This window comes from Mobula hypostoma, chromosome 5, assembly GCF_963921235.1.
Source record: "Mobula hypostoma chromosome 5, sMobHyp1.1, whole genome shotgun sequence".
Lineage (NCBI taxonomy): Eukaryota > Metazoa > Chordata > Chondrichthyes > Myliobatiformes > Myliobatidae > Mobula > Mobula hypostoma.
Genome location: NC_086101.1, coordinates 153429107 through 154582539, shown reverse-complemented (window position 1 = coordinate 154582539; position 1153433 = coordinate 153429107). Strand labels below are relative to the sequence as shown.

General features: G+C 41.4%; 1 protein-coding gene across 3 annotated transcripts; it reads right to left on the bottom strand.

Annotated features, from left to right (window-relative positions):
- Nucleotides 1-357227: 357227 nt before the first annotated feature.
- adgrl3.1 (adhesion G protein-coupled receptor L3.1) lies at nt 357228-944441 on the bottom strand. 3 transcript variants are annotated; one of them, XM_063049189.1, is made up of 24 exons: nt 943833-944441; nt 810862-810968; nt 731971-732132; nt 668691-668904; nt 593980-594089; nt 556601-557398; nt 491156-491440; nt 489899-490002; nt 486975-487160; nt 476758-476796; nt 472650-472833; nt 466272-466394; nt 463625-463830; nt 461274-461447; nt 448292-448501; nt 444067-444287; nt 440535-440601; nt 439304-439395; nt 421718-421744; nt 417930-418098; nt 412065-412190; nt 407627-407723; nt 363095-363223; nt 357228-359448 (listed from the first exon to the last, which is right to left on the bottom strand). In XM_063049189.1, the coding sequence occupies exons 3-24, from the start codon at nt 732098-732100 to the stop codon at nt 358646-358648; spliced, it is 4494 nt and encodes a 1497-aa protein (XP_062905259.1). In that variant the 5' UTR covers nt 732101-732132; nt 810862-810968; nt 943833-944441; the 3' UTR covers nt 357228-358645. The 3 variants fall into 3 exon arrangements, with proteins under 3 accessions (XP_062905259.1, XP_062905261.1, XP_062905262.1); XM_063049191.1 differs by lacking the exons at nt 421718-421744; nt 476758-476796; XM_063049192.1 differs by lacking the exons at nt 363095-363223; nt 421718-421744; nt 476758-476796.
- Between the last annotated feature and the right edge of the window lie 208992 nt (nt 944442-1153433).

The following is a 1153433-nucleotide window of genomic DNA, read 5'->3' as shown; positions in this document are numbered from 1 at the left end:
TAATGTCTGAAAACCCTCAGCAAATTGGCCAACACTTTCTGATTTTATTTCAGATTTCCAACATCTGCAGGTTTTTATTTTTCTATTTTTGATCTCATGTCACATTAAAAATTATACACTGCCTTGTTGTGATTTCTCAAAGCCTCAAAATCTCAAGTCCAGTTTATTGTCATATGCACAGAAACAATGAAAACTTATTTGCAGCAGAATCACAGGCCCTTGGCAACAAATAGGCGGCATTCAGAAGGAAAGAAAAAATTAAGCAAAAATTGTACATGACTTTTACAGGACAAAACAATTATAACAAAGCATACAAAGTCTATTTTAATGCAAAGTGATCAGAGTGGTCATCTTGGTGCTAAACTGTACCAGAGATCAGGGTGTTTCCAGTTTGTTTAAGAACTGAATGGTTGAAGGGAAGTAGCTTTTCTTGAACTTCATGGTGTGGGAGTTTAGGTTTCCATACTTCTTGCTTAATGATGGCTGTGAGAATGTGAGGATCCTTGTGATGGATGTTGCCCTTTCAGTTGCACCTCATGTAAATACTTCCGATGGTGGGGAGGAGTGTGTTCATGATATATTTTACTCTTCACCATCCTTGATGGGTTGGTCAGCTCCAGTCTATCATTAGCCCTGATACCATGCCTGCAGAGCTCTGGTGTCTTCTAGCAGCTGTTTCAGATATATCTGAATAGTTGTTGTCAGATTCCATTGATGTATTGGCAGAATGTACTATTCTCTGTGACCTATCTCACACTAGTAAGGTAACTCATTACCACCTATGATTTATCCAATAACTGTCATGTCATTGACAAATTTGAAGATAGCATTGAGCTGTGCTTTGGTATTGAAGCTTTTTACCAAAACAGCTGATTCAATATTTTCCCAGATTATACTCTGAGAGGCCATTTGTTGGTTGGGATCAATTGTGAATGTTGCCTCTTAGCTGTCTACACTGTTGGTGCAGCGCCATCAGTCAATACACAAGCCAGAGTGTGAGATATGGGGAGCAAGTTGTGGTCCATGCGGCAGACATCCCCCTCTCCACAGAGCAGATGAATCCAAAGGAACAACAATGACCAACAACATTGCAGGAGTCGCCAATCTGCATTGAAGTCAACATAGGACTGCCTTAGGGACTCCAGCTTTGGACTCCCAAAGCTTTCCCTATGAGTGGGTACAGTAGAGGTCTGAGTTTTCCTTCTCCTAGATAAGCTGCAAATTACAGCTGACAATCCCCATCTGCCAGGAATTACACAACATGCCTTCTCATCTTCACTTAATGAGCCCACAACCCTTTGAAATTTTTCTGCATCCCCTTCACAACACACAACTATAACATAAATAGGTAATTTCACCAAACTTGGGTATATCAGACTTGAAGTGATTGAGGGCATCCAAAGTGTCACAGAAGTAAATCAGAAGGGACCAGGCCAGCGGAGAAAAGAGGAAATAAAGGCAGGGGAAACAAAAACTAACTTGGTGGGTGACAGCAGGCTGAAACAATGCGTCTGCCCAGGGAGTTCTGTCTGTGGTTCTTGGGCAGGAGGTAAAAGCAATTGGGGCACTGCAGGTTGGAAGCTGTGGGAAGAGGGTGGGAGTAAAAGGTGATCTCCCAAGAAAATGAGGGCCATGGGTATGTGGCAGACAATGGGCTGATGTTTGAAGTGGAGCTGTAGTTCAGAGGGTGGTTTTGAGGAAGTGTCAGAGAGCTGACATTTGGCCACTGCGAGACAGGGGTCAGTTTGGCTTAGCACAACAGTACTAACCTTGTTGAAAGGTTTGACAACCATACTAATAAGCAGAGTGGAGGAGGTCCCCAGTGGAAATCTCTTTATATAGGAGTCTTTCCCTGTACATTGGCGTCATGAGTTGGAAGGTGTTGCATAGGGCAGTACTGTGCAACAGGTTTTTAAGCAGGTTCACTGACACCCCGTCCACCTGTCTATTCTGTGGCCCAGGGGAGTCAGTGTATCATGTTTATATGGAGTGTAAGAGGTTGCAGCCCCTCTAAGTATCTGACAGGGCTACTGCTCAGGTTCTGGTTGTACTTCAGCCCGGTGTTCCTCATATATGGGCACCCAGTATGGAAAGGGACAGGTTGTGACGAGGGTCTACTATTGGGCTTGCTCCTGGGCCATTCACAGGTCTAGGCAGCAGAAGGTCAAGGGCTTTGCCAGGGGCAACTGTCTGCCCCTCTTCCAACAATACATTCGTGGCCGGCTGTCCTTAGAGAGGGAGCACAGTGGGTACAGTGGGAGATTTCCGGGAGTAGTGGGAGTGCCCCTCAGGGAATTGACTTTTTTATAGACAGTAGTAATCCTATTTTGACCTGAATTTATTCATTGTTTTGTAAATAATGTTTGTACTTATGTATTTATTGGGTAAATAAACATTTATAGTTCTGGGTAAAAAAAAGTCATGACAGGGCAGGTTGGGATGAATGACAGGAATGGAAAAATCACAACAGAAACTGGCAACCAGCAAGAAATAAGGATAGAGAAGGTTTGAGCCCAGAGTAAGGGGCCGAAATAGAGCATTGAACAGAAAGAACAGTACAGCACGGATACTGGCACATAAGGTCCTGCCAACAAAGATGTTGACTTAAATAAAGATGGTAAGACCATAAGATGTAGGAACAGAATTAGGCCATTCAGACCATCAAGCCTACTCCACCATTTGATTATGGCTGATTTATTTTCATAGATGATGAAGTTATAAAGTGTTTAAATAGAGGTTATTTTGCTGGGTAGACAAAAAAAAGCAAGATTGGTGGAATGTTGTTAATTATTGCTTTACAGATGAATCCTGATATAATGCTTCATGAGATTTACACAGTAAACATACAATTAGGAAGGAAAACAATGCATTGGTTTTTAATATATAAAAAAGAATTGGAGTTCAAGTGAAAGGAAATTCAAATGCAGTTATACAAGACTTAAGTGACAGCAGAATTTTGTTCCCAGTTTTTGAAAATGAATTGCTTAGGAGGTGATGAAGTTTCAATTAATTTGCTTTGAAAGGGCTGTTGTGTAAGACAGGCATAACCCATTGGTGTTCAGAAGAATGACAGGCAATCAGAGTGAAACAACAGTTATGCAAGAAACAGATATGTTAAAAGTTGAAAGGTTATTTATTCCATTTGAAGCAATTAAAAATACAAATCTAATATCAGGGTAAAAGGTTACACTTATAGTACTGAAATGAGAGATTTTTTTTCTATCAGAATGATATGAATCATTGAAATTCCCTGCCCCACACAACTGAAGCAGCTCAGTTGCTGAATATATTTATAGCCAAGAGGAACAGAGATTTGAACGTGAACTAAATTAAGGAATATGGGAATCAGGTGAGATTTCCAGTGGAGGTGTAGTTTCCAGCTTCATGTTTGTATCCCACAGCAACTTAAATTGCACTCCATCCAAAGCAGACTACTTTCAAATCTGAGTATTGCCAGCATTATAAATTCTTCCTGTATTCTATATATTCTCCAATTCTACTCTCTCATCGTTTGTCAGCACATTTGTGAAGGTACAGTGCATATAAAAAGTATTCAACCCCCTTGGAAGTTTTCCTGTTTTGTTATTTTACAACATTGAATCACAGTGGATTTAATTTGGCCTTTTTGACAGTGATCAACAGAAAAGACTCTTTTGTATCAAAGTGAAAATAAGTTTCTACAAATCAGTCTAAATTTATTACAATTATTAAACACAAAATATTTGATTGCATAAATATTCACCCACTTCAAGTGGGTATTTAGTAGATACAACTTTGGCAGCAATTACAGACTTCACTCTGTGTGAATAGGTCTCTATCAGATTTGCACATCTGGACACTCCAATTTTTCCCCGTCTTCTTTACAAAACTGCTCAATTTCTGTCATAGGGATCATGAGTGAACCACCATTTTCAAGTCCAGCCACACGTTCTCAATTGGATTGAGGATTGGACTCTGACTTGGTCCTCCAGGACATTAACTTTGTTGTTTTTAAGCCATCCCTGTGTAGTTTTGGCTTTATGCTTGGGGTCATTGTCTTGCTGGAAAACAAATCTTCTCCTGAGTTGCACTTCTCTTGCAGACTGCATCAGATTTTCCTTCAGGATTTCCCTGTATTTTGCTGCATTCATTTTACATTCTACCTTCACAGACCTTCCAGGGCCTGCTGTAGTGAAGCATTCCCACAGCATGATGCAGCACCACCATGTTTCACAGTAGGGAGTGTGTATTTTTGATGATGTGCAGTGTTTGGCTTACGCCAAGCATAGCATTTAGTCTGATGGCCAAAAAGCTCAATTTTGGTTTCATCAGACCAAAGCTGACTTCAGAGTCTCCCACACGACTTCTGGCAAACTTTAGCTGAGATTTCATTTGAGTTTTTATTTCCAACAGTGACTTTCCCTTTGCCATTCTCCCATAAAGCTGCGACTGGTGAAGCACCCAGACAGCAGTTGTTATATTCCAATCACAAACAAGGGAAAATCTGCAGATGCTGGAAATCCAAGCAACACACACAAAATTCGGGAGGAACTCAGCAAGCCAGGCAGCATCTATGGAAGAGTACAGTCGACATTTCAGGCCAAGATTCTTCAGCATGACTGAAGAAAAAAAGAGATGAGGAGTGTAGTTAAAAGGTGGAGTTACACCCCCCCCCTCACCCTTTAACTCTACTCCTCATCTTATTTTTCTCCAGTCCTGCTAAAGGGTCTCAGCCTGAAACGTCAGCTGTACTCTTCCATAGATGCTGCCTGGCCTGCTAAGTTCCTCCAGCATTTTGTGAATAGTTGTCGTGTGCATAGTCTCTCCCATCTCAGCCACTGAAGCTTGTAACTTCTTCAAGAGTTATCATAGGTCTCTTGGTGACTTCCCTCACTAGTCCCCTTCTTGCATGATCACTCAGTTTTTGAGGACTGTCTGCTCTAGGCAGATTTACATCAGTGCCATTTTCTTCATGGTGCAGTCTTTGCCAGGATACTGTCTCACCAGAGGTCAGACCTTCCAGATACAGGTGTATTTTTACTACAATCAATTGAAACACTTTGACTGCACACGGTGATCTCCATTTAACTAATTATGTGACTTCTTAAACCAACTGGCTGCACCAGTGATGATTTGGCGTGTCATATTAAAGGGGGTGAATACTTATGCAATCAATTATATTGTGTTTTACATTTGTAGTTGATTTAGATCACTTTGTAGAGATCTGCTTTCACTTTAGCGCAGAAGAATCTTTTTTCTGTTGATCAATGTGAGAAAAGCCAACTTAAATCCACTGTGATTCAATATTGTAAAACAATAAAACATGAAAACTTCCAGGGGGGCGGGGTGACTACCTGGAGAGGTAAGGGGATTAGAAAGACAGTGCAGAGTTCCCCTGAAGTCTTTCCCCTCAGCAACGTGGATACTACTGGGGGGGCAGGGGGGAACTGACCCATCGGATCACAGCAGTAGCAGCCAAGCTGGTGGCCCTGTGGGCTCTGTGGCAGGCTCTGAGGCTCGACAGGGAAGGGTAAAGTCAGGCAGTGCGGTAGTTATAGGAGACTCAGTAGTTCAAAGGAAAGAAAAAGATTCTGTGGCCACAAAAGAGACACCAGGATGGTGTGTTACCTCCCGGGAGCTAGGGTCCATGATGTATCAGAGTGGTTGCAGAATATTCTCAAGGAGGAGGGGTGCCCACCAGTGGTGTGATGCATATTGGCACCAATGACATAGGCAGAAAAGGGGAAGAGGTCCTACATAGTGAGTATATAGAGTTAGGAAAGAGTCTGAAGAGAAGGACCTCCCAGGTTGTAATCTTCGGATTGCTAGGGCAGGCAGGAATGTGATGACAGCACAGAAGAATGAGTGGCTGAGCAGATGGCGCAGGGGACAGGGTTTCAAGTTCTTAGATCATTGGAACCTTTTCAGGAGAAGGGGTGACCCATACAAGAGGGACGGGTTGCATCTGAACTGGAGGAGAATTAAAACCCTGGGTGGGAGGTTTGCTGAAACCACCCAAGAGAGTTTAACAAGGGGATGGGAAAGAGAGCCCCAAATTAGTAAGGGAAGGATCAGTCTAGAAGGTGTTGTCAGAGAAGTATTGAAAGGCAAAATCAAAATAACAGGTATGATGGGTCAGATAGTTTGAAGCATATATATTTTAAAGTTAGGAGTTTTATGGATAAGGGTGATGAACTTTGAGCATGGACCAGTGCATGGAACTACGATGTTGGAGCCATTACTGAAGCTTGGTTGAGAGAGGGACAGGAATGAGTGATTAATATACCATGTATTCAAAGTTTTAAGAAAGGTAGAAGAAGAGGTAAAAAGGGAGGGGGGCTCGTTGCACTAATTGGGGGCAATATCACAGCTGCACTCGGGGAGACATAATGGAGGGGCCAGACACTGAGTCCATTTGGACAGAATTCAGGAATAGGAAGGGTGCAATCACACTGATGTGATTGTACTACAGCACCACCACCCCGCCCCAGTATCTATCATGACATTGAGGAACAAATGTGTAATCAAATTAAGGAAATGTGTAAAAATAATAGGGTTGTTATCATGGGGGATTTCAACTTCTTTAATATAAAATGGGACCTTCTTAGTACAAGCAGCTTAGATGGGGCAGCATTTGTTAAGTGTATTCAGACAGGTTTCTTAAATCAATATGTGAATGGTCCAACGAGAGAGGGGCCATACTGGACCCGGTGTTAGGTAATGCGCCTGGCCAGGTGACTGACCTTTCAGTAGGTTAACAGTTAGGGAATAGTGATCACAAATCCTTAACTTCCAGGATAACTATAGATAAAAATAGGTATGGTCCTTGCAGAAGAGTTTTAAATTGAAGTGGGGCAAATTATGAGGGCATTGGGTAGGAATTAAGAAGAGTAACTGGGAACACCTTTTCTCTCACATTAAACAGGTGGAGGATGTTTAAAGATCGATTGCACAGAGTACAGGAAAGGTATATTCTTGTTAGAAAGAGTGATGGGGATGGAAAGATAAGAGAACCTTGAATGACCAGAGAGGCAATGAATTTAGTCAAGAAGAACAAGTAAATGTATGTAAGGTTTCAGATGTTAGGATCAAATGAAGCACATGAGGAGTTTAAAGAAGCCAGAAAAAGAACTAAATAAGGGAATTCGGAAAGGTAGGAAATGCCATGAAAAGTCCTTGGCAAGTAGGATTAAGGTGAATCCCAAGGCATTCTACACATATGTCAAGAGCAAAAGGATTCTAGGGTGAGGGTGGGACCACTCAAGGGTAAAGGAAGGGACATTTGCTTGAATTTGGAGAATGTGATTGAGTACTTTGTTTCAATATTTACCAAGAAAAAGGATATGGAGGACCAGGAGGTCAGTGTTGAGTAATTGATGGGAATTACCTCAGGTTATTGAAGGGGGCAAGACTCGAGATTTCTGGGCCCTTGACCAGTATCTTCATGTCATCTCTAAGCACAGGCAAAGTTCCACAGGACTGGCAAGTAACTAATGTCGTACCCCTATTTAAGAAAAGAACGAAGGAAAATCCTGGGAACTATAGATCCATGAGTCTCACATCAGTTGTAGGGAAATTCACAGAGAAAATTACTAGGGTTAGGATATATGAGCATTTGGAAATCCATGCCTAATTAGAGACAGCCAGCATGGTTTTGTGCATGCCAGGTTGTGACATACAAACTTGATTGAGTTTTTTGATGAGGTGACAAGAAAGATTGATGAGGGTAGAGCAGTGGATGTTACCTACATGGATTTTTTACTGAGACATTTGACAAGATTCCTCATGGGAGGCTAATCCAGAAGATTAAGATGATTGGGGTCCATGGCATGCTGAAGGATATGGACACGGCGTAGATAGGAGGGATTAGTGTTTAGGTGTCTTTGATTTGCTTTTTGGCAGGTTTAGCACAACATTATGGGGTGAATGGACTGTTCCTGTGCTGTATTGTTCTATGCTCTATAAAACAATTATATACAAGACTATAGAAATGTTATATGTTGTCAGGGAGAAAGACCAAAATGCACATGTGGATAGGTGTCATCCAAAGCCTTGGAACACATCAACCTGCTCAGGAAAATCTGTCACATTTCACCATTTGGCAACTCAGAGGGTACTGACTGGATTGTTGGCCTGAGTAATAAAATGCAAAATTTCTCAAGTAATCCTTCTTCTTAGTCATAGTTATAGTTATACTTTATTAATCCTGGGGGAAACTGGTTTTCGTTACATTGCTCCATAAGTAATAAATCGTAATAGAACCATAAATAGTTAAATAGTAATATGTAAATTATGCCAGTAAATTATGAAATAAGTCCAGGACCAGCCTATTGGCTCAGGATGTCTGACCCTCCAAGGGAGGAGTTGTAAAGTTTGATGGCCACAGGCAGGAATGACTTCCTATGACGCTCAGTGCTGCATCTCGGTGGAATGAGTCTCTGGCTGAATGTACTTCTGTGCCCAACCAGTACATTGTGCAGTGGATGGGAAACATTATCCAAGATGGCATGCAACTTAGACAGCATCCTCTTTTCAGACACCACCGTCAGAGAGTCCAGTTCCATCCCCACAACATCACTGGCCTTACGAATGAGTTTGTTGATTCTGTTGGTGTCTGCTACCCTCAGTCCGCTGCCCCAGCACACAACAGCAAACATGATAGCACTGGCCACCACAGACTCATAGAACATCCTCAGAATCATCTGGCAGATGTTAAAGGACCTCAGTGTCCTCAGGAAATAGAGATGGCTCTGACCCTTCTTGTAGACAGCCTCAGTGTTCTTTGACCAGTCCAGTTTATTGTCAATTCGTATCCCCAGGTATTTTTGTATCATCCAGTGGAGCATAGGTTGTTGATGACCTCCGGTCTCCATCATTCAAAGTCAATGGCATGGCTGGAGTTCATCGATGTTTCTATAATCCACTGTATCCACTGTACAGCTGATTGGCCTACACAGCTTGACCAGAGCCCTGTTGACCGGCCTTACCTGTTTCTTCTTCTCATGATGGAAACGTAGGGTTGGACTTTGAGAGGCTATGTAATCCTTAGAGGTGAAAAAAATAACAGAAATATCTACCATAATTAATGCAGATTTATTATTGTGTCAAAAGTATTTATTATTAACTCACAGTTCATTTGAAAGAACTCAGCTGCAGTGATTGCTACAATAAAAATCTAAATCTAACATTGATCTTGAATAAATAAAGAGGCACAAGAATTCCATCACGGTGATCAATTTCACAGACCATGGCACAAGGCATAAACTGTAGATCTGAAGCCAGCATCGGACACCTCAGTGAACTACACCTTCGAATCTATACAAATCTATTCATCCCCATATTGGGCAGTGAGCCAAGGAAAGTGAGGGAGCACGTTGGGGCCAATAACATTAATTCTATTTGTTTTAAAATTGCTTTTGATGAAGATAGGTGTGCTCTACAAATTAAAGTCCGAAATTAGGACAGCCCAATTTTGATGGCATCAGGCAGAAACTTGATTGGGAGAGGCTGTTTACAGGTAAAGGGACTTATGTCAAGTGGAAGGCTTTTAAAAATGGAGTAGGGGATGTTCAGAGCCTGAATATTGCTATTAAAATGCAAGACAAGGCAGGTAGTATTAACAGACCTTGATTCACAAGAGTGATTGGGCAAAAAAAAGGAGGTAACGTTTATGAGTTCAGGCAGCTGATACAAAATAAATCCCTTGAATATGAGGATATAGGACTAAATTTGAGGAAAACGAGTGTAAGGTAAAGGGGAATCCCACAAGAGTTAACAAGTATATTAAGAGTAAAAGAGTTAATGAGGAAAAGGGTAGATCTACTTAAGGATCAATATGGTCATCTATGTGTGGAGCCACAGGAAATATTTCTCGTTTATATTTACTATGCTGAAATTCCATGGAAGATAGAGAATTCAGGGAAGAGGATAGTGATGCACTGAAACATAGTCACATTACAAAAGAGATGCTGGAGATCTTGAAGCATACACAATGTAGATAAATCCCTAGAGACTCACTACATCTCTCCTAGGACATTGTGGGAAGGCAGGAAAGAAATTGCTAGGGTCATGGCAGAGATACTTGCATAACCTTTAGCCACAGGAGAGGTATCAGAAGACCAGAGGATGACTAAATTTGTGGCTTTATTTAAGATGAGATTCAAGACCAAGTCTAGGAAATACAGGCCAATGAACCTAACATGACCAGAAGGGAATTCTGAGAGACAAGATCTACTTACATTTGGAAAAGCAAGGACTGATTAGAGATAGTCAGCATGGCATTGTGTGTGGGAAACAGTGCCTCATAAATTTGATTAAGTGTTTGAGAGCTGACCAAGCAGATTTACAAGGACAGGGCAGGAGCTGTTCTCTATGTGACAAGGTCCAGCATGGTAGGATAGTTTGGAAGTCTAGATCATATGAGATCCAAGCTGAGCCAGCCAATTGGATACAATATTGCGTTATGGAAGGAATCCAGGAACAGTGGTATAGCATTGTTTTTCAGATTGGAGGCTTGTGACTGGTGGTGTGCTACAGGGATCAGCGTTAGTCCACTGCTGTTTGTCATCCATATGGACAATTTGGATGAGAATGCAATAGTGTGATTACAAGTTTCTGGATAACATCAAAACGGGCAGTGCAATTGACAGTGAAGAAGGCTGTCTGGGGTTATATAAGGTTCTTGATCAACTTGGAAGATGGGCAAAGGATGGCAGATGGAACTTATTTCAGACAACTGCAAAGAGATGCATTTTGGAAAGTTAAATCAGGGCTTAAATAGTAACTGGTAGGGCCAAGGGGAGTTCTGTAGAACAGAGGGAACAAGAATTCAAATACACACGGTAGTTCCACAGAAGTGGTTACACAGAGAGACAGGATGATGAAGAAAACATTTGCCATGTTTACCTCAGTCCAGGCATTGAGTACAGAAGTTAGTATGTTATGCTACAACTCTACAAGATGTTGTGAGACCACATTTGGAGTGTTGATCAGTTCTTGTTGACACCTACAGGAAGGATGTCATTAAAGTGGAAATGACAGAGCAAAGATTCACAAGGGTGTTACTGGGAGTGCTTGATTTATAAGAAGCTGAATAGGGTGAGAGTTTTTTTCCCCTGAGGCCTTGAAGGTTGGGGAGGAGGTTGATCTTATCAAGGTATGTAAAATCATGACAGAGTAGATAAAGTGGATGTCACAGTCTTTATCCTAGGGTAGGGGAGTCTAATCTAGGTGTCATCAATTAAAGATAAGAAGAAATTGATTTAAAGTGGATTTGAAGGGCAATGCCTCCACACAGCGATTAATGGATACAATGGACACAATATTTAAAACATTTGTACAGATATATGGATTGGAAAGGTTCAGAGGGAAATGGGCCAAAAGGATGAGATTGATGTGGATTGTATGGACAGGTTGGGCCAAAGGGAATGCTTCTGTACCGTATAACCATTACTCTACATATGGCAACCTGATAAAGAAAACAAATATTGGCAGGAATTACTTGAGTGCATCATTCTCATTCTTAAATATCTTCTCGAACTGAAGCATTTCTATGCACTTTATCCTTCCAATCAGGATGCTCTTTCTTAATTGGCCTCAATTAACTTTAAAGATTTCTTAAAGCAATACAATTTTGCCTTGATTTGTTCCACCACAAAGTGAGTGTTTAAGGCTCTGAAAAACCTATGGTTTGTACATTATCCCTCTCTTGCATGGTACAATTTAATGATTATTCTATAATTAGAGAATGCAGTAAAATGTACGTTCACATGACACTGAAGGTTTCAAATTGATGTCAGACTGTAGTACAGCACATTACAGGTGCACACAAGAAATTAACCTCTCATCTAGCTTCTTTCAACATAGCATACATTAATTATTCTTAATTTGCTTTATCTCTATCTGAGAGATGGACTGCACACTGGGGATTTCCTTTATTAAACACATCATGGCCGTCCCCAATATACAAGTTCTCCAGACCAGTAACTATTTGACCTGTCAATCTTTGGCCTTCCATTAGTTTGTTGCTCTGAAGGTCAAAACAAGTCCAGTAACTTATTATTCCACTCAGTATTTTGCATTGGGCAGGACATAAGGTTGACTTTAATATTCATAGTACTTCCAGGATAAAGAAGGGGAGTCGCCCACAATGTTGAGCCAAGTTAATTAAGTTAGTAATCAAGTGCCCAACTAAACCAATCTCAACTGTCTACACAATATCCATATCCTTCCATTTCCTACACAATCACATGCCTACCTCAGAGTCTGTAGAATCCCACTATTGTATTTGCCTCCCCCACCACCCCTGGCAGCACATTTCTGGCACCCACCCAAACTCTGTGTGAAATATTTACCCTGCACATCTCCTTTAAACTTATCTCCTCTCAACTTAAATGCATGCCTTCTGGTATTGGACATTTCTAACCTGGGTAAAAGATGTTGGCAGTCTACTCATCTATGCCTCTTATAACCCTATAAGTTTCTATTAGATCTCCACTAAGCCCCCACCAATCCAGGTTTGTCCAACCTGCTATGGCACAATCCCACTAATCCAGGCAGCATTTTGATAAACCTTTTCGGTACTATCTCGAAAGCTTCTGTCTTTTCCTATAGTGGGGTGACAGAACTGTATAAAATACTCACTATGCAGCTTTGAGTTTTATAAAGTTGCAACATTTCAGGAAGCTATGGATGTAGTCCATATTAAACTCCATTTGCCATTTCTCCACATATATCTGCAAATGACCAATATCCCTCTGGATCCTTTACCAGTCTTCTAGGATATCCACACACCACCAATCCTTGCACTGTCTGCACACTTACTAACCCACTCACACGTCTCATTTTTACATCACAAACAGCACAGGTCCCAATATGGATCCCTGTGAAACAGCATTAGTCAGAAGCCTCCAGCCAGAATAAATTCCATTGACCAGCACTCTTTGTCTTCTAACGGCAAGCCAATTCACTGTGGATCCAGTATCAGAATCAGGTTTAGTATCACTGTCATATGTTGTGAAGTTTGTTTGTTTTAATTTAATAAATACTGCAAAAGGAGAGCAAACAATGAAAAAATAATAATGAGCTAGTGTGCATGCATTCATCGTCCATTCAGAAATCTGATGGCAGAGGGGAAGAAGCTGTCCCTAAAAATCTGAGTGTGTGTATTCAGTTCCTGTACCTTCTCTTTGTCAGTAGCAATGGGAAGAAGGCATGTGCTAGGTCATGGGGGTCCTTAATGACTTTTTGTGGCATCGTCTTTTGAAGATGTCCTCAATGCTGGGGAGACTACGGCCCATGACAGAGCTGGCTAACTTTGCAACTTTCTGCAGCTTTTTACAATCCTGTGCAAGACTCAATCAGAGACATCCCTAACTCTGGCAGCTCGGAGGTAACATAACATGTGGTGTGTTTGCACAGTCACCATCGCTATTTCATTGCAGATTTATTGAATGGACCCAATTTTCATTGTCTGAACACTTATCCTATGTACTACCAATGCTAACAATCATACCAAGCCAGTTCAGCCATATGGATTATAACATAAGATTTTTAAAAATCTTCTGATAAGAAGTCTGCACACGCGGATGCAGCAGCTACTCCAGGTCCCGGCAAAGGTGTAATTGTTCATCCTTCATGTCCTTTGTAATGATCACAAGACACTGCTGGATATTAAATACATCAGGACTGCAGATTTACCCCATCAGTAAGTTGTTCAATAGCGACTTATTGCGTACTGCTGTTGTGTTGGCGCCCAGACTTGTTGCCTTTGGTGCTGTGCCATGGCAGTATGCAGTGCAAGTGATCATCTTGGCCATTTTTACTGTGATTGCAAGACTCTGTTGGACATTGGCAATGTAGAATACTGCAGGTCCAGTCCACCGATTCAATGGCGAGACCAATACGTTGCCTCAGTTGTGGTAAGGACCAGGTCATCATGCGGCAGGGTCACCTGTTGCAACTGGCCAAGGGAGGAGATGCCTGTGGCAGTGAGAGAGAGAGAGAGAGAGACCTCCACAGGCATCCTAGATCGGTAGTTGGTTGGGGGCCGGTGCCTACTGTGGTTGCTCCAGTGTTTGTCGGTGAAAGAAAAAACTGTTCCATGACAACTTTCCATCCAGCGTCAGGCCATGCTACTGAGAGATTTGGGCTATAGTATTTTGTTTCTTGGTGACTGTATGTTTTTCTGCTGTGGTAACCATATGTGCTATTTGTGCATTGCACTATCTGCAGTGTGTTGTGTGCTGTTGATAATGTGTTTTCTACCTTGGCCCTAGAGGAAGGCAGTTCCATTTGACTATTCTTATGTATAATTGGATGATAATTAAACTTAAACCTGAACTTCAAAAGTGGATTGTCAATCATTTTGGACTTCTATCTCTCAACTCCTCTTTCTCTCTTTATACCTACCACCTCACCCTCCACTCTCAATCCTGATGCAAGGATTTCAACCTGAAATGTTGACAGTTTCTTTTATCCCTTACATGCTGCTTGACCCATAGAATTCCTCCAGCAGATTGTTCGAATAATAGTCTACCATTGAATGGTAATTGATGAATAATAATTTGGGTGGATTGCAACTTGTCTTTGTTTTGATGTCAATAGATGATGTAATTTTATCTACAGCTTTGTGCATGAGGATGAATTATTATTTGCTATGTATAGTAGTTTATCTGTGAGTACAGACAGAAGCAGGCAAACTGGGATTGTAGAATAAAAAAGAAAAAGGACAAAAAAGAAGTAATACTTTACTTGTATTGGCTTAGGGCATTTAAGTTTGAACATCTCTTTTTACAAAGGAGGTTATATAACAGGAGAATGATTTATGGTGGCAGAAGAAGGCTGAATGAAGTCATTTAGAAATGAAGGAATTAGATGAGAATGAGAGAATGAGATGGCATACATGACAGTCTAGAAAGGATGTGGTCTATTTCTACCACCCGCTTCTCACTTCCCTGGGGCAATACAATCTGTGCTCTGAATGAAGACAGAAACAAAAACTGCTGGTGCTTCGGCAACATCTGTTCAGGAAAGAAAACACACTGGTCCATTGACGTTTTCACAGAAGTGGAAGTTATTACAGATGAGCAGCATTTTAAAATTAATACATGGAGACTGAGGAAAGAAAACAACTCTGGCAGATACAGAATGGGACGAGGAAGTAAAGGGCGAATGAGTGTTTACTTTTGGCCAAACTTAACTTAGCAGGCTGGCCAATTCTCATAAACTAAACTAAGCTGTTTTTATACATTTCTAGAGGGAGCAGATTGCCCATTAGTCTGGGAATGAAAAAGAAAGTTGATGTACAGAAGAGATATTTGAAATGGATGCTGGATCCTCAGCCAATGCAAACAAGGGGATTGTGATTGCCGGAGCTCCCACTTCAAAGATTGCTTGCTCTAGGGGGGAATAGTGATAATCCTGCAAACTATATCAGTGGTAAGAATATTACTGAAGATTATTAGGTACAGGATTTATGAACAATAGGAAAACTATGGTCTAATTTAAGACCATCTACATTGATTTTAGGAAGGAATTTCACAAGGTTCCTCTTGGGGGGGCTCATCCAAAACACTAAGATGCATGGGATCTCTAACCAAAACCAAACCAAACCAAAAAGCCGTGGATGAACCAAGAGATATGTAGTCTGCTGAGGGCTAGATCTGTGGCATTGAGCACCAGTGATCCAGAACTATACAAGAAGTCCAGCTATGACATACAAAAGACTATTTTAAGACCAAAGAAACAATTCTGATTGAAGCTGGAGACAGAATCGGGTGCATATCATCTCTGACAGGGTTAGCAGGCCACTACTTCCTACAAAGTGAAACCTAACATTATGAATGTGTGTGATTCATCACTCCCAGATGAGCTAAAAGCCTTTTAGACACACTTCGAAAGGGAGAATAAAATTACAGCTGTACAATCCCTGCAGACTCCATCTCAGAGGCTGATGTCAGAACGTCTTTCAAAGGATGAATCCTTGCAAGGTGTCAGACCCTGAAAACATTTGCCAACCAACTGGCAGGAACGTTCCAGGATATCTTCAATCTGTCACTGCTGAAGGAGGTTCCCACCTGTTTTAAAAGGGCTATCTCAATGACGATCACCCAGTTGGACTCACGCCTGCTGTGATGAAGTGCTTTGAGAAGTTGATCATGACCAGAATGAACTCCTGCCTAAGCCAGTGGTCATAGTCTACATTGGTACTGATGACAGCCAGGACAGGAGTTCAGGGAGTTAGGTAGAAGTTAAAAGTACACGTCTTCCAGGGTGGTGATCTCAGGATTGTTACCCATGACACGTACTAGTGGGACCAGTAATAGAAAAATAATACAGTTTAATACATGGCTAAGGAGATGGTGCAGGTGGGGGTCGTCAGAGTTTTGGATCATTGGGCTCTGTTCTAGGAAAGGGAGGACCCACTCCCATTCAAGTATAAACTCTCCTATTTGTACAGGTCCTCTCTTTCCTAGAAGAGAATCCAATGATCCAAACCTCTGAAGACCCCTCCTGCACTATTTCCTTAGCCTTATTGGGGGACAGGTGGGTGGTGGGTTGCAGAGATGCAGGGGGGTGCAAACCAGAGAAACAATTCAGCAAGTGGAGTGGCTGTGGGGAAAGCAGGTATTAAGCCTACATGCAAAATCATAAACTGAAAGGCTGAGAATGGTGGGATAATCTTCTGAGCTGTGGATATTTAAATACAAGAAGTATTGTAGCTAAGGCAGATGGACTTAGGACATGGATAAGAATGTGGGAATTATGATGTTGTAGCCATTAGTAAGTCTTCATTGCAGGACAGTCAGGACTGGCAGCACAGCTTTTCTAGATTTCTGTTTTAGACATGATAGAGAGGAGATAATAAAGGAGTTTGTGTCATTACTCATCAGGGTAATGACACGGCTGGAGATTCTGCGAAAAATGAGAGAAATGCAAGACAGATTTATTCCAAATAAGAAATTGTCGAATGGAAGAAGGACGCTCCTGTGGCTGACAAGTGAATTCAGAGCCAAAGTAAAAGCAAAAGAGAGGGCATACAAGGAAGCCAAATCTACTGGGAAGATAGAGGATTGGGAAGCTTTTAAAAACTTGCAGAATGAAACTAAGAAGGTCATTAGGAAGGAAAAGATGAATTATGAAAGGAAGCTGGTGACTAATATCAAAGAAGCTACTAAAAGCTTTTTAAGTATATAAAAGTTAAAAGAGAGTTGAGAGTAGATATAGGACCAATAGAAAATGACTGTGGAAACATTGTAATGAGAGTCGCAGAGATGACAGAGGAACTGAATGCGTACTTTGCATCAGTCTTCACAATGGAAGACATCTGCAGTATACCGGACATTCAAGAGTGTCAGGGAAGTGAAGTATGTGTAGTGAAAATTACGACTGAGGAAGCTTAATGGTCTGAGGGTGGATAAATCTCCTGGAACTGATTGAATGCACAATTGGGTTCTGAAGGAAGTAGCTGGAAAGATTATGGAGGCATTAACAATGATCTTTCAAGAATTGATAGATTCTCACATTGTACTGGATGACTGGAAAATTACAAATGTTACTCCGCTATTTAAGAAGGGTGCGAGGCAGCAGAAAGGAAACTATAGACCTGTTAGCCTGAGGTCAGTGGGTGGGAACTTGTTGGAATCGATCGTTAGGGATGAGATTACAAAATACCTGGAGGCACATGACAAGATAGACCAAAACCAGCATGGTTTCCTGAAAGGAAAATCCTGCCTGACTAACCTACTGCAATTTTTGAGGAAATTATAGGCAGGGTAGACAAAGGAGATGCATGGATTTTCAGAAGGCCTTTGACAAGGTGCTACACATGAGGTTGCGTAGCAAGATAAGATCCCATGGAACTACAGGGAAGTTACTAGCATGGGTGGAGCATTGGCTGATCAGCAGAAAACAGTGAGTGGGAATAAAGGGATCCTATTTTGACTGGCTGCCGGTTACCAGTGGAGTTCCACAGGGGACAGTGTTGGGACAACTGCTTTTTACGATGTATGTCAATGATTTGGACTACGGTATTAATGGATTTGTGACTAAATATGCCAATGACGCAAAGATCGGTGGAGGAGCGGGTAGTGTTGAGGAAATAGAGAGCCTGTAGAGAGACTTAGATAGTTTAGGGGAATGGGCAAAGAAGTGGCAAATGAAAAACAATTTTGGAAAGTGTATGGTCATGCACTTTGATGGAAGAAATAAACAGGCAGACTATTATTTAGATAGAGAGAGAATTCAAAACACAGAGATGCAAGGGGACTTGGGAGTCCTTGTGCAGGATACCCTAAAGTTGAGTCGATGGTGAAGAAGGTGAATGCAATGTTGGCATTCATTTCTAGAGGTATAGAATATAAGAGTAGGATGTGATGTTGAGGCTCTATAAGGCAATCGTGAGACCACACTTGGAGTATTGTGTGAAGTTTATGGCCCTTTATTTTAGAAAGGATATACTAACATTGGAGAAGGTTCAGAGAAGATTCAGGAGAATGATTCCAGGAATGAAAGGTTTACCATTTGAGGAACGTCTGGTAGCACTTGCGTTGTATTCCCTGGAGTTCAGGAGAGTGAGGGGGGGATCTCATAGAAACATTCCAAATGTTAAAAGGCCTGAACAGATTAGATATGGCAAAGTTATTTCCCGTGGTAGGGGAGTCTAGGACAGGAGGGCACGAATTCAGGATTGGAGGACATCCATTTAGAACAGAGATGGGAAGAAATTACCTTAGTCAGAGGGTTTTAAATCTGTGGAATTTGTTGCATGAGCGGCTGTGGAAGCCAAGTAATTGGGTGCATTTAAGGCAGAGATAGATAGGTTCTTGATTAGCCAGGACATCAAAGAATACAAGGAGAAGGCAGGGGAGTGAGGATGACTGAAACAATTAGATCAGCCCATGATTGAATGATGGAGCAGACTCAATGGGCTGAATGGCCTACTTCTGCTCCTATACCTTATGGTCTTATGGTCTAAGCCAGAGAGTGCAGTAGAGGGCTGCCTCTCTGACTGGTGGCCAGTGACTAGTGGTGTGTTGCAGGAATCTGCTCTGGGTCCTTTATTCTTTGTCAGCTCGCTGCTTTCGATCTTCCGTGTACTCCCAGAACACATCAAACGGCAGCACTGGCCTTGAATCAGCCTGTCTCCAGAGCCTGTAAATCTGGCACCCTGAAGGCGCACCAGTTTCCTAAGCCGCGTCCTTGGCATAGTGAGGCCCTGAGAGCGGATGATCAGGATGATAATGTAGTTAACTGGATCAGCAAAATTGCAGATGGCACCATTATTGGGGGTGTATCCGCCAAGGAAGGCTAACATGGCTTGCAGAGGGATTTGCATCAGCTGGGAAAATGAGTTGAAAATTAGCACGTGGAACTTAATGCGAGCTTTTGCACTTCAGTAGGACCAACCAAGGTTGATTTTACACAGTGAATGGTAGGGCACTGAGGAGTGTGGTAGAACAAAGGGATCTGGGAACACAGGTACATAATTCATTGAATGTGGTGTCACAGGTAGATAGGGTCATAAAGAAATCTTTTGGCACATTGGAATGTACTGAATACAGAAGATGGGATGTTATGTTGAAGTTGTATAAGACATTGGTGAGGGTTAATTTAGAACATAGAATATAGAATAGTTCAGCACAGTACAGGCCCTTCAGCCCACAATGTTGTGCTGACCCTCAAACCCTGCCACCCATATAACCCCCCACCTTAATTTCCTCCATATACCTGTCTAGTAGTCTCTTAAACTTCACTACTGTATCTGCCTCCACCACTGACTCAGGCAGTGCATTCCACGCACCAACCACTCTCTGAGTAAAAAACCTTCCTCTAATATCCCCCTTGAACTTCCCACACCGTACCTTAAAGCCATGTCCTGTTGTATTGAGCAGTGGTGCCCTGGGGAAGAGGCGCTGGCTATCCACTCTATCTATTCCTCTTAATATCTTGTACACCTCTATCATGTCTCCTCTCATCCTCCTTCTCTCCAAAGAGTAAAGCCCTAGCTCCCTTAATCTCTGATCATAATGCATACTCTCTAAACCAGGCAGCATCCTGGTAAATCTCCTCTGTACCCTTTCCAATGCTTCCACATCCTTCCTATAGTGAGGCGGCCAGAACTGGACAGAGTACTCCAAGTGTGGCCTAACCAGAGTTTTATAGAGCTGCATCATTACATCGCGACGCTTAAACTCTATCCCTCGACTTATGAAAGCTAACACCCCATAAGATTTCTTATCTAACCTATCCACCTGTGAGGTAAATTTCAGGGATCTGTGGACATGTATCCCTAGATCCCTCTGCTCCTCCACACTACCAAGTATCCTGCCATTTACTCTGTACTCCGCCTTGGAGTTTGTCCTTCCAAAGTCTACCACCTCACACTTCTCCAGGTTGAACTCCATCTGCCATTTCTCAGTCCACTTCTGCATCCTATCAATGTCTCTGCAATCTTTGACAATCCTCTACACTATCTACAACACCACCAACCTTTGTATCATCTGCAGACTTGCCAACCCACCCTTCTACCCCAACAATCAGGTCGTTAATAAAAATCACGTAAAGTAGAGGCCCCAGAACAGATCCTTGTAGGACACCACTAGTCACAATCCTCCAATCTGAATGTACTCCCTCCACCACCACCCTCTGCCTTTTGCAGGCAAGCCAATTCTGAATCCACCTGGCCAAACTTCCCTGGATCTCATGCCTTCTGACTTTCTGAATAAGCCTACTGTGTGGAACCTTGTCAAATGCCTTATTAAAATCCATATAGATCACATACACTGCACTACCCTCATCTATATGCCTAGTCACCTCCTCAAAGAACTCTATCAGTCTTGTTAGACATGATGTGCCCTTCACAAAGTCATGCTGACTGTCCCTGATCAGACCATGATTCTCTAAATACCCAGAGATCCTATCTCTAAGAATCTTTTCCAACAGCTTTCCCACCACAGACGTAAGGCTCACTGGTCTATAATTACCCAGACTATCCCTACTATCTTTTTTGAACAAGGGGACAACATTTGCCTCCCTCCAATCCTCGAGTACCATTCCCGTGGACAATGAGGACATAAAGATCCTAGCCAGAGGCTCAGCAATCACTTCCCTCGCCTCGTGGAGCAGCCTGGGGAATATTCTGTCAGGCCCCAGGGACTTATCCGTCCTAATGTATTTTAACAACTCCAACACCTCCTCTCCCTTAATATCAACATGCTCCAGAACATCAACCTCACTCATATTGTCCTCACCATCATCAAGTTCCCTCTCATTGGTGAATAATTTGGAGTATTGTGTGCAGTTTTGGTCACCTACCTACAGGAAAGATGTAAATAAAGTTGAAAAAGTGCAGAGAAAATTTACAAGGACAGATTATAAGGACAGATTGTTATAAGGGTTATAAGTGTTATAAGCACAGATTGAAATAGGTTAGGACTGTATTCCTTAGAACATAGAAGATTCAGAGCAGATATACAAAATTATGTATGATTTTCAGGCTTGGTGTGGAGCTTAGGAGGATAATCACACCTAACGGCAACTCCTTTGCTTGCATCTTCAGAATCAGCTCTATTTCTATCTTTGATATCTCATTTATTCCCTTTCTAGGTTATTTTGAAGACTCTGACTTGGAGTTACACACTGACTTTAGTTCTTTACAAAAATGGTACCTGCTCTCATTTTTCTATATGCCAAGGATGCAGCCTGGAAGACCAGCACGTCTTCAGTGTGCCAGATTTTCGTGGTTATGGAGATGGGCTGATTTAGGACCGGTGCTGCCGCTTGATGTGTCGTGGGAGTACACAGAAGATCGAAAGCAGCAAGCTGGCTGCTGGCTGCGTGCCTGGAGACCCAAGTTCTTTGGGCACAGAGCTTCGGAAAAAGCAAAGCAACAGACTTTTAACATCATAAATCAGTGAGTTGTTTTGTTATGTCTCCCCTCAGCTGGGAAACAGGGACACTGCTTTTTACCTTATTAAGGAGAGAGAGAGCCTGTGGTGTGTCAAATACCGGGTGAGTGAGTAGTCTTTGGAGTACTGCAAGTATGTGTCTTCATTGATGCTTTGCTGCCAGCTTGAGTGCTCAGTGGGGTGGGGGGGGGGGGTGATGCCTTTTTGCTCATGGGGGAGTGGGGGTTGTTGCTTTGCTGCTTTGTGTGGGAGGGGGAGTTGGAAGGGTCTTTGGGATCCTAACATTTAACTGTCACTCATTCTTTTGGGTACTCCTCTGTTTTTGTGGATATTTGTGAAGAAAAAGAATTTCAGGATTTATATTGTATACATTTATCTGACATTAAATGTCCCTTATTGACACATATTGAATTATGAGAGGTATAGATAGGGTAAATGCAAGCAGGCATTTTCCATTGAGATTGGTTGGGACTACAACCAGAAGTTATAGCTTAAGGGTGAAAGGTGATACGTTTAAGGGGAACATGAGGGGAAACTTCTTCATTCAGAGGGTTGTGACAATGTGGAATGAGCTGCCAGCACAAGTGGTCAATGGGAGCTTGATTTCAACAGTTAAGAGAAGTTTAATTAGGTACATGGATTGCAGGGCAATGGTCCCAGTGCAGGTTGATGGGAATAGGCGCTTTACATGGTTTTGGCATGGACTAGATGGGCTGAAAGGCCTGTTTCTATGCTGTACATCTCTATGACTCTGCTCGCAACATAACCTGAATGAAGCATTTCAATATCCATCCCTTGAGATATAGTTATGACCAAGTTTCTGGATCATTAGATTATGAGAATAGATTATATTATAAGGACACGCAGTCCTCTTTTATTGTCATTTAGTAATGCATGCATTAAGAAATGATACAATGTTCCTCCAGAATGATATCACAGAAACACAAGACAAACCAAGACTGAAAAACTGACAAAAACCACATAATTATAACATATAGTTACAACAGTGCAAAGCAATACCGTAATTTGATAAAGAACAGACCATGGGCACAGTTAAAAAAAAGTCTCAAAGTCGCTCGGAAGTCCCATCATCTCACGCAGACGGTAGAAGGAAGAAAAACTCTCCCTGCCATGAACCTCCAGCGCACAAACTTGCAGATGCAGCACCCTGGAAGCAGCTGACCACAGCCGACTCTTGAGTCCATCCGAAAACTTCGAGCCTCCGACCAGCCCTCCAGCACCGAGCACCATCTCTGCCAAGCGCTTTGACCCCAACCCCGGCGACAGGCAATAGGCAAAGCCGAGGATTTGGGGCCTTCCCCTGCGGAGATTCTCAATCGCACAGTAGCAGCAGCAGCGAAGCAGGCATTTCAGAAATTTCTCCAGATGTTCCTCCGTGCTTCTCACGTCTGTCTCCATCAAATCAGGATTGTGCACGGCCCCTACTTACAAATACGGATATCATTTCGGAGCGGCCGCGTACGCTGCATCGCGCCGCCATCTTCTCCTCCCCTCAGGGGACGAGGATCATGGACTATAAAGCTGCCCAATCTTGTATGGAACTGAGAGTACAAGTGTACAGAGAAAATCCACATACCATCATCCTTCTTTCCATTGCAGGAGCATCTTCTATTAGTATTGATAGAAGTTACCACCACAACCCTTGTCCATTTTCACATTAAAGTCACCTTCCATTTTGTGTGAAATTATTACTGTGCTAAAGTGGGACATATTCTGACGAAATTCAGCAAAAATGGAGCATTCAGGAAATGATATGCATCAAAGGCAAAATTGTATTCAAATGCAAGTAGTCGATTTGTGACCCAATGTTGTTTCAACACTTCCATTGTCAAGCCAAAGGATCAAACTTGACTCTGAGTACAGAGGAATGCGCCAGATAACACATACTTGAGTGGTAACAATTTGACTTAAAATCCCCTCTGCCCAATGAAACAGAAAAACACTCTGCAGTCTGGCTTCTCTAGACTGAATTAACTGAGAAGCAATTGTCCAGTCAATGGAGCCCAACACTATTCAATCGGCAAAGCACAAGTGTGAGTAGTAATCTACCACCTCACCTTCTTCCCAAGGGTTTCATCCAACATAGTCACCAATCTTTGGCCAATTTAATTTCCTTCACATAACATTAAAGAACAGGCTGTAGAGAGCTAGAGCTTCAGGTCCAGATAACATTACTTGTAATGTAGATAACATACTGCAGGATTAGGTGGGCCTCAGCCAAATAACTAACCATTATAAGTACACTGACATCCATCCAATAATGTGGGAAACCACTTGAGTATGTTCTGTCCATAAAAATTAGGACAAATCCAATCTGATCAATTACTACCTAATAACTCCACACTTAATCAAAGTGATGGAATGATTTATCATTCAGCCAATCAAATTGTCCCATTTCCCCTCAACAAAGGAAAAGGTCATTTGGCCCATCTCAAAGCAACCTCATCAATGATCTTCTGCCACTTATTTCCCTACAACCTATTCTCTCTTAAATGTTAATTAATGTACTGATTTCCCATACCACAGATCTAGGCTAGGAGTAATTTACAGTGGTCAATTATCCTACCTACCAGGATGCCTTTAGGAATTGGGAGGAAACCCATGTGGTTCCACAGTTGCTTTATGGTGTATTAGATTCTCACGATCCCAGTCATGTACTTTCAAGGCCACAGTCATGCAGACATTCAACAAGCACTAAGGTGAAATCTTCACAATACAGTCCACCGCACCCCTTGAATGCTGCAACCTTGTTACATCCAGCCCGCAGGCTTCAGTACAACCCCCATTGATACACCAACATATTTTATAAGCAAATCAAAAAACTGCTAAGCATAAGAGAAAAAATGGCTATAGTAACACCCCAGTGCACTATGGTAGCCCACCAGCCTCCTAGCATCCCAGATATTCTATTCTATAGGGTCACCACCCTCACTGCTACCATCTCAGCTAAAAGCTGAATCAATACCTGCTTTGTTTTCTCCAAAGCCAGCGAAGTCTCGTTAGCTAATGTTTCCAGGATGACCCCCCTTGATAAAGGCAGTACCATATGGGGGAAAAGCTATTTTGCGGACTCAATCAGCTTCTACAAACATAGAATCATAGAAATATAGAAGAACCTATAGCACAATACAGGCCCTTCAGCCCACAAAGCTGTGCCGAACATGCCCTTACCTTAGAAATTACCTAGGATTACCCATAGCCCTCTATTTTTCTAAGCTCCATGTACCTATCCAGGAGTCTCTTAAAAGACCCTATTATATCTACCTTCACCACCATCGCTGGCAGCCCATTCCATGCACTCACCACTCTGCGTAAAAAACTTACCCCTGACATCTCTTCTGAACCTACTTCCAAGCACCATAAAACTGTGCCCTCTCATGCTCGCCATTTCAGCCCTGAGAAGAAGTCTCTGACTATCTACATGATCAATGCCTCTCATCATCTTATACACTTCTATCAGGTCACCTCTCATCCTCCATCGCTCCAAGGAAAAAAGGTTGAGTTCACTCAACCTTTTCTCAAAAGGCATGCTCCCCAATCCAGGCAACATCCTTGTAAATCTCCTCTGCACCCTTTGTATGGTTTCCACATCCTTCCTATAGTGAGGCGACCAGATCTGAGCACAGTACTCCTGGTGGGGTCTGACCAGCGTCCTATATAGCTGTAACATTACCTCTCAGCTCCTAATCTCAATCCCATGATTGACGAAGGCCAATGCACTGTACAGGCTTCTGTTACCCTTTTTCCGACATTTCTGCTTGTGGGTTAGGTGCTTGGCCATATCATCAACATGATACAAATGCAGTACATCATATTCAGATAGCAACAGCCAGACCTGCTGATGGGGAGCCAGGTGTAGGTCTAGGAGATGTTGACCCAGTACATGCCATTCAATGTGGGAAACAAACCCGCCACAAAACAGTATATTCTCTTCGAAGGGAACTTGAAATTAAAAAAAAAACAACGCATCCACTGACTGTAACATCAAAGTAGGGACTGATGTCTCCCCTGTCACTGTGGAAGATGCGATATCTTTCTCTCCCTTGCTAATGAGAGAGAGAGAGCCTGTCGAAATGTTGAATTGGTTTTAGTTGGACTGTAGACCATGATCTCCCTTTGGGGGCTTTGCTTTTGCTTGCATGGTGGGAGGTGGAATGTTGATGGATTATGCTAGAATAAGTTGTGTGGGGGGGGGGTGGAAGAGGAGGGGTTGATGCTGCCTGCTGCTGTTTGTGCGTGTGGGGGGAGTACAGGATGCTCTGCGGTTCCTATGTCTTTCTGTCATTCATTCTTTGGGGTATTTTACTTCTGTTTTGAGGATGGCGGGGAGAGTAAGGAATTCAGGTTGTATATTGTATACATTCTCTGAAATTAAATGGAACTATTGGAGCTATTATTAGTGCTGCACTGCTCTGTACCATTAAGGTGCATAGAAGCACATGAGCTATTCCCCATCAGAATCTGCCCATCAATGGCAATTATTCCCAAATGACGACATTATATTAAACATTGGTACTTTGGTCAAACTCTGATCATATACCATCCCTCAAATGGACACCCTTCTACTGTCCCATCAACAGTCATAGCTGACAAGTTCATGATAGATTCATTCCATGCCCAATGTTTTGTGTCATTCGGAGGAAAAAGAATCAGTGCACCCATGCCCGAGAGTGTTAGTATCTGGGAGCACACTCAACACTGCAATACGCTCAGACGATAAGCACATTTGTATGACGATCAGAGAAAAGTATTGGTTGATGGTGTATTACAGATCACTGCCACTGTTCTGGTGTGGAGCAGCAGCGATGTCATGACCACCTCTGCCATGTAGGAGTGAATACCATCACTTGATCAGGATGTTCAGACACACCACTCACTTTTCTCCCAGAAGTGCCACCCAGGCCCTGCGCCACAATCTCCCCCACCCCCCAGGTTGGCTCGATTAGTAGTCGTACTCATAGCTTCCCTGACTCCTCCTGTAATTACATTTCCTCTACATCTGGGGGGGGGGGGCGTGGTCAGACACTGCTACACATCGGGCCATCAAGGACCCGACCTGACCTGCAAATCTGCAGTTCATATTGTCCACGTGTGCCAAATACATATCAAGATTCATCCCCAGTGAACCATTGGCCATCCCCTTCGCTTCACCTGCTGGTGTGTTCAAAAAGTTCAAAGTTCAAAGTTAATTTATTATCAAAGTACATATCTGTCACCATATACAGTACAACCCTGAGATTCGTTTTCTTTTGAGCATACTCAATAAATCAAATAACCATAACAGAATCAGTGAAAGATTGCTCCAAACAGGGCAGACAACAAGTGTGCAAAAGACAGCAAGCTGTGCAAATACAAAAGATAGAAAAGAATTGATGGCAATAAATAATTAAGCAATAAATATCAAGAACATGAGATGAAGAGTCCTTGAAAGTGAATACACAGGTTGTGGGAACAGTTCAGTGATGGTGCCAGTGAAGTTATCCCCACTGGTTCAAGAGCCTGATGGTTGAGGGGTAATGACTCTTCCTGAACCTGGAGGTGTAAGTCCTCAGGCTCCTGTACCTTCTTCCTGATAGGAGCAGCAAGAAGAGAGCATTACCTGGATGGTGGGAGTCCCTGATGATGGACCCTACAGCAACACTCTGTGTAGATATGCTTAATGATGTCTGGAGGGCTTTATTCATGATGGATTGGGCCGTATCCACTACTTTTAGACAGGTCTTGGTAACCTGTCCACCCTTGTCAAACTCCATGTTAAATCCCTTAGTGTGATATTTGATTCCACCTTTAAGTTTGACAAGCAAGTTAATGCAGTAGTAAAAGCCAGTTTTTTCCAGCTTCGTACTATTGCCAAAATCAAGCAGTTTCTCTCTTTCAAAAATCTCGAGAAAGTCATCTACGCCTTTATATCCTCCCGCTTGGACTACTCCAATTCCCTGTATAGTGGGTATAGTCAGTCATCCCTGTCCCGCCTGCAACCATGTTAGGAATCTGTAGTAGATACCAGATGACCTTCGGCTTGTATGGGAGAGTGAGGAGATCATCAATCACAGTTACTGGGAAGTAGTCACCCCTAAGTTGCATGAGGTGATATCTGGGTGACTGTTAGAAGAAATGGTTATGTGAATAGACAATTAGCACAGAGCACCCCTGTGGCCATTCCTCTCAATAATAAGTATACTGTTTTGGATACTGTTGTGGGGGATGAACTTCCAGGGGAATGTCATGGAGACCAGTTTACTAGCACTGAGTGTGGGTCTGTGGTGTAGAAGGGAAAGAGGGAGAAGAGGGGAACGTTAGTGATAGGGGACACTCTAATCCGGGGAACAGACAGGAGATTCTGTGAATGTGAACAAGTCACCTGGATAGTATGTTGCCTCCGAGGTGCCAGGGTTGCGGACATCTCGGGTCACGTCCACAGTATTTTGGAGGGGGAGGGAGAGCAGCCATTAGTCTTGGTATATAGTGGCACCAATGACATAGGAAGCAAAAGCAAAGAGATCTTAAAGAGAGGATTTTGAGAGCTAGGCAGAAAGCTGAGAAGCAGGACATCCAGAGTAGTAATTTCTGGATTGCTGCCTGTGCCACATGCCATTGAGGGTAGAAACAGGGTGGTTTGGCATTTAAATGTGTAGTTGAGAAGCTGGTATAGGGGGCAGGGCTTCAGGTTCTTGGATCATTGGGATCTCTTCCGGGGGAGGAATAACCTGTACAAAAGTGATGGTTACATCTGAACCCGAGGAGAACCAATATTCTTGCTGGCAGGTTTGTTAGAGCTGTTAGGGAGAGTTTCAACTAATATGGCAAGGACATGTAAACCAGACTGAAGGGACTCAGGATAGAATGGATAGTGAAAAAGCAAAGATAGTGGGCATTCATACAGTCAGGAAGGGCAGACAGATGATACGACAAAATTACGACAAACAGGGTGAGTATTAGAGCATTAGCAATGCAGAATCAAAAAGGATAATAGGTATAGTACACAAAGTGTTATTAGATTAGATTAGATTATGAGGACATTCAGTCCTCGTTTATTGTCATTTAGAAATGCATGCATTAAAAAATGATACAACGTTCCTCCAGAATGATATCACAAGAAAACACAGGACAAACCAAGATTAAGATTCACAAAACCACATAATTATAACATATAGTTACAACAGTGCAAAGCAATACCATAATTTGATAAAGAGCAGACCATGGGCATGGTAAAAAAAAAAGTCTCAAAGTCCCGATAGACCCATCGTCTCACACAGGAAGCAGAAGGGAGAAACTCTCCCTGCCATGAACCTCCAAGCGCCGCTAACTTGCCGATGCAGCACCATCGGAAGCACGCGACCGCAGCGGACTGAGTCCGTCTGAAAACTTTAAGCCTCTGACCATCCCCTCCGACACAGCCTCTCTGAGCACCATCCTCTGCCGAGTGCTTCGACTTCGCCCCAGCCACCAAGCAACAAGCGAAGCCGAGGACTCGGGGCCTTCTCCTCCGGAGATTCTGGACCACACAGTAGCAGCAGCAGTGAAGCAGGCATTTCAGAAGTTTCACCAGATGATCCTCTGTGCTCTCACATCCATCTCCATTAAATCAGGATTGAGCTACTTGACAAATAACAGCCATCACCACCGGAGTGGCCGCTGTGAGCTGCGTCGTGCCACCATCTTCTCCTCCCGCCGATGTACAAAGTTTAAGAAATAAGGAGGATGATCTTGATGCAGTTTTACAGATTGTTGGGTATGATGTTGTGGCCATCACTGAACCTTAGCTGAAGGATGGTTGTAGTTGGGAGCTGAATATCCAATGTTACGCATTGTATTGGAGGGGTAGGAAGGTAGGCAGAGGGGGTGGTGTGGCTCTGCTGGTAAAGAATGCATCAAATCAGTAGAAAGATGTGACATAGGATCAGAAGATGTTGAATCCTTGGGGGCTGAGTTAAGAAACTGCAAGGGTAAAATGACCCTGATGGCAGTCACTTACAGGCCTCCAAACAGTAGCTTGGATGTGGACTATAGATTACAACAGGAAATAGAAAAGGTGTGTCAAAAGGGCAATGTTATAATAGTCATGCGGGTTTTAATCTGCAGGTAGATTGGGAAAATCAAGTTAGTAATGGATTTCAAGAGAGTAAATTTGCTGAATAGCTAAGAGAACGCTTTTTGGAGCAGTTTTTTGTTGAGTCTACTGGGGATGAGCTATACTGGATTGGGTGTTATGTAATGGACCTGAGGCGATTAGGGAGCTTAAGGTAAAGAAACCCTTAGGAGACAGTGACCACAATATGATGCAGTTCAACTTGAAATCTGATAAGGAGAAAGTAAAGTCTGATGTAGCGGTATTTCAGTGGAATAAAGGAAATTACAGTGGTCTGAAAAAAGAGTTGGAAAAAGTAAATTAGAAGGAGATGCTGGCAGGGATGACAGCAGAGCTGCAATGGTGAGAGTTTCTGGGAAAAGTGAGGAAGGTGCAGGACAGATGAACTCCAAAAACAAAGAAATACTGACAGGGCAAAAAGTACAACTATGGATGCAAAGTTAATGTAAAAGCAAAAAAGAAGGCATACAACAAAGCAAACATTAGTGGGGAGATAGAGGTTTGGGAAGCTTTTTAAAACCTACAGAAACTAACTAAAAGAATCATTAGGAGGGAAAAGATGAAATATGAAAGCAAGCTAGCAAACAATAGCAAGGAGGATAGAAAAAGCTTTTTCAAGTATATAAAAAATTAAAGTGAAAGGAGAGTGGATATAGGACTGCTAGAAAATGAGGTTGCAGAAATAAAAAATGAAGGACAAAGAGGTGGCAGATGAACTAAATGAGTATTTTGCATCGGTCTTCACTGTGGAAGACACCAGCAGCGTGCCAGATGTTGAAGGATGTGAGGGAAGAGAAGTGAGTGCAGTTACTATTTCAAGGGAGAAGGTGCTCAAAAAGCTGAAAGACCTATAGGTACATTAGTAACCCAGACTAGATGAGCTGCACGCTAGGGTTCTGAAAGAGGTAGCGGTAGAAATTATGGAGGCATTAGTAACGATCTTTCAAGGATCACTGGACTCTGGCATGGTTCTAGAGCACTGAAAATTGCAAATGTCATTCCCCTATTTTAGAAAAGAGGGAGGCAGCAGAAAGGAAATTATAGACCAGTTAGTGTGACCTCAGTGGATGAGAAGATGTTGGAGTAAATTGTTAAGAATGAGATTATGGAGTATTTGGTGATACAGAACAAAGTCAGCATGGTTTCCTTAAGGGAAATGTCTTGCCTGACAAACCTGTTGGAATTCTTTGAGGAAATTACAAGTAGGATAGATAAAGGAGATGTAGCGAATGTTATATATTTGGATTTTCACAAGGTCTCTGACAAGGTGCCACACATGAGGCTGCCTGCCAAGTTTAAGAGCCCATGGTATTACAAGAAAGTTACCAACATGGTTAGAACATTGTCTGATTGGTATGAGGCAGTGACTAGTGGTGTTCTGCAGGGGTAGTGTTGGGACCAGTTCCTTTTATGCTGTACATCAATGATTTAGATGTTGGAACACATGGCTTTTTTACAAAGTTTTCTGATGATACAGAGATTGGTGGAGGAGTAGGTAGTGTTGACAAAACTGGAAGGCTGCAGAAGGACTTAGACAAATTAGGAGAATGGGCAAGAAAGTGGCAAATGAAATACAATGTTGGAAAATGCATGCCTATGCACTTTGGTAGAAGAAATAAATGTGCAGACCATTTTTAAATTGGGGAGAAAATCCAAGAATCTAAGATGCAAAGGGACTTGAGAGTCCTTGTGCAGAACACCCTCAAGGTTAACATGCAGGTAGACTCGGTGTTGAGTAAGGCAAATGCAATGTTAGCATTCATTTCAGGAGGTCCTGAATATAAGAGCAGGGATGTGATGCTGAGGCTTTATAAGGCACTGGTGAGGCCTCACCTTGAGTATTACGAACAGTCTGGTCTCCTTATCTAAGAAAAGATGTGCTGGCATTGGAGAGGGTCCAGAGGAGGCTCACAGTGATAATTCCAGGAATGAAAGGGTTATCATATGAGAAAAGTTTGATAGCTCTGGGCCTGTACTCACTGGAAGTTAGAAGGATGAAGGGGAATTTCATTGAAACTTTTAGAATGTTGAAAGGCCTAGACAGAGTAGATGTGGAAAAGATGTTTCCTATGGCGGGGGAGTCTAGAACAAGAGGGTACAGATTCAGATTAGAGGGATGTTCATTTAGAAAGGGATGCAGAGAAATTTCTTCAGCCAGAGAGTGGTAAATTTATGGAATTTGTTACCACAGGCAGCTGTGAGGCCAGGTCTTTGGGTGTATTTAAAGCAGAGATTGATAGATTCTTGATTGGCCATGGCATCAAAGGTTACAGGGAGAAGGGTGGGGAGTGGGGCAGAGGAGGGAAGGATCAGACATGATTAAATGGCAGAACAGACTCAATGGGCCAAATGGCCTAATTCTGCTCCTATATCTTATGGTCTATGGTTTTAAAACGCTGGAGTAGCTCAGCAATTCAGGCAGCATAGAAAGACAGAAAACCTACGGCACAATACAGGCCTTTTGGCCCACAATACTGCGCCGAACATGTACTTACTTTAGAATTTACCCAGGGTTACCCATAGCCCTCTATTTATTCAAACTCCATGAACCTATCCAAGAGTCTTTTGAAAGACCCTATTGTATCCACCTCCACCACAGTCGCCAGCAGTCCATTCCATGCACTCAACACTCTGCGTAAAAAACATCTCCTCTGTACCTACTTCCAAGCACCTTAAAACTGTGCCCTCTCTTTTTAGCAATTTCAGCCTTGGGAAAAAGCCTCTGACTATCCACATGATCAACGCCTCTCAATATCTTATACACCTCAATTAGGTCACCTCTCCTCCTCTATCGCTCCAAGATGAAAAGGTCAGCTTACTCAATCTATTCTCATGAGTAATGCTCACTAATCCAGGCAACATCCTTGTAAATCTCCTCTGCACCCTTCCCATGGTTTACATATTCTTCCTGTAGTGAGGTGACCAGAACTGAGCATAGTACTCCGAGTGGGGTCTCACCAGGGTCCTATATAGCTGTTACATTTCCTCTCAGCTCTTGAACTCAAACCCACAGTTGATGAAGGCTAATACACCGTATGCCTTCTTAACCACAGAGTCAACCTGCGCAGCAGCTTTGAGTGTCCTATGGACTCGGACCCCAAGATCCGTCTGATCCTCCACACTGCCAAGAGGCTTACCATTAATACTATATTCTGCCATCATATTTGACCTACTAAAATAAACCACCACACACTTATGGGTTGAAATCCATCTGCCACTTCTCAGCCCAGTTTTGCATCGTATCGATGCATCTATGGAAAGGAGTAAACAGTCAATGTTTCAAGTCAAGGCCCTTCTTCACGACTCTTGTATGTTGTTGCAATCTCGAGATGGATCTTAGTCCCAAATCCCAAGGGGGCCGGAAGTCCTTTCATTGGCTACCATAGACTCCGTCTATTCACTCAAGAGGTGGCTGAGATCTGGAGTTCAAAAAGTACCCGGTGTTATCTTGGGGCCAAGGGGAGGCTTGACAGTCTCAAAGGTGGCTTGCTGGTTGGTACCCCAAAGTAAATGAGTCTTTTTCTGAGATAATGTACTCAATGTAATGTCAGCGTTGGTGTTGCTAATATCCATGTAGCCCACAAAATGCTGGGTCTCCTCTTTAGATGTGGGTGCCTCTCCCCCTAATATATTTCTTTTGGTCTTTTCTGGTAATTCCCATTGTTGTGAATTCCACTGTATCCCCAGGAACAACAAATTCTGGTTGGGGCCCCTGGATCTTTTTGGGATTAATAAACCATCCCCTCTCCCTTAGGCAGGTGACTACCTGATCTACTGCCTGCAGCACTAACTCTTCCAAGGGCTCCTACAATAGCATATCATCTGTGTAGTAGGTGGTTGAGTCAAGCAAGATCATTTGTCGAGCTACAATGCCAATGCACATGGTGAAGCTTGCACATATCCATGGGGAAAATGACAAAAGTTATACCGTCTGCCTTCCCATATAAAGGCAAAATAGTCTTGGAAGTAGGGCCTCCGGGCAAGGGAAAATAAAGCATTGGCCAAATCCATTCCAGCATACCAATGCTTCTCCTCTCTAACCCCTATGTCCTCTACAATGGCCACTACCTCCAAGACAGCTGATGTGAGCTATCATTATTTGTCATTAGTCTTGTGTTTAAGATTTCCTATTTCCTCCTCTCTCTGAGAGATGGTCTCATGTTGTTGTTTTATGATGTCCACCAGCAGCCAATAAGTCTGTTTTGGCTCCCTCTCTATCAGGGAACCCTAATCCCATCTTTAACCCTCAGGGATTCCCATTTGTGCATCCAATCCACAGGTGCACCATGGTCCACCAGCAAATTGGCCAGGCTGCCAAACTCTGTAGAGATATTTACCCTGGTACTTGGTATTGGGAGGGGAATGGACTTTCTTCTCACTCTTACTCCTAAACATTACTGTATTCTGCCACATCTACCTCATCGTTTGCTGAGTATGCCAAAATGTTACGTGGGCGTAAAATCCATGGAACCACATGGGTTTCCTGCCAATGATAAAGGAATGGATAAATGAACGGAGTAAAGGTCATAAAAGAAGACCACAAACTGAATTCTAGATCACAAGCCAAATCTAAATTATCAAATGTCTTTTTTTCTCACTATCTTACTTTTGATGATATTTTAAGCAATTTCCATTACTTCAAACAGCAGCAGTGCTGAAAGGTCAGCACAAAAGGTTCAGAATCCACCAACTGAGATCCTGTCATTGTTTGAAGAGCATTGGACTTGTGGGTTTGTTACAGCAGAGTCCTGGAGTTTGCTTAGACTGGTCAGGCTGCAACAGGCAAGTGTGATCGTAGGGATAGTGAGGGGGATGAGGGCAAAGGGCAAGTCAGATAGACCACAGAGTAGCAAGAATCAGCAGAGTCTGGCCACATACTGTGGTATGAATGTTGCTGGAGTGTAAAATTTTAAACAAAATTCAAGCGCTAGATGTAGCCTAATTAGCACTTATGATTTTCATTAATAGTTCAGTAACAACTCTGGTCCCATTACTTACAACAGACAAAAATCATATCATTGCTTGGAGAGACATCTATAATGCTACATATGATATTGCTGCTCTGCTGGGAATCGCTACACATGTAGCTGCAAGTTTCGTTTGGAATAGTTATCTCATAAACCTTCAGAAGGATTCCATAATTGAAGTTGGTACAGATTATAATTATTCATTATCTTAGCTGTATTTGACGCCTACAGGAAATCACTGATGAAGTTGGACAGTTTATGTAGAGAATCCCAGAGCTTACAGGCTCAACAGTTGAAAGCGCAATTGTTAATGATGGAGCAATTAAATTCTGCAAAGATCAAGAGGGTAGAATTTGAGGAAAGCAAAGATCTCTGGTATTGGGCTGCAAGAAATGAAGAATATAAGGAGGGTAAATGCTAGGAAACACTTGGAAAACCTGGGTGGAAGTTTAAAAAGGGGGGCATTACCTGGCCTGGAGTCAGTATGAGTCAGCCAGCGTTCAGTGGGAACATAAAACTCCCCAAAGAATGTGGATCAGGAAAGGAAACTATTAAATAAATAGTGGACCACAAGGAAAACTAAAATTATAATATATTTTTTAAAGTTTTTACAATGAACCACCTGAGGCCTAGTTACTACTAATGGGACAATGTGGCAAAGTTTCAGATAACCTTGTGTTTCTAGACCATAGATTAAAAAAAAGAGGCAGGTCAGATGTGTACAATAATTAAGTCTAAAGGTTAAGAAAAGGATGGATTTATGATTCAGCTGCAGATGAGCCAAGACATGTGAAATCAAAGGTTAGAGAGGTGGAAATAGGTTGCTATAAGATGATATGGTATGATGCCTATCCAATTTGATCAAGGAATTTGAATGTGTAACAGTGGTCTCCTGAACATTTGCACAATCCTCATCACTACTTCCATATAGCAAAACTATGACAACTTGGCACCACAATAGAAGTCTTTTTTTGATCTAATTGCGTCCTTTCTTGCATAACATAAACAGACTATACAAAAGTGTGTATCTTCTCATTAATGATGTGAATCTGATGCTAAACGTTGTGTTGCTATTACAAGTTTTTCATTGCATTTGTACTTGTGCATATGACAAATGAACTCGACTTTGACTTTCAAAATATTTTTTTCACCAGAATGGATTCTGGGTGCAACTATTTCCAGACTTAATTCCTTTACTTCAGAAGCATAAATTGAGCCTATTGGGTGAAGTTCAGCCTTGTGATCTATACTATTTACTCATCAGTTGAAGACCAAGTAAGGTAATCCATTATGCAAAGTGTCCTTTGGAGATCTACCATGAAAATTGTTTCATACTTTCCTTGTGGTGTCTCTGAACAGTTCAGTGATGGGACAAATGAACTTGAGTGAAATTAATCCTTCTTGGTCAACAGCCTGATGGCTGAGGGGCAATAACTGTTCCTAAACTTGATGGTGTGGGACCTGAGGCCCCTGTAACATCTTTCTGATGGTCGCAAGGAGAAGAGAGCATGGCCTGGGTGATAGGGTGCTCGATGATGGATACTGCTTTCCTGTGACTGTGCTCTGTGCAGATGTGCTTAATGATAGGGAGGGCTTTACCTGTAAGGACTGGGCCATATTCACTACTTTTTGTACAAATTTCTATTCAAGGGCATTGGTGTTTTCGTACCAGTACATAATGCCACTAATCAACTCCACCACACATCTATAGAAGTTTGTCAAAGTTTTCAATGTCATGCCAAATCTTTGCAAACTTCTAAGGAATTAAAAGGACTGCTGTGCCCTCTTCATAATTTCTCTTAAGTGCTGGGCCCAGGACAGATCATCCGAAATGGTAACACCAAGGAATTTAAAGTTGCTGACCCTCTACAGCTCTGATTCTCTGATGACGACTGGCACATGTATTTCTGGTTTCCTCCTCCTGAAGTCAATAATCAACTGCTTGGTCTTGCTGACACTGAGCAAGAGGTTGTTGTTATGGTACCACACAGCCAGATTTCAAATCTACCTCCTATATTGTGATTTGTCACCAGCTTTAATTTAGCAAATGGCAGTGATTTTGTCAGCAAACTTAAATGTGGCATTGGAGCTGTGCTTAGCCATGCAGTCATAAGTGTAAAGCGAGTAGAACAGAGGGCAGTTGTGATGTACCTGTGCTGATGGAGGAGATGTTGGAACTGAGTGGTGGGGAAATTGAAGATCTAATTGCAAAAGGAGCTATCAAGGCCAAGGACTTGAAGTTTATTGATTAGATTTGAGGGAATGTTAATGTCGAATGCCAAGGTATAGTCAATAAAGAACATCGTAAAGTATGCATCTTAGCTCTCCAGATGCTCCAGGATTGAATGAAGAGCCAACAAAATAGCGTCTGCTGTGGACTTGTGCTGGTAGACAAATTGAAGCAGATCCAAATTGCTTCTCAGGCAGAATATGTTTCATCACCAAACTCTCAAAGCACTTCATCACAGTGAAGGTAACTGGACAATAGTCATTGAGGCAGGCTATCAAGTTCTTCTTAGGCGGTGGCATAGTTGAAGCCTGTTTGAACCAGGTGGGTATCTCAGACCACCAAAGCGAGAGGTTGAAGATATCAGTGAACACTTCAGCCAGCTGATCAGCACAGATTTTTAGTATTTCGTGGCTTCACCCGCCTGAAGGGTACTATCATGATGGCCTAAGGGATTGAAATCACATGGTCATCGGGGGCTTTGGAAGTTTGTGAAGGTCCCTTCATGTTCTGATGGTCAAAGCAAGCATAGAAGGCATTGAGCTTATCTGGGAGTGAAGCCTTATTTTTTACCAACTGTATGTCATTTGGTTTCACTTTATAAGAAGTAATAGCATTAAAGCCCACCACAGCTGTCGAGCATTCCCCATTGACTCAAGTTTGGTCCTGAATTACCACTTCATATGTGAGATGGCTTTCCGGAGGTCGTACCTGGACCTCTTGTATCTTACTTTGTTACCAGACCTGAATGCCAATATTCTGGCCCCAGCAGATTGCGGATCTTATGGTTCATCTCGGGTTTCTGGTTGCGGAAGATTAAATGATTTTGTGGGGACATACCAGTCTATGACCATTTTAATAATGTCTGTGACAACCTTAGTGTATTCATTCAGATCCTCTGATTAGTCCTTGAACACGGCCCAGTCCACCAACTCAAAGCAATCCCATAGCCACTCCTCCACCTCCCAAGACCATGTCTTTGTTGTCCTTATCTCTGGAAACTTGCCATTTAGCCTCTGCATGTATGCAATAGGAGAGTGATAGCCAAGTGACCATATGTGCATTCCTAAATGTAGTATAGCTGTAGCTTATGGGTTGGAACCCCTGGTGCTGCAGGTTTTATGCTGATGATAATTGTGCAGAGATTTCTTCTAACAGGACTGATTGAAATCCCTGACTATGATTTGAAACATGTTGGGTGGGGAGTTTTTTGTTTGTTGATTCAATATCTTTGTGCTTAGTTAATGTCAGCCTTTGGTAGTATGTAAACTGTGGTCAGAATCATGCAAGAGGATTCCTTTGGTAAGTAGGACAGTCAACACTTAATTGTTTGATGTTCCAGGTCAGGGAGAGCGACAAGACCAAGAACACTGCATCTGAGTGCCACAGAGAATATATCATTAAGTACAAATCCCCACATTTTGCCTTCTCTGAATTAGCAGTTCAGTTCACCATGTGTATCAAGATGTCCTTGGGTCGGGTCACTGAATCCAGCATGTTCAGAGTGAGCCATGTCTCCAGGAAACACAGAGCATAGCAACTTCTCAGTTCCCTCTGATACAGCAATCTTGTCATTAGGTCCTCAGTAGCTGTACATCTGCTAACAAAATGCTGAGTGGAGGAATTTTCATTGCTTCGCATTTCAACTTGGCTTGGAGTCCTCCCCTCCAAGTGTACGTTTGTCCACTTAAAGTTACCATAACTGCATTCTTGAGAGTTAATTCTGCTGAGTCCTTCAGAAGATCATGAAATCAACAGCTCATTAAAACAGTTCCAAAGTACGTTACTTAAAGGGAAATTACAGGCTGCAGATTACAGTGAGTGTAATTTAGAAGAGTTTTATTTAGAAGTTTTGGGTTGCATGCTGCTTACATCTCTATGGTTCAGCAGTGTCATCTTGGGAAACAAAAACTTGGGAGAACTGGGGCTGAAATACTTTAATGTTCTGCACCTATCGAACTGACAGAGGTGTTTAAGTTTTTGGGCAATGTTTGGGGGATGCAGTACAATGTATTTACAAAATGCTTCATGTTCTCAACTGCACACCCCTAATGAGAACATTGATGATTTCATCATAAAACTGATTCTAGCAGTGCAGGAACATAAGTACAAAGATATTCCCATGAGCAAATTCGAAGAAGCAATGCTTATACATCATTGATTTTTGGAGCCCAAAATGAGAGGATGTGGGAGAGCTTCCTGTCTGAAAAACAGGATTTGCCCCCGACAAATCACGTTCCACAGCTCACCACCACAAGGTGGTCAAAAGAGGCCTTACACATATTAAGTCATTCCCATCACCACTGATTGAGGCCGTACTGGAGCAAGAACCTCCTCTCAAAATGTCAAAATCTCAAAATATGGATACTGACCCACGGTCTACGGTCTCCATAGAGATCGCGTAAGCCTCCGCAGAGATGTCATCGCTGTGGGGGAAGTCGTGCACAATGGTCTGATTGCAATCATCAAAAAATTCCTGGATTTGTCCGAAGACAGGGTACTTCAAGAAAGTGTCCTTCACTGAGAAACACACCATGAGAAAATGCCAGAACTCAATCATAAACTCCATGCAAGGAGACAGCAGGAGCTAAGAAGTGGACATTATTTTCCAAACCCATACATGGGCCATTAAAACTATCCTCCTACCAGGTTACATGACTGCCAAAATCAGTAATCTGCAACTACACTGGAAAGAGCATGGACATGTTTGGTATCTTTACAGAAAAAGTGGTTCACTTGGCAGGGGGGAATCCATTTCACTTCTCTGTGCATGAGGTTAGAAGAGTCTAATAGCTGAATTTGCTGGACAGAAATTTGATTAAAAAGATGCCATTGATGCTGTTTTACATAAACCATGCTGAGGGGTACCCCACGTTCAATTCTCTATTACAAAAGAACCAGTGGGTTATCCAAGCTGACACTTTAGGTTAATACCATGGTCTAGCGTCCAAGTTCAAGTTTAAGCGGAACTTCCAAATGAAGTTTTATAAGGCCAATATGTAGTGGGTCCAAAGTTAGAAGATCCTCATCGACTACAGAGAGTAGATCCTCTACAGCTGGCCTTCCAGAAACAAATTTGCAGCAAGCAATAGGCCAAGAAATAAAAACATGGTATGCACACCAGGTCATGAATGTCTGGTGCCAGAGACAAAATCTACATGCCGATCTCACAGGAAGAATACTGGCTACCAGCTGTCATCCAGCATTGTTACGGTCAAGTAGTAGAACTTGAGCTGACAGTTGGAAGAATTGTCAAGTGACATTTTGATCATGTATGCCATCAAACTGATAGGGAATTGGGGATGCTCCAGAATGTCCTCTGCTGATAAAGGCAACGTCCCAGCAGATGAACCAGTGGACACTTCATCAAGAGAAGAGGAGAATCACAGTCCACTGCCCTCGACATAACAGAAGCAGGAAGGCAAAGAAAAAGAAACTGCTCCCCACCCTCATGGCAGTCCACAAGGGTACAGTTGTGCACATGAGATTCGTTATTAGAATCAGGTTTAAGATCATCAAATTAGTGTGTATATGTGTATGTATGTATATATACATATATCTTAGGCTCCTAGGTTGCTCTGTTTCATTACAGTCCCTAGGGCCCTACCGTTCATTGTATAAGTCCTGTTTTCACTTTCCAAAATGCAACACCTCACACTTATCTGTATTGAAATCCATTCACTACACTTCAGCCACATCCTCAACTGATCAAGATCGCTGTGTATTCCACAATAACCTTCTTCACTATCAAATCTGGCGCTATCCACTAACTTACCAATCAAACCTTGAAAATCTGCATCCATCTCACTTATGTATATAGCAAGTAGCAAGTGTCCCATCACAAAATCCTGCAACAAATGACCGGTCACTCTTCAAGAGCAAGGATCTTGCAAGTGTCACTTCACTCTTTAAGAAGATAAGGAGCAGGAAAACGAAATTATAACCCAGTTGGAGAGAGGTCTGGAGGGGGATGAGGACCATCACTGGGTTCCGGCAAACTAGCAACAGAGGAGCTGAAGGCAGTGTGGACAGGGCCAATGAACTTAACCTGTTCTTTAACAGATTTGACATTGTGGCCCCTGCCCATCCCCCACATGAGCCATCTGTTGTCGGCACCCAACCAACACATATTCCACTCTCCCCTCCTACCCCTCCTCACAGTCCCCCACCCTGCTCTCATGACTATACCCCTTCCCCACACGAAACCACCACGGTGGGCTTCACAGCTGAACAGGTGAGAAGACAGCTGAAACGTCTCAACCCAAGCAAGGCTGCAGGACCGGATGGTGTCAGTACCAGGGTGCTCAAAGCCTGTGCCCCTCAGCTATGTGGAGTACTTTGCCATGACTTGACTTGAGAAACTCAGTTACAGAGAAAGGTTGAATAGGTTAGGAATTTATTCCCTGGAGCGTAGAAGAATGAGGGGAGATTTGATAGAGGTATATAAAATTATGATGGGTATAGATAGAGTGAATGCAAGCAGACTTTTTCCACTGAGGCAAGGGGAGAAAAAAACCAGAGGACATGGGTTAAGGGTGAGGGGGGAAAAGTTTAAAGGGAACATTAGGGGGGGGCTTCTTCACACAGAGAGTGGTGGGAGTATGGAATGAGCTGCCAGACGAGGTGGTAAATGCGGGTTCTTTTTTAACATTTAAGAATAAATTGGACAGATACATGGATGGGAGGTGTATGGAGGGATATGGTCCGTGTGCAGGTCAGTGGGTCTAGCCAGAAAATGGTTCGGCACAGCCAAGAAGGGCCAAAAGGCCTGTTTCTGTTCTATGGTTCTATGGTTTCTATGTCTACAACCTGAGCCTGAGGCTCCGGAGGGTTCCTGTAATGTGGAAGACGTCCTGCCTCGTCCCTGTGCCGAAGATGCCGCGCCCCAGCGGCCTCAATAACTACAGACCGGTGGCACTGACCTCCCACATCATGAAGACCCTAGAGAGACTTGTTCTGGAGCTGCTCCGGCCTATGGTCAGGCCACACTTAGATCCCCTCCAGTTCGCCTACCAGCCCCAACTAGGAGTTGAGGATGCCATCGTCTACCTGCTGAACCGTGTCTACACCCACCTGGACAAGCCAGCGAGCACTGTGAGGGTCATGTTTTTTGACTTCTCCAGTGCATTCAACACTATCCGCCCTGCTCTGCTGGGGGAGAAGCTGACAGCGATGCAGGTGGATGCTTTCCTGGTGTCATGGATTCTTGATTACCTGACTGGCAGACCACAGACCACAAGTGTGCTTGCAACACTGTGTGTCCGACAGAGTGATCAGCAGCACTGGGGCTCCACAGGGGACTGTCTTGTCTCCCTTTCTCTTTACCATTTACACCTCGGACTTCAACTGCTGCACGGAGTCTTGTCATCTTCAGAAGTTTTCTGAAGACTCTGCCATAGTTGGATGCATCAGCAAGGGAGGTGAGGCTGAGTACAGGGCTACGGTAGGAAACCTTGTCACATGGTGTGAGCAGAATTATCTGCAGCTTAATGTGAAAAAGACTAAGGAGCTGGTGGTAGACCTGAGGAGAGCTAAGGTACCGGTGACCCCTGTTTCCATCCAGAGGGTCAGTGTGGACATGGTGGAGGATTACAAATACCTGGAGATACGAATTGACAATAAACTGGACTGGTCAAAGAACACTGAGGCTGTCTACAAGAAGGGTCAGAGCCATCTCTATTTCCTGAGGAGACTGAGGTCCTTTAACATCTGTCGGACGATGCTGAGGATGTTCTACGAGTCTGTGGTGACCAGTGCTATCATGTTTGCTGTTGTGTGCTGGGGCAGCAGGCTGAGGGTAGCAGACACCAAAAGAATCAACAAACTCATTCATAAGGCCAGTGATGTTGTGAGGATGGAACTGGACTCTCTCACGGTGGTGTCTGAAAAGAGGATGCTGTCTAAGTTGCATGCCATCTTGGTCAATGCCTCCCATCCACTACATAATGTACTGGGTGGGCACAGGAGTACATTCAGCTAGAGACTCATTCCACCGAGATGCAGCACAAAGCGTCATAGGAAGTCATTGCTGCCTGTGGCCATCAAACTTTACAACTCCTCCCTTGGAGGGTCAGACACCTTGAGCTTATAGGCTGGTCCTGGACTTATTTCATAATTTACTGGCATAATTTACGTATTACTATTTAACTATTTATTATTTATGGTGCAACTGTAATGAAAACCAATTTCCCCTGGGATCAATAAAGTATGACTATGACTATGACTTCAGTGGTTGGGGAGATGTTGAGGTCCATTATTAAGGATGAGGTTTCAGGCTACTTAGAACATAAGACATAGGAGCAAAATTAGGCCAGTCAACACATCAAGTCTGCTCCGCCATCCCAACATGGCTAATTTATTATCCCCCTCAACTCTATTTTTCTGCCTTCTCTCCTTAACCTTTAACTCCCCAATTAATCATCAACCTATCAACCTCCACCTTAAATATATCAAATGATTTGTTCTGCATAGCTATCTATGCAATGAATTACACTGATTCACCACCCTTTGGCTACAGAAATGTTTCTCATCACTGTTCTAATATCTGAGGTTGTGCACTCTGGTCCCAGTAGCCCCCACTAGAGGAAGCATCCTCTCCACATGTACTTTTCAATATGTGATAGGTTGCAATGAGATCCTCTGCCACCACAACCCCCCCCCCCCACACCATTCTTCTAAACTCTAGCAAGTACAGGCCCAGAGCTATCAAACACTCCACATTCCTGGGATCATTCTCACTAAAATCCTCTGGACCCTCTCCAAAGCCAACACATATTTTCTCAAATAAGGGGCCTAAAACCACTCACAATACTCCGGATGCTGTCTGACCAATGCCTTATAAAGTCTCAGCAGTACATCCTTGCTTTTATATTCTAGTCCTTTCAAAATGAATGGAAACATTGCATTTCCCTTCCTTACCACCAACTCAACTTACAAGTTAACCTTTAGAGAATCCTACCTGAAAATGACCAAGTCCCTATGTAGGTCTAATTTTTGAATTTTATCCCCATTTAGAAAATAGTCCACGTCTTTATTCCTTCTGCCATACACTCCCCTATACTGTATTCCATCTGCCACTTCTTTGCCCATTCCTCTAAACTATGTATGTGCTCTTGTGGACACCATATTTCCTCAATACTACCTATCCAGTCACCTAACCTCATATCATCCACAAACTTGGCCACAAAGCCATCAATTCCATCATCCGAACTATTTTCATTCAATTTGAAAAGAATCAGTCCCAACACTGACCCTTGCAGCTCATCACTAGTCTCTGGCAGCCAACCAAAAAAGGCCCCATTTATTCCCATGCATTGCCTCCTGACAGTCAGCCAATCTTTCACCTTTCCTGCAATACCATGAGCTCTTATCTTGTTAAGCAGCCTCATGTGTGGCCTTCTGAATATTCAAATTAACAATATCCGCTGACTTTCCTTTGTCTATCCTGCCTGTTATTTCTTTAGAAAGTTCCATTACACTTGTCAGGCAAGATTTTCCCCAAAGGAAACCATGCTGATTTTGGCCTACTTTATCATGTACCTCCAAGCCCCCTGAGCTTCATTAATTAATAATGGACTCCAACATCTTCCCAACCACTGAAGTCAGGCTAACTAGTCTATAATTTCCTACCTACTGCCTCCCTCCCTTCTTAAAGTGTGGAGTGACATTTACAAATTTCCAGTCCTCTAGAATCATTCCAGAATGTACTGGTTCTTGAAAGATCATAACCAATGGCTCTTCAGCTACCTCTTTCAAAGTTCAAAGTACATTTATTATCAAAGTATGTATAAATATACAACCTTGAGACTCATCTGCATACAGGCAGCCACAAAACAAGAAACCCCAAAGATCCCAATTTTAAAAAAGACCAACAGCCAATGCGCAGAGAGAGAAAAAAAAACACAAATCATGCAAACGATTAAAAAGAAGAACAGCATTCAGAATGGAATTGAGTCCATAGACCCGAAGCCAGGAGCAGTGGGGGGTAGGCCCATAGTCTCACCCTCAGTTCATCACACAGTAGATTAAATCGCCATGACACTTACAGGTACAGAGCCTGGAGCAGCCAGAACATTCCAAAGCCTCAGCACTGCAGAGAAGAGGAAACATCAAAAAAGAGAGAGCAGAATCGGTCCAACCCTTGCCTCCAGTCTCAACACCCTGCCTTTTCAGTCTATCTGGGCTGCTGTTTAAATTGTCCAAACACCAGGTCGTCCTTTGCTTTAGGATCCGGGCCCTGTCGCCTCAACATGCTCTGGGCCTGGACCTTGTCTCCATGTTCCAGTCCGTATCCAACCTTTCTAAATCAGTTTGGCGGTTAGATTGATCCAACCTCACTCCCAGTTTAGGCTGACCAGCTCCAAAACTCCTCCACTCCGACTCCTCTCCAACTTGCTCACTCCAGTTCCATCTCTGACTCCAACTCCATCTCATACATTCCTCAACCTCACTCCAAACACTTCTTCTTGAACATAGCACACTCTGATGTTGCATCTTACCCGTACGCTTCGACCTTCGAGTCAGCCTCACCTCTTTGCAGAGATAGGTTATCATAAATTATCACAGAAAAAATGTTATTAATAAAGTATGTAGTTGCATTTCTTGCTTTATGAACCACCAGTAAGCTGTTGCCCAACTTCAGTAGCGCCATTTTAAACGGGAAGCCTGGGTGTAATCAATCCAGTTTGAGTGACATCAATCTTCAGATCTTTCAGCTTCCCAAATACTTTCTCCTCAGTAATAGTAACTACATTCACTTCTGCCTCCTGACTCTTTCAAATTTCTGGCAAACTACTGGAGTTTCCAACAGTGAAGATTGACTCAAAATACATATTAAGTCTCTCTAGAATTTATTTGTCCCCCATTATTACCTCTCCAACATCAATTTCCAGCAGACCAACATCCATTCACACACCTCATTTACTCTATATATCAGAAAAATTTTTGATATTCTCATTTATATTATTGGCTAGCTTCCCTTCTTATTTCATCTCTTCGTTCCTTATGGCTGTTTTTAGTTGCCTTCTATTGGTTTTATACATTTCCCAATCCTCTAACTTCCAATTACTTTTTGATATATTATATGTCCTCCCTTTTGCTTTTAGATTGACTTTGACTTCCCTTGTCAGCCACGGTTGTGTCATCCTGCCATTAGAATACTTCTTTGGGATACTGTCATCTCTGCTCGTATCGCCTTCCAAATCAACATTGGCCAGCTTCTCTCTCATGCTTCTGTAATTCCTTTTACTCCACTGATATATCTGACTTTAACTTCTCCCTCTCAAATTGCAGGGTGAATTCTATTATGTTATGATTCACTGCCTCCTTTATCTTAAGTTCCTTCATCACATCTATTTTATTATACAACACTCAATCTAGAATTACCTTTCCCCTATTGGGTTCAACCACGAGCTGCTCTAAAAACAACATCTCACAGGCAGTCTACAAATTCTCTCTCTTGGGATCCAGCACCAACTTCATTTTACCAATCTATCTGCATATTGAAATCCCATAACTATTGTGATATTGCCCTCATCGCATGCCTTTTCTATCTCCCTTTGTAATTTATATCCCATTTTAAGGTTACTGTTCGGAGGCCTGTATATAACTCTCTTATGGAAACCTTCTTGTAAAAAGGGTAATCAAAAGGCTTCATCCAGTATGGAGCAATATAGCACGGGAACTGGCCCTGGTCAGCAGAAATTCAGTAGTACACAGGGAAGGTTTTGGAGCTCCACTTACACTGCTGAAATCTCCTGGTTTCCTTGGCTGCATAAATCGAGGGATAACACTCTCTTGTCCCGTCAAATTCATGAGACTGAGACAGCTCTCCCGCCTCAAATCTTGGTTTGTGCGGATGCTGTGTAATTTGCTACCCTGTCACAAATTAGTGCCACGAAATAACATACAGTACACTGCATACAATTAAAGGAATTAAATTTATGAATCTTAACTAAAAGGTTAGTAAAGAATAACAAAAAGAAAAGGGCCCATTCTAATTAAGCAGTCAAATGTGCATACATTAGAGCTCAACTTGAACTTCTCTGTCACTAACGCACTGGGCCCTTGGTCAGCATGAAAGCCCACACCATCTTCTGAATGTTGTTCGCAATCTATCTCGAACGAACGGGTCTCCCACCGGTTCGTATCCTATGACCGGTTCTCCCTAGTGTCTTCTCTCTTCATCTCCCCCCAAACAAAACCCAAGACCTCACCAGGGTCCCTCACCAAGAAAATCTCCCCCTAATTGGATGGCACACATTCCACATCATCCCTTATCTTTAACAGTAACCCAAATAGGCTGAACACAGAACAGACTGCTCTTACAGAGCTGCTAAATCTGTTATGTACAGCATAAAAGTAAAGATGTGAACCAGGGCACTAAAATGCAGAGAGATGACAGTATCACCCTTTGGCACCAGGAGATCAACAGAGAGTTTAAAGCAGTGGAGTATTTAGCTACTGCTAGAACAGAATGAAATCCACCATGGATGGCCCCAAGCCCATCTGTGAAAGGAGGAGGGTTAGGCTTGGATCTAGCAACCCAATCCCATAGAAATAGAGAGTTACAGAAACACTAACAGAAGTTCCAAAGACCTCAACCCTGGGAACAGAAAGATCTTGGAAGATGGGCTACACCTAGGACAAATTGAATGACTGGTCCAGGATAGAAGATTCTGGTGAGGTGTTGTCAGTAGCTTATACCCCATTAGGGATGATGGGCTTAAGGAAGTTTATTTATTTTATTTGTTGTTTTATAGCATTGAGTACAAGAGTTGCAAACTCATTTTCGCTGTATTGGTGCACGATGAATTGTACTATGCAATGACAATAAAGATATTTCATTTCATTTCAAGTAGAAACAGGCTGAAAGAAAATGATGCCACTGCTAAAGAGTTGTTTGAAAATTAAACAGTCAGATCTAAAATTAAATTACATCTGACTGTTTTAACATGTGGGTATTCACTTTTATTAATTACATCGTCCAACTGGTGGCTACCACTTCCCTACTGAAGAGTTGGAACATTAAGCTGTGCACTGAAAAAGGGATACATCCTTAAATACCTGTAGCACTCCTGATAGGATTTCAGATCAACCAATGAAAGCCAGCTGAGAAAACTGGCTAATGACCAGGAAAAATATTACTAAACCGGTGACACAAGTGACTACAGATACCAGAAGAACTGTTCAAAGGAGCTGGATGATCTCCACAGGTCAGGCAGCACCCATCCAGAGAAATAGACAGTCAATGTCTGGGTCAAGACACTTCACTGAGACTGGTAAAAAAAGAGAGGAGTTAGGAAATTGGGACTAGCTAAGTGAGCAATATTGTCATCGTGGACTTATTAGGCTGTAGGGCCTACATCCATGTTGTGTTGGTTTATGACTCTATAGCCCATATGGAAAGATGGAGGGTCGAAAAAGGGGTGAGTGATAGGTAATAGTGGTAGGAATTTTGTGGGAACAAGAACATGGAAATTACAGGAGATAGTGAAGAGAATAGGAAGAAAAAAATTGAAGGGGAAGAAGATTGAGATGAATGCTGGAATGGAAAGAAAACAGTTTGAAGGAGAGAAAAACGATGGAAAGTTGGAAGAGAAGGGTAAGACAAGTTAAGTGATAAATTTAAGTAGCTATATCAATACTTTGTTATGAGTTTTAGAATTATTTTTAAAAGTTGCTTAATACCTTAATGAAATTAAGTGAATCAAAACTAAGTCCACAAACACACATCTTGTATTATGAATCAATTCATGATGAGGTGTACAAGATATTTGTTGGTTATGCCTAAACTCTTCCATGGTGTCACAGTCATTCTGCAATCTTGCAGACGTTCAGATCCTAAGAAACCTCATCCTGTTGAAATTTGCATTATAGCAGAATAGGCTGAAGTTGCCTTCAAGGCAGAGATTGAAACAGGTTTTCTTCATTACAATTATACTATAACTAATGCCATCCATCAAAGGCAAATAGTTCTCACTAATTCACAAATTGTATTATAACCAAATTGTGTTGTTAAAACAAGCATTAAAGCAGAACTATCTGTACTAACTGTTTTGCAGTGAACACCAGTTTATAACACTTGAGCAATGGTGTGTCACAACAGAAAGATCACCCATGTACTCACCTGATCATTCAGCTGCCATTAATCAATTAACATTCTGCCATGATGTCATATATTCACTGATTTATGGAAAAATGAAAGGGACAAGAACATTTAAAGGTGCTAATAATGCAGTACTTGAATATCAGTACCAAAGCAATATTTTTGACTACCACTAGATTCGTGCAGTATATTTTTGGTCATTAGATTTAAACAGAACCTGTCTCACCCATTTGTTGCCGTATCTTTTTAACCCATATAACCTCAATAGATAAATATACTGTCTAGTAGCATTATGTGATTTAAGAATATCCAACATAATAATCATGCGATTGAATTTCTAGGGTATTCTATTTAATGTTGTGGAACTGAAACTAGACTCCACACATCCAATCTTCCCAGGTCATTAACATGGGTTACAATAGTTGGAAGTCATTTCTTGCAATGAGTCACAATTGCACACCTGACGTCTCTCAACCTTAGTCATTTATGTATAGGATAATGTTAAGATGTAACACTTTTTGGAGAACTGAGGGGAGCCATCTAGTTATGACCATGATTGGACAATTCCTGACCAACTAGGTCTTCATACTGCAGCAATGAAGAAAACTTTTACATGGCCATCTCTATGTGCTACAGATATTGGTATTAGTTTATTATTGTTACATGTATCAGAGACCAGGATAGATCTTCTGAGATGTTGATCCCCAAGAACTTGCATGCTCTGTACAGATCTTCTACTATAAATGCATTTTCAGGACGTTCATCAATGGCAAGGTAACAGTTTTTGCACACCCTAATTGTCCACGAGAAGGTGAAGGTGCCTTCTTGATTCATACATTAATTCCTGGAGCAGTTGAAGGAAGGAAGTCAGTCTAATCCTTAGACACAACAGTGACGTAATAATGGAGATGTATTTCCAAATAAGAAAACTGTGCTAATTTAAGGGAAAACTACAGACTCTGGTGGCCCGTGGACTTGAAGTTCTTGGTGGTGAAGTGCGTATCTTTTGCAAAGACTGATTGGAGTAGCAGATGAATAATCACAGTGCATTTTAAGCTGGTCCCTACTACAGCCACTATGTGCCTCTGCAATAATTGAGACAGCAAGGTAAGAGTACAAGAACCATGCAGAGGGTCCCAACAGCTTGAGACTTCCCAGCTACAGAAGTTTGATCTGGTCAATGTGCTCCAACACCCGGCACTAAATAAGTTTTGCATCAGTATTTTGAGATTAGCTGGTAACTGTGTTAAGCTCCATTCACTTGGAATCTCATTACTTAAAAATTAAAGTTACTAACTTCATATCCAAGGCTCAGACGTGTGTGGATTTCACTTCCAAAGCTTTAACCACTCACAGCAAGCACATAAGTTCTTGAATCACCATTGCTCATCAGGAACTGAGTACAATAACAATGGCCATTCTTCAGTGCAACAGTACCAGGAAGTACACATTTTGCCATTTGGTCATTAAGTTCAATGTGGCTTTGAAATTCTGAATTAATGTTATATCCTATCTTGCCAGTAAAAAACAACTGGCCAAACTTGTTTGGTCACCAAACGGGTTATTCACCAGGGCCTGAAGGGACATACCTCAGTTTATTGAGAGAGACAGAAGATTTCTGAAGTCTTGACCAAGAAATTCATATCCTCTCTAGACACAGGTGTACTGATGAGTAGTTAATGTTGTTCCATTTTTAGAAGAAGGGAAATAGGGATCATCCTGAAAACTAAAGACTTATGCGTCCAATGTCAGTGGTAAGAAAACTACTGGAGAGAATTCTTAGTGCTCGTCACCATGGCCTTGTACAGGGCAAATCACACCTTACTAACTTGATTGAGCTTTTCAAGGATGTGACTAAGATGCATATAATTAATGGTTTTTTTATTTTTTTCCTATTAATGCTAACTATGTGATGCTATGTACCTATGATATTGCTGCAATTTTTTTTTGTTCAACCTGTCCATACATGTACATTTGACAATAAACCTGACTTTGACCTGGATGAAGGTAGAGCAATGGGTGTGGTCCACATGAATTTAGTAAGGCATGAGTTCAGAGATTCCTCATTGGAGGCTCATCCAGAAGATGAAGATGCATTGACTTGGCTGTTTAGACTTAGAATTGAATCACTGATGGATTCTGGTTGGAGGGTCAGAAATAATGGTGATCCACAGGATCCATACTGGGGCCTCTGCTGTTTGTAATATATTTTTTTATTTATAAATTACCTAAATGAAAATTTTGTTTAATGTGTACTTGATGTTGCACTCCAAGAAGCACACGATACTTCACAAATCAACCAATTGCAATGGCATGGAAACCACAAAGACTGGAGATGATGGATTTGTTGCAGCCAAGTACACGCACAGGCATTTTCGCTCCGTGGGCCACTTCTTCAGAATGAAGACCATCATCCTCGACCTCGAGGGATAGCCACGACGACGAAATGAAAATGTGGATGGTTGGTTAGTAAGTTTACAGGTGCTACAAGGATAGGTGGTATTGTGAATCATGTAGAATATTGCCAAAGGATATAGCAGGATATAAATCAGTTGTGGAGTATACAGTAGATGGAGAAATGGCAGATGAAGTTTAACCTGGACATGTGAGGTGTTTCACTTTACAAGATCAACATTCAAAGTTCAAAGGGAGATCAAATGTAAAGGGACAGTACACTGTAAATGGCAAGACTCTTAACAATGTTGATGAACAGAAGGATTTTGGGGTCGTAGTCCCTAGCTCCCTGAAAGTGTCTGCACAAGTTGAGAGGGTACTAAAGAAGAGATATGGCATGCTTGCTTTAAACAGTCAAGGCACTAGTTTTAGAGCTAGAAAGTCAGATTGCAGCCTTATAAACACTGGTTAGGCCGCAACTTTAGCACTGCATTCAATACTGTATCCCATTAGAGGAAGGATGTGGACGGGGTGAAGAGAATACAGAACTGGTTTACTGAGATGCCGACTAGATAGTAGGGCATATGCTATGAGGAAAGGTTCAACAACCTCGTGCTGCTCTCTCTGGAGCAACAGAGACTAAGGATGATTACAAGATTACGGGAGGCACTGATACTTTACACTGCATTCCTGGCATCTTTTACCTAGGGTCAGCACGTCTAATACGAAAGGGCATACATTTAAAGTGAGAGAGGCAAGTTCAAAGGTAAATGTGTGAGACGAGTTCACACACACACACACACACACACACACACAGTGCCTAGAATGAATTGTCATGGTGGTGGTTGTGGAAACAAATAAATAGGACAATTAAGAGGTTCTTAGATAGGCACATTAATATAAAGTGAATGAAAGGATACAGAGATTGCATAGCAGAAGGGAATAGAACATATAACAGTAAAGCACAGTTAGGGCCCTTCAGCCCATGATTAGCTTAGTTAGGCATTTAATTACTAGCTTATACGTCAAGCACAATATCATGGTCCTGTCCCTTTGTTGTACTGTGCATCTCGGCACTTTGGGCAAAATTAAGATACTATAGTTTCAAATCCAGATTCATATGAAAATACTAACCTTCTTAAACAACTAAACAAATGCTGATAGCTTGCGAATTCTAATCCATTGCCTGATTGCCTGAGCATGCTGTATCAAATTTGGGCTTAACTGAAAGAGTGATGTTTCAAGTGTTGCTGGAACATCAAAATTAACACCTCACCTCATGAAAGGAGCAGCAACAGAGTTTCCAAACTGAACAGTAACAAAAAACACCAGTCTATCAAACCTTGATGCAATGCCGATAGAATTAGCTTGTGAAAGTGTGAACGTTGTTGAAGTAGATAGATTATGGCACTCACTGAAAGCTCAGTAAGTGGTAAAGGTCCAAGCAGTGCTACTATTTCACGTGCTGAATAAGGCTTACATTCAGAGATAAATAAAAAGATTGCATTTAAATGCCCCATGGCTGCAGTGGCATTATCTGTAATCATTGTGGCTGGCCTGCAGTATTCTCAGACAACACTGCTTGTTACTGTTCACATGATGAGCAAGGAAAAAGGAAGCTTCACTTCTTATGACCATCAAAACCAGACTTAGAAACCCCTAACCACATTTTCTCTGTACCAAGTTTCTATATTTAAACATTTTAATAAATGTTACAAAACTAAATGTGATAACCCAAGTAGCAAATTGATTTAAATTAGGAATAAATGATGTCCTATATTTCTGTTACATGGATGAAATAATTAGAATTGCTTCCATTCCTCCCTCAGCAATATTTTCCTAAATTGAATGGTCTCTTGGCCTTACAATCTATCCCTTATGATCTTGCATTTTATCATTTACCTGTACTACACCATCTTTTGATAGCTTTATTCTGCATTGTTATTGTTTTACCTTATTCTAGTTCAATGCACTGTGTAATGCTTTGATCTGTATAAAGTGAATGCAAGACTAGCTTTTCACCATATCTTAGTACATGAGACAATAATAAACCAAAACCAATGCTAATTCCTGAAAAATATTTATCACGAACTTTTATCAATATAGCACATAAAGTAATGAGGCAGTTTGAGGGATCAAACGTTAAAAAAGTACATTGATGTGCAACAAATAATTGCAGAGGCAAACAGAACAATTTGCTTAAACAAATGGCTTTTGAAAGGGGGAGATTGGCAAACTGACCCAATTTTATGCAATGTATCTCCAGAATGGAACAATAGCTGGCACTTCCTGTTACCATCATTAACTCTTCTGGTTTCCTGAGACATTTATTGAAATAGTTTCCTCCAAGCACCACAGGGCTAAGAACATCAAACCCACTTAAAATCAGAACAAAGTATGAGGGAGGAAGGAAAACAGAATTAGCCAGCCATTGGACTGGAAAAAAAAAGAATGTTAATAAAAATATATTCATGGGCATTGTGCTGCTAGTGTTTGCACAGGGCAATGTTTCCACTGTTGAGATCCCAGTGACACCCACTAGGTCAAATTGGATAGGAAATGTTTCTCAGGTGTCCACCACCAGACTACTGAAACAGATGCTCTTTTCTGTGCTCGTGGGAGGAGATTAACGGCAGGCCAGAGTAAAGTCTCCACAGATGTTCTCCAAGCCACTTTGAAAAAATTTAACACCCCAATGACTCCTGTCAATCTAGCCATGATACTTAGAATGGAGGTGTTTGAGGTGATATGGAGAACCATAGGGTTATACATCAGGAGTACTCAGAAGTTCTGTGCAAGTGTCAGAGGGAGCAAATTTCAAACAAATTTATTACCCACATGTTATGCCACCTGCCACATCTGTGGAAGAATTTGCAGTGGCTTCAACCACATCACCCCACAATTGTTTAGAAATATCTATGTCAATAGAAATGTCTCTTTAAGACCTAATATTCTTAAAACAGATTGAATTTTTACTTCATTTAATTTCCACCTGTTACCAGTAACAGGGATTTTGGAGTATTTTGAATGTGAAATTATTTGTAATAGTTGTGCAGCCATCATCAGTGAAACTGTTTTTCACTTCCCCTCTCCCTCCCATCCATGTAGATGTCATTGGCAGGACCAATATTTATAGTCCACCCCGAAGAAGTTTGTTGACCATATTTACAAAGGCCAGCCTACCTCATGGTGACAAATTATCTGCCCTGACAAGTATTAGCAAAGACAGATGCCAAAAATGTTCAATTATTTGAATGGTAATTCTCATCTGATATGGTGAATCTTGAGTAACGGCCTCCATTCAAAACCAGAGCTGCACTACTTGTTTATATTTTCATAGATTTCTTATTGTAATTTATAGTATTTTATGTATTGCACTGTACTACTGCCACAAAACAACATACCTCATGACATGTCAGTGATAATAGGCATGAATCTGATTCCATCTGATTGTAACCAATTTGAATCCTTATCATAGTCTCATTTATCTGTCTTTCCTCCTTGTTATTTGGTGCCTTTAGACCAATACTTCCGTACTGTTTTTGCTTCCTGCAGGTGAGGGGGTTGGGGATTGTTATTATCAATATTCTTTTCTGCAAGTAAGGGGGTTGGGGATTATTAATGTCGCTGTTTTTTCTGCGAGTAAGGGTGTCAGAGATTGTTATTGTCACTTTTTTTTGTTGGGGAGGGAATGGGAAATTTTGGCTCTGCAAGTTTTGTTTCTTTTCTTTTTCATGTTGGGTGGGGGGAGAGTTAATGTCTTTTCGTTCATCACCATCCGTGGTCTTTCTGTATTTCATGGCTATCTGGAGAAGATAAATATAACCAATATTAGAGTTGTATCGTACATGTATACTTTGACAATAAAATAAACTTTTGAGCCTTTTCTTTTAATTTAAGTGGACAAATAGTTCAACCCCTTCAATGGAAATTTACATTAGACCAAGTTCATTCAGCAACAAAAATTGATTCAGATTCTACATGTCTAAACAGATAAATTATTGGAACTGCACAAGTCAACATTTCAATGTCTTGCTACAATGTTTGCTTTCATTCATTTTGAGATTGCACAGTATTTTGTTGGAACATTGTGGATTTCAGTGCACCTTCTCCTGGTGGACCTCCCAATGCACTTGGAGAGAGCATTCCAAGATTAGACCCAAGAATGACGAAGAAACACTGATGTATCTCCAAATAAGGATAGGAAGGAACACACAGGTGGTGACATTTCCATGTGACTACTGCCCTTGTCTTTTATGGGTTGCTGAGTACTTGAGTTTGTAGCTGCAGTCCAAGAAGGCTGAATAACTCATTGGTTACAGAACCCTACAGATGGCTTTAGTTTTCTTGAGGTACAGATATATGTCATGAGATTTTCCAGATTTCCTCAGGATTATAGCCAGAATCAAGATTCTCACTACAAATTCAGAGAAGAAAGAAATAGTTCTGCATCCACAAAATAGAACTCAATGATTGTTCAGAGTTTTATTTTGAAATATAACCCTGCTGACTTTTATTTTGATCATGCTGCCAACTTTAACGTTAAAATACAAATGGTCCACATCAAGAGGGCTGCCATTTTGACTTTAGCAGAGATTCTCAGTCAGACTGAAGTACCTAGATACAAGCCTTTCTTTCATATGTGCCATTGAATTCATCATCTTTTCATTCTTACTTAATTCTATGTGTGAGTGCTGCCTAAGTAAAGCACGTGGAGCGAGGATTCTATATCCTGACTTCCATGTTCAGTTGAGTGGAGATTGGCTGATGGCTGAACCCTGTATTGTGCTTCTTACTTCACATACAAGGACAGCAATACAGTGATCCTCACCTAAACCCTACTGGAAAAGTAGGATCTTGCCCCACACACTGCAGAATTCTGATAATTTTAGGAAATAAAATCAAAACCCGTAAGTTTTGCTTTTATGGCTCAGTGTTACCTTGGGCCATTCAATTAAAATTCAGTATTTGGAGCAGTACACTGCTCATTAAATGGAATAAACATAACAATATTTCCTGTATCATTCATTGATTCCTTTAGTTTATCACAATTACAATGTTCCACCCTTCACTGTGCAGTGATTAGGACTGGGAAAATTACTTCAGCTGCTTATTACCAGATGAAAACATGAATTCATAGATATACAAAATTGAGACTATCATGTCAATTAACATTGATGGAGAAGTCACCAATTATCTGAAGCAATGTGTTTTGTTTTACTTCAGCTGCTGCTTTAATTCAGATGAAGTTGATTTTGGTTTCAAGATGTTAATGTGACTACAGCTTAGGAAATCAGTCAGCAAGTGACTGAAGCGCAGAAAAAATATGCTGGCAAATATGTAGGTGTAATCCATTATCATTATGTGTTAGGTAAGCAACAGAAAGACTTTAGGCCTAAGCTAAATACAGCCAAAGCCTCTAAAGGACCTTCATTCAACCTGCTCCTTTAGTCGTCTTCAGCTGGAGCCCAAAGGCTGAGCCAGAATCTGATTGCATAGAGTTGTCACACCAAGGAGTTAGTTCCTGCAATCCTGCACCAACCAGACCCAGCAAAGGATCAGAATATCGATATATTTTAATAGGAATTTCAGTCCTAGGGAGCAAGACAAGAAGGGAAATTAAATCCATACACATTTTGAACAATGCTATTTTAGTCAATCTCAGAACAATGCAGCATGGTTACAGGATCTTCAGCCCAATGAGTCCATGCCGACAACAGTGTCCACCCAGATAGCATGTATTTCCTCTGTTCAGCCCATACCCCTCTAAGCCCTGCCTCCCCATGTCCCTGTCCAAGTGCTTCTTAAATGGTACTGTAACCCCTGTGTAGTGCTCGTTTTACCTCGTGTGACTGGCTGCCGTGCTCTTTAAAAGAAATCCAAATTCCTTAGTAGCACACTAGGTGCTAGTGGGCCATTGGAAGCTCTAGGTATCAGAAGGAGGCAGTGAATAAAAACATGCACTTCTAGAGGTAAGTTTGTTTATAGAAAAGTAGCAATATATACAAAATACTGTATTTACATGAGTAAGAACAATTCAGAATTCCAACTTTCTGCTTAGGTTCCAAATCTCAGATATCAATGAAAACCAAAATTCTTTTTAGTTAGAATCAATGGGATTGATTAGAATAATCTTTATTAATGGCAAGACTCTTGGCAGTGTGGAGGATCAGAGGGATCTTTGAGTCCATGACCATAGGACACTCAAAGCTGTTGCACAGGTTTACAGTGTTGTTAAGAAGGCGTATGGTGTGTTGGTCTTCATCAATCGTGGGACTGAGTTCAAGGGCCATGAGGTAATGTTACAGCTATACAAGACCTTAGTTATACCCCACTTGGAGTACTGTGTTCAGTTCTGGTCACCTCACTACAAGAAGGATTTGGATACTGTGGAGAGAGTGCAGAGGAGATTTACAAGGATGTTGCCTGAATTAGAGAGTATGGACCTCCTAAAAGTCTGCAGGATTTAGAGGAGAAAATTTGTATAGTGATCACAGACTGCTGCAGGAAACATAAGGTAGTGATAGTAGGCGATTTTAAATTTCCACATATTGACTGGGACTCTCATAAGGTAAAAGGGTTGGATGGGGATAAAGTATGTCAAATATGTTTGGGAATGATTCCTTAATCATTACATAGAATTCTCACCTGGAGAGAATGCAATACTATATCTCCTATTAGGGAATGTGACACAAGATGAGGTACTAAATTGATGAGATAAGACAGCTGTGCAGACCCACCATTGCTCTGAGCAGGAAATTTTTCCGCAGCCTGAAAACTGTGCAGCACTTTAAAAAAAATTACATAAAAGAAAATTCCATCTGTGGAACAACGAAAGTTACATACACAGGAGCATTTCAGTTACTGCGTGGCTATATGCCAGTGCAACTGAGAGGGAACAGTGGTCAAGGGTGAAGTGTGAAATGTTTATGGAGAACATAAGGGGGAAATTCTTCACTCAGTGGGTGGTGAGAGTGTCGAATGGGGTACCAGCAGAGGTGGTGGATGCAGAATCAATTTCAACATTTAAGAGAAATTTGCATTGGTACATGGATGGGAGGGTTATGGAGGGCTGTGGTCTGGGTGCAAGTCGATAGGTCTAGGCAGATTAATGGTTCTGCACAGACTAGACGGGATAAATGGCCAGTTTTTGTGCTACAGTGTTCTATGACGCAATGACTCTAAGCTTTGGCTGCACTGGGAATCCCAAGAATCTCATCTTTAAATACTGCTGTTATGCCTTACCTTACCTAAAAAATCGACACCTCTTACTCACTTGCCTCGACCTCTGTCATGCCTGTAGCATCCATTATCTTTGAATATTCAGCTGTTTGCCCTGCCATTCTCTCTTCAACAGTTCGTCATGCTAAAACATCCTAATCCTCAGAGCCAATCCTTACTCTAGGATCATCTACTTAACCTTTTAAACCTTGAGCGCTGAAATCAATACAGTTTAACTGAGTATTCCTTTCCATGTCCTTATGCGCTGGCTACCCTGATTACAATACTTGTTCACACTGTCTATTGTTCTATTCCATGACTTGCTCCTGCTCAGAATCCCCCCGCCCCCCACCAATCAAGTTAAACCTGCCTATGTAGCACTAACAAATTTCCCTGCAAGGATACTTGTCCTTCTCTCAGTCTAGTGCAACCCATCCCTCTAGTATAGATCACCTCTACTCCAGAGACTGGAATGACACCTGAACCCAATTCCTTGCCCAATGAACTCACCCTTCAGCCACAAATTCATTTGGCCTATCCTATTCCTGACTTTGCTTGCTCATGGCACCGGGAGTAATCCAGCGATTACTGCCCTTGAGATCCTGCTTGTTAACTCCTTACACAACTCCCTATACTCATTCTGCAGACCTTATCACCTGTTCTACTTATGTCATTTGTACCAACATGCATAACAACCTCTGGCTATTCACTCTTCCTCTCAAATTTTCTGCAGCTACTCAAAGCCATCCTCCACTCTAGCACCCAGAAGGCAACACACTATCCTGGCATCTTATCTGCAGCCAGAGTTCCCAGTCTGTCCCCTCTCCTCTCACTACCACATGAATGGCTACACCCTTTCCCTCTGACGCTCAGAGACAGTTGCAATGCCAGAGACCTGTCTACTGTTGCAAGGCTCTTAAAGATTATCCCCCTCAACAGTATCCAAGAGGGTGTACATGTAGATGAGGGAATGGCCACAGTAGAATCCTACGCTGATTGCTCCACCCACTTTTTGCTTCTGGTGGATATCCAGCTATCTGTAGCACACACTTTATAAAAGTCTTATCCCAGGAGATTTTCAGCCTTCCAGATAGTCCTGTGTATATCCAGCATCAGGTCCCATATCTTGACCCAATGTGTGAGGAACTACAGCTGGATGCATTTCCCATGGATATAGTCATCACGGAAAATGAGGATCCCTAACATCCACAACTTGCTGAAGATCAAGGTTGGAGGCTACCTGGATGAAATATAAGGTGTTGCCCCCTCTACCCTGAGAGTGGCCTCATTGTAGCAAAAAAGTGTGCCGTGGACTGAGCTGTCACGGGAATGGGGGTAAGAATTAATATAGTAGGCCATCAGGAAATTCCACTTTTGGTGGATGGAGCAGGGGTACTCGACAATGCAGTGCCCCGATTTATGTCTGGTCTCACCAATGTAAAAGAGGCTGCATCAAGAGCATTGGATATAACAGACAACCCCAACAGATTGGCAGCTGACCTGGTCTGCGGCCTTGAATCGAGGTACGGGAGGAGGTAAATGGACAAGGGTAGCATATCTGTCACTTGCAGGGATATGTGCCAGGAGGGAGATTAGTAGGGAGGGACGAATGAACAAGGGAATCGGGGAGGAAGCAATCCCTGTGGAAAGTGGAGAGTGGGGGACAGGTAAAGATCTGTTTGGTGGTCGGATTCCACTGAAGATCACGGATGTTATGGGGAAAGTTGTGTACCGAAGATGAAAAACAAAAAAAAAATTACCTGCTGCCATTCACCAATTCTCCCATCTCACAATTTATAGCATAAAAGGCCACTTCAGATACGTTTCCTTTCTTTTATTAGAGAAAGTATCCGCCAGTTATCCAATCAGTGAGGTTTGTCATTTTATAGTTTGTGCTTTCACTCTAAGCACCTGGGCCACTTCGTCAGCTCTTTACAATGAAACTTTTATACTTTCACACTGGCCCACTCTCACAGTGTCTACTCCAAAATGGTTGCTACTCATGGAGCAGGGTAAGTTTTTTTTTTAAAAAATCAAACTGCAGGTGCCTGGAACACAGTGTCAGGGAAGAGGGTAGAAACATACATGTCAGCAATGTTTAAGAGGCATTTTGACAAGCACATGAACAGGCAGGAAATGAATGGAAATAGCAGGCAGAGAAGATGGTTTAAGTTGGCATGATTGTCAGCATTGACTTTGTTGTCCAAATGGCCTATCGAGACAAGGCATTCTCCTGTCTGGATTGCAAGTGATCCTATCTCACAGAACTGCACCATATACGAGAACAACTGTCTTAGAGAAATCCACATTAGGATAAAGGCTGAAGACAAAACAGGCGTAGAATTCATTTTTTAATCTGGAAAATGGCAAGTCTTTTTTTCTGATAGATAAGCCTACAATGGACTAGTGCAGAACGATACCTCCACTTAGCCATGGTGACAATCTGAAATCTTAATAAATGGCAGTAGATAAATACATGCACTCATTATAAAATTTGACTATTTGGAACTGGGAACATTTCTGGAAAAAAATAGGATTGATTTAAGAGTTTGGGAGAAGCATTCAATAAATCTTGTCCCTCTTCCAGAAGAGATAAGGCAACCAATTAACTAATGAATTGTACCATTATTTTATTTCACATCTACAAGAACTTTTACACTTCCATTCTGGCAATTAAAAAATAATAAGAGGATTGTGCATTCTTATCTCATCTTGGTCCCTATTGTAATTATTGGCATTATGCCAGAACTGACAGAAACATACCAATTATATCCACTGTAACAGGGTCTGATTATATTTAAGAAGCTATTACTAAAACCAGACATTCCTTTAGTCTTAAATGCAAAATGGTCTGTCTGATCAAAAGTTCATTAGAAATCTAAAAATAACAATACCATTAGCGTTAAATGACTGTGATTGAGCACATTAAGAATTACACCAAATATTTCAGAGATAATCAAATTGCTCTTTGGCAGATCTTTTTATTTTATTCTACTTGCATATTAAGAATTTCAAAATCAGCCTGTAATTGATCAGTAATTGAACATGAAGTTGGTTTTATTGTTTTCCTAATAACTTTATAAGAGTATTAACCATTGCTAATAATAAATCTTGTTGATGAAACAGTACATCGGAACCCCTTTTCTTCAGGTTTCCACAAAATGGTTGGAAGGACTGAGTATTTCTGCTTGCATTAGGAACCATATTCAAATAAGAAGTATATCAATTTAAAAGAAAATCAAATTACTTCGCATCGTTAAGTCTGAACCAGATCAGTGTTCAAGACTCAAGATGATCATTTTGTACAAATTCTGAAATCAGAAAATGTGCAAAGGAAGTTTTAAATTCTCTCCTAATTTATTTATCTTCTACACACGCACTTCTCCCACTCCCAAGTCAAATCTCAAGAGGCAATTTAGCAGCTTACAAAAACAGAAAACAAAACAGTGAAAAGTTTTGCCCGTAAATTGTTCGTGATCATTTTGAAATCTAATGAATAACTTGCTTTCCTGATTTGTCCACATTTTTATGGTGGCATACTTTGACGCAGATGTTTGGAAACTGAAACATACTTTTTAGGGGAATCAGATTTTGCCAGTGGAGCTGAAGCCTCACTGTGCAATGTTGGCAAGCAAATGTGACATTGCAATTTTATAATAGGTCACAACTTTACTTTCTTTTATCTTTTACTATTCTGGGCACAACATAATTTAAAAGGAATCAGGATTACAAAATAAATCAACGACAAGCATTTATATTTTGTACACTCAAAACTGTCTAACAGTTAGTTTTTAATAAATATGCATGTACAGAAAACACCATCTCTCCTAACAACTTCAAATCTCAAGTGCTGGCTTAAATCTCTTTTGAAGGTTGTGACTTTGAAGGTGATAGAAGTTCTCCAGCTCCCACCACAAAAAGCATATCTATAAGTGCAGAGGGCTTGGCTTCTCAAAAAATGCAATTCAATCTGATTTCTTACGAGATAGCATCCATTTAAGTTCTTGAAAAAGAGGTAGCTGAAGAATGTGAAAATATAAATAGGAGCAGATGTAAGCCGCATCGCCTTCAAGAATGCTTCAACATTTAAGAACAACTAATCCGTGACCTCATTCATTTTCATTTTCTGTTTTTCTTTATTATGTCCAAAGTCTATCTATTCCAGCCATGAATCTCATCTACCTTGTGATATTTATGCTCAGCTGCAGGCTTGAAAGACTCACAACTTGAATAAAGTTATTCCTCATCACAGTCTAGTGCTAGTTTAAACATCTTTTGAAGGATATAGCTTTGAAAGTGATACCAGCTTCCATTGCTAAATCATCTCAATATGTGGTGAGGGCTTCTTAGAAATGAAATTCAATGCATTTCCTTACAAGATAACATCCATTTAAGTTCTTGAAATTACAGAGTAGTTGAAGAATGTGAAAATGTAAAGTCACCACAGTCCAGAGGAATGAGAAAGAACTTTTCCTGCGTTCCATTCTTACACTTTATCAGTCACTGTACTTAGCTTCTGTGGCACCACTGCACAGATTGGCCTCCAAGTCTCTCCACCTCCGCTCTCCCCTGAAGTGGTACATTCTGACAATTGAAACAAGGCCAACAATTCAGAAAGATAAGTAATTAAATATGAAAGATTAATATATTTGAAAATAATTAGCATTGTTTAAAAGCCAGCTAGATATGTGCGGAATAGGAGAAGTTTTGAGAGTTACAGGTCAAACACAGGCAGATGGGACTAACTCCCTGGACAATAGTTGGCACGGATGAAGTAGGCAGAGGGTTTGTTTCTGTGCCTTAATGGTCTATTACTCTATGACCATTCAACATTAAAAACAACAAAAAAAAAATCTAATACCTTAAATAGAGAGAAAGTAGAATAAAAATAATGCATTTATATGCACTTACTTCATAATAAGTTTACATATACCAAATGTGCTCCAGCACCTTAAATCAACTTTTCTGATGCATCTATCCCTCGAATTTACAAAGTTTTAAGTTGACCTCATGGTTCCTTACAGAAATATTTGTCAAAGTCAAGTCCTTTTTGATCTGTTGTCTTTTAATTGCACCTTATTTGGCTAGTAAAAAAAGTTATTGACATTTACCTTTTCAGAGAATCATACATTTATCATTGATACCAACTCACATTCTTCTAAGCTCCAGTTATTATAGTTCAAACCCTATACTCGTTTTCCTCTGGAGACTCCCATCTTCATTGCACTAGTTCAATGTCATGCACATTCCTCTGTTGGTAAGGAGATGAAAGTTGTAAACGTTCTTTCACTGGGATCCTGTGCAGGTAGTTTAGAGCAGATTCTTATTCTAAGCACATGCAGTGACAGGAATAGGACTGGAAACTGAGACAGAGAACTGCTGAAATGTATGCATCTTGCTTATTCCCTCTCCAGTTACACATACTTCATACAAACATCATATTTATGAACACTACATTGTTCTGTTCCAAAAGTGACTCACATCTTTAACCTCAGCAGGTTTTCTGATTTTCTGTGATCTTCTCAAAGGAAGTTCTCTCATTGACATTCTGTCCACTTACGAATCAGATCTTGTGTTATTTCTTCCATATATTCCACTGAATCAGCTTCTTAGTGTTTACTCCCAATTACGTAACATAATATTCCTCACATGCCTCTTAGAGGAATTATATTGGTTAAGTATAGACTTCTAACTCTTTTACTCTCCATCCCCGCCACCCCCCCCCCACAAGATAACATTTCAAATTACAGTCAGGAATTAGTTCAACAATATATTTCCAAACAAGACTAAGACATACAACAAAGGAGCAGAATTAGGTTATTCAGCCCATCGAGACTGCTCCACCATTCTATCATGGCTGACTTATTATACCTCAAACCTATTCTCCTGCCTTCTCCTCATAATCTTTGACATCCTGAATAATCAAGAACATATCAACCTCCACTTTAAATATACCAAATTACCTAGAATCGACAGCCATCTGTGGCATTGAATTCCATAGATCCAACACCCTTTGGCTAAAGAAATTCCACCTCATCTCCGTTCTAAATGGACATCTCTATTATGAGTCTCTGCCTTTTGGTCCAAGTAGACACCCCAATATAGAAAACATCCTCTCTACATCCACTCTATCTAGGCCTTTCAATATGCAATAGGTTTCAATGAGGTCCTCCATCATTCTTCTAAACTCCAATGAGTACAGACCCAGAGCCATCAAACACTCTTCATCAGTTAACCCTTTTATTTGCAGAATCATTCTCATAAACCTCCTCTGGATTCTATCCAATGCTAGCATATCAACTGCTCACAATACTATTGTACAGTTTAAACAATGCCTTATAAAGCCTCAGCATTACCTACTTGCTTTCGTATCCAAGTACACAACATCCACTGACTCTCCTTTGTCTATCCTGCCTGTTACTTCCTCAAAAAATTCCAACAGATTTGTCCTGAAGATTTTTCCTAAAGAAAACTATGCTGACTTTGGACTATTTTACATGTGCCTCCAAGTACCCTGAAATTTCATCCTTAAAAATGGACTCCAACATCCTTCCAACCACTGAAGTCAAGTTAACTAGCCTTTAATTTCCTTCTTTTCTGCCTCCCTTCCTTCCTAAAGAGTGCAAATATATTTTCCAGTCCTCCAGAACCATTCTTGAGTTAGTGATTCTTGAAAGATCACTACAAATGCCTTCATGATCTCTTCAGCTACTTCTTTCAGAAACCTGGGTGTAGTCAATCTGGTCCAGGTGATTCAACTACCTTCAGACCTTTCTGCTCCTCAAGCACCTTCTCCTTAGTAACAGCAACTACGCTCTCTTCTGCCCCCATGATACTTTCTATTTCTGCCATACTGCTACTTCATCTACAGTGAGGAATGTCGCACAATACTTATTAAGTTCATCCACCATTTCTTTGTTTCCCATTACTACCTCTTCAGTGTCATTTTCCAGTGGTCTAATGTCCACTCTCACCTACCTTCATCTTTTACTCTATCCTAAAAAATTCTTTTGTATCTTCTTTTATATTATTCACTTGGTTACCTTCATATTTCATCTTTTCTCTCCTTATGACTTTTAGTAGGTTTTTAAAAGCTCCCCAAATGCTCCAACTTTTCATTAATTTTTGCTATATTATATGCCCTCTCTTTTGCTCTATGTTGTCTTTGACTTCCCTTGTCAGACATGAATGCCTCATTCTCTCTTTAAAAGACTTCTTCTTTGGGATGCAATTATGTTATGACTCTCGAGTTGCTCCCAGAAATTCCAGCTTTCACTCTTTAGCCTTTATCCCTGCTAGTGTCTCTTTCCAATCAATTTTGGCCTGCTCCTCTTTCATGTCATTGTAATGTCCTTTACTCCACTACAATAATGATGAATCTGACTTAAGCTTCTCCCTCTCAAAATGCAGGATGAATTCTACCTTATTGTGACCACTGGCTCCTAAGGGTTCCTTTACCTTAAACTTCCTAATCAAATCCATTTCATTACTCAAAATTCCATCCAGAATTGCCTTTTCTCTAGTGGACACAAACTCAAGCTGCTCTAAAAATCCAATTTATAGGCATTCTACAAATTCAGGGCGCAAAACAGTCCTTCCTGTGAGTCTGTTAGTGTCATAGACTGTCTTAGGTGCTCCTGGTGTGGCCTCCTGTATATTCGTGAGACCTGGCATAGACTGGGTGACCACTTAGCTAAGCACCTACTCTCCGTCCACCAGAAAAAGTGGGATCTCCCAGTGGCCACACTTTTAATTTCACTTCTCATTCCCATTCAGATATGGCTATCCATGGCCTCCTCTACTGTTGCGATGAGGCCACACTGAGGTCGGAGGAACAACACCTTATATTCCGTCTGGGTAGCCTCTAACCTGATGACATGAACATCGATTTGTCAAACTTACAGTAATGCCCCTCCCCCTCCTCTGCTTCTCCATAACCCATCCCCTTTTTCCTCTCTCATCTTATCTCCTTACTTGCCCATTGCCTCTCTCTGGTGCTCCTCCCTCCTTTTCTTTCTTCCACGACCTTCAGTCCTGTCTTATTAGATCCCCCTTCTCCAGCCCTGTATCTCTTACTCCAATCAACTTCCCAGCTCTTTACTTCACCCCTCCCACTCCCAGTTTCACCTATCACCTCATGTTGCTCCTTCCCCTCCCCTCCCCGCAACTTTTAACTCTACTGCTCATCTATTCTTTTCTCCAGTTCTACGGAAGGGTCTTGGCCCGAACGTCAATTGTACTCCTTTCTATAGATGCTGCCTGACCTGCTGAGTTCCTCCAGCATTTTGTGTAGGATGTGCATGATGATTGGACTTCCAGCATCTGCAAACTCTCGCTTGTCTACAACTTCCCTCCCTTTGGATCCAGCACCAGTCATATTTTCCCAATATACTTGCATATGGTAATCCCCCATGACAATCATACATGCCTTTTTTACATGCCTTTCCTATCTCCTGTTGTAATTTATACCCCACACCCTGGCTACTGTTTGGAGGCCTGTATACAACTCCCATCAGATTCCTTTTACTCTTGCGGTTTCGTAACTCCATCCACAAGGATTCTACATCATCCGATCCTATGACACCTCCTTCTAAAGATTTGATTTAATTTTTTGCCAACAGAGCCAACCACAGCCTACCTGACTGTCCTTTCGATACAATGTGCATCCTTGGATGTTAAGCTCCCAACTATGATCTTCTTTCAGCCATGACTCACTGATGCTCACAACATCAGACTTGTCAATCTCTAACTGCGCTACAAGATCATATACCGTTGTTCCATATACTGCATGCATTTAAATCTAATGCCTTTCGTCCTTTTTCAATTTTGCCCCTATGTTACACTTCAGCTCTTTGCACTGACTGCAATTATGCCTGTCTGTCTGTCCCACCTCACAGCCTCACTACAAATGTTAGAAAGTTGGTGTTTACACTGGAATCCTTGCTTAAAATGCCTTCTTTGCAACACAACCGTTTTGGTTCAGCTTCCTTTCCACTCTCCTCTCAAGATTTAACTGAATTAAGCTCAATTGTCTTCTGAAGCAGTTATGCATTAGTATCACAGCAGGAGCATAACCCAATGTCAGCAGTGAAGTTGTTCTCTGGTAATTAAAACTTTGTAAGTCAATGTCTCATTGTTAAACTTGAACACTCCTGCAATATTGACTTCTCCACTGCTTTTTTCAGAATTAGTAACATAATTGCTGTGGTTATAGGATCATAAGACGATGGATGTACCATCTGTGTGGTTACATGTGTGCGGAAGGAGTTGAAGGGGGTGGCGAAACAGTACCGGACAACAGCAGTAGTGCATAATGCACTTCCTGGAAGAACCGAGCATGACTCATGACACCAAGGTTCAAAGGAGGAGCCTGAGCACACCAACTCAGGGCACAAATAAAACAGTGAACACACGAGGAAATCCACAGATGCTGGAAATTCAAGCAACACACCCAAAATGCTGGTGAATGCAGCAGACCAAGCAGCATCTCTAGGAAAAGGTACAGTCAACATTTCGGGCCGAGACCCTTCGTCAGGACTAACTGAAAGAAGAGATGGTAAGAGATTTGAAAGTGGGAGGGGGAGGGGGAGATACAAATAATAGGAGAAGACAGGAGAGGGAGGGATGGAGCTAAGAGCTGGAAAGTTGATCGGCAAAAGGGATACAAGGCTGGAGAAGGGAGAGAATAAAATAAAATAAAATAAAACAGTGGTCTATGTTTCAATGCAGCAAGATGATCCTATTGCAGGCAAATTGGTTAAGTGTACAGTAGATGGGCAAAGCAGCCAGCATGGGTGTGGTTGTCCAAAAATCTTACTCTCTGCTGTATGGCTCTAAATTCCATGAGTAAGCAGCAAGTTCTAATCCAACAATATTGCCAACCTCCATCAGGTGAAAGCCTCAACATTACCTTCATTTTTCTCCATTTCCTGTACATACTGTGCCCCTATAGAAGCCTCTTGAATGCTGCTACCACATCCGCTTCCACCACTACCCCTGGCAGTGCATTAAAGGCATCCAGTACCGTGGATAAAAACTTTCCTTGCACATCTCCTTTGAACTTTCCCTTTCACCTTAAATGGAATAAGCAAACATTAAAGCATTTGCAGAATTTACACATAAAGGTATACTGACTAAATATATCCAGGTCTATTCAGTTTAATATTAATAAATTGATTTCGTATCCAAGATAATGCACCAAAGTTATTACTTCTTATTTTCAACTAAAAACATTTAAAACTAGCTGTTTCCTTCCAGACATTAATGCTTCCACTTTCCAGACATAATGAATTATCACAAGGTCATCATTCAGACATGGGCTGATAAATTGTACATATTTTCAACATCAAAGTGCCATGCAGTGACCATATACCCTTGACATTTAATGGCATTATTATTAATGAGATTGCCACATTTAAAATCCTGGGGGTCATTATCCACCAGATTCATGACTATACCGGCACAAATACTGAGGCACAAGTGAAGGACATCTTCCAAAACAGCTTTCCATGATCTGCAAGACACAAGTTAGGTAGGTGATGGAATTGTCTACTTGTCTGTGTCTGCAGTTCCAACAACTGTGGTAGCATCATCTAGAATTAAACAGCCCACTCATAACTGTTCAGAAATTCATTCATTTCACTACCTGCCATACCAGCCATAACTGCTGCAGTGATTTATCTAGACTATTGTGATATCACCTTCAAGTACATAGTATCTACCACCAAGGACAAGGGCAGCAGGTTCATGGGAAACCATTACTATCCTATCTCAAGTTCAACACCATTGTACATTGGAAATTTATCACTTGATTTTTAGATCTGAATCCTTAAACTCCCAAAACACAATGGTAGCAATTTTATCAGAAATACTACAGTGAATCAAGGTGATAGCTATCTAACAGAAACAATATTTGTTACAGTAATGTCCTTGCCCAAAAAAAGAATAAAATAGATTATTCTACTACAACACAGATGTGCTAATCCCGGTTAATAACCAAATTTCTACTGTTATGGACATTACATTTTCAAAGCTGTGACATAGTCCAGCTTTGTAAAATGCATTGTGATTTTATTTCCAAGTTCACGTGGCTACCTATTTTTATCTTTACCCATCAGGGAAATGAGTACCAGCAAGCTTTCATGGCTTGAAACAAAGCTGTAAATGCATTGATAAATAATTTCCATTGCATGTGGGAATTAGGAACTCTTTGCCCAGTTTCCAAGAACCATTAATGAAGGAGTTAAGTTGATGGAGGTCAGCCGATTACTAATGAATCTGTTTGGAGGGAATGTGACAAAAAGAACAGATGGCAAGGATATTAAAACATTCACTTCTAACTCTCAACCTTCTGCTTCGTTGCTCCTTGAAGTTATATCAAATTAATTGTATCATTGATTTATTGTTAATACCGTAAGCCTATTTCAAATGTACAATATTGTGCAAATATCTTAGGCACATATATATAGCTAGGGTTCTTAAGACTTTTGCACAGTATTGTATTTGTCAACAAGGAGTGTAGAGCAAATTTGTAAATCTGGCATGAGCAAAGGATGTTGGGAATGGCAAGGGTGGAACACCACGGGAGGGGTGTAGGACAGGTGACAGAGAAGGATTACCAGGTGCGGGAGGTGGCATGGGTGCAGGCACACCATGACTGAGACACCAGGCAAGGTCATTTGGTTCCAAACAATTGGTTTATTGATCATTACAAAACATCTCTCTGGTGCTTCCCACTCCCTCCGCTGCCCCTTCCCCTTTTCCCAACCATGATTCGCTTCTCCCTGCCCCCTTCCCACACTTAATTCACCTCGAGACCTATAAGAGAATCAGGTTTATCATCACTCACATATGTTATGAAACTTCAAACACATGGAAATCTGCAGATGCTGGAAATTCAAGCAACACCAACAAAAAGCTCGTGGAACTCAGCAGGTCAGACAGCATCCACAGGAAGAAGCACAATCAACGTTGCGGGCAGGATGAAGGGTCTCGGCCCGAAACGTCAACTGTGCTTCTTCCTATGGATGCTGTCGGGCCTGCTGCATTCCACCAGCATTTTGTGTGTGTTGTTATGAAACTTGTTTTTTTTTGTGGCAACAGTACAGTGCAATACATAAAATTACTATAGAACTGTAAATAAAGGCTATGAGAGATAGGAAATGTCAATTCCCAAATATCTTGCATGGCATAGGTGGCAGCTCACTTCAAATTTTTCAGTAATTCTTCATATTATCCTTACCAAATTTCTTTTATTCATACTAATAATTTCAGTCATTCAACATTAATCTACACCTAGAATTCATCTTAATTCTATTTGCAGGCAGCCACCTGGTAGGATTGTGTTATTAAGAACGGTTCGTAAATCAAAATGTTTCTCAGAAATGAATAGAAACAGCCATGATGAGAGAAAGCAGCTGGGAGAATAGTGGCTACCACCCAGCTTCACTGACACAGTCTGCCTGGGGTTCCCAGCTCAGCTTGATCTACACCACAACTTTTGTAGTCCGGGGTGGGGTGGGGGTGGAATATGGTGAGGATAAATTCCATTCTTATCCACCCTGTCAGTCTCCCAGATTTGTATTTGTATGTATGGGATATCCTTAACTTGGGTGCTCATCACCGGGGAAGGATCTGCATCTGAATGATCATCGTTTACATCAGGCCTCAAGTATTGCAGCATCATGATCAAATAAAATTAACTCCAAATAAGTTTTCCATTCCTTTCATTGATAAGTTATTTGGTGTCAATTTTATTCTGACTTTTTATTTTGACTTCAGTTATCTTCTTTTCCAGTCCCAATGATGAGTACTGGCTCAAAAGCTCAACTGTTTATTTTTCTCCATGGATGCTGCCTGACCTGCTAGTTCCTCCAACATTTTGTATGTGTTGCTCCAGTTTTTCCAGTACAGTTCTAATCCTGCTCTAGATGAACAAGCAGCTGCCTAGCCACATTATAACTAAGGGGCAGGGAGTTAAGGCAGTGAAAGTTATATTATTTGTATCAAACAGACTATTTACATGCCACACTGGCCACACTCTCGTACACGGCTTCGATGGAATCCTGCACAAGGACTCCCATGTTCCTTTGCACCTTATATTTTTGATTTTCCTCAACCAATCAGGTTTCTGCTGTCCCACCTTGTTTACAATCAAATTCCAGTTCTTTCTTCGAGTGAGACCTTCATCTTTGTTAAAATTCTTCTTCTCTAGTTTTATTCCAATGGCTTCCTTTACCAGGCGGTCCCAAAAACCATTGGCATGGCAGGTAGTTTTGTGTCGTTGAAGTCAACCCAATGGCCATTACAAACACAATGTTCTGCTACTGCCGATTTCTCCAGGTAACCCAAATGAATACACCTCCTACGCTCATCGATGCGGGTTTCCACTGTGCACCCCATTTGGCCGATATACACTACTCTGCCTTCACAGGGAGTCCTGTAAATGCCAGCCGTCCTGAGTCCCAGGTCATCTCTGACCCATTTTGATCAACCGTGCAAAAAGTATTTTGGACCCAAAGAGTCTCCACAAGGATATAAGACGATTACACACAATGTTCCTACAGCATGGATACAAGCCGACGGAAAAACCAGGAAACCTAACAATGAGGAGGAAACCATCACTACTGCCTGTCTTCCCTATAGCTCCTCAGTTTCTGGAAGGATTGCTGGGATCCTGAAGAAAAACCGGATTAATACCATCCACAAACACATTAGGAAGCTCAAATTCCAGCTTAATGTAGGTCAAATGTGGGACAGTCGATGGGGGTATATATACCACCGGACATCACCCCTGATGAAAATGGCAGAATTTGTCATTTGTCATTTAAAATCGATACCTGCACTCAGCTGATAGCCTGAGAAGATTTTATCTATCATACACACCAGGATCCTTATTCACTGGCCCTCATTTTTAAGTTTTTCGTTTTCATACCTCCTCATCTCAAATATTGTGTCTCAGAGCATTCTGATGTACTGACAAACTATTTTGATTAGTTTTCTTTCCGGTTAGACCTCCATCCCTCTCCCTCCTAGAAAAAAAAATAGCAGATTCCCCATACATCATCTCAGCAATCCACCAGCCTCAAATTCAATGGACCTTTCCCAGTCACTTCTAGCATTACATCAGCACCAAGTATTCCAATGGAACAACCTAGATCACTCCTCAGTTATCAAATGCCCCATCCCTCACCATAGCTTTCCACCCTGGAGATACAATCACCCTTTCCACTTGCTCAATTTTATCCATTACACTAATCCCATTTGCCATCACACGATTCCAAGCGTATTATGCCTTTTCTATCTAAATGCTTGCCTAGATACCAAAAATGAGAGCCTCTGCTTCCACCACCTGCTCAGGCAATGTGCTCCAGATTCCTAAAACTTTGAGTGAAAAAATATTCCCAAATTTCTAACGCTTTTCCCCCTTACCCCACATGTGTGTCCTCTAATTTTAGCCATTTCGATCTGTGGGAGGTTTCTTTCCATCTATTCTATTTATTAGAATCACCCTAAACCCAAGGGTAAACAAACCCAGCCTAGTTAGCCTCCCCTCATAACTGAAACATTCCATCCCAATCAATATGTCACTCCACTCTTCAAGAAGGGAGAGAAGCAGGAGAAAGTGAACTATGGGTTTGTTAGTCTGACCTCAGTTGGAAGATGTTGGAGTTGATTATTAAGGATGAGGTCTCAGAGTATTTGGAGGCACATGATAAAAAAAGGCTGTCATCAGCTTGATTTCCTCAAGGGGAAATCTTGCCTGACAAATCTGTTGCAATTCTTTGAAGAAATAACAAACAGGATAGACAAAGTAGAATTAGTTGATGTTGTGCATTTGAAATACCTGAAGGCATTTGACAAGGTGGCACATAAGGCTGCTTAACAAGCTACAAGCCCAAGGTATTACAGGAAAGATTCTAGCATGGATGAAGCAGCAGCTGCTTGGCAGGAGGCAAAGAGTGGGAATAAAGAGAGACTGGCTACTGGTGACTAGTGGGGTTCCATAGGAGTCTGTGTTGGGACATTATATGTCAATGATTTAGATGATGGAATTGATGGCTTTGTTGCAAAGTTTACAGATGATATGAAGTTAAGTGGAGGGACAGCTAGTTTTGAATCTACAGAAGGACTTAGACAGATTAGGAGAATGGGCAAAGAAATGGCAGATGAAATACAGTATCGGAAGTGTACGGTCGTGCACTTTGGTAGAAGAAATGAAAGGGTTAACTATTTTCTAAATGAGAGAAAATACAAAAAAACTGAGGTGCAAAGGAACTTGCAGGATTTCCTAAAGGTTAATTTGCAGGTTGAGTCTGTGGGGAGGAAGGCAAAGGATATAATGTTGAGACTTTATAAATCACTGATGAGGCCTTACTTGGAGTATTGCGAGCAATTTTGGGCCCCTATTTTAGAAATGATGTGCTGAAACTGTAAAGGGTTCAAAGGAGGTTCACAAGAATGATTCCTGGATTAAATGGCTTATCATATGAAGAGTGTTTGATGGCTCTGGACCTGCATTCATTGGTATTCATAAGAATGAGGGGCAACCTTACTGAAACCTATCAGATGGTGAAAGACCTTGATAGAGTGGATGTGGAGAGGATGTTTCCTATGATGAAAGAGTCTAAGATCAGAGGACACAGCCTCAGAAGGACATCCTTTTAGAATAGAGATGAGGAGGAATTTCTTTAGTCAGAGAGTGGTGAACCTGTTGCATTCTTTGCCACAGGCAGCAATGGAGGCCAAGTATTTATGTATATTTAAGGCAGAAGTTATAGATTCTTGATTGGTCAGGGCATGAAGGGATACAGGGAGAAGGTAAGAATTGAGCTAAGAGGAAAATTGGATCAGCCATGATGAAATAGCAGAGCAGGCTTGATAGGCCAAATGGCCTAATTGGTTTCAATAGGTACATTTAATGTCAGAGAAATGTATACAATATACATCCTGGAATTCTTTTTCTTTGCAAATATTCATGAAAACAGAGGAGCGCCCCAAAGAATGAATGACAGTTAAACGTTGGAACCCCAAAGCCCCTCCAGCTCCCCCTTCCCACACACAAGCAGCCGCAAGGCAGTGAACCCCCGAAACCCCCCCACCCCCCACCAGCAAAAAGCATCAGCACCCTCCACCGAGCACTCAAGCGTGCAGAAAGCATCAATAAAGACACAGACTTGCAGTATCCCAAAGACCACTTGTCCACCCGATAATTCAACATACCACAGATTCTCCCTCTCTCCCTAATAAAGGAAAAAGAGGTGTCCCCATTTCACAGTGAGAGGGGAGACATAATAAACAACTTGCTGATTTACGATATTAAAAGTATGTTGCATCGCTTTTTCCGAGCTCTATACTCAGAGAATCAGCCCCGGAAAAGCTCAGGTCTCTGGGCGCACAGCCAGCAGCTAAACTGCTGCTCCCGATGTTCTGTGTTCTCCCACGATGCCTCAATCAGGGGCACTGGCCTAGAATCAGCACGTCCCCAGAGCCACAAAATTCCAGGACCCTGAAGGTGCACTCATCTTCCAGGCCGCGACCTTGGGATACCAAAATGCAGCCGGTCATGAGGCTTTGAGAGCAGGTCCTCTTCCAGCAAAGAACCAAAGTCAGAGTGTAACTCCAGGTCAGGGTCTTCAAAAGAACCTTGAAAGGGAAAAATAACAGATATCAAAGATAGAAATAGAACTGTTTCTGAAGGTGCAAGCAGAGGAGTCATCGTTTAGCCCCATCTTGACTTTGCTCTGCCCCTCCTAAAAAAATCCAGTGTTTTTTATGCATATCCTCTCCAGTACTGAAATGTTACATTTATCCAGTTATGTTATATGGCTCAGAATGTTGGACAATTTCTAGTAACATGAGGAAACGAATTGAAGCGGCTGAGATATGGTTTTTGAGGAGGATGCAAAGAACGTCATGGACGAAACGAATATCTAACGAGGATGTCATGAACAGAGCAAACACAAAAAGAGAAATAATATATGAGATCATGAAAAGGCAATGTAACTTCATTGGACATGTGATTAGGAAAAAGGAGTTAGAATGCACGGTAATTATGGGAAAGATTGAAGGGAAGAAAGCAAGAGGAAGACAAAGACAAATGATGATGGAGACAGCAGCTAGAGAACTGGAAATGAATACCAATGAATTGATCCACTTGACCCGAAACAGGAGTGTGTGGGCCATGGCAGTCAAGGCTCAAACTGGGCATGGCACCCGATGATGATGACAATGATCCTCTCCACTGCAATCAAGCCAATCATTTAGTGTGGTAACCAGAAATGCACAGTAATTTAGCTGTGACCTAATAGTGTTTTATAGACCTGTACAGCAACCTCTCTAATCCTGCATTCTCTGCTCTGACAAATGAAGACCTGTATCCTATATGCATTCGACACCTTCTATGATCTTTGCGTTTGGACTCTGCAGTTTCTCTTCTGGAATACTCCATGGGGCCCTGCCAGTGGCTTATGATTATTTTATCCCAAATGTATTATCTGATATTTCTCAGGATTAAATTGCCTCTGCCTCAACTCTACCCATTTTATAACCAACCAATTTATTCTGATCATGGGCATTGAAGCTTCAGATCATATATTCAATAACCACCATCTCATTAATCATTTGGATCTTTAAAGAAGTCAAATTATAACCATCCCAGGGAGCCAATTCTGTTGATAGCTGTTAATGGTAATTACTTGAAAGGACCGTGTTTGTGACTGGAACCACTGGAAGGGTAATACATCAAATTCTGCGTATCAGGTACAATTCTATTGACTTCTGTGAAGTTCAATATCAGAAGTGGAATGCAAAGCACATTCAACTGTATTGCATGCTTCGTGCAAGAGTTTGAGGATAAATGTCTCTAAATAAATACCAATACACAATAAAATGAGAAAGAATCATACCTGTCCTGTACAAGTGTACAGATGACGAAACAGACATACTGAACGCTGCAATGTTTTCACTTAGGCCAAGACACTCTCAACTGTCAACAGCCACAAACACATCCATTAATTAGTTTTCTTCCGGTCTTCATTTTCATATTTATCACATATCCAATTCATCGATTGGTCCTCATGACATGACCTTGCCCGAAAACTGTTCAGATTGATTCAAACTTCAATGCAGTCGTTCCATTGGGTATGTAACTTTCTGAAGTTTAAAAGGAAGCTTCCCTCAAGATGGACCAGCTGCCTCAGTTCAATGGCTATGGCTGCCCTTGTGTTCCGCCTTGCAGGAAAATAGCGGTCAAAATGATCATGCACCAGGTTGATCTACCCACATGTGGGAGTGATTTCCTTGTGCATGCATTATACAAGTGTCCATGTCCAAAGAGGCCACAATTTGCAAGTGTTTGACACAAAAACTATCTATGATTTGAGAGTCACCCAGCAAGCTTGCAATATTAACAAAGCAGTTGTGAGCTGGATCACCTGAAAGAGTGGGACATCTTCAGGTGACTGGTACAAGAAATGTCAGAAGGTTCAAAGGAAGCAGGCATCCTACTCCTCCAGTCTGCAATGAGCAATGTGGCAGCAGAAGTGATGGAAATGACTTTCGCAACCAATGCATGTCACTGAGTTAGTTTCCGATTATCTTTTTTTTAAGCAGCTTTATGGAAAGGGTTTTTTTTGCAGAACATAACCTATCTACTTCACCTCCCCATAATATGAATTGTAATACAAGGATTCACTGTTGAAATCAAGTTGCCTCCTTCCAGCAGAACCTGGAGGAAGAACCAAGCAAAGTGAGAATATTCCCTGGGTGAATGGGTGTCAAATCGTTGACTCCTGACCACGGATACAGCTCCCCATCTTAATTTTCAATGTCTTAGTCATCTCACATAAACATACATTGGGAGGTACAGAATCCTGTGCAACAGGTTAAGCATAACATTCATCCTTACCATAGTACAACACAAAATCAGGACAACATTTATACCTGTCATACGTCAACTGCTAAATGAACTGTACAGTTTGTATCAGGCTGATTTATTTTACTGTATACATAATAGTGATGCAAATATTTTAATCTTGCTCTAATAGGATAAAAATTAAATGCTTAGCTATGTCTTGAAGTCCATCTTCAAATTATTGCATCATTTGGACCACCTTAGAGTTTTAAAGTACAAATTAATAGAAAGATTTGATATCTCCAAACATGGCTTGCTGTTGGAGGTCCTTTGTAAAGTAGAACTTGTATATAGAAATTAATTTATTATTGTCATATGTACAGATAGTAAAAGGCTTCTGTTTGCATATCATCCAGGCAGATCATGTCATGCACAAGTACATCAAGGCAGTAAAAAGAAAAAACTGCAGGATATAGTGCAATAGTTACAGAAAAAGTACAGTGCAAGTAGACTAATAAATCGCATGTGCTTTCAGGCTTTCCCATTTTCCATCCAGTTGGAGATGGGGAGAGATGAGAAAATGCATGGGATAGATTGGGAGATCAAGAGTTTATCTTTAACACATCAGTGATCTGTTTAGCAGTTTGATATCAGCAGGATAGAAGCTGTTATAGAGTCCAGTGGTACATGATTTCAAGCACCTATATATTCTGCTCTACAGGAGAGAGAAGAGAGAATGACTGGAATGGAAAGTTTGTATTTATAGTGACTGGAAGTTAATTTTGCAGTTATTCTAGAATAAAGTAAGGACAGAACTCCCAGAATAGAATTATTCAGAGTAAACTTGCACAGTGCTGTTAATCCATACCTGTTCACATTAGTGTGGATCTGATGCAGTATTTAATCAGAATCATGCTGTGATTGTCTGATGAAGTACAGTAACTTTGGAGTCAGGAGCTAATGAGGAAAGATGGCCTTTATCATGGTAGATTCAACAGCTGAAGTCCGACAGCAATATGGACAACCTTGAAATACAATGTCCCCAGTCATGTAGCACTGACAATAGGAATCCCTTGCCCACCTTAGAGGAGCACATGCCCTAAATTCAGGGAAGAATATTTATTGTGAATCTCCTGGAACTCTGGATTCTCGAGGGGAGCAGGGAATGTCACCACTTAACCAATGGAAAGACTACAAAAATTGCAAACCTGCCTTCCTGCCTAACACGTGGCAGGCATGTCTGCTTAACATATCAACCCTTGGATACATTGCACCCTAAAGATCTGGAAACAGGAATATGATTTCCTGTAAACTCAAGTAACCCAAGCAAGCTAGAGTCAATTGAAACACAACTCAGTTTCTGAAGCCCTGTGGGGAACAAAAGGAAATGAAACGTGAGTACTCCTGGTGATCACTGCAGGAGGTCTTCAGTGTTTGGTGAGCAATGACAGCGTATCTGGCAGAAATACAGACAATGAAAACAAACCTCTCCAACTTAGCTTTATCTTCCATTTTATGGTCAGTTGGCTGATTAAAGTCTCCTCCCAATCCAGCTGCAATTAATTTTGAAAGAACAGATTTTTAAAGGCACCTCTTTATTCTTCTGCCATAGTTCATCCATATGGGCAGTAACATCTCTCATCCCGTTATGCTGAGCACTCTCCCCACCCCACCCATCCACGAGACCGTATACTCAACCTGCTGTTGTTCACACTGCTGATGCATGACTGTGTCACAGAATCCAACCCAAACCATGTCAAGTTTGCTGTTGACAAAACGGTGGTCGGCCTTATCAAGAATGATGACAAGATGGAATATAGGGAGGAAGTAGAGGGGCTGGTGGATTGGTGTGAGAAGAACAATCTAAGCCTGAACATGAAGACAACAAAAGAAATCATTGTGGACTTCATAAAGATGCAGATAAACCATCCCCCTCTGAGAATACACAGCTCCTCCATAGAGAGTTAAGTGCACCAATTACCTTGGAATTCACATCACGGATGATCTCACCTGGTCCCTTAATATCACCTCCCTGAACAAAAAGGCTCAGCAGAACCTCCACTTCCTAAGCAGATTGAGGCAAGCAAGGCTCCATCACTCCTCCATCTTAAATATGTTTTACAGGAGCACCATTGAGAGCATCCTGACAGCTACACCTCCATCTGGTATGGGAGCAGTCGAACATCCCATGAGAAATCCCAAAGGACTGTGAGAACAGCTGAGAGGGTCATAGGGGTATCCTTACCAGCCACCAGAGATGTTTATCAGGAGTTTTGCAGATGCAGGGCCCTTAGTATTATTAAGCACCCCACCCATCCACTCAGCATCTTCTTTAACTTCCTACCATCAGGCAGGAGACGACGATGCATAAAAACCAGAACAGTCAGGATGAGAAAGAGTTTCTTCCCCCAAGCCATTAGGCTTCTGAACTCCCGGCCACATCGTATTCAAAGTGTCACTGGTTAACCTGTTCCATGCCTTCCAATGTTTAAAATTAATGCAATTTAGTTTGTTATTTATGTGTGATTCATCTGTAGATTTTATCCGTACCTTCATAAGTTACTGTTTGTTATGTGTACTACTCTGCTTTACATCCTGATTCGAAGAAACATTGTCTCATTTTATATACATTATATGGTTATGTATGTTATATACATGCATATAGTTAAATGACAATACTTGACTTCTTAAAGGAAGGTTTATTAAAGGGCTATGCTTATTAAAAGGCTTGACAGGATAAATACTGGGCCTGATGTTCCCCTAATGGAAAGTCTTGGACCAGAGGGCATTGCCATGGAAAAATGATGTACACATTTAAGACTGAGAAGGAAACATGTCTTCCCTAAAAGGGCTGCAAGTCTTTGGAATTCCTTTTCCCAGAACTCTAAGACATTTCTATCAAAAGGAAAATCATTATTGCGATATTTATTCCATCAATCCCTCTATGAATGATATACAGGCCGTCCTCTAAGTAAGGAACAGTTTCTGTTTTTATTGATGCCTGTAAGTCCAAGGAATTGATTGTGGATTTCTGGAAGGGGAAATCAAGGAAACACACACCAACACTTATCGAAGGATCAGAAGTGGAAAGAGTAAGCAGTTTCAAGCTCCTGTGGGTCAACATCTTTGAGACCTATCCTGGGTCCAATATATTGAAGCGATTACAAAGAAGGTATGAAAGTGGCTATATTTCATTAGGAGTTTGAGGAGAATTGGTATGTCACCAAATTTCTACAGATGTACCATAGAGAGCATTCCAACTGGTTGCATCATTGTCTAGTATGAAGAGGCTGTAAGTTTTTTCAAATAAAATAAAGTGAGGCATTTTATGTGTAATGAAACCCATAACATATTTTATTGAATTCCAAAATGTAAACACAAAAGCGTGCTAAAAAAATTCTTACATCACAAGTTCATCACATCAGACCAGCCTCTTAGAGCAACATCCCAACTCAATGTCAGTGGATGTGAATTATGTACATTTCTCCCAATTACATTACCCTGTTCAGATTCTCCCTCTCCCCCAGAATTCACTAGAACTGTCTGGAGCTTGGGCAGACAGTCGCCCGGCTCTGGTCCTGTGGGTGGAGGAGCCACAGGTGCCTCAGGCTCGGACAGAGGTATCTTGACACCCTCATGGTCATGTTGTGGTATAGCACAAGAATCCTCCAAATATTTGTGGGCTGGTTTAAGGTGATCTACCGAAATACATTCAGGTTTACCCCTCTTATCTATCATAAATGTTTTTCTCCACATTCCAAAATGCGGAGCGGGCCATCATAAAGTTTGCATAAGTGGATGTTGTTGTGCACGATGGCAGACGAAAGTGAACAATGCTGAATGTGGGTCAACAGGAACCTAAGAATGCTGTACATCATGCTGGGAGGTAGGAATAGGTGAAAAGGAATTGACTTTATTGAAGAGGGTGGAACGTTGCTGAAAGGCCGACCAGGCAGTCTTGGCTTCATAATGGCTGTTTGGTATCAACTCAGCTGCAGACGACTGTAGGTCCTCTTTTAGAGCAGATTTGTGTCCCAGCAGGACCCATAGGAAACAATCATGCCAACACTCATCGGTCTGGGAAGCCCTCAGAGCAGCCTTTAAGGAACGGTGAAACTGCTCACATAGGCCATTGGACTGCAGGATGTACATCGTGGTGTGATGTAGGCTAACACCAAGGCCAAAGGTCTGAAATGAATTGGAGACCGCAGGGTGCCAAACCGTGCAACCCAGGTGCCGATGAATGCCCGAATCACATCTCCGGCTATTGTCTATGTGAAAGGGATGACCTCTGGCCACCTGGTTGTACGGTCTACCATAGTAAGGAGATGCATGAAACCGCGGGTTATAGGAAGAGGACCAACAAGGCCCACCTTGACATAGTCAAACAGTCTCTCAGCGACCTCAAAAGGTGCCAATGGTGCCTGAACATAATGGTTAATTTTTGCTCACTGCCACTCCATAGAAGCTACAGTCCAATCGTACACGTGCTTTCTGAAGCCGTGACAAACAAACTTTAGTACAAGCAGTTTCTGTGAGGGCCTCTGGCCTGGTTCTGAGAGGCCAGGCATCGAGTCAAAACCAATCTGTCTCCAGCTTGTGGGCACGATGGGGTGAGGGTGACTGGTTGAGACATCTCACAGGAGAAAAACGCCAGCTTCCCCAAACTTAATGTCAGCCAACTACAGGCCCATGACTTCCATTTGGTAAGCCTGCACCTCTGTCTCAGTTACTTGATCGGCTACCATGCTGGCATAGTCAACTCGTATGTGAACAGCCTGAATGACCGGTCATAACTGGCAATCAGCCATGGTATTATTTCTCCCCTTGATATGTTGTATATCCATTGTGAACTCAGACATGCAGCTAGGTAGTGTTGCTGCCGTGCAGACCAAGGGTCTAATATGTTTGCCATTGCATGCACAGGGGGTTTGTGGCCAACAAGCGCTATGAAATGGTGCCCCTCTAAAAGAAAACAAATAGAGACCGAGAAGCTCACAGTCAAACTTGCTGTACTTCCTTTCAAGGGAGTCGGAGCTGCTGGCTGAAGAAGGCAGGAAGCTGCCACATGCCTCCAACCAGCTGTTCATGCACTACACCCACAGCATAGTCTGAGGCATCAGTAGAAATGGCTGTGGATGCACCAGCAGGGTCACATTATAAAGAGCATGTTTGATGACATCAAATGCCCCAGTCATGTCTGCTGACCAGTAAAGCACTTGATTTGAGGTATTGTCTTTAAGCGCACTATGTGGGGGGAGGATCTCACAGAATGAAGCGATGATAGATATTTACCATATAGAATCATAGAAACATAGAAAATCTAGAGTACAATACAGGCCCTTTGGCCCAAAAGGCTGCCCAACGTGTACTTACTTTAGAAATTACCTAGGATTACCCATAGTTTTCTTAAGCTCCATGTACCTATCCAGGAGCCTCTTGAAAGATCCTATTATATCCACCTCAGCACAGTTGCCAGCAGTCCATTCCACACACTCACAACTCTCTGCATAAAAAACATACCCCTGCTATCTCCTCTGTACCTACTTCCAAGCATCTTAAAACTGTGCCCTCGTATGTTAGCCATTACAGCCCTGGGGAAAAAAGCCTCTGACTATCCACACTAGTACCAGCTCTTCTTTCAGTTAGTCCTGACGAAGGGTCTCGGCCTGAAACGTCGACTGTACCTCTTCCTAGAGATGCTGCCTGGCCTGCTGCGTTCACCGGCAACTTTGATGTGTGCCACCTCACACTTATCTGGGTTGAACTCCATCTGCCACTGCTCAGCCCAGTTTTGCATCTCCAAGGTTCAAAGGTACAATTTAATGTCAGAGAAATGTATACAATATACATCCTGAAATGCTTTTTCTTCACAAACATCCATGAAAACGGAGGAGTGCCCCAAGAGTGAACGGCAGTTAAATGTTAGAACCCCAAAGCCCCCCCCAGCTCCCCTCCCCCCCATGTGTAGGTGATAGCGAGCAACAATCCCCCTCCCCCCATTGACAAAAATAAAACGCACCCGCTACCAGCACTCAGGCGTGAGCAAAGCAATAGCAAAGACACAGACTTCCAGTTATCCCAAAGATCACATTGTTCACCTGATAATTCAACATGCTGCAGGTTCTCTCTCTCTCCTAATAAGGGAGAAAAAGGTGACTCCATTTTCCAGCAAGACATAACAAACAACTCACTGGTTTACGATGTTAAAAGTCCGTTACGTCACTTTTTTCAAGCTCTGTGACTGAAGATCGCAAAGATCCCGGGTCCCCAGGCACACAGCAGATGTTCCGACTCCGCCAATGACACACGAGTATCCTGTGGTGACAACGACCCTTGATCCGCCTGACTCCAGTTCCTCGAGATCCCAGGCTACTGAATCTGTGCCAAAATCTTAGGCCAAGCCTTTAGCGTGCCGAATAGCAGCCGATTGTGCTCAATCGGTGTTCCGCTGTAACCTCTGACAGCCCTCCGCACTATCCATAACACCCCCAACCTTTGTGTCATCAGCAAATTTACTAACCCATCCCTCCTCTTCCTCGTCCAGGTCATTTATAAAAATATCTAAAAACTCCTGTAGCTTTTTAGTAGAGCAGGGCAGTGGGAAATCCATAATAGCAGCTACTTTAGATGGGAGACGTTTTGCATCTTCTGCAGAGATGCAATGGCCAAGAAAGTCAATGGTTGCCAACCCAGACTGGCATTTAGCAGGGTTAATAATCAACCCGTGTTGGCTTAAGTGCTCAAAAAGTGTGTGGAGGATGAGGTACATGTTCAGATTTGGATGCATAGGTGACAAGGAAGTCATCCAGGTAAACAAAAAGAAAATCTAAGTATTTTTCTACAGAGTCCATCAGGTGTTGGAAAGTCTGTGCTGCATTTTTCATCCAAACAGCACGTGCAGAAACCCAAAAAGGCCAAACGGGGTTATCACAGCTGTTCTGGGAACGTCCTCCAAGCACACAGGCACCTGATGGTGGCCCCCAACTAGATCGACTTTCAAAAAGTTAACTCTACAGGATAAATCTTGGATGTGTGGGATCGGGTAATGATCGGGTGTGGTGACCTCTTTAAGGCATTAAGGCATTGATTATAATCACCACATGGGCTGCAGCCACCATCAGACTTAGGGACCATATAGAGTGGTGAAGCCCAGGGGCTATTTGACTAGCATGCAAAACCACGTCTTTCCATGTTGGCAAACTCAACCTTTGCGGTTGCCAGCTTTTCTGAGTCCAGTCTACGCACACGGGCATGGATTGGTGGGTCAGTTGTGGGAATGTGGTGCTCGACCCCATGTTTTGTGACTGTAATGGAGAATATGGGCTTCATGAGGTCTGGAAATTTGCCCAGCAATCAAGTAAAGTCACAAGTGATGAACTGACTGGGGTACAGGGTAATGACCCATAGTCCTTGACTATGTCCTATCTAAGTCCTATCTAAGATAGTGAGCAGTAAAGATGTCAGTATAGACAGGCAGGTGATGGGGCAAATTTGTAGCCATTGGGATGAGTTGAAGTGAAATCAAAGCAAAAAGTATCAAATACTGGTCTTAAGGTGCTGTACTTAAATGCATGCAGCATAAGGAATAAGGTGGATGATCTTGTCATACAGCTACAGATTGACAGGTATGATATTGTGGCCACCACTGAGATGTGGCTAAAGGATACATGTCTCTGGGAGCTGAACGTCCAAGGATACACGGTGTATCGGAAGGATAGGAAGGTAGGCAGAGGGGGAGGCGTGGCTTTATTGGTAAGAAATGATATTAAATCATTAGAGAGAGGTGATATAGGATTGGAAGGTGCAGAATCTTTATGGGTTGAGCTAAGAAATAGCAGGGGTAAAAGGACCCTGATGGCAGTTATTTATAGGCCTCCAAACAGCTGCAGGAATGTGGACTACAAATTACAACTGGAAATAGAAAAGGCTTGTCAGAAAGGCAGTGTTATGATAATTGTGGGGGATTTTAACATGCGAGTGGATTGGGAAAATCAGGTCAGCACTGGATCTCAAGAGAGAGAATTTGTAGAATGTCTGCGAGATGGCTTTTTAGAACAGCTTGTTGTTGAGCCCACTAGGGGATCGGCTGTACTGGATTGGGTATTGTGTAATGAACCAGAGGTGATTAGAGAGATTGAGGTGAAGGAACCCTTAGGAGGCAGTGATCATAACATGAGTGAGTTCACTGTGAAATTTGAAAAAGAGAAACCGAAATCTGATGTGTCAGTATTTCAGTGGAGTAAAGGAAATTACAGTGGCATGAGAGAGGAACTGGCCAAGGTTGACTGGAAAGGGACACTGGCGGGAAAGACAGCAGAGCAGCAGTGGCTGGAGTTTATGCGAGAAATGAGGAAGGTGCAAGACAGGTATATTCCAAAAAAGAAGAAATTTTCGAGTGGAAAAAGGATGCAACAGTGGTTGACAAGAGAAGTCAAAGCCAAAGTTAAAGCAAAGGAGAGGGCATACAAGGAAGCAAAAATTAGTGGGAAGACAGAGGATTGGGAAGTTTTTAAAACCTTACAAAAGGAAACCAAGAAGGTCATTAAGAGGGAAAAGATTAACTATGAAAGGAAACTAGCAAATAATATCAAAGAGGATACTAAAAGCTTTTTCAAGTATATAAAGAGTAAAAGACAGGTGAGAGTAGATATAGGACCGATAGAAAATGATGCTGGAGAAATTGTAATGGGAGATAAGGAGATGGCAGAGGAACTGAACGAGTATTTTGCATCAGTCTTCACTGAGGAAGACATCAGCAGTATACCGGACACTCAAGGGTGGCAGGGAAGAGAAGTGTGCACAGTCACAATTACAACAGAGAAAGTACTCAGGAAGCTGAATAGTCTAAAGGTAGATAAATCTCCTGGACCAGATGGAATGCACCCGCGTGTTCTGAAGGAAGTAGCTGTAGAGATTACGGAGGCATTAGCGATGATCTTTCAAAAGTCTATAGATTCTGGCATGGTTCCGGAGGACTGGAAGATTGCAAATGTCACTCTGTTATTTAAGAAGGGGGCAAGGAAGCAAAAATGAAATTATAGACCTGTTAGTTTGACATCGGTGGTTGGGAAGTTGTTGGAGTTGATTGTCAAGGATGAGGTTACGGAGTACCTGGAGGCATATGACATGATAGGCAGAACTCAGCATGGATTCCTTAAAGGAAAACCCTGCCTGACAAACCTATTACAATTTTTTGAGTAAATTACCAGTAGGCTAGACAAGGGAGATGCAGTGGATGTTGTATATTTGGATTTTCAGAAGGCCTTTGACAAGGTGCCACACATGAGGCTACTCAACAAGATAAGAGCCCATGGAATTACAGGAAAGTTACATACGTGGATAGAGCGTTGGCTGATTGGCAGGAAACAGAGAGTGGGAATAAAGGGATCCTATTCTGCTTGGCTGCTGTTAACAGTGGTGTTCCACAGGGATCCGTGTTGGAGCCGCTTCTTTTTACATTGTACATCAACGATTTGGATTATGGAATAGATGGTTTTGTGGCTAAGTTTGCTGACGATACAAAGATAGGTGGAGAGGCCGGTAGTGCTGAGGAAATGGAGAGTCTGCAGAGAGACTTGGATAGATTGGAAGAATGGGCAGAGAAGTGGCAAATGAAGTACAATGTTGGAAAGTGTGTGGTTCTGCACTTTGGCAGAAAAAATGAACGGGCAGACTATTATTTAAATGGGGAAAGAATTCAAAGTTCTGAGATGCAACGGGACTTGGGAGTACTCGTACAGGATACCCTTAAAGTTAACCTCCAAGTTGAGCCAGTAGTGAAGAAGGTGAATGCAATGTTGGCATTCATTTCTAGAGGAATAGACTATAGGAGCAGGGATGTGATGTTGAGGCTCTATAAGGCACTGATGAGACCTCACTTGGAGTACTGTGGGCAGTTTTGGTCTTCTTATTTAAGAAAGGATGTGCTGACATTGGAGAGGGTATAGAGAAGATTCACTAGAATGATTCCGGGAATGAGAGGGTTAACATATGAGGAACGTTTGTCCACTCTTAGACTGTATTCCTTGGAGTTTAGAAGAATGAGGGGAGACCTCATAGAAACATTTCGAATGTTGAAAGGCATGGACAGAGTGGATGTGGCAAAGTTCTTTCCCATGATGGGGGAGTCTAGTATGAGAGGGCATGACTTAAGGATTGAAGGGCGCCCATTCAGAACAGAAATGCGAAGAATTTTTTTTAGTCAGAGGGTGGTGAATCTATGGAATTTGTTGCCACAGGCAGCAGTGGAGGCCAAGTCATTGGGTGTACTTAAGGCAGAGATTGATAGGTATCTGAGTAGCCAGGGCATCAAAGGTTATGGTGAGAAGGTGGGGGAGTGGGACTAAATGGAAGAATGGATCAACTCATGATAAAATGGCAGCGCAGCCTCGATGGGCCGAATGGCCGGCTTCTGCTCCTTTGTCTTACGGTCTTATGGACATTCACAAACTGGTAGTTCTTAAGACTGACCAGAATCCTCGGGTACACAGGAAATCAGTACCAAGCAGAGGTCTAGCCACTTTAGCCAGGATAAAGTCTTATGTGTAGCGTCACCCACTGAAGCGGAGCATCACCTGTCATGCCCTGTATGTCTGGATCTTGCCGCCATTGGCAGCCACCAGCAGGATTTCATTGCTCTTTGCCTTCACATCAATACACAATTCAGCACTACACTCACTTGAGCACCCATGTCACATAAGAACCGTCCTCCTCAAAGGATGTCTGTAATGAACAGTAGATGTCCCTGGCAGCTGTAACCCATGGTGTTCACAGACCTCTGATGTCCCGATGCGCTGGCACTGTCGAAGCTGCAAGGTGATCAGCACTTCCTCGTGTTTGTACCAGAGCACGTTTAGTAAAAATACAGACCCATCTTCAGCTATTTTGCAGCCATGGCCATCCTCATGTTGAGGACCTTGCTGATCAGGCTTATTGAGGTAGAGAAAGGAGGAGAAATGATGCATTACTGTTTAGCTGAGTGTAGACTTTCAGCCATTTTAGCAGGCTCCTTATAGTCATTCATGAGTGCATTAGCAAAGACTATGCAGACTTGATCAGGCATTCGTTGCATCGAGTTCTTTAAAAATAAAACAAGGATGGTGGGTTCCCACGAGAGACGGCATGTGATCCATTAGCTCCAAAGACCTAGCATCACCAAGACTGGGTAAGGAGAGCAACTGATTGACGTGCTCAGACTCCAAAAGTCTGTAAAAGGAGAGTTTCCAGTCATTGGTATTTATCGTGCTGGGGCAGGTGTTTAAGTAGACTCACCACTCTCGCAGCCTTGGAGTTGCTGAGCAACGCTACACAGTAGTAGAATTTGGTGGTGTCGGCAGTGGTTTCTCGCAGAGCAAACTGGGCCTCAGCTTGCACAAACCAAGTGACGGCACTTTTCTCCCAAAACTCCAGCAGTTTCAAAGCAACTGTACTTGCCAACATGTTCAATAAATCCAGAATTGTCCTATCGCATCGGGGGCATTAATGTAGGTTTTTTCAAATAAAATGAAATGAGGTGTTTTATATTTAATGAAACCCATAACATGCCTTATTGAACTCCAAAGTCTAAACACAAAAGTACACTGAAAGTCCTTACACAACAACATCATCACATCGGACCAGCCTCTTAAAGTGATATCCCAATTCAGTGTTGGTGGGTGTGAATTATGTACATTTCTTCCAATGATGTTACCCAACAGGCCCATTGCACAGGATTGTAAAAAGCTGCAGAAAGTTGTAAATTCATCCAGCTCCAAAATAGACAAAAGCCTCCCCATTATAGTGGATACCTTCATAAGGCAATGCCTCAAAAAGGCACACAGCATCTATCATTAAGGACCCGCATCACCCAGAGCAGGCTCTCACCTTATTGCCACCATTGAGAAGGAGGTGAAAGAGCCAGAAGGTACACACTAAATTTTTCAGGACCAGCTTCTTCCCCTTTGCCATCAGATTTATGAATGGACATTGAACCCATGAACACAACCGTAGCATTTTTTATTTCCTCTCTTTTTGCACTTATTGTAATTTATTGTTTTTATTATTTTATTTCATAATGTATGGCTGCTGCAAAACAACAATGTTTGCAGCAGCAGTGCCAGTGATATTAAACCTGATTCTGAAGTTGATTTTGTCCGCAAGTTGGAAAATACAAAAAAAATCAAAAGGATAACCACATTTCCACTGTTCTGTAGTGAATGGAGCCATAGACACACAAGACTGGTAACAATGAACACAGACATCCCACCCTGCAAAAACTCATTTCAGGGAGGTAGCACCATCAACTTGCGGGAGACTTCCGGGAGAGGTGGGATGACTGCAATAGAGTAGCTCCTTAGCAGCTAGCCAGCTAGTTTAAATAATGTTAGCTATGCTAATGAACGAATGAAACCAGTTAAACTCACCTCAACATGCCTTTTACAGTCTTAACCCACCATGGGCAATAGAAAAGTCACTGTTGCAAACAGAGCAGCGAGCAACACTGTCATTATTTTGACCCCTATTAGGCAGGGGTACACTTTAGTGTAGTCTGGGGTGACGTACATTTTATATGTTTTTCGGAACACTCTGCCACTCTGCCTTTTTTTGGAACTCTCTCACTCTTGCTTTCTCTCTCTATAGCGCGCGCGCGCTCTCTCTCGCTCGTGATCGCTCTCACTCGCACTTGCTTTCTCGCTCTCTCTCTCCCGCTCTCGCGCTTGCTTTCTCGCTTTTTCTCTCTCTCACTCACTCACGCTTGCTTTCTCGCTTTTTCTCTCTCGTGCGCTCTCTCTCGTGGTCGCTCTCACTCGCGCTTGCTTTCTTGCTCTTGCGCTCGCTCTCTCTCTCTCTCTCGCGCGTGCTCTCACGCTCACTCTCAAAAAAATCAATTTCCGGGACATTGTATATAATTTGCGGGCATCAGGGAGCCACTATTAATTTGCGGGAGGCTCCCGGACCTTCCGGGGGAGGTGGGATGTCTGTGAACAATGATGAAAGGCAGAGAGACAGAGAGAGGAAATGTAGGTTTTTGCTGTTTGTATGAAAGAGCCTATGCACATATGCCACTCTTTTGAATTTAATAATTTAATGGAAAATTGTTAATATGTAGGTGATGGATGCTGCCATTTTGAGGCACGGCCTTATGAAGGTATCCCCAATAATGGAGGGACTACTGTCCACGGGGCAGGCCAGTATTGTGATGGTATCAGCACTGGACTTCGGGGCAGATGGATCTCTGTTGTGCAACTTCAGTGTTAGTAATGCTGGAATAGCTTGTATGTTTCCATAAGATCACCTCCAGTTATTTTAAACTCAAATGAGCATAGACCCAATCTATGCCATTTCAAAGTTCAAAGTAAATTTATTATCAAAGTACGTACATGTCACCATATACAACCCTGAGGTCCATTTCCTTGTTGGAATACTCAATAAATTCAACAACCAGAACAGAACACCCTTTCACTTTAGAAATGGAAAGTTATCCACGGGAAAGAGTAATAGGGCCGCTGCCTAGGAATCGACAGGGCATGCCTGGAACTACCATTCGGCATGTCAGTAAGCAAGCGGATAGCGGTGCACTGCTAGTGGGCAGGCACTGGGAAATCTGAAAAAGATACAGCCGGCATTCAAATTAGCCCACCAACACCACGGGCTGTGACTGCTGCAGGGTGTTTCTCAAAAGAGCAGCCCACTTATATCTGAGACCACTCAAGCAGTTAAAAGAAGGAAGACATGCATGAAATTGGCCACTAGAAGGAAGCACATTCACAATGTGTGTATAATATTGAGGAACGGAATTCAAGGCTGAAGTGACAGCATACAGAGATGAACTTCATCAAAAGTTTATAGCACAATACCCATTCATACAAGTAAATGCCCCAAAAATAACAGATTAATGTAGAGTGATAATAAAAATAATTTAATCTTTAGAGACAGGTTAAACCAAATAATACATGAGGTAGTTCATGAACTAGAAATAAACAGCCTGAACACCATGACAATGCTATACAAGAAAATAATGAAGATGCCGTCAATGAAGCGCTGATGGAAATAGAATTACTTCACCAACTGCACCACAATCTGGTAGTAATATCAACAACACAAACATAGAGCCTGCACAGAACGGTCCTGGTGAAGCTGAGCTTGGAGACAAAGTTATCCTAACATTCAACGCCACACTAAGAGAACACATGGGCAGTGACTCAACAAAAAGACCATACATACCAAAGCAAAACATGTCATCAAAATTTGCAAAAATTGTTAATGCTCTCAACAATATTATATTATCACAGTATTTAGGAAAACTTGAAATATTTGAAGAACTACACATAATAACATACTGTGCAGCATTATTCAGCAGTGCAGTGCCATGGCTCCATAATAGATGCACTCAGTAATAGAAACCAAAAACTGAGTAATGAAATGGGAACACCAAAATAACAGAAGGGTTTAAGAAACAAAATTGAAAAATTAAGAGCAGAAATAGCCAACATAATGGAGTAAAAATTGGATAATATGTGCAAGAAACTTAAAGAGAAAAACTAAGGAAATATCTGGACCACACAAGATACAATCAACCTAACAAAAGCATTGTAGAATTTATAGATACACTAAAACAAAAGCTTGATGAATACAAAGCCAGACTAAATGGATAAATGAAATGTGCCAGATAAAGAAAACAAACAATCAATTTGGAAACAACGAAAAAGGTTTATACAAGACATTGAAACGAAGTTCAACACATCAAAGTATCACTAATTCCAGCACAAATTTACCAACGAGCACAGAGATAATGAAATTTTGGACTAACAGGGTGATACAGAAGCAAGCTGGAATAGGGAGAAAAAAGAAAACACTTCCACAGTCAAAGACATGCAAACACCTCTTCACAATGGATATGCTAAAAGTGGTTATAAAATATACCCAGAACTTGAAGATTACTAGCAGTGGTAATCTTTCATAATTATTGGTATAAAAAATTTACTTGCCTTTATCTGTATCGCTTAATACGTAAACAATTTTCTTTAAAATCCTGAAGAAGTGCCTGAATTTTTGACTGGAAGTAAAACATATTTCTCACCTAAAGGAGAAATCACAAATCACCCATCAAAATATCGTCCTATTACTTGTTTACAAAGTATATTTAAAATTGTTACATCATGCATCTCACAACTAATCATCACTCACTTAGACAACTTCAATATATTTCCAGAAGAGCAGAAAGGATATCATAAGCGTATGAAAGGATGTCGAGAACAACTGATAATAGATTCTGTAATTCCAAAACAAACCCAGGGGAAAAGCAGAAAACTTTCATGTGGTTATATTGACTACCAAAAAGCATTTGGTTCTGTCCCACACTCATGGTTAATAACAGTTCTTTTTATATATATAACTACACCAAATACTTGTGAAATTCCTACAACATCTGATGAAGTATTAGCATACTATAATCACGCTACTTATTAGCAACCAAAAAAGAACAACCACCATCATCAAGATAAACTGAAGGTTTTTCCCAAGGTGATTCTCTAAGTCTACTATGGTTTTGGCTAGCTTTAAATCTGTAATATAAACAGGGTATCAAATCAGAGACAATCAAATGAATTATACCTTGAAATTTGGACTAGAAAAGTGCAGAACATTAAACATAAGAAAAGGTTCAACAGAGCTAGTAGAATATAAAACAGAGCAGTAGGAAATAATACAACTGATGGATGAATATGAATCCTATAAGTGTCAAGGATATTAACAAGCAAAGAAAATAGATCATCGTGCAATAAAGAGAAAATATTTCCTAGAATTTACTTCAAGACTTAAGAAAATCTGCCAAACAGAAGTCAATAATAAAAATGTAACAAAGGCAATAAGAACTATCACTGCATCCACAATAACCTATTCTTTTGGCATTATATCTTGGTTTGCCACCAATCTGGAAAATTTACAAAGAAAGGTAAGAATTGGAATAACAAGTTAAGAAAACACTATGTACACTCGAACACACTTAGATTAACATTACCTAGGACAGAAGGAGGAACAGGAATAACAGATATAAGGAATTAAGACAACAGTCAGATAAAACTTGTGAGGATATATTTTTATTGAAAACAAGACTCACCACTCCATGTGAGCATATGCAATTCTAAGAGGAAGTACATATCACTGAACTTAAATGAAGGCACAACATATAAATCAGAAAAAGTTACCACTCAGGAAGGAAAAGTTAACAATGGAAAAGCATGACCCTCCATGGGAGATGTCTCCACCCTCTGAACAGACTAGATGTTGACAAGGAAGTATTGAATGGCTGCATCAGAGTTGGAGAGCTCCTTCCAGATACAGAAGGGTTTCTTGTGGCTACAAGACCAGATGGTTAACACAAAATTATCAAAAACATAATAAAAGTCCAATAAATTCAAGATGAGGAACCTGAAACAATCCACCAAATTATAGGATCTTGTAGCAGTTTAACTCAATTGGATTAGTTACACAGGTACAATTAAGTGGCAAATATCATTCACCAAAATCTTGCTTTAAAATACTAACTCATAAAAGACCCATACCTTCCAATAAATAGAGGCCTGATCTACTTTTAAAATCAGAGACCTACAAATTACATTATGACCAATCCATTATTACAATTAAGACAATCTATAATAAGCAACCAGATATAATATTACAGGATAAACAAGCAAGAATGACTTAACCAATAGATATAACCATTTCAAATATGCAAAACATATAGAAATGAATAAGTGAAATGGAGTATCCAATTGCACAAGGAGGTATTGAGGCCAAGGTCTTGAAGCTTATTGATTAGTCTTGAGAAGGTGATACTGTTGAATGCTGGTCTGTAGTCAATAAAGGGCATCCTAATGCATGCATCTTGGCCGTCTAAATGTTCCAGGGTTGATTGAAGTGTCAAAGAAAGAACATAGCCTATTGACCTGTTGTGCTGGTAGGCAAACTGGAACAGATCCAAGTCGCTTCTCAGGCAGTTGACCTTTCCTCGTAATATAATTTCTCAAGAGACAGTACTATTCTAGTGAGGATAGGGCAGGAAAATGGACTTGAGAAAACTTGATTGATCCTATCAGGACCTTATTGAATGGCAACACAGGTACAAGGGGCCTAATGTTCTATTTCTATTCTTTTTATAGCCAAGGCTAATCAACATAGCAAAGAAGCAGATGGGGAGCTGTAAGTGGCAGCAGCAGGTTCAATTACAGCTCATGTTGTCAGAAACAACAAAATGAACAGCTGGGGTTGTATCAGTTTATATATTCCCATCCATAGCATAATATTGATGATTTAGTCACTGTAGTGTATTGAAATTGATAATTCAGTTCCAAACGAACCAAAATGAGAAGTATATAATTATTGTTGAAGTACCAGTATTACTCTCACATAAGGACACACCATGAAAATTCTTGGATGTCTGTTGTGTTCTTCTGCAAACCATTATTTTTGGCTCTGGGAATTATGATTTACAAGTGGCTTAAACTTGATTTCAATCAGAATTTGTAGGTATTGAATCATATCACACCTACAATCTAACCGCGGTAATCAACCTTAGTGTCTGTGCAAACATCGATCCTATATAAATATGCCTTTGTGCTCATTCTTGAATAATAAGCACATTTCATTGACTCCATTGTTGGGTAATTACTTGTCACTGTGTATTTCTGAAACAAAAGGATTTCATGCAGAAAGATGTTTGCTGACAAAAATCATACAGAATGAATCATCAGAATATATTGTTGTTTACTGGAATTTAAAAAATTAAATTAAATTCAGCATATCGGTTAACAAAATTTGAAGGATTAATTTCCTCCATTTGCTACTATTAGCAAATAATTCAGCGTGACATAAAGCAAGAAAGCCCACTTTATATTGACACTATCTAATTAAGGCAATTCTAATTTATTGTCTATTTCGCGTTGGGGAGTTTGTTGAGACATACATCGGTTCTGATTAAATTGAAATGCATGTTTGAATTAATTTCAGCTAAATATTAAGGTGGCAGTGAGTTTCAAGCTTATTCTACAAGTGTCACCCACCACAACAGAGCAAAATAAGAAATCAGGATTTGCTTCATTAACTGCTTTCATGAAAATCAGTCTAATTACCACGCATCAAGGAAGAGGTAGGAACAAATGATAGGAGCAAACACATTCAAATTAATGTTAACATTTTACTTGTTTTCTTTTGCCTAACTCCAGTGTCAGCCTATTTCATTTCTTCTGAGAGTCTACAGACAGAATGTTAAAATTGTTTCAACATTCAATAAACTGGAACCTATTTCTTTGCTAAATTCCACCTTTTATCATGATTATGGAAAAACAGTCATGAAGGAACATTTGTACAACCTGTACAGTACAATCATATATCTTTCTTATTAGTCCTGGGAGAGTCTATTCATGAGGAGGTACTGTCTAATCTTATTGACCTCTCTACTGTCTCCTTGACCCATGGTAAATATATTAGCCCTTTTAGTGTTTATTAATGAATGGTAGGAATCATTGACCGTTTCTTTTGATTAATCTCAGTCACCGGACACTATCCTTTTATTTGTGTACTGCTACAAAATCAAAAGCATCCTAGTGACAACACTTAAGTCTGTAAACAAAATTGCATAAAATGATTCATAATCACAGCTAAGGAACAAAGCCTTAGGATACAAAATGAGATCCTTCCAGGTCAATGTTAGCTTATCAGATAGATGGTTATGTTTCAACGTAATTTGCAAGTCAAATCTGTTTTCCACAATTGCAGCTGGTTTTATTATATAGTCACTTCTGTAACTTATGTTCTAACATACTAAATCACTCATCCATCACCCATAAGCTTGCTGACCTACATTGGACCTCCCAGTCCAAAAATATCTTTGTTTTAAAATAGTCATCCTCAGTCTCAGCCCTTCCATGGATTTGCATATTCCCCTGTCTGTAATCAGTCCTAGAGCACAAAATACTGGCTCCTGTAGCTCTGGCTGCTATGCAACTCATAGAACAAACAAACAACCATTTTCTGAAGAGCAAACTAAAAATTTAGCAGATTCAATTCAAGTATTTGATAAATAAATCTGTATTTTAACTTCAATTTTCAATTAGAGCTTAACCCAGCAAAAAATCTTCTTTTCAAGATTAAAAAAAGAGATAAATAGAGATAGAAACTACAAATTCTAGTCTTTATTTATTGAACTCACACATTTTTTAACATCCACATGTATCAATCAATATTTGAGTGCAATATCACACTGACTGGAACAACTGTAAATTTATGTACGGTAGTTCAAGAATTCAATCATGGCATACAAGTCAAAAGTCCTTTGCATCAAAAGAATATGGTTTTAAAAAACTACTATTCTTTTTAAACACATTCTGTTGATAGATTGGGCCTTTCTGGTTGCAGCAGATGATGTTGTTGGAGATTGTGCTGAGATAATTTTGAGCCCAGTGGAATGTACAAATAGTCACCACCTCCATGACCGGCAAATCAAAGAGTGAACTCTATTTCTTAAAGCTAGGAAAATCAAGTTATTTAAATAGAGACACAGTATCTATCGATGCTAGAATATGGGGCAATGAACAAGATGCTGGAGGAAATGCGGAGACAGTACCTGTGGAGGGAAATATTCCATCTATGTTTTGTGTCGAGACCCTTCATCTAGACTAAAAGGTGCAGGGAACATAGCCAGTATAAAGAGGTGAAGGTAAGAGGAGGAGCAAGATCTTAGCATGGTGGGTTCAGTTATTAAAATCTTTGCTTCAAAATTTCTTGCCTCAACCACAACCTTTGGAACTAACTGTGTCATTCTTAACTTTTTTACCTCTTTCGTTATGAAGATTGTTAGTAATTATACATAGCTTTGATTTCACCCACAAATGGAAACACTCTCTCTCCACATTTATTGCAAATGACCTGTTCTTAATTTTCCAGAGTTTGAACAGTTTGCTTTCTGTCATCTTTTCCATCTAATCCTGTTCAATCTTTCCAAACAGCTTGGATTACTTTGTTCTCCATTTTCACTAATCTCTTCTTCATTCTTTTTTTAATTGAAAAGTGAAAACTGCTCACAGCAGCTTTAGCCTTGTACAGATTTACTGTGTGAATTGTTTGCAGTGCTTTATTAAAAGAATAGGAATGGAGTCAACTGGATTAGTCTACCAAAATAAAAACAACGTGGCTTCAACAGGCCAAAGGAGTCTCACGGTGCAATGATTCTACTATTTTATAAAAGTTTACAGCCGATAACTTTCATGCATTTGACATCTATACCATAGGAAATAATATCTAGTCAATTGTTAGCATTTTAACTGCTTGCTATTGCATTTACCTATTGATCCATCTTCATCTCTAGATCACTTTCGTAGTCTGAGCCCATCTGCATCTTATCTTCAAAGGTGCATATCAATTTTGGCTTGTCCTATCAAAGTACATCATATTACTCAACCACCTTTGTTTATTTATCACACAACTGCCCAGTCTGTAAGTTGTTTTTTGTGTGCATGTTGATCTTTTCCCCTCAGATATCTGTATCCATTACAGATGATAATGAGTAACTTAAGATGCCACAGTAGCAAAATGGCTAGCGTGATGCTATTACAGCTCAGGACATTGGAGTTGGAGTTGGAGCTCAATTCTGGCCTTCTCTGTAAGAAAGTTTGTATGTTTTACCCATGAGTGTGTGGGTTTCCTCCTGCAGTTCAAAGACGTACCAGTTGGTAGGTTAATTAGTCACTGTAAATTGTCCTGTGATTAGGCTAGGGTTAAATGCTTGGGTTGCTGGGCGGTGTGGCTCATTGGGCCAAAAGGGCCTGTGCCTCTAAATAAATAAATAAATTTCTTTATAAAATATAAAAAATTAAATTATTCCCAATTTCAAATCACTAACATAAATTATAAACAAGAATGTCTTCAGGACTGTCTTCCTCCAAATTAATTAATTGTCCTGCTATTTGTAGCTAACACGTTATCCATTCAGCTGGTTTCTCCAGTGCTAATTTCCTCAACTCTTGTCATCAGCTTCGAAAACACAATAATACCCCTTCCATAATATTATGTATTTACCAAGTAGACATCTAAATTGACCTTTAAATCTGTTCAGAGTTCTTCAGTTCTGGCATGATAACCCAAATCTATTCAGGTGATGTGTGATGTTAGTCCCAAAATTTTCTTTTTTCCATTTCATTAACTCCTATTTAGTGTTCCAAAGATAGTCTGAAGATGCATCCTGGTCAGGCAGGTTGCTCCATGTGACGTCGCCATAGAGGGTGGGTAATCTAGTACCTTACGCTGAACTCCTTTTGTTAATTCTTAAACAATTAATTGCCAAGTGAACTAAGCATGACATTCATTGTACTATCCTTCACAAGATTCATTATGTTGTCATCCCACCACTCCTTGTATCAATTCCAGTAACTTTGTAGTCATTAATGTTAATCATTACTGTATTGAAGAGACCTGAGGTACAATATAGATGAACACCTGACCTCACAACCTAACTTGCAATGGTCTCTGCACCTTATCGTCTACCTGTTTTACATTTTATCTCTATTGCTGCTCCCTGGTATTACCTCAAAATACTTTTTTTTTAAATAATATGTATGGGTGGCATGTACAACTACGTTTTTCTCTCTATCTTGATTCATGTCAAAATAATAAAGCAATACGAATTAATCTGACCAATCTAGCAACAGCAGCTGTCCAACAATTCTTCAGTTTTGTTCCTTTTACAATATCACCTTTATATATTTAAATTAGTACCTCAGTTACCTCTATCTTAAATCTCCCTCATTATTCTGTACTTGCTTCTTGCCCATGTATTTCCACCTTCATTTCCCTTCTATTATTCAGTGGTTCTAGCACATGTCACTACAAGGGTGATGAATCCACTATTTCTTTCTTTAGCCCATTTTATTTCTGTATCTATCATAAGAATCTAATAAAATAGAATCAGGAGTAGGCCACTCAGCCCTTCATGCCTGTACTGTCCTCAAGTGAGATCATGACTGATTAATTCTATCTTCTTTCCCGTGCCGGTTCTGAAAGTCCTCAATTGACTGATCTTTCAAAAGTTTATCTATTTCCTCTTCAGTTACTCCCAGAGGTCCAGCCTCCATGACCCTCTGCCCCACTGCCTAACCTGATCCTTTCTACAGCACTTTTTCCTTGTAAATAGAATTTATTAATTTGACGGCACAATTAATGCAGAGGCATACATACTGACTGTATGGTATTTACGGTGCTTTTATAGAACAGCACATTTTGGGTCCTTCGGCCCATAATGTTGTGCTGATCTGTATAAACATACCCCATGGTCAGTATAACCCTTCCCTCCTACATTGCTCATTACACTCCATTTTCTTACATTTATGTGTCTGTAGTGATTGTCTATCATGTCTGACTATGACCAGAAACCTGTGCGGGAGTGTTTATTATACGGAAAAGACGTTGCACTGGAGAAGTTCCACTCTCTCAACATGGGAAGTTTGGGTCTAGTGTTACGAACAAGCGTCACAAATTAGGGTGTTCCTTGGTTGCAGTAGATGATCATGACATCTTCTGTGCCTTGTCATGCCTTTCACTCTCCATGGAACATTGCAGTACTCCCTCCTTGGCTGTAGGATGTCAATGTAGATCTCATTTGTCCAGTCTGCCAGAGCTGACTTTGCATGCTAGGACTGGCATGTCCCTATCTCACTGAGGTCTGAGGCCACCACCAGCTACACTCACCTGGTTTAGGCCACCTGTCAAAGCCAGTGTACCAGGGTGTGGCCGTTGTCATATGAAAACAACTACTTGGAGCCAAAGGTGAGAGCTGAGTGGGAACCAAAGGTGAGTGAGCTGCCCCAGAGTGAACATGACAAGCCCTTCACCTTCACCAGAGGTGCTAACCCTCCCTGGATACCCCATACACTCCAATCTATGTGTCCAAGAGTCTCTTAACTATCCTCGTTTATCAGTCTCTACCATACTAGCAATAATATGTTCTAGGCGCCTGCAACACTGTGTGTGTAAAAGACCTACCACTGATATCTCCCCCTACATTTTCCTCCATCTACCTTAGAACGATTCCTTTGGTATTGACCTTCGCCACTCTGGGAAAAAATTCACTGCTGTCCGTTCTTTCCAAGCTTCTCATGATCTTATACATGTCTATCATATCACCTGTCATCCTCCTTTGCTCCGAAGAGAAAAAAATCTAGCTTGCTCAATCTTCCCTCATAAGACAAGTTTCTGAAATCCTGACAACATCCTGGTAAATCTCCTCTGCACTCCAATGCTTCCACTTTGTTTCTACATGAGGTGACCAGACCTGAACACAATACTCAAATAGTGGTCTAACCAGAATGTTATAGAGCTTCAACATTACCTCATGGCTCTTGAATTCGGTTCTCTGACTCATGAAGACCAGCACACCATACGTTTTCTTAGCCACCCTATCACAAATTGCACAACAATTTTGAGGGATCTATAGACTTGGACCCTAAGATCCCTTTGTGGATTCACACTGCTATGCATCTCCTCATTAACCTTGTACTCCACCTTGAAGTTTGATCCTCACATTTTCCCAGATTGAACTCCACCTGCCACTTCTCTGCACAGCTTAGCATCTTGTCTGTATCATTTGTCTATACTGAGAGCAGAATGGAGTTGAAGGATTGAGTGATAGCCAAAATTGTGTTCCATTTATTTATGAGGAAAATACTTTTTTTAATAGAAAAAAAAATTAGAACCATTTCCTGTGATTTAAAGTAATTTAATTGAAAGTAATCTGGAAACGATCATAAAGAAATTCAAGCAAAATTTGAAGCTGTTCCAAACTATATGGACCCACATAAAATTAGTTTACATTTAACAGTGATTTGTTAGATTCCTTGTGGTTGCAATAGAATTAATAGCCCTTGTACATAGGCTTTCAGAAGGCATGTGATAAGGGGTCTTACTTATGGTTCAGACAACTCTCTTGTGAATCAGGACAATGTTATGAATTGGATAATGGATAACAGAAACTATAATAAATAGCAGTGATCAGCAACAATATCTCTTAATTGGACACATGTGAACCATAAAATACCCGGGAGGTTTGCTAGCAGCTTGGTTTTTCATGACATTAATAAATTATTTTGATGAATGTATGTAAATGTACTATACTAAAAGTAACACAGGGGGCTAGATTTATCTTTGCCTCACTTTCTTTGATTTAATCTTGTCTGAAGATTACATCTCAATTTAATTTCACACCAAAATCCCTGGCCAACCTTGTCACTTGGGTTCTCCAGCTATAAATTCCTCTCCAGCTTCCAGATGTTGTTTTCACTATTCTTTTTCCTACCAAAATACACAACATTTTCTGAAGTCATACTGTTAAATAATCCATAGGATTTTGGTGAATTGGGCTTTTTTTTAAAATGCCTTTGGTATAATTTTAAGGGTTTATGCTTTAATAGTGTACTGAAATTTATTTTAAATTTGTGCATTTGTTCAGATTAACACAAAGTTACAAAGTCTTGTTTTGAGCAACCTCTCACGATGGCAAAATAAGGAAGCAAGTTTTGCCTTTGAGTTTTCACAAGAGACACAAGTGCAAATAGTTGCAAACTTTTAACGTTACTGAACAAAATAAAATGTAGCCTGGAATGGTTTAGATGTATATTATTGAAAAGTTCTGATCTTCATCTGAATGAATTCACAATGAAAGAACTGTGACCTCTCTTCACCTCATGCATACAATTTTAAAACTCACTTCAGTACAAACTAATCTTTTCAGAAAATGCACCAGACTTTAAAACCACATAATGTTGTTATTTCATCCTCGAGCCATTGTTTCCCTCAGCACCCATAAAATATAATTAAAATAACATTATAAAATGCAACAATGCATATTTAAGGGACAACATATCTAATTTTTGAAAGGATAGCCTATTCCGTGCAACAAGAAGCCTACGGAGTTTTAAATATTAATAATGAGTTAATAGGTTCCCTGGTACAAGTACAAGCATCCACATCTCATATTTACAGATAACTGCTTTAAGTATATATTCAGCACATTAAAGGAATTTTGAGATAGATGCATCAACAGAACAAGAGCTGCTTTGAAGGTTCTGTGACTGATCAGCTCCGCTAAGCCAATGTTGGTGTTTATGTTCCACATGAGCTTTCTACCAAAACCTATCAATATTTTCTTTTTCCCCTCAAGAACCTGTCCAGTTTTCCCTCAATCCACCTGTGCTATTCACTTCAGCTATATTTTATGGCAGCAGGTTCCACATTTTGCCTCTTACTGGGGGAAAAATAAAGTTACTCCTGAAATCTGAAAAAGAATCAGATTTATTATCACTGACTTAGATGATGCTAAATTAATTGTTTTGCACCAGTGTTACAGTGCAAAGATGAAAAGTTACTATAAATTGCAAAAAATAAGTAGTGTAACAAACAGAATAACAAAGGAGAAATCATGGACCATTCGGAAATCTGATGGTGGAGGGAAAGAAGCTGATGCTAAATCATTTAGTTGTGGTCTTCAGACTCCTGTACCTGGTAGGAATGTGAAGATAATGTGTTTATTTTCATCCTCAATATTTAATCATTAATAGATCAAGAAGATTTATTTTGGTTCTATTAATAAACTTCCTATATTTTTGTCCCTTGTTCTTGACTCTCCAGCAAACCCAAACATCTTATTAATTTCCATCTACACAAGAACATGGAGTACTAGATGACACAGATTTAAGGTGGGGGGGTCGACTTTAAAAGGGCCCAAAATGGTATATTTTTCACACAGAGGGTGGTGCTGTATATGGAGAAAATTCCCCAGAGGCTGTAAGGCAAGTAGAATTTCAATTTTTCAAAGGTGCTCAGACAGGTGCACAAATAGAAATATTTTAAGTAGCATGGGCTAAATGCAGGCAAATCAACATTGTGGTCGACACAGACGAGTTGGGCTGAAGGGTCTGTTTTCAGTGCAGTACTCAAAATCTCAAAGTTTTTAAATACTATTAAAGGCTCTTCCAGGTTACACCTTAGTTTTCTATCTTCTAGAGGAAATACACCAGCCCACCCAATTTTTCTTGAGGCCTAAAGCCTTCCAGTTCCAGTCAGGTATGTCAATGATAATGGTATTAGGTATTTTTGACATATCTGAGAGTAATTAACTATTTGCTTTGCCTTTCTGCAGATGATTTCTGAATTGTAAAAAATCTCCTAATCCCAGTAAATTTAGTGTAATATGGAAGTTACAACATTCCCTTATGTAGCATGCTCTATGCCTTCTATGCTCGCTTTGATCATCAAAGCAAGGACAAACCATCACAAGCTTTTGCAGCCTCCAGTGTTCCTGTAATTTCATTTTCCGCAGCCGACATGCAAACATCCTTCAGGAGGCTGAACCAATGAAAGCATCCAGGTAGCTGGTCAAGTACTAAAGACCTGTGCTGAACAACCGGCTGGAGTGTTCACTGAGACCTTCAACCTCTCGCTTCGGCAGTATGAGGTGCCCACCTGATTTAAGCAGACTTTGCTTATACAGAAGCCCAAGAAGAACATGGTATACTGCCTCAATGACTATCGCGCAGTGGTACTTACACCATAGTGATGAGGTGCTTTGAGATGTTGGTGAAGAAACATATCACTTCCTCCCTGAGAAGCATCTCGGATCCCCCACTCCAATTTAACTACAGGAGCAACAGATCCACAGCAGGTGCCATCTTATTGGCTCTTTACTCTGGACAGCAAAGATGCATAATCAAGATGCTCTTTATCAACTATAGCTCGGCATTCAATACCATCATCCCTTCAAACCTAATCAATGAGCTCCAAGACCTTGGCCTCAATACCTCCTTGTGCAATTGGATACGGAATTTCCTTACTTGTAGACCCCGTCCTTTCAGATTGGCAATAACATTTCCCTCCATGATTTCCATAAGCACAGGTGTACCACAGGGCTGAGTGCTTAGCCCCTTGCTCTATTCACTTTACACCTATGACTGTGTGACTAAGCACAGCTCAATGTCATGTTCAAGTTTGCTGATAACACCACCGTCAAAGGTGGTGAGGAATCAACATGTGGGAGGGAGTTTGACAATTTGGCTGAGTGGTGCCACAGCAACAACTTCTTATTCAATGTCAACAAGACCAAGGAGCTGATTATTGGCTTCAGAAGGAAGAAAACAGAGGTCCATAAGCCGGGCCTTATTGGAGGATCAGAAGCAGAGAGAATCAGCAACTTTAAATTCCTTGGAGTTATCATTTCAGAGGACCAGTCCTGGGCCCAGCACATAAGTGCAATTACAAAGAAAACATGGAAGCGCCTCTACTTCCTTAGGAGTTTGTGAAGATTCGGTATGACATCTAAAACTTTGACAAACTTCTATGGATGTGTAATGAAGAGAATACTTACCGGCTGAATCACAGCTTGGCAAGGAAAATCCTGTAAAAAGTAATGGATACAGCCCAGTCCATCATGGGTGAAGCTCTCCCTACCATTGAGCACATCTGCACAAAGTATTGTCGCAGGAAAGCAGCATCCATCATCAGGAACCCCCACCACCCAAGTCATGCTCTCTTCTCACTGTTGCCACCAGGAAGAAGCTACAGCAGCCTCAGGACTCACCCCACCAGGTTCAGGAGCAGTTATTACCCCTCAACCATCACCAAAGGGGATAACTTAATTCAACTTCACTTGCCCCATCATTAAAATGTTCCCACAACTTATAGGCTCACTTTCAAGGACTCTTCATCTCATGTTTTTGATATTAATTGCTTATTTATTTATTAATTATTATTATTTCTCTTTTTTTTGTATTTGCTCAGTTTGTTGCCTTTTGCACACTGGTAAAATGCCCAAGTTGATGTGATCTTTCATTGATTCTTTTAGGTTTTCTTTATGGATTTACTGAGTGGGTGCACAAGAAAATGAATCTCAGGGGTATATGTGGTGACATATATGTACTTTGATAACAAATTTATTTGAACTTTGATAGAAGAAGGTACTTGAACTTTGAACTGTTAGAGAAAATGCCATTGAAGTAAAAGCTGGAGTATCAATTTAAGAAATTTAGTTTAAGAAGAAGTAGAGACAATAATGCTGTCAGTGGCTCGAGGATCAAGGAGAGATCACCGGAGGTCAAGCTATCAAGTAGGGTAAGATCCAGAGATTGTGAGCCTGAGAATACTAATAGTTTCGGGTTATCAAACCTGTCAGTTCTGCCTACACTGTATAGAGATTAACCAGAGTTTGATCAATGAGAAGTCTAATCCATCAAACCAGGAGGAGTAGGAGAATGCTTTTCCAGAAATTTGATACTATGTATGTTTAATATTTTTTATTTGTTAATTAAAAATATAACATTTTAAAATTAATAGTCTTTACTTGCACCTGTATTTCAGAGACCTTTGAAAGCTACTGAAATTGCAGGTTCCAAAGATAGCAGTCTTATTGGTTACCCAACCCTTGGGAAGTCTGCTTTGAACCAGCCAACACTTGGTCATTGCTTGAGACTTATGGCATCAGTAATATTTTTTTACTTGCTAGTTTTTAAATTTTACGCCTACCTCTTCCCCAAGACACGGGTACCCATTGCATTATCTTTGGTAACGCGATAGTATTTTCATTTAGCTATTTAGATTGCATTCCTGTTGTGCTGTAATAACAGCTAATCTGGAAAACATTCAGTTTGTTATTTTCAGTTACTACCAACAGAATTTTAAAACTCTTATTTCTCTATATTGTTTATAATATTGTCCAAAAATACCTATTTTAATATTATTTCCAAGCTTATTGCCAAACCTCATTTTTTTTGTTCTTTTATTTGTTTACATTTTCTTGTTCAATGTATCTTTCAGAATCTCTTGAATCTTATTGATTTTGCTGTTTTGAATGTTTTCTCTTTTATCTTCGTGTTGTCCTTTACCTCATTAACAATTATGGCTTTCTCTATTTTGATATTAAGAGTCACTTGTGAGCATGTTCTGTATCATGTTAAATTCTTCTTTGAACCTCTCACTAATCTCTTGTTATGTTTACACTCAGAGTTTACACTCTGCCCACAATTACACTGCCCACACAGTGCAATTTATTGTGGGCAGTTTCTGTCTCTGTTTCAATGAACTATTTAATCTTGAATCTCAAGTTGTATTTTTGCAATCCTCCCTTTCAAATAGTGAACTCAATTAGGTTATGATTACTATTAAATATATGTATGTCCATGCTAAGCAATTACAGAAAGAGTTTAACATGGCAAAAGAACTAATTACAGAGTATGGCTTGAAGACTCGACTTGAATACAACTCAGCCATCCGACTCAGAGAACTCAATTGCAAACCTGTGATAAATTGCATCAGAATTTCAAAAAAAAATGCCTTTAAAATCTAATCTTTGCCCATCTGAAAAAAATAAATGCATACTGAAAAAAAGACACATAGAGCCTTTTTAATTTTATGAATAATAAGCAAAAGTACCACTAAAAGTACGATTAATTGGTATATAATGGAAAATTACTCTCAGCTTTTGTCTGTTTTCTTTCCTATTTAACCTTTTGGTTCTGTCAAAAGGTAAACTTTGATCCAAATACACTGTTTGAAAGCTGTTACAATCCCACCAGTAAACCAATTTGCATTAAATATGTACTTTTATTTTTTTAATGATGCTTAGATAATTTATATCCAGACTCATAGCACCTTCTCTTCACAGAGAAAGCTAGCCTGTTTGTTACAATTAGAATTATGAATAAATTGAATATGATTGTGAACATCTTTGCCTAGAAGATGTACTGGACCATTTACATTGTTGTATTGAACACTAGAGCCAGATTCAGTTGTCCCCGTAAAACTGCAAAATTGGTTGCAAGGGTCATTGAACATGTTATTACAACTGTGGAATAAGCATTAAGCTCTGAGTTATACATTTCCCAAAGGGAGAGGTAGAGAATGAATTTGAATGTCCTTGCCAACTATGCACAGGGAAGGTCACCAGATTTTAAATGACTCATTCCCTTGGAGTCATACGGATTGAGTGAGAAATGAAGGGAAAATGGGATCTATGTTTTTGTGTTTTCCTCCCGTGATCTACTCACTCTGCCACAAAGTTCAAAGATTAAAGTAAATTTTATTATCAAAGTATATATATGTCACCATATGCAACCTTGAGATCCATTTTCTTGTGGGCATACTCAGTAAATCTATAGAATAGTAAATATAACAGGATCAATGAAAGATCAACCAGAGTGCAGAGGTCAACCAACTGTGCAAATGCAAATATAAATAAATAGCAATAAATAATGAAAACATGAGATAAAGAGTCATTAAAAGTGAGATCATAAATTGTGGGAATATTTCAATGATTGGACAAGTGAGTGCAGTTATCCCCTTTTATTCAAGAGCCTGGTGGTTGAGGGGTAGTAACTGTTTTTGAATCTGGTGGTACAAGTCCTGAGGCACTTGCAATTTCTACCTAATGACAGCAGCAGAAAGAGACCATCACCGGGCTGGTGGGGATCACTGATGATGGATGATGCTTCCTATGACAGTGTTTCATGTAGGTGTGCTCAATAGGTGGGAAGGTATTACCCGTGATGTACTGGGTCGAATCCACCACCTTTTGTAGGAAGTGGTCCCAGATAACAACAATCTACTGGCTGATAATTAAGTTTGATAAAATAAAACACCATTAATGATGGAGCAAGGAAAAGTCAATGGGAAAATATTTTGAACTTTAAAAAAAATTATTTTATCAGATCAATACAGCACAAGAACAGGTCCTACACACACAATGTTTTGACAAATCAATTAAGCTAAAGATGCCTAATTAAACTAATTCCTTCTGTCTGCATGTAGTCTATATCGTTCTACACTCTGCAGGTTCATGTGCCTATCTAAGACTCTCTTCAATGAATCCACCATATTTGTTTAAACGAAAATATTAAGTCAGAATTGAGACAATGTAATTCACACTTCACTGGGGATTTCAACATATCATCCTTGCTTTCCTTTGACACTTTCATATTATAATCACTCTCTTGGAGAGAAAGGTCAAACTTCTGTCAGAAGCTTTCACAGATACCACAACCCATGCAGTCATTTTCAAGGCCTCTACTACTCACTCGCTGTACTATTTACTATCTATTTATTCATTAATTTTCTTATTTGTTGTTTTGTATTTGCACAGTTTGTCTTCTTTTGCATTGATTGTCCATCTCGGTGTAATTTTCCATTGATTCTACTGTATTTCTTCATATATCTTTATTTATTTATTTATTTTTTGAGATATAGCATGGAATGGGTCTTCTTGGCCCTTCGAGCCGCATAGCGAGTAATCCTCCTATATAACACAGACAATATGCAGGAGGAGCTCAGCAGGTCAGGCAACATCAATGGATGGGAATAAACAGTTGACATTTCGGGGCGACACGTTTCATCAGGACTAGAAAGTAATCCTCCAACATAATCCTTGCCTAATCACAGGACAATTTTACAAAGACCAATTAAGCTACTAACCAGTACATCTTTGGAAACCTGAGCACCAGAAGAAATGCACACAGTCACGGGGAGAATGTACAAACTCCTTACGGGCAGTAGCGGGAATTGAACCCAGGTCGCTAATACTGTAAAGCATTGTGCTAACCATGATAACTGTGCCCATCACCAGGTTTGGACATGGCCCAATTGCGGAGTGAGAAACACTGAAGCATGTCGATAGTTCACAGACTTTAAAGTGAACAATATTAAAGGGAAAGTAAAACAATAAATGCTAGGCCAAAGAGGGCCGTTGATTAAAATACTCAAATAGACAATGAAGCCTACACTGCGGCTGAAAAGAACAACTAAGAATAAAACAAATACCACTAGCCTTCAGAGCCAGTTGACTCCACAGTCCAATTTCTCAGTCAATGCAGAAAGCAAAGCATAGCTATATCCAAGTCTTGACAAATACTACGACGGAATAAATGGAGCTAAATACTATCACAACGAAATGATAATTAGCTGACATGGGCATACTCACGAGCACAATTGCCAAAACTGCTGTGCTGCCAAATCCATGATTGCGACAGTGCTGTATCATAAGATCATAAGATATAGGAGCAGAATTAGGCTAGTTGGCATCAAGTCTGGTCTGCCATTGCATCATGGCTGATCCATTTTTCCTCTCTACTCCAATCTCCTAACTTCTGCATATATCCCTTCATGACCTGACCAATTAAGAACCTATCAACCTCTGCCTTAATAAACAAAGGCTTTGCCTCCACAGCAGCCTGTGGCAATGAATTCCGCAGGTTCATCACTCTCTGCCTAAAGAAGTTCTTCTTCATCTCCATTCTTACAGGACATCCCTCTATTTTGAGACTGTGTCTTCTGGTGTTAGACACCCCCACCATAGGAAACATCCTCTTCACATCCATTCTGTCAAGGCTTTCGCCATTCAATAGGTTTCAATGAGGTCACCCCTTACTCTTCTGAATTCCAATGAATCAGGCCCAGATCCATCAAATGCTGTTCAATGACAAGCCATTTAATCCTGGAGTCATTTTCGTGAACATCCTTTGAACCCTCCTCCAGTTTCAGCACATCCTTTCTAAGATAAGGGGCCCAAAACTCCACACAATACTCCAAGTGAGGCCTTACCAGTGCTTTATAAAGTCTCAACATTACATCCTTGCTTTTATAATCTCACCCTCTTGGAATTAATGCTAATATCGCATTTGCCTTCCTCACTACAAATTCAACCTGTAAATTAACCTTTAGGAAATCCTGCACAAGGACTCCCAAGTCCCTTTGTGCCTCAGATTTTTGTATTTTCTCTCCACTTAGAAAATAGTCAAACCTTTCATTTCCTCTACCAAAGTGCATGACCATACTCTTCCCAACACCGTATTCCATCTGCCACTTCTTTGCCCATTCTCCCAATCTGCCTGTCCTTCTGTAGCCTTCCCATTTCCTCAAAACTATCTGCCTATCTTTGTATCAACTGCAAACTTTGCAACAAAGCCATCAATTCCACCATCAAAATAAATGACATATAATGTTAAAAGAATCAGTCCCAACACAAACCCTTGTGGAACACCACTAGTCACAAGCAGTCAAAGACAAAAGGCTCCCTTTATTCTCATTCCTTGCCTCCTGCCAATCAGCCACTGCTGTATCCATGTTAGAATCTTTCCTGTAATACCATGGGCTCGTAGCTTGTTAAGCAGCCTCATGTGTGGCACCGTGTCAAGGGCTTTCTGGCGATACAAGTGCACAACATCAATCAATTCTCTTTTGTCTATTCTGCTTGTTATTTCTTCAAAGTTTTCCAACAGATTTATCAAGCAAGATTTTTCCTTGTGGAAACCATGCTGACTATGGCCTATCTTTTCAAGTGCCTTGAAGTACCCCAACATCTTCCCAGCCACTGAGGTCAGAATAACCAGCCTATAGTTCTCTTTCTTCTGCCTCTCACCCTTCTTGAAGAGCGGAGTGACATTTGCAATTTTCCAGTCTTCTGGAACCATTCCAGAATCTTGGAATTCTTGAAAGATAGAAAGATAGAAAAAACTAGTGCCTCCACAATCTCTTCAATCACCTCAATCAATTCTGGCCAACTCCCCTCTCATACTTCTGTAATTTCTCTAACTCCACTATAATACTGATACAGCTGAATTTAGCTTCTCCTTCTCAGAAGAAGGTGAATTTGATTATATTATGATCATTCTCCCCTAAGGGTTCTTTTACTTTAAGCTCTCGGATAAATTTCCAGTTTATAGCACAACACCCAGAATAGCTGATCCACTAGTGGGCTCAACCACGGGCTGCTCTAAAAACAAACACCTCCATCTCATAGGCATTCTAGAAACTCCTCCTCTTGGAATACCGCACCAACTTGGTTTTCTCAATCTACCTGCATATTGAAATCCCTCCCCCGTAACTATTGTAACATTGCCCTTTTGGCATGCATTTTGTATCTCCCATTGTATCCTATGAATGTCCACAAGAATTGAATCTCAGGGTTCTTACAGAAACCTCTGCATGGTGCTAAGCTAGGGCACATCATCAGTGATGCTACCTGGGGTTGTCGGGTGTTTCGGGTCTTTCAGCATCATACACCCTCGCCCAAGCGACCCGACTGGGGTTGATCAGACTCCGGCCTGTGCCCTAGCAGCAATCCATGGATCTGCCCTCAACATGTATAAACTTAGTGAATAAGTATATTTTGAACTTCGAAGAAGGAAAAGTTGTGGTGTGATGACGTGCTGTCATTCCTGCTCCTCTAACATTGCTAGATGTCAGGTATTGTAGAATTCATTACAGCAGGAAAGACACATCCAATTTTCTAACTGACATGATTTCACCTGGAAATATCAATAGCACAAACTACTCTAGTTAAGACCATTTTGCATACTTAGCACCCAGCAAGCAAGTTCTATTCAAGAGAATTCCACAGAATTGACCACTTTTTACTGTAGTCACATAGGATGGCAGTGCACCTGTGGGGCCGTGTCCAAATCTGGCTTCTCAACCAAACTCTGACACATCAGGAGTGAATGGATAGAGTGTGGGACTCTATTCTCTGAGGGTGCAAGATTTGGGTGGAGACTTCATTGTAATGTAGGAATGTATCAAGAGTTTGGCCGTGTACAGTAGGTGCAGAGAGGATGGTTCATCTGGTGAAGGAATCTCCAGGTCAAGGTCTCAAAATAAAAAGCAGATTATTCTTCATCTTCATCAGGAAGTAAATAAATCTTTGAAGATCTCTACCCAAGAGATGCTGATTATATTCAAGACAGAGGTTAACAGACTTTTGCGTAGAAAAGAATCAAAAGATATGGAGACAGTGCAGGAAAATGATGTTGAGGTAAAAGGTCAGGTACAATCTTATTGAATAGCCAACTGTTGCTCCTATTTCTTATGTTCAATATAAATGGCCATCACCTTATGAAGCCCAGCTGTTTTATTGCCCCCCGGAGTCCAACTAGTTTTTCTCTACCTAAATTGCTGACATATATAATATTCTAAATTTATAAAGTTGATAAAGTTTATAAAGTTTATAAGTTTATAAAGTTCTAAATTTATAAATTTATAAAATAATGTATAATTTATTAAAGTTGTATAATGTCTTATACAACTTCAACACAACATCCCAACTCCTGTACTCAATGCTCTGTTTTATAAAGGCCAACATGCCAAAAGCATTCTTTATGAACCCTCTTGCTTGTGGTGCCACTTTGAAGGAATTATGAATCTGTGTTCCCAGATCCCTTTGTTCTATCGCACACCTCAGTGCGCTATTATTCATTGAATATGTCTTTCCAAAGCATCTCACACCTGACTGCATTAAATTCCATCTGCCAATTTTCATGCTATTTTCCCAGCTGATCCAGATGACTTTCCAAACTTTGCAAGCTTTCCTCGCTGTCTAGTACGCTTCCAATCTTTGTGTCATCCACATTATCATTAAAGTTATTAATACAGATAATAAACAACAATGAACCCAGCACTGATCCCTGCAGCAAACCACTAGTCACAGGTTTCCATTAAAAGAGGCAACCATCTACTACCACTCTCTGTCTCTCTCACAGTGCCAATATTGAATGCAATGGACTACTTAATCCTGAATGCCAAGCGATTTAACTTTCTGGACCAGCCTCCTGTGTGGAACTTTGTCAAAGGCCTTGCTGAAATCCATGTAGAAAACATCCTCCATATTCCCTTCCACAGACATTTTGGTAACCTCTTCAAAATCTCCAAGACTCATTATACATGACCTGCTATGCACAAAGCCATGTTGACCATCTCTAGTCAGGCCTTGTCCATCCAAATACTGTATATCCTGTCCCTTATAATACATTCAAATAATTTATCCACATATAAGATCTAACAACCTCAACAGACTCCAGCCATACCAAGCAGGATTCCCCTGTGGCTAACTATTCTAATTGCATCCCCATTTCCATTCCAACACATCAGTCCATGATGTCCTCCACTGTCACAATGAGGTCAATCTCAGATTGGAGGAGAAATACCACATATTCTGTCGGTGTAGACTCCAACCTGATGAATTAAATATCAATTTCTCTAATATCAATAATTTTTCCCCCTCCCACCTCACTCTTCTTCCATTCCCCACTGGCTGCCCTCTTAGCTCATCTCTTCTCCTGACCTGCCTATACCTTCCCCTGGTGCTCCTCCTCCTTCCCTTTCTCCATTCATCCACTCTCAACTCCTATCAGATTCCTTCTTCAATCTTTACCTTTTCACCATTCACCTTACAGCTTCTCACTTCATACACCTCCATTTCCCCCTCCCCCCCAACTTGGCTTCACCTTTCACCTTCTATCTTGTCCATCTTCTCCTCCCTCCACCTTATGATTTTGGCTCCTTTCCCCTTCCTTTCCAGTTGTGATGAAGGGTCTCGTCTCAAAAGATTGACAGTTTATTTGTTTCCATGGATGTTGAGTTCCTTCACCATTTTATATGTACGCTACCTGATATGCACCTCCTCCTTTTTTCTTTACCAGGGCCTCAATATCCCCAGATAACCAAGTCTATATCAGTTGGCCTTGCTTGTTATTCTAACAGGTACATACAGTTACCACGTTCTCAATATTTCGCATTTTAGGATGTCTCTGAGGTAGGAGTTGATTTATGCCATAACTAATTTCTTGAAGCATTTTATTACAGTTGGCATAAGCACTACCAGATGGCAATCACTGAGGCAGCTTCACAAAGCGCTTTTTGGCACAGGTACAATAGATGCCTATTTGAAGCAGGTGGAAACTTCCGACTGAAGAAGTGAGAGGTTGAATACGTCTGTAAATACTCCAGAAGGCTAATACACATACACCTTTAGCACTCAGGCAGATTCGCTGTATGGAACAGATTCTTTCTAGGGATTCAACCTTGTGAAGGATGCCTGGACATTGGTATCACAGACTGAAACTACGGTGTCATCTGGACATGTGGAAGTTCAAGTGGGTGTGCCTCAGTTCTCCCTATCAAAGCACATATAAAAGGCATTGAACTCATCTGGGAGTGATGCTTCGTTGCCACTTACGCTAACTGATTTCACTTTGTAAGAAGCAATATTATACAAGCCCTGCCGCAGGTGTCGAGAATTCATCTATGATTCCAGTTTAGTCTGAAATTGCCTCTTTGCACGTGCAGTGGTGGCTAGGCGTTCTATTATAGTTATTATTCTATAGATTTGTTGAGAATGCCCACAAGAAAACAAATTTCAGGTTTGTATATGGTGGCCTATGTACTTTTATAAACTTTGAACTTTGAATATTGAGTGATTTTAGTGTATTTTCTGACTTACAGACAAAATTGATTTAAAGGCATCCGTAAAAATTTAACCCATTCATTACCGGGGACAGCATGCATGATGATTTTAATTATGTGAAACATCCCAAGGTGTACCGCAGGACTCTAGAACCATGGCCACATTAAACCCGGCACTGAGCTATCAGAATGGGAGACCAAAAACTTGGCAAAGGGATTGTTTCTAAAAAGTGACTTACACAGGAGAAAGAGGAAGTGATGTGAGGAGATTGAGATTCAAAATTTTTAGACTTTAACAGCTGAAGCCCACCTACTTCTATGATGAGGAAATGGAATTTTGGAATGTACTCGGCCTCTTACTCAAAAGATTTGGGTGCTGAGAGTACAGTGAAAGTCCTAATGCAGGCAAATGAGTGGGTGAGTGAAGAGATTAGCAGAGGTGTAATGGGCAAAAGGACCTGTCTCTGTGCTGTATGACTCTTGAGTGTTTTTGGCCAAGGCAGTTTATCCCCTCATCCCATCAGGAAGATAAAATGGTTTCATTAGGAGGATAAAATGGTTTCAATGCTTGAGGAAGCAACCTGACCGATTTTCATTTTGCTGTCAAATTTATTGAAATTAGTTTTCTTTAAGTTATTTTTTGCTATTTGTGAGCTTATCTGTACAAATTCAATGTTGCATCTCTAGCTTAGAGCAGTGACATTGTTTTTTTTTTGTTCAACACCTTGGTTGTCGAGGTCATGGAAGATACTATCTGGATGAAAGTCCTATCTTTAATTGGAAATTAAATCCATTTGAGCCTCTGCTGCAGCCAAAGCTAGAGCAAATAAAAATATTTCCAGCTCATCTCGAGAGAATTGTGTTCAAATATCGTGAGCTTGAAATAAGATGAAACAATTCTGCAACTTATGAGTAATGGGAGTAATGGGAGTATCTCATCCTTCAGGCTGACTTTTGTCCCCTCTAAAATAAATTTGTTCTTTATTGTTCATGCTGAATAAAAATGTTTTTTCAACATGTCACAGACTATGATTCTTTAAGTACAATGTTGGGTAAACTATTAAAATACTCTGTCAATAACATTGTATGAAATATTAAAGTCACTACAACTGAGACAATACATTCTAGTGTTAACACAGAACATAAAACAGTGCAGCACAGAACAGAAGGGCAAATGGATTTCACTACAGGTGAGTGTAAGGTGTTGCATTTTGGAAAGTCAAAGCAGCATAGGACTTGTACATAAAAGGTAGGGATGAATGGAGTGTCCATGCAAAAGAGTATAAGTGCATAGCTCATCGAAAACAGTGTCACAGATAGTGAAAAACATTTAGCATGCTGGCCTTCATCAGTCAAGGCATTAAGTATAGGAGTTGGGGCATTATATAGTAGCTCTACATGTTGTGAGGGAGGGTGCACCTGGAGTACCATGCACACTTTGGTTGCAATATTGTAGTAAAGACGTGGTTAAACTGGAAAGGGTACAAAGAAGATCTATGAATATGTTGCCAGGACTGGAAGGCCTGAGTTGTAGAGAGTGAGTGACAAGTCTATGTCTTTATCATTTGGAGCAGAGGAGAATGAGTGACGCCTCACAGAAGTGTTTAAAATTATGAAAGGCATAGATAACGTGGATGGTAACAGTCTTTTCTCCAGGGAGAAGAGTCAAAAAGTAGGGGGCATGGATTTAGTATAAGAGGGAAAAGATTTAATAGAGACAGTGATCGAGGCAGGAACAATGGAATAATTTAAGAAGCACTTGGATAAGTAAGTAGAGGAGTAGGGCTTCAAGGGATACATGCCAGACACAGATCTCTGTGTCCACATTTGCTGCAGGCTAGGTCCCAGAGGACTAGAGAGAAGCAAATGTTGTATCTTTATTCAAGGAAGGAGGTAGGAATAATCCAAGTAATTTTAGGTCAATGACACTTGTGTCAGTGGTCAGGATGCTTTTGCAAAGGAAAGGATGGCCTGATTAGGGACCAATGGCTTTGTGTGGGGCAGGTCAATGCATATATAATTGAGATTTCTGAGAATGTGACACAGGAGCCTGATGAAGGTAAGCCAGTGGATGTTACCTACATGGATATTAGTAATATCTTTGGTATTGTTTCTCAGGGTAGGTTGATTCAGAAGATAAAGATGCATAATGAATTCAGGGTGAATTGTAAGATTGGATTCAGAATTGGCTTGGCTATTGAAGGCATAGACAAGGGGTGGAGGATATTATTCTGGCTGGAGGTACACGACCAGTGGTGTTCTGCTAGGATAGATGCTGGAACCTCACTTGTTTGTGATATATATCAATGAATTGGATGAAATATAGATGGATGGCTGAGTAAGTTTGCAGATGACACCAAGGTTGGTGGAGTTATGGGCATGTAAAGAGCTATCAGAAGACTATAGATCTATTACAGATATGGACAGATAAGTGTTAGATGGTGTTCAATCTGGGCTAGTGTGCGGTGTTGCATTTTGGGACTAAAATTAAAACATTTACAATTAATTATAGGCCCCTTAATGGCATTGAGTTTCAGAGGTATCTTGGGGTGCAGATCCATAGCTCACTGAAAGTAGTTACGCAAGTGGGTAAGGTGGTCAAGCAAGCAGACAGCATCCAGGTACGATTATTGTGAGCAATTCTGTTCCCCATTATAGGAAGGATATGGTGACTGTGGCATCAGTGCAGAGGAGCTTTATCAGTATCCTGCCTGGATTAGAGGGAATGAGCTACAAGAAAGGATTGGAAAAGATTGGAATGTTGTCCCTGGAGTATCAGAGGCTGAGGAGTGATCTTGCAGAAGTTTTTTTTTAAATTATAAGCAGCAATAGATAAGGTGAAGAGTGAATCTTTACCCCAGGACAGAAATGTCAAACCATAGAAACCATAGAAAAACTACAGCACAGAAACAGGCCTTTTGGCCCTTCTTGGCTGTGCCGAACTATTTTCTGCCTAATCCCACTGTCCTGCACACGGACCATATCCCTCCATACACTTCCCATCCATGTATCTGTCCAATTTATTCTTAAATGTTAAAAAAGAACCTGCATTTACCATCTCGCCTGGCAGCTCATTCCATACTCCCACCATTCTCTGTGTGAAGAAGCCCCTCCTAATATTCCCTTTAAACTTTTCCCCCCTCACCCTTAACCCACGTCCTCCGGTTTTTTTCTCCCCTTGCCTCAGTGGAAAAAGCCTGCTTGCATTCACTCTATCTATAGCCATCATAATTTGATATACCTCTATCAAATCTCCCCTCATTCTTCTACACTCCAGGGAATAAACTCCTAACCTATTCAACCTTTCTCTGTAACTGAGTTTCTCAAGTCCCAGCAACATCCTTGTAAACCTTCTCTGCACTCTTTCAACCTTATTTATATCCTTCCTGTAATTTGGTGACCAAAACTGAACACAATACTCCAGATTCGGCCTCACCAATGTCTTATATAACCTCATCATAACATTCCAGCTCCTATACTCAATACTTTGATTACTAAAGGCCAATGTACCAAAAGCTCTCTTTACGACCCTATCTATCTGTGATGCCACTTTTAGGGAATTTTGTATCTGTATTCCCAGATCCCTCTGTTCTACTGCACTCCTCAGTGCCTTACCAGTTATCCTGTATGTTCTACCTTGGTTTGTCCTTCCAAAGTGCAATACCTCACACTTGTCTGTATTAAACTCCATCTGCCATTTTTTAGCCCATTTTTCCAGCTGGTCCAAATCCCTCTGCAGGCTCTGAAAACCTTCCTCATTGTCCACTACAATCTTTGTATCATCAGCAAATTTGCTGATCTAATTTACCACATTATCATCCAGATCATTGATATAGATGACAAATAACAATGGACCCAGCACTGATCCCTGTGGCACACCACTAGTCACAGGCCTCCACTCAGAGAAGCAATTCTCTACCACCACTCTTTGGTTTCTTCCATTGAACCAATATCTAATCCAATTTACCACCTCTCCATGTATACCTAGCGACTGAATTTTCCTAACTAACCTCCCATGCGGGACTTTGTCAAAGGCCTTACTGAAGTCCATGTAGACAACATCCACTGCCTTCCCTTCATCCACTTTCCTGGTAACCTCCTCAAAAAACTCCAATAGATTGGTCAAACATGACCTACCATGCACAAAGCCATGTTGACTCTCCCTAATAAGCCCCTGTCTATCCAAATGCTTGTAGATTCTGTCTCTTAGTACTCCCTCCAATAACTTACCCACTACCACTGTCAAACTTGCCGGCCTATAATTTCCCGGATTACTTTTCGATCCTTTTTTAAACAACGGAACAACATAAGCCACTCTCCAATCCTCCGGCACCTCACCCGTAGACACCGACATTTTAAATATATCTGCCAGGGCCCCTGCAATTTCAACACTAGTCTCCTTCAAGGTCCGAGGGAATACCCTGTCAGGTCCTGGGGATTTATCCACTTTCAGAGGATATGCTTTTAGGGTTGTGGGGATGGGGTGACGCAGGGGGAATAATAAGTGCAAATCAGCAAGTACTTCTTTTACACAGAAAGTGATTGTTAAATGGAATGGATTACGAGGGTAATAGTGGATGCAGGCAATTTAGTGGAGTTTAAGAGTTTTTTAGATAGACACATGGATAGGAAGGAAATGGAGGGATATGGATGATACATTGGAGAAGAACGTTTGGTATAAATTGGCATCAAGATCAGCACAATGATTTGGGTCAAATAGCTTGTCCATTGCTGTACTATTCTGCGTTCTGTGTTAATTGGGACTAGCTAGGAGGGACCATGGTCAGCATGGCCTCATTGGTTCCAAGCGCCTGCATCCATTCTGCATTGTTCTAGGACTCTAAGATTGGCCCTTCATCCCACAACGTATGCCAAACTAATTAAACTAGTAACATAATTCCACTCTCTCACACATTGACCATACCCCTTCCTTTTCTGCATATTTGTGTGTGAATCTAAGAAAGTCTTTCATGCTTGTGGGCTATCTGCCTCTATCCACGACTCCTGCCAATTCATTTCAGGCACTCAACCCTGTCTGTAAAATAAAACTTTCCTTGCACATCTACTTTGTACTTTCACCCACCTACGCCCTAAATACACACTCTGTTGTATATGGCACTTCAGTCACGATGAAGGTCTTGATTTGAAATGTTGGTTGTTCATTTCCCTCCATAGATGCTGTGTGACCCATTGAGTTCTTCTAGTTCCCTTATCTGTTGCTAGAAAATGAGATACGGCTGTCTATTCTGTATATGCCTCATATCCTTTTTGATAGAAGTTTATAGAATCCCTTCCAGTCTCTGCTGCTTTATAAAAAACAGTCCCAGCTTGTCCATCCTCTCCTCACATCATTCAAACTGGACAGCATCCTGCTTTGCACCCTCACCAAAGCCTTCACATTCTTTCTCCAATGAGGCAAGCAGAACTGAATGCAATATCTAAATGGAGTCTAACTACAGCTTTATAAAATTGTAACATAGATTCCTGGCTCCTGAATCCAGTGCCTCATCTGGGGTGGCACAGTGGCGTAGCGTTTAAGCATTTGCATTTCAGCACCAGTGATCTTTAATAGGATTCGATGTCTCCCTTTGTCTGTAAGGAGTTTTTAAGCTCACCCTGTGACCTAGGGTTTCTTCCAGGTGCTCCAGTTTCCTTCCAAAGAGGTATTATTAGGTTTAGTAAGTTGTGGGTACAGTATGCTCTGTTGGCGCTGGAAGCCCGGTGACACTTGCAGGCTGATGCAGCGCAGTCTTCAGACTGTGATGATCATTGACACCAAACAATACATATCATAGAATGTTTCAATGTACCTATGTCAAATAAAGCTAATCTTACACCTATTGAAGGCAAATGCACCATATGTCTTCTCTACCACATTATCAACCTGTTATTTTAGCTCTCGAGTTATTCAGTGGAAGCCTAATACAAATTCAAAAGCACAGATGCACAAAGGCAGCATAATGAACACCACAGTTATTATTACTTTTATTTTCATTACAAGGTGCTAACAGAAAATTCTCCTCAGCTGTAATTAACACCTTTTAATGATGTTAAATAAAGCACACTAAACAAAGCACAACTGTTTCAAAAGGTATTGCAACTTTGAGAATGGTTGAAATCTTGTTTTGCTGTGTAGTTCCTTGCAAGGGCACCTTCCCAAAGGACATAGATTTTCTAGATTATTCAGACAGATTGATTTGACTGCCTTATAGTTTTAGATTTACTAAGCCGATGCTTTATGACCTCAGTAAAGAATTAAAAAGAGAATTTGAAATGTTGTGTTCAAACAACTTACATTCTGCCAGTGTCACTGAAGCTGACTGCAGCAGTCACTTCCTGCAGCTTCGGCACCTTAATTTCTATCCCAGGAACCAGTTACAGAGCACAGGAATTTCTTGCATCAAATGTACAGCTAAAGCACACATAGGACACGTCCAAATCCAAATTGTTTCCTCTGGTATCTGTCCAAAATTATGGAACCAGAAGTAGCTTAGGAGCCTGGAATTCACATTTAACTAAACCCACTAGAATACTTACTGGCAATCTGGTTAATGAACAAGTACCACAATGTCTTAGTTCAGTGGTGATTTTAAGTGTGGAGTAGCTTCCCAAAAAGCTATACTAGATCATAAGAATTGCTTGGCTTTTTGCATATGAACAACTTAATTTTTTGTGTAACTGAGAAGGACGGTTGATGGGAGGGTGATGCATTTGATATGATATACTTGGAATTTAGCAAGACTCCAACCAAAGCTGCTCATAACAAATAAATCAAAAAAGTAAAAACCATGGTATCCAAGGAAATGTGGCCGGTTAGTTTAAAACTGAGTTATGTGGCAGAAAGTACAGGAGCACGACTTAGAAGGGGGAATTGTAATACAAAATAAAAACTGAATGCTGGGAAAACTCAACAAGTTAGTCAACTTCTGTGATAAAAGAAACAGTTAACATTTCTAGGCAAAGGCTCATAATCAGAATTGGAAACATAAGGAAACTAATCAGTTTTACATAACAGATCATATGGAGGGGATGGATAGGGCAGAGGAAATATCTCTGAAAAGGTGAGAGCAAAGTTACTGAGGTGATTCTGCATGGTTAATATATTAACGAGAGTGAAAAGAGAGGAAGCTAACAAAGAGCCATGTTAAATCTGCGAAATGCAAGTCAAAAGTTGTTGCAGAGAATCAAAACTGTAAAGGGAGATGTTGGAAAGGTCCTGCAGATCAGGAGATGTCAGTGAAGGGAGAAAAACTGAGTTGATTTTACAGGTGTGTAACTTTACATCAGTACTAGCTAATTCTGATACATAGAGGAAGCAAGTTATGTGCAATTGTTGAATAGATATTGAGTCTCAAAGGTTCTGGTCAAAGTCCACAGCTCCCCGATGAGGATGACTAGTTCCCAGGATGCCTAATTGTACGGTATGTCTCAATGTACATGTGATAAACAATTCTGAATTGGATTCTGAGCATGGATCTTTAGGCCCTCATACTTCATCCCTGAGAACAGAACATGTCCCAAATGGTGAGGGTCCTTCATGATTGACAGGTTCATGGTTAGAAAATGTTCCTCTTCATGACATTTTCTTTTCACAGCCAGTTCAAGGTTCAAGTAGAGAACTCAGGCATCATGCGCTGCAAGTGGTTACTTGCATTGTCAGAAATGTAAACCTTTTCAATTGAATGCCGATTCAAGATTCTGCACTAGATGTGTTTCAGGAAGGTAGGTTTCCCGGTCCACAAGCAAACATTCATACAACATTCACCAGGGTCCAGATATTCTATATAAATGCCAACAGATCCATTCTGAACTGACAACTTTAAACGATATAACTGCAAGAGATCAAGACTCAAGTGTGAAATCAGTGTACATGTGAGCAACTTCCTCTTGGATTAGTTTTCCTAGAGAATCAGAGGCCAAGGGAGACCTAATAGAAGTTAATAAAATTATGAAAGGCAGAGACAGGGTAGACAGTCAAGAGTCTTTTTCCCCAGAGTAGAAATGTCAGATACTACTGGGCATAAATTTAAGGTGAGGCGGTAAAAGATTAAAGGAGACGTGCTCTGAAAGTTTTTGTTTAACACACAGAGCTCGGTGGTGCCTGGAACCTGTTGGCAGGGATTGTGTTGGAAACAAATATGCTGATGATGTTTGAGATAGGCACATGAATATGCAGGAACCATGTGCAGATGGAAAGGATTAGATTAATTTGGCATCATGCTCAGCACAAAGATGTTGGACCAAAGGGCCTGTTCCTGCACTGTCCTATGCTCTTTGTACAAGGCTGATCTGGTGCATTTGTTTGGTGAAAATGGCTGTGATAGTCATTGCTGTTTATTTCATTGAAATAATGTAAATATATTTATTACTATTACTTGTTTTCTACTGTTCTTAAGTTACTTTTAATGTAATATTTATTTTTAATGGTTTTTAATGTCTGATATTCAAAAATGCTGCTAGAAATATTAAAATTATTATGAATTTTAAAATTACTGAAGATCAATAGATAAAAACTATTAAATCTGCTTGTATTGATTCAATTAAAAAAATTAAATGAATTTACACCTGTTGTCAGCTAGTTAAAATCATTCAGTCTCTTCCATAGCTTGACAGCCTAAAGGGTTGTGATTAACAAGCTGAAAATGATATCAAAACTGGATTTGCCTATTGTGACCAACAAGGCCTTGCAACTGCTGTCTGAGTAGCTTTGAGGTGAGTTGCTCAGGGGTTCTGTTCCAAATAAGGCCTTCTTTGAGTGCAAATAATCAGCAGTGTCATCCAGCTCACCAGTAAGTGGGAGATAAAAGCTCACATCATTAATCTCATTGGCCATCATGAGGACCTCCCACGTGCAAATTCCTACCATTGTTTAATTGCAAAACAGCGGTGAATGTTAATAAGGCAGCAACATCAATTGATCTAATCTTTGGTTAACTTCTTCATTATCAAACACAGTTTTCCATTTTTCCTCTCGTATTTAGTTTTTACAAGATATCCCTTTATTTACAGACTTGGATTTAGTTTCAATATTTAATAATTCATTCCCAAATAGAAACAACATTCACTGCAGATGCTCCTTGGTAAATATTAGAGGCTGTTGCATATGTGTACAAAAATTGATAATGAACTTTGAATGATATTTCAATAATGAGAACATGTCCATGCAGCATTTGGTTGGCCTTTTCAGTGTGAGCCAGTTAATGCAAGCACAGCTGGTTTATTATTCTACAGGCGAAAACAGCTCAAGAGTGTATCTCCCATCATGACATTATCTACAGGTTCTATCTGCAGTATGCTTATTTCATCAAAATGCAGAAAATTGGCTCATTCCCTTGAGAAATTAATAGAAGACTATTTTCCCCTTGAACTGTTCTTGGCTGCTTGTGATAAGATAATTCTATCTTTCTTTGTTCCACTACGAGGTTGGTGTTTGTGTTTGATTGAAATAAAGCAGTCATCCTATCCAAAATATGAAGAGCTCGAAATAAAGAGGATAAAATAAGCCAGTTCTTTTGTAACACTTTGTTCACAAATGAAGAACATCACAGAGCAATGAGTATTTGGAACTGATTTGGCAAGTTTATTTTTAAATAATACATAAATGAAGCAGTAGAAATCAACTGGATTTCTGAGATTTGCAAATATCGAGAAATATTTGCAATTAATTCCATCACCACTGACCTTCAAACAAAGTTAGGCCTTAACTTGCACAGATCGTCCAGCAGTGAAAAACTAGTTTCATCAGTTATTGTTTGGGGTCATGATTCAATAGAGAGTGCTATGAGCTTGAAATACATCTTTCACAGCTTAACTGCCACAACAGAACTGACAACAGACTATGCCAGAGAGCTTGGCTGCTAAAGTTATCACAGTCAAAAAGTTTAAAAGTTTCAAAAATATTTAAATGGAGGAACTCAGCAAGCAGGCAGCATCCACAGAAAGGAATAAAGAGTCAATGTGTCAGGCCGAGAGGCTTCATCGGGACTGGAAAGGAAGGGGGAAGAAGCCAAAATGCTTCAAGATGCTGCCTGACCTGCTGAGTTCCTCCAGCATTTTGTTTGTGTCATTCTGGATCTCCAGCGTCTGCAGAATCTCTAGTCTAAAATTATTTCAGTTGTATGAGTTTCTTTTTTGGCAACCTTTGGTAAAGGTTTTGTGAGAATTTGTGAAATAATTTTACTTATTCAAGGAGCTTGGGCAGCAGTAGTAATTCCAGAAAATATTGTCCTTCTCATTTCTTTCCTCTCCCACTATTTCCCTTTTCTGACTGTGCTTTTATTCTCTTTGTCAGTCACTCTCACCTGTCTCTCACCCTGGACTTCCTCTCCACCTACCTCACCACCTCTATATTTCCTTAAAGTTAGCAGAGCTCTAACTTCAGTTCTGGTGAAATGTTCTCAACCTAAAACATTAGCTCAGGGGTTCTCAACTTTTTTTATGAAACAAACCCCTACTATTAACTGAGGGCTCCATGGACCTCAGGTTGTGAACCCCTTCTAGCAGATTCTCTCTTCACAGTTGCATGACCCAATGACTATTTCCAACTTTGTCTGATTTTATTTCAGATTTCCAGGTGTACAATCCTCTTATATTCAAAAATGATTCTACAATAGCCCAAAACAATTTTATTTTTTCTTATCTGGATTTGCTGCTTATGTATAGTGTCCAGTAAACCACAGAAGTTAAGAAATAAAGACAATGGAAGAGTTAAAAGATTTTAATAGTGTGAGGAGCAATTGGTATTCAAATAGCAGATGTGGGGTGTTTGACGGGTTTTCAGATATGAAGCTATGACTATCAATGAGCAGATATGATTATTCCAAATGTATTGACAGAATTATTACCAAACAGCATTGCTAGCTAGATTTATCACCAGCGTTGGTGATAAATATTAAAGTAAGGAGATGGTGGGGCTAGGGGTCAAAGTAAGAGCAATGCACGTCTAAATTGAACACCTACAAATATTGGTTATCTTGCCTCATTCAGAGAAAAAATAAAGTTACTTTTTGTGTGAAACATTTTGAATAGTTTAATAGTTCAAATTAAATCATGCAAAATTATTCTAAGATGGAAATTTTATGGTTCATAAAGATAAAATTATCAGTTGATTTAAATTAAATGACCCTGGGTTAAGACCCGACAATATTAACTTATGAAAAAGACTGCACATTTACACTGAGTCTGACTCTGTGGCTCAGAGGGAAGTGGGGAGAAGCAGAGTGCAGTAGTGATAGGAGATTCCATAGTTAGAGGAACAGACAGGGGATTCTGTGGATGTGAAAAAGACACCTGGATGGTATTATAACTTCTAGATGCTAGTGTGAGGGATGACTCAGATGTGGTCCACAGCATTCTAAAGGTGGAGGGTGAACAGCAAGAAGTTGTGGGACATATTGGTACCAATGACAGACGTAGGAAAAGGGAAGAGAATCTGGAGAGAGTATAGACGGAGTTATAAACATGAGAGATTCTGCAGATGCTGGAAATCCAAAGGTAGAAAGCTGAAAAATAGGATCTTCAGGGTAGCAAACACTGGATTGCTGCTTGTGCAGGTGCCATTGAGAATAAGAATAGGATGATTTGGCAAATGGATGTGTGGCTGAGGAACTGGTGCAGGGGACACAGATGAGACTTCTGGATCATTAGGACCTCTCCTGCCAAAGGCAAAAGCAGGACAGCAGAACAGCAATGGCTGGAGTTTCTGCAGGAAAATTCGGAAGGTGCAGGGTAGACATGTCCAAAAGATGGAGTAGCATTCTAAAGGGAGGATGAGGCAAGTGTGGCTGACAAGGGAAGTAAAAGACAGCATAAAAGCAAAAGAGAGGGCATATAATATAGCAAAATTTAGTGGGAAGGTAAAGGATTGGGAAGCTTATAAAAACCAACTGAAGACAACTAAGAAGAGGCATATGGAGATGATGCTGGCAGGAGGCAAAGAGTGGGAATAAACGGGCATTTTCTGCTTGACTGCTGGTAACAAATGGGGTTCCACAGGAGCCGGTGTTGGGACAGTTTCTTTTCACGTTATATATCAGTGACTTAGATGAAAGAATTAATGGCTTTGTGGCCAAACTTGAGAATGATACGAGGATAGGTGGAGGGGCAGGTAGTGTTGAGGGGTTGAGAGGTATAATAAACAAACTGTGATAGGATTGCAGAAGAGATCCAATGGGCCAAGTTGTCGAATTCTGCTCCTATGTCATATAGTCTTATCTAATCACCATATTGCCATGTCTTCCAGGTTTATAATATCTTCAGTATTTGGTAGGGATCTAGCGTTGTAGGTCCTCAAAGAATTGTGGCACCTATTGATTCCCATGAACTAAATATAATCTGGGCAGGCTCTAGTATGCCTGCAGACTCGCTCTAGAACAAAAATGAGAATTATTGTATTGGAAAGTATCCGAAGTTCTCGCTCTGAAAGTGTGCACATTCCAAGCTTTGGATAGATAGAACAGAAAATACTACAGCCTAGAAGCAGACTCACTATGTCTTCACTGAACATGATACCCAGTTATTCTAATCTCTTCAGCCAGTACATGATCAAGATCCCCCAATTCACTGCATATGCATGCATCTATCTAACAGTCTTTGAATTGTTATTATTATATCTGCTTCCAGAACAACCCCTGCCTGGCAGTGCATTGCAATCACATAACACTCCCTCTGTAAAAAAACTGCCCCATACATCTCATTTAAACTTTCTCCCTCTCACCTTAAATGCATGACCCCAGTATTTGTCAGTTCTACCCTCTGAAAAAAGAATCTGTCTACCCTCTCAATTCCTCCCATATTTTTAAAAACTTCTAAACTTCTGGCAGTTGCAGAATCATCAGTAGATCCTCCAACTGACTCAATATTTCTTTAGAGAGAATTCTGGGCCCCATTTTCTTTATTAGGTGCTCCACTGGAAATGCTGGGACTTTTACCTGGTCTCAGAATCCTATGTTGGATTGAGACTGCAGATGTTGTAGAAAAAAACAAATACTGGAGGAACTTGGCTGTATGAACAACATCTGCAAAGGCAGTGGAATGGTCACTCTTTCAAACTTAGTCCCTGCATCAGATCAGAATCTGAAACAAGTATGACAGTGCAGGCAGCACCAAAACTGTAATTCCAGTACATGTGCTCCACTCATGTTTAACAAAACCAATATGATTTTGACACTGGAAAACAATTGAATGAATTTCAATTTCCCCGCCCCCCCCCCCGACCCGTCCATCCTCTCTTGCCTTCCAGTATCTTCAGCCTAAATATCTGCTTTCAGTAATCTTTTGACATCACCCTTGGAAATAATTATACTGGCTCCTACTCTCATATCCAGTCCTGATTAAGAGTCTCAGTCTGAATTGTCAACTGCTTATTCCTCTTCATAGATGCTGCCTGTCCTGCTATGTTCTTTCAGCATTTTGTGTGTGTTACTCTAGAGATAGTTAATGGCAGGACTCCACAGGCACCTGGGGTATAGATTTCCAAATATTTACAATGGCAGGAAATTCCTTTCTCACTTAATCTGAAATGACACACTTACCCTCTGTAAAGGGCTCAAGTTCTAGATTCTCCAGCTTGAGAAAATGTCTCTTTCCAGCTTCCGTCTCAGAATTTTGTGCACCTTAGCATCATAAGTTGTTATTCTTCCAAACCACAATGAGCATGGGTCAATCATACTCAATTTCTCCTCATATTGATAATAGATCCATTGAGGAAATGCTTTGTGCCTGTTATCCAGGTAAGAACCATTCACGAGCCTGGTATCCAAAGGTATTTACCGCCAGGACCCCAGGACGATACTGGTATTGGTTTGACCTCCACAATTCTAGGACACGAAACGAGATTATTCTTATCTAATTAAACATAAACATTGTACATTTTTATTTAAAGTTAAATGTTCCAAAAATACCAATATGAGCTATGCTATCTCTAAACCACTATTCCTGTTTTTAATTTCAAAATTCCCATGAAGCTGTCAATGTTTGTACTACTCTGTATATATCTAGCCTCACCCAAATCATGAAAGAAACATTTATCACTGCCCCAGCATCATTATAGTCTACACAATCCATATTTTGATAAATGTGTGCATGTTTTCACATTGCATCTTCTTAAACTGATAAATTATTGACATGGATAAGATGATTTATGTCTCTGTGTCATGATTAATGGATTAGGGATGAGACTGATTTCAGGTGCTACCTAATAACGTAAGTTCCTATTATTTGTTGCCCCAGCACACCCAGTGCGCTCTACTGAACAGTTTAGAAGAGAAAATCACTCCCGATTAATCAAATATACGCGGTTGAACAAAGGTTACTGAATTAAGTAAGGCATTCCATTTATGCACACTTTCTGGTTGTGAGCTCCGAAACAGACACAGAAACAAGTCAATGATGCAGCATAAGGGAAGTCAAAACTGAGATGCAAATCTTCTGCAACACTTCATAAACTCCCAGTCTGAAATAACAACTGAGGGATTTTTAACACCTTGCTATGGCTCATTCTGATGAGTAGTTACAGACAGACTACAACTAGAAGATGTAGCTTTGGGAAAATGTGTGGGCTATTTAAGATTAAGATGAAAATGAATGTGTTTATTTGGAATGTAAACCTTTTAAATGTTCTATGTCATGAAACTGGCTGGTCAATCACTGAGTATGACGATGGACAAAGGGAGTATCAGAGCACTTGGAGAATGAAAAGCGCATGATTGGTCATCATCTAAAGCATATGAATGGTGAACCTTCACAGTCCACACCAACCAAGCCTATACTGACCATCAAGCATGTCTTTTTATGCTAATCCATTTAACTCTCCCAGCATTCCTGTCCACTCTCCTCAAATTCTACTACCCATCCAAACACGAGGAACAATTTATACTGGCTAATTAACCTAATAATGAGAAAGCAGAGCATGAAAACTCCACATAGACAGCAATAGGGGTTATGACTGAACTCCAGATTGCTGGAAAGCAGCAGTTCTAATATGGTGTGTTACCAAAGCCTCTAGCAAATTTCTACAGATGTACTGTACAGAGCATTCTGACTGCCTTGTCTGCCTTGTATAGAGGCACCAATGCACAGGATTGCAAGAGACTTCAGAGGATTGTAGAGATGGCCAGTTCCATCACAGGCACAATCCTCCCCACTATTGATGACATCTTCCAAAGGCAGTACTTCAAGAAGGTGGCATCCATCATTAAGAACCTTCACCATCCAGGACATGCCCTCTTCACATCAGGAGGTGGTACAGGTGCCTGAAGTCCCACAGCTAATGTTTTAGAAGCAGCTTCTTCCCCTTTGCCATCAGATTTCTGAATGGTCCATGATCACTACCTCACTGTTCCGCTTTTGCACTGCTGATACATTTATTTTTATTGCAACATAATGATATGATATGCCTGCACTGTTCTACTGCCACAAAAACAACACATTTTATGACTTTATTGATCGACTTTAACGATTTATTGTCACTGACATAAGAATCAGAATCAGATTCCACAATCACCCCATCTTCCCGCCGCCTTAACAAGGAGTTCCTCTTGTCCTTACTATCACCCCATCAGCCTCTGCATCCAACACATCAACCTCCACAACTTCCACCACCTCCAAAGGAAACCTACCACTTAAAATATCTTTATCTCCCCACCCCCACAATTCAACTTTCTGCAGGATTCACACCCTCTGGGATTCCCTCATGAATCACACCCTCTGGGATTCCCTTGTCATTCGTCCCTCCCCACTAATCTCCCTTCCAGCACTTAACCCTACAAGCAGCCTAAGTGCTACACCTGCCCATACACCCTCTCCCTCACCTCTATTCGGGACCCCAAACAGTCCTTCCAGGTGAGGCAAGGCTTTGCCTGTGAATCTGCTGGGGTCTCCTATTGTATTTGGTGATCTCGATGCAGCTTTCTCTCCATCAGTGAGACCCACCTCAAACTTGGGGGGATGAGCTGCTTCATCGAGCACCTCTGTACCATCCTCCACAACCAGTAATTCCTGGTGGCCAAACATTTTAATTCCAATTCCCATTCCCATTCTGAAGTGTTGGTCCATGGCCTCATCTTGTACTAAGATAAGGCCACCCTTAGGGTAGAGGAGCAACACCTTATATCCCACCTGGGCAGCGTCCAACCTGATGGCAGTAATATTGATTTCGCCTTCCAGTAAACAAATTCCCCCTCCCCCCTCTATTCTCTACTCTGACCTTTTACTTCTTCTCACCTGTCTATTATTTCCCCCCGGGACCCCTCCTCCTTCTCTCTCTTCTATAGTCCACTCATCTCTTCTATCAGATTCTTTCTTCTCCAGCACTTGACCTTTCCCAACAACCTGACTTCACCTATCACCTTTCAGCTACCTTCTTTCCCCTCCCCCTGCCTTTTTATTCTGGAATCTTCCCCCTTCTTTCTCAATCCTGAAGAAGGGTCTCAGCCCAAAAAATTGCATGTTTATTCATTTCCATAGATGCTGCCTGACCTACTGATTTCCTCCAGCATTTTGTGTGTGTTGCATTAGAATCAAAAAACTATTTCTGATTCTGATACTATCAACGCCACTCTGCTGTTCTTTATCTTATTGCACTTGCTCCAATATTGGTCACCTGATGTCACAAAGACTGACAGATACATCCTCCATACCATCAGATTCCCTTTTTTGAAGTTCTTGTTGGACTTGCTAAAGTTCTACTTCAGCCAGTACAATACAAGTCTTAAAACTGATTAGAATGTTAAGTGTCTGAAGATTACATTTTAAAAATGTTTGACAAAACTTATATCCTGAATTGCCCTGTTTGGTATACTTGATTCAATTTGGTTTCAATGGTGCAGTTGCCTTATCTTCCTGAGGCTTACTGTCTTTGATTGTTCTGCAGGATAACAATTGAACACATAGGGATTGAGGCTCTGACTTGTCATTGAGTTCATGAAGGATCAATTTTTCAGCAAATCAGTTGAGATTTGGAACAGCATGAATTGAGAACAAATGTGTAATTAGTGGTGTACATTGTCTTCATACTCTGCACCTTGGCTGCACATAGACAACAGTTACTGTTTACCAACACAAGTCAATTGTATTAAGGAGACAAATAACCAATTTAATTATTTCCATCTACCTTGTAAATATGCAACAGAACAATGAAAACTAGTTGAATAGATCTGGCCCCGTATTATCTTCACATAGCTATACAGGAACTCCCAAAATTTGTTTGGCCTTTACGTACAAATGAGTGTTTGGGAGACCAGTGGGGTCTATTACGCAGGCTGCTCCGGACATCTTCTGCTGGGTAGGAACTTGGTTTGTGGCTTTGGAGTGAGGTTGAGATCACAGTGCACATTCATGAAACAAACCAATCCTTGATTCCACACATCAGCCACCAAGAACAATGTGCCATTAAATCAAGGCATTTAACTGAATCATTCAGATCTGTCTGCAATGTCATTATTAAAACTCAGTAATACCTTGGGTTGTCTGGAATAAATTTTGTTTTTTAAGTTGAATGGTGAACCAAAAAGTTTGGTGGAGGCAGAAGTCTTCTGAATGAAGATTTGCATATCCATAATCAGCAAAATGAGAGCCGGGTGATTAACCAAAAAATTCCATGTTTTGACCATTGAACGTAATGGGCAAACTGCCCTTTGCTGTGAGGTAAATGTCTATGATTCCATGATCAGGATACCCTTAAAGTGTACTCAACAGCAATTTCTAGGTTACACTGATTCTGCACATATAATTTAATAGCCAAATGAACATATTAAAATTTGTGGAGACATACGAGGGGTGATTGATAAGTTTGCAGCATAAGGTAGAAGGAGTCAATTTTAGAAAACCTAGCACATTTATTTTTCAACATGGTCCCCTCCTACATTTACACACTTAGTCCAGCAGTCATGGAGCATACGGATCCCTTCTTTGTAGAAGTTGGCATCATGGACCTCCAGAAAGTGGTCAACAGCAGGGGTGATTGATATGTTTGTGGCCTAAGGTAGAAGAAGATGAGTTATACAGTTCTCATTACATGCACGTGCAGTTCAACTCTTTGAGTGATTATGCAGAAAGTTTGAAGTTAATAACCCTTCTCTTTCTACCTTAGACCACAAACTTATCAATCACCCCTGCTGTGGACCACTTTCTGGAGGTCCAAGACACCGACTTCTACAAAGAAGGGATCTGTATGCTCCACGACCGCTGGACTAAGTGTGTAAATGTAGGAGGGGACTATGTTGAAAAATAAGTGTGCTAGTTTTTCTAAAATTCACTCCTTCTACCTTAGGCCACAAACTTATCAATCACCCCTTGTAAGAGATTGCAGATGCTGGAATCTGCGGCGATACCATCTGTCCCTCTCTCTTTCTATCTATCAGTTCTAGATAGTGTAACACCCGGGGAAAGGTTTCACTGCTAACGTAATGGTCTTTCTGTAGAAGCGGTGTTTGGGTTATGGATAGAGGTAACGGGTGCTTTGGAATGTGAGCCATCCAGTGAAGTGAGTTTTTTATGTTGTGTGCCTGACACCGGTGTGAGCTGGGTTTTCTTTGGTTTGCCGGGAGATGAAGGGAGAACATGATTTGACGAAGCCTGGGGAGATCGAAGGAGGATCGATGAAGGTGAAACTGTGATCTCCAACTTGTGCACATTAGACTGTTTCATTAAAATGGGCCCTTTTCTTTTTTTTGCTTTTTTTTCCACTAACCCTTTAGTCAAATTAAGGATTATAAAGCTAAATCGTTTAATTGTATGTGGTGTACTGTCTGTTATTTTGTGGTCCTTATTTGTAACGGTAACAAATAACACACCACCCACACAATCAGGGGGACCTGGGGGGCTTGCACTCCAATCTGCTAGACTTATGCAGCCGGCAGAACTAAAGTGTTTCAATAAAAAGTACGGATAAAAAACCCGAAAATGTCGACTATCTATTTCTCTCCATAGATGCTTCCTGACATTCTGAGTTCCTCCGGCAGTTTATTTTATACAACAAATTTCTTAACTGGTTCTGAAACACCAAGGGGAAGTTGGGAATTGAGTAGGGAAAAGGTATAATGGGCTGCAATAAGCTAATAACTATATTGAGGTTTTCAGGATAAATTTTTCAACTTGAAAGCTCAATACAAAGGAGATCCAAGTGCCAAGTCATCTAGGCAAGAGATCCCAGCCAAATTACTTACTAAGCCTCGCACAGATTTGACCATGAAATTGGTATGTTGGTTAAATTGGTCCTGATAAAGGAATTTCGTCTAAACCATCACCTGTTTATTCCCCTTCATAGCTGCTGCCTGACCTGGTGAGTTCTTTTAGCATTTTGAATGTATTCCTCTGGATTTCCAGCAAATGCAGAATATCGTGTTTATGTTTTTGTTTTATTATTGTAGCATGTACCAAGGTACAGGGAAAATCTTTGTTTTGTAGGCCACCCCCATAGAGATCATTTTATTGCATCAGTGCATTGACATAGTACAAAGGAAAACAGTAACAGAATGCAAAATCACAAACATGGGAAAATCTGCAGTTGCTGGAAATCCAAGCAACACACTCAAAAATGCAGGAGGAACTCCACAGGCCAGACAGCATCTATATCTAAAGTGTAAACAGTCGACGTTTCAGGCTGAGAATGCAGAAGAAAGTGTTACAGTTACAGAGCAAGTGCAGTGCAGGCAGATAATAACAAGATAGATGATGTGGTTAAGGTTTCACCTTATCATACTACAGCACCATTCAATAATCTTATTACTCTGGCATAGAAGCTGTCCTTGAGCCTGATGGTATGTGTTCTCAGCTTTTCTTTAATCTTCTGCCCTTTTAGAGAAAGGAGATGAGTGATTGTCCACGGTGGGTGGGGTCTTTAATTATGTTGGTTGTTTAACCAAGACAAGAAGTGTAGAGTCCATGGAGGGGAGGTTGGTTTCTGAGTTATGCTGAACAGCATCCATATCTCTGTAGTCTCTTTCAGTGAAATATATAAATTCAGACTTCTGTTACTATTTGCAAGACAAGATTTTAATGATCTGCCTCAGGAGAATGAAACAATCTATCAAAAGATGAAATTCTTCTGCTAGGACACTCAGGAAAAGGATGCACAACTGTGAAATATTGTGAGATGCAAAACAATACTTGGAATATTGTGTGCGGTTCTGGTCATCACACTATAGGAAGATGGGTCCAAGCTAAAGGGGATCAGAAAAGAGTCACAAGGATGTTTTGGGGACAAGAGGGCTTGAGTGATGGCAAAATTGATTTCTCTGGAGAACAAAGAAGTCTGCGGGGTGACCTTAAAGAGGATGACAAAACCACGAGAAGCATAGATGGATGGTCGACATCATTTTAGGAAAATAGAGGAACTTAAGCCAGAGAGAGTAGGTTAAAGGTGAAAGAGGAAAAGTTTAAAGGAGATCGGAGGGGTGGGTTTTTCACACAAAAGTTGGGTGAGTATACATGCAACAAGCAGCAAAATGTACTGTTTTTTTTAATGTAGTGATAAGGCAGGTACAATTACAACATTTAAAATCACCTGGACAAGTAGACTGATAGGAAGTGTTTAGAGGGAAGTGGGTCAAATGCAGGCAAATGGGACAACTTCAGGTAGGCATCTTGGTCAGTAACATTGAGTTTGGCCAAAGGGCCTTTTACACGAATAACTCCATGGGACTATCTATTCAAGGCTAATTTTTTTAAGGATATACTGAAGGGATCAAATAGTGGCCATGTTGTGCAGTGAAAACCGCTCATTTTCAATGACAAGGAACTAAAGTATGCACGTGTAAGTGAAAAGCTGGGTTACAATGAACCAGTATCATTGGAAAATTTGGAAGAACCACCCATGAACAGGCATTTGAAAACAAGAAGCAAACTAAAAAATAGAATTATTCATTTTTATTGTTTGCAAACATAAAAGGATCCATGGAACAAGTATGAATCTTAAGGATGATGATCTAAATATAGAGGTAAGATTAACAACAGAGGCTGCAAATATTTTTCAAAAGCTGATTTTACTTTCAGGAGAATAACTGATTCCCCATTACTAACATGGTGAGGGATGTGTCGAAAGCCAGAGAGAGGATGATAGTTAGAAATAAAATGTTCATTAGGAAAATTTAGTGCAAGGAAGGCCATAACTCATTATGTGCAGCTGGTGGAATCAAGCCAAGAATGCCGAAAGCACTGAGGGTGAACTCAGGTGAGTATATTATTCATTGAACACAGCTCATTGAACACAGTGAAATATCAGAAGCTTAGAAGGCTGCTCATATGATTGCAAACATTGAGAGACCCATTACATTGCAAGACAGCAATTACCAAGGTAAAATGAAAGTTAACCATACAGTTAGATTATGACATTTAAATCAAAGATACTGACATCTTATAACATATTGGCAAGACCACCTCTGGAGTAGAGAATCAACTTTAATTTCATCCTGCATACAGACAGTAATGAAAATGTAAAAGGTAAGTTAGTAATGATGGTTAAGAAACTAATCTTGGCCTTGGTAAATTAAAGTGGGTGAATATTTTTGGAGGGTAATTGGTATTTGGCTGCATATTGTCACATGTACCAAGATACATTGAAAAGCTTTTATTTACTTTCAATCCAGACAAATCTTTCTATACATCAGTACTTTGAAGTAGTACAAAAGAAAGAAAGCAATTTCAAAATGCAGAATTACATTATTAGTTTCATAAGTAGACAAATAAGATGCAGGGTCCATGGTGAGGTAAACTGAGATATCAAGAGTTCTTCTTTATCATACAAAAGGTGTATTCGAGAATCTAATGATATGGGAAGGAAGCTGTCCTTGAGCCAGGTGGTATATGTTCTCAAGCATTTGTATTTGTATTCTTCCTATAGAATGCAGAATAAGAGAGAATGTTTTCGATGGTTAGAGTCTTTTATTATGTTGGCTGCTTTCCTGAGGCAAAAGGAAATGTAATGGAATCAGTGGGGTGTATGCGTTGAGTGTGAAGGAAAAGAGAGACAAGGATGAACTCAGAAAGCAGCAAGCTAACTATAACTTAAACATCAGCATTTATTAACCTTATAGTATAGTAACCGTTATAAGTATTTATTATATTCTGCATGGAGGCCAGTGACCAGTGGTGTGCCTCAGAGATCTGTTCTGGGACCCCTACTCTCTGTGATTTTTATAAATGACCTGGATGAGGAAGTGGAGGGTTAGGTTAGTAAATTTGATGATGACACAAAGGTTGGGGGTGTTGTGGATAGTGTGGAGGACTGTCAGAAATTACAACGGGACATTGATAGGATGCAAAACTGGGCTGAGCAGTGGCAGATGGAGTTCTACACAGATAAGTGTAAGGTGCTTCATTTTGGTAGGTCAAATATGATGGCAGAATATAGTATTAATGGTAAGACTCTTGGCAGTGTGGAGGATCAAAGGGGTCTTGGGGTCCGAGTCCATAGGTCACTCAAAGCTACTACGCAGGTTGACTCTGTGGTTAAGAAGGTAGACGGTGCATTGGCCTTCATCAATCGTGGGATGGACTTTAAGAACCGAGAGGTAATGTTGCAGCTGTATAGGACCCTGGTCAGACCTTACTTGGAGTACTGTGCTCGATTCTGGTCACCTCACTATAGGAAGGACGTGGAAACCATAGAAAGGGTGCAGAGGAGATTTACAAGAATGTTCCCTGGATTGGGGAGCATGCCTTATGAGAATAGGTTGAGTGAACTCGGCCTTTTCTCCTTGGAGCGACGGAGGTTTAGAGGTGACTTGATAGAGGTGTACAAGATAATGAGAGGCATTGATTGTGTGCATAGTCAGAAGCTTTTCCCCAGGGCTGAGTTGGCTAGCACGAGAGGGCATAGTTTTAAGGTGCTTGGAAGTAGGTACAGAGGAGATGTCAGGGTAAGCTTTTATGCAGAGAGTGGTGAGTGCATGGAATGGGCTGCCAGCGGCGGTGGTGAAGGCGGAAATGATAGGGTCTTTTAAAAGACTCCTCAATGGCTACATAGAGCTTAGAAAAATAGAGGGCTATGGGTAAAGCCTAGGTAGTTCTAAGGTTGGGACATGTTTGGCACAGCTTTGTGGGCCGAAGGGCCTGTATGGTACTGTATGTTGTCTATGTTTCTATGTAACCAGCAGCTGGATTGAACAGCACCTGAGAATAGGCAATGAATGCTTAATGGCTTTGCTGCAGCCTTTGCCTACCTTGCTGTGATTGCCGAGGGGCCAATATCTCTTACACTTAACTCAACCCAGCAGCCAGGTGAATCCTGGCTGGAGCATGGTCCGGAAATCAGAGTCAAAAATCAGCTTGATCATTACTAACATATGTCGTGAAACTTGTTTCTTTGTGGCAGTGGAAAGACATAATTTGCAGAATGTGAGGTCTAGTGGAATTCATTTTGATTTGGAAAATCCTGCAAAATTACATACAAGAGAGAGTGCGGCTTTTCTTTTAATGACTAGAAGAAGAGAATTGTTCTTATCTGGAAGCAGTCATGAATCAATAAAATTGAGGACACATGTTCTCCCAGTAATAATCGGCCTTATAATTTATATCAATCAAGTTATAATTTCTGTGTTCACTGCATCCTCGCACATGGGACTCAACACACACACCCCGACAGCAGCTGCTCAACCACAAAGTCAATAATATATGAAATAAATATTAGAGATAGAAGCCCTCCTTTGGCTGGGGTCGACCATGAATATTACCGTCTAGTGGTCTACATGATATGCAAGCCCGGGTGGTATGATAGGAAGAGCGGCTGTTGCCCACGTAGCCGGCTCCTCCTCTCCATGCAGCAGATGAATTCAAAAGAACAGCAGAAACCAATAGAGTTTGGCACCAGCATTGTCGCAGGAATTGCCAGTCAGCATTGGACTCAACATAGGACTGCCTTCGTGACTCCAGCTCTTGATTTTTCCCTTAGGATTTACTCCCAAAGCCTACCCTACGCATGGATATATCTGCAGGGCAGCGGAGGTTTAAGATCAGTGCTTCTCTTTTAGATGAGCTGCAAACCATGGCTGATGAGCCCCATCCGCCCAAAGCAACTGGCTTTGAGGTGCCAATAACTTGCCTTTGCTCCTTCTCATGTCAGTAGAAACAGCTCTGCCGTGCTTAGTAGCTAAGCCACAGATGAAGGCCAAGAGCTGGACTTGGTTGTCAGAGGCTATTTGAGATGCACACCTTTGGGAGCTTATCCCCACAGGTATATACAGTGGGTTCCGGTTCATTGGGCCATTAGTTAATTGGAGCAGTTGCTTATTTAGAACAAGTCTTAAAGAACAAAAATTAATTGAGAAAATTGCCTTCATTTATTTATTTCCTTATGCTGCTTAATTGGGCCAGGAGACCGTTGTGAACAGATTCTCACTATTCTGGGAAGTGCACGATTGTGTGACCGTTAGATACTACACAATGCTTAGAATGATCAGTTTTAAATAGCATCAGTTGAATGTGTTTGTGTTTAATAGCAGTGATTTTTGTCAATGACATTTGTTGAGGAATAAGCAGTAAGGCAATTCAGAACTGTTTTGCTCACTGCAGTTTCAAGTATTCAGGCTTGGAGATGATGGAAACAGCTATGAGTGAAAATAAAACGATTTCACTACTTCAAAAAGTTAGAAACTACTAAGAATTTGAAGGTATCAACAATCATCTTGAATGTTACAATTAAAATGAAGATTTGGAGGATAGCCTTGTATGAAGACAGTCCATAATCTACTTTAGGTGTCTGCCTGATTTTGTTCATTGGGTGCACAGGATGAATTCCTCCGTTGAGCAATGAATGAGGAAATGGACACAACAAACCATAATCACTCAGTTAATTACCCACAACCACCAAAGTTTAATATATTTCATCAGTTGAAGATGGTTCATCTGTTAAGCATGTGAATGACCTGCAGTTGTAGAAGAGTACAGCACAGAAATCCTTCAGCTCATGATGTCTGCACTGAACATGATGGTGAATTAAACTAAATCTTCTGCCTGAACATGATCCATATTCCTCCTTTTCCTGCATATCCATGAGTCTGTCTAAAATCTTCTTCTACACCTCTATCTTATCTATTTCACAACTGTCCTTGGTAGCCATGAGGAAAGAAGAGATGAACTGCCAACTCTCTGGATGGTAAACCCTCAAGCTTGTTCCACTGTGGAAAACCCAGGTGAGTTCCCTGATGGTTCAAGTTGAAGGTCAATCTAACTGTTTTGGAATGCAAAGCCCAAGACACTTATGCATGGCCATTTAAAATTAAGCACCCAGAGTTTTCCAACTAAAAGTGATACATTTAGGGCCAATTTACCTCCCTACTTGCAAGTCTTTGAGACGGGGGAGAAAACGGGAGCACTTGATGAAACCCAAGTAGTCTCAGGGAGAACATGCAAAATCCACACGGGAAACACCTGATGTCAAGAATTGAACCTGGGTCTGTGGCTCTTCAACTCTGTTTGGCAGAAGATACAAAAGCTTGAAACACACACACAACAGACTCGACAGACAGCTTCTATCACACTGTTATAAGACATGTACGACAAACATGAATTCTTGCTCTCACAGTCTCCCCAGTCTTGGCCCTTGCACTTTTTGTTTACCAGCATTGCTCTATCTCTGTAATTGTAAAACTAAGTTCTGTATTTTATTATCAATTTTCCTATGTACTTACCTTTTGAAATTATTTGTATGGAAGGCAAGCAAAGTTTCTCACTGTTTCTCAGTGCCCATGACAATAATAATCCAATTACCTCAAAGTATTAAAAACTATTAGAGAATATTAAATTGTTAAAATTTTAACATATAACAAAAACACAATGAAAACAACTACATTTAGTTAATGCAATGTTATAAGAAAGTTACCTTTTTTACCTGGACTTTATTTCCTAAGCTGTTCCTAATTGAAATGAATGGGTCGGCGCATGTGCTCACGTGCAGATCATGTGAGAAATCAGGCAGGAAATCTACAGTAACTCGCTCTCCCTCTCTGGACTAACAGGGAGTCCATTGGCACAAGGTATTGTCAGAAATTTGGGAATTCCGGCATCATTGTTTAAACACAAACCTCTGCCAAATAATGGGGCTGAAAGTCTGCCATCCGTACAGCAGTAAGTTTATTTTAAGTGGGAGATAGGGGTCATTGTTTGTGAAGACATACTTATAAATCTTCACATTTATAAAGCACACTTAACAATTAAATTTCCCGAAGTATTTCAGAGGAATATATTTCAGCAAGCCGTAGAAGACATTAAGAGATGATAAAAAAAAATGCTAGTCAGAAATAGATTTTAAAATGTGCATTAAAATAGGAAAGAGAGCTAACGAGAGGTGAAGAGAGGGTATTGTGGTGCTTTGGTCTGACAATGTGAAAACATGATCTTTGAAGGAGGAGATAATTATGATGGGAATAGGTACTGTAGACAGAAAGAATTCTTTTCCCCACCAGCATAGAAATGTCAACTACTAAAGGACATGGCTTTAAGGTGAGGAGGGAACTTTAAAGGAAATGTGCAGGTCACGTTTTTTTAATGTAGAGAATACAGGTTGCTATGGGTGGTGGTGAAAGCAGATAAGACCATAAGACCACAAGATATAGGAGTAGAATTAGATTATTTGGCCTATCTAGTCTGCTCTGCCAATTCATCATGGCTGATCCAATTTTCCTCTCAGCCCCAATCTCCTGCTTTTGCCCCTTATACCTTCATGCCCTGACCAGTCAAGAATCTATCAACCTCCGTCTTAAATATACATAAAGATGTGGCTTCCACAGCTACCTGAGGCAACAAATTCCACAGATTCATCACTCTCTGGCTAAAGAAAATCCTCCATTCTCCAAAGGACACCCCTCCATTCTGAGGCTGTGTCCTTTGGTCTGAGACTCTCTCACCATGGGAAACACCCTCTCCACATTCATTCTTCAGTGAGGTCACCCCTCATTCTTCTAAATTCAGGTGAAAATGAGCCCAGAGCCATCAAACACTGTCCATATGACAAGCCATTCAATCCTGGAATCATTTTTGTGAACATCCTTTGAACCCTCACCAGTTTCAGCACATCCTTTCTAAGATAAGGGGCCCACACCTCCTCACAATATAAATGACCTCAGCAGTGCATTATAAAGTTTCAACATTACTTCCTTGCTTTTCTATTCTTGTCCTCCTAAAATTAATGCTAACATTGCATTTGCCTTCTTCACCACAGATTCAACCTGTGAATTAAGCTTTAGGGAATCCTACACAAGGACTCCCAAGTTTTCTCTCCATTCAGAAAATAACCAACTCTCTCATTTCTTCTGCTAAAGTGCATGGCCATACAATTCCTGACTCTGTATTCCATCTGCCATTTCTTTGCCCATTCTCCTAATCTCTCTAAGTCCTTCCGTAGCCTGTCCACTTTCTCAAAACTACCTGCGCGTCCGCCTATCTTGATATTGCCTGCAAACTTTGCAACAAATTCATCAATTCCATCAACCAAATCATTGATGTTTAATGTGAAAAGAATTGGTCCCAACACAGACCCCTGTGGAGAACCACTAGTCACCAGCAGCCAGTCAGAAAAGGCTCCCTTTATTCCCACTCATTGCCTTCTGCCAATCATGCACTGCTTTCTCCATGTGAGAATATTTCCTGTCATGCCATGGGCTCATAGCTTGATAAGCAGCGTCATGTGCAGAACCTTGTCAAAAGCCCTCTGAAAATTGAAGGACACAATATCAACTGATTCTTCTTTGTTTATACTGCTTGTTGCTTCTTCAAAGAATTCCAACAGATTTGTCAGGCAAGATTTTCCTTTGAGGAGACCATGCTGACTATGGCTTATTTTATCATGTGCCTCCAAGTACCCTGAAACCACGTCCTTAATAACCGATTCCAACACTTTCCCAACCACTGAAGTCAGACTAACTGGCCTATAGTTTCCTTTCTGCTGCCTCACTCCGTTCCTGAAGAGTGAAATGACATTTGTAATTTTCCAGTCTTTCAGAACCATTCCAGAATCTAGTGATTCTTGAAAGATTATTGTTAATGCCTCCATGATCTCTTCACCACCTCTTTCAGAACTCTGGGGTGCAAACCATCCTGTCCAGGTGACTTATCTTCCTTAAGTCTTTTCAGTTTCCCAAGAACCTTCTCTTTAATTATGGTATCTTCACACACCTCATGCCCCCGACACCTGGAATTTCCACCATACTGTTAGTGTCTTCCACAATGAAGACTAAAGCGAAATACCTATTCAGTTTGACTGGCATTACGATCTCTCCAACATCGTTTTCTAATGGTCCAATATCCACTATCGCCTCTCTTTTACACTTTATGGATCTGAAGAAGCATTTGGTATCCACTTTAATATTATTAGTTAGCTTCTTTTCTTATTCCATCTTTACCTTCTTAATGGCTTTTTAGTTGCCTTCTGTTGGTTTTTAAAAGCTTCCCAGTCTTCTAACTTTCCACTAATTTTTGCTCCACTGTAATACTGATACATCTGACTTTAGTTTCTCTTTCTCAAATTTCAAGGTGGATTTGATCATATTATGATCAATTCTCCTAAGAGTTCTTTTACCTTAAGCTCTCTAAGCAATTCTATTTCTTTGCACAATACCCAATCCAGAATAGCTGATCCTCTAGTGGGCTCAACCTTTTAGATACTCTGGCCATTCTTAGCAAAACAATCCATATGTTTTCTGACCACAAAGCCAAAAACTTTTTACAGGAGACAATTAAGGTGTAATTGTAGAGGTGAACGGATTGCAAACGCTTTGGGTCAAGACCCTCAATCAGGACTTTCAGGCATGTACTTGAGATCTTGAATAATATCAACATTTCTGTAAAAAGGAATCACATCTTCTAATACCTAAATTTAAAACAATAAATAAATAAATAAGCCATCTCATAGGCACTCTAGAAACGTGCCCTTCTGTAATCCAGCATTTACCTGATTTTCCCAAACTACCTGTATATTGAAGTTCCGTATGACTATTGTAACATTGCCCTTTTGGCATACATTTCATTTCCAGTTGTAATTTGTAGGCCATATCCTTACTATTGCTTGGGGAGTCTATGTAAAACTCCCATCAGGGTCCTTTTGCCCGTACAGTAACTTAGCTCTCTCCACAATGATTCAACACACCTTCCAACCATATGTCACCTCTTTCTAATAATTTGATTTAATTTTTTACCAACAGAGCAATGCTGCTCCATCTATCATCCTGCCTGTCCTTTCAATACAATGTATATCCTTGGACATTAAGCTCCAGCTATAATCTTTCTGTGTAATGAGGTCAAGCACAGAGTGCTCTTTGCATCCTTAATTTAGTTTCAAAGTCATGCTTTCTTCCTTTGTACACCTAACCTCCTGTAGGGATGGTTATCTTCTACTGAACCATTGTGGAGCTTCAAAATAAAGAGCAGCTTGAATTTGCACATAAATACCTTTTAGATACTCTGGCCATTCTTAGCAAAACAATCCATATGTTTTCTGACCACAAAGCCAAAGACTTTTTACAGGAGACAATTAAGGTGTAATTGTAGAGGTGAACGGATTGCAAACGCTTTGGGTCAAGACCCTCAATCAGGACTTTCAGGCATGTACTTGAGATCTTGAATAATATCAACATTTCTGTAAAAAGGAATCACATCTTCTAATACCTAAATTTAAAACAATAAATAAAATAAGTAAGACAATGTTGGAAATTCTCAGGAGATCAGGCCACATCTGTGAACAGGTACATTAACAAGATGCTTGCCATATACATGGATAGGAAGGCTTTAGAGTGATATGGGGCAGGCATGGGCAAATGGGACTAGCTTAGAAGAATATCTTAGTCAGAATGGAATAGACTTCGCTGACACTATGACTATTACTAGAAACAGTTAACATTTCACATTGAAGACCCTTTGTCATAACCTTCTGATATCTAAAACTGAAAATAAATTGAAAACTCTCAACCTTCTCAGTAGTGTTGTAAAACTACTTGAAAACCATTTCATTTCAAAACAGTTGTATAATTTAGAAGAAAAATAACATTTCATAGTTGGTGGAAGCTTGCATAGAGTATTGGACATCATACAGTCAGTGCCTGGTAATTAAGTACCAACATTTCTGAGCATTCAACACATTAAATTGCCCTTGCACACTTGATGAACACTTCTACCATAAGCAGTATCCAGCCTTCATTTAAATATTTTTTTTCCTTTCTATTCTTGTACTGTGAACACAATAGATTGGTTTTACTACCTCCTTTATGGCTGAAAAATTGAGATGTTAAAGAAGCTATTCATGATTCCAAAGCTTTTATTGATGCAAATAATATAAAACCAGAAACACATTAGCTAATTGTTGATCTTCAGTTATTTGTTGGAACTGGCTAGACACAGAATAATCAACAGTATAATTCACATTCTGTGTTATGGCTCACGTGGGACTAGATCTAAAATTTAACGGTGAATTAAATTCACTTTCCTCATCTCAGTTAAGTGTCTACAGACGTGGCAGAATTTGCTCAGACAGATAAACTAAATTTCAAACAGCATGGACAAAGCTCTTGATTTGGAATTGGAAAATTCTTCAAGGGTAATCGATAAAAATGTTTTTTCCTTCCAAATTAAGATCTTGAAGGAGCAAAATAGTGACAGCATTTTTTTTTAAGTTGCAAAAACTTAATAGCATCTGATAGCGAATTTCTGCAAAACCCAATCCTGGTGTTCAACTTGAGAGTCAAGCAGCCATTGACTATTCGTACTTGAACAATAACAGTGGTCCAATTACCAATGAAACAAATGTACCATTCCACTCCAGATAGTTTTGATCTGTCACATTCTGTCAGAATACCCTGGAGATATAAGTGATGCAGATGCGGGAAATCTGAAGCAACCAACCAAATAATGGAGGATCCCAATGGGTCAGGTAGCAACAATGGAGGGAAGTGGATAGTTAACAGGATCCAGTGCTTTCTCGGTGTATATGATGAATAAACTCTTCTTGACTGAGAAGAGTTTATTCAGACAGTTAACATTTTGGGTTGAGGCCCTTTTAACAGGACAAGAAAGGATGAAGGTAGATGGGCAGTATAAAAAGGTGGGGAGAATGGGCAAGAGCTGGTGGGTGATAGGTGGATCCAGGTGAGAGGGGCATGATAAGCAGGAGAGGGGCAGGAATGTCGGAATAATGTAAGAAGTTGGGAGATGTTGGTCAGCAACAGTAGGTTAAATGAGATGGGAACTGATAGCAGAGGAAAAGTATACTATGAAGTAAATGGAAGGAGATGAGGAAGGGAAATGGAGCAAGGAATATGTGAGTGATGGTCAGATCAAGAGGCTATGGAAGGGGAAAGAAATTGGGTGACGGAGTCTGTAGGATAAGGGAAAAAGGGATATGGGAGAATTGGCCACTGGATATTAGAGGAATCAATGGTCATACCATCTGGCTGGAGGATACCAAGGTGGAATGTAAGATGCTGTTCCTCTTACCTACATTGAGGCTCAACTTGGCAGTAGGGGTGGCTATAGACAGACATGTCAACGTGCAAATGGGAGGTGGAATTAATGGGGGGTATTTCACCACTGGGAGATCCTGACTATCAGAGCAGGTGCTTGCTAAGTTGTTCCTAGTATGTGCCACTGCAGAGAAGGCTGTAGCAGGTGTTATAAGTGAAACCGATGGATTCACCAGTGAAGGACTGCCTCACATGGAAGGTCTATTGGGGCCTTGAATGGTGGTGAAGAAGGAGGTATAGGGACTGGTGTGGTACAGCACAGTTGCAGGAACAAGTGACTGGAGGGGTATTAGCGGGGAAGAACAATCAGACAAGGAAATCACGACGAGTGCACTTCCTGTGAAGAAGGGAGGGGAAGATGTGCTAGGTAGTGGCATCCTGCTCATAGGATGTTAAATGAGGACAAAGTGAACTCTAATTCTGATATATCAAGGCAGGGGTTGAAAGAGAAAAGGGAAAGCAAGCGAGAAATAGATGAGATGGAGGTGAGGGCTGCATCAATAACACTGTATTCTGAAAAAGAAGACATCTCGGATGCCCTAGAGTGGAAAGCCTCATCATAGGAACAAATGTGGTGCAGATGGAGGAACTGAGAGAAGGGGAAGTGTTGCTTTGCAAGCAACAGGGTGGAAAGAGGAGCAGGTGAGGTAACTGTGGAAGTCAATAGTCTTGTAGAATATGTCAGCAAATAATTTGCCTCCTGAGATGCAGTCAATGATCAAGAAAGGGGAGAGAAGTATTGGCAACGGACGAAGTGAATTTACAGATGGGGTGAAAGTTGACTAAAGCTGATGAAATTAATAAGCTCTGCACAGAATACCCTAGGTTTGGATTGTAAACAAGATCACATATCATTGCCCAATTCTCAACAAAAACTAACAACTACAAACACTTATTCTAATCAATTAGACAAACTTGTGTGAATTCTACTATTTTTATTTAAATACAATTACAGATAACTGCAAAACTTTCTTCAACAACTGTGGCACTCTCAGACCACCATAAACAGACCCCTATGTACTATATTAATTTTGAAAACTCCGCACAGCTATCAGCTAAACTCAGCGTTGAACCTCGGAGCTGAGAGAAGGAGGTGATAACTATTACATCCCCTTGCTGCCTGGAGGGTGGAGGAGTCACCATTTATCAGAAAATTAATTCAGCATTGTAGATATCTTGGTCAGAAGGTTGTTAATATTACGGAGACTTTACACAATGGTGCTATAGGTAATGCAACTGCTAAAGCTCCACTCACTTGGCTTTGATTTGGAGCTCTGTTGCTATCAGTATGGAGTTCGTGAATTCTGCTTTTTGTTCCTTTACATTCCCCTGGGCGCTCTGGTTTTCACTCACATCCCAAAGAACATAATTGTTTAGAGTAAAATTTCCCATGGCTGATCAAAGAATCGAAAGGATGTGGGTGGGTATCTGTGGGAGCATAAATTATAGGGGAATGTATCAGGCTGATTGGATTCTGAGACTGGATAGATGGGCCAAGTGGCCTCCACCGTTGGGATGAAATCTGAAACACAACATCCATCTGCAAGTCAAAGTACCTGAAAGATGGAGTTGTGATGAAAATCAAGAATCTTGTCATACCTTCAGAATAAAGCTTATCAAATGTTACCCTAAACACCCGTACTTTCCACCACTGTTACCCTGATGCAGTATACATTGTCTACAGTTGTTCACAGAATATAAATCATACAGAAATTATACATACTGTAAAATTATTCTATACAGTGTTAAAAGGTGGGCAAAAACAAGACCTTAATGTAAAGAAACACAGTCAGATACAAGTCAGTAATGCAAGAGGTAGTCAATGTTGCTGAGAAAAGGTATGGGCTGTGCAAGTTGGTTTAGGAGCCTGGTAGTTGTAGCTGTTCATGAGCCTGGTGGTATGGGATTTCGCCCTTCTGTCCTTTGCTCAGCAGGAAGAGGGCATGACCTGCGTTAGGATCCTTCATGATAGATATGACTTCTTGAGACAGCACATCCCGTCGAAGCTGTCATGGTGGGGAGGGCTGTGCCCATGATGGATCAGGCTGTGTCCACAACTCCCTGCAGCTTCTTGCATTCCCATGTATTAGAATTGCCGTACTGGCCTGTGATGCAACCAGTCAGGATATTGTATCTGCACTTCAACACTAGACTCCTCGTGATGTCCAGTGGTGGACCACATAGTTGTTGCAGTTCCCCATCAGTTTTTACAAGATACAGTAAGTTGATAATATAAAACTGGTATAACATACAGTGAGGGCTATAGATTCTGATATCAAAGGAAACCTACTAACAATGCAACCATAGTTACAGTGGCCCTTTGTGATTTACTGTTATGAACAACCTTCCAAGCTGGTGAGCCTTACCACTTCTGAAAAGTTTACCTGAACCCTTATTCTTGCCTGATGAAGCTGACATTATGTTGTTTGATGGTTCTTCCCTTCCAGATGGGTCAGTGAAATTCAGCATAATGGATGGCTAGGAGTCGCTCAAGTCTTGGACTGAAGGTTGCAGGCTGGTTGGTGGCTGTGAGAACATGCAAGAGCCTTGCCAATCAACCAACTGTGGGAGATGAGATGCTGATATCCTGAGAGAAAGCACAATTCCATTTACTCCTGGGACCAAACTTACATCTGGTTGTGTATTGAGTAGGATGCAGATTGTTTAGCTGCCATTACTGACCAGTAGAAACAAAGGCAGACACCTCACATGCGGCAGCAGTTTCCTCCCAGGGGCCCAAATGTGCTCCTGGTTTTCGCTTTCTGTTTTTCATTGAGATATACAGAAGAGAAGTTGGCTCTTTGGCACATTGTGTCCACACTAATCATCAAATACTGTACATACAGTAACTATATTAATTGCATTTATCAGCTTTTGGAATGTAGCCTATTATGCATCCCAAAGGTCATCCAGAAGTTTCTTAAATATGATGAGAATTTTCCTCCACTCTTTTCTCAGCAGCATGTTCCTGACTGTAACCATCCTCTGGATGAAAAAAAAATCTCCCTCAGATTCCCTCAAACCCTCTTACACCTCTCCTTAAACCTGGTTTTAGACACCTTTACCAGTGGGAAACTTATCTACCCTAAAAACGCTTCTTATAATTTTGTATATTTCTGTCAAGAGCCCCCTCAGCTCCCCTGCTCCTGGGAAAACAAATCCAACCAATGCAATCTCTCCTCATAACTAAAACACTCCCCTCAGCAACATCATCTCAAAACACAATCACAACTTTCCTATAGTCTAGCTGTATGGATCTGCAAGTGGTAGAAGGTAGAGTTATGATTGGAAGACCAAAGCCTGAAGGCAGGAAGACTTTCAATGAAGCAAAGACTTACTCCAGCTCTCACTGCACCACCTAAGGTGTTGCCCATTTCCACAAGGTCTTAAAAGTTTGAGGTGGCCTCCTTGAACTTGTTGACATTTGTTGGATGTCAGGCACACATGATAACATGACAAGTCAACCTTTCCACGTTGGTTTCCCAAAGGTAATTAAATCCAAGTCCAAAGCCGATGAAGAATTTTCCATCTAAAACTTCAACTTTTTTTTCTCTTCCCATTGATGCAGCCATCACCTGCTGAGTATTTCCAACATTTTTTGATTCTTTTCACTGCATGCAAGTCCTCTGGAAGGTGACCAGCCTGTAACATCTAACAGTAGGAGATGAAGCAAGATGGCACATGCTTGCCTTCATCAGTCTGAACACTGAATAAAGAGCTGGGACATAATGTTATCACACAGTGCACCTGGTGTATTGAGCTCAGTTCTGGTTGTCCTACTACAAGAAGGGTGCAATTAAGCTGGACAAGGTGCAGGGGAAAAAATTATAGGAATGATACCAAGACTGGAGGGCTTGAGTTTAAGGTGAGCTGGATAGGCTGGGGCTATTGTCACTGGGGTAAATAGGTCTGAGGCATGACCTTATAGAGATTTATAAATTCAGTAGGGCCACTCACAAGTTGGATGGTCATGCTCACTTTCCCCAAGGTAAGAAAGTCTAAAACTAGAGAGTACAGGCTTAAGGTGAAAAAGGAAATGATTTAAAGGAGGCCTGAGGTGCTAGTTTTTCTCACTGAGGGTGGTGGGTATATGGAACGAGCTGCCAGAGATGGTGATAAAGACAAACACAATAACAACAGTTCCAAGACATTTGGACAAGTCGATGGATAAGAAGTCTTAGAAGGATATGTGCCAAATGCTGACAAGCGGGAATAGATAAGATAGGCATCTTGGTTAACATGTTCAAGTTGGGTTGAAGCGAATGTGCAGTACAACTTTGACTCTGCACAATAGACTGTAACTCAAAGTCTGAAAGAGAAAGGTAGAAATGTGAAATTCCTAAGTGCTATTATCTGCAATTTAAATCAGCATATATTACATTAAATGCATTATTAGTAGAATTTGCAAGTACTGTATAGGGCATATATTAAGCTTGGAATTCTGATGTCCTCTGGCACTGTGCAGGAGGAATAATGCATACAAATGAAGAAAAAACACACAAGCGTGGCTTTTCTAATTTGTCATTTGTGATTATGCCTTTAGCCAAGATTTCACAAAAAACGTCAAAATCATTAAATATCTGATTTCTGGATAAGTAGATCTGGATTTATTTTTTAATGTGTAACTAATGCAGTTACTGCAAGAATATTACATAAATAACTGCATTTAGCCTCATGAACAGAAACATTTAAAATACATCAAGAGTTGTTTGACATTTTAGAATCCTTGTAACTGGATTTTAGCTGTAACTTCAGGAATCATTTTAGTTATTTCTTTTAACTGTTTGAACTGCTGAGCCTGACATACTCACCTCACTAACAAATACATAAAAATATATTTTTGAAGTTTTCTGTCCGACCTTCATAATGTGTTATTAGATCTTTCTCAGTTCAAACTAACATTTGCCCTTTAAATTGACTGCCCCCTCATCCATTTTGCAGCAGATGGTGACAGTGATGTAGAAAACTCACAGGAATTTAATGTCCCATTATTAATGGGACAGTATGGGGAAGGTATGCCAGAGAATGATTTTCATAGGTGGTATTACACGTTGAAGCCACTTTAGAATTCCAAGTAACGTTAGTTACCGTCGAGGACATCTTCAAGGCGACATCCATCATAAACATCATCATCTGCATCAACTGTCTTCTTGTTACTACCAGCAAGAAGAAGGTACAGGAGACTGAAGGCCCACACACAGTGATTTAGGAACAGCTTCTTCCCCTCCATCATCAGATTTCTGAATGGTCCATGAACATTACCTGTTACTCCTTCTTTTGCATGATTTATTTGTCTAATTTACCATGAATTTTATGTCTTTGCACAGTACTGCTGCCACAAAATAGCAAATTTAATTTCATGTCATATAAGTCAGTGATATTAAATCTGACTTTGATTCTTATTCTACCCAAACAGGTCTGAGGAGGCAGGTTGACAGAAAACCATTTTAATCATATCGTCTTTTTTCTTTATTCCTCAGCTTACTGCCCATTCTTGCCTGATCTTAAACTGAGCCTGATACAGCAAAGCTATCAGCTGCATGCTGTCTATTTCAATCCAACATGTACTCCTGGCCTGAAGCAGCAAGGTAGAAGAAGACAAAATGAATATGTGTGGGAGTGACTGAGAGAGAGAGATTGGGGCAGTAGTGGAATGTATTAACTATTCAAAGTAGGCTTTCTTTGCTCTTGACTGGTCTTACTAAGTAGTACTATCTTAGTTTCTTCTCTCTGGCTTGTAGTGTTCAGAGGAAAGCAACCATCTTCTGGAAGAAATCAGTGGGTCATGCAGCATCTGTGGGAAGAAAGGAACTGTTGATGATTGTAGTCAAAAGGCTAAATCATTCCTCCCACAGATGCAGCTCAGCCCACTGAGGTCCTTTAGCAGAAGCTTCAGATTCCAGCATCTGCAGCCTCTTACGACTCCCCGCAGATATACAACTCAGCTTTGGGTCTTTACCAAGGTTATATTAAAATAATTCCCAAAAGAGTTGCAGGAGAACAACTGCAGATGTGAGTGAATGAGGGCCTCAATCGGTCAGAGTTGATCATGGATATTGTCAAAAACACAAGCCAGTGTAATAGAATATGGAGAGCAAGTTGTTGGATAGATTGGAAGAATGGGCAGAGAAGTGGCAAATGAAGTATAATGTTGGAAAGTGTATGGTTATGCACTTTGGCAGAAAAAGTAAACGGGCAGACTATTATTTAAATGGGGAAAGAATTCAAAGTTCTGAGATGCAACGGGTCTTGGGAGTCCTCGTACAGGATACCCTTAAAGTTAACCTCCAGGTTGAGTCAGTAGTGAAGAAGGCGAATGCAATGTTGGCATTCATTTCTAGAGGAACAGAGAAAAAGAGCAGGGATGTGATATTGAGGCTCTATAAGGCGCTGGTGAGACCTCACTTGGAGTGCCGTGGGCAGTTTTGGTCTCCTTATTTAAGAAAGGATGTACTGACGTTGGAGAGGGTACAGAGAAGATTCACTAGAATGATTCCAGGAATGAGAGGGTTAACATATGAGGAACGTTTGTCCGCTCTTGGACTGTATTCCTTGGAGTTCAGAAGAATGAGGGGAGACCTCATAGAAACATTTCAAATGTTGAAGGTATGGACAGAGTGGATATGGCAAAGTTGTTTCCCATGATGGGGGACTCTAGTACGAGAGGGCATGACTTAAGGACTGAAGGGCGCCCATTCAGAATAGAAATGCGAAGAAATTTTTTTAATCAGAGAGTGGTGAATCTATTGAATTTGTTGCCACGGGCAGCAGTGGAGGCCAAGTCATTGGGTGTATTTAAGGCAGAGGTTGATAGGTATCTGAGTAGCCAGGGCATCAAAGGTTATGGGTGAGAAGGCAGGGGAGTGGGACTAAATGGGAGAATGGATCAGCTCATGATAAAATGGTGGAGCAGACTCGATGGGCTGAATGGCCGACTTCTGCTCCTTTGTCTTTGTCTTGTCTTATGTAGCAAGCTCCCCATCTCCATGCACCTGATGAACCCAAAGGTTTGGCAGAGATTGATACAGTTTGGTACCAGCAGCATTGCAGGAGTAGCCATTCAGCATAGTACTCAATACAGAACTGCCTTAGGGACTCCAACTCTGGATTTTTCCCTCAGGGTTTACTCCCGAAGCCTTCCCCATGAGTGGATATAGCTTCAAGGCAGCAGAGGTTTGAGATCAGAGTTTTCCTTCTCCTAGCTAACCACGGCTTCAGCTAACCACAGCTGATGAGCCCCATTTACCTAAAGTGACTGGTTTTAAGGTGCCAGTAACCCACCTTTGCCTCTTCTCCTGTCAGTAGAAATGGTTCAGCCTGGCTTAGTAGCTAAACCACACATGAAGGCCAGGAGATGGACTTGATTGTCAGAGGTTATTTGAGGCACAAGCCATTGGGAGCATTTAATAGGTAGTGGGAGGTTATCCCTTTTACCACCCCCGGCTATAGCGACATTAAGGAACCTGCAAATGTACACCCATAAATATTCCCTCCTGTTTTGAAGCACCTCCTGTTTTGCATCCAGCATCGATTTTGTTTGATAACACTACTGTCCACAAAGAGGGCAAGTTTCTCATTAAAAATGAGCATTTGGTGACATTTGTCCAAAGTTAACATTTCATTCAGTCATCCTGCTCTTTCTTTCAATACAATTATAAAATCTCTACATCTATTTCCTGCACTTCTTTTTAATTGAAACACCCAGTAGTAGCTATCAGCTCCACTCCATAACATTCTGCAGGAACTAAAAAGCCCTTCTTGTCTTTTAGTATCCATAATTGGAGTCAAAGAATATTACAACATTTAAATAGGATTCTAATTCTGATTCTGTTACAATTGGTCACTGTGCCCAAAAAGCTAATTCTGCTTCACCCTCATTTGGCTCATATCTCTTGAAGTTCATCCTAATCATATACTTATCCAAATGTACTCTGAATGTTAATGTTGTATCTGACTCAACCACTTTCTCTGGTAGTTCATTCCATAAACAGACCACCCTCTGTTTGAAGGAGTTGGCTCTAAAGTCTCTTTTTAATCTTTGCCTCACATCTTAAACCTATGCCATTTAGTTTTTAATTCCCTTTCCACTTAGTACATGTTAGTTTGTGTAGATTATGAAAAAAATTAAATGAATTAAACTAGGTGCAACCTTTTTAAACTAGATTTATACTAGAAATCTAGTTAAACTAGATTTATATATTTTTAATATAATTGAAATTGTTCAATAATGGAAGTCCATTGCTACTACTAGTCAACTAGTAGACACAGAGTCAAAGAGAAAATAAAAAGGCCTTCTGCCGTCTTCTTACCATGTGCAGGCAGAAGGGATTAGTTCAATTAAACATCATTAGCTTAATTCATTCAGCACAACCTCATGGCCAAAGGGCCTGTTCCCAAGCTGTACTGTTCTATGTTGATGCCAGCTATCAAACGCTATCTACACTAATGCCATTTTGCAGCACTTATTCTGCAGTTTTCTCAGCCTTGATCCATATATTCATCTATATATTCAGTGTTCATCTGTATATTTCATAAATGTTGTGAGGATCACTTCCTCCACCATCTCCTCAGACAGTATGTTCCAGATTCTAATCAACTTCTGGGGGAAAACAGTTCCTCCTCAAAACCCTCCAAACCTCTAACCCTGTACCTTAACCCTTTGTCATCTAGTTTTAGACACCTGCTATAGATAAATTTGATCTACTTTTATCTTATCACAGACAAGAGAAAAGAGACGCTGGAAATCCAAGCAACACACACAAAATGCTGGAGGAAGCAACACTCACAACACGCTGGAGGAACTCAGTAGGTCAGGCAGCATCCGTGGAAATGATCAATCAACGTTTCGGGCCAGAAACCTTCGTCAGGACTGAAGAGGGAAGGGGCAGAGGCCCTATAAAGAAGGTGGGGGGAGGGTAGGAAGGAGAAGGCTGGTAGGTTCCAGGTGAAAAACCAGTAAGGGGAAAGATAAAGGGGTGGGGGAGGGGAAGCAGGGAGGTGATAGGCAGGAAAGGTGAAGAAGGAATAGGGGAAAACACAATGGGTAGTAGAAGGAGTCGGAACCATGAGGGAGGTGATAGGCAGCTGGGGGAGGGGGCAGAGTGAAACTGGGATGGGGGAAGGGAGAGGGAGGGAATTACCAGAAGTTGGAGAATTCTATGTTCATACCAAGGGGCTGGAGACTACTCAGACGGTATATGAGGAGGCAGCATCTATGGAAAAGAGCACAGTTGACATTTTGGGCCAAGGCACATCAGCAGGACCAAAGAAAAAAAAATGAGGAGTAGAAATTAAGGTTGGGGGGAGGTCAGGGAGAAGCACAAGGTGATAGGTGAAACCAGTATTGGAAGGGGTGAAGAAAAGAACTGGGAAGTTGATTGTTGAAAGAGATACAGGGCTGGAGAAAGGGAAATCTAATAGGAGAGGGCAGAAGGCCACGGAAGAAAGGAAAGGGGAGGGAACACCAGAGGGTAGGCAAGGGGACAAGGTAAGAGAGGGAAAAAGGGATGGTGGACTGATGAAGGCAGGGGCTATTACCAGAAGTTCAAGAAATTGATGTTTATGCCATCAGGTTGGTGGCTACCAGATGGAATATAAGTTATTGTTCTTCCAACCTGAGTGTGGCCTCATTGCAACAGTAGAGGAGAACATATATAGACATATTAGAATGGGAATGGGAAGTGGAATTAAAATGGGTGGCCACTGGGAGATTCTGTTTTTGTCTGGCAGGTGGAGTGTAGGTACTTGGCAAAGTGGTCTCCCAATCTACGTTGTCTCTCACCATTATACAGGAGGCCACACCGGGAACACCGGACACAGTAAATGACCCCAACAGACTCACAGGTGAAGTGTCGCCTCACCTGGAAGGATTGTTTGGGGCCCTGAATGGTAGTGAGGGAGGAGGTGTAGGGGCAGGTGGAGCACTTGTTCTGCTTGCAAGGGGAAGAGACAAATGTACAAGGGGGTTGCGTAGGGAGCAATCCTTGTGGAAAGCATAAAGTGGGGGGTAAGGCGGGTATAGGGAAAGATGTGCTTGGTGGCGGGATCCCATTGGAGATGGCAGAAGTTGCGAAGAATTATGTGCTGGATGTGGAGGCTGGTGGGGTGGTAGGTGAGGACGAGATGAACCCTATTCTTGGTAAGGTGGCGAGAGGATGGGGTAAGAGCAGATGTGCGTAAAATGGAAGAGATGTGCTTGAGGGCAGTGTCGATGATGGAAGAAGAGAAGCCCCTTTCTTTGAAGGAGGAGGAAATCTCCTTTGTTCTGGAATGAAAAACCTCATCCTGAGAGTAGATGTGGCAGATACAGAGAAATTGAGAGAAGGGGATGGCACTTTTACAAGTAACAGGGTGGGAAGAGATATAGTCCAGGTAGTGGTGACAGTCTGTGAGATTATCATAGACATCAGTGATAATCTGTCTCCACAGAGAAAGAGAGAGAAAGACAGAGTGATCGAGAAAGGGGAGGGAAGCATCTGAAAAAGACCAGGTAAATTTGAGGGTAGTGTGGAAGTTGGAGGCAAAGTGGATGAAGTTGATGAAATCCGCATGGGTGCAGGAAGCAGCAGCAATGAAGTGGTCGACGCACACAGGAAAAGTGGAGGACAGCTGCCATTGTAGGTTTGGAACAAAGAATGTTCCACATGGCCGACAAAAAGGCAGGCATGGCTGGGACCCATATGAGTGCCCATGGCTACATCTTTTGTTTGAAGGAAGTGGGAGGAACCAAAGGAGAAATTATTTAGAGTGAGGACAAGTTCTGCTTTCCCCTTCTCTAGCCCTGTATCTCTTTTACCAATCAACTTCCCAGCTCTTTACTTCACCCCTCCCATTCTCGGTTTCACCTATCACCTTGTGTTTTAACCTCCCCTCCCCCCAACTTTTAACTCTACTCCTCATCTTTTTTCTCCAGTCCTGCTGAAAGGTCTTGGCACAAAATGTCAACTGTCCTCTTTTCCCATAGATGAGTTCCTCCACAATTTTGTGTGCACTTACTTTTATTTATTTACAGGTAACTACCCTATCTAAGCAGCTCTCAAATTTATGCTTCTCCTCAGCAAGCCCCCAGCCTCAACCCTCAGCCTCCTCCTTTCCTCAGGAATCAAACTGTCTACCTGGTCTCTTCCCATTGGTGAAACATTTCATCTGAGGCAACACCCTAATGAACACCACCATAACACCATAACACCCACCACCACTACCCTCCTCCGGTTGGTGGAACTGGTTCTCACACTTAATAACTTCTCTTTTGGTTCTTCCCACTTTCTTCAGACTAAGGGTGTAGCTATCGGATCTCGCATGGGACCCAGCCACGCCTGCCTCTTCGTTGGTTATGTGGAACTGTCTGTGCTCCAAACCTATTCTGGTACTGCTCCCCAACTTTTCCTTCGATACATTGACGACTACATTGGTGCTGATTCCTGCACCCATACTGAGCTCGTCAATTTCACCGACTTTACTTCAAACTTCCACCCAGCCCTCAAATTCACTTGGTCTATCTCTGACACTTCTCTCCCCTTTCTCGATGTCTCGGTCTCCATCTCTGGAGACAGACTGTCCACTGACATCTTCTACAAGCCCACTGACTCTCATAACTACCTCGACTATACCTCTTCCCACCCCGCCACATGCAAAAATGCCATTCCCTATTCCCAGTTCCTCTGTCTCCGCCGCATCTGCTCCCAGGATGAGGCTTTCCATTCCAGTTCATCTCAAATGTCCTCTTTCTTTAAGGATCATGGTTTCTCTTCTGCCGTCATCAATGATGCCCTCACCCACATCGCCTCCATTTCCCACACTTCAGCCCTCACCCCATCTTCCCTCCACCACAACAGGGACAGAGTTCCCCTTGTCCTCACCTACCACCCCACCAGCCTCCGGATCCAGCACATTATCCTCCGCAACTTCTGCCACCTTCAACAGGACCCCACCACTAAGCACATCTTTCCCTCTCCACCCCTCTCCGCTTTCCGCAGGGATTGATCCCTCCGCGACTCACTTATCCGCACATCCATCCCCACAGATCTTCCACCCGGCACTTATCCCTGTAAGCGTAAGTGCTACACCTGTCCCTACACCTCCTCTCTTGCCACCATTCAGGGCCCCAAGCAGTCCTTCCATGTGAGGCAACACTTCATTTGCGAATCTGTTGGGGTCATCTATTGCATCCGGTGCTCCCTGTGTGGCCTCCTCTACATCGGTGAAACCCGACACAGATTAGGGGACCGCTTCGTCGGGCACCTCCACTCCATCCGCCACAACAGACAGGATCTCCCGGTAGCCACCCACTTCAACTCTGCTTCCCATTCCCATTCAGAAATGTCCATACATGGCCTCCTCTACTGCCATGATGAGGCTAAACTCAGGTTGGAGGAGCAACACCTCATTTACCGTCTAGGTAGTCTCCAGCCCCTTGGTATGAACATAGAATTCTCCAACTTCCGGTAATTCCCTCCCCCTCCCTTCCTCTATCCCTATTTTGCATCACCTCCCTCATAGTTCCGCCTCCTTCTACTATTGTTCTCCTGCCAATCACCTCCCTGCTTCCCCTCCCCCAACCCTTTGTCTTTAAATTACTGTTTTTTTCAACTACCGGCATTCTTCAAACCCTCCCCAAAGTTCTTCCTTCAGTCCTGACGAAGGGTTTCGGCCCGAGACGTCGACTAATCTTTTCAACTGATGCTGACTGACCTGCTGGGTTCCTCCAGCGCATTGTGAGTGTTCCTTTGACAACAGCATCTGCAGATTATTTTGTGTTTACCTAAATGAATCTCCTCTGCATCTCCTCCAGTAAAATAATGTTCTTAGTGTGGTGACCATAACTACACACAATACTCCAGCTGTGGCCTAGCCGATTTTTATATGCCCTACTCCCTGCCTGATGAAGGCCTGTATCCTTTGTGCCTTCTTCATCACCTTGTTTAATGGTGCTTCCACTTTCAGGAATGTTTGGAATTGTAAAACAAGCTCCCTCTGTTCCTCAAGACTCCCTCGGGTCTGACCATTTATTGGTACATTGCTCTTTTGTTTAGTCCTGCCAAAGCTCGTTACCTCATGCTAATCAGGATTAAATTCCATCTGCCCATTTTACCAACTGATCAATCTCATCCTCTAGGCTAACACCATCCTGCTCACGATCAACAACACCATATGTCTTTCTGTCGTTTGCAAACTTACTAATCTTACCTCTTATATTTGTATCTTAATAAGCACCAGTCCCTGAAGGATATGACCGGTTACTTGGAGTCATAAATGAACGGAGCACGGAAGAAGGCCCTTTGACACAATCTGCCTATACTGACGAATGTGCCTATCAAAGCTAGTTTCATTTGCCTCCATTTGGCCCATATTCCTCGAAACTTTCCCTATCTATGTACCTTTCCAAGTACCTTATAACCGTTATTATTGCACCTGCTTTAACCATTTCTTCAGGCAGCTCATTCCACATGTGGAATCACGTGAAGAAATTGCCCTTCAGGGCTCCTTTTAAATTTTGCCCCTCTCTCCTTAAACCTGTTGCTCTTGTTTTTGATTCTCTTTGTAGGGGGATAAAAAGCATTGTATGTTTTAATACTAGCAAGCACGCCATGAGGTTGAGATGATAAGAATGTATGAATCATTCAACGCTGTTTACAAGGTATTACTATTCAGTAAAAGATTTGTAATTTTCTTCTGCATGTCGAATTAAGCTAAAACTTACACAGAAGCATAGCATGGCCAATTTGCATGAAATCAAGCTCAAAGGGGGAATGCCATACTAGATCTAGTATTAGGTAACGAACCAGATCAGGTCACAGATCTCTCAGTGGGTGAGCATATGGGGGACAGTGACCACCACTCCCTGGCCTTTAGCATTATCATGGAAAAGGATAGAATTAGAGAGGACAGGAAAATTTTTAACTGGGGAAGGGCAAGTTATGAGGCTATAAGGCTAGAACTTGCGGGTATGAATTGGGATGATGTTCTTGCAGGGAAATGTACTATGGACATGTGGTCGATGTTTAAGGATCTCTTGCAGGATGTTAGGGATAAATTTGTCCTGGTGAGGAAGATAAAGAATGGTAGGGTAAAGGAACCATGGGTGACAAGTGAGGTGGAAAATCTAGTCAGGTGGAAGAAGGCAGCATACATGAGGTTTAGGAAGCAAGGATCAGATGGGTAGCAAGAAAGGAGCTTAAGAAAGGGCTGAGAAGAGCAAGAAGGGGGCATGAGAAGGCCTTGGCGAGTAGGGTAAAGGAAAACTCCAAGGTATTATTCAATTATGTGAAGAACAAACAGATGACAGGAGTGAAGGTAGGACCGATTAGAGATAAACGCAGGAAGATGTGCCTGGAGGCAATGGAAGTGAGCGAGGTCATCAATCAATACTTCTCTTTGGTATTCACCAATGAGAGGAAACTTGATGATGGTGAGGACAATATGAGTGAGGTTGATGTTCTGGAGCATGTTTATATTAAGGGAGAGGAGGTGTTGGAGTTGTTAAAATACATTAGGATGGATAAATCCCCGGGGCCTGATGGAATATTCCCCAGGCTGCTCCATGAGGTGAGGGAAGAAATTGCTGAGCCTCTGGCTAGGATCTTTATGTCCTCAGTGTCCACGGGAATGGTACCGGAGGATTGGAGGGAGGCGAGAGTTGTCCCCTTGTTCAAAAAAGGTAGTAGGGATAGTTTGGGTAATTATAGATCAGTGAGCCTTACGTCTGTGGTGGGAAAGCTATTGGAAAAGATTCTTAGAGATAGGATCTATGGGCATTTAGAGAATCATAGTCTGATCAGGGACAGTCAGCATGGCTTTGTGAAGGGCAGATTGTGTCTAACAAGCCTGATAGACTTCTTTGAGGAGGTGACCAGGCATATAGATGAAGGTAGTGCAGTGTATGTGATCTATATGGATTTTAGGAAGGCATTTGACAAAGTTTGGCCAGGTGGATTCAGAATTGGCTTGCCTGCAGAAGGCAGAGGGTCATGATGGAGGGAGTACATTCGGATTGGAGGGATGTGACTAGTGGTGTCCTATAAGAATCGGTTCTGGGACCTCTACTTTTCGTGATTTTTATTAATGACCTGGATGTTAGGGTAGAGGGGTGGGTTGGCAAGTTTGCAGACGACACAAAGGTTGGTGGTGTTGTAGATAGTGTAGAGGATTGTCGAAGATTGCAGAGAGACTTTGATAGGATGCAGAAGAGGGCTGAGAAGTGGCAGATGAAGTTCAACCCAGAGAAGTGTGAGGAGGTACACTTTGGAAGGACAAACTCCAAGGCAGAGTACAAAGTAAATGGCAAGATACTTGGTAGTGTGGAGGAGCAGAGGGATCTGGGGGTACGTATCCACAGATCCCTGAAAGTTGCCTTCCAGGTAGATAGGATAGTTAAGAAAGCTTATGGGGTGTTAGCTTTCATAAGTCGAGGGATAGAGTTTTAAGAGTCGTGAGGTAATGATGCAGCTCTATGAAACTCTAGTTAGACCACACTTGGAGTATTGTGTCCAGTTCTGGTCGCCTCACTATTGGAAGGATGTGGAAGCATTGGTAAAGGTACAGAGGAGATTTACCAGGATGCTGCCTGGTTTAGAGAGTATGCATTATGATCAGAGATTAAGGGAGCTAAGGCTTTACTCTTTGGAGAGAAGGAGGATGAGAGGAGACATGATAGAGGTATACAAGATATTAAGAGGAATAGATAGAGTGGATAGCCAGCGCCTCTTCCCCAAGGCACCACTGCTCAATACAAGAGGACATGGCTTTAAGGTAAGGGGTGGGAAGTTCAAGGGGGATATTAGAGGAAGGTTTTTTACTCAGAGAGTGATTGGTGCGTGGAATGCATGGCCTGAATCAGTGGTGGAGGCAGATACACTAGTGAAATTTAAGAGACTACTAGACAGATATATGGAGGAATTTAAGGTGGGGTGTTATATGTGAGGCAGGGTTTGAGGGTCTTCACAACATTGTGGGCCGAAGGGCCTGTACTGTGCTGTACTATTCTATGTTCTATATTCTATACCATTGACAAAGTAAAGTGGAATTCCTATCAGGCTTCATGGGAATATAAAGAAAGCTCAGACTTGTCCAGACATGGCCCTACAGAGTGTCTTTAAACATGCAATAAAGACAAATATTTCAGAAGATTCCAAGATCACAAGATTCCAGTTGCAAAAACAAGCCTCAATCATCACATTCTGCCTACTATTAGCAAGCCAGCTTTGGATCCAATTTGTTGAATTGCGTTGGACACCATGGACTTTAACATGCTAGATCAGTATTCTATATGAGACCTTGTTAAATGTCTTACTGAAAACCATGTAGACTACAGGAATCAAGGGTCAAGGACCAATGACCACTTTATTCGCCATATACATTTGCATGCATTATTGTGATTGGTATTCACTGGCCAGAAGGCCTTTTTGCCTACTCAGGTTTCTAAAGATAACAGCTAAGAACTTCTTGAGATCAAAGTCCAAGTTAAACTTTCAAATAAAATCTAAGGCAAAAAAAAATCAAAGACAAAGTTAAACTTCCCTCTTCCTTTCCTTCCCTCCTTCCTTTCCAGTCCTGAAAAGGGGTCTCGACCCAAAACTTTGACTGTTTCTTCATTTCCATATATGCTGCCTGACCTGTTGAGTTGTTCCAGCATTTTGTGTGTGTTGCTTTGGATTCCTAGCATCTGCTGAATTTCTCATGTTTATGATTTGTTCCAACAAATATTCTTTGTTCAGCTTCTTGTCATACCAGAAGCCAGTCTTCAATTCTTAATGTAAATAGCAAGCTTTAATCAGTCTTCAAATATTACTTTGCAAGCAAACAGCTCTGTCTATATTGCACAGGATATTGGCCCAGAGCACAAGGTTGGTTGCAGTGTAAGATAATGGAGTTATGTTAATTCGCCTGAATCAAACTAGCGAACACTGGTTAAGTTACTTTGTTTAAGGAGGCTTGCTGACCATATAGATACTATCATTCAGCACAATGAATAACTGGTATTTAATATTTGGAAGAATTGTGTACTCAGAGAGTCAGCTTCACAGCGTTAATTGTGGGAATCTGGGAACTCTGCTCCCGGAAGCTTTTAGAACACCTGTGTGAAAAGGTATCTGAAGGAATATCACATGTGTGTGAAGATACCCAAGTGGCAAAAATAAACAGCATAAATGTAAGACAGTAGTCAGACTTTTTAGGAAAGGTAAAGAACATCAAGAAGGTGTAAATACATGTTCAGCACAGCATTGTGAACCGAAGGCCTGTATTGTTTTCTATGTTTCTAAGAGTGAAAGAAAGATGAGATGAACCAGAAACCATTCCTCTGCCTTCAGTTTCTGCGAGGAAAGGTGTGTTTGTCTACAACTTGTTTATATGTTTTTTTTTAGCTTATAGGAATTGAACCTATATTTTGAAAACCTTGTGTTTCATAAAAATCATTTGCAATTTGGGAAACTTCAATAAGATGGAAATTCTCTGTGAGTTTTAAATGTATTTTAAGAATTTTGTGTAAACTTAAATGGGTATCTCTAAAAATAAATGAACTACATTTAAACTATTTTGTTAGCTGGAAGCATCTCCTCCTTAGTAGGAAGCTGGGACCACCACTTAAATAGTGGGTATTGGCAGCTAAACTCACCATGGAGAATGAACAGGGAAGTGAAGTAGTGTTTGAAAAGTAGGTATCTATAGTATAGCCTCCCTTTAATGAGGGGTCCCTACAGCTAAAATTATCTATATCAGATAGGGTTTAAGATCTTTGTTTGAACTTAGAACTGCGCAGTCAGCAAACCTGATACCATCACATTAGGATTTTGCTGTGGTGCATTGGTGCAAAATGCAACAAAAAACCAACAAAGCAACAATGATAAGAATAAAGAAATATATGAAAAATAAACTTAGAGGTTAATGTACAGATATGGAATAAAATATGCATAAATACATAAATATCAGTAAATGCCATTGTAGTATATTTACAATGTAAACAGCATTATAAAAATTGATTTAAGCTGCTTACTCTGTGGTGCAGTGAGTAAGTTACATCATGACCTGGTATAAAAGCACAAATGCTCCTGAACTGAAAAGCCTATAAAAAGTACACGCAGTCCATCGTACGTAGAGCCTTCGCCACTTTTGAGCACATCTGCAAGAAACACTGTCACAGGAAAGCAACATCCTTTATCAAGGAACACCACCATCCTGACCATGTTCTTTTCTCATGGCTGCAATTAGGAAGGAAATACAGGAGCCTTAGGTCCCACACCACCAGGTTATTACCCCTCAAATATCAGGCTTCTGAACCCGAGTGGAAAACTTTGCTCACCCAAACACTGAACTTATTCCACAGCCTGTGGACTCACTTTCAGAGACTCTACAACTTATGATTCCAATATATCTTTTGTACATTGGTTGTTTGTCTGCTTTTATTTAAGACCATAAGATATAGGAGCAGTAGGCCATTCGGTCCATCGAGTCTGCTCCGCCATTCAATCACGGCTGATCCAATCCTTCCAGTCATCCCAACTCCCCTGCCTTCTCCCCATACTCTTTGACGCCCTGGCTAATCAAGAACCTATCTATCTTTGCCTTAGATGCACCCAATGATTTGGCCTCCACAGCCACACATGGCAACAAATTCCACAAGATTACCATCCTCTGACTAAAGTAATTTCTCCACATCTCTGTTCTAAATGGGTGTCCTTCAATCCTGAAGTTGTGCCCTCTTGTCCTAGACTCCCCTACCATGGAAAATAACTTTGCCATATCTAATCTGTTCAAGCCTTTTAACATTTGGAATGTTTCTATGAGATTCCCCCCCACCCTCGCTTATTTCCCTGAACTCCAGGGAATACAGTCCAAAAGCTGTCAGACATTTCTCATACAGTAACCCTTTCATTCCTGGAATCATTCTTGTGAATCTTCTCTGAACTCTCTCCAATGTCAGTATCTCCTTTCTAAAATAAGGAGCCCAAAACCGCACACTATACTCTAAATGTGCTCTCACGAGTGCCTTATAGAGCCTCAACATCATATCCCTACTCTTACATCCTATACCTCTAGAAATGAATGACAACATTGCATTCGCCTTTGTTATCACCAGCTCAACCTGGAGGTTAACCTTTAGGGTATCCTGCACGAGGACTCCCAAGTCTCTTTGTATCTCTACATTTTGAATTCTCTCTTCATCTAAAAATAGTCTGCTTGTTTATTTCTTCCACCAAAGTGCATGACCATACACTTTCCTACATTGTATTTCATTCGCCATTTCTTTGCCCATTCCTCTAAACTATCTAAGTCTCTCTGCAGGTTTTCTGTTTCTCATTATTACCCGCTCCTCCACCTATCTTTGTATCATCAATAAATTTAGTCACAAATGCATTAATCCCATAGTCCAAATTATTGATGTACATCGTAAGAAGCAGCGATCCCAAAACCAACCCCTATGGAACTCCACTGGTAACCAGCAGCCAGCCAGAATAGGATCCCTTTATTCCCACTCTCTGCTTTCTGCCGATCAAACAATGCTCCACCCATGCTAGTAACTTCCCTGTAATTCCATGAGCTCTTATCTTGCTAAGCAACCTCATGTGCGGCACCTTTTCAAAGGCCTTCTGAAAATCCAAGTACACCACATCTACTGCATCTCCATTGTCTACCCTGCTTTTAATTTCCTCAAACAATTGCAGTAGGTTTGTCAGGCAGGATTTTTCTTTCAGGAAACCATGCTGGCTTTGGCCTATCTTGTCATGTGTCTCCAGGTATTCCATAACCTCATCCCTAACTATTGATTGCAACAACTTTCCAACCACTGATATCAGGCTAACAGATCTATAGTTTCCTTTCTGCTGCCTCCCACCCTTCTTAAATAGCAGAGTAACATTTACAATTTTCCAGTCATCTGCTACAATGCCAGAATCTATCGATTCTTGAAAGATCATTGTTAATGCCTCCATAATCTCTCCAGCTATTTCCTTCAGAACCCAAGGGTCCATTCAATCAGGTCCAGGAGCTTTACCCACCCTCAGACCATTAAGCTTCCTGAGCACCTTCTCAGTCGTAATTTTCGCTGCAGATACTTCACTTCCCTGACACTCTTGAATGTCTGGTATATTGCAGATGTCTTCCACTGTGAAGACTGATGCAAAATACGCATTCAGTTCCTCTGTCATCTCTGCATCTCTCATTACAATATCTCCAGCATCATTTTCTACTGGTCCTATATTTACCCTCAACTCTATTTTATCCTATATATACTTAGAAAAGTATATATACTTTGATGTTAGTCACCAGCTTCCTTTCATAATCCTTCTTTTCTTTCCTAATGACCTTCTTTGTTCTTTCTGCAAGTTTTTAAAAGCTTCCCAATCCTCTATCTTCCCACTAGCTTTGGCTTCATCGTATGCCCTCTCTTTTGCTTTTTCTTTGGCTCTGACTTCACTTGTCAGCCACAGTATTGTCCTTCTTCCATACAAAAATTTCTTCTTATTCTATCTCCGGCTGTAATTTGTAATCCACATTCTGGCTGCTATTTGGAGTCCTATATACAACTGCCATTAGGGCCTATTACCCTTGCCATTTCTTAACTCAACCCATAGAGATCCTATATCTTCCAATCTTATGTTATCCATTTCTAACAATTTAATATTATTTCTTATACACAGGGCCACACCACCCCTTCTGCCTACTAACCTATCTTTCCAATACGCCGTATATGCTTGGACGTTCAGCTCCCAATGGCAGCCATTCTTTAGACAAGTTTCCATGATGGCCACAAAGTTGTACTTGCCAATCTGTAGCTGAATTTCAAGATCGTCCATTTTATTTCTTATACTACCTGCATATTTGTGCGTAGTTTTTCATTGGTTCTATTGTTCATTCTATCTATAAAGAATGTCTGCAAAAAATAGAATCTTGGGATAATATATGGTGACATACCTGTACTTTGATGATAAGGTTACATTTAACTTTGAGGTAATATATATATAAGAGGGTGGGGTGGCTAACTAGAATGGTTGATCAGGTCAACTGCTTGGGGCAAGAAACTTTAAGATGCAATGAAGTTTTGATTTAATAGCTCCACAACACTTCCTAGAAGGGAACTTTTGGAAAAAGCAGTTTGCAGGATGTGTAGTCTCCGTCAAGATTTTCTTGCTCTCTTCTTTGTCCCGGACACATACTAGTCCTGCAGCTAATTGCCTTTTCAGTTGATGTAACAGTTTGCTGTAGCTTCTGTATATAGTGAGAGGATGCTGCACCAAAAATAAGAACATAAGAAATAGGAGCAGCAGGAGCCCATCTGGCCCATCAAATCTGCTCTGCCATTCAATAAGATCTTGGCTGATCTAGCCATGGACTCATCTCCACCTACCTGCCACTTCTCCTACTATGCAAAAATCTCTCCAACCTTGTCTTAAATATACTTACTGAGGTAGCCTGCACTGCTTCATTGGGCAGTGATTTCCACAGATTCTCCACTTTCTGGGAAAAGCAGTTTCTCCTCATCTCTGTCCTAAATCTACTCTCCCAAATCTTGAGGCTATGTCCCCTAGTTCTGGTCTCACATACCAGTGGAAACAACTTTCCTGCCTCTACCTTATCTATCCCTTTCATAATTTCATTTATTCCTATAAGATCTTCTCTCATTCGTCTGAATTCCAGTGAGTATAGTCCTAGGCAACTCAATCTCTCCTCATAGTCTAACTCCCTCGTCTCTGGAACCAACCTGGTGATTCTCTTCTCTATTGCCTCCGAAGCCGGTATATCCTTCCTCAAATAAAGAGCCCAGAACTGCATGTAGTGCTCCAGGTGCGGCCTCACCGGTACCCTGTACAGTTGTAGCATAATGTCTCTGCTCTTAAATTTAATCCCTCTAGCAAAGAAGGCCAACATCCCATTTGCCTTCGTGATAGCATGCTGTACCTGCAAACCCACCTTCTGTGAGTCATGCACAAGCAGCCCCAAGTCCCTCTGCACAGCAGCTTGCTGCAATATTTTACCATTTAAATAATAATCTGATCTTCCATTTTTCCTATCAAAGTGGATGAACTTGCATTTACCAACATTGTATTCCATCTGCCAGACCCTTGCCCACTCACTTAACCTAATTATATCTCTCAGCATACTCTCTGTATCTTCTGCACAATTTGCTTTTCCACTCAATTTAGTGTCATCAGCAAACTTAGATAGACTACACTCACTCTCCTTTCCCAGATCGTTTATATATATATCGTGAACAGTTGCGGGCCTAGCACTGACCCCTGTGGCACACTGCTCACCACTGATTGCCAGCCAGAGAAACACCCATGCATCCCAACTCTCTGCTTTCTATTAGCTAACCAATCTTCTATCCATGCTAATACATCATCCCCAACCCTATACATCCTTAGCTTATGGATGTCTTTTATGCGGCATCTTATTGAACACCCTCTGGAAATCCAAGTAAATAACATCATTCTGTTCTCCCCCTGTCCACTCTACTCATAATATCCTGAAAGAACTCCAGTAAATTTGTCAAACACTACCTGCCTTTGCTGAATCCATGCTCCATCTGCTTGATGGATCCATTTCTTTCCAGATGCCTCACTATTTCTTCTTTAATAATAGCTTCAAGCATTTCCCAACTACAGATGTTAAGCTAACTAGCCTATAGTTACCTATCTTTAACCTACATCCTTTTTTGAACAGTGGCGTGACAGTCGCCATCTTCCAATCTGGCGGAACCTGCTCAGAGTTGAGAGAATTTTCACCAAAGCCTCTACTATAACTTCTGCCATTTCTTTCAGTACCCTGGGATGCATTCTATCAGAACCAGGGGACTTATCTATCTTTAGACCCACAAACTTGCTTAGCACTACCTTTTTAGTGATAGCTATTGTATCAAGGTCTTCACCTCCCATCGCATTCGTAACATCTCTCTTTGGCATGTTAGACCATGAAGACCAACAGAAGATAGTCATTCAAAGCCTCATTACCATTTCCTCATTAGCCAATATCAAATCCCCTTTCTCACCCTCCAAGAGACCAAATTCAAGAGACCAACTTTAGCCACCCTTTTCTACTTTATATAATTATAAAAACTGTTACTATCTGTTTTTATATTTTGTGCTAATTTATTACATAATCTATCTTCCCTTTCTTTATTGCTCGCTTTTGTTCTTTGTTGCTTTTTTAAAGTTTTCCCGATCTAACAGTTTCCCACTACTCTTGGCGACTCTTTATGCAGGAGCTTTTAGTTTGATGACTTCCTTTATTTCCGTAGTTATCCAAGGCTGGCTCTCCCCATTCTTCCTGTCCTTGCTTTTAACTGGAATATACTTTTGTTGAGCACCGTGAAAAATCTCTTTGAAAGTCTTCCACTGTTCCTCAACTGTCCCACCATATAGCCTGTGTTCCCAGTTTCCACTAGACAAATCCTCCCTCATCCGATTATAGCCTCCATTGTTTAGGCATAATACACTGGTTTCAGATTGAACTATTGCACCCTCCATTTGTATGAGAAACTCAATCATACTGTGATCACGCTTTCCAAGAGGATCCCTAACTACAAGATCACTAATTTTACCTGTCTCATTGGATGGGACCAGATCTAAGATAACATGTTCCCTGGTAGCTTCAGTAACATAGAGAGTAATGGCTGATCTGAGGATGCTCTCTATGATGACAATGTAGAATTACACCAGTATGTTCTGAGGCAGACAGAATTTTACCAACTGCATCAAGAAGTACATCCTCTGTAGAGCTTTTTTCTTAATGGAGATATGGTTCTCCCACATGAGATCCTGTGAGATAATAATACCAGGAATCTGAATGCTAACTCTACTCTAGGGTTGCTGATGATGAGTAGGTAGAGAAGAAACTCATTTCTTCTGAAGTCGATATGAACTACCAGGATTTTGAGGGCATTTAGCTCCAATTTCCTACCAGGACACTAGCCTGTTTACTTCCTGGTAGTATTGGATTTGTGTCTGCTGATTGTCTAGTCTCACATAGTGCCTCCTGTCAGAGAGGATGTTTGTGATCAACCTGCAGATGGAACCTGATACATCAACCTAGGAGAGTTTCTCTTGCAGTAGTTCAGGGATGATGGCATTGAAGACTGGACTGAATTCAACGAAGAGAATCCCAACATATGTGCCAGGGCAGTTGAGATGCTATTGTATGAAGTCCATGTTAACTGCATCTTCATAGATCTGCTGGTTCAAGAGGAGAAAAACTTCAGATCTAGAAAATTTTGTTATGGATCTGAGAAACGACAAAATCAGCTTTTCAAAAGTCTTCATTATGATTGATGTGAGTGCAACTGCCCTGTAAACACATTTATACATCTTGTTATCTCTTTGAAAATTACAAACAAACTTGTCAGAAAAAAAAATCAACCCACCACAAGGCCATGTCGACTCTCTTTGATTAATCCCTCCCTTTCCAAGTGCACATTAACCCCAACCCACAATACTTTTCCCAATAAATTACGTACCATTCAAGATTAAACTTGCAGGCCTATAATTACTTATATTATTCCTGCTGTTCTTCTTGAACAAAGGTACAGTATTTGATGTCTTCCAGTCAACTGACACCTCCCCTGTGTCCTTCAATGAGTTAACACTCTCTGTCAGTAGCGCAGCAACCTATCCCTTTTCCTTCCGCAGTAGTCTGGGATACACTTCATCAGGCAATGGAGATTTATCTATCTTTAAGACCATCTAATACCTCTGTCTTTTTAATAATACATTTCTCTTTCAAAAAAATTGTTGTCTTCCTCCCTGATTTATCTAAACTCTGAATTGCCAGTATATAATCATTTCTTATTTCCTATGCATGAGTCTGCTCCTCGTCTGTATAGTCTGAATGTGATGCTCATTTCGTAACAATATTATTACAATCAGCACCAGAAATAAACTTTAAGCAGTAACATTGACAAAGAATCTGACAACACACGACTCCAACTTCTGTGAAATGATTACACAGTTCTTTACACAAGGTGTTGACATGGTGCCAGGATGCCCCAAAGCACTCCACAATCAATTAATTACTTTCATATCACTGTGCAGGTGAAAAACAATCAGCCAATCTGTTCACTAAAAACACTGATGGCCATTGCCAAGAAGAGGTGAATGTGCTCTCTCATATAAATACCATCATGTTGCCACTTAGCTCCGACTGAAAAAATATAAGATAGAACATACACTTCCTCCATTCCATTGTACTACATATGGTGTTGACAATGTGGCTCTTCTACACTGCGAAACCAAACACAGACTGAGTGGTTACTTTCCTGAGCTTTGCAACTTGTCTGTATGTGGCTTCTTCACTGCGAAGGTGAGTCCTAACATAAACTAAAGAAACAATATCTCATCTTCTGTCCAGGCACTTTTTTTTTCTAATTGTGTTTTTCTTGTACAATTTATGTTGGATTTCTGCTTTTCTTGTAAATATTGTGTCTCTATTGCAATGCACCTGTGATGTTGCTGCAAGCAAGCTTTTCTTTGCACCTGTACATACACGTACTCGTGTGTATGATAATAAACTCAACATTCATTAAGAACCATTGCAACAAGAGCTAAAAGTTGGGATTGGACGCTCAGTGGATCTGGGACAGAATTGGGAGATAGAGTCAAAGGATACAGCCAATAAAGGTAATGCTGAGAGTGTTTGAAAAGATAATTCAAAATCATCTAATATTCAAAAGATAGTCAAAATGAACTCTTGTTGAGTACTCTTGTACCAGGTTGACACCTCAATTTTGTACAACTTGTATACTTCTCATAGAACCTGGTCTGATCCAATGCTTAACTAGAATAAGGAATATGCATGAACATACTTCCCCAAGATTTAATTCCAGGCGTGATAAGTGATTGTGATAAGTGTATTGACTGTGATAAGTGTATTTCTAATGCACAACATTCACTAGACTGTACCACCTCGTGTGGCGGGTTTTCCGTGTGAGGAGAGATTCAGTAGATTCAGCCTACATTCTCTTCAAAGACACGAGAGATGACAGATATCAGAATCTGGAGTAACTCTCGTGTTCTCATGAGTCTTGAGCCTTACACATATTCTCACATGACCTGCTCACCCTACAACACCACGTACTCACACCAGCACCCAAAAAATGATCAAATTCTATATCACAGTCTCTTTACCAACTTTCTATCATTTCCACTGCACCCACCTTCTCAAAGTTATCAAAGATACCTCTAGTGTGGTTAGTACAGCACTTTATGAAAGCTCAAAATTACTTGAGAGGCTTTGCATTTGAATTCCAATTCCAACGTAATATTGGAAATTCAACAACTGAATAGAACATGAAGCATAGGATAGTACAAAGCAGGTGCAGGCCCATCAGCTAACGATGTTGTACCAAACTAATTACACGAGTAATTAAATGCTTACCTTCTGATCAAGATGAGGCTGAGCTCTGGTCTCCATCAAGGCTATGGCTCAGACGTAGTTTTTTTTTTACGTTTGTAGGGTTGGCTTTGGGTCAGAGAAGGGAGTTAGAGGTCAGATTAAGGTTTAGGGACAGGGACGTGGAGGTGTTAGATGTCAGGCTGGAATCCATGACTCCGCTCCACTCATGGAGGTTCACGATGTGATAGACGGGTGACAAAGGACATCCAGAGTCTAGGCGTCTGCTCTACTCATGACTAAGGAAATCCATGGATGTCAAGCTGTCCCAGCTTGGTGGGTCCTGAGATTGGATGTCCTCGAGAGCAGGAGGCACAAAGGCGAGTGAGACACCAAAACCTGAATTCAAGCTTGAAGTTTTGGGTCCTATCATCAGATAGTCTGGGATTGATACAGAAGATCAAAGGCCAAAGGTTGATTGGAAATCTGAAAGTCAAAGGCAATGGGCAAAATTGGAGACTGGAGGCCCAGAATCCTGTAGTGTCCTGAGACTGGAGGACTCTGTGTGTGGGTGGGAGGGTGGGAGGGAAGAAAGGGGCTTAGCGACACGCACAACACACTGGAGGAACTCAGCAGGTCAGGCAACATCCGTGGAAACGAAGAGTCAATATTTTGGGCCAAGACCCTTCATCAGGACTGAAGAGGGAGGGAGCAGGGGCCCTATAAAGAAGGTGGGGGGGGGGGACGGAGAAGGCTGGTAGGTGGCAGAGTATCTTGTGTTTAAGAAAGGGGCTTGTTCTTCTGTTTTGTTTTGTTACTTGTTGTGTTCTATGCTTTTCTGCTGAACATTGTGAGCATGATATCCTGGCGCCACTCTGTGTGGTGGCACATGCGGGCTGCCGCAGCACATCTGAGGTGTGATGGTTGTTAATGCAAAACCCAATTTCACTGTTTGTTTCAATGTGCGCATGATAAATGAAACTGGATCTAATCACTCTCCTTGCACAAGCTCCATTCTCTTCACATTCATCTGCCTACATAAGAGCCCCTTAAATGCTTTGTTTTGTGGACAGCACGTGTTTTTTTTCAAGTAATGTGGGAACTTAGTGGTCAAGTTAGGCATAGGGACAAGGATATGGTGAGAGAGCGAACAGGGCAGTAAATGAATAGTTAGGGGAAGGAGACAGAGACTGGCATGCTGCAAGGTCGGAGGCCAGTGATCCCTGAGGACAAAGATCTTTGTTTCGAGGTCTGTGAGGCCACAGAATGAGGGCCAGTAATCACTGAGGTCAGTAAATCCTGGGGTTGTAAATGCAAAGTTGGTAATGTCTGGGGTTGGAGGCCAAAGGTCGGTTGGCAGGTCCTGACTGGCGTCAAAAGCGAAAGGTTAGCTAGTCTGCTGATTGAAGCCCGGAAGTTAATACTCCAAGGTCAGCAAGTGTGAAGGTCAAAGCCCAAAGTTGGCAAGTCCAGGGACCAAAGCCCAAATATTGAAGCCATTATGTCAGCAAGCCTGGTGTTCAGAGGCTCAACGTCTGTGAGCTCAGGGCTGCGGTATGGAGATTGGAGGACTTGAAGTGGAGGCACATCTGTGTGTGTGTATGGGAGTGGTTGGAAAGCATTTTGTTACTGTTGCTTATTGTAGGTTGGCTACATGTTCTGCTGAACGTTGTGCACATTGTACATTTAGACAGAGACGTAACAGAAAGATTTTTACTCCTCATGTATGTGAAGAATGTGAGAAATAAAGTCAATTCATATAAATTCATATTTTGTATTTGCCTCCACTACCACCACTGACAGTGCATTCCAGCACCCACCATTCTCTGTATAAAATACTTGCCTCACTTATCTTCTTTGAACAAGCCATTTTTTTGTCTTATATGCATGTCAATATTATTAAAGGTTTTGAACTGAGGAATTAGACACAATAAAGTCCATAAACAGACGCTCTTGAAGCTACTTTATTAATAGATACTTTATCAACAAGTGCCAGTAAGGGCACAGGGAGAAGTCTTCACCTCCAGTGAAATATTGCCAAGAGATTTTAAGTCTCATCTGCAAAGAGCTTCTCTATATCTTCACCAGAGAAGCAGCCCTTCGTCAGGGGACACTCATGATTCTATTCTCAATTCAAAAAATATGTTCCCGAGACCATGAGTTATGACAATTCTATCACAGATGCCAACTATTTAATAAAAGCCTCACAAATGAGAGCTTTAACCTTTAAAATCACTGACAACATAACACAAAGAATATAGCCCTGACATTGAGTGGCAAGGCTGTAATTCCATTATTTGGTCTGCTGACATTTGTAAACCCCTCAAATTTCACACTTTCAGCTTATGGCGTTATCAGACCCATTCAATTCAATTACCACCTTGGATCTCACTGCAGCTATGTATTGTGGAAGAAGTATATATAATTTCATTTCAGAGTCCAGTGGTACTAGATAAAAGCAGATCACAAAAGTAAGCTGTGTAGGTTTGGCTGTTTTAGTGCTTCAAGTGAAGCTCTGATTCCAGAGCTGTTACTGAATCATAAGGGAATTTCTTCAGCACAAATTATATTACTTATGTAACTGGATGGCATGTGAGCACTTACTGTACATGGAACAAACCTGAAAGAAGGACGCAGCACTAGCCAGGAGTGGAGCAGGGTGGGGGTTGGGAATTGGGATAATATAGATCAATGCTGACCTGACTTCAACCACGCTGAAATTGAGAGTAGATAATCCAGTACACACCATGTGTTAACCGTGTGCAGAAATCCAGCACATATCGGCAGGAAGAAGACCCATTCCTTGTGATACCAACAGCATGATCAATAACTCTCAGGTTTACCAGTGAATTAACATACAGTCAATGAGAAAATATGACCAATTCCCTCAAGACTACTCTACCATTCAGGCCTGGCCAGCATCTGCTGGTCTCAACTCCTCTTCTGTATTAGATCCACACAGCTCTCAATTTCCCAATCTTTCAGACTGTATAACTGTATCTATGTACTCAGTTTCTCAGTCACCCCTGTCCAACCCATTTCCTCTGCCTCAGTCCCCACATCTTTCTTTTCTGCAACATATCAACCCAGACTACATTTTCCAATTTGGTCTTTATTGAAGCCTGTCATTAGAGTGAACACATGAAAGGCCTTTCCCGCTACAAGTATAGACCATAAGACCATAAGACAGATGAGCAGGATTAGATGATTTGGCACATTGAGTCTGATCTGCCATTTGATCATGACTGATTCATTTCCGTCTCAATTCCATTGTGCTACTTTCTTCTAATGACCTTTCATGCCTTGTCTTATCAATAATCTATTAACCTCTGCCTTAAATACACTTGGGCTCTACAATTGCCTGTGGCAACAAATTCCACAGTTTCATCACACTCTGGCTCCTCATTTCTGTTTGAAATCGAAGTTCCGCTCTTCTGAGGTGGAGACCTCGGGTTCTACACTCCCCCACTCCCCCATCCTCTCCACTGTCACTCTGTGTAGGCTGTTCAATAGGCAATAGCTTTCAATTATAACTAAATGCCACCAAGTACAGGCCCAAAGCCATCAAACACTCCTATGTTAAGCCTTTCATTCCGGGAATCATTTTCATGAACCTCCTTTGAACCCTCTCCAAAGTCAGCCCATCCTTTCTTTGTCAAGGAGCCGAAAGCTGCTCACAAATGAAGCTTCGTCGGTGCCTTATAAAGACTCAGCATTACGTCCTTGTATTTATATTCTAGTACTCTCAAAATGAATGTTAATATTGCATTTGTCTTCCTCACAACTGACTCAACATGTAAGTTAACATTTAGGGAATCCTGCACAAGGAATTTCAAGTCTGTTTGCACCTCAGATTTATTGAATTTTCTCCCCGTTTAGAAGATAGTCTACACTTTTGTTCCTTGTATCAAAGTGCATGACCATATAATTCTCAACAATATATTCCATTTTCCATTTCTTTGCCCATTCTCTTAATCTAAGTCCTTCTGTAGCTTACCTGTTTCCTCAACATTACCTGCCCCTCTACCTATCTTCATATCATCCACAAACATGGCCACAAAGCCATCAATTCTAACATCCAAATCATTGACATAAAATGCAAAAAGGAATTGGTCCCAATATTGACCCCTGCGGATCATTAGTCACCAGTAGCCAATCAGAAAAGACTCCCTTTATTCCCACTCTTTGCCTCCTGCCAATCAGCCAATGCTCTATCCATGCCAGTATCTTTCCTGTAATATCATGTGCTCTTATCTTGCTAAGTAGCCTCATGTGTGACACCTTGTCAAAGGCCTTCTGAAAATCCAAGTCCACGGCATACAATGATTCTCCTTTGTCTGTCGAGCTTGTCATTTCCTCTTGGAATACCAACAGACTTGTCATACAAGATTTTCCCCTCACAAGCGAGAGAAAACCTGCAGGTGCTGGAAATAAAATTAATACTCACAAAATGCTGGAGGAACTCAGCAGGACAGGCAGAATCTATAGAAAAGAGCAAACAGTTGACATTTTGAGCCAAGACCCTTCATCAAATCCTGGCCTGCTGAATTCCTTCAAGATTTTTCCTTCTGTGCTGACTTTGGCCTATGTTACAATATACCTCCAACTACCTTGACACTTAATCGTTAATAATCAACTCCAAATTTTCCCATCCACTGAGGTCAGGTTAATTGGCTTATAATTTTCTTTCTTCTGTCTTCCTCTCTTCTTGAAGAGTGGTATGAGATATGGAACATTCCAGTCCTCCGGAACCATCTATTGACTCTTGAAAGATCATTACTGATGCCTCCACAGTCTCTTCACCTACCTCTTTCAGAACCCTGGTGTAACACCTGTGTAGTGCTGGTCTTATCTCATGTGACTGGTCGCCACACTCCTTATTAAAAAAAAATCAAATTACATAGTACTACACTAGATGCTGGTAGGTTTATCAGAAGCTCTAGGTATTGAAAGGAGGCAGTGAATAGAAAACACTTTCCTCTGGAGGTAAGTTTGGTTATAAAAAACAATATATACAAAATATTTACATGGGTAAGAACAATTCAAAATTCCAACATTCTGCTAGTTTCCAAATCTCAGATACCAACAAAAAACAAATTCCTGTTTAGTTAGAATCAGTGATATTCATCAGAATAACCTTTGTTACTCCAATTTCTCTGAATAATTAGATCTAGTGTTATTCCCTATTTGAAGGTTTACAGATGAGCCTTTCCTTTTTATTTATGCCTAGTTAGTTAGAAACTAATTGAATTCCTATTCATAAGTATTATAGTTAACTTCAGTTTCACCTCCAGTCCATATGTCTACAAAATCAAATTCAAAATTTATATACACACAGCTTAAGTCCTTTCACAACAATTCACCAACATCACAACTTTAAACAAAGTAAATCTCGTTCAGTAACTTATCAAAGTCTTTGCAAAAATAATCAGTTCTTTCAGAAAGTCAAATTCAGATCCATTGAATGAAAATAAACTTATACATCCAATCACATTAAATACTTTACATCATTAACATTTCGTTCTTGCGCTGGTTCTTCGATCTTGGGAAGCTCGCCAACTCGTTTCTTGGTTTGTTAGATGAAATTGTTGATCATCCACAGAAAGTCGATTCACAATACCTACATGAAAAAAATCCCGACTAAATCCCTTGGTGTGATTTAACAGAACTAATTCCTGGTTACACGGTTTAGATCTTGGACAATCACCTCTGCCGATATGGCCTTGTTACAGCTGCTGTTTGTTATAGTCGTAGCTTTAATAGATCTTTTATTGCTATCATCTCTCCTCCAGGCGTTTCACCCTGAGGTTTTCATGTAAGTAGGTTAGAGATACTCACTATTAACTCCACTTTGAACAGTTTCTAATTGTTTGCAGTGTTTCTCTCACTTTCCCATGCCTGCATCAGCCACGCTTTGTTCTTGCATAGCTCTTTTATCCCCCAAGTTCTCTTTTTTAATTCGGTAAATTTCGTTCTCATCCCTCCACAGGTTGAGCTTTCTAACATTACATCTTAGGGTTTCATTAACCTGGGTTACTCCAAGGAGTAGTCCATCTGTTCCAGACCTTTCACCTTTGATCTTCAGACCTTTCAGCTTCCCAAGAACCTTCTCCCCAGTAATAGCAATTGGACTCACTTCTGACCATTGACACTCTCGAACCTCTGACATAATGCAAGTGTTTTCCACAAAGTATTTATTCAGTTTGTCTGCTATTTCTTTGTCCCCTGTTAATACCACCCCAGTGTCATTTTCCAGTGGCCTGATATATACTGTTGCCTTTATTTTACTCCGTATATATCTGGAAAATCTCTGATCTCCTCTTTGATATTATTAGCTAGGTTTCTTCATGTTTACTTTTGTTCCCCTCCTAATGGCCTCTTAGTGGCCTTTTGTTGTTCTTTAAAAGCTTCCCAATCCTCTGCCTTTCCACTGATTTTTATTCTATTATGTTGGCCTTGACTTCCCTTGTCAGCCATAGCTGTGTCAAGATGCCTTTAGAATACTTCTTTGGGAAGCATTTATACTGCATCTTCTAAATTGCTCCTCATGTTCCAGTGTAACCTGTCATTTTTGTACAGGACATAACTTGCCCAGAAGAGATCCCAATGATCCATAAATTTGAAACAATGCCCCCTCCCTGCACCAGTTCCTCAGCCACGCATTCACCTGCCAAATCATCCTATTCTTAACCACACTGGTGCATGGCACAGTCAGCAATCCAGAGATTACTAACCTGGAAGTCCTGCTTTTCAGCTTTCTGCCTAGCTCCCTAACTTCTCTCTTCAGGACCTCCTCCCTTTTTCTACCTATTTCATTTGTGCCAATATGTACCAAGATTTATGGCTACTTGTCCTCCTCCTTTTAAATGCCATGGACCCAATCCAAGTCGTCCCTGATGGAAGCAACTTACCATCTCTATTGAGTCCACTGAATATTATGCCTACTCCTCTATCTATGGAATCCCCTGTCACTGCTGCAGTTCTCTTCTCTTCCCTTCCCTTCTGAGCCACAGTGCCAAACTCTGTGCCAGAGGCCCGGTATCTGTGGCTTCCTCCTGGTAAGTCACCCCCTCCAACAGTATCCAAAGCTGTATACTTATTATTGAGGTGAGTGACCACAGGGGTACACTGCACTGTCTGCCCATTTCCTTTCCCTCTCCTGACAACCACCCAGGTACCTGCCTCCTGCCACCTAGGGGTGACAACCTCCATGTAGCTCCTATCTATCACCTCCTTTGTTGAGCTGAATATCATTGAGGTGCAGCTCCAGTTCCTGCTCATGTTTCTGAGGAGCTGCAGCATGGTGCATCTGGTGCAAATGTGGTTATCAAGGAGACTGGTGGTCTCCCAGATTTCACACATCTCACACAAAAAACAGATCATAGCCCTTGGAGCATCCTCACTGCTCTAACTATATACTAATAGGTGAAGAATGAAGAAGAAAATTACCATATACGTACCTCGCCCAATCCTGTTCTTGCACTGATGAGCCAAAGCCTCCTCACTCTAACACTGGTCCACTCACATAGTGACCACTCCCACAATGGCCACTTTGCTTGGCTCTACCTTATTTTCATTTGTGCTTGTTACTGAATCTCTGTTTGATTGGACTGCCAGAAAAATACCAAAGGCCCGCAAACACTCATTTTTAGACCTGTGAGTAGCCTCCTCTCTTGCACCCAAATCAGTTGGGCTGCCAGAAAAGTTTCTACAGAGAATGACATAAGCATCCTGCATTGTAAAATTTTGAGCGGCGTACACAAAATTCTAGAGAAACTCAACAGATCAGGCAGTATTAACAGAGGGAAATGAACTGTCGATATTTTGGTCAAAAATCCGATTTTGAAGCAGTTCTGTTTATGAGAAGATTTTTTAGACATAACTGCTACTTTGACATAGCTTTCCCATTACCAAAGCACATTGAGTCAAAGTACCCTTTGTCTTGTCAATACAAAGTTGGAGAAGGAAGTGTCTTGGTGGGGCTGTAGGAGGAAGCATTCTGAGGGACATGCATTTAATGAGAACTGATTTGAAGCTGGTCCCCTCCTCTAAACTGTGCAGCTGTTACTGGCTACTAAACAAACTACTGAAGTGACATCTCAGCAGAGTCTGCTAATGCATATCAGTTTAGCAAAACATGACGGAATGTTAAGCTAATTTAATGAGGGAGACTCTGGACTTTTCCACTGACATGTTTGCATGCTAAGGCAACAATGGAGAAGTACCAGATAGATTGCCAAAAGCCATTGCAAACAGGACACAATCTGAGAAATTAGTATTTGTTTTATTATTGTCACTTGTACTGAGATACAATGAAAAGCTCTGTTCTACATGTCTTCCATACAGATCATTTCACTACATCAGTATATTGAGGCAGGTCAAGGAAAAAGCATTAACAGAATGCAGAAAGTAGTGTAGGTAGCCAATAAGACACAAGGGCATGACAAGGTTGATTGCAAAGTCAAGAGTCCTTCTTACAGTACATGTCTGCAAAACTTATCAGAAAACAAGTTATCAAAGAGCAACAATATGACGGCGGAGATTTGGGTGTTCTTGTTGCTGGGAACATTGGGTGATTTGAAAAGCCACTTGGAGAAGTCAATGTCAAAACGCATTGCCAATATGATCATCACAGTTCATGTAAGTGTATTGTTACTTGCTTATAAGTCAACAGAAAGAGAAATTTGAACTAAAACATGATTAAGTGTTAAAGTGAATCACCTATATGGGATCTAGGTTCTGACAGCAAAAGATTGATCTATATTTTTCTATTTTATCCAATTTTCAGATACCATTGTGTGTTGTAGATCAGATGTACAGAGGTATTGAAGTAAAACTGCTGATTTTATGATCCATGTATTAATTTTATCAAGTTTTCACATAGGAATTAGATCATATAGCACCCTTAAAACATTGTTTTTCATAAAAGAATTCCCTTATCAACAATGAGTTAAAAACAAAAACCCTTCATATTATCATTCTAAGGGAGAATCATGTCAAACATTATCAAATTTTCATTTAGCTGTCAAATACTGAATCAAACTCCAATTCTGAACATTAAGAAAATCTGAGCAGCTGATACACCTCCTATTTGCTCCACAAGTCAGCAGTGGAATATATTTTGTTTTGTGATGAACTGGTCTCTGAGCTGCATTAATAATAGTAATTAGGGTTCTGCTGTGAAATTGGGAGGTAACCGCTGTGGATATTTTTTTTTTTGCAATTATTTTGCAGGATATGGATGTCACTGATAATGCCAGCACTTCTGTTTATGGAACTATATCTTTAGTCATTTTATTTGATGAGTTACATGCTAATATTCACTCCACAACCATACTACCCATGATTGCATGTTATTGCACTTAACTGTTAAATCCCTCATATATGCCTTTGCACCCAAAAGCTTCTACTCTGGTGTTAATAATAGTAATTAGGATTCTGCTGTGAAGTTCTGAGGCAACTGCTGTGGCTGAAATGAGTGTTTTCAACATTCATTTTCTGGGATTAATGAGATGTGGATCTCACTGACATTTGTCATTGTGGAAGTGCTTCCTTAGTTATATTTTTCTTGGTGCTTCACGTTTTAATATTCTCTTCACAAATAACTACCAATTACTACTCAACAATACTTCATTTGACTACTATAAACCTCAAGAGGGTGGCATTCTTCACTAAAGACTTCTATCAGCCAGGACATGCCTTCCTCTCATCACTAACATTTGGGGAGAAAGTATAGGACCCTGAAGCCCACTCTCAGTGACTCAGGAACAGCTTTGTCCCATTCACTATCAGATTTATGAATGATTCAATAATACTGCCTTATTATTCCATTTACAATGGATTCAAAGTTCACCTAAAATCAAAGTATGTGTCCAGTGTACAAATCTGATATTTATCTTCCCACAGACAGCCATGAAACAAAGAACCCTGGAAGCCATTCAAAGAAAAGAGATCAAGGCCCCTCCCCTTCCCATGCACAAAAAAATCGCACAAACCACAACAAAAAATGAGAGAAAATCCCAGGATATAAAACAAAATCAAAAGGCATATTTCAGTTCAGCCAGTGAGCATTATCTGCAGGCTGCCCTGATTCAAAATCGCCTAAGCTAGCAACAACAAAAAAAAGAAGCTACTAGAAAAACTGGAAACTCATCATATATAACTTAGAGTCCAATCCACAAGTGCACTATTTAAATATTGCATTATGTCTTTAAACTTCTGTTCTGCCCACAAAAACTGCAACAAGATATTGAATTAAATTCTTTAAGCTCGCCTCTCTCATTTTGCTATTTTTTCACCAATATATATTGACTTAATTTCCCCAATTTTTCCTTCTGCAAACTTGCCATCTCACTTCTCCAATGCCAGACATTCAGTCCAATCTCCTGTTTCTCTTTTGTTTACCTGCCATCTGTTTTCCTGATGACTATAAATGAAGCAAATTCAAAATCAACATTACAAAAAGTACTATTGTTATTCCAGATGTTCTTCCCTCCCTAGAATGGGATATAATTAAACCATCTCATTCTTTAATCATCTGTATACTATTCCATTGCATAATCATACTGTTTATGTTCAAAAGCCATAAATAATTGTTCAGAACAATTAATAAGAAAAGCATTTTGCAATCAAAGACAGTGAGATGCTGCCTTCACTATTTCAATACACTATGTTTAGCTTTATTAATTGTATTTTTTATTTGTTAATTCACTTCCCCTCTTGAGAAGGGCCACTGCTTGGGCTTTAGAACTTATTTCCTTCCTGCTGATTCCGACATCATGATATGTAACACTGTACTGGGGCTCTTAAAATAGTTTGGAGATGTGGTTCAAGTAAAAAGATGTGGTGGCAGAGAGGAATGGGAATCATGCTCATTCATCCATTGGAAGATAAACATAAATTTAGACTTTCAGTTTGAAAGGATCATGACTGGTTGCATGATGGTCTGATACATCAAATTGAATGCACTGGAATGCAAGAAGCTGTAGGGAGTAGAAGATTCTGCCCACTACATCACAGGCATTCCCCTCCCCATCATCAGTAGCTTCTACATGAGGTGCTGCTTCAAGAAGCAATATCTAGGCCATGCCATTTTCTTGCAGCTTCCATTGGACAGGAGACACAGAAGCCTGAGGGCCCACGCCACTGGGTTTCAGAACAGCTTTCGTTCAGTTCTTGAATCAACTTGACAGCTCTAATCACTAGCAACACACAAAATGCTGGAGGAACTCAACAGGCTAGATAGCATCAATGGAAAAGAGTAAACAGTCGATGTATCGGGCCGAAACCCTTGAAATTTGATAGGGAGAAAGTAAAGTCTGATGTAGCAGCATTTCAGTGGAGTAAGGGAAATTAAAGTGGTATGAGAGAGGAGTTGGCCAAAGTAAATTGGAAGGAACTGCTGGCAGGGATGTCAGCAGAGCAGCAATGGTGTGTGTTTCTGGGAAAAATGCGGAAGGTGCAGGGTATGTGTATTCCAAAAATGAAGAAATACTCAAACGGTAAAATAGTACAACCATGGCCAACAAGGGAAGTCAAAGCTATTGTAAAAGCAAAAGAAAGGACATACAACAAAACAAAAAAATTAGTGGGAAGATAGAGGATTGGGAAGCTTTTAAAAACCTACAGAGAGCAACTAAAAAAATAATTAGAAGGGAAAAATGAAATATGAAAGCATGCTGCCAAATAATATCAAAGTGGAGAGTAAAAGTTTCTTCAAGTATGTTAAAAATATAAGAGAAATGAGGGTGGACATAGGACTGTGGGAAAATGAGGCAGGAGAAATAATAATGGGAGGTAAGGAGATGGCTGATGAACTAAGTGAGTATTTTGCATCAGTCTTCACTGTGGAAGTCATTAACAGTACATCTGATGTTGTAGTGTGTGAAGAAAGAGAAGTGGCTATTACAAGAGAGAAGTACCCTCTTGTCCTAGACTGTCCCACCAGGGGAAACATCCTTTCCACATCTATTCTGTCTAGGTCTTTCAAAGTTCGAAAGATTTCAGTGAGATCCACCCGCACCCCCCCCCCACCCATCCTTCTGAATTCCAGCGAGTACAGACCTAGAGCCATCAAACATTCCTCATATGATAACCCTGTTATTCCTGGAATCATCCTTGTGAACCTCCTCTGGACCCTCTCCAATGCCAGCACAACTTTTAGAGAAGTTACTATTACAAGAGAGAAGGTGCTCAAAAAGCTGAAAGTCCTAAAGGTACATAAGTCACCCGGACCAGATGAACTGCACCCTAAGGTTCTGAAAGAGGTAGTGTTAGAGATTGTGGTGGCATTAGAAATATTGTAAATGTCACTCCACTCTTTAAGAAAGGAGGAAGGCAGCAGAAAGGAAATTATAGACCAGTTAGCCTGACCTCAGTGATTGGGAAGATTTTAGAGTCATTTGTTAAGGATGAGGTGATGGAGTACTTGGTGACACAGGACAAGATAGTACAAAGTCAGTATGGTTTCCATCAGGGAAAATCCTGCTTGGCAACCCTATTGGAATTCTTTGAGGAGATTACAAGTAGGATAGATAAAGGGATGCATTGGAAGTTGTATATTTGGACTTTCAGAAGGCCTTTGACAAGGTGCCACACATGAGGCTGCTAAACCAAGTTAAGAGCCCATGGTCTTACAGGAAAGTTACTTACATGGTAGAAACATTGGCTGATTGGTAGGAGGCAGCAAGTAGGAATAACAGGATCCTTTTCTGGTTGGCTGCTAGTAACTAGTGGTGTTCCACAGGGGTCGGTGTTGAGACCACTTCTCTTTATACTGTATATAAATGATTTAGATGATGGAATAGATGGCTTTGTTGCCAATTGGTAGATGATGTGAAGATTGGTGGAGGAGCAGGTCATGTTGAAGAAACAGGGAGGATGCAGTTTAGGAGAATGGGCAAGAATGTGGCAACTGAAATACAATGTTGTCAAATGGATGGTCATGCACTTTGGTGGTAGAAATAAATGTGTGGACTATTTTCTAAACAGGGAGAAAATCCAGGAATCTGAGATGCAGAGGGACTTGGTAGTCCTTATGCAGAATATCCTGAAGGTTAACTTGCAGGTTGTTTCAGTAGTGAGGAAGGCAAATAGCATGTTAGCTTTCATTTAAAGAGGTTTAGAATACAAGAACAGGGTGAGGGTGATGCTGGGGCTTTATAAGGCACTGGTGAGGCCTCACCTTGAATATTGTGAACAGTTTTGGGCCCCTCATCTCAGAAAAGATGTGCTGGCATTGGAGAGGGTCCAGAGGAGGTCCACAAGGATGATTCCAGGAATGAAAGGGTTATCATATGAGGAACGTTTGATGGCTCTGGGTCTGTACTCACTGGAATTCAGAAGGATTGGGGGGGCAGGGAATCTCACTGAAATCTTTTGAATGTTGAAAGGTTTAGACAGAATAGATGTGGAAAGAATGTTTTCCCTGGTGGGAGAGTCTAGGACAAGAAGGCACAGCCTTAGGAAAGAGGAGCACCCTTTCAAAACAGAGATGCGGAAAACTTTCTTAAGCCAGAGTGTGGTGAATTTGTGGAATTTGTTGCCACATTCAGCTGTGGAGGACAGCTCATTGGGTATATTTCAGGCAGAGGTTGAGAGGCTTTTGATTGGACAAGGCATCAAAGGTTACAGGGAGAAGGCCAGGTACTGGGGTTGAGGAGGAGAAAAGAAAAAGGATCAGCTATGATTGAATGGCAGAGCAGACTCGATCGGCCAGATGGCCTAATTCTGCTTCTATGTCTTATGGTCTTATAATTTATGTTTAATCTATATTTTTCTTGTGAATATTGTGTTTCTTATGCTATGTGCCTATGATACTGTTGCAAGTCCAGTTTGACTTTGACTTTTTGCATGACACATCCTGTTCCTATTTTGTGATTAAGTATGTTTAGAGGCAAAGTATACCCTCTACCAGTAGCACTGACAAGACTACCTGCACTCACTGATTGTTAGCCTCATGGTACGTTTGGGTAGACTAGACCCCTGTCATTCCATTCAGATGAGCTGATGATACCACTAAATATATTGTATTAATTGCAGTTTTAAACTCTCACCTCGAACTACATTTAAAGAACAGAATTTTGAAAAAATATTAGGGATAACCTTCCTGCTATCTGAAGGCACTTTCCCATTTCTGATTCAACACTGACAGAGCAGGTGCACACAGGTTGACCTCCATCTCTTTCTGTGCTTCCTTACATCAATGCAGGCACAGAAATCTGCAAGGTATAGATACACAGGCACACTATGGCTAGTCAACATCTCACCATAGGGTCAGCCCATGACAAGTGCAATCCATATAGACATTATATCACAACTAACAGTTACTCTGTACACTCAGTTATGCTAAGATTGCCATAAGGAGGTGGCTGGGAACGGACCCAAGTGCAAGACACAGACACTGAAGTACTAGGGACAAGACTAGGATACAGGGTGAGGGCTAGGACATGGACACAAAAACCGGGAACCCGGAACAGAACTGGACAAGAGAGCTAGGAGCCCGGGCTTGAGGCGAGGCTGGAGACTAGAGACTTGAGACGAGGCTGGAGACCAGAGACGTGAGGCTTGGGGTCTTGAAGCTTGGCTTGGGGTCTTGAAGCTCCTCCTGGGCAGGGCGTGGTACTCCTGGGCAGGGCGCAGATCTCCACCCGACAGAGACAAGGGACAGGAAGGAACAGAACCAACTGTAGGTAACGACAAGACGGCCTGGCTTACCCTACGGAGGCAAGGGACAGACCAACCTCAGGGTAACGGCAAAATGGCCTGACTTACCCAGCGGAGGCAAGGGACAGGAAGGGACAGAGCCAACCATAGTTAACGGCAAGATGGCCTGATTTACCCGACGGAGGCAAGGGACAGAACCAACCTCAGGGTAACGGCAAAATGGCCTGACTTACCCAACGGAGGCAAGGAACAGGAAGGGAGCTAGGTACAGGGTGGCTCCAAGACAAGACTACAGGTGAGGGGAGGCGAGAGTTACCGGCAAGGCAAGGCAGGGCTTCAGGCGAGGAAACAGAAGGCAGGGGAAGGGATATAAGGAGTAAGGACAACAACAATCCAGCAGCCATGTCCTGGTCTCTGGAGGTATTTATGCAGCCAGCCCCAGTGAGAATCAGCTGCCTCAATTAATGCTCAACAGGAACAGAAACAGGATAGACAGGGAAACCTGGAGCAAGGGTCGATGGACTGGACCGTGAACCGGAATGCGGACTACACAGACTGGACCATGACAAAGACAAATTAAGGCACATGACTCATTTCCAATAGATTAGCCATCCTCAAAGTCATATTTTGGTAACTTCTTTTTTCTTTATCTGCATGCAAGTTTGCATAGATCTCACCTCAACCTCCATACAGGAAGTGAATTCCTCAACTGAAAACTCTGCAGTAAATGCTTCCTGCCTGCTATCCAAAAGTACAAGCCGTTTGAGCAAGTGCTATTACTTGGCTCTGTGTCATGTTCATTTACAATTTACATATTATAGCTCAAATTTTTCTTCAGATTTATACATTTGCTTGTTCCAGGCTGTTTATCACTTGAGATTCTTCGCTCTCAGCAAACACTTTAAAATATTTGCTTGCAAGAGAGTATACTGAGCTTTTTGTCTAAACATCTGCCTTACAAGAAGGGTGAAATCAAATCTTATTTCAGATGTGAAAAACGTTTACAAATAATGTCAGCTCAATTAATTTCAGTCAGGCTAGCCCCTTAATCATTGTTTTAATTGGTGTAAAAGACATTAAGTATCCACTGCTTTGTTAATTAATTGGAATGAAAATAGCAAGCCCTGAGAATGAGTTAAAAGCTGTAATTCAATGTCAAGACCCAATGTTCACTGTCTATTTTTAGTTATATCTTATCTTTCATTATGTCATTCCAACCAATGCATAAAATAATTTTAGAAAACTTAACCAATGTATTTTTTTTCTTCAGCAGGTTGAACTATATTTCCTGGAGCAGTTTTGGTTTAGGTCATTTCTAGTCAGGTGTTATTAATGCAGCTTCTTCAAGCTGGTAAAAGCAGTCCAGTAGAGGACCTTTCCTCAGATGATTCTCTATCAACGTCAATCAAATTGGATCTGTGGAGTTGAATGTAGCTAGCAACTGATACTCCCACCTCCATTCAAACTAGTGATCTAAGACATGTTCCTCCCCTACACTCTTTCCCATCAGAATAAGCTTATCATTTATTCACAGCTAATTAAAATATAGGGAGCTGTTTGCATGCTGCTGTTCCTACATGCAGAAGCCTCAGCTGTTACAGAAGTCCCAACACTGAGTTCTGCAGGTGGGACATGAGCGAGGCAAATCATTACATGCCCGAATGAACTGTGTATGTAATTCAGATAAATGGTTAGGCAGTAAAAAAGCAAAAATGGAATTCAAATATTCATCAGGATTTACCCCAAAGCAGCAAAATAAGTATAGGAATATTATTCCTATTTTGCCTTAAAGGCAACTGGGCTCATTGTTCCCTGTCATTTTGACACAGCAATTCTGGATTATATTTTAGCAGCAACAGAAATCAACAGTTCAATAGTTCCATTTAATATCAGAGAATGTATGCAATATTCAACGTGAAATTCTTGTTCTTTGCAGACAATCACAAAAACTGAAGAGCGCCCCAAAGAATGAGTCAGTAAAAACGTAAGAGCCCCAAAGCCCCCTACTTCCCCCTCCCAAGCACAAGCAGCAGCTAAGCATCGACCTTCTCCTCCCCCACTTACTTCAGCAAAAAGCATCAGCACACTCTACCTACCACGCAAGCAGCAGCAAAGCCCCCAAGAAATATCATGATCTGCAGTACAACAAAAACTACTTTTTTACTGAACAATTTGACATTCTACAGGATATCTCTCTCTCTCCCTAATAAAGAGGCAGAGACGGGTCATTCAGCAAGGCGGAAGACATAACAAAACAACTCTCTAATTTAAAAAATGCTGGTGAATGCAGCAGGCCAGGCAGCATCTATGGGAAGAGGTACAGTCGACATTTCAGGCCGAGACCCTTTGTCAGGCCTAACTGAAAGAAGAGATGGAAAGAGATTTGAAAGTGAGAGGGGGAGGGGGAGATCCGAAATGATAGGAGAAGACAGGAAGGGGAGGGATGGAGCTGAGAGCTGGAAAGTTGATTGTTAAAGGGAAATGAGGCTGGAGAAGGGAGCCCTAGGGAGAAAGAAAGGGGGGTGGGGAGCCCAGAGGATGGGCAAAGAGTTATAGTGAGAGGGACAGAGGGAGAAAAAAAGAGAGGGGAAAAAAAAATAATAAATAAATAAATACGGAATTGGGTACGAAGGGGAGGTGGGGCATTAACAGAAGTTAGAGAAGTCAGTGTTCATGCCATCAGGTTGGAGGCTACCCAGACAGAATATAAGGTGTTGTTCCTCCAACCTGAGTGTGGCTTCATCTTGACAGTAGAGGAGGCCATGTACAGACATATCAGAATGGGAATGGGACGTGGAATTAAAATGTGTGGTCACTGGGAGATCCTGCTTTCTCTGGCAAACAGAGCTTAGGTGTTCAGCGAAATGATCTCCCAGCCTGCGTCGGGTCTCGCCAACATATAAAAGGCCTCATTGGGAGCACCGGACACAGTATATCAGCCACACTCAGGTTGGAGGAACAACACCTTATATTCCATCTGGGTAGCCTCCAACCTGATGGCATGAACATTGACTTCTCTAACTTCTGTTAATTCCCCACCTCCCCTTCATACCCCATCCCTTATTTATTTATTTTTTCTCTCTTTTTTTCTCCCTCTGTCCCTCTCACTATAACTCCTTGCCCATCCTCTGCGCTCCCCTCCCTTTTCTTTCTCCCTAGGCCTCCCGTCCCATGATCCTTTCCCTTCTCCAGCCTCATATCCCTTTTACCAATCAACTTTCCAGCTCTTAGCTCCACCCCTCCCCTCCTGTCTTCTCCTATCATTTCGGATCTCCCCCTCCCCCTCCCACTTTCAAATCTCTTACTATCTCTTCTTTCAGTTAGTCCTGACGATGGGTCTCAGCCTGAAACATCGACTGTACCTCTTCCTAAAGATGCTGCCTGGCCTGCTGCGCTCACCGGCATTTTTTATGTGTGGTGATTGAATTTCCAGCATCTGCAGATTTCCTCGTGTTGATGTTCTTAAACTCTCTAATTTACAAACACATCGTCCACTGTCTTTATAAGGAACATAGTTTGTGTGTTGTCTATTTAGGCTGGTAGTAAACAGATGTTAAATAATATTCTGCCATGGTTAACCCACTGTATGTGCATCAAGAAGCATTATATGGATGAGAGGTTGGAGTAGTGGTCAGGTGTTTGAAAGTTAGGTCCCAAACCTGATGGATGGAAATCATTGTCAGTGAGGGATCTTCTTCACGGAGCAGTGAATGAAGCAATTTTGTGGGATTCAAGAAACATTCATCAACAACTCTCACATATTAAGGCCTTTCACACGTTGACCTCAATGCCCAACTCCTTCCATTGCTGTTTAGGAGTCTGCCACTTGCAGTATCACACAAAATGCTGGAGGAACTCAGCAGGCCAGGCAGCACCCATGGGAAAAGGTACAGCCGATTATTTGGGCCGAGACCCTTCAGCAGGACACTTTTTCCATAGATCCTGCCTGGCCCTCTGAGTTCCTCCAGCATTTTGTGTGTGTTGCTCGAATTTGCAACATCTGCAGGTTTTCTCTTGTTTGTGACCTGAAGTATCAGTTCTCTGAGCCAGAGCCCCTGTCTCCCTTCTTCTTCATCCTCCTTCAACAACAGAGCATCACTTTGGCCCTTCTTTTCCTGCTTCCAGTAATGCTGGAGGCTCAGAGAGGGCACATCTAATTGCATCAATAAATGGCAACCTGGACCTCATTCTTCATCTCAACCACTTGGAAAGCTTCCAATTACAGCTTTTAGCCCCATTTAATTCAGTTCCCCACAAACCTACAAGAAATTGATTTTCCTTTTAAAATGCAGAATTTATCGCAATCTCCCACTTGACATTTTTAAATGTTGGGATAGGTGCCATATATGAGCAAAGTAGCTGGTTCTTTCAGCACACATAAAAGTTGCTGGTGAACACAGCAGGCCAGGCAGCATCTCTAGGAAGAGGTACAGTCGACATTTCCGGCCGAGACCCTTCGTCAGGACTAACTGAAAGAAGAGCTCGTAAGAGATTTGAAAGTGGGAGGGGGAGGGGGAGATCCAAAATGATAGGAGAAGACAGGAGGGGGAGGGATGGAGCCAAGAGCTGGACAGTTGATTGGCAAAGGGATATGAGAGGATCATGGGACAGGAGGCCTAGGGAGAAAGAAAAGGAGGAGGGGGGGAGCCCAGAGGATGGTCAAGGGGTGTAGTGAGAGGGTCAGAGGGAGAAAAAAGAGAGAGAAAAAAAGAATGTGTGTATATAAATAAATAAATAATGGATGGGATACGAGGGGAGGTGGGGCATTAACGGAAGTTAGAGAAGTCAATGTTCATGTCATCAGGTTGGAGGCTACCCAGACGGAATATAAGGTTCAGTGAAACCAACACCTTATCAGCAGGACTGTTCCTGCTTGCATTTTTTTCTTGAAGTTCTCACCTTTAAGAATGATATCATCATGCTTTCATCAGAGCTAGCAAAATAACTGGTACTAAATGCTTGCAAAATATGCCACACAGATACGTACAAAGGAAAAGACAGTTTGCAAGATGCAGTTGCCTTCTGTAGTCATGAGAACAAAATGGCAACAGGAAATGTTTATATCTTCAGTACTAAGTCAAACAAGCACAGGGTCATCCCGGAGCACACTATAAGTACCTGATTTACAAAGTTTGCACAAAGAGTTGCTTCTATTAGTAAAATTACTTCCAAAGGCAAATGCTTTTAGCACATCTGTTTGTATTAACAGCCTTTTTCTTTATAGCAAAACTAAATCTGTACACAGAAGTAGGAAATTGCCAATGCTACACATATTCATTAATAGCTCAATTATGTAATTACTCTCTTCAGAAAGCAGGAGAATATTTTGCTCTAATAGATTAAATAACTGTACAATTATATTAATGGGGTCAATTAGAAAGTACAGTCTGCCTCAAAGAAGAGAGGATCTTCAGATTATTATCTTCCCATTGAAGTAAAAAGGATGCTGTAATGTCTTGGTACTTTGTTTCTTGTCCTTTGAATGTGGAGTTAGAACATATTCAAAATTCAAAGTACATCTATTATCAAAGTACGTAAACATTATACAAACTTGAGATTTGTCTCCTTACAGGCAGCCACAAGACAAACCATTAAAAAAAAGACCATCAAACACCCAATGCACAGAGAGAGATAAAAAGAAACAAATCCCGCAAACAATAAAGATAAATACATAGCTCCGGAATTGAAGTTTTATGAAAAACACAAAGCCAGGCATCACTGTAGCTGGAGCAGGCCACAACCTCAGTTCAGCATAAAGTCAAATAAACTTTGCGAGACCACAGACGCAAAGCTAGGCATCACTACCGCTGGAACAGACCACATCCTCAGTTCAGCACGGAGCCAAGTAAACATCACAGGGCAGCGAGCAGAACCAACCTTCACCTCACATCTGGTCCCTGCACCCTGACCTTTTCAATCTGACCCAGTGCTTAAATTATCCAAACAATGGGTTGTTCCTCTCTCTCAGACCGCTCTGGAGCCTGAAACCCACTGCCACGATTGGGCCCGTACCCAACCTTTCCAATTCAGCCTGGCACTAATCGATCAGACATCGGGACTTTCCTCAGTCTCGGGATGCCACAACTCTGCCTTGACTCAGCACCAATCCTGCGTCCACCTTCACTTGCCTCGACCAGGCCTTCCTTGCGCCTCTGCTACCACCACCACTCGCCTCTCCATTGTAAGCATTGATCATTATTAATGTTGTTATTAATAAGGTATTCAGTAGTTTTCTTTGTTTTGCTTTTTGCTGCCAATAAGTAGTCACTGGGTATCACGAGTGCCATCTTAAACCATAAACCCCACTTCTTACACCGGAAATTTTAGTCATGAGGTTCTATAAGGCAGAAAAGAGTCATAGAGACATACTCCATAGAAACAGGCCCTTCAGCTCATCTGGTCCATGCCAACCAGGTGATTCATCCAAGTTAGTCCCATTTATCAACATTTGGCTTGTAACCTTCTAAACCTTTCCTATCTATGAACCTGTCCAATTTAAAAGTTTTTATTATATCTGCCTGTCCCATTTCACCCTGCAGTTCAATCCATATACTGACCACCCTCTGAGTTAAAAAAATGCCCCTTAAGTTCCTTTTAAATCTTTCCCCTCTCATTTAAAAATCAATGCACTCTAGTTCTCCATTCCCCAACCCTGGGAAAAAGACTGAGCGGATTCAGAAGAATGATGAAAAGGCTTTGTATTTATAATAAATCACCTGAAGTAAAATTCCATTCTTCTAACTCAAGAGAGCATTTCAATCTTTCATTCTCCCTCCAAGTTTTACAAGTGCAATTTCCATTTGCCTGAGTTCACCCACTCACTTACCTCCTGTACATTCCTCTGAAGGATTCTTGCAACTTCCTGACAATCTATATTTTCATCCAGGTTGGTATGTTGGTCTGCCCATCCAAATATAGATTGTGGATATCTGCAGCCCCAGCAATGACCACAGCTTTCCAAAGATATGGTTAAGGAGTATACACTGTGCTGGGAATGGAAGAGAGCCTTCTTACTGGTAGTTTGAACATGTGGACTAAATCTCATCACTCTGCTAAAACAGCAACATGGTTGTGTCACAGTTCAGCTTCAAGCAGTTGCTAGGGAGAGGATGAAAATGGTAGTGAAAAATGAACTTTACGAAGGGAACGAACAATTATTTCAGTTTTCCTTTCATTGTTATGTTAAAATTAACTGAACTTTGGAAAGATTACAAGTAATTGCATAGAATTCATCACATCCAAGTTATTCAATTGCCTCGTCCAAACCATGCCTTGCCCTACATCCCTGTGGTTCTCTTCCTTTCATTTTTATTGTCTTACCTAATTTCCTCATGAAAACATTCATACTAAACATCTCAGCCACCTTACTCTGTTGCTCTAGCAACCCTCTACTGCTTAGTGCCAGTTTGCAGGATCTCTTAACGGTCGTCAGCATGATCCGTGAGGAACATAGAACAGTTCAGCACACAAACAGGTCCTTCAGCCATAATGTTGTGTCAAACTATTTCAATTGGATACCTAAACAACAGGAATTCTGCAGATGCTGGAAATTCAAGCAACACACATCAAAGTTGCTGGTGAACGCAGCAGGCCAAGCAGCATCCATAGGAAGAGGCGCAGTCGACGTTTCAGGCCGAGACCCTTCGTCAGGACTAACCAGAGTTTTATAAAGCTGCAACAGAACTCCTTAAGTCTTGAACTCAGTGCTTTGACTAATTGAAACCTTTTCTATCAAGCTATCAACCTGTGTAGCCACCTTTTATAACTATCCATTTATGAAACCCAGAAATAAATCTATGGAGAGTCATAGGGAAATACAGCACCAAGAAACTGCACAAAGGTTTTTTTTTAATTTGGAATGAAACAAATGCCCAGTTAGCTTTGAGATCTTTTTTTTCAATTCTGTTTTAATCAGAACCAGATTGCTTTATTTACTGCATGTTCTGCAAGTGGTTTCAATAAGCTGTTCTTGAATAACCCCATTTTCTTTTCAGTACTGTATCATATACAGAGACACCATTTATTTTATACTCTTCTTTAATCACTCTGCAATGTTCGGTTTATGACTTTCATTTTTTACTTCTTAGCATCTTTTCTAAATCTATCTTGTTTCCTCTGCATAATTTAAACATTTGAACGTACCGACTTGATGTCACAAATCAATCATCAGCTTACTAGTTTTCCAAAGCACATCCTCATCGTCATTCTTCAAAGATCTTGGTAACATTACCTTGACACCAAATATATCAATGAAAAATGATTCATGCTATTCACAGCTCCAGCAAACCAAATTCAATCCTAACCTTGAGTGCTGCCAGTGTAGATTTTGCACAACCACCCGTGACCATGTGAGTTTCCCACGTGTGCTCCGGTTTCCTCCCTCATTCCAACAATATGCAGGTTGGTGAGTTAACCGACTGCTGTAAATTGCTCCCAGTGTTTGTGTGTGTGTGTGGGGGGGGGGGGCAGGACACAGTAGACAGGAATATTGGGAGAATGAAGTAAATTAGTGTAACTGAGTTCTTGTCGGTCCTCAGACTCAATGGGCCAAAGAACCTGTTTTCATGCTATGATTCTATGATTCAATGTGCTCCTATTGTTTCTTAGTCCCAGGCGACTTTGACTGGTCAAACAATTATTTTAACAATGCATTAATCCTATCCATTTAAAATATTTAACTGACAGGGCAAAAACAGTCAAAACTTACGTTTCAGGAACTCCTTTTTCCATTTCGGCCCTATCGTTATCCCATTTCTTTTTGTGCAGTTCAAGTAATCAGCTCTATTCACAGCTTCTCATAACATGTGAGCCCACATCAGAACTGCTTCCCCCCAAGTTTTGAATCCGTATATTCCTGGAGAACATTCCCAGCTGTTTCTTACGGTGATAAATGTTAACTTTCCAAAATATTTTTTAAAATATTCTCATTATCTATCAATAAACAACATTTTTAAAAACTCAATGCAAAATCTCTGCAAAGTAAATTAAAATTATTGCCAAATTTACAATACCTTTCCAGTTTAAAGCATTGAGTCTGACTAGGAACCAAGAAAATATTTGCTGCCTTTTCACATAATATACCCTTACAGCTATCAGTTTATGTTGACTGCTTAAATTAGTCCCAGAAGTGTAATGATAATGTGGTAAGTGTAATCCTATCTTTATGAATACTGTAGAATATATTTGCTGCTTCAAGAGAAAAATGTTTTAATTATGTTAATGAGACACTGCATGCACATCAAAATGTGGTTAGATTTACAAGATAGCTTTCTTCTGTAACAGAAATGTCAGAAATGCTTGCAACACTCATTACAAGGAGTAATTATAAAAATTTCAAGAGAAGTATCTTTGTAAAATTCAATCTTCACTGTTTCATTTCAACATTTCAAGCAGGGCAAAACAAAATTATCATGATACTGAGCCCAACATTAATACACCCAAATCATTAACACATCCAAATGCATCATGTACTGCAATGCATTTACATCAAGATAAATATCCTGACACCCTTGTGCGCAGGGGATTGCAGTTCAGATACTAAAAGTGCAAACTATATAGCAATGATTCGCATACTGCAATAGCAAGCAGTGGACTTTGTTTCACTAGGTATGAATAACTTAGCTTCAAAGATGGATCATGACAAAATCCAGAATTCCCACTGATGTCCCTCAAGGAAGGACTTCTCCCTGCCTTTTGTCTGCCTCAAACATATTACATCATCGATTATACTTCTAATCACCATCTAATCATTACCAGAATAATCACCACCTTGCCAGTGTTACCCAAGTAACGTGAAGTAATCACAAATGAAGTAGTCATGAAAAGATACAAGCAGCCCTCACGTTACAGGGTTTGGAGAGGTGGAAGAAAAGTGCCCCTCCACCGTCTCTCTCTCTCTCTCTCTCTCTCTCATATCTATCTTACAGTAGGTACTTATCATTACAATACTGTGGTTACCATGTTGAGTGATTTTTCTGTACTTTTCCACATGGATGTCTGTAACAACAGAACCCATTCATTACCTGGGGACACTCTAAGTATGGGATCATAACCACTAAAATACCCACTTTTGCACGCAACGCAGGATATGACATGTTTGAAAAATAAGATTCATAAGACAACTTGGTTCAGAGAAATTATATGCAATCATGTAGCCCATACCTAATGCAGCTATTGGCTGGGCAATTGTGCATCAGCCTGATAGACTCAGTAAACATCTACTAGAGGCTGCATTGAAGACAAAAAAATACAGCAAAACATTCAACAGGTCAGGCAACACCTGTGGAAAGATTTCAGGTTGAATTTTGATTTCAAGAAAAGTTTTTTGAAGTGAAACATGAATGTTTCTCTCTCAGCAGATGCCTCCTGATCTGCTGTGTTTTTATTGAGAGGCACATAGGACTTACCAACATCCCTCTGTCCATACCAACATCAGGCACCCATTTACACTAATCCTATTTTGCTTTTCTCATTCCCATTAAATCCACCACCTCCTCCAACTAATTTACTTTCCTGCTACCAACCTACGAGGGGTGATTGATATGTTCGTGGCCTAAGGTAGAAGGAGTCAATTTTAGAAAACCTAGCACATTTATTTTTCTACATAGTCCCTTCCTGCATTTACACACTTAGTGCAGCGGTCGTGGAGCATAGGGATCTTGGACCTCCAGGAAGTGTCCACAGCAGGGGTGATTGATAAGTTAGTGGCCTAAGGAAGAAGGAGATAAGTTATACAGCTCTCTTTACATGCACATGCAGGTCAACTCTTTGAATGATTAAGCAGAAAGTTTGAAGTTAATAACTCATCTCCTTCTACCTTTGGCCACAAACTTATCAATCACCTCTGATAAGTGATTGGATGAGGAGAAAATGGCAGTACAACGCAGCGCACTGCGGCCACTCCAGTGAATGATATCTGTTATCTGTCAAGAAGGGGGCTGTGCACAATCCTGATTTGGTGGAGACAGACGTGAGAGCACAGAGGAACATTTGGAGAAACTTCTGAAATGCCTGCTTTGCTGCTGCTGCTACTGTGTGATCCAGAATCTCCGGAGAAGAAGGCTTCGAGTCCTCGGCTTTGCTTGTTGCTCAGCGGCCGGGGCGAGGTCGAAGCGCGTGGCAGAGGATGGTGCTCGGGAGACTGTATCGGAGGGGCTGATCGGAGGCTCGAAGTTTTCGGACGGACTCAGAGTCGGCTGTGGTCAGGTGCTTCCAATGCATCGGCAGTTGTCGGCGCCTGGAGGTTTATGGCAGGGAGAGTTTCTCCCTTTTGCCGCCTGCTATCGGGACTATCGGGAGTCGATCAGAACTTTGAGACTTTTTTTTTACCGTGCCCATGGTCTGCTCTTTATCAAATTATGGTATTGCTTTACACTGCTGTAACTATATGTTATAATTATGTGGTTTTGTCAGTGTTAGTCTTTAGATTGTCCTTTTTTTGTGGTATCACTCTGGAGGAACATTGTATCATTTCTTAATGCATGCATTTCTAAATGACAATAAACGAGGACTGAGTGTCATCATAATCTAATAGTCTAATAATAAATGTGCCAGGTTTTCTAAAATTGACTCCTTCTACCTTAGGCCACAAACTTATCAATCACCCCTGGTACATAATGGTAACTTACAGTGGAAATTTATCTCATTGACGTACATGTCCTTGGATTTGGGAGGAAAGTGGAGCATCCCGGAGGAACTTACACAGTCATAGGGAGACATGCAAACTGTATGCAGATTGGATGGATTCCAAGCCTCTGAAGTCGTGAAGCAGCAAATTAAATCGCTGTGCTGCCTATTAATACTGTCTCGAACAATGCTGTAAAATGCTTGAGCAACACACACACAGAATGGGAGGAACTCAGCAGGTCAGGCAGAGAGGAAAATGAACAGTCAATGCTTCAGTTCAGGACCCTACATCAGGTCCAGACAAGAAGGAGGCAGAAGCCAGGAATGTAAAATGTTCTCTGTGTGGCAGTTGTGTTCTTCAAGAAAACAAACCTCACAAAAGTTCTTAAGAGGATTAGAATAAACTGTATTCTTCATCATCTGTACTCTTTTAGCAGCTTACATTCTAAATACCCACCAGAAGTGTTGCAGCCAAGCTAACCAGGGTGAAATACAATGTCAGACGTGGGAGTACTTGTTTTAGAAAATCTGCCTATATTATGACATTTCTTCTGAAGAGAAGACAGTTCTGTGATCAACTCTATGGCAATGAGGTTCTGGATGGACTCCTGGCTCCACTAGTATTAAGGTTCTCCATTTTTCTCTACATATATTTCAGAAGGACCTGAAGCTACAGCTTGACCATCAGATAGCACACTCACTCCTTCCCTTCTCTGGCATATTTCAATACCAAAATCCATAGGAAATAGCTCACCCATGCAACTGTATTCAGTGTCCTTTTAAGGGCACAAATCCTTGACATTTAAAATCAAACTCGGAAACAGTCTTTTTATCACTGACGTATGATGTGATATTTATTGTTTTGTAGCAGGAGTGCAGTGCAAAGATTTAAAAAATTACAAAAATGCAAAAGTAATAAATAAAGCAGATACAGGGATAATGAGATGATGTGTCATAAATTCAGGAATTGGCCTGAATACGGGTCTTTAGGCTCCTGTGCCACCTCCCTGATGGTGTTTATGAAAAGTTGGCCATTTTCATTATGACTCACACTAACTGATGCCAGGCAGTGCTGCTTCTTTTTACTCTGAGATTGTAATGAGAGGCAACAGATAAGTTTAGAGTAACATGCACAAGGCTATGTGCAATGAAAAACTTATTTGCAGCAGCATGCATGGCGTCATACAAGTAGCACAAGGCAAACAAAAATTAAACAAAAGTTACACATGTTTTAACACAATCAGATGAGAACAATTCAGAGCTGTATTTGACAAGCAACGGCCTGATCTGCAAAGTCCCTGTTGTCAAGGTGGCCCTGAGCCAAGTGAAGAGCCAGGGGTTATCGCATCTGCAGGCAAAATGAAGTGGATCCAGGTCATCTCTGAGGCAGGAGCTGTTTCACAGTCTGGGGCAGGAGATCATCAAGAAGGTGGACAGGTGTTTTTTTTTCTTTTTGTTTGTGTGACAACACACACAAAATGGTGGAGAAACTCAGTAAGTCAGGTAACAATCATGGAGGAAAATAAACAGTTTTTTTGTGGAATGGTGCACTATGTCATTTATTGAGGGCCTCCATGTGCTCAGGGCTCCCATGAGTCAATGGTGATATTGCATTTCTACAAAAGGGTTTGGAGCACAATTTTTAATTTGCTTCTATACCTATCGGGTGATCTGTTGCAATGACTGTGCGTTAGTTTCTAGAGACCGATACTAGGCGATATCCTTCTAGGCCTGCCCAACACAGCCAAAAGAAAATGGCACAAGTGAGCACACAACCAACGGTGACATCCTGCAGATTTCTCATGAAACTTACTTCTAATTTTTCTTCTTCTTTTAAATATGCTTCTTCTCCTGAACTGTGATCGATTGCAGTCTGTAATTTCCATTTTGATTATGCTTTTTGGGCCGACTGAGCGTTCTGGTGCTTTTGATATATCCTGGGTAAAGCAATGATGTTGGAAGCAGAGTGTGTGGTCATCATTTTTTTTAAATGCAGAATGCAAACCGACGATCAGCTCCATTACTCCTTGCTGATTAAAGCATTGAGCAAGATTGGAATTAACAAGGATGAGAGTGGAAGACAAGTGGGTGGTCAGTGTTGACTGCCTGAGTTTGATCAGTCTCCCTCTTGCTGCAGCTGGTGGAGGGTGCAGGTTTGATTGCCTCAGCAGCGTGGCTTGTGACTGTGGGAGTCTTTTTCAAGGGAGTTTGTGGTCTGATGTTTAAGGTTCTCAGCACTGAATGTGCTCCACAGTTGTGGACTAGCTTTTGGAGGATTCTGCTTTTTATGTTCCATGTGTTTCTGGTTACTCTTTTTTGCTATTTGAATGCAGAACTGGCTCTGTGACTGAGGCCTACAGTCATTGACACAGTGCTAAAACAAACTAACTAGGTGGCTATCATTCCTGGGCTGTTCAGTTTTATATTTAATAGTCTGTGTGATAATTGCTCACTTTTTACTGTTTGTGCGATTTTTTCTTTTTTATGGCATGCTGGGTGTTTGATTTTTTTTCTTTAAATGGATTCCATAATGTTTCTTTGTTTCGTGTCTGCCTGGGGGAGGAGAAATCTCAAGTTTTTATACTGTATACATACCTTCAATAATAAATGTACTTTGAAACTTCGAACAGGGAACTCGAATTGGGAGATTCTGATCTTCTAGAGGACATTAATGTTGGTTCACTTGATTTACGAAGATGTCGCTGTAACTCAAGGGACAAAGTTACGGAGACAGATTGAGCAAATTGGGACTTCATTCATCTGAGCACAGGAAAATGAGGATTGATATTCAAATATGTATAAAATTTTGATGGGTGTGAAAATGGTGAATGCATACAGCATCTTTATTCCAGGATTGGTGAATCAAGAACTAGAGGATAAGCAAAGGCACAAAGACTTCCAGTGCTGGAGTCTAAATAAGGTGAGAAGGTGAGAGGGAGAGATTTAATGGGAACCTGAGGAGTAAATTTTTCACCTAGAATGAGCTGCCAGAGAAAGTGGTTGAGGTGGGTACAATAACAAAACCTAAGAGACAGTTGGACAGTGTTAAGAGTCCTGTTGACACGTCTTAGCCCAAAACATCCACTATTTAACGTGGACGGTCCCTGGCTTGCTGAGTTCCTCCAACCTTTTGTGGTGTGTTTCTCTGGAGTTCCAGCCTCAGCAGAATCTCTGGTGTTTGGGGATTGGAGAAGTTTAGAGAGAGATGGGCCAAGTGCAGGCAAGAGTTAGCTTAGATAGGAATCGTGGTCAGAATGGATCTGTTTCAGTGCTGTATGACTCTGCTGTATGACTCTAACTTGTGAGGTCTTGGAGGAGTTTTCAGAGACTGTGTTGATGGCATCTTTCAATGTACATTGAAAATAAATGTACATCGAATTTACTGGGGGTGGAAGATGATAAGTAAGGAAAGTGATAATAGGAAGCATTAGAGAACAGGTGAAAAGCTTGTGGATCTTGAATAATTCTGTTTCAATATTCTGATAAGAAATCGTTGACCTGAATTTATAACCTTGTTATTCCCCCTTTTAGTTCTGTGTAATACTTTCAACATCTGTTGATTTGAAAATATATTCATTATCTCCAATGGAGTTAAGACAATTTCCTAGTAAAAGAAAAATTACTTCTGTTTATCTCCAGGATATCCTCAAGAGGCAGTGCCACAAGCAGGGGACATCCATAGAGTATTGTGTGCAGTTTTGGTCCCCTAATCTGAGGAAAGACATCCTTGCCATAGAGGGAGTACAAAGAAGGTTCACCAGATTGATTCCTGGGATGGCAGGACTTTCATATGAAGAAAGACTGGATGAACTAGGCTTGTACTCATTGGAATTTAGAAGATTGAGGGGAGATCTGATTGAAACGTGTAAAATCCTAAAGGGATTGGACAGGCTAGATGCAGGAAGATTGTTCCCGATGTTGGGGAAGTCCAGAACGAGGGGTCACAGTTTGAGGATAAGGGGGAAGCCTTTTAGGACTGAGATTAGGAAAAACTTCTTCACACAGAGAGTGGTGAATCTGTGGAATTCTCTGCCACAGGAAACAGTTGAGGCCAGTTCATTGGCTATATTTAAGAGGGAGTTAGATATGGCCCTTGTGGCTACGGGGATCAGGTGGTATGGAAGGCTGGTGCAGGATTCTGAGTTGGATGATCAGCCATGATCATAATAAATGGCGGTGCAGGCTCGAAGGGCCAAATGGCCTACTCCTGCACCTATTTTCTATGTTTCTATCACTTAGGACCCTCACCATCTGGGACTTTCCTTCTCTCATTACCACCATCTGGGAGGAAGTTAAGAGCCTGAAGACCTACAATCAATGTTTCAGAAACATCTTCTTCTTGTCCACCATCAGATTTCTGAATGGTCCATGAACCCATCAATACTGTAAGCATTATTCCATTTTTTGCACTATTTATTTATTTTTAGAGGTTATAGTAATTTTATGTCTTTGCACCAATATGCTGCTACAAAACAAATTTCATGTCAGATAAGCCAGTGAAAATAGATCTGATTCAGATCCCTACATTGGTTTTTCATTTTTCATTCACCTCCACACCAGAAGGCATCTCACCCCTTGCAAAAATGCAACCTTCTGAATACAGTGAACATTGACACAGGAAGCTTTTTGAAATAATCCCTGTCAAGGAAACACAACTAGCAGAGAGCATCTTTCCTGCCATTTGTACTGCCTTCTGTAATAAAATTGATCTGTTACACGGCATACCTGTGGGGAGAACAGTGTGATTATTTCAACTCTGAGAGGCAATGCTACTTCAGCAGTCTCTTTTAGGAGGCTTCTTTGTAACTTCCCATCACATCATTTTTCCGAGCACTCTGTAGAATCCTTTGATTTGACAAATTGTTCAATAAAACCTAAATTTACACAGCTGCTGGGACATTGAACCAAAGAAACAAAACAAGCTGGATGCACTTTCATTCCTCATCAGTTCAGTACCACACAAAGAAAACACAAAAATGCAAATTGTGCTATTTGCATTATGAAGGAGCTTTGATGTTCTAGTTTCCAGGTCAAATAATTTGCGTAGGTACCTTTCTTGTGCTGACTAATCACAGTGAGGTTTGACAAGTTGTAAATCACATTATAATGTTAATTTCTACACAAATATACCAACAGTTCGCCCTGAGGCGCAAACCTGTTCTGTTTTAAAAAGTGCATCAAGATTGACAAATCAAAAGGTTTTCTGCCATAGAAAAAAACAAATGATCGGATAGATATGATATCTGAGGTGATGCAACATGAGGTAACGTTAATTAAAGCTGCTTTGAATCAGGGTATTCTGAAGTACTTGCTCACAATTGCTAACAGTGAAATTACGTTCAATGGTAAATCTTGAAACTCCTAGCCAGAGAGAACACACTCTGTCAGTTCTTCCCCATGAGACAAAAGAAAGGAATGGTAATAAAAATAGCATTTGTCATTTTTCCAAAACAGACTGAATGCATTATAGCCTTTGAAGCAGATTAAATAATGAGGATGCCATCTGTTTTATTGACACTGGCCAGGACACTGACATAACCGTTAACTGACGATTGTCCATCACATCTGACGATGACAGGAAACATGTGCGAGAGTGTTTTTTAAAGTGGAAAAGTCACTGCACTGGGGCACAGCCACTCTCTCGAACTCAGAAGGCCAGGTCTAGTAGTATGAACAAGTGTCACAATCTGGGGTTTTACTTGGTTGCAGTGGATGATCATGATGTCTCCTGTGCCTTGTCATGCTCTTCGCTCTCCGTGGAGTGTTGCAGTGCCACCATCCTGGCCCTTGGATCTCATTGTAGATCATCTGCCCAGTCTGCCGGAGCTAACTTTGCATGTTAGGACAGGCATGTCCCTCGCTCACCAGGTTATGAGGCTACTGGCCACCCTCACATGGGTTAGCCCGCCTGTCAAAGCAGTGTACCGGAGTTTGGCCACTGTCGCGTGCAAACAGCAACTTGGAGTTGTAGGTTAGAGCTGAGTGTCTGATGGGGACCACAGGTGAATGACCAGCTCCGGAATAGACATGACAAGCCCCTTCACCAGAGGGGCTACCCCTCCCTGGATACCCCATATGCCTGGTCTAGTGTAGATAAGTACTTAATAATTCAGACTGCTCGATGTGCTAAAAGGCCTGGTTTCTTGCTGTGTGACTATAGAAATTCAAATGTGCAGGAACATAAGTAGCAACAGAGAACTGTGGACTCCTTCCTCACTATTTAAAGTGTCCACATGAGGCAACACACACAAAGTGCTGGAGGAACTCTGCAGTTCAGGGGACATCTATAGAGAGGAATAAACAGAGTTCTGATGAAGAGTCTCAGCACAAAGTGTTGATTATTTATTCTTCTCCATAGATGCCACCATAACTGCTGAGTTCTTCCAGCATTTTGTGTGTATTACACTAGATTTCCAGCAATTCCAGAATCTCTTGTGATAGTATCTACATGAGATGCTGTCTCAAAATGCAACATCTGCCATCAAAGATTCCTATCATCTGGGTCACACCATTTTCTCACAGCTGCAATCAGGCAAGAGGTACAGAAACCTGAAGTCCAACACCACCAGGTTCAAGATCAGTTGCTGATGCGATCTGCCTGTGATACTGCTGCAAGTAAATTTTTCATTTCACTGTGCATGCATGCACTTGTGCATATAACATTAAACTTGGCTTTAACTTTCATGCATTTGTTCTTCTTCTGAACCATACGATTCAGATCTTTAACATCAACCTAAGCACACCACAGTACTCTTCAGTCATGCCCAAGAGAATTCTTGTAGACTTAATTCTTTCAGATCTCTAAAGTGCCACTCAAGCATTTGGCCTTCATATTTCTGGCATCTACAGTACCAAGTTTGTTAATGAGAATCAAGAGATAAGACTATGAGACCATAAAACATAGGAACAGAAATTGGCCATTTTGGCCCATAGAATCTGCTCCGCCATTCCATCGTGGCTAATTTATTATCCCTCTCAACCTTATTCTTCTGCCTTCTCCCAGTAACCTTTGACACCCTGATTAATCAAGAACTTACCAACCTCTGTCTTAAATATACCCAATAACTTGGCCTGCTGAGCCATGTGTGGCAATGAATTCCACAGACTCATCACCTTCTAGCTAAAGGATATGGGGTTAAAGCAGAGAAGTAGTATTGAGAAAATAATCAGCTATAACTTTATTGATTGGTGGAAGAGGGCTACTTCTGCTTCTATCATCAGTGTCATTTATAAAACTGCCAACATAATAAAGTACCCCTCCCAACTGGTCATTCTCTCTTTAGCTCCTGTCCCATCAGGCAGAAGATACAAAGGCTTGAGAACGTGCACCACAAGGCTCAGGGAGCTTCTATTCCACTGTTACAAGGCTGCTGACCTGACACGTTATAGGATAAAGATGAATGCTTGATCAATTAAGAGTAACACATACAAAATGCTGGAGGAACTGAGCAGTTCAGGCAGCATCAATAGAAAGGAATAAACAGACAATATTTTCAGCTGTGACCCTTCATCAAGACTTGGCCCAAAATGTCGATTGTTTATTCCATTCCATAAATGCTGCCTGACCTGCAGAGTTCTTCCAGCATTTTGTATGTGTTACTCCAGATTTCCAGCATCTGCAAAATCTCGTGATTTGATCTATCAATCTACTTTACCAAGACCTTTAACTGTATTTGACTACCTGCACTGCACTTCCCCTGTAACTGTACCACTAAATTCTACATTTTAATTGTTTTTTTGTTTTACCACCTCGCTGTACTTATGCATGGAATGATCTGCATAGATGGCACGCAAACAAAAGCTTGTCACCACATCTTGGTGCATGTGACAGAAAGAAACCAACTGTCATTAGGTTGATAAAGCTGGTATCTGCTCGGATCAAGGTATCAGATCAATGGGCAAAGTGTTGCTCAGCTTCCATATAAATGTGATTTTTTTTACATTATAAAAATTAAATCATTCAGTTTAAATCACTTAAAATGCACTTTTCATTAGCATTTTAATTAATAAATCAATGGCATATTGCTTAATAGTTGGCTTCTGATGTCTTCACCTCCCCTTCTAGGTGCAAGACTCTGAATGGATCAAGGGGAATCTGATGTGTGTGATGTAGGATTAGGTTGCACTTCCACAAAAATTGTTCGCACTGACAGCAATGCATATGGGCAAACTCTTAAATCAGAATGAAAGGCATCGATTCTGGCATGGGAAACAGATTGAAAAAGTTTGGGTCATTTTCTCTGCAGCGTCAGATGCCATGGGTTGACCGAAAAGAAATATACCAAATCACGAGAGGCATAGGTAGGGTAGATAGTCAGAATCTTTTTCCTTAGTCGAAAATGGCAAATGCTAAAGGGCATAGCTTTAAGGAAAGAGGGAGAAAGTTTAAAGAAAATGTGTGGGGTAAATTTTTTACACATCTGTAAAGTGCCTGGAATGCACTGCCATGGGGAATGGTGCAGGCAGGTAGAATAGCAATGTTTATAAGGAATTTAGACAGATACCTGAATAGGCAGCATGCACAGAATGCTGGAGGAACTTAGCAGGCCAGGCGGTATCTATGGAAAAAAGTACAGTCGACATTTCGGGCCAAAACCCTTCAGTAGGGTAGGTAAGTCCTGCCGAACGTTTCGGCCTGAAACGTTAACTATACTTTTGTCCATAGATTTTGCCTGGCCTGCTGAGTTCCTCCAGCATTTTGTGGGTGTTGCTCAGATTTCCAACATCTGCAGATTTTCTCTTGTTTGTGACATGAACAGGCAAGCCTCTGTGGTTTGCCATAGAGCATTGGGCTTCCAAGTTTCTCAAACACTTGTATTTACTAATTGTTGTCTTAACAAGAACCATTAAGCACTGTGCCTTCTGTTTCATCTGATCAGTTAATTGTGACTGGCACAGGGCCTACATTGTATGATATTTAAAGGGGACTCTTGGTTATCAATGGAGCAGAGTTCCTGTGTTTGTGGAGAATGATTTGTCTTGTGGGGTTGTTTGGTTGTGTGATCGATGTTCTATTGGTATCCCTGTGTGGTACCTCTTGTTCCCGTCTCTGCATGTGTATCTACTGTTCCTCTGCACCTGGACTGAGTTGTTGCCAGTACTCACTGTGACAATATCTGTTGTTCCTCCACACATGGATCTAGTCCTGCCAGTGAACATTGTGACAGGACTCCACCACTCTATGGACCCAGTGGAGGTACATCAGCTTGGATATCAGGTGAGGATCCTTTTTTTTTAAACTCAGTTCATATCCTGAAGTCTATGTTCCAAGTGTGTGCTCTGAGCTTCTCCAGTATAGATTCAAGATTTTTTTTCTGAGGTTCTCTGGGTCAATAAGGTTCAGATGGCCTCCCATGTTATGCAATGTTTGAGTTATCTTCAAAGTTTCTGAGTTGTATGCACAAAGTTTCTGAATTGTATGTGCAATGTGTCTGAGCTGCATGTACAATGCAGTGTTGCTGAGTTGCATGTGCAATGCCCCCAAGTTGTAAGCTCCGTTCTGGATTTTCCAGCCCTGTCTTGAGAGCTTCAGGTCTGTTCTGGTCCCTCTACCATTATGTGCTGGCCTTGGTGAGGGAAGTACTGTTATGAGCACTGTGGGCCTTTGCAGCTTGCCATAGACCCTTGGCTGCTGGGATGTTCAAGCAGCTGCATCCACTAATTTTTGTTGTAATGAGAAACATTAACCCCTTTTGATTTCTGTTTAATCAGGTCCAGTTCATTGTGACTAACACAGGTTTCCTGCCTTCTATGATTATTTAAAGGGGACTCACATTTAGTGCTGGAGTGGAGTCCTTATGTTTGTGAAGAATGATTTTTCTCTTGCAGTGTTGCTTGGCGATATCATCAATGCTCCGTTGGTATTCCTGTGTGTAACCTTTTGTTTCAGTCTCTGCATGGGACTCTACCATTCCTCTGCAACTGGATTGAGTCATTGGATAACATGGTGACTGTCAGGAGAAAGAGGGGAAATGTGCAGAGTACACTTGTGGCTGTTCCCCTCAATACGTACATGACTTTCAATACTATTGTGGTACACAACCTACTGGGGGAGCCACAGCAACTGGGTCTCTGGCACTGAGTCTGGTGCTGTGGCTCAGAAGAGCAGAGAGGTGAAGTAACTGCAGTGTTGATAGAAGATTCCTTGGTCAGAGGAACAGGTGAGGTGCTGTGGGTGTGATAGTGACACCAGGAAAGTAGGTTATCTCTCTGGTGCCAGAATCAGATTTGTCTCGGATTGTGTCTATGGTATTCTCAGTAGTGAGGGTGAGCAAACAGAAGCCTTGGTACATATTGGCACCAGTGATGTAGGTAGACTAGGTGAGGAGTTCCTGAAGAGAGATTTTAGGGAGCTAAGAAGCAGGGTAGAAATCTCTCAATTGCTGCCTGTGCCATGTGCTAGTGAGGGTAAGAACAGGATGATTTAGCAGGTGAATGCATAGCTGAGGGACTGTTGCAGGGAGCAGATGTTCAGATTTATGCATCATTGGGATCTCTTCTGAGGGAGGTATGACCTATGCAAAAGGGATGGGTTACACCTGAACCAGAGGGGGTCCAATATCCTTCTGGGCAGGTTGGTTAGAGTCATTCATGTGGGTTTAAACTAATTTAGCAGTGGGATGGGAACCAGAATGATGGCACTAAAGTTGAGGTAGTTGGTTTATAAACAGAGGCTAGTGTATAGTGAGACTCTTAGCAAAGAGGTGCTGCTGATAGGGTAAAATTGAAGTCAACAGGATGAATTGCAATATAAAAAATAGACAAGATCAAAAAAAGTGACTATAGGACTAAAGGTGTTTGTATTTGAATGTGTGCAGTATATGGAATGAGGTTGATGAACTTGTAGCACACTTACATATTGGCAAGTATGATATTGTAGACATCACTGAATGATGGCTGGAAGAAGATATAGCTGGGAGCTTAATGTCCACAGATAACATTGTATTGAAAGCATAGGCAGGAAGGCAGAGGGGGTGGTGTACCTCTGATTGATTAAATAAATTAAATAATTAAAAAGAGGTGGCATAAGGTCAGAGGTGTTGAATTATTGTGGCTAGAACTAAGGTACTGCAAGGCTGAAAGGGGAGTTGTAGACAGACCCCCCCCCCCAAACAGTAGTAAAGATGTGGTCTACAAGTTACAATGGGAGATAGAAAATGTATGCTCAAAAGTCAATGCTGTATTAATCATGGGGGTTTCAATATGCAGGTGTTGGGCAATGAACTGGTATTGCTTGGAGAGCTTAAGGTAAATGAACCATTAGGGGTAAGTAATCGTAATATGATTGAATTCATCCTGAAATCTGAGAAGGTGAAGCTGAAGTCGGGTGTATCAGTATTACAGTCAAGTAAAGGAAATTACAAAAGCATGAGGGAAGAGTTGTCCAGAATTGATTAAAGCAGCTGAAGAGATTGTGGAGGCAATAGTAATGGTCTTTCAAGAATCACTAGATTCTGGAAATGTTCTAGAAGACTGGATAATTGCGAATGTCCCTTCACTTTTCAAGAAGGGAGAGAGGCCAAAGTCAGGAAGGTTTCTTCAAGGGAATTCTTTGAAGAAATAACAAGCAGGATATATAAAAGAGAATCACATGTTATGTACTTGGATTTTCAGAAGGCCTTTAACAAGGTGCCACACATGAGGCTTCTTAACAAGCTGAGTCCTTGCTACTACAGAAAAGCAGGGGCTGATTGACAGGAGGAAAAGTGTGGGAGTAAAAGGAGCCTTTTCTGGTTACCTACTGGTGTCCAGAGATATTCCACAGGGGTCTGTGGTGGGACAAATTCTTTTATGTCAATGATTTGGATGACAGAATTGATGGCTTTGTTGCAAAGTTTTCAGACAATATAAGGATAGGTGGAGGGGCATGTAGTTTTGAGGAAATGAGGCTACAGAAGGACTTGAATAGATTAGAATGGGTAAAGGAGTGGCAAATGGAATAGTGTCAGGAAGTATCTGGTTGTCTACACTTAGTAGACAAAATGAAGGGGTTGACTATTTTCTAAATGGAAAGAAAACACAAAAATCTGAGGCACAAAAGGATTTGAGAGTCCTAGTGCAGGATATTTCAGTGGGGAAGGTAAATGCGATGTTGGCATTCATTTCAAGAGGACACGAATATAAAAGCAAGGAATCAGAATCGGGTTTATTATCATTGGCATGTGACGTGAAATTTGTTAACTTAGCAGTTCAATAATCTAGCAGAGAGAGGAAAAAATAAAACATTATAAATAAACAAGTAATGTTGAGGCTTTATGAAGTGCAGGTGAGGCTTTACTTGGAGTATTGTGAGCAGTTTTGTACCCCTTGTATAAGAAAGGATAGGCTGAAACTGGAGAAGGTTCAAAGGAGGTTCACAAATGATTCCAGGATTAGACTGCTTGTCATATGAAAAGTACTTGACGGCTCTGGGCCTGAAGTCAGAAGATTATGGGGTAACCTAATTGAAACCTATCAAATGGTGAAAGGCCTTGATAGAGTGAATGAGGAAAGGATGTTTACAATGGTGGAAGTATTTTAAGACCAGAGGACATAGCCTCAAAACAAAAGGGTGTCCTTCCAGTACAGACGAGGATTTTTTTTTTTTTGCAGAGTGGTGAATCTGTAATTCTTTGCCACAGGCAGCTGTGGAGGCCAAGTCTATGCATAGTTAAGGATGATAGATTCTTCATTGGTCAGAGAATGAAGGGATGTGGGGAAGGCAGGAGATTGGGGTTGAGAGGAAAAAGAGATTGGCCATGAAGTGTCAGAGCAAAGGCAATAGGCAAATAGTCTAATTCTGCTCCTATATCTTGTGTTCTTGTGGTCTTATTGCCAGTGCTAACCATGAAAGTCTGCCATTCCTCAGCACCTGGGTCTAGTCCTGCCAACAACCGTCATTACACTGGGAGTGGAGAGATACAGCCCATGTACAGAAAGGGTAGTATTAGTTGGATTGGCATTGAGGTTGTCACAGATATGGCTGAAGATGTTCCTGCACTATGCTGTTGGATGTTCTATCTATCTCTTCCATTTGCCTATCAGCCACCCCAACCTGGTCAAGTGCCAGACCCACCCTTCCCAGCATCAGTCAACTGCAACCTCCTTCAATCCCAGGCCAACATATCTAACCTGTCATCCTTAGACTCTCACTGTGTGTACTGAAATCCTGTAATACTAGGCCAGAGAATAAAACTGCTCTTCTGTCATACACTGTTCTGTCATGTGACTTTCTAGAAAACAAGAAATGCCTTTGTTGCTACATTTGTGTAGCAGTCAGTAACTGGATTAGTAGCCAGAGTTTTAAATAGATGGCTGGTGGTCAGCACAGACTTGGTGGGCCAAAGTGCCTGTTTCTGTGCTGTATCTGGCTTCTAGATTTTGAGTTGGGGAGGGGATGTTTCTGTGCAATATCAATGCTTTCTTAAGAGAAATGACACTCGAGGATAAACATCATTTAAGTTCAGTTTTTTTGGGGGGCCTTATGAATATCCCTGTTGACACCTTTGTAAAATGCAACAATCTCTGAACCAAGAATCCAGTGTTTGTTTCAGAATGCCATACCGATGGGATCGCCATTCTTGCAACACTTCCATTTCCTCTCTTCCCTCCTGTTACTTTTTTCCTCCATGTACATATCCAGCAAAGATTCTGCAGAAGCCTAAAAAAAGATTGGAAGAGGTAGTTTGTCATCAACACACACAAATGCCTCAAGGCACAGAGAAATAGTCAGTGCCTTGTCTTTTGATCATGTTACCAGCTGTTTAATATTGCTGCTGCTGCAGAGAATCTGTGACATTTTTTTGATTACAACTTGGCATGTAGCAATGAATGGAAAGCAAATAAAATAATGAATTTGGCATAATAAATACAGAATGCAAGTTCAGATTTTTGAATTCAGAGATGGATAAGATATAAATCTGGGGTTAGTCTGACTGATCTTTGCAGATGTATTGCATTGCAGGAAATGGGTTAAGTTTCATATGCCTATAAATAAGAAGGAAGCTTTTGATTTGCAGAAAACATGTCTTCATTTCATTGCTTCAAAGGCAGATTGACAACCTTTTAAACTGCACAGGAACAGCTCAGTAATTTAACAACCCTACTGCTAGCAGGAAGCCTGTTCAGAGATAAAGCAGTGGAAGAAGCTTGCCTGCTTCAAACAATGACAGCAAATTTGCCACAAAATCAGTGCTCTGCAGCAAAACAGGCTTACCTGATGAAAGTGTTCAAAAACTACATTATAAAATGCGTAACATGTTTATCATATAACAAGCAGCTCATTCAAGCACAGTATGGTTTTATTGAAGATTGATATTAAGTATAAAAAAATTAATAAGATTTTGGTTCTAGAAAGTACTATAGAAGATACTTGAACACCAGAAGATACAATCACCCTATCCTTCAATCATCAGTACTGGATCATCTGATCACATCACCGGACACTGAAGCAAAAATCTTTCAGCTCTGTTCCCCTTGAGGTGGGATAATTCAGTACAAGGAGACATAAATGTACAGTGAGTACTTAGGAGTGCCATGGGAGATTGTTATCACATGCAAGTTAAAGGAAATCCGGAACTTGTTCATCGCTAAATCTATGTTAATCACTTCTTGCCAAGTAAGTTTGGTAGCAGTGATGGATAACCGTATTAATGAAAGCCTATTGGAAAATGAGGCAACTTGAGTCTTCAGGCTGGGATCTAATCTGGGTTTTAGAAATGGAATCCACACCCCAAATTACGAACGGTCAGGAACAGAAGTCTATATGAGCCTTTAAACTTCAAGAACCATGGTAATCATGCTAAGTTTTTCAAACATACTGAGGAGGCTACATCATTAGTGCAGAAAAGGAACATGTATTTATTTTGTAATTTAATATAGTAATTTTAAGTCTTTGCACTGAAATGCTGCCACAAAAAACGAATAGCACTTCATATAAGACAGTGATAACAAACCTGATTAGAATCAGATTTCAAATTAACGGAAGATATTGAATAACTCTGCAGATGTTCTCTGACTGGACACCACTTGACCGTGCTGACAAATTTGAATCTGGGCAAGTGAGGTGTTGTACACAGGAAGGTCAAATGTAGCAGTAATGCAATCGCTCAAGTCGAGCATGATGTTCTCCTCGGGGGGGGGGGGCGCGGTTATTCCCTTAAGCAAGAATGCCTGTGTGTGACATTGTTTAAAATGGGGAGGCTGATGTACAGGCAGCCACCACTTCTTCCTTTCCAGGTCAGGGTCTGGATGCATGTGGGGTTGGGGGTGTTGGTCCTTCACAGAAGGTGGAGGAAGGCTGTAAGTTTGTCATTGTGATGTGGCATCATTTTCCTCCAGCTCCACTGTTGAGCTTAAGGTTGGATCACTCTTTGTGTGGAATCTTCCCCTGACCTTACTGCCATGGCTGACCTTGGCAGAAGCTAAGCTCCAGACAGCATCATTCTTGGTACCTTGGGAACTCACAGCCCTCTCCACCATGGCTTGGAGAAGTAAGGAGAGCAAATGGCAAGATGCTTAATGGTATTGATGTACAGAGGGACTTTGGAATCAAAGTTCATAACTCACTGAAAGTGGCCATGCAAGTCAATAAGATGGCAAATGGCACCATTTGGCACATTTACCTTTGTAGGGAATCTGAGAATAAGTCAGTCAAGTTGCAACACTTGTTTAGGTTACACTTAGAATATAGTGTGCAGTTCTGATGATCTCATTACAGGAAGGATGTGGAAGATTTACAAAGGGTGCAGAATTGGGGAGTATAGTGGGCAGCAAGGAAGGTGATCAAAGCTTACAAAGTGATCTGGGCCAGGTGGAAAAATGGGCTGAAAGTTGTCAGATGGAATTTAATGCAGATAAGTGTGAGGTGTTGCACTTTGGCAAGACAAATCAGGGCAGAGCACTGCAGTGTGCAGAACAAAGGGATCTGGAAATACTGATTCATAATACCTTGTATTTGGTCTCACAGATAGGATTGTAAAGCAAGCTTCTGGCACAATGGACCTCATAAATCAGAGCACTAAGTATAAGAGTTGGGATGTTAAATTGGAGTTGGACGAGGTGTTGGTGAGGATGTATTTGGAGTACTGGGTGCATTTCTGCTCACCTGTCTAAAGGAAGGATATCAATGGGCATGAAAAAAGCACAGAAAATTTGCAAGGATGTTGCCAGTACCCAAGCTATACTGTAGGAAAAGGGTGGATAGGTATAGGCAGTGTAAATACACGTAGGCTTTTTCCCCTGAGGTTGGGTGGAACTACAATGAGAGGTCATAGGTTTAGGATGAAAGGTGAGACATTTAAGACAAACCTGAGGCTGAACTTCTTCACTCAGAAGGTGGGACGGGTGTTGAATGATCTGAGAGCAGAAGCAGAAGATGCACATTCATTGTAATATTGAAGAGACCTTTGGATAGGGTCTGGCCCCTGCACATGTAGCATGCAGTCCCACCAGCATGTGGACATGCCCTGGTGCTTGTGAACCAGATCTCCAACTAACCCCACTGCCTTGTGAGTAGCCTATAGAGATGAAGGCTATGGGTGTAAACCCAGACAGCAAATCTGGAGTGGAGCCCCTAAGGCGGCTGGACATAATTGAACATCCTTCTGTCAGCCCCTGCAGCCAAGCTGGTGCCAAACATACTGGACTAGAGTGGTGAGGCCAAGAGGGGGATCTTGACAACTGAGCATCTCAAGATCTCTATATCAGTGAAGAATCAAACATCAAGGCAAGCAATATCTTGAGAAATAATCCTATTATGAATACTTCTACAAAGTAATTTTGTTATCAAAGTACATTTGTGTTGCCATAAACAACCCTGAGATTCATTTTCATGTGTGCATATTTAAAGACCTGACCCAACAGGATGGACAAGCAACCAATGTGGAAAAGACAACAATCTGCAAATGGGAAAGAAATAATAATAAATACATAAGCAATAAATATCAATAACATGAGAAGAATCCTTGAATGTGAGTCCATGGCTTGTGGGAACATTCAGTGACAGGGCAAGTCAAGCTGCCACCAATGATTCAAGAGCCAGATTGCTGAGGGATAATAACTCATCCTGAACCTGGAAGTGTGCGTCCTGAGTCTCCTGTACCTTCCTGATGGCAGCAGTAAGAACAGAGCATGACCTCAGTGGGGGTCTTTGAAGATGCTTACTGGCTGCTTTCCTGCCACAGTGCTCCATGTAGATATGCTAAATGGTGTGGAGCACTTTACCCATGATGGATTGGGCTGTATCCACTACATTTTGTAGGATTTTTCCATTCATGGGCATTAGTGTTTCCATTCCAGGCTGTGATGCACCCAGTCAGTATACACGCCACCAAACATCTACAGAAATTTGTCAAAGAGCTAGATGTTATGCTGAATCTTTGTTAACTTCTAAAGAGGAGGTACTGGATGTTTTTTTTTATGTTAAACTGAGCCCAGGACAGATGCTTTGAAATGATAACACTGAGGAATTTAAAGTTGCCCACCCTCTCCACCTCTCTTCCTGCAATGAAGACAGGACCTCCAGATTCCTTCTCCTGAAGTCCAGAACAAGCTCCTTGCTCTTGTTGATGTTGGCCGAGTGCTTGTTGTTGTGGCACTACTCGGCCTGATTTTCAGTCTCCCTCCTGTATGCTGATTCACCACCAACTTGGCTTCCACCAGCAACTTTGGTGCCATCAACAAACTTAAATATAGCATTGGAGCACTGTGTTTAGCCTCAGTCATAAGTGTAAAGCAGATAGAGCAGGGACTAAGGACCTCGCACCTGTACTACACCTGTGCTGGTGGAGATGGTAGGGAACTTATTGCTAATCCAAATTGACTAGGGTCTACAAGTGAGGATTCATTTGCACAATGAGTTATTGAGGCTAAGGTTTTAAAGCTTCTCATTCTTCTTGCCCATTGCATCTGGCCACACACAGTGTGATCACAGGAGTTCCATATTGACATGATAAGAGGTCTTTCCATAACAGTTGACCTGGGTCACACTTGGTGCCTTTCACCTCTGGTATCATAGCACAGAACAACAAGGTTTCAGCAACTATGAGGCAGAAGTTTAATATGTCAGTTCTACAACGTTTGAAGGGCAGTGATTAAGTTTCCACAGTCAGATATTCAGAAGACAAAGGAAGATTTCAAAAACTAGTAGCTCAAAGTTTATCACATACAATGCTGCAGGAACTTAGCAGGCCAGGCAGCATCTATTTTGTGGGGGGAGTGCAGTCAACATTTTGGGCTGAGACCCCTCAGCAGGGCTGGAGGGAAAAGGTGAGGAGCAGATTTAATAGATGGGGAGGGGGTGGAAAAACAAGGTGGTAGGTGACACATGAAGGGGAGGGGTGAAGTAAAGATCTGGAAAGTTGATTGGTGAAAGAGATACAGGACTGGAGAATGGGGAATCTAGTAGAGAACAGAAGGCCATGGAAGACAGGAAAGTGCAGAGGGGCGCCAAAAGGAGGCAATGGGCAGGCAAGGAGATGAGGTGACAGAGGGAAAAGGGGATGGAGAACGGTGAAGAAGAGGGGGAGGCATTACCTGAAATTCGAAGTGGCTGTTCATGCTGTCAGGTAAGAGGCTGTTCAGACAGAATGTAAAGTGTTGTTCCTCCAACTTGAGTGTGGCCTCATCAAACAGTAGAGGAGGTCATGGATTAGCATATTGGAATGGAAGTGGAATTAAAATGGATGGTCACTGGTAGATCCTGCTTTTCTGGCAAACTGAGCATAGGTGCTATGCTCCATCTGCCAGAAGCTGGGTTTAGTAGCCACCCATTTTAATTCTAATTCCCATTTGAATGTCACCTACGCTCTTTTCCATAGATGACGTCTGGCCTTCTGAGTTCCTCCAGCATTTCGTGTGTTGGATTTCCAGCATCTGCAGGTTTTCTCTTGATTGTCAAATTTTATCAGCTCTGATTTATTTGCCCTGCCAATCATCAGCTGAAATAGAAATGGAGATGTCTATTATTAGAAGTATGGTTGCAAGTGAGGGAAGGATTTCAGATTCTTGGGCCATTGGCACCAGTACTATAATAGGAAAATTCTGCTCAGAATGAACAAATTGCTTTTACTAGGAGGGGCACTAGTATTCTCATCATTAAGTACATCTTCAAAAGGCAGTGCTGCAAGAATGCAGCATCCATCATTACGAGCACTCACCATCTGCGACATGCCCTCTTCTCCCTACTATAACGAAGGGAGAGGTATAGGAGCCTGAAGATGCAGAGTTAATGATTTAGGAACAGCATCTTCCCCTCTGCCATCAAACTTCTGAACAGTCCATGAACAGTGCTTTGCTATTACACTATTCGATTGTTTTCTTATTGTAATGTATGTTTTTTAGTTTTTTGATCTCACAGATTGGACACTCAGCTTGTTTCTCATGATGGACAATTCACTAACACCCAGTCGCCCACTTAGACACTTCTTGTAGGTCAGCTCTGCATGAAAGCAGACAGTAACAGCCAAGGGCAGGTGGCAGTCCATCACTTCACCCCTGAGGTGTTTCAGCTGAATTCATTCTCCCTGTCTTGCTGAATCCCAAGATGCAGTACATCAAACACCCACATATATGATAAACTAGCCTGTGCAAAGTCAGATCACAATGCAATTGATGTTGAACAGTTGATGCTCCAGGCTGACTTGCTTTATCAGGACCGGAAAAGAAGGGGGCAGAAGCCAGTATGGGAAGCTGCAGGTTCAATGGTTCAGAGGTTCCATTTAATATCAGAGAATGTATACAACCTGAAATTATTACTCTTCACAGACATCTGGGAAACAGAAGAAAATCCCAAAGAATGAATGACAGAAAGGTATACAAGCTGGCAGGTGATGGGTTAGGGGGAAAACAGGTGGGTAGGGAAGGGAGTGAAGTAAGAAGCTGGGGAAAGTACACGTGGAAAGGTCTGAAGTAGAAATAATCTAATGGCGGAGGACAGTGGACCATGGAATAAAGGGATGGAGGAGGGGAATCAGAGGGAGGTGATGGGAAGATGAGAAGGGAAGGGTGACACCATAACTATAATGGGGAATTTCACCATGAACCCCTTGCTTTAATTCCCCATTCTAGGTACCCTCTCAGCCCTCAGGTCTTCCACCTATCCCTTTCCAGCTTCTTACTTCAACCCCCTCCATTAACTACCCACCTTCCCCCTCGCCAGGTCTCGCCTATCAGTTGCCAGCTTGTACTCCCTGCACTCCCAAACCCCCCCCCCTTATTTTGGCTTCTGTTCTCCCCACCCCTTTCAAGAAGATTCTTGGCCTGAAATGTTGACTGTTTATTCCCCTCCATAGATGCTTCCTGACTAGCTGATCATCCAGCATTTTGTGTGAGTTGCTTATTTAAGTATTCGGGACACCCACCTCTGTGGATGGTGGCATGGAAATCCTTTTGTATAAGTTTAACAAAAATCCACTAGAATTTAATCAGGTACTGCGCAACAAATTTTTTGATGCCTTTATATAATGGATAATCCCATTATATAGCTGCAATATTGTCAGCACTGTATTCAGACCATATCTATGCTCATTTAAGTTTACAGCCCTTGGACTTCGAGCAAGTACTTGCCTCAATTGTAGGAACACCCCCACCCATGAAGAGGCTGCTGAAACTGGCACCACGAGCTTGTGAATGTTCATTGGACGCAGTGCAAGAACTGATTCATGTGCTAGGAGTCAAATATTGTGACCAATATGTGCTTCCATGCAGGGAGAATCACTCCTTTACTATGTTTGCTATTATATGTGTATTTCTTTTCTAGTGAAAGGATTGTGGCAAGATATTTCAGGCTTATAAGTTTCTGAACTCGATTTTTAACCTCCTTTGGGAAATCTAGTGTTCTGATACATTGCCAGTTTTTGAAATAGAATTGTCAATATCCTTGGAGCTAAGAGAAAATGTTGTTCAGTGGTGATCAAGTGTTGAATTGTAAGGTAAATGCAGTATCTTCATGAGGCACTGCGTCAAGACAGCAACAGCTATTTTCAAAATCCCCACTATACACACCATGCCATTTTCTTGCAACTACTGTATTATCAGGAGGCACAGAAGGCACAGGTTCCACAACACCAGCTCAAGAGCAGCTACTTCCTTTCCATCATTCAGTTCTTGAACCCATCTGCACTAACCACTACCCAGTTTAAAAACACTGACTAATTTGATGCACTAAAACTACAATTTTTGTTCTAATGTTCGTTCTTATAAAAGTGTGTATAATTTTTGTTTTGTGAATATTGTGTATCTGCTATGTACCTATTTCTGCTGCAAGTAAGTTTTTCATTGCACCTGTGCATATACTGCATGTACTTGCCATATGACGGTAAACTCAACTTTGACTTTGCAATGCCAATTATAATGCAACTTGAATCGGGTATGTCCATACATGGCATCCTCTACTCCCATGATGAGGCTAAATTCAGGTTGGAGGAGCAACACCTCATATACTGTCTAGGTAGACTTCAGCCCCTTGGTATGAACATAGAATTCTCCCACTTCCGGTAATTCCCTCACCTTCCCTTCCTCTATCCCTATTTCACTCTGTCCCCTCCCCCAGCTGCCTATCACCTCCCTCATGGTTCCGCCTCCTTCTACTACCCATTGTGTTTTCCCCCATTCCTTCTTCACCTTTCCTGCCTATCACCTCCCTGCTTCCCCTCCCCCACCCCTTTATCTTTCCCCTTACTGGTTTTTCACCTGGAACCTACTAGCCTTCTCCTTCCCACCCTCCCCCCACCTTCTTTATAGAGCCTCTGCCCCTTCCCTCTTCAGTCCTGACAAAGGGTTCCGGCCCGAAACGTCCACTCATCATTTCCACGGATGCTGCCTGACCTGCTGAGTTCCTCCAGTGTGTTGTGACTGTTAACTTGAATCTGGCGACAGCTGAGTTGGGTGACTTCTGAGCCTCTGTATACTGTACATCTATGACTTCATGAGTTAACTTATATTGTAGGACAAAATCGGGCAAATAGGAATGGCTTTTAGCCAAGGGCTAGTGAGAGCTGCACATGGCCATCATAGCGTAAGGTAATGTAACAGGTGACAGATGATGCATGTTCACAACAGAAACACCTCTATGTAGTTGATAAATGCCATCACTGAGTTGTTGTGGTCACCTTTAAGAGACAGTGTCTGACGTAATGAGGTCAGTATAAGGTGACTGCTTTCGGTTTTGTTGGCAATGGAAGTCGAGGCTGCAGCTTTTTTTTTCAAGCACATAAAACAACTCGTGTTTTATTCACAAAATGATACACTGGTGACCCCAGTACTTTCAAAAGATTCCAGAATTAATGGCATGTCAACCAACACGGTCGCTTTGAAGCTGCCAGAGTTTTGGGAGCAGCAACCTACCATATTTTACCAAGCTGTAGCATCGCTAAGTACTTCCACTGCAGCCAGAGTGCTTTGTTTACTAGAAGACCTGTTGCACATTGATAAATGTCACTGAAAATTCTCCCATTATAGGCTTTTGGATGGTCTGAGTGCACTAAACAGTTGCTGTCTTTGCCTGGCCTTCAGAAATACAGTAATAGATCACGTGCTGTCTCACCATTTTTGTTTTTATTATAAGCAACATTTTGGGCAACAAATGCCTGATCAAGTTCACTTAGCCCTTCATGGGTGTATTAACGAGGGCCATAGGGAGCTTGCTAAGATGGCCAATAGTCTACACATAGCCAGGCAGAGGTGCATTGTGCCTTTTCCTTTCCCTGTCTCAATAAGCCCTGTCAGCAGAGTCTCTATCAGAATAGCACCTGTGGCTCTGAACCAGACAACACCAGATTTGTTTTTACCATATGCAGCCAGAGAAGTGCTGGCCACCACACAGATTCAACAGTGCCAGTGCTTTGGGACATTGGCGGTTTGTAAACACCACGGTTTCCAGCTGCCATGGTGGTCATCCTTTTTCATTATGGGTGCCCTTTCAAGGCTAAGCTTCCTGTGCATCATGTGCACTCAAGTAAGTGCTGCCGGCCTTGCCCATTGATCATAAGTAGAGAGCGAAGGACTCTCACTGATGGCCACCGACGGCAGCAGGATCCAGACCCGTGGGACACACCACGTGATGCTCTACTTCTGTGGATGATGCTACACATTGCACTTTACCTTGGCTAAAGCTGCTCAACCTCTGCTCAGCACAGATTCCCTGTGCACCAGAGGACTGTCAGTTTGTGGATGCAAAGGACGTTGGGTTGTACCCTGTACCTCCTCATAGGTTCCTCATCATGACTCTGGTGCATACACCAGCACATGTGAATTTATTTGACTGCTGGGCAAATTCCCCAACCTCACCAAGTCCACATTTTCCACTACAGTCAAAGCACCTCACTCCACAACTGGCTCGCCGGTCCACACGCACGCGCATAGACTGGGCTCAGAAGCTGGCCAGCGTGAAGGCTGAGTTTGCTAACGTGGAAATGGTTGGCATTGAATGGAGGGAGGCCAAATCACCCTTGGGCTTCACCCAAGCCCAATGGTGGTTGCTGTCCTTGCAGTGATTACTGCTGCCTAAATGAGGCCAACACCCATGATCGTTACCCAGTCCCACATATTCAAATCTTTTTCAGCACATTTAGCCAGAAAGATAATTTTTCTGAAGTGGACTTGGTCAGTGGCTACCATCAGGTGCCTGTCTGCTCTGAGTGTATTCCCAAAACTCCTATTATAAAACCACATTTAGCCTATTTAAATTTCTGCATGTGTCATTTGGGCTGAAAATGCAGCACAGACTTTCCAGCAACTAATGGACTCAATGTTGATTTTTTAAAAAACCTTAGATTTTCTCACTTATTTAGACAATATACTGTACTTGTTGCCGGCGCATTCAAAACAGAACACTTATCACATCTCGACACACTTTTCAGGCACTTGAGCCAAAATGGGGTGATTATTTAACTGTGCTAAATGCCATTTTGGGCTGTCTACTATTGACTTTCTCAGGCACTGCATCTCTGCAGAAGGTACAACACCCCTACTGACAAGAGTCATCACTATTATGGACTTTCCATGGCCCCACACTACCAAAACACTGCAAGAGTTTATAGATATGGTGAATTTTTATTACTGTTCCTTTTATGAGCTGCTGAACTTATGCTCTCCTTGAATAGTGACATACAACACATCGAAGGGAAAAATAATGCTGTGGCTGGTTGCCTTTCACAGCTCAGCTTCAATGCCATACACACTGGGGTTGACTATGCCAGCATGGCAGCCAACCAAGCTACAGACTCAAAGGTCCAGGCTTGCATGACAGCAGTCATGGCCTGTAGTTGGCTGACGTCAAGTTCAGGAACACAGGGGTTTCTCTCCTGTGTGATGTCTCAACTAGTCGCCCTCACCCCATAGTGCCTGCAAACTGAAGGCATACTGTTTTATAAACTCAATTCACAGGCTCATGCATCTGGGTGAGAAGGCTTCACAGAAACTGGTTGCTTTAAAGTTTGTGTGGTATGGCCTTAGGAAGAAAGTGTAAACTGGAGTGCAGCCAGTATTGTGTGTCAGCAGGTGAAAGTTAACCATAGCACTCAGGCATCGTCAGCACCTTTTTCAAGGTCCTGGAGTGATGGTTTGACAACATCAATGTGAACCTTACTGGTTTGTTTTTTCCCTTTCTCTGCCCCACCCCCACCCACCCACCCACCGCAGTTTCATGCATCTCCTTACCATGGTAGACTGTACCACCAAATGGCCAGAGGTTGTCCTTCTAACATCAACCACAGCAGCAGGTGTGGCTCAGGCGTTCATCAACACCTGGGCTGCTCAGTTTAGCACTCCTTCTGATAATTCTTCTAACTTCTGTCCCCAATTCATGTCAGACCCTGGGCCACAATGGCCCAGAGGCTTGGTGTTAAATTGCATCACACCATGACGTATCACCCGCAGACTAATCGGCTGTGCAAGCGGTTCACCATTCCTTAAACGGCTGAGGGCTTTCCTGACAGATGAGTGTCAGCATGATCATATCCTGAGGGTTGTGCTGGAGCTCGTGACTCCAAAAGAAGACCCGCAGTCCTCTGTAGTGTACACTGTACATGCTGCTATGAGTACCGGGTGATGTTATTCCTGATGCCGTGACTGTCTGGACGGCATCTCAGCAGTGTTCCACCTTCCTCCATAATCTCAGCTCTCTTCCTACCTCTCATTATGGCGTGCAGCACTCCTGGATTCCAGTTGACTGATGTTCTATGCAATTTATCTTTGTCCTCCATGATGAACGCCCCCTTATGATGGCCTGTTCCGCATTTTGGAGCAGGACAAAAAGATGTTTATTGTACTTACAAATGGTAAAGTCTATAAATCACCTTAAACCAACCCATCAAGACCTGGATGGTTCCCCAGCCATACGCCCTGCATCAGGACATGACTGTGAGTGTATTGGCAAACCCCTAGATGAGCTAGAGCCACTGGCTGTTACTCCAATCAGTGCATGTGGGACCTGAGCCAGGTAGTTCATATGAGCTCCAGACAAACTCTCAATACTAGTTTTGATGAATTCTGGGGGTGAAGGAGGCTGGGCTTCCAATCACATGAACTATACACATGTATCTTTATCTCAACAAGTTTAGTTTGGTTTATCTTTATGCGTAATCTTTCTAAGTAATAGCCATCTATTTAGCTTGGTACAGGCTAATGTAATGGGTGCATTAATTGTTCATAATAGAAATTGTTCCACATAACTTGCGAACACCATCATTGAATTGTGCTCTCTTTAAGAGACGGTATCTGATGTGCAATTGGATCCTGGATTTCCTCACTTGTAGACTCAAGTCAGTTTGAATTGCCAAAAACCTCTCCACGATCTCCATCAGCACAGGAGCACCACAGGAGTGTGTACATAACACCCTGTACTACTCACTTTACATCTATGACTGTTTGGCTAATTACAGCTCCAGTACCATATATAAGGTTGTTTTTGTGGGCTGTAGCAAAGGTGATAATGAATCAGCATTCAGGAGGGAAAATGAAAATTTGGCTGAGCGGTGTAATAACCTCTCCCTCTATTTCGATAAGACTGATTGTAGACTTCAGAAGAAGGGAAACTGGAGGTCCTTGAGCCAGTTCTCTTTGGAGGATCAAAGTGGAGAGGGTCAGTAACTTTAAATTCCTAGGTGTCACTATCTCAGAGGACCTGTCCTAGACCCATCATAAATGTAATTGCAAAGAAAGCCCAACTGCACCTCTACCTCCTCAGTCGTCTTTAGTGACTTGGCACGTCATTTAAAAACCTTAGCAAACTTCTATAGATGTGCGGTGGAAAGTGTATTGACTGGCATCATTTATGGGCTTGGTATGGGAACATCAATGTATTTGGGTGGAAAAATCTGACAAAAGACAGTGGGTTCAGCCCAATACATCACAGGTAAAACCCTCCCAACCATTGAACACATCTACATGAAACATTGCCGTGGAAAAGCAGCATCCATCATCAAAGATCCTCACCACCCAAACCATGGTCTTTTCTTGCTGCTGCCATCGGGAAGAAAGTACAGGTGCCTCAGAAATTATACCACCTGGTTCCAGAAAAGTTACTACCCTCAACCATCAGACTCTTGAACAAAAAGGGATTTTGTTACCCAATAGTCAACAAGACTTGGGAGAGCAAATCTGCAGAGAGATAGCAGGCAACTGCAGGAAACATAAAGTTGTGGTAGGGGATTTTAATTTTCCATGTATTGATTGGGAGCCTCCCATACTGTTAGGGGTCTAGACGGTTTAGAGTTTGTAAAATGTGTTCAGGAAAGTTTTCTAAATCAATATATAGAGGGACCAACGAGAGGGGATGCAATATTGGATCTCCTGTTAGGAAACGAGTTAGGACAAGTGACGGAAGTCTGTGTAGGGGAGCACTTTGGTTCCAGTGATCATAACACCATTCATTTCAACTTGATCATGGACAAGGATAGATCTGGTCCGAGGGTTGAGGTTCTGAACTGGAAGAAGGCCAAATTTGAAGAAATGAGGAAGGATCTAAAAAGCGTGGATTGGGACAGGTTGTTCTCTGGCAAAGATGTGATTGGTAGGTGGGAAGCCTTCAAAGGAGAAATTTTGAGAGTGCAGTGTTTGTATGTTCCTGTCAGGATGAAAGGCAAAGTGAATAGGAATAAGGAACCTTGGTTCTCAAGGGATATTGCAACTCTGATAAAGAAGAAGAGGGAGTTGTATGAAATGTTTAGGAAACAGGGAGTAAATCAGGTGCTTGAGGAGTATAAGAAGTGCAAGAAAATACTTAAGAAACAAATCAGAAGGGCTAAAAGAAGACATGAGGTTGCCTTGGCAGTCAAAGTGAAGGATAATCAAAAGAGCTTTTACAGGTATATTAAGAGCAAAAGGATTGTAAGGGATAAAATTGGTCCTCTTGAAGGTCAGAGTGGTCGGCTATGTGCGGAACCAAAGGAAATGGGGGAGATCTTAAATAGGTTTTTTGCGTCTGTATTTACTAAGGAAACTGGCATGAAATCTATGGAATTAAGGGAAACAAGTAGTGAGATCATGGAAACTATACAGATCAAAAAGGAGGAGGTGCTTGCTGTCTTGAGGAAAATTAAAGTGGATAAATCAATGGGACCTGACAGGGTGTTCCCTCGGACCTTGAAGGAGACTAGTGTTGAAATTGCGGGGGCCCTGGCAGAAATATTTAAAATGTCGCTGTCTACGGGTGAGGTGCCGTAGGATTGGAGAGTGGCTCATGTTGTTCCGTTGTTTGAAAAAGGATCAAAAAGTAATCCGGGAAATTATAGGCCAGTGAGTTTAACGTCAGTAGTAGGTAAGTTATTGGAGGGAGTACTAAGAGACAGAATCTACAAGCATTTGGATAGACAGGGACTTATTAGGGAGAGTCAACATGGCTTTGTGCGTGGTAGGTCATGTTTGACCAATCTATTGGAGTTTTTCGAGGAGGTTACCAGGAAAATGGATGAAGGGAAGGCAGTGGATATTGTCTACATGGATTTCAGTAAGGCCTTTGACAAGATCCCGCATGGGAGGTTAGTTAGGAAAATTCAGTTGCTAGGTATACATGGAGAGGTGGTAAATTGGATTAGACATTGGCTCAATGGAAGAAGCCAAAGAGTGGTAGTAGAGAATTGCTTCTCTGAGTGGAGGCCTGTGACTAGTGGTGTGCCACAGGGATCAGTGCTGGGTCCATTGTTATTTGTCATCTATATCAATGATCTGGATGATAATGTGGTAAATTGGATCAGCAAATTTGCTGATGATACAAAGATTGGAGGTGTAGTAGACAGTGAGGAAGGTTTTCAGAGCCTGCAGAGGGACTTGGACCAGCTGGAAAAATGGGCTGAAAAATGGCAGATGGCGTTTAATACAGACAAGTGTGAGGTATTTCACGTTGGAAGGACAAACCAAGGTAGAACATACAGGGTTAATGGTAAGGCACTGAGGAGTGCAGTGGAACAGAGGGATCTGGGAATACAGATACAAAATTCCCTAAAAGTGGCGTCACAGGTAGATAGGGTCGTAAAGAGAGCTTTTGGTACATTGGCCTTTATTAATCAAAGTATTGAGTATAAGAGCTGGAATGTTATGATGAGGTTGTATAAGGCATTGGTGAGGCCAAATCTGGAGTATTGTGTTCAGTTTTGGTCACCAAATTACAGGAAGGATATAAATAAGGTTTAAAGAGTGCAGAGAAGATTTACAAGGATGTTGCCGGGACTTGAGAAACTCAGTTACAGAGAAAGGTTGAATAGATTAGGACTTTATTCTCTGGAGCGTAGAAGAATGAGGGGAGATTTGATAGAGGTATATCAAATTATGATGGGTATAGATAGAGTGAATGCAAGCAGGCTATTTCCACTGAGGCAAGGGGAGAAAAAAACCAGAGGACATGGATTAAGGGTGAGGGGGGGGGGAAGTTTAAAGGAAACATTAGGGAGGGCTTCTTCACACAGAGTGGTGGGAGTATGGAATGAGCTGTTTTTTTTAGGTGGTAAATGCAGGTTCTTTTTTAACATTTAAGAATAAATTGGACAGATACATGGATGGGAGGTGTATGGAGGGATATGGTCCGTGTGCAGGTCGGTGGGACTAGGCAGAAAATGGTTCGGCACAGCCAAGAAGGGCCAAAAGGCCTGTTTCTGTGCTGTAGTTTCTATGGTTCTATGGGATAACTATACTCACTTAAGTACTCTTTTATCTTGTTATTTCATGCTTGTTATTATTATTTATGATCTGCACTGGCAGTTTGTTTACAGAACCTGTTTACAGTTACAGTTCTATAGATATGCTAATTATGCCAGCAGAGAAAGAATCTCAAGGTTGTATGTGGTGACATGTATGTACTCTAATATACTTTACTTTGAACTTTGTACGGAACTTTTCATAATGGAAGTAAAGGGCTGTGGCTTTTGTTAAGCACAATGACTTTTGTTTTATTCACAAAATCCTACAATACTATATCATTTTCAGCACTTACATGTGGCTGAAGGGCCTGTTCCCTTTCTTAGCACTCTGTTACGTCAGTTTAAAAAAAAATCACTTGGGTTCACCAAACACCCATTTAGCTCTATCATACAGCTTCCCGGGTAAGCACAGAAAATGTTCTACACATTCTGCAGGCTAGGTTGTCCCTGTGGAAGGATGAAGAGTCACAAACTGAAAACAATAACTCTTTCTCTTTCCACAGATTTTTGCCCCACCTGCTGGTTCTCTTCCAGCACTTTATTTATTTCATGTTAACAATCTGGACATGGAGTCACCAATTTCCACATAGAGCCAACAGATATAACATCATGGCGGGTAATCTCAAGGCATAGGCGGGAGACATTTTCCTTTCAGAACTGGGGAGTCCTGTACAGAGCTGCAGATAACATCCAGAAACTCTACCAATTACTGCCATGGCCATATGACTCTTTTGTAAGAGTTACTGGTTGTTGTTTCAAATTCATATCCCCACTCACAAAATGGATTCCATGAAGAGGCTTTCAACCAACGACTAGTGAAAGCCACATGTAGCAATCATATGGGTAAGCTTGCAGCACAAAGGTGATGTGCTAGCTCCAAAAGAAAAACTACTGCAAACTAATTATTTTTAATGGTCTCAGAACTTGTGCATTGAGAACATTTTTTTAAAAGATCAAACCCCTCCGAATCGTGTTTATTTCCTTTATGTTGTGAAATTTTTTATTTTGTGGCAGCAGTACAGAAGTTACCATGTTAAAAATAAATAAACAAATGAAGTGCGAAAGATGAATAGCGATTATAGCTCATGGACTTCAGAAATCTGAAGGCAACAGGGAAGAACTTTCCCTAAGACATCAAGTGTAGGCACTCTAGCTCTCATGCCTCCTCCTCCCAGATGGTAGTACTGAGATGAGGAATGTCCCAGATAGTGAGTGTCCTTAATGACGGATGCTACCTTCCTGAGTTACCAACTTTTGAATATGTTCTATACGGGTGGTAGGTTACTTCACTACTTTTGTTCTCTCAGCCCCATCCACAAAAAATATGGAATTTCCCAGTGACCAAGTATTTCAATTCCTATCCGCATTTACGTTCCAACTTGTGGGATCCCGTTGGAGGTGGCGGAAGTTACAGAGAATAATATGTTGGACCCGGAGGCTGGTGGGGTGGTAGGTGAGGACCAGGGGAACCCTATTCCTAGTGGGGTGGCGGGAGGATGGAGTGAGAGCAGATGTACGTGAAATGGGGGAGATGCGTTTAAGAGCAGAGTCGATAGTGGAGGAAGGGAAGCCAATTTCTTTAAAAAAGGAAGACATCTCCCTCGTCCTAGAATGAAAAGCCTCATCCTGAGAGCAGATGCGGCGGAGACGGAGGAATTGTGAGAAGGGGATGGCATTTTTGCAAGAGACAGGGTGAGAAGAGGAATAGTCCAGATAGCTCTGTCCGCCAGAGAAAGCAGGATCTCCCAGTGGCCACACATTTTAATTCCACATCCCATTCCCATTCTGACATTTCTATCCACGGCCTCCTCTACCGTAAAGATGCCACCTCCAATGGGATCCCACCACTAAGCACATCTTTCCCTCCCCCCCTCGCTCCCTACGCAACTCCCTTGTCCATTCGTCCCCCCCATCCCTCCCCACTGATCTCCCTCCTGGCACTTATCCGTGTAAGCGGAACAAGTGCTACACATGCCCTTACACTTCCTCCCTTACCACCATTCAGGGCCCCAAACAGTCCTTCCAGGTGAGGCAACACTTCACCTGTGAGTCGACTGGGGTGATATACTGCGTCCGGTGCTCCCGATGTGGCCTTTTATATATTGGCGAGACCCGACGCAGACTGGGAGACCGCTTTGCTGAACATCTACGCTCTGTCCGCCAGAGAAAGCAGGATCTCCCAGTGGCCACACATTTTAATTCCACATCCCATTCCCATTCTGACATGTCTATCCACGGCCTCCTCTACTGTAAAGATGAAGCCACACTCAGGTTGGAGGAACAACACCTTATATTCCATCTGGGTAGCCTCCAACCTGATGGCATGAACATCGACTTCTCTAACTTCCGCTAAGGCCCCACCTCCCCCTCGTACCCCATCTGTTACTTATTCTTATGCACACATTCTTTCTCTCACTCTCCTTTTTCTCCCTCTGTCCCTCTGAATATACCTCTTGCCCATCCTCTGGGTCCCCCCCCCGCTTGTCTTTCTTCCCGGACCTCCTGTCCCATGATCCTCTCGTATCCCCTTTTGTCAATCACCTGTCCAGCTCTTGGCTCCATCCCTCCCCCTCCTGTCTTCTCCTATCATTTTGGATCTCCCCCTCCCCCTCCAACTTTCAAATCCCTTACTCACTCTTCCTTCAGTTAGTCCTGATGAAGGGTCTCGGCCTGAAACGTCGACTGCACCTCTTCCTACAGATGCTGCCTGGCCTGCTGCGTTCACCAGCAACTTTGATGTGTGTTGCTTGAATTTCCAGCATATGCAGAATTCCTGTTGTTTTGTGTTTTTCTCTTTCAATTAGTTTTGTTTTGAAATTACAAAACAAACACCTGTCATGGAGATGGCTAAGCCAACAATCATCTACAGCAACTTTAAATTCTGTGCATTGGAGCCTCTGTACCAGGCAGTCAGAATGAACCTTAATGCACTTCTAAAATCTTACTACTTTTGCATTTATTATATTTAAACCAGTGTACTCTCATCAAAAGTTATTCATGTCTAAAATCCAATCAAACCTTCCTACTGAAGTAAGCTAAATAGGTTAAATTTTCATAAATCTGACTCCCATTTTTTCAAAAAAAACACGCAGAAAGGAAACACTTATCAAATCAGTTTGTTTTTGCTCAGCATATTTGAAGGAAGATCTTTTGTAAATCCAGTTTGAATCTTGAGCTTGGGTGAAGAGTGAAGGAACATTCATTCTCTGCTGCATTTCACAAACCTGGCATTCAACAAAGAGTTCTTGAGATGCTATATTGAAACTTGACAAGCCAAGGTCCTACAAACGAGATAAGAGACTATATAATCTTCCACAATGGTAATAACAGTGGAATAAATGTTTTGCAGTATATCTTTGTTTTTCATGGCCAAGGATAAATTCCATTCATCTAGAAATAGAAGAAATCCTGGAGTAATATCTCACCTGAAAGAGGAAAATTGCATTCCCTCAGCATTGCATTCAAGTGTCAATCAGTTCATAATCTTTCTCTATCTTTGCTCAGTTTTTGAAGGAATTTTCTTTTGGAAAAGAGTTTGACCAATGGTACTAATTCAAATCACAAAGCTGTACTCGTGACACAATTACTGATAACATAAAATAGTAGAAGAAATTATTTTAATTCTAATTCAAAGGCATCATAATTTTATAATTCCTTTAATTGCAAGCATATTCCTCTGTTAAAGAGGATAATGCTGATGATACAACCATTGTTGGTAGAATCTCAGATGGAGATGAGAGGACATACAGGAGTGAGATATACCACCTAGTGGAGTGGAGTCAAAGCAACAATCCTGCACAAAATGTCAGTGACACCAAAGAGCTGATTGCAGACTTCAGAAGTTGTAGAATGAGAGAACATGAACCAATTCTCATAGAGGGGATCAGAAGTGGAAAGAGTGAGCAATTTCAAGATCCTGTATGTCAAGATCTTTGAGGATCTAACCTGGTCCCAAAATATCAATGCAGTTATAAAGAAAGCAAGATGGTGGTTATATTTCATTAGGAGCTTGAGGAGATTTAGCTTGTCACCTAAAACACTTAAATTTCTACAGTTAAACCATGGAGAGCATTCTAACAACTGGCTACATCACTCTCTGATATAGGGGTGCGGGGACACAGGGCAACTGCACAAGATTTGAAGTAAACTGTAGAGATTTATAAAAACTTCGTCAACTCTATCATGGGTACTAGTATCCAAGAAAGGTGGCATCTATTATTAAGGACACTCATCATCGAGGGCATGCTCTCTTCTTATTATTATCAGGAAGGAGGTTCAGAAGCCTGAAGGTACACACTGAGCAATTCAGGAACAGCTTCTTCCTCTCTGCCATCTGATTCTGACAGACTGCATCACCGTTTTGTGTGTATGTGGGGAGAGCTACTGCACAGGATTGAAAGAAGCTACAGAAGTTGTAAAATTAGTCAGCTCCATCATGGGTGCTAGCCTCTGTAGTTTCCAAGGCATCTGCAAGGAATGGAGCCTCACTAATAAGGACACCCGTCACCCAGACCATGCCCTCTTCTCATTGTTACCATCAGGTAGGAGATACAGAAGCCTGAAAGCACACACCCAGTGATTCAGGAACAGCTTCTTCCCCTCTGCCAATCAATTCCTAAATGGAAACTAAACCCAGGGACACTACCTCAATGTTTTATTATTTTTGTTTTTGCACTATTTTTAATTTAACTATTTAACATACACATATAGCCCCCTCACCAAACTCATAAGCAAACTTGGCACATTAATGGGTTTGCTAACAGCCACGTAACTCTGCAGTGAGAATGCTACCTTTCATAAACAATATGTCTAGGGTCAGTCTGATTTGGGGGTTCAACCAAACAGGAATATTATGATGTTGCAATTAAAGAAGCATAGATTGGTGCAAATGCTGTGTAAATACTGCCTACACAGAATTGTTGGTGAGCAAGAAGTAACATTGTACAAAGTATATTTACAAATTTCAGCTTTATTGAACAGTTAGTAGGAAAAAGAAAACAAAGGGCCCATTACAGTTACACCAGTCAAATGTGCACATAAAGTTGGGGCTCATCCTGGAGTTGCCTGTAACTAGCACACTGGGCCCTTGGCCTGCATGAGAGCACACACCACATTCTGAACTTCACTCGAAATCCATCTCCAATGAACGGGCGCTTTCTCAGGAATATTATCCCTTCCTCCTTGGAGCCCTTCAACTGCACAGAGCACTTTGTGCAATGGATATGCTCCTTCCCACGGCATTCACAGGCATTTTCCCTACTGTCTTCTCCCCAGCTCCTGCCAAAAAGCCCTGAACCCCACCAGTGTCTACCACAAATCTTTCTTCACCCAGCTCTCCCAAGAACCTTCTCCCAACTCCACCATCCTGATAGGCTGAACCAACATTCCTAAGTGGAACAGCAGGTTCTTATCTCTAACCAAAACCAAAACATTCTACCAGCAGGACACACTACTTATGCAGAAGACTGCTGAAATGAAATACCTACAACAGAGCAGTATACCTCATGACCAGGGTATTACATATAGATACTGTAATTGAATTACTTTTTCTTTTCTATATTATCATGTATCGCATTGTACTGCTGCAGCTGTTAACAAATCTCACAACATATGCCAGTGATATTAAACCTGATTCCATAGAGACAAGATTACAAAGGTTAGACCACTTAAATGTGCTATCTGAACCAAGACTCCATGATGAAATGATACATGAGATCATAAGAATGGGTTCAAAGGGTTCACATATGTACAGACACATGAACTACAAGAGGAGAGATGTAACATGGATGGCCCTCAAATAAAGCATCTGGAAAATGCATCACTAACTTATACTACTGAACCAGCTGGACCTAACACATCACCGGTAGAAATGGATCAGTCAATTCATTGTGAAGAGAAAAGGAAAATAGGAAAACCCTAACGTAGGAATGGTAAATACTACCTGTAGACCAGAGAAACAAACATTTTGAAAATGTTTCTAATAATACATTATAAGCACTGAATCACCTTTTCTTGGAACAAATTATGAGAGTTGTTTAGAAGTTCCCAAGTAATAGAAATGATGTAGAAAATGTCATAAATAAAGAACTCGGAAGTACTTGTAGGTGCAATAGGGTTATCTCTGGTCTTTAAATCTATGTATTGACTGAGAAAATCAAATTAGTGCTAACAATTAATTCCTGGAATGTATATGAGATACATTGCTAAATGATTTGGTTATGGAAAAGATGAGGAACAGATTGTGGATACTATACTATGCAATGAGAAGGAGTTATTAATAACTTTAGAAGATCACAAAGCAAGAGTGACTGTAACGTGGTAACATTTTACAGTAAGTTTAAAAGTTTCCAAACTAAACCAATGGGAACTATGACGGTATGACAACTAGTGGCTGTAGTAGATCAGGAAGCTACAGAGAGAGTGTGTTAGTGGATAGGAATGGTGGATAGAATTTACCACAGACAAACATGAAGATATGGGCATTTTAGGAAGTCAGGGTTGGACAGACCAAACACCTGTGAATGACAGAGTCCTGGTGAACATTATTGAACAGAGAGACCCAGGGGTACAAGTACATAGCATACAGAAAGTGGTAAAACAGATAGACAAGCAGGTGAAGAAGACATATGGAATGTTTCCCTTCATTGGTCAGGCATTGTGTACGAGAGTTGCAAGTTGTCATTGGTGAAACCATACCTAAACTATTGTCTCAGCAACACATACAAAATGTTGGAGGAACTCAGCAGGCCAGGCAGCATCTACGGAAAAGAATAAACAGTCTATGTTTCGGGTGAGACCCTTCGTCAGGTTTGGAGAGGAAGGGAAGGTCAGAGTAAGAAGGTGGGTGGGAGGAAGGGGAGGAAGAAATACAAGGTGATAGGTGAAACCAGGAGATGGAGAGGAGTGAAGTAAAGAGCTGGAAAGTCCAATGAAAGAGATAAAAGGCTGGAGAAGAGTGAATCTGATAGGAGAGGACAGAAGGCCATGGAAGGAAGCAAAGAGGGAGGAGCACCAGAGGGAGGTGATAGGCAGGTAAGGAGATGATGTGAGATGGGGAAATGGTGAAGGGAGGGTGACATTACTGTAAGTTTGAGAAATCGATGTTCATGCCATCAGGTTGAATATAAGGTGTTACCCCCTCCAACTTGACTGTGGCCTCATTGCAACAGTAGAGGAGGCCATGGACTGACATGTTGGAACGGGAAGTAGAATTAAAATGGGTGGGCACTGAGAGATCCCGCTTCTGGCAGATGGAGCGTAGGTGCTCTGTGAAGGGGTCTCCCAATCTTCATTGGGTCTCACTGATTATATAGGAGGCCACATCAGCATACCGGATGCAGTAGATGACCCCAACAGACTCATAGGTGAAGTGTCTTCTCACCTGGAAGGACTGTTTGGGGCCTTGAATGGTCTTGAGGGAGGAGGTGTAGGAGCAGGTGTAGCACTTGTTCCATTTGCAAGGGTAAGTACCAGGAGGGAGATCAATACAAAGGGATGAATGGACAAGGGAAGTCGTGTAGGGAGAGATCGCTGCAGAAAGCAGAAAGTAAGGGCAAGAGGGAAAGTTGTGCATGGGATCCTGTTGGAGGTGGAAGAAGTTTCAGAGAATTATGTGCTGAATGCAGAGGCTGGTGGGGTGGTGGGAGGATGGGTTGAGGGCAGACATGCACGAAGTGGAAGAGATGCAGGTGAGGACAGCAATGATGTTGGACGAAGGGAAGCCCCTTTCTTTGAAGGAGGACATCTCCTGGAATGAAATGCCCCATCCTGAAAGCAGAGTGACACCAGTGTAGGCTTGGAACATAGAATGTTCCACATAGCCGACAAAAAGACAGGCATGGCTGGGACCCTTGCAAGTGCCCATGGCTACACCGTTTGTTTGAAGGAAGTGGGAGGAGCTGAAGGAGAAATTATTGAGAGTGGGGACCAGTTCCGCCAGATGGAGGAGAGTGGTGGTGGAAGGGAACTGGTTGGGTCTGGTGTCCAGAAAGAAACAGAGCTTTGTGGCCTTCCTGGTGGGGGATGGAGGTGTATAGTGAAAATAAGATGCTCGGAGCCATGAAACTTATTGAAAAGATCAATTGCATGTGAAGTGTTCAGACGTAGGTAGGAAGGTACTGAACTGGGGGCGGGGGGGGGAATAAAACAGTCTAGGTATGCAGATATAAGTTTGGTGGGGCAGGAACAAGCAGAAACAGTGGGTCTACCTGGACAAGTAGGTTTGTGGATCTTGGGTAGGAATAGAAATGGGAGGTGTGGGGTCAGGGAATAATGAGGTTGGTGGCAGTGGATGAGAGATCACCAGAGTTAATAGGGTCAGTGATGGTGTGGGAGACAATGGCCTGCTGCTCCTCAGTGGGGTACTGTTCAAGGGGTAATTAAGATGTGGTATTTAGCAGTTGTCACCTGGCTTCAGCAAGGTAGAGGTCAGTCCACCAGTCTACTGCAGCAACCCCCCTTATCTGCAGACTTGTTGGTGAGGATAGGACTGGTGTGAAGAGCAATGCATTCAGAACGAGTGAGGTTGGAATTGGTGAGAGGAGTGGTGAAGTCATGACAGTTGGTGTCCCGTTAGCAGATGGCAATGAAAAGATCCAGAGCAGGCAGAGGTCCAGGAAGAGGAGGAGGGTGAAGACAGGAGAAGGAGTCATTGGTGCAGGGTAGACAATCCTTGCCAAAGAAGTAGGCATGGAGACAGCAGCAAAGGAAGAAGAGTTCTGCATCATGGTGGGCGCGGAACTCACTGAGGTGTGGGCATAGGGGCATAAAGGTGAGGGACTTATTGAAGACAAAATGTTCTGCCTCAGAGGGGATGGTGGACTCAACACGGTTGAGGGCTGGGATCAGAGAGGGGAAGGGGGTTGGTAATGTCAGAGGAGAGGTGAGGGGTGGGATGTTCAGGGAAGGTGGGGTGAGAGGAAGATGGACTCTCCAAGGACCCAAATATTGTCTGCATTTCTGGTTGCCACACTATAGGTTGTGTTTGATTTATCTAGAAACAGTACAGAAAATATTCAAAGGATGCTGCCAGTACTGAAACTCTTGAGTAATGAAGATAGATTGGATAGGCTCAGACTGCTTTTTCTGGAGCAAAGGAGTCTGAGAGGTGACTTATAAAGATTTATAAAATCATGAAGTTAGTATAAAACTTGGGAGTATGTTTTAAGGCGAGAGGGGGAAGATTTGAAGAGGAACAGGCTTTTCATACAGTGGTGCATGTACAGTATAGAAGAGTTGCCAGGGGATGTGATTGAGGCAGGTACAATAACAACATTTAGAAGATATTTGATATTAGAAAGGAAAGGTTTAAGGGGACAGGGCCAAATGCAGGCAAATAAGACTAACTGAGGTAAGCACTTTGGGCAGCATGGACTTGTTGGGCCAACGGGTCTGCTTCTGCGCTATTACTCCAGGACAAATATATTCGGTCAGCACAGCTGGAAATGAAACATCGGAAGTGTCACATCTCTGCCAAATATGACAGAAATGCATGGTTTTAACTTGAATTTGTCCTCAGTATTGAATGCAAATATATGCCTCCCACTGTTATAAGTATTTTAGGATTCTTAGCAATGTAGGGTAACAGAAGAATCTTGGGGTCCAAGTCCACAGATCCCTCAAATTTGCCACAGGGCATTAAATGGGAGGTTAAGAAGGCCAAATGCCATGTTGGAAGGATGGGGAAGTTTTAGAAGGGGTGCATCCTGCTTAGGTTAAAGAACATGTCAAAAGAAGAGTGGTTGAGTGAACTAGGGCTTTTCTCCTTGGAGTGAAAGAAAATAAGAGGTGACTTGATAAAGATGTATAAGATAAGAGGAGGCATTAAAAAAAAGAGTTGGACAGCCAGTGTTTTTTTCCCAGGGTAGCAATAGCAATGGCTAATACCAGAGTACATCCTTTTAAGATGATAGATGGAAAATTTAGGGGAGGTATCAGAGGTAGATTTAGACAATAGACAATAGGTGCAGAAGTAGACCATTCGGCCCTTCGAGCCTGCACCGCCATTCTGAGATCATGGCTGACCATCTACTGTCAATACCCGGTTCCTGCCTTGTCCCCATAACCCTTGATTCCCCTATCCATAAGATACCTATCTAGCTCCTTCTTGAAAGCATCCAGAGAATTGACCTCCACTGCCTTCTGAGGCAGCGCATTCCACACCTCCACACCTCCACAAATCTCTGGGAGAAGAAGTTCCTCCTCAACTCTATCTATTTCCTGCCTCTATCTTGTCCAATCCCTTAATAATCTTATATGTCTCAATCAGATCCCCCCTCAATCTCCTTAATTCCAGCATGCACAAGACCAGTCTCTCTAACCTCTCTGCGTAAGACAGTCCAGACATCCCAGGAATTAACCTAGTGAACCTACGCTGCACCTCCTCCACAGCCAGGATGTCCTTCCTTAACCCTGGAAACCAAAACTGCACACAATACTCCAGGTGTGGTCTCACCAGGGCCCTGTACAAATGCAAAAGGATTTCCTTGCTCTTGTACTCAATTACCTTTGTAATAAACACCAACATTCCATTAGCCTTCTTCACTGCCTGCTGCACTTGCTCATTCACCTTCAGAGACTGGTGAACAAGTACTCCTAGATCTCTTTGTATTTCTCCCTTACCTAACTCCACACCGTTCAGATAATAATCTGCCTTCCTGTTCTTGCTCCCAAAGTGAATAACCTCACACTTATTCACATTAAACGCTATCTGCCAAGGTTCTGCCCACTCACCCAGCCTATCCAAGTCACCTTGAATTCTCCTAACATCCTCATCACATGTCACACTGCCACCCAGCTTAGTATCATCAGCAAACTTGCTGATGTTATTCACAATGCCTTCCTGTAAATCATTGATGTAAATCGTAAACAGCTGTGGTCCCAATACCGAGCCCTGTGGCACCCCACTAGTCACCACCTGCCATTCCAAGAAACACCCATTCACTGCTACCCTTTGCTTTCTATCTGCCAACCAGTTTTCTATCCACGTCAATATCCTCCCCACAATGCCATGAGCTCTGATTTTACCCACCAATCTCCTATGTGGTACCTTATCAAATGCCTTCTGAAAGTCAAGGTACACCACATCCACTGGATCTCCCACGTCTATCTTCCTGGTTACATCCTCGAAAAACTCCAATAGATTAGTCAAGCATGATTTGCCCTTGGCAAATCCATGCTGGCTCAGCCCAATCCTATCACTGTTATCAAGATATGCCGCTATTTCATCTTTAATAATGGACTCTAGCATCTTCCCCACTACTGATGTTAGGCTAACAGGGCGATAGTTCTCTGTTTTCTCCCTCCCTCCTTTCTTAAAAAGTGGGATAACATTAGCCACTCGCCAATCCTCAGGAACTGATCCTGCATCTAAGGAACATTGGAAAATGATCACCGATGCATCCGCAATTTCCAGAGCCACCTCCTTTAGTACCCTAGGATGCAGACCATCTGGACCTGGGGATTTGTTAGCCTTCAGTCCCATCAGTCTACTCATCACCGTTTCCTTCCTAATGTCAATCTGTTTCAGTTCCTCTGTTACCCTATGTCCTTGGCCCATCCATACATCTGGGAGATTGCTTGTGTTTTCCCTGGTGAAGCCAGATCCAAATTTCTTAGACAGATCCAGATTTCTTAGACAGAGAATGGTAAGTGTTTGGATGGTAATGGTAGAGGATCATACATTAGTGACATTTAAGAGACTCATAGATAGATACATGGATGGATGAAAAATAGAGGGTTATGTCCTATGTGCAAAGAAAGGGTTAGATTGGTTTTGGAGTAGACTTAAAGGTTGGCACAACGTTATGGTGCTGTACTTTTGTATGTTTTGTGTTTTATTTCCCAATGTTAATTTGGACTGAAGCAGGTGGGAACTGAATGTGTGGATGTGAATCCAGTCAAAAGCCAAATTTTGTGCCCCAGAGAAAGTAATCTTTGACAAAGTTTTCCTCCCAAACGAGTTTAAGGAGGAGAAGTGTTAGGTTGTGATAAGCTGAAGTCATATACTACTGTTCAAAATTTAGATTGGTGAATCGTTATAAAAGTCAAGTTTAGTGTTATATAATAAATACATATATGCACAAGTACAGTGAAAATTATGCAGTCAATTCAGACTATTCGTGAGATTCTCTGGACAGAATTCACAACAGTCAAGAGAAGCAACTGTATGGGATTATTAGGATACACAGCTACCCCACCTCGACTCCTAACCCAACCACTAACCCAACATTCATTAGCAGAACACACTATCCAACAGCACTGAGGGAACACCTTCACTATGAAATCTGTTACTAATGAAGAATGTACTTGTACATTTGAGAAGAGACTTGCTATGTAATTTGGAGGTCCATGACTGCAAGACAATGGACCAAAACCTGAGCCTGATTAGGGCTGAATAGCCTCTTTTGTGTTGCAAGTCTTTCTATACTTGGATGACATTAAGATCCAGTTGTTCAATTCCAGCACAGTCTGCATATGATATATGGAAGGGAGGGATGACAGGAAATCTTGCAGAAGATGTCTCATCTGATAGCTACCAATGCCATTCTGCTGGGTCCCTCGTGTTTAGTACAATCAGAATGTGCCGGCAGGATTAGTTTACCAGACAATGATCATATCAAGAGTTTCAACACATAACTCCATTTTTTTACATTACTTCCAAGCAAAATGGGGGGCAATGGCAGAAGGGAACAATAGTTGTGCTAGAAATAAGTCTAACATCTACAACCACTACTTCTCTGGTGAGAACTATGAAACCAAATACCTCATCAATTACTGCAGTATGAAGCTGTTATTAGAGCACTCCCATGGATAATATAGGTCTGTCAATTACAATTTCACTACTCATACATTTCTTTGCAGAGGGTATTCAAAGTTCACTGCAAGGAAATTAAAGGAGAATATAGATGGAATTAACCAGCCCAGATAGCTGAATTGTGAAAGGTGAATGAATAATTATCATGTCTACAAATAGACCTGATTTCCATGGGGATGAGACAAACAGGAATGGAATATGGAAAGCTACAGGCTTTTTATTGAAGCATATTATCAGCCACGCAATATGTCATCAATCTTAAAGAAGCTTATTTCCCTATCATTGAGCTGACAGAGTTATTAAGGACTACATTGCATTTTCTTGTTAGAAATGCCACTTATCTAAATTGAACACTCCCTGAAGGTTCAAGCAAGTTTGGGGCAAACCAAATTAGCAGAATATGTTCAACATTTAACCATTTCACAAAGTCAAACAGAAGGTTTAAAGGGAAGTCCCAGCAGTGTGTCACCATGCTCAGGGTTCCCATATGGACCCACACAGCTGTGGAAGACTTAAACTTGTGAGTTTTATGCTAGTGGGTGTTATCATTCTGGAGAATCTATCCCGAGCCCAGCACATTAATGCAACAATAAAGAAGGCATGCAACATCTCGACTTTCTTGGGCTCCACTTCATTAGGAGTTTGAGAAAATCTTGTAAGTCAGCAAAGACTCTTGCAAATGTCTTATGATGCATGGTGCCAATTTGCATCTCGTATTGATATGAAGGTTCAAATGGACAAGATCACAAGAGGCTGCGGAGGGTTGTTGCCATAGCCAGCTCTGTTATGGGCAAAACCCTCCCCAGCATTGAGGGAATCATCAAGAGGCTGTGCCCCGAGAAGATGGCATCCATCTTTAAGGACACTCACCATTCAGGACCTACCCTCATCACATTATTTCCACCGAGGAGGAGGTAGAACCACACTTAACAACTCAGGAACAGCTTCTTTCCCTTTGCCCATGAACACGACTTTTTTTTTGGACTATGTATTTGGTTTGTAACTTATAGTGACTTCGTGTCTTTGCATTATACTGCTAGCATGAAACAAATTTCATGTCATGTAACATACTGATAATAAACCTAATTCTGATTCTGAGATTTGACATATCATCAAAAGCTCTGACATTCCTCTGCAGATGTACAGTGGAGAGTACAGTACATTGACAGGTTACATAACCAAGAGATTCTGCAGATGCTGGAAATCCAAAGCACCCACACACAGAATGCTGGAGGAACTCAGCAGATCAGGCTGCGTCTACAGAGGGAAGAAACAGTTGATATTTCAGACTGAAACCCTCCTTCGAAACTCCAGGTGCTGAGCCTGAAACATCAAGGAATCCATCTCATAACCTGCATTCTTTAGAAGGGAGAACAGCTGCAAAAGACCAAAGTAATTACCTGGCAATTTACAATTTTTTGAGTTACATTAATCTTTAATCACTTTTCAGTGTTTTTTTTAAAGTTGGAACTTAAAATCAACCAATTGATACTGGACGAGCCATTGATAGCAGAAGGGTGGTCATTGTAAGTCCATGTACTTTCAACTTCTATGACTCGCTTTGCAATAAAGTAATGTTTTGTCCTGATGAAGGGTCTCAGTCCAATCTGTAAACTCTTCATTCAAGTTCAAGTTGGATTTTATTTCAACAGTATACATGTATACCACCAAACAAAACAATGTTCCTCCAGACCAAAGTCCACAACACAGTACATGTGTAACTCACACAATCCATTATCATAGATCTTTCCAGAGATGCTGTCTGACCTGCCGAGTTCTTCCAGCATTTTGTATGTTACTCTGCTAAAAAGGAATAATGATCTTGAGAGATGGTATTACCTCAATACAGGAATAGTGAATTAGGAGTCACATTGTAATCAAAATAAGTGAATTACCAGGGTTTTGCTGTGGTCCTTTGCAGTGAATTATTGGTTTGGAACAGTTTGTAGACCCTTCACAAGGTCAAGAAGTGCAAGCAAAACAGAATGGCATTTCAAGGAGGAAATGTATTTTCCCTTGTATTCACTTTTAAATTGAGACACTGCAGCAGAACATCAGATGTACTATGATTTTATAAAGCAGTTTCTTTTAGGTATCCTGTTTATTAAATAAATAAATCAATCAATCATTCAATCTCCCCATGACCACCGAAGAAGGAATAATCCGATAAGTCACTCAAGTGATGTCTATAGGATTTTGCTCAACACCATTAGGATTGCTAATGTTGTTAATATGACCACAGAAACTACACTTCAGAAGATCTTTGCAGGTGTAAAGACGCTGGGACGTCCCAAGGATGTGGTAAGGCCACTTGTTCAGATAGTATGCTTCACAGAAGAATATAATAATAATCCACAGCTTTTAGGATTTCATTAACTATTCAGTCCGCACAAAATGTTAAAAGTTAATGAAGCAAAGAATTAGATAAAATTATTTTTTAAGAAAATAGAGTTAATGTGCCGTTATATTCCTTGATGATTTGGTTTCAGTGCAGTTTGTGCCATCTGTATGCTAATAAGCTATGTTATGCAATGCAATTTAAAATGAAGACTTTGTGAATATTCATAAAATGGTCAATAGAATGTGATGTTATATCATCCATGAAAATTCAATACAGTTCTGCTGACCTTTAGAATCATGCACACAACCACCTTTCTTTTGGTTGCCAAATCTAGAGTTAATCATCAGATTTGCTGAGTTAAAATTGTTAAAGGATCACCAGGGAATGCTGTTCCTCCCAAGCCTGAGCTTGGTAGCAAAGTCAGTTAAGTTATTGAAACTTGGAGGGGTGGAGGGACAAGCTCAAATCCCACCTTCGCTCCAGATGTATAAATTCAAATACTTCAGTAAACACACAATTTAATAAAATAATGCTAGCAGTAAAAAAGAGATCATAAAAAATTTACAAAAACCTAAATTGTACAGTAAAGGAAACTTGTGTCCTTGCCCCAAGCAGACTATAGATTCATCTATGTTTTTAATTCTTAACTACTTCCTAGGTTCAGAACAATAAGAGATGAACAATCATTGCCAGCAATGCTCATACTTTGTGAATGAATGAAATATTCTAATACTTTCTATTCTACTTGATCATCAATATGAAATAACCTTCAATCTGATTGAAAGGCCTCCTGCTTTTGTGCTGCATATTACATAATACAGTCTGAAGCATCTCGACCCTAAGCGTCAACTGTCTACCCTTTTATATAGATGCTGCTTGGCCTGCTGAGTTCCTCCAGCATTTTGTGTGTATTATTACATAATACAGTCATGGAGTCAGTACTTACCTTTCCAATTTATCAAATACATCATCCTTGGTGGATCAGACCAATTTCCGCAAATCTTTTCTCTCTTCCTTAGAGACATATTATTCTGTAAACCAACAGGTCCAAATTCTCACATTGATATTGTACCTCCAAATGACACACATGGGGGGTCTGGTACAAACTGGTCATACCTTTCTTCTCCTTCATTGTGTGTAGTGTCCTTAAATAGGAATGTCTTCAATTTGCACCAATATCAAGTTGAGAAAGGTTTACTGTGGTCACAACTGCTGTGGATGGTGCATTCTATATATCATCCAAACAACTATAACATTGCCCTTTTTACAAATGTTTTTCTTTTCAGTAAAATAACTGAAATTTTGTCATTTATGCTAATCATTAAAATACGTGGCAATAGTTATTTATTGCCTTAAAAGTGCATGAACTGTACGATTCATGACAGTGCTTCCATTGCTTTCTGCACTGAATTCACAATCTGACAGTTTCCACTCAGCGCTGATAACAAGGCATTTCTTTTAAAACTATTTCCAAGCATTAGCAGAATCCACTACTTGTGTATATCTTTTACAAGATGCTTGTTAAAAGTGATAACTCAACTACACTCTCTCAATAATTAGTCCCTTCTTGAACACATGCACATCTGTTGGCTGCTAAAATTAATTAAACTGCAGTTCATTATAAATGTTAAACTAGATCTCAGTTTGAGATCCTCTCACTCATAATTTACCGAATGATTCACCAATAACCAAATTTTCTCTTTCATATTCTCTTTGAAGACCAAGCTTCAATTGTTTAGCTGTATATACTGTCTACTTGATATCCACTTATGAGAATGTAGGAAATGCACTTCCTTTTGTGGAAGACAAAAGAAGCTGGAAAGATATCATGTATATTAGTATCCACATATGCCTAACATATTCAATTACTATGCTTCAAACATTATCAAATAGTAGTGTTGCATCTATAAGCTGCTTTTTGAAAAAACATCACATTTGAACTACACAGTCTGTTGAACAAGCCACACATAGTTTGACCAGAAGAATGCCCTGGTTCACTCAGCAGGATTTCTATCCAAAATTCTGCGTGGAGGTTGGTGACCAGTGGTGTTCCACAGGGATCTGTTCTGGGACCCCTCCTCTTTGTGATCTTTATAAATGACCTGGATAAAGAAGTAGAAGGGTGGGTTAGTAAGTTTGCTATTGACACAAAGGTTGGGGGTGTAGTGGATAGTCTGGAGGATAGTCAGAGGCTACAGAGGGACATCGATAGGGTGCAGAACTGGGCTGAGAAGTGGCAGATGAACTTCAACCCAGTTAAGTGTGAAGTGGTTCATTTTGCTAGGGCAAATATGATGGCAGAAGAAAATGTTAAGACTCTTGGCAGTTTGGAGGATCTGAGAAATCTTGGGGTCCGTGTCGATAGGATAATCAAAGCTGCTGCGCAGGTTGACAGTGTTGTTAAGAAGGCGTATGGTGTGTTGGTGTTCATCAACCATGGGATTGAGTTCAAGAGCCATGAGGTAATGTTACAGCTATATGAGACCTTGGTCATACCCCACTTGGAGTACTATGTTCATTTCTGGTCACCTCACTACAGGAAGGATGTGGATGCTATAGAGAGAGTGCAGAGAAGATTTACAAGGATGTGGCCTGAATTGAAGAGCGTACCTTATGAGAATAGGTTGAGTGTTTGGCCTTTGAGCAATGGAGGTGACCTGATAGAGGTGTATAAGATGAAGTGGGGGTATTGATTGTGTGGATAGCCTGAGGCTTTTTCTCCAGGGCTGAAATGGCTAACACGAGGGGGCATAGTTTTAAGATACTTGGAAATAGGTACTAAGGGGATGCCAGGGGTACATTTTTCACACAGGGAGTTGCGGGTGCATGGAATACACTGTCGGTGGCAGTGGTGGAAGCGGATACAATAAGGTCTTTTAAGAACCTTTTAGATATGTACATGGAAATTAGAAAAATAGAGGACTATGCACTGGGGAAAATTCTAGGCAGTCTCTAGAGAAGGTTACATGGTCGGCATAACTTTGTGGGCCGCAGGGCCTGTAATGTGCTATAAATTTCTATGTTCTATGTATATTCTATGAATACCATCTAACATTTTTGCCTTTCCTGATTTTCTTACATTTTTGACCTCCAGCAATAAATTGAGAAATCAGGATACAATATAGTATTGACACTATGTAAATCTAAAAAGCTAACCAAATCATTCTCAACAGCATAAAGAACAACCAAGATTGTGTCATATTAATTTGCCCCAATCTTGTGCTAATTCTTCATCCCTTTAAAGAAGCTGCAGAATATTTACAGGAAATTCTTTCTTTCATTCCATAATGAACTGCGAAGGACTGAAAGACCCGTTTTTAAATGGTTTGAATTTGCAGGACACACATTTGCATTTCTTGATTTGGCAATTGGAATAACACAATACAATGAAGAGGGTAAACACTTAGACAATGGTTTAGACTAAGGGTCGAACACTCAAAATGTCCCAAAATTTGCATAGTAGTGCCAGTGACCCTGTAATAGTTGTGGAGCTGTGTGGCACAGAGAATCTTCCCACATCTCTACTATTCAAGTATATAACTAGCTGCAAAATCAGCAGAATTCTGACGGACCACTCGATCTCCTTGACACTGATGAAAATGAGGAGAATGGATCAGTAGTTTATTGATGGGCAGAATGAGTACTACATTGTCAGTAGCCAAAATAAATAATGTATGATTCAAGTGCTGAAATGAATGTGAAAGCTAATATCCACTAGAATAGTTAATTTGGAAAGGATATTCCAGAAAATTCACTTGCTATTTTGCTTTAGCTTAGTATTATATTTCATTCTGCTAATTAATGTAATGCATCAACACAAGAATGCAAAGCATTTTTAAATTAGGAATGCCATCATTGTCAATACTATTTTATCCATCCGGAGGAACTCTAATTTCTCCTGATGGCAGTAAGTCTTTCCTATTTATAGTTATATATTTTTTTAATCTTTATTCAATTATTTAGAGATACACCATTGTAACAGGCCCTTCTGCCCCGATGAACTTGCACCACTTAATTACAACAATGCGACCAATTAACCCACTAACGTACATCTTTGGAATGTGGGTGGAAACCAGAGCAAATCCACATGGTCACAGAGAGAATATACAAATGCCTTACAGGCAGTAAAGCAACTGAACTGAGGTGGCTGTATAGTGCTGTTCTAACAGCTATACTACCGTGCCACATACTCTCCCTGAACACAATATCTGAATTATAAATCCCAAAATATATTTTCAACTTGTGCCGTATGCTTATAGGTGACATTGCAGAATGGCCATTGTCGGATTTTTTTTTTCATTTCAGAACTGGTATCCTAGAGAAAGATGGACCTGTTGCTTCCATGGTCATTTATAGAACATGGAGCATAGAATAAGACAGCATAGGAGCAGACCCATCAGACCATGATGCTGTGTCTCTCCTGCCTCCACACGATCCACATCCCTCCATTCTACTGTGTCAATCTGTGTATAAAAATCTTGCCCCACACATCTCCTTTGAACTTTCTTCCTAAAACTTTGTGGTCCAAACTTCCAGACACAAGTTTGATCAGCACCATTCTTCTTCAAAGAATTGTCATAGATATCATTTAGGGAAAAAACTCGGATCCCAATCTGAAATGTTTTGAAACTGCCTTCATCATTCAGGATAACATACAGAGATATGTACATTCCCTTTATAGGAAATATAAAATGATGGGATAAGGCATATGAGGCCTCCAAGGTGACCCAGAAAGAATTCATACGTTCTTTCATTTTGTATTCCTCAGAACCATAGTGGAATTAATAACTCTTCCACACTGAGGGATGCCTAAGAACAACAAAGTAAGTAGTTTCAAGATATCTTGACAGTGAGATTTTTGATTGACAGTGAGATATTTTCACCAGCCGCAAAATAACCATAAAATTAACAAGAGATTAGAAAAAAATGTCTTCACATTGAGTTTGATCATAAAGTAGACTTTCTAAATGCCATTGCAGGTTTGACCATAACTACCTATATAGGCTTTCTATTCACCTATGGGTGTAGGCAGTGTGGATTAGGTTGTCTTTAATTGCTCCAAATGAAAGTAGCGTGCATCCTTCCTGATCAACCTTGTGCTGATTCATCTCCCACCTTTGACATCATTGAAGAATTCTGGCTCTGAAATTTGAAGGAACAGCAGTGTGTGTCATCATTATGCAGACATGCACCTTGAACTCTCATGCGTTACTACTCTTATCCTGGTGGAGTTCATGAACCTTGGATAGCAGCTGTTACAGAGTCAGCTGCAACTTGCTCATTAGCTACAATATGCAGGGAATAGTTCAGCCTCGGCACAATGAGAGCTCCCTGCAGCATACCCGACATCACTACTATGATCGCACATCAAAGGTACCTTTGCAGTAAGGTGCCATACAAATGCATTCCTTTCTTTCGCTGATGTCTAGGAATCAAACCATATGAATAGCACTAACTAGCTCCAGTGTTCATCTATTAGCACACATGAAGATTAGTCACAATTACTCCACTGTAGGTAAAGGCTTAGGAAAAGCAGGGCTCTGACATTGTAAAGTGATGCAGCAGTATTTGAATTACAAAGAAAAATCCACTGGACAAGACCTGATGCAAGGTTTCTCCAATGGCCCCCAGTGAAGAAGTTAAATGATTAAACAAATCACTGAGCTTCAACATACAAGAGACTGCAGATGTTGGAAAGCTAGACCAACACACACAAAATGCTGGAGGAACTCAGCGGATCAGGCAGTATTTATTCTTTTTATTTAGAAATACAGCGTGGATGTCTAAATAAAAAGCACTCAGCAACTGCAGTTAAACCCTATAATGACCAATTAACTTACACAGCATGTCTTTACCTGTGGGAGGAAACCAAAGGACACAGTAAAGTCCCACACCTACCACGGGGAGGACGTACGGAGACTCCTTACAGAGGATGCTGGGATTAAACTCCAAACTCTGATGCTCCAAGCTGTAATATCTTCATGCTAACTACTATGCTACTGTGGCACCCTACAGAAGGAAATGCTTTGGGCTGAGACACTTCATCAGGACTTGTTCATAGATGCTGCCTGACCTGCTGAGTTCCTCTAGCACATTGCATGCATTAACATGGAGCTTCAAACCATAGGATCATAAAGCACAGAAACAGGACCTTTGGTCCATCACGGCTATGCCATTAAGTACTCATCTATACTTATCATATTTACCAGCTTCTCCTGAATATGTTCACCAGCCCCAGGGACAGACTAAGTAGATTTGAGAAATGGAAGCTGATTAGAAAGAGCCAATGTGATGCGTTAATATGCCAATTTTTCATTATGTTTAAGAAAACCTGCAGAATCCATATACTGAAATAAATTATTTCTTCTATCTCGATGAACAGAAAAAAGCAACAAAACAAGTTTTTAAATTTGATATGGTAAAATGAGAGTGACTGCAGTAAACATTGGGCTCTTTGAGGAGACTGAATAAATACAAGTGGAAAATAGAGGAATGGTGGAGATTCTGAATAATTAGTTCAGATCACTTTTCATAACAGAAGACACTAAAAGCACACTAAGAATAATCGTTAATCAGGGGACTATTGAAACTTAAACCAATCTCTATTCTGAAAGAAGTAATGACATGAAATGATGGGATTAAGATCCAGCAAATCCCCTGGACCTGACGACCTGATTCCTAGTGTTTCAAATGAAGTGGCTACAGACATCAGTGGAAGCATTGATTGTAACCCATCAGGTTTCTCTGGATTCTGGAGAAATCACAAAGGATTACAGAATCGAAGAAAGGGCAACTAGTACGGAAGAAAGGAATGAAAACTGTGAATATAGACTAGTTAGCCAAATAGCTGTCAATAGGAAAATGTGGAATACATTGTTCAAGTCAAGTCACTTTTTATTGTCATTTCGACCATAACTGCTGGTACAGCACACAGTAAAAATGAGAATGTTTTTCAGGACCATGGTGCTACATGAAGCAATACAAAAACTACACTGAACAAAGTAAAACAACACAGAAACTACACTAGACTACAGACCTACCTAGGACTGCATAAAGAGCACAGAACAGTGCAGGCATTACAATAAATAATAAACAAGACAATAGGCACAGTAGAGGGCAGTAGGTTGGTGTCAGTCCAGGCTCCGGGTATTGAGGAGTCTGATGGCTTGGGAGAGAAACTGTTACATAGTCTGGTCATGAGAGCCCGAATGCTTCGGTACCTTTTGCCAGATGGCAGGAGGGAGAAGAGTTTGTATGAGGGGTGCGTGGGGTCCTTCATAATGCTGTTTGCTTTATGGATGTAGCGTGTGGTGTAAATGTCTGTAATGGCGGGAAGAGAGACCCCGATGATCTTCTCAGCTGACCTTACTACCACTGCAGGGTCTTGCAATCTGAGATGGTGCAATTTCCAAACCAGGTAGTAATGCAGCTGCTCAGGACGCTCTCAATACAACCTCTATAGAATTTGGTGAGGATGGTGGGGTGGGAGATGGACTTTTCTCAGCCTTCACAGAAAGTAGAGATGCTGCTGGGCTTTCTTTGCTATGGAGCTGGTGTTGAGGAACCAGGTGAGATTCTCCGCCAAGTGAACACCAAGAAATTTGGGGCTCTTAATGATCTCTACGGAGGAGTCACCAATGTTCAGCAGAGAGTGGTCACTCCATGTCCCCCTGAAGTTAACAACCATCTCTTTTGTTTTGTTGACATTCAGAGACAGGTTGTTGGCTCTGCACCAGTCCGTTAGCTGCTGCACCTCCTCTCTGTATGCTGACTCATTGTTCTTGTTGATGAGACCCACCACGGTTGTGTCATTGGTGAACTCGATGTGGTTCGAGCTGTGTTGCAGCACAGTTGTGGGTTAGCAGAGTGAACAGCAGTGGACTGAGCACACAGCCCTGGGGGCCCCCGTGCTCAGTGTGATAGTGTTGGAGATGCTGCTCCTGATCTGGACTGACTGGGGTCTCCCAGTAAGGAAGTCTAGGATCCATTTGCAGAGGAAGGTGTTCAGGCCCAGCAGTTTCAGCTTTCCAATCAGGTGCTGAGGAATGACTGTATTGAATGCTGAACTGAAGTCTATGAACATCTTTCGAACGTACGTGGCTTTTTGTCCAGGTGGAGGATGGTGCCGATGGCGTCGTCTGTTGAGCGGTTGGGACGATACGCAAACTGCAGGGGGTCCAGTGAGGGGAGCAGCAGGGTCTTTATGTGCTTCATGACAAGCCTCTCGAAACATTTCATGATGATGGATGTGAGAGCAACGGGACGGTACTTGTTGAGGCAGGGCACTGAAGACTTCTTCGACACGGGGACGATGGTGGCGGCCTTGAAGCACGTAGGAACGACCGCGCTGCTCAGGGAGATGTTGAAGACGTCAGTGAGAATCTCTGCTAGCTGATCTGCACATCCTCTAAACACTCTGCCAGGAATATTGTCTGTTCCAGCAGCTTTCTGTGTGTTGACCCTGCACAGGATTCTCCCCACATCAGCCACGGTAAGACACAGCACCTGGTCATTCGGAGGAGGAGTGGTCTTCCTCGGCGCCACGTCATTTTCTGCCTCAAAATGAGCGTAGAAGTGGTTCAACGCATCTGGGAGGGAGGCATCACCAACACAGGCAGGTGGTGTTGTCTTGTAGTTGGTGATGTCCTGAATGCCCTTCCACATGCACCGCAAGTCGCTGCTGTCCTGGAAGTGGCTGTGGATTTGCTGGGCGTGTGCACGCTTTGCCTCTCTGGCCCGGGACAGTTTGGCCCTCGCTGTTGTTAGGGCTGCCTTGTCGCTTGATCTGAAGGCAGAGTCACGGGTCCTCAGCAGCTCACGCACCTCCGCGGTCGTCCATGGCTTCTGGTTAGCACGAGTAGTACAGTAGGACCTCGAGAAATCATAAGACAATTAAGATCTTTTCCACGGATGCTGCCCGACCTGCTGAGTTCCTCCAGTGTGCTGTGAGTATAACAATTAAGCTGAGTCAATGTGGAATTATGAAGGAGAATTAGCATTTGAGAAATTTACCAGAGTTCTTTGAGGTTATAATAGACATTGTAGATAAAGGGAGAGATAAAGAACTGCATATCAAAGTAGAAAGAGTACAGAAAAATTATCAGGATATTGCCTGAATTTGGGAGCCTGAGTTACAAGGAGAGGGTGTATAAAGAAGGACCTTATTACCTGGAGCATACTGTAGGAGATTGAGGGGAGACCTGATCAAGGAATATAATCATGCAGGACATGGGAAGGGTGAAAGTACATAATTTTTCTCCCGAGGAGGGGGATGCTATAATCAAGAGGCCTAGTTTTAAGATCAGAGGCAAGTGATTTTAAAGGGACATCATGGGCAACTGTGGTATGTTTTAGAAACAAGCTGCCAGAAATAGTAGTTGAGGCAGGCACATCAGCAACATTTAAAAGCCAACTAGATAAGTACATGGCTAGGAGCAGATAAGGGAGCTACAGTCCAAGTGAAGGCAGATGGGATTAGTTAACTGGGCAACACTGCTGGCATGGACAAATTGGGCTGAAGGACATGTTTCCATGCTGTGACTCTATAGGATACTCAACTCTGGAGCAAAGAACAAAACATTGGAAGAACCCAACAGGACAAGCAGTGTCAGTGGATGGTCAATGTTTTAGTTTAAGACCCTGCATAAGAACTGGAAGCTTAGAAGGAAGATTGCCAATATATAGAAGACAGGGAGAGGGGTGAGAACAGATCACCTCTCATTGGTCCTCCTGCTTACTTCTCAACCATTAAATCTCATGAGTTAAAGAGATAAACTATTACCTCCACCATTCACCCACATACCAGATGTTTTAGTTCTGTTGTTACAGCGGGAAACATCTTAATTAACAAGTTATCCTGCCTCTACAAATTTCTGTTGCAAGGACACGGCTGGGGACGAACCCAAGTGCAGGACACAGATGCTGAGGCAGAGTCGTTAGGCGTAGCACCTCCGCGAACGGGGAGCCAATATCCAGGAGACAATGCGAAGCTTAGAACTAACAGTTCTCAGGAATAGGAAACAAGGTTTACTCTCACAAGAGTCGACCAACGAACTGGCGGCTTCTTGCTGTGGTCACAGGGTTTTTATCCTGCCATTTGATGGGAAGCAGGTGCGTGTAGTTAGTGATACCCGGGAATGATTGGAATCTAAATGAGGTGATCGAGGCCCAAATCTTGAGACGAAGGGCAAGGTGGGGGATTGCCAGACGGGACCATGACAATTTCAGGGTTTTTTGTACTTTCAATTTTGCTTAAAATGTGTAATGAGTTTTGTAGACAGTGGGCCATAAAATCATGTTAAAAATAAATTATTTTACAACGTGACAAATAAATCTCATCTTATTTTCAGTTCAAATGCTAGCACTGTATTTGAAAGACCCCCACACCATTATACCAGAAATAATAGACTCTAATCAAAAAATAATTGACCTCAATTGTATTTATTATTTCTTTTAGGTTTTAAAACTATTTTTGACATATTGACATTTAGATATTAGTCTTGGATATCTGATGCTATCCAAATTCTTTGATCTTGCTACTACCTTGAAACACAATTCAAGGAACTTATAATTCTCTGAGAGTGCCATTTCTGTACCTTCTTTTGATTCATAACAGACAGGTTATAAATATTTTATATGCATGCATAAACCATGAGAAATTTACTTCATTTTAAAGGGCTTGTTAAGTGAAAGCCAAGGTGATTTCAGCAAATCTGAAAAAAAAAATGAGCCAGGCACTGCAATCTGTTTTACATTGCCCAGTCCTTGTCAAAGAGCAATAATGTCCTGTGTGCTCTACGGCGTCTCTGAAATGACAGCATCAGTCATTCCTGACACTGATCTGTCTTTCGTCAAAATCTCTTCCATACCTCCAAAACTCACTAACTGACCATTCATCTCGTCACTATTTATCAAACACCAGGAGCATAAAAGATTCACTCCATCAGCTTACCATATATTAAATATTCCTTAAACGTAATTAGAAAAGCAAAGCACAATCACATCCCATATAAATGCAGCTACAAGTATCTTATTTTTATTAATTAATGGAAATATTGAGAGGTCAGTGTAAATTTCCCATATATTTTGCAAGAAGTCCGTGTCCTTGGTGCACAATTCACTGTTCATTAATGTTATTTGTCAGGCGTAGAGTTGAGAATTAAAGGAGCGGGTCACCACCTCCTTTCTATCCATGCTAAGGATATATATATTTTTTGTGAGGCAAGGTAGTTTACTTGACCTTTCTTGAGAACCGAATCTGATTGTAGTGTGAAGGTGTTGTCGCCCCTAGGTCCCAAAACACAAGCTCAATTCACACAAGCCAGAGAGATAGAACCATATTAAATATGATCTACTGCAATTGTTCAGAAAAAAAACAACTAATCCACAAAAATACCCTTAAAACCCCAAAAGATAAAGCTCTTACAGAGCTGAATAAATTTCTCAAGCAGCATCTGTGCAAATCAGAGGTCGGGACAAAAGATCCAGAACCTAAATGTAAATTGCATTCTTGATTAAAATCTACCTCAAATTAATTAAATTAAATCCTGGAAAAATAAAAAAAACCTAGTATCTGTAATGGTGATTATGAAATGTAGCACAAATACTATATATCAGTTTTTATAATGTTCTTAAGGAAGGAAATCTACTGTTTTTGCTTGGATATGCAAGTATGATCGGCTAATACTGCAACAACTATTCTTAGGAGAAAGCCACAGTAACAGATACTGTATATATTGTAGACATTATCAGTTGGACCTTATTAACAGACATTGATCATTCTTTGGCATCCATTGTGATGGCTTGTATGGATTAGCACTGCATAATTACTGTAAATCACCAAAAAATCCGGATAGAATTATATGGCATATAAAGCTTTTATTTTTCAAGAGATCGTACCGGTAGGTTAAACAGAAGTCCAGCAGCAACACGGTCTCAATCTGCATTGCTGTAATTACAGTGGCAATGATTCTCATTCGCTCGGAACATTTCAGGAGCAAACCAACCTAATTTTGAAAGGATGGTACGGAACAAGGTGCAAACAACAGTTAGTGCTTCATAGAGCATGTATTGCAGCCATCACTAGTAGAAGAACAGTATGCAAGATTGCATCTGTAAAAAGATTGCATCAGCAGTGCAATAGATAGACTGTTGCAGTCAAAGGTCAAAGTAAATTTATTATCAAAGTACATATATTGTATATCACTATATTCAAAGGTTTCAAAGATACATTTAATGTCAGAGAAATGTATACAATATACATCCTGAAAAGCTTTTTCTCCACAACCATCCATGAAAACAGAGGAGTGCCCCCACAGAATGAATGACAGTTACATATTAGAACCCCAAAGTCTCCCCCAGCTCGCCCCCTCCCATGCGTAAGCAACAGCAAGCAACGATCCCCCTCCCCCCAATGGCCAAAAAAAAAAGCATCGGCACCCGTCACCAAGCACTCAAGTGTGAGCAAAGCAACAGCAAAGACACAGATTTTCAGTACTCCAAACACTAATTGTTCACCCGGTATTTGACAGACCACAGGATCTCTCTCTCTCTCCCTCATAAGGGAGAAAGAGCTTAGGAGGATTAATGGTCCCTAATGTCAACTCCTTTGCTTGCATCTTTGCAAACAGCCCTGTTTCCATCTTTAATATCTCTATATACCACCCAGAGATTCATTTTCTTGTAGGCATTTGCAGTAGAACAAAGAAACACAATAGGAAACCAGCAACTTTGATGTGTGTTGCTTGATAGGAAACTTTTGTATGTTTTTGCTTGTTATTATCACTTTTGATGCCAATGAGATCTGAAGAAAACAATAAGACAGTAGTAAAAATTCTTTGCTCTGGATAGTGAATTGATTTAACTAAGAGGATAACTTCAATATTACACCTATGCTGAGTTTTTGAAGGGTCCGTGGTAACTTAGAATTGGGAAAAGAGCAGAAAGCTTTGAACAAGGCAATTGAAAAGAAGATAACAATCCACTTAAATGAATTTGACCAGAAATATACAAAATCCTGAACAGTTGATACAGTACTCAGAAAGCAATGGATGTTATTTTTGTTGATGTCCTAGAGAAATGAAATTTGTACTTCACCTGCACCCTTAGACAAAACCAAAAGTAACAAAAGTTTGAAACACAAAATCAAAGTATAGTGACTTCATTATTGATTACCCAGAGACATGGAAAAACCTTTCATGAAATTGCAATATTGATCAAATTCTTAACAGAGCCCAAAGTGATAAGTGGGTTTATAGACCGACTGGTGAAAGGACTCAATAAATAAATTACTCAGCATTCAAAAGCTTACTGTTGAGAAAACTGGTCAGATGGACATAATGATGTTATCTGTAAGAAAGCTTTGTTGATTTTGCTGTACATAGCTTTACTGTGATAGAATAGACTACAATGCCTATCCAGAGCTAGAGAAATAAAGTGAAGCTAGATTATTGGCCTCTTGGAAATACAAAGCAACACTTAGCACAACAATTATGGAAGCCCAATATGCATATCCTGATACTGTAATTTACAGGTATAGGCCAAAGTGAAGGCTATAGGTCTCAATCAATAACAAGGACACTGAGATGACAATTTAAAAAAAGTATATAGATATTGGAAAACTGAACAAAAGAGAAAATGCTGGAAACACTCAGCAGTTCTGGAGGCATCTGAGGAAAGAGAAATGGATGAAAGATATTCAGGGCTGGGAGCCTTCATTATCACAGTGAGACAAAGAGTGACCTTTCCATAGTGGACTGTGGGATTTATGTATCAAAATTTAACAGCGTACTTTGAAGGAAAAGCACAGTCCAATTAAAGATAGGTTTGGGAGAAATCAGAATCAGGTTTAATATCACTGGCATATGTCATGAAATTTGTTGTTTTTGTGGCAGCAGTACAATGCAATACATAATGATAAAAACTGTGCATTACAGTAAGTATATATATGTAATAGTCAAATTAAATAGGTACTACATAAAAGTAGTGAGGTAATGTTCAATGTCTATTTGGAAATCGGATGGCGGGGGAAAGAACCTGTTCCTGAATCACTGAATGCGTGCCTTTAGGCTCCTGTACCGCCTTCCTTATGGTAGCAATGAGAAGAGGGTATGTCCTGGGTGATGGGGACCTTAATAATGGATGCCATCTTTTTTTGGCATCGCTCCTTGAAGATGTCCTGGATGCTATGGTGGCTCATGCCCATGAAGGAACTGACTGAGTTCACAACTTCCTGCAGCTTTTTTCAACCCTGTGCAGTAACCCCTCCCCCCCATACCAGACTGTGATGCAGCCAGTTAGAAGGCTCTCCTTGGTACATCTATAGAAATTTGCAATTCTGCAAATATTAGGATAAGTAAAATATTTGGTGAAATGTAATGACCGCTGTATGCTGCTATGACTGCAGGAGCAAAACTTTGCTATCGACAGACTTGATGAGGAATGACTGATTGCAGCAGCTGAAATTAAACTGGGGTAATGCGCTCAGTGTGGAGATAGCAATGCTATGCCTGGATCCAATAAAAAAGGTAAGAAGACATAATTAATGATTCCTGTGGTGGTATTATATAGGACATAGAACCGTAAAGCACAGGGACAGGTCCGGTGGTCCACAATCCCTGTATCAAACATGATACTAATTTTAAATGATCCCTCCTCTTTGCACATGATCTGGATTCCTCCATCACCTGAATATCCATGTGCCTGTCTAAATGTCTCTTCAATGCCAGTGTCTTATTGGCTTCCACCACTACCTCTGGAAGCTCATTCTAGCACCTATCACTCTCTGTACAAATAACTGGCCCTTCACATCTCCTTTAAATGTTCACCTTTCACCTTAGATACATGTCCTTTAATATTTGATCGTTCTACCCTGAGAATAAATTTTGACTGTCTACTCTATCTATGCCTCTCATAATTTTATAAACTTCTCTAATGTTTTGAAGCGCTTAAAGACCTGAAGATGCAGATGCATCGAACATAGAACATAGAAATCTACAACATATTACAGGCCCTACGGATCACAATGTTGTACCAACTATGTAACCTACTCTAGAAACTGCCTGAGATTTCCCTAGCACATAGCCCTCTATTTTTCTAAGCTCCATGTACCTATCTAAGAGGCTCTTAAAAGACCCTATTGTATTCACTTCCACCACCTCCACTGGCAGTGCATTCACGCACCCACCACTCTCTGTATGAAAAACTTACCCCTGACATCCCCTCGGTATCTATTTCCAAGCACGTTAAAACTATGCCCCCTCATGTTAGCCATTTCAGCCCTTGGAATAAGCCTTTGACTATCCACACGATCAATGCCTCTCATCAACTAATACACCTCTGTCAGGTCACCTCTCATCCTCCTTCGCTCCAAGGAAAAAAGGACAAGTTCACTGAACATATTCTCATAAGTTACACCTTCCAATCCAGGCAACATCCTTGTAAACAACAGGAATTCTGCAGATGCTGGAAATTCAAGCAACACACATAAAAGTTGCTGGTGAACGCAGCAGGCCAGGCAGCATCTCTAGGAAGAGGTGCAGTCAACATTTCAGGCCGAGACCCTTCGTCAGGACTCATCCTTGTAAATCTCCTCTGCACTCTCTCGAGATATCCTCATCCCTCCTGTAGTGAGGTGACCAGAACAGAACACAGTGCTCCAAGTGCGGTCTGACCAAGATCTTATATGGCTGTATAATTACCACAGTGTATGAAACAAGTTCAAGTTTAAGTTCATATTCAAGCTTAATTGTCATTCAACCATACATAAATACAGCCAAATAAAACAATGTTATTCCAAGGCCAAGATGCAAAACACAGTACCAACAGTCACACACAGCACAAGGCACATATAGCACATATGATAGAAGTGAAGCATACTGTACAATCACAAACCCTAAGTGTCATGGCCTGTAGATTAATGGCACATGTGATGTTTTCTGGAACCACATTTCATCCAGAACAAACATGCAGATGTCCTCATCACACACTAGTGCAGCAGCAGACAAATGCAATCCAGCTTATCTTCCACCGAGCGAATGTTGGAGGGCAGTGTAAACGGGAGGAGGCAGCTCTCACTGTAGTACGGATGCCACACTGCTTCCTTCTGGCATCTGCCCGTCTGGGCGGCTGCAACAAGTGACCCTGCAGCAGGTGGGCCTGGTCCGTGCAAAAACTGAGACCAAGCAGTTTCTCCACTGTCAGTCTCAGTGAACCAGACTTGCAATAAATATTCTGCATTACCAATGTCCAACAGGGTCTTGTGATCACAAAAATACGTCCAAACAATCACGTGCACAGTTTGTTGGACCGCGCACTGTCTCTGATGATTTCCTCCTTGTGTGGCTGTAGCAGGAAGCAACACAGCACACAAGTCCAAACCAAGTGTGAAATACTTTTCTTGTGAACTATGACCAGTTCCCCATATATTAAGAGCTCAGGCCAAACAGTGGAACTGTATAAATAGGAGAGGAAATGGTGAACCACAGCTATTGTTCTATATGGATTTCTAACATTTATGAAAGGAAGAAGCAGTTATATTCTATAGTGACTCTAAGGTCACATTCAAATAGCCAGTGACAAATAATATCTGTCATCATCATCATATGAGGAAGAATATCCCATGGACCTAAAACAATAAAAGCAGTAAAAGATGCAGTCAGGTAGCTTTTTTTGTTCATTAAAAAATTGTTCAATTAAGGTTAGATCCAGGTTATAACTAAGGGGCAGTGAAGTACCATGTAAAGGATGATAATCAGAGAAAAAAAGTTCTTTTTCACATCCTACATTCTGGTAAAAAGTGAACAAAACTCTGCAGAAATAGAAAAAAAAAACTTGATAATATATTCAGCGTCAGAGGTTCCATCTGCTACTTCTTGGAAGGCTGTTCACTTTGTCTCCATGCATGATATGCAATTGTGGGCCCAAATCTGCAGTGCCAACAAAGTTACCATCACCATTGTTGGCAAGAGATAACCTTTTAGCTCAGTATGACCAAGGATGGAATAAAAGACTCCAAAATGTTTAGACTGTGTCTTGTAAGATCAAATATTGGATGTGAGAGTACTATTTGTACCTGGCCTAAGTGAATGATAGTCATAGTCATAGTCATACTTTATTGATCCCAGGGGAAATTGGTTTTCGTTACAGTTGCACCATAAATAATTAAATAGTAATAAAACCATAAATAGTTAAATAGTAATATGTAAATTATGCCAGGAAATAAGTCCAGGACCAGCCTATTGTCTCAGGGTGTCTGACCCTTCAAGGGGGGAGTTGTAAAGTTTGATGGCCACAGGCAGGAATGACTTCCTATGACGCTCTGTGTTGCATCTCAGTGGAATGAGTCTCTGGCTGAATGTACTCCTGTGCCCAAGCAATATATTATGTAGTGGATGGGAGACATTGTCCAAGATGGCATGCAACTTGGACAGCATCCTCTTTTCAGACACCACCGTCAGAGAGATGACTTTAATGTGACAACTTTAGAATTTACAAAGCAACTACAGAAAGATCCATGCTATGAGTTATGTTTGGAGATTAGTGTAAATTGGAAAATGGATAGGCAAATTGCTCAGAGCGTTATATTTCTGCTAGAATGAGTTATCAGTGATTGACCATCCTTACAGTGGGGCATGTGTGTGAGAAAAGCTGCTCCACTCATACCAAAGATAGGAACAGTTACATCTGAAATGGATTGTTATGGAAGAAATTATATCAACTGCTCAGTTTTGTCTGCTGGTCAGACTTGGATTGAGATTAATGGAGATGATGAGTCATTATTTTATCAACAGCAAGATAAATATGACCTATGAATTTTATTCCCCTCTGTGTCCCAGATTCTACCACTCACCTTACACACTTGGGTAAATTTACAATGGATGAGTAACCGACCAGCCAGAATGTCTTTAGGATATGACAGGAAAGCAGATCACCAGATTTACATGTTTTCCCTGGTTACAGGAGAAAACATGTAAACTCCACACAGACTGTACCCTAGGTCAGGATTGAACGAGAGTATCTGGTGATGTGGGGGAATGGTTGAACTTAATACGCTGCTGTAAGCACCCATGGTCATAACTCTGTTTGTTTATGAGGAATTGGTTGGAAGAAGAATCTGATTCAGAATCAGGTTATATCACTGACATGTCATGACATTTGTTGTGTTGTGACAGTAGTATAGTGCAGACATAAAATATATTTTAATTTACAATGAGAAATAAAGTAAATAAACAGTGTAAAGGAGGAACAGTGAGGTTATGCTCATGGCTTCATGGACCGTTCAGAAGTCTGATGGTAGAGGGGAAGAAGCTGTTCTTAAAGCATTAAGTGGGTCTCTTTAAGCTCCTGTTCCTCCTCTTTGATTGTAGAAATGAGAACAGGGCATGTCCCAGCAGGTGAGTATCTTCAATAATGAATGTCACTTTTATGAGGCACCACCCTTTGAAGATGTCCTCGATGGTGGGAGGCTTGTGCCCACAATGGAGCTGGCTGAGTCTATGATACTCTGCAAACTCTGTTGATCCTGTGCATTGGAGCCTCCATTCCATACAGAACGCTCTGTAGAAATCTGCTACAGTCTTTGGTGACATACTAAATTTCCTCAAACTCCCAATGAAGTACAGTTACTGGAGTGCCTGCTTGGTGATTGCATCAATATGTTGGCCCAGAATAGATCTTCTGAGACACCCAGGAACTTGAAGATGCTCATCCTTTTCACCACTCACCCTCAAAGGACTGGTGCCTGTCCTCTCAAATTCCTCCTCTCGAAGTCCACAATCAATTCTTTGGTCTTGCTAATGTTGAGTGCAAGATTGCTATTGTGACTTTACTCAACCAGCTGATCTATCTCACTCCTGTACGCTTCCTCACCACCATTGGAGATTCTGCCTACAGTGCTGTCATTGGTGAATTTATAGACACTATTTGCTGCTACACCTAACAACACAGTCATGAATGTAGAAAGAGTAAAAAGAATGGCTAAGCATGCATCCTTGAAGTGAGCCTGTGTTGATTATCAGTGAGGAAGAGTTGTTTTTGTCGATCAAAACTGACTGCAGTGTCCCAATGAGAAAGTCACGGATCCATTTGCAGAGGAAGAATTAGAAGCTAACGTTTTGGCATTTGTTGAATAGTACTGAGGTGATGATGGTGCTGAATGGCCAAATTGTAATCAATAAACAGAGGTTATTGAGAGGTGACAGAGGTTCTGCTATTGTTCAGGTAGTCCAAGGCTGAGTGAAGAGCCAGAGAGATTGCATCCGCTGTAAACCTGCAGGTCCATGCTCAGAATTGAGTTAATTCTTGCCATGAACAACCTCTCAAAGTACCTCAACCCAGTAGATGTGAGTGCACCAGGCAATAGTCGTTGAGGCAGCTCATCCTGCTTTTCCTGGCCACTGATAATGATTGAAGAATTTTTGAAGCAGATGGGAACATCTGACTGCAACAGTCAGAGGTTGAAGATATCCATGAACCAGACATTTGGTTGGCACGGGTATTGAGTTCCCTGCCAGGTACACCATCAGTGTTATACAAAGAAAAACACAGTGAGACCAGGAGAATGTGTATGCTTCATTTTTTTTTTAACTTTCATGAGGTGTGCATGTACTGTATGAAATGGTGGCATGATGACATATACCATTCACATACTCTTACTTATAACCCATAAAGAACTATTTAAACATAGAATGCTGAATCAAACAACATAATTAGAACATTACTCAAATATTAATGAAATATTAAATCCACAACAATCAGAGCCTCATGCCTCTTATAGAATCCTATTAAAGGATGTTCTGACATCAGCCTCCAAGACGGAGATCATAGAGACACCAGATACTGTAGGGATTCATACGTGTATAGCTTCAGTCTCCTTTTCAAAATGTGTATAAAAGCCATTGAGCTTATTGAGGAATGAAACATCACAGCCTTTTATAGTGTTAGGTTTCATCTTACAGGACGTAATAGCATGCAAAACCTGCCACAGCTGTCATGCATCTGATTGTGTTTCTAACTTCACTCAGAACTGCTTTTTTGCTTCTTTGATGGCCCTTCCATAGGTTCTACCTTAGCCCTACTCTTAGTAGGGCTCCTGATCAAAAGTATTGAAAGCCACAGATCTAGCCTTTAGCATACTCCAAATCTCCTGATTCATCTACAGCTTCTGAATTGGATATGTCCGGTATTCTCTTCGGTATTGTCTTGAAGGCACGCTCTCATCCACACAGATCTTAATGAAGTTGGTAACAACCATGACATATTCATTCAGATCCGAAGATGAATCCCTGAATATGTTCCAGTGCAGCAATTCAAAGCAGATCTGTAGCCACTCTTCTGTCCCACCAATCATTCACTGGTTCTGTGGAATACCATTGGAATTTCTATCACCATGTGACATACCTTAGGTGAACAAAGCATCTATTTTACACATTATAATCTACAGGGAGAAGTAGTCTTTGACAATAAACTACTGCTTTAAGCTTTAATAATTCTGTAAAAGAGAATAATATCAAACAAAATTAATAATCACTCCATTATCTGCCATCCAACAAAGTAGCTGAAGAGTCGGTCAGAGTAAACAATTCTGCCCTAAAGAGTAAGTATCAGAAGAATTGCCTGTCTTCATTGTGAAATGTACTTTGACATATTTCTTGTTAAAAGCACTATGGACTAGAAGGAAACTGAACTCATGTAAAGACAAGAAAGAGAACAAACTACAGCTTAGCATTACTGACAGTGACTAACAGAGTGGTAAAGATTGTTGGAACTTGTATCTCAAGGCAAGGTCCAAAGAGAGAACATTTCAGGTTGATGTTCATGACTGTACACTGAATCTAAGAAAGTAAATGCAGGTAAATGGGAAATTGGAACTTTTACTGCAATCTGCTGTTCCAACCAATGTCTGGATCATACTGCTGACAAAATCAGGAGCACACATGTGGATCACATGGTTACAGTAAAGATGTACAATCAAAGTACAGTCAAACTTGAATTACAACAGATTGTTTTGCACTATAGAAATATAGAAAACCTACAGCACAATACAAGCCCTTCAGCCCACAATGCTGTGCTGAACATGTCCTTACATTAGAAATTAAATCCTTACCTAGGGTTACACATAGACCTCTATTTTTCTAAGCTCCACGTATCTATCTAGGAGTCTCTTAAATGACACGATTGTATCTGCCTCCACCACTGTCACTGGCAGCCCATTCCACGCACTCACCACTCTCTGCATCAAAAAAAAATTACCCCTGACATCTGCTCTGTACCTACTTCCAAGTACCTTAAAACTGTGCCCTCACGTGTTAGCCATTTCAGCCCTGGGGAAAAAAAGCTTCTGACTATCCACACAATCAATGCCTCTCATCATCTTATACACCTCTATCAGGTCACCTCTCATCCTCCGCCACTCCAAGGAGAAAAGGCCAAGTTCACTCAATCTGTTCTCATAAGGTATGCTTCCCCCAATCCAGGCAACATCCTTGTAAATCTCCTCTGCACCCTTTCTATAGTTTCCACATCCTTCCTGTAGTGAGGTGAAAAGAACTGAGCACAGTACTCCAAGTGAGCAGGGTCCTATATAGATGTAATATAACCTCTCGGCTCTTGAGCTCAATCCCCCAGTTGATGAAGGCCAATACACCATACGCCTTCTTAACCTCAGAGCACACAGCACAATCCTGAATTGCTACATTCTTCTGGGCATCCGCAACGATCACAGACTAAAAAGGTTTGGGTCGGGTCGATGGGACTAGGCAGATTGGCATGGACTAGATGGGCTGAAGGGCCTGTTCTGTGCTGTAGAGTTCTATGACTCTGAGTGCCCCAGGTTATTTCAGCTCCTACGTTGTCAAAGTGTAAAAGATGCAAAAGTTTTCAAAGGATGACTCTATTCGACATGGTCACTTGGAAGTAAGACTATTTCTTCTGGTGGAATGAAGATTAGATTCATGAGAGTAACTATGTGAGGTTATAAACCTGCAGAAGGGCTGATTCTACAGCCCATTTGTTAACTATCCAACATTTGCATTCTTATTGCTTTCAAGTCATGATCAGCTTATTTGAAACAAATGTTTTCTTATTTGAATAGAAGCAATGTTGAATGTTTCCATATATGAGGTATTGATCTATAAAGAGGTCATGTGAAGCACCTGTTTAGTAACTTGTCAATCTGAAGTGAAAATTTGCAGGAGTACCATGTACATAGTTTAATTGTCAAGTGTTCATCTTGCAAAAAAAAATGTTCTTTAATTCTGCCCTCTGTATTGTGCCAACACCACATAGATTTGACATAACTGTTTCATTCAACAAAATAGGATACAGTCAGATAGCTTTATTTGAATGGCTGGCGGTAATTCTAGATATTGGTGACTCCGGGAAAACAACTAAGTTACCTGACAATTGTTATTCGCAAACAACAGGAACTCTGCAGATGCTGGAAATTCAAGCAACATACATCAAAGTTGCTGGTGAACGCAGCAGGCCAAGCAACATCTATAGGAAGAGGTGCAGTCGAAGTTTCAGGCTGAGACCCTTCGTCAGGACTGCCTGAAACGTCGACTGCACCTCTTCCTATAGATGCTGCTTGGCCTGCTGCGTTCACCAGCAACTTTGATGTATGTTGACAATTGTTATTTCCAACTTTTAACCTGGATCAATGAAAACTGTTCTGATAAAGTGCCCTGGACCTGAAACATGAACCACTTCTTCCCCCACAGGTGCTGCCCGACTTACCGTCAAGACATTCACTACATGTTCTGGTTTTCATTTAATTGATCAGAAAATTAATGGATAACTAGCTAATTTTCCAATCTACTCGCCTGTCTTTATGAGGAAACTCTCCCATCAAAACCTTCACTTTTAATGTTACATACTAATTTATAAAAGGAAATAATGCACTAGCCATTGGTCTTAAAGCTTTTCTCTAATGAATGTTGAATGGTGTGCTGGAGATTTTCCAACTACTACACTCTACATAAGGAAAATGGTTAAATCTTGTCTTGCCAAGAATAACTGTGGGCACTATTCAGATACCAATGCATTTTTAAAGGCAATAAATGAGATTCTATCAAAAATAAAGTGTTCATTTCCACACTATTTCTCTGCCAATAGATACCAGGACTGTCCTAAAACAGCATAGCTTGGAATTTTAATTTTATCCCCTTGGCTGTAATTTCATTGACATTGACATAAAACTTTTATAATTGGTGCCTTACATCTATACAAATGCTAGAGGCAAACACAGGCTGCAGTATAATTTTAAGGAAGAAAGCCAGGTTAGCCAGTGAAATAATTCTACTCTTGTTAATTAAATTAATGACTTCAAGGTGATGACAACAAATCACAATCTATCAATCAACACACATAAAAGTTGCTGGTGAATGCAGCAGGCCAGGCAGCATCTCTAGGAAGAGGTACAGTCGACGTTTCGGGCCGAGACCCTTTGTCAGGACTAACTGAAGGAAGAGCTAGTAAGAGATTTGAAAGTGGGAGGGGGAGGGGGAGGGGGAGATCCAAAATGATAGGAGAAGACAGGAGGGGGAAGGATGGAGCCAAGAGCTGGACAGGTGATTGACAAAAGGGATATGAGAGGATCATGGGACAGGAGGCCTAGGGAGAAAGAAAAGGGGGAGGGGGGAAAAAGCCCAGAAGATGGGCAAGGGGTATAAGTGAGAGGGACAGAGGGAGAAAAAGGAGAGAGAGAAAAAGAATGTGTGTATATAAATAAGTAACAGATGGGGTGCGAGGGGGAGGTAGGGCATTAGCGGAAGTTTGAGAAGTCAATGTTCATGCCATCACCCCTTGCCCATCCTCTGGACTTTCCCCCCCCTCCCCCTTTTCCTTCTCCCTGGGCCTCCTGTCCGATGATCCTCTCATATCCCTTTTGCCAATCACCTGTCCAGCTCTTGGCTCCATCCCTCCCCCTCCTGTCTTCTCCTATCATTTTCGATCTCCCCCTCCCCCTCCCACTTTCAAATCTCTTACTAGCTCTTCCTTCAGTTAGTCCTGACGAAGGGTCTCGGCCCAAAACATCGACTGTACCTCTTCCTAGAGATGCTGCCTGGCCTGCTGCGTTCACCAGCAACTTTTATGTGTGTTGCTTGAAATTCCAACATCTGCAGATTTCCTTGTGTTTGCGACAATCTATCAATCATTATTTGCTCTGTCGAATGATGTATCTGCAATTTTCAGGAAAAAAATAACTCATCTCAAATAGAAATGACAACACAGCCTTGAAGAGGGCAATATTTGAAAGGGTGTGGGGTAGAACTGGCAATGTGTACAAATGCTCACTAAATTGAAAGCAAGGACTGTAGTAATTGGTTAGGAAAGTAATGACAATGTTGAGGATGCAGTTGCCTTATAATGAAGACATTAACAGTGAGCATGTTAGGGGACAGCAGTGGCAACACAATTCAAAGAAACTATTTGGACAAATATAACGTCTTGGCAACCCATATAAATATATTTTTTAAAACAGCTTGTCTAAAACATGAACAGATGTACAAGTCCTGCAACATTCGTAGTCCTTTCTCAGTTGGTACAACCTCCTAGAAGACAAAAAGTCAGCTTATTGTCATACTGCAGGCACTAGTGCATGCCCGCATTGCTGCCATGATGCATCTTACTTGCAGCAGAAGCAGAAGAATTATAAAAACTTAAAAACCAACAGAAGGAAACAAAAAAGCAATAAAGAGAGAAAAGATTAAATAAAAAGGTAAACCTTTTATAGAGGACAACAAAAGCTTTTTTCAGATATATAGAGAGTTAAAGAGAAGCAGGGGTAGACATTGAACCACAATGATGCTGGAAAGGTGGTAAAGGAGGATGAAAAAATGGCAGATGAATTGAATAAGTATTTTGTGCCAGCCTTCATTGTGGAAGACACCATCTGCTGCCAGAAATTCGTTAAGTGTCAAGGGGCAGAAGTGAGTGTAGTCATGATTACTAGGAAAAGGTACTTGGGAAGCTGAAAGATCTGAGTGTATGTTGATACTTTTCCTGGACCACATGGACTATACTCCGGGGTTCTGAAAGAGGTAGCTGAAGAAATTGTGGAGGCATTAGTAGTGACCTTTCAAGAATCACTGGATTTTGGAATGGTTCCAGAGGAATGGAAAATTGCAAAAGGAAGGGATACAAAACAGAGGAAATTATAGGAAAGTTATCCTGACTTCAGTAGTTGGCAAGATTTCAGAGTACTTGGAGGCACACCATAAAATAGGCTGAAGTCAGCATGGCTTCCGAAATGGAAAACCAGTTGGATTCTTTGAGGTAATAACAGGTAGGGTAGTCAAAGGAGAGTCAACAGATGATGTTTATTTGATTTTTCAGAAGGCCTTCATGAGGGTGCTAAACAAGATTAGAGACATGGTATTTCAAGAAAGATATTAGCATGAACAAAAGATTGGCTGACTGGCAGAAGGAAAAGATTGGTACTAAAAACTGCATCAATTGGTTGGCTACCATGACGAACAGTGTTCCACAGAGGTCAATATTGGTCTACTACCTTTTGCATTATATGTTAATGATCTGGATGACAGAATTGATAGCTTTGTGACCAAATTTGCAGATGACTCAAAGATAGTTGGGGGAGGGGCAGGTAGTGTTCAGGAAGCTGGGAGTTTACAGAAAGATTTAGACAGATTAGGAGGATGGCCAAAGAAGTGACAGATGGAATACAGCGTAGGAAAATGTAAAATATTTTAAGACCATAAAACATAGAAGCACAATTAGGCTATTCAGCCCATTGAATCTGCTCTGCCATTCAATCATGGCCGATTTATTTTCCTTCTGAACCCCATTCTCCCTACAACCTCTGATACCTTTACTAATTTTAAGTACCTATCAATCTCCACTTTGAATATACCCAATGACCAAGCCTCCACAGACACACCACCCTCTAACTAAAGAAATTCTTCTTCATCCTGTTCTAAAAAAACATCCTTCAGCACTGAGGCTGTGTCCTCTGGTCCTAGACACTCCCACGATGGAAAACTTTGCAATATTCAGTAGTTTCAATAATGAGATCCCTGCACATTCTTTTAAACTTGAGCAAGTACAGATCCAGAGCCATCAAATGCTCAACATACATTAACACTTTCAGTCCTGGGATTATTTGTCATAAACTTCCTCTTGTCCCTCCCCAAAGCCAACATATTCTCTCTATATGGGCCCAAAGGAGCACATTTTTCCAATGTACTCTGCCCAATATCTTATAAATCATCAGCATTTCATCCTTGCTTTTATATTGTAGTTTCTCTTTAAATGAAGCCTTCATACATTCTACCTCTCCAGTGTAATTTTCCAGTGGTCCTATTTGCACTCTTGCTCATCTATTACGTTTTATATATCTGAAAAAACTTTTCAGTGTGTGGACATGTACTTTGTTAGAAGGAATAAAGGAGTATAGTATGTTCTAAAAAGGCAGCGAATTCAAAAATTGGAGGTGCAAATTGACTTGGGAGTCCTTGTGCAGGATTCCTTAATGGTTATCTTGTGTCAGTAGTAGGATGGTAAATGCAACGTTAGAGTTTATTTCCAAAGGACTAGGAAATAAAAAGCTAGGCTTTTTAAGGTATTGGTCAGACCGCATTTGAAATATTGTGAGCAGTTTGGGGCCCCATATCTAAGAAAAGATATACCAGCAGAGGAGACTTACCAGGAATGAAAGGGTTAACATATGAGGTGTAATTGATTGCTCTGGGCCAGTACTTGCTGCACTTTAGAAGAATGGAGGGGATCTCATTATTGAAACCTATTGAATATTGGATGAGCACAGGAAGTTTCCAATAATGGGAGAGTCTAGGACCAGAGGGAACTGCCTCATTATAGAAGGACATTCCCTTTAGAACAGAGATGAGGGGGAATACCCTTAGCCAGAGGGTGATGAATCTGTGAAGTTCATTACCACAGACAGCTGTGCAGTGAAACTGGATGAAGTGGTTGTTGTGTTGTGAGAGGTGAGGTAGAGATTAGGTTGTGCCATCTTTGAATGGTTGAAGAGAAGTAGCTGCTCTTGAACTTGGTGCCATGGAACCTGAGGCCTCTGTAACTGCTGCCTAAAGGTCCAGATGATTGGGATCATTGAAGATGTTGACTATATGCCATTTATGGCAGTCCCCATGAAACACCATTACTGCATGTAGGATATGGTTATCATCCAGGCCAACATTCATTGTCCTGACCCAATTTTCCCTCAAAATCAGTGACTTGTTAGGCCAATTCGAAGTTCAAAGCTGAAAGTAAATTCATTATCTAAGTACATATATGTCACCATACACCACACTGAGATTCATTTTCTTGTCGACTGCACAGGTAGGGCAGACAATCAACATGCAAAAGACAACAACCTGTGCAAGTAAAAAAATGAAATAATAATAATAAATAAGGGACAAATATCAAGAAAATGAGATGAAAAATCCTTGAAACTGAGTCTCATAGGTTGTGGGAACACTTTGATGATGGGGCAAGTGAAGTTGGGCTAAGTTATCCCCTTTAGTTCAGGAACCTGATGCTTGAGAGGTAATAACTGTTCCTGAACATGGTGGTGTGAATCCTGAGACTCCTGTAATTTCTTCCTACTAGCAGTTGTGAGACAAAAGCATGATGTGGGTATTTGCGGTGCCTGATGATAAATGCTGCTTTCCTGTGACATTTCATGCAGATGTACTAATGGTTGGGAGGGTTTTACCAGTGGTGGACAGGATTGTATCTATTACCTTTTGTAGGATTTTCCATTTAAGGACATTGGTGTTTCCACACCAGGCTGCGATGCAGCCAGTCAGTATACTCTCCACCATACATCTATAGAAATTTATCAGAGTCTTAGACGTCATGCCAAATCTTCGCAATCTCCTAAGGAAGTAGAAGTGCTGCCATACTTTCTTCGTAAATGCACTTATATGCTGGGGGTAGTACAGGTCTTTTGAAATGATACACCGAGGAATTTGAAGTTCAGAATTCTGAAAGAAGGCAAAAAACAGGCACACCGCATCTGGCGTCACTTATATGTCCATAAGACATAGGAGCAGAATTAGGCCATTCAGCTGTGTGAATCTGCTCCCCTATTTTATCACAGTTGATCTATTTCCCTCTCAAACTCATTCTCCTGCCTTCTCCCATAACCTTTCACTCCTTGACGAGTCAAGAACCTATTAACCTCCACCTTAAATATATCTAGTAACCTAGCCTCCAGAGTTGCTCATGGCAAAAAACAAATAAAGCTGGCAAGTTTTCTTCCCAGAGGAAATTAATCTATAAGATATACTTTTGCACTGTCCCAGTGGTTTTGTGGTCATTATCACCAAGACTAAGTTGATCCAAACATATTTGATTTAATATCCCCAACTCTCTTCTTGGTAACTAAATATTCAAATCATGAGCAGCAGTTGTCCCCTCAGTTCCTCAAACCTGCTTTGCCTTTTCAGAATATCACAGCCGATCTGATTACAACTGCATAATTCCATCTACCCATGATAACATTACCCCACTTCATTATCAACTATCTATCTGTCTCTGCCTTAAGCATACTCTGCTTCCATCACCATTTGAGAGAAAGAATTCCAAGGACTCACAATATCATCTCATCTCAGCCTTAAACAGTGTCCTTAGGTCCACAGCTGACGAGACCTATCTGCCCAAAACGATTGGTTTTAAGGTGCCAGTGATCCACCTCTGTCTTATCTCCTGTCGGCAGGAATGGTTTCACCTGGCTTAGTAGCTCATCTAGGAGAAGGAAAACTCTGGTCTCAAACCTCTGCTGCGTTGTGGCTATACCCAATCATGGAGAAGGTTTGGGGAGTAAACACCAAGGAAAAATCCAGAGCTGGAATCCCTAAGGCAATTCTACACTGAGTTCATCGCTGACTGGCAATTGGTGCAAATTGCATCAGTCAAAGCCGTTCCTTTGGATTCATCAGTTGCGTGGAGACAGGGAGACCACTGCATGGGCAATAGCTTTCTCTCCAGATCATAATGCCCCGGCGTGCATATCAACTCAACATGGACAGCTAGGACACAACATCCGTGGTCAGTCCCGGATGGCCTCCTCCTATGTCCTTAGTTCTAGATTCGTTCACAAGAGGAAACATCCTCCCCACATACATCCTTCTGTACCTCTCAGGACTAACAAATTTCAGTCAACTTTCTAAACACAAGAGATTCTGCTGATGCTGATACTAGAAATCCAGAGTAGCACACCCAAAATGCTCAAAGAACTCGAGAAGTGAGGCAGAATCCGTGGAGTTGAATAAACAGTTGATGCTTCAGGTCCACACCCCTCATCAGGAGTTCTCTCTCCTGATGAAAGGTCTCAGGCAGAAACTTTGACTGTTTATTTCTCTCCGTAGATGCTGCCCGACCTGCTGAGTTCCTTCAGCATTTTGTGTGTGCCAGTTTATTTCCTTCTCAATCGACTATAGCAAATAGAAGCCAAGTCGGTCCAACATTCCGTCATAATCCAACCCAACAGTTCCAGGTATTAGTTCAGAAAACCTTCTTTCAACTCCTCTCATGTAGGAACATACTTCCTTAATTAAGGAAACCAATTACAACACACAATGTGTTGTCACTGGCTTTCATAACTGAAACATGACCTCCTCACTTACATATTCTCTTCCCCTAGCAATAAATAATAGCATTCTGTTAGCTTTCCTTATTATTTGCTGTATCTACATGCTAGCATTTAGTGATTCATTTACTAGAGCAACTAGACCATAAAACCATAAGACATAGGAGCAGAATTAGGCCATCTGGCCCATTGAGTCTGCTCCGCCATTCAATCATAGCTGATCATTCTTTTCTCCCCCTCAACCCCAGTTCCCGGCCTTCTCTCTGTTACCTTTGATGCCATATAGTCAAGAACCTATCAATCTCGGCCTTAAATACACCCAACACACCTGACCTGCACAGCTGCATGTGGCAAAAAATTCTACAAATTCACCACCCCCCTGCACTTCAGAGTTTGACACAATCTCTCAGTGATTGGACAATGTGCTTCTTTTTAATTATTCCTCACAAAATAGACAATTTCACATTTCTCATGTTATAATTCAATTGCTAGAACTTTTCCCATTTGCTTACCCTATCCACATCCCTTTGTAGCCTCCTTTGACCTCTTCACAACTTGCTTTCTTATCTTTCTCTATGCCACTAGCAAATTTAACAGACATACCTTTGATCCCTTCATCCAAGTCATTTCAATAATCCATAAACAATTGTGGCCTCCACTCAATTCTTGTTGCAACCAAAAAGAGACTCATTTCTATACCAATTCTTAGCTTCCTTCTTGTCAGCTACCAATAGGGTGTCAACATCAATGTGTAATTCCATAAGATCTTATTTCCCACAGTAACCTTTGATGCAGCACCTTATTAAATGTTTTTCGAAATCTCTATTAATATCCACCAACTCTTCGTTACACAACACATGTTATTTCCTTCAAGAACTCTAATTGGTCAAATACAATTTACCTTTCACAACCCTTTACATGATTACCTTGATTTTTCCCAAGTGCTTTAGTATAATGAGATTCAAACTCTTGTCTCAAGATTATTGGAATATCCTGTGAATAGTAGTACTGTAGCGATGTGCTACACACAGCACTAGAATAACCACATGGAGTCGGTGAGTTAGAGTTGCGATGAAAGAGATTTATTCAAACTTCGCGGCCTGCTTTAAAGCCTTCCCGTTCCCGCCCTCCCTGGGCGGGATTGCTGTGGGGAATGCATATTCCCAGACCCTTTCTGCACGCGGGATTTTCCCCCTGCTGGTGAAGATGGCCTGGCGCCCTTTTTGGGGCCGGCCCTCTGCCTGCACGCGCTGTTGTGAGCCGGTTCGTGTGTGCCAGAAAGTGGGTCGCCACACAACCCCCCCCAGAACCGGCGATACCTCCCCCAATGTCCACAGTCTGGATCAGCCTCTGTTTGGGAGGTCTGCCCTTGCGCCGCGATGCCTGAGCCTGGACCGGTTGCGCCAAGTCCACATGGGCCAGTTTGAGTCGGTCCACCGTGAAAACCTCCTCTCTCCCCCCAATGTCCAGCACGAACGTGGATCCGTTGTTCCTGATCACCTTAAACGGTCCCTCGTAGGGCCGCTGTAGCGGTGCCCGGTGTCCACCCTGTCGTACAAAAAGAAACTTACAGTTCTGCAGGTCTTTGGGTACGCAGGTCGGGCTCTGTCCGTGCTGTGAAGTGGGGATGGGGGCTAGGTTACCGAGCCTCTCACGTAGTCTGTCCAGGACTGCTGTGGGTTCTTCCTCTTGCCCCCTTGGGGCTGGTATGAACTCTCCTGGGACGACCAGGGGCGCGCCGTACACCAACTCGGCCGACGAGGTGTGTAGATCCTCCTTGGGCGCCGTGCGGATTCCGAGCAGGACCCACGGAAGTTCGTCCACTCAGTTAGGCCCCTCCAGGCGGGCCATGAGAGCCGATTTCAGGTGACGGTGGAAGCGCTCCACTAGTCCGTTCGACTGTGGGTGGTAGGCAGTTGTGTGGTGTAGCTGTGTTCCTAAAAGGCTGGCCATAGCCGACCACAGGCTGGAAGTGAACTGGGCGCCCCTGTCGGAGGTAATGTGGGCCAGTACCCCAAAGCGTGCTACCTAGGTTGCGATCAGTGCTCGGGCGCAGGATTCGGAGGTGGTGTCGGTGAGCGGGACTGCCTCTGGCCATCTGGTGAACCGGTCTACCATAGTTAGGAGATACCGCGCTCCTCGCGACACTGGCAGGGGCCCCACAATATCCACATGGATGTGGTCGAACCTCCGGCGGGTGGGTTCGAACTGCTGCGGCGGAGCCTTGGTATGTCGCTGCACCTTGGCCGTTTGGCACTGCATACACGTTTTGGCCCATTCACTGACCTGTTTACGCAGTCCATGCCACACGAACCTGTTGGAGACCAGCCGGATGGTTGTCCTGATGGAGGGGTGCGCTAAGTTGTGCATGGACTCGAAAACCCGCCAGCGCCAGGCTGCTGGGACGACAGGGCGGGGTTGGCCGATAGCTACGTCACATAGTAGGGTCCTCTCACCTGGGCCTACGGGGAGGTCTTGGAGCTGCAAACCGGAGACTGCAGTCCTGTAACTGGGGATCTCAGTATCTGCCTGCTGTGCCTCTGCCAGAGCTGCATAGTCCACCCCCTGGGACAGGGCCTGTATGGTAGGTCTGGAAAGTGCGTCCGCCACGACGTTGTTCTTTCCAGAGACATGCTGGATGTCCGTCGTGTACTCAGAGATGTAGGACAGATGTCGCTGCTGGCAGGACGACCAGGGGTCGGATACCTTAGTGAACGCAAAGGTAAGCGGTTTGTGGCCTGTGAACGCGGTGAAGGGCCTACCTTCTAAGAAGTACCTGAAATGCCGGATTGCCAGGTATAGTGCCAATAGCTCCCAGTCGAAAGCACTGTATTTGAGTTCGGGTGGTCGTAGGTGTTTGCTGAAGAACGCCAGGGGTTGCCAGCGACCCTCGATGAGTTGTTCCAGCACTCCACCGACCGCTGTGTTGGATGCGTCCACTGTGAGGGCAGTAGGAACGTCCGTTCTGGGGTGCACTAGCAACGCAGCATTTGCTAAGGCTTCTTTGGTTTTAACGAAAGCGGTTGCGGCCTCTTCGTCCCAGGTAATGTCCTTGCCCTTAACCGACATCAGGGTGAACAGGGGGCGCATGGTTCGGGCTGCTGAGGGGAGGAAAAGGTGGTAAAAATTCACCATACCCATGAATTCCTGCAAGCCTTTGATTGTGTTGGGTCGGGGGAAGTGGCGGACCGCGTCTACCTTGACGGGCAGCGGGGTTGCCCCGTCTTTAGTAATCCTGTGGCCCAGGAAGTCGATGGTGCCGAGTCCAAACTGGCATTTGGCTGGATTGATTGTAAGGCCGAATTCGCTCAGGCGGGAGTAGAGCTGGCGGAGGTGGGACAGATGCTCCTGATGACTACTGCTGGCTATGAGGATGTCGCCCAAATAGATGAATGCAAAGTCCAGGTCGCGTCCCACCGCGTCCATTAGCCGCTGGAAAGTCTGTGCGGCATTCTTTAGACCAAACGGCATTCGGAGGAATTCGAAAAGTCCGAACGGGGTGATAAGTGCTGTTTTGGGGATGTCGTCCGGATGTACAGGGATTTGATGGTATCCCCGGACGAAGTCTACCTTGGAAAAGATCCTTGTGTCGTGTAGGTTTGCTGCGAAGTCTTGAATGTGCGGCACAGGGTAGCGGTCTGGCGTTGTAGCCTCGTTCAGTCTGCGGTAGTCACCGCATGGTCTCCAGCCCCCCGTTGCCTTGGGCACCATGTGAAGGGGGGAGGCCCATGGGCTGTCGGACCATCGTATGATCCCTAATTCCTCCATCTTCTTGAACTCCTCCTTCGCCAGTCGGAGCTTGTCCGGGGGAAGCCTTCGAGCATGGGCGTGGAGGGGTGGTCCCTGGGTCGCTCTGTGTCTGGGCATGGCTGCCGTGAACTGCGGTGTCAGTACTGATGGGAAATCCACCAGTACCCTGGTGAATTCATCGTCAGACAGCGTGATGGAGTCCAGGTGTGGGGCTGGCAACTGTGCTTCACCCAGGGAGAACGTTTGAAAAGTCTTGGCGTGGACTAATCGCTTCCCTTGCAGGTCGACCAGCAGGCTGTGGGCTCGTAGAAAATCTGCCCCCAGCAGTGGTTGGGCCACGGCGGCCAGTGTGAAGTCCCAGGTGAACCGGCTGGAGCTGAACTGTAGCCGCACCGTGTGGGTGCCGTAGGTTCGTATTGTGCTGCCATTAGCGGCCCTCAGGGTGGGTCCCGGTTCTATGTTGCGGGTGTCATAACTCGTTGGAGGTAAGACGCTGAGATCTCCGCTCCGGTGTTGACCAAAAAGCGGCGTCCCGACTGCTTGTCCCAGACATACAGGAGGCTGTCCTGATGGCCAGCCGCCATAACCATCTGCGGCGGCTGACCCTGGCGTTTCCCGGGAATTTGCAGGGTGGTCTGCAGCGGCGGTCCTCCGTGCCCCACCGCTGGTGGTAGAAACACCATTGTTCGTTGGGCTCCTCACTCCCGTCGCCGGGTTTTGTAGGCTCTGCTGCCAGGCCTGGTCTGGTCTGTCATTGGGCACGCGGCTTGGTGATCTGTGCGACGGATGCCCCTCTCTCTTTCCTGGCATTCCACAGCACATCTGCTCGGGCAATCCCGGGGGTTGCTGAAATCTGCGTCGGACAGCAGCAGGCATATGTCCTCGGGCAGTTGCTCTAGGAGCGCCTGCTCAAACATAAGGCAGGGTTTGTGCCCTTCAGCCAGGGCCAGCATCTCGTTCATTAATGCTGACGGCGGCCTGTCTCCCAAACCATCCAGGTGCATTAAGCAGCGTGCTCGTTCGCGCCGTGAGAGTCCGAAAGTCCTTATGAGCAGGGCTTTGAATGCTGCGTATTTGTCGTTCTCCGGAGGCGACTGTATAAACTCCTCAACTTGTGCAGCAGTCTCCTGGTCGAGGGAGCTCAGCACGTAGTAGTAGCGAGTGGACTCCGAGGTTATCTGCCGAATGTGGAATTGTGCCTCTGCTTGTTCGAACCATAATTTAGGTCACAGCGTCCAGAAGCTTGGCAGTTTTAACGAAACTGCGTGAACAGATTCAGCATCGGTCATCTCTGGTCCAAATATCGTTTGGGCTGTCAGGGTCACCAATTGTAGCGATGTGCTACACACAGTGCTAGAATAACCACACGGAGTTGGTGAGTTAGAGTTGCAATGAAACAGATTTATTCAAACTTCGCGGCCCGCTTTAAAGCCTTCCCGTTCCCGCCCTCCCTGGGTGGGATTGCTGTGGGGAATGCATATTCCCAGACCCTTTCTGCGCGCGGGATTTTCCCCCTGCTGGTGAAGATGGCCTGGCGCCCTTTTTGGGGCCGGCCCTCTGCCTGTGCGCACTGTTGTGAGCTGGTTCGTGTGTGCCAGAAAGTGGGTCGCCACAGTACTATAATTGAAACAGTATCTCCCCAACTTCTCTACACAGAATAGGAAAACTAAAAATCTTGAACTACAATTTTCATCGAAATGCATTTAATAACTGTGGAAAAGAATTGCTGGATGGAAAATATTCCACAGTGAATGAATAGATTGAACAGAAATCACGAGAATGACAGATATAGCTTCATTACAAAGGTTCAGTTACACTTTAAAATATTTATTTGATAGAAGTAATATTTAATGCAGTATATTATAGGTTGAGGTATGTATTAAACATAAGAGGTATAGATTAAACATAAATGTTTCAATTAAACCCACCAAAGAAGATGAAACAGAGGGTATGCACAGAGGGAAAGGCTGAGCTCTGAGCTCTTCATACCTATGGGACTCCTACAGTCAAGGTAGATGAGTGGAATTTATGTCCTGGCATGGTTTAGAATCCAGCTAATTCCAGACCTGAATCACAATTAATGAAGATGTTAGTGCTTCGACCTGGACTGCTTAGAGACTGGTAACATCAAAAAAAACAAAAGAAGAAAACATTCATCGATATTTTTAGAATTGGAAAATAGAACTGCTTCTGAAATGGCAAAATGTGAGCAGACATACAGAGAGAAACTCCTTAAATAAGCAATGGTCAGCTAACTTAAATTTTCATAAGGAAATCCCAGAGGGACAGTACACAGGATCCCACTGGAAACTATTGTATTCTCTGTGTAAGGAGCACAGCACACAAGAAGAAATGCCTGAAACCAATTTGGTTCTCACGCCCAACACTGTGACTACTTCACGTTTTTATCACATTCATAAGAATATAATAAAAAAGAGCTGGGACATGCCAGTTTTCCCACTAGAACCTAATTCACACTTCAATAAAATTCTGACTGAGCCCATCAGGCCCTCATATCACATTCCCATGCTCTCCCCATTTCTCTCAACTCCCCTTTGGTACAAACATCCATCAATCTCTTCATAAAACTGAACACTCTACTTCTCTGAAATATGCAACTCCAAATAGTCTTGACCCTCTATATCCCATCCTCATCTGAAAGGGTAACCCCTTGTTCTGAAAGAATGGCCTCTAGTCTTAAATATCTCCACAAGGGCAAACTCTGAGCAAAAGCTTATATGCTTCAATAAAATCGTCTCACTTTCTTCTGAACTCCAATCAGTATAAGTACAGCTTGCTAAACACTTCTTCATACGTCAGCTCTAAATTGCCATACTAATGGAAGCATGTCACTCAGCTGGAAAGTGTTCCTCCTGTTTTCAAATGTGCATCCTGCTAGACCAACAGACCATTAGTCGTCCTAATGACTTTCTGAATCAGCCTGCTGATCCTTTGTGATTCAAGCACTGGGCCTTTCTCACCTCCCCTCACCACCCACCACCCAACCCTCCCCCTTACCAGCCACCACCCCCGCCGATCCTCTTGTAGTATCATTCCATTCAAATAGCTATTTGTTTTTCATTCTTCCTTCCAAAGTTGATAACATCACACTTTCCCTAAATATACTCCATCTGCCAACTTCTTCCCAACTCACTTGTTATATACATAACTTTCGATTCGGCTAGTGGCTTAATATAGGGGATAATAGCCCCCTGGCCCGGCCAAGAAATCTCGTTTGGGTGGATGCTGCGCAATGTGTCCTGTAACAAATCAATACCACGAAATAACAAACAGTACACAATATGCGATTAAACTATTGAGGTCTATAATTCTTAATTTGACTATGCGGTTAGTAATGTCATGTGAGCGGCAACAATGAGTATAGAATCGAGTCAGGTTTTATAAAAAAACAAACATTTATTAAACTCTGCTCAAAAAAAAGCGAAATGTATTTAAATGACTGACTTAACCGGAAGTTATCTGCTATACGGCAACTCTGGAACAGTTCTTAAAAGGGTAAATGCAAAAGCAGTTCTAAATTTGAACACAGTTCTCAGAATGGTAAATTCGAAAGTCCAAGAGATTTATACAGTCAATTAGGAGAGACTTTCCTGAAGTAAAGAATTCCTCGAAGACGTCACTTTACTGCTGAACCCAGCCGAAACCTGCCTTGTCCGCAGGATTCACAACGACGGAAATAAAATGGTTTAAAGGAACTGACCTTTTCCTCTGGAGAATAGACACTGCTTTAGCAGGGAATATCTCAGTTGCAGGTCACTTTTTCTTGAACGAGGATTCAATAAAGGTTGATCGTCTCCAAAACCGCCAAACGATATCAACTTTACTTGTCTCGGCAAATTCCTGTACTTTAGTAAGGTCTTCGCTCTCCAGTACTACGTACAACACAAAGTAGAACTCCACTTTAAAACAAAACTGCGTCATAAGCAAATACGCAGCAAAATGGAGTATCTAACACAAAACTAAACTGAAAACTAACTGCGTCACATCAGGGGTCTCCTTTGTATACCTGTTGAGAACAGGTCATCATGTGACCTCACTGGTGGGAAAATTACATCATGTGACCTCCGTAAGACCACTACATCATGCTCATAAGACACTCAATTCTACATCATGGACATAAGACAGTCACAAGATATCCATGAGGTACGTAACAGTAAAGAAAACAAAAAAAAAGAAAAAGGGCCCATTCTCATGAAAATATCTAATGTGCAACATTGGAGCTCACTCATAAGGCAGTTTGTCCACCATCAACCTCCTCCAATCGTCGCTGACCTTTGGACCTTCACTCCAAGTCCACTCCATCCAACGGTTTACCAATTCTCTCCATTTGCGTCTTCTCTCCTCATCTCTCCCCAGCAAAAATCTGCGAATTCCCAGCTCCCAGACACACAAGAAAGAACAACATCCCACTCATTGGCTAACATGCCCCGTCATCTCTAGTCATAACCCAAATATTTCTGCTACAGAGAAACCATTACCTTAGCGGTGGAACAATACAGAGAGGCCATGACATTAGCATGTATCATAGAAACCTTACAGTGTTTTACATATACATATTCCTTTGCAAGATCTTTGTGTCAAAAAATTATGTATCAAAACACCAAAGAAACAAGCTCTTCTGTCAGCAAGAGAATGGTGACCATAAAGTCCCTATTACACTAAATCTACGCTAATCCCACTTAATTCCCCAAAATTCCTATCATACCTCCTAGATTTTAGCCCTAACCTACACATCAGGAAAACTTTACAAAGACCAATTAACCAATCAGAATTGGGAGGAAACAGGATAACTCATAAAGCCATAGGAAGCCATGGTGCATGAAACCATGCACACTCCTCACAGACAGCACTACAGCTTGAGACTGAACACAGGTCACCAGAGCAGCTCTCTTAGCTGTGCCACTGAACTTCTCCAAATAATCTTTTAAGCCATTTATCCTTTCACTGTATTATCAACAATTTGATTACAGTACACTCAAAGCGGCGACAGAAAACATTTTTGGCTTCAGACCTGCCAACATTTCACATGCAATTGCATGAGATTCCAAAGCTTCTGAAGAGAAACATACATCGGCAATTTCCCAGCAATGTCATACTGTTTCATAAAAACTATGGAACCAACCCCAAGTAAATCCCTTTCAATTGGTTTTGGGAATCTAGTTAATGAACCTACTCCAATTTGCACCTGGCCAATCTTTAATATCTTCATTACTTTCAATGGAAAGGAATGGCTGCAAGGGAGAGATGAATTTTCAGGTAATCAATTCATACTGTGCCAAAACTTCCTTACTTTAATACTCTATCCCACTGCAAAACAGACCAACATTTCGCTGGACTTCAGGATTACTTGTACAAATGTAATTGTTCTAATTTCATTCATTTTTTTTAAATAGTCATAATAAAAGGAAAACGAAAGTCAAGGTTCTCAAGTTTTGAATAAAAGGAAGATTCAAGTTGTATGACAAATCGTCATGGCTTGACTTGTTATAGCTCTTTTTAATAAAAATCTCTGGAAAAAAAAATAACATATTCAACAGGTCAGGTAGCATCGGTGGAAGAAAATTGACAGTCTAGTTGAAGTGTCTCCACCCAAAATAGTTCCATTCTCAGATGGTGCATGACCTACTGAACCCCTCTAGTAGCTTGTTTAACTTTGCTCCAGATTCCAGCATCTGTAGTCTCTTGAGTTTTCATTCTTTTGCGTGGGACTACTCAGTGCTCCACATTTGTCAATACAAGCCTCCTCTTCCCATGCCTACCAACAATCCTCACTCATTCTCAATCTAGATGATCATACTTCTGATCAGAAGGTATTGTGTTATGCAAAGACTCAACAACCTGTTTGGAGGTGACTTCATGAAGAAAGTTGTCACTTGTCACTCAGAGATCCACTACTGTTAGCATAGGCATGGAGCGTAGGTGAGCACTGAGCAAAGCCAGGAACTTTACTGCCATATCTTTCACTGTTATCAATTAAATAATGTGTTCAGTAATATCTGTCCTGATTGCCTTTATCTTACTATTTGTTTTTCTTTTTTATTATTTATCTTATTATGATTATTGCAAAACTTTACACATGTTTCTTGGCAGAGTTGTTAATAACAGGACATTGGATTCATCTAAGAAATGTGGCCATTTTCATCCAAACTTGTATAACCGTAAATAATTTATCTGTAGTCACCAGATGCTACAGCTACAGAACTTCAAAGCAAGTAAATTACATTTGTGCTTTATACTGGACGGTGGCATTTGGGGATCAGAGAATGAAAGAAAAGGAATCCTGGAATATCATGTTTGCAACAAGTTAATACAAAGAAGTGAAGAAATGGATAACTTTAAAGACAAAGCTGTATCTTCAATGAAAAATGTGAGAATTGGAAAGCGGTGGGCTAGAATTCTGATGACACACCGCACTTACTGAGATAAAACAACTCACATAATTCCACCAATTTCATTCATACTAAACTCCTATTCAACAACATAAATATCTAAATGGTTTAGTGAAACCATCTCCAGGTTTTAACACTAAATGTGTCAGTCTCTTTTGGTCTTCGGCTACAAGATGTTGTTCAACAAACAAAATACAGGAGAAACACACTAGGTTTGGCAGCTTCTCTGGGGGGAAACAGAATTATCATTATTCCAGGCTGAAACCTGTATCAAGGACTAAGAGTGAGAGAGATGATAGCCAGTTTAAAAAGCAGAGGGGGAGGGATAAACTCAGGGGACAGCAGTGATTGGTCAAGGTTGATGGATGATGGGCAGATCAAGCCAGTTAGAGGAAGGGTAGCCGAGGAGTTGGGGGAGACAGGTAACTGGGGTGGTGACAGAGACAGAATTGAAAACAGAACAATGAAGCCAAGAGGATTTTTATTTGACCTCAGCCCATACTTCTCTGGTGTGTACTAAACCAGCTACCACAATTGAATAGCTGGATCCTGATATTTTGAGCTGAATGCATGAATGTGGTGATTCAGCCTTACAAATCACTTCCACAAAGTCAAGGACAGCTCTTCATTTCAAATCCATTTCAGAGACGAGCACTGTGAAACAGGTAGCTCTTGATTATTGACACATTCACTATCAGCCATCAATGTTTTCCCAAAAAAATGCTGTTATTGACTTAACTTTCATTTCCCCTTGAAAAAAGGAACTTTTTCCACATTTATCATTTATTGATTTGCTTGCAAAACAGATACTTATTAGTGAGCTACACTATTTAATTATGATTCCTTGGTAAGTTGTAGTTCACCCATTCTCAGATGATATTCGAGAAAAAAATCCTTCACATGAAGGAGAATTCAGTGACACAATAAGTTTATTTATTTACTATATTCATTGGATTCTGTAAGATTGAATCTTCATATTTCTGTACCTTTGCATTCTTTAGCAAAAGAATTGTGCTGTTTTGTGTCTTCCAATTAAATTACTAGAATTAATTTTAGACAGATCAGAAACAATTTGTTTATTTCTCCAATGCATCCATGTCATCTCCCCACAAATTATGCTGAAATTCAGGTACTCAAAATCCTTGGACAAGTAAAGGACAGTAGTGATAGAGTGCACAAAAGAGCCTAAGCTTCTAAACTTTATAAAAGGATTTCACAAAATACAAAATGAGACCGTTCAGCTCCTAAAGGCTTTGAATGGAACATGGGGGTTAGTTTTCATTTACATTGTTTGAATAATAAACTGTCAAGGTAAATTATATGCTGATTATAGATGAGCCTTACTTTTGTTGTTCTGATACAAAACCATCCAACAGTGAACTTAATGATAAATATATGCTAATGGAGGCTTTGGAGCTCTGCATAGTAGTGGTATCCTGGCCAGATTTCCCACCCTTCTAATCAGCAGGAGCAAATTCGTGTTGATACCTGGCTGATTTATTTCAAATATAACCCCATCTCAACATCAGCGCTGGCTAATTACTTTGGGCTGCACAGCATCAGTTCTATCAACATATCCAATTAAGACAGGATTTGCAAACTGTCCCGCTGTATTTCTCTGTTTAATGTTATGGCTGTAAAGATGAAATACCATATCATTCTCAATCCACCAAAAGGGCAATCTATTGAAGTATGGAAGTTGTCGCTTATTATGCAAAGCTGTAATATATAAGGCAGCATGCATTCAACGACGTTGTTTTATTATAGTCATATAGGACAGAAACAGGCCTTTCAGCCCAACTCCCCCATTCTGACCAAGTTACTCACCAAAGCTAGTCCCATTTGCCTGCAGTTGGCCCATATCCCTCTAAATCTTTCTATCCATGCACTTACCCGAAAACCTTTTATATGTCATTATTGCACCTGTTACGAGAATACACATAAAATTAAGATGTTTGCTGGCCTGGGCTAGCATCAGTGGCATCAGCAGTTGGTCTGCCACCTGCCCTCAGGGGAAGGAGAGATAAGGAACAATGGAGCAGCGTCTGGAGATGTGTAATGAAGGGATGTGGGAGGAAGAGCTGTCTGGAGCGGCTCCCCCCTTTGAACCCTGAACTGTTTGAAGTGATGGACAGGCGATACCCCAGCAGGGGGATAAAAAGGGACAGGTTCGCTAAGACAGACACACACGCCACCCGAGGTAACGAGACCCTGGAAGCGGTGCGCTTCTCACGAGTGGGTGAGAAGTCCCAGACAACGACAAGGGTGGAAAGGTACGATCAGCGGGAACCCGGTGTGTGTCCGCCCTTGCCTGGGTGCCGGGTTCACTGCAGAGGATCGACCGCATCTGGAGGAGGGGTCACAGTCGGTGACCTCAGGTGACATCACCAAGGACCCGCCCAAATGCTGTTTGTGAGCCATCCCGCTGGTCTGTGAGTGAAGCAGTGTTCTGAATGATCAGTTGTTCCTATTCTGTCTCTCTTCCCCCACCTTGTCCATCGCCATGGCAACGATTACTGCGAACTGAACTACAAACTGGACTGAACTTTGAGTCATTTTGAAATTGGTCATTCACCCCTAGACAACGATAGAGCTTGATTGATGCTGTTATCTTAATTCTGTGCACATGTGTGGTTATCATTGTTGAATTGTTGCATTTATTATCCTTTCGATTACTGTGTTGCTTGTTTCTTTAATAAAACTTTCTTAGTTCTAGTACTCCAGACTCCAACTGAGTGATCCATTTCTGCTGGTTTGGCAACCCAGTTACGGGGTACGTAACATACCTGCCTCAAAAACTTTCTCTGGCAGCTTATTCTATATTTGCACCATCCTCTATGTGAAGAAGTTGCCCCTCAGGTCCCATTTTAGTCTTTCGCATTTCACATTGAAACCTATGCCCTCTAGTTCTTGGTCTTACCGTGTGGAAAAAAAAGAGTATGTGCATTCTACTTGTCCATGCCCCTCTTGATTTTATGCAGTTCTATAAGGTCAGGAGAATGAGCAGAATACAGATAAATTTCATTAGTTCCATTTAATAGCAGAGAATGTACACAATATACATTACTACCTGTAATTCTTGTTCTTTGAAGGCATCCATGAAAATAAACGAGAGCCCCAAAGAATGAATGACAGTAAAAATATTTGAACCCCAAAGCCTCCCCATTCCTATGCATAAGTAGCAGCAAAGCAAATCCCCTCCCCTCCCCCATTTACTTCAGCAAAAAAAGCATTCACACCCAACCCCCAACAAGCAAGCAATTGGAAAGCCCCCAAGAGGGATCGTGATCTGCATTACAACAAAGACTAATCATTTTCTTGACAATTCGACATACCACAGAGTCCCACAGAGTCTCTCTCTCTCTCTCTCCCCCCGCCCGACCTCCTCCCTCCCTCCCTCCCTCGCTTTCACAGCTAGAGGGGAGACTAAGTCTACGTCCACACTAGACCAGATAATTTTGAAAACGCCGGTTTCAAGTAAAAATGATAGGCGTCCACACCAGGCGTTTTTGAAAATACCTCTGTCCGCAATAAAACGGGTATTTGGGCGAATCTCCTCCTACTGGGCATGCGCAGGACACACAGAAAACAAGCGAAGAGGATACGGTACACGGTACACATTTGTCCAGAAACATTTCCTACAGCCATAGTCTCTCCACCAATGAAAGGAACGACAGCTACAACTAAATGCAATAAGGCTTCTTACTGGGCAAAAGTGAAATTTGCTGTTACCTCATTTGTTTGCCTTTACTTTTGCCATGTCTTTGCGTATTATTTTGCTGTATTTAACATATGCAATAAAACGAGTTACTGGGCAAAAGTGACAACTGCATCTATCATAAAAGTTGCTGGTGAACGCAGCAGGCCAGGCAGCATCTCTAGGAAGAGGTACAGTCGACGTTTTGGGCCGAGACCCTTCGTCAGGACTAACTGAAAGAAGAGCTAGTAAGAGATTTGAAAGTGGGAGTGGGAGGGCGAGATCCGAAATAATAGGAGAAGACGGGAGGGGGAGGGATGGAGCCAAGAGCTGGACAGTTGATTGGCAAAAGGGATATGAGAGGATCATGGGACAAGAGGCCTAGGGAGAAAGAAAAGGTGGGGGGGGAAGCCCAGAGGATGGGCAAGGGGTATAGTGAGAGGGACAGAGGGAGAAAAAGGAGAGTGAGTGAAAGAATGTGTGTATAAAAATAAATAACAGATGGGGTATGAGGGAGAGGTGGGGTATTAGCACAAGTTTGAGAAGTCAGTGTTCATGCCATCAGGTTGGAGGCTACCCAGATGGAATATAAGGTATTGTTCCTTGAACCTGAGTGTAGCTTCCTCTTTACAATAGAGGAGGCCGTGGATAGACATATCAGAATAGGAATGGGTGTGGAATTAAAATGTGTAGCCACATTTTAAAATGCCTGGCCTGCTGCGTTCACCAGCAACTTTTATGTGTGTTGCTTGAAATTCCAGCATCTGCAGATTTCCTCGTAATTGCATCAATTGAATGTTTGCATAAGCAATACATAAATAAATCACCTTGTTAAATGTATAAAACATGTCTGCATCAGTGTTATCTTGTATTTCCATACAACATTACATGAGGCTGTTACACATCTATTTTCAGATATTGTTGTTGTGGTGTTGGAGGTTGCGTTCAAGAAAACAACGAAATGCTGCGCTGCCACCACCATTTGCTCTGGCACGTCATGACAGCGGTTTTAAAATTAGCCAGTTACCCCGTACACACTACAACGGCCAACCAGCATTTTCAGATTTAAACACTCTGGACAGTGTTCAGAAAAGCTCCATTTCAGGGGAGGAAAACACCATTTCAGTGTGGACGGAGGATCAAAACGAAGAGAAAAAGCTTCAGTTAGGGATTTATCTGGTCTAGTGTGGATGTAGCCTAACACAAGACAAACAACTTGCTGATTATGATGTAAAACTCTGCTGTGTCGTTTTTTTTCATAAGTTCTCTGACTCAAGAATGGGTAACAAACTCTCCTCCACCAACAAGAGAGAGAAAGAGAGAGCGCGATTTGCTGAGTACAGAGCCCCTGACAGCCAATTTGCTGTTCCCATTGTTCCGTTTTCTCCTGCGACACTTCAGTCAGTGACACCTGCATAGAATCGGCTTGTCCCCAGAGCTGCAAGACCTTGGAACCCTGAAGGTCCGCTCATTTTCTAGGCCATGTCCTTGGGATATCAAATAACGGCCAATCATGAGCCCCCGGGAGCAGGTCCAAACGCTGCTAAGGACCAAAGCTTGACTGTAGGTCAGGGTCTTCGACAGAACTCCGTCCACTTTGAAATGGAAAAAGAGAGACATTAAAGGTAGAAATTAAGCTGTTTCCTCCATATGAGATCAAAGGAGTCTCCGTCGATTACCATCATAGCTGAAATATGTAAATGTTCCCATCTATAAATATGAAGAATCAAAATGTGCGTGTGTTCAACTGTAGATGATCCAAACGATAGGATCAAGCTCGGTTTTGAATACAGGTCACCTAAGCTTAAACCTTAATGGGAAATAGGAATCAACTGATGAGAATGTTTCAACTGTGGCCCAATTATCAAGCTGACCTCATGAGAGATAAATATTTGGTTAAAGCTATACTATAATTACTCTCAGCAAAGTATAATCACAGAGCAACTACAAAGTGTAGAAGAGACTCCACTGAATTGAAGCACTGACTCTTATACCTCTGATCTATTTCTTATGAGCGTGATGCATTTAAACATTTGACAATGAAGACAAGTAGTCTTTCTAACATGTTCTGCTCACCTCCCCGGGACCCATAATGTACCTGACCTCTTTGCAAATTTGTGAGTGGCCTACCTGATAGTGAACAAGATACTGAATGTGATTCAAAGATTCGAAGTATGTATGCAATACACAAACCTGAGATCCATCTTCCCCACAGACAGCCACGAAACAAAGAAATCCATGGAACCTGTTCCATGCTGAATGTGGATGTGCCCCTGTTACCATTATCGTTTGTATATCAACACCTTGGGATGCCTGCCTATGAGTAGCATTCTGCTCAACAAAATGTAAGTACCTGTTACGGTTTCACGTCAAACATGTAGAGATTCAATTAAAACATAAATTTGACAAATAACTTGTAAACAAATCAGGATCAACTTGTGAATGAAGCAGTACATGAACACTTGTTTTTGAAGAGATTCCTCATTATATGAAGTACTTCCTTGAATTTTGTTTATTTTTAAACACAGAATTTGTTTTTAAACACAAGACCTTTTGTTTGCTTTTATCAAGAGCAGCTAATTTCCAATTTTTAGGGCAAGGCAGTTTCTTCTTATAGATTTGCTACAAAATAAGACACTAAATTTTGTTACCAGAAACAGTTATGAGAAATTTAAAACTGCTACATTACCCTTTTTTTTAATTTAGAGATACAAGCTCTTCCAGCCCAACAAACCCATGACACCCAATTACACCCATATAATCAATTAACTACTGATCCCTACACTTTTGGACTGTGGGAGAAAACCAGAGCATCAGGATGAAACCAGCGCAGTCACGGGCAGAAAGTACAAACTGCTTACAGCCAGCAGTGAGAACTGACCCCTGGTCGCCGGGGCAGTAAAGTGTTCTGCTAGAGACACACAAGATTTCAGATGCTAGAATCTGAAGCAACAAACCAGCTTCTGGAGGAACTTGGTGAAAAGAGCAGCTCTGAGGGGACTGGTGGGGGAAGAAGGAACTGTCCCCGTATTGGAATCAACCTGATTCAGTTTCAACGCAAAACGCCAATTGTTCCCTTTCCTACAGATGCTGCTTAGCCCACTGAGTTCCTGCAGAAGATGGTTTATTACTAGTATTTTCAATCCATGCATCTTTATCCTGTCAGATTATTGCAATTTACAATACAAGGGGTGATTGATAAGTTTGTGGCCTAAGGTAGAAAGAGTCAATTTTAGAAACCCTAGCACATTTATTTTTCCTACATTTACACAACTAGTCCAGCGGTTGTGGAACATACGGATCCCTTCTTTGTAGAAGTTGGCGTCTTGGACCTCCAGAAAGTGGGCCACAGCAGGGGTGATTGATAAGCTAGTGGCCTAAGATAGAAGGAGATGAGTTATTAACTTCAAACTTTCTGCATTTTCACTCAAAGAGTTGAACTGCACATACATGTAACAAGAGCTGTATAACTCATCTCCTTCTACTTAAGGCCACAAACCTATCAATCACCCCTGCTGTGGACCACCTGGAGGTCCAAGACACTCTCGTTACATGCACGTGCAGTTCAACTCTTTGAGTGATAATGCAGAAAGTTTGAAGTTAATAACTCATCTCCTTCTACCTTAGACCACAAACTTATCAATCACCCCTGCTGTGGACCACCTCTACAAAGAAGGGATCCATATGCTCCATGACCACTGGACTCAGTGTGTACGTGTAGGAGGGGACTATGTTGAAACATAAATGTGCTAGGTTTTCTAAAATGAACGCCTACCTTAGGCCACGAACTTATCAATCACCCCTTGTGAAAACAAAACTGCAGAAGCATTCGAATTAATGCAGGCAATGAATTGTTTGAAGTTCAAAGTTCGAAGGAAGTTTATTATTAAAGTGCATATATGTCCCCACATACAATCCTGAGATTTATTTTGTGCAGGCATTTGGAGTAAATACAAGAAACACCCCAGAATCAATGTAAGACCACACCCAACAGGATACACAAACAACCAATGTGCAAAAGACAAGAAAGTGAGCAAATATAAAATAAAAAAATAATAAATATATAAGCAATAGATATCAAAAACGTGAGATGAAGGGACCTTGAAAGTGAGTCCTTAGGTCGAGGGAAAAGTTCAGTGATTCGACAAGTGAAAATGATTTGAAGTTATACACTCTAGTTCAAGAGGCTCATGACTGTGGTGTAATAGCTGTTTCTGAACCTTGCAGTGTTTGTCCTGAGGCTCCTGTACTTTCTTTCTGATGGCAGCAGCGAGAGAGAGCATAGTTCAGATGCTGTGGGTCCTTGATGATGAATGCTGCTTTCCTGTGACAGTGCTCTGTGTAGATTTGCTTAATGGTGGGGAGTGCTTTGCCCGTGAAGGACTGGGTCATATCCACCACTTTTCATATGATTTTTCGTTCAAGGGCATTGGTGTTTCCATACCAGACCATGATACAACCCATCAATATACTCTCCACCGCACATCCATAGAAGTTTGTCACAACTTTAGGTGACATCAGTGAATCTTCACGATTTCCAGAAGAACGGAGACTCTGCCGTGCTTGCTTCATAATGGTAATTATATACTGGACCCAAGACAGATCCTCTGAAATGATAGCACTGAGGAATTCAAAATTGCTGAACCTCTCCACCTCTTATCCCCTGGTGAGGACGGGCTCAAGGACTTCCAATTTCCTCCTCTTGAAGTCAATAATCAGCTCCTTGGTCTTGTTGAGTGAGGGCTTGCTGTTGTGGCACCACATGTGGATAACATTGGTTCTACCTCAGAAAGACTCAGGAATAGGTGGTTGCAGAGGAAAGACATCATATTGTGACAAGCTCTACCTCAATGCGTCTTGAGGTAACTTCTTAGGTGAAAGGGTCAAATGGGCAAATAAAGAGATAATATGAATGGAATGCCATGCAAAATTTTTAAATGTAGAATTCCCAATGAATGGAAAGATAAAACAACAACAGAAAGTGGGAAAACTGGCACAAAAAAACTAACAAAAGAGATTATAAAAGGAAACTTTATTCAGACTAAAATTCAGAAGCCTATACGCCTTGTTTTGTACTGAACTATTCTGTTTTGCTCATCAATATCTTGTACAGCTGAAAGCTAACATCTCAACTTCCATACTCAGTGCCCTGGCTGATGAAGACCAGCATGCTAAAAAAAGAACCTCTTCACCACCCTGTCTAACTGTGAATCCATAACAGGCATTTTTTGAAACTGAAATTTGTCGCAAGCCTGCCTTGAACAACTTTTGTATCATAATTAAACTAAGAATTATGAACAGTGCAGGGACTTAACTAGACATCACTCTTCACACCTAACATTGTCGGGAAAAATGTGTCAAAGTTGCTGTGATTTTTTTTTAAAAAATGGAAAACAGCAGTACAGAATTGTTTATTTATTTATTTATTTGGTGATATACTGTGGTTTATTTATTTAGAGATTCAGAGCAGAATAGGCCCTTTCAGCCAAGCAAGCCACACCGCACAGTAACCCACCTCTTTAACCCTAGCTTAGACATAGGATCATTTATAATGTCCAATCAACCTGCTAATCAGTATATCTTTGGACTGTGAGAGGAAAGCTAGGCACTCACGTAAAGGAGTCCAAATTGTACTCCAAACTCCAACTGCCCGAGCTGTAGCACAGCTGTGTTTTCCTGTCTTCCCCTTGATGAAGTGCACTATCAATTCCTTACCCTAATGTAATAATAAGAATAAATATGATTTATGACATATCTAAACAACACTGTTCTTCTAAGTACCTATTACATTGTTCTGTGACAAATACCTCTTTCAAGAACACAGGGTTGGGAGTACAATCAAATCAGAATCAGATTTATTTCCACTGACATATGTCATAAAATTTGTTTTAGAGCAGCAGTACAGTGTAATATATTATTAAATATTAAAAGTTACAACAAGAAATATAAAAATGTAAATAAATTGTTCAAACAGAGAGCAAAATAGTGATATAATGTTCATGGACAATTCAGAAACCTGATGGCTGAGTAGACAAATCTATTCCAAAAACACTGAGTTTACACCTTCAGGTTCTTGTTTCTCCTCCATGATAGCCGTCACAAGAAGCAGGAATGTTCTAGATGGTGAGGTTCCTTAATGAGGGAAGCCAGCATCTTGAGCCACCACCTTTTCATGTGTCACGATGGTGAAGAAGTTAGTTCCCATGATGGAACTGGTTGAGTTTACAATACTCTGCTCCTTTATTTGATCCTATTGCTGGAGCTTCCATACCAAGCAATAATGCAACCAGTCAGCATGCCCTCCTCAGAACATCTGTAGAAATTTGTTAGCGTCTTTGATGACATAACAAATCTCCTCAAATTCCAAGTGTATTGTAGCTGGCATGCCTTCTTTGTGATTGCATCAGTATGTTGGACTTAGGATAGCTCTGAGGCAAAATCTAAGATGTTGATAGCTAGGATCCTTTCCACTGCTTACCCCTCAATGAGGATTGGCATTTGTTTCATGACTTCCCCTTCCTGGAATGCACTATCAATTCCTTAGTCTTAAAGATGTTGAGTGCAAGGTCAGTAAGACCCCACTCCACAGTCTGATCTGTCTCCTTTCTGTATACTTCCTCGTCACCACCTGAGATTCTGCCCACAACAGTTTTTTCATCTGTGAATTTACAGACGGTGTTTATGCTCTGCCTTCCCACATAGTAATGAGTGTAGAGACATAGAACAGTGGGAAAAGCACACTTCCTTGAAATACACCTCTGTTGATTGTTAGTGAAGAAGGACATTATTGAATTGACTTTATGACTTATATCCTTCATATACATGAGCAGTAAAAATCTTTACATTACATTTCCATCTAAATGTTCAATGTGCAACTTATAGTAATTTATAATAAATAGTATTTTCAACAGGACAGTCAATATAACATAGAAATACAATTGTATCAGCATGGATTAATCGGTCTGATGGCCTGGTGGAAAAAGTTGTCCCAGAGCCTGTTGGGCCTGGCTTTTATGCTGTGGTATCATTTCCTGGATGGCAGCAGCTGGAACAGTTTGTGGTTGGGGTGACTTGGGTCTCCAATGATCCTTCAGGCCCTTTTTACTCACCTGTCGCTGTAAGTGTCCTGAATAGTGGGAAGTTCACATCTACGGATGTGCTGGGCTGTCCGAACGATTCTCTGCAGAGTCTTATGATAGAGGGAAGTACAGTTCCCATACCAGGCAGTGATGCAGCCAGTCAGGATGCTCTCAATTGTGCCCCTTAGAAAGTTCTTAGGATTTGAGGGCCCATACCATACTTCTTTCACTGTCTGAGGTGAAGGAGGCACTGTTGTTCTTTTTTCACCACACAGTCGTTATGTACAGACCTCGTGAGATCCTCGGTCATGTTTATACCGAGGAACTTAAGGTTGTTCACGCTCTCAATTCCAGATCTATTGATGTCAATAGGGGTTAGCCTGTCTCCATTCCTCCTGTAGTCCACAAGCAACTCCTTTGTTTTTGTGACATTGAGGGAGAGCTTGTTCTCTTGACACCACTGTGTTAGCGTGATGCCTTCTCCTCTGTAGGCTGCCTTGTTATTATTTGAGATTAGGCCAAACAATGTAGTATCATCAGCAAATTTAATTAGCAGATTAGAGCTGTGGGTGTAGCTATACAGATGGTGGTCTCCCAATGAGAAAGTCAAAGATCCATTTGTAGACGGGGTACAGAGGCCTCGGTCTTGAAGTTTGTTGATTAGTACTGCATGTAATATGCTGAGCTGCATCGATAAAAAGTAACGTGAATTACGTATTGCTGTGGTCCAGGTGGTCCAAGGCCAAGTGGAGAGCCAGTGAGATTGGATCCACAATAAACCTACTGTGGCGGAAGGCAAACTGCCATTGTCCAGGTCTTTGCTCAGGAAGGAGTTAATTCTAGCCATGATAAACCTCTCAAGTCACTTTATCAAAGTAGACATGCGTGCTAGCAGGCAATAGTTGTTCAGGCAGCTGATCCTGCTCTTACTGGGCACTGCCAGGATCAATGCCCTTTTGAAGCGGGTGGGGACCTCTGACTGTAGCAGTGAAAGGTTGAAGATGTCCTTGAACCCTCCAACCAGATGGTTTTCAGTGTTCTGCCAGGTGTACCTCTGTGGCCTGACACCTGGGTTGATACATAAATTACAACTTGACAGCTGAACCTTAAGTGACACGTAAGTTGCAATTGACATCTTTTCCTACATAAAATAATATAATTTGAACTGTATTTGCTCAAAATGTAATTGAATATTTTTGGTTGTTATCTCCTCATAGGCAGCAGTTCCTGCAATCTATTTTTTTTTACCTGCAAGGTGGAAAAAGTGAACCGTGCATAATGACAAAAAAAAGGTATTCTGGCAAAAGCAATAACTTCTTAGTGAGAAATTAATCAGAAACAATCAACATGCAACATTGACAGCAATGTTTTATCAGTGACCCTGTTCGATAGTGTAGATTAATTGATGAGATTAGAATCATTGGACACTTGTTTGTACCTTGTCGTTGACAAGATGTAGAATAATCGACGGCACAAAATTAATAAAATGATAAATTTTCAGAAATTGAGGAACAAAGCCCTGATTAGTTGTCAATCAAATACTATTCCTTCTCCCAAGGTAGGAATGGCACACGATCTCTTACTACTAAAACGTCATTACCCTAGGGATGTATTCAGAAGAAGTTTAAATATATGTTGAATCAACATTCTAGAGCTACGGTGACTCACGCGAAGTTCAATCATTAGTCTGAGATGAGTTAACTCAGGTCATTAGGGGCTGTATTGTTCATCTCCTATGCAAATTGAAAGGAAATGAAAGCTAACTCATCAGTAACATTATTAGGAGATGAATTTTACTGCATTAACAACTGACTTACATATTAATGTTCATCTTGCCTGTGAGTCAGTATTTGGTAAATTCAGACTCTGCAGCTGGGCTTTGTTATATAATCGAGGCTGCTACAATGCCAGAGAGCATTACATCAAGCATTAGACCAAGCCTCTTCACCAGTTCACAACAGGGGGTTTACAGTATTGGAAAAAAGTGCAAATGATTCACAGCTCCTTTAACCTCCACTCTATTCTTCCAGCGACATCAGCGGAAAAAAAAATTAACAGGATAATTACAAGAAAACAATTACTTTTGCTTCATTTCCAAGAAGATGACCAGACTAGAATTATTTCAGTGAATGGTGTTGCAACTCAAAGTTGAAGAAGGGCTCTACAGATGCAAGTACACTCATTCACCCCATTCATCTCTGCATGGGTCAGTGAACAAACCTATTTCCTCTGTCATATTTTAGTAACATTCTGCCACCCTGACAGGTGTGTGCAATTGCTGAAATAAAAGAAAACACGTGGCTGACATATTTCCAAGAATTTGCAATCAATGCTGTGCATGAAGTGAAGAAAAACAGAAAAAAATCAATTCCACTGAATGACAAGAATTAAATAATTTACAAATAATGAAACTGTGATGCAAGGTCATCACTTTAGCAAACAAGATACTCAGCTATTTTTATATGACCAATAAGATTGAGCGTTATGAAATAATGATTAAATCTTTACATATTCATATGTATTGTAACTTATCAGTGATACATCACAATTATATTATGTTTATTGTGTCTTTCTAGAAGTGACTGATACCATTTTCAAGATCAAATTGATGACTGTCACCTTGAACGTCCCCTGCTCAAGATCACTGCAAAACCTAATGCATAGCAATCTAAATTTCTGCATCTTTGATATGTGAATTTTACTCATACACCACTATTATTTATAAGAAGTTTTTTTAATATTTTGTAATAAGGAAGTTACTGATAATGTTACATATTTATCAATTCTTTCCCAAATCTACATAGACAAAAAATATCTCTTTAAGTACAGATTTTAGCCTTAATTATTCTGACAGCATTGTCCTAGATTATGTTACTCATTGCTAATCAACATATGCTTATTGATAACCACCTTTAATCTCCCTTGACATGTTCTCTGCTCACTCTATATGAAAACAATTGTACAAAATAGGTCAATTTCATAGTTACTTCATTGCAACTTCATACACTGTGAATTTAATATAAATTACACATTTGATTCAGTTAATAAGCATCAAGTGAATCTGGTCGAGTGCCAAATTCATGTTGGACTGTGATTCTACTCTGAGTGTTATGTTGGAAAACAGAAAGCAGATGTAGCACACTTTCAGCCTTGGTGTTTACTGAAGCAGACTGCAAAGAAGGAATGTTAACAAAATAAATATTTCTGTCTTTTGATTGAATTATTTCATCATTTTATCACAGGCCAAATTGTACCAATCATTTGCAAGTTCCTATCGTGCATCTAAAGCAACTTTCCATTCTGATATCATATGCCCAGCTTCTCACAGAATGCTACACGGCTACAACTGTAAGACATGAATAACAGATCTGCTGCAGGATTTGTTTCTCAATGGTCTTGCTACATCCATGCCAAAGCAGAACATAATCAAAACATTCTGGATGCTGGAAAAAAACAGGAAATTCTGAAATGCTCAGTGGGTGAGGCAACATCTGTGTGGGGAAAGGAAGAGAGTTGATGGTTCACATCAATGACTGGGAGTAGGTAAGAATAAAACAAGACTATGATTCAGTGGAAGATTAGAAGGCAGGAGGAAAAAAAAACTGAAGGGAGAAATATGCAAGCAATGGTGTTGAGGAACGGGTCTCTGGAGTAGGACTAGATGCCGGATAATCATCTGAAGTTCCCAAAGGAATGCAGAGCATTAGAAGTCTGATCATATAAAGTTGGTGATCATTTGAGAAGGCTCCAATGTGCATCACCATTCGATGCTCTGTTACTCCAGGTCAGTGAGCTTCATTGGAACAATGGCAGGCAAGTGAAAAATATCTCTAATTTATTGCCGAGATCCGCCACTACTGGAAATATCTTAGTAAGTAATTTTGTACGCTATCTTCACATTATTTCTAAAGTTTGGAGAGCAGAGTTGAACACAGTGCTCTAGTCATGAAGTCCTATAGCATGGAAACAGAACCCTTTGGCTCAACCAATCCATACCGATGAAAATTACTAACTAATCCTATTTGTCCATGTTTGGCCCATATCCCAGCCTGTATCTGTGAACTGCCTTTAAAAGTTGTTAATGTATTAGTAAACATCATTAATGTATTGCCACAACTACTTCTTCAGCCAATACATTCCATAAAATGATCACCTTCTGCATGAAGTAGTTATCCCTGGTTCCTATTAAATCTCTCCTCTCTCGCCTGAAACCGATCATACCCTCTAGTTCTCGAGTCCCCAACCCTAGAGAAAAGACTAAGGTCCTCATTTTATACACATCTATATGGTCAACACTTGTTCTCCTATGCTTCATTGAAAAAAAAGTCCCCAGCCAGCTCAACCTATCTCCATAACATAGTCCCTCAAGTGTGGACAACATCCTTGTAGATCTTCACTACACTCGTTCCAACTTAATGGCATCTTTCTTGTACCCGTGTGACCAAAGCTGAACACAATATTCCAAATGCAGCCTCATCTATGTCTTGTACAACTGTGTGATTTTTAGATTAAGAAGCTCTACTAACTCTTAAGAGATAAACCTGACTAGATATCCCATCCAGTAAACACTATTATATGTTCATTCAAACTGAGAGGTGCTTTAATGTATGTCAGAACATTCACCCTGCTCAAGCCTGGCTTCAATAAAAGATGAAACAATTTCACCATACATAGTGTATTATTTTTTATTATATGTATGATTGGGTGTATGGAGAGTCCAAGGAGGGATAATGTCTCTAGTGAAGGGCTTGTCATGTCCATTCCAGGGCACCTTACCCACCTTTGGACCCACCAGACACAGCTCTGACCGGTGGCTCCAAGTAGCTGTTTGCACATGGCAGTCGCTACACCCTGGTGCACCGCTTCAACTGGCAGACTAAACCATTTGAGGGTAGCCGGCAGCCTCACACACTGGTGAGCTAGGGACATGCCTGTGTAGCGTATGAAGTCAGCTCTGGCCCACTTTGTGCAGGAGATTGACAGAGGGATCTAATGGCCGAAAAGGAGGGACTGCAACACTGTGAAGTACAACCAGCATGACAAGGCACAGAAGATGTCTGGTCAACCATTGTGACCAAGGAAGATCCCAATTTGTGACTATCATTCATACCTCTGGGCCCAGACTTCTGAGATCGAAACAGTGCAACTGCCCCAGTGCAGACGACTTTTCCACTTTAAAAACTCTCCCGCACAGGTTTCCTGTCATCTTCAGACATGATGGACAACCACCATATGCATGATGCTGAGCATTTTTAAGTTTCACTTCAGATTTGTGCACTTCTCAGCAGCAATGCCACTTGAAAAAGGTAGAGCATACTTGATACAATACTCACTATATCAAATTACTCTGTTTCGTTAACTGGCCTGTGTGTTCACTTCTGCACAGGAAACAAGATCTCCCATTTTATCAAGCATTTTAGTGGAACTATTGACAGCATTGATTATTGTCCTTCTCCTAATCTGATTTGTTTTATCCTGAGCGAACCCTGAGTAATTTCACTCTGAAACCAACAACACTATCACCTATTGTATATTAATGTTAAAATAGTTCAGTAGACTAGGGAGACAGATTTATTTTAACATAATTCTTAATGTTATGTTCATCTGCTTAAAAACAAACAGGATCACACAAAAGGACTGTCACCATTACTGTTGCAGTTAAGGGCTTGTGATCTGAATACCAAGTAAAACGACTTGTGCAGTTTCTTTCCAAATATCTACCAGTGCTGGAACAGACGGATCCCAAATGTGTAATTAGATAGACCAAGAATCAGATCAGCTAATGTATGCAGTGTTGGTTTTCCACAGGTAAACAATGCACAGCCTGCTAAATACCTTTATTGTGACAATTTTGGCAGAAACAGGGATGTTCTTTCAGTGCATTGAAACAGGCTACACACTCAAACAATTATTGGCTAACGAATACGTCCTGGAGGACAAAAATGTGGCTCTGTAGACCTTAGGCTCTTAAAATAAATCTTATCAGATCTGCAAAAGTAAGTCAATACCCACCACTCTTCCAAATCCAATGAACTGACAACTGAGAAACTCATCATGAAACTGTATACAGAACTTATTCTCAGTTGGATTTCAATCTGTCACCACAGAGATATGAAAAGAGCAGTAACAACAAATACGGCTTGTATTTACACTTAAAGCTGCAAATGTTCTTCCTCAACAAATTCTTGCTAGCAGTGCTGATAATAGATGCATTTTCCTGAAGAAATAATGTTTTCTTGAGAAATCTGTAAACATAATTTAAATTTCTAAAATATCAAACCAAAGATAACTTCGAGACTCCTTATTATTCAGTTTAATGTTAAGATGCAAATATTAATAGTGACATTTTTGATAGCATTTGGATTATTGTTGCTATAGATTTACAGCATAAAAATTAACAACTTCCCAATTTTTCTAAGGAAGTGGAAACTTTGCAATATCAAATGTGTATGTCCTGGTGGGTAAATACTTGGGTCAATGGGTGATCATTACACAGTTTAGTGGGGTCCATAGTGCACAGATCAGTATCTGAGACATGATATCGCAGATGCTATTAACACATTTTACACACTATTGTTTGAAGGTATTGCAATCTGCAGTAAGAAGCCAAATGTCCAGCAAATAGGCCAGCTCCAGGCAATAAAGTGGAGGGAGAGTCAGCAGTCTTAAGTCTAAATGGGAGCTGAAGTGAGTGTAGTGATGGTTGGTCAGAGATTGATGGCAAGATTGGGACCACAATCAATGAATTAATTGGATAGGAAGTTGAAGGCTACAGGGTATTGGTGAAGGCAGGCTGATCAGGACATTTAGGGAAAGGGAGGCAGTCGCTAGGGCTTAGTGTCCATCAGGTGTGATCAGGGGTGGAGAAGGGATAATCAGAAATGGAGGAGTGCAACTGAGAAGCCAGGGTCTGGTGCTGATTGGTTTGGAGGAGGAGGTGGCTCAGGACTGATTAGTAAGTTAGTTATTTTAGCAGTAAAGGCTTTGGTAGAGCAAGGGGCAGGTCTGACCCAGGAGTGAGTTCAGTGCATGTAGAAGTTTTAAATCATTGTTAGAGGAGTGCCCAAATGAAAGCACGGGGACTTAATTGACTGAACAGCACCTGATAATGTCATGAATATCTGATTAGCTTGGGAGCATCCAAAAACAAGCACTCCTAGAGCAATGTTCTCTTTTCCTAAACCTGAAATTAATCATGGTCATGGTCCCTTCTGGCAATCCCTCACCTTGCCATTTGCCCCAAGATTTGGGCCTCGATCACTGCATTTAGATTCCAATCATTCCCAGGTACCACTAACTACATGCACCTGCTTCCCATCAAACGGCAGGATAAAAACCCTGTGACCACAGCAAGAAGCCGCCAGTTCGTTGGTCGACTCTTGTGAGAGTAAACCTTGTTTCCTATTCCTGAGAACGGTTAGTTCTAAGCTTTGCATCGTCTCCTGGATATCGGCTCCCCGTTCACGGAGGTGCTATGCCTAACGACTCTGCCTCAGCATGTGTCCTGCACTTGGGTTCGTCCCCAGCCAGGTCCTTGCAACAGAACAAACTGGCCAACATGAACCCAGCGGACACGAATCCTCTGCAACAAGCCCTCGCCAGCCAGGGCTCCCTGTTGGGCTTGCACGATCAGCTGCTCCGGGAAGTCATGGAAAACCTCCATTGCCTGTCAGTGAACAGGTCGACCGAGTATCCACCCGTCTTACCCCGTCGACTCCGGGAACTCCGTCTGACCAGCCCAGACAGTCTGTGGTGGCGACGCCCGAGGTGTCAACAACACATCCACTAAGGGAGCCGCGCATCCCTGAACCAGAACCCTACGCCGGAGATCTGGGGAAGTGCCGGGCTTTTCTGCTACAACGCTCCCTGGTGTTAGAGCAGCAGCCATCCACATATGCCACAGACAGATCTAAAATAGCTTACATTATGGGGTTGTAGTGAGGAAATGCCTTAGCATGGGCCACCGCGATTTGGGATAGTCAGCCAGAGACCTGCTCTTCCTTCCCCACCTTCATCTCAGAAATAAGGAAGATTATTGACCATCCCGTCTGCGGTAAAGATGCCGCTAAGCGGCTACTCACCCTCCATCAAGGCTCACGTAGTGTTGCCGAATACTCCGTGGAGTTCCGGACGCAAGCAGCCGACTCGGGCTGGAATGATGAGGCACTCCAGGAGGTATTCCGGCAAGGCCTCTGTGACAAGGTAAAGGACGAGTTGGCGGCTAGGGATGACACTAACAGCCTGGATCTTTGATCTCCCTAGCCACCAGGCTGGACAACCGACTCTGAGAACGACAGAGGGAGAGAAGCGATCGTCCTTTGGCCACCCCACAGCATGCTTTACCATCTACTCCTAGCCCTAACCTCTCTCCTCCTCCCACTCCTAGAATATCATTTCCACCATCCCGGGAGAGGAACCAATGCAGCTGGGACGGAGCCGTCTTTCTCCCTCCAAGCGGCTCCAGAGATTAAGAGCAGGGGATTGTTTCTACTGCAGTTAGTCTGGCCATTTTTGTGACACCTGTTCCCTTCGGCCAAAACAGGAGGGCTTACCAGTAGAAAGGGAGACCCTGGTGAGTCAGACCACATTCCTCTCTGTCCCCAATCCCGGATGCAAGTCCAAGCCACTGTAAGCTACAACCAACAGTCCCTGTCCTTGTCTGCCTTGATAGACTCCAGTGCTGAGGGGCATCTGTTGGATGAAGATATAGCAACCCAGGCCGGAATTCCTCGAGAGCCGTTGACTACCCCTCTGGAAGCCCAGGCACTGGACGGAAGACTTCTGGCCTGAATCACTCACTGTACCCCACCACCGTCTTTGATTCTCTCGGGGAACCATCAGGAACAGGTACAATTTAACTTGATCTCCTCCCCTCAAGCCCCAATAGTCCTTGGGTACCTATGGTTGAGCCGCCACAACCCTTGCATTGATTGGTCCCCGGGAGGATAGCCAGCTGGAGTCCGTTTTGTCACGCCACCTGTCTGCAGTCGGCCCCTTCCCTGTGAAAACCACCTCCACCTCACCTGCAGTTGAACCCCCGACCTGTCCAGGGTTCCAGCGGAGTACCACGACCTGGGACATGTGTTTAGTAAACAACGCGCCCTTTCCCTGCCTCCACACCGACCATACGATTGTGCTATCGACTTTCTCCCTGGAGCTCCTCTGCCCACCAGTCAGCTGTATAACTTGTCCCGGCCAGAGACGGAAGCAATGGAGGGTTACATCAGTGAATCTCTGGCGGCGGGCATCATCCGACCCTCATCCTCCCGGGTGGGTGCAGGGTTCTTCTTCGTGGGGAAGAAGGATGGTTCCCTACGTCCCTGCATCGACTACCGAGGCCTAAGTCATATAACCACAAAGAACAAGTACGCACTGCCTCTGATAAGTTCCGCGTTCCAACCACTTCACGGAGCCACCATTTTCTCGAAGCTGGACCTAAGAAGCGCCGACCATCTGGTCCGAATAAGGGAGGGGGACGAGTGGAAGATGGCATTCAATACCCCTTTAGGCCGCTTCGAGTACTTGGTCATGCCTTTTGGCCTCACCAATGCCCCTGTAGTCTTTCAAGCCTTGATTAACGATGTACTAAGACTTTATTAACCGCTTTGTGTTTGTCTATCTGGATGACATCCAGCAGTCCCCAGCAACACGTTCTTCATGTCCGTCAAGTCCTGCAGAGGCTGGGGGAGAATAAGTTATTCATAAAGGCGGAGAAGTGCGAATTCCACGTCCCCTCGGTCAGCTTCCTAGGTTATATCATCGAGAGCAGACAGGTGAGAGCTGATCCCGAAGATCGGGGCGGTGACGGAGTGACCCAAACCCACGGACCGCAAGCAACTCCAACGGTTCCTGGAGTTTGCAAACTTCTATCGCTAGTTCATCAGAAACTACAGTCAGGTGGCGGCTCCTCTGACCCGACTTATCTCACCTGCTACACCTTTCCTTTGGAACTCCGAGGCGAACTCAGCATTCGCAGAACTAAAGAGGCGCTTCACGTCTGCTCCCGTTCTGATTCAACCAGAACCCCTCCTGTCAACTCATTGTGGAGGTTGATGCCTCCGACTCCGGGGTGGGAGCGGTACTGTCCCAACGTTCGGGCCCGGATCAGAAACTACATCCCTGTGCCTTCTTCTCTCGCCAACTGTCTCCCGCTGAATGGAATTACCACGTGGGGAACCGGGAGCTACTGGCGGTCAGACTGGCATTGGAAGAATGGAGACACTGGTTGGAGGGGGCGGAACACCCGTTCATCGTCTGGACAGACCATAAGAACCTTGAATATATCCAGACCGCCAAACGCCTGAATTCTCGCCAAGCCCGTTGGGCATTATTCGTTGGCCGGTTCAGGTTTACCCTCACATACCGTCCAGGATCCAAGAACGGGAAGCCGGACGCGCTGTCCCGCCAGCATGACTCCAAGGATGACAACTCCAGTCCCGAGACTCCTCCCACCTTCCTGCGTGGTTGCCACCCTCACTTGGGAGATCGAGGCTAAGGTAAGGGAAGCCCAGCGGGACAACCCCGACCCAGGCAATGGACCCGGCGATCGCCTGTACGTGCCCGCCTCCGTCAGGTCCCAGGTTCTCCAATGGGGCACACATCCCGGTTCGCCTGCCACCCCGGGAGTGATCGGACCCTGGCTCTCCTGAGGAAGCACTTTTGGTGGTCGTCCATGGAGGGGGACACCCGTTCTTATGTCTCAGCGTGTTCCATCTGTGCCCGGGGAGAAGTCTCTCATCGACCACCTGCGGGGCTACTTTGTCCTCTACCTGTCCCTGGTCACACATCACCTTAGACTTCGTCACCGGTCTACCCCCTTCCCGCGGAAACACCACAGTCCTCACCGTGGTAGACCGATTCTCTAAGGCGGTGCATTTTGTGGCCCTTCCTGAACCTCCTTCCTCTCAGGAAACCGCAGATCTTCTTGTCCGCCATGTCTTCCGCCTCCACGGAATCCCCGCGGACATCTCCGATCGAGCTCCCCAGTTTGTCTCGCAAGTATGGAAGGCCTTCTGCCAAGCCTTGGGCACATCGGTCAGCCTGTCATCCGGCTTCCACCCCCAGACAAACGGGCAGACGGAACGGGCAAACCAAGACCTGGAGGCGACGCTTCGTTGCGTAACGGCAAACAACTCATCGACCTGGAGCGACCACCTCCCGTGGGTTGAGTACGCCCACAACCCTCTGGTGAGCTCTGCCATTGGGAGGTCTCCGTTCGAGTACTCCCTTGGGCAACCCCCGCTGTTTCCCGCGCAAGAAGAAGAGATTGCAGTACCGTCGGTTCAGGACCATATTCATCGGTGCCTTAAGATTTGGGAGGAGATGCGCACAGCCCTACTCAAATCAACAAATCGAAATAAGAAGCAACACACATCAAAGTTGCTGGTGAACGCAGCAGGCCAGGCAGCATCTATAGGAAGAGGCGCAGTCGACGTTTCAGGCCGAGTCCTGACGAAGGGTCTCGGCCTGAAACGTCGACTGCGCCTCTTCCTGTAGATGCTGCTTGGCCTGCTGCGTTCACCAGCAACTTTGATGTGTGTTGCTTGAATTTCCAGCATCTGCAGAATTCCTGTTGAATCGAAATAAGAAGACAGCCGACCGACACCGCATCCCGGCGCCAGAGTACCAACCTGGGCAGATGGTGTGGCTGGCCTCCAAGGACATCCCGCTCAAGAACGAACATAGAAAACTCGCCCCTCGCTTCCTGGGACCATTCAAGGTTGAAAGGGTAATCAATCCCACAGTGGTCTGCCTAAAGCTGCCTAGATCCATGCGCATCCACCCAACCTTTCATGTGTCTCAGTTAAAGGCAGTTTCCATCAGCCCGCTGTGTCCCCCTGCCGAGACTCCCGCACCTGCCCGTATCATCGACAACCATCCGGCATACACCGTCCGACGACTACTAGATGTGCGCCGTCGGGACGGGGGTCTCCAATATCTGCTGGACTGGGAAGGGTACGGTCCAGAAGAGCGTTCCTGGGTCCCCCGCTCCTTCATCCTAGACCCTTCCCTCATCCAGGATTTTCATCGGGACCATCCAGACAGGCCAGGAGGATTGCCTGGAGGCTCCCATTGAGGGGGATGGTACTGTCATGCTCCCATCTGGCAATTCCCCACCTTGCCATTTGCTTCAAGATTTGGGCCTCGATCACCTCATTTAGATTCCAATCATTCCCAGGTACCACTAACTACACGCACCTGCTTCCCATCAAACAGCAGGATAAAAACCCTGTGACCACAGCAAGAAGCCACCAGTTCGTTGGTCGACTCTTGTGAGAGTAAAGCTTGTTTCCTATTCCCAAGATCTGTTAGTTCTAAGCTTTGCATCGTCTCCTGGATATCAGCTCCCCATTCGCGGAGGTGCTATGCCTAACGACTCTGCCTCAGCATCTGTGTCCTGCACTTGGGTTCGTCCCCAGCCACGTCCTTGCAACACCTTATCCTCACATCATCAAATTTTCATTGTCAATCTCATGTAAGTTTCTCATGATTTTGTACATCGTCAGCAAACCTGCTCTCATCCTCTTTTAATCTAAAGAAAGCAATCTTCTAATTAAAATTGCGCATCTTGGAAACACTTCAGCCAATCTCCTCTGCAGCCTTACAAAGAACTTTACATGCTTCCTAAAGTGTGATAACCAGAATTGAATGCAATGCTCCAGGAAGGAATAACGAAGGTTTTGGAAGTTTCAGCAGAATTTCCCATCATCCTCTCCTTACAAAGCTCAAGATCCCATGTGGTTTGTAACACCGCTAGCCTGTCACTATAGGGACATGAACCTGCAGTCCACTCTGGTTTTTCCACATGATTCAGTCCTGCACACACGTGAAGAATGCTGAGTGAAAGTCAAATCAAACACATTTATTGGTGGGCTCACAGCAGACAGAGGCACTATAAGTGGTACACCCCTAACCCAACAAAACACGTCCAGCTACTACCTATCCACTCACAAGGCTTCACATCCTCTGTGACTAGGAAAGGTATATCCAGCACCTAATGCTGTCTTTGCCCAGCCATATAGACACTGTGATCAAGAAAGTGCACCAGCACTTCTATTTCTTCACGAGACTAAAGAAATTTGGCATGTCCCCTTTGAATCTCACCACAGAAAGCATCATATCTTGTCATGGCAATGGCTGTGCTTGGGATTGAAAGAAATTGCAGGGAGTTCCATCTTTAATATCTTTATTTTTCCCTTTCAGGGTTCTTTTGAAGACCCTGACCTGGAGTTACACGCTGACTTCGGTTCTTCGCAGGAATGGGACCAGTTCTCAGGGTTTCAGGACTGGACATTGTTCGGCACACCAAGGGTTCTGCCTGAGAGTACGGCTCGGATTTGGAAGCCTAATATCTCGGGGCTCTGGAGATGGGTGGATCAAGGGTTGGTATCACGGCAGGAGATCAGTGTGTCATCGAGGGAGTCAGAAAATCTACTGCTGTGTGCCCAAAGACCCGGGATCTTTGAGATCATTGGGCACAGAGCTCAGAAAAAGTGATGTAACGGACTTTTAACATCGTAAACCAGCGAGTTGTTTGTTATGTCTTCCCGCTCGCTGGGAAAATGGAAAAACCTCCTTCTCCCTTATTAGGGAGAGAGAGAGAGCCTGTGGTATGTCGAATGCCAGTGAAATGCGAAGGCTTTGGGGTAACCAAGTCTGTGTCTTTGCTATTGCTTTCCTCATGCTTGAGTGCTTGGTGGTGGGTGCTGATGCTTTTTTTTTGCTGGTGGGTGGAGGGGGGAGTTGTTGCTGCTGCTTATGTGTGGGAGGGAGGGGAGCTGGGGGGGGGTACTTTGGGGCTCTTGCGTTTAACTGTCGTTCATTCTTTGGGGCAGTCCTCTGTTTTCATGGATGTTTGCAAAGAAAAAACATTTCAGGATATATATTGTATACATCTCTCTGACATTAAATTGGACCTTTGAGTTGAGAACACAGCTCAGCACATCACGGATACCAACCCCTACACCTCCCCCCCTCCCTCAAGGATGACGGGAATAGGCAGTATTACAGATTGGCACATTTTTGAAGGGCCTAAGGACCTGTTATATGCTGCAAAGCTCTATGACTCTGTAAATCAGTCATAATAATCAAATTATTATTATCGTGCTGGACATTCTCTCTTCCTCCCCCCACCCCACCCTTCATCAGGCAGAAGGTACAAAAGCCTGAAAGCACATACCACCAGGATCAAGGACAGTTTCTATCCCACTATTTTAAGACTATTGAATGGTCCCTAGTACAATAAGATGGACTCTTGACCTCACTGTCTGTCTCATTATACACATACATTTTATTGTCTAGCTGCACCATGTAACTATAACTCAATATTCCTCGTTCTGTTATTGCTTTCACTTGTACTATCTCAATGCACTGTTGTGATGAAATTATCCGTATGCTTGGTATGCAAAACAAAGTTTTTCTCTGTACCTCAATACACGTGACAATGATAAACCAATTTACCAATTTGAGAGAGCAGTAAATTCATTACAGAAGAGTGAACCTATTGGATTTCATTGTTTAAAACCTTTATGTCAAAGGGAGGAGAAGAGTCTACACTCAGTGAGGATAATGGATATGCATTCATCTGGTTGCAACTGTTCAGGATAAACCATGTGTTGAATGAGCAATGCCCAGCCAAATAGATTCCTTCAGAGACTTGTATAATAAGACCTGAGCTAAAGTCGATTCAATTCATTTAATTCCCTGAAGAAAAACTCATTATGTTCCTCCCTGCTCCCCAATTGTAAATTCATAGAAGCAGCAGGTTAACCACCGATCCTTACACACTTCATTATTCATCGCAGCGCAGTTACATTACTGAATGGAAAATCATTCAAAGATGAAAATTTCTGACATATTTTGACTTGCCAGCAGCACTAAAGTCAAAGGTTTGCCTCATCGTCCTTCCTTTTCTTCTTACTTTTACATGCGTTGTTTCTCAGGACCCAGACATCACAGGTAGGCTGCAAAAAAGATGCTGGAGGACTTCAACATTTCATGCTGCATCTGCAGCAAGTAATGGACAGTCAACATTTTGAGTTCAGGCACTTCATCTGGACAGAAATATTTAGAGGGGAGAAAGCCAGCATAAAGAGGTAGAGGTACTGGGGTAAGCAAGAGTTGGCAAGTGGTAGGTGGATCCAAGTGAAGAGGATGGAGGGCAATAGGCAAATGAAGGAAGATATCTATCGCAGATGGGGTGCCCACCCGCACCTGCCTCTAATCAGACATCAGTCATCTTCCACGGAAGCACAAGACTGCATATGCTATAATCTGGAGAAGGAAACAATCTGCTGGAAGGCTCAACGGGTCCAGGAGCATCTGATGGACAAAAAGAATTCTTGATGTTTCATGATACAGGACTGTTTATGGTCACTCTTCAGCACACGGGTGCAAAAGAAAATGAAATGATTGTTACTTCAAATCTAGATTTCTGGATTTGAGGTTGAAACCCTGCAATATATCATGTTTCCCAGCATCTGGAATCTCTTGTGCCTCCTTTTAACGATGCAAGGTTTCGACCTGAAATATTGACAATTCATTCCCCGTCCACGCCCCCCCCCCCCACAACAACTGCTTGACTCTCAGAATTCTTTCAGCAAATAATTTGTTGCATCAGTCACCTACCACATTGGCATGGAATTTAGAAGCGTCGGTGTCCATGTGCTGCATCAAAATTCTGCATTATAGGTTGGATCTTGTGCTTATTGCTGGGTCCATCTTTGAATATCAGTTACCTTGGAGCTGGAGGAAGTGGAGGACTGAGAGAAGGAGAGACAATGTACACCACAGAGCCTTTATCTGCTAGGAGATCAGCTCATCGAGGAAGTTAAAATCAGCCTCCCATCTCTGTTTTAGTAACTATTATATCTTTTCACATTCTTCTCCATGCTCATTTGGAGATTTCCTCCCTTCATCAAAAGATCGTGAGTCTTCCTCCCTTCAATAAAAGGTAAATAATCTCCCTCCCTTTATAACATAGACAAGTTCCAACATCAAATCCATTAAAAAAAAATCATTTATCAGACAAATCAGCATTGCTGCAATTCCTGTTGGGAAGTGCTTTTGTGTTTTGTGGTTATCTTCCTAACCTAGATCTGCTACACAGTGCTTTCCTAGCAGCTGAGATATGGGAAAATATCCACTTTCTCTTGATAAATAAAGCCTTCCAATGCAGGCAACGTCCTTGTAAATCTTCTCTGCACACACTCCAGTACAAACACATCCTTCCCACGGTGGCCAGAACTGCACACAATATTCAAAGAGTGGCTTAACCAATGATTCATACAACTGTAGTATATAGTCCCAACAATTAAACTCAATGCTTTGGGCAAAGAAAGCAAGAATGTTGTGTGCCTTCCTCACCATCCTGTCTGCTTGTGTTTCCATTTTGTTTAAAGATCAGCTTTACTTGTTACATGTTTATCAAAATATACAGTAAAATTCATCATTTGGGCATAGACCAGCAGGTTCTGAGAATGTGCTAGGGTCAGCCCTCGTGTCACTGTGCTTCCAGTGCCAACATAACATGCCCACAACCGCAGTACGTGTTTTGAATGCATGTTGGAGGAAACCAGAGCATCCAGAGGTAACTCATGTGGTCACAGGGAGAACGTACAGACTCCTTACCGACAGTAGTGGACATTGAATTCTGATCTCTAGCACTGTAAAGAATTTTGCTAATAGCTAATCCACCATGCCACCGTAATAATGATGTGCCAATATGCCAATGAGTTCATTCTTTCTGAAACTCCAATACTGATAGGTATTTCACACTATTCTGTGGTCAGCAGTGTAAATGCATGACAAGCTTTACATCTATCTGATGTGAGTTCAGCCCCACACTGTAGACAAATTTATGTAGCTCCATTTGGGATTGAAAAGAAAAATTGGCTCTGAACTGCAGGAGGACAAGACTCTCATCAAACATTACCTACTTTGTTCAGTTGTGTCATCCAGCTGTGACTCTAGAACAGAATCACAGAACTTTCTCCATTGATGAAACCATTCAATGTCATTTTGAAGGAGACATTAGGTTGATCTTATTTGCCAGCTCATTGTCCATTTGAAATTCAAAGTTCAAAGTAAAATTTATTATCAGAGGATATACGTGTCACAACATGCAACCCTGAGATCCTTTTTCTGCGGGCATACTTACCAAACCTATAGAATAGTAACTGCAAACAACAGGAATTCTGCAGATGCTGGAAATTCAAGCAACACACATCAAAGTTGCTGGTGAACGCAGCAGGCCAGGCAGCATCTCTAGGAAGAGGTACAGTCGACGTTTCAGGCCGAGACCCTTCGTCAGGACTAACTGAAGAAAGAGTTAGTAAGAGATTAGATAATGGGAGGGGGAGGGGGAGATCCAAAATGATAGGAGAAGACAGGAAGGGGAGGGATGGAGCCAAGAGCTGGACAGGTGATTGGCAAAGGGGATATGAGAGGATCATGGGACAGGAGGCCTGGGGAGAAAGACAGTGGGGGGAACCCAGAGGATGGGCAAGGGGTATAGTCAGAGGGACAGAGGGAGAAAAAGGAGAGAGAGAGAGAAAAAATGTGTGTATAAAAATATGTAACGGATGGGGTACGAGGGGGAGGTGGGGCTTTAGTGGAAGTTAGAGAAGTCATTGTTCATGCCATCAGGTTGGAGGTTACCCAGACAGAATATAAGGTGTTGTTCCTCCAACCTGAGTGTGGCTTCATCTTTACAGTAGAGGAGGCCACGGATAGACATGTCAGAATGGGAATGGGATGTGGAATTAAAATGTGTGGCCACTGGGAGATCCTGCTTTCTCTGGCGGACAGAGCGTAAATGTTCAGTAAAGTGGTCTCCCAGTCTGCGTCGGGTCTCGCCAATATATAGAAGGCCACATCGGGAGCATCGGACACAGTATATCACCCCAGCCGACTCACAGGTGAAGTGTCGCCTCACCTGGAAGAACTGTCTGGGGCCCTGAATGGTGGTAAGGGAGGAAGTGTAAGGGCATGTGTAGCACTTGTTTCGCTTACAAGGATAAGTGCCAGGAGGGAGATCAGTGGGGAGGGATGGGGGGTACGAATGGACAAGGGAGTCGCGTAGGGAGCGAACCCTGTGGAAAGCAGAGGCGGGGGGAGGGAAAGATGTTCTTAGTGTTAGAATCCCGTTGGAGGTGGTGAAATATACGGAGAATAATATTTTGGACGCAGAGGCTGGTGGGGTGGTAGGTGAGGACCAGGGGAACCCTATTCCTAGTGGGGTGGCGGGAGGATTGAGTGAGAGCAGATGTGCATGAAATGGGGGAGATGCGTTTGAGAGCAGAGTTGATGGTGGAGGAAGGGAAGCCCCTTTCTTTAAAAAAGGAGGACATCTCCCTCGTCCTGGAATGAAAAGCGCCATCCTGAGAGCAGATGCGGTGGAGATGGAGGAATTGCGAGAAGGAGATGGCATTTTTGCAAGAGACAGGGTGAGAAGAGGAATAGTCCAGATAGCTGTGAGAGTCAGTAGGCTTATAGTAGACATCAGTGGATAAGCTATCTCCAGAGATAGAGGCAGAAAGATCTAGAAAGGGGAGGGAGGTGTCGGAAATGGACCAGGTAAACTTGAGGGCAGGGTGAAAGTTGGAGGCAAAGTTAATAAAGTCAACGAGCTCAGCATGCGTGCAGGAAGCAGCGCCAATGCAGTCGTCGATGTAGCAAAGGAAAAGTGGGGGACAGATACCAGAATAGGTACGGAACATAGATTGTTCCACAAAGCCAACAAAAAGGCAGGCATAGCTAGGACCTATACGGGTGCCCATAGCTACACCTTTAGTTTGGAGGAAGTGGGAGGAGCCAAAGGAGAAATTATTAAGAGTCAGGACTAATTCCGCTAGACGGAGCAGAGTGGTGGTAGAGGGGAACTGATTAGGTCTGGAATCCAAAAAGAAGTGGAGAGCTTTGAGACCTTCCTGATGGGGGATGGACGTATATAGGGACTGGACATCCATGGTGAAAATAAAGCGGTGGGGGCCAGGGAACTTAAAATCATCGAAAAGTTTCAGAGTGTGAGAAGTGTCACAAACATAGGTAGGAAGGGATTGAACAAGGGGGGATAAAACCGTGTCGAGGTATGGAGAAACGAGTTCGGTGGGGCAGGAGCAAGCTGAGACAATAGGTCTGCCAGGAAAGGCTGATTTGTGGATCTTGGGTAGGAGGTAGAAACGGGAAGTGCGGGGTGTGGGAACTATAAGGTTGGTAGCAGTGGATGGGAGATCCCCTGAGCAGATAAAGTCGGTGATGGTGTGGGAGACAATGGCCTGGTGCTCCTTAGTGGGGTCACAATCGAGGGGTAAATAAGAGGAGGTATCCGCGAGTTGTCGCTGTACCTCGGCAAGGTAGAGGTCAGTACACCAGACTACAACAGCACCCCCCTTATCGGCGGGTTTAATAACAAGGTTAGGATTAGTGTGGAGGGGGTGGAGAGCAGAGCATTCCGAAGGAGTGAGGTTGGAATGGGAACAAGGTGCGGTGAAGTCGAGACGGTTGATGTCCCGTCAGCAGTTAGCGATAAAGAGATCCAGAGCAGGCAGTAGACCAGAGCGGGGTGTCCATGAAGAAGAGGAGGGTTGAAGACAGGTGAAGGGGTCATCGGTGGGGGTGGAAGAGTCCTTGCCGAGGAAGTAGGCTCGGAGACGGAGACGGCGGCAGGAGCGAGTGCCATTGCTATTATAAGGAAAAAGTGCAGGCAAACTGAAAGTCCTTAAGATGGATAAGTCACCTGGACCAAATGGACTACATCCCAGAATACCGAAAGAGGTTGCCAAAGAGATAATGGATAAAGTTACTTTGGTCATAATCTTTCAAGAAACACTGAATTCTGGCATGGTCCCGGAGGACTGGAAAATTGCAAATGTGACTCTACTCTTTAAGAAGGGAAATAGTAACTGTAAACAGGATCAATGACAACAGACTGGGCAAATACAAATATAATTAAATAGCAATAAGTAACAAGCATATAATAAGACAAGAGTCCTTAAAGTGAGATCATTGATTGTGGGAATACCAGAGATAGAATGAGTGTAGGTTATCCCCTTTTATTCAAGAGCCTGATGGGGTGAACCTGGTGGTATGAGACAGGACATGTAATAAAGGTAATGTCACAATTGGAATGGGGTCTTCAATATGCAAGGAGATTGGGAAAATCAGGTTGGCATCGGATCGCAAGAGAGGGAATTTGTCGAATGCCTACGAGATGGCTTTTCAGAGCAGCTTGGGCTCGAGCTTACACAGGGAAAGGCAATCTTAGATTGGGTGTTGTGTAATACCCCAGATTTTATCAGACAGCATTACATAAAGGAACCCTTAGGAGGAAGTGATCATAAAATGATTGAATCCGTGCTGTAGTTTGAGAGGGAGAAGCATAAATCATGTGTATCAGTATTGTAATGGAATAAAGTGAATTACAGAGGCATGAGAGAGGAACTTGCCCAAGTGGACTGGAGGGAGATATTTGTGGGGATGACGGCAGATCAGTGGCGGTTGAAGTTTCTGGGAATAGTTCACAAGGTGCAGAATAGGTAAATCTCACAGAAGAAGTAGTTCTCAAATGGCAGGGCTAGGAGACTGGGGCTAACAAGGGAAGTTAAGAACTGCATAAAAGCTAAGGGAAAGGCATATAAGGTAGCAAAAGTGAGGAGGAAGTTGGATGATTGGGAAGCTTTTAAAATCCAACAAAAGGCAACTAAAAAAGCTATAAGAAGTGAAAAGATGAAATCTAAGGGCAAATTAGCCAATAATATAAAGCAGGATACTACAAGTTTTTTCAGTTATATAAGGAATAAAAGGGAAATGTGAGTTGATATTGGACAAAGAAATGGCAGATGAACTTAGTAAGTACTTTGCTTCAGTCTGGGGAAGACACTAGCTGTCTGCCAGTGGTCATGAATGTCAGGGAGCAGGAGCGAGTGCCATTGCTATTAAAAGGAAAAAGTGCTTGGCAAACTGAAAGGTCTTAAGATGGATAAGTCACCTGGACCAAATGGACTACATCCCAGAATACTGAAAGAGGTTGCCAAAGAGATAATGGATAAAGTTACTTTGGTCATAATCTTTCAAGAAACACTTAATTCTGGCATGGTCCCGGAGGACTGGAAAATTGCAAATGTGACTCTACTCTTTAAGAAGGGAAAAAGACAAAGGAGAGGAAATTATAGGCCAGTTAGCCTAACCTCAGTGATTGGGAAAGTGTTGGAGATCATTATTAAGGACAAGGTTTCAGGGTACTTGGTGCCTCACATGAGGCTGCTGAACAAGATAAAATCCTATGGTGTTAGAGGAAAGATACTGGCGTGGATAGCGGATTGGCTGATAGGCAGGAGGCAGCGAGTGGGAATAAAAGGGGCCTTTTCTGGTTGGCAGCCAGTGACTAGTGGGGTTCCTCAGGGGTCAGACTTCTCACGTTGTTTGTCAATAATTTAGATAATGAAATTGATGGCTTTGTTGCAAAGTTTGCAGATGAGACAAAGATAGGTGGAGGGGTAGGTAGTGCTGAGGAAACAATGTGATTGCAGCAGGATAGACAAATTAGAAGAACGGGCAAAATATTGGCAGATGGAATACAGTGTTGGGAAATGAATGATAATGAATTATGGTAAAGGATTAGTAGTGCAGACTATTATCTAAATGGGGAGAAAGTTCAAACATCAGGGATGCAAAGAGACTTAGGAGTCCTCGTGTGAGACTCCCAAAGGGTTAATTCACAGATTGAGTCTGTGGTAAGGAAGGCAAATATAACGTTGGCATTTATTTCAAGGGGAATAGAATATAAAAACAAGTAGATAATGCTGAGGCTTTATAAGAGACTAGTCAGGCTGCGTTTGCAGTATTGTCAACAATTCTGGGCCCCTTATCTCAGTAAGGATTTATTGTCACTGGAGAGAGGCAAGAGGAAGATCATGAGGGTGATTCTGGGAATGAAGTGGTTAACATATGAGGAGCGTCTGGCAGCTTTGGGTCTCTAGTCATTGGAATTTAGAAGAATGCAGGGGGGTCTCATTGAAACCTACCGAATATTGAAAGAACTAGATAAGGTGGATGTGGAAAGGATGCTTCCTCTGGTGGGGGTATCCAGAACTACAGAGCACAACCTCAACATTGAAGGGCGACTTTTTGGAACAGAAGTAATGAGGAATTTTTTTTTAGCCAAAGAGTAGTGAGTCTGTGGAATGCTCTGCCACAGACTGCGGTGGAGGCCAAGTCCATGGAAGCAGAAGTTGATAGATTCTCGATTGGTCAAGGCATCAAGGGATATTGTGAGAGGTCAAGTGTAAGGGATTGAATGAGATCTGTGATCAGACATGAAGAAGTTGTGGAACAGACTTGATAGAATGAATGGCTTAATTCTGCTCCTATTTCTTATGGTCTTATGGCCTATGAGTCTGCTCTGGGATTCCATCATGGGTTACCCTTACTAATGAAGAACCTAACATCTGATACCCTTACTAATGAAGAACCTATCAACCTGTGCCTTAAATATATCCAATGACTTGGCAGTCTGTAGCAATGAATTCAACAGATTCACCACCCTCTGGCTAAGATACGCCTCCTTGTCTCTGTTCTAAAGGGACACCCTTCTATTCTGAGGCTGTGCCGTCTGGTCTCAGACTCCCCCACCATAGGAAACATCCTCTCCACAACCACTCTGTTGCAGTGTTTCAATGAGATCCCCTTTTATTCTTCCAAACCAGTGAATACAGGCCCAGAGCCATCAAAAGCTTCTCATACGTTAACCCCGTTATTCCCGGGATCAGTCTTGTGAATCTCTTCCAGCCCCGCTCAAGTGACAGCACACCCCTTCTTAGATAAGGGGCCCAAAACTGCTCATAGTCCTCCAAGTCCAGTCTGTGCAATGCCTCATTACAGGTCACCTCGTTAGAGGAAGGATATGGATGCTATAGAGAGGAGAGGAAATTTACAAGGAAGTTGCTTGGATTGGAGGGCATGCCTTATGGGAATAGGTTGAGTGAACTTGGCCTCGTATCCTTGCAGTGACAGAGGATGAGAGGTGATCGGATAGAGGTGTATAACCTGCTGAGAGGCATTGATCATGTGGATAGCCAGAGGTTTTTTCCCAGAGCTGAAATGGCTAACATGAGGGGGCATAGTTTTAAGGTGCTTGGAAGTAGGTACAAGGGGGATGTCAGAGGCAAGTTTTTCCACACAGAGTGGTGAGTGCGTGGAATGCACTGCCAACAAAGGTGATGGAGACAAATACCATAGTGTCTTTTAAGAGATTCTTAGATAGGTACATGGAGCTCAGGAAAATAGAGAGCTATGCAGTAGGGAAATTCTAGGCAGCTTCTAGAGTAGGTTACATGTGGGCTGAAGGGCCTGTAATGTGCTGCAGATTTTTTATGTGCTATGTTCTATGTTCTTATAAAGCCTTAACATGACATCCTTGCTTTTACATTCTAGTACTTTTAAAATGAATACTGGCATTACATTTGCCTTCCTTACCAACAACTCAACCTGCGAGTTAACCAAAAGGACTACCATGTCCCTTTGCACCTTGAATTTCTGAGTTTTCTTTCCATTTATCAAATAGTCTATGCCTTTATTCATTCTCCTAAAGTGCATGAACATACATTTCCCTGCACTGTATTCCATCTGCCACTTTTTTACCAATTTTTGTAGTTTTTGCGCAGGTTTTGAATAATCTTCCTGTTCTTGAGTTCCAAACCGAGCAAACATCAAGTATCCTTTCTGCCTTGTCGTATTCATCTGTTTGGTTGGGTTCCCAGATACAAGGACATCAAACTGTAGTTCCATCTGTTCCTCCACATTTAATATCCTGATATTTATTGCACATCTTCAAGTATAGTATCTTACTTTTCCCAGACTGAATTCAGGGCCCCAGACAGTCATTCCAGGTGAAGCGACACTTCACCTGTGAGTTGGCTGGGGTGATATACTGCGTCCGGTGCTCCTGATGTGGCCTTCTATATATTGGCGAGACCCGACGCAGACTGGGAGATCGTTTTGCTGAACACCTACTCTCTGTCCGCCAGAGAAAGCAGGATCTCCCAGTGGCCACACATTTTAATTCCACATCCCATTCCCATTCTGATATGTCTATCCACGGCCTCCTCTACTGTAAAGGTGAAGCCACACTCAGGTTGGAGGAACAACACCTTATATTCCGTCTGGGTAGCCTCCAACCTGGTGGCATGAACATTGACTTCTCTAACTTCCGCTAATGCCCCAAATTCCCCTTGTACCCCATCCGTTATTTATTTATATACACACATTCTTTCTCTCTCTCTCCTTTTTCTCCCTCGGTCCCTCTCACTATACCCGTTGCCCATCCTCTGGGTTTTCCCCCCTCCCACCTTTCTTTCTCCCTAGGCCTCCTGTCCCATGATCCTCACATATCCCTTTTGTCAATCACCTGTCCAGTTCTTGGCTCCATCCCTCCCCCTCCTGTCTTCTCCTACCATTTCGAATCTCCCCCTCCCCCTCCCACTTTCAAATCTTTTACTAGCTCTTCCTTCAGTTAGTCCTGACGAAGGGTCTCGGCCCGAAACATCGACTGTACCTCTTCCTAGAGATGCTGCCTGGCCTGCTGCGTTCACCAGCAACTTTGATGTGTGTTGCTTGAATTTCATTTGCCTCTTTTGTGCTCAATGAACCAGCTAGAAAGTCATTCGGCATGGATATTATACTGTTTTACATAAACATGCGCCTCGCACTTTATATCAACCTGTCTATCTTCAGGCCATGGTACTTTGGGACCTGTGCTAAAATTGTGTGACTCTATACGCAGGATTGTAACTTATATGCTGTGTGTGATTATATGTTTTCTGTTTTGCACCTTTGCCAAGTGGATCAATGTTTTGTTTAGCTGTATACATCTGTACAGTCAAATGACAATAAACTTGAATCAGGCCATTCATTCTTTTGAGCTCTTGCTGACCATCAACCACCCAATAATACTAATCCTACTTCATTCTTTCACATTGCCTTCAACTCTTCCCAGATTCTATCACTTAGTCACACACCAGTTAATTTAACAACATGCTCATTTTGAGATTAATATCAATATTTTTCTGCAGCCCAGCACTTTTACACAAAATATCCACAGCACTGATATTTTGAAATCATCAGTCAGAATGTGATTTAGTTCCTGTCAGGTGTCTTTTAATATCCCAACACACTGTTAAAGATGGTGGACCTCTTAATGCCTTTCCTTTTTGCATGATCATTTCCAATACTTCAGATTCTTTCTTATTATAGCCATTTCATCTATCTTCTCTTCTGCTTCTTGTTTGAAGACAGTTGCAATGTATTTAATCAGAACATTATGCACACCTTCTTTCCCTGCGTGCAGAATATACTATTTTTGGTCTCTAATGTGATGGTATTGGGTTTACTGACCACAAGGTTCTAAACTCAGGTGAAGACCTTAAGCCCTATCAGATATACATAGCCATGGGTACTCTCACTAAAGGGAGATTATACTGTAAATACCCAATCCTCAAATGCTAATTTACTGCACTGTTTATTTTGCAAGGTGAGTTTTAGCTGCCAATACCCACTATTTGAGTTCCCCCCTCCCTACCAATGAGATACTTTGAGCTAACAAAGTAGTTTAAACAGTTCAACTGTTTTCACTGATTCACATTTAAATTCAAACAACGTTCGTGAAACACATTTAAGATCACAGAGGATTTCTATTTTATAAAAAATTTCCAAATTATAAACCATTTCTAAAACACAGGTACAATTCTTATAAATGAAAAAAATGAACAGATCAACAACAGGAATTCTGCAGATGCTGGAAATTCAAGCAACATACATCAAAGTTGCTGGTGAACGCAACTGACGAAGGGTCTCGGCCTGAAACGTCGACTGCGCCTCTTCCTATAGATGCTGCTTGGCCTGCTGCGTTCACCAGCAACTTTGATGTATGTTGCTAAAATGAACAGATCATCCACTGCAGAAAACAAAGATAGAGGAATAGATTCTCGTCACTCCATTTTACTGTCATTTTTCTAGATGTTCTTCAACCACAGCTGATAATCCTGAACTGCTTTAGCTCTCTACAGTTATACCTTTTTTCTAGCATGGGTGATTTCACATGTACATGACATTTCCTCAGAAATCTTTTTAACACAAACAGTCTAAAAGCATCTGGGAGACATAGATCTCAGATTAATGTTCACAGTTCACAAATAACACTGTTAAACAAACTTCCTTGAGTACATAAATGTTCCAACTATAAACATGTCAGTTATTTGATATGCCAAATGATATTATCCTTCTGGTTCCACAAGCTTCCTTGAACTAAGGAACTTAGCTTGCCTGTTTGAAATAAGACAAATTAAACAACCCATTGTCTTACACCGCATCTTGAGCAACAGTAAACCAGGTGTAGTGAGCTAAATCTTACTTTTCACAGACAGAGCTTCTATTCTCTATGGAGCTTGTTTGCAAGGCTGTCTATAGACAGAACTTGTTTTAACTTCAAGCTGATTACTGCTTGATATTGACATTTTAACAAATGAAGGCTGACTCCCATTTACAACCAGCAGTCAAACAACTGTTAGTTGGAAGTTTACTTACAATTGTTCATGATCTTACAAATGGCATCTGCTGTGTTTCAGAAAGCAAGATTAGCAAACTTCTGGCCAGGAGTGAATATCAATCACACTAACAGGACCAATACTTCCCTTCATTAACTTCTGGAAATTAGGGATACTCTTGAACTTAATATCGGTATTTTCTCACTAATCCTCTTGGTCTTCCAAATTTCCTTTCTAATTTCACTCTTGCATGTGCCAGGATCTCCCACCTGAATGCATCCTGTCTTCCTGCATTTGACACATCTCCTTCTCTTCTTGCTGCTACCATTGGGCAGCAGTCTTGGGTCCCTTGCCACCAGGTTTCAAGCACTTGTTGCCCTGCGGCCATCCAGCTCCTGGACCGGATTCACTTCCCTCAGCACTGAACTGACTCTGCAGCCTGAGGACTCACTTTCAGGGACTCTGTAGCTCATGTGCTCAGTATTATTAATTCTTTTTTTTTAAATTATTTGCACAATTTGTTCTCTTTTGTACATTGGATGTTTGTCATTCTTTGGTTTTTCGTAGATTCTACTGTTTTCCATGTTTTCCTGTGGGTGCCAGCAAGAAAGTGAATCTCGAGGTTGAACATTGTATACATATTTTGATAATAAGTTTATCTTCAACTTTCATACCCCTCAGAGTTTTGCACTCAGTATGTGCCTTTTGCATTGTTTTCTCTTGCTTTACCTTTCTTTACGTGTTTGTTGACAGACATGGGGATCGAGGTTTGGGTGCTCTCTTTTCTTTAGTAGAAGCAGAGATTAGTTTGATCAGGACAATAGTTTAATCAGTTCACCACAGCACTGTAGGCTGAAGGACCTGTTCCTGTGCTGTACTGTTCTGTGTTTTATGTTCTGTTTGTTCTGTCCTATCCAGGATACCGCTAGCTTTTCGTGGTGGAGAGTCTTGTGAGATCCTGAGAGCCTGAGAGTGATGCCATCTCTCCTGGTAGAGTCGCCCATGGCAGTAGGGTCAAGGAGGGAGTATCCAGATGAAGGATGCTCCAACCAAGACTTCAAGGACGGAACAGGCGGAAGATGATAGTAAATTAGAGATGCTGGAATCTCAGAACTATATAACATATAACCATATAACAATTACAGCGCGGAAACAGGCCATCTCGGCCCTTCTAGTCTGTGCCAAGTGCTTACTCTCACCTAGTCCCATCTACCTGCACTCAGCCCATAACCCTCCATTCCTTTCCTGTCCATATACCTATCCATTTTTTTTAAATGACAAAATCGAACCTGCCTCTACCACTCATTCCACACAGCTACCACTCTCTGAGTAAAGAAGTTCCCCATCGTGTTACCCCTAAACTTTTGCCCCTTAACTCTCAACTCATGTCCTCTTGTTTGAATCTCCCCCACTCTCAATGGAAAAAGCCTATCCACGTCAACTCTATCTATCCCCCTCATAATTTTAAATACTTCTATCAAGTCCCCCCTCAACCTTCTACGCTCCTAAGAATAAAGACCTAACTTGTTCAACGTAAACTATGAGGACCACCACAATGGCTGCAAAGGCAGAGGAATGTTGCACAGAAGAGAGGTCCCAATCGTCTTGGTCTTCATGCCTTTGGATTCTGGCCCTTTCTCTGTCAAGGACCATGTGGTGGCTGCTTGTGCATTAGTCTCTCCATGTTAAAAGACCTCACATACAGGCATTTCTCCTGGTTTGGTAATCTGATCAACCAACTTGGACAAAGCCCTGTGGTGACAGGAGCAGGACAGTGATGTCTGGGAGCTCCCAGACACAGCCTGGCACACAGGTGGTGGAGGTTAGATACAGTCGTCATGCTCATGGAATAATGCAGACAGAGCTTTCCAGCAGCTGCACCCATGACTGAGCAGCCCTGTTCAGGACCTGCTCTGCTCACCTCACAGGGTGAAGTGGCTAGAAAAGGTGTCTTAAAAATAGCCTGCCTCCTCACTCCTGACTGAATTACCGCATCCAGTGGGATCACCAAACTGCAGTCTGAAACAAAAATATATGAATTTTGGAGCCTGGAATGTGAGGACACCTATGGGCAGCAAAATCAGCGATCGTCCTGAAAGACATACTGACGTCATCTCAAAGGAGCTGAGAAGATTCTAAATAGACCTTGCCACCCTCTCTGAAATGCATTTGGCTGAGGAAGGAGGAGTAGGGTGGATGTGTCTTTTTCTGGAAGGAGAAATTTGTCGATGAATCCAGAATCCACGGAGTTGGATTTGCCATAAAGAACAGCATCATCAGTCACCTCTCTGAATTGCCAGTTGGCATCACTAAATGCCTCATGACCATGCACCTCTATGCATGCTCACTAACAACCAAATGGCTACAGCTGTGAGTGCCTACTCTCCAAACCAAGACTCACCAGCAAATGGTAAGGAGACCTTCTACACTTACCTAGACCACACACTATCAGATACTCCCAAAGAAGATAAGGTTTTTCTTCTTGAAGACTTCAATACTAGAACTGGCAGGAACAGAAACTCTTGGAAAGGCGCAACTGGGAAGGAAAGCGTTAGCAACGTCAATTCCAGTGGAGTGCTCTTACTCTCCAAGTGTGCTGAACATGACCTGACCATCAACAACACCCTGTTCTGCATGTGTAGTAAGGTTAAAACTTCGTGGATGCATCCCCGTTCAAAGACTTGGCATCCTATAGATTATGTCATTGTTCGGAGGAGGTATCACAGAGATGTGAAGAATACAAGAGACCGTCGACTTATTCACTTACAAATGACCATCAAAATTACACAGAAGAGTAGAATGCAAAAGAAGCTTAGCCATCCCTCGTTCAACATCGAGAACCTAAAAGACTCAGTAAAGGTACAACATCACCAGGCTGCCCTTTCTGAAAGGCTCGCAAAGCAGTAGCCAGAGGACACTGAAGCTCACTGGACAACACTGAAGACCCACGATCCTGGATACTTGATACTTGTAGCACAGTTAAGGGGCTTTTTAACCTTAACAGGTTCAAGGCAAAGAGCAAGGTGTCAACAACTTCCATCATGGAGCTCGAATATGCAGATAATTCACCATCATAGCCCACTCTGAGGAGGATCTACAGTGCATAACGGATGATGTTGCCAGAGCATACAGCTCCTGGGACTTGATCTAAACATCAAAAAGACCCCTATTCCGCACCAACCTGCTCCAGATCAAACTCCTAAACCTCCAGACATCCAAGGTGACAACATCCCTCTGGAGAACACTGATCATTTCCCATATCTTGGCAGCCTTCTTCCTTTAAGAGCTAACATTGACCCTGAAATTGATCGCACAATTGACAGAGCAAGTGGAGCATTTGCCAGGCTGAGAAGAGGGTTTTTGAAGATCAGGAGATCAAGATCAACACTAAGCTTCTGGTCTATGAAGCTATAGTTCTCCCCTCCTTGCTATATGGAGTGGAGTCATGGACAACATACAGCAGGCATATAAAATCCCTTGAAACTTACCATCAAAGATGCCTCCAAAAAATTCTGAGAGTTAGCTGGAAGAACAGGTATACTAACTCCACCAAACTAGAGGAAGTTAACATTAATTCCATAGCCACAATTATGACGCAACATCAATTGCTATGTGTCAGCCACATCATCCTGCTTGACTCCTGCCTCCCTTAACAACTCCCGTTTGACCAACTCAAGAATGCAATATCAAGACCCACCTGAGGATGTGGCACTGAATCTGAATGGATGGGAGAAATTACCACAGGATAGGGAAAGCTGGAGAAGGACTGTCTATGAGGGGACTGCACAGCTCAAGGAATACCTCCTCTGTGCCACTGAGACTAAGCAGCTTCAACGTAAGGAGAGATGAGGAAAGGCCCAACCAGTTCCATCCACTACCATTTCAATGACCTACACCTGCCAACACTGCAATAGGAGTTGTGGATCACGGTTCAGCCTCTTCAATCATCTCAAGACCCACATTAATATGGAAGTAGTAAAATGGATTTAGCAGTGGCTAGATGGGCGACACCAGAGAGTAGTGGTAGATAACTGTGTGTCAGATTGGAGGACGGTGTGTAGCGGTGTGCCTCAAGGATCTGTACTGGGTCCAATGTTGTTTGTAATATATATTAATGATCTAGATGATGGGGTGGTAAATTGGATTAGTAAGTATACAGACGATACTAAGATAGGCAGTGTTGTGGATGATGAGGTAGGTTTTCAAAACTTGCAGAGAGATTTAGGACAGTTAGAAGAGTGGGCTGAAAGATGGCAGATAGAGTTTAATGCTGAAAATGTGAGGTGCTACATTTTGGTAGAACTAATCAAAATAGGACATACATGGTAAATGGTAGGGCATTAAAGAATCCTTTAGAACAGAGGGATCTAGGAATAATGGTGCATAGTTCCCTGAAGATGGAATCTCATGTGGATAGGGTGGTGAAGAAAGCTTTTGGTTTGCTGGCCTTTATTAATCAGAGCATTGGGTATAGGACTTGGGATGTAATGTTGAATTTGTATAAGGCATTGGTAAGGCCATATCTGGAGTATTGTGTACAGTTCTGGTCACCGAATTATAGGAAGGATGTCAATAAAATTGAGAGAGTACAGAGGAGGTTTACTGAAATGTTGCCTGGGTTTCATCTCCTAAGTTACAGAGAAAGGTTGAACAAGTTAGGTCTTTATTCTTTGGAGTGTAGAAGGTTGAGGGGAGACTTGATAGAGGTGTTTAAAATTATGAGGGGGATTGATAAAGTTGACGCGGTTAGATTTTTTCCATTGAGAGTGGGGAAGATTCAAACAAGAGGGCATGGGTTGAGAATTAGAGGACAAAAGTTTAGGGGTAACATGAGGGGGAACTTCTTTACTCAGTGAGTGGTAGCTGTGTGGAATGAGCTTCCAGCAGAAGTGGTTGAGGCAGATTCGATGTTGTCGTTTAAAGTTAAATTGGATAGATATATGGACAGGAAAGGAATGGAGGGTTATGGGCTGAATGCAGGTCGGTGGGGGTAGGATAGGGTAAGAGTTCGGCACAGACCAAAAGGCCCGAGATGGCCTGTTTCTGTGCTGTAATTGTTATATGGTTATATGTGTAACGTTCAGTTATATTGGCCCGTGTATGTCTAGGGGAAATCCCGCCCAGCATCCGCCTCAACACTCCCCACAGGGTCGGTTGCCGCCCGAATCAATCACAAACATCAATCATCAGCCAGCACACCCAGTAAATTTTAACAAATACACTTTATAGATATTACTAATTCTATGACATTAATATACATTTGATACAGAGAGGAAAGTACTGAAAAAAAAAGGTGCCAACACTTATCAAAGTCCAAGTTCTTTGCACGCTACGTTGGAGCTCAATTCGACTTCAGACGACCACCCGAATTCCGTCGACTCACGGCTCGGGACCACCCTGAGTGATCAACCGGAGCCTCTCCACACGTCTGCGGTCTTCCTCGTCTCTCTTCTGACTCCCTGCCAAAACTCAGTCCACAGTCATATCATACAGCATGGCATCCGAAAACAAAACGATACATAACCACCCATTGGCTAATAGAACCCTGTTATCTCATTTTAAAGTAAACAAACTGCTAGCGCAAACTCTCTTCAGCGTTAAAGCACAACAAAGCCGCATTCCCCAGATTAACATAACAAAGTCGCCATTTTAAATGTAACAAAAGAAAGACCCCCTACATATGGTTATAAGGGCCCAGATCAACCACCAGAAGAAGAATCATACTCGACTATGAGTGATCACTGATGATGATGATGATTATAATTTGGTCTATGTTTTCTGATCTATGATCTATTTCACCTGAACTCAAACCATTTCTTTTTGAAATAACACCCAACATTTTACTTTGAAGCAGATATTTGACCAATCTCACCCCACTGTTTTTTTTAAACTCTGGTCTATTTTTGACTTTTTACATAACTGTTCTAAATCTAACTAAACAGTAATTAATACCCCCAGCTTCCTCTCCAACTATCACCTGTTTTCCAAGATGCATTAATTGAGAGTGCACCCAGTTAAAATAAAATCATAAATGCATTTTGAGAATCCTTTCCCTTTATCTAGTCACCATCCTAGTTTGTAGAGCCACAGAGTTGGAAGGAACACAAAGATAGGTCCTTCAGCCTATTGTATCTGTACCAGCCATTAAGTTCCCATACTCATCCCATTTTCCAGCCCTCGGCCCATGGCGTTCATTGCCGTGGTTTTCAGATGTTCACCTAAATGTTTCTTACGTGTTGTGAGATACCTACATCCACCAGCACCTTCATTCCAGATTTTAACTTCCATCCAACTGAAAAAATCTTCCTCCAACCTCTGTAATCTCCTATCTCATATTTTAAACTTCTTCCTTCTGGTCTGCTAAGGAGATAAATTACTTACAATCTACCTTATGTTTGTCCTTCATAATTCTGTATACTTCTATCAGGTCTCCTCTCAGCCTTCTCCACTCTGAGGAAAACAAACGTCCTATCCATTCATTCTTGTGCTGGGATATTGTTCCCCTCTTTCATTACTACCTCAGTACCTTGGAAATTCTAAGAAATTGTCCTCTGAATTTTCCTTTCATATCCCTTTCACTGTTACAGGTTCTTTACTACACTCTCAGCAACATGTCCCCCACCACTTTTGTTTGTCAGTTCAACCTATATTGCTCCAGTTGTTTATCTCTCCTTACAGCTGTGATTGGTTCCCCATCTAATATTGTTGCCCATCCTCCCAATTCACACCCCTTATTCTCCATCCATCTCAACTCATACTTTAATCAATGCTCCCCTGAGCTGCCTTCTTGAGGAACTCGAGCTTTCAACATATAATCAGAACAAAAGTGCAGGGCAACTCACTGGAGGATGTTAAATAGCTATTTCATTATTAATTACATGAGGTTGTTTTACTCCCTTTGAAGGATTGTGTGTCCCTTTTACTGTGAAAGAAATTGGCCTACTGTTATTAACCCATTTCAACCAAAGCTAAAAGCTGAAAATAGTCAAGCAGGTGTTTGGCCGGGTATAATTTTGAAGATTGATTTTTTACAATTTTAAATCACTGACATTTAGTGCCCGTTGCCAATTATCCAGGAATGAATGAAGAGCTGAGTTTGATAAGAGAAATCTCTTCAGTAAAATGGCAATAATAAACCATTAACGCAACACACAGAAAATGCTGGTGGAATGCAGCAGGCCAGGCAGCATCTATAGGAAGAAGTACAGTCAATGTTTCGGGCCCAGACATCGACTGTACATCTTCCTATAGATGCTGCCTGGCCTACTGCGTTCCACCAGCATTTTGTGTGTGTTGCTTGAATTTCTAGCATCTGCACATTTCCTCATGTTTGCGATAATAAACGATTAACCAAGTAATGTGGGGAAATGGGATGAGTGTAGACAGCAAGAATAGACAGCATGGATATGGTGGGCTGAAAGAGCTGTTTGTGTGTTGGGTGGCATGGTAGTGTAGGGTTAGCACAACGCTTAACAGTACTAGGAACCCGGGTTCAATTCTCGCCACTGTCTGTAAGGAGTTTGTACATTCTTCCTGTGACCACATGGGTTTCTTCCTGGTGCTCCAGTTTCCACCCACAGTCCAAAGACATACCGGTTGGTAGGTTACTTGATCATTGTAATTGTCCCGTGATTAGACTAGGATTAAATCGGGGGATTGTTGGGCAGTGTGGCTCGAAAGTCGGGAAGGACATTTTCCACACTGTACCTCAATAAATAAATAAACTGATTAAGCTCCTAAGCCAGGGAGTTTCTATTAACAGAGACCAGAGGGTGAAGCCCTTTTCAGAGTGTATTAGACTATAGATATGCCCAATGTAATATTCCATTTGCTCTTCTAATTCAACATACACTGCCTCTCAGAAACTCATTCTCTCTACTGTTGCAGGTTTTTCTTATGTACTCCCATGACTTCACCTTCCATCCCACTCTCATCAACAGCGAAATAATTGCTGGCAGAAGTATCATGCTTGGTTACCTCACCCTCTAGATTGCTAACATTATTAAAATGCTTAAAAGAGCTTCACAGTCTGGTCTCTGTTAATTGGAAACTCCCTTAATTTAAGGACTCAATCAGTGGTTAAATCTTCTGTGCAGAACATGGACTATCATGTTAAATGAAAACTGAATACAGTATATTCCAAATCATCTCAACAGCTGGGCTGCAATTTCACACAAAGTGATAAGTGGGTATAAAAATTTATAGGCCAAAATTAGCGTATTATTCTTCTAGTGAAATAGTAGGGAGGGAATTTTCAAGCCGGACAATTTTATTGCCTGCTTAACCGCCATCAAAAAAAAAACCATTAGTGGTAATCCTCAACTTTTGATTTGGGTTTTCAGTAAAAGTAATTGAAGGCAAGCTGGTACTTATTCAGTCTTGCATGGCAGAAGATAATTAGCTGATATTTTCCAATATTTTAAAGTCTTGTGGTACCTCTGCTCAAAATAGAAATCCAATCAGATTTTATTGCTCATCATATATACAAAAAGTTACATATTACCTGGGTATTATACAACTATTTTATAGTACTTGGGTACTATATAACTATTTCATGGTACTTACTACTTAGAACTAATAAAGCAGAAGATTGGACTAAAGATCTGGAAACCCCATTCAAAATCCCACAACTCCTAAGAAATTTATATACCGTGGAATTAAATGGACAGCCCTCATAAAGCCGACCACAAAACTATAAAACTGTTGTAAAAAAAAGTTTTTTAATATTTTTGGAAGGAAAATAATTCTCTATCTTTGCCCAGTCTAGCCTGAACTTGATCCCTTACTAATAGCAACAGGGTAGATTCTTAACTACACCCACTGTACTGAAACAATGTCATAGAATATTAAAATAAAACCAGAATTGACATCTGAGATTGAGCTGGATACTTGATTAAGATATAGCAAAGAACCAAGCTAGTTTCCGTGCAATGGTCCTTTCATAAACCTCCGGGACACACCCAAATGTGGGGGAAATGAACCTTAGATAATTAATGCAACAGATTAACTTCCCCAAATTAAGAAGGAATGATATGATCAAATGTGTTCACTGCGTACACCTGGGAAGAAATGGTTATTACCACAGAGTGAGAGAAAATATTCATAGAGGAACAGGGTGATGAGGGTGTGTGTGCAGAAATGCTACATGCAGATTTAAAAGGGAATTCTAAATTCATTTCTATCCCACGCGACCTTAAGAGAATTCATGCAGATTTGTTTCACCTACAGTAGATGAGAAAATGTGTTCAGAGAAAGGCACACGTTCAAATTTTGAGAAGTGGACTTCTAAGAGAACCCTCACTTATTAATTGTAGTTTTTAAGCTGAAAGGAAATTTGTCACATATGGAAATCCCCATCATAATACTGGACTTCTGTTTACAACAGACAACATTGTGAGGTTCCAGTTTGACAGGCAATGTAATCAACAGGTAGCATCACCTCACTTTCTACCAAGTGAGGAAGGGAGAGGAAACTATGAAGGAGCCCACAAAACTGCTGAACAAGGCTAAGTCTTATAATCTGGCCCTGACTTGGTTATCCTGGCCATTTGTGATATCCCAGTCTAAGATTTATCCTGTCCAGAAACCTGTGAGGATGAATTAGAAATGTACTCCCAGCAAAGAAGGATCATAAACCAAAAAACATGTAGGATGACCACAAAATATGGCAACATGAAGTCGAGTACTCTATTTCCGATGAGATACCATAGACTTGTTACCAGTAAGATTTGGAGGTACTGTGAGGTTAAAATGCACAACAGATGTGGCAGAAGGCATGGTGATTCAAAACAGGGACACTCATATCATGGAAGGCTATGATGTAGGATGATATCCCATAGTGGAAAGATAGATGTCGTCTCTGCAAAACCAAGAAAAATACCAGTTTGACTGAAGCAGATGTATAAGTACTGATCAGTGTACCAGTGCTCAGCAATAATTCTCAGGAGAACTACAACCAGATTAGAAGGAAACGTCTGTCAACACAAATGTCTTGAAGATCTTGTGCCAAAGTAAAGCATGTAGAATCTGAACAGTTATTTGTCTATCTTTTGTCTTGTCTTGGCTCTCTTTATTGAAAGGAACAATGTAACATATGCATTATATGTAACATTGGCCCAACAACAAAAATTTAGGGATGCTTTTCATGTGATGTTGGAAGTGCTCAACTCTCTTCAATTTTCTCAGGAATCTGAATTATTTAGGATTGGTGAATGTGAGATTGTTGATGGTAGAGCTCCTTATGTTGCGGGTTCAGTAATGAAAACATGCAACAGTTATCTAAAATGCTGACAGCATCAAAGCATTTGAGTTCAATGATGAAAGTTGGGTGGTTTGTGCTTAGAATAAGATAACTTAAATAACTTATTCACGAGGAATTCTGCAGATGCTGGAAATTCAAGCAACCCACATCAAAGTTGCTGGTGAATGCAGCAGGCCAGGCAGCATCTCTAGGAAGAGGTATAGTCGACGTTTCGGGCCGAGACCCTTCGCCAGGACTTATTGCCCATTTGGCAGTTTAATTCTACTCCATCTGAGAGTGCAGTGGTCAAATATAACAATGCACCGAGCAATGCTAAGGATAGCCTAGGAGCAATGATGCAAATTTAGTTGATTTCTCTCAATCCCATTGGGTTTGGGATTCATCTATTAACTGAAAACTATGACTAACATTTAGAGTCAGAGAGTCACAAAGTCAAAGATTACCACAGCATGAAAAAAATTCCTTCAGGCCATCTAGTCCATGCCAAACTATTGATCTGCCTAGTCTAATCAACCTGCACCTGGGCCAAAGCCCTTCATACCCGTCCCATCCATGTACCTATCCAAATTTCTCTTCAAAGTTCAAATCGAACCTGCATCCACCATTTCTGCTGACACCTCATTCCACAATCTCACCACCCCTTGAGTGAAGTAGTTCTTCCTCATGTTCTCCTGAAATATTAATTTGAAGTCTAAAAATGAATTTTGGAGATCATCCATGATTCAGAGCGGTTTTCCTTCATTTCCTGTGATCAAAGAAACCTATGTAGACAGTGATGAAGATTATGTCGTAGTAGTCAATAAAGACTTAAACTTGTACAGAAATTTTAGGTTTAGTTTTCAGAAGAAAAGATAATTTTCCTTATATAGGATCTATATTAAATTGGTTTAATTCATACAACAGAAGCTTTGCCAATTAAGCTTAGGTCTGTAGTTTACCTGTCATAATGTGATTAGGTTAAAGGTTATTGATGTGAAAGAGAAGCGAGCCGCAAATAAACAGTGAGGAAACCTTAATTCAGAATTCATTACTAATCAATTTAATTAGCTAAACAAATACTTTTAGCATAAATCCTACTCGTATGTTCTTGAGGCACATCCAGAAGAATTATCATTGAAAAATGAACCGTTTAAAATGAAAAGACTTAGGAAACATAAGTGTGCCCATTAACAGGGTCCTCACACTGTATATAGCAGCCTTAACTCAACAGACTTTTAATTTATAGTTACAGCACAAAGCCAAAAGCTGGTGGGTAACCTGTCCTCATTGAGTCTCAACAGCTCTCTCTGATACTGGACTTTGGACTTCTAGACAGAAAGACCACAGTCAAACCATGTTGGCAGCAGCATTTCTAACTTCATCATGCTGAGCACTAGAGCCCCCTAGGGCTGCCTGTTCAGCCTGCTGTTGTTCATGCTGCTGACGCATGACTGTACTCCCAGATCCAGTTCAAACTGAGTCATCAGGCTCGCTGGTGACACAAACAGTGGTTGGCCTCGTCAACAACGATGATGAGACGGCATACAGAGAGAAGGTAGAGTGGCTGCTAGAATGGTGCAAGCACAACAACTTGAGCCTCAATATGGACAAGACCAAAGAGATGATTGTGGACCTTAGGAAGGTGCAGGCTGACCACTCCTCATTGCACATACACAGCTCCTCATAGAGAGAGTTAGAAGCACCAAGTTTCTGGGAGTGCAAATAATGGATGACCTCACCTGGTCCCTTAGCACCACCTCTTTGTTTAAGAAAGCACAGCAACGTGTCCACTTCCTGAGGAAATTGAAGGAAGTAATGCCTCCCCCCACCACCACACTTCAACCGATTTCTATAGGAGCACCATTAAGAGGGCTCTGACCAACTACATCAATGTCTGGTAGAGGAATTGCAAGGCATATGGCTGCAATACCTTACAGAGGATAGCAAGGACTGCTGAGAGGATCATCGGGATCTCTCTTCCATCTATCCAAGATATTTATCATGAGCACTATGTTCACAGGACCCTTAGTGTAGTCAATGATCTCCCCATCTGTCCAACAATTTCTTTGATCCCTTACCGTCAAGCAGGAGGTACTGTAGCATTAGGACAAGGACTGTTAGGGATGGGAAACAGTTTCTTTCTCCCAGGCCATGAAACTACTGAACTCTCTGCTATCAAAGGTTCAAAGGTTTATTTATTCTCAAAGCATTTATCCATCTACAACTCTGAAATTTCTCTTCTCTAAATAGCCACCAAACAAAGAAAAAACATGAACATTGTTCAGAAAGAGACATCAAACCCACCCCTGCACCAAAAAACGGCACCCCGATCATCAACCCTCAAAACCCCCCTCCCCCATACAAAGCGGAACAAGGATATCGACCCCAAAGAAACAACCCTTCCCCCCCCCACAAAAAAGGGGCATCCCAATCACCAACCCTCAAAAACCACCCCCTGCCCCCATACAAAGCTGGAACAAGAACATCAACACCAAAAAACAACCAATCCCCTGCACAAAAATAATAACAGAACATCAACCCCCAAGCACGCTCCCCTTACACAACAAAATGGAAAGGGAACAGATGATAAAAAACACAGAATACAAGTCTGAAAGAGTCCACAGTCCAACACAATTGTCCAATCCATAAACGCAGCACCACAATACCATCGTCTGATATCACTGACATTCATTGAAAGGGAGGAACACATCATGAGAGGCCTACCCGTCTGACGCAATGAGCCACACAGCAGTAAAAGGTTCACAGACTCCTTCTCAGCAGTGTTCAAACGGAAGGCAGTCAATGCTGAACACTCGACCACCTTCTGTATTTGCCTCTATGTCTCAATCTTCCTCAATACTTTAATTGGCAAAATGAAGTTGAATATCAGCTCATGACCCATCTCAAGGTTTCTTTGCAGCAAGGTCATCCTGGAATCTTCATGAAGATGGCAAACCACTGGATCAGTCAATCTTCACAATGTAAATCAGAAACTCTGACAGGGCCAGAAACACATTTAAGGAGGAAAACACATAAAATAAGTCAAAACAACATTTTCCTGAGCTATCTGGAAGATAGTTGGCACCATCTTGACTGGATCTCCAGGTCTCATTATGCATGAAATGCTAGTAGTGTATACTGTTTAATTTTTGACTTGTGCACCTTATCATGTGTTAATTTATTTGCAGTAATATTACCTTTGTGTTGTGTGTGAGTTATATGTACTGTGTTGTGCACCTTGGTTTGGAGGAATGTTGATTGATTTGTTTGGCGGTATACATATATTGTGTTGAATGACATAAACTTGAACTTGAACTTGTGTTTTAAGAATCAGGAAGATATGTTGAAATTTTATAAATCTATGGTTAAGCCACATCTGGAGTATTGCATTCAATTCTGTTTGCCCCTTGATGTAGAGGGTACGGAAGAGGTTTACCATGATACGCTACAGATTGGAGAAAGTGCTATTAAAGGAGGTTGGACAAATCAGGGGTACTTCCATAAGACCATAAGATATAGGGGCAGAATTAGGCCATTTGGCCCATCGAATCTTCTCCAGAATGACTGATCCAATTTTTCTCTCTGCCCCAATCTCCTGCCTTCCCCCGTGTGCTTCCATGCCCTGATCAATCAAGAACCTTTCAGCTTCTGCCTCAAATATACATGAAGACTCGGCCTCCACAGCTGCCTTTAGCAAGAATTCTACGGTTTCACCACTCTGACTAAAGAGATTTCTTATCTCTGTTCAAAAAAGGATGCCTCACTATTCTGAGGCTGTGTCCTCTGGTCTTAGATCCTCCCACGTTGGAAACATCCTCTCCACATCCACTCTATCAAGGCCTTTCACCATTCTATAGATTTCAATGAGGTCACCCCTCATTCTTCCGAATTCATCATTGGCTTCTCTGGGGGTCGATACCAAAGGTTGAAGTCCGAAGGTCAGTCAGAAGTCTGGAAGCCGAAGCCTGGTGACTGGAGGCATGAAGGCCTGTCCTCGAGTTGAAGGATTATACATGCATGAGGGTGGGTGGGGAGAAAGAAAAGGGGCTTGCTTTGCACTGTTTTGTGTTCTGTGTTGATCTGCTGAGCCTAGAGAGCATGTTGTTGCCAAAATGTGTTATGACACTTGTGGACTGCCTTCAGCACATCCTTAGGTGTGCTGGTTTTCAACACAAATGATACATTTCACTGTTTGTTTCAATGTACATGTGATAAATAAATCTGAATAAAGACCTAACCTCCCTATAATTCTGGCCCCCTAGTCTTGACAACATCTTGCAAATCTTTTCCACCCTCTTTCCAGTTTAACCACTTCTTTCCTATAACAGGGTGACCAAAACCATACATGGCACTCTAAGTGCAGACTCACCTATGACATTCACAACTGCAACATAATGTTCCATCTCCTGCACTCAAATCCTTGACTGATAAAAGCCAGTTTGCTAAATGCCATTTTCACCAACCTGTCTACCTTTGATGCTGCATTCAACAAACTATGCACTTGCATTCCTCAATCCCTTTGTTAAATTAAACTCCCTCGTGCCCTACCATCCATAATATTAGTTCTACACTGGTTTGACTTTACAAAATGCATCACCTCTCGTTTATCCGTATTGAAATCTACCTTTGTAGTTGCCATTCCTTGGCCCACTTCCCTAAATAATTAAGATCCCCCTGTAATCTACAATAACTTTCCTTGCTAGCAACCACACCTCCTAATTTTATGTCTTCTTCATACTCACTGATCAAGCATTGTACATTCCCATCCAAATCATTGAAGTAAATATCAAATAATGAAGGTGCCAACACTGACCTCATTGGCACACCGCTGTTACCAGCCTCCATTCCAAGAAACAGCCTTTAACTACTATCATGTTTCCTAACTCTGTACCAAGGGTATCAACATCACTGTGCATCAATCACATGTCCATCCATTACGTTATTCTGTCTAACTCATCCAGAGACCTGCTTCAATCTCAATTCATATCTAGTATAATTCCAAGCTCTCAAACACTAAAATTATTCCCAGTTGAAGCTCAGGTTACCTTGATGTGGCAAAGAAAAGCTACCAAGCTAAATTGTATTCCTGGAAAAATTCTTCAATCCAAATGTTCAATTACCAATAATAACTGCTTTGTCACTAATTCATCTTAATGACCAAGGGCATTTAATAACATATGCTTAGATTTTCAGAGTCAACAAGATGAAGAAACCCTTCAGCCCTCTAAATCCACAACCAACATCAGCCCTTATTTACTTTGATCCTACATTAGTCCCAGTTTTCACTTTCTCATCAACTCCTTCCAGATTTTCTACCATTTATGTACTTGGTAGGGACTATTTACAATGGAGAATTGATCTGCATGTCTTTTGGCTGTGGGAATAAACCCACGTGTTTCCAGAGGAGACAGACAAAGTCGACATAGGCAGCACCCGAAGTCAGGAATGAACCCAGATCTCAGCTACTGAGAGGGAACAACCTTACTTGCTGTCCAACTGTGCTGCTAGCTATGTGTGGCTTACTTTTATTAATATCTAATGATACATGATGCATTGATCAAGGCATAAAGTTCTTAAATCATCAAAAAAGCATGAAACATTGTCTAATTTAGGCAATCCCAGGTCTATTACCCATTAGATTTACATTATGAGAACACTCAGTCCTCATTTATTGTCATTTAGAAATGCATACATGCATTAAGAAATGATATAATGTTTGTCCGGAGTGATATCGCAGAAAACAGGACAAACCAGAGACTGACATTGACAGAACCACATAATTATAACATATAGTTACAGCAGTGCAAAGCAATACCATAATTTGATGAAGAACAGACCATGCGCACAGTAAAAAAAAGTCTCAAAGTCCCGAGTCCCTGATAGCAGGCGGCAAAAGGGAGAAACTCCCTGCCATAAACCTCCAGGCACCATTAACTTGCCGCTACCTTGGAAGCAGCCAGCCATAGCCGACACTGCGTCCATCCGTCCGAAAACTTCGAGCCTCTGTCCAGCCCCTTTGATACAGCATCCCGAGCGCCATCCTCTGCCAAGCGCCTTCGACCTCGCCCCAGCTGCTGAAACACGCAAAGCCGAGGATTTTGGGGCCTTCAGCTCCGGAGATTCCGGTTAACCGCGACAGCGGCGGGCATTTCAGAAGTTTTCCAGATGTTCCTCCATGCTCTCAAGTCTGTCTCCATCAAATCAGAATTGTGCACAGTCCCCTACTTGACAGATAACAGATATCATCGCCGAAGTGGCCACGCGCGCTGCCATTGCATCGCCATCTTCTCCCCCCTCATATTTTCAAAAGTTTTTCATAAAAGTTAACAATTTAAATCAATTTTGACAGAAATGGCGCATTAAACTGTAAGGAAATGAAGGAAATAAAAGTTAAGGGTTAGCCTAAACCTCAAAAACAATTCTTTGCTGTAAAGAATGCTATTTCTGATCTACTTCTGTCGATTCTCAGGTAGCCAAAGAGATCTATTTCAGATTATTTTCATAGGATGATAGCCCTTTTTTGAATATACCATGATGGGTAACTATAATGCTGTTTGTTGCTATACAACAGGGGAAGGATGCTATGTAGCAGACAGACATTGCTGACCAACTTAGTATTTTCTCAGCTTGAAGCAAATTCTTATCTTTGCTGCATATCTGCAATTAAAACTGAAGATGGTGGAAATGCACAGCAGGTCAAGGAGCATCTAAGGGAAGAGAGAAACAGAAATGCTTAAATTTCAAATTAATGAGCTTGCAGCAGAATTGTGACTTCAAAAACACATCTTTCTCAAGTTTTGTAGTTTATTGCCATGACCCGGAAGATAATGTACCTTCAGCTTCCAACACATAGAAAAAAGAGCACAATTGGTATTCCAAGTCTTTACCAGTTACTGTGGAAACCAGATTTATCTATCTAAATAAGAAGATTAGGAAAATTATTTACTTTGTTGAACCAATCAAACAAACTTAATGTGTTGGAGTAACTTCCTTATAAATTTGTTTCCAAAGCTTTCCGCAGTGATTTTCACCCCATCCACATCATTACATCTTTCCAATCATGTAATCACCCATATGTTATATATAATTCCCTGAGAAAGTATTAAGCATATAACTTGGAGAATACATTATTTATATGTGCCGTAATCGCAAATTTTTTTACATTAACTCTGTTTACCCTTTAGGGTAATCAGAAGTAAGATCTAAATAAGGTTGATTACATTTCCAACTATGAGTTTTATTAATATTATTTGCTCTGTGTTCCATCTTTCATTGCTTGTTTGACAGTTTTTTCCAAATCAAAGCACAGAATGCAAAGCAATAATTTTACCCAAGAATAGAAAAAAATTAAGTGAATTTTACATGTAGATGTTGCAATAATTATTAATCTTACTCTCACTTCTTTCTACACTCATTTGCAGTAGATGAAAACTTGAAACAGGTGTTCACTCCTTGTACTATGAACTATTAGATTAAATGAAACTGGCTTGATGTTTATTCTTTGCTGTCAATAGATTGCTCTATACAGCAGTGTGCTGGACACATGTACCCCTGTAATTTGAACAAGCTGGCTGTAAAAGGTCTTAAGGGAATAAAATGAATGATTCATTCTGCCCATCTTTGTCTTAGACAGTGCCGTCTGTCAAAGCTATTGCAGAAAAATGTTGTTCCAAGGGAGTTCAAAACTATCACAGAGTACAGTATATTAAAATCTAAGGAAAATAATAAAACCTGTGGTTGCTTGAAATCTGAAAAGAAAACCACAAAACGTTCCTAAAACTCAATAGGTTAGAGAGCATGTGTGGAAAAACAACAACAGAAAAACTGCTTTCACCTGCTGAATTTTTCCAGCATTTTTGGTTTTTGTTTCATTAAAATGGATACTTCACAATAAAGCACAATATTCATTTTTTTCTGTTAAAGACAAATAAATAATTGCCATTGAACTTAATGTTTTTTCAAGGCAGTCCCTTAAGAATGAAGATGATTTGCTTCTATATGGTTCTTTAGGCACTGAGATAATCCATGAGGTCATTGTGGTATCTATAGACACCGTCACAAAAAGGGGTAGGTGGTACCTACCAATTAGTAATTGATTTATTATTGTCACATCTCCAGAGATAAGTGAAAAGCTTTTGTTTTACACATCATCCAGTCAGATCATTCTATACATAATGTCATTGAATAGAAACAGAATGCAGGATATAGTGTTACGGTACCAGTGAAATTGCAGTGCAGGGAGACATAGCAAGTACAAGGGTCATGACGAGGCAAGTTAGAATAAGAGTTCATCTTTACCATATTGGGGGCTCATTCAATAGTCTAAAAACAGTTCGGTTGAAGCTCTTCTGAGCTCTACTTGTATATGTTCTCAAACTTTTATAAATTCTGCCCAATAGGAGAAGGGAGGAAATGAATGACCAGGGTGGTTGGGATCTTTTAATATTTTTGGTTGCTCTCTAGAGGCAGAGAGAAGTGTAGACAGAGTCAAGGGAAGAGAGGCTGATTTGTGTGGTGGACTAGGCTACGTTTACAACTGTGCAATTTTGGGCAAAATGGTTGCTTTATGCATGATAGGATGGTGCATCTGTAAAAGGTGGTGAGAGTTAACGGAAACATCTCGAATCTCCTTAGCTTTCTGAGGATGTAGAAGCATCAGTGTTCTTTCTTGGCCAGTGTCCACATGGTAGAATGAGGCTGATTTGTTGGAAATATCTACATCTAAGAACTTAAAGTTCTCAATCATCACTTCAGCATATACAGAAGCATTCATTCAACCCACCTCTTGAAGTTAATGGCCATTTCCTTTGTTTTGCTAACAATCATGACAAGGTTGTTGTCATGACACCATGCCTCCAACTCTCTGTCTCTTTACTGTACTTTTCATTGTTTGAGATCTGGCTCACTACAGTGGTGTCATCTTCAAAGATGGGCAGATGTTAATCTGTCAGGTGATGCATTCATTTTCAAGGATACTGGGTATATCTTTGAATCTTCTAAACTTGGTGAAAACTTTAAACAACAAAGTAAAGGACAGAGTAATATTGTATTTTAACTAAAGGCAAGTGTTGGTTAGAACAGAAAGAATTTTCTGAACACAAGAAATTCTGATGGAAATTCAAAGCAACACACAAAATGTTGGAGGAACTCAGCAGAGCAGGCAGCATCTATGGTTATGAATAAACAGTCAATGTTTCAGGCCGAGACCCTTCTTCAGGACTGGAAAGGAAGGGGCAAACAGCCAGAATAAAAAGGTGGTGGGAGGGGAAGGGGGATAGCTAGAAGGAGATAAGTGAATCGAGGTGGCTAGGCAAGGTAATATGCTGGAAAAGAAGGAATCTGATAGGAGAGGAGAGTGTACCATGGGAGAAAGGGAAGGAGGAGAGGTACTGGGCAGGTGATAGGCAGGTGAGAGTAGGTAAGAGGCCAGAGTGGGAAATAGAAGAAGAGGGAAGAGGGAGGGATTTTTTTTTGCCAGAAGGAGAAATGGATGTTCATGCCATCAGGTTGGAGGCTATCCAGGTGGAATCAGAGGAATTGCTTCTCTGCTCTGAGAGTGGCCTCATCGTGGCACAAGAGAAGGCTGTGAACAGAACAGAAATGGGAGGAAATTCTGCATTTGGCAGATGGAGCTGGCATGTTCAACAAAGCAGTCCCCAAACAATGAGTCTCATTAGTGCATCAGAGGCCACATTGGGAGTGGCGGATACAATAAACAATCCCAACAGATTTGCAGGTGACATGTTGCCTCACCTGGAAGGACTGTTTGGGGGGATGAATTGAAGCAAGGGGGGAGTGAATGTGTAAATATAGCACTTCCGCCGCTTGCAGGGATAATTGTGGGGGGGATGATTAGAGGGATGGACGAATGGACAAGGGAGTCACAGAGGGAGCAATCCCTGTGAAAAGCGGAGAGTGGAGGTTAGCTGGTCAGATCTCTCTGGAGATTGCAGAAGATGTGGAGAATGATGTGTTGGATGTGGAGGCTCATGGGGCGGTAGGTTGAGACAAGAGGAATTCTATCCCTGTTCAGGTGGTGGGAAAATGGGATGAACCGGAAAATGGAGGCAAGGACAGCATCAATGCTGGAGGGAGGAGAAGAAGATACCTGGAAAAGAAAGCACATCCTTGGAACAGATGCGGTGGAGACAAAAGAACTGAAAAAAGGGAATAGCGTTTTTACAGAGACAGGCAAGGAAGATGTATGGTCAAGATAGCTATGGGAATCAGTGGGTTTTACAAGATGTTGGTAGACAGTTTTCCTCCATAAATGGAGACAGAGAGTTTGAGAAAGAGGAGAGTGGTGTCAGAAATGAACCAAGTGAATTTAAGGACAAGAATTTAAGTGAAGATGGAGGCAAAGTTGTTAAAATTGATGAGCTCACCATGGATGCATAAAGCACCAATGTATAAAGCATCATTGTAGTGCAAGAAGAGATGGGGAGCATTACCAGAAAAGGCTTGGAACATGAACTGTTCTATGTAGTCATTGAGAAAGCAGGCAAACTGGGATACATGCAAGTGCCCATGGCTAACCTTTGGGATTGGAGAAAGCGGTAGGAGCCAAAAGAGATGTTGCTGAGAACCAGTTCTGCAAGATAGAAGAGGGCAGTGGTGGGAGGGGAACTGGTTAAGTCCTTCGCTGATAAAGATGCGGGGAGCTTTTGCTGGCCATTGGTATAGTGGCATCTGCAGGGAACTTTGAGGTGAGTGGTCCCAGCTTTGAATTGGCTGGCTCCTGGCACGCTTTCTATCTGTGCTGGGTTGAGTGTCAAGCTATCAACTCGATCTCACAAAAAAAAAGACAGATGCTGAAGAAATGGCAAGAAAGGTTGCTGCCCGATGTGCCACAAGGCGTGGAAAGAAACAACACGTCAAGAGCTTTAAGGTCTTCTTGATGGGCAATAAAAGTGTATAGGGACTGGATATCCATGGTGAAAATGAGGCTGTCAGGGAATTCAGTGTTTTTGAGGAGATCAAGAGCATGTGAATTGTTGTGGGTGTTGGTGGGAAGGGAATGAAAGAAGTGGGGTAGAATGAAGTTGAGATAAGCAGACTCGAGTTCAGTGGGGCAGGAGAAACCAGAGACAATGGGCCTACTCAGATAGTTAGGTTTGTGGTTCTTGGGTAGCAGGTGGAAACAGGCAGTGCGGGTTAAGAGAACAATAAGTCTGCTGACAGTGAATGGGGGTTCTTCAGAGTTAATGAGATTACTGATGGTGTCAGAGACAAGTTTCCAGAGTAGGTTACTTTTTAAGGGATAAATAAGGGGAGATATCTGACTGAGAGTTGGTACTTTTAAAAAGCACAATGACATTTCTTGAATGGACTAGAGAGTTGCCTAGAGTTTAGCTATCAGATTGAGCTCAACGCCAATACATCAAACACACTTCCACTCTATTAAAAAGTGGAACGTAAAATACTGAAAAGCAATATCAAAGTGTGCTGCACAAGTTGATAGGGTGGATGGCATGTTTGCTTTTATTAGTCAAGGCACTGAGTTCAATAGGCAGCTTTATAAAACTCTAGATAGGCCACATTTCGAGTACTGTGTTCAATTTTTGTTCGTCCTATTATAGGATGAATGTGAAGGCTTTGCAGAGAGTTTATCAAAATGCTGCCTAGATTAAAAGGGATGTACTATAAAGAGACAATGGACAAACTAGGGCTATTTTCTCTGGAGTGGAAAATGCTGAGGGGAGACCTGATAGAGGTTCATAAAATTATGAAAGGCATTGATAGAGAACTGGTATCTTTTCACAGAGTCAAAATATCTAGTACTAGAGGGGATGTATTTAATGTGAGCTGGAAAACTTCAAAGGAGTTGTGAAGTAGTTTTTTTTACACAGACTGAGAGTGTTGAGTGCCTGGAATATGCTGCTAGGGGTGCCAGCGAAGGAGATACAATATAATCATTTAAGAGGCTCTGAGATAGGCAAATGGATTATGGAGTGATATGAAATTTAAGAGACAGGTAGAAGAACATAACAACACAAGATCTTAAACTTCCCCAGTTCCCATAAATTTGAATGGCAGCACAGACACCATACGAAATAAACTCTTTCACTAGTATGGATTAACTCTGCCTTGCTTTGAAATTTGGATATTAAATGATGCAAGTTAACTGTCTTTCCGCTGGTGGAGGACAGCTAGGAATTCTCCCTGTTCTATGTATACAGCGTCCAATGATAAAAACATTTGGCACATTTCAAAGACTGATTCAAATTAATCAAAAGAGAATTTTAGGATAATCCGAGGCCAATTGTAGACAGAACTTCCGATCATACTAGCATACTATAAATGAAGGAAATAGAAATAATCAAAGAAACTACTGGAAACGGTCAGCCATTTGGATAATATCTGCAGAAAAGGAAAGTAAAAGCTGCCAAGTCAATGCATGCTGACATAAAAACAGATGCCTGTACACTGTCTGAGGTTGGGATCGTATTACTGAAGCTGTTTTAGTCTGACTCTGCAGTGAGTATATAGCATCTAGATGCAACAAAAGCATTCAAGTTCCCAACAGCAAGGAAAAGCTTCCGTGACAGAGGCCCAAACTGTGGCTAATCTTTTTTTAACCTTACACGGGGAATTCTGCAGATGCTGGAAATTCAAGCAACACACATCAAAGTTGCTGGTGAACGCAGCAGGCCAGGCAGCATCTCTAGGAAGAGGTAGAGTCGACGTTTCGGGCCGAGACCCTTCGTCAGGACTAACTGAAGGAAGAGCTAGTAAGAGATTTGAAAGTGGGAGGGGGAGGGGGAGATCCAAAATGATGGGAGAAGACAGGAGGGGGAAGGATGGAGCCAAGAGCTGGACAGGTGATTGGCAAAAGGGATATGAGAGGATCATGGGACAGGAGGCCTAGGGAGAAGGAAAAGGGGGAGGGGGGAAAAACCCAGAGGATGGTCAAGGGGTATAGTCAGAGGGACAGAGGGAGAAAAGGGAGAGAGAGGGAAAAAAATGTGTGTATATAAATAAATAACAGATGGGGTATGAGGGGGAGGTGGGGCACCTTGCTATACCTCCTAAGTTTCATAGGAGATATAAAAATTTTGCATGGAATAGACAAAGGTGCATCTTAAGTTTATTTCAAATTCTAACACAAAAGTAGATAGTAATTAAAAATACGTTTGTACCATATCAAAGTGCAAAATCCAGGGATACAGATGTGTGGTGGAGAGTGCAGCTGCTTGGTATGGAAACATCAACTCCCTTGAATGGAAAATCCTACACAAAGTAAAGGTGGGGAGGTAACCCCACCCACCATTGAGCACACCCACACAAAGCATCGTCACAGGAAAGCAGTATCCATTATCATTATCATGCTCCCTTCTCGCTGAAGGTACAGGAGTCTCAGGACTCAGACCACCAAGTTCAGGAACAGTTATTACCCCTCAACCATCAGGCTCTTGAACAAGAGGGAATAACTTCACACAACTTCACTTGCCCCATCACTGAACTATTCCCACAAACTATGGACTCACTTTCAAGGACTCTCCATCTCATGTTCTTGATACTTATTTCTTATTTATTTATTTTTCTTTTTCTTTGTACTTGCAGAGTTTGTCATCTTTTGCACACTGGTTGTTCACCCTGTTGGTGCAGTCTTTCATTGATTTTATTATGGTTGTTGGATTTATTGGGTATGCCCAGAAGAAAATGAATCTCAGATTCTTATATGGTGTGATATACATACTTCAAGAATAAATTTGCTTTAAACTTGGAATATGAATATTCAGTCATGAGCAAGTCCTGCCGAAAGCTTTCAGCCTGAAACATCAGCTATACTTTTTTCCATAGATGCTGCCTGGCCTTCTGAGTTCCTCCAGCATTTTGTGTGTGTTGATATCAATATTCAGTGTTGTCTTCCTGAGAGATTAAGGACAGCAAAAACTAGGATTGCACATGAGGTTAATCTACTTCATTCTAAATTGAGCATTCTAAATTGAGCAAGTTAAAAAGCTGACCTTAACCGCTGATAACATTGATGTCTAACTCAATTATCATCAAACCTAAACTAAACATAATATAAATGTTTAAATCTGGGATGACACGGTAGCATAGTGGTTAGCACAAAGCTTTACCGTACAGGGGACCTGAGTTCAATTCCTGCCACTGCCTATTAGGAGTTTGTACATTCTACCCATGGCCACGTGGGTTTCCATGGGGTGCTCCATTTTCTTCCTACATTTCAAAGATGTACCGGTTGGTAGGTTAATTGGCCATTGTAAACTGTCCTGCAATTAGGCTCAGATTAAATCAACGGATTTCCAGGCAGTGTGACTCAAAGGGCCAGAAAGGCCTACTACTACTACTACGTCGACTCAGGCCTAGGGGGCTGGCGTCGGGCACAATGACGGACTCTCCACTTCTCCCCTTCCCTCATCAGTGTGTTCAGTTAATCTACATTAGCCGCGCCACTGTCTTCTAGGAGCATGTTGACCATAGTCTTGGGAGGGCGCCCAGGGTTCATCCTCCCATGCTTGGGCTCCAATATGACAACCAGGCTGGCAGGTAGCTTGGGGTGGTGTCAACAGTGTCCTGCTAGTTGCAGTCTTCTCGCCTCAATTTAGGGGTGAACATCGGTAGGTCGTCATAAAGCTCAACGTTCGTCATGTGCTGTTGCCAACTCACGTCAAGAGCCATCTGGATCATTTGTGTATAGCAACCATCTAGAGACTTTCACATAGTCTTGGTGAGTGTCCACGTCTCGCATCCATACGTAAGAATGGACTCTATGACTGCTATGAAGATCCTCTTTTTAAGCCCTCTGGTCAGGTTCGACTTCCAGATTTCCTTCATGTCGTTCATAGCCCTCCACGCCAGCGCCTTCCGTATCTTTATGTCCTTCTCCGAACTCATCACTCTTGACCCAAGGTACTTGTAGTCAAAGACTTTCTTAATGGTATCATTCTTAACGGTCTTGAGAGTACCTTTGTTGCAGTTAAACGCCATGTACTCTATCTTTTTAGCGTTTAGGTGAAGTCCAACTTTATTGCACTCAATTTCCACCTCTGTCAGTAGCTGCTGTGCTTCCTCCATCTGGTCAGAGAGCAAGACTATGCCATCTACAAAAACGAGATCTGTGAGCGTAACTGGTCTGACCCTTTTGGTTTGTCCTGGTTTTATGGTAAAACCAAGCTTGTCGTGATCTTTGGTAGGTTGACGTAGAGCGTAATCAAGGACGATTATAAAGATGTAGGGTGCCAGAGTGTCTCCTTGCAGCACAACAGCTAGGAGCTGGAACACTCGAACAGAAAGGCCTATTCCACACTATATCTTAATAAATAGATGGACAGATGAATGAATAAACAAGCAAATCATGAATAAAGATTTATCCTGATAGTTCCCAGATTTTAAAAAGTAATGAACTGAATTAAGTTATAAAGCAGTTATATTTGTCTTTTAAATGATTAGACCATAATGAAAACATGTTGTTTGTATTTAGCCGATTCTATTTCAGTTCTTGATGCAGTCAGTTTGAATAATTGTACCTTATGTCATCCATCAGACTGCAAGATACTAAGATGGAACATTTAGCTCTGCATTAAGTAGTATCTAAAGAGGCACCCAGAGATCAAAATTATTCAGTTGCTGGTGCAATTTTCAAATGTGCAGAAATTTCCCTGTAATTGATGCAGCACATTAATGAATAACACACACAAAATACTGGAGGAACTCAGCAGGTCAGACAGCATCTATGGAAAGGAAGAATGAATATTAATGAATATTTTGCATTTTCTACTAATCAGGGTTCTCCAGCCTGACTAAAATCTCTGAATTTAAATGATTAGTTACATGTTTGGAATTTTCCAACATAGCCCACCCTTCCCCACCTCTCAGTGATGACAATGGTAGTCTGGCTGCTCTTTCAATTTTAACAACCCATTTATTATTTGTTGAATGGGTGTTTGGATGGACAATTAATGAGCAGTAAATAGTAATGAGGCGGCGGGAATAAAAAGCAATACAAACTCTTTTTCAGGTCAATCAGCATCTGAGAAACAATAAGTAGTTAATGCAGGTCCGGGAGTCAGTCTCAGAACTGGGAAAGAGAGAAAGCAAGTTAGTGTTAGGTATTAGAGGGGAAGGGTATAACAAAAGGACTATCTCTGATAAAGCAAAACTGGATGAGTTAATCTGGCATTTGAGCTGCAGCGAAAATCAGATTAAATTTCCTTGTCTGTGCAAAGTGTTGCTAATGGTAACATGCCGAGCAGGTTAGACGATAGAAATAAAGGAAAAACAAATACAAAACAAAATGACAGGCAAAAATAGCCAGTTCAGATACAGAAAGAGTGAGCTGCTTAAATTTGGAGAATTCTAAAAGTTTAAATGTTTTCAAATAAAAACAATCCAATGAAAATGTGATAAATCCTGCCAGTAATCTGGAGTGTCAAGATGCTATTTATTAACTCAGCATTCCTACAGTCCTGATTGAAAAGCTACAGAATCTAGGCCTCTGTACCTCCCTCTACAACTGGATCCTCAACTTCCTAACTGGTAGAGCACAATCGGTGCGGATTGGAAGTAACATCTCCACCTCACTGACAACTGACACTGGCACACCACGGGGATGTGTGCTTAGCCCACTGCTCTACTCTCTCTACACCCATGATTGTGTGGCTAGCTCAAATGCATTCTATAAATTTGCTGATGATATGACCATAGTTGGCAGAGTTTCAGATGGTGATGGAAGTTACCAGTTAGTTGAGTGGTGTTGCAGTAATAACCTAGCACTCAGCATCAGCAAGACCAAAGAGCTGATTGTGAACATCAGAAAGGGTAAGATGAGGAAGCATAAACCAATCCTCAAAGAGGGATCAGAAGTGGAGAGAGTGAGCAATTTCCAGTTCCTGGGTGTCAAGATCAACGAGGACCTAAGCTGATTGCCCATATTTTTGCAGCTACTAGGAAGGCAAGACAGCAGTTATATTTCATAAGGAGTCTGAGGAGATTTAGATTGTCAAATAAAACACTCGAAAACTTCTACAAATATACCATAGAGAACATTCTGACTGGCTGCATCACTATCAGGTATGGGGGGAGGCTACTATACAAAATCGAAGTAAGTTGCAGAAACCTGTGTATAAGTACAAAAGAAATAGAAGCAGAAGTAAGCCATTTGGCCCACTGAGCCTACTCCACTCTTCAATAAGATCATGGCAAAATTATCATCGTGAAGATCATTGTAAAATTAGTCAGGTCTATCATGGGTATTAGCCTCCATGGTATCCAAGGCATCTTCAAGGAACGGTGACATAAGGAGGCAGCTTCCATCATTAAAGACCCCCATTACCCAGAACATGCCCTCCTCCCATTGTTACCATTGGGAAGGAGGTATAGAAGCCAAAAGCTACACACACAGCAATTAAGGAACAGATTTTTCCCCTCTGCCATCCAATTTCTAAATGGACATTGAACCTGTGACACTACCTCAATACTTTTTTTATTTGTTTTTTTTCACAGTACAGTACTTAGTTTAACATAACTATTAATAGACAGATATATACCTACTGTAATTCAGTTTTTTCCTCTCTATATTTATTCATCATATATTTCATTGTAATGCTGCTGCAAATTCAAGCCACATGCTGGTGATATTTATCCTGATTCTGATTCTGAATGAGTTGGCAATGTTGCAATTTGGTGAATAGAAATTGAGGAACAGGTTAATATGGGCAGTTTACTTTTCCTCAGCCATCATCAGATGATTTTCTTTTCATTTGCAGTATCATGATGAATTTAAATCTTCCATTTTATATTCCTTCCAACACTCCAAATCTATAGACTATTGACTCAGATAAACAAAGAAACTATTCACTATAGTCTTTAGTATGGTACAAGACTCTAAAAGTTTAGCTTTACATTTCATTTGGTTAATTTTGTCTGCATTTCTCAGCTCAATACCTTAAATCATCCTATGAACAATACATGTTTTTCAAATATTCCTCTCGGTTTTTTAATCAGTTTTAAATTTGGTTTCATTGAATAAATATGTAACTTATTGGAATAAAATTCATTCAGTCAGACATTTGGGAAAACAAGGCAGTTGTGGGAATTGATAAAGCAGATAGGAATTGTACATAAGATCGTTGAGCAACAGAGATGGAATACAAGGTTATTTTAGGACAAAAATCAAAATGAATTTAAGACAAAATTGTTGTTGTGGAAGACATAGTTTGAGCTGCTGAATGTGTCCCAACTGCATCAATAAATGAGGATGAACTTAACATCACAGTGCTGGAAACAGGATAAAAATGGAAAGAGAGTGTTAAATGGCTTGACATCTCTCATAGATGACAAGTGGCTAAGTTCAGATAAGATGCACCTCAGGTTGATGAAGGAAACAAGAATTAGAAATAGAAGCCCAGGCAATGACATAATACTCCTCGTTGGTAAAGAGATCTGAACAGGGGAATGCAGGATTACAAATCGTTCGAAAAAGGCAGGAGTAAAACTGCAACAAGGCTGCCTGATGTAATTGATGGGAAAACAGTAACAAGGACAAAAGTAATTTCTTACTTCATTCTGCACGAGTTAAAAATGGAAAGCCAGCACTGGCCAAAATAATCAAGACAATGTGGCAGATGTATACACGAACTTCCAAAAGGCATTCAGGTATAATGCATAACGGAATTCGCTAGGAAAAAGAGGCATTTGCATTAAACTCTGGCAAGCTGGAGAAGCTGTGAGGATATTTTACTAGGATAATAACTGGAATGAGGAATTAGCATTATAAATATAGTCATAAAGCTGGATTGTCCTCTTAAAGATGGTGAAGAGAAGACTGAAGAGCATACTCCAAAATTCTATGATATCTTGAGAGTGCAATTCGGGAAAACTGTTTCCTCTGTCAGAGGTCACTCATATAAAAAAATTGGCAGAAAAGTTAGAAGGAAAATTAAGAATATTTACCAACCACCACCATCATACACATAGGTTTAGAGATCTGGAATAACCTACGAAATCTGAATTCCGAAGAAATTTCCAAAAGGATAATTCCAATCATGTGGCAAAATAGAAAGACACTTACAGATTTAGAAAAAGCTGAGTCTATCCCAAAGTAAATAACACCCTTTGTTGCCTCAAGAAAACTCTTTTAAAAAAATCATTCATGGGTTGTGAGTTTTGGGGGCAAGGTTAGCTAAGAACATCAATGAATACAGTCTTGAATTGTGGAGTCTGAGGGGAGAAAGTGCTCTTTCTTTGCTGTTAGTAGTGACTTTGATGCAGCAACAATCAAGATAAGTTGAAGAAAAATAGAAATTTAAGGATTTTCCAAGCCATGATCGTGTATGATATGAAGGGTACATGAGAAGTGGCTGGTATTTCTCTGAAGAACTGCCGTTGTCTGATTGCAGGTAGGAAGTAGAATGAAAATAGAGCATAGAACAGTATAGCACAGGAACAGGCCCTTCAGCCCAGAACTATTTAAATTAACAATCAAATTCTCTACTAATCACTTCTGTCTACACAATGTGCATATCTTTCTATTCCTGGTATATTCATCTGCCTTTCTAAGAGCCTCTTGAACTCCCCTATCATATTTTCCTCCACCAGGCAGCCACCAATCTGTGTAAAAACTTGTCCCAAATGTCTTTGAACCTTATCCACCTCCCCTCCAATCCCACCTTAAATGCATGCCCTTAGGTTTCAGACATTCCAATCCTGCAACAAGTATGCTGTCTGTCTACTCTATTTATGCCACGTAATCTTATAAAACTTGATCAGGTCTTCTCTCAGCCTCCTCCACGCTAGAGAAAACAACCCTATTTTGTTCATTTTCTCCTTGTAGCACATACTAAACAGTTCAATCAGCATCCCTGTAAACCTCTTCTACACCCTCTCCAAAGCCTCACCATCCTTCTTTCAATGGGGCAACCAGAACTGAATACAATACCTCAGATGCGGCCTAACCAGAATTTAATAAATCTGCAATATCTTACTGCAATAAAATTTGTTCTCATTTTGTTGACTAATGAAGGCAAGCACACCATATGCCTTCTTTACTACCTTATCAACCTGTGTAGCGACTTTCTTGAAGCTGGGAACTTGGTCCCCAAGATTCCTCTGTACATCAACAATGTTAATGGTCTTACCTTCACAGTTGATCTCTCAAAATGCAGTAATTCACATTTAGTGAGATTAAAATCCATTTGCTATTTCTCTGCACATATCTGCAACTGATCCATATATAGTTTGCCAGTCTTCTGCACTATTCAAAACACCACCAATCTTTGTATTGTCTGCACTTTTAACAATCAGCCCATCTACAGTTTTATTCAGGTTTTATATAAAATCATAAATAGCAGAGTTCCCAGTATGGATCCATGTAGAACACTACTAGTCACAGACCTTCAGCCAGATTAAGCCCTGACCCTGGGTTTTCTCTGGGCAAGCTAGTTTGGAACCTAAGTGGTCAATTCACCATGGATTCCATGCATCTTAATGGTTTGGATGAGCCTCCCATGAGGAACCTTATCAAACTCCTTACTAAAATCCACGTAGACAACATTCACATCTAACCTCATCAATCACCTACCGCTTTATGAGGTGCTGACAATATGTTTGAAGCAAGGAGCTACTTCTAGCTTTTGTTGATGCTGCACCCTGCAGCCAGTGTACATCACTTGTTGAAGGAGCATGCTTTTAAGGTGCTAGCTGGTGTGTCAGATAGGCAGGTTGCTTTGTCTTCAATGATTATGTACTTTTTCATGATTGAAACTCTTCTCATTCAAGAAATGGAGATTACTCCATAACACTGAATAACATACATAACCATAAAAAATTGTCATCATACCAACTTCTAACCTACTGATGGAAGAATCTCCTTGACATAACAATCAGAGAAACACTTTCAGCAACAATTGCTTGCCTATGGTTATTAAATACTTGCAGCAGCAACAACCGTCTGCCTATAGTTGTGTCATTTTCTCTATCATTCACATTGTTTTCAATGTTACTAAAGTTCCTTGGTGGTGATATTTGCTGGCACAGCATCATTTGAAGTATGGTCAACAATATTAGATCTTAATTAGTCTGTCTGGAGAGGTTTATTCTCAATGGAACCTAAACTGAGAATCACTGAGTAGGGGCTGTCATTATGAGGTTTAATGTCTCTTGATGACTCTTTCCATCAATATGTTGATGACAGAGAGTTGGCTGTTTGTGGTTGGTACAGATTTGTCAAATACTTGGAAAATTTCCCCCTTCTTAAGCAGATTGCTATGCTTTCCCTTTACTGACAGCGTGGCTGGTCCTGAAACACAGCATTGTTTCATTCCCAGCTCCATCAGAGCTCATTTTCCAGATGGAGATTATCAGATGGGTGGAATACTGATGTCTCTGATGGTGGAAACTTCAGGAGAAGACATTTCAAATTCATCCACTCCTGAAGGAGGGTGCTGTAAATGTTTGGGCCTCTTCATGTGCTGAATTTCACTCTTGAATGTCTGGTTGGTGGCGTTCAGACCTGACGTGGTGGTCCTCTTCAAGGACTGAGTTTGTCCAGCTGTTCTCCTCGAATGCTGACAGAGAATGTTTTCAATATTCTGAGATTTATGTGATTATTGGACTGTACATTATATTGGTCTCCTTCATTTTTCAATGTTTTCTTTCTTGTTGCTGACTGGCGGGTGGGCAATATGTTACTTTTTGTGAGGGCGGAGCTGGAGATTTGGGGGCTGATGTTCTTGTTAGTGTTTTTTCTGTGTGGGGGATCTGTTAGTTTTTATATGTGAGAGAGAGGGTTGGGGATTTGATCTTATTGTCGCTGTTCTTTTCTGCGAGGGATGGGGGTTGGGGGTTTGATGTTATTGTTGCTGTTTTTTGTGAAGGGAGGGATTGTGGTTTTTGATGTCCAGCTGTCATTTTTCACATGGGCAATCTGTTAGATTTTTTTGTGTAAGGGAAGGGGTGGGGGTTTTCAAGTTTTGTTTCTTTTGCTTGCCAGGGAGATGGGGCTGATATCTTTTCTTTCAGCAACTCCCATGTCTTTTTCTGTATTTTTCAGCTATCTGGAGAAGAAGAATATCAGAGTTGTATTGTACATACATACTTTGACAATAAAATGAACCTTTGAACATTTGTAGGAAATGGGTTGCTTCTGAAATTTTCTTCCCTCATCGATGCTATGACTGTTCAACATTTGAAATTGGATGTGGCACAACTGCAAAACTATTAGTGGTAGTACTGCTTGGTTGAGAAATTAACCTAACAGTTAATTACACATTTACCCTAGACTACATACCTTCACCTTCAGAACACATTTTAGGAACTGCTTCTCATTTGTCCTCAGAATATATGGCTTTCTGGTAATGGGTGAGGGATATAGCATGCAAAAATGACAGATAGTGGTGAAGTTCAATTCCACAACTGCTGGCTTACCACATTGCTTTGTGAGGGCCCAGCTTTCAGTGACTAGGTTCCCTCTTAAATCCATACCAGGATGATGATCCCACGCAGGACTATTTGTGAATGGAGAAACTCTCTCCCCACCCTTTATCTGAGGATTGATTCCATCAATACTTCTATAAAGCAGTTAGATTCTCTGTGGTACCCAATTCCTATGGGTGTTCTTTTTTTTTTATCCCAGTTGATTAACTTCAGCAAAGTAAAATGAGAAATTTTCTTTCAAACCCTAAAATTGATATGTTGGATGTGACTATATACTGCCCCTGAAGTACTCTGCAGCAAGGTATCACAGAGTGCAGAGCTTAAAGGATTTTCAATATACAATTAATTATTCTCTTGGACCTGTTCACAGATATTTAATGATGCAGGAGATGATGGCACCAGTGAACAATGTGACCAAGGGCAACATCCTCCAGATGATTCACAAAACTATTTCTTTCAAGTCCCCTTTTTCATTCACATGTGGTTCTGCTACTGTTGGAGCCTGTGATCTACATTTTGGTGGTGTGTTTTCAGGCTGATTGAGTGACCTGTTGCTTTGCTGTCTCCAAGAGGTTTTGAGCAAAGCACGTGGCCTTGAGGCCAGGAGTCATGGAGATGGGATGTGAGCCCACGATCGATAACATTTCTCGCCAATCTCACTGATTAAGGCATCCAGGAAGATTGAAATCATCCAGGAGAGAGTGAAAGGCAAGTGGGTTTTCAGCGATGTCTACAATCCTCTTACTTGCTGCTGCTAGTGGAAGGTGTCTGTGAGTGATGGTCTCTCTCAACATCTCACTCACTGCTCCTGGCACAAGGTCCCTGTGTTCGAATGGTCTCTCTCTCTCTCCCTCGATGCTGTTGAAGGATGGTGCCAGATTCCTGGGTGTTGGGCAAGGTTTAATTGATGCAGTTTGTGGATTCAACTCTGTAGTTCATGTTCTAATGTGTTGCTGGTTGCTCCTTTTTTCCTTGCTATTCTGAGCGATTTTGATCAAGGCGGCCTGCAGATAATGAATGACACTGAGCTAGATTTCACTGAACTGAATATGCCTAAACTCTTTCAATTTTGTGTTTTATATTCTTTGATTTTCACTCTTTTTTTTGTCATTTGAGTGGTTCATTTTTATGTGCACGGCTGGGGAGTTTGATGCTTTTCTTCAACAAGTTCCATGTTTTCTTTGTTTCATGGCTGTCTGTGGGAAGATGAAACTCAGGGTTGTGTACTACATTCGTACTTCGATAATAAATGTACTTTCGATCTCTTTGAATTACAAGAAGATCTTATTGTACAGATATCATTCTCAATATCAACACTTTGATCCTTTCTGTATCATCATGCCCCGTAGACTATTCAATTATTTGGTGTTGTATTCGAATGTCTGCACTATAATTATTTCATCACCTACCAAAGACTTTAAGTTACATAGAGTCCTTTGAATATCACCTTTAATTTTTCTATCACCCACTGCAATCAAGAGAGATGCTACCTTCTATTGATGTAGGAATGACTTGTACTGGCTTTGTGCATTAATGGACCACATAAAGAGCAAGTCTTCATGGTATAGAACTTGGAAAAAAATGCAACTATATTTTGCCTTTCACAACATTATAATGTCGATCAAATATGATTTTATATATCTACAGTAATGTAGAAAATAGGTACAATAAATACCCACACACAGTCGTAGGATAATGACAGAAAATCGCTTGTTTTTTTAAAGTGTGCAGATTGAAGTTTAAATATTGCCCAGGATAAATTCTTCTCTTTTTCCTAATAGTGAGAAAGAATTATCCATATTCAACTCAGAGAGCAGCTTTAACATCTCGTCTGAGCAACCATATCTTTATCGTGCCCCATTTGACCCACAAGTTGGATTGTGGTGTCCAAAGATTTGGAAAGGGAGAAATCTGAAAGGGAAATGCACACTGGGCTGAGCTGATGGAGGTCAAGAAAGACTGAACCAAGCATTCAAGCAGACAAAGCAACAAGGAAACTACTTGTCTAACGTTTCCATAGAGCTGCTCTCATTCCACCATGAACTTCAACAGGGGTCAGCCGTCATTTAATGGCAAGGTTACGATAGCAATCAACTGCTTTGGAGAATATGCCTGGGGTGCATTTTGCAACCTTACAAACAGATCAGGTAATCGGATTGCTTAGATTGTATTTAGAAGCTATTTTTCCTCGTGTTCACTTCAGAATTTTCACACCTGATCTCCATGTCAAACATGTTTTAGAGAACATGTAGCTAAATTTAATTTCAGAAATGCACAATTGGTGTAGAATGTTCACCCACACCTCACATATGAAAAACAAGAATAAAAATGCCAGATGCAGAAAATCTGAAATAAAAGCACAAACATAATTATTCACTGAAAACTACATCAAGCTGAAACATTAACCTAATTCCTCCGGCAAATGCTGCCTGACCTACTGAGTTTTTCCAGCACTTTGTATCTTGTACCGAACGCAAGTTCAAGCATCAATAAGAAAATAGATTGCATTAAGGTCTTTGATCTCACCCAGTTCCAGTTGTTGAGTGCTCACTTAAAAAAATTACAGCTTTTTAAGCCTCTTTAAAAAGAAACTAACATATGATCTCAATTAGTTGCAAGAAGCAACTGGAGTTTAAACTCTGTAACTTTATTTATAGCATTTTTCTTCATTGCATCATTTTTTCAGCAGTTGCTTCTGTAGGTGGTTTGTTTCTGTGCAAGTGGCTTTGAGGGAACAGAAAACATGTGGAAGGCTGCAGTGCAGGCCAAGTTACAAGCAGTAGCACCAAAGAACCATCCTTTGAATCCATCTAATGGCAGGCACCACCACTGTCTAAGATTATTAAAGTATTGTGTGTTAAAATTCACCTGGAACTGATATCTAGAATGGCAACACTGCTTTGATGTCCATGGATAAAGAGTTGCCCCCTTAATATATTCCCTACAGGACCCTTCCAAACAATAATAAGCAAGTGTAACAGTTCTCGCTGGGTCATCAAAAATCTGTTATTGTGGGGATATAACACAGGCAATTTCCCCAAGAGATTAGCAGCAGCAAGAGATTGACTTCGTTAATAGCTAGTTTCGCTGATTATTGTGTAGGAGGCTTCAGTGACATTTGTGTAAGTTATCTTGTTCAGGATCACAAAGTATAGTTGATATGTGGCCACAACAACATAATTCACACATGTTCTTTCTCTTCAGTGAGTTTGTAGGACCTATGTTCATTCACTCTGGTCAGGTGGCTCTAAATCTGTGGTAGTTTGGTGACACGGTAGCTTGCATTATCCAAAAAGAAAGTAATAAAGGAACAAAACTTGATCTAAAGGCCATACAATCATTCTCACTTGGGACAGAGTTTCTCCATTCCTTCAATCAAAAACAATGTTGCATCTACAAAAGGATATCCTTCACAGGAGAAACAGTCAGCAGCACTTTCAAGCCTGGATCATTGGCTCAGTCATAGACTGATTCAGCATGAAAATAGGCCCTTTAGCTCATTAAATCCACACAAACCATCAATCACCATTAATCCCGTTTAAAAAGAATTCCAACATTCCCATCAACTCCCCCAACTCCACAACACACCTACACAGTAGGGAGAATTTAGAATGGCCGATTTATCCACATACTGGCAAACACTCAGGTCATGGCATAGAAGTTAAAGGACCTACAGTAACAGGGAGAACAGGCAAACACCATACAGATAGCACCCAGATTGAACTTGTGTTTCTGGCACTACAAGGCAGCAGCACTCCGAGCAGTGCTGCCCAAATCTTGGTCTGCAAAGTCTTGTAATTTCTCTCTCCTGCACAGAATTCTTCTCTACCTATCAATTATATCTCCTTTCAAAAAGGATACCCTTCTTGAAGAAGAGAACTCTGCCAATGTCATTTCCAAACTGGGATCTTTGAATAGAACAGCATTACTGTGCAAGTTTGCTGTGAATTCTCTACAATGGTCACTGAAGTACATAACAGCCATTTAAGAGCTGTTGCATCAAATAATTTTGCCTTGGGCTAGTGTTCTTGCAGTGTATTTTTCACATACGACATACAACTTTTACATGCACCTTTTCCCCTGTTACTGGCTACAGACCAAACAAAAAATAAACACCATCGCACAAGTGGCAGAGAGCTCACCGGGCACCCATACAGCAAAGCTGAAAATGATCAACAGAAAGAAACAAAAATAAACTTAAGCCAACTCAGATGTTGTAAATCTGTAATCAGTGATTTATTTGTTGGCAGACAAGAGTCACTTTTACAACAAATATTAGTAATGAGGTCATTCAACTTGCAAACCATACAAAAATGGATCATAACTTTAAAAAAAAAATGACAAATTGTGCCAAGGTCATTACTAAAGGGATGCTCATGTCAACTAATTAATGCCAAATAAATAAATTCCCTGTGAAAGAAGGAAAGAAAAAAAGATAGAGAAATCATCTTTTTTCATTTCAAAATAACTTTCATTTTAATAAGTCAATATTTTTACCACCACGGTACAAGTGCCTAGTGCTTTGACTAGATTTAACACAAAATTGTTGCTACTTTTTTATTTCTCCACATGCATGAGTTCCACTATTTTCTACCAAGAGTCCTTGGTGTCTAAAAGAGTGCCTAGCTCCCGTTGTGGACTTTCATTACTGAACACATTTATGAATAACATAGTGCATTGTAAACAAAAATGTACCTGCTGTAAATTCTAAAGTTTTTAATTTGTTTTGTTGGCAAAAAACATGACTTCACTTCAAAATACACAGCGAGAAAAACCTAAAACAGTTTTTAAAAAACTTCTTTTCTTAGTAATTGTGATCACCTCACTATAAAATGAGCTTTATAAACGGTGTTCTTCGGAGGAACTGTCAGGAAAAATAAAAGTCCAACAGAAAGACTTATGAAAAAACACTGTTCCTACTGGCAAAACTTGCAAGACCAGCACAACAGAAACTGTCTTGTTCACTACATCAACAAAGACATAAAACTGGAGGGAAAAAGCATACTACAATATATGTGCAATGCTGCGTGTCTGTACATTGAACTTTTTCAAAATTCTCATCATTAGTTTTATAATCAGAATTATTACAGCAAAACATAAACGTGTCTAGCATAATGGTTTGAATAGTTCCTTTTCTTGGAGATTGAACAGATTTCCTTTTGATTGTAGGAGTTCTGCAGCTGCGTGAAATGCAACTGCAATTTGTGAGAGACAATCACAATTGATATACAGTGATAATAAAAAAAAAGAAAAGAGTAAAAGAAAGCAATCCATAGCCTCGCACCAGTTCAGCTGACACTGACCTACACCAAGCTTCAGTTAGAAGTCCTTGAGAAAATAGACACAAGAAAAAAAAGATAAAAATTTAGCATTATTAAGGAAGCAAAACCGAATTCCATTTCAATATACATGTCCAACCCTTCTCAATCAGTTCAATAATATTTTATTTTGTTTTTGCCTTAAAACAGACTATTTCTTTATCATCTGCTTCCCCTGCAGTGCCTTGCTAGGTTGGTCTGAATAAAAACATCTCGAAGTAGTTCAGCAGTATATGAACAGCATTTAGATTCAAGCATACACAGATCTTTTCACTTGCTTCTGAAAAACCAGAGCCAGGTATCCAGGGTTAGTCTTTTCCCCTATAGACTGGTGACCAAGTGTGATGGACCCTTTGAATTCCCTTCGGGTGAGGAGCCTTCTTTATTGGGAGGAACTATAAATCCATCACTACTTCCACGTCCTAGCTGGTAATAATTGAGAAGTTGCTGTTCATGGTTCTTGGAGCCCAGATTCGGCATACTTTTATAATACACATCATCACCATCACTACTTTTGGTTGGTGGAGCAGCACTTTGGGTCTGAGGGGCACTACCATCTGTCACGGGCACTCCTGCCAAAGCAGGCATGCTGGTATACAGAGAATCCCTGTTAGGTGACTGCAGTTCTTGCGTGTGCTCATTGGTTAACAAAGGAAAAAAGCTCTCACTATGATCTTGAGGGATCCGCCTCCTGCAGGGATAATGCTGGGCCTGATGGCTTTCTACTGAATGTGCCCTTTGTGGCAACAGAGGAGCATCTGACTCCTCTCTGATAAGTTCCAGTCCAAGGCTTTCGTCGTGGTTAAACGAAGTTGCGTCATCAAGAACAATTGCGTCATCCTCACTACCATTCCCAATGTTGTTCACTAGTTTGTTCATGAGATTCCTGTTCTGCTCATTGGCACGCTCGTGATTGTTCAGATAGGAAGGGATGTAGTTGGAAGTGAGTTCTTTCAGAATCTTTTTCTCTAAGGCTGTCTCATTGTGGTTGTAACCACGGTCGATAATTTGCACGCAATCACTCAGGTATTCCCCACTGGCAATGCTGTAGCTGTTGCCATGGTTACCATTCAGTGGTAGAGTATCCATGACAGTTGTATCCCTGGCATTGTTCAGCAACACCTCTGAAAAATAAGACCAAGAAACACATTAGCTATAACTGTACATTTTAGTTGATTCGTGGGGAAGAAGGGTGATCACAGCATCTTGGGCAACAGATTAGGTTGGTATAACTTGTGTAATAATTGTCCAAAAATTAGTTCAAATATTTCAATAATCAATATAGAATATTATCCCTAAGTCGTACAGTTGTAATTCATGTTATTAAAAGAAGCATCTACTCTATGCATAAAGCCATACAGAAAAGCGAAAAACCAGAACATACTAGCAGTTATGAGAATGCCCTGGAAATATAGGCCAGGAACAGAAAATAATCTTATTTTGTTCTGGTGGGAAAATTAAACTGCATAATCATAAAATATTATAAAATACCATAAATTCATTGTGGGCTGAAGGGCCAGACCATGTGATAGGCACTTAGATGGAGATCAGAGAAAATATCTTCATGTAGATTGTGGTTAAAATTTTTTGAACACTTTCACCAAAAGGCTGCCAGTGCTTGTGCGGAAGATGACTGATGGATGTTTATTGGACACAAGTATCAAAGAACATGGAGCTCAGATACGAAAATAGAGCTTGGGCTTATATTTATCATTAAGGGAGCAGAGTTGAGGGGCTGAGTCTTTTTCACTCCATTCCTAAATTCCAGTCGTAGCCAAGAGCTAAGCCTCTTCATTGATCCAGAAAACTATTCAGTGATGCATTTGTCAGTAGTTTGTTGGAGGCTATGAAGGAACTAAGTCTCATGTTAAGCCTGGACTGGTAAGAAAAGTCCCACAAATTATCTATCAAAATGGGTTTCGGTATCAGATATCTTTTATTTTTATAATAACCTTCCCTGGTGAGTTGTTTTGTTCAGCATTTGAAATCACAGGTTACACAGTTAATAAATGGAATATCCAAGGGTCAAATAATAGGGTGATTATGTTGTAGTATTAGGATAAACTGGGAATGAATGTTGTCATTACCTAACAAAATACGACTAAACAAGTCAAATTAAATGAGACTAGAGATTGATAAAAAGCCTCCATTGCACACTTGTCAAATATAATAATATCAATGCAGAGCAAAAAGGCCCAATGATGCATACTTCCATTGAGTAATGTATTTGTGGAGAAAATCAAATTCATTGCTGTTAAAGTTGTTGCATTTAGATGATTACAAACAAAGAGTGAAGACTACATGGATGTTGCAAAATGAAAGCCTTTAATGCAGAAATTTGGAATTCAGAAATTATGGATTTCTTGTTTTTTACAATTCAACTATTGTATTGATTATTTAGATTCCAAAGAATTGTACATCTAACTGGACACACAAACCACAGACAATTTAAGCAGCACAATGGTGCATGTAAATATCATTACAAAAGCCGACTAAAAAAATAGCAACAGCAAGACCATCCATTTAGGAGAAATACAAAATGGTTCCGGTTAGCACAACTGAAGATAAAGTGTTTTCAAATTCAAATAAGAGGAAATGAGATAATTTATCAATGAAAGCAGTTTCTACTGAAGATTACTCATTAAGCTCTTGATAGATTGCATAGGGACTTTTTCCAAATATGTTTCACACCTTAGGTGAATGTAACAACATATTAATCAATCCAGATAGACAAATATAATTTGGTTTGCTATCTTGGTGAAAACATTTATCTATCCAGCAATTCAGATAGCAACACAAAATTTTAAAACTGAATTACTCTTTCTCCATTTAGTCAATATTTGAGGGTTTAAAACAACCCCTAATAGATATTCTTTAACCCATCTGCTCCAAGCACATAACAAATTGAAAAAATCAATAGGTGTTATGCACACCATGCACAGGACATCCTGAGTGCATCAGTATAATGATTTAATTGGTGATGTGTAGAACGCCCCATACCAGCAAACTAAGTTTAATTAAAACTTAGTTCTATCTAGGTCGATGTATTTTTGTAGGGTCTTTGAAATATTCAAAGGAGGTGTACTATTATCCTGATCAGTGCAGGACTGGTGCAAAACTTAGCTTTCAAACAAGGATGTGTTGGGAGTTGGTAGGTCAATATGGAAATATTAGTAAAAGTCAAATCTTAGTACAAAAAAAATTACACCAAATGGGGAAAGTAATTCAAATTCATTTGTATTATGAGGGATCTTAATTACTTTTAATGTATTTTTCAGAAAGTGACTTGTTTGAGCATGGAACAATGAAGTAGGAAAATGGACAATTGGGAGGATTAAATGGGCACTAGATACATCCTGAATGAGTGCATCCTTGTGCTGGTCTTCTCCGATCATTGATTCAAACTTACTGGAATTCAAGTCAATACATATGAATACAAAGATTTACTGGAAAGCTATCTAAAATATAACTTTAAACATTTCTTCAGTTTATAAATATTGCCTTGATCAACTAATTTTAAACCACAATTATCACCTAGGTTTGGCTGGAAGAGAATGGTAACTAAAGAAATTACATTTGATATGCAATGTTTAGTTTTACTCCCATACTTGTCTCTCTGTAGGGCTCTAAAGGACAGCATGAAGAAAAGGAAAGAAAAAACACAAGTAAGCATACAGCGACAGTAGAAGAAACATGAATAAAAGCAAATAGATTGATGGTATGCAAGAAAATATCTAACAAATCCCAACCACTACACATAATACACAGTTACTTTAAGCACTTTAAAAGCTGCAAACAAACAATTGCACAAACTAAGTGTCAACAACCTTGTTTGTACGACTCATTTCAGAACCACCCATAACATATTTTGGATAACCATTTCAAAGAAAGCAACTCTTTCACGGGCTCATTTAATCAAAAAGAAATCAGATGTAGCTTGACAATTTTTTGCTTCAGTTCAGGTTTATTCCATATCGATTTAGCAAAATGCAGTATCTTAGAATAAATTGATAACTGTACCAGTGAAAGTGTTGGAAAATATAAGACCCCTTTATTGGCCTATAGAGGCTGTACTAAACTATCCCAATTTGTTGTTACTATGTCTCTTAATTCAGTCCATCACACCAATATTACTATAAAATTGTTAAACATTATTATTTGTTTTGTGAACCTCTCTTTCACTTATTCTAGCCAAATGTTCAAATTGGTAGCTTTTTGCAAAAGGGCATGTTTTCCACTGGCTTTCTCCACATACATCCAGAAGTAATTTTTCTGGAAATTTAAAAGACACACACAGACAAAAAAATGCATGTACAGTGTAACGATATATACAGTCAAGCCTCCTTATTACGAACATGAGAGGATAGCTAAAGACATCATCCCTAAAGACAGTTTGAAATCACGGATTAACTTTGCAGTTTCAACCAGGACAGTGCAAAATATTTGATACATCAAGCCGAATTTGAGATACTAGAATCCAGAATGAGGTTTGACTGTATACTGGTCAACTGGTGTGAGGCAGCAATTAAAGCTTCAAAGCAAGAAGCAATATAATCTTTACATTCAAAGCAAATCAATAATTGGCTAAAAATCAATACTTCTGGTGACAGATCATAGTCAGCCTCAATAAAAGAGAATGCATTAGAAACTTAAAAGATTTGGTGCATTTTATTCTCCTTATTGAATTCAGTTTTTGGAATACAGCCTCCACAGCCCAGAGAGACGGGGTATATAGCATTGTAGCTTAGCAAAACATTTTGAGAAGCACACCTTGCGTGTTGTACATGCTGACTGAGGGGTTGTTATAGACTGCAGATTCCCCAAGCAATGTGTTATAGGGATTGTTAGTACCATGAGGACGAAGCAGAGCATTGGTTATTAGATGATTAGCCATAGCCCCTGGAGCAGCCAGATGGAAAAAAAAGACAAACAAAGAAAAAAGATCAATCAGGCAAATGTAGAAAAATAAAATATTCTTAATGGTAAATATTGCAGTCACAATATTAAACAACAAGCTGAATACAACTAGACTGGAAATGTTGAAATTTACAAAATTATTAAATGCTTTTTGACAATGTTCATTGCATGTGCAAATGGACTAACATAGCAAATGTTTTTTTCTTTATCACCTACTCTAAAAAACTAACACATTCAGACAGTTATTACTAGATTTCTTAGATATACCCTCAGGTACACTGTTACATCAAGTTTCACAAAAAAAAACTTGCAATTTGACTGATTTTGATTCAACCAACTTTAAGGTTTGTATCATTTATTACTTCCCAGGATAGAAATACAATTCAGAGACACTTTACTGAAAAAATATGGTTTTACAAGAAGGTGAAGAATACAGTTTTTGATATATACTCAAAAATTAAAAATATGAAACAACTTTGGTAAACTGGGACCTTTGCAGACAATAATTATCCTGGTTAACTCTGCCAATAATTAATGAAAATCTGAGTGTTTATTGGCAGAGAGAACAGTGTTACAGAATAGGGGCTCTTGTTGATCATTTTAGTAACAGAATAGTTACTAAAAAGAATAGAAGTGGTTAATTTGGATTTACTTTCAAAATCTGATGGGAGTCAACTGTGAAATGTGATAAATAAAATGTGTTCCCTCGTGCTGGACAAGCTCTGACTACAATACACATTAAGTACCTATTGGGTTCCACTCAAAAGATGAACTAAATGCATAAAACGTTAGGAGCTTCACAATGCATCACATCTTGTCTTGACATTCATTAGTGCATTAATACATGCAGTAATACCAAAGTCCTGTACCAAGAACCAAGTGACCCAGTTTTCCATTCACTTAGTGGCATCAAGGTAAAATGAAAATATGCGTAGCATTAGACCCCTATAACACAATGACTAAGCAAGGTTTAATGCTGCAACGTAAAATGTTTACCAAGCATTTGCAAAGTGTTATGAATTTTGCTATTTACCCTCAAAATCAGACTTTTTTGACCTTTTATTTTTCAGCAGTTGAAACGGCATAGAACAAAACCAGTAATCAACAATAAGTATTTACTATAGTTAAAAGTAGTCTTGTTCTTTCAGAAACAGGCAGTATATGTTGAGAGAGAATAATTTTATTAACCGTAGTTCAGCAGCACCGTGACCTCATTTCAACAGCAAAGACTCGGTGTGATGACAGTAATTGTTAAAGGGGAAATTCAATAAAAAGGAAGGCAAGACAACAAAATTCGGGGAGGGAGAGAAACACTCACTGGCGAAGTTATGTCAAAAGACTTTATCCATGACTTTCACTTGAGAACCATTGAAAACAAATCCCATAACTTCCATTAAATTATGACCATTCAATCAAGAATAACTGTCCTGGGTAATCAGTATTGTATATGGTGTCATTTATATCCCATTAAATTGAGTTTTCACAAATTCCATTGCTCCTTTCTGAGCTACTTCACTAAGTAGTGTTGAAAATCTACAAACTTTTCTTTTCAATCTTATCGGCTTTAGTTCAATATGATTAGCACATTTAAAACTATTATCCACTGTATTCAAAATGTTAAAGAATATTCCCACTATTGAATTCACAATAGCGTCACATACTTTGAAACAGAGTTAACGAAGTTCACATCTTTATTAAGTTGGGGAGATGATGATATTTGAGTTTGGCAGTCCTACATTTCACAGGTATACCAGTTAAGCATAGAGTGAAATATAAATATGAAAGATAAGCTTCACAATATAGGTCTTGTGCCAACTGGTCATGCTTAATAGAATATTCCTGTTCAACAAAAGAATACTTCCACAGTTCTTTTCATATTTTTGTGGCTGTTTGCACAATCAATTTAATAAATCTTTACTCAGGACATGCTCTCTTATTACAACCCTTTGAGAGGAGGTACAGGAGCTTGAAGACATATACTCAATACTTTAGGAACAGTTTCTTCCCTTTCACCATCTGACTGCTGAATGGACAAGGAACCAACTCATGAACACTACTTCACTATTTTTGCTCACTTTTTGTACTAATTTTATTTATATGTACATCTAATTGTAATTTATATTATTTTGTGTACTGTAAAACAACAAATTTCACGAAGTATGTGAGTGATATTAAAGTTGATTCTGATTAACTTACAATTTTACACCAGCCTAGTACATATGAAAGTATATTTGCAGGGGAGAAATTTCACAGAGCTGTTTTTGAGCATATTGTAAAATATTTCATATATTTATTGTACTATCACTCATCTCAGTGAGTACATGTGGGAAGTCATAAAAGATAGGTAATTATTATGACATGTGAAGCAAATAGGGCAGGATTCAGTAACTGTATTTCTTTAGTATTAAGATGACAATAAGCGTTAACAGAAGATAGAAGATGAATCGAAGGCAGAAACACATAGCAACAAATTGCTGGCTGTAGTGAAAATCTTGTCAACACCTTGTGAACAGCACAAATAGTGAGAGGAGAATACTTTCCTAAGGGCAACTGGTGGTGGTTTGCTAAGTATTACTGGCCAAAGGGAATGCATTGCTTTGTTACCATAAAAACACACATAGGCTGTTGGGTAAGTGAGTAAAATGGTCAATATAAATTAAATAAATATTTCATAGACCAAAAGCTCAGCAAAGAAGATGAAACAATTTCTTTTTGTTGCTGAATAATAGGGTTGAATTGTCAATTAGTGAACACTACTGCAAAATCAGTGATTTTGATCTGGAATTGAAGTTTAAAAAAGGATGCGTCGGTGTGAATATGTCTCATAATCTTGCTTTTTCAGTGTGTAAATGGTCATGTTCTGCATGCAGTGCTGTGTCCCAAGCTCTGGACTCCCCAGTGAGAGAAGGAATCCTTCAGCAATCGCCCTTTTAAGCTGCTTAAAACTGATTCGACTGCTCTAATCAACTGTAGGGAAAATGGTCCTTGACTTGGCAATTTCTCCTCATAGGAGGATTCCCTTGTCCTGAAATCAGCCTACTGAGCCTTCACTCTACTCTTTCTCTCAATCAAGCACATCCGTCCTTGACTCAGGGTGTAGTCTTTTCTCTGTTCTATATAATGTTTCCCAAGACCAGAGGACACAGCCTCAGAATAGAGGGGCCTCGGTTCAGGACAGAGACGAGGAGGAATTTCTTTGACCAGGGGGTGGAGCATCAGTGGATTTGTTTGCACAGGCAACTGTGGAGGCCAAGTCTGTAAGTATATTTAAGGCGGAGGTTGATAGATTCTTGACTGGTCAGGGCACGAAGGGATACCGGGAGAAGGCAGGAATTTGGGACTGAGAGGAAAAGTGGATCAGCTATGATGAAATGCCAGAGCAGACTCAATGGGCCTAATGGCCTAATTCTGCTCTTATATCTTATGGTCTTACAACTGTAGAAATACCGATTTACTTACACTCCATGTAATAGTGCTACTATACTATTTACTTTCTTAATTGTTTGTTTCATTTGTTAAATTTTTGGAGCAAAATTTTTACAAAATTACTTTTTTTAGCTCCAGATTCCAGCTTCTGCAAACTTCAATGTCTCCATGTTGATTTTCTGTGATCGACATAAAAGGGTCACGAGGTGCTACTGAATATTTGTAGGTCTTCCATCTTTCTAAAAACAAAATATGCTCAGCTGGCTTCTTTTTAAGACACATACACAAAATGCAGAAGGAACTCAGACCAATGGGTCTTGGCCCTAAACATCGACTGTACTTTTTTCCATAGATGTTGCTTGGTCTGCTGAGTTCCTCCAGCATTTTGTGTGTGTTGCTTGGATTTCCAGCATCTGCAGATTTTCTCATGTTTGGTCTTTCCAAGGTAGATAACTTTACCTTTCTAAACAATATACTTCATATACCTGGACAAAATCTTCAAGTTCCTGGGCATCACTGTCTCAGAGGATCTGTCTTGGGCCCAACACATTGGTGCAATTATGTAGAAGGTATGTCAAAAAGTGGTCTGATTCATTAGGAGTTTGAGCAGATTTGGCATGTCACCAAAGAATCTTGCAAATTTCTAAAGATGTATGGTAGAGAACATTCTGACTGGTTACATCACAGCCTAGTATGAAGGCTTTGATGCACAGGTTTGTAAGAGGCTGTGGAGGAGTATAGACTCAAGCAGCTCCATCGTGATCATAACCCTCCCCACCATCATGGACATCTTCAAAAGGCAATACTGTACCTCAAAAGAGGCATTCATCACTAAGGACCCTCACTATTTGGGGTAGACCCTCTTTTCATTACTACCATTACCGAAGAGGTGCATACGTCTGAAGACCCACACTCAATGATTCAGAGGGAAAAAAAGCTTTTTATTTACGCCATCTACCACTCTCTTGCGCACTCACCAAACTGGTTTGTAGCCGCTTTGCATTCTCCTTAATGTGCCTGTAAACAACAGTGCCCCAAGCACTAATCCTTGTAGTGTCTGACCCAAAAATTTGTAGTAGTTACCACTGCCTATTTTCTAAGCACAACTGTGATTCCTTGTTATGAACTTGCAGCCACATGACTTCCTGCATGAACACAGTCAAGCCACTTTAGAAATTTACAAATATATATTGAAGAGTGCAGCACATGTTCTTCTATGACATAAAAAAGTGTGGGTACGATTGTGAGCCATAATAGGAAATGCCAACTTGGACACCATGACTATAAAGCCCACAAGGCAATAAGGTGGCAATTCACCAGCTCTGCCAAAACAATTAAGGATCAGTTATAAATGGAAAGTTACAAGCATTTTGATAACAAATTACATTAAAGCTGTCATCAGAAATATTGTTCACAACAAGTCTTTCATCAGTGCATAAACAAATTGAACTTACTTTGAAGAGGGCGTAGGAGGGCAAGAAAGTGGTAGATAGAGTATAAAGTTTAAAAAAGTAAGGTTATCTGTTTTGGAAAGAAACCAGCTGAGCAGGTTTTGTTTTTAGAAAGGTTGAAGAATAACAAATATTCAGAGCACTTGGAGATCCCTTTTATATCAACTACAGAAAGTTAACGTGGAGACAGAAGAGATTGCAGATGTTGGAACACAGGCTCGAAAAGAATTCAAAAACGCTGGTCAGTAACATAATGCTTTCCTCTGCAATGTGTTCTATGCTTCAAACCACAGGATCATAAGATGAAGGCGGCACAATTATCAATGCCCTCTACAGGCTTCGAACTGAGAGCTCAGTTTTAGTGCAAGATGCCACCGCAGCGAAGGAGCTGGGGCAGTACAGAAGAACAAGGGCTCTTGAATGTGTTAACGCAGGAAGGATATTTCATGTGGCTGGGAAGCCTAAAACAAGGAATCGTAGCTTTACTTAGAAAATAGTCCCTTCAGGATCATAAAGGAATTTAAGGTCACTGAAGTTGCTTGGTAACATTAGTTAATTTGACTACAAGGGGCTTGTTGCCCAGTTCATGATCTATCGGTGCCTCTGACAGCTAGTGGCTTACAGAGAAGAAAGAAAGACTGACTGTTTATTTCAACTTACTGAGTTCCACCAGTATGTTGTGTGTGTGTGTTGCTCAAGATTTCCAGCATTTGCAGAATCGCTTGTGTTTGTGAGAAGAAGTAAGTAGTTGCAGGGGATATTGGGTGTGCCTCAAATACCGCTGAAGCTTTGGAAGGTGTTTTTAATATGCATCAAGAAATTTCCTGGATCACCACCAAGACTTCATCAAATCACAGTTAACTGCTAAGGATCAGAAACAAAGAAAATGGCATATTGACGCAAACAACAGGAATTCTGCAGATGCTGGAAATTCAAGCAACATACATCAAAGTTGCTGGTGAACGCAGCAGGCCAAGCAGCATCTATAGGAAGAGGCGCAGTCGACGTTTCAGGCCGAGACCCTTCGTCAGGACTAACTGAAGGAAGAGTGAGTAAGGGATTTGAAAGCTGGAGGGGGAGGGGGAGATGCAAAATGATAGGAGAAGACAGGAGGGGGAGGGATAGAGCCAAGAGCTGGACAGGTGATAGGCAAAAGGGGATACGAGAGGATCATGGGACAGAAGGTCCGGGAAGAAAGACAAGGGGGGGGGGGGTGTGACCCAGAGGATGGGCAAGAGGTATATTCAGAGGGACAGAGGGAGAAAAAGGAGAGTGAGAGAAAGAATGTGTGCATAAAAATGAGTAACAGATGGGGTACGAGGGGGAGGTGGGGCCTTAGCAGAAGTTAGAGAAGTCAATGTTCATGCCATCAGGTTGGAGGCTACCCAGACGGAATATAAGGTGTTGTTCCTCCAACCTGAGTGTGGCTTCATCTCTACAGTAGAGGAGGCCGTGGATAGACATGTCAGAATGGGAATGGGATGTGGAATTAAAATGTGTGGCATTGCTTTGTTACAGTTAATGAGGGTGTTGGTCAGGCCAAAGCTGGAGAACTGCATATAGTTTTAGTGTTTCTACCTAAGAAAAGACAGAGGAGCATTGGACACAATACAGTGGGGATTCATCAGACTAATACCCACATGTCCCTTCAAGAGAGGCCTAGTAGGTTGCATTCTCTGGAGTTTAGAAGAATGAGGATGAGCATATTGAAAGATACAAGATTCTAAGGAAGCACAAAAAGGTCAATGTTGGATGTTTCCCAATCAAAGGGAACCAAATTTCAAAGCACAGTCAGAGATTGTAAAACCAAGGTACATGGAAATGTCATCTTGCAGAGGGTATTGAATCTTTGAATTTTTTTTTACTACAGTGAGTTGTGGAGACCAGGTTATTGGAGATATTTGAAGTGGAAGAAGATTGTTTTCTGGAAGATAAGGGATATGAGGCCTAGAGCAACTGAAGTAAGAGAGCAGGTGATGCCTATGCAGATTACACATGATCATATTTGATTACTAGGGTAGGCTTGAGGATCCAGGTGTCCTACGCCTGCCGCTGTTTCCCTTTGTTCATATGAATTGCGCTAACAGTCATAAATACTGATCCTTACTAGATATCTTACAGAATGAAACTGAAATCAAAAATCCTCTCAGTAAATCAAGCATAAAATGTTTTAGAAGATATTACACACCAGGCAGCATTGGTGGAGAGTTTTAGTTTGGAAGACTGTTCATTAGATCAGTTTATGGGTTTATTATTTTCACATATATTGAAATAAGGTCAAAAACTTTTATTTATGTGCCTCCTAATCAAACTATGTCTTATGTAAGCACACCGGGGTATTAAAAGGAAACAGAGAATGCAGAGTATCGTGTTACAGTTACAGAACAAATGCAGTGCAGGTAGAAAATAAAGTGCAAAGGCCCCAACAAGGTAGATCAGGAGGACACGAGAAAAGGTGATCAAACTGCGACGTTGCCTGATCTTGACAGCTTCTGAAATCTAATTTAATTATGAAGTAAAATGCAGATGCAGAGAAGTTTCTTTCTTGCAACAAAGTTCCAAACCAACGTTGTCCTATGTGCAGGGTGTTCACATAGTTCTTTGTTTTCAGACTCAAAAGAAATGTTCTGCTTGACCACTGATATCTCACAGGAGGCTCCATTTTTCTGTTGTAAATGTCCTGAGAGAAGGTAGGTCAACACCAGCAAGCACAGGAGGATGCTGGAGGGGTCAGGAGATAGGAGTATACCTAGAACTTGCTGAGAGAAAGGATCTCTTGTCCTGTCTAGTCTTTCTACACCATGCTCTGTTGCTCATCCCTCAACCATTTTAACCTGCTCTGGGACCTAAAGCAATACAGCACAGGAACCTATCTTCATGGATATGATCCATATATCTCCATTGCACACACTTTCAGGTACTATAATAAAGCCTTTTAAACACTGCCATTATGTCTGCCTCCACCATCACCTCTGTCAGCCCATTCAAGGTTAACTACCACTGCTTGTGCAAAGAACTTGTTCCGCACATTTCCTTTGAAATATCCCCTTCTCACTTTAATTATGTGCCCTATAGTATCAGGCATTTTGACCTTGTAAAAAAGATTCTGGCTGTCTACCCTATCTATGCCTCTCAAAATTTTATGAACTTCTATCAGGTCTCCCCTCAGCCTCCGAGGCTCCAGAGAAAATCATCCAAATTTGACCAAACTCCCCTTATAGTTCATACCTCTAATCTGGACAGCATTCTGGTAAGCCTCTTCTGTACTCTTTCAAAAGCCAATTATAATTTGTCCTATTGCATATATCACACATTTTCAAAAAGTCCGCAGGTTTAAATTGTTTATGAAACTTGGTTCCATTTAGAAGAGGTCAAAAAACATCTGTCAGTATATTGCAACAGATTTCAGTCAGACTTCAGTGCACCAGTCAACACACACCTGACTTTGAACAGAGTTGGGTGAATGAAACCTATTAACACAACTTCACTAAACAGTGCTGCTAATCAGTGCTTGAGAGCTCGATCTCCAGGCAAATATGATAGCATCTCTGGGCAAGGTTAAATTACAGCAATCATTAATTTGGACATGTTTGCTAAGTCCAGACTTTCAAAATAAATTAGTTTTATTAACATTTAATGCCCATTTTCATCCTTTCCACTAGACCTAAATTAAGGATAAAATTCTGTTGGGGAAAAGTTAAAGAAACCTGCTATTTCTTGATATCTAAAACATGTTTCTATTCAGTTGGTCTGATCATTGGATGCAGTACCTGGTCATAAATCACTCCACGTGCACTTTCCTTGCGGAGCCAATTATCTTTATATTTAGTTTGTAGATTAGGAGAAAAACCACCATTTTAAGTTATCATCCTGAAGTCTATTACTACATTCATCACTCTTGCCAAGTTTGCATCTGTAACCTCACTGGAAGAATTTTTAGGGAAGTGATAAAGATAGATCATGGGGATAGCATGAGCAATAAAACATAAAATTCAAGGAGTCTGGTCTACCTAAAAATTATAATCAATATAAACTACTGATTATAATTATATATAAAATATAATTTTCAATTATAAATCAGAATCATGTTTATTATCACTGGCATGTAACTTGAAATTTGTTAACTTAGCAGCGGGAGTTCAATGCAATACATAATATAGAAGAAAAAATAATAAATCAATTACAGTATACATATATTGAATATATTAAAAATCATGCAAAAAACAGAAATAATATATATTTAAAATGTGAGGTAGCGTCCAAGGATTCAATCGTTTAGGAATCGGATGGCAGAGGGGAAGAAGCTGTTCCTGAATCGCTGAGTGTGTGCCTTCAGGCTTCTGTACCTCCCACCTGATGGTAACAGTGAGAAAAGGGCATGCCCTGGGTGCTGGATATCCTGAATTATGGATGCTGCCTTTCTGAGACACTGCTCCTTAAAGCTGTCCTGGGTACTTTGTAGGTTAGTACCCAAGATGGAGTCAACTAAATTTACAAATTAAGTACGCACTGAAAATTATAAGAAGCATTTCTGGTTAAAATAACACTGCAGTATCATAGCTAAGTATGAAAAAAATGGCTTTTTATTTAAAATAATAGGTGCCTGTACTCCGATGCAGAAATTATGTCAAAACCTTTCTGTGAGTTCTTGGACTGCACTGTGCCTCAATGCTCGATGGCACAGCTACACAGACATCATGTGTTCATGCCCAAAGCAGGGGTGATGCCAATCATTACACCTTGAACAACCAAGCCCCTTCCTGTGAAACCAATTAGTGCATATGCGATCAATGTTCTGTGTGGGACTCACACAAGGATCCAGAACTGAGCAACATAAAAAGTGTTCATCAATTACTTACCAGCTCATTTAGGGCTTGGGGTTCTTAGTTTAAAGCTGAGCTACTTGCATAGTGAACTCTTGAGTTGTAGTGCTTCTGCAGATTTAAAATTATTCCTAAGCTTTAGTTCTTTATCTGAACAAAATAAATGTCTGCACGAGTAGTACTGCCGCTGGAGGACCAGATGCAAGAGCTCTGATAACATATCTACCACACAACTGGTTTTCAAACTAAAATGTTAATTCTTGTTTCAATTTTCATGACTGTTGACTAATCTGCTGGCTGTTTCCATCATTTTTAATTTTTATTTTAGATTTTCAGCACGTGCAGCATTTTACTTCCCACTCTGCTTCCTCAGCCCAATTCACCTGCCAAAACTTTCATTATGAAAACTTCCATTATGAAAGGTCCCTTTCCTGTGTGCTCACTTACTTGTTGAATTGAAACTGGCCTTCTAACTCCAGTTCCGAAGTTCTCCCACCACATGTGGTGGGCAAGGACGTTGGGGCCACACCATGACACTGACTATGTACCAAAAGCCCACCACCTGCAGACGGACTCCCAAATCCCTTTGCACCTTGGATTTTTGAATTTTCTCCACATGGTGCTCCTTCAATAGCTTACTTCAGGCTACTTAGTGGAGCACGGTCACCTACAGAGGAGAAGGTTGCAAATGACATTGAGTGGCAAACTCAGGCAAATTTAAGTCTACATGATCTCATTTGGTTGTGAGCAGTAGCTGTCTTGGTGAGCTGGCTGACAGGAGAAACACATCCATCAGTGGACTGGGTGCTATGGGACACAGATGATGCCATCCTGAGGTGGAATTGTACTACTACTACTACTGTTACCTAGAACCAGGCAGGTATTACCTGCTGCAGACGAGTGTATCAAAATGTTGTGCCATTCTCAAAGCCCTTGCCATCTTATCCAAGTTTGAATGGTAAATGACTGAAAGACAGCATGGTATATGCACTGGGTGGTGGGGGTTGGGTAGAGTCCTTCTTTTGCAGAGTCAGAGCTGAGATGAACCAAATCTCTCCACCGAAAAGGAACCAACATCATTATACTTGATGTTAACACTTGAACATGGAGAAGAATGTCCATTAACTCATGTTCTGCCGCATGAAGAGTAAACTCCACAAACTGCTTCTTCCTATTTTGTCTCTACCAAGATGTATGCATAATGTGCAAAATTCTTAGCGACATACATAGGAGTGCCATGGGTTGGGGGGGGGGGGTGGACGGACGCAAGTGCAGACATACCCAGCCTGAGTCACTAGGCAAGGCCATTTGATTCCAAACAATTGGTTTCTTGATCACAAGCACGAGGAAATTGGCGGACACTGGAAATCCAAAGTAACACACACAAAATGCTAGGGGAACTCAGCAGGGCAGGCACCATCTATGGAAAGGAATGAACAATCAATGTTTCGGGCTGAGACCCTTCATCAGGACTGTTTATGCTATTCCATAGATGCTGCCTAGCCTGCTGAGTTCCTCCAGTATTTTGTGTGTGTTGCTTAAGTTCGTAGAATGTCTCTCTGGTGTCTCCAGCTCCCTCCCCTCTCCCTTTCCGTTCTCCCAACCATGATTCCCCTCTCCATGCCCCCACCCCACTCTCAGTTCACAATAGAGACCCATATCAGTATTAGGTTTATCATCAATCACAAATATCAGGAAATTATTTTTTTTTTGGCATTCTAGCAATACAGCATATATGTGCCTTAGACTTGGGCACAGTACCACATCTCAAGCATTTTAACAACTCTCATCTCAATGCTGTCTCATTGCGAATTCCAATGCATATATTTATAAAGAGAAACCATCAGTGTAACCATCTATGTTACATCTATAAGATCAGCATATTGAAGAAAAGTTAGGAAAAACAGTAGTAGGGTGGTTCATTAGGTTGCAGAGAGTCACATCAGAAAAAGACAGTGCAACCTAACCTGAATGCTATTCTCTAAAAAGCAGACAAATATTTCACAATATACTCCACTGTTTTATATGCACAAACAAATTTCTGGGCGCACATTTATTATTTATCAGTTTTGGATGCTCTGCAGTGGAGGGCAAGGTTCGACTTCAACTTCACAAAGGCAGCGATAAATTGATTGAAAAGAGAACTTGCCAGTGGAGGTGCAGTACTTATCAAGAATTCTAATAACAAGTGAATCATACAGAAAAATACCTTATGAAATACATAACTCTAATTCTTCAAAGGAATTTGTCTTTGTGACCCATTTGCTGAGGATCAAGTAATGTTTGTGCCCACATGGCACAGCCTAGCAACAGATACCCATCTATCCACAAGCACAAGAAATTTTGGAAATCTTGAACACACACACACACAATACTGAAGTAACTCAGCAGGTCAGGCAGCATCTGATAAACAGTTCACGTTTTGTGCTAAGACCCATCATCAGCACAGTCCTGTTGAAGGGTTTCAGCCCAAAATACATACTGCTGAGTTGCTGAGTTCCTCCAGCATTTTGTGTGCATTGCCCTAGAATTCTATAATTTTCCATGCATCATTTGGTTTCATTTATCCTGCCTTTATTTGTAACTTCTGTGCAAATTTTAATATTTTATTTACCATGCAAATGTATTATTTATTAGGTTGCTTTTTAATTCTACTTTGATGAGTCTTAAAACTTTAAAAACAGCACGCAACATCAACAAATTAAGGTACTCAAGGATAAAAGCACAAGGGGTGCTGATTACTTTAAACACGACGATTAATAGCTGTAAAAATGATTTGTGGAGCTTTGTGCAAGTTCACAATTTGATCATCTGACTGTTAAGTACCATGGATGATTCATACCACATATCACACTTCTGCAAACATTTGCTAATTATACATCAATCCTGGGAATAGAGAATTTAGGAACTAATATCCTTGAATTGGCTTGGTGTAGAAAAATTAGTGCTCTGTGCACAAAGGTCAGAGTCTAATTCCTAAAGGGACTGTTCTCCACTTTTACTGATTCCAAGTTTCTCATGCCAATTAAAAAAGCTCATTCTGCATGCTAAGCACATTATAATTTTTGATAGCCAGCCAATTCGTGAAGAAACAACAAAAACAAAACTGAAAGAATGATGATTACAAACATAATGGTATTTTACATTTTACATTGAGCAACTTGGCACAGATAAATTAAGAAAATACTACAGCACCCTGTGACACAGTGGCGCAGTATGTAGAGCGTTGTCTCAAAGCGCTGAAGACCTGGGTTTCATTCTGACCTCAGGTGATGTCTATGTGGAGCTTTCACTTTCTCCCTGTGATTGTGTGTGTTTTTCTCCAGAGGGCTCCAGTTTTCCAAAGCTTTGTGGGTCAGTAGATCAGACCACAAGACTAAGGATTAGAATTGGGCCATTTGATTCATTAAGTCTGCTCTGCCATATCATCATGGCTGATCCATTTCCCTCTCAACCCTATTTTCCTGCCTTCTTCCCATAACCTTTCACACCCTGAATAAGCAAGAACTTATCAACCTCCATCTGAAGTGTACCCAGTGACTCGGCCACCACAACCTCCTGTGGCAATAAATTCTACAGATTCACCAGCTTCTGGCTAAAGAAATTCCTCCTCATCTCCGTTCTAAATGGCCGTCCCTCCACTTTGAGGCTGTTCTAGCCTCCCTTACAAAAGGAAACATCCTCTGCGCATTCACTCCATCTAGACCTTTCAACATTTGATAGGTTTCAATTATGATTTATGATTATGAAGATACATAGTCCTCTTTTATTGTCATTTAGTAATGCATGCATTAAGAAATGACACATTATTTCCTCTGGTGTGATATTACAAAACACAGGACAAACCAAGACTGAAAAAACTGACAAGACCACATAATTATAACATATAGTTACAAACAGTGTAGCAATACCATAACCTGATGAAGAAGTCCATGAGCACAGTAAAGTTCAAAGTTTCTCAAATGTCCCACATCTCACGCAGATGGGAGAAGGAAGAAAAACTCTCCCTGCCATGCCGACCACAATCCGACATCCGAAAACTTCGAGCTCTGATCAGCTCTCCGACACCGAGTACTGAGCGCCATCTCTGTCCGAACGATTCGACCTCTTTCTCGGTCGCCAAAAGCAGGCAAGGCCGGGGATTTTGAGGCCTACCCTCCGAAAGACTCCCGATCACACAGTAATGACAGCAGCGAACAGGCGTTTCAGAAATTTCTCCAGATGTTCCTCTATGCTTTCACGTCCATTCTCCATCAAATCAGAATTGTCCACGGCCCCAATTAGATCTCCACCCATTCTTCTATATTCCAGCTGCTTATATGTTAACCCTTTCATTCCCAGAATCATTCTCATGAACCTCCTCTGAACCCTCTCCACTGTGAGCACATCCTTTCTTAAATATGGCGCCCAAAACTGCTCACAATACTCACGTGAGGCGTCACCGGTGTCTTATACAGCCTCACTATTACATCCTTGCTTTTATGTTTTAGTCCTCTTGAAATGAATCTTAACATTGCATTCACCTTCTTCATCATCGACTCAACTGACAAATTAACCTTTAGGGAATCCTGCACAAGGACTCCCAAATTCCTTTGCACCTTGGATTTTTTGAATTTTCTCTCCATTTAAAAAAAATAGTCTATGCTTTGATTACTTCCACCAATGTGCATGACCACTCATTTCCAAACACTGTATTCTATCTACCACCTTTTTGCCCATTCTCCTAATCTGTTTCAGTCCTTCTGCAGCTTTTCAACACTACTTGCCCCTCCACCTATCTTTGTATTGTCCGCAAATCTCCACCCATCTTATCATCACCAGAAACCCTCCTCCTCTTTTTATATCATCCACAAACTTGGTTACAAAGCCATCACTTTCATCATCCAAATCATTGACATACAACGCAAAAAGAAGCAGTCCTAACATAGACCACTGTAAACCACCACTAGTCACAGGCAGCCAATCCAAAAACAATCTATTAATTCCCACTCTTTGCCTCCTGCCAATCAGCCAATGCTCTATTCATGCTAGTATCTTTCTTGTAATGCCCTGGGCTCTTGTTTAGCAGCCTCATTTGCAGCACCTTGTCAAAGGCCTTCTGAAAATCTAAGGACATAACATCCACTGATTTTCCTTTGTCTATCCTGCTTGTAATTTCTTTAAAGAATCCCAACAGATTTGTCAGGCAAGATTTTCCCTTAAGGAACCCATGCTGACTTTAGCCTATTTTGTCATGATTCTCCAAGTACCCGAAACCACATACTTAACAATCGACTCCAACATTTTCGCAACCAGTAAGGTCAGGCTAACTGGTCTATCATTCCCATTCTTCTAACTCCCTCCTTTCTTTAAGAGGTGAGTGACATTTGTAATCTTCCAGTTCTCCAGAACTATGCCAGAATCTATTGATTCTTAAAAGGTCATTACTAAAGCGTCCACAATTTTTTTCTAGAACCCTGGCGTGTCATCAACCTGGTCCAGATGAAATCTATCTTCAGACCTTTCAGTTTCCCAAGTGCCATCTCCCTAGTAATAACAACTGAACTCACTTCCGCCCTCGACACTCTAGAACACCCAGCATACCACCAGTGCCTTCCATAATGAAGATTGATGCAAAACATTCATTCAGTTTGTCCACCATGTCCTTGTCCCCATTATCTTTCCAGCATCATTTTCCAGCTTAATGTATCTGAAAAAAAAATTCTGGCATCATTTTTGATATTATTGACAAGCTTACCTTCATATTTCATCTTCTGTCCTCTTATGGGTTTTTTAGTTCCCTTCTATTATTATTTTTTTTTATTCCCAATCCTCTAAATTCTCACTAATTTTTGCTCTATTATATACCCTCTCTTTTGCTTTTATGTTGGCTTTGACTTTCCTTGTCAACCATGGTTGCATCATCCTGCCTTTAGAATACTTCCTCTTCTTTGGGATATGTCTATCCTGGGCCTTCCACGTTGCCCCCAGAAAGTCCAGCCTTTGCTGCTCTGTTAAGCTCCCAACTACAATTATCTTTCAACCATGACTCCATGATACCTATAACAGCATTACCTGCCAATCTCTAACTGTGCTACCAAGGTCATCTACCTTATTTCCTATACTGCATGCGTTCAAGTATGACACCCTCAGTCCTCTATTTGTGACCCTTTTTCAGTTTTGTCCCCCTTTTACAATGCAACCCATCCCACTGACTGCAGTGTTGCCCTACCATCTGCCTGTCCTTGTTGACAGTTCCACAGTACACTGCCTTTGCTCGTAAACCAACATTCCTATCCTCAGCCCTATGACTCTCGCTCCCATCCCCCCTGTAAAATTAGTTAGGCGTGTGATCTTTCCTTCTCCAGAAAGGGAGGTGATGGAAATCTGTGGGGAATGAAATAGGAGTAGTGTGGGATTGACACAAAGATGAGATTGATAATTGACTGGGATTAAGCGTGCTGAAGACCCTGTTTCTATGCTGCACCTCGCTCTGATTTTATGATATCCACCAGATCCCTTTGAAATCAGATAATGATTTCAATATCATCATGTCTGTCATAATGGCAATTCTCCAGGTGACAGACTGCACGTTTCCAAAGATTTACTGAGGGCCTGCTCAAGCTGAAGTATGGCAATGGTGTCAAAACAACACTTAAAGTTTAAACTTGTGATAGATGTCAATTAATAATGAAGCAACAGGAACAAGTGCATATAGACAAGAAATGCAGAAATAAATGAGTTTTCTAATACACTTTTATATCGTAATAGCTTTTACACACCAAAAATAAACATACTGTCAGTGTTGCATCAGAAAGGTCAAGACTCAGCGGATCAAATTGCATCGATGGGGGGAAAGGAACTGTCAACATTTTGGATTGAAATCCCTGAGTCCTTAAGTAGGATTCGACCTGAAACATCTACAGTTTCTTCCTGCTACAGATAGTGCTTGAGCCGCTGAACTCCTTCAGCAAATTATTTGTTGCTCCAGATTCCAGCATCTGCACTCTCTTTAACAAAACTGGTGTCCTCTAAGAGAGGTACACTAAATGCAGCTGGATTTTGATGAAATTCCTTTGAGTTGTACAACAAAGAGTTCCGTTCCATTTATTAAAAAAAAATCCATTTTAATTTTAAAATTGGAAGAATTCAGTGGCCCAGGAAACCATTCAGCCATTATGCCAGTCGTAACTCTCCAGACAAGGCTGATACTAGTTTATGGTTGTAACAGTTTGCTAACAAATGGTTTGATTTCAAGATGCAATGCCATGTGCTAGTCTGCACCTGTATAAACTCATGCAAAAAGTGCTGGGAAGGTCAGCTCCTGGTTTGAATGATTTTGTGAGTGCAATGCTGTTTGTGAGTACTGGAACAAGCACTCACTCAATTCATCTCACTGACATATAAACACAAGAGAGCTGAGCAACACACAGAAGATGCTGGAGAAACGCAGCAAGTCACACAGCACCTGTGGAGGGAAACAAGTTGTTTACATTTCGGATCCTTCATCAGGGCTGGAAAAGAAGGGGAATGAAGCCAGAATAAGAAGGTGGTGGGGCGGGAGGGGGGGGGGTGTAAGGAGTACAAGCTGGCATGTGATAGGTACGACCAGGTGAGGAGGTAGCTAGGTGGGTAGTGGGGGAGACAGGATGGTGGTGAACAAAGAGGTGTAGTACTTGTCACTCTTACCTACCATCTAAGGTTGTCATAACTGGGGGGAGTAGTGGGGATAAGCTCTCACTATCCATTAAATGTTCCGAATGGCATGCATCTCAAATGCCTCTGACAACCAAGTCCAGGTCCCGGCCTTCGCGTGCAGCTTAGCTTCTATGCCGGCAGAACTGTTTCTATTGACAGGAGAAGGGACAATGGCAAGTAACTGGTGCCTTAAAACTAGTCACTTTGGGAAGATGGGGATCGTCAGACATGGTTGGAAGCCCACCTGGGAGAAGGAAAATATTGATCTCAAGCCTCTGCTTCCATGTGCCTATACCCATTCATGAGAAAGGCTTTGGGAGTAAATGACGAGGAAAAATCTGGAGCTCGAGTCCCTAAGGTAGTAGTATGCTGAGTTCTTTGCTGACTGGTAACTCCTGCAATGCTGCTGGTGCCAAACTGTATTGGTCTCTGCCGCCCTTTGGATTCATCAGCTGCCTGGAGAGGGGGAGCTTGCTACATGGGTAACCACTTGCTGTCCAATATGTACTGCCCTGGTTCGCATAGACTTGGTTAACACTGATCAATGGAGGGTCTATGTTTATCTACCACCCGACAAGCCTCCATATCCAGTACATCAATCTCTGTAACTTCCGCCACTTCCAAAGGGATCCTATCAGTAAACACATCTTTCCCTCCACTCATTTCTATGTGATCTCCTTGTCCATTTGTCCCTTCCCACTGATCTTTTTCTTGGCTCTCTACGCTGCAAGTAAAATAAGTGCTGCACCGGCCCCTACACATCTTCCCTCACCACTATACAGGGCCCCAAACAGTCCTTCAGTTGAGGCTACACTTCAGCGGTTGGGATCATCTATTGTAGCCGGTGCTCCTGGTGCATCCTTCTCTACTTCAGTGAGAGCTGATGCAGATTGGGGAATCAGTTCATCGAGGACCTTCACTCTTACCCACTGCAAAAGACAGAATCTGCCAGTGGCAACCCACTTCAATTCAGCTTCCTATTCCCTCTCTGACATGTCTGCCCATGGGTTTCTCTGTTGGCACAATAACCTAAACACCTTGTATTCCATCTGGGTAGTCTCCAAGCTGGCAGCATGAACATTGACTTCTCCATCTTCTGACAAGATTCCCTTCCCCCTTCTTCTCATCTTCTGCCATTCCCCATTCTGGATACCCTCTCATCCCTTCTCAGCTATGCATCACCTCCCTCTCGTTTCCCTCCCCTTCCTTCCATGGTCCTCCTATGAGCTTCCTTCATCTTCAGCTTTTTACCCCCTCCCCCAGCTTCTTAATTCATCATTCTGCCTCTACTCACAGCTTCTCCCTCACCCAGTCTCACCTATTACCAGTCATCTGTTCCCCTTCCTTTCCCCCAACTTTGTTATTCTGCCTTCTGTCCTCTTCCTTTCTAGTTCCGACAAACCAAATCATTGACTGTTTTATTTCTTTCGATTTATGATATCTGTAACCTTTCATGTGGCAGTCTGAGGTACCCACCTGCTTCAAGCGGGCTTCAATTATACCGGTGGCTAAGAAGAACGTGGTAGCCTGCCACAATGACTATTATCCAGTAGAGCTTACATCCACTGTGATGATTTTGGCCTTGATACCTTGGATTGGATTCTCAACTTCCTCACTAGCAGACCACATTCAGTTCAGATTGACGACAACATCTCCTCCACAGTCTCCAGCAGCACAGGTGCACCACAAAATTGTGTGCTTAGCCCTTGCTCTACTTACTTTACACTTATAACTGTGAGGTTAAGCACAGCTCCAATGCCATATTTAAGTTTGTTGATGACATCCCTGTCACTGGCCGAATTAAAGTGAGCATACAAGACGGAGATTGAAAATCTGGCAGAGTTGTGCTACAGCAACAACCTGCCACTCAGTGCTATCAAGACCAAAGTGCTGATTATTGACTTCGCAAGGAGAAAACCAGAGGACCATCAGCCAGTTCTCATCGGGGAATGAGAGCTAAAGAGGGTCAGCAACTTCAAGTTCCTTGGTGTTGTCATTTCAGAGGATCTGTCCTGGGTCCAGCACACAAGTGCCATTATGAAGAAAATACAGCAGCACCTCTATTTTCTCAGAAGTTTACGAATTTGGCATGTCATCTAAAACTTTGACGAACTTCTATAGAAGTGCAGTGGTGAGTACGTTGACTGGTTGCATCACAACCTGGTATGGAAACACCTATGCCTTCGAATGGACATTCAAAAAGCCTACAAAAAGTAGTGGATACAGCCTAGTGCACCACAGGTAAAGCCCTTCCCACAACTGAGCACATCTACATGGAGCACTGTTTCAGGAAAGTAGTATCCATCATCAAGGACCCCCACCATCCAAGGCCATGCTCTCTTCTCAGTGCTGCCATCAGGAAGGAGGTACAGAAGTCTCAGGGCCCACGCTACCTGACTCAAGAACAGTTATTACCTTTCAAACATCAGGCTCTTGAACCAGAGGGGATAACTTCACTCACCCCATCACTGAACTGTTCCCACAACCTATGGACTTACTTTCAAGGATTCTTCATCTCATTTTCTCAATATTTATTCATTATTATTTTTTAATTCCTTTCTTTTTGAATTTACACAGTTTTTGCTCATTGGTTGTTTGTCCATCCTGATAGTGCAGTCTTACATTGATTCTATTGTGTTTCTTGTATTTACTGTGAATAGCAACACAAAAATGAATCTCAGTGCTGTACAGTATTTGGTGACATAAATGTACTTTGATAATAAATTTACTTTGAACTTTTAGATGCTACTTCACTAGCTGTGTTCCTCCAGCACTTTGTGTGTGCTCCACTCATATATTTCCTTCTGCTCTTTCCCTTTGTCTTATATGAGGTTTATTTTGAATAATTTGACTAGTTCTTCTTTAAACTAATTCAAGTCGTGATTCTTTATTTCTGCTAAGACATTCCATATATCATAATGTTCCTCACCTTTCCCTTTGCTCTTTACTGCTGGCCTTAAATTCATATCATACAATTAAGAGTTTGTTTTCTTTAATTTTTTTTGTATGTTTTTATTTTTTTCTCATTATCACCTCAGTTTAGATTTTATCCATTGCACGATTCAATTAAATCTTCCCTCTGATCCATCTGTGATCTTACCAGTTCATTCTTACCCTGCTGCTCTACTTGATTAACAATTAGATATGTCTAATAGTTTGTAGCTATATTGTTAAGTCCTTGACCTGAACCTTTAATTGTTTCCACAATTACAACATGACCCACCAAGCATATTCTGCTTTAATTTTACTATTAATACTTTATTTTTCTCTTTCCCTGTTCCCATGGCATCAGCTCCTTGTTTCATGACTTTACCCCACCCTATCTCACTTGATCAATCACTGGAATTGGAATATTATTGTTACAGGTCTGAAACACAGTGAAAATCTTGTGTTTCCTTGCCATCCAGACTGATCTTTCCAAGCACAAATGCACTGAGGTAGTGTAAAGGAAAACAGAATGCTGTATATAGTACCACAGCTACAGAAAAATGCAGCGCAGCTAAGTAAATAAGGTGCAAGGGACATTGCAAAGTAGGTTAGGAGAACAAGTGTTTATCTTGACAATTCAAACAATGATGTGGATGGCCTTTTTTGCTCTACTCTGAAACCCTGAAATAAACCAAAATTCAAGCTTTGCTTCCATTTCTAATGCACCAAACCCTGCTCCCCCATCAGCCCTCGAGTTTGCTGACATATCGGGCCATCTTTAATACAAGAGCCTGTTTGAAAATTCCTCTCACTATCCCATCATCCACATACTTAGTGACTTCAGATTCCTTAATCTCATGACCCTTCTTATCTCCTGTCCCTAGAATCATACTTAACTTTATCCATTCTCAATAGAAAATCGTAAAGTACGAAATGTATACAGGAAGCAAAGACCTGCAGGTAAATCAGCCACACTACTTAAAAGACAGTGCAATAATATGTGTTCTTTATCCTCACAAAGGCCAAATCCTTGCAACTTTCCTGCAGCTCTTTGAACACACTTCCAGTTTAAAACATAGCCACAGCTCCAGCATAACTGCCTGATTAATATATCAGAAGCTTTCTCAGATATGTTCTCTGCAAAAACTGTTGTAGTTGGATCACTGTCTTTGCCCTGCTTCTCATTGCTACCATCAAGGAGGGGGTACAGGAGCCTGAAGACACATACTCAACATTTCAGGAACACCTTCTTCCCCTCCACCATCAGATTTCTGAATGGACAATGAACCCAAGAACACCACCTCACTTAGTTTTTGTTTTCTTTTTGCAATACTGTACTTATTTCAAAATTTTAATATACTGTATACTTGCTTCAATTCTTAGTGTTATTATTATATGTTGCAATGTACTGCAGTCGCAAAACAACAAATTTCATGGATTATGCCAATGACATGTGCAGAAGCCTAAAGGCCCACACCTCAAGGATTAACTTGCACTAATGTGTTTTTCTTTTTGTTTATTTTGTCATCTATGTTATGTCTAATCTGTGTAAATTTTAGTCTGTGTAATTCATGTTTATCAAGTTCGCAGCGTACTGTACTGCGAACGCTAATTCCCAAGGCATTTATATCCTAAGTGTGCACGTCCACAGCAATAAACTTGAACTTATTCAAACTTCTATCTTAAAAACTGAAAATTATCCTGGGCAAAGAACTGTTCAACAAGAGCTCCCCTGATTAAAACAGGAACATAAAGCAACAGTGTTTTGGCTGAAATATTTAGATGATTGACCCAGTAAAAAACAAGATAGCTGTAGCACAAACAAGAGAGGCCAAAATTCTAAAACTTCTTGCTCTAAGAAATAACCTGAAAGGAAAATGCTTTTATTTTCACCTAATTTGTTGTGCTAAATTAATTAAATTACACTTCCTCTCAATCACCTTTGTAAATTGTAATCTAAAATCAATTTTCTACAGGATTATTTATATCACAGCCATCTCCCACAGGTTGACACGAGGTCTCTTAATCATAATAGCTGAAAGATTCACGCAGGTTTTGTTTTCAACCTGCGTTGCTTTAAAGAATAAAAATGAAAATTAATGGAAATGATGCAATGAGATGTGAAGTGAAGTTTTTAAAACTTCATTCAAAGGCAAGAAAAGTAATGGACACTTGCAAAGTGATTTTCCCAACGTTACATTCATGTGAGGATTTTTGTTATTTAATACAAGTCATATTGCTTTGAATCTTTTCCCACCTATGTCTGAGTAAATGGTGCAGAGAAGTAGCATCAATTTACTAAAAATGTGATCTGACACCTCATCTCAAATTGAGAATTTCAGTTTCTTGCTATTTCATACATGTTTCATTAGCCCGTCTGATTCAGTTAAGGCAAGAACGGCAGACAGTGACTCCAATTGGATATTTGCTCTTGTACTCTCTTCTTCGAAAAAATCCAGCATGGGATTTTCAACCTGATAATGTCATTTTCACTTACCCCAATGAATTGCAGTGTTCATCTTCCAATTATAACAGGTCAACATTCACAAGGTCAGAAGATACTTAGACTGATGCTGCAACATGGAAGGAGGCAGCTTGTCCCATCTTAACTCTGTACAACAGTGATTTAGCTACACTCGTAACTCTGCCTTCTGCCCCTTATACATTCTTTCCTTTCGGCTGCTGATCCACCTTCCTCTTCAGCACTTCAAATAAATCTAACTTCACTCCTTCACTGGGCAATCTGTTCCATACCACATCATTGTAAAAAAAAACTATTCAACATCACTTTTAGAACTTCTTTCAAATTCCTGATAATTCTGCTATTGAATACACCTTCTTCCTATGTCAACCCTTCATGAGATTAAGCAACAGCTCCTGCAACCTCATCTATTACATGGAAACCAACTTTAGCTTCTCCACTCCATCCACACAACAGAAGTTTCTCATCTCTGGAATCATTTTGGTAAATCTCTTCTGCACTCTCTTGAAAGCTTCTCTAAGGTGTGGCACTTAGAACTTCATACAACAGCCAGTGCTCGATAAAGGTTCAAGATGATTTCCCTGTTCCCACAGAATCAGATTTATCAATGACAAGTTGAGAAATTAGTTGTCTTGCAACAGAAGTCTAGTGCAATACATAAAATATACTGTAAGGTATAGTAAGAATACAGTGGATTCTGGTTAATTGGGATCAGTACAATTTGGCACAATTAAGCATGTGCCCCAATTAACTGGTTTCATTAAAATAGTGAAATAAGTATAAAAAAAGACAAACTACCATTTAACTGAGTAACAAATTATGTATTTAAATGAAATACAGGACAACTTAGAACATTACCAATACTACCACAGTACCATAAAAATGTAAACACGAGAAATTATGCAGATGCTGTAGGACAGTCAACAAAAATCAATGCAAGTGTAATTACTTCTCATGTACACTTTATTGAGATCCAACAAATAGCAACATCATATATATATATGAAAAACTCCACCCCCAGAACGTAAATAATGTACACAATAAGACATAATATATATGGCAAACTTAACCCTTAACAGCCTAATGGAATTAAGGAATCCATAAACACGCTCCCCCCACCCCAGAATTCACCCTGGCAGACAAAGTCAAACAAGCAGTGGCCTGCAAAACTCAGCCGAACCTATATCTGCCTTCACAGGCAGGTGCCGGGTAGGAACAACGATCAACATTAGAAGATCTGGAAGTAGGAGGCCAGCCCCTCCGCGGAGGCTATGCATGCCACTTCCAGTGGAGAGCCCAGGTCCAAATGGGCAGGCTTGAGATGATCCACAGAAACACTGTCCGGGATACCTCCAAAGTCCAGCATAAAAAAACTTAACTGCCGCTTCCAACACGTGGAACGGGCCCTCATAAGGTGGCCTCAGGGGAACCGAATGTCCATCATGATGCACAAACACATATTTCGTCTCCTGCAGACCCGGCAACAGGTGCAACCGCGGCAGGCTATGCTACGTTGTGGGCACTGAGTGGAAGATTTAGCACTGGCCATAAAAGCTGACCGCTGCTGAGAAGCAGACCACGGGATGGTGGACGTTGGGTGAAACTCTCCCAGCACCCACAGGTGTTACCCGAAAATAAGCTCTGCAGAAGAGGACTGAAGGTCCACCTTAAGGGCAGTCCGCAGGTCCAACATGACCCACAGTGATCTGTACACCCAACAACCATCACTGAGGCATGCACAGAGAGCCACTCCCATTGCCCGGTGGAACTGCTCACTCAGACTGTTGGCCTGAGGGTGATAAGCCATGGTCCGGTGCAGTTTGACCCCCAGATCATGGGCAACCACACATCAGAGTTCAGATGTAAACTGCATCACTTGTTCTGAACAGATATCCGATGCACCACGAGCCTCACCCAGGGGCGGTACACTTGGCGGCATAACCAAGTTCTCAGACAGTTGGCATCAATCTTGGAACAGAAGCGAATCACCACAAATGCTCTCCCACAAACATCGGCAAGAAATGTTCATGCCACACGATTTGTACCAGCAGGCCAACCTCCAGAGCACCATATAACATCAAAAGAGGTAAGCATTCTGCAGGTTGCTTGGGATTGGAAAATGGACGTGGACCTGGAAAAGAAGCTTGCGTTTCCCCCAGACATTGCGGCTACAACACTCCAGCCAGACATGGTTCTGTGGTCCACAACAGCCAAGCTGGCATATGTTGTGGAATTGACAGTACCATGGGAAGGTGGTGTTGAAGAAGCTTATGAGAGGAAAAAGACCAAGTACTCTGAACTGGCAACTGAAGCTGGAAGACCAAGATTTTCCCTGTAGAAGTGGGACGCAGGGGATTCGTCGCTACGTCTACAACCAGTCTATTGAAGAAGATGGGGGTAAGGGGTCACTCCCTCCAACAAGCAATCAAGTCCTTGTCAAATGCAGCAGAAGAAAACAGCAATTGGATTTGGATTAAAGGAAGGACAACAACTGGGCTGCAACTTGAAGACAGGAGGGTATGGAACTGAGGGGTTGTATCTGGAACGCCAGGTAGCACTGTTGAGCCCTCTGGAGACGTTGTGGGCTTATCAACGAAACGTCAAAGAAGGAGGGTGCCCACCTGATGACCCCGATGACGTACCTGTCCTGCTTGTCACCAGTCCAAGCCCACTGCCAACATCGAGAGTGCTGACTTATCATAGAGATTGAAACATCAAGTCCTAGTAGCTCTACCACGCCAGGATGCCGAACGGAGTGATCCATGAGCAAACGAATACTCGTGCCATCTCCGCGGCTAAACTGGATGACAGCAGCCAACATGTGGTCCTATCAATGATGGTGAGGAGGTGAGTAAACCTGTGCGACGGGCGCATTAGGACAACCAAATCTACATTCACATGGTCGAAACGCTGTTCAGGAACGGTGAAAGGAGGCCGAAGGAGCCTTGTTGTGTCGATGCACCTTCTCGTGTTGACACCCCAAACAAGCACTAGATCAGTCCCTGACATCCTCCTTAAGCCTGTGCCATACCAGCTTCTCTGTCACAAGTTTCTGCGATGCCCTCCGGCCCGGTTGAGGAAGCCGATGGACTGTATCGAAAATGCGCCACCGCCAGCTCGCTGGCACAACTGGCCTGGGTCGCCCCATTGGCAAATCACACAGTAGTGAAACACCACTGTCACCGAAAGCAACGTTCACTAACTTCAAGCCTGTGTCTGCCAAACGCAGCGCCTGCACGCTCGGGTCAGAAACCTGGTCTGCCACCATCTGAGCATAGTCCATGCCCAAATGGACAGCACTGGTGAAGGACTGGGAAAAACAGTCAGCCACGAGGTTATCCTTCCCTGCGACATGCTGGATGTCCGTGGTGAACTCTGAAATAAAAGAAAGATGGCGCTGCTGTCGAGCAGACCAAGGTTCAGAGACCTTAGCCATGGTGAACGTTCGGGGCTTATGATCCACAAAACCGGTAAGTGGGTGGTCCTCTAGGAGAAAACAAAAATGCCGCACTGCCAAACACAGGCTGAGAAACTCACGGTCCGACGTGTTGTACTTGCGCTCGCAGGAGCAAAGCTGATGCTAAAAAAGTGAGAGGCTGCCAAACACCATTGAACAACTGCTCATGCACCGTGCCGACTGCGGAATCCAACGTGTCCATGGTGAGAGCGATCGGCGCATGTGGGGGGGGGGGGGGTGCCAGCAGCGTTGCCTTAGTCAATGCCTACTTAGTGTCCGAGAATGCCTTGGACCTTTCCTCCGTCCAGTCCACAAGGTGCTTGGCCGTTTTGCCCTTAAGGGTAACATAAAGAGGGGTGCATGAGCTGAGCCGCTTTGGGAACAAAACCGTGATAAAAGTTCACCGTGCCCAAAAACTCCTGCAGGGCCTTAAAGGTAACTGGCCAAGGGAAGCAGTTAATGGCCTGAACTTTAGCCGGCAGGGGAAGTGACCCACTGCACTGACAGCGTCTGAGGAAATCGACCACGGACTGTTCAAACTGGCACTTTGCTGGGTTGACGATAGGACTGTGCTGACTAAAGCATTCGAAAAGGGTTCTCTAGTCTAAGAGTTGTTCGTCCCTAGAAGAGCTGACAACCAAAATGTCATCTTCAGCTGAGTAAAATCCCTGAGAACACTGTCCTTGAGGTGCTGAAAGGTCTGGGCTGCATTTTTCAGCCTGAACGGCACTCAAAGGAACTCAAACAAACCAAACAGTGTAATAACAGCGGTTTTAGGAAAGTCATTTGGGTGGACAATGTGATAACCGCGAACGAGGCCCACCTTCGAGAAAATAATTTTCCCTGCCAGGCGAGCAGAGAAATCCTGGATGTGTGGGATTGGTATCAATTAGAAGTCGTGGCATCACTGGGATGGGAGTAATCGCCACATGGATGCCCCCCGCCCCCCGGTTTCCGCAAGATGTGGAGAGGGGAAGCCCAGGGACTGATGGGCTGTCTGACAATGCCCAAGCCCTCCATGGCATCAAACTCAGCCTTGGCAACAGCCAGCTTCTCTGGGTTGAGGCGCCTGGCGCAGGCATGAGCAGGCAGGCTGGTGGTGAGGATGTGGTGCTCCACCCCGTATTTAGCATGAGAAGGTAGATTCAGTCAGGTCAGGGAACTCAGCGAGGAGGCGGTGGAAGTCGTCGGAAGTGGAAAGGGTGCTGGACAACCTTGAAATGCGGGAGGCATTGAGTGTGCTGGAGAGGGAGTAGAAAGTATCTGCTTTGATGAGGCGCTGGTTCTGGACATCAACAAGAAGGCTGTTGGTGCAGAGGAAGTTGGCCCCCAGCGGGGGTGTAGACACTGCCGCCAACACAAATTTCCAGCGGAATTTCTGCCCGCTGAAGCACAATGCCATCTCACGCTAAGCAGAAGTCCTAATGGTGCTGCCGTTCACAGCCTCGAGAGACAGTCCATATTCCCCATTTTGTAGGTCCAATTTAGATGTGGGCATGACGCTCACGGAGGTAACTGCGTCTAGAAACAGAGTCTGTAATGAACAACAAACTGCCTGACCTGCCGATGCCCATAGCAGCTCACAGGTGCCGGCCGTTCTGTTTCCCGACTCCTTGAACCCGCAGGGTGGGTGGCACTTAGCTCTCAGCTCAAACCTCGCATGGTCAGAACACAGGTTAGGAGACCATTGTTGTGCGGCCGCGATTGTTGCATGTTTAGGTGGTGGTGAAGTCAACCAGCCGCATGGTCACACAGGCCCTCTTAGTGATGGAAAACAACTTGTCAGCCTCTCTTGCTGGAGTCCGGAGGTCTTTGAGGGGAGCGTCAGCAAGAGCCGACTGCACCTCACCTGGTAGTTGTTACAGGAAAAACTCTCTGAAGATGAAACATGGCTGGAGTCTGTCAAGGAGGGACAAGTGGTTTATCCACTCCAACGGCTTGGAGTTGCCTAAGCCGGGCAGTGAGAGGAGCCGACAGGCGCACTCAGACTCAGAAAGTTCAGAAGTCTCTAGGAGGAGTTGCTTAAGAGTCTCGTGCCTGCTGACTTCCCGGGGATGCTGTAGGATGCTCATCACCCTGGTCGCTGTAGAGCTGTCTAACACTGCGATGGCATAGTAATATTTCGTGTCGTCTTGCGCGATTCCCCGCACTGCGAACTGGGACTCTGTCTGAGCGAACCAAACGGCAGCCACGTACCTGCCAGAATTCAGGGAGCTTGACAGTAACAGTGTTTGCAGTCATGATTGTAAAATGAGCGAGATCACTCTAGAATTGTCCAAAGGAACGTCAGGGTCACCAGTGCAAGGGTGTTGACAAACATCGACACCAGTGAAATTACTTTTAACATACACTTCACTGGGACTTAACAAATGGTGACATATATTTGAAAAACCCCACCCTCAAAATGTAATAGCGTTCAAAGTAACATGCAACATACACAGCAAACTTAACCCTTAACAGTCTGCCAATGGAATCCTAAGGGGTCCCTGCAATTCTGGAAATCCAAAGCAATATACATAAAATGTTGGAGGAACACAGCAGTTCAGGCAGCATCATCGGAAATGAATAAACAGTCGGTATTTCGGGGTCTGGCCCTTCTTTAGGACTCTATAAAACTGTGTATTAGTTCCTAATATTTATCAATGGAGGAATTAGCTCAGTGTACACTGCCATGTTCTTTTGATTGATTGTAAATGAACAAAATCAGCGCAGACATCTAGTTCAAATAATGAACTGCCTTCATACAATTGCATCCTCCAAATCTTCATTTTCATTGTAACATTCAAGATGATTGTTGATACCTTTAAAATCTTTATAGTTTGCAACTTGTTGAAGCAGTGAAATCATTTCATTTTCACTCCTAGCTGTTTCTGGCATCCCAAAGCCTGAATGCTTGAAACCGCAGTGAGCAAAACAGTTCTGAATTGTCTTACTGCTCATTTCTTGACAACTATCAGTGACCAAAATCACTGCTTTTTGAACATAAATACATGCAACTGATGCTATTTAACAACCGTTCTAAGCATGGTGCTGTGTCTAACTGCCACACAAGTGCACACAACTGATGCTAGTTAGAAACTTTTCGGCAACAGTCGCCTGTCCCAATTAAGTGGCATAGTAACCCTAGCAAAGGAATGGAATCCCACCTATTTTTTTGAATAGTTTTTGTTCTTTAAGGGTGTGTGCGTGTGTGTGTTTGTTTGTTTTTATATACATACACATATCTCAGCCTCTTAGACAGATCACAGGGTTGCCAGATGATGCAGGGTTATACCGAGGTGTAGGTTTATTCTCCCTTACAAAGTGTTTGTAAAAGGTGGGAGTGGAACATCAAAGTCTCGTAGTCATCTATTATGTTAGGTTTCGCCTTGTAGGAAGTGACAGCCTGCAAACTTGTATCCACTTCAGAATGTTGTTCTAAATCTACTTCAGATGTTATCCCCTGGTTTATATCTCTCTTCTCATTGTACCTATCAGATGCAACAGAAATTCCTCCTACATGCAACTCCAGCACCAATGTTTTATACCTGTCCTGGACTGCCAGTGAGGACTACACTGATCAACAGAGGCCCAGGCCTGGCTTTTATCATGCTGAGCAGTAGTAGGCTCTGAGGAACAGAGAGAGGGAAAAGAGAATGGGGGGGGGGAGAGCGGGGGGGGGGAGGGTGGGCAGGGGAATAGTGAGGGGGTGAAAGGGGGAGGGGGGAAGGGGAGGAAGAGCAAACGGGGAGAGTGAAGGGGGGAGAGTGACGGGGGGGAGAGCGAAGGGGGAGAGTGGGGAGGGGAAGAAAGTCAGGGGGAAAAGAGAAAGGAAAAGCAGTGAGGCATAAGAAATATCATGTTCCAGAAAAATGACCCAAAAGATGAATAAATTAGGACAAACCAAAGGATAGTTTTGAACAAAGAGAATTTTAAAAATGTTAAGTTTATAAGCCTAAAATTTTCTTTTGGACAAGCCAAAAATATTGTTATTTCATTATTCAAGGTGCAATTAAAATTATTTTAATAATTTATAATAATTTTATAATTAGTTTCTTAAATTTGACAATTCAGTTTGACGTTATTTTAGAAGGGTAATCTGATGCTGTTTTATTAACCCAGTCAAACAGGAATTCATTACTGAAGAAAAACTCTTGAAACTCATCTGTAATCTATTATCTGTGAGTGACCTGATTTTACACATCCGTCTATAAGGATATGGACATCGCTAGCAAGGTGCACCTGGGAATTTGTTGAGAAGTTAAGAGTCCTGAACTGCTGGTGTTACTCTAGTGACAGAATCCTACAATGGCCTTGGATTAAGGTTTCCACAATTTAGAGTTGGTTAGAATGAAGGAAATCTAGGATGGTGGGTAACCTGGAATAATTCCAGACTTCATGGTGCTGCAGTTGCTAGTGGAAAGTTATGGGTTTGGGAGACACAAGACTGCAAATGTTGGAATCTGGAGCAACAAGCAATCTGCTGGAGGAACTCATCGGGTTGAACAGCCTCAGTAGGGGAAAGAAAATGTCGACTTTTTCAGGTTAAAACCTTGCATTAGGTCTGAGAGTGGAGAAGGGAGATGGTCAGTATAAAAAGGAGAGGGGAAGTGGTGAGACAGGAACCAGATTTGAACGATGGATTGAGAAGGGAATAAAGATGACAGCTGGGTTTCACCAGGCAGGGGAAGGGAGGGCTGGAGTTGGCAGGGGAATGTTATTTGCTCCAGATTCCAGCATCTACAGCCTCTTGTGTCTTCAGCCAGAAGCCAGGAGTTTAGGAGAGGCTGTTGAAATAGATTTGAGTAGCATTTGCCAAAGGAAACAAACTGTAGGGCTGATGGAGGAAGTGCACGATAGACATGGTGAATAGGACACTAGTCTAGAGAACTGCTCTGACTTGATGATGTCATATCTATGTGTTTTGCAAGCTACTCCCATGCAGGCAAGTACAGAGTTTCCCATCACTATATTCCTTTGGAGAATCAAGATTCAAGTCACTATCCACAGAATACCCAACTTTTGACCTGCTCCTGCAGCTACTGTCTTCATTCATTCCATTTTCACCAGGGCTCTTTGATGGCAGAGTCAGTCAATCGCTGCCTTCATGCCAAGGCCAGTGAACTTCACCTCCCCTTTACAATCCAACTCTTGTGCAAAGAGCCTCAGCCTGAACATGAGCCGAATGACAAACATGATGGCAACAAGCTATTTATTGTTTTCAGTAGGTGCATTGTAGCACGGTTCTTAGTAAATTAAAGGTAGCTTAAATACTTATGAAGTTTGAACATGATGCTCATGAATGTCAGTGTATTTAAAATAAGCAGCTTTATTTGTTACCCTTATTGAAGTCATCCAAACAGACAATTCTCTGTATTTCATCTGATGCCCAGAACGGGTGCTGTACTCATCTTTAGTTCCATGGTTTCAGAACCAGCTCAGAAACCAAGGAAGATCAATGTAACCTGATCATCTGCACTGAAGACTTGTCATTTCTTGTGCTGAAGGCACTGAATTCAGCTGAACTGTGGCAAAGACGCTGGCATCAGCTGAACTTGATCACTTAGCTCAAAGTTTACGGTTATGAAATCACCAAAACAAGTTACTATCAACAAAGGTTATGTGCTTTCCTGGATATATTACTGAATCCAAAACAACTTTCTTTGGTCTCCTTAAGGAAACAAACAGGGAGATAATTTTTCTCCCTTTTTTGGCCTAATTCAGGTGGAGTACAAACAACTAAGTTATAAATGTAGGACAAATTAAGCAGGTGCACACCTCAAGAAATATTTGTTCAGGCTTTCAATTTTAAAATGAAATCAATGTTTAGACTTATTGGAAATAATGGAAGTGATAAAATCAGAGTATTTTAAATTAAGTTTGTGCATATACAATGTGCTGACCATTTTTCTAAAGTATTTTGCTTTGCTTATGACTGATTATCTACTCCAAAATCTGCAGAGATTTGTTTTTAATGTTGTGGTTCTCCTGTGATCCAGGTTGTGAACCTGATGGCTTCATTTTGCATCACATCTGGCCTACAGAAATAATCCACTATTAGCTGTCAATAAGATTAAATCAAAATGTCTTTGAAGCTATATTCCAATGTTATTGAATGATGGTAACTAGGATTGTATTATTGTAGCAAGAGACTCTGCAAATGAGTTGACTGTTATTGCCTTTGTACAGAGTCATGATACAGGACAGGTTCTTTGGCCACCAAGTTTGTGCCAACCATTAGCCTCCCATGTACTCTAATCCTACATTAAGCCTATATTTTTATATTCTGTCCAATATAATCCCTGCAGATTCTACCACTCATCTACACACCTGGGACATTGTACGGTCACCAACTAACCCATCAATCTGCATGTGGGAGGAAACCAAAGCACCCAGGCAAAATCCATGCAGTCATAGGGAGAATGTGCAAACTCCACACAGAGTACCTGGAGTTACAATTGAACCTGCAGTAGGTCTTTGCCTCTGTGGGGGATCAGCACAGCTGGCTCTGCCACTGTGCCATCTTTTGGGGCACAGTATATTATGCATTAAGAACATAGTATAAAATTGGTTCCTTAAGGTTGTTATAGCTGGGGGAAGTAATGGGAATAAGCACCCACTACCTATTAAATGCTCCCAAGGGCATGCACCTCAAATATTCTCTGACAGCCAAGTCCAGCTCCTGGTCTTCCATAAGACCATAAGACCATAAGACAAAGGAGCAGAAGCAGGCCATTCGGCCCATCGAGTCTCCTCCGCCATTTTATCATCAGCTGATCCATTTTATCCTATTTAGTCCCACTGCCCCGCCTTCTCACCATAACCTTTGATGCCCTGGCTACACAGATACCTATCAATCTCTACCTTAAAGACACCCAATGACTTGGCCTCCACTGCTGCCCGTGGCAACAAATTCCATAGATTCACCACCCTCTGACTAAAAAAATTTTTTTCATTTCTGTTCTGAAAGGGCGCCCTTCAATCCTGAAGTCATGCCCTCTCGTACTAGACTCCCCCATCATGGGAAACAACTTTGCCACATCCACTCTGTCCATGCCTTTTAACATTCGAAATGTTTCTATGAGGTCTCCCCTCATTCTTCTAAACTCCAAGGAATACAGTCCAAGAGCGGACAAACGTTCCTCATATGTTAACCCTCTCATTCCCGGAATCATTCTAGTGAATCTTCTCTGTACCCTCTCCAACGTCAGCACATCCTTTCTTAAATAAGGAGACCAAAACTGCCCACAGTACTCCAAGTGAGGTCTCACCAGCACCTTATAGAGCCTCAACATCACATCCCTGCTCCTATACTCTATTTCTCTAGAAATGAATGCCAACATTGCATTCGCCTCCTTCACTACCGACTCAACCTGGAGGTTAACTTTAAGGGAATCCTGTACGAGGACTCCCAAGTCCCGTTGCATCTCAGAACTTTGAATTCTTTCCCCATTTAAATAATAGTCTGCCCGTTTATTTTTTCTGCCAAAGTGCATAACCATACACTTTCCAACATTGTACTTCATTTGCCACTTCTCTGCCCATTCTTCCAATCTATCCAAGTCTCTCTGCAGACTCTCCGTTTCCTCAGCACTACTGGCCCCTCCACCTACCTTCGTATTGTCAGCAAACTTAGCCACAAAGCCCTCTATTCCATAATCCAAACCGTTGATGTACAATGTAAAAAGAAGCGGCCCCAACACTGATCCCTGTGGAACACCACTGGTAACCGGCAGCCAACCAGAATAGGATCCCTTTATTCCCACTCTCTGTTTCCTGCCAATCAGCCAATGCTCTATCCACGTATGTAACTTTCCTGTAATTCCATGGGCTCTTATCTTGTTAAGCAGCATCATGTGTGGCACCTTGTCAAGGGTCTTCTGAAAATCCAAATATACAACATCCACTGCATCTCCCTTGTCTAGCCTACTGGTAATTTCCTCAAAAAATTGTAATAGGTTTGTCAGGCAGGATTTTCCTTTAAGGAATCCATGCTGAGTTCTGCCTATCTTGCCATATGCCTCCAGGTACTCTGTAACCTCATCCTTGACAATCGACTCCAACAACTTCCCAACCACCGACGTCAAGCTAACAGGTCTATAATTTCCTTTTTGCTTCCTTGCCCCCTTCTTAAATAGCAGAGTGACATTCGCAATCTTCCAGTCCTCCGGAACCATGCCAGAATCTGTCGACTTTTGAAAGATCATTGCTAATGCCTCCGCAATCTCCACAGCTACTTCCTTCAGAACACGAGGGTGCATTCCATCTGGTCCAGGAGATTTATCGACCTTTAGCCTATTCAGCTTCCTGAGTACTTTCTCTGTCGTAATTGTGACTGCGCACACTTCTCTTCCCTGCCACCCTTGAGTGTCCGGTACCCTGCTGTCTTCCTCAGTGAAGACTGATGCAAAATACTTGTTCAGTTTCTCTGCCATCTCCTCATCTCTCATTACAATTTCTCCAGTATCATTTTCTATCGGTCCTATATCTACTCTCACCTGTCTTTTACTCTTCAAGTGTGGCAAAGCTACCAAGCCCGATGGAACCACTTCTGGTGACAGGGGAAGGGGCATAGGCAGGTTACTGGCAGCTTTAAACCAGTCAGTGTGGGAGGATGGGGCTCTTCAGCAGTAGTTGGCAGCTCGTCTCGGAGAAGGAAAACTCTGATCTCACAACTCCACTGCCTTGTAGCTATACCCACTCATGGTGCAGGCTTCAGAATGGATTTCAAACCAGATTAAAGTGTTGAAGCCTTGGAGTGGAAAACAAACTGATGTTTAGCCAACTTAGGTGCTAAACCAGATTAAAAATATTAAAACATTGAGGGCAAGACTGAAAAACGAAACGGTGTTCAGCTCACTTCTCCATGTCAGCCAAGATGCCTCATCTGAGTCCAGCCCATCTGCCTGGGTTTGACCTGACTCCCTCTCTTCTTGCTAATATCATCATGCACAAGGTGCAGGAGTATTGGGTCCCATGCCGCCGGGTTTGGAAGTAGTTGTTGCCCTGCAGACATTGGGCTCCTGGACCGGGTTCACTCCCCCTCAGTGCTGAAGAGACTCTGCAGCTGTGCACTCACTTTGGGAGTCTGCAGTCCATGGTCTTCGTATTAGTTGTTTACTTTTTTATGATTTGCACGATTTGTTCTTTTTTTGCACATTGGTTGTTTGTTGCTCTTTCTTATGTGTGATTTATCATAGATTCTGTTCTATTTGTTTATTTTGCGGCTGGCTGCAAGAAGATAAATCTCAAGGCTGTATACGCCATACATACTTTGATATTAAAATTACTTCAAACTTATAGCACAAGAAGATTTTCTATTGCACAATAGTGGTTAATTCTACTGATCTGAATTGCAAAACCCAAGTACAACCATAGAATTGGAACAATGTCCACAAAAGAAAATCAAATCAAAGAAAAGTAATCTACATCATCAGTTGATCAGATTTCACACTGAAATGAAAAAAAAAATTCCAAAGTAATATAGAGTGGTGGAAAGCATTGTAAATCAACAGTCAGTATCCGAGTACAGAGAACAAAAAAAACTGCAGAAATGTGAAATAGAAACAAAAAATTATAGAAATGCATACATCAGGATGTTCTTTACAGACTGCAGCTTAGCATTCAGCACAATCATCCCCTCAGAGCCATTCAATAAGCTTCAATACATTGGCCTCAATACCTCCTTGTGCAACTGGATCCTTGGTTTTTTCACTTGCAGACCCCAGTCAGTTTGAATCGGAAACAACATTTCCTCCACAATCTCCATCAGCACAGGTGCATCACAAAGCTGTGTGCTTAGCCCCCTGCTCTACTAGCTTTGTACTCATGACTGTCAGGCTAAGCACAGCTCTGATGACATATCTAAGTTCATTAATGACACCCCTGTCATTGGCCAAATCAAAGGTGGTGATGAATCAACATATAGGATATACAGTACTATGCAAAAATCTTAGGCACCCTAAATTTTTATTTAAAAATTGTTTTAGATGCTCAAACATTAATTTTCTAAAAGGTTAAGCATTACAGAGAAATTTTTGTGTTTCATTAAAGAAAGTAACATGTTAAGCAACAGACCACTTTTCAAATAAAAAAAACTTGATTACTTTGTAGGTATATAAACAAAGATAACAACAGGTACTAATGATCAATAGCATAATGAGCTAAATGAACTAAACTAATAAACTGAAACAGAGTGGGTGCAGAAGGAATCAAACTGTTCGAAAGAAAACTAAACTAAAAGGTGAAGGTGTAGCAGTTATGACAGTTTAGCCTTAGAATCATCACCTCCTATGCAATGGCAAGAGTGTGCATAGCAATGAGTTGCAAGGCGGTCATCCTGCATTTGCAAGGTCTCTCCCAAGCAGAAATTTCACGGCAGACAGGAGTTTCAGGATGTGCTGTTCAAGCTCTTCTGATGAAGCACAAAGAAACAGAGAAGGCTGAGAACCAGAAGCACGGTAGTCAGCCACGGAAACTGAGTCAGCAGAGGAGAGATACATCAAACTGATGTCCTAAATTAGAAGTCTAGAACTACTATAATCTCTGAAACCACCATATCCAAGTACACCAGTCTACAGACCAGAGAAGTCTTGTCAGATGTGATGTTCATAGAAGAGTGATGAGTCTGAATTTTAAATATTTGGCTCAAACAGGAAGCAGTCTTCTGTAGCATAGCTGGAGAACACTACATGGATGAGTGTCTTCAGCAAACATTGAAGCATGGCGGAGGTTCCCTGTCCATTTGGGGTTGCATTTCTGCAAATGCAGTTGGTGATGTGGTCAGTATTAATGGTATCCTCAATTCTGAGAGGTGCAAGCAGGTTCTCATCCATCACACAATACCATCAGAGAGGTGTCCGATTGGTGCCAACTTCATCTGCAACAGGGCAATGACCCCAAACGCATGGCCAAGGTCATAAAAAAAAAAATCAGTGAAAAAAAGAACACAGAGTTCTGCAACAGATGGTATGGTCTCCACAGTACCCTGATCTCAACATGATCGAGACTGTCTGGGATTACCCGGGGAGACAGAAGCAAGCCAAAGATTGCAGAAGAACTGTGGCAAGTTCTCCAAGATGCTTGGAACAACCCACTAGTTGATTATTTTCTTTTATAAAATTGCACAACAGGTTTGTGCAGTTTTATAAGAAAATTGATGCTGTTTGAAAGGCAAAGGGGGTCACACCAAATATTGATTTGATTTAGGTTTTTACTATTTAACATTCTTTATAGTAAATATGCATTTCATTATTTTTTAAATGTTTTTTTATTTTTATAGATTTTCTTTACATGTGCTTAAGACTTTTTCACAGTACTATATACTGTATATAGTATGGAAGTACAGCATGAAAATCTGGCTGAGTGGTGCCACAACAACAATATCTCAGTCAAATGTTGGAGCTTATTATTGACTTCAGGAGGAGGAAATTGGAGATCCATGAGCCAGTCTCCATCAGGGAATCAGAGGTAGAGAGGGTCGGCAACTTTAAATATATCAGTGGTATCATTTTAGTGGATCTGTCTTGGGTCCAGCATGTAAGTGCCCTCATGAAGATAACACAGCAGTGCCTCTACTTTCTTAGAAATTTGTGAAGATTTGCCATGTCATCTAAAACTCTGACAAACTGCTATATATGTGCAGTGAAGAGTGTATTGACTGGTTGCATCATGGCCTGGTATGGAAACATCAATATCCTTGAATGGGCATTCAAAAAGCCTACAAAAAGTAGTGGATACAACCCAGTCCATCACAGGTAAAGCCCTTCCCACCACTGAGCACACCTACACTGAGCGCTGTGCAGGAAAGCAGCACCCATCATCAAGGACACCAACCGTCCAGACCATGCTCTCTTCTTGCTGCTGCCATCAGGAAGTAGGTACAGAAGCTTCAGGACCCACACCACCAGGTTCTGGATCGGTTATTACCACTCAACCATCAAACTCTTGAAGAAGATGGGATAACTGAACTAAACCTCACTCACCCCGAATCTGAACTGTTCCCAGAACCTATGGACTCAATTGCAAGGAACCTTCAACTCATTTTCACAATATTTCTTGCTTGCTCGCTTGTTTGTTTGTTTATTTATTTATAATTTTATTTTGTATTTGCCTGGTTTGATGTCTTTTGCACGTTGCTTGTTTGTCCATCAAGTTGGGTGTGGTCTTTCATTGGCTCTATTATGGTAATTGGATTTATTGAATTCCCAGACCCAAAAAATAACCTACCAAATCATACCAAATAACACATAAAACCTAAGATAACACTAACGTATAGTAAAAGCAGGAATGATACGCTAACAACAGGAATTCTGCAGATGCTGGAAATTCAAGCAACACACACAAGAAAATGAATCTCAGGGTTGTATACGGTGACATATATGTACTTAGATAATAAATTTACTTTGAACTTTGAAATACTCAGCAGCCATCAATGCTGAGAGAAAAAGAACAGATAATTGATAGATAGATAGATAGATATTTAATTGATTCCAAAGGAAATTATAGTGTCACAGTAGTATTAGAAGTGCACAGATATAACTATTAGAAGAGAAGTGGGAAGAATAAAAAATAAATTACCACAGTCTAACAAGAGAGTGTCATCAACTCCCTGGCTACAGGGTGATTCATTATACAGCCTAATAGCTGAGGGTAAGAATGACCTCGTATAGCGTTTTTTGGAGCAGCGCAGTTGTCTTCATCTATTACTAAAAGTGCTCCTCTGTTCAGCCAAGGCGGCATGCACAGAGTGAGAAACACAGAGAGAAAGAATCTTGAAAGCTGCCGATGGTACTATTGGTTCTGCCAGTAGCGTCCTGACGAAGGGACTCGGCCTGAAACGTCGACTGCACCTCTTCCTAGAGATGCTGCCTGGCCTGCTGCGCTCACCAGCAACTTTTATGTGTGTTGCTTGAATTTCCAGCATCTGCAGAATTCCTGTTGTTAGCGTATCATTCCTGCTTTTACTATACGTTAGTGTTATCTTAGGTTTTATGTGTTATTTGGTATGATTTGGTAGGTTATTTTTTGGGTCTGGGAATGCTCAAAAATTTTCCCATATAAATTAATGGTAATTGCTTCTTCGCAACCGAACGAGACGCGAGGCGAACAATGCTCAAACAACGAGTGGAGAAAGAACTTCCGGGTTTTCCCGATCCGCGGTTGGTTGAATCTGCGGATACGGAGGGCCGACTGTATTAAGATTTTTTCTCTTGTGCTCATAGGTTTATGCTGTAAGGTCAAGATAAAAGAAAAACTCTTTACAGAACATAAAGTATGCCAACATATGGCTCTATAACAGAGAAAATGTACAATAATTCCACATTCCTTTTGATTTCATGAAATCTTCTTTGTTTCCATGGTAAATCACAAACAACAGAGTATAATTGCTTCTACCACAGAGCTAGATACAGATATCCCACCCTGCAAAAACTCATTTCAGGGAGGTTGCACCATCAATTTGCGGGAGACTCCCGGAACTTCCAGGAGAGGTGGGATACATGCAATAGAGTAGCTTCTTAGCAGCTAGCCAGCTAGTTTAAATAACGTTAGCTATGTTAATGAACAAATGACACCTGTTAAATTCACCTCAACATGTCTTTTACTGTCTTAACCCACCATGGGCAATAGAAAAGTCATTGTTGCAAACAGTGCAGCGAGCACTGTCATTATTTTTGACCCCTATTAGGCAGTGGTACACTTTAGTGTATTTTGGGGTGAAGTACGTTTTATATTTTCTTTTTTTGGAACACTCTGCCATGGCACGCACTCTCTCTTGCGTGCTCTCTTTTGCGTTCCGTCTCGCGCTCTCTTGCTCTCTCTTACGCTCTCAAAAAAATCGATTTCCGGGATATTGTATATAATTTGCAGGCATCAGGGTGTCGCTATCAATATGCAGGAGACTCCCAGAAATTCTGGGAGAGGTGGGATGTCTGTAGGTATGATTTACTAATTGATTTACAGCAGATTGGCTATCCTAAAATAAAACTGCCAACACTAATCGGTGTAATACTGTAGCAAAAATTGTGAGAGTTATTTTTGCCTTGAATAGATGTATCCTGATTGGAAAACTATTCAGAAGGATGAGGTGGAGGATCTCATTGAAACCTTTTGAATGTTGAAAGGCCTAGACAGAGTAGATGTGGATAGGATGTTTCCCATGGTGGGAGAGTCTCGGTTCAGAGGGCACAGCCTCAGGATAGAGGGGCGCCCTTTCAAAACAGAGATGCGGAGAAATTTCTTCAGCCAAAGGCTGGTGAATTTGTGGAATTTGTTGCCACATGCAGCTGTGGAGGCCAAATTGTTGGTGTATTTCAGGCAGAGATTGATAGATTCTTGATTGGATATGGCACCAAAGGTTACGGGGAGAAGGCTGGGAACTGGGGTTGAGGAGGAGATAGAAAAAAGGATCAGCCATGATTGAATGGCAGAGCAGACTCGATGGCTCAGATGGCCTAATTCTGCTCCTGTGTCTTATTCGGATTACATGGAGAGGAATGAAATTCAATTTTGTTGAATTTGAAATATACATGCTGTCTTGGAACTGGCTTATCTGAATCCCAAGAGTGCCATCTGAAATCTGTACTAGAAGGTGAAGCTTGCCAAAACAGTAAGGCTTAGATTGAGAGTGGCACAATAGGTTTAAAGAAAGTTACTTCAAAAGGTTTAAGGGCTGAGCCACCTTTTATATCAACTTACTATCCTTCTGACACTTATATCCATCAGATGCCTGGATCTGTTTAACTCTCCTGCATAAGCCTCAACATTTAGAATGTTTCCTTCACAAAGAAGATGAAGACTTTGAAACACCAAGTGGGCTGAAATTTTTGTTCTAATGTTTCAAAAGGTTTGAGCATACAGTATCCTTAAGTCTCTTTCACCAGCACCAGGTCATTAACTGTTGTGGCTTCATTTTTTGCTGCTTGTAAGAACATATGCTAAAGTGTCAATAAGTGTTCCCTGTTGCTTTCTTGAGTATAAGAGGCAGTGGGTTTGATTAGCTCTTAGACTATCGTCAACAGGGGTTGCATCACAGTACGAGAGACCCAGGTTCCATTCTTACTTTGGGTATCATCTAACTGGATTTAGCTCCTTAACTTAGAGATACAAGCCTTTCCGGCCCAAAGAGCACACCCTGCCCAATTACACCTATGTGACCAATTAACTCACTAACCCGTATATTTTAGGAAGATGGGAGGAAACTGGAGCACCTAGAGGAAAACCACACATTCATGGGGAGAACATACAAACTCCTTGCAGACAGCAAGGGGAACTGAACCCTGGTCACAGGTGCTGTATAGCAATGCGCCAACTGTTATATTACTCTGTTGCCCCGAGTTTGCCCATTCTCTCTGTGACATTCTGGGATTCTCCCCCAGGTGCTCCTACTTTCTCCCACAGCCCGAAGACAAGCTGTTATAATGCTGTAAATTACCCCTTCGTGCAGATTATTGACCAAACGGGAACTAATAGACATGTGAAAGAGAGAACAAGTTACAGAGAGTTCAGGCCGCGAGAGCGTGATTGATAGGATTCCTTCCATGCAACTGGTGGATTCGATGGTTTCCTTCAATGTCATTGTACGAATAACTTGGGATCATGGGCAGAATGTTATTTCTCAGATCCTTATATCCTCTTGGTCAGGTGTAAGAAAAAATCTCGGTCTTCTTTTGAAAGTTGCTCATCCAATGCTTTAGATTTGTGTGGAAAGAAAGGTAATCATGGCTCTATTATATTGTTCAAACATCCAGCTATATTTCTTCACTCACCTTTTTAAAGGCAAATTCACAAACAAGTCACCTCTGCATTTATCAAATGGTGTCGTGCCTAAGCTGCATCCACAAGACCTCAATCACTTAAGCCAGTTCATGTTGGCCTGGGCCTTGCAGAAGTATCCAAACACATGCATGTGTGGAGATCAGTGATTGTCTGGGAGAAGACAGAGGTGATGACAAAAGGGCAACACATTTGTTCATGGCACTTTATATTAACCCACAAGGCTTCTCCATTGCGAGAAAATCAAATATAATCACTCAGTAAATGAAAATCGAAGAAAAACTGCAGATGCTGGAAATCTGAAATAAAAACTTAAAGTGTTGGAAATATTCAGCTGGTTAGGCTTCAGGTCTGAGGCCCGTTTTCAGAAAAGACCTGTTCTCAGGTCCACCTGAGTTGATCAAGTTGACTTAGACTTTTATTAAAGCAGAAATAGTGGATATTTAAAAGTTTAGATGTGCAACCTTGAATAAAACTAATCAAGTTTACTGTATTGAGAATGGTCACAATTTAAAAGTTGTTTGTGGGTGTAAGGATATGAGTAAACTACAATGTAACAGCTGAAGCTGGCTATCATCAAGGACTGAAGTCACTCAGCTCAATTTAACCAAACTAGTGGTCCCTGTTGGTGCTTGCAACATGGGAGAGAGAAAGAAAGACCTCCATCACTGTAGGTATCACTGGAAGATTTGATACTAATATTTTTCTTATCTCATGTCTGGTGCAAGTTCCTGCTCACCTGAAACCCAGTCTCAGGATTATTTACAACATGCTCAAATTCATCTTCAACTGTATTTTTGAGAGAAGTACCAGTGGGAGTCAGTGATAACTGATGCAGTTTTCACTTGCATCTTTTCTGCTCCACTTTCAGTGTCAGACATCTAAAGTGACTTCAGGGTCAGGTGATCAATGCTGATCTAAATCTCTATTTCAGGAACATTAAGTTCCGAAGCACCCCTGACGATTGTATTGGGCATGTACAACAGCATTATCAGTCAGTGGGGTAGGCACTTGGCAAAGTAGCAACATTAAACTCAACACAGATTTGTTACTATCACATCAAGTAGGAAAAGGAAGAGTCCTTTTGACACTTTAGTTAGTGTGCATGAACCCTCAAAATCATCTTTCCAAATGGATCACCACCACTGTAAAAAAGTATCTCCAGGATAGTTCCAATCTGCTCCCCACTGACAGCTTGTCCTTGAAGCGGATCATTTTATCGAAATGTGATATAGCTGAGAGACTACTGTCCTGAAAACCAACTACTAAGAGAGGTCATCACAAAAAAGAATATATTGTGTATTTCCATGAAGACTGAGGCAGTCATGGAAAGATAGAGGCAAGACTGGCACATATTGGAACAAAACATGTGGCTTACGTGGAGCCATACTGATCAAAGGATTATTGTTTGGTAAGGCCACCATTCATCAACCATACATAAGAACATAAGCACTTGAGAGATTTGTTGATCAAAGTCATAAGCTCAGCAAATTTTGAACAAAAAAGCGAAATGAAAATGCAAGCTTAGCATATGGTAAAATTTGCAGAAAGTAATCTCGAGCGCAAAATTTATTATTTGACAAACAGTGATTTACTGCTGATGACTGGAGAAAAAATAATAAAGTATGTAACAATACACCAAAGTAAGCTAAATGCAAAAGTGATTGCAATCTGGCATAGACACAAAATCAAAACTCTCTCCAAACCAAAGGATCAGATATTTGAAAAAAAATTTAGTAACACACCCTTAAACACAGTATCTCACTGTTTTGAGCTTCCCTGGTAGGCTTTTTACCCATGCTAAGAAACTGCAAAATACACAATGAATGATTATCAGCTTTCACTACAAGTTATTTCACTTAACATTGAATGCAGAAGCTAGTTTTAGATATATATTGTGGCTCTGATGAATCCAGAACTTAACTGACACGCATTAAATGAGGAACACTGAATTTTCTGCATAACATTACAAATGGGGAGAAAAAAAAGAGACGGATGCAAGCCAGTGGAAACTTAAACCCTGAATAAACTTAGAAGATCCACATGTTTGCTTATTTGGAAATAGTGTAACCTCTGGTTGATGAACTAATTCGGTACTTCAATTGTTTAAAAATATCATTACTAATCCAATAATTACTGTATTCCTTTACATTTTTGAAAAAAAACTATTTAATCAATATTATAAGCATGCAATTTTACTTTGTCATTCATCAAAATAAACCCCAGCCGATGATATTCTTAACTTTATGAGATATATAATGTTTAGATTTTACCCTTGCCCAATCCAAGAAGCTTAAGTTCCAAAATGACCATACATTATTTAGACATCAACAATGTTGTTATAAACTAACACAAAATTAACTGAAAGGTTTCCTCATTTTCACTAACCTCTATTCAATGATGCTGAACTGTTGATATCTCCTGTGATGAAGGAAGATTCGGACTGCTTTCGAACCGTATCATTCCACATCCTTCTAATCCGGCTCTAGAGAAAACCACAGCACAAGACAAGTGAGTTAATTACTCCTGTCCAGAGCAGATAGTTCACTCAACAGTGGAGTTCAGGAGAGTGTCTGCAATTATCTGCATAACCAACCAGGACACATCTCTCAGACTTCTCTTAACACCTTGCCACCTCAGATTATGGAGCTGCTTCCTCCCTGCCCCTAAAGCTTCCAAAAATAAAATTGATCCAGCTCCAAATAACTCCTCTGCTAAAGAAAACAACTAAATCATTTTAAACAGGTATGCTAACACATCCCATCACAATTACAACCACATACAACTAACTAAAACAAACTAAGAGATTGTTCCATGAATCCATTTCATCTGACAGGCACAGTAATAATAGAAGGTAATAATAATTATTATTTTGAGAATAATAGAAAATGTATGACTCGTAAGAAAGCCATTCTGCCTAGTGGGCCTGTGTCAGTGATAAATCGCTCAGTTGAATCCCACATTCCTGCATTTGATCTATCGTGCCACAGGGCACAGCTATTTACTTAAGTGTTCAAGCATTGAAAGAATCTGAAAGAGGTGCTGCCTAAAAAAGTATCTGCACCATCCAGATCATGCCCTATTCCCACTGCTGCCATCAGGCAGGATGAAACATGAAGCTCCACACCACGATCTTTACCTCCACCCCCCCCCCCACCCTGCTTTCCACAGGGATCGCTCCCTACGCGACTCCCTTGTCAATTCGTCCCCCCCATCCTTCCCCACTGATCTCCCTCCTGGCACTTATCCTTGTAAGCGGAACAAGTGCTACACATGCCCTTACACTTCCTCCCTTACCACCATTCAGGGCCCCAGACAGTCCTTCCAGGTGAGGCGACACTTCACCTGTCAGTCGGCTGGGGTGATATACTGCGTCCGGTGCTCCCAATGTGGCCTTCTATATATTGGCGAGAAACGACGCAGACTGGGAGACCGCTTTGCTGAACACCTACGCTCTGTCCGCCAGAGAAAGCAGGATCTCCCAGTGGCCACACTTTTAATTCCACATCCCATTCCCATTCTGACATGTCTATCCACGGCCTCCTCTGCTGTAAAGATGAAGCCACACTCAGGTTGGAGGAAGAACACCTTATATTCTGTCTGGGTAGCCTCCAACCTGATGGCATGAACATTGACTTCTCTAACTTCAGCTAATGCCCCACCACCCCCTCGTACCCCATCCGTTATTTATTTATATACATACATTCTTTCTCTCTCTCTCCTTTTTCTCCCTTTTCCTTCTCCCTGGGCCTCCTGTCCCATGATCCTCTCATATCCCTTTTGCCTATCACCTGTCCAGCTCTTGGCTCCATCCCTCCCCCTCCTGTCTTCTCCTATCATTTTGGATCTCCCCCTCCCCCTCCCACTTTCAAATCTCTTACTAGCTCTTCCTTCAGTTAGTCCTGACGAAGGGTCTCGGTCCGAAACGTCGACTGTACCTCTTCCTAGAGATGCTGCCTGGCCTGCTGCGTTCACCAGAAACTTTGATGTGTGTTGCACGAAATTCAGGAACAGCTACTTTCCTGTAACCATCAGATTTTTGACCAGGCCTGCACAACCCTAACGTCATCTCAGTGCTGGAATACTATGGACCACAACACCACACTACCGTGGACTTGTCTCTGACTGTGCTTTGTTTTGGACTAAAGTCCCGTTTTATAATCGTTATTTGTCTCAATCTAGGTATCTGTGATGCTGCTGTAAACAAGTTTTTCCACTGTACCTGTGCCTCATTGGGCGTGTGCACAAAAATTTTACCTAGACTTGACCTGACATCCCAAAGGCGTATACATTGTAGATTCATTGTCCACTGTATATTGGCCCCAGTGTGAAAGTGAGAGGTAAAATCTAGGTAGAGCTAATGAAAATGTGGGGGAAAATAAAAAATGTAGTATTGATGTAAATATATGGTTGAGGGTTAGTATAGATTCAGTGGGCTGAATGGCCTTCTGTGTTGTATCTATAATGGCTAAAATCAACATGGCTTTATTTTATTATAGTTGAAAAATGAATTCAGGAAAGATAGTAATGATTTTACCAAGGGCTCACAAACACTTCCTTTTCACTTTCTCGTACAGTGCCTGATAAATAACCTAAGGATTTATACAACAATATTTTAGAAACATGATCAAGGGTTTTTGAGAGTACATAAAACTTTCATACCCTGTGCTAAAGCTAAGGAAACACACATTAAGATTTCCATTTTTAAATTTTTCTTTAAGTAACTTCATTTAAATTCTGCACATCAATTTGATTTTAAATTAATTTTTAAGCTTCAGTTTGTGTTGTGAAACAGCAGGCCACACTCCTGAATTTAGAAAGATTAATTTTTGTCCTGATGGTTTAATTGGGCCTAACCGTGATCGCCCACAAGTCACGTAACAAAGGATGACACGCATCTGTCCAATAATGGCAACCTCACAGAGAGGATTTGAGATTGATCATGGGAAGTTGATTACTGGGGTGTCTTGTTACTGAGTGCTGTGAAATAAATACAGCCCAGCTTGTAGGCAGATGACATTAAATTTTCACTGCACAGCATTAAAGATTCCATACTTCATTTTTGCTTGCAATAAGGAAATGAATAGAGCACAGTAAAAGTCTGCCATTAAAGAATAACTGAATGTCAATTAGAATCAGATAATTAAGTAGTTTTTAAAATTTTCTTTGTGCATATGATACTGTGTGATTATGTAACACACATAAAAGTTGCTGGTGAACACAGCAGGCCAGGCAGCATCTCTAGGAAGAGGTACAGTCGACATTTCGGGCTGAGACCCTTCGTCAGGACTAACTGAAAGAAGAGCTAGTAAGAGGTTTGAAAGCGGGAGGAGGAGGTGGAGATCCGAAATGATAGGAGAAGACAGGAGGGGGAGGGATGGAGCCAAGAGCTGGACAGTTGATTGGCAAAAGGGATATGAGAGGATCATGGGAAGCCCAGAGGATGGGCAAGGAGTATAGTGAGAGGGACAGAGGGAGAAAAAGGAGAGAGAGAAAAAGAATGCCTGAAATGTCGACTGTACCTCTTCCTAGAGATGCTGCCTGGCCTGCTGCGTTCACCAGCAACTTTTATGTGTGTTGCTTGAAATTCCAGCATCTGCAGATTTCCTCGTGTCAGTGTTATTATATGACTGGAGACTGCATATTGGCATCAGGTTGTTCAGTAAGCTCTATAGTATCAAAATCGTATTATTTTGTTAAATGTTAAACAGGACTGTATGAGGACAATCACAACAATGCTGGAGGAACTCAGCAGGCCAGGCAGCATCTAAGGAAAACAGTATAGTCAGGACCTGATGAAGTGTCTCAGCCCGAAACATCATTTGTACTGGATGAGGAGCTCAGGTCCTCTAGTATTTTGTGTGTGTGCTTGGATTTCCAGCATCTGCAGATTTTCTTGTTTGTGACAGAACAGTATGAGGCTAGTTCGTAGTAGTCTGACTAGAAACTCAGTTGCACAGCACTTCTTCTGGTGCTCTGGACCTGAAAATAAAACTGCTGAATTCTGAATTGGAATATCATTGTAGCCTTTTCTAGCACAAGACTGGGTTAATCACAATATGTGTTTCCCACAAAACGAGGTAGCAATGTTCTGGGTGGGTAGTAAGCATCATTGATCACTCCTGGTATGCTTGCATCTCATTGCCCGAAGTACAACAGTGCAACGAGAGAAAGGACTCTTGACCAATGCAGAGAAACTGACTCACCCCAGATTCCTCTCCATAACCTATCACACCACCAGCTTGATTCTGGGCATCTCCACCCCTATACTGATCTCGAGCCTCTCCTTGATCCAACCAACTGCTTCAACCTCTAGCCAGTTTAATTTAGGTTTTTTCCTGTGAATGCTGCTGATCTGATATGACGTGCCTGTGATGCTGCTGCAGGATTTTCATTGCATCTGATTGTACACGTACTCATGCATGTGACAATACACTCAGCTTGCCCTTTTGTGAGCTAACAGAGGATCTCAGATAAATTATTTTTATTAGTTACTTCTACTAGAGAAAATCTAAAATGAAGAAAACTTGCATATTCCATAGCAACACACACACACACAATGCTAGAAGAACACAGTAAGTCAGGCAGCATCTATGGAGGGAAATGAATAGTTGACTTTTCAAGCCAAGAACATTCATCAGGACTGAAAGGGAAGCGGGAGGAGCAGAAGCCAGAATAAAAATCTAAGGAGAGTGAAAGAAGCATAAGCTGGCAGGGAATAGGTGTGCCCAGGTGAAGGGGAAGGTGGGTGGGTGGAAGAGGGGGATGAAAGGGAATGATGTGAAAAGCTGGGAACAAAAGTGCATTTTCTATGTTGACGGCTTACTTGAGAGCCTGTAGAGTATCGACCGGGAGTTCGAGCACCGGATGTCTTTGCTGACCCAATAGAACTGTCTGTGCTTTTCCGACTGCAGCACTGGGTACGGAAGCATTTGCCATATTCTTTCCTCACCTAAACAGTGTAAAAGAAACTTGCTTAAAAAATCTCAGTCCTCAAACAAATTAAGTTTTTGTAGTCCTGTTTATGCCACCATTCATTTCATTTAAAATATTATTAATTCCTAGATGAATTGAACTGAGGTAGTACTATTACCAAAATCAATCAAAAAGTAGAGTCAGCCTTCAATTAATATAACCATAGTATATTTTCCATCAAAAGCCTGAGAATAAAAAGACATTTATTATGGACAAGGAAGAATATTCTCTTTACAATTATTTCCTTATCTCAGTAGAGACACACTGCTTTGAAGATGTTCTTCAGCACATGATAGGCAGGTATTTCCATAAGTGTCATTAAAGCCACACCGTCTTAAAACTGCAAGTGCAATGTTCACACCAACTCTATAGTTTTACAGGCAGCAGTTTAACTTAAGGCTCTATTTCCATTGCATTCTCCCATTCCATCATTATCTGATGTCCATGATTATAAGCTCTAGTCTCCTCCATGTTTAATTATAATTTTATTGATTAATTTTGATTGTGTTTTCCTTACAGACCTTGTATCAGTATAGAATCTCAAGATTAAATTTGATGAACATCTGATGTCTTTCCTTTTTACATCCCTCTTTTGGTAAGAAGAGCAGATTTGCCCACTTTGGTAGAGGTGTGTGTTTCCCAGGATGCCACATAATTGCAGTAAGACATTGTCACCAATGTTCTTCTATCTTCTATACGTTAGCTATCAGTGACTTATTAACACTAATACTGTTCAATCTGTCACTATATAGAAGACACACTGCCTTTCTATTTTTTCCCCAACACACAGGATGCTCACATCTTTTCCCACTTATATTCCACCTCCCATGTCCTCGCCCATTCAGTTAGCCTCTCTATCTAAAAGGAGAGTAAACCATATTAAACAACATAAATCTCAGTTAATACCACCAATGTGTGTTTTTTTAAATCAATAACATGAGATTGAGATTCAGTTAACTTGAGAGTTCAGTACCATGTCGAGAGTTCAAGTTAACTCAAATGAACTGAACTTGAAGCCTCTGTACATTCTCATCACAACCCACAATTCCACTCACCTGGTGACAACAGCAAACCTGGAAGCATTTGTTACACTTTGTCTATTCACCCAAGTCACGAGCATAGGTTGTGAAGAGTTGCGTCATCTGTGCTTTGAGTCCCATTCTGCTTTCTGTCCATTACCCAATCTTAATCTTCACCAGTATGTTTTCACATCCTACCAAATCTTATCTGTTTGAATTAATCTCTTCCATGATGCATTACCAAAAAGAAGTACATCATCTGGTTTCCCTCAACTACACACTCAAAAAACCCTCAACAATTTTTCATTTCATAAATCTAATACCCAATCCATGAATTATTTTCTAGTTTATTTCCTAACTTAAAGATCTTGGACCCACCTTCACCTTAATCAGAACATCCAGCAAATATGAACTCCAATTCTAAGACATCTTCAAAAAAATCTTATTTTCTTAGAGTACGTTTAAGTGAGCTTTTAATGACATACTGAGCCACGATTAGTGCTTAAGTAGTTTTCTAGTCCTGTAACTAATGTTACACATGTAAACTGGCATTCCTTTGAATAAATATTAAATTGTAGTCTTTGTCTCTTTAAATAATAAAACAATTATTATTTTATTTTTACATTACTTCAACTCTTCAAACTTATGCATACTCAGGAAGAAATTTGAGCAAAACAATTATATTTCTCATCAGAAATTGCCACAATGCAATGCTAATCCAGGATGGGCACTGAGGATAGTTTCTATTTACAAACAACAAACAACTGCTTGTCCAGATACAAATCATGCAGCTGTGTCCTAACCTAAATCAATTCCACTGGAGTTAAGCAAAGAAAACAAGAGAAAGTTAATACAAACTGTGAAAGCTACTATGGCAGTCCTGCATTTGAATGACACACTGACTAAGGTAGGATCAAAACAGAAAAATACTGGAAGCACTCTGTGTCAGGGAGCATCTGTGGAAAGAGAAATGTAACGATTCACATCTGGGACCCTTCAGTGCAATCGGGAAAGAGAGAAAACAAAGTTACTTTTAGATGGAAGAGAAAATGCAAAAGAAATATGTAGAACAATAAAAGGAGTATTTTTGATACAGTGAGGCCAGATGACTTAATATGGCAATTAAACTGGAATTGAGATCAGATTAATGTTCACCGTTCCTCTCTCCACACATGGTGCCTGACCTACAAGGGTGACATTTAAAAAGGAACTTGAAAAAGTTTAGAAGAATATAGGTTAAATTAAGGAAAATGGGATTAGTTTAGGGATATCATGGACAAGTTGGGCTGAAGGACCTTTTTCATTTTGTGTAGCTCCATGGAATCTATATCATACCTCCTGCTGAAGGTCTCTGTAACTTAAGGGCCTTGGGGGCACGAATCATGAAAGGTTTTCTACTTAAATTGATTACTTACTTAAACGTCTATGCTGAATATGCTCTCGTAGAAGAAAGTCTTTCATAATGTTAAATCTGCTAACATGGGGAATACTTACAAAGGACAGAAAAAGATCTCACATATGTGAGATTCATTTGAGTGTCTGCATGTTGTGAAGGATTATATGCGGTGCTTATAGTTATGAATATATCTTACCTATCTAGATTAATTTCATTCAAATGTCCTCGTGTTTATAAATACAGGATTAAAATGCCAAGGAAGTTTTAATGACATGAATTGAAATTAAATCAATTGTGCTGAAGAAGACTTACATTTTCTAACCTTTCAAATAACATACTGTCATATTTTCTAGTCTCATTATCTTGCTATTGATCAGATGCTCACAAATGAAAGATCTGATATTCTAATTGCTTCACCATCAAAAATCCACTAAACATACGAGTTATCTATTGTCATGCACAACAGAAGAATGCTAAAAAGAAACTTGTTTATTTCAGTTGTGTAAAATGTATAAGAGGCTTCAAATTCAAGTTCAAGTTTAAATGTCATACACAGGAATACAGCCAAACGAAATAGCATTCCCATGAGGCAAAGGTGCAAAACACAGAACCAACAAAACACACAGCACATATTAAGTATGATTGCAAAAAAAATCATAGTTATTATATATAAAATAATAATAATATCCTAAGACCCTCAGTGTCATGGCCTGTAGATAGATCGTGCATGATTATTGTCCTGAAGGCACATTTCTGCAAGAACAAGACACAGCAGCTCCTAATCTTGTGCAAGTGCAGCTGTAGATGACAGCAATCCAGGTTGCCTTCCTGGGAGTGAACATGGGAGAGCCCCAGTGATGGGAAGGGCCAGCCCCCAACCTAGTATGGAATCTAGTGGCACACAGCCAGCTCTGGTGTGCCCTTCACCAGCACCACAACAGATGATCATGAAGTTCTCATTCGCGCAACAACCACCTCCACCGTCAGTCTCACCAATGAGCCAGTAGTTTGGACTCTCGGTATTCTACATTACCAATGTTCATCAAGGTCTTGTGATCACAGAAAAAATGCCCAAGACAATCACCCACACCGTCTGTTCGACCGCACTCTGCACACAGCCTCCGACACCATCTTCCCTGTGTTACTGGAAGCCATGCATTTAAGGTGAGGGAGGCAAGTTCAAAGAGATGCAAGGGTTTTTTTTAAATATAGAGAGTGGTAGTTGTCTGGAACAGGCTACCTGGGGTGGTAGTGGATGAAGTTGCTAGTTAGACACATGAACATGGTGTAGATCAGGTACAAGCAAGAGATTTAATTGCATTTGGCATGGTCTTTAATGCAGCCATTATGGGCAAAAGAGCCTGTTCCTGTGCTGTACTGTTGGATGTCCTATCTTACATTGCACATACCCAAGTGAGGAGATGTTGAGGTACAAAGGGAAATCTGAGGCTCAGAAAGATTGAATGCATGCTCAAAGTAAGGGATTACTCATGGTGTAATTCAGTTCCATTAAGAAAATGGTGACATAAATTTTCCATGTGATTTCCACCCTAGTTATAGAGTAAATTTGCATGGAATGAAACAAAAATTTAAGAGTTACAATCACACAATGAAGCTTCCATGAATTTTTACACAAAGTCAGAAGGTTATTCATTCATAGAAGTAATCTTTGCCTATAAAAGAGGCAGCACTTCATGGAAGATTGGAGAATTCCTATCAAGTATGCTCTCAGGGTTGGAGGGGGGAGGGGAGGTTGCTAAATTGTATACAGGTTAGCCTCAAAGTCACATAATTCCACCAGTGAAGAGTTCTAATGAACAGTCAAATAAACCCCAACTCATGCTTGCTGATGTTACCTTCAGTTTCAGTAAGCCTAAATCAGTCACATTTAATTAAATGGACACAACATTGTGGGCTGTAGGGCCCAGTTCTGTGCTGTACTGTTCTATGTTCTTCTATGTTTTGACCTGATCTGGAATTTGAACCTAAGTATTGGAGTTAGTTGAAATCACTACCTGTCTGAACAAATTCTCACTTAAATTATTTTTAAATTCTGTGCGTCATTGGCTTGAACTCTGCCAATAATTGGTTATAAACCTAACTCAACTTTATAGCATTGATTACTGAGCATTTTTATTTCAGAATTGCATTATCAAGCTTCAGCAAAAATCCCAGAAAAACAAGAGGCTACAGTGGGATACAGATTCAGCTAGCTCCATCATGGGAAAAATCCTCCCATCATTGAAGACATCTTCAAAAGGCAGCATCCATCACATAGACCCTTGCGTTCAGGACATGCCCTCTTCTTGTTCCTACCATCGGGGAGGAGGTACAGAAGACCCACACTCAACAAGGTTCTTTTCCTCCACCATCAGATTTCTGGACAGCCCATGAATCCATGAACACTACTGTGTTATTCCTTTACTTTTGCACTATTCATTTCCTTTTGTAACTTAGAGTAAAATGGATGTTTTTGAATTGCACTGCTAATAGAAAATTACAAATTTCACATCATACTTGTCAGTGGTAATAAATGTGATTCTGATTATATGCCAAAAACAACGAGATTAGTAAACCCTGGGCAAATTGTACCAAATGCACTCATTTCAGGCCCACATTCTTCAGCATTCTCCCCAACACCATGTGGGAGATTGCGTGGCCACCGCATGATCAAGCAACTGTATGGAGGAATATTATCACCACGTTAATTTTGAGCTTAAAGCATCTGATGCATCCGATATGAAACTCAAAAATGTCAGTACAGGTTGTAGAAAAACAATGAATTCAACATCTCAAAATATAAAATGTCTGTCTATCTGGATGAGAAGAAATCTTCTAATCTCTGTCTGATTTATCATGCACTCCTGACCCTATCACTACAAAGAAACCCACTGGGTTATGACAGCAACCTCTCATCTTTATCATCTCATTAAAATTACAAACTACTTCTGAACAGATCATCTTTCTGCTGATACAGACATACTAAAACATTAATAGAACATTGATTACTCTAAAATTAGTATTTCCTGACTTCAGAAGGTCAGAGTTTAGACAATAAACACTCAAATCTGAAAAGACAATTAAAGATAGTTAAACAAAGGGGTAAAGGTTAATGTGTGTAGAAAAATTAATGAACTTTGACCAGTCTTTTCCAATCTCCTTACACAGCAATTGACTTATTCATTATTATGATAACACAGTAAAACCATTACTATGAAGATCAAGAGAAGTCATCAGATGTTATGCTCCTCTCAGCCCACATCAGAGTTATAAATATGTTCTTCTGACACACAGAACTAACCTTCTTCTGTAGAACACAGTGGAAAATGAATATAAACATTCCCTGAAGTGAGTTGAAAATGGTGAAGAGATATGCCATGATAACAGTGCTTTCATTAATGAACATAAGTCCGAAAGCCCACGTGAGTCCAAGAAGACAAAGGAGAGCTATGGCACCAATGACCCATGATCTGTAAAGAATAAAAACACAAATTATTTTATGCATTTTCACATTGTTTCTAAGAAATGGAAATTCTTGTCAAATTAATTATTTCAGTCTTCCAATCTCCAATTAAACAGAATGTTTTCAAGTTAACTTGTTTTTTTTTAATGGTACTTTTAATCACTGTGTCTTTACTGATCTAGAATAGGGTTCTTTTTCTTAATAAATTGCATATATTTAAACCAACTTAAATGTCTTTCATTATGGAATTTTACCAGTTGGAAAGCAACACAACATCAATAAACATAGGCAGCATTGGAATATTGAGATATATCTGTTGTGGTTGATGATTAGCATTTAAGAGCAGCTTCCAGGAAAATTAGATCATGATTCCACAAATTTAGATCAGAACTTCTACAAAACCAGCAGGAAACAGATCGTAGGGTCTCTCTTCCCATCTCCGTCCAGAAGGTCCATCCCACCTCCCGTCCAAAATGCAAGGTAGAAATAAGATGTCAAAAGCAAAAAAGACAAGAGAAATTAAATAAGAGGAAATAAATGAGTTAATTTGCTGTTAGCAGTGAAATCAAAATGGTCACAAAAACACATCATTCATGCTGTGGAATGGGGATGGTAACAGAAGCAGGAGAAGACTCTTCACCAGAAGAACAAACTGAAATTATTAATGCTGTCAACATTTTCTGTTAAAAGGTCACTTCTTACCCAAACCGCTCATTTGCCCAAAACTAGACCTTTGCTTTGAGAGTCTTGTCATAAGAGCAAATGCAAAGGCAATCACTAGTATTGCTATATTTTAATTTTTTTCTGTTTTAATTATTGCTCAAATTAAAGCATGTACTCTAAACTACTTCTTTATTATGAATTAATTATGCAATGTTAATTATTATGTTTGAGAGGGAGAAAATAAAGTCAGATGTACCAATATTACAGTGGAGTACTGCACAGGGAATTACAAAGGCATGAGTGAGGAACTGGCCACAGTTAATTGGAAGGGGACTCTCGCAGACATACGGCGGAACATTAATGACTGGAGTTTATAAGGGCAAGTCGGAAGGTGCAAGATAGATAGATCACAAAGATGAAGGAGTATTCTGAAGGGAGGCGAGGCAACCGTGGCTGACAATGGAAGTCAAAAACAGCATAAAAGCAAAGAGAGGGCGTATTATAGAGCAAAAGTTAGTGGGAAGTTAGAGGATTGGGAAGCTTTTAAAAAAAAAATCCGAAAGCAACTAAAGAAGCCAGAAAGAGAGCAAAAATTAAATATGAAGAAAAAAAATTAGCCAATAATATAAAAGAGGATACAAAAGGTGTTTTCCAATATATAAAGAGCAAAAGAGAGGTGCGAATGGATATTACACTGATAGCAAATGGCTCTGAATATATAACAATGGGGGACAAAGAAATGGTGGATCAACTGAATAAGTATTTTGTATCAGTCTTCACTGTGGAAGACACAAACCTAATGCTGGAAGTTTGAGAAGATTAGGGGGCAGAAATGTGTGCAATTGCTATTACACTCACTTCTCCCTCAGGAGAAGGTGCTTCGGAAGCTGAAGGGTCTGAATGTAGGTGAGACATCTGGGCCAGATTGACTACATCCTAAAGAGGTAGTTTAAGAGATTGTGGAGGCTTTAGTAGTAATCTTCCAAGAATCACTAGATTCTGGAATCGTTCACGAGGAGAAATGCCACTCCACTCTATAAGAAAGGAGGAAGTCAGAAGAAAGGATATTACAGGCCAGTTAGCCTGACTACAGTGGTTGGGAAGATGTCAGACTCCATTATTAAGGATGAGATTTCCGGGTAGTTGGAGGCTTATGAGACAGTCAGCCGTAGTCATCATGGTTTCCTTAAGGGAAATCTTGCTGACAGACCAGTTGGAAATCTTTAAGGAAAGAACAAGTAAGATAGACAAAGGAGTCAGTGGATGTTGTTTACTTGGATTTTCAGAAGGCCTTTGACACGGTGACGCACATGAGGCTGCTTAAACAAGATAAGAGTCCATGGTATTACAGGAAAATACTAACATGGATAGGAGACAGGTTGACTAGAGAGAGACAAAGAGTGGGAATAAAGGAGGCCCATTCTGGTTGGCTGCCTGTGACTAGTGGTGTTCCGCTTGAGTATATTGGGACTGCTACTTTTCACATCATATATCAATGATTTTGATGATGAAATTGATAGTTTTGTGGCCAAGTCAGCAGATAATACAAAGGTAAGAGGAGGGGCAGGTAATGTTGAGGAAACAGAGTCTGCAGCAGGACTTAGATTGGGAGAATGGGAAAAGAAGTGGCGGTTGGAGTATAGTGTCGGGAACTGCATTGTCATGCACTTTGGCAGAAGGAATATAGGCATAGACTATTTGCTAAGTGGAGAGAAATTCAAAAATAGAGCAAAGGGACTTGGGAGTCCTTGTGCAGGATTCCCTAAAGATTAACTTGCAGGTTGAATCAGTGGTAAGGAAGGCAAATGCCATGATAGCATTCATTTCAAGAGTACTAGAATATAAAAGCAAGAATGTGATGCTGAGGCCTTATAAGGAATTGGTCAGACCACAAGTGGAGTATTGTTAGCAGTTCTTGACCTCTTAAAGATGTGCTGGTATTGGAGAGGGTCTAGGGGAGGTTCTCGAGAATGATTCTGGGAATGAAAGGGTTAATGTGCTGTTTGAGGAGACTTTGATGGTTTTGGGCCTGTATTTGCTGATGTTGAGAAGAATTGGGTGTGTGTGGGGGGGGGGAATCTGATTGAAACCTATCTAATATTGAAAGACCCAGATAAAGTGGATGTGAAGAGAGTGTTTCCTATACTGAGTGAGTCCAGGACCAGAGGACAGAGCTTTAGAAGAGTGACGTTCATTTAGAACAACGATAATAAGGGATTTCTTGAGCCATAAGGTGGTGAATCTGTGGAATTTATTGCCATGAGCAGCTGTGGACTTGAAGTCATTGATTATATTTAAAAGTGGAGATTGGTAGGTTCTTGGTTAGTCAGGCTGTCAAAAGTTATGGGGAAAAGGCAGGAGAATGGGGTTGAGAGGGATAATAAATTAGCCATGATGGAACTGCAGAAACATCATCTGAATGCTCTAATGCTGCTCCTTTGCCATATGTGACTAAACACAGCTAAATTTATTTTTTTGTATTGTACTCAATCATAACAAAGTATCTGTAAGTAATTATACACAACACAGCAGGTTTTACTTTTTTCATGATATCATAACCAAACCTGCTTACTAACAGGAGAATTCAAAGAAAACTGCAAAGGTATTAGTTGCCTGTCCCTTGTTTCCTCAAGAAGACATCTTCTTAAAGGATCCTGGATTATTATACAGATGGTATATCCCCATGCACTGCATTGTTCAAACTAGCTCAAACTTGTCCAATAACTCCACTTCTTGAATAAAGCATAATATTATTTATGAATATGTTGGAAAAGAACACTGTTGCTAAGCAGCTCTGTGAATATTTAAATAAATTTCCTGGTTCCTCTACACAGTTTGCTCTTCCTTCTCTATGCAGATGACAGAGGCGACAATGGAGAAAAATATTATGGATGGGGCCAGCTTTCAGTACATGTCAAAGGCCACACAACATGACGCTTGTAAGTTATTCAGATCATTCTTACTTGATGAAGGGTCTGTTATCCTCACAGCTAAAGAATGCATGAATGCAAGGACAAAAACAGCAAAATTAGAAAATAATGGTTTCAGCAGCAAATAATAAAATAAAGAAAATTGAACCACCAGAACAAAACTTCCTCCAGCTGCTCCATTTCACGCAAAGCATGTTGGATACAAGAACCAGGAAACAGCTCTTCCTCACTTTTGCTGAAGATTACAGTGGCCAGCACATCACTAAGTGTCCCGCAGGTTCACTTAATAAAATACTGTGTGCATTTCAAATATTATGAGGAATGGGATTTAACTATTTGATTTCAACAATGAAAATAAGCAGAAATACTGGAAGAACACATCTCTATTACTGTTTCAGATTCAGCATCTGCAGTTTTATTGCTTCCCACTAAGCATTTTGATTTCCCTTTTGGCCGGGATATTCTCAGGATTTATGTATTGCCTATTAATAACCTATAAAGACAAATATAATGCTGGTATATTTGTCTGGTGTACAAGATTTCATGTATTTGCCCAACATTCCCAAGGAGAGGAACTTTAAATTTTTGATTTGCATTCAGCAAATAGGTATGCTTAGTTGGGATGAGTTGTTCTGCGATCTTGGCAATTTACTTGCAAATGTGTTGCCACCATATGAGGAGACATCATCAATGCGCTGTTCATTTGTGATGTGTCCTCCATATGTTTGGCCTTACTATACTTATCAATCAGCTGATTGGTTATGATTTTGGAAACTCAATTGTGATGTGGGGAGGAAATCCTGTCACTGGTTGCATGGCAAACTTCATATGTTGTGGTCTAGATTTTTGCCTGCTGTCAACATCTGTTTACAGGATTGTCTGTGGAAGACCACATTTTCAGGATTTCAGCTGCATGCTGCATGTTTGCTTGTGACATGACTTCAACTGTTGCCCAGCTGAATTTGTGCCCCTCCCGATCTTCATGGGTAGAGAAAAGGCAAAGTTGTTCATGAGGCTTTACAGCCAGTTGATACTCATGGAGACCTCAGATGATCACAACTGAGTTTCCGAAATGATGACCAATCAGCTGTTGATAGGTACATAAAGGCCAAGCATTCGGAGGACACACACCAATTAACAGTGCACTGATGATGTCTCTTCGTAGGGTGACAAAATGTTTGTAAGTAAATTGCCAAGCTCCGAGAACAACTCAATCCAACTATTAACCACCTGACCTACACATTTTCCAAATTACTACCAGGTGTGCTAAGTGCCTACATCATATAAGATACAGGAGATTACAAAACCCACCTGCCAATTTGGACTAACCTCACTAGTTGCTGATATAGAACATGGTTACAGTCATACAAAGAGCATTGTTTGGCCAGACTATTATCATCTTACAAAGTTCACATTATCTTGTGGAAGGGAAGAGTGTGATGACACAATCATGATTGCATTTGAACTCCTTTGTAGCTACTTGCAACCACATTACTCAGCATCAGTAGAATTGCGAGCAAAATAAGCTTTATCAACAGAAATAGATCCGATACATCAGACACTAGAGAACTCCCTCTTCAACAAGTCATCAGTAGAAATCTTGATGTGCATTGGGAACGGACAGAAGAGTGGTGGCACAAGTGGTGCAGCTGGTAGAGCCGCTGCTTCTCAGTGGCAGAGACCTGGGTTCAATCCTGACCTCCCCACCCAGCCAACACACTTTTCGTCCCTCTTCCCTCCGGGAGAAGGCTCAGGAGCTTGAAGACTCGTACGGCCAGATTTAGGAACAGCTTCTTTCCAACTGTGATAAGACTGCTGAACGGATCCTGACCCGGATCTGGGCCGTACCCTCCAAATATCCAGGCCTGCCTCTCAGTTTTTTGCACTACCTTACTTTCCCTTTTCTATTTTCTATTTATGATTTATAATTTAAATTTTTACTATTTACTATCGATTTATACTCCAGGGAGTGCGAAGCACAGAATCAAATATCGCTGTGATGATTGTACGCTCTAGTATCAATTGTTTGGCAACAATAAAGTAAAGTCTGCACTTTTTCCCTGTGATCACACAGGTTTCCAATTTTGTCCCATATGTTGTAAAGCTAATTTGCTGCTGTAAATCACTGCAAGTCTGCAGGTAGGCTGTTGAAACCGGAAGGCGTTGGTGAGAATGCAGGAGAATAATAAAAAGGTATTTAATGTAGATTAATATTGATGGCTGGCATGGAAGTGGGCTGAAGGGCCTGATTTCACACTGCAGTTTTATATGATTCTGGAAATAATAAGAAAATCTTGTGGCAATTGCAAATCTACTCATTAAATCTGATTCAAACTCTTCAACACTGTCCGCTAATTAATGACCTTCAGAGGAATGGCTTGGTCAGCTACCAAATGGCATAAAACATTGGCTTTGTCAACAATGACCATCACATCCAGACAGAAGAGTAGCACAAGTAATGCGTATGAGACTGTGGCCAAAGTATACGTCAGTACGACCTAACCTCTCTGGCATCACAGTGAAAGGATTCATTATTTTAATTCGTTGACTGTCTTCTTCTTGTACAATAGAATATAACTTTATTTCAGCATTTAGCTCGACATTCAACACTATTGTCCCAAAGAAGCTTCTGAACAAAGACCTACTTCTCCGTTTAAATAACCACTGTGCAACTGGGTAATGGACTTCCTAACCAACAGTCATCAAATAGTCAGGATCTACAGCCACTCGTCCCTCCCCATCATCCTCAATACAAGTGCCCCCTCCAGGGCTGTGTGCTGAGTATACTGCTGTACGGTTTGCTCACATGTGACTGCGCGGCCAAACACCCAGGTAATCACATTGTCAAGTTCGTTGACGACACAATGGCAGTGGGGCTCACCACCAACAACAATTGGACGCTCTTCCAGCTCCTAGACGAAAGAGCTCAAGGCCTGGTGCCAGGCAAATAATCTCTTTCTCAATGTCAACAAGACAAAGGAGATGGTCATTGGACTTCAGGAAAACTTGCACCACACACATCCTCATTTACATCAACGGCATAGCAGTGGAAACTGCAAGTTATTTCCAACTCCTGGGAGTGCACATGGTCCCAGTATGTTCTACACAATCCGGAAAGCTCAACGATACCTCCACTGTCTGAAAAGGCTGAAGAGAGCTGCACTATGCACATCTATACTCATGTCCGTCTATAGATGAGCAGTAGAGAGCATTCGAACATACTATTTCATGGTACTGCCTGGAAGGTGAACAGGAAGGCTCTGCAATGGTTAAGCAAACTGCTCAAAGTAACACCGGATTCACTCTACCCACTAAGGACGTATGTACAGAAAGATGCTGAAGAAAGGCCAGTAACATCTTGAAGAATCCCATTCACCCTGCTCATGGACTGTTTGTCCCATTTCCATCAGGGAGGACGCTACATAGCATTCACACCAGGACCACCAGACTCAAAAACAGTTACTTTCTCCCAAACAGTAAAGGGAATCAACACCTCGGCCCATTAACCCACCTCTCCACACCACACCCCTTCCCACCTCTACTTTATTATTTCCTGTCAGAGTCACCCTATGCACAGACACTCCTGTGCCTACAGTTACTTTATGGGCATACAGTCAGTGTATATAAACTATCTTAATTATTTATATTTATTGTGTTTTACCATTTTTATCTTTGTAGTTTTTTTTTGCACTGCAACGGATACAGAGTAACAATTATTTTGTTCTCTTTTACACTGAGGCTGGAGATAGCATTAAACAGTCTTAAACAATCTAAAACTAAACTAAAGTTTATTTTCATCCTGTGTCACAATGCTCGAATAAAGGAACATTAGTAAGCGATACCCATGTTCTCTGTTCCTCACATTCTCAACATGCTAAACCAGTATGTGGAACCACAAAACATGCAACACACATTGTGCCTTGGTAGTCTGTAACATTAGCGAGAAGTAATTGTAGTGAACGGTTAATGGACAGCAACGAGCTAAAAGAAGTTCCTGAATTGATTGTGGCTGGAAACCACAGGCAGCAATCACAAGAGACAGGAAAATAATTAGGCAGCTGGCGATAGCCACACAATATGCCACAAAGAGATGGGGGAAAAAAAGCATTTCCTCAGTCTTCAACAAATCAGACATAAAACAGTCAAACTTGAGAGAAAATTTTCTGGACAGGATCCCTTGAAATAAATTGGATTTCTGTAGCTTCAGTTGCACCTCCATCTTGTTTTAAATTATTGGGGACTTTGACATGCCTGGCAAAATAACTAACTGGACTGTTACATATGAACCACATGCAGGTTGGCAGTAAAACAGAGGATAAGACTGCAGAATGTACTTGTGTGGCGACTGCTTATCCAGCTTTGATCAGGAAAATTAAAATATTCACTTCATGGATAATGCAAACAAAAACAAAATCTGTGGAGTAATATTCTGCAATTGAACGCAGGATAGTGTTGCTGGAAAGCTATCCACCGCTCATTCTGATTAGAGTATAAAATTTGATAGTGTGACCACTTGAACTGCAAAAACCTGTGAGGACCATTCAAAGACCTTCTATCCTTCACAATCTGCGCAGTTATGAGAGAGCATGTTGATATAACTCTGGATGCAATGCAGAGGCAATTTGAAGTATTAAATTAAGTGTATCATATTTTAAAAAATACAGGCTGTCACAGGTTACAAATGGGTTTGGAATTTACAGACAATCACAAGTCTATTTTGTCCATAAGTCAGAAAATATATTTAAAAAAACACTTGACATGATAACTGTATTTTCACAGTATTAAGCAAATGGTATCAAAAGCACGGGAATGATAAAAAAGAGTAAACACAAAGTGAACAGGGAAAGGAAACTAGTTCTGCCATGTGATGGGATAAAGATATGTACAGTCTGTATGTTGGATATTTGAATTTAATATTCCTGTAGCTCACATGTCCATATCTAGGGCATTTGAACCCAGGAACAGCTTATAATGTAGATATAAAGATATTTCTTTCAACCTTCACCAGGGTGGCATGAATACAAATGGATAACTTCTTTTACTTCACCACAAGGGTATCTCATTCAAGAACACAGAACAAGTGTTCTAGTAAAGGTGGACAGAAGAACCTGTTTCTACCATGTCTGAGCTGACTAGAATGCCAACATAAACGAATCACACATGGTCTATATCCCCATTTCATTTCCTGTCTGTCATTGTGTGTCTAAATGCCTCCTAGACATTGCTATAGTATCTGCTTCCGCAACCACTCCTGGCAGCCCATTCCAAGCACCCACCACTCTCTTGGAAAACTTGCCACTGTCCTCCTTTCACTGTGTACCTAAACTGGGTAAATGCAAAGATTTTTTTCCCAGGGTGGAGAGTCAACAATTGAAGGACTTAGTTTTAAAGTGAGTAGGAGCCTGAGGGGCAACTCTGCCCCCCCACCCCACCCACAAAGGGTGGTACAAATATGGAATAAGCTACCAGATAAAGTGATAAAGGTGGGGACAATAGCAACACTTTAAAGACATTTGGACAGGTACATGGATCGGAATGGTTTAAGAGATACATGGACAACATTCAAACAAATGGGACCAGTTTAGATCGAAATCTTGGTCGGCATGGACAAATTGAGCCAAATGGACTGTTTCCATCATTCTGCTATTTGACTTTTCCAACTTGGGACAACAACTCTGACTCTCTACCCTATCTATATCATGTTGGGAGAGTAAAATGTCAACACGTCCTGAAGAACAGAGAGCAAAAGAGAAGAAAGAATTATAATTAACATGATGCATCATATTGTAGCTATTGCTTTGGTCAGTCATCTCTGAAGGGAACTGCAACCATTTATACATCCCAGCTCACTAATGGCCTTAGAAAAGATATGCAAAACCATTTTAATTCATTATGCAGCTCTTTTCCGGAAAACTAAATGAGGTCAAGGATGATTACAAAGGTGGTATTAGTTGGTGCTGAACAGTAAATGTTTTTCAATTTTCTTGGAGAGGCTGAAAGGGAGGGAGGAATGGATTAAAAAGCATTTGTGCAATTGTACACATTGGCTGCAAGGAGGGAAGACAATTTGTCAGAACAAAGTCACTCTGCTACAATGACTAAATAAAAAGCCACAAACTACAAACTCTGCATGGCAGGATGGGGGGTGGGGGGGAGGTGGAGGTGTCAAAATGACTTATTTTAAACACCAGCATTTCAAGCATACTGACCGCTGCAAAATGGAACTGAAAGATTTTATACCACGTCCTTTCCAGTAACAACAGGCATTTATAAAGCATTGCTTTATAATGGTTGAAATTATATGGCCAAATAAATGCATTTCCATAAATCAATTTCAGCAACATATCGAATCAGCCGGTAGAGGCCAAAGCTCTGCAGCAAAGCTGTGTTTGGATAAAAGCAATTAAAGTTATAAAGAGCCCCAGACTACAGACACATTCCTGCAGTCCATTACAGTCCTATTAGTCAGGTTCACATCAATAAAGGTAACCATTTTTATGCATTGTCTTGTGATAATGTAATGAGTTGAACGGCTACTTCTACGAGGAGACTACAAGGTGACTTGCTCAGCAGATGCTTAAGGCTTGTTAATGGGGCTTGAGCAATCATTACTCTCTCCAATTTCCCTGCAAACTCTTGGAGCTCCAATACAGTCCGTAATCACAAATCAATGAGATTATTTAAATGCTGATGATTGTCATTTCAACCCCCCTCCAGGAGGAAACTGGCTCTTATCCATGGCATTTGGCATTTAAACAACCATCGTTAAAATGATAGCTGAAACGAGCAAAGGGGAAAAAAAATTTTTAAACACTGAACAGAATTGTTCATACTGATTCCCAATGAATAGCCACACATTACCAGACTAAAAGCAAAATGACAAGGTCACCAGAAAAAAAAAGAGAAAGGCGAAACTTGGAAAACTTAGAGAAGCCTTGGAAAGAATGAAAACATAAAATCATTCAAACTCCATTCTTTCTGTATTCATTTCATTAATTTAGAAAAATATCCTGATCAAGTTCACCTTAAGTAAAGAAAATTGAACAAATGAATAAAGATGATAACTCCCAAATAGGGTGATAGAAGTTCACAGAATTAAAGAAGAAATATGAAAAGAAATTAATTTATTGACTGTGATGTTATCTTACATTTCAGCATAACCTCCAGTATAGAAAGCACAGGCAAGTTGACAAAAATATTCAACTATGGCCTTTGATCTTTCCATGTTGCATGGTTCATTTATTTTAAAAAGAACATCTTAATGAATATCCATTAAGTAAAAAAGTGAATTTGGGCAGATGGTTCTGATGCTTGATGGAACTGATACACTTTACTTTCTGTTTGTCACATTTGTTTCAAAAGTTGGTGCTTAAACTCAATGCGCAACAGTGGTAACTGTAAATATGCAGCAAGTGTCTACATTCTGGTATGAAGCTTTATCTATCACTTGAAGAATATTGAGGAAAATCAAAATAAACAGGATTAAAAGAAAGAACAAGAGAATAACATTTTATTCAGAACTCACATCCTTCATTCACAAAAGATGTTAGTTCAATTTTCAATCTTAATCCATTAAAAGTAGACCGTTTTCTATTTTTTTCATTACAATCCCAATCCTGGCCAGGAATCACTTAACTGACTATAGCCAAAATCCAGAATCTAAGGGCTCGAAAGTATCACAGTACTTCATCAAATCCATTTGATTATAAAATCAGAACAAATAAATTAGATTAGATTCAACTTTATTGTCATTGTGCCAAATACAGATACAAAGCCAATGAAATGCAGTTAGCATCTGACCAGAAATGCAAAGAACAGTGTTAGATACAAAATAACTGTGAATAAAAAGTAAGTGCTACAGCACACAAATATAAAAGTACTGAGACAGTACAATATGGGTGCAATACTGCTTAGCGCTGTGATGTGAGGTTCAGCAGGGTCACAGCCTCAGGGAAGAAGCTCTTCCTGTGCCTGCTGGTGCGGGACCGGAGGCTCCTGTAGTGCCTACCGGGTGGGAGGAGAGTAAAAAGTCCATGGTTAGGGTGAGATGCATCCTTGTTAATGCTTTTTGCCCTGCCCAGGCAGCGTTTATGGTAAAGTGACTGATTACATCTTCTGACAAAGCCCTGATATTTGGTGGCACAGATCACTAAGGATTAAATATTTGTAACAGAAGACCTCATAGAGCTGTACTCAGCAAGCATCACACACAATGGTCACTGCCCCAACTTAAGTTTTAGCACTTGTGAAAGTGAGCCAACTGTCACAGAAATTCTTAACATAAAATCAACAGGTTGGACAAACTTCAAATTCTTTTCTCTTAAGCACTGAGGCTGAGGGAAGACCTGATACAAGTTTATAAAATTATGAGAGTCAGAGTGGAAGATAGTCAAAATAGGGAAGAAATTTTGAATTCTAGAGTGCTTAGCTCTTCAGCTGAGAGCGGGACTTTTAAAAGAGGATATGAGGAACAAGTTTCTTTTAAACACCATGGGTGGTGCATAGAACATGCTGCTAGTGGAAGCAGATTCGATAGTTGTATTCAATAGGCTTTTGGAAAGAAATACAAATATCCAGGGTATGAAGGGATCTGCATCATCTGCAGGCAAAGGAGAGGCTTAATTCGCATCATGCTCAGCATAGATATTGGGCGCTGAAGGGGACTATCGCTGTGCTGTACAGTTCTATGTTCCATAAAACTAGGCCCCCTTGAATGAAAACTGTACTTAAAAAATGATCATTACATGATAAAACCACAGTCTGTTGTGGAAATGTGTAATGAATAGATAGCCAGATACTTGACCTATATCCTCTTAAATAGAAATTTCATTCTGAAAGTTTTGAAGAAACAACCACCCTTGCTGAAAATTAATCTCTCAAGCTCATAATCAATTGCTATTTACCACAGAAAAAAAATGATACATTAACTGCATAAGTACAGGTTAAATGAGTTGGATGGTTCATACTGGCTGTGTGGTGAAAAAGGTACAACAGTGCCTCTTTCACTTCAGACGATTGAAGAAGTTTGGTATGGGCCCACAGATCCTAAGAACTTTCCATAGTGGCACAATTGAGAGCATCCTGACTGGCTGCATCACTGCCTGGGATTGGAATTGTACTTCCCTCAATCGCAGGACTCTGCAGAGAGTGGTGCGGACAGCCCAGCGCATCTGTAGATGTGAACTTCCCACTATTCAGGACATTTACAAAGACAGATATGTAAAAAGTGCCCAAAGGATCATCGGAGGTCCAAATCACCCCAGCCACAAACTGTTCCAGCTGCTACCATCCGGAAAACTGTACAGCAGCGTTAAATCCAGGACGAGCAGGCTCTGGGACAGCTTGTTCCACCAGGCCATCAGATTGATTAATTCATACCAACGCAACTGTATTTCTATGTTATATTGACTATCCTGTTGTACATAATATTTATTATAAATTACTATGATTGCACACTGCACATTTAGATGGAGACGTAGTGAAAATTTTCTCTCCTCATGTATATGAAGGATGTAAGTAATAAAGTCAATTCAATGCTTTTTTTGTAAGCATCCAATGCAGTCTACTTTTTAATATAACTAATTATGCAAGATACAGAAAACACTGAAAGCCAATAATTTACCATGAATGCCAGTCAATTCTGCATAAGAAATCTGAGAGTACATATTTTGTTGGAAGATTTTTTTGTATGATTTGCCACAAGAAATCAGCATCCATCATGGAAAACACCCAACATCCAGCCCATGCCCGCTTTTCACTACTACCATCAGACTGGAGGTGCAGAAGCCTAATGTCTATGTTCAGGAACATTAACTACTTTACAACCATCAGGCTCCTGAACCATTCATCACGACTCTAAACTGATTCTACCACCTACAGACTCAAGGACTCTTTGTAACTCATGTTGTTGTCAGTATTATTTTTACTTGTACTGTTTGTCTTCTTGCTTACATTGACTATTTGGCAGTCTTTTGTTATTCATGTATATTTTTCTTTGTAAAAATCTACTGTATTTTTGCTTGTAAATGCAATAAATTTAATCTCAAGTTGGTACACAGTAACAAATAGATACTTTAATAAATTTACTTTGAACTTTGCTACACAATTTATCTGACAGAGCAAAATTACTTATGTTTGTTTTGTCATCCCTCTTGTGACCCTTCATTAACTGCTTAAAATTTAATTCACACAAGTTTATTAATTTTCCCAGATAGGTGCTAGAAGGCAAAATGAAAACAGCTTAAGCATAAAAATCAGCCAATTTTAAAAATGAAGATCAGCTGAGAAAGTTTCCTTGTGGCAATTTTTCAAAACTATTTGAAAATGAAAGCTTTCAGAATGTTATCGGTTTATTGAGTTCTCAAAATTACATATCAAGAACCTCATCTGATCTCTTTCATTATAAGATGATTAAGATCTTCATGTGTTGAATGAAAGTCAACACTATGGGCACAACACATGTAGCTTTTCCTTACACAAACAGAGGTTGATACCTGGAATTTGCTGTCAGAGATGGGATCAGATACAATTACAACATTTGAAAGGAATTTAGACAAACACTTAATAGGCAAGGTACAGAACACAAGCCTAATGCAGGAAATGGGATTTTTTTAGATAGACTAAAAGGTTGGCATAAACGATCCAGTTTCTGTACTGCATAACTCTTTGTCTCGATGGCACGATCAATCACTAGTTTGTGCTATTTCTCTATTTGTACCTTACGTAGCATATGCAATAGCCACAAACAAGAGAAAATCTACAGATGCTGGAAATCCGAGCAACACACACAAAACGCTGGAACTCAGCAGGCTCGGAACGCTAACTGTACTTTTTCGATAGATGCTGCCTGGCCTGCTGAGTTCCTCCAGCATTTTGTATGTATTGCTATGTAATAGCCAGCTGGGTATAAAAGAATAATAATTTTTAAGGACTTTCAATGGCTGCATAAAAGGATCTCACTCTAGTCCTGATGTAAGATTAGACAGTGACATCTAAGACATGAATCCAGGCTGAAAGGTTTGGATGAAATTACCCATTGTAAAATGATTGCAAAATCCTCAGTGAAATAAGCTTGGACAATAGGAACAGCATGGCTCGTGACCTTATAACTCAGTGTGAAACTTCATTCAATTAGCAAATTACTCCAAACAGTCTACATGAGTGCAGGAGCAGGATGTGAAAATCTCACTTTAGTGCATGAAGGGCATTATTCAAGAATTAAGACCGGGAGAATAATGTTGCCAGAAAAATGAAAGGCTTTGTAGTTTTATGATGGATAGCTGGACTTGCATATAATTCACCAAAACATTTAGCTCGACTGAGAACTGGGGAACTCGGAACTGAAATGACACTACTGCAATTAATGATTAAAAAGGAAAACATGCCAACATTTAGAAACAATTTGGATGACTGCTAATTAAAATAGGCACCTACAAGATGAGAAAAGGATAGAAATATAGGATTAGGAGTATCGCTTACTTGGTGGAAAAACACTGTAAAAGACTGGAAGGGATAAATGGTTTGCTTCCATGTTGGATTCTTCATGTTCCTCTAAACAATGACCGGAGATAGCAAACTGCTGACAGGTAAGCTACAACTGTCTCAATGACAACGACAAAGTTTGTGAAACAGACATTGATGCAAAAGGATAAACAAATTACTGCTGCAAACTGGTTTGCTCACTTGGCATGTTTATCACACAACTGTAAACAAGCTCAGAATATGCATGTGTAGTTGATTTAATAATGTAAACAGATCACGTATCACAGGCTACTGTGGACCATACAAGAAATGAATGTTAATTTGATTTTTGGAGGCATAAGAAATTAAATTAATTTTATAGTAGAGGAAGATAAGGGTCTGGAAGGATGTTTAACATTTAGAAAAAATAAAGACTTCAAAATTAATTGCTAAAGTCTTTGACACCAAGATTGTAAGATAATTAAAAATAGAATGGTGAAGTATTTAAAATTGCTAATCAGTTTTGGAAACAATATTACAACATGGGAGCTTCTTTATGATTTAAGCTTAGACCCTTCTGGTAACTGCGAGGCATCTCATTAATTTACACAAGTAGTCATAGAGAAACAACTTCTCTAAAAAGGCAGAACAAAAGTATACATCTCCTGGACAGAAGTCTGCTACATTATCATCCAAATAAAATTATACACCACTTCAATTTCTCTTTCAGCTTGGCTTGTGAAATTATCAAAATTGGTGTGGGTCACACTTTTGCAATTCAATATAAAATACCTAGCATCATCTGCAGATTTTGATTACAGATAATTGGGCTATCGGACAATTGGGCAGCCACTTATTTGGGACAACTTGTAAAGAGCAAAAGCAATGATTTTTCTCACTGAAGGTAAGAAATACGTAGTTAGACAATTCAATAGTGTTTTTCTTACCATGGCTCAAGCATTCAGGCTTGGGGATGCCAGTAAGGAGTGAAAAATAAACAATTTCACTACTTCAACGTGTTAGGAATTATGAAGAATTTGAAGGTATTGACACTCATCTTGATGTTACAATGAAAATGAAGATTTGGAGGATGCAATCATCAAAAGCATTGTATGAAGGTAATCCATTATCTGCATTGATTTTGATCATTTACAATCAAATAAAAGAACACCGCAGTATACACTAAATGAATTCTCCATTGATAAATATTAGAAATAAATACAGTTTTATAGCACTGTAGTAGTATAGGTAGTGTTCTAATTGTTACTTGGTTAGATGGTAGTTTGTCTTTTTATACCCTTTTAACTATTTCCATGAAACTTTAGCTAATTGAGGCAGCTGCTTAACTGGGAAAATATGTACTGGACCCGATCTGTCCCAATTAATCGGAATCCGCTGTACATTCTTAAGAGTCACACAGTACAGAAATAGGCCATTTGGCTCAACACGTCCATTCTGACCATCAGTGGCTATCTGTACTCATCCCATTTACCAGCATTGATCTGTAACTTTTTATGCATTGGCAATTTAAGTGCTTGCCAAATTTGTGAGAATACCTGTCTGCTCCACTCATTCAGGCAGTGTGCTCCAGATTTCACTCACTTTTTCAGAGAAAAAGTTCTTCCTCAGTTTCTCTCTATCTCCTTAACCAAAATTTATATTCTCTAGCTTTAGAAACCTGTATCTGAGGGGAAATGTTGTTATATTAACTAGTCTATCCATGTCCCTCACATGTTTGTCTATCTAAAGGCTTGTTCATATTCAACTGCATCAAATATTATTGACAAGAAAATTTTCAGAGTTTAAATGTTGCTTCTCTGTTGATATTGTTATAACTAGGAGATAGAGACCCTAAATTAATCATTTGAATTTATCCCACGAATCAGGAATTGCATTGCCTCATTTCTGCTTAGCTTCTTACATTCTGATAAATGTAGCTTAGAATGATAATAAAGTTATTGAAGATCAATCGCTTACCCACTGTAGAGCCAGCCATGAATCTAGCAAAACAATCTGTAAAGCTTTGGGGACCTTATTCCTCCCAGTTCTTCCACTATAGCTCAACAATGGCAAAGTCAGGTTTTGAGTTGTAAACTCATTAAAACTCCATTGCAGTTGTATGGATTGGACTAGAATCAGAAAATTACACCCTATAAAGAACTGGAAAGCTCTCAATATGACAATTATTATTCAAAGTCAGACAGTGGAAATAAATTGACCAAAACAAAATCTGGTGAAATCAGAAATACAAGAGATTCTGCAGATGCTAGAAATCCAGAATAACACACACAAAATGCTAAAGGAACTCAGTATTTTGTGTGTGTTAATCTGCTGAAATTTTCATTTTTCCCTCCCCGGAGGTACAACATTTGCCACTGTTCTTATCAAGGAAATCCCAGGCAAGAAGCAAATATCTTGCCGAAATTCCCCAGCATCATCAACACGGGAACATCAAAAATGGAGGAAGTGGACTTACTATGGTTATTATTCTATTAGGGAATTATTGAGTATGCCAGCAAGAAAATTAATCTCCAAGTTGTATATGATGACATACATGTGTTTTAATAAACTTACATAGAACCTTGAATTTTGAAGCCCATAGTTCCCTGAAGGTGGCTTCAGAGGCTGAGAGACCTAACAGAAGTTTATAAAATTATCAGACATTGTTGGATAGCTGGTATCTTTTTCTCAAAGTTGAAATGTCTAACGTTAAAATGTATGCATTTAGGATAAAAGGGGGCAAGTTGAAAGGAGATGGGCAGGGCAGGTTTTCTTTTAAAACATAGAGAATGGTCGGTGCCTGTAATGTACTGCAGGGTAGAAAATACATAGAGAAGGAAGGATGTGAACTATGTTCAGCTGGAAGCGATTGGTGTGATTAAGGCTCATTAGCTTAATTAGTTCAGCACATCGCCAGAGGCCAAAAAGCTTGATCCTACTGTACTGTTCTATGTTCTTTGAGCTAAAAGTTCTTTCACTGTTGATCGCGTGCCTCAAGATCACCTTCCCACTTGAGTCAATGAATGTGTGGTAAGCTTGATGAACCTGCTGCTCTTTTGATCCCCATCATTACTAAATGTTCAGAAAACCTTCTGTCCGCTGTGGAAGGTGAGGTGAATCTGTCCCTTACTCATACTGGATCAGTTGCGCATACAACTCAGATTACACTTTACAAGGTTGAGGTTGACTTTAATACTCTCCACACAACTGCCATAGTGTCCATAATGAGTAAAGGGAAAACACATCAGTTCTTGGGAATCTGTGTGCAATTCCAGAAATGTTGTCTCTCAAAAATTTTAAATAAATCCACAGAAAACAGGATATTGGTACCAGTGCAGTCATGCAGTGATACAGCGCAGAGGAAGGCTCTTCAGCTCGTCACACCAGTACCCACCATTGACCATCCATTTACACTAACACTACATTCATTCATTCACTTATTTTATTCTCCCTATGTTCACCTACACACTTCCTTTTAGTCTTCACACAATCTCAGCTTCTCCCACATTCACTTACACACAAGCAACACGCACAAAATTCTGGTGGGATGCAGCAGGCCAGACAGCATCCATAGGAAGAAGCACAGTTGACATTTCGGGCCGAGACCCTTCATCAGGACTAACTGAAAGAAGAGATTTAAGAGATTTGAAAGTGGGAGGGGGAGATCCGAAATGATAGGAGAAGACAGGAGGGGGAGGGGGAGAGCTAAGAGCTGGAAAGTTGATGGGCAAAAGGGATACAAGGCTGGAGAAGGGAGAGGATCATGGGACTGGAGGCCTAAGGAGAAAGAAAGGGGGAGGGGAGCGCCAGAGGAGCATTTTGCAGAAGCCAATTAACTTACTAACCTGCATGTCTTGGGAACATAGGAAGAACCGGAGCACCTGGGGAAACTCCTGAAGTGACGGAGAAAATATGCATCTCTATATAGACAGCACCAGATATCAGGATTGATCCCAGACTTCTGGCACAGTGAGGCAGTGAATCTAGTAACTGCCCCACTGGACATCACCTCCACAGTGGAAGAAAATCATGGAGTCTGCCATTCAATAGTTCACTCAATTTTTAAGCTTAACAGTCACTAAAGAAATGAGGCTGACTTCATGACAGTTAAATTCCTTAACTTGCTACATGTGGTCATTAGCTAGAGTTGGGTTTCCTCTGATGTAAAAGCAGAATCAGAATCAGGTTTATTATCACTGGCATGTGTGTGAAATTTGTTAACTTAGCAGCAGCAGTTCGATGCAATACATAATATAGCAGAGACAAAAAAATAATATTAAAATAAAATTATAATAAACAAGTGAATCAATTACATATATTGAATAGATTTTTTTTAACGTGCAAAAACAGAAATACTGTATATTTAAAAAAAAGTGAGGTAGTGTCCAAGGGTTCCATAGCAATTTAGGAATCAGATGGCAGAGGGGAAGAAGCTGTTCCTGAATCGCTGAGTGTGTGCCTTCAGGCTTCTGTACCTCCTACCTGATGGTAACAGTGAGAAAAGGGCATGCCCTGGGTGCTGGAGGTCCTTAATAATGGACGCTGCCTTTCTGAGACACCGCTCCCTAAAGATGTCCTGGGTACTTTGTAGGCTAGTGCCCAAGATGGAGCTGACTAGACTTACAACCTTCTGCAGCTTTTTGGTTGAAGGTGCAATCAATGCATCTGACAAGGTAAACCAGGCCTATTATTTTGAATGAACATTAGGAAAGCTATTAGGAAAGCTGAACCAGAAGTCATTTGTGGAAAAAGAATTGAAGAAAGCATACAAAAATATTTTCAGACCCAGAAATAAATTATTTTAATAATTTGCCAAATTATATTACAGACTAACAATATAGAACTACCTTTAGGAGAACAGATATCTCAAAGAGAGATGCTGTCAATGGCTCAGTCTCATTTCTTTTTTATATTTTTGACTCAACTTTGCACAACCATAAACCAAGTAGATGCCCAAGGGAACCACTCCCATTCCTCACAACATCATGCACTGAAGATATCAATGGAGTCACAAGAGACTGCAGACATTGGAATCAAGAGAAACAAATAATCTGCTGGATGAACTCAGTGGGTCAACCAGCAGTGACCATGGGTAAAGATTTGTTCATATTTTGGGTTGAAACCCTGCATCAGGAAAAAGTCAAAATGGGCTCTTGACTGAATAATAAATCTATGTATTGAATCTAATACTGGCTTAGACTTTTAGCAAGACCACAGAAATTCTCAAAATTAAAACAAAAGCCAGCTCCAATAAGTGAATTTAACATTTGCTAATGCAGAATCTCGATAAGTCGACAATGCCCTTTCCCTCACAGATGCTGTCTGGCTCATTGAGTTCCTCCAACAGTTTGTGTTTTGCTTCAGGTTCCAACATCTGTGTCTCTAAAACAAAAGCTATATGTGTATACACACACAAGCTTCACCCCCTATGTGCACTGTGGTCATATTAACATTCATGAAGCAGTGCTCGAACAATGGACAACCATTTGCCATTTTCTATCCTACATTGTTACATGATTCAGAAAGACTAGAGACTCATGGAATGTGAATGTAGGCACTAGACAAAAGCCAGAATTCAACACTGTTTGTGCTCAAGACATTTCAATGCTGGAGAATTTGTTTAGGTTCATTGTTCACTTGTTCTAATGGTGTGATTGGATTTAGGATTAGGAGTGAATAAAAAAAATCACAAATTAAATTACTTGGGACATAAATGATGCAAGTGTGGACCTTCTAATTCTTATCTTTCACATAAACACCAGGTTATAGATTGCACGTTACTGCTACAATTTTTAATGGCAAGGCAGCAGTGAGTACTGCTAGGGACAATACCATCAGCCCATACTGAAATGACACTGAAACAGTGCATCTGTCTTGTTCAAAACAGGTATAATAACCGAGCTGCAAATTGTATCTTCATTTTGTTTGAGGTGCTGTTTGTAAATGAGACTGGGATCCAGTTGTGGAATTCTGAGATCTGATGGAATTGAAAGGGGGATTTGATCTGATATAACAGCAAAATAATTCTTGAATGAATAGCATGCTGCATCTTAGCACAATACAAATTGTCCAAATGATTATACAGCATTCAATTGTAGAGAAATGCAGAGGGAAAAGTCTGGAAATTACAATTCAATCCCAAAATAGATGGAAACTTACTTGATATTGTCTAAACAGCTAGATTCTGGTTTCAGCACAGTTGTGTGATGGAACATCTTGTAAAGAGCAATCCCAAGAAATATCACGTTCAACTACAAAAAAAAGCAAAATAAGTTCTTTCAAGTTTCTGCAAAAGGTTCCCCACACACTATACAATGTCTGCCCTGCATGATTAGTTAATAGGCATCTGAATAGCACTGTGGTTGGGTTAGTTTACCTCATGAATATATTCGTTCTCAAGAAAAACTGAGAAGCTTAAGCTCCACATCACTCTTCTTGATCCAGTCACCACTTTTCCCCAAAAGTGAGATGACACTTGCTCCCACATGGGCAATAGCAATGACTGATGGCCATTTAAGGGGTCGCTCTTGGTTCATAGATGCACTAGCACCTAGTCTCACCAAACCACCCAGCTCACTGCTTCAGAGCGACTTCTGCTTATAAAGAAACTGTGTGTATATAGTTGAAAGGCTGAGCAAGTGAGAACTTTTTTCTTTGGAGCAAAGGAGTATGAGGTGATTTGACAGAGGGGTACAAGATGATAAGAGGCTTTTATAAGAGTGAACAGCCCGTGCATTTTCCCCTGGTCATGAGTGGCTAATAAGAGAGCATAATTTTAAGGTGGTTGGAGGAGAGCATATGGGTGATGTCAGAGGTAGGTTTTCATATTACAGAGAGTGGTGAATGCATTGAATGCACTGCCAGGGGTGGTGGTAGAGTCAGATCCGTTGGAGACCTTTAAGAGACTGTTAGATAGATGCAGGGAAAAAAGACGAGCTATGTAGGAGAGAAATATTAGATTGATTCTGGAGAAGGTTAAAGGGTTGGAGCAACATCGTGGACTGAAGTTTCTGTACTGTGCCGTACTGTTCAATGTTCTATAATTAGGAGTAAAAAAAAATACGCAATTTGAATTTAGAGCTTGAAGAGATTATAATGAGTATAATGCAGTCTTGTGGGTTTAAGGAAACAACTGTTAAAACAGCTATTGTTCACAATTTTTAATTGACCATTTCTCTTCTAGTTATTCATTTTAGACCTACTGCTACTCAAAACACTTTCACATTCACTTACTCTGCTGAAACTGTATAATTGGTTGTGGAGACTAAGTGAGTTAGGGATAAACATTCCTTATTAAAATGAATGCTATAAATTAAGGGCAAACAACATAGGTCTAGTGAAAGTCCAGTTTAATGTCCTTGGAGGTGCTATGTTAATTAGCAGCACTTACCATAATAATCAAGGTGGCAGGGCCTATAAAGCTCCAGATGAAGTATGTGTCTAGCCTTAACCAACATCTGTAATGAAACACAGGGGACAACAGGCATTCAAGGTGAGTACAGACATATATCAATAGCAGTGGACTGACAGAGAGGAATGCATACTACAAAACAGGCCACAGAGAGTCAGAAATTATTACACCTTCATCCGTTTAATCCTTGAATTATAGCTCCAGCTTCTGAAAGCACAGTGATGGAAAGACCTGCTTAACACTTGGGATAGAAAGCAGAAATGTGGGACTTTTGCTACTTCCTCAGCTTCAGACAACCATGGAAACAGAAGTTTGACATTGATATTTCCCAGCTCACAGATTCCTTCATCACCCTTTTGACAGGAATTGTTTGACATTTATCTGACCGAAGCCATGGCTAATTCAAGGCAAAATAAAGAACATAGTATGAACTTTGAATAGCTGCAATGGCCAACTTTTAATTTTGTTAAAACAGTATCCTGTTAGATCAGGGATAATTCCTGGCTTGGGAACATTACAGAGTGCCGAGTTAGACTTACTACCTTCAAGTAAATTATTAATCATATCATTTCCTTCATGTTCAAAGAGATCAAATCTGCGGATTTCTTGAAAATTACCCCTTTTCCTCAATTTATGTGACGAGCACTGGAATAAAATGATATACTATGGGGAGATAAATCTAGCATGTGAATTCAATATTCAAACAGAATATACAATGAGCTCATTGATGGGCTGCTTACAGTTTTCCTCTGGGCCCTTCCATGAATAATCTAAATGATCAGTTTAAGAATCAACCACGCTGCCATCAGGCAGGAAGCACAGATACGGATGGTTCAACAGCTTCTTCCCCACTGCCACAGGTCCTTTCACTGACCTGATAAATCCTATGAAAACTTGGACTATATTTCTTCTTCGCTCTCTCTCGACTTGCACTAATGCTGTTATGTTTATTTTTTAATGTAGGTTATGTACAAATTGTTTGTCATGAGTCTACTCCTCCTCCTCCTCCTCCTCTCCTTCCTCCCTAGGTCCTCTGACACTCCCTCTTCCTTCGCATCCCTGCCCTCTTGGCCTCAATCCTCCTCATCGCCTGGTCCCCTGACCCTCCCTCATCCCCTCATCCACCTCTCTAAAGATCAAGTCATCTCACAATCATTTCCCTGATTGATGAGGCTCCGAGCTCTTCCCTCACACCAACCCCTGACCTTGAGCTCTTTTCTGTGACTCAACCACTCCTCTCCGCCCCATCACTACCCTACCAAAATTCATTCCCTAACCAATACCCACTTTTTTTTTTAACTGACCCCACTCCACTCCCCCTGATCCTCTGTCCCCAGTGAGAAGGGACAGAACTGATTAGATTAAGGTGTAGGGGGCAATCTGAGTCAGGAAGTGACTGGTATCCTGACCTGTTGGATGGAGCGGAATGAAACAAACAAACCTGAGTTGGTTCTCATCACAAAGTCAGGACATGCCCTTGAAAGAAAGCAACAAAAACTAGATTGAGCTGCAGGTGCCAAAAGTAGGTGAGATTCAGAAGGCACATTGTGAAACCTAATGTGGAACATATCCTGGTACATGCAAGTTCAACCTGCCAGAGTCACAAAATCATACAGCTGAGAAACAAGCTCTTCAGCCCACCATATTCGTGCCAACCATTATACATATTCACACCCATTCTATTTACCTACATCGCATTCTATGCCTTGGTGGTTCAAGGGCTTGTGGCCAAAACTGGGTGCAGTAAATTCCTGTTAAAGTCTTTACCGTAAAGCATACAATTAACATCTTCCTTAGAGAAAACATGATTTTTATTTGTCTTGGTGCTGAGAAAGGCAGATTCAAGTGAATGAATTTCTGGGCCTTAGCAATCAATGACCTCTCTCATCACAGACTCGATCACATGGACAGCATTTGGAATAATTCGCACAGTTTTGGGCCCCATATTTAAGAAGGAATCTGCTGGCACTGGAGAGGGTGCTGACAAGAATGATCCCAGGAACAAAAGGCTCTGCATTTGATTGTTTCTTTGTCTCTGGACATGTAATCGATTGAGTCCACAAGAACAAAGGGGATCTCATTGAAACCTACTGGATACTGAATGACATGGACAGAGTTGCCTCACTGACTGGAGACCTCTTACTAATGGTGGGCTGCAACGATTGCTGCTGGGTCTATTGTTCTTTCTCGCCTATATTAATGATAATGTGGTAAACTGGATCCACACATTTGTGGATGACACCAAGATTGGGGGCATAGTGTAGAGTGAGTAAACTATCAAAACTTGCAAAGTGATCAGGATCAGCAGGGAAAATGGATTGAAAAATGTCAGATGGAATTTGATGTATACAAATGTGAAGTGTTGCAATTTGGCAGGACAAACTAGGGTACGGCTTGTACAATGACGGGTACTGGTAGGGCACTAATGTGTGCGGAGGAACAAAGGGACCTGGGAGTACAGATCCACAATTCCTTGGAAGTGACATCACAGGTAGGATAGGGTCATAGAGAGTTTTGGCACATTGGTCTTCATAAATCAGGGCACTGAATACAGGAGATGGGATGTTATTGATATCTTCCCAGTAGGTAGGTGACCAGTACTGCATCTACCTACAGGGAAGATATCAATAAGCAGAGAAAATTTACATGGATGTCATCAGGACTTAAGGATCTGAGTTTGAAGGAAAGGTTGAATAAGTTGGGACTTTATTTCCTTGAGTGCAGGAGAATAAGGGGAGATTTGATATAGAAAATTATGAGGGGTATAGATAGTATGAATGTATGCTTACTTTTCCACTTAGGTTGGGGGAATCCAGAACTAGAGGTTATAGTTTTAGGGTGAAAGGCGAATATTTAGAGGGAATATGAGAGGGAACTTCTTCACTCAGAGAATGGTGCGAGTGTAGAATTAGCTATCAGCAGAATTGTTAGATGGGGGTTCAGTTGTAACATTTAAGAAAGTTTGGACAGATAAGTAGATAAGAGCGGAATGGAGGGCTATGGTTTGGGTGCAGGTAGAGGGGACTAGGCAGAAAACCGGATCAGCCCAGGCTAGACGGGTCGAAGGGCCTGTTTCTGTGCTGTAGTACTCTATGACTCTGTAAAGACAAAGTCTAGGATTTGGCAGCACGGCCTCAGAAAAAGGAACATCCCTTGAAAGCTGAGAAGAAAAAGAAGTATTTCTTCAGCCAGAGGACAGTGAATCTATGAAATTCATTGCCACAGAGGGCGATGTCATTGGGGATAGATAAGGCAGAGATTCATAGGTTCTTAAGGTGGTGAAGGGTGAGAGGGAGAGGATGGAAGAATGGAGTTAAGTATAAGTGGCTTAATTTTGCTCATATAACTTAAAGTCTTATGGATTCAACTACATTTGTATATACTTCATGCTGATTGCTTCTGTTGGAATAATCAAAATGAAAATAATTTGAAGTATATTATCTGAAATTCCTGCATGAATTATTTCAATACTTCAGGTGTGGCATTCATAAATCTGAACCAGTAGACTCACGCTGTTGTCGTCCCGTAGCTCCGGTAATCCACAGCAGCTGAAACGGCGACAATGAGAGCTGGTACCCCATAGCCAACCAGGTAAAAGTATTTTCTGCGGGAGTGCTCACTTTCAAAGACCTCCACCAACATAATGTAGAGCTGAACACCTTCCAAAAACATCCAAGTGAACGCAGCCAGGAAGAAGAAGTGAAGCAAAGCTGCAAAAACAGCACAGGCAATCTGCAGGTAACAAAAAAAAGCAGATTAACACAATTTATTCTCTTGCTGCATAATCTCTGCAATGAACAACAAACTGCGTTTAAGAAAAATCTCGTTTTCTAGGAGATTGAGGCTAGATTTGATGAAGATCAACATAAATGCAGAACATCAACTAAAATCCTCAAGTTACCACACTTGAATATTCAATAGGAGTACTAGTTCTTCAACACATAGAGGCATGGATTCAGGGAGTCATACAGCACAGAAACAGCCCCTTTGTGCCATCGAGTTCATGTCAAACCAATTTCCTATGTAACTTCATCCAAATTGTGGAGTTTGTCCTGTAGCCCTCAAAGCCTTTCCCATTCATGTACTGCACGTGAACTTGAAACATTGATTAGTTCAGCAAAGAGGCAGTGTGAAAATAGATGATTATTTAATTGTCTAAATAACAATTAAGCAACTCAAATGAAAGAGCGGGAAGACAACATGATGCCTTAGAAAGGAGCAGCTGAATTTGCTGATGCATGCTTACTGCTTCTGAAGCAATGCACAGCTATTACCTTCCTTAAACTCACATGGACAAATTATTCTCTGCAAAGTTTTACGTCTGGTCAGAAACTGGCCGTCTCACTTGAGCTTAATGGAACAACTATTGATGTCAGGTTTCACACAGTGTATGTTCTGGGCTTGCTACCTCAGTTCTTCATCCTAGGTCGAGTGGATTTGTCCAGTATTACCTCATGTGTTCTCTGTTTTGATCAACTGTAAGATGTATGGCACATGCAAGTGTTCTTTCAGGCACAGGTCAGCACATCATAAAAAACAGTCGCTCATGTGTTATCTCAGTCAACACCTTTCGCTGCCTCAGTAAAGCAACCAACATAATGAAAAAAAACTCTCCCATTGTAGACATTCGCTCTTCCCTTCCCTCCTATCAAGTAGGAGATCTAAAAGCCTGAGACCCTGTACCGCCAGGCTCAAGGACAGCTTTTATGTTATGAAATGAAACTACTGAAGGGAGATACCTCTTTATGGCCTTACACTTTATTTTCTGTCTGCACTGCACTTTTTCTGCAACTGGAAAATTATATCCTGCATTCTGAAATTACTATTCACTTGTACAGATGTGATTAAATGATGTTAAGGGTAGAATACAAAAACAATGCTTTTTACTGTACCTCCATATATGTGACAATAGCAACCAACTTATCCATTTAGAATTGTGTTTTTTTTTACTGAAACCACCTCATTCTTTTAAACTCATGAAGGTAGAGGTCCAGTCTGCTTAAATCTTTCCTCGTGACAAATCTGCCATTTCAGGAACCACTATACTGACCATACCTGCACCCCTCTGTCAGAGATATCTCTTTTGTACGATAAGAGATACCAGACATGTACAACTGAATCCTACACAGAGTAAACAAAACTATCACAATTCAGCTCACAACCCATCACTGCTACTTGCCACCATAAAGACATTACCTATTTCATGGATGGCCTTTTGGAACAATCAGTCATGCTGAGAATTATTAAACTTTTTTCCTGACCTAAATTACTTAAATATTGCAACACGCTGTCAGCCAAGGAAACTAGCACGATTTATCACATATATCGCAGTTAAAGAACCATCAATCATTCACTTAAGCACCAATTTGACTGTTAAGTAGACAGGCTGGAGAGTGATGAAGAATTATTGGTAAAAATTCTGCAGCTCAGAATTCTTTACCCAAAAAGAGATGAGATTTGGTTGAGGAGCAGTGGCAGAATGGTAAGAAACTACACCTCAATCAAAACTATTTTGAGCATTAATGCCCCTCAAAATAAGGTTAGAAATATGAGGAACATCACATATCTCAATGGATTTCCAGCATCTACAGCCTCGAGTCTCTAGAAATATGAAGAGTTGCAAAATTAACCTTGAAACTACTTAAAATCAAGTTAAAGTGCATGAACAAGCAATTTGCAGCTCATCTAAAATATATCTTTTGAATACCTAAAGCTTCATTTTCCGCATGACGGAAGAACAGACTGCACAATAATAGTAACAATATAATCACTCCATGAAGAAATATAGAGCGAAAAATTCCTGTGGACTCACTAAGTAGGCATAATAACTGCACACTAATGGCTATTTCAGTTTCTAGCACTCTGCCTCAGATTTTGGAATTGTGAGTCCATTGAAAGAACCATGAATATTTCAATCATTGACATTTGGTGGCCAGAAGCAAATCCAGCTTTAGGGGGCTTAGCATGGAGAGATGACCATTGATTACAGGCTGAAGATTGAGGCATAAGGTTGGGTCAGCCACTCATCTGAGTGCCCAGGGATCAAAGCTTTTATCCAATAAAGATGAGGGTAAGAAATGGGAAGGGAAAAGTGGCAATGGTTGATGGTTAAGTTGCTAGTGGGATATTAATGATCACAGACTTGGGTCATGCACGATTGGAAGACCCCAAAGTTCAGAAGATTGGTGATCATTCATGTGCAATCAGAACCAAGAAGCACAGTTCCAATTGAAGGCTATTTTCCAAAAAAAAGATTATTAGTATCAGCGAGAGGACATCTTCTCACTGGAGAATGACGGTGAGATTATGGACGAAGAAAGTTAACGTGTGTGGTTGTGATTAGTGGGACAACCTTGCCGATAAACTTCAAAAGGGATCGTGCATTCTGTGTGGTGGAAATTGTATTAAATTCATAAGGATGAATTACATTGAAAAGTACCAGATTGAATTTCTGGAGTGATGGACTCGTGGTGGTTATGCTATTTCCCTCCTGGTAAAAACAACTTTTCTCCTGTAACTCAAGTAGAGTTACACAACTGAATTACTAATTACGAGCCAGGGATATATATGCATTGCAGTATTGCCTATTTTTCCTGGGTGTTGAATTTCTCGAGGCCAAGTACAGAAATGATTTACTATGGCTGATGGTCCTATACCCAACAGAAAATCATGATGGGTATAGAAGGGCTATCCAGTATCGAACAATGATGGAACTGGACCACATCCATGGACTTGTGATGAAACAAGCTCCTTATTTTCAGAGGCTGTACTTTCTACTGCTTCCCTAGGCTTAAATAATATCAGCAAATTTGTGCTAACATGTTTGCAAATCAAATTAACTAGTGCAACCCTCCCCCATCTTCTCTCCAATGCAAGACCAATTTGCTGTTCTTCCTTCCCCAGTTCTGATGAAGATCTTCAAGCATCCAAGCAAACGTTTTCATATTCACAGATGCAGCCTGATACGCTGAATGCTTCCAAACATTTCTGCTTTTAATTTGAGTGGCACAGTATTGCAGTGCAGTGGTAAAGCCACTTGCTCACAGTACCAGAGACCTGGAATCTATCCTGACTACTGTCAGAAGTTTGCACATTCTCACTGTAAACGTGCAGATTTCCTCTGGGTGCTCAATTTCCTCCCACATCTCAAAGAAATGGGGTGTTGAGAGGGTCAAGGTTAATATTCCACTGTAAATTGCCCCTAGTATGTTGTTGAGTGGTAGAATCTGTGAAGAGTTGAAGAGAGTATGAAGAAGATAATGAATGAGATTAATATAGGATTAGTGCAAATGGTTGGTTGATGTGATCTATGGGGCCTTTTTCTGTGCTACATGTCTCTATGATTCTATTCCATGAATTCGTCTTGTTTGTCACAAACATTTTCTTTGAGTTCAATCCTGGATCCAAAGTGACTTTGGACAGGCTGGCCATAGAGTCACAACAATTGATCTTGGTGGCCCTTGAAATTGGAAAGGCCTACAAATTCTGATCCTCAATGACAACAAATAAAAAATTTGCAGCTTAGCTAAATGTACGCACAGACCTGTCTAAAAAATCCTCAAGGGAAGAATAACATTATTATTTATAACTCAGGTGAAAAATGATAACCTGGATAAATTATCATTGGGCCACTTCAAGTGGAATAGATGCAAGCTTGAATGATAAAGGAAATTTTCCTCAGAAAAAATAGAATCCCGTGCTTGGAGTAATAACGTAGGCAAACTAAACACACTCACCGGTTGGTCTGTACGATTGATTCCAATTAGGAAAAGGAGCTCAGCCACAAAGAGACTGATGCAGAGGTTTTTGTGAATAGTGTTTCGGTCACTCTGAAGTCCGTGGAAAAAACAAAAGGTGAAGATGCAGATCAGCAGGCAGACGAGGGATATCAGGATACCAACCCAGGTAATAACCTCCAGCAGCAGTTCATGCACAGGGTCACTAAACTGGAACACCAGAAGGAAATCATTAGACAGGATGCAAATGCTTGTTACTCATTATAAGATTTTCACTGCAACCCAGTCAGAGAGACTTCACCAATAAATTAGCAGCCTCAAACCACAGTAATTAGATTTGATTGCAGGAAATAATTTACAGCACAAAGCATGTGCTTATTGGTTCCTACTGTTAAACATATTTTCTTCACTCAAACCAGTTGTTAATAAATTTTGCCCACATGTGCAGCATAGACTTCAACAGTCAGACAAGGTGGGAACTTATACCAGACAAAAGAGCCACTAATTAGCTGCAGTTAGTTATTGTAAGGTTTCATCTTCTATTTGTGAGGAGAAGCCTGTGTTTTAATAGAACTTCCGCCTTCCTGCTGGACGTCTTGAAGCAGTGGAGCTAGGGCTTTACTCTTTGGGGAGAAGGAGGATGAGAGGAGACATGATAGAGGTGTACAAGATAATAAGAGGAATAGACAGAGTGGATAACCAGCGCCTCTTCCCTGGGGCACCACTTCTCAATACAAGAGGACATGGCTTTAAGGTAAGGGGTGGGAAGTTCAAGGGGGATATTAGAGGAAGGTTTTTTACTCAGAGAGTGATTGGTGCGTGGAATGCACTGCCTGAGTCAGTGGTGGAGGCAGATACACTCGTGAAGTTTAAGGGACTACTAGGCAGGTACATGGAGGAAATTAAGGTCGGGGGGTTATAGGGGAGGCAGGGTTTGAGGGTCGGCACAACATTGTGGGCCGAAGGGCCTGTAATATGCTGCACTATTCTGTTCTGTTCTGTTCAGTGGTGCAGATAGTAGAGTTACTGCCCCACAGCTCCCGTGACCCAAGTTCAGTCCTGACATCGGCTTCTGTGCATGTGGAGCTTGAACGTTATTGTTATGACCCAATCAGTTCCCGCTGAGTGCTCCAGTCTCCTCACACGTCCCGACGACGGGCAGGTTCAGAATTTACCAGGCTAGTGAAATTTGCACTTGGTGCGTAGGTGAGAGGTGGAATGTGGGAGAAACCGATGGGAAAATATAAAAGTAGTGCTGAGTTACTGCAAGTGGGTGTTTGATGGTCATTGTAGTTTTGTTGGGCTGAAGGGCCTGTTTTGTGCTGTATGTCTCTATGTCTTAAATTTACAACCACTCCTGTAGGGATTTTACATTTGTCTACATAACAACAAACTTCCTTTATTTTGGCAGACTATGTGAATGAAATGGTTGGTCAAGGGTACAGAAAGCCTTTCGATGGTTTAGACACAATTCCATGGTAGTATGCCCATTCTAAACAAGAATAAAAATTGTGGGTTCAACTCCAACTCCATCAGCTAATAACAGCTGAAGCAGATCATCTTAGCACAGATACATGTAGGAGTTTCCTGAACATAAGTTGGTTGATGCTGCTCATAATTGCACTGATTACAATTTACAAAAGTATTTTTGGTTATCTGGTGCTAGGTCCATCTGAAGCTGGAAAATTAACCCTTGTAGACTGTGTTACTTGGATGGACATCTGAATGCCACATCAAGGGTTCTTGAACAGCTACTTGTTAATCCTGCACCCCCAGATTTGGGAACAGCTACTTTCCTACAACCATCAGGCTCTTGAACTGACCTGCATAATCCACTCCCTGCCACAGCAACAGAAAACAACAGACCACTACTCACATTGTCTCTGATTGGGTTTTCTGCACAATTTATTTTCTCTCTCTTCACTATCTTGTACAAGTTATGTGTAATTTACATCCTGTGTATTGGCTCTATCTAAATGTCTGTGATGTTGTTGCAAACAAGTTTTTCCTTGCAGCAGTACTTCATTTTACTCTTTCACATGACAATAAACTCGACTTGGAGTTCTGTGTTATTGGGGATAATGTCAGCAGGGTGAGAGTTTAAACAGAAACTTCATCTGCCCTCTGAGGGGACAAAAATGATATATTATCATTTCAGGAGGTCTGGTGGTTCCTGCACAAAATTTTTTTTGCCCATCACTACCAAAATAACAGTTGTATATATTACTGCTTGTAGGGTTTAGTTGCTTATAGTTAACACTATACTTCTAGAAACTGACTAAAAATATGATTTGTTATCTGTGAAGCACATTGATGCTGTATAAGGCAAAAGTGGCACAATCATTTTGGCAGCAGCACCAGCAATAAAAGCTTTTGCCTTTGTGGCACAATTCCATCTGACTAGTTTGGTTGAAACTATCAAGACCGCCAGGAAGTTGCCAAAACCTAGCCCTGTCTTCATTGCAAAATATGTAACCTCAGTCTGCCCTCGGCAATAAATGGCAAAAAAAAAAAATTCTGTCAGGAGCATGAAGGGTAAATGGGCACTTTCTGCAGGGTTGAGGCCCAACGAGAGAGAGGCAAACCTGTGGAGGAAGAGAGTGGTCCAGTTAAGGTGGATGACATGGAAAGTCAAGATGATTTCTTCAATACACAGATATATAAAATCTATTCAAAAAAGTCATTAAGACTTTGCTGAGGAGCTGAAGGTCTACTGTCAGGGTTGGTTGTGATGGATATGACACAATTTCTCCAACAGCTGTTGGAACACAGAATGTTGAACAAGTGAATGATAGAGACAGACCTGAAGTTCTGTTAGGCTGCCTTACACTGATTTATAAAGTCTGCAGTGGACCCTACTGCCTTCAAGAGACAGGATTGGATCCCTTGAAATTTTGGCCTGAAGAATATATTCATCATGCAAACTTAGAACAGTGGTTCAGTGCAGAAAGATTTTGGAAGTGCTGTTTTCAAGTAATGAGATTTAAGAGCTTGTCAAACATGAATGGACAGAATGTAAATCTCCAGCTGCCTTGTTCTAAAGTGATCATCTGTATTGGAGGACACTTGCTCAAAATTATTTGTAACACTGAGCCACACTACAGAGCGGACCTGGCTACCTAAATGGTTCATATAATAAAATCCCTCTGGCTATAATGGGAAAGTAAAATTATCCCATTATAATCTTCCATAAACCATGTGGGATTATTCTGCACTAATAATATTCCAATAACTTATCTCAATCAATGTAATTTACCACAACTACTTCCAAATGTCAATGACATGGTTTCCATTTTATGATGACATAAAACAATACCTACATGATAAAGAGAGCAAGTATATGGAAATAAAAATGCCACATTACAATCTGTGGTTGAAAGGCGCCCATAAGCAGGATAAATTTTACTCTTGCGGTTTTGAAACAAGTTATGTATCTTGGAAGTGAATGGTAACTTTGCAACCACCTGTAATCAAAACTGTCTTCGGTTGCTTTACCTTAGATAAGCAGCACCACCGAATGTTTCTTTCAGTTATAACCTATCCCAGGTAGACTGGTAAACCCCTACAATTAGCAAATCACAGCTTCAATGCCAAGCTCTCTGACATGATGAGTTGCCTCTTTTTTTAAGATTTTGGGGTTCTTCACATTATTAATGGATTCTGTGGTACACACATAACAGACCAGGATGGGAAACTGCCAACTCCACTGCTCAAACTCAATCCGAGCTATTTAAAAACCCATCACAACCCCAAAACTTTCAAACTGCTTGAGGATCCATTACCGTAACATCGCGAGTTACCTCATCTAAGACCAATGCGTTGGTGGCATGGTAGAGCAGTAGTTAGCACAACACTTTACAGCACCAACAACTTGGGATTAATTGCTAACACTGCCTGTAAGGAGTTTACATGTTCTCCTCGTGACCACGTAGGTTTTCTCTGGGTGCTCCGGCTTGCACCCACAGTCCAAACATGTACCGGTCAGTAGGACAATTGGTCATTGCAAACTGTCCTGTGGTTCGGTTAGGGTGAAATTGGGGGTTGCTGGGCGGTGCAGCTCAAAGAGTCGAAGGACCTACTCTGCACTGTATCTCAATTCAATAAAATAAAAATAATAAAATTCTCTCCTACATAGCCCTCCAATTTTCTTTCATCCACGTGCCTGTCAAAGAATCTCTTAAATGTCCCTAATGTACCTGCCTCTATCACCAACCCTGGCAGTGTTTTCCACCAACTTACAACTCACTGTGTTAAAAAAAAAACAACTACTTCTGACATCCCCTCTACACTTTCCTCAAATCACGGTAAAATTATGCCTCGTATTAGTCATTTCCATCCTGGGGGAAAAAGTCTCTGGCTATTCATTCTATCTATGCCTCTTATATTATACACTTCTATCAAGTTATCTCTCATCCTCCTTTCCAAAGAGGAAAGCCCAAGCTCACTCAACCTATCCTCATAAAACATGCTCTCTAATCAAGGCAGCATCCTGGCAAGACTTCTCTGCACCTTCTTTATAGCTTCCACATCCTTCCTATAATGATGTGACGAGAACTGAGCACAATATTTACAGTGTGAATAATGGAGTAACACAATTCACCAGAATGACAACAAAGTGCTCTGGGCAGGATTCTGTACGTTTGTGGATACTCTACTTTCTAACAGTACAGTTGGGGATGCCGAGTTTCATTCACTGTGTTCCTCTTAACAGTCAATCATCAGGAAGACCAGTGTAATATAAAGCTGACAAAAACAGCAACCAAAGGCTTTTGATTTTACACTTCCAACTGAATGCCAACTTCAAACAGCTATGTGTTGAAAATTTGTGACACATTTTATTATTCATAAATGAAGCTATCAAAGTGTTAAATCAAAGTAATAGTTCAATATCCAGTTTAGTTGGTTAAAATTCTATGGCTTGTATATATATATCCCGCTTGGTGGTGCAATAATATCAGCGCTGGACTCCAGAGCGAAGGTTCCCGAGTTCAAATCCACGCTGGGTTGAGCGTCAAGCTAGCAACTCGGCCTCGTAAAAACAAGAATAGCTAGCTGGAAACACCATCAAAAGACGGTGCCCCGATAACTCCACTGCCGAGTTAAGGGATATTCTTCTTCTTCTTCTTGTATGTACATCACAGTGATTTAAATGCCATTGCCAAGAGTTAGAACAGAAAGAACAAGAAAAATCTATTAAAAGTTTAAGGAACTGACAGCCTATGATAAGAAATAATTAAAGCCCAGCTTTAATCAGGAAAAACAATTGCCCCACAATCTTTCCACAAGGAGAAGAATGCTTGTAAACCTTGATTCTCCAACCAAATAGAACCATGCAATGGAAAGGTATAATCATCTCATATATAAACCCTGAGGCAGGCAACACCCACCATCTAGACATGGCCTCTTCTCATTGCTACCTTGAGGCAGGAAGTACAGGAGCCTGAAGACTCACAGCTCAAGGTTCAACAACAGCTTTTTCCATCTGCCATCAGGTTCAAGAACCAACACGAAAATCCCTAATTCCACTTCACACTATAGTTCCCTCAACTTGCATTAATGTTAAGTTTATTTTTATTTAGTCATGTAAGTTATGTATAATTTATGTTAATTTAATCTATGTAATTAATATTTGTCATGTTTGCAACATATTGCACTGCTGCTGCCAAAAGCTAATTTATTCCTTGGGTATATTTGAGAGCAGGAACTTTTTCCTGCTCTATACTTGCAACATTTCCTTTCAGATTTAAAATACTGTTGTGCTCTGTGTCACAAAGTTCCAGTATTGCCCTGTTTCACTTCATATCCCTCACTTTATATGTCCTCCAGACAGATCAGCTGCGATTAATGTCTCGTCTGACATGTCAACCATTCCAACTTGGTCGCCAGCCAATCACAGACATTCCCCTTGTTGTCTCCATCCTTCACCCCTTCTCCACAACTTAAATATAACTATTTTCTATGTCGTAGTTATGCTGAAAGGTCATTAATATTAATATGTTAACTGGTACTCTCTCCATAGACACTGTGGTTGTATTTTCTGTTTCCTTTTCAGATTTTCATTATCTGTAGTTTTTTGCATGTTAAGTATCTTGTGCCATTGTCAATTTCATATCTCCTCAAAGACAAAAATTAGAGAAATCAGATTATTCAAGTGTCTCAAAACCCAAATGAGATTTTTTTTTTTTGCCTTTTTTTTGAGAATTTATAAGGACAATGTTGATGAGCAAAGGGAACTTTGATCATTGAAACTAGACAGAGATTTTAATCTAGTTCAGGGCAATCTGCATATTGTAGAATTCAAGAGGGGGTTCAATGCATTATGCTGGGAGAGAATGTGTGTTACATATTCAGTGCCTTTCAGAGTTTCTTATTAATGACAATGCAAAGGCCAGCCCATCAAGTATGGTTTTATAGTGCCAATTTAAATTGACTGCAATTTTTTTCAGTGTGCAATGATCAGAAATTCGGGCAGAGTAAGAACTCAGTGCAGTGGTGCTGCTTCATACCTTCAATACATGATTGCCTTTGTTGTATTCAGCCAACAGAAATTTAAATTTTATTTAGTGCTTACGATATTTCAGTGTTTTTTTTTTGTAAACCTAACAGATGTAAAGATAGGTTTCAGAAATATAGATTAATTAACACTTAGCAGATAGAAAATGCTTAAAAAAACAAATATTGTGACTTCAATCACAAATATTTAAATATATCACAGAAGGTTGGATGTGACAATGAACAATTAATGTTCTATTATTACAAGATGTCAGAGTTGGAAGGATACCTGGAAACTGTATCAGAATTTTCAGTATATATGCTGAGGTATGTTGGATTGCGGAAACGGAGTTGCTTACAATACAGTGTATTTGTGAAGGCGATCCGGGATATAATGTTGCAAGAGATACAGCTTTGAGTTTTGTCAAAAAGATTTGAAATTCATCTGCCTGAACAAAAGTGACAAAAGACTGGGGACGTGCACTTGGCCACAGTACCATAGTACAGTAGGCGTTTCAGAAGCCATAGTGAAATGTATTATGTTCAGAGAAACTGATTCTCTTCTATAGCAGCCAGAAGAATCTGAATGACTGTGTATCCTGCTCTGTGTCAGGGTTAAGGACACCTAGAAATTGGAATGCTAGCATTCAGTTATCATGGCCTAACCAGCAACCAATGAAACAAGTCTGTTGTGAAATATGAGGTAACTGTCTACATTGAACGACAGAGGTAAAAAAAAACGAGTTACTATTTAAACCCACGTGCAAATTGGTGTAAGGTTAAACAGATCACAGTGCAGAAAGCAAAGCTTGAAGTGTGGTGACAGAGAATCAGCTTCCAATAGATTCAGCAGAGACATGTGATGCATGGGAGAGAATGAGCTCCTCTGTTAGGAGTACTGCAGACTATTTCAGTCCCCTTGCTCATAAAAGGATATATTATCACTGGAGGCAGATTCACCAAGCTAACCTCGGAAATGGGAGCATTGTCCTATCAAAAGAGGTTACTCAGGTTGGGTTTGTATTCTTTGGAGTTTAAAGAAAGAGGAGTGACCTCTTTGAAACACACAAATCACTCAGGGACTTTATAGGATTGATATCAATACGTTTATATTAATTGCAGAATATTAAATGAGGGACACAATTTCAAGGTATGCTCCTGGCCATTTGTAGAAACTTATCACATTGACATTGGTGAATCTCTAGAACGTTGCACCTTGCTCTTTAGAAGTATTTAAAGTGTGAGTTCTTGAAAGACTGGGGTTTTGAAGGCTCCAGTTGTAAATTAGTTGTAAAGAGTTCTTGAAAATGAGTCTGTTGGTTGTAAAATCAGTTGAGAGTAGTAGTGAGTGAAGTTATCTACGCTGGTTCAGGAGTCTGCTGGTTGCAGAGTAAAATAACCATTCCTCAACCTGGTGGTGTGGGACCTAAGAATTCTGTACCTCCTGCCCAATAGCAGCAGCAAGGAGGAGGCAAGGCCTGGATGGTGGGGGCCTCCGATGATGGATGTCACTTACCTGTAGCAGTGCTCCATGTAAATGTACTCAATAGTGGGGAGAGTTTTCCCTGTAATGGACTGGGGTGAATTCATCACTTTCTGTAGTCTTTTCCGTTCCTGGGCATTGGTGTTTCCATGCCAGGTCATGATTTAGGATGCTATAGACGTTTGTCAAAAATTCTTTTTAATGTTTGAAGCATTCATGAAGCATTGTGAGAAAAACCTAGATCTAACACTGTCATTATGCTGACAAGTTTGCAAGGTGACCAGCTGAGAAAGAACTAAATATTTTGGGCTGCTTGACAATTTGGTAATGTGGGCAGAGTGGCAAGGAGTGTGAAAATGCTGACTGACTTTTGCAAATTACTGCTATAACAAGGTTAACATTACATTCTGGCAATATTATCTGTCTTCTGCACAATGCTACTTCAGTGCTTTGAAGGTCATACTGCAATTTTGATAGGACCTCATTAATGAAACCAAAACGAATTCTCATGGTTAGGAATACTTTGCCAAGAATGGCCCTTAGAGGATAGATTTCACATTGAGTGTAAGATGTACAAAATCTGAATAAGAGCGTTAAACTTAAATTAATCCAATTATGTATGGATAAGTGGGAAGTTGGCTAAAGTAGACTGTTAAATTAGATGATTAGATTGGTAAGAAAGCATTTAAAAATACTTCATAATTTTCAAGGATTGTAATGTCCCCTCTCATCTCCTGAAATAAAAATGTAATTGGCAGAAATATGAAGAATAACACCATGAGATTCAGAATCTTTGCAGAACTGTCGCTCCTGCATCATTGTCATGCTGATCACTGGGAAGTGAGTCAAAGTTCTGTGAATTCTTTCCACGGCAGCTGCAGTACTGGGGCAGAAGAGGCTGCTGTGGGTGGGACAAATAGTGTGGGAATGATTGGATTTGGACAGCAGCTAATGAGTCCTAGTCACAGTGCACAGTGGAGTGGTCCAAGAGCCGGTGAGTGTCGAATGCCAGTCAAATATGATTTAAAAATAAAAGGTTGCAATCAGCAAAAGCAGACTTGAATGAACCGTTTAACGTCAAGAACGAGGCTGGCAGATGCCGTATGCAAGAATGTGACACTGCAGACCCCCGCCCCCACCGCCCCAATGCTATCACTTTAAACTCCCTAAACCAGTGCAATCTGCTCCTCACTTTATTAAGAGTTAGTAACAATGGTGCAGGTTTTCACCAGAAGTGGGGAGTGAAATGTTGCTCATAATCCCTGACAAGAATAACATGTGAATGACATTGAGAAGCATCCAATGGAAGAATCTGCATCAACTCCCCAACAATCACTAAGTCATCTTGAAATGATCAATTGTATGACCTAACGTATACAAAGCAGCTTTTATTTTTTTAAAAAATGCATGTAAAACACATGTAAATGGATCCAATTTTCATGCTATACCACAGCAAAGAAAGCAATCCTTCCATAGTGTTCTACAGAAATGATGGGTGGTGAATGAATGGACAGAATTTTTAAAGGTATGAGAATAGTAGCAGGTTGAATGTAAGGGAAAAATTGAAAAAAATGGTTAAAGTTAGAAATTTGAATGCAAGTGCACACTGACAAGAGAAAATGGATGTCAGAGCTTTTAGATCTAGGTAAGGTGAAAGAAAGCAACAAAAATTAACATTCACCCCTTACACGCTGGGGCGGAAATTAATGAAGAGTCATAAAATGGAAGAAATATTAATGCACTTTGTTTTTTAAGCACAGTTGACATAGTAGATGACCTGGTGTTATATTCAAAATTCCTTGAAATCTGGGAAGATCTAAATGGATTGGAAAACAGCAGACGTAGCACCGTGATTTGAGAAAGGAGAGAGGTTAGAAATTATGAACTATAAGTCGGTAGTTCAATCATCAGGAAATTGCTGGAATCATTATTAAGGAAGTGATAACAGGACATTTAGCATAATAAGATTAGGCAGAAATAGCATGGTTTTTCTGAAAGGGAAGTCATGTTTAACAAATTTATTCAAATTCTCTAAGGATGTAACTAAGGATAAGAGCACATAAGACGGAATCGACAGATGAAGGGTATTTGTATTTTCAAAAGGCCACATTAAAGATGACTGTACAAAACAAAGGCTCATGGGATTGAAATAATAAATTAGCACAGACAGAGAATTAGCACACTGGCAGAAAACAGGCAGCAGGAATAAATGGGTCATTTACAAGTTGGCAAGCTCTTGCTGGTGAAATGCCTCAGGGATCCGTGCTGGGGGCGCAGCTATTGACAATGTATATTAACAACTTTAGATGAAGGGGCTCAGTGTAATATATCCAATTCTGCTGATGAAATAAAGATAGATAGGGAATAAGTTATTATGAGGATACAATAGCGTTCTGCAGTGAGTGGCCAAATTGATGACAGATGGGGCGTAGTATTAAGAAATCAGAGGTTACCACTTCGAGTAAGATAACATTAAGTACAAGAGTGTTTTAATTGTGTGAGACCATTAACCTGTGCATTCATAGAGACATGGATGTCCTTGTGAGAAGTTTAATTTGGCTTGAGAACTCTGTATAGTGTAGGTCTCTTAACTTAAGGAAAGACATACTTGAATTAGAAGCAATACAGGAAGGATTCCCTACTGTAGATCATGAAGAACAGGTTCAAACCCACTGACATTCTATGCCTCCCACTGTCACAGGAAAGCAGTCAGTATAAATCAAGGAACCCTCCTTCCTCAGTCATTCTCTCTTCTCACCCCTCCCATCAGGCAGCAGGTACAAAAGTTTGAAAGCATTTGGCTTAATTACAGGTTCTGTCCAACTATTTTAAGACTCTTGAATAGACCTCGCATATGGTAAAGATGAACTTCCGATCTTTCAATCTAGCTTGCCACGGTCCTTGCACATGGTTTATCAATCTGCACTGGACTGTCGCTGTAACTTTAAACTACATTGTGTAATCTGTTTTCTTTTTATGAACCGGATACACTTATGTATGGCACAATCTATCTGGGTGGCAGGCAAACAAAGGTTTTTCACTTCAGAACATAGAAGGTAGAATAGTGCAGCACAGAACAGGTCCCTTGGCCCACGATGTTGTGCTGAACCAGCTAAGGAGCAAATCAAAAACACCCAAACACTAATCCTTCCTATTGACACAATGTCCATATCCCTCCGTCTCATGACTCAAGACAATAAACCAATACTCTGTGGTATAAAGGGGGATGTAATTCAGATAGTCTAAGACTCTGGATTTTAGAAGAGTGAGAGATGTTCTTGCCAGGGAGATGGTTGAGAACTTTTCCCTGACTGGAGCTCTAGAAAGAGGGACAGTGAAATCAGAAAGAACTTCAACTATCAGATGGTCATGGGACTTAGGAGTCCGTCGCAGAAAAATTGTGGAGTTATAATCAACAAATATATCCAAAACCGGAAGAGATTTTTGGACCATGAGGAAGCAAAGGATTATGCAGATTGGATGCTTGAGGTCACACTTAACACCAGGCATTACCTGGTAGAACAGAGGAGCAAGTTGATGGAATAATTGCTGGTTCTTAAACTCACTTGTATTATACAATCCCCTTCATTTGAAGAATTAATATGTTCCCATGATGCATAGTCACACATTTACAACATATTCTTGGTGAATTCATTTCTTTTCACCATGCCATTAACATCATATGCCTAGAATCACTTGTGTGATGACCCACTGTTTAATAGCACAGCATGTAATGCTTCTGTCTCATAGCTTGAGCAATCCAGGTTCAATTGTGACCTCCACTGCCATCTGTGTGGAGTTTTCATGTTCTTTCTGCGATTGTGAACGTTCCCCTGAACCCCCCACTCTTGGTGGTACAGTTTCCCAGCTAAGGCCAATTTGTCACAGGCATATCCCTCCACACCACATCCACATCCCTCCACATGTATCTACATAGAAGCATAGAACATTACAGCACAGAAACAGGCCTTTTGGTCTTTCTTGGCTGTGCCGAACCATTTTTCTGCCTAGTCCCACTGACCTGCACCTGGACCATATCCCTCCATACACCTCTCATCCATGTACCTGTCCAAGTTTTTCTTAAATGTTGAAAGTGATCCCGCATTTACCACTTCATCTGGCAGCGCATACGACACTCCCACCACTCTCTGTGTGAAGAAGCACCCCCCCCATGTTCCCTTTAATCTTTTCCCCCCTCACCCTTAACCCATGTCCTCTGGTTTTTTTCTCCCCTAGCCTCAGTGAAAAAAGCCTGCTTGCATTCACTCTATCTATACCCATCATAATTTTATATACCCCTGTCAAATCTCCCCTCATTCTTTTACATTCCAGGGGATAAAGTCCGAACCTATTTAACCTTTCTCTGTAACTCAGTTTCTCAAGTCCCGGCAACATCCTTGTAAAACTTCTCTGCACTCTTTCAACCTTATTAATATCCTTCCTGTGATTTGGTGACCAAAACTGCACACAATACTCCAAATTCAGCCTCACAAATGCCTTATACAGGAGATATTGCCATAACATTCCAGTGTCATCAAAGATCCCTGCTCTTTCTCTCACAGATATGATCAGGAAGGGGGTACAGATGCTCAAAGTCCTATACCACTAGGTTCAAGATTAGCTAATTTCCCTTCAATCATTCAGTTCTTGAACCAACCACAACTTTGCAGCAAAATGGACACTTTCTTTGTTCTAATTATATTCTTTTTTAAGTGTATATAATTTGTTTTATTTATGTTTTATTGTGAATGTTGCTCATATGATGCTATATACCTGTGAAGTTGCTGCAAGTAAGCTCTTCATTACACCTGTGCATACATGTACGTGAGCATATGGTAATAAACCTGACTTTTGACTTTGCCAGTCAGTCTGGACTTGATAGGCTGAATGGCCTCCTTCTGTACCCTGCTCTGTAATTCCCCTAGATTATAAAAGTAGAGACAGATTTGCTCACCATTGTATCATTCAATGCTGAGGGATTTAAACACACCACCCTAAACTGCTTACCTTTACGTCTTTGTGTGCCATGAGGACAGCGAAGTTTGTCAGATGATTGCAGGAGCACGTGGTGTGAGTTCTGTTCGATCCCAACATTCTGCAGCCTTGTGTGGACCAGTACCCTGTCATTGTCCGTTTAGAGTAGCTCCAGAAAGAACAGTTTGGATTAAAATTGTTTTGGAGCTGAAACAAAAAGAAACATAATCTTTTAAACTATAGTTAGCATAATCTCTCCCTCACTTCCCAAAGCTGGCCAACACTATTTGTTACCCTAGTCAAGAAGCAATCTGCTATATGTCACGTACTCTATGTAGAAGCTGCATTCAGATAGCTACTGTACCAAGATCTCTCTTTGATTAATTTCAATGCAGAACTAAAATCAACTCTGACAACCATCTGCTTCATTTGCAATTCAATAATTACTGCCAATCATACAGTATTAATCCACAAGCTTCTAAATCTGAGCCTTTATATCCAGATGTTCAACTTCCTCTTTGAGAGACTAGTAATAACGTCTCCTCCTCACTTGATAATCAACACAGGCACACCTCAAGAATGTACGCTTAACCCACTACTCTAATCTCTCTATATTTTATGACTGCATGGCTCAGCGCCCTCAAATACCATCCATAAATTTGCACATGATACTACTGCTGTTGGTAAAATCTCAAACGGCATCAAGGAGTGAGATAGATTGGCAGGTAGACTGATGTTGCAGGAAAAGGTAAGTCAGGAGAACACACATCAAGGCTCATTGAGGGGTCTGTGGTGGAAAGCATGAGCAGCTTCAAGTTCCTGAGCATCAACTCTCAGAGGATCTGTCTTGGGCTCAGCACATCGATGCAATCAACGAGAAAGTACAGCAGCAGCTCTGTTTTGTTGGGAGTTTGAGAAGATCTGGTTTGTCACCAAAATCTCTTATAATTTTCTATAGCTCTACAGTAGACAGCATTCCGGCTGGTTTCATCACAACCTGGTATAGAGCCTCCAATGCACAGAACTACAAGAGGCAACAGACAGATGTAGATTCAGCAATCTCTAACATGGGCACAACCCTCTCCATAATCGAGAATATCACACAAGAGGCAGCACCTCAGGAAAGCAGTAACCATCAGCAAGGATTCTCATCATCTGGAACATGCCTTCTTCTGATCAGGGCAGAGATACAGGAGCCTGAAGACCCACAATCAACAAGTCAGTAACATCTCAGTCTCCTCTGCCATATTTCTGAGTGGTCCATCAACACTACCTCAATATTACTTTTTTTTTGCACTAACTTATAGTCATTTTATGTCCTTGCACTGTGTGGCTACAGAAAAATAATAAACTTCATGTCATATAAGGCAGTGATTTTAAAGAAAACCTAACTCTGTTTCCGATCCACAATTTTATAAACTTCTATCAGGTTTTCCTTAGTCTCCACAGCTCCAGAGAAAACAACACTCATTTGTCCATGTAGCACATGCTCTGTAATCCAGGCAGCATCCTGGTAATATTCCTTGGAATATTCCAAAAGGGTCAAATCATTAAACTTAATGACTAAATGAATTACCTTCAAGCTGAAAAGAAAACGCTGCCAAATATGATAAAAATGACACGATCTCACTGGGAAAGACAAATTTTAAGCAACACTAATTGATCTGAAGAATTTAGATAAAAACAACTTTCAAGCACATAGACATATGGACAATTCAACACAGACATATGGACAATTCAGAACCCAGGTTCTAAGCATTTCTAATGCTGAGTCCTGATGAAGGGTCACAGCCCGAAGCGTCAACTATTTATTCATTTCCATAAATGTTGTCTGACCTGCTGAGTTCCTCCAGCATTTTGTGTGTGTAATTCAGAACCCTGTTTGGACACCTATTGTTCCTTTGCAACAATACAGACATGGCCTGACATCTGGTCAACTCTCTGCAGGGACCCTAATCACAACTTCCCTTAACCAATGATGTGGATTCTTGTATAGTCAAGAAAACCTCTCAAGTGGTTGACAGCACAAGAAGACGAGGTCAGATTTGTAGATATTTTCAATAGCTTTAAATAATTCTACCAAATAAGCAAGGCACAACAGATCCTCATCTACCCTGTTGCTCTACCTCACGTTGCATTCCTCGTCCATGACAGACAATGGGTAATGAATTGAAGTCAAACTGATACAAGGTGGAAGTAACAATATTTACTGACAACCTTCTGTCTTTCAGTAAAATTGCTGGTTATTCAAACAGTGTGCAAAATGATCTGCTGCTGGTTGACTGGTTTAAACTGCAGTCTGGGTCTTGAGTGTAGGAAGATACTGACTCAGACAGGAGAGGAAGATATCCACAAACAATGAGTTGATTTGTACACACACTCACATCAATGTGTTTTAAGGTGAAAATGACAGGTGCCGCCAAATAGATCCGATTGCTTTCCTTGTTTATTGCTGCAGAGATGACCTGAGAATTGACTATAACCGTGTGGTTGGTTGACATCGCTTCACTTCCTTGTTTGAAGCTGGCATTCTCTGTAGAAAGGTAACTTCCCAGATTATTGTAGAGGACGAAAACCAATCTTATTTCACCTGCAATAAGGAGATAATCTATTGGTTACTGATGTTTGAACAGAATGGGAAGTGTAGTAATTATACAAAGGCAGATGCTCTTAACTCTATCCTTCACAGTTGTTCTATTATAGTCACTGCAGTATTTCTTCGTTCACTAATTCAGATTGCACCATTCTGCTGCTTTGTGCCTTGATGCTTTTATTGTCGCATCTGTATTCATCATTACATTTACTCTATGATCTTCATGCAAACAAGGAATTTCATTGCACCCTGGTGTACGTATATGACAACAAACAATCAAATCCAGATACAGACAGAATAATAGTAAAATGAAAACTGAAAATACTGGAAACACTCAGCAGGTCAGGCAGCATCTGTGGAGGGAGAAACAGAGGTGGCAGAGAAGCAGAGAACTTGCCATTAACCCAAAATCTTAATGGTCTTCCTGACCTGCTGATTATTTACAGCACTATTGTTTCTACTTCAGATTTCAAGCATCTTCACTTTGTCTGCCTTTGAAAGGTTTTCTGAAAGACTAGATAGAGGCAGGGTGGCTTGATCCCTCAAATACTTAAGTTTCAGGAACACTAAAATTTTCTCTAAAGTCAATTTTTAAAAAGTTGCATATTAGTGCTACGTTAATTGAAACTGCATAATAGAAAGCTTGGTAAAGTCAACCCCGTGAAATACACTCAAAAGCATCCATCAGCCAGAATGACAAAAGTGATTTCACCACGTACGTAATTGACACTCATGTGAGCAAGACTGATACAATATTTGTCCTCGGCCACAAGCACTTATTATTTTCAAGGACAACATATCAGCAGCCATCCTTTGAGTGCCACAGGATAATTTTAGCATTAATTAAAACTGCCTAATTGCAATCCTTCAGTTCACTGAAAAAAAACACTAAACAAAAACAATGGGAGGCCCTGTCATCCTTGGCATTTCTGATATTCCATTTGACAACTTGTGGAAATTTTAAAAAAGTAGCTCCAACTGTGAAAGGGGCTTAGAAATCAAACCCTAATTTGAAGCACCTGCATATAGATTTTATTTCTATTTGGAAATAGTCCATTACATTTTTTAAAACATAATTCTAGGTGTATATTTTTGGTTAGCGCCAAGGCGGATAGAGAAGTTATACATTTTCTTTGGGCTGTATCTACATCTTCAGCCTGTTGGAAGGTTTCCTGCTTCTTGTAAATCCATCTGATTTTCATTCCACTAAAATTACTGGAATAAAACTGTAGGTTCTGTAACAGCCAAACAATCTCCTACAGCAACATAATGAAAACAAAGATCTGTACCAGGCTTCATGTTTATTGCGAAAATAATTCAATGAAAATTAACCACAAAAAAGCTATTAAGATCTTATTAAAGACCAATTATGAGAAGCCTGTTGTTTTGTTCAGGGTACTGATAGAATAAATGAGTGGTTCGCTGTCAGCCTTGTGAATCTGATACTGGGCAGCACTGCAAAATAAATGAGCAGCAAATAGTGTCTAAGGTAATCTTGACATATCAGAAAGCTCCAATGAGATCACACAAAATGCTGCAGGTAATTCAAAGGGAAATATTCCAATAAACTGAAACTGCTGTTTTTAATATGATCACCTTACAAACTTTAATTATAAAGTGAAGAAAATGCATTAATAAATTAGCTGCACAACATATTAGATGAGCAATGTACTGGTTTTGCAAATCTGATAGAATTTCATAACATCATTTTTCAACAAATAAATAACTTTTTATAATTAATCCAGGGCTGTTGGAGGCAATGGTTCCACATTAAATTATTATTATTATTATTATTGTGAATATTTTTTAAAATCCTTGTTTTCCTCTGATGTTGGACTCAACAAGTCCTGAATTAAATTATTAAAATTCATCCACACCCTTCACAGCTTGCTTCAGAGAATGTACCTGAGGAAAGGCATCTCACTGCAAAGCAAGCCATGGGTTTGATGCCATAAATTAAATCATCACTGGTGCAAAAGCCCAATGCAAGGCTAAGACATGGAATCTCTTGGTGACACCTGGAATAGCAACGTCGTTCTGCTTCTAACACGATTCTTTACACCCTGCTCTACTCTCAGTTAGCTTGGTGACTGGCTGCAATGATGAGGACCCTGTTCACTCAAAAAGAGTCATGGGGTCCTCAAGAGATACTGCAGGAAACATGCCCTTTTGCACACTATGTATGCCTTCTCTTATCCTGTTTTAATCCCACTTCTTTTCTGTTATTCCCACAATTTTATCAGTTTCTCCCACAATAGACTACTCAGATACCACACAAATTCATAACTGAACCGGGATTTCTGTGACTGACAGGCAACAGTTCTACCAGCTACACCACTGTGCTGCAAATGTGTTACATTTTTCCACTGCCGTTCAGTCCCACTTTGGCATATGAATAATCTCCAATCCTGACTGTCATGCTCCAAGCTGAGACTTACCATTGCGGCCATTCTTTTTCAGAGTACTTGCAGAAAGCTGGATGGAATTCCCATTTAGTCCATTTTGTGGAAATTGTAAATCTTCTAATGATCCGTCAGTGCTCAATCGGGCAACCTCCAACACTGAATTCCCAACAGAGCACAAAACATGAGATTAGTTGATCAGTCTTGAAGGAGACAAGTGTTTTCCACATCAATCACACAATCATGTATTTGCCTAATCTTGTCATCAAGAGGGGTCAGAAACATCTCAGTGAAAGGAGCATGTATTATATGTCATAAAACAGAATATCCAAATAAAAAAAATAAAATTAAAAAAAAACAGAATGATCATTTGATCCAATTGATCCGTGCCAGCATTCATGGTTTTCTACACTTCCTCCATACTTCCTTAGCCAATTCTATCAGCATAACCCACTAATCTCTTCTACCTAATCTCATTTCCTTCTCATACATCTGGACTGTTCACCTCAAATCTGATCTATGCAGTGGGTGGTTTGGTCCTGCGCTGCCACAGGGTAATCATGGAAGCGGATTCAATTTTAGAGTTCAAATAGCAGCTGGGTAAATATCTGAGAGGAAAGCATTTTCAAGGCTACAGGGAAATGGCATAGGACTAAATGGATTGCAGCTAAATGGGGCTAGTATGAACTCACTGGGCTGAATCCTTCTTCTCATGCCGTGATTCATTAATATAGTGGAAGATGAGAGATTCAAGTCTTTCAGTCTTGTCACTTTCAAACCTGTCACTCTGCTCATGTGTGGTGTAATTTCAAAAACTGGCTAACATGATTTTCTTCTAGTTGATCATAGTTGTCATTGCCTAAGGGATATAGGGCAGTATAACCACAGGGAGCCTGCAGAAAACACTCTTATAAATTGCTTGCAATGAGAATGCAAGGCAATGTAAATGATTCTACTAATGTAACTGAACAAATCTATTGAAAAGTCTTTTATCAATAAATGCAATGATCCAGAGCTGCTGCCATCAAGCAAGCGAACCACACTTGCTACAACAAGTACCATCCCAACACAGATCTCCCAATATCAACTTGCAAACATTGTTGCTCTGATCATAGAATGATGCAGGTTCTTGCATGAGGGAATGCATCAAATGTGTGGGTCAGGACACATTCTGACAGCACACAAAGCCACGCTTCAAGCTTTGCTGGCTGTCATATTGAAAACCACTCTGAATGTTTCTTAAGTCCTTGACACCCAGAAAGATATAAAAAACTACTGGAATTCAAGGGAACAATAAAATTATTTAAAATGATTAAGAAGTTAAATAATTTAAAATTCTTAAATATTCAGAAATGGAAAAAATGGAATAAATTTACTTGGTGCAGATTCAAGGGACAAATTACTCAGTTTAATATGTTAAGTACAAACCTCATTACTTTTAAAGATTGAGTCACTGGTCAAACTTTTCTGCAACTCTAACAATTCAGGTAAATCCACATAAATGTCTCTAATAAATATATCATTGTATTCTTTGACTATTGATTAAATAGATGATCAGATTCTTTATCAGAACTGTTAACTATATTTCTCTCTCCTCAGGTGTTTCCTGATCTAAGTATCACCAGCGTTCTCCCATTTTATTTCAGATTTCTAACATCAAAAGGAGACTGCAAATGCGAGAACCTGGAGCAGAAAAAAACTAACTGCCAGAGGAATTCATTGGGTTGAGCAACATCTCTGGTGGTAGAGAAATAGCCCCTTCATGTCATTTCATTGTCATTCAACCATACACATGAATACAGCTGAATGAAATAGCATTTCTCCAGGGCCAACGTGTGAAAGACAGTACCAACAGCACACAGTGTATATGTATAGTTATGATAGCAGAGAAAAAAAACATAGTTATAAAAAAAATACAGTTCAAGCCCGAGTGTCATGGCTGATGGTGCACAGAAGCTGTCCTGGTCCAGCTTGTCTTTCGCCAAGCAAACACTGGAAGGCAGCACTGGGGGGTGGGGAGGGCAGCGAACTGCCCCCAACTCAATATGAATTCCAGTGCCAACAGAGGCCCCTGCTCTCTCCCACACCACCTCCTGAATCCCCTATCCAGGGCAGCTGCATCAGGTGACACCGCGACATGAAAGCCTGGTCCACTCAACAGTTAAGGCAAAGCAGCTCGCCTGCCATCGGTCTCACCAATGAACCAGTGAACCAGACTTGCAGTATTCTACAGTTCAAATGTCCAACAGGGTCTTGCACTCACAATAGAAACTCCCAAGACATTCATTTGCACTCGCAAACACGAGGAAAACTGCAGATGCTGCAATTTAAAGCAACACGCATAAAAGTTGCTGGTGAACGCAGCAGGCCAGGCAGCATCTCTAGGAAGAGGTACAGTCGATGTTTCGGGCCGAGACCCTTCGTCAGGACTAACTGAAAGAAGAGGTAGTAAGAGATTTGAAAGTGGGAGGGGGAGGAGGAGATCCAAAATGATAGGAGAAGACAGGAAGGGGAGGGATGGAGCCAAGAGCTGGACAGGTGATTGGCAAAAGGGATATGAGAGGATCATGGGACAGGAGGCCAAGGGAGAAAGAAAAGGGGGAGGGGGGAAGCCCAGAGGATGAGCAAGGGGTATAGTGAAAGGGACAGAGGGAGAAAAAGGAGAGAGAGAAAAAGAATGTGTACATAAATAAATAACAGATGGGGTACGAGGGGGAGGTGGGCATTAGCGGAAGTTTGATAAGTCAATGTTCACGCCATCAGGTTGGAGGCTACCCAGATGGAATATAAGGTGTTGTTCCTCCAACCTGAGTGTGGCTTCATCTTTACAGTAGAGGAGGCCGTGGATAGACGTGTCAGAATGGGAATGGGATGTGGAATTAAAATGTGTGGCCACTGGGAGATCCTGCTTTCTCTGGCGGACAGAGCGTAGGTGTTCTGCGAAATGATCTCTCAGTCTGCATTGGGTCTCACCAATATATAGAAGGCCGCATCAGGAGCACCGGACGCAGTATATCGCCCCAGCCGACTCACAGGTGAAGTGTCACCTCATCTGGAAGGACTGTTTGGGGCCCTGAATGGTAGTGAAGGAGGAAGTGTAAGGGCATGTGTAGCACTTGTTCCGCTTACAAGGATAAGTGCCAGGAGGGAGATCAGTGGGGAGGGATGTGGGGGGGGGGGGACACGAATGGACAAGGGAGTTACGTAGGGAGCAACCCCTGCGGAAAGCAGAGGGGTGGGAGGGAAAGTTGTGCTTAGTGATGGGATCCCGTTGGAGGTGGTGGAAGTTACAGAGAATTATATGTTGGACTGGAGGCTGATGGGGTGGTAGGTGAGGACAAGGGGAACCCTATTCCTAGTGGAGTGGCAGGAGGATGGAGTGAGAGCAGATGTGCGTGAAATGGGGGAGATGCGTTTGAGAGCAGAGTTCATGGTGGAGGAAGGGAAGCCCCTTTCTTTAAAAAAAGGACAACTCCTTCGTCAATGAAAAGCCTCATCCTGAGAGCAGATGCAGCAGAGACGGAGGAATTACGAGAAGTGGATGGCATTTTTGCAAGAGACAGGGTGAGAAGAGGAATAGTCCAGATAGCTGTGAGAGTCAGTAGGCTTACAGTAGATAAGCTGTCTCCAGAGACAGAGACAGAAAGATCTAGAAAGGGGAGGGAGGTGTCGGAAATGGATCAGGTAAACTTGAGGGCAGGGTGAAAGTTGGAGGCAAAGTTAATGAAGTCAACAAGCTCAGCATGCGTGCAGGAAGCAGCGCCAACGCAGTCGTCGATGTAGCAAAGAAATAGTGGGGGACAGATACCAGAATAGGCACGGAACATAGATTGTTCCACAAAGCCAACAAAAAGGCAGGCATAGCTGGGACCCGTACGGGTGCCCATGGCTACACCTTTAGTTTGGAGGAAGTGGGAAGAGCCAAAGGAGAAATTATTAAGAGTAAGGACTAACTTGACTAGATGGAGCAGAGTGGTCTGATTAGGTCTGGAATCCAAAAAGAAGCGGACAGCTTTGAGACTTTCCTGATGGGGGATGGATGTATATAGGGACTGGACATTCATGGTGAAAATAAAGCGGTGGGGGCCAGGGAACTTAAAATTATCGAAAAGTTTCAGAGCATGAGAAGTGTCACGAATATAGGTAGGAAGGGATTAAGGAGCAAGCTGAGACAATAGGTCTGCCAGGACAGGCAGGTTTGTGGATCTTGGGTAGGAGGTAGAAACGGGAAGTGCAGGGTGTGGGAACTATAAGGTTGGTAGCAGTGGACGGGAGATCCCCTGAGCGGATAAAGTCGGTGATGGTGTGGGAGACAATGGCCTGGTGCTCCTTAGTGGGGTCATGATCGAGGGGTAAATAAGAGGAGGTATCCGCGAGTTGTCGCCGTGCCTCGGCAAGGTAGAGGTCAGTGTGCCAGATCATTTGCACTGTTTGTTAGACTGCGCACCACCTCCGCACAACAATAGTACGCAACAGGTGAAGGGAACAGGACGGCATGCAGTATGACCAGCTCCATTGCTATCGGACAACTCACTAATGGGATAGACCTGCAGCATTAGATGTTCTGAATATTCACCAGTGTCTTTCAATGAAAGAAATTAGGTAAAGGACAAACAATTTCACCTTTGGTTGAACTCGGAGAAGCCACTGCCGTCATGTGCACCATCTTACCAAAACGGTCCACTGAACAACTCCAATGCTGCTTGAGCCTTTGAGTTGTTCCAGAAGTCTGTTCTGACTTTAGTTAGTTAAAGAAATTGCCAGAAATGGAAAGCTGTAGCTCTGAGAAAAGATTGGATAAGTTGGAATTATTTTCTTTGGAGGAGGGAAGGCTGAGGGGAGACAATGAAGGTATGCAAAACACAGCAGCATTTTCAACAAAAATGGGAAGGGATACAGAAGGATACAAAAGGGGGAATCGAGCGGCATGAGAGAGGAGGGAATGTTCTAACTGAGAGAGAAATTGGAATGTGGAGCTCACCACCTGAATGAGTGGTGGAGGCAGAAACCCTCATCACATTAAAACTTAGAACATTTGAGGTCCATCAGCCAGTCCTCATTGCAAATTCAGAATTGGAGGGAATTCATCTCAGTGTTTTTACTTCAGAGGATCTGTCCTGGGGCAGCACACGAGCAATTATGAAGTACAGCAGCGCTTCTATTTCCTTAGGAGTTTTCAAAGATTCAGCATAACTTTTAAAACTTAGATGTATGGTGGACAGTATACTGACCGGCTGCAATGCAGCTTGGTATGGAAACACCAATGTCCTTGACAGAAAATCCTGCAAAAAGTAGTGGATATGGCCCAGTCCATCACGGGTAAAGCCTTCTCCATCACTGAGCATATCTACATGGAGCATTGTGGCAGGAAAGCAGCATCCATCATCAGGGACCCCCACCAACCAGGTTATGTTCTCTTCTTGCTGCTGCCATCAAGAGGAAGGTACAGGAGCTTCAGGACTCACACCAGGTTCCAGAACATTATTACCCCTCTATCATCAGGCTCTTGAACCAGAGGGGATAGTTTCACTCAACTTCGCTTGCCCCATCACTGAAATGTTCCCAGGATGTATGGACTCACTTTCAAAGACTCTTCCTCTTACGTTCCCAATATTTATTGTTTATTTGTTCATTATCATTTTTTGTGTTTGCATAGTTTGTTGTCTGTTGCACATTGCTCAAATGCCCATTTGGTGCAGTCTTTCCTTGATTCTATTAAGTTATTATTCTATGACGGATTTAAGGAGCATGCCTGTAAGAAGCAAATCTCAGGGTTGTATAATGGTGACGTATATGTCTTTTGATATTAAATTTACCTTGAACTTTGAACAGGCCCTTTGCCCAACCATATTGTGCTGAACTAATTAAGCTAATGACACCTAATTAAATTGACTCCCTTCTGCCTGCAAGTGGTTCTTTTCCTCCAGTCTCTGCATATTCATGTGCTTATTTAAAAGTCTCGTAAGTACTTCTATTGTATCTGCCTCCACCACCATTCCTGCCAGTGCGTCCCAGGTAACCACCACTCTCTGCATAACAACTTCACAGTACACACCTACTTTGAAACTTTCCCTGTCTTATCTTAAATACCTGCAACCCTGGGGAAGGTACTGGATGTCTAGTCTATCTCAGCCTATCATAATTTTATAAACATTTATCAGGTCTCCTTCTCAGCCTCTGCCATTCCAGAGAAAACAACCCTAGTTGCTCCATGCAGTACAAGGCAATTTAAAGAGCTGTCACCTAAAGGGTTATAGTCCCAGCAGAGGAAGGTGAGGTCAGGCTGTGCAAATAACTTCTACAACCATTGAAGGTATAGTGGGCAGAATGGGCCATTAAGTTTCTCTTTGTAATTACCTCAAGTAAGATTTATTACCAGACATATGTTTTAAATATCAAATTGACCGTACTCACATATATTTTCTGTGTTTTCTCGCACTATGTCTGTCTTGAGTAAGTTGTCAGCGAGGACAAAGGCTCCCTGCTCCACAGTGTCAAGTAACATGGTGGCTGCTCGCAGCTGATCATTGGTCATCAGGTCTTTCCAAGCATCCAGAGCTTGTGGTTGCAGGAGGTTGTTGACTGTCGCTACCATGGCCTACAGATTAAGAGAAAGAGTGATACAGGGCTTTACAACCCATTTCAGGGCAGATGTGGATTCAGGTAAACACAACATATGGAGTGGAAGACAAATGGGGCCCTACAGAGATGAGAAGGTAATCATTGCCACTCATGCCTGTAACACAGCATGAAAGCAACACTGCATTTTAGAACAATGCATCAGTGATAATGATCTTTTTATGCAGTTTGAGGTAAGACACATGCACAGAAGACTTCATGCATGAATCCAGGTTTTATAATGTTTACAGTCAATACACACTAATGGATTGAATACGGTCTTTTTGCATTGAGTGTTTACGATAAAAGACAACTGTTAATCTGAGTTAGATTCAGCGGGCTAACAGAAAGGAAGATTGCTTTGTTTTTCTTCCAGGTAAGAAGCCATTGCTTTGGTAATCATGGTGCAGAGAGGCTGGCTGGACTGTTGATATTTGTTGTGGAGCAATATGACGTTTCCATTAAATAAAGCCATTTCATTCTCAGGACAGAGTGATACACTGTAAGCATTTTAATAGCATTTCAGTTTCCTTTAGTGAAGGGCATATCAAACACAAGTCAAAAACGTGATAGCAACAGAATAGAAAATAACAGTTGAGCATCTTAATAAGCGGAAATAGCTCAATTTTCTTATCAGTCAGATTTCACACTGGAAACGCAATATTTCTCTGCACATTATATTCAAGTGTATACTGACAGCCATTTTCTCAAACCCTGCGTGCATCATACTTCTCTGGATTTGAAAATGTATTCAGGCCCATGTGTCTTGAACACTTTCCAACTGCCCCTTTTTATTTGCAATGTTCCATGTCAACACAGATGTAAAAAATGATCCAAATGTTTTGGTAAAATTTTGAATGAAGTCAGAAATGTTGGTAGCTTATTGATGCAAAAAAGAACAGAACTGTTTATGAAATGTATTTTCTCACCATGATGTAATACAAATGAGAAATAAGCTGAAATAAAATATTCCAAATGAGTAGTCTTACTTTAATTCAAGTTACCACTGGACAACACTGTTGTTTTACATGGTGAATGGACAAAGGTAGACAGCAAAACAATGTAAACACCGGAGTGGATAACTGAGGTTTTAAACACTGACTTAATTCAGGACAGAGTCAGGTGGTATAGGAAAGGATCCATTGAACACAGGGACAATGTAGATGAAAAGGCATCCCTAAAGGGTGGAGGAAGCAGAGAATGTGCTGGAAGCCACAGTCTTTGGGAGAGACCAGCCACTGTTTTGAAGTGATCCTGTGGTCACTGTGGGAACGTGGGCAGAGCAGCTAGTGGTTCATACACCAAAGTGCCACAAAGGGCATTCTGAAGATGGCCAGAAAATCTGCTGTCAATTGAGTCAATGAACTGGTAAGAATTGGCCCGGATATCAAGTAAAATCGCTTGTTTCACCTTCTAGAAAGTGCAGCATGATCTTCAGTATGTGAGAAGACAGGTGGGGTATTCTGTACTGTGTTTACTAGAGGAAGGCATCTACAATGAGATTAAGGGTTTCTTTTCCAATTGTAACCTGAATTTCTGGAGTGGAAGTTGAACTCACAATCTGGTAACTCACCACTGACCTACAACTAATATCTAAGTATTAGGATGTGTGTCCGTGCCATGATCAAACAACTTTATTCTCAGGTTCTCCACCTTGTCTTGGTAGTACCTGGGGAGATTTACAGGCCAATGCAGATATTATGTCACAGGTACAGCCAGCTGACAATTACTTCAGGGCACAATTAAGCTAGTCAAAATTGATTTCACTATAAACTTTATCCAAATTGATTAAAATCAAATTAGCTGGAAAAATCTGAAAATGGCTTTATTCCATTCCCATCTCATCTCAAACTGTCACAATAAACTGAAATGTTTTGTTCCCAAATTCTCTGTTGGAAAATCAGTTACTTGAAATTTACTAACAATTGAACTCCACGAAAACTAATTCACTCAGAATAAATTATTATAGGTTACATTAACGGTTGTTTCATCAACACTGGACTCTCAGGTGACCACTGGATTCCGTCACCCCAAATGACAATTTTCCAAATGGATCACACCATTGCCCCCTCTAGTTTTCCAAATGCACCTTTTGCTTTTAGTTCTGAAACACTCAAGCCCTTTTTGACTGACCTACTTTCTTCTCACCAAATATATGATAAGAATGTGTCAGCAACATGAGTGAGAAACACAGGGGAAAAAAATAGCAGATACACATGACCAGAGACATTCATAAACACTGTGAAATAGAAGCAGGAAAAAAAAGACATGTTCAGGAGAAGAAATTGCAAGTGTCGCCGACTTCAATTTTAAAAGAACCCTTTCCTTTCTGCTTGAGATAATAGGTTTCTTGATGTTTTCCCAGACATGGCATTTTAGTTTAATGTATCATGGTACAAGCAAGCAAACAGTCGTTGACTGGAAGGCCATCTCCGGCTGCTCCCAAAACATTCCACCTGTGATGCAGAGTAACAATTCCTCAAATTCCACAAATAAATTGGTTAGGTGACAACATGGTAGCATGGAGGTTAAGCAAAGCAAAGGTCACATTGATACTGCTAGTTAGCTCAGAAGAAGAGACACAAGGTGATGAACAAAAACACCTTTAAATTTGGGACATGTCAGAGATTAAGAAGGAAAAAAAACAGGGTCAGGAATAAACTAGGGGAAACCCACTCAGTTACTATTACAAAAGAGAATTTGCTTAGAGGAAGTAGGCTACATGTTTGGATTACTGGTTGAGAATTTCTATCTTCATTTAATTAATATTTCATCATAACCAGTGGTTTCAGAGACTAGGGACATCCACTCATTGAGACAAGACTTCTACTTGTGAGTCTGATGGAGCACTTTTCACTTGGTGGAGGTTCAGCTACTCTGTAAACTGCCCAGTCCAACCCCTCTCTCTTTCTGACCTGTACCCCAAATGTCTAAGCCAAATCATCCATCAGCCCATGATCTGGACCTGGACAGCTCCCAGTAAGAGCCACACCAGCCCACATTCTTTCCACATCCACTCTATCCAGGTCTTTCTGTATTTGGCAGATTTCAATGAGCTTTCCCCCTCATTCTTCTGAATTCCATCAAGTACCTGCCAAGAGCCATTAAACATTCTTAAATGTTGAGCCCTTCATTCCTCTAATAATTTTTGTGAACCTCCTCTAGACCCTCTCCAAGGCCAGCGCATTGTTCCTTAGATACAGGGCCCAAAATTGCTAAGAATATTCCACATCGTCTCTCTGAATTAGACCCTAAGTGAAATCATCAGAGAAACAAGGCTAAATTATTCCCTTATGAAGCCAGCGCCTTGTCCTCGTCAATGCCTGCATTCAACTACTTAAATGTGAAAAACAGCTCAGGAGAAATCATGAAGACTGGCATTTGTGTGGTAGCCTGTGCTTATGCAAAGAGACTACATACAATTAACCTTTTAATATTAAAGCAATTACAGCCAATTCGCGTGCAAATAAAGAATGTAAGGTAATTTCCCTACAGGTACTGCACCATAAAAAATTCATTTTCGCACCAATTTTCACACATAAAAAAGTCATGCTTTGCATATGGTGCCTAGTAACAGCAGGTTACTACAATGGGAAACTGCACACAGTGACAGTTGGGCTGCTGTGAATGAGGATTTTTTTTTGGCTTCTGTAATAGCTCCTGGTATGGGAGTGCAGCCATTACCAAGGGCAGCGATATGCAGAGAAAGGACTGCTTAAAAAAAGAAAACGAACACCTTCTGTCTAATTCTATGAGCCTACTAACACAGCAACAAAATTAAGGCAGATAATTTAAGCAGACAATAAGCCTCAGGGGAACACAGAGCTCAGAAGCAATGCCACTGTACAAATGGGTTCTTGAACAGTGAAATGACTGGATAGAATAAAGCCATGGCTAGGTTTACCTTAACGTAGGCTCTGCAAGATTGCTCTCGTCTCTGAAGCTGAATCCAGAGAGCCAGCATTAACAATGAAACACAGAATATTGGAAAGTTATTGGCATAAGAACACATGACAAGAATCAAAAACACCCGTTTCAAAACAAGAACTAAATAGTCAACAGTAAAGATTTGATTGGGAAAACCAGATGCTAGATATTTTTTGATCTGCTTTTTTCTTAAATTGTGCACGCTAGGTATTCACTTTACCATTCAAGGGCGATGACAAGTTCTGTACATTTAGACTGCTTTCACAGCCTATACTTAAGTCTCTTGAGAAAACCACATATGCCCTCAGTTTGATCTCTGCACTTCATCACCATCCACTGTAATGTTTACTGCAGGTTTCACAGTCCATTATAGGAAGATATTTCAAACGGTCCTGGGTTATTTCAATCTGCACTGATAGATTATTTCCATGTGAGTGACTGAATCCATTACAAAATGAGACACAAAGTTTCAGGCAAATAGCACCTGTTATTTAAATATTTTAGTGCCTTTTCGTAATAGTATTAGTAAAATAGGAAAGTCAATATTCAGTATACTTGTACATTGAAGTAGACTTACTGAACTCTGAAATTTTAACATATTTAATATATAATATTCCTATTAATCTGCATTCTACGTATCTGGCAATCAGCAGATATCACAATGGCTCAGACATGTCACATCAATTCCAGAAGACAAATATCTTACACACATAATACTAGTATTCCCTTTTTAAACCTTAAATATCATTCTATCACATACAATGCAAACAACTAAACATTTTTAGCAGATTTGCTGGCACTCTAATGTTTAAATTTATGTTTTCTTTGAGATATTTTGGAATGTTTGAACAAAAAAGCCCATTAATTGCAGATTGCGCAGCACAATGAATTCACATAGCCCTCCTCTTTCCTGCTATGTGACCTGAACAAATGTCAGATTAAACAGCATCAAAGCTCTCACAACTGAAAGGGAACTTTCAAAATTCACAGCCCCCTATTTCTAGTGCACAATAGGATTCTTCAGTTATTGGAGTCTCTGGCCTGCCATGAGGCAGAGAGAGAGAGAGAGAGAGCAAACTAGAAACAGACAAAAAACATAGACGAATGCATCACCCTAAATGGGAATGGACACATTATGTTGCATTAATTCAGAAGAAAACAAGAAGCGTTTTTATCAATATTAAATCCACTGCCCTGCAGCAATTATCACTACTGCAGATGATTATGATCCAAGTTACCCAGCGAGTTTGCTTTTTGGCATATTTTGCATGCAATGTTGTTAATCGTTTTTAAAATTCATAAACAAAAGCTGTCATATTTCTCAAGAACCAAACATTGAATGCTGCAGGGATATTTCTGAGTTTGCTTTTTAGCACAGAAATTCAGATTCCTGTTTTGCCATGTATTTCACTCCTCTTGGAAATTAAGTTAGTTCATATTGACATCATCTTTGATTTAGCACTCCAACAAATTTCTCTAGAGATGGGTCAAATCAAAGCAGCTGGTACAATTGTTTCACCTGCAGTTTAAAGATTAAATGTGAAAGGATACTGGGAGAAGTACGTATGTAAAAGACATGAGGATATCAAAAGGAGCTACAAATGGTTTCTCACAAACTCTTATTCAGGGTCATCATAGCAGGGCTAATTCCTTGCCTTGTAGCTAGTACACAGCTCACTCCAGATTTTTGTACATTTAAATTAGAACCATTTAAATTTTCTTCCTCAACTAACCATTTTTTTTTGTATTCATCTAAAATGGACTCGGTAATTGCAATGACAGGAGATTGAGGGACTCTCTTATAAATCACCCATTGCAAGGAGATTATGAAGTCTCAAACATAGCTGTATAGGATAAAATTTTAATCCAATTAATACACTAAGCAAGAGAAACCATTCCCTTTAAGCTCCATGTGGCTAGTTGCAAAGAAGGTTTATTCTGATGAACAGTCAAAGCAAATTCTGTGTTCCTTTGAAGACTCCCTGCAGATTTTTGTTTAAAAACGTTGTTTAGCCAGAAGTTTCCCTTCATACCACTGACAAGGTACTGCTCATTTGCAAACTCCTTGGTTAGTAGTCATCGCAATGGCAAATTGGCATCAGCTTAGGTCAGAGCTGTTGTTCAGGTACTCTGATCTCCCAAAACATCTCCACACAAATACCAGCATATTCCAGTAACCTAGTTGAAACTACTGAGGAGATAATTGGTGGGAATTGTTAGATTAGCACCCACACACACACTTTCCACTGAGTCCCTTTGCTCACTGTTCACATGAGCCTTCCCACCTCCCTCTAATCAGATTCTATAATTTTCTACCTTTTATTGTCTCCACTTCTCACCTCCCAGCCTCTGTCACTGCTACCACTCTTCTCTCCCCCATATGTTTATCACTGTCCCTTACCCAGATACAATCACTTGCCAGCTCTGGTTAACGCCCTTCTCCTCACCTCTTCATACTGGCCATCTCCCCTCTACCCTTTCATTCCAGATGAAGGGAGTTCTTGACCTGAAATGCCAATGATCTATTTCCCTCCAAAAATGCTCCTAAGATTCTCCACTGTCTTGTTTGTTATTCCAGACTCCAGCATATGCTGTCCCATGTCGCTCCACATCCAGGAGTGTGGTAGTTTGTGTCAGGAATTATGGGAGAAGCAATATGTTTTTTCTGTCCCTGATAAACAGGTCACCGCACTGGTACTGCAAAGCAGTGATAACATGGATGCTTAAAATAAAAGACAGCTTCAACAGCCATGGCCAATGCATGTCCCAGCAGTTTGTTGCAGGCAGTATTCAACCATAATAAACTGAATCCTTAAGAGAATTTCTTCTTGAGCTATTCTACAAAGATATCCAAGACTGTGATGCTTGTTAATGAAATACCTGTGGACCAAGGAATCCATTTGTAGGAAGACCTTAGTGATCCAGTTCATAAGACACAAAAAGTCTGTATGTCGGTACAACATGCAATCAGGAAAGCTAACAAAAAATTATAATTTAATTCTAGGGGAACTGAATACAAAAGAACGAAGCTTATGTCAGAAAGGGTGCTCACAGGAAAAAATCTGGAGTACAAGTTACATGACTAACTTTACTCAAGGAAGATCGCTAATAGATTGGATGGCATTCAAAAAAGACTTTCTAGACAAACATGTGGAATGGGTGGGTTACCTTAGGAGGACGTTTGGATGGGTAAAGCTTGCATATATTGAAGTTCACAGTATGAGAAATTACTTGACCTAGATACACAAGACCCTGAGGGGTCTTTACAGGGTTAGCACAGTAAGGATGTTTCCTCTTGTGGGAGAACCTAAACTAAGAAGTCACTATTTAAAAATAAGGAATCATTCCATTTAGGACAGAGATAAAGTGAATGACTTTTTCTCTTGGAAGATTTAGAGTCTCTAAAACTCTCTTTCCCATACTCTGTAAATGCTTTTAAATTAGACGTGTATACATAATAGATAAGCAAAGTGCTAAAGCGATCACAGACCTGAGTTTACAATATGATCAGCCATGACCTTATTCAATGGTAGAACAAGCTTCAGGGGCCAAGTGGATAACCCCAGCTCCTAATTTGCATGTGAGTTCTCCTCCTGGTACTATTTAAACCATGGTGGTAACAGAATGTTAAATCAAAACATCACGTTTAAGCACCCTCCAATTTTTATTCAGATTTTAATGTGTCGTTTTCCATGATCAATCACCTCATTATACACCAATCTTGGACCTGTTACAGTTTTCTGTAGCTCTGATCTAACAAGTATTACTAATTAAAAAATCAAAAATTTTACTGCCTCATGATATTAAATAAGTTTGAAAGCTTTGTCTGAGTCACACAGGTGAACACTGATTCTCTGTTGATTGAAATCTTTTCATACTTAAGATTAATAATCTTATAAACCTAAAATTATATAAAGTTATATTAAATAGAAAATTAAGATCTTATAAACACAAATGCATTAAAATGATTTTTAGCTCTTAAATAGCGAAAGATCAAATAGAACCTCTGCTATGTTTTGGATATAAACAGTTTTTTGAGTAAATACCTGGTGCCCTCTTTCAAACCATTTATAACTTGGTCTAAGTATCTGAACAAATTACCAAGAGGTTAAAAGTCAATCTTCTGTCAATAGGATAGAACATTGAAATTAGAAACACAAGGGGAAAAAGCAAAACACATTTTATATCCACATGATATCAAAACTTAAATTCCTTTCCCTGTAAGATTTGTTTCAGGAACCCTTGACATTTTGAGATCAAAGTTACTCCACCAGAGGAAGTGGGAGCTACTGAGGCATTCTTCATGCTAGTTGTGTTTCAGATAAAAGATATTTGGGATGCGTCCTTACTCACCTGCAACCACAGCACAGAATAGTTTTCTACAAACCCTATTATTAATGAATAATGCAAAATTCTACAACCCCTTTTGGCTTGCACGGAGCTGTTATAATGGATCACCCTGGGCAGCTCCCCAAGAATAAAAGTTTAGGCCATGTTTTTGAATTTTGCTTAGCAATGAGCATGGTGTCAGCATAATGAAAATATAATTTTGTTTTAGAGTAGGGAACTCTATATTAAATTCAGAATCAGCACTTAACCCCTCTGTCACAGAGCTAACTCCCAGATATTCAGGAGGCTAGACAGAGGTGTTTTCTTCAGTGAAGTCCAGCATGTCAGTTAAACCTACCTCCTAATTCCAATAACACATAATGACTCATCAATGCAGATTCTTGAAGAAAGCAAGTTAATGTCATCATTCAAGGCTACATACGATGCAAAGCCTCACCATCTGACAACACAATACACTGAGGCTATGATGATTATATCTACTGATTATTAAAAATGAAGTAATGGAAGCTATTTTTAATTTTTTTCCAGTAGCTTAATTTCCTTTGGAACTTTGCACAGACTCTTCAAGTTCCTTAAAATGCTATTTTTCTGCAATCATTAGCTCATTTAGGAAGCTTACAAATATATTTTATATAAATAGATTAAGCAACAAATGTCACAGGAAATTAAATCCTTAGCAGCTATTCTGAATCAGTAATTAAAGCTAAATTTGACAATATTACCGCAGCACAGATATTCTCTTTATGATTAGTGCAATACAATAACTCACAGCCCGATAGAACCTCCATTAAAGCAAAACCCTCTAAGCTGCTTCATTGAAGCACCATCAAGAAAACATCTGAGACTGAGCCATTTAAGCAGTTATCAGCAGAGGGAGAAAGATTTGTTCAAAATGATGGCAGTAAAGGAACATTTGAAGAGAACAAAGAAAGCTCAACAGAGGGCAAGGCTGGGCGAGAGAATTTCATTGTTTATGATCTGGTAGTTGAACATTTGACTGCTAATTATGCAGTAATTAAATGCAAGGACAATCAAAGAGGCAAGAATTATTAGGGCAGAAATCGAGAAGATTGCAGATGAGAAGGGGTAAAGCCATGGAATGATTTCTTAAGACTTCAAGGCACTGTTTAACTGGGAGTCAAATTTAAGGTTGCATGTCAGGATTGAAGTGCAAGTGGAAGTCGATCCAGGTTACAGCATGGCAGCCATGCTTTAGATAATGTCAGGTTTATGGTGTTGTGACTCTGAAGGATGCCACCAGAGGGACGCAGCTGGTAGACACAATGTCTTTATTCGGGACGCCCACAAGCTGACAACCTTTAGAGTGACGAGGGAGAGTGACGGGAGAGAGAGAAAGAGAGAGTGTGATGAGAGCCAGGGGGAGGGAGAGAGAGAGAGAGAGAGACAAGAGTGTGTGTGTGTGAGAGACAGAGAGAGAGTGACAGTGAGAGAGAGAGAGAGAGTGAGAGAGAATGAGAGAGAGAGTGAGAGAGAGTGTGTGAGACAGTGTGTGAGAGAGTGAGTGAGAGAGTGAGTGAGTGACGGGAGGCAGAGTGACGGGAGAGAGAGAGAGTGTGACGGGAGACAGAGAGTGTGACAGGAGAGAGGGAGTGATGAGAGAGAGAGAGAGACGAGAGAGAGAGAGTGAGCGAGAGAGAGAGACAAGAGTGTGTGTGTGTGTGTGTGTGTGAGAGAGACAGAGAGAGAGTGACAGTGAGAGAGAGAGAGAGTGAGAGAGAATGAGAGAGAGAGAGTGAGAGAGAGTGTGTGAGAGAGTGAGTGAGAGAGTGAGTGAGAGAGTGAGTGAGTGACGGGAGGCAGAGTGACGGGAGAGAGAGAGAGTGTGACGGGAGACAGAGAGTGTGACAGGAGAGGGAGTGACGAGAGAGAGAGAGATGAGAGAGAGAGAGTGAGTGAGAGAGAGAGACAAGAGTGTGTGTGTGTGTGAGAGAGACTGAGAGTGAGAGAGAGTGACAGTGAGAGAGAGTGACAGAGAATGAGAGAGAGAGAGAGAGTGAGAGAGAATGTGTGAGACAATGTGTGAGACAGTGTGTGAGAGAGTGAGTGAGAGAGTGAGTGAGTGACGGGAGGCAGAGTGACGGGAGAGAGAGTGAGTGTGACGGGAGACAGAGAGTGTGACAGGAGAGAGGGAGTGACGAGAGAAAGAGAGAGACGAGAGAGAGAGAGTGAGTGAGAGAGAGAGACAAAGTGCGTGTATGAGAGAGTGACGAGAGAGAGAGACAGTGTGACAGAGAGAGAATGTGACAGAGAGTAAGAGAGAGAGAATGACAGAGAGAGGGAGAGAGAGAGAGAGAGAGAGACAGACAGACAGACAGAGACTTCCCAACCCAACGTTCCAGCATTTTTTTTTTGCCTAGGATATAATGCTTTTTTGAGTTACATGTAATCTTTCAAATATCTGGATCTTTCCACCAACATTGTTAGTTATCATTGTCTCTGAGTCGTAATCATGCCTATGCAGAATCTTAGGTCAATGGGGTGTTGAATGCATTCATGCCTATACAGTCAATTGGGTGTTTCCTGGTCTGCAATTTACTCCGAAATGCAGCATCAGGAAAACCCTTGTTTCAAGTTGCATTTTAATTCAACCTACAATCCATATTCAGATCTAAAGACTGGTTGCTGTTGAAATTAATATTTGCTATATTGCATATCTCCAGAATACACCCTAACATATGGAGCTTGGTATGAAAGAGCTTGGTCTGGGGAAGACTATCCTGGAGACAATGAGGCGCAAGGATTTCAGTGTAGGTGATCTAAAATATAAAATAGTCATCTTTGGGATGGTACCAACATGTAGTCCAAGGTTCTGCAAATACCACACAGTTTAATATTTGTAAACAATTAGTTTCAAGTTCACATCAAGGTCTGTCCTGTATTTCTGTGATATCACACCAGAGGAATATTGTGTCATTTCTTAATGCATGCATTACTAAATGACAATAAAAGAGGACTGTGTGTCCTCATAATCTAACCTAATATCATTCCCAGTAACACGAGGAAATCTGCAGATGCTGGAATTTCAAGCAACACACATAAAAGTTGCTGATGAACGCAGCAGGCCAGGCAGCATCTATTGGAAGAGGTACAGTCGACGATTCGGACCGAAACCCTTCGTCAGGACTAACTGAAAGAAGAGCTAGTAAGAGATTTGAAAGAGACTTTCAAATCTCTTACTAGCTCTTCTTTCAGTGAGTCCTGACGAAGGGTCTCAACCTGAAACGTCGACTGTATCTCTTCCAATAGATGCTGCCTGGCCTGCTGCGTTCACCAGCAACTTTTATGTGTGTTGCTTATCATTCCCAGTAAGGAGGGTACAGTCCATGGCTCAGGCTCAGAGGTCAGGATGAGAACTTAAAGAGGTCAATGTTTTCTTGGGAGGAAATTTCTGCTCCCTGAACTTAAGACAAGCAACCTGATCAGTTAGAAGCAGAGGCAGAATTGAGAAGGGTTGTGGTGAGGCGAAACTAGGTGTCATCAGAACATGAGTGTTCACGTAAGAACTGATTCTGTTCTCAGCTGATGCTGACATGAATCACCATGTAGCTAGAAATTAAGAGAGGGATGAGTGAATCCTGTCAAAATGGTGGAGGAATAGAATTGGACACCATAGCAGCTGATTCTGTGGCAACGATTAGAGAGGTAATAATAAAACAAGGTATACATAACCTCCTTCAGTTGGAAGTTGAAGGATAGAGAGGTGTTGGAGGACAATGTTTTACTCAATATGTCAAAGGTTGCAGATAGGTCAAAGAGGATTTATTACATTTTAGAAGTCAGAGCCAATTTGTATTCAAGGAAGAATGATTTTATGTGAGTTGAAATTGGGAATAAAAGGAACTTGGAATCATTCTAAGATTCAGAATGCCATGAAAAATCATACAGAACATTAAAAAAATTTAAAAGGGAAGGATAAATTGATAAATTAGGTAAATTGAAGGGATTAAAGGCGGATAAATCCCCAGGGCCAGATGGTCTGCATCCCAGAGTGCTTAAGGAAATAGCCCAAGAAATAGTGGATGCATTAGTGATAATTTTTCAAAACTCTTTAGATTCTGGACTAGTTCCTGAGGATTGGAGGGTGGCTAATTTAACCCCACTTTTTAAAAAAGGAAGGAGAGAGAAACCAGGGAATTATAGACTGGTTAGCCTAACATCGGTGGTGGGAAAACTGTTAGAGTCAGTTATCAAAGATGTGATAACAGCACATTTGGAAAGCGGTGATATCATCGGACAAAGTCAGCATGGATTTGTGAAAGGAAAATCGTGTCTGACGAATCTCATAGAATTTTTTTGAGGATGTAACGTAGAGTGGATAGGGGAGTACCAGTGGATGTGGTATATTTGGATTTTCAAAAGGCTTTTGATAAGGTCCCACACAGGAGATTAGTGTGCAAACTTAAAGCACACGGTATTGGGGGTAAGGTATTGATGTGGATAGATGGTTGGTTGGCAGACAGGAAGCAAAGAGGGGAATAAACGGGACCTTTTCAGAATGGCAGGCGGTGACTAGTGGGGTACCGCAAAGCTCAGTGCTGGTACCCCAGTTGTTTACAATATATATTAATGACTTGGATGAAGGAATTAAATGCAGCATCTCCAAGTTTGCGGATGACATGAAGCTGGGCGGCAGTGTTAGCTGTGAGGAGGATGCTAAGAGGACGCAGGGTGACTTGGATAGGTTAGGTGAGTGGGCAAATTCATGGCAGATGCAACTTAATGTGGATAAATGTGAAGTTATCCACTTTGGTGGCAAAAACAGGAAAACAGATTATTATCTGAATGGTGGCCGATTAGGAATAGGGGAGGTGCAACGAGACCTGGGTGTCATTATACACCAGTCATTGAAAGTGGGCATGCAGGTACAGCAGGCGGTGAAAAAGGCGAATGGTATGCTGGCATTTATAGCAAGAGGATTCGAGTACAGGAGAAGGGAGGTACTACTGCAGTTGTACAAGGCCTTGGTGAGACCACACCTGGAGTATTGTGTGCAGTTTTGGTCCCCTAATCTGAGGAAATACATCCTTGCCATAGAGGGAGTACAAAGAAGGTTCACCAGATTGATTCCTGGGATGGCAGGACTTTCATATGATGAAAGACTGGATCAACTAGGCTTATACTCGTTGGAATTTAGAAGACTGAGGGAGGCTCTGATTGAAACGTATAAAATCCTAAAAGGATTGGACAGGCTAGATGCAGGAAGATTGTTCCCGATGTTGGGGAAGTCCAGAACGAGGGGTCACAGTTTGAGGATAAAGGGGAAGCCTTTTAGGACCGAGATTAGGAAAAACTTCTTCACACAGAGAGTGGTGAATCTGTGGAATTCTCTGCCACAGGAAACAGATGAGGCCAGTTCATTGGCTATCTTTAAGAGGGAGTTAGATATGGCCCTTGTGGCTAAAGGGATCAGGGGGTATGGAGGGATGGCTGGTGCAGGGTTCTGAGTTGGATGATCAGCCATGATCATACTGAATGGCGGTGCAGGCTCGAAGAGCCGAATGGCCTACTCCTGCACCTATTTTCTATGTTTCTATGTTTCTATAACACTTTTCATAAAAAATACAAAGTACGTGCAGTATATTATGTCTTCAGTAAATCTTTAGGATTTGTGCAACTTTTTTTTTTGGAAAAATGTTTTTTTTTTCCTGAGTCACCTGACATATGGACAACAAAGTTATGAAAAATTAGGCAATTAGGTACTGTTTAATCTCTTGTTTCATTTACCCAATGCTCCTTATTTTTGTAATTATTTCACTGTGAATCTGATGAAAGAAAGGAAATTGAGAAGTGAATCAAAACGCAATGGCGAGATTGATTTCCTACCTTGTTAAGGCTCCGAGCAGCATTGTCTTTTCCACCCGGAGTGAGGTTACGGAGTTGCCGGTTTAGTAGATCCACTAATTGTTCCATGAGCTTTACTGAGAACAAAATATCCCCAGCATGAATCAGGTGTTTTGTCTGTTCTGCAAGCTCCCGAGCAATATTGTCAGCAGTCTCGCCAGATCGAACCTGAGGGTTAAAATAAATGTCTTTTGCGTGTTTTTTTCGGAGGTAGATTCTTTTTTGTGAAATATACCCTATTCTTACTTTCCATTTATCATTGTACAAATCACCTCATCATGTTGTCCTGTGGGTACAAACACACAGCACTGACCTTCAGTGTCACATGTAGCACTTTAAACCAGCGAAGGGAAGCTACCCATACGTAATGAAGGAGGTTTTCAGCAATAAGATCCATAAATTTTCTCTATAATCCAATCTAGATTCATCATAGCTTGGTATGGTATATGCTCTGCTCGAAACTGCAAGAAATTGCAAAGCTACCGATGCAGCCAGTTCATCTCGCCTTGCCTGTATTGACTCCCTCTCAACTTCCTGTTGCCTTGGTAAAGCAGCCAGCATGATCAAGGACCCCTCCCATGCTGGTCTTCCTCTCTTCTTCTTCACTTCCACTGAGTAGAAGAACAGAACCTTGAGGCATGAAGCACTAAGCACAGGGACAGCTTCTACCCCACTGTTTAAGATTCTTGAATAGAGCTCTCATACAATAAAGATGATCCCTTGATCTTTCAAACTACCTTGTCGTGACCCTTGAGGATATTTGTTTAACCTCACTGCATTTTCCTGTAACTGTTTGACTTTATTCTGCATTCTGTTCTTTTTTCATAAGTACATGGCATGCAAACTTACACTGGATTTTGGTACATGTGACAATTATAAACCTTTTAGCAATTAAGTTACCCAATCAAACCACCACACACCCCAACATCAGGATAACTAATAAAGAAAATAACACAATTGTTGTTTAGTTAGGAATGGAAAACAAAACAAAAATAAATATATCTTTTTAAATCAATTTTATTTTGTACAGGAAGAAACAACCACAAAATTCAGCCTTTCAATTTTCTCCCCAGTAGAGTCAAATTCTGCCAGTTTCAGCTGTTTAAGACAAATTCCAGATTATGATTGAAGACTGGTTGATGAGACCTTGAAGTTTATTTGTTTGAAGAGTACTTATTTTTTAAAAATGGATAAATAGGCACAAAGCCAGAATGAACTTTTTCATTAAGGAGAGAGTCCGGAGGACGCTCACAAGAATGACCCCAGCAATGAAAGGGTTAATGTATAAAGCGTGTTTGATGGCTCTGGGCCTGTACTCACTAGAGTTTAGAAGAACGAGGAGGAATCTCATTGAAAACCTATCGAATATTGAAAGGCCCAGATAGAGTGGATGTGGGGAGGATGATTACTATAGTGCGTGAGTCTAGGACTAACTAAAGGGCACAGAATGGAGGGACATCCATTTAGAACAGAAATGAGGAGGAATTTCTTTAGCTAGAGGGTGGTGAATCTGGAATTCATTATCACAGATGGCTTTGGAGGCCAAAACATTGATTACATTTAAAGAGGAGATTGATAGGTTCTTGCTTTGTCAGGGTATAGAAGGTTACGGGCAGAAGGCAGGAAAATAAGGTTGAGAGGAATAATAAATCAGGCATGGTGGAATGGTGGAGCAGACTCAATGAGCCGAATAGTCTAACTCTGCTCCTACATCTTATGATCTTATAAGCAACCTATAACTTTCATGAAGAGATATCATAGTCATAGTCATACTTATTGATCCTGGGGGAAATTGGTTTTCGTTACAGTTGCATCATAAATAATAAATAGTAATAAAACCATAAATAGTTAAATAGTAATATGTAAATTATGCCAGGAAGTAAGTCCAGGACCAACCTATTGGCTCAGGGTGTCTGACCCTCCAAGGGAGGAGTTGTAAAGTTTGATGGCCACAGGCAGGAATGACTTCCTATGACACTCTGTGCTGTATCTCGGTGGAATGAGTCTCTGGCTGAATGTACTCCTGTGCCCAACCAGTACATTATGTAGTGGATGGGAGACATTATCCAAGATGGCATGCAACTTGGACAGTATCCTTGGCAATTTTAGGTACCAAGCATTATAAGTTGATAAAACATACAATTATCCATTTGGACTTTTTTTCCTCACAAAACATTCATCATCATATCTTAACACAAGCATAACAAACAAAAGTTTAATATTTCTTCACTTCAGTTACACAGGGAGCAGCCTGACCAACTTCTTCGGGGAATCTTTGATTATTTTGGTCTCATGAGCAAACAAACTGAACTGACACAAATTGTATCACAATTTCACAAAAGCATGTGTGCAAAAAAAAAATCCAAACTAACAATTTCATGGTGAAGAGTCCCAACTGCTTTTCATTTTCTCATAAAAATTAATTTACAGCATCACTGCACATTACTAATATGGATTCCGATACACAACTAATACTTTAATTTCAGCCCATTTTTATCGGAGAAAAACTATTCTGCACTCTAGCACCATTTTTAATGCTGATGAATGTTTATGACAAATTAACACTTTAAAAACAACTGAAGAGGAACTGAATACAGCCAGGTCTCCACAAAATAAAGTGCTCATCAAAGTCCTACAGACTGTGGCAGACCACAACAGGCAGATAACAAGACTGTTTTTTGATGAACTCTGCTCACCTCCGAGGCCCTCTAGTTGGATGTGGGGGAATATGATAGAGCAATTCACCACCCATTCCCTCTGACCACCTTACTCTTACAATGTTTTCAGTTATGACCCACACCACGAAAGCTGCAGTTAGGACAGGATAAATTGAGAAATAGTTGTTTAAGCCCGATATGGACCCTGTATAAATACTAATTGCGGTATAGCTAACTACAAAGACTTACCTTCTGAGACAGCAGGTTTATCCACGGGGAGCTGCAGTTACTCAGGTCTGGACCCAAGGGATCCCAGTATCCTTCAGGCGACAAACATGTATAGGTGGCTACACCTGCAGCAGATATTGAGAAAAAAAGTGAAGTGTAGATTTATAGATATGCAACAATGATACTAATGAAAACATTACTGGGTGCTTGTGTTTGGACACAAAATATATTACATTTTAATTTGGCTCTTAAAACATTCTTTAAAACATTTATGGCTACAAGAACAGAACTGAAATAGAAGACTGCATTACTTAAATATATGATGACCCTAGCAAAGGCAAAATGGGGTGAAGGGGGTGAACAATCTATTAATCCTCAGTAACATTGAGGAGGTTGGACAGGGACTTCAAATATACTCAGAAAAGAAGTGAACTAGATTCTTCCACTCCAGTGAACTGCACTTGGTGTTGAAAATGTGGTGTTATCTACACTAGAGTAAGCAAATGCAGATTGGGTGATTGCTTTGCTGAGCATGTGAGTTCAGTGTCTGTCATTTTAGTTCTCCATTTCCCATTTTCACCCATTGGTCTGTGGCCTGCTGCATTGCTACAGAGAGACCCAATGTAAGTTTGAAACAACAGCACCTTACCCTCCATCTGGACTTAATGTTGAATTCTACAACATCAGGTAATTTGATTCCTCTGTCTATATCAGCATCCATTTATGATATTGGCAGAACTAATTTTTGCTTCTTTATATGTTTCCTCATTTTTCCCTCAGGGGAATGGAGAACATGCCCAAGCCTGACCTGCTGAGCATATCTCCTGCTCTGAATTTCACAACTTCTTCATTGTTTTGTCTATGTTCGCATCCTCTAACAGCTCCAACTCTCTCACTGACCTAGGTTACAGTTTATGCCCACTGTCACCCTGGTTTTACCCTATGAGAGATATCCCCCTCCCCCTTTTTATGGAACTTAACAAGCTATTTCTCTTCTTCCCAGTCTAACTAAGGTGAACTGTTTCTCTTCCCACAAATGTGGCCTGACCTGCTGAGTATTTTCAGTATTTATGGTTAGACTTCCAGCATTTATAATCTCTCTTATTTCCAAACAAAAATGTCACGAAAGAAATGCTATCAAGTATTGAGAGTGAAATGGCTGCAGCATCTTTCAAACTACTAAACTGCCTGAATCACTGTTTATTGGTTCTAAGACCCTCACATGTCAGATGCAAAATTTGATGTACACTTCTAGCTGTGAAGAGAATGACTTCTTACCCACTGTTCCTAGAGGACAAGGTCTTTTAGCTGTCTCCCCGGGCTGGGTTCTGGGCCAAGATATATCACGTTTGTCTGTGGCTTCGCAGCACTCTGCGGCCTCAGGAGGGAGGCGGGATGCTATTGGTGTCTTTGCACTGGTCCTGTGAAATAATGATGGAATCTCTGGTGCAGGCGTCAGTGTTGCCTTAACACTCCTCCTTGAAACGGGCGTGGTTGTGGTCGTAGTCATCGCAACGTTGGAGATTTTGGTCGTTTCCTTGACAAACGATGAAGATGTTGTTTCTAAAATAAAGATCCAAGATAAGGGTTATCCAATAAAGAACATTACTACAGTAGGCATATCTAGGACTTTGAGGTTTAAGTGACTAAATAATTTAATTTCAATTTCATTACAGCAGATGCTGGAATTTGGATTCAGATTTATTTATCACATGTACATTGAAACATATAATGAAATGTCTAGTTTGTATCAACAAACAACACACTCAAGGATATGCTGGGGTCAGACCACAAGAGTTGTCACATATTTTGGTGCCATCATACCATGCCAACAGTGTTCAGCAAAACAACATAAGCAGCACCTCCAACAACAAAACAAAGCAAAACAGTAACAGTAAAACAACCCCCTTTCTCACCCTCTCCACCCCCGCCCCCCCCCACACACACACACACAAACACACCTCCAGGCAGGACAGGCCACTTCTGGGCCTCTAGTTCTTGGCCCTGGACTCTCAGGATCAACCAACATTCAAATCAGGAGCATTTTGTTTAAGATTCCTTTCATTTCTAGTAAGGCCAATAATTCAGGAGAGCAGGAAATAAACAAAATTCTGTTTCAGTGCACAAGGATGTTACTCTTAATTTTGAGATTATATTTCATTGTTTTGTCAATTTTGCAAGAATACTTGGGAGAAAATATTTGCAATTCAGTTAATAAAATTAAAATACTTGTAATGAGAAAAAAATAATTATTGACATCAAAAGCAGCATCATTCTGGGCCCAGGGAGTTCCTTATTTTGTAAATTTATAGAACATAGAACATAGAATAGTACAGCACAGTACAGGTCTTTCGGCCCACAATGTTGTGCCAACCCTCAAACCCTGCCTCCCATATAAGCCCCTACCTGAAATTCCTCCATATACCTGTCTAGTAGTCTCTTAAACATCACTAGTGTATCTGCCTCCACCACTGACTCAGGCAGTGCATTCCACGCACCAACCACTCAGAGACCTTCCTCTAATATCCCCCTTGAACTTCCCACCCCTTACCTTAAAGCCATGTCCTCTTGTATTGAGCAGTGGTGCCCTGGGGAAGAGGCGCTGGCTATCCACTCTATCTATTCCTCTTATTATCTTGTATACCTCTATCATGTCTCCTCTCATCCTCCTTCTCTCCAAAGAGTAAAGCCCTAGCTCCCTTAATCTCTGATGATAATGCATACTCTCTAAACCAGAAAGCATCCTGGTAAATCTCCGCTGTACCCTTTCCAATGCTTCCACATCCTTCCTATAGTGAGGCGACCAGAACTGGACACAGTATTCCAAGTGTGACCTAACCAGAGTTTAATAGAGCGGCATCATTACATCGCAACTCTTAAACTCTATCCCTCGACTTATGAAAGCTAACACCCCATAAGCTTTCTTAACTACCCTATCCACCTGTGAGGCAACTTTCAGGGATCTGTGGACATGTACCCCGAGATCCCTCTGCTCCTCCACACTACCAAGTATCCTGCTATTTACTTTGTACTCTGCCTTGGAGTTTGTCCTTCTAAAGTGTACCACCTCACACTTCTCCGGGTTGAACTCCATCTGCCACTTCTCAGCCCACTTCTGCATCCTATCAATGTCTCTCTGCAGTCTTTGACAATCCTCTACACTATCTACAACAACACCAACCATTGTGTCATCTGCAAACTTGCCAACCCAGGCTTCTACCCCAACACCCAGGTCGTTAATAAAAATCACGAAAAGTAGAGGTCCCAGAACAGATCCTTGTGGGACACCTACTAGTCACAATCCTCCAATCTGAATGTACTCCCTCCACCACTACCCTTTGCCTTCTGCAGGCAAGCCAACTCTGAATTCACCTGGCCAAACTTCCCTGGATCCCATGCGTTCTGACTTTCTGAATAAGCCTACCGTGTGGAACCTTGTCAAATGCCTTACTAAAATCCATACAGATCACATCCACTGCACTACCCTCATCTATATGCCTGGTCACCTCCTCAAAGAACTCTATCAGGCTTCTTAGACACAATCTGCCCTTCACAGCGCCATGCTGACTGTCTCTGATCAGACCACGATTCTCTAAATGCCCATAGATCCCATCTCTAAGAATCTTTTCCAACAGCTTTCCCACCACAGACGTAAGGCTCACTGGTCTATAATTACCCGGACTATCCCTACTACCTTTTTTGAACAAGGGGACAACATTCGCCTCCCTCCAATCCTCCGGTACCATTCCCGTGGACAATGAGGACATAAAGCTCCTAGCCAGAGGCTCAGCAATCTCTTCCCTCGCCTCGTGGAGCAGCCTGGGGAATATTCCCGGGGACTTATACGTTCTAATGTATTTTAACAACTCCAACACCTCCTCTCCCTTAATATCAACATGCTCCAGAACATCAACCTCACGCATATTGTCCTCACCATCATCAAGTTCCCTCTCATTGGTGAATACCGAAGAGATGTATTCATTGAGGACCTCACTCACTTCCACAGCCTCCAGGCACATCTTCCCACCATTATCTCTAATCGGTCCTACCTTCACTCCTGTCATCCTTTTCTTCTTCACATAATTGAAGAATGCCTTGGGGTTTTCCTTTACCCTACTCGCCAAGGCCTTCTCATGCCCGCTTCTTGCTCTTCTCAGCCCCTTCTTAAGCTCCTTTCTTGCTTCCCTATATTCCTCAATAGACCCATCTGATCATTGCTTCCTAAACCTCATGTATGCTGCCTTCTTCCACCTGACTAGATTTTCCACCTCACTTGTCACCCATGGTTCCTTCGCCCTATCATTCTTTATCTTCCTCACCGGGACAAATTTATCCCCAACATCCTGCAAGAGATCTCTAAACATCGACCACATGTCCATAGTACATTTCCCTGCAAAAGCATCATCCCAATTCACACCCACAAGTTCTAGCCTTATAGCCTCATAATTTGCCCTTCCCCAATTAAAAATTTTCCTGTCCCCTCTGGTTCTATCCTTTTCCATGATAATGCTAAAGGCCAGGGAGCGGTGGTCACTGTCCCCCAGATGCTCACCAACTGAGAGATCTGTGACCTGACCCGGTTCATTACCTAGTACTAGATCTAGTATGGCATTCCCCCTGGTCGGCCTGTCCACATACTGTGACAGGAATCCGTCCTGGACACACTTAACAAACTCTGCCCCATCTAAACCCTTGGAACTAATCAGGTACCAATCAATATTAGAGAAGTTAAATCACCCATGATAACAACACTGTTATTTTTGCACCTTTCCAAAATCTGCCTCCCAATCTGCTCCTCTGTATCTCTGCTACCAGGGGCCTATAGAATACCCCCACTAGAGTAACTGCTCCCTTCCTGTTCCTGACTTCCACCCATACTGACTCAAAAGAGGATCCTGCTACATTTCCCACCCTTTCTGTAGCTGTAATAGTATCCCTGACCAGTAATGCCACCCCTCCTCCCCTTTTCCGCCCTCTCTATCCCTTTTAAAGCACTAGTTCTCCCATCATGTTCTCCTATTCAGAGTCATTAGGAACAAATCCAAACCATAAATTACTGGCATGTTTATTTCCATTACACCAGTAAAACATAGTTCTGCGAAACTTGACTTGATTTGAATCAACATGCCCATAGTCATCAAAGCCACAGTGATGATCACCTAGGTACCTGTCAAGCACTGTAAAATGCTGGATTGTCCTTACAATGTCCAGAGAGACAGGTTAATTGTCTCTTTCATTACAACATGTCATTGTAATATTTTACCAAAGACAAGTATCTGTGTTTTGTTGTTTAAGATCATGTTCCGGTAAGAAAGTAAGAAATAGAGTGCTGGGAAAATACCAGTGAAAACTATATTCTGTTGAACACTCATACAGTCATACAGCATGAAAGCAGGCTACTTAGCCAATCAAGTCTGTTCTGACAATTCAAGCACCCAATTAAAGAAGAAGAAAGCCCTTAACTCCGAGTGGAGTCATTGGGGTACCGTCATGATGGCATTTTTTCAGCAGGCTTTCTTATTTTTACGAGGCCGAGTTGCTAGCTCGACGCTCAACCCAGCACGGATGGAAAGCGTGCAAGGGAACCGGTTGGATTTGAACTCGGGAGCCTTCACTCCGAAGTCCGGCGCTGATGCCACCACGCCACCAGCCGGCACCCAATTAAACAAATTCTATTTTATTTTCCGCATACGCTCATCAACTCCATTCTTCACTGACTCTGGCTAATATACTTCAGCCAATTAGCCTACATTATGCCCATCTTTGGACTGTGGGAGAAGAAAGGAACACCTCAAGGAAATCCAGTCTGTCACAACGGAGAGCATGATAACTTCACCAAGATGGCCCCAGAGATCGGTATCAAACCCAGGTCACTGGAGATGTGAAGCAGCTGCTCTACCAGTTTACAGTGATGCCCTGAAACTCCTCTACCTGACCATGGTGTTACCAGACACATCTTTTTGTTTAGGAAGTCTTACGGCATAGAGAAAGCATTGACCAGTTATAGGCAACGCTAGCACCTGGTTTCAATACGTTGTGCTTTACAACGAGCCCATTTAGCTGATATCCTCACAGTAACAACGCACTGAATATTCAGGCTGCCTTCAGATGTGCGATGACAGAGGCTGAAAATCAGAGATGAGAGATTTTAAAGAGAAATCGGGGCAGGTCCTTCACGCAGAGGGCAATGCATGTTTGGAATGAGTCAGAAACTGTAGCTGAGGCGGGCACATTAGCAATATTTAAAAGCCATTGAGATAAGTACGTAGATAGGAGAGTTTTGGAGGGCGATTGATCATACACAGGCAGATGGGATGAGTTGTATCGAAAGGCCTCTTTCCGTGCTGTAGTTTGTGTAGAGCAAGAGGAAAATCAAGAACACAATCCACAAAGGCTCAACGGTCACTGTCTGATCCCAGTTATGGATAACCATTGAGCTGCTCTGAACTACATACACCTTTCATTGAATAACTATCAATTTTCTTTTACACCATCTGTTGCAATTAATGTTTCCTCAAACAGCGTGGCTGAGTATTTCTCAGGAAGTGTGACCATTAACAGCTGGTTAATTTCTGATGCAAACTGACTCTGTTAAATGTTAAAACAGCAACTGTGCCCAGGTGTATGTTGTTCAGCTCTTAATTTAACCTTCTCCATGCTCTCTGCTGAGTTAACATTTGCTTGACACTTTGAGGCTGATTTGGATGTTTCATTAAGTCATTAACCATGATATGCCAATGAATTCTAATTGAAAATCAATGGATTACAATGGTGATGAGTTTGTTATGGATTATGTGTGTTTCCTGTGTTTTTTTTAAAAAAGGACATTGCTCATTTCTTCTTTCTGCTCTCTGTTCAAAGATGTTCAGAATGCAACGCAATGCTTCCTGACTCACAAGGTCTCAACATTGTAACCCCATTCCAGCGAGACTTTATTTCAAAATCTACTTGTCATCACTGACCTTGCCAAGAAAGTTAAATCACACTAAGTTTTAAGGGAAATTTGTACTGTGGATTCCTGATCCATGGGGAACTGCTGAAATCCACTTAAGGAACCTTGACAGTTATCAAAAGTGATTTCTGCATTCCATCCATTGGACCTGAACCTGGGTTTAAGTATTTACTGCACAAAGTGCATTGCAATTACTGAAATTGAGACAATTTGCACTACAAAATCAAGTTTTGATTAAAAAAATTTTTAAAGGCTTTAAAATTGGATCAGTCAACACAGCTGCTTGCAAACCGATTTGGCTGAATGATGGACTGAGTTGCTGTGTCCTGTCAAATATCAGCCATTCAAAAATAACCCACTGGAAACTAAACCAGAATCACCTCGAGCAATGAAGTGCAACTGTGGAGTGAAAAATAAAAATGGTCTAAAGTGACAGGTAAATGAGTTAAGAGAGCAGGAAATAGCTGAAGTTTTGATACTTCTTTTGAACCTCTGTAAACACATCAAAAACTTGCTGGTGCTAAACTGTATAACCAACTTTTCACCACATTCATTGTGTAATTTAAACATGAGATTCTGCGCATGCTGGAAATCTAGAGTAGCACACACAAAATACAGGTGGAACATCTATGGAGGTGAGGAATTAATGGTTGACGTTTCAGGCTGCAACCCTTCATGAGTTCTTCTATTATTTGTGTATGCTACATTGTGATTTAAATTTGCTATTTACCAACCAGTTTATCAGCTAGGGAGGCTGGTGTCATTAGCATAGAGGCCTCAATAGAGGGTTTCACTTGAAAAGTAACCGAGCGAGCAGTAAGAACAAATTAAAGGACTAAACCTATCAAAGCATTACAGCCTATTACAGCTATGGGCAACCAATGTATGTTTTGAGGACAGAAACAACAGTGGAAATATATGCAATATCCTTAATATAACTGAACATTCCAAAAATGGTCAATGATTAGGCAGAGATTGTGATCAGAGTCAAATTAGAGAAAAATAAGATTAAGTGACTAAAGACCTAATGAACAAAGAGATTTTAAGGAAGCTTTTAAAACCGAAAGCAAGGAGATAAACTAGTGCACGTGTATTTAAAGAACACACAGTTAAAGCAATTATGGCTGGATGAAATGAAACTATTGTTCTAAACAGCAGAAAACACAAAAAGATATATATGCTAACTAATGGGAATTAGTAGATTCTTTACATACTGACCGGGAATCTAGCAGAAGCCTCTGAAATTTATGGTTTATTTCTTACAAAATACATGAAAAGAAATTGAATTCTCAAGAGACATCACATGACAAACGTTGTCAACACCATCATGTGTGCACAGCATGAATGTACCATTCTTCACTCCCTTACTGTATTATTTCAGGCCAATAATTTTTAAAAAAACACATTTGCACAAATAGTAAAGCTTTCAAAGTAAAATCCTAGATGTTGAAAGTGCTCATGCATCAAATTTATGCAAAATGAAAGCCATTTTCAAAGTCCTGGCTGTGATAAAACAAATGTTCTACCAATATCTTAACTGCTTAATTTCTCAGGGGTATTGTGTGAATGAATCTAACAATAAGCACATCAGTACATGAGCATCTAGGCACACGAACTACCACGCTACAGTACTCTTCCCTTACTGGAGATCCAAGACTTTTGAAAGAACGGTGATTTGATTAAGTTTATTGATGAGGAAAAGCTCCACCAAGTTAAATACTCTGTAAAACAACCTGAAGAAACGTGTTTTTTTCTCCCTTCAGGTAAGAAAATAATACCATTTCCCAATTAAAACTGGGAGCCAATGTATTAAAAAAACCCTCAAACTCAATTAATTCTTAAAGTCAGTCATGATGATTCCAGGAAAAGGATAGTTGTGCTCCAGCCCAAGAAAACCTAGTTTAAATTTGGCATTTTCAGAACATTAATATATTTTATAATGGTGTAATTTTATGCATAATGTATAACTTACAGTATATTCAGTGTGCTTTTTGTTCCTGCATGCCTGAGATATTACTGAAAATAAGTTTTTCATTGTACCTGTATCTCACTGTACTTGTGACTATGACAATAAGCTCAGCTTGACTCGACAAATTCTTCTTTCTCTTTTTTGAGTTTTGCTCTTCAATAAATTTTCTCTCTGCCTCTTTGATTTTCTCCATCTTGTCTTACTGCTGTTGACCTGATCTGAGCCCACTGTTGACAGTGTACAAATGTGCTGTATCAGGTTAGGGAATTGGGACATTCGAAGACCCCTTCACCCTGGAAAGGAAGATTCTCTGTTTGGATATCTGATGCTGCTACTGTAAATCTGTTCATTAAGTTACATAATGAATGACAGACCATCCCATTTGTGGGAAGGGGGCAATCAAAAAAATTAGAACACTCGCTCTTACTTTAATGAAGTCATACTCAAGTTAGAGGTTTGGGGTCTCCGAGTTATCAACAAGTCAGGACAAAACATAAAACAAAGTGGTAAACTTATCAAATGAGAACAAACTCAGAATAACCACTCGGGAAATTAAAAACACTAATTTAATGGAAAGGTAAATGTCAGCCAGACTTATAGAAGAAGCCCAGAGCAACAGCTTTCATTTGAACAAATGAAACATTTGTTGACATTCCACAGAACACACTGTTCTAAAATTAGCTTCATCTGTTGTTTTTACTTGCAATTTACAACAACACAATGCTGCAAATATTCTATCTTTATTTTACCTTACATATCTTGACATTACTTTCAATCCTTAATTACATATTTGTCTTCAAATGAATTGATTCAGCTTCCTCATCTTTCTTTCCAGTTCAGTGAATTTACAGCATCATAGGTCTACAGGGTAGTGAAGAAGGCTTTTGGCATGCTAGACTTTGTCAGTCAAGGCATTGAATATACAAGTTGGGCTGTTATATTGCAGTTGTACTACATGTTGGTGAGGCTGCATTTGAAATATTGTGTTTAGTTTTGCTTTTCCTGCTATAGGAAAGATGGCATTAAGCTGGAAGAAGTGCAGAGATTTACAAAGGTTATCACCATGACTCATGGCTCAGGGGTATGGGAAGAGGTTGAGCATCTTGAGATGTTTTTCCATTAGAGCACAGGAGAATGAAGGTATAAAATTTATAAAGGGCACAGATAAGTCAATACACACAGTCATTTTCCCCAAGGTTAGGGAATCAAGAAATAGAGAGCAGAGATTTAAGGTGAGATGAGAGGAGAGAGATTTAGTGGGAAGCTGAAGGGTAACTTCCTCACACAGAGAGTGGTCAATCTATGGAATGAGCTGCCAGACAAAGTAGTTGAGGCAGGTACATTACAGTACCTAAAAGATACTTGGATAGATAAGTAAGAAATGTTTAGATGGATATGGGCAAAACACAAACAAATGGGACTATCTTAGATAGGAACCAGTCTGCACTGAGCCAATGCGCCTGCTTCCATACTATTATGACAATATGACTACCTTTATACAACTAGACTGGAAGTTCATGGTAGCTTTGTAATCTCTGCAAAGTGTCCAGAACATTCAGCATATCATCACTCGGCTTTTTCCCTGAGATTTAGGAGACCCCACTGTGATACTTTGTTGCCTACCATGATCAGATGGTAAAACCATTTTCAGATTTGTACACATTACCAACAAGTTACTTGGGAATACAGCTCATATTTACTACTGAGCATGACTTGCTAGAAACAGAACAACTACCAAAAGATATCTCCCTAGACTATGATCTTTCTGTTTCAGACGGGAATCATCCTAAAGGTGCTATTGGAAACAGTGCTGTATGTGATGGGAATAAGCTTTAAGGAACAAGCCAGCTCAGATAATCTTAAGGGTTATCACATTCACTAAACAGCAGCAGCTGTTGGAATGGAAATTGGGTTTCGATTCCTGCTGCTGCTCCGAAGGAGTTTGTACGGTCTCCCCATGACCATGGGCTTCTTCTGGGTGCTGCAGCTCCCTCCCACGTTCCAATGATGTACATTTAGAGTTAATGAGCTGTTGGCTGGAAATGTGGTGACACTCGCAGGCTGCCCTAGCACAATTCTCACTCATTTGATATAAATGAAGAATTTCATTGTACATTTCCATGTTTTGATGTATATGACAAATAAAGCTAACCTTAATTTTTATCTTCACTTTCCTGAATTGTCTGATAACCATGCGACTACATTAAGGAGTGGTAGATAGACTGAAAATTAAGAGAACCAAAGAATCACTCTTTGATGCTGCTTCTGATTGCTATCTAGTCACCTTGTTGTCAAGTACATGTCAGAAACAGAACTGACCTTGATTCTGACATAACTATGTGAGGCACCAGTTTTCATATAAGTTACTGAACAAACAGATTAACTATTTCTCTCTCTCTCCACAGATGCTGCCCAACCTGCTGAGCATTTTAATTTTGTTTTGGATTTGCAGAATCTGTAGCACTTCTGATTTCAGTACCCACCATATAATAGATAATCTTGCAGACATCTCCAGGAGAATTCATCCTCATTTGTCTCATGTACAACATCTCTTTGAATCTCTAAATCAGGGGTTCTCAACGTTTTTTGCACCACGGACCGGTTTAATATTGACAATATTCTTGCGGACCGGCTGACTGGGGGAGGGGGTGTTCAAATTCAACAGTGGGCGTGACAGGGAATGAGGAAAGGTGCACCTGACTCATATCGTTTCACTTCACCAAATCATATTGTTTCCTCGCGGCCCAGTAGCACATGCTCTGCAGCCCGGTACCGGTCCGCGGCCCAGTGCCTGGGGACCACTGCTCTTGGTCCAATTCCAGTCATCCGGCCCTTATCTACTGCACTGCAGAAAACTCCGTTGTCTTACCATTTAGCTGAATAACAAAACTACTGCATTTTTATCATCTACTGCTGTTGATTCAAATTCCAGCTCCTGCTCTTTCTAACCCAACTCCTTGTTTCTGCTTAGTTTTTATTCTGCCCTGTTCCATCCAAGGAGGAATTGTGCTCATGTTTAAATACCTTTTTATTAAGTGCTTCAATTACCTGGCCTACTTCTGCTGGGCGAGAAGCATTTTTGCCTTCTCTAAATTCAACTGTTAGCTCTACAATTCCGTTAAACTGAACATTTTCAAGATCTCTTCATATTTTGATCTTCTCAGTGCTATTCCCTTGCAGCTGAACCTGGCGATTTCAACGTTTAGAACTGGAAATATTGGTTCTACTGGCCTGGGCATCAATACAAATGACCTTGATAAGCCTTGTGGTTTCATGCACTTCTTTGGATTTATCTCAACATCTATTCCCTGTATTTGTTGTCCTTAACGGCAATCTCTTCAGCCCACAGTGCTATTTATGTCACTTTATGCTTTGGGCTGTAAAACAACTCTTTACACATTTACCCTTGAAGGTAACTGATCAAGAAAATCTTCATAAACACTTTGACTGGCTTTCCATGGCGTTCCATCAAACCCCCAGTTCTGTTGACCAATGCTTTTTTTTTCTCTGGCAGGGACTGAGCACCAGCACTAGATGCAATCAGTTCCTTCATGTATTTTTCATTCACTGCACTCACGTTTTGCAGTAATATTTGTTACATTCACATCAACTCTAAGATGAACTTACTTATCCGAGTATCTTTAATCAGCACTTAAGTTTTCCTTTCAGCTGAACGGTCTGCTTTCAATAGCTTGCAGTCAAAGACAAGCTTTATGTGCATTTGATAAATACTGAAGTGAAAACTAAAGATTAATTGTATCAGAACCACCATTAATCAGCTTCTTCTGTTTCCTATTATAAGTTGCCACATATATTATCCATTTACAATTTCATCTGCAGACCTGCTGGGGAGATTGGAATGTGCAAACTCATTAGACCCACCGAGCACTTTCAGACATTCAACCAGTTCATAGTTAGTCTGTAACTTATTGCCACCTACTTGTGGCTTTGCAACCCTTTATACGTAGCTTGCAGACAGACATTGCCGTGGTTCACTAGCACCAGTCTTGTAATTATGAGCTGCTTTTTGACTTCAGGAGGAGGAAACCAGAAGTCCATGAGTCAGTCCAGATCGGAGGTGGAGAGGGTCAGCAACTTTAAATTCCTCACTGTAAACATTTTGGAGGACCTGTCCTGGTCTCAGTACATAATTACAATTATGAAGAAAGTGTGGCAGTGTCTCTACTTCCTCAGGAATTTGCAAAGATTCAGCATAACATCTAAAACCTTGACAAATTTCTATAGATGTGTAGAGTAGAGTATATTGACTGGCTGCACCACTGCCTGGTATGGAAGCACCAATGCCCTTAACTGGAAAATTCACAAAAATAGTGGATTTGGCCCAGTCCATCACAGGTTAAGCTCTTCTCCCACCATTGAGCACATCTACATGAAACTGTCACAAGGAAATAGCATCCATTATCAGGGACTCCAGCACACAGGTCATGCTCTTTTCCCGCTGCTGCCTTCAGGAAGAAAGTACAGTAGCCTCAGGACTCACACCACCAGGTTCAGGAAGTTATCACCCCATAACCATCAAGCTCTTGAACCAAAGGGGATAACTTCACTTGTTCCCTCAACCAATGGGCTCATTTTCAAGGACTCTTCATCTCACGTTCTCAAATATATTGCTTGCTTGCTTATTTATTTATCTATTTATTTACTTATTGTATTTGCAGTATGTTTTCTTTTGCATACTGCTTGATCGCCCAATTGGAGTGGTCTTCCACTGACTATTTTAAGGTTATTATTCTATTATGGATTTATTGAGTAGACCTGCAAGAAAATGAATCTCAAGGTTGGATATGGTGGCATATATGTACTTTGATAATAAATTTACTTTAACCTTTATACCTTACCTGTTCAAAGTCCAGCACACTCAGTTCAGCATTTTTAACTGACGGCATTTTCAGAGGTCTGGATCTTGGTAGCGACTTAATGGTATCTCTCAGTGGCCAGGTTTTAATTTTGATATCACGTTCCCTTCTATACAATTCTTGTTTGCTCCAGTCTTGGTAGAAAATTCTTATGCGCCTTTTCTTATACACCTTACCTGGATCATCTCTTATTCGTTTGTCCTGAAAGATTGATCATTCAGCCTAGTTTGTGTCAACTATCCTCATCGTTTAACGTAAGCAGTTGTGCTATTGTTTCTGTACCTTTTCCAAGACCCTTGTACACCCAATCTTAAGTGCAGTGCCCAGGACTGAACACAGAACCCTCAACAGGATATACTAAGCTTCATGAAATGAACATAATTATCATCTCTAGGTAGCTCAGCCTCCTTGAGATAAAGGATCAAGGTCAAAGGCAGGTTCACTGTCACGGGTGACAAGTATATGTATGCAGAAGTGCAATGAAAACTTGCAGCAGCATCACAAACCCATCATAAAAGCAGCATCATCAGGACAAAAGAAACAAATTAAACAGAAATTTTGCAGTTTTTGCTAGAAAGAATACAATTAGAACAAATTCCATAAGGTACAACATGGTTAAAGTGGTTATAATGTTGTTACACTGAGGCAGTGATTAGGGTTGTGCAGGTTAGTTCAAAAACTAAATGTTTGAAGGGGAATAAACTTGAACCTGGTTCAAGCTTCAGTACCTTCCTGCCTGATGGTAGCTGTGAGAGGATGGCATGGCCTGGGTGCTGGGGTTCTTTGGTGATAGATGTTACCTTTTTCCCAATGTGTACTCACAATAAATTCATCAAACACTTGAAGATTGTAAGAAGCATCCTTGCTACCTCAGTATAGCAACACTATGACTAGTTTAAACTATAATTGACTTTTTTGATTTAATGTGTTTTTATAGTATTTTGTATAACTTACACTTATGTTTTCTCATGAATGCTGTAAAGCTAAAGCAAATAAGATTTTCATTGCACCTTTGCATACATGTATGTGCATGTGATAATAAACTCAAGTTTGATTTTGACTTTGAAACACTTTCTGAAGGCCAAGGCAAATATCTGGCATACATTCTGCTTGGAATTGCAGTTTAAACTCTTAAAAGCACTTGAATGGTTTAATTTAGCTGCATTTTCCCACGTACCCGGCAATACCTGAATTGCAGACATTTATTTGTGGAATATTGCATGATTCTGAATATTTCATGATTGCAGTCTGGGTCCAGCTATGCAACATGAGACTGCTGCAATTCGATGAGAACCCAGGCTGGGGAATTTGCCCATAAAACTCAGATCAGTTTAGACCTTGTGGAGAAAAAGCAAAACTATTCAAGTGAACAGAAACAGCTGCGAAGGGCACATAGCAAATTAACTCCATTACACTAAAAAAAATTGTCTTCTAATTTGTTTTTTAATGTCTTTTAATTTTAAGTTCTAATTATATTTCAGTAGTTTGTGCTTTTTAACAATAGCTTTGGACTTTTCAATGCTTATTAAGGTTCTCTGAGCATTATTGGCTTCCTAACTTTGAACATAACATTCTTAATTCTGAAATGTGTAATTTTAAAGAGAACCTTCGAAAGTTTGGAATTTGTTATGGTAGAACATGCCTGTTTTGCTTAACGCAGTTTCAGCCTATGTGGTGGTTTTCACTTAACAGTTTATTTATTCCTTGGGTTTTTTCAAGTTCAGTTGGTGATATATATACTGAATTTGAGTCCAATTCCAATAATGGATCAGGATATAAGGTGGAGACAGAGCACCTAGTGAAATAATTTCATGAGCTTTCCTGCAATGTCACCAAAAGAGCTGTTCTTTAACTTCAAGGTGGTATACACACACACCCACACACACACACCCACCCCTGTTTACACCAATGGCGTTGAGAACAAAAGTTGAAAGATTTAATTTCTAGGAATGGACATCACGAATAGCCAGTTCTGGTCCAATGACATGAATTCTATGACCAAGACAGCATACTAAAGCACCACTACTTCCTCAGGAGGCTAAAGAGGTTTGGCATGTCACCTTTGACGTTCATCTTTTATCAAAATGGAATCAAAACCATTTTATGCAGATGTACCATGGATTGAGTTAACAACCTCTCCACCCAGGACTGCAAGAAACTGCAGACAGTGTAGACACAGCTCAGTACATCACGGAAAGCAGCCTTCCTTAACTCTGACTACACTTCTTGCTGCCTCTCAAAGCAGCTAACATAATCAAAGTCCCCATCCACCCTGAACATACACTCTTCTGCCCTATCCCACCAGGCAGGAGATACTAAAGCCTGCAAACACGTACTACCAGGTTTGAAAACAGCTTCTATCCTACCACTAAAGGCTACTGAAAGGTGTTCTGAATGATAAGATGGACTCTTGACCCAGTGATTGTCTTGCACCTTGCTGTCTGCCTACACTGTACTTTCTCTTTAACTGTTACAATCTGCATTCCACTAATGTCTGTCTTTGCAGTAACTCAGTGCACAGTTGTAAGGAAACAATATGTAGCATACAAAACAATATTTTTTGCTGTACCTCAGCACATGTTACAATATCAAATGTGAAAATTTAGAAACTTTTTTTTCATAGCTTTGACAGCCAGCTAAACCAGAGGGGTGGGGCTTATGTCTGTGCCAAGATTTTTTGTATGCTGGATAAGGCTCTCCATTCCCATGTTGCACCTCACCCCTAGCCCCTCCACATGACAACATTTTCAAAACTCAGCTGCACATATACTCTAACAATTAATGATTCTGTGGGATAGGTTTTCAGGTTTTTGCTGGGATAAGTATTGACTTCTTTGGTAAGCATCTGTCTGAATGGATAGAGAACAAATTGCATGCTAATAAAAACTAATAAAAACTTAAATTATGTATTTGTTCCGCATTTAAAATTCATGATTCCTTCCCTCAACCCACACCCCGCTCCCCCCCCCCCATCAATCAGGGAACATTACCAACATCTCATTCAGTACAACGTTCTCAACAATTTCTAACAAGTTCAAGTTTAATTGTTATTCAACCGTACATAAATACCCATGGAATACAGCCAATGAAACACTGTTCCTCTGGGACCAAAGTGCAAAACACAGTACCAATTGTCATACATAGTACAAGGAACATATAGCACATACAAGATAGCAAGCACTTATAAGATAACAATACAATACAGTCACACAAAAAAAATCATCCAAGCCCCCAAGTCCACGGATGTTGCAGCAGTCAGCACTTGAACACAATACTTGTCTTCTGCCAAACGAACACTGGGGGCAGCACCAGCTCCAGCTTGGAGGCCAGATAACACCACCTCCAGTGCTCTAGCAGAGCGCACAGACTCTGACGCCTCGCTGCTGTAAATAGACGACACTGCACCTTGAGGCCCAGTGCTCACTGCGACCGAGGGCATGCAGATCCCCCGCTGGCTGCCAATAAACCAGTGAATCAGACTTGCAGCATTCTACATTAACAATGCCTAACAGCGCCTTGCGTTCACAGGGAAAACAGCTAAGACGATCACTTGCTGTCACACTGCACACTGCCTTCATTCACCGACTCCTCTGATGCCTCTCTGATGCAGTCAGCAGCATGGTGTGCATCAAGTCTGCTTCCTTCAGTTTCTCCACCAATGAGCAACTCGCTGATGGGGTAGATCTGCAGTACTTTACATCCTTAAAATTACAGAGAGACATACAGGCATGCTCACCATGTCCATACCAACCTTCAATTATGTCTGCAGTGATCCCATTTACTCATGCTTGGTATGTATCTAATGTTCCTTTGATCTAATATACTTAATTCCTTGATATATATTTCAGAGGGCTTCCTTGACATATGCTATAGTCAGATTTCCATGACCAGTAACCGATAATGAGATAACTTAGAGGACACGAAAGTCAAAAATGGGCAGATAAGATGTCCGCAAAGATAAGGCATTAATGTTTCATGTTAGGTCTATTAATGGGCAGTGCTAACATCATACATCAGTATCATAGACACCAGAAGTCTGAGCCCAGAAAACATGAAAAATGTATTCCCATTCATATAAAATAAAGTATTTTGAAATTTGATTCAGCAATTTATTTTTAGGCATTGCTTATATGAAGACTTTAAGTGCTCAATATCAGTAGAAATATTTGAATTCATACATTAGTCATAATCAGGTTGAAAGGTGGATTCTAAAATATATCTAAATTTATAGATACACTCACTTTATCAAATGGATCTCCCAACAGTGTTACCAAACGAGTGGCAATTAATAATGAATTATGGACATTTTATTCCAGTGAACTTGTACCCACTACAGTTACAGAAATAATTATATTTGTATGCAAGTGGAAAGCACACAAGATAAAAGAATAATCTGAAAACCCACTTTGTACAGTGACATCGCAAGCTTTAAACCACAAGGATAGAGACAAAAATGACAAAGATGCAGAGCTTGGCCTTTTTAGTTTGCTTGCTTGTTGACAATAATTAATCATTAAAAGTAAAAATATTGTGAATTCCAGTAAGTAGATTCTGGTTAATCAGGACAGCTGCATATTTGGAACAACTCCTAAAGAATAAAAATCAAATCCAGAAAATAGCCTAGATTCCCTTTGTTTATTTGAGACACTATGCCGTTTAAATCTGGCAGGAGGCTGTTGCCGAACAGTTTTTAGCTAGTATCAGTCATATGTGCTTGTGTGGCCTTTAAGGCACTACACCGTGCTTAGAGCAAACAGTTTTAAAATAGCGTCAGTTGCACAAGCTTGTGTTATGTTATCCATTTGGGTTGATTGACCCTGATTCAAAAAGCATTTACTTTTGATAATTTTGTTTTTATTTTGACTTTTAAAAAAATTCAGACCCTTGCCAAGATGCCGGGGGAGACTCGACACCAGCCTAGGTGTCTGAGCTGATTGTTCATTTACAGTCAAAAGAACATGTCACTGAACACTAGATGAATTCCTCCATTGATAACTAATAGGAATTAAAACATAGTTTTATAGTACTGTGGTAGTATTGGTAGTGTTATAATTTGTTCAGTATTTCAGCTAAATACATGATTTGTACTCAGTTCAATAGTAGTTTGTCTTTTGTTTATTTTTTTTAACTATTTCCATGAAACTTTGGCTAATTGGAGCAGCCACTTAATTGGACAAAATTGTATTGTTCCTGATGTAATCCAATTAAACATAATCCACTGTATTTTGAATCAGAAGAAATAAAAATGGCTTGATTGGTAGCCCATGCAGATAACGTAGGAAAAAACCAAACTGTTATTAACAACTATTGTTTTAAAACTCCTTTCAGTCATCTAGAGTACCACACTGCTATCCTGAGGCCTTTGTTACTCAATTCAAAAAGAAAGTCTAATTGTATGTTATTGCTTTGTTGAAAAAGTATGACAACAATCACGATTTACAAGCATAACCAAGGGCACATTCTTAACATCCAGCTGCAGGAACAGAAGTGTTATCACTTCCCACAGGCTCATTCCCTTCACATTAGCTATTTGTTTCATTTACACTTGGGAGGAAAAAAGAGCAGGACCACAGGGAGATATTCTTAAAAGAAGAAAAACATGCTGAATGGTGTCCAGTGTTGTAGGATTCTATGAGTTAAGACTGCATAGCCTTTGCAAATTAAGATTATTAAACAGCCACTGTGCTGCACTAGAAAGGACAGAAAGATTATACCAGTTTTGTGCTTGATTCCACCCCACCTGGCAATCAGATAATATGAAGCCCAAGGCACTGTGTGCATGAGAACAGGCCTCACACAAAGGAACTTTCATTAGTGCCCTTCCTGCCATGACCTCCAGCTGCTCAGGACAGAAGAGGTTGAGCAAGAGAGGAGATTGGGTTGGAGCAGGTTTGTTGGGGTGGGAGGATAAACGGACACCACAGGGGAAGTGGGTGGAAACTCGGTCAGGAAAGTCACTGGGAGTGAAAGGTGGGGGAGATGATTCCCAGGGTGAGGAGATGGGGAGTGCAGAAGGTCTGAGGTCATGAGCAATGAAGAGGGGAGTGGTAAGGGTGCTGATGTGAGGGATGATGATGGATGCTTTTGACTTCCCAGCAATAGCTGAACAAGACAAGCTCTTTGCATAACCCTACAGTAGACTTCAACCACCACAACACCTCCCCCCCCACCAAGATTAGGGTCTGAATCAGTCCACAAGGCAGGCAATTTTTGTAGAATCATTTTGCACATATGACAGTGGGAGTGTTGTCTGCTGTATAATGTCATTCTGAACACTCAGCAGTCTGCTTTTGCATCAATGTCATACACACAAAGAGCCCACATCTAACCTGTGGTAGTGTGCAACCTTTGCACTATGTACCAGGCCATGTGAACAACTGGACTTTGTTAAAGAGTTCCAAACTAGATGCACTATGTGATGGAATTTCTAGGGCACGCCCTTGTCAACTATTAATGCATTCAACCACTTGTGACTGTGTATGAATTACAAGAGAAGTCTGGATTGCTTGTGTAAATTTACTTATGCTAGGAATTCATGGCAACTTGGCTAGCCTTTGTTTAATGCTTTGAGTTGTAAATCTTGTAGATTCCAGAATGAACGTGTCTTAACCTGGCAAGGATCACGGTTTCCATACATTTCTTGGTTGAAGATCATTGCTCTGATATGTTGCACTGATGCATACCATAACAAAGGTATCCTCAAGCCCTGCCTGTAACTGTGACCCATAATGTGGCACAGGGACATCCGATTAGTACTCTCTGGTAATACTCCATTGGATGGCTCACAGGCTGGAGCGGTATATCATGGGCACCAAATTTCCCAGCAACCAGGACATCTTCAAGGAGTGATGCCTCAGAAAGGCAACATCCAACATTAAAGACCCCCATCGCCTAGCACATGCCCTCTTCTCATTACTACCATCAGGGAGGAGGTACAGGAGCCGGAAGGCACACAGACAATGATTCAAGAATAGCTTCTTCCCCTCTACCATCAGATTTCTGATGGATGGTGAACCCATTAACACTACCTTGTTACTTTTTTTCTCTCTTTGTATTACTTAATTTAACTTCTTAAATATATTATATATTTACTGTCAGTTACAATTTTTATCATGAATTGCAAAGTACTTCTACTGCATAACAACAAATTTCTTGACATATGCCAGTGATATTAAACCTGATTCTGATTTCCAGATTCAGATACATTTTGTTGACTTTAAGGTTAAATAGTATTTGTGAACAGAAAAACAAAAGATTGATTGAAAATGCGAAATTGCAAAGGTGGCCCTTGGGGTCACATCACAGAACTTTGAGAATCAGAGTTTTCTCAAAAGATTTATATTGAAGTTTTTGGATCCATGTAAAATGTTTAAGGGTACTTTTGTCCTAAAATAATCATCCTGTTTATTTATTATCTGAAATAAACACAAGAGATCAAGTGGCTAATGCAATTTCTATAAAATGCCTCACATATCTATGAATGGTCTGAAGTTCAGGTCTAGTCTATAAATCATAAAGAGCATTTTCCATTTAAGGTTTTGAATACGTTACTGTACAAGTGGCCTCTGATCTCCATTGCTGTAAAATCATGGGAATTTCATTCTAATTCATTAACAAGCTTTTATATATTGCTAGACCAAGTACTTCACCACCCAAGCTCTATAGACATTTAAGAATTTAGAGTTACTAATTCTCCTACACATCTAGATTTCTAAATCTTCAAAGATCCACATTAAGTGTTCAATAATCATTTCAAAAACGTCATGAAAATTAATTCCAATGAATACAAATGCTTTAATAAAGAGCTCTGGAGAAGCTGCAATTTGCAAGAGTTAGTCATCACTAGTTTCAATTTTAATGAATTTAACTACTTTCTGTATAAATCTCTCACATGATGCTCAATGGCAACTTCCAAGGAATTAAAAAAATACAGTAGTTTATTAAAATACTGTCCAAGCCATTTCAACATGTAATCTAAATGTCCCCCATAATAAGCTTAACATAAGCATATGGAACATTTCTACCTGTGCATGCTCTACCTCTTGGGACCAAATTCAACAATTTCCGATAACTGCATTCCTCTATCCCATTCTGACGCAAAATCAGTCAGTTGAAATACCAGCTCAGTTCTTCCCTGACAACAGACACATTCTGATCTGACAAGCACTTCCCTCATTGTCTTTTATTTCAGATTTCCAGTATCTGGTCTGTTCTGCATCTCAATCCCAGCATTGTTCCTTCTCTCTCTCTACTGCTCTCATTCATCGCCCTCTATTTACATCTCCTCCAGGCAGAGCAATGGTGACTAACTTGTACTAATTAGCCTCTCTCAGATGGACAACTTTGCTGCCTCTGCCGTTGAATCCAGCCACAACACCTCTGGTGCAGTTGGCCTCAGTAAGACTGGAAAGGGAGAATAAGTCAGGACTGTCATTTAAGAACCAATTGACCTGATCACCTTCAGACTGAATGAGCACTCACACAGCTCCCTCTTCAAGATGAAGCTGTCGTTCTGACTCAAGCTTTACAGTAGGATCTTGGACTCAATGCATGAACAAATGAAATAGCAAGGAGAAGAAAAGGCCAAGAAAAGCCTCCAGCCTTCTCAGTAGTCTGTAACATCTCTTACATTCAACCATGTTTCATAATACTTTGCTCATTCTTTATGAAACAGTGTCATATATATAGTGATTTGACATCTGTATGCCTTGAAGGAAGAGTTTTTTAAATATAAAATATATACATTACATATAAAATATATGTCTATATATATATAGTCTATATAAAAGAGAGAGATAGATATATAGCTAGGGTGTCTAAGAATTTTGCACGGTACTGTAGTAATTTATATATATGTATATATACATATATATATACACACACACACACACATATATACATATACACACACAAACAGTAATATGCATAATCAAAAAATTGCATTTCAGTTTTGTGAAATTATCAAATTTCATCATTCAATGTTATTGAAAATGCATTTAAGTATGTCAACACTTCAGTACTTGCACTCAAAAGAGGTGCTTAGCACAGATTTACCAACTCCAACAGCTATTTGTACTTAACCATTCAGTTTTAGCAGGAATTTTCTTTCTAACTGAGATATGCCGATGGGGAAACTGTCTATTTTAAACCAATTTCAGTGTATCCATACGTACCCTGATGTTATTAAATCATTCGGCCTGGCTGCTTCACTTTTCCCTCAGGCATTTTGCAATCACAAAAAGATTCAAGAATTATATTCACTGTGGGGTGTAGCACACCACTCAGAGTTTGAACTATTTCTTTGGGGGAAGAGAAGCTAATTTTTGTTTTTGCTATACTAATAGTTGAACATGAAAACTGTGTTTTTTTAAGCTTGTAATTATCCTTAAAATGTTGCAATCACTTTACCTTGTGGAAAGGCAACTGCAATTATCCAACTTGACTATGTTCAAGGGAGAGACATAAATGAGGGTGGTAAATTTCTTGAGAGAACTTGTGTGACTGTTGTGACTTTGCAGGGAAATCTTTAACCCATGTGCAATTGGGACCATCACCAATTTTTGGAGAATTAGCAATGGAGAAGTGGGAAGAGATCTGAATAACTTTATATAATCTCCAACGAGATCCCACCACCAAGCACATTTTCCCTCCAACTGCACTTTTTACTTTCTGCAGGGATTACTCCCTACACGACTTCCTTGTCCATTTGTCCCTCCCCACTGATCCCTCTCCTAACACTTACCCTTTTAAGCAGAACAAGTGCTACACCTGCCCCTACATCTCCTCCCTCACTACCATTCAGAACCCCAAACAGTCCTTCCAGATGAGGCAACACCTCCTCTGTGAATTTGTTTGGGTTATCTAGGGTATACGGTGCTCCTGGTGTGGCTTCCTGTATATCAGTGAGTCCCGACATAGATTGGGAGATCTCTTCATCAAGCATCTATGCTCCATCCATCAGAAATGGGAACTCCAGTGGCAACCTACTTTAATTCCACTTCACAATCCTATTCTAACATGTCAGTCCATGGCCTCCTCTACTGTCACGATAGATAGATAGATAGATAGATATACTTTTTTAATCCCGAGGGAAATTTGGTTTCGTTACATCCACACCAACCAAGAATAGAGCGTAAATATAGCAATACAAAAAAACCCCAACAATCAAACACCAAAATGCAAACTATGCCAGATGGAAAATAAGTCCAGGACCAGTCTATTGGTTCAGGGTGTCTGACCCTCCACGGGAGGAGCTGCACGTTCGATAGCCACAGGCAGGAACGACCTCCCATGTCGCCAAGTGTTGTATCACGGTGGAATGTGGCCGAAGTCCAACAGTAAAAAGTTCAATATCCAGTCTGCAAACACGATCCTCGATCGTAATATACCCCGGATCGCACCGTCCGTCGTTGGCCAGAACAGTAAGCACCCAATTCCTTTACGCTTACCATTCTCAGTGCACTTCCGGTCAGCCGGAACAGTATTACCCACCAAACTCCTCTTCTCCAAAAGTCTCTGTTGTCTCGAGCCGGTCCTCTGGAGAGACCACACTCAGGTTGGAGGAGCAATACCTTATATTCCAAGTGTAGCCTCTAATCTGAAGGCATGAACATTGATTTCTCGAACTTATGGCAATGCCTCCCACCCCTCACCAGTCCCCATCCCCATCCCTCTTTCTCACCATACCTCCTGACCTGCACATTGCCTCCCTTTGGTGCTCCTCCCCCTTTTCTTTCTTCCATGGCCTTCCTTCTGTCCTCTCCTGTCAGATCAAATTCCCCCTTCTCCAGCCCATTATCTCTTTGACCAATCAACTTCCCAGTTCTTTAATTCAGCCCCACCCCCCATACGCCTCCTCGTTTCAACCATCATTTTCTGGTTCTTCCTCCTTCCCCCGCCCCCCTTTTCTTTCTCAGCCACCTCATCTTTTTTTCCCAATCCTGCTGAAAGGTTTTGGCCCAAAACATCAACTGTACTCTTTTCCACAGATGCTGCCTGGCCTGCCGAGTTCCTCCAGCATTGTATGTGCGTGGCTTGGATCTCTGGCATCTGCAGATTTTCTCGTTTGTGAATAATTTACCCTCTTCATTTTTATTCAGCATTGGTTAAGAAAAATGCACAGTAACTCCTCCATGCATTCTTGCATTGTCATTTGCTCTGGAGCGTTACAATCTTTTAAAATTCTTGAAACTAAGTGAACCACAAAGGAACAATGGAATAATGAAGAGAGTCATCAGATGTTATTTTCCTCAATTTGAGTTGTGTTGACAACAAGTAGTATGTTGAGTTCCAAATGGAAGATAACCTTTAACCACTTCATTAGTCTAAACCAAAATTCAAATACAGCCATTTCAGATGAAAGTAATTTCAAACACTTGGATCCTTGGACACGAACATGTCAGCTTCAAAAAGGCAGCTACAATTTGCTGTCTGGCAAACAAATTGAAGACTTTAAATGTTATCAGCATATAATTACACTGCTTTGTAACAGCTAATTTTTAAAAAAAAGCTGCAAGAAATATTAAAGGGAATTTAGGCAAACACAGATTTACATAGAGGGTGATTACAGTGTCGATTTTTGTGCTTCAAACCGTTATTCAAGGTGAGTGGATAAGTTATTCCAGAAGGGATGATTATTTTAATTTGTTGTTTATGAAGGTAACAGATAACCAGATGGAATAACCCATCATCCCACACTGTGTAAAAGTTCATTCTTCTAAATGTCCCTATTATTATTTTTGTGATCTTAGATTTGATGTTATAAAGATGCATGACTGCAGAAATAAACTATTATAGCAGCTGGGAGCAAGGAAATGGGATTATCACTGTCTCATGTGGAGAAGGCGACTGCTGACTAATGCAGCTTCGAACACTCTGGTCATTCTGTGAGCAGAGACTTGCACTGATTTAATATTCTTCAACTATTATTAGGTGGATGAGACCCATTATTTCCACCACATTAAATCACACACTGCATCTCAAAAGCAACCTGAATCATAACACTACTTCTGATTCCATCTTTTTTTTCTACTCCCTCAACTTCTAATTCATGGAGTCATACAACAGGGAAACAAGCCCTTTTGCCCAGCTGGTCCTTGCCATCAATTTGCTTCATCCAAGCTAGTCTCATTTGCTAGCACTTGGCTAATATCCTTCTAAACCATTCCACTCCATCTTCCTGTCCAACTGTATATTAAAAATTGTTATTGTACTTGCTTCGACCACTTCCTTGGCCAGCTCACTCCACACAGCTGAAAAAAAAGTTGTCCCTCAAGTTCCTATTAAATCTTTCCCTTCACACCTGAAACCTATTCCTTCTGTTGATGATTCCCCAACTCCAAGAAGAAGACTGAGGGGATTCACTCTATCTATGCAATTCAGGATTTTAAACACCTCTAAGATTGTCTCTCAGACTCCAAGGCATAAAATACCAGCTAGACCACCCTCTCCCTATATCTCGGTCCCTCAAGTCCTGGCAACAACTTGCACCATTATCATGATGTTTTGTAATACCAGCTGTGTATAATTTACGCAAACTTATGTTTGGCATGTTTGGAATGTATAACAATGATGCTGCTGCAGAAAAACTCATTTTAATAGCCTTCATTACCTGTGTATGTGTGCCCATGACAATAACCTTGCATACTGAAGAGAGAATCAACTGCCCAAACTGCAGAACCACAAAAAGAAACCAAAAATTGCTGTCTTCATAAATAAAATAAGCATGTTCAACTGATGCCATATATAGGTTAAAGCATCCACTACAGAGTTAATGTGGTATTCTTTTGCTTGGAGATCTCCCTGACTAGTAGGGCCATAACGAGACTCAGTAATGGGCAAATCTCTTACGTAATTAAGTTTTAATGGAAGGCGCTTGCACATTGCTGTGTTATTAACTGTCCACTTATTTGTGATCAGTACCAAGTACCAGCTAAGAGGGTGTGCCATTCATCTGGATGATACATCAACATGGCCATCCACTCCAACAACCACACGGGCTTGTTACGTCAGCTGTTTGCTGCTGTGTTTCAGAACCAGCTGCTGTAAAAATGTGTTCAGGTTAAATGCTCAGGCAGTAGGTAAAAAAACAGTCATCACCTTTGGCCATCTCCCAAGACAACCTCCTCTTGAAACAGCCTTGCTCTCTGTCCACTTCCAAACAAAGCTCTTGCACTTGGTTCTAGCTGTGAGGTGGTTTGCACAATATTTTAAACTGGATGCCAAACTGGTGGCTGCAGATGTAAAAACTGTACACAAAAGGATTGCATTCTGGATCTCGCTAATAAACATATCGGTCGATATTATTGCAGAATGTTTTTTTTACACTTCGGATCTTTTCCTTGATGTTTTGGGGATTGAGTTCAATTACTTACACAAACAATAACACCATTCATGCAAATTAGGTGACATTGTCAGCAGGTCAAAAGCACACTTTCAGTTTGACCTTCAACATAGTCAAGAACAAAGGTAAAAGCTGATGGCAAAGGAAATTACTTAATTGGGTAGGGTTAATTACAATGGTATTCAGCAGGAACTTGGAAGAATACATTAGGAGCAGGAGCTCTTGGGGAAATGTACCAAAATATAGAGGCTGCTTAAGGAGTACTCATGAGCTTCTGGATAAGTTTGTCTCGGTGAGGCAGGGAAAGGATGGTAGGGTGAAGGAACCACGTCTGGCCAAAGAGGTGGAACATTTAGTTAAGTGCAAGAAAGTTTAGGAAGCAAGGGTGGGTTAGTAAGTTTGAAGATGACAGAGATTGGTGGTGTTGTAGATAGTGGTGAAAGCTGATGTAGATTACAAAAGGGTGTACAGAAGATGCAGAGCTAGGCTGAGAAGTGGCAGAGAGGTTCCATCTGAAAAAGAGTGAAGTGATGCAGTTTGGATTATCTAACTTGAAGGTAGAGTACAAGGTGAATGGCAAGAACTTAGCAGTGTCGAGGAACAAGAGGATTGCGGAGTCCATGTTCATAGATCTGTCAAAGTTGCCGCACAAGTTAATAGGGTGCTTAAGAAAATGCTGGCCTTCATCAGTTGAAAAATTGAGCTCAATAGCCACAAGGTATGTTGCAGCTCTATAAAACTCTGATCGAGCACACTTGGAGTGTTGTGTTCAGCACTGGTAGCCTCATTATATGAAGGATGTGGAAGCTTTAGAGAGGATGCAGAGATGATTTCCCAGCATCCTGCTTGGATTTGAGAATGTCTTATAAGCAAGCTAAGGCTTTTCTTTTTGAAGTGAAGAAGGATTAGAGGTGACTTTTTAAGGGATACTTAAGATTATGAGAGCATAGATAGTGTGGACAGCCAGTGCCTTTTTTCCCCAGCAATAGCCATCTTTTTAAAGTGTGGAGGAGAGTTTAGAGGATACGTCACATCTAGTTATTTTTTAAACATAGGGCATGGCAGATGCCAGTAATGCATTGCCTACAGTGATGATAGAGGCTGATAAATCCAAGAGATGCTTAGATAGGCACAAGGATGTAAGAAAAATGGAGGGCTTTGGGCTAGGTAAGAGGGAAGGGTTATATTGATCATGGAGCAGGTTTATGGGATCATAGGATAAAGTCTGTACTGCGCTGTACTGTTCTGTTTTATTTGGTAGGGGAGTTGCTGGTGAGGTACAAATGGAAACTGTTGTAACATATCAGATCACATCAATCACTTTTGGACACTCAGGAAATTCAGGACAAAACTGGATGTTAAATATTTAGAGCTCTTTTACCTAAATCTTATAAATAATCTGCTCCAAAACTTCTCGTTTTCCTCAGTTAACTATTGTTTTACATGAAAATTCTTTCAGGCCACCAACTTTCTATTTGAGATCACACGTTTTCTTAGGGCTTTACTGAGGCAACCAATCACTAAAATAAAACACAGACTACGAATTTTCCTAAATTAAACAAATTAAAACCTCAGGCACAGAAATGCATTATGGGTGCCTTTTCAGTTATTTTCGTTACTGTTTTAAAAAACAAATCACCCGCAAAAATAATATGAATAATGGCAGTCAGTCAGACTTGTAAGAGAGTTGGTATCTCCTGATCTAGGCAGTTAGAGAGGTGCAAGTTTGGGCAGGAACTGATGAGAACATGAGCTAGAGTGCTGTGTACCATTTTGGGATTTACACCACAGGGTGGAGCTGTTAGCACATGTGGGGGGGGGTGAGGGACTGAGCGTCATAGTTATGGGGTGACACTGTTGAGGCTGAGGTTGTTTAGAATAGAGCCAGAGTGTTTTAACTGAGGTGTATAAAATGATGAGAAGTTGAGGCAGTATGATCAGAAAGCAGCCAATTCTCAGAACAGAGTGATCACTGACCACGGAACCTCGATTTAAATAATATTGTAGATGGGTTAGATGAGGGTTTGAAAATAGTAATTTCACTAAAGGAGTGATACTAGACTGGGGCCCTCAGCCTCAAAAGGTATTGGAAGCAAAAACTGGGACATGTGCACCAAAACTAGTCACACAGTGTTCCAGCACAGTTACAGCATTACATGGGTTGAAGACTGCCCGGGTATAACCTGTCCACAAAACATAGGCACATGCAGTCCAAATAATTACTGCCACATCAATTCACAATAAAGTGATGCAAGGTCTAGCTGACAGTGCAATCAATTACCTTATTCCCCAATAGTCATTTTGGGTTTAGCCAGAACTTACTACAATGTGGTTCCAAAACTAATATCCAGATGTGAAGTGGGAGTAATCACAGCTGCATTAAACCAATTATAGTGTGGAGGATTCACACTGAATTAATTCAGCGGTGAACAAAGACAGAACTTTCTATAGGGATATTCCGAGTGGAACAGAAGATGTTTTTTGTTGTTGACTCATAATCATCCCACCCCTTGTTCATCACTGCAGGAGTTCCCAAGGGCAATGCCTCAATCCAACCATCTACAGCTGTTTTATTAATGACTTTCCTTTCTGGAGAAGATCAGAAGCACGGTGTCTGCCGATAACAAGCCAATCTTCAATTCCACTTGCAACTTAACCAGTCTATATACACATTCAGCACAAAATGGATGTAATTTAGAAATGACAGCTCTAAAGATAGCATCTTTCTCATGTATGTTTCTGAACCAATTTAATAATGGTAATTTAAAGGATAATAAATGCTTGGACAGCAATAGGTACTTACTGCATTAGATGACGAGTAGAGTTTACAACATACATACATCAGGCAATAGCCAATAATCTCCAACAAAGGAAGGGGCTAACTTCCCATCTCTGTTGCGAAATCAACAATAATTGACATTCTGGAAGTCAGCAATGCCGGGCAACTGATCTGAATCTGCCAACCAAGTACTATGGATTCAGGAACAGGTCAGATGTCAGCTACCATACAGACCAGGTATGGCACAACTTTACATCTTTACAGCTTTACAGAGTGAGTAAATATGCAAGTTAGGAGATTAATTACACTGTTTTGCCCTGAAGTACACTGAAGCCATTTGCAAAAGCTTCAATGAAGCATCAGCCAAGTCATCTACTATTTAGGTCAAGGGAAACAGGAAAATGGAACTGCCATGTACAGGTTCAAACACCATCCTAACTTAGAAATACAGCCTCATTCCTTCACTGGGTCATAACCCAGGAAAACCCTACTTACTGAACTAAAGGAGCAGCTTTTGCAGTGAAATATGGCTACTCATCACGAGCTTCCTTGACACAATAAATATCAGGGCTTGCTGACAATGCTGACAACCTGGGAATGGTTTAGAAATTATATTAAAGCTTGATTGTTAATGATATTGGAATGAGGGCTACACAGAAATTAAAACAGCTGAAACAAAGCTCTTACTCACTATCAAAAAGAGCAAATTACTTTGCTAAAAATGACTTGATTTTGTTTCTGCATACCTCACCTTTCCTCATACGACCTTAGTCCCATATACTTATAATGAATTGACGTTGGCAGATGTCTTATTTAATATATTGCATTATAAACTCTCACTCCTGGTAATTCAAGAAAATGTGGCAGGTCTGTAAATTCCACGGAGGGACCAGCTTTAAATCATGCGATGGTATCTTTCCCAAGTCTACTTCAAAACCAATTTAATAGCGGCAATTTAAAGGATATTAAAGGCTTGGGAAACCTACAGGTACTTAATGCATTATGACTGGGATTCTGATAAAGTAAATGCCACAAGGACCATAATTATACTCAGTACAATCAACTGCAGTGTTTGGATTTTTTTTTTTGCAGAACTCTAAGCACTTCCTCCTGAAAATTAAAACTCAAGACAAGGAGATGCAACTAAGCAGGTTTTTGAGAATTTGAGAAACGTAATTAGAATTTGACTTGAGGCTGCAAATCTACGAACAACACATGTTGCAGAGGTGATTTCACTTTGCCTGATTAACACAAGGCCTCACCAAGAACTCTGTGGGGAACAGCAGATCCAATATAAAGTTCTGTTCTTTATTTTCCATTCAGAAATTACAGCTTTTTTAAATCCACTTTTAAAGATTCAAATTAGATTCAGATTAGTTTATCAGACATCCCACCCTGCAAAAACTGATTTCAGGGAAGTAGCACCATCAATTTGCGGGAGACTTCCGGGAGAGGTGGGATGTCTGCAATAGAGTAGCTCCTTAGCAGCTAGCCAGCTAGTTTAAATAACGTTAGCTATGCTAATGAACGAATGAAACCAGTTAAACTCACCTCAACATGCCTTTTACAGTCTTAACCCACCATGGGCAATAGAAAAGTCACTGTTGCAAACAGTGCAGCGAGCAACACTGTCATTATTTTGACCCCTATTAGGCAGGGGTACACGTTAGTGTAGTCTGGGGTGACACACGTTTTATATTTTCTTTTTTTGCCATGGCGTGCTCGCGCGCTCTCTCTCTCTCGCGCTCTCGCTTGCTTTCTCTCTGGCTTGCTTGCTCTCGCGCTCTCCCTCTCTCTCTCGCTTGCTTTCTCTCTCGCTCTCTCAGGTTCTCTCTCTCACTCTCTTGCTCTCTTGCTCTCTCTCTCTCTCTCTCTCTCTCGCTTGCTTTCTCTCTCGCTTGCTTGCTTTCACACTCTCTCACTTTCTTGCTTGCTTGCTCTCGCTCGCTCTCAAAAAATTGATTTCTGTGATATTATATATAATTTGCGGGCATCAGGGAGCCACTATTCATATGCGGGAGACTCCCGGAACTTCCGGGAGAGGTGGGATGTCTGGTTTATTGTCATATACAGCAGGGTGCCATGAAATGCCTTGATTACATGAGGCCCACGAAATAAACAGTATACAGGATGTTATAATAAATACAACAAAAATACAGTAATGAGTACAAACAACAAAATATGCAAATATTATTGTGCAATCTGAGGTGGAAATGCTGAGGTGGAAATTCCTCTTACTCCAAAGACTGATGAGTATCTGCAACCAATTTGAGCTGGCTTCGGGAGCCAGAGCCAATCTCATTAACAATGAAGTCATGCTCAAGTCAAGTCAAATGAAGTCACTTTTTATTGTTATTTTGACCATAACTGCTGGTACAGTACAGAGTAAAAACGAGACAATGTTTTTCAGGACCATGGTGCTACATGAACAATACAAAAACTACACTGAGCTATGTAAAAAACAACACAAAACTATACTAGACTACAGACCTACCCAGGACTGCATAAAATGCTCAAAACAGTGCAGGTATTACAATAAATAATAAACAAGACAATAGGCACAGTAGAGGGCAGTAGGTTGGTGTCAGTCCAGGCTCTGGGTATTGAGGAGTCTGATGACTTGGGGGAAGAAACTGTTACATAGTCTGGTCATGAGAGCCTGAATACTCTGGTGCCTTTTGCCAGATGGCAGGAAGGAGAAGAATTCATATGGGGGTGCATGGGGTCCTTCATAATGCTGTTTGCTTTACAGATACAGCGTGTGGTGTAAATGTCTCTAATGGCGGGAAGAGAGACCCCGATGATTTTCTCAGCTGACCTCACTATCCACTGCAGGGTCTTACGATCCGAGATGGTGCAATTTCCGAACGAGGCCATGATGCAGCTGCTCAAGATGCTCTCAATACGACCTCTGTAGAATGTGGTCAGGATGGGGCGGTGGGACATGAACTTTTCTCAGCCTTCGCAGAAAGTAGAGACGTTGCTGGGCCTTCTTTGCTATGGAGCTGGTGAGATTCTCTGCCAGGAGAACACCAAGAAATTTGGTGCTCTTAACGATCTCTACGGAGGAGTCATCGATGTTCAGCGGAGAGTGGTCGTTCCGTGTCCTCTTGAAGTCAACGACCATCTCTCTTGTTTTGTTCACATTCAGAGACAGGTTGTTGGCTCTGCACCAGTCCGTTAGCCGCTGCACCTCCTCTCTATATGCTGACTCATCGTTCTTGCTGATGAGACCCACCACGGTTGTGTCATCGGCAAGCTTGATGATGTGGTTCGAGCTGTGTGTTGTAGCACAGTCGTGGGTCAGCACGGTGAACAGCAGTGGACTGAGCACACAGTCCTGGGGGGCCCCCGTGCTCAGTGTGATGGTGTTACAGATACTGTTTCCAATCCGGACTGACTGAGGTCTCCCAGTCAGGAAGTCTAGGATCCAGTTGCAGAGGGAGGTGTTCAGGCCCAGTAGGCTCGGCTTTCCAATCAGTTTCTGAGGAATGATTGTGTTGAATGCTGAACTGAAGTCTATGAACAGCATTCGAACATACATGTCTTTTTTGTCCAGGTGGGTTAGGGCCAGGTGGAGAGTGATGGCAATGGCGTCGTCTGTTGAACAGTTGGGACGGTACGCGAACTGCAGGAGGTCCAGTGAGAGGGGCAGCATGGTCTTGATGTGCCTCATGACGAGCCTCTCGAAATACTTCATGATGATGGATGTGAGTGCGACAAGACGGTAATCATTGAGGCAGGACACTGAAGACTTCTTCGACACGGGGACGATGGTGGCGGCCTTGAAGCACGTAGGAACGACGGCGCTGCTCAGGGAGATGTTGAAGATGTCAGTAAGAATATCTGCTAGCTAGTCTGCACATCCTCTAAGCACTCTGCCAGGAATATTCTCTGGTCCAGCACCCTTCCGTGGGTTGACCCTGCACAGGGTTCTCCTCACATCGGCCACAGTAAGGCACAGCACCTGGTCGTTTGGAGGAGGGGTGGTCTTCCTTGCCACGTCATTTTCCATCTCAAAACGAGTGTATGCCAGCTACGTTAACTGATCACTTGTTTCCTTCACGGTCAGGTTCAGTTACTTGAAAGTGCTGGGGATACAGCTCAGAGGAGTATGGACATGCATCATGAGCTACGTGGCGTCAGAGTGTCATACAGCACAGAAACAGGCCCTTTGCTCCAACTTGCCCATACTGACCAACACTCCGTTAAATCTTGGTCCACTTGCTCACAATTGGCCCACGTCTCTCTAAACCATTCCTATCCATGTATCTGCCTGTTAAATATTATTAATATATTTGTCTCAGCCACTGCCTCTGGCAGCTCATTTCATACACCACCACCTTATGTGGGAAAAGGATGCTCCTCAGCTCCCTATTTCCCTTTCACCTTAAATGTATACCCTTTTCTTCTGGATTCCCCAACCCATGGGAAAAAGAAAGCACCATGTGCATTCACTCCATCTGTGCTCCTCGAGAATTTATACGTCTCTGCAAGATTACCCCTTATTCTTCAAATTTCCAATGAATAAAATCTCTACTTGCTCAACCACTCTCCATAACTCAGTCCCTCGAGCCCTGGTAATGTCCTCATTTTTTCCCATTCTTTCCAGTAACATTCATAGATATGCTAGAGATAAAATAATATTCTGGTGTCCCTTGTCAATCACAACAGTGAACTCAGCCGTGGACGAGAAGTGGATCGCAAATGCACAGTGGGAATCACCAGGAATATTTTCAAGCTCATCTGGAGCTCATCTGTCCAAGAGCCTAGATACACAAACCTACAGGAAAAATGGGGGAGGAGGGCGTGGAGAGAGTATCCAACACAGCCTTCATTCTGATAGTTAGCTTTGTGTCTGGCTGCATCAAACCGTGCACAGACGCTGGGCCTGAAAACAAACAATGGGAAAAGGCTGAGATTTGACTTGTTTCCCATTGTTGCCTTAGGATGCTCCTTTCAGATGAGCTAATGCCAACCAGCAGTCCCTTGTGGAACAAATCCAAGCACAAATCAATGTCAGTGGAAGTAAATGTGCACCAGCACAGACTTTAGAAAAGAATATTCAAAGATGAAAACCTGAAACTCAGCACAAAGCTCATAGTCAGAGATCCCTAGACTCTCTGTTTGCCTTTGAGTTCCAGACTACCTGTAGCCAAACACCTCAAAATATTGGAGAGATACTATAAATGCTGCCCTCAAAATCCTTTGGTGAGCAAATGTCTGCTTCCTCTCTGCAGCCAATTTAACCTATCACAAGCACTTCACTCTGAGCTGTGTTCTGCAAAGAAAAAACCAGGATAGAGGAAACAATTGGAGCTTGTTGTCAAAGTCCAGTGGGGAAAAATAAACTATGCTCACAGACTAGTGGGAATCCCTGGCTTGTGGCAGATCAAATGGAGAAAAAATATCAAGGAAGATGTTAAAAAACCATCGGGTTTCTCCATGTGGATACACTAGCAAAATGGCAATTACCTCCAATTCTCACTCCACAGCACTCCACAGCAATACCTGCTCTAACAGCAATACAGTCTGCAGAACCCACATTAGTCTTGACTGTTACCCAGCAACCTGTAGAAATGGAGTGGAAACTAGTCATCCTTGACACAAAAGGACTGCCCAAGGTGAAAAGGTAACAGCACTCCAATAATAGCACATCTAAGGCACTAATAAGTACTCACTAAAGTATCCTGAAAATATCTGAAGTTGAGAGCTGGCAGCAATAACATCATGGAGCTGACAGAGGTGGTGGTGGAGGCAATTGCAATGTTTAAAAAGCATTTATGCAGGTACTTGGATAGGAAATACGTAGAGGGATAAGGAATTAATGCATGAAAATGTGATTAGCATAGATAACTATCACAATCAGCATGCACAACGTGGCTCAGAAGTGCCCAGTTCTATACTGCACCACTATCTGTTTCCACAAAGTTGTCATAACTTGGGAAATATGGAAGGTACAGTATGACAAATCTACAGCCACAGGCCCACAGGGTTTTGAATGAACGATCTCAAAGACATTTCAGTTAAGAGAATCATACTTCAAATATGAAACTAAGAATACCAGAGCTAATTAGATGTGAAGGCAGTTTCCCAAAGTTCTGAAATTAAGACTTTATCTGGGGATTTTCTTGGATCACAATTTTTTTCTATAATCTGTATTAGAAAAAATTGTGTCTGTAAAATGAAGATGCAGCGAAGGTCCTACTGATGGCCTAAATGTCCTGAGTCCAACCACGAGAACTTACTAAGCATGGGCCAGGTTATGAATACAAAACAAAGGATAAACAATCCATTTATAATAGATTTGCATGCAATTGTCTGAACTCTCAATTAGATCAGTAAGTGCTCTTCAGAATTGGAACATTAATTAGCAGACTGAAATCCTTCAGGTCAGGATTGTTACATAAAACCGAGGGGATGACAACATGATCAGTGTGGATGTTTCCTAAATTTAATGGAGGCAATGACTGAATTAATATAATTTGACAGAAAGCTGAGCCTGAGGCAGAAATCAGGAAGAAACTGGTGCATTTTGTTTCAACCATTTGATGAGCTAAGGATCTAAATTTAAACTTGGGTCAAAGTCCTTCAAGCTACTTCCAATACATCTCACCCTTTTATTTTTGTTGAGATTGAAAAGGACAGATCAGAGAGGATTCAGGCTCACTCCTTCACCAAGGTGATGTGCATGAACTTGTAAATCTCATATGTGCTGACTCTTCAATTCATGACCTTGTCCTTTCTCCATGCTCCCCTCAACCAAGATATGGGTATTGAAATCATTTCTCCTATGTTAATTTCTCCTAATTGACTTTGAGTTAACTAAAGTTCCCAAAATCATAACTCTCCATTTCACTGGAACTCTACCACAGACACATATATCCTCTATTCCTTCCTCAATGATTTACAGATAATGTGCTAGCACACTCTTACTTCTCAACTCCAACCTAAGAAATCACTGTGCTCCATTACAGCCATTTGTCCCTGGGATTTATTAACCTTATTCAACACATTTTCTGCATTCACACAGACACACAAACACAAAACCATTCTTTGAACTTCTCTCACACTCTCAAACAGCTGGAGACCGTACTGCTTAACCTTTACATCTCCTGGCCATTTTTGTGAGCACTAATGAGAAAATGACCTGTTGTTGTCAACTCCAATTTGCTGTGCTGTTTCTTATCTAAATAACATGATAACATTCCAAGTATATTATTGGCAATGTGGCCAATGCGTCTGATTTTAAAGTGAAAATAAATTATAATTTGGCTCTCCTAATTTCCTTCTTAAGCTCCTTCCTATTAACCTTATAACCTTCTAGATCTCTAACATTACCTAGCTCTCTGAACCTTTTGTAAGCTTTTCTTTTCTTCTTGACTAGATTTATTACAGCCTTTGTACACCACGGTTGCTATACCCTACCATAACTTCCCTGTCTCATCGGAACATACCTATACAGAACTCCACACAAATATCCCCTGAATACTCTGGAATTTAGAAGGCTGAGCGGGGATCTTATTGAAACATATAAGATTATTAAGGGATTGGACACGCTGGAGGCAGGAAGCATGTTCCCGCTAATGGGTGAGTCCGGAACCAGAGGCCACAGTTTAAGAATAAGGGGTAGACCATTTAGAAGAGAGTTGAGGGAAAAACTTTTGCACCCAGAGAGTGGTGAGTATATGAAATGCTCTGCCCCAGAAGGCTGTGGAGGCCAAGTCTCTGGATGCTTTCAAGAAAGAGATGGATAGAGCTCTTAAAGATAGCAGAATCAAAGGTTATGGGGATAAGGCAGGACCTGGATACTGATTGTGGATGATCAGCCATGATCACAGTGAATGGCGGTGCTGGCTCAAAGGGCCAAATGGCTTACTCCTGCACCTATTGTCTATTGAATATTTACACAGTCCTTCAATGCTGCACCTCATTTCCATTGAGTAGGTTAATCTCATAACTAATGGGAAACTGTTCTATTAATGTAACACTCAGTCCAGGAGAACCTCAACTCTATCCCACTGTTATAAGTTATCAAATGGACACCTTATATGATAAGATGGATCCTTACCCTAAAATTCCATCTCCTAATGGCCTTGCATCTTATTGTCTATCTGTACTGCACTTTTTCCTGTAACTATAACACTGTTTTTCACTGTATCATGGTGGCAAACTGAACCATGAATGTTATTCACTGGGCTGCAGTATATAGAATATGGACACCGAGTTCCAAGTCACTGTCGACTTGTTCACCAGTGACAAGGCTTTGCACTCAACATCTGTGTATAAGATGATGAGAGTGTGTATAAGATGATAAGAGGCATTGATTATGTGGATAGTCAGAGGTTTTTTCCCAGGGCTGAAGTGGCTGCCACAAGAGGGCACAGGTTTAAGGTGCTTGTGAGTAGGTACAGAGAAGATGTCAGGGATAAGTTTTTTTTTTACGGAGAGAGTGGTGAGTGCATGGAATGGGCTGCCAGCAATGGTGGTGGAGGCGGATACGATAGGGTATTTTAAGAGACTTTTGGATAGGTACATGGAGCTTAGAAAAATAGAGGGCTATGGGTAACCCTAGCAAATTCTAAGGTAGGGATATTCTTGGCACAACTTTGTGGTATTGTGCTGTAGGTTTTCTATGTTTCTATCTGTAAGACCTTGATCTTCTCTCAAACTTCCTCCAACATACAATTCTGCCCAGTGACAACAAAAGGCCCACAATGACCACCTGGAACTCTCCATTGACTAAAGTAGAGAAGGATGATGACTTTCATCACTGCCTTCAGTTGTACAAGTACAGCCTCCATCTTTGAGCCTCCAACCCAGCACATACCTCAGTCTTCAAGGTAGTAGTGACTCTTGCTATTCTGTAATGCCTGAGTCTTGGATGACCCACCTCAAAGCACTGAAGAGATATGACCAACAATGTCTTTGCAAAGTCCTACAAATTCAGTGGATCAAGAAGTGAACCAAGGTCAGTGTTCACTTCCAGGCCAAAATACTATGCATTGAGCCATTGAGCCTCTCATTACATTCACTCTGCTTTGGTGGGAAGGCCACGTTAATTGCATATGCACCACCATGCCCCTGAAACAGATTTTCTAAGCTCAGTTATGGCAGGAGGTGGATGAGACAAATTAAAAAATCTGAAATAATTGGCAGAAGGAGCAAGCCCCAAAATATCTACCAGCCTACCTCAATTAGCACCTCCTAGACCACATTAACCTCATCAGAGGGGGATCTGGAATGGACGCAAGTCATTCCTGACCCTGAGTGAATGTCAAATAAACATGATCTTCAGGCCGTCAGCAGTGCTTACTTTTCCAAACTATGCCTGGTGTTAACACTTTAGGTAGAAGACCAAATAATATTTTTAAAGAATTGCAATTAAAATGAGTGATTGAGCTTTGCAATTGCAGAATGAAACAACTGTCATATTACTAGTCAGTTGCATGAGTAACATACTCTCAGTTGCTGAAAGAAACCCTTCAGTGACGGCTGTAGGACTGAAATTTTGCTATATCATTTGGTATTCAGTTCTACTTGCAGAATTTTAACCTATTATTAAATTTGAAAATGTTTAACCCAATTTCATTGAGATGCTGGTAAAATATGTTTAACACACACACACTAAGGTTTAAAGAAAGCCTATTCTTAAAATAGAACATGAAAGAGTAAACGGATAGAACGCATTCCAGAAAAAAAGAAAATGTCTGTAAAGTATAAACTGAAGGTAATGAGTGCTAGTTAACGTACAAAGCAGAAACATTTTTAGTGTTTCCATGGAGCACATGAAAGTGAGGAGTGTCAGCAATGAAAAATAGTGCATCTATTGAAAGTGCTAAGCTCCCTTTGGTCAGAAGTGGCAGAGGTCACTCATTCTAAGAAAGAGTTTGAGGGTGAACCCATTGAATAGCAGCTGCATTGCCCTGCCAATTCAGTCCCTACATTCTCAAGCTGGTTACAATTCAAACTGCTCAATGAGGTTTCAAATTCTGTTCAGGTTTACACAATGGACTCGTGTTCACTGGAGACAAAGACCAGAGACTGCCAGAATTTGAAATTTACTTGCAACCCTTAACATCCATTAGAGGTCACAGAGCTCCCACCTTCTCCCATCGTTTAGAGTCAAGCTGGAGTTATGAGCAGGACTTCTCAAGAAAGCTCCAAATGGGTTCTCTGTATAAATCTTTGACAACATTTGTACACCAGTTCTTCAACACTTGGACAGAATTAATATGAATTAGCCAGAAAACAAGCTTTTTTGACAAATATGCAGTTACACATTTTTCTCTTTCATCTTCTGCCCCTGATTCTGATCTGTTTGTCTGGAAATTTATTACAAAAAAGCTACAAAAGAATCTTTGCACTTCAAAATTTACATAATATATTAGGACAATGAAGATTAGTAGACAAGCTAGTGAGCAAAAAGATAGCCCTGACACCACAGTTCAGCTCAATAATCCTATTCTCCAATTTCCAACCTGTGCAACCTCTAGCAAAAGCCACCGGGTACAGACCTAGAGCAAGGAACACAGTTGATGGTTACACCTCCCACTCTGAACCTTCAAGACAACAGCAGTCCTACAGTTAATTTTAGTAAAATAAATGGAGGAGGTGTATCTAGCATCAATGTCTGGCAATCAGCTTTTGAATGATTACTGGATAATATTTTAGCAAATTTGATTTTCAAGAAATTATTACTCAGACCAGTGAGGATAATTGTTAATTCTTCAATTAAAGTGCCTGTATTCTTGAGCAAGTGGGGCCTTCATTTACCATTTCCAATAACAGGAACATTACACGATAAGAACACAGACATCTTTTATAAGGGTCCATAATTGTTGTCAAGATTCAACATAACCCAATATTAAATTTATTGTTTTGTAGAAACTTCAACCACGTTCAGCAAGTACAAGCACTCAGTAATATTGCATATGTCAAACACAAGAAGATACAAAGAACATCATATGAATATCTTTCAGCTACACACAGATGAAGTATACAAGACAATTGCATGATGAAGTTGGGTACCTGACATACCAGCAGCTCCAAACTGCAGAAAATATCCAGCCTGTCAGTTAACAAAAGTGAGACACGCAAACAGGCAAATAAACAGTCAGGAAATTGAAGGATTTGGATCACGTGCAGGCAAAAGGTATTAATTTAAATTGGCTTCATAACTGGCATTGACATTCTGGGCTAAAGTGCTGTACAGTTCTATGTTCTAACAGATCCACCACTGGATCTGTTAGAATCTACCTTCTGATAAATGATTAACTTGCACAGACCTGAGATAGATTCTAGTCCATGTTTGTTTGTTGCTCAGTACCATACCAACTGAATTAAAAAGAAGACTCTTTTCCCTTTTTCCTCCAACTCATGTCAAGTAGGGTGGTTACTTTTTAAAATAAGATGCACAGGGTTAGACTACTCTCATTCACCATTATTCTACACTTTAATAAATTATTCTACATTTTTAGGAAAACCATCTGAGTGTGCCCTTAGAACAATCCAGGATGCATTTTGTGTGGGAGCTGTCAGATCACTGCATCTGTAACAAGTCCCTGGTGAGGAAGTACTTTTTCTTCCCATAATGTCGGGAATCTACCTTTCCACTGCAGATTCACTGAAAACCAAGAGTACAGGATTCAATCAATCAGGTCAGTGTCAGCCCTTGAATGAATCCTCTCCTTCCCATCCAGTTCCCTTATATACTCGTGGGCTTGATTATGTTACTGAAATTTGCTCATCAACCAGCACTTCATTCTAAGTTTTTTTTGACATCGCACAAACTTATCAAAAGGTTCACCATACAAAAGTTACCAAGCATTTTCTCATTACTTGGTTGTTAAGTAATTAGATTAGGAAAAATATTGTGAGCTTATGTCCAAATACAAAAGGCTCTTTTCCATTTCGACAGATTGTCATAAACACTGCATGCTAATGAGATTGATACACAAGTTACTCTGTGCTACATCACCAGCCATCTTTCACAATGTTGTACAACGTCTGGACAAGGAACTAGTTAGGTCCCCAGGTCACTCTACACAGCAGCATTTCATTAAAATGCACAATTGGGAGATTTTTATCGTGATGTGGTCAGAATAATCCACATTCAACTCTTCCATATGCAAAGAAAACACTGTTTTCTAAATAAAGCACCCACAGGATTTCAGAGTCCTTATTTTTTCAAGAAAAACCTTGCAATGATTTATATACTTTATTAAACTGAGCCAAGGTATTAGAATGCAAAGACTCCTTTCATTTTAAGAAGTAAAGGAAACTTTGCTTTATTCTGATTGTTCAAGGATTCTGCTAGATTGTGCAGCCCAGAGTGGGTATGTTATTACTTGGTGCTGTAGTCCTCTAGTTTCTTCTGTTTACATAATCTAAGGTGGCAAGTACGTACATTCAAAATTTATTGGCCAGTTTTTGCACTGAGAGAAACAGCACTGATATTATTACAGAATAACTCAAGACGGCAACATAAATTTATATGCAGGAAAGCTATGATATTGGACACAGAAGAGACTGCAGATACTGGACTCTGGAGTGAAAAGCAAACTGCTTGGAAGAACTTAGCAGGTGAGGCAGTAAAAGGAGTTGGCCAGTCTTGAGAGGCGAGGGAGGGGCAGGTAGGAACAGGCAGGTAATAGGTGGAACCAGTTGAGAAGGGGTTGAAAGGCTGACAGAATTGGATAGGGGAAGAGTGGAGAATGGAGTTAGAGGCAGAGGGATGTGGAGACAACAAAGGACTCAGGATTTTGGGATCTGAAGGAAGGTGAAGTGGAAACGAAAGGGAGGGAGGATTGTCAGGTAGAAGCAACTGGAAGGGAACAGTGTCGCCTGAGCTGCACTGGTCCTTCGGTTTCCTGGGAAATTAATTCAAACTAATTACTAATTCCTGGTTTAGAATGCAGAGAAAACCATGCCTCGGGCCACCAACAAGTGCATCAGCAGCTGGCAGCACCCGGCACTTGGCTCCATCCACATCAATGGAGCAAATGTGAGGGAGGTGACTACAATCAGTGATCACTTGGTGACCACAGAGGAATTCCCTCCAGTGACTCGATAAGATTGAGTAAAGTTACTCCTGCCTTACCTTGGCACACACTAGATTCCCTGAACAGGTAGCTGTCCAGGAATCACAAGCTGCTGCACAAAGGCCCAATCAAATGTCAAACCTTGAACAATTGGAGTCAGAATTATCAGCCAGCTGACAAGGAGCAATTAATTACATAAATTTGGTAAAGGCAAATTGTGTAAAACTAAGGCAGATTTTTTATATAAAATAACAGACGTTTTCTGAGGGAACTGAGGTTGATGGAGGTGAATGAAGGTTAAAAAAACGGAATGATGAGGTGCTACCTAATATGTGCCAACAAGCCCATTAAATAAGAGGAGTTGCAACAGCAACAACATAAAATTGGCTGAGTAATGGGAAACACATGGCAGTGGTGGTAGGTTCTTTTTCAGAATGGAGGGAAGAGTACATTGGAGTCACTGGGCAGGAGTGGGGATTCAGCTGGTCCTAGAGTCCCTTTTGTTAATATATGCAAACAATTTGGACCTGAATGCAGAGGACACAATTTCCATACTGTGGATGATGCAAAACTTGGGTCCACTTTATACTGGCTAACTGGAGGGGGGAACGGCAGCACGCACGGCCACTTCAGTGAATGATATCTGTTATCTCTCAAGTAGGGTACCGTGCACAATTCTGATTTGATGGAGATAGACGTGAGAGTACGGAGGAACATCTGGAAAATTTCTGAAATGCCCGCTTCGCTGCCGCTGCTGCTGTGTGGTAACCGGAATCTCCAGAGCTGAAGGCCTTGAAATCCTCGGCTTTGCGTGTTTCAGTGGCCGGGGAGAGGTCGAAGGCGCTCAGCAGAGGATTGCCCTCGGGAAGCTGTATTGGAGGGGCTGGTCAGAAGCTCGAAGTTTTTGGACGGATAGACTCAGTGTCGGCTGTGGTCGGCTGCTTCCAAGGTATCAGTAAGTTGACGGTGCCTGGATGTTTATGGCAGGGAGTTTCTCCCTTTTGCCGCCTGCTATTGGGGACTCGGGAGTCGATCGACTCGGGACTTTGAGACTTTTTTCCCCACTGTGCCCATGGTCTGTTCTTCATCAAATTATGATATTGTTTTGCACTGCTGTAACTATATGTTATAATTATGTGGTTCTGTCAGTGTTAGTCTTTGGTCTGTCCTTTTTTTCAGTGATATCACTCCGGAGAAACATTATATCATTTCTTAACGCGTGTATGCATTTTTAAATGACAATAAAAGAGGACTGAGTGTTCTCATAATCTAATCTAATCTAAACTCCCTTCTGCCTTTCAGTTCAGATGAAGAACCTCGACCCAAAATGCCCATTTTCCATTTCCCTGATTGGCGTTGCCTGGCTGGTTGAGTTTCTCCAGGCTCCGGCATCCGCATTCTTTTGCATATCCGTTAATTCTAATGAACGCAGAGAGTGAAAAGGATGCCAGGTGGTAACAGAAAGCAGAGGACACTATTAGAAACTGATACACAGTCAGCCTGTAGATGCAGCTGCTGTGTGGTTCCTCTTCACATGCTGGCTCTTGACCAGGTAGCTAGCATATAGACCACTTGGAACCATCCAGAGTGCTTCATTTCCCCTGCTGCTTCACCCCTTCTCCCCATGCTCAGGACCCTCACGCCTGTGCCAATGTTACTGTCATGATATGGACTCATGCTCACTGCTACTTCTCAGCAGTGGTCTCGTGTTAAGGTGAGGAAGCCCTTGCATTCTTGCAGGTCTTCCCGAGTAGTAGAGGTGACTAGGGAGCGGGTGTCCACCATTTACTATATACTGCTGAGGATGGAACACCAACGGCTGATGTGGAAATCCAAGCAACTGAACACCAGAGATCGGAGCTGGAGAGGGGTGGAGTGTGAAGGAACTTGACAATGAAGAACACATTTGCTGGAAAGAATTCAACTTGGCCTTAAAACTGGAATTCTATTACAATAATCTCCCAAGGATGGGATGAATGCAACAGGATTCCTGAGAACAATGGAACCTGCCCCTGTCAACTGAAGGCAAACTCCACAACATGTAAATTACAAACATTAGAAAATGCCTCAATCATGGCATTCACATGGCTTCCAGACTAACCCCAGCACGGGCGCATGCTCAGACAGATCAGAAAATAACTCCTCTGTTTGTGAAATCAAACCAGAAAATGGTTTCCACAGGATCTCTCTATCTATGACTCTATAACAAGCTTCCAACAGGAGAGCAAGCCAGCTCATTTACCTTATGCAGCAGTAAAGCAGAGTACTGGCCTCTTGCTATTTTACCTCTACTCCATCAGCTTTGATCTTTTAATCATACAGGGAAAAAAAATCAAGGCATCATTAAAATTGAAACTCATTAAGAAACTTCCATGAAGGTGTCAGCAGCTAATGCCTTGTTTCAATCTGGATTCCTTTGAGGCCTGTGCCTTGGAATCTGTGGCCAGATTTTTAACAGCAGGACGCACCTCCTCAACCCGAAATCAGAAGCAGCAACTAGCTCAGGTTCTCTCGACATAAAAAGAGGCTGAAACACATTCTTGCCATAACCCACAGGTCTAAAACTAAAAGCCGCACCAACAAAATAGGAGAGAAACCAAAATAACTTTTCTCTGGAGAGTCAGAAACTGAGGGGAGACCTGATAGGAGCTTCTAAATTATGAGAAGCATCAATAGGGTTGACAGTCCGCATCCTTTTGCCCAGGGTAGAAACATCAAATACTAGAGGACATGCATTTTAGGTGTTGGGGGTAGGGGGAGTTCAAAGGAAACTACAAAGGTAAGTTTTATTTTTGGTAGGTGCCTGGAATAGGCTGCCAGCAGTAGTAGTTAAAGCAGAAAAGATAATGACATTTAAGAGACTTTTAGAGAGGAAATGGAAGGATGTAGATCATGTGCAGACAGAAGAGATGTGCTTTATTTTGGAATGGTGTTCTACGCAAACATAGGATAAGGAGACTGTTCCTTTGACTTACTCTTTTATGCTGAGTGTTTCATGTACAGTAATTTAATTGGCAATTGAAGAAAACTGTGGAATAACTTTAATGTACATCATTCTGCCAGGTATCAAACTCTAAGAATAATAATTTTTTTATATATATCAGAAACAGTAGAGGATGGGCTCAGCAATGCAGTGATTCTTAAGACTGGTGTCTACAGATTCCTGCGGTAACTACAATCGTTGCAAAGGATCTACAAATTTATAAGGTATTTGCATATCTCCACATGACCCCAAGTGTAACACGTTCCCTTCCCAAAACTTAAGGATCAATAATGTTCAAAGTACATACAGTATACGTCATCAAATACTACCCTGAGATTCATTTTCTTGCAGGCATTCACAATAGAACAAAGAAATAATCAATGAAAAGCTCCACACAAAGACTGACAAGCAACCAATGTACAAAGATGACAAACTGCGCAAATACAATCAATCAATCAATAAATAAATTAATAATACTGGGAACATCAATTCTGGAGTCCTTGAAAATGAGTCCATAAATTGCATTCATGGATCAGTTTAGTGTTGTGGATCATGTATACGGTATTCCATCCATCGTTAAGATTCCATCAACTTAACACCATAGGCATACCAAAAGCAAGCTACATCAGTAACTCCACATTAATGAAGTGTCAAGGCATTATAACAAAATGTCAAGCATACATACAAAAGCACATACATGTATCTATCTCCAACTGAGTGCATGCTTTCAACTTCATCCATTTGAAACAACAAAATCTGCGTCATTAAGGCTTCTTTCAACATGAGATAAAACAGTATAATAATAATAAAAGCAAATATGACAAGTTCCAGAAGAACCATGAATTCATACATTTGGATTATAAAATAAAAACAAAGGCAATTCTTCCACCCACTGTTGAAATGTGCAAGAGATGTACAAAAGGGCATGGGAAACTGGAGCAAGAGACGGATATTCAACTGCTCAAGCCTGCGCCTTCAATCATCAAAGTCACAGCTTGATTCCTACATTAAAAATATTTTTCTGCCCAGCACCAACATTACATCATTCCCCTAATATCCAAAAATTGATCAGTCTCAAAAATTAAGCCTATATATTCCTCTGCGGTGCAGAATTACAAAGATAAGCTATGCAGCATCTACGGAGGAAAATGAACAGTTGACATTCCAGATCCAAGTGAATCTGAAAAATTGACTGTCCATTTTCCTCCACAGAAGTTACCTGACTCATTGAAATCTTCTAGAGCAGGGGTTCCCAACCGTTTTTGTGTCCTGGACCAATACCAGTAAGCAAGGAGTCCGTGGACCCCTGGTTGGGAACCCATGCTCTTTGCCTTGTGCACAGCTCAGGAAGACACCTTGACTGGCATAGATGAGTTTGGTTGAAGGGCTTGTTTCTACGTTGTAAAGCTCTATGAATATCTCTCTTGTTAGCAAAACATTATTTAGTTAAGGAGAAGAAAACTGTAACAATTCACAAACTGTGGACCCATTAAAGCCCCATATATTTATTGTGAAACATCAATGATTCAGTAACATGGAAGCTGAAGGTCACATTAATTTCTAATGATAACTTGTCGGATATGCAAGAGATACAAATGCCGATGGACAGGAAGACTTCAGTGGTGCTGGTATTTACAATTCTGCACAGATTACAATTATCAGTTTACACTCACTACCGTTAGCTGGGGAAACCTTGGATGATTTGCCTTTTTTACTGGTGTCAGTACAAAGAATAAATATAGTCATCATGACTTACAGTTGTTGTTGATGTATGTTGCTTGAATTTCCAGCATCTGCAGAATTTCTGTTGTTTGTAAAAGGATCTAGTGCTTTCCTGGGTACAGGTATCGATATTAACCAATATTTCAATGACAAACTCTGCCATCTTCCCTGATCCCCAATGAAGATGGCACAGATTGTCATCAAGACGTTGGTTAAAGTTGATACCTGTACCGGCCTGGAAGCCCGATAAATGTTTTTGATACTGGAAATCAATTTTCTCTTGGAAAGTCTGGAGAATGTGCTTAGACAAAGAGACATCTGCCAGATACAATAACTTCAGAGATTTATAGATTTAGCATGGAAACAGACCCTTTGAACACTGAGACTGTGCTGATCAACTGGAACCAATATTTACACTAATCCAACCCTAATACATTTTAATCACCCTACATTACTATCAACCCTCTCCCAGATTCTACCATTCACCCACATAGTAAGGGCAATTTACAGTGCCCAACTAACTGACGAACCCATATGCTTATGTGCTGTGGCAGTAAACCAGAGCACTTGGAGAGAACCCTTGTGGTCACAGAAAGAAAGTGCAAACTCCACAAGGACATTTCATTGTGGAGTGTCAAACTTGCTTAGCAGAATCCATATCCTCCTAAATCATGAAGTCCAGGCCTACAGAGTATATGGGATTTAATGCATTTCATGCAGGAGAGAGGGCTGGAGCTGATTCATACTGCCTTCCTTAAACCTTCTTTAACAGAACACAATCATTGTCCATATGACCCGCCTCATTTGCTCTTTGCTGACATGGCTTTTGCATTTGGCATATCTGTTTATCATAGTATTTCCTTGTTGGTGATTCTGTCAAACCATTCAATTCCTATTGTGCCTCATAACAGGTGTTACTGGACCCAATTAACTTTACCCTGAAATAGCTATGTTACAGAGGGCAGGTCTCCAATGAGCAAAGAGGAGAAAAGAAAGCAGAACAGCTCCACAAACCTCATACTCCGTACTCTCTATAATCTGTGCTGTTATCTCCAAGGCCTTCATTGTACGTGACTAAAAGTTAAAACAGTTGAGGGCTGAAAGTTATTTCTTCATGCGAGTCTCAAATTATACACGTATACCAAATAATTTAAACTGAAACTTGTGCTATGAGATAAGAAGAGGTGCATTCCTTTCCTGCAGCCTTCACCCATAGAAGAGAAATGCACTCCGACCACTATTCATTGCCTGCTAATCTACTACAATGTCTTATCAACGGAAGATCAAGTTAAAGTCGAGTTTGTGTCATATTCACAAGTACACGTATACACAGGTGTGATTAAAACTTAGTTGCAGCAGCAGAGACACAACACAAAAAAAATTTAATGATTTTATTTATTTAGGGATACAGTGCAGAACAGGCCTTCCGGCCTAACAAGCCACACCGTCCAGTAACCCACCCACTTAACCCTAGCCTAACCGCAGGGCAATTTACAATGACCGATTAACCTACTAATCGGTATGTCTTTGGACTGAGAGAGAAAACCAAAGCACCTAGAGGAAAGCCACGTGGTTACAGGGAGAACAGACAGCAGCAGAAAATGAACCCAGGTCACCGATAAGGTAAAACGATGTGTTAACCACTACGCTCTCACCTTCCCTGCATCTGTGCTGCCATCTCACCTGCGACTAATTTGAAGTAATAGTGAACACAAAACATTCTGCAGATTCTGGAAACCCAGAGCCACACATACAAAATGCTGCAGGAACATACATTAAACAAATTATACAAAATTATATAGCAAAGAACACAATCATAAAAAGAAGAAAAGTCCATTGTAAAGCAAAGTGTTCATACTGTTGTTATATTGAGGTAGTGATTATGGGTTTGGTGGTTGGTTCAACAAGTGAATGCCTGAAGGGAAGTAACTGTTCTTGAACTAGGTGATGTAGGAGTTTAGGGTTCTGTAACTCCTGCCCCATGGTAGCAGCAAGATGATGACATGGCCCAGAAGGCGGGGAACATTGATGGTAGATTTTACCTTCTTGTACTGGGAGGAATATATCTGAGATATATTGGGCTAAGTCCACTACTCCCTTCAGCTCCTTGCATTCCTGAGCATTCAAGTTGCCATTACAGGGCATGATGCAATAGTACAGTTCTCAAAGTTGTCCAAGTTTGTTACAGTATTCAGTGACATGCCAAATCTCCTTAATCTTCTGAGAAAGTAAAGGCGACTGGCAAGCTTTACTTGTGATTGCATCTATCAAGGCCAAGGACAAGGAACTTATAGAACTGGAAATTGGTCATATCTGACCTCATACAGGATTCTCTTACTTTTTGAGTCCAGATATTCACTCCATTAAAAAATATATAGGTTCACTGCTCCTGAATCCTGGAAGCTTAAGGACTGAGGAGAAATTGGGGTTGGTCTTCTGGATGACCCGCAACCACAACAACCCAGGTTTCTCCTTATCCCTTTTGAGGAAATATATAAAGCACAGAATGTCTGTGGAATAAGAAAGCTCTCAGTGGACAAACTGTGTTGTTGCAATAACAGATATTCCACGTGGTCTTGTCAAAAAATATTTACTGAAAACCCACAGGTAATCAGGACCCATTGTATGTTGCATCAGCAAGCAATTGCTTCAGACAGAATGGAACCTGGACAACATGCCGTGTTAAAAGCTCCCGCAAGAGGTGTGAATTTTATGAAGGTTGGATCTATGAACTACATTCTGCAATGGATGCAGAGTATGAAAAATAATTTCCCGATGAATCAGATTGGACACCTTGTGGCAGAGCCCCAGTAAGTGTTTTGTTGACTTTTCCTTCTGTAAACTAAAATAATTGAACGATTTTGTGGCTGATTATGGCAACAAGAATTGCATACACAAAGCTCTGAACATGTCACATTCAAAATGCAAGGCAGGAGATGAAGCATGATTTACTTATACAAAGATTCACATTCATGTTTATAACAGAGATAGAATTGAGGACTCAATACAGCGGGGGTCCCAAGACATTAGTTCTAAGTCCAATGCTTCTTTTAAGATACAAAAAGATTGCAGGCATATGGCGCTTGCATTTATTAGTTGAGGCATTGAGTTAAAAAGTCAGGAAATTATGGTGCTGCTTTAAGAAATTCTAGTTAGGCTGCATCTGCAGCATTGCATTCAACTCTGGTTTCCCCATTGTAGAAGGAATGTAGAGGCTGTGGAGAGGGTGAAAAAGAGGTTTATTAGCAGGACATGTACTATACAAAGAGATTAGACAAACATAAGTTGCCTTCTCTAAAGCAGTGGAGGCTAAGGGGAGACCCGATAGTAATTTATAAAATTATGAGAGTCATTGACAAACCGCCAGTGTATTTTTCCCCAAGGGTGAAATGTCTTATGCTAGAGGGCATACCTAAAGGGTGAAAGGGGATCATTTCAAATGAGATGCACAGGGCAAGTTTTTTGTTTGCACAAAGAGTGGTGGGCTCCTGGAAGGCACTGCCATTAGCGATGGTAGAACAAATATGACAAAGGTGTTTAAGTGGCTCTTAAGGGGGCACATGACTACACAGAGAATGGAGGGATATGAATATTGTGCAGGCAGAAGGAATTAGCTTAGTTACACATTTAATTACTCACTTAATTAGTTCAGCATAACCTTGTAGCTGAAGGGCCTGTTCTTGTGCTCTACTGTTTTAAGATTATAAATAACTTGGTGTACATGACAGAATGTCTAGATTTGAAGCTAACACAAAAACTGGGAAGTATACTTAATGGTGAGAAGAACTTACAAGAGATATATTCAAGATTGGTTGTACGAGATGAATGAAGCAGACCAGGGTTAATGCAGAGAAACACAAAGTGTTACATTTTGCAAGAGGAATGAAAAGAGGTTAGATAGAGAGTATTATTCTAGAAGGGTCAGACAAACAAAGGTCTGGAGACATTTGTACAGATGTCAATGAAAGTAGCAAGGTAGTTGTGAGAGAGTGGAGGTGTCAAATATATCAAGTGTCCCAATGTTGGCCACTGGGAAATTCCATTTTTGGTGGATGGAGCGGAGGTGTTCAACAAAGCAGCCCCCATGGTACATTGGGTCTCACAATGTAGAGGAGGCCGCATCAGGCTCAACAGATACAACAGATGAGCCCAACAGATTTGCAGGTGAATCATTGCCTCACCTGGAAGGACTGTCCGGGGCCCCGTATAGAGGTAAGGGAAGAGGTGAATGAGCAGATGAAGCATTTCTGTCGCTTGCAGGGATATGTGCCAGGAGGTAGATTAGTGTAGAGAGACAAATGATCAAGGGAATCATGAGGTTGGGGAGTGATCCCTGCGGAAAGCGGGGCAGAGGGAAGGTAAAGATGTGATTGGTGGTAGGATCCAGCTGAAGATGGGAGGTTGCAGAGAAAGATGTATTTGATGCAGAGACTCATTGGGTGGTAGGTGAGAACAAGAGGAACTCTATTCCTGTTAAAGTGGCAGAAAGATGGGGTGAATGTGAATGTCCAGGAAATGATGTGGTTGAGGGCAGCGTCGATGGTGGAGGAGGGAAACCCCATTCTTTGAAGGAGGAGGACATCTCTGATGTCCTGGAAAGGAAAGTCTCATCCTGGGAACAGACGAGGTGGAGGCAAAGGAACTGAGAAAATGGAATAGTATTTTTGGAGGAGACAGGGTGGGAAGAGGTATAGTCACGATAACTGTGAGAACTAGTCAGTTTATACAGACATCGGTAGACAGTTTGTCTCCAGAGATGGAGACAGATAGATTGAGAAAAGGGAGAGAGATGTTGGAAATAGAACAAATGAATCTAAAGGTAGGGTGGAAACGGGAAGTAAAGTTGATGAAATTGACAAGCACAGCATGGGTGCATAAAGTTGCACTAAAGCAGAGCATGTAGAGCAGGAAGAAGTGGGGAGAATTACCAGAGAAGTCTTAGAACTTGGACTGTTCAACGTACCCATGGAGAAAGCCGGCATAGCTAGTGCCCATGGCTGCTCCTTGAGTTGAGAGGAAGCGGGAAGGAGAAACTGTTGAGGGTAAGGACCAATTCTGCCACACAGAAGAGATAATAGTGGGAGGGGAACTGGTTGTGTTTTTTGTTGAGAAAGGAGCAGGATAGGGGATAGAAGTGTAAATGCACTGGACATCCATGGTGAAAATGAGGTGATCAGGGCCAGGGAATTGAAAGTTGTTGAGGAGATCAAGAGCATATGAAGAGTTGTGGATATTGGTGGCAATGGACTGGACCAAGATGGATAGAATGAAGTCAAGGTTTGCAGACATAGAGTTCAACGGGGCAGGAGCAGGCAGAGATAATGGAGCTATCCAGACGGACAGGCTTGTGGATCTTGGTTAGAAGGTAGAAATGAGCAGTGCGGTGTAAGGGAACTATGAGTTTCATGCCAGTGGATGGGAATTCTCCAGAGCTGATGAGGTTAGTGATGTTGTCGAGACAATTTTCTGATGGTCCTGAGTGGGGTCCTTTTCAAGGGGTAAGTAAGAGGAGGTGTCTGAGAGTTGCCATCTGGTCTCCATAAAGATAGAGGTCAAAAGGACAATGTGACATCAACCGGCTGGACTTCGTGACTTCTCTTTTCTCCTTGAACCTTACTCCCTCTCAGTGTGCTGTCTTCCACTCTCTCTGCACCGATTCTAACATTACCATCAAATCTGATGCACTGATAGAGATTTGCAGATTATTGACCCAAGAACAATGAATAGAAACACATTCTCTGATTTTGAGGGGAACTTGGAGAAGGTGGATTTCTTAACAAATAGTGGCCCTGACTCCATCTGTCTTCCCCTCCCTCCCACCTCTCCTTATCCATCTATCACCTGCCTGCCCCTGCCTCACCACACCCCTCATCTCTTTCTTCTGGATACCTTCCCTCTACACTCTCGGGATCTCTACCTGAAATGTTGACCATCCTTCTGCCTCCCAAGATGCTGTCTGAGCTGCTGAGATCGCCCAACTGCTTGTTACCTCAGATTCTAGCATCTGCGGTCCCTGGTGACCTCCTGGCTGCAACATCTCTTCCTGCACATTCTCTTCAACTCAGTTTCAAGCAGTTTTCAGTTAGGCAAGTACTGAGAGACCCATCTCTGGCTCCCAACAACCTCTGACAATGGGTAGTAGGAATGTTCAGTGCTTGGGGGCCTTCACCAAACAAGTTGGTAGGGTAGTATTTCAAGCAGAAAGAAAAACTGTTCAAAGTTAGCATTCATTTAGTTTGATTGAGAAGTAATAATACTTTGGGAATGTTTTTGATGACTCTGGTATTTAGAAAAACAATCTATGTCCTAGAAATAAAGCTCATCCTAAGTTTCAAATAATGATGACAAAGAGTTATAACAATGGAATGGGAAATGTAAAGAATTTGCTGTTGATTTCAAGAGGTTGGAGGATTATAGCCAGCTAATCACACCAGCAGCTGTTTTTTTTTATTCAGAGGCAGAAGGTTAAGCTTTACAAATATGTAGCTAAAGGTTACAAGGATTTCCACATCGACACACGGAAACCTTCACAAAGCTCTCAATTAAGTAATGAGATCTCTCTATGCAGTCAGCAGCCTCCATGTGTATTCACAATTCAGACAGAACCAAATTCATCCAAGAGTGAAGCTAATTTTATTATGAGGTAGAAGTCCAGTTCTTGATGAAAGGGAGCACTGCAGATTTCTCAACATAATGCTTTCTAAAAATATAATTATAGTATTCTTTTAGCTGTGGGAAAGAAAGCATTACTATTGTGCAAAAAAATCCAAAGAATCAGTTTCCACTTCAGCGTTGTTAACTGTTTCGACTATAACCCTTAGAAGTATAATTTCATATTTAGGATAGCATGGGACTCAAGGGTACACGTACACATATAAAACTCAAAATGAAAAATAATATTCTGTATTATGTGCTAAACATACAAACCCCATTCCCAGAAAAGTTGGGATATTTTCCAAAATGCAATAAAAACAAAAATCTGAGATATGTTAATTCACGTGAACCTTTATTTAACTGACAAAAATACAAAGAAAAGATTTTCAATAGTTTTACTCACCAACTTAATTATATTTTGTAAACATACACACATTTAGAATTTGATGGCTGCAACACACTCAACAAAAGTTGGGACAGAGGCACGTTTACCATTGCGTTACATCACCTTTCCTTTTAATAACACTTTTTAATTGTTTTGCAACTGAGGATACTAATTGTAGTAGATTTGCAATTGGAAATTTTGTCCATTCTTGCTTGACATAAGACTTCAGCTGCTCAACAGTCCGTGGTCTCCGTTGTCTGATTCTCCTCTTCATGATGCGCCATACATTTTCAATAGGAGATAGAGCGGAACTGGCAGCAGGCCAGTCAAGCACACGCAGTCTGTGTCTACAAAGCCACGCTGTTGCAGCCCGTGCAGAATGTGGTCTGGCATTGTCCTGCTGAAATAAGCATGAACATCCTGGGAAGAGACGTCGCCTAGATGGCAGCATATGTCTCTCTAAAATCCTAATATACACCTCAGAGTCAATGGTACCTTCACATACATGCAACTCACCCATGCCGTGGGCACTGATGCACCCCCATACCATCACAGACGCTGGCTTTTGCACCTTTCGCTGATAACAATCTGGATGGTCATTTTCATCTTTGGCATAGAGAACTTAATGCCCATTTTTCTTCCGAAAACTAGCTGAAATGTGGACTCATCTGACCACAGCACACGGTTCCACAGTCTTTCGGTCCATCTGAGATGAGCTCGGGCCCAGAGAACTCGCCGGCGTTTCTGCATAGAGTTGATGTATGGCTTCCTCCTTGCATAATACAGTTTCAAGTTGCATTTCTGGATGCAGCAACGGACTGTGTTGAGTGACAATGGTTTTCTGAAGTACTCCCGAGCCCAGGTGGCTATAATTGTCACAGTAGCATGACGGTTTCTTAGGCAGTGCCGCCTGAGGGCTCGAAGATTACGCAAACTCAACAGTGGTTTCCGACCTTGCCCTTTAAGCACTGCGATGTCTCCGAATCTTTTCACAATATTATGTACTGTAGATGTTGAAAGACCTAAATTCTCTGAAATCTTGTGTTGAGAAATGTTCCTTTTGAACTGACTAACAATTCTCTCACAAATTTTGGCACAAAGGGGTGAGCCACAACCTATCCTTGCTTGCAAAGACTGAGCCTTTGATGGACACTACTTTTATACCCAGTCATGATACCTCACCTGCTGCCAATTAGCCTGCTTAATGTGGAGTCTTCCAAACTGGTGTTACTTGAACATTCTGTGCACTTTTCAATCTTCTTTTAACTCTGTCCCAACTTTTGTTGAGTGTGTTGCAGTCATCAATTTCTAAATTTGTGTATATTTACAAAATACAATTAACTTGGTCAGTAAGACTATTGAAAATCTTTTCTTTGTACTTTTGTCAGTTAAATAAAGGTTCACATGAATTAGCATATCACAGATTTTTGTTTTTATTGCATTTTGGAAGATATCCCAACTTTTCTGGAAATGGGGTTTGTAAATGCAGAGACGTTTTTAACTTCTCTTTTAGAACTAAAACTACTCTGGCATTTTATGTTCAAATTGCACAAGTTGGTGAGGCCAAATTTGGAGTATTATGTGCAGTTCTAGTCACCTACCTACGGAAAAAAAATATAAATAAGATTTAGAAAGTAGATAGGAAATTTACCAGGATGTTGCCAGAACTTGAGGCCCTGAGTTGTGGGGTAAGATTAGTTAGATTGAGACTTGATTTCCGGTGGTGTAGGAGACTGAGGGGAGGTTTGATGGAGGTATACAAACTTGTGAGGGGTACAGACAAAGTTAATGCAAGCAAGCTTTTTTCACTGAGGGTGAATGAAACTAGAACTAGAGGTTAAGGGTGAAAGGTGAAGTATTTAAGAGGAACCTGTGGGAGAACGTCCTCACTCAGAGGGTGGCGAGAGTGTGGAACAGGCTGCCAGCAGAAGTGGTGGATATGGGTTCGATTGCAAGACTTAAGAGAAATTTGGGTATGTACATGGATGGGTGGCGTATGGGGAGCTATGGTCCATGTGAGGACTATACAGAATAACAAATCAGCGTGGACTAGATGGGCCAAAAAGTTTCTTTCTGTGCTCTATGACTATGACATTGTAAGGGAAAGCATTGAATTGATATTATATAGATGTATACTGCAGATATAATGAATAACACAAGTAAAAAATAAAGGCAAATTTAAAATATAACTCCACCTGCAACAGTAATTGCCCATCCGTTGTAAAATATAAATCTCAGATGCAAAATATGTCACTAACATTTTTTGTGACTAGTATCTAGCTTCACCTTTCGTGTAACATGGTATTACCGTTCTTACCTCTTTGACATTTCTGCATTCTTATTCAAGATTCTCCCCATCAATCTGCGGCCAACTCCTCCAAACATGAGAGTACAGAAAAGGAGGGGTTTCTCTTGACACCCCTATTTCTACAGATCTTAATCAAATCATCCCTTAATTGTTGACTGTTACTGCCTGACCTCCAGCTTTTTTGTGGATTGCTCCAGATTCCAGTATCGGCATTCTCCTGTGTCTCTACCAATTAATCTCATTCACAAGCCTTGTGATTGGAATTTCTTATTTCATACGAGATATCACATTTTAACTTTTAGAGCCCCAGTCACATTCTGTAAGTCATTATGGTACAACACTGAGGCCAAGTTATCTAATTGAGGATGCAATGCTCGGAACTGTCATCCAGATGAGGTTCAACCAGGGCGTTTTCACAACATGTAGACTTGGACCCTATTTATGAGACAATGTGGGCAAAATTCCATACCACAACGCACAAAGTTCGCCACACAGCCAATCAGCAATGAGATTTCCTCCCCACATCACAATTAAGCTTCTGAAAAGATGTCTAACCAGCTGATTGAAAAGTATATAAATGCCAAGCACTTGGAGAACACGCCACAATCAACAGCTCGCTGACGATGGTGATGAAATGTTTGCAAGTAAATTGCCAAGGTCAGAGAACAACTCAGCCCAACCAGCAACCCTTTATTACCGCCCTCTGATCATTCCAAGAATTATTTTGAGTATTTTTTACAGTGAAGTCCACATTCTGAAAAGGAATAAAACACCTACCAATGTACCAATGTCCCTACCCAGATGAATAGACTTTGCCTATTTATATATCACTTGTAATACTACTGAATAAACAACAGGCTTTGCCTTGAAAATTTAGCCAAAATTGCAAAACAAAATATTAAGGAAACATGAAATATAGTAACAGGGACAAAAAGGCTTATTAAAAGATGTCAACAGAAATACTAATAAGGATTCCACACCTCAAAGCCCATCTTTCCTTTCCATTTAAACACAGCATATTTGACTATTTTCAGTTTTTATTTTTTATTTCCAGTTCACCATCTTTCCACTTATTATCACACTTCCTGGATTTCCGTCAGCCTCCGTGAGTGTGTTTTTCTAAAATACCAGAGACATTAAACTTGCCAAAATGTAACCACTGAGGAACAAAGACAAAACTGCGCAACACTGCTCCCAGAGTCGATAAATCATTTTTCGTTCGTTCAGTGAGTAGGCAACTGGGCTGGCAAGGCCACCATTTTCAGCCTCTCTAATGACCTCTGGGCTGATTGGATTACAATACAATTGCCTCAAGGCCAGACAAGATCATGGCAGTAGATTTTCTTTCCCTGTGAACACAAGAGGCAAACAATCCCAGCAGAACTCTTATTCTCCAGCCTTGTAACACAATTGACACAGATGACAATTCTTTGCAAACCTTAAATATTGTCAAAGATTTAGAACTGAACTGCGGCATTCATTTTAATACCCGATTTATTTAAAGGGAAGATAAAATTGGTGAGCATGAAGCACAGTATCCCATAAGACATAGGAGCAGAATTATGCCATTCAGACCATTGAGTCCACTCTGGCAATCAATCATTTTGTCAACCGCATTCTACTACCTTCTTCCCATAACCAATAATTCCTTTACCAATCACAAACCTATCAATTTCGGTTTTAAGTACTCCAGTGACTCCGCAGTCACCCATGGCAATGAATTCCACAGACTCACCACCCTATGGCTGAAGAAATTCCTCCTCATCTCAGTTTTAAAGGGATGTCCCTTTATTCTAAGGTTGTGCACTTGGACTCTAGACTCCCTTCATCAATGGAACTATGCCCTCCATGACCACTTTATCCGGGCCTTTCAGTTTTTGGTAGGTTTCAATCAGATCCCCCTCAACCCCTCCTGAACTCCATTAAACACTGGCCCAGAATTGCCAAACATTTTTTTTTTCACTTACACTGCTTCTCATCACATAGAGGCAGCCTGGCCTGCTGCGAATTTCTAGAATGTTCTGTTTTCATTTTAGATTTCCAACAACTGTGGTTTTATTTTATTATGCTCACTGTATTTCTTTGAGCTTTCATACCGGGAGCTGCAGAGCAACTTTACGAGAAAAATGCATGACTGCTGACTATGATTTATTAGCGAGGTATACTGACTTAAAGCTCTGAAGTCACTAAGTAATGCAACAAAAATGCCAACACTTCGACTGCTTCAAAGTGCATTTTTCGTCAAAGAATGTATAAATTATATAACCTTGAGATTTGTTTGCTTACAGACAGTCACAAAGCAAGAAACCAAAAATTAGCCCATGGATAAAAAAAGTAAGACAAACACCCCCCCCCCCATGACCACAGAGAAAGAGGAGAAAAGAACACAAAACATCACATAAACAACAGAAGTGAGCAAAAGCTGTTCACTTAAACCAAGCAATTAACACTAAATATGGCCAAGTAAATGCTGCACAGTACAATTGATGACAACATATGACGTTTCACAATTTGGAAAACTCAATTATTCTGCTCTCAGATCATCACTTCTTATTTTTCAGCCCAAAGGCCACAATTATAATTAATATTCACAATCTATTAGGAGACAACAAAACTGTTCAACTAGGAGACAGCAAAACTGTTCATCCACAGGGAACCTCTGATTAAATATTTCAATGGAATTAAAGCTTTTGTTGTGCTTTACCACCACATGTAAGTTGATTTAAGGTGAATTTCACGAGAAGTAAAACTAATGCCTTTTCATTCTGAATCACATTTGTGGCAAAATAATCATATTCAATTTAATTTTTAAACCCCAAATCCCTGCACACCCAAAATCAACAATCAGAATTAGCAATGCACCAGCCTCGGTCAGTTCATAGCCTGCTAGAGAGAAAAGAGGTGTAGCGTCTTTCATGACCCACCAGATGTCTCACAGCATCTCAAAGTCAGTGAAGGTAGTATAAGGAATATGACAACTAATTTGCACATGGCAAGATCATAAAAGAGAAAGAAATGATAATGAACAGGTGATGGACCAAGCAATTCATAAGACCACAAGACCATAAGACATAGGAGCGGAATTAGTCCATCTGGCCCATTGAGTCTGCTCCGCCATTCAGTCAAGGCTGATCCTTTTTTTAATCTCTCCCTCAACCCCAGTTCCTGGTCTTCTCCTCGTAACCTATGATGCCAAGTCCAATCAAGAACCTATCAATCTCTGTCTTAAATACACCCAACAACCTGGCTTCCACAGCTGCATGTGGCAACAAATTCCACAAATTCACCATCCTTTGGCTAAAGAAATTTCTCCGCACCTCTGTTTTGAAAGGGCACCCCTCTATCCAGAGGTTGTGCCCTCTTGTCTTAGACTCTCCCACCATGGGAAACATCCTTTCCACATCTACTCTGTCTAGGCCTTTCAACGTTCAAAAGAGTTCAATGAGATCCCACCTCATCCTTCTGAATTCCAGTTAGTACAAACCCAGAGCCATCAAACGTTCCTTGTATGAAAACCCTTTCATTCCTGGAATCATCCTTGTGAATCTCCTCTCGACCCTCTCCAATGCCAGCACATCTTTTCTAAGATGAGGGGCCCAAAACTGATCATAATATTCAAGGTGTGGCCTCACCAGTGCCTTATAAAAGCCTCAGCATCACATCCTTGCTCTTGTATTCGCGACCTCTTGAAATGAATGTTAACATGGCATTTGCCACCGACTCAACCTGCAAGTTAACCTTCAGGGTGTTCTGCAAAAGGACTCCCAAGTCCCTCTGCATCTCAGATTCCCGGATTTTCTCCCATTTAGAAAATAGTCTGCACATTTATTTCTACTACCAAAGTGCATGACCATGCATCTTCCAAAATTGTATTTCATTTGCCACATTCTTGCCCATTCTCCTAATCTGTCTTAAGTCCTTCTGCATCCTACCTGTTCCTCCACTAATCTTAGTGTATCATCTGCAAACCTAGCAACAAGGCCATCTATTCCATCATCTAAATCATTTCTATCCAGCATAAAAAGAAGTGGGCCCAACACCACCCCTGTAGAACACCACTGGTCACTGGCAGCCAACCAGAAAAAGATCCTTTTATTCCCACTTGCTGCCTCCTACCAATCAGCCAATGCTCTAACTGTGTTAGTAACTTTCCTGTAATACCATGGGCTCTTAACTTAGTAAGCAGCCTAATCTATGGCACCTTGTCAAAGGCTTTCTGAAAGTCCAAATATATAACATCCACTACATCCCCCTTTATCTATCCTACTTGTAATCTCCCCAAAGAATTCCAACAGGTTCATCAGGCAGGATTTTCCCTGAAGGAAACCATGCTGACTTTGTACTATCTTGTCCTGTATCACCAAGTACTCCATCAGCTCATCCTTAACAATTGACTCTAACATCTCCTCAACCGCTGAGGACAGGCTAACTGATCTATAATTTCCTTTCTGCTGCCTTCCTCCATTCTTTAAGAGTGGAGTGACATTTGCAATTTTCCAGTCCTCTGGCACCATTCCAGATTCCAATGATTTTTGAAAGATCATTTCTAGTGCCACCACAATCTCTAATGCTCCCTCTTTCAGAACCGTAGGGTGCAGTTCCTCTGGTCCGGGTGACTTATGTATATTTAGGTCCTTCAGCTTTTTGAGCACCTTCTCCTTTGTCATAGTAACTGTACCCGCTTCTCTTACTTCACACACTACAACAGCAGGCATACTGCTAGTGTTTTCCACAGTGAAGACTGACATTATTATTGCTCCTGCCTCATTTTCTAGCGGTCCTATATCCGCTCTCACTTCTCTTTTATTTTTAACATACTTGAGTAAACTTTACTATCCACTTTGATATTATTTGCTAGCTTGCTTTCATATTTCATCTTTTCCTTTCTAATGGTTTTTTTAGTTGCTTTCTGTAGGTTTTTTAAGAACTTCCCAATCCTCTGTCTTCCCACTAATTTTTGCTTTGTTGTTTGCCCTTTCTTTTGTTTTTACAATAGCTTTGTCTTCCCTTGTCAACCACAGTTGTACTATTTTACCATTTGAGTATTTCTTCATTTTTGGAATACACATATCCTGCACTTTCCTCATTTTTCACAGAAATGCACGCCATTGCTGCTCTGCTGACATTCCTGCCAGTAGCTCCTGCCAATCTACTTTGGCCAATTCCTCTCTCATACCACTGTAATTTCCTTTACTTCACAGCAATACTGCTAGATCAGACTTTACTTTCTCCGTATCAAATTTCAAGTTGAACACAATCATACTGTGATCACTGGTTCCTAAGGGTTCTTTTACCTTAAGCTCCCTAATCACCTCCAGTTCATTACATAACAGTATAGCTGATACCCTAGTAGGCTCACTGATAAACTGCTCTAAAAAGCAATCTCTTAGGCATTCAACAAACTCACTCTCTTGAGATCCATTACCAACCTGATTTTCCCAATTGACCTGCATGTTAAAATCTCCCATGACTACCATAACATTGCCCTTTTGACTCGCCTTTTCTATTTCCTGTTGTAACCTGTGGTCCACCTCCCAGCCACTGTTAGGAGGCCTGTATTTAACTGCCATCAACGTCCTTTTACCCTTGCAGTTTCTTAACTCAACCCACAAGGATTCAACATCTTCCGATACTACGTCACATCTTTCTACTGATTTCAGGCCATTCTTTACCAGTAGAGACACACCACCCCCTCTGCCTACCTTCTATCCCTCTGATATAATGTGTAACATAGACATTCAGCTCCCAACTACAACTATCCTTCAGCCCTGATTCAGTAATGACCACAACATCATACATGGCAATCTGTAATATTGCATCCACCTTATTTCTCATACTATGTGCATTTAGATACAACATCTAAAGTACCATATTTGCTATCCTTTCTGATTCTGCATCCCTAATGATTTGATACGCAACCTGTTGGCTGCAACTATGTCCCACCACCTGCCTGCCCTTCCTGACAAAATGACTACATGTTATCTTTACTTTTTGACCATCCGTCCTATCCTGAGTCCCTTCACTCAGGTTCCCACCCCCCTGGCAAGTTAGTCTAAACCCTCCCCAAAAGCTCTAACAAACCTGCCCGCAAGAATATTGGTCCCCCTCGGGTTCAGGTGCAACCCGTCACTTCTGAACAGGTCATACCTCCCCCTGAAGAGATCCCAATGATCCAAGAACCTGAAGCCCTGCCCCCTGTACCAGCTTCTCAGCCAAGCATTTAACTGCAAAATCATCCTTCTTCTACCCTCTCTGGTGTATGGCACAGGAAGCAATCATAAATTATTACTCAGCAGGTCCTGCTTCTCAGCTTTCTACCTAGCTCTCTAAATTCTCTTTTCAAGACCTCATTGCTTTATCTCCCTACATCATTGGTACCAATATGTACCAAGACATCTGGCTTCCCCCCACCACCCCAAAATGTGATGGACACGATCTGAGACATCCCTGGCCCTGACAACTGGGAGGAAACATACCATCTGGGTGTCCTGTTCATGTCCACAGAATCTCCTGTCTGTTCCTTCACTATCGCTCCCTTCTTCTCTCTCCTTCCCTACTGCACCACGGACCCGTGCTTAGTGCCTCTAACCCAGTTGCCGTGGCATTCTCCCGGGAGGTCTTCCCTCACAAAATTATCCAAAGCGGTATATTGTTTTTGAGGGGAATGGCCACAGGGGTGCTCTGCTCAAACTGCCAATTTCTCCTGACAGTCACAATTCAAACCTAACACTTATTTTATTTCAGTATTATGTGTTTGCAAATTAAGTGCGTCCAGAATAAAGGCTGATAACTTTAATTTTCAGACTGTTTATCATTCTTTCTCAGGAATTTCCTGGAGTAATTCACCTTTGCACCTTTAATCCAATTGCTGTACTGATATTAGACTCCATGTAACACTTCTTTTGGAAGCAACAAAAAAATCTGCTGGAAGAGTCAGTGAATAGAGCAGCAGCTGTGGGAGGAAGGGAACTGTCAGCCTTTCGGGTGAAGACCCTGCATCAGAACTGAGCTGAAATGTCGACAGTTGATTTCCTCCCACACGTGTTGCACTAAACCTATTGAGCAAGTTGTTTGTTTCTGCATACTCCAACATCTGCAGCCGCTTGTGATTCCTTTCAGAAGATTCAGAAGTGTGACAGCGGAAAAATTTGTGTATGGAACCGGAGGAGATAGTGGAGGTACTTAATGAATACTTTGCTCAGTATTTACTATGGAAAAGGACGTTGGAAATTGTAGGGATGACTGACAGCGGACTGAAAAGCTTGAGCATGTAGATATTAAGAAAGAGGATTGCTGTAGCTTTTGGAAAGCATCAAGTTGGATAAATCACCGGAACCAGACGAAATGTACCCCAGGCTACTGTAGGAGGTGAGGGAGGAGATTGCTGATCCTCTGGCAATGATCTTTGCATCATTAATGGGGATGGGAGAGGTTCCGGAGGATTGGAGAGTTGCAAATGTTGTTTCCTTATTCAAGAAAGGAAGTAGAGATAGCCCAGGAAATTATAGACCAGTGAGTCTTACTTCGATGGTTGGTAAGTTGATCAGAAGATCCTGAGAGGCAGGATTTATGAACATTTGGAGAGGCATAATATGATTAGGAATAGCCAGCATGGCTTTGTGAAAGGCAGGTCGTGCCTTACCAGCCTGATTGAATTTTTTGAGGATGTGACTAAACACATTGATGAAGGTAGAGCAGTAGATGTTGTGTATATGGATTTCAGCAAGGCATTTGATAAGGTACCCCATGCAAGGCTTATTGAGAAAGTGAGGAGGCATGGGATTCAAGGGTCTTTGCTTTGTGGATCCAGAATTGGCTTGCCTGCAGAAGGCAAAGTGTGGTTGTAGATAAGTCATATTCTGCATGGAGGTCGGTGACCAGTGGTGTGCCTTAGGGATCTGTTCTGGGACCTCTTCTCTTCGTCATTTTTATAAATGACCTGGATCAGGAAGTGGAGGGATGGCCTAGTACATTTACTGATGACACAAAGGTTGAGGGTGTTGTGGATAGTGTGGAGGGCTGTCAGAGGTTACAGAGGGATATCGATAGGATGCAAAATGGGCTGAGAAGTGGCAGATGGAGTTCAATTCAGATAAGTGTGAGGTGGTTCAGTTTGGTAGGTCAAATATGATGGGACACTATAGAATTAACGGTAAGATTCTTGGCAGTGTGGAGGATCAGAGGGATCTTGGGGTCTGAGTCCATAGGACACTCAAAGCTGCTGCACAGGTTGACTGTGTGGTTAAGAAGGCATACGGTGCATTGGTCTTCATCAACTGTGGGATTAAGATCAAGAGCCAAGAGGTAATGTTACTGCTTTGTAGGACCGTTGTCAGACCCCACTTGGCGTACTGTGCTCAGTTCTGGTCACTTCACTACAGGAAGGATGTGGAAACTATAGAAAGGGTGCAGAGGAGATTTATAAGGATGTTGCCTGGATTGGGGAGCCTTATGAGAATAGGCTGAGTGAACTCGGCCTTTTCTCCTTGGAGTGACGGAGTATGAGAGGTGACCTGATAGAAATGTGTACGATGATGAGAAATATTGATCGTGTGGATAGTCAGAGGCTTTTTCCCCAGGGCTGAAAAGGCTTAACGAGAGGGCACAGTTTTAAGGTGCTTGGAAGTAGTTACAGAGGAGATGTCAGCGGCAATTTTTTTTACTCAGAGAGTGGTGAGTGCGTGGAATGGGCTGCCGGTGACAGTGGAGGCAGATACGATGGGGTCTTTTAAGAGACTCCTGGATAGATATATGGAGCTTAGAAAAATAGAGGGCTATGGGTAACCCTAGGTAATTTCTGATGTACATGTTCGGCACAGCTTTGTGGGCTGAAGGGTCTGTATTGTGCTGTAGGTTTTCTATGTTTCTGTCCATTATGCTGATGCATTGACTCTTGATGCTGATGCATTATCCACTTTTGGGACAACATGCATTTGAACAAATGAGTAGCCTCTCAAGTCCTGTGTGCTACTTAATAATGACTGATCCGTTTGCAGTCAAGTATGTACCCAAGACCAAGTTCAATTCTTCAGAGTAAGCTTGAACTCAATACATTCTAGCTCAAGGGCAGCAGAACCACCAGTGAACTACAGATAACAGGTTAAATCTTTGCACTGAGATGTAAGCACCAGGTTCTACAGCTAAATCACTAGAATGAAATTAAAGAAGTGCTGAATTGTTGAGGAACTGCTTTTTGAAGGAGATGTTAAACAATGTTTCTATTTAGCTGTTCAATCCATACAGAAAATCCCACTGTAGCTTTGAAAGAGCAGGGCATTCACTTGAAATTCTCATGATTGTATTTTTCAAAGCCAGTGAAAAATTTATTGATTACCTTTCTTTTGTTTTAAACACAAGGGATTCTCAGATTCTGGAAATCTTGAGCAACACAGACAAAATGCTGGAGGAGGGAGAGCATCATCTACAGAAGGAAATAACAGGTCAACGCTTCAGAATCCCAGTGCAGGATCTCGGCCAAAACGTTGACTGTTTATTCGCAAGTAGAATTAAAGTTTGCTATTGGGACCAAAATCCAAGTAACACAGTGTGAGATAAAGAGTTGTATGCTAACTGAGTTGGTTTGCTCAAACCCAAAGAAGGAAGGGTACCCAACCAAAAAGAAGCATTTGTTTCTAAACTGCACAAGATAGGACATTCCTAAGAGTCAGAGAAACCAATCAATCAAACAACTATACAAATGCCATCTTACCTTTTTCATTGAGTGGACCAAACTCCAGCGAATACTTCAGGACATGATAATTGTTCCACACATAGAGTTTGTGGTCTCTCGGGTTATAATCCACTGCTGCAATATACTGGTAGGAGTTTGGGAATAATACTTCAATATTGCCATCCATACTCAGCTCAGTGTTATAGATGTAGTCTATCTTATTCCCAGTGGCTTCATTGTCATCATCTTCATATACTGATTTCACCACATAGAGGACGCCACAAATCATGAAAGCATTTGAAGCTGATCTCTTATCATAAGCAGTATTCCAGGTTCCTTCAATCCTCAATGTGTAAGGATTTAATTGGCTAATTACTATTTTGCCATTGTTCTGCTCTGTTGCATAGATAACCCATAGTCCATTCTCATCCACTGCCAAATCAATATCAGACTTCCCTCCCCACCGATATGGTGATGTGTCGTGGTAATTGGCACTGGCTATGATGGCCTCCCCACTTTTGATCCTAGTCCTGAGATCGAACTTCACAATATTTCTTGTTCGTTCTTTATTAAAGAACAGTGCTCCATCATATACTACAAAGCCGGTTCCATCCACTCGGTGAGGAAGTTTGTAGGTGATGGTTGGTCGCCCTGCAATGAAATCCCCCATTGAAGAGTATTCAGTTAATGTATCCGTTCTGTACGGAGTCCACGGCATGTAGTAGATCTTGTCTGAAGCTTGAAGTGGGTCTTTGCACCAGGCTCCTGATTGGTGATCAGATTCAAACAAGTGGTCCATTTGATAAACAGCTTTAAGTGTTCCAGGGCATAAGAAAACTGTGGGAATGGAAGAAAAGAAAAACACTTAAAATTTCCATGTGATTGCTTCTTTTGGCATAATCAACGAACTGCTGTTTTCATATTTCCTGTAGATCCTTCAAAATATTCAAACACGTTGTTTGCTCAAAGTTATCAGACATAAACATGTAAATGTGATGTAAAACAATTTGAAAATCCCAAAATAATCAGAATTTTCAGAACAGTGAGCAAATGGCTTTTCATATCTCGAAAAGGAAAACTGCTCTTTTTAATAAAACAAGTGAAGTGTTTGGCTTTCACTTTCACTTATTTCAATTGTCAGTTCATTATAAATGTCGACTAAACTGCCTCAAGATTAAACAGCTGAGGAAAATATTTAAAAAGCAGCTTTTGCAAAATGGTTATGAAGATTAAATCAAAAGGAGAGGCATGGTATGGGAAGAATATAAAGGAGAGAACAGTTAAACCTTTAATGATCTGATCTCTTCTAACAAAGTGAAAAATGTGTATGTTGCAATATGTTCTGTTAGCAAGCAGCATAATGGAACATGGTACTTCTAAACTTGGTTAAGATCTACACAAACAAAAAAAGAGCAAAATAGTTGCATACAAAATGTTAATAAGGTAAGTGCACAACAGTGATCATAAATGTGTAATTTCTAAGTTTTGTATTACCTTTCTGTTCCACTTCTATTTAGGCATTGGGAGAGGGAAGAAAGAAATGAAGGAGAAAAGAGAATAGATTAATGATATTCACTGGCAATGACATTTCTGTAAAATACATTAAAGGTGAGAGGAATGGACAGCTGGAAAAAAAATTATTCAGTAACTGGAAATGTAGAATTTAATTATTTTTTAAAACCTGGAAAGAAATAGCAAAATATTCAAGAAGATTATTAAAAACACAAGGGTCTCGGCCTGAAATGTCGACTGCACCTCTTCCTAGAGATGCTGCCTGGCCTGCTGCGTTCACCAGCAACTTTTATGTGTTATGGTACTGAAAATTTATTGACAGGACAGCTTAAGAGCACCAGTTGGATAATCAGTACAGTACACAAGACAAAGTTCAAACATTCCACAACTAACTCAGCTGACAAAGTCAATCTAATGCAAGTCACAAGCCATCTCCCTTCTGACTGACACATAAGTGTTGCACATCAATTTTGACTATTCTAGCACATCTCAATGGGTAACTATCTAACAAACCTGAGAATAACATGCCAAGCAATTACTTCTCCACAGCAGGTTTAAGCAGTGAAAGCAATGCATCGTTGAAGATTTCAATTCATTTCAATTAGTGTAGACCAACACAGCTAACTAAGTGGTCAGGGACCATTTGAACGAGAGGTCCAGGTTGCAAACAAGGAATAACCCATTAACCACTTTGTTACAGCTTATTTTTGCCTTTAGCTGTGGTTAAAATTTGGGCTGGAGGTGGGGAACAATAGAGAGGAGAAAGCTGTTAAAAAAAAATACTAGGAGCTCTCTGACCATTATGTGTACAGCATCAGATTTGAATGGTGAAGAGCTTCGATGAGACAAATGTTAAAAACAGGTTTAGTGGGCAGAAGTGGTTGTGGCTTTAACAAGGTTTCACTTTAGTATTGTTGGCTCTAATTCTCTAGGAGACCAAGTACTAACCTCAGGATTGGAGTATTAACCTATAGTTTTCAAACTTTATCCATCCTACTGTGTGCTTCAAAGAACTTGCTCTTGGACCATCCTGCAATATAACTACTGTAAAATCCTTTTAAAATTCCTGTTGGCTACTGGATTTTTGAAGTTGAGAATACATAACAGAAAACTGCTCAAAATGCCCTCAAAGATTATTAGATGCCTCAGTCCAAATCATTCATTATTTTTTGCTCAATATTTCAATCCTTGGTACCTAAAAGTTCAATAAATAGAAATCTAAACTTCAATAAATAGAAGTGATTGAGATTGCCTTTCTCTGAAAGCAGAAAGAAGGATATACGTCTGACAGGAAGAAATACATTGTGTACAAATTTCATTGTTATAAATTATTAATGCATTTCCTTTTTACTTGGAACCAATAATTATAACATAACAGCTTGCAAACAAGATCACAAGAAGCAATATTTTTATACGTCACATTCAATTCTATATCAAAAATAGTGGACGTACTGCAAGTTCTGAGAGTTGGCAATTTTCTTTCCGAATCTTTCATGTGTCTGAAGCACAGACATAAACAGTGACAAAGGCATGCAGTGGATAGCTGGTTCCACACCAGCATGGCCACAGAATAACATGACCCATATGTCTAGAAGGAGGCAGAGTTATTCAAACTGTGGTGCCAAAGCTTAAAATATTCAGCACTGTCTGTTCTTCACACTGTTTCCCATCGGTAGAACTTGGCAATGGAAGTATATAGTGTGAGTGTGAGTTGACAGTTTTCTCTGCTATAATTCATAGTTATAGGGAGATAAAGCATGGGAATAGGACCCTCAGCCCACAGTATGTGAGCTGACCATCATTTGCACAACTTTACACTAATCCTACACTATATTCTCCACACATTCTTATAAATATCCCCCCAAATTCTACCAACAGCACAGACAACTGACAGCAGCCAATTAACCTAGCAACCTGCACATTCATGGGACATGGAAGGAAACCACAGAACTCAATAGAAACCCGTACGATTACAGGGTCATCATGCACACTCCATGTAGTTGGCGCTGGAGGTTAGATCTGAACCCTGATCACTGGAGCCTTGGCAGCCAATAATGTTCTTTTTCAACTCTACAAGAAAATCTTCAGTAGAATTTGTGAAATTTCACAGAATATTACGCCTGGTATCTTGGTTTTAAAACACCTATCAGTGAATACACATTGATTTACTCTCATTTCCTTGCTCCAATGGCAAAAGCAGTTAGGAACATTTGGAAACCTGATTAGAAATGTTTTCTTCACACAGAAAAATACTTCCCTAAATCAGTTCAGGCCCAGCAAATAATCATAATGGTGGCAGATATTCAAACAAAATATCAACCAAATAAGTTATGAATTTAATAAAAGAATAGGTTAAAGTCAATAGATAGAGAGAGAGTTCAACTTAAGCCATTGTTGAGAGAAATTGCAACCTTTTCATGCTTCATTGGGAAACACTTCATTAGAGAGAAGGTTTGGTTCACTAAACACAGGACAATTCTTTCATATACTCTCAATTTGAAGTAATAGCTTAAGAGAAAATAAGAATGTAATTAAAAATACTACTGAACACAGAAGTGATGATGGGATGCCCTTGCTCAAAAGCAGTCAGCTTTGGACAGTGGGAAAGGGGTGGTTTTTATTCACCATTGGTAGCCAAACCATTCTCTGCTGAGGTGGCCATTAGCTTGAGGGTCAGTGAGAATCAACTTGCAGTTTTGTACAAGTATCCTTCCACAGACTTTCTCTTGCAATCCAAAATTCCATATTCAAGATTGTTTAATGTCATTTCCAGTGCACAAGTGTAAAGGAAAACAAAATAATTGTTACTCTGGATCTGATGCAGCACAAAAAAACCACAATAAGATAAAGAACACATTAAAAACACACAATAAATATACACCAAGTACATAAGATAGCTTGTATACATAGACAGATTGTATGTCCACAAAGTGACGATAGGCACAGAAGTGTCTGCATGTAAGGTGACTGACGGAAAATGATAAAGTAGTGGTGGTCGGGGTTGTGGAAGGGTGGGTTAGTGGGTGGAGTTGTTGATCAGCTTTACTGCTTGGGGAAAGTACTTATTTTCAGTCTGGTATTCCTGGCATGGACACTATGTAGCCCCCTCCCTGATGGACGTGGGACAAATAGTCCATGAGAAGGGTGGGTGGGATCCTCCATGATGTTACTGGTTCTTTTCTGAAACCTTCCTGTATATATGTCCCTGATAACAGGTAGGCAGATTCCAGAGATGCGCTGGGCAGTTTTGATTATTTGTTCTGGAGCCTTCCTGTCTGCCACAGTGCAGTTTCCATACCATGGACTGATCCAACATGTTAAGATGTTCTCTACTGTGCATCTGTAGGATGATGTAAGCATGGATGCACATAGTCCAGAACTCCCTGGGTCATCTGAAAATTGTCTCCAACACCATCACTGGCCTCACCAACTCTGGAGAACTCCCATCCACTGCCAGCAAACTCAAAGTTCGCTTACACCACACTGCTTGTTTCTACTTTCTACCCAAGATCCACCAAGCTGACTGACCAGGTAGGCTACTTGTCTCTGCCTGCTCCTGCCTCACTGAACTTGTGTCAGTGTATCTCAACTCCATTTTATACTCCTTGGTTCAGTCCCTTCCCATCTAAATCTGCGACACTTCACACATTCTTGATCTCAATAACTTTCAACTCTGTGGCCCTGACCGCCTCATTTTTATCATGGATCTCCAGTCCCTTTACACTTCTATCCCCTATTAAAAAAGGGCTCAAAGCTGTCCACTGGAACAAAAGACCCAACTAGCTCCCCTCCCACTACCATCCTCCTCCATCTGGCAGAACTGGTCTTCACCATCAACAATTTCTCATTCAGCTCCTCCCACTTTCTCCAGACTCAAGGGGTGGCCATGGGCATCTACTCCAACACATCATTCTCCGTAACATCTACCATCTTCAACGAGATCCTACTACCAAACACATCTTTACCTTCCTTCATTCTCTGCTTTCTGTAGAGTTCGCTCACTCCATAATTCCCTTGTCCATTCGTCCCTCTGCTCCAATTGCCCTCCTGCTACATATTCCTGCATATGACAGAAATGCTACACCTGCCATTTCACCTCCTCCCTTACCTTCTTTCAGGGCTCCAAGCAGTTCTACCAGGTGAGGCAGCAATTCATCTGTGAATCCATTGGGGTTGTCTATTGTGTTCAGTGCTCCCGATACAACCTCTTCAACATTAGCGAGACCCAATATAAAGTGGGGGACTTCTCTGTTGAGCACCTCCATTCCATCCACCAAAAGTGAAATCTCCTGGTGACCAACTATTTTAATTCCTATCCCCATTCTCATCCTGACTTGTCAGTCCACAGCCTCCTCTTTTGCGACAATGAGGGCACTCTCAACACATCATATTCCGTATAGGTAGCCTCCAACCTGATGGCTTGAATATTGATTTCTTCTGCCTGTATTTTTTTTTTCCTTTCCCCATCCCTCTACTTCTATTCACCACTCTGGTCTCTTACCTCTTCTCCTCACTTGCCTATTGCTTTCCCTTGGTGCCCATCCTCCGCTTTCTCCCATGGTCCATTGTCCTCACCTATCAGATTCCATCTTCTCCAACCCTTTACCTTTCCCACCCACCTAGATTCACCCATTCAGCCATCACCTTCCAGCTAGTCTTTCTCCACTCCGCCCGCCAGCACCTTTATATCCTGGTGTCTTCCCCTTTCCTTTCCAGTCCCGAATCAGGGTCTCAGCCCAAAACGTCGACTGTTTACTCATTTCCATAGATACTACCTGACCTTCCTCCAGTATTTTGTGTGTGTTACCAACTTTCTTCAGCCTCCTCAGAAAGTAAAAGTGATGGAGAGCTGGTCTGATTGGGTAGTATGTGCTTAGGATACATCCACCAAAAGTGAGAGGTTGTACGAAATGTGCACTCCCAGGAGTTTGAAACAGCTCGCAGTTTCCTCTGCTGTGATGCTGATGTAAAGAGGGGTGTAAAGTGGCTCTCAGATCCATTCTGGACCTCAGATAATCTCATGTCCACTTTTGAGGGAGTACTTGCTTCCTTCTTCAATGGGAAATTAAATATGATGTCAGAAATTAAGTGCATTAATTTGAGAAGCTATAGGCATTATCCTGGGCAATATCTTATGCTCTTATCCCATGGTGACACAACAGACTGCAGATAATGTCCCATATCTATCCTACCATCAACACTAAATGTATAACAATTTTCTTGTTGCTGCTTATGATAGATTTGATTCTGCAAACTGTGCTGTATTCATTACAGCAGCAACAATAATTAACGAGTCCTTTATTGTTTGAAAAAAAATTGTGGTATTCTGAAAATATGAAAAGTAGAAATCTGACTTCCTTGTCATAAACTCTCAAGAAGAACCTGGAGCAGAGTTTGAACCCAATACAAAATGATACAGCTTTATTAAAGTTTGGTTAGGCTACAACTGTATTCATACAGTTCTGGTCACCTCGTTATAGAAAAGATGGCGTACTTCTGGATTGGCTGCAGAACAGGTTTACCATGGATGCTGCCTGGATTAGAGGGCGTAAACTATAACAAGAGGCTGGACAAACTTTGGTTGTTTTCTCTAGAACACCTGAGGCCGAGCGGAGATCTGATGGAGGATTATATGATTATGAGACACATAGAGTAGACAGACAGCATCTTTTTCTCCAGGGTTGAAATGTCTAATACCAGAGGACATGCATTTAAAGCGAGAGGTATTAATTTCAATGTATATGTGTAGGAAAAGTTTTTGTTTACACAGAATGATGGGTGCCTGGAATGCGTAGCCTGCGGTGGTGATAGAGGCAGTTACACTAGAGACTTTTAAGAGATGTTTAGATAGGCACATGGGTGTGAGGAAAATAGCTGGACATTGTATAGACAGAAGAAATCAGTCTAGTTGGCCATTTGGTTATTCATTTAATTGACTCGACACAACATTGTGGATCAACAGGCCTGTTCCGGTGCTGTACTATGTTCTAAGATTTGTATCATGATCTTGGTCTTATGGAGTGACTTTGATCACTTGGAGGGTTGCAGAAAGGAGTTTTTCTAGATTACTGGTTTTTCTCCTAAAGATATCAAGGTTGCAGTTCTTTAATTTCACTGAATATTCACACTAAGGTTACCCATAATTGAACTAATGGATTATATTCTGCATCTAGAGGGAATACAGTTTTCATATTCCTATTACTAGCTGGAAAAATGCTTTAACATGTTTTGGAGAATTTGTTTTGGATTTTCATGGGTCAGTTCATTCACAACCAGGGGAGTCACTGTATCAGAGTAACTAAGAACTAGTGTGGGAGAATGAAAGACTGGACACACAGCTATTTTCCATCATTACCAATTATGATGCAAATTATTGTCCAAACTGAAAGCTGTTCAGTTAGTCTATTATTTTTGTTATATAATAATAGAAAGCCATCTAATTATTGATAAAGCAAATGCTCAAAAACGCTTGTCCTCTATTAACATTCTATTGTGAATTATCAATAATATTACTCTTCTATTCTTCAGAAAATATGTCTGGAGTCCAAAAAAAGAACACTGGAGGAACTCAATGGGTTGAACAATATTTATGGCGGCAAAGAAATGTTTAACATATCAGGTTGAGGCTCTGCATTTCAAGAAAAGTTTTGGACTACTTTAATCTATTAATACACACGGGGCTTAGAGAAAAAGAAAAAAAAACAAAAAAATTAGTTTAACTTCTGTCTCTGCTTCTACTGGTTTTGATTGTTCAATGCAATTGGTAACAGTACTAAATACTCTGGTGTACAAAAGTACACAGACACACAAAGAGAAATAATGGAAAGCAGAACCAATCTGTATGCCTCCTAGATATGAGGAGAGGAGCAAATGAACTTTAAGCTGCTCATTTTCACAGAATAATACCCACTTGTCAAAATGGACCCATGTCCCCAGCAGCTTCATATCATTCAGCAGAGCTTAATAAATCTATAATGTGAAAATTGTGGGCCACATTCAGCAAAGGGATATGTATTATTAATGAATCTCTTCACACCAAAGTGTGACAAAAAGATAATTTGCTTTCTTCAATATTCAAAATCACAAATGTGTCATTTCTCAATGCAGAAAGCAGATGCTAAAAACAGACACTGAAAGTTCCACCAATGTCTGGCATATTTTATTAACAGCTACTTTTACGAGGTGCTGTGGAAAAGTGATACATGTACTGAAGGCAAGGGTGATAATTTTGGTGTCTGCAAAAAATATTATTTCATAGGAGCAGAAGTAGAAAATAATAATTCTTTCAGATAATGAAGCCATCAGGAAGGTGGTACAGGACCCTCAGGACCCACACCACCAAGTTCAGAAACAGGTATTACCCTCAACCATCAGACTCTTGAACCAGTTGGGATAACTTCACTTGCCCCATCACTGAACCGTTCCCACAACCTATGGAGTCACTTTCAGGACTCTTCATCTCATGTTCTCGATGTTTATTGTTTATTTATTTATTTTTCTGTTATGTATTTGTATAGATTGTTGTCTTTTGCAGACTGGTTGTCTGTTCATTCTGTTGGGTGCTGTCTTTCATTGAGTCGATTGTGTTTCTTGGATTTGCAGTGCAAGCCTGCAAGAAAACGAATCTCAGGATTGTATATGGTGACATATAGTACTTTAATAATAAATTGATTTTGAACAGTTTTCCATTTGTGCTGACTACCAGTATAAATGGAAAAACATTGCACTGACCAACAAGATTCAAGATTGAAGTACATTTATTATCAAAGAATGTATAAATTATACAACCTTCAGATTTGTTTGCTTACAGGTAGTCACAAAGCAAGAAACCTGAAAGAACCCAATTAAGAAAGAATAAAAAGAAAAAATCAGCACCCAACGTGCAAGAAAAAGAAAAAGAAACAGAAATCATGCAAACAATTGAAGCGAACAACATTCCCAACCAAACAACACACATCAAAGTTGCTGGTGAACGCAGCAGGCCAGGCAGCATCTCTAGGAAGAGGTGCAGTCGACGTTTCAGGCCGAGACCCTTCGTCTGACTCCAGCATCTGCAGATTTCCTCGTGTTTGCATTCCCAACCAAAGTTGAGTCCTCAGATCTGAATCCCGGAGAAGCCCGGATGAGGCCCAAAGCCGTGCTTATCGATTCATCATACGAGCAAACACAGAGCACAGCAGCCGGGGCAGTCCTCACAGCCTCAGCAACAAGGAGAAAGGTGTGAGCATTGCGGAGAGTGAGTGAAATCGGCTCGTGCCCCAGATCCCGACACCCCGTCTTTTCAGTCTATCTGGGCCGGAATTTAAATTGACCAAACACCCAGACTAACTGAGAAAAGCTATGGGTTTGAACTGCAAGATCCCTCTGTATGTCGACACTGTTAAGAGTCTTGCCATTAACAGTGTGCTGCTCCTTAACAATTGATCTGCCAAAGTGCAATACCTCACATCTAGCTGAGCATGAAGCAAAATTTTATCCAGGATATCATAGGAAGCAACAGTGAAGGAGACAGTGGTAGCAGGGAACTGATCAGTTTGGAGAACCAAAAAGTACATCAAGAGATAGCATAGATTTGATGCTGCCCATGATCAAACTTTAGTACAGTAGTTGTGGCAATAATGGAAATTGCCTTGTGTTTCATAGTTATTTTCTCATAGCGTGGAAAGCCATTCAGACCATTGAGTCTATCCCAGTTCACAGAGCAAACCATGTCTCCCCTCCCCACCGCTAATATTCCCTGTAACCAGTTCTCCCCACAACCCTATTATCTCCCCGGTGATTCCACCACACCTCAGCACACTTCGAGCAATTTACAGTGGGCAACAGCACATTTTTGGGATGTTGGAGGAAACTGGAGCACCAAGGACAATCCATCGGACATGGAGAATGTTCAAGCTCCACGCAGACTGCACTGGAGGTCAGGATTAAACCTGGGGTTCCTAGCAACGCGAGGCAGCAGCTGCACCACCATGCTGCCCAAACATCCATGATAAGATTCATCCTTTTAGACACAATTAGATGAACAGCTTTATTTGTCTAAAATGGCAGGTAGGACTGGGGAAGAAGAAAGTGATCAAGGTTTCTCAAAAACAACTCTGTCACGCACAGGACCCAATGTGTCTTATCTCTTTGCAGCTTCATGTCCATACTGTGTCATTGAAGAGGTGATACATACTGTTGTGGGAGGGATGGGGGCAGAATGATGGACACATTGAGAGTGGATAATCATGAGAGGGTGAAGGAAGGGATAAGGAATGAAGTAGGGCAACTCAGGTGATAGGGAGGTGGCCAGAGGATTAGACTAGGGCAATTGGAGTATGAAAAGGCAGTTTAATAAGCAAGTGAAGAAGAAACTGTAATCAGCATTTGGACAGGTGATCAGGTATTGACTAAATGATTGACATGAATAACGTGCAGATGGGGGGTGGGGGAGTTCAGTAGGAGTCAGACAGAAGTTGAGATCCTGACAGGTCATGGTAACAACAGCAGTGGTCAGAGGGGTCATTGGTTTGGGTTGGAGATCTCTTCCAAAACTACAGCATTCTCTTTCTTCATCTAATCCAAACAAATTTAGAACTGATCTGCAAAGTGGTTTCCATGACAACTTTTTAAAGGGACTAAAAGGCACTGAAGGAGTCTTGGGCTGCATGTCATTCAATTTTGCTTCCCATTCCTACATCTCTATGTCCTTGGGCTTTTCTACTGCCTTGGTGTGGCCAAACACAATCTGGAAGAAAACTCACATTCTTCTTGGATTGCTTACACTCGAGTGGTATGAACACTGAATTTTACAATTTGAGGTGATTCATATTCCTCTCCCACTGGACCACCTAGGTCACTCTCCTTTTGTTCACCATTTCCATTCCTCACCCCTTGTACTCAGATACACATCCCCACCTCATAACATATGCACTTCATGCACACATCTATCTGTCCAGGATTCTTCTCCCTTCACTTGCCTTTCCTATTTCCCCCCCCCCCCACACACACACACACACACACACACACACACACTTGGTGCCATCTGATCATCATCTCTCTTTTATCTGGTTGCACCCATCAAAGACCAGTCCAGGTCTCCAGCGTCCCCCACCTGGTTCCATCTGGTATCAACCAATCACTTACCAGCCTCTGTATCAACACGCCCCTTCCCCCATCATTCCCCATCTCACCTGCTTCAACCTACTCATGGGAGATAGGACAATAACATCATAACATAACATAAAATAAAATAACACCATAACATAAATTATTATGGTAATAATTTAAATAAATTACACATTGCAAAGACTAACACCAAAACATTTTCAGGTATACCCTCACTACGTGCTCATGAGACTGCATGCCTTAAGCATTAATAACGTCAAAACAGAACCAGAAATGCCACTCAAAACCATGCACTTCAACTAATGACAAGCAGAGATATCAAGGTTTAAAAACTCAGTTGCAGAGTACATTGTGTGCGCGCGCTTCTGTGTCACTAAATATGATGGAAGTCCCTGACTTAGCCAGGACCGTGTTTTTTCACATTCTCTACAAGTCATGTTCAGTGCCCTCTGTGACACTGGGCACACAGAATTTAATTTATACAGCAGTGACCCGAGCTTGGTACAGGCCAGTCGTACAGAAACAAGGGCTTTACAGGCAGTTGAAGCTTGTTTCTGTTCTTGAATGTGCCGACCTCATTCATAATACAATATTCTTGCTAGAGAGCTACACACAAAATAACCACAATTTTCATTGTGACTTCTGATCTGCCTAAGGATTTCTATGCCCAAAGCACTTTAAAAAAAAATGAGATTAATAGTTCATTCTTGAGAGTTCATTACCATACTGAGTAAAACAAATGAATACTCAAATCTATTCTATTTGGGACATGATAATTATCTCCATTACTTTTCCCAACCTGATGAGAATGTGGCCCCTGCAGGAAAATTCAGTGTTAGACCCAGTGTAGTGCTAACTTTTAATTACCTTTGTTTACAAAATAAACTGATTAATAAAAAGCTGTTTTTACACATGAACGCTCTTTTTGTTTAACTCTTGTGCGAGATCTGAGAAGATTTACTATTGAAAGGTGATGTGCAAAACCAATTCCAGTTAATCTTTTGCTGGATAACTCATGGCTTCGACAGAATGAGGCAAAAGGAAAGCATGGCCCCCGATAAGCAAGAGGAAAATGTGGCCCCTGAAAATGGCCAAATTTTGCTGAGCGAGTTATAAAGCTGAGCTTTTACTTGGGAAAACAAATCTATTGTAAATGCATCTTGCCACAGAATTACAATTTAAACATTTTAATGTCACACGTCATGGAATATATAATGTTCTTCTAGCTACTGCTAATAGTTCAACTCTGTCAAATCTGGAGTGCTATCAAAGGGAGCCAAATCTCTCCTTCCATGAACTGGACTTGTAGCTTTCTCCTTGTCTGGGTGCATCACAACTCTGCCTGAGACCACAGGAAATTGCAGTGTGTTGTGGACGCAGTGCAGCACATCACAGAAACTAGCCTTTGCTCCTTTGACTCTTTCTATACTTCTTACTGCCTCGGTAAAGCTGACACGCCTCCCCATCCTGGACTTTCTCTCTTCTCCCTCCTCCCCTTGGACAGATGATAGAAAGCACATACCGCCAGGCTCCAGGACAGCTTCTATCCTGCTGGCCCCTTAGTGCATTAAGACCCTTGACTTCATAATCTCATTACAGCCTTGCACCTTATTGTCTGCCTGCACTGTACTTTCTCTGCAAATGTAACACTTTATTCTGCCTTCTGTTATGGCATTTTCCTTGTACTACCTCAAAGCATTGATGTGACAAAATGATAGTTTCTCTCTGTTTCTGATACAGTAGTTTAAATCATAATCGCTGCAATCCCTCTGCCATAATACAGAACACCAAAGGTCAAATATATGCTTGCTAACCGTGGGGAGGAATCCTTAACACCACACTATTAAGTAGTAAAGAGTGGCTATGCTTATCATGTACTCATTGCCATATTATTTTTCAAGGAGAATTTATGATTTCAGGAAAATAATCCAAGTAGCCTGGATGCAAATGCATACTTCGTGCGTCATTTGTCTGTGCTAAAAAAAGCTCCAGTAGAAAGTTTAAAGGTGCTCGTAATAATTACACAAACAACAGCTCAAAACAAATGCATCATCGACAAACTTGTGTAAATGTATTATATATTCAGAGACAGTCATTGTAATAAATGTCTGCTCTAAAAGTTTACTCCAGAAAGTCTTAATCTTCCCATCACAAATGTATTTAATGTCTAATCAAGCACAATAATGATTAACTCTAAAATGGCAATTATGATAAATAATGCAGTGATAATACCTCAAATAGATGCTTTGCTTCATTATATCTAATTATCTTGTTGGTGTATAATCTTAAAACAGTACAATCAAGTGTTTCCTGTATTATTAGTCAATTTCATTTCCACATATGCATCTGCACACAATTCCAAAAATGCAACCTGCCATTAATATAAACAGATCAAACTCAACATAAGCAGTAAAACTGAAAACGAGGAAGTAAAATCCTCAAATGTGGGAACGGATGTCATACAGAATCAACTACGAAGAATAACCTTGAGCTGTAATCAAAGACACTTACAGGGACTGGACAGCAAGTTAAGTTATGTCAATCTGTATCTTCTTGTATGTACAGTACTGTACAAAAGCCTTACATATAGATAACTTGGGTGCCCCAGATGTATGCACAGTACTTTAGCTTTATGTGTTGCACTGTACATCAGCAAAAAATAACAAATTTCACTACATATGTGAGTGATGATAAACCTGATTCTTATACGGGTCTCTATTGTGGACTGAAAGTGGGAAGGGGGCAGGGAGAGGAGAAATCATTTTTGGGAAAAGAGGAAGGGAGTGGGAAGCACCAGAAAGATATTCTGTAATGATCAATAAACCAGTTGTTTGGAATCAAATGACCTTGCCTGCTGTCTCAGGCATGGTGTGTCTGCACCCTTATCAACCCCTGCCCCTGGCAACCCTTCTTTGCCACTTTTCCCACATCCTTCCCATGCACTCCACCCTCGCCATTCCCAACATCATTTGCTCCTGCCAGATTTACAAACTTGCTCTCCACTCCACGCTGACAAATAGAGTGCTGTGTAAAAGTCTTAGGCATGGCACTGTACCTCAGACTGCTTTATGGATTTCAGGCAGGATGACAGTGGGACAATATCTGGCCTGGAATATCAAACAGTAGATCAAAGGAGCAGGATCTTCTATCCACCATAACTGTGTTTGCCATAGTCCTCCATTTGCTGCTATTCTAGCATCTGTCTAAATGCCTCTTAAACTTTGCTGCTGTATTTGCTTTCACCACTTGTCCTGGTGATGCATTCGAGATAAGTACCACTCTCTGAGTTAAAGAACATGCCTCAAATCTCCTTTAAACTTTCTCCCATCTCAACTTAAAGATATGCCCTCTCGTATTTGATATTTCCTTCCTGGGAAAACGGTTCTGACAATCTAACTTCCTCTCTGACTAGCTGATGAAAAGTAATGAATCCAGCCAAGGCTCCTGCTCTCCTGTGACTTAAGTTGAAAACTCGATATATGTGCAAACACAGGATCAGGCTCAGCTGTTACAGTCATGTCTGCCTTGCCAACCGAAAGCCTCGGACATTTCTCTTGGATGCAGTATGCCACATATTAGAATCCCTAAATGCAAACAAGGGGCAAATCCCACAATATTCTGTTTGTCACTATTCATGGGAAAAGAATTGAATTTCATCAGGATGTACTGTACATGTGGTAGACAATGCAATCAGAAGTAGCTCCAAGGATAAAGGGCAGGTTTCCATGTTGGAAATCATAGTTGGAGACACTTGGGTGATTATCAGGATGTAGAGAGTGGAGCTGGTCATGAGGAGCAGAGTATGCATATTAACACAGGCTATCCAAAGCAGATAAGATGTCACATTACCACTCATTTCAGGACAGGTTTTATGGATGTGTCACTGTGTTAAATAAAGTGACAAGCTGAGAATGCTGTACAGGCCTTGGATCAAATCACATCCAGAGCATTTAATCGTTTCCAACCAAACAACGCCTACAGAGCCCAATAACAAATCTCCAAATCCATACTTCAAAGGAAGGCGCTCACTCAATAACAAGTACCCAAATCAGGCTTTTATCACCACACCATATTGCAGAAGATCTTCTCTGATTTTGTTTGTGGTATATGCTGTTGAATGATAAGCAGAGATTATATTGCATACAGATCCTCATAAACACCTTGAATATATGAACAAGTATTTGGGAAATGGGTGGAATGGATGTAGATATCTTCTGCCGAGTGGGAATAAGGCATCTCCAGTGGTTTAATTTAATATATTAGAGAATCTAAACAGTATACAACCACATGCCTTCTCTCCACCCCACAACGATCAGGGACTGGGTGGAGCTGAGCAGAGCTGGGAGTACAGAGCAGACACTTTTGCTCACTCACAGAATCAGGGAGGCTGGCTGGCAGCCTTTTATCTTTTTCTTTTTTTTCCCTCTCCCCTTCTCTCTCTCTCACACACACATCACCGCTGTTTCAATGATCTTCTCCTACCCATCATTGTGCTTCATTTCTGACTTGCAAACAGCTCGGTTATGAACAGCTCTTGGGAAAGGAACCTTGTCATAGGCTGGGAAGAAGCTGCACTGAATCATAGTCTACATTTTTCAGTATACTTTTCAACTTTGTCCTTTGAGGCAAAATCTAATTGCTCTGAGGTGACTGGCCAAGTTCTTCCATCTATCCCACAGAAAGGAGTGGAAGCTGATAATCAGTGTGCAGTGAGGAGGGTGTGGAGAAAAGTGACAGATGTAGCATGCTTTCTGCATTCTCAATGTAGTTTCTGTACTCAATGTTTTCTAGCTGCCATTTCATCTCAAAACGAAAACAAGTTACCCAGCAAGTTCAGCCATGAGTGAGAAAGTCCAGCAAGAACTCGGCTCTCAATGCTGATCTCACTCCGTCTTAGCAACAGAGCTCAATCTGCACTGGCAAAACATTCACCACATCTTCATTCACATCAAATAACTCTGGTACTGGGGGTACTACCCGAAACATCCACCATCGCTCTATCTCTACAGATACTGTCTAACCTAGCAGTTTGTTTCCTTTGCTCCAGATTCCAACAACTGCAGTACCTTGTGTCTCCCAGGTTGGGAACTGGCTTGGCTGTGATGTCTTACATTTGATTACTGTGCCAGCCTCCACACTCAAAAGCAAACTGAGCAAGGCTGATATACATAGAGCTGCATCATTGTATCACACCACCTAAAGAAAAAAGCATTGAAGGCTACAAATCAAACAAGGATGCTAATTTATGTCTTCACAGGTCCACGTAGTTTATTGTACACAATAAGAACAAGTGCAGTCAGACATTGGCAGTGGCCATAAACACAAGCTTAAAACCTCTCAGCTGTTTTTCATAAAGCAAACAATTGTCAGTGGTTCAGGAACAACTGACACAAAATGCTGGAGAAATCAGCAAGTCAGGCAGCATCAATGAGGCAAAGGGCTGAACAGTATGGAATCTGCTGGGAGAGGACAGTTGACCATGGATTGAAGGGAAGGAGGTAGGGAGCAAGAGGGAGGAAGGTGTGGGTGACAATGTCATCTCTCTATGCTCTCGTTCTTCCAGATGGATTTGGCAAAGGTTCCATGCTGCACACTAACAAAACATGGGAGAGGGAACCACCTAGCCTGACTTCAGATTTGATGGGGAAACTACCTGTCTCCCACCCGGTGATTTGGACTGCACTACAGATGTCTATGTAGAGCAGATGGATCCAATTCCTGATTCCCTCTCCAAATCTATTTTGTGAGCACAACTACCATGTATGTACAGTATAGCACAAGTTTCATACAAGTGTATCACCTGTCCAAAAGCAGATTTGACCTGGCCTTGGACAGGATCTTATAATCCACAATCAACAGTGAAATGTGTCCTCAAACTTAATGCCCTGTCTCCCATTTTCTGTTTGTTGAAGAGGGTAATGATGACCTTCCTAATGAAGTTTGACATGCTGATAGCCTGAGGCATAGAGATACAACATTTCAAAAGGCCCAGGCCTCTCCAGTCCCACAGAGCTGAGTATAACTCTGCCAGTTTCCTGGATACAGCCAGTCAGCTCCTCCATGTTCAGCAACTGATTTAGACTCTCCCACCTGCCATCATCTAACACCTCCATGATTGATGACAGGATGTCCTGAGAGGCACTGCTGTCCACTGTCTTTCTGTCATACAGATCAACACAGGAGGACCAGCAGATACTCAAAATGTTTGTCTCTAAGGATGTTACTGAGGTGCTGGAAATCCAAAGCAACACACACAAAATGCTGGAGGAACTCAGCAGGCCAGGCAGCACTCATGGAAAAGAGTAAAAAGTCAACATTTCGGGACGAGACTAAAGGGATGCTGCGTGGCCTGCTGAGTTCTTCCAGCATTTTGGATGAAGCTTGTTCACACTTCTTCCAAAAGGCTCGCCAGGGGCCCTGTGATCCTCAACCTTAAGGAAGAGGACAGCTCAGTAACACACTTTTACTTAAGGCAGCTCAGACTCTTGATCTTTAGAATATCTTGTGGCATTCTGAGGTAAAGGGTACCGCAGAAGGAGAAATGGTAAAAGTCTGCCTGAAGATGGCACAATTTCCCCTGATTCTGTCTAGTTTTCTGAACACCTCTGAGGAAAAAGGACCTTCTAATGTTCTCTTTGGTTGCATTCCCACCATTGAGTCACCCCCAGCAACTTACTAAATGATCAGATTCCTTTCTTCAACCTCTCCTACCCATTGGCATATCCAATAGGTTGCGGTGACAGAAATAAAAAGAGCCCGTGCAATGCCAAGAGTATAACAGCCAGCTCTGTGGTCACCCCTCAACAATGCAGAATCACAGATCATCATAGACTCTGTCAGTAGCACTGTCGTGTTCCTAATGGTGGGAGGTCACAAATGAGCAGAGATCAGGACAGACAGACTTCTTAGAATGGGTACACATAGAAATGAGGTAAACATAGAGTAAGTTTCAGCAGGTCTTTTAACCTTTATTGACTTGAGTAAATATTCCTTCCAGGCTTCAATTAAAAAAAAACACCTACACCTTGTTGAGCATGCTTAAAATATATTAATCATAATTTAAAATTTGCAATTCCAGTCTCCCACTAAATGGCACAGTCAACTGTCAATTGACCTGCCTTATCACTAAGAATGCAGATTTAAAAAATGGCAGAGCCCATCAATCCTGTCCCAGAACCAAGAGCACCTCAACCAGTGGGAAGGTTTGGTACTGAGATAAATATCTGACTTGATCCATGTAACAGTGCTTTCTTCACCCCTTCTACTACTGCTCAACATCTTTCGTGGTTCCTTTACTACTTGTTATAACATTATTAGTATTAGAAAACAATAAAAATTAGGCAGAAAATAAGATATTTTACAACCTTTTTACCCTAACTTCATTTCATAGAAGTATATCTTTCCTACAACCCTGCTGAAGGACAGATGTTATTAAACTTGAAAGAGTGCAGACAAAAAAAATTTCAAGGACATTGCCAGGACTTGACAGACTAAATTACAGGAAGAGGTGGAAAGACAAAGTCTTTATTCCTTGGAGCATGGGAGACTGAGAGGTGATCTCTACAAAATCCATCAATCCATTGTCAAAGCCATATATTACAGGGGTATGGATAGGACAAATCTACATAGTCTGTTTGACATGGTTGGGAAATCGTGAACCCAATCATGAGGGTACCCAAAGAGGGTACTCATTTCGGGTGAAAGGGGAAAGAACTTGACAGGCAACTTTTAAAAGAAAGGTTGTAAGTGGAATGAGCTGCTAGAGTAAGTGGTTAAGGCAGGTACAATAGCAACTTAAAAGAGAATTGGGCAGGTACATTGGCATGAAAGGTTATGTACCAAATATCGGCAAAGAGGACTGGCTTGGATGGAACTTCTTGGTTGGTTGGTATGAATCAGTTGGGCTGAAGGACGTGCTTTTGTACTGTACAACTCTGTGGCTCTAGGATTGAAGTCAAAACAAAAATTTTGTGATAGGATTATGGAGAGAAATGCACACATTGTCTCGAGCATTAAATGATGAGCATAAATTTCAATAATATTTTTGCATGTAAGCAGAAAATTAATAATATGTGGCTTTGACAATGGATTAATGGATGGAAAAAAGGCTCTGATTTATGCAGGGTTGATGTCACCTTAACCAACACAAACTAATCAATCAGATATTATATGATGAAAATCACTGGAATAAAATTTCACGTTAATTTGATTGACCTGAGACTATTGTCAAATTTAATGAAGTTAAGCCACTCCTTTCATCTATCAGCAAGAATTTATCAATGATCTAGATTGATCTTCAATTGACAGGATGTGGAACAAAATTTATTATTCTCCTCCCTTTCCTCTTAAAAAAATAACTAATTCAAGTATGCTTGAATCTATGATCTATATTAGTAGCTTCTCTCAGGGAAATAACTTCTGCAGTAGCTTCATTGATTTCTTATTTCAATTTTCTGATAACATACTGATTGTTCAGATGTTGCTGCCTAAACAACAGCATGGACAGGTGGGGAGACTGCGGCAGGTGAATTTGTTTTGAAGATAGCAAACTTCGTTCCCTAGATTCCAGATGAAAATGGATGATTGTCCAAGCTGGGTTGTGATACAACCAATCAGGACACAAACTGTTTATAATGTTGAAAGTATCCTTACTGGTTGCCTAATAGCTGGCACACAATTCAATTTGCACAGGAATCCAAGATGCTGCAGAGAGTAGTCACTTAGCCTAATACACCACAGGTACATCCCTTCCCGTCATCAGTAGTATCTACAGGAGCTGCTGCTTCAACAATGCAACATCAAAGATCCCCATCAGCCATGCCATGTCATCCTCTCGCACTTAACACTGGGCAGGAGGTAGAATAGCATGAAGTCCCACACCACCAGTTCAGGAACAGCTACTTCCTTTCAACCATTTGATTCCTGAAACCGCCTGCAAAATCCTAATCACTGCTATCCTCAGTATATCAACACTGATGACTCTGCAATAAATGGACTTTCGTTTCATCTTGTCTAATTGTGTAACTGTATCATTTTATATAACTTACATCTTTCTTGTGAATGCCATGTCTCTGATTCTATGGGCCTGTGATGCTGCTGTAAATGAGAATTTCATTGCAAGTGTGCACATGTGTAATTGCTCAGATGACAATCAATACGATTTGGATTTGGACTTGGGAGTGCCAATAAGACAATTCCGGGCAACTCTCAGGAGTCAGATGCAAAGGTTGCACTGATAGTAGAGCCAAATGTCTCAACTGCAATGACTCCGGTTCAGTCCTCACCTTGAGTGTTGTCTGCGTGGAATTTGCATTTTCTCCTTGCGTTTGCCTGGATTTTAGCCATTTTCTTTCCAAATCCTCAAGAAATGAGGGCTGGTAGACTAACTGGCCAATTGTGCAGGTCAGGGGTAGAATCTGATGGTTGTTAATAGGAATGTGAGACTAATTCAATGGGATTAGTATAGAGTCATTGTGAATGGCTGTAGATGTAGCATAGCCTTGGCCTGTTTCCATAAGTATGGTTATGAAAAATGCATTGCAAGGAGATGGATCATCTGTAAGTAATATAAGAAAGAAGTTAAGGTCAGTGCAATTCAGAGTGATGGTAAACGCACTTCCTAATCTCCTCTAAACCTCGGGGAATCACCCAATTAAAATAATGTAACATGTATAACAAAGCTACTTATTTTGGTCTTCCTTAATCTAAGCCAACAACAAGCCCACATCCAATTTCACTCACTGCACACTCCATGACCTTTTAGAAAAAAATTAAATATTCTTATTTTCTACATGCCATCTGGTTTGTTCCCTTGCCACTAACTCCTCCAAACAAGTTCCCCTTCTTCATTATCCAAGTGCTTCTTTTTTTTAAAGAAATCAATACAAAGAATGGAAGAGAAAGAAAACCCACCTTAAATTAAAGCAAAGCTCAGAGCAAGCCAGAACGTGGTACATGCGAAATGGAAATAGTGAAAGCAGGAGGATTGGAGAAAGTAAAAGATCAAGGCAGGGGAAAGTGGGAGCAGCTTGCTCCAAAGAATGCAGAACAAAGCAATGGTAATGCTGCTTCAGGAGAAAGAGTACATAAGAAACAACACATAGACTAGATTAGAAAGTGTGACACAATTATCAAAATGTGCCCAGAATCACTTACCACAAAAAGTTAGTTGAGCCACCCAGCCTGTACCACTTTGACTAGATGCTATTGAATTATGTCCATTTCCTACCAGTTTTCCTACAGCCTGCAATTCATTTTTTTAAAATGAGGTTCCTATCCAGAAATTTTTTTTTTAAAGTTTGGCAGAAGCCATTTCCATGATAGAAAGCCAGTTGGCTGAGTGGCTTGGTACGTATCCAGTGAGTAGAAGAGATTGGGTACAGCAGGCACAATATTGAACAGCATAGTACAGGAACAGGCCCATCATGTCTGTAGTAATGCCAAATTAAACTAATCCTTATTGCCTGTTCATGAGCCGTATACCTCTATATAGATCGAGTATGGTTGAGCATGGTGCAACTAGTGTCCTGATCGGCCTATATTTCAATGCAAGAAGTATCGTAGGAAAGGCTGATAATAGTGCTGAAGATAAGGTAGCTGGTTTACAAACAAAGGCAATGTATAGTGAGCAGAGGCTGTTGATAGTGGGGAGGCTGTGGAGGCAAATGTTGGTAAGATCTCAGACAATGTTAGGAATCAAAAGGTCGAGCGTGCTGTGACAAAATCAAAAAGAGTCTGCAAGACCCTGATGGGAGTTGTAAACAGACCCCCAAATATTGGTAAGGATGTGGTCTACAAATTAAAATGGGAGATAGAAAATGCATGCCAAAAGGGCAATGTTACAATAGTCATGGAGGACTTCAATATTCAGGTAGATTGGGAAAATCAGTTTGATGCTAGATAAAAGGAGGGGGAATTTCTAGAGTGCCTAGAAGATGGCTTTTCAGAGCATCTAGTGGTTGAGTCCACTAGAAGATCAGCTATTCTGCATTGGATGTCGTGCAATGAACCATAATTGATTAGATAGACTAAGGTAGAAGAACGCTTAGGTGCCAGTGATCATAATATGATTGAATTCAACCTGAAGTTTGAGAAGGAGAAGATAAAGTCAGATGTATCAGTATTACAATGGAGTAAAGGGAATTACAGAGGGGTGAGGGAGCAATTGGCCAGAATTGATTGGAAAAGAACAGTAGCAGGAATGACAGGCAGAGTAGCAATGGCTGGAATTTCTGGAAGCAATTTGGAAGGCACAGGAGGAAGAGAAGATGGCGACGCAACGCAGCTTGCGCGGCCACTCCGGTGAATGATATCTGTAATCTGTCAAGTAGGGTGCCGTGCACAATTCTGATTTGATGGAGACAGATGTGAGGGAACGGAGGAACATCTGGAGAAACTTCTGAAATGCCTTTTTCGCTGCCGCTGTCACTGTGTGATCCTGAATCTCCAGAGGGAAAGGCCCCGAATCCTCAGCTTTGCTTGTTGCTCGGTGGCCGGGACGGGGTCAAAGCACTCGGCAGAGATGGTGTTCGGTGCTCGGTGTCGAAGGGCTGGTCCAAAGCTCGAAGTTTTCAGATGGACTCAGAGTCGGCTGGGGTTGGGTGCTTCCAATGCATCGACAGTTGTCGGTGCCTGGAGGTTTATGGCAGAGAGAGTTTATCCCTTCTGCCACCTGCTATCGGGAGTTGATCTGAACTTTGAGACTTTTTTTTATACTGTTCCCATGGACTGTTCTTTATCAAATTATGGTATTGCTTTGCACTGCTGTAACTATATGTTATAATTACGTGGTCTTGTCAGTGTTAGTCTTTGGTTTGTCCTGTTTTTTTTGTGATATCACTCTGGGGGAACATTGTATCAGTTCTTAATACACGCATGCATTTCCAAATGACAATAAACGAGGACTGAGTGTCCTCATAATCTAATCTAATATATATCCTAAGGGGAAAGAAGTACTCTAAATCGAAGTTGATACAATTGTGGCTAACAAGAGAAGTCAAAGTCAACATAAAATCCAAAGAGAGGGCATAAAATAGAGCAAAAAATAGTGGGAACTAAGAGGTTTGAGAAGCTTTTAAAAACTGGAGACTAAAAAAATCATTAAGAAGGTAAAGATGGAAAAAGTAAGCTAACCAATAATATTAAAGAGTATACCAAATTTTCTGCAGATACATAAAGTGTAAAAGAGGCAAGCGTGGACATCGGACTGCTGGAAAATTAAGTGGAGAGGCAGTAATCGGGGACAAGGAAATGGCAGATGAACTGAATAAGTGTTTTGTATCAGGCTTCACTGTGGAAGACGCTAGCAGTATGGTGGAAGTTCCAGTTGTCAGGGGCATGAAGTTACCATAAGTAAAGAGAAGGTTCTAGGAAAACTGGAAGGTCTGAAGGTGGATTAGTCACCTACCCAGATGATGTACACACCAGAGTTCAGAAAGAGGTGGCTGAAAAGATTGTAGAGGCATTAGTAATGATCTTTCAAGAATCAATAGATTCTGAAATAGTTCCTGAAGACTGGAAAATTGAAAATGCTAATCAACACTTCAAAAAAGGAGAGAGGCAGAAGAAAGGAAACCATAGGCCAGTTAGTCTGGCCTCAGTGGTTGGAAAGATGTTGGAGTTGCTTATTATGAATGAGATCTCGGGGTACTTGGAAGCCATGGTCGGCATGGTTACCTCAAGGGAAAATCTTGGCTGACAGATCTGTTGAAATTCTTTGAAGAACTAACAAGCAGGATAGACAAAGGAAATTTGCTTGATGTTATGTACTTGGATTTTCAGAAGGCCTTTGACAAGGTGCCACACATGAGGCTATTTAACAAGCTATGAGCCCATGGTATTTCAGAAAAGATTACAACAAGGATAACGCAGTGGCTGATTGGCAGGAAGCAAAGAGTGGGAATAAAGGGAGCCTTTCCTGACATACTGCCAGTGACTAGTGGTGTTCCACAGGGGTCTGTATTGGGACAGATTCTTTTTACATTACAAGTCATTGATTTGGATGAAGGAATTGATTATTTTATTGAAAAGTTTGAAGATGATAAGAAGATGGGTTGCGGGTCAGGTAATTATGAGGAAGTAAAGAGGCTACAGAAAAACAGACAGATTAGGAGAATGGACAAAGAAAATGCAGATGGAATATGGTTTCGGAATATGGTCATGCACTTTGGTAGAAGAAATGAAAGGGTTGACTGTTTCTAAATGGAGAGAAAATACAAAAAAATGGAAGTGTAAAGGGACCTCAAGCCACTGTGAGGTATGTGTTCATTGGCAGCATAAATAAGTAATGAGAGACCTAGCAAAAATGTGCAAATAAAAGAGTAGTAAAGATGCAGTCAAGCAGATACAGACTGCAATGCATCAGTGTCTCAGTCTGGACACTTTAATTTACACCAGTAATGTGCTATGTGCTTTGCTGTTTATTTTACTGTCTGTTAAAGACAATGGCCTAATATTGCACTAGGGTGAAGCGTGGATGAGCATCACTTTTGCTAATGGCATTATCATTGTAAGAATCTTGATGGAAAAATGCCAGGCGCACTCAGGCGCATCATGCCTTGTCTAATTTTGTGGTGGGTGAGACTTCTAAAAGAAATAGATCCCTTATCTCAAAAAAGCATGTTGGAATTTGAGCACAGAAGTGGTCCATTTCTTTTCTAAAGTGTGCAAATCATGCTACAAGACTTCCTCTCCAACTTTCTGTTCAGATGAAAGGTCTCAACCCAAAACTTTGACCATCCATTTCCATCCATGGATGCGGCCTGACCCACTGGGACCCTCATGCACTTTGTGTGTTGTGCATGGCCCATCCTGTCTGTACCTTCATTCAGTATATTTGTCTATTCATGAAATACTGATGACAAAATAACTCTGTCTGTTCTGATCAATATCCTCCATGAATATTCAATCAACTGAAATGAAGAATAATTTTGCGCAACAAAATGTGACAGCTACCCCACATAAACGCCTCTGGAGATCACACCTGTTAGAGCCGAAACCACAGAACATTTCCTGTGGAAAAATTACTGCAATAATTTGATGTCTTTTTGTGATTTTTTTTCTCCCATGGATAATGGCCTGGAACACATCTACTGATAGTTTTCTGTTTTTGCTCCCTTAAAAAAATCAGAATGATTATGGTAAACCTTAACACACAAGGTGCACAAAACAGCCTTCTTCAAAAAAAAATTCAAAAACAAAGTTTTCTTCTGTCTCATTCTGTTAAGTCAGAAGCAACTAAGGACAATGTCCAAAAGAAAACCTTCAGGAAAAAAAAACCTGTCTTGTTTGTCAAGTAATTTGCTCAGCAATTTCACAATATTTAGTACTTTTTCCCTAAATCTTGCACATCAGCTTGGCACCAGCATGCAACTTATTGTGTCTTTAGACCCAAATCAATGAAAACAAAATAATTTTGATTCTTTTGACAGTACACCTCATGTAGTAAAGCAAATCAGCTACAGAGATCCCCTTTTATAATGCCTCTCTTGCCATTTGCTTTGTGCATATCATTCCTTCATATGTTTTCCATTTGTACTGGAATATATCAGAAGATAAATTACAGACCTCTCATTCCAAATGTTCAAATTTTTAGCGTGTTGTTCCTGACAATCAGGTAGATTTCATTTTTAATTTGAAACTCTTAAATTCACATTCCTTGGCACCAAGCACAAAGCTGCATTTCACAGTTTTATTTAACATCACTTCCCCCCTTACATTTCTTCAGTCCTTTACAGAACTAAGTCTTTGACAAAGAATAACCAGAGTAAATATTTAGTACTTATCTTGCTGGCAAGTCTTTCAATTCAGTATCAACATCAATATCCCCTTTTTAGTGACTTTAAATGGCTAGTTTTCAGTTTTACTCTGTGATACTAAAATGCTTAAATAATGAAGACTGATTCAGCCTTCTTGCAGTGAGCAGCATGTGAAATTTTTAGGGTACATTATTGAGAAAGACATTTCAAGAATGTCATGTTAATATATCTACATGGCACAAATGGACACATTAAGAGTTCAGAGGGTGAATGCTGTAGTTGTATAAAGGGTCTTCAGTAATCTTTGTACTGCAACCCATTGCAACTGCTACACATTTCAACGACGACACAAAAGCACCAAGATAAACTCAAGTACAGGATTCACCTATAAAATGCATAAACCCATTTATTGGCAATATATTCCCTGAATTGAAAGTAAATTTACAATGAAGTTTTACATACTCTTACTCTTTATATTGCTGAAATGGATTCTCCTCAGATTTGGATTCGAGATCACAAGTAACACTTTGTGGCTAGCACACTGGTATACAACCATTTGGAGCAAAACATCTGGCCAGCCAAACACCTGCTCTCAGCTTGGGTCCAGTTTCAGCAGCAGAAAATGAAACAGCTGAAGTCCTGTCCTGGCTGGAATTCACATTAACTAGCTTGATCCTTCCGTACTCAGAAGCCATACCACAACCCAAGTTAATTTGTAACACATAACATATAGGTTCCACTTAATTATCAAAACAAACTGTCTGTGATGAAGCCAAGATAAACTACACAGGATGCCTTGTACAATCTTTTTAAAAACTGAAAATCAGCCAATACTGGAAATAAAGAAACTTTTCAAGTTCATTAAAGGTTTAGTTTTGGCAAAGAAAACTTTGCCAGGGTAAGAGAGGAATATCAATAGAACAAAAATGCCCTGGGCAGAAAATTTCAAAAGCTCAGTTGTAGGAACTGTGAGTCTGCCTGATGAGCTGGGAGGAAATAGGAGAACAACGAGGCTGGCCTGGTTTCAAGGCTTCTTCATTGTCAAACACCACAAGCCAATGGTCTTCCCACTATCATTCTTATGGCTCCATTGAATGCCTTGTGTTATCTGCCTCAGTTTTAAAAGATGGAAGATGGTATGGTCAAAGGTGTTAACTGTTGTATATCATGGACTTAAGAAAAAAAGGAATTCACTGCTACTATACTTTTAAGAACCCTACCTTTATTGCATTAGCAAGTAACAATTATGCCCTCTGTGCTACACACCGATGTAATCAAAAACTGGCATATTAATATTGCCAGTAATTAACTACACATCTTTTTCTCTCTTATGGTTTCAGGTAGGCTCTCCGGATTAAAAATTTAATATGGGAAATACCTGTTTGCAATACAATGAAATGGAAAAACTAAAATCCATTCACCTGTCTTGATAATAGACAGAGAAAGAAACAATTTGCTTGTATTACAGTTTATTGACTGACAGAGATCTTAGCTTGAATCAATAATGGAAGATGTAAGGACAGCATCTCCATGCCTGGTTTGTTCACAGTTCAACTCTTTGTTCCCATTGAGGGAAATATGCTGGGACTTTTACAGAATGCAATGGATGACAGAATTGACCAAAATCTTGGAGGAAAACAGAAAAACAAATATAAAGTACCCATTTCAATTTAAACAAAAAACAACTTGACTGATTCATTGAAATAGTACTCCAGAACAACTCAAAGTGTTTTCCAACCAATTAAGTAGCTATACTTATGAAAGATGGTCACTGTGTAATGTAGGAAATTGCACAGCCAAGATTGCACCCAAGAAGCTCCCGCAAATGGCAAACGTGACCAGCTCATCTTCATCACTAGTCCTGATAAAGGGTCATTACCTGAAATGTCGACTGTCTATTTCCTTCCATAGATGTTATCTGACCCACTGAGTTTATCTAGCTTTTTGGATGTTGGTCCCAGTTCCAGCATCTGCAACCCCTTGCATCAGCCAATTGACTCCAAATATTTATAATCTTCCTCATCTTTTCCCTCATTACCAATTTCTGATATATCGGATGGGTTGCCTATAGGCAAGATTAATGCAGAAATTTATTGATATGCTTTCGAACAGAAGGATTTCATGTTGGATACTTATTCTTCACCAGCATTGCTAAAGGAAGAGGTGCTCCACTCATTATCACAATGATTTTTAATGGAGTTTGCTATTTACAAATTGACTGCTTCATTTCAGCATTAAAAAAAAAATCAGTGCCTCTCGTCTAATGTCCTGAGGTTGTAAATGTCACTATTTAAATGCAATGCCTTACTTCACAAGATGTGATTGCCTGGAGCACACAGCATGCTGCATTCCTCTCACAACATGGCAATTAATGGAAGGGTTCCAGAGAAGAACCTACCTCAACATAACCAAAGACGGAAGAGATTTTAGATGTGTGCTAACATCACATAATGACAGAAAGAAAGATTTAACTAACTTGGGACAATTACAAAATTGTTTGTTTTTAAACCACACATAGTGTGATCCAATCTGCAAAGTGGAGCATTGCATTGAGCAGAACTCAAACACCAAGTTGTAAACTCTTGCCGTCATCCCTCAAGGCACAGCTGATTTACTTCAGTGTTCTTTCATTGTGTCGGGGGTTTGCATCAGAGTCTACTAATCCAGCAAAGTGGTTACCAAGGTTGAACAGCTACACTGTGCTCTTTAAGAAGCATTGTGTTGAAAGTGCAAGTCACTGAGAAAACTGCTGGAATTAGAAATTTAATGAAGGAACAACGTAAATATTCTTCTAACAATTCAACTACGTTGACAAAGGCAATCAACTCTTCTTTTTCTGTGAAGGTTCCTTTGAAGAAAGTGCAGAAACTTTGCAATGATCAATCAATTTTTCAGCTCACTGCAACATCAGTGATATTATAGACATCCTGTTATGACATGCTACTAAATACTTTAAAATCAATGCCAGATGCAGTGATCACAGTTGGAGAAGCTGACAAGCCTTTTCACATTTCATTGGTAGACTGCATCCATGTGGCTCTTGAAGCAGCTGAACAACATGGCATGCTGTTAATCGGTGGAAAAGAGCACGATACGATTACCAAATTAATATGCAATTATTGCCAACAAATTATCTATTTAGGTGCAACATTCTCACATGTCTAGTAATCACCACACCTCAAAAGAATTTTTTTTTGCACTCTTGGGACAAAAGACATGAATAACTGTTAAAACCCAGCACACTTTATAACAAAGAACGAATAGCTGGTTTCTGTATAGTCTTGAGTGTCTGAGTTGCACGATATTACAGCATGCCATTAAAGGCTGGGAGCTGGGCATGAAGGCGAACCTCAATTCAACTCGTAACTAGCACAACTCAAGGAACTTAGAAAAGAAAGTGGATTGCAGAAAGCATTATCACAAGCATGAAGGAAGCCGATGTGGGAGATCAGACAGCACGGTAATACAGGAGGAGGAATGAAAGGGTGGAAAAAGAGAGATGTGTTAAGAAGTAGATGAAGAAAGATAACACTATCCTGAACTGTGAGGAGAGCAGGAAGAAGCAATGTGGCAGAGAAGAGATATAGAGGTGATTGCCTGGAGGACACGGCGGTTCTCTCAGATTAAACTGAGTCTTGAAGTCAGAGAAAGAACAAGAAAAGACACCTAGTTAATGAAGGGAGGGTAAGTGTGACAGCATGAAGAGGGCAGTGGGATCCAAAACAACTGTAAAACTGGACTTTGAAAAAGGTACCATCCTCAAGTCATTTCAGTTTTACTTTACATTCATATATAAAAACAAAATGCACCATTTCTGATACACTCCTTAGAGCTGTACACCCCTCACAATTCATATAATGGTCAATCAATTTTACATCTTCAAGAAATGGATTTTGCCTGCGGGCTTCCTTGTTTGGCAAGACTATTTTGCAAGACAAAGGCTGTGTAATCAGAACCACTCTCCAGGTGATAGGTTTTTATAAATCAGTGTCAGTTTGTACTTTTAAAACTGTTGACCAGTTTCTCCTACATTTCTAAGTTGGCATGTCAGCAACACTTCTAGTACCGTGAAACTCACAAATGCAACTAAACTATTGTGCAATTTGTTTAATTCCTGCTTTGCTTCAAACTGGACCTCAGCCACTCTCGTACTTCCCCTAATAGTACCATTGTGACATTTGAAGAGAAGCATAAGAAAATTGTGGTCCCTTCAACAGTGCTTGATAGTTCAAGAAACTATATTTAAATGTCGTCCTAAACATACCATCTTTCAAGGAATATTGTGAAATTAAAAATAATTTCCCACTAGATACAGTGCACAATCGTGTATCTGTGTGCATAACTTTAATGGACCTCTACAATAGACAGTGATCAATACTTTGCAGAAAATGACAAGAGATGCAGAAAAAAGTAGAGATGTCACTGCAGCATTGTAATCTGGTTACCGTTTGCATTCCTCTTCACGTCTCTGCAACTGGGGAGATTATGAACCAAAAAAAAATGAAGTTTGTAGAGAGGGTCCACATTTGATCTACTCTTTGTTGTTTTGTACTTTAAACATGGAGATCTTTGCCATGGTAAAGGTTAGTAACAGTCTGCGGTGAAACAATTTGAACCCAGTTCATGGGGAGTGTGGTGGTGAGATAGGTCTGTGGAATGAATAATGGGAAACAGTGTCTGCTTTAATGTTGGTCATCAACAAGATGAAGTAAAAAAAAACTCCAACCACTAATCTGGGTCTAACATATTGATGCAATCAAAAGATGGAAGAGAAGATGGCGGCGCGACAGCAATACACACGGCCTCTCCGGTGAATGATATCTGTAATCTGTCAAGTAGGGGACCGTGCCCAATTCTGATTTGATGGAGACGTACATGAGAGTACAGAGGAACATCTGGAAAACTTCTGAAATGCCCCCTTCGCTGCCGCTGCTACTGTGTGGTAACCGGAATCTCCGGAGCAGAAGGCCCAAATCCTCAGCTTTGCTTGTTTCAGCGGCCGGGGCGAAGTTGAAGGCACTCGGCACAGGTTGGTGCTTGGGAGGCTGTATCGGAGGGGCTGGTTGGAGGCTCGAAGTTTTCGGACGGACAGGCTCAGTGTCGGCTGTGGTCAGCTGCTTCCAAGGCATCGGCAAGTTGACGGTGCCTGGAGGTTTATGGCAGGGAGTTTCTCCCTTTTGCTGCCTGCTATCGGGGACTCAGGAGTCGATCAACTTGGACGCTGTGAGACTTTTTTTTACTGTGCCCATGGTTTGTTCTTCATCAAATTATGGTATTGCTTTGCACTGCTGTAACTATATGTTACAATTAGGTGGTTCTGTCAGTGTTAGTCTTTGGTTTGTCTTGCCTTCTGTGAATTCACTCCGTAGAAACATTGTATCATTTCTTAATGCATGTGTGCATTTCTAAATGACAATAACGAGGACTGAGTGCTCTCATAATCTAATCTAATCATGAAGAAGGTATGTCAGTGCCACTACTTTTTTCAGAGTTTGAGGAGATGTACGTCACAAAGACTCTTACTAAGTTCTATAGGTGTGCAGTGGAGAGTATTCAGACTGGTTACATTGCTGCCTTATACGGCGGGTCCAATACACAGGCCTGTAAGAGGCAGGAGAAGGTAACGGACTTAGCAAGCTCCATTATGATGACAACTCTCCCCATCAAGGACATCTATGAGAGACAGTGCCTCAAGAATGCAGCATTTAGCATGGAGGACCAAGTGGGACATGCCCTCTTCTCATTACTACCATTGGGGAGGTGGTACGGGACCCTGAAGATCCACTCTCAATGATTATGAAACAGCTTCCTCCACTCCTCTATCAGATTTCTAAACAGTTTATCAACTCTTTAAGATTGATTTGTTTTTCTGTGTACTATTTATTTTTGAAAAATTTATAGTAATTTTACAGTATGGTGCAACGTGGAGCAGAGAGTGAGTCTGTTATTCTGGCCCGGTGGGAGCATAGGATGCTGGGAATAGTGAGGGTGGAGTGCTGTGGGAGGGGTTTGGGGCAGTTGGCAGTGTCAAGGGCTGGGGGCAGGGGGTGGCACAGGAGCAGATCACTGGGCAAAGTAATTTGATTCAAAACAACTGGTTTATTGATCATTACAGAATGTCTCTCCAGTGCTTCCTGCTCCTTTCTCTCTCCTTTTCCCAACAATGATTCCCCTTTCCCTGTTCCCTTCCCACTCTCAGACAACAGTAGAGACCCATATCAGAATTTATTACTTGTGTGTCATGAAATTTTTTTTTTGCAGCAGAACAATGCAATACATAAAATGACTACAGTACCATGCATAAGTCTTAGACACCCTAGCTATATACAGTATCTATCTCTTTTTAAAAAAAATATATATACATACACACACATACACACACACCCAGGACTTTTGCCAGTATTATACTTTACTGCTACCACAAAAGAACAAGTCTCATATTTTTACTCAGTAATAATAAATTGGATTCTAACACATCAGTAGGAAATATTTACCTCTCACATCATTCAATGTCTTGGCTTCTTCCAAATACACTAATCCACCTAATCAGTGATGTAGTTTTACTGAATTTTACATATTTTTCTCTAAAAGTTAACAAAGTAAATAATTATAATGACTTTAGAGCATAATGATTGAGGCAAAGTTTACTGAAGCCAGCTATCTTCACAAAATACCTTGGGTAGGGTTCCAAACCAGAACTGCATTGATTCAATATGGTTAGATCTTCTTAAAAATCCAACTGTTAAAATCATTCCATGTATGAAAGGCAAGCTACTCAAACAAAGCACTAGGAGTACTCTGCCCGGTCCTATCAGCCTGATATAAGGATGTCATTCAGTGGGAAAGGAAGCAGGAGAGTTTCACAGAGGTGTTACTGGAACTGGAGAGGCTTGAGTTACAAGGAGATATAAATAGATGGATTTTTCTTCTTCGAGTACAACTTACATTCCTGATGTTTCTCCTTGTTCACAATCACCTTCCAAAGACATTATTATCAGCCAATGCACATGAACATTACATTTTCTGAGAGAAAATTTTGATGCTTTGAATATTAGTTCAGCCTGAACCCCAATTTTCCAACCATGAGTATTGAATAGAACAGTATAGGAATAGGCCATTTTTCTTGAAAACTCATTTGGTTGCTTTGATTAACCTTCAAAGTTTCAAATAATTGCTTTGGGAAGCAACCCTCAGCATTCATCCTGTAAACCCCCTACCCCCCCCCATAGCATCTCTGAGTCAGAGATGTACAACTCAGAAACAAGCCCCAATGAAGGGCCTTGGCCCAAAGCGTCAACTACACTCTTTTCCATAGATGCTGCCTGGCCTGCTGACTTCCTCCAGCATTTTGTGCGTGTTCCTTCAGCATATCACAGTCATATCAACAATTTTGCCCATCTACACTCATTCCTTTTGCCTGCTTTAGATCCACGTTCTTCTACATCTTCCCCCTTTGTGTCTGTCTAAATGCCTCTCAAATATAGTGACTGCACCTGCTTCCCTCTTCATGTCCCTCTCACAACCTGCACATCTCTGAAACATCAGCACTGACTCCCTTCATCAAGATTATTAATATAGATAGTAAACAGATGAGGACCCAAAACTGATCCGTATGGCAACTCACCAGTACACAAATGATAATCTGAATGGTGCTGACTTATCCCGACTTTGTTTCAAGCTAATTAACCAGTCCTCTATCCATACTAAAAAAAAGTTACCCCAACTCCACATGTGCTTATCTCTTGCAGTAATCTTATTGAATGCCCTCCAGAATTCAAAGTGAAAATATGAAACATGGAAAAGAGGAAGCATAGCCCATCCAATTATTTGTGCCCACACCATCGTTCAGTGCAATAATGGCTGAGCCTCTGTCTCAAACCCATATTCCTGCTCGCACCCCAATACATTTTCACACCTTTTGTGCCAACAAACCTTTTTACCTCTTCCTCAAATAAGAACATAAGAACTTAAGAAATAGGAGCAGGAGTAGGCCATCTGGCCCATGAAGCCTGCTCTGCCATTCAATAAACTCATGGCTGATCTGGCCATGGACTTATCTCCACTTACCTGCTTTTCCCCCGTAACCCTTATTTCCCCTACTATGCAAAAATCTATCCAACCTAGTCTTAAATACATTTACTGAGGTAGCCTCCACTGCTTCATTGGGCAGAGAATTCTACAGATTCACCACTCTCTGAGAAAAGCAGTTCCTCCTCATCTCTGTCCTAAATCGACTCCCCCAAATCTTGAGGCTATGTCCCCTAGTTCAGGTCTCAACTTCCATTGGAAAAAACTTTCCCACCTCTATCTTATCTATCCTTTCATAATTTTACATGTTTCTATAATATCTCCTCTCTTTCTTCTATGTTATGAAATCGAAAAGCCTTAGCATACAATTTTCCCACAGCAGACCTAGAATATCTGGATTTTTTGTGGTATTTCAAATGAGGGATTCACCCTGCATGTTATGTAATCAAAGAACTCAAGCGAATTTGGCAAAGACTTGTTGGGGCACCACAGGAGTGCAGTGGTTAGCATGGCAGAGTTTGGAGTTCAATCCCGGTGTCCTCTGTTGGGAGTCTCTGTTCATCCTCCTCATGGAATGCATGGCTTTTCTTCATATCTGCCAGTTTCCTTCCATAGTCAAAAGGCAAACCGGGCAGGTTAATATGGTCATTGCAAATTGTCCGATGATTAGGTTAGGGTTAAATTGGGGCTGTCGGAGGTTACTGGGCAGTGTGGCTTGAAGGGCCAATTAGGCACTGTTTTGCCAAATAATCTAAACATAATAAAAATAAATCCAAGGAATCTTGGCAGATTACAATGCATTCATTATCCTGCAGCCACTCCTTATATGGCAATTGAGTACAGGGTGATTTGTCAGCCTTAAGTCCTTTTGTTTATTATTCAGTTCCCTTTGGGAACAAAATAAAATTCCTTTAGTTTCCATCCACCCTTTAACCATTTTGCTATCTACCACTGTTGGGATATCATTGGTATTTTTCTATTTTAAAGAATCATTCAAAATAATTATTTAAGGTTTCTGCCATTGAAATCTCCCATTGTTAATTCCTTAGCAACATCCTCTAAGAGATCAATATTCACTCCAGTTACACTTCTCTTTCATAGCCCCAGCGACCTGGGTTCAACCCCAGCCTCAGTACTGCCCACGTTCTCTTTCTGACGGTGCATGTTTGCCCAAGAGCTTCAGTTTGCTCCCACACAGCAAAGATGAGTGGATCGGTTTGAAAATGGTTGCTGTAAAATGCCCATAGTATAGAGATCAGTGGGGGAATCTAGGGGGAGTTGATAGGAATTTGAAGAGTGTAGCATTAGCATAAATGGGTGCTTGATGATGTGTGCAGCCTCAGTGGGTCAATCAGCCTCTTGGTGTAGGACTATGAAAATTCTTCCATCTGACTGGCTGCATGCATTGCCTGATAATATCAGTGCTGCTGGAAATCAGAGACCTAAACTGATATCCGACACAGAGGAACAGGAGAAGTCCATGCTGCCAAGCTCACCAGAACTCTGGCTAGCTTTTTATAAGGTCAGTAGAAACACTTGATACTTCATCATTGACTGCAGAATTGAGGCCAATATATGAACATATACTCAAATACATCCTATTCTATACTTCCAGTTTTGTCCTGTGATTCACCTACCTCAGTTCCTTAAGTCATGAGCTATTAGTTAACTAGGTCATTCTCCCCCATGCTAACGGCCCATTCTGTCCATTGCAATGCAATGAACACCAATTAAATATCTCAGTATGTGTGCAACGTGCTCTATTTTAATCCACACACATTCTGTTTTGCAAGGTCACCATAAACTGAGAAAACAAATAGGCTTCTTTTAGTAGCAGTAATAATCATTTATAGAGCCATGCTAACTAATTAACCACACATCTTCCACGTTTGTATCAGGATCCCAATTCAGCATGTGCTTTTGCCAATCATGCAATAAACCTTGCTCCAGACATGGCAACTGGAGATGGCAGATTGATACACTTAAGTGCCAAATCAGAATTGATTTCTTAAAAAAATAAATATATACAGAGCACACAAATTAACAGTGAAGATATTCAAGTCAGATAAGTCAAGAAGCTGAAGTTTGTAATGATAAAGTGAAAGAGATTTTTCAGTTGCTATAAACTTAATCCTGGATTAAATAGAACAAATAAGTATTTATAAAGGCTGAAAAGATATTTGGCACATTACATAGTATGTCAGTACTTTCCTGCTGCATTTAGCCAAGTCAACAAGGAACACTTTCTATCAACGGTCATCATTAGCAGATAATGATGCCAGAAGCTAAGTTATCCTCACAGTAAATGCTGATGCATTCCAGAATATTGAAGCGGGGAACTCTGGTGAAAACTGGTTTTTAAAGCACAAAGCAAAAACAATATAGGATCTCATGGTAGCTCATTACAAACATGACAATAAAAACATACAAAGGATTGCTGGACACTGGAAATTTAAGGGGAAATGCTGGAACTGCTCAGGTGAGTTAGTATTGTGGCGGTTTGCTATTTTCGGTCAGTGACATTTCTTTGATCTGAAATGTTGACTCTGCTTCTCTTCCCACAGGTGCCACAGGGTGTGTATTACCATCATTGAATTATTTTTAAATTTTATAAAAAGTCCCATATTGTACCAACTCGAGGATGAGTCACTGCCACTCACATTTCACTTAATGTCACTTTTAAGGTGGGATGTAAAGAGATCAGCAAATTAACCAGTCCATACACAGGGGGGGGGGGGGAAACAGCACCATTCCCTGAGACATACCCACCTATATAATCATTTTTAAATAGTTTAGGGCTTTATGAAAAGCAGCAGCTGAGCTGTACTGCTGACTCACAATGCCTCAATCTGCAATTTTTGGTTACTATGTGACATATGGAGCTTTGATATTGACCTTTGGCTTAGAACGTTTTCCAAATATTTATGCCAACACAAAAAAAGAATAAGATTTGGGAGAAAATCTCAGTAAAAGACTCAAGTACGTTTGTAAATGCAAATTCTAGATCACACTTACTGTAAGGAACACACTCATACTGAACTTCCAAATACTTGTATGTCCCTGGGCACGGATCTGGAAACACATCAGGTCCAGCAACAACGGCACATTGGGTTCGATTATTACACCTGGAAAAGAACCGAAGAAAAATCCGTAATCAATAACACAACTAAACAATTCCTTGATTGCAGCATGCTCCTAAATTCTAAGCTGCAAAGACAATGACACAAAACAAAAAACAAAATGCTCTCTGCACTTGTGGCAGGAAACTATTGAGCCCTAATCAAGCAAGCCAAGATTAGTACAGGTTGGTAACCTCCTTGAAGACAGCACTGGAAAATTAATTTGATCAAAGAATCAACCACAACTGGAGTCCAAAATGTGTTTGAGGCATCTCAATCAATTTGAGACTGACATGAAAGAACAACACAAGCACTTATACAAAGGGTGGGATACACCTCAGAAATGGACTTAAAATAATTTGGATGACAAAAAGAAATTTTACTGATACACTTGAGTTCTTCAAAATCTACTGATTCACAGAAATAGTCTTGCCCAACTGAGCGAACCTACTGCAACTAGAGAGGATATTTATCTTCAAAATCCTTTCAAGGAATCAAAGAGGGTTCTGTTTCCACTAAAGCAAATCAGAAAACAGAAAATAGCAAGTTGGTTTAGCATTATCACATGCACAGAGGTACATTAAAGAACATAATTTTGTTTGCCGTCCAGACTATTTCATTACAACAGGGAAATGAGGCAGCATAAGTGAAAAGGCTAACAGAATAAACTGTTCCATGTACAGAGAAAGTGCAGTGCAGGCAGACAATAAGGTACAAGGCCACAGAAAGGTAGATTATGAAGTTAAGAGCCTATCTTATTCTGCAGAACCATTTAATAGTCTTATAACAGCAGGACAGAAACTGCTCTTGAGCTTGGCAGTACATATTTTCAGGTTATTGTATACTTTGGCTAATTGGAGGCTGTAGAAGAGAGAGTGTGGCAGGTAGGGTCTTCTACATTCTCTTGCAGAAATAGAACAAGTTAAAATTAATTTTTTTTAAACTGTAAAATCCAATATGTAAGCAGAATATGCGAGAGAATACTCAGTAGGTCAGGCCACATCCACAGTGAGAGAGACAAAACCCTTTTTCTTCCCAGAGATACAACCCGAGCTATTGAGTATTGACAGCATCAGTCCAGGAGCCAGAAGCAGAATCAGAATCTAGCTTAATATTATTGGCATATGTCATGAAATGTGTTGTTTTGGGGCAGCAGTACAATGCAATACAAACTTTAAAAAATATAAATACAGTTAGAAATATATATATTTATATAATTAAATAAAGCACTGCTTGAAGAATGCAAAAGAAAGAAAAAATAACGATAGTGAGGTAGTGATCATGGATTCATTGTCCATTCAGAAGTTTAATGGTGAACAAGGAAGAAGCTGACCCTAAAACGATTAGTATGTGTCTTCAGGCTCCTGTCCCTCCCACTTGATGGTAGCAATGAGAAGAGCACATGTCCTGGTTGATGAGGGTCCTCAATGATGGACACCGCCTTTTTGAGGCTTTGCGTTTTGAAGATATCCTCAGTGCTGGGGAGGCTGGTGTCCATGATGAAGCTGGCTGAGTATGCAACTTCTGCAGTGTTTCCCAATGCTATACAGTGGCTTATCCATACCAGATGGTGATGCAACCAATTAGAATGCTCTCCCTGGTACATCTGTAGACATTTGTGAGATTCTTTGGTGACATACCAAGTCTCCTCAAGCTCCTAATTAAATATAGCTGCTGTTGTGCTTCCTTTGTAATCGCTTCAATGTAGTGGGCCCAGGATAGATACTCAGAGACATTGACAACTACAGTAGGAACTTGAAACAGCCCACCCTTTCCACGGTTGATCCCTCGATGAACACCAGTGCGTTCTCTTGAGTACCCCTTCCTGAAGTCCACAATTAATTGCCTGGACTTACTGAGTGTGCGCTTGTTGTTGCGGCACCACTCAAGCAGCTAGCTGATCTATCTCACTCCTGTACGCTATCGTGTCACTATCTGAAATTCTGTCAACAGTTGTGTCACTGGCAAATTTACAGGTGGTGTTTCAGCTGTGCCTCGCCACATGGTCGTGGGTGTAGAGAGAGTAAAGCAATGGGTTAATGACACTCACTTGAGGTGTGCCTGTCCCTTGATTCTCAGCAAGGGGGAGATGTTATTTTCGACTCACACTGATTGTGGTCTCCCGACGAGGAAGTCAAGAATCCAGTTGCTGAGGGAAGCACAGAGGCTTACGGCCTGGACCTTATTTATTAATACTGGGGTATAATTGTGTCAAACATTGAGATGTAATCAATAAACAGCAGCTTGACAAAGGTATTAGTAATGTCCTGGTGATCCAAGGCCAAGTGGAGAGTCAGTGAGATTGCATCCATTGAAGACCTATTGTAGCAATAGGAAAATTGCAGCAAGTCCAGGTTCTTGCTTAGGCAGGAGTTGATGCTGGCCATGACCAACAACTCAAAGCACTTCATCACAGTAGATGTGAGTACAACCAGGTAATAGTCATTGAGGCAGTTTACCATACTCTTCTTGGGCACTGGTATAATTGCCACCGTTTTAAAGCAGCTGCAGTGAGAGATTGAAGATGTCCTTGAACATGCCTGCCAGTTGGTTGGAACTGGTTTTCAGTGCCCTACTAGGAACTCCTTTGGGGCCTCATACCTTGAGATGGTACACCCTCATGAAAGATATTCTGACGTCGGCCTCCAGGACAGATCACAGGGTCAGCGGATGCTGCAGTGATTCGCAGAGGTGTAGTTTTCTTATCTCTTTCAAAGCGTGCGTAAAAAGCATTGAGGTCACCTTGAAGTGAAGCATCAGAGCTATTCACGATGTTAGGTTTTGCCTTGTAGGAAGTAATGGCCTGCAAACCCTGCCAGAGTTACACGCTTCCAAGTCAGTTTCTAACTTCATTCGGAATTGTTTTTTCTGCTCTTAAAATAGCCTTCCATAGGTTGGACATGGACTTCTTGTGTAGTTATGGATCACCAGTGTTTTGGCTAAGTAATTAGACAGGCAGTGTCTAACTGAACAAAAACCAATAAAAATTAAGTATCTGTTCACTCGTGGACCACGGTGATCTAAATTTGAAAATGTTACTCTACCGATTTTAAAATTATTTATTGAGATATAGTGCAGAATAGGCCTTTCTGGCCCTCCGAGCCACACCACCCAGCAACTCCCAACAACCCCTATTTAACCCTATCCTATTCGCTGGACAATTTACAATGGTCAATTAACCCACCTGGTGCATCGTTGGGACTATGGGAGGATCTGGGGAAAACCCACGAATTGCACAGGAGGACATACAAACTCCTTACAGATGACACCAGGATTGATCTCCAAACTCTGACGTCCTGAACTGTAATAGCGTTACACTAACCCCAATGCTACCATGGCGCCCCAATTTAATTAAACGTCCAAGCTAGATTTTCCCAAATAGTAGCATACTCTACTTTTTTGTATATTCTTAGTATTTGATTTTTTCATCTATGAAACTTTGATCAAACTGCTTCAACAGAAGAAAAACATCTGGAATATTTTGGAAAAGGACTGGGGCAACATTTGGACTGATTAGTACCATAAGTTTCTCAGAATATACAGTGTAGAAGTTAATTCTTTACTGTGTGCATGTACTTGCAAACTCTTAGAAGTCTTGCGGCAAACCACATCAAGTTGAAACAATGGTTCACATCAAGGCATTCTTCTGACATCCATACCCTCTGCTGCAGTAGCTTCAGTTGTTTGAACTCAGAGGGAAAGCTCGGTTTAGTAGTTTCCAGGAAAACCAGACTTAATTGACAGCAGCTTGCTTAATTGGCAGCACACAGATGCAACCATGTCATGAGCTGAAGGCTGTGCATTGATAGCTACCTCTCCAGCTGGTACACATGTATATAAGCTCAAGGATTTAGGACATTACCAGAATGATATAATTTATGTTATGAGAAACAATTTCTCAGATACTGATGAAGGAAACTAAGACACACAATCAAAATACTATAGATGTTGGAAATTTGAAATGATATCTGAAATACTGATGGCCTGATGAATGTTAACTATTCTCATTTATATTTCTCTCTCTCTCTCTCTCTCTCTATATATATATATATATGCTACTTGAACTCCCCAGATTTCTCCAGTGTTGTAATCTTCACTCTTGGAATAATTATGGCAAGTTCACAAAGCTCCTCTTACTATCAATGCATCGAAAAACAGCAATTTTTGTAAAGTAAGGGAAATCATTAGTTGCAAATCAACAACATTGAATTAACTATAGGCTTCACTGGACATTCTGTCAACATTCCCGTTAAGTGTCATGAAATTGCAGGAGCAATTTGTGATGTGTGATGTACATATAATTAGGTCTGGTCTGTCATTTTATAATGACACTTTTAGTAATAATGATTATGTCCTAACATGAACTCAGCATTGGAGGTCAAGACAGGGGGCAATTAGAACCGTGGAGTTACCTTCCTGCAAATCTATTCTTGGTAAAGGATTTCTAAATGTTGTTGCTTCTTACTTTATCTTTGTTGCTTTGTTTCCCTTTCTCTATTTCTGCTCCTGAATCTATCCTGACTGTAACGTATTTTATGTCTTTTATTGTGAAATCTTTTTATAGCCTTTCAATGTTTAATACAAGGCTGGAGTAGAAAGGTACTCACAAGGAACCAGATGCTCTATCGATGCTTTTAGCAGGTTCACAGCCAGTCTTGTGCAATGCCAAAGCAAGACAGTGTAAAATGTCGGAAAAAATGCAATTCATGGTGCTCATGATGGTAGGGGCTCTGTCATCAAGAGGAAAGTCTAAGGAATAGGTAGTAGAGACCTAAAATTTGAAATAAATCAAGTTCAAAATCATTCTGGGGAAGTCTTTAGGAGTTGACCTGAGCACAATACATGGATAGGAGAAGTTTAAAAGGCTATGGGCGGATGGGACTGGCTCACAGGCCAACACATCAGCATAAACAAATGGGCTGAATGACCTGTTTCCCTGCTGTACAATTATGAATTTTATGAAAGCTCAGCATCAACAAACCAATGTGGTATTGGACATCTGGATGGAGCCATAGAGTCGTACCGCATAGAAACAGGCCATTCGACCCCACTAGTCCATGTTGACCATAGCATCCTCCTTGCTAGTCCAGATGCCCACACCCCTCCAAGACCTTCCACTCCATGTACCTATCCAAATGCCACTTAAATGTTGCAATTTTACCCATCTCAACCACTTCCTCTGGCAGCCCACTCCAGGTCCTTACTAACCACTGTGTAAAGAACTTACTTCTCATGTCTCTTACATTTTATCTTGCTCTGTACTCTCTAGTATTAGATTCCCCAAACCTGGGGAGAAGATGACTGTCCGCCTCAGAGATGTGCTGAAGCTGCTTCTCAGTCTCCTGTGCTCCATGAAATAAAGTTTCAGCATGGCCAAACTCTCCCTAAAACTCAAACCCTCTAAGCAAGGCAACATCCTCGCAAGTCTCTTCTGCACACTCTCCAGCTTGACAATGTCTTTCCTAATACCGGGTGACCAAATTTGTACATAATACTCCAAATGCAGCCTTACCAATGACTTAAAAAACTGCACAGTAATGTACCTACTCTGAAGCTTGCTGCCCTGATTGATGCTAATTGCCTTTTGCACCACCCTATCTACTTGTGTGACCACTTTTAGTAAAATGTGCACTTGTACTTCCAAGTCCCGCTGCTCCACAACACACGTCAATTTTCTGCCATACTCAAGAGTATACCATACTCAACTTTTCTTCTGCTTGCCTAAGTGACATGGTTACAACAGTGTAATGAGACACCAAGAACATTAATTATCCCTGAAATATCTTGCATGACAGAAATCCTGGTGCATGCAAATGGGCATCCAAGATGTGTCTTGCAGCAGATGGATTTTTGGTCACAGGCACATTGAAGTAATTTTCACAAACTCCAGAGGATTGCTGAATTGGGAATGCAAGTTCTCTCATTGTACTGTCCATAACTGAAGCCAAACTTGGAGGTCTGGAAGACCTGGTGTGTCTGGATCATCAGGAGCTCTGGGTGTACAAATGCAAAGTTGACAGACTGGTGAAGGCACCATTTAGCATGCTCACCTTCTTCAATCAGGACAATGAGTTTAGGAGTAGGGACTATTCATTGGTGAGGCTGTGCACTGGGAGTACTGTGTTCCACTCTGAAAAATTGTTAACACTATGTGTTTGAATTTTCATATTTCATGGCCGAGAAATAGGAGCTGGCTTATTTTCCCATTTGGATCACTCCACCAAATTTGTTCCCAATATATCAGGTTACAGGCAAAAAGGTCACATGCAAATTTTCTGAAACAAATTTAAATGAGAGGTCAAGTACATAAGATGCATAAAGATTATCACAGATTGTTCTAATCATAGTGTGGGCCTAGACAGCAATGACCCTAACAGAACTCACATGCTCTTGCAAACATAAATTAAGCTGCAAGTCCAATATTACACAACAGCTGCCGAAGTGGCTTCTGCATGAACTGCTGACTGAAACCATGAGGGATAATGCTCTGCAAGTCTGGGCCAATTACTCTATGGAAATAGCAAAATTTTAATTCAAAAATATACACATTCCAGATGATAATTGATGAGTCTACAGCTTCATCCCAGAACCCAAATGAATTTCCAAAAGCAATTCTTCAGCTGAACACCCAGCTGGTCCACCCATACGTTCATCTTATGAACAGAGTGAGCTCAAAGTTCATTTCTCCTGCTGCTCCCAACTTTCGGACATGGCACAAGACTATAGGGCATTGATCGCGGTTTATATTGGCTTATTTTGAAAATTCAGTTTGGATATTTGATGATTCTAACTGAAAGATAACTAACAGCTAACCAAGAAATGAAATTCTGGGGCACAGTAATCAGCTACATGACCCATGGGGAAGAGTTCTATTTTGGTAGTCTTTTGGGGGAAAGAAGCACCCTGTGAAACAGTACAAAAATCATCCAAAAAGTACTTTATTACAAAAAAAATGCTCATTTCTTATACATGCTCTTATTGAACACCAGGCACCTTCACTGTGTTAATTCAATCAGGATCTCAGCAATAAAAAAAAAATCAGAAGCTGAAGCTCAGGTTATGATCATGTTGTGAAGCAAATAGAAAGTGGGCAGTGACAGTCCACCTCCTAGTGCCACAGAAACATGAGCACTGGGAACCGTAGCAACGGGGTGAAGGTTTTTGGCTCTAAAGCCAGATACGGCCTAGAAACACAAGTCAAAATTCCAACATGGCAGCTACAAACATATATTTCACCAAAAGAATCTGAAGCAAAACTAGAGCTTTTGTAACAATGACCATGAAAACTACCATGTGGTTATATTAAAGTCCACAGAGTTCACTATTGTCTCCAGACCACAACAATGAGGACAATTTATGAGATGGACAGGCAACCAACTCAATTAAAGTACTGCATCAAAACTCAAAGAGGATCAAACCAGATGGAATGCCTGCCCTTAAGCCATTACATATTTGGACAAGACAGAGGCTGAAATCATGCAAGGTCCTCTGCAAGAACAGTTGGATTGGCACTAATGTCATGCTCAGTGGGAGAGATTCAGAACAGATCTTTAAGCACACAGTGAGCATCCTCAGAAGGGCCTAATTTTTCAAAATGAGATCTTGTCTCCATATACCAAATTAGGTCAGCTTTTATCACAGTTTCACCAAAACCCCAATTTCTTTTTTATTGGGTTTAGTTTGAACTAACATTTAGAGAAAGACTCTTCCTCTCTTTCAAATAAACATCCAAGTCTCCAAAATGGAGTGACTCTGACAGTAAAAAATGAAATCGAATCCTCAGAAAGAGGTGGCATAGGACCAGAAGATGTAGAATCCTTGTAGAGTTAGGAAACTACAAGGGTAAAAAGACCCTTATGGGAGTTCTATGGAGGCCTCTGAACAGTAGTCAGGTAGTGGGATATAAATAATGACAGGAAATAGAAAAGGAATGTAAAAAGGGTAATCCCCCAGTCATGGGGGATTTTGCTGCTTGTTGGGAAAATCAGATTGGTGCTCGATAATAAGAAAGGGAATTTTTCGAATGCTTACAAGGTGGCTTTTGAGAAGAGCTTATGGTTGAGCCTACAAGAAGGGTAATTCTGGATTGGGTGTGTGTAATGAACCAGATTTGATTAAGCAGCATAATGTAAAGGAACTCTTAGGAGGCAGTGATCATAATATGATAGAATTCACTCTGTGGTTTGAGAGAGACAAAATAAAGTCAAATGTATCAGTATTATAGTGGAGTAAAGGGGCTTATAGAGGCATGAGAAATGAGCAGGCCGAAGTTGACCGGAAGGGGACGCCATCAGGCATGACAGCAGCGCAATAATGGCTGGAGTTTCTGGGAGCAATTTGGAAGGCGCAGGATAGATACATCCCAAAGATGAAGCAGTATTCTAAAGGGAGGATGAGGGATTTGTGGCTGACAAGGGAAGTCAAAGACAGCATAAGGAAAGACTGGTATGTCTGGACCATGTGAGGTACCTGGAACACTAGTGAAAACCCATGCATTCCACAGAGAGGACACCGGGATGGAGAGGATGTGTATCTCGTGTATATAGTGGGTGAGTCTAGGACCAGAGGGGACAGCGTCAGAATTGATGGACATCCATTTTTGAACAGAAATGAGGAGGGACTTCTTTAGCCAGAGGGTGCTGAATCTGTGGAATTCATTGCCACGAACAGCTGTGGAGGCCAAGTCTATGAATATGTTCAAAGCAGAGGTTAGCTGAGTTTTGCTTGGTCAAGGTATCAAAGATTACAGGTAGAAGGCAGGAGAGTGGGTTTGGAAGAGATAATAAATCAGCCATGATGAAATGGAGGAGCAGATTCGATGGGACAAATGACCTCATCCTGCTCCGATGGTCTTACGGACTATGCTTGGCAACTTTCTGTGATAATTTCAAAACTTCACAAAGCAGTCAACACTAACTTCTCTCACTTAGTAGTTACAACTTCATCAGAGGGGGGAAAAATTCAAAACACTGCCCTTGCCCCTGATATAATGAAATTTTAAAAATATATATTGGGTTTCCTTAAGAATAAGTGAAGACACTATTTGTCCCCATACGAAATAAAACTTAAAAATTTAAAAGTGTCAATAAATTAAAAGTGGCAATAAATTTTCAATTTCTATTAAGTACAACAGTTCACTATCATTGGCTAGTATTGACCGGAGACTAACCTTTACAACGAAGAAGGAAGATGGTGCTTGAATTTGCTGGGTGTCATTATTAAGCACTTTGCTGTTATTCCTAATTATGCATTGGCATATGTTTGCTAGCTTGAGGAAACACCTCCCTAGAATTACAACATACTTAATTTCTTTTTTATACAATTTTCCATAAGGACATGTTAATTTTCACCAGGAACAGAACACAAAGCTTCTGACAGTTTTGATCCTGAACCTATTGGAATAAAAACAAAATATGTCTCCTTAAGAACTAGTGAAGTGGTTTATTTATAAACTTGGGAACTCATTTAATTTACTTGATACAGTTTGCTTCATTTATATATTTAATTATGAAATGCTTTGTGGAATCAAAATACTGTTGTTTTGCTCAGTTCTGTTAATAGATCATCAGACATTTGCATGCAATGAAAATTAAAACAAAACATACTGCAGATGCTAGAAATCTGAAATAAAAGTAGAAAATGCCTGAAATACTCAACAGGTCAAGCAGCATCTGTAAAAATAGAAACAGAGTTAATACTGCAGTTTGTGGACCCCTTGCCAGAACTGTGAAGGAGAAAATAAAGTAACTTCATGTTGCAATTTTAAACTTGACCACTGGCTTATCCTTGCTGCATCTTTCTCTCTCTTTTCCAATTCTGCAGTCTTTGACCTGAAATATTAGCTGTTTCCTTATTTGCAAGTACTGTCTGATGAGCTGACTGTTCCCAACATGTTTTATAAAATTTTAAAGTTCAAAATAAAAATATATATATATGTCACCTGAGATTCATTTTCTTGAAGGCATCCTCAATAAATCTATAGAATAACCATGATAGAATCAATGAAAGCCTGCACCAACCTGGACATTCAACCAGTGTGCAAAAAACAATGAACTCTGCAAATACAAAAAGAAAGAAATAATAAATAAAAGAAAGAAATAAAAATAAATATTCAGAACATGAGATGAAGAATCCTTGAAACTCAGTCGATAGGCTGTGGGAACATTTCAATGATGAATGATGGGACAAGTGAAGTTATTCCCTTTAGTTCAGGAGCCTAATGGTTGAGGGGTAATAACTTTCTCTGGACCTGGTGATATGAGTACGAAGGCTCATGGACTTTCTTCCTGATGGCAGCAGTGAGAAGAGCACATGTCCTGGCTGGTGGGTATCCGTGATGGTGGATGCTGCTTTACTGCGACAGCAGTTCCTGTAGATGTGCTCAGTGGTTGGGAGGGCTTTATCTGTGATGGACTGGGCTGTATCCACTACTTTTTGTAGGAATTTCTGTTCAAGGGCATTGGCATTTCCTTACCAGGCTGTGATGCAGCCAGTCAATATACTCTCTGCTGCACATCTATAGAAGTCTGTCGAAGTTTTAGCTGCTTTGCCGAATCTCTGCAAACTCCTAAGTAAAGACGCTGCCTTGCTTTCTTCATAATTGCACTTACAATGCTGGGCCCATTTCTCATACTCATTTAACTTTATGCTGAAAGGACATTTCACAATAGCATGCCATGTTTCTTACATATGCATGTTATCCTCCTTGACAATGCTAAGAGGATAACAGAATAAGACCAGCAAAATGAACTGAGTATTTGTGCCAATAAGACCATACAGTCTCGAAATGGATGGTAACATTGCACTTGCCTTCCTTACCACTGTCTCAACCTACAAGTTAACCTTTAGAGATTCCTGCAGAAGGACTCCCAATTCCTTTTGCACGTCTGATTTTTGAATTTTCCCTACTTAGAAAATAGTCTATACCTTTATTCCTTCTACCAAAGTTAATAACCATACATTCCATTACACTACAGTCCACCTACCACTTCTTTGCCCATTCTCCCAATCTAAGTCCTTCCACAATGATTGGTGTACAAGCAGAAACAAACACATCCCATTCAAAAAATATACCATACACAACATTCAAAGCTAGATATCCTACAAAGATTTTGCCTAAGTTAGAATAAATTTAAAGATTTTTTTTAACCTGTCAATTGGACATAAAAAGCCTTGATTTATTGTCTTTCTGCAAACACAACGTAGGCTGCAATGTTAGCTTTCCTGCAGCAGACAAATTTTAAGCTAACTACTTTCCATTTTTCAGAAGTGAGTGCCACTCTCTGAATTATCAGAATGTAAACTTCTGAGGGGGATGTACAAAACTCCCGTTAGGTTATGCAAATCAAGAGAATCCCTGCGGAAATCCAAGATCAAAATAACACAGAACTGTTATTTCAGGCATGTGTCAGGAAAGTGGATGTGACTAGAGGGCCACTTGCTGCAAACCTATCTTGATAAATACATGCATATGACATAAATTAGCACATTAAGCACATTTCTTTTGTTCTGTGCCAAGATCACTGATTATAGCTTTCACATGAAAATAGATGGAAATGCAAGAACTTGATACCCAAAGATCTGGTAAGGATTCCAGAAAATAACATTCTTGTTCAATGAGAACAGAATATGAGTCACGCAATTACTTAAAGAACATCAATCCATGCAGGCATTTTATAGTATATACTGAGGCCCATTGTGAGCCAGTGTTGTTCTAGTTTCTTTTCAAAAAGGGAAAAATATCATCTTACAATTGGTGCTTAATGGACAGCTTAGTACAATGCATGGAACAAAACCACTGATCTCTGATTAATGTTATACAAAAAAAACTCAACATACATGCTAGATATTTCAGCATGCAATACTAGTTTAGATCTGACATTTGATTTTCCATATACCATGGATTGCCACCCTGAACAAATTATTTGCTTCAGATCAGTTGGTTTCTGAGCAGGTCAGCTTGCCAAGAAAGTAGAGTGACAGGCAAATGAAGAAGAAGCATTCTTTGAGATGGTGTGTGAAATCTGGTTGCAAGTTTACTGCTGGTCATAGATCCAATGTATCAAAGGACTTAGTTGGCATCAGCATGCCAGGGGCTCAGTTTCTTATTTGCATTAATCATTTGGACGGATTTTACAACTCAATGCTATTTAAGATTATTATAAGATTATATAAGATTATTAAGGGATTGGACATGCTAGAGGCAGGAAACATGTTCCTGATGTTGGGGGAGTCCAGAACCAGAGGCCACAGTTTAAGAATAAGGGGTAGACAATTTAGAACTGAGTTGAGGAAAAACTTTTTCATACAGAGGGTTGTGGTTCTGTGGGATGCTCTGCCTCAGAAGGCAGTGGAGGCCAGTTCTCTGGATTCTTTCAAGAAAGAGTTAGATAGAGCTCTTAAGGATAGCGGAGTGAAGGGATATGGGGAGAAGGCAGGAAAAGGGTACTGATTGTGGATGATCAGCCATGATCACAGTGAATGGTGGTGCTGGCTCGAAGGGCTGAATGGCCTACTCCTGCACCTATTGTCTATCGTCTATTGCTATGTCCACAGTAGATCTCCAAAACACCAACAGCATTAATGAACCACTCAAGAGATCTGTCTGTCAGGATTGCACAGTCCCTGTCTATGGTCTCAAGCAGCTAGTGTTCTAAACATTGGCAGCAACTTCTAGAAAGTTTGGGTGTTTCCCTTTGTGGTATCATGTAGTAACATATCAGAGATGTGTCCTGTGCAACAACCACCTGCCTTGTCTTTCTCTTCCATGGGAAGAGGTGGGTAAGTTTGATTTCTGGCTTTCAGCAAGCCAGTGAGTTGAATGCAGATTAAGGACTATGACAATTTAAGGCTAAAAATGCACTACCAAATCTATTTACTTCACAAAATATTAATAAAAATTAAATCCACCTATAGAGTAAGAACAAACAGAGATTTGACAGGCTTCGTGTCCAGAGAAACTGAAATGGCAGAAATTATGCCCATTTCACCACAAAATCAGGTTTATAGCTACAGCATGAAAAACAGAGAATGAAAGATAGTCATGTAATAGAAGATAAATATTACCAACTGATAGGTGTACATATAATGCACACGTTAATTCAATCCTTGTCACTTATAGCAGGACATTCTCCAGGAGTGATTAATTGGGAATAACCATCATAGCTCAGAACTATGGTGATATCCCCAGCCAGCATGCTTAATTTGAATTTAGATCCTTCTCCTTTGCCCATGGATCACTCTACAGACATGTTTTGCAATTTGTCTGCTCTGTGCTCTGCTGTGTAAACCTTTTCAAGAATTGTGAAATAGATGGAGAATTTCGGGCTAACATTTTTCTATGGAAACTCCTCTGAATCTATTTCCATTTTAATTTGCAAACAGTGCTAGGGCCACTGAAATGATACAGACACGACAACGTGCAGATCACGTGCCTTGCTTAAAGGATCAGATGTCAAGTTTAAATGGAGCTAGGATCAGGGGAAATAATCCTGGAATTGGACATATCTTGGAAGACTTTTTTCATAAAGCCGAATCATTTTGTGGGCCTTTTGCTGACTTCCAATTAATAAAGTGTGAAAATCCTTAGTACAACACAATCAAGACAAATAATTTCTGATTCTGTGATGTCTAATTTGTGCCAAGTAAAAACTGACAAGAAAGCAAATATGTTGAATGGATTTAATGCATTAAACAGCAGAAATGGAAATTATTTGAAGATTAGCAGTGAAACTAGAAATGTTAATAGCACTCTCTTCATTTGCACATCAGAAAAATACTGCATGTGATAATGCTACAGAAAATACTGAGGCAACATCAGGCCTAAAAGGGACAATTTGGTCTGGTCCACCTGAACGGGCTACAAGCCACTTATGCTTCTGTTGCCCTATCAGTACTCAACTGTAGCAGCAACGTGGAGCACAGAATCAGATGAAATGTAGAGAACATAAACCCAATGCTGGAAATGAACAACAGTTAGCCAATAATACCCTGCTAATACCCTGAAAGCTATTGGCTCTCTAGGTGTCCCAAAACTTTTAATGTCCTGCTGCTTCAGAGCATCTATGGCCCAGTTTCTACCCTAACCTCATGTTTTGCCTGTGTGCCCCAGTTCTCTCTCACACTTTGAAGATTTACAGCTTGGTAAGTTGGCCACTATGAAGTTGCCTTCTATTGTAGGTGAGTGTTGATGAGAATGTGGGGAGAATAAAGCATAGCATTAGTGTAAGTGGGTGGTAAAGGCCAGTTCTGACTTAGTGGGCTGAACAGCCGATTTCTGTGCTATATGCTTTTGTCACAACAACATTCAGAAACATCAGAAAATAATCAAAAACTAATTACAAAGTGAAATGTTTAAAAGGTTAAAATAAGTAAAGCACTTGAAACAATTAATTGTATTTATTGTTACTATTAGTCCATAAGACAAAGGAAAGGAACTTGGCCATTTGGCCTATTGATCCTGCTCTCATTATACGGAGGAGTCCAGTTACTTGGGCCACCGGTTAATCGGGGCAGCTGCTCATGTGGGACAACACAGTAGTGTAGCGTTTAGGACAAACCTTTAAAGCACCAAGAACCCAAGCTAAATTCCTGCCACCGTCTGTAAAGAATTTGTACCTTCTCCCTGTGACACGTGGGTTTTCTCCAGGTTCTCCAGTCTCCTCCCACAGTCCAAAGATGCAATGGTTGGTAGGTTAATTGGTCATTGTAAATGGTCCCGTGATTAGGCTGGGATTAAATCAGGGACTGCTGCGCAAAGTAACTCAAGGGGCCAGAAGGGCATATTCCACACTGTATTGAAATCAATAAAGAAAGAACAAAAACTAATTGACAACACAGCCAGAATTCCCTTTGATTATTTGGGACAATATGCCACTTAACTAGAACAGGAGACTGTTGCTGAACAGTTTCTAACTGGTATCAGTCATGTACACTAGTGTGACCATTGGACACTATACGGTGCTTAGAATGGACAGTTTTTAAAAGGCAACAGTTGTGTGTGCTTGTGTTCAAAAATCAGTGATGTTTGCCAGTGATAGTTGGTGAGAAATAAATAGTAAGAAAATACAGAACAGTTTTGTTCACTGCAGTTTCAAGCATTCAGGCTTGGAGATGCCAGAAATAGCAAGGGCTGAAAATTAAACAATTTTATTATTTCAGCAAGTTAGGGCCTACGAAGAATTTGAAGGTATTGGCAATCGTCTCGAATGTTGCAATGTCAGTGAGGATTTAGAGGATGCCATCATTGAATGCATTGTATGATGATTGTCTATTATTTGTACTGAGTGTCTACACTGCTTTTGTTCAGTTACAGTCAAAAGAACACAGCAGCAAGCACTGGATGAATTACTTAGTCTATAACTATTAGGAACTAATACACAGTTTGACAGTCCTATATTGCTATTAGTCATATTCTAATTTGTTCTGTATTTCATTTAAGTACATCATTTGCTACTCAGTTAAATGGTAGTTTGTCTTTTTGTACCTTTTTAAGTATAGCCATGAAAATTTGGCTAATTAGGACAGCTGTTTAATTGGGCCAAAATGTCCAGGTACCGATCTATTCCAATTAGCCAGAATATTACTTGTCATTTATCAGCCATGAATGTTGCCTATGCCACTTAACTTTTTGAGAACATGCAAATAGAATTCAGCTGCATATATCCCCATGAATGATCTCATGGTGGAATGAAAGTTAATGATGCAGTACTGTCAAGGATTCCCTGAGACTTCTGGGATTGAAATCAGTGACTGTCAGCAACCATGATCACTTTTCTCTGTCTTAGGTTTGACTCCAAATGGTGGTTATTGTTACTGCTTGTTTTCCACTGACCTATTTTACTAATGCTCGTTATTGCAATGCCAAATCCTACATTACTTGACAACATGGAGGGTCATCCTCAGTCACCTGAAAAATCTAGCTCCTTTGTTCATACTGGGACAAAGGCTAAAATGAGATCTGGAGGAGATGGTCTACTGATATGCAAACCAAATCTTGGTGAGATTATTTTTGACTATGTCACTTGAAAGCACAGTCCGTGATAACTTCCATTTTGCTGGACGATTGAGAAAAGACTGAATGGACTTTGACTCATGTTGTCTTACTTTCTACCTTGTAGCTACATTGGAATAGTATGACTACAGGCATGAGTAACAATAGAATACAAGTCTTTTACATTGCAAGCTGAGATACTCTTGGGATTAATGCATTTAGCTGTATGCAATACTTGCAACAGACCAGTTTTGCATTATCACATAGATTGAACCAATCTGGCATAGAACAGGCTTTGTGACAGTGGAGCTTGTGAGTAGGGCGCAGAGGTAAATCATTTATTCGACGCTTCTAGCTAAAGATTGTTGCAAATGCTTTGGTCTTGAATCTACTGTAATAATGAAGCTATTATTGTAATGAGTAATCCAAAATACAAATGATGATGTATTAAATGCAAGGCGATGTTTCATTTTGTGTACTACAGAAAAAATTGTCTGCGGGAGGTGTAACCAGTACAGAACCCTTCCTTCATACAAAGGGCATTCGCTATTGTGTAACAACTCAACCGTGATTAATACAGAACAAATCCACTTGGTCTAAAGAAACAAAAAAAAAGGATGACAAATGATCGAATATTTTAATTTGAATCAAAATAAATTTTTTAAAATATTAGACTAATTCAGCTGATAACTTGACATTGCCTTTTGTTTATATTTGCTTGGTAAAAACAATCCAAGAAATTGTTGAATTTACTGTTCTGTTAAGACCAAAGTGTTGGACTCGAGCTGATTTATCTCTCATTCGGTAACAAGTCCAGATGCCAGTTTGTATGTTTACCGGTAGATGAGCAGAGTGTATTTCCTTCTGAAGTTCAAAATGACGTTGAGAAATGAGCCTTGGAGGGCACCAGTGACTGACACCATCACAGTTTCTGTCATTTAACAGCCCATTACTAACAGTTTGTACACTGGAGATGGTTAGAGGTTGATTGTAAGCATGACTCAACTGTGTGCTAATTAACACTACTTGTCAATGTCAACTTGTGAAATATTAGATTCCTACAATTTTAGAATCTGCATATTGGAACAGTCATCACAACAGAAACACAACCAGGTTTATTACCACTGATATGAAATTTGATGTTTTGCGGTAGCAGAACAAAACAAAGATATAAAATTTGCTATAAAATACACAAAAATTGCAAAGGAATAATGAACTATGGCCCATGAATCAATGAACACTTCACAAATCAGATGGCAGAGGCATAGAGGCTGTTCCTAAATTGTTGAGTGTTGGCTTCAGTCTCCTGTGCCTTCACCCCAATGGGAGTAATAAAAGAACATGACCGGATGGTAATGATATCTAGTGATGGATGCCGCCTTCTTGAGGTGCTGTGTCTTGAAGATGTTCTCAACAAAGTGGAATTCAGTGGCGAACATTCTGACTGTATCACAGCACAGTACGGGAGGCAAGAAGTAAGAAAATAACAAACAAAGTAATGCATTTCAACAGGTCTTAAATGAAGGATAAGGATATTGTTTGGGACTCTGAATGAAAGTCCCTATTTTTATTTGAGTTCTGCTATACAAACATTTAGATGTCAAACACACCTCAACTTCATGTTGCATCTGGTGCATATTATCTTCCACATAGCCCAATCTGCGTAACAGCGCCAGCCTAAATTGTGTGCTCAAATCTCAGCGAGAAAGCTAGAATCTTCAGCCTTGTGACACAGTGATATCAATACCAGAGTAGTTACATCAAAATGTGCAAGTCATACAAGAGTCTAAATTCCTGTATTTAATTTTTTTAAAATTTTCATGCAATGTCGTTATCTTTTTTATTTCAATTTCAAGATTAACTATCATTTCAGAAACTATAAAACCATTCCTGCAGAGAAGTCAAGCACACTTAACCATTCACTGAAGAGGCTGCACTTCCATTGATTATGCACTGAGTATGCACTAATAAGATGTGCCTGTATTTAATTACTTCAGCTTAAATTCATTTAGCCATACACATGGGCTTTCTCCAGCTATCCCCAAGCACTGGTAGAAACATCTGACCCTTTGCTTTTTCTCTTACCAATCAAACACTGAGTCAAGAAAAAGAAACTATCTAGGTCATATTGGAGAGTATTAGATATTTACCTAAAGCTATGGTTTGTCAGTTATAATGAGGATTTTCATTTTTACCCACAAATTACGAATGATTCATTAGCAATGGCTTGAGGGAAGTTTTCTTTTTCATGGGTTCCATAGTTTTTACACAACATTAATCTGATCTGACCCAAATTTGCCATCCGATTTATCTGTGTGGCAATAAATCCCAGGTCAAAGTGTATATCGTTCATTGACACTTATATTAAGCGACAGTCACCATTGGTGGTGCCTGATTTCATTTTGCAGAAGTAAATTAGAGCTATAATCAGCCAGTAATCTGCTGAGCTCAGCTTGCAGTATACTGGCTGCCAAAACATGAAGGAGCTGTGCAGGACTTGGTAAGAGAACCACCCTGCCCACAAACAAGCAGAAAATCTAAAATATCCCAAAATATTTGACCTGAAATTTCATCCACTTAAGTGGTTTTTGAGAGATACTTTGCAAACCACTTCTTCTGTGCCACTCCAAGATGTGAAACTCCATAGCCTACACACATTCTGAACAGAAAGGTGCGAAGACAAAGTCTCCACAATGTCATTTTATTAGAATCATATTTGCCACAAGCTGCTTCAGCTCAATCACACAGAGTTTTGCTTTGCCTGTGGGCACATAGAGGTGAAGCTTCGGTAAGAGAACAAAGGGAGATTCAATTAAAAAAAAGGCCTTGAAACAAGGTAGCGAAGTGATGTCGCATGTTAGTGCACCCTTATAGGAAGCAGGTTTTACAAAACTTTAATTAACATTTAATATTTTCTAAGCTTGGCTGCACCTTTGAAAAGACATGACACATGGGAGAGTTTCTTCTCCATAGGGAGGAGGTTGAAGCTGAAGCTCGCACAGATTGGCTATGTTCCTGTCAACATTTCACTTCTGCTCCTCAAGCAGTGTCAGCTAAAGGTAAGCATATCACTTTGGTGGACTAAAAACAAGCACATTAGAACAAAAAAAAGTCAGCCCTATATGATAACGATTTTAAGATGCTTTCAAAATGTTAGAAAGCTGCCCAAGTTTTAATTCATCACTCCAGCTCTCAAAAAAATGAAAGCTTGGTCAAGTTACCTAACTCAGACCCAAGCTACTGTGCAGATAATCCTATGACTCATTGAGTCAATGGGCAGTTATGTGGCGTAGTAGTGAAACTGCTTTCTCAGAGGTCCAGTAACCTGGGTTCAAAACTCACCTTGGGGACTGTGTGGAGGTTTCACATTTTCCCTGTGACAACGTCGTTTTTCTCCAAGTGCTCTGGTTTCCTCTCACATTCCAAAGTCATGCCTGTCAGTAGGTAAGTTGGCTCTGGTGTGTAGAATGCAGGGAAGTTAATGGGAATGTGGAAAGAATACACTGATATTGGTGTAAATGGGTGCACAATGGTCAGCAGAAACCGATGGGCTGAAGAGCCTGCTCTCATGCAGTACAACTCTGTCACTCCTTGGATCTACTTTAATAAACTGTTCGAGTTGTTCACTGCTGTGCTTTCATAAAGATACAGTTTTAGTCAGCTCAATTATCATAGGAACCTTAGTTTGGTGTTTGTAGTTTGTTGTGGACCATTGAGCATTGGTTCAACTGCTTTCAGTCTAAGCTCTCGATGTAGGTTAAGTGTTCATGTCCCTGAGGAGGACCACACAGTACATCACGAACAAATGCAAACATTGCTCATGTGAATTTTATAAACCCCGATTTGAAGAATTTTACAGAGGTTTCTGTACATGGCAGATGCTCAAATGTTTTCCTAAATTATGGCTTGTAGGTTTGTTAAAATGAGAATAAAGGAGAGCCATTAAATTAGATTACCAGTCACACAATTATCAGAAGTACTATTAGAATTTTGAACTTCATCACACATAGTCTGGCTTATTTGGGGAAGGAATTTATTTGATAACACAAGACAAGCTGTAGGGGATCTCACTGGGTTGAGCAGCATCCATGGAGGCAAAAAGATGGTTAAATATTTTGGATCAAGACTCTACATTGGGACTGCTTTCAGGTCAGTTCTGATGCAAGGACTTGACTTGATTTTGCAGCACTGCTCTCCCCAGAAATATATATCCGTCACAGACCAGGGCATGGCAGGAAATTATCTAGGGGTATTGGACCAGGGATGAAATTGAGGTTGAAGAAAATTGGACTACAATCATTCAAGTGAGGAAGGTTGGGGGGGGGGGGATTCCGCTGAAGTGTTCAAGACGTGAGAAGATTTCAGAAATATTGCAGAGGAAATGCAGTATTTCCACAGGGCGGGGGGGGCGTAAATTAGAGCTGGACTATTGAAAATTGGTGATAAAAGTACAGTTTTATCACACTGAGTGATGATGGAGAAAAATAATTCACTTCTACTATTAGCTACAGATGCTGAGACAGATTTGCAGATATTGACAAAGTAAGAATTTCAAAGTATATTGGTTTAACCTTGGCATAGGTGCCAACCAAAAATGTCCTCTCATTTCCTTCTTTACAGATTTGCCTAATATTGTTCTATGTAGATCCCTGGGCCACAAGATGCTTCCAGATTGACATGCAGCTAAGAAGACTATCGGTGTGTCCACTAGCAAGGCCGCTTCTGTGCAGGTGAAGGGCAGGCTAGGGTGTCATTTGAAATTGAGCACATATCCAAGAGTTGCAAGATCAATGCCAACATTCCAAGAGGCAATTGCCTGTCACCCCAAGCACCTACCCTCTGAGAAGAAGGCTAATTAGTTCTCACACTGCAGTCTTTACACACCTTCCATGCCATCAAACCTCTAACTCTTCAACCCTTCCTCTACTTGAAAAGAAGTTTCAGAAGTGACAGGTGAAAGTTGTCCACTGGATTACAACCTTACTAATCATATTGCCAATAAACCCTGGCTGAGAATTAACTGGTGCTAAAGACAGTCACTTAGTATTGCTGCTGTAACTAACAATCATTGACCTACAATTTCAATATGCATCACAAGTGAAGAATAAGTAGATCAGTAACAATTTCATTCTTGGTTGCAATCACCTTTGATACTATCAAAATAAGTTGCTGTACCAAGAGATTAAGCTTCAGCTATTTTTAGAGCTGGAATTTCAAGGCTTGGGATCAGAAGTAGCATACAATACCAATAAACAATCCTGTTCTGTCTCTTTCTCAGCACCTGTCCCTTCTCCCACCCAAATACCGCTTTCTCCTGCCCAATTTACAAAAGGAAGTTTTGTAAGTCAAAATCACAGATTTAAATCCATTGTGGGTATTTTGGTGCAGTAGATTTCTGTCGATAGAATTGCACACTATTTGTTGTGGAGACAGTAGATTTGTAAAGAGAGAACCGGTAAATAAAATGTTCATAACTCAGGGAACACCAGTACACACAACATGCAAGAGCTGGTAGCCCATGCCCCCTGGTGCTGTAGGTCCAACTCTGAATATGTAATAGCTTCCAGTTAAATATTACTTATACACATTGTACCCAAATTTGCTCCAATTTAGATTAAACTGGAAAAAAAAACAAACTGTGCCATGTAATAGGTTTACTTCTCCAGAGAGACCCAAAATATTGCTGCCTTTACAGACTTCTTGTGGTTATAAAGGAAAACATGACAATAGCTTGCACAGTAATGTTTCTTGAAGACCATGGAGTTAAATTATGAGGCATTTTATGTTGGTTTCATTACAAGTATTGACTAAGAAACAAGAAGACCTCTTTGTTACTTCAAATTGAATTTGAGATTTTTCATAAACACAAAATAATCTGCAGATGCTGGGGTCAAAGCAACACTCACAACACGCTGGAGGAAGAGTCCTGACAAAGGGTTCCAGCCCGAAAAGTCGACCGATCTTTTCCACGGATGTCGCCCGACCCGCTGAGTTCCTCCAGCATGTTGTGAGTGTTGCAGAGATTTTTCATAACTGGGAAAGACTACTTAATCTCTTATCTGAAGGCAACTGCTCTGACAGAGCAACACTCAAGAAATGCTTACCTTCTCCCATTACAAGGTCAGAAATAAAGCAGTTCATGTCAGTATGCAACTAAATTTAAATAGTATTCAGGGAAGAAAAGAAAATAAATATTTGCACTACACTTTTGTCAGATAATGGCCATCTTAGAGGGACATCCCACTGAATGTTAAGCTGTTCTCATGGAGTCTGCCACCATCAACATCCTGCAGATACCTACTGACCAGAAACTCAAATGTAATGGTGACAAGAATAGCTCAGAGAAGACACAAGTAACTAAAGATGCTGGAATCTGGATCACAATATACTGGAGGAACTCAGTGGGTCAGGCAGCATCTGTGGGACAAGACTATGACTGAAGAGGGAGAGGGCCTGCATGAATGAAGAGAGACATGGCCAACATAAGGAAGAGGAAGAGAGTGGTTAGGAAGGAGTCCCAAGGCAATTGATGGACTGATGGGTGTTAGATAACAGACACCTTGTGCCAGACTGGGGAATAGGTCAGGTCAGATGTTGTGTATCCTGCAATGAGCAACTCAACACCAAAAACCTTCACACCACCTGCGAGGCACAAGTGCGATCACTGTACTTCAACAGCACTTCCCAACACCAAGAGTTCTGCTATTGAGAGGGATGAGAACAGCAAACGTATAGGAACAATGCCATCCAAGTCACATATCACTATAATTTGCAAATATCTGAGAGATGTGTCTAGAAAAAAAATAGTATTTTTAGTATAGAAAATTTATATTGGTTTATACCCACAGGTCTGTTATGCCATTGCACACTGTTAATTCTGACAAGTAGATTAAATGTTCAGGTAATCTCTGCTGAAATAAACAACATCATGCATTATGGATCTGGGAATGGGAAGTAATTGCTAAATTTGTCGACAACAAACCTATCCCAGAAATGAAGGAAGGATCATTAGCATCACCTGAGATGACGTGGCCCTCAGACAGAAATTGTCAGCGATGAAAACCACAGAAGATTTTTCCACAATAACACTGCTATTGCATTGCTTAGAGGAACATCTGAGCTGATAATCATCCAGCAAAACCATTTTCACTGCTGATCCCCGGCTGGAAACCAGCTATAAATTGGCAACCTTCCACTGTCCCTGCCTTTCTGCAAGTAAATGACCAAAAATGGATATCAAAATTATGGCATTTGAAAATAATGTACAAATACAGTGTTCGCTAAATCTTGATGTACCTGACTTTCACTTGCACTTGTTCCCCAGACATCCTTCTTATTCTCCACAGTCAGCCCCACATTCACACTTAACGGACGACACTGTGCAGTTCCCAGCATTATTCCTGTGACTCCTCCATAAGCTACCAGCAGTAACCAAGCTAGGGGCACTATCCTATTGTCGAAAGGTCTATTTCACCGACAGTACAAATAATTAAAAGACAATGACAAATGGTGAAAGCTTTAACAAAATAAATGGTATATGAAAAAGATTTGAACAAACATTTAAATTATAAAATTAAAAATGCTTAAGATTCAAGTGAATATAGAACTGATGTGTTAACTGTTTCTTTCTGCACAGTTACTGCCTGATCTGAATGTTCACAGCATTTTTCTGCTTTTGATTTATATTAAAGACATTAATGTTAACTGAAGTTGAACAACAAAATAACTCCTTCACTTTGCATCATCCCTGTTGAGGAAAACAGGTAATACTGGATGGTTGAGCCATATATGAGGTAAAGTTGAGGGGCTTCTCAGGGAATACAACTGCTCCTTAATTTGGGGCACTGCAGATGGGCCCCATGGCAAGTTGAGAGGCAGAAAGTGGTCATCACACATAGAGTCGTGTACAGACAGGATTAATATACAAAATGCATTTGCAGAATCACCAATTACATCTTTGAATGTATTTATTACAGCACGGGAGACCATTCTGCTCATTGGAACACACTAGTGCAGCAATCCCATCAATCCATTTGTCTCTCCTCATCTTCCCTGTTCTCTTGCAACTTTCATGCTTTATCAGGTCCCCTCTTATTGCTCTGTCACTTACTAATTTTGTAATTTATCTACAAGAGCCAATTAAGTTACCTGTATATGTTGGAATGTGTGAAGGATAAGGGTGGCTGATATAAATCAGATGATTAGGGGGGAAAAAACTTGTCAACTTCACATGAACAATACCAGAGGTCAGGATCGGAATCTCAGTGACCAAGGTGCCCACCAAAGCTAAATCCACTTGGTTGCATTTGGCCCCTATTTGTCAAACATTTTTATCCAGGTACCTGTCCAAATGTCTACTAAATGTTATCGCACCAGCCTCAATCACTTCCTCTGTAAGCTCATTCCATACATGTAACATCCTCTGTGCGGAAAAAGTTTCCCCTCACATTGCTATCAAAATCTTTCCCCTCGTTCTTAATTCAGAACTCTGAGAAATAGACCATGTGTGTTCACTCCATCCATGATGATGATAATGCCTCCATCGGTAATAGTCAACTACGGATGTTACATCACAACTGTCTAGATACAAAAACTGGATAATACAATATGGAGGGCAAGCTGCTGTCCACAGAGCAAGCTCCACCTCTCCATTCATCTGATGAACCCAAAGGAACGGCAGAGACCAATACTGTTTGACCACAGCAGCATTACAGGAGTTGCTAGTCAGTGTTGAACTCAAAGTAGGACTGCCTTAGGGACATCAGCTCCAGATTTTTCCCTCAGGGTTTACTCCCATAGATTTCCCCACAAGTAGGTATAACCACAAGGCAGCAGAGGTTTGCTATCAGAGTTTTCCTTCTCCTAGGTAAGCTGCTAACCTTGGATGACGAGCCCTATCTGCCCAAATAACTAGTTTTAAGTTGCCAATAGCCTGCCTTTGGCCCTTCCCCTGTCAGTAGAAATGGCTCCACCGAGCTTAGCAGCTAAGACACACGTGAAGGCCAGGAGCTGGACTTGGCTGTCAGAGGCAATTTGAGTCGCATGCCATGGGGAGCATTTAATAGGCAGTGGGAGTACGTCCCCACTACCACTCCCAGTTATAACAACCATAAGGAACCCTATCTATGCCCCTCATGATTTTATACACATCTATAAGATCACCATTCAATCTCCTATCCTTCTGGAAATAAAGTTCTAGCTTGCTCAAACTCTTAATAATACAATCCCTTGAGTCCTGGAAATACCTTTGTAAATCTTTCCGGCATTCTTTTTAGCTTAAAAGCATCTTTCTAAAAGCAGGATGACCAAAGCTGCTCAGTGTACACCAAGTGCAGCCTCAACAACATCTAGTAGATCTGGGAGCTGTGAGATACTGTCAGTAACAGCCCTGTCACCGTGATAAACGAGGTCACAGTGCACTGAGATTACTGGATTAATATTCAAACAGGTTGAATGGATAAGACATCAATCCCAAGCTAAAATTGGTAAATTGGTTTATTTCTGTAATGGGTATCGAGGTCCTGTGGAAAAACTTCGTTCTATGAGCTATCATATAGATCATTTCATTACAATGTTTTAGCCAGGTAGAACAAGGAAAAACAATAACAGAAGGCAGAATAAAGTGTTAGTTACAGAGGAAGTGCAGTGCTGACAGAGAATAACGCACAAGGCCACACGAGAAAGATTGTGAGAACAAGAATAAATCTTATTGTACTAGGGGACCCTTGAATAGTTTCATAACAGCAGGTTAGTAACTGTCAGGAAGTGTTTTCATGCTCTTGTATTTTCTGTGATGGGAGAAGAGAGAACAGAGAATGTCCAAGGTAAACAGGGTCTCTGATTATGTTGGCTACTTTACCGAGGTAGTAAGTAAGCAGTTAAAATGGCTCCAAGCAAACCCAGTCAGCTCCTGGTGTGTACAGTCTCAATCAAAACTAATGAGTAGGATTATTCTGGTGGTTGAAATTACCCAAGTATCTTTTTTCAAAGTTTGGATGAGATTTAAACTTGGAATTGAAAGCAGTCTTATAACAGAGTGAAATTCAAAATTCACAGCAAAATTTTCACAACTACCAAATTTGAGAGTGAATGCCATATTTTTATTTTAAACCAGCAAGTTTCCCTAAAATAGAATGATGCTTTTGGAACAAAATTCTGAATGCATTTAAATACAAGTCCTCCAAAAACCTAAGCACTGTTTTGTAGTATTGACCTTTTTTAAATAGCTACGTATTTGAATAAAATGAATCATTTCTCCCAGTTTTCTGTCGACACAATCAAAGCCATTTTCCAATGCTCAACTGACTTTTAGTGAGATGCACAAAGCATACCTTTCTATTGCATGAACCTCTCAGGAAAATTAAATGGAAATTTCTTTAAGGATTGGCTTTAGGCTAAACCACACAGCTTGTAGTGAACTCTCAAATCACAAACCAGTCATCATCAATCAAACTGAATGACATCATCTTTCAGGAGTAGAACACCCTCTGAGCAGCTCTACAGGGAACAAGAAAAGATGTTTTCCAAATTTGAGGCATTATTTACTTTTACAAGGTTGAAAAAAACAATAGGTGTTCCTTTCAACAAAGCATTTGAAGCCTATAAAAAAAACAATCAAATTCAATATGAATTTCATCTGTTTTATGTCAAACCATCAAGATTTTAGTATTCAATGAAGTTCATCCAAAGCCAAGATTTCCTCAGAATTTTTCAATGTGGTTTCACTGTCTAACCTCACCCTAACAGGTTACCACATGATATAAAAAAATAAAAGAATGGGAAGTAAGGTATTGAAGGGGGACACATGTAAGCAGGAAATGTAATCATTGAACAAAGGAGGCCTGGGAAAAATAATGAATATGGAGCACTGAAGTATTTTTGGCTGCAATGATTTTTAATAACTGAACAATTTTCCTTTCAATCCACTCCCTGCAGGAGGCAGCACTGACTGCTGAGCAGATTTGTTTATAGCACAGAACTGTTCTGAAATCTCCCAAAAAATGCTTTGGACAATTTATGTGATAAATAAGCAATGAAGAGGACAAAGACCATGGTTAATTGCTTGACTCACCAGTTGACTTTACAATAGTGTAATATACAGAGATATTTTAAAAAAGTAAACTAATTACATAATTAAATGAAATGATGCACACGGAGAGGCAATGAAAGAAGATAAAAATGAGATAAATAGAATGAGAGGTAGAAGTGAGAGGCAGAAAGGGAGGAAAACAGAGAATCCTTTGAACTATTATTAATAATAAATGAAAAAGATGGAAATTTTTTACAGGGCTGCAGGCTGTCAGACAAACACCACACACACAATTCTTACAGTATAATTACCCCTTCAGTAAACACACCACTTAGCCAAACCACATTTCCCTAAGGCTTTAACAAACTGTCAGCATATGTCGCATCTAAATTTTGAAAGATTTTACCCATTTTTCCTCCTCAAATCTACAAAGCAGTAACACCTGTCAACAGAGCTGCCAGTTACATCATTCTGAGATAACTTGATACTGAAGTCCAATGCTGCATGTGACAATTAGACTAGCAAGTACAACAGGGAGGGACACGAGGAGTTTATAGACCAGAATCCAATGGTCATCTTTGTGATACCTCAAGTCACTGAGAAACATTCACTGAATAGAAGCCTTCTAAATTCACTGGAAATACACTAAATATGCTTCTGCACACATCCTCTAACCAGTAACACCACCAAAACTCATCCAAATATTGAATATCCCAGGATTTTCAGTCCCCAGCCTTAGTCCTCCTGCAGCTATGTCTCCACAAATCAAATGATAACTTACTTATTCACATGTAGTTATCCACCTTATTTGCAAATGCTTCCTGGATTAAGATGATAAAACAGAGGAACAGGATTAGGCCACTTGCCCTATCGAGCAGGTCCTGAATGGCTGATTTATTATCCCTCTGATCCCATTTCCCTGCATTCTCCCCTAACCTTTAACATCCTGATAAAACAAGAACCAATCATCCTCCACTTCAAATATACTCAATGACTTGGCCTCCACAGCCGTCCGTGGCAACAGATTCCACAGATTCACCACCCTCTGGCTAAAGAAATTCCTCATCTGTTCTGAATAGATGCCCCTGTATTCTGAGGCTATGCACTCTATCCCCAGACAAATCCATTATAGGAAACATCCTCTCTACATCCACTCTATGTAGGCCTTTCCATATTCAATAGGTTTCAGTTAGATCCCCCTTCATTACTCTGAACTCCAGCAAGCACAGATCCAAAGCTGTAAAATGCTCCTCATATGTTGGCAACACACATCAAAGTTGCTGGTGAACGCAGCAGGCCAGATAGCATCTCTAGGAAGAGGTACAGTCGACGTTTCAGGCCGAGACCCTTCGTCAGGACTAACTGAAGGAAGAGTTAATAGTCTCTTACTAACTCTTCCTTCAGTTAGTCCTGACGAAGGGTCTCGGCCTGAAACATTGACTGTACCTCTTCCTAGAGATGCTGTCTGGCCTGCTGCGTTCACCAGCAACTTTGATGTGTGTTGCTTGAATTTCCAGCATCTGCAGAATTCCTGTTGTTGTTTGCTCCTCATATGTTAATCCTTTCAATCACAGAATCATTCTTATGAAACTCTTCTGGATCCTCTCCAATGTCAGCACATCTTTTCTTATATATGGACCAAAAACTGCTCACTATATACCAAGTATGGTCTGACATGCATTATAAAGTTTCACTATCACATTGTCACTCTTACATTCAAGTCTTCTCCAAATGAATACCACCAATTCAAACTGCAAGTTAACCTTTATGGAATCCTGTACAAGGATTCCCAAGTACTTTTGCACCTCCAAATTTGAATTTTCTCCATTTAGAAAATAGTCTATGCCTTTATTCCTTCTACCAAAGACTCTCCTTTGTCCATCTCATCTGTTATTTCCTCAAAGAATTCCAACAGATCTGTCAGCCACAAATTCCCCTTAAGCAAACCACGCTGATTTTGGCCTACTTTATCATGCACCTACAAGCAACCTGAAACCTAATCCTTAATAATGGATTTTGACACCTTCCCAACCACTCAAGTCAGGCTAACTAGCTGTAATTTCCTTTCTTCTGCCTCTCTCCCTTCTCATAGAGTGGAGTGACAGTTGCAATTTTCCAATCTATTCAGCTACCTCTTTCAGAACGCTGGGTTAGTCCATCTGGTCTAGGTGACTTATCTACCTTCAGACCTTTCAGCTTCCAAAGCACCTTCTCCTTATTAGTGGCAACTTCATCACTTCTTCCCTTGGACACTCCTGAATTTTCAGCATATTGCTAATGTTTTCCACAGGGAGACAAATGCAAAATACTTAATAGGTTTATCAACAATTTAATTGTTCCCCCATTACTACCTTTCCAGTAATCCAATATCTGCTCACCTCTATTTTAATATTTATAGAGCAGAGAAAATGGCATCTTCCTTGATTGATGTTATTGGCTAGCTTGTCTTCATATTTCATCTTTTTCTCCTTATATTTTTTTTTACTTGCCCTCTGTTGGTTTTTAAAAGCTTCCCAGTCCTCCAACTTCCCACTTTTTTTGTTATATGTCCTCTCCCTTGTTTTTATGCTGTCTTTGACTTCCCTTGTCAACCATGGTTGCCTCATGCTCACTATAGAATACTTCCTTATCTTTGGGATGTATCTATGCTGCTCCTTCCAAATTGCCCACAGAAACTCCAGCCATTACTGTTCCGCCATATTCCTGCTAGTCTCTCATTCCAATCAACACTGGCCATCTCCTCTCTAAGGTCTCTGAAATTCCATTTACTCCATTGTAATACTGATATGTCTGATTTTAGCTTCTTTCTCTCAAACTACAATATTAATTACATATTATGATTACTGTCACCCAAGGGCTCCTTTACCTTAAGCTCCCTCATCAAATCTGACTCATTACACAACACCCAATACAGAAATATTTTTTCTATAGTGGGCTCAACTACAAGCTGCTCAAACAAAAACCATCTCGTAGGCACTCTACAAATACCTTCTCTTGGGATCGAGCATGTATCTGAGTTTCCCAATCTACCTGTATATTGAAATCCCCCATGACTATTTTAACATTGCCCTGATTACACACCTTTTCTATTTCCCATTGAAATTTACATTCCACTTCCTGGCTACTGTACCTGGACCTGTATATAACTCCCATCAGGGTCTTTTTACCTTGCAGTTTCTTAACTCTACCTACAAAGATTCTTCATTTTCCAATCCTATATCACTGCTTTCTGGAGGATTTGATATCATTTTTTTTAAACAACAGAGCCACCCCACCCTCTGCCTACTTGCCTGCCCTTTTAATACAATGCGCATCCTTGAATGTTAAGCACCCTGCTATGATCTTCTTTCAGCCACGGCTCAGTGATGCCCACAATGCCATAACTGCCAAAAGTAACACCTCCAGTTCTGTATTCCTCACCCTTTTCAATTGTGCCCCATGATACACTTCAGCTCACCCCACTGACCGCAATTCTGCCCTGTCTTCTGCCTGTTTTTCCTCAGAGTCACACTGCACAATGCATCGACTTGTATCGCAATTGCCCCATCACTCCGCTTCCCATGCCCCTGCCAAATGAGTTCAAACTCTCTCGAGCAACTCCAGTATACCTGCCTGCAAGGATATCGTCTCTCGCCGCCCCCGAGATTCAGGGGTAACCACTCCATTTTGTACAGGTCATACCTTCCCCAGAAGAGATCCCAATGATGCAGAAATCTGAAACCCAGCCACATGCACCAATTCCTCAGCCACTCACTCATTCATCTGTACCATCATCCTATTCTGCCGTGACCAGCACGTGGCATGGGGAGTAATACAGAGATGACTAACCTGGAGGTCCAGCTCTTCAGCCTCTTCCCTAACTCCGTATAATCACTGTGCGGGACCCCTTCCCCATTTCTATCTATATCATTGGTGTTCATGTCTATCACAACCTGTGGCTACTCACCCTCTCCTTGAAACTCTTCTGCAGCCACTGTGACATCCTGGAGCCTGGCACCTGGGAGGCAACACACCAACCTGGCTTCTCTTTCGCAGCCACAGATTCTGCTGCCCATCCCCTCACTACTGAGTCTCCTATCACTATCGATCTACCTGACTTTACCTTTCCTTACTGAACCTCAGAGTTGGCCGCAGTGCCACTAGCCTGACTGCTGCTGATGTGCCTTGACAGGTCATCCCCCCAGCACCATCCAAAGGTATGCACTTGTTGCTGAGGGAAACCCTGCACTAACTGCTTACTCCCCTTACTTCTCCTTGTGGTCACCCATTTACTATCTAATGCCTGCGCTTTGGGTGTGTCACCTTAGGAAAAATCTTAGTTATGAAATTTTCAGACTTCCAGATGGTTCTGAATACATCCAGCTCCAGCTAGGAGATGAAACTGCATGCACTCACTGCAGGTACCCTGAAATCACATGTCTCCCAGGAGCACCCCACTGCCTGAGCTACTATCCTGTCTACACTTGTTTTTCCTCTGATTTCTCAAGGTTAAGTTCTAGCCTGTGCCTGTTCTTACTCAAGCCTGTTGAGCAAAAGCCCGAGTACGCTAACACTGGCCCACTCCAACAATGGCCACTCTACTTGCACCGCGATTCTTTTTGTTGGTCCTTGGCAAGTACCTAAAAGATGACAACCCACCAAAAAGTTCAACCAAGGCCCCAAGGTATGTTTGAACCTGATAGAGCCTCACCAACTGACAACCGTTTGCAATGATTGCAGCCCACCAAAAATTAAAGCACAGAGCAGTGCCTATTGCCTTTTCAATACCCACTTTTGTCCTCAGCATCACTTTGTAATGTGGCTCTGTTTGTTTCTCTACCTTCCATTTCTGCTTCAAGAAGATTTTGCTAATCTAACAGCAATTTCAACGTGAAATTCCTGTCTACGTACAGTATCCTTGCACTTCTTTGCTTATCAAGTATCTACACATCTCTGCCTTAAATATATTCAAAGATTCTGTGCCCACTAACCATGAAGGGAGAGAACTGCAAAGAGGTACAACTCTTTGAGTTATAAAAAGTGCCTCATCTTCAGCTTAACTGAGTGACCCCTTATGACTGAACAATAATTCCTAGTTCAAAGATATCCCATTAAAAAAGAAGTCTCCTCTTCACATTTACTCTACCAAGACCAGCCAGGATCTTGCATGCATCCATCAAGGTACCCTCACTTTTCAAATCTTCAGCAGGTACAAGCCGAACCAACTTTCTCCTTGTAAGTCAAACTGTCTATTCCAGCTATTCATCTAGTAACCTTCACTATAATGCTTCCAATGCAATGACATCCTCCGTTAAATAAGACAACACCGTTCTCCATATCTCAGCAATATCTGCTAATGATGTATTGGTTTATCATTAATATCACACGTACCAAGATATAGTGAAAAACCATAATGATTACACGGATCATACTATTACATAGTGCATTAAGCTAGAATAAAGCGAAACAATAACAATCCAAAATAAAGTGTAAAAGCTACCAAAAATATGCAGTGCAGGTAAACAATAAAGTGCAAGATTGTAGTAAGATAGTTTGTGAGGCTGGGAGTTCACCTTATCATACAAGAGGTCCGTTCAGCAGTGGGACTGAAGCTGCCCTTCAGCCTGTTGGTATGTGCTTCCAGGCTTTTAATGGGAGAGGGGAGGAGAGGAAATATGTGGTGTGGGTGGGGTCTTTTATTATGCTGACTGCTTTACTGAGGCAGTGAGAAGCATGGGGAGGGGGGCTGGTTCCTGTGATGTGCTGAAAATGTTTTTCTTTCATATTCAGTTCAACTTGCCATGCTTCCTTCAGCACAAAGAGCCAAGTCCAATGACCTTGTGTAGTATTTTGAAATGTCAAAAATACCAAACTCAAGAAAGTCCCAACACAATTAGCAAAATGGAATAAATGATTAAAACCTCAGGAAAAGTCTTCCTTTAAATAAGGTACTAAAGCTACAAATACTGGCAAAATGTGATGAGATCATTGAAGAATAATGTTAGAAACAAAGACTACACGGGAAGAAATGGTCTACCCCCATTGGCTTGCTGCCAGCAAGCTTTGGGACCTCACCAAAGATTGGAAGATCTGTCCGAATGAGAAGCAAGCTCTAAAAAATGTATCATAACAACATCTTTAATGAACATGGCAATAAAGTCCAGGCTTAACCTTGAACTTGTACCCAAAGTACAAAGTACAAAGTACAGCAATGGTTCACTACCATGAAAATTGGATTTCTGCATATTTTATTAGGTATCATAACAGGGTTTTTACTGAGGGGGAAATATTCACACACTGAAGATACATGTATTTGAGTAAACATGTGTTTACATGCGCATGCATGAGAGCAGCAAATGAGGAAAAAAATCACATCTGCACATGTATTCACACACATGCATGCATACACAAGGACAGCAGTGCACAAGACAGCAATGTAATCAGCATTTTGTTCGACTCAGGAGACAAATAGCTCCAGGCATACAAGATTACACTGCTGACTGTGTATTAGCCACTATCTATCACAGTTTTCCATTAAATGATGACAAATCCTGTTCTAAAACTAGCACGGGAGCAATTATATTATGTGATTTATAGCAACTGTGAAGAATACGAAAGTGACATTTCATGATGCACACACTGGTACTCATTGGAAGAACAATAACGGTGCATTTCTCCAAATCCAAACATACCCTCTTTTATTCTTCATAATGATGTGCAGAGCAAGAACAATTCATTGCATTTTCAGTATTTGGAATGAGCTGCCAGAGGAAGTGGTTAAGGCAGATACGTTAACAACATGTAAAAGGTACCTGGACAGGACTCGTGGATAGGAAAAGGTTTAGAGGCATATAGCCAAGCATGGGAAAATGATGCTGACATAGATGGGAATCTTAGTTGGGTAGACCAGTTGCGGCTTGGGGGCTGTCGCTGTACATTGTATTTGATCTGGTAGCTTAAGTACTTTACACAAATGTCTTGAAACTATCGACATTTCATGTGCTCACTGTCACTAGCATGACAGAAAAATTCACTGCTTAAGAAAGAATAATTTCTGTAGCCTGCTCATTTATTTGTACTTGAAATTTTGCTGTTCCTGGCCATTTCATATCACATGTTGTGGTGGGAAAGCTGTTGGAAAAGATTCTTAGAGATAGGATCTATGGGCATTTAGAGAATCATGGTCTGATCAGGGACAGTTAGCATGGCTTTGTGAAGGGCAGATCGTGTCTAACAAACCTGATATACAGTGCTTTGAGGAGGTGACCAGGCATATAGATGAGGATAGTGAAGTGGATGTGATCTACATGGATTTTAGTAAGGCATTTGACAAGATTCCACATGGTAGGCTTATTCAGAAAGTCAGAGGGCATGGGATCCAGGGAAGTTTGGCCAAGTGGTTTCAGAATTGGCTTGCCTGCAGAAGGCAGAGGGTCGTGGTGGAGGGTCTATATTCAGATTGGAGGGTTGTGAGTAGTGGTGTCCCACAATGATCTGTTCTAGGACCTCTACTTTTCGTGATTTTTATTAACGACCTGGATGTGGGGGTAGAAGGGTGGGTTGGCAAGTTTTCAGATGACACAAAGGTTGGGGGTATTGTAGATAGTGTAGAGGATTGTTGAAGATTGCAGAGAGACATTGATAGGATGCAGAAGTGGGCTGAGAAGTGGCAGATGGAGTTCAACCCAGAGAAGTGTGGGGTGGTACACTTTGGAAGGACAAACTCCAAGGCAGAGTACAAAGTAAATGGCAGGATACTTGGTAGTGTGGAGGAGCAGAGGGATCTGGGGGTACATGTCCACAGATCCCTGAAAGTTGCCTTCCATGTAGATAGGGTAGTTAAAAAAGCTTATGGGATGTTAGCTTTCATAAGTCGAGGGATAGATTTTAAGAGTCGTGATGTAATGATGCAGCTCTACAAAACTCTGGTTAGGCCACACTTGGAGTACTGTGTCCAGTTCTGGTCGACTCACTATAGGAAGGATGTGGAAGCATTGGAAAGGGTACAGAGGAGATTTACCAGGATGCTGCCTGGTTTAGAGAGTATGGATTATGATCAGAGATTAAGGGAGCTAGGGCTTTACTCTTTGGAGAGAAGGAGGATGAGAGGAGACATGATAGAGGTGTACAAGATAATAAGAGGAATAGATAGAGTGGATAGCCAGCGCCTCTTCCCCAGGGCACCACTGCTCAATAGAAGAGGACATGGCTTTAAGGTAAGGGGTGGGAATTTCAAGGGGGATATTGGAAGAAAGTTTTTTACTCAGAGAGTGGTTGGTGCGTGGAATGCACTGCCTGACTCAGTGGTGGAGGCAGATACACTCGTGAAGTTTAAGAGACTACTAAACAGGTATATTTAGGAATTTAAAGTGGGGGGCGGTTATATGGGAGGCAGGGTTTGAGGGTTGGCACAACATTGTGGGCCGAAGGGCCTGTAATGTGCTGTACTATTCTATGTTCTATGTCAGATGTGACATGTCCAGTTCTGCACTGTCAGAACTAGGTTTGATGTTGAGCAGACTTCCTCTCCTTGGATAAATTTCATCTCTGTGCAGGGAGTGCATTTGAAGCATTAGGGTTGGACCTGCTGTACATGTTATTGCCCCAGTGCATTTTGAAAGCAAAATTGATAATCCAGTTTTGAAATATTCTGTAGAAAGAGTTAACTGCAAGGCAAAAATCAATGCTCTCATGAGGTTTTCAACAACTTTCAGTGTCAAGCATATGAGATTTTTCTGCCATGGCCAGTGAACAGTTTAAAGATGTGTAACCAACATTACAATTCTTCTTCAGTATTCCCTGTGGATTGAGGATGACCGAGAATTCCATTCTGAGAGTTCAGTTGATTAATGAGGCCAAAGTGGGAACTGCAGGATTTTGCATGGATGGTCAGGTGGTGTTGGATGGGATGGAGCTGTGGTTTGTTAGTGAGGTGGTTTACTGCTCATGCAATTGGCACCTAGCTTCTTTGTGTACCTGACACTATTCAGGGTCTCAATGCCATCCCATTTGCTGGGTCATCAGTTTGAGTGACCACAGGGCAAGACTCCCAAGTTTTCCAGAGTGTCTTCACATCTTTGAATCTTTTAGTCACACAGCACAGAAACAGGCCTTCTGGCCAAACGGGCCCATACTGACCAAGATGCCCATCTAAGCTAACCATGTTTGCCTGCTTTTGGCCATTTCCTTTTAAACCTTTCCCATCCATGTATCTGCCCAAGTTCCTTTTAAATGTTGTTAATGTGTCAACCAGTTCCTCTGGCAGTTCATTCCACATACTGATCACTCTCTGGTTGAAAATGTTGCCCCTTAATAATAATAACACTATGCCTGTACCTCAGGTTTTCCAGCTTAAATGACACCTTTCCTATAGAAGGGTGACCAAAATTGAACACAATTTTCCATATGCCCTCCTTGTTTCCCTCTGTCTGCATGGTAATCTCCCCAATTTCATTCTCAGGAAAAAAAGTTTTGCTTCACGAGTCTGGCGCTGGCCATGCAGACACTGTGATCTGCCGAACTGAGTCAGGCACCTAACCAGACAGAGACTAAACTACTAAACCGACTTCATTTCATACAAAAATAAAGCACATCACATTACACTCATTAGCTGACTTTATTCTGCCACAAATTACGAGTGACACTTAGCCTTGGTAGAAATCTCTATTTGTACGGAGGTGACAAACCTGAATAAAGTGTAAAATCAGTATAGATTCTAAATAAAAATCAAGTGGTACAAATTCTTGGAATGTCTGACACTTCCTTCAATTTTGCTTTAGTAAGTAAAAACCAAAAGTATAACCACGCAGCAAGTGAGTGAATCCGAATTGCAAGATAAAGTCTGTTATCATAGCTTCAAGTAAGTATCATTCAAGGAGAATGCTCAAGGTTCCAAGGAACGTTAATAACTTTTCTGTCCATAGCTCTGACTGATCTGAAGTATATTTCCACCAATATCTGTGATTATGACTTCGAATTTGCAGTAAAGACAAGTAGGACAAGAGAGGGTTAATGGGACAGCAAGGTTCACAGTGCGGGCAAGACAGTGAGAGTTTTGGCTAGGCTGAAGGTTGTGGAGGATGGAGACTGACCAGGTGAACAACTGAATAATTAGACTCTCCAAGTACCAGAACATAAGCAGTGGTTTAAAACTGCAAATGGACAGTCATTCCTGAAAATTTAAATAACTCACCTTGACTTTCAATGGCAATAGCATGGGCAAATAACCCCACTCAATATCCTGGACATTATCTTTTACCGAAAGATTTAGTAGCCAGAGATTGCGATGGTAAAAAGCTAGAGACATGGTCTGTGGTGGTGTGTGACTTCTCTCCCATCTCAAAAAGTAAGCGTTATGTAACAGTCTCCACTTCCCTGCATAGCTGCAGCTTCAACAAAATACTGAAGACATGGGTAGCATTTCTGCCTCGCAATTTCAGCAATGTGGGTTCAATCCTGAACTCTGGTGCCTTTTGCGTAGAGTCTGCCCTCTTGCCCTTTGACTGGATGGGTTTCCTCTGGGTGTTCCGCTTTCATCCCACATCCCAAGATGAACAGGTTAGCAGATTAATTTGCTGCTAATTTCCCCCAGTGGTAGAACATGGTGTGGGGGTGGGGGTGGCAGGAGCATTGTTGATGTTAATGTGTGATTTATGTAGGCTTCATGTAAGTGAGTGGTTGATGGTTGGCATGGATCTGGTGGATTGAAGGGCCTGTTTCTGTGCTTTATAATGCTGAGAACTCTTCTGGTCTTTTGCTGCTGCTGGATATACACTTTGTAAAGAGGTGGAGCTTAAGAAATTAAACAGTTAAGGGCAATTTGACAGTCTCACCAAAGGTGGCCTAAGGTGCCTATTAACTGGAAGTGAACATTCTGTTGTGGGAGAATAGGGAGTAGATGTGAGTCATTAGACATTGGGAGTGATATGATCCTGGATTACTGAGGAGATATGACATGTCACAACAAGTTATTTGCAATACATAATTCGCACAGCCTGCTTTTACTTCAGTATCGCTGCACACAATGGGGAGGTAGCAGCAAATGGATATTTTTAAATACTCGCCTTCTAATTTCAAAGGCAATGATTCAGGTGCCCTTCATCATCCTGAAAGAGGTTCCAAGGGGAGTGAAACCCAGTACCTGGATGACAGTGTTTTAATAGGCCCAACAACAAATCTGGACAATGAATGCATAGTGATGGTGGAGTAACAGCAAACATTGAACCATTTCTATTTCAGCATCTACTTAAGAACATAAGAAACAGAAACCATTCAGTCCATCATAACAGTTCTAGCACATTGGCGCCAGTTTCCTGCTCTAATCTCATGATTCGCTTAATGTCTAAAACTTCTTTTGCTCCATCTCCAGTCACGTAGACGACACAAAAGCCTGAGAACATGAATCACCAGGCTCAAGGACAACTTCCATCCCACTGTTATTAGACCCCTGCACAAACCTCTCAGACATTAAAACGTGAATCTTTGATCTCCTGGTCTACCTCATGGTGGTCCTTGCACTTTACTTGTCTCACTACACTGCACTTTATCTGTATCTGTAATACTCTACTCTGTACATTCTTCCATTTTCATTTTAGTACTTCAATGTACTTATATGGGATATGATCTATCACATACAGGATATGATTTATCTGGAGAGCATGAAAAATAGGTTTTCTGCTGTAACTTGGGATATATGTCAATAATCCATTACCAACAATAAACCAATCCAATAACTTACTGTTACGGTCCTTGACGAAGTCAGCAAACAAGTCTTCTCACCCCTAGCAGGCACTTTGTTCCTTGTCATTTCTTCTTATCAAAGCCCTGTGCAGCTGATCCGGGGAATCTGAACCTGTGTTCCCTGCTTCTGGATGTCCTCGCCAATGAAAACATCAATCCTGCGTCTATGGTGTCAAGCCCCCAAAAAGACTTTTCAGTCTCGGGCTGAAACGTCGACTGTACTTTTTTTTCTATAGCTGCTGCCTGGCCTGCTGAGTTTCTCCAGCATTTTGTTTGTGTTCATTGACATAATAAATTCCAGAGAGTATTGTCAAGATCTGATTAATCTTCTGCGTATCCCAACACAGTTATCAGTAAGGTAAATGTTCACTGTACAAGCTCAATTGCAAGTACTGCATTCTTTTGGTCAGGAAACTACAACTATATCAACTACTGTCTCACCTGCACCTTACATAATTGCAGCAATACATCTCTACACTTGTACTTTAATCCCTTTGAAATAAAAGGTGATTGCAGCCCACAGGCTTACAGGAATTGAATTGTTTCTTACTGTGCTTTATTTGTACAAAAGTTCCAAGACCTAGATGCTAAGTCTGTCACCTAAAACCATGTAGATTTATTTCTTTTTTATTTGCCTTAAGTCCTCTATGCTGCGCGGTAACTCTTGCTCTCTACCAATCTCACATATTACTTTTTTTGATTTGTAAAGCATCAAACTCAACATGCTGATTTTGTCTGTTACTAGAAATGAATTCATTTTGAAGCTAGATGAGCTCAATCCTTACATTTTTTACACATACTGTACACACTTTTTTTTAAACTGTGTTCAATTAAGCTAGATTTGGAGCCACACTTTCACCTTGCATTCCCAAGAACAGCTGTTATAAAATGCAGTTAACATTTGACACATACCTCTTCCAATAGCATGGGTGCACATTTCAGTACAAAGGGGCTATGAAGCCAGCAGTCAGATTACCAAGAGGTAGCCACGCTCTGCTCTCAAGAGCATCTTTATTAGCAAGTGATGGTGGGCACATGGAGAACGACAAATCCCACTACACAAGTATTTCTGCCGAGCCACATGAAAATCAATCATAGTTCTCTTCCCCCCCAAAGGTCCAACCATTTCAGTTCCATGGACCATTGTCTCTTGTGATTCTGAGTGACAGAGAACCATAATCCAGAAGGTAAAATTAATCTGGTACGGTATCACGTTATTCCCTAGGATGATAGTTGGTAGATACAACTGACATACCAGTTGATAGTCAATCTAATCTAGCTTTGCCTTGAGTATCTGAAGCAATGCTGGAGACTTGTAGCTTCCTGCCAGCTCCCATTTCCCATTACTGTTAGCAACAGGCAGATCCCTTTCCATAATCCATGCATACATTCAAACTGAAGTTACAATCAATTTAAAGCTAGTCACTGATTTTTATTTTATATTTGGAGCTCTGTTCAAATGCTCAGCGCAGTAAAAACAATTATTTTCAAATGTGAAAGATCTTTTTTAAAATTTATTATACCATGACAGAACAATGGCCCTTAATATTCTGCTCAATAGAACTGTTTGACAGTTTAGCATAAACCGGTCCGCGCATTTGCGTGATTCTTGGTCAGAGCCGTAATTCTTTTCAATGTAGAACCCATCAAACCCTTAAAATTCACAGTCAAACTTGCATGGAAGCAGCCTTCAAAACTCTGAACAGCCTTATTGCACCTGAATATAGAAACTTCCAACAATCAATCAATGAAGCTCCTGGCATGAAATGAAGAACGTGTTTGCTCCTGGCAATATGAAACTGAAAATCAATTATTTTCCCCAAAGTGAAAACAGATAATTCCTGAATTATGCATTATTGGAGACATTTGACCACTTGTGAGCTGAGTCCTACAGGCAAGTGCCATGATTTTCATGTATCCTAGTCACTCTTCATGCAATACTCATAATTGGTAACTAGAATATTGCTATCACAAGTATGCAGATACGCACAGTGAAAAGCTTTGCTTTGCATGCTATTCAGAGAGATCATTTTGTTCATGAGAACATCAAGGTAGTACAAACAAAATAAATAATTAATATGCTACAATTATAGAGAAAGTACAGTGGCAATGGACACAAAGTGCAAATAGCATAATGAGGTAGTTTGAGAGATCAAAAATACAGGGTAAATAAAACTACATTGCTTTGAAAACATCTAATATTGGACAGTCCTAACTTAATAGGCACGTCCAGTCCAGTCTGGGATTTCTACCAGGTTAGTCACATATTCCGTTTTCATTCTTAAGTAATTCCTCTCTACACTTGCAAAAGAACAGGACTTCAGCAAACACACCCTCTAATCTCCAGAATTGCTAGTGCCCTTTTCTTAACACTGCTCAAGCCTCTGATCTCTCAGCTCACTTGATCAAGCACTGAGCCTCAGTCTGCCATCTGATCCCTACAGTCCTAGGCTACAATATCCAAATCTGTTGGTCTTTTAATTGTCAGCATCGTTTTTCATTGGCAGGATTCCTTCCAATTTCCCTCCACAAACTCTAGCCTAGGCTTCCAACTGTCTGTACCAGGTTCTCTCAGGTGTCTTTTTCCAGCTATCAACCATCCATCCATCCAGGGTTAGCTCCTTCTGGTCACCGACCCCTCACTCCACCCAGCCACTGAGAGTGCCTCGCCCCATGATCCAATGAAGGCCCAGTCAGCCTTATCACCAGTCGTCATAATACCCCAAACCCCGACTGGTTGTCACATTCTCAATTGCAACCCTTAACCAGATGAAGTTTATGTAAATGAAGTGGTGGTCATTCGTCACTGCTGTGCCCATCCAGCAGAACTGTAAAGTTTACTAACATGACCTGGAATTAGATTTTTCTTCTGCTCTGCCTTGTGGATATTTATTGATTAGAGTTTTACAATAAGGAAAGAGCAGTAGTGCTTCAATAAAAGGAGTTGGAAGTCAGTAAACTATATGTTGCAACACACATAAAAATTGCTGGTGAATGCAACAGGCCAGGCAGCATCTATAGGAAGAGGTATGGTCGACGTTTCGGGCCGAGACCTTTCGTCAGGACTAACTGAAAGAAGAGTAGTAAGAGATTTGAAAGGGGGAGGGGGAGGGGGAAATCCGAAATGATAGGAGAAGACAGGAGGGGGAGGGATGGAGCTGAGAGCTGAAAAGTTGATTGGCAAAAGGGATATGAGAGGATCATGGGACGGGAGGCCTAGGGAGAAAGAAAGAGGGAGGGGGGAAGCCCAGAGGATGGGCAAGGAGTATAGTGAGAGGGACAGAGGGAGAAAAAGGAGAGAGAAAAAAAATATATAATAATAATAATAAATAAATAAGGGATGGGGTACGAAGGGGAGGTGGAGCATTAACGGAAGTTAGAGAAGTCAATGTTCATGCCATCAGGTTGGAGGCTACCCAGACGGAATATAAGGTGTTGTTCCTCCAACCTGAGTGTGGCTTCATCTTGACAGTAGAGGAGGCCGTGTATAGACATAGCAGAATGAGAATGGGACGTGGAATTAAAATGTGTGGCCACTGGGAGATCCTGCTTTCTCTGGTGGACAGAGCATAGGTGTTCTGCGAAACGGTCTCCCAGCCTGCGTCAGGTCTCACCAATATATAGAAGGCTGCATCAGGCTCACTGGACGCAGTATATCACCCCAGCCGACTCACAGGTGAACTATAGGTTGCATGTGTGCCCGCTACAAAATATCTTTATCAGTGCCCAGATTTTGTTTCCTCAATGATATCATTTAACATATAAATTATTAATATTAGGTCATCCAACAACTTGACATAAGTTGACAATCCCACCCTCAGAATCAACCACAGATGCACATTAATTGCTCACTTTACCCACCACAGAAACACAGTACTTAATCAATGAGTAACTGCAATTGACAAGAAAGAAGCCATATCAAATGTTGGATTTTTAGAAAATAAGAAACCTACATTTAAAAAAAAATCTCAAACCATCTGTCTTTCCCTCTGCGTTACTCTTCTGTTCCAGATCTGCTTCAAAGTCACTCTCCTCCCCCCTTTTTTTTAAAACTCTACAGGGCTAACAGACTCACTGGTTCCTCATGGACATGTGAGATTCTAGTAGTTTGTATGGGGAAAAATTAAACACAGTATAAGAGCTGATTTGTTCAACAGGATGCCACAAACTGCTGTGTTACAGCAAGTTCTGTATCCCTTTACAGAACATGGGATTGAATCGCACAACTTTGCTGTACAAAGCTTGAACCCACTCGCCAAATTCACCCACCAAAAGGAGAGGGCCCATTTATAGCACTTGGGTTAAAAAAAATTAAATAGGTGGCATGATTGCATTAATTATTATAATATCTCTTATTACCTGCCTTTTCCACAAGCAAACAATGAGACACCAGATGGAATGTGCAATGGAATATATCAGTCATGCAGTCTGGAATTGCATTTTACACATGTTTTATGTCTTCGAGAAGCTCAGTTTTTTTTTTGGGCCAGCTAAAGGTCATGGCCAATAAGTGTGTCCCATGGCCATAAATCAAACTACCTTCCCACCATATTGTTCAATCCTTTCTTTCTCCAGAATCACATGGAAGACACTCCTGCCATTCACTTCAATTGTCTTCTCCAGTAATGTATTACAGAAGCCAATTATCCAGGGTCTGAGAAGTCCTGTGCAAAAGTTCAGTGAGAGTGACTACATTTTCACAGCTGTCGCACAGCTGGCATCTGAGACATTGCAACTTCCATAAACTTTACAAATGTACACATGCCAAGGCTGTTGTGGACTACACCATTTATTCCACATAGACAAAACATTCTGCTTGCTTACTTCCACACTGTTGCTGGCCATTCAGTCTATTACATCCATACCCACTTCCAATGGAGCATAGGAATCCCAATCCCCTTCTGACCCCCTGAAGATTGTTCCCTCCCCTACCAACTCTCCTTTGATCATTTTTTGCAACTTAACTACGCCATGGGCCAATGTCAACTGCTTTCTACATAGCCTTCCTTCCATCATAATGTCAGAAATAGGTTTGTTTGCTGATAATTGCAGTGCTCCATTCCACTCAGAAAATGAAGCAGTTGACATTTAGCTACAGGCTGATAACTAGCAGTAATATTACACTAAGTAAGTGCCAGATAATGTCATACTTGATATGCAATGGCATGGCCATCATCTGCCAGCAACATCCTTAGGGTCACTGTTGACCCAGAACTGGATCAATCATATGAATACAGCTACACCAAGAACAGATTAGAGACTAGACATCTTGCAGCAAGCGATTCATCATCTGATTTCCCACAGCTTTATTCCCATCAGTATGGCACTTACTGGAATGTCCTGGAATTCTCTTTGTTTGCTAACACAAGTCAAGATTCAACCACTGAGAAGTAAATCACAAACCAGGGCAAGACAGTCTGCTTGAGTGGAACTTTCACCAGTGCAGACCATCTACAATATATGCTGAGTCACTCTCCCACTTTACAAAAGTATCAGCAACCCAAAAATATGAACTCTGCCACCACAAAGGACAACAGGTGCATGAGAACACCACTACCTCCATCTTTCCCCTCCAAGTTGAAAAGCACTCTACATTGGAAATATACATCACTGCTCCCTTATCATTACTGAGTTTGAATCCTGGACTTCCTCCCCCAATGGTCCAGTGGCAACATCTGCACAAGAGGCTCGTGATGAAAGCTTATCAACACCTACCCCGAAGCATGTCCGAATGGACAATTAACATTGTCAGCATAATTCCATCCCTAAAATGAATTAAAAATTATTTTGTTTGGCAGGGAGGGGCTGGTTGTGAAACAGAGCTGTAAGTGTTAGGCCTCAGTTATGATCCGTAGAATAGTGTGGGCCCATGTAGGCATATATATGTTGTCTGTCCATTTTGACAATGATGATTGTGTTTGTGCTACTCATCCAATGTGTGTTTGAAGGGGACAGTAGAGGCGAATTCTTGACTGGCCTAGACATTCACAGCGGGGACACAGGAGTTGCCCTGATCCCAAGGCACAGCTGTTGCTGCTGCTTTCCTCTTCTGTCGGGCAGCCTCCAGGTCCGCATGACGCCTATCTTCTAAGTTGCTCTGAGCAACTTTAACCAAAGCATGCCAAAACTATAAGCAATGCCGTCTTTCACACAGTCTTCATGCCTCTTACAAGGCCAATTGTTCTTATTTCCTCTACGTTTAGACAAGAAACTGGAAGCAAGGGGTTGATGCTTTGAATCCCATCCGAATTCCTGCTTATTGAATGGAAAAGGAAGTCAAGATAAGTTTAGTATAAATGATTGACTCATTACACCCATTCCTCACCCAGATGGGAGCAGTTAAAAATCAACTTCAGGATCTACTTCATTAACCACAGCAATCCTTTGGTCTGAGCTCAAATCTGTCAACAACTACCACATGAATCAAGTCAACACTCCAGTGTTAAAGCAATGACTGATAAAGCAGCACTACATACATTTATGACCTTGTGGGGTGATAACAGGATTTCAGCTGCTTTACCCAAAAGTGGCATAAGCAGACCTATACAAAGAACATGAGCTTTGTGAGAAAAATAATCCATCACTATTTCTCAAGATCACAAGGGATCTCTCTTTTTATCATTGATCTTTGAGAAGCAATTTCATAATGCAAAAAAAATGTTGCTAATTGGAAATTCGAAATGAAAACAGAAGATTTTCGATGTGCCCAGTTGTCTGACTGGTGGTGATTTTCTGCCTTTTGTACGAAGAAAAGCTTTCAGTTCAGTTTTCATGCTTGATTCTATTTTCTGAGAAAAAAATAATGTTTTAGCCAAGAAAGCAATTTGGACAGCATTCTGTGTGGGAAATCTAAGTTGCAATGAACTCCAGTATGATGGAATAAGCTTCAATTTATGCAAGAGTTCACTGAACAATAAGCAAGTTGTGAAAGAGTCTCATATTGTATGCCAGCTGTCAATATGCTGACATCCAGCCAAATGGCTGAGCCGTTAATTAGTGATCCCATTTTTGAAAGGCTACAATAATAACTTGTATCGTAGAATCAAACGGAGGCAGTATTTGCCTTTGGAGCCAAGTATTCCTCAATCTTCATTTACAATAGTATTCAATAAATTTTAGACTTTCAAGTGGATATAAGCTGCAGAGATCATTTATCCTTGTACGCACAGTACTGGAGGATACGGTGACAATGGGGAGTGTAGAAGAGATCCACAAGAAAGTTGCCTGGATTAGAGGGTGCCAGGTACAAGTTAAATTTGGGAAGGTTGGGTTTATTCTCACTGGAACACTGAAGATTGCGGAGTGACCCCATGAAGATTTAAGGTGAAAAGGGAGAAATTTAAAAGTGATAAAAGGGTTATGTTCATCCACGCAGAGGCTGGTGGTAAATTGAAATAAGCTGACAGAGGTGATGGTAGATGCAAATACAAATACAAGCTTTAAAAATCATTTGGACAGGGGCTTGCATTGCAAAGTCAAAGACAACATAGGCAAATAGAATTAATTTAGATAGGCATCACTATTGGCATGGAAGGTTAGGTTGAAAGGGCCCATTTTCCCATTGAGCCATTCAGCCCATTGAGTCTGCTCTGCTTTCCATTTCTCTGCTGTTGATTCTATAATTTTGTAAACAATCTTGCTGGAGCTGTACATTTGGCTTTGATCAAGCAAGTATTTTGAGGCAGCCTGCCACAAGCTTATTAACTGATTATCTCCGACTCAAGGCTACATCTGCCAACGTACAACACTTCACCCAGAAGCATGTCTGAATATGGAGAGTTTGAGAATGTAGGTTTAGCCAAAGCAATCTATCTAAACATTTCAGCTGCAGTGATGGGCTGCAATGTTTGCGAACATGAGGACACACAAGAAACTGCAGATACTGGAATATGGAGCAAAAAGCAAACTGGTTGAGGGACTTGTCAGGCCAGGCAGCATTTGCAGAAGTAAAAGGATGGTCAACGTTTAGGGCAGAGACCTGATATCAAACACTCTTTTGCCTCCACAGATTCTGCCTCATCCATCAAGCCTCTAGATCTTTTTTTTTTCGCTTTGACTGAATGAGTATCAATTGGATAAATTACATGTCAAGATTTTGATTTTGGCCAGCAAACAAAAACCTGTAGATAATGGAAATAAGAAATAAAAGCAGAAAATGTTGAACATAGTCAGGCCAAGCAACTACTGTGGGAAGAGGAAAATGCAGCTATCGTTTCAGGTCAGTGACCTTTCTGGTGATGTTTGATGTGCTGAGTATTCACAGAATTTTCCATTTCTGATTTTAGCTTTGGTATATAGTCTATTGATCAATGACCTGCAAAAGGACATCAAAGCCAATTTTCTGCTCTGCAGGGGAACAAGCTATGGGTGTTCAGAATCAGCCTCCTCTGCAGTTAAACGTCCTTCTGCAGAAATCATACTTCACCCTTTGCAGGTACGCTAAACACTAGCTGTGTGCAAAGTTTTTGCTCAACAGTCCACCCTAACAAAATGTGAAATTGGGCAAAAATAAATTTGACGTGGCAGCAGTGGTGCTCTGCACCCAGCATCATACGATAGAATCTGCGTGGTTTTCAGCAGGAGCTGCGTGGATGAAATCTGTTCTGCTGACTACAGGCAAAAGATGCAGACAGATACAGTCCCTTCTGTCAACCGAGCCCACGGCAACAATCATCTGCTGACTTACTTTAATCCCCATTCTATATTCTCCCCACTTTCCCATCACCTTCTCCCAGATTCTACCACTCACTTGGGGGAAATTTACAGTGGCCAATTAATCCACCAACCTACAAGTCTTGCACAGAGGCTGGACGAACTTGTGTTGACTTCTGCAGAGTGGCAAAGGCCTCAGGGAGGGTTACAACTGAAGCTTAGATGGCCGTTAACTACCCCCCCCCCCAACACACCGATCCCCAAAAGTCAAAATGTCTAATGCTAGAGGGTAGGCGTTTAAGGTTGCGGGGTGGGGGTGGTGTCCGGATCAAAGGAGAAGTGTGGGAAATTTGTTTTTTTTTGTTTTACACAGAGAATGGTAGGTATCTGGAATCCACTGCTGAGGTGATGTTGGAGGCAAATACAACAGAGCTATGTAAGAGGATCTTAGATAGGCACATGGATATGTAGAGAATGGAGGGATATGGACTTGTGCAGGCAGAAGGAATTAGTTAGTTAGCCATTTAATTATAGTTTATTTAGTTTGGCACAATATCACAGGCTGAAATGCCTGTTCCTGTACAGTACTGTTCTATCTTCCACATTTGGGATGTGGGGTGAAATTGCAGTACCCAAAAGAAATCCACACAGGTACAGAGAGGACATGCAAACTCCACACAGACAGCACCCAAGGTCAGGATTGAACCTGAAAATCCTGCGCTGTGAGGGTAGTGACTGAACCTGGATTACTGAAGCCGTGAGGTAAACTACTGTGTGTCACTAGGCTAAAGTCAGACCATGGCAGTCGCAGTAGAACTGTATAAAGAGTTGACATGGTAGTGAGGGAAAATAGGGTAGGAGATACTGCCATCTCCTGTGTCTAGACACTTGGCCTCAATATCATCCCCGATCAAGTCCCATGCAATGTTTGAGAGATCAGCAGCCACAGCATGCAACTCTAATGTGCCAATTGAAAAAAAGCTGTAAGTCAGACAAGTGAGAAGCAGTTATGCAGGTTCCTTACCCTGAATGTTAAAAACCAAGGTAGGCAGGTGCATGACATTAATGTCATTTTAAATCAAGATAGTAATGTCATTTTAAATGATTACTTATCACAATTTTATTTTACAAAATGTGCTTCTTGACACCCAGCCACCCACTCCCCAACCTGTGTATTTGTTTTTTTGAAAATTTCATCTCTGTAGCCCTTCACTGCTTACATTCTGCACTTGATCATTTTCGAGCTTCTACGTTATCCCACGTTCCTGTCTCTGCCTTGCCTTTGTCCAGTACATTCATCTGCCTTTCAGTAGATGCACCTGTCATTGCTGGTTCTGGATACCACACCACACTCTCCCCCCCCCCCATCACACCCCCAACTCCCCACCTCTCTGCCCAACTTGGGCAAACTGCCGCTCTTTCTTAGGTCTGAAATGTCAGCAATCTATCTACCTCTCCAGATGCAGTCCGGCTCACTGAGTTCCTCCAGCAACTTGCTGTTTGCCAAACTTATTTTTGCGCGATTTAAGGAAAAAAAATCCAATGTATCCAATTTCTAAGCCATTGAACCCACAGCTGAGTACAGTCTCTAGAATCTCAGGAGTGAATGCCTCTTTTAATCAATAGTAAAAATACCTCAGGTTTTGGGGAAATAAGTATCTTTGATTGGTCAAGGGTCCTTTTAGATTAGAAACATACCCAATAATCATGGGCAAGAAAGTAGTTCTACCAATATCTTGAAGGCAGCAATCCAGGAAAAAAAACTCCAGCTTTGAGAAGGGAAACAGAAATGGAACAACTCATACAGCACCTAGAAAACAACAATGTAACAGGTAAACCATTCAACATTGTTAAAACCTTTGATGGTGCAAACTCCCAAATCTGGCTGCTGCACTTGGATAAAGATTCTTTTGTCAGTCAGATTAGAGAAGTGCTCAAGGACAGAAGGGGACTCACTGCCTACATTAAGGAGCACTTTGAAGATCTCCTTGATTGAGAGACTGTTTTCAATCTAAGTGTCTTTGGCTCCAATTCACAGCACACTGCCTGCCACAACCACAGTGGTACCCCTGCCCGGTAAAGGAAAGAGCAGAGCAATTCCCTGTTAAACCACTGACAAATGGCAGAAAAATACATCTGTCACAAACTCATCTCCCAACTCCGGCAAAAGAAAAATCTCAGAGAAACTCAATTGTGACCATCAGGATGGAGGAAAATCTAACTGCATTGATCACAGAGTGGTTTCTGTGCTGAATGTCACAGGAAGAGTCACACAAAATCTGATGGAGGATCTCTGTAGGTCAAACAGCACCTAAGGGAGGGAATGGGGAAGGAATTGTTGATGTTTCAGCTTTAAACCCTGCCTCAGTCCTGAAGCAGGGTTTGGACCCAAAACCTCAACAATTCCAAGGATTCGGGGCCTTCCCCTCCAGAGATTTCGGATCACACAGTAGTGGCGGCAGTGAAACAGGCATTTCAGGAGTTTCACCAGATGTTCCTCTGTGTTTTCACATCTGCTTCCATCAAATCAGAATTGTACACGGCATACTACTTGACAGATAACAGACATTCATCACCGGAGAGGCCGCGCGCGCTGCGTCGCGCCACCATCTTCTCCTCCCGCCATTATACTCTACCAGTTAACTTCTCATACGCTCATTTAATCCATGCCTTTGCTAAAACTTTGTGACACCCTCCTAAATTGCTAACTCAACTGTTTTGTACTATCAGTAAATCTGGCTACCGTACACTCAGTTCAGAGTATAGATAATGAATAATTGGGTCCTCACATGCATCCCTGCAGCACTCTTCTTGTTAGTGACTGTAAATCCAAAAAATGACCCATTCACGTTTACCCTCTTTTCTATTTGTCAGACAATCCGCCCTCCATTATATTTCTTACAACCCTTACACTCTTACACCAAGGAATGGGCCTCACATTAAACATCTGGTAGATGAACTTCCTCTACCAACATGTCCCCAAAGCACACCATCCCCAATAACCAAGATTTATGATGACACCTGGGAAAATGTGACAACCTTTTTATCTTGTGGTAGATGCACCTCGAGGAAGGCAGACATTACCAGCACAGCCTTCAAGCAACTGAGGAAAAGAGTGCTCACAGACCAAGATCTCAAAGCTCGTGATCTATTAAATAGCAATAACCACCATCTGCTTATACACCAGGGGAGGGAATACAGGAGATTTCTTGGGGTATTGCCTGAGATGGAGCAGTTCATTTATGAGAAGAGACTGCAGAAGCTGGGCCTCTTTCTTCTGGTGTAGAGGGACATTAAGAGGGAACACGAATAAGGTATAAAATTATGAGGCGTATGAAGGAACACTTCAAGAAACTTCATACCAGAGGTAGGTAAACAAAAAGGCCTTTTTCCATGCTGTTTGACTTGATGACTTTGTATTCATGAAGATACAATATTCATGTGAAAGCATAGAGAGATATTGCTAATGCAGTCTCCATAAAAGTCTAAAAATCAATTAGAGAAAAATATATAGGCGCACCAGCATCAGCATTTTTCCCAGATCAAAGCATATTAAGGGACTATTCAACAGTTGTTTAAATATTAAGGGAATCAATTTATAAGGAATTAGTGTAAGGAAGTGGCAATGCTAAATGGTTAAAAGATGAGCCATTATCTTATTAAACTATGGAGCAGTTGCAAAGGGCCTATTGGACCCTGCTCTTTTCACTTCAAAGTCAGGTTTATTGTCACATGCACAAGTGCAACGGAAAACCTTCCTTGCAGCAGCATCACAGGCACAGAGTGTCCGATCCACAGCCTTCACAGGAAACACAAATTAAACAAAATGGTACTGTGTTTATAAGAAGGAACTCGATTGGAACAAAAACAGAGTCTAAAGTAGTGTAATACACACAAAGTGCTGGAGGAACTCAGCAGGCCAGGCAGCATCTATGGAAAAGAGTCAATAGTCAGCATTTTGGGCCAAGACCCTTCAACGGGACTGGAGAAAGAAAAAGATGAGGAGTACATTTAAAAGGTGGGGGGAGGGGAGGTATGTAGTATATCGCAGTGTTTTTTGGTCATGGTGTTGCTGTGTCGAGGTAATGATTAGGATTGTGTAAGTTAGTTCACGAACTGAATGGTTGTAGGGAAGCAGTTGTTCTTGAGCCTGGTGAGGTGACACTTCAAGATTCTGCATCTTCTGCTCAACGGTAGCTGTGAGAAGTTTCATGGTCCACATGGTGGGAATCTTTAATGGTAGACATTGGGTGCAGAGGGGTACGTCCATGATGTATTGGGCAGAGTCCACTAATTCAGTAGCTTCTCACATTCAAGTTGCCATACCAGACCATGATGCAACCAGTCAGGATATTTTCAACATTACATCTGTAGAAGATTGTTAGTGTTCAGTGACATGCCAAACCCCCTTAATTTTTCTAAGAAAGTAAAGATATTTGTGTGCCTTCCTTGTTATTGTATCGATCTGCTGGCTCCATTTCTTTGCTCTTAAACCCAGCATCAAGGCTTTGGTCACATTCAAGCAACTCGTGGGCAAATCAAATCATCCACATGCCTGACAACTGCTCCTCACCCACGATAATTCAAATCAGGGAAGGAATAACTGTGTAGGCTTTAATATACTTGACACTGACAGTAAGAGCTTACAAACTTTCTGTGTCAATGATAGAAAGAGCACATCACTTTCCGGACCACCTATCCACTTGGTGCATAATACAGAACCTGGGGCTGAGTCTTTAGATTTCACATCGGACCTTCTGCCTATCTCAGCCCGCAGGAGCCGACGTCATCCTCAACCCAAGGGATTCTTCAGAGTCCTGGATAAATAGCTTGCCACCTCTCTCATTCCCTGTATGACTTTTAAGTGTTTTGTGCATCTTATATTTTGGGAGACTAAAATTTAAATAGTCATATCCATCCCGTTTTCAATCATCTGAAAGAGCAATGTAACTGGTAATCTTTTGTTCGTTTTCTTTCGGTGAGAATCTCGTTATTTCATTCCTGTTTATGGAGTTTGATCATTCTAACATATAGTTCAGAAGGGCCCTGCAAGTCATCTTGCATCACATCACTCTTCCTACTCAGTTTTCTTTTCTTTTAAGAAAAAAAAGTGTCTTACTACTGCCCACACTGGGCTTCAAGTCCATTTTCAAGGTTTTTAAAAAGACAATGCTGGAAGCAGTCAGCAGGTTAGGCATCATCTACGGAGAGAGAAAATGAGTTAATGTTTCAAGTCTGAGATGGTTATCTGAACAGTTCTGACAATGGGTGCCAGATTTGAAGCATTAACTCAGATTTCTTTCCACAAATGCTGCCTTTACCTGCTGGGTGAACCTAGGTTGTTTTCTATTTCCAATCTTTAAAAAGAAATTATTGAGATACAACATGGAATAGGCCCTTGCGGCCCATCGAGCCACAGTAATCCCCCAATTTAACCCTAGCCTAATCACAGGACAATTTACAATGATCAATTAACCTTCCAACCAGCAGGTCTTTGCACTGTGGGAGGAAACCGGAACACCTGGAGGAAACCAACACGGTCACGGGGAGAATGTCCTTACAGGTGAGAATTGAACCTGAGTTGCCTGTACTGTAAATTGCTGTGCTAACCACTACGTCACTGCATTGCCCTACATCTGCACCTTTTTATTTTATTTTAATTTTCGGGGGTGGGATATGGTGGTGAGAGCGAGGAAAGGGAATGTTGCAGACAGTGAATCAATAATCATTGTCCATTGTAACATATAACATGTTCATAAAGTGTAGAGTGTGCCACATGTCAAACCAGAAACTGAGAACTCACGAGAGCCAATCTCAATGACCACATTGCACTACACTGCACTTTGCTTTTTTCCACTCTAATTGTGTCCTTTCTTGGATATTGTTATGTTCAAGTTTTTCTTTGATTCTGTCTTATGTGCAGTTTGACATAATGCTGCTGCAAGTTTTATATTGCACTTGTAGATATGACAATAAACTTTGACTTTAACATTTCCTATCCACATTTTTGTCTAAATGTCTTTTAAATATTAATATCACTCACTCAACTACTTTCTCTGGCACCTCATTTCAGACACACACCATTCTCTGTGTGGAAATTGTGCTCCTCCAGGTCACTATTAAATTTTTTCTCTCTCACCTCAACCCTATGCCCTTTAATTCTCAATTCCTGAAACCCGTCCTGTTCCTTCATCTTTTTTTCTGATCTCTATGTGTCAGTACGAGTTTAGACAGCTTCATGTCATCACACACTTACACTCAGTCGAACTTTATTAGCTACACCTGCTCATTAATGCAAATATCTAATCAGCCAATCATATGGCAGTAACTCAGTGCATAAAAGCTTGTAGAGATGATCAAGAGGTTCAGTTGTTGTTCATACCAAACAACAGAATGGTGAGGAAATGAAATCTCAGTGACTTTGACTGTGGAAAAAACTCTTAAGACAAGGTTGGATAGATTTTTATATAGTTGGGGAATTAACAGTTATGGGGAAAATGCAGGTAGGTGAAGATGAGTCCAGGATTAGATCAGCCATTATCTTATTGAATGGCGGAGCAGGCTCGATGGGACAGATGGCCTATTCTTGCTCCTATTTCTTATGTTCTTATGAATGTTTGTTGGTGCCAGATCAGGTGGCTGTGTACCTCAGAAACTGCTGATTTCCTGGGATTTTCACACACAACAGTCTCTGGAGTTTACAGAGAATGGTGTGAAAGACAAAAATATATCCAGTGAGAGGCAGTTCTGCGGGCAAAAGCACTTTGTTGATGAGAGAGGACAGAGGAGAATGGCCAGACTGGTTAAAGCTGAAAATAAGGCAAATAATCACACGTTTCAACAGTGGTGTGCAGAAGAGCATCTACACTCCTGCATCTAATAAAATGGCCACTTAATGTATATTCAGAACTTATTTGCGTTAGATCAAGACAGATTAAGTCATGAAAATCTGCAGATAGTTATGAACCATATGCCTTAACAGCAGTGTACGTGGGGAAATTGGGGTTCAGTTCAATCAATGCAGAATTTCAAATCTGAAAATAAACATCTAACAGGAGATATGTGGCTGACAGTCTGAGCTTGTCCAAGCCAATGTCTCCAAACAAAGCTTTGATTGGTTGGTGATCATTTTCCAACGGTTTAGACTTTGAAACCAAGCCATATCTTTAACATACATGAATGAGTGAATGATTTTACTTGTTCTGTTTCTATTGGGAACTGAAATGAAAGAGAGAAAAAGGGAGCTTATTAATGCAGCAATGAGAGACTTGGCAGATTTCCGAAGTTACTGGCATTGTAGTTCATATTAGCTTATGACACTCTTCCAAGCCTGATATTTCCTATTACTGTAGCATCCTTTCCAGTTTCTGCAGTGGTTCGGCAACCCACTGTTTTTATGTTGGCGTTTTATTTTCAAATGCATATATTTAATGATTGGCAGATGGATCTGCTGAATTTTGATTAACTGGAAATGTTAACTCTGAGCCTCTCACCACAGCTGTGGCCAAACTTGCTGAGTGTTTCCAACAGCTTGTTTTATTTTAGATTTCTACCATTCACACTATTTTACTTCTGTCAATGTTGTCCTTTCTAGGGCTAACACTACAATGTAACCAAATGAAATCTTAAATTGATTAAAGTTAGTAATTATCTTCAGGATAATCCTTCGAATAAGCCTGCCCATGTTGTTTCATTGGAAGTTTCATTAAACTCATCTTTGTTCCATCCAATCCCAAGGAAAATTTTCATTTATATAGCTTCTTCCACACGCTTCTGAGGAAAGCACAAAACTAAACTGTGCACACTGTGATAATAAGCAGATAATTTAGAAATTTTGATTGAAGATAAATCTTGGCCACACCACGGAGATGACTGCCTTGGTCATTTTAACATAGAACATGCTCCTCTGCCAACAGTGCCAAATTAACCTAAATCTCTTCTGTCTGCAAATGGTCCTTATACCTCTATTCCCTGCATATTCAGGACTCAAACTTCAATAGTATTTATTGTAATTTTTCAGTACACGTGTAGAGAGCAAAATGATTCTTACTCCAGATCCAATGCAGCATAAAAAATACAATGAGCATAAAAAATACAATAAATATAAAAACCAATCACATAAAACAAGGGACAAGTAACTGTAGAGTGTGGCCGTATATACACAAAATTAGCTTATATGCTGCACATACAGTGACTGTATGTACATAAGTGATGCTAGTTGCAGGAGAATCTGAACATAACGTGACTGACAGGAAATGATAAAGTGACATAGTGACTATTGGCAATAGGAACTCTTCTAGGTAGCAGCAGGGCATATGAAAACACAGTAGGGCTGTAACTGTATCATGCATCTTTCTAAAAGCCTCTTAAACACCACTATCTTAGCTGCTTCCACCACTACCTTGGTGGAGACTTATTCTATTTTCTATTTCAATTCACTGTTTTCTTTTGGAAATCATGGCACAGAATATTTTCTATATTTTTTCTATTGCTTGGTTTAACTTCTCCCAAAAGTATAGCAAGCACTCCCTCAAACAGGTGTGTCAGCCTGTTTATTTTAGCTCAAATAGCTGGGATTCTATTTTATTTATTTTAGAGATGTAGAATGGTTACAATCCCTGCCGGCCCAATGAGCCCACAATGCCCAATTACACCCATGTGACCAATAACCTACTACTCCTTCATCCTTAGAATGTGCGAGGAACCCAGAGGAAACCCACACGGTTACAGGGAGAACAGACAAACTCCTTACAAAAAGCAGTGGCATTGAACCCAGGTTGCTGGGACTGTAATTGTGTTACACTAACCACTATGCTACCATACCGTCTCCAGAACCTGCCAAGTCAGAAACAAAAATGACCCCAACTGGGAGGCGTGTATGCAATTTCAGACAAAATAAAATAGGGCACAATAATGCCTGACAATAATACACTACAAGTTCAAAATACCAAAGAAATTCAAAATAGGTTGCAAAACAAAAACTAAAATGCTTGTATATTTCCTAATAACTGTACTGTAACAGAGCCAACCAAAATAATATTAATCAACAATTCAAAACGAGGCCCATTTCAATGTTACTGCAGGCTCAATTTTCATTTTGCTAAGAACTAATTCATTGGCATTATCCAAATCATTATCTTTTTCGCTCTCCCTCAGGTTCAGAGGTGACTTGTTTCCAGTCCAGTTCTGTTATCTCTTGGGAGGGTCATAAGGCAAATCTGGGGCCCACGAACCCGACCATGGGTGGGGAAGTGCTTGATGAGACAAACAAGTCGCTCATTCCTCTTACGACTGACGCTGGGCCCTCTAATTTCAATACCGACCCAAACGTACCTTCAGAGAATGCCATGAGTTGGTGAAGATAATACATGTTAACTGATAGTGTGAACATCCTTAAATCATTTCCTCTGCCTACACAGTAATCTCTTTAGCCTACTGGAGCTCCGTTCGGCATTCCTGCTTTGTGAGACTGGTACCAACAAACCCTACCCATCAGAACCCACTGTACATCAATACTAAGTAGGTTGGATGGGAAAAAAAGTTATATTGGTTCACTTATCCTGTCAGTGGATTTAGGTTTTATGGAAACAGTGCTGATGTGTTTTCAGTGCTGCAGACAGTTCACATCTCTGAAACACACAGGAGATAAATGCTGACAGCTACCCAGAAGGACCTTTGGTTTGTGGATACTCAACATAAGACCAGTCCTCTTGTAGACTTCATTAAATGTGTAAGTAATGCTTTGGAACTTAGTCTCTGAAAGTACCCATTCACAAGTGCAATCTACATACTGTAAGAATGTTGGGGTAACCTTGGTGCTTAATAAAAGTTGAATGGTTTCCTATTTGATCTATGGGTTAGCTATACTCCATCCCAAAGTTCATTGGAGGGGAGTTGTTGCACCACAGTAAAGAAGTGTTTCAGAGTGATGACATGCCTAACTTGACCATGTTCTCCATTAAGATTGGTCTTTTTGGTTAAATTTACAGATGCTATTACAAGCAAAATTTTTGCAGGCAACCGAAAGTCCAAGTACTGCAGTGTTTACTGTTTGTGATTCCTTCATTAATTGAACATACAGTGCACCTTCAAGGACATCTTCAAAAGGCAATGCCACAAAAAAGTGGCATCCATCATTAAGGACCCCCAGCCACCACAGTAACGTTGCAGTTAGTGCGACGCGATTACATCTCGGGGCATTGGATTTTGGAGTTCCATCCCAGTGTCCTCTAAGCAGTCTGGACATCCTCCCTGTGGAATACATGGGTTTTCTCTCCAGGTGCTCCAATTTCCACCCCCCATTCAAAAACATACCGGGTAGGTTAATTGGTCACTATAAATTGTCCCGTGATTAGACTTGGGTTAAGTCAGGTTTGTTGGGGTTGCTGGGTGGTGCGGTTCGAAAGGCTAAAAGAGCCTATTCAGTGCTGTATCTCTAAATAAATAAATAAGCTCCCATCACGCAGGGCATGCTCTCATCTCTATGTTACCATCAAGGTGGTGATACAGGAGCCTGAAGACACACACTCAAGTGTTTCAGGAATAGCCTCTACCCCTCCACCATCAGATTTCTAAATGGACAATCAACCCATAATCACTACCTCACATTTTTTAAAACCTCTTTTTCAACTACATATTTAATCTAATTTTTACATATACTTATTGTAATTTATAGAATTTTATTCCTATTATGTACTGCAATGCACTGCTGCAGAACAACAAAATTTCACGGCACATGCCAGTTATATTAAACCTGATTCTGATTCTGATCCACTCTATGGTCACAATGGAAGACTACATGGAAAAATATTTTTAATTAAATCCGGAGAAGAGCATTGGCTTCAATACATATGTTAGACTACACAGGGGATTCAGTCCACATTCAATCACAGGAAATGAACAGATCTATTGCTCACACATTCTGGTTGACGTGTTGGGAGACCAAGCAACTTATTTCAAATTCCAACTTCTGGGAAATGTTCCAATGTACATTCATTATCTTTTTTTTATATCTATGCTTTTTAAAAATTTGTTTGGTGATGAGCCTTTTTCTAACAGTTCATCTTGCTGGATCCACTCAAATCAAGTTACCACCACTCCTGTTGTACCAACAGGCCACATCAATCCAGTGGGAGGCAATGTTTGAAACTTGGTCTTCCAGTAAATAAAAATGCAATGGCTTTGTGGGGAGGGAGTTCTGTTGCTACCAGACACCACTTGATCCCGTGTAAGAGTCTTTCAAACACTTAGTGCCTTGTACATATTATGAGTTAACACTACAAATGTACTGATCCAGTAACATTATGAATGTACAAACTGAATGATACTTTGAAAACAAAGACATGCACTCTTATTTTGTATTTCTTGCATGTATCAAAATTTATTTTTGTAATAAAAGAAATCTCTACACAATGCTGTAGACTGCACTACACTCCATCCTTCCTCAACCCATCCTCCACACCCTTTGTCCTTCTCTAATACAAAGAGTTGTTGAACTGCCTTGCTTGATTCCATTCATATATCAGTTTCTAAGCTCATGGGCATTACATCTGAAACAACTCTCCGTCACCGCTGGAGTTCCTTCAGGGCCGCTCTTTTTCCACTTCACAATCCTCTTCTTTGTAAAAATCATCTGCAAAAGTGGAGTCAGATTTCAGGACATTTGTTCCTCATTATGGCTCTTGTTTTCTCTGTTGATTCTGTACTGGCAGACTGTTTTGCCAGCAACCAGTCTCAGACAAGTGGCAATTTCCTACAGTGAAACAAGTGGGAAAATCAAAGCCTCGGATCTTACCACTTACTACAATTTCTGCTCCTTTGGCATGGACTCACTTCCTAGACAATGTCTCAGGCTGAACCAAAATGGTTAATTATTTTTATATTAAATCTGAAATGAATTGAATTTCCTAGCCCATGTTCTCTCCCTCATGAAAGTTTTATACTTCTCTCCAGCAACATCTATCTCTGTTTGCATCGTAACCAATCCACCGATGGAAATTGACAGCTGTATGTCTAACACATCCAGATGCAATGACTTCCATGACCATCCAAAGCTTTAACATTCAGGGAGGGCAAGTAATCAGCCTCATTCATCCTTTCTGCCCTTGTTGCTATAAATTAGCAGCAGTGTCCAAACCTGCAGATTTGAATTCTCATCCGATTCTCAAATGCTTTCGCTGCCTTAACCTTCATCACTATCATGCACCACACAGAACCAAGCCAACCTCAAACTCTTGTTCTTTGTGGCTTCTCTTAATTTTGCATATCCTGGAATTAATTTTGTCTTTCTACACTCCATAAAACTCAATGCAGATGATTTTTCTTTGCTCACGTCCCTTAGTATCTCCTCGTTTGATTCAGGATTGTGTTTCCTCTTCACACCTCCATAAAACATCACAAGTTCAAATAACAACTTCAGTTCTTCAAATCAGAATGCTACACAAACCTTCCAAAAATAAGAAAGCTACAATGTTGACACTGCATTGACAGTGGGGAAAGAGCAGAAACTTATTGGGCAATAATTCATATTTTCAGCATGTATACTGACCAAACTAATTCTGCAACATCAAGTAATCAGTGCAGCTTAGCAGTCATGTAAACATTGCAATTAAACCTAGTGTGGTATCTACCAAGAAACAGATCATCATATGATGGCTGAAACCATTTTATACAGGCTCTCCATTTAATCCTTCAGACAGGCTATGAATTCACCAATAAACACTCGGGAGAAAGGTATTAACATACAACACACATAAAAGTTGCTGGCAAAATGAGTGCTATATAGAAACCAATAAATATTTGGGAAAAAAACACAGGAATTTCAACCTCAATACTGCAACTGAAGAGTGTGCCTCAAATGCTGATATTGAGTGAATCTCTACAGAAGGTTTTCTCCATTGTACAGACATGCATACCAGAAATTCTGAAGACTGCTGGTCAATTTAAATGTTATCTTGAAGTTACTAAAGTACAGGCAATCTAAAGTTTGACATAAAACATGATTGCTTACTTCAGTGAAACACAGGTGATGTTCTGATTTCATTTCATTTTGTTCTTAATTAAATGGTATCATCAGATATCACCAGAGATGCATGATCTTTCAATTAGCATAGTGACTTCAAGATTACTTTCATCACTTTATTAGAATGATGACTTCAAATCTGGAGTGTGCACCTATGTGCAAGAGACAATATAGATATGTCATGCATCTACCACCACGAGACAGCTATTCTATTTACCCTGACTGTATTTATAATATTTATAGGCAGAAAGGCAGGTATCCTTTAACAGGCTTGGCTTCAGGAACAGAGCATCAAATTAGGCATTGACCATGTAGTTTTAAAATGACAACTAAGAAAATGCAAAGCAAAAAAAAAATTAAAATAAAACTGCTATAGAAAGATATTGCTGCATGATGTCCTTGGTGTAATTTTGTTAGTGGTGTGGCACAGGCATTAGTGGGCACATTTTTGTGTTGGATTTGATCAAGCTGTTGCGTTTTTATTATGCAACGAATGGATAATTATTAGGGTAATTCAGAGCACAGATGATGTTTCTGCCACAGCGTTATAGATAATGACAACTCTGTGAGCAAAAAATCAGTCAGGCATCATGGTTTGATTGATCCTGGCAATACATCACTAGAAATACATTAGAAAGTGCAATTATAATTTGAATCTATCACTCAAATGCTATATAATTTTAATAAATTAAAACATCCTCATACATCTTACGGATAGACTATTTTAAAGTCATGATTTGATAACAGTCCCAACAATAAATTCAACGGATAACCTGAATAGTGTTACATGTCATTCTTAGTAAGACAAGGGATTGCAATCTTTCAGCATGTTTTAACAAACCAAGATTTAATTCCTTTCAGAGACAGTCAAGACCATGGGAAATTCATCAACTTAAGACAATTAGTTCTGATAATAATGTTTCCTGCGACTTGAATGTGTGTGGTTTGAAAATGTTGAAATCCAGCCAACATACACCAGAAGGTAGACTTGTAAGGTTAGCTTAATCAACAGGGGAAAATAATTATAGCTGAAAAAACAATGGAAGGTCTTCAAAGGACTTTAATACTGAACCAATACAAATCACTTAGAGAAACAAGCTCCATTTGTCAAAGAAAATGCAGCACTGGACAAAATAAACCCAAGCAGAAAAAGTATACAAGAGTCTAAAAAACAAACAAAACTTTTAAACTGGGAGAGATACTATGAGCCATCTGAGGTGACTAAACAGATGGCAAGTGGTACAACAATAATGTGAAGAAATTACTGAAAGATATCAGAATCAACAAACAAGGTTTATGAGAATGCAAGCAGGATGATGGTTAGGAGCAGTGCAGACACATTGGAAACAGAAAATAAAGCAACAACAGACAAGTTCATTTGTTATTGGCAATGGTACTTGCAAAAGAGGAAATGAATAGCAATCTAGAAAAGAAGCAGACAGTCAAGGGGTGGTGGGGCAGAGGGAATGAATCTCAAGAGATAATAAAAATAAATGGGAAAAATGCAACTGAGTGTAATTCCTTCACTACTTAATGGTTTCCATCCAAAGTTTTAAAACAACTCTTAACTGGCAATATAATAAATGTTTGCATTGCTAATGCCAATATTCTATTAAGTTGAGAAGTTGAGAACTGTTCCTTCAAAATGAAAAATTGTACACAATTATCTTTTCCTTTTATAAGCAACTTGACAGAGCCAAGCCAAGCTTTACAAAGCAGCCAACCTTATAACTGCTTTTCAGAATTAATCAAATCTGTATTAAATGTGTGTGTGTGTGTGTGTGTGTGTGTGTGTGTGTGTGTGTACACGCCCTAAAGCGATAGTACAGACTAATTTCTGAAGGATGATTATCAACAAGCTGTGCAGGTCTGAGGAGAGTCAGTGGTCCACATATCTGGATTGTTAAAGTGGCTTAAGGAAGTTTAGAAAACTAGTATAATGCTAATGGAATAATGATGTTTAGGGCCAGAGTACAAGGGACAGAAGTTGCAGCTTTGCAAACTCCTCATTAAATCATAAAAGGAGTTCAGTTAGAAGTTTCTGAGCACTGTACTTTGGAAAAACTGTTAGTATACGGAGGGAGTACAAGATTGATTCTTAATATTTGGAGTCTAAAAGTTAAGTTATGAAGGAAAATTACACAGAAATTGTTGTACTCCCTGGAATTTAGTTGGAGATAGAGCAATTTGATTGTAGTTGTCTATAAGGGCAGCTATATTTGAATCTATCCTTCATATGGTATACAAATTAAAATATATAGTGTACCTTGCATATAAAAGTCATGATTTGATAACAATTAGATAATAGTTTATTATCCAATGAACAATAAATTCAGTGAATAACTTAAACAACACTGCATGCCATTTTTATTTAATACAATCATTCAGCATGTGAATTGATTGTTGACACCACACAGCCGCAGTAACCCTGGCCTGATGTTGAGTCTTTGGTGCTGCATGTGTGAAGTTTGCTGGCTCTCTCTGTGTGACCTTGTGGATTTTCCCCAATTTCCTCTCAATGCCAGAGACATGATGGTAGGTTGAATAGGCATCATAACTCTCCCTTTAAAATAACTGAGAAGTAAAAGAATTAAAGGAGGGTTGATAAACAGCTGGGAGATAGAAGAAGCGGTTGGGATGCAGGGAGTAGATCTGATGGGGTTGCTTCCTTGGACAAAATGGCTTCTGTGTAATAAGTAATAAAAAAAGAATTGAGGTGGTAATGAGAAAAGCCAATCCAATCATTTGAGGGAGTTGGGATCAAGGGCAGTATTGTCTCAAAATTGGGGCCAGGCATTTTAAGAGCAAGTTTAGGACACACAGGTATGAACAAAGTTTGAAAGAAATTTGAAACTTATCCACAAATGCTGATTGATCACTCGTTGAAGTTCAAAGGCAGATAGATTTTTTTTTAATTTTCCAGATGGTTTCCAGAATTACAGGGAAATATAATGAACCCAGTCACTGGTCATGAGTCATACAGCGAGGAAATGGACCATGCTAACCAAGATTCCCATTTCAGCTAGCCCCAGTTACCTGCATTTGGCGCATGTACCTCTAAACCTTTCCGATACATGTATCTGTCCAAGTAACCTTTCAACGTTGTTTATTTAAAAGTTGCTGGTGAACGCAGCAGGCCAGGCAGCATCTCTAGGAAGAGGTGCAGTCGACGTTTCAGGCCGAGACCCTTCGTCAGAACTTGACGAAGGGTCTCGGCCTGAAACGTCGACTGCACCTCTTCCTAGAGATGCTGCCTGGCCTGCTGCGTTCACCAGCAACTTTTATGTGTGTTGCTTGAATTTCCAGCATCTGCAGAATTCCTGTTATTAACGTTGTTTATTTGCCTGCTTCAGCCACTTCATCTAGCAGCTCATTCAGGTACACTCTTCCATCTGTGAAGCTGCCCCATCCCCCATGTTCCTATTTAATCTCTCGCCTCACACCTCAAACCCACGTCCTCTAGCTCTTGTTTCCCTAACACTGAAACAAAGACCGTGCAGTGACCTGCTCTATGCCCCTTGTGATTTTATACATAGTCAGTCACATTCTCATTCATGGCTTTCTAAGCACAAAGGCTCAATCCTATATTTCTGGTCCCAAGCAAGAAAAGATTCTGTTTATGCTAATAACAACCAGACCATAATTTTCAGCTTATATCATATAATCAGCTACTTTACATACATACACAGCCGCTGTACAAAATAAAGCTGTCACGTAAATTTATTTTTATTGCCAAATATTAAAGAGTAATAACTGATGCACTTTTTAAAATAAATTAATCAAATTAAAACCTACAAATATGATTTCAATAGACTTTCATTGTGAAATTGATTATTCTTGCATTTCAGCATGATAATAATCTTACAGCCACACAGAAATAGCATCATTCTCTGAGGTGTGTCAAATCACATATAATTGCAGCATGAAAGACAAATAGAACAGGAATAGACAACAGTTTGGAAATGGAAGCACCACCATAGGTAGTAACTGCATTTTATAACAAACAATCTGCTAGAGCAGGGGTTCCCAAACTGGGGTCCACAGACCCCTTGGCTAATGCTAAGGGTCCATGACATAAAAAAGTTTGGGAACCCCTGTGTGAGAGGAACTCAGCAGGTACAGCTGCATCAATGGGAGAAACTAAGTTGCTGATATCCTTCATCAGTTCCTCCCTCCATGGTGTCCAGAACTGAACACAATACCCATTATCAGTGATCACAAACTACTGGTCCCCATCATAAAATTAGATGACCTGGACTTCAGTTTACAGGATGTGATATCAAAGGCTGCAGTTAATGCCAAAATGTGGTAAATGACAAACATTGAAGAAGACAGGTCATTAACAGACCCATTAAAAAGATAACACAAAACAAATGTAACGAAACACCATGATGTGTGAAGTGATTGAATTTGTTTGGAAGAATGAGAAGGGACAACATAAATAAAGTGATACAACTTATGAAGAGAGGCAGCAAAACATAACACAAGCATGAATAAAAAACTTTGCAAGTAAAAGCACAAACTGTGTAGAAAGTTGGAATTAATATTCGGTTCTGTTAAGACAAAGAACAAAATCAAATAAGTTATGACAGATGTTCACAAAGAACTGCTTACAAATCAATCGGACTGTTGTATTCCATTGTGGGCATCACCCTAAACAGACAGAAAAACTTCCAAGGTCCAAAAGAGATTTACTAGGTAATGTGTGGAGGTGAAGGAAATCTGTTAAACAGAAACTGGGAAAGATGGAATTGTTCTTGAAAAGACCAACTGGAGTGGTGCTAAAGATGTTCAAAATTATGAATGACCTTAATATAGTAGTAGAGGGATTAATATCAAGAAGGAACTGAAGTGATTGGAAAAAGAATAAAAACTTTAATTCAAATATGTGCGACAATTGAGTGTGCTGCAGTTGTTACTGACTTCATTAAAACCTCTGTGGATGGGTTTGTGCCCACAAGGACTTGCAGTTCATTCCCAAACCAACAGCCGTGGATGAACCAGGAGGTGCATCGTTCAAGGCTGGTGACCCAGAAAGCCAGGTATGACTTGTAGAGATGTACGACGACTCTGGAGAGATTTAAAAGACATTTCTTCCTGCAAATTGAAACCCAATAGCATGAATGACAGCGATGCTTCACTGCCAGATAAACTCAACACCTTCTATACCCGCCTTGAAAGGGAAAATATAACTACAGCTGTGAAAATCCTGCTGCACAAGTGATCTGTGATCTCAGTCCTGGAACTCAATGTTAGGCTGTCTTTAAAGAGGGTGAACCCTCACAAGGCGGAAGGCCCCAGAGTGCCTGGTAAGGCTCTGAAAACTGGTGCCAACCAACTGGCGGGAGTAGTCAAGGACATTTTCAACCTCTCACTGCTATGGGGGGAGATTCCCACTTGATTCAAAAAGGCAACAATTATACCAGTGCCTAAGAAGAATAATGTGAGTTGCCCAGTAGCACTCACATCTACAGTGATGAAATGCTTTGAAAGGTTAGTCATGACTAAACTGAACTCCTGCATCAGCAAGGACCTGGACCCACTGCAATTTGCCTATCGACACAATAGGTCAACGACAGATGCAATCTCAATGGCTCTCCACACGGCTTTAGACCACCTGGACAATACAAACACCTATGTCAGGATGCTGTTCATTGACTATAGTTCAGCATTTAACACCATCATTCCCACAATCCTGATTGAGAAGTTACAGAACCTGGGCCTCTGCAATTGGATCATCGACTTTCTAAGCAAAAGACCACAATCTGTGCAGATTGGTGACAATACCTCCTCCTCGCTGACTATCAACACTGGTACACCACAGGGGTGTGTGCTCAGCCCACTGCTCTACCCTCTCTATACCTATGACTGTGTGGCTAGGCATAGCTCAAATACCATCTATAAATTTGCTGATGATACAACCATTGTTGGTAGAATCTCAGATGGCGACAAAAGGGTGTACAGGAGCTAGATATGCCAACTAATGGAGTGGTGTCATAGCAACAACTTTGCACTCAACATCAGTAGGACAAAACAGCTGATTGTGGACTTCAGGAAGGGTGAGATGAAGGAACACATACCAATCCTCATAGAGGGATCAGTAATGGAGAGAGTGAGCAGCTTCAAGTTCCTGAGTGTCAAGATCTCTGAGGATCTAACCAGGTCCCAACATATCGATGCAGCTATAAAGAAGGCAAGACAGCAATTATACTTCATTAGTAGTCTGTAGGAGTTTGGTATGTCAACAAATACACTATAGATGTATATAGATGTACAGTGAAGAGCACTCTGACAGGCTGCATCACTGTCTGATATGGGGGGGGGCGGGTGGGGGAGGTGGGAAGGCTACAGCACAGAACTGAAAGAAGCTGCAAAGAGTCATAAATTAAGTAGGCTCCATCTTGGGTAGTAGCCTACAAAGTACCCAAGACATCTTCAAGGAGTGTTGTCTCAGAAAGGCAGTGTCCATTATTAAGGACCTCCAGCACCCAGGGCATGCCCTTTTAACCATATAACAATTACAGCACGGAAACAGGCCATCTCAGCCCTTCTAGTCCGTGCCGAACGCTTACTCTCACCTAGTCCCACCGACCTGCACTCAGCCTATAATCCTCCATTCCTTTCCTGTCCATACAACTATCCAATTTAACTTTAAATGACAAAATGAAACCTGCCTCAACCACTTCTGCTGGAAGCTCGTTCCACACAGCTACCACTCTCTGAGTAAAGAAGTTCCCCCTCATGTTACCCCTAAACTTTTGCCCTTTAACTCTCAACTCATGTCCTCTTGTTTGATTCTCCCCTACTCTCAATGGAAAAAGCCTATCCACATCAACTCTATCTATCCCCCTCATAATTTTAAACACCTCTATCAAGCCCCCCTCAACCTTCCATGTTCCAAAGAATAAAGACCCAACTTGTTCAACCTTTCTCTGTAACTTAGGTGATGAAACCCAGGTAACATTCTAGTAAATCTTCTCTGTACTCTCTCTATTTTGTTGACATCTTTCCTATAATTCAGTGACCAGAACTTTACACAATACTCCAAATTTGGCCTCACTAATGCCTTGTGCAATTTCAACATTACATCCCAACTCCTATACTCAATGCTCTGATTTATAAAGGCCAGCATACCAAAAGCTTTCTTCACCACCCTATCCACATGAGATTCCACCTTCAGGGAACTATGCACCATTATTCCTAGATCCCTCGGTTCTACGGCATTCTTCAATGCTCTACCATTTACCATGTATGTCCTATTTTGATTAGTCCTACCAAAACGTAGCACCTCACATTTATCAGCATTAAACCCCATCTGCCATCTTTTGGCCCACTCTTTAACTGGCCTAAATCTCTCTGCAAGCTTTGAAACCCTACTTCATCATCCACAACTCCACCTATCTTAGTATTATCTGCATACTTACTAATCCAATTTACAACCCCATCATCCAGATCATTAATGTATATGACAAACAACATTGGACCCAGTACAGATCCCTGAGGCACACCACTAGGCACCGGCCTCCAATCTGACGAACAGTTATCCCCACTACTCTCTGGCGTCTCCCATCCAGCCACTGCTGAATCCATTTTACTACTTCAATATTACCGAATGATTGAACCTTCCTAACTAACCTTCCATGTGGAACCTTGTCAAAGGCCTTACTGAAGTCCATATAGACAACATCCACCACTTTACCCTCATCAACTTTCTGAGTAACCTCTTCAAAAAATTCGGTAAGATTTGTCAAACATGACCTTCCACGCACAAATCCATGTTGACTGTTCCTAATCAGACCCTGTCTATCCAGATAATTATATATGCCATCTCTAAGAATACTTTCCATCAATTTACCCACCACTGACGTCAAACTCACAGGCCGATAATTGCTAGGTTTACTCTTGGAACCCTTTTTAAACAATGGAACAACATGAGCAATACGCCAATCCTCCGGCACCATCCTCGTTTCTAATAACATTTGAAATATTTCTGTCAGAGCCCCTGCTATTTCCACACTAACTTCCCTCAAGGTCCTAGGGAATATCCTATCAGGACCCGGAGACTTATCCACTTTTATATTCCTTAAAAGTGCCAGTACTTCCCCTTCTTTAATCATTATAGTTTCCATTACTTCCCTACCCGTTTCCCTTACCCTTACATAATTCAATATCCTTCTCCTTAGTGAGTACCAAAGAAAAGAAATTGTTCAAGATCTCTCTCATCTCTTTTGGCTCCACACATAGCTTTCCACTCTGATTCTCCAAGGGACCAATTTTATCCCTCACTATCCTTTTGCTATTAATATAACTGTAGAAACCCTTGGGATTTATTTTCACCTTACTTGCCAAAGCAACCTCGTATCTTCTTTTAGCTTTTCTAATTTCTTTCTTAAGATTCTTTTTGCATTCTTTATGTTCCTTGAGCACCTCATTTACTCCATTCTGCCTAAATTTATTGTAGATATCTCTCTTTTTTCGAACCAAGTTTCCAATATCCCTTGAAAGCCATGGCTTTCTCAAACTTTTAACCTTTCCTTTCAACCTAACAGGAACATAAAGATTCTGTACCCTCAAAATTTCACCTTTATATGACCTCCATTTCTCTATTACATCCTTCCCATCAAACAAATTGTCCCAATCCACTCTTTCTAAATCCTTTCGCATCTCCTCAAGGTTAGCCTTTCTCCAATCAAGAATCTCAACCTTGGGTCCAGACCTATCCTTCTCCATAATTATATTGAAACTAATGGCATTGTGATCACTGGACCTGAAGTGCTCCGTAACACAAACCTCTGTCACCTGACCTATCTCATTCCCTAACAGGAGATCCAACACTGCCCCTTCTCTAGTTGGTACCTCTATGTATTGCTGCAAAAAACTATCCTGCACACATTTTACAAACTCCAAACCATCTAGCCCTTTTACAGTATGGGCTTCCCAGTCTATGTGTGGAAAATCAAAATCTCCCACAATCACAACCTTGTGCTTACTACAAATATCTGCTATCTCCTTACAAATTTGCTCCTCCAATTCTCGCTCCCCATTTGGTGGTCTATAATACACTCTTATAAGTGTTATTACACCTTTTCTCACTGTTACCATCAGGTAGAAGGTACAAAAGCCTGAAGGCACACACTCAGCGATTCAGGAACAGCTTTTTCCCTTCTGCCATCTGATTACTAAATGGACATTGAACCTATGAACACTACCTCACTTTTTAAATATATATTAATTTCTGTTTTTGCATGATTTTTTATCTATTCAATATGCATATACTGTAATTGATTTTTTTTCCTCCTTCTATGTTATGTATTGCATAGAACTGCTGCTGCTAAGTTAACAAATCTCACGACACATGCTGCTGATAATAAACCTGATACTGATTCTGCATTTGCTAGGGTCTGGAACCCGTTGCCCAAAGGGATGGCAGAAACAGATTCAAAAGAGAACCGGATGAAGCTCTGCGTGCCAATGGTATGATAGAATGAATGGCTTCTTTTTGACCAGTTGTTACTTCTCAACCATCAGGCTTCCTGAACCGATGTGGTATTCATCACTCATTTCAACTCTGAACTGATTCGACAACCTATGTGCTCACTTTCAAGGATGCTACAACACATTCTCAGTATTATTTATTTATTGTATTTGCAGTTTCTCGTTTGCATATTGGCTGTTTGTAGTTTTTTTCATTGATTCTGTTGTATTTCTTTGTTCTACTGTGAACGACTGCAAGAAAATGAATCTCAGGGTAGTAAACTGTGGTATATATGTACTTTGATAATAAATTTACTTTGAACTCTGAATTCCATCTTCCAAAGATTTTATAGTTTTAAGACTGAATGAATCACCTGTTACTCCACTCAACTATTACTGATGAAACAGATGGAAGAAAATTACCTAATATGAAGCAGAAGTGATTTAGAACTCCTGTCACCCAACCTGCCATTTTTTCAAGATCATGACTTTTATTATCTCATCAATACTTTCCTTCACTGACTACACATGACTTGGGTTTCGCCAAATATCCAAAAACCTTTCGACCTCTGTCTTCATTCAGCAACAAAACATTGACGAAGTCCATTGGCAGGGATTTCCAAAGATCACCATGCTCCAGGTGAGAAAGTTTCTTCTCATCTCAGCCCTGAATGCGCACCTGCTTGTTTTGCAATTGGCCCTGACACTCAACACCCACCAAGATGAGCCATCCGTTCTTGTATCTGTCATGTCAGAAGCTGTTTAAAAAAAAGTTGCCTGTTTCAAACAGTTCACTTCTTATTCTTCTAATTCCAAGAAAGTCTAAGCAAAACTGCTGAGGTTATTTCTCAAAGGACAAATCACAATTATCTTGGAATAAATCTGGTGACCCCTCCCCCCATTGCACTTCCTCGCTTACATTATATCCTCTTTTAAATAGAAAAATTAAACTGGCAGACAATATTTGAGTTACAGTTATTCCAAGTATCATAATACAGCAGCAACATTCCCCTTTATTAAAAGAAGGGAATACATTAATAAATTTATTCAGGAAAATATGTCAAGAGGTCATTTTCTGTTTTGTTCTATATGAAACTTGAAACACATTTACTCAATTTACACAAAAGTATTAATTTATAGTTTTATGATACCTTCCCTCTTGTATACATACATACAAACTGGAAGAATTGTGGATATACCACTGCCTCCTCTGTACTTGTGCTCAGAGTGAAGAACTCTCCCTGTAAGGAAAAATCTCTGGAAATGTTTTTAAGTGATACATTTTCCCAGTAATGCAAATATGAGTTATTATTGTTTTCTCCCTGCTTCAAAGCTGCAAAGTCCAGTTCCCTTCCATTTGGAAATCCAAAAATCTGCATTTGCTGGAATTCTGAAATAAAATCAGAAAATGCTGGACACACTCAGAGATCATCTGTGGAAAGAGAAGTAGTTAATGTTTCAGGTCTGGGACCCTTAAGATCTGATGAAGGGTCCTTACATTTGGAAGCAGGGTTTAAATGAAACTTTGCCTTGGTGTGTCACCTACTTTATACAATTAGCATTACTCCAACATATACAAGTTCCATTACTCTCACAAAGTGACTCGCTAATTGTACTGGTACTGATGGTGAACTATCATGAAAAAGAAACATATCGTAGATGGTGAACGCAGCAGGCCAGGCAGCACCTCTAGGAAGAGGTACAGTCGATGTTTCGGGCCAAGACCCTTCGTCAGGTCTCGGCCCAAAACGTCGACTGTACCTCTTACTAGAGATGCTGCCTGGCCTGCTGCGTTCACCAGCAACTTTGAGTTGTGTTGCTTGAATTTCCAGCATCTGCAGAATTCCTCGTGATGTCGTAGATGGAATGCTTTATATTGAAAAGTGTTCCACTTTTCTCCTGACAAACTCCTTCCTTGTGGAATAGACGTGCAAAGAAAAAAGCCAACTTGATAGATGCCTGCCATTTTTTTTTTGCCTTTTGAAGCCGTTCAATTACACATGTACTACAATGAAGCAAGCTGAGCTCTGTGCAAATGAAATGGAAATGACAGCTCATCACATGACCTTATAAATATCAATTAACAAACTCCACATTTGCACTACAGGAGAGGCTCTGATAAACTGCTCTGCTGCAAAGAGCAGGGCGTCAGCCTAATTTCACATTGTCACTATAGCTACCAAGCTCATCAAAACTTAAATCTTCCTCATTATACCATGGTTCCAGTTAATAAATTTTCCTCAAGTATGAACTGAAAGCTGTTTACAACATTTGAGTGCTCCTCTGTCAAAACCAGCTCTTGATCTGAAAATTTAATATTACCTCTTGTCACTGAATTTACAGCGACTAATCGCCTAAATGGATACGCAAAGGGTTAGCAACTGAAAAAAAATAGCTGAAGTGACAGGGGAGTGAGCACAGATAATAGATGTGCAGTGAAATTATGCAATGACCATGAAAAAATCAGAAACCTTCTGTGTCCAGGACTGAAGTACCCAATTGGCAGAAGACCAGTTACAGAGGGGGAAATAAAAGATAAAATAATTGCATTGTGCATTGCAATTGTTCATTCAAAATGTGCTATAATAAAACACCTAGGTCACAAAATTCATGACTTAACAATGCAGCACTTTGAAATGCTGAACAATAAACACTGTAATGTTAAATACTTTCAAAGTAAAATTATTGTACTTTCAATCAACAGATTCTACAAAGAATTAAACACTGACACCCAGCTATGATTCATTCATTGAAAGTCTGAAACCAGACAAAAAGAACTTCAGGAAAGACCAGCACTTCAGATTTTGTGACAGAATGAAATCCTTAAAGTTGAAATAATAACTAATAAACCATGCATCGTTATAATATTTTTCAAGAAAATTAGGCTATTCAGACACTTCTCTGAAAAGCTAGTGTTTGGAAGAAAGCAAGTCAACACTGGAAGGTCCTGAGATTAGATACTTTGGGACCAAAAGAGACAAAGACCTTCCTGTGTGCCTTATGGATTTAACTATTAAGTAACAAACACGGAATGTTTATTCCATTCTTTAATTAGCAAACTGACTAATAAAAGAACAATTTCCTGTTTTAAACCGTGCAACTGAATGTAATAGGGCACACCAACATTAACAACGTGGATGGTGATCTGGTAACGAGATCATACTTTATTTCTGATACTTGAAGCACTTCAAAAAGGAAGCACTCACAACACAAGTTGATTTTTCTTGTATGTTACAACATTTACAATGACACGTCAGCATGACATCATTTTTTTGATGCCAATTTCCCATGACTTTTAATTTCTCCAGGTCATTTTGTTTCCATCATAGTTTTAAAGTTCATTACTGATTGGGGCAGTTAAGTTTCCAGGGTATTCCCTGGATCCAACAATTTCACTGCCAACCTAAACTCAAAGGTGAGGATGACTGCATAATTACTTCCATTTGTAGCTAATAATGAAAAAAGACCAAGTCAACACTCCAGCTTATAAGTAAATTTTGTGCCACACAAGTACGAGGCAATATCCAGCCCCAGCAGGAGGGCAATTTTGGCATTCAGAAAGCATTGCCACCAACCAGAACCTTAACTGTATGAACTAAATATACAGCCTGAACACCATTACAAATTACAGCAAATTTCAAAATAATTTCAAGACATATGACAACAATAATAAAATCTTTTGCACTTCAGCAAAAGACTACATGTGACACTCTATTTACAGAAACTATAAAGGAACCCATGAAATGAGGTGCTTTTCATCACTGTCAACGGGGTTTTGAATTGAAAATGTAGTCTTCAACCTTCAGAATACACAAGAACATAAAATCAAACCAGCATAATTTCACTTAAACCAATAACTGTTGGAATGTGGTTCTGATTTATAGAAAGAAAGGATGATCATTTCAAGTCCAGATAGTAGTCGTGGTAGCAGGAAGTTGTTGATCCCAGGGAATAATGGGTTTATGCGTCTGTTGGACTGTGTCCTCTCCAGGGTGAAAACTCAGGTGGGAAGACTTGAAGAACTGGCTGATGCCCATGCAGTGGGTTCCCCCTCTCCACATCACTGATCTAATCCAAGGGAAGGGCAAGCGCTGATACATCTTGGCACCAGTGTTGTCACAGGTCGCCAGAGTGAAGTTGTAAACAACATCAAACTGCCTTAGGGACCCCGGCTCTGGATTTCTTCCTCGGGGTTTACTCCCAAAGCCTTTTCCATGGGTGGGTATGGCTGCAAGGCTGCGTAGGTTGAAAATAAGAGTTTTCCTTCTCTTGGGTGGGCTGCCATCCAAGGCTGACGAGCCCCACCTGCCCGAAATTCCAGATAAACAAGTCAAATGTAGGCGGATTTTTGACGAAAGAAACTATTGGCTTCCATCAGATTATATTGTTTCATAAACTAAAATTATGATGGAAATTAGTAAGAAATGACAATGCTGTATTTTTCCTGGCGTAGTGCTTCCAGAACAAACAGGCTTTACTGCTGTTATATTCTGCCTTTATAATTGTCAGGATTCAGGTCTCTTTACTGCTATCCCTTGAACACAAATCTGGTTGTGATTTACTGGCTGGTAGAAAGAATGTAAAGAATTATTCATTGCTTATCTCAGGCAAACCACAGTGTAGGACTATTGTTGCAAGCTTGTTACCCATATAACAAGTTTGCCATTAAATTAATGAACATAATAACCAATTGTAAGAACCAGGCACAAGCATCAAACTTACCTCTGTGACATTATCTTATAGGCATCTGGTAAGAAGCATTGAATGTTTTCCATCTGGGCTTGATCTGCATCGCAGATTTTATCATCAGTTCTTCCATAATTAGCACTTTCAATCATAATAACATCGGTTCCAGGACAGCGAAGTTCAATTGGATAACTCTCACAGGACAGCTCCCTTCTCACCACAGCCATTGGGACAGGAGCTCGGTTAAAGGCTGTAAAATGAAACAGAAGAAAACTTAGTTTGAGGCACTACTGATACACAAGCGAGTGTGCAGATGCTGGAAGCCTGGACTAGCACACACAAAATACTGAAGGATGAATGGTCTCATTTTCCTCCATAGATGTTGCCTGACCCACTGAGTGAGTTGACAACACTTCCAATGTTTTAACTTAATTTAATAAGAGAAAAAATGGACACATAATAAACTGCAAGATAGGTGTAAATTGTGTGAGCAGCAAATCATTATCTGAAGTCGATGAACTCAGTGTCGTACCTGGAAAGCTGCCATGTGTCCAATCAAAGGATGACCTGCTGCTCATTGAGCTTCAGTACACAAAGTCAGAGGCACAGGAGCAGAGTAGGTATGGGGCAACTGTTAGCTTTGGGACATTCTATGCTGTGGGTCACCACCTGCCTCTGGATTCTGCAGTGTTGTGAGATTTGACAGCAGTATTCATAAATGAAAGAAGTCCATGTGAATGCCCAGTCCACAAAATGAATTCTGGGGATCCGAGCCTTATCAGAGAAGTAAATTGTTAGATGCTTCCTAAAGCTGAGGACTTGAGACCTGTGTGAAGATAATTCAGAATAAATACAATAATAATGCAAGGCAAAGTGCCTTGAGATCCTGAAGGGAGTTGAAGGTAGAAAAGAGTGTGGAAATGCAAAGATGGAGAGTGGGAGATGATCCATTGAATTAGAAGGCTGAAGGGATGGAGGATGTGAACAAAGGGAGATCTATCAAAGTTCCAGGAGGGTGAAACATGTTTCTTTTTATTGTTACCACTACTCTTTGTGTTCCATCACCTCTTCTCTGACTCAATCACTCCTGCCACCTTTTGGTTTCTTCTTCCCATCCTCTTCCCTTGTAATTTTGCTTTATCACCAGCCTTGGACAATTTAGATGTCAAACTATAAACATAAGGCTTATTATGTTTCTTTCCTCTGATTTACTATTTGACCCACATGTATGTTTCAAACATTTTCAATTATATCTGAGATTTCTAGGAACTTCAGCGTTTTGCATTTGGACTAACATCATCTAGTAACACAATCACTGGCATTTTAAAAAGATCCATGGCAAGATAAAATAGTTTACTCCAATTTTAAGACAACAGAGAGTAAATTCATTCAAGGTATAAAACAGATCCCCAGCCTCAACCCATCCATTCCCCTTCCAACAGATTTGGTTACAATTACAATCGGTGTAATCTTGTCCAATTTGAGCCTCAAGCAGATGACAACAAATACAATCATGAAGCACCATAATCTAGAAAGCGACATTATATGATTCTTGTGATAAATTCATTTGAATAAAAGCACATATTTTTGAAATGCATGAATGATCCACTGCATAGAAACTATTCTTTCAAGACTCATTAATGAAGCAAGCATACTGTCTGTGATATTGCAGCATCAACGGTTTCTTAATCCGCTTGTATAGTTAGACCAACATACAACTAGATTACTAAATGCAATGTCAGAGTTTTATCCAGGTAAATGAGGAACAAATTCTCATTAGGCAGCAGCACGCTAACAGAATGTCTTAATTACATTGCTTTAATGATCACACAGTATTATGTTCAAGAAGAAATACTTCAAGGCTTTCTACAAATTGCCTTCAGCCCTAATGTTTACAGAAACAAGCTGCACTTGATTAATTGGGGTAAAGGTTCATATATTCGTGGCCAACTAATTTATATGAGCCAATGATCGAGGACTGAAACAAGATCTTAATTGAGAAAAGATCTTGGAAACAAGTTGCAGGCATATAAATGACATTAAGGAGATGGACATAAAGTGCTAGAACAGACAACATGACTTCACTGTTTTTGGTTGACCAACTTTAAAAGGATTCCATTATAGTTCAGTTAGTGAGCAGCAATTGAACTGAATCACTTATTACATCAGAACACAAGGATTCGGAGCAGTCGGAGGTCAACTGGCTGTCTGAGATGACTTTGCCATTCATCAACTTTACAGCTGATGTACCTCTCCTTTCCCTGCTTTATACCATTTTATTTCTTTAATCTTCAGAAATTTATTTATCACTGGTTTCACTGAACTGAAGTACTACAGCCCTCTTGTTCCTTTGATTCACCACTCTTTGAGTGAAGGAACATCTCATCTCAGTTCTTAGCAGCCTAGCCTTATTCTGAGACTCTACCTCGTACCTTCATTTTTCCAGCCTGTCGAGCCCTGTAAGATTGAGATCTCGTCATTCTCTTAAATGCGAGAGAATACAGGCCCAGTCTATTAGGCCTCTGCTCACAGAACAAATCTAACATTCCAGGATTCAGTCTGCTGAATCGTTGCCGTGCTCCATCGATGCTAAGCATATTTTTGTTGGTAAAGGAGACCAGAATGCTACATAATATGGGGATTGTTGCTACAATCATTTAACTTTATATGCAGAACCCTGTTTAAATGCATCTTGTTTAGTCACTGTGATAAGTAATACATTACCAATCAGAATTCTACATTAACATAGATCACTGCTGAAGAAGGGATTAGAGGATTTATTATCGAAAGCTGTACTTCATGTGACAAAAACAAATGCTAATTGGCAGCAAAGGGAAAACTCTTCTTTCCTTTAAGTGCATGAGAAATTAGAACAGAATATGAATGAGTCCTGGAAGAAGTGTCAAGATATAGGGTTTCCAAGAGTCTGAACCATAGTTATTTGTATGAACATATGAACAACACTGGTGTATCCTGGGTGTGGATTTGAGCACGTATGTAAAGACCTGTGCAAGACATTAGCAGGGTACATCAAATAACTTAACTCGTTTGATAGATCAGTGCATTTCTTGATATAGTTAATATCGAATATCTATTACAAATCCTGGGATGCAAACAACACATCTCAGTGTACAGGTTCAGGCTGAGATTTCTATTTTATTTAATATCCAGGATTGAAACTGAGTCAGTGGAACACATGGTTTATTTGGGTACAAACAATCTAAGTCGACTTTACTGTCAAATCAAAATCAAGGATAATGGAGTTTGTGATATCTTCAGGAGAGAATTAGTTATAAACAAACATCCAATGTGTCCATGTCATATTGCTTCAGAGTCTGCTTTGCTAAAATGACATCTAGTGTCTGCTTCACCACTCCAATACATAGATCATGCAATGCCATGGTAGATCTGACCCAAATACTTCACTGAAAGGCCTAGCACCAAGGTATACTATTGACAACATGGTGATTCTTACCGGATATTAATTTACGTCCAGTGTTGCGGGCATCACTTGTGATTGAAGTTTTCTTTAAGAACCTTTAAATAATAACTCACTCTTCTTTCCTTCCTTGTTTTGTTTTCCGTGCTTGATTGACATTCAATTAATCCACTTTATTCTTAAACCTGTAATCTCATTAATCAAAAATCCTGTTGGTTGTCCTACCCACTCAGGAACTATTTGCCTCTCTGCCCTAATCAGCTTCCACTTTCAAGTCAAAGGATACAAAATCCACAGTAATATCCTACTTTGGCAAAATACAGAACATGGCAAAATGAAATGTATTTTTTTAACCAAAGACTGAGAGCTTCTTGTTTAACTTTGTTCATCTGTACCAGTTTCCCATGTTACTTGGTTTCTGTACACCATTTCAGAAATAACTTCAACCATCAGTTTCAAGCCAAAAGTGAATGGTATTGTGGAACATATAGGAATGCAAAGCTAATGACCATCTTACTTGAAGCATGTGTTTCATAACACATCTGAAAGGTTTGTCTCAGAGATAAACAAGCTCACTCCCTATGTAAAGGAAAGATTGTATTTATAATAACTTGCTCATTTTTTAAAAACTTCATAAAACTCAGAGCTAATAAAATACTTTTTAAAATATGGCTATTTTATGCAACAGAGTCACAGAGTTATACAGCAGAGAAAAAGACCCCTCAGCCCACTCATTCGTGCTGACCTAGATGCCTGCATCAGCTAGTCCCATTGTCCCATATCCCTGTAATTTTTTCCCTATCTACACACTTGTTCAAATTTCTTTGTTATTGCACCACTTCCTCTGGTGGCTCATTCCACATACCCACCATCTTGTGTGTGAAGAACTTAACCTTCAGATTCTCTTTAAATTTCTTCCCTCTCACCATAAACCTTTGCCCTCTAGTTTCAGACTTCCCTATCCTTGGAAAAAGACTATTCCTCTTGTCTCTGCCACTCATGATTTTATATACATCTATAATAAGATCATGAAGGACAAAGATAAGGATTTTTTTCACTTGTAAACTATCCTCTCTGCTGCCCGTCACAACACAAATCCAAATGCTTTATATTATTTCAGATTTCACTAACTCTGATTTCTGCAGGCTGTCTTTAATTTGAGGTAATAAAATAATTCAATCTGCTTTCTACTGATCACGTTTAAATAATGAGCAGCATTCTTTCAGCAAGATCAAAGACACTGTAACATCAAACAAACAAGATGGTTAATTGTCATTTGAAATCAATCCCTCATCTCGATAATTTGTTCACCAATCCAGTAGAAGGTACACATTGTGTTCTCACTCTCATAAGCAGCCCAAACCTGGGCATCAGTCTTCAATAGAATGCATGTTATCTCATAAAAATGGCATTTCCTCCCTCTAAATATTTAACATAGTATCATGTTCCTGACTCTTTTGGATACATTACAGACAGCTAAATTATTAAACAAGGTAACTAGTAAGTTATGCAGCAGTGTAACGTATCATTAATAAAAAAAAGAATTAGTGCACAAAAAAACCTTCAATAGCAGTCTAAAAAGATGAGAAAAGAGCTATCACTGGCAATTATACAGAGACAGGAGTTAACTATTCAATGGAAAGACGGGAAAGAGAAAGGGGAAACTGGAGGTGGAGGTGAGAAGAAAAACACCCACACTTGGGGAAGTGGAAGGCAGCTGATTCACGGGCTCTTGAGGGAAATCAGGGAAGACCAGCACTTTGTGTTGGTGGAAGTTAGTATCAGGCTGGGTGGGGTAGGTGGGAAGAATGGAGAGGAAAGTGGGATTGGCAATTTATTGGGAAGGGAAAGGAAAAAAAGGCGACACATGGGAAATAGCCTAGAAATGTATTAATTATGGAAATATACAAGGACAGATGTCCCCACAACAATGGGGTCAATGTTGGCAATGCCCTGAGAAGTGTTGCATAATGAATGAGATCATCCAACCCACCCTTCATACAGAATCACATCAGGCTGGTGATCAATGCCAGGAAGCGCCCAAATAACTTTTTAGTCATGCCAAACAACCCATTGTGTTTTGTTCTGCAACAAGATGTGGCATTTATTTGAAAAATTGGTGTATTCATTCTCCCCCCCCCAAAAAAATCTCATGAATACTTGTGTTTAATTCAGATATGAATAACAAATGCATAAATTAATAAATTTATAAGCTAACTTAACAAATTTCATGCCATGTGCCAGTGATAATAAACCTGATTCTGAATGATTCTGATTCTGACAAATAAATGTACTTGCCGAGGAGTGGCAGGAATGTTGAAGTATTGAACTGAACAGGCCAGAAGTGAGGTGTGATAGAGGTAAACTCAGTACGTTAGTTCTAAGTGACATCAACCAAATGGAAAGAGTGAACTCGGGTCAAAACAGGAGGCCAAGGAGAAAGAAGAAAAGCAATAAAGACAGGATAAATGGCAAGAGGTCTGGGAGGAATAAATGAAGATGTCGGGGAGCCATTTATTTTTGCACAGGTTTCGCACATGGAACATTGAACAGAAGACAGGACATCCCACAACGTCTGCATTGAACAGATTAATCTCATCAGCCTACCAATGGTCTCTGTGCCTCCTTCCCCAGCCTGTTGTTGTGCCTCTTAAATGCTGCTTCCATCACTTTCCCCAACAGTCTGCTGCAGGTACCTACCGCACCAAGCAAATAAACAACACTCTCCTTCGCACCTTAAACCTATTCCCTCTAGTTGTTCTTCCCATTCGCGGTATTGGGTGGCATTTTCTTTGCCATTTCCGTAGCATTTGCCTTTTATTTTACGAAGCCAAGTTGCTAGCTCAGCGCTCAACCTGGCACCAATGGAAAGCGTGCAAGGATTGGACTGGATTCAAACACAGGAACATGATGCCACTGCACAACTGGCCGGCATTCTCTCTAGGACTGGACATTTTATCCCTGAGAAAAGACCGACTCTGTAGCTTAACTATGCTCCTCATAACTTCATCAACTTCTATCAGGTTTCCCCTCAGCCTCTGACACTTCAGAGAACACATCCAACTTTGACCAACCCTTCAACTAATACACTCCAATCCAAACAGCCTCTTGGTGAACCTCTTCTGCAACCTCTTTAAAGCCTCCACATCTTTCCTCTAATCAGCTGACCAGAACTGTACACAAATCAAATGCTGCCCAAATAAAGTTTTATACAACTGCAGCATGACATTGGAACTTTTATCCTAAATGTCCTGACCAATGAAGGAAAGTATGCAGTGTGACCCAAGACCATATGTGTTGCCACTTTCTGGGAGCAACAGACTTGCTCCACATGATCTCTTTGTACGTTACTTCTCTCAAGGGTCCTGCCATTTACTCTATACTTCCCTCTTGCATTTGACCTGCCAAAGTTTAACATCTCAAATTTGTCCAAAGTAAACACCAACTGCCATTTTTGTGCCCACATTTCCGAATAGCCTATATCCTTCCGAATCCTTGGAATATCCTGCTAACTCCTTTAAATATCCTGCTGTAAACTTTGATAATGGAAGAAAAACCATATAGAAAAGGCTGTAGACAATCAAGCTGATAAAGGAAGACTCCTTTTTATCAAACTGTCCAAGTTACATTTTACTCCACAGAGATTCTCTTGAGAATCTAACACCATTAGGTCCATGTCCAAATTGGGAGGTAATAAATAGGCAATGATAGACTCCCTTTGTGCCGGTATCAGCACCAGACTTCGAGGCAAAAGGCCCCGGGTTTGAATCCACCGGCTTTCCATCCATGCTGGGTTCAGCGTCAAGCTAGCAACTTGGTCTTGTAAAAAACAGACAAATGCTATGAAAATAGCAAAAAATGCCACCCAATATGCCACAAGAAGCTAAAAGGAACAACAGGCTTCCTTTACAGTACCTGGCTTAAGTAATGAATGGTCAAGATCCCATGGCGATACATTATGGAGAGACCTGGTCCAGAGGCTTCAACTGAAGCAGATCATCTGATGTCACTTTTAGAATCCACAATCAATATGCAATGCAAACATCTGTGTATTACATCATCACCCACTTTGTATAATTAACAAATTTCCTGAAAGAAGTTTATACAAGCGATAGGTAAGCGTAGGAATGCAAAATACTAGGGGACATACATTTAAGGTGAGAGAGCAAAAGTTTAAAGGAGATGTGCAGGGTAGCTTTTCCTTTACAGAGCATTGGGTGCCTGGAACTGGCTGCTGGGGAGAGCAGTGAAAATAGGCACGATGGCAGCTTTTGAGAGGCCATTAGACACATAAATATGCAGGAAGTGGAGAGATATGGATCGTATACAGGCAGAAAAAATATAGTTTAATTCCACAGCATAGTTGGTGCAGAAATTGTGATTTGAATGGCCTGCCCCTGCACTGTAATGTTTGCTGTTTTAACAAAAATGGGTATTTTTCTTATACCCAAATTCCACCTGCAGAAAGAACAAATTTGTTATCCTCAAAAAATCAAGTTGAAAGTTTAGTAGAATTTGGAGTACTCACATATGGCACTCAATCCACTGGGAGTGGATGGGGTGAACAATACAGATGTACATTTAAAATGGGACTAAGTAAATACATGCAGGACAAAGGGACAGGAGGTCACGCCAATAGATTTAGACGAGCACAGATGAAGGGAAGTTTGAAGAAAGCCTCTACTATTTGGGTCAGTGTTCTGTGTAACAATGTAATTCAGAGTCCAGAATCGTACTTGAGCAACATACCTAACAATTTAAAATCTTCAAAGATTCAGGTAATTATAACACAGTTGAAAAATTATATGTTTAAAATGTATTTTTCTTTCCTGTCCCTCATGTCATATTACAAATACTTTTATAACAAATGCCTTGTGAGACTTGTGGAACTACTGATCAGCATGCTGCTTTGCAGGACATTCGGCTCGAATTAAATAAGCAAAGGGCTGCATCTTGGGAGGATCGTGTGGCAGGCATCTAGAAAAGGCACGTGACTATCCCTGAAGACAGAGGGTTTTCCCTCATTCAAAGTTGAAAGTTCAATGAAACATTAAATTTCACATTCCCAGTGCCCTCTAATTAAGCCTCCTTGATTTCCTTAATGGACTAGTTCTGTGCTGTCAAACTTTAAAAACAAATTGACACAGAGAGAACAAAGATCTTTTTATGTTTTCAGGAGAAAGAGAAATAATCAAAGTGACATTAACTTTCAAATCATCAAGGGGAAAAGTTGGGGCTAAAGACTGGATAAATTTGGGCTTCAGATGACTGCACAGACAAAACTGACTCACATTCTACCCTAAGTGGGCAGGGTGAATATTTGAAGAACTTTTTGGTATAAAAGCAGCTTTTAAAATCTCGGTCAATTTCATCTTTAAGGGCCAGAGTTTGACACTTTACCATGACACGAACTACCTTCTCAACATCTGGCCTCTTGCAAGTCTGCATATTTCAATAAATTCTCTAACTCAAAGCCATGCAGTCCTCTTACCTTTCATCATTGTTCATTCAGCATCTATTAAAGCACAAGCCCAATGGTACCAATGTATCACCAGCTCATTTGACTAGTTGCCTCACACACCCGCTCCAGCTTTGGCAATCACCTGTATGCTTCCTCACTTTGATATGAAAAAACTTCAAAAAAAAAAGAAAAGCAAACCTTCAGGATTGCATTAAAGGGGCTGTTTAGGTGATTTGCTTTGACGTGCTTCAAACATGCAGCATCCTTGGCCCGAACACTGATAACTAATCATGTGATGTTGCTCCATCCTCTTACGGGCAGTGTTTGTATTACACAGGAGATTCTGCAGATGCTGGAAATCCATAGCGATACACACAAAACGCTGGTGGAATTCAGCAGGTCACACAGCATCCATGGTAATGAATAGTCAACATTTTGGGCCAAGATCCTTCATCACGACTGGAAAAGAGGGATGAATCCAGAATATCTTTTTATATGCTAATTGAGCTTAGTATTAACTGGACAGAAATTTGTTTGGGATAGGACTGATTTGCATTTATTTATGAAGCTTTCAAATTTATTTATGATCATTGCAAAGCAATAATTGTAATGGAGTAATACATCATGAAAATCCAAAAGACCTATATCAACTAAGGTGCCAACCTAAGCTAGTAACATTGGTCTAGATTTGGCCCATATCCCACTAAACCTTTCCTATCCATGTACTTGTCCAAGAATCTTTTAAATGTTGCTATTGTATCTGCCTCAGCCACTTCCTCTGGCATTTTTTTCCCATATACGCACCATTCTCAGGGTTAAAAAAAATCCTTGTGGGGTCCTTGTCCTCTCAATTTCAGCCTGACCTCCATGTTTGGTTTCCTTTCCCCTGAGCAAAAGATGGCTTACATTCACTCTATTTATGCTCATGATTTTACACACTTTTACAAGGCCTCCCTTCAGTCTCCTGCACTCCAAGAATTAAAGTCTTTACTTGTCCAACCACTGCCTATAACTCAGGCCCTTGAGTCTAGACAGCATTCTCATAAGTTCTTTTCCACACTCTTTCCAAGTTAATGCCATTTTTCCTATCACAGGGAGACTAAAACTCTACACAATATTCATTTCGTGAACAACTGCAACACAGCATCCTGACTCGGTGCGTGAGCACGGAAGCTGGATCTAGATTAGATGGTGCTAGTAAATGGAAAAAGCATCTGTTAACACTGCAAAAAGAGGGCATATTTCTGACAGAGGCCATCTCTTGTCCTCTGTCAATGCTTAACTACTTCTCAGAGGGAAGGGCAGAGAAGGACATAAATTTCCAAGGCACATCTTAAAAGCTTCCCAAGACAAGAAAACTATAAAGCAGAATGTTAAGAGTTGAGTTCATCAATAACTGAGTTTCTGTACTCAATGCCCAACATTTATCATGTATATTTAATGGAGCTCCAGTATAAAAGTTGCAAACTTTCCCCAAAGTGTTAATACTGCAGTAAGAAATTGCATCAGAAAATACCTCCTCAGTCAGTTCTCTGACAGCACTGTGTAATCTGCTGAAACATTGCTTTCAGTCTCATACAAATTTCAATAGGGAAGGCAGGGAATGGTTTTTGATGCTTCTCCAATGATGTAAATAGAGCACAAATGCAAATTTACATTTACAGTATACCAGCAGAGCTCATCTATCAAGTATCTGCAATTCCTGCATAGGAGCACCTCAGTGATGAAAAAGAAAAGCAAGACCTGGTGAAAAATGCTGTTGGAGCATTTTGCACAAGATTGTACATCACAATCAGAGAGAATCAAGAACAAAGTTCGTGTCTCCATTTCAAGGAACAATTCTGAATTTTTGAGAGAATTACCAGTAACAAAAGAGGTGAAAGTGGATGAAAGGGTCACACCAGAACAAGGAGGAGGAAGATTTGTGGGAAATCAAATCAAATCAAGATGTTAATCCCAACTTCTTTCCCTGTGTTTTACAACATGGGTGTGGCCAACATGAATCTTGGCTTCTCTATACATACTCATGCACCAAGATGTATTGTTGGTGAGGGTTTTTAATGCATACTTCTATTATGTAGTAAGGCAACACTGTGATGAAGTGATAATTACTTAATAACTCATAGCTCAAGCAACCCAATTTCACTCCCAACCTTGGGCTCTGTCTTGTGGAGTACGCACAACGTTAGCCTGGGTCGTCCAGCTTCCTCCCACCTCCGTACGGCATGCTGATCATGCTTACTTGGTGACCCACATCTCAGAGGTTACTTGGTGACCATAGCTGTAGCTGGTGCAGGTGGATTACAGCAGAATCAGTTGGGGAATGCTGCTGAAGATGATAAAAAGGGAAAGCGTGAGGAGTGAAGGCTCATGCTTGATGGTTGGTGTGGACTTCGCTGATTGAAACGGCAATTTCCATGCTGTATGAGTGAGACATCCAATCTCCTTGTATCTTGAAACAGGCTTAGTTAATTATTGTTGTCACATATACTGAGATACAGTGAGAAACTGTAGTTTAGCCAGTTAACATACATAAGTACACCAAGGTATAAAAAGCAAATACAGTTCAGAATAGAGTGCTGCATTTACAAGAAAAGTGCACTGCAGGCAGACAAATAAAGTACAGGGCCACAATGAAGCAGATTAGGCAATTTATTTGCTTCAGGTCACAGTGGGGATAGAGGATTGCCTGATGGCTAAATGTGAGAGATAATGCTAACCCAGCAGGGATCTTGTCCCTTTTTAATCAGGACAAAATTCATTAACCTGGGAATGCCTGATAACAAGCATTGGCGACGCAACAAAATCCAAGTTCCTCGCAGTGCTCCTAAAGGAACATTGCGTGGAGGAAAAACGTTCCCCTGTCCATAAAGCAGAATGGGGTGTAAAGAGAGAGTTCAGGCAAAATTCCAAACAGAAGGGAAATACTCAGGGATCAGGCAAGCATCTTCCAGTTGTATGACACTAGATAAATGTTATATGCATCTGAATACTTGGGAGTAATTTCAACCAAAAAGTTGCCCTTTTAAGACATTCAGATATACTTCACTATACATTGGGTCAAGAGGTTTAAGTGCATTAGATGGGTGTCAACTGCACTGATCTGTCTGATCCTCATACACATGCTGGTATGAGTATGAAAATTAGGAGAGGTTGGATTGTTTTCTCTGGAACATTGGAGGTCGCAGGGTGACTTAACAAAATGCTATAAAATTATGACATGCTGTGATAAGGTAGATGGCTAGAGTCAGCTTCCCAGGTTACCAATGACAAATCCTAGAGATGAAAGGAAAAAAAGTTTAAACAGATTTTTTAAGTTCTTTTTTTCTATATTCATAAAGTGTGTAAGGTGCTTAAAACGTACTGCCAAGGGAGGTGATGGAAGAGGTAATAACACCATTTAACAGACATTTAGACAGAAACAGGCAAGAGATGGAGAGACATGGGCCACATGGAAGCAAATGGGATTAATTTAAATTGGCATATGGTAGGTACAGGCATCACGGGTGAAGAGCCTAGCTCTATCATGTTTTCTGTTCGACATTCTATGTCTCATGTATCGCAATGCACCAGCAATTATACACTCAGCTTAGTCGACTTTCTGCACCATAGTGTATAATTTAGAGAAGAAACCTTAGTTCCAGAAAACCTAATCCACCAAGATTAAGTTTATGAATCAATCACCTCACATTTTCTAGACAAGAAACTTTCAACCCAAAGATATTCAAGGTAAAAAGTGAACCTTAACACTTACAATCTGATGGTAAAGATGATCTGCAGTGAAAAAGGTTCAAAAATAACTTCTAGTTTTACAGTTGATGCCAATCCGGATTCCAAGGAAACATCGCCCGAGGTTGATTAGAAGGTTACTAGGGTATCATGTTTCCTTCTGAAAAATAATCACTAATATTGCAATTCTACCATCAAAATTGAATTGAGGCGGGATCAAAGAAATTTGGCAGAGAAATTGATATTGATTTGCCCAGAGCATTTTGAAAGGCCTTGAATACAGGATACATCTCAAATATAAACCACAAGTAGCTTCAAATACACTGCGTTTGGAAGGTGGTTTAACTTGATTAATGCAATCCTTATTGAGCTCTAATTGATTGTTTTTTTACTATATTTCCCTTTTAAGATCAATGCACACCTTTGAAAAGGTTGGCAAATTATCTGAATTCACTACAAGTGAAATTTAAAGAAACAAATCAACTAAAATGGTAATCATTATTATTTTCATATTGATTTCAAGTCTTTCAAAAATCAAATGCTTTTGAGGAGGGCATCCAAGCTTTACCTTATGAAATCATAAAGCTGTTGACAAAGACTGGAGCCTGCCAAATGAAGGTTAAAGTTATCAAATCTATGGCAAGAGCACAAAATTATACTGTCAATTCAAGGTCAAGAAGACACTAATTTTCTTCGTCAAATCTGGCTTTGATAGAACTGATGTGAAGAGTTGAAGATACCCAGAGATGTGCAGCACTAATGTAAATCAGCATCTTGTTAATTATATTGAAGTTCTCCATTTAGCAGCCTTACTGTCAGCTCTCCTCCACTCTGGGAGTATGCTGCAGAAACAGAGACAGCTGCCATCACAGAACCAGCTATAGCTAAGGGCACAGATTATCTCATTATATGCAAATAAACAATGCCTCTACTTTCTTAGAAGCTTAAGGAGATTTGGCACGTCACTAATTACATCTAACAAACTTGTGCAGATGTAAAGCTGAAAGTATCCTGACTGGGTACAGCAATTCCAATGCACAGGAAGGCGAAAGGCTGCAGAGTGTAGCGGACACAGGCCAGTACGTCATGGACGCAGTATCTGTATGAGGTGTTGGTTCAGAAGCTGATACCTATCAAAGACCCTGCCATCTAGTTTATGCCCTTTCTCACTGCTACCATAAGACACGAGGTACCAAAACTTTAAGTCCCACGTGACCAGGCTCAGAAACAGATTTTTCCTTACAACTACCAAGTTCTTGAACTAACCTCATCTCAAAAATGGAAAACTACCAACCTCCTCCTGTACGATGGACCTACCTCTAACTGTATTTATTTTTTGCAGTAAGGCCCATATTTTATCTTTCTCTCATTACTGCCTCATATAATGCATACTCACTGTGTTCTCTGCATCTACACACACCTGTGGTACTGCTGCAAGCACATTTTTCATTGAACCTGCAACCTCACCGTACTTGTACATGTGACCATAAATTCGACTCAACACACTTTTCCGTCAGTGCCTCCAACTAACTGCCCTTAAGCAGTTGCAAGGTTTTTACTTTCACGTTGGGATGGTTACTCAACATATAAATGAATGACTATCCAGGAGACCCAAGTAACAGCTCCAAGCGTGGCTTTTATTGGCTCCCTCCAACATTTATGCATCCCACTGTGAGTATTCAATTTGTGCTAGATTTATTATTTCTACTATTGCACCACCACTGCAGGAATCCCTGAATGATCAATGGGACACTGCCAAAGCAGGGCAAAAATGAAAAGGCAAATAGAAGCACAGATGTACGGAAAACGGTGCCTGCAGAGACACGGTTCATCCACTAGCACAAGAACATCTCACATGTTTACACGATCATTTTGAAAAATCAACCACATTGCATTACTCCATTTGGATAAATACACTCTGTGCTAAAAGTCAAGTCAATTTGCACAAATTGTTGTAACAGGACTCCAAACTTGTATGCCTTGGATGCTTTTAAATACACATATTAGTAAGGGAGCCTTGCTTTGTACTGCATTAAGAAAAAGAGAATTCTGCCTCTTGTACTAAATCACCTTTTTGCTGTGTCAATGTGGCCATAATATTTACACTCTTTGCAAGCATATGCTGCCAATCTCAAAAGCACAGATCATTTCTGCAAATGCTGATAATTAGTTAATTTATGTAATTAAGAGTGCAACATTTCAGATGTGCACCATTTCTCTAATCATGCTTCTGCATGACAGTATCGCTAAACTGCAGAAATGTGCTTGTCAACGTGAGTCATTTTGCTCAGTTTGCTTTCTCCTGCAAATAAAACAGAATTTTTCATTGCTCAGATATTTCTGTTCAAAGGCTTAATATTGTGGAGAAAAGCAGAAATTTAATTACTAATTCACAGTGTTTAAAAAAAATAGGAATGGTTTTATATTTTCTTGTAATTAATCTCCCCACTTTTCTTATGTTTACACTGAATACTGTATAGCATGTGCTATTCACAAGGGAGCACCATTTTTGTTACATGATATAGTTAAGAGTAAAAAGAAGAGTTGAAGTCTGATGCATAGAAAGAAGTATGGAGATGTTTTATTTGATTTGGGCAGACAATTGTTCAGACATTTTGAAAGTCCAGCATTTGGCTCCCTCATTAGCTCAGGATCCACAGTGTGAGAGAGATGAGTGCCTAAAGCCAGGATTGATGTCAGAACAGTAAAGATTAGGAATGTAGGTGGGTTTACTGCAGGGATCTGGAGTGCTTGTATATTTCCTACAGCCTTTAAACTCACTGGGTTTACTGAGAATCTATTATACCGCAGTGTAACATATAAAACTAAGTGCAATATAACTGTGCTGGAGCATTAATAAAAGAAGTATCAAATAGTCTAGCAAATCTGCCAATCTAGCACCACCAATTCTGATAGGAGATTCCCTCTATCTTCAAGATATTTAGGAATTCTTCCTCCATGAACATAGGCTCCATCATCATAGATCTAGAAGCTTTTGAGTTATATTTGAGTTACATTGTATAAGGCATTGGTAAGGCCAAATTTGGAGTATTGTGTACAGTTCTGGTCATCGAATTATAGGAAAGATGTCAATAAAATTGAGAGAGTACAGAGGAGATTTACTAAAATGTTGCCTGGGTTTCCTCTCCTAAGTTACAGAGAAAGGTTGAACAAGTTAGGTCTTTATTCTTTGCAGCGTAGAAGGTTGAGGGGGGACTTGATAGAGGTGTTTAAAATTATGAGGGGGATTGATAGAGTTGACGCGGATGGGTTTCTCCATTGAGAATGGTGGAGATTCAAACAAGAGGACATGAGTTGAGAGTTAAAGGGCAAAAGTTGAGGGGTAACGTGAGGGGGAACTTCTTTACTCAGAGAGTGGTAGCTGTGTGGAACGAGCTTCCAGCAGAAGTGGTTGAGGCAGGTTCGATGTTGGCGTTTAAAGTTAAATTGGATAGATATATGGACAGGAAAGGAATGGAGGGTTATGGGCTGAGTGCAGGTCGGTGGGACTAGGTGAGAGTAAGAGTTCAGCACGGACTAGAAGGGCCAAGATGGCCTGTTTCTGTGCTGTAATTGTTATATAGTTATATTTTGGTGATATTGAAAATGCTGCAGTAACTTGAAGCTTCTGTCAGTATGAATTCATTGAGATCCAGAGATTTTTTACCATTAAGAGAACATTTAACATTACACTTCAGTAGCCAATCCATCAATGACTTTGTTTGGCAAGGTAGAGTGGAAATAGCACTAATCAACTGGGCTCATCATATGTGGGGAACTCATCACTGTTGCCACACTGATGAGTTTTATCGGTGAACGTGATGGGGATGTCTTCCATCAAATGTTATTTTTTGCATTATTTTGTTCATTCCTCTCTTACTTTACTCTCCTTTTAGATGCTGAGCGGAAACAAATTACAGTATGAAGATGTTTTTTTAATGATTACATTTCTATTGTGTTGAACACTTGACCACAATGCTCCAACTTGTTTGAATTCCCCAGCCCCAAATTACATTGATATGGAAGTGCATTTGTGTTGTCTGTTAAGGGAAACTGTCAAGAATCCCAATTACCACCATCATCAGCAATGCGGTGATGCATTTATATCTGCCACTATTAATTTCCATCTTTGGTTGAAAATAAATTGCCTTCAAAGCACTGAAGTTCAAACACAGTTTTCTGAGTAGCAAACATTGAATGATGTTAAGCAGAGTAGCGGAGGCCTTCTGGGGTTTCCCAAATATTCTTGAACCATACGTTCTCCAACTCCTGAGCTAGCCAATGACACCATGGGGATTGTATTCATTTAGGCAAAGTACTTCCAGAGTTGGTGTAAAACCACTAGCTCCTTTTGCATGGAATTTACTGCAAGATAATTAAAATAATTGATTGGGCGCTTCTGTCAGTTAGTCAAAAGAATGGGTGAAGACCACAAGCCAAAGGCAAAATGAAACTAAATGCTACCACTACAGCTTTTGGGTCTCAGTATATTAAACTTTAAAAACATCCTGTAAGGTGACACCTGCCTCTTCTCTGCAATTTGCCTTCCAATGGAAGTTTGATTGAGCCACAAAGGAGCAAGTGGCAATTTCTCACTGCAGTGCTATAAATTTTCTAATCCCCCAAGGTAACCCACTAAGCAGCCAGCACTGGCGCTTTAAATGTCTAGGCTTTTGCTGTGGTTTTGGATAAATTCCTCACCACAAAACAGAACCAAAACATGCAAATATTTTCGTAATAAATTGTCAGTTTCCTCAGGTTCCTATGTCTCTGGATTGAAAGACATTCTTTAACAAAGACAATACAGTAAGTGGCACACAGTGTTACGAATATTAAAGCATTGTATGAAGATCTGTGATGGCTCAAGGCAAGGAATGCAAAGAGAAAGTGGGAGGAAACCTCACTCATTTCCCTGGAGACGGATTCTAAGTAGTCCTATGAACTTTGCAGCCAGCACCATACTAACAAAGGATAGACTTTTCTCCGCAAATTCAAACCTGTCCATCAAAATATGAATTAATACTGTCATTGAATATTTACTGCCTCACAGGCACAAGGAGCTTCAATAACAGAAATTAAATGTGATCAGAATGTCACATATCCTGGGGTCAGTGGCAACAGGAACATAATGTCTCGACTTAGATGGAGCAGGCTGAAACAAGTAGTGCCCTTTCTGTGTCAAATCTCGAGACAGAGAACAGGACTTGTGTTCCAAGGCAACAATAAGGAATACAACAACACTTATTAAAAACTGAAACAAACGATTGACTGTTAGCCATTCAGCCTTTAAGCTTGTTCTACTATGTTAGTGGTTGATAACTGATCTGTACCTTAAATCCAGCCTGACCGATGGTGTAGTGACATCAGCACTGGACTTCGGGGCGTATGGTCCCAAGTTCAAATCTGGCTGGGTCCCAATCTTTGAACACTACACTATCCATAGGGTCACCATGAGTTGACGACCACTCAACAACAACAACCATCTTTCAGTCTGCTTTGATCTACATCTGCTGACACTCCTTTCTCCCCCAAAAAGGAATAAGTCAAGAATATTTCAAATGACCCACAGCCACAAAATTTGAGGGGGGAGGAAACTCAGATTCCTACTATCGAAAAGGAAATAAACTATTTCCATAGTTTTAGTTCCATACTTAGCTGTTTAGATTTATAGAAAATAGAAAACTGAAGGAGATATCAACAAACCTGGGAGAATAATATTAATTGGTGGTTAAATATCTGGGTTCTTGATGTAGTATATTGATCATCTTTGGTCAATGTACAACTGTAAACCTTGTAAGAATTGAATGACAGGACGAGAAGGAACTGAAAATATTTTTTAATGAAGTGTGCTATTTAGTACACACCGCACTTATCCAATCCACTTATAAATGCATCAATAATTAAACTTGACAAACCTCTACAGATTTTCCCATACAGCTGGATTCCTTCCTGACCACACAGCGGAGAAATAATTCCAAAAAAAAAATAATGTGGGACAAGAGACATCCCAACAGCTTTCATTTCTTTCTGGTTATGTGACCAAAATCCTAATGAGGGAATCAAACTTTGGCCAAGTGCAAATTGGAAGAACATCACATATTCCACTGGGACAGCTTAGAACCCAATGGTATGAATATTAAATTTGCCAATTTCAGGTAACCCACTCCAGCATTGTTCACCACACATTTACCTGACCAAGGTTTCTTCTCCCCTTGTTCACCATTCCCATCCTCTCCCCCCAATCCCACTTGTCTCCATCTTTCCCATCGAGTTCCCTCCCTCGCCCTCTCAGCCTGGATCCACTCATCAACTACAAGCCTTTATCCCACCACCCTCAAACTGCTATTTCCTCTCTCCTCTCAATCCTGATGTAGGGTCTCAATCTTAAATGCAGACTTCCACCTTATGCCTCCACAAATGTTGCATGATCCACTGTTCTTCCATAGATCTGTTTTGTGTCCCTGACTCTAGCAACTGTGATCTCTTCACTGCTTGGAGCATCTGCAGACTGTTTCAAAACTGTTATATTTTGACTATAAACAACAGGAATTCTGCAGATGCTGGAAATTCAAGCAACATACATCAAAGTTGCTGGTGAACGCAGCAGGCCAAGCAGCATCTATAGGAAGAGGCGCAGTCGACGTTTCAGGCCGAGACCCTTCGTCAGGACTTCTGACGAAGGGTCTCGGCCTGAAACGTCGACTGCGCCTCTTCCTATAGATGCTGCTTGGCCTGATATTTTGACTATGCCTGTTTTGTGGTCTGTTGAAATACTGATTGAAGTTTGCATTTCCATAGCCACCTAGCATTAAAACTGAGCAGACCTCTGGATATCAGGTTTGGACACCATGCAATTGGCCGGTAAATTCCATCTTATGAACATCTAAACATGTGCCTAAAATGGGAGAACTGCCAAAAGGCCAAATCACATCACTGATAAGTCAAACAGAATTCTTCCTTACATTTAACATGCAGATTCCTCCATCAAGATTTGTGGATATAACCTGTACCACATGTCACAACAAATTTACCAGTCTGCTGCACTGAGATATACAGTTGGGAGGAAAAGGCTCACATGGTGTCAGATCTCTCTGTCTTCTGTTAAATCCTGTTTAATACTACTTGCTCAAAGCAAGGTCATGTATCATTGCTGAATGAGGGACTTCAGTATTCCTCACCAAGTGGTTAGTAAAACTGTCTTTAGTAGAGCTGATTGAGACGTCGAAGAATGTAAGTTTGGCAAACTAGGACTATAATGGGTGTTAGTAGAATCAGAAACAGAACTATAAATAAAAGATGATGAGCTGCCAGAGGAAGTGTTTGACAATATTTAATCATTTGCAAGATATTTGGAGAAGTACATGGATAGGAAAGGCTTGGAGGGAAATGGGCCCAACATAGGCAAATAGGAATAGCTTAGATGGGTACCTTGGTTGGTATGCCTGAACTGGGCCGAAGAACTCATTTGGAAACATAGAAATCTACAGCATATTACTGGCTTTTCGGTCCACAATGGTGTGCCGACCTTGTGACCTACTCTGCAAGCTGCCTAGAACTTCCCCACCGCATAGCTCTCTGTTTTTCCAAGCTCTATGTACCTATCTAAGAGTCTCTCAAAAAACCTTATTGTATCTGCCTCTACCACCTTCGCAGGCAGTGCATTCCATGCACCCACCACTCTCTGTGTGGAAAAACTTACATCTGACATCCATGGCATTTTACTTTATGACTATATAAAGAGGGGTTTCCATAAACATCCCCATCTACGTTGTTGTTTCAACCCAGCATGAGCACAGATGAGATGGCTGAAGCCTCTGTTGTCATCTTCAGCCTCTTCTAGGACAAAAGGGCATGACTTCAGGATTGAAGGCCATCCATTTACAACAGAGATGCAGTGAAATTACTTTAGCCAGAGGGTGGTAAATCTGGAATTTGTTGCTATGAGCGGCTGTGCAGGTCAAGACATTGGGTGCATTTAAGGCAAAGATAGATAGGTGCTTGATTAGCCTGGGCATCAATAGGTATGGGGAGAAGGCAGGGTATTTGGGATGACTGGAAGAATTGTATCAGCCATGATTGAATGGCAGAGCAAACTCGATGGGCCGAATGACCTACTTCTGCTCCTATATCTTATGGTCCTTCTCCCCTTTGCCCAAAACGGTGCTCATTCTTTCCATATCAGAACTGTGAAACAAGTATCAAATGTTTCCATTATCTTTGCCCAGGGCCCTCTAAACTGAGAAACAAAATTTCCCTGCAGACCTAACCCAAACCAAAGAAAAACAATAGTCAGATCACAGGTTTTCCAATCAAAATGCAAACTCTAAAGGTCAAGAAACAGAACACAACTAATCCCTCCCCCAGGCACTCGTGTCATCTCATTTACATTACAAAGTGCTGCAGAAAGGGGATTCATTATACACTTCAGTTATCATTTCAGGCATAAAGTTTGGGTGGGTGAAGTGGAGAACAGCCAAAGTAATATATCCATCTAAATTATATACCCATTTAAAAAAGATACAAATGTGCACACAGAACATCCTAGTATAAATTGTGCCCACTAAGTAAAACAGAGATACTCAAAACATCGATATGTATATGTATTTGCATCTCAAGGAGTTACAAAAGGATAGAGAATTAACAGCTAGTTAGAAATTTGCCTTTATGAGTTTGGCAAACAGGTTCTCAGGTTACATTTTTGTTCGCAAAATTAGGGCTGAATAAACTGAAACTGAAGCCGAAAGGATTTTTTGTTATTCCCCAGACAGGGACTGAAGTTACTGACTCTTTGTTCCACCATATACACAGTGATTATTTTGATTTCCTTTCAAGAGGGGAACAAGAATTCCAAACATGGAAACAGCTTTCCTTGTATTTACATTGCACTTGTGGAATACGGCTGTCAAACACAATATTAGCAACATCATGATGTCGTCAAGGGAATTTTGCTTTAGTTGGCAGGCAGAAACAACACAAATTTGGGCTCGAAATTCTCACATAATCTCAAATTTGTGTATGAACGGTGCAAATAAAGAGATCAGAGGCCCTTTTCTTCTCCAGACTAAGCTACAGAGCAGGGCACTTTACTGCAAGTCAATAGGAGGTTGGAATCGTTCGTGATGCATTCGTGTGCTCTACCTCCTTGACTGATTGGGTAGGGATGGGTGGGGAGGCAATGATTGAAGGCCATGCTTTGGAGGAGGGTATTGGAGAGCAGGAGATCACCAAGGGCAATAGATTGTGGAGTCCCCAGAGGAACTGGGACTGCAGATTAGGGAGATTTAGGAGTGGTTTTAATTCTGGTCAGTGATCTTTAAGGAGAGGTTGGAGAAACAGATTGCTTTCATTGGAGAGCCTGCGGCTGAGGAGACATCTGATATGCTTATAAAAATTAGGAGAGTCGTAGATAGAGGAGGCAGCTGGTATCTTTTTCTCCCTGGGGTGAAATGTCATATACCAGAGGTCAAAGGTTTATGGTGAAGGAGGGTGGGGAGAGTTTAAAGACAATGTGTGGGGCAAGTTTTTTGTTGTTTAGGTAAAGAGTGGTGATGCCTGGAATGTGCAATCAGGGGCGGTGTTGGAAATAGATATGGTAGTGGAGTTTAAGAGGCATTTAGAAAGGTACATGGACAAATGGGGAATGGAGGGATACAGGAAAATGGGATTAGCTGGATTGACAAGGTCTATCCCTGCGCACTGCTATCTTCTATGGCCAATGGTCTGAGCAATCATCTCCCAGGCCCCTCCAGATGAACACTGCGAGGAGGGCTGCAGCAGATGCCTGGCAAAAGAAAAACAGATGAATTGCTCACTTGGGCAAAAGCGACAGACCAACAGGGTTTGTCAGTGAACAGCAGAGGGATAATAGTGAGGGACGATCTTTAAGTTCCTGGATACGCCAGAAATCTTGGAAGTGATTTTAAGAATAACAGTGCTCATCATGATGGAAAACAGTGAAGAGCTAAAGAAACTTATCACCTCAAAAGTACCACTTCCTATTGCTATATCCTCCCTAAAAATAAATTATATTGTACTTCATCCATTAATAAAAGCCTTTTTTATTTTGTTACTGTAATTAATCATTTTCATATTTGATCTTGTGTAAACAAGAGCTTTAGTTGCAATTTAAACCCCATTATCACAGATACCACATACAGATACGCACAGAGTAACAAAAAGACCATAATTCATGACAAAATTGAATAATACACACAACATTGAAGAAAAAGTCTTTTTTCCCCACAATTAGTAAATTGACAGAAAGTTAACATGGTGGTTGGTGCAGAAACAAATTCAAAAGTTGCAATTGATCACCCTTGGTTACAAAAGTCTTCAAGCAGAGATAATTCCTGTATGTAATATAATGTTCTTAGCCTGCAGTATTAATCAAAATATTGGAATCAATCAGTCCTAAAACATAATTGGATATGGCACAAATGAATTGTACACTGCAACTTCCCTCAGCAGCCAGTGCCCCACACTACCACACCCGCTACAACAAAATGAGTACCCCTAGCAACACACATAAAAATTGCTGGTGAACGCAGCAGGCCAGGCAGCATCTATTGGAAGAGGTACATTCAACGTTTCGGGCCGAGACCCTTCTTCAGGACTAACTGAAAGAAGAGATAGTAAGAGATTTGAAAGTTGAGGGGGAGGGGGAGGGGGAGATCCAAAATGACAGGAGAAGACAGGAGGGGAAGGGATGGAGCTAAGAGCTGGACAGTTGATTGGCAAAAGGGATATGAGGGGATCATGGGATGGACGGGAGGCCTAGGGAGAACGAAAGGGGGAGGGGGAAGCCCAGAGGATGGGCAAGGAGTATATAATAATAAAAGACAAATAAATAACGGATGGGGTACGAAGGGGAAGCGGGCCATTAATGGAAGTTAGAGAAGTCAATGTTCATGCCATCAGAAGTTACCGTGGAGAAGATGGCGGCACGACAGCAGCATGCGCGGCCTCTCCGGTGAATGATATCTGTAATCTGTCAAGTAGGGGACCATGCACAATTCTGATTTGATGGAGACGGACGCGAGAGTACAGAGGAACATCTGGAAAACATCTGAAATGCCCGCTTCACTGCCGCTGTTACTGTGTGGTAACTGGAACCTCTGGAGCAGAAGGCCCCGAATCCTCGGCTTTGCTTGTGTCAGCGGCCGGGGCGGGGTCGAAGGCACTCGGCAGAGGTTGGTGCTCGGAAGGCTGTATCAGAGGGGCTGGTCGGAGGCTCGAAGTTTTCGGACGGACGGACGGACGGACTCAGTGTCGGCGGCAGTCGGCTGCTTCCAAGGCATCAGCAAGTTGACGAGCCTGGAGGTTTATGGCAGGGAGTTTCTCCCTTTCTCCCTTTTGTCGCCCGCTATTGGGGACTCGGGAGGCGATCGACTCGGGGACTTTGAGACTTTTTTTTTTACCATGCCCATGGTTTGTTCTTCATCAAATTATGGTACTGTTTTATGCTGTAACTATATGTTATAATTATGTGATTCTGTCAGTGTTAGTCTTTGCTTTGTCTTGTTTTCTGTGATATCACTCCAGAGAAACATTGCATCATTTCTCAATGCACTTTCTAAATGACAATTTTTTTTCCATCTGGCATAGTTTGCATTTTGTTGTTTGATTGTTTGTGGTTTTTGTATTGCTACATTTATGCTCTATTCTTAGTTGGTGCGGCTGTAACAAAACCCAATTTCCCTCGGAATCAGTAAAGTATATCTACCCATCTAAAAGAGGTCAGAGTGTTCTCATAATCTAAATCAGGTTGGAGGCTACCCAGACGGAATGTAAGGTGTTGTTCCTCCAACCTGAGTGTGGCTTCATCTTGACAGTAGAGGAGGCCATGGATAGACATATCAGAATGGGAATGGGACGTGGAATTAAAATGTGTGGCCACTGGGAGATCCTGCTTTCTCTGGCGGACAGAGCGTAGGTGTTCAGCGAAACTGTCTCCCAGTCTGTGTCGGGTCTCGTCAATATATAGAAGGCCGCATCGAGAGCATCGGATGCAGTATATCACCCCAGCCGACTCACAGGTGAAGTGTCACCTCACCTGCAAGGACTGTCTGGGGCCTTGAATGGTGGTGAGGGAGGAAGTGTAAGGGCATGTGTAGCACTTGTCCCGCTTACAAGGATGAATGGAGGGAGGGAGATCGGTGGGAAGGGTTGAGGGGGACGAATGGACAAGGGATTTGCCTAGGGAGCGATCCCTGCGGAAAGCAGAGAGAGGGGGGAGGGAAAGATGTGCTTAGTGGTGGGATCCCGTTGGAGGTGGCGGAAGTTACAGAGAATAATATGTTGGACCCAGAGACTGGTGGGGTGGTAGGTGAGGACAAGGGGAACCCTATTCCTAGTGGGGTGGCGGAAGGATGGGGTGAGAGCAGATTGCGTGAAATGGGAGGGATGCATTTGACAGCAGAGTTGATGGTGGAGGAAGGGAAGCCCCTTTCTTTAAAAAAAGGAGGACATCTCCTTCGTCCTGGGATGAAAAGCCTCATCCTGAGAGCAGATCCGGCAGAGACGGAGGAATTGCGAGAAGGGGATGACATTTTTGTAAGAAACAGGGTGAGAAGAGGAACAGTCCAGGTAGCTGTGAGAGTCCGTAGGTTTATAGTGGACATCAGTAGATAAGCTGTCTCCAGAGACAGAAAGATCAAGGAAGGGGAGGGAGGTGTCAGAAATGGACCAGGTAAACTTGAGGGCAGGGTGAAAGTTGGAGGCAAAGTTAACGAAGTCAACGAGCTCAGCATGCATGCAGGAAGCAGCGCCAATGTAGTCGCCGATGTAGCGAAGGAAAAGTGGGGGACAGATACCAGTATAGGCTTGGAACATGGATTGTTCCACAAAGCCAACCAAAAGGCAGGCATAGCTTGGACCCATGCGGGTGCCCATGGCTACACCTTTAGTTTGGAGGATCTCTGATTATCACTGAGTATCTCTGTTAGTATGGGCTCTGCTGGTCCATGAGCTCTGATCATGCTTTATATTGCTACAAAATGAACGATCTTACACTAATGATCATCTACCAGTGTAGATGCACCCTGAGAAATATAAATGGTTTACACCACATCTGCAGACTTGAAACAAGGGTGTTATAAAGATGGGAAGGAAAGGAATAGTATGATGAAAAATAATCCAGCACCGAAGAGAGGATTCAATAATGTAGCTATTGGGTAATAACAAGACATAGAGAAAAGAACCTTACAAGGTCATTGTAAAGGATAGGAAAATGAGAGGTGCAGGAGGAGGTGGACTTGTTAATTAAAGATACTTTTACAACATTAATAAGAGATCTCTTTCCCAAGGTAAGGGAAAGCAATCAGTGAAAACACCATAATGTTAAAACTGAGGAACAAAAAGGGAATACAAGCAGGTACTGTGAGCAGTCTCAAGTCTCCTGGTAGCATCACTGAAGCAGAAGAATGCATTAGTTGAGAGATTAGAGAAGCAAGTGGCAAAAGCAAAATTACATTAATGGGATTCTTAATTTTCATATAGATTGGGAAGAGACCAACTCAGACCAGAATGCTACCGCATTCTAAATGGATTTTTGGAACAATATATTCCAGAAACAAGAGAAGGGTAGGTGATTAAGTAATTCAGTGACCAGCTAGAATGAGTTAAACTCTTAACAGTACGGGACCATTAAACCAACAAAGATCACAATCTGCTAAATTTCAATATTAGGTTAATCAAGGAGAAGTATAATCACAAGTACTGGGCTTCATACAGCCAACTTTCATTGAAGATGACAAACAGGGTCAGTAACAAATTAATCAGAATCTTTCCAATAAAATAGTTCAAAAAGGAATGCAAATTGTCGAGAACAAGTGTACAAATACCTGAGAATAAAACATTGCTTGCCAAACTAAAGAGTCATGTCTGACAAAAGTAGCAAGAAACGCAAGACTAACAAGAATTCACAAGTGCCTGGAATAGTGCAGATTCCAGGGGATAGAGACAGATACAGAGAACAGGAAAGGAAGGCAAAAGTATTGTAAGGACTTGGATAACGCTGAGACCAACATAATTATATAAATAACAAAAACAGACAATTGCAAAGTGTCTTTAAAGCAGATTCAAATAAAACTGGAAATTAAAGTAAGAAATAATTCTTGTAGAATGGAACAAAATATTTTTAACAATGAATAATGAATTCATAACTTAATGTTATCAACCTCGAAGTATGCAAGGCAAAAAATATTAGAAGGTTAGAATGGCATATCAGACGAATTACTTCTAGAAGCTTAAAAAGACCATGGCAAGAAATCAGAATTTTTTTAAACAAAATTGCAGGAGGCTACGTCTGTCTCTTTGCAGGAACAATCCAGTGAGTTCTACACCCACCCTCTCTTCAGCACAGCAAATATTTCTTTCAAGATTTCTTCCACTCCATTTTCAGTGCTTGAATTTAGTCCATCTCTACTCTTTTCCCAGTCGTAACATTCCATACTGTAACAAATTGTTGGGCAAAAATATTTTTCTTTATATTCAGGAGCTTTTGCTAGTCACCTTTACTGCATGGGCTTCCACCTCTGATCTTAATTCTCCCTCCTCGCCTAACATTTATACTTACTCTCTCCAAACACTACATAATTTTAGCTAACTCTGAAATCTCACTCCAAGCTGCTGTGCTAGGATCCACTCTGCTTTTCCAGTCAACTCACATAACTAGACCCTCACCTCTGCCACTACTTTACCAAATCTCTCCTGCACCTTTTCTAAAATGCACAGAAAGGGCCATGGACAGGAAAGGTTTGGAAAGATATGAGCCAAACATAGGCAAATGGGACTACTTACTTGGACGTCTGGATCAGCAAGGACATGTTGGGCTGAAGGGCCTGTTTTCATGCTCTGAGACTTTTAAGTATTTATGCCCCTCCCAAATTACAGACAGAAAAGTATAGTTGGAGTAAAGTGAAAGCTAGTGTAATTCCCTCTATTACTTTGCTCAGCAACGTATTAAATGCAGTTAAACGTTCCCAGAAAAGGTTCAAACCAGCCATCAGAAACTTGAATTAAGCCATAGCCATGCAAGGCAGAGTGGAAGGAAAATTAATTTACATTGAGGATGCGAATCCCTGAGATTTGTGGAAGCCCAGCTGAGCAGAGTGAAGGTGGCATCCCTTTTCTTCCTTCCCATTGCAAAGGGCTTCACAGACTCATTTTTAAAGTGGCATCCACTTGCCTGTGTACTCTTACACTCACTATCATTGGAAGGATGCTACTAAATTAGAAAACACTGCAGAAAAGTTTTACCCAGATATTGCCTAGACTTTGGAGTCGGAGATATAAGGAGATAATGTACAGACAAGGTTCTTATTCCCAGTACCACAAGACCTTGAGGGATAACCTAATAGAAGGACGCAAGATCATGAGAGAGACAAGCAGAGGGAAAACACAGCATTTTTCCTAGAAAGGGGGTGCAAAAACAAGAGGGACTGGGTTTCAGATCAGCAGCAAGAGATTTCAATGGGGACATCAGGGGCAGCTTCTTCACTCAAAAGGTGGCACATATTTGGAATGAGTTGCCAGAAATAGTGGATGAAGCGAGCACATTTAGAAAATTTAAAAGAAATTGAGGTAAGTAAATGGATGACAGAGTTATCCAAAGCGCTGGGAATTACACTCAGACACAAAGTATAACCTATCAGCTGGAGGAACCCAGAGGGGGATTCTTGATGTTTTTTGTCAATACCCTGCACTAAGACTCAAACAAATGTGTTGAACTATCACAGTGACTGCCAGGCAAGTCCTTGACTTTCAGGGAGATGATCACCCTCATCATCCTGACGCTCTGGTTATGTTGGAGCATTTCCTGGCAGTTAATTAGTTAATCCCGCTACTATACTTGGGCGAGGCTCAGTAACTTCACTCACTGTTGTGGAGAGGATGCGCGAGAGATGTGAGCAAGTTCCTGACAGTTTCTACCTTTTTTTCAGCATTACTTTCACTGCAATTAATTGGGTTGAATTTCCGTCAATCTGGTCCACCACCTGCACTCATCCAAGCACTTTGTCTCCAATGCAGCCCACATTTTGCAACCCTCCAGCTCCAAATTTCCTGGTGGGCCAACTTCCACGGCTGTACCAAGGAGAGGAGCAGTTGACAGACAGTGGGTTGGCTTCACACAGTAGATCCCAAAGACACCCGCAAACCACCTTGGTGGCCTTTTCACACCTTGGTTACTAAAAGTTTTCGAACAGATTTTAACTCTCTCTGATCAAAGCCAGAAGAGCTGTTCGAATGGAAGTAATTTTTTTTAAGAAAATGGCCAAACAATAACAATAAGCTCCATTAATTGCCAGAAATGCATTTAAAACATCAAGATTAACGAACAGAGAACAAAGCATTCAACTTGACAATTATTGTTTCCCAACTCATTTAACACAAAATACATCTGTTGCAGCAGATTTTAAGTGGAAAGGCTGGTCAGATCAAAGATATTTGCTTTTCGATACAACACTGATGTAGAGGTGGAGTGAGAGCAGATGAACTGCCTCTCTCCTCCAGCCTGCTTCCCACCTTCATATTCTGCAGAAAATGGCAAAGTCAACCTGGAGCATAACGTATAGTTTTGGTCACCATGTTAGAAGAAAAATAACATTATGTTGGAAAGAGTGCAGGGCAGATTTACAAGGATCTTACAAGGATCTTACAAGGACCCTGGGGCCCAGAGATATACGAAGAGGTTGCGCAGGCTTGCATTTTATTCCACACAGTATGGGAGACCGAGGGATGATCTTAAAGACGTAGAAACATAGAAAACCTACAGCACAATACAGGCCCTTTGGCCCACAAAGTTGTGCCGAACATGTCCTTACATTAGAAATTACCTAGTTACCCATAGCCCTCTATTCTTCTGAGCTCCATGTACCTATCCAGGAGTCTCTTCAAAGACCCTATCGTATCCGCCTCCACCACCGTTGCCGGCAGCCCATTCCACGCACTCACCACTCTCTGCATAAAAAAACTTACCCCTGACATCTCCTCTGTATCTGCTTCCAAGCACCTTAAAACTGTGCCCTCTCATGCTAGCCATTTCAGCCCTGGGAAAAAGCCTCTGACTATCCACATGATCAATGCTTCTCATCATCTTATACACCTCTATCAGGTCACCTCTCATCCTCCGTTGCTCCAAGCAGAAAAGGCTGAGTTCACTCAACCTGTTCTCATAAGGCATGCTCCCCAATCCAGGCAACATCGTTGTAAATCTCCTCTGCACCCTTTCTATGGTTTCCACCTCCTTCCTGTAGTGAGGCGATCAGAACTGAGCACAGTACTCCAAGTGGGGTCTGACCGGGGTCCTATATAGCTGCAACATTACCTCTCGGCTCCTAAATTCAATTCCACAATTGATGAAGGCCAATACACCGTATGCCTTCTTAACCACAGAGTCAACCTGCGCAGCTGCTTTGAGCGTCCTATGGGCTCGGACCCTAAGATCCCTCTGATCCTCCACACTGCCAAGAGTCTTACCATTAATACTATATTCTGCCATCATATTTGACCTACCAAAATGAACCACCTCACACTTTTCTTGGTTGAACTCCATCTGTCACTTCTCAGCCCAGTTTTGTATCTTATCAATGTCCCGCTGTAACCTCTGACAGACCTCCACACTATCCACAACACCCCCAACCTTTGTGTCATCAGCAAACTTACTAACCCATCCTTCCACATCCTCATCCAGGTCATTTATAAAAATCACGGTGTAAGGGTCCCAGAACAGATCCCTGAGGCACACCACTGGTCACCGACCTCCATGCAGAATATGACCCGTCTACAACCACTCTTTGCCTTCTGTGGGCAGGCCAGTTCTAGGTCAATAAGGCAATGTCCCCTTGGATCCCATGCCTCCTCACTTTCTCAATAAGTCTTGCATGGGGTAGCTTATCAAATGCCTTTCTGAAATCCATATACACTACATCTACAGCTCTACGGTCATCACTGTGCTTAGTCACATCCTCAAAAAATTCAATCAGGCTTGTAAGGCACGACCTGCCTTTCACAAAGCCATGCTGACTATTCCTAATCATATTATGCCTCTCATTATAGGTGTATAAACTCCAGGGAAATATACCCAAAAACTAGAGGGATAAGGTGAGAGAAGAAAAACTTAAAAGTGACCCAAGAGGCAACTTCTTCACACAAGTGTGGTGTATATACGGAATGAGCTGACAGAGGAAGTGATGGAAGTGGGTAGAGTAAGGACATTTAACCGGTATTTTTTTAGCAAATACATGGGTAAGAAAAGTGCAGAGCAGGCTTCCTAACCTGGGGTCCATTAACTCCTTGGTTAATGGTAGGGGTTCATGGTATAAAAATGGTTGGGAACCTCCTTTTTAGAGGGATACAGACCAAATGTGGACAAAAGGGTCCACATGTAGACAAATGTGGACAAAAGGGTTATGTCTTCAAACACGTTATGGTCAGCAGGGATGAGATGGGCCAAAGGGCCAGATCATAGGGTGTGATTCTATTGCTCTGACCACATACAGAACGACCATTAGGAGTCAGTGAAATCCACTCTAATGTTTTGTACAGTTTGCATTTCTTTTCATTTTACTAATTTTTGAAATACTTTAGAGATGAGACTACTTTAATGGCTTTTGAATGAAAATATCAGAGATATTTACAATATTCAAACTGACAGCTGGCTCAAAGACCAGACACAAATTTAAACAGCTGCCAAAATATTCCTAGTACTGTACAGGGCTTCAGGGTTTAGGCCAGTGTTGGATTTTTAAGGAATTTCTCACCCATGGGTCTGCTCAAAAGTAAGATTAGGATTAGATGACAGGAGAGTGATTAGTGTTGACAGCTCAGTACTCTAGGTCAAAAACTCTCTAGATGATCCCAAAGCCACTTACAAGGGGCAATGAGCATGGAACATTTTGAGGAGGATTGAAAAAAAGTAAAGATGGTTTTCAAGTATTTCAAAGTGAGGATAGAACAATTTATTTCAAATGAAATTTAATGAGAGAATTCTAGTCCTTTCCAGTACTAGTGTTTTACAGAGTGTGTCCAATGCAACCTAACTTCTATTGCCAAGAAAGTGTCAGAAATAGTCCGAACATTCCAATATTTTGCTTTGAAGGAAATTATTTTTTTTGCTTCGCCACCATCACTAATGTCAAAAAAATCCACTCCACAAAAGCCATTAATGTCATTTTCTACAGTTGCTAAACCATTTCAGACACAAGTTTATTGTACTGTTATTTTGCTGAGGTACCACTGGGATTAGTGTGCTTATTTACGAACACATCTACCCGGCTTATTTCTTGGTTTAATCTTTATAAATGTAACTGAGTCTTGGATGTCCATGCTAGTTTGAAAAAAAAAATAGCTTATATTTTCATCAAAAATATTTGAATAATTTAAGCTTCATTACAATAAACCATGCTGAGGAAAACAAATAAAGGAGAAAGTCTTAAACACAAAAGATTCCGCAGGTACTGCAAATTCAGAGAGCAATACATACCAAATACTGGAGCAACACACAAAACATGCTGGTGGAATGCAGCAGGTCAGGCAGCATGTATGGGAAGAAGTACAGTTGACGTTTCAGGCCGAGACCCTTCGTCAGGACTAACGGAAAGAAGAGATAGTAAGAGATTTGAAAGTGGAAGGGGGAGGGGGAGACACAAAATGATTGGAGAAGACAGGAGGGGGAGGGATGAAGCCGAGGGATGAAGACAGTTGATTGGCAAAAGGGATATAAGGCTGGAGAAGGGGGTGTATCATGGGACGGAAGGCTTTGAAAGAAAGAAAGGGGGAAGGAAGCACCAGAGGAAGATGCAGAACAGACAGGGAGTATTTGTGAGAGGGAAAGAGAGAGGGAAATAAATAAATAAATAAACAAACAAACAAACAAACAAATAGGGATGGGGTAAGAAGGGGAGGAGGGGCATGAACAGATGTTAGAGAAATCAAGGTCCATGCCATCAGGAATATAGGGTGTTGCTCCTCCAACCTGAGTGTGGCTTCATCTCGACAGTAGAGGAGGCCATGGATTGATATATCTGAATGGGAATGGGATGTGGAAATAAAATGTGTGGTCACTGGGAGAGCCTGCTTCCTCTGACGGACAGAGCGTAGGTGCTCAGTGAAGCGGTCTCCCAACCTGCGTTGGGTCTCACCAATATATAGAAGGCCACACCGGGAGCACCGGACACAGTATATCACCCCTGTCGCCTCACCTGGAAGGACTGTCTGGGGCCCTGAATAGTGGTGAGGGAGGAAGTATAATGGCAGGTGTAGCACTTGTTCCGCTTACAAGGATAAGTGCTAGGAGGGAGATCAGTGGGGAGGGATGGGGGGGGGACGAATGGACAAGGGAGTCACGTAGGGAGCGATCCCTGCGAAAAGCAGGAAGCGGGGGGCAGGGAAAGATCTGCTTGGTGGTGGGATCCCGCTGGAGATGGCGGAAGTTATGGAGAATTATATGTTGGACCCAGAGGCTGGTAGGGCGGTAGGTGAGGACAAGAGGAACCCTATCCCTAGTTGGGTGGCAGGAGGATGGGGTGAGAGCGGATGTGCGTGAAATGGGAGAGATGCATTTGAGGGTAGAGTTGATGGTAGAGGAAGGGAAGCCCCTTTCTTAAAAAAAGGAAGACATTTCCTTCGTCCTCGAATGAAAAGCCTCATTCTGAGAGCAGATGCGGGCGGAGACGTAGGAATTGAGAGAAGGGGATGGCATTTTTACAAGTAACAGGGTGAGAAGAGGAATAGTCCAGATATATATATTCTGTTTCAACCTGATGGCATGAACATTGATTTCTCTAACTTCTGTCCATGCCCCTCCTCCCTTTCTTACCCCATCCCTAATTTATTATTTATTTTTCTCTCTCCTTCCCTCTCACAAATACTCCTTGCCTGTTCTCCATCTTCCTCTAGTGCTCCCCTCCCCCTTTCTTTCTTCTAAGGCTTTCCGTCCCATGGTACTCCCCCTTCTCCAGCCTTGTGTCCCTTTTGCCAATCAACTTCCCAGCTCTTGGCTTCATCCCTCCCCCTCCTGTCTTCTCCTATCATTTCCGGTCTTCCCCTCCCCCTTCCACTTTCAAATCTCTTACTATCTCTCTTTTCTGTTAGTCCTGACGAAGGGTCTCGACCCAAAACTTCGACTGTACTTCTTCCCAGAGATGCTGCCTGACCTGCTGCATTCCACCAGCATTTTGTGTGTGTTGCTTGAATTTCCAGCACCTGCAGATTTTCTCGTGTTTGCGTTTTTAAAATACTGGAGCAACTTGGCAGGACAGGCAGCATTTATGGAGAGGAATAAAGAGCCAAAATCTCTGGTTGATCGCAATGCAGGGTTTCAACTGAAAACTTTAATTCTTTCCACCCCATAGTTGTTGCTCAACATGCTGAGTTCTATCAGATTTTTTGTTGCTCCATATTCCAGCAGCTGCAGTTTCTTGTGTCTCAAAAGGCAGAGTCTGAGTAACAGACTGAAAAATGAATAAAGTCTTGGGAATTGATACAGCAATCTGGGTGTTAATAAATTTATCAAAGGCAATTGTGAAGGAGGAAATTTTACACATTCATCTGCATCTAAGTTATTTTTCGTAAGCAGGGAGGAAAAGTCCAAGGATGATATAAACTGATATAAAATCCATGATCATATAACACAAACTAAATATCAAATGAATCTAATCTTGAATGAATAACTTCACTGATGCAAATTTTGACATGGAATGCAATATAGCTAAACTTAAAATGAACATAAGATATGCCTTCAAAATATTTCATGGTGTGGGTATCACTACAAAGAGCAGTATTTCCAGTCCATCCTGAATGCTCAAGAAGTTGGTGGTGATCTGCCTTATTGTACCTGCTCAAGCTTTTCAGTTTCTTTATCTGAGCACAAGTAGTTGCGCATGGTAAATCTAAATGATGGGCCAGAGGACATTTAGTATCAATCACATGAGTGGTCTGGAGTCAGACACGGGCCATATTGGGAAAGGATGCCAGAGTTCCTTCCCTAAAGGAAGTGAACCAATCTTTTTTGTTCAGTGTTTTCTGTGCTATACCTAAACCTAGATTGCACTCGAGTCAAATTCCCACTTAATCTGGTTTGTCCAAGGAGGTACCATGCTTTTCCTATAGTATTCCAGACCAAGGCCCCATCTTCTTTCATCGATACAGCAAATCTCCTGTCATTATGTGCAAGAACCAGTAAGGAAGCTGAAATCCCAGTTTATGTAGGTCAAAGATGACCTGGTGCAGAGGATGGCTGCCATTTACAAGACTCTCCTTAAACGCAGAGCAGCGTCTATCAGCCAGATAGGATGCACGGTGGAAACCTGCATCAAGGAGCACAGGAGGTGTATCCATTTGGGTTACCCAGAAAAATCAGCTGTAGTAGAACATTGCATTTGTAATGGCATAGGATTGACTTCAACAGCACAAAAACAACCATGTTGCACCACTGGCTTTTGGGACTGCCTGATGAAGGAAGCCATTGAAATAATACTCCAGGAAAAGAATTTTAACTAAGATGATTGTTTTGCTCTAAGAAAGAACTAAATTTGATTGTAAACAAAGTGGGACAGCAGAAACCTAATTCAAAGAGGACTAACCATTCAGGAGGGTTGGATGATGGGTGTATAAATAGACAAGCCCAGACATCATCCCTGATGAAGCTGGCAGAGTTTGTCATCGGAACATCAGTTAAAATTGAAAGTTGTACCAGGCTGGAAACCAGAAAGGAGTTTATTCAAAAACCAGTATAATATCCTCAAGATGTAGTCCTCAATGTTTTTGCATTATTGATTGGCTGTTAGCTTTAGCACTCTTTTTGAGAACTCTTAACCATAAAGGATAGTTGCTACTTTCTGTAATTCCAAATTAAGAAATTAATTTAAATACAGTACCAGAACTACAGTGGTGTGATCTAAACTGAGACCTCAGGGTACACACAAGACTACAGACAGTGGAATCTGGAGCAACAATCTCTCTGTTGGAGGAACTCAGCGGAGTCAGCAGCATACATTGGGGGAAAAGGAAATGTCAACATTTCAGGCCGAATCTTAGTATCAGGATCTCAGTAGTATTGGTCCAGGCCTCAATTTTACTAATCCGGTAATCCAATTGCTGACTCACCAAACTAGTTTGGTACATTAAATACTGGCACAACTAAAGTAATTCCAAGTTTTCAGCAAACAGAAGTGCTTGAATATTAAACCATATCTACGAGTTTGAGTTAGTGATATGGCCGTTCTTGCCATATGGCTTTCATTGACAACATAACACAGCAGTGTAACAGAAGGCCCACTGTGGTAAAATGGTCACCTCTCATCAATGGAACAAAATTCCACTAGCAACATGCTACAGTCAATAAGGACCACTTAAGTCCCTTTCCATTATCCTATGCTTCATTATAATGACAGAGGAGCTGCTGACTGATCAAATTCATCACTTTCACTTCATCTTCAGAAACAGCAGTGATGGGGGCAAAATTTGATCAACTGTGATCGGTTAAAGTCACCTATTTCTCAAGTGTGTGCTATACATAGCATGCCCCAGATGGTTCCTACAATCTATCACAAAATATCTTCTGAAAGAAATCCATCTAATTTGCATTTGAATCCGTCAATATTATTTGCTACAACCAACTCCCTAGAGAATCTATTCTTCACACTAAAATAATGGTCCTGCAAATTTATTTTTAATTTACTCCATTTAAGCTCAATATAAGTTCTACGTTTCTATAGCTCAGGGGAAGGCTCAGCTCAAAACATATATTATCTAGAACAAATACCATGAGACACGCAAAACATATTACATATTTATATCCAGAGTACGCATGCCTATGGCAATAAACTTGAAACTATCATGGAAGTCAATAGTTCCACAGTTTGTCAACATAAATTCAGCCTGGAAGGGTATGTAATACTACAGATAGCATTCATTGTTCATGTAGTCTCAGACCCATCTACTAAAATCAAGCAAACCAGACTGTCACAGAAAACGATTAATAGTGAACAGGCTCCTCAAATGTTATCAGTTAGCAAAGAGATTCTTGTGGAGTTGTAAACATTAGAATAGTTGTTTATTCAGTTCAAACCTAGTTCATGTTTTAAATTTTCTTCCTTGAATTTGGTCCATGTCACAGATGGAACTGCGTAATAATAGATTTTGGTACATAATCTAGGAAAATATTGGAGATTGACCTTGGTTTAGATGGGTGGTATTTACCAAACAAAGAAATAACTGGATGTTTTATACAAAAAGCTTGTAAGATGCTCATATTTAAAATCAATAAATGTCTATTTCACACTCAGATTTTAAAAATCCATTGTTACGAATTGAAATTCATTCATATGTTAATCAAACAACCTTGATGATGCATTTATGTTTGCTTTCATTTTTTATTCTTAAGAATGTAACAGAACTGTCAAACAAAGAAAATGATTTAAAGCAGGTAAGGTTTTATTATTGACTAATGCATATTTATTTGTTATATTTTGTTAGGTGATTATATAATACTTTAATACTATCCTATATTGTACTTGAAAATTTCTGACATTATTCTATTAATTCTATGCAATCATTAAACTTCAAGCCAACGAAAATCAATAAACGCTTTAAAATAGATGTTTAGAAAATCCACTTCTGCAAAAGAACATGCTGCGAAATGTGTGTTGAATAAAATTGTGTGTGTTTAATCAAAGCAGAATGGTCAAGGTAACAAAGTGGGGCATTTATCAATGCTAAGGGGTGCACATGTTACTTGTCAAGGTTATCCAGCTTGTATTTCAGAGATGCTCTGAACTGAGCAAAATAAAAACTCAGTTGCTTTGCAATTTATAAAGTCTCTTCAAGCAAATGAAATTTTATTATAATTGCTTTCAAAAAGTGGCCGTTTTATCTGGTACTCTTCAGTGAGACAGAAGCAAATTATGGGAGAATGCAGCTTTAATCGTCTGTAAAATAGCAAATCTTTTGCTGATTATAATACAACAGTTCTGAACATATTGCTGTGCTCTTCAACAAATACCCTGTGATTAGATGGTACCTTCTGGTGGTCATTATATTGACTAGCTCCTGCGGATCTGAACTGGAAACCAATTAGATTTATGAGCATATTAAAACATCCATCTGAAACATAACGAAATGTTCCTGCTATATTTTAAGTCCTTAGTAATAACATACACCACCCAATTAGTATTTACTGATCCATGCACTATGATGTAAACTGTTTATTTAGTAAACTGTTGATTGCCTGCTGATAGTGGCCGGTTGATTGACTGCATGTGGTCACTGTACTGTCACAATCACTCCCACTACCACCTTGATCAGCCGTAATCATGCCGCCACCTGGCATTTTTCAGGAACTGTGGTCTCCAGTTGGAACAATACCAGTGTGGTTTTAATAAAGGATCACTTAAAAAGATTGGGGTAGCAGATTTGTTGCAGCCTTTTTGTTTTAATCTTGCCTATTTTAATACTTGCCTCTTGCAAAGACCTACTAACAAGAGTGTCATAAAACACAGGAACATGCCCTTGAATCGCTGAACAGATGCTGACCATCAAACAATACACCAATCGTACACTCACCCAATTTACTCTCCCTACATTCCCGTCAACTACCCAGAGATGTCATGGGGGTAATTTTGTTCCTTAGGTTCCATAAGGATGAAATATCCTACATAGCCTGTAAAGGTTTTATACCTGCTTAGCTTTTACTGAAAAAAAAATAAATTCTAGCAGTTAGGAGAGATATTCTTGCCTATCCAGGACTCAAGAGCTGGCCAATACAGTCACAGGCACGGTGCCCCGTGACCTTTCAGACAGGGCTATTAATTCTTTGCAAATTGCTCATTCCAAAAACCAACTTGGGCAGTCTTCTACCAATTCTAAATAAATGCTAATTATATTCTAGATCTCACAATAATTGTCACTCTCGCCTTCTCACCCAATCCAAAATGTGAGGTTCAAGGATATTACTGGAAGAAGCATATTCTTTAATTTATGTAACAGTATTTTAGGAATGATTTGTACTATTACTGACACCTGAATATTTTTCTTAAGAATCCAGAGTTCCACACAGATCTGCGTCCTTTTATTCTGCAGTGGTGTGGTGGTTCAGCAGTCCTACACAAATGGGAAGGTCAATGTCCCAAACTTCCATGCAGTCAACAACTGCCATCATACGAACTACACTTTGATTCAGGATGAACTCCAGAATAGAAAAGACACGTCCACTGTTCCACAGCCAGTCCTCTGAAAAACCATACCCACTGAATCTCAGACCCAAGATATTGCAAATGCCTGAATTTGTAACACACAAAACACCAAGGAACCTAGTTGGTCAGACAGCATCTGTAGAGGGAAATATTTAGGGCGGAGATCCTTCATCTTCACTGAAAGACAGAGGGGAGATAGCCAGTATAAAAGGGTGAAAGGGGTGGATCAAGAGCTGACGGGCTCTATCATTCGGTCCAGATGAAAACAAATCTCTCTTTAAAAGCGTCATTGTATTCTATAATCAGTATGTTTCTGGTGGGTCATTCAATCACTTTCTTTAGTGGATCAAAGAAATGTTTAAATTCCAACATTTCAGAAAGTAACCATGTTAGCTCAAGACATGCCAATTCAGAAAAGACAAATTGGAGGACATAGATTGGTGGAGCAACTCTTCATATTCCATTTTGGTCATCTCCAATCTGGCAGCACTAGCATCAAGTTCTCTAATTTCTGATAACCCCATGTCTGTCTTTTTTTCTCCCCCTCACCACAACTTTGTTTTCCTTTATCACTTTGGCTTGTTTAACCCTCCCCCAACATTATGACCTGCCTACCACCTCCTTCTGGTTCCCAATGTCCCCCACTTTAGTTCAGGACCCACTGTCCTCTCCTGTCAGATTCTTTCATTTCATCCTTTTGTCTCTTCCATCTATCATCTCCAACTTCTCACATTATTGCCACTTCTCCCACCTGTCTCTCTCTCTCTCTCACCTGGATCTGTCTATCCTCAGCTGTTCATGCTTCTCTCCTTCCCACACCCTTTCCTTCTGGCCTCTGTGCTCTTTTTTACCCCCCAGATCTGATGAACAACCTTAGCCTGAAAGGTTGCCAACCATTTCCCTTCCATATATGCTGCCTGACCTGGTGAGTTCCCCAGTACTTTGTGTATGGTGCCCCAGAAAAGACAGAGATTGTGTTCCACAACATCACAACAGCATTTGGATATTCAACGAAAATAAAGATGCTGGAGGAACCCAGTGGGCCAGGTAGCATCAGTGGAGGTGAATGGACAGAAGACATTTCGGGCTGAGACCTTTTATCTGGTCTTGGCACAAAATGACTAGTGACATCAACTGTTTATTTCCATCGACAGGTGCTGCCTGACCTGCTGAGTTCCTTCAGCATCTTATTTATTGCTCCAGATCCCAACATTGGCAGACTGTTATCTCCAGCGTCTGGGTATTGTTATCAATTAAGTTTAAAAACAGTGGCATGGGAACCTGAATCATAGCACAAAAGATTTCCTTGGACATCAAGACACATTCCGCCTTCTATTCTGAGTAAGCAGCCAATATCCAAACGTCGACGTGACAGTTTTTGCTGTTAAGTAGACTATAATTCTCAGATTAATCATGGAGAATCATGCCGTTAGGATAGATATAAAGGGCTTCCTGACACTTGTGGACTATGTTGAACTTGCAAGAAAATATATGGACAAAGCAAATTTGAGGACAGTATCGCAAACATAAGAAAATCCAAAGCAGCACACACAAAATGCTGGACGCACTCGCTAGGCAGCATCTGTGGAACAGAATAAACAAGTCAAAGGCCTGATGGGTCCCAGCCTGAAACATCGACTGTTTACTCTTCTGTATTGATGCTGCCTGGCCAGCTGAGTTCCTCCAGCATTTTGTGTGTGTGCTGCCTTTAAGTATAGTATGCACTGAGTGATAAAGAAAGCAGTTGCATTTCCTGTAGACCATTGGGTTAATCCCAGGGTAGAACCATGATTTATCTGCTCTATTGGACAAAGCAAGAGGGCAAAGTAAGACCGGGGAAGCAACACAGCGGCAGGGGTTTGGGAATTAGTTTGGAACAGATCATGACAACTTCCAGGAGGGTATGAAATTCAAAAAAATTGAGGAGTACTTTGACTGCATCCTAAATGATGCTTCATTTGATTAAGGGAATATAAACCCTTTTAAGCAGTTTTTTTTGGGCAGAGGTACCACAACCTTGCCAAAGATTTGATTCTCTTATACCAGGGGATTAAGAATTTCCTTTATTAGCAATTTAACACCAAGTTAAAATTTCACAGTAAACTTGTAAAACTAACCAAAAGGTAGTTATTTTTGAATCGTTTGGAAGTAGTCATTTGGGACAGCTAAAAGCCCCAGCTAAGTAGTAACTAGTGCAGTTAAACATGGGCAGATTTAACTGAGACAGTGCTATTAGAATGCAATTCCTTAGGATTATTGGCATCCAATTTTGTGAATCTCCTATTACCATAATTCTTTCGGGAAATCTGGATGGATTGGAAAGTTATAGTCATTAACTGAGTTTGCTTGCACTTCCAGTCCAGTTGAAAGCTTCACTCAGGGCAAGCTGTAAATTAAATGATCTGTTTTTTATCATCTGCACATCTATGCTATTACCTTGATCGTTTTTTTAGGCAAGAAGAAGATGATCTGCTAGGATTTTTCTCCAGTTTGAATGTTAATGGAATGTGATTGAGGATTGATTTTGATGCGATTGAACCTAAAATCTGCCATTAGAAAGAAGATGGGCAATCTCAAAAGCAATTTATTGCGTGAATCAATGTACCGAATATGCAATGTTTGAAACACAAGAGGCATTTCTATTTCAAGAGGCATTTATGTTTCTACAGGCAGGGAAAACACAATGAGGCTAAGGTTTTAAGATTTTAACCTCAATGAAGTCATTTTTGGGTTTAGAAGTTGTTCACTCTGGATTTCAAAGTAAATTTATTATCAAAGTTGATATATTTCACCATATACTACCCTGAGATTTATTTTCTTGTGGGCATTCAGAGTAAATACAAAGAAACATAAAAGAATTCATGAAAAACTACAAAGACAGAAAAATAACCAATGTGCAAAAGACAATAAATTAACTCCCCGTGCCACAGTTTCACATCACAATGTCACATCACTTTTGATTTCAAGTCAAAAATTATTCTCTGCATATTGAACCTATGGTTTGTTTTTACGTCAGCAACTGTCATTATATTCAGACACCTCAATACCAGAACACAGAGAAAGTAGCACCCAGTCAGAGAAGACACAGACAAAGATGGGAGAAGCACAATTTGAAAAAAATCCTGGTAAGGAAATTTCTTAAACCAATGTCAACAGAAGAATTACTGCATATTGGCTTCCTTGTTCTAAATTTCTTCACTTGTGCCACAAATACACACTGACCTAAAAACATACAAAAAGGCTAGTGAACATGATGAACAGCTTAAGTAAGTGTCCGTAATGCACAGGGGAGAGACAGATGGACAGAGACAGAGGTGAAGAGAGGGAGCGGATGAAAGAGGGAGTGTGGGCAAGAGGGGGCGAAGAAGAGTGAGACTGAAAAATTAAGACAGACAGACAGAACCCTGACTTCTGTGAAAATTAGCATTTCAATGAAGTGAGAAAACAAGTAATGTCTAAAAGTGCATAGGAACAGAGTATTTTATTTTGAAAAGGTTAGGTTAAAGAATAACAGGAATAATCATAAAGAACAGTACAAGGTGCAGTTTACAGAAACTCTGCCTCACGGACCAATGACTTGGATTTAATCCTGACCTAGGGTACTGTCTATGTGAAGTTTGCACATTTTCCCTGTTATGTGGAATTTTCCTTGGTATGCTAGTTTCCTCTAACACCCAACAATATGCCGGTCAATAGATTTAATGGACACTTTAAATTTCATAGTGTCTGGATGAGCTGATGGCAATGTCGGCAGAATTAAATAAAATCAGTCTATATAAGATTGGTGTAAACTGATGCTTCCTTTCAGTGCAAGGCAATGTGTGACACGTCCTGTTCCTGGATCATTTGATCCAAAGAGAAAGTGAAGTATAAAAGAAAGCAACTTTTCAGTGACTAAGTTTAAAAAGAAGCAGAAACAAATCAGAATGAGTTAGTAGGTCACATTTCCTGGCAGCCTATTAACTCACTCTGGAAAGGTTATAAATATTTTCACTTAATAATACGAGGTTTTTACTTCAGGTTGCATGAACTTTTTTTTAAACAACTGGAAGAAAGTCTTGCATCTGTATAAGCACTTGACGAAGTTGGGCGTCTCACAGCCACGCAAGTCCTTTGAGAGGTCCAGCCAATGCAGAATGGAGAGACTACAACATTCAAAATGCACAGCAAGCTCCCAGAAATAGCTGCATAAAAGAGATAAGCTACTCAGTGATGTTTATCGAGAGACAAAATACTAAGGTACTGCACATGTTTGCTTCAGAATAGTGGACCTAAATCTTTTACATGCTCATTTAAGACCCTTACCATAACTCACTGTTTCATGAATCCTCTGAAAGTCATCAAACAGGAAATCTCTGCTTGGTCACATGTACTACTAAACTAAAGTTTAAAGTTGAGTATTATATACAGTTTGCCTTTATCATGAGACCAGGACTGAGTTTCTGCCCCACATTCAAATCTGCCATTTGATATTTACTGCTCAAGACTTGAATCTACAAGGGTCTCAGTTGAAGGAAAAGACCACCAAGGAGTCACAGGAAGGATGTGATGCACCAGCATTTCCCAGCACCTTTTTATGACATTGAACTTGTTTTTGAAACTTGAAGAGCTAATATGTACTTGGCAAGATCCCTCAGGATGTATGGCATGAAGAGACAGCTCACTGCCACCTCCTCAAGGGCAATTAAGATTAACCATTAATCTTTGCCAAAAATTCCATCAGCCATCTCCCTTTTCTCTTGATTTAAAATCCACGATCTCTATCAGACATCCAACTATCACAAACCGGGTCCTGCTGCTTTACTCCTTCAACCTGTGCATCGTGAATTACCACTTCCAATGCTTTCAACCTCCATCCTGACCATTGTCTTTACACAGCTTGATGCCCAGTTCCGCCTTAACCTTTCCCAAACCATGTTAAAGGTCACTGAAACAGAGCCCCTGGCCCAACTTCTCCATGCCAACCAAACTGGCTAAATTGAGCCTATTTTGTTTGCCTGCATTTAGCCCGTATGACTCTAAGCTTTTTCCTATCTGTGCATCTGTGCAAAAATGCCTTTTAAACATGATCATTCCCATCTCCACCATTTCCCTCTGGCAACTTGCTCCATATACTTCCCAGCCTCTATGTCAAAGAACTTGCCCCTCAGGTCCCCTTTAGATGCTCCCCCTCTCATTTTAAACCTTTATCCTCTCATCCTAGACTGCCATACTCTGGGGAAATAAGAGTATATTATCTACATTCATCATAATTTTATATACCTCTAAAAAGGTATATATAACCTCCTATACTCCAGGGAAAATTCCATAGTCTATCCAGTCTCCTTATAACTCAAACCTCCCAGTCCCCTCTTCCATACCCATAACTGAAATGGGGGAAATAAATCTGCAAATTCACATACAGCTATGGTTTCAAAACCCCACCTGTCCAATCATCCCACACAACAGCCAAATCCACCTTGGAGGTTCTGAAGGCATTAATGGTAACTCTCCTCTCACCAGTGCCCCTGCAGAAACTTAATCTCTTTTCCTTCATTCAAGTCAAACAGATAAGGGCTTCAATGCATGTAGTGGACATGGTTTAGATACTCACAGTCAGATCTAGATGAACCACACAAATTCTATTTGCTGACGTCTTTATTGCTCATCTTTTGCTTTTACTCTTTTCTCTTCTACTATTGCTGCTGGTATTTCACAAGGTTCTGCCAATCATCTCCCTGCTGTAACTGAGCCACCCCATCCTACAGAGCCATGCCATTTTCCAAAACCACTCACGGACACTTTCCTGCACCTCAACACCTCTCTCCACTTGATCACTGTTCAAAGCTTTTCCCTATACTTTGGTGCATATGACAATAATAAACCAATTACCTAAATCACTTCTTCATTTCTAATCCAAGTATAAATGATTTCATCAGCAGCAGCTGTGGCTTCAGCAGCTAAGAGCTGACCTGTGTCTTTTTATCTCTTTTACCTTTTAAAATGCACCCATCACTCTTAGTTCAAGTAATTTGTTATCCATTTCAGTCTCTTTCCATGGCCATTGGTCAAATTTTATTTGATAGCATTTCAATGAAGCACCTTAGGATGATTGATCATGTTAAAGACGTTACATGGATGCTGGCTGGGGCATTGAAGAAATTGCATTTTCAGTTGCTGGCTGTAATTATAATTGCTGAATCAAATGAGAGATGTTACTAATACGGTCAGAGCACAGTAATGCACACAGCCACTGGCAACACTGAGGGACTCCAGAGCTCACTTATCCTTCAACAGTAATGTCTTTTTCCTTCCCTCTCCCAGCATAAGCATTCATTCATTGCAACCAGCTAAGCATCTGAACAGCCAGTGCTGACCGAAGGGCCATGAAAACATCTGGGTTAAAGAAAAGCTTTGCCCTGCCCCTGTCCTTCACAACACATTTACCCTCATAGCAATGATTAGAAATTGCAGTGTTTTGACCTAGTAAAGCTAAGCCAGAAACAGAATTCACAAATGAAAAATTTCTCCAAGCAAATACCAGTTGAGCAACAGGAGGTCAGTATTATACATTATAATAACCCACTTTCAATATCCAATTTTTCAGGAACAGCAGGAAGATCAGATTTCAGTCCTCAACCATTAAGATAAAAGGGCTCCAGAGTGTGGTGCAGCACCACAGAATGTGACAAAGGGGCTGAAATTTGGCAGAATGGGATATTGAGCTGCCAGCAATCTTCAGACATCTGAATACATTTAAATTTCTGATGAAACACAGGATTTAACTTCCTGACAAATGTAGCCCAAAGAGTTGATTTCAGCTGCATCGCTGCTTACAAATTAAATAAATGGATTTGGCTAAAAAAAAACGATTTCAGAAAGTGCAATGCCACCAATCTGCCTTCCTGTTAAAAGTCACCAAGTACCACAGGTCATATTTGCATAATGGAGACAAAAGCAATAGCAAAATCTGGAGCACCACAGAAAAAGGGAGAGGGATTGAGCAGGTTAAGATGCTTATTTGAAGGAAAATGGGCAATTGACATTTCAGGTTGAGGACCCTCGTCAGGGCCTACTGACTTCCTCCAGCATTTTGTGCACTGCATCACATTCACGCAACACTGTTAATACTGTGTAATGTCCTATGCTACTACTTAAGGTTGGCATTACAATTTGAGACTGAGAGATAATAAGCCAGATGACCCAACTACTTAACCCAAGAGAAGTTTTATGGAACATTTCAAAAGACAGAAGGAAAGGCAACAACAACTTAAAATGGGAAACCATGGAATTCAGATCCTCGGCTACTGATGGATCACTAGTCCGTGGTGGAACTGAGGTGACCAGGGAGCTGCGGTCTGAAGAAGGTGACAAAGTTGAAAATGGAGGAATGTGGGATTATGGATGAGGAATTAAGGACTAGGTTTGCAGTCAGCAGCACAAGGGCTAGAGATGAACTATCAGGCCTCTGAGGCTTGGGTGATTTAAAGTTTATGCACAATGGGAGGGAAGAAGGCAGCTAGAACCCTGGAACTGTGTAGCTCTGGGACTACCAAACACTGAGCAGGAAATAACCAGGGCTGTCCAACCACTGAGGAAAAGCCACACGTGAAACCAGTCACAGAAATTAGTTTCCAGGCTGAAAACCCAAATACTGGAATCTGAAGATAAACAATCTGTACAGTTTGACTTTTTTTTCCACATCATATGGAACACATTTTATTTAATTATTTCAAAATAAATAAGCCGTGTACTAACTGGAATGAACACCATCTGGTTCCTATACATTTCGTACTCGAAGCAATGGGCTAGTGCAAATCTGAACTATCTGCACCAAGTTGTAAAGCATCACTTCAGACCCACACGAACAGGGCTGGTTGAAAGCAAAGCCTCACCTCCTCATCTGGCCGAGAGTGAAAGTTCCAACCCCAACATAACAGGATCTACTCTGCATACACAAACAATCACCAACACCTTCACAATCTAGAAGCTGACTTATCTGATGCATGGAAATAGGCACACACAATTTTGTTCATGGAAATGTCAACACAATTAAAGCCACTGGGTTTATGGCAATGTCATTCCATCGCAAACACTATATTCCAGTCAGTTTCACTGAGGGACCCAACAATCTGTTGGGTGTTACTGCTGGAAAATGGAAAGATTTATGTGTATTCTTTACTGTGGGAATATGGATGGAGACAAGGCCTCCAGAATCCACAAGGACCTGATGAGGTGACATGCAGAAGGGATGCCCTTTACACTGGTAAAGACCTCTGTGTATAAACAGCCTGAGAAGTAACCAGAGTGAATCAAATCACTCACACAAGCACACAACATTAGCACATCTAATCCATTGTTAGATCCCATCTCTCTTTGCCCTAAAGTGCCTTCTGACTTTCCCTGTTAACCTAAGCAGGTGACTTTCAGGTAATCTCCTCTCACAATGTCCAAGCCACTTTCCCTTTATTACAGAATTGTACCGTATGACCTGGGTCCCTGCTAGCACTCAGAAAAATTATTTATTATTGTCACATGTACTGAGATATAGTGAAAAACTTTGTTTTTCATGCCATCAATATAGATCATTTCATCACATCAGTACATTGAAGTAATGAAGGGAAATGCAATACCAGAATACAGACCATGGTGCCATAGTCAGAGGGAAAATGCAGGCAGACAATGAGATGCCAAGCCATGACAGGGAGGATTATGAGGTCATGAGTCCATCTTACTGTTCTAGGGAACGGTGCAATAGTCTTGTAAGTGGGATAGCAGCTGTCCTTTAGCCTAGTGATATGTGCTTTCAAGCTTTTAAATCTCTGCCCATTGGGAGAGGGAAGAATAGAGAATGTTCAGGATGGAAAAGGTCTTTGATCTTGCCGAAAGGTCTCGACCCAAAACGTCGACTGTACTCTTTTCCCTGGATCCTGCATGGCCTGCTGAGTTCCTCCAGCATTTTGTGTGTGTTCTGCTTGGATTTCCAGCATCCGCAGATGTTCTCTTGTTTTTGATTAGGCTGGCGGATTTACCGAGGTCATGAGAAGTGTAAATAGAGTCTACCCAGGGGAAGCTGGTTTCGGTGATGGACTGAACTGTGTGCACATGCTGCAGCTCTGAGAATTCCTGGGCTAAGCAGCTGGCATACATCTTGACCAGATAACTTTCCATGGTGCATCTATATGTAGAATCTGTTGAAAGTCAATGGGGTCATGTCAAATTTCTTTAGCCTCCTGAGAAGCTGAGGCTTCTTTCTTGGCCATGCCATCTACATGGACCAGGACGGGCTATTGTTGAGATTCACTCCTCGGGTCTTGAAGCATCCAACCAACTCACCCTTGGCACTGCTGGTATAAATAGGAGCACCACCCCCATTCCTGAATGACCAATACAGCTGATTTACCGAGATCGAGGGAAGGGTTATAATCAGGCCACATATCTCCGTCCTGTACGCAGATTCATTGTTACTTGAGAAAATCACCACTGAGGCAGAGAATTCATCAAAAGATTGTTCATATCTTGGTAACGTACATTAAGAACAACGGTAGGACAGCTGGCATGAATAAGCAGATGGCTAGCAAATGGCCAATAAATCAACTCCCTTAGGGGCCAGATCTCACACAGACCTGATCCAGAGGACTCTGATGCTCTGTGAAAATGCTGAGCCAGAGAGGGTGGATAGGTTTGACACACTGACATGTGTCAGAGTTTTCTGGCAAGCTGAAGAAAGATCTTGGAGCTCATCCCAACATGGACACACACAGCCAGGCTGCAGCAGTTGTGGTTCCAGGTTCCACTGGCAACATTGATAGAAATCACACCGTGATCTGATGGAGCTCTGATAGGTCCGCCACACCCCGCAACTGTTCTGGTGATTGGCACAGACTGCTTATAATAGACATTCAGCGAATCCCGGGGGGAGGGGAATCCAGCCCATCTCACATATGATAGCATGTGCTCCAACTGCATTTTGAGGCAGGGTCTCTCATCAATGCTGTTAGCCTATATAGTGTTCTTGCTGCTTCGTCATGGCTACACTGTAGAGCATAGAGCAGATGGTGTTGAAACATAAGGTCTCGACAGCAGAGTGAGGTACGCGGTCTACCTGTCCATGCAGCGGAATCCCATGAAGGACCACAATACCTTCCTGATTATGAGATTTACTCTTTGACCTTCATACAAGCAAGAAAGTTCATTGCAATGCTACGCAAGACAATACACTAATATGAATTTGAAACACTGACTTTCAGATACTTTTCCCACAAAAAGCTGGAAGGGGGAAAAATAGGCTAACTACATGCTTTCAGAATGAATCTTCCTTCCTCTCCTCTCTTGGGGCCCTCTGCCTTACTTTCAGACCCTCCCCTCTCACTCAGGTAGCTTCAGCACCACTGTCTCAAGAACAACTAGGAATGGGCAACTAAGTCCAATTAAAAGCCCATGTCCTCTTGAATGGACTTCTCCTATGCTAAAGATGAATAATTGATCTCTAAATCCACCTTGTCACGGCCCTTGCACTTCGTCTATCTGCACTGATCTTCTGCAACTGTAACAGTATATTCTGCATTTCAGTTTCCTTTTGACTGCCATAATGTATTTACATATGGAATTATCTGTCTACATGGCACACAAATGAGCTTTTCACTGTACCTAGTACATTTAACAAAAATAAATCCACACCTTACACAAGAGATTCTTTAAAACTCATTACCAATAAAAATGCTTGGAATATATACAAAAAAAATTATTGTCTGAATGTGCTCATGGTTTCTTTTAAGAAATACGTAATGTGGTTTTAAACAGGGAGGTTTAAAAGCTACAATAAGCATCCAGAACTGTCATCTGCACTGTGTGCCCTCGTGTATGTGCAGAAATAGCCCAAGAACACTGATTTATTGCATGTGCACAAAGTTCTCACTGAAACAAAGGCTTTCCATCAGATTGTGCTCAAAAAAGCAGGTGCTATAGCATATTTGCAGACCCAAACCTGAACACGTCCATCTGTTGGGCATGCACATTTGCTTCAATACTGCTGCCTGTAATCAGAATCCAAGGCAGCTTCATTTAAGTCAAATTCCAAATGCTCTGGATGTACTCCAGAATGTAAATGTGCCCTCGCTCCAACCCAATAAAGAGATAAAATTTCCACACGATTCAAATTTATGGTGACAGTATACATTTAAGAATCTATTCATGATTTCACACACACACACACACACACACACACACACACACACACACACACACACACACACACCCACCCACCCACCCACCCACCAAGCTGGCTAGTTTCCACCAACATGCCCTCATTCCAAGCTGAAAAGCACCAGTGTGTGTTTCCACATTACCCCACAGTTGGCATTGGCTCCAGCTGAGATTACTAGTTTAATACCAATTGCTTTTATGTTACACATAGTTTACATTTTGGAGTATAGTCACAGGATATTGGACAAAGGCTACTCAATAACTATTTATTTTGGAAGCCATCTTTAAGAGGGGATTTCCATTGAGTGAATAGCATTCATATCCGGGTCAGAGGGGAAGACAGAATACAGGCTTAATTCCCTCAACTTAGAAAACTTTAACCAGATCAAGTGGGTAAAAGCCATTCAAAACAGAAATCCTTGCTGGCAAATGACAAACATGCTGAATGGTTAAAGGTATTGTTGGAACAGTGCAGATTCTGTGCCAAGACGTAGCTGTACAAATAAGTGTCTACACTTAAGGACCGAAATCATTCTTTATACTTATTTCTTTGAGGACTTGGATCTCCCCAGATATCAAGCTGACTTTAGGCAATATCCATTTTTTATAAATGCTCATTAGTGGAGATCACCAGGTTACAAAGCCACTCAAAAAGACTGAACCTCCACAATACCACCCACTTATTCCCACAGCAGTTGCAAGAGATGAGGGCCACATGGTTAAGGGTTTGTGAAATTATCACAAAGATGATGAACATGCACACTAAGAATTTGAAGTTTGAAACTATGAGCAAATAAATGCAGGTTTTCCAGCCACTTCAACTCAAAAAGACCTTGCGAACCAACTACAAATTACAGCTGTAATGAGTGAACATACTATAAGTGAACACATGTTGTTCAACAGTTAAAAAAAAAATCACCCGGTCAAACTGAGATCCATAAGACCATAGAATACAGGAGCAGAAGTAGACCATTCAGCCCATTGAGTCTGCTCCGCCATTCAATCATGGGCTGGTCCAATTCTTCCAGACGTTCCCACTCCCCTGCCTTCTCCCCATGCCCTTTGATGCCCTGGCTAATTAAGAACCTATCTATCTCTGCCTTAAATGCACCCAATGACTTGGCCTCCACAGCCACTTATGGCAACAAATTCCACAGATTCACCACCTCTGACTAAGGTGATTTCTCCGGATCTCTGTTCTAAATGGACACCCTTCAATTCTGAAGTCATGCTCCCTTGTCCTAGACTCCCCTACCATGGGAAATAACTTTGCCATATCTAATCTGTTCAGGCCTTTTAACATTTGGAATGTTTCTATGACATCCACCTAGTCCTCGAACTTAATAAATGCAAATCCCCACCTTCTAATTTGAACTAATCAATATGGTACCAGTTAGCTATCTCCTGTACCTAACAAAGTAGCCACTGTGTCTATGTCCATGGTCTTCTGCTGCTGTAGCCCAACCACTTCAAGGCTCGACATGTTGTGGGTCCAAAGATGCTCTTCTGCACACCACTGTTGTAATGAGTGGTTACTGTGTTACTATTTCCTTCCTGTCAGCTTAAACCAGTCTGGTCATTCTCCTCTGACCTCTCCTATAAATACTGTGCTTTTGCCCACAGAACCACCATACACTGATTTTGTTGTGTGTGTGTGTTTTTTACACAAATCTCCGTAAACTCTAGTGACTGTTGTGCGTGAAAGCATGTTGCCTGGATTGGAGAGTGTGCCTTATGAGAATAGGTTGAGTGAACTTGGTCTTGCGTCCTTGGAGCGACGGAGAATGAGAGGTGACCTGAGAGAGACGTATAAGATGATGAGAGGCATTGATAGTGTGGATCATCAGAGACTTTTTCCCCCAGGGTTGAAATGGCTAGCACGAGAGGGCACAGTTTTAAGGTGCTTGGAAGAAGGTACAGAGGAGATGTCAGGGGTAAGTTTTTCCACACAGAGTGGTGGGTGTGTGGAATGCATCACCAGTGACAGTGGTGGAGGTGAATATAATAGGGTCTTTTAAGAGACTCTTAGATAGGTATATGAAGCTTAAAAAAATAGAGAGCTATGCGGTATGGTAATTCTAGGCAGCTTCTAGAGTAGGTTATATGGACAGCACAACATTGCGGGTCAAAGGGCCTGTAATATGCTGTAGATTTCTATGCTCTATGAAAATACTAGATGATGAGCAGGTTCTGAGTTTCCCAAACTACCCCCTCTGGCACCAACAATCACTCCACGGTCAGACACATGAATCACATTTCTTCCCCATTTTGATGTTTGGTCTGAACAACAACTGAACCTTTTGACCATGTCTGCATGCTTTTAAGCACTGGGTTGCACCCACATAACTGGCTGCCTAGATATTTGCATTAATGAGAAGGCATACATGTATGACTTATAAGATGGCTACCGAGTGTACATTAGACTTAAAGAATTTAAGGGGAGCAAAGTAGAATAGTGGTTATTGCAAAACTTTACACTCCCAGCATCAGTCATCTGGTTCAATTCACACTAATGTTTGTAGGGGGTTTGCACATTCTCCCCATGACCACATATATCTCAGTGTTCTGTTTCCCTCTCACATTCCGAAACTGTGAGAGTAAGGGTTAGGGTTAAGTTGTGGGTTTGCCATGTTGGCACCGGAAACATGGCAACAATTGTGCCTGCCAACAACACATCCTCTGACTGTGTTGGCTGTTGACACAAATGGCGCATTTCACTGTGTGTTTCAATGTACATGTGACAAATAAAGCTAATCTAATATTGTTTTTTCACCTTTTACATCTGATTTAGATGAGATTAAAAAGCAATAAAACAGAGCAGATGCCAAAAGATTATGAAGCGTAATTTCCTGCAATTAATACTTTTCTGGAGCAACACACACACACACACACACACACACACAAAACACTGGACAAATACAACAGTGGGGAGAGATATGAACAGTCGAAATTTCTGGCTAACACTCCGGCTTTAATTCCTGTCATTTTCTAGATTTAAATGTAGTTTCAAATACCCAAACCCTTTGTACTGGGCATTACAGGTGAAGTACATTTAATTTCCATGTCAGTGTCTCTAACACCGTTGCTACCCTCTGTCTGCCTCAGTCCAACTTTCCCACAACTCAGCTGAACACAGCCTCATCCAGTTTTCAGCCAATGACAAAAACATTCAGATTTTTAAATTAAAATTGTACAAACTTGCAGCATTAACCCAAGCTGTCTCCTTTCTTTTTTCTCATTTTGTTATATTTCCAGGAATACCGCAGTCTGCTGAAGGAAAACAAACACAAGAGATTCTGCAGATGCTGGAAATTTTGAGCAACAATCACAAAATGCTGGAGAACTCAGCAAGTCAGGCAACATATATGGGGCGGGAGGGGGGAGGAGGAAAGGAATCATCGACATTCCCACACTAACCAGTCCTTCCTCTGTCTTCTCTATTACGAGGGGTGAATGATAAGTTCGTGGCCTAAGGTAGAAGGAGTCAATTTTAGAAAACCTAGCACATTTATTTTTCAACATAGGCCCCTCCTACATGTACACACTTAGTCCAGCGGTTGTAGAGCATATGGATCCATTCTTTGTCGAGGTCAGCGTCCTGGACCTCCAGAAGTGGTCCACAGCAGGGGTGATTGATAAGTTTGTGGCCCAAGGTAGAAGGAGATGAGTTACTAACTTCAAACTTTCTGCATAATCACTCAAAGAGTTGAACTGCATGTGCATGTAATGAGAACTGTATAACTCATCTCCTTCTACCTTAGGCCATGAACTTATCAATCACCCCTGCTGTGGACCACTTCTACAAAGAAGGGATCCGTATGCTCCATGACCACTGGACTAAGTGTGTACATGTAGAAGGGAACTACGTTGAAAAATAAATGTGATAGGTTTTCTAAAATTGACTCCTTCTACCTTAGGCCACAAACTTATCAATCACCCCTTGTACGAAGGATAAGGCCCAATGCAAACTGTACAGACATCACCTCATATTCTGCTTTAGTAATCTACAACCCAATGGCATGAACATAGAGAGCTCCAATTTTAGGTAATGCTCCCTGAGGTGGCCTGTTTTCTACCCCTCACCTTTGCTCTCTCCCTCTCTTTCCTCCAACAGTTCTCCTATTTTTGTCTCTGTTCCTTCCTACCTTCCCAGCACCCCCTTCCCATCTTCATCCTAATTCTGCCTCCTACTGATTCCAGTCATCACACACACATGCACACATTTCCAACCACTACCCAACTGCCATTCACTTCTCCCCAATACTTCCCATTCCAGCTTCCTTTATTTATGAGAGTCTTCTGTGTTCTTGAATATCTCCCTCCAATAACAACCAGTCTCTAATCTTCATACTGCCCTCCCCTCTGTCTTGCTTCATTAGCTTCTCTGTGTGTCTTTCTGGATCAGTCACCTGCCACTGTCTCCTATCTTCACTCCCACTCCTTTCCCCTCCCCTCTCCGACACAATCTGCCTGACATCTGAAACCCCTCCTCAGTCCACCAATCATATCTGCTCCTTTTCACCACTCCCATCTTGTCTCTATACTGGCCAAAACCACTCTCAGCCCTGGGCTTCAACCTGAAACGCTGACAATTCCTCTCCCTTCACAAATGCTGTCTGACCTGCAGAGTTCTTCCAGCAGAATGATTGTTGCTTCAGATGCCAGCATCTGCAGCCTCTTGAGTCATCAACAGCAGGAAGTCTCTAATGAATGGACAGGACTTGGTTGGGTGTGGGAGGATTGCAGAAGGAGAGTGAGGAGAAGATTAATCTTGCTCGAGTAAAGGAATTGGGGCCAGTAATCTCAGTCAGAAGGAAATGTTTAAACTCTACCACAAGATCAACAGGAATGGTCAAGCAGCACCTTTCATATGTCCACCCTCACTGCCAGATTTGCTGAGGCATGCGTTAAATTTAAAAATCAGGCTCCCAGCCACAATGTGGGATCAGTGGCAGGTTATAGACATATCCACCACACATGCCCATTTTACAAAAGGGCTTTCTTTTCCACCGATCTACTTCTTTCAAAAATTACCAAAAGCCGACTGAACTGCAATGAATTCTATGCTAGAAGAGCAGTCTAACATTTCTAAATGTCTCTCTTCACATCTGACTGCTGCAGTACTTTCTGCCGTGAAAGACGCATCAGTCTCAATTGTTCAATGAAGAGATGAAGATGTCAAAAAGCAGCATCTAGAAACTAGGTGTTATACTGTACCTTTAAAATGTGCCTTGTAGAACTTGATCAATCACAGGAGGTGCAAAGCTCTTTCTGAGAGCTTTGACAAGATGATTGTTTAACAAAATGCATTGGCCCTAAACAGACTTTGTAAGGGAAAAAGCCATTAATTTTTGAAGCAAAGCCATAACTCACCCAGAAATGCTGAAGTTGCTTTGCATCACCACCTTGGCACAGTTAAAGCCAGAAACTACACACTGAATTTTGGATTTTTCTTTTTGTTCTATTATCCCAAAGTGTACCCACTGTCTCTGGTGAGAGTGAGGGTAGCTTAGAGAGGATCGGAGGTGAATGCTACCCATCCACCCCTCACAGATTGTGGTTGGAGTCTGGAATGCACTGCCTGGCGGGCAGGTAAAGGCTGAGACTCTCACGGCATTTAAGACCACAAGAAATAAGATATGGGAGCAGAATTAGGCCATTCAGCCCATCTCGTCTGCTCTGAAATTCCACCATGGCTGATTCATTACCCCTCTTAATCCCATTCTCCTGCCTTCTCTCCATAACCTTTGATGCCCCGACTAATCAAGAACCTTTCAACTTCTGCTTGAAATATATCCAAAGGTGACCTCCACAGGGGACCGTGGCAACGAATTCCACAGATTCACCACCTTCTGGCTAAGGAAATTCCTCTCTAATTGGACATCCCTCTATCCTGAGGCTAAGCCCTCTGCTCCAGACTCCCTGCCATAGCAAACATCCTATCCACATCCACTCTAACCAGCCTATGATGTATAACTCTGACTTTCAGCGGATCAGGCAGTCTCTAACCATCTAATTACAGAGTCTGAGTCCTACAGCACAGAAACAGGCCCTTTGGCCCAGCTATTCCATTGCCAACCAAGATGCCCTTCTGAACGTGTCCATATCCTATGCAATATTTCCTATTCCACATACCTGTCCAACCACCATTTAGATGTTGTTAATGTACCTCCCTCAACCATTTCTTCCGGCAGCTCATTCCATACTATTTTGACTACGCCGAGTGGAAAACGTTGCTCCTCAAGTTCCCATTAAAGTTCCCATTAAAACTTCAAGTTCCCGTTGCTCCTCAAGTTCCCATTAAAACTTTCCCTTCTCATTTTAAACCAGTGCTTTCTCGTTCTTGATTCTCTAGTCCTAGGAAATTGCTGCACACTCCTGTCAATCCCTCTGACAATGTCGTCAGCCACACTGACAGGCTGATGAATCATAGGGAAGAGGTAGATCCTACTCAAACTCTCCTTATAAACCAAATGCATTGATGAGAATGCTGTCCCAAGTGCGCTGACCAAGCACCATAAATCTTCATCATCTGGGGCAAGTCTATGGTCAAGGATGACTTGATTCCACTGACTTTTATGGCCTATATTAATGATTTGGACTATATTAATGAAATTTGTCAGAAATGAATAACATTAATAGTGTGGCTGATCATGAGGAAGTTGCAGGCTACATGAATTGGTTAACTGGCACATTAGATAGGGATATTCAGTTCAATCCAGAGAAAAGTTAGATAAAGCATACGGATGAGAAAGACAATGAAGTACATGATAAAAGAGAGCACACTGTTGCATGTCTTGTGAAAATCCTCAGAGGGATCAGAAGCAGAGAGAATGAGCAGTTTCAAGTTCCTGGGTGTCAAGATCTCTGAGGATCTAACCTGGTCCCAACATATCGATGCAGTTATAAAGAAGGCAGGATAGTAGCTATACATCATTAGGAGTTTGAAGAGATTTGGTATGTCAACAAATACACTCAAATCTTCTATAGATGTACTGTGGAGAGCATTCTGACAGGCCGCATCACTGTCTGGTATGGGGGTGGTGGGGCTACTGAATATGACGAAAAGAAGCTGCAGAGAGTTGTAAATTTAGTTGGCTCCATCTTGAATATTAGCCTACAAAGTACCAAGGACGTCTTCAAGGAACGGTGTCTCAGAAAGGCAGTGCCCATTATTAAGGACCTCCAGCATCCAGGGCATGCCCTTTTCTCACTGTTACAATCAGGTAGGGAGATACAGAAGCCTGAAGGCACACACTCAGTGATTCAGGAACAGCTTCTTCCCTTTTGCCATCCAATTCCTAAATGGACATTGAACCCTTGGACACTATCTCATTTTCTTTAAATATATAGTATTTCTGTTTTTTTGCACGATTTTTAATTGATTCAATATACACATAATGTAATTGATTTACTTATTTATTTTTTATTATTTTATTTTTGTTTTTTTTCTTCTATATCGTGTATTGCATTGAACTGCCGCGCTAAATTAACAAATTTCACGACACATGCCAGTGATAATAAACCTGATTCTAATTCCAATTCTGAAATATGCTACAACATATGCCCACAGATCTCTAAGGATAACTAGTAGGTAATTCTTTGCCACAAGCAGCTGTGGAGGCCAAGTCTGTAAGTATATTTAAGGCAGAGGTTGACAGATTCTTGATTGGTCAGGAAATGAGTGCATACAGTGTGAAGGCAGGAGATTGGGGCTGCAAGGAAAATTGGATCAACCATGATGAAATGGTGCAGCAGACTCGATGGGCCAAATGGCCTAATTCTGCTCTATATCTAATGGTAAAGAAGCTTGTATTCAGGATACTTGAGGAATGAATGTTATGTTGGAGCAGTGTTAAACAGTAGTTAGGCCACAGCTGGAATACAGCCTATATATAGTTCTATCCGCTATACTATAGGAAGAATAGGTAAGCAGCAGAGAGGAGATAAAAGGGCTGAAAAATTATAGTTACAGGAGAGGCTAACTTAGCTCACTGCATTTTTTTGGAAGGAGAATGGAAAGATTGTAGAGAATTCAGTGACTTGGTTCCAAGTTTTTATGGAATGTGGAAAGAGTAGGTCTTATCCACCCCAAAGGGTGATAGGAGACTGAAACTCATACACAGCAGCTGAACAGTCAGAATCAGTCAGGTTTATTATCAGTAACATACGTCATGAAATTTGTTGTTATATGGTGGCAGTACAGTACAAGAGAAAACAAATTACTATAAGTTAGAATAAGAGAAAATAAATAGTGCAAAACAGCAACAGTGAATTCGTATTCATTGACTTGCTTGCATTGACTACACTCACTTGCCCATCCATTGAGATGTTCTCACAACCAAGGATCTCATTTTAAGGACTCTTATCTTTTTATTTCAGGTTCTCGTTATTGATTACTATTTATTGATATTCGTATTTGCACAGTTTGTTGTCTTCTGCACACTGGTTGATCTTTCATTGATCCTGTTATAGTTATTATTCCATAGATTTGCTGAGTATGCCCACAAGAAAACGAATCTCAGGTTTGTACATTATATATGTACTTTGATAATATAATTTACTTCGAACTTTGACCTTTCATAACTGAGGGCAGTGGGGAAGAAGTTGTTCCTAAACCAATGAGTGGATGCCTTCAGGCCTCTGCATCTCCTCGCTGATAATCGTAATCCAAAAAGGGCATGTCCCAAATGGTAAGGATCCTCAGTGCTGGCTCCTTGAGGCACCATCTTTTGAACATGTCCTTGATGTTGGGGAAGATTGTGCCCATGACAGAACCGACTGAGTGTACAACCATTTGCAGCCTCGTTTGATCCTGTGCACTGATGTCTTCATACCTGGTCACTTTAATGTCCAAAGTCCAAACCAATGAATACAATCTCACTGCAATGGCCAAAGACCAGACCAATGAAAACTATCTCACTCTAATGGCCAAAGTCCAGACCACTGAATACAATCTCACTCCAATGTCCAAAGACCAGAAAGTGGGTGTAACTCAAGTAGCTCAATCACTGGCAAGTACAGATAGAATGGACCAAGTCATTTTTTTTGTGGTAGCCCATCCTATGACCTCTTTACCTCACTCAGTACACATTCCATGGGATCAGACTATCAAATGACAAAATAAAACACATACTTCCGGATGGTTCTTCCAGAACGTCTCAGCCTTCATCACACTTCTGCTTTCCTACCTCAAAACCCGCTCCTTCTCCTTATTCTCACCATCAGAAAGACACAGCCTATGTGATCTTCTTCCAGAGGGAGGCTAGAGCGGATGCATCAGATGAAATACGCCGTCCACTCTGGTTGACACACTAAGGCACCTTCAGTACGGTGTCAATGCCTGAAATGCACCAGAGAACCCCAATAACTGATTTCACTGGGCTGCCAGTAGTTAATTTGGCAAAGGCTGTACTTCCATACATACTGTGATACAGGCCTTTTGGCCTATCAGGTTAACACAGTGTGCCCAAGGAGGAAACCCATAAGCCCCTATCTCCATTTCTGCTTTTCTTTGTGGTCCTATTGATAACCGAGTGGAGTAAGACAGGTCCGACCCAAGGAGAGAAAGAAATGCCCCGCTTTATCAAAATCCTGCCCTCTACACCAAGAAGCAGCTTATATATAGTGAACACAAAAGAGGTGAGAGTGTCATACAAGTATTCCAGATAATAGCAATGACTATGAACTCTCCTGAACGAGTGCTTCCTCAACCTTCAGGAAGCTAGTACTCCTAATCCACAAGTGTTATTTATCCAATAGTCTCAAATTAAAAAGGAGGCAGAGTCCTTTCTTTGAATATCATACATGTTACACCCTACCAAAAATCTGGGACGCGGAGCAAGTTAGGCTTGGTGGCATAGATCAGCTGTTATCATCACTTGAGTAGTTAGAAGCCAGGAAGCTCAGGGTAACAATAGCCTTGAACTCAGCAGGTAGCCTTGAACCATGGCAGAGATGATCTAGTTTCCCGACAGAACATCACCCCCCCGCTCCTCAAGAAGCTGAAGGTCAGTACACTGATCATTGAACTCTGTTGGGCGATGCCGTCTGTAGAATGAATCCTCTCTGCTATTCCTCCCTCAAGTGCCGTAGGTATATGTACCTAGTCTTTGACATGTGAGTCTTACTTCTTTAAGTCTACTAACAGGATGTGACCCATGGTTCAGAAGTGATAACCAGAGAAACGTCAGTGTTGTAGAACTAAGAGAGCTACTGCCTCACAACTGCAAAGAATGAAGTTCAGTCCTGATCTTCAGTATTGCCTGTGTGGAGTTTGCTGTTCTCCTCATGACCATGTGAATTTCCCCAGGTGCTCCAGTTTCTGCCCACATCCCAATACATGCAGCTCAGTTGACTGGCTGCCATCCATTAAACGGTTATGCAGGTGATGGGTCATATATGGGGAGAACTGATGGGAATAAAAGATAAGCATCATTTAAAAAGCAGATAAAAGATTAGCTTTGTTAAAGCGTTTGTTAGTGCTCTAGTCCCCAGTCAGCGTCCAAAGTAGAATAGCAGACTTGCCCTATAAATGATGTAGTCCCAGTTAGAGCACGACTTCTTTGCACGCTTTCCAGAGCAGAACTAACACAATTCAATTTCAGTTGCCAGTGTTCAGTTGAAACACTGCACAATGGATGACATCACTGTGCAAATCCACTGAGCAAACTTCTGGAATGCAATGGGCCCCGATCATATTTCAGAAATAGCACAATCTGCAAAGAACGTCTGCATTTTTCTGTGATTTAAGTTATAAACAATGAAATTTCAATCACAAAGCAGAAAAAGGCAGATTGCCGTGTGATTTCCAGCAACTGCCTTTACAGCTGCATGTCTGTTATTTTATCACAATGAAAATATGTCATCTGGATGCTTCCTTGGTGACAACTTCCTATTTTGTTGTCCTGATTGCTCTTGCACTCAGGATCCCAGATCTCTGCAGTAAAATGGGAACAGGTGGTTGTCCAAACTACCGTTGGAAATTGAGGATTGAAAGTTGATCTAAATAATGGGAATGACCATGCATCACCTCCTGCCATTCTCTGAGATACCACAAGCAGAGCCTATTGTTACTATTGAGCCACAAATTCAGTTACTTGGTTTTCTGGTATTCTGCATGTTTCAGATCGATCAATTCAGTGAAGTTACTGACAATAGCTGAAACACGAGGACAAAACTTGGCACTGCTACTGATGCAGAAGAAAGCCAGTGCCTGTCATCTGATGATAGGGAAATTTCTTTTATAGGGATCTTTAAATAAGCTTGAACACGCAAAACTCAGCAATATCACTGCATTCCTTAATGCTTTTTTTGAAGACCAGGTCACTGTCGCATATGGGATTTCAAATTAACAAGGTTTATTCAAGATGGGTGGATAATAACTGGATGTAAAAAGGAAATAATACATTTTTCCATGTACTTTTTCTTCTTTTTGATTTATTTATTTCATCTTCCACTTTGAGATTTCAGTCTCTTATAACGACATAGGAAACTTCCATTTGGCCCATCTTTATGCCAGCTCCCAAAGCAGTAATCCCCTTAGCCCCATTCTTTCTATGCTAATTTCCCAGCTATCCCTGCAATATGTCATCTTCCACATATGCCAGTCAACCCCCCCCCCACTTTGATTCTTTTTGTGATTAAATTTTACATTAAAGAACAATTTATAGTAACCATTTCACTGGTCATAGCTTTGGGACATGTGAGTGAATGAGAAGACAGGAAACACCCCTGAAATACCTCCATATCCATTACAGATCTTTTAACTGTTTCCTCTTTTTTGTTTCAAAAATTCATCAACAACATTCATCAGTCACCATCAGGTCTAATACCTCCTAAAGTCATTCACAACCTCCTCCATAATGTTGCATTATTTGACTTTTGGAAGGATGCTGACATTACATTTTCTGGCCCAAAACTAGATATACTATTGAAAAAATTTAAAATATCCCAACACTGTTTCATAGAATTTAACTACTTTCCATTACCAACCGAAAATTTTCTGCAGAATTCACATTTTTTTTTATTAGTGTCAAGGTCCATGTTGTAAACAAATCATGGACACAAATACAGTCTCCGTTGTCTTGGTGAAACATTTCTGCAAGACCTGTCGACTTTAATCCTATTGGTGTCAGATGAACTGTTATGATGTGTGGCAAGATAGTAAAACTTGTGATTCATTGGCAATATCACTCATTAGGTAATTGTTAGAGATCACTTTATCTACATACTTAAATGGCTATATATGGTCTGAGTTTCAGGTCAGCCATGTTACTATAAGATACACATATCTGAAAAGGAGGAGGGTGGGCCAGTGGAATAAATGTCCATCTTTGTAAAACAGACTCTGAGCCACAGAACCCATCTAATAACAGCAAGAATACAAAAAAAGGGAAGTACTTAATAGTACTGTTGGAAAGGAAGCTGTTAGCTAAGACTGCAGTGTCAATGCTTGACAAAGAGACAATTCAAACTCTCAGACTAGCCAGGTTATTGATTGAAATAACAGAACCTTACAGACAAAGGATTCCTAATCTGTGGGTATTTAACATGCCATTCAGTAAAGGAGCAGTACTCATTCTCACATCTCTGCAGTGAAATTTACCTCCCACATCCTCATGATTTTAGTTCTACTACCCTAAGCAATTCACCAATTAGCTATTCACATTAAATTCTAAATAGACAATTTAATCAAGGGGGCAACTACATCTGAGACTCACAAAATTTCTCTGCTTGCATATTTGTGGAGGTGTCAATGTAAAGCAAAAAATTATGTCATAAACATTGTCATCTGTATCCCACTGTAGCTCTACAAGTGCCATTCAGTGGAGGTCAATCGATTGGACATGTATGGGGAATCAAATTTGCCAACCTCCCGTCTGTAAAGTCTAGCAGCCTATGGCAACCAAATCCTTGTTCAATTGTCTTCATTTTATTATTCAAAAAGTACACACAGGAAAGAGAACTGTCTAAACAATAATTTGTAGGGTGTATGGGAACAATTCATCATGGGTGAACTGGACTACTAAACAAAGCTGATGCAATGTCTGTACGAGATCTCATTCATCTGGGCTTATTCTGTTCAGAAGGGTAACACATTCAGAGAGGTCCTTCTTAACTCTAGAGAGATAAATCCTTACGCAGGGCTGTCCGATATGAAAGCAACAATGCGCCATTCTAACTAAAAATAAGAGTCTGGGACTGTTTTGCAGAACTGTATTCACAATAATTTGCTTTTCAACCTCTAAATGCATACAGCAAAATATTCTCATTCAAGGATGGTGTTATTTTTGCTATCAAAGAACTTACCAGTTACTGCAGCTGAATTGACGAGCATGATGAGGAACCAATGGATCCACATGACCATTGTGTGAAGTCCAGTTGGGCAAGTATAACTAAGGGTTCTTGGCCAAGCACAGGAACTGCTCCCACTTGACATTCCGTTAGAACTTCGCACTCAGCATTAAATGACTGCAAGAGAAAATATTAAATAATTAGATTATTAAAAAGGACTAAGTGGAAGCAACACAAGCAGAAAGATTTAGAAATAATTAGTTACTTGAGCAGCAGTTGTGGAGAGAGGGACGAGGGTTAATGAATCAGTCAGCTCACTCTCAACTTCCATGTCTGTACAGTGCAACACAAGTGAGCAGGTCAGATCCCTGCACGTTCAACTTTCTGTTCTGCAGTCCAGAATCAGCACTAACTGCAGGACAGAGTTCAGATATGCTGAGCAGAGAAGCCAATGTAATTTGGATCTGCCCCAAAGTACAGCATGCGTTGATTGCTCAGTTCCATCCTTTAAACCCGGACTGGAAAAGTTTCATCCTCCAACCTATTTCATGTTTTCAATTCATAGCCATCTCCTCGGCATATATTTGACATGTTTCACATTTTGAAGTTACTTAACCATTTCAATTATTTTTATCATGTTAATGGCATGAGGATAACATGCCATAAAATACCTCCTGAGCCAAGCAGCAACCCATGGACCATTCGGCTTTGGCCAAAGCAGCCTCGCCTGAACCCATAGGCCTGCACAATAGTGCAGTACAGATGGATAGGAGGGTGAGTGGGGGAAGAAAAGATGGCACCTAGGAGGCAGGCTGTATGACAAATGTTTCAGTCCAATGATTATCTGCATCTTACAGCCTTTCTGGAAAGTCACAAGGCAAGGGATACATGGATTTTTAGCGTGTGGATTCAGAATTGCCTCGACCACAAAAGGCGGACAGTGAATGGAGCGTATTCTGCCTGGAAGTCTGTAAAGACTATTTTTCAAAAATTTATTCACTTACAGGATGTGGGAGTCGCCAGCTAAGCCAGCATTTTTTGCCCATCCCTAATTGCCCTTGAGAAGGTGGTGTTGAGCTGCCTTGTTGAACCGCTGCAGTCCCTGAGGTGTAGATATACCTACAGTGCTGTGGGGCGGGGGGGGGGGGGAGTTCCATGATTTTGACCCATTGACAATGAAGGAATGGCGATATGTTTCCAAGTCAGGATGGTGAGCAGCTTGGAGGAGGATTTCCAAGTGGTTCAAATGGACCTCAACAATGAGTGGTGCTCCTCAGGGATCTCTTCTGGGACTCAGTGATTTTTATAAATGACTTGATGAGGAAGTGGAGGGATGGATTAGAATGTCTGCAATTGACATAAACATTGGAGGTGATGTTGATAGTGTACAGTTTATTGTAGATAATAACAGGATATAGAAAGCAATGCAGAATATTGGAGAGAATTAGCAGATGGAGTTCAATCTACAAAAATATGAAGTGATTCTCTTTGGAAGAGCAAACTTGAAGAAAGAATACAAAGTTAATGGCAGGGTTCGTAGCAGTGTGGAGGCCACAATAGGATCTTGGGGTCCAAAGCTATAGATTCCTCAAAGTTGCCATGCAAGTTGATAGGATGGTTAAGGCGGTATGCTGGCCTTTGTTACTCAAGCTCAAGACCCACGGGGTAAAGCTGCAGCTCTATAAAACTGGTTAGGCCACACTCGAAGTATTATACCTCATTATAGGAAGAATGCGGAGAGGGTGCCGAGGACATTTACCAGGATGCTGCCTGGATTAGAGAACATGTCTTTCAGGAGAGGTTGTGTAAGCTAGTGCTTTCATCTTTGGAGTGACAGAAGATGAGAGGTGACAATAGAGTTGCATAAGATTATTGGTGTCGTGGATAGAGTGGGCAGTCAGCACTTGTTTCCCAGGGCAGCAGTGGCCAGTACCAAACGGCATCCATTCAAGGTGAGTATAGGAGAGTACAGGGGTGATTTCAGAGGTAGACGTAGACACACACACACACACACACACACACACACACACACACACACACACACATACACACACACACACACACACACAGTAGTAGAGGTTGATACAATAAGCGAAGTTAAGAGACTCTTAATAGGCACATGGATGCAAGAAAAATGGAGAGTTTTTGGCTGTGTAGGATGGGAGCGAGTAGGTTTCTATAGGTCCACACAATTATTGTGGGCCAAAGGGTCTGTATTATGCTGCATTGTTCTGTGTTCTACGTTAACCTTAGTTATTCCCAGCTCTGTTGAGAGGCCAATGATCTGCAACATTAAATTCCTTCCCTCTCCAATGGCTGAACCTCTCTTTTGTTCTCAATTTACAACGCCCACAGCAGTTGCTGTTGTATTTTTGCGAACTTGGAGATTCCAGTTATCTCTAGGACTAGATGTGAGAGTGATAGTTGATTGTGTGTTACAAATTTCTAACAGCCATACCTTCACAGGAGCTCAACAATTTGACGTTAATGATTACAGTCTAGGTCACATCTATTGCACATTCAGTGATTTGCCCTGCTCAGCTTTGCAATGGCAGATAAATAGAGAACCAATCACAAATGATTTAAGCTTGAATTTGCATCTAGTAATCATTCAAATTTTACTTTACTTCACTCAGCCATCTCCAGACAATAAAGATGATCTCTAGAAGGTTGATAAACTGCTTATAGCTTTAATCTTCCTCGAATATTTTCAACTAAAACTAGCCTCTTTTGATTTTGCAAACAACAGGAATTCTGCAGATGCTGGAAATTCAAGCAACACACATAAAAGTTGCTCTTTTGATTTTGTTTCTCAGTCCCCAAGACTAAAAGGGGTTGGAGACATCAGACGCTGGAATGTGGAGGAACTCAGTGAGTTAAGTACCTATGGAGGGAAATGGATAGTCAGCACTTTGGGTCTAAATCCATCAATTAGACTTAAAGGTAGAGAGGAGATGGTCAGTATAAAGAGGTGAGGGGAAGTTGTGTGTCAAGAGCTGGGAAGTGATAGGTAAATCCAGGCGAGGAGGGAAGGTAGACAGATGGAGGAGGGAAAAGTGGAAATAGACAGGCTATTTTCCTAAAAATGTGTTTCTGCAACACTGTGCACAAGATCTCTGAGTCTAAATATTCCAGCACACACCAGCCCCATTGCATCATGGCAGTAGAACGTGCACTGCATGACTAAATGTGATTACAGAGAGGAAGTCACTTTGCAACTGGAAAGAAACTGGTGAAAATGACTATTGCAATGAAGACTGGAGGGTTGGGCTGGGTGCAGGAGAGAGGAATGTCGAGGCACTGACCGGGAAAGGAAGTCAAAATGAAAAGGAAGGTTAACAATTTACAGGGGCACAACAATATCAGGAATAACTAAATGTTTGTGAAGAAGATGGAGATCAACACGGCAGATACCTGGCTAGCACCACACAGACAGGACCTATAACAATGCCTGGGTCACTTGATGCACAAGTACTAGTGAAATGAGTGCAGCATGGGTGAAACCTCAATATCACAATGAAAAATCAGTAATAGAGGATTGACACAACACTATCAACAGTTCCATTTAATATCAGAGAAACATACACATCCCAAATTTCTTGTTCTTCACAGACATCCATGAAAACAGAAGACTGCCCTAGAGAATGAGCGACAGCAAATACATTGGAACTTTAAAGCGCCCCCTACTTGCTCCCATGCACAGTAGCAAAGCAATGACACTCCCCCACCTCCACAAAAAAAATCAGCATCCTCCACTCCCCAAGCAATAGCAAAGCCCCCCAAAAAAGACCAAAAAATATCAACTAAAACAACAGGAATTCTGCAGATGCTGGAAATTCAAGCAACTCACATAAAAGTTGCTGGTGAACGCAGCAGGCCAGGCAGCATCTCTAGGAAGAGGTGCAGCCGACGTTTCAGGCCGAGACCCTTCGTCAGGACTACCAACTACCAGATTTTTTTATTAATCATTGCATATAGAAATGTTACACTTTGAGACTGAACCAATATAGTAATATTCTGATACTATGTCACACTTGAGCTGGATTAGCAGACATCCAGCACTACTGATTGATTTTACGACTGTTTAAGAAAACTGGGTAAATTTAAAGTGAGCATCAGAGCTCCTGAGAGGGTGTAAGGGTGGGGGGGGCAGGAAATTGGGGCCCCAGTGAGTGGATGCAATGTAAATATCACTCAGTGAGAGGGCCACCAAAGCACTAAAGTTTTCAAATGGTCAAACTGCAGAACACCGAAGTTTCACAACAGCAGGCTTTCAAATCAGGCACTGAAAATATATGCTCTTATCCCTTTTTAGTGTTCATTGATTCTGAAGCTTCCATGCAGCACAACTCAGTCAAACGTGTTGCCTAATTCCAGTGTATATTTCCTAGCAGAAATCTCATGGTACATCCTTATGACTGCAGTAAGTGCTTTAGTAACTGTCAGTCATCTTAAGTGAAAAAAAATCACCCAGAGTTCTCACTGCTGCTACATATGATTTCTTAGAGACACAAAACTACCTCTTCAGAAAGGCAAACATAAATTTAAAAAGGTTAAAAACCCCAACACATGATAATGATCCAATAACTTGGACTCAATTCATAAAATGCAAATATGCAATTTGTCCTAAATTTTGATTTATCTCCTGCAGATTTAGGACTCGGAACCCTAAGTTCTAAAGACGTAAATCTGGCAACTGTTTCAGAAATCCAACAGCCCAATAGGTCATTCTGTCTCATTTCATGGTGTACAATTATATGATATTATCTTACTCCTACAATCACTATACTTATGCTAAACAAACCAACGCCCCCTGAAAAAGATGCAATTTTTCCCAAGTCACTTCAGACCAAACACTTCATCAATTGGATGGCCAAAGTAAGGAAATTTTAAAAATTACAACTGACCTGTAGACGCCGCTTTTCCCATTGCAGCATAAATCACATCAATTTACATCAAAGCTCTCTTGAACAATGACCTTTGGGCTACATACTGTAAGTACTGTACCATCAGCAGCAGCACAGTGATCTGTTCACACCTGAAGCTATCTTTTGCAGCATGGATTCAAACGTAGAAAGGAACACTTTCTAAAAATGTAATAAATCACCAAACTCAATAAGCATCAAATTTTAAATGCAAACAACAGGAATTCTGCAGATGCTGGAAATTCAAGCAACACACATAAAAGTTGCTGGTGAACGCAGCAGGCCAGGCAGCATCTCTTCCTAGAGATGCTGCCTGGCCTGCTGCGTTCACCAGCAAATTTATGTGTGTTACTAAGCATCAAATTTTACTCACTCTCAACAGCTGACTGCCAGTCAATTTAAATTTTGCAATAGAAGTACAAACTCATGCAAAATAGTTGAATTTTTAACATCTTAAATGTACAAAAGATGTAAACACTACTCACAAGGATGAGAACTGGCGGGTAAACCCAGCAGTACAAATCCCAATGAACTCCAACAATCCTCCTCCATATTATCCAAGACATCTTCAAGGAGCAGTGACTCAAAAAGGCTGTATCCATTATTAAGGACCCCCACTACCCAGGACATGCCCTCTTCTCTTTGTAACCACCAAGGAGGAAGTACAGAAGCCTGAACACACACACTCAATGATCCAGGAAAAGATTCCCCCTGCAGTTGAATTTCTGAATGGACGTTGAACACCACCGCACTACTTTCACACACACACACACACACACACACACACACACACATTCTTCTTCTTCGGTTATCCATCGAAATCCGATGACGACGTCCACTCCTTTAACGGTGAGATCTTTGATGACTATACAATCCTATCCTGGACCCACAAGCTCTGTTGCAGGTAGGACATGTATATGTAGTAGTGGTGGCAACCATGGCTCCTGGCTCTCTTCTGCTGTCTTCTGGTTGTTCTTTCTGTCTCCAGAATACAAACCCCGTCCCTACAGTGGTACGGTCAGCAGCAACATCCTCCAGGTCCTCGAGTCTGATCTTGCACTTCCTTATAGCATTCTTCATCTGATCCTTACAGCGCTTCTTCGGCCCTCCAGCTGAGCGGCGACCATGATGTAGCTGGCCATAAAACACTCTGCGGGGTAGCCGACATGGGGGCATCCTTATCACGTGCCCCAGCCACTGCAGCTGACACTGGGTGATCATGGCCTCAATACTTCTGCAGTTGGTCTTTACAAGTATTTTAGTGTGAGGCACCCGCTAACGTCAAGTAATTCCCAGGATGCGCCGGAGGCAGCTTATGTGGAAGTGCTCCAAGGACTTGATGCGACTGCTGTAGGTTACCCAAGATTCACAGCTATAAAGGAGGGTGGTGACACAGACCGCTCGGTATACGGCGACCTTTGTGGGGGGGCAAAGGCATAGGGGTGAGGCAGGGGTGTGTGCTAGCGCCAGTGCTCTTTAACGTCTTCCTCTTGTGTGTTACCAAGCTTCTCCACGACGAGACTGAAGACAGCAGTGGTGTGGCAGTAGATGTCAGATTAGATGGCAACCTCTCTGACATCAGGAGGCTCCACGCAACCACCAAACTCCGTAGAGAGCGGGTCCTGGAGCTGCAGTATGCAGACGACTGTGCTCTTGTGGCCCATACTCCGGAGGATCTTCAGACTGTCCTTGCTGTGGCGGTGAGAGCATACAGCAGGATGGGGCTGACTGTCAAGTGGTTTGCCAGTGGAGTACCAGTGTCCCACCCACTCTACCCACCTTCACTGTTGGTGATGAAAAGCTGTCAGTAGTGCCATCTCTCAAATACCTGGGGAGCATTCTCTCTGAGGATAGCAGCATTGACAATGACATTCAGAGCTGCATTAAACAGGCGTCAACTGTCTTTGGGAGACTTTGGCGTAGAGTCTTTCAGAACAGAAGCCTTTGTCCCTCCACAATATATATATACACACACACTTACTATAATTCAGTTTATTTCTATATTATCATGTATTGCATTATACTGCTACTGCAAAGTTAACAATTTCTCAACATATACCAGTGATAATAAGCCTAATTCTGATTCTCCCCTCAAGCTTTCTCAGATGACACCTCCGATTGTTGCCACAGGAAGTCAAGCACTGGAAGTCGGCAGGTGATATGATATCACCATGCCTAGCATCTTGAAAATTAAGAAATCTGACTATTTCTTTCAAAATTACTACGTATGGATATCAAGTTGGCTGTGGCCTAAAAAATTTACTGCCTAATTACACAGATGAGACGACTTTCAAATTTACTTTTAGGATATTTCATACATGTCAGTTTGAGGACACATTACTAAAACCAGGCAAATTAAATATTGTACAAAAATAAAAAGGACAACTTCTATTTTTAAGGTTGCAAGGACATCTGTAGGTCCTACAGTGCTTCCCAGCCAATAACGTATTCTCTGCAACATGGTCAGTGTTGCAGAGAAACAGACCAGACAATTTTGTCCAGCAAAAAATCTGCTGGAGGAACTCAGTTGGTTGAGCAGCATCTATGGAAGGGAGGGAGAGGATCTGTCAAGATTTTGGGTCAAATGGAAATTCTTTTCTCACTCTACAGGTGCTATTAAACCCACTGCCTCCTGCCTCCTGCCTCCAGTTTGCTTGGTGCCCCAGATTCCAGCACCTGCAGCCACTTGCATCTCTGGGCAATTTTGAGGGTAGCACTTCTTCAGATCACCAATGAGATAAATGATCAGATAACCAGTTTTTAGAACTAGCAAATATATCCTACTGTAATCTATATTCTTTTATGCAACAAATCAATAAAAATATTGAAGAAAGAAAGAAGAAATAGCAAATGAAAGATGGATATTAGGCAGGATTTCATGGACATCTTCCTGCTGCTCTGAGAATAGCGAGATGGGTTTCAGCAGTTCCATTCAAGAGAACAAGCAGGATCTCAGATTACTATCTCACTCCTAAGGTATTCTGACTGTGCAGCACGTTCCTAGAACTTCAATGTCAGCTCGGACTCTTTTGAACAAGAATCTCTGGGAATGACACTCCTCGGTGGCACCCATCATTGTAATTGTACAGCTTGGTCTCAAAGTGTACTATGAAAGCCTCAAGTGCAGAGCAGCAAGCTTTATGACAAAAATCAAGGTTTCAGAACCAATGGGTGACCCCATTTCCTTCAATGAACTAATTAAACAGATCAACACTGACAGAACCAAGGAGGCACGATCGGATTTTCAAATGTCTTCACTGCAGGGCTCGATAATCAAGTTCTGGATTTAGCAGTTGCTGGCACACTTGAAGAATGTCCTTCATTTCAGATGTGGTTCAGTTGCTGGCTACCATTAGTAATTTAGGAGTAAACCAACTTTCACTTTCACAGGCCAAATGTGGGCTAATGGGACTAGCTCAGGGGGGAATCTTGGTCGGCAGGAGCGAGTTGGAGCATGGCACCCACTCCCATGTTGCATGATGCTCTGTTGCCATTGAACCAAGGCTGTTATTTGCACAGCATAGTCTAAATAGTGCTTTTGAAAGAGTACTGCAACATTATTGGATGCATTCCTGCTATTCTTCAGGCCAACAAGGTTACAGAGTCCAAAAACCACTCTTAGGGTTTTGAAAACCAACTCTTGGTGCAACAGCCTATCCTAGCTCCAATTGCCAACCAACTTTATCACTGACTGCATTGTAATTCCAGAAGCAGAGGATGTGGAATCAAGTTTTCAGTAAGACAGTTTACTTGTCAAAACTAGTTACAAATTAAGTTAGTTTCTTTGCAGTTACCACCTAAAATATTCCAAAATCAGCACATACACGGTCTCTAATAAATAAAAAAACATAATTCTACCATTGAAACTGCCTGGGGATATGTTACCTGGCAACCAGTGATTATGTAGCATTATCAAACCTTGAGAATCTCACATAGAATTGAGCCAGCAGGGGACCCGAGGTCTAGGGAGAAGACACAATGAAATTAAGATTATAGTAAGTAAGGATGAAACTAATGTAAGCACATTATAGAAGCTCCATTTACCTGCAGAGCAAGGGAAGCTGGAAAAATTCAGCATTTCAAACAGCATCCGTGGACAGAAAAAAACAGGGTTAATGTTTCCAGTCGACAAACATAACATTCTGGATTAATTCAGCAAGCCAGTTAGCATCATCGGAGGAGTAAAAACAGTTGATGTCTTGGGCTGAGATCCTTAATCAGGATCATGAAACATTGATTGTTTAATCCCCTCCACACAGTAGACGACTCCTGGTTTGCTGGGCTCCTCCAGCATTTTGTGTGCATTGCTCAAGATATCCAACATCTGCAGCATCTCGTTTGATATTCCTTCAGGTTGATGACCTGTTATGTGAATTAATAATCTCCAGTATTTTCTCCTTTACTTCATATTTCCATCATATACTATATTTTCCTTTTGGGTCATTTTTGGCATGTTGTCAGTGATATCCAGTCTTCTTGCCATTCAGCACTGATCAGCAGGTAAATGGTGCTTAAAGGAGCATTTGGTCACAATTGCAGAGCAAACAGAATTTTGAGTGGCCTGAGTAAAATCATATAACAAGGTGCTAAAAGCCATGAAAGTGCCTATTTCATTTTGTTTCAATACATCTCTGTCTTGACATCTACCAGTCACATCTGAGGCATCCTGTTTCAAAGCATCATCATATATATATAAAAAATCGAGCATCAGCTAATAGTACATTGTTTTTCTGTTTACCTCCTAGTCAACAGCACCAGATTCAAGAACAGCTATTTCCTTTCATCCATTCAGTACGTGGACTAACCTATTTTCTGCTACCTCAGTATAGCACTGCAATCACTTCGCACTACAATAGACTTCTTCTATGTGTAATTTGTATATTTTAGTGAAGGTTGTGTCCCAGATGCCATGTCCCTGTGATGTTGCAGCAAGTAAGTTTTTCCTTACACTATTCAGACATGTACTTGTGCATATGACAATAAATACACGCTGACTTGCATTCTGAGGAGGTGCTTCCCAAGGAGTGTTGCTGTCTTTTACAATGCATCATTAAAGCAATGTCCTCTCTCCTCTGACATCTATGCTAAAAATTCCACTGCACTGTTTTAAAAATACCTGGGAGTGATTCCCAGTGTCAATCAATTACTCTAAAGTCAGAGGCACAAGCGACAGCAGATGCTGGAACCTGGAGTAATAAAATTCTGCTGGAGGAACTCAGCGGGTCCAGTAGCATCTGCAGGGAAAAGGAACTGAAATCACTTCATTTTGATGCAGGGTTTTGACCCAAAATGTCAACAATTCCTTTCCTCCCACAGATGCCACTTGACATGCTGAGTTCCTCCAACAGATTGTCTGTTACTCTCAGATCAGACCTGCTTATTTCACGGCTGTCTATGGAAGTCAGCCAAGTTCAACTTGGCTGACATTCTCTACAAAAGTGACCCCACTTCCAGGATTAGCCACTAGCTGCAGACTGTGATGTTCCAAATGGGGACAAAAGGCACAGAACAATATTGAGACTTTTATTTTGATTTAATGAAAACTGCAAGGTAACTCCTTTGTTGTTCTGTCAATAAAGGTCAAGCACTTTGAGGAATGGTGAGACACCCTTGTCAACTCAACACTGTAACATTCATATGGGTACAAACATGCTCAGATTTACTTTGACAGGTTTAACCAAATTGCCAAGGTGCATTATTTGTGAAAAAAAAACAATTCAGATATAAAAACGTTGTATGATCAGTAATAAGAAAGGCATAAAAAAGGCAGTACTAAACATTCAGGCATTAGGAAAAGCAGCTAAAAGAAATGAAAAACAAAGTTGACCAAAATTAATAGGAGAGATGCAGAAGTCACCTCTCAGAATAATATGTAGTCACATCACCAATATTCAGAATTGGATTTATTATCACTGACTCGTGATGTGAAATTTGTTGTTTTGCAGCAACTATACAATGCAAAGACATAAAAATTACTATAAATCACATAAATCAGGGGTTCTCAACTGTTTTGTTTATGCCATAGACACAACCATTATCCAAAGGGTCCATGGATCCCTGATGTAAATTAATAAATAGTGAATAAATACAGACTCATATTTTTCATAAATTTGCTGGCAGATGGGATAAAGCTGCTCCAGAATTGTTGAGTGTGCTGCCTCCTACCGGGTAGAAGTAACAAGAAGAGGACACGTCCCAGATGGTGAGGGTGTCCTACTCCTTATTGATGAAAGCTGCCTTTTAAAACACTCAAGGCATCCATTTTCCAAAGGCCAAGATATAAAGGCAGTAACTTGAATGAGCCTTACAATAAAATGGTGTGCTCTGAGGGAAGATAAGCAAAGCTCAAACAACACAGTTGGAGAGAAAAATTACAACAAGTAACAAGAGCAAGAATTTAAATTGATTGGTAGAAAATCTGAAGAGAGATGAGCAAAAAGGTCACACGTTAAGTGCTGAAATCTTGAAATGATAGAGGCAAATGTCTCTTAAGTACCTGAATGAACACTTGAAGAGCAGGGGAATGGGATTAATCCAGCCCATTATGTCAGCTTTCTAACCTGTAAAATTCTATGATTCCATGAACCATGAAAGAGCAAACCCTGAATACAAGTGCAACAAAAATCAGATTGGAAGTCAGACAAACATGGAAAAAACATCAAGAAAAACAATAAAGGAAAAAATAAATTCTTTAAATTCTTCACCCAAAGGGTAACAAATTTAAGGAGTAATTTTCTGACAAAAATTGCAGTGCTGGTATAAATTAGTCATCTTAAAATATAGCTGAATTTTTAACCCTTAGGTAAGTACTTGAACATGGTTCAAAAAGGTCAGAAGGACAATCTATGATGGAATTTATCATTAGCTTTTTACTTTTTGCAGTTGGCTCAAAGGCATATTCTAACTTGGTCTTGTACAGAGATGTTATACTCATAATTTTGTTACTTAGTGTCTGAACAATGGAAGATTTGGATGAAATGTCATCCATGTGTATAACCGGCCAGCGATGCAGATGTCATTATTAATGACAGGTAATAATTCCTGTAACTATGTTACTGTTCAACTAGTACACAAAATTCCTGGCACCGGCCCTCACTTTGACTACTCCAGTGATTGGCATATGGCTCATCAAAAGTCCTCTTCCTGAGAATACTTGGAATGTCTGTTCAATATACTTCACCCAATTTAATAACCCTTGGTCAATCGATAACATGGTTATAGAGAGGTTGCAAAGCTTCCTTGAAGTGTCACTGGTTAGTTAATTAGTTCTGTATCTTACAATATTTAATATTAATGCACTTTAGTTTGTTATTTATGGGTAATTCATCTGCAGATTTCATCCTCATCTTCACACTGTTGTGTGTTTTGAGTACTACTGTGCTTTACACCCTAATTCGAAGAAATGTTGTCTTGTTGCTATATACATTATATGTTCATATACATGATATACATGTATATAGTTAAATGACAATAAACTTGACATGACTAATTCAGACGCTTGTATCTGCTCCAAAGTGTATCTGTGGACCTGCTTCACCATTACGTCTTGCTGAGTCACCAGAACAATCTATCTGCCCGTTACTGTAAATCTCCTATAATCCACCTCCTGGATTCAGAAATCCTGATGGCTCAGTATCCAAATCAGCAGGATCTCATTTTCCATGCTCCCCTTAAACTCACTGTGGTCCTGGTTCCCACATTCCCTGTAACACACTGGGGGCCCTAATACTCACATTCCTTTTAAACTTACTTGGATTTTGTTTTTTTTTATTTAGAATAAAACAATGCAGGTTAAAAGTATGTTGGTCCATTAACTGGAATAACTTTCAACAGTACAGAAATTCTAACTGGTCACACTAAAGGGGTTGCAGCAGCAGATACACAGACACAAAAAGGGGACACCAACACTGGTCACACCAAAGTATGGAATGTGCAAGATAACAGTTTGACCGAGCTCTGAAACCTTCATATCTTGAGTTGCAGTATACCCTTCACCAACATCTAACATGATCTCTGAAGGAGCAATTTTGAGAATCTAATGCTTCTACCCAACTGACTTCTAGTTTTGTTAGCCAATCTCTGCCTATTATCATAATGTATTCTATTAAACTACAGGTAACTCAAGACACTGAACACTGTAGCACATTATGCATCAGATATAGCCCAGGACTTTCAGGTCTTGGCCCAAGTCAGTAGGAACTGACCTGATTCTTTACTACAGACAGATGACTAAATTGCTTGTCCCGAGTATCCTTCTTCACAATGGAAAAGTCGGCAGCTGTGCCGATATGCTCAGAATCAGGAATCCTTATTTCTAATTCCTGTATCAGAAACTGTAACCATGAATTACGTTACCTCCCGAGGATAGGCACAACCAACCTGCCATCTGCAGCAGTAGCAATAACGTGCAGATTCGAAATCATTGTGACTTGAGAAACTCTCTGCTGATATTGCAACTGAGACTAACTTCCATTGGTTTTACATTCATTTTATGAGGTACTGTAAAACTCCATTAATCCAGCACACTGGGGAATTAAGTGTCAGGCTGGCAAATTTTCTGAACTATCAGATATTACTTCTGTCACCATTAATACACTTTCCATCCAACTTCTTAAAAAATGTTACCAAGTATTATCACAAATTGTCCTGTGCAGCTTAAAAGAAACTAACAAATGAGGCTAGAGTGTCTCGGATGGGGGTGGGGGGGGGGAAGTGTTGGGATGTCACAGTCTCAAAAAAAAAGTTTGGTCTTTCAGACTGAGAAGAAATTTCTTCAGCCAGAGGTACTGAATCTTTTGACTCGACAGCTCAAGAAAGTCATAAAATTGAAGCCCCCATGTTTAAAACAAAGATTGGTTCATTTTGCACTATCAAGGAAATCCGGGAATATGGGGTTAGTGAAGGAAAGTGACACCAAAGGAAGAGATGAGCCTTGATTTTATAGAATGGTGGAACAGGTGGAAAGGCCAACTGCCCACGTTATGCTCCCATTTCCTACACTTAAAGGACACTCTTGAAGTTTTAGTTCATAATCAGGGACAGCACCATCTTATCACAGGTCACCGCTGTGAATGTTGTTCCCCGTATAATTGTTCTTCAAATAGTCTCAGTGGAGCTTATGTCAGGGGAAAAAGGTGCTCTGACCATTGGGAACATCATCCCTGCATGTACCCTATCAATCTCTGTAAGAATTAAATACATTTCAATGATATCACCTTTTTTTCTTATACTCTTCTAACAGCATTTTACAGGAGCACCTTTGAGAGCGTCCTGACAAGTTGCATCTCCATTTGGTATGACAGGAGCGGAACATCAGACTGGAAATCCCTACAAAGGATTGTGAGATCAGCTGGAGAGGATCACAGGGGTCTCCCTACCATCCATCAGGGACATTTATCAGGAGCACTGCATATGCAGGGCCTTTAGTATTATTAAGGATCCCACCCATCCATCCAGCATCCTCGGAGTTTCTACCATCAGGCAGGAGACTACTACGCTTAAAAACAAGAATGGTCAGGATGGGAAACAGTTTCTTCCCACAGGCCATTAGGCTTCAAAACTCCCTGCCCCTTACATTCGGGAAGTGCCTCCAGTTAATCTGCTCTGTATGACAATATTTAACTTATGCAAACAACAGGAATTCTGCAGATGCTGGAAATTCAAGCAACATACATCAAAGTTGCTGGTGAACGCAGCAGGCCAAGCAGCATCTCTAGGAAGAGGCGCAGTCGACGTTTCAGGCCGAGACCCTTCGTCAGGACTAACTGAAGGAAGAGTGAGTAAGGGATTTATGCATTTAACTTATGCATTTTACTTTGTCCATATATGGTGTAATTCATCTGTAGATTTTATCCTTACTTTCCTACTTTGTGGTATGTTATATGTACAATTGTGCATTACACCCCATTTCAGAGAAACATTGTTACAGTTGATGGTATACATGTGTATAGTTACATGACAATAACTTGACTTGACTGAAATATAGATCCTCAATTTCTCCTTGTATGACAAACCAGGCCATCTCAGTATCAATCTGGTGAACTTCGGTAGCACTTCTATCCAAATATTGTTTTCCATAGGTAGGAAGACTGGACAATGTTCCAAGAATAATCTCCCAAGGATTATTACTCTGAGGATTAGGCTCATTTCACATCATGCACCCAACTGCATATAGGAATAGGGATGGTTTGAAATGATGAAGGAAATATACAGAGAAATTTAAGGCCAAGAGTTTAGACAGCACCTTCAAATTCTCAGTGCTCAACAAATGTAGGAGTCTTGTATGAAGTTACTGTAAAAGTTAAAATCAGAAGAGGCTTGAATGAGGTGGTAAAGAGAAGTTGAATGGTATACCAGAGTGTGGAAAAAAGGTAACTCAAGGCTCTGCTGGCAATAGCAGGAGACGGCTGTTGAGATTACTATCAAAGGATGAAAGGTTAAAGGGCTTTCATAAATCAGGCCACAATAGAACTGCAACAGTAAGGGTCTGGGTGAGCAGCAGTCAGAAGAGATTGGAACTGATTAAGGAGATGTTTACTTTGGAACCAAATATAAGTAGCTTTCTTACAGATCATGGAAGCCCAGATCAAGAAGGACTAATTCATTGTAAAGCTGTTGAAGGTTCCAACTATAAAACAACTTAATTAGGGACAAAAGCCAGCAATTCAGCAAAGGCAAAATTGGTGATGCAGCATAGAATATACAAGACTCAACTTGGAGCCAAACGCCATGTTGAGATATTTGCTCATTTATGGTCGAAACTCCAGGACTGACTAGGGACCAGAGACTGGACTTGAAGAGAGAGTAGTGTTTTGAGTCAAAGCCAACAGCAATAGCTATGATATTTGTAAAATTCCTGATGAATTTCCCAAGGCCACAATGAAAAGTAACACATTTCCTTTAACAGCTTGGATATAAAATAAACAGGAAAGCAGGATTCCCTTAACATTAACTAATAGGTTGAGTCAGTAGTAAGGAAGGCAAATGCAATATCAGCATTAATTTCCAGAGGACGAGAATTTAAAAGCAAGGATGTAATGCTCAGACTTTATAAGGCATTGGTCAGACCACATTGGGAGTATTGTGAGCACTTTTGGGCCCCATATCTAAGAAAGAATGTGCTGACATTGGAGAGCATCTAGAGGAGGTTTACAAGAATATCACGGGAAAGAAAGGGTTAATATAAGAGGAGTGTTGATGACTCTGGGCCTGTACTTGCTGGAATTTAGTAAAACAATGAGTGAACCTCAATGAAGATAATGAAAGGTCTGGATAGAGTGAAAATGGAGAGAACGTTAGCAATAGTAGGAGAGTCGAGGACTAGAGGGCACAACTTCACAATGAAAGATCTTCCTTTTAGAACAGATATGATGAAGATTTTCTTTAGCCAGAGGGTAGTGTACTTGTGGAATTCATTGCCACAGGCAGCTGTGGAGGTCAAGTCATTGGGTATATTTGGAACATGCTCATTGTCATTGGGATCATGTTGCCATGGGTAGTGGTAGAGGCAAGCACATCAGGGACATTCAAGAGGCTCCCGTAAAGGCATATGGATGAAACAAAAAATGGAGGGCTATATAGGAGGTAAGGGTTAGATCAATCTTAGCGCAGGTTAAAAGATTGGTACAAAATCATCGGCTGAAGAGTTTGCATTATATTTTACTGATCTATATTTAAAGTGAAGGCTATTAGGAAGGGCATCAAATGTTATGGGGAGAAGTCAGGAGAATGGGATTGAGAAGGAAGACAAAACTGTCATAATCAAATGTGGAGCAGACTTGATGGGTTGAATGGAAAATTCTGCTCCTATGTCTTATGATCTTGTAATTTTGCATAATTTTTGATTTCTGTATTGAAGTATCAACAAATGTTAAGGTCTAGATTCTTAACAAGCCATATCTATCCCAAAAAATATTTATTGCAGTCGAACTATACAAACGGCTCCCATAGATAAAAAGAACACAAATTTTCAAACAATTGTTTCCAATAAGTGAGACACTTATGTGGCAGTAGGTCATACAAGTGGGTGGTATTAATCTTGCATTGCAAGTCAAAGAAGCACATGCAAACAGAAGGCAGATGACGCCAACTCTTGCTAACAGTTCCCATCAGAACAGCTGAGGTTCAGCTGCTGATAGCAAATGAAGCACCAGAGGCTTCAGTATACACTGTGAAACATGGAGATCCTTAATAAGCGGACACAACAGATGGCATGACATGCTGATGTGTGATCTTGGTCCACCACACCACACATGGAGTCCAATGGCAGACCCCCATCCCATTTGGATTGAACAGCATTATACTGGAATGACTGCCCTTCAGACCCTGCACCACACCAGACCATCTGTAGGATCCAAAGTCCTACTGATTAGAAAATAAGTCTATGGATTTGAGAAACACAGAGAAAGATAAATTACATTAAATTTGATTTAAATTCAGGTTGCATTCATCATTTAATTATTTTTTAATTCAAGCCTTCTTTAAATAAAAATAAAGTTGTTCAGACTTCACAGATTTAAGCTCTAAGACTATAAAAGTCAACTACAGCTTTTTCATCATTGTTAATCTCTACTCACTTGGTTTTTACATTTGTAACATGGAACAGTACAGCAGGATAACAGGCCCTGCAGTCCACAATGTCTGTACTAACCATGATGCCAACCCAAACTAATCCCATCAATTTACTCATGGTCTGTTCTCTGCCTAAGTGCCACTTGGAGACATTACCAGTGTGTCTGCTTCCAATCCTCCTATGACTGCATTACAAATGGTCAGGGTGGGATCAGCTCTTCACAATGGACTTTGGCAAATCTGTTTATGGAAGTCAAGGGCACTATTCTCAATAGCTCAACATGTTCCCAAGGCTAATAAGGTAAAGCACAGAGACACAAAAGGATGGCCACAGGAACTTAGCAGATCAAGCAGCAGCTGAGATAGGAAAGGAATTGTTGTTGCTTTATGTTGAAACCCTTGTACAACATCTCCCTCCCAAAGAAGAGCTGACAGAGGAAGAGGGACCACATGGACAAGAACAACCACTGCTCGCTTTAAGCTGCACAGCTGCATGGTCACAGGAACTGAAATGCTCCCACTCACATCGCCTTTGTTGCCATGCAGTTAGAATTTTCTTTTATATAAATGTTTCAGGCTGTGTAAAAATTTTCTGCACAATGATTGGTCCGCACAGCTGTAAAAAATATTAGAGTGAACGTTGAAAACAACTATTATTGCATGCATCTTGAACCAGGAGCTTGGAGCCAAAACAAAAGATGAGAATTACAATGCAAGCCAATTGGCTCTTTAAGAACATTTTCAAATTATATACGTTGCATTGACAAATCTTAATATGTCTGCTTTCTGCAACATAAATCTGGCATTAAATAAAAGTCATTTGGTAGCAGACATGAGTCATAAAGTGTGGGTGCAGAGAAGCCAGGTATGTCATTTCTCCACACCGTTCTATACTGGAGTGATTTACAACTGTGTATTCGCTTCCCCGACTTGGAAAGCATGCTTTGCTCCAGATGAAGCAAGTTCCACATCGACCAGGGTCAGCTAGGGTCAGACTGAGCAGAAACTTCTCTTTCCATTGTAACTTTAAATCACTGTCCCTCTGGCTTGGCATACTAAACTGCCAACCAAAGAGTAAAAGGATATTTCCTCTCCATCATTTCACTTTTAAGCAATGCCACTGAAGGAGATTGTGGACATCCTCTTCAGTTAATAGCCAAGTCTCTGGTAGTTTTGCTTTACCAGTGAAACGTACAGCCAAAATAGTACTCATACCAACACCAGTTTAACTTCACTATATATGCCTTTAGAACTTCCACTGGTTTCAACAATTCCCAAATCCAAGACTTTGTCATCTGCACGATCATGTGTCTGCACAGGAGCTATGAAAATTTTGCAGCAGCATCACAGGCAGAACATCAGAAGCAGCATTCACGAGAAACAACTGATACAGATTTTTTACAAGACAATTAGAAGAACCGAAATCCATTGTGATGCAAAGTGATCATACTGTTGCTACAACGAGGTAGTGACTTGGGCTGTGGCAGATTGATTCAGGAACTGCATGACTGAAGGGAAGTAGCTGTTCCTGAACCTGGTGGTGTTGGACTTCAGGCTTCTGTGCCTCCTGCCTGATAGCCGCAGTGAGAAGATGGCAGAGCCAGACTGGTGGGTATCCTTGATTATGGATGGTACAGTACCTTCTTGAGGCAGCACCTCATGTAGATACTACCAATGGACAACTGCCCATCAGTGAGACTGTCCATTACATTCCACATTTTTGCCACCTCCTAGGGCCTTATTAACTCTGGGCTCCTGCTGCCCGGGCTGGTGTGTTATATGACAATCAATTATGTAATGTTTAAGGACACGGTGTCTTGGTTTATCCAATGGCAGAAACCTTGACATCATTTTGTTTCAAAAGTGAGGTGTTGGGAAACGATGGAGTTTGTCATCTTTAAGATCTCCCTCTCCCTACTGTTAAATTTCAACAAATCACATTTATGACTACTGGGTTTTAAAAACAAAAGACATCGGGATTGTGTTAATGCAACAAATTGGGCCTTTGAAATGGAATACAGGGTGAATTATCCACACACCCTGAATTACCTACACCATTCAGTGATGCTGAAATGCTGAATAATACTCACAACCTGCCCGCCAACAGTCGTTCCATGCATCTTAAAGGGGCACAGAGGCAAATGTCAGAAATGTTTGCAACTGCATTTCACTTGCCAATGAGATCCGGTAATGACCATGGGACTTAGCTGCATTCAGGTTGACAGAAACTATACTGGAAGTCTTCAATCTATAAAGAATAATTAACTCGGCCTTTTCTCCATGGAGCGATGGAGGATGAGAGGTGACCTGATAGAGGTGTATAAGATGATGAAAGGCATTGATCGTGTGGATAGTCGAGGCTTTTTCCCCAGAGCGGAAATGGCTGCCACAAGAGGGCACAGGTTTAAGGTTCTTGGCAGTAGGTACAGAGGAGATGTCAGGGGTCAGTTGTTGTTTTTTTTACGCAGCGAGTGATGAGTGCATGGAGTGGGCTGCCAGCAACTGTGGTGGCGGTAGATATGATAGGGTCTTTTAAGAGACTTTTGGATAAATACATGCAGCTTAGAAAAATAGAGGGCTATCGGTAACCCTAGTAATTTCTAAGGTAGGGACACGTTCAGCACAAATTTGTGGGCCGAAGGGCCTGTATTGTGCTGTAGGTGTTCTACGTTTCTAAATAATAAGCATAGTGCCCAAAAATGTGTGTTGTTGGAGGACTTGTATCCCAGACAATTTGAGAGATTTGGCCGTAACCTGGAAGACTGACAGTGACACATCTGACCTTCAGCTCCAGCACTGAACTGACCATCAAGCTCAGCAGCAGAGCACTGACCGGCAGGAGTGTTGGCATCTAACTTCCAGTGCATACTTGATTACTGGATCACAACATACAAGCAAATTATAAAGGCAAGTGATACTTTGAGCTATACACACACAGAACGCGAGAGGAACTCTCACAACACGCTGGAGGAACTCAGCAGGTTGGGCAGCATCCGTGGAAAAAAACGGTCAACGTTTCGGGCCGGAACCCTTCGTCAGGACTGTAGGGGGAAGGGGCAGAGGCCCGATAAAGAAGGTGGGGGGAGGGTGGGAAGGAGAAGGCTGGTAGGTTCCAGGTGAAAAAACAATAAGGGGAAAGATAAAGGGGTGGGGATGGGAGGCAGGGAGGTGATAGGCAGGAAAGGTGAAGAAGGAATAGGGGAAAACACAATGGGTAGTAGAAGGAAGTGGAACCGAGAGGGAGGTGGCAGGCAGCTGGGGGAGGGGGCAGAGTGAAATAGGGATAGAGGAAGGGAGGGGGAGGGAATTACCGGAATTTGGAGAATTCTATGTTCATACCAAGAGGCTGGAGACTACCTAGACGGTATATGAGGTGATGCTCCTCCAACCTGAGTTTAGCCTCATCACGGCAGTAGAGGCTGCCATGTACGGACATATCTGAATGGGAGTGGGAAGCAGAGTTGAAGTGGGTGGCTACTGGGAGATCCTGTTTGTTTTGGCGGATGGAGCGGAGGTGCTCGATGAAGCAGTCCCCCAATCTGCATTGGGTTTCACCGATGTAGAGGAAGCCGTACCGGGAGCACCAGATGCAATAGATAACCCCAACAGACTCACAAGTGAAGTGTTGCCTCACTTGGAAGCACTGCTTGGGGCCCTGAATGGTGGCAAGAGAGGAGGTGTAGGGAACAGGTGTAGCACTTGCTTTTACAGGGATAAGTGCCAGGTGGGAGATCCGTGGGGAGGGACGTGTGGACCAGGGAGTCGCGGAGGGACCGATCCCCGCGGAAGGCGGAGAGGGGTGGAGAGGGAAAGATGTGCTTAGTGGTGGGGTCCTGTTGAAGGTGGCGGAAGTTGCGGAGGATAATGTGTTGGATCCGGAGGCTAGTAGGGTGGTAGGTGAGGACAAGGGGAACTCTGTCCCTGTTGTGGTGGCGGGAGGATGGGGTGAGAGGGATGGGGTTCTTTCTTCATCTTTCCTGCCTATCACCTCCTTGCCTCCCTTCCCCCACCCCTTTATATTTCCCCTTACTGGTTTTTCACCTGGAACCTACCAGCCTTCTCCTTCCCACCCTCCCCCCACCTTCTTTATAGGGCCTCTGCCCCTTCCCTCTACAGTCCTGATGAAGGGTTCCAGCCTGAAACGTCGACCGATCTTTTCCACGGATGCTGCCCAACCTGCTGAGTTCCTCCAGCGTGTTGTGAGTGTTGCTTTGACCCCAGCATCTGCAAACTATTTTGTGTATGTGAGAGGATCTGCAAGTTAGGGATCTCTGGAGGGGAAGAAACAGTCGATGTTTTAGTCCAAGACCCTTCATTAATACTGAAGAGGAGGGATTAAAAGCCAGAATAATAATGTGGAGGGAGGAGAAGTAGTACAAGCTGGCAGGTGACAGGTAAATCCAAGTGAGAGGGAAGGTGGGTGCAAAGAGGAGGAGGAGGAGGAGGAGGAGTGGTGGTAGTAGTAGTAGTGGTGGTAGTAGTAGTAGTAGTAGTAGTAGTAGTGGTGGTAGTCGTAGTAGTAGTAGTAAGAAGCTGGCAGGGGATAAGCAAGAGAAGTAGATGGCTAAAAAAGGAATCTAATAGGAGAGGACAGCAGACCGTGGAATGAAAAGGAAGGTCAAGGGTAACGAAAAGGAGGTGATGGTGTTGAACACCTATGCTCTTTCCACCACTACAAGCAGAATCTCCCACTGACTACCCATTTCAATTCAACTTCCCATGGTCACTACTACCACAATAAGCCCAAGCTCAGCTTGGAGGAGCAACACCTCATATTTCATTTGGGTAACACTGGGTTGAAAATGGCAGATGGAATTTAATGCTGATAAGTGTGAGGTGTTGCACTTTGGGAGGACAAACCGGGGGGAACTTACACGGTGAAGGGTAGGGCATTAAGCAGTGTGGTGGACAGAGGATCTGGATGTATAGATCTACAATTCCTGAAGGTGGGTCACAGGTCAGCAAGCTAGTAAAGGGCTTTTGGCACATTGGCCCTCATAAATCAAAATATTGAATACATTGGTGAGGCCCAATTCGAAGTATTCTCTACAGTTCTAGTCACCTATCTGCAAAAAAAAGTATCTGTAAGATTGAAAGATACAGGGAAAATGTATAAGGACTTCAGGACCAGAATTACAGGGAAACACTGAATAGTATCAGACTTCATTCCCTAGAGTGTGGGAGAATAAGGGGAGATTTCATAGTGGGATACAAAATTAGGAGGGGTATTGATAGGGTAATTGTAAGTCAGCTTTTTCCACTGAGCTTGGGTGAGACTAGAACTGGAGGTCATAGATTAAAAGGGTAAAAGGTGACATTTTTAATGGGAACATGAGGAGGAGTGCAGAATGATCTGCCAGTGGAAGTAGTGGGTGCAGGTTTGATTACAACATTTAAGAGAAGTTTGGACAAGTGCATGGTTGGGAGGGGTATGGCATACTATGGCCTAGGTATGGGGTTGAGGGGATTAAGCATGGGCTATATGGGCTGAAGGGCCTGTTTTTGTGCTATAGTGCTCTATGACTATGACCCTATCTATGCCCCTCATAATTTTATAGACCTTGGTAAGATCACTCCACAAGGAATACTCCAACCAATTCAACCTCAACTCTGTGCCTCAAGAACTGGCAACATCCTCACAAATCTCTGCATTCTTTTCACCTTAATGCTGTTTTTCCCACAGCAGGATGACCAAAATTATACACAATAATCCAAACACATGTCTTGTACTGTATGTCTTGACTCATGGAGCATGAATTCAATGTCACTAAATTATTGAGTGATACAAGTTTTAATGGAGAAGGAGGAGAAGATTGCGGTGCGACGCAGCGCGCGCGGCCGCTCCGAATGATATCGTATTTGTGACGTAGGATGCCGTGCACAATCCTGATTTGATGGAGACAGACGTGAAGAAGCACGGAGGCACATCTGGAGAAACTTCTGAAATGCCTGCTTCACTGCTGCTGCTACTGTGCGATCGAGAATCTCCGGAGGGGAAGGCCCCAAATCCTTGGCTTTGCCTACTGCCTGTTGCCGGGGCTGGGGTCGAAGCACTCGGCAGAGATGGTGCTCCGTGTCGGAGGCTCGAAGTTTTCAGACGGACTCAGAATCAGACTGTGGCCGGGGTGCTTCCAGGATGCTGCATCGGCAAGTTTGAGGCACTAGAAGCTCATGGCAGGGAGAGTTTCTCCTTTCAACCATTTGCGTGAGATGATGGAACTTTCAAGAGACTTTGAGATTTTTTTTTAACGTGCCCATGGTCTGCTCTTCATCAAATTACCGTATTGCTTTGCACTGTTGTAACTATATGTTATAATTATGTGGTTTTTGTCAGTTTTTTTAGTCTTGGTTTGCCTTGTGTTTCTGTGATATCATTCTGGAGGAACAAATTGTATCATTTCTCAATGCATGCATTACTAAATGACAATACAATAGGACTGTGTGTCTTCATAATCTAATCTAAAGTCCATTTATCCCACAAATTTCATTTGCATGTAAATTGCATGTTCCAGTTTTCAGTTGCAATTTTTCAGATAGCTAAGTTACACACACAAAAAGCTAAGGAACTCAGCAAGCCATGCAGTATCCAAGGAAATAAACAGTCAACTTTTCAACTGAAACACTTCATCTGAAGTCCTGATATGACTTTCTCCAGAACATAGACTGTTTATTTCTTTCCATAGATGCTGTCTGATTTGTCGAGTTCCTCCAACATTTTGTGTATGTTACTCAAGATTTCCAGGATCTGTTGAACGTGCCAAAGCTACAGATTCACAGAGTGGGATCTAATATGCCTGAACTTTAAATTTTCTGCCGTTATCTATTTGGAGAATTATAAAACACATTGCCTTGCCCAAACTACAATGACAAACTAACCTTGAAACTTCTAATCCTTCAAGTTCACCCACAGTACTTTTCACAATTAGATGTTGATTTAATATTTCTACAGCACTGCTTCTGGCCATCAGCCAACAACACGTGAGCTATGACGGATGATATTGATATCCCGCTTCAGCTACTCCAGTCTCTGATAGCTTTTCTTTTACTGATCCATGTTCCAAAGCAGCAGCTTTTGTGAAGCTTTGCTGTTGAAACCAAGCTTTGCCGCTGCCCACCAAATGACTAGGTTCATTCACTCGCTCATAATACTTAGGTGTCTGCAATTATCTTTCAGCTTTCTTCCTCCATTTCGATCTAGCTTCCATTAATCACAGGCAACTGGCGATCAATACCAGGATAATTTATTACCCGATTGTCCTTCCAATGCCAGTGTGATTTACTGAATGATTCAAGTCATGGGCTGATGCATGCAGCACAGCACTGCCAAACCACAAAAGCTACATTTACACCAAACATTCACGGGTCAAACTGCATGGATCTAAAAGGGCTTGAAAAGAAACATTAGGCGTAAATGTGAGTGATTATAGTGGAAGAGTTCTACTGAAGAATCTTATCTGATAGAGAAGCCCCTCTTCTTCCTGCACCTTTCTAAACTACTATTGTTATACTTTCTCACCTAAAAATCCAATTATCCCACATTACAACTAATGGTTTGCATTGTTAATCTGAAAGTAAAAAAGAACCCATAACCAGCTCCTCAGCTCACACAGCAACAACAGTCCCACAGAGTCAAAAGGACAATGACTCAGTTTGCAGAGCAGAGTGCACAGTCTATAATCAGTGGAGAAACATGGGATTACTGCATTGTTCACAGTTCAAAACATTCAAACATCCTGTGGCATTGTTTGAAAGAACAGAATAGTAACAGAGTGCCCTTGATCAATGTTAAAAAAGTCTCATCGACTTCTTTGGATACAAAAGAAATCTTTACTTCCAAAGTAAATCAGTGGACCAGGTGTCATAAAGGGATCCTGACAACGTGACGGTACATGATTTTTTTTATTATATACATACACGCACAAACACGCACACACACACACACACACACACTTTAGGGAAAAGCCTGCCTGACGTAACCTGTTGGAATTCTTTGATGAGGTTACAAGTAGGATAGATAAAGGGGATGTAGTTGATGTTGTATACTTGGACTTCCAGAAGACCTTTGACAAGGTGTCACACGAGGCTGCTTACCAAGTTAAGAGCCCATGGTATTACTGGAAGTTACTCACATGGTTAGAGCATTGGTTGATTGGTAGGAGGCAGTGAATGGAAATAAAATAATCCTTTTCAGGTTGGTTGCCAGTAACTAGTGGTGTTCCGCAGCGGTCAATGTTGGGACCACTTCTTTTTATGCTGTATAAAAATGAGTTAGATGATGGAATAGATGGCTTTGTGGCCAAGTTTGCAAATGATATGAAGATTGGTGGAGGGGCAGGTAGTGTTGAGGAAACAGGATGCAGAAGGACTTAGACAGATTAGGAGAATGGGCAAGAAAGTGAGAAATGAAATGCAATGTTGGAAAATGCATGGTCATGCACTTTGGTAGTAGAAATAAATGTGTAGACTATTTTCTAAACAGGGAGAAAATCCAGGAATCTGAGATGCAGAGGGACTTGGGAGTCCTTGTGCAGAACACCCTGAAGGTTAACTTGCAGGTTGAGTCAGCAGTGAGAAAGGCAAATGCCATGTTAACATTCATTTCAAGAGGTCTAGAATACAAGAGCAAGGATGTGATGCTGAGGCTTTTACAAGGCACTGGTGAGGCTTCACCTTGAGTACTGTGAACAGTTTTGGGCCCCTCATCTTAGAAGTGATGTGCTGGCATTGGAGAGGGTCCTGAGGAGGTTCACAAGGATGATTCCAGGAATGAAAGGGTTATCATACGAGAAATGTTTGATGGCTCTGGGTCTGTACTCACTGGAATTCAGAAGGATGAGGGGGGGGGATCTCATTAAAACCATTCGAATGTTGAAAGGCCTAGACAGAGTAGATATGGAAAGGATGTTTCCCATGGTGGGAAGAGTCTAGGACAAGAGGTCATAGCCTTAGGATACAGGGGCACCGTTTCAAAACAGAGATGTGGAGAAATTTCTTTGCCAAAAGGTGGTGAATTTGTGAAATTTGTTGCCACATGCAGCTGTGGAGGCCAGGTCATTGGGTGTATTTAAGGCAGAGATTGATAAGTTCTTGATTGGACATGGCATCAAAGGTTATGGGGAGAAGGCCAGGAACTGGGTTGAGGAGGAGATTTAATAAAAAGGATCAGCCATGAATGAATGATGTAACAGACTCGATGGGCCAGATGGCCTAATTCTGCTCCTATGTCTTATGGTCTCATAGGTTAAATGGTCATCTGTGCAATGGATTAATATCACACATGCTCCATCCTCTTGCTTCCATCTTCATGAATCCATTGAGTTCAGTCTTAAATACATGATTTTCATCCGGTTCATATACTTGACCGGACAGCAAGTTCAGCATGCTCATCATTTTGAGGTAAAAATGAAAAAATTCTCCTAAATATACCCCTTTGACTCCTTACTCTGAAATTACAGAAGCGGAATTATTTGCTCCTGCTCGAAGCTATTCCCAATATCCCAATTCTGAGAGAAGTCTGCCTTTCCTGTCACCACCACCCCCAAACACCTGGCAGCCTTGCCCAACAGAAAATGCGAGAAACATTCAGACAGTATCTATTTAATGAACAGATCTGCTGTTACAGAGATACCAGAGGTATTGTTGTTACAGTCTTGTGGAACGTTTTCCCTCTCTACATATCATGTCTGATTTCATGACTATTTCAACCACAGTTATGATGGGCAGCAGCTCTGTCTGTAACTTTTGCTTCCACAAATTTCCAATTTTAAAGTCTTTAAGACTTGCATGCTATTTTGCTGTCAATGCTAATGGCACTGGTATGGCAATTTTTTTTAATTGCCAAGGTAAACATTCCACAGTTGGATGCAATAAAAGTTTCTTCTTCAATTTCAGGAGCCACAACGTCTGCATTTAATGCCATTTATAGCAAGAAACAGGATTGCTTAATAAATGCTCAGTTTTTAAATCAATAGATATTCCAAAGATGAAAATGTAAAGAACGCTGCCAAGCGCAAAAAGTGTTCATAGCACAGTACGAATGTAGTCCTCATGCATCAGAGACATGCACCCAGAAATTTATGGAGGCATTTTTGAACAATAATTGGAGAAGTGCCCTAGCCTCTCCGGGGTGTGTTCATGGTAACCATGGTGCCGGTGTACAACAGTTCAGATAAGGAGCACACATCAAGTGAATTCAGCAGGTATAGTCAGTACTGATGCCGGGTTTCAACTTACTACAGACATTTCCTTCTCCCTACAGATCCTGCTCAACCTACTGAATTTCTCCAGTAGTTTGCTTTATATTGCTATTTCCAGCATGTGCAGACTCTTGTATCTCTGAGGGACTTGTAATAACTCTGTCCTATTTTGTAGCCAAAGAAAACCACTTCTAAAAACTTTTGCAGCTCTTGTAAAGTATACAGAACTAAACTATGACCCAATGAAATTAGCTGCCGGAGAGTGGAAGGGAGATTTATTCCATCTTTCTTTATAAAAGGCATTGAATGATGAGGGAAATTTCCTGATGAGGCATATAGAAAAACTGGCTGGAGCACATTGTGCAGGAAAAGAGGAAAAGTGGCATGCTGTGTAAATAACTGACGAACTTAAGTTATCAGGTGTGATTTGCCTACAGGTCTGCCATACTGGACATGGGTGTGGCCTTTTCTCGCTCCTCTGCCTCAGTAATCACCTGGGATGTCTTTCAGAGTGTCCAAAACGGAGCAACTTTAAAGGATGACAATGCACAAGCCACCGAGAATGGGAGCAAAAGTGTATCCAACTTTGTCCTCAGTCAGTATGTGGGCACTAAGTGTCACTCTGTTCTGAGGTTCTACCTGTCCCTGGTATTACAGAAGGTAGGTCTGGCCCCTCCACTGCACAATGTCCCAGCCCAACCAAATGGAGACTGCTGTACTGCCCGCCCTTTGTGGAACAGTACCTCCAAGTAAACACCTTTGACAAGTCCTCACAGAATGTACAGCAGATACTGCTGGTTTCATCCTTGAGCAGATGGTCCAAACCATATGAAGGAATGTCTCATCACCATATCTGACCAATAAGCACCAAGACCTCGCTCAGCTGGAAGTGAGAAGTGCCATCCCAGTCAAAGCCTTCCACTACAGATGACATATCGTCCCCAGTTTACACCGCCCTCCGGATGGCTGCAGTGGGGGAGAACTAATCACTCAACTCTTTGCAGACTGTGAATTTTCAGAAAGTGCATGGAGACAGCTGCAAGTGTCCTAGTTTCAATTCATCCCTGGCAGCTGCATAACTGAGGATTCTCTAATCAACGGGCTGTTCCCGGGGACACATACACACCAGGACAGACATCAAATGCTGCTGGAAAGTCATCAGTGTTGTGAGGGACCCTCTTTTGGCTGCCCGAAACTTGTTAGTCTTCCAGCACAAGGAGATGCAACAAGAATGCTGCAGACCGACTCAGTCCAGGGAAAACTGAAGCTCTGTTCGGGCAGCCAATGCCAAGGCTCCTTCTGAGACTGCACACAGAGGGATGGTAGCTAGATGGTGAAACCCCTCGAACAATGAAAGGGGTAATCACCTCATGGGCCACATGATGGCAATGATGCTACGTTTGTATTTTCTCCTTACTTTAAAGTTTATACAACATAATGTACTGACGAAGAATGTAATTTTTTTTGCACTATTTCTTCCCTTTGTATATTTTTTAAAATCACAAAGAAGGGCTATTTTTGAAATATATGAGACAAATTGAACGATGAAGGGCAACCTATCTCACTGAAATACTGAAGCTTGAGAGAATGGCTGCAAACGTTCAGCTCTCTTAGTGCTTCACTTGGAAACCTAAAGTCACCGAAATATGGAGAGTCCGGAGGGGGGTGTGGGAGAGAGTCAATAAATTACAACCTCTGCTTTCAGTTCATAAGTTAAAGAATGCTCTCATCATTTCTATTTAGAGAAAGCTAATGCTTCATTGTGCTAACCACTAAAGGTTGTCCCTTGCTGAGAGAAATTTTCAGATGATTGTACTTCATTCTATCATAATCAGTCCTTTGGTGCAAAGGGGGATACATTATTATGGTAAACAAAACTCATTGAGCATCTCAAGGGGCAACCGTAAACTAACCCCTCAAGTTTTAAGTCAGTGCTGTACCTCAATCCTCAAGCAATAAGTGCTAACATTAATCACTGAAACAGAATGAAAGGCTTAAGTACAATTGAAAGAATGTGGCTGTATAATCAAAACATGTGACATGTCTGCATTTTCAATCAGCCGCTGGAACTCACACTTGCACATTACCTCATTTTCAGTACTTCTGAATAACATTGGTTTTTTTAAACAATTCACATCTTGCATCTTGGAAGTAAAAAAAGAAACTTACTCACGGCTTCAGAAGGCAATCTGAGTCACTAACTACAGGTATTTGTATATTCTTCCGGGCACCATTACACTGATCTGTTTAGGTTTTTTTCCCCCCTATCAATGAAGTCATAAGCGTTTATGATACAAAGTTCAGCAAATGTCAGCAGACCAGACAGTAAGAGAGGATCAGACTGCAGAGATGAGCAAGTCATTCAAAAACCAAGATGTATTAATTTGAGTGACTGTACTGGAGCAAAGAAAGTAAATATGCAAGTGTGATTTAGCTGTGAGTGAGTGAGGGAGGCTAACAAAATACAGGGCTTCCTGGGCTACAAGTGACCTGGTTTACAAAAATCTCTCTTGCAAATTCTCCCATGCATTTTTAAAGTATTTTTCAAGTTGGGATGAACAACTATAGTGCTTCATGGTATTTACTAATGGCTGCATATAGCATACATTTCATTAGTTTAACTAAGGGTGGTGTTACAGTGGTAATTCAATAAAACTTAGCAGTGTAGGTAGAGCAATACGATATAGATAGGTACAGGAAGCTGCTTATGGGTGGTTCTCAAGAATGCACTGTTACATAACTTAGGAACTGCATGTTTGCAAGATTAGGGTAGAAACCAAATTATTTTCTCCCTGTTAATAAGTACAGTAGAGAAACATATGAACGCATGTAGCAATAGGCACACTCACACAGGTGTTAGCTTCAGCTACTCCCATAAATAATTTGGGCTCAAGGTTTAGATGAATTGCCTTTCAATTTCACTACAAATATTTTCCATATTACTGTGGAAGTCAAGTGGGAATCCACAAATTGCATATCAAAAGTCAAGTGAAGAAAGTACAGATCTCACAAGCAGTTAGATCAACAGATCAGTTGAGAGAAAACAGCAGCCTGGACATTCCAGAAAAATGTCTGGGAACACTTACTCCACATGGGCATCAGGAAGTTTGAAAGTATAGTGCAAGGACAGAAGGTCCAAATTTGCTTACAGGCAATAGCCGGGTTTGGTAGTGCCATGGAAATTTTCAAACAATTTTAGTTAACTCAACCAATTGGCAAACTCTACTATTTAAGATTTTTTTTAAATTTCTAAAATAATGAAATAAAATAATACAATTATTTTAATATAATAACTTGCTGTATTAGATTTTCAACAGTTGGGAGATACAGAGATGTTCAATATTTTTGGCAATTAGCAAAGCTGCCTAAACCAGACAGATGGTTTTCACAATTTCTGTGGACATAGCTCATAATTAAACCTGCCACATTTACATCTAGAAGGTGCAGTACATGGAGACTTGGTAAGAGTAAGTTTGTTGAGCAAATTGATGTGAGAATTGTCTGATGGTTAGTTCAAACTTAGTGGGATAGAGTAGAGCATACAGTGTGAGGTTCTCACTACTGCCAGGGAATTCCAGGCCATTACATTTGTTGTTTTAAGGAAGAAAAATATCCCAACAAAAAGTCATATAGCAATTCATTTATACTGTATGTTGTTCCTGTTGAATAAATTTCTGCTCCAAATCAATGTCTTAGCCTCCTTCTTGCTTCTCACTGTACATTAATTCGGTGATCACATGCTCCAAAGCCTACTTTGGGCAAGGATCTACTGCACTGAAATTCAGCCATGCCCAAGCCGAAGGTGTGGAAGTGAAAGGCTGGCCTATAGGTAATTTCTTGCATAAGATTTTTAAAAAATATTTCATTCTTTCTAACACATTCTTCCAAACTCACTTCCCACCAAAAACTGAAAATGTAAAATTACTGCTGGACAAGATTTCAAGTCTCTGAAGAAACCAAGCTAACCCAATTAAGGCAAGACAGCAAAACAACCAGGAAAGTTTACAAATATCACAAAATCAAGGGTGCTTGAGCCAATTTGCCTTTGTAAAATATGAAACTGATGTTTCTTAAGGCTTGCAAGGTTACGAAGGCAGACTGGTTATGGCATTACCGATGAAGGAACTCCCAAAACAAGCAGTAATTTTTCTCAGCCATTATGGTACTTCCTTGCTGGCCAGTTTTACCATTAATTTAAGCTATTTTCAACTATATTGCATCATTCAAAAAACAGCACCATTTCCTATTCCAATGTAGATGATCAGAACAGTGATTTAGGTTGCAACCTGCCAAGTGATCAGCACTTGGTATCAGGAGAACAAAGTCAAAGCAAAGTTTATTTTGTTTCCAATGTAATCAGCTTGCAAGCCTCTAAATTTCACAAGGGTTTGGTCAAAGCTGAGCAGGATCCAGGGGAAGAACAGCATTATGCTTTCAAGGATTCACACTGTCTGGGTGACTGATGGTTGCTGTCCAAGTATATGCAATTCCTTTCAAACACCTAATATAAAACTATAGTACAAACTGTAAAGCCTGCTTTAAGTTCTGGATTTATCTTCAATAATCTTTTCTGATCCATGGATTTATTTTCCCACATTATTTCATTCCAAGTATTCTTTTATGTCAGAAGTGAGGCCAATCTCAGGCTGAAGACTATGAAAAAAAATGGCTACTGCTCAAAATTATGGACTCCCATAAATTTGCAAACAAGATATCTGCCCTGCTGTTCATGTATCATCTCCATCGCCAACAGATTAAATGCTGCCAAGTTTGTTTGAATACAACTGAAATTAAGAAATACAGCAAAAATGAAACTTGGACTTTGCTTCCCTGTCAATGACACTACTTGGTTAGAAGTTCATCTTCTCAGACCAAATGGACACTTGAAACAAAGTTACAATGTCTCACTGCACCAGGCTACTTAAGTGAAGATACAAACTTAGCAGTTTAGTGTACTTTGTTTTTAAATAAAACCACCAAAACCTCTATCACTCTGGGAAGACGGATAAAAAAAAAATGAGGCAGGATTGGTTTGGAGGTTGAAGGGGAAAAGCAGAGTTGGGAATGATGTGTCAACCAGAACGTGCCGATATAAGTGAAACAAATATACACATTTTGGAGAACCATAGGAGAAGAAACATTTCTATCCATTTGGCTCCATTTTCCAATCCTCTACCCCTTATCTGGTTCCATCCACCAGCTTGTCTCACCCCACTCTCTAACTTCTATGTACTACCTCTCTTCTCTCTACATGTAGCACCAATACAGAGTCCCACCCCAAAATGCTTATCATTTCTTTGCCTTCACAGATGCTTCCCGACTTGCTGAGTTCTTCCAGTAGTTCTTTTGCTCTAGATCCCAGCACCTGCAATCTCTTGTGTCATCTTCTTGACAGAGGACTTTGGGATGATGACGTTTGTTTGGGCATGAAAGTGGAGCCAAGCTAAAGATCAGGCTGGTCATGACCTAAGTGCATGGTAGAACCTCAATGTTGGATACAAGGGGACATCACAGACAACTCCTGCCTTCATTTTGTAGCATATTTATGAGCTCAGACACATGGCATTTATACACATTTCTAAGCCCAAGTTAATAAATTCTTCTGGTGAAAGAAGTCAGTGCCAATCATTTCATTGACAACTGAACAAAAGGCAAACTGCGTATGCATTAAATGACTTGGTCCTGTTTACAATCTGCTCAAACTATAGTTATGCTACTGTTTTAAATTCAATTGGACGGACACTTCAGAGAGTGAAGCTGATTTTTTAACATTTTAAAGTCAGAGATACGAACAAACCATCATATGGTAAATTACGCATACACGAGGAAATCTGCAGATGCTGGAATTTCAAGCAACACACATAAAAGTTGCTGGTGAACGCAGCAGGCCAGGCAGCATCTCTAGGAAGAGGTACAATCGACGTTTCGGTCACCCTCTTGTCTTTTCCTATCATTTCGGATCTCCCCCTCCCCCTCTCAAATCTCTTACTCGCTCTTCTTTCAGTTAGTCCTGACGAAGGGTCTCGGCCTGAAACGCCGACTGTACATCTTCCTAGAGATGCTGCCTGGCCTGCTGCGTTCACCAGCTACTTTTATATGGTAAATTATTTTGTTTTATTCTTAACAATCTTCATCAGATCTATACTAATGCAAGTTGAGTACCTTTTATCCAGAATGGCTGGGGCCAGAAGCATTTCAAATTTTGGAACATATAGTGAGATAGATTGGGATCGCCATCATCTTTGACCCTGAAATTATGTGCTACCAGTAGACAATCCTTGCCTTACACTTGCTCATCATACATACAGTATGGGCTTGACAGTAAAAATTATTACATACCATTAATATAATGAAAATATAATGTGTGTAGGGTAAAGGCCCTTTTTTCCATGCTGTATGACACTGTTCCAAGGGATTATGATAAAAACTGAAGTGGAAGGGCTATTCTGTACTATATTCCACACAAACGCAGCCACAGGAGCATCAGGAGAATACGTGAATCAGCTGCTGAACAACAAACAATGGCAAGCTTTCAGTCTCCTTCTGATGCCATGTCTTGACTGAAAGGTTACAGTACATTGACAGTACATTCCATTTGCATTTTACTTTTTTTAAGGTTCAAGTATAAAACCAATCAGCATTGTAGACATGTTCTAGTGATACTTTTTCATCAGCAACAATCTTCGCAAATATATCAATGAGTTTCTCTGCTGATTCATGAACAGCAAATATTTTTATCTTTAAAACTTTTAAAGGCTTTAAAAATTTAATGCCATGCCTTTTCTTAAATTTCTGCAGTCAGCCTGCTGAATATTCACAATTACCTTCAATTTTTAGCTCACCCTGATTGATCTTTGCTTGTTAGCTGATCAGCATGCCAATAGGCAGCACATGTTCACTCCAACACTGACGGATGCATTCTTTCAATACATGATCAAGATCTTCATTTTGTGCTTTATGCTGTGTTTTTCTGTTTTTCCATTAACTTCTGCTCATTACATATGTGGGGTCACTTCTCAGAACTATCAGTGCAGCGCAGTCACCTGTCTATCCCCTGCAAACCTTCTCAGTGCCTTGTGGAATTTTCCATTTATGACATCATGTCAGCACTCAAAAAAATTCCTACTTCAAATTGTGGAATTTCAGTTAAGGGGTACTGAACCTTTACTGTGTTTGAACGAATATAGCATCAGCTTCACTGACCACCCATTCAAACTTTTGACTGGTACAGAATGACCCCTCTCCCTCATTTTGTATTATAATCCCTTGGAATTAGAGTCATACTGCACAGAAACAGGCCTTTTACCCCATCTGATAGAAGATTCCCATCTGATCTAGTCCCTTTTACCCAATCAAACATCTTTTTAAGAGTAAAGAATCCTATTGCACAAACCATTGTAAGAGTACGTTAAACAGAAAAGTTTCTTTAAAAAATTCATTCCCAAGATATAGACCTAACTGGGAGTTAGCCCCTATCCTTAACTGTTGCTGAACTTGAGGGGTGGAGGGGAGAATTCAGAGAAGGGTGGGTGGGGAAGAGAGTAGAGGAGAGAGAAAAAAAATCAGCACATGTGATAGAGCAAAAAGGAAAGTAAGCAACTTCAGAAAAGAATGTGAGAGAGAGTAAAATTCACAGAGAGAAGATAGAGAACAAAAGATAGCAAGAGATACAGAGAAGCAAAATGCACTCACCCACAGGAGCAGACGTTTTGGCAGTGCAACCTCATTGTGTAATGTCTAGCAAGTTCAGATTGCAGCACATGCATGTATGAGCTTGGATGTCACAACACTGCTGATGTTTGCTTGCCAGCGCTTTATTAAATTACGTTCTGAATTTGAACTCCAAGTCAGTGGTAGAGCATGAAGCTGTACCAGATGAAGCCACATGAGAAATCTGGGACAGGATGGTTGGGCAGGGAGTTCTCCATCATGGATGCTGAGGAAAACTCCCCCTTATTACCAGTACTTCTAATGAAAGTTCCAATACTTGAAATATCAGTGCACTCTCAGAGGCATCCAACATGTTGAAATGGTTTTCTACCTCCTCACTTCTTCACAAAAACCAACTTGTTTTACAGCAATAACAGGTGATTCTGGAAACACACTAGGTGGAAGGCATCGGTGGAATGAGCAACAATTCTGCAGGAGTTCCCAGATCTATTATTTTTTTTTAAACCAGGGTATCAAAGGGTATGGGGTGAAGGCAGGGGAGGGGGGATGACTGGAAGAATTGGATCAGCCCATGATTGAATGGCGGAGCAGACTCAATGGGCTGAATGGCCTACTTCTGCTCCCATATCTTATGGTCTTAAACCACAGATGCCGACTGTCCTGATTAACTTCCCTAAGGTGCAAGGGCCAGGTCGAGGTAGATTGTGAGTACAAGAGTTCATCATTATTGCACTAGAGTCTTATAACAGGGTGTAGCCGCCCCTTGGCCACCCTCAGGGTCGCTTGGCTCGCTGTTGTCTAGGGAAACAGCCTCGGCCCCGCCAAACTGGGTAATTAGTTTGTGTGGATGCTGTGTGATGTACCCCACCCCGCCCAAATAACAGACAATACACCAGATACGATTAAATGATTTACAGTTTATAGATATTACTGGAACTATATAATTAAGAGAGAATAAAATATAAAAGGAAAATAAAAGGCGCCACACTTATCAAAGTTCAATCTCTTTGTGCACAAAACAGTTGGAGTTCAAGGACCACCTTCTTCACCCTGCGACCCCCTCGGACCACCTTGACTAGCCGCCTGGGACCAACACTGGTGGCTCCACACGAGTCCGTCTCCATCTCCTTGCCGAACGCCCTCTTCGGGGTCCGACCCCGTTAGCGGACATCACAGCATCTCATCCATCCTCTGTCTCGCTCTCCTGCCTCCTGCCCCAAAACCCCGCGCATACAGTATCTTCAAATACACCAAAACCATAACAACTATCCCAATTGGTTAATTGCACCCTCTTATCACACTCTAAACCAAAACAAGCTCCTAGCGCAAACTTTCTCAGCGTTTAACACAACAAAGCCGCATTTCCCAGATTAACATAACAAAGACACCATTTTAATTAGCCTCCGCAGTAACATAAAAGTCGAAACCCCCTGACAAGGGCAAAAGATACTGCCCTTCAGCCTTGTGGTGGCATTTTCAAGCTTTTGTACCTTCTGTCCAATATAGCAAGTATGTGATGAGCAAGAGAATAAGACCTGAGAGAACAGGACCAATCAAGTGTGACAATGGAAAAGCATGCATGCAACTGGAGGAGATAGCAGAGGTACTTAATGAGTACTTTGCTTCAGTTTCCTGGGGCAATAGAAAATGTAGATGGAATCCACAGACCGGAAGTTTGTTCTTTTGGTTGGCTGTGCTGTGACTACAGTTCCCTACAATTTCTTGTAGCTTTTGGCATAGCTGTTGCCATACCAAACTATGGTACATCCAGATAATTGGTGAGGGTCCACAGGGACATTCAAAAGTCTTTTAGCATTCTCAAGAAGTAGAAGCACTTGTGCTTTTGCACTGTCCATAGTGTCCATATGGCCAGACCAGACAAGCTATCAGAAAGGTTTATATAGCAAACAAAACTGAGGTTATAATCAGATTGAACATGTTCACATCGAACAGTAGAAAAAATGTCAAGAAGCTGAATATCCTCTTCTTGCTCCAGATTTGTACATGTATTCATACACTGCATGTGCAAAGTCTTTAAAAGTGGAAGGGTTAGAGAACAAAAATATACTGGAACTCAAACTCTTGCCACCTTTAAGACAAGCAATGACTTGACGCTCAACTCAAAAATGTCAAGAAATGTACACGAAGCATTTATATCACTTACTAATACAAAGCAGAAAGGATCGATTACTAAATCACCAACCAAGGCATTATCACAGCACTTCTACTTCCTGATCTCAAACATACATCTGCTTTAATAATCTGTTATTGTCACACAATATCATGAACTCCTGTGATTTATATTAATCATGGCTGTGTGAACCATCACTTCAAGATCAGATTACCCACTGTGCTCGATAACATGGAATTTGTTGTTTTGCAGCAGCAGTACGATGCAAAGATGTACAATTACTATAAATACTAAATTAATAAATAGTGCAAGGAAGGAATAATGAGGTAATGCTCATGGATCACTCAGAAATCTAATGGCAGAGACAGAAAAGCTGTTTCTGAATTAAGTGTAAACTTCAAGCTGATTCCTCCTCCCTGGTGGTAGTAATAAAAGGGGATGTCCCAGATGGTGAGGGTCCTTAATGATACTTCAACTTCTTGAGGAACCACCTCTTGGAAATGACCTTGTTGGTGGACAGGGCTGTGCCTGTGATGTAGATGGCTAAATCTGCAACTCTCTGTAGCCCCTTGTGACCCTGTGCATTGGAGCCTCCATACCAGGCTGTGATACCACTAGTCAGAATACACTCCATTGTACGTACATTAATATAAATTTCCAAGTGTCATTGGGGTCGTACCAAATGACCTCAAAATCCCTAACAAAATAGAGCCATTAGTTTGCCATCTTCCTGACTGCAACTCTACGTTGTCCCCAGGAGAAATCTTTGAAATGTTGATACCCAGGTTCTTAAAGCTGCTTACTCTTGCCACCACTATTAACCAGCCAGGTTAATATTGTGACTATTCAATGAGGACTGGTTTGTTCTCTTCTGACTTTCCCTTCCTGAGGTCCACAATCAAATCCTTGGTCTTCCTGATATTGAGTGTGAGGTTATTGTTGCTACACCATTCAACCAGTTGCTCTGTCTTACTCCTGTATCACCATCTGAGATTTTACAAAATTAAGGACTGAGTCCAGCACATAAGTAGATCATTACAGCAACAGTCTTCACAGAACACTCACCTAACTAATTTTGGAGCCACACAGAGATCATTTGGGTCATGTGATTCCATATATTTAGTGAAGAAAGCTTATATCAAAAAAGCTCATTGAGAGGATGAGGCTATGTCTTAGCAAGGTCATCCTTTATTGTTCATCCCTAGTATAGTGTCATGAGTGGTCATACAAGAAGATAGGAGCAACAGTAGGCTACAAGACCCCTCAAGCCTACACAACCATTTAATGTGATCTATGCCAGCTTCAAATGTTCCTTGCCAGTACTCCAGAGCCTCCTATTCCTCACTCTTTCAAAACAGTATCTGATTCCACAGCTCTCAGTGGGGAAAAAAATTCCATACCTCAGGTTTAAACAACCAGCCGCAAACCTGTAGCTGTGCTGCCTCATTCAAGACATTCCCACTATGATTTGCAGCAATCTTTGCCATCCAAATCCTGAGAGGTGGAGTGTTCCAGAAATATGGCGGTAGCAAAATGCGCCCATCACAATTATGTCTGGTGGAGTAGGTCTGCAGGTATGTGGCATGGAAGATGCAGGTTGTAATATCCTGTTACACCCAAACCCCTATTTGGAGGTGGATAAGGTCATGAGTTTCGGAAATTACATCAAAGGTTTTGCCAAGTTTCTGTAGATGATGTCCAGAGGATTCTTGATGTGTGCGGTAGGTTTGGAGGGAGACAGGAGTTATTCGCGACATGACCCCTGCTCTTCTAGTCATAGTGTTATTCTGCCTGACAATTTGGTGGTGGTAAAAAGATTGGATATTATTGAATATGCAGTGGGCCCTCTGCTGGAGAGTTTAACAGAGCCTCTTCTTTCCCTCCCCTCTTTACCATTACATGTCCATCATTTGTGAACATGTCATATCCATGACCTTTAGTCACCTGGTACTGTCGACAGTTCTTTCATCTTGTCTTGGATGTTGTCATGATTCTCTTGGACATTTTTATTGCATATCGCTGGGAAAGCCCAGTATTGATTGCTCTTCTTATGTCAGCTTAGGAAATTTAACATTTCAGGGCATATGCAAATAGTTTTTTTACTCAACCATCAAGAGTTTTGTGACTACCTTTATCACTATTTGGTTTCCCACGGCTTCCTCCCTCTCTCAGGTGGCAGTAAGTGGTCTACTCCACAGAGAAGACCGTTGGCTGTCAGCCACCAACATTAAAAGACAAGACCATCAGCAGAGCAAAGAACAGAGTTGAAAATATTACCGCTGACTCCACCCACCCCAGCAGTCACCTATTCACCAAATTTGTCAACCTGGAGATCCTACAAGTCCACCACCACCAGGTTGACTCATCATCTCTGAAGTTCTTTCCAGTCGATATCCAGCTTCTCAATAAAACTCACTCAGGTGTAATACCCTCACTGTCCCTGCACAACATCTGTTAAATGGTCTTTCCTGCTCTCCTTGTTCTGTTGATAATTGTTCAATCTGTTCATATGTTCACATTTACTTAAGTCTGATTATTGATGTTTGCTCTTGTATCTGTTCTGCTAAATGTTGATTGCCCAAATGTTGATGTTTGCACTATTTCTTGTAAATTGTTGGTCGCTATTGTATTGGCTGTTTGGATTGCCCCATGTTTTATGCTTGGTACTGAACCACAATCAACTCTAGTATGTTTTACATTCTGGCAATAAAGTGATTCTGATTCTGTTGGGACATTGGTAATGTAGAATACTGTCAGTCCAATTCACTGGCTTATTGGTGAGACTGACAGTGGGGGAACCGCATGTCCTCTGTTCCTCATCTGCACTTGTGCAAGATGAGGAAGCTGCTGGCTGATTCTTGCAGAAACATGGCTCCAAAAGAACATTCATCAATATACCATCAATCTATAGGCAATGACACTTGGGGGACTTGGACTATATTATTTTTTGTAACTATGTTTTTTCTGCAATCACAATTATGTGTGCAGTTTGTTACTGTTGGTAATGTGTTTTACACCTTGGAACGCTGTGTCGTTTGGCTGAGTTCATGCCTTTGGTTGTATAACAATTAAACTCCAACTTAATTAAACCAACCATTATTAGCTTTGTATTATAGTGGAACACAACTCTGTTGACTGATAATGTATCAGATCTACCCCAATTTGCATTGTTATCACATTCAGTGGGAATATTTATTTTGCCTCCAAAATGGTGGTGCGGAGCTCACTCTTACCAAGGCTGTCAGGGATAGATGCAACCAGTCGGATGATGTAGATATTTCACTCATCTCTCTTTTTTCCCCCGCTCTCAACACTTGCCTCAGAGTTTGACTTCTTCCAATCACCAATTTAACATGTGGGACTGCCAGCTTATCGAGAACAGTATTCAGCAAGGTTCCCTGGTGGTGAATGGCCTCATGAGTTGGATGAGTTTCTTTGATGGCTAGGGTGCAGTGTGGTCAAAGTCGAAGTGTTTAAATCATCTGTGGGATTTTCTCCCCTCATTTAATAAGCGAGACTTTGCACAAAGGTGTTTTTGTGTTGTTCCCAATTATATGTATGTGTCAAATGTGTGCTGTGTCTAGTTATCCTCCTATGGAGCTTTTGTCAGAGTACAAATACGTAGTTTGCATTCATACATCAACTTGACCGGGTAATGTCAGCACACCTCCTTCTCCAAAGAACATTAAGGGCTGCCCTATCCTGTTTAGCAAATGACAACCATGATGATTTGCACATGGTATTACAGAATCCCTTGCCTTGTAATTCCAATTTAATTAATAACTGAATTTATATTCCCCCATTGCCATGATGGGATTTGAATAAGTATCACTCCAGGCCATTGGCTTACTATTCACATAGCTCAATCACACTGCTTCTTTCAACCTACCTGCCTACCTCAAACAGTCGTTTGCGAAAAACATCCTACTTATAAAAGAAAAGCAATGAACCATGACTAGATACCAGCATGTCATCTTCAAGGTGTGGTTGTCTCATCCTGCATTAACTAATTAGGGCAAATTAATGTATACCCTGAAACAAACTTTTAAAAAATCATTAAATTAAATACAAAAATTCTGTGGTAGAGATTCACAGTGTTTTGACAGAAGAAATTCTTTCTCATCTCAGATTAAATTAATTGCTTTTTATCTGGAGACAATAGTTCCAAATTCATATTTCCTTATGATGGAAATATTTCTAAAGTATCAATCTGTCAAGCCCCACAGTATCTGATCTATTTCAGAGTCATTAAGTTATACAACACCGAAATAGGCCCTTCACCCCATGCAATCCATGCTAGCCATCGATACCAATTGGCTTAGGGTTCGACCAATCTATTGTACTCACAACTCTGCCTCTTCAAATTCTACACTTATGCTCATAATATGAATAATTTATGATAATTTACATTTTTGAGATTATGGGAAGAAACTGGAGCACTCAAAACACTTTATTAAATCGAAACTTGCATAAGAAACTAAATTAGCAGCAAAAAAACCCCATCATTCTTCAGCATGTCTATGTCTGTAAGGATCAGTTAAAATGTCCACAATCTCACACTCAAAAGGCTTCATTGAGTTTACTCGCGAACTTCCTTTCTAAGACAACCGAAGTGAGTTTTGCAAGCTAGGCTGTTACCCGGAAAAGGGAGAATGTGATAGTTCAGCACAGATGCCACTGGGAGGTCAGAATTGACCCGAGATTTCTGGAGCTGTGAGGCAGTAGTTCTACTTGGTGTGCCACCAAGACCAGCTCTTCTTCTGGACTCTAAATAGTACAAGAAAACTATGTTCAAACCCAGTACCCAAGGAACCCAGTTACTTGCGACTCTTAGTTACAAAGAGATATGGCACAGAAACAAGACCTTCAGCCCACTAAGTCCACGTCAGCCAATACACTAATCCTACGTTAGTGTTTTTTAAAAAATTTCTCTGTGCATTGTTATCTAACTGTAGGTACTGATCAGTGTCATCTTAATTACTGTATCTGTTTACAGTAATAACCTGCCAAATACTTCAAGTAGGTACCAATATCCTATTAATTAGAAGTCTATTTGTAATATTATATTTTACAATGCTGAGCAATCCATTGTTCCAATATACCCAATGTAGACTAATGGCTGTTCACAATACTGCAGTGTAATCACTTGAAATAGGTCAATTCCCATCAAGTGAATAACCTGAAAAGATCCAATTATGTTAAGAGCATTTCAGATACAAAAAAATAATTAATTCAATTTTTCCCACTTTCTACCTACACAATTGAATGTAATCAAGGTTACAGCAGAATATTAAGGTAACATGAAATTAAATATAAAACTATACTTAGAAATATGGAGTAAAATTAATTAATTGTTTCAAATTCCCTCTCTCCCAATTACAATCCTACTGAATACAACTCAGAATTTAATAATGAAATTATTGGACACGATTAAAATGATTTTTTTTAATCAAAACTTTCATAGGAAACTAAATTAGCAGCAAAAAAAAAATACCATCATTCTTCGGCCAGTCTATGTGCCTGTAACGATCAGATAAAATGTCCACAATCTCTCACTCAAAAGGCTTCATTGAGTTTATTCGCAACTTCCTTTCTAAGACAATGGAAGCCAGTTTTGAAAGCTATGCTGTTACCTGGAACCCTGAGGCAGCAGATCTACTGGTTCTGCCATTGTATTGGCCCAGGGCAGCAGAGGCAGAGGGAACAAATGCTCAGGGTGATAATTGGGTCGACTGTGTGCAAATCGCAGGGTGTGTCAAGAAACTGGTCAAAAGTAAAAACCAAGTAAGACCCAACATCGAGCACCACAAGAACTGGTCCTTCAACCCATGTTGTGGCAAGTTAATTAAGTTTATGACACCTAATCCCATCTATGTGCACATGATCCATGCTCCTCCATCTTTGAATATTCATATGTCTATCTATGAGCCACTTAAACATTTCTATTCTACCAGCTTCCATCACCAGTCATTGACAGTTCATTTCAGACACCCACCACTGTTTAAAATAAAACTCTCCCTCTTGGACTCAATGCTTTGAATAATAGCCAAGCAAGACAGAGGCCTTTTTAAATCATCCTATTCAGTTGTGCAGTTCTTAATCTCTAGAAATGCAGACAGTTTACAAGGGCAAAGAATACACAGTGAACTTTTCAGCATTGACTCTACCAGAGCTGGTGTACCCCATCTACCTCTAGACAAACCACTATTACCTGACTGGCAGACCACAGTACGTGTGCTCGCAACACTGTGTGTCCAACAGAGTGATCAGCAGCACTGGGGCTCCACAGGGGACTGTCTTGTCTCCCTTTCTCTTCACCATTTACACCTTGGACTTCAACTACTGCACAGAGTCTTGTCACCTTCAGAAGTTTTGGGATGACTCTGCCATAGTTGGATGCATCAGCAAGGGAGATGAGGTTGAGTACAGGGCTACGGTAGGAAACTTTGTCACATGGTGTGAGCAGAATTATCAGCAGCTTAATGTGAAAAAGACTAAGGAGCTGGTGGCAGACCTGAGGAGAGCTAAGGTACCGGTGACCCCTGTTTCCATCCAGGGGGTCAGTGTGAACATGGTGGAGGATTACAAATACCTGGGGATACGAATTGACAATAAACTGGATTGGTCAAAGAACACTGAGGCTGTCTACAAGAAGGGTCAGAGCCATCTCTATTTCCTGAGGAGACTTGAGGTCCTTTACCATCTGCCAGACGATGCTGAGGATGTTCTACGAGTCTGTGGTGGCCAGTGCTATCATGTTTGCTGTTGTGTGCTGGGGCAGCAGGCTGAGGGTAGCAGACACCAACAGAATCAACAAACTCATTCGTAAGACCAGTGATCTTGTGGGGATGGAACTGGACTCTCTCACGGAGGTATCTGAAAAGAGGATGCTGTCCAAGTTGCATGCCATCTTGGACAATGTCTCCCATCCACTACATAATGTACTGGTTGGGCACAGGAGTACATTCAGCCAGAGACTCATCCCACCGAGATGCAACACAGAGTGTCATAGGAAGTCATTCCTGCCTGTGGCCATCAAACTTTACAACTCCTCCCTTGGAGGGTCAGACACCCTGAGCCGATAGGCTGGTCCTGGACTTATTTCATAATTTACTGGCATAATTTATATATTACTATTTAACTATTTATGGTTCTATTACTATTTATTATTTATGGTGCAACTGTAACGAAAACCAATTTCCCCCAGGATCAATAAAGTATTATGTCTATAAAGGCCTTGGAGAAGCAGTAGAAGAGATCACCAGAATGACTGCAGGAATGAGGAACCAGAGAAGCTAGGGCCATTCTCCGTGAAGCTGTGGAGGTTCTGACAGGATCTGATCAGGGGATTCAAAATCTGTAAGAGGTCCAGGCAAAGATAAAGAGTAAAATTCTTCTGTTTGATAGAAGAACTGGAGAATGAATGAAGTTGACTGGAAAAAGAAACAAATGTGATGAAAATTTTTAGTTTTCCATAATTCAGCATACGATCAGCATCTAGAATGCATTACCAGAGTATGCCAGGTCTTTGAGATACAACACAGAAGACCCTATTGTCCACTGTGTTCATGCCAACCCTCTAATGAAGTGGAGCACATTGGTCTTTAAAAAGGGATGAGCCACATTCTTGAAAGGAAGACGTCAAAGAAGTGAGATGAGCTGGATTACCCTTTTATCACTGCCTTTGTCAGTCTGAGCATTTCACTGATGTCTGAAAACTTTGAATAGTTAGGTCCGGGGAGGCGGGGGAAGAAGAAAGCTGGGTTGCTGAGGCAGATGATAAAGCTAGGTATACTAGCTTTGCCTCAAAAGTATTCTGAGCTTTATTGTAGACAAGGGTTCACCTGGCCTTTCCAGTCATCCCAAGAGCATTGTACTTGCCTTCTGTTCGCTGAGGTCCTGAGCAGGCATTTAGCCAGCAGCTTAATCTCCAGAGTGTGCAAGAGGTGACACGTGTTGTAGCCCAACTGTGCAAAACACAGGCCACAGAGATAGGATGTTGCTCCTAAAAGCAAATTTAAGCCTCAAAAGTAAAACAAGATTGAATCTTCAATTTGTTGATAAAGTCAATGTTTGGAAGTAAAAAAGCTCCAGTCATTTCAAATTTAGGCTCCAGATGGGTGGTAAATAGTGGAAATTCTGCTTCTGAAAGTGGTATGAAGTTTCAATGACCAAGATCATTTCAATCAGATTTGAAAAATTTCTCAACACATTGGGAACCAAAGCCTAAGGCAAGGGAACAGCACTCAGGTAGATGATCAGCCATGTTTTTAATGCACAGTGCAACAGGGTAAGAGGCCTTGTGGTCCTGTGTAGCTCTTACTTCTGACTTTCTTAGATATTGGTGGTAAGGGTTGCTGGTCAGACTTTCACTCCAGCTTCTCATAGTGACTTCAGGGAGGAGAAGATGGCAGTGTGACGGCAGTGCGCACGGCCTCTCCGGTGAATGATACCTGTATTCTGTCAAGTAGGGTACCGTGCACAATTCTGATTTGATGGAGACAGACGTGAGAGTACGGAGGAACATCTGTTGAAACTTCTGAAATGCCCGCTTTGCTACCGCTACTACTGTGTGGTAACTGGAATTTCCGGAGCAGAAGGACCCGAATCCTTGGCTTTGCTTGTGTCAGCGGCCGGGGCGGTGTCGAAGGCACTCGGCAGAGGATGGTGCTCAGGAGGCTGTACCGGAGGGGCTGGTCGGAGGCTCGAAGTTTTCGGATGGACGGACTCAGTGTCGGCTGTGGTCGGCTGCTTCCAAGGCATCGCCAAGTTGACGGTGCCTGGAGGTTTATGGCAGGGAGTTTCTCCCTTTTGCCACCTGCTATCGGGGACTCGGGGACTTGGACTTTTTTTTAACCGTGCCCATGTTGGTATTGCTTTGCACTGCTGTAACTATATGTTATAATTATGTGGTTCTGTCAGTGTTAGTCTTTGGTTTGTCCTGTTTTCTGTGATATCACTCTGGAGAAACATTGTATCATTTCTTAATGCATGTATACATTTCTAAATGACAATAAAAGAGGACTGAGTGTTCTCATAATCTAATCTAATCTAAACCACAGAGAGCCACCAGCCATTCAGCTCATTTGTTCTGTATTTTAATATCACAGTAATATTTGAGAAATACTGAAAATATATTGTTGATTAAGCCTTTATTTAATTATTCATTATAGGTTATACATAAAAGAATGCCAATGGCATACGTCATTACAACCACGTCATATGTGCATGTCTCACTAAAAGTAAAGCCAAGAATGTACATTGAGTTATTCCTGGTTCTGTGTACTTAATTTGATTCATTTCATGTTTTGGAATTTCAAAACCTAACAGTGTCAAAGAGCAAGTTTTAAATGAACCCAAGACAACTGCCCATCTGTTGAAGTGCAGTGAGACATTTGAGTTAAAAAAGCAACACAGCATGCATCTCTTCAGAAGGATAGAGAAAAAGAGAAAAACAATCAATTTTTTTTCAAAAAGAGAGAAAGGCAAAGTTATGGGTTCAGAAAGAATACTAGGTGATAGTAATCACACATTTAAAACAAAGCACAAATGGTTGCCTACATTGGAAAGACAGAAGGGCTCGATTACACAAGAGATAACTGGAATATGTATTCTGAGTGAATTGGGCTGTTTATGAAGCAAATGAAATAGCCAACAAGAAGTGTGTGCCAGTTTTGCTGAGTGCATTAAGAGCATAAAGTTTGCTTAGATGTTTAACTGTCCCAACCAACCCAGCAGAAATAAGCTTTACTGATATCATGAAGGTAATGCAAGAGCATTTAGAATCAAAGCCATCGAATCAAAGCAGAATCGAAAAGAAGGGGAGTCTATTTCAGTGCATGTAGCTGAATTCAGGAGATTGTCTGACCGTTGTCTGTTCAATGATGGCTTCTAATTGAAGCACAACTTACAATTAAAAGAGCATTAAAAATAGCTGTATCAATGGAAACAACAGACATGGGCACAATTGAGCTGCATTACTATGGATCAGGAAAAAATGGTATGGGCAAAGTAGTGAAAGGCGCCTTTCCATAATATAAAGAAATGGTGACATCAGGCACTGTAATCGCACATCATTGTCCACTGAAGCTCATCGTGCACTGTTCAGGATGCCAACAGGTCCAGAAGAATAGTATCCAGAGATGTCAGAACCACGTCCTGCAGTCACAGAATCAACTCCTACAACCACCGCGGAGGAGACCCCAGAACCTGAAATTGTTTTACAGCCACAAGTCTCTCCCGCCAAGAAGAGTAACCACCCTCTCCCCCACCCCACCCCGCAATAAAGAAAGACATTATTCTCCACAGCTTAAATTCAGGCCTAAAGATTTTAAAAATTAAATTGTTAAGCATGAATGGGACAATTTAAATTTTACTATGTTGTGGATGTCATATAGTAGTTGTATTACTTATTATACTGTGCATATAGTTGAGATGCATTCTATCTTTAGTTGGAGCTTACAGCTAAGCAGGGCCAAGTGTTGTGTATTTAATATTTCAATAATATCTTAATAATTCACTATGGGTTATAGGTAAGAGCACGTGAATGGCATACGTCATTACGCCATTGTGTTACATGTGCGCGGCTCACTAATAATGAAAACAAAATTAATGTACACACATTCCACAATTTTAAGTTTTGGAGTTGCAAACCACAGGTGTTAATCACCAAGAATTTTGTGGAACTGCTCGGATGGAAAGCAGAGAATGAGGAAGGAAAAAGCACATGGTATGTAGAAAGAAAAGATTGGGAGAGAGTGAGGCAGAAGCAGAAAACACCAACAACAAAGGCTTTCTTCCAGCTTTATAAATGTTAAGTAACTACTTCATATTTCCAGAACTGTGCATAATTATTTTGAGGTTCCAGGCCTCGAAACGTTTTCCCCATTGCACCTTTACCAGCAGGATAAGCTCATTACAATGTATTCAAATTGGCCAGCTGTTCTTCGCTAATGCATAGCTCTTAATACATCTGTTGTGTCCCAATTTTCTTCGTATTATGGTTTATTGAAAAAGAAATGGGCATTTAAAAGCATATTCGGCTTGCTTTGCTATCTCAAGCTCCGATGCAGTTACACAACTTTAACTCATGGATAAACCAGCATGGCAGATTGAAATCGATCAGTTTAGACAAGCATCATCACTCGCATTAAGTATAATAACCTCATCACTTATAAAGCAAGGAGATTTCAAGAGGCTCCTTCACATCAAAAATAGAATATGCAACAAATTGATAATCATGCTATCTGTATGGTAAGCTATGCAGACAAGGAGGCTACAGCATTATACCCTGACACACATTCAGAATCAGGAGAGGAAATGAGAAATGAGATTGTATTTTGAAGCTTAGCAAAGTGGATGTCGAGTACACAACCCATATCAAAATCATCTGCAGCTCATTCATTCCTACACTGAGAATGTTTGTAGATTTTCTTCTTCTGCATCAGAAATGAATTATAAAGACTTCAAACTGAGCTCATCTGTAAATTCCACAATACCATTGTCAGAGCCAAAATAAAACATGGGTGTGGGAGGAGAATAAAAAGTTATTTACCAGGACAATGTCCATTGGAAGAAAACTCTCAGTCATGCAGGTGTTCAATTTAAACCAGTAGATAGAGCTATCAAAAGGATAACAGATAATAACATAATAGAGAAGGAGAAAACAATGTAATCTCAGCAATGAGATCACCATTATGCTGCAGTGGATTATTTCCAGAGCAAGTGTTTTGTTAATGTTTTGTTTCAAAGGCTTCTAACATTAAAATGATTTACTTTGTAGATTCCAACTTTCAAAATGAAGTTGAACAAAAAGACATGGTTCTCCACATAACTGCAGCAATCCAAAACTCAAAGAGCATTATCTCCTTCAATTCAATGGGAAAGAGCAGGAGGCTCAGTTCAAGTCTCCTTAAGAACCAAAAGATGACATCTTATCCCAGTGCATACCTTCAATAGTTCAGACTCAGTTAATTCTCCTAAACTGCAGTTTCAGTAGCCTTAACTTACAGTCCTTGGTCATGCAAACAATCTCCAAATTTTTTTTTCATTCAGAAAGTGGAAATCTTTGGAGCAATGCTAAACTATGATTAAAATTACTTGCTCCAAAGGTTGGTCTAATTCAATCACATGGCAGTCAGCCTATTTCAACTTGTTGGCACCATTGGGTTGTTGAAGGGGAACAGATTTGTGTGGGTGCTCAAACTTCCAATCTCATTTCTAATTTCCAGCTTCATTTAACCACCTAGTTCAGGCGGCCGGCAATATACAGGCATCAGCACTGGACTCGGAGGTGAATGGTCCCGAGTTCGAGTCCGGCCGACTCCTTGCACACTTTCCATCTGTCCAGCGAGCAACTCGGCCTTGTGAAAGAAAGTCATGTTACAGAAACAGCAAAAATGCTGCCCGATGTGCCACAAGGTGCGAAAAAAAACGACAACCACCACCTAGTTAGGATTTCTAAACTTCTCGCAGCATCCAACAGTATTCAAGCACTAAATTGAAAAAGTACAACATGCAATATCTAGAAGGATAAGAAATTATTAATGTGTTTCTACATTCTTTTGTCGGCATCTTTACTTATCAGTAACACACAAAGTGAGATGAGGAATTGGGGAAGATAGATTGATTCATCAGCAAGGCTTATGTTGAAACACATCCAACTAGATTGAGAATTCTAGTGACAGGTTGGCGCCCAAGAACATTTCACACTTGCAAAATCCTGAACATATTCTGCAGCCAATCAGAGCAAATTGGACATGGTACGTTTGGGTTATTTCTCCCTCTTACTTCAGTACGCTGCAGGACAAGTACTGGAAGGAGCTGGCACACTGCCAAGGTGAAAGTTCATGCAAAATGCGAAAAAATGTTTTATCAAAGTGCTACATGCAGAAGCTCAACGTTACTGCAGGAGAAAGGAGTGGTAAAGAAAGATCAAAGTGAAGAAATCACCAAGTAAACACAAAACTAGTCCTGCGAAAGAAAAGCACAGCTGACATCTCACTTGTAAGTGACTGCTATAATTCACCAACGACCTGCCACTCATGGGTAATTTCCTCCTTCACATTCCTAGCATAACTCTCCTATTCACAATCCAAAACAATGATAGGCTTCATGTATTCCATCTCAGCAAACGATTTACCTTTTAAGCTCTCTCAGCAGGAGTTGGTAACTAAATAATAGAAAGCAATGGCACTTTAAGATCAATTTTGTTTTGAGAGTACATGCAACAATCAAAAAACCTTGGAACCAGATGCAAAAATGCCAGAATAGTTGGCATTTACTAACAAAAGACTGCTATTTTCTTTCAGGCTAAATTCCTGGATTTCAGTCCTTCCTCACCAGGCAGTGCAGGAGGAGGGGCCTTTTCAAACAATTCCTTTGTCTGGTTACTGCTCTACAAGCTTCTTAAAAAACTTGCAGCAGAAATTAAATATTTGTATTCAAATAAAGCCTATCGCTTCCCTGAACAGCTACTGAAGGTCAAAATTTCCACAACAACCATCAACTTTGTATTCCAGAGAGAGGCAGAAATTATTTGCAAATGATTACATTGTGTTCTTTTTCCCCACCTTAGGTCAACAATGGCAATGCCAAAATAACCCAGTTCCACTCCCATTAGCAGCCAGCCTCTTGTTCCACAAATGCAAGGCAACAACATTATTAAACTGAGCTTTGCTGAGGCTGTGCCCAATTTGCATTACTGATGTGGCAATTACTACTGAGCTTTTGAACAGGTGGATAAGAGAACATGTTGTAAAACCATGGTGAGAGCAGCAGCAGCACTGCTTAGACAGAACAGTCTAATACAGTACTGGATGAAAACAGAAACTCCAGAAAACAGACAGCAGTCAGCAGCTGTCAAAATAGAAACAGTTAATCATGTCCAAGACTCTTCACATAGAGGGAACAGGCCCTATGGCCCACAATATTGTGCTGAACTAATTAAAATAGCAATTAAATGCATAACTAAACTAATCCCTTCTGCCTACACAGAATGTCCACATTCCTTCATTCATGTGTTGATTTAAGAAGCCTCTTAAGTGTCTCCATCACATTTGCCTCCACAATTATCCCTGGCAGCACATTCCAGATACCCAACACATACCCAGTACATCTGCTTTAAACTTTCCCCCACTCACCTTAAATGCCTGCCCTCTATTAGATACCAGCTATCAAACTGTATCTTTTCCTTTCAATTTTGCAAACTTCTATAGGGCTTCCCTCAGCCTCCACCACTCTAGAGGGAACAATCCAAATTTGTCAAAACTCACCTTGTTCTCCAATCCACTCCACTGAACACCATTTCTAGCACTTCCTGTTTGCATTTCAAATTTCCAGCATCTGCAGTTTTTTTAAACTTACAACTACAGATGAATTGTGTACAGTTCTTTGTTGAAAATGACTAGGGTTAATATGCAGTTACAGATTCTCCTTTTCCATGGTTCTGATCAATCCTCTCTGAGCATTACTGTCCAATTTGGAACTCTCAATCCCAACATGGGGTTACAGCTCACTCCCTAACGTTTATACTCAGAGCCAAGGCTCTGTGTTCAACCTTTACTGTCCTAGTCTCTTTCCCAGGGTTGGAGAATCAAAACTAGAGAACAGAGGTTTTTGACGAGAGGAAGAGGAATTTAGTTGGAACCTCAGCGGCAACATTTTTGTCCCACTAGGCTATATGGAAGGAACTGCCAAAAGAAGTGGTTGAGGCAAGTGCATTAATGACCTTTAAAGGGTACATGGACAGGGACATATTTAGGAAAAATAGCAGCAAGCACCAGCGAGTGAGACTAGTTTAGATGCCATCTTGGTCAGAAGTCCTGCTTCTATGCTATATGATTCTTAGCTGAGAACTGAAGCATTACAAAAAAATCTGAAGAAACTCTGGGTCAGGCAGCATTGTGGAGGGAAAGGGGTAGACAATAGGTCTGTTTTCTTTTTGGTTGAAAAAGCAGATGGAATGACTTGCTTTAATAAACTTGAGAATTCTGGAAACAGTCAGCAGGCCAGTCAGTACCGGGGGAAAGAACAATAGTTAATGTTTCAGGGCAGAGTCCTTCAAATGACAGATTAAAGTTGCAAGAAAGGATTGGTAAAATGATGGGAATATCTGTGAATAGGGGGAGACAAAGGTTTCACATCTAGTCTGCGATAGTCAAGAAATATTAATCACAGTGGGATAAGAATTTTTAAAAATGCAACAAATGCAAATTCCCCAAATACACCTGAATGACAAGCAAACCAACATCAGTGTTTTCTCCCAGTCCAATAATTACTATAGTTACATTCAGATGTTTAAGGTAGGCAGGGCACATCATTCACATGTCTGGCACCGGAGCCCCAAAACAGACACAATCATATAGGGGGATATTACTTGACAGACAGAACCATTCAAGAATACGCTCAGAGCTTCTGTGAAGAAAAGCGAGGAATCTAGAAATTTCTGGCCCACGACCACTCAAAGTAGATAAAGTGCATTCAAGGTAGTACTGAGAAACTCAAATCCATGCATCAGGATCACACAGGAGGTCTTGCTATCAGACAGAATGAGTGAATGATCTCACAAACTACACACCCATCTTGTCAACAACCAGCTGCTCTACCTGTGGAAGAAAGTGCACTGTTCACATTACCTACCTCAGATCTACAACACACAGTGAAGAAAGTTGTGTTTGATCCTTAGGGACTTCCTAAAATTATGCTAATTAGTTCATAAGACTCATGATATTCCTGCAGGAATTCATCAAGTGTCTGGCACCCTATTATTTTCAGTTGCTTGATGCATTAAATTCTGTCCATCAGGAATTAGCCCAAAAAATATGCTGATCTCTTCTTACAGCTGCTCCATTTAAGAATGCTTGAGCACAATGGGTTTATCATAAAACTGGATCAGTTACAGAACATCCAGGCTACCAAAGTAACAGGCACCAAACATTCCCAAAAGGGAGAGACAACCACAGCAACCTTTAACAGACCCACCACTCCACTGTCTACATTCTTGTTGGGGATTCAAGGTGTGGTAATTGGCCAGCATTAACAAGAAATTTAATTGGGCAAACCGTGTTAAAATTGATCTAAATTTTGCAGTGATAATAAAGATGAAGCTACAAGTGTCAGTGTCATTAATCAGTGAAAATGTCAGCAGTCCTGCATGCAAGTAACTCCCAAAACTATTGTCAGCAATTTGACACAAGTCTACAGGGTGTATAGAGGATATTTTTATTGTTAAATTAATACAAAGATCAAGCAAGCAGCATAAACTCATGGAATTCACTTGCTACTAAAAAGATAACTCCCCAAACTAAACCTCAACAGCATTGCAAACACTGCAAGAAATTTATTGTTGGAAACTTAATTGCAATGACTTTACAAAATGCCATCAGCATTGACACAACGTTACTAGCAAAGCAGCAGTTACCAGAGTTGAGGTTAGTCTCCTCTGTACTCAACAAAAAAAATGTTCTGGCTTGCTTAAGAGAATGATCCTAAGGGCAGGAAAGTTGATGGAAGTCCATCAACTTTGCTGTGGAAATTAAACATTTGTCTGTGATTTGCATCACTGGAAGAGAGGATATGACTAAAGAAAGGACAAAATAGACAGTTGACCTCCCAGCTAAGAAGACGTCTGTAATGCATGGGCCAAGAACAGCATAATGAAGGATGAGAAGATATTGCTGAAGATACTCTGATACCAGAAACAAGAGTGATTCTGCAGAGAAAAGCAACAAAGGAGATCTGCACACTTACCAGTGCCAAGATGTGACAAGGTTGAGAAAGAACACAGTGTACCAAGGTAATTCTTGTATTTGAGCACCAATAGGCCAAAAAGAGAATAGTAATATGTAACATTCAGTTATATTGGCCCGTGTATGTCTAGGGGAAATCCAGCCCAGCACCCGCTTCAACACTCCCCACAGGGTCGGTTGCCGCCCGAATCAATCACAAACATCAATCATCAGCCAGCACACCAGTAAATTTTAACAATTACACTTTATAGATATTACTAATTCTATGACATTAATATACATTTGATACAGAGAGGAAAGTAATGAAAAAAAAAAGGCGCCAACACTTATCAAAGTCCAAGTTCTTTGCGCGCTACATTGGAGCTCAATTCGACTTCAGACGACCACCCGAATTCCGTCGACTCACGGCTCGGGACCACCCTGAGTGATCGACCGGAGCCTCTCCACATGTCCGCGGTCTTCCTCGTCTCTCCTCCGACTCCCCGCCAAAACTCAGTCCACAGTCATATCATACAGCATGGCATCCGAAAACAAAACGATACATAACCACCCATTGGCTAATAGAACCCTGTTATCTCATTTTAAAGTAAAACAAGTTTGTTAGCGCAAACTCTCTTCAGCGTTAAAGCACAACAAAGTCGCATTCCCCAGATTAACATAACAAAGTCGCCATTTTAAATGTAACAAAAGAAAGACCCCGTACACTCTCCCCCCACCACAAAAAGTCATGACCTCATGACGTTAACAGAGTTCACCACTGTAAAACACTAAACCCAACCCAGGTGCATAAAGCAGTGACATAACTTTGCAGGGCAGTAGAGATCACACCCTGCTCTCCCGGCACTATATAAGTGAGTCTTTCCAGGGGATGCCTACTCCTCTGAGGCCTCTGTACTTCCTCTGTGGACTCTCCCTGTTCAGACACCCCAGTTGACCCCTCGGGCCTATCTGTCGGACCTTCCCCTTCACCAGGATCCCTCTGCCCCGGTGAGCCCTCTGGCTCGGGTTCTGCCTCCACCCTCTCCTCCCCCAATCCCGGCTGTAATACAGGCGGCTCTGCAACACCCTCCCCCAATCCCGGCTGTAATACAGGCGGCTCTGCAACACCCACCCTCAGTTCCCCTGACTCAGTGATGGAAGTGCCAAGAGTCTCTTCTCCCGGCACCGGGGAATCAGCGAACTGAAGCAGGTACCACACGTCCAAATCATCATCTTCCGATGGCGTATCCCTTCTCGAGGTGGGGACCGGCCCCGTCTCCTTCGCAGCGGGCTCTTCCTACGCCCTGCGCCCTCGCAGAGTCCTCGTAATAGGAGTAAACTCCCATTCAGGCTCTGGATCCATCTTCACCTCTCGACCCAGAGGCAACAGGTGGTTCCGATGGAGTACCTTGATAGGTCCCTGCCCGCCCTCAGGTCTCACCCGGTAAACCGGGAGATTCGGCATCTGACTCTCCACCACATAGGGGGTGGCTGCCCAATGGTCGGCCAACTTGTGCTTACCAGGTAGTCCTAAATTCCGGATAAGGACTCGGTCTCCCGGCAATAGCTGGACGAACTTTACCTTCTGATCATACCTCCTTTTATTCCGCTGGTTCTGCTTGGTGGCTGCCACCTCAGCCAACTCGTACGCCCTTTTCAACTCTCTCCTCATATCGGACACGTACTTCAGACATGGCTTCAAAGGTATTTCCCCCACTTCAGTCCCAAAACAGAGATCAATGGGCAACCTCGCTTCCCGTCCGAACATCAGATAGTAGGGCGAGTACCCCGTAGCATCATTGCGAGTACAATTGTAACACTGAACCAAATGGGCAATGTGCTGACTCCACTTACTCTTCTGTCCAATCTCCAAGGTGCCGAGCATGTCCAGCAGGGTCCGGTTAAACCTCTCGGGCTGAGGATCACCCTGCGGGTGATAGGTGATTCTGGACTTTTCAACCCCAAGCATATCCAGCAATTCATGGATAAGCCTGCTCTCGAAGTCCCATCCCTGTTCACTGTGGATCCGCCGGGGAAGGCCATAATGAACAAAGTACTTCTCCCATAACACCTTCGCCACTGTAGTCGCTTTCTGATCCTTAGTAGGGAAAGCCTGCGCATATCTAGTGTAGTGATCCGTGAGGACCAAGCCATTCGCGGTATTGCTGGTGTCCGGCTCAATAGACAGGAAATCCATACACACCAGGTCCATGGGTCCCGCACTCTGCAAGTGGGATAACGGGGCCGCCTGCGCAGACAGGGTCTTCCTCCTGACGCAACGGCTACAGGTCTTACAGTATTCTTCCACCTCCCCCCTCATCCGGGGCCAGTAAAACCGGTCCTTGACTAATCCATAGGTCTTCTCTACCCCTAAGTGCCCGGAATCATCATGTAGAGCCTGGAGCACAGTCTTCCGATACTTCTCAGGCATGACCAGCTGCCAGCGCCAGGGATGGTCCGGAGGCGACGTGACCCGGTACAGGACGTGGTTCTTCAGCTTCAACCGAGGCCACTCCTTCAGTAGTAGGGGAATGGAGGCATGTTTCGCCTTCTCCACCTGCCCCATATCACCCTGGCTAACCGCGTACCAGATAGTGCCAATGCTTGGGTCATCACGCTGAGCCGCCTCTACTTCCTGGGGACTCAACTCCGGCAGCTGCCTGTTCCTCAGAGCAGTCACATTACAGTAAACAGTGGGCAGCGCGTCATCGTCAGCCCCCAGTTGATCTACTGCCCGATCCGTTCCCATCTGTGCTCCTACCTCCCCGTCGCTCCCAACTTGACACATGGCCTTTACTCCCTGGGCGGGGACACTCTTCCACTCCTCGGCCGTGCCCGACTTGTCGTGCGCCCTACGAGACAGGGCATCTGCATCGATGTTCCGATTCCCCGGGCGGTACTTCAGGCTGAACTCATAGGCAGACAAGGCTGCTAACCACCGGTGCCCAGTAGCATCCAGCTTCGCCGAGGTCAGGATATAAGTGAGGGGGTTGTTATCAGTTCTCACCTCAGACTGGGCCCCGTATAGGTAGTCACTCAACTTGTTCAACGCCAAGAACTCCAGCTTATGAGTGGGATAGTTTCTCACAGATGGTGACAAGCTCCGACTGACAAACGCCACCGGCCTCAATCCGTTTCCCTGTTCCTGGTACAGAACAACCCCCAGACCGTCGTGACTGGCATCAGTGTGTAGAACATACGGCTTCCGGGGATCAGCAAATGCCAACACTGGGGCCTGTGTCAGCGCCCTTTTTAGAGATTGGAACGCCTCCTCACATTGAGCATCCCACCTCAATCCAAAAGGCTCCCCCGGGTTCAAGTATCCTCCTACCTCCGGCCCTCGGTCTCCCTTCCTTTTCTTCCCCACAGGTGGATAACCACACAGCAGCTGGTTCAATGGATGACTCATTTTCGCATATCCTTTCACGAACCACCGCTACTATCCGCAAAACCCCAAAAACGAGCGTAAGGCGCTCACCTTCTGAGGTCTCGGCCAGGTGGTGACTGCGGCTATCTTATCCGGATCGGTGGCCACTCCATTTCGTGAGATTATGTGCCTGACATAACTGACTGACGTCTTGCAGAACTGACATTTATCCAGGGAAAGTTTTAATCCTTCCTCCTTCAGCCGACTCAGCACCTTCAGCAGCCGCTCCTCATGTTCCTCCAACGTAGATCCAAACACTATCAGGTCGTCCAGGTACACCAATACCTCCAGCAGGTTCATGTCCCCCACTGTCCGCTCCATGAGCCGCTGGAAGGTGGCTGGGGCCCCCGAGATGCCTTGGGGCATTCGTTCGAAATGGAAAAACCCCAGGGGGCAGATAAAGGCTGTCTTCTCCTTATCAGTCTCGCTCATCGGAATCTGGTAATACCCACTCCGCAAATCCAATACACTAAACCACTGCGCACCACTTAAACAGGCCAAGGCATCTTCCACCCTCGGGACCGTATATTGGTCAGGAACAGTGCGGCGGTTCAGGGTCCTATAGTCCACGCACATGCGTACCTTCCCATTTTTCTTCCTTGCCACCACTATGGGGGACGCATAGGGGCTTCGGGACTCCACAATAATCCCTGCGTCTTTCAACTGCCGCACATCTTCCACATCTGCTGGGGCCAACCGCCGCAACCTCTCTCTAAACGGGGTGTCATTTGTCACCCGAATGGTGTGCCGAGTGCTGTTGGAACACCCTACATCAAACTCGTCCTGAGAAAAGACACCCCCTAACTTCAGCATCTTCTCCACCAGCCTGCTCTTATACTCCGGCGGTACAGGGGAGTCTTCAAAATTAAAGGCCTCCTCGGTCAGCCGCCCCCCGTTTCCCAATAGTTTCCCTCCAGTGGGCTTCACAGGGGCGTTGGACATCACCGTCACCGGGAACAAGTGCGCGAGAGGCATCCCGCGCTTAAAGGTGAACTCTCTCTCCGTTATGTTCCTTACCATCAACCCCATCCGCCGTGCCTGTACAGCTGAGGGCCTCTGCAATTCAGGTCTCACTAGCGCCCCAGCCGGGAACCGGGACTCCCTTTCCAGGTCGTCGGGGGCGTCTACTAGCAGGGCCTCACCCGGCGGTACTCCGGGGAATCTGGGGGTCCCCATCACTAATGCCGCCTCCCCTGGCCGTATCACCTTAGGCCTCGCCTGAGCGCACCACACCGTCCCTCGTTTGCACTCAGGATCCACCCCCTGGGGGTCACTCACTCCTTCGTACACCGCTCGGAACACGGGGTGTACCGAGAGGGTCTCCAGAAAGTTCTCCCCCCACTTCTTCTTACAGGCTCCCAAGAGCCGTCGCACCAGAGGGGAGTTAGTCCCCACCAACAGGGCAGCACCACCGGTCTCCACCGGGTCCGGACAAACCAACACCAGCGTCTCAAAGGCTTCCGATACTCCCACATCTCCCTCCGAAAATTCCAATCTCACTGACAAGTATCCATCGTACGGGTAATCACCATCACTTATGCCCCAAATCTCCAATGCTTTAAACGGAGTGACTGCCAAATGTTTCAGATATTTGTTGTAGAACGACCGGTACAGTAAGGTAACCTGCGACCCGGTGTCAAGGATGGCTTTCGCAAAGATTCCCTCTATCCGTAGGGACACGTTGGAACGGGGTCCCACCAGTCCATCAGGAATTTGGGCTTGTTCTTTCTGGGGTTCCATAGCGGTTTTCTGGGAACGTGTTCCTCCCGAGACTCCATTCCGTTCCCTCACTGAGCCTCTCCTAAGTTTCCCGACACCTCTCCCTTCTTAGTGGCCCGGGGGCCCTCCCCCCTCGGCGCATCTCGTCTCTCACAATCCTTCCGCAAGTGGCCAGCTTCCCCACAGCGGTAGCACTCCCCCGGCCACTCACATTCCCGGCGGAAATGCCCCTCTCTCCCACAGTTATAGCATCCACTACTGGCCACCTCTCTCCTCCCGATACGGCCCCCCAGAGACCCCTTGGATTTCTCTGGTCTCACCCCGACTACCACCTCCTGAACCACTGAAGACCGTCCCTGAGGGTCCGAGCCCCCTGGTCGGCCCAAAGCACACTCCTCGGCCTGTACCTCTCAGATCAGCTGTCCGAATGATGGAGGGGGGCTCTGCTTAAATAACTGCCGTACACTCCAAGCCACTCTGTCATCCTCCCAGGAACCGCTACATATCTGGCTCATCCTTAACTCCGCCACTTCGTCCTCCTTCACTACCCCTCGTCGCAGCAACCCCGTAAGCTTTCCTTCCAGCCTGAAAGCATAGTCTGAGAGCTTTTCCCCTCTTCTCTGCCCCATCCGTTGAAACTCCGCTAAATGCCGTCAGGGATCCCCTGACAGTCCAAACACTTCCTCCAAAGCGTCCAAACTCTCCGATAGGGAAGCCAAGGGGCGTGCCGCTCTCAGATCGCGGACCACCCGGGCTGCCCCACCCCTTAAGCTTTCCACCAATCGCCGTCTCTTTTCCTCATCCGAAACTGGCCACACCTCTAACAATTGGGATGTATCTTCAACCCAGGTATCATAGTCATCCTCCCCTTCCGGGGTGGGCTTGGCTCCCGAGAAAATTCTCAGCTTCGGGCGGTGCCCCTCAACCCTTCTCGCCAGGGAGGTAATGGCAGCCGTTAACTCGGCAGTCTCATCCCGCCCATGGGGACCGGGCCTGGCCAAACCTTCCCACTCCACACCTCCACCCCTGGCTACTGGCACCTCCCTTGGGGCCTCATCTAGCTCCTCCTCCTCTGGCACCTCCTCACTTGCGTCCTTGGGGAGAGTGTGGAGACCCCACGGCCCCGCCTCCCCCGGGGCATGGACTGTCGCTGGTAGTTCCAAAGTCATGACGTCGGCACTCGTCCGCACCAACATCCAGCTAGCCTCCAGTTCTTTCCCACCCCTTCTGGCTGCAAGTTCTACCTGCTCGATACCTTTAATCAAACTCAACCCTCGCACCAGTACCAATGCCGGAATGCGATAATCGACCCCGCTTACCACACACGCATGATTCACCGGTACCTCCTCCAATTCACACCACCTTACAATCTTATCTCAATTCATCTTCACACCACTTACCACCTAGACAAGTACAACTTTCCTGAAAAGTCCAAATCCAGGACGGTAGCCCCCACTTGTAACGTTCCGTTATATTGGCCCGTGTATGTCTAGGGGAAATCCAGCCCAGCACCCGCTTCAACACTCCCCACAGGGTCGGTTGCCGCCCGAATCAATCACAAACATCAATCAACAGCCAGCACACCCAGTAAATTTTAATAAATACACTTTATAGATATTACTAATTCTATGACATTAATATACATTTGATACAGAGAGGAAAGTAATGAAAAAAAAGGCGCCAACACTTATCAAAGTCCAAGTTCTTTGCACACTACGTTGGAGCTCAATTCGACTTCAGACGACCACCCGAATTCCGTCGACTCAGGGCTCGGGACCACCCTGAGTGATCGACCGGAGCCTCTCCACACATCCGCGGTCTTCCTCGTCTCTCCTCCGACTCCCCGCCAAAACTCAGTCCACAGTCATATCATACAGCATGGCATCCGAAAACAAAACGATACATAACCACCCATTGGCAAATAGAACCCTGTTATCTCATTTTAAAGTAAAACAAACTGTTAGCGCAAACTCTCTTCAGCGTTAAAGCACAACAAAGCCGCATTCCCCAGATTAACATAACAAAGTCGCCATATTAAATGTAACAAAAGAAAGACCCTGTACAAATACCTAAGAAACAATTGGAGAAGTGTGGAGTGCCGAGCTCATGTATTCCAGAACTTCAGTGCAATGGGAGAATTTATCTGAGATGATAATTGGAGTGGTGTACAACAGTTCAAGTAGACTTTTGTAAGTGGGTGAGAAGTAGTTGCACTTTAAAAAGGAACACAATGCTTGAGAAAAGGAAAGCTTCCACGGGAGCTTGGAGAAGTAGAGTGGAAATCAATTTTAAAAGGGGAACTAAAGTTAAAAGAACAAAAAAAAACCTCTTGTTTCATCATTAAATTTCAACAAATCCCAGAAAACTTCTACCTATATATGCAATACTGTACAACCTTCACTCAGTGCTTTATTCACTGCACTGCTCATTAATATGAATTGTACAGGATGAAGAGAAGCACATTGAGGAATGGATTGGTAGACAGCAGACACACTGGGAATATTTGAATTACATCCATTACTACACTCGTTTTGTCCCAAGCCCCCTCCAGTACTCTCTGTACACCCATGACTGTGTCGCCACCCACAGCTCCAATCTGCTAATTAAATTTGCAGATGATACTACATTGATTGGCTTCAACTCAAATAATGACAAGACAACCTACAGAGAAGAAGTCATCATTCTGACACATTGGTGTCAAGAAAACAACTTCTCCCTCAATTTCACAAAAACAAAGGCGCTGGTTGTGGACTACAGGAGGAAAGGAGACAGAATGGATCTGTGGTTGAGAGGGTGAACAGCTTCATGTTCCTTGGTATACATATTACCATGGATGTATATTCTTGGTCTGTACATACCAGCTGTATGGTGAAAAAAGCACAACAGCTCTTCTTTCACCTCAGACAGTTGAAGAAGTTCAACATGACTCCCTAAATCCTAAGGACTTTCTGCAGGGGCACAACTGAATCCTGACTGGCTGTATCACTGCCTGGTATAGGAACTGAATTTCCCTCAATTGCAGGGCTCTGCAGAGAGAGGTGCAGATAGCCCAGCACATTTGTGGATATGAACTTCCTACTATTCAGGACATTTACAGTGACAGGTGCATAAAAAGGGCCTGACGGATCACTGGGGACCCGAGTCACCCCAACCACAAATTGTTCCAGCTGCTACCATCCGGGAAACGGTACCACAACATTAAAGCCAGGACCAACAGGCTCTGAAACAGCTTCTTCCACCAGGCCATCAGACTGATTAATTCACACTGACACAACTGTATTTCTAAGCTATATTGACTATTCAGCTGTATACCTTGCTGTACATATTATTTATTACAACTTACTATAAGTTGCACATTGCACATTCAGACAGAGTCGTAAAGATTTTTATTCTCATATATGTGAAGGACGTAAAATACAAAGTCAATTCAATTCAATGACCACTATTAGGTACACTTGCTGTTCGGTGCAAATATTACTCAGCCAATCATATGGCAATAACTCAATGCACAAAAGCATGCAGGCACAGTCAGTTGTTCAGACAAAACATCAGAATGGGGAAGAAATGTGATCTCTGTGACCTTGACCGTGGAATGATCACTGCTGCCACACGAGGTGGTTTGAGTATCTGAGAAACAGTTAATCTCCTGGGATTTTCATGCACAACGGTCTTTAGTGTTTAAAGAGAATGGTTTGAAAAACAAAAAAAAATACAGTGAGTGGCATTCCTGTGGATGAAAATACTTTGTTAATGAGAAAAGTCAGAGGAGAATAGCCAGACTAGTTCAAGTTGACAGGAAGGTGGCAGCAACTCAAATTACTATGTGTTACAACAGTGGTGTGCATAGGAGTGACTCTGAATGCACAACCCTCTGAACCTTGAAGTGGGTGGGCTACCACAGCAGAAGACATGAATGCACACACAGTGGCCACTTTATTAGGTACAAGAAGCACCTAAAAAAGTGCCACTGAGTTTAAATAAACCTCAGAAAAAATCTCCTCAAGAACGTTTCTTCAACCAGCATTAGTTCATCTGGGGTGAATATGGTTGCTGGGCAGTTCCATGATGTTTTAAGTGATACAGTTCAATAGGGAGTGGATTGTGGGGCTGTGACCCCAGAACAAGTTTACAAACCAATTATACAAGATGACATTAATTTCTTTTTGCATTATTACCAGATTGCTGCTGTGAAAGAAACAACTAAGGAAGGGTCCCCTATTTAGAAAAGTCTCAAATTCAGTATTAGTCGAAAGGTGTTCCCTTCAGGGAAAAATATCCGAGGAAAATGAATTTCGAGGAAGTCTATGTTATCTTACATATCCTTAATATATTCCTTTCAAATGGTTGAGGATCGGAATAGATGAATTTAAATTTTTGGACAGAATGTACAAGAGGGATATACAGAAAAACGTATTTTACTGCTAGTGGGTGATGACATGGAACTCAGTAACTGATGAATGGTGGAAATGATCAGGTCCTTTAAATGAAAGTTCTAAAGGTATTTTCAGGAAAAAACACACTGAACTGGAAAAATTAGGGACAGGGAATTGGTTTGTGGGCAGCAGACAACTACTTCTCCTGTGTTTGTTCTTCTCATCAACCGAGATTATTACTGTTAACTGCTGCCTTAAACTGGCTCACGTCATCATTCGCTTAATCCAATTCCATCTGCTTTTATGCATGCAGACTTGGGTTATACCCACACGTTAAGGTGAAAAATCAGTTTAACAGTTATTGCTGAATGAACAGTTATGCTTTGTGATTCTTGGGGCTGGGATCAGTTCTGCTTCGATTAGCGACTAATTTATGCAAATATCAGTCCCTATTGGTCTGAATTGTATGTGGTGTGCATTGGATTGGTGGGGCAGGTTAAAGAGTTTTGGGGCACTGATGAAAGGGCTACATGGTGCTGGAAGATTTGGCCATGAGTGTTAAACAGAGCAGATGGAACACCCGACCCGGAGATAATACACATGTACTGGGACAGATGAATACTTTTCTATCCTAACGATTCTCCACTTCTTATTCAGATTAATTTTCCTCCAGGTCTATACAGAGGAAATCAAGTTTCATTCCAGATTCAAAACCTGTAAAAAAAAACACTATAAAGGCTCAGGAATTAGGTCCAATGATGCTGAGTTTCAAGAACTGTAGCTTTTCAGAGTACTGGCTGGACCAGTTCTCTCCTGGAGAATGTCAAAAGACAGCACTCCTTATGTGCAACTCCCTAAAGCAGTGAAACATTAAAGTAATTAAATGAGAAGCCTCTGAGCCACAAACTACAGTCGCCTGCCACCTTTACCCAGAGTTACTGTCATGAAGAACATAATGTGCATATTTTTTCCTTCAATATGTTAGTGTCTGACATGCAAAGAGGAAATAAATGTATTCAAAAAGCCTAAAATACATGACACCATTACAAATTAATCCAACTAATTCTGATGTGAAGAAAGCTTTCCATGTAAATTGTGCATAATTTAGAGTGGAGATGGGACACTTGCCAATAAACTTCCATGGTGATATCACACTTCTGATAACCTATTGCTTATTTCGAACTCTGAGCCACTGACTCTGAACCAAACTGAAGTTTTAAGGCCCCAACTGCATTGTTGCTTTATTACAATGATAGTAGTTTTCACTGGAGTGTCCCTTGACATCTCGGGAGTTTCAATATGGAATGAGCTAGGCAACGGTCACGTGTCATGTGTATTCTCGGGAGACACCAGATGGTGCTGCACAATTAAGTGTTTGAATTACCCATTCTCTGTTATTAGATCTACAATGAACTACAGTTCTCAAGGAAAAATAGATGAACTTATGGTTATTTATCCAGATTTGCTGTGATGCTTCCAATGGGAGGTAGACAAGAGGAAAATTAACTTTGGAAAAGAAATCATATTTGGAGATTAACTCATATGCTGCTGAAGGCAGAACTCAAGTTGCACAGCCCGTTACTAGCAATAGCAGTGATCCAAGTACAATTGGATACAAGGTATAGCTGGCAGTCAGACAAAATTAATTTAAAGTTCAGTTTGTGGGGAAAAAAGTCATGGTCGCATTGCTCTGCAATCAGCTCCTCAACAGAAGGGGAAATAGATGGAGACACTAGATACCATAGATGCTGACACTAGATACCATAGATGCTGACATCTGGAACAATAAACAATCTACTGGAGGAACTCAGCAGATTGAGCAGCATCTGAAGGAGGAAAGGTATTGTCAATATTTTGGACCAAATCCTCTACAAGGATAGAATTTTGACCCAAAATGCAGACAATTCTGGAAGGGTAGCAATATACAAAGCACTGGATCTCAAAGCACGCAGAGGGTCATACAAAATAGTCTAGAAGAAAGGGCTCCACCCAAAACACTGACTGCCCATTTCCCTGCACAAATGCTGCCTGACCCATTGAGTTCCTCCAGCACTCTATTGCTAAAAAAAAATCTGTCACTACTGAAAGGTGGAGCAGATCTGATGGGCCAAATGGCCTAACTCTGCTTCTATATTTTATGTCTAATTCCTTCTCCCACAAATGCCTCTAAGCTCCTCCAGCAGGTTATTTGTTTGAATAAAATTAGATTCCTGTGGTAAAGCTTGAAACTCAGATCAACAGCAGAAAATAAGCCCCCTTGGAGATCCCAGCAGGGCAAGCACAGGACCCCCACTGCTCCATGAGAAGATACTGCTCTCCACAGCTTTTCCACCTGCTGTCGCATCCTGACTCTGTTCTATGCACTGTTATCAGCTGGCTTATTGGCAGCGTCAGAAAGATTGACACCTGAAACACAAGCCTGCTTTCTGTTGTCAAATTTCAACAGACCTGCAGATTACTGCAGAATTTTTCTTTCAAATTTCAGCCCAACAGAGATGATTGTTCTTGTTACCTTTCCTTCAGGATAACAGAAAGATGAAGATTCATTGTTTCCACAGACCATGCACCAAGTTAACTGAAACTCCACCTACACAGCCTCAAGTGGAAAAGTTCCATGTAAATATTCCCAGGCCCCCAAAGGTAATCATGGGAAACACAATACTTTTCTTCATCCCTCTCCCCTGAAGACACTAACCCAATAAAGTACAAATGCTAAGCTACCACAGCTTTTGCTACTCATCTATAAGGCTATTTCATATGCATGGCACTCTTTTTCAACCTGTGAGCATCACATAGTTATTCCTTGATGTCAGGCCAAGTCTAATCCTGCCAGGGCTTGGCTCCACAATTTCACATACATTTTCTGTCAATTTGCACAAGAAGCAATAACATTGATGCTTCTGAAATACCATCAAGGAGTAGGGTGGAGGTAGTGAAGGAAATCAGGAACTTTGCAATTCTTGCATCTTTCCTGTACCCAGGGCACTTCACAGGTGCGGTCACTGTGGACAGACACAGAAGACGACCTGCACTCCAAATCTAACCACAGCTCTTCCTAAAGAATACTGGCAGGTCTACCAGGATCCGTTGGCAGTCACCCACTTCGCTGTCAGGAAATAACAAATGGACTCCCGAATACTCTGGTGGCAGAGAGCCAACACTCTGCAGCTTCCCCAGGGCTATGCTGGGATATCCGCCTGCAAGTCCTTTGCCAGGCTAGAACTGGCAAAGGTGCAGTAACTCCCTTTCTTTCAGTGGAGAGGAGTGAAATATTTTTAAATAACTGTTAAATATTCATGCCATGTACATAACTTTTGAATAGAATTTTCATTTTTTTTTACTAGCTCAAAATTAAGGTTTAATAGATTTTGAGTGTTCCTAATGTTACGAGAATACACATAAAATTAAGATGTTTGCTGGCCTGGGCTAGCATCAGTGGCATCAGCAGTTGGTCTGCCACCTGCCCTCAGGGGAAGGAGAGATAAGGAACAATGGAGCAGCGTCTGGAGATGTGTAATGAAGGGATGTGGGAGGAAGAGCTGTCTGGAGCGGCTCCCCCCTTTGAACCCTGAACTGTTTGAAGTGATGGACAGGCGATACCCCAGCAGGGGGATAAAAAGGGACAGGTTCGCTAAGACAGACACACACGCCACCCGAGGTAACGAGACCCTGGAAGCGGTGCGCTTCTCACGAGTGGGTGAGAAGTGCCAGACAACGACAAGGGTGGAAAGGTACGATCAGCGGGAACCCGGTGTGTGTCCGCCCTTGCCTGGGTGCCGGGTTCACTGCAGAGGATCGACCGCATCTGGAGGAGGGGTCACAGTCGGTGACCTCAGGTGACATCACCAAGGACCTGCCCAAAAGCTGTTTGTGAGCCATCTCGCTGGTCTGTGAGCCATCCCGCTGGTCTGTGAGTGAAGCAGTGTTCTGAATGATCAGTTGTTCCTATTCTGTCTCTCTTCCCCCACCTTGTCCATCGCCATGGCAACGATTACTGCGAACTGAACTACTAAACTGGACTGAACTTTGAGTCATTTTGAAATTGGTCATTTACCCCTAGACAACGATAGAGCTTGATTGATGCTGTTATCTTAATTCTGTGCACATGTGTGTTTATCATCACTGAACTGTTGCATTTATTATCCTTTCGATTACTGTGTTGCTTGTTTCTGTAATAAAACTTTCTTAGTTCTAGTACTCCAGACTCCAACTGAGTGATCCATTTCTGCTGGTTTGGCAACCCAGTTACGGGGTACGTAACATAAGTGGGGTTCTCGTCCGCGATTTTGAACGCTAAATTTGGGACGGAGTAAATTGATTGGGTTAAAATTCCCGAAAGAAAGAAAAGACAAACAGCAGAAATGGAGGTTGAGGAATTTATAAAGGCGCCGACCTTGGAGGCATTAGAGGATGCCAGGAAATCGGAATTGATAGCTGTGGCAAAACGGGTGAATCTTGCTAAGGTGAAGTCGACAATGAGGAGAGAGGAGATACACAGAGCTATTGTAGAGCACTATGTATCTAAAGGTGTGTTTCCCCAAGGTGAGCTGGGGGAGGTGTCTATTGAAAAACCTGCTGGAGACGCGGTACAGGTACAGCTTGAAAAACTGAGACTCGAGCACGAGTTCCGGGTACGGCAGTTAGAACACGAAGAGAAAGAGAGGGACAGACAGATGGAGAGAGAAGAGAAAGAGAGGGACAGACAGTTGGAGAGAGAGGAGAAACAGAGGGAAAGGGAATTTGAGCTGGAGAAGTTAAAGATAAGGGCCGAGCAGGGGCTCGTGCCGAACCAAGGTGGAGGGTTCCGGGCGACCCAGGAGGTTAGGCTGGTTCCCCCATTTGACGATACCGATGTGGATCGGTACTTTCTCCACTTCGAAAAGGTGGCTATAAGTCAGGAATGGCCGAGGGATAAGTGGGTTGTCTTACTTCAGAGTGTACTGAAAGGGAAAGCCCAACAAGCTTACTCCGCTTTATCCGCGGAAGATGCCCAGAGGTATGAGGTGGTGAAAGAGGCCATCCTCAGGATTTATGAGTTGGTCCCGGAGGCATACCGGCAGAGGTTCCGGAATGCGAGGAAGCAGTGGGACCGCACGTATTTGGAGTTTGCTCGTGAGATGCAAACATATTGTGAGCGTTGGTGCGCCTCGAAAGGGGTAGAGGGGGATTATGACAGACTGCTGCAGCTGATTCTGATTGAGCAGTTTAAAGGTTGTGTCCCTGAGGGTATGAGACCCTACCTCGATGAGAAAGAGGCAGCCACGTTAGCCGCAACTGCTAAGTTAGCGGATGAGTATGCGTTGACGCATAAAATGAAGTTTGCCCCGAGTAAAGGCTACCAGAAGGGTAGTCAGGACGGCGGGGAGAGTCCGCCGGAAAAGTCAGAAAGTAAGCCGGGGACTAGTGAAAAGGATAAGGTAGACCGGGAGCAGCCTGGTAGGAAGTCTCCTGGGGTCGTCTGTTATAATTGTGGGGAAGTCGGACACTTTGCGTCCAGGTGCTTTGCCCCAAGGAAGGAGACGGGGAAAGGAAAAGGGGAAATTTTGAATGGCTGTATTGAGCTGTTAAGCGAACCGCTAGGGAAGGACAGGTCTGAAAAAGTCCAGGAAGGGCGCGAGAAGTTTATCTCGGCCGGACTGGTGTCAGTGAAGGAGAGGTTAAAACCAGTTCCAGTGCGGATCTGGAGAGACACGGGAGCGTGTCAGTCACTAATACTGAAGAGTGTATTAGAGTTTAGCTCAGAGACCCAGACTGGGGAGGTAGAGGTCAAAGGTGTTGGGGAAGGGACAGAGTCAGTCCCTTTGCACCAGATACATTTACAGAGCAACCTGGTCTCTGGACTAGTCACGATCGGGGTGAGGTCCGAATTACCGATGAAAGACGTGGAAGTCTTGCTCGGTAATGACATCGCCGGAGGAATCGTGTTCCCAGTCGTGAGATTGACGGGTCAGCCTGCCAGCATGGAGGCCCCGCCCGCGATGGTGAATTTGGCTGAAACATTTCTGCCAACCTTGTATGAGACAGGGTGTAGTGAGATAAGAGGTAGTGAGGGAGCTGGGACGGACGTAGCAGTAGCCAGGAAAGAATTTGTGCAGACGCAGGAGCGAGACGAGGGGCTGATGGTTTTGGCCGAGACCGCTCTCTCTGACACAGCCTTGACAAGCTATTGTGCGGATAAGGAGGTGCTAAGGAAGAAAGGGAAATCAAGTACAGCATCCGCAGATGAGGAGTGGGGGGTGGTGCAAAAGAGTTATGGGGATGAGGTTTTTAACATGGCCCACGAGGTACCCCCCGGTGGACATTTTGCGGTGCTGGAGGAAACAGTTGGTGGAATCATGAAAGAGATTTACCGGCTGCCCAGGGGGAAGAATGTTATTGATCATGACCGACGCGAACTGAGACGGTCACCGGCTTTTGATATGCTAACAAACCTAGTCGGTGTTAGCGTGGAAATCAATGATGCTAGGGGCCCCTTGATAAGAGGAAAAAACCATTTTGAAAAGATTAGGATGGGATCGGTCAGATGGGAGAAGGCTATTGTTTTGGCCAGGTCTACTGATAAGGTCTCTCCCTTAATCCCCGAAGGAGTAATTAAACGACTCGCACCCATGTGTTTGATTGTCCCGAGGAAATGCAAAGAACTGGGACGTTGGGTTATGTCGGTTACAATAGGGCGGCCAAGTAAACAACACCCATATTTTTTGAGTAATTCAGTGACTAAAGGGCTGATGAACACAGAGGTGTGTATTGGCAATTTAACACGGCTGTCTGAAGCCAGCTTGATAGTGAACCTTGGAAAAAATGAATTCGGCCACAGGAATGTCACTTACCTGGGAATTGTGGTGACACAGGGGCAGCTGGCAGTGATGCAAGCTACAGTGCAGGCTATCGCTGACCTCCCAACCCCGACAGACAAGAGGGCCCTCAGAAGGCTTTTGGAGATGGTGGGGTACTGCAGGAAGTTTTGCAATGACTCTGCGGTCAATACCCGTCCCCCTCCTACTAAGCCCTTGCGAGGGAAAATTGAGTCGGAATGGGACGACCCTTGTTGTTGTGGTCCGGGACAAAACCAAATGAGAGGTTACATTGGTCGCAATTCATCAGTGTTTTTGGCCACTATGAAGTTTGCTGAGTTGGAGCCTGGTCTAAGGGATTATTAATAACACGTGTAAAAGGAACAGAAAATGTGATGACTGTCTGTCAAGGTGTTGACAGCTTCAAATTCTCTGTATTAGCTAAATAACTGTTAAAGATGTATATTGTGTATGTATCAGATAATGTAGTCATGTTTGTAATTTTTACCTCCCGGTAAAAATCCTTAAAGGGGGGAAGTGTTACGAGAATACACATAAAATTAAGATGTTTGCTGGCCTGGGCTAGCATCAGTGGCATCAGCAGTTGGTCTGCCACCTGCCCTCAGGGGAAGGAGAGATAAGGAACAATGGAGCAGCGTCTGGAGATGTGTAATGAAGGGATGTGGGAGGAAGAGCTGTCTGGAGCGGCTCCCCCCTTTGAGCCCTGAACTGTTTGAAGTGATGGACAGGCGATACCCCAGCAGGGGGATAAAAAGGGACAGGTTCGCTAAGACAGACACACGCCACCCGAGGTAACGAGACCCTGGAAGCGGTACGCTTCTCACGAGTGGGTGGAAAGGTACGATCAGCGGGAACCCGGTGTGTGTCCGCCCTTGCCTGGGTGCCGGGTTCACTGCAGAGGATCGACCGCATCTGGAGGAGGGGTCACAGTCGGTGACTTCAGGTGACATCACCAAGGACCCGCCCAAAAGCTGTTTGTGAGCCATCTCGCTGGTCTGTGAGTGAAGCCGTGCTGAATGATCAGTTGTTCCTATTCTATCTCTCTCTTCCCCCACCTTGTCCATCGCCATGGCAACGATTACTGCGAACTGAACTACTAAACTGGACTGAACTTTGAGTCATTTTGAAATTGGTCATTTACCCCTAGACAACGATAGAGCTTGATTGATGCTGTTATCTTAATTCTGTGCACATGTGTGGTTATCATTGTTGAATTGTTGCATTTATTATCCTTTCGATTACTGTGTTGCTTGTTTCTTTAATAAAACTTTCTTAGTTCTAGTACTCCAGACTCCAACTGAGTGATCCATTTCTGCTGGTTTGGCAACCCAGTTACGGGGTACGTAACACTAAGAAACACGAAGATTCACAAAAACAGAAGAAATTAGAGCCGGATTTGGCCAAAATCCTGTCATTCATCAAGATCATGGATAATCTTCTTACCTCCACTCTACTTTTACACACCATCCTTTGATTCCCTAAACTTCCAGAAATCATTCCATGAACTCAGCAACTGATCTTCTTCACCCCAGAGGGTTTGATAATTCCAAAGATTCATCACCCTCTGAAATGTTCTCCTCCTTATTCCGAGATTGTGAACCCTGGTTCAAGACTCCTCAGTCAGAGGAAACACCTGCCCGGCAAATTCCATGTTGTTGGAATTTTATTAAGTTTCAGTAAGATCTTCTGCAATTCTTCCAAACTCCAGGGAATGCCCCAGCAGATTTGACAAGGCAATTCTGGGTCATGGGTTAAGTGGACCAGTTTATTACCACTAAAGATCTGCTCTAATGCAGCCTGTAAGTTAACAATACAGGAAGCATACCCTCAGAAAGTGATGGACCTCTGAAGTTTTAAATGATCTTGACTGAATCCCCAATGAGGTTTGTACCACTGCAATGATATGGAAACAACTTGTCAGAGACACTAATGAAATAGCAAGTCAGCATCCCCTCGTCCACTTCAGTCTTGATTTCTACCTCAATATGGTGAATCTCACCACATGCCTCTCAAATTCCCTCTACATCTACACAAATAGGTGGAGAACACTAGTTTCAGTCTTGTCTATCCTTTTGCAATCCACTTTCTATCCCCTGTAATTATATTATTTCTTCCTCCTATTTCTCAGCTACAAGGATAAAACACACATTTGCTGATACATACACCCCTAAATCAGTACCAGATCCCCTGATTCCTCCTCCATCCATGAGCTAGTCCAACACCCAAAAGCAGCTGTATAGAGTACAGCTCCAACTAAATTCCAGGAAGGATGAAACCATTGTCTAACTTCAACTCTGCTACAGGCTTATTTACAAAAGTTGGTTGCTACAACACTTGTACCCATGCCTCCCAACTGTCTTTGACTATTTCAACACAATGACAAACCACCACTAAATTCTCCAGAAGTCTGCAATCATCCAAAGTCTGAGTGCCATGGTCTACTCTAACCACTCTAGATCCCATCAACTCTGCCCTTGTTGGCTTACACAGAGAGAGAGAAAAAAATCAGAGTTAACCAAGACTTTGATGTTAAAATCCCCCTTGTTTTGAAAACTCTCTTCAACCATGCTCAAACAATGCTTGGGTACTGCTGTGACCTGCAATGCTTACCTTTTTATCATTTCCAGTTATATCCTCATCGGTAATCAGTCATTAAGACGTTAAACCCTGAAATTCTGCTTTAAGCACATCTTCTTTAAGTCAATCATCAAAATTCACCTTTGACAGGGTTTTGGTTATCTGCTCCTATAAAGCAACTTGTTTTACAAGGTGCCACATAAACATGATTTGCAGTCACTGTTGAGTGATAAATGTTGGCTTGGGATACCAGAAGAGGTTTTCAAAAGCAGCCAAAAATCTTTTTCCATCAATCTCAGGGTAGATAGTTTCACCACCAAGACTGCACCTGTCACTCTGTAATACGCCAAAATATCGGCCAAGATTTCAAGCTGTACTCCTGGACTGGTGCTCCACTCTCTGATATTTTGACTCTATGAGAACAGTGGATAGTGCTGAGCCAAAGGAATACTGTAGGCCAAACAACACAGGACTTTCATACAGATCAAGCGTGAGAGAGAGCGAGAGAGTGTGGAAAATATAGAATGAGAAAGGACCTATACATTTATTCACAAATGCATTTTTGTCAATACTAAAGGTCAACCATCCTTCAAAGACCAATCCAGTTTTTTTGATTACTATGTTTGTTTAATGAAACAGTTCCAAGCAATGCAGTCCTTTCACATGATGCTGGTAGTGGTGGTGGTGGGGTGTGTGTGTGTGTGTGTGTGTGTGTGTGTGTGTGTGTGTGTGTGTGTGTGCGCGCACACACACACACACACGCATGCTCATTCAGGGTTGGTTGACAAGATGGTTAGGCAGGAGAAAGGAAAGTGCAGAGTTGCAGGAAATAGCTTATCAAATGTCTCAGGAGCTAAGGTGAGTAAATGCATGAGCTGTCATTGATAGCACAACATGCGAGAGAAATAACTGGCAGTCCATTTTACTCCCTATCCGTCATTTCCAGGCTCAATGTGATGACTCTGGATGCCATCAGACTTGCATGTCTCCATCAGAGATTAATTTCCCACCCACCAGATCTTGTCTTGCTTGATGTATTGAAGTATCCTTTTTGGCAGAGCATTCACTGCAAATCAACCAGAATGGCTGCAAGTCCTACAGCATATTAACAAGATTGGAAAAGGAGTCAATAAATCTGATTCTCCATCCTGTTGGTTTCGCATTTGTAATACAAATTCTCTGGGCAGGTTTGAAAGCCAGTTGTGGAGGGAGAGCAAATCTAATGCCCAAGGAGTTGCTGAGAGGTCTCTGGTTAATCAAGTGCATTTATCTGAATGCATGCCAACAAGTCCAAGATTTCTTCCACTGACGTTTGGTGAGACTAGAAATAGAGGTCATAGGTCAAGAGTGAAAGGTGAAATATTCAAGGGGAACTTCTTCACTCAGAAAGTGGAGAGAGTGTAGTACAAGTAGCCAGCAGAAGTGGTGGATGAGAGTTCAAATTCAATATTTAAGGGAGATTTGGATAAGTACATGGATGGGAAGGGTATGGAGGGTTATGGTCCAGAGTTCTGTCAGCTAATGTGTCTGCAAAGTCCATTTTTGTGCAGCTGGAGTTCATGATTTATGCTGGATTATCTGATTGCAGATCCTGAACCAGTTCACAGCTGGTACAAAATGCACAAAGCCTTCCATCTGAATGGAGATTTCACAGCTGCAAATGGCAGCCCAAAAGGAAAGAGACATCTATAAATTGTGTGCAAAAAAACTAAACTGCTGGAGGAACTCAGCAGATCAGGCTGCATCTATGGGGGCAAATTGATACCTCTTGGCCTCCAAGGGTCCTGCCTGACCCACTATAATCCACCAGCAATTTTTTGCACCAGATTCCAGCATCTACAGTTTCGTGTCTATAAATTGTGTGCGTGTTTCTTTTTAAACCGCCTATGTTTATAGTAGTATGCTTAAACATTTCTTGTGAAGATTTTATTTTTCATTATGGCCTACTTTCTGCCAAATTTTGCTATTTTATTTCATTTTTGAACACAACTGAAAATTAGAGGGCATAGGTTTAGAGGGGAAAGATTTGACAGGCAACTTCCTCATGCAGAGTGTCGCGTATATACAGAATGAGCCGCCAGATGAAGCGGATAAGGCAGGTACAATAACATTTAAAAATTGACTTGGATAAGGACACAGATATAGGAGGGGTTTAGAGGGATTGCGGGCCAAATGCAGGCAAGTGGGACTAGCTTGGTCAGCACCATAGTCAGAAAAAGGCCCTGTTTCAGTGTTGCATTATTCTATGATTAAACATCAAGCATTGAAATAGATGACACTTATGACTGAAGGCAAGGCAGGGCTACCTACCCACATGACCAGTTACATTACAAAAGGCCTGGTGCCATCCTGATACCTTGGCTTTTTGGCCAGCCAGTACTTTACAGATTCATGCAAGCTACATGCAGGACGAGTGGGTACCTTTGATGAGAGAACTGGTGGTGACATCCACCCACCAAGATGAGGGCCCATATTCCAGCCAATTGGTTGTATACTGGAAGCATCAAAAGTTCAGATCCAACCGTATGAAGGAAAACCAAGACAAAAGATTAGGAAAGGCATGGGACATGAGGAAAAGTAGAAAGGATTAAATGAGAATTATAAGGTAAAAGTCATAAAGTAACAAGAAGTGAAAGTGTTGTGTTATCTATTCTTCCATTACTTCCTATGGATCAACGATCCCCTTTCTCTCTTCTCCAAATTCAATTCTTCTGCATTCGATCCTACAATGTCTCTTATCAACTGCCTGTGAGTTTGCAAGCATAGGAAGGCTGGTATGTCACTCCAGCAGAAGTATACATCTTCCCGATATAGTTGGTCTGAAATGGGCAAAAGACTGGAACAAAGGCAATTGGGGAAAAGAAAACAAAAATAAATTTATCTACTCGTAACAATAACAGCACTACCTTCAAGATTTATTCTTGATATGTTCACCAACCTCTGCAGATCTCCATCCTAAATCTTTCAAAACACTTGCCTCATTTTGCTAAAAGACTAATAGATACAATCTTCACAGACCCAATCTTGGCTATACTATTTACATCCGTTACACTTATAATCTTATTGTTAGTGAACTTCTGTCTTCTCTCAGAAGGTCATTTAGTCAATTGAATAATTATTAACTACAGAAATTAAAAAAAGGTCTCTGTATTCCATATCAGTGGAATCTGAGGGTCAATCTGAAAGGGTTTCTGTGCCTAGAATTTCATTGTGGTCTATTAAGAATAGGCGGTCAGATTATTACAAATCCTTCCCCCAGGAACCAAAAAATATTGTTCAAAGGAGCTCATCCATTCACCAGTTTTGTGAAGAAAAACTCAAGAATTGCGCAGTTCACAGATAGACTGGAATAATAAACTTCAGTACAATGACCTTTATAGCACACAATGATCTAATTACTTTGCTGCACAGTCTTCAAGCAGAAAACATGAACATGAAGCTGTACGATATCCGATAATGTTGCTACACAGAATTCAACAACGAGCCAAACAGGGAGTACACGCCTTGTCAATTTTTAAAAAAAATATCAGGTCAATATTTCAGACGGAATGCCTTGTTCAAAAGTGAATGGATTAATTATAATATAAAACAGAAAAGTTGGAAATACACAGCAGATTTGTCCTGACCTACTGAGTATTTCCAGAGTTCTCAGTTTTTCTTTAGATTCCCACCATCTGAGTGTAATGACCTGGTTAAGATTCTTACTGCTATGCTGTTGGCTTGCATTTTAGCAGTTCTGTAAGAGCAGTCTATTCTGCTTAGAGCTTGTTTGGGTTTGAGCTGAGTTATGAGACTTGTTGTTCAACTTAGGAATGTGGTGCCAGCCAGTCAGGATGGTAAAAGTGAGAGAAGGCTCTCGAGAATGCTGGGTGGTGAGGTCTTTGTTGGCGGGAGCTGGTAGAAGACAGGAGAGAAGATGGTGGAGGATGCTGACCCTGTTACACAAACTGCTTTGTGCAGACGAATGGTTTTAAGGAGGAAGGACCATTACTCCTGTGGCACAGCCCGTTTGTTCAAGATGGATTTCCAGCGCCCTTTGGAAGATGGTGTGTGCTTTCATGCAGACAGTGGGTCCAGTGCGCGTGTTACAGACAAGCAAGATATGAGCTCCACCGTGCACGTACGAATGTTTAAGCATAATGGGCCCTTTTTTGTTTTTCCTTTTTTGCCCCTTAATAACTGTTTGCTTAAGTTAACATTCTTAAATATAATTCTGATCAACTGTATGTAGTATATGATCTGCTATTTCTTGCCGGGGACAGTAAATCACATAAACCAGGGTTAGAGTGGGTGAGACATCCCAACCTCACGGGTTTGGCGGGACCAAAGTGAATACACCATAGAAATACGAAGCCCGAGAAAGGTGGGTTTCCTGCTGCGGAATCCAGTGGCTGTTAGCAAGGAGCTAAAGAGCTGCATTTCCAGAGATGCCCAGTAAAATGGGTTTCATGAGATTTTAATTTATTTTCAGAGATTTGCCGAATGGATTAATTGTCCTGCCATTTCCAAATCAATTCAGTCTGGGGGCTGAGTTCAACGTACTATCAATCAACTTGCAAAACTAATAGAGCAAATATTAAGCCCATGGAAAAATGGTAGATAAGTGCAAATGATTAAATCTTCACTCTGCCACCAAAGACAGTAACTGAAAGCATACTTCCAGCACAGCACAAGAATTAGCAGTTAAATATACTACATTATTTTACTGTTGCTGTATTCTATGGTGGGAAGATTTACTGGAGAATAGATATTACATATCATAAAAAAAGCAGATTTGTTCTTTATAAGCCAAATCTGACATAAGCTCATAAAAAAGATCTTGATTTAAGTTGTCCCTCCAAGTGTTATGGTGGGAAAATGATCCTGAAGGAAAACGGTAAATATTGCACAATGTTAATGGTGTACAAACTGATTATTGAACATAGAAACTGGGGTAAAGTCTATATTGCAGAAGTTTTATTGAATATTTAAAATATTTACTGAATATTTACCTGCATAAAATACCAGCCTTCTCTCAGCTTACAAGAACATTTCAGATCGTTTTCCAGCAATATCAGACACATTCAGTTCTCCTGCTTGCCATCTTTAAGGGATCAATACCCTTAACTACAGACAGGTAGAACAACACATTTCTGCCACATATAAATCTTCAATCAGCTCCCAATATTTTGGAGCATGATTAATCCCCTGTTCAACAATTTTAATAACTAACTACAGTTGGCACCTTTAACCATGGCTTATTGCTTCCTGCTGGCTAAATTCCCTGCAGTTCAAGTAAACATCTCAGCTGCGAGACTTGAATGTGAAATTCTGTAGTATAATTTAGGATCATCTGCATTTCAACAGTGAACCAGCTAAATTTCAACTGTACAAGTGCTTGTTTTCATGAGGCATTTAATTAACAGAGACTAACATGCAGTGCCAGAACAAATAAACTGAAACTTGGAGGAGACCAAGTTCTTGAACTACACAGCACCATTTGACTGAGAAATCAACAGACAATCAAACAACAAAGAGATCAACTTCCCACTTCCCTCAACTCCTCTGCTACCATGAAGAGTAATTCCAACTTGCCTTGCTTGGCCAATTTATACACACAAGTTTATAGGATAAACCTCTGATATATTTAAGAGCCTGGAGCATGCTTACAGACTACACCGTCTATTCTTCCAATTCAATATTAAAATCCAACCCTCACTTCAGCAGATCAGTTCCAGATGGATCATATTTAGAAGACTCAGCTTCTTGTTTGCCATACCAATAAGTAATACTGACCTGAATCCCAAATGATTGAAATAATCATGCAGAAAGGTCACTGCCAAATGACCAAATCAATTCCTTGGCAACTGAAGTCAAATAGTTTTGAGACAGATGAGAAACACCTGAAAAACATAAGTGCAAAACTTAATTACACACGTTGAGAAGCACATCAAAGGTAAATATTGTGAATGTGTTCTATTTCGATCTGAGAACTTAAGTCAAGGATTGACACTAAATAACATAAACTTTTGTGAGAGAAATAAATTCCAGTAATGATATTCCAATACCCCTCCATGTGAAAAGAACCAAATTTTATAATGTCTTCTGATAATAATGCAATTCAAATTTTGATGATTAGCTCAAAATTGGTAGTATACAAAGCAAGGCTGTATTTCAACAATAATTCAGATTAAAATACATGGAAAACTCAATCATACACATTATGAGAGGCAGGTGAATATAAACATTGACAATGCGTTCTATTTTCATCTGAGAATTTAACCATCAAGGACCCAACACTGCATAATGTAGGAATGGTTGGCTTTGCAGTTTAGTTGTGTCAATTCACATTGAATGTATTTAAATATAATCAGTCCTTGAACCAACATGCAATATCAAATATTTTTTGTGATACTGAACATCTCATTAAAAGATTAACTTTATTTGTCTCATATACATCGAAACATACAGAGAAATGTGTTGTTTGCATCAACGACGAGCGCAGTCTGCGACGTGCTGGGGGGCAGCCCACAAGTCTTGCCATGCCTCCAGCGCCAGCATAGCATACCTACACTTACTAGCCCTAACTTGTATGTCTTTAGTATATGGGAGGAAACTGGAGCACTCAGAGGAAACTCACAAGGTCATGGGCAGAACATACAAACTCCTTACAGGCAGTGACAGGTATTGAACCCAATCTGTCAGCCGGTGCTGTAAAGCAATACACTATGCTACTGTGCTCATCAGTTAAGGTCGCCACAACCAGCCCAATGTTGAGTTCCATTCAAATTCTATTTGAACTTGTAGAGAGCTAAGTAGTACATAATTCCACTCCCAACAGCTACAGCAAGATATTAATTTCAGAAGCTAAAGTAACCCACCCACTTTGAAATAATACAGCATCAGTGAAAAGATTTCTTCGCTGATGGATGATTAACCATGAAATTTTGAGATGCTTGTATGTCTTCCCTAGTGCAAGAACTAACCGATGTGAGAAATAAGAGGAATAGAGTAATCTTGACAGAGTCTTGGGAAATCTTTAAGATACAATGGTGAGGAATGCATAAAAGTATGAAGAGTACTGCCAAAAAAATAGGTAAACCTGCTGAAATTTTAAAAACAAAAGCACATCAGAAGCACAAAGTTTCACTGCATTAAAACTCTGCACAAGAGAAGATGTAATTCAAGTGAAATATAAATTGAAAGAGTCATAAACTTCCAAAGCCATGATAAACTGCCCAGGATACAGTAACAGTCAATAAATTTGATCAAGAATAGTCAGAATGGTCCATCGGCCTGGAAAAAAGATCTGGTAACAAATGCTCACGTCTGTGGAATTTAATGGAATCCAACTGAATAATTCTGGAGCTCACTACCGGGAGAAAATTATCTACTGAAGCTACAATGACAAAGAGCATATAAAGCAATGTTCATAATATGAAAACAAAATGCTAGGAGGGCTCAGCATGTCAGGGTGCATATATGGAAGGAGAAACACAGTTAATGCTCTGGTCAACGATACATCATCCAGAACTAGGAAGAAAGTCAAAAAGAACTCAATAAGGCGTGGGAGGTTCAAAATGATTCCAACTTTCAAAAAAATCATGTACTGTTCACAAAAAGTTGGACAAATCTAATCCAAATATTTATCTTCTCATCACCACTCAGTTTTTTCTTCTCAATTTTTCTTTGTCTTGCACTGATGTCACTGCTTACTTTGCATATATGTAAGTTCATTGTAATTTGGATCAAATATATTGATGTTCTTGTCCTTGTGCAAGTACTATGCTACTGTAAAATTTTAGTTCCATGGCACTTAATACCACATGTATGCTGGCCTATGACAATAAACTTGAACTTGTTTATACCCAGTGGTAAAGTGATGGAGGACAATATTAAATAACCTTTACATCACCCCTCATTGGTTTTCACCAGGGTTGTTTAGACTTCATTACAAATATTGATCTAAACTTGGTCAAGAGTCATAAATTCCTGAGGACAGAAGGGAGAGAATGTCCATTACCTCAAGCCTGCAAATGACCATCTGAATGCCCATATGTTTGAAATAAAGGAAAAATTCTTCTGCCTAGATTTGTATGTTGCACAAAGAAATATGGTTTCAGTTGTTGGAAGCCCTGAGAAAACACTACCAGAGATTTCCCAGTGTAGAGTTCTGGACTTAACCATCTCCACCCACTTCTACATAAACTTTCCCTCCATACCAAGGTCAAAAGCAGGGATATTTCCTGTTGATTTTGCATTGTTTGATTCTATTTTCAATTTTTTTCATTTATTGGGGTCAAGAAATTGGTAGCATAACTGTACAATGAGTTGACAATAAAGAAGCAGTATTCACCATACACCACTAACAAACATTTACCACTTTCGTCATTAGGGAGTATCCACCTCCTCACAACATCCAATACATGATTAACATCAACCCCTCAACCATCTACATCCCGACAGCTATCACTGATCACCACTTAAATACTGTAGCTACAAGAACAGTGAGAAACGTGGTGTCTTGGTGCATGATGATCACTTTCCAAGGCAAGGTACTTCCTGCCAAATTACACAAAATGTGTCCAGCATCAAGGAAGGCGATTGATGGAACAGTACAGCTGAAAGCATCATGAGGGCAGTACACTGAGGCAGCATGTAGAACCACTACTTCACAACTCTAGTACATGGCAGATCATGTCTAATCAATCTTACAGTTTTTCCAAGGAGTTTACCAAGAAGCTTACTGAAGGAAAGGCAATGAACATTGTCTACATGGACTTCAACAAGACAAAGTTCCGCATGGGAAGCTTGTCCAGAATGTTAAGTTGCTTGGCGTAGTTAATTGGATTCAATGGAGAGTGATGGTAGATAGTTGTCTCTACCTGGAGCCTGTGACTAGTAGTGTGCCACAGTGATCAGTGCTGGGTCTGTCATCACCGTACGTATTAATAAGCTGAAGAACTGGATCTGTATATTTGCAGATGACACCAAGAATGGGTGCATAGTGGACAGCACGATCCAGACCAGCTGGGAAAACAGGCTGAAAAATGGCAGATGGAATTTAATACCGAAAAGAATGAGGCAAGACAAAGTAAGTTAACACTTACACACTGAACTGTAGGACACTAAGTTGTGCAGCAGAACAAAGGGACCACTGAATACAGATCCACAATTCCTTGAACGTGGCAATACAGGTATATGGATCATAAAAGTGATTTTGGCACATCATAAATCAGGACATTGAGTACAAGAGCTGGGTGTTACGTTGAAGTTGTATAAAACATTGGTGAGGCCAAATTTGGGTTATTGTGTGCAATTCCAGTCACCTACCTATTGGAAAGACAACAATAAGCTCAAAGTTTAAAGTACATTTATTATTGAAGTATGTATACTATATAAAAACTTGAGATTTGTCTCCTTCCAGGCAGCTACAAAACAAAGAATAAAAGTAAGCAAATAACATTCAGAACTGAAGTTCTTGAAGGTGAGTCAACAGCCACAAAGCCAGTCACAGCCAATCTCAGAGCCTGTTAGTTGCAGGCCACAGCCTTAGTTCAGCACAGAGACAAGTAAACCTCGCACAGCACTGAACTGAATACTGGCCCATCCGTCACCTCTGGCTCTGACATCCCAGTCTTTCCAAGCTGGTCTGGTGCTTAAACCGGCCAAACCTTGGGTCGTTCCTCGCTCTCAGACCCAGACCCTGTTGCTTCGATATGCTCTTGGGCCTGAGCCCTGCCAGTTTGATTCAGCCTGATCGTCTGAATCTAGCCCAGCGCTGAAATCAGCCAAAGAACGAGTCGTTCCTGGCTCTTGGGCCTGCGCCCAGCTGCCTTGCCTCTGCCCCACCTCAGTTCTGCCACTTTGACCCCTCTCAAGTCCACTCCAGCAAAGGCAAACATTGGCTTGACTTCCATTCTCAGGCCCGGGCCCCACAACCTCAATTTAGCCCATACATGCCACGCCGCAACTGTCCTGCACTTTCCAGACTTCAGTTCACACCACAAAGGTTCCAAGTTGTACAGGTGGTTCAAAAGCTCAACGCCAAAAGGGAAGTTACAGGCTATTGGTGGCAGTGATGATTTCAGAGATATAAAGTAGTAATAGTTTTGTTTGCTGCCAGCAAGTCGTCACTGTGCTTCACCAGCACCATCTCAAACTGGAAGCCAATTCTTGAAGGAACACAGAGTGAACTTACACAGATGTTGAGAGTACTTGAGGACCTGAGTTACAGGGAAAGGTTAAAAAGTTTAGGTCTTTATCTCCCGGAGCACAGGAGAATGAGGGGCGATCTCAATGCGGAAAACAAAATGAGAGAGGTATAGAGAACATACATATCTGCAGGACTTCTTTGCCTCTGGTAGAGTGAGACTAGAACTAGAGGTCACAGGTTTAGGGCGAAATGTGAAATATTTAAGGGGAATCCGTTGAGGAGCTTCTTCACTCGGAGGGTGCTTCAAGTGCAAAATCAGCTGCCAGAGAAAGTGGTAGATCCAAGTTCACTTGCAGCATTCATGAGAAGTTTGGATAGGTACATGGATTACTCAGGTATAGAGGGCTATGGACTAGATACAGGTAGATGTGATTAGGCAGAACACCAGACTGGTATGTACTGGATGAGCCAAGGCGTCTCTGTGCTGCAGTGCTCTAGAACTTTATGACTCTATGACCTAGATTCAATCCTGACCTCCAGTGCTGACTGTGGAGTTTACACGTTCTCACTACAATCACATGGCTTTCCTCCAAAAGGTTTGAATTCCAAAGATGTGTTGCTGGTTATTAAACTGTCTGCTCTCATAATTGCCCCTCGAGTAGGTGACTGGTAGGAGAATGACAAAGGGAATAGGTTATTGGTAGAAAGAGAAATAGTATTGAAAATCCAGCGCAGCTTTGATGGGCTGAATGGTTCTCTGTTTAAGCATTCAATTGGTCAAATAAATTGTTCTTCTCTAAGCAGAAATGCTAATTAGTTGGACTAAGAACCACTACCAGCTTCAGAATATTAGTATGAAATGATCAACATTGTCTTAAATATAACATATAGTTTAATCTTGATACAGAATCACTGAATCTTGGTAGAATACAGATACCAAAGGAGATTTGGGATTGGAATAGGCATCTTTACGTCATATATGCCAAGTCTCAGTGAAAAACATGTCTTACATCCTGTTCATACACATCAGATCATTACACAGAGCATTGAGGTAGAACATGTGAAAACAATAACAATGCGAATAAAATGTAAAAGCTACAGTAAAGTGCAATGCAGGGAAACATGGTGCAAGATCATTACACGGTAGATTGATAGTTCAAGTGTCAATTTATCGTGCTAGGGAATTACTTAATAGTCTAATGATAGTGAGGTAAGTAGCTGCCCTTGAGTTGCTGGTACACACTTTCAAGCTTTTGTACCTTCTGCTAATGGAAAAGGAGAGAAGAGAGAATTTCCACGGTGAGTGAGGTCTTCGATTGTGCTGGCTGCTTTACTGATGCAGCAGTACACAGAGACTAGAGAAGGCTGGTTCCCTTGATACACTGAGCTGGGTCCCATATCTCAGCACTTTCACCACTGAGGATGGCTAGTGCACACGAGGGCAACTTCATACTGCATTTGCTCACCCATTTCATCACAGTCACTGCACAAAAATCCTTTATTAAATAACTGTTGCTGGAAGATCAAATATTGTTTTAGATCCCACCAAGAAAGGTCATTAAATTGACTTTTATCGATCTACAGTTATATCGATGAAACGTGCCAGCCTTTCTTTTAACTGAAAACCGGCCAAAATCTACATCACAAAGTATGAAGAACAGTCTCATCTGAGCTCTGAAGAGTTTGATTCATCTGGACTGAAAGGGTTGAGGAGACAGCCAGTATAAAGAGGAGAAGGGGAGGGGTGAGGCAAGAGCTGTCAAGTGATATGTGGATCTGGACAAGGAGGGTGATAGGCAACAGAGTCTGATGGGGGATGGAAGGGTGGAGAATAGCAATTGAGGCTGGGAGGTGGTTAAGTGGAGGCAACAAAAGGGCTATAGGTGATGGGATCTGAGAAGGAAACTGAAACAAAACCCAGTAAGGAGGTATAGTGGGCAGATGGGCACAGCGGGGGAAAGGTCAAATGGGGAGTAGTGTGTGAACAATAGGCAAGTAGAATAGGTGGGGGAGTGGAAAGAACCTGGGAGGTGGAGTACAAGGACGTAGGAGAGGGAAGATCAGAAAGAAAGGGACAGGGGGGTAGCAGATTATGTGAAACTGGATGATTTAATGTTCATTATCAGTGGGTTGTACACTACCTAGACGGAATATGAGGTGCTGCTCTTTCTGTTTGCATCCAGCCTCATCCTGGCAAAGGAGACAGGTCAATGAAGGAATGGTGAGGGCATTTAAGCGGCTAGCAACCAAGAGTTCCAGATGGCTGGACAAAAATAGAAATTTGCTATCACTCAGTTAATTAAAAATTAACAGACCTGTTAAAATGTATTTTCTCAACCAACACAGCAAAATGTAAATTTATGTATAATGAGTAGTTTCTTTAATTCAAGTCAATGCACCTTAAAAATGGTTTAGTCAAAACCTTTACCATCTCAGAGGCCATGAATGCTAAAACGCGATGAGTCATTACTCAGATAACTTAATAAACGCACTGTCTTGAACACACAGACTTATTTACAGCTCCAGCAGACAGCAATCACTGAAGGTCAAAGAAAGCACAAGCTCATTCAACTGAAACTCATGTCAGCTTGACTTGAAGCTTTGAACCACCAAACCCCATCATGGTTATGCAATGTTCTTGGGATAGTTTTGATTATAGTATCCTGGTAATTGGTTACAGACAAGATTTATTTGTGCTCACCGACTGCTAAGTTAAGCATTCACTTCCATTGACAGATGCAATGAAAGTCATATAGGTTTTGAAAGACTGAAGTAATTGGCTTTGCTGTTAGCACCAAACACGTACAATGATGCATTCAAGCACGTCATCCAAGTGAATTCTGCTTCCTTAGTTTTAATGAAGAGCTCAAATCAAAGTTAAAGTGTTCAGTGAATTCCAGACGTTCTGAATTTATCATTTCCATCCACTTTACAGTCACTGGCCATTGAATCTCTCACCCTGCAACACCGTGTGAACCATCTCTAATTTCTTTTAGAATTCACTGAGAAGTAGCAAAATAATAAATGTTCCAGAATAAGGGCCACAAATAAATTAAAGTCAAACCCTAACTGAGTCAGAAATATGCAGATCTGGTTACCTTCACTAAACAAGGTTATTTTTAAAAACAGCCTGCAGCATTATACTTTATGTCTGGCAACAAAATCCACAATAGATTAGCAGAATCCATACTCAGCTAATTGGTTAATGATATTTGGGAGAAAAGCGATTTTGTACAACAAAAATATTATCAACTCAGGCCATGTTATCTTTTAAAAAAATCATCAGCCAAAGAAGATTTTGCAACCCCATCTTCCCTTTGCTTTGACTCAAACACATTTCAATAAGCCTAGAGGTCAAGAAAAGGCATTCACCATCTACACAAGTGCCAAATCAAAAGTATAAAATATGGGGACAAACTACCTCAGACATAGAATTACCACTGGTTCCCTTTGCTGTAGCAAATGAGAGAGATGAAAAAGAGGGGGTGGAAGGGAGGGCTGGGGTGGTGAGGGGGGTGAAACCATGTTCATTATCAGTTTGACTCAAACAGATTGAGTAAATATTTTCTATTTGTCCACAGCTTCATGACTAGAGACTTACAGGTATGCATCCTTAGTGTTAAACACAGCTGAAATTTCACACATGCATTTAATGCTTCACTCCATAATTCGATTTCCAGCATGAAAAAAACTGGGGAAGGTATAGAAGGTCAACTTTCCAGATTAGCTCTGCTCAGGAAACAAGGCCTAGTGGCATCAGTGTGCCTCGATGTCCCAGATGCCCAGGTCGAGTGGGCAAGATGTATCAATGGGAAGCAAAAAAATGAAGTCACACAGAAAATCAGATCTATGCTCTCTCTGAACATATTTGTGTAGTATACACCCTTTGCCAGCCAGATTGGCACCACTTCATCTTGCACTTCTGTCATCATATTTATTTTGTTGGTGATTAAACTTGTTTGTCCTCATCTTGTCATGTACAGTGTTGCTGAAAGCTGAATTTTCATTTCAATTATACCCTGTCTATGTATGCCTATGACAACAATAAACAATAGAATAAAATGGGGTAGTCTTTAATTGATATTAAACCATGGACAGAAGGAAACAAGCCATTGATGGAAACATGGAACTCCTCAGTCATAAAGTCATGAACAAAAAGGGAATATTAGCAGAAATAAACTTGGTAAGTAAGAATGATAACAATTTAACAACAGGAATTCTGCAGATGCTGGAAATTCAAGCAACATACATCAAAGTTGCTGGTGAACGCAGCAGGCCAGGCAGCATCTATAGGAAGAAAATTCAAGCAACATACATCAAAGTTGCTGGTGAACGCAGCAGGCCAGGCAGCATCTATAGGAAGATGATATCTTCCTAATTATCTTCCTAATGATAACAATTTGCATGGTTTGCATTCTTTCCCTCCGCTGTTACATTGAAGTTAACCTAGTCATGAAGAGCTAAATACCATCCAGGGATAAATTTAACTGCTGTTAAATAATATAGAGTATTTAAATCATTTTGTGCCTGCTCAAATACAATCACTAAGTTATCTGTTGCAAAAATCAAGTTAAAATAAAGGAACACATTTTAAGTGTAAATACATCCGCCAAAGAACAGACCTCATTCATACCTCAATCCTGCAAGATGCAGTTTGCCACTTACAACTTCCAAATGCTAAATGAGGCAGCGCTTGTCAAAACTGCAACAGTTCATGCACTGGGCCTCCACACTTACTGCTCAGCAGTTTGATTGGGATTGTTGTGCCTTTTACGGCAACATTGGTATCCTTTGTTGCTCACCTGGGATTATACTGATGGGAGGAGTTAATCATCTTTTTCCAATTCCATTGCATCACGATTTAAATTCAATGCAGATGTAAAAGCAAATGCTTACTGGCACATTGAATGGAGCCATTTGTTATCTTGTACCTTCAATTATTATCAACTGAAGCAGCAACACCCAACGAATAAAGCCATTAAAACTCAAGGTCAAAGAAAGCAAGTGCCAGCTAAATCAGGTTTAAGACTTTGTACTGGTCAGCAAGATCAACACGTAATATGAAAAAAATGGAGTGCTGTTAAATAACAAGTCAGTGTTACTGGAGTCCTTAAAGGGTAGCATACGTACATACGCCACGCTGCTGACAGCCCTAGCTGCCAGGACAAGCACTACACAACGTACAAGCCAATGACGTACATATTACAATTCTATTCCTTTAAGATACAGTCAGGAATGAAAATTCATGCAAGCGGAAGTGGATTGAGATTCTGCCAGCTTCTCACTCTAGCTTTTGTTAGATCAAATTCGCACATTCCATCTGACCTTAAGGACAGAGTGAAAATGGGCCAGGTTACACTCGTCAAAACTGCAGTAATTTATGCACGTACATGGCTGATTAGCAAAACCAGGTGGTGCTCTTTGTCATCAAAAGTTCAGTTGTGCTGGATTAGAGCCTAGTACATCAGCAAAATGGAGGGCATTAATGGCCCAATGACATGTATATCTCACCGTCGTTATATAAGTGCTATACCACTGCATACTAATCAAATACTCTTCCAGTGACCCTTGACACTGCAGTAGGATAGGATGTCATCCTGATCAACTAGAGCTAAAATATGACCCATTAAACACCTCAGGCAGGCAATCACGAACTTAAATACAACTAATCAATTAAAATCATAGGAACACAAGGCAGGAGTTCATTTTGGCTTCATCATTTGCCATTTTGTGTATTTACTCAGTTTCTCTCTGAAGCGCTTAGATATCAGACTTTAATTGCTTATTGCTAGTCATGAAGAGCTAAATACCATCCAGGGATAAATATCTCTTGGATATTTAACCAATCACCCTTGTCTTATCACCTTTATTTCTTTGTTTGTCCACCAGTGAGAACAGTTTCTCCATCTACTCTCCAGACCAGGGGTTCCCAACCTGAGGTCCACGGACCCCTTGCTTAATGGTATTGGTCCACGGCATTAAAAAAGTTGGGAACACCTGCTCTAGACCCTTTATGATTTTAATTATCTCCATAAGATGTCTCCAAAGAGAGAGGAATATCAAATCCTCCAGTTTATTCACATAAATCAACACCATTCATCTCTGGAACCATTCTTGGGAATCTCTGCTACATCAGAAAACATTGACTTATTTTCTAACATGCAGTGCCTTACAAGTTCAGATTAAAGTGGCCATGAAACTTCTGGATTCTCTTTAAAAATCTCTGGGTTACAGGGACCCCTTCAAGTGACAGAGATCAACCATGAAATATTTCTCTCCAATTCCAACCTCACCCCTTCTGAATGCTCTGCTCCCCACTCCCTCTGCACTAATCCTAACCTCACCATCAAACCCACAGATAAGGGAGGTGCTGCAGTAGTCTGGCGAACTGACCTCTACCTTGCAGAGGCAGAGCGCCAACTCTCAGACACCTCCTCTTACTTACTCCTCGAATAGGATCCCACTAAGGAGCACCAGGTCATTGTCTCCCACACCATCACCAACCTTATTGACTCCAGGGATAATCCTATCCACTGCTACCAACTTCATAGTTCCTGCACCCCGCAACTCCCGTTTCTACCTCCCGCCCAAGATCCACAAACCTGCTGGTCCAGGAGACCTAGTGCTTCAGCTTGTTCCTGCCCCACTGAACTCTTATCTGCATACCTATCTTATCCCCCCAAGTTCACTCCCTTCCTACCTACATCGGTGACACTTCACAAGCTCTGGACCTTTTCAATGATTTCAAGGTTCCTGGCCCTGATCATCTTATTTTCACTATGGATGTCCAGCCCTATACAACTCTCAGTTTCTTTCTGGACACCAGACCCAAGAAGTTTCCCTCCACCACCACTCTCCCCCGTCTAGCACAACGTTCTCACTCTCAATAATTTCTTCTTTGGCTCCTCGAACTTCCTTCGAACAAAAGGTGCAGCCATGGGCACTTGCGTGGGTCCAAGCTATGCCTGCCTTTTTGCAGGCTACGTGGAAAAGTCTATGCTCCACGCCTGCACTGGTGTCCATATCCCAGTTTTCCTACGCCACAGTGACAACTGCATTGTTCCTGCTTCCAAGCCAAGCTCATCAACCTTGCTTCCAATTTCCACCCTGCCCTCAAATTTACCTGCTCCATTTCCGAAACCTCCATCCCCCTTCTTGATTTCACTATCTCCATTCCTAGAGACAACTTATCTAGTGATGTTTATTATAAACCCATGGCCTCTCACAGCTACCTGGACTATACCTCTTCAACCCTGTTGCTTGTAAAAATGCAATCCCCTTCTCTCAATTCCTCCGTCTCCATCGCATCTGCTCTCAGGATGAGGTTCTTCATTACAGAACAAAAGAGAAGTCATCCTTTTTCAAAGAAGGGTGCTTCCCTTCCTCCACCATCAACGCTACCCTCAAATGCACCTCTTCCATTTCACGCATGTTTGCTCTTACCCTAATCTCCAGCCATCCTACCAGGGATCGGGTTTCTCTTGTCCTCACCTACCACCCCACCAGCCTCCACGCTCAACGCATAATTCTCTGCAACTTTCACCATCTCCAACAGGATCGCACAACCAAGCACATCTTTTCTCCCCCACCCCCCACTTTCTGCTTTCCATAGGGAGTGCTCCCTATGCAACTCCCTTGTCTATTCGTCACTCCCCACTCACTTCCCTCCTGACACCTATCCTTGCAAGTGGAACAAGTGCTTCACCTGTCCCTACACCTCCTCTCTTACTACCATTCAAGACCCCAAACAGTCCTTCCAGGTGAGGTGACACTTCACCTGTGAGTCTGTTGGGATCATATACTGTGTCCGGTGCTCTTGGTGTGGCCTCTTGGAAATCGATGAGACCCGATGTAGATTGGGAGACTGCTTCGCCAAGAGCCTATGCTCTGTCCGCCAGAAGAAGTGGGATCTCCCAGTGGGCACCCATTTTAATTCCACTTCCTAGTCACCTTCTGATATGTCCATCCATGGCCTCCTCTACTGTTGTGATGAGCGCCACACTCAGGTTGGAGGAACAACACCTAATATTCCGTCTAGGTAGCCTTCAACCTGATGGCATAAACATCAATTTCTCAAACTTCCAGTAATGCTCCCAACCCCCCTTCACCATTTCCCATCCCTTTTCCCTCTCTCACTTTATGTCCTTGCCTGCCCATTGCCTCCCTCTGGTGCTCCTCCCCCCTTTTCTTTCTTCCATGGCCTTCTGTCTTCTGCTATTAGATTCCCCCTTCTCCAGCCCTGTATTTCTTTCACCAATCAACTTCCCAGCTCTTTACTTCACCCCTCCCCCTCCCGGTTTCACCTCTCACCTTGTGTTTCTCTCTCCCCTCCCCCAACTTTTAAATCTACTCATCTTTTTTCTCCCGTCCTGCCGAAGAGTCTCAGCCCAAAACGTTACCTACTTTAACAAATTTCTGCAATACATCTCTTCTAATGAATGCAAGAATGTGGGGTGTACTTTAGAGCAGACTAGGCAACTGTGTCTGCAAATCCATCGTGGTCAACCTCCCTGCAACAAGGCTTTGCGCTATTATCACTAAACTTCAAAGCACATTGTTTTGCCACTGGTCTGAAATATTTCTTAGTCCTCTTGAGAATTCCACAGTTTTCTAAACCCTGAATCTTTTCTCAGAACTGTAACAAGGGGTCCTTGTTGCCACCTGCATGTAAAATTTGACCTCATAAAATACTGTATTTCAACTGACAGGCATGCTTGCTGTTCCCAATCCCTATCCATTGAACTACGCCTTTGATACCAGTTACAATTAAAGCTTGCAGGCTTCCACATTAAGAATGAGATTTATTATCACTGACCAAAATAAGGTGAAATATATTTTGTGGAAGCAGTACAATGCAAAGGTATAAAATTGCTATAAATCACAGAAATAAATAGCGCAAAAAAGGAATAACAAGGTGATGCTCATGGACAATTCAAAATGTGATGGCAGAGGTAGGGAAGTTATTTCTGAATTGTTGAGTGAGAGTCTTCAGGCTCCTGTACCTCCTCCGCAAAGATAGTAACAAGAAGGCGACATATCCCCGATTGTGAAGGTCCTTACTGATCAAAGCCACTTTCTTTCCTCATGCACATACCAACATATTCCTTAGGATCGTACAATAAAATCAGTTCTTTCAGTTCAGTTTCCCAACATTGCACACTTTTGATACAGTGACAGAATCAGAGAGATGGGGCATTGAAACTTAACTTGCACAAGAGTAACTAACACAAAGTTTCTTGAAAGGCACACAGCAATTGATACAATTGCATGTCTCTTAAAACAGCAACAAGCTGGTTTTCAATCACTGGCCTGTTCACTGGCAGCTAAGAAAGTTGTTTTAATCAGACAAATACCTAAATATGTTCAACTCAAAATTCCATTGGTCTTGTCCATCAGGCAGTGAAAGAGACCTTCAGAAAACTGGTATAGTTACCACTTTGCTGTCCTTCCAAGGTTCCATTAACTTCCCACAAAATGGAAATGCAGGATTTACCAAAAATGTCAGTTGGAATTTCAAAGCAGAAAAACATGAAATGAAACTGTACTACCATAAATTGGTTTGTTACTGTCATGCACTGAGGTAGAGTGAAGAACAGTTTTGCATGCCATCCAGACAGATATTTTCATCACATTTGTAGATTAAAGTAGTACAAAGGAGAAGCAATAACAGAATTCAGAATATATCAGAATCAGGTTTATTATTACCAGCATGTGATGTGAAATTTGTTAACTTAACAGCAGCAGTTCAATGCTAGCAATGAGAGAAAATAATTTTTAAAAAAATAAATAAATAAATAAATAATGAGACGTTGACTGTACCTCTTCCTATAGATGCTGCCTGGCCTGCTGCGTTCACCAGAATTTTTTGTGTGTGTTGCTTGAATTTCCAGCATCTGCAGATTTCCTCGTGTTTGCATTTTTAAAATCAATTATGTATATTGAATAGATTCTTTTAAAGTGCAAAAACAGAAATACTGTGATTCAATGTCCATTTAGGAATCGGATGGCAGAAGGGAAGAAGCTGTTCCTGAATCGCTGAGTACTCATATGGTAAATATACAGTATTTACATTGACAGCGAATGTGCAGTGCATCCAAACAATACGGTGCAAGGCCATGATGAGGTAGATGGTGAGGTCAAAAGCCCATTTTATTGTACTAGAGAACCATTCAATATTCTGATAGAAGATGCTCTTGAGACTAGTAATACGTGCTTCAGGTTGTTGTATCTGCTCTCCGATATTGTCTTTGTTTGGGGGAAGCGAGGAGTGTTGGTGGGCAGAAGACAGAAGGTCTTTGATTATGTTGGCTGCTTTACAAAGGCAGCAATGTGTAGAGAAGGCTGTTTTTCATATTCTAAGGTGTGGCGACAATTCTCTGCAATGACACAGAATCAGTGGGACTAAAATAAATAAATAGCCACCAATATAGCATCTATTGGTCTCATTATTGGCACCATTGAGACAAATTGATGGGTTTCTCTAGCCAGCCCCTGAGGAAAATGAGCCTTTTCTTGGGATGTGCCTTCAGTGTGACTTTGTGGTAGTTCTTCCAATCACTGTCGGATCTCTGATAGTTGGTGAACAGAGAGAAGTTACTAAGACAAGATGAGAACTTGGCATCCACACATATCTAACCCATGAGAAGTGCATGAGAATTACTGCCTCAATGCTTTTGATATTGCTTTCAGCAAAGATATTGTCAGAGAAGCAATGATCTTCACACTTGACATGATGGTGGAAACTCTCCATGTATCTGAAAGATAATGAATGAGGCCTCCACAGAACTGGTAATTGTTTACCCTAGCCATTTTAGGGTCCTTTAATTTCCCCCAAAGTGACTAAAATTGCATTTTAAACCTTAAGAACACAAGTCAGTTAAAATGTTTTTATGAAATTTCTTCAAAAGAAACTCCTTTGTTAAATCTCACTGTCAATTTTCAGAGATGTAGCTACTGAGGTAATTGGAATGTCCAATCATCTCCAATGTATGTCTCTCAGTGATGACCTGTACAAAGACCAAAACCACCTTATCTTAGTCTTCAACACTAAGTGAGAGTCTTACAGTTCAGTAAGTTTGTGCGTAAAGACTCAGTGCATTTGAAGGTCATTCACAGCTGGAGCAAGGAAGCCAGCCAGCTGCATGCTGAAGATCAGTAACGAATACCTTGGAAACTCCAGTCTTCATGCAGAGTTGAAGATTAAAGAGCGTTTTTATCATTCCTGTGTTTGATACCAATTTTGGTGGGGAGATAATCTTCAATAAAAAGGCAAGAATAAACACAGGAAAGGAGGGGAAAAACATATCTGTGTTTTGGGTGATGAGTTGATATCACAGACAACAGCAGCAGTTATCTGATCATTAAGAAACCTCAGGTACTTAACTGATCTCCAAGAGCCAGCCAAACCTGGTCCTCAGTTTCCCAAAGCTTCACAATTGATACAATCAAAGACTTTCATCAAGATTATAAACAGGAGCTGATCTTGTTCTTAACATACTCCATGGATTTGACAGCCAATGACGATTACATTGGCTGCCTCATAATAAAAAGGAACCAAAATCTCTTCAGAACTTCTACCATAAAGGGAAACAATTGATTTAATTGGACACAAGCATTTTTTCCCCTGTTGAAAAGCCCAGTTCTCTGCACAGGAAAGAAAATATTGCAAGAAATACCCATGAACATAAAGGAGCAAAGTGTACATTTTGCAATGAAGTTTAATAAACACTACAATCACAGGAATGCAGTAATTACTGGGTGATTAAACAAGGAGACCCAAAATGGATCATTCAAAAAGTTTTTAAAAATGTAAAAGTGACCCTAAAGTTGTCAAAATACAGTACTGCAAAATTAAACTTAGATCTATCAATGCCTTTGTATTTTCATCCCAATTAGTATGTATACGTCTTTAGTCATCACCACAGTGCAATTTACTCCTAAATGCAGTCAATATGGATCTGCCAACCTATACTAGAATGGTGTCTGGGATAAAATGTTTCAGTTATGAAGTGAGAGTGGAGAGGCTTGGTCTGTTTTTCCTGGAGAGGAGGTGGTCAAGAAAAGTATATGAACTTATGTATAATACAGATTCATATATCATTGAGGAATATGACTTATGCATGATATAGATAGTATAGATTGCAGGGAACTTTTCCACTTAGATGCAAATAAAGCTTGGGAATGCAGATTTAGGGTAGAGATCTGAGAGACCCCATTTTTTCACCCAGAGAGTGGTGAATATTTAGCATACACATTCTGAGAGAGTGGTAGAAGCAGAGTCACTGACAGCATTAAAAAAGTGCCTAAATGAGCACATGAATCACCCAGACAGAAAAGGCTATGGGCCAAGTGCTGGGAGATGGGATTAATATGGACGACTACCCAGTGCTCAGTGTTGACGTGTTGAGGCAAGTGGCCTCTTTCCATGCTCCATGATTAGGACTAGCAATGCCAATATCGGAAGCATCATTAATGTTTTCTGCGTTATTTATAACAGAAAAGTATCTCCAATGATCATATTTGTAACCATATAACTTGCGAGTATACATTCACTCTCCATTGCACGTCTAATCAAGTTGAGAAATAAAGCAGTTCTCATCACTCTAGAGCAGGGGTTCCCAGCCCGGGGTCCATGGAACCCTCAGTTCATGGTAGGGGTCCATGGCACAGAAAAGGTTGGGAAGCCCTGTTGTAGAGGAAGTAAAATTGTTGGGGGCTGGAGGGTATGTGGTGGTGTGGTACAGAGTGTGCTGGAGAGGGTGGTGACAAAGGGACGAAGAATTGCAGGATCTGATAACATTCCTGCTCCATAATTAAGCAAGCAAATTTCTACTGTTTTGTGCAGATCATTTTTTCTCTAATATTTTTTCCAACACACAAAACATTCAATATTTGGAAGTACGTTATTACATAATTTTGCTTACATCTTAGGACATAACCTTAAATTATTTCCTCCAGTTTTAGGACTGATCTGCTAGAGGAACTCAACAATTGAGCAGCATCTACGGGCGAAAGGAATTGTCCATGTTTGTGGTTGAAATCCTGCATAGGAACTACTGTCTTCCTAATTGATTACTGATCCAAATTCTAGCATCTGCAGTCTCATGGTTCCCTGCAAATTTTATTTGGATGCAACTGCCTATTTTCTAACTGGCCTTTTGCATCCCAGATTCCTGTCCCAAAAAGACAAACAACCAATACCTTGTGATAGTTACCAGAGCTAATCCTTTCAACTACTTCATCTTAAGTAAACCATTTCCTATCTTTAACAAATCCCTTCCAGCATGTACACTTGTGAACCACGGAAGTGTCCTATGTCACACAATCAAATCTCCTATCTTGGCTGCCTTCTTGCTTTTAATCCTTGCATTCTTCTGGTACTTGACTGCAGGAAAGTAAAGGCAGAACAAAATACTCAGGAGAGAATTATTTGTCACCGATACAATTCTCAGCAATCTGAAGCAGGAAACCCATAGCAATTTCACTCCTCCGACAAATTACCATGTGCAGTCAAGCGGGATATAGAGATTTTCTAGTTGTTGGTGGAACGCAGATACTGTTGGTCAGTAGAGATCAACAGTTTAAATCTCAGTCTTTACATTTTCAATGAATTTGAGCTCAGGTTCTGACAGCAAAAACACAAACCCATACAGCACAGAGGAACAGGCCTTTTGGCCCACTTTGTCTGTGCTGAACATGATGCTGAGTTAAACTAACCCTCTTGGGCCTGTGGGTGATCAATATCCTTTCATTCCCTGCATATGTGTATTTAAAATTCTCTTATGCCACTATTGTATCTGTATTCCACCATTACCTTAGCAGTGCATTCCAGGCACCTACCACTGTGTTAAAACATGTCCTACACTTTTCTTTTGACATTCACCTCTCATCTTACCTTATACATTCTAGTATCTGACATTTCTACCCTAGGAAAAAAAGATTTATGCCTCCCCTAATTTTTATAAATTTCCACCTGTTCACCTCTCAGCCGCATCCCCCAAACTCCAGTAGCTTCTTAAACTTTTCCAATATAGTCCATATCCTTTCGTCCAGAGAGCATGCTGGTAAACCTCTTTTGAACCTTCAAGCCACTGCATTTGTCCTGGAATGGGGCAACCAAAACTGCACACAATATTCCATTTTTCATTCGGATCTGTACAGAAGCATTTTTTGTGCCTTTTCAACATTTTTTTGACTCAATTTTTATTAAAATTCATATCCTTCATACATATAACTTTTTAAAAAATCAACTTCTCCTTCTGTGCTCTCAAGACTTTTACTGATAGGTTAACAAACATTTGGAAAATCTTGATAAAGTGGAAATGTAACAAATAGGCCTCATTTTCTATGCCATCATAAGATACCAATCATAGCTTTGAAAAGTCCAACTCCGAAGTCTAGTTTAGGTTTTTACATAATTAATCAATTGAACAAAAGAGTAACTGCTATATTGTATGTTATTTGATTATCAGTGGGAACATAAAGTTCAAACCATGTCAAAAGAATAATGGCAAGATACAATAACATTATATGTTTAGTTTTAACCATAGAAAGTTCAATAACATAACAGGAATAATGGATTTCAGAGAGGAATGTAAAGCAATTAACAGAATCATTAAGGTGAGCAATTAATACCGCTAAAGAGAACGAACGGAAGAAATAAAGAGAACTAAAAGCCAATAGATCCCCTAAAAGCCAGTCTCTCACATGACAAGAGACTAGTAGATAAATGAATACCTTAGTGCAGATCTTTCCAAATTGCTGATTATGGACCAGTCAGAGTTTATACAGGCTATTTTGGCCCATCTGTTCCTTGCCAACCAAGATGTCTATTCGAAGCAAATCCCATTTTTGTTTTTGGCCATAACCTTCTGAACCTTCCCAGAACATACCTCTATCTCTCTATCTCTCTCCGGCTCTCTAACTGTCTGTTAAGTATTGTTATGCACCAGCCTCAACCACTTCCTGTGGTGGCTCATTCCACATCACTGTGAATGCCTGCAAGAAAACAAAACTCAGTGTAATATCCAGTGACCTACATGTATTTTAAAAATAATTTTATTTTTAACTTTGAACTTTTGTGCAAAAAATCACCCCTCAGTTCCTCCAAAATATTTATTCTCTCACCTTGAGTCTGTGCCTTCTAGGTCTTAATTCACCAATTCTGGGGAAAAGATAAAGTACATTCATCCTTTTTATATCCCTCATGAATTTTATATACCTCTAGAGGATCAACTCTCAGTCTACTATGCAGCAAGACATAAAGCCTTGGCCTGTCCAATAACTCAGCTCCTTAAGTCCTGGTAGTATCCTTGTAAATCTTTTTTTTTTGGCAGGTTAATAACATCTTTCTTATGGCAGGGCACCCAAAACGGACATAATACCAGCCTCACCAGCATCCTGTACAACTGCATTCTGACCACCAAATTTATACAGTCAGTGCTCTGACTTAGAGAATGGCGGCCATCATGACAAAAGCCTTCACCACCTTATCTATGTGTGATTCCACTTCCACAGATGACAAGCAACAATGGGCCCAGCACCAAGCCCTGAGACACACTTTCTGTCACGGGCCTCTGTTCAGAGTAGCAACCTCTATCATCACCCTCTGCTTTCTACCATCAAGCCAATTGTGTAGATCTCCCTGAATTCCATGTGATCTAGCCTTCCAGAGCAGCCTACCATGTGGAACCTCAAAGACCTCATTGAAGTCCATATAAAAAATATCTATTGCCCTACCCTCACTAACTTCTTTGGTCACGTCAGAAGATTTATCAAGCAAATTTGTAAGACATGATCTCCCATGCACAAAGCCATGCTGATTACCCCTAATCAGCCCTTTCTTTCCAGATGTACAATAATCTTATCCTGCAGAATCTTCTCCAGTAACTTACCTACCACAGCTATTAGACTTACTGATCTATAGTTCCCACAGAACACACACAAAATGCTGGTGGAACACAGCAGGCCAGGCAGCTTTGTCCTGACAAAGGGTCTCGGCCCGAAATCTCGACTGTACTTCTTCCTATAGATGCTGCCTGGCCTGCTGCATTCCACCAGCATTTTGTGTGTGCTGCTTGAATTTCCAGCATCTGCAGATTTTCGTTCCCACGGGGTTATTTTCCACCCTTCTTAGATAAAGACACCACTTATGCTACCCTCCAGTCCACTGGCACCTCACAAGCGGTTAACGATGATGTGTCTATCTCAACCAGTGCTCCTGCAATTTCTTTTCTAACCTCCCATAGTGGCCTTGGATATATCTGGTCACACCCTGGAGATCTGTCTATCTTCTTCCCTTTCGAGACATCCAGCACCTGCTCGACTGTAATGCAGAATATCATCAAGACTTCCCCATTTACTTTTCCTAGTTCTGAACTCCTTATGTCATTTTCCATGGCAAAAACAGAGGCTAATTATTCATTATGGACTTTGCCTATTTTCTGCAGCCCTACATAAATCAAAATGTATCAAACATGACATTATTCCAGGAAGCTGGAAGATAGAAATCATGGAAGTTTAAGGATAGAAAAGGCTGGGAAACTGCTTCAAAGGCATCTTAATTCTGAATGATGGGAGCTACAGCTGAGACATCATGACTGGGTAAACGACAAAAAACAGGAGTATTTCAGCAGTGAAAGCAGCAACGTCACAGCTCCAGTGGGCCTGTGTGAAGTGTTCTCATTCGTCCTGCAACACTGTGCACTTACATCCATTGCTCTGGTTTTTGGTAATTGATTCATTATTTGTCATATTACGGAGATAGAGTGAAAAGCTTTGCTTTCTGAATACATTGAATGTGATGCATGGTGAGCACTCATGCAGGGTGATCTGTCCTGGTGAGCTTGTTCCCAAAGTCTATAAAGTAAATATAAAGGTAGAGCAATTATTACGCTTTCCAACCTGGGGACCACGGACACCATGGTAGGAGTCCATGGCATAAAAAAAGGTTGGGAACCCTTGCGTTAAAGGAAGGCAGATGATTTGTTGACCATGTTTGTTTGCAAGCCCACAAAACCAGGCTCAAGAACAGCTTCTTCCCCACTGCTATCAGACTTTATATTCCATTCCCAGTGAAGCTGCCATCTTCTGTTTGATACTTTAGCTCTACCTCTGTCAGTCCATTATTATCACTTCAGTCTGCACGCCTATCTTTGCGTCATTTTTTGCATCCATTGCTATCTTTATTGTTGTATTTATAATTGGCGTGCGTACTGTTTTCTTTAAGAGCCTCACGTTGGTAAAGAAGCTCATTGCACCATGACGTAAATGGTAATAAACTAATCTGAATCTGCTGCAGATGCAGACTGTGCAGTTTCATCTCCATATCTAAGATTGGCATGCTTGCCCAGAACTTAGTGCAACAGAGGTTGACCAGATCGATTACCAATTTGAGCAGACTCAGGATAGATCAAATAAGACTGGCTCCTAATAAGCACTACAGTTCAGAAGATTCAGAGCTTGAAAACTTTGTAACTGGAATACATGGCTTCAAGTTAAAGGATTGGTCACTTTGAGCCAATGAGCAGAAATTACTTTACTCAGAGGAGGGCAAATCTTTGGAATTCTCTCCCCCAAAGGCCACAGATGTACTGTGTGAGCTGAAGGGCAAGATTAATAGGTTTTTGGACACTAGGGGAGTTCGAGAATGTAGGATTGAATGTCAATTGGGAACTGAGACACAGCATCAGCCACGACCTTATTGAGAGAGAGAGCAGACTCAAAGGTCTTTCGTCTTCTCCAGCTCCATTTTCTAATGCTCTGATCAAAGACAAAGCCTAGCAGACTTTCAATTAAGGCAGGATTAGAGTTTGGGGATCTTTGATCAGAAGCCTTCATGTAATACATTTATGTCCTTATTTATTTCAGAAGTAGTCTATTGTTCACTGTGTACACATGGATTCATTTACAAGCATCATCAGTCAGTCGGGAGTTGTCACAAAAACTCCACATTGCACCCAGAGCTGAAAACTCCATTCTGCCCATTGACATTGAAAATATAAATGGTAAAAGATGGCTCAACAATTCTCTGTGGTAAACATCTACAAAGAATCATTATCAGAATAGCAAGCAAGATTTGTGAACAGCAAGTGCCAGTCTTACAGAAGGCACTTATTAATACAGCATTCAGTCTTCCACAGCATGACGTTAACTTCACATATAATCTGCAAGAGCTGAGGAATAGCTAGATCAGGGTACTTAATAGTGATTGAGAGCCACCCTGCTTTTATCCTTAACTTGCTGTAGCGCTGCGCTGTTAATAGTAAAACCACTATTTCACAGCATCAGAGACCTGGGTTCAAACCCAACCTTGGATAGAAAAAACCATAGAAAACCATAGAAAAACTACAGCACAGAAACAGGCCTTTTGGCCCTTCTTGGCTGTGCCGAACGATTTTCTGCCTAGTCCCACTGACCTGCACACGGACCATTTCCCTCCATTCACCTCCCATCCATGTATCTGTCTAATTTATTCTTAAATGTTAAAAAAGAACCCGCATTTACCACCTCGTCTGGCAGCTCATTCCATACTCCCACCACTCCCTGTGTGAAGAAGCCTCTCATAATGTTCCCTTTAAACTTTCCCCCCTCACCCTTAACCCATGTCCTCTGGTTTTTTTCTCCCCTTGCCTCAGTGGAAAAAGCCTGCTTGCATTCACTCTATCTATATCCATCATAATTTTATATACCTCTATCAAATCTCCCCTCATTCTTCTGCACTCCAGGGAATAAAGTCCTAACCTTTTCAACCTTTCTCTGTAACTGAGTTTCTCAAGTCCCGGCAACATCCTTGTAAACCTTCTCTGCACTCTTTCAACCTTATTTATATCCTTCCTGTAATTTGGTGACCAAAACTGAACACAATACTCCAGATTCGGCCTCACCAATGCCTTATACAACCTCATCATAACATTCCAGCTCTTATACTCAATATTTTGATTAATAAAGGCGAATGTACCAAAAGCTCTCTTTACGACCCTATCTACCTGTGACGCCACTTTTAGGGAATTTTGTATCTGTATTCCCAGATCCCTCTGTTCTACTGCACTCCTCAGTGCCTTACCATTAACCCTGTATGTTCTACCTTGGTTTGTCCTTCCAACGTGCAATACCTCACACTTGTCTGTATTAAACTCCATCTGCCATTTTTCAGCCCATTTTTCCAGCTGGTCCAAGTCCCTCTGCAGGCTCTGAAAACCTTCCTCACTGTCTACTACACCTCCAATCTTTGTACCATCAGCAAATTTGCTGATCCAATTTACCACATTATCATCCAGATAATTGATATAGATGACAAATAACAATGGACCCAGCACTGATCCCTGTGGCAACCACCAGTCATAGGCCTCCACTTGGAGAAGCAATTCTCTACTACCATTCTTTGGCTTCTTCCATTGAGCCAATGTCTAATCCAATTTACCACCTCTCCACGTATACCTAGCGACTGAATTTTCCTAATTAACGTCCCATGCGGGACCTTGTCAAAGGCCTTACTGAAGTCCATGTAGACAATATCCACTGCCTTCCCTTCATCCACTTTCCTGGTAACCTCCTCCAAAAATGTTGTGATTGTGCAGATCCTCCAGGTACTTCAGCTTCCTCCCATATCCTGAGCTTTCAGGTTAGTAGGCTGATTGGCCATTGTTAATTGCTCTAGCGTGCAGGTGAATGGTAGAATGTAAGATGAGGAGTTGTGTGAAATTTATTGAGAACAACATAGATTAGGATAGGATCAGAGATGAGATGTCTGGGAATGGTTAGTGTGGATTTGTTGGGCCACAGTGTCTGTTTCTGTGCTGGAATGCTCTGTGACACATAAAAAGAGAAGAAACACCACAATGAGAAACTGCGAAAAGGATTTGGCAATGGTGTGGCCAGGTTCTTTCCAAAACCAAAAATATGATCATGTACAACAGGTTCGGCAGCATCAGCAGAATATAAAGTTAATGGTTCATCTCCATAAAAACAGAATATGCTGGAAATACTCAATAAGTTAGGTCACAGCTGTGAGAAATCACCCTTGTCCCATTTTTTTTTTGTTTTCCATTTTCCAGTTTAGTGTTCATCGTATTTAGAAATCCATCATATCACATGGAAGGTTGTAATGATATCACTGCATGCAAGGATTCACAAGACCATAAAAATAAGGTTTAAAGAAAGAGGAAAAGATAGAGAAGAAGTCGTGATGATAAAATTATGAAGAGTATTGGTGCAAGGCAAATGGGGATTAGAATGAGGCAAATGGAGAAAAGCTCAAATGCTTTGATCACTCAGTTCTTAAACTATCACACTTCCCATTTGTTTCCATCCTGTCTTTTCTAGGCTTTGTACTTCCTTAAAGGCTGGTCGAGGTACTAACTCTGAGAAAAACTTCACACAGGGAACAGTGGGTTTGATAAAAGCACAGCTAGGCTGCCAATTAGACCTGTGAGCAAATAAATGACACTCTGTAATTTCAAATGAATTGTCAAATTTGGCTTCAACTCCCAAAGCAACACCTCAGAAGTAAACAAAAGTAGTCCCTTTAGATTTTGCACAGATTTGAACAGGAGGTTTACAAGCAAGCATTTGGTTTTCAAATATGCACCATAACTTAAAAACTCACGCTACAAGGACAAAAAAAACTTTGTTTTCCTTATGTGATTCCAATACCAGAACCTGCCAGACGTAGTTCCAACACAAATGTGGTGTTCCATTTACACTTAATTTTGTCACTTCGAAAAGCAAACTGCAGAAAATTTAAAAGGTGGCCTCAAAGGAAAATGTGAAACTGAGGCACAAGATACCCCATCTCATTTGCAAATTTAACACAAAGCTGAAATTTTAGATTCCGTGTCAAAAAAAAAATTGGAATTTTTGCAAATGCATTTATTTTCTGTTCACACTGCAGAATAAATGAAAATAAACATCCACTTCTGCACTGTCTTACCCCTAATCCTAAAGACAACCCACACCATCATTTGCTTTCTGATTGCTATGCTGATCAGAAAATTTTCTCCATATAGAGAGATATAGAACAAGTTCTTTTATAAAAGGCCAGAGTTTGTATTTTAAAAATTGCACCCATCTTCACTAGAATTAAAGTATAAACAAGCTACACAACTCCAGGAAATTCCATCTGGTATATACCTCAGTGTACAGCCACCTGTATGTTGCATTATGAGAAGTCAGGAAGAATTTTTTTGAAATGTGGTAAGAATTGTGATTGCATAAACTGCTTTGGGTTCTGTAAATAATGAACATTAAAAATCAAATAGCTGAAATACTAGAATCTGAAGAAAAACAGAAAATGCTGGAAATAGCAGGTTGGGAATTATCTGAAGAAAGAATATGGAGCTGAAATATTTTTCTCTCCACTAATGTCGTCAGACCTGCTGACTGTTTCCAGCATTTTGCTTTAATAAGCCTGCCCTTGATCACCTTGCTTATTCCTGAAATTAATAGGCTAATTTCTTTGAAAAAGTTAAGCAGGTTGGCCCTGTAATCACTGGAGAACAGAAAACCCAGTGGTGAATTTATTGATAGATGTAAGGTTGCAAGGGTTGTTTCTGCTTGTGAAGGAATATGGAAGAGAGGGCAGATTCAAAATAAGGGGTCACCCTCGTAAAATTGAGATGTGGATGAATGTATTCATTCAGATGTTTTTCTAACAGACATGTGAAGGTTGAGGCACTGAATACACTCAGTACAGAGACAGATTTATGATCTACTAGGAAGTCAAATATAATGGGGAACAAGTAAAGAACTGGAGCCAACCAAGATCAAGATCAGAATAGTCATTTTTTCCTGAATGGCCCAAGTGGCCCTACGGTCCTCTTACCCGAGCTGCAATCAGAGGAAATCAGGTATGCAGCATGAAGCAGAGGAAGAATGGAGGTATCAGATTTACAGGAGGCACAGTAACACAGTTAGCAGATTTCCCACCTCTCAGTGCCAGAGAACGAGGTTCAATTCTGGCCTCGGAAGTTATCTGTGTGAAGTTTGCACATTCTCCCAGTGACGGCCTGTACTCCTTCTGGATGCTCCAATGCAGGTTGGTAGGTTAACTGCAAATTACTCTCTAGTATGTAAGGAACTGATGGAGCATTGGGAGAATATCAATGGTATTATGCAGAATTAGTTAAATGGATGGTTGTGGGCCAAAGGACTTAATTCTATGGTGGTGTCTGCAGAGAAGTAAAGGCAGCATAAGTGCAGCAAAAGAAAACTACAAAAATCCCTAAAAAGATCAAATGACAGCAAACCAAAGGATCATCCAGATAGTTTATCCATCAATTTCTTACCCTGTCAACTCCCTTTTCTCTTGGGGACGCCAGCACTTATTGAGTGTCAACAACATTCTCTGACCTTTGTGGTGTAGAACCTGCATCGCCAAGCTACCTAACAGAAGGGATGCAACAGATGGGAGCAAATTTGCACCTCAGCCAACATTGGTGCTCTTTCCTTTTGCAGAAGTCAACAGGGTCCGAACCGATTTTTATCACCACCGAATCACAGGAGCCATCATGTTACCCTGACTGAGGCCAGTTAGCTCTAAGTTGGAAATTAAGCCAAGAACATTCTGGTCTGTTCACTGTATTTAGCCAATGAGTCAGTGGGCTTAAATTAGTTTACAAGGTGCCATCTGTGGTCTGTTAAGCACAACACAAAATGCAGTGGTTTCGCCCACATAAAATAAGGAGATGGCAAAGGCAAGCAAAATTGAGGGAAAACCACTTCAAACTGAATGGTAAAACATAAAACACAGTGAGCTTCTTTGCTACTTTCAGCTGCGTAGCAGGTAGATTCACCAGAACCAGTTGCAACAAAGCAAAAGGCAGACAGTAGATCAGTGCCACATTATCACTGTTGGCCTTTTCAACCTTTAAAGGATTACATTTGAAAGGGCTGAATTTTCACGTGACTGGACTAGTCAGTCCAGGGTACAATGTCCATGATGAGCAAGTGATTGTGCTTTTAGGTATAAATGGAATAAAGCATCAAATGCCAAAGCACTTTTGGTTGCTGTTTGTGAATTACCGCACCTTGCTTCTGGACAAATCATCAGAGTATAGTTCAATAAAACAAGTGACACCACCCTTGAAATAATGTTAATAAATCACAATTGCCATCCTTAAAATTGAGGCTGCTTATGTCACTGAATTTCTTTTGTATTACCTGAATTTGAATTGTTTGCAACCAACGTTCAAACCAATTTTTTAAAAAAAACCTCATATGGTATGAACTACCTTTTTGCAGAAATAATTGAAACCTAAACCTTTTCCCCTCCTCCAATAAAACATGAACATTAATGTCAAATATAACAATGAAAAGAAGCAAAACATATTCCTTTAAGGTCATAGGTGTACAACACAGAAACAGGCCCTTCAGCCCACTATGTCCACCTCAAACTTTTAGTCCATTTATACTAATCCCCTTTGCCCACATTAGTTCAGTGCCTTGTCTGTTTAGTGTCCAAATGTCTCTTGAACATAATACTGTAACGTTATCACCTCCTACCAACTCCTTTGGCAGCAAGTTCCAGATATTAATCACTCTGTGTACTTCCATGTCCCTTTTAAACCTCCCTTCTTGTTTTTCATACTCAGAGGTGATTCCCACACAAGTAAGGTATGCTTATCCAACTGCAGTGCTTTAAGGGTTTGTATAAATGATAAGTCCCTACTCACAATCATTACTACCCCCATGAAAATGAACAGGTCAGAGATGACAGACAGGCACACAAACTCTCTCTCCAGAGTGCACGAGAACCATCAGCACGATTCAGCAATCAGAAAACACTTAGTAAAGCAAATATTCAGGCAGCTAAGTAATTATTACCTTTCTTCTGTGCATTTTAAGCAAGAAATCAAAGCATTTTTTATTTTAAAAATCTAGGCTATAAACAAAAGAGATCTGCAGATGTGATAGCCCTCAATGGTCCTGTGATTTCAGTCTCTGAGGCCGATATGCAATGAACCTGTGAAAAGCGTCCGGCCCAGACGGGGTACCTGGCCAAGTACCAAAGACCTGAGCTGATTAAATAGCTGGACTGCTCACTGAGATCTTTACCTTCTCACTTTGGTAGTTTGAGTTATTTCAAGTAGACTTCACTTATACTGGTGCCTAAGAAGAGCATGTTAACACACTTCAATGACTATCGTCCAGTAGCACTTACACCCACAGTGAAGAAGTATTTTAAGGGGTTGGTGATGAAACATAACAACTCCTGCCGGAGAAGCAACTTGGATCTGCTCCAATTTGCCTACCAAAGCAACAGCAGATGCAATCTCACTGGCTCTTCACTAAACCTTGGAACATCTGGACAGCATAAATATGCATAAATTAGGATGCTCTTTCTTGACTACACTCAGCATTCAATGCAACCATCCCCTCAAAACTAATCATTAAACTTCAAGGCCTTGGTCTCGATTGCACAATTGGATCAATGACTTCCTCACTTGCAGACCCTAGTCAGCTTGGACTGACAACAACATCTCCTCCACAATCTCCATCAGCACAGGTGTACCACAAGGCTGTGTGTTAGCCCCCTTCTCTTCTTGTTTACAGTTACAACTGTGTGGCTAATCACAGCTTCAATGCCATGTTCAAGTTTGCTGATGGTGCTAAATGCTACTGTTGTAGGCCGAATCAAAGACGGTCACAAATCAGCATACAGGAGTGAGGTTGAAAATCTGGCTGAGTGGTACCATAACGACAACCTCTTACTCCATGTCCGCAAGACCAAGGAGCTGATTATCGACTTCAGCATAAGGAAACCAGAGGCTCACGAGCTAGTCCTCATCGGAGGATCGGAGGTGGAGAGGGTTAGCAACTTTAAATTTCTCAGTATTATCATTTTGGAGGACCTGTCTCAGACCCAGCACACAAGGGCAATGACAGCATCTCTACTTCCTTAGGAGTGTGCGAAGATTCGGCATGACATCTAAAATTTTGACAAACTTTTATAGATGCATGGTAGCGAGTATATTATTAACTGGCTGCGTCACAGCCTGGTATGGAAGCATCAATTCCCTTGAACGGAAAATCCTACAAAAGTAGTGGATATAGCACAGTCCAGCACAGCTAAAACCCCCCCCCCCCCACTGCGCAAATCTGCATGAAGCATTATCGCCAGAAAGCAGTATTCATCATCAGGGACCCCCACCAGCCAGGGCATGCTCTCTTCTCGTTGCTGCCATCGGGAAGAATGCACAACTGCCTCAGGACTCACATTACCAGGTTCCGGGACAGTTATGTCCCTCAACCATCAGGCTCTTGAACTAAAAGGGATAACTACACCTAATTTTACTTGCCCCATCATTGAAATGTTCCCATGACCTAAGGACTCACTTTCAAAAACTTTTCATCTCATGTTCTCAATATTTACTCCCTATTAATTAATTATTATTATTTCTTTCTTTTTGTATTTGCACAGTTTATTGTCTTTTGCTCACTGGTTGAATGCCCAAGTTGGTGTGGTCCTTCACTGGTTCTATGATGATTATTATTCTATTATGGATTTATTGAGTATGCCCACAAGAACATGAATCTCAGGGTTGTATATGGTAATGTATATGCACTTTGATAATAAATTTACTTTGAACTTTGAATCATAAACCTGGAGTGTAGCAACAAAAAGGCAGCAAATATTCCAAACCCAGCCTCACCTCAAAACCCCATTTCCCTCACAGCACATCCAGGATCCCAGGAATAGTAGTTTACTACCTTTGCCCTAATACAAAATCAATAATAATAACCAAACCAATTCTACTTTTACCTACGATGCAAAAGAAGTTGTTACTGAGGAAAAACTGGTGCACAAACTACTGACCCACTGCCCAACATATGGCTCCTGCCCCTTCTGTGGGAGAGAGTAGAATTTCCAGTGGTTTCAATCACTGCAGAATCTACAAAACCAGAACAGAAGCAAGTCATTCTCCGTCCTGACAGGTTGCTGAAGAAAGATGACAGCAATAAAAGAGATTCTCATTCTTGCTTCCCAAGTAACAACTAACTACAGCATATACTGTAAAACACTCAGCAATACTTCATAGCCCTCTTTTAATTGATCAACATCTTGTTTGCAACTGAATATCGTAGGTCTAGGCATTTTATTTGCCATGCTCCCAGCACACTCGATTACCATTTTCAATAAAAACTCTTTTGCTATTTTCCAAACTACGCTCATCTCAGTTACTCTCCCATTGTTCAATTTTGTTGGCCACATTCACAGTTAAATAAACTACTTTCATCAATACTGTATTGTCTTGTTTTTTTTTGCCTTCTGCTTTGCCAACCAATCCTTTCCGCTCAACATCTAAAAAGGTAACATCTCACATGACCCAAAGATGAGTCGATAAAAACACAGTAGCAATGAGTTGCTGACTACCCAAATTATACTGTTCAATCATTCCTTTTAAACACATTAGTTAATGCAAGAACTGGTTGCAGCAAGATATGAACAAAACACCCACAATTTCAACCACTTACTGCTAATAATAAAATACTTCCAATAAAGAAAGCTTCAGAGATATTTCTTAACTCCAATTTGTCACCCCCATTTCTTAAGACTGATGCCTACCAAGTCAAAGAGTGAAAGATTCCCTCTGTGACAGTACTCAAGCCTACTTCTTTGTCACTACCCTTACCAGCAGAACTTGGAAGCTATTACATCAAACCCTTGGCAGATGTTCCCATCCACTTCAGACATGTCTTTGCATTATGCATCTGACTTTGTTTGAAAAAGACTTTTAAGAATCAATTTGCCCATACGAAATTGACCACCTTTGAACTAGTGTCTAGAAGACAGAAACAAATAAATTGCTCCTACTCTAGAGCTCTGATGTTTTATTAACCTTTCACAAGCCATTACTAGCCAACTATGTTTGGACAATGGAAACTTTCCCTTACAGCTTTATTTAAATAAAGTGTCACAAATCATGGCAGTGCATTTGTATAGCAGCCTTACATCAGCTCAGAATTGTGCCCAGCAAGCAATTGGGTGAATGAGTGAAAAATGAAGGGCGACATTGCACAGAGGACTTTGAACTGGGTCAGCTTCATGTAATCAGACAAACACTTAATATCATTTGGAGATAATGAAAATAATCTGAGTGCGGACACATGAAAGGCAGTTGTATATTTGCTGTCTGCAGAGTTGTAGAATGAGACAGTTACACCCACACACTCATGTCTATGACTCTTTTATTTAAAATTGGTTCTTTCATTTCAGCTTCAGAAATGCACATTTTTGGGTCTATGATTTGCCTATCAATACAGCAACCTAGAAATTGGGTACAGACATGCTCCATTTTTGCTGCTTACTCAATTCAATTTCAATACAAATAATGCAATGTCATAGTCCCCTTCCAAGTTTCGGCTCATTAACACGCAGAAGAATCAGCAATGATCAGCATGTCTGAATGCTAATTCCAGGATGTTGGATCACATATATCCCTCACATAGTCACTTGATGTCAGCTTTAGCTGCACCTAAAGGTTGCCTGACAACTCACCTTCAATAACCCAATTTACATAAAACACTTTCCCACGGTAACAGCACTCTTCAAGACTCTTTCTTCCCAGCCCTCGAGTTACAACTGATTCAATGCAAATAACCCGAGTTTAATGCACTCCTATCTCCAATTTCCAATCATTACTCAACCTAACCTCCAACACCATCTCATGAACCAGACTATTATCCCAATGGCTTGCCTCAAAACAATGCAACTATTTAAGAAACACACACAAAAAATGCAAGTGAACACAGCAGGCCAGGCAGCATCTTTAGGAAGAGGTACAGTCGACATTTCGGACTGGGACCCTTCATCAGGACTAACTGAAAGAAGAGATAGTAAGAGAATTGAAAGTGGGAGGGGCAGGGGGAGATCCGAAATGATAGGAGAAGACAGGAGGGGAGGGGTGGATCTAAGATCTGGAAAGTTGATTGGCAAAAAGGATACCAGGCTGGAGAAGGGCGAGGATCATGGGACAGGAAGCCAGGGGAGAAAGAGAAGGGGGGAGGGGAGCCCGGAGGGTGGAGAGCAGGCAACGAGTTATGGTGAGAGGGACAGAGGGAGAAAAAGAGAGAGAAAAAAGGGGGAAAAAATAAAAACATATAAAAAATATATTAAATAAATAAATAAATAAAGGATGGGGTGTGAAGGGGAGGAGGGGCATTAATGGAAGTTAGTGAAGTCAATATTCATGCCCTCAGGTTGGAGGCTACCCAGGCGGAATATAAGGTGTTGTTCCTCCAACCTGAGTGTGGCTTCATCTTGACAGTAGAGGAGGCCGTGGATAGACATATCAGAATGGGAATGGGTCGACATTCTACCCACAAAACCCCCCTACAAAAATCTTACTCCAATTTATAATCTACACATCCAAACTTGCATTCCAAACTTCCTCATCACATCAGCATAATCAGCACCCCCCCCCCCACCCCCGACCCTGCCAAAACCACTCTGCAGTGGTAGGTTTGCAAACAACTTGTCCCATACAAGGTCTGTTCAGCGGGAAAGTTTAGGTCATATGTAATCATTAAGGAGCTCCTTAAAGAAAAACTGTTGCCCTCACACACTATGTATTTTTTACCAACTCCACTCCATTGGCAAGTCTGGATTTTAAACAGAATATTTTCCTGCCATCAACCCTCCCACCACTCTCCAGGATATCTTCTTACACCTTATGGATTGTCAACAAGAAGCAAAAACAGGAAATACACAAAAGCTATTTCAGTAAAAACCTAGAAAGCCGCTGTAGGGCACATACATTTCAAAAGAAATAATTCTCAGAATGAAAACTTAACTTCTGCCTGCAAGAAGTTGTTACTTTTTCTTTTGCCTCAGATTTTAGAAGTGATACCAGAAAGTTAGCGTTCCCCCAGAGGGTGCTGAAAATTTGGAAGCTGTTGGAGCACAGAAACAGGCCCTTCAGCCCATCACAACCATGCTAATCTTTCTGCCCATCCACATTAATCCCATTTGACTGCATTAGGATCATATTCTTCTATGTCCTCCTATTTAAGTACCTATCTAAATGCCTTTTATATATAGTCATTGCATCCAACTCCACCACCTCTTTTGACAGCAGGTCCAGATAGCAATCTGTGTAAATAACTCCACTTTAGATTCCTTTTAGCTGATCATAGGAAAAAAAAACTCAGAGGTGATGGAGCGAGTCAAGAACACGACTTCACTCCATGAGCTCTACTGGAAAGATGCTATCCGATAACGTACCTAATTTTACATGCACGAAAACAACATTAATTATCCACGGAGCAAGAATACCAGTGCAGTGACCAGCGGTCAGGGTATCATTAGTCCAGAGGCCAAGATTACATCTCACTGTGACAGAACAATCCAAATTCAATTAGATAGATGCAGAATTTAAGAAAAAAATGCTCAACTCAGCAACGATGACAATCTACCATTTTGTCTTAAAATCCATCTCGTGCACAAATATTCTTCAGGGGTAGAGAAATCTGCCAATCAGACCCATGAGCAACTCGAGACTGACCAATGTGATTGGGTTTTAACTCTCTCCTCATTTCAAAGCCAATGGGAAGGGATGCATGTACAATAAGTGCTCCACCTGCCACCATTTAATAAGCAAATAAGGACTAGATTTGTGTGTTTAGTGAATAACATGAGAGTAATATATTCATAACTACCCAACCATTCATCTTTACAAATAAGATTTATTTTCAGAGCTACAAAATATGGAAGGATGAGAGCCACTTTTTACAAACTCCATTCAGTATGGTTTGCCATTGATTGGCAAGACTAACCTGACATAAACACCTCAATTTAGATAGAGGTTCAGGCTTCATTCCAGTGAGTTACTAAATCCCATTGAAAGTCACACTTCTACAACTCGAGTTCCATTTCAAGGGCCTACATTTGCTTCCCTCTGACACCAGCTTCTAAAATCCTTGTTCAGCATACTTAATTAGTTATAATTTGTTTTTAACCATGCCTGCTATGAACTATTACTTATTTTACTCTCCTAGTTGAGAGATCAAATTTATTTATAATTTCTTGGGTGCACTGACACATTCAAAATAAAGCAAAATAATTGCTGCTGCTGTCATGTTCAAATCAGAGACCTTCTCTTCAAAATGAACAGCCTCACCAAGATTCCACAGGCTATGCTTTTTCTGTTTAAAAGAAGGAGCTCACACATAGAAGGGTATCAAATAGCGAAACGTGCACACACAGTGCTCATTAATCTAGGCTCAATTTGCCACAAGGGTCAATAACGACACTGGCACCATTCAAGGCTGTCTGTTCAAAATGAATGCCTACTGGCTTCCAGCAACATTTTCATCCCTTATCACTGTGACACCATAGTTGATTCTCAGTCTACTCAGCTTACTTCTTTTAAAACCTCAGTAAAACTCAGTATGTCAATAAATGATGACATTATTCACTAATAAGTTGACTCCATCTCTTACCCAGCTGTTAACTGTGGCAAGAGCCACACATTAAAGTTCAGATGACAAATAGCAACAAATTCATCAGTTCACTGGCACCATCTCCAACAACCTTTTGGAAAAAAAAGTACAAGTCAACTCACATAAGAAAGCTTTCTTCGTCTCAACATCCCTCTCAATTCCATTCCAGAAATTCAGTTGTATTTATAATGTTGATAGAGAAAGATACCTGATCAACACAATATCCATCCCCAAACTAAATTGCCCATTTGGGTCTTTCAACATTCTCTTCCATAATCAATGAAAAAAGCAAAGCAAGAAATGTTGACTGGGGACACATCCACTCCCCAACTGGTCAATCCTCAAAGTGTTGACTGGGGACCCATTTATTCTTACAATGGTCAATCATGCACTTGGATAGAACAGCAGGTAGACCACAATCTGCAGCCTTATTCCTGACCAGCAAAGAACCACACTTTGAGAGCTCTGCTATCCGTGCTCCACCCTACACCCCAGCCAGCACTAAATAAGATATCAACACCTCTAATAAAAGCTACTATAGGATTACATATAGATGGAAACCAGGGCAAAACAAATTCAAATCTATATTGATACTTACGGAGGTTAAAATCAAAAGGCTGTAAAGCTCCTGGGATTCCTTGCTATAAATGCAAGTGTACTGCAGCCAACACCAACCTGCAATGCAAAGCACACATCTGGAAAATGCTTCTTTCATCTCGTGTCCCTTGCTTCAGATGTTACCTAGACAGCATTACCTCATCTCTCAAACTTCATTTCAAACCATGCAACTTAACCACACAATTAAAATGAACAACGCCCATGATTTGAAGATAGTGACTGTGCCTTTGTCATATCTTGCCAAATGCAATGAAAACCAACTCCAACCTAGGCCGGAATGTGCCAAAGTCCTCACTGCACCTTCCACGGACAACACACAATGGTTGCACTGTTGAACAGGGAGTAGCTAACAACATGATGTCACCACGTTGTTACTGTTGAAGAAACAATTTTGCAAAAAAGATAAAATTACTGCAAAGGTAATTGAAGCAATCATATGTCATGCTATTATAAGATTATCTTTGACAATCAAGAATACAAGTATTCTAAATTTCAGGCTGATTAAAAAAAGAACATTTCAAAGCACTAAAAAGTAATGGAAGTAAACCCAATGTACCAGGAGAGATCTCAATGACAAGCCATTCCATCAGTTTTTGGTCAAGAGTATAACTCTACCTCTGGTTAAACTTCTAAACTGCTTGAAGAAGAGACTTGCAAAAACATAGGATTTTAATTATTTGCATTTTGTGTCTGGGCCAATATCCCAAACTCTACACATATTATGCCATTGCAAAGCAAGTGCAGAACAAAGGTGGGCCTTGAGGCAAGGTTATGGGAAAAATACTTCGTCCACAACCAGAGCATCAAAGTGTCTGCTAAAACCGCACTCAGCATTCCCAGATTACTGCAAGGCTGCGTACCACAGGAAGGAAGCTGGCCCTGGACAGAGAGGGGCTCAGATTTAACTTAATTATACATGGACTCCAAAATGCAAACCACAAGAAGAGACTGGAAACATAAGATTCCGTTCCCTGGCACTTACAAGGTTAAATAAGGGGAGATATATACAACCACAATGGCAGTGAAATCCCTTAGTAAATAGAAGGGCCTGCACTTCATCATTAAGAACTCTACCACAGGTGAACAGTACATCGTCACTACCGCAGCGTTCGCACACCAGTTCTTATTAATGTAGCTACATACACCTCCACTGCAAGAAATCGCAGGAATTCTGTTGGTCCAAAAAGAGATGAAACCCTCTCGCTGGATGACTGCTTCAGGGATGGTTTCCTGGAGCCACATCTCTGTCAGAATGAACGCACACCTGTCTTTCATCTCACACAGTTTCAGTCTCAGAAGTACAGTCGGTAATCTAGTTTATTTCCCCGTGATCGAACGTTTGAAAGCAAAATTGACAGGAGAGTTGGCCTGAAAGGTTTCGTCTTTACTCTTGCATGAATACCAGTGCATTTTCCTTGCTTTTGTTTCCTTGCGCACTGCTTCTGACGGTGTCTTGCCTGGGTAGCTGTAGCAGGCGATATGCAATAAGCTCATGCTGTTGAGCTCATACGTTGTCCAACAACTCACTAGTGAGGTAGACTTGCAGCATTTGGTGTTTGCAATATCCTGCAGAGTCTTGTGATCATAAGAACGACAAACAATCACAGCATTAGGTGGAGTTGGAGTGGCCACTGTGACTGGATGCATCACCATCTGAGTGAGCAATGATCAATCTGCAAGATCATGGCTAATATTATCTTGTTCATCTTCCTGTTTGGGCCCCATAACTCTCAACTTCACCATAGTTTACAAATCAATCACAGCCCTGAATTCATTTCATCATCCATCTTCCTCTGAGGTAGAGAAGACAAAAGATTCAAACTTTGAGCAGAAGTTCTTTTTCAGCTGTATCTAAAGCAACCATCCCTTACTTTTAGGCAATAAATGGCAGGAAAGCATCCTCGGAACATCCATCCTTTAATGACAGATTGAATCTTACATATTTTAATAGGGGAAGTAGAAACTCATTAGTCATGCAATGTAACGATACAGTGACAGTGAGGATCAAGGAATACACCAGAGAACGCAAGGAACAAAAGCAGAAGTACTTACTTGACCTATTGAATCTGTTGGGACATTCACCAAGATCAATGCTCATCTACTACAATATCCCATATCTTTTCATTCCCTTAGTGCCCTAAACTGCATCAATCCCTCAAAGACTGAAGTTCCACAGGCTACTGCAATGAAAAATTCCAAAGATTCACTACCCATTGCAGAAAGATATTTTACCTTATGTCAATCCAAAATGATAAACTCTTATTCTGAGAGATTGACACTTGGTCTGAGGTTTCTCAGCTGGGATAATACCTAGCCTTTTCAGCACTGTAAATAGTTTATAAATTCTTATAAAACCTCTTAGCTTTTTTCTAAACTCTAGAGAATCTAGTGTCCCAAACTGATCAATATCTCATCATGCATCTTTCCTTCATCCACCTGGCTGAGCTCAAAAAGATAACCACCATCCCATGAAACAGGCTGGTGAATCTTTGTTCCACTCCTAAAGAGATCAAAACTACGTACAATAGTCTAGGTGATGTCTCTTCAAGGCCGTGTATAATTGTAATGAGACGTCACTACTCATGCACTGAATAGGGGAGTGGAAAACTTCACATTCATGGAAGTGAAAATCATCAGAAGTCCTGGTCTGATTGTATTGACAGCCCGGGAAGGAAATACTGCAAAAGACTACAGAGAGTTGCATGTACAACTCAGCACATCACAGATTCTGCCTATAATTCTCACTGCCTTGGTAAAGCAACGAATGTAATCAAAAATCCACCTACCCTAGACATTCTTTTCTCCTCCCTTCCATTGAGAAGAAGGGAAAATTCAAATACAGGCACAAGCCTGAAAGCGTGTCTCGCCAGGTTCAAGTAGAGCTTCTATCCTGTTGATATAAGACTACTGAACGATGCTCTGCATGACTCATTATATCACACTGTATTTTGTTATGGCCTTTGCACCTTATTGTCTGCCTGCACTGAATGTTCTCTGTCACCATACACTACTCTGCATTCAGTTATTAGTTTCCCTTGTACTACCTCAATGCACTATTGTAGTGAACTGGTCCGTATGGATGGCATGCAAAACAAAGTTTTTCATTGTATCTCAATAATAAACCAATTCTAGTTTAATCCTGCGCTCAAGTGCTTTTGTGATGAGGGCTCTCTGATTACTTGTGACTTCTTCACATTAGTTTTCAGTAACTAGTGTTATATTTCCATCCAGTTCACTCTCATTTTCCAGATTTCCATTCTCGATCAATTCCTGATCCTGCATACTTCAGTTCTTAAATATTTCCAATCATCAAGCCTGCTGCTATCACTCACAACATCCTTAAGCCGCTTCACTATTTTCTAATACCATTCCCCCGCTGGGCATTATGGACCACTTTTCCTGTTGGTTATTATGCTTTAAAACAGTATTTTTCTCCAACTAATGCATAAATATTTGTAAACACATGCATAAGTAAATGGCCCAGTCCATCACGGGAGAAACCCTCCCCATCTTTGAGCACATCCATACTAGGTATTGTCACAGGGAAGCAGCATCCATCGTCTGGGACCCCCGGCACTCTGGTCAAGCTCTCCTTTTGTAGGGTCTCACTTTCAAGGACACTTCATCCCATGTTCTCAATATTCATTTCTTACTTATTTATTGTTATTTCCTTCTTTTTGTATTTGCACAGCTTATTTTATTTGCACATTGATTGAATGCTCAAGTTAGTACTGTCTTTCATTGATTCTATTCTGGTTATTATTCTCTAATGGATTTACTGAGTATGCTCACAAGAAAATTAATCTCAGGGTTGTACATGATGAAATATACGTACTTTGATAATAAATCTACTTTGAACTTGAAATATTTCTTTACATGCTAGCCTTGTCGATCCATTCTTGTATCCCTTTCAACATTATTTCCCCCAGCCAACCACAGCCGATTCTTCCTTCATAATCTCAGCTTCCTTTAAGACTCTGGCTTCAGAATGAAAGCGAAGTATTTCAATGTATAATTAAACTATATATAGGTACTGTGGAAGTGATTTCCATATGTATATATGCACATGAACCTCATTCATCCTAGCATCACTTAGCACATACAGGAAGTGAAGCGAAATTTCAGGAGAATAATTTGAACATCTATTACCATGCAATTTTAAAGGAATAGCCCATGTGTATCGTTAAACCGTATGCTGTTGATAATAGGGTTGATTTTGAGGATGGTGTCTGATGATAGCTGTTTAATTGAATGTCACCATTCACAACCAGGTATGGCAGGATTGCATGGCTTTGATATGTTAAGTTATTTGCAGAGTCACAAAAATAAGTGGAGCTGTTGCATCACAGAGCCAGAGACCTTCAGCTGTGTGAAATGCGTACTTCGTCCTGTGATATTCTAGATTTCTCCTGGGTGTGCTGGTTTCTTCCCAAAGATTTGCAGGCTGGTAGGTTTATTGTCCATGACAAGTTCTCCCTAGTCTGTTGGTGAGTGGTTGGAATTGATGAGAATATGTGCAGAATACATATCTGGATTTAAATATGGGATTGGCGTTAATAGGTGGTTGATGGTTAGTACAGAACAGAATCAGGTTTATTATCACCGGCATGTGACGTGAAATTTGTTAACTTAGCAGCAGCAGTTCAATGCAATACATAATCTAGCAGAGAGAAAAAATAAATAAAATAAAAAAAAATAAACAAGTAAATCAATTATGTATATCGAATAGATTTTTTAAAACGTGCAAAAACAGAAACACTGTATATTTAAAAATAAAGTGAGGTAGTGTCCAAAGATTCAATGTCCATTTAGGAACCGAATGGCAGAGAGGAAGAAGCTATTTCTGAATCGCTGAGTGTGTGCCTTCAGGCTTCTGTACCTCCTACCTGATGGTAACAGTGAGAAAAGGGCATGTCCTGGGTGCTGGAGGTCCTTAATAATGGACGCCGCCTTTCTAAGACACCGCTCCCTAAAGATGTCCTGGGTACTTTGTAGTCTAGTACCCAAGATGGAGCTGACTTACAACCTTCTGCAGCTTCTTTCGGCCCTGTGCAGTAACACCTCCATACCAGAGAGTGATGCAGCCTGGCAGAATGCTCTCCATGATACAACTATAGAAGATTTTGAGTGTATTTGTTGACATGCCAAATCTCTTCAAATTCCTAATAAAGTATAGCAGCTGTCTTGCCTTCTTTATAACAACATTGATATGTTGGAACCAGGTTAGATCCTCAGAGATCTTGACACCCAGGAAACGAAGGCTCCGTTTCTCTGTTGTACAAGTCTCTGACTTTAAAAAGGGATTTACTGCTATTTGCCAGCATCTATAAATACAAACATCCCACTGATTGTACTGAATACAGAATCATTTCTTACACCATAGGTTGCTGAGCGCAGTAATCCACTCAACATACATGCCAGATGCTGACTAATTTAGTAAAGGTCGAAGATTAACATGCTTCTGAAGCTACTGCTATTAGTTGAGGACAAGTCTTAAAAATCACCCTGAAGTCATCAATGAAATGATGGATTAAGTCATTTAAATGCTGAATTAGCTGACAAAAGTAGACAAGGTTACATTCCCTTCATGAGGTTTATATTTAAAACATCCAAGCACTTTCAGTCAAATCTCTGAGTAGTGACCATTGAAAATGCAAAAGAAACATAACTCAGGGTACGGCTGGTAAAGGCTATTAGATCTGACCAGGGAGTCAAGGAAAATAAAAGACCAGCAAATAAAGTAAGCACAATTTTTGAGACTTCAGTATTTCTCGAGAAACTGTAGCTTGAATGATGGGGAGGCCCACAACTCTGCAAGATCCCACTTCCATGAATCTAATTGGTAAATTAGTTTATTGTTACATGTAGTGAAAAACCTCGTTTTCCATGCTACCCATACCTATCACATGGTGAATTAAAGTAGTTCCAGGAAAAAGAATAGAATGCAGAATAAAATATTAAAGCTGCAGTGAAAGTGCAATGTAGGCAGACAGCAAGTTGCAAGGCCATGACAAAGTGAAATGTGAGGCCAAAAGTCTAGGGGTCTGTTCCATAGTTCTATAACATTGGGACTGAAGTTGTCCTTGAGCCTGCTAGTACAGTATGTGAGTACAAGGCTACGGTAGGAAACTTTGTCACATGGTGTGAGCAGAATTATCTGCAGCTTAATGTGAAAAAGACTAAGGAGCTGGTGGTAGACCTGAGGAGAGCGAAGGTACCGGTGACCCCTGTTTCCATCCGGGGGTCAGTGTGGACACGGTGGAGGATTACAAATGCCTGGGGATATGAATTGACAATAAACTGGACTGGTCAAAGAACACTGAGGCTGTCTACAAGAAGGGTCAGAGCCGTCTCTATTTCCTGAGGAGACTGAGATCCTTTAACATCTGTCGGACGATGCTGAGGATGTTCTACGAGTCTGTGGTGGCCAGTGCTATCATGTTTGCTGTTGTGTGCTAGGGCAGCAGGCTGAGGATAGCAGACACCAACAGAATCAACAAACTCATTTGTAAGGCCAGTGCTGTGGGGATGGAATTGGACTCTCTCACGGTGGTGTCTGAAAAGAGGATGCTGTCTAAGTTGCATGCCATCTTGGACAATGTCTCCCATCCACTACATAATGTACTGGGTGGACACAGGAGTACATTCAGCCAGAGACTCATTCCACCGAGATGCAGCACTGAGCGTCATAGGAAGTCATTCCTGCCTGTGGCCATCAAACTTTACAACTCCTCCCTTGGAGGGTCAGACACCCTGAGCCAATAGGCTGGTCCTGGACTTATTTCATAATTTACTAGCATAATTTACATATTACTATTTAACTATTTATGTTTTTATTACTATTTATTATTTATGGTGCAACTGTAACGAAAACCAATTTCCCACTGGATCAATAAAGTATAACTATGACTTTACCATGAAGTCGTCTGGTTTTGCTTGCTTTACAGCAAAATATTCAGCATACACCAGCTGTAACATCAGTGGTGTCGCAAATGCTGACACAACAGACCCATCAAGTTCCAGTTAGTTTATCAGATATTTAGTATGACAGCAGCTTTTGTGCATTTTACTAAATTTTTAAAAAGCTGTATTCATTTCAATAGTTCAAAAATGCAAGTCAGTTTTGATGAAATGAATCTCACTCTGCCAACAAAGGAAAGCATTGATTCATCTTGGCCACAATTGATTCTTCCCTCTACCAATATAGGTAGTTGCCCTCCATTGCGATCACACTCACCCGATTACCACCTCTCCATGCATATTTGGGGACTGTGTTGCAATGCACCTTCGTCTGTCTGCCATGCCAGGCAGGAATTCCTGGTGGCCAGTCACTTCAATCCACTTATCATTCCCGTACCGACTTGTCTGTTTATGGCCTCCTCCTTTGCCAGGTCATGGCGCAATGAAAATTAAAGGAAAGACACCTCATATTTTGCCTAGGTGGTCACCAACCTGGCGACATGAATATTAAATTCTCAAACTTTTGGTAACTACTCTCCCCATCCCTTTTCCCTTATTTTTTTTTCTTTTTTCCTTCAAATAGGCTGCCATCACCTTTCACCTCCTTCTCCCCATCACCAACACACTTTTCCACTCCCCACCTCTCTTCTTATTCCATATCCCACCTTCCTCTCATATCAGATCCCATCACCTTCACCACTTTGTCATTTCCACCAATCACTCCTCTCTTCTGACATTATTCTTAATCTCCCCTTCACTCATTTGCCTGTCAGTCCCACTATTTCACCTGAATCCATCTATCACCTGCCAGTTCCTGCTGCACCCCTTCCCTCTACTTTTTGTACTATCTCCTCTTTCTTTCCAGTCCAGATGAAGGGTTTTAACCTAAAACATGGACTGAACTTTTCCTTCCGTGGATGCTGACTGGCTCACTTTTTGTATTCTTCCAGGTTCCAGCATCTGCTACCTCTTGTGTCTCTATCTACATCTAATTCGTTCTTGCAAAACTCAGTATCCTTCATGACTTCCAATTGTTTAAAACACGCACCAGGTCAATCTCTTTTGTTGATAAGTACTGAGACAGGCACCATTAAGGGTCTCACTGTTACTTCTTACCAAAAATGTTTTTTTTTCCCAATTGCATTCCCTTGCAATTCGTGATAGAGAAACCTACCATTTGAAATGCAATGTTCTCTGAGATCAGCTACCCCAGATGGCACACATTCCTGATCCATTCTATAACTGAACTGACACTCAACTCTTCAATATCTCAACTCTCTGGGAACTTTTGAGAAATCTGATCAGTTAATTTGAGGGGTATATAATGGAAAGAGTCTACCTTTAAGCCAGTTAAAATGTGTTATATATTGACTCATTCCTCAACGGAAATCTAGTATTGACAACAATCCTTTGGAATGACAATTTATGCAAATTTAAAACTGACTCAGTTGTCCATTAGATTACTAAAATCCCAGAGGCCTCAACATGATTAGAAGATACAATTATACCATCATAATTTAACTTTTACTCAATCCATATTTGCTTTAGTCTAACCATAGGCAAAATCTCACAGCATAAGTGTCACTGTTGCTTCATTCCCCTTTGTGTTCAATGCCCCTTATGCACCATTTGAAAGGGACAACAACACAATGCTTTTTCCAATTCCCTCAGTAGTTGTCAACCCTGAGTTCTCTGTGTCAGAGGCCAATGTCAGAACATTGTTCCAGAGGATGAACCCTCACATCAGGGCCCAACAGTGCATCTGGCCAGATACTGCTGACCATTTTTTGGAGTGTTCAAGGACATCGTTAACCTCTCACTACCACAATCTGAGGTACTCAACTGCTTCAGAAGAGCAGCAATCATACTGCTTATGGCTAGATTTATCTTTTACCTGAGCAAGGGCCTGGACCAACAGCAATTTGCCGAGCAGTACAACAGCAATGCAACAGACAAAATCTCACTGGCTCCTGTGCTTTGGAGCACTTAGACAAGAGCAAAACAAACATCAGGCAGCTACTTATCATTTACAGCTTGGTGTTCAACACCATCACCTCTCCAACATTGATCACAAAGCTTCAAAACATGGGCCTCTATACCTCTGTCTGGAACTAGATCCTCAACTTCTTCATTGGGAAACCAGAGTTACAGCAGATCAGGACAAACCTCTCCTCTTCACTGACAATCAATACAGGTGCACATCAAGAATGTGTACTTAGTCCACAGCTCTAGTCACCATTCTGCATTCAAGACTGCGTGGCTAGGCACAGCTCAAATACCATCTGTACATTCGCTGATGACTCCACTATGGTTGGTAGAACCTCAGATAGTAATTAGGAGGCATACAGGAGTGAGATAGGTCAGCTGGTTGACTAATGTTGTAACAACCACCTAACACTCAACATCAACAAGGTGAAGGAATTTATTGTGGATAACAAAAACAAGATGTCATGAGAACACACACCAGTCCTCAGTGGAAAGGGTGAGCCGCTTCAACTTATTAGGCATCTACATCTCTGTGGATCTATCTGGGCCAACACTTTGATGAATTCACAAAGAAGCCATGTCAGCACCCATACTTCATGGCTTACAAATATCTATAGATATAGAAGAGAGAGCATTCTGACTGGTTGCATCATAGCTTGTAATGGAGGCTGCACTGCTTCCGATCACAGGAGGCTGAAGATGGTTATGGACTCAGCTGGCTCCATCACAGTACAGCCCTCTGTACTGATGAGGAGATGCCTCAAGAAGGCAGCATCCACCACTTCAGTTCTCGCTCTCTATTACTATTATCAGAAAAGAGACACAGAGTCTCAAACAACTTCTGCCATCGGAACTCATGAACACTACTTTATGCACTATCTATTTATTGTGGACCTTATAGTACTTCTTCTGGTCTTTGCACTGCACTGCTGCCAAAAATCAACAAATTTCACAACACAAGTCAGTGTTAAAAAACCTGATTATGACTTACTACTGCTCTTCACATGATTAATTTTCATCCATACAGACAGAAGTCTCAAAGGATGAAGATGCTAAAAGAACTTCATTCCAAGTCCAACATGTCAGATAGCGCATCCTGTTCATAAACATCAGTTAAGGAGATAAATATACATTTAATTGGTGTCGGCTTCCAACTTAATTCTAGCACTGTTTTCTAATAGATGGAATTAGTGTCTGTTTCCAATTCAATTTTAGCACTGTTTTCTAATAGATGGAAAAGTCAAATGCTGGCTTGTCCACTTTCCCCTTGATTATCTCGCCTGGAAACTTCTAATGAGATATTTGAATGACTGAAGAAAGGAAGCCAAAGATTTTTGAATAAATGTTTATCCATGCACAGAGAAACAAGAATTAAACACTAAAGACCAAGGAACTTTCATCAGTTATCTCCTGTCCTTCCTCCTCTTCCTTCATCATCTTCAGAAACTTGAAGGTCAATCACAAGTTAGCTGGGTGCAAAGGGCTGGATCAGCTACAACTGTTCCTTAGAGTTGGTAGGTCATCAGAAATAAATTCGGATATTGTGGGATTTTATTTCCAAGACATGTAGAATAAAATGGCCAGAGTTTTGTTGGGCCAAAATAAATCTTTAAGGCCTCAACCAGAATACTCTGCAAACCCATAACCTCAGTGGGAATAATGTCCAAGCTCATGGCCTCAGTATTATTGGAAGGATGTGAAGGCTTTACGTTGAGGGCAGCACAGCATTACTAGGTTGTTGTATGGTCTCTGATTTGGGAAACACAAGTACTATGAATTTTAAGCGTGTACACCAAGCTGAATGTGATTACAGGCAGATACAACAGAAGTGCCTCAATAATTGGAAAGGAATAAACAGTTGATATTTCGGGCTGAGATCCTCCAAAGCCTGACACATAACTGCTTATTACTCTCCATAGATGCTGCCAGACTTGCTGAGTTCCTCCAGCATTTTGCATACGTTACTCTGGACTTCCAGCATCTTAATCCCTTGTATCTCAATAATACTAGCTTTGACCCAGTAAATAAAAGAAAACAGAAAAACTGTAAATTAAGAAATGTTCGCAAGAATTGTCACGTATTTTGAATTGTGTTCAATAGAAATACCCTTAATACTTTATGGCTGTTTCTTTGGAGCACTTTATATATGTTTATTATTTCACAACTTAAGACAGTTTAGAATAATTCTGTTAATTTGACTCCCTCTCAAGCTCCTCCCACCCACACTACACTTAACCAAGTCCATCTGAATGGTACACTCAGTGACTCAGGAAAGCTTCTTCCCCTCTGCCAACCGATTTCTAAATGGACATCGACCCATGAACACTACCTCAGTTTTATTATTCTGTTTTTGCACTATATTTAATTTAGCCATTAATTGTTCTCCTTTGTGCGTTCTGGCGCATTGGGCGTCATTTCTGCCGTTTCCGTTGCATTTGACTGTTTTATTAATGAGGCCGAGTTGCTAACCCGACACTCAACCCAGCACTGATGGAATGCAAGGAGCCGGCCATATTCAAACTCAGGACTATTTGCTTCTAAGTCTGGTGGCTGATGCCACTACACCACGGGCTGGCTTCATGTAACTACTTAAAATACATATATACATACACACATATTATATATATGTATGTGTGTGTGTGTGTATACATACACATATATATATATACATACACATACATACACATATACACATACACACATATACATATACACACGCATATACATACACACACGCATATACATACACACACACACATATATATATATATATATACACACACACTTACTGTAATTGATTCACTTACTTATTTTTTTCTATATCATGTACTGCATTGTACTACTGCTGCTAAGTTAACAAACTGTACAACATATGCCGGTGGTATTAAAACAGATTCTGATTCTGACTACCTTAAATTTGAAGAAAAATGCCAAATAAAGTTTCTTTGTAATGAATATAGCTAAATGCCCACAAAACCAAAATAGCATGTGCACAAAAGCAAAAATACTTTATACTTTATTGTCACCAAACAATTGATACTAGAATGTACAGTCATCACAGCGACATTTGATTCTGCGCTTCCCGCTCCCTGGATTACAAATCGATAGTAAATATTAAAAATTTAAATTATAAATCATAAATAGAAAATAGAAAAATGGAAAGTAAGGTAGTCCAAAGAAACCGAGAGGCAGATCTGGATATTTGGAGGGTACGGCCCAGATCCGGGTCAGGATCCGTTCAGCAGTCTTATCACAATTGGACAGAAGCTGTTCCCAAATCTGGCCGTACGAGTCTTCAAGCTCCTGAGCCTTCTCTCGGAGGGAAGAGGGACGAAAAGTGTGTTGGCTGGGTGGGTCGTGTCCTTGATTATCCTGGCAGCACCGCTCCGACAGCGTGTGGTGTAAAGTGAGTCCAAGGACGGAAGATTGGTTTGTGTGATGTGTTGTGCTGTGTTCACGATCTTCTGCAGTTTCTTCCGGTCTTGGACAGGACAACTTCCATACCAGGTTGTGATGCACCCTAGAAGAATGCTTTCTACAGTGCATCTATAAAAATTAGTGAGGGTTTTAGGGAACAGGCCAAATTTCTTTAGTTTTCTCAGGAAGTAAAGATGCTGGTGGGCCTTCTTGGCAGTGGACTCTGCTTGGTTGGACCAAGTCATCAAGTCATTTGTGATATTGACCCCGAGAAGCTTCTATATATCTATATAGAAATACACATTTATATATATAAAAATAAATGTGGAGTGTCAAACCAAAGGATGTCCAGTTCTGCCAGTGCTAATGTCAACAACTGTCTTTTAGCTAATGTGTTGTACCTTTAACCACGTCAAAGGCAAACCCATTTGTTTGTCTGCTGAGATGAAGAATATTTGAATATGAGAAGTTTAATTTGGCAGACTAGTTGACAGGAGCAACATGCGTAGGCAGTTGTTTAAACAGGATAGCCAAGCATGCATAGAACAGAGCAACCAGTTTAAACACTACAGCTAATGAGAGAATTCCAAGCTACAGGCAAAGTGATAGAGGAATGGAGTTTACTCCTGTGAGAACAAAGGATGAGAACATACAAATATTCGTTCAATGCAAATATCTGAAAGAGAAGCAGCGCCTTTTCATTTTAGGATTCATTTTTAGTTGTAGGTATCAAGCCTAGCTCTACAGCTGGAGTTCATCCAAGCCAGATTGTGGTGGTGTTCCATTGACTGAATTTTATTACATCATTCCAGCAAAAAACTTGATACTTTGACGCCATCTGGCACGTGTGAATCTTGACAGAGTGTTTCACCCAGCTATTCAAACTCAAATAGAGAAACTGGACCAGAACAGATTTATCTGGGTGCTTGTTGTGTTTGAACTGCAAGCCAAAAGCCCTCAACTGGAATACAGGATATGTACAGGTATGCTTCCTGTGGATTTCAATTTAAGAACAAATTAGTATTCCCTTTCTACTGGTAATTGAGCTGACATCCACATGGAATGAAAATTCAACTTTCCCTGTGAATTACAAAAATCGGGAAAACACAACTTAATTTAGTTTATGCTCTGGATGTGCCAACAATTTAACAATTTTCAACTGTACATGCTTGTATTAATCCATGTAAACTCAAACATGAATGAATAATAGTTTTTTTATCTTCAAATCCCAGATTGAACAGTCACAATTGTATCACACTGATCACTTTATTTCACAAAGTAATTCAATTACTTTGCAAATCCTGCACTCTCAGTGCTTCAAGAGCACCATGGGAACAGTGGAGGTTGAAGATGGCTCCATGAAGACAGAATGAAATTGTGAGATTTGACCACAGGCCACGAAAAGCAATGAATTAAGTGAAAGACAAACTGTGCAAAATGTGACTTGATTAAGCAGCCAAACATACAATCACCCAACCAGTGTTGAATTTGATGAGATACAAGCTACAAATTTGTTGCTGAGGTACAACGTCTCAGCCAGAGAACCTCGTTTTTATTGAGAATATATGTGCTCTACAGATAATTGCAATTAATCTCAATTTTCTTTTGCTCTTTCTTGAATATTTTTGCTCAAATCAGAACACCACAACTCTCCGCACAGTGACACAGATAGTGGAACCACTTTGTCACAGCTCCACAGACCCAGATTTATTCAATCCTAATCTCAGGTGCTCATTGTGTGGAGTTTGCACATTCTTGCCTGTAATCCAGTGGGTTTCCTCCAAGAAGTCTGGATTCCTCCTACATTGCATACACATGCAGATTTTTAGGTTAGTTGGCTGTTGTAAATTATTCCTGGTGTGTAGGGAAGAGGTAGAACCTGGGGGAGTTGAGGTAAATCCAGGAAGAACAAAAAGAGATGAGTGAAAGTGGGTCCTAAGCGGTCAGCAGAGACTTGGTGGGCTGAAGAGTCTGTTTATCTGACAACTCTATGTCTAAGAATGCAATTAATACGTACAAAATGTTACACGCACATTTGAAACTCAATCCTTCTGAATTAATGACTTCCTACCAATATTAATTTAAATCTGTATTCTGAGCTGTAGTCATTAACTTCGAGTCAGTTTGCACCTGTGAGGTCATTGAGTTAGCAGCGAAAAAAATCCTTCCTTTGTGGTGATTTGTACGAACAATAGTCCTGATCAGACGAACAGAATTTTAATACACCAGCTGATTACACATGGCATTGTTCAGTGCACAAAGATAGAACATTACATCATTTGATGGGCATTGGAATAACACAATACTAAGGTGTAACATGATCTGACCAGCTGCATTCCTCTAAGAGCAAGTCTTCCTGAAATCAATTACGAGATAACTGCACTTCGGTGACAAGGCAACGGGGTCATGTCCAATGCAAAAAAATGTGAAGAATCTCCTTGACGATGGTGTAACGTTTTCTTGGCTCCTGTAAATTAAAGTGGGTGGGAAGAAAATGTGAGAAAATGCATTCGAAACATAAAAATCTATCAATCCCTCCATAAAGCAGCTCACTCTGCTAGTTAAAATGGAAGTACACAAGGCATAAAATTCATTACAGGAATTATAAATTTCAGACCGCTCTTCAATCCTGAGTAATGTTGGTAAATGGTTTATTATTGTCACGTGTACCAAGGTACAGCGTAAAACTTCATTTTGCATTGCAGCCAGATAGATCATTCCAAAACATCAATAACATTGAGGTATAGCTAAGCAAAAGCAAGAACAGAATGCAATACAAGTGTGTTACAGTTACGGAGAAAGTGGGCTGCAGATAGACAAGTGCAATATTTTTCTTTTCCTATAATAGCTAACGTTCATCCTCAAAATTAAATTGTAAAACAGAATGCAGTAGAAGGACAAAAATACACTATCAAATGATTCAGAAATCCCAATGGTTTGACATCTGGCTCACTCCCTTCCAATTGCTTGAGCACCTGATCACAAGGTCCATTCGCATTCATACATTCCAAGCTGTTTTACCTGGGCACAGCTTCTACTCTCTCCCTAAACTGAAGCAGGTCCCACTTCCTACAGTTGAAAGTTTGTGGGTTCCAAGGAAATTTATTGCAATGCACTGAGACCTCTACATGAAAGAGAATTTAAACCAGTAGTGGAGAAAATCTGCTGGTCAGCACCAAAGTCCTGAGCGTGCTGAACTAACAAGAGTTTTGTTGGAATAGTTTCAGACTCAACATGCCATAACATAGCTTCATTGGGCACCAGCACAGTAAAGTTGTGAAATTAGCTTATTGTCTGAAGTAGCCTGCTTTGCTCGCCTGTTCAAAACTTGTCAGATCAGTTTGTTTTTAAAAATTCTAATGAATTTTATGTTTCTGAAGCTATGTTCCTTGGCCTTTACATCAAAGAAGCCAGTTTTGAGCGGCTTAAAACAAACTACCGAAACTAGAACCTTTGATTGGGTAAGTATACTGTCCACCTTAACATTTGGACCTAGAAGAGGAGATGGTTGGGTTAGGGAGATGGGAGTGAGAAAGAGGGAGAAGAAAACCTTAAGACAAAGGGTATGGACTAGAGCGTGTACATGAATCCATGCGGTCATAATATATCTACACAAACTGTGTGCCTGGATTTCCGTATCTGCATGCTAAATCTATACAACTGAGCCTGCTCTCTATCTTGGACCTCTTTACCACTGATGTAAAATGTTTTTCTTCCTGACTACACGTTAATGAGGAACATAGATAGGGAGATATTCAAAGGCTTCTCTGCAAGGTGGAAAAGACAAATACTAGAGGGTATAACTTTAAGGTGAAATGGGGGAAAGACAAAAGATTTACAAGGAAAAATCATTTTTTTAACAGCTTGAGAGCCTGAAATGCACTGCCTGAGGTATCAGAATCAGATTTAATATCACCAGCATACGTCGTGAAATTTGTTGTTTTGCAGCAGTAGTACTTCACAATTTATAATGAAAACTATAAATTACAATAAATTTATATATTAAAAAAAAGAAAAATAATTTAAATCAATAGTGAATAAAGAGAGAGAAAAATACTTAAGAAGTGTTCATGGTTTCATCATCCATTCAGAAATCTGATGGCGGAGGAGAAGAAGCTGTTCCTGAAACGTTGAGTGTGTGTCTTCAGGCTCCTGTACTTCCTCCTTGATGGCAGCGATAGAAGACGGCATGTCCTGGGTGATGGGGATCCTTACGGATGGATGTCGCCTTTTTGAAGGTGTCCTGAATCCTGATGCTAGTGCCCATGGAGCTGACAGGGCTACAACTTCCTGTAGTTTTTTCCAATCCTGTGCTCTGGCCCTACATACCAGATATTGATGCAACCAGTTAGGATGCTCTCCACGGTATAGCTGCAAGTGTCTCTGGTGACATACCAATTCCTCTCAAATGCTTAATGAAATATAGCCTTCTTTGTAAATGCATTGATATGTTGGACCCAGGATAGATCCTCAGGGACCTTGACAACTACAGTAGGAACTTGAAACTGTTCACCCCTTTCCACTTCTGATCCCTCGATGAGTACTGGGGGGTGTTCCCTCGACTTTCCTTTCCTGAAGTCCACAATCAGTTCCTTGGTCTTACCGACATTGAGTACAAAGTTGTTGCTGTGACACCATCAGCTGATGTCTCGCTCCTGCACGCCTCCTCATCACCATCTAAAATTCTGCCAGCAATAGTTGTATCATCAGCAGATTTACAGGTGGTGTTCGAACTGTGCCTAACCACACAATCATGGGTGTAAAGACTGCAGAACAGTGGGGCTAAGCATGCATCCTTGAGGTGTGCCTGTGTTGACTGTCAGCAAGGAGGAAAAGTCATTTCTGATCCACAGAGTCTGTGGTCTCCTGATGAGAAGTCAAGGATCCAATTGCAGAAGGAGGTTCAGATGCCCAGGTTTTGGACTTTGTTGATTAGATTAAGGGTATGATTTGTGTTGAACACTGAGCTATAGTCTATAAACAGAAGCCTGAGGAAGCTATTGATAATGTCCAGGTGAACCACAGCAAAGTGCAGAGCCTGTGACATTGCATCAGCTTTAGACCTCTTACTCAGTATGCAAAATGCAGGGGGTCCAGGTCTTTGCTTAGGCAGGAGCTGACTCTACCCGTGACCAACCTCTCAAAGCAGTTCATCACAGTACATGCCAGTGCCACTGATTGATAGTCATTGAGACAGCTCACCCTGCTCTTCTTGGGCACTGGTACGATCACTGCTCTTTTGAAGCAGATGGGAACCTCCAACTGCAGCAGTGAGAGATTGGCAATGTTCTTGAACACTCCCGCCAGTTGGTTGGCATGGGTTTGCAGAACCCACCAGGTATATCCTTAGACACCTTGCGAGGGTTCACCCTTTTGAAAGATGTTCTGATGTCGGCACCCGAGAATGAGATCACAGGGTCACCAGATGTTGCAGGAATTGGCACAGGTGTAGTTTTATTCTGCCTTTCAAGCGTGCATAAAAGGTGTTGAGCTCACCTGGGAATGAAGGATGACTGCCATCCATGATGTTAGATTGCACTTTGTCAGAAGTAATAGCCTGCAAACCTTGCCAGAGCTGACGTGCATCCAATTCTGTCACTAACCTGAATTGGAATTGTTTTAGCATCCTTAAAATAGCCTTCCATAGGTCATACCCAGACCTCTTGTATATTTCTGGATTACCGGTCTTGATCGCCACAGATCAGTAGACTATACATCTCCCAATAGAATCTCCAGTTAATCTCCTGATAGAGGTGGAAGCAGATATTTAAGCAGCCTTTGGACTGACACATCAACAGACAAGCAGTGTTGTGATACAGGCCATGCACAGGCCAATGAGATTAGTTTGTTTTGGCATCATAATTAGCACAGTCAGCATGGACTAAAGAGCCTTCTCCTGCGTTGTATTGTTCTAAGTTCTATGTTCATGCATCAGGACCTTGCACTACTCAAAAGCCTTCAACCTTGAAAGACCATGAGAAGGCACAACACCCTGGCATTGACACTCAGCTTCTAAAACAGAGGCATAACCAGAAATACTCTAAAATCTAGAAGTGTTCTTAGAATAAAATTAACTTTTTAAGATCTAAAACTGTAAATTTATATCCAGTCTATTAATCTCACTTCCAGAATGAGTTCTTCTGTGGTGAAGGATTCCGGATGGCAAGAAAAACCATTCAAATTCGTCTTTAATTTTTTTTTAAACTTGTGCCAAATTCTCCTGATCTTACAAATGTTTGCTCCCTTTCCACTGAAAGCTTCCAATTAGTTTTCTGTGTTTTGTTCAGGTTTAAGACTTTCCAATGAGTATTCAGCTGCTTTAATTTGTAGTATAGAAGAGGTCAGAGCAACCAAAATGTCCAGAGCAAACTATCTGAAGATATGTAAACTGTATTCAAATAAATGGAGAACTGGATTTGAGATAGAGGAAGGTGCAAAATGTGTGTTTCCTGGATGACTATTTTTAAAGGTAGACCATTCGAAGATCTATAGCACAGAGAACAGAAGCAAACTTTCACAGAGATCTGATGGAGAGCAGGAAATTTACTGCCTAAAGCTACTGAAACACAAAATAAAAATTCTACTTTATATAAGAGTCAAATATTAATATTTGCTTGGAGAGAAAGGTTATCAGGATCACAACAATCGGAAGTGTTGATCTCAACTGCTTTCAGCCGGCCACAACACATGCATGAAGTTTGATGGCAAAGCTATCATTTATCTGCAATGATACCTTCCAAGCAGCACATCCATTTCGATTAACTGGAGGTTTGAAATGTGAGAGTGGATAAAGACAACTGATAGCTTCCCTCCTCCCCAAAGTCTGTTACCTGGGACTTCACACTTGAAAACAAAGTCTATACATATTTAACACTGTAATTCACTGCTCATCAATGCTTCAATGCAAATTAACATTGGCCACCATTATACCCCGGAAGATTCTACACCAAGTAAAATCTGTGCTTCAGATGAATCCTTTTCCATCTCATCACATACTTATTCAAGCACAATTTAATCACGAACATTGCATCAGCCATGTACACTGGAGAGTTCCTGTATGCTGTTGCCCAGAGATGGCTCTGTAATTTTCTGCATGGATAACCTTCATTCTAGCTAGCTGTATATCACATTTTTTATTAAAATCTGCCAGAACAAAAAATATTATTGAAATTTACATCAGATGAAAGCCATCAAGGAAAGCTCCACACTGCAATTCAAACACGGTAAGAGGCAGGTATAAAATAGAAAGTTCAAAGTTCAAAGTAAATTTAATATCAAATTGGGTATATGTTACCATATACTACCGTGAGGTGCATTTTCTTGCAAGCATTTACATGAAAAAAGAAATAGAATAGTATTTTGTAGTAGTAGGCTGACAAACACCAATCTGCAAAAAACAAACTACAAATAAAAATAATACTGAGAATATGAGTTGTTGTAAAGAGTCACTGAATGTGATTCTGTAGTTCATAGAAAGTAGTGATGAATGAAGTTATCCATGCCTGATGTTTGCGGGGTGTTTCTGAACCTGGTGATCTGGGACCCAGTGCTTCTACACCTCTTGTCCAACGCTAGTAGCCTAAAGAGGACACAACCTGGAAGGTGGTGTGTCTTTGATGAATGCTGCTTTCTTGTGGCAGCACTCTATGCAAGTGTGCTCTGTGCTGGGGAGGACTTCACCCATGACGAACTGGGTGAATAAACCATCTTCTATAGCCTTTTCCATTTCTCAGCATTGTTGTTTCCATACTAGACAATAATGCAAACGGCAAGGGCACTCTTCACCGTGCATTAATAGAAGCTTGTTAAAGTTTTTGGTGAAATGCTGGATCTAGGCAAACTGCTAAGGAATTAGAGGCACTATTGTGCCTTCTCTGTGATTTCACCGATGTGCTGATCCCAGGACAATTCCTCTGATATGCTGACGACAAGGAATTTAAAGCCACCGGCCCTCTCTACTTGCATTCTTCTAATGAGAACTGGTTCACGGACTTTGGACTTCTTGCTCCTGTGGTCAATGATCAGCTCTATGGTTTTGCTGACATTGAGTGACAGGTTGGTGTTGTGGCACCATGAATCCAGATTTTCAGTCTCTCTCTCCTATTTGCAGATTTGCTACTACCTTTGATTCGGCTAACAACCAGGTGTCATTTGCAAACTTAAATCGGCATTGCAGCTGTACTTAGCCGCATAAACTTAGGTACAAAGTGCACAGAGCAGGAGCGAAGCAGACAGCTCTATGGCGCACTTATGCTGATGGTGAGTGTGGAGAACTTGTTGCCAATTCGTACTCCCTAGGGACTGGCAATAAGGAAAGAGAGGATCTAGTTGCACAGAGAGGTGCCCAGACCTAGGTCTTAAGAGTTTAATGTTGAGTTTCAAGGGGATGATAGTGTTGAATGCAGAGCTGTAGTCAATGAGGCTCAAATTTGCCAGAATGCGGCCCACATAATACAAAGACAAATGGCATTTTGGTACAAACTGCTCCCTAACGGTACAAAAAATTCAGACGTTTTGTGCATCTCTGCTTCATGAAAAATAAAATGCTCACTGGTTGCCACCCCACAAACCCTGCCTCATAACAGATGGAGACCTAGAATCAATGTCATGACTAAACACAAGTTGTGTCTTTCACAGCTGCCATGGCTCAACGTGACACTAAACATTTATTTGGGAAACTGGAAGCAAACGGCTTGATTTTTATGAATGGGGTCATTTTGACAGTAAGCTTGCAGACTCAGCAAGCTAATGGTTCCTGGGAGGGGATTTGGAAACTCAGACTGCATTAGAGAGAACAAGATATAGTTTATGTCAAGCAACTAACGTTGCCCGACAAGAGAGTAGGCAACAAACTTATCACGTAGAACAATATGGAATGATCATGTGAGCCGTATTTTAGAGACACTGAATTGAAAGCAGGTGAACAGAGATGACAAAAGCAAGGCATCAGACACTCATTCATCGAGTCTCATAGACATAATTCCAAACAACTAACGGTGCCTCTGAACAGTCACCAAGCCATTATATGCTAACAAAAGCCCTTTAACAAACATTCTTTAAAACCCCATACAAGCTTTCTAAGAGATGAAATCTTTAATCCTAACACTCTAAAACAACAGCATAATCCCAATAAACTAAGTGTTCTGCAAGTAAGAATCTCATTCACCATTCTGCGGTGTACATTGCAGTTGGTTGCCTAACTAGTATTTGCCATTCATCAACCCCCCCATATACCAGAATTTATATTTAAAACCAATCACCAAGTGTATGATATGTTGCGAGAAGCATTCTTGGGATCACTAGCTATTACTTTTGATTTCATGCAGTTTTTCTTGTTTTTTTTTATGAACAGCAAAGTTGTTCACCTTATGATGAGAAGACTCAAGGAAGGAACTCAGATACTCTAAAGAGGCAGCTCACAAGACACAGGAGCACTGAACAAAGATGGAACATAGCATCCTGTCTGGTTGTATCATGGTCTGATATGGCAATTTGAATGTGCAGGAACACAAGAAGCTGCAGAGAATAGTAGCATATCCCTCCCCACCATCAGTGGTATCTACAAGAGGTGCTGCCTCAAGGTGGCAACATGTAAAGATCCCCACCATCTGGGCCATGCCATTTTCTTGCAGCTCTCATTGGGCAGAAGCCTCATTCCCACACAAGACTCAAGAACAGCTACCTTCCTTCACCCAGCAAGATCCTGAACCAACCTGCACAACCCTAATCACCATCTTGTAACACTACAACGATTTTGTACTCCAATGGACTTTTTGCCCTGTGCTATTTATTTATAGAAATTATGTTTAATTTATATGTTTTTCTTGAGACTTGGTGCTGGGTGCCTCTGATGATATGTTTTTCATTGCACCTATGTACTTGTGCATGTAACAATAAATTCGACTTTGTCTTTGACTCTGAATTCTCGGAAACCAGTTCTAAATTGGTTTATCAGAGGACTTGAACTATTGGAAAACATCAGACTACTCTCCCAGGGAATGGAATCAGGTTTGCACATTCTCCCTGTGAATATGTGGGGTTTCCCCAAATGATTTCCACATCCCAAAGACGGCAGTTTGGCAGGTAATGGCATGCCGCAAGTTGCCTAGCGTGGGGATTAAGGGTGGAATCTGGGCGAGTTGATGGAGAGTTGGGAAAATAGTTTACAGAGAAACTTAATGACTCGATGGGCCAGAAGAAACTATGGAACGTGGCGGTAATATGACCTTGATTGGTTATCATGGACAAGTTGGGTTGAAGGGCCCGTTTCCAAGCTGAATAACTCCTATGAATCTACAAATCTTGAATGTCTGTTTCCTAAACATGATACACAATGATTATTCTGCATCGTGAGATGGGAAATTAAAGCAAAGCAGGGAAGGGAAGCAACTTGCACACGAACTGCTCTTTTAATTTAGCTCTTCAAACTAAAACAGGTTCCAGTCAGTTTCCTGCAGTTTTCATCGAACGGCACAATTAACTGGATCCTGACAGGCATTAGCAGTGAAAAAATATTGAGTTCATTATTAGCATATTAATAAGAACAGAAGGATGTAGAACAGCATTTTTAGATTTCAACAGCCTAATCCCTTCAAATGACAAATCAGACAAAACTATTGGGGATTCTCATCTCTAGGTGCAAGATACTTGCTACTTAATCTTTAAACCAAAATATCTGCTGAAGTATTGGCGGAAGCTAACTCAAACTCAATATGACCGATGCTGCAAGTTTATCACCATAATGTAGTTCTTTTTATTGAAAAGTACAAACGACAGGATACCATAGATCCATGCTATCTCTCCAAAATGTTGACTGAGATCGTACTCCCAAAAGACACCTTCAACAAAGCACAACCAGACTGCACACAAGAGCTGCAACGCAGCAATCTTTTTTCCATATAACTTGTAAATACTTCCTGTGGGAGCAAATGCTCATTAAAGAAATTCTGAGCAGACCACCCAAAGAAAAAACACAAGGAACATGATTAGTGATTAGCTGGTGTCTCTCCACAAACCACAACCTTTAAACAATAATACACAACTATGTGATAAAGTTTACAGTACACTCTATTGTAACTATCAAAGTATTCTGAGCCAGGGAGAAGCAGGCTCCACTTCTTGCAATAATTCTGAACATCACATGTCATTTGCTGTTGCATGCTTGATTAGTGACACCTTGGCAGACACAATTACTAAAAGCACGAACAGATCTGCTCTTGTTATAGGTTATATTGTTACTCTTATGGCATCAAGAATGTTGACTGAAATTACAGGCAGAAAAACAGTGCAATCACTTGTTGAGACAAGCATTGTTTTATTTAACCACTGCTGTTTTTAATCAATGCTTAACAAGGTAACCATTAATCATCTGCAGGCAGAAGAAATTGTCCATTCATAGTCTGCAGCCATACAATAACAGCAGCCTGCACCCTGTCTGTCGATGTCTGCTAGCATCAAGTACAATATGCCAGTTATGAACTTGGAAAATCAAAACACTATTCCCAACTTTTGAAATCAAAAATTAGCCCCAGGATATTAAAAATAACATTTTAAGCATTAATAAATGGAATAGCTCCCCAAACCAATGCTGCTTTGTGAAGAAAATGAACTTGAAACCAAGATCAGTGGGCAAAATTCTGCAGCCTGCACCCTAACTTTACTAGCCAGCAGCCATGCTATGACTTACAGAGTCAGCTGGAGAGTGTCTAATTCCCACAAAACAGTCCGACAGATAGAGTATGGAAGCAGGCTCTTCAGCCCATCAAGTCAATGTTGACTGTCAAGCACCTATCATACAAATCCTACAATAATCTCATTTTCACTCATCTCTGTCACTCAGCTACATGCCAGGAGCAATTTACATTGGCCATTTATCCCGCTAAACCACACACTTTTGGGACAGGGGAGGAAATCAGAGCACCGGGAGGAAACCCACAAGGTCACCAGAAAAATGTGTGAGCTCCTCAATGTGTTGAAACAGATATCTACAGGATCCACCTTTCCACATAGCCAACAAGACATTCTCAGAATCAGCACAGACCCAGCACAACAGGACAATATTGTCTTCTGGGAGGTGGTTCTCTTCCATACTTCAGCTGTGAATCTCAGAAAAACAGAGTGAAGTGTGGCAGAGGGAAGAGTGAAACAGCTGTGCAGAGTCAGGAGGAAGCTACGCAGCCTTGTGTGAGACACACAGTAAGCATTCCAGTAGAGTATCACTGCCTCAGAATCAGGTTTCATATTACCAGCATACATTGTGACATTAGTTCAGTACAATGAGATACATGATAAATAAACATAGAGAAAAAAAACTGAGTTACATTATGTGTATATATATATTTCTATTAAACAGTTAAATTAAAATAGGTAATACAAATAAAAACAGAAATAAAAAGGTATGAGGTAGTGCTCATGGGTTCAATGTCCATTCAGTTCTCTTCAGTATAGAAAGCAGATCAAATACACCCCTTACTCATAATCTCAGCTCGTGCAAAGGAGCTTACACTAATTCTGCTAGAACACACTCTTTCTTTGAATCCTAAAACAAAATGATCATGCTAGCTACTTTTACTATATATATAGTCATAGTCATAATTTATTAATCCCGGGGGAAATTGGTTTTCGTTACAGTTGCTTCATAGATAATAAATAATAATAGAACCATAAATAGTTAAATAGTAATATGTAAATTATGCTAGTAAATTATGAAATAATTCCAGGACCAGCCTATTGGCTCAGGATGTCTGACCCTCCAAGGGAGGAGTTGTAAAGTTTGATGGCCACAGGCAGGAATGACTTCCTATGACGCTCAGTGCTGCATCTCGGTGGAATGAGTCTCTGGCTGAATGTACTCCTGTGCCCACCCAGTACATTATGTAGTGGATGGGAGACATTGACCAAGATAGCATGCAACTTAGACAGCATCCTCTTCAGAAACCACCGTGCGAGAGTCCAGTTCCATCCCCACAACATCAATGGCCTTACAAATGAGTTTGTTGATTCTGTTGGTGTCTGCCACCCTCAGCCTGCTGCCCCAGCACACAACAGCAAACATGATAGCACTGGCCACCACAGACTCGTAGATCATCCTCAGCATCGTCCGACAGATGTTAAAGGACCTCGGTCTCCTCAGGAAATAGAGACGGCTCTGACCCTTCTTGTAGACAGCCTCAGTGTTCTTTGACCAGTCCAGTTTATTGTCAATTCGTATCCCCAGGTATTTGTAATCCTCCACCATGTCCACACTGACCCCCGGATGGAAACAGGGGTCACCGGTACCTTCGCTCTCCTCAGGTCTACCACCAGCTCCTTAGTCTTTTTCACATTAAGCTGCAGATAATTCTGCTCACACCATGTGACAAAGTTTCCGTAGCCCTGTACTCAGCCTCATCTCCCTTGCTGATGCATCCAACTATGGCAGAGTCATCCGAAAACTTCTGAAGATGACAAGACTCTGTGCAGTAGTTGAAGTCCGAGGTGTAAATGGTGAAGAGAAAGGGAGACAAGACAGTCCCCTGTGGAGCCCCAGTGCTGCTGATCACTCTGTCGAACACACAATGTTGCACACACACACATACACACACACACACAATACATACATTTGCTCTTGATAGATATTTATAAAACAAATTTTAATATATATATAAAATTGTACATATAAAAATACAAATTTATATATATATATACACACACATACACATATACATATATTATATTCAAGTTGCAAAACACAGGGATTTGAACAAATTAAACCTCGATGAACCCACAGATACAAATACTAGGTAACTTAAATAAAGAATTCATTTTGTCCAGTGTAAATGTCAAACTAATTTGTTTTAACTTGGTATTATCCTTAAAAGTATGAAATAACATGCAGGGAGTATGTCATGAGGATGGTTTCTAACAGAGGAAAAAATGATGTAGGTAATAATTACTATGCTTGTACTTCTAACTCCTACTCATAGAAAGGAACTCCAGCTCAATCAAACCACAGCAACAGTAAATGCTTTAACATAAGAACTGATGAATACTAAACCATGTTATTATTCATTAGCTGAACAATTAATCAAATAGACCCTTTTCATTACGAATACATATAACTGGGAAGAGATGTACTTCTCATATCTGCCTGCAACCAGATCATATTGTAAGACTGAACAAAATAAAGAAAGGTGGAAATGTGGTTGCTAAGTGCAGTCACCTTGCATCTTCAGAAGGGTGAAAATCCACCAAGACAAATGAAATAAACCTCTTCCTCTCTTTATTAGTCACAAGAGTCTTATGTGACATTCATTAAGGAGCCCAAGACCTATTCCTGAGGAGCTTATTGTACCTTAGCGATTGATCCCATTGGAACTAATGGGAAATCTTGCGAAGAACTGTTGTCATCAACAGCAGAAAACAAATATTGTACTCATAACTTTGAGAGTGAGCTTCAGGAAACAGAAGTGAGGCTATGAAGAGAATGTAGAATCAACTTTAACTTGCATCTAGTTTTGCTTTGCTTGCCACTGTAGCTGGATAATGTAAGTAGTGCTAATCCACAGCACGTGTACACGACCAATATTTTTCATGTGGTCAAACTGAAGGGCTTTTCATATTAATTTATCCACACAATACAGAGCTGAACTCTGTGCGGTAGAGAAATGCCTCAGAAAGCTGGCCTCCCTTGGCTACAATAGAAGGGAGACAGGTTGTAAATATAAAGACTCCGAGGGACTCCTGCAGGTAGATGCAGAGATATTCCATTCCCAGACACAAAAGAAAGAAAAAAACTACCATCAAAAGAGCAAGTTGCAAACCTTGTTAAATGAACATCCTCACACAATGCGACTGCTACCTCACATGTGGCAAAGACAGACCTTGTGATGTCAAGTACATGAATTCCCCAGCAGGCTACATCTAATGCATTAAGAGGAGGAAAGAATGGTGCTCAGAGACAGCCTCATTAAGCCTGATAGATATCTCAACTGGAGATAGTCCTCAACCAGTGTCAAGGGATGGAAGTCAGCTGGGTTAAAATTACACCAACCACTGCAGCTTTTTTAAAAAAAATACTGCTTGGGAAACAAAATCAAGATGCTCTCTTGGTTTACAATGAAAGTGCGTTATACCACTGCAATGAAGTCAGCACTATTACTTCAGGATCAAAGAGTATTCTGGAAAATGAAACTACAATGTTCCATGACTTCAGTGAACACACAGAAGTAATACATTATTTACATAAACTAAATTTAATACTCTTTGCTTTTTAAAAAAAAATTTTAAACTCAAATTTTATCCAAATTCGTGACAACAGCTTCAGTCAGGTAGCAGGCTTTCAAGAGAATAATTAACTCCAACACCCAATGATTTGTACTGGAAATGAAGAATCAGTTCAGCGTAATCAACATTGCAGGCAAACTTCATCAGGCTGCCATAGCAACAGTAACGGACCCATAAACTGTAGAATTCTAACAATAGGTCTCACCATTGCATAGCTCCAGCTGTGTGGACTCCATAGCTGGATGGCCTATTCCCCATTAACCATGCAGCTTCTATAAATGTAAACTTCTGATGCTTATGTTCAGCATAGTTGGACAAATGTGAGCAATATTAATTTTACTTTGCCTTGAAGTATTGCTACCTTGAGGTTCTAAGGATTTTTAATATACCCCACATTACTAAATTTTTTTTTGACGAGTTACGATTGGAATAAAAGGGTAGAAACTGCTTCAAATCTTCCAGAGTATTAGCTCTCTTTCCTTAGGAGAAATATTTGATGTACTATATTCCATCAAGTGCATATATGACATTGTCACTTCTTCATGACTTCAATTTCTCATTATTCAAGAGAACCACATGCCATGAATAAACTCACAACACAAACATGCCATGGGGAACTATACTTTGAGTTGTCCTCGCTCTCCCTTCTCCCTATCCAAAATGGTTTTTCAATCCAACACATCATGGGCACATCTCTCCCCACCATTGATGGTATATACAGAAAGTGCTGCCCTAGAAGACAATATCTGTCTTCAAAAACTATCTGGGCCATGCCATCTTCCAGCTTCTACCACTGGGCAAAACATTCACACAGCTGACGTCTCACACCACTAGATTCAAGAACAATTATTCTTTCCCACTAATATTCAGTTAGCTACTACTCCTCTCCTTGAATTCCAAACACTCTAAGTTCTGGTACTTGATGGAAAGAATTTTCCTCCAACCCCAAATTTCCACCCCCTAAACTCTTTCATAATCAACGACTTCTCAATGGTCTGATAATTCACAATCCACCAGACCTTTCCTTAATACCTGACTATGGACTGTACATTCAATATAGCTCTTCTACTGTTGAAACACTTGACCTGATTTTATTACCTTTCAACTTGAATTTTTCTGATTGGTTGCACTTTATTTTACATCTCACAGACTCGTGCATCATTCTGGGCATCTAGAGTTACCACTTTCTACCTCTGCGTTCCTGCTAAAATAAATGTATTTCCATTTCCTTGCATGAACCTCCTCCACAAAGCCATCTGGCCCAAACTGCTTAGTCCATCGATGATTTGCACCTTCACCATTTACTTCACCATCAGAAAGCACAGATAATTGAGCTCTGTCTTTTCATCTGTCTAATGATAACTGTCAACTCAACAACAATGACATCTCACTGTCAACAATCTGCCAACCTAAAAAGACTTGTTCATTCTAAATCCAATTTATGCCTCTCAGGATATCTTATCCCAAATCACTTTCTGTAACAATATGTCTTATGGCACTCCATTTTAAAATACAGATATTCTGCAATTGACTTGGGTTTTCTTGATAACCGACTTTAGAAGATAAATGGAAGTTGCAGTTGTTCTAGTTTAAGCCATTCAGATGTACAGCTCCCTATTTTTCTGCAACCTGTGTCCCTGAACCATTCAGAAGCACCATGACCCAATCTGCAGCCACTGGCACAATCTCTATCCAGCAATGGCATGTAACATCCAACACCTAATCAACAGGCTCCAAAAATTCCTTTCAAACAATTTGCTCACATTTCAGTGCCCTTGTTAAAATCAACCATTCTGAGAATGTTTTACAAATCTCTCCCATCATCTTATTTTTGGTCAGTGTTTTTTTTTAGCTGCTCTGTTAGTATTTTTAAAACATCATAATATACGTCACACACATTCTATTTCAATAGCTGAAAAACAAGCTTTTTAATAAGTGGGTCAAATTAGACTTCAAGCTGTTAAATGGGCATTTTTTCATTTTCAATATAAAATTTGACATAGACCCAAAGAACAGAACAACAGATCTTTTATAAATGTATAGTGCTATTACAGCACTGACATCTTCTTGGTTGTGATGAGGGTGTGACCTATTACAGCACCTCTATTTTCTTAAAGTTTTGAGCAGATTCATCACGTCACCTAAAACTCTGACAAACTTCTATAGATGTGCAGTGGGGTGTTTACTAACTGGTCGCAACACGAGATGGAAACACCAATGCCAAGAACGTCACAGGCATTCCCAGCCCGGTGTATCACAGGCAAAGCAGTCCCTACCACTGAGCAAGAAAGCAGAATCCAGCAAGAACATCCACCATCTAAGCCATGCTATCTTCTCACTGCTGCCATTAGGAAGGAGGTACATGAGCCTTAATTACCACATCACCAAGTTCAGGGACAGTTATTACCTTGCAACCATCAGGCTCCTAAACCAGTACAGATACTTTATTCACCTCAACACTAAACCAATTCCACAATCTATGGACTCACTGTCAAGGGCTCTACAACTCATGTTTTCAGTATTATTTACTTTATTTATTTTCTATTTGCATAGTTTGTCTTACTTAGCATATTGTCTATTTGTCAATCTTTGTGTATAGTTTTTCCATTTATTCCATTGTATTTCTCTGATTTCCTGTAAATGCCTGAAAGAAAATGGCAAGCTATACATACTTCGATAATAAATTTACTTAAAACTTTGCTACCAGGTATCCTACACACATTCAGAGATCATGGGGAAAGCTTTTTCAAAAAATCATTCAACGTGATCTGCCCCAATACAATCTATGGGCTTTGCTTCCTTTGCAAGTGACTGCAAAATAAAGGCATTCAGTTCTTGTTGTTATGTTCATGTGGTGTTTAATGACATAGAATTGAAGTCTTTAGTTCTGTGTGGTCTTGTGATTGGAAACTACTATGCAATAGCATCTCTGTACTCTGACTGAAAGTAGTCTCCCAGCTGATGGAGTACAATTACAATACAGCAGTTCTCCAGCCAACGTGCTGAGCCGACTGCGATACACAATGCCAACCGCAAGAACACATGATGGGCCAGCATCAAAATCAGGACCAAGAACATCAAGAGCTGTACACGCTGAAGGCAATGTGGCTTTCCAAGGCATTGTGTGCATTTAAATTGCAGTGGGGCAACTGGTGAAAAAGAATTCTCTGCTGACGTCCATCATCTTCTGTGCATTGCAGAAAACTGCACCTCTGCAGGTCACGCCTTCATCACAACCAAGAAGATGTCTGCTAGGAGCAAAGGGAGCTTCCATTTGCTCAGTCCATTCCCAGCTGCAGGAACCTTGAAGCATTACTAATTGCTTACTGGATTTACTATCCCCATTAAATTTATTACCACAGTACACATATGTTACCAAATACTAACATGAGATTCATTCTCCTGCAGGCATTTCAGACATCCCACCTCTCCCGGTAGTTCCGGGAGTCTCCCGCATATTAATAGTGGCTCCCTGACGCCTGCAAATTATATACAATATCACGGAAATCAATTTTTTTTGAGACCGAGCAAGAGAAAGCAAGCAAGAGCGCGAGAGCAAGCAAGCCAGCGAGAAAGCAAGTGAGAGCATTCGAGCCAGACAGCGAGAAAGAGAGAGCGCATGAGCCAGACAGCGAGAGAGAGCGAGCGAGAAAGCAAGCCAGAGCGCTTGAGAGTGCGCGAGCAACCACGAGAGAGAGAGAGCGAGCGCGAGTGAGAGCGCGCCATGGCAGAGTGTTCCAAAAAATATATAAAACGTACGTCACCCCAGACTACACTAAAGTGTACCCCTGCCTAATAGGGGTCAAAATAATGAGTGTTGCTCGCTGCACTGTTTGCAACAGTGACTTTTCTATTGCCCATGGTGGGTTAAGACTGTAAAAGACATGTTGAGGTGAGTTTAACAGGTGTCATTCGTTCATTAGCATAGCTAACGTTATTTAAACTAGCTGGCCAGCTGCTAAGGAGCTACTCTATTGCAGACATCCCACCTCTCCCGGAAGTCTCCTGCAAATTGATGGTGCTACCTCCCTGAAATGAGTTTTTGCAAGGTGGGATGTCTGGCATTTACAGTGAAACGGAGACACCCCTTTCTCCCTTATTAGAGAGAGAGAGCCTGTGGTATGTCGAATGTGAACAATGTAGTCTTTGGAGTACTGCAAGTCTGTGTCTTTGCTTTTGCTTTGCTCATGCTTGAGTGCTCGATGGTTTTTTTTGCTGGTGGGGGGAAGGGAGATTGTTGCTTGCTGCAGTTTACATGTGGGAAGGAGGGGAGCTGGTGGGGGGACTTTGGGTTCAAACATTTAACTGTTGTTCATTGTTTGGGGCCACTCCTCTGTTTCCATGGATGGTTGCGAAGAAAAAGCATTTCAGTATGTATGTTGAATACATTTCTCTGACATTAAGTCTACCTTTGAAACCTTTGAAGAATACAATCCAATTTATGAAAACATACAGATAAAAATACAAAGACAGACTAACAACCGATGTGCAAAAGAAGACAAACTGCAAATAAAAATACTAAGCACGGGAGTTGTAAAGAGTCCTTGAAAATGAGTGCATAGGTCTCCATGAGATGCACTTTTTCTGTCACTCAGCACTCTGCTCTGGTAACCACAGCTTTATCTGGGCTCTCACTGTCATCAATACGAAGCCAAAACTCAAAAACACAAGAGATTCTGCAGATGCTGGAAATCCACATGCTACATGTGGAAGCAACACACCAGACGCTTAAATGATGCTGCCTGCACTCTGTAACATTGAGTACAAATTTTCAATCTGAGACGCCGAAGCAGTTATATGACATGCAAACATCAATACCGTGAAACACATCTTGTGGACCCCCATAATTTCCACTCTATTAATAAACCACCACCAACATACTATACATTAAAATCAAATTAACTCACCATGGTTGAGTTGATTTGATTTTAATCTGGAATTTCCGACTGAGAAGACCTCAGTGGTCAGCAGATTAGAGGAAAAATGTGGTAGCAATAGAGAGAGAGCGCAGAAGAGATTTACATGACTTTGTCTGGAAAAAAGAGCTGTAGTTATCAGGAGAGACAGTCTGGCTTTATCCTCACTTGAAAGTAGGAGCCTGGGGAGTGACCTTGTAGAGATTTATAAAGTTATGAGGGTTACAGAAAAAACAGAGAGAATCTTTTCCCAGGACAAAAGAGTCTAGAATTAGAGGGCAGGTTTAAGGTGAAAAGAGAGGAATTCAAAGATCCAAAGATTCAAATTACATTTATTATCAAAGAATGTACAAATTGTACAACCTTGAGATTTGTTTGCTCACAGGTAGCCACAAAGCAAGAAACTTGAAAGAACCCAGTTAAAGAAAAAACTAAAAATAAAAGACCAACACCCATGCGCAAGAGAAAAAAAAAACAAATCATGCAAAGAATTGAAGCAAACAACATTTGGAACCAAAATTGAGTTCTCATATCCAAGCCTCAGAGCAACTCAGAGTAGGCCCAAAACCTCACTTATCAGTTCAAATTATTAGCGAGTATGGAACACAGCAGCCAGGGCGTCTTTATAACCTCAGTGCCTTGGAGAGAGGAGTACCATCACAGAGAACAAGAGAAATCTGGGCTCACATTAGATCCCGAAACACTGTCTTTTCAGACTATCTGGGCTGGTGTTTAAATTCACCAAACAACGGAATAGCGAAATGCTCCAACGCCCTGCAGAGAGAAGGAACACTGCGGGAGCAAGAGAAACCAGCTCTCGCCTCTGATCTGGCCCAGCATTTAAGTTGTCTAAACAACCGACCATACATTACACTAGGACCCGGATACTACAAAGGGCTTGGGCCCTAGACCATGTTGGATTTTGCTCCCCAGCCCAAAGCCCCTCTCAGGCTCTTCAAATCAACTCAATGCTCAGAACCATTCAACCTTGCACCCGGCCCAGTTGTATGGGCATCAAATTTCCTCTGCCAGGACCCACACTTCTCCTCTCGGCACCTAAAGCAAACCAACCTCTCATACTGGGTAAATGTACAAGCCATTTGCAACCATTCTTCTACAAGTCATCTCGGCTCATGCCCTAAACTCACCTCACCATCGTTTGCCCCTTCACTGTTTGCGGCGATTAATTTAACACAATTTACCTCAGAAAAAGTGTTCTTATCTCAGAAATAAATTGAAAGCAGACATAAAGGGGTAAGTTTTTCACTAAGAGGATGGAACAATTTGCCAAAGGAGATGGTATACACAGATATAATGACAACATTTCAAGAGTGTTTGGACAGGTACTTGGATAGGAAGTCCATGAAAGAAATATAGGCTAAATGCTGAAAAATGGGATAGACAGTAGATTTGGGACAATAAAACCCATTTCTGGGCATGACAATTCTATCATTCAAAAAAATAACAACAATAACAAGTTTTGCAGTGCCCAAATATATTGTATGCAAAGTCAAATCCATTTAGCTAAGATGCTTTCAGATCCAAAATTATCCACTTGTATCCTCTCATTACATCAGAACAACATAAAAGTAGAAATACAAGATGTATAAAACAGGTGATTATACACTCATCTAATTTTCTGAAGTCCCACAACTCCCCGAGCCTCACACTAATGATACTAGACTGAAGATATAATTATCCTGTGGCCCTCTAGTAAGTAAGGATTTCAGCATTCTGGACAACCCAATTAAAATTCTTCACAGATGCTGCTTCTGAATGTCACACAAACGGAGGGTGGGGGGGGGGGGGGAATAGTCAATCGTGGCAGTTAAAATCAAAATAAAATTAGCTGTCATTCAAATAAGCAGAGGTCATCTGCTTTATACGTGGATTATCTCAATAATCAGGTTATTGAGCTGAACTATGCAGGGGAAAAAGGAAATCAATTTCCAGCAGCGTAAGTGTTGAAGGCAGAGTTCAATGGCTCCAAAGTCACAACTTCAGGTTAAATTGCATGTAACAAATTCCCTTACCCACTTACTCCTCCAAAACTGCTTCAAAAATGCAATTTTCTCTTTCATGAATGATGAATTTAAAGCCATTTAAGTGTATTCAAAGACAAATCTCAATGGATCAAATCAGTGTTTAGTACAGTGAGTTACCCTGGTGATAATCAAGTGATTTGGTCCTGTTTTGGTCTGGTGGCTTTGCCTCTGGATGAAAGAGTATGTGCGACTGCCTACGCGATCATGCTTGTAACACATTTTTTAAGTTGTTAAATATCTCCCTTGTAACTGGATTTAAGAGAAAGGGAGTTCAGCATGTGACTGACAGATACTTGGATATAGTGATTGGGTTAGTTATAAATATGAAGAAAGCTTCCTTTGCTGTTAAGAATTAAAAACTGTTAAGAATCAGAATATTACGGCACAGAAATGGGCATTTATCCATGCCAGCTGCGATGCACAGCTATGAAAATCCTATTTGCCCACATTGGGCCTGAATCCCTCTACTTCTTTTCTATACAAGCACCCGTCAAATGCCCTTTAAATGTTGTAATTGTACCTGCCTCCATTATTGCCTCTGGCAGTTTATTCCAGTCAACCAACAGTCTTGTGTGTGGAAAACCAGATCTACTCTAAACGCGGTTAATGATAGGGGTCCATGACATAAACAAGTGTGGGAAGCCCTGTTGTAGACCTATGCCATCCTGTTCTAAATGCCCTGCTCTGGGAAAGAGAATCCCACCACCATGACTTTCAAAGCAACTTTCATTAACAATTCGACATCAAGAGAAAAGATAAACTGTACATATCCCCTTTGTAAGGCATTTTTGTGCAAAATAGCAAATATATTCAAATAGATTCAGTTGATTATATTGAATAACTTGCCATGAAAGGAATAGTTCAGTATAAAGATCATAACTACTTGGTTTGAAATGTTATTCATTATGTAGCAAATTTGCTTAATGACTTAAGACAAAAACAACATCTGCTTCAACTTCACCTTGTTGGAGGACAAGTAACACAGACTAAGACCAAGTTACAAATTGTGGGCCATCATTTGCAACTCCAATTAGATTAACAACATTCTACTTGAAAGAGTAACCTGGGAAAACAGTCAGATTCATAGAACAACACAGCATGGAATCAGGCCCTACAGCCCGTTCATTCCGCCCACCCATCCAGATCTCATTTCCTACCTTAAACCCATATCCCTCTCAGCCACAACCCTTTATCTAGTGCTCCTTCATTGATACCATTGAACCTGCCTCATCATTTCCTCTGACAGCTCATTCCATATAATCACCACACTCTGCATGATAAACTTGCCCTCAGGTCCCACTTAAACATTTCCCTCTCACCCTAAGCATATGCCCCTTAGTTCTGGACTCCCGTCCCCCTGTGTAAAAACTTGCTATCACCTTATCCACATCTCTCATCAATTTAAACATTTCTATAGGGTATAACAGGGGTTCCCAATCGTTTTTATGCCATGAACCATGTGGTCTGTGGAGCCCAGGTTGGGAGCTCTTGTTCTATAGGATAGCAGTTCCAAAAGCTTGAGGTAAAGTAACCTAATGAGGTGAATGCCAAATAAAGACAAAATCCAGAGTTTTAGAGTGGGAACAAGACCACCATGGCATCTTGAATCAGTGAAAGCAATCAACTGAGTTAGCTCATGACTGGCAGTATGAGAAACAAATGTAATGCATTTTTCTGAAAACATTTTCAAAGCTATCAGCTCTGAATTCTCGGAACCATAATCATTGCCTTCTCATGTAAAAGAAATCAGCATTGTGAGTCCTGTTTCCAAAACACCCATCATATTTATTGAAGGTTTTAAAGAAAAAGAAATCAGACCTTCATCTTCCACTCCTTTCATGCTGAGCAATTCCATATGGGTGGGAGCTTCAAGCATTGGAAGCTCTCTAAAAGCTACATTTCTGGTATAAGCCTCATTAGAAGCAATTGTGCCTGTAACCCAGGAACTGAAATGTGTCCTTGTGGAGGTTTATAAACTTCACAAACTGAGCGGCAGTAGATAAAGCTGGATGGCCACAGCTTTTTTCCCCCAGGAGATGGGAGCAAAAGACTAGACTTGAGAGTTAAAAATTTAAAAGGGGACCAGAGGGGAAACTTTTGTCAGGGGGTGGTGAGTATTCAGAGAAGCTGCCAGAGGAAGAAGTGTAAGTGGGTACAGCTATAATGTTTAAAAGTCATGTTCTTGGCCAGCATGGTTGAGTTAGACCGAAGAGCCTGTTTCTGTGCTTTATAACTCTATGACTGTGACAAACATAGTTTAGTTGTTATGATAGGCAGGGGAGGGGACACCGGAAATAGTGATAGAGGTGATGGGTGGAGGTAACAAAGGGCTGCAGACAATAAGACAGTGGAACATGGAACCAAATAGGGGAAGCGAGGATGGCAGATAAGAACAATAGGGAGGAGAACCAGAGTCCAGAAGATGGCTGAGGAGGAAAACGGAACACAATGAGGGGAAGGTGGGGTGGTTTCAGAGCAACTGGGGGTCAGCAGGAGAGAGAGAAAAAGGGAGCAAGGGATGCTGTTTATTTGAAATTGGAGAAGTCAAAAGTTCAAGCCATTGAGACGTAGTTTACCCAGGCAGATCATTAACCTGAATGCCAAAGTGGGGTTTTAAGCAGTGATTAAATCAGAAAATGCTCTTGTCTGTGCAACTGAACTATGTACCTTATAAAAAAAGTCCAGCATGCTAAGGAGCAGTCAAAACTAAATGTTTGTTCGCAAACAAGTAAGTCTCATTTATAACGGTTTAAATGAAACAACAGTGAAAAAATGTTCATTCCTTTTCAATTGCAAAAATAAGTAGTTCAAGATAAAAATATGACACTAAGATGAAACTCCAAGTGTAGCATCACCTCAGGAGTTTCTAAGCTTCACTCTTTTGGAACAGGTATCTGGCAGCACACACCATTAAGATGTCCTGCTCTTATCGATTTTTATTTATGTTGTAATTAGCTGTATCGTAGATCCTCTCGGCATGTCAAATCCAATAGGTCGTGTGAACAGGGCAGAAATTTGGCTCAATTACAGAATGAGTAATCCATCGGCCAGGGATAATGTGCCAAATGCAAGTTCAGCCACTGTGGTTTGAGGATTTGGGTTCAGTAATGGAAATTGAATAGTGTAGAAGAGACCACAAAGTGGTTGCTGCTGTAAAAGTATACCTGTTCTTTTTATTGTTGAGGGAAGAATATTTGCCCTTATGCAGTGTGTTCTGGGCATGAGGTACACACCGAATACTTGATGCTAAAACAACTTCTGAAATGGCCTGGCAGGCAACTTGATTTGTATAAGGGCTTATTGAAAATACCAATTTGTTATTAGCCTTGCCAGCAAAGCCCAGATCTCAAGAATAAAAAAAATACAAAAGCTCTTTCTGTCCTAACTCAGTATGTTTAAGCCAAGACACAATTTTACCTTTGGTCCTGGGACATAGCACGTATCACCTTTTGCAACAGAATGTTATTTTTAGATTCATTCTTGGCTAATTTTAATACTTGCACATTGACAATAGCATTTCAAATAAAGTGGAAGCAGCATCACAGGTAGACAGGGCAGTGAAGGCAGCATTTAGCACATTGGCCTTCATCAGTCAGGATACGGAATATAAACAAAAGTTAGGACATTACGTCGCAATTGCACAAAATATTGGCGAGACTGCACTTGGGGTATTTTGTTCAGTTTAGAGGAAACATGTCATTCAGCTGGGAAGAGTGTAATATTTGTGAGGACACTGCCAGGACTTGAAGGCCTGAGTTACAGGGAAAAGGCTGGGCAGTCTCGGTCTTCATTTCTTAGAATGTAGGAGTTTGAGGGATGACCTTATAAAGGTATATAAAATAAATGCAGGTACAAACAGATGAACACACATAATCCCTAGGGAAGGGGAATTAAAAACTAGAGGGCACATTTTTAAGGTTTACGGGACCTGAGGGGCGATTGTTCATGCAGAGGCTGGTGCGCATATGGAATGGACTGCTGAAGGTATAGTTGAGGTAGGTACGATGACATTTAAAAAGCATTTCAATAAGTATATGGATAGGAACGTTTTAGAGGGATATGGGCTAAAAGCGGCAAATGGGATTAGGTTGGTGGACAGCATGGTCAGGACAGACATGTTGGGCTGAAGGGCCTCTTTCTGAGCTGTATTATTCACTGGCCACAAGTCATTAAGTAGAGATCAGCACAGTAACGTAGAAATTAGCACAACACTTTACAGTACTAGCAAACACAGTTCATTTCCCGCCACTGTCTGTAAGGAGTTTGTCCATCCTCCCTGTGACTCTAGGTTTCCAGCAGGTGCTCTGGTTTCCTCCCATAGTCCAAAGACATACCGGTTGGTAGGTTAGTTTGTTATTGTAAATTGTCCCGAGGAGAATCCTATATGCAGGCTGAGAATAAATGGGGAAGACATAAAACAAGTACAGAACTTCTGCTACTTAGGAAGCTGGGTGACATCAGATAGCAGGTGCGACTTGGACATCAAAAGAATAGGGATGGCAAAAGACACCTTTACGAGAATGAAGAGTATACTGACCAATACTAATCTAGGCATGACAACCCGCCTCAGAGTACTGAAATGTTATGTTTATCCAAATATGTTATATGGCTCAAAATGTTAGACAATATCTAGTAACATGAGGACAACGAATTGTAGCAGCAGAGATGTGGTTTTTGAGGAGGATGTAAAGAATATCATGGACGAAACGAATATTTAACGAGGATGTCATGAACAGAGCAAACACAAAGAGAGAAATAATGTATCAGGTCATGAAAAGGCAACGTAACTTCATTGGACATGTGATTAGGAAAGAGGAGCTGGAATGCATGGTAATTATGGGAAAGATTGAAGGGAAAAAAGCAAGAGGAAGACAAAGACAAATGATGATGGAGACAGCAGCCAGAGAACTGGAAATGAATACCAAAGAATTGATCCACTTGACCCGAAACAGGAGTGTGTGGGCCATGGCAGTGAAAGCTCAAACTGGGCATGGCATCTAAAGATGATGATGATACTGTCCCATAATTAGACTAGGGTTAAATCAAGGGCGCAACTCATAGGGCTATAAGGGCCTATTCAGCATTGTATCTCATTAAAAAAATTAAATAGTTTAATTATTGGATCAGTGTACTGTTGTTTTTATTGTTTGCATGATTTGTGTTTTTTTTCCCTCTCCCTCTCTGTGCATTGTAAGTTGATCTTTTCTAAATTGGGTTCTTTTGGGCTTCTTGTTTTGTGGTTGCCTGCATGCAGATAAGTCTCAAGGTTGTATAAGTTATAAATACTCTGATAATAAATGTACTTTCAATTTTGGTAAACAGGGAAGACAAGGCAATCACAAGTTCACAGGCCACAATGCCAAATTGGATAATTTTAATCTGGAAATAAAAGTGATGGTGGTTACATGTTTACTGAATTCTCTCAAAAATCCACAGACAGCCCTTAGGGAAGAAAATCTGCTGCCTGGCAAACAATTCCAGAGCCAAAGCAACATAGATAAACTTAGCTACCTTCTGAGGTGGTTGAGCAAACCACATTGCTGGTCATAAAGTATTCAATCTACATGTTTGAATGGGTCAGACTCATTGACCTTGACTTGTCACGTATGGTCAACTAAAAATCCCGGAATGAAAGCTGTAAAATTTTGCAAAACAGTCCTACACCGCTTGATGTATTTTAAAGACTTAAAAATTCCTTGAGGTAATTTTTTTAAATATGAAAATGATTTTCAAAAAAGTATTCTTTACAAATGGAAAATGATGGGAAGATGAATGGCAGCATCTGAGAGTGACTGGGCACTGCAAGAGGGGGTTGGAATTAGAATTGGTGTCACAATAGAGTGGGGAAGGGCAAGGGGGGGAGAAGGGCGGAGGAGGGAGAGGGGGGAAAGGGGAGAGAGAGAGGTGGGAGAGGTGAAAGGGAGTGAGGGAGGGTGAGGGCAAGAGAGAGAGGGGTGAGGGGGAGAGAGAGAGGGTGAGGGGGAGAGAGAGAGGGGTGAGGGGGAGAGAGGGGTGAGGGGGAAGAGAGTGGGGTGAGGGGGGAAGAGAGTGGGGTGAGGGGGGAAGAGATTGTACAAGGATGAGTGTTAGACAGAAAAGACAGATGCAATCTGGAACCCTCTACCCCAGACAACCAGATTCAATGAAAGCTTCACATACCGAGATGGCAAGTTCACAAACGACTGAAGAATAGGTCATGTACAATTCTGTTTGACCCACATTCACTTCCAACTTAAATACTCATTCTTCCTTTGCTACTTCTAGACTCAACAATTTCAGCACTCCCTTGGTGAGAAATAAGGTTATATGGCTTCTTCATCAGGACTTTAGTTGGCTGGTGGTGAGAAGAACTCTCAGGTCAGATCCTATTTGCATCGTCAGAGTCTCAATCCCACCCACAATGTTCTTGGACAGTTGCAAAGGGAATGAGACTCATCTTCCTAGAATGTGTATTTACCACTGAAGTCTGGAAACCGATGCAGTGGTTCCAACTTGGATAGCTGTGTACCAATGGACTTGGTGCTCTAAGGGATAATCACATCATCACACACTGAGGAAAACATTAACTGTTGCCGGAAAATTATCAACCTGCCATATGATGCCTGACACTTGCCAATCTCCACTGGCACAACCCAAAACTTTGTGTGGCCATTATGCAGGATCTCTGAGAGAGCAAAGAGTTTATGGTGATCGTACCACTGTGCACCGACGGGATGGAACTTATATATATATATATATATATGTGTGTGTGTGTGTGTCAGCTGGTGGCACAGTGACATCAGCGCCAGACTCCGGAATGGAGGTTCCTGGGTTCGAATCCAGTTGGCTGCTCCTGAGTATGCTTTCCGTCTGTGCCAGGTTGAGTGTTGAGTTTGCAACTCGACCTCGTAAAATAAAGAAAAATACTGCGAAATGTCTGTGTGAGGAGTGGCGCCCCACACAGCCTTCCGATCCACGCCTTGTAAGGCATGAAAATGCCCAACGCCAGCCTCTTTGGCCTGAGTTGATGTCATCATTTTTAAAAATTTTATATATATACACACACACATATATATATATATATATATATATATATATACACACACACACATACACATTCAGTATGTATATGTATGTGTGTGTGTTTACTTTCGACTGAACAGATAATACATAACACAGTGCATTTTTAATATTGCTCTTCTGAGCATAGGGCATATTATCGCATTTGAAGGATTTACACTACATCAACAGGTCATAACTTGTTTTCTTTTTTGTACATTCTATGTAGGATGCCTGACTGAATTTTGCACAAGTTCCATCCCCTTGGTACAAAGTGGTACGATCACCATAAACTCTTTGCTCTCCCAGAAATCCTGCATAATGCCCACACAAAGTTTTGGGTTGTGCCAGTGGAGATTGGCAAGTTTCAGGCATCATATGGCAGGTTGATAATTTTCCGGCAACAGTTAATGCTTTCCTCAGTGTGTGATGATGTGATTATCCCTTAGAGCACCAAGTCCATTGGTACACAGCTATCCAAGTTGGAACTACTGCATCGGTTTCCAGACTTCAGTGGTAAATACACATTCTAGGAAGATGAGTCTCATTCCCTTTGCAGCTGTCTGAGAACACTGTGGGTGGGATTGAGACTCTGACGATGCATATAGGATCTGACCTGAGAGTTCTTCTCACCATCAGCCAACTAAAGTCCTGATGAAGAGGCCATATGACCTTGCTTCTCAGCAAGGGAGTGCTGAAATTGTTGAGTCTTGAAGCAGCAAAGGAAGAATGAGTATTTAAGTTGGAAGTGAGTGTGGGCCAAACAGAATTGTACATGACCTATTCTTCACTAGTTTGTGAACTAGACTGTTTCGACCCTTAACCACGACACTCTCCAGTTGGTGGGCCGGCAGTGGTGGCCAAATCACTACCCATCTGCTCCTGGCTTCCAGCTTCCCTCCTCTCGCCTAATCCAAGAAGAGGCTCGTTCTGCCTCTTCCCCCATCCTACGAGCTGCTTGTTTTTTGCTCCTTTCATCCAGGCCCAGAGCTGACAAAAACCGCCATGCTGATTTGGCTGGGAAACATCTGCAGCCGATCTCCACAGGGAACAACCATGCCTGCCATCCCTTATCTTTGCATTCCTGCACTAAGGGCTATTACTTCAAGGCCTTTCTCTCGTGGGCCTCTTCCCATCCCTCCTCCCACGGCACAGTCAGCTCAACCAGAACTATTTTACAGTTTTCAGTTGACCACAGTACAATGTCCAGGCATAGGGTTGTGTGCACCACATCCAGGAACTGAAGTCTCCTTCCCACATCGACCCTCATCTCCCGGGGCCTGGCCGTTAGCAGCAGATTGGGCTTTGGTTGTTTGGTTAGGAAAGGCCTGGCTCCCTCTTTGACGAAGGTGATGGCCTTCCTCAAATCTGTGCCAGCCCTCCTCTTCTTGCATCTCTCTCGCTCTAGTGCGTCATCAAGAGCCACAAGCACCTTATCATGGCACCACCTATACTGTCCTTGAGTTAGAACTGTTTTATATCCGGACAGTATACGAGCCAGTGTCCCCTTTTGACCACAGAGCTAACAGTTTAGGTCCTCTCTCATCTCCCATGTGTGCATACACAGTGGCATGCAAAAGTTTGGGCACCCCTGGTCAAGGTTTCTGTTACTGTGAATAGCTAAGCGAGTAAAAGATAAATTGATTTCCAAAAGGCATAGAAGTTAAAGATGACACATTTCTTTAATATTTTAAGCAAGAAAACTTCATTTCCATCTTTTACAGTTTCAAAATAACAAAAAAGGAAAAGGGCCCGATGCAGAAGTTTGGGCACCCTGCATGGCAGTACTTAGTAACACCCCCTTTGGCAAGTATCACAGCTTGTAAACGCTTTTGTAGCCAGCTACGAGTCTTTCAATTCTTGTTTAGGGGATTTTGGTCCATTCTTCCTTGCAAAAGGCTTCTAGTTCTGTGAGATTCTTGGGCCGTCTTGCATGCACTGCTCTTTTGAGGTCTATCCACAGATTCTTGATGATGTTTAGGTCAGGGGACTGTGAGGGCCACGGCAAAACCTTCAGCTTGCGCCTTTTGAGGTAGTCCATTGTGTTTAGGTTCATTATCCTGTTGTAGAAGCCACCCTCCTTTCATCTTTGGCTTTTTTACAGACGGTGTGATGTTTGCTTCCAGAATTTGCTGGTATTTAATGGAATCATTCTTCCCTCGACCAATAAATGTTCCCCGTGCCACTGGCTACAACACAAGCCCAAAGCATGATCGATCCACCCCCGTGCTTAACAGTTGGAGAGGGGTTCTTTTCAAGAAATTCTGCACCCTTTTTTCTCCAAACATACCTTTGCTCATGCGGCCAAGAAGTTCTATTCAAAAGGATCAAAGGAACATCTAAACAAGCCTGATGCATTTTGGAAACAAGTCCCGTGGACTGATGGTGATGAGGGCACTCCCATAGATGGAGGGGAGATTGTGGTGGTGTGATCTGGATCTTTTGACATCCAGAGCAGTTCTTGGTCAAGCCCTCAATCTGTTTATCAATTCCTGGCCACCACACATAGACACTGGCAGGACTTTTCATCTTCATGGTACCCAGGTGCCCCCCGTGCAGTTCCTCCAGCACTCTGGTGCGTAGCTTGGGAGGAATCACAACTCGTGCGCCACACATTAGTGTTCCCCAACACACTGACAACTGCTCCTTCCTCGCTGAGAAGGCTGGAAACAGTGTGTTACCCCGCGCTGGCCACCCCTTTACTGTGATGTCATACACTTTTGACAATGCATGTTTCTCTTTCAATGAGGCTGTTGGCTACTGGTAATTGTTCAACTATTGTTGTGTGAAAGATCTCTGCTGAATCCACTTGCGTAGTTACCTCAGAAGTGGTCAGTGGTAAACGTGACAAACCATCTGTGTTGCCGTGTTGCTTGGTCCCCTTGTGTTTGACGTCGTACCTGTGACCTCCTAAGAAAAGGGACCATCGCTGTAGCCTTTGTGCTGTCATCACTGGAATGCCTTTCCTTGGGTTGAAGATTGACACGAGAGGCTGCTGGTCAGTCAACAGAGTAAACCTTTGGCCATACAGGTAGTGACTGAATTTCTTGACTCCCCACATGAGGCTTAGGGCCTCTCTGCATAGTTGCGTTCAGCTGAAGTTAGCGTTCTTGAGGCAAAGGCTATTGGTCTTCCGGAGCCATCTGGAAACTTGTGTGATAACACAGCTCCTATCCCATGGGGCAAGGCATCACAAGCCAGTCGGATTGGTAAGGAGGGGCCAAAGTGTGCGAGCACCCCTTCTGAAGTTATGAGTCTTTTAGTTTCTTGAAACGCTTTCTCACAGCTCTCAATCCACTTCCATTGTGTCGCTGCCTATAATAATGCATTTAGTGGGTGTAGGACTGTGGATAGGTTAGGCAAGAACTTGTTGTAACAGTCCACTAGACCAAGATATGCTCTCAGCTGAGACACATTTTCAGGTGGTGGTGCCTTAAGCACCGCTTCTATCTTGTCTTGAGACATGTGTAAGCCATCCTTGTTGATCACATGCCCCCAATATGAAATTTCCTTTTTGAAAAACTCGCACTTCTGTTGATTAGCTCTGAGCCCATATTCTCATAACCTGGTGAGCACTTGTTTTAGGTTAGAAAGATGTTCGTCGTCATCCTTGCTGGTGACAATGATGTCATCCAGGTAACACCAAGTCCCTGGAATCCCCTGCAGAACCTGGTCCATTGCCCTTTGCCAGATTGCGGGAGCTGATGCTATCCCAAACACCAACCTGTTGTACCGATAAAAGTCCTTTGTGTGTATTTATCGTCAGGTATTTCTTGGATGCTTCCTCGATTTCCATTTGGAGGTAAGCCTGGGTCAAATCAATTTTTGTGAAATGTTCCCCTCCTGACAGGGAAGCAAAAGTGTCCTGAACACAGGGTAGGGGATATTGTACTGTGCGGAGCACTGGGTTGACAGGCACTTTAAAGTCGCCACATATGCGCATCTTGCTTGGTTTTCCTGGTTTTGTGCTGGAGATTTCCTTCATCACTGGAACAATGGGCATGGCCCATTCACTCCAATCCACCTTTGACAGGACCCCAGTCTGCTCCAGATTTTTCAGTTCTGTCTCTACTGTTGGACAGATTGCATATGGCACTGGTCTGGCTTTGTAAAGTTTTGGACATGCATTTTCCTCATCTCAATCTTTGCCTTCATGCCCTGAAGTGTTCCTATTCCTTTCATGAACACTTGTTCAGAGTCAGCAAGTATTTGTGACAATCTCAGATGTAGCCTTACTGCCCACCTTTGCTGACACAACTAGTGCCTTGATGATGTGCCAATCCAACTGAATTTTCCTGAGCCATTCACGTCCCAGCAACGGTGGTCCTCCATTTTTCAGTACATAGAGGTTCAGCTGCTATGTTTTGTCTCTGTAGGTCACTGTCACATTAATTTTACCTTTGGGACACACTTTCTGTCCTGTGTAAGTCTTTAGCAGTAGTTTAGTCTGTTTCAGAGATATGTGGGAAAACAGTCAATTCTAGTCATGTACAGAGATGACTGTTAAAGCTGATCCTGTGTCCAACTCCATTTTCAGTCCCACGCCTGCCACTTGTGGAGTGATCCATATTACTCTTCGATCATCTGTGTCTTTCACGCTGTGAAGTTGCAGACATGACAATTCACTTTTGTCTGAATAGTTTTCATCAACATTGTGCACAAAATGAAGGAAAACATTGTTGTATTTTCCTTTCTGGGGTTTCTTATTTCTGCATATTTTGTCCTTTTTCTGCTGTTTACTACCTTTGCATACTCTGCCAATGTGGCCCTGTTTGCCACAGTTTCTGCATTCTTTATCTTTAAACCAACTATCATCAGGGTCATGTAACCTGTTCCCACAACGGCAACATTTCTTTCCTTCATTTCTGTTCAGTGACATTTTATTTGTGGCATATTCCATAGATTTTTGTTGTATCTTGGAAGCACATCGTGTGACTATTTCTAATAATATTGAGATATTTAGCACTTTCTCGAATGCAAGGTCTTTTTCACACAGGAGCTTCTTCTGTGTGGTTTCACAGTGCATGCCACACACTAACCTATCCCTCAATGCGTCTGATAGACCAGCTCCAAATTGACAACGTTCTGATAATTTGCACAATTCAGCACAATATTCAGAAATGCTTTCATTTTTGCTCTGATTCCGTTTATGGAACTTAAATCTTTCAGCAATGACTAGCAGTTTGGGGTTTAAATGCTGTTGGAGAGTGTCTACTATTTGCTTGAACGTTTTGTCAGCTGGCTTTTTAGGGGTTAACAAGCTCCATAGCAGACCATATGTTTTTGCGCCCATTACACTAAGTAAGACGCTGGCTTTCTGTTCTTCATTAACATTGTTAGCATCACAATATAACTCTATTCTTTCAATACAAATTGCCCAGTCTTCAATGCCACTATCGAATGCTGTAATGGCACCTACCAGCCTTCTCCTTCCCACCCCCCTCCCAAAACTTCTTTATAGGGCCTCTGCCCCTTCCCTTTCCCTCTTCAGTCCTGATGAAGGGTTCCAGCCCAAAATGTTGACTGATCGTTTCCACAGATGCTGCCCGACCTGCTGAGTTCCTCCAGCATGTTGTGAGTGTTGCTTTGACCCCAGCATCTGCAGATTATTTTGTGTTTACAACCATCCTTCATTGTTTGTGAACAACGAAGAGGCATCTTATCCAGAGGCAATTAACTCCATCCTTGTCATGTTAATTGATCCTTGTTATGTTAATTTAGCCCCAGTCCCTTGTTTTCTTTTTAACTCACGTGGCCTTTTTTTTCCAGCGTCGCAAGTGTACTCTGGCTAGATGTGTGTGTTGCTCCATTTTTTATTTCCCTTCTGGGGCAGGCAGACCTTCAGCCTCTGGGGTCAGCGCCGGCTGTGGTCTACTGACGTGCTGCCGCTCTGATTCCTTTCAGACCCACGGTCTTGCCCTGCCGCGGCCTCTCCCGCTTCTTGACATACTTTGCGCTCTTCTTCCGAGTGCCGTTATCAAATAAACACGGTGTTCCGATACGATGTAGGTTCATTAACCTTGTTGCCAATTTGTTGTGTATGTGGCCATTTACACAACAATATCATTAATAAAAACACTGGAGACTGGAGCTACATTAACAGGGTACTTTATTAACTGAAACCGAACAGAACACACACGTACAGATCAATACGGGCCTAATAGCACATGCTCAATACGATGTATTACTACAACATAAAGTAGTCCTATATTATACAGTAGGCTATATGGTACAAACTTGGTGTAGGATTGCCTTAGGGACTCCAGCTCAGGGCATTTTCCTTGGGATTTCCCCATGAATAGGTATAGCCACAAGGCAGTGGGGGTTTGAGATCAGAGTTTTCATTCTTCTAGATGAGCTGGCAACCACGGCTGATAAGTCTCTTCTTCCTGAAGTAACCCACCTTTGTCCCTTCTCCTGTCAGTAGAAATGGTACTGGCAGGCTTAGTAACTAAGCCACACATGAAGGCCAGGAGCTGCACTTAGTTGTCAGAGGCTATTTCAGACACATTCCATTGAGTAGGTAGTGGGAACTTCAGACATCCCACCCTGCAAAAACTCATTTCAGGGAGGTAGCACCATCAATTTGCGGGAGACTTCCGGGAGAGGTGGGATGACTGCAATAGAGTAGCTCCTTAGCAGCCGGCCAGCTACTTTAAATAATGTTAGCTATGCTAATGAACGAATGACACCCATTAAACTCACCTCAACACGTCTTTTACAGTCTTAACCCACCATGGGCAATAGAAAAGTCATTGTTGCAAACAGTGCAGCGAGCAACACTGTCATTATTTTGACCCCTCTTAGGCAGGGGTACACTTTAGTGTAGTCTGGGGTGCCGTACGTTTTATTTTTTTTGGAACACTCTGCCATGGCGCGCTCTCACTCGCGCTCTCTCTCTCATGGTCACTCGCGCACTCTCAAACACTCTCGCTTGCGCTCTCTCTCGCTTGCTCCCTCTCGCTCTCTCTCGTGGTCGCTTTCGCGCCCTCTCTTGCTTTTCTCTCACTCGCTCTCAAAAAAATTGATTTCTGTGATATTGTATACAATTTGTGGGCATCAGGGAGCCACTATTAATATGCGGGAGACTCCCGGAAGTTCCGGGAGAGGTGGGATGTCTGGAACTTGTCCTTACAACATCCCCTGGGTATAAGAACCTTACAAACGTTAGTCAGAGCCAGGGTCGGGGGTAGCACTGGTCTTCTTGTGTAATGGTTATATGAAAATTACATGAAAACCCCAATGTAAACAGAGAGACAATCAAGGTAAAAGAAAAACGCAAGTGTTTAAATAACCCCTTGCAGAAATCATTATTTCCCCTCAACTAAACACCGACTGTACTGGTATCTACTGAAAACTCTATGACTTGCCCACCCTCTCCCTTTCAGCTACAATAAAATGTTGTCCAAGATAGAATCCAAGATCACAGATGTTATCCAAGGTCAAAATTTTGCACGATTGTTTCACAGCACTTCCACCGCACCCACCCTCCTTCCAAGCTTCTGTATAGAAAAGGGCAGTGTGTATTACTGCAGAGGACTCACTTAATCACTGCTTGTACCTGCTTCTTTAAAGCTCGGAAATTAATGCCTGTATATAACAAGCACACTGCTCAATGCAACCCTACATCAAAATACACAAACAGAACAAAGAAAAGGAAATATCCTGTTAATTAATTCCAGCTTCAGCTTTCTATATTAGTTTGGTCACGTGGTTTCAAAGGAACAGGTCAGGTTACACCTCGTTCAACGCTAGCATTATAGTCTTATGTGGCATGTGGCTCCGGTATTGTATTGCTGTGTAGCCTTCCAACTTACTGAACACCACGCACAATGAACAAATGTTCCTGCTGAATATTTACATGTTTTTCAACAAGCTGAAAATTTAAATTAGTCCTTGACCACATTATTATCCAACTCAGTGTCATTTAATTTGAATCATCTGATGATTCATTCTTTAAGTACTAAATTCCCTACTTGACTATCATTATGGCTGTATAATTCAAATTATTGAATATTAATGCCTTTGGTGTATAAAGCAATGAAATGATCAGCTCAGTCTACAATTTTTGGGACCAATTAGCTTCTAAGTCTACTTAAATTCATTTTACAATTGGTTATCATATACATCCAGTTCCTCATGCACACATCATTAACCAGTTCATCTCAACCTCATCAGGTCACCTGGAAAGAAATAACATAAAATAGAACATTTTTATTGATCAGACTGTCAAGAGTACAGGGTTAGCTGCTTCCACTCCACATTGGTGCAACCGGTGAAGTGGCAATTGCTGACGCTTCCACGGATGGAGTAGGTGTAGTTCAGTATCAGACCTCCCCTTGTCCTCCGACAACCGAGAGTAAATAATCCAAGTTTTATTCCACTGGGATGGAATAAAACTATGGAAAAACTATCAGCTATAAAGCGAATCGTTTCCAGCAGTGGGATACGACATCTCCACTTTTTGAAAGGTAATGTAATCCGCAAGGCTTCATCTGGGAAGTGCCCTGGTAGTTTTGCAGATGAAGTTAACTTAGCAATTTTCTCGCTGCCTGCAACAAAATTCTCTGCTTCAATTTATCTGCTCGTCTTAAAAATAATCTAAATAGTTTAAGGTTCTACAAATTCTAAACAGTTTTAACAATTCAATGTAAACAACAGGAATTCTGCAGATGCTGGAAATTCAAGCAACACACATCAAAGTTGCTGGTGAACGCAGCAGGCCAGGCAGCATCTATAGGAAGAGGTGCAGTCGACGTTTCAGGCCGAGAGTCCTGACGAAGGGTTTCGGCCTGAAACGTCGACTGCACCTCTTCCTATAGATGCTGCCTGGCCTGCTGCGTTCACCAGCAACTTTGATGTGTGTTGCTTAACAATTCAATGATTTGTTTAAGTAGAAAATTAACTAAAGAATGAAACAGCAAGGTGCCTGGGAGAGGCAGCCATGAAATAATTGCAGTATCATTCCAATATACTGTAAGCATTTCTAGTGTGTCAAAATATTGGCCTGGAATTTCCGTATAATTTGGAGCCAGGTAACTGTTTAATCTTACCATGTCAAACCATACTTAGTTCGTTATTAGATCCACTAAGTGAGGTGGATAGACAAAGATTTTGTTTAACAGTGGTAACGGTGTCAAAAACAAAAGACTATATGTTTAAGGTAAGAGGAAGGAATTTTACATGGGACTTAATTGGAAATTTTTGTTTTTACAGTGAGTGGGCGGCTGATATCTGGAACGGGTTACCAAAGGAGGTTATTGATTCAGATACAATTACTATGTTAAGAGGCATTTAAGCAGATATTTGAATAGGCTAAGCATAGAAGCATACAGATCTAATGCAGGCAAATGCGATTAGATAACCATTTAACAATTACAGCACGGAAGCAGGCCATCTCGGCCCTTCTAGTCCGTGCCGAACTCTTACTCTCACCTAGTCCCACCGACCTGCACTCAGCCCATAACCCTCCATTCCTTTCCTGTCCATATAGCTATCCAATTTAACTTTAAATGACAACATTGAACCTGCCTCAACCACTTCTGCTGGAAGCTCATTCCACACAGCCACCACTCTCTGAATAAAGAAGTTCCCCCTTATGTTACCCCTAAACTTTTGCCCTTTAACTCTCAACTCATGTCCTCTTGTCTGAATCTCCCCCACTCTCAATGGAAAAAGCCTATCCACATCAACTCTATCTATCCCCCTCATAATCTTAAATACCTCTATCAAGTCCCTCCTCAACCTTCTATGCTCCGAAGAATAAAGACCCAACTTGTTCAACCTTTCTCTAACTTAGGTGATGAAACCCAGGTAACATTCTAGTAAATCTTCTCTGTACTCTCTCTATTTTGTTGACATCTTTCCTATAATTCGGTGAAAACTGTACACAATACTCCAAATTTGGCCTCAACAATGCCTTGTGCAATTTCAACATTACATCCCAACTCCTACACTCAATGCTCTGATTTATAAAGGCCAGCATACCAAAAGCTTTCTTCACCACCCTATCCACATGAGATTCCACCTTCAGGGAACTATACACCATTATTCCTTGATCCCTCTGTTCTACTGCATTCTTCAATGCCCTACCATTTACCATGTATGTCCTATTTTGATTAGTCCTACCAAAATGTAGCACCTCACATTTATCAGCATTAAACTCCATCTGCCATCTTTCAGCCCACTCTTCTAACTGGCCTAAATCTCTCTGCAAGCTTTGAAAATCTACTTCATTATCCACAACTCCACCTATCTTAGTAAGTATCTGCATACTTACTAATCCAATTTACCACCCCATCATCCAGATCATTAATGTATATGTCAAACAATATTGAACCCAATACAGATCCCTGAGGCACACCACTAGTCACCAGCCTCCAATCTGACAAACAGTTATCCACCAGTACTCTCTGGTGTCTCCCATCCAGCCATTGCTGAATCCATTTTACTACTTCAATATTAATATCTAACGATTGAACCTTCCTAACTAACCTTCCATATGGAACCTTGTCAAAGGCCTTACTGAAGTTCATATAGACAACATCCACCGCTTTACCCTCATCAATTTTCCTAGTAACCTCTTCAAAAAATTCAATAAGATTTGTCAAACATAATACTCAATCCCATAGTTGATGAAGCCCAATATACTGTTTGCCTTCTTAACCACACAGTCAACCTGTGCAGCGGCTTTGAGTGTCAAAGATAGATGGATAAAAGAATCCAAGAGGATTCGGTGGGCTTAAAGGTCCATTGCCAAGCTGTAAAATCTATGTCTTCTCTACATCAGGTTTGCCTCAGACCCTCCTTCTTGATGCTCGTGATTTAAAATTTCCCAATTTAAAAAAAACAACTCAGGGTTGAGGCAGCTTCTCCACTTTCATCTTAGCTCAGAAACAGATCCGATGCCAGCATAACTGTCAAGATGATAACTGTGTTGAGACACAACTTGTCTAAGCAATTAAATGAAAAGACAACACTTATGTTCCTGAGCATGGGTGTAAAACATGATGTTACTGATGCCGAAGCCTTTCCCTTTTCTCCCCCCTACCTGCTTACAAAATCATCTTGTTTGCAAATGCCATAAATTTGGCAAGAGAGTTTCCAAAAATAAGTCAACGGCAGTGGTCCTCAACCTCTGGGCCGCAAACTAAGCATTGTGGTGAAGCATGCAGAGGTGCAGCGGTAGTCCAGACGCACCCAGCACATTTTTAAGAAAATAGCCAAGATAAACAAGCTAATTAATTAGGTGCTGCCCGGCACGTAAATGTCGACCCAGATCAGAGGCGATGTAATCGGCAATCGCCTCTGATCTGGGCTGACATTTACGTGCCGGGCAGCAACTAACTAATTAGCTTGTTTATTTCGGCTTTTTTCTTAAAGGTGTGCTGGGTGCATTCAGTCTACCGCTGCACCACTGCATTCTTCGCGGCAATGTATCGGTCCGCAGCCCGGAGGATGCGGACCACTGGTAAAAGGGAAGTGAACACAAACACATCAGCCTGGGATACACATTCTTTGTGAAACCACAACTCTCCACTGGAAGAAGCAACATGGACCAGAGAGCTGTCGAGCTACAAACCTGTACATTTACTCAGGGTGATTTCATCGCATGTTTGTTTTATCTTATCATCTGGTTAAAGGTAGTCCACAATCAAGATTTTTGAATATGACCGTGGGTGGCTAAACATCTATACCACTGGAACAAAAGTGTGGCACAGTCTAAGAACTTCACCCCTCCAAATTCTCAAGCAAGATTGGGAAACTGGAAATGATAAAAGGTGCCAGTAAGTGTACACGTTCCCACATCATTGTCACTAACAGCATTCAGAACCTCAGTAGATGCATCCACTCAACAGAAAACTGACTCAGGACACCAGGAGAAGAAAAAATATCATATTTAGATAAAATTCATCCTCAGAGGTTGATAAATAAACTTACATTGTCAGGAACAACAGACCAGCCTGAGCTTCAACCTGATTCCCTTCACAAATTTTTATATTACTACCCACACCCTTCCTATTTGCAGGTCTGTAACCTCTCTTGTTGATTCAACATTGCACAGAGGTTCTGAATAGCCCAGTCATGTCACACGTTAACAGAATTACAATGGCAGATAAATATTATCAAATGCATGCAGCGCTGAGTAAATATCATTGCATCACAAATATTAGCTCATCGATATAGAAAGTTGAAAGCAAAATCCATAAATACGTTAGCAGCTATGTGGATATTTTCATTATCCAACTCTATGGGAAAAGTGCCATCTCCCCAAAGCTTGTGGAAAGTACAGAAACACTGGGCTGAAGTGGGGAGTCAGGAAATGTGGTAGTTAGGAGCATTCCTGCAGAGAACTTGCACAGTTTTAGTGGATAGAACAGCTTTTGCCTGCTGTTATGAAAGAGGGTGTGGTGTCAGAGAAATGAGAACAGTAGATACCAAGTGTAAAACTACACACAGAAGCAGGATAGCAAGGGTTTCAAACATCAAAGTTCAAAGTAAATGTACTATCAAAGTGCGTATATGTCACCATATACAACCCTGAGATTCATTTTCTTGCAGGCACACCCAAATACATAATAGAATAATAACCATAATAGAACCAATGAAAGTTGGACATTCAACCAACGTTAAACAGTACAAATATAAAAAGAAATGAATAATAATAACAAATAAGCAATAAATATCAACAACATGAGATGAAGAATCCTTGCAAGTGATTCCGTAAATTATTCAATGAGGGGCAAGTGAAGTTGAATGAAGTTATACTCTTTGGTTCAGGAGTCGAATGGTTGAGGACAATAACTGTTCTTGAACCTGGTGGTGAGAGATGTGAGGCTTCTGTACCTTCTTCCTGATGGCAGCAGTAGGAAAAGAGCATGGCATGGGCGGTGAGGATCATTGATGATGGATGCTGCTTTTCTGCCGCAATGTTTCATGTAGCTGTGCTCAGTGGCTGGGGAGGGCTTCACACATGATGGACTGGGCCATATTCACTTTTTTTTTACCCCATTCAAGGGCATTAGTGCTTCTATTCCCGGCTGTGATGCAGCCAGTCAACATATTCTCCACTACAAATCTATAGATGTTTGTTAAAGCCGGGGGGGGGGGGGTAAGAGAGGCCATTCAAGACCCTCAGGACTCGCACCACCAGGTTCAAAAACAGTTTCTACCCCTTAACCATCAGTCTCTTGAACACAAGGGGATAACTGCACTCATTTAAGGACTCTCACCTTGTTATTTCATGCTCGTTATTTATTTGTTATTTGCACAATTTGTGTATAGTTTACAGATCCTGTTTACAGTTATTATTCTATAGATTTGCTAAGTTTACCCACAGAAAAAGAACCCCAGGGTTGTATGTGGTGACACGTACAATATGTAATTGGATAATAAATTTACTTTGAACTTCGAATCTTCACAAACTCCTAAGGAAGTAGAGTCGCTGCCATGCTTTCTTTGTAATTACTTTTATGTGATGGGACCCTAGACAGGACATCTGAAATGATAACACTGAGGAATTTAAACTTGCTGAATCTCTCCACCTCCGATCCTCCGGTGAGAACTGGCTCATGGACCTCTGATTTTCTCCTCCTTAAGTCAATAATCAGCTCATTTGTCTTCCTGACCTTGAGTTTGCTATTATGGCGCCACTCAGCCAGATTTTCAATCTCCCTCCTATATGCTGTTTTGTATTGGCCTACGATAGTAGTGTCATCAGCAAACTTGAACATGACATTGGAGCTGTGCACAGTTATAAGTGTACAGCGAGTAGAGCAGGGGGATTAGTACACTGCCTTGTGGTACACCTGTGCTGATGGAGATCATGGAAGAGATGTTGCCAATCTGAACTGACTGGGATCTGCAAGTGAAGAAATCAAGGATCCAACTGCAGAAGGAGGTATTGAAGCCAAGGTCTTGAACCTTACTGCTTAGTTTTGAGGGGATGATGGTATCGAATGCTGAGCTGTAGTTGATAAAAGAGCATCCTGATATATGCAGGATTGAGTGAAGAGCCAATGGGATGGCATCACTGTGGACCAGTTGCTCCAGTAGGCATACTGGAGTGCTGCTTCTCAGGCAGGAGTTGATATGCTTCATCACCAACCTCTCGAAGCACTTCATTACATTGACGTAAGTGCTACTGGATGATAGTCACTGAGGCAGGCTACCACGTCCTTCTTTGGCACCAGTGTAAATGAAGCCTGCTTGAATAAGGTAGGTACATCATTCTGCCAAAGCAAGAGGTTAAAGATCTTAGTGAACACTCCAGCCAGTTGATTTTAGTACTTGGCAGGTACCCCACCTGGGCCAGATGCTTTTTGTGGGTTCAACATCCTAAAGGCTGCTTGAACATCAGCCTCAGAGACTGAAATCACAGGATCAGGAGCTGTGGGAGTTTGTGATAGCCCCTCCACGTTTTGACAGTCAAAACAAGCATGGAAGGCATTCAACTCATCTGGAATCGAAGACCTGTTGTCACTTATGCTGCTTGATTTACCTTTATAAGATGTGATGATATTCAAGCCCTTCACCAACTGTCAAGCAATTTTTATTGATTTTAATCTCTATAAAACTCTGGTTAGGCCACACTTGGAGTACTGTGTCCAGTTCTGGTCACCTCACTATAGGAAGGATGTGGAAGCATTGGAAAGGGTACAGAGGAGATTTACCAGGATGCTGCCTGGTTTAGAGAGTATACATTATGATCAGAGATTAAGGGAGCTAGGCTTTACTCTTTGGAGAGGAGGAGGATGAGAGGACCCATGATTGAGGTGTACAAGATATTAAGAGGAACAGATAGAGTGGACAGCCGGCGCCTCTTCCCCAGGGCACCACTGCTCAATACAAGAGGACATGGCTTTAAGGTAAGGGGTGGGAAGTTCAAAGGGGATATTAGAGGAAGGTTTTTTACTCAGAGAGTTGTTGGTGCGTGGAATGCACTGCCTGAGTCAGTGGTGGAGGCAGATACACCAGTGAAATTTAGAAGACTACTACGCAGGTATATGGAGGAATTTAAGGTGGGGGGTTATATGGGAGGCAGGGTTTGAGGGTTGGCACAACATTGTGGGCCGAAGGGCCTGTACTGTGCTGTACTATTTTATGTTCTATGTTAAGTTTATTCCAGAATTGCCACTTCACCCATGAGATGGCTTTCCTCTTGTAACTTCCTTGATCACCAGAAGTGAATACCTCAGATCTCTTAGTAGATTGCTGATCTCATGGTTCATCCAGGGCTTCTGGTTGGAGTAGACTTGCGTGATTCTGTGGGGACACTTCCCACATCCCAATAACGAATCTGTGAAAGCATGGTCTCATTACTACTTAGCTGTTTGTGCTTTAATCCAGCTTGAGCTGATGGTTCGAGATCAGAAATGACATCAGTGGCAATGAAGCATGAACAGAAACAAAATTCTTCAAACTACAATAGAGTTGTGCCAAAACTTGAACATTTGTCCAAGAAACTAAGCTTTCACTTCAAAAGATTCCATGAATGCAAAGAGACATAGAAATGATTGCAATGAATGTAGTAAATTCACTGAAGTATGGGAACTGGTGTGTTGTCTGTGGAACACTATCACAATTCACAAAATGGAGCTACCATGTACCACTCTGGACACTAACAGTCTGTAACTTGCACTTCCTCTGTAATTGGAGGTAATGAATAACAATGGCAAGTAACCGGGCTGATTGGAGTGTTGCATTTTAACTTTTTGCTTTTGGTTTGTTACAAGTGGGGGAGTTTTTATGTGTTTTTAAAGATTGACAGAAAAGGTTTAACACAAAAGAGAAAATGCTTCCTCATCTGAAATTTGTAGTTTCCTAAACAAAAGTGTAACGATGACAGATGGTCAAAACAAATGGGTGAGAACAGTTTTATTTTCAGAGTACATCTAGAGACTTGAAAAATGTGGCCCTGTTTTATGATACACAACACACTCTTCTCTCTGGACTCCATGTCCTATAATCCAGAGGTGCAGTCCATCTCATTCAAGAGTGATCACCATCACACTGAAACTGTGCAACTGTACAAGTGCAATGATCAACAAACAGAATAAAGATGTCCTGGTTTCATTTTGTCAATGAGGATGAGGAGAAAGCGGGAATTTGGCCGATCTGGGAGAATGACTCACAATGGTTTATATGGACAATTCAGAACAGTATGTAACTTAGTCTTAACAGTAAAATATTGTAATGTCAAAATGGGCTATTTGGACTGTGTTGACTCCAAATGTCACACATTCCAGGTGCCACGTAACAGGTGTCAGATTAGCGAAGAGTCACCAATTTATGATTCCTATGATACATCGAATAAAGGTTAGCACTTCATTGATGCAGTGATATCACCTAGAAAAATGTAGGACTCAATGTTCATCCAAACAGGTGGCATCAGATATTGATGTCAACTACATACATTTATTTTTGTTAAATTACATCAGTCAAACTTTCACAAATATGTCATTACTTAGACCAGCATCTTAAAAAGACTAATGCCAACAGTTGATTTTGATTCAGATCTATGAGCCCTATTCAAATTACTTATGTCATTAAAGGCAATAGAAAATTAATTTCAACTCAGTCTCAACAATGATCCTAAACTCTTCACAGCCAAGGAAGCCCCACTGAAGGGTAATCATGGTCGCAGTGTATGAAACACAATCGATCAATTTATGCACAAGAAACTCACATATAGCAATGTAATAATGACTACATCAAAAGTTTTAATGATGATTTTGTGGGATAAATCATTTGACAGAAGCGGCCTGCTGCTATTTGGAAGAGTGCTATGGAACCTTAGGTTTACCGGAGAAGAGGGAGTAAGCCTCAGCTATCCTATTCACACATCTGGAGTGAATTTGCTACCAGCTGGGCAATGGTGACAAGGAAAAAGTGCCAAGTTTATGCAACTTGTCTTTATAATTTAAATCCTTTCAACTCCAGAATTATTTTGGACCTCTTCCAATGCAGTCTGATCGAGATCAATGGAGGAAAAACTCTTATTTTTGAAGTCCAAGCCCTATTGAGATGAATGGCAACAAAGTTCTATACTTTTGTTTAAATGTTTGTTTTGTTCTGTATCTATGAGCCATCTTTTAGTGACTTAAACATCTACACACTCAAATATTTGTTGATTTATTGTCTACATTTGCTCACTATAAAAAAGAGGAATAATAAATCTAGATTAACAGAAAAGTAACATTGTACTTGGCTGTTGCAAAGTCTTCACCTTTTTGCCCACTATCTAGATGTGCATTTGTAACTTAATCCCACTACCCACACACTAAACTTACAAGGATTTTGAACGCCTTTGTTAGAATGTTCCATGCTGATGTTGTTTAGGTATGCTATCAATACCTAGCCACTACCAACTGGAAAAGTCCACCGTGGAATGAAAACTTTACATTTATTATCTGCTACCAACGATTGGTCCACATCACAAGGTGATTCCAGCTTTATGCGTTCATTTTTCCCAATTTCTTCAGAGGATTCACATGACGATCCATCCAAAAGCAATGGATGACCCCAATAAGTTTAGTCAAACCTTCAAATATATGAGTTTACTCATGGACCATTATCTCATTTAAATTATTCCTTTTTCCTTTATGAAATGGCATTTGGAAATTTCAAATCCAAAAAGGCACAACTCCTAAACTCAAAGCATTTTGTACATCTATAGATAATGGCTTTGAATTTTCTATGATAGCATAAATAAATCTCACAAGTGAAAGAAAGTAACAAAGTTGAAACCTAAACCTCTTTCAACACCTTCCTTCAACTTACATTCCCAACACCAACACAATAAAGCAGAAGTATGCTTTGATAAAACCCTAACTTCATAAAACTGTGGCAAACCTACGTCAGCATTTCACGCAGCGAAAGTATTAACCCATCATAGGAAATAATCACTACACAAAGAAAGCAACACCTTTATTTAAAGAAATATCTTGATGTCTATCACAGAGAGTACAAGTCAGGCAGCAATTATCAGGAGAATTAAGCATATGTGATGATGAGCTTGGTACTCTTTGCTGAAGATAAAGTAAGAGGTCATGAAATTAAGAGCAGATTCAAGAGTGACTGGACATTACCCATTACATAGGATGAGCTTTATGACAAAATGGAGCCATAGAGAAATACCATATGGAAACAGGCCCTTCAGCCCATCTAGTCTGCACCAATAATCATTTGTTTATACTAGATGATACATTAATTTCACTTCCTAATATTTTTCATGCATTCTCATGATCTTCCCCAATTATGGCACTCATCTACATACTAATGGTAATTAACCTACCAACCTTCACAGAGGGAACCTGCAAACTCCAGACAGATATCACCCAAGGTCAAAATTAAACCCTGATGTCTGGCTGCCTCACAGAACCAATCATGGAGCCATGTGACTGTGCCACACAATTTGATATGTTTGCATTAAATCAATTGACCCATGGCAGGCAAGATGCTAATCTGCAGCTTTTCAGTTCCTTCAAAAATTTTCTGCCGCAAGAAGCGCGACTTTCCTCCTTCAGCTCTAGCTGGCTTTCTGGAGTCTGTTTACCAGCTGGAATTACTTCAGCACTGTTTCAAGCTGCTAAATAGATGGCTAGTTTTAATTAAGTGTCCCAATAATTTGTATCTCATTCCTGGTAAGTGTGATGTACACCACTTATGCTTATGAATAAAAATTCTACTCTGTATGTTTCGGCACATTAGAAGCTATTTTCAAGTTTGTTCATGGAGCATAATGTAGAACCTCACCAAATGTTGGAGAAGCTGCATCAGAGAAGACAATATCTAAGGAGAAATGAGATTGTGGTGACCGACATTTTTTAATGCTAGATTGTGATACAAGAGATGAAATTAGTCAAGTGCACTCAAAACTGCAATACATTAGGTTCTTTTCACACGCACTGTAGGTGCTTGGCAAAGCAGTTTCCCAATCTACGTTGGGTTTCACCGATATACAGGAAGCCACACTGGGAGCACCAGATACAGTAGATGACCCCGACAGACTCACAGGTGAAATGTCATCCCACTTGGAAGGACTGTTTTGGGGCCCTGAATAAGAGTGAGGGAGGATGTGTAGGAACAGGTGTAGCACTTGTTCACTTGTATGGATAAGTGCCAGGAGGGAAATCAGTGGGGAGGGATGAATGGACAAGGGAGTTGTGTCTAGAGCGATCCCAGTAGAAAGTGGGGGGGGGGGGCGGGAGGGAAAGATGTGCTTGATGGTCAGGTCCTGTTGGAGATGACAGAAGTAACAGAGAAACTTCTTGATTGGCAGGAGGCAAAGAGTGGGAATAAAGGGAACATTTTCTGGTTGACTGTCGGTGACTAGTGGTGCTCCACAGGGGTCTATGTTGGGACTGCTTCTTGTTGACTTGGATGACAGAATTGATGGCTTTGTGGCAAAGAATGCAGATGATATGAATATAGGTGGAAGAACAGGTAGTTTTGAGGAAGTAGAGGTGCTACAGAAGGATTTAGAGAGATTAGGAGAATGAGCAAAGAAGTGGCAGATGGAATAGTGTCGGGAAGTGTATGGTCAAGCACTTTGGTAGAAGAAATAAAAGCGCAGACTATTTCTAAATGGAGAGAAAATTCAAAGATCTGAGGTGCAAAGGAACTTGCGGGTCCTTGTGCAGGATTCCCTAAAGGTTAAGCCTTTGGTGAGGAAGGCAAATGCAATGTTAACATTCATTTCAAGAGGATTAGAATATAAAGAAGGATGTAACATTTATAAAGCACTAGTAAGGCCTCACTTGGAGTATTGTGAGTAGTTTTGGGCCCTTTATCTTAGAAAGAATGTGCTGACCTTGGAGAGGGTTCAAAGGAGGTTCACAAAAATGATTCTGGGATTGAAAGAAACATGAAGAGCATTTGATGGCTCTGACCTGTACTCACTAGAACTCAGAATGAGGGTGACATTATAGAAACCTGTCAATGTTGAAAGGCCTCAAAAGAGTGGATGTGGAAAAGATGCGTGTTGGGGGAGTCTAAGACGAGTGGACACAGGCCCAGAATAGAGTGACATCATTTTAGAATGGAGATGGGGAGGAATTTCTTTAGCCAGAGTGGTGAAACAGTGGAATTTGTTACCACAGGTGGCTGTGGAGGCAAGGTCTTTTTGTATATTTAAGGCAGAGGTTGATAGAATCTTGATTAGTCAGAGCATGAAGGGATACAGGGAAAAGGCAGGAGATTGGGGCTGAGAGGGAAAATGGATCAGCCACGATGAAATGGTGGAGCAGATTCAATGGGCCAAATGGCCTAATTCTGCTCCTGTATCTTATTGTCTTCACAAAGCTTAACCCTTTACAGCACAGTGTTTTTCAATTGAGAAACAAACAGCTCTTAACCACAGTAATTCTCTCCCCCCTCCAACTTTTTTTTACTAACTGACTGGTTCTGATGGGAATTTTCTCCAAGTATAGTCCCAACCTTAACAATACGCACTCTATCAGGTTAAGTGCAATCCATGGAAGGAGTGTTGTCCATAAGCACTCCAGATCATCTCTGGCTTCCCAAACTCAGAAATGGACCTTCTTGTGATTGCCAAACCTTCATAAATCTGCCTGTGGAAAAAATTGTGAAAATCGGCCATTCCCCCCACCCTCCACCACCCCAACCAGGCTCCAAGCTACTTGGGAATATTTCATGATTTCTTAAATGTGACTGCACTGATACTTATAGCTTCTGCAATGGCACATTAATCTTGTCGCTTGTAGAAGAGGGTGGGAAGTAATGACTTGGTGTCTCAAAGTCCATTTTAACAAATGAGTAGGAATCAGAATTTCAATTTCCACGGAAAGGAACTTGATCTCATTAAGCACTTTTTTCCAATTGAAAAGCCTTACAAGAAACATTTCTTTTGTCTTGAAATACAATGACTTTATGGAGACTAGGACTTCATTCCTTAGAATATAGGAGGTGGAGGGTAGCTAATGGAGGTACATAAGATCCATGAGTGGCATACAAAAGGTGAAAGCACATAGTCTTTTCACCCAGGGAGAAGGTGCTTAATAACCAAGAGGGCATAGATTTAAGATCAGAGACAAGAAATTTAAAAGGGACTTCAGGGCAGCTTTTTTATGTAAAGGGTGGTGTGTATTTGGAATGAGTTGTCACAAATAGTGGTTGATGTAGGCACATTAACAGCTTTTAAAAGCCATTTAGGTAGGGACCTGGATAGGAAAGTTTCAGCAGACGAAAGTTCAGCATTGACAATTTGAGTCAATGGGTCTGCTCCCATGCTGAATGACTAATGTCACAGTGAGCTCCAACTTGTTTGAAAGTGCCCACCCAGGGAATGCTCTCTTCTCGATGCTGCCATCAGGAAGAAGGTACAAGTGCCTTAGGACTCACACCACCAATTTCAGGAACAGTTACTACTCCTCAGCCGTCAGGTTCTTGAACCAAAGGGGATAACTTCACTTGCCCCAACATTGAAATGTTCCCACAACCAATGGACGCACTTTCAAGGACTCTTCGTCTATTGTCCTCAATATTTATTGCTTATTTATTATTACTACTACTTCTTTTTGCATTTGCACAGCTTGTTACCTTCTGCATTCTGATTGAACATCCTGATTGGTGCAGTCATTCATTTATGTTAAGGCTATTATTCTATAGACAGAGGGCAGAGCTTAGTCAAGATGGCACTAAATGGCAACTCCTTTGCTTGCAACTTTGGAAACAGCTCTATTTCTATTTTTAATATCTCTATTTTTCCCTTCCAGGGTTCTTTTGAAGAACCTGTCCTGCTGACTGGTTTTTTGCAGGAATGGGACCCACTCTCAGGATTATCAGACATGCCAAGGGTGCAGCCTAAGAATTCAGCTCGCCTTTGGAGGCCTAGGATCTCGGGGCTCTGGAGATGGATGGATCGAAGGTCGGTGTCCTGACAGACTGGTGTGTCACGGGAGCTGGAAGATCTTTGGCTGAGTGCCCAGAGACCCGAGATCTTTGGGCACAGAGCTCACAAAAAGCAACACAACAGATTTTTAATATCGTAAATCAGTGAGCTGTTTGTTATGTCTCCCCTCTCGCAGTGAAACGGAGCTACCTCTTTCTCCCTTATTAGGGAGAGAGAGAACCTGTGGTATGTCGAATACCGGGTGAACAAGTAGTCTTTCAGGTAACTGTAAGTCAGAGCATTTGCTGTTGCTTTGCTCACACTTGAGTGTTTGGTGGTGGGTGCTGACGCTTTTTTTTGCTGGTGGGGGGAGTGGGAATCATGTTTGCCGTCGCTTACACGTGGGAGGGAGGGGAGCTGGGGGGACTTTGTGGTTCTAACATTTAACTGTCGTTCATTCTTTGGGGCACTCTTCTGTTTTCGTGGATGGTTGCAAAGAAAAAGAATCTTGAGATGTATATTGTATACATTTCTCTGATATTAAATGTACCTTTGAAACTTATTGAGTATGCCCACAAGATAACCAGAATAATGAGATACATATACTTCGATAATAAAAATTCACTTTGAACTTTGAACTTATGAATTCAAGACTCCAACAAATGACAGAATGAACCATTCCATGTAGTGCAGAATATTTGGGTGCGTTTATCTCTTGCAATTATGTTACATCCATTTCCCACTGCACTCTCCCTAAATTCTTCAAAGGACTGGCATCCAGAATTACAGTATAAGAATTTAATGTTCCAATTTACAGAAGAGGAAAGAATGCAGGGCCAAATTAAGGAAGTAGGCATCACTAAAGAACTTCAGTATCTGTTCTCACAATGCATATAAACAATTTCAGAAGATTAGTTTCTTCCAACCATTAAAGGTTTTCCCAAGTGTTTCTCAACACCACTGCACAACACCTATTATCTGGCAGTTACAGTACACATCCCACATTCCTCTGTTTCAGTCAAACACCTCAGCAGGAAATGAATCATGTTGTCCACTTGCCTGATAGTTTAAATATGTGACACAGAATCTATAGATAAAAAATTATCATTACCAGGGACGGTGGATGTTTGTTTAGACACAAATCCTCAGCAGAGTTTCCTCCAGACATTTCACTTTGTAGAACCAGGCCCTGTCCAACTGCAAAGACCTTTATCACAGAGTAGTACACTCCAGTTCAAGAATAACTCTTTATTGTACCCTTAACAACCATCTCAATGTTTCAGTTCAGTTCAGAGAAGGCTAACAAAATGTGAAATTAAAGAGTGATTTTATTTCAATGTAGACCCAAATATAAAATCTCTCACGACTCACGTTTTGCTTTTTATCCTAGGCACGTCCCCTCTGCTTTCTAATGCAGGGCTCCACCTGAAACTTCAACAACTCTCCCCCTCCCCCCTCAGATGATGCTCAACCCACTGAGTTCCTTCAACAGATTGTTATAAAACCTGTCAATCTAATTTATCGGTGGTGGTTCTGCTGGTGGCACATCTTCACAAAGTCAAAAAGTACTGACTACATTCCTGTTCAGAGACATAAAATACAAAAATTTGCACTGACACTTCAGTGAAGTACAGAAAGACTGGTAGATTTTGAAGGTACAATATTTTAGGCAAAAATGTTTTAATAAGAAGAGTCCTGTCAACTCTTTCAGGTAAAGTACAAAAATTGAGTGACACTGTTTTGAAAAAATAATTTTTCCCATGCTTGGGACAAAATTTATCACTCAATATTTTTAAAATCTTTTCTGCATCCAATCTAAGAATATCGTTTCTTTCATAGAATCATACACCTCAGAAATGAGTCCTTCTGCCCAATTTGTCAATGCTGACCGAGATACACATCCAAGCTTGTCCCACTCACAGAAACGTGGCGGTGAGAATTAAACAAGATACCCCATATTGTGAATGAACCAGTGTTTTACAAAAGGTGAACTTGTTCCCAGGATGTGACTTTCCATTCCAGGACATCAGAGATGTGCTCCTTCGTTAAAGGAAAGCACTTCCCTCACTCCACTATTGATGCTGCCTCACCCGTATCTCCTCCGTTTCCCATACATCCACAGTTACCCCATCTACTCACTGCTGTAATAGTGATAAGAGTTCTTCTTGTCCTTACCTACCACCACATCAGCCTCTGCATCCAACACATTGTGGAGGATAATGGTGGCAGATGCCAATGCTTTTTTTTTGCAAGTGGGGGAGAGGGGATTGTTGTTTGCTGCCACTTACATGCAGGAGGGAGGGGAGTGGGGGGGCATTTGGGGTTCTAACATTTAACTGTCATTCATTCTTTGGGGGCACTCCTCTGCTTCTCTCGGATGGTTGCAAAGAAAAAGCATTTCAAGATGTATATTGTATATATTTCACTGACATTAAATGTACCTTTGAAAGCTTTGAACTTCCACCAACTCCAAAGACATGCTACCACCAAACATATCTTTACCTCTGCACATCTACACCCCCACCCCTGCTTTCTGCAGGGATCAGTCCCCTCACAATTCCCTTGTCCATTCATCCCTCCCCACTAATCTCCCTCCAGACACATATCCCTGCAAGTGGCCTAAGTGCTACACCTGCCCATATAATTCCTCCCTCACTTCCATTCAGGCCCCCAAACAATCCTTCCAGGTGAGACAATATTTCACCTGTGGATCTGCTGGAGTTGTCTATTGCATCCACTGCTCCTAATGCGGCCTCCTCTGCATTGGTGAGGCCCATCATAACTTGGAGGACCGCTTCGCTGAGCATCTCAGAACCATCCACCACAAGTGGGGCAAGGTGGCCAAACATTTTAGTTCTGATTCCCATTCCGACATGGCCTCTTGTGCCAAGATAAGGCCACCTTCCGGGTGGAGGAGCAACAAATTATATTCCATCTGAGTAGCCTCCAACCTGATGGTATGAAAATTGATTTCTCCATCCGTTAAACATATTGCCCCAACCCACTCTTGACCTTTTACCTCTCCGCACCTGCCTATTACTTCCCCCTTGGTCCTTCCTCCTTTTTCTCCTATGGTCCATGCACCTCTTTTATCAGATCCCTTCTTCTCTAGCCCTCAACTTTTTTAACCCACTTGGCTTCACCTATCATCTTCCAGCTAGCCTCTTTTCCCTCCCCCCCCCCCGCCTTATTATTCTGGTATCTTCCCCCTTCCTTCTCAGTCCTAAAGAAGAGTCTTGACCCTAAGCGTCGACTACCTATTCATATCCATAGATGCTGCCTGACCTGCCGAGTTCCTCCAGCATTCTGTGTGTGTTGCTTTGGATTTCCAGCATCTGCAGAATATCTTGTGTTTATGAAAAGATCAGTTTTGTTTCTTTGCTTTGGTACTTGCCTTGTAAATTAAAGCCCAAAGCCCAAGTGCCATTTTTGCAACATTTCCTCAAACTGATTATCTTTTGCTATTTATGTGTACTGGTTATGTGCAAATTGGTTGCTGTGCATCCCATATTACCATTCAAAAATACTCATTGGCTAAGATCTTTGTGGTGCCCTCAAAGGACTGTGAGCACCACTTAATTGCACACTCTTCTTTGTTCTTGATTATAAATTCTTGCATAAGAGTTCAAACTCATCTCTTCACAGGCATGTATTATGTCAGCCTGTGATTTGGGAGATAGAGTGCTTCTGCTTACATAGTATAGCCATTGCAAGATCTGAAAATGTAATTAGCAGTAGAAATACTGCTGGGGATTAGAAACGTGCTCTTATAAAATCTGAATCACACACAGCTTGGGGAAAGTAGCAGAAAGGACATTAATAGAAGAAATATCAAAAGAACCAAGCATTATTTAGAATTGGCAACAATCACACATGGTTTCTCGTTAAATGCAGACCAAATATTTTTTCAGGGTTACAGTAAAATAGTTAACGATTCTACCTGGATAATTTTCATTTAAAATACCACACACACACACACACACACACACACACACACACACTCACACACACACACACTCACACACACACACACTCACACACACACACACTCATGCATATATGACATTCAGTCTATATGCCTCTGACATCACTTTTGGTATCTGATTGATCCCATCCCATTGTGGTTTGCCAATAGCTCTCCTTTCTCCCTACCTCACATCATTCATCTAATTCACCTTGGAAAGCACAATATCTGCTTCCAGGCAATGCACCCCTGGTCACAACAACAAGCTGTGTTAAGGCCTTGCCAATCATCTTCAATCTGTGTGTTGATCACTGCATCGCTGCAGATTCCCCAGATTTATCAAAACCATTCATGATTTTCAAACAACCTGAACCTCAAGTTCACCTTCTCTGCTCCAAAAGAACAAACTACACTTGTCTGCTGAGGAAAAAATAACACATACTTAGATACTTAGAAGGTACTTGAGAAAAATGAAATGCATTTAAAACAACATTAAAGTTTAAAGCGATATAGGATCATGACCTCCCTTCTTGATCATAAAATCCTCTCAGTATTTCAGGAACACCGACTACTTTGGGATATCAGAGCAGAACCAGGCTACTCGGCCCATTGAGTCTGCTCCACAATTTCATCATGACTGATCCATTTTCCCTCTCAACCCCTTCCCCTGCCTTCTCTCCATAACCTTTCACGCCCTGACAAATCAACAACTTAGTATACCCAATGATCTGTCATCCGCAGCCACATGTGGCAACAAATTCTGCAGATTCACCACCCTCTGACAAAAGAAATTCCTCCTCGCCTCCATTCTAACTGGTCATCCCTCTATTCTGAGACTATACCTGCTTTTCCTACATTTCCCACTACAGGAAACATTCTTTCCACATGCACCTTTGGTAGCCCTTTCAACATTTTCCTAAGTATCAATGAGAAACCCTCTAATTCTTCTAAATTCCAATGAGTAAATGCCCAGAACCATAAACTCCCCTCTTACCATTCCCAGAATCATTCTTGTGAACCTCCTCTGAACCCTCTCCAATGTCAGCACATCTTTTCTTAGCTAAGGGGCCCAAAACTGCTCACATACTCTATGTGAGGCCTTATCTGTGCTTTATAAATCCACATTATATCATTTTCTTTATATTCTAGTGCTCTCAAAATGAATGTTAACATTGCATTTGTCTTCTTCACCAGCAACTGAACATGCAAGTTTACCTTAAGAGAATCCTGCACAAGGAGTCCCAAGACTTTTTGCATCTCACAATTTTGCAAGTTCTGCCCATTTAGAAAAAACCTACGCTTTTCTCCTTTTACCAAAGTGCATGACCATACCCTTTCTGACACTATATTCCATCCGCCATTTCTTTGGCATTCTCCTAATCTGTCTGATTCTTTCACAGCCTCCTTGCTTCCTCAACACTACCTGCCCCTCCATCTAACTTCGTATCATCCACAAACTTGAACACAAACCTATCAATTCCATCATGTAAATCATTGGCATATAAGGTAAAAAGAATCGGTCCCAACACCAACTCCTTCTGGAACACCACTAGGCACCAACAACTAACCAGAAACGGCTTCCTTTATTCCCACTCTTTGCTTCCTGCCAATCACCCAATCCCCTATTGATGCTAGTAACCTTCATGAAAAATTGGGGCTCGTATGCTGTTAATCAACCTTGTGTGTGACACCTCGTCAAAAGTCTTCTGAAAATCCAGGTACAGACCATCCATTGATTCTTCTTTGTCTATCTTACCTATTATTTCCTCAAAAAAATCAGAAGAGATTTGACAGGCAAAATTAAGAAAACCATGCCAATTAAGGCCTATTCTGGCCTCCAAGTACCCTCAGTCATCATACTTAACAATAGACTCCAACATCTTCCCAGCCACTGAGGTGACGCTAGCTGGCCCATAATTTCCCTTCTTCTACCTTGCTCCTTTCTTGAAGAGTACAGTGACATTTGCTTTTATGTTGTCTTTGACTTTCTTTGTCAGCCACAGTTACATCATCCTACCTTCAGAATGCTGCTGCTTCTTTGGAATGCATCTATCCTGCACCTTCCGAATTGCTCCCAGAAACTCCAGCCGTTACTGGTCTGCCATCATCCCTGCTAGTGTCCCCTTCCAATCAGCTCCTCTTTAATGACCCTATAATTCCCTTTACTCCATGGTAAATTTAGGTTCTCACTCTCAAATTGCAGGGTGAATTCTAACATATTATGGTCACCCTCCACTCAGGGTTTCTCTACCTTAAGCTTCTTAATGAGATCTGGTTCATTACACAACACCCAATCCAGAGTAGCCTGTCCCATAGTGGGCTCAACCACAAGCTGCTCTAAAAAGCTATTGCATAGGCATTCTACAAATTCTCTCATGATCCAACACCAACCGGAGATTCCCAATCTACCTGCATATTGAAATCCCCCCATGATGTTGTAACATTACCCTTTTGACATTCCTTTTCTATCTCCTGTTGCAGTTTGTAGTCTACATCCTGGCTACTATTTGGAGACTTGCATATACTCCCATCACGGTCATTTTACCATTGTAGTTTTATAACTCTATCCACACATTTTCTTCCGATCCTATGTCACCATTTTCTAAAAGATTTGATTTCATTTTTTACCAACAGAACCAACTCACCCCCTCGCCAACTTGCCTGTGCTTTTGATACAATATGTATCTGTGGATGTTAGGCTCCCAACTATAGTCTTCTTTCAGCCATGACTCAGTGATGCATACAACAACATACCCGCCAATTTCTAACTGCACTACAAGATCATCTACCTTATTCTGTATACTGTATGCAGTCAAAGATTACACTTTCAGTCCTGTTGGTCACTATAGTTGAATTCATCCCACTGACTGCAATTTTACTCTATCACCTACCTGCCTGTCCATCCTGACAGTCTCACTACACACTGCATCTGCTTGTATTCCAACTTCCCCATTCTCAGCCCAATCACTCCCGTTCCCATCCCCAGTCAAATTACTTTAAACCCTCACCAACAGTTCGAGCACACCTGTCAGCAAGGACATCGGTCCTCCTCGGGTACAGGCGGAATTTTGTACATGTCATACCTTCCCAAGAAGGGATCCCAATGATCCAGGAATCTGAAGCCCTGCCTCCTAAACAAGTTCCTCAGCCAATCATTCATCTGCCAGATCATCTTGTTCTTACCCTCACCAGCACGCGGCACAAGCAGCAATCCAGAGATTACTACCCTGCAGGTTCCCCTTTTCAGCTTCCTACCCAACTCCATAAGTTTTCCCTTTAGGCCCTGCTCCCTTTTCCTACCTATGTTATTAGTACCAATATGTACCTTAACTTCTGGCTGTCACCCTCCCTCTTTAGAGTGTTGTACATACGATCAAGACGTCTCTGACCCTGGAACCTGGGAGTGAACGTACCATCCGAGTGTCTCTTTCACATCCACAGAATCTTGTGTCTACTTCTTTAACTATGGAATCCCTATCACTACTGCAGTCCTCTTCTCCCCCACTTCCCTTCTGAGCCACAGAGCCAGACTCAGTGCCAGAGACTTTGGTAGGCAGTCCCCTCAACAGTATCCAAAGCCGTACACTTATTATTGAGGGGAGCACCCACAGGGGTACTCTGCACTGGCTGCCCATTTCCTTTCCTTCTCCTGACAGTCACTTAGGTACCTGCCTCCTGCAAAACCATTTACTCTTTCCTAGGGTGAATACAATTTGAATTAACCAAGTTCACTCTCAACCTGTAGTCAATCAGAGTTCTTTAGTGGGTTTGCAATAAAATGAAGTAACAACTAGGAAATATCCAGTATTTAATTCCACACCACATTAAAGCATTACCCACCATCAGAGTAACACTGTTCCCTCAACAAACAAACCAAATTTAGAAAATAATGATAAGTAATTCTCACACAACAGGTACAAATCAAATACATCATGATGGAAGGAAGGTTAGGCAAAAAATAAACTTTGGCCACGACAAAATCCTCATACTTGAATAGGATGTCATATTTTATCATTTTTTATAATGATAGATTATACCAGCAGAATGCTTGTTGCTCCAGATTTTGGCATCTGCAGTCTCTTGCACTCTGCATGACAAGACAGGAAGTCCAGTTGAACTTGTTTCCACCCAGAGATTTGCAAGGTGAGAACCTCGGATATTCACTGATGATTGAACAAGATTCAATTCTGCTGCTGCCCCTCGGCAAATGAATCACTCAACATCTGCAATCAACAAAACAACTAGGCCTGGGCTAATTCATGGCAAGTGACAGTGCCAAAGAAGTAACAAACGATGTCCATTTCCAGTGAGAGAGTATCTAACTAACTGCCCTTTATTTTCAAATGACATTATCATCACTGATTCCCCATTATCTACACTGCCAAAATTAAGCTGAGATTCAGTTGGACTGCTCATATAATCAAGAAATAATATGTTGGAGGAATTGGCTTTGACTATTCATTTCCCTCCATACATGCTGTCTCACCTCCAGTGTTTTGTACGGGCTGACATTTCACATCGAACTTTATACTGATGCAACACACAGAAAATGTGGGTGGAACTCAGCAGGTCGGACAGCATCCATGGAAATGAACAAACCGTCAACATTTTTGGCCAAGACCCTTCTTCAGGACTGGAAAGGAAGGGGGAAGATGCCAGAATAAAAAGGTGGGTGAGGGCAATAAAAATAGCTGGAAGGGAAGGAGGAACGGCAACAAGGGAAGGTGATAGGCAGATGAGAAGGGATAAGAGGCTAGAATGGGGAATAGAAGAGGGGAGGGAGAGGGAAAACTTTTTTTTATGTTGGAAGCAGAAATTGATATTAATACCAGCAGGTTGGAGGCTACTCAGACAGAATACAAGGTGTTGTTCCTTCACCCTGAGGGGAGCCTCATCAAAGCACAGGAGGAGGCTACAGCCCGGTATGTCAGAATGGGAATGGGAATGGAGTTGGAACTAAAAAGTTGGGCTACTGGGACGTTCTGCTTTTGGCGGGTGGAGCAGATGTGCTCGATGAAATGGTCCACTAATTTACGACCAATGTAGAGGACCAGATACAACAGACGACCTCAGCAGATTTGCAAGTGAAATCCTGCCTCATCTGGAAGGACTGTTTGGGGCCCTGAATGAATGTGAGGGAGGAGGTGAATGGGCAGATGTAGCACTTTGGCCACTTGCAGGATTAAGTACCAGGACAGAGATTAATGGGGAGGGACAAATGGACAAAGGAATCACAGAGGGAACAATCCCTGTGAAAGAGAGGTTTGGGGGTAAAGATGTATTTAGTGGTAGGATCACTGTGGAGATGATGGATGTTGTGGAGAATGGTGTGTTGGATGTGGAGGCTCATGGTTTTGTAAGTAAGGACAAGTGGAACTTTGCACTGATACAGTTTTGACCTGAAACATCAGCAATTGATTTCCTCACAAATGCTGCTCAACCCATCGAGTTCTTCCAGCAGACTGTTTGCTGCCACAGATACCAGAATCTGCAGTCTCTTGTGTCTCCAGTCACATAAGCAAAATGGCCATGATGGCAAACCAGAGGATGTGTGTCCTGTGGTTGGTGAGTGGCTTTCCCTCTGACACACCAAAGCCTTTCCACCCTCTGCAAAGTGTCTAATGGAGCACTTTCCACTTGGCTGGATGAGTGGCCCTCCAACAGCATCGAGAAGATTGACACCAGCCAGGATAAAGCAATTCATTTAACTTGTATCACATCAACCAGCCTAAACATTAATTCTCTAGCTGTGACATACAGTGGCTGCAGTGCACACCATCTGCAAAATGTAGTGCAGATACTCATTTATTCCACTTCAACTGCAGCCCCCAAATCTATTCTCTACCACCAGAGAGGTCAAGGCAAAAGGCACATGGGATCACCACCCCACTTAGGTTCCCTATCAAGTCAAACATCATACTAACGCAGAAATTGTTGTTCCATCATCATTCCAAATCCCAGAACTCCCTTTCCTATGGTACTTTCAGAGTAACCTTCACCAAACGGCATCCAGCAGTGAAAGTTTCTACACCACACTCCCACAAATATCATCGGGAACAAGCAATAAATTAGATTAGATTAGATTAGATTATGAGGACACGCAGTCCTCTTTTATTGTCATTTAGTAATGCATGCATTAAGAAATGATACAACGTTCCTCCAGAATGATATCACAGAAACACAAGACAAACCAAGTCTAAAAAAGAAACTTACAAAAACCATATAATTACAACATATAGTTACAACAGTGCAAAGCAATACCGTAATTTGATAAGAACAGACCATGGGCATGGTAAAAAAAAGTCTCAAAGTCTCTCGAAAGTCCCATCATCTCGTGCAGACGGTAGAAGGAAGAGAAACTCTCTCCTAGCCATGAACTTCCAGCACCGCAAACTTGCCGATGCAGCACCCTGGAAGCACCCAACCACAGCCGACTCGAGTCCCTCTGAAAACTTCGAGCCTCCAACCAGTCCTCCGACACCGAGCACCAACTCTGCCGAGCGCTTCCACCCTGGCCCCGGCAACAGGCAATAGGCAAAGCTGAGGATTTGGGGCCTTCCCCTCGGGAGATTCCCGATCGCACAGTAGCAACGGCAGTGAAGCAGGCATTTCAGAAGTTTCTCCAAATGTTCCTCTGTGCTTCTCACGTCTGTCTCCATCAAATCAGGATTGTGCACGGTACCTACTTACAAACACGATATCATTTTGGAGCAGCCGCGTGGGCTGCATCGTGCCGCCATCTTCTCCTCCCCTCAGGGTCTTACTGCAATGCACACTCCATTATACATTATAAATAGTTCACCAGGATAGGCATTAAGGGGGCAACACAAATGGAGTCAATGAACAACTGTTCTTTGAGAGAAAGACACAAAAAGTGCTATCAAGTCAACGATACACATGACTTATAAAGAAAAATAACAGGTCACTAAAACATCTGATCATTAACCTGTTTGGAAACCTGTTTGGTGGCGCAACGACATCGGTGCCGGACCCAGGAGCGGAGGTTCCTGGGTTCGAAACCAGTCGGGTCCGCTCCCGAGTACGCTTTCCTTCGGTGCCAGGTTCAGTGTCGAGATCGCAACTCGACCTCGTAAAATAAAGGGAAAAATACTGCGAAATGTGAGGAGTAGCGCGTTACAGTGTCTCTACCTCTCTTTCTCACTCCATGCCTTGTAAAAAAAAAGCCATCATCACGGATGCACGCACACGCATAGACGCGCACACACGCATAGACGTGCTCACACGCACACACACGCATAGACGCGCTCACACGCATGCAGGCACAAGCCAAAAAAAAAAGGAAAAATCAGAAAACTGGTAGAGAATGGTAGCACAGATGGTGTCCAGAGACTAAAGTAGGTTTGCCCCAGAAGATCCATAAGCCTGATTATACCCAGGTCATAATTCATCGTAGTCATCAGCACATTCTGAAAGATTTCACCATATGCTGCTAGTAAACAGAGTCTTTTATTTTCCAGAAAGATGTTCAATTAATTAAATCATAGCCTTCATAAAAATGATGTTCGCCTACAAATTAAATATAGGAATAATTAAGGAGATTGAATTTATTCTGATGAGAAATATTCTCCAGCGAAGTGTAAACTTAAAGAAGGAGAAAACTGATGAGCTAATTAACTAAAACAGCAAGATAATACTATCTGCCAAAAGCATCTTTGAGGACTTTCTCTCACAAACCTTGCTCAACAGTAAACAAGTAAAACTAAAAATACCAACTCACTTCAATGACATTCCAGCTATACAGATGTGCAAAGCAATTTGCTACAGATTCTTCTGCAAATCACAAAAGCTTACAGAATTGACAGATTTTCCGTTGTGAAAGGCATCTTTCAAAGTAAAGCAGTTGAGTACTGACAGAGCAAGTATATTGTTTAACAATCAATCAATAATGCAGAAGACTTGGAGAGTACTGATGAAGAAAGCAAGCTGAGATGTGCTAGATTTAAAACTACGGTAAAATCTCTCATTTGCTTACACATAAAAGCCAGATCTAACAATGTCCACTCATTTGTTCCGTGAATTTGCCTTTTACTTTCGAACGTTGTTCCTCAATACAACCAACAGCAGTTATTGATCTAAAAACTGGACCATCTCTAATGTCCCCGCCTACCACTATATGAGAACCTCAATTTATCAACTGCTGCCTCTGACACACTGCTCTTTATACAACAGTCTTTGTGTATTTAATATTTGAGTAATATTGTAAATACATTATTTGATTAAGTATTCATTTGTTTAAATAATTCATTGTGGGTTATATGTAAAAATATATGAATTGTATACATCGTGACACTAAGACGTTACATGTGTGCATCTCGCTAAAGAAAGAAATGAAGTTAGACTTGATTCCCCAGACTGTGTCTTTCTTTTAATTTGTTTAATGTTTTGGAGTTGCAAAACATAACAATGGCAATGAGGAAGTTATAAACGATCTCGAGACAGCTACTACCAGTTGAAGTGCAGCAAGACAGCGAGGAACAGTTGAATGACAAAGAAGTCGCAGCACGTGTTCTTTAGGAGGGGAGAAGAGGTTTGAGCTTTTTTTAAAAAGGCAGAAAACCCACATTCATAAGCAGGGAGTACCAGATGATAACAATCATGAAAAGAAGAGCAGAAATGGCTGACTACATCAGAAAGATTGATGCGTTCCAATACAGAACAGATAATTCAATATTGGAAATGGAGCGAACAGAGCAGTTTTTTTTAAAGCAAATAAAATACCCAATGAGAAACAAGTACCAGTTTTGCTAAATGCATTAGATTTAAAGTTATAGTTTGCTTAGGAGTTTGGCTGCTCCAACCAAACCAGCAGAAATGAGGTTTGCTGATATTGTGAAAGTATTGCAGGAACATTTAGAACCAAAATCATTGTTGATTGCAGCATGCTTAGGTTTCATAAATGGAATCAAAAGGCAGGGGAGTCCATTTCATCTTACATGGCTGAATTGAAGAGATTACCTAAGCATTGTCAGTTAAGTAATAGGCTTATTGATGTATTTATATGCCTGAATGGGACAATTTAAAATTTACTACGCTGTGTATATCTGTATATATATTATCGGCATCCGCTAGTCTCGTGAGACCATGGATTTGCGCCTTGGAAGGTTTCCAGGGCGCAGGCCTGGGCAAGGTTGTATGGAAGACCGGCAGTTGCCCATGCTGCAAGTCTCCTCTCTCCACGCCACCGATGTTGTCCAAGAGAAGGGCATTAGGACCCATACAGCTTGGCACCGGTGTTGTCACAGAGCAATGTGTGGTTAAGTGCCTTGCTCAAGGACACAACACGCAGCCTCAGCTGAGGCTCGAACTAGCGACCTTCAGATCACTAAACCAACGCCTTAACTACTTGGCCATGTGCCAAAACACTATATCTGTATATAGCAGATGTATTATACCTACGTAAATACAAGTTGAGATACATTCTATATTGAATTGGAGTTTAGAGCTAAGCAGGGAGGAGTGTTGTGTATTTAGTATTTCAGTATTATTTGAGTAATATTGTAAATATATTGTTTGATTAACTATTCTTGTTTGTTGAACTAATTCATTACGAATTACTTGTAAAAATATGTGAATTGCATATGTCATGTGCTACCATGTCATAAGTGCGCATTTTGCTAAAGAACAAACCAAGGTTCACATCTCTTGGCTCTTTTGGTTTCCTTTCAATTAGTTTAATGTTTTGGAGTTACTAAATACAAGTCTTCCTGATCAGGATAGGTTGACAAATATCCTTGAGAACAAGGAATGGGAATGACTGAAAGAGAACAACCACACATATGTCCAATTCTTTAAAGAAACATTTTGACAGGTACATTGATAGGAAAAGTTTAGAGCAGGGGTTCCAAACCTTTTTAATGCCACAGACCCCTACCATTACCCAAGGGGTCCGTGGACCTCAGGTTGGAAACCCCTGGTTTAGAGTGATGTAGATCAAATGGAAGCAAATGGAACTAGTTTAGATAGCATCTTGTTTGGCATGAACATGTTAGTTTGAATGGCCAGTGTCTATGCCATATCATTATGACTAACTGTACACACTAGCCCAATCAGTTTAAAATACCAGGCCAAATAAGGGTTGTGATAGATGGATTTGGAAACCAAGGACTAGATGCAACCACTCTCAGCTGTTGAGTCCTCAGTGACAACAACTTTCACAGTTGTGGCAAGATAAAGACAATGATGAATATGACCAGATTGTTCTCCCATCAATGAACCAAACAAGTAGAGGCCTATTTCTTCACTCCACAGATAAATTTTCAATATTAAGGTTGCATATGGTATACATACTGAGGTAATAAATTTACTTTGAACTTTAAAATAACGAAGTAAAAGTAAAATATAGAATGAAGTCAGAATTACTGGCAAAATAAAATTAGAGAGAAAAGTAGGAAAAGAGAGACAGGAGAGTTTGCAGGTATATTGCTTCTATGCTTAGGAGCACAGCAGTCGAGAATGATTCAGGCAAACCATGCAGATAAGTGCAGACTTCAATTAAGATGAATTAAATAGAAGTTTGTGGTGCTGTTCTTAGAGTATAACTTCAAGCAGACTATATAATGTACTTCATCATGGCATAAAATATTCCAAGCTGATTCATAAGAGCAATAATAAGAACAGACACAAAAGATAAAGTACATGTGCAAATTGCCAAAAACTTGAGCCAAAGATGTAGGGCTCAAGCAACATAAAAAAGGGGCAAAAGAAAGGAAACATGGCATAAGAGCCTTGGCAGCTGAGGAAACTGAAACTATTAATGGAGCTTCCAAACTGGGGGTCTAACAGGGAGTGATCACAGGGCAAGAACTGAACCAGAACAGATGAACTAGAGGACACTACAATAGTTGTTGATGAAAATAGGGTATGGGCAGACTATGCAGGGATGTGAAAACTTGGCTAGGAATTATAGCAACACACAAAAACTGCTGGAGGAACTCAGTAAACTGGGCAGCATCTATGGAAAAAGAGTACAGTTGACGTTTTGGGCCGAGACTCTTCAGCAGGAATGGAGAAAAAAGATGAGTTGTAGTTAAAAGGTGGGGGGGGGTAGGGAGAAACACAAGCTGATAGATGAAACCGGGAGGGGGGGTGCTGAAGTAAAGAGCTGGGATGTTGATTAGAGAAAGAGAAATAGGGCTGGATAATGGGGAGTCTGATAGGAGACAGAAGGCCATGGAAGAAAGAAAAAAAGGGAGAGGAGCACCTGAGGGAGGAGATGTGCAAGCAAGAGATAGGTGAGGAAAGGAAAAGGAGATGGGGAATGGTGAAGGAGGTGTGGGGGGCCATTACAAGATGTTTGAGGAATCGATGTTCATACAATTAGGTCGGAGGCTACTAAGACAGAACATAAGGTGCTGTTCTTCCCACCTGAGTGTGGCTTAATTGGGACAGCGGAAGTTGCCATGGATAGGTATATCAGAATGAGAATGGGAAGCGGAATTAAAACGGGTGCCCACAGGGAGATCCCGCTTTATCTGGCAGACAGAGCGTAGCTGGTTGGCGAAGCGGTCTCCCAATCTAGATCAGGTTGCATCAATGTACAGGAGGCCACACCGGGAGCACTGGCACAGCAGACTCACAGGTGCAGTGTCCCCTCACCTGGAAGGCCTGATTGGCACCCTGAATGGTAGTGAGGGAGAAGGTGAAGGGGCAGGTGTAACACTTGTTCCGCTTGCAAGGATAAGTGCCAGGAGGGAGATCAGTGGGGAGGGATGAATAGACAAGGGAGTTGCATAGGGAGCGATCCCTGCTGAAAGCAGAAAGTTGGGGGTGGTGGGGGAGGGAAAGATGTGCTTGGTGATGGGATCCCATTGGAGATGATGGAAATTGCGGAGAATTGTGTTGGACACGGAGGCTGGTGGGGTGTTAGGTGAACTCTAGAGAAACCCTATCCCTTGTAGGGTGGCTTGAGAATGGGGAAGAATTACAGCTTAATTAGGAACCAAGGTATGTCAACCCAAGCAGATGAAAGGTCGAAACAAGTTTTGGTGCAATTACAAACATTTGCAGCGGTATTCAGAATGATAAAGAAATTCAGCAGCTGTTAAGTGAAAGCAGAATGGAAATCAGATGTTGAACTGAAAGCAAAGTTTACAATCTCAGTGATGACATAGATGTGGTCCTAAGCTCACCTGAAATTCAACACAGTAGTAATGAAGCAAACGGAGGGTATTTTGTACATCATTTATATCATGCATTGTGACAAAACACACAGGATTCTTTCACAGTACTTCCCAAATCTACACCACCCAATAAACAGAGAGCTTGCAAATGTATTAAGGCTCCTTTCTAAATTGCAGCTAAATACTCTGCTATTCTGCTTTGGTAGGAGTCAACATTCCCAAATTCCCTACCAACACACTGGGAGCATCTTTACCATAAAGACTCCATCAATTCATTGATGTGGCTCATCCTGGGCTTTTTAAGACCTTGAGGGATTTGTGGCAATCTCTGGGATATAATAAGGTGTAGGACCAAAAGCAACCAATACCCCACAGAGGAACTTGGCTGGGCTTGGAGACAGGAGACGGCGGGATGCCCCACAAATTTGGTGTTAGACTTAATGCTAGTCTAAGCTGCACATGACTTGACCTAAATACAAAATACATACATCAGAAATTAGTGTGAAGCATAAGACAGATGGCAGAAATTTAACATAGGGGGCTGTAAAATACTGCACATTGAGAAAATAAAGCAAATGTATTCTGTAGATGCCATACAAAGAATCAAGGGAAAAGAAACTTTAGAATCAAAGAAACATAGAAAACCTACAGCACAGTACAGGCCCTTCAGCCTATAATGCTGTGCTGAATATGTATTTACTTCAGAAATTACCTAGCGTTACCCACAGCCCTCTATTTTTCTGAGCTCCACGTACCTATCCAGGAGTCTCTTAAAAGACCCTACCGTTTCCGCCTCCACCACTGTCACTGGCAGCCCATTCCACGCACTCACCACTCTGTGTAGAAAACTTACCCCTGACATCTCCTCTGTACCTACTTCCAAACACCTTAAAACTCTGCCCTCTCGTGTTAGCCATTTCAGCCCTGGGAAAAAGCCTCTGACTATCCACACGATCAATGCCTCTCATCATCTTATACACTTTTATCAGGTCACCTCGCATCCTCCGCTGCTCCAAGGAGAAAAGGCCGAGTTCACTCAACCTATTCTCATAAAGCAAACTCCCTAATCCAGGCAACATCCTTGTAAATCTTCTCTATAGTTCCCACATCCTTCCTGTAGTGAGGTGTCCAGAATTGAGCCAAGTATTCCAAGTGGGATCTGACCAGGGTCCTACATAGCTGTAACATTACCTCCCGGCTCTTAAACTCAATCCCATGGTTGATGAAGGACAATGCACCATATGCCTTCTTAACCACAGAGTCAACCTGCGCAGCAGCTTTAAGTGTCCTATGGACTCTGACCCCAAGATCCCTCTGATCCTCCACACTGCCAAGAGTCTTAATCATCTACTGATTATCTTCCCCTTTCGCATGCTTGTCTTTTTGAAACCTGCTGCTATTTTCCATAATGTTGACAATTGCCTTATAAAAATATGCTCACATTTGCAAGGATAATACCTTTCCTTGCTAGATTTAACCCATGAATTTTAATTGTGAAGAAGGGCTCGAGATCAAATCCTCCAGGCAAAACCCTGCTTTCCAGTACATAGAATAGCTACATCGTAATCCTGTTGCCTTTTAGCCAGATTTCTGACTTCTCACTAAAACCTATCTGGAGACACAGAGAAACTACATTCATGCTATTATAATGTCCACCACACACACAAAATGCTGGAGGAACTCAGCAGGCCAGGCAGCATCTATGGAAAAAAGTACACTCCACATTTTGGGCCAAAACCCTTTGGCAGGACTGACTGAAACATTGACTGTACTTTTTTCCATAGATGCTGCTTGGCCTGCTGAGTTCCTCCAGCATTTTGTGTGTGTTGCTCGGATTTCCAGCATCTGCAGATTTTCTCTTGTTTATGATGTCCACTCTCTCTTTTACCACTGCAAAAGGTTGGTTGTGCAAGGTTTTCCCCTTGAAAGTCAAAGTCATTGTCATAAACTCAAGAGGTTCTACAGATGCTGGAGATCCACAGTGACACACACAAAATGCTGGAGGAACTCAGCAGGTCAGGCAGATTCTATGGAATGAGTAACCAATCAACATTTCAGGCCAAGACCCTTCTTCAGGACTACATGTATTTGTGAATTTGACAAAGTTATTGTCATAGGCATAAATACATGTATGCACAGGTGCAATGAAAAACTTACTTGTAGCAAGCAGTACCACAAACACATAGGATCATATAAGCAGTACTCAGAAGAAAAATACATGTTCAGGCTTCTGTCCCTACTCCCAGTGATAGCTGCATGGTGGGGATCTTTGATATTAGATACTTCATTCTTGAGAAGGTACCACTCATAGGAAGGAATGTGCCCTTGATGTATTCTAGTCATTATCATAAGAATATCAAAAAGTGCAAATGGTGGAAACATCCAGCAGGTCAGGCAGCATCTGTGGAGAGAAAAATAATTAATTCTTCCGGTCAAAAGTGTTTCACGAGAACTAGAAAGAAGAAAACAAGTTAGGTCATCATCCGACTAAAGAAAATCTCTTGCTTCTCTCTTCACGGATGCTGCCTGACCGAAGTGCTTCCAGGATTATTCTTTTTTTTCTGCTCATTATTGTACTTCTGCTTTCTGCATTTTTTTTTACTTCCTAAAGTGCTTCTATTTTCTCCTTTGATGACAAATTCCGTTACTCAATCACCTCCATTAAAATGATCTATAGTTCACCCAAGTACAGAGTGCAATAATAGCTGGTCATCTTATACTCAATCTTTCCTTAATGAATTATTAATTGCACAATGTTACCTCTGCCATTTCCTCATCAGATTTCTTTAAAATTTATGGAGGATTTCAAACCAGACAAGAAGCATTATCTTTTGAATTTCATTAATTCAATATTGCTCTATTTATTTTACATGCCATTATATCATTCTTTATCTCATATTTTAACACCATCGTCATCTGATCTGTCTCCTTGATAAATACTGAGGCAAAGTATTTAACATTTCACCTCCTTTGGCAGCATGTCATCCTCACTTGTTCCTGAACTTGATGGGCCAATTCAAAGGGCAGATAAGTCAACCATATCAATGAGTCTAAAATCACTAGATAAATGACAGATTCCCTTTTAACAAGGAGATGTGAAGGAGATTGAGTTTTAATGCCAACCTGACAATTTCATCGTTATGAACACTGATACTTTTTAAAATATATTTTTTTAAATCGCATTTAATTTTTTAGCAGCATCCCCCAATCAAATGCACAGCCCACTGATTACTGGTCCAGTAATTTAAACACTTGGGCATCATACCTCAGGCAGATGGTAAATAGCCAGAAGCATTAAAATCTTTCCACTTGGAATAGTTACTTTTTAGCTTAGTTGAAGACTTCCCATACATACGTATCAGCAAGAGATCTCCCTACTATTATTTAGAAAATAATAGGTTATCATTTTTGAAAATTAACATAATCATTAAGGAAGTCCAGCAGATTCTCTTTGCTCTAAATCCTCCTCTTTATTACATTTCATTCTGAAGCACATTTTTTATTTTTGTTATCTGGACCATATTCTTTCTGTTCCACTCTGCTGGCAAGCATTTCCTTTCACACAAATGAACCAGTTTATCAAAATCTTTCTAGCTACCTCAAATCAAAACAAAAGATGCTCATTCAAGCGTTTGGGACCCTATCCAACAAGCCGTTACCCCACTCACTCACAGCTGTAGTATTACATTCAACAACCCAGCAAGAATGGTTGGAGGAGGTATGTTTTTATCAATGACATACTCATACATTTTATACTCTAATTACAAAATACTGTTTGTCTTACTTCTAAGTAAATTTAGCATGTCTCTTTTCGCAGATCAAAAAAACCAAAGCAACTCTGGAATTTATTACATTAGATCAACCCACGATTCATTCTGTGTAATCCAATTCAGGAGCTAAGATACTCAAGAATAACCGGACAACCAACACTGCTTCCAGAGATAGACATGTGTCATGGCTGGCATACCAAAACTTTAAATTAAATAAAAGAAGAAGAAATTTCAGTTGGACAGGCACAATGGTGCCCTGCAAATTAAAACACATGTAAAAGAAAATCTACAATTCACAGTGGTTTCCTGCTTTGTGCATTATGCTCCTCCATAATACCACGAGAGAAATGAATCTAGCAAATTTAACACTGGATCAAAGCAATAGCAGGCAAGGATAATATACTTTACTTGCTACAAATAAGTTTTCTGCCATCAATCCCAGTTTTGGTTTATTCCCGTGGCAGAAAATGCAGCGGACAAAACAGGAATTAGATACAGGACATTTACTGCATTTCCTTTTAGGACAATGCTGTGGTTCAAACGGCAAATCTTATTGTACATTATAAGTTATATACCAAACATCTACTGAAATTTCATGCACAAAACAAGTTTCCTTGTTTGCTGGTATTTTAGCAATCAAGCAGGACAGCATGTGTAGATTAAATTAGTTCAGTGACTCACCTTTTGCCTGGACTAATCCCACAATACACTGATCATCAAACGAAGTAAGTATTTAAGCTTATTATCCCAATTAGATAAACTTTCAGAGCAGCTCTACTTCAATTTGCACGGAAACAAATTTATAGATTATCATTAATAGTCGCCATAATAGGGGGCTGCCTATTTCAGGGAAGAGAATGAAAGTGATCAGAAAATTCAATTCACCTGAAGTGCTGCAGCAATCATCCCCAGAAATGCAGTAACAGCTCAGCGGCCTGACTGGCTTCTGTCCATCACATCACATGTGATTGACTACATCTTGCTCAACAGGATTACACTGACCTAATCCAACCCAGAGGCAAAGATCAGTACCGTTTTAATTAAGAAGTCAGCCTTCCACACAGAGTGAATAATGTTCTTTAAAATATTGACGGAATGATTGAATGGTGGTAATATACTCCAAGGTGGCAAAGAACAGGAGATGCTAATTCTGAATCCTCACAACATTTTCTCACATCGCACCACACCACTCACTTCACCCTACAATGAGTTTCAATGTCAGGATATATAGCCATGAGCAGCAGATGAATTGGTACAGTCAATGTTATTTATCACACAAGGAGCTCTTCTGTATGCACAGGAACTAAACCCTGGCCTACTTCTTCCTAGTCCCAAGTGCCAAGCTGGTGGAGTCATTGTAGCACCCTTTATCCATGCTCTAGTTACCATCAACTGGCTAATTACACACCAGGGATCAGATGCAGGGCAACACTACTCTGGCTAAATGACAATATTTTATGCATCACCAATATTTTCCAGGTTGTGCAAGTAAAATCACAGCTTTCTGGCTTGTTTTCCAAGGTCTAACTATATCTGTATTTCAGATGCTACAAAGTTAAGAATTTTCAGCATTTTCTTTGATAAATCATTGTGTTACAGCACATGCGATTCTTATTTTGTTTTTAAGGTCCTTGCATTTTTTGTCCATCTGCACTATTCACCGATTTGTTTTTCTGTCTTGGGGGTGGGGTGTTTGATGCTCTTGTTGCCACTGCTATTTAAATTTGGGGTAATTTATCAAGTTTTTTGCCTGGGTGGGAATTTGATGTATTTCTGTGAACGACTGCCGTGGTTTTCTTTGCTTCGTGACTATCTGGAGAAGGTGAACCTCAGTGTTGTATACTGCACACATACTTTGATAATAAATCAACCTTTGAACTATCGCCACAACACCATATTAGGCATTCTGCTTTCTTTTTACTTCCGCAATGGACATATGTACAGTATGATTTGCCCGAATGGCACACAAAGCTTTTTTTTATTGCATCACAGTGTGCATGACAATATCAAAACTAATACCAACACCCAACATTTTTTGTTAAACTTGCAGTCAGTTTTTTATTATGTTGGCCTTCAAGTACACATGGTAAATTTAATCAAAATCCATCTCATACTCTGTAAAATACATTGGTAGCGTCAGTACTGAAACTTGAATTGCTGCAAGATCATTTGGGAAAACAGATGGAAAACACACTTTATCCTTTGTTAACTGTCCAGAAATGCAACAATTTAATTACAGCAAAGAAGTACACTTCCTTTGAATAAAAGCATAGCCCACTGAATTGGTTAGGAGGTTTTGTAAAACAAACTGGTAAAATATGTTACATTTAAGTGCCAAGAAAAAACAAAATCTTCCATAACAACCAGATTTCCCATAATGAAATGGAAAGGGCTTAATTGCATTCCCATGAAGGTCATCGTTAAAATGAGTAATGCACTCAAAACTGGCTTGAGAAAGAAGCTTTGGTGATCTCTTAATCCAATTCCCTACAGTATTTTGGCCATACTAAAACTGTTGAAGCTACTAAGGAGTTAATATCTGCTGTATCAATCAAGTAAAAATTTGTGTCACTTCGTCCTCTACATGCAACAAAAAAACGAACATCAATTCATTTTAAAGATCTAATAATGATATTTGTTAGTTTTGTTTCCAAAAAATGAACAATTCCAAGCAGAACATTGACAGTTATACACATTGATTTAAGTTCACAGATCCATTCTATGAAAGATTTTATGTCAACTTTAACCAGTTAATGTAATTTACTGACAAAACCTCAGAGCTAGAGAAAGCTGTTCAACTCATTGACTGTGATTCATCAATGAAAATCATAGGTGATCTATATCCTAACTGGCCTTGGTTCCATGTTTTTGCAAGTAATACCACTGGGGCTAGTGGGCGTAAGGATGTGGAAGAGTGTAGTATCAGCTGTGTACCTACCAATCTCTTTTCTTTCTTAAACATCCTTCCCTGTTAGGTGCACTGATGTATTAAAGAAGTCATTGTTCAGAAAAAAAAAGTAATACTCATTCTTCTTCCAAATTATTTTATCCGACCACCCACACCAGAACCTGCAACTTCATCTCAGTAGGATGTTCACACAAGTTCAAATTGGGTTTCAAATTCCCAATGCAAAAAGGTTCAATGGTTCAAAGGTTTATTTTTTTTTGTCAAAAATATGCATGTACAATACAACTCCGATATTTGTCTTCCATACTCCAGCTAAAGATGCACATGTACAGAGCATTTAACTTCAGGAATAAAATAGGGTTTGAGACTTGCAGTCATTGTAGCTTATAACCAGACTTCAGAAACAAGTATTACAAAAAAATTGCAATTAATTATATATATCTAGCAACAATCTACAGTTACTACCAAATCTAATTCTATTTTTAAATTAAACATATATCTCAAATACTCACTAATTCCATTCAAACTGCGAGTTGATTTCAAAGACTCCACCATTCAACAATAATGGTGACTGAAAAATCTCTGACTTGCTTTAGTATACAAAAATCTTCTGGTCCATCTGCACTACGTATTTGAAGTACTTCAACAATAGTTCATTCACACAGAATTGAACAATGAGCTGCTCTTGTTGCTAATCAGACACAAAATTAGTTGTCACAATAAAAAGGGACTATACTTGTAAATCCAGCCAACAGACCACAACACAAGCCCAGCATTATACACAGAGTTCCAGCAGCAGTCAACAGTAAAGCTTCTAGAAACTGCTGAGAGAATGATGGGATTCCCCAAGATTAGTCATAATAGCTCCCTCTGTTGCTAATAAAGTTTTCTGACACAGTTGATGGAACACAATGAACACAATAATTTTCAGTAGGTACATTTGAAAATAGAATTGTTTTTGATTTAGCTCAGTGTGCTGCAGAGGCAGCTTCTAAATAGTACGAACACCACAGCATCTAAGATGACCTAGTTGCCTATTTCTCAAACAATTAAGAGAAAGCCTCAGTCACAAATATTGAAAGAGGATCACTGAAGTAATTCAGTCCAAATTCTCCTTATAAACCAATTCCAAGATACAGATCATTACAACCACACACGAGCTAAGATTGCTTGATTTTACGAGAAATTTCACTATCCCATTGCAAAGCTTCTACACAATAAATAGATTTGCCGTAGCATACATAATTACACTTAATACTGACTTCTTTTACAGTACAAGTCTAGTTTTAATCAATTCAGAATATCAAGACCCAAACAGATAATGATAGCACCTCTTAAATTATTTTGTGCCATGACATGGACATTTTAGGTATCAGTTGTGAAAAACAATTCAGCTAATAAGGATTTTATACCAGCATATTCAGGAACACTTTGATAAAGTATCTTCTGTGAGGAATTTTTATATGCATTAAATATGTTAACTATTGGTATTGGTTTATTATAGTCATGCCTACCAAGATACAGTGAAAAGCTGTGTTTACATACCATCCAAGCAGATCATTCCATACATCAGTACACTGAGGTAGTAAATGCAGAATATAGTGTAGTGCAGTTAGGCAAATAAAATGCAAGAGTTACAATGATTCAAGCCGTCCATTCAGGAGTCTGATGCCTAAAATTCATTTCCAAGATAAGCACAACACTGAAGAAGTCCCTAAACATCCACTATTTCTTCATTTCCATAGATGTTGCCTGCCCTGCTGAGTTCCTCCAGAATTCTGTATGTGTTGCTTTGGATTTCCAGCATCTGCATTTCTCGTGTTTCTGATAAGCATGGCACTGGCTGATCAAAAATTATGGGCCAACCCAAATTGCTCTTCAGGAATTGCCGGGCCATCTTCTTAAATTGCAGCAATCCTTCTGGAGAAGGTGGTGGTGATTAGGAGGGTCCCTACAATGAAAAGGGACATATTCCCTCATTGGGATGGTATTCGAATTTGAAGAGAACCTACAGGTGGTGGTTCACCTTCAGCATGTCCTGCAGTATGTTTTGTAGAAAACACATACAATTATGGCGTGTCCCCATTTGTGGAAAGGTGACAGTCAGACATACTATATTGAACTCCACATGATGTTGAACTGATCCACGCTAGTTTATCACACACACAACCTGTGCCTTGTAGATAATGAAAAGGCTTCGGCCTGTCTCTTACTTTAGGATACCTATTTCCTCCAAGCATGTTTTTTTAAAAAGTAATTGATAATCATTGCCACAGAAGCTCTGAGACTGGTTACTGGAGTTTTGGGGAGCTAGACTGAAGAGGGAGAGGGGTATGAAGGGAAGTTAATCAACAATAGTGCCATTAAATGTCATGATGGCATAGTAAGCTGTCCTCTTGTTGGAAATGATATTTGCCTGGAACTTTATTTACCCATGTCCAAAAGTTGCCTGAGTCTTGCTGATTGCAGGTACAGAAAAGCTTTCTTACCTTTGAAGTTGCAAACGTCACAATCCATCTCCTCTGTTTTGACTTTCTAGTGGAACAATGTTCTGAAACTGGTTCGGCCTGGGGCACTCCTTGAAGAATTCCTTGTGATGTTTTGTTTCTAACAAATAGACCTGATTTCCTCTGTGTAAAGTATAGCTCCAACCACTGCAACCTTTCCTCCCTGATCCCACCAGGATGTTCCAGAATTAAAATTGAAACACAACTGCATAAATAACCCTTTGGAATTTCTTACAAACCATTTAGTTAATGAAAGAAAACAGAGAAAGTAAGGGTTCCTTAATTTGGATCGTTATCAAACCAATTGCTTCTCTTCCCCATCCTCCACGCACAAATGTCAGTTTGAATTTTTAATTATCTCTCTGGCTTTCAAAAGCATTGGTTTAGTATGCAAGTCAAATTTGCATCAAAAGAAGCCAAACGTACAGGCAGAGGAGGATAAAGCTCATTAAAGGGAGAATATGCAAAATTGTGAGCAACACACACAACTGATGAAGGATCGCAGACCAAAACATCAACAGCTTATTCCCCTCCATACCTGTTCCTTCAGCATTTTGTGTGTGTTGCTCAGGATTTCCAGCATCTGCAGAATCTCGTGTTTATGAAACACTAAATTGTAGCAGACTCGACAGCCAACACGAGGAAGCATAGCTCTAAGTTAGTCTTCAATCATTTTATTTCACACTAAAACCTAGCATGAGCTTTAATGTGAGATACTGGCTGCATCACTAAAAATTTTCAATGAAATGCAGGCAATTGAATACATAGCAAGATAATGCTAATATTATCAATAACAATAAGTTCAACACTGATTTAATATTGTCTGAATCATGTTTCATTGGACAGTGATGCTACTGGTTTGTCTCATACAAGTTCAAAGAGGAGACAGCAGAGGATACCAATCCAACTCTTCATGCTTGTGCTGACATTTTAAAGTCTTTCTCTACACCCACAGAAATCTCTGTAAATTAATCCAATTCCACACTAAGCTGTCTGACAGTACAGATGTGTGCTCTTCATAAATTATCAAATGAGAAAATGGAAGACGGGAAAAGGATATACTATATTACTAAGGGTGACTTTTCACCCTTACCTATTTTTGTTAGCATCTTTTTTTTTGGAGGATTCCAGATGTCATCTTTTCCAAGTGGGATAATGCACTGAATGAACTCACAGATCTAATCTATAGCAGAAAATCTTCAGCAAGGAACCTAGTCTCCAAAACCATTCATCAGCAACCACTTGCACCAGAGGTAAAAGCAAGCCAGGTCAGGTTGGCAAAGTGTAGAAAGTGACCAACACAGGAAGTGCAAATGGATTAAATCAATAATGTTAGCAGTATGACTAGAACAGTAAGAAATTTAGATTACTTTCAGATCATAATGTATTCACAAACTACAGAACCATACATGCAGGCATGACACCAGAAGGGGGAGTGCAAAGGGCAAACTTAATTGTGCATTTTTTAAAGCATCTTGCACTATTGTACACTCTCATTTCAATGCAACAATTCACACAAGTTTAAGGAAACAGTACCAGTTTATATAATTTTACAATTAATAGCTGACACAATTACATACTGAACACTGTTGTGCTTATATTCTTCTTGTCAAACCTCTGAGACATTCACAAGATATGAATTAAGGCAATAAAAACTACACTGACATCTGCAGTAATAGGTGGGTAGCCTACTTTTAAATCCCTTTGAGGGATATAATTTGAGCTCTTAACGTTGCACACAATGGAAGCAAAATAAGGAGCCTGATCACCCATTGAAGGGTTTTGCTTGTAATCCCTGTGATTCTTTCTACATATACAGATCAGGTAAATATTTTAAATAAAATCTGTGTTTTCATCATACTCAAACAGGAAGAGTGAAAAAATATGCACCTTGTGTGAAGTACAAAAGCAAAAGATGAACTTTTTTGTCATTCTAAACAAATTCTACTAATGAGATAATTTTATCCTAGCCAGGATAAAATTGTTTTGCAAATACAAGTTCTCAGGCTAAGAAACAAACCAAAGCATTCAGAATGCAGAAACCAAGTTTAAGAAACACATGACACAGATAATGGAGCACTTACATTGTATTTTCTTTAGATAGTAATGGCTTCCCTCTCTTTGGAACACATTCCACAATTACCAACAATCAATCTCCAATTATGCCACAATTTCAAATATATCAAAATTTTCTTTCTGCAACTGAACACTGGAAGTGAATTAACAACTGAAGTAGACACAATGTTTATGTTTGAGATTTGTTTGGATAGGTGATGGAGATTGCAATGTCGAATTTATGACATCTTTTGCCATCCAGGATGCTCATGAATATTTCTTAGAGCAATGTTTTTGTTCTGTAGAATAGTTACCTATGGGTTATGTGGATCATCAGAAAGCTGGATTTTCTGAATTTGTTTTTATTCAGTTTTTATCATAATAAAATTCCCAAAAATGTCTTGTTTTATGAACATCCAGAAGTTATCTTCCCAAGTTTTTAATAAGAGAATTTGTTAAAGTTGAAGCTCATTGTATTGTTGGAGATTTATTGACCTGGCTGAGAAACTGGTTGACAGAAAAGAAAGCAAGATTAAGAGCAGTATTTAATTTAGCAGGATCTGACTGGTGGTGTCCCACAAGTACCATTTGGACCACAATTATTCACAATATTTATAAATGATTCAGATGATGGAACAGAATGCTATGTATCCAGGTTTGCCAATGACAGAAAGATAGCAAGCATTAAATCATTAAATTATAAAGAGCTATTAATAATGCTTGAGTCATTAGAGGAACTATAGCAAGTAGATTTCAGTGTTGTCAAATGTGGGATTATTTACTTTAGACTTCAGCTTTAGAATCAGAACTTTCTAAAAGAGTGAAAACCTAGAACCAGCTAGGATCCAAAAAGAGACTTTGGAATCCATGTATCTCAGTTGTTAAATGACATGGGTAGAAACAGAAAAAAAAAATAGCCTTGGTTTGTACAAATCTGGACTTCAATGACACACTCTCTAGTTTGAGAGGCTGGTACCAGTGTTTTAAACTGAATGATAACCACGCTACAAGAGAGATCAAATAAATGGAAAGGTATTCACTGGAATCTTAGAATACCTGAGGATGACTTGTTCAGTTTAAGATAAATTTATAGAGTTAACTGCAAATTTTTCCACTGGTTGAAGAGTTCAAATCCTTAGAGCTAACTCATGCAGGGGTGAAATCAGGAAATGTTTCAATATTGAGGAGTAGCAAAGATTTGGAATTATTTTCTATAATGACAATTGGTGTTTGGCTAATTGTTGCGTTCAAGCCTAAGAGAGATGCATTTTGTTCTGTTAACCGAAGTACTTGGCTACACAGGAAAAGGCAGTCCCATGAAATTCAATCACAGACTAGGGAGTCAATTGATTCCCATTTAGTCTAATCCTGATGCCAGATTCTTGTATCACTTAGAGTCTTTGTGATGATACTCATAACTGCTGTTAGGTCGGGATCTCCAGTGCTTTCATCAATATAAAGGAACACAAATGTTTTCAAATCAGGAGTGTGTGTGGCTTCAGAGACCATTTGCAAATGGCAGCATGTTTGCCCAGCCAGCCACAAATCTAGGATGCATTATGGAAGAAACCTCAGGAAGGTACAGCTTACCAACCTTGGTGCGGCTTATCGATGGTACACACTTCACGCAAAAAATGCTGACAATGGAGTTAGTACATGTTATAACAGTGAATGGAGTACTGGTCAAATGAGTTGTTTTGCCCCGGAAAGTGCTATTCTTCAAGCGTGGTTGGAGCTACATCCAACCAGGCAAGGGCACATCCTTTCACATTTGTCACAGTTATACCATATCATACACTCAGTGGCCACTTTTTTTTTGGTCCACCTCTGCTCCTGCTCATTAATGCAAGTATCTAATCAGCCAATCATATGGCAGCAACTAAATGCATGCAGACATGGTCAAGAGGTTCAGTTGTTGTTTAGGCTAAATATCAAGATGGAAGGAAATTTGATCTAAATCACATTGACCAACGAATGATTGTTGGTGCCAGATGGGGTGGTTTGAGTATCTCGGAAGCTACTGATTTCCTGGGATTTCATGCACAACAGTCTCAAGAGTTTACAGAGGAAGGTACAAATACAAAAACAAAACATACAGTGAGCAGCAGCTCTGTGGGTGAGAACACCTTGTAATAAAGGAGGCCAGAGGAGAATGGTCAGATGTGTTCAAGCTGACAAGGTGACAGTAACTCAAATAACCAAGTGTTACAACAGTGTTGGGCAGAAGAGCATCTCTGGACCCACAACATATCAAACCGTGAAGTTTGAACTGTTCCTCTACCTAATGAAGTGGACACATATAATGTATTGATTCTGCAGAACCTAACGTTCATTCCTCATTAAGGGTCTCAAACCAAAACATCCAGACAAGAGTGCATCCTTTCACGTTCCTACCATGCAGTTTGTGAATTGTTAAAAAAAATACCGAAGAAGTAGGAGTTGAGTTGCTAGTCACTGTGATTGACTCAGGACACTAACAGCAGTAAAACCTGGCTACAATAATACCATTGAACAATAATGTCTCTTTAGATATTGGGTGTCATTCACAAGTGGTTCTGCGATATGGCTGTCAATGTTATCTAGAACTTGTACATGGGCACTGACAACTTCATTATAGAGTCATAGATAAGTACAGCTCAGAAGCAGGCCTTTCAGCCCATCTAACCCATGCCAAAACCATTTAAACTGCCTACAAAACCATCGTCCTGCACTGGGACCAGAGCCCTCCGTACCCCTAGCGTCCATGTATCTACCTAAACTTCGCTTAAATGTTGAAATCAACTTCGCATGCACCATTTGTGCTGGCAGCTCGTTCCACACTCTCATAACCCTCTGAGAGAAGTTGTTGCCCCTCATGTTCCCCTTAAACTTTTCACGTTTCACCCTTAACCCATGACCTCTGGTTGTAGTCCCACCCATTCTCAGTGGAAAAAGACTGCTTGCGTTTATCCTATCTACACCCCTTATAATTTTGTATACCTTATTTGTCAATCAGAAATCCAATGAGATTATTTTTTCAGTAACATAGCATGGGATTTACATGCAGCACTTTACACAGAGGCATATGAAGGGGAAACAAGGATGAGTAACATAGAATGCAATGGGTAACAGTAACTAGGTCTGCTTCCCACCCAGAAATACAGTGCATAAACTCCCACCTAGAGGAGAGGCCAAGTGACCCAATTCCATGTTACAACTTGTTAGTCTATTGTGAAGTGAACCGACAAAACATTTTGATGCTGGTTATTATTCATTACTTTTGTCTGCTTCAATTTACTCAATTGCTTCTCTCCAGATAACAACTCAATTTAACCACAATCATATCTGAACTTTATCCCGCTGTACAAATGCCTTAAAATGTCGATGTGCTTGCATATTCCTAAAGTGTTATTCTTTCATCACTCCCCACATCCAGCCCCAGGCATCATTGGAGTGTGCCAAGACAGACACACAAAAATGGCTATTTCTGAACCGACTCAGCAATCCACCAGCTCTGTCTCTACTCTTAAAATCCAGATTAATGTTTAAAAAAAGGAGAAATTTCATTATAACCACATTTTTTCCCACTATCTTCACATATGACAGAGCATGGAAACAAAATATTAGTAAACTCCACCTTCTTCCTTCTACTCATTACAACACACTACTGCTCAAGAATTTAATCATTCTGCTTTTATTGGCAGTCTAGTAAAACGATTAGCATGAAGCATTGTGCGTCAGTTTCAACTACATAAATGATCTCATGTTCCTGTGCAAGATATCAAAGCTGACTTTTGTCCAGAAACAAAAGAAATCCATACATCACAATCACAGCATTTACTGATAACATATCACGTCCTGGCAAATGATTTCAACCAAATAATCAACCAAGTTTGGTCAAAACCATCTTGTAACCAACCTAGCAGTTAGCATTGTGTAAACAGAACAGATTTGTTGGATAAAATGAGTTTAATGAGCCATCTTATACATCCCTTCCATTCAGAATAAACAGCCTGGAGCTAGTTTCAAGATCTAGCAATACAAAGCCACATTAACCAATAGCAGTATGAATTTAATGCTGAAGCATTCAATGGACTGTTCCTCAATTTATGAAGTAAGATGACAGAACTGAAAATATTCATGACTGCAGGCCAGAGCTTAAATCACTAAATGAAGGATTCTTATACACTCTCCTACCAAAAATGAGATGTTAAAGTCAAACCGGATGGTAGCTATTTTTGGCAAGGTCAAACTTTATCTTTAAACAAGTGATAATTAGAGCACAAATAAACATCCACTCTGTTCACTACGCTTACATGAGGGTAACAATTCAAAACTGTGCCCCCTTTGAATAAAAAAAAACTTTGGAAAAAAATGAAACCAAATGAATTAATCCAAAAAAGATCAAATACTCCTCGGGCTTTGATTCGAAACTAAACAACATTTGACAAACTAGAGGTCAGAAAACAGGACAAGAATTAAAGTTAAATAGACAAACACATAAATATTTAAAATAAACTGTGAAATGTTCTCTCTTCCCAATCCCAAAAGATAGATAAGAATTCATTCTGGATAACTGGGAGACAAACTTACTCCATTCATGATTTATGTCCTCTTCTAAAAATCTAATAATGGTTTAAAGAACCTCTGGCCACCAGGTTTATTTTTTATATTAAAAGTGGTGAAAAGAGAAATGTACAGTGGCTCCATTCTAATCCTGTTCCTTAAGTTTTATAAAATTCTTTGGAATCAATGTCCACTCATGCTATGAATAAATACCATTCCTAGTTATCTACTATGTCTAATAATGAAACAGATTCCAAAACAACAGCACTGTCATTATGACTACACAGTGGATTTACCAATCTCACAATTCAAATCCTTCAATACATTTTTTCCCTACAGAATATAAATATGCATTCAGCCAAACATCTTGAACACAACCACGTTGATAAAGATCATTCACAAGTCAAGGACTAGGACATGCACTAGTCTATTTCATAGTTCAGTATTCACCATTAGTAATAATTCATAGATTCTTGATGTGTCTATAATAATTTTGTACATTTTCATCACTGAACTGAACATATCTGAAGTCCGTAGTTACAAACTCATAAGGTAAGCTGGCTGTATGTTAAATGTCTTGTGATACCAATCCTGATGTGCAGTCCTCGAACCACTTTCAAATGCAATCATATCAGGTTATAAACCTTACAATCTCAAAGTAGATATTCCACCTTTTCAAATCACTGTCTCACCCACCAGGGTTAAATGGAATTACAGAGCTGTTGTGAATATAGTTGAGTTCATGGGGAAGACATTCACTTTAGCACAAGCACATAATTTACTTCAAATCACACACGAATCTCTCGAATCTTCCCGTCCATTTGAACATACCATTTAATAAAAAAAGCTATCTCTTTCCACGGTTCAAGCCAAATGAGTAGAATTTGCCCCCGGTTACAATCGATAGAATGACAACTACTGCAGCAGTAATGGTGGATAGTTCCCCTTACAAAGAAAGAGCACTATCTGGTCCCGACACCCTAACCTGCTGGCACTATGAGCTATTCCGAATGAACTGCCGGTCTCCCTTTCTTCTCCCCTGGACCCTTGCAATAGCTTTAGAAAACCGGGTGCCATTGAAAAACTGCTAACAGGGTCAGCTGCTGAGGGAATGCTTTTTAGTATTCAGGTTAGTCAGCCAAGCAGAACATCAAAAAAAACCTACCAGCTCCTCGCCATTCTCGCAGGCTTAAGTAAAGCAGAGTTACTAAGACAATATTGTTTCTCTACTCAACACAAACTGCTGAGCAAGTTAACACTTTTACCAAACCGCCTCTATTGGATCTTCGAAAGTTAAACTCACTGCATTATCAAGAACTACAATATAAAAAAAAACATAAATGCGTGCCTCTATGTAACTGAAGTCTCCCACGCACTTTAGCATGCACACGTTCATTCATAACTAATGAAAGGTTTTGAGTGACCATTTATTTCACGTTGGTTACACAGTGGAACCCAGAACAAATTAGAAATGTTGAGGTGCAATCCGGTATTGAGTGGAACGACTGAAAAGGATTTCGATCGCAGCACTGTCGACAGAAGCCCGTAACATTCTTTTACAAGACTCAGACTGATGCCATTACGAAAGCAATGGTTAACGTGCATAAATGCGATGAAGCTCACACGGCGTAGTCGACACCAGCGGCAACTATCGTTTCCCTAAAAGTCCCAGACTTCTATTCTCCAACAAATCCAATATATCCCAGTGATGTGAACTACACCCTACCTTCACCGTTCGTCGTGAGGCGCCACTTTAAAATACACACAGCATTCCGGAATCCGAGGTTTCTACAAACCATCGCTCATCCAATAATCCCATAAATAGGGAAGCCACATTTCTGTACGGAACATCTGTTCCTGCATTAGTATTCCTAACATGTTGAAGGAACGTGTTTTCCGCACCTAGGTATACGAAGAATCAACCCCTAAATGAAATACGGTCCGCTTCCCATTAGAACGACGAGCGAATGGGAAGAGAAACAAATCCAACACACAATGAAAAGGGCAATCACAAAACCACTGGGTTAGGGACGAAGGGAAGGGGTTATTAAGGCGTAAGGTTTGAAGCAAGGGAGTGTGCGTAACGAAGATGAAGTGAATGCAATTAATGTAAGAAGGCTGGAGACGAAAGACGCGGTCCACATAGATGGTGTGTGTGGGTGCACAAGTGCATCTCTTTATTCTTACCACAGAGCACTCTTGCTGGAAGATAAGCTCCTGTTGGGTCGAGAGCTTGGCTCTAGAAACGTTTAGACAGCCCTGTGCATGCACCGAGCAGGCACAAACGACGTCCTCCGCTCAACCCCTGATGCGACTGAGCTCCATTCGCATCTCCACCTTCTCCTCCCTGTGTTCCGGTGAAGGAAGGCGGCGGCCGTTCACTGTGTGCAGCTCCCTCTCGGCGGCGGATGGTGCACCAGGGTCATCTCGCAAGCTGCCATTCGGATGGGGGTGTCGGCTCTTCTGCTTTGCCTCACGCTCTTGAACTCTTTCCCCTTCGAAAGGCTGTCCGAATATGCAAGACTTCGCAACCCGCAGCCTTCTCAATCACTCTCCGTGTGCCGCAGTCCAACTCTCCGCCGCTTTGGGCTTTTCTTGTATCCAGTTATTGCTCCCTTGGTTTTATTTTGCCCTCCTCCTCCTCCCCCTTCCCTTATATTTCGTCTTCCTTCAAGAGCCCGGCGCTCCCTTCCATACAATCCCACACTCCACACGGAGAATGAGAGAGAGAGAGAGAAACGTCCTTGTTCAACAAAGCTGCTCCGCTTCCTTCCTTCCTCGACCTCCCTGCCACCACTTTCCCCAAATTACACAGCCCCCCCTTTTTTCTACCCACCCCTCCCGTTGGCACGCACGCTGGCGAAACAGTGAGAAAAATGTTTGCTTACAAACAGAGCTCCGCCAAATAAACCTTGCTCTGATGTTGCTTTCAAAAAAAAACGACGAGGGAACAGGAATAAACCCTGGCGCTGGATTATGCCAGTAGCTTCCGTTTCACAGTGCGCCCTGGTAATTCAACATTGAGACTTTATTTTTACTGATATTCAAAGGAAACCCCTCTGATTCATTGCAAAGTTTATAGATGGAGGAATAGTAAACATTATGTTTGCAAACCCTCGCGTCATTTTCCTACAAAGAACATTTTCTTTTACATTAGCGTGCATCTGAACATGTAAGTAATGGAATGGACAGGTTTCTTATCAATCACCAAACAAAAGGATGAAAAATGTGTGTTGTACGGCCGACAGTTCTGTTCCCTTCTTACTGGAGAATTATCTGTAGAATTAGGACTGCTCTCCACTCATTAATTGCTAACGATGGGAGACGATAGTACGACAAAAGTTCCAATAACTTTATTAGAGAACTAAAATCGTCCAATACAAGTTTTGCAACTAAGGAGGTGCAAGTTGGTGTTAAAATATTCGGCGCTGCAATGTCCGTTGGAAAAAAGAGTTGCATTGCGATGCCACTTTACTTTTGTCAGCTCCATTCCGGAGGCTGCATCATCCGCTGCCGCGGTGTTCCCACACAGTGGTTCAGTCGCCGACTGGCTTTCTCTGAAACACAATCCTACACGCAGAATTGGAGAAAGATGGAATAGGAAGCTCTGAAAGTTTTTTTTTGTGCACCTCCTCCCCCCCCCCATAGAGCGGGAGAGAGGTCCTCCCCCCTTCACAGAGCGGGAGAGAGGCCTCGGTGTGCTGTTTTCTGTCAGAGAAGGTGGGTTCTCTCTGGCGGGTGTCCGTGATTGTTGGTGAGCTTGTCGGAAGATGCGGCCCAAATGTGCACTAGTCAACACCACTGGCCTCCGCTGTAATCCTGGTCCAAGTAAACTCTCATTAAATTGTTGAGACAAGTCATCAATGGGGATTTTATGGAAAGGAGACCGGAGGGAAGGTCCATGCCGCTGTTGAGCCTCCAGGCACGTAAAATCATTCGTAGAATGATTGAAAGTCAAAACACATTCTCTGAAAAGAAAAATAAAACTGATCGTGACATTATGGCTCTCTTTTTCAGAGCCGGACTGATCCGAGAGTAGTTTCACCTGTCGATACGACTGCCCATTTTGGGGGCTCAATGTGCCCTCTGCTGGAAAGGCGTTACTCCGCACTGCAAACCATTCAACACGTTTAAAGGGACCTCGCTCCTCACGCCGCTCATCGTTGACGCACTTGCTTTTCTCAACGTCTGTCAAGATACATTCCTTCCTGACCCAGCAACAATGCATTCGTGTCTCAATGCTAAATCTTAGCACGTTCCAAGATCAGTGTTATACCGCATGGAAGCAGGCTATTTGGCCCACAATATCCACATCAACCATTATGCACCCTTTGTACTAATCCTATATTCCAGCACTTCGCCTATAGCTTCTTTCTCTATCTGGGTTATTCAAGTAATCATTTTAAGTACTGTCACTGATTCTGTTTCCACCACTCTGTGCGACAGTGCATAGGTGAAAAAAGGTCCTGCTCAGATCCTCTTGAAACCTTTTACTTCTAATCCTAAAACTATGCCCCAGCTTTACTGACCTTTGATTTTGGGAAAAATATTTGCATCCTACCCTGCTTACGCCCGTTTCTGTACATAATTTTATATATCTCAATCTTGCCCCTCTTAATCTCCTCTGCTCTGAAGAAAACAGACCTAGCCATTCCAGTCTCTCCTTATAAAGGAAATTCTTCATCTGTAGCAACATCCTGGAGAAACTGTCCACTGCAATCACATTGTTCCTATAGTGTGGTGACCAGAAATGTACAATATACTGTACTCTAGCTGCAGTCTAACTAATGTTTTACAAAATATAAATTCCCTACTCTTAGGTGCATTGACCTGAATAGTAGAGGCAAGCACCTTATACAGTGTGCTTTATTAATGATATTAGCCACTTGCCCTGCCACCTTCAAAGATATTAGGTTTGTACACCAAGGTGCATCTGCCCCTTAACTCATCCTATTATGCATGTCTCAGCTTTATTAGAACTCCCAAAATGCATCAATTCCCATTTATCACCCTATTTCACCAAAACTACCCTGTAGTTCAGGACTTCTATCCACATTGTCAACAACTCAATGGATGTTCATGTCATCTGTTTCCTACATCCACTTACAAACTTTTCACATCAATTTCAAAGAGCAAGGGTCCCAGCACTGGTCCCAGTGGAATTCCATGAGTGTGTTCATGAGGCCACAATGTGTCCTCCACAAACTCCATTAGCACAGGTGCACCACAAGGCTGCTCTACTCGCTTTACAGTTGTGACTGTGTGGCTATGCTTAACTCCAATTCCATATTCAAGTTTACTGACAACACCACTATTGTAGGCTGAACCAAGGGTGGTGATGAATCAGCATATGGATGCCAGATTGAAAATCTGGCTGAGGGGTGCCATAACAACAACCTCGTACTCAATGTCAGCAAGACTAAGGAGCTGATTATAGACTTCAGGAGGAGGAAACCAGATGTCCATGAGCCAACCCTGCTCAGGGGATCAGAGGTGGAGAGGGTCAGCAACATTAAATTCCTCGGTGTTAGAGATCCCCAACAGCTAGGTCATGCTCTCTTCTTGCTGCTGCAATCAGATAGAAGGTACAAGAGCCAGCAGGTTCAAGAACAGTTACTACCCTTCAACCATCTCTTGGATAAAAGGGGATAACTACACTCACTTGCTCCATCATTGAAATATTCCCACAAGCAATGATCTCACTTTAAGGACTCGCTATCACATTATGGCATGTTCTCGTTATTTATTGCTACCTATTTATATTTGCATTTGCGCAGTTTATTTTTTTCTGCACTCTGGTTGATCTCTCATTGATCCTGATGTAGTTACTATTCTATAGATTTGCTGAGTGTGCTCACTAGAAAATGAATCTCAGGTTTGTATATGGTGACATATATGTACTTCGATAATAACATTTACTTTGAACTTAGAGTCAGGCATTCAAATCACAGGTACAATCCTCCATGGCTGCCTTCTGTCTCGTATTGCCAAGCCAATTTTAGATCCAATTTATCAGGTTGCCTTGGATCCATAGGACCTCAAATTTTGGACTAGTCAATCTAATTCATTTCTAGAGGGCTTAATGAAGTTTGAATTGTTGACATAAACACTATCACCATCAAGTTTTTCTTAAATTACATAATGAGAGCTAAAATGTGATTAAAATCAGGATGGACTTTCCATATCACATTTCCAGCTCTCGATTTTAAATGTCAAAAGTTTTAGTTATTGCATAGGTTCACACTTATGGAGGCAGAACAGGTTTAAAAGCAAAAGCACACCTGTTCTTTCCTATTGCTTACTTCCTTGCCCTAGTGATGACCAATAGATTACATTTACTCTACAAGGAAATAACACGTAGAACATGCACGTGTAAAAATTACCAATGGGTGACAAAATGTTTATTATCTTCTGGGATCAGAATGCATGGCTTAGAAAGTGAATCGACACTGCAGATTCACACACAGCTGAACAGCCAAATGTATAACATGAAACCACATCTATCCTATGATGGAAAAAAATAATTCACTGGTCGCGCTGCACTTGGGGTTTTGTGTGCAGCTCTCATCACCACACTACACGAAGGATGCAGATACACTGGAGAGGGTGTAGAACAGACTCACTAGGATGTTGACTGGACTGAGGAAAAATTGGATTGGCTGGACTTGTTTTTCCTGGAGTGATGGAGGCTGAGGGGTGAATTACAGACACTTACATTATGGCAGGCACAGGTAGGGTGTCTTTCCACAGGTACAGAATCTTTCTCCCATTTAGGGGTAATTAAAACAAGAGAACATAGGTTTAAAGTGAGAGAAAGGCATTTTAAAGGGGGTTTCAGTGGTAATTCTTACACAGAGATTGGTTGATACCTGTAATTTGCTGCCAGAGTAGGTGTGGAAACAGATACAATCACGACTTTTAGAAAGATTTAGACAGAGGTAAGACATAGAAGGATAGGGTTCTAATTTAGGCTAATGGGGCCAAAAGGTCTGTTTAGACATAGTGGGCTGAGTTACCAAATGTAATCAAAATATGCCACTGCCAATTTGATATTACATGATGTGAAAATAACTCACAGAAAACCAGACCATGTCTTGGTTGATAACTTTTACTTACTTATTCACTCTGTATATAGCTCATCTTTCTGGAGTCCATCTAATGGAGATTCTGTTTTGACTACTTGATTTTCAATGTTATTAAATAGCAGGAATTGAAATTCAATCTGCAATAAACTGCCAAATTACATTTCTAGAGTAATTACTATATATAGAAAGAAATGTATGCATCTGATATTTTGGTGTGGCTAAGCACTCTCACTTCTGGATCTAAAGATTTTATGTTCACCTTCTAGTTCGAGATCTACCCATGCAATATATGGTTGGCAAATCAGTGTAGTATGTATTCATCTAGAAACATGAGGGCATCTTTTACTGTAACTTGTGCTTAGTTCTGAATAATAACAAGGCAGAGGGCACCCCTGAGGAGTGCAATCAGTGCCAATACTGTGGCAGTATGGATGGCTCAACTGCGCTGTGAATAATAGGCAGAAGGAATTCTGCAGTTGAGGAAATAGGCAGATGTCTCTGTGGAGGCATAAGTTACTATTTGGTGGTACATTGCCTCCACTAATGCAGGGATAAGGGCAGATTATGGCACAGCTACCAGAGCTGCTGCCCCCAGCATTGGGCTGGATCCTGACCTCCAGTGCTGTCTGTGTGGAATTTGCACACATTCTGCCTGTGGGTGTCTTCTGGAAGCTCCAGTTTCCCCCAATCCCAAACACATATGGGTTGGGGTCAATTAACTGACCATTGTAATTGTCCATAGTATATCAATGAGTGAGGAGAAAATATGGGTTAGGGTAGAATTAGAATAAATGAGTGGTTGATGGTCAACACAGACTCAGTGGGATTAAGGACCAGTTATCGTGCTGACTCGAAGACATTATGGTGTGGCTGGAAAAAGATCCGAATGATGAACAGACATAAATTGTAGTCTGCATCAGTCCCAGTAGGCTGAGCCCACTTCTTTTAAGGAGTCAGCAAAGTGATTAAGAAACAGGACCTCAAAGGTTAGAAGATTAAGATTACTTCCAGTGCCATGAACATTGTAGACAGTAGAGATAAGTGGTTGGACAGATGGTGGAGTTGGAATGGCGTTTTATCTCTGCAACACTTGGACCAGTATGAGGGAGATGGCCTCTAGAAATGGAGGGCTATGTAGGAGGGAAGGGTTAAATTGATCTTAGAGTAGGTTAAAAGGCTGGCTCAGTACCATGGTCCGAACAGCATGTACTGTTCTAGCTTCTAGGTTCTAGGAAGACCAGAAAGTTTGCATCTCAAAATGGGCAGAAGGTTTGCTGGTGTTAGGATGGGAGATTTAAAGTAATTCTCGATATTGGCTTGAACAGGGGAAGGAAGCTATTTAAAAAGGAAAAAAGTGTAAAAAAGATTGGAAGAGACAAGTTAGAATCTGAATCAAGTTTAATATCACACATATGTTGTGAAATTTGTTAACTTTATGCCAGAAGTAAATGCAATATATAATAATAGAAGAAAACTGTATATCTCATTAAGTGTGTGTGTATATACATATAAAATAGTTAAATTAAGTAGTGTAAAAACAGAAATAAAAGAAGTAGTGAGGTAGTGTTCATGGGTTTAATGTCCATCCAGAAATTGTATAGTTGAGGGGAAGAAGCCGTTCAAGTATCATTGTGTGTGTGCTTTCAGGCTTCTGTACCTCTTTCCTGATAGTAGCAATGAGAAAAGGGAATGCCTTGGGTAAGAGGTTCTTAATGATGGATGCTGCCTTTTTGAGGCATCACTCCTTTACCAGGTCCTGGATACTACAGAGGCCAGTGTCCATGATGGAGCTGACTAAGTTTACCAACTCTCTGAAGTTTACTTTGATCTTGTGTGGTAGCCCCCTCCCCCATAACAGAAAGTGATGCAGCCAGTTAGAATGCTCTCCATGGTACACCTGCAGAAATTTGCAAGTCTTTTTGGTGACATACCAAGCCTCCTCAAACTCATAATGAAATATAGCCACTATTGTGCCTTCTTTGTAGCTGCATCGATATGTTGGGACCAGGTTAGGTCCTCAGAGAATTTGACATCCAGGAACTGTAAACTGCTCACTTTCTCCACTTCTGTTCCCTCTGTGAGGACTGGTATGTGTTCTCTCATCTTACCCTTTCTGAAGTCCACAGTCAGCTCTTTGGTCTTACTGATGTTGAGTGCCAGGTTGTTGCTGTGGCACCACTCAACCGGCATGAAAAGAAGAAATACCAGTTTTTTAGAACCAGACTAGAAGAGGCTACAAAAATATCTAAGGTTGGTTACAAAATATGTACACAAATATAGTAAGTAATCCAAACAGGACTGGAAGGCTACAGGGATAACCACCCACCTGAGATTATAACACAGACATGAGGAAATCTGCAGATGCTGGAAATTCAAGCAACAGACACAAAAAATGCTGGTGGATGCAGCAGGCCAGGCAGCATCTCTAGGAAGAGGTACAGTCGACATTTCGGGCCAGGACCCTTCATCAGGACTAACTGAAAGAAGAGATAGTAAGAGATTTGAAAGTGGGACGGGGAGGGGGAGATCCGAAATGATAGGAGAAGACAGGAGGGGAGGGGTGGATCTAAGAGCTGGAAAGTTGATTGGCAAAAGGGATACCAGAAGGGAGAGGATCATGGGATGGGAAGCCTGGGGAGAGAGAGAAGGGGGGGGAGGGCAGGCAAGGAGTTATAGTGAGAGGGACAGAGGTAGAAAAATGAGAGAGAAAAAAAAGGGTGGGAATTAAAAATATATTAAATAAATAGATAAGGGATGGGGTGTGAAGGGGAGGAGGGGCATTAACGGAAGTTAGAGAAGTCAATATTCATGCCATCAGGTTGGAGGCTTCCCATCCCATGATCCTCTCCCTTCTCCAGTCTGGTATCCCTTTTGCCAATCAACTTTCCAGCTCTTAGATCCACCCCTCCCCTCCTGTCTTCTCCTATCATTTCAGATCTCCCCCTCCCCCTCCTACTTTCAAATCTCTTACTATCTCTTCTTTCAGTTAGTCCTGACGAAGGGTCCTGGCCCGAAACATCGACTGTACCTCTTCCTATAGATGCTGCCTGGCCTGCTGCGTTCCACCAGTATTTTTTGTGTGTGTTACCTGAGATAATAATGTGACAGGACCACATGGAATTATAATGTGAGAAGAACAGAGACCTGGATATTACTATCCAAACTCACAGTGAATTTGTAAACATGTACAAAAGCCCACTGAGCAGTGAAAATGGAAGACTTCAGCAATGCAGATATTGATATAGTAATAATATAAAGGACAAGAGGGGTCAAGTTCTGAAATATGTTCAAAATAACTTTATTGATCAATAGATATGTAACCCAATGAGAAAGTGGTATTGCTAGAGAGTTTCTGGGAAAGGTGCCAGGTCAAAGAGAGCAAATATCATTGGGATGGCATCCACCGAAGATTGATCACAATGTAGTATGGTGTTTAATAGTTGTGGCAAAGGATAAGGACCATTCCAACAAAAGGAATCAACTGGCTGGAGGCCAGTTTCATTGCGATTAATTAAGTTCTGTCCTGGTGGGTTGTCTTGAGAGCTAAAACTGTAACTGAACATTGCGAGGCCTTTAAGGTGTTTCATCTGCAAATTAAGGAGAAAGGTAGATAGACTAAGGCCAGAACTTTGTTGGATGGCCCAGTCATCAGAGAGAGAAAAAGAATATCATAAGATAGATGCCAGATGTGAGAATCAGGCTAATTACAGAAAGGGAGTGCAAAAGAAGATCAGAGTGGCAAAGAAGGTGCATGAGAAATGACTAGCCACAAACAGAAAAGGAAATTTAATACATTTTGTAGGCTTGTGAGTAGGTAAAGGTTATAAGGGGAGAACTGGGCCGATAAAAGACCAATAAGGAAACTTACTCCCGGAGACAGATGATCTGACTGAGGTATCAAAGGAGTATTTTACGTCAGTCTTCATCCAGACATAAGATTGTTCTGGGGCTTCTGTGGAGATTCTGAATGGGTGACAAATTGGTAAAACAGAGATTCCGAAAAGGCCAGTCACAAGTTAAGTGGATAAACTTCCTGGCCCAGATGAGACGCTGACAACATTGCTGAGGGAAAAAAGAAAGGAAATTGCAGAGAAACTGGCCTTAATCTTCCAAACATCCATAGACTCAGGTGGAACCTAAATTAAAAATTAGATCTCTTACTCTTATTCATAAAAAAGGTGTTGGGGTCATTCTATTGATCACAGATCGATCAGTTTAATCTCAGATTTGGAGGAAGTTGTGTAAAAATCAGGTACAAAATCAGTAATCACTTGAACCAGTGTGAATTGATTAGTAGAAAAGAGCAGCAACTTTTAAAGGCACATTGACCATAAATATTTTGAGGATTCAGTAATGAAATAAAAAAGAGATTAGTTGTGAGGAATGCAATTGATGTGAGATATATGGACTTTCAAAGCATTTGATAACGTGCTGCATATTGGCTTGTCAAGACTGAAGACCACTGAATAAAAATGAATGTAACATCCTGGTACCCCACCATCCAGGCCATGCTCTCTTCATGCTGCTGCCACCGGGAAGAATGTACAGGAGCCTCAGAATCCATACTATTTGGTTCACGAATAAATATTACTCCTCAACTATCAGACGCTTGAAGCAGAGGGGATAACTTCACTCAAATTCACTTGCCCATTCACTGAACTGTTCTCACTACATTTAGACTCACTTTTAAGGACTCTTCCTCTTAGGTTCTTGATATCTATTGCTTACTTATTGATTGATTTATTTGTTTGTTTGTTTGTTTATTATTTCCTTTTTTCTCTCCCTTTTTGTATTTGCGCAGCTTGTTGTTTTTCTGGTGGCTTGTCTGTCCTAATGGGTGCAATCTTTCACTGATTCTATTGTGTTTCTTCTGTTTACTGTGATTTCCTAAAAGAACTTAAGTTCAGGGTTGTATGTAGTTTCATGCAAGTATGTACTTATAATAAATTTACTTGTTAATAAATTTACTTAAACCTTTAGATAAAAATGAAACAGAAGACATAGCAGTGGAAGTACACCGTAGGGAGGTATATAATGATATTGCCTGGGGATCATTGATCCATGGAGTCAAACCACATGGAAACTGACACAACCTATCCATGCCAACTGTGTTGCCCAGTGAGCCTATCCCGTCTACCCACATTTGGCCCATAGCCCTCTCAATCTTTCCTATCTGTGTATTATCTTTTTAAGATAGCTCAATTTTTGGCAACTTATTCCAAATTCAAACCACACTTTGCATTAAGAAGCTTCCTCACTTTTTCTTCATCAGGGAAGAAATGTCAGAAGACGGTCTAAGAGAACAATTTGAGTTTGAACCGTGTCTACACCCACCTGGACAAGCCAGCGAGCACTGTGAGGGTCATGCTTTTTGACTTCTCCAATGCGTTCAACACCATCCGCCCTGCTCTGCTGGGGGAGAAGCTGACAGCGATGCAGGTGGATGCTTCCCTGGTATCATGGATTCTTGATTACCTGACTGGCAGACCACAGTACGTGTGCTTGCAACACTGTGTGTCCGACAGAGTGATCAGCAGCACTGGGGCTCCACAGGGGACTGTCTTGTCTCCCTTTCTCTTCACCATTTACACCTCGGACTTCAACTACTGCACAGAGTCTTGTCATCATCAGAAGTTTTCGGATGACTCTGCCATAGTTGGATGCATCAGCAAGGGAGATGAGGCTGAGTACAGGGCTACGGTAGGAAACTTTGTCACATGGTGTGAGCAGAATTATCTGCAGTTTAATGTGAAAAAGACTAAGGAGCTGGTGGTAGACCTGAGGAGAGCTAAGGTACTGGTGACCCCTGTTTCCATCCAGGGGGTCAGTGTGGACATGGTGGAGGATTACAAATACCTGGGGATACGAATTGGCAATAAACTGGATTGGTCAAAAAACACTGAGGCTGTCTACAAATAGGGTCAGAGCCATTTCTATTTCCTGAGGAGACTGAGGTCCTATAACATTGGCCGGACGATGCTGAGGATGTTCTACGAGTCTGTGGTGGCCAGTGCTATCATGTTTGCTGCTGTGTGCTGGGGCAGCAGGCTGAGGGTAACAGACACCAACAGAATCAACAAACTCATCCGTAAGGCTAGTGATGTTGTGGGGATGGAACTGGACTCTCTCACAGTGGTTTCTGAAAAGAGGATGCTGTCTAAGCTGCATGCCATCTTGGTCAATGTTTCCCATCCACTATATAATGTACTGGTTGGGCACAGGAGTACATTCAGCCAGAGACTCATTCCTCCGAGATACAGCACAGAGCGTCATAGGAAGTCATTCCTGCCTGTGGCCATCAAACTTTACAACTCCTCCCTTGGAGGGTCAGACATCCTGAGCCAATAGGCTGGTCCTGGACTTATTTCATAATTTACTGGCATAATTTACGTATTTAACTATATTACTATTACTATTTAATTATTATAGTTCTGTTACTATTTATTATTTATGGTGCAACTGTAACGAAAACCAATTTCCCCTGGGATCAATAAAGTATGACTATGACTATGACTATGACTAGTCAGAATAAAGGATGAGCATTGGTTGATACTTCAAAGGAAAGCTTCAAACATTGAAAGGCTATGATTCAGATCTCACTGCCTGTGAGGTAACTCAATCCAGAGTTTCTAAAAGAGATAGAAGAGGCACTTGAGGGAATCCAATATGTTGGTACATAGAGCAAGAAGGGACGAACAGCATTGATATGCAAGGAGTCAGCACAAACACAATTGCTCAAGTGGCTGCCTTCTGTGTTGTAATCATAAAATGATGCAAGGGTTGATAGATTTTTATTGGGTGAGTCAATGAAGAATATATAGCAAAAATGGGCAAATGTCATCTTAATCAGACTAGTTCTATTTAATTGTAGAACAAACTTTAGAGATGAGATGAAGTATTTCATAAACCAGGCTTATTTGCAACCCATATGGCTCTTTATTTGCTTACGAAGCACAATAACCCAGAAGGCCTCAAAAGCTACCATATATTTTTGTTGTATATTTTCTTAGAGGACCTGAGGATGTGAACAATATAAATGTAAATGTAAATGTAAATGATTTCTTCTTTGGAGGCTCTGTATAACAATTGTTTACATAGCCAAATGAAAGCAGTCAAAAAAGACAAAAGAATAGGTTGAAGAGGAGTTCATGGGTTCATAATGCACAGTATGTATTTTGGTGAAATTGTATAGTATTTTACTTGCCATTAAAACACAGGATTATATAGAACCACTTCATGCACAAAAAGATTAATCAACAGTTACAAGAATAGAAATGTGTTTTCTGTTTATTGCTTTTAGTTTCTGTTTTACCTTTCTCTTTTCCAGAAATGAGGCATGCAAGGTTGATACCAAGTTGTAAAAAATACCAAGTTACTTCTATCTGTGAGGAATTTCTCACTGCCAACATTGTTGCAGTGTACATTTCATGTCAAGTGAGGTGGAGCTGAGCACCATGACCAACTGTCACGAGACCATGCATACTGATGCTTTCCCGTTCACTGTAGCAGACTTCAACTAGGCCAGCTTGATGGTGACTCTGACAACCGTACACCAACATGCCACCCGTGGAACCAGAGGCACTATGACACTTGATAACTTCAAGAATGCTTACTGTGTCATCCTCCATCCACATTTTGGCAATTCTATCACATGACTACGTCAACAGCTGACATATAGTCAGAGACTGAGGACCACAGCACCAGAGGCGAGGACCACAACGGTATGGTCAAGCAAAGCAAGGGAACATCTACAAGACAGCTTTGAATTGGTGGAATGGGCCATATTACAATTCATCTTTGGATATGAATGACTATGCCGTACCCACCACTGACTTCATTAAAACCTGTGTGGATAACTCTGTGCCTTTGAGAACATGCCCTATTTTCCCAAACAGGAGCCCATGATAAACTGATAAACCAGAGATTCACAGTCCACTGAGGGCTACACGGGTGGTGTTCAAGACCAGCAATCCAGAATCCTATAAGAAGTCTATGTATGATCTGTGGAAGGTCATCATAAGAGCAAAAAGGCAATTCTGTGTGAAGTTAGAGACACAATCAGATAAAAGACATCTGTGGCAGATTTTGCATGCTGTTACTTCCTATAAGTCAAAGCTTAACAGCATAAATGGCAGTGATGCTTCACTCCTGTTGTGTATGCGGCCGGGTTATACAACAAAACTATAAATAAAAACACTAGAGACTGGAGCTAAGTTAACAGGGCTTTTTACTTACGGAACCTAAACTGAACACATATATACAGATCAATACGCGCCTAATAATGCATGCTCAATAATGTGTTACTATAACATAAAATAGTCTCATATTATACGGTAGGCTATATGGTACACTCCTCCCTTTTTATTTTAAAGTGTATCAACTGTTCTTTTTAAGTTAACAGGAGCACTACGCTAAACAAATACTGTATGTGTACCCTTAATATACAAATGTTCACCAACTGTTCAATTAGTAACGTAATAATATGAAATTATAACAAAGTAACATAATAATAATAATAATAATTATAACTGAAGTCTCTGGGGGGCCCTTCTCTGTCTCTCCGGATAACGTCTGCCCTGCAAGGTTTGATTTGGGGAATTAGTCTCCACAGGTACATCAAGTGGGTCCTCAGCACTGACGACAGGCTTATCTGTGGATGAGACTGATGTGGTCACATCAGGAGTGTTTGCTTCTATGTCCGGGGAGTCAGGGCAATATGTTGTGTTTTCCACCTGAGCATCCAGGATTTGATCCACATGACGTGCTTCTATGTCATAGGAGTCCAGGAAAGGTGTTGTTGAGTTTTCACCTGAGCATCCAGGATTTGATCCACATGGCGTCTCCATACATTCTCTCCCACCTGTACTCTATACATTAATGGCCCGTCTATGCCACTTTTCAATCCAGTAATCCTGTGCAAGAACAGACTGTCCCACATTGAAGCTCCGTATTGACTTAACATTTAAGTGTTTGAACTTTCTGTTCTCTACATCACGCCGTACATCTGGTTTGAGAAGATCCATGCAGGACCTCAGGTTCCTGTTCAGAAACATCATCGCTGGAGTCTGATTAGTGGTTGCATGTACTACATTACGCTCAGCAAGGAGGAAGCTGTCTATCTTGTGTTGTAGTGGTCGATTTTCGCTGTTCCTTGCATTGAGGGCTTTCTTGAATGTCTGTACAAATCTTTCTGCCAAGCCATTTGTGGATGGATGGTAAGGAGCCGATGTAAAGTGCTTGATTCCATTGTTCTTCACAAAACTTTGGAATTCTTCAGAGACAAATTGTCATCCATCGTCTGTGCAGATTTGTTCTGGTATGCCATTCCTGGCGAACATGGTCGTCAGTACTGTAATAGTCTTTTCTGATGTGGTTGTCTTCATTTTGATGAAGTCCGGCCATTTGGAATGTGCATCAACGGCGATTAAAAAGATAAGAGTCCATGAATGGCCCAGCCAAGTCGATGTGAACTCGCTGCCATGGTGATGAGAGCCACTCCCATGGATGGAGAGGGGCTTGTTGTGGTGTGTTCTGGATCTTTTGACATCCAGAGAAGTTCTTGGTCACATCTTCAATCTGTTTATCGATTCCTGGCCACCACACATAGGCACGGGCAAGACTTTTCATCTTCACAGTACCCAGGTGCCCCTCGTGCAGTTCCTCCAGCACTCTGGTGCGTAGCTTGGGAGGAATCACAACTCATGAGCCACACGTTAGTGTTCCCCGACACACTGACAACTGCTCCTTCCATGCTGAGAAGGCTGGAAACAGTGTGTTACTCTGTGCTGGCCACCCCTTTACCGTGATGTCATACACTTCTGACAACATAGGGTCATTGCGTGTTTCCCTTTCAATGAGGCTGCTTGTTACTGGTAATTGTTCAACTGTTGTCGTGTGAAAGACCTCTGCTGAATCCATTTGCGTAGTTATCTCAGAAGTGGTCAGTGGTAAACGTGACAAACCATCTGTGTTGCCGTGTTGCTTGGTCCCCTTGTGTTCGATGTCGTACCTGTGACCTCCTAAGAAAAGGGACCATCGCTGTAGCCTTTGTGCTGTCATCACTGGAACGTCTTTCCTTGGGTTGAAGATTGACACGAGAGGCTGATGGTCAGTCAACAGAGTAAACCTTTGGCCATACAGGTGGTGACCGAACTTCTTGACTCCCCACACGAGGCTTAGGGCCTCTCTGCATAGTTGCGTTCAGCTGAAGTTAGTGTTCTTGAGGCAAAGGCTATTGGTCTTCCGGAGCCATCTGGAAACTTGTGTGATAACACAGCTCCTATCCCATGGGGCGAGGCATCACAAGCCAGTCGGATTGGTAAGGAGGGGCCAAAGTGTGCGAGCACCCCTTCTGAAGTTATGAGTCTTTTAGTTTCCTGAAACGCTTTCTCACAGCTCTCAGCCCACTTTTATTGTGTCCCTGCCTGTAATAATGCATTTAGTTGGTGTAGGACTGTGGATAGGTTAGGCAAGAACTTGTTGTAACAGTCCACTAGACCAAGATATGCTCTCAGCTGAGACACATTTTCAGGTGGTGGTGCCTTAAGCACCGCTTCTATCTTGTCTTGAGACATGTGTAAGCCATCCTTGTTGATCACATGCCCACAGTATGAAATTTCCTTTTTGAAAAACTCGCACTTCTGTCGATGAGCTCTGAGCCCATATTCTCGTAACCTGGTGAGCACTTGTTTTAGGATAGAAAGATGTTCGTCGTCATCTTTGCTGGTGACAATGATGTCATCCAGGTAACACCAAGTCCCTGGAATCCCCTGCAGAACCTGGTCCATTGCCTTTGCCAGATTGCAGGCGCTGCTGCTATCCCAAACACCAACCTGTTGTACTGATAAAGTTCTTTGTGTGTATTTATTGTCAGGTATTTCTTGGATGCCAATTGATTTCCATTTGAAGGTAAGTCTGGGCCAAATCGATTTTTGTGAAATGTTTACCTCCTGACAGGGAAGCAAAAATGTCCTCAATACAAGGTAGAGGATATTGTACTGTGCGGAGAACTGGGTTAACAGTCACTTTAAAGTCTCCACATATGTGCACCTTGCTTGGTTTTCCTGGTTTTGTGCTGGAGGTTTTCTTCATCACTGGAACAATGGGCATGGCCCATTCACTCCAATCCACCTTTGACAGGACCCCAGTCTGCTCCAGATTTTTCAGCTCTGCCTCTACTGTTGGACGGATTGCATATGGCACTGGCCTGGCTTTGTGAAATTGTGGACATGCATTTTCCTCAATCTCAATCTTTGCTTTCGTGCCCTGAAGAGTTCCTATTCCTTTCATAAACACTTCCTCAGAGTCAGCAAGTATTTGCGACAATCTCTTAGATGTAGCCTTGCTGCCCTCCTTTGCTGACATATTTAGGCCTTGAGGGTGTGCCAATCCAACTGAATTTTCCTGAGCCATTCACGTCCCAGCAACGGTGTCCTCCATTTAGCAGTACATGGAGGTTTAGTTGCTGTGTTTTACCTCCATGGGTCACTGTCACTTTAATTTTGCCTTTGGGACGCACTTTCTGTCCTGTGTAAGTCTTTAGCAGTAGATTAGTTCGTTTCAGAAGCGAGTGCGAAAACAGTCATTTGTAGTCACATACAGAGATCATTGTTAAGGCTGAGCATGTGTCCAACTCCATTTTCAGTCTCACGCCTGCCATTTGTAGAGCGATCCATATTACTCTTCGATCATCTGTCTCTTCTACGCCGTGAAGTGGCAGACAAGACAATTCACTTTTGTCTGAGTCACTTTCATCAGAGCTGCTTTCTTTCATTTTGTGCACATTGTTGTATTTTCCTTTCTGGGGTTTCTTGTTTCTCTGTATTTTGCCCTTTTCCTGCCGTTTACTAGCTTTGCATACACTGCCAGTGTGGCCCTGTTTGCCACAGTTTCGGCATTCTTTATCTTTAAACCAACAACCATCAGGGTCATGTGACCTGTTCCCACAACGGTAACATTTCTTTCCTTCATTTTTGCGCAGTGACATTTTATTTGTAGCATATTCCAGAGATTTTTGTTGTATCCGTGAAGCACCTCGTGCGGCTGTTTCTATTGATATTGAAATGTTTAGCACTTTCTCGAATTTAAGGTCTTTTCCCCACAGGAGCTCCTTCTGTGTGGTTTCACAGTACATGCCACACACTAACCTATCCCTCAGAGCGTCTGATAGACCAGCTCCAAACTGACAATGTTCTGATAATTTGCTCAATTCAGCACAATATTCATAAATGCTTTCATCTTTGCTCTGATTCCGTTTTTGGAATTTAAATCTTTCAGCAATGACCAGCGGTTTGGGGTTTAAATGCTGTTGGAGAGTGTCTACTATATTCTTGACCATTTTGTCAGCTGGCTTTTCAGGGGTTAACAAGACCTGTAGCAGGCTGTATGTTCTTGCGTCCATTAAACTAAGTAAGATGCTGGATTTCTTTTCTTCATTGACATCGTTAGCATCACAATATAACTCTATTCTTTCAATATAAGTTGCCCAGTCTTCAATGCCACTATCAAATGCTGTAATGGTTTCAATTAACGCCATCCTTATTGTGTTAATTTACCCGTGTTATGTGAATTTAGCCCCGGTCCCTTGTTTCCTTTTTGACTCACGTGACTTTTTATTGGCTAGTGTCGTGAGCGTGCTCTGGCTAGATGCATGTGTCGTTCCTTTTTTTTAATCTTCCTTCTGAGGCAGGCAGACCCTCAGTCCTGGGGTTCAGCGCAGGCTGTGGTCTCGCCTGGACGCGCCATGGCTCCGACTGTGTCTTTTGGTCTCCCGACATTTCCGACACCAGCTGAACTCCCACTTCTTTTCAGACTCGCGGCCTCACTCTGCCTCTTCTGAGTGCCGTGATCAATTAAAGCACGGCATTCTGACACGATGCAGGTTCATTAACCTCGTTGCCAATTTGTTGACTATGTGGCCGGGTTACACAACAAAATTATAAGTAAAAGCGCTAGAGACCGGAGCTAAGTTAACAGGGCTTTCTACTTATGGAACCTGAACTGAACACATATATAGATCAATAGGCGCCTAATAGCGCATGCTCAATAACGTGTTACTACGACATAAATTAACCCCATATTATACACATAAAAAATGCTGGTCAATGCAGCAGGCGAGGCAGCATCTATAGGAAGAGGTACAGTCGACGTTTCAGGCCGTCTTTCTTTTATCTCTTCTTTCAGTTAGTCCTGACGAAGGGTCTCGGCCCTAAACGTCGACTGTACCTCTTCCTATAGATGCTGCCTGGCCTGCTGCGTTCACTAGCATTTTTTATGTGTGTTGCTTGAATTTCCAGCATCTGCAGATTTCCTCGTGTTTGCCCATATTATACAGTAGGCTACATGGTACAACTCCTCAATGAGCTCAATACCATTTATGCATGCTTTGAAAGAGAAAATAACGTCACACCTGTGAGAATCTCCACAGCATCTGGTGACCTTTCGATCTAATAAAAGCCGATGTCAGAACATCCTTCAAGAGTGTGAACCCTCACAAGACATCAGACTCCAACTGTGTACCGGGCCAGGTATTGAAAACGTGTGCTGTCCAACTGGCTGGAGTGTTCAAGGACATCTTCTGCTTCTCATTGCTGTCGTCTGAGGTTCCCATCTGCTTCAAAAGGGTGCTCAAGAAGAGAAGGGTAAGATGCTTCAATGAGCATTGTTCAGTAGCACTTACATCAACTATATTGAAGTGGTTTGCAAGTTTGGTTATGGCTTGAATTAACTTCTGCCTGGGAAGGGACCTGCACCTGCTTCAATTTGCCTACCACCACAATAGGTCTACAATGGATGCGATTTCAACGTCTCACCACTCTGCTAAACATACATTAGGCTGCTTTCTATCGATTACAGCTCCACCTTCAATACCGTCATCACCTCAGTACTAGTCAACATGCTTCTAACCCTGCCCTATGTACATCCCTCAGCATCTAGATCCTTGGTTCCTTATTAGGAGATCACAGTCAGCGCAGATCTGAAATAATGTCTCCTTACTGACCAGAAGTGCACCTTAAAGAATCCATACTTAGCCCCGTGGTCTACTATCTGTACACTCTTGACTGTGTGGCTAAGCACAGATGATACCACTGTTGTTGGCAAGATCTCAGATGGCAACGACGAGGCATACAGGGGTGAGATACATTGGTTGGTTGACTGGTATCGCAACTATAATCCTACACTCAAAATCAGCATGACCAAGAAATTGATAGTGGAATTCAGGAGGGAGCGGTTGAGAGTAAATAACATGCATCAGTCCTCATTGTGGAAAAGGTGAGCAGTTTTAATCCACTGGATGTCAACATCTCGGAGGATCTGTTGTGGGCCCAAGACATTGATGCAATCATGAAGAAGGCATGCCAGCAGCTCCACTTCATTGAGGAGATTTGGTATGTCACCAAGGTCTTTCAAATTTCTACAGATGTACAGTGGAAAGTATTCTGACTTGGTATGGAGGCTTTAAAACTCTGGAACGCAAGAGGCTGTAAAGGATTGAGACACAGCAGTTCCACCACTGGCACAACACTCTTCACCAACGAGCATATTTTCAAGTCTGGTGCCTCAAAAAGGTGTTGTTCATTATTAATGACTGTCCCCATCTGGGACATACCTTCTTCCACATTATTACCATCAGGGAAGAGGTACAGGAACCCAAAGACTAAAACAATAACTCAGGACAGCTTCTTCCCTTCCACCATCAGATTTCTGAATGGTCCATGAACCCATGAACACTATCTCATCATTCCTTTATTGCAATATTTATTTATTTTGCAATGAATAATAATTTAATGTCTTTGCACTGTACTGTTGCTACAAAAAAAAGCATTCGCATTATAAAAGTACTTCATAGGCCATAAACCCTGATGGCAATATTTATCTCCTGATATGTAAATACAGTCATTCCTTTCTATTCAATTGTCATTACAGAAAACAAGAAAGACATGGACAACATAGGATAAAACTCATGTTGGTGTTTCCTTCTCACTATTACAGCAATTACAGTTATATAACATTCCTGAACAATGAGACATTGTAAGTGCTTCACACAAACATTATCAAATAAAATTTGACAGCATACTACATAAAGGTATATCAGAGTAGTTCCTGGTGACTATTATCTTTTCCATTACACTTTCATCTCACTTTATCATTTATTTCTTGTCTTCTACCCCTTCACACCTCTTTTCGATCTTAGCTCTGTGTTCTTCACTTTTTCTGCCTCTTAGGAAATGTTTTATTTTTAAGCTTTCCCAACTAGGAAATCAACTTGAAATGTTTACTTTTCTTTCCCTCTCTTTCTCTCTCTTTCTCTCTTTCTCCACCCTCTTTCTCTTTCTCTCTCTCTCTCTCTCTCTCCACTCTCTCTCCCTCTTCTCTCTCCACCCCCCTCTCTCTCTCTGCTCTCTCTGACTTGCTAGTTTTTCTAGCATTTTGATTTTATTTCAGATTTTCAGAATCAACAGTATTTTATTTAATAACTTCAAAAGTTTGGCAGAGAGTTGCTCGTGGAGTTTAGCTCCAGGTTTAAAAAGCAAGCAGGGCCTGTCAGAACTTTCTGTGGAGCTTGAGACCCTTTGGATTATTAGGTAATTGGCAAAGGCTAGTAAAAAGAAGTTAGGTTTAATCAGAATGGCCATTGTTCGAGTGGGTCAGTCTGAGAGAGAGAGCTGAGACTTTGGCTCATGAGGCTTCAGCGAGAAGTGGCAGAGGCTAAGGTAAGGTTCTGGTAAGTTTCTTTCTTATTGCAGAGGCAGGATATTGGAGTGCTCCTCTAGTGGGATGTAGGAAGACAGGGAGACCTTCAGTATCTCTGCTGACTACACCTGCAAGCAGCGCATCAGCTGCATCTTCTTACAGTTCTGGGTATAACTGTGGCCATTCTCCTCAATAACTAGAATTTTGCTTTGGATACTATTGGGGGGGGGTGGGGAACAACTGAGCAGAGGAAAGTCACATTTTGCTTTGGATACTATTGGGGGGGTGGGGAACAACTGAGCAGAGGAAAGTCACATTTTGCTTTGGATACTATTGGGGGGGTGGGGAACAACTGAGCAGAGGAAAGTCACATTTTGCTTTGGATACTATTGGGGGGTGGGGAACAACTGAGCAGAGGAAAGTCACATTTTGCTTTGGATACTATTGGGGGGGTGGGGAACAACTGAGCAGAGGAAAGTCACATTTTGCTTTGAATACTATTGGGGGGGGGTGGGGAACAACTGAGCAGAGGAAAGTCACATTTTGCTTTGGATACTATTGGGGGGGTGGGGAACAACTGAGCAGAGGAAAGTCACATTTTGCTTTGGATACTATTGGGGGGGTGGGGAACAACTGAGCAGAGGAAAGTCACATTTTGCTTTGGATACTATTGGGGGGGGGAACAACTGAGCAGAGGAAAGTCACATTTTGCTTTGGATACTATTGGGGGGGTGGGGAACAACTGAGCAGAGGAAAGTCACATTTTGCTTTGGATACTATTGGGGGGTTGGGGAACAACTGAGCAGAGGAAAGTCACATTTTGCTTTGGATACTATTGGGGGGGGTGGGGAACAACTGAGCAGAGGAAAGTCACATTTTGCTTTGGATACTATTGGGGGGGGTGGGGAGCAACTGAGCAGAGGAAAGTCACATTTTGCTTTGGATACTATTGGGGGGGGGGAACAACAGAGCAGAGGAAAGTCACATTTTGCTTTGGATACTATTGGGGGGGTGGGGAACAACTGAGCAGAGGAAAGTCACATTTTGCTTTGGATACTATTGGGTGGGTGGGGAACAACTGAGCAGAGGAAAGTCACATTTTGCTTTGGATACTATTGGGGGGGTGGGGAACAACTGAGCAGAGGAAAGTCACATTTTGCTTTGGATACTATTGGGGGGGTGGGGAACAACTGAGCAGAGGAAAGTCACATTTTGCTTTGGATACTATTGGGGGGGGTGGGGAACAACTGAGCAGAGGAAAGTCACATTTTGCTTTGGATACTATTGGGGGGGGTGGGGAACAACTGAGCAGAGGAAAGTCACATTTTGCTTTGGATACTATTGGGGGGGGAACAACTGAGCAGAGGAAAGTCACATTTTGCTTTGGATACTATTGGGGGGGGTGGGGAACAACTGAGCAGAGGCGAGGTAGCTCTCTGGTATTGACTCTGGTTCTGTGGCTCAGAAGGGTAGAGTGGGGGTTGTTAGAAGAGGCGAGCAGTAGGATTAGGGGAGTTTTTGGTTAGGGGAACAGACAGATCCTGTGGCTAAGAACAAAATTCATGGATTTCATTCCTCCTGGGTGAAAGAGTCAGCGTCATGTTAGACTGAGCCATAGCATTTTTAAGGGGGCAGGGGAACAGCCAGAGGTCGTGATACACATTGATACCAATAACATGGGCAGGAAGGTTACAAGGCCCCGCAAAGTGATTTCAGGGAGTTGTGTGTTAAGTTAAAGGGCAGGACCTCTTGGGTGGTAATCTCAGTATTGCTACCCATGACACATTCTAGTGAGGCTGGAAGTAGGAAGATATAACTGTTTACACGTGGCTAATGAGATGGCGCAGGAGGGAGGGCTTCAGATTTTTGTATCACTGGTTCTCCTCCAAGAGAGGGACCTGTACAAATGGGACTGTTTGAAACTGAACTGAAGGAAAACCAATGTACTTTTGGGAAGTTTGCAAGTGGTGCTCTGGAGTGGGGGAGGGCGAGTGTGGTTTAAAATAGAGTTGCAGGAGAAGGAACCAGAGTCCACAGCAGCTGGTGGAGTGGTTGTGGGGAAATTAGTTGTTAAGTCTGTATACAAAGGCAGGAACTGAAATGGTGAGAATGGTTGGGCTAATGTTCTGAATTGCATCTCTTTCAAAGCAAGGAGTGTTGATGGAAAAGCAGGCGAACACAGAGCATGGATTCGCACATGGAATTATGATATCATAGCCGTTAGTAAGGCTTGGCTTCAGGTCTGGCAACTCAATGTGATGAGATTCCGTTATTTTAGACGTGATAGAGCAGAAGGGATTAAAGGGAGAGGAGTGGAATTATCATTCACGAAAAATGTCACAGCAGTGCTCAGGTATTTCAGACTGTCTACCATTGCGGGCGGTGGAGGCTAAGGCATTAGACATATCTATATGTATGAAACTGAGGAATAAGAAAGGGATGACCACATAAAAAGGATTATATTATAAACCTCCCATTAGATTGTGGGATTTAGAGGAGCAAATATGCAGAGAAATAAGGTTGTGATGGCAGGAGATTTTAACTTTGCACATATTCCACTTCCCCCTGGGATCTCCCCCTGGGAATTTCCCCCTGGGATCAATAAAGTATGACTACTACTACTATTCACTTGGACTCCTATACTATAAAGGGACTGGATAGGATAGTTTTCAAACGTATTCAGGAAAGTTCCCTGAATCACTATATAGAAATCCCAACTAAAGAGATCTCCTAATAGGAAATGAGACAGGGCATGTGACAGAAATGTGTGTAGAAGAACATTTTGGATTCAGTGATTCTAATTCTATTACTTTCAAGATAATTATAGAGAAGGATAGGACTGGTCCTTGGGGATTCTGAAGTGGAGAAAGGTCAATTTTGATGGCATCAGAAAGGATTTTTACTCCTTCTAGCAAAGGGATGCTTGGAAAGTGGGAAGCCTTCAAAGTGAAATATTGAGAATACAGAGTTTGTATGTTCCTGTTAGAATAAAAGGCACGACTAACAAATTTACAGTTCTTTTGTTTTTCAGGGATATTGAGGTACTGGTTAAGAAGAAGAAGGAAGTACATAGCAGTTTAGGCAGCAAAGAACAGATGAGGCATTTGAAATGCAAAAGGACACTTAAGAGGGATTTCAGAAGGCTAAAAAAAAAGCATGAGGTGTCTCTGGCAGGTAAGGTGAAGGAGAATCATATGGACTTCTGCAGATATATTAAGAGCAAAAGGATAGCAAGGGACAAAATTGGCCCTCTTGACGATCAGCGTGGTCAGCTGCAGAATGCATCAAACCAAAAGAGATGATGTTGATCGTAAATAGATTTTTCTGTATCTGTATTGTTACGTACCCCATAACTGGGTTGCCAAACCAGCAGAAATGGATCACTCAGTTGGAGTCTGGATTACTAGAACTAAGAAAGTTTTATTAAAGAAACAAGCAACACAGTACTCTAATCAAAAGGATAATAAATGCAACAGTTCAGCAATGATAAACACATATGTACACAGAATTAAGATAACAGGATTAATCAAGCTCTATCGTTGTCTAGGGGTAAATGACCAGTTTCAAAGTGACGCAAAGTTCAGTTCAATTTAGTTCAGTTCAGTTCGCAGTAATCGCTGCCATGGGAGATGGACAGTGTGGGGGAAGGAGAGAGAGAGCAAAACGAATGAATATTCAAGGCTTTCACACAGACCTTCGCAGTCAGCTTTCGGGCGAGTCCTTTGTGATGTCATCTGAGGTCACCGACTGTGACCCCTCCGTTTCCAGATACGATCGTTTCCCTGCGGTGAACCTGGCCCCCAGGCAAGGGTGGACACGCACCAGGTTCCCGCCGATCGTGCCTTTCCACCCTGTGCGTCTATGGCCCGGTACTTTCCACCGACTTGTGAGAGATGCACCGCTTCCAGGGTCTTGTTACCTTGGGTGTCGTGTGTGTCCTGCCTTAGCGAACCTGTCCCTTTTTATCCCCCTGCTGGGGTATCGCCTTTCCATCACTTCAAACAGTTCAGGATTCAAAGGGGGAGCCGGTCTTGACAGCTCTCCTTCCTTCATTGACATCTCCAAATGCTGCTCCGTTGTTTTCCTTATCTCTCTCGCTCCTGAAGACAGGTGGCAGACCAACTGCTGATTCCACTGGTGCCAGCCCAGGCCAGCTACATCTTAATCTATGTGTATTCTTGTCACACTTCCCCGCTTTAAGGATTTTTACCAGGGGTAAAAATTACAAACATGAATATATTATTTGATACACACAAATATACATCTTTATCAGCTATTTGGCTAATACAGCGAGTTTGAAGTTGTCAACACCTGACAGACAGTCAGCCATCACATTTTCTGTTCCTTTTATATGTGTTATTAATAATCCCTTAGACCAGGCTCCAACTTAGCAAACATCATAGTGGCCAAAAACACTGATGAATTGCGATCAATGTAACCTCTCATTTGGTTTCGTCCCGGACCACAATAACAAGGGTCGTCCCATTCCGACTTAGTTTTCTCTCGCAAGGGCTTAGTAGGAGGGGGAGGGGTAGTGACCGCAGAGTTATTGCAAAACTTCCTACAGTACTCCACCATCTCCAAGAGCCTTCTGAGGGCCCTCTTGTCTGTCGGGGTTGGGATGTCAGAGATAGTCTGCACTGTAGCTTGCATCGCTGCCAGCTGCCCCTGTCTCACCACAATTCCCAGGTAAGTGACCTTCGGGTGGCCGAACTCATTTTTTTCAAGGTTCACTATCAAGCTGGCTTCAGACAGTCGTATTACATTGCCAATACACACCTCTGTGTTCGTCAGCCCTTTTGTCACTGAATTACTCATTCTATTTATGAGTGTTGCTTGCTAGGCTGACCTAGTGTAATCAAACACCACCCAACGTCCCAGTTCTTTGCATCGCCTCGGGACAATCAAACACACGTGTGCGAGTCGTTTAATTACTTCTCCTAAAGAGTCGCTTTGTTCAGGGATTAAGGGAGAGACCTTATCAGCAGACATGGCCAAAACAATAGCCTTCTCCCCTCTGGTCGATACCATACTCATCTTTTCAAAATGGGTTTTTTCTCTTATCGGGGGACCCTAGCTTCGTTGATTTCCGCCTAACACCAACTAGGTTGGTTAGCATATCAAAAGCCTGTGACCGTCTCAGTTCACGTCGGCCATAATCAATAACATCCTTCCTCTGCACAAAATAGCCTACTGGTTCCCTTGTTAAGTCTGTGTCAGAGAGAGCTGTCTCTGCCAAAACCATCAGCCCCTTGTCTCGCTCCTGCACCTGCACAAATTCCTTCCTGGCTAATGCTAAGTCTGTCTCAGTTCCCTCACTACCTCTTGTTTCACTACACTCCTTCTTTTCACTTTCTACCCCCTTCTCGTACAAGGCTGGCAGAAACGTCTCAGCTAAATTTACTACCGCAGTCCCGTGATGAACCTGTGAGTCCATGGGCAGGGCCTCAATGCTGGCAGGCTGACCTGTCAATCTCACTGCTTCGAACATGATTCCCCCGGCGAGGTCATTACCGAGCAAGACTTCCACGCCTTTCATCGGTAATTCGGACCTCACCCCGATCGTGACTAGTCCAGAGACCAGGTTGCTTTGTAAGCGTACCTGGTGCAAAGGGACTGTCTCTGTCCCTTCTCCAATACCTTTGACCTCGACCTCCCCAGTCTGGGTCTTTGAGCTACACTCTAATACACTCTTCAGTATTAGTGACTGACACGCTCCCGTATCTCTCCAGATCCGCACTGGAACTGGTTTTAACCCCTCCTTCACCGACACCAATCCGGCCGAGATAAACCTTTCGTGCCCTTCCTGAACCTTATCCGACCTCCCCTCTCCTGGAGGTTGGTTTGCCGGCTCAATACAGCCAGTTGGAACCCCCGTTTTTCCTTTTTCCGTCTCCTTCTTTGGGGCAAAGCACCTGGACGCAAAGTGTCCGACTTTCCCACAATTATAACAGACGACCCTAGGAGACTTCCTACCAGACTGCTCCCGGTCTACCTTATCCTTCTCACTAGTCCCCGGCTTACTTACTGACTTTTCTGGCGGACTCTCCCCGCCGTCCTGACGTCCCTTCTGGTAGCCTTTACTCAGGGCAAACTTCATTTTATGCGTCAACGCATACTCATCCGCTAACTTAACAGTTGCGGCTAACGTGGCTGCCTCTTTCTCATCTAGGTAGGGTCTCATACCCTCAGGGACACAACCTTTAAACTGCTCAATCAGGATCAGCTGTAGCAGTCTGTCATAATCCCCCTCTACCGCCTTCGATGCGCACCAACGCTCACAATATGTCTGCATCTCACGGGCAAACTCTAAATACGTGCGGTCCCACTGCTTCCTCGCATTCCGGAACCTCTGCCGGTATGCCTCCGGGACCAACTCATAAATCTTTCACCACCTCATACCTCTGGGCATCTTCCGCGGACAAAGCTGAGTAAGCTTGTTGGGCTTTCCCTTTCAGTACACTCTGAAGCAAAACAGCCCACTTACCCCTCGACCAGTCCTGACTTGCAGCAACTTTTTCAAAATGGAGAAAGTACCGATCCACATCGGTATCGTCAAATGGGGGAACCAGCCTAACCTCCTGGGTCGCCCGGAACCCTCCACCTTGGTTCGGCACGGGCCCCTGCTCTGCCCTTATCTTTAACTTCTCCAGCTCAAATTCCCTTTCCCTCTGTTTCTCCTCTCGCTCCAACTGCCTCTCTCTCTCTTGCCGTTGTAATTGTCTCTCTCTCTCTCCTGCCTTTCTAACTCTCTCTCCTGCCTTTCTAACTCGCTCTCTTGCCTTTCTAACTCTCTCTCCTTCTCTTCTCGCTCCAACTGTCTGTCCCTCTCTTTCTCTTCTCGCTCCAGCTGCCGTACCCGGAACTTGTGCTCGAGTCTCAGTTTTTCAAGCTGCACCTGTACCGCATCTCCGGCAGGTTTTTCAATAGACACCACCTCCAGCTCCCCTTGGGGAAACACACCTTTAGATACATAGTGCTCTACGATAGCTCTGTGTATCTCCTCTCTCCTCATTGTCGAGTTCCCCTTAGCAAGATTCAACCGTTTGGCCACAGCTACCAATTCCGATTTTCTGGCATCCTCTAATGCCTCCAAGGTCGGCGCCTTTATAATTTCCTCAGCCTCCATTTCTGCTGTTTGTCTTTTCTTTCTTTCGGGAATTTTGACCCAATCAATTTACTCCGTCCCAAATTTAGCGTTCAAAATCGCAGACGAGAACCCCACTTATGTTACGTACCCCGTAATTGGGTTGCCAAACCAGCAGAAATGGATCACTCAGTTGGAGTCTGGATTACTAGAACTAAGAAAGTTTTATTAAAGAAACAAGCAACACAGTACTCTAATCAAAAGGATAATAAATGCAACAGTTCAGCAATGATAAACACACATGTACACAGAATTAAGATAACAGGATTAATCAAGCTCTATCGTTGTCTAGGGGTAAATGACCAGTTTCAAAGTGACGCAAAGTTCAGTTCAATTTAGTTCAGTTCAGTTCGCAGTAATCGCTGCCATGGGAGATGGACAGTGGGGGGGAAGGAGAGAGAGAGCAAAACGAATGAATATTCAAGGCTTTCACACAGACCTTCGCAGTCAGCTTTCGGGCGAGTCCTTTGTGATGTCATCTGAGGTCACCGACTGTGACCCCTCCGTTTCCAGATACGATTGTTTCCCTGCGGTGAACCTGGCACCCAGGCAAGGGTGGACACACACCAGGTTCCCGCCGATCGTGCCTTTCCACCCTGTGCGTCTATGGCCCGGTACTTCCCACTGACTTGTGAGAGACGCACCGCTTCCAGGGTCTTGTTACCTCGGGTGTCGTGTGTGTCCTGCCTTAGCGAACCTGTCCCTTTTTATCCCCCTACTGGGGTATCGCCTGTCCATCACTTCAAACAGTTCAGGGTTCAAAGGGGGAGCCGATCTTGACAGCTCTCCTTCCTTCATTAACATCTCCAAATGCTGCTCCATTGTTTTCCTTATCTCTCTCTCTCCTGAAGACAGGTGGCAGACCAACTGCTGATTCCACTGGTGCCAGCCCAGGCCAGCTACATCTTAATCTATGTGTATTCTTGTCACAGTATTTACTTTGGAGATGGACACAGAACCTATAGAACTGAGGAAAAACAGTAGTGAGGTCATGGACCATTTCCAGATTAGAGAAGAGGAGGTGTTTACTGTCCTCAGGCAAATTAGAGTGATTAAGTTCCTAGGATCTGAGTAGGTGTCCCCTTGTATCTTGTGGGAGGTTAGTGCAGAAATTACAGGGGCCCTGGCAGAAGTATTTTAAAACTTCATGAGATATTGAAAGACTGGAGGATAATTAATGTTGTCCATTGTACAAGAAAGGCTCAATGAATAAGACAGTAATTATAGGCTGGTGAGCCTTATGTCACCAGTGGGTAAATTATTGGAAGGTGTTTTAAGGGACAGGAGGTTATCAGGAAAGTTGATGAAGGGAAGGCAGTGGTGTCCTTGTGCAGATCACTCTAAAGGTTAACGTGCAGGAAGAGTCGGTGATGAGGAAGGCAAATACCATGTTAGCATTCATTTCAAGAGGTCTAGAATACAAGAGCTAGGATGTGATGCTGCGGCTTTATAAGGCACTGGTGAGGCCTCACTTTAAGCATTGTGATCAGTTTTGGGCCCTTCATCTTAGAAAAGATGTGCTGGCATTGGAGAGGGTCCAGAGGAGGTTCACCAGGATGATTCCAGGAATGAAAGGGTTATCATATGAGGAACATTTGATGACTCTGCGTATGTACTCGCTGGAATTCAGAAGGATGACGGGGGATCTCATTGAAACATTTTGAATGTTGAAAGGCCTAGGCAGAGTAGATGTGGAAAGGATGTTTCCCTGGTGGGGGAGTCTAGGACAAGAGGGCACAGGCTCAGGATAGTGGGGTACTTTCAAAACAGAGATGCGGAGAAATTTCTTTAGCCAGAGTATGGTGAATTTGTGGAATTTGTTGCCAAGTGCAGCTATGGAGGCCAGGTTGTTGGGTATATTTAAGGCAGAGATTGATAGGTTCTTGATTGGACATGGCATCAAAGGTTATGGGGAGAAGTTCGGGAAGTGGGGTTGAGGAGGAGATCGAAAATAGGATCAGCCATGATTGAATGGCAGAGCAGACTTGATGGATCAAATGGCCTAATTCTGCTCCTATGTCTTATGGATGTTGCCTATGTGGACCTTTGCAAGGTCTTTGATAAAGTCCCACGTGGGAGACTGGTCAAGAACAGCTGAATGTTGGGCAGAGCAGTTGCAGATGGAAGTTAGTCTGGTAGAAGTTAAATTCTGGTACAATATACATATATATATATAGTAAAGAGCAAGGACTTTAGGGGTGTTGAGGTACAGAGGGACATTGGGAGGTGCAAGACCAAAAGCTCACCTGAAAGTGGTAATATAGGTTGGCAGTTTAGTGAAGAAGGCTTTTGGTATGCTTGCCTTCGTAGGCCAGGCATTGAGTGTGAGAGTTAGAATGCCATGTTGCCACTGTACAAAGCGTTAATTGGATTGCACTTGGAGTATTGTGTTCAGTTCTGGACACTGCACTAAAGGAAGGATATGGGAGCAATAGAGTGCTAAAAAGTCATCAGAATATTGCCTCAGAATATTGAAAGATTATAAGGAAAGATTGGATCTTATTGAAGTGTAGAACATTGAGGAGCTATCTTACAGAGGTGTATTAAATTATGAGGTGCATAGATAAGATAGAGAGAGACATTTTCCCTGTGCAGTGAAATCTCAAACTGGTGAGCACTGGTTGAAGGTGAAGGGAGAGAAATTGAAAAGAGGTCTGGGGGAAAGATTTTCACAGAGGGTGGTGTGTATGCAAAACGAGCTGCCAAAGGTGGTGTTAGAGGTGGGAAGGATTACAATGTTTAAAATATGTTTGGTTAGGTGCTTGGATAGGAAAGCTGCTGGGGGGTATGGGCAAATGGGATTATTGTAAATAGGCATCGTGGTCTTCAGTGGATATGGTGGGCTGAATGGGGCTCAGATCTGTGCTGTGTGCTTCCATGGTTCTTTTTCTGTAATTTATTTTTTATTGAATTTCATCATCAGACAAACATTTCCATAAGATGCATTTCAGATACTGTACATATATCATATAATCATATTTGTCACAAATCTTCACATAATATTTACCTGAGGTATACACTTATAGAAAGGAGAGGAAAGAAAGAACAATCGATAGAAGAAAACTATGTACAGAGTAGGGAGTGATTTTTTTTACAACATATTCATTGACTTGTGAGAATAAAATCAGGCCTATGAGGTGTTATGTAGTTAAACCATTTTTTCCAGTATGAATAAAATTGTTCCAACTTATGATTAACAGATGCTGTTACCGTCTCCATTTTGTAAATGTCCATTGTATTTTCCATCCATACATTTAAAGTTGGTCTCTCCTGGCTTCTATGGTTCTAAGTTTAAAAGTAACAACAGACATGTTAGACATGACAAAAACTGTGAAACAACATTGGTAATGTCTCAACACTGGGAGTACAGGGCAAAAACAAGGCAAGGCATGGACACTTTATTAAAATAGGCTGTATCATTTTCACGAATGGATATTGTAATTGCTTACCACTCTTGGGATTGAATATGCTGATACACCCCATCGCCCCAGCACCCAGCCCCTGAACCAGGTCAAGGACTGAGTCACTGGGTTGAACTGTGTATCAATTGGCTTCTGAATTCATAATGGTCACTACAACAACAAAATGAGTTCATTGCCTGTGAAGTGCTTTGAAACCCTGAAAGGCGTATTGTATGTGCAGGTCTCTCATTATCTGCTTCCTACCTTTAAATACAGGTTGCGCTGCTAAAAGGCTGTCTCTGATTCGAGTCAATGTGCCATTGGATACAATATGGTAACAGGCTCTTTAGTCCACTGGGTCTCTGTTGATCAGCAACCACACATTTATACAAATCCGACATTAAACCCATCTTTTTCTAGCATCAGCACATCCCATGTCCTACCACTCACCAGCAAATCTGGAGCAATTTACAGTAGCCAGTTAAACTACCAATCTGCATGTCTTTGAGATGTAAGAGGAAACTGGAGCTTCCCAAAAGGACACAGGGAGAAGATGCAATATCAGAATGAAGGATGCTGATCTTGGCGAATAAAGCAGGAAATTCTAATGTAAGGTCGATGACCTGAAACATTAACATTTGTACTCTCTCCACAGATGCAGCCTAATCCGTTTTGAGTAAGTTTAACAGGAAGTTTGCTTCCTGACATCAAACCTTTGTTTCAATCATTATTGTTTAACTAAAGCTGCTTAACAAGCTGCTGAATAAAATCATGAGTTAATAAATTGTCTTTGATTTTAGTTTACTCTGCATTTGAAATTTCAAACAAGGATGTATTGTAAAAAATAATGAAATGAAAACTCTTGTAGATGGAAAGGCAGGTGAATTCATAAAATACTGTTGATTAATTTTACATATACTCTTCAATCTGTGGAACTTCAATGCCAACACGCCAAGTCTTCACTCTCAACGTTTACTTCCTTTTGTATGGTTCTTGAAGGGAAGCTTGTTCATCAGCCAGATTTGCTAAACTTGCCATTACGAAAGACTCATTCAAATTTTGTTGAATTATTTCCACTTGCTTGCTTTACTGTGGGGCAGAATCAGTTCTATGGAGTTATTGAGTTGTACAGCATAGAAATGGGCCATTCTGCCTCCCATGTTCACACCAAGCATGCACCCATCTGTACTGATTGCATTTACCCGCGATTCATTTGCTTGTCTAAATGTTACTTCTATCTTAAGAGATAATCTGACACCTTCTTTTCAGGCGGAGTGTTCCAGATTCCAGCTATTCCCTCTGTGAAAGAGTGCCCCCTACGTTATCTGTGAAACCTCTTTACCTCTCTCTTTAAGCATTTGAAGTGATAACAGAAATTTAAAGGAGGCAGGTAGGACAAATGCAGTATTTTACACAGAGAATGGTAGGTGCCTACAATGGGATGCCAGGGGTGATAGTGGAAGTAAATAATATCTTAAATGGCATTTAAGGGGATTTTAGAGAAACACATAAATTGCAGGGATTTAGTTTGATTTGGTATTGTGCCTGGTACAGAAAACTTGGGACATAAGGCCTGTTCTTATGGTGTACTGTTCTAGTTTCTAAACATATGCCTTCTTATTTCAGGCAACCTCACCATGGGAAAAGGATTGGGTGAATCTACCATGTCAATGCTCCTCATAATTATATATGTTTCTATCAGGCCTTCCCTCAGCTTTTTCCACTCCAAAGCCAGCCTATACAATTTGTCTCCATAAATGTAAAGCTCCAACGCTGTCAGTGTCCTGATCTCTAATTGTTTAATTTCACATTAAAATATTGATTCTGAACCAGCAAGTCAGAAGGCCAAGATTTCACGAAGGTTTAATATTTTCTGAATGCATGGTTGCCAAATTTAGCTCAGTTTCTTCGGAACATCCCATTGAGTTCCAGCCTCACTCCAGTCTCTAGACTTTGGTTCAGAATCTACGTGGTACTGCAGTCCGGGGACTCTCCATTGCACCCTCTCGAGTACAATTATATCCTTCTTATATTGTAGTGACCAGATCTGCACATAACACTTCAAAGGTGGCCTAATTGGTGTTTTCCAAAGTTGTAATATGCCACAGCTGTTGATAGCAAGCCTCCAAAATGAATTCTTCACCAGACTTTCTGCCAATGCTACCAATTTCAGGGATCTGTGAATATACCATTAAGCCCAGGGCCCAGCATTTTAATGTGTATGTCCTACATTTACTTTCTGTTCTACCACTTTGGATCTGAACCACAGGTTGGAGACTAAAGTCAGGATGGAACTACTTCATTGAAGTACTGGCCTTCTGACTTGCTGGTCCAGTATTGACATTTTAATGCTAAATTAAACAATCGGAGGTCAGATTGAACCTGGGTCACTGAAGCTAAGAAACAGCAGCTCTGCTGGGTGTGTCACTGGTCGGCATTTCTCCAAAATAGTAACTCACAGGAATAATCATCTGATATTCCTGTGGTACTCCTATAAAAACACATTGAAAAGAATTTAAAAATTATATCATAACATCTTCATACCCAATGAAAACCCTCGAAACTTCTGCTGATAATTCTGTGATCACTACAAATACTTAAGACATGAAAGATTGGTAGTGATATTTCACAATCAACAGCTGATTCTATTGTCAGAAGTTTGCCCGAGGGTTACATTTTTGCAAAGGTTCCAGGTATGTCCTTTAAACCTCAAACCTCAATTATGAAGTAGAATGTGTGTTTTGACAGTCAAACAGCTTTTGATTGTCAAAGGAAGAGATTGTTTTAATAATTATGTAGCTTGAACCTGAAACTAAGTCTACTTGGAGATCACAAATAGTTGGGGAGATATCTGATGCCTACTGAACAAAAATATATTGTTTCAGCACAAATTAATAAATTAAATCTGACCACAATATTGGATTTGGTCCATTGCTCCTGAATACATCTTACATCACCTGCTAGTCTCTTCTAATCATCTCAAAATCTTACATTTCTATCAAATGTCACCTCAAACACAAGGAAATCTGCAGATGCTGGAAATTCAAACAACACACACAAGAAATGCTGGTGAACGCAGCAGGCCAGGCAGCATCTCTAGGAAGAGGTACAGCCGAGGTTTCGGGCCGAGACCCTTTGTCAGGACTAACTGAAAGAAGAGATAGTAAGAAATTTGAAAGTGGGAGGGGGAGGGGGAGGAGGAGATCCAAAATGATAGGAGAAGACAGGAGCGGGAGGGATGGAGCTAAGAGCTGGAAAGTTGATTGGCAAAAGGGATACGAGGCTGGAGAAGGGAGAGGAACATGGGACGGGAGGCCTAGGGGGAAAGAAAGAGGGAGGGGGAAGCCCAGAGGATGGGCAAGGAGTATAGTGAGAGGGACAGAGGGAGAAAAAGGAGAGAGAGAGAGAGATTAATAATAATATTAAATAAATAACGGATGGGGTATGAAGGGGAGGTGAGGCATTAATGAAAGTTAGAGAAGCCAATGTTCATGCCATCAGGTTGGAGGCTACCCAGACGGAATATAAGGTGTTGTTCCTCCAACCTGAGTGTGGCTTCATCTTGACAGTAGAGGAGGCTGTGGATAGTCATATCAGAATGGGAATGGGATGTGGAACTAAAATGTGTGGCCACTGGGAGATCCTGCTTTCTCTGGCGGACAGAGTGTAGGTGTTCAGCGAAACGGTCTCCCAGCCTGCTACGGGTCTCGCCAATATATAGAAGGAATATATTCGGGAGCACCGTACACAGTATATCATCCCAGCCGACTCACGGTGAAGTGTCGCCTCACCTGGAAGGACTGTCTGGGGCCCTGAATGGTGGTAAGGGAGGAAGTGTAAAGGCACGTGTAGCACTTGTTCTGCTTACAAGGATAAGAGCCGGGAGGGAGATTGGTGGGAAGGGATGGGGAGGGGATGAATGGACAAGGGAGTCACGTAGGGAGTGATCCCTGCGGAAAGCGGGGGGGAGTGGGGAGGGAAAGATATATTTAGTGATGGGATCCCGTTGGAGGTGGCGGAAGTTAAGGAGAATTATATATTGGACACCTCTCCCTCGTACCTCATCCGTTATTTATTTATCTATCTATCTATCTATTTATTTATTATTCATTTTTTCCTCTCTCCTTTTTCTCCCTTTGTCCTTCTCACTATACTCCTTGCCCATCCTCTGGGCTTCTCCCCTCCCCCTTTCTTTCTCCCTAGGCCTCCTTTCCCTTCTCCAGCCTCGTATCCCTTTTGCCAATCAACTTTCCAGCTCTTAGCACCATCGCTCCCCCTCCTGTCTTCTCCTATCATTTTGGATCTCCCCCTCCCCCTCCCACTTTCAATTCTCTTACTACCTCTTCTTTCCGTTAGTCCTGACAAAGGGTCTTGGCCCGAAACGTCAACTGTACCTCTTCCTATAGATCAGGGGTCCCCAACCTTTTTTGCGGTGCAGACCGGTTTAATAGTGACAATATTCTTGCGGACCGGCCGACCTGGGGGGGGGGGGGGAGGGGTGGGTAGGGTTGCCAATGGACAAGAGTAGCAGTCAAAAAATACATTGTGTTTACCCCGAGAAAGACTACAATGACCGTGAAGCCTTGCGCGGGCACCAGTGCGCATGAGTGACCTGCGCATGCGTGCACCTGCCGATATTATTCTCTGCAAATCGTTTTTGGTGATTCTGTTCGGGGGGGGTTAATCACCACCGGAATATTGGTAATAAGGGGCTAATACACTCAATTTCATTTCTAAAAGGGTTTATCTAACGAATTTAATATTAAACACACAGCGCATATTTTCCTCACATGAATATAGTGATAAGTCAATCATCAGGGGAGGAGGGGGAGCTTGAAGTAAGTGTTGAAAGAACTTCCAGTAGAACTGGTAGGGGCAGGTTTGATATTATTTAAAGAAAAATTGGATAGATATATGGACAGGAAAGGAATGGAGGGGTATGGGTTGAGTGCAGGTCGGTGGCACTAGGTGAGAGTAGCTTTCGGCACGGACTAGAAGGGCCGAGATCGCCTATTTCCCTGCTGTAATTGTTATATGGTTATATAAGTCACTTATCAGTCAATAGCATCATAACTAAACGTTATGAACGAAGTAATGTTCGGATATTAAACACACGACACATATTTTCTCCGTATGAACATATAAAATCATTGCAACACACCAATATCGCTAAATCAGTGGGAGCCCTGGGCTTGTTTTCCTGCAACAAGACGGTGCCATCGAGGGGTGATGGGAGACAGCGATACTCGAAGGGGGTTCCTTATGTCCAGTCTATTCCACAATTTAGTTTTCGTTGCATTCATTGCCGAGATATGTTGGAAATGGAAGCAACGTTTTCAGTGCTTTTGTGGCTATCTCAGGATATTCAGCCTTGACTTTGATCCAGAATGCCGGCAGAGATGTTATGTCAAACATACTTTTCAGCCCACCGTCATTTGCAAGCTCGAGAAGTTGATCTTCTTCCCGCGCTGACATGGATGACACGCTGTTAATGACCTCTCATGCGTAATGGCTCAACAGTGCGTGACAGGGTATGAGGAAAGGTGCAGCTGACTCATATCGCCAAATCATATCGTTTCCTCGCGGCCCGGTACCGGTCTGTGGCCTGGTGGTTGGGGACCGCTGCTATAGATGCTACCTGATCAAATGTCACCTGTTATGCAACCATTACATTACATATTCTTCAGCCTACCCAGGTGAGACCGTTCATCAGGATTCTATAACCTGAAGAAGGTCCTCGGCTCAAAACATCAACTGCTCATCTTCCTCCATAGACATTGCATGACCTCCTGAGTTCCTCCAGCAATTTGTGTGAATTGTGTGTGTTGAGATTTCATCATGTCTTGGAAGAGGGTAAATGGGATTCGTGTAGATGGATACAACTGGGCAGCATGGACGTAGTGGGCTGAAGGGCCTGTTTCTGTGTTGTATTACTCTATGAGTTTATCTTAGAGTCTAGAATGGATGTACTAAGATAACCACAAGATAACTGATGTAAGAGTGAAAGATTTAAGGTTTTGGCTCAAAAGTCTTAGGCTCAAAGAAATGAAGGCTCAGGTAGGCTTTTGGTAAGTTTCTTTCTTTCTTTGTCTATTAGAGCATAGATAGTGCAATGAGAATCAATCCAGGGTCTGTGGTGTGGGAATTAGTCATGTCAGATGTGGGAATTCTGGGAGACCTCCAGTCTCCTTGATAACTACATTGGTGTGAGGTGCATCCAGCTGCAGCTTCTTAGAAACTGTGTAAGGAAACTGGAGCCATGGCTGGATGACCTATGGCTCATACAGGAGAATAAGGAAGAGATACGTATAATCTACAGTGAGGTAGTCACTCTTAAATTGTATGAAGTAGGTAGTGGGGTGACTGTCAGGAGAGGGAAATGGAATAGGCAGGCAGTGCAGAGAACTCCTGTGGCCATTTCCCTCAAGTATACGGATATGCATACTGTTGAGGAGGAAACAACCTACCGGATGAAAGGTGCTCTGCCCAGGTGTCTGGCATTGTGTCTGAATCGTGGCTCAGACAGGAAGGGGAGTGAAGAGGAATGCAGTGGTGATAGGGGATTCAATAGTGAAAAGAACAGACAGGAAATTCTGTGGAGGAGAAAGAGACACCTGGGTGGCATGTTGCTTCCCAGGTGCTAGTGTAGGGGGACGTCTCATATCAGATCCATAACATTCTAAAGGGGAGAGGTGAGCAGCCAGAATTTGTGGTACATACTGGCACCAACAACATAGGTAGGAAAAGGGATAAGATTGTGAAGATAAAATACAGGGAGCTAGGTAGGGAATCTCAAGAGTCGTAATCTGTGGATCACTGTCTGTGCCATGTGCTAGTGAGGGTAAGGATAGGATGATTTGGCAAATGAATGCATGGCTGATGAATTGATGTAGTGGGTAGGTTTCAGATTCTGGATAATTGGGATTTCTTCTGGGGAAGGTATGACCAGTGCAAAAAAGATGGGATATACCTGAACATAAAGGGGACCAATATTCTCTCGGGCAGATTTGCTGGAGCTGTTAGGGAGATTTGAAACTAGTTTGGCTGGGGATAGGTCAGAGGATGGGGCAGCTGATGCAATACAGATAGATTTTGTGAAGAAGGATATGCAGTTGACAGGGCAAAACTGCAATCAGTGGGATAGGTTGAAGTGTGTCATTTTAAAGCAAGAAATACCAGAAAAGAATACTGATTCAACTTAGAGAATGGAGCAGTCCATAGAACTATGATGTTGAGGCCATTATGGAGTCTTGGCTACCACAAGGGCAGGAATGGCTGCTGGATATTCTGGGATTTAGATGTTTCAAAAGGAAAAGGGAGGGAGGTAAAACAGGTGGGGAGAGATATTACTAATTAGAGACAGTATCACAGCTGCAGAAAGGGAAGAAGTCATGGAAGGATTGTCTACTGAGTCAGTATGGGTGTAAGTCAGAAACAGGAAAGGAACAATCACTCTATTGAGAATACTCTATAGAACCCCAACCCCAGAGACACTGAGGAAGGGACCTGGAGGCAGATTTTGGAAAGGCATAAATAAAAAGGTTGTTATCATGGGGGTCTTCAACTTCCCTAATATCGATTGGTATCCCCTTTGTGCAAAAGGTTTGGATGGAGCAGAATTTGTTAGGTGTGTTAGGTGTGTCCTGGACAGACTGACAAGAGGAGAGGGCATATTGGATTTGAAGCTTGGCAATGAACGAGGTGAGGTGTCAGGTCTCTCAATGGGAGAGCATTTCAGAGACTGCTCCTGACCTTTGCTATATCCTTGGAGATGGATAGGAGCAGATAAAAGGGGAACATATTTAATTGGGGAATGGTGAATTATAATGTTATTAGGCAGGAACTGGGAAGCATAAATTGGGAACAGATGCCCTCAGGGAAATGCACAATTTAAATGTGTAAGCTGTTTATGGAGCAATTGCTGGGGGTTCTGGGTAGGTTTGTCCCACTGGGGCATGGAAAGGCTTGTAGGGTGAAGGAACCATGGTTAACAAGAGATATGGAACATCTAATCAAGAGGAAGAAAGAATTTTACTTAAGATTTAGGAGATAATAATTAGGCAGGCCTCTAGAGAGATACAAAGTAGCCAGGAAGGAGCTGAAGACTGGACCTAGGAATAGGCCTTAACAAGTAGGAATAAGGAAAACCCCAAGGTATTCTACACATATGTGAAGAACAAGAGGATGACCAGAGTGAGGGTAGGGTTAAGCAGGAGTAGTAGAGGAAACATATGCTTGGAGTCAGAAGAGGTCAAGGAGGTCCAAATGAATAATTTGTTTTGGTATTCACCAGTGAGAGGGAGCTTGCCGAATGTGACAGCATAAAACAGGCTGCTATGCCTGAACCTGTTGATGGTAAGAAAGGGAATGTGCTAGAATGTTTGAAAAACATTAGGGTAGATAATTCCCCAGCCCAGACAGAATATACCCTAAGCAACACACACAAAATGCTGGAGGAACTCAGCAGGCCAGGCAGCATCTATGGGAAAAAAATACAGTCAACTGTACTTTTTACCATAGATGCTTTCTGGCCGGCTGAGTTCCTCCTGCATTTTATGTATGTTGCTTGGATTTCCACCATCTGCAGATTTTCTTTTGTTTGCAATTAGAATATACCCCAGTTTACTACAAGAAGCGAGGGAAGAGTTTGCTGTGTCCCTGGCGATGATCTTTGTATCCTTACTGGCCACAAGAGTAGTACCTGATAATTGGAGGGTAGTAAATGTTATCCCTTTGTTCAAGAAAGGGAGTAATGTTAACAGTGGGAATTATAGACCAGTGAGTCTTCGTTTAGTGGTTGGCAAATTATCAGGTAAGATTCTCAGAGACAGGATTTAAGAGTACTTAGGAAAGCATAGTCAGATTAGGGATAGTCAGCATGGTGTTGTGAAGGGAAAGTCATGCCTCATGAGCCTGATTAATTTCTTTTGAGGATGTGACAATGCATATTGATAGAGGAAAATCTGTGAATGTGGCATATATGGATTTTAGAAAGGTATTTGATAAGGCTCCCCATGATAGGACTATCTAGAAAGATAGGTGGCATGGGATACATGGAACTCTTGCCATGTGGAGGCAGAATTGGTTTACCCATAGAAGGCAGAGGGTAATCTGCTACCACTTTCTACCTTCTGTGGGCAAGCCAACTCTAATAGCCTGACCTGGAGGCCTGTGACCAGTAGTTTTCCATGGGGATCTGTTCTAGAAACCTTTCTCTTTGTGATTTTTATAAATAATGAAAGAGGAAGTTGTTATTAAGTTTGCAGATGACACAAAGGTTGTTGGAGTTGTGGATAGTGTGGAGGGTTGTTTTAGGTTTCAACAGGATGCAGAGCTGGGCCGAGAAGTGACAGATGGAGTTCAAATCAAAAAAGTGTGAAGTGATTCATTTTGCAATGCAAATTTGAAGAGAGAATAAAGGGTTAATGGCAGGATTCTTAGCAGTGTGGAGGAACACAGGGATCTTGGCATTCATGTCCATAGATTCCTTGAAGTTTCTGTGCAAGTTGATAGGGATGCTAAGAAGGCGTATGGTGTGTTGGTCTTCATTAGTCAGGGGATTGAGTTCATGAGCCACTCGGTCATTTTGGAGCTCTCTACAACCCTGGTTAGACCACACTTGGAGTATTGTGTTCAGTTCTAGTCACCTCTTTATAGGAAGGATATGGAAGTTTAAGAGGGGTGCAGAGGTGATTTACCAGGATATTGCCTGGACTAGAGGACATGCCTTATGAAGACAGGTTGAGTGAGCTAGGGCTTTTCTCTTTGGAGCAAAGGAGGATGAGGGGTGATATGATACATAATGATAAGAAGCATAGGTCAAACAAGAGAAAATCTCTAGATGCTGGAAATCTAAGCAACACACACAGGCCAGGTAGCATCTATGGAAAAGAGTACAGTTGAAGTTTTGGGCCAAGGCCCTTTGGCAGGACTGGCAAGCAGGCATAGGTAGACTGTTGACCAGAGACTTTTTCCCAGGGTGGCAATGGCTAATACAAGGGGGCATAATTTTAAAGTGATTTGAGGAAAGTATAAGCAGGATGTCAGAGGTAAGTTCTTTACTCAGAGAGTGGTGAATATGTGGAATACCTGCAGGGGGGTAGTGTTAGAGGCAGATACATTAGAGACATTTAAGATACTCTTAGATAGGCACATGGATGATAGAAAAATGAAGGGTTATGTAGGAGGGAAAGGTTAGACTGATCATAGAGTAGGTAAAAGGTTGGGATAGCATAATGAGATGAAGAACCTGTACTGGGCTGTAATGTTCTATGTGCTACAGTATGTTCTATGTTCAATGTTCTGCATTTTACGTTCTATGTTCGATTTCACTTACAATGTTAGGCATCATCTCAACAAAATCCAGTAATTTTTGGCATACTATCTCAATAAAGAACTGAAGGAAGTCAGTGGGTCAAGCAGCATCTGTGGAGGGACACATACAGTTAAGAGTTTGGGTCTAGACCCTTCAGCAGGCATTGTAAAATTCAGATTTGATTCATCCACTTGCTTTCCTCTTGAAAGCGATAGCACTTTATTCCCCCTTTGACACAGTACTCTACTTCACTCACAATAAGTTAAGTCCAGGGCTGTGATGAAGAACTCCTCGAACACATTGTTCCAGATTAAAAATTAAAACCTCATCAAACAAGATATTCTCTGTTGCATTCTGATTTAAGAGAACATAATCTTCAGCTCACTTTTCAAATCTTCATGCGTGAGCATTACCTCTGAGATTTGCCAACTGGTGAGCAGCATTCAGTGGTTAAAATAAAATCTTAAAACGCAGTTGGTTCTTGACCAAAGAATCACAAGTACTGGTTCCAAATTGCAGTGTTTTATTTATTTAATGAGAATTCTGATTACATTTCTGTTACTTACTTTTGTCTGCCATTTGATCTGCACAGAAATTAATGGATTTATACTGCTGTGTTTTGAATCAATTCATGTCAGACATAACTCTGGACAGACAGTTCTTGAAAAGGTGCGGAGTACACAGCTGAGGTTGATCAGCAAGCATAAATCAATAAGTGGGGATTTTTTTTTATTCATTGAGATACAGTATGAAGTAGGCCTTTCTGAGCCTTTGAGCCACACACCCTAACAATCACCTTATCTAATCCTAGACTAATGATGGGACAATTTACAATGACCAATCAATCAGTACGTCTTTGGACGGTGGGAAGAAACCCTCACAGTCACGGGGAGAACATGCAAACTCCTTACAGGCAGTGGCGGGAAATGAACATGTCTCACCTGTACCGTAAAGCGTTGTGCTAACCTTCTCCACAGCTATTTGCCAGCTTCATTCAATGTAATGGGATCACCAACTGAAAGTATAATTCCTCAAACAATTGAACATTATATCCAAATTCAGAGAAAATTACAAGTATAAAAACTTGAAAATCTACAAAACCGCATTAATAGAACTTGTATGCTCATGTTTTAAAATTTCTTTCTGGGAGTTCTTGCACAAAGGTTATTTATCAGATAAGTATCTAAAGGCTTAGAATAACAGTCCAGAGAATTTAGTGACTCCATGTTTATGTGGTGCTGATGCACCCTGTACTTGTGCCTTACTGTACCCATGCATATGTCAATAAACTTGATTTGACTTAACTTGACTTCATTCAAATCCCACGGCAGCTGAGGATATAAATCTTGATAATTAAATAACCTATAATTTATCTCAGTAACAGTGATCATGGAATTTCTATGCTGCAGTAAAAATCCACCTGAGTTTGTGATTCTGTGGGAGGAGAGAGAGCTGCGCACCGCACGTGCGCAGCCTTCTGGTGAAAAATGATATTGTATCTATTAAATAGGGGCTGTGGACAATTCTGATTTGATGGAGACGGACGTGAAAGCACAGAGGAACATCTGGAAAAATTTCTGAAACGCTCGTTCGCTGCTGTTGTTACTGCGTGGTCGGGAATCTTTTGGAGGGAAGGCCTCAAAATCCCCGGCTTTGCCTGCTGTTGGCGACCGAGATGGAGGTCGAATCGTTCGGATAGAGATGGCGCTCAGTACTCGGTGTTGGAGAGCTGATCAGAGCTCGAAGTTTTCAGGTGACTCAGAGTCGGACTGTGGTCCGGTATGGCAGGGAGAGTTTTTATTCCTTCTCCCGTCTACGTGAGATGTGGGACATTTGAGAGACTTTGAACTTTTACTGTGCTCATGGACTTCATCAAGTTATGGTATTGTTGCACTGTTGTAACTATACGTTATAATTAGGTGGTTTTGTTAGTTTTTTTTTCAATCTTGGTCTGTCCTGTGTTTTGTGATATCACACTGGAGGAAATATTGTATCATTTCTTAATGCATGCATTACTAAGTGACAATAAAAGAGGACTGCGTGTCTTCATAATCATAGCTCAAGGAAAGAAATCTGCCATTTTTACTTCACCTTGTCTAGCCTCCAGGTTCCCCCTCAGATGTTCTCTGAAATGGTCCAGAGATCAGAAATCTAAAGGCAATTTGTTGACTGGACCATAGTGTTTCAAGAAGACTGTCCACCTCAACCTTCTCAAGGATGGGCAATAAATACCTGCCTTTATTTTAAAGAAAAGCTTTATTATCCTATTTACAATATTTACATTGTTCAAAATTTAGTAAAATGCCAATCTTTCAAGCATTTCCCACTGCATACAAGTGAGTTATTAATGAGTATATTTAGTATGAAGCGGGCACACACAATTCAAAATATTTCTTGGAATTTTGTGAACCATGAACATTGATATCAAAGTTCTACTTCATATTCTGTAAACTGTTATTCTGGTAGAAGCTTCAAGAAAAAAACGTAAACTGATTCTGAGTAAGTCCACATCTCTTTGGAATTGGCCAAGAGTGGATGATGCAATGAGTGCAATAACATTTTATTTGTCATGAACAATCCTTTTTTTTAACCATATTTTTGAAATTGAAGCTTGATTTGCAGTTAGTTGCAACAAGGTCCAGCAATTGTTATCATACTATAACTTGGTCACGCTTCACGTAATCGTTTTTCATTTGGAAGGTACAGCACTTCATCCACTCTACGACATAGAATGTTTTTTCACTGACGAACAAAGCACATGTTGATTTGAGCTACTCATTCAAAGGAATATTTGATTGCTTCTTTTCAAACTGACATTTTAATTAAATCCAAAAGTTTATGATTCCAAATGTTTATTTTAACCCTTCAAAGGTGACTATTAGTGCCTACAGAAGATGGCCACAAATTGACAACAACTGAACGCTAACAGATTGTGCAGTTCATCAGTTCCACCAGGTATAATATCCAACCGACCAAAGGCTATGTCACCCTGCACAGGTAGGCACCTCCCAGTCTCCACTCAGCTAACATGAGTCACTTGCCACTCATTTCCAACTCAGCTTATTTAAACACAGCTCTCATCCACAGCCCTTGTTCACCCACCAAACCAGTGGGGCCCAGATCTTCTCCAAACTGGATCTACGAAGCATATATAACCCGAACTGCATCTGCCAGGGGATGAGTGGAAGCTGGCATTCATAACACCCATTGCCCACTACAAACACTTGCTAATGCCTTTTGGGCTTTCCAACAGTCCATCCATTTGCCAAGCCTTCATCAATAAAATCCTCTAAGATTTGCTACACAGCTATGTGTTTGGTCGACATCCTTACCTTCTCCAAGAACCCCCAAGACCAAGTCTGTCACGTCTGTTCAGTCCTTCAGTGCTTCTTAAAAACCAGCTGTATTGAAAGCTACAGAAGATAACAATTCCATTCCTGGGTTATATCCTTTCAACTCCATTGGTCCCTGTGGAGGAGCTAACAGTGGAGATCATGTCCACCAGGGGCCTGGTTCGTTGATGCTGGAATGTTTGGAAGAAGCATGGAGGGTCATTCTAGCTGCCAACAATGCCCTCTGTTGTCAGGCTAACTGGCATTGGTGCCTATTTAGACTACTCTGGACTGGGGACCATGTCTGGCCAAGATCTGCCTCTGTGCACTGACTCCCGCAAGTTCTCATCTAGTTCATTGGTCCTTTTAAGTTTACATGCTGCATCAACCCAGTCACATACCTTCTCCATCTGCCTCTGTACCTCAGGATCACACCTACCTTCCACATGTCCTGCCTTAAGCCCATTGCCCATGGACTGCTCAACCCACCTGAGCCAGTGCCTCTGGAACGTAGGATGGTAGGAGGTGGTCCAGTGTTCACGTTTTGGCAGTTGGTGGCTTCATGTTGTCCTAGATGGAGTGTGCAGTATGTGAGTGCTGGGAGAGGTTTTGGGTGCTGTCCAATTTCATCTCAGATCTATCGCTAATCAAAGAGTTCCACCAGATCAATCCAGATTGCCCTGGGCGGTTGGGTGCTGATTTTAGCAGTCAGGGTCCTGTTAGGCCTGCACAGGCAGCTGCCTGCTAGTTTTCACTCAGCTAAAAGGAGTCACCTGCCATTCATTTCCAACTCCTCACCTGCAGCCTATTTAAACCCAGCTCTCAGCCACAGCCCTGTTCACCCATTAAACCAGATGGCCTCAACCTTGCTCCTCGCCTTCAGTGTCATGGTCCCGACCATTAATTCCTCATATTCTCCTAATTCCCTTTTCCCCATGTTCTCCCAGGCTCCTTGATTGCGACACCTGATTCTCACCTAAACCTGCAGCATAAGAACCCTGGCTTTGCATCCACTCATCGCCAGATTGTTGTTTCGGCCAGTGTGGTAATTCATGTTCCCAGCCGCTTAGGATTGTGTATTCTAAGTTTACCTTCAGAACCAAGATTTCCCTGTGTAACTCAGTCTCTCTGTGTCAAGATAAGTTTTGCCTGCCTCCTGCTTTTCCATTCACCCTCCTGCTTGCCGTTCAGCTCCGGCCACGCTCACGCCCTGGTCTGCATTCTACTCTACCTCTGTGCCAGAGTCCTGCTTTTGGGTTCACCCGTTCCTTGCAACATTCATTGATTTGTTGCCTGTTGTGTTTAGAATCTGTTCTCTCTTCTTTTGTGGCCCCTCTTGGCTTGTTATTTTGTGGTCTATTGCTAAAGTTATCAGTCACTGCTGAAACATCTCTGCTGCTTTACTTTTGGGTCAAGCCTCCTCTACATTTCCTGACAGGTCAACTTGGTCTGGATTTAGGGACAAAACAGAACAAATTCTGATGTGGGGAATTGCTTGAGCAATCTTGATGATTCCGCATTAATCTTTAAACCCCACATTCTGTCTGATCATTCATCTACCTTCAGATTATTCTCAGCCTGAGTGATATCTCTTTTTCATTCCTGTCAATGGTTTGGTTCCACTTCTGCTCAGAATCTCCATGGGATCTATCCCACCACCTGCTCCAGGCCTGTGGAGATAACATTTTCCAACAACATCCTCCCTTTTCATGCCTCTACACTAATAATCCTGTACCTAGCCATCTAACCTGCTGTTTCACCCTGCTTGCTGAAGCCACTTCATTAGCTTCAAGCACCTGCCTTCTGGAATACATTCAAAACTTTTCTTTCCTCCTGTATTTCACCCTGCTTTAATAACCTCTTTGAAATCACCTTCATAAAATATGCATTTAATGTCACCTCCTAAATTCCTTCCTTTGCTGGCTGCAACCCAGCTTTCCTTTCATGTCTATGTCCTATTGCATAAGGTGCGTTGTATAAAATCATAAATAGATTTTTAAAATCTTAAATGCTCCACTCCAAATAATACATTTTAAATTACATCCAGTTCAGTTCTTCAACTTTCTGCATCAAAAATTAATTTCTGTACCACATGGCTTTCTGGGACCTCTGGGATTTGATTCCTTGATTGGCAGATACAAGTGGGTAAGGGGCAAAGGTCTGTGTGCAAGTACATAAATTGCAAGCTGCTGATCTCCAGTACAAAAATATAATTGCAAAGAAACAATTGCTGCTCATGACACTTTGCAAGTGAGTATCTTTGATTCCCGCTAATTACAAAAGAGATGTAATTGCAAGGTAAAAGCACATGTTATGGGTTTAATTATTGTAATTAAAGTAATTCTACATCTATCTATTATATATGTGTCTATGTAGCACTGTTCCTTTTTGATCATTCTTCTGTCAATTTGAGGCAGGTGTGAATAGATGAGGATGTGAAAGTGATAGTGTAACCGACAAGATATTGAAACTGTTCATCTCTAGCACTACTTCAGGTAGGAGCCTCAAATAACTTGTTTGTGCTGTCTGTAAGTTCTGACAGAATATAAGCATGGTGTAAAAACACAATTTAAATTAGTTGAGAGGGAAGAAGGGAGAAAATGATCTATTTTTGGAGCTTCATTGATAATCACCAGATACTCCAGGGCATCATATTGAAAACGCATCAAAGTTAATATAAGTACTGACAAAAATAAGTACTGACACTGAATAATGGCAAATCCCTCCGACCAGATGGTTTCCATTTCAGGATTAAAGATAGTAAATGAAGACATGCATGAACCCTAATCTTCCATAGTTTTCCTGATGTTGGAAATGTTCCCACAGGTTGAAAAATTGAAAATGTTTAATCCACTAATAACAAAGCTGAGATAAAAAGCAACAAGTTAATGGTCAGTTAGCCAAACAACTGTTGAGCACAACCTACCAGAACCTATCATTTAACACAGAATAACAAAACATAAAAAGCATGAATTTGTATAGAATTGTCTGAAACTCTATAGGTCTTAAAATATCTTTGAAGAGATGGTTAAAGCAACTACCAGAGTAATCAAAGCTCGAAATACATTTATTATCAAAGAATGTATGAATTACACAACCATGAGATTTGTTAGCTCACAGGTAGCCACAAAGCAAGAAACCTGAAAGAACTCAAGGAAAGAAAAATAATTAAAATAAAAGATCAACAGCTGATGTGCAAGAGAAAGAAAAAAAAACACAAATTATGCAAACAATTGAAGTGAACATTCTGAAACAAATTGCGTCTCCAGACCCAAACCATGGAGCAGCCCTGAGTAGGCCCAAGGCCTTGCTTATCATTTCATCATTTTAGTGGGCAAGGAGCACAGCAACCAAGGCAGTCTTCATTGCCTCAGCGCCATGGAGAGAGGAGTGACTACCGCAGAGAACGAGTGAAATTGGCTCTCGCACCGGACACTGACGCCTTGTCTTTTCAGTCTATCTGGCCAGCGTTTGAATTGACCAAACAATGGAACAGTGAATCCCCATAGATTTTATTTATATGGACTTTCAAAAGATATCTGATAAATTCCCTTATGGCTGTGGGACTCGGGATCTAGTTGGGAAATCAGCTGAATGATGAGAATGTAAGGATAATGGTCAGGTGTGTAGATTGCCAGAATGTGACTTGCACAGGGCTGCAAGAGTTTGAGTTGTGGTCCAACTATTAACCACATTTATCAATGAATTGGATCATGTATAGAAAGCCACAGTTTATATGCCAAGTTCAATGATGGCATTAAACAAAGTTGCATTGTACTATAAGTAATGCAGGTGGAAGCACACTTCTAAGGGGTATTAATAAACTAGACAACTGAGGCAAATGAGACCAATGAATTTCATTATGGTCCAATATGAGTCATAAAAGGTGTAATAGGACAGCTAGAATCAGTCCAATAGATAGAATTATAAAGTTAAACAGCACAGATAATCTTTGACCCAGTTCATCTCTGCTGACCAAGTTACTCAACTGAGCTAATCCCATCACCCTGTGTTTGGTCCATACTGTATTCCTCTAAACATTTCTATTCATGTGTCTCATCCAGATTTCTTTAAATGTCGTAATTATACTCGCCTCTACCACTTCCTCTGGCAGCTCTTCGCATTAAAAAGTTATCCCTTGTGTCCCTTTTAAATTTTTTACCTCCCACTTTAAATTGACACCTTTCACATCTTTGCCGTTTTTTTCTTTTCACATCTTTGCCGGGAACCAACCAGACTATCTTGAGGACATCTCTGCCCAACTACCATCTGCACATCACATGAAGCAACAGAGGACCCAAGCGCACTTGACCACTGCTTCATTACCATAAAGGATGCCTCCCGTTGCATTCCTCAACCACATTGTGGGAAATCTGGCCATCCTCCTCCTATCTACATATAGGCAGAGACTGAAGAGCAAGGTCCCAGAGGCGAGGATAACAAAGAGGTGGTCACAAGAAGCAGAAGAGCAGCTAATAGACAGCTTTGAGTTGGGGACTGGGTGAGGTTTCAGGTTCATATTTATTTATTACAAGTAGATGGAAACATACAGTGAAATGCATTGTTTGCATTAACAACCAACACCTAAGGCCAGCCTGCAAGTGTGTCTACATATTCCAGTGCCAACACAGCATTCTCACAATGCTTAGTGGAGCAACATAGAACACAACAGGCAACAAAATAACACCAGCAAAATAAGCTGTTTTCCTCCCTCCCACACACACGAACAGTCCTCCAGCCCAGGACATCGCTCTGGGTCTCTAGTCTCCATCCTCCAGCCTTTGACCATCAGGCTTCAACTTCTGGACTTCCAATTAACTTCTGAGTTTTCATCTTCGGTATCAAGCCCCAATCAAACTTCAGGTCCCAAACTCCGGGCACGTTGACTTTTGCTTGCATGGACATCTGATTTAAGGACCCAACGACTTGGGACAGCCTGACATCCATGGATATTATTCGTCATATCCACGTTGCTGGCCTTGAAGTGCAGAGTGGAGGCTCTGACTCCAGATCTGCTTCATCACCCATCCATGTTGCTGACCTTCAGGTCCAAGAGCGTGGAGTGGAGGCCTAGGTTGTAGCCTGACCTGTATCTCCTTCACATCTCTACCCCTAAACCCTTACATGACCTCTAATTCCCCCACATCCTTGTCAATGATCCCCAACCTGACTCATGTTGAAGGACCCATCAGAGGACCTAAATGAACAGGCCTCAACTGCTGCAGAGTTTATAAAGACACCCGTAGACAAGTGCATCCCTACAAGATCATTCTGACTAAACCAAGACATTTGAAATGAGGGCTAGCTGTGTGGTGTTCAGGACTGGTGATCCAGAAAAGTATAAGACATACAGGAAAGCATCCAGAAAGCCTTCTCTTAAGCAAAGTGGCAACTCTGTACTGTACTTGAATCATAGAAAGGTGCTAGTTAATTATGACAGGGCTTGAATACCATCACCTCCTATAAAGCAACACAAATGAACACAAGGCTTTGCTCTCAGATGAGGACAATGCCTTTGATGCTCGCTTGACCGACAGAACATGGAGGCACCATCACACCACAAGGTTCAGGAGCAGTTATTACCCAACGGCCATTAGGCTCCTGAACCAGCCTGGATAACTTCACTTACCAGAGCTCAACACAACTCAACCTACAGACACACTCTCAAGGACTTTTTACAACTCACCTTCTCAGTATTGACTTTTTTATTTGCTCAATTTGTCTTCTTTTGCACACTGGTTGTGCATGATTTGTTTATGTACAGTCTTTCATATATTTAATTTATATCTTTATTTTCCTACAAATACTTTCAGGAAAATAAAACTCAAGGTTGTATATGGTAACATATATGTATTTGATAAAAAAATTACTTTGAGTATACCTTGACTAACTTTGTACTTCTCTGCCCTGGGGGTAATGTGTGATTATTCATTTTATCTATGCCCCTTAAAATCTTATAAACCGGAATATGGTCATTGCTCAGCCTCCTACACTCCCAGAGACAAAGTCCCAGCATATCCAGTCCTTATAACTCAAGCGCTCCAAACCTAGTAACATTCTTGTGAATCATTTGACTGTCTTTTCTGATGAATAGATCCTGATAAATAAGTTATTCACATCACGGAAATTAATCAAAATGGTAACTAGAAGGTTAGGCTCTATATCAGGAATGTTAGGTTATAAATTGGGTGGAAGATATACTCCAGTCTTCATCCTATTCTGGGTTCAAAAATGGACAGAAGAGCTGAATTTCAGAGGTGAGGCAGAAGGAACTGCACATGGCATCAAGGCATGACTGGTAAAGCCCAACTTCCAGCAGTATACTAGGCAAAATCCTAAGCTTCCGGTAATTAGTGATACAAAAGACAAAACTGCCAGGAGCAGAGATCCATGTGATTGCTCTGATTGACATAGAACATGAAACTGTATGGCACTGGACTGGCCATTCAGCCCATGATGCTGTGCTGATCTCGATGTCAATTTAGATTAAACGTCCTCTTCTTCTGTATCACCCACATCTTCCATTCCCTTCATATCGATCTGAAAGCCTACCAATGTAATAGTCTGTGTAAAAGCTTCCCAAACTACACCAAGCTGCCTGCTTCCACTACTCCCCCCGGTAAGCTATTCCAGGTATCTACCACTCTCCATTCTCTGCATAAGAAAATCTTGCCCCGCAAATTGCCTTTAATCGTCACCACCACCACCCAACCTCCGACTGACCTCTATTGGTCAGCCTCTGAGGCTGTCAGGGGAACAACCCTGGTGTGTTCCAACCTTTCCTTATAACTCACACCAACGAGCGATAATCACTTTCAAATAAGTCTGGATTAATCAAGCATATGCCTGCAGAAGAGCATGGATTGGATGTGGATAAGGTAATACACACTCTTAACAAAAACGTAAATCAAGTGTAGGAAGTGACTGATGTTCCAACAGAAAATTTAGGAGAACAAAAATATTTGATTATATCTCCTCACTGTTCTCCAACTCCTCTTTCAAGTGCTAATCAATTCCGGATTACATTTCAAACTCATCAGGCATTGTTTCACTGTAACATTTGGATCTTGTGTAGCTCAACAGCAAATTACATTTTAAGCTTTACATATAGTTTTCAAAACTCCACCACTAGAGTCATATTTCAAAGAAGACTTGGAGAAAGATCTCAGCATATCAACAAAGAAAACAAAAGCTGGAAATCTTAAATGTCACACAGAAATTGCTGAGAAGTCAGAGTCTGTGGAAGGAGAGTTTGGGGTCAGACCCTTTGTCTGAATTTGGAGAAAGATTCCTTTCTTTCCCTGTTCGACAGAGGAATTCAAAAGCGAATTATTAACTATTTCTCCTTCTAAGGAATCTGCCAGGACTGATTGTTATGAATTATGAAGGAAGATAAGTGAAGTTGAAATAGTTTATACCAAGAAAAGACTTGGATGGCTAATTTTAGATGCCTAATAATTAAAATAATGCAGAGTATAAAGGTTATTCAATTCAGACTGTGATTGTGCAACTGGAAAACATTTGAAGAAACTAACAAGTCTTGCATCAGTCTCTAGAAATTGTTTCTGCCACAAAGCATTAGATTTGAAAAATAGACTGCAATCAGAATCAGTTGATACAATGTTGATTAACTATTTTTTCAAAATGAGACAGATGCATATTTATTAAGAACAGAGTTTAACATCCTAAAGACAAACCATGGCAGTTCTGATCAAATATCTTAGGCACTGCAAAGACTTCCGCCGTGCTCAAGCCATGGAAATCACATCAGTGGAATATGAGTAGTCAGGGGTGAATAATGTAAATTGCAAAATTAGATTGATCTTGTGGAATGTGACATATTAAATAGTGGCAGAATCAGAAGATTTCTCTGGTTCAGCTTATTTAAAGTTCACCACCCTCAGGAAATTATTAAGTAGCAGAATGTACATGGTAGGGAAAATTATAGATCAGTTATTGGAAAATGCAAATACAAACGTTTGTATATTGTCACCTATTGTCAAGCAATGCAGGGAAGGAGTTGGGGAGAAACACTGTCGTTGATGAGCACAGACTATGCGAAGGTGTAATTTCACAGGCTGACACAGCTTAATATTGAACCAGATAATTGGGCTGAAGAAGCTCTCACTTTAGAAGTACTGTCAGAACAAAAGCTAATGCCAAGCTATAGAAATTTAACTGCAGTCTTGTAATGAATAGCAAGAACTGAGGCAGTTTGTCTTTTTCATTGAATAACAATCGGAATGCTGAAGGAAGTTGGCAGGTCAGGCAGCATCTGTGGAGGGAAATGGACTGTCAGAGTTTCACGTCAAGAGCCTTCGTTTGGACTGGGTCCATTTCCCTCCATAGATGATACCTGAACCACTAAGATCCCCCAATATCTGGTTTGTTCCCCCAGTTTCCAGCATCTGCAGTCTCTTTTGTCTCCATTTTCTTTCTCCTATGTTGTTTGAGATTTGTACATCACAGGCAATGCTGCCATTCCTCATCTGTCCCTAACTGTTCTTCAATTGAATTGACTGGCTATTTGAGAGGCAACCACATCAGTAATCTGAAGTCATGTAGAAGTCAGGTAAGGACACCAGATTTCCATTTCCGAATCGGATGGGCCTTTACAACAATGGTATTACAAATAACTATTTTTATAGGAACATCGAGATTTATAGCATATAAAGGAGTCCATCACAAGCTAGAAATGAAGTAATTATGATTATTTTCCCATCATAGCTCTTGTCATGTAGCTTTGAATCTACCCATTATCCATTCAAATGTTTATAAAGGATACTCCTTGAAGAATCCAGAGAGAATCCCATCAGCTAACATAATTGTCTCACTAAAATAAATATAATTAATTGCATTGGGACTGATGAAAGGTTAATATTCCAGAAGTTCTGAAATGATTTCTGTATTTGTAGGTTTTTCATTGTTAATGGACTTCTGCATAAGGTTACAAGGGATATTTTTCCTTCTGGAATTTGTTAAAATTTACAAGCTATTGAAAGATTTAGAAGTTTCTGCACAAAATTGTTCTTTTCAGACATAATGAGTGATTCTGCAATTGTCTGTCTAACCTGTAAGCAGCAATTGATCTCTCTGGGCCTGTGGTCAATGGAATTCAGAATGATGAGGTTGATCTTATTGAAACCTAACAGGTACTTTCATAGGCTGTACAGGCTGTGGGTGGAGAGGATATTTCCATTAGTGGAGAGTCTAGGATCTGAGGATACAGCTTCAGAATAAAGGGATGTCCCTTTAAAACTGAGATAAAGAGGAATTTCTTCAACCAGACGGTGATGAATCTGTGGAATTTGTTTTCACACCAGCCTGTAGAGGCTGTGGGTGTACATTTAAGGCAGAGATTGATAGGTTCTTGACTGGTAAAGGTGTGAAGGATTATGAATAGAAGATAGGAGAATGGAGTTATGAAAACAAAATTAGCTGTGATTGAATGATGGAGCATGTTCAATGATCTGAATGGCATAATTCTACTCTTATATCTTATGCTCCTATGTTCTTATAGGAGCATTAATAGGATTCTGAGTGGAGGAGTTAGCAGAGAGCATAATGAGAGAGCAAGGTTGCAAACAGATGGAGCAGGAATTTCATTAGCTGGGCTCTTCAAAAGTAAACATATTCTTCCTGGACTTCAGGAAGCAACTTGATTTGACTCCCAAAGGAGAAAAGCGTGCGAAGAGCACAAATGCTCTTTCCTCCCGCTCATCCTCAACACAGATGCCCCCCCCCCCCAATATGTTAGCTGAGCTCATTGCTGAATAGAGTACACACATGACTGCATTAGGGCCAAACACCCAAATAATCACATCGTCAAGTTTGCGGAAGACATTAACAGTGGTGGGGTTCATCACCAACACTGATGAGATAGTCTACAGAGAGGAGGAGGAAGAGCTTGAGGATTGGTGCCAGACAAATAACCTCAACAAGACAAAGGGGCTGGTTAGTGACCTTTGGAGAACTCACACCACTCACAGCCCCCTCCCCACCCCCGTTATATCAGCGGCACAGCAGTGGAAACTGCAAGTAGTTTCAAATTCCTGGGAGTGCACAACTCTCACAAACTCTCATAGTCCCGGAATACATCCTGCACAGTCAGGGAAGCTCTCCAATGCCTTTACTTTTTGTTGGGCTGAAGAGAGATGGATTATGCACATCCATACTCATGTCATTCTCCAGATACATAGTACAGAGTATCTTAACAAGCTGCATCACTGTTTGGTATTGAAACTGCACAGCAGCAGGCAGCAAGGCTCGACAACGGGTAGTTAAAACTGCCCAATTCATCACTGGCACCAGCCTATCCACCATCAAGAATATATAGATGAGCAAATCTGTAGATGCTGGGAATCCAAGCAACACACACAAAATGCTGGAGGAACTCAGCAGGCCAGGCAGCATCTATGGAAAAGAGTACAGCTGACAATTTGGGCTGAGACCTTTCAGCAGGACTGTAAAAATAGATGAGAAGTCACTGTAAGAATGTGGGGGGGGGGGAGAGGAGGAAGAAGTACAAGGTGGTAAGTGATAGGTGAAACTGGGAGAGGGGTTGCTGTGAAGTAAAGAGCTGGGAAGATGATTGCTGAAAAAGATAAAAGGCTGGAGAAAGGGGAATCTGATAGGAGAAGGTAGAAGACCATGGAAGAAAGGGAAGGGGGAGGAGCACCAAAGGCAGGTGATGGGCAGTGAGAGAGGGAATGGTGAAGGAGACAGGGGCCAGTTACTGGAAGTTTGAGAAATCGACGTTCATGCCATCAGGTTGGAGGCTACCCAGACAGAATATAAGGTGCTGCTCCTCCAACCTGAGTGTGGCCTCCTCATGGCAGTAGTAGAGGCCATGGTTGACATGTTGGAATAGGAATGGGAAATAGAATTGAAATGGCTGGTCACCAGGAGATCCCGCTTTTGCTGGCAGAAGAAAACATTGGTGCTCCCAATTTATGTTGGGTCACTGATATACAGGAAGCCACACCAGAAGCACCAGATACAGTAGATGACGCCATTAGACTCACAGGTGAAGTTGTCTCACCTGGAAGGACTGTTTGGATCAAGGATATATACAGGTGTCCCCTGCTTTTCAAATGTTCGCTTTACGAAACCTCCCTGTTACGAAAGACTTACATTAGTTACCTGTTTTCGCTAACAGAAGGTGTTTTCACTGTTACGAAAAAAACAGCGTGCGAGAAAAGGCAGCGTGCCGGCATTCCGGCATCTGCAGATTTCCTCGTGTTTGCGGTGTTTAGTCTTGTAGCTTTCTGAAGATTTACTAAGATATTACTGTGGAGGCCTAATTGTTTAATGCTATTGTGTACAGACTTTAGGATGACATCAATTGTAGATATTACTACTGTGACAATGTTTACGCTGTTCATGTTCCATAGTCTTTCAATTTCCTCTTTTAATTCAACATATTTCTGGTGTTTTTCTCTTATTGATTCTGTAAGTTATGTGTGTTTGGAATAGCTGTATCTATTAAGTAAGTTGTTTTTGCTTATCCATCCTGTATCATTATATTCAGAGAGCTATCGGCAATAATGGATCTGTCGTAAAATGATCTGTGGGACTCTGACTCTAAAACTGGATCAGACTTGTATTATTGTTATTATTATTTTATTATTAACGTGTTCTTTATCATTAGTATTTATTTGGTGCTGCATTGGATCCAGAGTAAGAATTATTCAATTCTCCTTTACACTTCTGTATAGGAAATGACATTAACAATCTTAAATCTTGAATCTTGAATGGAATTACTTTAGATGTGATATCTTCACTGAATTATGTCTCATGTTTAACCACAGTTTTAAATTCAGAACAGGATGAAGACCAAAGAGTCAAAGCGTCAAGATCACTGTAGTTTTGAATGTGTATTGGTAGATTCCTTCCACGCTTGAGCTGCAGGTAACTGTAGTATTTCAGGGTTTGGGAGAAGCAGTCCTGTTGAAAAAGAAATGACTATAATTTTCCCCTCCTTCCCAAGGGCAGCAGGCAAATCAAGCATACCATTTCTGCAAAATTGCAGGCTTCCTCACTCACAGGGGGTCACTCACGGAAGGAAGAAGTAGGTCACATAAAAGTTGCTGGTGAATGCAGCAGGCCAGGCAGCATCTCTAGGAAGAGGTATAGTTGATGTTTCGGACCGAGACCCTTTGTCAGGACTAACTGAAAGAAGAGCTAGTAAGAGATATGAAAGTGGGAGGGGGAGGGGGAGATCCAAAACGATAGGAGAAGACAGGAGGAGGAGGGATGGAGCCAAGAGCTGGTCAGTTAATTGGCAAAAGGGATATGAGAGGATCATGGGACAGGAGGCCTAGGGAGAAAGAAAAGGGGGAGGGCGGACAAAAACCAGAGGATGGGCAAGGGGTATAGTGAAGGGGACAAAGGAGAGAGAGAAAAAGAATGTGTGTATGTAAATAAATAACGGATGGGGTATGAGGGGAAGTGGGGCACTAGTGGAAGTTTGAGAAGTCAATGTTCATGCCATAAGGTTGGAGGCTACCCAGTTGGAATATAAGGTGTTGTTCTTCCAACCTGAGTGTGGCTTCATCTTTACAGTGGAGGAGGACGTGGATAGACATACCAGAATGAGAATGGGACATGGAATTTGGAATTAAAATGTATGGCCACTAGAAGACCCTGCTTTCTCTGGTGGACAGAGCGTAGATGTTCAGCGAAACCATCTCCCAGTCTGCTCGGGTCTCGCCAATATATAGAAGGCCACATCAGGAGCACTGGATGCAGTACGTCACCCCAGCCGACTCACAGGTGAAGTGTCGCCTCACCTGGAAGGACTGTCTGGGGCCCTGAATGGTAGTGAGGGAGGAAGTGTAAGGGCATGTGTAGCACTTGTTCCGCTTACAAGGATAAATGCCAGGAGGGAGATTGGTGGGGAGGGATGGGGGGAACGAATGGACAAGGGAGTTGCGTAGGGAGCGATCCCTGCGGAAAGCGGGGGGGGGGAGGGAAAGATGTGCTTAGTGGTGGGATCCCGTTGGAGGTGGTGGAAGTTATGGAGAATTATATGTTGGACCCGGAGGCTGGTGGGGTGGTAGCTGAGGACAAGGGGAACCCTATTCTCATATCCCTTTTGCCAATCAACTACCCAGCTCTTGGATCCATCCCTCCCCCTCCTGTCTTCTCCTATCATTTCGGATCTCCCTCTTCCCCTCCCACTTTGAAATCTCTTACTAGCTCTTCTTTTAGTTAGTCCTGGCGAAGGGTCTCGGCCCGAAACATTGACTGTACCTCTTCCTAGATATGCTGCCTGGCCTGCTGCATTCACCAGTGACTTTTATGTGTTAACTAAAACTCCTTGTTCAGTTTCTTGTTGTAAACAAAGAGGTCTTGTAGGCCCATGTTTAATCAACATAAGACAATAGATCTACATCAAACCAGACAACACAGGCTAAGTTGTTTGCACCATTGTGACTGCGTATGAGGAAATTTCCAGACTGACTCTGTCACTTAGCACATCAACATGGCCACAGATATTGTAGATCAAATGCTCGTTGGGATATCTGTGTATTCAGAGAGCCATCCCTCATAGAATTACTTCTGAGTGTGTGGGATCTCTGTCCCTGAAAGCTTTTAGACCATCTGTGTGATTTACTTTGTCCCAGCAAAAGTATCTGAAAAAAAAACACATGCCGATAATATCAATGAGTAGCAAAGGAGTATAAATATTTGAAGGCATTGGAAATTGTTCGAGGAGAATGACAGAAAGACAGAATGATAAAAAGAAGAACAAGAACTCATTCCTCACCCTTTGGTTTCTGCAATCGATGACTTGTTCATCTGTAATTTGTTGTTATGCTTTTTTAGTTAACAAGAACTGTACCTGTGTTTGGAAATCCTTTGTAGTTTTATAAATCTTTTGTAATTCAGAAAACTTTTATAAATCAGAAATTCTCTGTGAGTGTTAAATGTGAGTAGAGAACTATTTGTCTAAATTTAAACATGTATTATTAAAAATAAAATAAACTGTTTAAATACTATGTTTGCTGGAAGTATCTCCTCCATGGTAGGGAGGTGGAAGTAAGCTAGTATTTCTACAATATGATATATATGTATACACACACACTTAGTGGCCACTTTATTAGGCACACTTGTCTAGCGCTCATTAATGCTAATATCTAAACAGCTGATCTTGTGGCAGCAACTCAATGCATAAAATCATGCAGACATGGTCAAGAGGTTCCGTTGTCGTTCAAGACCAAGTTTCATAATGAGGAAGAAGTATGATCTAAAGGAGGTGACAGTAACTCAGATAACCATGTGTTACAACATTGACGTGCAGAAGAGCATCTCTGAACCTTGATGTGGATGGGCTAGAGCAGCAGAAGACCATGAACATGCGCACAGTGGCCACTTTATTATGATGAGAGGTACCTAATAAAGTGGCCATCGAGTGTGTATGGGCATCATATGTACATAAGTCCTTCAGTACATTGGTGCATCAGGAACCCGGAAGACCATGAAAAAGAATTACAGATTGTGATTAAGACCATAAGTCTCTGATCTTCACTGACAAAGGTTTCCATTAAACTTTAATAGGTAAGCACATATTAATAGTGTATAAAGAAAAGCAAAGAAAAAATAATTCTTCTTGGATTCAGGTTACAAAAGAGCCAGTTAAGGTATAAAATATCTTAGATTTGATTATAAGAGACAATGAAATCCCTAAAACCAAGACGAATGAATCTTTAAACATCACTGATCATAATGTGATCTTATCTGACATAACAAGGATTGGTGGGGTTATAAAACCCAAACAAAATGATCAGATTTGAGGTAACAAATTTTATATGGTTAAGTTGTCCTGTCAGAGTGAATCTGGCAGATTGGCATATAGTACTGAATTGAGATAGATTTAATAGCAAGTGGGCAATTCTTTAAATAATGCTTCAGATTATAATGCAAAATTTCATATTGAATATGGCAAAAGAAGTGAATGGAAATAAAACTGCTATTTATATGTACTAAGAAGGAAAACAAATAACAAGATAAATTTGTCACCCTGAATAAAGAAATCATTGAACATATAATCATAAAGGCTGAAAAAGTGCTCAATTCTGTACTGCCTCAGATTGCCAGGACTGAGAAAGGCAAGGTAGGTCAAGTTTATTGGCTTGTGCACGAGTACCACAAAGTAGAGGTACATTGAAAAACTTGCTTGTAGCAGCACACAGGCACATAAAGTCAGAAAACATGCAGAAAATAAATTATACATAGTAACATATCATCTTGATCAAGAAGCATGATCCTTATCCACTGACATCATTTCTGCTGGGTCTCATTGATGTCACAATCAGTCAAATGTTGAAGGCAGGTGTTAATGATACCTTAACAGGAAGCTAAAAATGTACTTCTGGCTTAGGGTGATAACAAATGCTGTCTCTGCCTTTTTTGAGAGATGTGACATTCTCATTAGATTTTTATTTGTTCACTAGCATTGCAATATTGCAGACCTTTGATCTGATCTGTTCTTGAGGAAACTTGTTAATGTTGTCTATTGGGTGCTGTCTCTGTTGGTCAGCGCAGGCAGTAGTCTTGTGAAGCAGATTTGATAAAATGATATCTCACTGTTAGGTTTGCCAAGAGTTGCCTTGGACTTGTCTTTCTACAGGCTTCAGTGAAGCAGTGTTGTTTGCTTGGCTCATTAATATGGGTAGAAGTGAGGAAGAAACCAGAGCCTGAGGGGAATATACTTCTCTCACTACTGATCCCTCACAGCCCTTTTGAAATCCTATTTTATGCTGTCAGACCTGCAGTCAATCTCTTCCACCTAGCATAGTTGCAGTGAAGCACATAATGAATGAAATACAGTATTACTGAATGATAACAATAAGAGACTATTTGGTCCATCTGAATCTATGTCCACTTGGCACTTTCTACATTCTATGTTGGGAAAACCAAATATATATCAGGTGATCACAGGTCCACTCACTCCTCAAAGCTGACCTGGAGCTTCTAGTTGCCTTTCATTTTGCATAAACATCACACTTCCACTCACATCTCTCTGCCTTTCGACTCCAGTGGTTAAGAAAGTTCCAATGAAGCCCAGAGGAAACTCAAAATTCGGCACCTCATCTCTCGGCTTGACAGAGTACACCCTTTTGGATTCAACATAAAATTTAACATTTCGCATAATCAACCACTCCAGTCCTTTGTCTCAGCATTCCTTTGTTCGTTTTTGTTTTCTACAGGTGGTTTCATTTCTCTCCCATATGCACCTGCTCAAAGCATTGCTTTTGCTTTTCACCAGCCTTCACAGTCTAGTACCACCACCACTTACATCATGCAATCACTGCTCTCTTAATAATATTCCTTCAATAAAACACATGTTCCTTCTATACATCTGTACTGGCTTTGGTTAACTAATCCATATCCATCCAAGTGGTAGGTAACTGTCCTGGATTTTTATTTTGAAGGCCTTTTTGCTGAGATTAAAGAGAATGGCCTTTCCTTGCTATATTTATCCCTGCTCCTTTTTGAACAAGAATGTACAGTAATGTTTAAAAAAAAAATTTCTAGTCCTTTCACTCTACCTGTATACGAATACAGCATTACGAGCAATACAATTCCCTCCACAATATTAGATGCTTTTCCTCTGGACTAGGTGGTGTGTCCATACCTCTAGTGTCTGCCCTTGATTGATTTTTATCCTTTCCTTTATCACTTTCCACCTTGGTAAATTCAGATGTAAAGTGCTAATTTCACACTTTTGATCTTCATTCTACCATTGGTAATTGGTTTATGGTTGTCACATCTGCTGAGATACACTTAAGGTCTTCTGTTTGCTTGTTGTCCAGCCGGATCATCCATACATAATAACAGTACATTGAGATGATACAAAAGGAAAGGCTGTAACAGAAAGCAGGATATAAAGTCAAAGACCTGAGAAGTAAGAGAGTGCAATGATTACAATGAATGAAATGAATAGATTCACTGAGAGTAGCTCACAAACAGTCACCGCACTATGTCCATAATTAGCTCCACTTCACCTCTCTTTATTGTTGGCCTGCCTGTTGAAGAGGAGCTGAAGCTGGAGCAGATCAAACATGATCATATTGAATGTGTTCTGTGTTGTTCTGCCAAGCATGATGGACCTGCAATGTTGATGCCAGAATGTGTGGCGACATTTGCGGCTGTCCCCAGCACATCCCTAGGTGTGTTGGTTGTTAACACATATGATGCACTTCACTGTATGCTTTGATGTACATGCAGTAAATAAATCTGAATAGAGTCATAGAAAAGTACAACACAGAAACAGGCTCTTCAGCTCATCAAGTCTGGCATGAGCAACTTAAACTGCCTACTCCCATTGACCTGCGCCGGGACCATAGCCCTCCATACCCCTACCTTCCGTGTACCTATCCAAACTTGTCTTAAGTGTTGAAATTGAGCTCACATGCACCACTTGTGCTGGCAGTTTGTTCCACACTCTCACAATCCTCTGAGTAAGGAAGCTTCTCCTCATGTTCCCCTGAAACTTTTCACCTTTCACCATTAACCCATAGCCTCTAGTTGTAGTCCCACCCAACCTCAGTAAAAAAAAGCTTGCTTGCATTTACTGCCTCTATACCCCTCATAATTTTGTATCCCTCTATCAAATCTCCTTTCAATCTTCTATCTTCCAAGGAATAAAGTCCCAAACTATTCAATCTTTCCTTATAACTCAGGTCCTCCAATCCCAGCAACATCCTTGAAAATTTTCTCAGTACTCTTTCAAACTTATTTATATTTGTATCTAAATCTTAATGGTGACACAAATTTAGGGGATTAGATTACCAGTTCCTGCTCCTATTTTTTCAAGTTTGACAGAAGGCATAAGTTCTCTTTATGTCAGCTGTAAGGCTACTGTTAACTTCCTATTTTGGCCTTACTACCTTCAAATGTTCATGGTGATAACTGGGCTTAGAGAGATGACAATATGCTAATCAGGTGCTGTGACTGATTCTAAATAGCCCGTCCTGCCTTATTCTTACTTTACTCTGTTAAAGCAATTGAATAGCTTGCTAGGCATTTCAGTGTCTAATGTAAAAACATAAAGCTCGTGTAGCAGTTACTGTAATGCTATTACAGCACGGATGACCCAGGTTCATTTCCTGCTGCTGTTTGTAAGGAGTTTGTACATTCGTCCCATGACTGTGTGTGTTTCCTCTGGGCATTCCAGTTTTCTCCCACATTCCAAAAGCGTGTGGGTTAGTAGGTTCAATAGTTGCATGAATATAATTGAGCAGCATGGGTTTGCTGGGTAAGAAAAGCCAGTTACTGTGCTGTTTCGCTCAAAAAAAAAACATTAGAAATACGAGCATGACTCTCTGTCATCCATCTTCTTGGCCATTCATAAGATATAGATAATTTTCTAACTCAGTGCTTTTACATGCATGAACATCTCCTTTGTTTCCCTTATGTTTTCTGACCCTAAAGGTGTGAGCCAGACTCTGAGCTGCTAAGCTGGGCTGATCGTTGACCAAAGTTGGTTGGCATTCAGTCTTGGGGAGGTGCCCCTCAAGTCTGAGGAGTAGTCTCTGACCTGTGAGTCCAGTCTTTGAGCTGGGAGGTTGAAGAGAATTCTTCTGCTCTTGACTCAAAAGCAGTGCTACAAATTCTCCCCAAAGCTAGGCTCACCTCACTACAGCTGCTGGATGTATTCACCAATTGAAATACTGCTGCAGGCGGAATCTCAGATGGTGAGAAGGAAGTGTACAGAAGTGAGATAGATCTGCCGGATCAGTGAAATCACAACAACCTTGCTCTCAATGTCAACAAGACCAGGAGTTTTGACTCTGGACTTCAGGAAGGGGAAGTCTGAAGAACACATATCAGCTCCCATTGTGTGGTCAGTGGCGGAAAGGGTGAGCAGGTTCAACTTCCTGGGCGTCAACATCTCAGAGGATGTATCTTGTGCTCAACACATTGATACAATCATGAAGAAGGCCCATCAGTGGCTATACTTCATTTGGAGGAAGAGAAAATTTGCTCTGTCACCAAAGATGCTTGAGAAGTTGAACAGATATACATTGGAGAGCATTCTGACTGGTTGCGGAACAGCCTTATAAAGAAACTACAGAGGGTTGTAGACTCAGTCAATTTCATGATGGGTACAATCTTCCCTACCATCAAAGACACAGTCAAGAGGCAGTGCCTCAAGATGGTGCATTCCTTATTAAGGACCCTTACCATCTGAACTTGGCCTCTTTACATCACTACCATTAGTGAAGATGTACAGGAGCTTGAAGACCTACACTCAGTGTATTATAAACAGCTTCACCCCCATCACTATCAGATTTCAGAACGCTGCATGCACCCATGAACACTATCTTGTTATTCATTCTTGCCATATTTATTTGTTTTTGCAACTTACAATAATTTTTATGTCTTGCATTATACTGTTGCCACAAAACAACAAATTTCATGACATATGTCAATGATAATAAAACTAATTCTGAATCTTAGTTTCCTCCAACATCTGGAGAGTAGGTTGTCCACCATTAAACCTACAAAAAAATAGAATACTGAAATGTTTATCATCTTGAAATACTTACTGTCTCTCTCTCTTCCTCTCCGCAGATGCTGTGACTTACCGTGCGTACCTGGCAATCTCTTTATGTATATAAGATACCTAGCATCATGGTATTTTGTGCTTCAGGCTTCATGAAGGGGCTCGACCCCAAATGTTGACTGTCTCTTTCCTTCCATACATACCTGACCTGCTGAGTTCCTTCAGCATCGTGTGTATTGCTCCAGATTTCAGCATCTGCAGTCTCTTGTGTCTCCAATGTGGTATTTTGCTTTTAAGTTAAATAAGACAATAGCAACTATATTAAAACATTTAAATTGCTGAGCCACTTGTGAGCATCAGCTGGCTGTTCATCTCCTTCGTAGCTTCTATTGGGTTAAGGTCAGGTTGAGGCATTTTAAAAATTTAACATCTAACTCAGCCTCAATGCATCCATTATTAAGGGTGAAAATCTAGTCCATTGTTTCAGTGAATCTTTGCTAAGTCTCTGCAGCAGGCTCTTTGTGGAGCCCTATTGGTTCATCCAAATGTAAGTGAGGTCTTTTCAGTGAAGAGGATCATTTCTGAGCAGATTATAAGTGATCTAAAATATACGGTAAGATCTTATATGTAGAAATAGGTCACTCTGGACTTAAAGTTCCCAAAGTTCTATATCTTCAAGGAATTTCTCATCTCATGTGGGTCTGCTATTGACCAATTGCATGAAATGATTGATCAGCAACTCCTTATTGTCACACAGCATTACTACTGGGTGATACAAGAACCAGATAAATCTTTGACTTTCCTTAATAATTTTTTTGTCAAACGCAACACCAAGTACTCTCTTCACTCATGCAAGATATCAGCTAGACAGACAAATGAAAATGAAATGACTCAACTTTTCCATAACTATCCCAATGGTCACACAACAAAATCCAGGTCATGAGCAAGACATTTATCACAAAGGATTTTCTTCAAGTTTTTGTGACATTTTCAAAATCCCCTCTGGTATGGCTGTTCACTAACTCATTGATTAGCGTTAATCAGTCGTTTATATCAGCACAAATTTTCTATCTGAAATAAATAAGAAGCCACTTAAAGCAGCAAATATATACACGAGGAGAAGAAAGATACAACACACTTTGAGTTGTATGCTAATAGTGACAGCTCTTCTCATCTGGTCTATTTATTTGAATAAAATCTTTTCAAATGAGGCCAAGCCAGATATGTAAACATGGAAAGGAGGGTGCCAACTTTGTGGGGCATTATGACCTTCTCCATACAAATTCAAAATGTTTTGTATTTATTGTCAGTCAAGCAGTTCTAAATGAGTACTACAGCATCCTAAACTGTCAGTGTAACAATATGCAGGTAGAGGAAAATATATTTTGAAATTATGCAAATTTTATTGAGTTGCTTGTTGAAGTTGGTGATGTAATGACAATCTAAAAATAGAGATAATATCTTTTCTCTACGTATTAAAACATGAATTTGGATTCATATGGTTTAAACAGTCAACTCTTGGTCCATTGAGAAGAATGATATTATGCTGATATTGCCTTTTAGAATCAGAGAATCAGAATCAGGCTTATTACCTCTGGCATGTGCCATTAAATTTGTTAACTTAGCAGTAGCAGTTCAAAGCAATATGTAATATAGAAGAAAAATAATAATAAATAAATAAGTAAATCAATTGCAGTATACGTGTAATGAATAGATTAAAAATCGTGCAAAAACAGAAATAATATATATTAAAAAAGTGAGATAGTGTTTAAGGGTTCAATGTCTATTTAGAAATTGGATGGCAGAAGGGAACAAGCTGTTCCTGAATTGCTGAGTGTGTGCCTTCAGGCTTCTGTACCTCCTATCTGATGGTAACAGCAAGAAAAGGGCATGACCTGGGTCCTGGGTCCTGCGTAATGGACTCTGCCTTTCTGAGACACTGCTCCTTGAAGATGTCCTGGGTAATTTGTAGGCTAGTACCTAAGATGGAGCCTACTAAATTTACAACCTTCTGCAGCTTCTTCCGGTCCTGTGCAGTAGTCCCTGTATTCCAGACAGAGATGCAGCCTGTCAGAATGCTCTCTACGGTACATCCATAGAAGTTCTTGAGTGTATTTGTTGACATACCAAATCTCTTCAAACTCCTAATGAGGTTTAGTCGCTGTCTTGCCTTCTTTGTAACTGCATCGATATGTTGGGACCAGGTTAGGTCCTTAGAGATCCTGACACCCAGGAACTTGAAACTGCTCACTCTCTCCACTTCTGATTCCTCTATGAGGATTGGTATGTGTTCCTTCATCTTACTCTTCTTGACGTCCATAATCAGCTCTTTCGTCTTGCTGACGTTGTTGCTGCAGCACCATTCCACTAGTTGGCATATCTTGCCCTCTTGTCATCATCTGAGATTCTACCAACAATGGTTGTATCATCAGCAAATTTATAGATGGTATTTGAGCTATGCCTAGCAACACAGTCAAGGGTATAGAGAGAGTAGAGCAGTAGGCTAAGCACACACCCCTGAGGTGCACCAGTGTTGATCGTCAGTGAGGAAGAGATATTATCACCAATCCGCACAGTTTGTGGTCTTCCAGTTAGGAAGTCGAGGATCCAATTGCAGAGGGAGGTACAGAGGCCCAGGTTCTGTAACTTCCCAATCAGGATTGTGGGAATGATGGTATTACATGCTGAGCTATAGTCGATGAGCAGCATCCTGACAAAGGTGGATTATGGATTAAGGGATTTTAAATCGATACAATAGCTAGCATTAAAGAGGTAGTGCTGAGAAAACTTGTGGGCCTGAAGATGGATAAGTCCCCTGGTCCTGATGAGGTGCATCCCAGGGTACTGAAAGAAATGGCAGGAGTTATAGGCTTTGGTGATGATACACCAAATTCTCTGGACTTCGGGCAGCTCCTGGCAGATTGGAAGATGGCGAATACCACGCCACTATTCAAAAAAGGATTTAGGCAAAAGGCAGGTAACTATAGGCCAATTAGTTTGACATCTGTAGTTGGGAAAATGCATGAAGCTATCATTAAAGAAGATATAGCGAGGCATCTGGAAAGAAATGGATCCAGCAGGCAGATGCAGCATGGATTCAGCAAAGGCAGGTCCTGTATTACAAACTTACTGGAGTTCTTTGAAGAAATAATGAGCACAGTGGATAGAGGGGAACAGATGGGCATTATTTACTTGGATTTCCAGAAGGCATTTGTTAAGGTGGCACATGAAAGATTTATCCATAAGATAAAGATGCATAGAGTTGGGTGTGATGTATTAGCATGGACAAAGGATTGGTTAACTAATAGAAAGCAGAGATTTGGGATACATGGATGTTACTCTGGTTGGCAATCAGTGGTGAGTAGTGTGCTACAGGGGTCGGTGTTAGGCCCACAAATGTTCATGATAGGGGGAACCGAGTGTAGTGAATCTAAGTTTGTTGCTGATACTAAATTAAGTGGAAAAGCAAATTGTGCAGAAGATACGGAGAGTCTGTAGAGAGAAATAGATAGGTTAAGTGAGTAGGCAAGGGTCTGGCAGATGGAGTACAATGTTGGTGTATGCGAGATCATCCATCTTCGAAGGAAAAATGAAAGAGCAGATTATTATATAAATGGTAGAAGATTGCAGCATGCTGCTGTGCAGAGGGATTTGGGAATCGCAAAAGGTTGGTTTGCAGGTGCAACAGGCTATCAAGAAGGAAAATGGAATGTTGGCCTTCATTGCTAGAGGGATTGAATTTAAGAGTAGGGAGGTTATGCTGCAAATGTACAGGATACTGGTGAGAATGCACCTGGAGTGTAGCGTGCTGTTCTGGTCTCCTTACTTGAAGAAGGATATACTGGCTTTGGAGGCAGTGAAGAAGAGGTTCATCAGGTTGATTCCAGAGATGAAGGGGTTAGACTATGAGGAGAGATTGAGTTGCCTGGGACTGTACTTGCTGGAATTCAGAGGAATGAGGGGAGATCTTTTAGAAGCATATAAAATTATGAAAGGGATAGATAAGATAGAATCAGAAAAATTGTCTCCACTGATAGGTGAGACTAGAACTAGAGGACATAACCTCAAGGTTCGGGGAGCAGATTTAAGATGGAACTGATGAGGAGGAACTGCTTTTCCCAAAGAGTGGTGAATCTTTGGAATTCTCTGCCCAGTGAAGCAGTGGAGACTACCTCAATAAGTATGTTTAACACAAGGTTGGATAGATTTTTGAATAGTAGGGAAATTAAGGGTTATGGGGAAAAGGCAGCTAGGTGGAGATGAGTCCATGGCCAGTACAGCCATGATCTTATTGAATGGTGGATCAGGCTCAATGGGCCAGATGGCCTACTCCTGCTCCTATTTCTTATGTTCTTATGTTAAATTGAAAGTGTAATAACTATCTTAAATAACAGGGTGTGTTGACCATTAGCACTAAAAATATTACTAATGCTAACATTGTACTTTCAGTGTTCTGTGGCTTTGGAAATGGAAAGAACTCTCGATCTTGCTGGGAGTGTATAGCTCCAGCTAAATACATCTCACTGATTAAAAGTGTAAGAACTTGAATCACACAATTAGATGCAGCAACTAAACATCCAAAGTATTCTTTAGTTACAGGATGGTTAATGGAATGGCAATTTCTTACAGAAATGTAAGAAGCTGCAGAGAGTAGTGGACTTAGCCCAATACATCGCAGGCCCAGTACATACACATACATCCTTTCCAACCATCAGTGGTACCTTGCCATCTTTTCACTGCTACTGTTGAGTGGGGGCTCTAAAGCCTGAAGTCACACAACACCAGGTTCAAGAACAGTTACTTCCCTTCAAACATTCGGTTCTTGAACAAACCTGTACAACCTTAATCACTACCTCAGCTTAACAACACTATGACCACTTTACTGTACAATTCACTTGTTTTTGTTTGTTCTAATTCTTGTAAGTTATTCGTAAAATTTATGTGTTTTCTTTGTGAATGCTACTTGTCTGATGCTATGTGCCTGTAATGCACTTTTGCATACACGTTATTGTGCATTTGACAGTAAACTTGGCTTTTCATTTTGGCATGAACTTCACTTATTTGTTCACAGGGTAACGTTACATATAGTTCCTCCTGCAAGAGAAATGGGGATCTTTTCCAGTATCAAAGACCAACCAGCATGAAGGAGAGGATCTTCAATAGGTGGGAGAGCAGTGGGCTTACCTAGGTTTTGGAGCTGAGAAATTGTGGGTAATGAATTTATAGTTGCTTCCAAATGGTCCCATCACCATGCCTCTTTCCCCAATAACAATGCATATTTTAATCATGTGCAACTGCCTGTCTGGTGGAGATTCCTTCTACCACTCACATATTCACATTGTTATCATCCTTTTTGCATCTCTTTTGTTACAGGGTCAGAGGGAATACCAAACAGCACTCTTTGCTGACAGGGAGTGGTAGGTACGTCACTGTCCACATGTCCTTCAGCCCCATGGCTGATGTTCCAGTTTCAGCTTCTAATCAGATCCAGATGAGCTGAGCTGAAGTTCAGGGGTTTCAACTGAGCCTGATGGGGGCCACCAGGAAGAAGGTGGATGGTGGGCAGTCCTTGTCACAGACGGCACTCTACTACTAAACTGTGGAGCTTGAATAATGGAGGCTACTGCAGGCTGATGCGAAATGTAGGCACTGCAACAGCTCAGGAGGAAGTCAACAGGTTAGGCATCATCTGAGGAGGGATGATAGAGACCCTTCATCTGGACTGAAAGAGAGAGGGGGGATAGGTGTGTGGATGGAGTGAACAAGAATAGGCAGGCAAAGGTGGATCCAAATGAGGAACAGATGGAGGAGGGAAGACTGGGATTCTGTCCAATATCAACATTTTCAGATGAATTCCTCAGGTTGTTTCAGAAATACCATTGCGAATATTGTCTGTCCTGGCGAAACACATGTGTGTCCTCCCTATTGGTTTCCATCCAAGTGGAAAAAACATCAATTTATCTCCTGCTGTTCAGCAAACATTTATCACTTCCCATGGAATGATGAGCTATTGGTTGTTGCATGTTTGACCCCTGGCTGGTAGGTTAATTATCATTTTTAAATGATTTCAGTGTATAGGTGAGTGGTAGCATTTTTCAGAGGGGGAAAGTAATCTCCTTAACAACGTGGAGTCTCCTGATGTTTTACTGAGGTTCACGTAGAGGTATTTCTCCCCGAATAAGCATTGTGGTTACGTTGCTCCGCAGTAAGGGTTTGTGCCCCTCTCTCCTCCCATTTCTGGGGAAGTTGCACTGCTCTGAATCGTCTCATTATTCTCCTTACCTGGATGGTCCTTCATTGTTACTGGGTCTAATGCTGGAACTCACTCTCCGAAAGCACGGTGGAGGTATCCTCACCAGAAGGACTGCAGGGGTTCAAGAAAGCGGCAAATCACCACCTTCTCAAGCGCACTTGGAGATGAGAAATAAGTGTGGCTTTGCCAGTGACAGTCAGAAGTCATACATAAATGAAAGCTAATAAACATTGGCCCAGGAAAATGATCACCAAATCTCCTATTTCAGGCAGTTGTGGCTAAAGAAAGAAATTGTGGATATATTCTCAACTCAATCCCTAGCACTCCTTGCGGATGCTGGAGAATTTTAATTCTTCAAACAGCAGCAGACCCCTTTGGCTAGCTTACTCACTGTCAATGAACAACAAACTTGTCATCATTGTGAATCACTTTATATTGTGCACCTGGAGCTACATATTAGATTCTCTGTATCTGATTGCTCATGGTGTTGGCTGGATTGTCACAGCTCAGTTTGACAGTGTCTGGAAATCAAAACAGCATTGCACAAAGAACAATACCCAGCTTACACAGCCTGCATACATAGGCAGATATCAGCAGTTCTATCAACGGCTTGATGGCATAAATTGTGGTAAAAGTATGACATTTACACAATCCACCATCTTGACATGTATATTAGGTGCCAGTCTACACTCTGGAAGCAACAGACACAAGATGCTGGAGGAACTTAGTAGACCAGGCAGCATCTATGGAAACCAGTAAACTGTCGACGTTTCGGGCCAAGACCCTTCATCAAGACTGGGTAGGATGAGGAGAAGTCAAAGCAAGAAAGGTGGGGGGAGGGGAGGAAGAAGTATAAGATGGTTGATGATAGGTGATGCAGGGTCTAAGCCGGAAACGTTGACTGTACTCTTTTCCATAGATGCTGCCTGGCCAGTTCAGTTCCTCCTGCATTTCGTGTATGTTAGGTGAAAGGTGAAAGCAGGAGAGGTGGAAGGGGTAAAGTAAAGAGCTGGGAAGTTGACTGGTGCAACAGTTAAAGGGCTGGAGAAGGGAGAATCTGATAGGAGAGGACAGAAGACCATGGAAGACAGCAAAAGGGGAGGAGCACCAGAGGGAGGTAATGGGCAGGTAAGGAGATGAGGTGAGAGAGGGAAACAGGAATGGGGAATGATGAAGGCAGGGGTGCAGTTACCAGAGAAATCGATGTTCATGCCATCAGGTTGGAGGATACCCAGACAGAAAATAAGGTGTTGCTCCTCCAACCTGAGTGTGCCTTCATGACAGCAGTGGAGGATGCCATGGGCTGACATGTCATACTTCTTCCTCCCCTCCCCCTGACCTTCGTATTCTGACTTCTCTTTATTTCCAGTCCTGATGAAAGGTCTCGGTGCAAAACATTGACTGTTTACTCTTTTCCATTGATGCTGCCTGGCCTGCTGAGTTCCTCCAGCATTTTGTGTGTGTTGCTTTGAATTTCCAGTATCTGCAGATTTTCTCGAGTTTGTGACACTACATTTGGGAAGTTCTACTCAATACCACTGTGGGAGCAACTTCACTAGAAAAGGTGCAACAGTTCCAGAAGATGGCTCACCCTACCATTTCAAGTGTAAATAAAGAGGGGTACTAAATCCTGGTCTTGCCTCTGAGGTCAGGATCCTGAAACAAGATCAACAAGAAACAGCACACTCAGATCAAATCAACATCCATTGAACCAAGAATAGTGAGAGCCTGATTTTATAGCCAGAGAACATTCAATGATGTAGATAGGGTAACTGAAAGAATAAGAAGCTGGCTGATGGAATAATGATATTGTGAGCTGTGGTGTTGTTCACTTTGGATTCAAAGACTGAAATCAATTGATTTTTTATTTGATTCCAAGGAAATCAGATCACTGTGAACTTGACATGGGGTTGAACTGAGCTGAAGGATCAGCTAGGATGGTTGTTGAACACTGGGCTTCATAGTCTACTCAGCCTGCGTCTCAGAACTTATGTTCTTTATGTACTTTGGAAGTTTATTTCATTGCACCTGGTTCTCTGAAGACTGAGCTCAGTTTAACGTAAACCTCCAGTTCAAATCTTTGTAAGATTCTGTCAAAAGTAGTTATGGGATATTTGAATGATCTGCAGCTGTCCATTATATCGTAGGAAAGAAAAACAGACAGCCGATCAATATGGAGGAAAAGGAATCAAACATGACAGACTCCTTAATGACTCCTTTACAAGAATTCATGCCTGGAACTGGTCTTTGGTTATTGAACATGATGCAATGCTTAATAGGGACAATAAATGCATCAAAGACCCAGCTTGGAGCTGGTTTAAAAATTCTGCTTTCTATGGATTATATTTCCATTGGGAAATTGGATTGAAAGAGATGTTGCAGCTGAAGTGGGAATGTGGACCTGGTGAATTTCTCTTCAAATATACATTCACCAAGCTTGTCCCACATTTTAATTTTGTGCAACACATTAAAGAGTGTTGTGCTTCAGCAGGTCATCAAGACACTGTAAGGTCTGTGGTGGCGTATTATTTATTTCTAGTCATGCTCTTACTTAGTGGAGATTTCACTGCTTGTATAGGCATGTATTGTGTGTTATATGTTATGATTCTGGACCTACAGTCATGAAGGCAAAGAATTCCACAGCACAGATAGAGGCCCTTCAGCCCACAACATTCATGCTAACCTCATTGCATTTGCTTGCACTGGGACTGTATCCTTCTATGTCTTCCCTGTTGTCTGTTTAAATGCCTCTAAAACATGATGATTGTATCTGATTCCATCTCCTCCTCTGGCAGCACATTCAAATATCAAATACTTCTTGTATAATTTGCAAAGTTGAATACATCATTAACATGTTGGGAGACTTTGTGCCCTCTACAGACCTGAATTTCATGATGTTCCCTGCTTCTATCACCAATGCCAATGGGTAATTGATAAATTAACATGCAGCATTTGAAAATCTATCATAAATCGAGTGATGTGAGGCATAACATGTATTGTAATGAAATACATATAGCCAAGGATATGGACTGCTGCAAAGCTTTGTAATCTGAGGAGTATTTAACAAAAAATAATTATTTCAGTCAATGTTCACAGACCTTTCAGTAAACATTCTTAACTGACTTAGGTGACCAGCAAAGAGCAAGATGTTGATGAATTGAGGATAATTATCCATTCAACAACAAAAACTCCGTAGGACCCAGAAGTGACAAGGCTGAGGAATAAGTAATGGTCCTGTATGGGACTGAAGAGGTTACTGAAGGATGTAACTTATCCATTAAAGGAAGCATAGGACAGACTTGTGACCAACTGGAAAACCATTCATAGATTCACAAGAATCAGGGTAAAGGAATGAGAATGTTTTTCATGAGTAAGGACTGAAACAAATATAAACAAAAAGGAGAATTATATTACCAAGTTTTATCACATAAAACTTTAGGACTGACGGGTGAATGGAAAGGTATCTGCTAAGGAACAGACTGCAGAGATTTGATTGAGCTCATGTTCTCTGATGGTAGAAGGTGAGATGTTGGCCAGCAGGACATTGGAATGGTACTGGACCGAGGGGTTGGGTGATATTACTGAGGAAGGAACACTCTACCAATGGGAAAGATATGAAGTGCAGCGCACAGCCCAGGGCAAAGCAGTATGCTAAGGTCACAGCTTGGCTTTCCTCTAGATATGGAATAGAGTTTGTAATGGCTAACTATTGAGGTGAACAGCTTGGAAGAGTAATGCTTTCCCAAGAATACAGAAAATACTGGGGTGGCGAGCATTGTTGGTTCTGGTGTGTCAAACAACATCATTGAGTGCTCTAGCTTCTGATGGGGAGGTGCACTGGAAAGGAGAGGAGCTGACTGAGGAGCAGGACCAGGAAGGAACCCTGCACATTCTTCAATCGCCCTTGAACAGCCCTCTTCTTTTCATGGAACTTTCCTGTGCTGCCACTGTACCACAGACTGTTCACTGAGTATTAGTAGCTCTCTGACATCTTGCTGTGCCTGTTGATTTCCGGTTCTGAAAGTTAGCATGAGCATTTGCTTTTAACCCAAGTTCCCTCCTCATCAAATTAAACTGGCAGGGGATTAAACTATAGTGTGACAAATGCAGCTGGAAACCTCCTCTGGTCTCCCTCCTAGTGTTAGTGCCTCCAGCAATAGTTTAAGAGTGAGGTTTGTTATAAAAAGATTTAAAAAGAAAGAGTGAGGTTTGTTTTTGTGGGGTCTCTGACATTCAATGGGTCACCTAACTTCCATTTTGTGCCACTGACTCAGTCTTCACTGTCTCTGGTTTCTGTTATAATCTGGAGTGGCAGTATTCAAATTGAATACAGATGAAAAAAAAAATCTCCATAAAACTCATGCCTGTTGGGACCTGTTTCAGCAAGGATTACTGATAGTGACTCAAAGCAGGGACACCAGCTGACATGTTCCATTCTTTAATCAAAGAAGGCTTAGACTAGTTGACTGTGGCAATCTCAATAACCTGGAATTGAACCCATGATTTGCAAAATGAAATCCAGCCTCCCCTAAAATGACTCTGTCTATACTTCTTCCTGTCTCGGGAAAGCAGTCAACACAAACAAAGACCTGGTCATTGTTTCTTTCCCCGCCCCCCCCCCCCCTCCACGTCCATCAGGCAGAACTTACAAAACTTTGAGAACACATACCACCAGGCTCAAAGACAGCTTCTATTCCACTGTTAGAGGCTTGAATAGGCCTCTTGTATGAAAAATGAAACCTTAATGTCTCAGTCTACCTCATCATAGCCCTTACACCTTTATTTTGTCTACCTGCACTGCACTTTCTATGTAAATGTAACACTATATTCTGATATGATTGTCCCTACCGTCAAGGACATCTTCATAAGGCAGTGCCTCAGGAAGGTGGCATCCAGCGTTGGCGACACTCATCATCAAGAACCTGCCCTCTTACCATTACTGCCATCAAGGAGGAGGTACAGGAGCCGGAAGACATACACCCAATATTTTAGGAATAGCTTCTTTGCCCCCATCATCAGATTTCAGAATGGTCCATAAACCCATGAACGCTACCTCATTATTTTGCTCTCTCTTTGCACTATTTATTTATTTTTCACTTATTTCTTATGTGACTTGTAGTATCTTTTCATATGTATTGCACTGTTCTGCTGCTGCAAAGTGTTTCCACTGTGTCTTGGTAAGTGTGACAATAATAAACCAATTACCAACATATAGGGTTCTTATATCATGTCCTCTCAGGGTATAGGTTGCCACGAAAACATTACTTTAAGATCATGGGAAATGGACATATTTCCTTCTCTCACTAGCCAATAATAATTCAAAGGTTCAACTAGCCACCAGATAATGGTAAGTGAACTGATTAAAAACCCAAACACAAGTGCTATTTCCGATGAGATTACTGGGGATCATATTCTGGCAACTCATCACAGTTCCAAAATAAAGGAATTGGACAAGAACATAAACATTCATCAACCGTAAGCCCATTTGGGGTCAGAAATCACGGCTAATACAAAGCATGCGATTTTACAACTGACTTAGTACATTGCAGATGGATGTTGAGGTACAGAGGTTATCGGAGGTGAGTTCCTAAGAGTGTTAGCTCATTAAATTATAGTATAACCTTCATTTGTCCTCTGTATCTGCAACCCCCATAAATTATTCTGCAACAGCAGTTGTCTTGGCAGGACATTAAGAATAATATTGAACATGGCAAAACCACCATTTATATGTTCACAGCTAGATCCAGATCCAGGTTTCTTTGCTCTGTACTCATCATTGGAACAAATTGTAAATCCTCACATAATTGAAACAAAATCCTTATCAATTTAATAATGTAGATGCAGAGAGATATAGGAAGTGTTTAATATTGTTCAGTACTATAAAAATATTGGATAGCTATCCAAAGCAGTAACTTCAGATCTACAACACAGTTGAATTAAATCTCTGGATATTGCTGATACTTTGTCAATCACTGACAATGACGCTCTCATCAGGGAATGGAAGAAGAATTGCATACATATGTAAGGCAATACACTTGTATCTGAAAATACTTTTAGTTGATTTTATCATCAATCATTAGAGTATCTATCCAGACTGTAATATCCATGGATAGATAACAATGACACTAGGGTAGAGATACAAAGGCTACCGACCAGGCAGAGATGTGACAGGATCATCTCAAAAATAACAGTGAGTGCCTAATTGGCCTATTCTCAGTAACACAGTATTTACTTAAGTCTGCCTCAGGCCTGTTGCAGGATGCTCAAAGGGATACTTGGAAAAACAGAAGTTTTTAATAACGTGCAAGTAATATGAATGCATAGCATGTTGGTCCTCACATGACCAGGTTGCAGACTGGCATTTATCTCTCTTAGTTTTAATTTCCAAGTATTGTCAAGCATTGTTAATCAAATCAAGTTGATTACATTTTTAATGGACAGCAGAGAATGCTGATCTGGGCAATGCAGTAGATGCCATATTATATCCAGTATATTGGGAAGACTCTATTGTTTAAACCAATTTCAACTATTTTGAAACGTCTCTAATCTGTGATAGTGAAATAGACCTACGAATGATTGAGCTATCGAAGGCTGTCAGGCCACTGATGGGAAGGACAATTGGATTTTTTGGATATTGACATTGATAACAAGGTCAGTGCTAATTGTCCATCCTTAATTACCCTCAGTAATTTGGCACAGAGCTACTTCGGTGAACCACTACAGTTGTGTAAGGATTCCAGGATTAGAACAGTACCAATGAAGCACGCTGAGAACAAGGTTCTCACAAGATCTATCACCATCACATTCATTGGATGGTCATCGGAGCATGGAAGATAGGACATAGGAATTTTTTTTTTCTGGTAAGGAGGCGCCACGCTTGGATGCAGTGGCCCCTCCTGGTCCAACAAATGGTGCAAATATGTGTCCCAAATGTTTTTTCTTGTGATCGCAAGACCCTGTTGGACATTGGTAATATAAAATACTATAATTCTGGTTCATTGGTTCAATGTCAATACTGATGGTGTGGAGTTGTGTGGCCTCGGTTGTTGCACAGGCAAAGTCCTCATGCCTGGATGCTGCCAGCTACAACCACCCAGGAGAGGAGGTTCCAGAGAAGGTGAGAGAGAAAACAGAGGCACGGTAGGTGCACTGAAATCCATGCTGTGTCTGGGGCATGCTTCTTCTGTTGGTGCTGCTCTCCAGTGTTTGCTCCTGGGAAGACAAGCTGGATTGCCTGTGGCTGACCCAGTGTGAACCAACATGAGATGAGGAACCGCTGCGTTCATGTTCTTGTAGAAATGTGGCTCCAGATCAACCTCCCTCCATTCTCTGCACTTTCATGTGCTCATCAGGAAACTTCTTATGCACTTCAATCATATCTGCCCCGACCACCAGCACTTTTAGTACATCCTAGGAATGCACCACCGTCTGAATTAAAAAATTGCCCCAGATATCTCCTTTGAACTTACTGTCTCTCATTCTTAATGCATACCGGCTGGTATTAGACATACCCACCCTCTGCATAAACAGATACTGGCTGTCTATTCTATCTATGCCTCTCAAATTCTTATTAAACTCTTCCAGCTCTCTTCTCAGGGTCCATTGCTCCAGAGAAAACAGCCCTAGTTTGTCCAACCACTCAGTATGGAATGACTTCTAAATCAGACCATGTCCTGTTAAACCAGTGGTTCCCAACCTTTTTATGCCATGGACCAATACCATTAAGCAAGGGGTCTGTGGGCCCCTGATTGGCAAAGCATTCACACGGCATTTTCTAAAGCATTCGCATCCTTCCTATAATGGGACACGCAGAATTGACTGCAATCCTCCAGATGCAGACTACACCGAGTTTTATAAGGCTGCAACATCACTTTCTATCTCTTGGTTCCTTCCCATCTCTCACAGGCTCATTCACCAATGCACTGATAGGATGAATAGTCATCAGACTGGGGCTTTGAAGTCAGCAGGCCACAGAGGAGGACTGTAATATGGCTAGCTTGATGGTTGAGCATGGGGGCTGGATTAGGAAATACAGGACCCGGTTCATTGTTTTGGTAAACTAATAGAAACAGCAAAAGTTATGGACAAAAAACCACCGATAAGTCAGGAACAATTTGGGCAGTGAAAAGGCAACATCATTCTTTAATACCTCTCACAGTGTTGAGCAGCCAGTGAATTCCCTTTGAACTACCTTAAATTGAATTGGATTGAAATGTTGAGTAAGTGGGCAATGCAAAAGCATCTTGGCTCCAGAACATTCCTGGTTTCTATGCTGCAGAGCACAGGCATGGAGTTTCCCAAACTACTGATGTGCATACTATTACGGACCCACTAGTTAGCCAGCAGGGTGCTCAGACTGATGAAATGGAGGCACTGAAAACTGCACAAGCAAATGTCTGGATTGTATGGAAGTATTGGAGGAAGAACAGAAGAGGTATGTTGCCAACATTTTAACATTGTTATTAATGATACATTGTATGGCCATTTACTTCATTGTTGCTTGTAAAGTTTTCAGATAGTTTAGTTACTGCCTCTTCTCACGGTACATCAATGCTGACATTTCTAAAGTACTCCACTGGCTGTGAAATGCTTTGGATAATTCAAGGTCATGAAAGACAAGATGTAAGATCTTTCTTTCCTCATGATTTCCCACCCCTCCCCCAGAAGGCACAGCTTAATTGGTTTTGACTTTGCATTTCTGAAAAAAATGGGCAAATATGAAAATTTGTGGAATTTATCTTTTTAATTGATGATAGGTTGTACAGAAGGAGCAATTAACTCTACCTTCTGGTAAGTAAAAAATGATGTCCTCGTTACTATAGACATGTACAGATATGTGGATTCATGCAAATTCTTTTTCATACCTATATCTATCCCAATCAGAACAAAGGCAAGTTAATAATATGCACATTACCCAGGAGAATTAACTAGTGTCTGCAGTTTTGTGATTTAATGCTTAGTTATCAGCTTAACAAGTAGCTCCTTAGTATTACCACATTTGTTTAGTTGTCTGTTCCATTTGCTGCATAAACCATCAAAAAACTTTCCACATATGAAGCTACTAAGAGAACCAAACAATTGATTAATCTAAGGAACAATTAATTCACCAACAGTAGATGAAACCACAGGTATAAACTTTGATTTAGCCAAAGAGCTTTTCTAAGCTCCTGAATTATTTTATATTAGCGGAACGTGGATCTATGAAATTACAAAGGAGCAGATGAATGACAGATGAGAACATACACACAAATAAGAAAACATCATAGAGCACAGGAACCGGCCCTTCAGCCCACAATAACTGTGCTGAATGTGATCATAAATTAAACTAATCCCATCTACCTGCACATGATTCACTTCTCCCCTCTCATGTGCCTACAGTATCTAAGTGCTTCTTAAACATTGCTAGCATATCCGATTCCACCACCGCACTGGCTGAACTTTCCAGGTACCACCACTCTCTGTGCAAAAAAACTTGCTGCCATTATATTGGGCTGCAGAATTGTTATCTTTCAAGTAGTTTAACTTTCTTATGCTTGTTTGTATTTATATATAACTACCTATACACAAGTAATTGTTCACTGAGTTTTTCAGTGGTTACAGATGCCCTGCATTTTTCTGTAAACTTGGTTTCAGATTTGTGTGTCACATTACTTGAATCTGACTATTTAATCAGATAAATGCTATCAATGGAATTTACTGTTATCAGTAGCTTGGTATAAGAAGACCACACAACGTTGTGTCTCTTTCCTTGCTCTTCTCTTTCTCTCCTCTTTCCTTGCCTTCCCTTTGACTGCTCTTTCCTTTGTCTTTCACCATGTACCTTCTCCTTTCCTCTTGTTTGCTCTCGTAACACTAAATAAAATGATTGTAAGTAACAGGTTTTTTGGTCTCATGTTCAACATCCAAAGGACCTTTGGATCACGAAAGCATCACGCGCTCATAATTCTATAAGTCACCTTAATTTTCGGCACTCTGGAGAAAACAATCCAAGTTTGTGCAGCCACTCCTTATAGACAGTACTCTCTAATGCAGGCAACATTTGGCTGAATCCCTTCTGTATGCTCACCAAAGCCTCAACATCCTTCCTGTAATTTAGTAAGCAGAACTGCGCACATCACATAAAAATTGCTGGTGAACGCAGCAGGCCAGGCAGCATCTATAGTACCTCTTCCTATAGATGCTGCCTGGCCTGCTGCGTTCACCAGCAATTTTTATGTGTGTTGCTTGAAATTCCAGCATCTGCAGATTTCCTCGTGACTGCACACATTACTTAAAATTTTCTCATTTTATACAGTTGCAAAATGACTTACCAACTAAAACACTCAATGCCCCAAATGATGAATCCAAACATGCCAAGCACCTTTTTATTACCACCCTATCTACTTGTGTTGCTATTTTCATGGAGCTATGGACTTGCATTCTAATGTTCCCTCTGAATATCGATTCTCCTTAGGGTCTTGCCATTTACTGTATACTTTCCCTGTACATTTGTCTTTCCAAAGTGTAACACTGCACACTTGTCCAGATTAAACTCCATCTGCCATTTTTCTGCCCATATCATCAATTGATTGACATCCTGCCTTAACCTTTGAAAATATTTAGTTATATGACTTGCCTTGCATAAAGCCATCCTGAGGATCCCCTGCTTTTCATAAGTCATGGAGGAGAGATTTAAAAAGAAAGACAGGTGTTTCAGCCCACTGAGTCTGCGTAACCACCAACCATCGATCCTCACCAATCCAAAATTAATCTTTGTAGACAGAGGTACGTAGGAGAATAGAGGTGGTCCCCTGCCATGGTGTCACAGGTAGGGTTGTGAGGAAAGCTTATGGCACGCTGAGCTTCATTATTCAGGGCATTGAATATTGAAGTTGGGAGGTTATGCTGCAGTTGTATAAGACATAGGTCAGGTTGCATTTGGAAAGATGCCAATAAGCTGGAAAGATTGCAGAAAGATTTACGAGGATGTTCCTAGGACTCAAGGGACTGTTATCAAGAAAGGTTCAGCAGGTGAGGACTTTATTTAATTAGTGTAGGAGAATGAGGTGCATAAGACTGAATGAACACAATCTTCTCTTGAGGCTTGGGGATTCAAGAATAAAGAGCATAGGTTCAGGGTGAGAGGGGGAGGTATTGTAGGAATCTGAGGGATAACTTTTTCTGCCAGACGGTGGTGTGTGAGGAAATATTCAATCCAACATTACTGGTGTCAGCACTGTAGAGGAGGATTGACCAAAATGCAGAGCAGCAGAGACAATTTAGCAGTGAGCAATGACTTTAGTAATAAACTGCAAAATAACAAACCACGAGGAGCCACAAAACAAGAAAGAACTTATAATCAACGTGGCAAGTAATAGAAGGCTAGGAGCAACTGGTTGAGGCTAATTGGTTAGATGAGTGAGCAGGGGTTGCAGATGAGAGCTAGGTTTAAATAGGCTGCAGATGATGTGCAGGAATTGAGTGGCAAGTGATTCCTGTACAGGCCAGACACGGTCCTCCCCTACCCCCAAAACCGGCACCTGATGTCTCAGGGTAATCTGGATGGTTCCAGTGGAATTCCTCAGTGGGAAATGATCCATACCCTTTCCTCTGAACCATACTCTTCCCAGTTGACCAGCTACTGCATGCTCTGTCTACAATGATGTGAATCCCTCAACCATCGAAACATGCAAACTAGATCACCTTCCACCATCCTTGGTTCTGGAGGTGCAGGCTCAGGTGGATTGTGATCCATGGTCAGCAGGCCATGTGGAAGGTAGATGTGATCCTGAGTGGTAGAGTGGGGAGGCTTTGGCTCAGCAGACTTGGGCAAGGTGTAAAAGTTTCTGGCAAACTTTTTCTGCATTCTTCATCAGTTAGTGCAGTGTGAATGGCTCCAGGGGCTGTGTTGTGTTCTTTGTGTGAGACGTGAGAACTCTAGGAGACTTCCAGTCTTCCAGATAACTACATCTGCAGCAGATGCACCGAGCTGGAGCTTCTCAGAGAACTAGAGCTGCAGCTTGATGACCTTCAGCTCATCAGGGAAACTGATGAGATGATAGATAGGAGTTAAATGGAGGTAGTCACCCCTAAGTTGCAGGAGGCAGGTACCTAGATGACTGTCAGGAGAGGGAATGGGCAGCCAGTGCAGAGAACCCCTGTGGCTGTTCCTCTCAATAATAAGTATACCGCTTTGGATGCTCTTGAGGGGGATAAACTACTAGGGAGGAGCCACAGTGACTGGGTCTTTGGCACTGAGCCTAGCGCTGTGGGTCAGAAGAGAAGTGGGGGGGGGTGGAAAAGAGGAGTGCAGTAGTGATGGGGATTCCATAATTCCAGAAATCAGATTCTGTGGACGTGAAAGAGACACCCAGATGGTATGTGGCCTCCCAGGCATGTTGCCAGGGTCAAGGGTGTCTCATATCGGGTCCACAGTATGCTAAAGGGAGAGGGTGAACAGCAGGAAATCATGGTACATTTTCGTACAATGACATAGGTAGGAAAAGGGAGCAGGTCCTCAAGAGAGAATTTAGGGAGTTAGACTGAAAGCTGAAAAGCAGAACCCCCAGGGTATTGAGCTTTGGGTTGCTGCCTGTGCCATGCACCAGTGAGGATACGAATAGGATGATTAGACAGCTGAATATGTGGCTCAGGATATTGTGCAGGAGGTAGGACTTCAGATTTCTGGACCATTGGGATCACTTCCGGAGAAGATATGACCTGCATAGAAGAGTCAGGTTACACCATCAGAAAAAACAAAGTCCATGTGTGTTGCTTCTTAAATCTCTCGCCCACAACCCTCATGCAACCTCCTCTCTCAATTTGATTGGGCCGTTAGAAAAAATGGTTTATTAAGAACTTGAGGGGAACTTTTTTCACACAGTGGGTGGTCAATATATGGAGTTATCTGCTTAAGTAACTGGTTGAGACAGGTACATTAGATATATTTAAAAAATATGTGGAGAGGTATATGGGTGATAAGAGTTGAGAGGAATATAGGGCAACTGCTGGGAAAAAGGATTAATAAGAATATACATCCTGGTCAGCATAAATAAGTATGGGCCGGACTCATTGACTCTAATAATTTAAAGATTGAAAGTTGAGTGAAAATGTTGGAAGAATAGTTTACTGAGAAATTTGATTCAAAAACAATAACTTCCACCTTTCTAGTTTTTGTAATGGTGCAAAAAAACCCCGAGAATGGAATCAAACTGAAGAAAAAGAACCCCTGAGGAATGGTGTTGGTGGCGAATCAAAAGAAGTGGAGGAGCGGAACAGTAGAGGTTTAGTGAGGGGCTTCCAGGTCTTAGCTGAAAGAATAGCTGTCACGATGGAGTGATCCATGTTAGATATGTCTTCAATGGTAGTTGTAGTCAGAATACTGATCAGCCTGGTTGCTCAGCACTTACACAGCCATAACATTATCAGGCAAAGTCATTGAGTAATAACAGCACAGATAGTAGTAGGGGTAGTAGTATGATTAATTGACTCAAGTATGATGCTTTCCTAAAGTGTTGTCCCATTAGTCCCTCATCTACTGTCTGTAAAGACTGAATCAGGATCTTAATGGAGAACGTTTGCAGATGACCTGTTTAATGTGAGGAGACCGATGCACAGGCAGCCACCACATGGCCCATGACGGATTGGAGTCAGGGCCCAGTGGAATGGAACGCAAGATGACTGGGGACCCTCCACTGCTGCATCCTTCCTCCACCTTCACCTCTGTTGTGATATGTCATCATCTTCCTCCAGCTTCACCGCTGAGGTCTTGGTTGGATTGCTCATTGTCTGGAATGATCCCCTTGATCATACCAACATGGGCAACCCTAGTAGGAACTACACATCACATGGCTAAACTCCAGTCGGCATCACTCTCAGGATCTTAGGAAATCCCAAGCCTCTCCACCATAACATAGAAACATAGAAACACAGAAAACCTACAGCACAGTATAGGCCCGTCAGCCCAAAATGCTGTGCTGGACATGTACTTACTTTAGAAATTACCTAGAGTTACCTATAACCCTCTATTTTTCTAAGCTTCATGTACCTATCCATGAGTCTCTTAAAAGACCCTATCATATCCGCCTCCATCCTCGTTGCTGGTAGCCCATTCTGTGCACTCACCACCCTCTGCGTAAAAGCTTACCCCTGACACCTCCTCTGTATGTACTTCCAAACGCCTTAAAACTGTGCCATCTCACGTTAGCCATTTCATCCCTGGGAAAAAGCCTCTGGCTTTCCATGTGATCAATGCCTCTCATCATCTTATACACCTCTATCATGTCACCTCTCATCTTCTGCCGCTCCAAGGAGAAAAGGCCGAGTTCATTCAACCTATTCTCATAAGGCATGCTCCCCAATCCAGGCAACATCCTTGTAAATCACCTCTGCACCTTTTCTATGGTTTCCACATCCTTCCTGTAGTGAGGTGACCAGAACTGAGCACAGTACTCCAAGTGGGGTCTGACGAGGGTCCTATAACATTAACATTACCTCTCAGCTCTTAAACTCATTCCCATGGTTGATGAAGGCCAATCCACTGTAATGCCTTCTTAAGCACAGTCAACCTGTGCAGCAGCTTTGAGAGTCCTATGGACTCAGTCCCCAAGATCCCTCTGATCCTCCACACTGCCAATAGTCTTACCATTAATATTATATTCTGCCACCATACTTGACCTACCAAAACGAACCACCTCGCACTTATCTAGGTTGAACTCCATCTGCCACTTCTCAGCCCACTTCTGCATCCTATCGATGTCCCACTGTAACCTCTGATAGCCCTCCACACTATCCAAAAATTCAACCTTTGTGTCATCAGCCAATTTACTAACCCATCCCTCCACTTCCTCATTCAGGACATTTATAAAAATCATGAAGAGCTAGGGGCCCAGAACAGATCCCTAAAGCACATCGCTGGTCACTGAAATCCATGTAGAATATTTTTGCCTTCTGTGAGTAAGCCAGTTCTGGATCCACAAAGCAATGTCCCCTTGGATCCCATGCCTCCTCACTTTCTCAATAAGCCTTGCATGGGGTACCTTATCAAATGCCTTGTTGAAATCCATATCCACTATATCTACTGCTCTACCTTCATCAATGTGTTTAATCACATCTTCAAAAAAATTCAATCAGCCTCGTATGGCATGGCCTGCCTTTGACAAAGCCATGCTGACTATTTCTAATTATATTATGCCTCTCCAAATGTTCATAAATCCTGTTTCTCAGGATCTTTTCCATCAACTTACCAACCACTGAAGTAAGGCTCACTGGTCTATAATTTCCTGGGCTATCTCTACTCCTTTTCTTGAATAAGGGAACAACATCCGCAACCCTCAAATCCTCTGGAACCTCTCCTGTCCCCATTGATGATGCTAAGATCATTGCCGGAGGCTCAGCAATCTCCTTCTTTGTCTCCCACAGTAGCCTGGGGTACATCTCATCCTGTCCCGGAGACTTACCAACTTGATGTATTCCAAAAGCTCTGGCACATCCTCTTTCTTAATGTCTATATGCTCAAGCTTTTCAATCCGCTGTAAGTTATCTCTACAATTGCCAAGATCCTTTTCCGTAGTGAATACTGAAGCAAAGTATTCATTAAGTATCTCTGCTATCTCCTATGGTTCCATACACACTTTTCCACTGTCACACTTGATTGGTTCTATTCTCTTACATCTTATTCGCTTGCCATTTGTACACTTGTAGAATTCCTTGGGGTTTTCATTAATCCTGCTCACCAAGGCCTTCTTGTAGCCCCTTCTGGCTCTCCTAATTTCATTCTTAAGCTCCTTCCTGCTAGCCTTATAGTTTTTCTTTTCTTCTTGACTAGATTTACAATAGTCTTTGCACACCATGGTTCCTGTACCCTACCATCCTTTCCCTGTCTCATTGGAAAGTACCTATGCAGAATGCCATGCAAATATCCCCTGAATGTTTGTCACATTTCTGCCCTATATTTCCCTGAGAACATCTGTTCCCAGTTTATGCTTCCAAGTTCCTGCTTAATAGCCTCATATTTCCCCTTACTCCAATTGGACGCTTTCCTAACTTGTCTGTTCCTATCCCTCTCTAATGCTATGGTAAAGGAGATAGAATTGTGATCACTATCTCCAAAATGCTCTCCTACTGAGAGATCTGACACCTAACCAGGTTCATTTCCCTATGCCAGATCATGTACAGCCTCTCCTCTTGTAGGCTTATCTACATATTGTGTCAGGAAACCTTCCTGAACACACTTAACAAACTCTACCCCATCTAAACTGCTTGCTCTAGGGAGATACCAATCAATATCTGGGAAATTAAAATCTCCATGACAACTCTGTTATTATTACTCCTTTCCAGAATCTGTCTTCCTATCTGCTTGTCAATGTTGCTGTTACTATTGGGTGGTCTATAAAAAACACCCAGTAGAGTTATTGACTTCTTTCTGTTTCTAACTTCCATCCACGGAAACTCAGTCGACAATTCCCGCATGACTTCCTCCTTTTCTGCAGCCATGACACTATCCCTGATCAGCAGTGCCATGTCCCCACCTCTTTTGCCTCCCACCCTGTCCTTTCTGAAACATCTAAAGCTTGGCATTCAAAGTAACCATTCCTGTCCCTCAGCCACCCAAGTCTCTGTAATGGCCACAACATCATAGCTACAAGTGCTGATCCACGCTCTAAGCTCATCCACTAACATTGTGACAAACCCTGAGGAAGATATAGCATGGATAAAGGTCCATTGAGTCCATGACAACCATGGTGTCCAGCCGTCCAGCTCCTATTTCCTGCATTTAGACTGTAGTTGTCACAACCACGGATTCGGCAACGCAGTAGATACGGCAATTGTGCTTGTGAATTTGCACGTGTCAGCTAATTATTATTTAATCGTGATAGTATATAACTCCATACTTGTCGTCGTAGTACTTGTCGAGACTTGGACAGAGCACAGCAATGCTTCCCTTTTTTTTTTGCCCCTGCTTTGACTGAGAAATTGGGCTGTTGAGTCAACTGACTCTGAAGACTTGCAGTATTTGTTTAATAATTAGATGTTCTTTTCAGCTGCAGTGTAGTCTTCATTTCCCATTTGAGGATTTTAGTTAATGGCCCTGTTTGACCTAGCACTTATTGTTTTATTTTCCCTTGAATACTGTTTGCATTAAAGTTTTTGTGAACGAACTATCGACCCACTTCAGTGTCTCTCACTCCACGCGTGCCATATCTGAACCACGATGACAGTAGTAGGGGAAAGGATAATGAAGGGTAATAACCAGTAAATAGAGATGTGGAGTGGAATGCTCTAATGTGGTAACAGAAGTAGAGACTGGGAACACAGTAGTGATGCCTACCAAGTTTCAGTGACTTCACTGATTATAGTGGGCACCCAGTACTGTAATAGAAAATTGGATCTTCTGTTAGACTTGTGATAATCATTTTCTTCTGTAAGCAGGAACTAGTTGTTACTTAATTAACTCTTCCTATAGCTATTATTTGTTGTCCAAATGAAATTTTACTAGTAATCTCATCAAATGTACCTCAGGGGTGTGTGCTTAGTACACTGCTCTACTCTTTCTATACCCATGACTGTGTGGCTAGGCGTGACTCAAATACCATCTACGAATTTGCTGATAATTCAACCATTATTGGTAGAATCTCAGATGGAGATGAAAGGGTGTACAGGAACGAGATATACTAACTAGTGGAGTGGTGTCACAGCAACAACATTGCACTCAACGTCAGTAAGACGGAAGAGCTGATTGTGGACTTCAGGAAGTGTAAGACGAAGGAACACATATCAATCCTCACAGAAGAATCAGAAGTGGAGAGAGTGAGCAGTTTCAAGTTCCTGGGTGTTAAGATCTCTGAGGACTAAACCTGGTCCCAACATAAAGCTACAAAGAAGGCAAGACAGTGACTATGCTTCATTAGGAGTTTGAAGAGATTTGATATGTCAACAAATACACTCAAACTTCTATTGATGTACCATGGACAGCGTTCTGACCGGCTGCACCACAGTCTGGTATGGTGTGGGGTGAGGTGGGGGCTACTGCACAAGGCCGAAAGAAGTTGCAGAGGGTCATAAATTTAGTTAGTTCCATCTTGGGTACTAGCCTACAAAGTAGCCAGGGCATCTTCAAGGAGCGGTGTCTCAGAAAGGCAGTGTCCATTATTAAGAACCTCTAGCACCCAGAGCATGCCTTTTTCTCATTGTTACCATCAGGTAGGAGGTACAGAAGCCTGGAGGCACACACTCAGCGATTCAGGATCAGCTTCTTTCCCTCTGCCATCCGATTCTTAAATGGACATTGAACCCATGAACACAACCTCACTTTTTAAATATATATTATTTCTGTTTTTGCTTGATTTTTATTCTATTCAATATATGTATACTGTTATTTATTTACTTATTTGTCTTTCTTCTATATTATGTATTGCATTGAACTGCTGCTACTAAGTTAACAACTTTCACAATAGACATCAGTGATAATAAACCTGATTCTGATTCCGAAATGGTATATAATATGTGGGGTGATTGTTAAGTTTGTGGCCTAAGGTAGAAGGAGATGAGTTATTAACTTCAAACTTTCTGCATAATCATAAAAAAAAGAGTTGAACTGCACGCGCATGTAACGAGAGCTAAATAACTCATCTCCTTCTACCTTAGGCCACGAACTTATCAATCACCCCTGCTGTGGACCACTTCTACAAAGACGGGATCCCTATGCTCCACGACTGCTGGACTAGGTGTGTACATGTAGGACGGGACTATGTTGAAAAATAAATGTGCTAGGTTTTCTAAAATTGACTCCTTCTACATTAGGCCATGAACTTATCAATCAGCCCCCCTAGCTGTCCCAAATTCATGCTCAGGTAGATCAGCTTGAATTGGCCTCCTGCTGCGCAGTAGTTAATAAATTGTCTATTATTTTGAACACTAACTCCTACATGGCTCGTATCCCTCTCAGCTCACCCCTCAATGTACCTATCTAAGTACTTCTTGAATGATACTGATGCCTTTGCCTCAAACACAACTTCTAATAGTTCATTCCCTGTACTCTCCAATTTCTGTATGAAAAGTTTGTCCCTATAAGTCTCTTAAATCTTACCCTATCATCTAAATCCATGCCCTGTAGTTTTGTACTCCCTTACCCTGAGAAAGCACTGTTATCATCCACCTTATCTATGACTACTATAATTTTAAAAACCTCTATAATATCACCCATCATTCTCCTACACTCCAAGGAATGAAGACCTACCCTGGCCAATGTCTCCCTATAACTCAGGCCTTCTAGTTTGGCAACATCCTTATAAATCTTTTTCTCAGCACACTTTCCAGTTTAATCACATCTTTCCCATAACAGGGACACCAAAACTGTACATGCCTCTGAAAGTCCATCCCTATGTCCCTGTCGTGAGAGGTAGAAACAGATAAGGCCAGCCAACAGGGCTCTGGTGAAGCTATACAGGCCAATCCTCTGTACAGTGGATGCAATGGATTGCAGAAGCATTGATGAACTCCAACCATACCATCGTCTTCAGAGGATGATACCATACCATCGACTTCAGAGGACGATGGACACAGGAAGTCATCGATGGCCTATGTCCCACTGGGAGCTATGGGCCAAAGTCAGTAAGTAAGTAAAACTATACATTGGCCTACAAGTGCAGCCTCACTAACTACTTAAAAACTGCAACATAATGTCTTAACACGTATAGACAATGCCCTGCCTGAAGAAGCCCAGCGGGTTAAATGCCTTTTTTTTTCACCACCTTGTGAAACTATGGTAGTGGTTTCAATGAAATACAGTATGCACTTGTACTGCTAGCCCCCTCTGTTCCACTAAACACCCTGGTGCCTACCAATTCATTGACTAAGTTCTGTGCTAGTTTGGTGTTCCAAGGTGCATCATCTCACACTGTTCTGTACCAAAATCCATTTGTCACTCCTTAGTTCACTTCCCCAACTGATCAAGATCCCTGTAATCTGCAACACCACTTAATTTTGTTGTTTTAAGAAGTGGAGATAATGTTTGAGAAATCCAATAGATTAATTTGAAGATGTAACAGAACGGTTAAGGAGAAATTAATAGCAGTTTGTCTGGATCTTTAAAAGCCATTCGTTACGGTAAACACTAAAGGTTACTTGGTAGATTAAGGATTCATTGAATTGTGGTAAAATACTAGCATGACCAAAAGATTTGTTGAAGGTTTGGAAACGGACAGCAGGAATTTCTAGTTGGTAAATTGTTGCTCAATTGCTTAAGTAATCTGTTAAGGCCTCCTACTATTGAACATCTTCTAATGTTGACTCGGATGAAAAGGCAGAGTGTTATGCAACCAATTTGACTAGAGACCTCAGTTAGGTGTGAAAGAAAGCTGTGAGGCAGGCGTGAGAGAAGCTGCAAAGGAACATAGACAGGTAGGTAAGAAGATGACAGATGGAGTATGAAATGGAAAACATAATGTTACTGGCAGAAAAGAGTGAAGTGTTTATTAAATGGTCAGGAACTATTCAATGTTGGTATCAAGTAGAATCTTAGATACAGGCTCAGACATGAACATTGAACAGTGGAGCAGTCCCAAGAGACTGAATGGTCTACTTATCTATGTCATATGATTTTCTTTAAAGGGACTAGAGTTGGATAAACACAGATATTTCCAAGAATTGTTGGGATGGAAGAGATTACAGTGATAAGGGAGTCAAAGGAAGAATGTTAAACCACAATTACTTTAAAGGATAAAAATTTAAAATTTTAATTTATTGTTGACTGAGAACTGGTGTTACTCAGAAGGTATAAGTCTCATGGCTGGACTAGAATTTGCATGAATTACGTCACGGACAGAAGCTTTTTGAAAGAGCTTAGTTAGCCGAGAGTCATCAGACAATCAATAACCAACACTGCTTTGGAACAGTTGATAGGGCATAATGGTGAGTTCAGCAGGGAACAGAACTGACTGATGTTTGAGAAGTTTTAGCTATGATATCTCAAGTGTGACTCACTATCAAATGCCAAACTGTTCTCAAGCTTGCGAGTGTAAAAGAACCTGTGTTCCCTGGGTGAAGGATTACCTCAGTAGCTTGGTGACGTCATTACTTCAGTTTTCCCAGTGTTAACTTGGAGGGTGCAATATGAGATTGTGAAGAAAGGGGAGAAGGTAAGAGAGGTAGTGGTGAGGTAAATTTAGGTGTCATCTGTGAATGTTCGGAAACAGATGCTCTTTTCAAACTATGTTCCTGAGGAACACCATACAAAAGCATAAACCAGAAGAGGTGCCCACGATAGAGTTCTGGTATAAATGGGGCATACTACATTTGTAAAATATGCTACCAAACAGATATCACCAGACAGTCTTTTGCAAAGGTTTTTCTTTTAAAATTGCTTCTCTGGCAGGAAACTTCTTCATGAACAGTGAAACTTATTCACTGTTAACAGACTCTTAACGGTGCTGATGAGCAGAGGAATCAAGTTCCTAGCTCCCCGAAAGTGGTTACACAGGTTGATAGGATAGTTAAGAAGCTGTATGGTACGCTTCTCTTCATTAACCAAACACACTGAATACAAACGTTAGGAAGTTATGTACGTTGCAGCTTTATAAATCTCTTGTTAGGCCACATTTGGAGTATTACATACAGTTCTGGTCACCCTACTATATAAAAAATGTGGAGGCTTTGGAGAGGGAGCAGTCTGGATAATATTGTTTGGATTAGGGAGCATGTACTATAACGAGAAGTTGGACAAACTTGGATTGTTTTTTCTGGAATGGCAAAGGCTGAAGGGTGATCTGATAGATGTTTGTAAGAATATGAGAGGCATAGGTAGCATAGTCAGACAGTATCTTTTTCTCAGGGTTGAAATGTCTAATACCAGGGGCCATGCATTTAAGGTAAGGGGGAGTGTAATATTAAAGGAGATGTGAGGCGCAAGTTTTTTTTTACACAGAGAGTGGTGTCACCTGGAATGCACTGCCTGGGCTGGTGGCAAAGGCAGGTTTGTCAAGGACTTTTAAGATATGTTTAGATAGGCAGATGAATGTGAGGAAAATGGAGGGATATGGACATTGTGTAGGCAAAAGGGATTAGTTTCGTTGGCCAGTTGACTGCTTTATTTAGTTCAGTACAACATTGTGGGCCAAGGGGTGTATTCTTGTGCTGTACTGTTCAATGCTCTATGTCTGTTCTATCCAGGTACCTGTCTGAATGTCTCTTACATGTTGTAAATGTACCTGCCTCTACCACTTCCACTGTCAGGTCATTCCATGTACTATCCTCTCTGTGAAAATTTGCTCTTCAGGCCCCCTTTTACCTTAAACCTATAGTTTTTAATTTTATTCTCCTCAGCATGTAACTGCCTGCCTTAACTATGTCCCTCACAGGTTTATACACCTAAATAAATTCAATCTTCAGTTACTAATGCTTTCAGTCCCAGTCTCCCCTCATAACACAATCCGATTAGTCCTGTTAACATGCTTGTGAATCCTTCCTACACCTTTTCCAGCTAAATAACATCCTTCCTATAGCTAGTCAACCAGAACAACATACAATAAGAAAGGGAGGTGATGGACAAGTTAGGCTGGATGTCATCACTGTATATGTGGAGGCTAAGCTCTTATCTGTGGATGAGTCATCATACCCATTGATGAATCAATGTGTCATTAAGCCCATCAGTGAGTCAGCATGCACATGAAGAAGGAGCATTTGATGGCTCAGTGCCTATGCTCGCTGGAATTTAAAAGAATAAAGGGGAATCTCACTGAAACCTATTGAATAATGAAAGGCCTAGATAGAGTGGATGTGGAGAGGATGGTTTCTATAGTGGGGGAGTCTAGGAGCAGAGGGCACAGCTTCAGAATTAAGGGGTTAATTTAGAACAGAGATGAGGAAAAATTTCTTTAGCCAGAGGGTGGTGAGCCGGTGGAATTCATTGCCACTGATAGCTGTACAGTCCAGTTCATTAGGTATATTGAAGGCAGAAGGTGAGAGGTTCTTGATTGTTCAGGTTGTGAAAGTTTATGGGGAGAAGGCAGGAGAATGGAATTGACAGGGATAATAAGTCAGCTATGATTGAATGGTGGAGCAGACCCAATGGGCCAAAAGGCCTAATTCTTCTATTATGTCTAATGGTCTTAAGGTCTTATTGAAGAAGAGAAGAGTTCAAGGGTACATCCACAGCAACCAAGAGAGTAATGATGAGGAGATAGAAAGTGAATCTACCAGATATGTAAGGAAGGAACCAAGCCAGTGGAGAACCATCATAATGTACAAAGAAGGGTTCGGAAGAAAGGTTGGCATATTGTATATACGCTTAAGGGCTCCTGAGAAAAAAGAGGGGTTGGAAATAAGGGTTCAGTTCCAAGGATTGGAAGGCTAATGATGGGCTTTATGAAGAATGAGGTTCATGTAGTAGATTGGAAAAGAATGAAAGACATGAAAAGAAGGAACTATTTAAGATATTAGCAGATGTGGTTACTATGCAGAAAAGATGGGTGTCAACAATTCTATGTCTATGATGGCAGGATTACAGAAAATGTGGCAATTAACAACAAGTACAGTGCTAAAAAAGAGTTGGCACATTTCCCCCACGAGCTCGGGGGATCAGGGAAGTCACTGAAGCAGCTGGCTGGATGGCCTCACTTTAATGTCCAATTCCTGCAGATGTTCATTGTTGTTGGACATGAGTGTGTAAGGTCAACACTGAAGGAGATACATTTTCTGGTCTTAGCTCATCACTTTTATGCTGCACTTGGTATTCAGCACAGTTACTTGTGCAGGCATGTAGTTCTCAGGTTGTTGTTTGCAACTGGCTATCTGCTGCTTAAGTTCAAACAGTATTACAAACTGTAGGATGTGCCATAAAATAGCAGTGGACAATTTACTTCCAAACACAAATACAGAGTAGCACAGTTTGTTCTCTTCCTTTCAGAAAATGGGTAATTGAGATCAGTAGCCATTATAACTGCTTGCCACTGAGGACACAACTAATAAGATGCAGGAACTTCATGTATTGTCTCCTCCTGTCATCAGTATTGGCACTGTTCTTTTTGATTGGTTGGCAGTTCCCTCTTCCAATGACACGAACTTGTTCTGTACCAATCACAGCAATTACTCTATCTACTCTGTGTCTGTCAACAAAACATGTCTAAAAGTCCAATTGTACCGTTTTTACGTGTTCTAAACATGTTCTGGGAATTGCTCAACCCATGCTCTGAATGCAAAAGCCTACAAAAAGGACTGGACCAGTCCAGTCCATCATGAGTAAAGCCCTCCCCACCACAGTGTTCATCTTCATGGAGCACTGTTGCAGAAAAGCAGCACCCTAACCATCACCAAGGGCCACACTAACTAGGCTATGCTCTCTTTTCTCTACTACCATCAGGAAGGAGATACAAGGGCTCAGGACCCACAGCAGCAGGTTCAGGAAAAGTTATTAACCATCAACCATCAAGCTCTTGAACCAAAGGGGATATCTTCAGTCAACTTTTTTCACCCTAACACTAAACCTTTTCCACAACCTATGGACTCACTTTCAAGGACTCTTCATCTCATGTTCTTGATATTTATTGCTTATTTATTATTATTATTATTATTATTATTATTATTGTATTTTTATGTTTTCTTAGATCAAACTGGTAAAACCTGAGGTACAGTCATAGCCAACCACACACATTTCTCAATTGCTAGGAACTTTCAGACTATTCTAGTGGTGTTCAGTATTGTGGCTTTCTGAAGATCTACATAGAGATTGCAGAGTAGGCCTAATTGTTTAATGCTGATGTTTATTGACTTTGATACCAGTTTGTAGATATTACTCTTGGGACAATGTATACCCTATTCATGGTCCATTGTCTTTCAATTTCCTCTTTTAATTCAGCATATCTCTGGTGTTTTTCACTTATTGGTTTTTTTATGTTGTGTGTGTTTGGAATGGCTATTGTCGTCGTCGTAGCTATCCCTCGAGGTCGAGGATGATAGTCTTCATTCTGTTGAAATAGGGCTCTCAAGTGGCTTATGAGTCCAATCTTGGTTTTGAAAGTTCTTCCGCATTCAGGACAGGTAGTTCCAGATGGCAGATTGGGCTTTGGTTGTTGCTGCCTCTCTTTCCATTAAAGTTGCTGTTCCTTCTCAGATGATGGCTTGCCAGAGTTTTCTGTCCTTGGCATTGGTTTTCCAATTGTTGATGTCGATGTTACATTTCTTCATGTTGGCTTTTAAGACGTCTTTGAATCTCTTCTGTTGTCCGCCTCTTTTAAGTTTGCCTTCTTTAAGCTGGGAGTAGAAGATTTGTTTCGGCAGACATTCGTCTTTCCTCCGAACAACATGACCGCTCCATCTTAGTTGGTTCTTGATGATGTAGGCTTCAATGCTTGTTGTTTTTGCTTCACTTAGCACTCTGACGTTGGTTCTTCTATCTTCCCAGCTGATATTTAAGACGTTTCGAAGACACCGTTGATGGAACTTTTCAAGTGCCTTCAGATGTCGTCGGTATGTTGTCCAGGTTTCTGATGCATACAGGAGCACTGGGATTACCATTGCTTTGTACACTAACATTTTGGTGTCTGTTCGGACGTCACGATCATGAAAGACTCTTGTTCGGAGATGTCCAAGAGCTGTTCCAGCGCATTTAAGACGATGTTGGATCTTGTCATTTATTTCGACATTGGAGGAGAGGTGGCTTCCAAGATACGGAAAGTGGTCCACATTTTCCAGGGTTATTTCACCAAGTTGAATTGATGGTTCTATCCGATTTGTCTCAGTTGGTGACGGTTGTTAGATGATCTGAGTCTTCTTGGAATTGATGGTAAGTCCAAGTTTCGTGTATGCACGATTGAAGGCAGTCAGAATATGTTGTAGGTGGTTTTCTGAAAGAGCTGCAACACTGTTGTCATCTGCATATTGGAACTTGATGGGAACTCATGGATACCTTGTTTTTGGACTTGAGACAGGCAAGATTGAAAAGTCTGCCATCTGTTCTGTAGACAATTTTGATTCCTGGGGGTAGGTCATCCTTGATAATATGGACAATTGTCGAAATGAAGATGGTGAACAAAGTTGGGGCAATCACGCATCCCTGTTTTACTCCTGATCTAACTTGAAAAGGCTCACAGTTACTGTTGCTGACCATGACTGTGGCAAGCATGCCATCGTGGAGGAGTCTCAGGATTCAAATGTACTTTTCAGGGCATCCATAGGTGGATAGGACATCCCGTAGGAGTTCACTTGATACCGAATCAAAGGCTTTGGTGAGGTCAATGAATACCATGTACAAAGGTTGAAGTTGTTCACAACATAAGTAAATTGTTGTTGCTTGTTTATTCTGTAATATTATATCCAGATAGCTATTGTGGATTATTCTATCTGTAATAATGTATCAGTTGTAATGTAGTTTGTAGAACTCCAACTCTAAAACTGGATCAGGTTTGTATTTATAGTAAGGTACGATGTCTTTTATGAGTTTGTATTTTAAACAAGATTTTACTGAATGATATTGTTTGTACCTGTGTAAGTAATCAGATTGAATCAAACTACAGCAGGATTCTGTAATGTGTTGGATTGCTTCTAATTTTTCTTGGCATTTTCTGCATATATTGCCTTGAATTTGTTGGTCTTTTATTAGGTTTTTTTAATAATTTTTTTATTGCCGCAAGGAAACACTGTTTCTGGGAAGAGTCTCGAACTCTGAGCCAGGGTTTGATGCTTTCTTGTCACTGTCTTGTCTGCTTTATTTATTTATTTGTATTTACTGTGACTGCCTGCAAGAAAATGAATCCCGGTGTTGTATACAGTGACGTACATGTACTTTCATAATAAATTTGCTTAAAACTTTGAGGTCAGACAGCATCCATGGGGAGAAAAAAAGCAGAGTTAATCTTTCAATTTGAGAATCTTCAGCAAAATAAAGAAAGTGAGAAAATGGGTTAAAGTGTTTTGTTCCTGAGCTTTGAGACATGCTTTGCAGGTCAGACCACATAACATGAAAGAGAAAAACTGAGCCAAAATCACAGATGAATGACTGGCAGAAATAGCCAGGTCTAACAAATTGAAAGGCTCAGTGAGTTACCTGAACTTGGAGAACTTACTGTTAAGTCCAGAAGACTGCAATGTACCCAGGTGGAAGATACAGCAAGTTACCATTCTTCAAGCTTGCGTTGGGTCTCTTTGTCTGTGCAGAAGGTCACAGACAGATTGATCAGATTGGAAGTGGAAAGGAGACTTAAAATGGAAGGCAACCAAAGGTTCTGCAAAATGTTTCTCAATTGTTTCTCCAGTGTAGAGGAGACTGTACTATGAACACTGAATTCTGCACACAAAGTAAAAGAAGAGCAAGTGAGTCACTGATTTTTCTGGAAGGACAATTGGGAATCCTGGATGATGGGAAGGGAAGAGGTGAAACGACTGATATTGCATCCCTGTAGGGTAGGTGCAGGGACCAGCAAAGAGAGAGATCCTTTCAAAAATGCTGAGAGGGATGGGAATGGGAAAATGTGTCTAGCACTGGAATCTGGTTTGGTGTTGGCAGAAATCCTGAAGGAAAATTCATTAAATACAAAGATAAGTAGGAAAGCAATGTGCAACGGAAGTTCCTCTTTTCAGGCAAGATGAAGAAAAGCCGAGATGTGGGAAATAGGTCAAGATGTGGTCAAGTGCGCTGTCCACTAACATAGAGGGAAGCTATTTTGGAGGTATCCATGTAATATGTATCATCATTGGGGAAAATGCCACGGAGATGGGGGTAACTGGGAGATTGAGGCCTTCAGAGATCTTTGCTGAATGATCCAGTTATTAATGGAAGACAACAAAGAGAGCTCTGCACAGACCAGCAAGAATATCTGTTGAACTTCCAAACTAACTTCATCTCAGTAATGAAATGGACACAAAACTAACATCTCCAACTATTAGACCATAAGATCATAAGACATAGGAGCAGAATTACCAGTTCTGCCACTCCATGGCTGATTTATTATCCCTGTCAACCCCATCATTCTGCCTTCCCCCATAACCTTTGACACTCTGATTAATCAAGAGCCTTTCATTCACCGTCTTAAATATACTCAATGACTTAGCCTCTACAGCTGTCTGTAGCAATGAATTCAACAGATTCACCACCCTCTGGCTGAAGGAATGCCCCCTTACCTCTTTTTTAAATGACACCCCTGTATTCTGATGCTGTGCCCGCTCGTCTTAGACTCACCCACTATAGAAAACACCCTGGCCGCGTACACTCTATCTTGGTCTTTCAATATTCAATAGGTTTCAATAAGATTAGCCTCATTCTTCTAAACTGCAGCAAGTACAGGCCCAGAGCCATCAAACGCTCTTCATATGTTAACCTTTTCATTTTTAGAATCATTCTTGTGAACCTCCTTTGGACTCTCTCCAATGCCAGCACATCTTCCCTTGGATGTAAAGAGAAAATTGCTTAGGCTTCTATAGGCCTGCTATGATCAGGTAACCCCGCGCGCCCCCCCCCCCCCCCATTGATTGCTGATCACTGTGCACTCCTACAACCTGTCCTTCACTGGTTCAATAGTTGGCTGACATTCACTTCCAATTTTTACAGTGAAATAATTTCCATTCAAAAGATGTCTTGAGTAAACCTGTGAATTTCTATAACTAACTGAGTAACAACAACTCCTGCAAGAAAGAAGAGGAAGAGCTTGCAAGGAAAATTAACAATAAATAGAATTGGTATCCATCCTAATTAGCAATTTCTTTCTTCCAAGGCAATAATGTATAACTCTTGTTGATTAGGAAAATAGTGAATATATTTTTGGATTTAGTTATTTTTCCTAATCAGTATTCTGTTCAGATGGACAATATTCCATTAAATTGACATATGCAAACACAAAACAACACATAAATATGAAGCAGATATTTTTACATATGGAAGAGATTTGCTGTGAATGATACACACTATTTTTGTTGCCTATATATATATTAGCAAGCATCTGCTTCTCATTTTTTCTGCAGACAAGAATTATGTCAGCCTATATTATGATATGAAATAACAGTTATTACAGACACAGCTTGATTTCTACATAAACCATAGGATTTGGTTACATCTCATAGCACCTGGAAACTTCTACAACACTTTATTTAGACAAAAAGAATGATGGTCTTGAAATTATAATGTGGGATACTAGTTTGTAGATAAGCAAGACATTTGTCTAGAATTTCTCTTCACTGTTTCTGTGAAGGTTTTTAAAATTCACATAACCACATCTGACTTAAATTTATATACGATTGAAGATATGGCACCTTACTAGGAGACAGACAGGCAGTAAAATTCAGGGAACAAAGAGGAGATGGTGAAAGGGGGTGTTGGTTGGTGGTGAGGATCTAGTCAGGGAAGAGATTGAGGAATTGAAGGAAGGCATTAGGCTTCCCTAGAAGAAGTTCTTGGGAAAAGTTCTTGAGAAAAGTTCTTGGGTATACTTGGCTGGCAGATAACTCTCAGACCGAGTAGCCTCTGAGGCACTCTCAGGAAACAACTTGACAAAGTCCTAGAATGATTTCAAAACAAGAATGGAAATTTTAAGATTGAAAAATCATTTGATTAGGATCCCTTGAAGATTAACAGTGATGATGGATGAGCAGGGTTTAGGATGTAAACGGAGCCAGCTGAAGTTTGATTACTCAAGTTTATGGTGAGTTGGATATTGGACAATTGCCATAAATATATTTGGTTAAGTCACAAAAGTAGAAAGAAATATGTAGCATTGGTATCAGTGTGCAAAGTTATTGGGAGCTTATTTCATGTTTAAATTGGACAACATGTTTTTATGTAGCCTGGTTTAACCACACAGAATTGCCAGGAGCAGATTAGTCAGTGACTTGGCATCTTGGTGGTTTTCCCAGTACTTATGTGGAATAATTTTCTGATGCTTCAGTTCTGGGTGTAGATCAGAGGCCCCAGTGAAACAGGAGGTTTGAGATGCAAAAGTGAAAAGGAGAGCTGGGTTTCTATCAGTGTACTTGTGGAAATAGATATTGTGACTTCAGATAATGCAGTGAAAGGGGTAGATGCAGGAACTGTGGAAGGGTTTTTTGTTCCTTCAGGCACAGAAATGCAATATTGAAAATTTAATAGTTATTGAACCACAGCAGTTGTATAGCTTGTGCAGGTCTTTGGCCTATCGTGTCTATGCTAACCATTACGCCCACCTATTCAAGTCCTACTTGCCTGCATTAAATCTGCATCCCTTTTGTTAATTAAAGTACCTTGCGTGTTGTTACTGTTCCCTCCTCCACCTCCTTAAATGGGAGCTCATCCCAGATATCAATTACTCTTTGTAGGAAAAATTTACTCCTCACAATCCCTTTCAGATCTCTCCTTCTAGTTTCGAACACTCCCATCATGGGAAGCAGACACTGGATATACTGTGCAATAGTGGTCGCCAGCCCGTCAATCGCGATTGACCGGTTGATTTTTGAGACTTTTCCAGAAGATCCCGAAAAAGATCAAAAATAAATACACAAATACTGTTGTAATGTGAGCATTATAAAACTAAGTAATACTAATTAAGATAATGGTAATATAGCAATACTTTCGCTACTGAAAGCTGTTTGTAAAGAGAGATTGTTTCTGGGTTGCGGGGTTTTAGTTCCGTTCTTTCTGCCCAGTGCGCATGTGTGTAGCTCCCCAGCCATGCACCACGTTTTCAGCGTAGCCTGTGCTGCATCAAAGTGACCAGTTAGATTGGATAAGAGTACGAACTGTCATAAACACCAATATATGGCAGCGGTCCCCAACCTCCAGGCCGCGGACCAATACATTGCCGTGAAGAATGCAGGGGTGCAGCGGTAGTCGGAACTCACCCAACACACCTTTAAGAAAAAAGCTAAAATAAACCAGCTAATTAATTAGGTGCCGCCCGGCATGTAAATGTCGGCCAAGATCAGAGGCGACGCAATCGGCACCCGCTCATGATATTCTGATAGCATGGCGGAGGCGCCACGAAAGAAGGCGAAAACATACAAATTCCATCCAGAATGGGAAGAGGAATTTCTATTTACCTTGGTGAAAGACAAGTGTGTATGTATGTTGTGCCACCAAACACAAGCACTGACTAAAAGAGGGAATCTGGAGCGGCACCATAACACCAACCACCAGAAATTTAAAGACACCTACCCCCCCTCCCCCAAAGAGCGCAATTTGTGCCAGGAAAGTTGAGGAGCTGAAATCAGGGTTGAAATCCCAGCAATCGTTTTTCACAGAACATGCTGCTCAAAATAAGGCTGCTATTGAAGCATCATTTCGTGTAAGTCACCTTTTGGCTAAACACAAGAAGCCTTTTACAGATGGCAATTTATTCAAGGAAGTAATAGCCATTACCTCAGAGACTTTAAATGACTTCTAATGACTTTAAAAACAAAAACGGCATCACAACCGCAATATGTAATATATCGCTTGGCCCTGCAACAGTGACAAGGAGGGTAGAGTCACTGTCAGAGGATGTGGATTGACAAATGTTAAAGGATTTGTCACTCTGTGAATATTTTTCACTACAGTTCGATGAATCCCTGGATGTAATGCAAACAGCTCAGCTTGTTGTATTTGTCTTTCTTTCTTTCTTTTTAAATCTTTTTATTGAGTAAGTATACAAAAAAGGTAAGCCATATAAACATTAATACAATGTTAAAGTATAATAAAATTCCAAAAGATAACAATACCAAAAAGAAAATACTACAAACAATGTAATTTAAGCATAAGAAACCAAAATAACATAATAGTATACTAGATTTTATATATATCAATGGAAAAAAAGAAAAAACCCCCCCAAAAAAAAACCCACCGTGCAACTAACTAAAAGCAAAGCAAAGCAATGGGCTAGCTTGAAACCAAACAGAGTTAAACTTAAAATCACGTCCTCAATCCCGACCTCCATTAAAACAGTGAAAAAAAAACAAGAAGGGTAAATATTACATTAAATGAAAATATCGAATAAAAGGTCCCCAAATCTGTTCAAATTTAAATGAAGAATCATGAAGGTTACTTCTAATTTTCTCCAGATTCAAACATAAAATCGTCTGAGAAAACCAAAAAAAGGTAGTTGGAGCATTAAGCTCTTTCCAATGTTGTAAAATACATCTTTTCGCCATTAAAGTAAGAAATGCAATCATTCTACGGGCTGAAGGGGAAAGATTACTAGAAATTTTAGGTAGTCCAAAGATAGCAGTAATAGGGTGAGGAGAGATATCTATATTTAATACCTTAGAAATAATATTGAAAATATCTCTCCAAAAAGTTTCCAAAGTAGGGCAAGACCAAAACATATGAGTTAAAGAGGCTATCTGCCCCGAACATCTATCACAGAAAGGATTAATATGCGAGTAAAAACGCGCTAACTTATAGAAACATAGAAAATAGGTGCAGGAGTAGGCCATTCGGCCCTTCGAGCCTGCACCGCCATTTATTATGATCATGGCTGATCATCCAACTCAGAACCCAGCCTTCCCTCCATACCCCCTGACCCCTGTAGCCACAAGGGCCATATCTAACTTCCTTTTAAACATAGCTAATGAACTGGCCTCAACAGTTTGCTGTGGCAGAGAATTCCACAGATTCACCACTCTCTGTGTGAAGAAGTTTTTCCTAACCTCGGTCCTAAAAGGCTTCCCCTCTATCCTCAAACTGTGACCCCTCGTTCTAGACCTCCCCAACATCGGGAACAATCTTCCTGCATCTAGCCTGTCCAATCCCTTTAGGATCTTATACGTTTCAATCAGATCCCCCCTCAATCTTCTAAATTCCAACGAGTACAAGCCCAGTTCATCCAGTCTTTCTTCATATGAAAGACCTGCCATCCCAGGAATCAATCTGGTGAACCTTCTTTGTACTCCCTCTATGGCAAAGATGTCTTTCCTCAGATTAGGGGACCAAAACTGCACACAATACTCCAGGTGTGGTCTCACCAAGGCCTTGTACAACTGCAGTAGTACCTCCCTGCTCCTGTACTCGAATCCTCTCGCTATAAATGCCAGCATACCGTTCGCCTTTTTCACCGCCTGCTGTACCTGCATGCCCACTTTCAATGACTGGTGTATAATGACACCCAGGTCTCGTTGCACCTCCCCTTTTCCTAATCGGCCACCATTCAGATAATAATCTGTTTTCCTATTTTTGCCACCAAAGTGGATAACTTCACATTTATCCACATTAAATTGCATCTGCCATGAGTTTGCCCACTCACCCAACCTATCCAAGTCACCCTGCATCCTCTTAGCATCCTCCTCACTGCTAACACTGCCACCCAGCTTCGTGTCATCCGCAAACTTGGAGATGCTGCATTTAATTCCCTCATCCAAGTCATTAATATATATTGTAAACAACTGGGGTCCCAGCACTGAGCCTTGCGGTACCCCACTAGTCACCGCCTGCCATTCTGAAAAGGTCCCGTTTATTCCCACTCTTTGCTTCCTGTCTGCTAACCAATTCTCCACCCACACCAATACCTTACCCCCAATACCGTGTGCTTTAAGTTTGCACACTAATCTCCTATGTGGGACCTTGTCAAAAGCCTTTTGAAAATCCAAATATACCACATCCACTGGTTCTCCCCTATCCACTCTACTAGTTACATCCTCAAAAAATTCTATGAGATTCGTCAGACATGATTTTCCTTTCACAAATCCATGCTGACTTTGTCCGATCATTTCACCGCTTTCCAAATGTGCTGTTATCACATCCTTGATAACTGACTCCAGCAGTTTCCCCACCACCGACGTTAGGCTAACCGGCCTATAATTCCCCGGTTTCTCTCTCCCTCCTTTTTTAAAAAGTGGGGTTACATTAGCCACCCTCCAATCCTCAGGAACTAGTCCAGAATCTAACGAGTTTTGAAAAATTATCACTAATGCATCCACTATTTCTTGGGCCACTTCCTTAAGCACTCTGGGATGCAGACCATCTGGCCCTGGGGATTTATCTGCCTTCAATCCCTTCAATTTACCTAACACCACTTTGGACATATGTGCTCTATGCACCACTTTAAATTGAATTAGGGAATGTTTAGCACAAATAGAGGAAGTATTAACTAATTGTAAAATCTGCCCCCAATCATCCACAGAAATGATAAGCCCCAATTCCTGTTCCCAATCTACCCTAATCTTATCAAATGGAGCTTTCCTGAGTTTCATAATAATATTATAAATCATAGCCGATGCACCTTTCTGACATGGATTAAGGTTAATTATCGAATCTAAAATATATATAGGAGGAAGCATTGGAAAGGAAGGAAGTATAGTACTTAGAAAATTTCTAACTTGTAAATATCTAAAAAAATGTATTCTTGATAGGTTATATTTATTAGATAATTGTTCAAAAGACATAAGGGAACCATCTAAAAATAAATCCAAAAACCGTAAAATACCCTTAGTCTTCCAAGTTTGAAAAGCGCGATCCGTAAAAGAGGGAGGAAAAAATATGTTACCTAAAATAGGAATCGCTAACCCGAATTGATTAAGATCAAAAAATTTTCTGAATTGAAACCAAATACGCAAAGCATATTTAACGATCGGGTTAGAGACCTGCTTAAGGCGTTTCGAATCAAAAGGAAGAGATGAACCTAAAATAGAACCAAGTGTATAACCCTGAACAGATTGTAATTCCAATGCTACCCATTTAGGAATAGATAGTATATCCCGGTCAAGTAACCAAAATTTCATATGTCGAATATTAATAGCCCAATAATAAAATCTAAAGTTAGGTAATGCTAAACCTCCATCTCTCTTAGCTTTCTGTAAATGTATTTTACCCAGTCTCGGATTCTTATTCTGCCAAATAAATGAAGAAATTTTAGAGTCGACTTTATCAAAAAAAGATTTAGGAACGAAAATTGGTAATGCCTGAAACACATATAAAAATTTTGGCAAAAAAAACATCTTAACTGCATTAATACGACCAATCAAAGTTAAATATAAAGGAAACCATTTAGATGAAAGTTGAGTAATATGGTCTATTAATGGTAAAAAGTTAGTCTTAAATAAATCTTTATGTTTACCAGTAATTTTAATCCCAAGATATGAAAGGTAATTATTAATCAATTTAAATGGAAATTTATAATATAAGGGAAGATGTTTATTAATCGGAAAAAGTTCACTCTTACTAAGATTTAATTTATAACCTGAGAAAAGACCAAATTGTGCTAATAACTCTAAAACAGCAGGAATAGATCTCTCAGGATTACAAATATATAAAAGTAAATCATCAGCATAGAGTGATAATTTATGGGACTTTAATCCCCGAGTTATCCCAGTAATATTTGAAGATTCTCGAATAGCAATTGCAAGAGGTTCTAATGCAATATCAAATAATAGGGGACTAAGAGGACAGCCTTGTCGAGTACCACGAAAGAGAGGAAAAAAAGGTGAGTTTAAAGAGTTAGTACGAACCAAGGCTACAGGGGAGTGATATAACAGTTTAATCCAGAATATAAATTTCAGGCTAAAATTAAACATTTCAAGCACCTTAAATAAATAAGGCCATTCTACTCTATCAAAAGCTTTCTCGGCATCTAAAGAAATAACACACTCAGGAACATTTTGTGAGGGAGTATAAACGATATTTAACAATGTACGAATATTATAAAAAGAGTAACGACCTTTAATAAAACCCGTTTGGTCTTCCGAAATAATAGAAGGAAGTACTTTTTCTAGTCTATTTGCTAATAACTTAGAAAAGACTTTAGAATCAACATTTAATAAAGATATTGGTCTATAAGATGCACATTGAGCAGGGTCTTTATCCTTCTTTAGTATTAAAGAAATTGATGCTCTATTAAAAGATTCCGGAAGTTTACCAAGTTTCAAAGAAGCCTCAAAAACCTTATAGAGCCAGGGAATCAATAAAGAAGCAAAACATTTATAAAATTCAACGGTAAACCCATCAGGGCCAGGAGCTTTCCCCAGATTCATAGAAAAAATAACATTCTTAATCTCATCCATTGTAATGGAAGTATCTAATAAAGAAGACATATCCTGTGAAATCTGAGGAAAGTCTAACTTATCTAGAAAATCATTCATATATTTAGAATCTCGAGGAGACTCTGATTGATATAAAGAAGAATAAAAATCACAAAAGGTTTGATTAATCCCCACATGATCCAATATCAATCGATCATTTTGGTTATAAATCTGATTGATTTGAGATTTAACATAATTAGATTTCAATTGATTAGCCAGCAGCTTGCCAATTTTATCACTGTGAACATAAAAATCACTTCTTGTTTTCTTTAATTGGTTTACAATCGAGGACGAGAGTAGTAAACTGTGTTCCATTTGAAGTTCAGTTCTTTGTTTGTATAGCTCCTCAGAAGGAGCCATAACATATTTCTTATCAATTTCTTTAATCTTGTCCACAATTGCCATCTCCTCCTGCTTCTGTTTCTTCCTCAAAGCAACGGAATACGAAATAATCTGACCTCGAATATAGGCTTTAAAAGTGTCCCAAAGAGTGTTAACCGAAATATCTTCTGTATGGTTAATTATAAAAAAAAGCTCAATCTGTTCATTCATAAAATTAACAAAGTCCGAGTCCTGAAGCAACAGCGAATTAAAACGCCATTGTCTATTGTTTGGTATATTGGCCATAATTTTAATAGAAAACTTAAGTGGAGCATGATCCGAAATGGTTATAGAATCATAATCACATTTAATCACTGAAGGAATGAGACGAGAATCAATAAAAAAATAATCAATTCTTGAATAGGAATGATGAACATGTGAAAAAAAGGAAAAATCTTTTTCCTGAGGATGCAGAAAACGCCAAATATCCGTCGACCCAGAATCAGAAAGGAAAAAATTAATCAAATTTGCAGATTTATTAGGTAAAGTCCGTAAAGGAGCTGAACGGTCCAAAGCTGGAGATAAACAGGTATTAAGATCTCCGCCCCAAATCAATGAAAACTCGTTCAAATTCGGAAACTGATCAAACAATGATTTATAAAATTCCGGACAATCCATATTAGGAGCATAAACATTAACCAAAACTACTTTTTTATTAAATAGTAAACCACTAACCAATAAAAATCTACCATTCGGATCAGAGATAATATCCTGTTGTATAAAAGTAACTGAGGAATCTATAAAAATAGAGACGCCTCGAATCTTAGCATTGGAGTTCGAATGAAATTGTTGTCCCTTCCAGAATTTGAAAAAACGTAGTCTGTCCCCCCTCCGTACATGGGTCTCTTGTAAAAATAAAATTTGTGCTTTAAGTCTCCGGAACACTTTAAAAACTTTTTTTCTTTTAATAGGATGATTAAGACCATTAGTATTCCAGGAGACAAAATTAATAATAGACTCCATAAATCCTAAAGTCAACCCACAACAGGGAGGATTGACAATAGGCGCGACCCACAAACCCGGAGAGGGAACAGAACATACAAAAGATACCGGGGAAAAGGACGCAACCAGTACTTCAATAATGTATATAGCCCAAAGAAAAACAAACTAAAACGTGAAGCCCCTCCCGCCACCCCCCAGCCCAAGACCCCAAGGCAAAATCTAAAGCAGACCCGCCAGAAAGAAGCAAGCGCTAAAACTACCCCCATGACTTCCGGTATACGCTCCCTAAAAAAAAGGTATAAATATGAAAAGGATCAGCTAATTGTAAAACAGTAAAAAAATAAGTAAAAAAAAGTTAGCTCAATTAGAATACACACAGAACAGAACAAAAGCCGGAAAATATATATTAAAAAAACCCACAATAAACCTCAAACTCATGAATAAACACAGCAACAAAAAAAATAGGATTATTAACATAAAGTGATTATAAAAAGCAAAACAGAATAAAATTTAAACAAAAACTACAAAATTTAAGGCCGCACAGGAAATACGTAAGATGACAAAAGGAAAGTAACCACCCAGAATCCCCTGGGAAAAGAAAGAAATGACGCAGTTAAAAAGAAAGTTTAGTAGCCATATTAAGAAATCAAAAGTAAACTTTTCTGCCCAAATAGGGCACAGAAAAGTTAAAACCAACCAATTCACAGCCTCCGATCGACGGAGAAAATTAAAAAGAAAGCAATTAAGATGTTGGAGATGAAAGTTGATCCAGATAACTCTGGGCATCCGATGGAGAATCAAAAAAACGAAGGGCTCCATCTGACATGCGAATCCTTAGACGTGCAGGGTACAGCAGCGCTGGTCTTAAATCCCTCTTATAGAATTCCGACATCACGGATCTGTAACGGACCCGTTGGTCCCAGATTGGTTTACTGAAATCTTCCACGAATCGGAACTTAAGATCCGAAAAATCAATGAAACCTTTAGATCGAGCGAATCGAAACAGTCTCTCCTTGTCTTGAAAGTAATGAAAACGTAAAATAACATGCCTAGGTCTATCTGACCTAGACGAGTATGATGGGATTCTGTGAACACGATCCAGTAGCGGTGGTTGGTCAGGAAATACAGTAGGGAATGCATCTTTTAAAAGTTGGGAGAAATATTTCATGGGGTTGTTACCTTCAGCGGCTTCCCTCACGCCAATCATTCGTAAATTCTGCCGTCGCATTCTAGATTCCAAGTCAGAGTTTTTAAAAGTCAAAAAGTCAAGTTTCTTCTTCATTACATTAATTGTTTCTTCGATTTTCCCCATCTTAAGCTCACTTTGTTGCGCGAATTTTTGAAGATCAGATATAGCCGACTGATGTTCCGCAATACATGTTTGCATCTTATCAATTAAAGCGGCAATTTTCTGGAAATTAGTTGAGATTTCCGTATGAATCAGGTCTTTAACAGGGCCTGCAATTTCCGCGCGAATCATCTCCCTAACTGAGGTTGAGATTTCCCTCTGAATTAACTCCGCTATCGCTTTCAAAGTCACCGGTGATTCAGTCGGGGGGAGATCCGTAGCTTTCGGTTTAACCGGAGGTTTACCATCCTTGCCGTCTTTCTCGTTCTTAGACATAGCAGATCTAAGTTCCATCCAGTTGTCGGAGAATTCAGTTTAATTCAAAGTATTGTAAGAGTTGATGCCTTAATGGTTAATTAAAGTATAGCTGACCATAGAGAAAAAAAAACTCAGAGGTAATGGAGCGAGTCAAGAACGCGACTTCACTCCATGAGCGCTACCGGAAGTCCCCAGCTTGTTGTATTTGTCAGAATGGCTTTCCAGGATTTTACAACTAAGGAGGATTTCCTCACTCTTTTGCAATTAAAGAAGAGAACGAGAGGTGAGGATATTTACAATGAGTTTAAAAAATATGTCCGTGAAAATGACATCCCCATTCATAAACTGGTGGCAATTACTACTGATGGGGCCCCAGCAATGCGCGGTGTGCGTGTTGGTTTTATAGCAGTAAAAGTCAGTGCCTACTTCGGGTCAACTTTTCTATGTGAAATTGCACTTTCACAGATGAAAATTATTAAATCTAAGTACAGGAGCTGTCTTACTGACAGACACCTCACAGACTGTTTCAGACTGGCTGTCTGAAGTTATGAGCCAAATTTCAGGGAACTAGCAGAAAGTATTCAGCCCCAGTCATCACACTGAGTGCAACTGTCAATTTTTATTCATTTATTGTTCATGTTGAAATAAAATTAAATAATGAAACTTATAAATAAAGGTGTGAAGTATTGTAATATTTTTAAAGAAAGACAGCTATGGCCTGTTTGATATGCTAGTTACTGTGTTTTCTTGTTTGAATTAATTTGAAAGTTTGACAAAAGTATTTTGTGTAATTCAATTACAATTAGCCCAAATAAAAGGCCTCAAGTTGGAAGTACAATCTGGGCTGTGTTTTCTCTAAATGATTTAGTAGGTAGATCTTGCCTTTCACTAAGGTTGAGGTAGGGGACCTTGGGCTTAAAAAGGTTGGTGACCACTACTGTATATCCTTTCATGCCTCTCATAATTTTATATCTCCATCTTGTTACCTTTTAGCCTCCTTTGCTCCTGGTCACAATCTATCCAATCTCTGCTGATAAGTCCAGCCTTTCAATCTAGAAAACATTGCTGTTAATCTTTTTTGCACTCTCCCCAGCTGAATAACTTCCTTCGTGTAGTGCGGCAACCAGAAATGTATTCCAAGTGCAACTGACCCAATGTTTTGTACAACTGTAATATTATATCCCAACACTTGGACTCAATGCCTTGGAAAATGAAGGCAAGCATGTGATATGGCTTCTTCACAACCCTGTCTGCCTGTGTTGGCACTTTCAGCAAACTATGAGCTTGTATCCCAGGGCCTCTCTATTCAACAATACTCCCCAGAGTCCTGCCATTCATTGTGTATGTCCTCAGGAGGAAATCTGCAGATGCTGGAGATTCAAGCAACACACACATAAAAGAATAAAAATAAAATTGCTGGTGAAAGCAGCAGGCCAGGCAGCATCTATAGGAAGAGGTACAGTCGACATTTCGATCCTGGAACCTTCGTCAGGACTAACTGAAAGAAGAGATAGTAAGAGATTTGAAAGTTGGTGGGGGGGGAGATCCGAAATGATAGGAGAAGACAGGAGGGGAGGGGTGGAACTAAGAGCTGGAGAAGGGAGAGGATTATGGGACGGGAAGCCTGGGGAGAAAGAGAAGGGAGGAGGGGAGCCCGGAGGGTGGAGAGCAGGCAAGGAGTTATAGTGAGAGGGACAGAGGGAGAAAAAAGAGAGAGAGAAAAAAAGGGGGGAAAATAAAAAAAATATATAAAATAAATAAATAAGGGATGGGGTGTGAAGGGGAGGAGGGGCATCAACAGAAGTTAGAGAAGTCAATGTTCATGCCATCAGGTTGGAGGCTACCCAGACGGAACATAAGGTGTTGTTCCTCCAACCTGAGTGTGGCTGAGTGACGCTGAGGATGTTCTATGAGTCTGTGGTGGCCAGTGCGATCACGTTTGCTGTTGTGTGCTGGGGCAGCAGGCTGAGGGTAGCAGACACCAACAGAATCAACAAACACACTCGTAAGGCCAGTGATGTTGTGGGGATGGAACTGGACTCTCTGACGGTGGTGTCTGAAAAGAGGATGCTGTCCAAGTTGCATGCCATCTTGGTCAATGTCTCCCATCCACTGCATAATGTATTGGTTGGGCACAGGAGTACATTCAGCCAGAGACTCATTCCACTGAGACGCAACACAGAGTGTCATAGGAAGTCATTCCTGCCTGTGGCCATCAAACTTTACAACTCCTCCCTTGGAGGGTCAGACACCCTGAGCCAATAGGCTGGTCCTGGACTTATTGCTGGCATAATTTACATATCACTATTTAACTATTTATGGTTTTATTACTATTTAATTATGGTGCAACTGTAAAAAAAATCAATTTTCCCTGGGATCAATAGAGTATAACTATGACTATGACTATGACTATGACTATTCATCTTGACAGTAGAGGAGGCCGTGGATAGACATATCAGAATGGGAATGGGATGTGGAATTAAAATGTATGACCACTGGGAGATCCTGCTTTCTCTGGTGGACAGAGCGTAGGCGTTCAGCGAAACAGTCTCCCAGCCTGCGTTGGGTCTTGCCAATATATAGGAGGCCGCACCTGGAGCACCGGATGCAGTATATCACCCCAACCAACTCACAGGTGAAGTGTCGCCTCACCTGGAAGGACTGTCTGGGGCCCTGAATGGTGGTGAGGGAGGAAGTGTAAGGGCATGTGTAGCATTTGTTCCACCTACAAGGATAAGTGTTGGGAGGGAGATCGGAGGGAAGGGATGGGGGGGACGAATGGACAAGGGAGTCGCCTCGGGAGCGATTCCTGCGGAAAGCAGAAAGTGCGGGGGGAAGATGTGCTTGGTGGTGAGATCCCATTGGAGGTGGCAGAAGTTACGGAGAATTATACAAACGTATGTTGGACCTGGAGGTTGGTGGGGTGGAGGTGAGGACAAGGGAAACCCTATTCCTTGTGGGGTGGCGGGAGGATGGGGTGAGAGCAGATGTGTGTGAGATGAGAGAGATGCGTTTGAGAGCAGAGTTGATGGTGGAGGAAGGGGAGCCTCTTTCTTTAAAAAAGGAAGACATTTCCTTCATCCTGGAATGAAAAGCCTTATCCTGAGAGCAGATGCGACCTTGTTTTAACTTCAACAAAATCATTACCAACACAGGATCTAACGCTGATCCTTGAAGTACACCACTGGTCACAGCCTCCAGTCTGAAAACAACCCAGCACTCTCAAACTTTTCCTCCTTTTATCAAGACAATTTTGGCTGGCATGCCCTGTATAACATCTAAATACCTGGACCAGCCTACCAAGTGGGAACTTGTCACAGAGGCAATGTCTATTGCCCTGTGATCTTCAATCCTTTCGGTCACATCTTCAAGAAACTCAACCAAATTTATGAGATATATTACAACACAAAATCCTAATTAATCCCTTCCAATAGCTTTCCCCGCCATCATAAGGCTCACCAGCCTCTAGTTCCTTGGCTTATTCCTGCTGCCTACTTAAATAAAGCTACAACATTAGCTAACCTCCGATACTGGACCTGTGGGTAATGAAGATGCCAAAATCTCTGTCAGGCCCCAGAAATATTTCACCCAGCCTTAATTCCCATAACATAATGAGCAAGGAAAAAGTAGTAATCAGGAATAATTTCTGAAAAATTATGATCTCAAGATATTATTCTTTTAACTTGGTGAAATAACGTTAATTAACATTGTGTTACCTTTTCTTTGCAATCAACTAATGATATTGTTATGTACGAAATTTGGCAACTAATTTTTGCAGAGCATTCAATGGACAGCAAATAAAAGGAATGATGAGTTTTTTTAACTATTAGTAGATTTTCATTTGGGGAGAGTTAATGGTCAGAATCGAAGGAAAATATCCTTTGCTTTTTCAGACGGTGACATGATGGATGAGGCTTTGTTGTAACTCTAACCTCTTACAATACTGTTTTGACGTGACGGTCTAAATTAAACACTCAAGTCCTGGAGTGCAGCTTGAATCCATAATTATCTTTTGCTCTTACATATCATAGAGTGATAGTCCCAACCACAAGTATTTTGGATAATAGGATAATAGAGTAAATTCAACAGTTGACAGACACTGCAGTGCTAGAGTGTGTTTTGTTATGCATGCAAATTGGGAGATTCTGGGCAAAAAAATTGTGGAACAACATAGAAGTACAGCACAGGAATGAGCTCTTTGGCACTTGAATTCTACACCAAACACGTTGCTGAATTAAACTGAACCTCTTCTGCCTGAAAATGATCATATTCCATCCTCCCCCCCGCCCCCCCCCACATTCTCTGCAAGCTCGTGTGTCTATCTAACGGCTTCTTACATGCCACAATTATACCTGCTCTCAGTATCATCTTAGGAACATATTCCGGGCACCTACTATTCGGTGAAAATAACTTGCTCAGCTGTTCTATAAACTTTATACCTTCGTTACCTTTTACCTTTGACAGATATCAAAAGAGATACATGTTGGCTGTCTATCTAAATGTCTCCCATAATTTAGAAAAAAGCCTCAATCAGTGTCCTGCTTAGCTTCTGATGCTGTAGGGTGAACAGCCAATGTTTGTCTAACATTTCCTTATAGTCCACACTCTCTAATCCAGGAAGCATCCTGGTAAACTTCTTGTGCACCATTTGCAGAGCTACCACATCCTTCCTGTAATGGTGTCACTAGAACTGCACAAAATACTCCTAGTGTGGACAAAATAAAGTTTTATATAGCTGCAATATGACTTTCTTATCCATATTCTAGAATAAGGAGAGAAAAAGGGACTCAGTTGTTTTTTTTTTGATGTTATGAGGCTTAAATTTTCGTCATCTGCTCATGTCCTATAAATATTATGGCATCAAAAATTTTGTCAGGGCTTTTGCACTTGGGCTAGCTAACAAAAGTTTTACTCAGACACAATACCAGATCTTTTCCTCATTTTAAGATGAAATTAAAGGATTGTCCTAACAGAAATGGGGGCTCAACACTGCACAGGATTGGGTCACACCACAATCTCTGCTCCCATTAGCACCAATGGGACCCAGAAACCATCTGATACACAGTTGTTCTGGGGATTTCTGCACCTATTAGGATTCTCTGATCCAACTAAGAAGCTGATGGAATATCCCCACTGAATTCTGTCGAGTTTTTTCTCTTTCAAATTTTACAGGAACTCTGCCCAATGTGAGCAAAAGTCCATAAAATAATGACTAAATGGTGATAAATGAAATCAGTGTATTTAGGTACTTGATGGCTGGTATAGACATAGTGGGCCGAAGGACATATTCCTGTGCTCTGAAACACTATGGGTCTTTGACTCTAAGTTTGTAGTAAACCATTGCTGGTTCACACATTCTGCTCTAGGATATCTGATCAGGACACTGGCTAGCTTATTTTTGAGCTTTTCTTTCTTTTCCCATTCACAATACATTTCTGAGCACTTGTTCTTCTTACAGTTGCTTTGATCTGTCTACATTTTATCATGCAAGCTAATATATAGCATAGATCACATTTGATTGACATTTTATCAGAGTTCTGTCCCATGCTTAGTAAAGAAGAGAACAGTAAGATAACCTTGGCTCCTTTCTTTGAGAAGAAGTGTCTTGCTCATGGTATACAGAACAATTCCCTGTAGAATCATAATCATAAAGGCTATGCAGAAAAGTAAGAGCCTCCAGCAATAATACTCCATGGCTGCTACACCTTGTGTGCCCATTTCACAAAAGATGGAAAGTAAGATTAAATATTAAATCCAGCACTGCTGTTCCTAGATATGCAGCTAAATATTGCTTCATGGTACTTGGAAGTCTACCTTCAGTCTTCAACTGATCAGAGAGCTACAGCCTCTGTGCTGGCCAAGATGGAACCTGATATCAGCAAACCAATTAGCAGCATAAAATGAAGTAGACTGCTCATTTGACAAGATTGTTACAAAGTCCAGTTCAATCCTGAACAGCCAGCAATCTTCTGCTGAAGGGTCTCGGCCCCAAACATCGATAATACATCCGTAGATGCTGCCTATCCTACTGAGTTCCTCCAGCGTTTTGTGTGTGTTGCTTGGATTTCCAGCATCTGCAGATTTTCTCCTGTTTGCAGTCAGAAATCCTACAGTATTTGGTATTCGTAGTCAAATGCCAGAGGGGGCAGTTGAGGATTATGTTGTTAGTCTGCAGGATGTGATTTTGATACTCAGATGAATTGATATAAGTGTCAATAGACTAAATTCTTTAGCATTCAAGAGCTTACTTTTGACAAAGCAACATGAATTGGCATTTTTGCATTAAGGTTTACTTTGGCTGAGAAGTGGCAAACCACAGGAACTGATAAATTGGGAAAACCACAAGTCACATGATTATGAAAGGTGGAAGACACTTTACTGATGCCAGAATAGCCATATAGATTCAGTTGATCTGTTTAAAGCAGCCTGCTGTTAAATTTGTAATGAGATAGACCATAGAAATTTCCACCCTGGGAAAAAGACTTTGATTCTCTACCCTATATATTCATCATGTGAAATTATGAGATGAATTAGTATTCCACTCATAATTTTATAAACATCTAATAGATCTCCCCTCATCTTCTGTGGTCAAAAGTTATCCAACCTCATTTTATAACTAACATTCTCTAATCTAGACAGCATTTTGTTAAACCTCTTCTTCACCCTCACCAAATCTTTATTGTGATATGGCAACTAAAATTGCATATAGTACTGCAAATGTGGCCAAACCAAAGTTTCATACAGCTGCAACATAATTTCCTAATGTTTATATTAAATATCCTGACTGATGAAGGCAAATATGTTCTATACCTCTTTTACTACTCTATCTACTACAGATGCCACTTGTAGGGAATTATGGACTTCTACCACAAGATCCTATCTGTACAACAATAAACCTGAGGGTCCTGCCATTTACTGTACACTTTCCCCTTACATCGAATCACACATGTCCAGTTTAAGCTTCACCTTCAATTTCTCAATTCATATTGCTGACAGATCTATGCCATACTGTATTCTTCAACAACTTTCTTCTCTGCCCTCAACTCTACCAATTATTCTGTCATCTGCAAATTTACTAATCGGCCCATCTACTGTACATTTTCATTCAAGTAGTTTTTGACATGTTTTTGCATTTTATTGTCTACTGAACTTTTTCTGCAACTCTAACATTATATGCTGCATTTTCTTATTGCTTTTTCCTCATATTACCTCAGTAATCTGATATTGTGAAATGATCTGCATGGATGGCATGTCAAAAAAGTTTTTTTCACTGTAATTTGGTATATGTGTCAACAGTAAACCAATTACCAAAGACTACAGACAACAGCGTTCCCAGAATTGATCCTTGTGGAAAAACACTGGTCGCTGATATCCAGACAGAATAACGTCTTTGCCCATAACTCTCACTCTTCTATGGGCAAACAACAGGAATTCTGCAGATGCTGGAAATTCAAGCAACACACATCAAAGTTGCTGGTGAACGCAGCAGGCCAAGCAGCATCTGTAGGAAGAGGTGCAAGAGGTGCAGTCGACGTTTCAGGTCGAGACCCTTCGTCAGGACTAACTGAAGGAAGAGTGAGTAAGGGATTTGAAAGCTGGAGGGGGAGGGGGAGATGCAAAATGATAGGAGAAGACAGGAGGGGGAGGGATGGAGCCAAGAGCTGGACAGGTGATAGGCAAAAGGGGATACGAGAGGATCATGGGACAGGAGGCCCGGGAAGAAAGACAAGGGGGGGGGTGACCCAGAGGATGGGCAAGAGGTATATTCAGAGGGACAGAGGGAGAAAAAGGAGAGTGAGAGAAAGAATGTGTGCATAAAAATGAGTAACAGATGGGGTACGAGGGGGAGGTGGGGCATTAGCGGAAGTTAGAGAAGTCGATGTTCATGCCATCAGGTTGGAGGCTACCCAGACGGAATATAAGGTGTTGTTCCTCCAACCTGAGTGTGGCTTCATCTTTACAGTAGAGGAGGCCGTGGATAGACATGTCAGAATGGGAATGGGATGTGGAATTAAAATGTGTGGCCACTGGGAGATCCTGCTTTCTCTGGTGGACAGAGCGTAGATGTTCAGCAAAGCGGTCTCCCAGTCTGCGTCGGGTCGCACCAATATATAAAAGGCCACATCGGGAGCACCGGACGCAGTATATCACCCCAGTCGACTCACAGGTGAAGTGATGCCTCACCTGGAAGGACTGTTTGGGGCCCTGAATGGTGGTAAGGGAGGAAGTGTAAGGGCATGTGTAGCACTTGTTCCGCTTACACGGATAAGTGCCAGGAGGGAGATCAGTGGGGAGAGATGGGGGGGACGAATGGACAAGGGAGTTGTGTAGGGAGCGATCCCTGCGGAATGCAGAGAGAGGGGGGGAGGGAAAGATGTGCTTAGTGGTGGGATCCTGTTGGAGGTGGCGGAAGTTACGGAGAATAATATGTTGGACCCGGAGGCTGGTGGGGCGGTAGGTGAGGTCCAGGGGAACCCTATTCCTAGTGGGGTGGTGGGAGGATGGAGTGAGAGCAGATGTACGTGAAGTGGGGGAGATGCGTTTAAGAGCAGAGTTGATAGTGGAGGAAGGGAAGCCCCTTTCTTTAAAAAATGAAGACATCTCCCTCGTCCTAGAATGAAAAGCCTCATCCTGAGAGCAGATGCGGCGGAGACAGAGGAATTGCGAGAAGGGGATGGCGTTTTTGCAAGAGACAGGGTGAGAAGAGGAATAGTCCAGATAGCTGTGAGAGTCAGTAGGCTTATAGTAGACATCAGTGGATAAGCTGTCTCCAGAGACAGAGACAGAAAGATCTAGAAAGGGGAGGGAGGTGTTGGAAATGGACCAGGTAAACTTGAGGGCAGGGTGAAAGTTGGAGGCAAAGTTAATAAAGTCAACGAGTTCTGCATGCGTGCAGGAAGCAGCGCCAATGCAGTCGTCGACGTAGCGAAGGAAAAGTGGGGGACAGATACCAGAATAGGCACAGAACATAGATTGTTCCACAAACCCAACAAAAAGGCAGGCATAGCTAGGACCCATACGGGTGCCCATAGCTACACCTTTAGTTTGGAGGAAATGGGAGGAGCAAAAGGAGAAATTATTAAGAGTAAGGACTAATTCTGCTAGACAGAGCAGAGTGGTGGTAGAGGGGAACTGATTAGGTCTGGAATCCAAAAAGAAGCGTAGAGCTTTGAGACCTTCCTGATGGGGGATGGAAGTATATAAGGACTGGACATGGGCAAGCCATTTTGAAACCCACAATGCATCTTCATCTTCTGGATCAGCCTGCCATGAGGGGCCTCTTCAAAATCCTCAACTAAAGTCTGTGTGAACAACATCTTCTGCCTTACCCTTATCAGAATACTCTGCTAAGGCTTGCCCATACACAGCTATGCTATCTTTAATAAGTCTATGCTTTTTCAAATGTGAGTAAAACTTATCCTTAGAATCCACTGCAATACCTTCTCTACCACTGACGTGAGGCTCACCAGTATATAATATGCTGGATTATCCCTTATAGCATGCCCACTATGTTTGCAGAACACACAAGTGACAACACCAGAACACACACAAAATACTGCAGGAATTCAGCTTCCTAAGCTTCCTCTTTTGACTAATTTCGCAACATCTCTCAACATCCAAGGTTCCTGAACTTCTCCTTTCACCCCCAGTGAAAAATACCAGTACCCTAACTCTCATCTGTCAAGGACTCCGACATGTCAGATCTGGATTTACTGAGTTATAGCTGTTCTCAATCTATTCTCCCTAGTTTTTGCAAAATAGCAATGTAATCTGACCTTCCCTAATTTAGCATTTTCCTCTGATGTCCAGACTTACCCTTATTCATAACTAGCTTAAAACTTAAGGAGTTGTGATCCCTATTCCCAAAATGCTTTTCCAGTAAAACCTCAATCACCCACCCAGGCTTATTCCCAATATGTAGTATTGTCCTTTCCTTGGTTGGATTGGATTAACTACATTTTGTGTCAAGAAACCTTCTAACAGGCACTTGGTGAACTTTATTCTGTTTAAACTTCCTGCACAAAAGAAGTTCCAGTCAATACTGCTCGAACTATAGTGCTCATCTATGACATTCTTTTCCATAATCTGCCTCCATTGGACATCTCAGTGTGGAAGGAAAATGCTATTTACCTTTACTATCCAGCGCCAGCTTGGAAGCAAGGAAATACGCAGTGTGAATAAAATCAGAGGATGGCTTTAAGTTAGTGATTTTAATGATGACAAGAAAGACTGCATGTTGAATGCTACCCCTGCCCTAACAGTAACATAGGAGGAGAATGAAAGCCCACCTCCAGAAATGTATGGTAAAAATGGGACTTGGGTAGAATGCCAACTTTCTGCCCAGTGGAATCAATAGAGAGAAAGGCAAATACAAAAATTAAGGTGAAATTTGATGGTATGTAAGCCTTGGAAGATGAAAGTAAACAACTTCAAAACTAAGACCAATATATAGGTAACACACACAAAATGCTGGAGGAACTCAGCAGGCCATGTAGCATCCATGGAAAAAGTACAGTCAACGTTTTGGGCTGAAATCCTTCAGCAGGACCGGAGAGAAAAAGCTGAGGAGTAGATTTGAAAGGTGGGGGGAGGGGAGAGAGAAATGCCAGGCGATAGGTGAAACTTGGAGGGGAAGGGATGAAGCAAAGAGCTAGGAAGTTGATTGGTGAAAGAGACAGAAGGCCATGGAAGAAAGAAGCACCAGAGAGAGGATGGGTGGGCAAGGAGATAACAGGAGGGAGGGACTAGGGGATGGGAAATGGTGAAGGGGGAGAGGAGGTTTGAGAAATTGATGTTCATGTCATCAGGTTGGAGGCTACCCAAGCAGAATATAAGACCAACCTAAGTGTGGCCTTATCCCGACAGTGGATGGACATACCAGAATGGGAATGGGAAGCGGAATTAATATAGGTGGCCACTGGGAGATACCACTTGTTCTGGTGGATGGAGCATAGATGCTTGGTGAAGCAGTCTCCCAATCTACGCTGGATCTCACCAATATACAAGAGACCACACTGGGAGCACCGAACACAGTATATGACCCCAACAGGCTCACAGGTGAAGTGTTGCCTCAGCTGGAAGGACTGTTTGAGGCCCTGGATGGTAGTGAGGGAGGAGGTGTAGGGGCAGGTGAAGCACTTGTTCCGCTTACAAGGAAAGTGCCAGGAGGGAGATCAGTGGGGAGGGACGAACAGATAAGAGAATCGCATGGGGAGTGATCCTTGTGGAAAGCTGAAAGCGGGGTGGGGGAAGATGTGTTTGGTGATGGGATCCAGTTGGAGGTGGTGGAAGTTTCGGAAGATTATGTGTTGGACATGGAGGCTGGTGGGGTGGTAGGTGAGGACAAGGACCCTATCCCTGGCAGCGTAGTGGGAGGATGGGGTAAGAGATGACATGTATGTCACACATATGTGTGTTCAAAGTACACATGATAAATAAATAAATCTGGATCTGGGAACGCTAAGTCATTTCTAAATGCAAAATCAAGGGGGTAGCTAGGGAAAGTGTGGAAGCACTCAGATATAGGTATCAATCAAAATGATTGTACATTTCACTCCATAGATACTGCCTGACCTGTTGAACTCCTTCAGAGTTTTCTGTATAGTCTCAAGAGCAGCCCAGTTGAAAGTCAGAACAGAAAGTGAATCTGAAATTACTAGTATAAACACAAAAACAAAATTTCTGCCAGATTTGGAAAAGAGTAGGTGGGCATTTCTGAGTAAAACACTTTTTGACAGAAAAACTAAATGCTCCAGAGAACCGGAGTTGAAAGATATTAACATACATGGCTTTCAAAGGGAACTATGTGAAGTGAAAGTTGCTGGAGCTGTTATCTCAATCACAGAGTAGTGTGAATTGCTGAAAGGACAAGCCGTGGTAACAAACTTTAAACAGCAAATGATTGAAAAACAAGCAGGACCGGATGCATTGTCAGAGCTGTGAAACTGAAGGGACTGCAATTCAGGAAACGGTAGAAAAGGCGAGGGAGAATTTGCAGAGTGGAATATCAGCAGGTTAAAGCTGTTTATCAGAAATTACAGAAAAAGTGGTTGGCAGAATAATGTCACTGAAAAAGGAAAGCTTGCACTCTTAAGGGGCCCATGCAAACTCAGTTAGAGGTGTTAGTGTTGGTGAACAGCTGATCTTCCTGGCTAGGCTGCAATTTTATTCCTTGGACCATAGGAGACTGAGGGCTGAACTAACAGGGAGTAGAAAGTCATGAGAAACAGAGACAGTGTGAATGCAAGGGCTTTTTCCAAGAGAAAGTGACCTGAGGGGTAACTTGTGAGCACAGATGGTGATGGAATGAGCTGTCAGTGGTTTGAGGCAGGTACAATAACAACTCTTAAAAGTCACTTGGACGCGTACATGGATAGGAAGCTCCGAACTGCAGAATTATTCTGACACAAGCTTACAATCTCGTGGAAGACGCAATGGCTTCTCATGATTCTATAGCTGATTACTCCAGTATTTAGAGTCATAGAATAACACAGCAAGGAAACAGGCCCATAGGATCAATTTTCCATGCTGACCAATGTACCCATCTGAGTTTGTCCTGTTTGCCGGTGATTGTGATATCCCTCTGAACCTTTCCTATATGGGCATGTTTTGTTGGATGAGTGGCGCCATCTCTGGGCTGCCCAGCACAGTCCTCGCCAATTTGATTTGATACAAACAACATATTTCACTGTATGTTTTGACGTATATATGAGAAATAAAGCTAATCTTCAAATAGTCTTTATCTTTATATGTGTATTTATCCAAATGTCTCTTAAGTGTTATTGTACCTGCCTCTACCACTTCCTCTGGCAGCTCGTTCCACAGATATACCATCCTCTGTGTGAAGGGCAGTACAGTAGCATAGCGGTTAGCACACTGGTTTACAGTGCCAGCGATCCCGGTTCAATTCTCACTGCTATCTTAAGGAGTTTGTACGTTCTCCCCGTGACAGTGTGGGTTTTCTCCAGGTGCTCTGCTTTCTTCCTACAGTCCAAAGGCGTACCAGTTGGTAGGTTAATTGGTCACTGTAAATTGTCCCATGACCAGGCTAGAATGAAATTGGGGATTGCTGGATAGCACGGCTCAAAGGGCCAGAAAGGTCTACTCCATGCTGTATCTCAATAAATAAGTAACTAAAGATAAGCTTGCACCTTTTACCCCTTTAAACTTTCTCCTCTCACCTTAAACCTTCTGCTTTTTAGCTGTGGAGATTGCGGAGGCATTAGCAATGATCTTTCAAAAGTCGATAGATTCTGGCATGGTTCCGGAGGACTGGAAGATTGCAAATGTCACTCCGCTATTTAAGAAGGGGGCAAGGAAGCAAAAAGGAAATTATAGACCTGTTAGCTTGACATCCGTGGTTGGGAAGTTGTTGGAGTCGATTGTCAAGGATGAGGTTACGGAGTACCTGGAGGCATATGACAAGATAGGAAGAACTCAGCATGGATTCCTTAAAGGAAAATCCTTCCTGATAAACCTATTACAATTTTTTAAAGAAATTACAAGTAGGCTAGACAAAGGAGATGCAGTGGATGTTGTATATTTGGATTTTCAGAAGGCCTTTGACAAGGTGCCACACATGAGGCTGTTTAACAAGATAAGAGCCCATGGAATTATGGGAAAGTTACATACGTGGATAGAGCGTTGGCTGATTGGCAGGAAACAGAGAGTGGGAATAAAGGGATCCTATTCTGGTTGGCTGCCAGTTACCAGTGGTGTTCCACAGGGGTCCGTGTTGGGGCCGCTTCTTTTTACGTTGTACATCAACGATTTGGATTATGGAATAGATGGTTTTGTGGCTAAGTTTTCTGATGATACAAAGATAGGTGGAGTGGCCGGTAGTGCTGAGGAAACAGAGAGTCTGCAGAGAGACTTGGATAGATTGGAAGAATGGGCAAAGAAGTGGCAAATGAAATACAAATGAGAATGTTGGAAAGTGTATGGTTATGCACTTTGGCAGAAGAAATGAACGGGCAGACTATTATTTAAATGGGGAGAGAATTCAAAGTTCAGAGATGCAACGGGACTTGGGAGTCCTCGTACAGGATACCCGTAAGGTTAACCTCCAGGATGAGTCGGTGGTGAAGAAGGCGAATGCAATGTTGGTATTCATTTCTAGAGGAATAGAGTATAGGAGCAGGGATGTGATCTTAAGGCTCTGTAAGGCGCTGGTAAGATCTCACTTGGAGTATTGTGGGCAGTTTTGGGCTCCTTATTTAGGAAAGGATGTGCTGACGTTGGAGAGGGTACAGAGAGATTCACCAGAATGATTCCAGGAATGAGAGGGTTAACATATGAGAAACCTTAGTCCGCTCTTGTTCTGTATTCCTTGGAGTTTAGAAGAATGAGGGGGGACCTCAAAGAAACATTTCAAATGTTGAAAGGCATGGACAGGGTGGATGTGGCAAAGTTGTTTCCCATGAAGGTGGAGTCTAATAAGAGAGGGCTTAAGGATTAAGGATTGAAGGCCGCCCATTCAGAACAGAGAAGTGAAGAAATTTTTTTAGCCAGAGGGTGGTGAATCTATGGAATTTGTTGCATGGGCGACAGTGGAGGCCAAGTCATTGGGTGTATTTAAGGCAGAGATTGATAGGTATCTGAGTAGCCAGGGCATCAAAGGTTATGGTGAGAAGGTGGGGGAGTGGGACTAAATGGGAGAATGGATCAGCTCATGATAAAATGGCAGAGCAGACTTGATGGGCCTAATGGCCGACTTCTGCTCCTTTGTCTTATGGTCTTTATTTCTTTGTCCCGGGAAAAGGAATGTGTATATTTACCTAATCCCTGTCCCTTATGATTTTATACTCCTCAATAAGAACACCCCTCATGTTAGCCATTTCAGCCCTGGGAAAAAGCCTCTGGCTATCCACACGATCAATGCCTCAAAGGAGCATAGCTAACAATTTAGGTTAAAGACCCTTCCCCAGATGCTCCCAAACTACTGTTGCAGCCAGAAGTTTCTGCTTTGACTTTAGATTTCCAACATCTGCAGTTCTTTGATTTTCCATTCGTGTTGAGTGGAGCAAGCCAGGATTCCCCTCGTCAATATATAGATTAAGATATAACAGAGTATGCTGACAGCAAAATAAGGAACCATTTGAGAAAACGAGCAGATAAAATCCATAATACAAAGCTTTAGAGGACAGGGAATCATTGAGTTCATGATTCATACAACACAGAGACAGGCCCTTTGGTCAAGTCATCCATGTTGAGCATGACGCCCATCCAAGCTAGTCTCATTTACCCACGTTTCACCAAATCCCTTGAGTGTCATCCCAAATCCTAATGCCGAAGCTGACTTCCAGTTGTTATACATATTTAAGAAACAAATGCTGTTTGAGTTGATCACGGTGCATGAAGAATTTACAACATTCTGAGGACAAGTTGAAAGGTTGAAAGCAGCATTGTGTTCTCCCTGAAGACTCAGAAGACAACTTGGCTTGGCTTGTTTCTGCTCAGCACAACGTGGCCTATTCAAGGCAGAGACAGGCTACCTAATATTGATGCCAAAATGAATGCCACAGCAACAATGCACAAAACGAAAGAGGAGTGTATAAGAGGCTTCAAAGAGCAAAGATGGAAAAGTGAAGCGCTGACTCTGAAGCAACAAAGAAACTAAAGTACAGTGCAGTGCAGTGAGGAGTACAGATGAACTGGACTGGCAGCAGAGCAAAAAGAATTAAAGTTGTATCCAGAGAGGGAGATCTCATAGATTAAAGAAATCCAGGTGATTCCAACATCCACTTTGACAAAGTGCTTGCTTCTTCCAAAGGTGGTGTAAGAGTTCACATGGACATTTGGGATTACGCCACACTCTACGTAAGTTTGCCTGTTACTTAGTTAAAGTTCATGTTCATGTTCACAATTTGACTTCAAGTTGAATTGTTGCAAGTTTCAAGTACAATTGTGAACATCTTAATTTATGGATGGCAGGTTTGTGAATGAAAATGTCTGTGTTGAATTCTCAGTATACAGTGGCATGCAAAAGTTTGGGCGCCCCTGGTCAAAGTTTCTGTTACTGTGAATAGCTGAGTGAGTAAAAGATGACCTGATTTCCAAAAGGCATAACGTTAAAGATGACACATTTCTTTAATATTTTAAGCAAGATTACTTTTTTATTTCCATCTTTTAAAGTTTCAAAATAACAGAAAAGGAAAAGGGCTCAAAGCAAAAGTTTGGGCACCCTGCATTGTCAGCACTTAGTAACACCCCCTTTGAAAAATATCACAGCTTGCAAACACTTTCTGTAGCCAGCTAAGAGTCTTTCAATTCTTGTTTGGGGGATTTTTGCCCATTCTTCCTTGCAAAAGGCTTCTAGTTCTGTGATATTCTTGGGCCGTCTTGCAGGCACTGCTCTTTTGAGGTCTATCCACAGATTTTCTATGATGTTTAGGTCAGGGGACTGTGAGGGCCATGACAAAACCTTCAACTTGCACCTCTTGAGGTAGTCCATGGTGGATTTTGAGGTCTGTGAAGGATCATTATCCTGTTGTAGAAGCCATCCTCTTTTTATCTTCAGCTTTTTTTTACAGACGGTGTGATGTTTGCTTCCAGAATTTGCTGGTATTTAATTGAATTCATTCTTCCAACTACCAGTGAAATGTTTGCCATGCCACTGGCTGCAACACAAGCCCAAAGCATGATCGATCCACCCCCATGCTTAACAGTTGGAGAGGTGTTCTTTTCATGAAATTCTGCACCCTTTTTTCTCCAAACACACCTTTGCTCATTGCGGTCAAAAAGTTCTATTTTAAATTCATCAGTCCACAGGACTTGTTCCCAAAATGCATCAGGCTTGTTTAGATGTTCCTTTGTAAACACATGACACTGAATTTTGTGGTGAGGATGCAGGAAAAGTTTTCTTCTGATGACTCTTCCATGAAGGTCATATTTGTGCAGGTGTCGCTGCACAGTAGAACAGTGCACCACCACTCCAGGGTCTGCTAAATCTTCCTAAGGGTCTTTTGCAGTCAAACGGGGATTTTGATTTGCCTTTCTAGCAATCCTACGAGCAGTTCTCTCGGAAAGTTTTCTTGGTCTTCCAGACGTCAACTTGACCTCCACCATTCCTGTTAACTGCTATTTCTTAATTACATTACAAACTGAGGAAGCAGCTACCTGAAAACGCTTTGCTATCTTCTTATAGCCTTCTCCTGCATTGTGGGCATCATTTATTTTAATTTTCAGAGTGCTAGGCAGATTCTTAGAGGAGCCCATGGCTGCTGATTGTTGGGACAAGGTTTGAGGAGTCAGGTTATTTATAAAGCTTTGAAATTTGCATCCCCTGGCCTTTCCTAATGATGATTGTGAACAAGCTAATTAAGGTCTGAGACCTTGGTAAAAGTTATCTGAGAGCTCAAATCTCTCGGGGTGCCCAAACTTTTGCATGGTGCTCCTTTCCTTTTTTTCATTCTAAAATTGTACAAAACAAAAAATAATACACTAATCTTGCTTAAAATGTTGAAAAGAGTGTTTCATCTTTAACCTTATGACTTTTGGAGATCAGTTCATCTTCTACTCACTTAACTATTCACGATAACAGAAATTTTGACCAGGGGTGCCCAAACCTTTGCATGCCACTGTATCTAAGTTTCCACCGTAAAAATGTTTTTTGGGAGACAGTTTGGTTTCACTTTAAGTGACTATATCATGAGATTATATCATGTGACAATGCTTGTGCTATACACGAACATCAGTTGAAGTCCGACTACCACAATTCAAGGTTGTTTTCACTTGAAGCTTTGTGTATTAGTTAATAAACGAGTAGCTGCGATACTGAGCTCTGCCGACAAATCAGCAAAAACCTTTGATACACTACAGCTGTGCAACAGATGTAAGTCCTCTTCACTGAATATACATATCCAATAAACAAGGCACCGTACCACGAACACTATTCCAAAATAAATTCTAACTGACTAGCCTGAGGTTTCAGTGGATTTTCAAAGGGGAGCCCACAAAACACAGGATTCTAAGTCTGAAGTCTGGCCTTTTCTCTTTGCATAGGCAGTGACCAGGAATGAGAGTAAACATACCAACTGGGACATGAGGGCAGAAATCATTCAGTGTAGAATGAAGGGCATTAGCTGGAACTAACCTTGTCTCAGTTAGGAACTGCTTAAGATTTTTGGTTTAAAATGCTGATCATAATTGGCATCAATACAATTTATTCCATTAACTTTATGTTGATACTAATTTATGTTTATGTAGAACTTTTAGTATTGGAACATGTACCAATATGTTCCTTAGCTATTAAATTAAATCAAAGGTTAGATAAGCTTCATTATTCCTGGCACCTGAAATTCCTAGTCTTTCAGGCTATCAAAGTAGTCAAAACCTCCATTGTTTTGAAATCAAATTTCCCAGAAGCTGGAATGTTAAACTTACACTGTGGAATTAACCACTGCCTATTCACACCAGTACTGGTTTGATCCCAATGAAGTTGTCTCAGCAGTTTGGATCACTTATTGCCCTTAAACTGTTTTGGTATATGTCATGTTCATGGCGTCTCAGGAGTCTACCATCCCATTGCCACACTCATTAGTGGCAAGGTTTCAGTGCTTAATGAGTGCACACCATTAAATGATGGTGATGCTGGAGATATCCTCTGGCTGCAATATTAATACAAGTAATTGCAAACACCACTCTGTCCATCACTGGATCATCACTTCCTTCCACCATCTTGTACATTGCTTCAGGAAGGCAAATTGTGTTATTCAGTATGCTGATCACCCTACTCATTTCCTTTTCTCTTTTTCATTTTCTGGGGTAAGATAAGAACAGCTTCTTCTCTACTTCTATGAGACTTCTGTACTGATCTCCTCTTTCACACCCTCTCCCGGTAGTACTGTCACACTATTGAAGCCGTAATTCTCCCTTTTTCATGATTGTCACTACAGCATTGTTTGCGCTCCTTCAGACTGCAATGTTCTGTTGTTTTGCGCAATGTACAGTATTTGTTCTTCTATTTATTATTACCAGGTTTACTGTTTATACTGTGAGCTGCACATGGGCATGCAACTTCATGGCATATAAGACAACAGTCTGAATTCAAGGCTCTGCAGATGCTTTGAGGACTTAAAGCTTAACATCCTGCCTGTTGAGGTACCTCCTTGGGTTCACAGGAAAGCTTCAGGTATAAAATGCTACTTGGTTTACAATGGCTGCTGTAATCACCTATAGCAGAAAGTCTTCCTGGAGCTGCGAGAAGTGTTACAAGGAATTCAATGACCTGACAATATATGTTCAGGTCAGTGGTATGCCACATTGAATATTTTTATCACTTATCTTGTCTTTAAACAGGTGCCTCAACTCATTCACGAGTTCTCATCCAACAGACAGCACAGCTGCCATTACTCCAGCTGCCCTCTCACATTCCTGGCCTTCGCCCTTCAAAGGGCACATTACAAGCACACTGCCACAACTCCTGGAATTAACCGTCATGCCATTACTTCCCTTATGTCTTCCAAGATAAAGTATGACTAATGTCACCCAGGCACTCATCCCCCTTTGTGTTCAGGCTTGACCTATTCATCTCCTTTCAACATTTCCCCTCTCACCCTTGCATGCCCTTAAGTATTAGGCATTTCAACTCTGGGAACAATAGCAGCTGTCTACTCTATCTATCCCTCTCATAATCTTATAAACTTCTACAAGGTCTCCCTTCAGCCTTTACTACTCCTGGGACAACACCCCTAGCTTATCCAGCCTCTCCGTAGATCTCACAACATCTAATCCAGGCCGTGTCCTGGTAAACTTTGTCTTGCATATGTCAATGCAGGGTCTCAGGAGGCAATCCATCCTATCCTTCCACAGAAGAGTGGAGGAGTGGGAGGAGGACACTGTATTATCATACCCGAAGCTAAAAGCATCCCCTCAGATGCTGGTTCAAATACGGGGGTTGCTGGACTAGAGTCAGTTGAAACATATGGAGGGCCACCAAGCAGCAGCAGGGCACTTACAACAGGGATAAGGAAGCTGGAGGGGCAGCTCCTCAGAAGGTAAGATTTCACATCAGCCTGTCCAAGAGGACTTGACTGAGAACTATCATCTGTCTTGGGTGTAGACAGGATTGGCTGCCTCATTAGCCATTTGATTACCATCTCTTGCTGTACTTTATTCGGAGTCAGGAATTTGTCAGTTTTCATCTGGATGTGAAGCCTAACTCTGTGCATGGAACCGACTGGTGAGGACTACTGTTGACACTCAAACACAAGAGACTGATGATGCTAGAATCTGGAGCAACAAAGAAGAGGCTGGGTCAGGCAGCGTCTGTGAAGGGGAATAGACTTCTGATGACATGGATCGAGGACCCTCACCGGGACTGAAAGATAGAGGGGAGATGGTCAGTTATAAATAGGTGAAGGGAAGAGATGAAAAAAAAACAGGGGATCATCAGAGGAGAGAAATGAGAGAAGGTCTCACAGAACTCTTGTAAAAAAGTAGAGGAAACCTTCTTCAAGGTAGGCATATCTTGAAGAGACTTCAATTCAAAATCAATTCAATTTTAATTATCATTCAAGCCATACATAAATACAACTGAACAAGACGGTGTCCCTCTGATGCCAAGATGCAATGCATTCAAAATAGCAAGCAAACATTCAAAAGTAGCATGTAACATAATTCAAAATAGCAAGCAAAGAAGCATATTCACTTGAAAAAAAGACATATAAATGGCCCAAGAGCGACAATGTCCAGCAATCAATGGTACAGTCTCCTGGCAGTGTACAGACACGTACCACCAGCCTGTCACTTCACTGCTCAAACAGAGGAGGGCAGCACTGATGGGAGAGGCCAGCCCCCTAGCCAAGCTCAGATGCCACGCTGTAAATGTTTCCATGTCTCTTACCTGGTCTGCAGCAGCAGGCAAGTCTAGTTCCCACTACAACCAAGACTACAAAGCTCCCAATTTGTCTACCTCTCCATCAGGTAAGGTTAACAGGCCTATGGCAAATTACATTATCATCGTCCAACAGAGTCTCGCGATCATAAGTGAACTGTCGGAGACAACCTCCCACAGTTATACTGCACCAGCTTCGATGTTTCCAAGTAGCAGGTAGTAACATAGGTCAGCTCCTTCTTACCCAAACCAGCTCCTCTGACATCTGTGTTGGCTCCTCCAATATCCCAACCGGCTCCTGAGACACCCTGGCTTGCTCTCTCTCCAACATCTCGGCCGGCCCCTTCAACACCTCGGCCAGGTCTTTCTGCAACATCCTGGCAGGCCCCTTCGACACCCTGGCTGGCTCTCTCTGCAACATCTTGGCCTAGCTCCACCACTGACACTTGTCCAGCTACTCTGATGGAGTAACACTGCAATACCCAGTGTGCTTGGAGTAGAATTGTCTTTGGATCATAAAAAGCAAATCTTACGGAGGAAAAAGCACCTTTGGTTGGCCCCTGAGAGACTGCTGTTTGCACCCGCCGGATTAGTTAGACCACCCTATCAGAGTGGATCCCTTCCTTCAGCTCTTTTTGTTGTCTATCTCCTCTCTATCTTGCAGTCCAGATGCAAGTTGTCAACCTGAAACATTGACTGTCCATTTCCCTCTGCAGATGCTGCCTGACCTGCTGAGTTCCTCCACCATCTTCTTTGTTGCTGCTATGGGAGAACAGGTTTGGGTTTGGATTTATATGCTATTGTTATACATGTCCTCTCTTCTGACCTGTATCACCTTCAGCTTTAAGCGAACAGAAAGCCAGTGAGTATCTACCATTGTATCTGTAGCAAGGACTTATGCCAATCATATCCATGTGGGGTGGATTTTGTTTTGGGAATTGAGCTTTTGCTAATGTTTTCTGGTTACAGACCACAGTAATTGTGCTTAGTGATGGATGAAATTCTGGGCATTTTCCAATGGCATTTTCATCAAGATTGCAATTTTACAAGCCAGATTCAATGTAAGACTCTGTATGTGTTTTATAACTTGGACAGAACTCACTGCTCATTTAAGCCACACAAATCAGCCCAGCAGCACTTTGTTTAAGAATATGTCAAAGCTGCAATGCCTGGATAAATCTTTCAATGCAACATTAGTTTCCCCAACTCTTTGATTTCTGGTGCGAGATGTATAACTTAATGGTTACACATCTACAGCAGGTGTGGATTGAAGTAAACTTCCAATTTCTGCATGTCTTCAGTGAATGAAATATCTTTGGCTTTCTTTGAGGCCATAAGATTTGTTAGCATATGAGAGATCTCGAGTCTGTCTCTAATGGTGTCTTCATTATCACAGTTTTGTGGATATGCACATTTTCAGTCAATTGCTGGTCAAACAGGGAGAAAACTATCAACTAGGGCTAGTGAGCAGAAGGCACAACCCACTATCACTAGTATCAGCTCATGAAGATGAAGAAGGACACCATTTCAACCGGACAACAACCCGAATCTTGACTCAAGCAAGAAAAGAACAAGAATTTCTTGAAGCGTGGTTCTCTACAGAAGGATCCATCAACAGGCACATCGACATAGATTCGGTATATGAACCCTTACAGAGAAAAGAGAAACAATAATGTCAACGATCAACGAATTGCCATTAATCTTGGGATCTGGAGAGCAAAGCAAACACTTTCAATGGACCTCCTTTATAGCTAGCTGATCAGAATCTTCTACTGCTAATCTGTTCACAGTGGTTTGAATCAGCCAACCAGATCGATAACCATTCGGACCCTGGAGGAGTATATAAACCTGCATTCTTAGGACACAACATCCTCATCTATGCACTGATGATGGTTTTTCGATTGGAGACAAAACGTCTACAAACATTTTGTCAAGCTCTGTAATGAACCAAACTTTCAAACATTTTCAATATGATCCTGAATTTTCAAAATATTACTTCTATTTTCTCCATTTTTGTACTGAAATACTCATAGTAGGCTGCTTATCAATGCTTGAACCACCATTTTATCCTTTATCATTACAAAACTCTATGCCCACACATCAAGGCATCTCTGTAATATGTTCAATTTTCCAGTGTTTAATTCTCATGTGCCTCCCTCACTTATCAGCATCTTGCCGTTTCTCACAGTACTGTTGGCCTCCACAGCCTTCTTGTTTACTGCTGCTCTTCACTAGATATGGGCTTACTGACTCACTGTGCACCAAAAGAGTAGTAAAATAATTTGTTCCACCCACTTTCTCTGCCAAGATGACACATACAAAGTGCAGGAGGAACTCAGCAGGCCAGGCAGCATCTATGGAAAAGAGTATAGTCGATGTTTTGGGCCAAGACCCTTCATCAGGACTGGAGAAAAAAGGATGAGTCAGAGTTAGAAAGTGGGTGGGGGGGAAGGAAGAAACACAAGGTGATAGGTGAAACCGGGGTGGGGGGAGGGGTGAAGTAAAAAAGTGGGAAATGGAGGAACAACACCTTATATTCCGTCAGAGTGGCCTCTAACCTGATGGCATGAACATAGCTTTCTTGAACTTCTGGTAATACACCCCCCCACCCCGCAACTTCACCATTCCCCATCCCCTTTTCCCTCTCTCACCTTATCTCCTTGCTTGCCCATCACCTCCCTCTGATGCTTCTCCTCCCTTTTCTTTCTTCCATGGACTTCCGTCCTCTCCTATCAGACTCCCCCTTCTCCTGTCCTGACGAAGGGTCTCAGCCCAAAATGTCGACTGTACCTCTTCTTAGAGATGCTGCCTGGCCTGCTGCGTTCACCAGCAACTTTTATGTGTGTTGCTTGAAATTCCAGCATCTGCAGATTTCCTCATGTCCCCCATCTCCAATCCTGTATCTCTTTCACCAATCAACTTCCCAGCTTTTTACCTCATCTCTCCCTTCCCGGTTTCACCTATCAGCTTGTGTTTCTTTCTCCCCTCCCCCTACGTTTTAAATCTACTCTTCAACTTCTTTTCTCCAGTCCCGCTGAAGGGTCTCAGCCCGAAATGTCGACAGTACTGTTTCCCATAGATGCTGCCTGGCCTGCTGAGTTCCTTCAGCATCTTGTGTGTGTTGCTCAGATTTCCAGCATCTGCAGATTTTTTCTAGTTCTCTTGCCAGGTGTCAGGTTTCAGCAGGTTTTACCTTTGTTGAGTTTATGTGATACAATTGTGTGAGAATTTTTTTTCTTGGTTTTCTGTATTCTGTAGCATCTGGGCAAAGAGCACCTCCAGATCTGACCTTTTCTTTCTCACTGGTCCTGATATGCATTGTTTTACTTCCCATGAATGGCAACAATTGCCTTGTTGCTAAATGTAATATTGTATTGGCATGTGTGCAGTCAATGTAGAACCAGTAACTTTGCATTAAATGCATTCTAGGAGATACAAGAGCTTCAGAGCATATGTCACCTCTTACAGAACAGAGAACAGTATAGCACAGGAAGAGACCATTTATCCCATTATGTCTGTGCTGAACATGATTGTAGCTGGGAAGGGTTAAATTGATCTTAGAGTAGGTTAGAATGTCAGTACACCACCATGGGCCAAAGGGCCTGTACTGTGCTGTAGTGTTCTGTGTTCTATGATACTGAATTAAACCAAATCTCTTTTCCGTGTACATGATCCAAGTCCTTCAATTCCCTGCATATTTACGTGTCTCTCTCACAGAGTTTTAAATGCCACTATTGTATCTGCTTCCACCACCACGCTGCTGGTCTATCCCAGGCACTCATCAATCTCTTTGTAAAAAGCTTGCCCCAGACATCATCTTTAAACTTTACACTTCTCATGTATTTTCTCTAGTACTTGTCATTTCCATCCTGAGAAAAAATTCTGACTGTTTATCTTACCTAGCCCTTTCATAATTTTGTAAAATTCTATCAGGTCACCTCTCAACCCCAGATGCTACAGAGAAAACAAGCCTAGTTCATCCAACATCTCCTGGTAGCTCATACACACTAATCTAGGCAGCATCCTGGTAAAACTCTTCTGTATGCTTTGCGAAGCCTCCACATCTTCTTGTAACAGGATGACCAAAAGTACACACAATTCCTTCTTGAAGGGTAACAACTACCACGTACACTTATGTAAGGTAAATGGCAACATCATTATACTACATGTATATGTAAGACTAACATACTTATACACACATCTTCCACGTACCTAATGCCATTGGAGAGCAAATCATGAACAATTCCAATTGTTTTACTTCTGAAATGTTGCAAGATTCCAAAATCTCCCTCTAATTATTGACTTAAATCTGTACTTTAGAAGGCAGCTTTACCTTTCCATATTTTGTAGAATAAACTGCATCATCATTATCTGGAACATGTTGGGTTTTAGAACTGGGTCATTATTCTCGCTGAGATACAATGAATAACTTCTGTTTGTGTGCCATCCAGAGAGTTCATTCCTAGCACAAATGCACTGAGACAGGAAAGAGAATTACAAAATATGGAATATACAGGAGTGCGACAGTTACAGACAAAGTGAAGTGCAGGAGACAAATAGAATGGAAGGGCTATGACAGTGTATATTGTGAGATTAAGAGATCATCATTTAGACATTAAAGAATCAGATAACAGTGGGCTAGAAGTTGTCCTTGAGCCTGGTGTTACATATTCTTAAGCTGTTGTATCTTCTGACTGAAGAGGGGGTGAGGAGAGAATGACTGGGGTGGGGAGGGATCATTGATTATATTAGCTGCTTTCCTTGGGCAGTAGGAAGTATAGATGGATTGAGTGGATTGGAGGATGGGGTTGCATTCACAACTCTGCAAATGCTTGTGGCCTTGGATAGAGCAGTTGACATGCCAGACAGGGGAAGCTTTTAGTCAATTTGAGTTTATTGTCACGTGTGCAAGTACAGTGTGCTGCAGGGACAATGAAAAACTTGTTGGCAGCAGCATCACATTCCCATTTCAACATGTCGGTCCATGGCTTCCTCTACCACTAATTCGAGGCTACTCTCTGGTTGGAGGAGCAACACCTCATATTCCATCTAGGTAGCCTCCAACCTTACAGCATGAACATCCATTTTACTAACTTCTGGTAATTTATTCCTCCTCCCCTTCTCTCTTCTTCCATTCCCCATTCTGGCTCCCTTATCTTTTCTCTTCTCATCACCTGCCTATCACCTCCCTCCCTCTCTCTCTCCCATTTTCCGCTCTCCTCTCCAATCATATTCCTTCATCTTTAGTCCTTTACCATTTCCAACTATCAGCTTGCAGCCTCTCACTTCATCCCATCTCTCCCACTCATCTACCTTCCCCTTCACCTGGCTTTATGATGGTATTGGGTTTGTTGTATGCAAAGTTCTGAACTCAGGTGAAGATCATAAGCCCTATCTGATATAGATAGCTATGGATACCCTCACGAAAGGGAAGTTATAATGTAGCCACTGTAACACCCTGGGAAAGGCTTCATTGCTAATGTAATGGGTTTTCTGTAGATGCACTGCTAATGTAATGTTTTTTTCTGTAGCAGCAATATTTGGGTTTAAGGCATCCATTAGTCTTGCGAGAGCATGGATCTGTGTCTGGAAAGTCTTCACTCTCCAGTGTGCAGGCCTGGCCAAGGTTGTTTAGAAGACCGGCAGTTGCCCATGCTGCAAGTCTCCCCTCTCCACGACACCGATGTTGGCCAAGGGAAGGCCACTAGGGCCGATACAGCTTGGCACCAGTGTTGTCGCAGAGCAATGTGTGGTTACGTGCCTTGCTCAAGGACACAACACGCTGCTTCGGCTGGGGCTCGAACTCGTGATCTTCAGGTCACTAGTCGAATGCCTTAACCACTTGGCCACGTGCCCACACTAACATTTGGGTTATGACTAGAGATAACGGGGGATTTGGAATGTGCCCTGTCTAAAGAAGGGAGTGTTTTTTTCTTGTATGCCTGCGATCGAGGTGATCTGGGTCTTTTGTTCAGCGGAAGATGAAGAGAGAAGATGCCAGAAAAGAGAGGTCATAGACACTAGAAAGCAGTGGACTTGGAGTGGGGCCAGGAGTCGACGAAGCCCAGGGAAATCGCTGGACGGAAGCATGAGCTCCAAAGTGCACATTAGAATGTTTCATTAAAATGGGCCCTTTTCTTTTTGTTTTACTTTACAAATCCTTTAGTCAAATGAGGAATTATAAAGCTAAGTCATTTAATTGCATATGATGTACTGCCTGATATTTCATGGCACTGATTTGTAACAGGGTATCACATCACGCAGCATCCACAGAAACAAAAGGTTTTGCACCTCAGATTTCACGCGTTTGGCGGCGCCGGACATTGTCTTCCCTGGACTATCACTGGCAGTCGAACCTGAGGGTTACACCACCTACTCATCACTTCCCTGTTTTTCCTCCATGTCTGCAATTACTCACTATTTGACCAGTGGGTCCCCATAGGTCCCCTTTCCCTAACAAGGAGATATTTTCAGCTAACAAAATAGTTTAAACACAGTTCATTTATTTCTAGTGATACAGTCTTAAATTTTGACTAAGCTTTTTAAACACAGTTAAAACACACAGAAGATTTTAATTTTATAGAAGATTTCCATATTACAAACAATTCCAAAGACACAAAGTATTTCCAAAACATAGGTAAAATGAGCTCCAGACGAGCGAATCATCTGTTGCAGAAATTGAAGGCAAAGTATTGGATTCTAGTCACTTCATTTTTCTTTTATTTTTCTTGCCTCCCTTGATCATTCCTAACAAACCTGATTACTCTCTTACATTGACACTTTTTTGCCACAGGTGAATTCACAGATGATCTAAAAGCTTCTGACAACAGAGATCCCAGACACTCATAATTAATACTGTGAAGGCTGATTTTCTGAGTACACAAATCATCCAGATAGTGATTGATCAGCGGTTTGATGCACTAAGTGATAGTATCAATCTGGCCTCCAAACTTTTTTGAACAAAATAAATTAGCCAGTGTTGTCTGGTTTGACACAGGCCAACCCTATGGTCTTGCACTGCATCCCTTGAGCAGTCAACCCTGTGCTGTGGACCAGCAGCCTGTGCTCTGCAGATACTGTTGTCTGTTTGCAGAGCTATCCTTTTAACGTCAGACTGATTATTGCTTGCCATTTATTTTAATAACTGAAGAATGGCTTCCATTTATGACAAGAAGCTGAGCATAGAATATTGGTTGGGAGTTTAACTTACTCAAAAATAACTCTTTAATCTCTAGAAGTGTTAGCTGCTGTGCTAGAAAGCTGAACTTAGCAAAATGGCTCATTGACCCAAGACAGTGAATATCCATCACAGCTTTAACTCCTTTCCCTCCTCCAGCCTTTTAGTTCTGGCTTCTTCCACCTTCCTTTCCAGTCCTGATGAAGGGTCTTGGCCCAAAACATTGACTCTTTATTTATTACCATAGATGCTGCCTGATCTACTAGTTCACATTAGTGCAAAACAAAAACACAGATACAAGTCCATGGTAATGCTGGAGGTGGCCTGTAGTGTTCTACTGCTGAGGAATAGATAGGAAAGTGCAAATCAGTTCCTGAACCTGATGATGGTAGGAATGTAGCTGCTCCTGAGTGGGGAGGGGCACAGTGGGGGGGGGGGGTGCCCTGACTTGGCTTCCACGGCCCTCTGTGACAACATATTCCATAGATTCACCACCCACTCACTGAAGAAATACCTCCTCATCTGAGACTAAAAGGGACATCCCTTTATTCTAACGCTGTGCCCTTAGATGCTAGACTCTCCCACTGCTGGAAACATGTTTTCCACATTCACTCTATCCAGGCCCTTGTGTATCTGGTAGGATTCAATGATATATCCCCACAGACTACAAGGAGTTAGGAAAGAAGTTGAGAAACAGGACCTCAAAGGTAGTAATCTCGGGATTACTGCCTGTGCCACGTGACAGTGAGTATAGGAATAGAATGAGGTGGAGGATAAATGCGTGGCTGTGGGGTTGGAGCAGGGGGCAGGGATTCAGATTTCTGGATCATTGGGACCTCTTCTGGGGCAGGTGTGACCTGTACAAAAAGGACGTGTTGCACTTGAATCCGAGAGGGACCAATATCCTGGCAGGAAGGTTTGCTAAGACTATTGGGGAGAGTTTAAACTAGAATAGCTGGGGGGTGGGAACCGAAAAGCGGCGGAGGAAAGGGAGGTTGGCTCACAAATAGAGAAAGTTTGGAGACAGTGCGAAAGGGAGGATAGGCAGGTGATAGAGAATGGATGCGCTCAGTCCGATGGTTTGAGATAATAGACAATAGACAATAGACAGTAGGTGCAGAAGTAGACCATTCGGCCCTTCAAGCCTGCACCGCCATTCTACGATCATGGCTGATCATCTACTATTAATACCCGGTTCCTGCCTTGTTCCCATAACCCTTGATTCCCCTATCCATAAGATACCTATCTAGCTCCTTCTTGAAAGCATCCAGAGAATTGGCCTCCACTGCCTTCTGAGGCAGCGTGTTCCACACCTCCACAACTCTCTGGGAGAAGAAGTTCCTCTTCAACTCTGTCCTAAATGACCTACCCCTTATTCTTAAACCATGCCCTCTGGTACTGGACTCTCCCAGCATCTGGAACATATTTCCTGCCTCTATCTGTCCAATCCTTTAATAACCTTATATGTCTCAGTCAGATCCCCCCTCAATCTCCTTAATTCCAGTGTGTACAAGCCCAGTCTCTCTAACCTCTCTGCGTAAGACAGTCCGGACATCCCAGGAATTAACCTAGTGAACCTACGCTGCACCTCCTCCACAGCCAGGATATCCTTCCTTAACCCTGGAGACCAAAACTGCACACAATACTCCAGGTGTGGTCTCACCAGGGCCCTGTACAAATGCAAAAGGATTTCCTTGCTCTTGTACTCAATTCCCTTGTAATAAAGGCCAACATTCCATTAGCCTTCTTCACTGCCTGCTGCACTTGCTCATTCACCTTCAGAGACTGATGAACAAGTACTCCTAGATCTCTTTGTATTTCTCCCTTACCTAACTCCACACAGTTCAGATAATAATCTGCCTTCCTGTTCTTGCTCCCAAAGTGAATAACCTCACACTTATTCACATTAAGCGCCATCTGCCACGTTTCTGCCCTCACCCAGCCCATCCAAGTCACCTTGAATTCTCCTAACATCCTCATCACATGTCACACTGCCACCCAGCTTAGTATCATCTGCAAACTTGCTGATGTTATTCACAATGCCTTCCTCTAAATCATTGACGTAAATCGTAAACAATTGTGGTCCCAATACCGAGCCCTGTGGCACCCCACTAGTCACCACCTGCCATTCCGAGAAACACCCATTCACTGCTACCCTTTGCTTTCTATCTGCCAACCAGTTTTCTATCCATGTCAATATCCTCCCCACAATGCCATGAGCTCTGATTTTACCCACCAATCTCCTATGTGGTACCTTATCAAATGCCTTCTGAAAGTCAAGGTACACCACATCCACTGGATCTCCCGCGTCTATCTTCCTGGTTACATCCTCGAAAAACTCCAATAGATTAGTCAAGCATGATTTGCCCTTGGTAAATCCATGCTGGCTCAGCCCAATCCTATCACTGTTATCAAAATATGCTGCTATTTCATCTTTAATAATGGACTCTAGCATCTTCCCCACTACTGATGTTAGGCTAACAGGGCGATAGTTCTCTGTTTTCTCCCTCCCTCCTTTCTTAAAAAGTGGGATAACATTAGCCATTCGCCAATCCTCAGGAACTGATCCTGTATCTAAGGAACATTGGAAAATGATCACCGATGCATCCACAATTTCCAGAGCCACCTCCTTTAGTACCCTAGGATGCAGACCATCTGGACCTGGGGATTTGTTAGCCTTCAGTCCCATCAGACTACTCATCACCGTTTCCTTCCTAATGTCAATCTGTTTCAGTTCCTCTGTTACCCTATGTCCTTGGCCCATCCATACATCTGGGAGATTGCTTGTGTCTTCCCTAGTGAAGATAGATCCAAAGTACTTGTTAAATTCGTCTGCCATTTCTCTGTTTCCCATAACAATTTCCCCCACTTCATTCTTCAAGGGCCCAACATTGTTCTTAACTATCTTCCTTCTCTTCACATACCTAAAAAAACTTTCGCTATCCTCCTTTATATTCCTAGCTAGCTTGCGTTCATACTTCATTTTTTCTCCCCGTATTGCCTTTTTAGTTAAGTTCTGTTGCTCCTTAAAAATTTCCCAATCATCCATCTTGCCACTCACCTTAGCTCTGTTATACTTCTTTTTTAATGCTATGCTATCTCTGACTTCCTTTGTCAACCACTGTGGCCACTTTCCCCCCTTTGAATCCTTCCTTCTCCGGGGGATGAACTGATTTTGCACCTTGTGCATTATTCCCAAGAATACCTGCCATTGCTGTTCCACTGTCTTTTCTGCTAAGATATCCGACCAGTCAACTTTGGCCAGCTCCTCCCTCATGGCTCCATAGTCTCCTTTGTTCAACTGTAATACTGACACTTCTGATCTGCCCTTATTCCTCTCAACTTGCAGATAAAAACTTATCATATTATGGTCACTACCTCCTAATGGCTCCTTTACTTCAAGATCACTTATCAAATCCTGTTCATTGCACAACACTAAATCCAGAATAGCCTTATCCCTGGTCGGCTCACGTACAAGCTGCTCCAAAAATGCATCCCGTAGGCACTCTATAAACTCCCTATCCTGGGGTCCAGTACCAACCTGATTTTCCCAGTTCACTTGCATGTTGAAATCCCCCGTAACTACTGCGACATTTCCTTTGCCACATGCCATTGTTAACTCCCTATTCAACTTGCACCCAATATCCATGCTACTCTTTGGGGGCCTGTAGATAACACCTATTAGGGTTTTTTTGCCCTTACTGTTCCTCAGTTCTATCCACACTGACACTACTTCTCCTGATTCTATGACCCCCTTGCAAGAGACTGAATCTCATTCCTCACCAACAGGGCCACCCCACCCCCTCTGCCCACCTTTCTGTCCCTTCGATAGCACGTATACCTTTGTACATTCGATTCACAGGTCTGATCCCCCTGCAGCCATGTCTCCGTTATCCCAACAACATCATATGTGTCTATTTTAATGCGAGGAGTATCATGAATTAAGCGGATGGGCTTAGATCGTGAATCAGAACTTGGAGCTATGATGTTGTGGCCATTACAGAGACTTGGTTGGTGCAGGGGCAGGAATGGCTACCTCAAGTTGCAGGCTTTAGATGTTTCAGAAAGGATAGGAAGGGAGGTAAAAGAGGTGGGGGCATGGCACTGTTGATCAGAGATAGTGTCAGGCTGCAGAAAAGGAGGAAGTCATGGAGTGTTGTCTGCGGAGTCTCTGTGGGTGGAAGTTAGGAATAGGAAGGGGTCAATAACTCTACTGGGTGTATTTTATAGACCACCCAATAGTAACAGGGACATGGAGGAGCAGATAGGGAGACAGATTCTGGAAAGGAGTAATAATAACAGGGTTGTTGTGGTGGGAGATTTTAATTTTCCAAATATTGATTGGTATCTCCCTAGAGTGAGGGGTTTAGATGGGGTGGTGTTTGTTAGGTGAGTTCAGAATGGTTTCTTGACACAATATGTAGATAAGCCGACAAAAGAAGAGGCTGTACTTAATCTGGTATTGGGAAATGAACCTAGTCAGGTGTCAGGTCTCTCAGTGGGAGAGCATTTTGGAGATAGTGATCACAATTCTAACTCCTTTACCATAGCATTGGAGAGGGATAGGAACAGATAAGTTACGGAAACGTTTAATTGGAGTAAGGGGAACTATGAGGGTATTAGGCAGGAACTTGGAAGCATAACCTGGAAACAGATGTTCTCAGGAAAACATACGGAAGAAATGTGGCAAATGTTTAGGAGATATTTGCGTGGGGTTCTGAGTAGGTACGTTCCAATGGGACATGGAAAGGATAGTAGGGTACAAGATCTGTGGTGCACAAAAGCTGTTGTAATTCTAGTCAAGAAGAAAAGAAGAGCTTATGAAAGGTTCACAAAACTAGGTAATGATATGAATTTAGAAGATTATAAGGCTAGCAGGAAGGAGCTTAAGAATGAAATTAGGAGAACAAGACGGGACCATGAGAAGGCCTTGGTGGACATGATTAAGGAAAACCCCAAGGCATTCTACAAGTATGTGAAGAGTGAGAGGATAAGATGTGAGAGAATAGGACCAATCAAGTGTGACAATGGAAAAGTGTGTATGGAACTGGAGGAAGTAGCGGAGGTAGTTAATGAATACTTTGCTTCAGTATTCATTACGGAAAAGGATCTTGGTGATTGTAGGGATGATTTGCAGTGGACTGAAAAGCTTGGAGAATGTGGATATTAAGAAAGACGATGTGCTGGAGCTTTTGGAAAACATCAAGTTGGATAAGTCTCCGGGACCGGACGGGATGTACCCCAGGCTACTGTGGGAAGTGAGGGAGGAGATTGCTGAGCCTCTGGCAATGATCTTTGCATCATCAATGAGGACAGGAAAGGTTCCGGAGCATTGGAGGGTTGTGGATCTTGTTCCCTTATTCAAGAAAGGGAGTAGAGAGAGCCCAGCAAATTATAGGCCAGTGAGTCTTACTTCAGTGATTGGTAAGTTGATGGAGAAGATCCTGAGAGGCAGGATTTACAAACATTTGGAGAGGCATAATATGATTATGAATAGTCAGCATGGCTTTGTGAAAGGTAGGTCGTGCCTTGCAAGCCTGATTGAATTTTTTGAGGATGTGTCTAAGCACATTGATGAAGGTAGAGCAATAGATGTAGTGTATATGGATTTTAGCAAGGCATTTGATAAGGTAACCCATGCAAGGCTTATTGAGAAAGTGAGGAGGCATGGGATCCAAGGAGACACTGCTTTGTGGATCCAGAACTGGCTTGCCCACAAAAGGCAAAGAGAGGTTGTAAACGGGTCATGTTCTGCGTGGAGGCCGGTGACCAGTGGTGTGCCTCAGGGATCTGTTCTAGGACCCCTGCTCTTTGTGATTTTTATAAATGACCTGGATGAGGAAGTGGAAGGATGGGTGAGTAAATTTGCTGATGACACAAAGGTTGGGTATGTTGTGGATAGTGTGGAGGGCTGTCAGATGTTACAACAGGAAATTGATAGGATGCAAAACTGGGCTGAGAAGTGGCAGATGGAGTTCAACCCGGATAAGTGTGGGGTGGTTCATTTTGGTAGGTCAAATATGATGGCAGAATATAGTATTAATGGTAAGACTTTTGGCAGTGTGGAGGATCAGAGGGATCTTGGGGTCCATGTCCATAGGACACTCAAAGCTGCTGCACAGGTTGACTGTATGGATAAGAAGGCATACGGTGCATTGGCCTTCATCAATCATGAGATTGAGTTTAAGAGCTGAGAGGTAATGTTGCAGCTATATAGGACCCTGGTCAGACCCCACTTGATGTGCTCTGCTCAGTTCTGGTCGCCTCACTATAGGAAGGACGTGGAAACCATAGAAAGGGTGCAGAGGAGATTTACAAGGATGTTGCCTGGATTGGTGAGCATGCCTTATGAGAATAGGTTGAGTGTACTTGGCCTTTTCTCCTTGGAGCGATGGAGGATGAGAGGGGACTTGATAGAGGTGTACAAGATAATGAGAGGCATTGATCGTGTGGATAGTCAGAGGCTTTCCCCCAGGGCTGAAATGGCTATCATGATAGGGCATAGTTTTAAGCTGCTTGGAAGTAGGTACAGAGGAGATGTCAGGGGTAAGTTTTTTATGCAGAGAGTGGTGAGTGCATGAAATGGGCTGCCAGCAGCAGTGGTGGAGGCGGAAACTATAGGGTCTTTTAAGAGACTCCTGGATGGCTACATGGAGCTTAGAAAAATGGAGGGCTATGGGAAAGCCTAGGTAGTTCTAAGGCAGGGATATGTTCAGCACAGCTTTGTCGGCTGAAGGGCCTGTATTGTGCTGTATGTTTTTCTATGTTTCTATGTTTCATCCTTTTGAACTTCATCATGTATAGGCCGAGATATATCAAATACTCCTCATACATTATATCCCCAGCACCATTCTGGACTCTTACCAGGAACAGAGCAGTTTTACTTAGATATGGTGTTTAGAACCGCATACTGATAATGTGATCAACAGAACATTGTGGACTCTTCTGTACGGTAAGAAGCTTTTCATTGATATAGCCAATGCATTAGAGTCGAGATAATATTGATTGGTATCGTATCTGATTCCAATCAATATTATCTTTTTCATTCCAAGCAAGTTCTGTGCTTTCAAAGATCAATAGTGCCTTTTGAGAGACACGAGGTCTGGTAGGCAGGGTGGTGGAAAGAAAGAGATTAAGATTTTAAGGAAATGGATGCTCCTGGTGGATATGACTCCCCCACTGACAGGTACGTGTCCAGATCCTGCTTGCTCCTAACTCAGTTTGCTATGAACTGAAAAGATCATAAACAATTTCTGCCTGATGACTCATCTATCATTATCTGACAGTCACCAGAGCAGGATTCCGCTCTATAATGTGACAGGTATGACTAAAGCACACAAAAAATGATGAAAGTCATGTTACTGGCCTTGTTTAAACAAGTGAGGAAATTTGTTGTTGATATTTTGTAAGCATTAAGTTAGTCACCTTCCACACAAAAGCACTAGAGGTAGATTTTTTTAAAACCAATTCATCAAATACTCCTCCTTTATGATGTGCCATATTAATCTAAATCAGATTTTTCAAAATAACACTATCTGTCAAATAAGCTACTAGTTTAATCCTATAAATGTAAATGATTTTCTAACTGTATGCTCTCAAATTCATGTTTATGAGGTTTATATGACATATTTCGATCTAGATAATCAGTTCCTCAAGACTTTTTAAAGGTTGAATGAAGCAGTCTATGAATCTTTTCCAGACACACTTAACCAATCGTTTATCAGAACTGTCAGCTAGTTTTCTGCTGTACCTAGTCTCACAGTATTACCGCAAAGCATGAACTATTTTTGTCATTGATGATTGATACCCAAACCATTTGTAGCTGTATATGAGAAATGAAAAAAGAACAACTGAAGTATTGTTACAAAGAATAACATAATTTATTATCAAACAAAGTGCCAGACATGAGGATCCCACTGTGAAGTACTGCTTCACAGTCTTCTGTTCAAAGTCATTAGGGAAACAATTTTTAACTGGGGCACTGGTCACAATGCATCAAGAACATGCAAGAGAAACCTAAGCTCTCAGTTAAAATTTTAAAACATGATATATAAGTGTCACAGTGATGAAAAACAGGCACCTTTGAAAAAAGATACCTATCAATAAACTTATTTCGAAGCAAGCAGAATAAATAAGTTAGTGTACAAATTCAAGAATGCCTCTTGGGTCTCTAAGTTGATTTTGTGAGATAATTCAGGGTAAAGTCAAATTACTGACTTCTTACCTTAAGAATACTCATCACTGATAGGGGCTTGTTCCAGATGTACCAACAGCCCTCCAGTAAATTCATCTCAGTAGCCAGCTTCACATTGGAATGGACATCTCTTTATTATTGTCACATGTACTGACCTACAGTATATGTACATTGCCACCCAGACAGATCATTCCATATATAAATACACCAATTTAGTGAAAGGAAATCCAGATTGCAGAATCACAAATGAGAGAAAATCTGCAGATGCTGGAAATCCGAACAACACACACAAAATGCTGGATAACTCAGCAGGCCAGTCCGCATCTATGGAAAAAAGTACAATCGACATTTCAGGCTGAAACCCTTTGGCAGGACTGGAGGTAAAAAACAAAGGAGTAGATTTAAAAGGTGGGTGGGTGGAGGGAGGGGAGAGAGAAGCACCAGGTGACAGGTGAAACCTGAAGGGGGATGGATGAAGTAAAGAGCTGAGAAGTTGATTGGTGAAAGAGAGAGAAGGCCATGGAAAAAAGAAAAGGGGGGAGGAGCACCAAGGGGAAGTGATAGATGGGCAAAGAGATAAGGTGAGAGAGGGAAAGGGGGATGGAAAATGGTGGGGGGAGGGCATTACCGGAAGTTTGAGAAATTGACGTTCGTACCATCAGGTTGGAGGCTACCCAATATATATGGTGTTCTTCCTCCAATCTAATTGTGGCCTCATCACGACAGTTGAGGAGGCCATGGATGGGCATATCAGAATGGGAATGGGAAGTGGAATTAAAATGGGTGGACACTGGAAGAGCCTGCTTGTTCTGGCGGATGGAGCATAGATGCCTGGTGAAGCAGTCTCCCAATCTACGTCGGATCCAGCACATAATTCTCTGAAACTTTCACCACCTCCAAGCATATCTTTCTCCATCAAGCATATCTTTCCCTCCCCCAACTTTCTGCTTTCCACAGGGATCACTCCCTATACCACTCCCTTGTTCATTCATCCCTCCCCACTGATCTCCCTCCTGGCACTTATCCTTGCAAACGGAACAAGTGCTACGCCTGCCCCTACACCTCCTCCCTCACCACCACTCAGGGCCCCAAACAGTCCTTCCAGGTGAGGCGACACTTCACCTGTGAGTCACTTGGGGTTCCTGGTGCTCCTGGTGTGGCCTCTTATATGTCGGTGAGACCTGACATAGATTGGGAGATGGCTTTGCCGAGCATCTATGCTCTGACCACCAGAACAAGCAGGATCTCCTAGTGGCTACCTATTTTAATTCCACTTCCCATTCCCATTCCAAGATGTCTATCCACGGCCTTCACTGCTGTCAGCCGGAAACGTCAACTGTACTTCTTTCTTTTGATGCTGCCTGGCTGCTGAGCTCCTCCAGCATTTTGTGTGTGTTGCCAGAATGCAGAATACAAAGTTACAGAGAAAGTGCAGTGCAGAGAGACAAATAACGTGCAGTGGCCAGCTGATTGTAGATTGGGAGATCAAGAGTCCATCTCTAGTGCATGAGAGGTTTGTGCAAGGATCTGATTACTGGGGGATAGAAGTTGTCCTTGAGTCTGGTGATATGTGCTCTCAAGGTTTTGTATCATCTGCCTGACATGAGGGAGGAGAAGAGAGAATGTCCAGAGTTGTAGTTGTCCTTGTTTATGTTGGCTGTCTTCACAAGGCAAGAGTAAATGGAGGCTGTTTTCCATGATTGACTAGGATACATTCCGAACTCTCTCTAATTTGCCACAAAGCAATATGAATGAATGTACTCTATGTTGAATCCTCAACTGGCGTTGTAAAACAGGTAGAAATAAAAAACATACACAGGCATACTAAATTCATTTGGTGCTTTTTATTGCTTTACAACCAGTCTTAATCAGTTCTCACTTATCTTTGAGATTCTTAGTAATAACATCTTGATAGGAACAATTTATGACTTTAAATTTAAAATGTAGCTCAAACAACCTTTGTGGAGGTCACATACTAAATAAAAATATAGATGCACAAGCACAAAAAAATCGAGTTTAAAGCTTTCACTGTACTCGTTGAGGATATATACTTTGCTCTTTTCTCGGCTTTTATTTAGAGAATTTAATGGATGAATAACAGATAGTCAATGTTCTAAAATACAAAACAGCTGCTGCAAATGGATTTGCATAATAAATAAGAATGTCTAAACGGTGACCATGAAAATACCTCCTCACAGGTGATAACTTTGTAAAGGTTATGGTTATCAATCTTAAGGCAGATTGTCTGCTACTGTTACAAATGATTAGACATTACCAGGGAGCAGATTTCTGTTTGAGATGGTGTATTTTAGGAGGAAAGAAGGGAGTGGATGAATTCAGATCTTTGTCCATTTTGTTGCAAGAAATGAATTATCAATTGCTATAAATCATTTATTAATATTGGCGTCACTTGGAAACTAAATGTTCAGCAAATAACTGGAATATTTCAGAATCAGAATCAAGGTCAGAACCAGGTTTAATATCACCAGCATATGTCATGAAATTTCTTGCCTTTTGTTGAAATTTGTTGTCAATGTATTACATAGAATTAAAAAAAACTGTGAATTACAACAAAGAAAGAAATAACTAAATTAATGTATGTGTGTGTGTGTGTGTGTGTGTGTGTATCTGTGTGTGTACATACACAGTATATATATAGTATTTAAATTTAATAAGTAGTGCAAAAATGCAGTGAGGTAGTGTTCATGGGTTCAATCTCCATTCAGAGATCAGATGTTAGAGAGGAAGAAACTGTTCCTGTATTGTTGAGTGTGTGTCTTCAGGCTCCAGTACCTACTTCTTGATCGTAGCAATTAGGAGAAAGCATGTTCTGGGTGACGGTGGTCCTAAATGATGGATTCCAGCTTTTTGAGGCACTGCTCCTTGAAGATGTCCTGATGCTATTTTCTGGATTTGTCCTGGATATTTATTTTCTTGTAATCACTTGGCAACTTAGGAATAAAATAGGTGTGAGTTTAGAGGATGCAGCTGGAAGTGGTGACTTCTACTGATTCCCCAAATGTAATCACATAAACTGTTTGACTCCCATGTAAAATCATTTTATGAAAAGTAAACTTACAAGGAATGCAGGTCATCTGCCATCACCTGCCTCTTGCTATATGAGTGAAGAACAGTATTCTGACATCCTAGATGGAGGCAGGGGACACAAGCTTGTAGATGAAGCAAAGTAAAGTTGGACTAAGATTTCAAAGGAGTCAAAAAGGTAATTTTGCATTCAAATTTAACAAAACAGAAATAAAACATTAGATCAGGTGTGCACCTCGACAAGTGAACTGAAACCAACCAAACTGATGGGACAGCTCATTGCTTGTCAACAGGACTTCTCTTGCATGGAAGTCCCATTGCCGAACCCTGGCATGGGATGAATGAAAATCTAAACAAGGCAGATGTGGAAGTTCTGAATTAAGTGGAGAAAATGCTGGAAGTACTTGGCAGGTCAGGCAGCATCTGTGGAAAGGGGAGCTGGTTAAATCAGATGTTTTTGACCTGAAACTTTATTTGACTTTCTACAGTTACTTCATGACCCTCTGTGTGGTTCAGATATTTTCTGTACTGGCAATGGGATTAAGAATGACGTGGCACCTTCTGTGTTATCCTTGCACCAATAAATTTGTTGGTGATATCTTCCATTGGCCTACAGCCACCAGAAGGTGGGCAAATGTGCTTTTGGGACCCCTTGCAAACAACCTACTTTGATCTAGTGGGGACTTCTGCACGGAACTGAGCTCTTCAAAGAACTTATCCTTCTGACCCAGGCAACAATGGAATCCAGGCAGGTTTATCCACCTGGACGGTAAGAATCCCGGGAGGATTTTGTCCCATTGACACCACAGTAATGTGAAAGGAAGTTGAAATGATTCCTCTGGGAGAGAAACCAGGAGAGAAAGAGGAAATTCTGATAGCAAGAATCATGACTGAACATCAGATAACACCTCCTGAGGCAGTGTTACTTGTATTGGTATCTGATCTAACTTACTGTGAAGTCAAATGTTCTGGAAGGAGTCATACTGAAACATGTCAACACCATTAGTTCAATCAGATTAAATATATTGGCACTGGTGTTTCCCTTTGGGATGGTCGAATATAGTTAGCCAAGAACTTTTTATTTAAAAATGGAAATAATTATCTCAAAGTGACAGCCAGAAGATTTGAAATGTGGCTTCACAAGTTGCTGATAAGCAACACACATAAAAGTTGCTGGTGAACGCAGCAAGCCAGGCAGCATCTCTAGGAAGAGGTACAACTGACGTTTCGGGCCCAGACCCTTCGTCAAGACTAACTGAAAGAAGAGCTAGTAAGAGATTTGAAAGTGGGGGGAGGGGGAGGGGGAGGGGGAGGGGGAGATCCAAAATGATGGGAGAAGATAGGAGAAGACAGGAGGGGGAGGGATGGAGCCAAGAGCTGGACAGGTGATTGGCAAAAGGGGTATGAGAGGATCATGGGACAGGAGGCCTAGGGAGAAAGAAAGGGGGAGGGGGAAAGCCCAGAGGATAGGCAAGGAGTATAGTGAGAGGGACAGAGGGAAAAAAAAGAGAGAGAGAGAAAGATAAATAATGGATGGGATACGAGGGGGAGGTGCTGAGGCTGCTTTAAGGGGGTGTGCAGTGTGTGTATGTGCATGTGCGTGTGTGTGTGCGCACATATGTCTGTATGTGGTTTTCAGTCACTTTTCACTTACATTTAAATTTTTTTCTTATCTGGAGTTTTCTACGACCTCTTCCCCGTTGCATACAGCACGGCCTGCCAAGGTCTGCACTCCAATCTCCATTCTGCCCCATCCTTCTGATTACACTATCACATGACTCCAACCTCTGAACTCCAAACATTGCTGCCCCCTCATTCCTCTCCCATATCTCACAACTCAAACATTGCTGAACTCAGAATTTCTGACCCCAACTCTAACTGCCACCATTCACTGGCCCCACACACACAACACAATTAATTCCACAGAACACCATGCTTTCTGCACCCAGCCTCTGACCAATCATGATCTTGTGTGCTCTCTATGTGGAGTTTGCACGTTCTCCCTGTAACCCCATGGATTTCCCTGGGTACACCACTTTCCACACACATCACAAAGTCCTGTGGGTTGGGAGGTTAATTGCCGCAGTAAATTGTCTCTCGTGTGTTTGTGAATTGCAGGATCTAGATGTTTATTAGAATGTGGGGAGCATAAAAAAATCGTGATTCATGCAAAATTAGTGCCAATAGGTGGTTGATGGTCAGCGCCAACTCAGTGGATTGTAGGGACTGTGCCATGTCTTTCCCTGATTCTGACTACCAGATGGCAGGGAAGCTGTGATGGCTAAATGGTTAAGGCATAGGATTTGAAGAGTTTCCCCGTGCAAACTGGAAACATGCTTGGCATGGGTTAACATTTAAGGAATGACATGACCTTCACAAAAAGGATGGGTTCCACCTGTATTCAAAAGGGACCAATGTCCTTGCGGGCAGAATTGCTAGAAGCAGTTAGAAAGGGTTTAAACTAGGCTGGGAGTCAATGTGATAAGCAAGATGATGGAGCAACTGGTGTAAATGTAGAAGTAAATGTGGAGAGAGTCTGTGAGGAAGGATAGCTGATTGATTGGCAGAACTACAGTCAGTTGGAAGGTTTGAAATATATTTAATGCAGCTAGTAGTGGGAACAATGGTGATGAACTTAGAGCATGGATTAATATTTGAAACTGTGATGTTGTGGCCAATACTGAGACTTGGCTGTCACAAAGGCATGAATGGCTGCTGGATGTTCTGGGGTCAGATGTTTCTAAAGGGACAAGGAGGGAGGTAAAAGAGGTGGGGGAGGGAGTGGCATTGCCAATCAAGGATAGCATCACAGATGTAGAAAAGAAAGACATCATGAAAGGATCATCTGCTGAGATAGTATGGATGGACATCAGAAAGAGGAAGGAAGCAATCACTCAGTCTTGGAAGGGGGATGGCATACAAATAAATGCCATGTGTAGAGAGACCGTGAGGAAGGACAGGCAGTTGATAGGGAAAAATTGCAGTCACTGGGATCAGTTAAAGTGTAATATGGGGATAAAATCAAGAAAGGGTGATGAATACAGGAACGAAGATGTTATCTTTGAAGGCATGCTGTGTATGGAATAAGGTAGATGATTTTGTATCTGTCACAATTAGAGATTGGTAGGTGTGACATTGTGCACATCACAGAGTCGGGGCTGAAAGGTCATAGTTGTGAGGTTAACATCCAAGGATATATATTGTATCCAATGAACAGGCAGGTAGTTGGAAGGGGTGGGGTGGTTCTGTTGGTAAAAAAATTAAATCAAATTCTTAGAAGGAGGTGGCATAGGATCACAAGATGTAAAACCCTTGTGGGTAGAGATAAAAAACTACAAGAGTAAAACCACCCAAATGGAAGTTATTTACAGACTAGTTCCCAGGATGTGTTAAAAAAAAATGACAATGAGAGATATAAAAGGCATGTGAAAAGGGCAATATTATGGTAATCATGGTGGTTTACAATATTTTGGTAGATTGGGGAAATCATGTTGATACTGAATACCAAAGGAAGGAATTTGTAGAGTGTCTATGAGATGACTTTTCAGAGCAGCTTGTGTTTGAGTCCAGTAGGGGAAATGTAATTCTGGATTGGGTGTTGTGTAATGCACCAGATGTGATTGCAGAGTGTGAGGTAAGGGAACCCTTAGAAGGCAATAACCATAATATGGTATAATTCACCCTGCATTTTGGGAGGGAGCCAATCAGGTCAGATGTATTACAGTGGAGTAAAGGGAATTACAGAGGCATGAGAGTGGAGCTGGCCAAAGTTGATTGGAAGGGGACACCAGCAGGAATGATGGCAGAGCAGCAATGGCTGGGGTTTCTGGTGAAGTTTGGAGAGTCCAGGATAGATAGTCCCAAGGATAAAGATTTATTCTAAGGGAGGATGAGGCAACTGTGTCTACCAAAGACAGCATAAAAGGGAAGAGAGGGAATATATTATAACAAAAACCAATGGAACAATAGAGGATTGGAAAGATTTTGAAAACCATCAGAAGTCAACTAAAAAGGTCATAAGGAGAGAAAAGATGAAACATGAAGGTAAGCTAACCAATGACATAAAAGAAGATACCAAAATGTTTTCAAATATACAAAGAGTAAAATAGAGGTAAGAATGGATATTGGACCGCTGGAAAATGACACTGGAGAGGTGGTAATGGTGGATCAGAAATCATGGACAAACTTAGTAAGTATTTTATATCATCTTCACTGTGGAAGACGCAGGCAGGATGCCAGAAATTGGAGAGCGTCAGGAGGCAGAGGTCAGAGAGTGCCGGAGGTCCCATTTCTAGGTGGCATTCCGTGAGCTGATGAGAGAATTTATTTGAATGGTAGTTCAGGCAGTAGATTTTATAAACATGAGGAAGAAATACCGGGCTGGAGAAGGGGAAGTCTGATAAGAGAAGACAGAAGGCCGTGGAGTTACTTCCAGTAATGCTCCCCTTTCACCATTCCCATTCCCATTTCCCTCTCTCACCTTATCTCCTTACCTGCCCATCACCTCCTTCTGGTGTTCCTCCACCTTTTCTTTCTTCCATGGCCTTCTGTCCTCTGCTATTAGATTCCCCTTCTCCAACCTTGTATCTTTTTCACCAATCAACTTCCCGGTTCTTTACTTCACCCCTCCCCCTCCCTGTTTCACCTCTCACCTTGTGTTTCTTCCTCCCCTCCTCCCACCTTCTTAATCTGACTCCTCATCTTTTTTTTCTCCTGTCCTTCTGAAGGTTCTCGGCCCAAACCATCGACCTTTCTCTTTTCCATAGATGCTGCCTGGCTTGCTGAGTTCCTCCAGTATTTTGTGTGTGTTGCTTGTAGCAGATTTTATGCTGCTTTCAGCAGTTATACTGCATTGATTGTTTGGGGAGGGCTCAAAGACTAGTATCTAATAAACTGGTCTGACAGACACAGACATTGAGCACCAGAAGGTCAAAGCTTCTCACTTTCTGCTCTGACCCAATGATGTGGAAAATATGACCCCACACAGGTGCACTTTACTCAAGTAACAGATGCTAATGTGGAAGACAGAAAACCTTTGGCAGAAGGATGGACTTCCTTGACTTGATATATGCATATGATATGATCTAAACTCAAGAAAAAATATAAGTTAACAACAGGAATTCTGCAGATGCTGGAAATTCAAGCAACATACATGAAAGTTGCTGGTGAACGCAGCAGGCCAAGCAGCATCTATAGGAAGAGGCGCAGTCGACGTTTCAGGCCGAGACCCTTCGTCAGGACTGTCGAAGGGTCTCGGCCTGAAACGTCGACTGCGCCTCTTCCTAAAAAATATAAGTTCTTTTGTTAGCTTCCTCACTGTCAGAAAGATTCCATATAAGGCATGAAAAATGGCTTAACAGTAAGAGAAAAAACATAAGTAAAGGTATTGCTTCAATCATCCAGTCTGAGAATCATTATGAAAGGGCTAAAAAAAAGTTGCAACCAAGTTTTGCAAACTTAAGCATCTGGAGAAGTTTCAGAGGTCAAAATAGAGTTAGCTCCAGTGGGAACAAATAACTATTTATGCAGTATTATCCACCATATGCAACTGACATGCTACATGGCTGTCAACATATGCAATGCAAAACAAATTTTCAGTTATCATACCAGTTAGACAATATTTTGGTGTGAGTGTGGATGGAACATATTGATTTTTGAGCCAATTTTTTGGACATTTATTCATGGAATGAGATGAGAAGTAAATTAAATCTCAGCAGTGGAAAGATTTACAATATTTCAATTGTTCATCTGCATGTCTGTTAAATAAATGAGCATGTGGCTCATTCACAATAGCGTGCTAAGAAGCTGAATGAAATGTGAAATGACTCAGACATTTCAAGCCACAAGTGCAGCAGCTCAAGATACGTTGAAAATTCAGCAAACATTTGCGAACCTTTAGAAATGCATCTCTGCGGAGGTGAAACATTCCTCTCAGCTAATACTTTCTTTGGATTGAATCATTCTTATGGTTGTAAACAATCTTTCTTGACAATTTGATTTTTGTTTGTTTTCTCCTGGCAGTCTCTGTTCTTCCGTACCTTAAAATCACACCATCACATGAGCTTCAGGCCCTAACCTCTGAATTTCAAACATCTCTACTCCCTCATTCCTCTTCCCCATCTCACCAATTCAAATTTCTCTCTTTATCAGCTAATGCATGACAGTTCTTCCAGGAGGAACAAGTTTTACCTTGCTTTACTCTGTTTGTCTTTGGCACCCTGTGGGGAACCAACATTAGTGTTCCCATTGAGATCTAATGCAGAATATTACAGATCCAATTTAGACGTACGTAGGTTAACATCATAATTACTACTAGCTGCAAAATATTACTTTAAAACTATGAATAATGAAAATGCAAAGGCTGAAGTCCAAGCTTTTCAATGAACTAATGCGATGATTGTTTCTCAATATCGATTCTTTGGCTTCAGATAACTTATTCTTTCTTTCTGTTTGTATGACAACTGGCCACTTTTGCTTGCTGTTCTTCTTAAACCATAGAAACCATAGAAACCTTTTGGCCCTTCTTGGCTGTGCCGAACCATTTTCTGCCTAGTCCCACTGACCTGTACACGGCCCATATCCCTCCATACACCTCCCATCCATGTATCTGTCCAATTTATTCTTAAATGTTAAAAAAGAACCCGCATTTACCACCTCATCTGGCAGCTCATTCCATACTCCCACCACTCTCTGTGTGAAGAAACCCCCCCTAATATTCCCTTTAAACTTTTCCCCCCTCACCCTTAACCCATGTCCTCTGGTTTTTTTCTCCCCTTGCCTCAGTGGAAAAAGCCTGCTTGCATTCACTCTATCTAAACCCATCATAATTTTATATACCTCTATCAAATCTCCCCTCATTCTTCTGCGCTCCAGGGAATAAAGTCCTAACCTATTCAACCTTTCTCTGTAACTCAGTTTCTCAAGTCCCGGCAACATCCTTGTAAACCTTCCCTGCACTCTTTCAACCTTATTTATATCCTTCCTGTAATTTGGTGACCAAAACTGAACACAATACTCCAGATTCGGCCTCACCAATGCCTTATACAACCTCATCATAACATTCCAGCTCTTATACTCAATACTTTGATTAATAAAGGCCAATGTACCAAAAGCTCTCTTTATGATCCTATCTACTTGTGACGCCACTTTTAGGGAATTTTGTATCTGTATTCCCAGATCCCTCTGTTCCACTGCACTCCTCAGTGCCTTACCATTAACCCTGTATGTTCTACCTTGGTTTGTCCTTCCAACGTGCAATACCTCACACTTGTCTGTATGAAACTCCATCTGCCATTTTTCAGCCCATTTTTCCAGCTGGTCCAAGTTCCTCTGCAGGCTCTGAAAACCTTCCTCACTGTCTACTACACCTCCAATCTTTGTATCATCAGCAAATTTGCTGATCCAATTTACCACATTATCATCCAGATCATTGATATAGATGACAAATAACAATGGACCCAGCACTGATCCCTGTGGCACACCACTAGTCACAGGCCTCCACTCAGAGAAGCAATTCTCTACCACCACTCTTTGGCTTCTTCCATTGAGCCAATGTCTAATCCAATTTACCACCTCTCCATGTATACTTCGCGACTGAATTTTCCTAACTAACCTCCCATGCAGGACCTTGTCAAAGGCCTTACTGAAATCCATGTAGACAATATCCATTGCCTTCCCTTCATCCACTTTCCTGGTAACCTCCTCGAAAAACTCCAATAGATTGGTCAAACATGACCTACCACGCACAAAGCCATGTTGACTTTCCCTAATAAGTCCCTGTCTATCCAAATGCTTGTAGATTCTGTCTCTTAGTACTCCCTCCAATAACTTACCTACTACCGACGTTAAACTCACTGGCCTATGATTTCCCGGATTACTTTTTGATCCTTTTTCAAACAACGGAACAACATGAGCCACTCTCCAATCCTCCGGCACCTCACCCGTAGACAGCGACATTTTAAATATTTCTGCCAGGGCCCCCGCAATTTCAACACTAGTCTCCTTCAAGGTCCGAGGGAACACTCTGTCAGGTCCTGGGGATTTATCCACTTTAATTTTCCTCAAGACAGCAAGCATCTCCTCCTTTTCAATCTGTACAGTTTCCATGATCTCACTACTTGATTCCCTTAATTCCATAGACTTCATGCCAGTTTCCTTAGTAAATACAGACGCAAAAAACCTATTTAAGATCTCCCCCATTTCCTTTGGTTCCGCACATAGCTGACCACTCTGATCTTCAAGAGGACCAATTTTATCCCTTACAATCCTTTTGCTCTTAATGTACCTGTAAAAGCTCTTTGGATTATCCTTCACTTTGACTGCCAAGGCAACCTCATGTCTTCTTTTAGCCCTCCTGATTACTTTCTTAAGTATTTTCTTGCACTTCTTATACTCCTCAAGCACCTGATTTACTCCCTGTTTCCCTATACATTTCATACAACTCCCTCTTCTTCTTTATCAGAGTTGCAATATCCCTTGAAAACCAAGGTTCCTTATTCCTATTCAATTTGCCCTTAATCCTGACAGGAACATACAAACTCTGCACTCTCAAAATTTCCCCTTTGAAGGCTTCCCACCTACCAGTCACATCTTTGCCAGAGAACAACCTGTTCCAATCCACGCTTTTTAGATCCTTTCTCATTTCTTCAAATTTGGCCTTCTTCCAGTTAAGATCTATCCTTGTCCATGATCAAATTGAAACTAATGGTGTTATGATCACTGGAACCAAAGTGTTCCCCTACGCAGACTTCCGTCACTTGTCCTAACTCGTTTCCTAACAGGAGATCCAATATTGCATCCCCTCTAGTTGGTCCCTCTATATATTGATTTAGAAAATTTTCCTGAACACATTTTACAAACTCTAAACCATCTAGACCCCTAACAGTGTGGGAGTCCCAATCAATGTATGGAGAATTAAAATCCCCTGCCACCACAACTTTATGTTTCCTGCAGTTGCCTGCTATCTCTTTGCAGATTTGCTCTTCCAAGTCTCGTTGACTATTGGGTGGTCTGTAATACAATCCCACTAATGTGACCATACCTTTCCTGTTTCTCAGCTCCACCCATAAGGACTCAGTAGACAAGCCCTCTAATCTGTCCTGCCTGAGCACTGCTGTAATATTTTCCTTAACAAGCAATGCTACTCCCCCACCTTTCATTCCTCTGCCTCGATCACATCTGAAACATCGGAACCCTGGAATATTAAGCTGCCAGTCCTGCCCCTCCTGTAGCCAAGTTTCACTGATTGCTATAACGTCATAATTCCACGTGTCAATCCATGCCCTTAACTCATCTGCCTTCCCTGCAATACTCCTAGCATTGAAATATATACACCTCAGAAGATTTTTACCACCACTCACAACCTTTCTATCAGCGGATTTGCTTGAACTTTTAACATCATTTATTTTCACCCCAGTCACACTGTCAGCTCTGGCACTCTGGTTCCCATCCCCCTGCAAATCTAGTTTAAAGCCTCCCCAATAGCACTAACAAACCTCCCAGAAAGGATATTGGTCCCCCTGTAGTTCAAATGTAACCCGTCTCTCTTGTACAGGTCCCACCTGCCCCAGAAGATGTCCCAATGATCCTGAAATCTGAAACCCTGCCCCATACACCAGTTCCTCAGCTACTTGTTCATCCGCCAGAGCATCCTATTCCTACCCTCACAGGCACCTAGCACAGGCAGCAATCCTGAGATTACCACCCTCGAGGTCCTGCTTTTCAACTTCCTGCCAAGCTCTCTATACTCACTCTCCAGGACCTCCTTTTCCTTCTCCTTTCTCCTTCTCCTTCTACTTCTCTTTTCTATTTTTTGGCTCATTACACTTTATAGACCAGACAGACTAAACAAGCAGCACTTTACAAAGAGAAAGAAATATAGTCATCGCCTCCATTATATTGCCTTAACAGCAAAATTCCCTTTGTTCTACATATGACATTCGCCTCCCATCCTTTTCTGATACCAAAAAATAATCTGCTGGAGAATCCCAGTGGGTCAAGCAGCATCTGTGGGGGTAAAAGGAATTGTCAAAACCATGCTTCAGAAGTTCCTGCCAACAGCCCCTCCCCCCACAGATGTTGCTCAACTCATTGAGTTCTTCTAGATCTTTGGCTTCTATTGCACTCGTGTGAGTTTGAACATGATTAATGAATTCTATTTATTTTATTTATTGAGATAATGTTTGGAATAGGCCCTTCTGGCCCTTCAAACCATGTCACCACCCCGCCCCCCCCCCCCGATTTAATCCTAGGCTAATCAGAGGGCAATTTACAATGACCAATTAACCTACCAACCAGGACACCTTTGGACTGAGGGAGGAAACCCACATGTTCACGGGTAGAACGTAAAACACTCCTTACAGGTAGTGGTGGAAATTGAACTCCAGTGGCTGGTACTGAAAAGCATTGTGCTAACCACTATATTACAGAGCCTGCAGATTCTGCTAGAGCAGAGGGCTGATGGGGTGGGTGGGTGGGGCGTCCAATTCTTTTGCTCTTTGTACATTAGTTTTGTAGCCTGGGGAAAAGTACACACTCAGGACAGCAAATACTTTTTTGGGTTTTAATTCCTTTATCTGTTTTGGATGTTTTAGTGCTGGAAGAGAGTCTCCAGACAAAACGAACAAATTTACAACCAGAGCCTACCGTTACAATCTCAGTTTAACTTTCGATCCACACCCTTGTGTATCGACGAATTGCGTATGCAGTATAAAAATACATAAAGCAAACCGCACAAAACTAATACAGAACTAGTATGGTAGTAGCAATTCTGAAGGAACACAATACAAACAACATTAGAATCCCACCAACCCTGTACCTTATACATGGCAGCAAAAATGTAAGCGAATACATCTCGTCTAAGACGTCTACTACTCTTTAGTACACATGTGCTGAATTTCCAAACAGGGATTAAACATTCACGTTATGCTGTTACATTCACAATCAGTCATGATAGAATAAAGTTAGACAAAAGGTACACTTTGGCACAACTTTTACAAGATATTGCCTGTTAGATAAATTACAGGAAGACTGACCTACTTGGCCAGTGAGGAACTTTGCACAAGCCACGCTATCCAGCGCCGATGTCTTCACTTGTGAAAATCTGAAGTATCCACATGTAAAACATGTCAAATTACCGATATTCTCGATTTGCCAACAAGCATAAATGAATTCACATGGATATCGTCAAATAATACTCACCGTTCCTCATCTTGCCCAATATCTCTGAGAGGAACTTAATCCCAAAGCCCCACCAGCTTCTTCTGTTGAAAACAAAAATGGTCTCCCCACTATCCCCCGCGTGCGTAATGACATCACAATCTCCACTTAAAGGCACAGACAACTATTCTAGCATTACCCGGATGGATGCCTAAGTACACTTTTAATGATAATGAATAAGATTCGACGTTCACCCAGTTACATTAGCACATCCTTTGGAAAGACTCAAAAGGCTAGTTGCCTTTCCAAGCTCTTCCACCAGTCTGAACAAGGTGTTGTCCTACTCATGATAAGTGAGCAGTAACTCCCTGATGTGACCAGTATGAGCTGAACTGTTATGGAAGGTACGAAGTGAAGGCTGTTCTGTGATACTTCCTTTTCAAAAGCATCAGGACTACTTCTTAAACATATCTACTAATATTGCTCTCTTACCATTTTATTAGATAATTAGAAATTTAATTCATGTCTCAATATTTTCTTTAGAGTTTAAGTAATGCAAGATGCTATGGATTTTATGAAACCAATTGAGGGACAAATGTTTGTCTTCTTATTATATTATGTAATTATAAACTGAGGAAAAGGGATATAATGTCCCTGCAACCCAATGAAATATTTTATGACTGATTACTTTGTTTTTACTCCAAATGCCACACTGCAAAGATTTTCATGATTTGTTGTTCTCCTCCCTTATTGACAATTTACGATCTTACTTTGCAAATGTTCCATCTCCCGTGGCCAAAACATATCCAGAGAAACCAATATCACAAAATCAAAATGCAAACAAAGATTTTCAGCTTCTGTCATAGACTCATGGAAGCAAGTTCTCTCATTACCTCACTCGTCAATCCTGCTGCTCAACATCATTAAGGAATCCTGCAGTAAAAATAGAAAATAGTGTAAACACTCAGCAATTTCTGTTTTTTATTTCAGTTTTCCAGTAACTGCAGGTTGTTTTATTTTATTTTCAATCACCATGGAACCAGTGATTCAGGTAAGGCCTTCCGTTTTCTATTTAGGTGTCACAATCGCGGATTTGGCTGCGCAGTAGATATGGCAATTGCATGTCAGCTAATTATTATTTAATCATAATAGTATTTAACTCCATACTTGTAGTCGTAGTGCTTGTTGAGACTTGCTGTTGTTTTACATTCAGCCTTCCCTGAGATATTGGACTTTCAAGTCAACTGACTCTGAAGACTAGTGGTATGCATTTATTGCTTAGATGTTCTTTTCAGCCGCAATGTAGGCTTCATTTTCCTTTTGAGAGTTTTAGTTAATGGCCCTGTTTGGCCTAGTGTTAATTGTTTTATTTTCCCTTTAACATCGTTCGTATTAAAGTCTATCGACCTGCTTCAGTGTCTCTCACTCCGCACTTGGGCCATATCTGAACCTGGTAACAGCAACAGCCTGAACTTCACTAGGGTCCATTTGAACACTGGAAGGGATAAATATATAGCCCAAAAACAACACCTAGTCTTTATGGAATTCACATTTTTCTGCTTGGTGTACAGGTTATTTTCAACAAGGCGTCCGAGCACTCTCCGGACATGTTGGACATGCTCCTGATGAGAGCGGGAATAGATAAGGATGTCATTTAAATACACAAACACAAACTGGTTCAACATGTCCCTAAGCACATCATTAACCAAGACCTGGAATACAGTAAGGGCATTGGCCAGACCAAAAAGCATCACTAGGTGTTCATAGTGTCCATTAAAGGTGTTGAACGCAGTTTTCCACTCATCCCCTTCTCTTAGGGGAATCAAATTGTAAGCATTGCGCAGATCAATTTTGGAAAATATTGTTGCTCCCTGGAGATGTTCAAACTCAGATGCCAGCAAGGGAAGAGGGTAGCGGTTCTTCACAGTGATGTTGTTCAGGGGCCGATAATCGATGCAGGGATGGAGCTTGCCATTCTTCTTGTTCACAAAAAAGAAGCCCACTCCTGCTGGCGAGGTTGACGGACGGATAAACCCCATGCTCAATGCCTCCTTGATGTATTCCTCCATGGCCACCGTTTCAGGACGAGAGAGGGATAAGAGCCAGCCTCAAGGAGGACTAGTGCCAGGTAGGAGGTCCATGGCACAGTCGTATGGCTGGTGTGGGGGCAGGGTGGTGGCCTTTCTTTTACTGAAAACCTCAAGGAGATCCGCATATTCATCCAGGATCCCAGACAGGTCCACATCCTTAGCTGACACAAGAGGGGATTCATGGAATGGAACTTGAGCTGGACCCAGACAGGTAGACAGGGATGCCGGTCCCCACTCTTGGAGTACCTTCAGAGACCAATCGATCCGTGGGTTACGTCGGGATAACCAGGGGAGACCAAGTACTAGTGGCAGTTCAGGTGAATTAACCAAATAGAAAGATATTTCTTCATGATGGTTGCCTTCGAGCACCAGTTGGCGGAGTTGGGTGGAAAGGTGCTTCTGGCTGGTTCCCAGAGGTTGACCGTCCAGCGCCTTGACGTTGATCTTTTTTCTTAATTCCTGAGTTGGAACTCCCCACCTTTGAGCGAGAGAGATGTCCAAATGATTCCCGACTGCACTGGAGTCAATAAACGCATTAAGTTCATGGGTCTGAGACCTCCACGACCAGGAATCTGTGAGCATTACAGAATTAGGGGAAGCTGACTGAAGAGAGAACCAACCCGTCAGGATTCCCCTCCAGTATTCTCTTTTACCGGACACTTGGAATGTGCTGCCTGGAAGTGTCCTGGATCACTACAATAGAGGCAGGAACCTGTTCTCCGGTGCCCGTCTCGTTCCTCCTGAGACAGGCGCATGCGCCCACTTGCATAGACTCCTCCGTGGGCTGGGTGCTGGGTGGTGGGGGTGGGGGGGGAGAGAGCAAGGAAAGACGGTGATCAGATGGCCATGTAGGAAGTTTGAAACATTCTTTCCCTGCGCCACTCAGTTACCTGGACGTCAACTCCAATAGCCAGATTAATCAGGTCATCCAGACTATCCTGTTCATCCCAGGCAGCGAGCTCATGCCAGACCCCTGCATTCAGTCCACGCTGGAAGGCAGTGATGAGGGATCTCTCATTCCATCCTGTCTCTACTGCAAGGCTATAGAATTTAACTGCATTGGCTCTCACCGTTTCTCACCGTTCAAGAGTCGGTGGGCAGCCTCCTGACCCCGTAATGGAAGATCAAAAACCCTCCTTAACTCCGCCACGAAAAGTTGGACTGACTGGGCTGTGGGGTATCCTTGCTCCCACAAAGCGTTGAACAGGCTGGGTGGAGGTCTGTCAAGAAGATTGACCATGTGCGCCAATTTTCGCGCATCATCACCAAAACGACCAGGCTGGGCTTGGAATGTCAGCTAGCGTTGGGTAATAAAATTCCTGCAACTATCGGGATCACCAGAATATCTGCCTGGTGGTGGAATACTCGGTTCCTGAATGGTCGTGGGAGTCGGCTCTGGTCCGGGCGTGGGAGTGGGAGCATTAGTAGCAGAGATTGTCAGAGCAGCAGAAAAGGAGGACCTGTGAGATTGTGGGAGTGGGACTGAGGCGGCCTGAAGTTGCTGAACTGAGCTGGTGAGAACATTAATGGCTGTCAGCTGATGTTGGCTGTTCACAATATGTTCGTGGACGGCAGTCGTGAGTGCGGAAATCGCAGACGCCTGAGTCCGATTCTCCATGGTGAGCTGTTGAACAGATGTGGCTAGGGATGATACCTGTTCCTCCAAGTGGGACTGGGCTTGTTGGTACAAGGTTATCTGCCTCATTGCCTCCGTAACTTCACTGAGAACAGATTCCATTGCCTGTAGCTTGTATCGTACCAGACCCATGAATGTCACGGCCAAGGTCAGCTGCTCTCTCTTTCATCTTTGTTGGTTGAGACTTGCTGTTACCAGGTTCAGATATGGCCCAAGTGCGGAGTGAAAGACACGGAAGCCAGTCGATAGTTCACAGACTTTAATACGAACAGTGTTAAAGAGAAAATAAAACAATAAACGCTAGGCCAAACAGGGCCGTTAACTAAAACTCTCAAAAGGAAAACGAAGCCTACCCTGCAGCTGAAAAGAACATCTAAACATTAAACAAATACCGCTAGTCGACAGGGTTAGTTGACTTGACAATCCAGTATCTCAGGGAAGGCCAAATGCAAAACAGCAACGAAGCGTTGCTGTGCTCTGTCCAAGTCTTGACAAGCACTACGACAAGTATGGAGTTGAATACTATCACGATTAAAAAATAATTAGCTGACGCATGCAAATTCACAAGTGCAATTGCCGTATCTACTGTGCTGCCAAATCCGTGATTGTGACATTAGGATTAGGAAAAATAGCCCAATCATTCCAGCCTTTGCTCAGGTGATCATCTTCATCAGATGTGATGCCACATTATCTGTTGGATTCACATGGTGTTTGTTGCTACCTTCAACTGACCTCCCTAGTGAGAGAACTTAATTTAATCTGCTCCACTCCACACAATGTCAATATCCATTGGATTCTGTCAGTTCAAGAGCTTAGATTCATTGATTGCCATAGAGTAAAAGACAGCATGAAAACAGGCCCTTCAGCCTGATATACCTGTCATTAAGCGCCTGCCTGAACTAATCCCATTTACTAGCACCAGATCCATAGCCTTCTACGGAAATACAAGAGAGCAGATGCATAATCTGGAACAGCAGCCAATCTGCTGAAGGAGTTCAATGGGCCATGCAGCATTTGTGGGAGGAATGGAGCGGGGGATGTTTCAGGTCATGACCTTGAATCAGTCCTCATGCTGCTAGACTTACTGAGTTCCTCCTACTGCTTGTTTGTTGCTCTGTAGCCTTCCGTGCTTTTGTGATCCAAGTACTGACGTAGATTTTCCTCAAGTGCTGTGAGAGTCTCTGTCTCATCATCCAATATAATCAAAGGCCCAACATAACCCAGTCTTCTCTCTTCTTTCCCCTCCCATTAGACAGAATATACAAAAGCCTGAAAGCATGTACTACAAAGCTCAAGGAATAGCTTTCATCCCAATATTATATTTTTTGCAAAAGAGGGTGGCCTCTTGACCTCACGGTCTACCACGTCATGGTCTTGCACCTTACTGTCTCCCTGCACTGCATTTTCTCTGTAACTTTAACACTTTATTCTGCATCCATTAGTGCTGTTTCCTCTCACACCTCGATGCACTGATGTGGTGAAGTAACTCCTATGGACAGCATGCAAAACAAAGTTTTTCACTGTGCATCAGTACATGTGATAATAATAAACGATGTTACCCTTTATGGATTTGAGTAACCATATCTTTTAGCTTTGTGATGGTCATTGACTTTTGATATAAGGACTGGCTACACTGTATAGCTGTACTGAAGACTGCAGTTGGAATGCTTGTACACATGGTACCTTGCATGTCATGGATGCTATCCTATTTTAAAACAAAATGAATGATAAACAGTGGAGGTAGGAAATGGTAGTTCACAAGATGGCGGCACACATGGACACAGCAGCCACTCCTGATTCAACCTAAAGGTGAAATTTCTTGTCCTGTTTATCGCTTCTATTACTGAAAAACATTAAGAACACTGAAATGTGCAAGTCTACCTTGCTACGAATGGAATAAGGAAGGTGCTGTGCAGTTATGGACTACCACGGGGGAGTGGGTTCTCACTCTGCGCCACGGTCTACTACAGCCATCGGAAGTGGTGCGATCAAAAACAGAAGTACTTTAAGCTTACAGGTGTTAAAGCAAGACTTAAAACAGGTTGCAGCATGCCCACGAACCCATCGATTCTGCTCGCTAATGTCTGATCACGACCTGGACTATACTTCCTCCCACCCTATCACCTGTAAAAACATCATCCCCCTCTCTCAATTCCTCCATCTCTGCCCCATCTTCTCTCAGGACGCGGCTTTTCATTCCAGAATGAAGAAAATGTCCTCTTTCTTCAAAGAATGGGGCTTCCCTTCCTCCACCATCGACGCTGCCCTCGACTGCATCTCTTCCACTTCATGCACATCTGCTCTCACCCCATTCTCCCCCCACCCCACCAGGGATAGGGTTCCTCTTGTCCTCACCTACCACCCACCAACCTCCGTGACCAGCCCATAATTCTTCCGTTATCTCCATTGGGATTGCACCACCGAGCACATCTTCCCCCACCCTCACACTTTCTGCTTTCCACAGAGATTGCTCCCTACACAACTTCCTTGTCCATTCGTCCCTCCCTACTGATCTCCCTCCTGGTACTTATCCTTGCTAGTAGAACAAGTGCTACACCTGCCCCTCCCCTACACCTTCTCCCTCACTACCATTCAGGCGACACTTCACCTGTGAGTCTGTTGGGGTTGTATACTGTGTCCAGTGCTTCCAATGTGGCCTGCTGTATATCAGTGAGACCTGACATAGATCAGGAGATCGCTTCACTGAGCAGCTGCTTTCTGTCTGCCAGAAGAGGCAGGATCTCCCAGTGGCCACCCACTTTAATTCCACTTCCCATTCCCATTCCAACACGTCAATCCATGGCCTCCTCCACTGTCGTGATGAGGCCACCCTTGATTTGGAGGAATAGCACCTTATATTCCATCTGGGTAGCCTCCAACCTGATGGCATGAACATTGATTTCTTGAACTTCTGGTAATGTCCCCTCCCCCACTTCATCATTCCCCATCCCCTTTTCCTTCTCACACCTTATCTCCTTGCCTGTCCATCGCCACTCTCTGGTGCTCCTTCCCCTTTCCTTTCTTCCATGGCCTTCTGTCCTCTCCTATCAGACTCCACCTTTTCTAGCCCTGTATCTCTCTCACCAATCAACTTCCCAGCTCTTTACTTCATCGCTCCCCTTTCAGGTTTCACATATCACTTTGTGTTTCTCTGTCCCCTTCCCCCACCTTTCAAATCTACTCCTCAGCCTTTTTTCTCCAGTCCTACCAAAGGGACGCGACCCGAAACGTCAACAGTACTCTTTTCCATAGATGCTTTCTGGCCTGCTGAGTTCTTGCAGCATTCTTTGTGTGTTGCTTGGATTTCCAGCATCTGCAGATTTTCTCTTGTTGGAGATGAAGGATTGTTCATCACTCAAGCTGACAGAAATGTGAATTCAAAACACCATTCCAAACCATTCCATTCCATTCAGCTAATCTCCTTTTGGGTGGACAGAGATACTGCGACCTCTGGCAAGAGTCGTGGAGGAGGTATGCGTGTCCACACCAGTAAAACCTGATGTATGAACGCCTTGGTAATAATGTCCCACTGCTCACAGCAGAGATAGTTTTGAATAGTGAAGTGGAGTCCCTTCTACTTACGGAGGGAGTTCACTGCCATTGCAGTTATTACTATTTCATGCCCACTCCCACGTGCTAGTGCTGGGGAAACACTGCAGTAGCTCCGTGCTGTAATCTGCAACGTCGGGGCACTCACCCTGTTGTGTCTTCATTGTTGCTTGTGACTTCAATTATGCCAACTTAAAAACAGTCCTGCCAAGGTTCCACCAGCGTGTCAAATTTGCTACCAGAATGTATTAGATCTGGGACCTGGTTTATACCAATGTTCGTAGAGCCTACAAGGCTATCTCCCGCCCTCACCTCGGATACTCAGACCACACATCCATTATGCTAGGGGTCCCCAACCTTTTTTGCACTGTCGACCGGTTTAATATTGACAATATTCTTGCGGACCGGCTGACCAGGGGAGTGGGGGCGGTTGGGTTGTCAACGGACAAGAGTAGCAGTCAAATACGTTGTGTTTACCCCGAGACTACAATGACCATGAAGCCTTGTGCGGGCACCAGTGCGCATGCGTGTACGTGCCGATTTTTTCCTACAAATCGTTTTTGGCCATTCTGTCCAGGGGTTGGGGGGGAATGTTAATCATGACTGGAATATAGGTGATAAGTGGCTAATACACTCAATTTCCTTTCTAAAAGGGTTTATCTAATGAATTTAATATTAAACACACAGCGCATATTTTCCTCGCATGAATATAGTGATAAGTCAATTATCAGGGGAGGACAGGGGAGCTTGAAGTAAGTGTTGAACAAACTTCCAGTAGAAGTGGTAGAGGCAGGTTTGATATTATCATTTAAAGAAAAATTTGATAGGACAGGAAAGGAATGGAGGGTTATGGGCTGAGTGCAGGTCAGTGGGACTAGGTGAGAGTAAACGTTCGGCACGGACTAGAAGGGCAGAGGTGCCTGTTTCTGTGCTGTAATTGTTATATGATTATATAAGTCACTTATAAGTCAATAGCATCAGAGCATTTTAAGTAATGTTTGGATATTCTGCTCAATACCAGAGGACATGGCTTTAAGGTAAGGGGTGGGAAGTTCAAGGGGGATATTAGAGGAAGGTTTTTTACTCAGAGAGTGGTTGGTGCGTGGAATGCACTGCCTGCGTCAGTGGTGGAGGCAGATACACTAGTGAAGTTTAAGAGACTACTAGACAGGTATATGGAGGAATTTAAGGTGGGGACTTATATGGGAGGCAGGGTTTGAGGGTCGGCACAACATTGTGGGCCGAAGGGCCTGTAATGTGCTGTACTATTCTATGTTCTATGTTCTATATTCTATTAAACACACAGCGCATATTTTCCCCGTATGAACATATAAAATCATTGCAATGCACCAATATCGCTGAATCAGTGGGAGCCCTGGGCTGAATACTTGTTTTCCTGCAACAAGACGGTCCTGTCGAGGGGTGATGGGAGACAGCGATACTCGAAGTGGGTTCCTTATGTCCAGTCTATTCCACAATTTAGTTTTCGTTGCATTCATTGCAGAGACATGTTGGAAATGGAAGCAATGTTTTCACTGCTTTCATGGCTATCTCAGGATATTTAGCCTTGACTTTGATCCGGAATGCCGGCAGAGATGTTATGTCAAACATACTTTTCAGCCCGCCGTCATTTGCAAGCTCGAGGAGTTGATCTCCTTCACGCACTGCCATGGATGACGCATGGGTAATGACCTCGCATGCGTAATGGCTCAACAGTGCGTGACGGGGAATGAGGAAAGGTGCAGCTGACTCATATCGCCAAATCATATCGTTTCCTCACGGCCCGGCAGCACATGCTTTGCGGCCCAGTACCGGTCCACGGCCCGGTGGTTGGGGACCACTGCATCCAGGCCACTGGTTAAACAAGTCATACTCATTCACAGGGAGGTCAGGACCTGGCTAGAAGGTGCCACCTCAGCACTGCAGGACTGCTTCGAAAGCACAAATTGGAGCATAGTCAGAGAGGCAGCTACCTACAAGTATCACTTCAACATTGATGAATATGTGGGATTGGTGACTGGCTAATAGGAAAGTGCATTGAGGATGCTAACATGATTAAACACTACACTGCCAGAGCAAACCAGAAACCATAGCTGACTGCAGAGGTTCCTGTACTGCTTAAGAATCGGGACAATGCCTTCAGATTGGTGGACAGTACAACTCTAAGGTCAGCAAGAGCTGCTCCCTCCCGTGCATCAGGAAGGCAAAGCGTGAGAATGCATAGAAAATCCACAGACACCTTTGTGACACCTGGGACAGGACACATGGCATATGTGGTAAGGTATACAAACCATAATGAAATACAAGTCCACCTTGTGCATCAAGGACAGTGACACCTCCCTTCCTGATAGGCTGAATGCTTTCTTTGCTTGATTTGACAAATCGAATGATGTGACATTGAGGGAAGACTCCTCTCCTCCTGAGGAGCAGGCACACTGTCTGTCCACTGCCAAGCTGAGGTGGACCCTAGCCGGGGTAAGCTCATGCTGGGCTGCAGGGCTGGACAACATGTCTGGTCAGGTGCTGGGAGACTGTGCTACCCAGCTAACAGAGGTCGTAATGGATATCTTTAATACTTCTCTGAAAAGGTTTTCTGTCCCTGCAGGCTTCAAGGCAGCCACAATCACTCCAGTGCCCAAGAGAGCAATGGTAGCTGGCCTAAATGATTACCGCCCAATGGCACTGACTTCGACAATCATCAAGTGCTCTGAGCGGCTCTTAATGAATCATGCAAAATCCCACCTTCCAGCTATAATTGGACACTTTCCAGTTCACCCACTGCTCAAAATGGTCTACTGGTGATGCCATAGCCTCATCCCTCCACTCTGCCCTGTCCCACCTAGAAAACGATGCCTCATATGTCAGGTTGTTGTTCATCAACCTCAGCTCGGTGTTTAACACAATCATCCCTCAGAGGCTGGTGTTGTTTATACTTTATACTTTATTGTCGCTAAACAATTGATACTGGAACGTACAATCTTCACTGTGATATTTGATTCTGCGCTTTACGTTCCCTGGAGTACAAATTGATAGTAAATATTAAAAATTTAAATTATAAATCATAAATAGAAAATGGAAAGTAAGGTAGTGCAAAAAAACTGAGAGGCAGGTCCGGATATTTGGAGGGTATGGTCCAGATCCGGGTGAGGATCCATTCAGCAGTCTTATCACAGTTGGAAAGAAGCTATTCCCAAATCTGGCCGTACGAGTCTTCAAGCTCCTGAACCTTCTCCCGGAGGGAAGAGGGACAAAAAGTATGTTGGCTGGGTGGGTCATGTTCTTGATTATCCTGGCAGCACTGCTCTGACAGCGTGTGGTGTAAAGTTGGGGCTCAACAATCCTCCTTGTATCTGGATCTTGGACTTTTTGATAGGAAGACCCCAGTCAGTCTGAGTTGGAAGCAACATCTCAAGTTCCATCACACTGAACAATGGGACCCTTCAGGGTTGTGCACTCAGCTTGCCCCTGACTCACGACCACACCTCCAGGTTCAGCTAAAACTGCATCATCCAGTTCACTGATGATACTACATTAGAAGCAATGACGAGTCAGCATACAGAGAGGAAGTAGAAAGGCTTTCCAAATGGTGCGAGAACAGAACAACATCCTGAGTCTCAATGTGGACAAGACAAAAAAGATGATTGTGGTCTTCAGAAAGGCACAGGCCAACCACTCTCCATTGCACACCAATGGCTCTGCTGTGGAGAGAGTGAAGAGCACGAAGTTCCTTGGTGTGCACATAATGATTGATCTAAGATGGATGCACAACACCTCCTCGCTAGTCAAGAATGCATAACAGAGTCTACCTTTTCTGAGGAGATTAAGATGTACAAGGCTCCCAATACCCATTCTAACAATGTTCTACAGGAGCACCATCGAGAGTGTCCTTAATGTCCTTTTGTGGTATGGAAGGCACAAAACATCAGACTGTAAAACCCTAGAGGACAGTAAAAACTTCCGAGATGATCACTGGGGTTCTCCCCCCCCCCCCGCCCCCGTTGTTTGTGACATTTACCGGAAGCTTTGCAGACGAAGGACCCGAAGCATTGCTGAGGATTCCTACCGCCCGCCTCATAATCTCAGTGACCCATTACCATCAGGAAGGAGGTAAAGATGAGGACTGCCAGACTGGGTAACAGCTTCTTCCCTCAGGCTGTGAGACTAATGAATATCCTGCCACCACAGATACTGTTTACCTGTGCTGCGTTTTACTAATGCATTTTGAATCATAATTTACAAACTTGTTTATAGTATAATTAGGGTGGTGGGGTGGAGATAGGTCTCTACTAAAGCACGGGTCCCCAACCTTTTTTGCATCGCGGACCGGTTTAATATTGACAATACTTTTGCGGATCGGCCGACCCGGCGGGGGGGCGTGTTCAAGTAGGGTTAAACTCACCTCAACATGCCTTTTACAGTTAGGGTTTCCAACCTTCTCACTCCAAAATAGGGGACAAAAGTAGCAGTCAAATCCCAGGACACTTTACCCCAGGAAAGACTACCAGGACCATGAAGCCTTGCGCGGGCACCTGTGTGCGCATGCGTGACATGCACATGTGCATACATGCTGATTTTCCCCCACAAATCGGTTTTGCTTTCATCTTCCCGACTATACTGTACATACATTATTTCTACTTTATAGAGGCTGTGTATTTATCATATCATTCCTGCTTTTACTATATGTTAGTGTTATTTATTTTTGGTTTTATGTGTTATTTGGTATGAATTGTTAGGTTATTTTTTGGGTCTGGGAACGCTCAAAAATTTTTCCCATATAAATTAATGGTAATTGCTTCTTCGCTTCACACCATTTCGGCATGAAAGGTTTCATAGGAACACTACCTTAGCGGGGGAAATACGGGAGAGGGACGGTCCCGTATGGGACAAACCAATTTAGCCCAATATACAGGATATCCCGGCAAATACGGGTCAGTTGGCAACCCTATGTTCAAGTTCAACAGTGCGTGACAGGGAATGAGGAAAGGTGCAGCTGACTCATATCGTTTCCTCATAGCCCGGTAGCACATGCTTTGTGGCCTGGTACTGGTCAATGGCCCGGTAGTTGGGGACCACTGTACTAAAGGAAGTGTAAGGCACTCCTTCCCTCCATTAACCTGCAGGTCACCCTTGGGCAAGGTGTAGCACCTGCTTAGCCCCCGATCAGGGTCACATGAAGCCATGGGTGGATGATCGTATGAGCAGCTGGTGCATATCACAAGTCCTGATAGTGCGACCACTGACACCAGGCAGACAATATCAGAAAAGTATGAATATTGGCAGGGATCACCCCTCTTGTAAAGACACTGCCCAGAAGAAAGCAATAGCAAACCACTTCTGTAGAGAAATTTGTCATGAACAATCTTGGTCAATACCATGATCACCCACGTCATACAACACATTTCACAATGATGATGATGATGATAGCATAATATTTTGGATTATGTGCTGTGTGTGAGTGTGTGTGTGGGTAGGTGCACCATTGTTTCGTTTGGTTGTATATACGTACAATCAGATAACAATAAACTTGAACTTAAAGTAGCAGTTTCACAAAATCAGAAGAATGCATTTTTGGCTGACCATGAGTTTTTGCAGTGTTTTGGCATCAAGGACTCTCTCCACTCATTATCACAAGGACCATTCAAAGTCCTCCAGCCACTATTGGGAGCAGATCTCAGCTTGTACACTGCCTGTTTTTTGCTCACTGAAATAAATATACTTGCAGTTTCCCTCATTCAGTTCAATTCCACACAATCTGAACAATAAACTGCATGGTAAAACATCTCTTAAACAGCTGAAATGAATAGTACTGTTTTCCAGTGGACTTCATTTTTCACTGAAAACCATCATACCATTAGTAACATACATGAAAGTTGCTGGTGAACGCAGCAGGCCAGGCAGCATCTATAGGAAGAAGCGCAGTCGACGTTTCAGGCCGAGACCCTTCGTCAGGACTAACTGAAGGAAGAGTGAGTAAGGGATTTGAAAGCTGGAGGGGGAGGGGGAGATGCAAAACGATAGTAGAAGACAGGAGGGGGAGGGATGGAGCCGAGAGCTGGACAGGTGATAGGCAGAAGGGGATACGAGAGGATCATGGGACAGGAGGTCCGGGAAGAAAGACGGGGGGGGGGATGACCCAGAGGATGGGCAAGAGGTATATTCAGAGGGACAGAGGGAGAAAAAGGAGAGTGAGAGAAAGAATGTGTGCATTAAAAAGAGTAACAGATGGGGTACGAGGGGGAGGTGGGGCCTAGCGGAAGTTAGAGAAGTCAATGTTCATGCCATCAGGTTGGAGGCTACCCATACGGAATATAAGGTGTTGTTCCTCCAACCTGAGTGTGGCTTCATCTTTACAGTAGAGGAGGCCGTGGATAGACATGTCAGAATGGGAATGGGATGTGGAATTAAAATGTGTGGCCACTGGGAGATCCTGCTTTCTCTGGCGGACAGAGCGTAGATGTTCAGCAAAGCGGTCTCCCAGTCTGCGTCGGGTCTCACCAATATATAAAAGGCCACATCGGGAGCACCGGACGCAGTATATCACCCCAGTCGACTCACAGGTGAAGTGATGCCTCACCTGGAAGGACTGTTTGGGGCCCTGAATGGTGGTAAGGGAGGAAGTGTAAGGGCATGTGTAGCACTTGTTCCGCTTACACGGATATGTGCCAGGAGGGAGATCAGTGGGGAGGGATGGGGGGGACGAATGGACAAGGGAGTTGTGTAGGGAGCGATCCCTGCGGAATGCAGAGAGAGGGGGGGAGGGAAAGATATGCTTAGTGGTGGGATCCCGTTGGAGGTGGCGGAAGTTACGGAGAATAATATGTTGGACCCGGAGGCTGGTGGGGTGGTAGGTGAGGACCAGGGGAACCCTATTCCTAGTGGGGTGGTGGGAGGATGGAGTGAGAGCAGATGTACGTGAAATGGGGGAGATGCGTTTAAGAGCAGAGTTGATAGTGGAGGAAGGGAAGCCCCTTTCTTTAAAAAATGAAGACATCTCCCTCGTCCTAGAATGAAAAGCCTCATCCTGAGAGCAGATGCGGCGGAGACGGAGGAATTGCGAGAAGGGGATGGCGTTTTTGCAAGAGACAGGGTGAGAAGAGGAATAGTCCAGATAGTTGTGAGAGTCAGTAGGCTTATAGTAGACATCAGTGGATAAGCTGTCTCCAGAGACAGAGACAGAAAGATCTAGTTTGATTACTTATTGTAGAACATAAGTGTACATAGTTATATACTTTATCCACACAGGTGATCTTCAATTTAAAGACACAAATTATCATCTCTGTATAAAATCATTGACCCGTTGGGGCACCGTGTGTTTCTGGTATTTCCTGTGAATGCCTGCAACAAAATTAATCTCAGGGTTGTATATGGACTTTGATAATAAATTTACCTCGAACTTTGAACATGTTTATCTTTCACCAGAATGGACCCCACGCCACTTCTTATCCATTTGAATAAACTGCTTCAAAATAACTAAAAAGCATTCCTCGCAGCCTTTTGATTAACAAAATGTTTTCCAGGACTGCATTTTTAAAATCCATTCCAAGGGAGTTAATTTCTCATCCCTAAATGCCCTTGAGAAAGTGGTGGGGGTGTGAGGGGTGTGATGCCTTTTTGAACCCACAATGTTATTAGAGGGAAGTTCCCATGTTTTGACACAGCAGTGATAAAGGAACAGCATATACAATATCTCTAGGTCAGGAAGATTTGTAACTTTCATAAGGCAAAGAAGAGCCTTTCAGTTTTTAGTTGCGGAGTATGACCTTGGGCTTAATGCTGGCATACAGTCATATGACCTGCCACCCACTATCAACAGCCCACAGAATGGTAGTGTACAGGAACAAGCCCTTTGACCCAAAACTTAGTGCCAAAGTAATTAAACAAATAATTGAATGCCTACTCCTTTCTGCCTACCGAAGCTCCCCATCCCTCCAATCTGTGCACATTCATATGCCTATCTAAGGGCCTCTTAAACATCTCATTAAAGAAAGTGCTTGCTCCACTCCTCTGAGTGCTCAGCAAAGTTGCTGAAGGTTCACAGAGCCAACTTTTTTTTTTGCCCATTTCTCTCAAGTAGAAAGACAGTGGAGAACAATATCAGATGTTTCCATCAGACCATAAGACCATAAGATATAGGAGCAGAATTACGCCATTTGGCCCATTGAGTCTGCTCCGCCGTTCAATCATGGCTGATCCTTTTTCCTTCTCCTCCTCAACCCCAGTTCCCAGCCTTCTTCCTGTAACCTTTGATGCCATGTCCAATCAAGAACCTATCAATTTCTGCCTTAAATACACCCAACGATCTGGCCTCCACAGCTGTATGTGGCAACAAATTCCACAAATTCACCACCCAGAAGAAATTTCACCAAAAGAAATTTCTCCGCATCTCTGCATCTCTGTTTTGAAAGGGCGCCCCTCTATCCAGAGGCTGTGGCCTCTTGTCTTAGACTCTCCCACCATGGGAAACACACTTTCCACATCTACTCTGTCTAGGCCTTTCAACATTCAAAAGATTTCAATGAGAGCCCCCCTCATCCTTCCAGTGAGTACAGACCCAGAGCCATCAAACCTTTTTTCATTTTTTGGGATAGATATGTCCTGCACCTTCCTCATCTTTCCCAGAAATGTACGCCATTGCTGCTCTGTTGACATCCCTGCTAGCAGATCCTCCGGTTTCATTTTGGCCAATTCCTCTCTCATACCACTGTATTTTCCCTTATTCCACTGAAATACTGCTACATCATACTTTACTATCTCCTTATCAAATTTCAAGTTGAACTCATTCATATTGTGATCACTGGTTCTTAAGGGTTCTTTTACCTTTAGCTCCTAATTGCCTCCAGTTCATTACATAACATCCAATCCAGTATAGCTGATCCCCTAGTAGGCTCAAAGATAAACTGCTCTAAAAAGCTATCTCTTCAACAAACTCACTCTCTTAAGATCCATTACCAACCTGATTTTCCCAATTGACCTGCATGTTAAAATCTCCCATGACTACCATAACATTGTCTTTTTGACTCACCTTTTCTATTTCCTGTTGTAACCTGTGGTCCACCTCCCAGTTACTGTTGGGAGGCTTGTATATAACTGCCATCAATGTCCTTTTACCCTTGCAGTTTCTTAACTCAACCCACAGGGATTCAACATCTTCCGATCCTACATCTTTCTACTGATTTCATACCATTCTTTACCAGCAGAGCCACACCACTCCCTCTGCCTACCTTCTATCTCTCTGATATAATGTGTAACCTTGGACATTCAGCTCCCAACTACAACCATTCTCCAGCTACAATTCAGTGATGGCCACAACATCATGCCTGGCAATCTATAATATTGCAACAAGATCTTATTTCTTATACTACGTGTATTTAGATACAACACCTTGAGTACTGTATTTGCTATCCTTTCTGTCTCTGCATCCCTAATGTTTTGATGCTTAGCCTACTGGCTGCAACTAAGTCCCAACCTGACTCTACCTGACAGTCTGATGGCATGCTATCTTTACTTTTTTACCATCCGTCCTATCCTGAATCCCTTCTCTCCAGTTCCCACCCCCCTAGCAAGATAGTTTAAACCCTCCCCAATAGCTCTAACAAACCTGCCTGCAAGAATATTGGTCCCCCTCAGGTTCAGGTGCAACCCGTCACTTCTGAATAGGTCATACCTCCCCTGGAAGAGATCTCAATGATCCAAGAACCTGAAGCCCTGCCCCCTGCACCCTGCACCAGCTTCTTAGCCACGCATTTATCTGCCAAAATATCCTGTTTCTATCCTCACTGGTGCGTGGCACAGACAGCAATCCAGAAATTACTACCCGGGAGGTCCTGTTTCTTAGCTTTCTACCTAGCTCCCTATACTCTCTTTTCAGGACTTCTTTGTCCCAAGGAGTCTCCCACACTCCAGCTATGACCATCACTTCCATTCGTTCTCTTTCATTCTCTGCATTTTTCTTCCTGCTAAACTCCTGATGCATCTCATCCTCCTTCACCCTTCCTCTTACTAACTACACTACTGCACCCAGATCCACCGCTTCATTCTTTATAATTATCCATATTCTGCTGCCTGCTCCACTTCTTGCTTCTTTTCTTTCCTCTCTGCTTCTCCACCCTCTACAGGTCTTCCACCTCAATTCCGCTCTTTTTATCCTGTTACGTTTTCTAACTCCAAAAACTAATCCAAAGAAAATCACAGGAGCCGGAAAATTGCGCATCTACTTTGTTTCTGCTTAAGTGAGGCACACACATACGATGTGGTGGAGTAATAATGTATGCCTTAAATGGACTTTTACATATAAACTGCAGTGAATTATGTAATCAATAAAGCATGTTTAATTAAACAAATATTTACAATATTACTCAAATATAACTGAAATATTAAATATACAACTCACCTCCCTGCTTATCCTCATAAGTCAGTTAAGTCAATCATCAAGAAATGGAAAGAATATGGCACAGCTGTAAATCTGCCTAGAAGAGGTAGTTCTCCAAAACTGAGTGACCGTGCAAGAAGGGGCGTAGTAAACGAGATCGCCAAGAGATCTATGATAACTCTGGAGGAGTTACAAGCTTCAGTGGCTGGGATGGAAGAAACTGCACATACAACAACTGTTGCCCAGGTGCTTCACCAGTTGCAGCTTTATGGGAGAGTGGCAAAGAGAAAGCCTCTGTTGAAAAAAACTCAGATGAAATCTTGGCTAGAGTTTGCCAGAAGGTACATGGGAGACTCTGAAGTCAGCTGGAAAAAAGTCCATGGTCTGATGAAAAGAAAATTGAACTTTTTGGTCATCAGACCAGACATTATGTTTGGAATAAGGCAAACACCGTACATCTTCAAAAACACACCATCACCACCATGAAGTATGGTGGTGGCTGCATCATACTGTGCAGATGATTCACTGGAGCAGGCCCTGGAAGGCTTGTGAAGACAGAAGGTAAAATGAATGTAGAAAAATATGGGGAAATCCTGGAGGAAAAGCTGATAATGTCTGCAAGAGAAATGCAACTTGGGAGAAGATTTGTTTTCCAGCAAGACAATGACCTTAAGCATATAGCCAGGACTGGCTTAAAAACAACAAACCTAATGTCCTGGAGAGGCCAAGTCAGTGTCCAGACCTCAATCCAATGAGAGTTTGTGGATGGACTTGAAATGGGCTGTTCATTCATAATTCCCATGAAATATAACATAGCTTGAACAGTTTTCTAAAAGAAGAATGGGGAAAAATTGCCAGCGTCCAGTTATGCAAAGCTAATATAGACCTATCCACACAGACTCAAGACTGTAATCGCTGCAAAGGTGCGCATGTTAAATATGACTTGAAGGGGATGAATACTCATGCAATAAATTTTTTTGTGTTTTATATTTGTAATTAATTTAGATCACTTTTTAGAGATCTGTTTTAACTTTAGAAACATAGAAATATAGAAAACCTATAGCACAATACAGGTCCTTCAACCCACAAAGCTGTGCCGAACATGTCCTTACCTTAGAAATTACCTAGGGTTACCCATAGCCCTCCATTTTTCTAACTCCATGTACCTATCCAGGAGTCTCTTAGAAGACCCTATTGTATCTGCCTCCACCACCGTTGCCAGCAGCTCATTCCATGCGCTCTTCCAAGCAGCTTAAAACTGTGCCCTCTCATGCCAGTCATCTCAGCTCTGGGAAAAAGCCTCTGACTATCCACACAAAAAGCCTCTCATCATCTTGTACACCTCTATCAGGTCACCTCTCATCCTCTGTTGCTCCAAGGAGAAAAGGCCGAGTTCAATCAACCTATTCTCATAAGGCATGCTCCCCAATCCAGGTAACATCCTTGTAAATCTCCTCTGCACCCTTTCTACGGTTTCCATATTCTTCCTGTAGTGAGGTGACCAGAACTGAGCACAGTACTCCAAATGGTGTCTAACCAGGATCCTATACAGCTGCAACATTACCTCTCGGCTCTTAAATACAATCCCACGTTTGATGAAGGCCAATGCACCATAGGCCTTGTTAACCACAGAGTCAACCTACGCTGCAGCTTTGAGTGTCCTATGGACTCAGACCCCAAGATCCCTCTGATCCTCCACACTGCCAGGAGTCTTACCATTAATTCTATATTCTGCCATCATATTTGACCTACCAAAATGAACCACCTCACTCTTAGCTGGGTTGAACTCCATCTGCCACTTCTCAGCCCCGTTTTGCATCCTATCAATGTCCCGCTGTAACCTCTGACAGCCGTCCACACTATCCACAACACCCCCAACCTTTGTGTCATCAGCAAATTTACCAACTCATCCCTCCACTTCCTTATCCAGGTCATTTATGAAAATCATGAAGAGTAGGGATCCCAGAACAAATCCCTGTGGCATACCACTGGTCACCGACCACCATGCAGAATATTACCTGACTACAACCACTCTTTGCCTTCTGTGTGCAAGCCAGTTCTGGATCCACAAAGCAATGTCCCCTTGGATCCCATGCCTCCTTACTTTCTCAATTAGCCTTGCAGGGCGTACCTTATCGAATGCCTTGTTGAAATCCATATACACTACATCTACTGCTCTACCTCCATCAATGTGCTTAGTCACATCCTCAAAAAAATTTGACACAATAGAGTCTTTTTCTGTTGAACTCACTTTTGATCACTTCTGTAGTATGTTGCCAGGAAAGCTTGTCCAGGAATGAAACATTGAACCTCCTTGTTTGAAGAGCCCTCAGTTTGTCTCAGCTTTTTGTCCTGCATAATCCTTCTGAGATTGGGCTTGAGAAGATCCAAGTGAGAGTGCAAGAGGCAATCCAAGAACAACATAACGAGTGAGTTGTTGGTAACGGAGTATTCTGCATTGTGATATGTAAAGAGGAAATTGGCGAGCTTCTGATTCAGTGTCAGTAGGGTGTGTTTGCTGACATTACTCGTGGTGCATCCTTTAGACTCTGGCCAAACCTCACTCTCAAGCCATTTATTGCTGGGTGGTATGGGACAGATGTAATAACTCTCATTCCGTTTACTTTCAGGAATGATTGAAAATGTAATGCAACATACTGTGGTCTATTGTCACTGATTAAGTGTTCTGGCACATCTGTCCTTGAGAAGAGGCTTCTCAAAGCATTAGCAGTGTGAAAGGCTGTAGTGGAGGCTTTTGAGAACGTTTCTGGCCGCTTTGCAGCTGATTCCACTATCCCCAAGAAATTTGTCCCCAAAAGTAGTCTGGCAGAATACACAAAAATCCTCTGTCAGGGCAATGCAGGCCATTCCCAAAGTGCTGCCTTTGGATCTTCTGGACATGTTGACATCCTGAACATTGCATGGCAAGCTGCTCGATCTTCTGATCTATCTCAGGGCACCAGACAACACTTTGAGGAAACACTTTCATTTTGACCACACCTAGATGACCGGCATGTAGCTCCTCCAAAACTTTAGCTCTCAACTTGTATGGTATTAGTATTAATCCCCACATAAGTCAACCACCGTCAAGGGCAGGTTTATGCCAATGCTTATAAAAATTGGTGAATTCGAGTTTCTTCTGCACATTCCAGCCATTTTGGATAGCCATTTAGATCCGAGACAGTTTAGGGACTTTTCTTGTTTCCCTTCAGATCATCTCTGATGTAATAGGGAGACTTTAATTGGGTCCTTCCAAGAAACAGAACTCATCTTGGAATTCATGCAGCTGCTGTTAGTGCAGCACCCTTCTGTGGATTGAAAATGGACTCTAGTACTGTAGTTGATGATTGGTAATGAGGATTAACGCTCCAAGATAAGTACTGGTTGAAGTGTTTTACGTCCCAAACCAGACTCAAGGCCACTCTATCAATCGGTGGATAGTTTTCTCTGCAGCAGTCAAAGAACATGACACGATAGCTATAGAACGTTCACTTCCATCACTCGTAACATGTGACATGACTGCACCTACACCTTAAGGTAAAGCATCACAAGAAAGCCTCACTGGATGATGTGGATCATAATATGTGAGTACAGTATCTGATTTCACCATTTCCTTTGCCTTTTGGAAATCTACCACACACTGCTTTGTCCATTGCCATTTCTTCCTGATCTCTGTTCATGAATTCGAGGGATGGAACACAGCAGCAGATTTGGTAGGTAAATTTGATAAATTACATTGAGTTACAAATCCTAAAAAGAACTGCAACTGTGACACATGCTTTGGCCTTGGGGAATCCACCACTGTTTGAATTTCTGAACAAACTTGTATAATTTTTGTGTGTCAATAGTGCGACCACAGTAAGTGATGCTTGCTTTAGAGAATGCACATTTGTTGTATCAGGCTCTGAGCCGAAAATCTTCTGATTTTTTTGACACTGTCTTGAGATTTTGGAGAGGTTCCTTGTCACCAGTAACAATGACGTTATCCAGGGAATGCTAATAGCCTGGGCAGCCTTGCAGCTCCTGGTCCATAGTCTTCTGCCAGCGTGCAGGTGCTGATGCTACTCCAAAAATCAGCCTATTAAAGCGATAAAGCCCTTTGTGAATGTTTATGGTGAGAAACACTTTGGCCCTTTCTTCCATCTACATCTGTAGGTAGCCTCAGCTAAGTTCACTTTGCAGACGTGTTTCTCTCCAGAAAGGTTTGCACAGGTATCTTCCATTCTGAGCAGAGGGTTGTCATGGTATGCACTAACAGGTGACTGAACCCAGGTGTGGAGGAACAACAGACTCCCATGTTGAGATAGAAACAAGAGTTTATTCATGGGAATTCCAACTAAACATCGATGACTGGACCGAGTGACACCATGAGATGAATCAATCTCCAAACACAAAGACCCCTGTGATCAGCGCTAATTGGGAGTCCACTTTAAATAATCACAGTATGCTGAAAACCCTTGTTAGTCAAAATAAATTTGACAAGATTAAATATAAAGCACAAGGGCTTAATGATTCCGGACAAGACAAAGAATAACAAAAACAGGTGCATAGGCCCACAAAGCTCATGACAGAACTTCACTCTCAAAGGCTGGAACATGATGGCCCAGGGAGACTTGGGATACTCGAGACAAGGTTGGTAAATTTGAGACAGATCTGATACTCTCAAGAGAGGGCTGTAAAATTTGACAAAGCCTGATGCTCTCACGGCAGCATGGTAAACTTGGAAACATTGCATATCATTTGGGGACATGGGATATAACTTGGGGACATTGCATATAACTTGGAAATATTGTATGTACCATGGAAACATGGAATCAAACTCAGAAACATGGGGTAGTCCTCAGAAACCTTGAGAACCAAGGGAGACCCAGGAAACCTTGATGATCTTGAACAGACTAGAGAAGCTAGGAACATGGATTTGAGACACTGGGAACAAAGCCCTGGGACAAACACTCAGAATAGAAGACACCCTCATCTCCAGCCAGCTGTTGCTTAAGTTGCTGTTGAACTTCCACATTTATGGCGCGGGGTCCTCCTGTTAAGGAGTGCTCTGACAAAATGACTGAATCCAGGTGTGGAGAAACAACAGACTTCCTTGTTGAGAGAGAAACGAGAGTTATTCAGAGGAATTCCAACTAAATATTGGTGACTTGACTGAGCGACACCATGAGATGAAATCATTCTCTAAAAACAAGGACCTCACAATAAGTGCTAATCGGGAGTCTGCTTTAAATAATCACAGTACACTGAAAACCTATACCAGTCAAAATAAGCTTGACAAGGTTAAACAGAAAGCACAAGGTCTTAATGACTCTAGATAAGAAAACAAATAACAATTACATGTGCCTAGGCTCACAGGACTCATGACAGAGGGTATCGATCGATTCTCAATACTGGGTGGAGGGTGACCTTAAAATCACTACAGATCCTGACAGACCCATCCTTCTTGCAAACCGGGATTTCTTGTGTTGCCCATGAGCTCCATTTGATCCTGAAAAGAATTCCTACAGCCTCCATGTGATCTAGCTCACTATCACCATTGGTATAAGGAACCAGACGGGCTTTACAAAACCTGGCTGTGGCAATTTCATTTCACAAAAGTTTACCCTTGACATGCTTGAATTTTCCAATGCCATCCTTGAACACTTCTGTGGCATCAGCTAGTACATTTCTTAATTTGCTTTCAACTGATTCTTTTGCAGGGGTTGTGGAATACAAATCAAGTTGTAGTTGTCGCAGACAATCGCAGCCCCATGACGCTGGTCCTCCTGTGTTTACCACATCCAGGCCCAATGTGGTTGCTGGTTGTTGTATTTCACTGCTACAAATGTTATTCCTGCAGGAGTTATCTTTATCCATTAAGAGTTCTCAGTTGGATATCTGCAGGCTTCAGGTCAGTATCTTTGAAATACCATTCAAATACATTTTGTGAAATGACTGAAACGGCCAAGCCAATGTCCAATTCCATTTTAATTAATTTGCCGTTCCCCATCTGGAGAAGCCATATTGCTTGTATCTTGTTAGTTCTTACATTGTAAATCTCAAGGCTCCCAGTCCTGTGTCACTCTCATCATTATCAGATTTTTCAACATCAACATGCAGATTCGTGTTCTTTTTGAAACTACAACTTGACTTGTTATCTCTATCTCTTCCATGTACAGTCTATCTTTTTTGCCTGCCCGATATGCTCTTGGTATGTGTCCTACTTTGCTGCATTTTCTGCAAGTTTGGCCTTTAAACTTGCATTGGTCTGGTGTATGTGAGCCCTTGCCAGAATGGTAATGCAATTTGTTCGGCCAGTTTAATTTCTGTTTGGACTTTACAATTTTGTTCACACTCACTTTCATTTCAGCAAAGCACACCTCGGTTGGTTTGGTTTGAGCTGTTAAACTTCCAAGCAAACTGAATTCTTTTTGACCTATTACAACAACAAAGGCATCTGTTAGTCTTGCGAGACCATGGATCTGTGCCTGGAAAGTCTTCACTCTCCAGGGCGCAGGCATGGGCAAGGTTGTATGGAAGACCAGCAGTTGCCCATGCCGCAAGTCTCCCCTCTCCACGACACCAATGTTGTTCAAGGGAAGGGCATTAGGACCCATACAGCTTGGCACCAGTGTCGTTGCAGAGCACTGTGTGATTAAGTGCCTTGCTCAAGGACACAACATGTTCCCTCGGCTGGGTCTCGAACTCACGACCTTCAGGTAGCTAGTCCAATGCCTTAACCACTTGGCCACGTGCCCACATTTGACCTATTACACTCTGCACAACTGGCATGCACTTTTCATTGGCTGTTTCATTTGCTTTAAAATACTGCTCAATTTGTTCTGTATACATCAGCCAGTTAATTGTTGTGCAATCGAATGTTATCTTTCTGATGGAGCCAGCCTTTTCTGTTTTTTTTACAAATTTATTAATATTAATTATTATAAATATTATTATTTTCATCACCTGGTAGTCATTATTTATGAACCAGTGAATTTCACCTGTTTTATGCCTTTTATTTAACTCGAATGTCTCTCTCTCTCCCCGCTTCCAAAGAATAAAACATGCAGTGTTTCAACAAGTAAGTAGCCGCCTTGGGTTCATTTGAAAACATATTCAGCACCACTGTTATGTTTTATAACTTTAAAAACTAATCAAATGAAAAACACGGGAGCTGGGAGATGCTTGTCTACTTCCATTTTACTGTACTGAGGTGTGCATATATTATGTGATGGTGTAACGATGTATGCCATTCACATACCTTTACATATAACATGTAATAAATTATGTAAAGTGTTGGCGCATGGCCAAGTGGTTAAGGCGTCGGTCTAGTGACCCGAGGGTCGCTAGTTTGAGCCTCAGCTGAGGCAGCATGTTATGTCCTTGAGCAAGGCACTTAACCACACATTGCTCTGCGACGACACCGGTGTCAAGTTGTATCGGCCCTAGTGCCCTTCCCTTGGACGACATCGGTGGCGTGGAGAGGGAAGTCTTGCAGCATGGGCAACTGCCGGTCTTCCATACAACCTTGCCCAGGTCTGCGCCCTGGAAACCTTCCGAGGCACAAATCCATGATCTGACGAGACTAATGGATGCCTATATAAATTATGTAAACATCTGGAATACTTAATCAAGCAATATATTTACAATATCACTCAAATATTACTGAAATATTAAACACATAACACATCCAAGCTCCATCTTCTTTTATTGATTGATTTGATTTGTAATAAGCATCACAGTACTGGATAAATGAAAGGTGGGAAATGTAACTTAATTACAAGGCTTAATTAAAAATTACAAACCATGATCCATGGTTAGTCAGTACTCCAGTCTCTAAGTGATTTAATTTGCTTTATTTTGTCAGGAGGTTAACCAGCAAACCTTAAAAAACAGAAGTTATTGCAGTGTAATTGAGTCATAGAGTAGCAGAGGATAGAAATAAGCCATTTGGCCCAAATCATCCAAGCTGAAGAAGATGCCTATCTAGGTTGTTCCTATTTGCCAACACTTGGTCTATATGCTTCAAAATCTTTCCTAACTATATATTTTTCCAAGTTGTCTTTTAAATATTGTTATCGTACCACTTTCTGTGATAGCTCATTCCACTGCCCTCTGCATGATAAATTTGTTCCCTGGGTACCTTTTAAATGTTCCCCTTTCACCTTAAACCTGTGCTTTTTTTTTTGATTCCTGTCTCTGGGGGAAAAATGACTGTACATTCAACCTATCGGTGCTCCTCATGATTTTATACACCCCAATAAGGTCAGCCCACTGTCTCTTACACCCCCATGAATAAAGTCCCAGCTTGCCCAAACTCTCCCCGTAACTCAGATCCTCAAGCCTTGGCAATATTCTCTTAAATCTTTTCTGCTCTATTTCCAGTTTAATAATGCCTTTTCTATAGATGGTTAACCAAAGTTTGTTGACATTATTATTATTCTCATTTGGTTTTAATTATGCATTCTCTCAAATAGCAATTGCTGGTACAAAATCTTTTACTAAAGTTTCAGTTTGCTACTCATTATGAACAAGACTAGCCAGTGCTCACTGAGGGAAAATACAGAAATCATTGATTTGGAATAAGCAGACATGGTGTGTGACCATGGATGTTAGTTTATGTAGCTGCAAAGCTAATTGCAACGCTGTCATCACTTGTAGAGCCAGTCTCCATTTGAGAAACTCTAACAAAGTAGGATTATCTAGGAATCAATATTATCCTTAACAAAATTCATCCACCATTAAGTGCGAAAATAACAGTGTGTGATTGTGATTATTAGTGTAGTTGAAAAAGGGGCTTCTTTGTCAAATTCCATGTTCATTGAAACATGCAGATAAAATGAAGTAATGTGTAACTTAAGCAGCGTTTCTGTTAATCACGATAATGATTGCACTGGCTTGGTCCATTGAAAAGTGCAAACATTTTACATTGATTATATCTGAACAAAATAGAATGAATTCCATGAGCGCAAAGATTTCTCTTCTGACTGTAGCAGTGATTTGACCAGCAAGTGCCTCCATGTCTATCCATAACCTAATTTCCAAACCTAATTTAACATAAGCGGCAAGATAATGTCTGTTCACTTGAAACAGTTCGTTGAACACACTCACAGTTATATTCATTCCACTTAATTTGCTATGACTCAGACTGATGTTTATGGAGAAGGGGAGCTCTGGATGGAAAATTGTGAAGTGTGTCGGTTTCCTGGAAACCGTGTCAGAGAGATGGTAGTCAGAAGGGACCACTGACTGTGACAGAGTTCACAGAGGAGGAGAGATTAGGATTGAGTGAGAGACCACAGTAATGAAGCACAATCGTCAGGGACTTGGGCAAGATGGAGAGAACTGAAATGGGGGTATAGGAGGCAAATTGCAGATTGCTGTTGTTGATGGAAAGAGCATTATATAGAGTGGGTTTCTCTGGTGAAGGTGGTGTTGGACTGAAATTAGTGGGTGTTAATTTGTGGAAGTCATGGCACAGCCAGTGCCGGAGAAGTTAGGCAAGGAAAGAAGAATTCTCCTCCTCTTCTTGTAAGATTTCAGTTATGAGCAGCAAAGATACAAGTCATTATGCGGATCAAAATTCTCCTGTTCTTCACCAGAGCCTCCAATTAGATACACACTCCTGATCTTATGCTCGTTCAATTTGTTTCCCTTTTAGATGCATGTCCAATTTCCTCTTAAGTGCTGTCTTTGAATCAGTTTACACATATCCTACAAGAGAGCTGGTTCTAAAACTTTCCCACTCATTGTATTTTCTTGAAACACTCTCAGTTTTTCTGCCATTCACTTTAAATGATCTTTGCTTGTTGACCCCCTAACCAATCCATATACTGTTGAAGCTGTTCATAAATTTCAGCGCATCTCTCAAATTTTACAGCTGTTCTCTGCTGAAAGAGCAAACTCATCTTCTCAAAAAGCTAATTCAAATTTGGTGATTGTAATACTGCAGGATTATCTCATACTGATATTCATTGGGGAAGGAAATTTGCTGCTCTTACCTGCAATGCCAGATTCACAGTTGACCCCTTGGGAAATATCCAGTGAGGCATTTAATTTGTATCATACTTCAAGGTTCAAATAAAATGAAAATAAGATTCCGTGATGTACCATACTGAGCAAAGTTACCTTCAGCCCGGATACACACATCAAAGTTGCTGGTGAACGCAGCAGGCCAGGCAGCATCTCTAGGAAGAGGTACGGTCGACATTTCAGACCGAGACCCTTCGTCAGGACTCACTGAAGGAAGAGCTAGTAAGAGAATTGAAAGTGGGAGGGGGAGATCAGCCCAGATACTGTCTTTTGTCAACATATTTTTAATAATCGCAAGACGCTGTTGGACACTAAGAACTTAAAGTACTGCAGGTCTGCCCCATCAGCGCGTTGCTCATTGGCAGAGAAACTGAGGGAGCTGTACTTGGTGCACATCGTGCTGCTGTCTGCATCAGAGAGACATTGGAGGTGTTGGGTGTGCGAAGACAGTTTGTAGTCTAACAGTGAGTGATCATCTGAGTCACTTTTATTGTGTTCGCAAGACCCTGCTGAACATTGTTAATGTGGAATGCTGCATTCACTGATTTATTAATGGAGGTGTGAACGTTGGAAGGAGCTGCATGGCGTCAGTTGTAGCAAGGACTAGGCCTCAAGCTATGGTGCCACCTGTTTATAGCTGCCGAGGATAGAGGTGTTCGAGTCAATACGCTCCATCAGTGTGCCGGGAGCAGTGTGGCGCGGTATCCAAGCAGGAATTAGTGCTGCCCCCCAGTGTTTGCTCAGCAGAAAACAAGCAGCATTGTGTTTAACTGCAGACTGCTGCAACATTCATGGACTCAAGGTCTAGAGCTATACTTTTTTAATCAGAATCAGAATCAGGTTTATTATCACCGGAATGTGTCATAAAATTTGTTAACTTAGTAGCAGCTGTTCAATGCAATACATACAAGTATAGAAAGCAAAATGAATAAATAAACAAGTTTCAGTAAGTGTATATGTGTATTTTTTGAATAGATTAAAAATAGTGCAAAAACAGAAATAATGTATACTTTTAAAAAGTGTGGTCATGTTCATGGGTTCAATGTCCATTTAGGAATCGTATAGAAGAGGGGAAGAAGCTGTTCCTGAGTCACTGAGTGTGTGCCTTCAGGCTTCTGTACCTCCTACCTGATGGTAACTGTGAGAAGAGGGCATGCCCTGGGTGATGGGGGTCCTGAATAATGGACATGGCCTCTCTGAGGCACTGCTCCTTGAAGGTGTCTTGGATACTACGAGGGCAAGTACCCAAGATGCAGCTGACTAATTTTACAACTTTCTGTAGCTTCTTTTGGTCCTGTGCAGTAGCACCCCACCCCCCACACCAGACAGTGATGCTCTCCATGGTACATCTATAGAGGTTTTTGAATGTTTTAATTGACAAGCCAAATCTCTTCAGACTTCTCATGAAATATAGCCACTGTCTTGTCTTTATCGCTGCATCGATATTTTGGGATCAAGTTTGATTCTCAGAGTTCTTGTCACCTAGAATCTTGAAATTGTTTACTCTCTCCACTTTTGATCCCTCTGTGAGGATTGCTTCATGTTCCCTTGTCTTATCCTACCTGAAGTCTCAATCAGCTCTTTCATCTTACTGACATTGAATGTAAGGTTGTTGCTGCAACTACACTCAACTAGCTGGTGTATTTCACTCCTGCAGGCCCTCTTGTCTCCATCTGAGATTCTACCAACAATGATTGTATCATCAGCAAATTTATAGATGGTATTTGAGCTACAGTATACCTAGCCACACAGTCATGGGTATAGAGAGAGTAGAGCAGTGGGCTAAGCACATATCCCTGAGGTGCACCAGTGTTGATCGTCAGTGAGGAGGAGATATTATTACCAATCCGCACAGATTGTGGTCTTCCGGTTGGGAAGTCGAGGATCCAATCACAGAGGGAGGTCAGAGGACCAGGTTCTGTAATTTATCAATCAGGATTGTGGGAATGACGGTATTAAATGCTGTGTTCTAGTCAATGAACAGCATCTTGACGTAGGTGTTTCTATTGTCCAGGTGATTGAAGGCTGTGTGAAGCACCATTGAGACTGCGTCTGCCGTAGACCTATTGTGGTGATAGGCAAATTGCAGTGGGTCCTAGTCCTTGCTGAGGCAGGAGTTCATTCTATCCATAACCAACCTCTCAAATCATTTCATCACCGTAGATATGAGTGCTACTGGGCAATAATTAAGGCAGCTCACACTACTCTTCTTGGGCACTGGTATAATTGTTACCCTTTTGAAGCAGGTGGAATCTTCCGATTGCAGCAGTGAGAGGTTGAAAATGACCTTGACTACACCCCTCCAGCTGGTTGGCACAAGTTTTCAGAGACTTACCAGATGCTCCACTGGGGCCTGTCACCTTGCGATCAGTAATTGCATTTTACTGATATCTTATATGTGCTTGCTACCTTGTATGTGTTATATGTGCCTTGTGCTATGTATGACTGTTGGTACTGTGTTTTTTACCTTGGCCCCAGAGTAGCGCCGTTTCCTTTGGCTGTATTCATTTATGGTTGAACTTGAATTCGAAGTCTGCACTGGGTTTTTCAGTAAATGACAAAGAACACCGGGTTCCTTAATCGGCCACAAAATACCCTGACCTGAGAGTTTACTGGTGAACCTGGTATAACATACTTTCTCTCCCACATTGCAAAATGAACCATACATGCAGTCATGAGCATCCTCGGTGTCAATCTACCAGTAATGCCAATGAGACATGATTACCAAATAACTAAATGATTCTTTTCCTGACTATGTCACTGTCCCATTAGTCCTCACCCAACATCAGTGCATTAGGGACCCATTCACTGTCCTTGACTTCTGTAACTGAGAGCTTTCACATTTTCTGTCACAGGGGGTGCAGATACACTCTACACGGACAGCATAGAAGGTCAGGAGATAATTTTTAATGTTACAATGTTACAAATTCGAATCACATTCCTAAAGATTACATATTCATTTGTGTAAACTCTATTTTGTTAGATCTCAAATATTAAATGGAATTACATTTGCACAATGGAATATATTTTAGATGATAAAATCTCCAACATCTTCCTTGCACCTGTTTCAGACGTTCAACAAATATCATCTCTAAACAGACAAGTTCCATATGCCATCATTTCGAAAAGCTTCTTAAAATGACATTCAGGCATGAAGCCTATATTTTAAGAAAGAATTATGGATGTTACAGCTCTCTGGTTAGTCAAGAACCACAGGAGACCAGACTGACATCACTTCCTCTTTCACAATCACCTTTCCCACAGTTATTCTCATAATTTATACATTCTTCAGAGTCTTGATTAGATGTCCTATATTCTGAAATCACAGTGCTTAAGCTTTCTATTATATTACAGATGATTATACATCTGCCAGTCGCATTAATGGAAGAATGGTTAGCCAGCATATATTGCTACAATAAGAACATAGGAAGTAGTAGAAATAAACCACCCAGAAGTGCTCAGCAGGTCACATGGCATCTGTGGAGGCAAAACAGTTCATCCTTCAGGCCCTGGATCCTTGACCTGAACTGGGAAATGGATAAGCCAGGCTGCTTTCCAATCACAAAGAAGATGGGGAAGAACTGGTAAAACAAAGGGTGTAGGCTAACCAACATGGATTGGAGACGAGGGGCACAAACAATTGGAGCTGCTGGAATATGCAGTGAGAAAAAACCTAACGGCCAGAGGAGGTCATTGGTTGGACAGCATCTGTGGAGGGAGATGGGATAGTTGCCATTTCAGATTGAGACCCTGAATCAGAGCTGAGAGTGAAGAAGGAAGATAGCTGGTGGAGGTTAGGGGTGTGGTGGCGGGAGTTAGTAGGTGATAGGCAGATACAGGAGCAGTAAATGATGACACGGTGAAGGAGGGAGTGGACGGAGTTGGGGGACAGAGGCAGGTGGCTGTTAGTGGAAACAAATAGAGGCAGATGGAGTGAGGTGGAGAGGGAAGGGTGAAGGTGAAGGCTGAAAAATCGAAGATTAAGCTTGGAGCTTCCTGCTCTGGTGACTGTGTGCATTTCCTGATTCCTCTGACTCACCACTGGTGACTGTGGCTCCAAACAAACAGATCCTGAGGGCTGCAAATTCATACCCCTTTAAAATGCTACTTAAAATTCTGTAGGTTTTCAAAACATTTGGATTTCTCTCCAATCATTCTTTTATTGGCTCAATGCCATTTTCATTTGCCTGCACCCCAGTAAAGCAACTTGAGATGTCTTACAATACTAAGGCACCATATGTAAATTGGCATCACTATACAACTGAATGTCATCTTGTACACTCAGATTTCAGATGTATTCTTGACTGTTTCAGAAATCATTTATGCAGTAAAATTGTACAAATAGATAAAATTTTGAAATGATCACAATCGCATTGCAGGTTATTGGGATGTTCTCTGTGTACATGAACAATAGACTATGCGAGTAACTCTAAGTATCCACCAAAAAAAACAACAGGAATTCTGCAGATGCTGGAAATTCAAGCAACATACATCAAAGTTGCTGGTGAACGCAGCAGGCCAGGCAGCATCTATAGGAAGAGGCGCAGTCGACGTTTCAGGCCGAGACCCTTCCACCATCTGCTTTTATCAGTCTCTGATTTCTTCATTGTATTTTAAAGAGTCTCCTGCTTTCCCAGTCTGGCAAACTAATATAGTCAGGTAGGCTCAGCTATTGTGAATACAGGCTTAGGTAGCAGACTGCAGAGGCAACAAGGCAGTCTACATCATTCAACTTTACTCATCCATTTGGATCTACTTACCTGCTGTTCTCAGACTATAGTGAAGTCACTGAGCTGCACTCACACTCTCCGTTATGCTGTATATTCAGTAATGCTATGCTGGTCACCAGTGAGGGAAGTGTGCAGCAATATTGGTGCTAGTTGTACCTAACCTTCTCAACATTCTGCTTTATTGATGTCAGTGACACACAATGTGCAGTGGTCAGTGATTTAGACTCATGCGTATGCTTAGTGTTAGCAATCAAAGACAATTTCTCTCCCACCTCAACCAACATTGCAAGTAAGTTTCATAGTTTTACAATGTTCATCAAAATCCCCGATTACTAATGAATTATTGGTTTATTAGTGTCATGTGTACCGAGACTTAGTGAAAACCTTTTGTCTCCTTTCCATCCAGACAGATGATTCAAACGTAAGCTCATCGAGTTAGCAACTAGAAAAGGTAGAATGTGGAATATAGTGTTGTAACACCCTGGGAAAGATTTCCACTGATAACATAATGGTCTTCTATAGAAACCGTGTTTGGGTTATAGTTAGAGATAATGGGTGCTTTGGAATGTAAACCGTCCAAAGATGTTTTTCTGTTGTGTGCCTGACACCGGTGTGAGCTGGACCCTTTTGTTTGGTGGGAGATAAAGAGAGAAGACGCTGGAGATAACTGATAAAAGGATTTGACCCACTGGGGGACCGTGATTCAATTGAACAAAGTGCCGGGGTCTACTGAGGATCAATGAATATGTATGAACTTTGGAAGAGCTGAGCTAAACTTATGCACATTTGACTGTTTAATTATAATGGGCCCCTTTTGTTTATTTTTCTTTTCTTTACTAAACCTTTAGTTAAGTTAAGATTCATAAATATAATTCCTTTAATCGTATGCAGTGTGCCGACTACTATTTCTTGGCACTGAGTTGTAACAGGGTAGCAGATTACACAGCATCCACACAAACTGGGGTTTGGGATGGGAGAGCCGCTTCAATCTGACTGGTTTGGTGGGACTGCAGTGTGTATTCCTTAGACTTTTGCAGCCAAGGAAACCAGGGAGATTTCACAACTATAGAAAAAGTGCAGTGCAGATAGACAGATTACGTGCAAAGGTGCTGATGTGGTAGATTGGGAGGTCTGAGTCCAAGAGTCCGATAACAGTGGGATAAAAGCTGTCCTTGAGTCTGGTGGTAGATGGACTGCATCTTGTATTTTCTATCTTCTACCCAATGGGAGAGGGAAGAAGAGAGAATGATCAGGGTGGAAAGGGTCCCTGAGTGGGAAGTGTAGGTGGAGTCACTGGAGGGGAGGCTGGTTTACACAATGAAATGGACTGCATTAAAAACTCTACCATTTCTTGCAGTCATGGGCAGAGCAGTTGGTTCAATGCATAGAATGTTGTAGGGGTGAAATTCACCTTGGTTGGTGCTAGACCATCTGCACCTGCTTTATTCCAGAAGCTTCTCCGTGGTGGGATGAAGATTTATACTCAGACATCATTCATGGAAGCTGTAAATCAGGAAGTGTTTGGTTTCAGCTTGAATATTTGGACCACATAGATATTGGGCAAGCGTTTTCTATCACTTTTTTTCAGTTTATGCTAACTTCTTGTTTTGAAATTTGCAACAATGATAGCAATCGCTGACAGTAAGTGTTATCACTGCTTGGATAGAAAGTTGAATAAAGTGTGCAGCTAGAGCCAGCTGATCAAAGAACATTGATGTTTTTCCCAGCAGGGAGCTATCAGTTTCAGAAATACTGCCAGCCATGGCACCTTTTCTATTGCTAATGCTAATGGACTGGAGGATATGCTTGAAATAGGACTACTGCTGTGATGAACAGAGAAAGGGAAACTCAGCTCAAAAATAAATTCCAAATAAATTCTGGTTCAATACACAGGTCTCATTATCATCACTTCCTCATTGTTTGCTCTCCGTTCAGACGCCTGGTCCCCACAATCCGGAAGCTCTCTACTAAGCCTCACTCTTCTCCCTTAAGGTGTCCTTATTGGTCAAATTCCCACTCTTGAACGCCGAGTGCTATTTTACTGAGGAAATTGTCAAGAAAAGTCAAGTCGGGTTTGTTGTCATGTGCGCAATTACGGTGATGTACAGATACAATGAAAGACCTGCTGGCAGCAGCATCACAGGCATATAAGCACAGACAATGCACAGAATAGAAAGCTGACATAAATTATACAGGACAGCAAAGAGAGAAAAAAAAACAGGACTTTGGTGCAAAAAATAAAAGTCATAAACAGAGAGAAGCCCATGGTAGTGTATGAGGTGATCTGTAGTGTTCTACTGCCGAGGGTTGTGCAGGTTATCTCAAGAATCTGATGCTTGTAGGGAACACTAAACAAAACTGAACATAAAACTATACATAAAAGCTGCATGTTGTATGACTTGATGTCATTTATATCAGAAAAAAAATACAACAACAATCCTGCTGAAAGATGAGGCTCATTTGGCACTGAGGCGACCAACAAAGTGCTCAGGAATATTCTGCACTGGGTTTAACTGTATTGCACCATTTGTTTATAGAATTGCATGAATATATTTCTCACTCACAGGCTTTGGTTTCCTGATACTTATAAGTCTATTCTCATTCCATGTAGAACATGTACTCCTAAGAATTTCAGTGAAGGAAAGTACTTTCAGCATAGGAATCCAAAGAAGAATTAATTTATATCTCCTGAGACTCAGTTAAATGACAATATAAGCAGAGACCAAGGAGAAAAATGCCAACACATGGTGCAATTGTTAGAGCTATTAACTCACAGCTCCAGTGACACATTTTTAACCTGACCCTGTGGAGTTTGCATGCTTTTATCAGTGACAACATAGGTTTCCTCCAGGTTCTCCAGTCTCCTCCCACATTCCAAAGACATATGGGTTTAGTTGGTCACTGTCATTTGCCCCTAGTGTGTAGATAAGTGATAATGCAGGGAGAATTGAAAATGAGATTAATGTCAGATTAGTGTAAATGTATGATTGAAGATCGTCCTGGATCTGAGGGAAAGGCCTATTCAGTTTCGAAGGTAAGACAAAAATAGTAATATTTCTTATTTTTTTTAAACAATGGACAGTAAATCATTAATTCCACTGTCCATGTATTCTATTTCATTACATGATCAAATCTATCTTCTGGCCATAAATGTTGTTCACTGAAAATTCATCTTCCTATTCTCACTTGCAATTTTTTTTGTGCCATAAATTGACCATTGGGAGATGAATTAGTCTATGTTTCCATGCAAACAAAATTATTTACCTCACAATGTCAGACATCTGTGCTAATCTTGTACACAAATCAGAAGTGGACATATGGTCCTTCAAGTCAACTATAATTTTCAGTAAGTCGGGAACAGTATGAGAGCTTTGTGACTAACTAGCTGGATTAGTAACTATAGACATGGATCGAGGGTGAGTTGAGTCAGTGAGTTTGAGGCTCAAGTGTTCAAAGTTTCATCTCTTTGCCTCCTGCCAGTCAGACAATCTTCAATTCATATCAGTACCTTTCCCATAATACCACGAACTCTTATCATGTTAAGTAATCTCATGTACAGCCCCTTTAAAAGACCTTATGAAAATCCAAATAAATAACATTCACCAACTCTCCTTTGTCTATCCTGCCTGTTGTTTCCTCAAGGAATTCCAACAGATTTGTCAGACAAGATTTGGCTTATTCTGTCATGAGCTTCCAAGTACCCCAAAACATCATCCTTAATAATGGACTCCAAAATCTTCCCAACCACTGAAGTCAGGCTAGCTGGCCAATAATTTCCTTTCTTCTGTTTCCCTCTCTTCTTAAAGAGTTGAGAGACACTTGCAATTTTCCAGTCCTCTGGAACCATTCCAGAATCTAATGATTCTTGAATGATCACTGCAATGCTTCCACAAATTCATCAGCTACCTCTTTCTGAACCCTGGGGAGAAATCTATCAGATCCAGATGACTTATCTACCTTCAGAATTTTCAGCTTCAGAAGAAACTACTCCTTAGTAATAGTAACTACACTCACTTCTGCGCCAGACACTCTTGAACTTCTGCATACTGCAAGTGTCTTCCACAGTGAAGTCTGATGTAGATTACATATTAAATTCATGGGCCAATTCTTTGTCCCCATTACTACCTCTCCAGCATCATTTTCCTTCTCAGCTCTCTTTAACTTTTTAGAAACATAGAAGCATAGAAAACCTACAGTACAATACAGGCCCTTTGGCCCACAATGCTGTGCCGAACATGTACTTACTTTAGACATTACCTCGGGTTACCCATAGTCCTCTATTTTTCTGAGCTCCATGTACCTCTCCAGGAGACTCTTAAAAGACCCTATTGTATCCGCCTCCACCACCATCGCAGGCAGCCCATTCCATGCACCCACCACCCTCTGCGTAAAAAACTTACCCCTGACATCTCTTCTGTACCTACTTCCAAGCACCTTAAAACACCCTCTCATGCTAGCCATTTCAGCCTTGGAAAAAAGTCTCTGACTATCCACACGATCAATGCCTCTCATCATCTTATACTCCTCTATCAGGTCACCTCTCATCCTCCGTCGCTCCAAGGAGAAAAGGCCAAGTTCACTCAACCTATTCTCATAAGGCATGCTCCCAAATCCAGGCAACACTCTGGTAAATCTCCTCTGCATCCTTTCCCATAGTTTCCACATCCTTCCTGTAGTGAGGTGATCAGATCTGAGCACAGTACTCCAAGTGGGGTCTAACCAGAGTCCCATATAGCAGTAACATTATCTCTCGGCTCTTGAACTCAATCCCACGGTTGACGAAGGCCAGTACACCGTACGTCTTCTTAACCACACAGTCAACCTGTGCAGCGGCTTTGAGTATCCTATGGACTCAGACCCCAAGATCCCTCTGAATGTCCACACTGCCAGGAGCCTTACGATTAATTCTATATTCTGCCATCGTATTTAACCAACCAAAATGAACCACCTCACACTTAACTGGGTTGAACTCCATCTGCCACTTCTCAGCCCCATTTTGCATCCTATCGATGTCCCACTGTAACTTCTGACAGCCCTCCACACTATCCACAACACCCCCAACTTTTGTGTCACCAGCAAATTTACTAACCCATCCCTCCACTTCCTCATCCAGGTCATTTATAAAAATCACGGTGTAAGGGTTCCAGAACAGATCCCTACGGCACACCACCGGTCACCAGCCTCCATGCAGAATATGACCTGTCTACAACCACTCTTTGCCTTCTGTGTGCAAGCCAGTTCTGGATCCACAAAGCAATGTCCCCTTGGATCCCATGCCTTCTTACTTTCTCAATAAGCCTTGCATGGGGTACCTTATCAAGTGCCTTGCTCAAATCCATATACAGTACATCTCCTGCACTACCTCCATCAATGTGCTTAGTCACATTCTCAAAAAATTCAATCAGGCTCGTAAGACATGACCAACCTTTCACAAAGCTATGCTGACTATTCTTAATCATATTGTGCATCTCCAAATGTTAATAATTCTTGTCTGTCAGGATCTTCTCCATCAACTTACCAACTACTGAAGTAAGACTCAATGGTCTATAATTTCCTGGACTATCTCTACTCCCTTTCTTGAATAACGGAGCAACATCTGCAACCCTCCAATCCTCTGGAACCTCTCCCGTCTCCATCTTTGGAGGCTCAGCAATCTCCTCCCTCACTCCCACAGTAACCTAAGGTATAACTCGTCCAGTCCCAGTGACTTATCCAACTCGATACTTTCTAAAAGCTCTAGCATATCCTCTTTCTTAATTTTTATATGCTCAAGCTTTTCAGTGTGCTCTAAGCCATCCCCACAATCGCCAAGGTCCTTATCTGTAGTGAATACTGAAACAAAATATTCATTATGTACCTCCACTACCTCCTCCGGTTCCATACACACTTTTCCACTGTTACACTTGATTGGCCCTATCCTCTTATGTCTTATCCTCTTGCTCATCACATAGTCTATTTGTGAGCCAATTGCCCCTTCCTCCATCTCTTCCGTTTGGTTCCCGCCCCACATCAATTCTAGTTTAAACTCTCCCTAATAGCTAACTTCCCTGCCAGGAAATCGTTCCCCCTTGGATTCATGCAACCCATCCATTTTGTACAGGTCACACCTGCCCCAAAAGAGATCCCAATGATCCAGAAATCTGAATCCCTGCTCCCTGCTCCAATGTCTCAGCCACATATTTATCCTCCACCTCACTCTATTCCTTTACTCACTGTCGTATGGCACAGGCAGCAATCCTGAGATTACTACCTTTGAGGTCCTACTTCTCAACTTCTTTCCTACCTCCCTGTAGTTTGCTTTCAGGTTCTCTTCCCTTCTCCTACCCATGTCGTTGGTACCAATATGTATCACGACATCTGGCTGTTCACCTTTCCACTTCAGGATATCGTGGACGCGATAAGAAACATCCCAGACCCTGGATCCTGGGAGGCAAACTACCATCCGTGTTTCTTTCCTGTGTCCCCAGAATTGCCAGTCTGACCCCCTAACTATAGAGTCCCCTATCACTGCTGCCATCCTCTTCTTTTCCCTACCCTTCTGAGCCACAGGGCCAGACTCTGTTCCAGAGGTGCAGTCGCTGTTGCTTCCCCCAGGTAGGTCGATTTCCCCCCCCCCCCCAACAGTACTCAAACAGTAATACATTATTAAGGGGGACAGCCACAGGGGTGCTCTCTAGTATCTGACTATTGTCCTTCCCTCTCCTGACTGTTACCCACTTATCTGTCTCCCGAGGCCCTGGTGCGGCTACTTGCATATAGCTCCTCTCCATCACCTCCTCACTTTCCCTGACCAGATGAAAGTCATTGAGCTGCATCTCCAGTTCCCTTACCCGGTCCCTAAGGAGCTACAGCTTGGTGCACCTGACACAGGTGTGGCCATCCGGGAGGCTGGGAGTCTCCCAGATATTCCACATCTGACTCATAGTACAGAGCACCGGTCTCACAGACATGTTTCTTATTCTTCACAAGTAACTTACCTCACCTCGAGCCTTTATCGCCGAAGCTCCGTTGAGCCAAAGCCTACTCTGACTCCCTCTACTCCAATGCCCGCACTCGAAGGGAAGAGGTGGTTGATGTGGCGTCAAGTGGGCTCTGGTTAAGCTGGGTGTGGAAGCCTGTCAACTAACATGCAGGGTGGCATGTGAGTGAACTCATACACAATGATTTCCACACACACATCTGAAAACTCTTTTGCACCCAGAGAAGTTAAACAGCAGATAAAAAAACTGTCCCATGCCCTGAAGTGCTTACAGAAGCGGTGTGTAACTTTTTCAGACAGTGTCATAACTTTTTATATATCTGAGAAATAAATTTCTGGAGTCCTCCTTTATGTTATTGGCTAGCTTACCTTCATATTTCACCATTTCTCTCCTCTAACTTTCTACTAATTTTGGCTATATTATAAACCCTCTTCTATTTTTTATGCTGTCTTTGACTTCCCTTATCAGGCATGGTTGCATCTTCCTCCCTTTAGAATATTTTGTCTTATTTAGGATGTATCTGTTCTGTGCCTTTCAAATTATTCCCAGAAACTACAGGCCATCATCCATGCTAGTGTCCCCTTCCAATCAATTTTGGCCCATTCCTTTTGCATGCTTCTTTAATTCCTTTTCCTCCACTGTAATACTAATACCTCCGACTTTAGATTCTCTCTCTCAAATGGCAGTGTGTATTCTGTCATATTATGTCACTGCCTCTTAAAGGTATTAAGGAGGAGATCATCCATATGAACTCTTGCCTCTTATCTACCTTAAGCTCCGTAATCAAATCCAGTTCTTTACACTACACCCAATCTAGAATTGCCTTTCCTCTAACCACTGCTCAACCACAAGCTACTCTAAAAAGCCATCTCGTATACATTCTACAACTTCTTACTCTTGGGATTCAGCAACAAGCAGATTTTCCCAATCTACCAGCATATTAAAATTACTTATGGTTAATGTAACATTGCCCTTGCTACATGCCTTTTCTGTCTCTCATTGTAATTTGTACCCCTCATCCTGGCTACTGTTCGGTGGCTGATGTACAATCCCATCAGGGTTTTTTAACCCTTGCATTTTCTTAACTCTACACACAAGGATTATACATCTTCCAATCCTATATCAGTTCTTCGTAAGGATTTGAGATCAGTTTTTACTAACAAAGACATCCCACAACTTCTGCCTACCTGCCTGTCTTTTTGATACAGTGTGTATTCTTTGATGTTAAGCACCCAACTATGACCTTCTTTCAGCCAGAGTCCGTGATGCCCACACCATCATACCTGTCAATATCTAACTGTGCTACTGTACAAGATCATCTATCTTATTCCATATACTGTGTGCATTCAAATATAACACCTTCAGTCCTGTATTCATCACCCTTTTCGGTGAATGTGTTCCACCATCTCCACTGGTATGCCCTGTCTTGGAATAATCTCCTACACTCATATTTTTGTTGTTGTGATCAGGGTTCATTTGCGCATGATATAAACTTCCATTCCTGTTTTAGAATGATTGCCAATCACTAGACAAAACTTTTTACACCTATCGGAATTGAGGGATCCAGCGAAATCAATCCAAACATTCTCCCATGGTCTTAGAGGCCACAGTGGACATTCTGTTGCACTTTCCCTCATTCAACACAGGTTTACTGGATTTTCCTCCTTGGTTCTGACCCTTGGCTCCCTTATTTTCCTGGATCCAGATGATAATAATGTAGACTCAAGGCTTTCTCTCAGTTTTGGGCTGACACTCACCTTCGTCTATTCTTTTCAATCATCAAGACACCTCTCCATCAGGTTCCTGTTTTGGCCCCCATTTGGCATCTTCTAGGACTTTCAGAATGCTGATGCTCTATTAGCCCAATGTTCAAGTGGACCCTGCTCACTGCACCAATGTGTATACGGTCCAAATGCAGAGTCTGGGGTTTAACTTCAGTGTTTCAAGCTGAGCAATAGGAGTCACTCATCGATAAACAAATGCTCTTTGATCCAATGTTTCCATTACCTTTATATTATTTCTTATCTACATTGTCCCCTCTTTGCCTCATGTGTGCTGTGGATCCATAGAGGGAAGTGATTTTGCAATCCTGAACCTTAGCATTCTGTGTTCTACAAAGAGCTCTAAGTGTGCAGTCTATTTTTGTCTTTGCTTCTGCTCTGCTGTCTCTGGGTTGTTTGCTCTGCTAGTAATCCAGCATGGGTTAACTATAGTTCACTGTAGCTTGCGATGTGCTTAAGGTTGGTTTTCATTAATTCCAGTAAGCCCTATCTATCAGTTTTGTTTAGCAGAGAGTCATATGACCATGAAACTAGATATAAGCTCCCTAATCAATTCTGGTTCATTACACAGCACCCAATTCAAAATTTCCTTTTCCCTAGTGAGCTCAAACACAAACTGCTCTAAAAAGTCATCTGACAGGCATTCTACAAATTTCTCCTCTTGGGATCCAGCACTAACCTGATTTTTCCAATCTACCTGCATATTGAAATCCCCCATGATGATCGTAACATCGCCTTTTCTATCTCCCATTGTAATTTGCACCTCACATCCTGGTGACTATTTGGAAGCCAATATATAACTTCCATCAGGGTCTTTTCACCCTTGTAGATTCTTATTTCCATCCACAAAGATTCTGCATCCTCTGTCACCTCTTTCTAAGGATTTAGGCTAATTTTTTTTTTACCAACAAAACCACCCCCACCCTCTCTGTCTGCCTGCCTGTGCTTTCAAAACAATGTGCATCCTTGGATGTTAAGCTCCCAACTATGATCTTCTTTCAGCCATGACTCAGTGATACCCACAACGAAATAACTGCAAATCTCTGAGTTACAAAAACATTTATCTTTTTTCTGCATATTGCATGCATTGAAATATAATACGTTCATTTCTGTATTCATCATCCTTTTTTATTTTGTCCCCATGTTACACTTCAACCCATACTACAAACTGCACTTTGCCCTGTCATCTGCCTGTCTTTCCTCACAATATCACTACACACTGCATCTATGTGTACACCACTGCCCCACCCTCAGCCCCAGCACTCTGATTCCCATCCCCAGCCAAATTAGTTTAAACCCTCCCAAACAGCTCTAGCAAACCAGCCCACAAGGATATTGCTCCTTCCTGATTCCTCATATATTAACTCTTTTATCCCCAGAGTTACTCTCATAAACCTCCTCTGGACCCGCTCTGATGCCAGCACATCCTTTCTTAGATATAGGATCCAAATCTGCTCACAGTACTCCATGTGTGTTCTGACCAATGCCTAATGAAGGAATAGGCAGAAGAAGAAAAAAAATGTTTGAAATGGAAAATAAATTACTGGTTAAACTTTATTTTGACTCAGTAGGTTTGAAATGCTCACTTGTTTTCTTTTCAACATCTCCATTTGTCTTTAATTTTCATAACTGTTTTTCTTTAGTTTTTTCATCTTCCAACAAAGGGTACACCAATTTGCAGAGATGATGCTCTGAAGGATTATAGTTCCTACTAAATGGAAAACGCTTCTTCTTTCATTCAGTCAATATCTTTTTTCCAGTGATTTAGATCAAAGTCTTGGAAAACGGTTTCAGGTCTATTGTATTGTTTAGATATCAGTCTCTGATGACCAGTTCAGATTAGGCTAGAAGGAAAATCAAAAAAGACAATGGCCAACTCAAAGTAAGTATACAATCTGTCCCTGTTGACCAGTAGTACTGTCAAACTTACAGAGATAAAACAAAGACCATGAAGATTGAGCGAACAAAAACCTTTACCTAGTTAAAATATTCAGTTCACAGCATTCATTAATCTTTCCATTAAATTGATGAAGACAGTGGATGATATGGAGATTAAATGTAGCCTTAAAATTCCCCTGAAGGAAACAACTGTTGATTTAAAATGATGAAGTATGTTTTTAATTGCCAATGAATGGTGTTATAATTTCTTACGTGATGATTCAGATACTCAGATTTCTTTTGCTGACATCTACATAAAAACATGATGACAAGAAATTAATCAGTCACATATAAAAATATGATAGCATTACAAACTGAGAAGTATTGATTGTTCTGAAATTAGGTTTCAGCTTTGATGTACTAAACACGGCTATTAGTGCTATGTAAAGCACTAATGCCTATTTGACCTCTCAGCAAAAGTTTGTGAAAACCAGTGGTATTGCATTTTTGAATAAAGGGTGGAGCTAGAAAATTGTAAAATAGTGGTGCGCTCCGTTCCTCCACTGTAGCAAAGCTTTTCCTCGATTTTAGGTGGTTGGAAATTGGCACACGATGATATAGTGGGTGTTGTGGATCTGAGTTCTGTTTTACCTTATTCAATTTTTGTTGTAGTGTGTCTTCGGATCTCTGGGGGAGAAACGCCTGCAAGTCTGTAAATGATGTTAGTGAGTGTGGGGTGCGGTGTGCCCGTGATTATTCGGCAGGCTTTGTTAAGCAACTGATCTATTTTCTTCGCATGGGCTGATCTGCCCCACACAGGTGCACAGTATTCTGCAGGAGCATAGCAGAGTGCTAGGGCAGTTGATCTAAGTGTGTGAGCATTAGCTCTCCATTTCGTGCCTATTTTCAGTCCTGAACACCACTGATCTATCCCTCAGCAGATTGCAAATCTCCATGTTAATCCAAGATTTCTGGTTGGGGAAGACTCTGATTATGTGGTGAAACTCTCATCCACTATTGCTTATTTAAAGTCTGTGACAATTGTGGTTAAGTTTTCAGGTCGTTTGATGAGTTCTTGAACATGGGCCAGTCAACTGACTGGAAGAAGTCCCATAACTGTTCCTCTGCTTCTTGTGACTCCCTCTTGATTGTCCTTACCTCTGCTGTATTGTTCTTTCACATCTACCTATATGCAGGAACAAAGAGGGCAACCAGATAATCAGAACTCCTGAAATGCAGTCGAGAGTTGGAATGTTATGCATTTTTGATGATAGTACAGCAGTGGTAAGGTCTTTCTAGTTTCGAAAGACCTCCACCTAATCAGAAATCTGTACTGGGAACAAACTGCCGCTGTAAGAATGGATGGAGAAGTGAGTCAGTTTACGAAAACCAAGAGAGGCGTTAGACAAAGGTGTGTTTCCTCCCCTGATTTATTTAATGTGTACAGTGAAACAATATTACAAAAAATAAGAGACATCTTGGGAATAAAAGTTGATGGTGAAAACATCAATAATTTCAGATTTGCAGATGACATTGTGTTAATTGCAAGTATGGAGGAAGAACTACAAAACTTAATTGATATAATTGTTGAAGAAAGTCCAAAAATGGGTCTATCTATCAATTGCAAAAAGACAGAATGTATAGTGATATCCAAAAAGAAGGAGAATCCTATCTGCAGGCTGTGAATAAATGGGGAAGACATAAAACAAGTAAAGGACTTTTGCTACTTAGGAAGCTGGGTGACATCAGATGGCAGGTGCGACTTGGACATCAAAAGAAGAATAGGGATGGCAAAAGACACCTTTACGAGAATAAAGAGTATACTGACCAATACTAAACTAGGCATGACAACCCGCCTCAGAGTACTGAAATGTTACATTTATCCAGTTATGTTATATGGCTCAGAATGCTGGACAATATCTAGTAACATGAGGAAACGAATTGTAACAGCAGAGATGTGGTTTTTGAGGAGGATGCAAAGAATATCATGGACAAAATGAATATCTAACGAGGATGTCATGAATAGAGCAAACACAAAAAGAGAAATAATGTAGAGATCATGAAAAGGCAACGTAACTTCATTGGACATGTGATTAGGAAAGAGGAGTTAGAATGCATGGTAATTATGTAAAAGATTGAAGGGAAGAAAGCAAGAGGAAGACAAAGACAAATAATGATGGAGACAGCAGCTAGAGAACTGGAAATGAATACCAATGAATTGATCCACTTTACCCGAAACAAGAGTGTGTGGGCCATGGCACTCAAACCTCAAACTGGGCATGGCACCTGATGATGATGACAACAGTAGTTAAGTATGTTGGTCCTCTAGTGCTGCAGGTGATATCCTTATGGTTGTTGGGCAGAGATTTCTTCAAGTTAACCTGTAGACTCCTCAGCAAAGGAATGAAAGGCAAAAGTGTAGGTCGTTTCTGATTTGTTAATCATGGCATTCAATACCTTGAGTTGTAGCTTGACACCTTCCATTGGCAGTATGTAAACTACAGTCAGAATCACAGCAGAGAACTCTCTTGGTAAGTAGAATAATTAGCACTTAATCATTAGATGTTCCAGACTAGGGTACTCCAGGAATTTGGAAAAAACAAACAGTGATACAGGCTGGCAGTAGATCTGTAGATCAGGGAACCACTGACCTACACAGCAACACCAAGCATGCACACTTTTTCCTCATTGGCCAGTTCAGTCATTGCACAATCATTTGTCTTTCCTGCCATTAAGCTTGCACCCCAATTCTACAATTTAAACTGTGGGTCTGTCAGCTGCCAGGAGAAGCCTATTGAACAGTCAAATGTCCCACAAGGACTTAGTCCTGCATTTATCACCTCTGCCTTAACAACCCTCTGCAATATTCAGCAGACTTGCAGTTTCCACCTGGTACAATGGCTGTACTCACAAGATAATGCAAATTGAAAATGCAAATCCTCTCTGTAGATCCTCACTTAACCACTAAATCAATGCATCCTATGTCTTTTTTTTGCCTGGATGCATTCTTTTCTTTTGAGAAAACACAGTTCGCTGCCTAAATCCCAAAGGCATGAATAGAACTAATGCAGAGAAAAGATTGATTAGAAAGCAAACAGCAAATCATCCATTTTTCATTTTTGGATATAATTGTTGAAATTATAATATTGTTACAATTGTTAAAATCCCAGCACGTTTAATGCTTTAAAGAATGAGAAGTACAGAATAAATGCCAATTCTTCAATAATAAGCCAATGAATCAAAAAAGAAGAAAAAAAAACCCGGCATAAAATAGCACTCAGCTGTATTGATACTCCATCTGGAACTTTCCTGAAAGAATTCTTTAGAGGCACTTAGGAGTGGAAGATATTCGCAAAGCAGTGCTTGGAGAATGTCGCTTGTTATTTGCAGATATTCTCCATATAAAAGGCACTGTTATATTCTTCAAACTGAACAAAAATTAGGCCTTGAACTAGCAAAAAGACGAGATCACTGTCTAATAGTTTCAGAGACATTTCTAATACACACAGCAGTTATCTGTCCATCAAATAGAAAGCTCTACTAGACAATCAGGCAAAGTAGGCAATATCTCCACAGAAAAAAATATGCTGGTGTTTCTTTAGAAAACTAACACAAAAGCTTCAGCAAAGTCAAACTGAAAGCTGGCATGCATTATACACTCTCAGCAGCAAAACTACTTATTAGCTGGAAGAGGCAGACAAATTCTTATGCAGTCAAGGAAATCTATTGTGATTTTCAACTGTATTTCCTTCAGTCAAAAATAAGGTAACACAAAGAAATTTGGTGAGGGAAGTTACTAATTGCTGTTAGCGGAAAAGGAGTATTGTTATTTTTGGACATTGTTTTTATTTAAATGTTGTGAGACAATAATTAAGCACAGATTAACAAATTTTACTTATGACTTTGACCTACAATTCATTAAAAGATAACATTTATGTAATGTGTATATCTTCTTCTGTCAGTTAATCTTTTTCCAATTTTTTTCCGTTTTTTTAAAGACACTGAACTGAATTTGGCCAATGATATGAAAGGCTATTTTAAGAATTTATAAAGGCTAATTTGGATTGCTTACTGATAGTTTTTTAAAAAAGTCTCTCTGAACATTGCATGTTTCTAATTTTTTTTAATGGATTCTTTTGGGTTTCTTGATTTGTGACTGCCTGCAAGGAGATGAAACCCTTTTGTACTGGGCACCTCCAGAGATGCGGCTTGTCAGCCCCTCACTAACAGCTACCGGACTCAACGGTGAGCAAACCACCTTTCTCAGGCTCAGTATGTCTAGGGTCAATATGACTTACATCCCACCAAACCTGAGAGGTTGGGATGTCTTGCCCACCTGAACCCCGATGTGTGTGAATACTGTGTAATTGCTGCCTCCATGCAATCGCCCATCGGCAAGAAATAACAGACTGTACACTGCGTACAATTATAACAAAAGTATATTTATAAATGTTAACTTAACCAAACTGTTATTTAAGAAGAAAGAACAAAACCAGAAAAAAAGGGCCCATCATAACTATAACGTGCAAATATGTACAGGTTGGAGCTCAAATCTTCCAAAAGCTGGTGTGTCTTATGTACTCACGGCACCAACTCCTATTTACCGATCACTGGTAGGATTTCCCTTCTTGGACTCCATCAAATCGTGCATTCTCATTGGATCGAATCCGATGGCCGGTTCTCTCGAGCTTCTTCTCTCTCCATCTCCTGCCGAAAAGACCTCGACCCACCCCAGTATCTGCCACAAAACCTCTCTGCCCAGTGTTCTCGAGAGCCTTCTCCCAATTCCACCACCCTGATTGGATGACACTATATCCTGAACATCACAACCCCTTATCTTTAACGATAACCCAAGCACTCCCAGCTGAACACACTGCTTGTATCGTAAACCATTAAATGAAATACCCTACAAAAATAAGCAGGGTGTTACAGAGACAAACCTTAAGGTTGTATAACACATACATACTTGGATAATAAATGTACTTTGAACTTTTGAACTTTGGTGATTTACTTCCAATTTGAAACATGAATTGTGAACACAACTTCTGCGGAGGCTTGGGGCACTCAGCAAACTGTGAACCTCGTGCGGGAAACATGTAGCAGGGAACAGCAAACTTCATGCCATGTTGTCTCGTTGGCAGACATAAAGCAGCAATTTCCACTGTAATCCAGCTAATGCCATATATAATTATGCCTAGGAATCTTGGGTATAGAGTCACACAGAATGGAAACAGATCCTTCAACCCAACTGGTCCATCCCAGCTGGGTTGCCATCCCATGTGCTAATTCCATCTTCCTGCCTTTAGCTTGTAGGCATGAGAATGATGTTTAGCTATAGGAAGCCTCCAGTACTCAGAGCTAGTAGAGCTGCTGCCCCACAGCATCAAAGGCTGAGGTTCATTGTTGATGTCTGATGCTGAATGACATCCTAATCTTTCACTCTTCTCCCCTGTCCTTTCAGGCAGAAGATACAAAGGTCAGAATACACATACCATAAGGCTCAAAGGCAGCTTCTATCCTGCTATTAAAAGACTATTGAATGGTTCCCTAGTACAATAAAATGGACACTGGGCTTTAGCTTGTCATGACCTTGTACCTGCACTGCACTTTCTCTCTAGTTGCTACACTTTACTATGAATTCTTTACCTTGTACACTCTTTTTCACTGTTAGGACTATGAGTGGGACAAAAACAGTTCAACAGACAATGAGGATCAAGTTCTCCATTTAATTCCAAGGGTTGAATCCCCAACATCAATATCCCAGGATTCAGCATCAAACCTGATTTAACCCAATACTGTAACTGTAAAGGCAGGTTGGAGACTGGGTATCCTGTGACTAATATCTCACATCCCAACCTCACAAAGTGTCCTCAACACATAGAAGGAAAAAGGCAGAAGCATGATCTTAAAAAAGTCTCTCCAAATATCTGCACAAGATCAGCTGTAATTACATTTAAACAGCTTGAAATGCTCAAGAACAAATCAGCAGATATGACTGTCACCCAAATTATTCACCCCCTTCACCACCACTGGCCTGTTGCTGTAGTGTGTAGGAGGACAGATCCTCTGCACCAATGTGTCAAAGCTTCCTCAGATCACCTCCCAAATATGGGCTTCATGCAAGGACAAGGTCAGCACATGCATGCTAATAATGTCATCTACAGTTTTCTGCCCAAGCTTCACATCATTCTGACCTACCAGTCGTTACTGGATCAAACCCCTATCTGCAGCATGTTGAGTACTAACTTCATGACAATGCTTGTAAAGGTTCAAGAAGATAAATCATCACCACAACCTCATGGGGAATAATGGATAGTTTGCAAATATTAACAGAGTTAGCGTTGCCCAAAATGCATGATTTCTTTGAAAGGGTAGCTTTCTTTACTAATTATATGATTCTTTAACATTTCTGTTGGGAGGTGCACGTTGCTGCTGGTCTCTTTCTTCTGGGTTTCTGTCTCACATTAAAGTATTTGTTGATGGCTGCAAATATTATGCTTCCTCTAGTAAACATTGAAACACTTCATACTAGTTATATTGTGGAATAACCCCATGGGATGTGTGACAATGGTCCTCGCTTGGGTTTGAAAAATAGTGAAGTTAAAAAGAACATGCATTAAAGCCTGGACACAAATACAATAACATAGCAAACTGAAATGAAACAGGCTGTAAAAATTGAAATGAATTAGGTTGTAAATCAGATCCAACAAAGTGTAGGAAAGGATTAGAATCCAAGAGGGTATTTGAGGTCAAGGTAGTTGA

Bases quoted from the DNA above. Each gene is read 5' to 3' on its own strand.
- adgrl3.1 (XM_063049189.1), bottom strand. From the start codon at position 732,100: ATGTCAAGTGGGAGCAGTTCCTGTGCTTGGCCAAGAACCCTTAGTTAT. The intron at 466,395-472,649 runs GTGAGTACGGTC...TTGGGAATTCAG, and splicing joins AGAAAACACAGAAAATATAT to TGTTGGAGGTTGCCCGATTG. The intron at 463,831-466,271 runs GTAAGTCTCAGC...TCCTTATTGCAG, and splicing joins GAAAAAGAATGGCCGCAATG to GTGAAATAAGATTGGTTTTC.